The 992,581-nt window shown below is 37.6% G+C and overlaps 44 protein-coding genes across 70 annotated transcripts; 23 read left to right on the top strand and 21 right to left on the bottom strand.

Annotated features, from left to right (window-relative positions):
- The first annotated feature begins 43,950 nt into the window (after nt 1-43,950).
- On the top strand, nt 43,951-52,110 carry LOC143424860 (uncharacterized). Its single transcript, XM_076897218.1, has 5 exons — nt 43,951-44,038; nt 44,389-44,707; nt 44,870-48,096; nt 48,166-51,743; nt 51,817-52,110. The coding sequence occupies exons 1-5, from the start codon at nt 43,972-43,974 to the stop codon at nt 52,108-52,110; spliced, it is 7,485 nt and encodes a 2,494-aa protein (XP_076753333.1). The 5' UTR covers nt 43,951-43,971.
- Nucleotides 52,111-53,391: 1,281 nt separating this feature from the next.
- Hrs (Hepatocyte growth factor regulated tyrosine kinase substrate) lies at nt 53,392-58,029 on the top strand. 2 transcript variants are annotated; one of them, XM_076896647.1, is made up of 11 exons: nt 53,392-53,575; nt 53,646-53,730; nt 54,247-54,322; nt 54,409-54,597; nt 54,674-54,948; nt 55,023-55,098; nt 55,240-55,419; nt 55,478-55,818; nt 55,901-56,214; nt 56,415-56,710; nt 56,897-58,029. In XM_076896647.1, exons 1-11 carry the CDS (start codon nt 53,539-53,541, stop codon nt 57,431-57,433), a joined length of 2,406 nt encoding a protein of 801 aa, XP_076752762.1. In that variant the 5' UTR covers nt 53,392-53,538; the 3' UTR covers nt 57,434-58,029. The 2 variants fall into 2 exon arrangements, with proteins under 2 accessions (XP_076752762.1, XP_076752761.1); XM_076896646.1 differs by having other exon boundaries at nt 53,393-53,575; nt 56,861-58,029.
- Ema (C-type lectin domain containing ema) lies at nt 57,861-63,309 on the bottom strand. Of its 7 annotated transcripts, XM_076896615.1 has the most exons (16): nt 62,972-63,309; nt 62,754-62,882; nt 62,528-62,661; nt 62,289-62,446; nt 61,796-62,025; nt 61,531-61,723; nt 60,249-60,884; nt 60,057-60,174; nt 59,829-59,983; nt 59,593-59,754; nt 59,351-59,513; nt 58,960-59,263; nt 58,763-58,893; nt 58,233-58,668; nt 58,056-58,158; nt 57,861-57,996 (listed from the first exon to the last, which is right to left on the bottom strand). In XM_076896615.1, exons 1-15 carry the CDS (start codon nt 63,043-63,045, stop codon nt 58,098-58,100), a joined length of 3,084 nt encoding a protein of 1,027 aa, XP_076752730.1. In that variant the 5' UTR covers nt 63,046-63,309; the 3' UTR covers nt 57,861-57,996; nt 58,056-58,097. The 7 variants fall into 7 exon arrangements, with proteins under 7 accessions (XP_076752730.1, XP_076752729.1, XP_076752732.1 ...); XM_076896614.1 differs by lacking the exon at nt 57,861-57,996 and having other exon boundaries at nt 58,025-58,158; XM_076896617.1 differs by lacking the exon at nt 57,861-57,996 and having other exon boundaries at nt 58,025-58,158; nt 59,351-59,489.
- Nucleotides 63,310-63,422: 113 nt separating this feature from the next.
- Nucleotides 63,423-65,001, top strand: Mt2 (tRNA (cytosine(38)-C(5))-methyltransferase). The gene is made up of 2 exons (XM_076896700.1): nt 63,423-63,793; nt 63,941-65,001. Exons 1-2 carry the CDS (start codon nt 63,739-63,741, stop codon nt 64,963-64,965), a joined length of 1,080 nt encoding a protein of 359 aa, XP_076752815.1. The 5' UTR covers nt 63,423-63,738; the 3' UTR covers nt 64,966-65,001.
- A 32-nt stretch (nt 65,002-65,033) lies between these two features.
- Nucleotides 65,034-540,216, bottom strand: Maf-s (MAF bZIP transcription factor K). Of its 2 annotated transcripts, XM_076896733.1 has the most exons (3): nt 540,213-540,216; nt 65,759-65,778; nt 65,034-65,682 (listed from the first exon to the last, which is right to left on the bottom strand). In XM_076896733.1, coding segments are annotated over exons 1-3 (387 nt in total). In that variant the 5' UTR covers nt 540,214-540,216; the 3' UTR covers nt 65,034-65,316. The 2 variants fall into 2 exon arrangements, with proteins under 2 accessions (XP_076752848.1, XP_076752847.1); XM_076896732.1 differs by lacking the exons at nt 65,759-65,778; nt 540,213-540,216 and adding an exon at nt 65,974-66,224 and having other exon boundaries at nt 65,037-65,682.
- On the top strand, nt 68,214-274,229 carry Wake (ankyrin repeat and fibronectin type III domain containing protein wide awake). Of its 4 annotated transcripts, XM_076896587.1 has the most exons (16): nt 68,214-68,242; nt 117,369-117,505; nt 189,429-189,577; nt 189,647-189,769; nt 191,338-191,518; nt 201,782-202,038; nt 247,974-248,111; nt 248,638-248,716; nt 256,927-257,030; nt 266,928-267,188; nt 267,592-267,894; nt 268,095-268,534; nt 268,620-268,999; nt 269,090-269,696; nt 270,365-271,153; nt 273,855-274,229. In XM_076896587.1, exons 2-16 carry the CDS (start codon nt 117,393-117,395, stop codon nt 274,188-274,190), a joined length of 4,260 nt encoding a protein of 1,419 aa, XP_076752702.1. In that variant the 5' UTR covers nt 68,214-68,242; nt 117,369-117,392; the 3' UTR covers nt 274,191-274,229. The 4 variants fall into 4 exon arrangements, with proteins under 4 accessions (XP_076752702.1, XP_076752703.1, XP_076752704.1 ...); XM_076896588.1 differs by lacking the exons at nt 68,214-68,242; nt 247,974-248,111 and adding an exon at nt 73,730-73,817; XM_076896589.1 differs by lacking the exons at nt 68,214-68,242; nt 117,369-117,505; nt 189,429-189,577; ... (1 more) ...; nt 191,338-191,518; nt 201,782-202,038 and adding an exon at nt 207,709-208,145.
- Nucleotides 285,296-304,743, top strand: LOC143424444 (uncharacterized). The gene is made up of 14 exons (XM_076896500.1): nt 285,296-285,304; nt 285,442-285,564; nt 285,666-286,147; nt 289,615-289,980; nt 296,020-296,609; nt 297,835-297,961; nt 298,055-298,240; nt 298,868-299,046; nt 299,301-299,386; nt 299,450-299,669; nt 299,883-300,185; nt 300,567-300,749; nt 300,834-303,288; nt 304,122-304,743. Exons 1-14 carry the CDS (start codon nt 285,296-285,298, stop codon nt 304,255-304,257), a joined length of 5,445 nt encoding a protein of 1,814 aa, XP_076752615.1. The 3' UTR covers nt 304,258-304,743.
- Nucleotides 307,611-383,249, top strand: LOC143424594 (prominin-1-A). The gene is given in 18 exon segments (XM_076896742.1): nt 307,611-307,637; nt 307,640-308,018; nt 363,096-363,363; nt 364,750-365,102; nt 366,814-366,935; nt 367,012-367,035; nt 368,543-368,551; nt 369,111-369,406; nt 369,897-370,046; nt 370,144-370,359; nt 370,769-371,324; nt 371,774-371,932; nt 372,271-372,392; nt 374,081-374,131; nt 376,303-376,467; nt 377,738-377,827; nt 381,905-382,021; nt 383,025-383,249. Coding segments are annotated over 18 exon segments (3,117 nt in total). The 3' UTR covers nt 383,038-383,249.
- On the bottom strand, nt 389,347-394,656 carry Ttc26 (tetratricopeptide repeat domain 26; the record flags this gene model as incomplete). The annotated part of the gene is made up of 6 exons (XM_076896499.1): nt 389,347-389,458; nt 390,808-391,048; nt 391,890-392,196; nt 392,947-393,156; nt 393,246-393,495; nt 394,121-394,656. Coding segments are annotated over 6 exons (1,656 nt in total), but the record flags the coding sequence as incomplete, so codon positions are not given.
- On the top strand, nt 395,330-397,124 carry Nubp2 (NUBP iron-sulfur cluster assembly factor 2). Its single transcript, XM_076896232.1, has 5 exons — nt 395,330-395,536; nt 395,603-395,691; nt 395,834-396,055; nt 396,690-396,843; nt 396,918-397,124. The coding sequence occupies exons 1-5, from the start codon at nt 395,426-395,428 to the stop codon at nt 397,122-397,124; spliced, it is 783 nt and encodes a 260-aa protein (XP_076752347.1). The 5' UTR covers nt 395,330-395,425.
- On the bottom strand, nt 397,285-399,723 carry R-l (rudimentary-like). Of its 2 annotated transcripts, none has more exons than XM_076896230.1 (4): nt 399,569-399,723; nt 399,262-399,452; nt 398,675-399,158; nt 397,285-398,598 (listed from the first exon to the last, which is right to left on the bottom strand). In XM_076896230.1, exons 2-4 carry the CDS (start codon nt 399,445-399,447, stop codon nt 397,808-397,810), a joined length of 1,461 nt encoding a protein of 486 aa, XP_076752345.1. In that variant the 5' UTR covers nt 399,448-399,452; nt 399,569-399,723; the 3' UTR covers nt 397,285-397,807. The 2 variants fall into 2 exon arrangements, with proteins under 2 accessions (XP_076752345.1, XP_076752346.1); XM_076896231.1 differs by having other exon boundaries at nt 397,285-398,592; nt 399,569-399,720.
- On the bottom strand, nt 400,100-402,716 carry Srp68 (signal recognition particle 68). The gene is made up of 3 exons (XM_076896350.1): nt 402,545-402,716; nt 401,621-401,958; nt 400,100-401,561 (listed from the first exon to the last, which is right to left on the bottom strand). The coding sequence occupies exons 1-3, from the start codon at nt 402,636-402,638 to the stop codon at nt 400,266-400,268; spliced, it is 1,728 nt and encodes a 575-aa protein (XP_076752465.1). The 5' UTR covers nt 402,639-402,716; the 3' UTR covers nt 400,100-400,265.
- On the top strand, nt 414,105-417,887 carry LOC143424442 (DNA mismatch repair protein MutL-like). Its single transcript, XM_076896498.1, has 11 exons — nt 414,105-414,167; nt 414,266-414,524; nt 414,602-414,765; nt 414,852-415,502; nt 415,544-415,573; nt 415,661-415,784; nt 415,845-416,186; nt 416,286-416,290; nt 416,359-416,532; nt 416,575-416,628; nt 417,774-417,887. The coding sequence occupies exons 1-11, from the start codon at nt 414,105-414,107 to the stop codon at nt 417,885-417,887; spliced, it is 1,980 nt and encodes a 659-aa protein (XP_076752613.1).
- On the bottom strand, nt 430,222-548,528 carry LOC143424557 (extracellular serine/threonine protein CG31145). Its single transcript, XM_076896697.1, has 7 exons — nt 547,896-548,528; nt 462,385-462,509; nt 456,636-456,711; nt 440,968-441,060; nt 440,499-440,803; nt 438,597-438,870; nt 430,222-430,829 (listed from the first exon to the last, which is right to left on the bottom strand). Exons 1-7 carry the CDS (start codon nt 548,360-548,362, stop codon nt 430,628-430,630), a joined length of 1,542 nt encoding a protein of 513 aa, XP_076752812.1. The 5' UTR covers nt 548,363-548,528; the 3' UTR covers nt 430,222-430,627.
- Nucleotides 548,529-631,661: 83,133 nt separating this feature from the next.
- LOC143424566 (coiled-coil domain-containing protein 137) lies at nt 631,662-660,209 on the bottom strand. The gene is made up of 4 exons (XM_076896711.1): nt 660,067-660,209; nt 659,356-659,998; nt 659,066-659,276; nt 631,662-631,714 (listed from the first exon to the last, which is right to left on the bottom strand). The coding sequence occupies exons 1-4, from the start codon at nt 660,141-660,143 to the stop codon at nt 631,677-631,679; spliced, it is 969 nt and encodes a 322-aa protein (XP_076752826.1). The 5' UTR covers nt 660,144-660,209; the 3' UTR covers nt 631,662-631,676.
- Nucleotides 656,910-660,061, top strand: Borcs5 (BLOC-1 related complex subunit 5). The gene is made up of 3 exons (XM_076896718.1): nt 656,910-657,710; nt 658,086-658,609; nt 659,145-660,061. Exons 1-2 carry the CDS (start codon nt 657,397-657,399, stop codon nt 658,579-658,581), a joined length of 810 nt encoding a protein of 269 aa, XP_076752833.1. The 5' UTR covers nt 656,910-657,396; the 3' UTR covers nt 658,582-658,609; nt 659,145-660,061.
- Nucleotides 660,210-660,452: 243 nt separating the features above from the next.
- LOC143424360 (oxidoreductase-like domain-containing protein 1) lies at nt 660,453-661,247 on the top strand. 4 transcript variants are annotated; one of them, XM_076896375.1, is made up of 2 exons: nt 660,453-660,693; nt 660,793-661,247. In XM_076896375.1, exons 1-2 carry the CDS (start codon nt 660,631-660,633, stop codon nt 661,168-661,170), a joined length of 441 nt encoding a protein of 146 aa, XP_076752490.1. In that variant the 5' UTR covers nt 660,453-660,630; the 3' UTR covers nt 661,171-661,247. The 4 variants fall into 4 exon arrangements, with proteins under 4 accessions (XP_076752490.1, XP_076752491.1, XP_076752493.1 ...); XM_076896376.1 differs by having other exon boundaries at nt 660,457-660,693; nt 660,779-661,247; XM_076896378.1 differs by having other exon boundaries at nt 660,463-660,599.
- Nucleotides 661,248-665,783: 4,536 nt separating this feature from the next.
- On the top strand, nt 665,784-696,877 carry LOC143424526 (inward rectifier potassium channel 4). 2 transcript variants are annotated; one of them, XM_076896650.1, is made up of 10 exons: nt 665,784-666,213; nt 677,178-677,292; nt 677,836-678,074; nt 678,799-679,072; nt 679,662-679,854; nt 679,923-680,144; nt 680,852-681,087; nt 682,388-682,665; nt 683,224-683,491; nt 696,709-696,877. In XM_076896650.1, the coding sequence occupies exons 1-9, from the start codon at nt 665,933-665,935 to the stop codon at nt 683,489-683,491; spliced, it is 2,106 nt and encodes a 701-aa protein (XP_076752765.1). In that variant the 5' UTR covers nt 665,784-665,932; the 3' UTR covers nt 696,709-696,877. The 2 variants fall into 2 exon arrangements, with proteins under 2 accessions (XP_076752765.1, XP_076752766.1); XM_076896651.1 differs by lacking the exon at nt 665,784-666,213 and adding an exon at nt 672,280-672,508.
- Nucleotides 696,878-696,896: 19 nt separating this feature from the next.
- LOC143424520 (uncharacterized) lies at nt 696,897-711,103 on the top strand. 2 transcript variants are annotated; one of them, XM_076896641.1, is made up of 3 exons: nt 696,897-697,391; nt 707,071-708,128; nt 709,787-711,099. In XM_076896641.1, exons 1-3 carry the CDS (start codon nt 697,153-697,155, stop codon nt 710,980-710,982), a joined length of 2,493 nt encoding a protein of 830 aa, XP_076752756.1. In that variant the 5' UTR covers nt 696,897-697,152; the 3' UTR covers nt 710,983-711,099. The 2 variants fall into 2 exon arrangements, with proteins under 2 accessions (XP_076752756.1, XP_076752757.1); XM_076896642.1 differs by lacking the exon at nt 696,897-697,391 and adding an exon at nt 704,191-704,386 and having other exon boundaries at nt 709,787-711,103.
- Nucleotides 711,104-713,929: 2,826 nt separating this feature from the next.
- Nucleotides 713,930-716,122, top strand: LOC143424306 (uncharacterized). The gene is made up of 7 exons (XM_076896294.1): nt 713,930-714,123; nt 714,610-714,850; nt 714,962-715,094; nt 715,179-715,396; nt 715,471-715,617; nt 715,714-715,887; nt 715,948-716,122. Exons 1-7 carry the CDS (start codon nt 714,108-714,110, stop codon nt 716,054-716,056), a joined length of 1,038 nt encoding a protein of 345 aa, XP_076752409.1. The 5' UTR covers nt 713,930-714,107; the 3' UTR covers nt 716,057-716,122.
- Nucleotides 716,123-717,906: 1,784 nt separating this feature from the next.
- Nucleotides 717,907-718,567, top strand: LOC143424859 (uncharacterized). The gene is made up of 4 exons (XM_076897217.1): nt 717,907-717,924; nt 718,024-718,108; nt 718,218-718,306; nt 718,370-718,567. Exons 1-4 carry the CDS (start codon nt 717,907-717,909, stop codon nt 718,565-718,567), a joined length of 390 nt encoding a protein of 129 aa, XP_076753332.1.
- A 3,680-nt stretch (nt 718,568-722,247) lies between these two features.
- On the top strand, nt 722,248-741,850 carry Nasp (Nuclear autoantigenic sperm protein). The gene is made up of 3 exons (XM_076896282.1): nt 722,248-722,503; nt 740,256-740,978; nt 741,130-741,850. Exons 2-3 carry the CDS (start codon nt 740,256-740,258, stop codon nt 741,781-741,783), a joined length of 1,377 nt encoding a protein of 458 aa, XP_076752397.1. The 5' UTR covers nt 722,248-722,503; the 3' UTR covers nt 741,784-741,850.
- LOC143424299 (uncharacterized) lies at nt 724,751-734,591 on the bottom strand. 3 transcript variants are annotated; one of them, XM_076896286.1, is made up of 6 exons: nt 734,399-734,590; nt 732,278-732,505; nt 727,610-727,717; nt 726,360-726,392; nt 726,146-726,283; nt 724,751-725,272 (listed from the first exon to the last, which is right to left on the bottom strand). In XM_076896286.1, exons 1-6 carry the CDS (start codon nt 734,475-734,477, stop codon nt 725,013-725,015), a joined length of 846 nt encoding a protein of 281 aa, XP_076752401.1. In that variant the 5' UTR covers nt 734,478-734,590; the 3' UTR covers nt 724,751-725,012. The 3 variants fall into 3 exon arrangements, with proteins under 3 accessions (XP_076752401.1, XP_076752402.1, XP_076752403.1); XM_076896287.1 differs by lacking the exon at nt 726,360-726,392 and having other exon boundaries at nt 734,399-734,591; XM_076896288.1 differs by lacking the exons at nt 726,360-726,392; nt 727,610-727,717 and having other exon boundaries at nt 734,399-734,591.
- Nucleotides 741,851-742,200: 350 nt separating the features above from the next.
- Rempa (intraflagellar transport protein rempA) lies at nt 742,201-748,362 on the bottom strand. Of its 2 annotated transcripts, XR_013101915.1 has the most exons (7): nt 747,802-748,362; nt 747,487-747,734; nt 747,099-747,417; nt 746,805-747,021; nt 743,312-746,282; nt 742,395-742,807; nt 742,201-742,361 (listed from the first exon to the last, which is right to left on the bottom strand). XR_013101915.1 is itself a non-coding variant. In XM_076896279.1 (6 exons), the coding sequence occupies exons 1-6, from the start codon at nt 748,063-748,065 to the stop codon at nt 742,495-742,497; spliced, it is 4,332 nt and encodes a 1,443-aa protein (XP_076752394.1). In that variant the 5' UTR covers nt 748,066-748,362; the 3' UTR covers nt 742,304-742,494. The 2 variants fall into 2 exon arrangements, 1 of the variants encoding a protein (XP_076752394.1); XM_076896279.1 differs by having other exon boundaries at nt 742,304-742,807.
- A 137-nt stretch (nt 748,363-748,499) lies between these two features.
- Nucleotides 748,500-750,403, bottom strand: LOC143424296 (uncharacterized). Its single transcript, XM_076896281.1, has 8 exons — nt 750,283-750,403; nt 750,023-750,210; nt 749,822-749,954; nt 749,538-749,733; nt 749,250-749,483; nt 748,958-749,170; nt 748,709-748,897; nt 748,500-748,625 (listed from the first exon to the last, which is right to left on the bottom strand). Exons 1-8 carry the CDS (start codon nt 750,318-750,320, stop codon nt 748,578-748,580), a joined length of 1,239 nt encoding a protein of 412 aa, XP_076752396.1. The 5' UTR covers nt 750,321-750,403; the 3' UTR covers nt 748,500-748,577.
- On the bottom strand, nt 750,099-750,699 carry LOC143424302 (uncharacterized). Its single transcript, XM_076896291.1, has one exon. It carries the CDS (start codon nt 750,571-750,573, stop codon nt 750,238-750,240), a length of 336 nt encoding a protein of 111 aa, XP_076752406.1. The 5' UTR covers nt 750,574-750,699; the 3' UTR covers nt 750,099-750,237.
- Nucleotides 750,700-750,793: 94 nt separating this feature from the next.
- On the bottom strand, nt 750,794-754,010 carry LOC143424295 (hexosaminidase D). Its single transcript, XM_076896280.1, has 9 exons — nt 753,868-754,010; nt 753,725-753,779; nt 753,162-753,377; nt 752,750-753,098; nt 752,603-752,677; nt 752,334-752,529; nt 751,999-752,274; nt 751,834-751,920; nt 750,794-751,759 (listed from the first exon to the last, which is right to left on the bottom strand). Exons 1-9 carry the CDS (start codon nt 753,894-753,896, stop codon nt 751,585-751,587), a joined length of 1,458 nt encoding a protein of 485 aa, XP_076752395.1. The 5' UTR covers nt 753,897-754,010; the 3' UTR covers nt 750,794-751,584.
- Nucleotides 754,011-754,420: 410 nt separating this feature from the next.
- Not (ubiquitin carboxyl-terminal hydrolase nonstop) lies at nt 754,421-759,372 on the bottom strand. The gene is made up of 6 exons (XM_076896128.1): nt 759,115-759,372; nt 757,689-757,821; nt 757,381-757,596; nt 756,880-757,294; nt 756,231-756,797; nt 754,421-756,155 (listed from the first exon to the last, which is right to left on the bottom strand). Exons 1-6 carry the CDS (start codon nt 759,232-759,234, stop codon nt 756,098-756,100), a joined length of 1,509 nt encoding a protein of 502 aa, XP_076752243.1. The 5' UTR covers nt 759,235-759,372; the 3' UTR covers nt 754,421-756,097.
- A 7,618-nt stretch (nt 759,373-766,990) lies between these two features.
- LOC143424364 (protein yellow) lies at nt 766,991-768,841 on the bottom strand. The gene has a single exon (XM_076896380.1). The coding sequence runs from the start codon at nt 768,543-768,545 to the stop codon at nt 767,250-767,252; it is 1,296 nt and encodes a 431-aa protein (XP_076752495.1). The 5' UTR covers nt 768,546-768,841; the 3' UTR covers nt 766,991-767,249.
- Nucleotides 768,842-785,846: 17,005 nt separating this feature from the next.
- LOC143424959 (thioredoxin, mitochondrial) lies at nt 785,847-786,653 on the top strand. The gene is made up of 3 exons (XM_076897371.1): nt 785,847-786,170; nt 786,233-786,356; nt 786,435-786,653. Exons 1-3 carry the CDS (start codon nt 785,998-786,000, stop codon nt 786,546-786,548), a joined length of 411 nt encoding a protein of 136 aa, XP_076753486.1. The 5' UTR covers nt 785,847-785,997; the 3' UTR covers nt 786,549-786,653.
- Nucleotides 786,654-786,779: 126 nt separating this feature from the next.
- Nucleotides 786,780-791,137, bottom strand: LOC143424960 (uncharacterized). Its single transcript, XM_076897372.1, has 8 exons — nt 790,261-791,137; nt 789,880-790,156; nt 789,616-789,808; nt 789,434-789,548; nt 789,126-789,293; nt 787,584-787,833; nt 787,325-787,502; nt 786,780-787,241 (listed from the first exon to the last, which is right to left on the bottom strand). Exons 1-8 carry the CDS (start codon nt 791,054-791,056, stop codon nt 786,966-786,968), a joined length of 2,253 nt encoding a protein of 750 aa, XP_076753487.1. The 5' UTR covers nt 791,057-791,137; the 3' UTR covers nt 786,780-786,965.
- On the top strand, nt 787,881-789,835 carry LOC143424958 (uncharacterized). 2 transcript variants are annotated; one of them, XM_076897370.1, is made up of 3 exons: nt 787,881-788,515; nt 788,695-789,066; nt 789,612-789,835. In XM_076897370.1, exons 1-2 carry the CDS (start codon nt 788,409-788,411, stop codon nt 789,023-789,025), a joined length of 438 nt encoding a protein of 145 aa, XP_076753485.1. In that variant the 5' UTR covers nt 787,881-788,408; the 3' UTR covers nt 789,026-789,066; nt 789,612-789,835. The 2 variants fall into 2 exon arrangements, with proteins under 2 accessions (XP_076753485.1, XP_076753484.1); XM_076897369.1 differs by lacking the exon at nt 789,612-789,835 and having other exon boundaries at nt 787,897-788,229; nt 788,325-788,515; nt 788,695-789,120.
- A 245-nt stretch (nt 791,138-791,382) lies between the features above and the next one.
- Nucleotides 791,383-796,219, top strand: LOC143424350 (thioredoxin domain-containing protein 11). Of its 2 annotated transcripts, XM_076896361.1 has the most exons (10): nt 791,383-791,914; nt 792,122-792,332; nt 792,583-792,813; nt 792,894-793,100; nt 793,218-793,415; nt 793,485-793,918; nt 793,979-794,288; nt 794,355-794,585; nt 794,678-794,871; nt 794,936-796,219. In XM_076896361.1, exons 1-10 carry the CDS (start codon nt 791,703-791,705, stop codon nt 795,432-795,434), a joined length of 2,727 nt encoding a protein of 908 aa, XP_076752476.1. In that variant the 5' UTR covers nt 791,383-791,702; the 3' UTR covers nt 795,435-796,219. The 2 variants fall into 2 exon arrangements, with proteins under 2 accessions (XP_076752476.1, XP_076752475.1); XM_076896360.1 differs by having other exon boundaries at nt 793,485-794,288.
- Nucleotides 796,220-797,235: 1,016 nt separating this feature from the next.
- On the top strand, nt 797,236-805,971 carry LOC143424187 (uncharacterized). 4 transcript variants are annotated; one of them, XM_076896096.1, is made up of 9 exons: nt 797,239-797,706; nt 798,653-798,808; nt 799,463-799,917; nt 800,368-800,614; nt 801,489-801,674; nt 801,742-801,991; nt 802,114-802,313; nt 802,430-802,602; nt 805,102-805,971. In XM_076896096.1, the coding sequence occupies exons 1-8, from the start codon at nt 797,569-797,571 to the stop codon at nt 802,562-802,564; spliced, it is 1,767 nt and encodes a 588-aa protein (XP_076752211.1). In that variant the 5' UTR covers nt 797,239-797,568; the 3' UTR covers nt 802,565-802,602; nt 805,102-805,971. The 4 variants fall into 4 exon arrangements, with proteins under 4 accessions (XP_076752213.1, XP_076752212.1, XP_076752211.1 ...); XM_076896098.1 differs by lacking the exon at nt 805,102-805,971 and having other exon boundaries at nt 797,236-797,706; nt 802,152-802,313; nt 802,430-802,565; XM_076896097.1 differs by lacking the exon at nt 805,102-805,971 and having other exon boundaries at nt 797,237-797,706; nt 799,466-799,917; nt 802,430-803,190.
- Nucleotides 800,626-801,461, top strand: LOC143424188 (uncharacterized). Its single transcript, XM_076896099.1, has 2 exons — nt 800,626-801,072; nt 801,130-801,461. Exons 1-2 carry the CDS (start codon nt 800,776-800,778, stop codon nt 801,166-801,168), a joined length of 336 nt encoding a protein of 111 aa, XP_076752214.1. The 5' UTR covers nt 800,626-800,775; the 3' UTR covers nt 801,169-801,461.
- A 4,399-nt stretch (nt 805,972-810,370) lies between the features above and the next one.
- Nucleotides 810,371-813,712, top strand: Sc35 (SR family splicing factor SC35). 2 transcript variants are annotated; one of them, XR_013101916.1, is made up of 5 exons: nt 810,371-810,679; nt 810,874-811,017; nt 811,099-811,296; nt 811,932-812,021; nt 813,663-813,712. XR_013101916.1 is itself a non-coding variant. In XM_076896290.1 (4 exons), exons 1-4 carry the CDS (start codon nt 810,498-810,500, stop codon nt 811,936-811,938), a joined length of 531 nt encoding a protein of 176 aa, XP_076752405.1. In that variant the 5' UTR covers nt 810,371-810,497; the 3' UTR covers nt 811,939-813,497. The 2 variants fall into 2 exon arrangements, 1 of the variants encoding a protein (XP_076752405.1); XM_076896290.1 differs by lacking the exon at nt 813,663-813,712 and having other exon boundaries at nt 811,932-813,497.
- A 966-nt stretch (nt 813,713-814,678) lies between these two features.
- On the bottom strand, nt 814,679-817,324 carry Frj (membrane bound O-acyltransferase domain containing farjavit). The gene is made up of 6 exons (XM_076896477.1): nt 817,068-817,324; nt 816,294-816,565; nt 816,065-816,216; nt 815,782-815,990; nt 815,387-815,708; nt 814,679-815,311 (listed from the first exon to the last, which is right to left on the bottom strand). Exons 1-6 carry the CDS (start codon nt 817,274-817,276, stop codon nt 815,090-815,092), a joined length of 1,386 nt encoding a protein of 461 aa, XP_076752592.1. The 5' UTR covers nt 817,277-817,324; the 3' UTR covers nt 814,679-815,089.
- Nucleotides 817,325-817,784: 460 nt separating this feature from the next.
- Nucleotides 817,785-819,375, bottom strand: LOC143424493 (uncharacterized). The gene is made up of 5 exons (XM_076896563.1): nt 819,218-819,375; nt 818,975-819,072; nt 818,474-818,602; nt 818,276-818,406; nt 817,785-818,193 (listed from the first exon to the last, which is right to left on the bottom strand). The coding sequence occupies exons 1-5, from the start codon at nt 819,225-819,227 to the stop codon at nt 817,977-817,979; spliced, it is 585 nt and encodes a 194-aa protein (XP_076752678.1). The 5' UTR covers nt 819,228-819,375; the 3' UTR covers nt 817,785-817,976.
- A 64,529-nt stretch (nt 819,376-883,904) lies between these two features.
- On the top strand, nt 883,905-888,841 carry Arl4 (ADP ribosylation factor-like 4). The gene is made up of 3 exons (XM_076896363.1): nt 883,905-884,211; nt 885,416-885,631; nt 888,467-888,841. The coding sequence occupies exons 1-3, from the start codon at nt 884,001-884,003 to the stop codon at nt 888,661-888,663; spliced, it is 624 nt and encodes a 207-aa protein (XP_076752478.1). The 5' UTR covers nt 883,905-884,000; the 3' UTR covers nt 888,664-888,841.
- Nucleotides 888,842-921,791: 32,950 nt separating this feature from the next.
- On the bottom strand, nt 921,792-927,980 carry LOC143424858 (cilia- and flagella-associated protein 100). Its single transcript, XM_076897216.1, has 7 exons — nt 927,880-927,980; nt 927,560-927,767; nt 926,446-926,703; nt 923,755-924,121; nt 922,860-923,089; nt 922,401-922,724; nt 921,792-922,118 (listed from the first exon to the last, which is right to left on the bottom strand). The coding sequence occupies exons 1-7, from the start codon at nt 927,978-927,980 to the stop codon at nt 921,792-921,794; spliced, it is 1,815 nt and encodes a 604-aa protein (XP_076753331.1).
- Nucleotides 927,981-935,905: 7,925 nt separating this feature from the next.
- On the bottom strand, nt 935,906-938,740 carry Sta (stubarista 40S ribosomal protein SA). Its single transcript, XM_076896399.1, has 6 exons — nt 938,635-938,740; nt 937,983-938,144; nt 937,702-937,907; nt 937,225-937,512; nt 936,416-936,640; nt 935,906-936,065 (listed from the first exon to the last, which is right to left on the bottom strand). The coding sequence occupies exons 2-6, from the start codon at nt 938,113-938,115 to the stop codon at nt 935,985-935,987; spliced, it is 933 nt and encodes a 310-aa protein (XP_076752514.1). The 5' UTR covers nt 938,116-938,144; nt 938,635-938,740; the 3' UTR covers nt 935,906-935,984.
- A 500-nt stretch (nt 938,741-939,240) lies between these two features.
- Nucleotides 939,241-942,088, top strand: Asun (integrator complex subunit 13 asun). Its single transcript, XM_076896531.1, has 9 exons — nt 939,241-939,575; nt 939,662-939,736; nt 939,816-940,102; nt 940,169-940,259; nt 940,340-940,547; nt 940,635-941,014; nt 941,106-941,267; nt 941,352-941,683; nt 941,762-942,088. Exons 1-9 carry the CDS (start codon nt 939,360-939,362, stop codon nt 942,045-942,047), a joined length of 2,037 nt encoding a protein of 678 aa, XP_076752646.1. The 5' UTR covers nt 939,241-939,359; the 3' UTR covers nt 942,048-942,088.
- A 24,555-nt stretch (nt 942,089-966,643) lies between these two features.
- On the bottom strand, nt 966,644-982,551 carry Amun (protein amun). The gene is made up of 4 exons (XM_076896285.1): nt 981,947-982,551; nt 968,839-968,935; nt 967,992-968,307; nt 966,644-967,168 (listed from the first exon to the last, which is right to left on the bottom strand). The coding sequence occupies exons 1-4, from the start codon at nt 982,093-982,095 to the stop codon at nt 966,729-966,731; spliced, it is 1,002 nt and encodes a 333-aa protein (XP_076752400.1). The 5' UTR covers nt 982,096-982,551; the 3' UTR covers nt 966,644-966,728.
- A 786-nt stretch (nt 982,552-983,337) lies between these two features.
- LOC143424857 (uncharacterized) lies at nt 983,338-984,378 on the bottom strand. The gene is made up of 5 exons (XM_076897215.1): nt 984,374-984,378; nt 984,246-984,299; nt 984,098-984,183; nt 983,924-984,046; nt 983,338-983,847 (listed from the first exon to the last, which is right to left on the bottom strand). Exons 1-5 carry the CDS (start codon nt 984,376-984,378, stop codon nt 983,525-983,527), a joined length of 591 nt encoding a protein of 196 aa, XP_076753330.1. The 3' UTR covers nt 983,338-983,524.
- Nucleotides 984,379-992,581: the final 8,203 nt, after the last annotated feature.

The raw sequence follows: 992,581 nt of genomic DNA, 5'->3' as shown, positions 1-992,581 counted from the left end.
TCCGCATGAAGCTCCAAGAAATTAATAATCCGATCCCAGGTCGAATTTCGTGAGGCGGGATAGGTCACTCCCTATAAGCGAAGGGTGAACCGCGATGCCTTCCTAGCACCCCTGCCCCCATCCATGACCTATCCGAAGCAAAGGTAATTATCTACCGGCGAAAAGCTCGAATAGCGGCTTTAATCTCCTCCCAACACGGCGCAACTTTAAATTCCGCAACAGAAACAAACTTTAACTCGAAGCCTTTGCCGTGAAATCTTCAGTAGCTCCTCTCCTTCCTCGACCGAGGAATTTAATTTACAAGCAACGTACGCGATCCACCTTCGTCAAACTCGAGCGTTGATTAAAAGGCAACCGAGCCAGCGAAACCAGCAACTTTTCCGCGATTTCGCGTCTCCGCAACTTCCCAATCTTCCACTCGAACTTCTGCTTATCGGGAACAAACAACTGCACGGGGAAACCACGCACAGCACCCGGCAACGGTCTGAGAGCCCAACGAAGAAAGCCACCCCGTTTTACCCAGAAGAACCACTCACTCGCGATCCACGATCCACTTGCCAGAACCACCACTCTCGATCCACGATCCACACCCTCTACACCTTAATCGATCACTTTCGAGCCCCGTAATTCACTCCCAACGATCCCTCACTTTCGATCCGCGATCCATACCCAACGATCCTTCAATTGTACCTACGATCCACGCTCCCAGATCTCCCGCCTTTCATTCGCACCCACTTTTCTCCCTATTCGAGCCTGATCCCAACTCACCCCCTCGAATCACTCACTGACCATCCGCGATCCACCAGCCACGATCTCACCCACCTTCGATGGCTAGGAATGTGGCGCGCGAACGGATACACGTGTCCCAGCGGTGTCTAAGCTGGTAGCCAGGCTCCCAGCGTCCGTTTCGAGCCGCGAGGGGTTGGCGCGCGCGGATTTCCGCGACAGGGTGCGAGAGAGGAGCCGCGCGACGGCCGACGGTCTACTGAGGCGACGTTATCGCGGACACTACTAGCCCACTGGCCCTCATTCCTCGCAGCACCCCTTCTTTCCGACGGCGTGCATCACCCCTCCGTCCAACCCTGTTCCGTGGCCCACCTCTCAGGCACAAACCGGATCCGTCACGTTGCGCAAGCGTCGTCCCACGACGGACGGCCCACCGTCCCGACGACGACACAGACCGCGGACACCTGTTCGTGCCGGCGTTCAACCGTCACAGTGCGTTCCCTGCTGATCCGAATAGTGCAAGGGTGAAGGAGAGCCGCATTTTTGGGTGACTGGGTCGAGGTCTGCGCGTGGTTTCCGGCTTATGGGGGTTGCAGCGGTTCGTACTTTTCATACGGGCAACCCTTGTGCACTTAACAACTGAAGAGCGGCGATTCTTGTTGCGGTGGACGAAAGTCCAATTTTATTGTAATACCGCTAAATATAATTTATGTTTCGTACGAACAATTGAAACTTGCGAGCTGTAATTGACCAGCGATCGATGCGAAGTAAAATTCTCCTCCGAGAAAAAGCTTATTCATCGCGATCCTGTTACACGATGCGCTCCCGAAATTAATACCGAATCAGCTGTCGAGCTTCGAAATATAGGCGAGAATCCCTATTAATTTCGCTGTATCATCATTTCTGAGTGGATGACCGCGGTTCAGATTTGCGTTGGTTAGTTCGATTCGGGCTGAATTACTGCTCGCATTAGTACGTATCTGATTTCTACGCTGTCGTGGTTGTACGGTTTGAAAAAATCGAGAGGCGATGAGGGATTGGTAGCGTTTGAAACAGAGATTTCCCTTTGAACCTGATCCTTTTTTTCTCGAACGCAACAAGTTTTTGCGGTATTATAAAACGATTTGCAATCTAATTATTATTATTATTAATCGCAGTCGCAATTTTACTATTTTAAGTCAGATATCAGAGCAACGAAGCAGCGTCCAAGATGATCAACTAACAATTTTATTTTTACCGTGTTGATCGTCGATGCGTTGAAATCTTATAAATATTATAACTCTATTACGTGGTTAGTGTGTTTAATTATAGTATGCTACGATGTGGCACGCGTTCGCGCGTGGATTCGCGTTTCTCACGTGAAAACGGCCGTCTGGATGCCACGAAAGCACGCGAAACGGCCGAAGGACTGATAATTAAGATTAAAAACCTGGACTCCGGGCCATTTCGCTAATTTTTAACACGCAAATCGATCGACCAGCTGCCTGACGTCATCTGACAAACAAGTGACGTCTGATTGCTATAGGCGAGGTATACGTACGTCGCTGGTTTTTTTATTTTTCCATCGACCTCGGGGACTATTCGAACGTCGTATCGAGGAGACTGTTTTTGGAACGGAAACCTGATTCTTGAAGGTGAAACTTCATTTTTGATAAAGTGCAAGGTGCAATAATTGTATAGCGAGGGAAAGAGCGAAATGTCAATTTTTATCGTCCAGCTAGTTTCATTTATAGATCACTGATACATAAACTTGTCATTAATATTCCACTTTTGAACCACGATAATTACGTTCTACATAAAAAAGCCTCGCATCTCGTTACGCAACCCCCTTTATTCCTCCGCGTAGCTATACAGGTTGCGCCAGTTCGGTAATTTAAGCGAAACGATGCGAAACTTTCAGATAAATCACGATATTTCTATCAAGAACCATTTGTTGCGATCATTTGAAAAATGACTATGGAAAATCAGAACGATCCTAACTTCAAGCCTGCCTCGCCTCGAGGTACCTCGTCGTGTAGTTGTTGGCAATTTTACAAATGAAACCGTTTCGCTAACAACCCCGCGCGAATTGAATATGCATGAACCGTCCCCCTCTCAGTAAGTTATATCGAAAAACAAAATCAACCGTAGGTGTAGCTACGCTCGAAGTGTGCCCGTCGAAAGTTTCGGGTAAACGTCGAATTTATAGAGAGCCGGTATCGCGAAATTCCACGGCGAACAATGTAAAGTAGGAAACTTCCGGCGGAACGAATTGTTACGCGCGAGGGTGGCACCAGTCTACTCGAGCGCCGCGGGGGATGCATCTCCCTTCGTTCGAGAAGCATCCGTCTACTTGACACGCTTGTTAAAAGTTCCCCCTTCGCGGAATTTCATCGTGCTTTTTTTTCAACCCCTCGCCAAACCGCCCCTCTGTCTCGACGCTACACACGCGAGCACGACGGTTTGTTAAACGAGATCAAAGTTTCGTTGCGAAAAAACGACGAACGGTCCCGGACGCCATTCTCATCGTTCGTTGGAAACTCTCCAATGTATTTCTTTTACGCGTGGTAAGCGGAAGCTCGCGCGAGCCAATTGAACTTTCTAATCGTTTCGAAAGAGTTCGGGGTAGGTTTGATCGCGTTCTGGATTTTTCTACTACCAAGCATGCTTTATTTTGGACTTTCTTTACCGCATCGCGTGTTATTTACATGCTTGTTGTTTCGTTCGAGCGACAGTGAAAGTATATAATCGAGAGAACCAAACGCAATCGCGGAAGATAGCTGAGATAAATATGTAAATTATACGCGCTTATTATTTTTTTCAAAACAATTGAAAAAAAAGAAATTAGCGAATTCGTTGAAAATTGTCTGGAGTAGAAATCTGCGGGATGGCGATTGCTCGGGCCACTCGATGAGTCGCTTAAGGTGCGTTTCCTGGCGCACCTTTACCGCGTAGAAACTCAGAAATAAAAATCCCAAAATTTTTCCGAAAATCGGTCAATACCCCCCATTTGCATGTTTTCGAAAAGTAAGACCTAATGAAAAAGTAGCTTCCCTTAGAGCTAAATCAAAAATTCCAACGGCATTTTAAAGAGTGTTTCCTGACGCATCTTTTAGCACAGAAATTAGAGAGAATAATTTCCTAAAATGTTTCCGGAAATCGATAAATACCCTCCCTTTGCGTGTTTTCGAAAAATAAAACCTAATGAAAAAGTACCTTCCCGTGCAGCTAGATGAAAAATGCAAACAGCATTTTAATCCGCCGAAGAAGCTCCCGTAAGCCTCGCGGGGTGCTGGTTAAGCCGGCTGAGGAACTAATTAAGCTGTCTCGAAATGCAGACGCCCCTGCCAAAGCGTCGTTTCTCTCCTCGAGCAAGCTGAGACGCCGTTAAGCTCGCCCAGGGGCCTAGATTGTGTTCCGCTACCACTTTCGCCGTCACGTTAGTTGGCTAAACCGGCGATGGCTTAAACGCGGTTCACCGAGCATCGACGCTACGGGGCCGGCTCGTTCTTTATTCGGCTCGTGTCGGAACACAGGAACAGCGGAGGTAAGTCGCGACCTCGGGGTGTTAACTGAACTTAAACTCGACTTGGCGGAAGTTAAGTCTTCCGCAACGATGGACGTTCGCCTCTCGAAGACCTGAAGGATTTTTGGTTTGAACTTGACGCTCACTCGGATCGTCGAAAGCTGCTATTCCGGATACTTGCTACAAGTATTATTACTTTTCTGGTAGCTCGAGGCATCTGGTCTTTTGTTACAAAGGTGAGAAAAAGTTGCAATCGCCTGATACAGTTTCAATTTCAAATTGTTACCAATTAATTAGAAAATAAAGAATAAGTATTTTTCATAGAACCGAAGATAGCGAACAGCCTCCACATGCTCGAGAACAGAATGGAGAGAAACAAAAGAGTCTGATCAGCGCGTAGCGAATAGTCTTGATTCGCGAAACACGATATTTCACTTCCCTTTGAAACGGAATCGAATGGGCTCTCCGAAATGAAGCTTGTCGGGGTGAATCGAATGAAAAGTGAGCCTCGAACGCGATTCGCGCGCGGTACGTGAGCGTCGTTATTCACGTTGGGGATGGCCTGTTTGTTTAGCGGGGGATGATAAAATATGATACGCCCAGCCGGGGAGACATTCGGTTAATGCAGCCGGTAGGGTAAGTAAAGAAGGTAGGAAATGAAAAGCCCGACGCGGGAAGTCACGGACGGTCGCCGGAGGAACTCGGCCAACTTCAGAGTTACGATTCGCCCCGGGTTTTGTGTTCTTTCAAACTATTCCCATTCGCCTGGTCTACTCGCCTCTCTCGTTGTCGGAACGATTTTTTACCTTTTCAAAACTTGCTACAAGAGTCAAACAGTATACCAATTATTCTGGATACTTTGAGCTCGTCGAGGAAAACGGTATCGAAATGTTTTTTTTCCACCCGAGTATTTTTTGGCTTTCCTTGTCGGTGAACATTGACACAAAAACTTGTTTGTAGTTCGTTGTAAGTTTCTTTTTCAAATGGCTTTTACTTTTTTTTTCGATTCGTGACTGCGTTGATTTTTTCATGTTGTTTGCCATTTTTTTTTTTTTTTTTTCTTTGTTAAACACACAGCGGCTTTCAGTGGAAGTTCGCACAATCGACTGGAAGTTGTTCCGCGTGAAAAAATGAATGGACGTTTGCTCGTACGGAGGAGTTTCATTTTTCTAAATCGAGTGAATAGATTACGGTCGCGATCAACTTGTTTCGACGAATCGCGTGTAGGTTTTCGAAATTTTTCCATTCGATTCCCTCTAAAGCTAGATTTTAAATGAGAAACTATTTTACGCTTTCGTTTCGTTCCGCGCGTAAACTCGTTATCCCGTTCCGTGTACCCTCTAAAATTATTCTAATTAATTATCGCGGAACAATTAGCGAACGAAAATTTGTTACATCAACGTCGTACATTTTTGTTGCGTCCTCTATATAAAAAGTTCGTTGGATATTCCAAGCATCGCACCTTTACGTTTCCTCTTGCGACTACTTCGTCAAAGGACCACTTTGCGTTGACTATTGTTACAATTTCCAATTAAAATGGCTCGAACGCGAAAGGAACAATGACGAGAGCAACAAGTTCTCCGTTGACTTTTCAACGCGCGACTGCAGCCAAGCGTTTGAGCCCTTCCGCCCTCCTGTCGATCGTTTTATTTCTTCGTTAAGCCCATCTAATTAGGATAAAAGCACTCGCGCCCCGAGTCTGCAGGGCAAACAGAGCGACAGAATAACCAGGCAACCATCCGGGCCCGGGTTCTACGATATAATCACGTTAATGCAAATCCCACGAATCTCGATCGAAGTGAAATCGCGCGAATTTAAATGACAACTCGAATAAAGAAGAAGATCGTGGGCGGCCTCTGACGTCCGCTACGGAACAGCTACTACCCTCGCTTCTATTTCAAGCGCGCAATCAGGGGCCTGTATATTAGCTAATTGAATTCAGATTCGATCGTGTTCGCGATTCTGTAATGGTATGTCACGTAATTCTTAAAAATATAGCCAGCCAATGTTATTTTATTTGGACTGATTATGTATTATGTTTATTTGGACTGAAATCTTGGAAATTGGCAAATTGTAGAAGCGTCTACAAATCTTTCTAAAAATTAAATAACGAATACATATATCGTGCGATTATTTTTTAAAGAATATCTATATTGTTCTCTGCTAAATGACAAACGATCAAAGGAGTGAAAAGTGCATATACGAACACCAAAATACTCGAAAACGTCTCGTAGAATATTAACGTACAGGGCCATATGAACTAATCGGGTAAATGCAGGTTTAATGAACAGAGCTCGAAGAATTGGAACGCAGGAAGCGCAGAATTTGCGAGAGTACTCGCAAGAGAACCGTTCAAGCGTCGTCTCCCTAGCGGCGAGCCGTCACACGAGCGCATCGCATCGCAACTTCCCGAGGGAGTCTATGACAGTTAACGTTTTAAGTACACACCGTCTGTCCCGGTGATATTTGATAAGGGCAACGAGCGAGATCCGACAGCGAGAATTTCGCGGTTAACGCGTCGCGCGTGAACTGGCAGACTCTCTAAACTCGCTCGAGACCCGATCGAGTTACGCGTACGCGACAGTCACCGTGGATGACACAACTGCGCTAACCAGAGACGTGTAACTGTCAGTATTTGTCGCACAACCAGGACTACGTTCGTCGATCAGAAGTTCGATCGAAGTTCGAAGCGTCGCGATTAATTATCTTCGCGGATTAGCCGAGGCTCCGCCATTTTGGTAGCCTCGACGACGAGTCCACTTCCCGCTCTTTTCCTTCTCTTCGTACACAGCTCTACGATGTCTCGTTACATTATCGAGACACCTTGCGTTCGCAATTTAACGATATCATTTCTCTTCGAGTATCGCAGCATTCGTCGAGAAAATTTGACCGGAAAATCCCAACCGCATGTTGTGTTTAGTTGCGAGTAACAAATGCTACGTCGTTCCTCGTCGTTCTCGAACGAAATCCGAGGGAAAAACCGCGCGAGGAAACGACGGCCATCATTTCAGAGGAGCTGTTCCCAAATAAGAATGGGAAGGGCAGGCAAAAAACGTGTACCGTTTAATTAAAACGAAATCGTCGTGGATTATCCAAGGGGTGGGGAGAAAGGGAAGCGTGTCAGTACGTACGCGGGTGGATGGCGAGGTAATGAGATCGTGTGTATGCAAGCTAAGGGACAACGATCGTTTCGGAATAATAAAGTTCGAAAATTCCGCGGGATCGTTTACAAAATGTATAAGTACCCGCATAAATTACGTCGAACCCGCAAAATGGTTTCGAACGGGAAATTCACGTCGTTCGAATAACTTCGAAACGGCCGTCAATGAAATATTGTCTTACACGATACGCGAAGTTCCGCGTTGGTTTGTAAGTTCGCGGCTTTCGACATTTACATAATCCTATCTCCGTTCGATTTTAACCGTTTGCACTTGGCACCTTCGTAGATGTTAGCGGTAGAGGCTATTAAGAAATTAGCGATAGTTGCTGGCAATAGATGCTATTGTGAACGTCTACTAGAAATAGAAAATTTCAGAGTAACACACATTTCTGAGAAAGTTGCGGTGGAATAAGTTTAAGCTCTAATCAAGTTTAAGATCATTAATCAATTCTACTCCCTCAGAAGGTATTCTGAGCCTAAAGAGTTAACATATTATTACGATGAAATAGATTTCTAAATGAAAAATAGTTAAACATAAATTCTGATGCTTCTCTGGCCATACTTGGTCCGATTCTTTCCGCAGATTTCCCGACGGGGGTGTTTACAGACGATCGACGAAGTCCACCGTTCGTCGGAGGAACGTTCGAAAGGGGTTATTTTTCTGACAGATAATCGATACACCCTGTCCTCGCCTGATTCGAGCCCGCTCGAAAAATCGTGGCTCGCCCTACGAAATCGAATATATTTACGAGAATTTCTTGTTCGTCGCAAAGGCGATTAATCAAGACGATGAATAGTTGGCGAATGTAGATAAGACGAGTTAGGGGCCGCAGACGGAACGTCTGTCCCGCGATCGTTATGCGATCCGTGGCACGAAAATGACGCAGGACTAACGGAATCGTTTGCCAGTCTGATTGCTGTCAATATTAACCTACTTATGTTTGCACGAGCGTCATCTGTTTCGCGAAATCTCGGCCCCGACAATCGATCAGAATCCAACCCCGTCCCCTGGAACGTGGGAATGCCCGAAATCTCCGGCCCCTGCTGACGGCAACCGTACTCCCCCGCGAGCAACGAAACTTTGCGCGCCTTCGATGCGATCCAAAGGTATTTAAGCCAACCCTCGAAGAACCGAGGGGGTAAGTTCGACGGTTTTCGTCGGTTGAAAAGTTTTTAACAGCGATGGCTCGCGTGTAGACACTGCGAAACGACAGCAACCTCTATTTCCACTTGGTATCATCGATAATATTTAATAGAACGAGTCTTTCCTTCTTCGACTCTTTCTTTATATTTGCACGATGTGCAATCCTTAAATTTATGGCAGTAGCTATCCTTCGGTTTATGAAGGTTTATGAAAAAGATAGAGAAATCTTTTTGTGAGTTTCATTGCAACACCTCCACTAATTTTAACCACGATCCGCCACTGGTATCGGGGGTGTTTATACTCGAGTGCAAGTTTTGGAAGAGTTACATGTAGTTATATGTACGTGATACGGATTGACACACGGTTGAACGGAAAGTGTACGTATTATTTTCAATCAATTTCCCAAGCATGTGTTATTCCCAACGGTTACGTAGCTATTACACAGTTCTCGCGATTCTAATTAATATCGACGCGGTAACGGAGCATGCGTTGCGTCCACGGGGGTTGGATTTGCACGAAGAGAATAATTATTTTCCGAGCGATATTTAATTCTAACGGAGGCTGCACTCGTTTCGTACTCGTGTACGATAAATATTGCAGAATAGATCGCGCGTTGGACAGGAGGACATGGTGTTTGTTACTCAACGCATCGTCTCAATTACTTATTACACATCAGCGGGACGCGAATGACGAATGGAAACGAACAATTATCGTGTACAACCGAGCGATCATGATCTCGACAGTCTGCGCACAATTTTTCGCTTCGCGACTAATCGAAGCCATCGGTCCAGCTGGGTATACTTAAACCCATTCGCTGCTGATACAAAGTTCTGCGATCGCATTGGTATTGCCAGTTCTGTTTCTATGTTTCTCTGTGATCAAAGAACACCTTCAGATGCGAAGGAATTAAAAAATGTAACGAGTGAAAGGCGACGACTGGAATGTAAGGCCATGGCCATCTGTAAGTACACTCGTGGCTGCGAATGGGTTGAAAGGGGGTTGAAAAGGGGTTGAAAAGGGAGGTTTTCGCGAAACGTGTGCGTATCGTGAAATGAAGCAAAAAAGCGTCCTTATATAAAGTATAATTAGGTTCTAAAGCTACATAGTCTAAGATTATTCTCCAACATGGACTATTCTGCAGCGTTTTCGAAACGTTCCAACAATTCTCACGCTCGCTGGTACCTTGCAAACGCTGTTAATCAGGAAAAATGAACCGATCGTGCGAAATAACCGACTCTTAAGCACGAGCACCCTCGATCATTTTTGGTTCGATTGAACAGAGCGATTCGGGGCTCGCGTGACGGCCACGTAAATCGTTCAAATGTTTACCGAAAAACTGGACGGGTGAGCTCGGTACACTCGATCGTTTACGCAGCGATTAACGCGTACGAAGCGGTACACGAGCTGTAATCGCGTTATTATTCGATTCGCGACGAATTAAATCGAAATTAGCGTGTCCCCGTAGCTGGAGGTGGGATCGAGTTCGACATGCTCTCTCGCAAATCCGTGTCAATCGCGACACGGACCAGCGTTTCCCACTATCAAGTTGAAACGAGATCAATTGTCTCGATTGTCATTCGATGAAATAATAATACCTTTCGATAACATTTTCCATTCCCCACATTCCCCATCGAATCACTCTATTGCTTCATTTTTTCGTTTTTTTGTTTCTTGCTACATTTATAATGATTAATTTCTAACGCGTTCGATTGCGTGTGCAGATCTCCTAGCGCCCCTTATCCAATCGCGTGGGACGAGGACTGGATTTCTTTCGGAAATTAGTGATAAATTAGCTCGAGGTTCTTGATCGAGAAAATTGGCAATGTATCAGGAGAACATGACGTCACAGGAGGTATCGAAAATTCCAGGAATTCTTCCAAGAAGTGGCACTTTCGGATACCTCCTATGACGTCATGTTCTCCTGATACAATAAAGTAAGTATCGTTTTTAAGTTGGATTAAACGTGTTCGAGTGGTTAAATTGAACATCTTTTATACGTGAATTTGTGCGTTACCGTATGTTACTATTTTGCTTGTTGTACATTTCTGTTTCAGATATTGCAGCGTTTCCTGCTCCGTTTATTATTTTATTATATATTTTATGTATCACATTTTGGATATATTTCTTGTGTACATCTCTGTTCTAGACACTGCTGTGTTTCCAGTTTTACTTTAGGTGCTCCAGTGATTCGAATCCTGTCGTCTTTTGTTGCCACTCATATGCTGTCTCGCATCTTGTACATTCGATCGCCTCTATTCATCTGTGCAAAATATTCCATTATACTCTTCCTTCGTTGCTTCAGAGCATCTCTTTTGTTGTTTGCTGTTGCGAACACTTCGAGTTTACGAACACAAAGTACTTCATATACTGTGTTCCCTTCGATCTTTGCATACGTAGGATGAAACATTTTCAGATCTCTTGACAAATCAATTGAGGATTCACTTCTTTTAAGTTGATATACATTCCTAGTTAGGTTAATTGGTTTGAAATTAAAATCAATTATTGGCTAGGCAGGGTATTTGTGCTTTCTTTCATTTGTAACAATCGTTTCTCGCGAAAATTCTTTATGAAACTCCTTCCATTGTGCGTTTGCATAGGGATTAAACATCGAACTTGTTGCAAATGTGCATTGAAAGAAGATTTTATTCAATAATCTCTAGTATAAAAAGTAGGAGGATGGGACGCAGTTAGGGTGGGTCTCCATTCGCAGCAACCTCCACGTGGTGAGACCCGGGTTCTATTTATTTCATATATAATTATTAATTGTATCATATAGTGATACGATACAACTGAAAATTATTGAGTAAATAATTAAAAGCCAATGGCTGCCATAGGTTAGTTTTATTTAAATTGAGTTTGAATAGTTTTGATTAACTTGACTTAATCGCATCGATAGATAGAAGAAATATTATGTTAGAACTATTTGTATTATATTAAACTTAAGTTATATTGTAATTTATTGTTATTTATTGTATATTTCTGTAGTTTTATTATAATTCATTGCATATATTAGTAATTATATTGTATTGTCTTATACATTTTAGTAATTTCATTGCAATTTCTAGTATATTTCCCGCTTTAGAGGTAAGAGAGAGAAAGACGTATAAAAAAGCTATAAGAAAGAGTGAGACAGATTTTACCGACTCTACTCTGGAACCGCTGGCGCCATCTCTGCGAAAAGGGCTCAAACTGGTCGCATAGCGTTATCGACAGCGAAGTAAACTCTGTGGCGTTATCGACTTCCGCATCTTAGCAAACACATTCACTGCCATCTACTTCCGCTCCTCAGAAGGTACATTTTCGATAGGAAATTATTTCAAAATTGATTCATGCCATCTATAAAAAAGAGACTCTCGTTCGCTACGTTTTTCAAATTTATTATTCACTTATTCTTGCCCCATCAAAGACAACACATCATAATTTTCTTTTACAAAATCTAGATTTACATTTCTAAGGTTCTACTTCAATTTATCTAATTTGTTAAAGACTTGTTATTTGTTAAATAAAATTGTTGTATAAAAGCAAGCATCGTGAAAGTTCATTAGAAGAAATTATAGTAGTCAAGAACCTCCACAGCTGTGTAGCAACCAGCAGACGGAAGTCACATAGGGTGACATCTAGACTAAGTTAGAATAAGTAAACTAGAGTAGAATAGCTTAAGGATAGTTTTTAAGATAGTATAGAATTAGAATAAGGAAAACTCTAGTCCTTAGCTAATAACTCTAGAATAAGATAGTTGGTAGCACTTAGTCTAAGTACGATGTAAAAAAAAATATGAAAAGCAGCGGCCTATTCCTTTTGGGACCTTAGGGGTGTGCAGACGTAACGTAAAACAAATGAAAGTAGTTCTCGTGAGATACACGTGTTTTCCTCGTTGTACAAGCTCTCCCCATATTCAACGAACCGACACAGCTGGAAAACTACTAGTGTCATCTCTACAGAAAGTACTGAAACTAATTCCCGACTAGTTTCAGCACTTTTCGAAGAGAAGTAGTAATCCTTGCGCTAGTAGTCCTTGAGCAGTTCACTTCGCCGTCGATAATTGTATGCGAACAGTTTGAGCACTTTTTACAGAGATGGCGCCAAGGGTTCTTAAGTTGTGGACGTCCTTGACTGCTATAATTACCGAACGAGACTCTTTTTTATAGATGGCGCGAATTAATTTTGAAACAATTTCCCATCGAAAATGTACCTTCCGAGGAGCAGAAGTAGATGGCAGTGAATGTGTTTGCTAAGATGCGGAAGTCGATAATACCACAACTCAAGAACCCTTGGCGCTATCTTTGTAAAAAGTACTCAAACTGGTCGCACACTATTATCGACCGTGAAGTGAACTACTCAAGGACTACTAGCGTCATCTCTTGAAGAAGTACTGAAACTAGTCGAGCATTAGTTTCAGTACTTTCTATAGAGATGACACTAGTAGTTTTTCAGTAATTTAATTCTCTGTCGATAATTGTGTGCGATCAGTTTGTGCACTTTTTACAGAGATTGCGCTAGGGGTTCTGGAGTATGGTTAGTATTATCTATCTCACTCTTTCTTATATATGTTTCTTTCTGTTACTTCTAAAGCGGGAAATATAAAAAAAAATTGCAATAAAACTAGTGAGATATATAATTAATTACAATAAAACTACTGAATTATACAATAAATGACAATAAAACTACTAAAATATACAATAAGTTGCAATAAAACTATTGAAATATACATCCCTCCAATACAACTTTGTCACAATAAGAGCACTGTAATACCACTTGCACCAAGTGACATATATTTACTACATATTGTGCAATTTTAATAAGAAAAGAGCTTTTAAACCTGTATTATATATCATCATATCATATATCATTTTTATGGAGATTAAAAAAAAAATATATATATATATATGTATATTTTAAAAAAAGTAATTATATATGTATATATATATTTTTTTTTTAATCGCCATAAAAATGGTATATGATATGATGATATACAATACAGGTTTAAAAGCTATATATGCCTTTCAGTAATTATAATTGTTGGCTAACAACAACCAAAATGTCTGTTAATATTCAGTATGTTAAGCATCTGCTGAGATGACCCGCTGATGGCCCAGAACGTGGTGTTACGGTGTTCCATCACAAGCAACGACGAGTGCGGACGTACTATGTAACATTACAGTGCTCTTACTGTGACGAAGTTGTTTTGATGGGGTACGTATGCATATATTATGTATGTAAAGATTTTTAAGCTATCTATGCGTACCTATAGATACAGCTTTAGAGTACCAGTTTTAAATGTATGAAAATTAATTATAAAATGTATGCAATATACATTATAAATAATTTCCTGTGTCGGTTTGATGCATCCAGAGATACCAGGATCACATAATAACTACACATTTATTAATTTTTATCCCTCTAGTTCTTGCTCATTCTACATCCCTGTTAGCTTGCGATAGGTCTCAATAAAAAATCATGTTCTAGAGTATTTTGCCAGACGAATTTATTGTTTCCACTCGTAATTATTCAAAAATAAAGAACATAATTGCACAGTGTTTTTTAATTACGAGTAAAATTAATTTGTTTCTTGCTATTGAATAGTAAGAATGTAGCGAAAAACAGTTTTATTCGATTTCTTGTTTAATTTTTTCTTATCTGCAATAAAATATGCGAAAAGCAAGTATTGTTTTGTTATAGCAATATGCGTAGAATGCATTGGGTTTTTTAACCTATTATATTTTAAAAGTATTAGAAAGTATGTAATATTATTTAGATAAATTTTCCGTTCTTATACTTCTCATCTAATTATCATTTGCAAATGTACATGCAGCTTTAGTGTAATTTATGTCGTAAGGAGAGCTTTCTAGAACGAATCGCTTTTAAACAATAATTATGTGGGAAATAATTATGAAAAAAAGCATATTTATAGATCTATACGTTAATTATAATTAATATCTTAACTATTCTTCATTTCCTGCTCCATAAGTTAATTTCTGGAAGCTTTCGTTGCCAATCACGTAACTAGGCGAACTGAAACGTGACGAGTCGAGCTTTATTGTTAATAATTATTACGTTTTCGTTAAATAAAGCTACAAAGATACCAAAAACAGGAGAACGGTAGAGGTTTTTTGACAAGGGTAGCATGTACGCACGATAAAGATAAAAGGTAAAGATAAATACAAGCTAGCTTTAATTATGCGATCCTATTACATATTAATTTTTGGATAATGAAAGCATGAAATTGCATTTGACTGTATACACGTATTTTCATTATTTCTGCCGCAATTAAATTGCCTTTCGCTGTAGTGATGTTTATAAATAATTTAAATTAATATTTCTCTTGTGTTTTCTCTGTTACAGGTCATTGATAATTTTTTGCTTGATACACGAACTGATAATAAAATTTATAAATGACTTCCTCGATGAGGTAGTTCTCCGATGACATCCAGTGGACATCACCACTGCCGATCCGGTTTCTGGGATCGGTGAGTCGCATGTTTCAGGCTCCTTTGGTCGTTCAATCATGTCGTATGACGAAAGTTTCGAACAGACGCGGATGACTGGTCGTATTACGTAGAATTTCTTTCACGAGTATAACGACCTCTGTTTTATTTCTGTATCTGCGAATTGCAAATCAAATTCACCCTTTTGCAAATCAAGTATTTTTACTTGAATATTTTATTTAAAAACCAATAAAAGTAAACTAGGTAGTGAGAGATGAAAATTTTGTTTCAAAAGATGTTGATACTTTATCTAAAAGTAATTACCAATTCGTTAAAGTCAGTACATCTTAAGTAACTTATAATTGTATAAAAAATAATTAAGTAGTACTTGATTTGAAAAAGGATGAATTCAATTTACGAAGAGATAAATTTGATTTGCAAGAAGGTGAGTTAAAAGTGCCAACACTGTAACTTACAACTAACCAACTACCCTTCGTAATTTAACAGTTTTTTCTCACTTTATACATTTCATATTCAATTAATTGTTTTATGTTTTGCAGATTCATTTATACAGTAATCGATTACAAATAACGCCAATTTTTCGGATTTGAACAACAAAAATTCAGGTAACTATAATTATATTTCACAAAGTATGATGTACAAGGGTGGGTCACCGTATGCAGAATCTTCTTGAGATCGAAATTATAATGTAGCCTAGGTCGCAATAAGTGATGTCTCTGATTTCAGTCGTGCACTGCTTCCTTTTCATTCACTGTTTTTCAATGGAAGGGAAATATTATTTGATTCACTGTTTTTCAATGGAAGGGAAATATTAATGTCCCGAAGACGACAAATGCACCTACGAAACCCCTCGCTATAAAATTTAAAGTGAGCTGTAACGTCTTTCGTAGATGCGATCTACGTTATCGTAATCTCAGACGAGAATTACCGAGTATTGCGCGATTAGGTGATTTTTTTCACCGTGGCTTATTTATAGTTCCTTCATTCTAATAGACAGCCCGACAGGGAGAACGGTTCTAGCTGTCTATCTTAAACGCGACGGTACCGGAAGCAACCTTTTATTCTGTACATCCGAACGATCGAGGCTCGGTCGAAAAATTACGTAAAATCGGCAGAGTCGCGTGACGTAACCGGGACGTAGAAACGAAGCGAATGCCACGAAGTTACCCTTTCGAGGATGATTCACCTTCCGTCATTATCGCTGGGGCATTTTTTTTCTCTCTTTCGCTCGTTAAGTCACGGTACTTCCGGTGGTCACGGGGCATTCTTGAATTTCTGCCTTGTGCTTGCAAATAAGGTTCCTCCGATTCGAATCTGTGGACGTGTGCGAGTGCTCGTTAGCCGGGTAAAAGAGGAAGGAAGGTCAAAGGAAAAGAAGACTGGTTCCTTGGGAAACAGTTGACCATTCCGAAACGCTGCTATACACACACCAACGAACAACGATCATTCCTTTCCATTAATTTTTATCGATTTTCTTGTTGTATCGATGCGCGAAACAAACCTTTATAATTATCGCAAAGTGTTGAGATGTTCCCTTTTGGAAAGGAAAAAATGATATAGCGATAAACGTGTGATTTAAATTTATTTAACAAATAAATTTGTGAACCGAATTGACCTTCTTTTATCAGCAAGTAGCCTACAACTAACTGAAATTAAGCACGGAAAAAGCCAAGAAGCGTTCCTCACGCCGTTCTACGCACCCCCATGGATTTCATCGTCGTTCGAATGAGCGCCATCGTGGAAAATAAGATCTCTTGACATTAAAAAACACTGACCATTTGGCAAATTCAATTGCTTCGACACAAAGAAGTCGATAATTTCGCTAACCGTGGAAGATTAATTTTGGCTTTCCCCTGGGATTATCAGCACGTTTCCCGGGATTCCCCATGTGCAAGGTCATTGGAATTCGTGGAATTGCATCTCCCTTTCGCGCCTTGGAATCTGCCCACGGCGATATTCGTAACGGAACATGTGGCTGTTAAAAAGCGACTCGTGAAGCGTGTCGGAGCCGGTGAACGGCCAAAAACGGCGTACAAAAGAGGCAGAAAGAAACGGGTCGGACCTTTTATCAGCTCCAGATCGGTGTCCATGAACTCTGGCGTCCTGTTTTTTCTGAAAAAGAAACCTGCTGTTCGTGCCTGGATTCTCCCCGTCGCTTTATTCCTCCCCGTCTCTTCTTTTTTTCTTCTTTACCCGCGAGTGCGCTCGCGGTCCCACGTTCGCGGTCCTCCTTTTTGCAATCTCTGTTTGCTTTTCGGACTTCCTCGTCTTACGGTACTCGTTTAGTTTTCGCATGCCGCGATCAAAATCGAAATAAACGTACCCGCTCGTGTGATTGTTAAACCGGAAACGTTGGTATTTTCGAGATGGCGTACTTTCCGTGACCTCTGTGCTGTGCGTCGGACGAGGGACTTCCAAATGCGAAAGACGCGACGCTTGTAATGTAATATGCAACTATGTGTTGCGTGGAAAGTCGAGAAAGAAAGGTGGACAAGTATCGCGTGTGCCATTAGAGTGTGTTCTACCACGGCGACGTTACACCGTATCGTGTTGCGATGTTGAAAAACGAATCTCGACGATGGGATGGTAATTAATTGTCTAGTATGTGGCTCGACTAGTACGCGAGAATTCGCTTCTTTTAGAGGATCCGACCTCCAAATGTGGAAATACGAAACACGCAGAGAATTTTTGAGCAAGATTAAGGATTTGGTTATATAAATATGATTTTTCGTTTGAACGGAAGAACGTCCAGGGAAAGTTTATATCTATATAAAGTGTTAACATAAATAATGTTTCAATCAATGTTTGGTATGTAGAATGCAAACAAACGAAGATAGTAGTGTTATGTGCAATGCTTTGGCTTTCTATGAAAAATATTAAATTACAATTATTATTGTTATTGACAGACGTGACTAATTTTTCTTTCATATAATCAGCTCCATGTTACAATTAATTTTCTATTTCCTCTCGAGTCTTTTTTTTCTAAGGCAAATATGTGGTTCAATAGCCTATGATTTTAACATACAGTCAGACATGTTCGAGACATTCCATCTGTTCTTTCTCAACGTCAATTTCGATCGTCCTCATGGAAAATCATTTGCATACGCCAAACATTACAGACAATACCACGCGTTACTCTGTCTTTTTATATTACACGCGTAGAAATTGACTGATATATTATTTACGTTCCGAATTCCACGCGGGTGCGTTCAGTTTCGCGTGTTACCAGCGATTAAGAGGAAGTAATCGATGATAAATTTTACACTGTAAACCATTCGCTTCGGACGTTGCGGCTACCCTTGAAAACGGGCGCGCACGAGCGCCGCGCGGAGAAATCGTTCTCGGGAAGTCTCGGATATTATGGGCATCTAACAGCATTTAGTAGGGACATTACAGCGTGTTTGATTATTTTTCAAGGAACCGAAGTCGTCGATCGTCGTCGTCTCTTCTTACTCTTCCCTCGTTCGTGTTTCTCCGTGAACGACGCCCGAAGCCAGTTTTCACTTGGCTAACGACCCTTCCAATAAATTCCAGCCTCCTACGTGGGCTCTGCTATATTTATTGAGCTTATAAGTCGAGGCGAGGAGCGTGAAGCGATCGGAGATCAAGTTCAAGAGCGACAGATCGATCTCGAACGGCGCGAAGCCTCTCGGAGGCAGCTCCTGTGGGCCAAGGCCTTCCGAAAAAATTTGCATTCGCCTCGTTCAACCGTTTTTTATCTTCGATCTACATGCTACGAGCGTGGCCGGCGCCTGTAGATCGTAGACGACCCGACGAACGGCTCGACACGTCGTTCTTTCTCGTCGGACGGGTAATTAGTTGACGTTTATTGAATTGTTTCAACGAGATCAAGATGGCATAAACCATGTCGACTTGTGCCACCGTCGGGTGGATTAAGAAGTTTCGAAGCCAGTTGGATAAACTTTCAGAAGGTGCCCAATTTGTTAACACTAGGACATTTTCGTATAGCGAAGGAATGGAAATTAGATCTAAAACGAAGGAATTGGTCGTACTCGAGGATTGGATATAAAATACATTGAACCGAGATTCTCTTTCCTGATTTTAAACAAATTGTAAGAAAGGGTACATTTTATAGGGTACATTTGTCTCGTTAAACTGATTCTAAAATTAAATCTGCTTGCAGCTGTAGAGAAGAAAACTTACTTTTGGCAATAAGGTCCTTCTTTCATCCTTTTGTTATGTTTCAGGTGATCGAAACGAGGAAATGAACTTTACGGAATGTCTTCTTCAGTAACCTCTGGTTTCGAGTACCATAGATAAGTATTTCTACCAAGTTCCATTATCATACGCAAGAAGACACTCATAATACGTCAGTTGATAAAATTGCTAAAACGTTACATTACATAATGTTGCAGATAACGGAATTGCAGAATACCTAGAAGCGATGAAGGGATTTCAGGAATAATCGAGTCGAAAGAAAAAAAGAAAAGGAAGAAAGGACGTTGCTACCTACAGGATTGAATGTCGGCGGTTAGATTCCACAGCTACCAAGGTGTAAAGTGTCCATTCATAGCCTGGAAAAAATCTTATCGACCGTTGGCAGGACTCGTCGGAGTTATCTTTTAACCCATTCGAAACGAGTAACATACCGTGTGCATTTTGAAACTAAACTTGAATTATCAGTCATTAGTAAAAGAGTGTAGTGAGGATGAGATGCATAACGGTGTGTTATCAACGTATTAGTAATAAAGATAATAACAGGGTTATTGCAAACAATTTTTCCACTGAAAATAATTAATATAAACGAGAATGAAATTTTCATTGCTGAGAATGGTCTTCAAAAAAAATTCTTGATCTCGAATGGGTTAAACGAAGAATCCCGTAGTAACGTTACGCGAATGAGGAAATTAGCACGAAGGAACGTGTCGTCCGGCTAATTTGCACACTGTCATGCATTTCTTTATTGGCTTGTAGCATTACCCTCCTCGTACCGTTAACGCCACGTTTTTCCCACAACGAATCTCGCGGATCGTTCGCGATTCAGCGCGCGATGCATTTCATAAACCGAATACCATATTCCACGGTATCGAACATAACTCCATCTCCTTGTTCGTCCTAGCTAGACCCGCTCGTAAACTTGAAACGTGATATACGTAGTGATAAAACGTGGCCAGCCTTTTTTCACACGTTTATTGCCGTGAATTAATCAAGATTTGCATAATTTCGTGCGATTATCATAATGAGAGTAATTCGAAATGTTAGGCGGAGGAAATGTTCCGTTGGAATTGCCAACAGCGAAGGTACCTCATCGATAGCAGTATCAGCCCGTACGCGGCGTTGACGAATTTATACGCTTGTACTCTTTTTAATGCCGTCATACGGACGGGATACGTCAGCTCTGTACCGTTAACAGTTTTCGGGGGCCAACCTTTCGAAAGATTTATCGTTGGTATCGCACATAAGCGTGTATACAAGAATCGTTCATTGGATTACTGAATTTCTAATAGACCCACGGTCTATAATGAGCAATGGGACCTCGATCAACATGCAGATATAGAAGATACTACCTACACGTGTAAAAGATGGTAATTTCGTGTACGAACAAGATCGAAGAAGTAGTGTACCAGTGTTTCCTGATATTTAAGTTAACACTTGACACCATTATCGTTTATCAAAATTAAGAAAAGTCTCGGATATTGGAACTACGAAACTAATGATGTATTAGATGCCAATTTGCATGTTCAACGAAAGTGTTGTCATTAGAAAAATAAGATGTTATCGGTATAATTGATTAAGAGAAGAACTCGTGAATATTTTCGCCGTGAATTCCTTATTAGTCAAAGTGTCAGATTATATCGTTGCGGATTAATTACGATGTCGGAATATTCCTTCTTTACGGGTGTAGTGGCAACGACCAAAGACTTGGATGTATCGATGTACTCGAATAACCGGGTCCCAAGCATCCTGTAGACGTCATACCTTGGGCCGTTCGAGTATGCAAAAATGTCAAGCTCCTTAAATCGTTGCATTACGTTTATCCGTCCAGTCGTGGACTCGTCAATTGCAAATTAGCTAGCCAAAAGATTACGTACCCGGATTCCACCAGTCCACGTTCGATGAGGTCTCATTGCTAGCTCTCCTCTGTTTTTGTACTGTAAATCCGAATGGGTTTAATAAATTTGACTGGAAATTCTGTTTATTCCTTGTTACAACGATCTTAGGTCATTTTTTTAACGATGATGTATGGATGTGTAGGCATGCGCCTACGAATGCGAGGCTGGACTAGAATATAACTGATCGGGGAGTTAAATTTAATGGGTCTGTTTTTGAATACACCTTCTCACGTTCGATATCGCAGACGTCCTGTCGCGCTGTTTTCGAGAAAGGTGCCGTTATACTTTGTTCACGAGATAAAAACATGACAAGCTCGGACGAAATGCTGCATCATCTCTTCGTGCAAGCTTCTCTGGCTTTATCGTGCATACTTTCTTTCTGTAATATAACATTATGATTGCAGGTTTATCGTGGAGCCACGGATATTTAGAATGACGGCTTAGAATGTTGAAAAAATGATAAAAATAATGCCACGGATACGAAGGATCTTTTTGGATCAAGTATATTTGCAGAATTCAATCGTACGTAAGTGCGTGTAAAGGATAGAAGAGATATGTATGAAATGAACAGATATAAAATGGACCAAGCTTGCTTAGAAAAAGTCTTTATAAAATATGAAAGTAATTCATTAAAATGAGCTACTAAAGAGAAAAGAAACTTTTCCACACAACGTGAACTAAAAAAGAAGACGAAAAACCGATCGATTCTTTCCGATGATGACTCAACATCATTCAAAACGTGGCTTCGTGCCCGTTATATTAATCAGATGTATCGGAACGGTTCGTATTTATGTGGTTATTATTTTTCAGCAGACGAGCTTTTCGACAGCGGTACGTTATTGACATATATTCCGCCGTACGATGACACACGGAAGAATATAATGGTGGAAAGTGTGGGGCGGTTCCCGCGTGGAATTCGAGATACGTATGCAAAACGCCACCTCGATATACGTCATATCGATTAATCTCGATACCATCCCTGAAATACCAACAGACTGTTCCGCGAGCGATCAACAATTTCGGTCACGGAATCCAGTTTTCTTCTGGGTCAAGGATAACCTTCCACATGGCAGAATATGTACTTCACGCCTACACTTGTGTTGCTGACCCTTGTTCTTAACGCTCGTCGTCTCTTTCTTTTTTTTCCTTCAATTAATTTGATAATTTCGTTTCGTTATCGTTCGTATCTTTTCATTTCGCAGCGGATTCGTGGAAAATACGCGTCATCGAAACAACAGAGCTAAAGATAATGTTCGCAAGCCGTAAGTACGACCGGTGGAATTTTATAGACCCGTTAATGATACCCGCGCCAGCCAGCGATTCGATCGACCTCCGTCCTCAAAGAATCGAAACGGACACTGCTAACCGATAAAGGACACAAGGAAGAAAGAGAGACGACGGTGTGAAAAATTACGAGGCACATCTAACGGTTTTGTGGCGGGGATAGAATAACTATTCGGTCAACACTTCTTCTCTCTTCCATTTGATTTTGTTGTTTCCAAAGACCACGCGTATAAACCGACGGCGGGTCTTAAAAGATTTCAAGATTTTTAGCGAATTGCAAAAACTTTTGCAACGTTCCACGTCTGTCGACTCGGCGTTAAAGAACTTAAGTCGTGTAAACAAGGAAAGGAAAAACTGGAAGTAGCAGAAAGATAGCAGGAAGACGAAAATAAAAAATAATGGGAGGTGCTAATGATAAGGTCAGGCCGTGGAAATAAACCGGCACCATTTCCAAATTTATTACTCCAATATTTCCTTTCGTTCGTTTCGCAGCGAGGCAAAGAGTTTTCTGATAAAAACGTCGCCCGTTATTACCATCAATTTATTGTCCTTATCACTTTCTATGATTCCTCTACGTTACCTCCAGCCAGATTTTCGAGCGACGTAATATTTACGGTTACTAATATCGACCAGGTTCGTCGAATCGAAATTGAGTCTATGTCTACGTCTATTTCGGAACGAAATGTCGCTGCGACGAAAAGGAGGACGATCAACCGTCGAGCTACAGGTCTGTTGATCGGGGAGGAATCGCGATCGCGCCTTCAATTCTGCCGGGTAAAAATGTCGGGAATGTTGAATGAATCTTTCAAGAAGGATGCCTCGGCGTTTGCGTGGAATAAATGAATAAAAGAACTCGACGACCCGAGGAATCGACTGGTGACACTTTTACCTATGGTGACTCGCGCCCGCGTGTCCTTGCGTGCGATCATTTTTCCGTCCGTTCCTTCTGGCTCCGTTAGATCGTAAACGCGGATGAGTTTCATTTAGATTTTCTTTCCTGATACCGACCGAGTTCCTATACGTAGGAGGATATGAATTATTAGTAGAATAATGTTAGTAATTCATGGAATAATTAATTGAATAATTAATAGATGGGAAAATACGTAATCACCGTACACGTGAAGTTATACGAGAAGTTACTATTCCCTACGGTAAAATGTAGCGGCTAAGAAATACTTGGACTCTGAATTACTTCGCAATTTTGTTGCCAACAACTCCCTGTTTTATATGAAATTTACTTTAAAAGGCAGTTCCTTGGCTAATGTTTGCAAACAATTTTGTTTATTAATAATACTGAATATAGCTCGTAAACCTTGTTGTGCATTTATGTCGAGTCATACTTGATAAAGAAGTGCAAAAGATTAATTAAAATTGATTTAAATTAACGATTTTATTTTTATTTTTCAATAATACTAAAGAAACTTATTCTCTGCGACTTATACGAAGTTGCTCCTCCTGAATAAACTGAATCTTTTATTTTTATTTCATTTGAGAATCTAAGATTAACATTTAACTAAATATTGGCTATATCTATTTTATTTAAATTGTTTTCGGTAAATATTTAATTAAAGGAAATTAAAAGAATATATTTATGTTTCATTGAATCAGGTAACGTTTCTTCTCGATGTACGTGTGCGTACTCTGTATTTATACATCAAAGTGACTCACGTGAATCACGCGTGTGTATTTAACGTTTATTATCGTTCGGACAGCACTGTTTTGTTAACCCTTCAAGTGGTCTTGCAAGCATTTTCGGAGGAACCGTTAGTCAGCAACGTAGAAATGGACATCCGTCCGGTGTGCAACGTAACAAAAAGTTGGTAAAACAATTTACATGAGCCCTTGCCTTCTTCGACGTGTGAAATGCGAATGACTGCGTCCATTCGAGACGGTCACACTCGAGGTTCAATCTCCTCTTAAACGCTGCTCGACCCAAATTCTTTTCCGCGTAAAGATCGATGAAATGAAATCAACGAGATGAAATGAATCTGCCGACGATATCGAATTTTTATCAGAACAGCCTTTTAACGAGCTCTCGTTACCCCCTAAAATTCTTTTCACCGCTACGCGCACTCGAAGGTGTGGACTCTTATCGAGCCCGCGTACGCTGCTCGCTTAATTAAAAGTTACGGCAATCGTTTCTATCAAGGAAAGTTCACGCGTTAACGGAATTTTGATTAACGCGGTACAGTATCCCGTGGAATTTTGAGAGGAAGCTGATTAGGAAAAAAAATTATTTATTCCTCCTAGAAATGCTCCAACGATTAATCATAACGTCCGCTTTTTGATCGCGTTTCAAATCTCATTTCTGTACACTAGAAACCTCTAATCTCTTCCGTCGATTGTTTATGCAATGAGAGCGCATTAATTCAATATCTTCCCACTTTTTATGTTTTATATTATACTACAATTTTCAATAACAAACACATCATTTATTCGAATTACAGTTTTTATTTGCAAGCATATCCTCCCTATTTCTAAATTATGATGGATATCTTGGCGTTTCTTCTTTTGCGTCCTCGACTGTTTGATGTATATTACTATAAATCACGATATTAATGAATTGTACCAGTCTTCCAAACGTGAATAATCATACTTCTGCGATATTAGCTCAAATTTTCGTGCTTCTTCTTTCACAAGCTTAACAATTCCAAATTACGTTTGTATGTTAACAATTAGTGAGTCTGTAATTCGTAGAAAAGATTCGTAGCCGTATAAAAGAGATTTATGCACTGAAAGTTTCTTCTTCAAATATTAAACAGAATTCCATGACTGATCTAAAGCGCGTTACTTCGTATAGAGCTATGTGTAAGAAGGGAGAGAAGGAAGAATATTTCATCCTGAGCCTGCTAGCAGACTCAGTGGTAAGGGTAACAAAATGGCGGGGTCACGCATTAGACGTGGGGACGTTAAAGACTTGTTTCCTTTTTTTTAAGTTTGTTTGGCTTTCCTAAGGGTATCAATTAGCCCTTTTACTAACAAGTCTCGATACTTAGACAATGGTATTATCTAAAAAAAATGGAGATTAGTGTCATAAAAATAGTTGGGAAAAATTTGCGAAAAATCCAGAGCTTGAACCATGCGTAAAGCAGTTTTGATAAGAGGTTGAATTGGAATTTAAAGTACAGACGAGTAATGATGCGAAGAGCAAAGTTTGCTATATGAAATTTACGATTTAGGAGACAGGTATACGTCGTTTGCGTGAATCATGAAGCATATCAACATCAGCAATGGCCTGCCATTTCCATTTCCATTTCACTTATTTATCGTCATAAATAGTTTACATTTCATACATCTTATATAGTATAATGGAGCTTATTCTCTAATAGAATGAGATTTTTGGGCTTTTCAGGTTTTGGAATTTTTCGTGTATTGTTTGTGTTGCATGATTGGGAGAAACTGTACTGTATAAAAACCTAGTTACATAAAGCTTAGTCGTTTCTAATCGCTTTTTGCGAGAGAGGTTGTTAATTATGTTACACGTAGAGCTTATAGTTTGTTAGTATGGTTAGTGGTCTTTTAATGTATGGCGTGCGAGGATGTCAGGGACAGGGCAGAAATTCTATTATATGGAAACGAATGCGGAAATGCGTACTTTGAAGAAACTCTATTGTGCGTGTTGAGGTTGCTGTTCCTCTAATGGCGGTTATTGGAGGATCGCCACAGACCCTTTCTGCTTTTCTTCTTTTTTAGGTAACGTTTATCTCCCTTTGCCGGCTTCGTGTAAGTGTCCCATCAAGGAGCAATAAGCCATTAGTGATATGTATTTCTACCAACGTACCTAAGGTTGTACCCGATGGACCCAGCCCAAAATGTACCCCTGATCGACTGACCGTGTCGTTCAGCCACTATAACGCTCGAATGGTCCCGCCTTGCCATTTGCATATCGTGTTCAGTCATTAAGGTAGCAAATTAGGGAGTCTGGAAAATTGTTAGCGATTTCTCACTGATTCGTGCTCGCATTCCTTATGCTCGCATGCGCATGCCGATCTCTTTGGGTCCCTTAACCCATTGCCGCGAACGACGGCCATAGCCACTCATTTTTTTGTCGATACGTAGGCAAATTACGGCTATAACCGTCCTGCATACTTTCATTTAATATAAAGAGGGAACATTATTAGTACTAACGCATTTATTTGATTATTGCTCGGTAATATAATTCCGTAACGGTCTAGATAACAGGTAAGTTGATTTCGTGTACGATTTCTCATGGCCTGAACAAGTCGGAACATGTTTGCTTTAATAATAAGTACTGTGGTAAGAATTGATAATTTCCACTTCGAAACATATAACTGATGAATTAACAAACAATTTAAAAAAGGAACTGCGTTTTGGGGCACGATTTTAAATGTTGCTCAATTATTCGAGACATTGGAATTCGATATCATTTCGAGATACGTATTTGGATAGAGATTATCGAAAGAAAAAAAATTCTTAACTCATTTGAGATCAGATTGAGCTTATCAATCCATTTAATTGTTTCAGTCATCGAGATTATCGCAATATACATCCCTATCCAAAAATGCTTTTTAGAACACTGGCCAATTTTAATGAATTTCTGTTACGTAATTACTATTATTGTTAAACAGTGTTTATTATTAAATTGTATTACGTAATCATATAATCGTGTGTTACCTAGGCAATATTAGATTGCAAATAAGAATTATTTAAATGCTTTAAGCAATTAAACATATGAGATACGTTCGATACGCGGCATTTTGTTCTGGCGACTATTCCTTTCATTTTCTAAAGGTTGCTACTGTACTGTGCTGATCGTTTATCTTTTTCCAGATTCGTCTGACATGCGGAAATTATGAACACGAGCGCGAGACTTTATTATTTTAAAATGCGTATAATTATCTTTTGATATTGAAAAGTTAGTGATAATAATTAAAACAGAATGTACAATACTTAGGGAAATTCATAATTGATACCTATACCTTCTTTCAGTTATTATTCCAATACTTTTAGATGAGGCTATTTGTATATCAGAATCAATATCGATTAATCGTCTTCACACTCTGTAATCTTCTGAAATTTACTACCACAAATTTACAAAGATAAAAGTTAAATGTAGCAATTTTTGTATAATCGATTGGTGTAGCTCTTGAGTGGCTCGTATTCGGTATTCACATAGCTTCGAAAGACTTCTGATAGTGTCAGGATTTGATATCAATCCCATTTTGCTTTGATTACAAGCAAGTTTCTGCTTGTAGTTGTTAATTTATTTCTTGCATGTAAAAAATGAATTTTATTTCACATTTATAATGCCGAAAACATCTTGCCAACCCAATACACAGTAGCGATTCTACGCTATACTTTTCGCAGGTGCTTCCATTTTCACCGAGCTCGTAACACATCGAAACGAGCGGAATTAAATCAAAGTATCATCTCCGATGGTTATTATCCGCTGCACACGACCCTCGTCAGGAAAGAGATTAAAAAACGCGTTCAGGTCGTTATCCGTCTTCGACTCTTTCCCCTGCGCGCGTTTATTAACTCCCGTGAAGTACGCTCCGCTGCGGTTCCCCCTAATTCGAGGAAATTGATAAAACTCGCTGGCCCGCCGTTTGCATAAACCGGCGTGTTTTCACCCTGCGATCTCGGCTAATAAATAATCGGCTCTCGTAATGAATTCGAACGGGCAACCACCACTTAGAGATCCTCTTTGACGCAGCGACCGCGTTTTTTCGCTTTACCGAGAAAGGGCCTCGGTTGAGCCTCGTTCGGGTACATCGTGATTAAGTAATGTTCCACATTCAGGTTGATGTACGACACTGAATGATCGTTAGTTAGAAATGTATCGCATTTATTACACGAAAATGAAAATTGTACGCTACGATCCTCGAGTTTGTTAAATTCGTTCAGGTTAGATATACATGTTTTCTGTAGTTGTGAGACGATGTTGAATACCTTTATTCAAACGCGAATGGAATAGAATTAAATGGAACGAACGGATAGCGCTCTGATTCAATGTTACATTCGCTATCGTTTTTCGAACGCACTTTCATAGCTGATAAAGACGCGGTCTGGAAGTTTCTTTGGCGCAGACATTAATTGCGTCGATTGTACCCCGCGTACGTGCGAAGGAACCTGAATTACGGGGTCTCTGAACGCGAAAACGTGTGCGTCGGAGGTGCGCTGAGGAATGAGAAGAGAGGAGAAAGAAGAGAAGCGCAAAGAGATGCAAAGAGGCGGTGGTTATTTATAGGTTGCGCCCGGTTTCGAAGCCTTCCAAGCAAGGGTTCTCTCTCTCGTCTGTGCTCCCCATCGACGGTGCCGGAGTAAAGACAAAAAGAAAGCGAAAGGGGTATTCACGGGCGATCTTTATTATTCCTCGTCATTATTCGTTCGATGCACCACGACCAGGTGGTAACAGGTGCACGCTTGCCACTTTCACGCTTCGCGCCCATATCGTCTCCTCTATTTCTAGAGTTCTACCATTTTCGTCGCTTTTCAGGAAAAAGAAGTCTTAACAGATACAAGAAGAGTAAAATAGACAACCGCAATCAACTCAGTTCGTCGAGCTGTATAATGCGATAAATATTAAAAGTGTAACAGCTTTTGGAGCGAATGAAATCATCAATGAATTTTCAAATTTCTTCAACATTTTGAAATTTCATGCCAACAATTGTGGCTACAATAGTTAATAGTAAAACTAATGATAAAATTAATGATGATGGTACTAATCACAATATAATATTATTTATTCAAGGAAATGCTATATCAGATATAACTGTAAATAAAATTATTAGTTCAATTTTCAGGAATATTTAATATTCGAATAAATCTTATTGATGTACCAATTATTCCGTATCACGAAGCTAATACAACATATAATATATCAATATATTTGTGATTTGCTGATATTAATCACTCATTAATTAAATTTTAAGATACGTCGATAACGTCAAGTTTGGTCGCGATAAAAATTTCTATCAACGTTTTCCAAGTGGTCAGCGTTGAATGGGACTCGGGTAGTACCTTGGTAATAAAATCACATTTTGCTAACAGCAACGCAAAAAAGGCAAGAATCATCGAGGTATAGAAACTGCGAGAAGTTGAGCGAGGATAGACAAAAATTCGATGTCATCGAGACCGCGTAGGACGCGGATTCCAAGAAAGTATAAGCAGTCGCCTCTAAACAGAGATCGCAACCCCATCGGTGGGTTCTCCCTCTTTCGCAATGGAAAAAATCGTAAAGACAGGAGAATCGAGTTACTCGTTCGCAGTGGAATAATTCATGGATCAGGTCCTCGATAGAACAGAAGCCCGGCGCTTCCGCGCTTTATTCCGCTGCTCGTTAATTCACAGACTTTTCCGCGGGATGAATCGCCTCCTCCCTTAACGGAGTCCGAGGTAAAACGACAGCCATAATCGCATGGACAGCTGGCCAGAATTTTTCCCACGAGACATTTATGGCTGGTCAGTTCTGAGATACGGTTCATTGTACCCTTGTTCCTGGCGATCGTATATTTTCCGTATGCATCCGTGACGCACCACCACCGTGCGCTCTGTCTGCCCATTGCAACCGTATTCTACTACCTACTTTTCTACTCCCGCCTTTACGCATTGACAGTCGTCCTAATGCTCGTTCGCTCCTTATTGGTACCATTAGCAGCTGACTCACGCTGATCCTTTGCATTCGAATGGCCAAAAAGTTTTGTATCGTTGAAGAAACACTTGTTTTATCAGGTTGAAAGATTCGCGGAATTTCTTTCGATTTCTTTTTAGTGATCTTCTGGAGCAGTACACCGCAACCGTTGTACCGCGATTTTCTCGAGAATCAAACTTTTTAACCGTCATAATTAGAAATTGTTCACATCGAAGTTCTTCTCTCAAGAATGTTTCTCGACACTGGTTCTAATTAAAAATGACAAACGATCGCGTTTAAAGGGTCTTGACCACGATCTTTGGCCAGTACTTTCTAATACGGAGCAAAATATAAAATGTATATGTTCATCGGAACGAGCATAAATATCTCGTTAATAAATTAGTTATTGTGTTTAAATTAAAATTGACTAAATAAGTCAATTATACTTAAAGAGGACATTTTTTTACATGTACTAAATGTTTTTGTTCTTCCGTTGGTATACAATTCAAATAGCTTTACATAAACTTTAGATAAAAGTAAATATTTACATATATAGAGCTATTTTATTGTGTTCTTTATCTAGTAAAAAGATACACGTATTATTGTAATTTATGTATTTGTAAGATTTTACTTGCGCCGTGTCGCGGAATTGTCTAGAAAATGTTAGTGCTCCGTGAAAGATAACAGATTACGCCACACTGTTCTAAAGGATCAGTCCCAACGTAGAGTGGCTTCGTTTCTCGAGGAGTTTTTGTAGTTGCAACGTTATTGTAAATAACGATTGCACATTACTACGTGGACGACTACATTTGCGGCTTTTTATCTTCTTGTATTAATTACAGGCATATTTTTATTAACTTATGTTATCATTGAAAAGATAGGAATGGTACTTACTTTGATTTAAAACTGCTATTTAATTAACTTTAATTTCAACTAAACAAACGAGACAAACAAAAAGCATAACTGATTGCATTCGTCGGTAATATTCTCAGAAATTGTCGTATCTCGTATTACGCACGCGTTACATGTCAAAGCGACTGCCTCTAAACGCAGTTCGGTACTTAAGAAGTCCTAAAGTTGTATCGAAATGCTCGATACCATCTTCCCTGGTATCCACCGGATACTATCCCCCCGCTGTCCTTAAATAATAGCCCCATAACGAAAAGCGAACGCAAATTAAAATTACGCGTCGCTCCTCGATGCGCATCCCATAATCGCACGTTACTAAGGGACGTTTACAGCAGCCCCATTGCTTCGTTATAATAATGCTCGCAAGCCAAGGAACCGGGAACTCGAGTTAAGGGTTTCGTTTACCACAATCCCGTACATTTATTACGTTACAGTGTTACCAGCGATCGTACGTTATGCTATACGCTCGTTGTTCGAGGTCCTCTAACCAGCAAGTTCAACGCTTCTATCGGTCCTCGCACCGACAAGGCGTTGTCCACGAACATCCTTGGCCAGCGGAAGAGAAAAAGGAACGGCATGCACGCTGAAATTCCCATAAGTCGGTTCGTTATTCCGGGATCCGCGTGGAACGAGCACGCGAGAACAATCGCTAACAATTGCCGATAGCCGACCTCCCCTGACCCTGAGGAACGCTATGTCCATGCGCCACTTTTACCGAAATTTACAATCGACGCTACTGTCCGTCTATTTTCTTCGTCTAATCGAATTTCGTCAGCGCAGGTTCGACGAACTTCCGTTCGAGGACCGTTAACCTCGACCCGAGCCTGTAATTTCGGTAACAATTAGGCGAGCAAGGGACTCTGTCCATCCGACCGGAAGATCGGAGCAGAGATGAGAACGTGTTTTGTTCAGAAGCGAAAAATGGATAATAGTTCATTGAATTTCACGCGACTCGATTCCATGTAATCTACCTTTTACTACGAATATGCGACGATTGTTATTGAGTTCTGTATCCGAGAATAAGACTGATCCAGGCTTAATTTCGATACTTTTCAGAAGGGTTTTCAGAAGATCTTTGCATAAAAGAAAAAACAGCTTAGAAGTTATCTCGTAACAATGCAGAGAGAAACGAGCGATCCCATCACGCGTCCAAAGTTTGACTCGTTATCAGCGCTTGATGCGATTCGAGCGAATCAAATACAGTTTTATTGCATTATCAGCTGCAAAACTAACAGGTGATTCGGGGAACAAAACGAAGAGTCTGCCGCCTGCAGGTTCGGCAAGACCGACTTTTTTTCCAGATCGTATGTCGATTGGGATATTAATAGCGGAACCTGTTGCGAGGCATCCGCGTGGAAAAGCAACGTGCGTGTGCTGTGAAATAGGAAGGAGCTGATGCAGATGTAGCAAGGACGGGTGGTTAAGAGTTTGCAAACGATTCGCAACGATGACAAAGGCTCTGATTCTTGTCAGTTGAGATTTATGAAGGGATTCTCTCCCGTGTCGCGTATCATGGTAAACATCGCGCAGATCCAAGAATCACTGATACTTCTAGCATTGTTAATAGGGATTTCATGCCTAATTCCTCGAACCGTGAACATGTGTAAGTTTGTTTCTTTTAAAACAGACACGGGTAAACTTTAAAAGACAAACATGGTAATTACAATCGAGAGTTGTATAGCGTTAAATTTTAATTCCGCGTCCAACGTGTATTATGTAGCTCCGTGTGTATGTTCAATGCACACAATTAAGATGTTACGCTAGTAATGACAGTAATTATGTGTGTATGCTTGTAATCTACATGTGGCGAGGAAGAAATCGAAACAGGTTCTGTTATGAATGAACACGATCTTATTTAGAGAAATGATAAGCTTCGATAAATATATCCTACAATATTATTAGACATTCTAAAATGGAATAGGATAGGATATGAATATGAGTATAATGTGAATATAATATGAATATAATATGAAACAGGATAGAAATAATAAATAGAATTAACTGAGTTTGTGTAGGAAAAAATATATTATAAATATCACTACCAAAAGAAAACAAAAATTTGACAACGATAATTTAGAAATATTTTACTCGATAATCGAAAAAAAAGCTAAAAAATGATGACATTCGTTCGGTGCGGTCGTGCACATCGATTCTGTTACTCGTAGATAAAACGATGCTGGAAGGTATCGGTTGAAATCGCATGGCTGTGTCTTCCAGAAAAGCGCGTCCATTCGGTTATTCCTGTTAATACCAATGGAGGCTGTAAATTTTATGCGTGGCTGTTCGCATTCGCCGAAAGGAACTAAATTCTGGCCGCGTTTTCACTTATCATTCCGTCGATTAAATCCCGCTGTTTATTCGAAAAGCATGAAAATGCATGGCACCAGCCCCGCGGTCCTCTGCGCCCGCCCCGCGTAATGTGTAACAGCCATCGAGCGTGTAACGATCGGGACACGGTTTATGCCCCCTTCCACCTGGGACGAAGCCACGATTCCCTCTTGCGTACACGCATACGCACGCACGTGCAGGGGGTACCGACTTACGTAGAACGTTGAACACACACACGCGGAAGCCAATTGGAGAGCCAAGACTTGGCCAAGTCTTTATAAGTAGGAGCCATCCGCGTCCTCAGGACTTACTCCCTCTCGAGAACGTGCCACGATCGGCAACCGATTTCCAGAATAGTTGCTGAAAACACGCCGGCTCGCCGCACTCCCGAGCACATCGCGGCTCACCGTGGATCGTGGAACGCCAAAGTAGCTGGAAATATTGGAATCGGTCCCGAGATGAGGATGAACCCGTCGAATTAAGGAGGACATTGAGATCATCGTTGATCTTGTATACAGGTGAGCAACTACTCTTTTCATTCGGTGTCGCAGGTTTCCTCTTTCTCGTCGAAGCCTGAGACTTCATTGTTTCTGGACGATTTTCGAGGAACGACGTGCCGCGAGTGGGGTGCATCTCAGACGAAACGAGGGCTGTCGCAGTGTTTCCGCAAGTGAATCTCCCAGTGTTTCCATCTCCCACAGATCGAACAGAACTCCTTCGTTTCGCGAACAGAACCGTTTAAAGGCTCCGTAAAACCTGTCGCTCTAGCGTGTCTTCTCAGTGTACACGGATTTACGAGTGTAAACGTTGCGACGTTGTGTTCGAAACATATTCCCGATACGCTCTACCACTCGTCATTGGAAACAAGATTAACTGTGAACGAACGGTTACAGAAATGAAATTAGCATACGTTTGATAGGCAGGCCCGTGAACGTGCTCTCGACTGGCTCTCTAATTACGATACATTTGACAAGTGGTCTTAGTCGGTGGCCTCTCTGGATTCCCGTTGACTCACCTCGCTGTTAGCCAGTTCCTTCACGTGTCATAACAATCGTGTAACGGTGACGTAAAAATTTAGTTCGATTAATGTAATACACCGCACGTCCTGGCATTCGAGTCCTTGCCGATACGCCGCTGTTAAGCATCTTCGGCACGGTACGCGCGTAATTAATACGTATATGCGATATTAATATGGATATATGACACGGCTTCGAATTCGATGAAAGGAAGTGGCTATAAACAGATTTAAAGGCAGGCTTCTGGACTGATTAATAGTTAATGGATGGGTTGTTTTTTTTCTGTTTTTCTCAATTTTCGGGTATTTTTTAAGAGAATTGAATACACACGTGGATGGTTTTAAAGCGTTGCAATTTTATTAAATCAATAGTAGTTTTGATTAAATTTTACAAAGTTATTTATTTGCACGTCTGGCATTTCTTACGAGTGGGTGATATTTTGTAAAACATTCAACATATATATCTTGTTTCGCTTCCTTCTTTCATCGAGGTGCAGATTTTCCAAGGCTTTTTTCCAAGGCAAATTTCCTTACAAATTTTCGTATCCGTTACGGAAATCTCTTTCGTGTTTGTCATTTTAACGATTATCAAATTACGAAAAAATAGTACCTAAAAAGCAAGATAGTAGTGCAACTGATATTAACAAGAAATAAGGCCAGTACGGATAAAAATGGAGGTTACTAAGAAGTTAGATGAATACCTCGATTATCAAATGTTTGTTACGCTTTACAATTAAGTATGCAGTTCGAAAATCGCGTTTTTTGTGCAATTTCCATTGACATTAAAAGTAGCAATCCAACTGCTAGTTGCACGTAACGTACGACACGAGGATTTGGTGTCGCGAGTTTGTTTGGAGGTTCGAGAAATAGCACAATGTTTCGTCATCCTTTGTGTTTTTTTTTCTTTTTTACGAGCACTGATGGCTAGAGTCACGTAACTGTTTTACCGGGTTACAGAGGCGATTTACAAAAGTTACAACGTGTCGGTGGCGGACGTGCGCCGTCCGAAAATCCCCGGCTCGATTGCCGATTCTCGTCGCGCGCCGGTTGGCCGAAAAATCGCGGGCTGTATTTGGATCGATCGTGCATTCCGCTCGGCCGGTCGAGCCGATTCGTCGATCCTTGGCATTGTGAATCGTACGCGCAGGAGCCATACCCGATGCAACTTCTTTGCCCTCGACAAGTCGCGTCCTCGCGACTCTTACGCGCCGTAAATGGCTGCACTTTCGAAGGCCGTACGAAAAATATATTTAGAGTTAGACCAATCAACGATCGGCACCGTTGAATATGAATAGCAAGGAAGCAATTAATACGGGTCGCACTCCTTGAAATATTTATACAATTGCACGCGGCTGACTGCGGCGGTGCGTTTTCATTGACTGTCCCATTTGCATTCACTTCTTCAAGGACCAGTTCCTTGCAATATTTTCAAATTTCTAAACGGAACATTCCAATGATCGATCTATATTTTATATTGTTTTAGGATTTTCGTTGGTACTTCTTATTATTGCAGGATATTTATTAACTAAAGATAATTACGAGATATTTAAAAAATCGACAGATAGTTCTTTTAAACTGAGATGTTATTGTAAACATAGATGATGTCGTTTTAAAACATTCACTTGAAAAACTCATTCATTCTGCACATTCGTTTTCGCTCGTATTCTAGAATAGAAAAAAGATAATTTCATTGGTCTTCATCATTGTATTCGTTGTTTAGGGGTCTCTTTCAATGCGATACAGCAATATTGAAATTTCAGAAGCATTGATCGATAGTCTGAATGCTCCATTTTGTTCTTGTTAAGAAATTCTGTACTGAACAAAACCTACTCTCCATAAGAGTTTTATCCTTCTTCCACCGAACGTAATTTGAATTCACAAACGCGTATGTATATATCTGTATATTTATATTTATATTTAATGTACACATTAACGTATACATATGCGTCAGTGTCCCTGAAGAGAGTAAAGGACAAAAATTTTGCACTCGCCTAAATAATTGTCATCGTTGACGTTTCTTCAAATGATCAGACGATGAAACGTAACGAAACAGGTATGACCCCCCCTCACTCTCTCTCTCTCTCTCTCTGAAATATAGATTGCGAGGTGCAACAAGTGAAATGCATTATGCACAAGTCACGGATGCCCGCGTTGCTTTTTCATTTCCTTCGACGAGTCATTCTTCCCGGGTTTGCGACAAAAACTGGGAATCCACGAAGGACATTCCACTCGCGCGGTTCACGAGCCGAAGAGTACAGTTTTTCTTCCGTCGACGGATTCATTTTATTGTTAGATGCCATAAGAAGCCGATTAGAAATAAATTCTGCTGCCAGGAACGCTTAAATCCCTTTTACGTTACTTCATCAACGAATCGTTTACGGCTCTTACAATTCCTTCATCTTTCATATTTCGTCTTATATTCGCGTCCATCTTGCACGAAACAGATGCGATTAAATAATATGAAGAGAACGAAAAGATAAATGATTATTTCTCGACAAAGAAAAATTTCCCATTACCAAAGAAAACTCGACGATTCAGCTTAACTGAAGTATAACCTGGAATAATTCGAGAATTGGCTTCTGGAAACCCAATTTTCTATAGAAAAAGGGAAAACTCTGCGTTGACTCACGCGGATCGCCTAATGATATTCGCCTTGTACAATGTAGCGCCTTCGATATTATTCTTACCAGCTGCCATTACAATCGTACTAGGAACAAGCTTCTCAAGAACGCAGTTGATTTCCACGTATCTTAATTAACTTGAATAATAATTGACACCTGTTACGTCGCGTAATTCTTTGTTGGAAAATGGAGGATGTCCATTAATAAGTTCCCATGAAACTCATCGACGTTCGTAAACGATGCTGAAAAAGATGACGCGAGTTTAACCACTTGAAAGGGAACCCAATTCTCCCTGTTTCTATTTCACGGTTTCGCCGCGTAAATCAATATTGTAAAATAGAGTATCTGGACGATTTTATGTCACGGACTATCCAGACAAGGGTCGTTCACGTGGATCACTATGAAACACCGGACACCTGTTTAATTTGAGATAAACGGTTGTTAAAACACGCATACAATTTTCCGGTTTGTGGAATTAAAAATATAGGTGCACGTGCAATTTACTTGCATGAACCTTTAGCAAGATTAAAGAATTATTAAAAGGAAATATGAAAAACTGTTAATTAAATGTAATACTCCCATTGTCTTATAATAATAATAGCAATTGATGGATTTAATTTGTTCCATAATAATAGTGGCAGAAGACAAATATAGAACGCAACGTTTATTATCAAAAAGCTTGTTTTATGGATTTTTTTTTAAATTCAGAACAATGTAGATTTAGGGAATTAAATGGGCTGCTGATCTTATGATGCTTCTTCTGTTTAAAGGAACACATTTAAATTTTTCAAATTTTTCTTAGAAACCCGTTTCCAAACTCTTGACATGGTCATTCTGTTGCACTTAGATTGTTTTGCAGTTAACATAATTGCACCTTTCTGCAACTTTCCGTTTTTCGTTTAATGCATCAAAAGCTGGACAGTCGCAACTCGATCTTTGCTTGAAAACTCCATCTTTTTCATTTTACTTTTACTATGCGTTGATATTCAACTGAACTAAAACAATTGATTTCACTCAACGAATGAAAATAAAAAAATAATTATAATTCGTAAGAATTTATTCAATAGAAAAGTAGCTATAATTCAAATAATAATTTAGTTAAATTCATAATAAAAATTGAAAGATGTACCAAAACAAATAATAGATGTCATGGGACATTGATTTCGATTGATGGCTTCATAACTATAAGTAACTATCCACTTGGTACTATTATTATGAGACAGAGGGAGTATTTTTTTAAGTTATAAATTGTCCAGTTTTATTAAACGCCCGAGGATTTGTGGACAGGGAGCGGGCGCATCTTCTTCATGGATTTACTTGGCTGTACAATTATGCTCTATTTATGTCGTCGTTAATACCAACGACCGGATTTCTCATTTTCTCGTAAGCGGGGTGTACGTGGAGACTCAAAGCCTTGAACCTCCGCTGGTACCAAGCCCGCATGCGATGCATGATAAATCCACGGTCAACGTTGAACGCGGTACTGCGAGTAAGGTAGATAATGAAAAAATGAAGACGGAGCGAAGCTGGCTCGAGCGGGGTGGGTTGCGCGTGCAATTTACAAGTATCCCTTTAATTGCGAGCCGCCGAGGACACGATTTTACCTGCAGCAAAGGGGACGCGTTCGCCACTGGGAGAGCTTCGAAGATGTTTTGTTTCGACGTGACTACTCAGTGACGCCGAGAGCAGAAGTTTCCATTCGATCGATTTCGGCGAGCAATAAATCGAGGAAAGAGGGGAGTTCTTTTAATTCTTAGTCGCTTCTTGGGTTATCCTCGTAACGTAGAGCCATCTGAAAAGCTAGAAGGTCGTATTTCTTTCAGAGTCAGGATACAAAAAACACTTTAGCGCAATTCAAATGATATCGCAAGCTTTTTATAAAAAGATCGATTCTAGATAATTCATAAGATTATTACTCTCACATTCGCCATACATTTCCTCGGAAAGTTAGACTGATTTGAAACGTTCAAACTTGTATTTCGACTAGTTATGTAATTGTTGTAACAAATAACGAGGACTTGAACAAGCAACGCGCTGAAAGGGAGTCGCAACGTTTTGTACGTACGATCTAGTAGAATCGACCCGTTCTAGGTCAGACACCGTATTAGGTAAGACGCTGCGTATTAGAGGATTTCCAAAGGATGTTGGATTTCCTCGACGATCCATTCCGCGACGATTAAATTATCTTACCGATTCCCACGCCATTGGGTATCAATGGGGATACAAAAAGGGAGGGGAAAAAGCGATGCATCGGTGGGAGAAGAAACGGCCTTGTGACTTTCAGCGGCAAGGCTGCGCTTATTGCAGCGTGGCATGCCATCATAACAATCTAGGTTCACTGCACTGAATTGCATCGATGCGATCTCGTCTACGCGACCGCATCCTATGCGATTCTCGATTAGCTTCCCCTCTTATTTGTTCGCGTTTCCTTATGGTCGTTCGTAAACTGGTTCAATCAACCAGACACGACCGCTTTTCTTTTCGCTTTCGTGCGCGTCAGAATTCCGGACGATCCATTAATCTCGAGCCACATTACTCTTTTTCATCCGCGTTTCATTGACTTTTCCTCTCGAACCAGCGGCGAACTGGATCCTCACAAGTAGAGCAATCTGACGCCAAGAATTTCTCTTTCGAACTACGCCGTTTATAGTTTCGACGAACGGTCGTCAGTCTTCGTTCAGATCGAGAACTGGTTCGATCGGATCGGCTATTCCAAGATCTTCAAGGTCGCCTTTCGTTCCTACGGGTTCTTGCTAGCTTCAGGGATTCGCGTATCCGTCGATCTCAATCGAGATTTCCGTCGATACGCGTATCTCAACGACATGTAGTAGTTTTATTCTAGCTGTAATCTGCGACACACATTTGGTCGATTAGGACGAACGAAGAAGGAAAATGACTTTCTACGATGCCTCGTTTCTTTGAGGGTGAATCAACCGCGAGGATAGCGACACTGTTAAACCGTACTCTTCGATTTCCTGAATTGCAAGACGCGACTAATCAGACAATCGATTTTAATTCGAGGTCGCACGTTTCTGGCGTACAGTTACATAATTTGTATTTTCTTTTTCTTACTCGAGTGGATGATAATCTTCGTGATTTTTATCAGGAGAACCGTCGTGCCGCGTTTCCTTTCTGTTAAAGGCAAATATCACACGTGGCACGATCGATGAAATTAAAGATTAGAGTATGAGCATCGTTTACGATCCCTTTCCATGAATTAAATAAGTATGTAAATTGTAGAATTTCGTGTGCTCCCTATGACAGAAGTCGTTGTACGAGTTCTCGTTGAAACAGTGAAAAAGGTATAGCGCGATCGATAAAATAAAAAATTACTTAAAGAATATGTATGTCATTTACGATCCCATTTATGAATCGTACGGTTATATTGCTCCTCGCCAAGCAGATATGCAAATCGCAGGAAGCTGATGGCGTTCCGCGGGAAGGTTGTTAACTTCGTCTGAAAGACGACGATGAACTGGTTCCATCGTTTTTAATAGCTGGTTCCCTGGGTCGTTGATCGAAGTTTACGATTCTCGAGCATCACCTAGAGAAAGCGCCAATTAAATCGTTAGTTTGACGACCGAGCTGGAATCCAAAATTTCGTGGCTTCCGGGTGCCTGCGATTTGTAAAACCGTTAAATACAGGCCTTTACTCGATGATGTGCTATTAACGATACCTTCCGAGTCGTTTGCCACTCTTCGAAAAATACCATCTCGCGCCAAGGTCGAAAAAGAACGTACCAAATCGCTTGGTACATTTCGAAAAGCATTCTCGCGAAGGGGGAACGTTTTTTCCCTTTGAAAATGAACACTCGCGCAGAGACCATAATTCAGTGGAACCATGCAATTTTTCTAACGAAGCTATTCACGTACTTTTGAGAGTAATCGCGGAATGTTAGGAGATACTGAACCTGGCCTGTCCTTGAATCCTTTTCGAGGCTTCTTCAAGCTCCCTCGTTCTCCGAAGAGGCAGTAGCAACAGGTGGTAGAGCGGCTTAATGGTTTTACAAATAAGTCGTACAACTTCTTAATGGTCTCTCGCTGTTTCCATCGGACCTCTCAGCACGTTTGCATCGCGTGCGTTATACATTGCAGACACACTTGCGCTCATTTATTACACATTTACGACCGTCGATCGCAATCGATCGCGAGCTGAACCTTCATAAATACAAAACCAATTCTTTGCCAGCGGTTAAGCATCGCATCGAACGACGCGACACACTCGAATGGTTGAATAAAAACTATCGGAGCAAACAAATGCGGGCTATTCATTCCCCATACGTTCAATTAACAGGATCTCTTAAGTTCGATCAAGGTTAGCGTCAACTATTCGCTTTACAATGTTTCATAACACGTTACGACACTTGGGATGAAATTCTAAACTCAAATCCCAATTGCGACATCGAAGGAATTCATTGCGAGATACTTTTTTCTGGAACGGAATTATAGACCTAAGGAACGTCTGATTGCGAATCGCGTCGATGCCAGAAATTCCAGATAAGCCTTTTTTCGTAGATTCTGGAGCACTTGTTCCTCCGACGAAGCTGGCCTGAATGCAGCTCGTGAAATCTGTTCTTCTGTTTCTCGCGCGGTTCTCGATGAATCAGGAACATCGTCTACACGGCTGATTTGTATTCGAAGAGCGAATATTGTGTGAACGGGGCCTGAACCCTCACCGCGCGAAATGTTTCATTCAACGAGGAAAGGTGCTTCGCCCAAATCGTACGGGCATTCGTACTACAGATCGAACGTCGCGTGGATCCGCAATGAAAAGATCTGCGCCTTTTGCGTCCCACTTTTATTACGTAAAAATACACATCCGATCGTGTATAACTTGTATGAAATTCTATCTCGCACTCGCAGTTAGTTTCCTCCTTCGTGTATTTAATAGAATTAAAATACGTGCGAACGTTTAATTACAACACAAATCAATGTGTAATTTAATTGTAAATAAATTCCATTCAGACATTTCGATTCGATTAAATACAGGTAAAACATCGACACTCTGAGTGCTGGTCATTTCAATACAGCTGAGTAAGATGTCCTGAAGTGTTTTAACATATTTTTACATGGACTTAGAAGAATCTAATTATTGATTTCTATAATCCATTCGATAATATTGTTTAATTTTTATTCTTGCGATAATATTAAATGCAAAGAACGTCATCTGACGTTCACAGGGTACTGTGAAAAATTACGCAAGGCGTTGTACGACACCCGAAGGTTCCAAAGTATTAAAAATTCTGAATGGTCCAAGTTCAGTCGCCAGGCGTTGCACGGTTGGTCAATTCCACTTTAGCATAATTCAGCAACTTCTCCAATGTCACGTTCACGGTTACATACTGCCATTGACTCCACTCGTGTTATGTCACAACGGACCACCTCTCTCTTTTCCGTTTGTGGGCACGCAGCGAGTTCAGAGGAGCCGGATTCCCGCGTTATGTCACTGTTCGTGCAATCCTCTTTCACTCGAGCAAGCGAGGGAAAGGACCGTAGAAGCGGATTCAGTTTTTCGAACGGACAGCTTTCTCCCCTTCTTCGACCCTTGGCTCGGACGCCTTCCGGTCGTTCGCTGTTTCTGGCTCGTCGAGATTTATCGTCCCTCCTTTCGACGGTTCTGCCCGTGCATCTTGACCAGTCATAGGTCGTGCACACGGCAATTCGTTACGCAGGATACCGCAGCATCAGCGAACAGTATTTACGACAGTGGATCCGGTGCATCTGGTCGCATCCGGTGCACGGTTACGGAGGTCCAGCGAAAGTAACAGAACCGGATGATCGACGACGTACAACTTTGGAGACCTAATCGGTGACGTCGTGCCCTTCCACTGATTCATTCTGATTCGAATCGATGCGTCGCAATAAGAAAAACCCACGCGTAAAGATATGATCGTGCGATAACAGAGAAATATCGCAGCGATATTTCGCGTTTATCTTGTAAATGATTAACGCGGCACTTGCACACGAACAACTGAATCTATCCGAACGACGACAATGCCTGATGGTTGACAGTAGTTGGGTTTGTAACTGGATTCAACGATTGGTTTCGCTGCGTGGACTTTTTGAACGGATCGATCGGCTGTCGAACGATTGATCGTATCGTTCGACGATTCATCTCTGACTGTACAACCGGACAAGCAAAAATGTCTGGCGTCCACGTTTCTCGCGTGTGCAGTACAGATTGCGAATCAAGGTGTAGGGCGGGAGTAGAGGGTTCTTTCACTCTTTTTTCTCCGTTCCATCACGATAAACCGTAGTCACCGCAGCGAGCGCGTACAGACTCTCGCGTGATGTCGTCTTAAACGTGCAACAAGAGAAATGCACCGGATGATACCTTCTGAAAGGGGTCAATGTCCTCGTTGGGAATTCCTCCACGGGGAGAGTAATCGATACTTGCGATTACGTTTGCCTAGGTGCATACCCGGTACTGTTATATTATAGTCTAAGTATTCGAAATGCTGTTACTGTTAACCGACAATCGTTGCATTAGCTACACGCGCAGAAAGAATTAAGGGAAATGTAATGCAAATTGAAATGCAAACGAGTCAGGACGGCTAGCTTAGCCATTCACGTCGGAGTCGATCTTCCTTATTCCGTTCACGGGGACGCTGATTTACGGTCTCGACAAAAGAACCTATCGCGTTAAATCATTAAAGGCGTGTCGGAAATTGATGCTAACGTAACTGTACAACGAAACAGCCATGGTTCGAGCTCAAATCGTTACTCCAACACGTACGCATCTGTCAAATAGTCTGACGATCCTCTGGAAAATCGAGGTCACCAATGCCTCGTCCGCGGAGACGCGATCGAAATAAGAATCGTTCGGTCCTGGATTATCGATGATACCCGAATTATTCGAAGTAAGGTCAAGGGGCCCGACGGTTAGAATCCTTTGGCCATCGGTTGACGGGGAAGATTGGACGTTGGCCAAACAGGACGTAAACGTAACTGTGCTCGGTTACTTAACTTTGCCCGTTTATGCGAAATTCCTAACCGAGGAAACCCACGCCTCTCGCCCCAGAAAGCAAATCAGATTACGTCAGCTTGTACCATCCCGTTAAAATGACGAACATCCGATCGCTTTCGAATGTCGATTAATTCGAATTCGAGATTTAAATAATCATGAGTGAAACATTTATCATTTCAGATATCTTAAACTGAAATCATGTGGACAAGCCTGACAGCAGTATGCGTTCTGGCGATATCGACTTTAGCGGCGTCTACAGAAGTTGGTAAGATTTCGCTTTGACTGACTGAAACTTAGAAGTAGAATCGCTTTAGAGTAAAAAGTTTGCAGTGTAGGGCCATTTAGGGAACGCGCGAACTATTTGTTTTCGAGACAAGCCCATTTACAGCGCAACTCGCGGGGCGCGTGATACGCTTACCGATTCCACTGGAGCATTGCCACTGTTTTTGCTTTCTTTCATCTCGATCAGCAACGCTGCTGTTTTCCCAAGTGTCTTGAAACTGGTCTCGTACGAGTCGAATAACCTTGAACACCTCTAAAAGAATCTTTGCTCTCACATATTATATATAATATTCATATATACTATAATACTTAAAAATATTTTCTTTATTCTAGCGCCCCGTGGTATTTTAGATCATCTTTTACCTGGCTTACGTCCACCCAGGCCGCCTTGGCATTTTCCGCATAGACCCGAAGACGGAAGAAACATATTTATATGTATAGAAGAAGGATATCATCCCGATCCACACGACTGCAGCGTGTACTACAGATGTGTCGATTGGGGCAACGGAAGTCCTCTGACGACATTCAGATTCGAGTGCGGATCTGGAACAGTATTTTCGCAACATAGGGGTAACATCTGTACCCATCCCTATGACAGTGGTCGACCGGAATGTGAAAGCAAAGATAATGAAATTGATTCCGGTTCCCCTTCGTCGCAGTCACCATCCGGAGGACGACCAACGGAAGCGACTACGACAACCACGAGCACGACTACACCACCTACGACTACGACAACCACGAGCACGACTACACCACCTACGACTACGACAACCACGAGCACGACTACACCATCTACGACTACGACAACCACGAGCACGACTACACCATCTACGACTATGATTCAGGTTACAACCACAACTGAACAACCGCAAACATCTACTCAGACGATTACCACAGATTCGTCGACGAGCAGTCAATCATCTGTAACAGATGGAGAATCGGCGAATACTAGCGATCAGAATCAAACGAAATGTAGTCGAGAAGGGTTTTTGTCAAACCCAAATAATTGTAAAAAATTCTACAGATGCGTTGACGACGGTACCGGACAGTTCATTAGGTACGAATTCGAATGTGGAACTGGCACTGTCTGGGATCCGAAAATCGAAGCGTGTAATCATGCTTGGGCTGTATCGCGAGACGATTGCAAGGAAGATGGAGGAACAGGCGGTGGAAGTACCGCCGATCCTGGAGAATGGAATGGAGATACGGGCAATACTGGAGGAGAATGGAACGGCGACACAAGCAGTACTGGACAGCCTGACAATTCTAATAGTCAAACAGAACCACCAGGTCAGTCTGGTGAAATCAGTGGTGAACCTGATACATCTGCAAAGCCCGGAACCCCAGGCACACCCGGAGATCCTTGCGCTTCCCAACAAGCTGGCACTCCCAGTGGCCCATGCGTTCCTATACCTCCTGATAGTTCCGGATCGCCAGGCAGTCCAGGATCGTCTGGTAGTCCCGGATCGCCCGGCAGTCCAGGGTCACCTGGTAGTCCCGGATCGTCCGGCAGTCCTGGATCTCCCGGTAGTCCTGGATCTTCCGGAACTCCTGGTACTCCCGGAACTTCCGGCACTCCTGGAACCCCTGGAACTTCTGGTACTCCTGGAACCCCTGGAACTTCTGGTACTCCCGGAACTTCCGGAACTCCTGGTACTCCCGGAACTTCCGGCACTCCTGGAACCCCTGGAACCTCTGGTACTCCTGGAACCCCTGGAACTTCTGGTACTCCCGGAACTTCCGGAACTCCTGGTACTCCCGGAACTTCCGGCACTCCTGGAACCCCTGGAACTTCTGGTACTCCCGGAACTTCCGGAACTCCTGGAACTCCTGGAACCTCTGGTACTCCTGGAACCCCTGGAACTTCTGGTACTCCCGGAACTTCCGGAACTCCTGAAACCCCTGGAACTTCTGGTACTCCCGGAACTTCCGGAACTCCTGGAACCCCTGGAACCTCTGGTACTCCTGGAACCCCTGGAACTTCTGGTACTCCCGGAACATCCGGAACTCCTGGAACCCCTGGAACCTCTGGTACTCCTGGAACCCCTGGAACTTCTGGTACTCCCGGAACTTCCGGTACTCCTGGAACCCCTGGAACTTCTGGTACTCCCGGAACTTCCGGAACTCCTGGTACTCCCGGAACTTCCGGCACTCCTGGAACCCCTGGAACTTCTGGTACTCCCGGAACTTCCGGAACTCCTGGTACTCCCGGAACTTCCGGCACTCCTGGAACCCCTGGAACTTCTGGTACTCCTGGAACCCCTGGAACTTCTGGTACTCCCGGAACTTCCGGAACTCCTGGAACCCCTGGAACCTCTGGTACTCCTGGAACCCCTGGAACTTCTGGTACTCCCGGAACTTCCGGAACTCCTGGAACCCCTGGAACCTCTGGTACTCCTGGAACCCCTGGAACTTCTGGTACTCCCGGAACCCCTGGAGCTTCTGGTACTCCCGGAACTTCCGGTACTCCTGGAAACCCTGGAACTTCTGGTACTCCCGGAACTTCCGGAACTCCTGGTACTCCCGGAACTTCCGGAACTCCTGGTACTCCCGGAACTTCCGGCACTCCTGGAACCCCTGGAACTTCTGGTACTCCCGGAACTTCCGGAACTCCTGGAACCCCTGGAACCTCTGGTACTCCTGGAACCCCTGGAACTTCTGGTACTCCCGGAACATCCGGAACTCCTGGAACACCTGGAACTTCCGGTACTCCCGGAACTCCTGGAACCCCTGGAACTTCTGGTACTCCCGGAACTTCCGGAACTCCTGGAACCCCTGGAACCTCTGGTACTCCTGGAACCCCTGGAACTTCTGGTACTCCCGGAACATCCGGAACTCCTGGAACCCCTGGAACCTCTGGTACTCCTGGAACCCCTGGAACTTCTGGTACTCCCGGAACCCCTGGAGCTTCTGGTACTCCCGGAACTTCCGGTACTCCTGGAACCCCTGGAACTTCTGGTACTCCCGGAACTTCCGGAACTCCTGGTACTCCCGGAACTTCCGGCACTCCTGGAACCCCTGGAACCTCTGGTACTCCTGGAACCCCTGGAACTCCTGGAACCCCTGGAACCTCTGGTACTCCTGGAACCCCTGGAACTTCTGGTACTCCCGGAACATCCGGAACTTCTGGAACCCCTGGAACCTCTGGGACTCCTGGAACCCCTGGAACTTCCGGTACTCCCGGAACTTCTGGAACCCCTGGAACTTCTGGTACTCCCGGAACTTCCGGAACTCCTGGTACTCCCGGAACTTCCGGCACCCCTGGAACCCCTGGAACTTCTGGTACTCCCGGAACTTCCGGAACTCCTGGAACCCCTGGAACCTCTGGAACCCCTGGAACCCCTGGAACCCCTGGAACTCCTGGTACTCCCGGAACTTCCGGCACTCCTGGAACCCCTGGAACTTCTGGTACTCCCGGAACTTCCGGAACTCCTGGAACCCCTGGAACCTCTGGTACTCCTGGAACCCCTGGAACTTCTGGTACTCCCGGAACATCCGGAACTCCTGGAACCCCTGGAACCTCTGGTACTCCTGGAACCCCTGGAACTTCCGGTACTCCCGGAACTTCTGGAACCCCTGGAACTTCTGGTACTCCCGGAACTTCCGGAACTCCTGGTACTCCCGGAACTTCCGGCACCCCTGGAACCCCTGGAACTTCTGGTACTCCCGGAACTTCCGGAACTCCTGGAACCCCTGGAACCTCTGGAACCCCTGGAACCCCTGGAACCCCTGGAACTCCTGGTACTCCCGGAACTTCCGGCACTCCTGGAACCCCTGGAACTTCTGGTACTCCCGGAACTTCCGGAACTCCTGGAACCCCTGGAACCTCTGGTACTCCTGGAACCCCTGGAACTTCTGGTACTCCCGGAACTTCCGGAACTCCTGGAACCCCTGGAACCTCTGGTACTCCTGGAAGCCCTGGAACTTCTGGTACTCCCGGAACCCCTGGTGCTTCAGGTACTCCTGGCAATCCTAGCATTCCTACTGTTAGCACGCCTGATACATCAGACGCAACTAGTACACCTGCCACACCTACATCAGGTATTGTGTTCGTAACTAATATTCATTTGTATGAATTTATAAGGAGGTAGTTCTTTTCTTACGTTTCAGGAACTGCTCCATCCACGGGCACTTCAGATGTTTGTTCAAAAGAAGGATTCTTCGCTGACCCTCAAGATTGTCGGAAATTTTACCGTTGCGTTGGCAGCGGTAAAGAATTTGTTAAATACGAATATCAATGTGGTACTGGAACAGCCTGGGATTCGTCCATTCAGAGTTGTAATCACGACTATCTTGTTCCTAATTGTAAAAATGGTCCTACACCTCCCGGCACTTCGGCCAGTACAGAACCGAATTTATCAAGCAGCGAAATTAGTAGTAGCACGGCTTCGTCAGAAACAATGGAAACTGAAACAAGCACCTCACCGCCAATATCATCTTCTAGCAGTCCACCGTCACCCACGTATCTTCCTCCATCAACTACGGATTCAAGTGATGATACGGCAACAGATGCTTCATCGAATACTCCAACCGCGTCCACATCAGATAGTAGTCCATCGACAGCTGCATCATCCGATGGATCAACAGCAACTGATTCAACAACGCAGTCAACTACAATTAGCTCCGAATCCACACCCTCAACTGTCACAGAATCTACCTCCTACTTACCACCCGAAACCAGCACTGCGACTGGCATTTCGACTTCATCTCCTGGACCGTCGGAGTGCACAGAAGAAGGGTTCTTCCCCGATCCTCGGGACTGCCGGAAATTTTATCGTTGCGTTGGCAGTGGTTCTTCTTTTACCAAATACGAGTTCCAATGCGGCACTGGAACTGCCTGGGATACATCTCTCCAGAGTTGCAATCACGATTATCTCGTTCCTAATTGTGGATCTAGTCCATCCGATTCTTCAAGCAGTACGGAACCAGACACCACTCAAACTGATGTCGGTAGCAGCACTCGTCAGCCAGATACGTCTCAGTCAGCAAGTACCGTTACTTCTACAACTGATCAATCATCAACAATGTCGTCAAGTAGTCCAAGCATAACACCTACATCGACTAGCGAACATACTGATAAGTCAACGACATCCACGTCGACAATGCCATCTTCTACTGCACCATCTACTACCACTCCCGAATCGTCTTCTACTACCACTTCTCAGTCCACCGAATCGTCTTCTACTACACCATCTACTACCGCTTCCCAGTCCACCGAGTCGTCTACTACTACATCGTCTACTACCGCTTCTCAGTCCACCGAGTCGTCTTCTACTGCATCTTCTACTACCACTTCTCAGTCTACCGAACCATCTCTTACTGGGCCACCCTCACTTTCAACGAGTACAAGCAATACTGAATCTACGACTTCGGGTGTTACAGAAAGTGTTTCTTACTTACCTTCAGAAAGCAGCACCTCTAGTACACAAACAACAACTGCGAGCTCATCTTCCGGAACACAAGAATGTTCGAGTGAAGGTTTCTTCCCGAATCCAGACGAATGTATTAAATTCTACCGCTGTGTACTTGTTGGGGAGGAATTAGAAAGGTATGACTTCGTCTGCGGACCTGGTACAGCATGGGACCAAAGCATTCAGACTTGCAATTATATCAGCCAAGTAGCCTCGTGCTCAATGGATAGCAATGAAATCGATCACGATCAAGGCGATCAAGGATCTGCTGACAGTACATCGGAGCCTAATTTAACACCACCTGGCAGTAGCTCTACTTCGACCACAACTACCACAGCTGAACCAGAGACTTCGTCAACAAAAGAGCCCGCAACATCGACAAGCACAGTTTCGTCGAATACAGATTCCACGAGTGCAGCTTCATCGAATACAGATTCAAGCCCTTCGGGAACGCCAGCGGAAATACAAGAATCTACTACTACTGAAAGTTCTTCGTCAAGCTCGTCAGCATCAACCACCGAACCCACCGTTCCAGATTGTAACACAAAGAAACCAAACAATACAATAGTTTGCGTAGAAGAGGGTTTCTATCCGCATCCGATACATTGCGCTAAATTCTATCGTTGCGTTTACAATGGAAATGGTTTCAACGTATACGTTTTCGATTGTGGACCTGGCACGATATTCGATCCTAGCATTAATACTTGCAATCATCCCGAGTCAGTTTATCCTACGAGAGATTGCACTATGCCTGATACGGGGGGATCTAGTACGGAACAAACGCCAACTGCCACAGGAAGTGAAGAAACTACCGGATCTACATCAGTGTCACCGTCTATGGATACTGGTGCAACTGCGGGACCTACAACTGAATCAAGTACAGAGCCTTCATCTGAAGCAACCACTGAATCTACTTCTCAAGCAACCGCGGAGTCTACTTCTCAAGCAACCACCGAATCTACTTCCGAAGCAACCACGGAGCCTACTTCTGAAGCAACTACCGGATCTACTTCCGAAGCAACCACGGAGTCTACTTCTCAAGCAACCACCGAATCTACTTCCGAAGCAACCACGGAATCTACTTCTCAAGCAACCACCGAATCTACTTCCGAAGTAACCACGGAGTCTACTTCTCAAGCAACTACGGAGTCTACTTCCCAAGAGACCACGGAATCCACTTCCCAGGCAACCACGGAGTCTACTTCCCAAGAGACCACGGAATCTACTTCTGAAGCAACCACGGAATCTACTTCTGAAGCGACTACAGCATCTGCTTCCCAAGTAACCACGGAGTCTACTTCCGAAGCAACCACCGAATCTACATCAGAGGCAACTACAGAGTCTACTTCCCAAGCGACCACGGAATCTACTTCCCAGGCGACCACGGAGTCTACTTCCCAAGAGACCACGGAATCTACTTCTGAAGCGACTACAGCATCTGCTTCCCAAGTAACCACGGAGTCTACTTCTGAAGCAACCACCGAATCTACATCAGAGGCAACTACAGAGTCTACTTCCCAAGCGACCACGGAGTCCACTTCCGAAGCAACCACAGAGTCTACTTCTGAAGCAACCACCGAATCTACATCAGAGGCAACTACAGAGTCTACTTCTACAACGACGGCACAACCAACTACTGAATCTACCTCCGAATCCACGTCTGCAACACCTACAGAATCTACACCTGAAGTAACCACGGACTCCACGTCCGAGGCAACCACCGAATCTACGTCAGAAGCAACCACAGAGTCCACGTCTGAATCTAGACCAGAACCAAGTACGGAATCTAGTTCTACGATGACAACAGAGCCAACCTCTGAAGGTTCCAGTGAAAGTAGTACCGCGTCTAGTTCAGAACAGACTTCCACTCAAGTTGCAACGACAGAATCTACTACGGAATCGCAAGGAACGTCTGCTTCCAACACAGAACCTGCCGCTTCTAGCACAGAACCCTCTACTCCGACCACACAACCCTCTGCTCCTAGCACAGAACCACCTACTCCTCCGTCATGTCCAGGTAACTTAACCGACGAACAAGCACTGCTAGTTTGTCCGACAGGTTTCCGAAGGTATCCAAAAGACTGTAATTTATTCTACCAATGCACCACTGAGGGCGACATAGAAATCAAGATATTAGTATTGAACTGTCCAAAAGGTACAGTATTTGACGAGCAAAAGATACAGTGTTTGCCTGAAAATGAAAGCAGTCAACCCTGCACGGCTTCAAATGACGTAAATCGCTTGCGCAAAAGACTAGTGGACACTTCTGAATCTCTCGTAAGTATTCTATTTTGCAAGGATGCTTGGATATTTAAGAAAACATTTATTAAAATGGTCTATTTGATTACAGGTGGGCGTGTCGAGCGGTAAGTTGTGTCCGGCAGAGGGACATTATCCTTACAAACCAGGCTGCACCAATGTATTCTACAACTGCAAACGAGACTCCAGAAACAATCTTCAAGGCTATCTGTACAAGTGCCCGCAAGGTTTCTTGTACTGGTCGGTCTCGCGAAGATGCGAACGCGCATCGAGAGTACCGATGTGCGCGCTGATGTCGCAGAGAACCACCAACGACTGGTCGAAAAGATGGCAGATACCAGTAGAAGGGTCAAACTTGTCTGCCAGAAGTCTGCAGCTTCTTTAAATCGTGAAATGCTGATTCCTTTGTTACGATTTAAGTAGTTCGAATGGGCAGTGCAAACTCTCAGGACAATTTCTGAGATTTTTATTTTAATAGTTACATTTGAAAAAGATATTCTTCGAGTATTAGAGTGTACATGCAAAAGTATCTTCGCAACATGGCTGCCGAAGATCACGTGAAAAGATATTCCGATCTTCAGCAGCCATCTTGTCGTAATTAGTCTGTATCAAGAGAGAATTATCCTCTGAAAGATATCGACTAATGTAGTTAGTATTTTCCTACGATTTTTCAAGGAAACTGTAAAATCGTCGGAAAATATATCGTGAATGTCGGGGATTTTGGTTGAGGGATTCGTATATATAGTATTCGACTGTATTCAGTGATGTATGTTACATATTTATTGAGTCAAGCGTTTCTCGTGATTGTGTGTTCCTAGTTTTACAGAATTTCTCATTAACCCCTTTATATTATACTGTTAAATTTGGTATGTATGCGTAGTATTTTGTAATTATACATTGAACGCTCAGATGAGTAGAAAGTGACCGATACTGTGATTAAAAATTGCTGTTCTGAGAACGTTTAAATAGTTATAACTATATTACTAGACACACACACAACACGTTGGCACTTCGATGCCAGTTACATTGCATTTATTCAACGAACTTAACAGGTGTTTCGAATTCTCATGGAACAAGAATTCATAATCTTAGCGCCGTATTCTGAATGCAGTACAAAGCAGTAGCCTCGAGAAGATGAACTTGTATATAATTACGTTTTAATAAGCCCAATCACTGCTTCCTTTATCTAAAATGCAACACATCCGATGTTCTTTCATTTCTTTTCACGTATTTACGATTGTGAAAGATATCGGCATTGGAATACCTGTTTAAAGGAAGTGGTGCGGTCGAAACATATGTTACGATTTAGAATACATGTAAAATATCAGTAGTGTAATCACTGAATGTGTATAAATATGTGTTTATATTAGGTTTCTCGCAAATTAATATTAATAAAAGAAGAATGAAATTTCCGGTAAAATATATGAAAACCTTTAAAGAGCTCACGAACATCCTGCTATATTTTCTCTTCCGTTGTACAAGAAAACCAAAGATTGATTACGGAGGAATTAATTATTTGCACAGTGTATTTTGATCTTGTACGTAGAATCTGGTATTCGAAATAAAAATTTGAATTGAAATCGATTGTATCGTTCTCGCGCCAGTCGATCGTACTGCTCGACTGTAACGTTCGCGTTGTATACGCATATGACGTGCCCGTACTTTGCTATATTGCAGTCAATAAAACAACAGTACGTTGAGGTGGTCGGTGGTAGTCAAATTAAGTTAATTGTCGGATGTGCAAAAGTGCTTGAACAGTTTGCAAACATTTGAAAAAAAATTACAAACAAAAAATCATTCGTGGCAGAACAAAATGTTTCGCAGCGCTCTTACTTTCGATCGATTATTAGGTAAGCGTTTCTTGCCGTATTAAGCGAACAAAATGTCCGACTATCGAATTGCATTTGAATTTTCTTGTAGAAAAAGCTACGAGCCAGTTCCAACTAGAACCTGATTGGGTCGCAATACTGCAAATTTGCGATTTAATACGTCAGGGAGACGTGCAGTAAGTGCATGCCTATTGTCTAACCTGAAACTAACCTTGCTGACATTTAATCATCCAAGAAATAAAATAACGCGTTCAGTTCTAATATATTTCTGTCGAAGAAATATCTCCATTTGTATTATCTCCGCTTGAAAATCGTGCCTCCATTACACAATATGGTTTAAAGTTTTACCCAAGGGAATGGTATATTTCTTTTAGATAGAACATAAATCGTTATTCGATTTTTATCCACTTTGTAATTAGACGGTTTAATTGTAAGTAAATAAGTTTTACGTCGTAAGTATCAATAATACACTGTAGTTAAAATTAAGTTTGAGGTTGCGCCTGCTGTGTCATACAATGATGGAAATTTCCATCATCTTTTTCTTTTTTTGATCAAAAAGCGCTTCAAGCTACAGATTTAATTCAAAAAGAAAATATAATTGAAAAGTAAATACTGCTAGCGTCAATAGCATTTGATAATTAAATTACGATTTAATAAGAAAATTAAATTACCAATTTTCTGTACATATATAGACCTAAAGCAGCTCTTGCAGCTATCAAGAAGAAATTGACAAATGCAAATCCACATGTAGCTTTATATGCTCTATTGGTAAGGAAACATAAGGCAAAATATTTGGAGAAATGCAGTGCTGGTAGAATTATTAAATAAGTTTTAATAAATCTTTCGTTGCACAGGTGCTAGAATCTTGTGTCAAAAATTGTGGCACGTTGATACACGATGAAATTGGTACAAAACAGTATATGGAACAACTCAAAGAGTTGGTAAAAACAACTACACATGAAAATGTTAAACTAAAAACATTAGAATTGATTCAAGCTTGGGCGCACGCATTTCGAAATAGCCCTAAATATAGAGCAGTGCAAGTATGTTTAATAATAATGCTTGTAATTATTTTTTACTTAGCAGAATGTAAGATATTTACGCATATATACATATTAGGATACACTTAACATTATGAAAGCGGAAGGTCACAAGTTCCCGACTTTAAAAGAGAGCGATGCTATGTTCATCGCTGACACTGCTCCAGCATGGGCAGATGGAGATGTCTGTCATCGCTGTCGAGTAACATTTGGAATGGTACAAAGGAAACACCATTGCAGAGCATGTGGTCAAGTATTTTGTAACCAATGTTCAAGCAAAGCATCTACTCTGCCTAAATTTGGAATCGAAAAGGAAGTTAGAGTTTGTGAGGCATGTTATGAACAAGTTAATAAGTAAGTACTAATTATTTGGATAATTTCTCAATCTGTATATCTTTATTTTTAACATTTTTTGTTTACTTTTGTAGACCATCCACGACCCAAATTAAAGAAGCTGATCTACCTGCTGAATATCTTAACAGTTCTTTAGCTCAACAGCAACAAGTATGTAATTGTATAAGAAAGTTACGAATAGAAAGTCAAAGAGGAAAAAAGATGAGAGGCTTATTTTTATTAGTCTCGTCGTTTTTCTCTCCGAACCTTCAAACAAGAGATTAAATCGCAAAATACGTTGTTCCTTACTAGGTACCTCCTCGAAAAACGGCAGCCGAATTACAAGAAGAAGAGGAACTAAATCTTGCTATAGCTTTAAGTCAAAGCGAAGCAGAACATCAAGAGAAAGAAAAGAAGCGGGGCAGTCGCGTTACGAAAACAAACCCCCCTACTACACGACCCGTGCGAGCATCTTCTCCACCACCATCACCTGTTAGTTTTCAGGAACAAAAACTTTGACTAAGAGTATACAGTAATTTTTATTTTTTAGCAAGAAGAAACAGAGATCGATCCAGAGCTTGCAAAATATTTGAATCGCAAACGTTGGGAGCTAAGACAAAGCGCATTAGAGGAGCAGCAGCATGGTTCAAGAGCAGATGTTACAAGCCCTTCCGCTCCTAATATAAGCAGTCCAATGCCACAGAAAGTTATAATTGCAAAGCAACAAAATGGAGAAGTTGACAATCAGATGGAAGAGTTTGTCAGTGCTTTGCGATCTCAAGTTGAAATTTTTGTTAATCGAATGAAAAGCAACTCATCGAGAGGCAGATCTATTGCTAATGACAGTTCCGTGCAAACTTTGTTTTTGAATATTACTGCCATGCATTCGAGGTTTGTTTTAAATATAAAAGATACTTTGAAATAATGTTAAACTGAAAAGATATAGATTATATAGTTGATGGAACTTTTGCAGATTATTGAGATACATTCAAGAACAAGATGATAGTAGGGTATATTATGAGGGTCTTCAAGATAAATTAACGCAAATGAAGGATGCTAGAGCTGCGTTGGACGCTTTACGAGATGAACATAGAGAAAAATTGCGCAGACAGGCTGAAGAAGCTGAGAGACAAAGACAAATGTTAATGGCTCAAAAGTTAGCAATTATGAGAAAGAAAAAGCAAGAATACTTACAGTATCAGCGTCAGCTTGCCTTGCAAAAAATTCAGGAACAAGAAAGGGAAATGCAAATGAGGCAAGAACAACAAAAGCAACAATATATAATGGGTAAGTTCAAAGAAACAATTCATAATCTTGAATATTTTTTAGCATGAAAATCTGTTTAACCTTTTGAGTTGTGCGCTGAGTTGTGCGACGTTAAGCGTGTGGGCATACGTGCGTTCATAGCCCAAATTGAATGGTTATGTGAGAACCTATATATGCGTTCATAGGACTTAAAGGGTTAATATTCTTATGATACATTTTAGCTGGTTATCAAGCTGTTCCTGGGTTTATTGGACCATCTCAAGGTTCACCTGTTCGTCACGTGCAATATCAAACGCCAGGTTCCAACTACAATCCTATGTCACCAACAAATCAAGGATATATGTACAGTCAACCACCGATGAAGCAGTATCCAATGCAAGGTTATAACATGCCACCAATGAATTCTATGCCGCCTCATGTAATGGGGCCAATGGCTAATCAAGAACAACAACCATCTGATCCATCCGTTCAAGGACATGAAGCAATGGGCCGAGTTTCCGTTTCTGGGCCTGGAATGGTTAGTGCAATCGAAAATTGATTTATATATACATTTTACATTTTGTCTTCCTTCGATATTTGGAATGAAAGTATGCCTTAAATGTTTTAAAATATTTCTATTTGTATGATTTATTTGATTCTTTTCTACATTTTTTTTTTTTTTCTGAAGATATCACAAATTACAAATCCCATACCGCAACTTCAGCAGACAGGTGGACATCAAATGGGACCACCACCACCGCAACCAGGTCCACCGCCAACTCATATGGGACAAACGCAGCCTGCGTCAGCGCATATGCCACCACAACAAGGTCCTCCGCAAATTACGCAGCCAGGACCGCCAAATCAAATAGATATGTCCCAAGGTCACATGGGGCCACCTGCACAAATGGGACCTGGAGCACATGGCTCACCGGCGCAGGTTGTTGGGATGCCACCGCAAATGGGACCACAACAACCATCTACAATGCCAGGTCCTCAAGGACCTTCGATGCAGCCTCATGTTTCAAATGCGCCAATTTCGACTCAAGGATCAGGCAGTATTCAAGTACCCCCGGGAACTACAACTACAATGCAGGGTCCTCAGGGGTCTGTTATTTCACAAATGCAGGGTATGTCGCAGGTTCCTGTGTCTCAAGGACAACTACAATATCAAGCACCAGCCCCTCTGCCAACTGTATCACACGAACCTAAACAAGTAAAAGAAAAACCAGAAACAGCTGAACTGATTTCCTTTGACTGAGAGAAGTATTCGTGCATAAAGGCTAAGTCAAACGTAAGAAGTGCATTTAAGATAATCATTTTACATACGAATTTTAATCTTAATTTAGCGCTGTTTGTTTTAACTCGTTGATAAACCGTTCAAGCTCCATATATAGAACTGACGGGAGTATACTTTCTAAAGTACCATTTCAATCCTAAAACTTTTTAGTTGAACTGTATAAGTTTTTAAGAAATAGTAAAGTTTTACGATGATATATATTAGAGACACGATTATTTTATTGTTGGTATTTATTTTTTGTCATAGAAATTTCGAACAACAATATATACAGAAATTATAAATACAAGATTTTGTTGCGTAATTGTGATGTATACCTGGTGAAAAGTAATTTATAATTTTTAAATAGCAGAAGCATTCATGCATACGTATTTAGTTGTGTGGGTAATGTATATACAAAATATTCATATGTTACATAGCATAAAGGAACTGAAGAAAACTACTTTCATCTATATTTGATGGGTATATCACCTTGTTCTTTTTTTTTTTTTTCTTTACATAACATTAATTTTTGAATGTTGTCTTCCCTATTAAAAGAACGTATTATATAAAACATGGGATTTTTAAGTCGTTATTTAGAATGTACCTGTAGTAAAACCTCTTCATTTTATCGATCAACTATCTTTCCTTAATTCAGTATTGCATTTACATTCTTCTCATTCTTTCTTCCTTTTTTCTCCCTACGATGTCTAAAAAATGTTCGATATAATCTACGTCTTTCGTTTTAGAAATTCTGTTTCATAATCAAACGGTTTTCACTTGCCCTTTTCTACGCGGTTTTACTTCTTGGGGGCAGGTAAACGATGTTTCTTCAGAATGTTTTCTAATCACAGTCGATGATTCACCATTAGTAGAACAAGCCGAAATTTGACCATCTTTCTTGTCTTGACATTTAAGTGATGTGCTTATTCCGCTAGAAGTTAAAGATGCTTTACGAATAGACATATCTTCTAGTGGAATTTCTTCGCTTCGCGGTCTTGGCATTTTTGGCGAACTGTCCCGAGACCGTAAACCATTTTCGTGACTCTTCTCAGTTGTAACGACACTGTCATTACGCTTTGGAGTCGATGCCGAAAAAGCAGGGGTAGGTTTGACAACATTCTCCCTGCGCATTTGTGCTGCGAAACCAGGAACTTTATTAACCGTAAACATAGGTCGTGACTGATGATCTTTTTGTCGTTGACCGCGTCCTAATAATCCTGAAATTGCATCAGATTAACATTAAATTTTCTTAACTTTCATTTCAAGACTAATTTAATAGCATAGTACATCTTACATATGCATATATCTTACGTTCGTGTCGGAAACCGCGTAAAGCATAATTCGGTGGCGTTGAAGAGTGAGGCATACTAGTGGGAATGTCCAACAGTCTTGCAATTTGATTCATTTTCTTTTGTCGTGCTTTTATTCGACCTTTTGTTAGCCTATAATTAAAGACATAAATTTAGTCATTATGAAATCAAAAAATACAATGAATGATATTCCATTACCTTTGTTTAGCGGCCATACATCGTATATGATCATCGAAAATGAATTTTGTTGATAATAACGGGACGCGATTGCCAGTACTACTACTTAAAGGTTTATAGATTGTTAAATGTAGACATCTGGAGTCATCTTTATCACCTGTTACTTCAATATCCTGTAGAAAACCCACCAGTTTTGCCACTCCCCAACCCAGTTTACGGGTATCAGGTTCAACAAGAATTAATTGCACAACATCAATGACTAGAAAACGACGGATTTTCTGACCATCTTTCCACACAACTGTACATGCGATTAAATCGCTATTATCTGCACGAGAATACAATAAAATAAATTAGTTGTTCATAATTTTTTATATATACACTCTAGAATTTAGTATAGAAAAATAATTTTTACTCAGATCAAGAACATTGTCGACTTGAATACAGTTGGCCGGATTTGTTAGGGGTAACTGCGTTTCCGCTTCCATACTAAGGGTTAAAGATAAATCTCTTATTAAGAAGAATACTCTTATAGCACGTCGTGCGCGTTCAACCTGTGTAAACATTAATTTTGTTTTCTATTAGTAAGTTTAACGAATTACTTTACATTAGCAGTATTTATTATAAGATGAAAAATTAAATCTTCAGCGTATTTACTTCTCCACACGGTAGTCTTTTAGTAAATTCGATGCCTGTCATTGGGGTTCCAGTTGGTGGTAACAGAATATTACTGTCCATCATTAACCATTCTACATTCAATGGTCGTTTCTGAATTTCGCTATATTCATCTTCAAACATATCCAGGAATATATCTTCGCTCTAAGAATTAAACAAAAATATTCTCTTTTAAACAGTTTTTAAGTTTAAAACTAGAGGGTATATTTAAGATATACCTTATAAAAATTTTTTAATAACGATGTACTCTGCTCTTTGGCTGCTTCAATTGCTGCCAAATGCGGATCTTTCAACATACTTTGTCCTTCAGACATTACTAATTGTATTAGCAATTTAATTGCCAATTCCAATGTAACGAGTCTCACTCTAGCATCTATGGAAAATATTATAATTCGTGACACTGTAACTAAATATTTTGAAAATTAAATAAGGTACTCTGGACTCACTTGTTTGACAGCTTAACGTTATAATATGAATTAGTCTATCTATTAAAATTTCATTATATATAGTTGTTGAATTTCGTGAATTGCATAAAATTGGGTCCAAAGTTTTACGATCTATGCCCTTAAAAAGTTTCTTTGTTAAAACAAATGTACGAAATTGTTATAGATGAAATGTCTTTAAATGACTTTACGTACCTGATTATTCGCTAAAGCATACAATAAACATAATGCGAATAGCGCAGCATAATCATTTTCTGTGCAGGACAGAGAATTTAAGATTGTATCTAAAAATGGTTTATTTGACAATGATTCGGCGATACTTTTTTGTGTCTGAGGTGTTAAAGGACTTTCTAGCGCTAATCTTTGCTCTTTTTCTTCGTCCGTGATATTCAAATGTTTAATCTCTTCTAAGTCCTCTGTTGAAGTATCTATATTGTCTTGTAAGTCCAGCTGTTCTGGACTAACAAGTGCAGATATATCTGCTATTAAAGTAGAATTAAACGATGTGCTAGGATGATTAGTTTCCAAGTCTTCCTCACACTTTGACGTACTCTCTTCTTCACAAAGCTCATCCGATGCTGTTAACGTTTCACTTAAATTTTCCAGAGATTTTTCTAAGCTTTCTTTTGGTGGTGAAAAAGCAATTGGCTTGTCTGATGAAATATCACCATACATTTCAAGTACTTTACTTGCACCTGTTTGTATAGTTTCCAAGTCTGACAACAGCATTACTGCTGCTAACGTATGTACAAGAGGACCATGAGAGACAATTAGAAATACTTGAGAAAGTAGAAATAAGGCTACAACAATGCTCACATGTTTTCTTTCTTCCTATAATAAACCAAAAATGTAAATTGTAGTAGATAGAAACGAAGCAGCAATAATCACAAGAAAGAAAATAAATAAGGCACTCAGTGAGGACACCTATTGAGGAAATCACATCTGGAGGAAGTAAGGAATAAGCTTGTATTTTTAATTCGAAATAAACCTATCACTATTTCCATTACTTCTCTTCAAATTTTTACAGTGAGTAAGAAGGCTAAGAATAAGCAAATGAAGCAACATCTAACATACTAATTTGGTTCTAATTTTATTAAATTCTCTTATACGTTGCGATAAAGAATAACGATAAACCGAATACGATACTGTGCAAAGCTGGAAAGATAGCATGAAGAGTGAATGGTGCGAAAAAGTGTAGGGTAACCGCGCTTATAATACCCTCAACATAGCTACAATATATTTTGAAATTCACTGTGTTTCGATTCGTGAATCTCGAGCCGAAGCGAGTGCACACTACAAGGCAATATTATAGTTGTTACATTGCTGCACATTTAACAAATTTTTTATAGCAATACAGACATTTTCATAAAGAGGTATCCATGCCGAGTGCTTGACTTTATAACTACACTAATTGGTTTGCACCTAATATACTATTCATCCTATTAAGTAATTACACATTTATTAATTGGAAACATACCTGATTTTGGCACAGAAGATTTTTGCGTCTCATAAGTGAGTAAACATACAATGGAACTAGTAATTTGTGAAGCAAGTGTTCTGATAAAACTTTGTTTAGGTCAGATATATTTAAACACAGAATGTCATTTAAATAATGTAAATGATCTAAATGTTCTGCTACTAAATCTGATAATCTGTTTTGACTCTGATGACTGAAACATATGCATATCATAAAGTTTCCTCTCTAATGCAATCACATTTAATTATGCTTTAATATGACTTACTCAGCATCATTTCTAACACAAGTGTCAAGCTCTATAATGTGATTACCAATAAACCATACAAGATTGCTGAAATAGGGTGCAGCAGTGCGATCTCTTATAAATGCTAGCATGGAGGCATCTTCTACTCGATATACATTTAAAGTTAGTGTTCGCACTGCTATACGAACCATTCCTTCTGAATGATTAAAAAATTTAATTGCCTCTGTATATAATGGAAAATCATTGGTGTGCTGATAAAGAGAAAGAAAAATTGAATTAAAACATATCCTCTTTTCATGTGCCAGGTGCAGACTTTAAATACTGATGACAATGAAGATGAAACAATGACCACAATAAGAAGCACAAACAAATATAGTAAACATATATGTAAATACCATAATGTTAAATTGAAAAGAGAAAAAACAAACATGTATGTTAGCCAGCTACTACCAAAATTAATGAGCATGAGAGTTTTAAATGTGAACAAATAAACACAGAAGATTATCACGTGTACCTCGTTTACCTCATTATAAAAGAAATGAATGGTATGGGCATTTAACTTCAAGCTTAAAGTCTTTAAAAAACTGATATAGTACGCCATCACCTCTTCGTCGCTGAAGTCAAATTTGTGCACTATTATACTGTTTACATGATTATTACTAAGTAGGTAATCTAAAAGAAATATAGCCGTTAAAATTATATGTTAAAAGAATCCTGATAAAACTGCAATTCTATGTTTGCTAGTAAACTTACACAAAGATGTTTCATTGCGTATATTCTCAAACAAAATATTTAAGGTCTGTAATAACTGAACACATACGTAACTTCCACATTTTTGCTTCATTATACGTAGAAAAAACGAAAGCATGTTCTTCTCCAAGAAGAAACTAGGATAAAAACAATATGCGTATAGTTACTTTTTATAGTACAAAGAAAGTTACATTCTAAGTTTAATAGTAACTGTTTCTCTGCTACTTACTCAAATACACTGCTATCGTTCTGGTCACCCCATATTAAAATTTCAGCTATAGAACGTAAGGTCTCTACTAGTAAACCTCTATTGTTTTCTGATACAGTTTGATTTTTTGAGAGGACATGGTACAAATACCTATGTATGAAAATTATACAAAATTCGAACAATTTAAAAACTTTTATGTTAATATAAATATGTACTCGTTTTTATATATGTATGCATACTTAAGATGTTCCAATGAGTGAGGGTTTTTAGGCTTCCAAAGCCCTCCACCAAACCAGCTCCGACTACGAAACATTTTTTAGCAATGCGATCGTATTTGGGTGGTGCCTTGCATTGAATTCGTGCACCTTTTGTTTTCCTTTTCTTCTTTTTCTACTTTTTTTTTCTTTATTTTTTTTTAATAAATATCACTAACGTTTATTCATGTTATTAAAATAATAGAAAATATATTTGTATTATTCAACACTTATTGAAATTTTTGTAATCGTCAATTATGTTTCTCTAACAATACCACGAATAGATATTTGAAATACTGTCAATCATGTCTTTTCCTCTTTTCTTTGTTAAATAAATATCGCTAACCTTTGTTTATGTCATTAAAATGATAAAAAATATATTTATATTACTCATCAGTTATTGAAATTTTTATAATTGCCGTCTATATTGTTTTAGCAACACTCGCGGATAGTTTTTCGAAATACCGTTAATCGTGTACGTAGAATTTTACGCGACGCAAAATGAAGCCTACCCTCCATTACTAAACGGACTATGGAACTGAACAGTTAGGTTAGTTTTATATCGTTTGTTGCCATTATTTATAATCTTTAGATGTATATTATAAACGTGTTATTCACCTATTGTTAAATTTGATATAAATGACGTTAACGTTAATCAAGAGAGATTGCAAACAAGCAAATAAATATTTCGACACCACCTCGCAAACAGTTTAGCTGTTTATGTCGACAAAATCTTGCATGCACCATTAACGATGAGAGTGTTGGAATTATATAGCGGCATTGGTGGGATACATTATGCTCTTCAAGGTGAAATATTTGCTTTTACATTGCTCACTTAATAATATTTGAAAACTCTAAACCTCCATGTTTGAGCAAATTTATTATTATTGTGAAATATATTGTTACGTGTTTAGTAAAACAAAGTTCTCACACAAATGATTTTCTCATTTTCAGAAAGCGGCATTGAAGGCAAAGTCATTGCAGCGGTTGACATAAATACCATTGCGAACAGTGTATACAAACACAATTTTCCAAATGTGTTACTCATGAATCGTAATATTCAATCGCTTTCTGTGCAGACGATAAATGAAATAAATATAGATACTATATTAATGAGTCCTCCGTGCCAACCGTACACAAGAGTGGGACTTCAAAAGGATATATTAGATAATAGGTCTTGTTCGTTATTTTATGTCCTTTCACTGATTCCTCAAATAAAAACATTAAAATATATATTGCTGGAAAATGTGAAAGGTTTTGAAAAGTCAGAGATGAGAAATGCAGTGCTGCAATGTATTAGTTCATGCGGTTTTAATTATAGAGAATTAATTCTAAGCCCTTGCCAGTTTGGTATTCCAAATACCAGATACAGATATTATCTACTGGCAAAAAGAAAAGATCTTGAATTTTGCTTTGAACATTGTGCATTGGATTTTAATCTACCAAAAGTTGCCTTAAGTGTTTTACCAAAAAGTAAACACAATTTGTTAGCAGAAAAAAGTTGTATACAGAAATCTAACACAAAGAGAAATTGCTATACACTAGAAAATATTTTAGAAAATGTTGAGGAAACAAAATATCTAATTCCTAGGAAATTGTTGCAAAAGAGAGCTTGGTTGTTGGATATAAGAACGTCTCAAAGCGATGGCTCGTGCTGTTTCACAAAAGCCTATGGTCATTATGTAGAAGGAACGGGTTCTGTATATTGTCCATATTCAGAAGATACGATTAAAAAGGCATTCTTAGAAGCAAATAAATATGAAAAACAATCGTTAGAAATGTTGGAAGTTTTGGAGAAATTAAAGTTACGATATTTTACACCGAAAGAAGTGAGCAGATTAATGTGTTTTCCTGAAGAATTTACATTTCCAGAAAATGTAACATGTAAACAGAAGTACAGGCTATTAGGTAATTCAGTTAATGTACATGTAGTTAGCCGACTGATATTTTTATTATATATTGAAAAAAATATTACATGACCTTATTTAATGAAATATATTTTACACATATTTTTATTAAGTCTATTTTTTTTTTATCTTAAGATAAATTCCTGATAGCAAAAATATTTATCAGGAAATGGGTCAGATGGTGGATAATAAATATCACACGATAAAATATACAGTACCTCAATACAAACACAAATCATTCATACACATTTAAATGATAGGAAATGTTTTCTTTGCATTCATTTCTCTTGATTAATATACATCATATATCCCTTTCCATTCCTAATACTTTTGAAGTTCTAATAATTCAATTTCCTTATCTTGTATAATTTTGATGCAAAATTACTTAAAATTTAATAATTGTATTGCTGCACTATGAGTATCTTATATCGTTTCTAGTTCTGGTGGAATATGAATCTTCTTTTCTGCTGCAAATTTTTTAAGTGCCTGATATTTTGAATGCCACGTCTCTATTTCTTCTCTCATACGATTGTTGTCCTCTTGCATGGCTTCCATGTCACGATATTCCTGAGTTTTCTCTGATTCCAATTCATCTTTCTGTTCAATTCTTTTGATGCGACAACTGGCTGCGTAGCCTCTGTTTTTCAACGTACGTCTACGTTGTTTCATACGTACAATCTCCTCTCGTGACAATCCACGTAGTTTTAATTGTCTGTTCAAATCCCTGACTGATATAGTTACTAACTCATCATCGCTAATATCTAGACAAGGGCCAGGCGATAAAGGATCCTGAATAGATAAAATTATAATTTATTTCGCATCAGGTTTAAAAACAAGTGTATACATGTAGAGTTACATAGTATACAAATGCAAAATGGTGTTTCACGTCATATACAAAACATTAAAAAAATTATTAATTCTCGATTGATCATAAAAATAATTTATATATATATTCTAAAAATTTCCTATTATTTTCCTTAAACGAATTACAACGAAATCAATTTACTATCGTTACGATATTTTAGTCGAGTTCGAAAACATGTCATACAATGACGGAGACTACAGAGAGAAGCAACTTACCATTTTTATAGATCGTTTTCCTTCCATGGACATTTTCCGAATAGAATTTTTCAAGTACCAACGTCAAGAAACCACCAAAGTTTCGATTTTCCTCTAGCTTTCTTGCTTTGAAGAAATATTTGCTTAGTCATTGTAGAACTTCAAGTAACCCAGTTCGTCATTCGTATAGTGGTGGTTATCTTTCTAAAAACATAAGCTTCTCCCTTTAATAACTTGTCCCTACAAATTTCTAATAATTACATTGGCATTTCTTCGAAATTATTTAAACAATTATATATGAACTTTTATTTTAGATTCTACAGTAATTGCATGGGAAATTTTATATGAATTCCCGAGGCTCTTTTTTCTTTCTAGATGGCGGTTCCGCTTCAGTTCAATTATGTCTCGATAGAGGGCCATTAACTGATATTATTTCTCGTTAGTTACGCAAATTCTACATTTATACTATAAAAATGAAATAAGCAGCAAGTAAAGTAGTGGGTTTACGGGTTGGAAGGAGAATCTTGAGGGATTCCGACTTCTGTGGCCTAACCTAACCTAACCAACCCTTTGGCTGGTTTATTCGCTCTACTTCCAGTTGAAACAAAACGAAGAGTATTCTCGTAAATCCCTTTTTTTAACATTTAGGAGATAAAAATTGAACTGCAAATCGCTAGAATATTATAAATTATTTTATTAAAATTTTTAATAGATCTCGTTTCGAATTATTTTTGAATGTATTATTTCTGTGCTTTTAATGGTTAAATATATATGAGTTGTACATTTTTTATCCCTGTGCGGTGGGGATCAGAATACACCCACAGTATCCCCTGCTTGTCGTAAGAGGCGACTAAAAGGGGGAAGATAGGGTTAATGAAGATGTAGAGAAGAGTAACGAGATTTAGTACAAAAAAAAAAAAAAATGATGCATGCGAAGATATTAAGTGCAAAAAGTGTGCAAAGAGAATGCAGTTTTCTATTAGGCAGAATAAGAGCATTGTGTTCCAAACGCTATCTACTGATATTCAAAAATTTAGTAGCAAAATATTAAACTGTAAATTATACATCTTTTTGCATCTGATAAAGAATATTAAATTCACGTATTGAAATAAAATTTATATCATATATTAGAATCAGTTTCATTTTCTATTTTACTTAATTTTATTTCATACATAATTAAAAATACTAATCTTTGGTACGCGTAGTCTTTTATCAGTACTTCCGGTTTCTTAATGGCGCTCTAATACCGTTGGAATATTTTCTGCGAAGAAACAACGTTATTTTATATTGTATCATTAATTTTTAGTTGCAAGTTATCAAATGGTTACACCATAAAGTTAAAGTGACATTCGTGTGATTGTTTCTAAGTACGTACGACGCTTGAAATAAGAAGGCAAGCAAAATGATTCAGCCGACTGCGAAGGGGATACTGCGGATCGTATTATTGGCGCGTTCCATGGTTTCTTATATGTTCGTTAGGATAATAAACAAAGTGGATTTGATTTTCATCAAATAAACGCGATTGAATGCAGAGCACTCGTTACTGTGGAATGAAAAATAAATTGAAGATCAGGGATGCCGCGAATGTCAACGTAATAATGTATATTTGCAAAGCTGGATGAGAAAACGGCAGACCTTGAAGGTATCAAAACCTGCTTGTTGGATATAAGTAATGACTCGAGTTATCAGATGATTTACTTTCATGAAAATCTGTTATATAATGAATGAAATCAGAGTTTCATAATAGCTTCCTGTGTATATTACGCATCTCGAGATGTATTTCTATAATATAACTATGCAAAAATTTTGTTTGTAAAAGACTCCATAGCAGTGGCCGACAAGCTTATTAATAACCAGAGCCAAACATCGATAGTACAACGATTGATTTTGATAGTCAGATTTTTCAAACTATAACTATATAGGTAGGTACACTTTTCTTTTAACTTAATTGTAGGGGATAACGCCTCCCAGAGAGCGCTTAGGTTATCGACGGCTGCGCATCACCAATTCGTGGTGTCTGTTATTATAGTAACGCAAAATACTTATCCACGAGTTTTCTTTATCGCGAGGGTTCTCCAATTATTCAGAGAAAATAGGTGTCGGTGTCACGGTGAACTGGTACTAACCGATTTGTTTTTCTGTTCCAGATCCCGGGAATGGCTATTATCCCCTAGCGGTAATTCAATAGCTAAGAAAATGGCAGAACTGGAGGAAGATAGCGAGCGGCGGAGGGGCGACATTATCAAGAATAGGCAGGGAGGAAAGAAATACTTATCGGATAAAAATACAGGTGAGTAGTTTTTCAAGAACGTATATATTTTAGGGTGATCAAGCGAAACTTTAAATTAAGTCCATGAGAGAAAGAATAATAGTTTTGAAATTGACATTTTTTAAATTTTATTTCGGAAGATGTTTGTAACCGATCCAGATGAAACTTGGTAAGAGTTATTGAGAGCAATGGTGAATTTTAAATATGAAATCTCGGTTTTAGTAATTTATTAAATTAACCCTTTGCACTCGAGGGCTCCGGAGGGAAACCATACAAGCTTTCAAACTCGATGGATAAAAAACAAATCGTAATAACTTCATTTATTCTGTTAGAAAATTCCAAATGAAATCTGTTGAGGAAAGTTTCGTTTATGTAACTACAAAAAAATTGTTATTTTTTTCTTTCGGGTACAAAGGGTTAAAATATAATCTTACACTTGTAGATTTTTCTCGTGTATACGAACATTCTTAACTTGTTTATTTTCTAACACGCTCGAATAAATATGCATGTTACCGTGACATTGATATTTTTCTTCTTCGTATTACATTTGCATTACTTCGACGCAGACAATTTTTAAATCCATTGTTCTCTAAACTCGTCAGCTAAAAGTACCAAGCTATAAATAAATCTTTCCATTAAAATCCTGCCTGGGATTGTTGGCGACTTGAAAGCGTGCGAATACGAGAGATTCGCGTTATAATTTAACATTCTCCACGTCAGTCAAGCTCAGGTTTCCCTGCAATTGGTTCGATTGATTTCACCAGAAAAATATCACTCGCCATGAGCATCCCTCGTTTCGTCTCCGCGAATATTCATTTACTACAATAATAATTCAATCTTCGTTCAAGACTTCTTGTCTTTGTTTATTATTAGAAATACCTCTGAAACATTTCGGAATGAACAATCTGCTTTCACACGAAAATACAGTTATTTAGTTATTCCAATAGCATATACTACGTTTAGTTCGGATAATCGTGGCTCCACAGTACATCGATGATTTATCTATCTGTTTAGTCATGCATAATTATTTCACAGCAGCTTTTTCAATTTCATCGGTATAGTTTATTGCCTGGATTCATCCGCACGAGTCCGTTGTTCACAGCGAGATGATTTCCAGCACGATTGTGTAATTAGACCGTTTATAGTTTCAAACCACGAACCGAGGATGATTAAACTGCACGTACCGTTAGATAACGCCTAACGATCGTGTTAATTTGCGTTATTTTGCAAGCTGCCCGAATAGAATTTCACCATAACACGTTTCGATTAATAAAAATTCGAAGTCGTTCGACTTGTTTCATTTTTCCAGCTATCTCAGCGATGAAACTTGTGTTTTATTAACACATTCGAGACAAGTAACACACCGTGTATATTTTAAAATTAAATTTGAATAATTGTCATTACACATGGTGTGTTATCAATGTATTAGTATTAACCGTTGAGTGGCAGACGGCGCGATCGCGTTCCTCCTGTTCAGTGTTTAAAAGTCAACTACGTAATGAGAAGAGCCAAATTGACTGCATGGTGGACGCTTTTAAGAATGGCACAGCAACAATAACGCAAGATTCTCTACCGATAAGTAGAAAAACAGCACCATTGGGACTTCAAAACGTAAAAATTGAAAAGTGCCATCGCGCTGCTTGGAATTTCGAGACGTAGAAATTGGGGAGCGCAATCGCACTGCTTGGGACTTTGAGACGTAGAAATTGAAAAGCGCCATCGCGCTCTCTAGCACTTTTAAACATAAAAATTCAGAAGAGCTATCAGGCTCCATGGCCCTTCTCGATTGGAATTCTCCAAAAATCGGTGGCACCTAAAAAATGAAACATAATAACAAGATGGGAAATTGTTATTGCAAACAAGTTTTTTACTAAAAATAATTAATATAAACGAAAAACAAAATTTTCACTCCCGAGGATGTCTCTAAGTAGACATTTGCGATTCCACGAGCTCTCGTTCGATGATTGCTTTTGGTGTTCGCCAATTTTTGATTTACGTCACTTCTTGGACTGTTAGATGGTCAAGTGGCTTGTCGCATTGCGGCCGATCGAGTGTCCAGGTATTTCCGTTTCGTTCTCCAAATCGTTCGGAAATACGGCCTCGCGAACGCTTTCGTTATCGTTACTTTGGATAGAGGCACGATTCGTTTTGTTTCTTTCCCCAAGGAATTTGGGAAAAGTGCCAGGGGCAGTGGACAAGGGGATTTATCTCCTCCGCGGTCGGATACCAATAAGTTGGAGATGGTACCGCGTGAAAAGGAAAGTTATATTCCTAGATGGAATTTCATTTTTATGGAAATCAATCTTTGTTTGGTGCTCGTCCAATGTTTCCACGATCCTTATCGCTTCGAACAAAGCATTCGAAAACGTTAGTCTGGAATAATACTCGGAGATATTATGAATCATTAAGAAATTTCATTTTTCAATTACAGTAAACGACAAACATTTGGTTACGATATCGTAATCTCCCTCCTTCTTTCCCTTTTTTGGATTCAAAGATACCTCTTAATCTTTTAGGTCACTATGTTAGGATGATCGGAAACTATTGATGGTATATGTATAAATTCCATTGGTATAGGCTGCTGTACGTAATTATGACTTGAAATCAAACGTGTTTCGATGCAGCGTAATCCTCTTATAACCATTATTAACAAAGCTAAATCTTGTGACCTGATTTATGTAACGCTGTTACTGGCTCATTACTACTATTACAAAATCATATCTACGATTCGAAGCTAAATTATTGCAAGTCTTCTTCCAGTATCAAGGAAAACTGGCTTGATCAATCTTTAATGATAGAGATAATGCTTTTATTGGGGAGAACTGTATAGTATATCAATACACTCAATGCTGTTTTTACACAGTTTATTCTAACAGGATTCAAAAAATTCCCCTAATTATTTCTTTCTGCTTTTGCAGTGAAGATTCTCAAAATGAAAAACATATCGTAGATATGTAAATTAAAAATGTTAACGAATTAATTTTTTTATATCTTTCATATCTTTTTTTACACAATTTCATCCGGAACATATTTACTCTGTAAAAGCAGTATCGAGTGTACAACAAAGTGTAATGAATAATTTTGAACCCAGGTGGCAATGAACAGATACTTAGTCGAAGCTATCGCTGGATTGCTATCTAAATTAGTGTCTCTGTTGTTGGAGTTTATAGTGTGGCTAATTTGTTGCTGATTAAAGTCCATTAGTAACAGCCAAGATACCCAAGACAGTATCTAGATCTCTGGAACATATTGTCACGACATGTCTCTGTATACTCGTCCATCTTCCTACCGTAATCTATTTCTTCCTTCTCTGCGAATATTTATTTACTACAATAACAATTAACCCTTTGCACCTGGTTCTTTCTCAGACGTTAGTAATAGAAATTATAGTTATAATTAAATTAACTATATTTTAGCAAAATCTTAGCAATATTTTTGCAATAGTTTCTATTGATAACGTCTTTTAGCAATAGAAAGTTTCCATTTCAAGAGAAAACTTGAAGAAAATATACATTTCTCAAAAGTTACGGTGGAATAAATTTAATCACAGAAATCACTAATCAATTCTGATATCCCCTTAGAGGGGACATCTGAGTGCAAAGGGTTAAATCTTCGTTCAAGACTTCTTGTCTCTGTCTATCGTCATATCGGAATGAACAAACTTTTTTCGCATGAAGACACAGTTATTTAATTATTCGAACAGCATATACCACGTTCAGTTCGGATAATCGTGGCTCTTAAGTACATCGATGATTCATATATCCATTCACTCATGCATAATTATTTCACAGCAGCTTTTTCAAATTGGTTTGTCATCTTGACAATTTCTTTATTTAAGTCGTTCCTGGGATCGCGAATATCTTCGAAACGAATGTCCTTGCATCTCCATAAAATTTCGACGTATTTCGAACTCCATTTCATCTTGTTATTTTGTCGATCGTGCGAAGAACTTCGAAAACCAGACGTTCATCGACTCCCAAGACGTCTCCCTTGCATTTAACCCTCGCGATTTCGAGTCAAGAGTCGACGCGCGGAATACCAATTCTTATCGTAGGTATTTCGAAAAGAATTGCTCTTCCGTGAAATAATTTTATAATCATTCCGTAATATTGGGCCGATTCTTTTACAATCGGCTCGCTGTTAAAGCTTTACATCAACTTTATTAGTTTCAAATGATTTGTAAGAATTCATTCTATGCGCGTATTAAATATGCTCTTTCTAATCAATTATAAAATTAATTCTATGCGGACAGTGGATTATTAATTTTGAAGGAATTAGCTAGTTTTAATAAAATGTAACTTACGAGGCGTCATACGGGTTGCACTTGAATCCATCGTCGAAGGCCTTGCAATTGAGAATGCTTGCTGCATCGTTTCTTTTATAGTACTTCGTTCGATTCTTCATTCTCTGATCGTTTGTTGTTCTTCGGAGGTATAAAAAGTTTAAGTGATTGCTTCACGCGATCGTCAAGGTCGTTACGCATGTTTTATTTTCACTTCCTTACGCACAATTCGCGTATAGAATATCGTTTGTACAAAGGAATTAGTTCGAATAAAATATATATTAATTCATAAAGTCTAATTCTTTACAACTGTATTAACGGTAGAATTATAAATATTTTGAATGACTACAGATCGAGAACGTGCAGAAGAATTCAATTAAATTAATCGTTCATTGCAATAAAAGTACAACAGAATTTCAAACAATAGGACGTACAATCTGTTCAGAGATAATTTTTTCATAGTGAGAAAAAGAGTTACTTAACTTTTTGTTTTATTACGATTTATTCATTTTATATCGATAGGAATGGGTAGAAAACAATAAAAATGCACAGAAGACCACAACTTCCACAATTGTGCCTTTGAGCGTTAATAGTAATGAAAAATTAAACGTCCACATATATGGTCAAGGGCGTCAAGGTGTTAAAAAACGATGATAAAGCTGCGCAGAGTCATTAGAACAGTATCCACGATCAGAATTTCCAATTAACACGATTGTCTCGCGAAAGAAACGGGCATTTCTCTCTAATCTAAAGTAACCCCTCGAAACGCGTCCTTAAAACAATCGCTACTTAAGCCGCATTGTGCCCCGTCAGCCTCGAAAGGGTTAACGTGTAACCCGCGATTCCCTTGAAATCGAGAAAAGTTGTCGCCCGACGAGTTCGTATAGGTACTTGGTCGTCGTCGTCGTCGTGGTCGTCGGCGGCGGTGGCACACCGGGCGTCGTTTCGGCGTCCTCGGTCGACCTCGGACGTGTTCGGGCGTCGCGCCGCCGTTCCGTCGCGACGCAGCTGACAGTCGGTGGCCGAGCATCGCGACGCGTGCATCGTACACGCGCGCCACGCGAGTAGACGACGACGCTCTCATCCCCTCCCGATACGAGCGGGTACCAACGGGAACCGGAAACGGAGAACGCGAAGGGTCACCAAGAACGTAGAGTGAAATTGGTCCCGCGTGCTCGCCGTGCACACGCGATTGAACCCCATCGTTCCTCGAGGACCGCGAACTACGTGGGACGAGGGGGACACGCTTAGCTGCGAGTTCCAGCCGGGAAAAATGCACAACAGTTCCTGTTTGTCACGCGGACGACACTGATGGTCTGTATCGCGTGTGATTAAAAAAAGGTTCGAGGGATGAGAGAGTATCTCGAGAGAGCTTTATCGCCACGCGGCTTCCGGGAACTCCTGCCAGGGGTGACTTTCATTCGAGCCGTTTATGCTAAAGTAAAATGGGAGAATACGCTGTTGGGATATTGTGCGTGCTTCTGTGTGTTTTGTTTCGGTTTTAGGGTGTAACTAGTTTTCTACTGCTATGTTTGGAAAGTTTCGGTTAATGTATGCAGCGTAAGGGTGTGTGCGCATCTGATAGTAAAAGTATTGAAAGTTCCTCGTCAGAGAGTCGATTTTAGCAATACGTACTACGTGAATTCGGTTCTCGAGAGTAAATCGCGATAATTATATTCTTTGTTGGACATGCATATGTAAAATAATTAAGGAAATTGTGTGTTTTTATTGTTCATAGGGCGATTTGTATGTTACTCGTATTGGGCAAGGTAATTTTCACGACTTCTATATGTTAGCCAAATGTATATGAAATTATTCGGATAATTATCGATTCAATCTTCGGTTCAAAGTAACAGGAGTGATACATTTCACGCAAGGATATTAGTAGGAAGGGTACTTATCTTGGGTCAGTAATTTCGTGAATTCTATATGTTCGCCAAATGTATATGAAATTGTTCGGATAATTATAGATTGAATCATTGGCACAAAGTAACGGGAGTGATACATTTCGCACAGGAATATTAGCAGGAATGGTAATTCGAAAAGCTCGTTGATGGCTCATTGATGTCGCCGTGTTAGACGTGAAACAGTTCTACCTTTAAAGCCTCCAATCGATTCATTTCGATGGCCAACGTACGTTGCGCTGCACTTTGATCTACCAATTGAATTCCGCGTTAATTCTAAATAAAATTATTAATCGTTTCTACGAGATAGAAAACGAAATCACGTCATAATTTCTAGTCCGTTAAATTAGTTTCTCTTAATATTTCGTCGACTTTCTTCCGATCCGATATGCCTCAAGTAAAATGAATCGTTTCTGCGAGATAGAAGATGCGAGAAATCACACGATAATTTGTAATTCGTTAAATTAATTTCTTTGAATAATTTTGTCGACTGTCTTCCAATTCGATACGCCTTTCTGTGTGTACACGATTCTTCGCGAGCAGTCATTTTCGTACGTGTTCGAAAGAAGTGAGTACGTGCTTGTTTACTCTGGGCGAAGGCATTTCTGCACGAGTGCCCTTGGAAATATAAATCTCTGTCAATCTGATGTTCATCGACGAGAAAATCCTTCAGCCCACCCGTCGGAAGTTTTCCGCGCGTGTTATCACGCCCGCGGATTTCCTCGAAGACTTCTTCGTCGTTTCGACCCTCGCGTCTCGAACGTACGAGCTACGTCGAAAGAAAGTTACGAGCTCGCCGCGACGCGGTAATTCAGTTGGCATCTCATAATAATTATGGTATTTGTTCAGCGAATTGGATAGGGAACTTTCCGGCACCGATCGCGATCGAACAATAACCGAAGTTATCAGTGTTTCGCCTTCCCCTGTTTGAACAGGGCGTGTATATGCTCCCGCTTATTTGGATACCTGTTCAATCAGTTATGTAGTTTGCATGGCCAACAATGTAGTACGCGCGTTATTCGAATCTATTCCCATCGTTTATCTTCGGAGATCAATATAATTACGCAGTGGAAATTAGGCTGTTGGAGTTCGTCGATTTTCTTTCGTTACATATTCATCGATTTCTCGAACAGCGGGCTCACTGTTTTTCTCCTCTGGTTCCACGCAATCGCCTCTGTTGCTAGCGTTGCGTTTTAGAATTCTTCTTTCTATGCCGCCATATAGTCACCATCCTGCACTTTATTATATATATATTTATATTAGTATTACGTTTTAGGGATTTATTACTTTCTGCTCAAATTAATGTATTTTTCTCATTTTTCTTACTGAACCGACGAGTTGAGATGAAAAATATTTTCGTCTTGATCGAATGTGAGAAATAATTCCAAGTTACTCGGTAGGCTTCTCAGATACAAATATGAGTGCAAAGGGTTAATTTTTGTTTTACGGGCTTCTACTTTGTTATCAAGACAATCGAAATTTTGTGACAGAAAACAGAGAAATTAAATATAGGTTTATGAGTGATTAAGTGTCAAGTTAAACTTTAGAATATTTAAAGAGAACAAAATAGACAAATTTCTGTTTTATGGACTTTCACTTTGTCATCGAGACAATTGAAATTTTGTATAGAAAGGGGGGAGATCAAACATAGGTTTATGAGTGATTAAATAGCGAGTTGAACAATTAGTTGCAACATTTATTTAGATTAAGTAGAAAATTACGAAACAAACAAATGAAGAATCTTGACAAAAACGACTAATAATAAATGTTGATAAAAATGTTGTTAAAAGATTGCGCATCGTGATTATTTTGAACGGTTCCAGAGTCGACGCACGATGTCTTTAAACCATATTTATACAACGAATAAAACGTCAATTAGCCTTTCAATCGGGTCTGTTTAATATGCATCTTCGGTCGCGAGTTCGCCGATGTTTTATTTACGAGTGTTCTTGAGATTCCTCTAATGTATTCGTCTGAAGAGAATCATTATCATGATAGCCCTCGTCGATTTCAGCGGAGTTTCACGCTGACTCACGATATTATCGTCCCTTCATTCCGCCCTGTTTTCCTCCCGACTCGTTTCAATCTATTCCTCATCCCCAATAATTATGCACGTTTCATTCGTTCCAAAAATGTCCCCTTCGCATTCTTTCAATGGCCAGCTTTCCAAGGCCCCGCAATTATGTATCGGTAATTTCACAGCCTTGACGATTTGCCTCGACGTTACCCCAAACAAGCGAACGAATTAAAGTAATGAAAATAGTAGCGGAAATCGTGACTTCAATTAATGCTTCAACGTTCGTCCGTGCACTTTTCAAACCTCAAACGCGAAAAGCATGCACTTGGCTCTTTTTCGGACGTTAACAACAGAAAATATTGCGAAAATAGCAATATTTTAGTAGTATTTTAATAGTTTCTATTGCTAACGTCTCCCAGCAATAGAAAATTTCCATTTCGATAGAAAACTTGAGGGAAACACGCATCTCTCAAGAAGCTGCGATGTTTCCTCAGAGGAAACATCCGAGGAAATCCCAAAATGACGACATTTAAATATTTTCATTTTAATTTCAGAAACAACAATTTTTCTGCTCTGTGCATTTTTCTACGTGATTCTCATTTGCGTCCCTTTGGTACAATGAAACATACTTGAATCATCGATGATTCTAATATTTCTTTTTCTTCTTGTTCGACTTTTCTACGAAAAACTCGAATGTTTTTATAAAGCGACAATTATTCGAAATATTTCCAATAAAAGATTATGATTTTCGTATTAGATACAACAATGTGTAACCAACGAGTACCACGCAGGTATCCGAGCAGTGTTTAAACTGTGGAATTCAATGGTTCAGATGGGTGCACCCTTTTTATTCCAAGTTCTTTCCGGCCGCGCCCTCGCGATAATCTGCTGAACGTCGATTTTATTGCCTTCGATATCGCCGGGAATCGTATTCCAGACCAGCTAATGGAGTCCTTGAAATTGGACGCCCTCGTTTCTTCGCCGCTCGGCACTCAGGTTCACGAGAATTCTTCGACGGCGTTGCGGCGCGCGACTCGAACCGATTGGAAATTTCAACGCGATCGTGGAAGCGGTGATAGCGTTTCGATAAGTAATTCGTGACCGCGGCGCGTTCCTCCGTGACGGGACGGCAGGAAATTCATTTTTCGACAGGAGAATAGATTATTCTGGTAGTTTTGCGAACGAGAAGAGGTTCAGCAATTAGCGAATGCGCGCCGTGTGGGTTTGCCGCCGCACGGTTAATGAATTTCGTGACGCTCACGCCGACGCAAAGAGTGGACGGTCATTAAATAATTAAAACCGAGACCACAGCTCTTTCCTCTGACATAATCCATCGAGGAATCGATAAGAGTTCAGCGCCAGTTACACACCCGTTTAAATGTATCATTCACGATTTTAATGAATTACAATTTATCATTTATTATTAAACCGCGTTTATATTAATAAATTTTGTACATATTTAATCTGCTTCGATAATATCATTATTTAAGTGATTTACACAAGTGCGATCTTAATTGCTTCCATCTTTAAGCATTTATAGTTGTAGTGCTATTCGTTGAAATCAGTGGAAGACACTTAATGTATAGAATGTACTGTTTAACTTCTTTACACCCTTGACCACACACGCGAACATTTAGTTTTTTGTCACTATTAACGCTCAGCGGCACAAATGTGAATATTATGGTTTTTTGTACATTTTTATTGTTTCCATTTTTTTGCTTCTTGAATTTCTATCGATATAAAATGTGTAAATCGTAATGAAACAAAACGTTTTCTCTCTATAAAAAAAATCGCCCGCAAAGAGATTAATGAGATACGAAATATAGTACGTAACAATTAGTGAAATTGATGATCGATGCAATAAATCGTAACAGTTTCGAACGAGTTTGTACGTCAGGGTGAAAGTGAATAAATTCCTGCCGATTGCCGAGGCTAAACTCCGATTAGAGTCATAAATTTGCAGTAATTACGGATTCGGGCGAGAGTAACGATTGTTATCGCTGGCGAACGACAGTGCTAGAGGCCGACGCGAAGTATAAAATAGCGAATCGTGTGGAACTAAGAGGGAATGACTATTCGAGGGATGGTATCTTCGTGAATAATACCCCCGATGGGAGAACGAATTTGCATCTTTCCATGAAATTTCCGGCTTAAGTGGTGGTAATGTGGGCGTGCTTCACGCGTCATCCCAATTACATAGTTAAATGATTTTCTACTTATCGCTAGATTAATATATTTACCTGCGTATCCCGTAATATTTTCATCGATATTCGTTTCATTATTTCGATCGTTTCTTTCCTTTTTTTTATCGAAACAACTTAACATTCCTCAGTAATCCGTGTTAACGAGTGTTTCATTAGGAAGCACGTATATTTTGCTCTTTACTTTTTTATGCGATAAGATACACCTGTGCAATCTTTCTGGTAATTAAAAAATGTCACGTCTTTCAATTGTGTTAAATTGTATGACATCATCGGTGAACAGTGGCCCTGTGCAGTATGTAAGACCATAACTTCTGGTTATATATTTGCCAAGTTATTTAGAGAAATACTTGATTCTTCTCAATGAAATATTGTTCGCAAATATGATTCACCAACAGTTTTCCATTGGCTTTAAGATTCGAATACTATGGCATTCATGTCGTTATGCAATGAAAACGAATATGTACGACAGCACTCACGTCCGCGAACGTGTTAAACTCACAAACACCAGAAGTTTCTAGATACGAACCAAACAGTATTATTACTCCCTTTCCTCTGTACAATTTTTCTCAGCTCGAATAGAGGTTCCGCTGGTTCCACGTGCCTTGCCAGGCAATATTTCCCCGTCGAAGCGGTAATCCTCGTCCAAGGCTGCGGCTGTGACAACGGTGCCCTGTAATTTATTAGTTCGTCGCGTCTTTGCCTATAAAATTAATTTCCCGGAGTACACGTCTCGAGCCCTGAATCGTTTCGATCGTCTCGAGTGCCTTTTTAATGCCCCTCGATTCGTCCAGAATTCGAGCGATCCTGACTGGCTCGTCGCTGGTGGTATATCGGAATAATCGCGATGTCGGCGCGCGATCGATAACCCTTCTGAACGCTTGAAAATCCGAGCCTCCCCATGTCCATGGAAATTCTCGTCCGAGTCCGTTCGATTGCCGACGATTTCATCGCGAACGATCCTCGCCAGGGAAATAATACGAAACAACTGGCGGGGCTACGTTTAAAGGTTCCGCTGTCGCGGATTAATTGGAGTCTGGCACGACCCGTCTGCAAAGCTTCTTTGCCGCCGACGATTTCTATGGCGTGGAAAGTAATAACACGCGAATAGCTACGGGAAGTTTTATTGTGTCTGGGGATTCCGAGACTTTAGGCGAATTTATTTCCCCCTGCATGATAAGCAAACCGTTTAATGAACTGTCGTTCAAAAGTCGTTCCATTGTGGAACCGAGTGAGCGTTTTATCGTTTCCCAGCTTCCCGTCGTCGGCTGCGTTTTTTTACCTCCAACTTTTTCTGCAATTTATTCGATGATACGTGCACTTTCATTTGCCTTGTTGCTTTGATACAATGGAACATACTTGAATCGTCGATGATTCGTATGAATGACGTAGATTTTATCTATTTGCAATTTTAGTTAGTTCGACACATGTTACGTTGCGATCATTTGTGCTGTTCGATTTGTTATCATTTTATTTTATTGAGACTAACAAATTTAATTTTCTTCGTCAAAAGTGGAATCCTCAAATTGCAGACTATTTTTTTCTCTTGTTCGACTCGTTTCTCTCTTTTGCACCGAGCTTCACGGTTATTATTCTGCACTTTTGCATTCTTCCTTTTTCTATACTGAGTCAGCCACTCGTAAAATGCTACGATGCTGTTTTCTTGGACGCTCCTGTAAATATCATTTTGCATTTTTTCCTGCAATTAAATGGAACCACTAGAGTTAACTATTTGATATACAATAAATTTTCTGGGGATCAATTATTAGAAAACACATTCACTGCATCCAAAACGTCTTCCAAGATTTTGCGCAGCATAGCTGGTATGGAATAGAGAAAAGATTTTAGGGGAGCAAAAAGAGGGAAGTAAAAACTAAGCCGCAAAATGATGTCAAATTGTTATCGTAAATTTTTGTATCGTCTTTCTGGGACATTAGAAATTAAAAGTTAAAAAATCAATTAGTCCAGCATCGTGTATTCGTAATTTTCAATTAGTTTCACGTGCACCGCGATATAGCGTTTTCTGAAAGGTAGCAGCTGTGGCGTTCCGTCTTCATATCGCACCGGTGCATCGTTGTAAATTTTTCAGTGGCCACCTGTCAACGGAGGACGGATCAAGCTGTCAAACAAAAAGCATCGTCCCTTAGGTTTGGCGACGCGCCAACATCTTGCTGCGAAACTGCCTCCTCGTATTCCTTCTTTGCAATCCAACAAAACGAGGCGAAGACACCAAATAGAAAGGCGTGCATTCGCTTTTATAGCCACCATCGGTGGAAAACCGGCGATGGATCGACGGTGCTTTTTTTTTGCTTTGGGCATTTCTCTTTTGGATGCTCTCAGACAAATGGAGATGCGTCGTTTGCCGCGGATTCCGCGGTTGAAACCACGCGTCGGTGTCCATCATCTTTCTCGTAATCTATGGCGCATTGCATCGTACCGATAAATCTAGCAGCGAGAACGATTTTATTCCACACGTTCGTTGTACTCTGACGTTGAACCGAGTCCATCTAATGGCAAACTTAACGCGATGTGCACTGTAAACGGTGAAACTTTTCGTTTGGCATGCATTTCTGAGAAAGTATATTCAAATAATTAAAGCACTGAAGCAGTATTATTCATTTTTTTGTACTCTGCATTGTGGCATTGCAATTTTTCTAAGCGCCTTTGGGTGTCTACAGTATGAAAAACACAAGCTTTTTAAGTGCCTACAATATCACAAGCGCAAGTTTTCCAAACGCCCATACCATCACAAGCGCAAGTTTTCCAAGTGCCTACAGCACTACAAGTGCAAGTTTTCCAAGAGCCTACAGTGTCACAAATGCGAGTTTTCTAAGTGCCTTTAGGAGCGCCTTGTTCAATAATTGAACAATTTTAATATGTTCTACCCATTTGTTGTGTTCTACCCATGGAGCATTTAATTACCAACAATAGTTATGGTGTTATTCGTACTTTGTTACACAATGTCTTCGCATTTCTCTTTAGTTAGTTTCGAGTTAAATAAACGAAAAAGAATTGTTCACACGTCTCTCGTATACGATTGGTTAAAGATTTTCAACTGGCGTTGGAAATATTTATCCTTCGTTGCTGACATGGCGCCAGAATTATAATACGTTTCTCCATAAATGTTTTATTAGCGAGAAATATTGGTACTTCTGTCACGAGTTATCACGAGTGGTTGTATCGGAGTGTTGCATATAACCTAAATACGTGTCGGTTCTTGCGTAATGTTTTAAACAAACGCAGCGCAATTTTGCTGATATGCATCTTCGTGTTTGTTAAGATGTTAAATTTATTGCGAGGTGAAGGATTCACAAGGATTTAGTCATTAATTCAGTTATATCAGAGATGAGCAAATAGCAGCCCGTTAAAAGTTTTTCGTGGCCCGCCAGACAGTCAGAAAAATCTGCCTTGAACTAAGATCTGTCATACTACTGATTTAAATAAAAAATTGTAGAAAAGTATGATAGAGTACATTTGTCTCATTAAAGTAATTCGAAAATTAAATATGCTTGCAGCTTTGGATGATATAAAATTAACACAATAAATAAATTGAATAAAACTGTCATTATTTTATGTAATTTACATTTATTGATTTTTATGGTACAATTTATATTTTTTTTTTTTTTAATGCAACGTTAGCTAATGAGTGCAATAATTTTAAAAGCTGCGGCTCTCTGTTAGTCTCCGTTTTCATAAAATGGTCCCCGAACAAAAACAATTGCCCACCCCGGAACTATATTTGTGGAAGCTTTCTTTATGTTGCGACACCCTATTCATCAGGATTTAGGGACACTCGTAACGGCTCGTTCTTCCTTGAAAGGCCTTCGTTTCGATCCAGTTTAGATCCCCGTATATTGCGTATTTAGGAAATAGAGCGATCTTCCTGAATTCTATTGGGGGGCCAGTAAATCGGATTGTCTTTCGTTCCCAAAGCTTTTCAAATAGGTTCGAGGCGCCTTTGATCGGTGTTAAAATTTAAAAAGGATTTGCTTTTCCGCGGTTTAGTACTCGAAAGGATTATCCCGCTATTGCTACGACTCCTACAATTGTTTCTACTTCCCAACTTATTCGGAAACAGAGTGTTTTCCGCTCGTTTCCCTCCCGTTGAAAAGAAACGGCCGTTTCCATCGATCCTACGTACAAAGCTGAAGAATCTCTTCTTTTACGAGTTAATTTAAGGATTGTTTTCACGTTTGAAACGCGGGGTAAAGTGGGGCATGCTAAGTTCGACGACGGTCGTTTGTCTCAATAACGAGGAATTCTTGGTAAACTGGGTTAGTTTCGAAAGTCCGCGGTTCCACTTCGGAATAAAGTGGATGCCGGTCGAACGTGAAAATCTGGAATGGCGGCTCGTTTTACATGCGAACTGCTTCGAACCCGACGTTCGCACCGTTCCCGGTGCGAATAGCCCAGGATACACATATTTAATCGCCAGGATCAGAAGAAATTAGCGCCAGAGTTGTGCAATGTAGAGCCACGAAGTGATCTTCGCTTGGGCTAATTTCGTTCGTGGAAGTACTATTCATCGATTCATCGTTTCCGCGGAATCTACAATTGCAATTTCATATTGTTCCGCGGTTCGCGTAACCGTTATGGAAATGCATCGTATGGAATCGAGGGGCAGAGCGTGTTACACGACCTGAATGTAAGCGTATTCTAAACAGCAGGTACGGTATACGTAATCAGTCACGAAAGTCTATGTGCATCTATCACTGAAATTTTAAATGTCCGAAAAAAACAAGAGTTTTTGACATTTTATGAACATTAGTCTATGCAGAAGGAAAGTATGAAGTATATGTTACATTTTGTCCTTTGGTTGACACATATAAAATAACACCTTTTGCAGTTATACGTGCGATACCTTTTAGAAGAAAATCTTGCTTCATTTAACACAATATAAACTCCATTTCAACGAAAGCAATTTCTTTTTTTGGTTGAAAGTAATTTTCTCAGAATTTCTTCGAGCAACACGACCATCAGTTTAATCCTTTGCACTCGAGGACTGTTTCGATTGAGCAATGTAGCAACTCGAGGCGATTTTCCGCGTATATGATATAAAATGATTTCATATAAAAATTAACTTAGAAAACTTGGGAAAACGTTTTAATATATTTTGTTTTTATTTCGCTGGGTATGAATTTTATTCTTGGTATCTCGGCTACATTCATCAGAAGGCGTCTATTTTGAATTATTAGAGTTTTGTAGGTCATCATACTGTATCTAATTTTCCGATTTTTTACACTTAATACCATGTCGCTATCACCATCACTGCTTTCATTTTCTTTATCGCCATTTTTTTCACGAATACAATCGATCTTGTTTCTCAACAGTTCGAAACCAAATTCGTCTTCGTTCGAGCTAATTTCCCCTCTGAAATCCATTTTTGTAGGGCTTCAAAACTTAAAATCAGTCGATGAAAAACTCGAGTTGCCACGTCTCAAACACAAAGGGTTAATAGGTGTACAATACAGAGGCGAGTAAACAAGAATGTAACATTTCCAAGGTACACAGGATCACAAAGGGTTAATTATCCATCTCCAATATTTGCTCCGCAACGAGAGTCTTCAGCCCATACGTCGTACGTTCCCATTATGGTCTCGTTCGTCCAAACGTTCCTTTTTTCTCACCGACGGAGACCGATCTTTTGAGCCCCTTTTCAAGGGGCGAAATGTTGACGCGCGGCTCTGTCAAAATGTTGTACTCGACGATTTTAATGAAACTCGCGGAATAGTTCGAGTTCGACAGGGTTTTGATGTATCTGCAATACGCGATACCAAAGCGAAAGCGACAAAGAGGCGCGGATAAACCGGTCGGGAAGTCGACGAGGGCAATTTTTCAGTAACGACGCATCCTGGCTGTGGGAATTTCGTTCGGTCGCTCGATATTCCGTGGAATTAGTCCGCGGCAGCGTATCCGGATTTCGCGACATTGGCCACGATCCAACACGATAAAAATGGACGATTGCGCAAACCGAGCCCGCGTATGTCTCGACCACCCTTTACGCTCGCTCGACCCTCTGATAAGAGATAACCGCGCCCTCGTAAATAAAAGATGAAGCCCTCGGGCCACGAACTCGCCCCGTCCCATTTTTCCGCCGGGGAACGTCAAGTTCTTGGTCGCGTGACTTTCTTTTCCCTTCCTCCTTCTTCTACCTTTTTACGTGGACAGACGTGGTTATTCATTCGCCGACCTCTACTACTGACAGTAGTACAAAGCCCGTGATTCATGCCGGTGATGGAATCGGTAGTGCAAACACTGTTAACTGCCTGGTGTTAATGTTGGTAACGATTTCAGCTCTCCTTGGCGTGGCACACGCGTGAAATGTGCGAAATTGCGTAATTGCTTTGATAAAGCAATTTTTGCGTGATAATTTTATTTACATTTGACGTTAGCAGTTCGATGTGTCCGTGGAAGATCGTAATGTGATATCGTCGCGTATAAGTTTTCTGTGGTTTAGGTGGGAAATTTAGGGGCCAAAGATAGAAGGAAACTATAAGTACCACCGGTGGCTATGTAGTTTTATTAAGGTTGTTCATCATTTTATGGAGGAACAGCAGTATTAGTTTAACTGTACGATTGTTTTATTTTAATTGTGGCTACGCAAGCTTTTCTTTTTAATACCTTACTGTCCGTTATCATATTAGTAATACATATGTTATTTTTTATATTAAAGGAAAAAAGTAAACAAAATGTACTATTACGTCAATGGCTATTAAAAAACAAAAATCAAACGATGGATTATTGGGTGAATGGCTTCTCAGAATAATATGAAAAAGTTATCAAAATCAATAAAGATTGATTGACGTATTGCTACGTCAATATTAAATTTTGAATTTAAAAGACGTACTAATATGTCCTCGTACAGTAAGTGTATATTTACCATATTATTTGTATTTGCATTTTATTTATTGTACAGTTTAACTGTATGGTTGTTCTATTTTAGTTGTAGTTACGTAAGGTTTTCTTTCCAACATGTTTATTGTATTATTTGTATCTGCATTTTATTTACTGTAGTCATGGGTTTAAAGTTAGAACTCTTTTATTTTCGATACTATGCTCGGCCATCAATAACGTACCCATAATATGCCGCTATTCGTACCGATATTGACGTCAAATGGCGATACGATATGCGTATTTGAAAATGTCGGTGTGGAACGCCCGGTACCGTTATAGAAAATGTTTACTAAATTGCGGTTGTTTAATAGTATTATCAAATACCGGCACAGTATTAAAGCCCCGAAATAACGTATTGATATTCAATCTCTGGCTCACATTAAGAGGATTTTTGACTATACTGATATCAAAAGTTAAATTGCTTTTAATCGAACGAAACATTTTTGTTTAACTTTAAACGTTTCGTCCAATTAACAAACATTTATTAAAATCCAATTAATATTGTCTTAAATCAAGTAAAATTTTCGTTTATTTGGATAAATTAAGAAATTGTATTTTCTTAACGATAATAAAATTCGAGTGCATTTTTATTCGGTGTGTGGCCAGTGATGGTCTTCTGATGCGTGAAATTTCGAGGCGCAAGAAGCAGAAGGCACAGACGATTGCATTATTCAATCGAGAAGGCGGATATTATTTTAAGATGTCTGCAAGAAGGTTTCTTCGACAAAGTACCCATCGCGTAATTATTGATAAGAGGGCACAAGCTGGACGGCCAAGGAATGGATCGATTTCGCGAGTGTTTCACAATTCTATCTTCACTCGCGTACGCGTTTCGTGTGCACCTTCGATCCATAAAACTTTATGGGCCACCTAAGAATAGATAAATCGAGTTAACCGCGGGAAATGAAATCGTCTACGACTGGTTTCCTATTGGAGAATACGAGCAATCGTATAAATTTAACGAGTTGCCGCCAAATTAGACTCACTTTAGAGAGACATACCAAGAACCTCACGTTTTCACGCGCAAAATTATTGTATAAATATTGCAAGGATTATCTTTAACGTACGAGCCTCCCTCTTTTAGTTTCGTTTGCGAAGAGATCAATATTGTAAGTTTGACTCGTCAGATTTTCTTTCAAAAACGAAGCTTCGTTCGACAAATCGTCGCTCCACGTTTTCATCGATTATACCATTCGCATTATATTCATTTATCAGTTAGTTCAAATTCAATTTTCTCGAGAGAAGAGAACTTAAAACAAAAAAAAAAAGAATTTTCTCTTTTCGACGTGTATTTAACATATGAAATTTATATCCCCTGGCTATTTGCATTATACATAATTGCCAAAGAGAAAAAATCATGGCGGTCGTTTATAATTGTCAGCGCGTGTGCAGAGCAGTTGCTTCCAGTCTGTGCGCCGTTACTCCTCGCAAATGGTCCGGATGTTTTTCTAGCGAGAATTTTGCGGCCACCTCTGATCCACGACACGCTAATGAAAGGGGGCGAACGGTGACGCTGGGAAAATTTCAATTTCCGAAATTGTTCGCTGCGCTTAGACGTGCTCGAACGCAGATGTGTATGATGAATTTGTTGAGCGAAGCTTTGCTTTGCCAGCCGAACAGCTGCACCGGAAGCGAAAACCAACTGTTGGAAAACAGAGTCGCTCGAAGAAGAGGGAAAGTTCGTTTCTCTCGCGTAGCTGGCGTAAGTTCGCGCGACAAAATTTCGCAGGTGTAATAGTATGTGAACCATCAAAAATTTTAATCCTTTCTGATGGGCAGAACCTTTCAATTTTTATTTATGCATTTTGGAATTTTTTATTTAAAATAGTTTAAATTAATCTTCCGAATAATGTGTGTTAAAGAAATAATCAGAATTTTCGTTTTTTTGGTAGGAATTTGATTATTCGTCTACATCAATGTTATTCTCTTCGAAATAGTCTGCATTAGATATTATACACTTATGACAGCGCTTCTATCAATCCGCGAAACACATCTGGAACTTGATCTTTGAGGTAGCGTTTAACCCTCTTAGCGATGCGCTTTTAATCTCATCTATTCATGCAAAGCAACGGCCCTTTAAGGTTTTCTTTATTTTCGAACAGACAAAAATTATACGGAGTTAAAAATATAAAAATATTCGGCGAACTTGGAGACTGGGATATCAGGACAATGTTGTTTTTGGTAAAAAATTCACGAACAACTGCATTATATTTATGTAATGTAAAAGCCATGATTTGTTTCGTCACAAATTCGGACGTTTTTTGGATTGCTTCATGCAAACGGCGTTGAACTTGTAGGTAGTACTCCTTATCAACCATTATTAATTACTTCTTTCACTTTTTCCACGTTTTCATTGGTTGTCGATGTGATAGGGTGCTCATCATGTTCAACATTCTCACAGTCTCTTTGGAAACGGTTATACTACTAGTAAACCCTTGTTTTATTCATAGCAAAATCACCAAAAGAGATATTTAACATTTATTCCATTTTTTTAGCAAAATTTAATGCTAATTCTTTAATCTATTTTTTAAGGAAGTAAATAATCGTCGATCGTACCAATACACACGTAATCTTCTCGCCAACTGATAACAGTTAACTAAACAATCGATATGGCTAACAATGTACGGATACTTTTCAGACATATTTACTAATAAACAACGAAAAAATTACGCGAATCTGATTAATACGATCCGCGAAATGAAAATATTCCCGTTGCTCTTTGTACCTATCTCGTATTAGCTGTGTCGTACGTGTAAGTTGCTGCAAATTGCAAACATCGACGATTGAAACGACTGTCGTTTATAGTACGAGGCTATCGGCTATAAAGCAGAGAAAAAGTACGCGCATGTCGCGCTGCCGCACCCCTTTAAGTGATTAATAATTAATTAGCGCGTGCCTGGTTCTCGGGGTTGCCTCGATTAAAATTCTTATTAGGGAACTCGTTGAAAGTGCTTAACAGGAAATATTGCGATCTATTTCCGTCCTGTTGGTGGGTGAACTTGTGCCTGCGAATTATGCATCACCGTGAAGTGTTGGCGATTTTCGAATTAAAAGTCTATTGAAATTTATGAAGTTGAGATTAACAAAGTCGTGCAATTATATAGCACCGTGACGACCGAAGCCTCTAGTTAAAAAGTTCACAGATAAGTAAGACACAGTTTCGACGTCAGTTTCGATTTACGCGTATTCACAGACACATCGCGTACATTTTTCTACCTCTTCCAGTGCAGTGAATATTTATTAAACGATTGGCTCTTAAAACATTGCGCATGGAATGTTGATTGTTTCGATAGCTTGAAACTATCCCTTGTTCCTTCTGTAACAGATTAAAATGTTTTTAGATATTTTATTAGAAACTCAGCGTTTAATTATCGAGCTGGCGGAAATGCAGAAATATTTCGCAAATACAAAGAAGCCACTGTCAGGCAGCATTTGCAATATTAAATAATCAATGCGCAATACACGTTGTATCCCTGTGCAGTGGGGATCAGAATACACCCACAGTATCCCCTGCTTGTCATAAGAGGCGACTAATAGGGGCAGGGAATGGTTAACGAAGATATAGATAAGTAGAATTCGATAAACGTGGGTGCTGGCAAAAATGATTTGAAGAAGCAAGGATGACACGAATGGCAGACGTGTTGTTAGTATAGAAAAGGAAGAAGCGATATTTTGTAGCTAGTTTCGTTCAGCTAGAAAGAAGCAGATAGCTTCTGGAAACGCTGCCTTCTATCGTTAATCTGCATCTCTTAATTTTAGGTATAGACAGTTGGCGTTTATATCCAGGATTCTATATCTCGATACAAGATTCATTTTTGTTTTTACTCATACTTATGCATAAAGTTCGGAATATTCTCGAATCATTTTCATAATTGTAAACATCTATACTTCATTAAATCCAAACACTTATCTCTTTATTCCTTCCACCCTACACTATTACACCATTTGGATGTTAACCCATTCGGAACCAAATTGTTGTCAAAGATCAGTTTCAGTTATGGAAAGCAATATGGAAACGATAATAATTGGAATCTATAATAATTGTATCGACATCTGCAAAACACATATTAAATTAAAATACAAGGTTATAAATCTATCATTAGCGCACGTTTGTGACACGCAATTAAACATATTCTATAAGATATGCAATCATTTACAATTGTTCCTATTTGGGAACGTCAACTACAAATGCGTTAGTATCTACAAACCGAGCGAAATGTGTTGAATCATACTAAAACCTGGACGATCACGAAAAATTGCATCCCCTACAATTTATTCTTCTTAAGGGCTGCCCTTGACTTTTATTCAGCGAAATTTTCAAGATCCTCGAAAACGTTCACCAAAGACGATAACATTTCTCAGGAATAACTCGATGTCCGTTGCCCTGCGTGGAATGTTATAACGTATGTTACGCCCCGCGGCAAGGTGCTCCGTCCTGGCAACGATTCCATTAATTTCCACCAAGACTCTGCATGGTCGCCGGTGAAGCTCGTCCTGAATAGTTGCCGCGGTCGAGAACGCTCGAGGACGGGACGCGATCCCTTCGCCGGGGCTTCGATCGCCACGCGAGATTCCACGAATGATTTACCACCGATTAATCCCGCGTGCGGTGCAACAGTTTGATTATTTAAGTAATTCGCGTTGCTTCACCACCGCGTAGACGTTGCGTTATTCCGATCGTCCACTATATAACCGGACGCGCGCGTATCCTATGCACTCGAATGAATTATATGCTAGTAGATCATAGCGGATATCATTAACCCTTTGCATTCGATGCTTTTCCGGATGTTAGCGATAGGAACTATTCTGGTAGTTTTCTGGTCTGTGAGGATTAGACAAAAATAAATGAAATTTAATGGATAGCCAAGCGATTCGTAGGCGTACTCGAATGCTTTATTTAACTTGTGTTCAACCCGAAGGTTAGTACAATAATGCCCTCTTAAGCCGTTCGTATCAGCTTCGAGGATATTTCCAACGCCATGGCCGAATTAAAGGATAATGAAATTTATCTTTATTAATAGTTAATCGATAAGTAGAGTTTCAAATGTCATGCGTGTGGAATATTGTAGTTATTCGCGTATTTTCGCGTGAGTATTTTAAAATGACGGGTTAGTTGTACATCATCCGTCTTTAGAGTAGCATCTCAGTTGAAAAGAATTATCTAACGATTTATAAAATCTTGAAATTGTCTTTAATTAATAAATATCCTACAGAATGTTTAGGCAAGGCCTCAAGGAAGTCCAATACCGGAAGGAAATGCGCATAGCCCCCTTCGGCCGCTCATGCACTCCATATCCGATATTCCTTACATTTCTGAAGTTGAAATGCAAATTTTCTGTTGCTGGTAGTTTCTACCATTCTGGTAGTTTCTCTGAAATTTTCTATTGAAATAGGAATTTTCTATTGCTAATAGTTTCTACTACTTTGGTAGTTCCCCTGAAGTTTTCTATTGCAATGGGAACTTTAGTTTCAATAGCTTGAAATTACTTGAAAATACTTTGAAAGCAATAGTTTCCAATAGTTAAAAAATTCCCATTTCGATAGAAAAATTTCAGGGAGACGTGCATTTCTGAAAAAGTGGCGGTGGAATAAATTTAACTGCTGAAATCCCTAATTAACTCTGATGTCCCCTCAGAGGCGACATCCGAGTGCAAAAGGTTAATTCGAGGCCGTGGAACATTTTCCAAACTGACTATTTCAGAGGGTGTACGGTGGTTTAGACGAGGCGTATCGGTCGGACTCTCTCCGTGTTTCCATTTGTCTCTTTGGGACAGGACGAAGTCTTTGATTGGGCTTAACGCAAACGTGCGACTTTGGTTGTCGCTGCTTAGATATCACTTTGTTTAAGTTAATTTTCTTCATTTTTTTTGGGGGGGGGGGTCATATGTGTAATTATTTTTTGTAATTTTTTGGGTACATTTTCTAAGTGTTGAATTAAGTCATAGTGATTATTGAAATTAATGGTAAAAGATGAACACATTTATTAGAATTAAGCAAATAGCGAATTTGGACATTGGAATGGGGGTATGAGTACGAAGATGAATTTTAAGGTTTGTGATCTAGGTATAATAGATTATTGCTGTTTGCTCGTAATGTTTTACAGAACAGTATGTTAGTGTGCACTCATTTATGTAATGCTGTACAAAGTTTTATGACTTCATGATAATTGCATAAATATATAAAGTTAGTAGGAGGAGGCCAAGTAGAAATGTTTCTTATTTAATTTCATTGTTTTATTAGATTAGTGCATTCCACTGTTTTAATAGTCATTCCTATTATATTTCCTAATATATTTCTCGAAATTTTTCGAAATTGCTTCGATTTCTATGTACGTAGATATTAGATTATTACATCGAAGTTACTTCTATATCGAATTATTATTCGTCGTACGTTGAATTCAGTTGTAATTAGCTTTCGTTAGAGGCAATAGGGTTCAAACTTCATTAATCTTCACGCAAATTCAATTCCATGTAGGAAGAAAGATCAGGGGTAGCTAATTTCAGTGATCCGACACGGCCAATTCGTATGTCTCAAGTTTCACGGTCTGGTTTTGCTTACATTTGCTACGAATCCTCCCGTAAATCCTTTAGGAACTATTTCCGGCGATGTAACTTTTCGAGCGAGTAATTGAAGATTGTATTTTAATCAGAGAATAAATTTACTTGTTCATCGAATGGCCGTGTTGTATGAATTTTATCGCTGGTAAGTTATTCAGGGTTTTATTTATATTTTATGTTAATTTTATGCTATTTAATACTCTTTATTAACCCCTTTAACTCTGACGCGCATTATAATGTACACTAACTTAGAATTTCAATATCTAATTTGGAATATTAAAATCGTGACTAAAACTATATGTACGACTTAACTTTAAGCTTATTTTTTTTTATAAAAAGTAGTACAATACTTTCGTCTGTTTCATTTAATCGAAACACATGACATTATTGGTTTTTCAACTCTTTGATCCGCATGATTTATGGTTGAAGGAAAATATAAGCTCAAGTTGCACAGAATTTTTTTTACTACAAAGAAATCGGAAAAAAGACAAGTTTTAATTGTTAACATAAAATATTACTAAAAATGAGAAAAAAAGTTATAACATTTCAATATATCCTTTATTAAAGAGCGGGACATATATAATCTCATCGTGCAATTATCGTTTTAAATGAAAGCAATCGAAACACATCTTTTTTCCAAAACAAAGTAGCACTTTGCAGATAGTACAGCATCAGAAAGCACGAACGGTTTTCATTTTTGTGTTGCAGAACACATATCGTTTTTGAGCCTTTGCCTTTGAAAAAAAAATCAAGTTTGAAGGAGTTAAACCGTATATTTTATACGCGTTAATTTTCGTATATTTCATTTCATGGTGGTGTTCTTTAAAATAATGTCACGTGGTTACAACACCAAACTAAGGGTGGTTAAGCACTCTATTTCAGCACCACAACGGTGCTTGGGTGATAATTCAACTGAATGTCACTGCAACGCTGTTGAAACTTTGAATTTCCCGAAAATTATTGACTACTTGGCGCCAGAATAGTGCACACTTATAAATAGAACGGTGAAATCGGTCAGTGTTCAAAGTTTCCACGAAATCAGGTACCTGAATAAATTTCTCTACACTATTTTACATTATTTCATCACAGCCTGGTACTCTATCAATAAATTCGAGCAATCGGAGCAAGAAGCTATAAAATCTAGTTTAATTGTCTACTTTTCTTTCTCTCACATTTTTCCCTAATCCAACCGATGGAATCTCGCAAAACGTTCAGCGAATGAATCCTCGAACCGACACTTGTCAGTCGCACCGTCCCAAATTATGACTAATATCTCGAGCCTCGAGATTGTTCTGAAAATTAGGACATCACGAACGACGGAAGAGTGGATGGTAATCACTTGGGTAGGCCAAAGCATCGACTCAGATCCGTAATCTCGCTGATTTCCCGTAATAACATCGTATCTCTGGCACGATCTAACGCGTGCCATTCCATCCTATCTTCTTCGCCTCTGAAATGGCACTTACGGAAGCCGTAAGCTCGCGCGAAAGGTCCGCCACAACGCGGCAAGCAAATCCTCGTAAATCAGCCTCTGTTTACATCAGTCGCTCACCCTTAATCCTCGTTTGCCAAGTCGGGAGTAACGTCGCTATGATGAATGTTGAGCAAACTTCTCCGAATCCGCGCCTTCTCGCTCCTTCGCTCGTGAATTCCATCTGGAAAAGGCAATTAAATCAGAGGAGGGCATTCCAATTACGTTGAGAAAAAGGCTTCTTTCGTGCTCTTTTCTTCCCGCTAAGTAGCCTGGCTCTGCTAAATCTTGTATTACGGATTTCTTTCGTGTTCACCCTTCAACCTTCGTCGAGCCATCACCCTTTAACATCTTCAGGGGCGATTATTTTATAGCGAGAGAAAAGATGACTTAATTATTTTCGCTTTATTACGATTTATTCATTTTATATTGATAGGAATTCAAAATACGAAAAAAATTTGTGCCGTTTAACATTAATAATAATAAAGAAAATAAATGTTCACATACGTGGCCAAGGGCCTGAAAAGGTAAAATGGGGACGGTGCATGACGCTCTGACGTATCACGGGTATTGTGTTCTTCCTTATTATAAATTTAAATCACCAATTATTTGTATGAATTACGCGAAACATTTCTGTAGAAATTATAGAGTGCAAAGCATACAATATCTGCTGATGAAAGGCAGACTTAACGACATTATTTTGTGAAACTCTCGACACGAAATGAACAGTTTGCATTGAGTGCTTGTAACCACTATACGTCATCAAAGGGTTAATTACTGCAATTGATATTTCGCGTCGAAACTGTGGAGTAAATGAGTAATAATACTTAAAAGAGAAAACATTTTTCGAGAATGTAGAACTATTTTCACTCAATGAGTAACTCGTTGATGAACTCTTCGTCAGAACTTAATTATCGCAGTCAGCTTGGTTCGAAATTCTTTCACTGGTACTATTTAACGACGTGGTCTCGAGCTTTTTGCGGGAAGCTCGACGATCGCGCATAAAATTAATGGCGCCGCTATATAAAAAGCCCAATCTTCGTCGGATATTCCCGATGACGATGATAATCTCGTGTCTCCAACAGCCGCGTTTTCTTTCGAGTTATTATTCTCTATTACGTGGCTCCTTTTTAATAACTTCTTCGAAACGGGGATTGGACAGATTCGTGGGACGACGGCCATCACGTTGGCCACCCACGATCGTAATACACACACGTATGCTATATATCGCACACGTCTGATTTTTAGAGTCTATTAAGCCCGACAACTAAGCACTTGATTGTCTGAGCTCTGCGTTCAAATATTAACGTTCCTGGGCCCTAAAAACGTAGCCGGAAACGTCCGACTGGCACGCGATGAGGTATTAAATATGGAAGCGCTTGGGCTGTATCGTTGGATCGATGGGAAATAACACGGCCGTGTCGCCACGAGGAGAGAAACGATTCAGGAAATGCGCTTTATTCGCGCCGGCCGTCTCGACTTTGTCCTCGTGTCGCTGCCCTCATCACTGATACCACGGTGTGTAAAACCATCAAAGAAAATCGTTCAGGTGTATTTTTAACGCGAGCAATTCGCTGAGGAAACAGTTTTCGAGCTGACCCGCCGATTAAATGCTTAACTCGATTCGAGAACGATTTGAGAGCGTGATATGTAGCACCTTTCATCTGTTCGATTTAGGTGGATTCTATGCGAATCTTCTTCTTTGATTTGATAGGACACGTTCTTTTGTACTATGATCGCGTTTATTAAGATCTGTTTCAATTTACAGTAGAGCCAAGATTGTTCTATTCTACTTTTTTTGGGAGATTATCGTGTTCGTAGACTGAAAATCTTGCATCGATGTGCGCAACATGGAAAATATAAATCTGCTTGACGAGAAGGTCGCGGGAAATGTTTCGTTGGATTATCCGGCTCCGGATTTACAATCGTTTCGTTTCTCCGCGCTTTTCCATCAAGCCAGGCGAACATTCTGCTCAGCCGCGTTCTCCCAAAGGCTCGTTTCAACGCCGCGCGCCACGAAATCGTAGCGTCGGGGCAGAGCGATTTACTAGATTAGAAAAGTCGCAGAGTTTCAAGCCTGAGCTTCTAACGGGTACAGCTACGAGTCCCTCAAGTGCGTTAAAAAACGAACGCGGGCGAGACGCGAGAGAAAAAAGAAAAACTAGCCGAGAGGGAAGGCTCAGTGAGAAACTCGTATCCATCTTTTCATGAATTTAATCACCGTGGAGTGTTCAGCAGTTTCTCAGTCTAATGACATTAACACTCTGTCCTTTTTAATCGATTTATCAATTGAAAATAATCATGATATATGGTATATCGTCAGTGTTCATTATTTAACCATTTGCAGTCTGACACACGTTGTACGCTTCACTTCACCTGATTGATACTCATTAAAACATTTTCAAAAGTTGTCAAACAGTCCTCAATTTTTATATTGAAAGATTAACTAACATTTGCAGCTATCTTTATCCCGTTGTACGTTTTAATATAGTTACTGATATATCTATCTCTAAATGGATATACTTTTATACAAAAGAGTATATTTTATATACGGTTAAACATTTAAAGAATAATTTTTTTATAGCAAATCAGAGATTATCTTGAGCTCTGTTTATCATATTTTTTCGCAGCAGTTAAAGTTCACTGAAGAATAATTACAAGTATTGTAATAGATACAAATCAAGTATTTATTAACATCCTATTTTAAAAAATTACATTGATATGGCGATTGAAAAAGTATTCAAATATCCTCTTATAAGTTTCAATATTTTTTTAATCGCAATATCAATGTACAATAATGTTCAAGAACAGGATGTTAATAAATACTTGATTTATACCTATTAAAGTGAAACATGCTCTTATAAGTTTCACTTCATACTTTGTTACATTTTCAATAGTTGTACGAACCAAGTATTTATTAACATTCTATTCTAAAAAGTTACATTGATATTGCGATTGAAAAAATATTGAAACATCTTCTTGTAAATTTGAATATATCATATATACTCCACGCAGCATGGAACGTATTAAGGGACTTAGTGAAATGGGACTTGGTCAGTTCCTGGTAAAAGAAACATTTTTTCGCTCGTCCAAATCTCACCCTCGCATATCATTTCTATTTAAATTTATGGAAAGTTTCTCGTAAAACTTTTCCGACAAATCTTGCAAAATACGGGAACGAAATGTTTCCATTCGAGATGGAACTGCGAAAGATTAACATTCACAGCCGTGAGAGCGTCGAGAACCTTTCTTCGAGTGTCGCGGACGATCTCTATCCCGTCGTACGTCGTAATGCTCGCGTTATTGCGTTTGAAGAGCAGCCGATGGGTTATATGGACCGTGTTTTCTCGGGAACTAAGTAGTATCGGGAAGTTAGCGTCTCTCTACCACGACTTCTCGACGCTGTGCCAGAAATTGCGTTTCCGTGGAAAGGCTGCGAGAACCAGCCGCGTTTCCATGACTTCGTAACGAATGCAGCCGCCTCTAAAAGCACTTTCGAAACGGCTCATGAAAATGTCCGTGTCAACAAATCCACGGTGTTCATGCTTGAAAAGCGATTCGAATGTCAACTACTTTCTCGCGATAAAGGTGTAAGCCCTTTCTCTCTCTCTCTCTCTCTGCGCTTCGATTGAATTTATTGTCATTTGCGAAAAAAGGTTACTTTTTAACGATCGGTTTAGAAGGCGTAGGAAAATTCTACTCTCTCTTTGAATCGAATAATATCTTCCTTATCGAAAATTTAGGCGTTTGATTGTGCATTTAACTCTTTACACTCGAAATTGATTAGCAAGAGATTAAACTTATACCAGCGCAACTTTTTCAAAAATGCATGTTTCCCTCGAGCTTTTTACTGAAAGGGATTTTTCTATTACCGGTAGGCGAAATGCTTGAATAGAAACTATCCAAGCCAATTGAATTGAAAATTCAAGCGAATTGTTAACGTTTCGTTTCAATAGAAAATTTCAGCGTAATTGCCAGCAGTATAGTAGAAACTACCAAGCAATTGCAAATTTCCATTTCAATAGAAAACTACAACCAAACTTCCAGAATAGTTTCTATTGATAATATCCAGGAAGATGACGAGTGCAGAAAGGGTTAATAATCAGGAACGCGGTTTGTACATAGAATGTAACAAAAATATCTGTCGCAGACATGCAATCGTGTCGACTTCGTACACGTTATCGACTACGCGTCGTACAACCGTTCCGTCCTACAATTTTTAACCCATATACATCGACGCAGAAAAGATCAATACCGTATACGCATATAAACGAACAGACGCAGCCTGGTTTTGTGTACTTTTAATTAATTTCATTAATGAAAAGAATAACTCGAGTACAAGCGAAACTCTCGAAACGGGGATCACGTTCAGAGTGTGTTTGAGCGTGTGGGAGGTGCGAGCCTTCCTTTTGCGGAATTAATCGGGAGGAATCGGGGTATCGGAGTTGCTCTCGAGCAATTTCCCACGGAAATATTTCGCAAATCGTGAAATCGCTCCACTGATTTATTCGGGGCTCTCGTGACGAGAGTCCGTGGAATCGTGGCGGTCGTTTCGGTTGCACGTGCCTGGGAAATTTGTACTATCGTTTTATGGGATCACCGGCGAGCAGAGGGTGTAAAACTTCTGTTGGTTAATTAGCATGGCCGAGATAAGCTGTGACCTTTTCCTATTGTGTGCCCGGAGGATAGGTGCGGTGCCTATCGATCCTTCGATCGGGGGGTAAACTTTACGATGTTCTTGTAACCATTGTATTCAGCCGGGATCACTTTTCAATAATGGATGCACTTTGCTGCACCAGTTCTCGCTCGGAAGGGGTTCGCATCATCTGGGTGCAATTTAATTGCCGCTCGTCGCGGCAACGGGGATGACAGGGACAGGATGCCAGGAATCCCCGAAAGACCGCTTTCAGTTTGTAGTTTTGAATGAAACGTCAGTTCATCACTGAACGGCCGGTTTAAAAACTGTTTGCCGATATCGGGCAGCATTTTTTATTCGTCGATCGAAATCGAACGATGTAGAATAAATTTAAGTGGGTCTGTGGTACTTTCAGCACAGCCCTTGTGTGATTACTGTTATCTATCTCAGCGGTTCACAAACTCTTTTCCTCGTGCGACACCCCTCTCGGGGTGAAAAAAGTCTCGCGGCACAATTATCCTTGAAGCGGTTTGGAAAAAATAGTGCTGTAATATGAATTTTGACGCCGTTGTGAAAAACTAAAGTGCGTCCGAGTATTTGTGGTTACAACTGATTGGTCGCACGTCGCTGCGAAATCAGATAACAAGGACTCTAGCTTTTCAAGAAAAATCAGTTACTTTCTCGACTTCAACCGAATTAGTAGAGTGGGCAGTCTCCTAACACGATTCGTGTCCACCTCTAGGTAGGAAGAAATTAGGAGTTACGCTCTTAACCTTGAAACCAAGGAAAAGAGATGGTATCAAGGATTTTGGTTTGTCAGCACTTCAAGGTTATTCCTTTGTGTTAAAGACGGTTCTTTCACGAATTCTTTCTCCTGTTTTCCATCACCACTGTACATATTTATAAATAAAGTAACATTTATCCGTTATAGGGCAAATTCAAGACTCAGTTGTCTTTAATGCAATGAATGAAACTGTGTGGATGAATTTCTCATTATTTTTAGTTGATCTTAGTTGCGGCAACCTTGGCTTACGCTCGTGACACCCCAGGGTGTTGTGACACCCACTTTAACCCATTCACTGCCAGGAAAATTTAGAGCGTTTTGCTCTGAGCGTCTTCGTCACAGAATTTAACCAATCTAAGCTTATAACGCAAAGTACGAGATCTCTTGTAGTTGACAATTTTGGTACAGAAGCATGCTACCGAATTATCTGTTCTGAAAACGAGTTAAGAGTGTAATTATAAGACAAATATACCTGCATACGTATAATACATATAATAGAGAGAGAGAGAGAGAGAGAGTACTGGAATTTTATTAATTAGCTTTTTAATTAAAACGACACTGAATTGGATTTTTAGGAAATATAATTTACTCAGTTCGTGTTATAAATTCACCAATTATTTGTTTATTTTATATTACTATTTAACGAAGTTTGGAATTATTATCGCGGAAATTGTATCGTGTACGATCTACTTAATCCGGCTGGATAATAAGCTCATTGTTTTAGACTGTATATCGCTTATAGTATATGCATATATCTCCTCAGATTTTCTCGAATAATGCAATCAGAAATATTGCATTGCATTTGCCCGGACACAAAGGAATGCATGTAGTGACTTTCACATAATGCAAGTATTGCTATAATGGAAATTTATGAATACGTTTCGCGATCGCGTAACTAGAAGGGAATAAACATGTTGCGGCTCATTACACAAATATGGTATTCTAATCGAAGACCATTCTGGGAACGGTATCACGTCTGATTCATATCCACCCGTATTCGGCTATCCATTGTTATTATTCATATCTCTCGATATCATTTTCATATTTATTTCCATCACCTTCACTCTCGGCGTCAGAATTAATCCGGAACGTTTTATTATGGATGATGTATGCAAATTTTCTGATGAATCACTCGAGGAGCCATCATTGTACAAGTATTCCGTATTTGCCGTCATAGATTTTCGGATATCATACAAATTCATGAATAAAACATACATAGAATAATATATGAGAGTAACGATAGAAATATCGTTGCTATAAGAGACTAATTGATTTCTTTCGCGTAATCTCTTAGAGATTCTCACGGCACAGATTAACCGATGAAGAATTTCTTTCGTTTTAAAATCATCGAAGCGTATTAGAGAGTGGCGATATTGGTGAGGAAATCGTTCGATTTAACTGCAGTATTGTAATCGTTACATTATTTAATGGCGCAGAGCTTATTCTCAAAGCAGAGTGTACTGTCCTCTCGCGACAATCAACGCGTTGAAGAGGATCCGAGAAAGGATCTGACGCGAACCAGCGTATTTCTTTCCTCGCCCCGAGTTGAAACTTAAGTGGACAATTATTCCTCGAGAAAGGAACTTTTCTCGCGTCTTCGGAACTTCTTACTCCGCCCGCTTCGTCCAAGAAATTCACGTCCGCGGCTGATCGAATTAGAAGGAAAATAGGAGCGGAAAGTTGCTCGCGAAACGGTAGAATTACGCCGGGAACGTCGCGGTAGCTTTGCTTCGAAGACAGGGCTTCGGGGTTGGGAGATTAATAAGAACTTACGACGGAGCCGCTCTTTTGATTCCAAACACCAGCGATGTAACGAGTTGCGCTTCCTTCTTCTTTCACCCGCGAGGAAGTGTTTTGACGAGATTGAAAATTGATTCATCAAAAGAAAACTTTCTTGCGCGTTCCGCTTCGTTTACTGAATTAACGGCCATCGAATAATTAACCGTGTAGGATATTTATTAATTAAATATAATTACAAGATATTTATAAATCGATAGATAGAAACTTTTCAAGACTTTTTCGGGTGTTATTTATTATAGCGTTTAGCTCGCAATAAGTTTTTGTGTTTATATTTCTTGAGATTCGATTGTTTCGATGTAACGAAACAGGGAATTTGAGACCGTCAGCAGACTGGAGACGAACAGGTGAGCAGCGAGACGTTGCTCAGAGGTTGCACGGTAAAATGTGAAACGACGTAAGACTACGGGATCGCGAATAATAATCCCACTTGTGGTAATCAAGCCGGTCGCAGCGGTACTTTCCGTTTCTACAGGACGTTTCAATTAATCCAGCATCTCGTTTTCGTTTAATCGCTTAATTTGTATCGGTGATTGCGACATCGCGCGTACAGAGAGTTCGGTAAATATAAATGGAGCCGGTGAACAAGGTTCGTTAGAACGTAAAATTGGACCACACCGGCAGGCAATTACAGTTACACGACACAAGACATCGTTACGGCCGGTATTTTGTTGCGAAACGAATTAATGCAAGGCCTCCGATTGGCCAGTGGGCCCCGAACGTTTCTTCGCGAATCAGCCCCGATCTGCCCGTTTTAAAAGGGCAATTATCCCAGCGATGATCGTGCCTTCTAAACTAATTCCCAAGCTCGGCTTAACGCGATTACCCTCACGGAACGAAATTCCGTGGAAATATTGAAAAATGCTGCAGCGCTCGTTTTAATCACCGCCTGGAACATTAGCCGTGAAACGAGTCGGTGAAAATACACGAGAACCAGTCGATCGCTTTTAACATCGAACATCGAATGTTTCACGATGAATTTTTTGTTTCCTAATTTTTCATGCGGTGCGCAGTGGTTGCTCAGTTAAAATACGCTGGAAACATATTATATTTTACCCTTGCGGTTTAATCAGATTTTCATTCTGATTTTAATATGCACAATCTGGTTTAATCTGGCCAAGATTGAGATCAATTAACAGATAATGGGAGATAATCATTATTACTGGAATTATGATTACAGGGTACTTCAATGTAGCGGAATATTTAAGATGCGCTGATATTTCAAAAGTAATACTAACAAAATTATTGCATTTCAAAGGGAAAAATTTCCGTACCTTCTTCTTCGTCTCAACAATTCGGTTATTAAATTCTACGTTCGTATTCACCGTTAATGTCTCTGCGAATCGTCAATACTTTTACGAAACACGCTTTCAAGTATTTCAGGTACGATTTTTTAGACAGTTCCTGTGACACGAGTACGATCGTCAGCCAGATCTCTAATTCCTTTGCGCGGTACACGGCGAATGTAATAGAAGTCTTGGCGAAAATGTCGAAAGGGACTGCTAAATGAGATGAACTTGCTCGCCATGAGCTTTAAGTATCTCAAATGTGACAAATCGTGTGTTTATTGTACGTGTCAGTATGCGTATTTACCCTTCCTACATTTTTCTTTAAATTCTCTTATTATTTTCTAAACCAGATGGTTACTTTTGAAGTACCTTGTGTTAAGACCCATCAATTCTTTAAGGCTGGTGTTTGAAAATGTCCTACCTTTTTGATACGTAAATGTGCATGGTGGAATATTTTTTACATTATTTTGAAATATTGCACGAAGGTTTAATTTTATTTTATATTCTATTAAGAGGAAACGACTTTATTCAATTTAGAAAAAATAAAACTTCTCTGCAATATGTTTTTTTATTTTTTTAAATTCCGTGTCTCACCGAGTTAAGAAATATTTGGATCCATTTCATAGAACAAATGGAGATCTATCAGGATCTGCTAATTTTATAGCGAGCAACTATCGACCTTTTGCTGATTATCAAATTCAGTTTAAAGTAAAACTTCGAAAGGCATGGATATCCAAAAAATCTTATCGAAAAACATTAACCCTTTGCACTTGGAATTATTGAAAGTGTTTTATTTGAAATTTACTTCAGAGGACAGTTCCTCGAATGCTACTTGTAAACAGTTTTCTTTACTAATTATATTAAATATTGCTTTCAAAGTCTATTGTAATTTATATTTCTGCAGCTTATATTTGCTTCTGTTTTTCTTTTATTTACTGATATTGAGTGCAAAGTAGTGCAAAAAATTACTGTTCAGACGTTTTAATATCTTAATATGTTTACCTCTCAATTCGTTACCGAACAAACAATAGAATAATTACAAGTCGTTGAGAAGTACTTTTGTCGCAAGTCAATTCCACAATCACACTGATGTTAAACCAACATCGGGACAAACATCGGGAAACAACGTTTCATCTGATTTCAGGAATCAATCATTTCTCGTCGAATTCCAATCGTTTCTCAAAGCAGATGGTTATTTTTGCACTACCCTGTGTATTTCGCGGAATCGATCGATGCGGAATTGTGACAAACGATGGCGTTAAGATACACATAAAGGATTAGAGCTTGTATATTGGTTCAAGCCAGATACCCGAAGACGAAATTTGAGAGTTTCGCATAACTGTTGCTTCGAGGCAAGCTCAAACTGAATTACTGCGACGAAGCTAAACGAATTGATTCACGATTCGTTTGTAGCCGCAGCCACAAATTCGCGAATCCTTGCTGTGCGAGATTCATTCGGATCGAACAAATATGCGGAAATGTGACTCGATCGTTTGCGATCGAGGAGGTTTATAATTTGTTAAAAAAACAAACAGCGTCGCTAAAAGTGAAAGTAGCTGTTTTTTCAACTCGAGTTTCGTATTATATATCGTAAATGCAGTATGTTCGGTTCGAGATTTTGAATCGGATGGTCTCCACTCAATCGCCGCTTTATCACGCGCAATCGCGACCCCGTTGGTTTTCATTTCGTTTCGCAACCTGTTCGAGTTGGACGATTTTTGACGTTTTGTCGGGCGAAGAAATGAATTTTGTTTGTTAACTTTTGCGTGGTATTGTGCAACACGCGTATTAAACAATCGCTGACTGGGGAACAGGCGACGAAATTTGTTGGGTTGCGATTTTGAACTGTGCTCGCGAGAAACAAGAGAATCGTGTTTGGCAAAGGGGCTACTTCCGTCAATCTGAACGCGTTCGCGTGTTTGGAAAATCGTTTCGTAAACTACATCGCGCTTTGCGCGCAGTGAAGTCGCTTCGAAATTGTCATCGCGAAAGTGCAATAAATATGCTTGAAAATTTCTTGTCAAAAGAATCGCGAGAACGTCGAAATTGGCGATCCATGATGAAAGTACTGCATTTTATGAAGTGCATTATTTGTAAAAATTGCTGGTTGTAGAAATATAGTATTATAGTTATATATAAAATAATTTTTTCTGAATTCGAGTGTTTAAATCGAGTGTTTGATCTACGATAGGATATAAATTTATATTTACACAATAATAAAAAACTAATATACACTGATGAAATCGTCAAAACGCAATTACTCTCTTTCTGAATTGAGAATGTACACATTACAACGCATAATTTACGCAATTTGAATATTTTTGCATACCACGTACACCGTACTTTTATGCATATTTGAATTTCCCATAAATGCATAAAGGTTAGCGCGTTAGTTATGATTAAAAGAACGATCATCAATATGCATAAAGATATCCGAGAAATTAAATTATTGTTCAAACGCGTACGTCTCGAGGAGCATAATAAACTGGTGGTAATAAAAATATACAGAACCCACCTAGATGTTTGCAATATTATGCAATAAGGTAAAATTATTATCCAGAATTTATCTACGTTGAGGGCGTGATATGCATTGATAACAAACATTTGAAGAATATTTTTTTTATAGCAAATCAAAGGTTAGCTTGAGTTCTGTTTATCATATTTCTTTGCAGCAGTTAAAGTTCATTGAAGAATAATTACAAGTACTGTAATAGATACAAATTAAATATTTATTAATATCCTATTTTCAAAAATTACATTGATATAGCGATTGAAAAAGTATTCAAACATCCTTTTATAATTCTCACTTCACATTTTGTCAAATTTTCAATAATTAAGGAACAGTAGGGTGTACATCCTTGTGCGGTGGGGATCAGAATACATCCACAGTATCCTCTACTTGTCGTAAGAGGCGACTAATAGGGGAAAGAAAGGGTTAACAAAGATGTAGAAAAGAGTAACGAATTTTAGTTAAGAAAAATAATAATATACGCAAAGATATCAAATGCAAAAGTGAATTCACGGGGCGAGAATGTAACGAGAAAAGTTTGAGAGGGAAAAGAAAAAATATGCGTAGGAAAAAGATTGTTTAAAATAGTACAAGAGAGAAAATTATGGTTTTTCAACACTATACACTAGCGTTAAAAAATCCCCTAGAAAATATTTAATCGTAAACCATAGTAGGGTCTATATAGGAATTAAAGTTCATGGAAGCATTGTAATAGGTATAAACCAAGTATTGTATTTATTAATATTCTCTTCTTAAAAATTACGTTGATATTGCGATTGAAAAAATATTCAACTATTCTCTTATGAATTCCACTTTACATTTTGTTATATTTTCAATGGTTGAAAAATAGTAGTGGATATATATATATTTACTTAACCCTTTAAGGATTCGTGTAACTTTCAGGTAACAATTAATGTATCGACATTGTACCAAATAATTTTAATTTTTTCTCAGGATGGCGTATACGTTTTGTTGTATAATGTCTCGAAGATAACCAATAACATTATTAATGACGGTTGGCAGTACTATTAACCGGAAATATCAAAGTTAATGACTTACAAGCTATCTGCGGATAAAAGAAAACTCGTTCTCAGAGTAGATTGATCAGGGGGTTTTAAACTGGTTGCCATGGCACTATGACGATGATATTTAATCTTATAATATTAACTAAACTTCCCATAAACAAGAGTTTTATTCATATAATATATTTCATTCGTAGCATTCAAGACGGCTAAGTATTAAATTGTTAGCGTTTAATCATGTACTGTTGTTTCTTCTTTTCCTAAGTATTCAAACCGCTTTAAGGATAACTGTGCCGCGAAATCTTGTTAGCCTGATAAAGGGGTGCCATGGTGAAAAAAGTTAGAGAATCATTGCCATAGGGAGTTAAACCGAAGGACACACTAAACAGTGTACATATTCGCTTGCACGCTGAAACCTTTCTTCTTTACGAGAAAAGATCCGACAACTATTCCCCCCTCGATGAAATGAAAGTCGGAGCAGGCGAAAAGGGGTTAATCGGTAATTTTAGAAGCCTCGCGAAGCGCCCCAGAGTTATGTGGACGCGATGCACGGTATTGGGTCACACATTAAATCACTGTCCCCCGTCGATCGAGGGCTCAATGAAAATCCATCCTCGACGGCTTGATTAACTTTCGTCTCGAGGTGTAATCAAAGAATTACACGCGAAAAATAAGAGGCGAACAGCGTGGCAGGAATTATCGGGCGTGTTCGCCTGGTTCGACCTTCGACGCGGAGGAGCCGAAGTCGGTACTCGCAAATTGCTGTAAAGCGCATTTCCTTCGATTTCGCGTTCGCCTTGGAAACTTGCTGGCAATTTACCGGCAGCCTCGTCAAGAGTTCCGATCACGTCAGGCTCGTTTCAACGGGAGCCCTCCTCGATGTTGGCTAATCACCATCGACTTCGCGCTTCTTTCGCCGCACCAGCGACACGTTTCCGGGATTAACGCGAATCAGTTGCATTTTATGCGCGGACGGTTCGTATCGCGGGAAGAGGAACTTCGTTAAGCTCGAGCCAGCCCCCGTTTGTCGACGGCTAATTAACAAAAGGAGTTTCCGCGACCTCCTCTATTGTTACGAAAATCCATAATTCATTTACTGTTCACTACCATTGACTATTATTCTAATGAATGGCTCCTGCTGTTGAACATTGTACCCTGTATCCGTTTCTCTCGTACCGTTGCCATTCCGTTTCGAAATACTCTTCTGACCCTGTTAATAGTTTGGTAATACCTTTCATTCGTAGCATTCGCTGCGAATGTGATATTCTACTTCAACCCTTTGGGGTTCGAGAACCCTTTGATTCTCAGCGGTACTTCTAGTACTTTTTGTACAAAGTCTGAAGAGTTAAAATGTCTAGTGTTTTGAATAATGAAATTATTTTTAAGTAATTTTATTGAATTCGTAATGTTATTAGTAATGTTATTATTTTATTGGATTCGTAACGTATTGTAAAATGAAACGGAGAGGAAGGAATCGCAGACTTCTCTTATCGTGGGGAATATGGTTTGGATAATATTTATAATTCTGAGAATTTTCGACGTTCTCCAAAATCTCGTCTTACAAAACAGTGACATAAATGGCAGGAACTAAAATTGTGCCCGGCAATCGTCTCTGTAACATTGATTACGATGGAAACTTTCCGTGTAATAACTGCAGTCGTAAAAAATTTCGCCGAACTTTTTTAATACCCACGCGTTTCAAACAGCTCTTCGGATATTGCGATTGGCACAGAAACGGCATACACGTGAATAAAAACCTTCGCTTCGTCGTGACAGTGGTTTAATTTATCGTTGGTTTATTTCAATTGCCACGACCGACGTTGTGCAATTTGGTAATACTATGTAAATGGTCACTGTGAACACTCCGCATTAGGTTTTCCTTTAAAAATACATAAATCGTAGACTCTTTTCTTTTCTTTTGTCTGCTCAAAATTTCGTTTCAGTAGGACCAATATTTTTGTATCACACGATGCTGTAAAATACTAAAAATTGAAAAATTACTAAATTTCTATAACTAACCTTGTTTACAAAAACATGACAGTGTTGGCAAGATTCTTAATTGTCGAAAGTCGAATATTTTACTCCACTTAAACCATACTTTGCTTAATTTTACTGTTTTATCGATGAACTTCGATAATGTTGCATTTCTGTAGCTTCAGATTTAAGATTCATGCATCTTAAATCAGTATTAGCGATTTTTCATAAATAGGAATTAATCAAAATATGTCAAAAAGTATCGATTTACATGTAATATTTAGAACGAAAAAAAATTCTTGACTGATAGGGTAAATGTTTAAATAAATACGATATTGTAGCAATAATTTTTGTAACTAGTGTGTGTGTAGATAGTGCAAGGCAAAATTGTTTTTTTCCCAGGACGATAACAGCAACTGAACGATAGCAAAATTTCCTTCGTAAATCTGTGGTGCAAGTGATCTATCAAAATATCACTTCCGTCATGCATCTTCGTTCTTTAAACGGCGCAGATCGATGGCCCACAGGGATGAATCGAAAATTCATCGCGGTAGAAGCAACACATTTTTTTACTGGCAAATTTTGGTCAATTTATCTTACTACAAAGAAGATTCATCCATTTTGGTGAATAAACAAGGGATAATATTCTAAATTTCGAGAGAAACGTCCCTCGAGAGAAGAAAAAATCGGTCTACGAAAATTGGAAACTTGATATACGATCGTAACCGTGCGGATTTTGTTCACTCCAGAATAATATAACTAAAATAACTAACAATGCAATCGATGAAGATTTTAATTCGCTTTATTAACCCATCTAATGAATTGCTTTTACCCCCTTTTGTGTATAAAACTGCCCCCTTCTTGTATTGCTTCAGATCGATGAACGCTAGAGTTAACTTGAGTTTTTAGTTGTAATAAATGATAAAACAGATGTATTAGATAAACAAAGTAAAAGTACATTTCAATTTCTCTGTTATGAAAGAAAGGTTTTTCAATTTTTAATGATAAACCAGACAGTGTTTCGTTGTTCTCTATATCGCTTTCAGAATTTTTCGTGCGAACACTTAGTGATTGGTTGCGGAATACCAATATTCCGCAGGAAACTATGCTTCGGATGATCAAAGGGTGAATATCGCGCTGGAAACAATACGTTAAACTGAATTTAGCAACAATAATTTGAAAGTATTAACGCTATAACATTTCTATTAAATTTATAGCACGATGATTCAAAATCAATTGGAATCGTCGAAGCTTGAGATTATTTTTCTCGTCATCAGTACCGCTTTTGAGCGAATCGGCTCACTTCCGTTTCAATGGGCTCGATGAAATGCGACTCGTTCTGCTCGTTTGGAAAATTTCAAAGTGTTTGCTTTTTCTTAAAATTAGATGCGATGTATGGATAAGATGTTGATATTATGCGCCGGTACAGCAGAGAAAGCTTAAAAGATGAAAGGGGCGTTTGTCCACTCGAATCCCATTTCTTTTAACGGACGCGATCCATTTTTCAAGCTTCTGCGAGGGACGCCTGAGCAGGTTGCACTTAGCGATACATAGTTCTGTTATGTGTGCCGCAAAGTTTACCCGACTAGCTTGCCGAATACATCCTTGTTACGTATAGAACGCTGTTAAACTAACAAGAAACTTTATGCCTCTGATACGAAGCGAGCTTCAAATAATGGAAAGCAAATCTAGAAAGTGTTTTTAGTATCAATATGTTAAGTGGAGTAGATACGAGCACTGAATTCTATTTTATAAAGTTCCGTTGCTTTTTATTTATCATCCTTTTTGAAGAAAATCTGGAAATTCTGAAAAGGTACAGGTAATACAATTTATAATAGATGCGAGACAATTGATTTATTAAATGATTAATAAATAATCGCGTTAAGACGTAGTCTTTAATACTTTAATAACAACTAGCAAAATTTGTGATTCATATTATAATTATTTTCAAAGATTGATTACAATTTTTGCGTCCTTAGTTTCGCCTTGCGTAGTGGCTCGGTTGGAATACTTAAGACGGCTTTTGATGATAGTTTTTAGGATGGTTGAGTAGAGAAGGAAGAAGAGTTTTTAAGAAATATGTTTAGTTGATACTATTTGGTTAGTATAATTCGACACTGGTCACTATTTGCAAAATGTACATTTATATATTATTTCTTAAAGCAGCAGCTATTCAATCCGTTGACTGATCTCGATCTCGATTTCGAGGTGGTGGTGACCGTTGCTAGAGGTACTTGGTCTAACGGGATCTTTAATTAGGTATTTTGTGTTTATGGTACGACAATAATTACTGAAGTAAGGTATTGAAGACGAGAATCTTTAGAGATTCTATAGCAACCTTTAACACGTTGACTGCCACCTACGAGATAACTAGTTTGCGTTCTTATTCAGGACGCCAACTACGACTTGTTTCATAGTTTATTTACTTGCTACATTGCTATTGGCTTCTTAAATTGGAATGCTAAAAATTATCGTGGTAGTCACCGTGTTAAGGTCTTAATCCAGGTGAATTGAATTAAGGAAATTAATTAGAGAAAGCGATAATAGAAATTAGGATTGTTCAAAAGTAGTTAATCATAAGCGACCTAAGCATAAACTTAGATTAAAAATATTTTTGTTCCGAATGGGGCGGAACAATTAATTGTATACGTTTCCCTACACTCTTCTGAATTAGGTCAACATATTACCATCCAATGTTCGCAATTTCCTTTACGAAAGACTAGTTCTATTTGCCCTCCTTAGGACTCGACAAGCGATCCCCATCTTCCATATAAATTCCGCGACTTTTCGAATATCCCTTTCGACTTCTCGCTGTATTTAAAATGGAACAGCGAGACGCAGAAGTCCGACAGTATTCAAAAAAAGAGAATCCTTTTCTCGATGCAACCTGTTCGCCAGCTGACCGACGTATCGAGTGTATTGTCTTTTTAAACAAAACGAAACGCCACGACCTGACTTGTGTTCACCAATTGAATTTGACCGGGATAAAACTGGTCGCCATGATGGGACCCGGCCAGTTGTCGCGTGTCGCATAAGCCGATGCATAATGCGCCGAGGGTAAGGCGGAAATAGCCGGACTGCTATTTCCACTCAAAGAAAATGAATTTTTCATTAATGCACCAGCCCCTGGACGATCGTCGACTGGCCGGTGTTTACATCGATGACTGCTGTTTTTTTGCTTATTAATTAATCGAAAGGTTGAGCAGGGCGCATAAGAGACTGAAGGTCGACGCTCGTGGGTCAAGGGCGGGGAACGAATGGCAACGAGGCAGCGATAGGGGTAAAACGAAGAAGAAGGGAAACTTATGGATGAGTAATTCTTTCGGAAAGTTTCGAGTCATTCGCTGTTTCGATTCTCGACGAAGAACGAAGCAGGGATATTGGACGGGTAAAGGCATTGTCTGCGATCTGTAGGAAGTTCTATAGAAACATTGGATCCATACGGAGGGTGGATTCTCGATAGAGCGCGGTGGATGGCGTCGTTCGAAGGAACAACCCGCTTCAAATCCCGTGGTAGATCGCCCAACGCCTTTATCTCTTTTCCGCAGCTACTAAACTAACGCGTACGGCTCTGTTGCTGAGTGAAAAGTCGCCACCTTGATCCGGTAGCGTGCTGCTTTTATTGGACGTAAAACGAGACTGGCGGGTTCGAGGAGTTTGGGGCTCGAGTAAACGGTACAAGAGGCGCGTACGTTTCTACAGATGGATGTACAAGGTTCTATTGCGCGAGTCGTAAATATCTATATCGGATGGAAGGATCTGCGCGCATGCTTGTGTCTCAAATATTAAAAAACAGAGACACGAATGTCATTGAATACAGAAGTAACCGAGAAAGTTGCGGAACGTTTTACAAATGAGGTACTATTTATCGCGGATTAAAATTACCCTTGAAAGTATGAGAGATCTCTATCGATTAAATAACGGAACGCAGAAATCTCTCACATGATTTTGGAATATTCTAGATTTGAGAAACGTACATGACTGGCGCTTGGAGAAAAAAGGGGCACCGCATCGGAAGTTCGAGTTTCACTCCGTATCGATCGAAAAAGAAGCAGGTCGGATTAATTGAAAGTTGAACGGTCGATCTATCAACGAGTACCACTTATCGTTGACTAAGGAAGGTATTCCCTTGATCGCATTAGCGGAAGCGCGACAATCTGCCGATGTATCCACCCCGTACCTCGGTGGATCTCCGTGTTCTATGTTAATGGAATTAAACCGACATGCTCGGCCGCGTTAATTCGAGAAAATAGACGGATCACCAAGACTGCACGCTAAGAGGATTTGTTCGCATTCGGATCGATGGAAGACCAGATCACGGATCCCCGTTGGATCGCTAAACCCTCGCAGTCGACCGACCGACCGAAGTACCCGCTGGAAAACCGGAACAGTGCGGTAACCCCGACTAATAGCTCGATACGCGGCGAAATATTCGAGAACCAACGAATATTCGACGTACTATTACGGTGAAAATTCTGGTTGATTAATGGAGTTAGAGGCCCCTGTGCTCGGGTGTCGCTGAGTGAAATCATCTGGGCACCTGTGACGGGGTTGGAAGCGGTTTTAACCTCGTTCGTGAAGGAGGAAATAGTCGAAAGTGGAGGACGCGATAGAGACACCTTGTTTATTATATTGCGGTTGGAAATGTCAGTTCATTTTTACCCTCTACAGGTGATACGATCTATAAGCGTATCACTTTTTTGAATGGTTTCAAATTAAAAAGAGAAAGTAGTTTTATGTGTATGGAACATTTAGTAATCAACAACAAGTGGTATTAATCTTTTGTCAAAACAGTGTAGTATGGCAGAACTGAGTATCTTAACGTAACCGCATTAAAATGGTTTCGTAGAAATTGCTCGTGAACGTTTAATTTTAATTCGGGATAATGTATAGCTTTACTTTTAAGCTCGTGATAAAAAATTGTTCACGCGCGGTCTTAATAATAATTGAGCATTTTAATACAGTGTGATCGATACCACGAGATATCGCGTCGAATATTTGATATCCATGGCGCATTGTATAAAATGCGAAATATTCCTCGCGGATCGTTCGATTGCGGTGTTTTTAAAGGTCCAACGGCGAAAATAGATCACGGCTGGAAAATATGCGGAGAACATTTTGGTAAAACGTTTCATGGAAATCGTTGATACTCTCGACACGTTTTTGACCCCTGACTGAAACATGTAGATTTTATTATTTATGACTGTACGGTGTAACGTTTCTTGAAAAATGACGACATTTATATAGGTCGTTTTGGATGTTATTATAGTTCCGCAGCTTCGTTTTAAATAATTTCGAAAAGAGTGAAGCACTCTTGATTTTTTCCGTAGATATTATTTGCTGAATATTCATCGAAAAAACCAAGTCGTTTTTTAAATCCTGAAATTGAAAATAAAAATTTCAATAGTTACCGTTACCATAGTCGGTGTAGTTTTAAAAATGGCGTACAATTTTACTCGATTTCTCGCACAATAGAGCGCAATTATAACTTATACGTATATCGACGTTACTATCGCTGCTGTCATTATCGCTAATAATTCGATTTTTCATTCGTCGTGACATAGCTGGTGCGTGCATCGAATGCCCCCTGAATACCTCGTCCGAAGCGTTCGATGAGCGACATTTAATTACGAACACTAAAAGATGGCGCGTTTTATTCACGATCGCGCGTAAACAGTATTACGACGCGAGATATTTATCTCGCCTAGAGAGTCGCATCAGCGACCATTGCGATGTAAAATACCTCGTTGGTAACGTTACGTAAATGACATCGCGGTGGCGAGACGTGTATGTCGGCCATAGCGTTGCGTAAACGACGTTACTGTGGATATCTCGTCTGAAGTCCGGTAACGTTAACAGAATTGCATTCGGGGCTTCGTTTTCAAGTTAAATTACTTTCAAAATACATCGTGCAGCGAATATTCCGATATGGTTGTTCAGGCGTCGGCATATTAAATGTTCAACGTGAAAGAACAAATCTTTTGGACATGTTCACATCGCGCGTTGACTCATTCGCTGCCAGCGCAAAATTTTGTGATTCCAGTGGTATTGTCCTTTTTGTTTGAAGATTTTGCGATTCCATAAGCCCCGTTATTTCTATATTTTGTTGCTTTAAAAATATTGGCATTAAAACACATTAAAAATGTAACGGGTAAACTCGTGCTGGCAATTGGTTAGACCCTGCCATCCGCGAGTATACTCGTGGCTGCCAGTGAATGGGTTAACTTTAATGACGAGCGAATAGTTAAGTTGTGGATGACAGAAAGTATAATATAATGGTTTCATAAGTGTGTCGCTTTAGAAATGATGAGAATTTGAATGCAGACGATTATAATTATTAACTCTTTGGGTAGGACAACCTTATTCCACCATAGCTTTTTAAGAAATACATGTTTTCCTGAAGTTCTCTGCTGGAACGGAAATTTTCTATTGTTGCGTGAAACCATATCTAAAATATTACTATTTTGGTAATAGATTCTATCACTAACGCCTGATAAGTGGTCGAGAGTGCAAAGTGTTAATTTTACTCAGTAACAATATCTGTTACTACGAATTATTACACTCATACACGAAGAAAAATCTACGAAGGAAGCTACAGTTTGATTATTTCTGACTTGCTCGTTCAAAATTCTCGGCGACGTAACCGAACACCCTGTAGACAGCTAACGACGACAAATCCCTCGAGTCTTGCCGTTCGACGATACCATCGAAGCGATCGACGATTTCTATTTCAGTGAAAAGGAAAAGATGGCCCGATTCCTCGAGGCGAGACGAGGCGAGGCGCATTGTTCCTACGGCTATTGTCTCCAAGTCACTCTCGACGCTCGGTTTACAAACGTTATCGGTGTTCACGGTTGATGGCGGGTTTAATTGACGTCCGCGAGGGGTGGGTTTTAAAGTGCCGGCGGGATCGGCGGCGGCGGAGGAACGGGGTTACTTTGCCCCGTCACTGACGATAATCCCAACGTTGACGTGCTGACAATGTATTTCGTTACGCGGTAAATCCTCGCTAATTAACGGGCCGGCCGATGAAACGACGCAGAACGGCGACAGCTACGCGGGAAACCCGACGTTCCTATTTCAATGTTTCATTAAAGTGCGGCAAGCTACGGATCGGGAAGGAATTGTAACCACGGCTGACATACCTGCGAACGAGAATGGAAACGAGGTTGTGTGAAATAATGGCCCGGCCAGCCGTGGAATAATTAATAAATTTTAAACCTCCACAATCGTATTCGTTCGAGACCGCCGTAATTATCTTCCGCTGGAAAACGTTTCCACGGCTGTGGAAACGCACCCCTTCGTTCCACTCGTTGGGTTACGCTTCATTCTTCCGTTTCAGGCATCGATTCGCAAACTTTTTCCGACCATAAATTGAATCTTAAATAAATATCAATAACTTTTTCTGCAGAACCATCGCCCTCTAGGTCTCTTGAACGCCTCCAAGATTCATTCACATCCGCTATCGCTGTTCTAAAATTTTAGTACTATGTAAGAATAGGTATATTTGTGGTAGAATTCGTTGCGATTGTTCAATTTATTTCTATCAGCTGATCGTTGTTAGTATTTTTACGAATATGCAGTTTTTCAAGGTTTGTACAAATTCTAATGCGATAGATTTTTTAAAACAAGGTTTGCGATGTCATACAGATATCTTTGTTCATTTTTATTCCGAATAACAAACCGAAATATCTTTTTAAAATTAATTTAAAGAATTCCTATTGTTCGTTACATGTATGGTAATCATTTGAATTAAAATCGCTACTTTTCGTAAAATTTAATTAAATCGATTTATTAATGTCGGGGATATTCTTAGTCTTGACTGTGAAAACTATTTTGAAGAAATTAAGTCAACATAGAATAATACTTGCGATAAATTTGGATTAACATTTGTGGTGTTAATTAAAAGCTGCTCTTCTGGAAATGAAATAAAATTCTCGGCAGTTATTTGATCGAATTAATGGGTTTTAATAAAGAACCGCTTGTGCGCGCTGTTGGCAGAAAGATCGCGAAACGTGGCGTGTTCCGGGGTGATTTTAATAAAGCAAGACCGGATGTGATAAGGGGCTGAGCCGTGAACCGCGGCGCAGCCGTGATTAGAAGACGAACGAATCGAGCCTCTGCTTCGCGATCAATGTTTCTAGATAACGGTTAAATGAACCTTTTATAGTTTTTCATTCTATTACCCAGAAGAAAACTTCATCTGTTTCCTCGCATTTATTTTATCATCAAATGAGAGTGAGAGAGAAAGGAAAAGAAGGGTGTAGATTCAATCGTGGGTGGTGTCTGTTTTTGAAAAATGATTTTAGCCCTTTACACTCTAAGTTATTCTTCAATTTTGTTTTCGACAACACATTGTTATTTTAAGTGTTTTATTCGAAATTTACTTTGAGGAACAAATCCTCGATTGCTACTTGTAAATAATTTTCTTTACTAATTATATGAATGCGTTCGCGGACGTAAATGCTATTGCATTCATTTTTATTAGGATACAAAGTTACACGAACGCTTTAGCATTCAAATTTTGAAGCCAATTATCATTTATTTCATTTTACATAATTTTTCGTAATTATTATGTACTTTAAAGTAATGGGCAACCGATGAAGTCGTCTGACTATTTTTCCATTCACTGGAATTTTTAGTGTCCGTGAACGCGTTAAATATAGCTCTCAAACTTTGTTGTAATTTGTATTTGTCTCCTTTTCTATTTACTCGCGTCGAGTAACAATCGACGAAAGAGTGGAAAGGGTTAATCCTTTCGTGACCAGTACGACGTGTTCGTCTCATTTATCTAAGTACTTAAATCGCGTGTGAACTACCAGATCGTAGCTGTCCACGAATTACATTAATGAAACAGTAGAGTTAAAAAAACAGGAATAATTCGTAGATAGTTTAATTAAGACAGCAATGGTATGAAAGAAACGAATGATTTAGGCATTCTTTCTTCCATGTTCGTTCTGCGTGGTCGATTAATGCATTTGTATGATTAATTGTCGCTAAAAGCGAATGCAGAAATTAACTATTTTTTACGTATTTATTATAGTAGAAGCAAAAAAATCATCGCTATAAAATGTAAAGATACACATACTAATTTACAGTTTGTATTAAAAATGGTAATAGTCCGTAGCTCCTTATCTCGTACATAGATTAAGCTCGATTTTAACTTAAAGTGTGTGGCTCAAAAAGTTCTGAAATTCAAGCTTTTTGCGTGAAATTGAAATTCTGAAGCTTCAACACTTTAACACAATCGCATCGGGCTATTTTTCACAAACTTCTATATAAAGTATTATATTTTTTTCGGGGTATTTTAATGATCTAAAGGCATTTTAACATATGTATATTAAAATTACAATAAATGTTTTTGTAAGTAATATATTTTATTGAAATTTTCGTGTGCACGCGAAACGAGAATTCTTATTTTTCGGCGACAACGTTTATTTCTGACACATTGTCGCACAGAACGGCTACAGCCGTCCATTTTTTGAGACAAATTACGGCTATAGCCGTGCAGCGTACTTACATTATTCAAAAAAATAACACTATTAGTACGAAAAAATTATGGTTATAGAGCTAAAAGTTTCCATTCCCAGACATGGAACTGACTCTCAATTTTCTATGACAAATAATTTAAAAAAACTGCGGTTCTGGGCATGACTTCAAAACTACGAGTGTGCGGCACTGGGTTAAAAAAAAAAAACGAGAAATCTCGTTTAACAATAGGAATGTGTTAAGAGTTACAACGTTGATAAATGGACGGCAGGGAACACCGTGCGCTGGTTATTAAAAAATTGTTTCGGCCATTGTTCGCAGGTGTTGGGAGGACTAGGACGCAGGATGTCGAGCGGCGACAAGGCTTCACCGAGCCTGACTATCGATCGCGCCGCTTTTCTCCTTCTGCGAGTGAAGAAGGCCTTCAGGAAGAAGAAGCAACAGCGAAAAGAGAAAAAGTAAGTACCGTTCTATTCCGAAAAATATAATAATAGAACGCGGAGGCTTTTAGCCGAAAAATATCGTATAAGCAACGGAGACCCTCTGGTGAAATGTCTCGCTTTTACGAAAAAGTTTTACCACAGGACAAGCAGCGAGAAAGGAAAGCGAAGAGAGAAAGTGTTCGAGTCGTGGATTCCAGAAAATCCTTTCCTTTCTTTTGATTCCATTTTATTATCGTACACTGCGCTGGCCACGTGTACGATATTAGGGTCCCTGCAGAACATTTCAACCCTTTTGCGGGGATAAGACACCTGTGGCTGTCGAATTACCGCGTTCGTTTCACGGAATTAGGTAATCGTGGTTACAAGTTGATTTAGAAATTAAAGTTGATTTAAAAATTAAAAGAATTTCTATCGCGTACGAATGTGAATACATATAGCGTGGAAATATAATAATTCGAGTGCGTTTGTAAGCGCATCCATTTTCACGGGCTTTTATTATATGATATTCATTATCATAATTAATTAAAATTTACTGTTCAATTTTGTTAAGTATATTACAGCCATTATGAAATCGTACAAGACAATTACCTAAATACTTCAAACGATTAAATATACCACAGTAATCTCGCGACATTTCTGCTTTATTTTATGAAGATTGCATTATACTTTAGTGCCATTTTTTCTGCTTTAAACGTTTAAATATTTAGTAACGCAACGTGTTACGGAACTCATTATTCTCTCTAACACCACAAATCGAAACGGAAGAACACGAAGCATTTTTTATCAGAAGGCTTTCGTAAAAGCCCCTAACAAACAAGACTTGCAACAAATAATTACGAAATATTGAATGTGCAAGTTTGCAATAGTTTTCAAATTAGTAAATCGACAAGTTTAAACATGAAAAGTCTTGCATCAGATTATTTAAAAAAAATTTCAGTCGGCAAGAAATAAGTTACGTGTGTGTAAAACGACGTGTGTAAACTTTAACACTCCAAATATGGACTCCATTGGCTTCACGCTGAATGCAGACTTGGGTCCCAGAGGACACAGGCTTTTAAAATCAATTTCTAGTAACAATATTTACTACCCAAGAAAGACACGGATAAATATTGAATAAGTATAATGATTTATATAAAAGTAGTGCAAAAATGATTTATATATCAAAAGTAAAATACTTTATCTTACATTGAAATGCAAATGAAATACTATTTTTTTTTCAAGTTTAATATTTGAATAAAACAAGAAATATGAAAAGAATAAAATTCAGTCAGTTAGTTCAGTTAATTCTAATTTAGTTTAATTCACACGAATTGGAAATGCAATTAATGCACATTACTATATAGTACTGTACAGTTCGTTTTTTCCTATAATATAAATTGAGGTATTCTTTTGTCGTAGATTTTTAATTCTAAATATGATTCTTTAGAAATACACGAAGTTTCAATGGCTGCAAAAAAATTTGAAGAATTATCTTTGAAAATGTTTTTCTCTGGAAATTCTTAAAACTATTTAATGAGCCAATTTGATTCACATCTATCAAAATAGGTATATCACATATGGCTTTTCGGAGCTAACGAGTTGGGTGGGGAGGAAATTAGTATTCGTATACATTCCATAATTCCATTAAAAGCTAACATATGTTTTGAAAAAAATTATTTAAGTTATTCTATATACATATAGCAATAAAATCGTAAATGAATCAAATCCAGAAATCTAGTCTTAAGCAATCGTCGCGATCAACCAAGCGCTCGAATGTTTATAATCAACAGCGTACAACGTTTCGCTTCCGTGGAAATTCGCCTTTGAACGAAAGTCAATTCGACTGCGGCCAGTTTCCGGAAAAGCTCACTCACCCTTGGGCATTATTTATGAGACAATTTGCTTTGTATCGGTGTGCCAGTTCACGGTGACCGAGCGCGAGAGACGGTCGACTGTTCTCCGCGCTCTGCCAAAGTTTCACGAAAATGCACGGCCAGATCCTCGCAGTGGTTTGCGGGACTTTGTTTTCCCTGACCCACGACGCCTCCGCGATTCAGTGTCGTTCTCGCGAACGTTCATTGTCGCCACGAAGGAAAGCAACCGACTGTGGCTGATGAAAGTTTAGTGATCGGTTTTTTCGCGAGGTGATTCTGCCAGGTGGAAGATTCGACGAGATTTAGGGGTTGCTGTTCTCCATCTGCGGACGCTACGCTCCCAAAGAGGAGCTTCCATTATTGGGTGTTTCTTTGTGATGAAATTTTGTAAAGGTAATCTTGGCTGCTTCTGACCTTTGTTACAAAGAGAACTTTGTTCCTGGTTATGGGAGATTTAAATATGTAAAGACGTGTAGACTTATAGGTGGTACATAAAGTCGTTCATACCCTGTGTTCGATAATAGAGAGTTTCTGGTGGTATGGTTTACAAGGAGTTTGTTGTTTAGGGAAATAATGGGAGCAAAGTATCGAACAACGTAGTATTTATTATCGTTCTTGTTTGGTTTGCGAGAAAAATGACTGCGAAATTTAACAAAAAATTTAACTTTGGAATCTGCGGATGTCAGATGACACCTTGCATAATTTTGTACTTGGACGTTCTTCAGATTTAAAATTAAAGTAATTAATATTTCACATCTCATTCACTTGCATAAAAAAATTTTGAAAATCCATTACAAGAAGAGAAATATATGAAAATCCTTCAGGATACCGTATTCAGTTGTATTAACCCTTTGCACTCGAATACCCCCTCCGAGGTATTCACCTTGATTAGTGATTGCAGAGGATAAACTTATTCCATCACAGTTTTTTTTCAAAGAGCCATGCTTCCCTGAACTTTTCTATTGAAATGGAAATTTTCTACCACTGAGAGACATCAGCAACAGAAACTATTGCTAAAATATTTGTATACTCTTTATTATTAAAATATTGCTAACTTGCTGCTACTTTAAAATAGCAATATTTTCACGCACAGATTCCATAGAAAAAATCCATCTTAGATTACTTCTTCCATAATACTTCTCACATAGTATTACACAGTCAATTCTCCTATAACGCGACACTAAAATTGCGACGACTCTAAACTATACAAAATTACATCTTACCTTTTACATTTATCAAATTTTATTTCACAACCGTACGCATCATAACTTGTTGCTCTGAGAATGCAATTTTCATATAACGCGGGACTAATTAATCGCGTTATAGAAGGGTTGACTGTAGTTGGTTAATAAACGTCATATATAAATAAATTAACTCATTTACAGCTGATCGCATCAATTAAGGCTACTAAGTACGGTGTGCAGCACTAACAAGCAGCTTTTCATTGTCGTTGTTCAATTTTGATTGACGAAATTCAGAGCAGGTCAGTTGATCGAGGCGCGCGCGTAGGAAGGCAGACGTTCGCGAACAATGCTCGCCTCCGCGGGAATATCGAGGCAAATCCGCAGCAAACGTCTCTCGAATTGGCAAATAATCTAGGAATATTGGGAACGAGGTAATGTTTGTCCACAGTACCGACAAAGCGAGCTAGTTTTAATCGTCTTCCTCTTCGACCCCCGGAAGCAAGCACAGGCACGGTAAACTAACTCCGAACTGCGCTCGATTGAGCATCGGTAACGAGGCTATAACTTCTGATTCGGTCCTGCTGAATTGCTTCCAATGCATGTGCCACCCGTATGCTTCGCGTCACGCTATATATTTGATAACGATGCACAGAAGTTCGTAATAGTTGCTCAGGAATAATTTTAGAAATTCCATTTCTCTTATCTTTGGACTTTGGGATGCTGGACTCCGCCGGATGTGAGCAGCTCGTAAAGTATCGATCGATTTTAGTGAAGATTGATGGCAAACGACGAAGCCGAGATAAGTTTATTAAATTGAGAAGATTGGCTAGGAAAAAATATAAGGAAAAAGTAAATAAATTAAATCGGAAGATAGATCGTCGTGGATCACAAAGACTTTGGCCGCCGCGTTAATTGGACTTGGCTAACTACGTCGGATTTTTTCATTTAGGGATCGATCAGATCCAAGGTGTACTAAACTAAGATGAATGATCTGCAACGCCTGTAAAATTAGATTAGAACGACGGTAGAAATTGTTACGTTTGACGTGTTCTGGGTGGTTAGTCGATTTATCTTAAAATGTTAATAAGAATGTTTTAAGATGTACAGTTACATTGAACTATATTAATAATTTACTTTTTCTACCTGCTCGAATCAATTTGGTTTAAAATAAAAATTCTACTAACTAACCAATCATTTCGTATAGTTAAAGGTATTTAGTAAGTACGAAAATTCATTAACTTTCATTGATATTATATGGAAAACATATTTGGTTTTAAGCTTTTGCAATCGCGATCTTGCTGGATCGACCATATCTTTGTATAAATCGAAATTGTTCAGTGAAACGTTAAATAATTATATAATGTTAAGTTATAGTTCTTGATAACGAAATTAGTTTTTGTCACATGTGTGATAATATTCAACCGTAAAGGGTTAACTTAGACGTTCAATGCTTGGGGTTGTAGACGCAAATGACGGCTGTAAACGTCTGGCAATTTTAAGAAAAATTTGTTGGAAAAAATAATGAAAACACAAACACGTGACAAAATGTAGACTGGCGAAATGCTGGAATGTAGGGTTATTTAAAGGTTTAAGTGGAATGATCTTTGAGCTATGACGGTGTAGAAGGGTTGAGAAGAGAGTTGAAAGCTGGGGAGTCTAGCATGAATGAAAGAAGTGAAAGTAAGATTGCTTAAATTAACATTTCTAGGTATGACAAGTTGAGTAACTACAGAAAAGATATGAAATCAGTCCAAAAACCACTGCTTAAAAATTATTTGTACAAATTTTAGACACTCCCTATAAGATAAACGCGTATAAAGTAAATCATCACGACTTCCAACACTGAAAATGTTAATTCATGTGAAGTGATATTCACCTCAATAACTCTAATAATTTCGTCCATTTGAAAAGCACCAGGGGGCGTAAATAAAAGTTGCTCCAAAATTATCAGCGATATTCACTCCGAACAAATCGTTATTACGTACCCCGTGTCGCAGCTTGCGCTCGCACACGCGTCGCATTCCATTATATTTCACGATACTCTCGCGCAAACATAATCGAATTGAACGCAGAATAATATTGCATAAATTATAATGACGTCAAAGGCTGGCCAAGCTTTTGCAGTATGAATTTTAGCACACCGTGTGCAGGTGACAATTGAGAACGTTCCTAGCGCGTTGCGTCGAATGGCGAGGCGCAGAGCCGCGTTTGCTGTCTTGCACCCTAATTCCACGGAGATACACCTTGGTATTACGAGTTTAATTGTTTACTTGGAAGCGTAGCGTATTTAGAACTTAGAAATTCAGGTGTCGAGGATAGCTGCTCAGAATTGCTCGTGTCGCACTATTCTTCTTAACTTTAATTTAACTGGATTTATTAGATTATGTTCACACGTGATACTGTTGCGAACCTGGCGTTCCTTGGCCATTTAAAAGAAATCACTATCGATTATTTTTACGAAACTTTAATCAAATACGAGTACACGAATATTGTAGCAATCAGGCCCACGATCGGACAGTTTCTCGTTATCGATCGTCTGGTAAATCACGATCGATCATTATTTCTTCACCAATAATTGGCTATGCTTCTACGTACTCGGTACTCACAACAGTACTGTGAACCTCTTCTTTCTCTGATTTTGCATTGTACGGTGAATAAAATTGTACATAATTAAATGGACACTCGTTTCAAGTTCTCTCGTCAAATTTTTAATCCATTCACTGCCAACTACAGGATATTTCATGCTTTGTCACGGAATAAGTATAAATTTCAAATAAAATCTTAGCGCCTAGGGCAGAACGCTCTACATTTGCTTGGCGCGTGAATGGATTAAACTCGATTTTCGTAAAAGTAATTAGTTTCTCACAGTTGTACCATCAAACAGTGTACATACTCATTTTGATTAGAAACAAGACAGGTACTAGAAATTGAATAGCTATAAAAATGTAGAGATTTCGATATCTTCTAGAATATTTTCGGTCGCGCCTATTGTGAACGAGCCTCGTGCTTTATTATTCCCACACGTAATCCATCGACCTCATAAAATTAACGAACGGTTCAGGTGGTTCGAGGATCCCGACATTTTCTGGTCGCTCGCGATATTAATAATTCTTGTCCGTATCATTCTGAATATTCATGAGGCCTCGTGTACTTACAGTCGTGCGTGTAAAGACTTAACAAACACCTCGTATCTCGTCCCGACCAGGAGCTGTACTCTAATTAAATGAATTCACGCGATCGAGCTTCAGCTTCCGGCTGAATACGAATAAGGAAAAAAAAACGTGTAAGTCGCCGCGGTCCCTTGTGATCCACCGAATCGAGCCATAGAGTGATTTCTTTGATTTATTGGACAGGATTCGGGGCGAGAATTCATATTTTAAACTTCAGTTATCGCACAACCAATGGTCTCATTATTATTATTATTATTATCGTCATTCGATTTTTATTGAATCTTTCTGTTAATTTTTTATGGATAAGATTTGTATACATTGAAATCAATTTTAACGGATAGATAGATACAGTTTAGGTTTTGTATCATACGTAATATTTATCTTAAGAAAATATAGAGGTTAACATGAAATAGAACATTAAATATGTTGGATCGAACAGACAGGTTGATCAGAGCCGAAAGAGTCAAGTACAACACTTTCTAAATTCCAAAGAAAGCTTTTATTCACAAGGCGTGAAGTAGCTAACGATTAAGGATTAGATATAGGTCAGAATAGATAAGATATAGTTCGAGACGAATTGGTATTTAAAAAGGATAGTGATTATAACTACGACTCATGAAATAGTGATTTGACATTTATTAAATTAAATAGACGTCGTTCAACAGCAATATAGCTCGCAGTGTACATCTCTTTTCCTCTCTCTAGGTAACGCAAACTTGTCCTTTTTGAAAATACTCTCTCCCATCACCATACACTCGTTATCTTCGCTAACAAATAACTCGGGAAGGCACTCACTGGGTCTTGTGTCTGGCTTTCGTCATACCTTCCCTGTTATGGCCTTCTAACAAAAATACATTCTGCATCGCATTCCAAACTGTTGGATGAACTGTTTCAACAGAGTCTTAAAGAGATTTTAGAGGTTTTTTATTTTGGCACAGATTTCGCAGGCTAATAGTGACTGCAGTAATCTGAATTTATAACGAAAACTAAGTATTTATGCTTGAGTTGAGAATGAGTAAGCTGAGATGCAATGGTTAGTAGACAAGCGAAGGGCAGAAGAGGCTAGAAGAGTTGGAATTTAGGAACTTATGGATGAGTCTTAAGCAGTTTATATTGCGTTGACAATGTTATCGGAGAGTTAATCATGCAACAAAAATCCGATATTATATATATAGGGATTTTATACTGGTTATAAGCTAGATCTCATCATTTTACGATTCCACGTATAAGATTTTCGATAAACTCATTTTCTCTTGTTCTCATCGATCTGACTTTGATCTCATAATTTTGTTAGCAGATATCTCGCATCGCAATTGGCTGATCGACAATGGGAAAGTTATCTTACGAATTCCTCTAACTCCCACTTCAGTCGGCCGTAATTCCTTCTGGAAACTTCACTTTTGCTATGTTGAATAATTCTTAGAACAACGCGAAAGTTTGCCATCAAGATACGTGCCCCGCGTTACGTGCTCCATTTCTCGACGATACTGCTACTTCCATAAGATCGCTCGATAACGACTTGTTTCTCCGAAATGTAGCCACTCTGGTTCACACAATTTTCTTAGGAGAATCAAAATTTTCGTTATCATATTTCGTACATTTTTAAAACAATATTCTTCTACATTTACATCTCGTTGGATGAAAGTATACGAATTTTAATGCTAATTAACGGGAATATTCTGGAAAACCGAAATATTCTATAAACAAACAAAGAAAATCACAATGACGAGATATCTCAATTAAAGGGGAAACACAATCGTCCAATTAATAATATTAATTTCGCAGCGCGCGTTAATTGCAGCCCGAAATTTTCCCGAGTTTCCCTCGATAATTGGAGGAACGCGATGTGCCACGGATTGGCGTCTGTTTACTACCGAAACATGGAAATTTATGTTAGTCGAATCGAGAGAATACACTACCGGCTACGCGCGCTCGTGCTAATCTAAACTTCGCAACCTAATCAGCGTCGGGTACCGGACGTACGATTTCAGCGTGGTTTCCGGAGGCCTTCTGCCTTCCGGCTCGCTCGAAAATTCACTGTCCCTTCGTTCACTACCGTTCCGCGTAAGTGTCTGTCATCGGTTTTCAACTACGAGTGTGTGTTCTGCATCGAGGAGTATCGGTGCGATCGTACACCGTGTACACTCTCGCCCGCAACTATCCGGAATATTTACGTATTTGCGGAATTGGTATACCGTATTTCCCAGCTTGCGAGGCGCGCTGTGATTTAACGGGTTGGAATGTACGAAAAATGTTTGGATTAAAAAGAAAAAAAGGACCAGCGTACAGTGGAGCCTTTCATAACGAGTATTTCGCGTAACGAGTGACGTGGAAAGCAGAAATCCGTGAAACTGCATAATTAAATCGAAATTACATTCCACCTTTGTTTGGTTCGGTGTAGAAGAAAATGGTTTCGTTACTTAACAATTTATTAACGTTACATATAAAAAAATTTTGAATACTTTTTGGCATAGCACGTTTTATTGTCTTCTACATTAAGGGAAATATTGGCTACATTAAGGCAAATATTATATGAGAAAAATTGTTTCGCTTAACGAATGTATCGCATTGCGAATAAGATTCTGGAACGAACTATATTCGTCATGCGAGGTTTCACTATACCTGTTTTAATAATAAAAAAACATCGTTTATTGATCATAGGTCCTCAGAATATCGTCATCACTGCTGCTAAAACCATAAACGCAGATTTTTTTACTTTGATTGTTATTGACACTGGATTTGTCACCTTGCGTACATTGTATACATATACAATTTATTTGAGAATTTTTGTAGGAAAGATTATCAAGAAAATGTTAACACTCTATTCCTTTCTACTGGCTCAAAAGAGTGTTGTTATCGACAATTGTAATAAAGGCAATCATTTTCTATGCCTGATGCGGGAAAAGGTATTTAATAGTGTTTTTTCTGACTAATTAGCTTGCATCTTAGAAGAGAGAAGTTGTACCCTTGACCTATTAGACACAGGTTGATTTTAAGATACATTTTGAATTTTTACATTTTGGATTTAGATTTACAGTGGATTTTTTATGTTGTCCTTTAATCCTGCTGCTACTCTCGGGCAATATAAGCAACATTTATTAACAAATAGCGACGATAAAGTTATGATATAGCAGAAACATACATATAGAAGCTATACGAGGGCATCAATTAGACGATTTTGCCTCTCATTCGTTTGTTTCTAGTGCGATCTATTTAGTATGCTCATCTGTATTCAATCGTATGCATTTTAATACCATACTTCGTGTATCGGTCACTTAAGATTTATGAACAAGAGAGCAGCGCAATGCATACTTTTGAAAAACTTTAGTTTACTCCACTAGCCGCGGGCGATTTTTCCTGGTTCAAAATAAAGTAAAACAGATATGATGTATTACAGTGTTACCCAAACTTTTCTCATTGCGGTACACTTTTTAAGCTTGATAATTTTTAAAGAATACTAGAGTAGATTTGGGTTCTTAGTTATAACTTTTTTAAAAACTTGTTTTAAGTTGTGTTGAACATATAAAAGCGACAATGTTTCATTGTTCTCTGACCTCAATTTCATAAGCTTTCGCACTGAACACTTGGTGACATTTTGTGAAACATCAATGTTCCGTGAAACACGGTTCGTGAATCGCAGATTTATAATATTATATTATATATTATACTTATTCCAATGTTACAAAAAAAAATTAAATAAATTCAACGTAGAAATAGCGGCTCTCGATGCTTAAATATCCTAAAAATACTAAGCAACACGATAATAGCGTAATAATCCGTGCGCAATTGCATAGAATAAGTAAAACGCGATATGAGCGTTGCCCGCGACTGGACGGTTCAGTTTGAGAGCGCTAGTGATCGCAACGATGCCTTCTGGAAGAAAATTATCAAGAGAAAAACCTGCTGCTGTTATAATTCCAGCTGCTGAAGACTATTCTGTTAGACAAATAGATTTCGAAGTTCACTGTTCACGATACTGTAGCGAAGCGATAGATGTCCGGGTATTTATGAACGAGAGTGTACATGCTTCAAATTTCAGTGAATATGGTTTTCGAATCGAATGAAAAGCGGATGGTGGTATTTTTAGTGGACGTTTTCTGTGAATTAATCCCCTTGACTTACAACTACGAGTAGCGTGGAGTACGTTGCGGTCTGTATATGCGTTGCGTCCCTTGTCACGCTTCGCAAGTAGCTCGATTCGAGTGCAGAGAATGGCTTGGTGTTTTTAGGTTCATTTCCAAGTATACCTATAATTGACGCCTTAATCAATACCAAGCTTATTTCGAAATTTATTTCCACGCGAAATTTGTGTCCACATAAAAATCAGAGAAATAGCACCTTGTTGGTTTTTCTTTAATGAGATTTACTACTTGGGCATTTGTTAATTAATCATTTTCTGATTTTTGGTAATTAATTATGTTAATAGTACCGTAGTTAATGTTTTTTATTACATATTAAATGTTGTCTCTAATGTAGTTGTTTTAGCGTAGGCTAAAATCTTTTAAACTATGGTATTATTAACATAATTGTTACTAAAAATCAGAGAATGATTAATTAACAAATGGCTAATTAGTAGAATAAAAAAATAATAGATTTCTTGCTTTTGGTTAAACGTGCACTCGACTTGATTTACTTGCATTTAATGCACAGATTACACTTGAATTTGTTGAATCTGCTCGCAACAATTGATTCAGATACATTCTTCAAATTTCATTTTAATTGCTCATACTTTGGGAATCATGCAAGACCAAGGAGGATTCTGATGAATTACTGACAACAAGGGTGGCTTGCGTTGTACAGGGTGAACGCATCATGCGGAATTCTTGACAGTTGCAAGAGAAACGTGCCCGGAATGCGGCGGGAGGATGTCGCAATATCTTCCGCAGAATTTGCCCTTCTTCGAGCCGTTAAGCGTTCTTTCCTATTACCTTTGCATGATTTCAGTTTAATGACGCTCGATGACGTAAGTTGGTCGAGAACTGAAACGAGGAATTCGTAATTTTTTCGTAGTTCAATCTGAAAGAGCGTTTTGCTCTGTTTCTGCAATTCCATCAAGGCTTTACAAACGTAAACAGAAATCTTTTTTTCTAAAAAAAATTACATAGTTTTGTTGTTTTTTATAATTGTTCCGTGCGATATTTGAGTTGATTTTTTATTCTCTTATCGGCGGATTTAGCAAATCCAAATTCTTTTTCCAAATTATTAATCTAATTTAATTGGTTACGTTGGATTTGTAATTAAGGCTGCTGTCGTTGCACAATAATATTTATTTATTTATCTGCTTAAATTTCAAGCTATTCGAATATAAAATCGAATGAAAATTTTACATTTCGAACGCACAACTGTTCTGTGAAAATTGCAGAATATTAAAATTTAAAGGGATGCTTCCAAAAAGCAAAGTGGGAAACATTAAACTTGCGCTTATAACTTCGTTGTCGAAAGTCATCAGTGTACACGTATCACCGGTAGCTTCTCATTACTAATGCAACACGTGACAAAAGTCTCATGTGGGCTGCACGTGAGCATCCAGATCTACCCTTGTAAGCTTCTGTCATTAACAGTGGCGACTCACTTGAAGATCTTCAACTTGTCTGTAAACGTGTTAATTGTAAAATATGCACGCAGAATATTAAAATTTAAAGGGTGATTCTGAAACGCACATTTTTGTCAATATCGAGTCGTTAAAATCCCCTTTGCGACGCGAGCGCCAGCAGGGAACATCGATTGCAGAGATCGAGCGTCGTAAAAAGCAACGTTAGCTGAAAAGTCCCAGTGCTCTCAAAATCCAGTTTCTCTCTCTCTCTCTTTTCTTCTCTCCGCGTTGCACAAAATTGTAATATCTCGCATATGTTCGTTTCTAAGCCAAATGCTAAACAGGGATGATTTGATGCACCCTTTAAACACCGATCACGTCCGTTCGGTTCGCAACGGAGGGCTCCGCGACTCGGGTTAGCCAGCGACAAAGGAAACATGGAGATTCCGTGACGCGCATACGCTATTTTATTCCCATCCCCTGTAAACGACGTTACGACCCCGATTACTAATTAACCCGGATAGCGATCGCCTCCTGGTACTTCCACGAGCACTTTGCCCGGGAAAAAGCGAGGGGGGAAGGGGGGGGGGGGTGTTAAGCGAATTATCGCACGGTCTTCGCAGGGGACTTCGACACGATTCTACGACTGTTGCTAATATACTTAATCGACACGGGAAAGGAAAGTTCGAATTGAATTTCAGAGTGTCGCGGAAAGATTAAAAGGGTGGCACGCGAAACTTTTTTCAGCGAAACGTGACATTCTAAAGGGTTCCACTGATTGTAAGGATATTATTCGACGAGAAAGATTTTTCGCGTTCTGAATATTTCTTGGCACTTCTTTGGATTGTTCGTATGGAAAGCAGGCTTTATTTAACCATTACGGTGCGTACGTGCGAATAGTGGGTTCACGTGACTGCAATCTCTGACGCGATGGTATTCATTTTCGATAAGAACAGTTTTGAGGTAATTCAGGATCTGATCTCTCGATCAGAGGAAAGACTGTGGTTTCAACGAATCAGTTTTATGCAAACACACTCTAAGGTAGTTTCGTATTCTGTTCCGTTATTCTAATATAAATAGTTCATTTTAACCTTACGGCCATAAAGAGGAACTTGGTTTACAATTATCTCTTAGTTCTATCTTATATCTACATTGCTCTTTCTCGCTTATTTGCTCACGCGTTTATTCTTCTGTTTCCATTATTTCTTAATGTCTCCGTGTTTATTCTACTTATTAACACTATGCCATCCGCACGTGTAATCACGATTCTTTAGTTTGGTGCTAGTAGGAGCCGTTCAGTTCCTTTCGTTTGTCGCTGAGGGTTTCTCGAGGTTTTTGGGAGATCACAAATCGTCAATTTTTACTCATTTTAATAGTCCTCAATTCTGTCCCTAAATTCTCACGAAATTTCAAGGATATATGTAAATAAATTATTAAAGGATATAATTTCTTGTCAAAACACAAGACATGTTAACATAATCGTAACAGGCTGTGCTGTAATAACATACTATGCCATTCTTATATGGATATTTTTATGTCCTTCTACTATTCCCACATTTGTTTTTCATTTCTCCACGTCATCTTTTGTCTTTGTCTACCCCTCTAACCCCTTTGCTCTTTATCTTTTTCCTTCTTCATTATTCTTCTCACTCCTCTTTATCGCCCTATCATTTCCCTCCTCTACATTTTTTTGGATAAAAATGAGTAAATCGTTCGCTATTCCTCTTATGCTTATACGTCTTTCCAATTGTCTACACTCTCTTGTGAGATGCTCTAGCTTCTCAAGTTTGTCCTCGCAGAGCTCACACTTTCGCATTTCCTCTTCCTCTCAATATTCATTCTATCTTTGTTATCCTAATATATTTCAGGCTCTAAATAATTTATCTAAATATCCAATCGATGATACAGATTGTTTATATATGTATAATACAATCTTGTTCCAAGTTAAAGGTGAGGAAATGGAACTCTAGATATTCCAAAATATATGTCTGAAGAATATAAAATTTGCAGCTAGGATATTTTATTATACATACATATGCAGGAAACATAACTTGGTGCGATTTTATATCACCACTGCTTCAGTTTTACACTGCTCTCTACAGTACGTCTCATAAATTTCCCATCAGATCAGAGGGGAAGATAGTCGAAGAAAGAAATAAAGTGCAAACTATCGTGCAGAGAAATTTATCACAGTGGTGAAAAAGGTCGACTCACAGAGTCTTCTTGCGATTGTAGACGAAAATTGCTGACTTCCGAGCGGAGTCACACTGTTCTTAGAATATTTAAAGCCACACGTTCTTGGAGGGCGCGACGCCATTGTCGGTCTCTGCAGCGATAGCTGGGTGTGCGATTTAATGGCGTGAAATTTTTCCGTCGATATGATGTACGAGCATCTCGTGACTCACGGATCGTTCCTCCTAAAATTAGAGCGGGCATGCGAGGAAATGGCATTGGCGGGTTTTCGATCCGAGCGAATCGCAAGCTGCAGCCCCTCAAATCGAAAATAAATCCCGTCTGCCAGGGTCGATTAGTCTTTGTTTCCTAAAAACAGGATTTTCACATCGATTCAGTTTCAGATTAACGGTCGTTGCAGCGTTCCCGTTTTTTCTCGAGAAATAATGCTAGACAATTTAACAATTATCGTCACAGATTACCAACTACTTGCCAATTTGTACAGTATTCATAACGGATAATGTATCGCGCGACATTTGCGTTTCGAGATGAAACGTGTGCACGTGTACATCATTTTTTGACGGGAAACCGCGTAGAATGCAACGAGCGCGGACTATCCTTCCCGTGAAAATGAGAAATCGGTCTCTGAGACACGTGTCAGTCCACGTGCGAATAAAAAATTTCTCCTGTACCGGTCCCTCGTCGAATTTTTCCCGTCGAGCTCGTATCCGTTCAATCTTGAGTCAGTTTTTCAAAGAGCAACTACGTTTCAGCTTGATCCCTTTGACAGGCTTATACGCGTCGGTTTGAATTCGCTTCGCCACTGAATCGCTTGATCTTGCTTAAATTTCCGTACATATTGGATCGGGACGCTTCTCTGATTACTTTTCCACTCTGCGCTCTCCCACTCGAATTTATCGTTCGTTTCAGAAGGAAAATACTCGAATACTTGATGAAACTATATCCTTCGTGTAAATAACGTATATCTTATCGATATTAACGGGGTTACTGTATTGTCCGACTTCCTCTTTAATTTATCGATACATCTGTACACGTTTCTCTAAAACTATTGCATCGATTTGAACCAAATTTTGCAGGTTTCTTCTCCACGATATAACAAACTTATTGAATAGATCAAATATTTAAATAAATAATAATTGTTCTTTTTATAGCCCTTCAAACTTAGTGACTTTGTCACACCTTAAAATTATTAAACATTTTTTTTCTTTCTTTACGTAATAAGAATATGAAGAATTCACCTGTTCAGTTAGTTCTTCTATAAGTGCTTAACAATATAAAAAAGAATCATTGCGTTATCGCTTATAGTTTGGCCAGAACATGTACGGTTGTCCCAATAAACCTTACTTTTCAGGAGAAGCAAAAAACCAGAAAAACTTTTTAGTTATTTGATTTTTTTCATTATTTGCCACAAAACTTGTCTAGACTGGTTAAACTATTAGTTTGAAAGTGTTTGACTTCATATTAAAAATGTTGTCACTTTCTATTCAAATAAATAAACGGTTTCCACCATTCGTGTAGAATTCAATCCAAAATCTTTTAAGCTCATCAAATAAGAATCCATATTTTTTCATTTTTTATGCAGTGACCGTCTTAAGATATTTTGTAACTATTCGAATGTAGATAAATCGAACGGGTAGTTATTGAAAATTCATTGGAATCGTTGTATCTATAAATGATGAATAATGTGTCTAGTCGTTATCGAGGTAACGACTATTCGAATATAGATAAAGTATCAGGAAACTAATGTGATTGAAAGCAAATTTATGACGCAGACGCTTGTAATTAGTTACTTTTGAGGATTGTCAATTATTATTTACCTTCTGAATGATTAGTTTTATAATTATATTGCCAACAACTTTCTATTGTTTGAAGTGTTGTATTTGAAACTTCGTAGGATAGCTTCTTGACTGCTACTTGTAAACAATTTTGTTCACTAGCTATATTAAATATAGTTCTCAGACTTTGTTGCAATTTGTATTTATGGAACTTGTATTTGTTTATTTTTATTTATTGATGTTGAGGGCTGTGTACTCAACGCCTTCCCAGATGTTAACCATAGAAACTATTTTGGTACTTCCCTGAAATGTTCTATTAAAATGGAAATTCTCCAGTGCTGGTAGTTTCTATTATTCTGGTAGTATCCGTGAAATTTTTTATTGAAATGGAAATTTTAAATGCAACAGTTTGAAATTACTTGGAAAATACTTTGAAAGTGGTAGTTTCTGTTTGCTAACGTCTATCAGCAATAGAAAATCTCCATTTCAATAGGAAATTTCAGGCAAACATGCATTTCTGGAAGAGTTGAGGTGGAATAAGTTTATCCTCTGCAATCACTAATCAATAGATGCAAAGGGTTAAAAGCAAGTTTATGACGTGGCCACTTGTAATTAACTACTTTTAAGGATTTTCAATTACTGTTTACCTTCTGAAAAATTGTTTTAGAATTTGAAAGATTTTCTCTTCTAAAAGCTGTCCCTTGTACTCTGATCGAGCTACCTGTGAGGCGATACAAAGGACGCAATAAAGTGTACACAGAATTATTAGTAAACTGAAGGTCAAAATTAGTTAGCCTTCCTCAGCGCGGTTATTTCATTCCGACGATTTGCGTAGATTAAATTGACAGTGGCTCGAATTGAAATCAACGAAATTCCCCACGTAAATATCCTCGTTAAATAAATCGACTTTCGTTCAGAAACAGGTCAACATTTTTGATCGCGCTGGTCACTGCATTTCGAGCCACGAGTCGAATGGGAATTGCGGATGGATCGATGGAAAAACGCGAGTGGAACACCGACTACGGTGAATTGGCTCGTGCCCTTTACCTTCTGGCAGTTTGTTCTGGCATTTTTCACGAAAAGACGGAACAGCCACCGATCACAGAGATAATTCACGAACGGCTGCGCTCTTCAATCGTAACTAAGACAACCCGCGGTACCGTTTCGTCGAACGTTGAGCACCTCTTCCGGCGTACTTCAAGAAATAAAACTCGCGAAGCGTGCCTGAATATAGTTTATAACCGTGATGGATTCCACTTGGTATAAAATTTCCATGCAATTTTCCTTAGACCACGTTGCATTAAGAGTATTGTAGATTTCCGACTTCTCATCGTGTGTATCAAGTATTGTGCATAACTTGTGCATAACTGTGCTTTTCAAATATTATTTTTATACTACTTTTTTCAAAATTATATGTTATTATTAATATTCATTTTGCTGATTATTCGTGCATATTCGTTCTGCTACTTCTTTTTCTATTTAAATATTAAATCTTACATTGTTGAACTGAAGAATGAATTCGTGTAGTATAAGACGAGAGTTAAATAAATTATATTAAAGTCGAATACATATATTATTTAACAGATATTTATTAAGAAATTAAGTTTTATAAACACTAAAGAAGTAGCATGAATATTAATAATAATATATAATTTTGACACAATGCACAATACTTGATGCTTGATACTTGAAATTTATTTTCTTAACAAAATATCTGGTGAATAATATATTTATTCGACTTCTCAATGTAATTATTAACTCTCATTTTTGTATAAACTTAATTTCTTGATTTCTTTTATGTTATGTCCATTACGCGTTTCACTTTTTCGTAGCGAAACGGTCAATTTGAAACGAATATTCGTTTCATCAGAGTAAATTACTTTTAAAAATTAATGACACAGACTCTCTAAATGCTTCTTTCTCGCAAGAGGACATTCTTTCCTACATCGGGCAAAAAGATCTCCTTAATACCGCTAAACTTTTTCTTTGGTGCATTTGCAGAATGACTTGGTACTCTCGAACTCGGTCCCCTTTCAAGCCCCTCACTTAATCGTACTTTTTTCACAGGAATTATATACATATACAAGGATCGAGTCCCCTTTGTTTGGTGGAAGCAAGTATACAATCCAACCGAGCCCTCGACCTCTCTTTATCCCCATCCTATTCCTGAATGTCTTTCTTACCATCGTATTTTTCGTGTCGCTGTCACGGCTCTCCGTGTACACATTTAATGCCTCGCAATCATCCTTAACACTTTCACATCGGGTTATTTTTCCTTAAAACTTTCGTACCAATCGGAAGTATAAATGTCGAATTCCTTCAAATAATTCTAATATCGTATCATATTGCTAATATCTATTTTTGATCCACTGCCAATATCTTCATTCTCTTTTGCATCGTTTTTTATTGAAACGATATCGCTATTTGTCTCCAATGCTTCCACGATCACTCGATAAGTCTGCCAGTTCGTTACAAATTTCAATATTTTCAAATTTTATATCAAATTTATTCATTACGCTAAGCAACAGAACGCACATTAAATTTAAAAATTAACCACTGCCATGTAATTAATTGACCGAGAAACATTCGTATATAATGGAAATATATGCACTAACTAAAATATAAATATATAATCCCGTTATCTAAAAATGTATAGATTTAGTAAGCGAGCGTGCCTCGTGAAACGAGAATTCTCGTTTCTCAACGTAGCGTCACGTATCGTGCTCCTTGTTGGCGATGGCCATGAAACGTTGCTTCTCACGTTAATTTAATAGAGTCAGCTGGGTTCGTATCAAGTGAGCTGGATATCTTCCATGTTTTTCCAAATGTGATACGTTCACTTTCTCAATAATTACGAATTCTATCTTGCGAGTGTTATATACGTAATGTCCGTTAATCGAATCGACGTGTGAACTTGCGTTGCTTGTCGAATTTTGATCTACTGTGCGGTTCCCATCGAACACGAAATGTTTGACGGGTGTGTTCTATTCTGCTAGGACAAGCGGAATCGTCTACTGCGATATTACGAATTTTGGTGAGAGAAACGGATATCAAAATAGATTGGATGTGAAAACTGGCCGCCTCCGAATCGTCGGTTATCCGTGGGTACCGAATGCAACTTCGGATGACGCACACGGCAGTTCTGCGTGTCCTGATCTTCGACTTGAACGATGAAGCAGTAACACAAAGGATTCGAAAATTATTTAAATAGAAATTATTTAAATAAAAAAAAATTTTTTATTAACCATGTTTCTATGACGGACTAAAAAGTATAAAATAAGTTTTCCTAGCTTCATACAGACAGTCCTGAAAATTTATCATTGCCCAAAAACATGGGCAACAAAATTGTTAGTGACTTAAGTGAACTATTTACGCATCAATTATTTATTGCGTGCGCCCAAGATTTTTCATTTTAAATTTTGCGAGTATTTTCATAGCTATTAAGAATTTACAGTGACAAATTGTTAGGGCTGTCTGCATGGAGCTAAGAAAACTTATTTTATACTTTTTAGTCCGTCTTGGAATTGTTATCCGTTTCTGAGTTACGTCCATAGTTTCAAGTCTCTGGCTCATCGGGAAATTAGTTTAAAATCAATTGCAAAATTTGCACCGAACAGACAGACAGACAATAAGACAAGTTAATAAAAAATGTTCTAAAAATGTGAACGTTTAATAGATGCATGTAGCAAAGGAATAACACTAAACCTTGACCCGAAAGTAACGACTTCTTGGATATCATTGCTGCTCCATGCCACGATTACCGTATACTTAATTAAAATGAGAACTGACAATAGAGTCAGTTTTACTCGAATCATGTTGTAAAGCACCCTATTTTATGCTTCTGCGCTCGAAGATCAGCACATTCTTTTATTAAGACCGAACAATGACAACGATTTTTTTTTTAACGACAATTTTCCTTTTCCGATGCGAATATGTTAACGAAGCGTATTTCTGAAAGGCGCACCCTGACTGCTGCGATCGCGAGAAACGAATCGCTGCCCCTCGACTCGTTCCACTTCCTCTCAAGATCACGGCTGAAACACGGTAACCCAAATTGCCGTAGTCGCAGGATTGTCACGGTCACGGAACAGTAACGTGCCATCGGGAGTCTCCCTCGACTCCGTCGTCACGTTTATCAGCGTCGCGTCCTTTGCGCTTCTTCGTCGAGTGTGAGAAATAAATACAAGTTCCACAAGTATAAATTGTAACAAGTTTCAGAGCTATATTCAATATAATTGGTAAAAAAAATTGTTTACGAGTAATCATCGGGAGTCTCCCTCGATTCTGTCGTCACGCTTATCAGCGTCGCGTCCTTTGCACTTCTTCGTCGAGTGTGAGAAACAAATGCAAGTTCCACAAGTATAAATTGTAACAAGTTTCAGAGCTATATTTAATACAATTAGTAAAGAAAATTGTTTACGAGTAGCAGTAGAGGAGCTGCTGTCCTTTGAAGTAAATTTTTGAATAAAACAGAGAGTTGTTGATGGCAAAATTGGAAAATAATTTTAAATGCAAAGGGTTAACATTGTCAGCGCCATTTTGCATGCGAAGCGAAGAGGGTAATCGAAGAAAGTGAAGAAGACTTTCGATGCAAGTCGCGATGGACGAATCGATGTTTTATTGTTGATGGAAGAGAACGTTTCGACCTACCTTGTACAGGGGATGATTTGGACTGGAGGTTTTTGCTCTAGTTTGCATATGGTAAATCGGTTGGAAAAATACGGAATAATATTCAGCGCACCGTGAATACTCGGCCATTACCAGGAGCTGTACTAGGAAATTTATTTAAATTTTTTTGTTGCAAATTTTACATGGGAAAATTAAAGTTTCGAAAAATCCTGTATGAAACATACGGTTCTAAAGCGACCACGTTTACATTTCTTAACGCGATTGTCAGGCTCGAGTTTGTTTTAGACTTTTCAGTAGAGTATGCCGTAGTTAAAAAATCAAAAACTGTTTTTTTTTGTTACATATTTCTCGCGTTTTGAAGTGACTCTGAATGAATTCGATATAACTCATGCTTTGAACTTTTCTTTTTTACGATGCTCGATGAGCAGATACATTTTACGGTCTTAAAAGTGTGTACAGAACGAAAGCGCAGTGTATAAATTCTAAAAAAGTTCAATTAGTTACCCCGGCGATAAATTCACGACAGTTCCTTTGTTATCGAACGTCACAACACCCGATAAAGATAAAGAATCTGATTGATGATTTCAGCTGTGCACCGTCGTGCAGCGAGCTCTCTCTAGAAATACCAGCTCGTATTATTTTATTTCTTTCCAATTATTTCCAGCCTCTAGATCGACAGACGTGCCTCTCTTCCAATAGTAGGGTATTTTTATTCGCAAACTCGTGGAGGTGAAAATAAAGCATAACGGTCGAAGGAAAATAATCGGTTTCCACCGATTATTTTTCTCTTTCGCTCGAAAAGATCTCGCGCCACGATTTTTTATCTTTTTCTTTCTCGCGGAAATGTTCATTCTTGCAATTCGATTCGATGAAGTCTTGGCGAGGCTGTAAATTACGGGAGGCCACGATGTGTCTCTTACATCCGCGCACTCTCTCAAGATGCTCGCGCGAATAAGGGTGCGAGGGGGTGAATGGAGTCACGAATCTATTAGAAGTGGTTCCAACAGGGCTCTTTTTTACTGCCACCCGTAATCCCTGGTGTATCGTACAGTACATTTTCTAGCTACGAACTGCGCTGCGAAATTTCCTGTTCTTCTTATTTTCCCGTCGGTTCGTTACTCTAAAAAATGCGACGAAAGGACAGAGAAATGGAATCGTACGTCGAATATTGAACACGTGTCAGAGGTCAACGCGTCGATTCGAATCGTTATCGTGGAATACTCTTTATTTCCCACGTATTTCAGCTAATTGAGAAGTTATCGATTTATGCGAAGATCTTTTCCCGGATTCTACTAAGTAATTAAATTCTCTATGAGATGAACGATAATTATATTATTCGTGGATTTTAGGATTCTAGGATTCTATATTAGGTAAGCTGCAATATGAACCTACAAATTAGATAAATGGTTATTATTTCAGTTCTCCGTGATATTACATTAAAAAGACTGAAATAGTTATATAAATAATTATGTATGTTTATTATATCAATAATTATGCACATAAATACATAAATTCATAATTATAATAAATGATACGAAAGCACGATAAAATAAATAATAAGGTTGATATATTTAACTTTCGTTGAACAATTAGAATATTTTGATTTAATTTTTCTTTCGATAATTCGAATAGAAAATAGTTCCTCTATCCGAATAGAAGAGTCCCATTTCATACAAAAATTTGCCGCATTTTAATTCAACAGCGTTATTCGAGATTGAGGATCAATGTTAGAGTTTGAAGAACATTAAAAACAAAATAAAAGTTTTACTAACCAATGAAAAAAGCCCAAAACTTTATTACTTATATAATTACTTAAATTAATCATTTTTTTTAGTCAATGAGATGTGTTTCAAACTCTTTCTCTCTTTCAAACGATCACGTAAAATTAGTTTACGTGAATCCATATAATAATCCTTTTTTGCCTCCAAATTTACTTTTCTCTTTCAATAGAATTTTAATTACTGGTTTCTCTATATTAAATTATTCCTTTGCAGCTTTACAAATTCTTGGAACTGATTATCTATTTACTTTAAGTACTTTGGTAATTGAACCGATTTCACCATTCAATTTAATTTCTTTTAATTGTTAAAGTAAAGCTTGGTTCTATCTTTTTCGATGCAGCTCAATTTTTTCCACGTACAGTATAGTTATTAGCTTCTGTACCTCGATTTATACTTTCCATTTGAAAGGAGAATAGAAATATTACTTTTTATGTAAAATTGGTGCGAAGTGATTTTTCACTTAAATTGATTTCTTTGAAATTTCACATGTCTTTATCAAAGAAAACTTGATCTACTTTTCTCTATTTCTCTACTCCTAATGAATTTCTCAAATGGAAATTTCAGTTTAATTCTTGTTGAAGTGTTATGAAGTTTCGTTATATTTTCGTATTATTCATACGGACGATACACATGTTCGTTGAATAATATTAATAACATTCCATACGAGGCAGCTGTTTTATATCGTATTAGAGCAATTGACCCTGTTTCGAAAGAATTCTCGCGAGGATAAAAAGATTGGCAATGGCCCAAATTGATTATACAATTAATTGACGGAGCGAATCATTGACGTGGATCCAGGTTACACCAGCAGTTCGAATAAATTTAACGGATTCTATCACATGCGAATTGATGCACGGCTATCAGACTGTACATATATCTCGAGTTGTGGAAGTTACGAAGGTAAATTTCCATCGACTAACTTGCCGCGTGTTATGCAAATTGGCCAACTATTTACCGAAGAAATAAGCAATCAAGAAGATGTCTGTTCTGGGAAATCGCGCGTATTTTCCGGAAAATTCGCTCGTCTCGATTCTTCTGTGTATTTTAATCATCAACTCGCTCGTCGCGGTTGTTACATTCCGTTTCGTTCGCCTGCATTTTTCTGTCGTCTAACGTGAGTGCTCCGAGGTTCGATCGTCGATCACGTTAAAAGCGAATCGTTTAACAATTCAACTCGGACAACACGATAAGATAATATCGGGGAATAAACATTGATTAATTTCCGCTGATTGCCTGCACGAACTTCGTTCCTCGTCCGTCTGGCTCCGTCGAGTGGTCGATCGCGATTTCCATTTCGATGCAGAACGAACGTAGGCGGGCGAAAACAGATGAGAGATTTTTAGTAGACTAGTGAATCGACGTTGCGACAATTATGACAATTAGGAATTGTTTTTCTGTTTAATAATGTGGAGTATTTTGCGCAAAACGTTGACTGAACTTTTTTTAACGCAGCGAACTGCGGTTGGAAATAATGTTGATGGAAATTCGGTATAATTTTCCATACAAACGCAGAGAACGCGCACGCTTAATCTCTTGCGCACATTTAACGACTAATACTCGTCGTGCATGTGTTTTGTTTAAGTTACGAATGACGAGTTTAGTTCGTCATTCAAATTTGGACAATGTTTAACGTGTACATTCGTGTGTTCATATAAGATTAATTGGTATCAGTTGCAACAAAGTGTTTCTTTCAGTGCCTCGAAACCTTCTTTGTAATACACTGCCCCATAATATCAAAAATAAGTAATATATTTTATGGAAGTGATAACGAAAATTAGGAGAAATATTTTATTTCCTTTAATTAAGTTTGTATTTGTTTTGCAATTTTAGTTGCTATGGATATTCTGGAATTTTTCCACAAAATCTACTGCCTTTATAATATATACTATTCCGTGCATCAGCAAATGAAATCAGTTTCGGAAGTAAAAATCTCTTCAAATAAATCGATACTCAAAAGGTTAATTCTTGGATATTAAAAGCCGATGTTTACGTAATAATTTGGAGGAAAGTAATTTTTAATTCCATACATTCGTAACACGTACTTTTTAAGATACTGTAGGAACATAATTTGTTTTATTATGGAACTTTCGTATCGAAATTCATACTCTTGGACAGTATCGTGCTTTCATCTGGAAAATATGCTTTTTACCAACTTTCACATAATTTGTTACTCGTATATTAAACATGCAGAGTTTCGATACCCCTCTGATTCTTCTTCTTCTTCTCTCGAGTCGACTGCGTTCGATTCCTCAAGGAATAGAAAAAATCATAAATACCACAGTTATCTATTGCTACTACAGTTTAAAAGTCTGATTTTGTAACGAACGCGTCTTCTTCTGAAAAATGTTCATCTGGCATCGTTCGACGCGTTGCAAATCTAGCATTTCACTCTGAAGCTCTGATTTTGTTTACTTGGAGACAAATGCTCGATTTGCAACGGGTCGACCGATGGGGGATATGAATTTTTCCGCGCGAGGTCTGCGTAGAAGACACGCTCGTTCAAATCGAAATTTCGCGTAAACGATTTTCCGCCAGCCGAGCAACGACAGCGCGGATAATGAAGAAAGGCTTGCCCGATCGGTAATTTCGATGAATATTCATCATCGTAGCATATTCGTTCCGGGGGATAATAAATTACACCATCAGCTTGAATTACGCGAGGATGGATAAAGGACGTTCAACGCGTTCAAATGAACAGACTGAATAAATCGTTCGAGCCGAGGAGGAAATTCGTACGTTCCTCGGGAAATGTCACTGTCTCGCACTGCGGACTGACAACTTCGAGGCTATCGATTATAATTAGATGTCGTAATTAATGTAATTACCAATTAGCGGGATTACCAAATCTGACAAGTCGACGTAATTAATCAGGTTAATTAGAGCGCCTATAACCAGAGAACGATGACATCCGTACACTTGCACGAGTTGCTCGTTTAAAAGCGTAGATGAATTAGAGATGAAAATTTGTTGCACGTTTCGACGATCCATTGTTAACTCAATAGTTTACTTCGGTTCAATTGATTTGATTTGACAGACTAATCATTGCTAAAGATATATAGGTAGTCTTATTAGAACCTTATCACTGCAGTTACTCAACGTATTTGTTATTCAAACATATATCTTAAACGAAATTAATTCTATTTCATATTGAAAATGTGTGACTGTTTTATGAAAAACAACACGTTGTATTTACCCTATAAAAACAGTTGATTTTTAAATTTTCCACATAAATAGGCATGTTTTATATCTAAAACCACATACAACTAAGCTATCACACGTCTGGCACTTAATTTCCATTTAAAAAGGAGCCGGGATGTGAGAGTAAGAACCGTATGGAACGGTTGGAAAGGAGCACACGCTGTACGCTCGAGGAGACAGTGCGTACGACCTCTGCCCTGTTAATTTACCGGGACAGGTCGAATCACGCGCACAGTATCGGAGGAAGGCGCCTCGTTTAATGAACACCCATCTGTTCCGTGGAACTTAGCGCGCGAGCCATTTTCCACGGCGCGGAACCGTCGGGCGCATTTACACGCGCGTGTACGCGTCGCCGGCGTAAATGGGTGAAGGGAATGGGCACGCGTACACGTGTCAAGGGGTTACGCGCGTACCCGCGTCTACGCCGCCCCGTTTTGTCACCCTCTCGACGCGCGTAAATGTGGAAACTGTCACGCTCGGTTGAATCTACGGGGATGGACGACGGTGTTCGACGTGTCGTTAAATGCGTTCCACAGCTTTCTCTGACCGGGCGAGGTACTCGCGTTATTTAAACGCTGCGCCCAGACATCTTTCCACGATCTTGGCTACCACGCGACCTGTGTTTTATTACGGTTTTCTGATATTTGTTGACGAGTGTCATTTTTTCCCTTTCACTCTTTCGATCAGGACATGTTAAATAAATGCTTGGTGCATCTAAATTCGGTAAATTGTACTATCACAAAACGAAACCAAGTTGCTCAGTGAGACCTTGATTCTTTTCCAGAAATAAATAATTCGTGACTGAAAGGGTCGAACTCTTATTCGATGACAATTTTTATTAACGTTTGCAACATGATTCTTTTCCTTTATTTTCACCCTAAGTTATTTTTATTGCATTTTAGAATTTCAAACATTCGAAACCTTTATCTATTTAATTTATCCATTATGTTTTTATTCTCAAGTTGATGCTGTTTAGTACATATGAAATAAGTATATGTTTGGTATATATATAGAGTGCAGTGTCGCATACTGCGGTGAGGTGCAGGTAGATGTTGCAACTTAACAAGGGATTAAAATTATTGTTGTAAAAATAATTAACCCTGCTTCTACCTTTATTTAAAGTAAAGTAGACTGGTAGATTATGCTTTAATCGATCAAGTGAAAGAGTATTACCGACAAACGTCGCGAAATAAACTCATCTAAACGAAAGATGGTCGTATCTAGGTTAATACCACAAGTAGACATTTAAAAAATGATACTCTCTAATTAAACGTAGCGTTATAGTAACCATATTTTTCTTACCACTTTTTCTGCTATGATAGAAGTAGACAACTTTAATTCGTTTGGAAACATCAATGGAGAAAATGTTTTACAAGTTAAACGTTAAATTTCAAACAAATTTTCAAATTTATTCCAGCGTTTCTCTGAATAGTAATCTAGTCGTACGTCGAGTGTCCTTCTTCGTTCCAAATCGGATGTTTCCTTTCCCCCCGCGATTAAGCGATCCGTGAAACGTCTAAACGAAACTTGGAAGTCGTCGAATTTTCAAAGGGATAAACGAGAACCGTGCGCGATCCCAGAACGCAGTCGATTCAAACGTATTCGTACATTTTTATATCGAACGACCGTTCCGCGCCACTTGCCTTTCCCTGACATTTCTCTGGGGGGTGGGATCGCCGTTTTCGTTGCGGTACCATATCGGCCCTCGAGTCCCGCTGTCAGTTAACCAAATGTGCCTCCAATGCTGCGATCGGATGGCCCCGCTTCAGAACGCAAAAGTCCCTCTGTGCTTCGATGGCAATTTTAGGCAAACGGCACTGAAACTGGATTGGCGATTACATTTTTCTAAAGGACTGACTTAGATCAGGGATGACCATTGAACCATTGCATTTGATGATTACAAATGACGCGTTATATTCTTTTGAAGTAGGTGCTGTTGGATTCCGGGTTGAACAGAGTCGAAGGAATCGAGTAAAACACTTTTCAAATCCCAAACACTTTTTATTTGCAAGGTACGAGGTATGTAGTACAGCGTGAGGTATTGAATTCTGAATTATGAATACGAAAGCTGCTCTAGCTTTTTGGGCCTGGTATTTAAGGAATTTTGTAAGTAGCTTGAGAAGAAATAGTTTCATAGATTAAAAGGCGTAACCAAAGGTTAAGGATGAGGCATAAGGGATGAGTAATATTTAGAGTATATGACAGTTTGAGATGAATCGGTACTTGCAAAGGATAGTAATGCCAGCTGTGGCTCATGAAATAGTGAGTTGGCATCCAACAACGTCATAGCTGAATCCATCTTCATATTCTCAACAGCTGAGCATTCTCAGTTCGATTACAGTCTTAGACGCGACTCCGCCATTTTGGTATCCTCTCAGATGAGTCCACTAGCGGGTCCAAGGCGAAACGTTTTTCCCTCTCTTTTCCTTTTCTCCCTTCTCACACATTCAGAGCGCTTTGACACGAAGCAACGTGCTTCACTAGTAATCCTACTGCAATCTTTATTGCAACTTCTTACATTTGAAAGAAACGTATCGTTATTCGAGTCTTAATGTACAACTCAGCCAGCTCTACCGGAAGCGGAAGATTCCATCGCGTGTTAAACATTGCGAGGCACGATACGTATCGACGTGTCCATACAGCCGTCAGAGCAAATGGAACTGTCATTTTCCCCATTTCCTGGTGTCGCTCGATGTTCTTCAATCCAGCCGCAGAGGCAGGCTGCGCATTTAAGCGGCTTCGAGGCTCCGCGTGTTAAATAATAATTCTTTTCCATGCGCGTATCAGCCGAGCTTCCGATAAATTCCCTTGATGTAAGTTCACTTCGAGTGTCTCCAAAGTGCTCGCAACTTCGATCATACGATATTCTATCTCGCGATATTATTTCTTGATTAGAGCGTGGATCTCTCGAGTCGCGTGACAGCAATCGATGGGCTTAAATAATTAATGATCTCATGTTTCATCGACGAAGAAATATTTTTGGCTATCTTGAGATATTGACGAAGTTGATCCAATCTTCGAGTATGTTTACATTTATTAATATTTTTTTCGTATTTATTCGTTCGGTATATATTAGGTAATTCGTAATTATATCATTAGTATATAATAATTGTAATTATAATCTATATATCCTAGCCTATACATGGTTCTGCTGTACCAGTTGTTGGTGATTTTAAATGGTTGATAATTAGTTTTAAACGGATATCTGTACCTTCTTAAGTGAAATTCTTGTTTTTTTACCAATTAGTTTATATGGTGTTTTTTTTTTTTTTAATAAAATATTTAAATAGAAATACTTGATTTGTAAAAGGCTGGATTCCATATTTCAAAACCATGAATTTGATTTGCATAAGGGTATTTAATTTGAAAAGGAATGGATTTAATTTGCAAAAAGGGGATTTGATTTGCGAAAGGATGATTTTACAAAAGGATAAATTTGAAATGCCAATACTGTATAATTAATTCCATTGGTTGCTCGATATAGATGAAGAGTAAAAATAAAGTGTACAATGTTCGGTATGATGGTTAATTTTATACTTGATTTATCTCGAGACATCCAAAAGTGGATCCATCATTTCAGGCTATTTATATGTGGATGCAACATGTAGGATTGGCTCTCTTTGTGTTTTGCGTTTGTTTGTGTACGCGTACGTCGGGAATTTAATTATATCTATAAAGATTCCATTACGCCTACGTAGCTTGTTATCGCACGGTTATTACTATTGTGGTTTTCGAATGTATACAGTATGCTTTTGATAGAATTGTTAGAATATTTCGCGAGCAATTTAGCTATGTAGCTGAAATTCATTTTGCTCTGAAATTGTCATTAGATTTTCGAAAAATCTGGGAACACGTGCGTACATTTTGCACGCGAACGTCGTTCCAGACGGCTCAATTCGTTATTCTCGAACTGCTAATTAACGTTATTTCGTCGAGTGAAATTTTACGAAACTTCGTTAAAATGCATTTTGACGAATTTCATAGAATTCTGCTGAATTAACCGATGTTTTCGCTCGAAGCGAAAATTTCACACCGACTAACGAGAGAAGATCTGTTTACTCCGAACGGAAAGGAAAGAGATCTGTTTGCTCGGGTCTCGAACGAGAAAATCTTGATTCGCACAGTCACGCTTGCGACTGGTCGAGGAATAGCGAGGTAATCTCTGATCGAACTCCCAATAGTTTCTAAGCGTATCCGAGCTTTTGTGATCGCCTTAAAAATCTGAACGAGCCGAATGTAGGCCAGGTCTTTGAACAGAAATCTACGGGGGCCGAGATTTCTTGGAAGCTCTTTTATTCGTGAGTAGAATCTGGTCGAACGGGCGAACCTATTCTCCGGCACGAGGAAGCTGAAAATGATAACGATCAGGGTTGAAAGTCTTCGGCATAACGCACCATCGATTCAAACAATTGTGAAGTACCATGTGTACCATGGATTTGGATGGTCCGCTCATTTAACAACTTAATCACATCTACCTAATTTGTCAGAAATTAAAGCATACATTTCTTTTAAAAATCTACTTTATTTTTCGAGAAAACATTTCCACTAAAATAATAATAAAATGGTGATCTTTAGTACATGATCTAGCAAATTAAAGAGAAGTAAGGTGGTCGAGTAGATGACTGATTATAATCTAAAAGATTGTACATATTTACATATAAATTAAATGTGAGAATATTTGTACAGTTAGGAAGGTTAGCGATGAGAAAAGCTGTAACAGAAATGAAAGAAACTTTTTACAAAGTCTTCACTTAAATGTTGAGGCGATAAATATTTTGTGACTGGTCTGAAATTGTAATCGTAAAAGTGAGAGATTTTATTGCAATATTAGCAGATACATTTACGAGTATATTAAACAAAGAACAAATGATCCTGTAATTCAAAGTAACAGTGTTTTATATTTCAATTTGAGGTACAATTTGGTCTGTTCTTTGATTTTATTGAAACAGTAGGGGATATAATTATAAATATATTCCAGAAAATAGGAAAATGAAACCTGCAGTTTTAAGTAACCGGATCGTTTATATTTCAATTTGAAGCACAACTTGTACAAATCTCTTATGTTATTAAAATAGTACGAGATACGATTATAAATATAAAATCTACACATGCACAATTAAATTACACGTATCGTAACACTGCTTGGACACAGTCGCTACTAAAAGATTTAAAGGTCCGTCAAATATCTCAGTCGATCAATTTTTTACAAAAAAAATCGCAAAAAAGCTGTCGAAATAATAATTGTTAAATTCCAGCGTAATCTTTCCTCCGAAACGATCACGCCACGGCGAAATCGTATAGTTTTAAAGACCATTTGAATAAAGCTCGTCTGTTCCAAGCATATCGTGTTTTAAATATTGGCTTTCCGTGTTTCCATCGTTTCGTAGCCGTCAGGGAATTCGTGGACTTTCAATTCGTTAACTCTTTGTATCCGATGCACCGAATGTCACGCTCTTCAAGCGCGCGATTCCTCGGGACTGTTAGAACGTTTCAAATTTGTGCACAGTGACGTACGACGTGAATGTTCGTTAGTTGCGTCGCGCAATTAGCCCGTTTGTTTGTTTCTCGCTGACGGCCATCGATTCACGACCAAAACGTCGATAATACAATTAACTTAATCCATATAATACAGCGTTACAAGACTGGTAATTATCGGCTAGCCTGTAATTACATCGATTAAAATTTCATTCTGTTTTCGGTTTCGCGCGCGTTTCAGTTGACTCAATAGAGAGGGACAGATTAATTTCACATTTCCGCGCGGTTTATCATGAATAGTTAAGTGGGCAAAGGCGATACTTTCTTTTTGATTATTAACGATTACCCTATATTCAGTTCTGCGTGATTCAACGACTGTCACGTTAACCGATATCAGCATCGAATTCGTATTATTAATGCAAAAATTACTTGTTACACGTTGGGAACGTTTTCGATTATTCTTGGCCAGAAAATACTTTCCAAGACTCTTAACAATCGTTCCATTTCCATTAAAATCCGTTTTGCTTCATTGCTTGAAATTATTGGAATGTGATTCCTTTAAAAGGTACAAACAGAAAAGTTTGGAGACGTCGAGGAACTTTTTCTACTGAAAATTACAACTTCGGATTTTATAACGATCTGAAATTGTAAAAATGCGAATTGTAAATTTGCGACGCTGTTATTTCCGCGCGATTCGTTACGAACAGAACAGCTTCAATCTTTTCGTTCTCGTTCTTGCACCGGGGCGAGGGATCATTTTTATAAATTACTTTTACGCAACTGATTATTTTCGGTGAGATTTACGTCGCGTTACGTGTTATTTTCATACTTGCTCGATTGCGAGGTAATATTTTATTACGAAGTTTTAAACGGAGAGAAAATGTAAATCTGGAAGAGGCGGCTCGTTAAACGATGCGATCATACTTCACGTTTACTAATAAGCGTTCTGAAACAAATGTTTGATTAAAGCCATAAATTACAATTTTAAAGTAATTTTCCATAGTTTGTTACACTTCCTCTGCACGTATATATTACGATCTTGTTACAAGGCTTTTTGATGGGTTCCGGGAAACACTCGCCCTCAAAATTCATCGTAAGCCCTTGTCAATTTTGTTCCTGTAATATAACAAAAATAAAAACATTTATTCGTACGAAAGTATTACACAAATCAAATTGCTTCAGCTTTTAAATCATATATTAAATGTGTAAAGCTTCCATACTCCTTTGGTTCTTCTTCTTCTCTTAATTCGACTGCGTTTTGTTCTTCATAAAAATAGAAAAAATTATAATCATCATAAGTATTTACTAATATTACACTTAAAATAAACGAAATCAGAGTTTTAGAGTCAAATGTTCGATTTACAATGCGCCGACCGATGAAATTGATTAATTACCTGAATATAGATACCCATCTTCCAATACTAAACACTAAATAAAATTCTAAGCTACTTACAGCAATCTACATACATTAAAACATTTAGATGTAACATAAGATGCAACGTTCACCAAAGTATTGCAGTATCGTGATTATAGAAAACCTTAATTGTGAGAGAAGTAGGTATAAGATTAAATTGCACATAATTTAAAGAAAGAAGTAAAAAGAAAAGCGACGGCGGATGAAATCAACACGCAACGGACATATGATCGTCCGATGCGTAGTCAATGTTTTAAAGATTGTGATGGGAAAGAAAAAACTTTCTTAGTTACGAGCGATTTTTCTCATTAAAGAACAGTGTCGAAAATATAGTCGAATGTGAAAGTGAAATGTGTACCATTGCATCGTCAGAAGAATTGCGATAGTGAATTATGTAGAAAAACACAATTCTTCTGACGACGTAACGATACGCATTCAACTTTTACCTTCGATTCTCTTTTCGGAACTTTCCTTTGGTAAAGAGAACCCTTATAGCTGAGAAAAGTTTTTCCTTCCCACCACAAGTTTTAAAACGTTAGTTGCGCCCCGGATGACCAATTTTAAGCAATTTTATGCTTTTAATTCAATAAATTAAACTGCAATTTATCATCTAATACTGTATTAAACTCTATAAAGGTGTCAAAATTACTTTCGAATTAAATTAGATTCATCTTGAACCTATTCCCAACGAAGTCGAGAATTGCCTCAATTAATCCACATTTCCGCCTTCTTCGACCACTGTGCACCTCAACGTACATTTTCGATCGAGAACGTCCGTTTTGTTTTCCCTATCCATGCCTGTTCACGTCTGTCGTTCCATTTCAACTACAAATAGAATTCCACGGACGCGAACAAAAATGTCCTCTCGTCACCGGTTCGGATAGGTCGACAGGTCTCAGGGGGTTGATAAACGCAGCTGTCCGACGAACTCTGATCCTGATCACCCTCCAACTAACCGTAGAACAGCGAGGGACACGGAAATCCAAGCTGAAACCTGTTTCGTTTCGTTTCGTTTCGTTTGCGCTGTTCCTCCTCGCGACTGTTTCCGTCGACGAGCATCCGTCTGTTCTTTGGCGACCTTGCTCTATAGTCGACTCGCCAGCGACCCAGTTCCAGTCCCGACTTTTGTACAGCTTTAGCCGCCCGCCTCGTCAGCGTTAATAAAGTCGAACTTGCGGGGACTCGCCCGCTTTTGTCTGGACGCTCTTCGGAATCTGAGACGTGGATCGAAGGATCAATTAGGGGACGAGATGGACGCGAACTTAAAGGAGGGTGAAGGCTCTAGCGGGCGATGGCGAGTCTGCGTTAATTGTTTGGCTGCAAAGATTTTTTTTGTTTTTTTTTTTGTTCTGGTTTCTTAAGAAATACTTGGGGTTTTAGTGAGGGATAATCATCTCCCTTTGTGTCGACGGAGATGTCGTAATGTCGAATCCTTTGTAGTTCTGTGTCTACGGATGGTTAGTTTTTTTTCTCTTTGCTTTTAGTTTTACATTACTGGCACTTTGAATTCGTTCTCTTGCAAATGAAATTCATCCTTTTTCAAATCAGATCTACCACTTTGCAAAAGTTCTACTTCAATATTTTATTTAAAGAAGTGGTAAATGAAAAAAACCGGGTAGTGAAAGGTAAAAAATTTCATTCGTTTCGCGTAGGTTTCTCTTTGACGAATTTTCCTCTTTGACACGTTTCATGGAAATCTACGACTCCCACGATTCTACTGCTTACAAGTACATCGTACTTTTTCGGCACTTTGCCACGCCTAATCTCTCTGCCATCGATCTCTACTTGATTCGACGTTTTACATAGATCCTTTAGTTGCTTTTTGTTTTTTATGGTAAGCGATTTTTTAGAAATTTTTTTAAGAGTGTTAGCAGATCTTTATCGTTTATAATAAAGGAAGTATTCCAATTGACAAGTATCAGTGTTAAAATCAGGTTAAAAACTTCCAATTTATACACTGTTACTTGTCGCAATACGAACTCTAAATGAACTCAATGAAAAGTAGGTTTTGCTTGATGCATTCTGCTTGCTCTTGCTTCTTGACTGACTGCAATTATGTGTCCCCTTTTCAAGCCATTTGTGGTAAAATCCGTAGAAGGTCCTTGAGTGGGATTCATTTTACCCGCCATCGTTGTATTTCAACACGATTTTCTTTTACTCGCTCTGATTTATATTTGAATTAACATTTAACGATCATAAATTGAATAAAATCTCGTAGTTGGAAGAAATTTCTCGGAATTTTACATTTGAACAATCTGAATATACAGAAAGTGAGGATACCATTATTATATATCGTCAGAGCTATTCTAACGCTCATAGATTATTATAATATATGTGACGGCCTTCCAACACTCGCCACTAGAGGGACATCGACACCTACAGTTTCCCGCAGGCGCACGGTTCCCTATCCGTTTCAATATATACAACTTCTTGACCTGTCCCTAATATCCGGCGTCTAAGGCAGGGTACACTATCAGGCCCAGGCCGCAACGTTCTTCCCTCTCCTTTCCTTCCCGCCCCTTCCACTCGCAGCAAAACAGAAGCAAAGCGCTTCAAACTGGTGACACCGACGTGATTGGATACGCAACCCAAGAGGACAAGGAAGCAAACTAATCGAGCACTCGACCTACGACGACAACCTCGCCCAGAACATCTGGAAGGATGAAACGTTCATCGATGGACGTTAACAGTGCGCTCTCACCTCTCGGTTTGAGACACTCACTTTCGCCTTGGCACAAACACCGCGCCTCGCCGTGTTCGAAGAGCAGCTCTCATATGGCATCGCGGTTACCAAACGATTCAAAGTCCATCGACGAACGTTTCATCCTTCCAGATGTTCTGGGCGAGGTTGTCGTCGTAGGTCGAATGCTCGATTAGTTTGCTTCCTTGTCCTCTTGAGTTGCGGTCTGCGTATCCGATCACGTCGGGGTCACCAGTTTGAAGCGTGTTGCTTTTGTTTTGCTGCGAATGAAAGGGAGGAAAGGAAGGAAAAGAGAGGGAAGAAGAACGTTTCGTTCTGGGCCTGCTAGTGGACTCATCGGTACGGCTACCTAGCAGGCCCTACTTTAGACGCGGGGATGTTTGGGACAGGTTAAGAAGTTATATTTATTGAAACGCATAGGGAACCGTGTGCCTTTGGGAAAATGTAGGTGTCGATGTCTATCTAATGGCGAGTGTCGGAGGGCCGCCACATATATAACTATGTGTAACGCAAAGAGAAAGGAATACAATAGTACAAAAATAGGTAAAAATTACAGTAAGAAGGCTAGAACACGTTGTGGAAATTTCTAAAGAATTCGAAAGGAAAAGGGAGTAGGTTGAGGGACGAAGAATATCGGATAACAAATATTGTTTCGTACGTATGAATCATAGCACGATGAAGGGTTAAGTCTTTGGTGATTGATGATAGTGATGGATGATTTAACCTATTGTGCGTTGACTTTCGCGTTTACGAAACTTTTCAATAACCCTAATCGTGCAGAGAAGGAATTATAAATAGGGAAAAAATAGATTTGTAGATAAAAATAATTTTTATTCTTTATTTATCTATTACTTATATATAAACCATACATAAATAATTAAATAATCCATAAAGAATTTAAAGGATTCCTGACGGTTCGCACGTAACTCATCCTCAAATGAAATTGAAAGTGTCGTTGTCGTAGAATTTCGTCCACGTGTCATTGACAACTTCGAATTTCATTTTTTCCTCGTTTCAACCCGCGTTCGTCCCTTTACAGTCTCAGGAAGTTTCCTCCCTCGCAGCCGGCAGGACAAATCCAATTTCGCCGCTGAAAAGTGCAGCGTAAAATGTGAGAATAACTCGGAGGGATTTTCCTCGTAAAAAAAAAAGAAAAAGGCGGTTGTAAACCCTCGAGAAATCTGGAATTTTTCCACCTTCAGAGGAGGGGAATTAGAGCCATTGGGAGAAAAGAAACGAAACGAATCGTCCCCCGGTGTTTGCGTGAAATATTAACAACGACGAAATTTACAATCCTTGCACATCTGTCCTCCGAGAGGCTGCTTCTCCAGCAGTTTTAATTTTGTCAGCCGGAAAACGTATCGCGCGTTACTTTGACTTCCGGGAACTCATAAATTTGCGCTACTGCAATATCGTCTGGGTGTATTTTAAATCAGCCGATGAATCTAAATATTCGTACGTTATAACGTTCTAAGGAATTATAACGTTCTAAGGAAATCTCAATGTTAAACTTTTAATTACTCCGTTTTCTTTTTTATTTCATGATTGCATCGTTGGGTGCATAAAGTATCTCGTTTTAAATAAAACACATAGGCGAGGTACGACAAGATTTCCTATTATATTTTGTGTGTTAGATCAATTTTATTGTCATATCTATAAGGTTAATAACGATGCCGGAAGTGTCTTGAATCATTGCAATTCGTAACTCTATTTATTCCATTTGCGTAGTAATTTGAAAGACGTCATTAAAGATATTTCGAAGGATCTAAATATTATTTTTAATTAATTATCTTATGGGTATTCTATTTAACTGAACTTAGAAATGTACGGATAAGTATTAAAAAGTAATATTTAGAAGCAATATATAATTTACAGTGGACCACCGAATGAAGCGCTCCCTTATATCAATGAAAAATTTGTACAAATATTTAAAGGTCTAACCAGATTTTAATTTATCCAAAATTCTTATTTAGTCGTCCAGAGCTATACGTTTCTTTTTCTCTCCTTCTCAGGTATTTATATTATTTCAATACGCATAGCTAAGGCAGATATTTCTCTTACAATAATACTGTTATAAAATCGTATATCATACGTTTTTTTTACCTTCTATTGTAATTCAATTACCTGTATTCTGTTCTAACTTTCCTTTTGTAAAAGGAACCCCATCCGAAAACAAGTTAACTAACACTAATAGTCTATTAAAAACTTGCGTATAAATGTTTGAACTTGTACAAATTGGTCCAATAATGTATGAACTCGATTTCCTATTACGCGGAACGTATCTCTTTTTATTATTTTATTAATATTTTAATAAAAGTATGAAACATCTCTCTATAAAAAAAAACTATCTATTATATTAAACGTTTAAATATCATCTTGTTTCAACAATATTTACTACAACTTTCAATCGGAATTATTCCTAATACCGGTGAAAAAGAAACTGATTTCTGTTAGCAGTCGCCACAGCGTTCTCCGATCGTCCAATAAATTCCATCTATCCAGAAAAGAACGAGCAACGTCCCCTCGATCCGCGTTAATTGTACGTAACATCGTCATCCATAGAATCCCGCTGCAAATTCGATAAGCTCGGTCGTCCGTGGACGAAATCAAAAACGTCACAAATTCCGTTCTCCCTCGGGCGATCGGCAGAGCCGAGCGATTACGGTCTTGGCTGACTCGAGAGGAGTTCCCTCCGCGGCCGGAGGCGTTTCAGGGGTTGCGTCAGTTCGAACCTCCTGACGAACCTTTCGTCGATCGCCCTTTCTATTTCTTTCGCCCGGAGGCTCGTTTGTTCGCGCGTAATTCCGAAATTGAGAGACAGAAGTTGGATCATCCGCTTTCTGTCGGCTTCTCCGCTCTGTCGGCAGCAGAGTTCGCGGCGAAAGATGAGCCACGGTTTAGCGTTGGGTGAACTACAATACTTCGAAAGAATCACCCTGCTCTTTCGTAGTGGTCGTTGCTCTCGAAGAACCTTCTACTTGAAGCGTAATCGTTTTTTAGTTATTAGGTTGATGCGTAATTCTCAACAAATTTTCAAAAACCATTTTCGTTAAACAATCTTTGAGATCCATGCAGTTCATTTTCAATAGTGTCATTTCAGTGTCAAAAGTGCTTAGTAGTAGATGGTTTGATAGTCGACCTCTTCCTCTTTCATCTGCAAGGTTCGTATTGTCCGATTTGAACTTCTTGAATCATCCTTCAGTTCGGCTTTCGCTGATTGTTTCTTCGTTAAGAAATTCGCTGAGATCGCAGAGTGACTATGTTGAATTTTAACTTTTCTCGAAGTGTTGGAGCATTATATAGTGAATACGGATATGATTTTCCGGTACGCATTTCTATTAACTAGAGAAAGAGGATTACTAGAAATATGCTAATTTTTAAAGAAAAAAAAGCCCCAATAATTATGCACGAAGCAAATATATGTATATATAAGCAAATAATGATTCGCCTTTGATTTATATAATATTATGTCATCTATCGTTAGGGTGCATTATTGGTCAGTTGTAGATAGCAAATGAAATGAATTAAAGGCGCTGCTTGCAAAGTCAAAGGGTTAAAACAATTCCCTTCGAAATTACAGAGAGTCAACTTTACGATTTATTTACCCTTACATGATGTTATGTAGACGAAAAGTAAATATTTAAGGGACTAGGATGAGAGCTCCCCTACAGTGACCAAGAAACATAAATCAAGTTCAAATGATCACCGCAAGCAGTGACTCTGTAACGAAGTCAAAGAAATCTTCATCTTGGAAAAGGAAAAGTGGAATGGCAATGTACCTTTGCTAGAATTGTGTAATTGGTGGAAACGAATCTATCGTTGAAAAGTTATTTTATTTATCTTGGAAAAAATAATAAAATAGTATACCAGTCCCTTATATGCGAGATGGTGGGTAGAATAAAGAATATATAGCCATCGCTGTTTGATTTAATCGACCATGCTTATTAGCTTATAACGCTGTACAATATAAGAACGAGATAAAAAGTGACGTGACGGTGTGAAGTAAAGTAGCTTGAGACTTTGAGCAAATTGCCACGAGGCTTTTTTTCCTTTGGGTTATTGACGTACCTAAGGGCGAGAAATTGCCCCTTTTATCAACCAGTCTTGATACTTAGAGTGGTATTACCAGTAGAACATAGCGATTAGTATCAGGAGAATAGTTAGAAAAATTTTTGAACATACTCAGAGCTATAATGAAAGCATGAAGCAGTTTTGGATTTGAATTTCAAAAGGTTTGTGTTTATATTTAGAGAGTTTGAGTTAGAGCGTGAATTGCAGACAAGTGGTCGTGCGAAGCGAAAGGTTTTCGAGCTTTATATTCTGAAAAATTCAATTGCTTTAACAGCAAACAATTTTATCGCAAACGTTGAACTCTTCTGCGTGTATGTACGTTCTCGAAGAACGAATACTCAAATATAAAAAGTGTGTGTACGCTGTTACTAATTACTGTGTGATAAACTAATTCTATATCTGAACAAATATTTCTTCGATGTTACTATTTACTTGAGTCAAGTAAAATTTTTTGGAAGCTAGTAAATTATTTTCCGGTACAAAGATCAAAAAACGTGCCAACATTACAATTTGCAACTTCTTTCTGTTACAAGAAAATGAGTCAGATCCTGTGGACGCATCATGCAAGGCGGAAATAATTCTTTCGTATTTTCTTTCTGTTCTGTAATATTAAATGTCGAGCATTTCATTATCGTGCTGCAGAAAATAATCCGGTTTCGCACAAACGAAATCGAGGTGGCGTTACGGTCTCGTATAATCCTTCTGAATCAATCCAAGGAGAAGTCGTTAAAATTAGAGTAAGGAGCCGCGAGCCAACCGGAAGTCTGACGAAAAATAAGGGGCAAGAAAACTCTGCGAGGCTTTGAGAACTTTCGCGTCACGTCGCCAAGCGGAGATCTCGGTGTAGATGCGGACGCGGAGCGGTGTTTTCAGTAATAAAAACGAGGACACGTTCTCTCTTTACCTTTCAAGCGTAGGAACACGTATCGGCCTATTTTTTTTTTACAACGCCTACGCGATTCCATAACGATTGTCCGCGATTGCGAGCAAGATGCTCCGCGTAGGTTTCTTTTTGACGAATGGGAACACGTTTCATGCAAATTGACGACTTCGTGATTCTACTGCGAACAGAAGGTATTCAGGATTACGTGATTTTTTTTTCTTTTCGACGTAGAAGCACTTTCATTCTTCCGTGCCTCTGCTCTTCGTTTCACAACTACTTCTTTTCGTTTTGTATCGAATTGACGCATCGTAAAGAATGACACTTGCAAGAGTTTGTAGAATAGGCGGTAGCATTCGATACGTATTTTTGTGTTATTGACAGCCATCCACGTGGAAAGAGCGAACAGCAGTCCTAACGATGGACATAGAAAGCATATTTTCTGATCTTTCGTACCTTGCCAAGTAGCAGACTTGGGAAGAAAACACTGCCTGTAGTTTTCCATTCGTACGAGCATAATGTTTCTTTCATTTTGTATTCTTGGAAAGATGGTACATTCTTGTCCTCTGTTTTTTAAATTTCTTTCTTGGAAAGCTAAGCCTGTAGCGGTCGAGATAACACGAGAATCAGGAATGATAAAATTGTGCTTGAAGCTTCGTGATCCACAAAGGCAACTTCGAAGCTTCATTAAGTACACAGAACGGAAATCCTACGTAGGTGGTGGCGAGCACGCGCGTTGCATTGGCTTATGGACTCCTGCCATTCATGCGCGCATATGCAAGGATGTACGCTGTCATTTTTTTCGAAAACCAAGCGTCGAACGCAATTTTGTTGCTGTTGATTTTCATGTAATCTCGGCTCACTGCATGTCTTTCAAATCGATTAACATTTTTCAACAAGGACGAACAAATCGAATATTAAACCTTTGACTGCTCTTGCTCTCGAAGATAATATAAATGGCGTGATATTCGCATGCTCACTGACCAAAAAATATAATACATTTCTACAACTTTAATTGAGAATTAAATATAAGGAAGTCAGGAACAAATTAACTTAGAAAAATATTTGAATATTATTTTTATTCCGCCCCGTATGAATTTTATTCTCGACGATATTTTGCTAGATTCGTCGCAAGGAGTCCATTTTGAATGATTAGAGCCTTGTTTACTCTAATTACTCTAATTTTCTATTCTAATGTCATTATTTCCATTTCTCAGTTTCTCTATCACTAGTTGCTTCGCGAACCCAATCGATCTCGTTTTCCAGCAGTTCAAAATCAAGTTTATCTTCACTCGAGCTAACTTCAATTCCGAAGTCCATTTTTGTGGGACTTCAAAATTTAAAGTTAGTCGATGAAAAGCTTGAATTGTTACACGAGACGTCGTGACGATAGAGAGTTGTCTCTTAAGTGCAAAAGGTTAAAATAAGTATTTGGAAAATGTCTTTCAATGAGACATAATGGATGATCGTTACAGATATCCCTTGAACGACACGGTTAATTGGTTCCGTGCCGTTCGAAACACGAAGTTAATATACCATTTGGATAAACGGATTTTCAGAAAATCGTGCTTCGAAAACTACGAAAAGAAAAAGAAATTTCCATTTTAATAAACTAGTCTTCTAGTTCTACGAATTTTTCAGAAAACGTGTCTTCATCGCGAAACTTTGAAAGCAATCCTGGCCCTTTTTCCGCAGACGACTGTCGAACGAGAAGCACGCGTATCGAATATCTTCTCTTCCTCTGCGAAATTGTAAATTCACATCGAACTCGATGCGTTCCATCGAGTTGTTAAAAGTTTCAATTTTCTTCGGGGAGAAAACGAAGAAACTTAGCGAACTTCTAGAAGAATCTGCAAGGGGCTTGGCGTGAGCTACTTCGCGTGACTTGGTAGCGCGCGAGAGCGTCTCTAATTGTTGTTGAGCTGGCTAAGAAGAGTAATTGATCGTCGGCAGAGGCATTTGTCACGGTTGTTTACCGCAATCTGGAGGAATCGATGGCCTCGCGGAGGATTCATCCCTCTGAATCGAACGCGCGCAAGGTCGCGTCGCGAGAATTTACGACTGGCTGCCTCTGGAAAAAGTTTTTGAGAAACGGTGACATTCGTAGAGTCACGCGAGTCGGATGCGGCGGGATAAACACGTGGTTGGAAAAATACGAGTCTCTGTACATCTTGCACACGATGGAGGAACTAAGACGTTGTTTTTAAAGGAACTCTTCCTCTTCTAGAGTCATGAATAATCGTGTCGTTTATATTCTGTTTCTCCTGGGTCTGACTAAAGCTCCGCTTATTCCACTGTGGCTGTTAATCCAATTTTTATATCTGTACCTGCGTTGGTTTGCATCGCTTTGCGATTAATCTGTGCCGCTTTATTTTATTTTCTCATTCAATCTTTTAGATGTTCCACGTTTTATCTGGCAAATATTGCACGTTTGAACGGTAGAAATAAGAAGAAGGAGAGAGAGAGAGAGAGAGTCACGTATATCTCGCAGAACAGTTATCTATAATAAAAGCATAGAGTAACGGATAACAGACAGACAAGTTTTTGTCACGTTAAAATTAAAGCAATTAGAAATCCATAATATTACAGATTCAATTCTCCATCGATATCGATCTAACGAATATACTATCGAAATAACTGTGCCACTCTCCGTAATTAAATAAAAAATCACTTCGCGTGCGAACGACTCTCCTCGAGAAAATGTCTAGGGAACGTCAAGATTTGCAGAACGTTCCATTTCGAACCCAATTTGTAAAGTTTCATTTCGAGGTTCTCGAACGACGTAAAACGATTTATCCCTCGGCCATTCGCCCACGTCGCCAGTTTATTCTATTCGACGATCCCTTTTTACAATGCCGTAACAAGCGCGTCGTGGGACGCAACGCGATCAGCGTTAGACGGTTCGATAAACGGATAGAAAGCGTTCGAAGCGTGGATGCGCGCGCGATAAGCCGAGGGGATGAACGGAACTCTCAGCGCGCGTACGTTTTCACAGGATTTCATCCCCGCGCGGTTAACGAGCCCCGTTTCACTTCTGTTTCTCTGTTTGCTTTGTCGCGCGGCGCGTCGCAGCTTGGGAATCACGCGCTCGGAAAAACAGACGGGGAATAAAACTGGCGACGAAGTTCGATTAGCAAACAAAGCCGCGTTTAAACGCGCTGCCACGGTTTTGAAATCCGCGGGTACGCGTTGTCCCAGCTGCGCCACTGCGACCGCTATTCCATTCACGCTTTCTCTTTTCCTTCGCTTATCTTCCGGTTTCCCTTTTCTACCCAACTTTCCCCGGGGTCCTTGCGCGAGTTAATATCCGCTCAGACGCGAGCGAATTAAACGTTACCAGTTTCAGCTGGAGGTATTACTATATTATTATTTGATCGAAATTTTAATACTCCATTTTTTGACCTAATTGGTTAGTGTTTTTCAATTATTTTTGATCGATGGCACGCTAAAAGTATCTGGAATTATTTGCGAGATACTTGAATATAAGAAATGTAAAAGTTATATTGTATAAAGAAAAAGAACGAAACAAGTTATTTGCAAAATTTGCCCATGCAATTTTTTATTGTTTGTCAAAAGTTCTTGCTGCATATTTGACGATTTCTCGTGGCACACTGGTGTGCTTCGGTTGAGAACCATTACACTAGATGGAGGTGATCCAATTTTACTTCACATCTATGTTGATTTTTGTTACATATTATTATGAACGAAAGAGGTAAAAAGGAAGTATTTGGTAATTTAGGGATAATTTATGCTATATTAGAAATTGATTTTTTAGCTGTTACCACAGCAATCGCTTTACTTCATCACATCCTTCTCTTTCCTTCGATCTTTCTTTTTTTCTAACTTATTTCAGGATTCTTGACCAGACCGCGTAAGTCTCTCGAGTCACAAGCCTTCTTTGTTTCCGTCCTCGCTGTTCTTAAACTTGCTCTTACGCAATAGGCTTTTGTCCTTTTTTATGTGGTTTTCCCTTTCCTTTTTTTCTATTGTGTGTCTCTCTCTATCTATCCTACCTTTATCCTCGTTTCTTCGACTCTTTTTAAAGCAGCATATCGTTGTGCTACCCTCTGTTGTTTCGCTATTATACAGTCTCATAGATTAACCAACTTACTGTCAACTTCGAAATATCTCGTAGCAAAATTCTGTGGCAAAATTGCCAATTACCAGAGAGAAGAATAAGTATCGAATGTCAAATAAAATGTCGACGCCTAGGTAAAACGCTCTAAATTTTCCTGGCAGTGAATAAATTAACAAACTTAATTAAACTGAGCGGTTGCCACCTTATCTTACCTCAGCGCGTCCATTTTTTCGAGCGACTCGTTATTCCACGGTTCTTCTTTCTTTTGATGGAACTTTTATCAGTGGAAGAAGCTTTCGCGTTGAAGTGTTGCTCGAAGTGAATCATAAGGACCTTCCGACCTGTTTCGCGAGGGAACCGCAAGTGGAGATGGCCGAAACGTCGCTTTGATTTCGAGGAACGTACTATAGGGATCGTTTTAACGCGATACGCGTCACGAATGATGACTTTGGGTTTGGATGGGAGAATTGTATTTGTTTATTTCTCAAATGGATTTCGAGCATTCACTTATGTTGATTCATGTCGTTTCTTTTATGTAGGTTACGAACGTGTTTTAGTTTCTTGGTGAGAGGTCGCGGTAAATTTCTTTTTCCGTTCTGAAACGACGTTTTTCTAAAGTAAATATAATTCATATTGTATCTCGAACATCTGGTAACACTTCAGTCGTTTATTACGTATCGCTCTTTTATACGTATTTATATAATTTATCGAATTACACGTTCACGAGTTTGGTATAAGAATAAAAATGTAATACTCTCACGAAGAAGTCCTAACCTTCAGCTAGTGTCTTATTCTTTGGCTGGACGTTGACTAGTAATAGTTGATTATACACTTTAGTTGCTGAGAGATACGACTATGAAAGTTCTTCGAGTATGCATGCATTAACGATCAAGAAATCGCTATGCATCGTTCTCTTTTATGCACATTCATTACTATTCATTTTTATTTTTATCTTATTTTATCTAGTCTATTTAGTTTTATCTGAGTTTATCTGCTTAATCCTCGATTAATTTACAATTTCTACTTCGTTTCCATCTTATTCCAACAGATACACTTTTCATCTTGCTCCAACTCTAAATACTTTGTAAATACGCTTATCCGTGGATGTATTTCTTCATGTTGCGCATATGTAAATTTGCCTCTCGAGAGCAACTCGTGAGGCAAAATTCGAAACTCGGGTGGACACGTTCCGGTGTTCTCTGGTACCCATCTTTCCATTCTTCTCACACATTCCGGATACATTTCCGAGGCGTTCTTAGATGATATTCAGTCACGTTCATCCAAATCCCTGGATGATCACGTTACCCCCATTCCTATGATAATCTCTGGTACTCCGTTCCAAGCATTCTATTTCCACAACGACCGCGTTGCTCCAAGTGTTTTTCAGTTAGTTACACTTCAGACTCCTTCATACGCTCGCTATCTCGCGAAATATAATTATCATCGCTATCTTTTGTAAATATCGGTTATTGGGTTCACCATTAACGGTTAACGAGTTCACCATTCATATTGTTAGACCCCAAACCTCGAATAATAGTGTAGATTTAGAACAGGAACACTCGATCGTATCACTTTTGAGAATTTTCGTCGTTTCTATAGCACATTGGCTTTTTTACTTTCTTTCTTCCAAGCTAGAAGTTAAGGTGTATGAATTGGTCTGAGCGTCTTCAGACCACATGGGCACTCTGCCCTTCGCTTCAGTGGTAATTGACGTGTCATAACTTCAAAACATCGGTGACATGGCATTGAGCGAATACAGAATCATCCCTTGAACTTGATCATAAACCCTCACCTTTCGAGGACTTTGGGTGAGCGTTCCATTCTTGGGCTAGTTAAGCCTACATGGAGATAATAAATCGTCAGTTTGGTCACCGTCTAGCTCCAGAATAATCTACTTAAAAGATGTAGATGTATCCAGTAGTTATCTTATTCACTATTTTTATTCACTTTAGCTAGATAAACTCTTAATTACATAGGTACATGGCCACTTAGCTATATAGATATATATTGAAATAAAGACGCATACATAGACTGCACTCGACACTGTATATAAAATAAAAAATCTTTATCGTACAGAAATAAGCTTTTGCGACAACGTCAAGTAACTAGCCCAATTTTCGTACGCATTAGTATCTCTTTGGTGGTGATTCGAACATCGCAATTAGTATATCGATTCGTTTAAGCGGTCATTTATTCTAACTATTACTCACGCCTTGTCACACTCTTAATTTATGTTTCATTCTTAACTCTTGGCTACCCTTTCGAACCTTTGAAACTGTCTCTTCTCCAGCCCCATGTAAATTCCTGAAATACCAGGCGTGAAGAATCCGAACAGAATTTATCGCCTCACGCTAGAAACTGCGTACCTTTTGACTAAAACCTTTCTTTGAAGTTTAAAAGTTCACCTCGGAATCCAACAATACTGCTGGCTACTTTTAGTACCACAGACTTCCTCGCGATGCAAGTATATTTATTTATTTACGTGCTTACTTGCTGCACGTATTTGTGGGGTACTTCGCCACGTAGATGAAGCAATAGAAAGTCTAAAAGATTAATTCCACGAAACGATACGACTAGCCAAGGTATTTCCAGTCGATCGGACGCTGAGAGAAACGAAGGGCTGACTTTAAACAAAGCACGGATCCCTGACACTTCGAAGCAGAGCCTTCCATTTTTAGCAAGCCTTTTATCCCTGAAGTATGAGGCGGAAACGTCATTCGTGACAGGTGGGGAAAATACGTGAAAGATCGTGTTCTTTCTCGAGCCAGAGAGAGCTGCTGCTTATTTTTCGCGTGCTCCACGGAAAAGAAATAGCTAAGCGAGAATCAACGCCAGGCGAAGAACGAGAGAAACTCGCACCAATGCGCTCCGTTTCCGTTGTGTAAGACGAACTTCGCCTTCCGTAAGGGTACTTCGGGTTCAGCAGAGTCGAAGAAATCAAGCACAACGCGTTTTGATCTCCAAAGGAAGGTTTTATTTAAAAGGTACGCGATTTCTAGTCTACCGTGTAGCGATGAATCTCTCTGTTCTGATGTTTCGCGCCAGGTATTTAAGGAATTTGCAAGGAGTTGGGAAAGGAATAGTTTCAAAGATTCGAGGGAGTAGTCAAGGGTCAAGGATGAGACATTGAAATGAGACAAAGGATGAATAATAGCTAGGGTAAATTAATATTTGAAATGAACTGATATTTACAAAAGATAATTATGATAACTATGTCTCATGAGATAGTGAATTGGCATTTAACAGAATATCGAGACTCTATTTTTAAATTCTATATGATCGCCGGGTTTTTTGACAAAATATAAAGACTCTAACAGTTCCGTGAAAACCTCTATTTAAAAAAAAAAAAACAAAAGATCAACTTTCCACGTAAGTCATCCAACACTGGGAAGTCTGAGAGTGCGAGTGTGTGGAGAAAAGTGTGTACAGCGTAGCTCGTTCGAATTGCAAAGGTACTCTTTTTCTCGCTGAATATCGCGCAGCTGATCTTCATGGAAATACCCTCCGGGTAATTCGAATGTTGCGTTTGTTAGGTGATAGGGGTTGTTTCCGCGTCAAAGAGACTTCTTGGAGAAACGATCGAACTCCATTGATGCGTGACTGCGGAGTTTTCAGTGTACAGCCCTGCTGAATGCTCTTCTCATCCTCGTTGTACCTTCTGTGATGCCCTGTTTGAATAATTAAAGATCTACATTTCACACAAAACTTTATTCTTCTAAATGGGAGTTACAAGTTTGCAAGATACGCGTGGCAAGATGAAGACTCGTGTAATGTGGTACAGTAGAACTATTTAACTTATTCACTGCCAGGAAAATTTAGAGCGTTTTGCCCTGGGTGTCAAGATTGTATCTTAATTTATACTTATTCCGTGGCAAACTATGAGATATTCTCGTAGTTGGCAGTGAGTGGGTCAAGGGTTCAGGAGAAATTAAATAGGAGAGTTAAGAGGAGAGTAGGAAGATGAAGAAGTTGAGAATGAATAGAAGTAGCGAATGAGTGATAGTGTAAGAAACAGTGTAGTTACTTTAATAAGAAACTAAAATTAGTTAAAACAATATTAGTAGGTATGGTAGTTAGTTTCATTTGAACTGGAAGTTGAAGGCTTGGCAATGGCAGCTTTTAGTTTCTTTTTCTGAATGCTTGGAACTCGCCGTTTGTAAGTTATTACATAAATTAACGATCGAATGACGAATTGCGAGGGATAACGAATGGCCGCAACTGGTGGAATTGGTGTATAAATTTCGCTTTGCCGCGGAGGAATCGCAAGCAAAGTTGACTGTGTACGTAGAACCAAATTACATGCGCATATGTAATGAAATATGAGCAGTTTATGCTTCTGTTTGCGTCAACATCTATTTTGCAAATGATACCGTGAATGCCAGTATTTGTCCTCCGTGGGTGTATTCGAAGATAGAAACGAAGATGGATTGCACGAACTAAGCTGCAGAAACTACATCAAGTCTATACATCATGCTGTTAAGTTTGTATTTCCTCACTGAAATCACAAATTTAACGAAAATTATGAGATCGCTTTTGTTTTTATTTTAACGACTGACTAGCAAACACGACTGTTGGAAAGTGGAGAAAAATCTGGGGTCTTTTCATTTAAAAAAATGATAACGCAAAGTCTGTACGTTTTCTTTTTTCCTTTCAAGCCCTTAAGTATAAACAGTTTAAGGCTCGTTCGTTCGCTGTTTATTTCCAGAATTCTATTTCTTAACACGAAATTTATTTTTGATTCTAGATGCTGACATGTTGAAATAATCCAACAATTACAATATTTAATTATAATATATAAATGCTTAATTATTAATCGCATCTTATAGTATACGTAAATCAAAATACATATAAAAAAGAGCGAGACAGAAGTAACATTTCCTCCTAATTTAAAATTAGTGCATCCATTGAACTACAATGGTGACGTAATCAATTTTCATTAATCCTTTGTAGGAGAAAAAAAACAGCCGATCAAATTCGAATCTTTCGTTTACCAGGCGATTACTTTAACACTTAGAGATTTTGATATATTTTGAAAATATTGTAACTCGTTCATGTTTTGTAATGGACTTTCAAGATTTTTTTACGTCGCAGATGAGATGTGAAACTTTAATTACTTTAATTCTAAGTTTAATGGACGTTATCCCTTAACTCTTCGAGAACGGGAACTCGTGCAGTGTTTTATGATGTTCATTGGACACTGTAAAAATTATACAGATTCCAAAGTGTTCATCATTAATCTATCCAGAAGCAATCCAGAAGCAAATCTAATTCTCCTGTGACATATAAAGAAACACGTGACAACACAGAATGTCTACATCTTAAACATCTACGCAAAATAGAAAATGGAAAGAAAATATTACATCTGTGTCCAAACACCGATACGAGTAACGTTATCTCTCGAGAATTCAGATCGTTTCATAATGCATCGTCTTATCGAAGGATTCGATTCCAGCATCGGAGAATATTTGCAAATGTAGGTGAAACGAAAATAATGCGAACGGATATGCACGCGACCGGATAGCTCCGAGTGGATGATGAATCCGCGATGATCACGAACGTCGCGGATGTAACATCCTAAACGGATAATCCGCGTTATCGATTTCCCGGGTCCACCGCGGGTCCCTCGAAGGACGTGGAACACGAAGAGGCAAACAGGCGGTGGATCGGTTTACAGAGAAGTACGATCGAGATCAGTTTTCAGTGCGGTAAAACGACCAGAGGATGCGGCGATCGTTCTAGAATTCTATTAAGTATTCCTCTGCTCTTCATTAATGAGCGCACACCAGCATCTCCCTTCGTAACCTCAAAAAACACCCTATCGAACGTTCAAGCGTGTAGCACTGGCTTATTTAACCACTTGAAAGCCTTCCAAACTCGTCGAATAAAATTTCTTCAACCAGTAAAGTCAAAGATCGGATTTTTGGTATTACACCTTAAATCCGAGCTGAAATCAAAATGATGTTCAGTTTTTGCGCTTGATTTTTATAGACAGATCACGACAACAATGAATAACAGTAATGATTGGATAATAACAATAACAATAACGATGACAATGTCTGTGATAATTATATACAGAGAAACAATGTTGAGATGTGTGGGTGAAGTAAACTCGTGCTACACGCAGTTCTCAACGCTCAGTTCTTAGTAACAAATCACGATGACAACGAATAGCAGTCGTGATTAAGTGATAATAATAATAACAACACTAATAATATCTGTGATAATTACTCTCGTGGAAATTGTGCTGCGGCTACGACTCTCACTGCGCTAGTCAGCTGACGCTCTGACTAGCTATTCGTAACTCGTAACTAACCATTGGCAACTGACTCGAACTCAACTCAACTGACTGCTCTGGACAGAACTGAATTGAACTGACGCGAGGGCGAAAATGTCGCTCCTTAAAAACGCATGTAAAGAGGGAAGGAAGAGCTAAGATGGAAAGGGTGGAAACGCGTGGGGAAAGCGATTGGTTCCAGGAAAAATACAGGGATTCGAAAATGGGCCATGAACGAGTGAAAGTTGAGATACGTCGAACACGGCTCAGTTGTGATGGAAACTTGGAGTACATTTGAAAGATTTCTAAGGATTCTTGAGAACGAATGCTAATTGGACGGATGTTGGGGTTAGGATATCGCGTGAACCTGGTCGTCAAGTGTGAATACGCAGCAACCAGATTCTCGCTGGACTGTGGAAATTTATTGTAAGATTCAGCAAGAATTTTAAGTAATCTAAAAACCGTAAATAATTATGTGGCTATGTTGGATTCAGGGTTGAACAGAATCGCAAGAATCAAATACAACGCTTTTTAAATTCTAAAATCTAGCGTGGTAGTGTTGAATTCTGAATGATGAGTACGAAAAGCTGTTTTGATTTTTTGGGTCTGGTATTTAAGAAATTTGCAAGAAGCATGGGAAGGGATAGTTTTATAGGTTGGAGGAAGTAAACAAGTGTCTAAGATGAATATACATTCGAAGTGACGTAAGGGATAAGTAATATTTAGGTTTTGTTTGAAATAAATCGGCATTTACAAACGATAGTGGTGATAGTTACTGCACATGAAATAATGAGTTAGCATCTAACAGCAATGTAGTCGTAACTGCCATAGTGATAGTGATACTAACACTTCGAGAATGGGAACTTGTGCAGTGGTTTAGTAGAAGCTACCCCAACATCTGTCGTTTGTGGGTGAAAGCCTCGATACGACAGAAATCGACACTGTGTGCCTCTCAAGTTGCTCAGCAAAATGTAGACAATAATAATCCTATCGAACGATCGAATCTTCCGGGAGACTTTCCAAATCTTTCGACGCTTGTGAAATCAACGAAGCATTTAATAATAAAATGGAGAAAATGTGAAACGAACTCGATGGCGGTCGTGTTAGAAAAATGCAGGGTGAAGGTAGAAAAGAAGGTTCGTAAAGAATGCATAATACGACTTTAGTGAACTGTTGAACGGCTCAGATGTCTAGCAGAGTTTCAGAATCTTTTCATGGCTTAAGAGGACGTTGAATATTTGAAGCAATAAGTGACATAAAAATGAACTTGCACTCGGATATTCCCTCTGAGGGGACATCAGAATTGATTGATAGTTGCAAAGATTGGATTAAACATATTCCATTGCAAATTTTTTAGGGAACGCAAATTTCTCTCAAGTTTTCTATCAAAATAGAATTTTTCTATTCCTAGCAATAGAAAATATTGCTAACCTCCAAGAAGATATCGAGTGCAAAGGGTTAACACTTCGTCAAATGTGATTCGACAGTTAATAAAAAAAAAAATATAAGTTCCATAAATATAAATCACAACAAAGTTTGAGAGCTATAGTTAACCCCTTCGTCTACAATATCGAGAAACGTGGCACGTCGATCAGGGCAAACGTAAACAGTCCACGCGAGAAACGTGGTACGTCGTTCAGGCCAAATATAAATAACACGTGTAAGTAGTAAGGCTTGGTACGTCGTTCGAGCTACACGCGTCGTCGTGCAGTAGATCGTGCAAATATATTTTCTTGGAAAATATTGGAAAGCTACCCGTAAAAATGTCTTGGAAAAGAATATTAAGCGATGTCGAGGACAGTGAAAGTTCTGCTAGCATTGCAAACAATGAGTCGATAGATATTTTACGCAGTGACAGTGGCAGTAGTGATATTTTACTTGCTGTAAAAAAGGGTGGAAGCTACTCGTTATCGAAGACAATATCGACGATGAAGACTGCGGCAATTATCAATTGTCAGGTCATTTGGAAAGCAAAAACTAACGAACCAAAAAATGAAATTAAAAATACAATTAGTTGTATCTTAAATATGCATTCACATATCAAACGACATGCGCGATTCGTGCAACTTCGAACGCTCAGATAGACCGTGAAATGACTCAACGTGTGAACTGCTTCGGTTGTTTTTGGCACGTGCCATTGGAACTTAAATCATAAAGCAAGGGGTTAATATATATATTAGGTCTGTCAGAAAATTTTGCTGTATTTCAAGTTTCAACACGCACTTTATGCACAAACTCCTTTGAGACATACATGGCTGTCTCTCTTTATCATTGCGTTTATGCACATGTGAGATTATACGTACGCGCGCTTCTAAATTAACTGAAACAAAAACGTCTCGTGTGATTAGCAAGTTTTGCACGAATTCCAACAAGAAAAAACGGCTCTGAAGCTTGTCGAGAAATTCTGTCGCATTCACCATATTCCTCATTTTTCTGTTTCTGATTCTTGTTTCTCTGCTTGCAAAATTTGTCGAAGAAAAAAATTTTAAAACTAAAGCAGATGTCACTATTTGAACTCTTCGCCTCTAAATATATAAGTAAAGGAATTTTTCAGGCTGGCAAAAATAAACATAAGTAACGATAGAAACTATTGCACAATAAATATAATTAAATGTATGAATAATGTGTTATTTTCTTTCACTCCACGAGCAGACAGAATTTTGCGACAGATTTAGCAAGGAAAACTGTTTATACGTAGGCTAGTCGAGTAACTGTGCTATGGAGTAAACAAATAAAACAGGGGGTTGTTGACAACAAAATTGAAAAATATGCTTTAGAGTGCAAAGGGTTATTAATGTAAACGTCGAAAGTGTCTGCGTTTCGCCTCCTCGGCTTCTCTGTTTGTCCAATTCTGACTGTGGGCGTTAATGTTCCGCTTTGAAGGGCAGAGTTTGGTAGAAATTGGTGGAAAGTAGGACGGAATAAAACGGAGTCGCAACCACGACGAAAATGGGCGTAAAAACTAACGGAACGCCAGATTGCAGTGTTTCATTGTAGTTGATACAGCGTCAGCGTCAATTGTCCTCTGCTTCTACGTCGGAAGCGAGAATTATAATTCACTTTCGACTTAAATTGCTAAACTAATAAGCTAATAGCGTCCTGGATTGGTTCTTTGGCGACGCGACGGAAAGCTTCTTACGTATGAAAAGAAACGAACGTGGCGTTCGTGCTGAACGAAAGAAACGCAGGATAAACATGGAAAGCGGAATATTCGCGAAGGAATCTGACTGAATGGGGCTAAAACACGTCTCAGGCAAAAGGGAGAAGTAGTTCGCGTTCTGTCTCGTTTGGCTAATGGATTTTTTTTTCACTCGCTTCTTTTCGTCGATCACACCGACTGAGAACGCGCGATAATTTCGCAGCATCGTTGGAAATTTCGACACTCGCTGGTAATTGATACGATTTATCGGCGTTTCGATTGATTCGTTAACGCGGTTAATGGTGTACTCTGTAATGGAGTAGGTTAAGGTGCTTAAAAAACGAGGTCATAATGCACTCTCTACGTTTTGGCGCGGCTGTAATTAATGGAACACATTCGTGTACGCGAAGTGGCACGCCTGCAATCGTACGTGCGCTGGCCGAGCTTTTTATTTACATTTTTTAATTGCACGAAACAACGACTGCATAATACGACGTCGACTCTTCATATTCAGCGTTGCGCTTTTAATGCTCGTTAATTTTATCGCAGTGGCAATTATGTGCCATTGTTTCATAGTTCATTCTTCAAATTGTCATCTTCTACAGTTGTGTTCATTATGACTGTTTAGTACGATAAAAAAAAACAATTGCATAATAATAATAAAAAAAAACAAAAATAAATGTGGGACATATATTAATAAAAGACAATTACAAGAAATAAAAATACGATATATAAATGAATCGCATAAGAATAGAAAACAGAAATATGTGCCGGATATTTATTAATAAAAGAAATACAAATATAATATAATAAAAAAACAAGAAACAGGTATAGAGTATTTATTAATAAAAGACAATTACAAGAAATACAAATGCGATACATAAACGAATCGTATAATAATAAAAAACAAAAAAAATGTAGTCCAAAAGCTCATTCGTTCTGCACACTCGCTCCAGGATAATTTCCTAATTCTTCGTAAAGTTTCTCTTTCTTATTATATTTGCAACAAAATATACCGCAGAACGTGGGTAACCGATAAGTATTATAATAGGAGAGTGTAATCCTAGCATTTGGAGGGCAACAGGAGCGCAAAAGTCGAGGATTCGTTACGAGAAAGTTACGCGTGGAAAGTTTTGAGACAAGAGCGAAGAGCACGATTAATTATAAACGAAAAGTACCGAGAAAGCGATAACGAAGCGTGGCGATATCGCGCCGATAGAAAGATTTCCGTTCCGTTTGGCAGCGATGCGAGTCAGTATTAAGGGAGACGCTTATTTTTACGAGATTTCACCAGAAATATTGACAGCGTGACAGGCGACTATGAAAGAAGACCTGGCAGCCGGCTAGAAAATCAATAGTCGCTATTTATACGGGCAGAAAGATTATTGATCGCGTCTGAAAAGACAACCGATCCCGCTCTTATCTAGGATCATTCCGGCTGATCGCGAACACGCCACGACTACTTATTCAGCGGCTGCCAGTCTACGCGTACGCCTCGTTTATGCTTGATCTCTTCCACTGATAAGTCCGTTCGCCGTTTCCTCTTCTTCAGGCAGCCCCTGATTTCGGTTGAGTCACTGTATCTCGGTTTGGTGCATCGTTCCGTTAACAATGTGCGAGGGTCCTTCGACACTCGCTACTAAACGAACACCAAACTAAACTCTTTGCACTCGTTTCTCGAATATCACTTGACATCGGTAAATAAAAAGAAGAAACAAATATAAGTTCTTTAAATGTAAATTACAACGAAGTTTAAGAGCTATATGTAATATAATTTAATAAATAAGTAGCTGTGGTGGAATTGTCCTTTACTGTACAGCTTTTTTCTGGATAATTATTGGTCTTTATTATATTTAATCGTAAAGGTTTGAATGGAATGTGTTCAATTTGTCTGGCAACGAAAGAGTTAAAATGGTAGGGAGTTTTTAGTGACAAAATTGAAGAGTAATTTGGAGTGCAAAAGGCTGACACGGAGAATACAGTTTCCCAAAAGTACTCGTCCATCTTACCACTCTTTTCCATTCGCTTAGCCGTCGCCCGACTCTAATTAAGAGCTTTCCATCGTTTAAACGCGGAAGGACACGCGAAACGTTAACGAATGTACGGCGCAGACGACAAAGCGTAGACGGTGGGGCGAAAAATCGTGACCTAATTCAGCCCTCGTCGAGAGATCGATGCATGTGATAGGCGCATTCCACCACGTGTCGAGAGTGAAACTGCCGGAAATTCGTCGAGGACGCGTCGTAACATTCGGCGATCCGATTGTTTCGCAAGGTTAAGCGACCGTGAAAAGATTCGAGCGAGCGTTATGATCGCGAGGTACGTTCGATGTAACACGACTTGTCTCCAATTAACCCATTAGCGCGCCAAGTGGTGTACGTAAAATTCCAAAATCTCCGAACGGGAATCGTCGCAGTTAATGTTCAACCTGTGTTACAGAGAAATGTTATAAAATAATATAGAATTAAATTAAAGCTTTACATAAGTAGCACTTATAATTTTTCATGATGGTAGAAAAAACATTTCAACATGCACATTTATTTATCTGTAAAAAACATGGGACATTTCGAACATCATTAATAGCTGAAAGATTTAATGGGTTAATCTGGGCTATAATGCGAAGTTGGAATGATAAACGAAAAACACGAATTCGGTGTAGTCGAGGTATGACAAGAAACGCTGACTCAAAACGCATTGCCGGATGTGGAGCCTCGCTTCGATCATAAATTCTCTCCAGTTCCAGGGCTGCCTCATTTATTTTCGCTTGAACGTCCCATTTTTGACTCCACCTATTACTTCTTTTTTTTCTACGTTCACAAAGCGCGTTTTGGCTTTGAATTTCAGTTTTATTTGATATAGCCGTGCGAAATTTTGCGACGGCGTAGCATGAAGTAGTTGGTGAACGATCGCGTCGAGAGGAACTTTGTGGTACCCGCTGAATGCGAATGATTTGTTCGAAATGAAGTTCCACAAACGTGCAGGATTGTTCGCGGCTCTCAGGTTTATTCAATACGCAGTTTGATTGCAGCGATTATTAAACCTCGATTAGCCAATTTACTTGAATTCGAATTGCCGGAATTAAAGTTGTTTGGTACTTAACTTTGCTCCAAATGAAATCTGAGACTACTGTATAAATAAAAAGTTGATTGAAGTATTCATTTCACAAATCAATTGAGTCCACGTCAAATTTATCTTAACTGGAAATATTTGTTTAAATTTCAAGTTACTGTTAAAGAAAAAAAAAAGGATAAAACTCGTAATAATATTTTTCTTTCTCTAAAATTAAAAAATATTTCTAAAGTAACTCGAATCACATTTGTAGTAACGATCGAACAAAAATCACATAGCAAATCTACTTTTCCATTCGTCATTTCCAAGTCGTTGCAAAGAAATCAAGTTTTATTTATTTCTTCTTTTTTTCTGTCATTAAGAAAATCGAAGGAAACCTCTCGTCCTCTTTTCCGAGTAGCTGAAGAAATAAAAGGAAACGGAGTGGACGGTGTTCTTACGTTTATTAGAACTCCGTGAGTGGTGCGTTTAGCCGCATTAAAATTTATCGTCCGAATGCAAAGTGCTCGCAGCGTGTGCTCGCGGGCTGGTTTATTTCGCGCGGACATCACCTCGAAATTTACGGCCAAGTCTGGTATAATGGATGCCGGGAAGTCCAGTACGTCTGTGCCATGCATCATGCGAAACGGTTAATTCTAATTTCAGTAATTTCTGCTTTTACTACGTCTGTGATACCTCGTTGAAGATTTCCGATATAACTGTCCACCCATCGACCGACAGTTGCGCGTTTTTCATGCACTCTCATACATTATTTCAAGTGATCTAATAGTTTATCACTATCCCTCATTAGTCATCGTGCTTTCACTTTTTTTACTCGTGCCGGACTCCTCATTTTTTAACTCTCCTCGCAGCCCTTCTACACCGTCATAGCTCAAAGTTCGTTTCACCTGAACCCTTGAATATCCTCACTTTTATACATTTCGCGAGCCTTTATCTTGTCAGAAGCTCCTTAAAAGCTTGTTATTGACGCGAAATGTCGATCTTTAACCCTTTGTTTAAAGGACTAAGATGCAGATTAAATTTGTGAGATAGCGAGATGAAAAATGTCATGTCAATCGAATATGAAAAATAATACCAATTTACTTGGTAGTCTTTTTAAATATAAATACAAATGCAAAGGATTAATTTATCTCGATCTAAGCGTTACTCCAAAACCTGGTTCAATCTCGAGGCGTCGAAACGGAACCGAGCATCACAGCACGAATAAAACGAAATGATTCTTGGCTCGTAAAGTGGCCCATCTATCGAGTGTTAGTTTTGGCTGATTCTACCACCGAATACTTCCGCGATGTTTATTGCGACACTCACTTAGGTTCGTTTTTGTAAATATTTTCAAGCGTTCTCCACAATTTGGAGTCTTCTTCGTGACGCAGCCACTCTGCACTTCGAATACTTCGTTTTCCGCATCAACTTGTTTTATTCGCTCGAACGAACTTTAAGAATCGTTGAAAGTTTCTCGTCTGAGAGTCTGGCCAGTGTATAGCAGTGCACCGCAACCACTGGGCCGACATTTTCTCGAGAATAATAACATTTTTTAACTGTCACATTAACTAGAAATTTTTTGCATCATAGTTCTTTTCTCATCGAAGTTTTTCGACACTGATTCTAATTAAAAATGATAAACTATCATGTTTAAAGGATCCTCTTCATGAACTTCGGCTAGCACTTTCTAATATAGAGTTATAAATATAGAGTTTTATATTAAATTTTAATAAAAGTAAATATCTACATACATAGAGCTATTTTACTATGTTTTTTATCTAATGAAAACATGTACGTATGTATTCTTGTAATTTATGTGTTTGCAAGCTTTTACTTGTAACGTGTCGTGGAATTTTCCAAAAAAAGGTTGTTTTGCTGTGGAAGGTAAAAGGTCGCGGAACACTGGTGTATAGGGTGTCCCGGAGGTTTTGAACTTTCCCTGGCAAACCTTGTTCCACGTAGAAAGGTTTATGAATTCATTATTAAATAGTTGTTAACCTTGTTAATTAATACGTCTCCTGTTAACGTTCCTAACGAGTTGTAATAAATTATCGAGGGAGCGTACGATCGTGTTACGAACGTAGTAGGTCACGAGGCTTCGTATATCGTAGCTACCTTTCATTCGTAGATCGATAAATCTTGGATGAAAGGATATCGTCAGGAATAGTGTGGAATTTAAAAATTGCGCGGAAACGCTGCGTCAGGATTTCACATGAACCCTCATAGCGCGGAAGACACGATAGAATTTATGGCGGAACTTGCGACGTTACTACACGTGACGCGAACGTTCGCACGACCCGCAGTAAAAGGCAACGCTTTATTCCGCGCATTAAAATTTTCGTAAGCACTCGTAAATGATTTCTATAAAAGTCGAAACGATCGTCGACTGTGTTCGAGACAAGAATTATACTTTGATGACCCGATGTTTCCAAGCGCTTGGTTGACGGTGGCTCGTTAAAAATTTGAAACTGTTCCAGATCGTTACTATGAAAGAATTCTGAAATTTGCTACGGAAATAATAAAAGTATTTATTTCCATACTGGTATGTAGCATTTAGGAGATGAAATCACACTGGGCCGTAAAATTGGGGATGAGAAACGTATTTCGAAAAAATACTTTTATCAAAGCTTGCAGCAATTATTTTCGTTTACCGATTCTATGGGTAAAAGCTTTTTCGAAAGCTTCGAAAACCATTGAAGCACCTTCTGCAATTAAGGCTCTGCAGCTCGTGCACTAATGACAAGAGTCTACAAAACTGTGCAAGACAATTAGACAGGATTTCATCACGCGTTGTACCGTCTTATCAACTTTTACCATAGACAGCTTTTATCAAAATCGTTTCCCTTTGAAAATGAAATCCAAGATTATTGGCTATCTTGTCGTCACTAAAAGATTTGGGAGACTGGAAATTTCCAACGTCCGGTGAACAACTGCGATTTATCTCGCGGGTTATATAATGCGTCCTTTCCAGATTATCCTTGTGATCAAGGTTCGATGACGCGACATCCAGTGGTAAGATATGTAACAGAGTTTCCGATCTGAGTGCGTTGAGGGAAGTTCTGTCGGGAAAATATCGCGATAAATGGATGACACACCACGATGACGAAAGCATAGGGAACATCGTAAGGGTTCGTATCTTGCGTTCGATGGATTGTGCGGACCATTGCATTTATAGGTGAATGTCTACTCTGCCCAAATATACTTGGATACTAACCAAAACGGACATTGAAACTTGGAGCAGAAATTGGTCCTTTTATGACTATCAATGGAAACTTGGTATCGATTGCCAATGAAAACAATATGACAATGCTACTATATTGGAAATTGTTATTGCATCTCTCTGCAATTTATGGAACGCGTATAATTTTCGTAAATGTCGACTACGATTGTTTTAGTTTATCGAAGTAGTCAATTTTTTACGATTCAAATAAAATATAACGAATATACGTATTTTCGTAGTAGTAATAAGAGTGTTTTCAGTGCTACGTGTTATGGAAACTTATCGTATGTTTTAGATTTTAGATCATAACAAAATAGTGCGACTGCTGCCCTAGCATTTCTGCTAGAATAATTATTCTGACCTGTTGTGAAAATATTACACGGAAAACACAAAAATATCTCGCTGTATATATAAAAGAGCAATAAATATCGTCGACATACAGAATTCAGAAGTGCGTCGGAAAAAAATAAAAATGCATAAACGTGAGAGCAGAATTTTATTCCATGGATATAAATTATTCGACTTTCCAAATAATAAATGTAAAAATGGGCAGGTATAATCAGGGTTATCCCTTCGCACTCCTCCGTCGAATGTGGTTAGACATTAGTAAATAAAAAAGAAAACGAAACAAATATAAGTTCCATAAATATAAGCTACAACAAAGTTTAAGAGCTGTATTTAATACATCGTTGACCACGAGTTAACTCATTCACCGTCAGGCAAATATTTAAAGTGTTTTGCTCTTTATTTTAAGTTTATACTTATTCCATAGTGAATCGCAACCCATCGCAACTAAATGCTTACTACAAGATATCTCGTAGTTGGCAGTGAATAGGTTAACTCGTGTTTGCTATATGCTATACCATTCATATCATTTTGTATCACAATAGAAATGAATGCTACAGCATTCACATCCCCGAACATGTTTTAAAATAGTAGAGAGTGCTACAATAAAATTGAAAAATAAATGCAAAGGGTTAATATGTAATAAATATTAATAAAGAAACATTAAATTCAACGAAATCACCGCTGCGCGAAGTATTCAGCGTTAGAAAAGTTAACGGATGATCAAATGATGATTTAACGAAGAGAAATTCATTCGGTTTTAAGCACCGTGACGCGAAAATTTTCTGAACCGTTGGACCAACGAGCGATATTTTCCACGGGATGCAATCCCCCGAGGCGCGAAGTGTGAAAAGGAGTTTTAAGATTATTACACGCAAAGAGAACGAACCGCCCAAACATCATTAAACGGGAAATTTCACGGTGCAGTCTTTAAACGGTTCGCAGAGCCCTCTGTATAGAAGGTAGACAGGAGCCATGCGCCCCCAACCGCTCGTTTAGACGTTCCACGAGTGGCTGGCAATGAACCTGACCTCAAGCACAGCGTTAGCCGAGGGAAATTCGTTCCTCCTCCGCGAAAGCTTATTTCCAACATCTTCTTTTCTTTCGATATTATCGTGTTACGTAATATTGCTGCAGTGCCAGACAATGGCGCTACGCAACCCCTGTACGATGTCCTCTCGATGCCAAGCCCCTGACGTTAACACTGAGTTTACGTGGACGCGTGAAATTGACGCATATTTTTATTTATAAGTTTATAGTGTATAATCATCCTGTCATCGTAAGGTATCCACGTATACTCAGTCGCACACGATAAAATCATTTACACTCTACACGTACAATCAATAAAATACAGTTTACCAGCAATCGTAGCAGTATCGTGTCATTTATTCGTCGTTAACTGAACGGTCTACTCTGTACCACGACACGAACAAAAGTCAGTTTACCACGATTAACCTCCCGGTTGCGAACTCTGACCGTTGCCACCCCTTTAGCGGTTAGCGTAAGAGGACCGCCGTGATCCTACGAATTTCCCGTCGAAACTATTGCTCGAACACCTCGTGTAAACGCCGTGTAATCGGTCCTCGACGTGTTTACTCGCCGCCGTCAACCTTCTGCAACCCGTATACGCGTAAACCGAACGGGGTCGACGAAACCGGGACAGGGTGGAGCGAGAGAGACGCAGCTTCGTCGTGGAACACCAGCCGGAACCGTACTCGAGAAATTCCGGGAATTAGATCAAGCGTCCCTAACGAGGAAGTAACGAACGAAGTGAAACTTCAGAGCACTATGGCCGCACCTCGACGACGGAGAGCCTCTCTCTCGAGGTGGATCCACGGTGCTGGCGAAGGTGGAATTCAATTGGCACGGCGCTCGGCCGGAGGAAGAAAAGGGACGTCTGTCTTCTTGTAATATCGTGCTGCCAGTACCGTTTAATACCTCTCGATACTTGTCACTGGCGGTTTTTAATATTTCCGTTGCAGCGTAACGATCAGCGTAAAGAAATATAGAAGCGTAAAATTTGAGAAACATTTTCAACCGTCCGGACTTTCGTTTATTGCTTATTACAGTCAAATGTTAGGACACGAAGAATTCATGTGTAACTCGAGGGTATACTCGGTGCATACGAATAACCAAGGGTTTGGAGGAGACTTTTCCTATTTCCGTACAATTTCTGCCGACCAATTGGTTTTGATGTCTTTCCACGCCAACTTTCGCAAAATTGCAACAGACGAATCCGCTTGTTCTAACGAAAATAAGGCACACCCAATATACCTTTTGTTATGGCATCCAAGTTCATTCCAAAACAGTTCTTAACCATCTCTCACACAAGACACACAGTTCTCTAGTAATCCCTATCATTAAACATACATAGTTTCACGAATAGTCGTCAAGAAGTGTATACGGTTCGACAGGAACTTAGACGTATATACACATAACAATCAATAAAAATACGATCCACTAACAATCGTACCAGCATCGTGTCATTTATTTGTCGCCAATGAAACGGTTGACGGTGTGACACAAGAATGCAATCATTTAACATCCATTTTTAATGCAATTAGATATCCACTGGTTCTTAATTCGTCGAGTGAAGCGGAGCATACTAGAAAATCTCCATTCAAAAGATAAACTGTCGCCCGTGCCAAAGCAATTTTTCTTCCCCTTCGTTTCGTATAATCAGACAGTCTGGGACGTCGTGGCTGTGTCCCGAAACGATAAGATTAGAATACCGAGCTATAATTGCAGGCGCTTTCATTCTTTTCGCTGAACTGGAGAAACTGAAGGAACATGGTAATTGAAAATACCCTGATGAATATTTAATTTAATCTGGAGGACGATGTCTCCTGTCGGTTTAGTGCCTTGCGTTCGATCGGAACGAAGTAACTCAGCGATGTTTGATTAACGTTTCTGATTGATAAACTGCTTCAATCTTTTGACACTGAGTTGTGACAATAACAAATTTCTATTAATTATAATTCAACGGCATTATTCAACGTCATCTTGTTTGATTTAGAGAACAGAGTTCTAGATGTCTTCAAAATTATAAAGTCGCAAAGAACACGATAAAACAGAGGAAGGAAGCGGAAGTAATTAATACTTACTTGTCGTGGTACTTTGATAGTAAATTACGTCGAGGTCTACCAATTTTAAAAACCGTAAAATCGTGAATGGTTTTAATTTAACGGCCAGAGACTGTACAGCTCCTTCTGGTTTATAGTTCGTAAACTTGCCGTGCTCTTTGTTCGCGAAAAATGGAGGTCTGCAGCTAAAGAAATGGAGGGAGCACGAGTTTCTCCGCGAAGCTCACGCCTCCGTCATCTCTGGGGGACGTTTGCCCATATAAATTTCCGCGTTATGAGGCGGACGACAGGGACCGCCTCCTTCGTTTCGCCGATTTTATTCCATGGAACGTGATTCCATCCGAATCTGATTTATTCCGAAAATCTCTCTCAGACCGTCTTGCTTAAAATCAACTCCGATTCTGGTTCGGTTTCACGCAAACAACCGCAGCCTTTCGCTCAAAGTGTCGCGCTCGAGATATCGAGCTTAACGTTTTTCCATGGAAATGGCGGATGGATTCATTTGTCTGTGGATCGAAGCCACCCGAGCCGAATTCTCGATTCGTTAGAGGCAAGATTGGAGGACGAGAACGTTTCATTCTTACGAAATCGTCTTACGTCGACAGCCATTTTTCGATGCTTTGACGTTCGTGACGCGTACATCTACGGTATAAGTGAATGCTCGATGAGTCATCGTTGGTAATCTCGTCGGAAGGTACTTGGACGAGGGTGTTCGTACGAAAAAAGGCAAGAGCAGGACTTTTATCGAGCTCTCGATGCGAAAGGAGAACGGTAAAAAATGGAACATTTAATTTTGTTGCTTCTTCTGGGGAGCGAACAATGTTAGAATCATTTATTTGGTCTGTGTAGGTCGAAAATTGTAAGAAGTTGGTATACGTAATCTTTTAAATGTGCAGTGGTTATCGTAATTGATCTACACTGTCTTCCTCAGCTTGATTATCTTAATTAACGTTGCGAAAGATAAAAAAATTAGATATCAATGTCGATTGCAACTGTCTACACAGCAATTAGGAAGAATAAAGCTGTTTCTAGGATTCTACAAACTATGTAGAACATTCTTTACCGGCTTTACTGGTAGGATTTAAGGGGAACTTTAAGGGACCTTAAAGGGGAGGATATTTTGAAATAATTAAATCTAAAACTTTGATGCAATTAGCCTTTTTATATTACGGAAACTATCGTAAAAATAGAAAGTAGTTTATTCCCATATTCGAGTAACAAAACGGGTTTGACTGGATAAAATTTGAATATTAAGAATTTTGTTTATCTCTCCTTTATATTCTGGATGTTTATCCTGATTTTTCGTACGTAATTTGCTATTACGTGCATCAGTACTTAAACGCACATTTGCATCTACGAGGTACGAAAAATTCTGGAAAAAGCTCTCAGCTGCTTTTCAAGAGCATTCCGATAAATTCCTGCACTCCACACTATATTACGTTTTTGGTATGATTTTTTAAATGAAATGCAATGCAGTCTGCTTCCAACAATTCATAATAATTAACCTATTAACTGTCACGGTCTCCATTTAGGAATTTCAGTATTTTATGTATATCATTTGGCGCGAAAAATATATCAGATGCGTTTGACAGTTTAATGTCATTTTATACACATATTCAAATGGTGTATATTTCATGTTTCGCTTCATTTGAACAAGTAAATTTTGAAATTCATCCGCGAGCTGAACATAATAAAATTATATTTGAAGAATGATATTTTTGGTTTGTTTTTTTATATTATAATTAAATAATTAGAGGTTATAGTAACTATGTGGTACTTACTCAGTCTCTTCTGAATAATTTTTTTCCATGCAACATGCCAGAATCCCCATTTGGGACTTAACAAGTATTATATAACTTTTTGTGCACATACATAACTTTTGCCGTGAAGAATTTCAAGAAATTCAACAGTTAATGGGTTAAACAAGTATCCGAAAGGTTGAGAAAATGAAGTTGGCATCTGTATTTCTTACTAGACACATCTTAGGGTGTTAAACTAAGATCTAAATTTATTTCATACCGAGATACCATATTTCTTCCTCTGTCATTTTGACTAATTAACTCGAGAGGCTCCTCTGCGCACCGTGTGCGAGAAAATTCACGGCCTTTTCCGTTATCCGATGTAATTAACGTGAATTTTGTGGTCTAATTGCGTCATTAGTAGTCGTTACTCGTGCAAGCCGCGCGACATTTTAACGAGAAAGGGCTGAAAACAAACGCTCCGCTGACTTTTATATGTCCGCCTCGGTGTGTTCCGCCGCGCTGCAGCCTCGATTAAATATTCATCGCTCCAATTTTTCAACACCTTTGTTTCAACGTCGTACGCGGCATCGTTTCAATTCGCCGACCGTATGAACGTTTAATCGCACCATTAGATCCGTTCTCGTCTCTCAAAATTAAACAGAACGGCTAGCCGTGTTTTCGTTGCTCGTTAATGTTCGCGTTGTCCATAAATTCTGCCAATGCGTACGATTAGTTCCTATCGCTGCTCTCAGTGTACCTGATCTTTCCTTTTGAAAATTTATCATTCGATTTGATCATGGAGAATAACAGAAGAAATTAATCCTAGCTTTAATTCTTAATATATTTAAATTGTCGTAAATCATTTTAAAATAAAAGTGTACGACATGAGATTTAAATGTATAGAGCGTTTGGTTAGACGTTGTTTCAATTGAAAACTGGGATAATTCTACAAATTATTCAACCATTGTATTATGCATTTTATTAATCGAGCATACATTTTAAAAATAGCTTTAAAAATAGTTGAACCCTAGAAATAATAATAGCGAAGGAACCTTATAGGTTGCTTCGGTTAAAGCTTCCAACTTTCTGTTATCGCTCTATTTATACTTGTGACGATAGTTTACAATTTCATTAGTCGAGTATTTAATTTTCATTTCCCACTGTCAAAAGTCGTGGCGCTTATTACTCGCTACGGTCGCTTGGGACACGCGAGATTTTCAGTCGTCTCACACGGGGGTGAAACTAGTACCGGCAAGTGGAACACTACCTCCGGCTTTCCACCTCCATCGTTTTAGAGGATGAATTAAAATTTACTCGTGGGCAGCTACACTTCCCACACTTTTTGCTGTCAACAAATGGACGTGTTCCATCTCCTAGATAGACGTTTTGCAGATGCTATTGTAGGATTCGAAGGCGAAGAGAAAAAATAGCGGCGAGAGATAGACGGTTTATCAAAATTTATACGGAAAAAAAATAGATAATTTATTAAGACTTGTACGTAAAAACACGTAAGATCTTTCAACGACAGAGCTTTCAGGTCTTCATAGAATGTTCTGTACACACCTACTAAAGAAAGCGCGTGATGCAACGAGTCTTGAAAGACTGAAACGAAAGAATGGCATCGACGCTTCTAGAAACTATTCCCACGTACCATCGACACTTTTGGCATTTAATAATAAGTTTAATATTTAATATTTAATATTTAATTTTTTATTCTACAAGTTTAATATTTAATAATAAGTTTATACAGGCTATTCTTGCAAATTAATTTCCGTTTCCAAAGAATCTTTTCAAAAAGTGATTGTGGGGTCTAAAGCCCGTGCCTTTGACCGCTAAGAGGGCGGTTTATGACGGTCTCACGGTATCGTTGAGTGACACAATGCAGACTTATATATATTGCATGTTTCTTTTTTTCCAAAAAAAAAAGACCAGAGTAGCCTTGTCGCTAGTTTTTAAGACCTGAATGAGGAAGAAGGGGCGTAGCGTACAGTGTAGGTTTAACCGTAATAGAAAACAGTGCAGATTCGAATCATACATAGCTTAACTTAATCACAGTTTATATAATAAATAATTATAAACCTACTTGCAGTTCGACACCGTTCTACAAAATTTCCAATTCAAATCCATCACAAATACCTCTGATTCGCAATTCTCCGACTCGTAGTTTCGAAGAATCATTCCCTCGCAAGTCGCAGCGACGATTCGCCCTCACGGACGAGAGCAAATAACGAAAAGCTAGTAGACGGTTGGTTCTTTCCTTTCGAGCGGGAGTATCAATTTTCCGTCGTTTTCCAGAGGGAGGTCGGGCATTGTAACGAGATTAAATATGGCGGGGAACCTTGTTAAACGTAGTATCGGTTTGCTCGACGACCGCAACAATTAGGAAGCGAGACAATTCGGCCGCAATCGCAGCGTCCTTTGCCGGTTGGTGCGCTTCGAGGGATGCTACCTCGTCCAAGAGGAATCCTTTTACCACGGAACAATGCCACTTTGCATCGGTCTTCGGCGTCCGTCGCTCGCTTCCCAATGGAAGCGTGAAGGCTACGGATAAAACAGTGTCGGTCGAATCGGGACGCGTCGACGCGAAGACCGCTCGACGAAACGAATATCCTGTGAGACGCAGCTTCGTGTATCTCTCTGTTTCTTTTTTTCTTTCTTTCTTTCTTTCCTTCTTTCTGTTTTACCGCTCGCCGCCTAGTTTTGTCCCTTGGCGTACATTGTGTACGTATTCAGACGAATTTCGGCGCTGAAACGTCTACGAGGGACGAGTTTACTGGCGATCTATACTGTTGGGAAGAGATGAGCCAAAGTTACACGACTTTTCTTTTCTTCTCACATTTTTCGTTGCTTGGCTATTGCAAATATTTCGCTTCGAACAAAATGATGGGTAAGATACAATGATATCTAAAACCTGCATTAATAGAATTTCGTTTGTTATAAATAAATTTCTTTCTTAAAGAGATCATAATTGAAAATTTAGAAAATATTGTTGCATATAAATAGCTTGATTGTGGGGAATGTTTAATGGCATATCAGTCACGTGGTATAACGAATTAAATGAACAAAATAAAGTTTGGAAATAATAGACAGGATATATTAATAATCAATATTCGATAGAATATTATCCCTTTAAACTTTGAAAAAACAAAGCTTATTTCAGTAACTTTTCGCACTTAAAATTTAAATTGCCCATTTCTTTTTTTTCTCGTATCCTGTTTGCTCCTAGTAATCCAAAATGTCTTCTTAAAAATCATATTTTGATTAACTTTGACTCACAGCGAAAAAGAATCGCCTTTCATCTAGTCTAAAATTTAACTCCCAACTGCAAAGGTCAACGATCGCAATCGCCACCAGGAGAATATTAAGAAAAATGATCGAAGTCTGCAGAAGAGAAATAAGAAGAAGAAAAGGTTCGCGCAGAGGTTGCGTTTGACAGGGTTTAAAAAACGCGTTTCTTTAAGTTCGAAAGTCCACGCCCGAATGAATCGTGTCCGCGACACGAACTTCGTTTCTCCAAGAACCTATCCCAGTTTTTCGTGGAACAAAGAAATGAACGTCCCTCGTCCCAGAGCGTCCGAGAGTTGCTCGGAAGACTGCGGGGGGATGCCACGACGTCTCCAGTTTCGCTGCGGGTAAATAATTCTCCGCTAACTACGAACGTCTCGAAAACGTGACGGGTTAAGTAGAAACGTGCTTGATGCAACGAATTATGTAATCTCCGCTAGCTTCCACCAACGATTCGATTACTTTGACCATAACCGGCGATAATCCGGTTTAATCGTGCTCGTTGGTCGAGCTTAATTGGTCGCGCGATTATTCAAAGATTCGCATTACGTATGAAACTTCGTTCATTAGTCAACTAGTTAAAATTCTGATAGGTATTCTGATAGGTTTCTTTCGAGCAACGCTTCCATCGCGAGGCGGATAACCATCGTGTCTGGGTCGAATTTTAGTTGTTGCATTAGATTCACGGATCGATGCAACGCCCCAGGGCACTCGTAAATTTCCACTGTGGGAAATACCCTCGCCTTTGCTCGTTTGTTCGACTCGCAGTTCGAGGAATAACGAAACAAGGTCGTCTATCCGTCTTGACCCTTGCAAGCGCGATCATTTCTAGTCGCATGCCAGTTTCTGCACCGCGACGGAACGCGTTTCTTATATTTCCATGTCAATTTCCCGGGTACCAGGGAAACGACGCTTCAATCGATACAGACTTTCCGATACCGCCGCAGGAACTTCTTCCCGTCTTTGTACGGTTTCCATTTGTCTTGATAAATTTCAACTTCTCCGTTCCTATCTCGCTTCCAGCTTTCTCGTACGTTCATTTTTCTGTCTGTTTTCCGTTCGTTTCTCGAGCTGTTCAGCTCTCAGAACTCTCGCGATAGTGGATCGAGCTTAAGGATTTATGTTTCTCGGTGAAATTACACGTTTGTCGAAGTCATTAAACGTAATTCTAGCGATAAGTTGAAATCTGTAGAAGTTGCTACTCAATTTTGTTTTTTAGAAAATCGTGGAATAGCTTGATTAATCTTTTAACTACCCAGAGACAGGTGTGACATATAAACGATATATTAATTTTTACTAGTATCAAATAACGGCTGTGGTTTATATAGCACTAAAATAAAAATAAAAAAGATAATTTAAAATAGAATATCACTTCAGTAATAGAAAATTAGAACGCATATACTTACTTTATTTTAAACCATTTCTGTCCAAATATAAGATAAAAGTTTTGTTTTGAGGTGAAACAAGGAACGGAGTAATGTATTCCTATTTCTGTAACTTAGTTGCCGTATAAGTTTGGAGACTTCAGGTTTCTGTAATAACGCTTTACAATACGATGCTTTCTTACCTTGTATACTTTTTGTAATATATAAAATATTTAGGATTATATTATTAAGTATTATGATTTGATTTTGGTGAAATATTTTTCTTTCACTTTTTTTTTGCGTTTAGAGCGATCGACTGTACTGAAAGTATCCGTGGTTAAACAACTTTCCGCTCAAGCCATCGAAATTTTCATTATAAAACTAAGAACGCAAGCAAACTTGTAACGTAAATTCCGAAAAAATTACATTTATTGCTTTATATATTATTATTGTATTTTGCATCTTAAACTCTATACTTTTTCCTTGATAATTATGGTATTTACGCTATTGTAAAAATGGTAAAGCGTATATTATTACTATAAAACAAAATTATTCGACACGGAACGTGTTAAAATGTTCAAACTTGCGTGCATGAGATTCATTTTTATACCTAATAGTTTCTAATTCGAAGTTTCTTAAATTATTTTCGATGCTTTCGATATTAATAATGAATTCTCTAGCTCAAAACAAGCTTTGCAATTCGACGTAGTTCCCGAAACGTTAGCAATTATAAATTAAATTGAATAACGCAGCCAGAGTTTCTGCTTTTGCGTAGATAAGTCGAGCGTTCCTCCGACTGACCTCGCGCCAGATATAGACTCGTACTACTGAAACGCGTGTATTCAACGTTCCTCGCGTTTCGTTTAGAAATAATCTAACACGAACACTCCGTATACTTATCAAATAGACAAATGAAGATTTCAATGCGTCTCAGTTATCTAAAATTAGTCGCAGAACGTTTAATAAACTCAGAAAACTGCTCTCAAGGAAAAATAAGTGCGAAACATCGTTAAAGTCGTTTCGAACGATTCCGAGAGGCGCGTTGAATGTTCGAAAGTGATTCATCCGAAGATAGAGTCTACGAGTTTTACGCGTTCAATGATTGAAAGTTTTAATTCGATGCAGAGCGCGACACAGTTCCGCATTCAACGCGAACAAAGCGCAGGAAGCAATTGTATCAATAAGAGACGCCTCTCGCGATTTGATCAACTTGTTAGAGCCAGGCTTTCGAACTTGTGAAAACTTTTCCACGATATTGATATGGTGTCCTCCTTGTCATCGACCAAGGAAAGAATTTTTTCTGCACAGAAACATACAGTTTTCTCGCTTCGGTTTCTTTAGATAAGTGTCTTTAAAAACATGGAGATTCTTCCCCTTTTTTTCGTCTTTTAACTCTTGTCTGAAACTTTTTCTATAAAGTAAAAGGATAAAATGAAGCACTTTTAGTACATCAGCGTATTAAATTAATTTATTTAATACAAAGATAAAAAAATGCTGAAAATCATTCAGACGATATTAGTTATTTTTATCGGTATATTTGTCGACGAAAGTTTAATACGTCAGCAGTTGTTCTCGACTTCTCTCGTCTCTTCGTGTTTCTAAGGCGTGTAATAAACTCCTGCTCGATTGAGAAGGCGCAAAAGGACCTTGCACAACCCTTGTGTTGTTCTTTGCTTTTACACACGCCCGTGTAATTATTGAAGGAAGATAAAAGAAAGTCGTTGCTTTGTCGCAGGGACAAAGCACTCGTCGAGCAGATGAACTTCCTGCGATTCATGATCTGTAATCCCGATCTCGTGACATGACTCTTTCTTGTTCGAGGGGTTACATAAGGTCGTTGCCACTGTGAGCTTTTCTGCGGAGACTCCTCGAGGATAACTGCTCCAGAAGATTGTCATGTTCTTCAAATCCATTATAATAGAACAAAAATAGCACGTTAATAAATGTTCTAATGAAATTGAAAAGATAAATTAAGATAAATTACTACCGAAAATTACTTTTATTAAGTTATTTGTGTAGGATCTACTTCCATGGTTTTCAAAAATATTTTCGCCTTCAGTTCGATCGTGCCTAAACCTAACCCTTTCAATTTCTCCTTGGATAAGGCTACCGTTTGCTGATTTTGGCATAGACATCATTTTCTCAATATAGCCAAAAGTCTTCTCACGTCGGAAGAGTCTAGATTGCATAGCAAATCGCTCTCGCGTATTTTTTACGCCATTTGTTGGTTACACACCTAGGTCACACAAACTCATTACTACACACACGTAACAAATACTATTATCCGTCTCAATGGAACTTATTAGCTTGTTTAATTCGCTCAACTTATAGAAAATTATAGGAATTAATTCTTTCTCTCGCAAAATATATTTCTGAAGATGACACTCGACTTTCAACGCTGGTTGATAACAACTCTCTCGTGTTCCTTTTCTTCTAAAATTTACTCGTATAATCGCTCGCATCTTACACGTTCGCTAATTCATTTCCATATTTGTTTCAGCACCCCCACAGTAGAATGCAAGGCAGAGCCCAGAACAGGGAGGGGCCCCGGAGGACGTCCTGCACCCCTCCTACGTTCAAGGACCCTACCGGCCATAGTTGCTCCCGGTTTAAGCATTCTGCAGGCACAAATCGACGCACGCTACAATGGTATGTTAATTGAAACGATAATCTATCTCGCGCGATAACATTACGACGGTCTAATAATGATTGCTACAGCTGCGACGACTTTATCCGTTCCATCCCCCGCGGAGAGTGGAACTTCCGCGAAACGTGGGAGTACCGCTTCCCATTGCACCAAGCTGCTCACACCGAGGATATCCTTCACGGACGACACGATAGGTAGGATTTCAAAGGTCTATCCTTTAAGTCTCTCAATTGTATTCAGTGTTTTATACCCGAACGCGTGCGTCATAAAACTAATCTCTTTCTGGCTCTCGATTATGATTACAAAATCGATTCTCAGAAATGTAGCTACGATGGTAGATTGTTTGGTATTTCGTAAACGAGTGTAGAAATGAATTTTATGTATTTTTGGCAATAATATTCCGGTATCTATCAGATAAATATAGGTAGATTCATTATTTGATTGTTAAGGAGATATTCATCTTGGTGAACCAGGAATTGGTATGGAATTTTTCTTAACCCTCTGCACTCTGAATTATCTTTCAATTTTATTGCCAACAACTTTCCGTTATTTAGTGTTTTATTTGAAATTTACTTCAAAGAACAGTTCCTCGATCGCTGCTTATTTTAAACAATCTTCTTTACTAATTATTTTAAATATAGCTCCTAAACTTTATTGTAATTTATATTCGTTTTATTTTTTTTATTGATGTTTCATCGCACTCAACAAAGAAGCGCAAATGATTAACAAAATCATTCATAGAAAATTTGATGAAGTAAATATTAATACATTTATTTATTCATGCATCGTGATGTAAATTAAAAAAACGAAAGATTCCTTGTTAAAGCAGTATTTAGGACTTTCATACGTTAAAGATTTTCTAAAAGAATATTCATGTGTAATGTATCTTCATCCGTAATTTATGCAAAAGTGCAAGGTTTCATGCGTTACTTTATACCGGGAAAACATGTTTCTCCAGGTTTGCAAAGTTGTTTCATTTTGCGAGGAAGCGTTATTATACTCGTATGGCTAATGGTATTGGAATGTGAATTATGTTACACGTTTCGTAGGAAAACCGATTAGAATCTAAAGATATTACATTTACTCAATTACTTTAGATGTCTGTGGAAAGCTAAGAAAAAATACAGAGAAGAAAACGTTTTCTTCTAGAACATATTTCGTATGATTACATAAACCAAATCAAAACGAACAAATTCAACAAGAAAACACATAACCATAAATATTTATTCGCATTCAATCTCACAGTCCATACAAAACATCACGATTGTTTTATGTCACTAAATAAGATTTCTGTACAAAATATAAATTTTCACAAGTATGTTGCGATTATTTCCTTGAAATGACAACAAGCTTCAAATTTCTAGGCGGCCATACTGGCTCCAGGTAGAATTTCAACGCGCTGTTGCTGGTACCACCAGTTTGCTCAACATTTCAATCGTATCGAACTCTTTTAACACGTTCTATGTCTAATGGATTTTTAGATATTTTTTGCTTTTCAATCAAATCAAATTGAAGATCATAATTATCAAGCAAAGAGTGTAAAGTCCAAGATGCATAATGTAATAAAGCAATAAATTTAATTTTTGAGTAGTTTACATTACAAGTTTGCTTGCATTCTTCGTTTTACAGTGAGAATCTGAAATGTCTTGGGCGGAAAATTGAACGCAGGGTCGTATACGGTCCACGCGGCACGGAACGTGTTAATCTCGGTTCTATTCTGTCTTTTTTTTGCGATATAATAAATTTTTCGTTTCATTCGAAGAACGCCGCGTCTCGGACACCGGACCCAGAGAATCCTCAAAGGAACACTCGACGAGAAGCGGCAGACTGAGTACCTCCAGCATCGGTGGTTCTCAACCTTTGACCAGACTTGCGAGGCTCTTGAACCAAAGGCCGAGCTTCACTCCCAGCGATGAAATTCCACGGAGGCTCTCTTGGGAGAGGTATGTCACGAAATCGGCCACCATCGAATTCTTAAAGCGGCGTTTGAACGTATCGCTACCCTTATTTTCCATTTTTACGGCCGTTTTTCTGTATCCAGAGCTTTACATTTGCCTTTGAACCCTTTAACTGTGGATACTTTTAGCGTAACGATAAGAAAAATCGAATGAAAACAAGTATACACACTCGTCTTCATAAGTATTCGGACACCTATCAAATAATGTGTAAATATTCTATTTGTACTACAATAATTTATCTATTTCTACGTAAAAATAGCAGTTTATTAAACATTTAGCTATAATAGTGAATACAGAGAGTATAGTATATACAAGAATTTTATAACCAAATGATATAAAAATGTTTAGATCTTCTTTTCATCGATATGTTCTTCTCGTTACGAAATAACCGCTTGTATATCAATCGTGGTAGTCCTGCGACAAGTTTTTGTAGTTTCGTTTTCAATTTCTTCTAAAATTATTTTTTACACCGTCCATAACGTTGTTCCTTACTTTTTGAACACTTGGATCTTGTGTATACAACTGTAATAAATTATCGGCACCATTTATTGATAAATATTACTTGTATTGCTCAAGAGCATCATCAAGATTGAAGGAGAACATAATAAATCCATGGAAGAAACTAAATTTAAGAAATATTTCTACAAATACGTAAGTGTCCGGATACTTATAGACAGAAGATATTCTATTTCAAAAGATTCTTTTATTGTATATATTTTATTTTTATTTTTATTTTAGTGGTACATAAGCCACGGCCACTATTTAATATTAGCAAGACTTAACACGTTGCTTATATACCACACCTACCTCTGGATATTTCAGTATACGATTTATAAAACACACAGTTAAAGGGTTAAACAAAGTTACGATGTCCTATCTTTTTATTGGCCTCGACAAATAATCCAATTTACTCAGTTTTATTTTCACGAGAAACGATTTTGAAAGCTAGCAATGGTCGAAAAGAATTTTTAAAATCGTTTCCCATAAAAACGGAACCTTAAATGTAATTTCCTTTATTTTTCTTGAATTTTGGTGTGTCTTGAATTACTTCTTAAAATTTCTCTCGGGAGCGGTTGCAATCCTATAGTGTACAATGTATACGCTTTCTCCGTTCCTTCTCCATCCCTTCGTTCCTACTCAGAGTTGAAGCAACCGTACACATGAGAATATTGGAAGAAATATTATTGAAAATAAGTATTGCTCCGTGCTGTATAAATTGTTTACATGTTATTGGAAGTCTGTCTGTATTTTGAGACTAAACAAGAGTAGCACACCACCTATTTGTGATTGCATCTCGTAGGTCAATGGTTTCTTTCAACTCTGACCTCATACGCATTTTCTTCTTTTATTCTATCGCGAGATACTCTCATTCTTTTTCTCATGTACATGCACATACATGCACTCTTTTCTATTTCACTCAAACGTACACGCACCTCCATTTCTTGAACTTTCTTAGAACTAAACAATTGAAACTACACTTAGAGATATCCGAAATAACCTAATTCCTTATATACACATATATTTTAGTCATTCGCAGATCAAAATAACAAACTTTGCTTCTGGAATTTTAAACAATTGCAATTTGCAATTTAAATGCTCGATGAATACTTAATCTCATCGATTAATTTCGCGCATTTAATACATACTCGCTCATTCATCGCGGTAGGTTGCGGACTTAAATCGACAGCACCGAAAGCTCTTAGCAAACACAAGAGAATTTCAATCGCAGAGAACTAAGAAACCAGTCAATAATTCCGGATAAATCCACGCGCTTTTCTTTTACTTCGAGGACGTCCAAAATCCCGACATCTGAAAGTCCAGATGTTATTTTAACATCTTTTTTACCTGTTTAATACTTAGAAAAATGAGTTCAAATTGAAAACTAAACAAATACTTTATGTCTAAAGGCTATGGTATATATATTGTGGGATGGGAAGGTTTTAGAGAAAATAAGTAGACAAACTATTTCTATTCTGTCACTTGTTATTTATATATTTATTTTTATTACACAAGTTTAAAAAGAGTTTGTCAAAAAACAATTTCGATTATTATACAATGGCGCATATACGTATGGAAAAATAATGGTAGAAAGAACTTATCAATGTTTTTAACAAAATATTACATTTTATTTATTAGTAGTAATTTTTGTTTAGTTTTTATATTTTAAATGACGAGTACATTCGTTAAACGCGTTTAACAAGTTGAGATTAGGTATCTGTTCAGTTTTCAAATTCACCTAATTTCTGTAGATATTAAAAAACTGATTAAAATATGAAAATAACGTCTGGACTTTGACGCGTCGGAATTTTTGCTGACGGGAACCAGAAGTGGATTCCTCTCGTTCCACCCTTAAAATGGCATCAGCCACCGACCGTGGCGAGCCTGTCGCGTCTCTGTCGAGACGATCGATGGACGTTGCTTTAAAATCCATACGTCCATCCTCGAAACGGGAACAAAGATCCATCGCGTGACAGCCGACGAGGAAACACCGAGGCGGGTGCATCGGATACGAATAAGGGGTGCACGGTGTTCGCCAGACGAGGAGAGCGTAGAAGTTCAATTTGTAAATGGATGCGACCCGGTTTCGACGAATAGAGAGGCCTCTGCGCGGGATCGAACGGACAACAGGTCGAGGATAGTGCCGCGTGACGAAAAAACATTACGATTCCGTGGAACGAGATCTATACACGATCGTGTGCAGCAGCTCGAAAATTCGTGACTAGCCGCGATTCGGGGAAGTTCACCGAGTTCCATCGTTCGTCCCGACGATACGGCACAATTTCCCTAGGAAATGCAAAGTAGAGTGGGATGAAGGGTTTTCGATCGAATCGATAACCGGGCGCCAATTGTCGTTAACTGTCTGCGCTTCTCAGGGATATCGTTTCTCCTTACCTCGATCCGAAGGTTTTAGTGCAGATTATTGTAAGAAATACGTGAGTAGCTGGATGAATTCGATTTGCAAAAGGATGAACGTGTTATGCAAACGGATGAATTCGATTTGCAAAATAGTGAATTTCAGGTGGCAATATCGTAGCTAGCCGCGATAAATCTGCGCTCGTGTAATCTTTGATTCGAATGGGTCATGACGTTAGAGGTGGCCTCGAGGCTAATACGAACGAACTGAGAAGGTATAGTCAGTAATCCTGTTACAATCTCCTTTGCAGCTTTTTAGATTACACCAAGTAACTTGCATTTTATTGGGTCAGTAATGGTTGAAATTCATCTGTTGAACTTGGAATATTGCTGTTTCGTGGCTGTTCTCATTGCCAGACTCGGTCCTGTTTAACTTCGCTTCGTTTTTGAATCTGAGAAGACTCTGGTGATATTTTAATGGGACTATCATGGCAAACATCTATTTCGAGGATGTTCAGGCTTCGATGGTCGAACGAAAAACACGATTCTCTCACTTTTATGTCGTCGTGTAGTTAAAAGAGTGTATTTAATATGGGATAGGCGAAAAGAGGGGACATCTGTCAGGTTTAAATAAAAATAAACCTTTTAAAAATAGGTGGTTATGGAAATTACGCTCGAGAAGTCGAAGGGTAACTAGGGAACAATCTCATAAGGGCACGAGCAATTGCAAATTATTCCATTTCCTTATTTTCTAAATGGAATATATTTACACTCCATTCAGATACAGAAAGTTGCTGTTATTACTCGTCTAACTTCGATAACCAGAAGAAAGTTACGTGTATACTTAATAAAGGCGAGCAGGGGGTTGGTTATCAGATTGTTCTGAGTACCTTTAGAAAAGAAGTTGGAAAAACTTCAGAACAGTTCCAACGTAACAGTAATGGAGTGATTCCATATCGAAGGATAAAATTCGTTCCTACAGCGTAATAATACGTAACGGAACATCTAATCGAGGCAGACATGCCCGTGTCTGACCACGAACAACCTTTGCTACTTCCATTCTCCCTCACCGACCATATTTATCTTTTACATTACGTTTTCTTTCTCTTCGTGTCTATCGATACGAACTGAAGGAACACACCTCTAAATACACGTATGTACGTTCAACCCTCTGTGCTTTTATTAACCCTTTGACTATAATAGACTTTGAGACGTACCAGTCATACCAGTAGAAACTTTTTGTTAGCCGTGCATTTCTGAGAACGTATATTCAAATAATCAAAATACTTGAGTAATATTATTCATTTGTTTGTATTCTGCATTGTTGCATTGCAATTTTTCTCAGCGCATTTAGGCATCCATAGTATTATAAACGCAATTTTTCGAAGCGTTCACAGTATTACAAGCGCCAGTTTTCTAATCTCCTATCGTAAGCGCAAATTTTTTAAGCGCCTTTAGCATCACAAGCGCAAGTTTTTGAAACGCCTACAATATCACAAGCGCAAGTTTTCTAAGCGCCTACAATATTACAAGTGCAAGTTTTCTAAGCGCCTGCAGTATCTCACAAGTGCAAGTATTTCAAACGCCTACAGTACTACAAGCGTAAGATTTCCATGCATCTTTAGGCGCTTACAGTATCACAAAGGCATGTTTTCCAGGTGCCTACAGTATCACGAGCGCAAGTTTTCCAAGCGTTTGCAGTATCAGAACTGCAAGTTTTCTAAATATCTAGGGTATCACAAGCCCAAGTTTTCCAAATGCCTTTAAGCGTCAACAGTAAGCAGAGGGTTAAATCTTTAATAACAGTTGTAAATGTTCCACAGATTTTTCGATAGAAATTGACGAACAATTCGGGGACGATTGAATATTTTTCACCCTGAAACGAAGGAAACGTTCGGAGGTTTCTTTGTTGTTGATAAAAAAATCACCTCCGTTAGATTCCCTTCCGCGAGGGGTGGGTTTAATGTTACGCTAGCATCGATGTGCATGGAGGTAATGTATAGACGAATTTAAGCGGTTGAGTAGATGGTTTTTTATCGCAGTTACCGTTATCTTCTCGTGTGTCTGACCTTTCCTTGGCCATCAAGCTTGAAACCTTATCCCCCGGCCAAGAGGAAAAGCAATTATCTACCCTCTGCCGGTGGTGAAAATTATTTATAGTTCACACGTTCCCTTGCACCGCCGCCGGTGCAGCGAGATATTTATATAGATTAGGTTGTGTAATAAGCTCCGTCGCGTCGACGATGATGCTCGTTTCGAGGACTTTAATCCATGAGGATTGTTTCGTTTTATGTCGTAAGTGAAAGATCGTACTTCACGTTTCGAGGGAAAAATTTGGTAATTCGTCTTAGTACGGCGAATAAATATTGTTGCGAATCTGGTGCTCCTCGATCGTTTCAAAGAAATCTCTACTAACCACTTTGCAAAGCTTTAATCAGATATCAACCCTCTGCGCTCGAAACTTTGCAGAAATGGATTTCAGAAGTGAGATTAGCTCGAGTGATTGATTTGATTTTGAATTTGATTTTGAACTGTCAAAGAACAGATTCATTGCTCTGGCGATGAAACTAGCGATAGGTGATCATCGGTGACTGAAGTACATTGACTATTCATAATTGTAAATGTTGTATGAAAATTGACAGTGAATGCATTTTCGACATTATCGTTAATTAGAGAATGCTTTGAAATAAAATGTACGCTATCGAATAATGAATAATTCTTATTAGATAAAAAATGAATTCATTTTTATTCACGGCGTCTTTCAGCCTGGCAATCAACGCGTTAAATTCATTAATACGGATTCAGCGAACAATAAAACATCGAGCTAATTTCAAGCGTTTCAATTGTACGGATTCATTCGATTCATTTTGCAACGAGAAATTTGATATTCAGTATTCCGTTTCTTCGTTAATCGATCTATCAGCCCCCACCGCGCTAACAAGAAAACAAAATTAACCCGTCGTATCGCGACGTGCTTGTTCTCTTTCCGATTGGCAAACGAGCCGCTTAACGCTTTCATTAGACGTGTGCGTGCCACGAAGGACGTTAAATTACTGTGACTCGCAACCAGAACGAACTCTGTGCTCTTCCGCGACGTTTTCGAACGCCGTCAGTCGCTGAGCAATTTCAAGTCGCACCGGGTGCGTAATTTCAGTTAACGTAAATTGCAGGGCGAAGAAGCGTCGCGCGACGAGAGAAAGGGAGGATACGTGGTGGTATCTTTAAGCCGGAACAAATGAGAGATTGAAAGACATTAATTCCGGAGATTTAATGGTCTGAGTGTCTGCAATTTTCCTTCGTTTCTACCGATTCGTGCCCGTTTCCCACGCGCGGTCGTTACTCTTAAAACCAACCAGCTATGATTTAGAGCGTAGGAAAATTGAATGCGTAATGAACGTTTTTGTTGCACGCACAGGTGCGATACTGTGGGAAAGTTGTTGGGCCACCTACGGAGCTGACGTCCTGTTATATCCATTATTGCCTTCGCGTGCATCGTTCAATTTTTCCCTTTCCTTCTTTGCGTCATTTTGTAATTATTGATATAAATGTACCTGAAACGCACAGCATTTCAAAACCTTGCAGAGTCTTCCAAAAATACGAACATGAATAATGATATTATTTTTGAACCTTTCACGCTCGAACGGCGACTCTCACTCACCATTCGACGTTTCGCGTGGTAACTCGAGCGATTGAATTTATGCTGATTTTCGTTATCTCCAGTTGATAGAAGCGAAGTATTGGTTCGGGAATAGGTCCTTAGGCTGTTTATATTTTCGGTTGCAAAGTGACATTGTGACGTAAAATGGAGTTTAAGATAATATTCCTCTACGACTGTAGCCCTGACGCTAGATACAATGTGTCTAGCGTTAGTACAGTTTCGATGATCGTAGCAAGCACATGTATCGCGAGATTTTGCACCACTCGTTTGAAAGCTTTAAGGCTAGTTTGATTTTGAATTGATCATGATTAAATTGGGGTGGTAGAGAAAGTGTAAACAGTGATGATTATAGTGATGTAATATCGGGTGTGAGAAATATAAAAATTAAAATAATAAACGATAGTATCCGGAAGTAGTAGCGAGGACCCACAAGATTCTGGCAATTCAGGATGCTTTGGTAAGTGTTTTGTAAAATATCACGCTGAACGCAACTACAGAACTCAAACTCTGATAATTACGTTTTTCAAAATGTAAACACAGATAATATATTAAAATATAACACTTTCGTATGTTAATTTGTACATAAATTAATTTACACGCGAAAGAAAATACTACAATTTTTTAAATTGATTATTACAATTATCAAATAATCCGTGGAAACAAATACACTTAGTTATATTTAATTTTTTCGTTCGCAGTTTAATTTGTTCAATTTACTTTGACACGTTGAAAATTAAAACGAACCGTCCGCGGTGCAAATCAAGGACGTATAATTCGACAGCTGAATTTGATCAAACGACGCGCGTATGTAACCTTCTCTCCATATCAGTCGTAGATTAAAAACAGACCGTGATACTCTGGCCTCTTCCTTTCAGAGGACTCGAAAAGCATCGGACGTTAATTAGGCCGTTAGTTGTCACGAGCTAGTCAAAGCGGTTCCCTCGTTTGATCTTTCTCCTTTCCAAGATAAAAGGGCAGAATATTAAAAGTTTTTGTGGCCTTTATATATCGTTCGCATCTCCCAATTCTCTCTTCCTCTCAATTTTGCGTTCAGATTCGCGCGAAGAAAATTGCCTGGGACCAGGTAGATCTCTTAAAGTGGCGTAGAACGGGTGCCATTTTATGGGACGTTTAAAAAGCTTTCTGGGAGTGCGGCTTTATGGCTGGTGCATCCCCGTGTGTTTTCTATTTTCCTTTCTCTTAAAGCCGCCCCAGCCCCCTGTTCTCGTCCGGAATATTTCAACATCGGCTAAGTGCTGTGTTCGTGGAAACGCGACGCGGATTCCGTGAAGTTCGAGCGACGGAGCAGAGATCCAACGGGGGTGGAAAGAAACGGTAACGGGCGCAGCGGCTAATTTTCCACGGGCGGGGATTCAAATCAGTTTCTAGGAATTATTGACCTAAATTATTGCCCACCTTTCCTCGCGCGGCCGTGTTTACTCCGGACGAATGAAACACCGCCGGGAATATCTTCGAACGGTGGCGTAGCCGGGGTAAAAGAGGGCACTCGTAGTTGCATAAAACAAGCGGTTGTAAGGTGGGCGGATGAAGAAATGAAAAGCTAGGGAAATTGAGGCCATCGAAGCGTACGCCTCTCCTCTCTCGCTGTTGTTCTTTTATATCGTAGGAGGCAAAGATGCGGCGAATTCTAATCGCAAAGATATTTTGCTGAACAATGAAATAAATATCGATCGATTTTTTATTTCCTCTAAAATGGATACAATGTCGACAACTGCTGAATAATGAAATAAATATTGATCAATTCTTTATTCGCTTGAGAATGGATACAATAGATACAATTGTAAAGATATCTTGATGAATAATGAAATAAATATCGATCAATTCTTTATTCGCTTAAGAATAGATACAATGGATATAATCGTAAAGATATCTTGCTGAATAATAAAATAAAGAGTGATGAATATTTTATACGCTTAAAAATGGACGCAACGTCCCGAAAAGCAAAGACGCGACTAATTGCAATTGTAAAGACATCTTGATGAATTATGAAATAAATATTAATGAATCTTTTTATTCGCTTGAAAATAGATGGAAAGCTTCCGTAGATACGTTGATAGAAGATGTGATTGTTGTAAAAAAGAATGAGGCATTAGCGGAAAGGGGCATAATGTCGTAAAGATGGTTTTATGCGTGCAGCGTTAAAGTGGAAGTGGTTAAGGGTCGATAAAGATGGTTCCGGAGGCAATAAGAAAAAATGTGGAAAGTAACGAAGATCGTTCGTCGATTACCGAGGGCTAATACCATTGTGCCAGTGCAATTTTGAATAAACATTGTTAAAGCTCTCGTGCGCAGGGATAACGCGTAGTAATATGCAGCTAACAGTGTGTGCCAAAGGTTAGAATAGGTATCGGCACAGGGTGAAGATTAAGTGTCCAACACGTATGCAGGAAACTTCCTACCTTCGATGTATCGGTTTCCCAAATAGCGTGTAAACTGGTTTATCGATAGCATCACACGAGACAGAATTATTAATTTAACCACGGATACTGAATAATTTATGTGCTTTTCGATGCATCGAAGTAAGGAAGCTTTTCTCCTCTTTTTGTGAATTTTCACATTAACTTTATTACTACTTTGAAACTTTTTTCTTTAAAATTATTTTAATTTCACACCTTTCATAAAATATGTATCGACGTACAAATTAATTGGTATAATTGTTGATAACCATATTTACTTCGAAACACAAATTTCGTTACGGAAATATGCGCTTTCTAGATCATTCAATACTTACACTGCACTACAAAAGAGCGGTCCAAGAATAACTTTTATTCTGTTTCATTTTTTAATTTTTGATTTATATTAAAACGAGATGTGCTACAAAGTATCTCAATGCATAGAACACAATTAACCTTTTCGCTACCACCGTCACATATAAGTAACGACCCGATTTTCTATCCTAAGCCACATGTGTTCATTATCAGTTTATGATCATTATTTGTGTTAAATCGTGCCACACGCAGATGGATTATGTTATAAAACAATGAAATAGATACAAGATGCTATTGGTCTGGCGAGAATGGTTCTCCTTTTGAGACTCTGATAGCAAAAGAGTTAATTAACCCATTCGAGATGAGCTACAAACTGTGTGTGTTCAGATTTTCCGAGTCAAAACTAACCTTGAATTAGCAGTCATTAGTAAAATTATTGTCTTGAGGATAAGATATATAACAATTTTTCTGCTAGAAATAATTAATATAAACGAAAATAAAATTGTCGCACCTGAAGATGGTTTCCGAAAAAATGCCACGTCATGAATAGGTTAAGCCTTTTCAAAATTTATCTAATTTTAATCCGAATTGCATTTCTTCGATCTAATGGCACCGTCATTTAAAGAGCGTCGCTCAAAATTCACCCTCCACCCTCCTCCTCCCCAAATTTCAGCTCTGCTCCCTTTCCTCGAACGATTTTATCTTTCGTGAAACCGTCAGCCGCACACTTTCCCTTCGAAATAAAGGGTGTCCCAAAATTCACAGCAGAAGTTCATTGCGAACCGTAACTGCCAAACCTTAATTATCTTTCAAACATTGTTCGGCAATGGAAACACGTTGCTCTCCATTTTTAATGACTCTGAACTGCCAGCTGTTACGCTGCCTTTTTTCCCCCGTTGGTAACGCAATACCGCGTAAATGGCGGAAAATGAAAATCTTGCGAGAAATTTGGGACATGCTGTATGAGCAGTTGGCGAAAGCCAGGTGAAAACTCGAACTGATCGACAGACGGGAGTGCAGCACGACCAGCTCCTGTCTTCCAAGGAGCAGCTCGATCGACAGCGTGGCGGAATGGAGCGTCGCAGGAGGGGTTGGTACTGTCAACGGCAGCAACGCCGTGAACGTTGGCAGCGGTTACGGGCTTTTCATTGATCAACCGCCGCCCAAAAGGAGTCCGAGCCCCTTGTTGGGCACCAGAAGCGACAGGCTCAGCCTCGTCTCGCCCAACATCGGCAGGAGGGTAAAGGGCCACAGAGCAGTCTTGGGTAAGTGTTACGATTACTTTTTGCTACCGGTTCGACGCTTTTCGGACGGAAATAAATCCATCTCGAGGTTGCTCGATCGTAACCCCCTGATATCGGGAAAGGTTGGCGATGGTCGTCGATTGCCAGCAGTCGTAGATTCGTACCACGAGGTGAACATGCAGAGTATTTTTCATCGTCGCTCGAACGTCGTTGGGCCACAGGAAATGGAAAGGAACGTTCCATTATGGAAACTTTGGAAATGTGTCATGGTGTATTCAAATGGGAGACCATAGACTAACGACTTCGTTGAAAACAACGAAGAATAATTTACTGTATATTTCTCTAGACAAAACGACAGTTGAATCATAAAGTACGAAGTCCATCCTAAAATCTCGACAATCACAACCCTGACAGCCAAAATCCTAACATGTGAAAATCCAGACGTTATTTTATAATGTTTTATCAACCTTTTTTACTATTTACAAAAATTAGTTGAACTTGAAAACTAAAAAAATACCTTATTTCAGGCGGATGTGTAATTGTAATTGTACAATTTTATTATGCACAGTACTTTTCTTTTCTTAAACTAAATTCGCGTTTCTCACACATATCCTTTTGTAGATTCATTTATCGAAAATTCTCGATTCTTTTACCTGGATTTCCATGCATCCTCTTATGCATAAAACAATTCAGTTAAGATTGCTGTCTCCCTCGCGATGAATATTAGAGGACCGTCGCAATTGGAATTATTAGGGAAACAATTTTACTTCCGTTGGAGAGTTAAATCTCTAACTCGTCTATGAACACGTTAATTGCCGTCAGCATCGTTTCGTTAAAGTTGGCAACGCGAGCAAACGGAGGACGTTGCGGAGATCGAACGTCGTAAAAAGCAACGTCAGTTAGGAAGTTCTGATGCTCTTCGCGTCGTGGCTCCAGCGGAGCTTACCTGCGAAGTTGTACTCTTTATCGATTGCTCGGAGAGTTTTGATTAACTTCTGCAATTATTCCACTTAGCCGAAGTTCGCGTCTTCCGATTAATAGGCGATGTTTTGGCTCGCGATGACAAGAGTTAATCTAATCCCACGATTAACCTAATTCCTCCATTATATTGTGTAACGAAATTTGAATTGATTGGCTGAGATGATACCGATTCCGCTCGGAGAATCTAAATGGCGCAGATGAGGCCACAGCTGTGGCGTTGTCGAGTTTAATCAAACTTTTTCTGGTGAATCTAGAACAGGCGCAAGCAGATTTGTATCAAAGTATCTTTGCTCCAATTGTGCAAGATATATTAATTTGAAAAATATATTTCATGTTTAATGTTCTATGAATTATGGATATGGTAGATTCTAACTGTTCGATTGTTCTTAAGTTGGAAAAATGTTTAATTAAGTTCCACTTTCAATGATTCTATTTACAGATACGAAATATATGATATATTATCTAAATCAATGAAATATAGTAACTCGTTTATTTTAATTAAAAAATTATATTCCTTTAATAGCGATACGATCTTAATAGAAAAATGTACATTTCTGATAGTATTTGAACTTCACAATCGTGCTCGATTCGAGAATGTCTGCTGTGCTGATTTCAACTATATATTTATTTCTTTCAACGGTATTCCGATGCTTTTAATCTGATTACACGGATAGCTATCTATCGCTTTAACATAATTGAAGGAAATCTGGCATACGGTTTACATGTGGTAGAAACGTATACTGATAAACGATAATTTTGCACTACTTGCCCCGCCATCCGAAAGGCATGGCGAAACGCGATACCAGTAGATCGAGCCACTTCTAATCAGACGGCCGCGCCATGTGTTCGAGTTAACGAGACCAATAGGGTCAGAATCACAGCTTGTATTTGTACAAATGCTACGTTTCACATATTCTTTTTGTTCGTTCCTTTTCTTTTAATACGTAACGGTTGTTGTTACATCTTTTATCGTTATTATAACGTTTTGTACGTGTTTCTATTTGTTTATCATCCAAAGAGAAATGTATACAGTCAATTTGGAACTAAAATTGCGGCGACCCTCCTACTTTTATATACGTACTAAATTATATCTAGACTTTTCTTTTATAAAATTTCATTTCACAACTATGTGAATCATAATAATTTTCAGTTCACAACATAAGGACAAAAACAAATCGAAATAACTTCATTTATTCTGTTAGAAAATTACAAATGTCACGTAAATGATAGATTCTATGAACGTAATTAATCTTGTTGTTTATGGCGCGCGTCATCGGAATATAAATCGTAAGGCAAGGGGTTAACAAAACCATAGCGTTGGCAAATAATTAAAAAATACTATTTGCCAAACATCCTGACATCTCGTCATTTACACGGAGTCAACAGTCCGCGTTCAACACAAAATCGAACACGATAACTGTTATCGTTCTTCGTGATTACTCAGAAAAGACAGAAAATCGGATAACGCGTTAAGCTCGTTTCTTTTTCCGCGAGGCGTAGTGAGGAGGTTATTAATCGTTCGGCTTTATAATACCCCTTCTTGACGTTGATTAAGCGTGCGGCCCACGAGACGCTCGCATTTGTAGGCGTTCGGTCCGATTCTCCCAGCGGACGTGTCCTCCAGGAACAATTCAGCGATGAGAAGTTTTTAGCCACTGGGAAATGTCGCCAGTTCAAAGTTGAATTGCAGAAACGCCGCGCCATTATCGCCTTCCGTGGCAGACGTGTTCGACACGGTATCCACACGCGCGTACCTCCGCCGAGTAAATCGTTTCGTGTCCATTTACGAATCCATTTGTTATGCGGTAAGGATGAAAGTTAAAGTTTCGCTGGCCAAGTCGCGTCGTAGCGAGGCTAATCGTTTGCGCAGGAAAGGAAAAGTTTCTTTTACAATTACACGAATAAAACTTTCCTGGACGAAATTCAACACTCATCGAACGTATCCAATGTATTTATTACGTTTATTTCTTTACTCGAATCACATTCGCACGCAATTTCACGAGGGGCGTTTTCGTTTTCGATAGCTGGAAGACTTCGCGGTTTCCAAATACATCGAAAAGTATGCCCAAAGTATTTCAAAATGAAGTTTTCGAAGCCGTTTTCGACTCCGTTTTCAATCGTCACTGCTCATTCTTCCGCTCATCCCTGTGCGGTGGGGATCAGAATACACCCACAGTATCCCCTGCTTGTCGTAAGAGGCGACTAATAGGGGGAAGAAAGAATTAACGAAAATGTAGAAAAGAGTAACGAATTTTAATTAAGAGAAAGAATAATTCATGCAAAAATATTGAATGCAAACAGCGTGGATGTGCATTTAATAAGAAAGGTATGAGAAGGGAAAGAAAAAATGTACATAGAAAAAAGATTGTTTAAAACAATAGTGAAAAGGAAATTTTCCGTTAAGCAAAATAAAAGCATCGCGCTCTTCGAAACGCCATCTGGTGACATTAAAAAATCGAGTAGAAGATATTAAATCTGTGGTTCCACTCGTTCTATGTCGGAGACCAATGTTTGGTACGGTCCTGAGCCCCGTCTCGTCTCCGCCAATCGGCAGTCCCGTCTAGTAGCAACTCGAGGATGTGTGAAGAAGAGAACCGGTTGTCCCCACTCCGATTGGCAAGAAGGGAGCAACGCTCCCGCTCAGAAAGGTGCACGAGCCTCCTGAATTTCGTGACATTCGTGGAGGGGGAGCCCTTTCACGTGCGTCCAGGCTATTGTGGCACGTAACACGAGAATTCCGACGTTAGTGTGCGCCTCCGACGACTACCTGGCAGTGTTTAACCTGCGCCGAGTGAACGACACCGAGACGAGCCCGTGTCCGTCGTTTCCTTCTCGCGAATTTTCTCTTCAAGGCACGTGGCGCACGGTGTTACCATTGTGGCCAACAGCCCGGCCGCGAGTGTCGAGCATGTAAACAATGAAGTGAAAGTAAAAGAAGCCACCGTGCTCGTCGGATCGGCGTTCCACGTTCGTCCATCAACGTTATTTACGAAACGAGCCGCTCCAAACATAGACTCCGCTCCGAATAGCCGAGCAACGAAGAGCTCGCCATCGATTTAATCGCGGCTAATTACCATTACGCGTACACCATTTTGGACTCACGAGTATCATCGCCTACCGGTTACAGAGTCGAGCGTTGCTGGAAAGATCGGTATCCAAAATGGCACTAGCGCGTTCGTCAAGCGCCTCGACGTTAGACCGATAAAAAGCCTTCGGTTGAGTATATAATAAACGCCACAGGAGTATCCGCGAAGCATACCTGAATGGCCAGGTAGCGTCTCGGCCAATCGTCTCTCACGCTTTGTTTATGTCCTCGTGACCAGTCACGCGGTTGGCTGCTCCGACTCGGTTGCCCAAGAAGCCTCTCAGTTCACGATCGTCCGCGTGCTCGCCGGTTTCTATCCGCGCGAGCTGCTCCTCTTCTTCGACGAGTGCCACGGTGATTAATCATCGAACAGCGACAGTGTATCACGGGACGTCGCCAGGTGGAAACGGTCGATTGCACTCTTTAATTGAACCCGTCCGTTAGCCACCGTGCAGTGCGCGGCATGTGAGTCGAGCGTCAGCTCGAGGTATCGCGTACCTTGGACGATGTTGTCGCGATTCATACAAAAGTGCTCGGTGAGAACGACGAAATCGATGGGCCATCGATGGAATCAGCGAGGAGCTCGCGATTGAACGTTCACCCTCCGCCGGTTTCCAGTTTCCGGTGACGCGATCGCGTTTGGAGGTGGCGATCGTCCCTGGCGACGACGCGAGCCGAGCGTCGGCTTCTCGATCACGCGAGTCGTCGTTTTGTAAGACGACACTTTGCCAAGTTACTTCGGTTACGTCTGTCTCGCGTCTACCATCTTGCGAGTCGAGACGCCGCGAGGATGCTTGTCCCAGTTGTTCTAGAAACTCCGTAGGAAAACAGAGGGGGAGAGGTCTGTGTTTTGATGTACTTGTCTTTCGTGAATTAGTAGATATTACACTAAAGACATAGTTTAATGTAATTTCGGTGCGTTTCGTTAAGGTTTCGTATGCTCGCTTGGGACCAGAATTGAAATGGAATTTTTTATCCGGTTGCTTTTTATCATAGTAAGAAGTCGACGGTAAAGAGTATGATAAACATTAAGATCGTTGCCGTATAAAGAAAGCAGATTCATGAATGATATCTTTTAATTTAGTGATTCTAGAGCTTTCTAAGCAGTTCTTAATCATTCTCTTCGGTTATCAAGCGTAAATAAGTCAGAGTATTCCATAATTAAAGAAATTTCCAGAATTCTCGCTACGATCTCTCTCATAGAATAAAAATCTCCCGACGTGGAATGAAATCAGCAACAATTGCAGTGTTGGTAGATCCGATAGATAGAGAGATTAAAATCGTTAACGTACAAAAAAGCATATTCGTAAACGCTACTTTCTAACTTAACGATTCCAAGGCTTCTTAAGCTCCCGTGAGTCACCAAATCAGTGTTTCATAATTGTAGAAATCGCGAAACGCCTCGCTGGAATCTCTCCGAGGGAATTAAAATCTCCCGAGGTGGAACGAAATCGGTGACGGTCGCAAAGTGTCCGCTCGATGAGCCATCACGGTAATTGCGTGAGGCCAGTGGATGGGCTCGCGCGGGACGGTAACGTCGTCGCGATTTTAAGTCAGAGGCGGATAGAGACGGTTGCGCTCGCGGTAGGCAGGTGTCGCTCGAAAAGGAGCGGCTTAAAGCCCCCTCGGAGCGTCGAGTGACCGACAACCCGTCGTGAAGGTCATCCGCGGCGGGCGAAGGGTCTTGACCGCGGAGGGTGACGTTTCCTTAGCCGTGAAAAAGCGGCGCAGCCGCAGGATGCGGTCGAAGAAGAAACAGTTTCGTTCCGCGGGACACCGAGGACCGTCCCCTGGACGCGTTACCAAAATGGACGCGGCGGCGGTTTAAGGGACACACAGTGGTAAAGGTGGAGGACCTTTCCCCGCGTCCGGGGCAGCGAATGCTAAACCGGTTCCCGCATTTCGCGCAACGACGCGGCCCTCGCGTTTCATCGGCGAGTTTTTCGGCAAGAAATTTCCACGTAACCGCGCTCCCGTTAATTTTCTAATCGGCGTCCGGCTTCGAGAAGGCCTTCATGGGAACGTCTTCGCCGTGTTAGCGCTGGCTGGACGGAATTCTTGGGTACGTTTCGATTTTATTTTTATTCTGAATCTTGTTAGTTTAAGGCGCGTCTATCGCGCGTTTCAATCTAAGCAACGAAACATTTAATTGCACTTTATTACGTGTACCTATCTAATCTTATGCTAGGGGGGAGAGGGAGTTTGGGCTGACAAATATATCTGTCGATGTTGCGTCTTAGGCAGAGGTTTTGTCTTAATTAAAGTAATTGATCAACAGGTGTGACAATAAATATTTACAGCTGTCAAAATCATATTCTAATATTATTATAGGATCAAGAAATGTATGTTTAATGTTTATATAAGTGTATTTGTATATTTTTTTATCTTGAAATGGGATCGTGCTAGTTCAATGACTTTATACCATTTTCGAGGACGAGAATTTGATCTGGCAAGACCTCCATTTTTGAAAAATTTATTTAATAATTGTAACAATCAAAAATGGTAATATTTTGTTTCTATCGAGTGTTTAATTAGAAATACAAATTGTACAGCCTCCACCTAAAGAGTAACATAAAAAAGTCTAAAGAAGAATGTAATAAATAAGTAATAAATGATATTTGAGAAATCATTTTTTATGGTGGATGTGAGGCGAAGCATGCCTGCTTTTCAAATAAAAATTGCATGGGTTATCGTGTGATTAAAATTCTAGGTCAATGATGTTGGTAGAGTTTCAATTTCGACGCTTCGATTCGGCCGAGTAAGTCAGGTTTGATTTAATCGAATCGCGTTTAAATAGTTGGCCGTCCGTAATATTTAATAACACCCTTGCGTATTTATTCGAAAGATTGAAATGCAGAATTAAGTGGACGAAAATAATATATTATTATATGCAAACATACTACACTCACATTTTTAGAAAATCGTGATATCGATATTTTATTATTAATTGAAGAAAAAGAAGATAGGTTGGACAAACTTGCGTTCTAAATCGATAATTGTCACTATAATGTACTTATTCATAACTCATAATTATAATAACTGTATTGAAAGAGAATACTGTTAGAAATTTAAAAAATGTTAACATTTAATTTCCACTAATGACTTTATACAATTCAAAAATTTTACATTCTCATTTAACAGATTCCAAGTTTCTAATATATTCCCCTAAACATTTGTTGCTCTTATCTTTAAATACACATGTAAAATTACAAATATAATCACGTTCGTGAGAATAAATTCTACAAACGTCGAGAAATTCCTATAAAATTTGAATTATTATCGTTTACCAGTTGAAAAACGTTACATCTAGATATCTCTAAAGTATTTATACAATTCGTCGAGTTATGGCAACGAATATTTCCGAAAGCAAACACAGCGATCTATATTTTATCGTCGAGTGAAAGTGCGCAAAGGATCGAATACAAATCGTTATTACTACACCGTCGAATGTGAACTATGAATTTTAATCGAGCATTACAAAAATGTGAGCGTGGAGGAGGTACAAATGGTTGTCCTTGATCTCCACGATGGATAAGACAGGGTTTAATCGACTTATGCACAGTAGAAAAGTTCGCTCGCCAGCAAAGGGGATAAAATTTTTCCAGATTCTTTCGTAAATTAGATTCCTCTTTCTGTGCCTCGGGCAGAAATGTATACTCGAGATTAAAGGGCTGGCATCGCTCCGCGCAACGATTGGGCTGTTCAAATTGAGATTAAAGGAAGACGTTCAGAGGTGATCTTCTTCATTTTTCTTTCTTTTCTTCACTCGTTCAGCTTTCTCTTCTACTCGAACCGTCCCGTTCTAAATTACGCGTGTGATTTACCTTCGGTTAAACCTCTCTCCGTCAGTTTCTACGCAATTATCTTCATTTACACTCTCGTTTCGTCCTCTGTCAACGACTCGTTGAAAGCGCGGCTAATTGGAAATCATTGTGATTAACGACGATGCGGCCTTCGAGGCGCTTATTATGCGCGTAACTCGATTATTAGAAACATTTCGTTGCGCGCGCGACTGGTATTGTTGAATAATTTAATCATCAGTCGCTGTTGCGAAACTATTAATTGCATAACAGTGCGAACTTGTATTGGCGATTGGCATCGAATTTATAGGTATTTTATTGGTTAAATAAATATCGCAAAAAAAAACAGTTGAAGAACAGTCGCTTCGATATTCAATTTGTCTTTGAAAAAGACACCGTGAAATCGATTCGTCTCGCGTTAAAGTACTAAACTAAACTACGCGGATAACAACTCTCTTGTATATTTCTTTCTCATGGATTGAGCCTTTTTTTAAGAGACACAAGAACTACGTACAGCTACGTTTCCGACGATGCAGCAGAAGGTAAAACGCGAATTACAATTAAAAAAGAAATACATAAAGGGATGAACCTGGGTAAGCTGAATTTATGCCGTAGAATTTCCGCTTGCCAACCAAAGCTGCAATTATCACGACCAGTGAACCATTGGAAACATAGTTCCACATTACAAGCTCTGTTATACTTGGAAATTTTCCTTAATTTTTCTTTAAAATTGGAATTTATGTACGAGAAACGCAATTGAATTATTCTAGACGTAGTCCTCCTTTATTTTATCATCCTAGTAGCTAACAAGTAACCCAGCGACAAGATTTTTTCTTCAGAATTAACGCATTTTAATGGATCTGAATAAAAATGGACGTTGGTATCAAATTATCAATCATTAACCTCTTCAGAAACAATTTCTTTATAATAAGAAAAAAAAATATAATCTTTGTTTTATTACTATTTACAGAAAACAAAAAAGAAACGGGGAAAACAATAAAAATTAGACAAATAGCTTCGAGAACATTTAGCCAAGGAAGTGCACATCGTGTTATAAAATAAAAAAGAGAAAAGTAAGAAACTGTACACAATTCAATTTGAAAAAATACACTCTGCTAAGTCTGGTTCTCAGGCAGAGAAATAGCACTCGGGTGCTTCCTAACAGTAACTCGGTTGAGATCGAAAAGAACTTGGAATCAAACGCAATCAGTGTCCAGATTCCGGTTGGAAACCGCGGAGAACCGCGACGATATCGCTTCTATCCAGCAAAGCCGTGCGCGTGTGTCTCCACCGCGATTATCTGCACCGGAAACGGGCGCAGCGCAATCTTATTTTCCGTGCGCGGAGTCGCGTTGTGGGAACGAGTTCTCGCTGCGGTAAATCGCTGGCGAAATAGATCAGGGTCGATCCTCTGATGGAGGAAACGGAGCGAGTGCCGTGGAATTTGCTCCTTTGACGTCCCTTTAATTCGAGAACTGAGGCAATTTTCCTCGAGATTTAAGTAAATAGTGAAAATTGAAACACTTCCAATTACATTTTTAGTTAATAACTGCGTTGTAGGAGATTTCGTGTTCGAATGTTTAATCCTTTGCACTCGAGGACCACGGGAGGAATAATAACTGACAGGAATTCCGTCGAGCTGCGAATCTACGGGATAAAACGATTTTAATATCGTTCGCCGCGAACATTTTTCAATTGAATTTTATACAATTGAATTTCTTCATGGAATAAGTAAATAGTGTGTTGTAATGTTCAATATTGGTTTTGGAATTTTTTAATTATAACACTGGAATGCTTAATCCAGCAATATGCAATCTCCATGGCTTGCGAGATTTTTAATGAAACGATTTAAGTGCTTTGCTTCGAATAAAGAAATGTGCTATTTATACCTGATAACTTTATTCTTTAGCCCTTTGCACTCTAAGGCTCTATTAGGAGCCTTATTAAGGAGCTATTCAAAGTTCGTCTTCAAACTGTTATTTATTCTAGATAAAATGTTCATTTCTTGTAATAAATGAATGTCGTTGATTCTTTCTTTATTTTCAGTATTTTGTGTTATACGTGATCTATTTGTAATTAAAAAGTTTCATCTCATCAATTTTTTCTTCAATTTTCCTAAGATTATTTTATTATCTCACTATTGAATGAAATCATTTTTATTTCCATTTTGTAGTTGAATTTATAGTTCCTGAAATAATTTCGCAAACACATTCCAATACTATTATGCAAACAACTGCGCCAGAAATACAGATTATCTCATAAGTAGCTCGCACAATGGTATTTAAACATATATTGCGTTATATTAATACTATTTCAAGTGAATTATTGCTTTGAAATAGTATTTATTTCAATTTCAATAAAATACCTATATTTTAATGCCTTACTCGAGGGCTCTTCGATGGAGCAGATTACAAGTTACTAACCTGTTTAGGAAAGTTTTGTTTATGTACATATAGAAAGAGCTGTTGCTTTTTCTTTTGAGTGGAAAGGGTTAAAATTTTAGGTGCTTACATTTTTTATTTTGTAAGGATTGCACATAAATTAAATTGTTATTATTCGATCGTGTAACCGTACAGACGTAAAGGAAATCGGGGAAAATAAGAATTCTTTTTATAGATGTATATTATGAATTGTTTAATTTGTAGTTTGATACAGCTATAATTCGATTTATTAGAGCTGGAGAAATTTTGAAATAAAAATTTAGTTGAAAGAGATAGTAACAATTAAACATTTTCTAAGATACGTTCCTTAATTTTTTATTATAATTTTTGTTTATTATCGTTTACTTTCCGTTAAACGTAAGTACAGATACATTTGCACACTATGCTTTTTACATAAATTAGCAAGTGAAATTAAAATAATCTTTTGACGATTCGCAATCAGCTTTCTAAGCATCAATGATGTATTAGCTAGAAATTCGAAATTCTCTATTTATTGTGAAAGTTTTGTAGAAACCAGTAATTCATTTTATTATTAATATAAATTCAAGTTCAAATGAGAACAAAAATAAATCAGTTATAGCACAAAAAATATATAAATTAACTGAAAGCAAAATCATTGTATGTATAATTATTTTTCTTTTACTTATTTTTCGAATAATTGTTCTCGAAGGAATTCTTTCAATAATTGTTATATTTTGTTTTCGTAAAATAATGCTTTTACAGATTCTTACGTAGTTACTTTCTGAGTACCAACTCAACAATAGTTAGTTCTCTGTGTAATCTATATTCCATTTCCAGTACTCTGTATCAATTTATATTTTATGGAAAACTTTTTAATTATAATTATTCCTACCTATACAATTCTTACATAGCAGTTACTATCGCTTTTTTACCGTTTCACTCATTATTAACCCTTTAAATTCATCACCTTCTCGGCAACAGAAGCTATTCTGGTAGTTTGCTAAAATTTTCTATTATATATGAATTTTCTGTTGATGGTAGTTTCCCTGAAGTTTTCTATTGAAATGGAAATATAATATTGGTAGTAGCTTCTACTATACTAGTAGTTATCCCGAAATTTTCTATTTAAAATTTTAGTTACAATAGTTTAAAATTGCTTTGATAATACTTTGAAAGCAACAGTTTCTATTGCTAACGTCTGCCAGCAATAGTGAACTTCAAACAAAACATGGATTTCTGAAAAAGTTGAGATGGAATAAGTTTAACCTGCGCAATCCTTAATCAATTCCGACGTCCTCTCAGGAAGGACATCCGAGTGCAAAGGGTTAAATCAACGCTGCTACGAAAAGAAGAGATTAGAGAAACCGCGTTTAGATGTCGCCAAGAAGAACAGCGATCCATTTAAGAAGACGTTAAATCAGAACGTCATATTTCTACAAGTTCGTACGTTCCGTAGAATTCCCTTCCATATGGTGGGTGAAACTTTTCTCCTCGATTAACGGAGATACGTCAAGAAAAATAAATATACGCGAGGAAGTTACGAAAGTCTCGGATGATCCGATCTTCATCATTATATTCTTCGCAAGAATTCCCTTTCTCGTTGGCCACCATTTGTTCTTCAACTGTTCATTTCGCGTCGAACATCTATCTCGTCGCTGAAAAATGGCGGACCAGGGGCGCGAAACGATTACGTCTTTTGAACGGCCGCGTAACATCGCGATAAAAACACAGCGCGACGCGTTATCCTAGCAAATATCGTCCTGTTAGCGAGTGGTTCGTCGACCTATTTCTAGACAGCGATTTTACGATTCGAGCCGAGGGTGTATCCCAGCGAGCACGAGGGAATTGCAATTTGCGACTGGCTTTTATCGCTTCTCTCCTCTCTGCGTCGCGAGAGGAAGCACATTCAGTAAAGAAACGTTCCTCTCTTTGAGAGGCGATTGTATTTTAAAACGAAGCGAATAAACGAACCGTATGCAAATTTTATTACCAGAAACGGATGCGTTCTGCGATTGATTGGTACTATCGGCTTGCTTTCGTTGCATACGTTGTTGTTTAAAGATGTTAGAAGGAGAATGAGGGTTGACAGAAGAAGAGATTGTGATGTCAGTCGTTACGTTATGCCGTTTTGTACATTGATTAACACATAATTTTGTATGGTGTCCTGTGAGCTTTCTCTGAGCGTCACATGACGTTATTTGGATTTAAAATTGCCGCAAAAATAAAAATTGAACGATATTATTAAAGGGATGACAGAAATCGATAATTGGACAAGAAATAAACGAGTTACCATTTTTTCTCACACCGTACTCAGCTGTTTTAAAATGACCAAGGTTTACAGAGTTAACTCTTTGCATCCCTTCGTCGAGTGTGACTCGACTCAGATAAATAAAAAAAGAAACAAATATAAATTACAACAAAGTTAGAGAATTATGTTTAGTATAATTAACGTAAGATATCTTCACAATCGGGGAGCAAAGATAAATGTAGGTATGATCGCAGAAATGATTGACTTTCTGTGACAGTTTAATTCAGCTAATATCATCTGATATCGCACTGTTAGGTGCAAGGAAGATGCCAGAACATTCAGACGAGTTTGACAAATTTCTGACAGACGTTTCCTTAAATTTATTAACAGAACACCGTGAGGCCGTCACTGGTCTGCTTGCAGTATCCTTTCGTTCGATTAATTTCGTATAAAATCCTATTTCTTAACTCTGACTACAATTGGCGCTCAGAAAATGGGCAATGTAACGATGTAGAATGCAGAGAAATAAATAATGTTGCTTTTACGTTGTGGAATTCAGTGTTTTGATTATGCGAATATACATTCTCAGAAATGCACGCCTAACGATAAGTTTCACCGTAAACGGTGTACTTGACGGATGGATCAGGTGCGTCTGAAAGTTAGCCATAGTCAAAGGGTTAATGTAGCTTGTTCAAAGGGTTGTGTAGCTAAAATATTTCATTATAGCAAGCTATAAATTATAAATATTAAAATGCAACTATGTATTTATTATTAATTAATATATTAATATACAATTGTAGGATATTTATTAGTTAAGGATAATTAGAAGATTTTATAAATCGTTAGATAATTCTTTAGAACTGACATATTATTCTAAAAACAGACGATGAACAACTGACTCGTCGTTTTAACACATTCACGCGAAAAGCATATTCATTCCGCACATTCGCTCTCATTCGCATTCTATTCGAATATTCCCCACACATAATTAACATTTGAATATATAAATTAATTAATTATTAAATAATTTATATAATTATAAATTATAATTAAATATTAATATATTAATTAAACATATAAATATACAATATATTGATAATTAAATATATACATGCACCGTGAAGTAGCGTCTTCGTCGAACGCAAAGTGTCATCGAATGGTTGTTCGAACGCCGCGTCGTATCATTCTAATCTTCCGATCGTTAATGGACCTTTAGCAGGCTGTATCATCGGTGACCTAATTCTTCTTATCGCCGATGAAATATTACGGGAATAAATGCCGGGGTATTATTTATGGAGGACGGTGGTCCGATTGTGTATTCCTCTAACCTTTCATCCGGCGTCCTTTTCATGTTCACCATTGAATTACATCCGCGTGTACGTTGCGTTGCCAGCCTGAAACTGTCCGTTACGAGGTCGCTGTTCACCCTTCTTCCTGTGACAGACCCGGAGAAAAACAGTCCGGAAAAGGGCGGCACCTGTACTACAAGTATCGGTACAACGGGTGCTCTCGAAAAAACCTGTTCGATATTTTTTTTTTCCTTCCTTAGAACGATCATTATGGTATTTTAAGGCCGCTCTTTCACGATATATTATATTATCTCACAATTATTTTATTGTTACACGTTTTTCATTATGATACAGGCTGTTTCAATGTTGGGAGCTTTCTATTGTAGTTTCGTCTCAAATATCAGTGCAATCGGTGCTCCTGAAAATACCTAATTCTTTCTTTCTTAGAACCGTCGCTATTTTACGATATTTGCATTTTCATAATATTTTGTATTATTTCATAATCATTTTATTCTAATGATGGAAAGCTCTATAGTTTCATATCAAACGGAATTATTTACTTTGAAATATGCTTGTACAGTAAATCCTCATGTAACATGGCGAAAGAGTAAAACAGATGTTATGATTTACGTGCTTTTTAGCGTCGATAATTAATATAACTTGTCAGTAATACTAAACGTCATTTGTATTCTCGAATTTCGGGGAGATCCCGATTTTAGAGAAGAACGTAGTCGTGCGTGAGTAATACATTATGGCTGATAAAAATACGAAACCAATTAGAGAATATTCGTGACTCTATTCTTCGTTTGTTAAAAGACGAATAAGGAAGTAAAGAACATATTAAATATATTTCATTGAAATTTTCAAGAATCGTGGGTAAATAGCGTTAGTATTGCGTTAGAATTCACGTTTACCGACAAACAACGTTATATATTTATGAACCGAGAATTTTAGATACGAGTGCGTCAATATGAAATTAATTCAAAAATTGAAAGTCAACAATTTGTGTTAAAATTACAAGGTACGCGTACGCGATTCGAATCTCCATCGTGCGCTTCTATTTACATTCCCGCTAAATAATTTGTTTCATCGGAATCGATTGCCGGGACGATCATTTCCCCTCGAACATTTATTTCCTCCACCGTTCCGCTATCGCGGCTCGTTTATTTTCTCGTTTTCTCGTTCGCCAAGATTTTGATTGGATCCGCGAGCCTCCCGTGAACTCCGCGTTATTGGCAAACTTACCGATTCCCGATCGTTTCGAAAACTGAGGGTTTCTGAAAAAAAAGATAAAAAAAATGGAAAAGAGTACACGAAGAGAAAGAGAGAGAGAGAGAGAGAGAGATCGAAATTTTGTTTCCTTATCTCGAATGATCGTTCGCAGATATTTCCAGCGACGATTGTACGATTCCCAAGGGGTGCGAAAAGTTTTTAACAACCCTCAACTGTTGCTGTACGGTTAAGATAGTAACTAAGATAAACTGGAGACGCAGGAAGCTAACTGGTCGAAACTTCCTACGGGTCACCCTGTGTACCCGGTGGACTAAAAAGCAGGTGGCCTTCACGGCCATTCTTTTATCCTCCTCGATGATCATCCACTTTGTCAGTCGTAACAACCTGCGACACTGGCGAGTTCCTATTAATCCGTTTCTGGACTGTATCGGGAAAAGTTGGACAATTTTTTAACCTCTTTATTTCACTCGTTAACTTTTAAAGCGTCGTTCGGAAACAATGGTACGGTTATTTTTTACGTATATATTTTTCTTATTTTTTCTGATGAGCAATTATTTTTTTTCGTTATTTTAAGGTAATAGGTGTATTGTCATAAATAGAAGCAAATGGTAATTCTTTCTGAAGAAAATGTTACAGAAATATATTTGTCGTGTACATCCATCGTTTCCAAAGGGTGAAGTTAAATAGAATCATCGTTAGCTTTTGTAATTGGATTTATTGTTTAATTCTTGTTTATTCGGTGGTCATTTTTCTTCGTGTATGAAGTTACTTATTTTTGTCGACACAAGTGAACTTACTATTGAAGAAAATTGTCTTTTTTCTACGTGAATATTATTTAGTTGGGGTTAGGGACTCTAACTAGTTAGGACACACCATTATTAATTGTACTAAATATAGCCCTCAAACTTTATCATATTTATTTTTTTAATTTTTTTATTTATTTATGACGAGTTACACTCGACGAAAGAGTGCAAAGGATTGATACTTTGAACCCTGGTTATTTTAACACAGGTTAGTGTGGTGTCCTGAAATATTTTGACATATTTTAAAGAAATCGCATCTCGTTTGTTTCTTGCAATGAACATTCGAAATTTTTTTACACTGTGAATGAGATATGAAATTTCAATTACTTATAAAGGTTTAATAAATTTTTTACTTGTACCTGAAAACAATTCATCCCCTGCTTATTACAAGAAAAAGGAAAAGAAACTTTTTCAATTTAAAAACGATATAGTCACGATTCAATAAAATATAATATTATGCAATTGACTTAGTTGTAAAATAATAATAAATTTTATATTCTCGTGGTTCGATAGAACTAACAAATAACTCTTTAAGGATATCTAATATATATAACATATTTACTGCAATAGATATTTATAGGGATCTGTTTCTTTTATAAAAACAAAAAGTAACATTTTGGTATATTCAAGTGTGCTTGGATTTAAATTGTTTTCAAATTAAACAATTACAAGATTCTTATTTTTGCGTAATTCTAAATCTAAAAAGCGTCGTACAACATTCATGGGGCACTGTAAAAAATGATACCTGGCGTCATACGATGCGCAGAGGTTCGAAAGTGTTAAGAAAACTCGATCAGTTTCTCGTTCGCGATCCTCCCTTTCGTCCGACACGCTACACGTACGGAGCCGTGTACGGCCCTGAACTTAACGAAATTCGAACTCACCTGCCCCGATGTCATGCCCAGATGCCTCAACAGTGCTATGCATCTGTTGCAAGCCTTCCTTTCAGTCCGTGTCCTTCCGTGGTGTCGTAAGGACCTTCCCGCTCGTCGTTAACGCTCCCGTTGCTCTTTTCACGACCGAGAGAAAGCCCCAGGTTTCCTCCCTGCCCCCCTGCGACGACCGCTAGCCTGGAAAATTCGTGATTCTACGGTGAAATTACGGTAAATAGAAAGTGAACGTTCGATGAACACACGAGCATCCAAACGGACGCGATGAGAAAGGGAATTCAAAATTGAATAGCGACAAAAGGGATCGAGACAATCGGTGAGTTTTCGAAAAGTTGTCCTCAATTATATAAGAAAGATTCGAACCGATGAACTTGACGAGAACGCGATGACAGAAGTTTGAGGTTCTATGCGAGGAAATGGAAAGTTGTGCCTTATTTTAGCAGTCGTGTCGGTCTCTTAGTCGAATACAGTCTGAGATGAGAGATATTTGAAGTTGGAAAAGATTGTTCGAATTGAAATATTTCTAAGAAATAATGCTGATAGGAAATATATTCTTCTCGTACAGGCAAATTACTGCTATTTATTAGATAAAATATTCATTTTGTAGAATAATAATATTATTATTTTTTTCAGTACTTTGTGTTATACGTGGCCTGTTTGTAATTAAGATGTTCCATCTTATCAATATTTTCTTCAATTTTTCTAAGATTATTTTAATATCTCGTTATTGAATGAAATCATTCTTTATTTCCATTCTGTATTTAAATGAACAGTTCCTGAAACAATTTCTCAAACACATTCCAATACTATTATGCAAACAACTGCGCCAGAAATACAGATTTTCTCATAAGTAGCTCACACAATGTTACTTAAACATATAGTGTGTTATATGAATACTATTTCGAGCGAATTATTGTTTTGAAATAATATTTATTTCAATTTCAATAAAGTACTTAACGCGGTACGATAAGAAATCGTAATAACTTTATTTATTCTATTAGGAAATTGCAAATGTTATGTAAATAATAATGCTGTTATTTTTTCTTTCGAGTGCAAAGAGTTAACGTTTTCTAATAAATTTTCAAAATACCATTTCTTCTAATAACTTTTGTTTAGAATATTATAGTCCTTCGTTAAATGTGAGTCATCGCCAATAAATAAAAAAAGAAAAACAGATATGAATGGCAACAAAGTTCGAGCGCTATATTTATATTTGTTTGCAAGTAGCAGCGGAGGAACTGTGCTTTGAAGTAAATTTCAAATAAAACAGGGAGTTGTTGGCAAGAAAATTGAAAAGTAACTCAAAGCGCAATCAATTAAATAACAATCTGAATTCCGAGAAATAGAGAAAAATAGTTATCCCGTTATGCGATTTATTAAATATTATTCTCAACGCGTAAAATAATTATCCGAAATTATTCGTTTAAAATATTAATTTTTTCCTTGTAAAATTCGAACGATGGGAAGAGCTGGGGAGCTGAAGTCGCTTCTCGCTACATAAGCAGACAGAAAAATGCTGGACTAAGGTGAGACAAAGATGATTCACGAACTATACGTACATGCAAATTCTGGCCAAGTCGTGAGTTGCATCTCAATGGCGGGAATTAAACGTCGATGCACTCTTGACACGGCTAATTGACTTGGATGGATTCCCCAAAGCAATCGTAATCAGCGGCGTCTTTGACCAGAGCGCGTTCAGTTTTCATTCGAGACCAAAGTGAACCCTTATCGAACAACTTGTCACCATTCGATTTTTCTACAGACGTGTAAACGGTTTCAATAATTTCGCTAATAAGTTCACTGGTTACAACCTTGCAGTGATTTATTAAACAAATTTATTAGAAATCAGCGATTAAGTAACGCGAGCTCGATTCTGATAATAATTGTCACTAGTTTGTCTGTATATCTGCTGTTAGCGTGGTAACTTTTAACCCATTCACTGCCAGGCAAATTCAGAGATTCATTCTGTGACGAATCGCAACCAATCTAAACTTGTAACGCAAAGTACGAGGCACCTCGTGGTTAACAGTTTTGGTACAAACGCTTGTTACGAGATATCTCGTAGTTGACAGTGAATAGCTTAGCCATTCAAATTGGAGGAATTTTAAACACTGGAATTCATATATTAATAGAAGAAACGTGAAACGTGAATGCTTGTGAGTAGCTATTTTTTAGAATTGTCAATTACGGGACACAGTGTTTAACTCGCTTGGAAGTTTTAAACGCACCAAGCACGAGAGGACGATGAAGATATCTTTGTTATACAGAGGTAGAGAGCTATAAAGGTCGAACGATACCATAGAACACTGTCCATAAACGGACTTTATTATGCCGGGTACAGCGTGGCATGATAATAACTATATACATAATGTGCGTGAATCAAGACTGCACTCGCATAAGGATGAATTACGTGACCCTGCACTGCGTCATCGCGAACGTGATACGTTCTTGGAAATGTTGCTCACGAATCGACAACTAACATTTTAATAAGGGGTGAATTGAATCTAATAAAAAAGGGATTTCGTTGAACACGCTCAAACGACGCTTCCTTCCTTTCGAATGTATCTGTACTCTGGAACAGGTCGAATTAATATTTAATAAATTACCAAGTTAATCAACTTGGTTACGCAGGGTTTCGTATTATTTCAGTTTAGACGATTAAAGAATAATTAAGTTTGTACGTTCCTCCGTAAAATTTACAGGTTCGTTAAATTTTAATTGAAAAATTTCAACTTTGCTCAAAAATGTCGGGCGACTGCGTAGCTGGGTTCATTTTAAGGGATGAAAGGTACTCCAGGTTTTTTTACGTGGCTGAATTAATTTTGTTGGGTCAGGTCCTTTTATATTAGAATTGAAGTTGGTTTTCGCTTGGAGAAATTGTACACACTCGAAAGACGCTACGGTGTTGAAAATATTTTTGTAGCGTCGTAGAAGGCGCCACTTTATTCAGTTCGATGCTATTTGAAATCAACGACACGTAAGATTCGATTCCTCTCTGAATCACCTTGTTATTTCTCTGACATACGAAATAATAGGGCAATTTAGCTGGTACTTGAACAAACATTAATAATGTCTCAAGTAATTTCAGATTCTATTATGTCAACTGCGTCAGGTTTGTTCCGGTTCACGTACGCAGGTTCTCACGCATATTATGCAAGATGAGTACACGTAATAACACATCTCTCACTTGATATTTAGAAGCGCTAATTGAGATGCTAAAACGATTCGCAAATTTATTTAACTCTCATATGAAATAAATTTATTTTTACATAACAATATATATTTTGTTTGATACTTCAAAGCATTAATTGAGATAAAAGAAACGATTTGCACATTCATTTAACCGTGACAGGAAATAAATTAATTCCTGGAAATTTATTTTTCTGTCAAATATAATAAAACGATTTAAATAGTCCCTTACTTCGAAACCGTATTTTCGTTTGCATTTTAAAATTGAAATTTAATCAGATTATTTAAACACGTATGAATAATTAAACACTTATTAGCCGAGTACTGAATATCTGGTCTTAACAAAAAACCGTTTCAAGTGATTTGTTCCATTTTTAAAGCTTAGCGTTTTAAGCGAACATTGATCGTTCTCGCGCATTTACAGTGTACAGAATACATTTTTGGAAAACGAATAAAACGACTGCTGTGCGTGCTCGTTTTAATGAGTTTCTATAATGAATTTCCCAAAAAAGGAGGGAAATGGCGCGTAACGGCGTGCACACGGCTGAAATCGCGCTAAATTCACCCGATGGACAATGCATTTTGTAATCGACAACGCGGAAACGAATAGCCCTGGAAGCTTTATCGACCATGCCGCACGTCGTGGACACACCTACCTTTAATGACAAGTACATATTACCCCACTAGCGTTGCTTCTCAAATCGTGTTACTAGATCATAGGCAATATCGAATTGTACTATTTTGTTTTCTTCCATTTCCAACAGTCAACCCTCCTATAACACGATTTATTTTTACTTATTATAGCACCATTAATTTGATTCGTTATATGAAAATTGCATTCTCAGAGCAGCAAGTTACGATGCATACGGTTATGAAATAGAATTTTATAAATTTTAATCTTAGATTAAAAGTCTCGATTGTTAAAGCAAATTATTTGAAATATGTGTAAGAAATATTTTAATCGTTTTGGTTTTTGAACGACTCGTGTATTTCTATAATTTGAGTGGCTCGTATAACACTGATTCGTAGCACAAGAAACGTGTCCATGTGTTATAGGGGGCTCTGCTGTATAACTATAATTATTTAATCCATACAGCACCGATATTACAAGGTTTAAGAGAATTTTGCAGTTTGCTTTCAAATGAATTGTTATCAACAGCAAGAAAGGATTAAAGGGACAACATTGAACACGTGATTCTCTCGATTATCCTCTACGATGAAATTCTAAATTCCAAATTTGTTTAATGATCGTGAAATCTAGACAACGTGGACTTACAAAGAAGTGGTATGAAATATAATTGTGGAACAGAACTATCTCGTCCTTGTGTTATCCTCGAATCGATACTCTCCGACTACGACAGGTCAAGTAGGTGCCCTGGGTCCATTTACATATTTTCGTAGTTCCACATCGCGTTACTCGTTGGCTCGTGACAGGCGACCCGACAGATCACCGCAAACACCGAATCTAATATACATGCCTCGATATGCAAGCATGATGTATAGCGTGGTGCACGATAACCATCCTGCAGAGATCGCGCGGAGGGCCTCTCGGGTGTCTACGCGTACGATTCGATGCCGATTTTACGCAAACTTGCGTCGAGAATATTAACCCAGTCATGGTTACGTGGAATAGTCGATTGCGCACAGTATTGATCGTAGAAAGTCAAATGTTGTTCTCGCTACAAGAAAATTTAGTCGTGTTACACGATTTTGTTGTTAATATTTAATTGTATAAAATATCGTCTACGTTGCCTAATACTTGAATAAGTACGTTATATCGACGACGTTAAAAAAAAATTATACACTTGTTGCAAGAATTGGAAATCTAATTTTGAGAAAGTGACAAGACTATATCATCGATTTTATCCATCATTTCTATATGTTGCATAGTAATTATAAATGTTTGATCAGAGGGGAGGTGGCAATAAAGCAGTACAGTGTTCGTGAAGTTAAGGAATGTAGTTATTAAGTATAAATGCTACAATTATTTATTTATTTGAAGCATTTAAATCGTTTTATTAACCCTTTGCACTCGAATGTATCCTCTGAGAGGATATCAGAATTGATCAGCGATTGCAGAATGAAAACTCATTCCACTGCAATTTTTTCAGAATTGCATGTTTCCCTGAAGTTGTCGCTTTTACTGTTTTGAAAGAACATGGCGAACGATTTTAATCCTTTGCATTCGACGCCTTTCTGGACGTTAGCAATAGTTTCTAACTAGTATTCTATTGCTAACGTCTACCAGCAATAGGAAATGTCCATTTCCATAGAAAAGTTCAAGAGAACATGCATTTTTGAGAAAGTTACGGTGGAAGTAGTTTCCCGACGTTTTCTATTGAAATGGAAATTTTCTATTTTCTATTTTCTATTTAGTTTCTATTGCTAACTTGTTCGAAAAGGTGTCAAGTGCAAGGGGTTGAAAACTCTGCTGCTTTAAACACTCCAATGCTATAATTAAAAAGTTCCAAAACCAATATCGAAAATTGCTACGTACTATTTGCCTGCTCCATGAAAAAAAAACATGGTATAAAATTAAATTGAAAAATGTTCGCAGCAAACGATATCAGAGTCGTTTTATCCCATAGATTCGTAGCTCGACGGAATTTCTGCCAGTTTATCCGCGGTCTCCTTTCGACAAGCACGAATAAAATGAAAAGCGACGGCTATTAAACCTCGCCGTGTCTTCTCTAAGAGGAAAAGTTTACGCGATTTCGCTCGCTATTACCAGGTTTTTTCCCTGATGAATTTTCATCGCAAATAAGACGCCGTTTGCATTGGTTGAAAACTGCAATGAAAGCGGAAACAAGGTTACGGAATAGCGCGAGAACCGACGCTATCCGTAACGATTCGAAACTTTTCGTTTCGCTGGGCGAATATATGCAGATTATATCGTAGTTTGCTGCTGTTACAGAGAAAAATTAATAATTATATTCTAAACATATTTGAATTCAACTACATCGTCCAACGATTTATTTATATTTGTATGACGACGATTCTTTAGGATAAATGCTAACTACTTTCAAAGACCTTTTCTTTATTATACCTAATTTAACACATTCCGTGCCGAACCGACTGTTGCATACTTTCGTTTTTCTTCTCTTATTCTCTTACGCTCGCTGTGCATTTACAAATCAATTTATTTCTCACTCATCCATTCTCACATTAATATTTCTTTCGTTTGTAAGCTCACCACTGTCCCAGTCAATTGGTTTAACACGTGTATACTCTCCACGCTTTGCAATTCAATTGTTTTGCCTGTGGCGTATACTTTACTATCTTCGCAATAGTGTAAGAACCGTAATTATCAAGAAAAGAATGTAAAGTGTAGCCTATTCGCTGCCAACTACGGATATACTTCGGATATGTTTTAATTTTTTTGCATTGCAAAGCAAAAAGAAAAATAGAAATGACGGAGCTTATATGAATATAAAAACTTTAAACAGAAGTGGCAATACTAATGCAATCACGAAAGTTTTTGCTATCAGCGAATTGGTTAAGGTGTATAATACAACAAAGTAATAAATTCTTGGTTTTACAATGAAAATTTCAAATGGCTTGAACGGAAAGTTCAGCAAGAAGTGGATACGCCTCACATGGGCATGGAACGTGTTAAAACAATTTTAAAATACAAATTTATCCGTAACAATAATAACAGCTAAGGCGCCGTTACTTTTGATACAATTTCCGTTTCTTATTGTCATCTTCATATTTGTAACAGTAGTTAATAATCACGCTTAGCAAATCTTTGATTTTTTAAATTTCTTAGACAGTTGATTAGAGGCCTTAGTTGGTTAGGGATCTGACATAAGCCTGGGTTACGTACGTCCTCGACCCAGAGGATCCACGTTTAGGGAAAGCATTGGCAAAAAAGGCAGTTCATTGCTATCCCTTGTTCGAGACAATCCTCGCTCAAAATAAAGCACCTTTGAAAATATTTCTTAGTCCTTTCGTTTGCTTTACATAGTCGGGGTACTCCTTGGGTTTATTACCTGCTACGGACATACGGGAGAGAATTTGATATCTGCAAGCTACCCTAGCCAAAAAGGACATTTCACCTTTAAATTTTGCTCCGCGAATAAAAGTAAAAAAACCTTTCTCCACTAAACTGTAAACCGACCAATCCGCGCGTATCTTATAGTACATTGAAAAGGCAACTACAAAATTCTTCGGAAGTAACCCAACTAAAGTTAAAAAATCTCTGAAATTAGTGTGACACGATTGTATGTAATTTATGATTAAATATTTTTGTTCTTGTGTTGGTGAAGTAAATATCTACATACGTATAGCTACTTTGCTGTGTTTCTTATCTAATGTAAACATGTACGTATTATTGTAATTTATGTATATGCAAGCTTTTACTTGTGATGTGTCGCGGAATTGTCGAGGAAACGTTGCTGTGTCGTGGAAGATAAAAGGTTACGAAGCACTGTCATAGTATAGCGTTTAAATAATAAAAATCGAAAAGTTGGATTCCCACCATTTCTAAAGACACTCTCTCACATTTATCAAACTAGTTCAAACATCGTTTCATATTTAATAATGTCTCGTTTCCGTTTCCAACTCTTGTTGTCATACTTTCCGTCATCCACAATTTAACAAAGTTAACGCGCGAAGTGAGCCTGTCCGAAAGACTATTCTTTCACGTAGAACACTTAATTTTCTCATGTCTGAACAGGTGCCATTGCGAGAACTATTATTGGTCGTCTGCGAGCACCATGCAATTTGCGATCCGCGATAATATCGGACCTGACAAGTTGCGTTCGAATTTAAGAGCGAAAGGAGTTGGAAAAAAGAGAAGAGAAACGCTCTAGCTTCGGTTGTTTATTCCGCAAACCGGTGCAGATCCGTCGCTGTCCTCTGATAAACGCGAAATGAAAACTTCCCAACGAATCCATTCGATTTCTCGTCCGCCATCGTGTTGACTCATCGATTACCCCCTGTCAATTTCTATCACTCCGTGTGTGAAATATCGTACGGGAATATTTAATCGTTGCACTCTCGGATCTCGAACGGAAATATTGTTGTTGCTTCTGCGAGCCGAACGAATCAACGACTGCCGTATTTTTCGGTGGACGCTATCGAATCGTTTATTGGCGATATCAGTCAAGCTCGAGCTACGTTCAACGATGATAACTCACGTTTTTACTAATTTAAGGTATATATTTTCGAAGTTGGCAAAAATTATAGATTCACCGTTTTAATTAATCTTTAATCTTTAATTAGTGAAATGTAATGTTTCATTGACTTTTAAAAAATCCATTTCCTTGGGGGAATGAATTGTGTCTGGCATTTATTTTGTATTTTATTAACAATGAGGTAGAGATAGTAATAATAGTAATAAATGCTTTTATGCACCTTGAATGTTAAAAATTCAACGATCATTTTGTATATATACAAAATACATATATATTTGTATACATATATTTGTAACATGTAAGTTTTTACAATTAGCAATTTAAAAATATTTTGCTTTGGATCTTTCCATGTTCCTCGTGTTCTTTTAAGTAAAATTAAAGTGTTCCATACATTTCATAGAAATGTAGGAAAAATTCCAACTGTTTTATAAATAATTGTATTCTATAATTTACAGTGTCAGTTTTTCTTAGACGTGCAAAATGTTTATTACAGAACGCAATTTAATTTGCAATGAATGGTCTGTACCCTATTCCCTTTTCAATTTCCGTAGTCTTTGGAAAATCTCTCTCGACAATTGAAGTTCCGACGCTGTATTTCCATTCAGACTTAAATGAGATCCAACGCGGATAGGTTGGGCGAAAAAAATATTAATCAAGTTCCTCGAACGGGGGATCGTGATTGCCAGCCGCGTGAAAATTTCCTCCAATCTCTTTCTCGCGCCTTGCGACACGTATTTGTTGCAAAAGTGTCCATTAATTTTTCGCTGATCGAAAGTTGATGACGATCAACGACGCGGTTGCACGATGTAAACCGTGTTTCTGTTGCGGTCATTTCCAATTACGCGAATTAATTAAACCAGCCCATTAGTTTACCAAATTGTCACGAATGGGTGCACAGGCAATTAAGTGGACCGACGTTCGCGTTTCCACAGGGCATTTTGACTTATCGCGTTTTATTCGTATCGTAAAGAGAATTGGAAACGTATATTATATGTACAGAAGTACCTTCTGAATTTCTTAACATTTTCAAATTTCGTACCCTTTGTAAGCATGAGAAACACAAGTTTTCTTAGATGAATAAAATGTTTCGACAGATTTCCTCTCTCAGACGTAACCTATTTTATCGACGAATCTTGCGTTCACGTAAAACCACGTGGTTTGGTACTCTTCTGGAATACGTATTCTATGAATTGAACGTGGTCATATTTCGTTGTATTTTATCCGTAGATACGGTTATAACGAATATTTTAATCCAATTTCGTTTGCGTTACATCACATTAGAAAATGCAAAAATAATGGCCAATTACACGCTGCCGTATCACGAGCAAGTTTAAAAAGCCGCAAAACTTTTTATTACAATATCAAAGAAAATACTGATGAAGCGTCAGTTCGCGGTTTCATTGGTCATTGCGCGCTTTTCCTTTCTCAATTTTCCAGCGTCGAAAAGTGTTCATCCCGTGGCGCAGGCCTGCTTTCATCGATACGAGTTCATTAAATCTTTCGATTCACCGGTGTCGTTCAGTTTTCGTCGTTTTTCGATCCACCCCTTCGTCGTCATCCCCTCGCCGTTTGAATCGCGATGGGCGAACCGCGAAGATAATTTAGCCGGGAAATCGGGAATGCCTGGGCTGGCTTACGCGCGCATTTAGGTCGACTAATTACAAGTCGACGTAGCTGCGCCACGGTTCGTCTTCCTAATGAGGAACTTGAAAGAGCAGACATTTTGCCCGACCTATTGTGTCGTTCCGTTTAGTCTTAATCGAGGCTTATTTCCGAGACGCTTCACAGTCTACCAAACTACTTATTTTATCTTGAACAGCGGCTGAAAATTTTTTAAAATCATAATCAAATAAATTACTGTTGTTTAATTACAGTGGCTGTAATTTTAAATTAGAGTCGAACGTGGATGTGATGTTCAATTGAATTCAAGTCACGTTCAATACTTTTTTGGAAATTGAATAGTCCTGATTGAGAAAATAATTTAATTTGTAAAATGAGATTGCTTGCAACTCAAAAGTGTCCCTTAATGTATTCTAAATGCGATTGGAATGAAATGAAACAAATAAAAAATTAGATGCGTAGAGTATAATAAATTGAATCTATACTCGAAATTTTCTTGATGCGATTCACATTTTTCGCTTAAAGGGGCGGCACAAATAGTAACAAAATTTTCTAAATTAAAAAATAAACGTAGAAATTAATAGCTGCAAGGTCTATTTATTAATAGTAAAAGGATACTGTACGAGTTTTTCCATCAAAGATGATGGGGTGTGAAAGTGAACAAAAAATAATATTTTTTTTATAAATTTAGGAACTAGAGCTTGCAGCGAATGCATCGCGAACAGGAGTTTCATTTTCGATCGCAATCAGCATGAAGATTCATTCACAGCGACGCATTCTCTTTCGTGCGAACAAAACCGTGCATTGTTCATACTGTATCCGAAGGAGTGGAAATTATATTCTCATTTAACAATAGACGCTTTTTCTCGTTGAGTTTCACCTAACGTTTAAATACTTTCCCCAACCCTTTGCTTTTCGCTCGTAATTTCATTTTGAAATGTATTCACCCTTATAGAATTCTGCTAAGTTAAATTAATCATTGAGCGAGCTAATACTCTTTGCAATTTTAATCACAAATTAATTACAGTATACTACGATTATCTTCATTTAAAATTAAAAGTAGTCTCGATTATAAACGAGTGTATTTCTCATCGATCATAAATATAAAATAAATAAATTTGCATTTCATAATATTTTAAAGCACGATTAAACGTGCGAAATATTAAATATTTCGAGATAAAGAGAACTGTATTTGCATTGCTTTAAACAAACGTTTAATCAGTAATTTTTTTCCACGCATAGTTCTTATAAAGTATAATTAATTGGTGGATTTGTATACGTGCAAAGGTAGTATATGTGCATGGTGAATTTATTTGCATTTGCATTTTTCTTTGAAAACCACTATTGGAATTTCGTCTGATCTTTACGCGAATATAAAGGGTAACTATTAACATGCAAGAGTGGCTTCCTGAAGAATCTCAGAAACGTACGCATATCAATGGTTAGTTGTGTCACGTGTCCACCGGAAACGTGCCCTTTTCGTACCTGACTTTGTACTTTCATATACCTGCTCACATACTAAGAGTCTATATAAAATGCAGCAGTGACGATAACATACCTTTCTGACTCTTATTTTCCACTGGCTCACCGGAAGTGGTATCTGCATTCTTGTACTGGTTCCCGCTAAAGAGACTCATCCGCTTTTGCGAGTAATTTAACAATATTGATGTACATACCAAATTTTTATCCATATATACTTTTATTATATTCCCTCATTAAAAATTGAATTCCTTTTATTAAAATGCAAATATATTTTTTAACAAACAGTATAATGTGGACAATGAATTTGCGGATGTAATAAATATCATAACGCAAAAGTGTCGGAGTTATTCAAGCTCATAGGACAAGAACAAGACAAAATCTGTGAATAACAAACGGTGGGAAACGCTTTGTTCAAATATTAACATAGAGGATATTACAGGCTCTACTTGTTACATGGTTTTCCCAAACGTTTACCATTGTGTTAGGCACTTATTAAGTAAAAGAGCAGCTAATCGCAGTTCCAATCTTAATTCTGAATATTATTAATTCAAGAAATTATGTATACTGTTCATTTGTAAATAGTTTGAAAATAACAAAAATAACAAAAATTGTGCCTTTAAATTACCATAATATCTTAATGCGTAAATAAGGTAAGAATTTATATTTTAGTTTCAACAATTCTTATCAGTTATATATATTCATGAAATATTCTAAAAGACATAAACAGAAATTCTATTCTAAACCTTTTGATAATCCCGTAACATGGAAAATAAATGAACTATTTATATTTCGATAAAGTATTAATGTAAATTCCAACAAGAATTTTGTTATACTAGAGTTCACAATTTTTAAATCTTATTCAAAATTCTTTTTCGTTCCTATTAATTATTTTTAGTAGAAGAGTAGCTTGCAATAACAATTTCCTACCCTGATATTACATTGATAGTACTTCTTATATAAACATCTATAAATTTAATATATATATATATATATATATATATATATATATATATATATATATATATATATATATTATGTATAAGCATTTATAAATATAAATATAATATAAAATGTTTAGATATTATATATATGTAGGATAATGAAATTATCTTAATTTAAAAATTAATCAATAATTCAAGTTTCAAATGTTAAGTGCGTGGAATAGTCTAGAATGCGAGCGAGAGCGAATGTGTGGAGCAAATGAGTTTTTCGTGTGAATGTTTCAAAACGATCAGTTAGTTGTTCATTAGCAGTCTTTCAAGTAATATCTCAATTTAAAAGAACCATCTAATAATCTTGTAATTGTCATTAATTAATAAATTTCCTATATATATATTTACACTATATACACTATATGTATTCAACTCATATTATACGTAAGCATTAAAAAATTGAAATACAATGACGAATAAAATCCCAAATAAATAATTGATCTGGCGAGCGAAAGTTGAAAACGTTTCATTGATAAAGAGTCAGCCTGGAAGGGTACGGTCAAAATGTTCGCGCGGAACGATGGGGGCGTCCGCATGGTGGGGGTAGACGGCAGCTGTTCGCTGGGCGCACGGCGAGGGGTCGCGTTCCATGTGTACCCGCCGGCAATGCCGCATCGTTGTCGCTGCTCTCCGGCCAGCAGCGTACTGCTCGCGCAGGAAACTCGTGCCGCAAAACGTTCGCGAAAAATGTGACGCCTTATCCCGGTGCGAAAATACGTTCGTTCGAAGCGGAACGCGACGTCCGTTGGTGTCTTGGTGCGCGAGTGAAACCGAGGGTGCCTACGTAGAACGTGGAAAGAGGAGACAGTCACCCGGTTGGGAAAAAGACGAACGACATGTGGAGAGGTCGGAGAAAGAAAATCTCGGCTGGCGTTGCGAGAACTGGTTACGTGGCCGACAGCACGTTCGTGGGCGACTTGTAAGGCGATTCTGAGCCGGTGGTGAAACGTGGTGAATTGAGAAATCAAGTGTAAACTGCGAGAAAGGCGACAGGTTAAGTTTCGAACAGGGGACGCTTGCCTCCAAACGACACACGCCTCGGTCGGTAACAAGCCAGAGATCGATTGTTTGCTCGGCGGATGTAAACATCTTTGCTTTCGCGGGAACTCCCTTTTGTTTTGTTATTAGTCAAACACTTTTCGATGCTTCGTTTCTCGAAGAATTTCTTGATCGAAAGACCTTGGAAAATAATACACGTCTCTGTTTCGTATTACGAATGTCAATTGCCGAGCAAATCTAATCGCCATTAAGTTAATCGTTTTATGAATCTCTCGCCAAAGTTGTAGAATGAATATTTAACCAGGTAAAATCTGTGGTATTGATTTGTAAACGGAATCGTTGTTTTATCAAGATATTTACAAATGATTCCGTGTCACCAGTGATACATTGGAAATGCAGGTAATCTATAAGGCTATTACGGTAAACGCATCTGATATCGAAACAGCCAATTGTGCCGTGATGACTGTTTTCAACGCTTTTTATCGCGAGAACGATTATTAATGTCGTCGTTGGAATAGTTCAGAGATCGAGATCGACAAAAGTAAATTTTTATCTTCGCTAATCGTTAACCTTTCCTTGGTAGAACTTTCAAATGGTGGAAAGTAGAGTCGTAAGTGTATGCATATGTAACATATGGCAAAAATGGTTGTTTTCACGTCAGACAAAAGCGAATTCTCCATTCTCTTTCTCGGAAAACACGATGAACATTATCTTAACTCAAACGGTTGACTTGTTCTCGATGGTATTCGAGCGGCAGTGAACGGACGCACGTGCGTCCTTGCGAGGTAAACCTCCGTGCATGGAAGGTTGCATAACCATAAGTAGATCGTTCATGGACATTTTCTTACCAGCTTCTGACATTTTTTGTCGTTAGGAGTTACCACTGATTAAATTTAAGAGGTTAGCGTGTACCAAAAGTAACAATTAATCACGAATGGATTAAACGGCCGCGTAGGACTTTGGATACCAAAGGGTCCTGAAATCTTAAAATATCTTAGCTTAAAGCTTGTGGAAATTGTCGAAAAGGTTCAAGAAACCCTCCATAAAATAATAAAACAAGATCTAAAAACAAGATATTAAATTTATAGCCTCTAAGTTGCATTTTTTTTTTTTTTTTGAGAGAGAGAAAGTGGAGGTGCAAATTTGTACCACTTAGAGTTTCCACTTGTTTTAATTTACCCCTGAAATTAATTAATAAACGAGAATTTTATATTTTTAAAGAAGAAGGAAGTTCACGTGATATTTGTAGCCTTCTTTGCATCCGCTCTTCACGAGTCAATTTTCTTTTCCTCCTTTGATAATTTTGCGATGAATTTCTGTATTCTTTTTTTCGAAAGAAATGAATATTTCGAGAACTTGAAATCATCGTAAATTCTCGGATAGATTGATATTATTTTTGTCGCAAAAGGCTTGCTCGTTTGCGCGCATATTCTATCGCGCAACCTTGGTTTCACTTTATGATTGATGGCTCGCTGTTATAACCCACGAAACGAGTTTCACTTAAAAAGAAAAAGATGGGAGGTACGTTACTCTACGATCTAATTAGTTGCTGAATAAATCGATGCTAGACGTGTTCGTCGTGCGCGACTACGTTCTCTCAATACCTTGTTCGAATTTATTGGGCGCTCTTGTCGAGCAAGTTGGAAGTATTCGACGACAGGAAGAAGGCGTTCGCCAGTGTCAAAGAACCGTAGTTCCACGGCGGGAAAGGAAGTAGATTGCGGCTTATCATCACGGTACGAAACTCTGATAAGGGCTACGTTTCAAAGGATGTATTGTGACCGTTTCCGTGATTGGAGCATCATCCATCGAAGTGTTCAATTTGTATAACAATTTCAATTTTCGCATCCAATTTCCTATTAGCGCGATCATATTCGTTCACCTCTTCCGGCGAAGATGATACTATTAATATAGCGACCGATGTATCACTTAAACTGATAATGAAAGTAACATTATTTCGCGTTTCAAATGTAACTTATATTTTTTACATTATTTATATCTTTATTGATAACTTCTCTATGCAAATTGGTGAGTAGCGATACTGCACGCACTGCAAACGATTGTTGGTAAATTATCGGTAATTTATTCACAGTTATCGATGTGTTGGCAATATCGCTACCATGTATATATATGTGATAAATAGAAGTAATTGAAGTAGAATGAAAAATTGAATTTATTTATTTGAAATTACAGGCACTTCGTAGAATTATTACTAACTATTATACTATTTATATTACATTGGCTTCATTGTACGACATTACGCTCTGCTGATACACTATTATTGAAATAAATCGTGCACTCAATTATTTGATTCTGCGAACGAATTAATAGTAGGGTATTAAAAGCGGCTTGTCTCTGAAGAGTGTATCTTTTTTAGAAATTGTGAAAGACTGTTTATTATATCTTTATTATTTAACCCTTTGCACTTAAAAGATAAAGTAATAGCATTATTGTTTACATAACATTTGTAATTTGTTAGCAGAACAAATGAAGTTATTACGATTTGTTTTTGTCCTCGTATTTGCATTATCTCCAATGAGAAGCCCTCGAGTTTGAAGGCAAATTTTAAATGGAGTGCAAAGGGTTAATTGACTGCCAATATAATACAATATCTTAATATCGCCAGTAACATTTCGATATCGATATGCGTAGCATTTTAATACAATCGATATTTAACATATTCGCAGATGTGAATGCTACAGCATTCATTTCCATTGTGATACAAAATTACGTGAGTGCGGTAGTATTCAAATTTTAAAGTCAATTATTATTCATTTCATTTTATATAATTTTAATTTTTTATAATTATTATGCATTTTAAAGTAATGACCAATTATGAAATCGTCGACTATTTTTGCAGTCCATTGAAAATTTTACTGTTCGCGAACGTGTTAACCCTTTGACTACGGCAAACTTTGAAACGTATCTGTCGTACCATATGGTAGAAATTCATCAAAACACTGAAACAATATTAGTCATTTCTTTGTATCCTATATTGTTGCATTGCAATTTTTCTAAGCGCCTTTAAGCGCCTACAGTGTCAAACATAAGTTCTCCAAGTGCCTACATTATCACAAGCACAGGTTTTCTAAGTGCGTCAACAGCAGTCAAAGAATTAAACAACATTGTTAACTGCATTTGTAAATACAACAGCAACCTAAACCGCCAATAACAATCGCAGCACATACTAAAATAAAGTTAATGTATCTCACACAGGAAATTTCCAACCTTACGAAGGATATTATCGCGGGATATTAAATTTGCAAGGATTACCATGAAAAATGAATAGTCCCTCTCTCTTTTGCGCAGTTTGCGTTTCTTCGCCGTTGTTTTTCTCCCACCGATTCATTAATTCCACGGTCCATAGTTCGCAGTAGGGTTCATCGCCGACCGAGCGAAATATTAACAAATACCAAAGTACGGTGAATTCTCAGAGGAAGTACAGTCTACCCTTCTATAACGCGATTAATTCGTACCGCGTTATATGGAAACCACGTTATAAGAGACTCAAAACTAAGTAAAATACAAATCAGAGCAACAAATTATGATGCATACGATTGTAAAATAAATGTTGACAAATACAAAAAGCAAGATATAGTGTAGTACATATAAATACATATAAAAGTTAGCACTGTCGTAATTTTAGTTCCACGTTATATGGAAAACGTGTTATAAGAGGATCGCTGTACATAAACAGGTAGATCGTTTTTTATTGAACGAATGTAAATATACCGCCATGGAAACGGAAAATAATGGAGCATCGATAGAGAAGCCAGAGGAACACTTTAATTGGTATTCGGTCAGTTTAGCCCTCGAACTCTTTGCCTCGTTGCTCTTCGCTAAACCGGAATCCATGTTCCCCCTACGGAGGATCAACAAAGAGCAGACGTGGTCGTTCGATTGTTAACCCGATGCATCAGGACGTACGCGACTTATAGGAGGGACCGTTAGCTGGGGATCGACTTCTTTTTTTTTCAGGATTTCTGCATCGCTGACAACGCGTCCACGATTGTTGAAAAAGGAAACGCTGCCCTCCAGTACTGGTTCGAATTATTGGGCTGGCCGAAAAGTCTTCTCGTGTATTCCTTTTTAATGGAAATCTAAATGGCAGCTTCTACATAAATCCTACTTTTTGACTTTTCCATCATATTCTGCCATTCGTCAGGCAGTTTCGTTACTCTGTTATTCGGTTTCCAAATACTCGTCCTTTTTTTTACGAAAATATTGCGCGTACCTGTAAAACCTGTGAAATTTTTACTCATTTTTCCCGGTTCGTATTGCAATTCTTCTTGGTATAGTTTCAAAAATATTCGGGACGTGGGAAATACATTTCGATCAAAGATTTTAGTTACATACGAAAAAGAGAAATAAAGGTTCGATGTTTAAGCTCCTTTACACTTTGAACTTTCCTTGATCTTTACCGACAGTGGACGTACACAACCTGTGTTATATAACAACAAAGGTATCAATCGATATAATATTATATAACATTTCTATTTTTCTCTCCTTTAATAAATTCTGTACCGTGTCCCATTGTGTAGGACACATCAATCTGCAATGAATGCTGACAAATACAGCCCTCTCGCCTCTCTATCGTTATCCAAACACAGCGACGGAGAAAGCATTCGTAGTTCACGAACTTCGATCTACAATTGAAAATACCAATTCGTATCAATAAAATATCAACGAGATAAAATTATCCTCGCGACAGAGTCGTGTCAAAGTATACTTTGTCATAACGATCTCTAAGACTGTACTAGATTTTAACTTGGACATCGTACAGTTTGGACTGTACGATTATTATTTTCAGTCACAATTTGCATAAATACGTCTCGTCTTTTAGGTTAATTCCGAGTTGTTCGCTAGAAACGGACGGTTATGAATAAATGATCAGGGTAGTTCTAGCGTCGCTTGACATTTTTCAGCTGTCCTTTCGTATCCACGTGGCAAATTACTTCGTCCTCCCGTTGTTGGCGCGAAAACAAGCAGCAATTCTGCTTAAATGTAATTCACGTTCATCGTCGCGTTCTTAATAGCCATGAACGAGTTACTTGGACGTAGCTTAAGAGCAGGAAGTAGTAAAATTTCTAATTTCATTCGCCCCTCGAGGGAACCACTATTCCCGAATTGAAGACCACGAGGACGCCTTTCCAACGCCTTTTTCTTTCTATCGTTTGGAACAATCGTACGCTGGGACCGAACTGCTCGCTGCATCTGCGATTAAATGGAATTCAATCACTTTGCACTCGGAATTATTTTTTTATTTTATCGTTGACAACTTTCTGTCTAAAGCGTTTTAAATTTTTCAATTGAAATTTAGTTCAAAGGACAGTTTCTCGATTGCTACTTGTAAACAATTTTGTTTGGATCACAAAATTAAATGTAGCTTTCAAACCTTTGTTGTAACTTATATTTATGGAACTTATTTTTGTTTCGTTTTTTTATTTACTGATCAGTCAGATCACACTCGATAAAAAAGTGCAAAGGATTAATAGAAGCTAATTTCTTTCACATTTCCGTAATTTCGATGAAAACAATTTCCGAAAGGTGCGTTTTAAGTTTGTTCTTCGCTTCATTCGCATTTGAAATAATATCTGCGTGAGACATTAATTCCTAAGTGATTTTATATACGTTTAGGTGTTTAAATGACTGGTAAATGATTTCTAATGGTTTTCTATCATCTTTTTAAACATTTACTTACAGTAAAGGCAAGAATTTACCCACAAGAAAGCATCTGATTAGATAGCTTAATTATTTTTCAAGAGAACCACACGAAACACATGCGAGGAATTACAAAAACCGATTGGCATTCTTGATTCGCAAGAAACCATACTCAAAGTACGGCATCACGTTTTTACAATCAGATACCATCTGCTCACCGTGATATCCGTGTTCCTTTCATTTCCTGCATGCTATCCCCGTGTCATTTTCATAAAATCAGTTCCTAATCTGGCTACCGTGTAATTAGCAAAACAGTTTGCAAATTAAGAGTAGCACATTTAATGAAATCATTTCTATCTTTGGTCGTAACAAGCCAACTTTCAACAATTATCTATAAATTTCCATATCAAAGAATATATAATCGTGTGTACGTCAATTCAATAGAATTTGATATCATAGTTTATCGTATCTAATTAGACGGAATTCAAATAACTAAGGACAGTGGGGAAAAAAGGTTATTATTATTATTATTATTATGATTATTTTTAAATTTGCTTGATACTCGCTGCCCTTGACGCTGTTAGAAATCTCGTGTGAGAATGCTATCGATACGATCTTTTCTGGTAACAATCGTGAGATAGCCGGTAATCGTGAAGTAGAAAGGGGAAACGGAAGTGTTGTTAGTGGCTATTAGTACAATGGGTGTTGTAGCGAGAGGAATGTACTTACACGTATCCTCTTCTCTTCCATTGTTTTCTGTCCCCTCTTCTTTAGATCGTGAGGAATTTTTCGGTGATGAAATTAATATACCGTTACTGACGTTCACGATAAAGGGTTCTAACAGTAGCGAAGACCCGTGTAAGATATTTCCTGACAAAAGATCGTAGTAGATTCATTTTAGCGTAGTTGTTACGCTCAATATGTTTACAAGCTCTGCGTTTAACGATGCAGAATAAAAATTTAAAAACTAATCGAATTATACTAGAAATTGTATCCTAGATAACAAAAGATAGACATCTGTGTAGGATACTTATTTTGATAAGTATGTCTGTAAACTGTGAGGTTGCATACGAATGAACATTGATGGTGTTTTGTTTTTGATGCGATTTAGTATCGCTTACTAATTAAGTATCGCTAAAGTTCTTTCAAAACGACACGATCGTCCATAAATGAGAAAAAATGCAATTTGTGTTTCAGTCTATCGTTTGAATGTATTCGCTAGTTGTGTAATTATACGTAATTCCAGCGGTTCGATTTAAAGCGGATAATTGCCGGTTGATTTCTTGAACTTTGCCAGTCGACGTTTGACGTCCAAGGATCCCCGAGTCAAATCAATCCTCCCGACGATTTACTTACCTCGGACTTTAATTAGCCCATTATCATTTCGACGAGCCGTAATTACCTCGTTAACTCCTAATGAACTCCAATCTGTATCGCAAGAGAGGCGATTTTATTTCTCCCGACCGCGCCGCAAAGCGCTCGTGCCTTCCCCTTCGCCGGTTATCCGCATTTTAAAATTAACAATTGGACCATATGCGTCCCCCTAATCACCCATCCATAAAATTTATCTAACGATCGACGTATTCACGGGGCCATCCCCGACGCATTGTTTGATTTCCACTTACGCTCCGACCGTTTGTACAACAATTTCTATATCGGTCCAGTCCTTTCTTCCCACCTTTCCTCCGCTTTTACGACTACGACGTGTTATTCTAATTGCCTAATTGGATCTCCGCAGTCCGACTCTCCTAGTCACACTGTTTGAACTCTGATAGAGCCTCCCCCGCAATTTTATTGCGCTCATGTTCGCAACAGATTTCTCTTTAGTATTCAAACTGAACATTCCGCCGACGATAACCACCGTTCCATCGATCCTCCGCTCTTTTTAATCGATTCGAGAGAAATTGCCAGAGAAAATAGTGCGCTCCCGGGTGTACGGGAATATTTCTTCTTTTTGGAAACCGTTCAAATCGATTTATCCAATCTACTCTTGCCTTCTCTATCATGGCGTGCGCGAGAAAGTCGAGGAAAGGTAAACGTGAATTCATTCGCGGGAACATGTAATTGTGTAAGTAATCTGTTGATATACGTGCATTCTGTAGATTATTACAGATATTTAATAACGATAAATGAAACTCGAGACAGTACCATTTTCCTCAGATTTTCCTCCAAGTTTCTGACTTCAGAATCTGTCATTTAAAGAACATGTGGTAGGTATACAGTCGACCCTCCTATGACGTGATCAATTCGTACCGCGTTAAACCACGTTAATTCATCAAATGGGAGGGAATTCTTCGTTAATTTCAACTGTAAAAATTTAACACGTAGATAAATACATGCAACAGAGAATCTTCTTAAGCCACTTAAGTTAATGGAATGTTGTTGAACGAAGACCACGTTATAGGATGGCTGTTGCACTTTTAGCTCCGCGTTATATGAAAACGTGTTAGAAGAGTATCGCGCTATAGGAGGGTTCACTGTAACCATTCTGTGGAATGAAAGACCACAATTTTGTATTAACCCTTTGTACTCCTTTGTCGAGTGTGACTCGACATCCGTAAATAAAAAAAAAGAAACAAATATAAGTTACAGCAAAGCTTCACAGCTATATTTAATATAATTAGTAAACGGAATTGTTTACAAGTAGCAGTCGAGAAACTGTCCACTGAGCTAAGTTTTAAATAAAACAGGAAGTTGATTGATAGCAACAAAATTGAAAAATAATTCGAAGTGCAAAGGGTTAACGTGATCCGTGCCAGACCAATTTTTGGACATTTTCAGTCCAGACTGACTTTTACGATTAAATAGTTTTACTTTTGGTTTATACTTTATAACTTTTATAATGGTATAAAGACCAGAATTATCAAAAGAAAGAAGTAGAGCTTAAAATATATTCATAACATATTCATAATGTAACAAAGCAATAAATTTCATTCCCAAGGAGTTTACATTACTAGTTTGCTTACATTCTATTACAATGAGAATTTCAGGTAGCTCGAGCGGAAAGCTCAGCGTGGGGCGCACACGCAGTATAAATATTGTTGCGAATCAGACTTTCCTCGATTATTTAAAATAAATTACTAATAACACTTTTAGAACACTTTAATTTACTTTCTGACAGTTCTCACTATCATCTGACATTTTAATATCGATCCCTGGTAAACCACAACCAATAACTGTTTCTTCACCCAATACCAATTGGCCATGTTTCTACATGGATGCTCACAACAATATTTACTGTACATATCTCTAGTAAGACTAATGCTGATTGATCCTTGTTAAAAAATTTACACGCACGTAGATGTATCCTATATAGTTGTTCCAAATTACGCGAGCACTTGACACCTGTGATTCTCATGTTCTTCGAAGGAACATAGCCTTCATAGAAATCACCACACGTGTATTTCTTTCTGAACACACGTGACCGTTTAATTCACTCGCTTCTCTCTCCATTGTGCTTACTCTCAAACTACCCCAGCCGATTTCTAGGTCCCGCGGAGTTCCTCGAGCGTAATGGTCGAACTTCGCGAGCCAGTTGCTCCGCTGAGTACACACGCCGCTTCCTTTCCTTTCAAGTCGCGTATCAGCGGAAAATGTTCCACTGTACGTATTCCTAGTTGCCTGATAGCGGAAATACGTTCACCGAGAGGTCTGCGGAGCGGCAACTGTTCGAAACGGCAAAGGAAAATAGGATTATCGTCGATTTCGAACACTGGAAATGACCCGTGTTTCCTCGAAAATTTGTCGCCGGGTTTTCCCTTGAAAATGTCCAGGATTAGAACAATTCTGGAGAAGGTCTTGTAAATAATTGTTTGGTTCGTCTCGTTCGCAGAAAATTGTGAAGAACAGTGAGATAAATTTCTGCAATTGAAGTAGCGATTTATAGAAATTTTTGGAACAGAGTTTTCCCTTATTTTTAACGTTTGTCAGAGATTATTAAAGCGATTCAAGGTGAATTTGATTCAAGGTTTTGAAGAATTCTTACGTGTTTTCATAGAAAATGTGGAAAATTTTAATAATATTATATTCTCTTTATACATCGATACGAATTTCTACAGTAAAAAAGATCTGAATTACAGATTCCCAGAATTAATTTTCGCGTTCATACCCTTCGCAAGAATTACAAAAAACCATTCGCAGAAGCTAGCAGGAACTCTTCAAACATTAAAAGAATCCAATAAAAAAAAGAACAAATAATATAATTTCTACATTTCTGTACCGAGAAATCCATTCGAGTTCTCGTTACAAATCCTAAAATCGTAGAAACCGTGAAGCTTCAAAGGTTTCTCGTCCCTTATCGCAGTGCTTCGCAACCGCTGTGCCACGATTCTCTCGAAAATAATTTCATTTTTTAACCACCACATTAAAGAAAATAATTAAAATTACTCCTTCTAACATAAATTAATCAAAGAAACTTGTTGACGATCGTATGCATAATTTATTCTTCCCAATAAAGATAATCTAAAAATTGATTCACATACCGCAGAAACTAAATAGACAAAAAGAAAATCAAATATTTACTTCACGTACAGCCAAATAAAGTAAAATACTTAAAATCATATACATATTCTATAAAAATAAAAAATCTTAAATAATCATTATTTAAATGAAATAACGCTGTAAACAAAAAAATTATTTATAACAAATACTAATCTAATTAATATAATTATTAATTATAAACTTATAAATTATATAATAAGCTATATAGTATTTGCAAGCTTTTACTGGTGGTGTGTCGCGGGGAATCATCGAAAAAGAACGCTGCCCTGCCGTGGAGGAAAGAAGGTCGCGGAGCATCGCCTTATCGAGCGTAGCAAGAAAGAAAGCGAATCGATCCGACGTTGTCCAGCCGCGAATCGAACGGTCGTTCGTCCATTCCTGGTCGCGCATCTCACCCCTTTCTGTCTCTCCCCGGTCGTCCCGGGCACAAAGCCCTCGATCTTGGCCATCCGACGAGCAGCCACGGACGCCGGCAATAAGTTTGATTGGGCTAACAAATTGTCACGCTCGTCTCGAAGAGGAAGAGGCGACGTTCCAGGCCACTTCTTCGTAATAGGCAATTGCGCGGCTGGCGCGGTGGAATAGGCCGGGTGCGTGTCCTAAGTAAATAATAAAATCGCTCCACTCGGCTAGCCAGTCGCTCGCGTTGCACGCGTCGATCCCGTGTCCCTCTGCGCTTTCGCTCGCGATCCGTCCGCCCGCGCGCATTTCGGCTCGCTTCCTCCTTCCTCCCGCCGAATATTCCGCGATCTTCCGCTTCCGCCTTTTCACCTTTTCGCCTTTTTTCGAATAGGAAATTTTACGGTCGACCTACGTTCGGTGAATAATTCAGAGATTTCGGAATCGAGAGGCGTCACCTCGCCAACTTGACACGGAATTAGAGACAACGGAGTCCTGCGGGATACCTTTGGCATTGAATCGCTGTCCGCGGAGTTGCTCATAGAAAACTTGCCTCCTACGGTTTTCCAAGGAAATTCAAAGAATTCTTACGGATTGCTTCGCTGTGAATTTGTGGTGACTAATACGGACTCCACAGTTTGATTAGATTATTTGAAAAGAATACTGTACAGTGTGAATTGTAAATTGATCGAACAGTTTGTTTGATTAATATTTTGCGTGTTTGCTTTGCTTTAAATATTGTCGGTGACTATATTATTCGTTTCGTTTTCAATTTTCCTGGGTCATCGTGTTCTTTAATTTAAATCGAACCTTTTATTTTTGTCTTCAGTGAAGATTGGGTGGTTTCGTGGAAAATATTTCTTTACGTACGACACTTGCACAGTATACAGTACGCGTATATGTTTTTCCTTTATTTGCATTTCAATTTTATTGTTTCTATAGTTATACGATATAATATATCGAAGTTATTGAGATATTTGAACAAGTGTCGAGCTATGTTACAAAAGAAAAAGGAAGTAAAATCGTAGAAACGAGATTACTCTTCGGGGAACTCAATTAATTATCGGTTTAACCAGCGCACTGATTTATTCCCCTTCTTTTCTTCCCTCAAGAGTAATGCCAGTTTTTTATCCGGATGTACGAACGTGCACGATTGCACGTGTAGCCGTTCTTAACGGCCTCGTAAAGCGAGCTATTAACCTTGGTGAGAAATGAGACACATCTACCTGTAATCTGTGCGAGTATTTGTAACTCTTTTTACCGAGGAGAAGCATTTATTTCAACCTCTAACTTTTTACGGATATCGTTATTAACAATCTTTCGCTACCGTTTATCGTCTGGACAATGTTCATCGTGTTTTACCGAACGAAAGACCGCTGGTGATTCATTCGCTGAAGCGCCATCACCGTTACCATTACTCTGCGACAATGGCCCGTCGTTTTCAGCTTTATAAAACCAAAGAAGTGCCTGAGGAATGCCAGGAGAAACGACGAAAGTCTTCCGTTGCCAAAGAAATCGAAGAATAATATACAACCGCGTTACATATTAAACGTAAAAAGTTGTAACGACACTCTAAAAAGTAAAAGCTTCAAGCTAGCCGTCGCGTGGAATCGCGAATCAAGTTGAACGTGACAGTCGAAATCAAATTTTGCGAAGAATATTTCAAGGAGGCACGAGGAAAGAAAGACCGAAGGATTCCCCAGATGAAATTTCGTAAATCGTCGCAGTCCAGTCCGAAAATGGAATTGCTCTCGAGACGGTCGTCCAACGACAGGATGTCGACCCTGAAACGGTCGAGGTCCTTTCGTGCGTCGATGAAACTGATGTCGAAGCTACGCACGCACGCAAATCTGCGTTTAAACGCGGGCTTCGACCCGCCTCTGTCGAGCCTGCGGGACCAGCGGACGACGAAGAAAGGGCGAGGCAAACCCTCCCACGCGGAGGAATCTGCGAGCCCGGTAAAAACCATCGAGAACACCGAGCAGAGTCCTTCGAGAAACAACGAGGAACCATCCAACGGTCCTCGAGACAAGCGTTTAGGTTGCTCGACCGAGTCGGAGTCCAACAGCCGGCAGATCACCAAAGAGCTGAAGAGCAAATTGTGCCTGACCGACAGGATAATGGGGAAGGCTCGAAAAGATGAGAAGGAGAAACCGTCGAAGAAAAATAGCGATACCACGTCGCCAAGGGTGACGCGAATATTTCGTTGGAAGAGCAACGAGGACAGCTCGACGATATCTCGGGACGTAGAAAAAAGAGAGGTCCTTTGCGCTGGCAATGGCCCCGCGTCCTACGAGAATCCCACCTTCTGTTTGGACAGCTCTCTGGACTCGTCCGTGTCAAGTTTCTTGTTCGAATCGGAGCGTTCCATTCGCGCGACGCACGAAATCGACTACGACGAGGATTCGTCAGAGAAATACCAGCAGGACGCTGGATTAACCGTGGTGGTCGATTGCGAGTGGCCGGAAGAGTTGCAACGAGGAGGCAGTGTTGACCAAAGGAAGAGTAGCGCGACGTTGAACGAGGAAACGAACTTCGCGTGCGATGGGAACGATTCCCGTCCCATGTTCAACAGCGGCAAGGCAAGAAGTTTGTCGGTGAACGACGTGGTCCTGCAGGACGAGGAGGCCGCGTCCAGCTTCGAATCGAACGCGAAGGACGGGGTGGTGCTCGATTGGCGGCCTCCCGCTGCAGACGATCCGGTCACCAACAGCCGCAAGTCGACCGAGAAGATTCGAAAAACCTCCGTTTGCTCGTCGAAGTCCTGCAGGATCAGGACGGTGGATAATATCGCGAACTTCTGGACGAACGCCCGCGGTGGCAGCTTCCGTAGCAAAGTCACGATGGGGAGGAAGAAGACGATGAAAGATACGAGGGAGCAGGAGTCCCTGGGACAAGACAGGAGTCTCGTTACGTCCGCTTCTGGATCAAGTACGGGCTATTAGGTTTTTAATTATGTCGGACGGCTTTCCCCGTCGGGTCGATGAGAATCTTTAAACGAGTCGGGTTCCTCGACTTTCCGAGATTATGGCGGAGAAAGGGTAGGAGAAAGGGTAGGGATGGTGGATATACGATTTTGTCAGAGATGCATTGAGACCTGATTTTCAATTCCTCGAACGAGATTACGTAGCTCTGCCTGGCCTCGAGACTCTCGAAATTCTCAATCTTTTCAGATAATACATTATTCAATTTCATTGGCAAATTTGAAGGAGGCTAATTAGCATTTAACCCAATTGAACATTCAGGATAAGTTTGATAAGTTTTCCGCTATCTTTCAACGTGATTAATTAATCTTAAACTCCATCAGACCTGACGTACATTATAATGCGCACTGGCTTAGAACTTTAATATCTAACCCTTTGCACTCTGATGTCCCCTCCGAGGGGATATCAGCATTGATTAGTGATTGCGGAAGATAAACTTATTCCACCGCAGCTTTTAGCGAACTGCGCGTTTCTCTGAAGTTTTCGATTGAAATGGATCGTTTGTGTTGTTGGGAGACATTAGCAATAAGACTATTGCTAAAATATTGTTATTTTAGCAATCGTTTCTATTGCTAACGTCCGGGAAGAAGTCGAGTGCCAAGGGCTAATTCAGAATCTTAAAGTTATGGCTACAATTGTATTATACGTCCTAGCTTTAAGTGATATGATACTTTCATCTGTTTGATCTTATTCGAAATACATTATTGATAGTACATCACATGGTAGGAAATTAAAAAGTAATCAGGTCTGAAGGGGTTAATATTAAAATCGCACGTTTAAAATACTGAGAAGTAAAATTGATCCACTTCACTTTTTACCAAATTCGTCAAGTTTAATACCACAGTATACGATTCGTATTTAATTATACGGAAACACGAATAATGAACTTTTGATCGATCCGTTAACTGAGTGGCTCGTTTGTAACGCGTTCCGAGAGTTTCGAATTACAAAATTAGCACAGAATTTCGAATCCTCGAAACCGTTTCGAGCTTCGAGAGGCTTGAAGCATTCCATCACTTCTCGCGTTGTTAATGCGTTCTAATTTGACACGTTCGCTCACCGTGGCTCTATCGTAGCCACGCTTGACGCACAACTTTAACGAACGTGCATCTCGCACGATACGCGAAATATTCCACGATTGTGCGTTACGCGCGATGCACGAGACAGCGGACATTTTAACACGCGCTTCGCGCTCACTTTGAATCCGATGATGGACGAAAGAAGCAAAGTTTTTCAATTTGTTGATTTTTTGGGAGTTCGATGAACCCTTCGAGCTTGGAGAATAAAATTATTACTTTTTCTAACAAATTTCTTAAAAACTGTTGGACGTCTATAGATGGTATTTACGTCAACGTGTTCATAATGAATCCCTTAACTCTTTGCACTCTAAATTATTTTTCAAATTTTTACCAATTACTCCTTACTATCTAAAATATTTTATTTCAAATTTACTTCAGAGAATCAGTTCCACGACTGGTTGTAAACAATTTTATTTACTGATTTTCTTTACATTTTTTGTTTTATCGTTATAGATTAGCTTTTTAAATACTAATATGATAGATTTCAAGTAACAAAATATTTCAAAATATTAGTTTCAGTTATATAAAAGAATTGGAACCTTTTTTGGAGTCCTTTAGATATCATCTTATAACACATGTCAAAAATTGTATAGGAAAAGTATTAAATCTCCAGGAAAAAGTATGACATCAGTGAATAAACTGTATAGTAATTTATACTTATGTTGTATTGAACTTGTATTTATTTCTTTCTTTTATTCACTGATATCGAGCTACAAAATGCAAAGGGTTAATCGCCTCGAACCTTGGGAGAAGTTCTTCCCCTCGCGTTCATCCCTTCATTTAATACCTTGACTGGCATCGCGGAAAAATGGGCAGTCTTAACAGTTTGATTAAATGTGAATCGCGCGGTGATTAAGGAAAATGGCGAGAACGTTCAGGCTTTAATGACTTGCATCGTTCTATGCATTCCGGTTCTGTTTAAGGGGGTAACTTAACTCGCATAAATGATGGAACGCGATAAGAAATTCCGTTGCATTGTACACACGCGGCATACGAATTGCCGGAGCGAAGGCATTAATATCGCGGAGGCTTGCCAGCCAGTAGGAACGTTCGAATCCTTTTATCTCCACGATTGTCCACTTGCACTCGTTAATTTATTCACCCCCCTCTGGAAAACCCACAGTCTACCCGCCACTTTCGTTCTCCGTTACTATTCAGTTTCTTACGTTTGTGTTCACACAGAGCTGTACTCTTTGCAAGGGATGGAGTTCCTGGAGGGTTTCGGGAAGAAAAAACAGCAAGCAAATCAGCAGTCGAACAATATATCGTCGGTACACATCAATCCTCTAACAGCACAGTCTCTCAACATACACCTGCATGGTATCTTTTATTTTGTTTTTTTACTTTCTATCTTCTTTTTTCTTACTATTTTATCTTCCGTTTGTCCTTGAAAAATATTAGATTATTTTGTCAAATTTGGTCTTTTGTAGCTTTTGTAGCTATTTATATATGTACGTACTTAACGGAATATTTTATTGTATTTACTGGATTTTACAGCAGACACTATTTCATTTTCAAAATTACATGTATTTATTTATTTTTTCTTTTTATTATTTTATTCATGATTTCGACACGGCGATCTTATTATTTTTATCGTTAACATTTGTCCTGTTATTTCGCGCTTTTCAATATTCCATTTCAATGATTTAGACCCGTGTTTCGACTTAATTCGCTCCGAGGCAGTTTAGAAACGAACAGGAGTAATAACTGTTACCGTCCATTCGGCGACAAGCGAATTTCAGTCTTTGAATAATCGCCGACACTTTCAAAGAGAAAAGTGATTCGCGTCGCGTGTACATACACCCTCGCAGCTACACCATTTATTCGTGGTTTTCATTATTTCCAGCTCTCTTCGCAGCCGTGGAACATGGCCACCTGGACAAAGCCAGAACAATTTTGGAATCGACAGACGTGGACGTGAACAGGTGAGCTTTCCGATTATTCTACTTTTAATGAAATCTCGTGGCACCCCTTCGTAACACCCGCGAACCCTTAACCCTTTGACTACGGCAAACTTTAAAACGCACCAGTCGTTTGCACAATTTTGCTAAACATCTTTAAGCGCCCACAGTATCACAAGCGTAAATTTTCTAAGCTTTTAGAATACCACAAGCGTGTTTTCCAAGCTTCTACAATATCACAAGCATAAGTTTTCTAAGCGCCTACAGTATCACAAGCGCAAGTTTTCAAAGCATCTACGGTATTACAAGTACAAATTTTCTGAACGCTTTTAAGCGGCCACAATATCATAAGCGCAAGTTTTCGAAGCATCTATAGCAATACAAGTACAAATTTTCTGAGCGCTTTTAAGCTCCCACAGTATTACAAGCGCAAGTTTTCCAAGCGCCTACAGTATCGCAAGCGCAAATTTTCGAAGCGTTCACAGTATTAGTAGCCCAAGTTTTCTAAGCTTCTATGACAAGCACAAATTTTCTAAGCGCCCATAGTATCGCAAGCACAAGTTTTCCAAATACCTACAGTATCACAAGAGCAAGTTTTCCTAGCACCTTCTTGCGCGAACAGTATTACAAGCCCATGTTTTCTAAGCGTCTGCAAACATTCACAGTATTACAAACGCATGTTTCTAAACGTCTTTAGGCGCTTTAGGCGCTAACAGTATTACAAGTGCAAGTCTTCTAAGCGCCTTTAAATGCCAACAGTAGTCAAAGGGTTAAAATGATTTAGTCCGTGACACGGGTTACGTCGGCGAAAAACGGAAGAGGATATCCTATTTTAATTAGACATCGTTGATGATGACTCGAGAAAAAAAAATGCAACGTTTCGTGAATCGCAAAAAGAGGGACCCGCCTCGGGGACCGTTGATTTCGAGCGTAAAGAGTTGGCGTACACTAGCGCTGTGCATGATTGTAATGTAGGTTAATTGCAGCTGTTAATTAATTTTCCCGGCCGTACTAGAAAACAAGCCAATTAACGTAGCATCGAACGCCGGTTGTTGGCACGTAAGACTCTCTCGAACTGTTTCGAGAGTTCGTTGATTCGCTGTTTTTATTTCCTTTTTTTAAGAATGTTACGCAATCGAAAGCACCAGCAAGAGCATCGCTTTCTTGTTTTCACCCTTTAAATAATTTTTGTTTCAAAGGTTACGCGGTGCCGATGATTCGAATATGGAATTTTATAATTACTCGTTCCATTTTATGATGTTTCGCTTTAGTTCTGTAAATATTCAGAGTTATTTATACGAATTGTTTCAACAGAACATTGTTTTAAATTAATAATTTTGCAACGCGTAAATACGACATTATATTGTATTATACACGGATAATATCTAAATAACTTTAGTTTAACAAAAAATTAAACACTCATGACGCTGATAAAAATGATTATAATCAATTTCTAGTAGATTTCATGCTAATAAAATAACACTGATTTATTACTATTATAAACGGCGAAATAGTGTAATGATTAATCGAATAATCGATTGACGGATTTCCTCGTTAACCAGTTACGTAACACCGAGCAACTGCTCGCCGACTGCGCTAAATAAATAAACGCTCGGGGAATTAATTTCGAACACTCTCTCGAGAGATTTAGGAATGTCGTATCGTAGAATTACTCGCGAAGCGACCGCATTCTACGGATAGCCGAGGAGGTGAAGTTCGACGGAAAAATATTCAAGCCCGTTTTACGAGATCCGATCTCACCCCTAATAACGATTTACGGCGGATTCAAGGCTGGAAGCCTCGATCTCGAACGGAAGAATGTATCGCGGTAGCGGAACCGAGGGCCATCGTTCCTCTCAAACTGTGCTAAAGAATTTACGAGACGAATTCAACTCGAATTCCACCCGTTTTCTAGAAACATTTCTTCTCCGTCAAATGAAAATTCTCTTGTTTCGTTCGAATAATGAATGTGTCAATCTCTTCTGCTAATACGAACTTTAGAGTCGACTTGTGCAACTGGTTGTGCACGAGGATTGAAGAGGAAAAGTTCTGTTTTTATCGAAATCGAGTGTTAACCTTTTGCATTCCAAATTATTTCTCAATTTAGTAACTAACAACATCGTACTACTTCGAGTGTTTTATTTGAAATTTAAATATAGCTTTGAAAGTTTGTTGTAATTTATATTTGTTCCTTTTTTTTATTTACTGATGTCGAGTCACATTCGACGAATGAGTGCAAAAGGTTAAAACTGTGTTACGATAGTTGATGATCCAGTGTACACGAGTTGCAAATACTGGAAAGTCAATTTAAAATAGAAAAATGAAAGCGCTTACTGTTTGAAGTTATAAAAAAAGAGACTATATCGTATCGTTGACGCAGGTCGTGTTTCAATGGAATAAAAGTCTATATTACCAAGGTCTGTCTAGATGATTTATCAAATACAATATAACTTGAGATTACGTTATTTCAGGAAATCGTATTTGTAAAAGAGATCCTTATTCGCGGTCCGTCTTCAACCGTTGCACAAAGTTATGCAAACGATATTTACAGGGTTGAATGTCAGTGTCAATTGTCGTTTGAGTATGTAGAATCGATATTTCCTACGCAAAAATAAAGTCAATAACATTTCAACTAACTAAAATAAACTATAAATTCAAATTAAGAAGAATCTGACGAATTCTGTTTAATTTTTATCAATAATTCCTTAGAAATACATTCTTAGATGCTTTCATTTTTAACCATTTTAACGTAATATTTATCACGTGATTCGTATATATAGAGAATATAATAATAAATTCATTTGATATACAACGTGTTGATTAGTAACATAACAAAATAATCATTCTCTATGATATTATAATGTGTCTGAATTGGTAATGGTGTGTTAGATATTTAATTATACTTATTTCTAGGATACTTAGATTTTTAGGTACTAGGATATTAGTTGATATTTGGTCTTAGGATATTTAGATACTTGGGTGCTTAGATACTTGGAAGCTTAGATACTTGGATGCTTAGATACTTCGATGCTTAGGTAATTCAATATTTAGATACTTGGATGCTTAGGTAATTCAATATTTAGATACTTGGATGCTTAGAGACTTGGATAATTAGAAACTTGAATGCTTAGATACTTGGATGCTTAGATACTTCGATACTTAGATAATTGAATACTTAGAGACTTGGATGCTTAGATACTTAGATGCTTAGATACTTGGATTCTTGCATACTTGAATACTGGAATGCTTAGATACTTGGATATTTAGACCCTCGAATATTTAGATATTAACTTAATTCTACATTTTTACAACTTACATACTAAAATCTGATGCTTGCTGCTTCTATTTCGGTATAGAAGTGATCGGTAGCCTGTACTAGGTATAGAACAGAGCGGTAATTAGCTGTACTATGTTTATGGTACGTCACTAGCTATTTAGTTAAGGTTTAAAAAAATCCAAGGAAAGCTTTAATCCCTGTATTTAGAAAAATTGAACTAATAAGCAAAAATAATTAATAGTCCACGGAAATAGCTAGTTAGAAGCATCCATACTATAATAAACTTGGTTTTTACAGATTAGGAAAGCGACCCGCTTCACGACGCGACAAATTGTTTTATTGAAAAACAGCAAGCATAACAAGTATACATAGTATAGCATATAAAATTGCATTGTTCTTTAACTTTATTGCGATCTAGCTAATTAACATTGTAAAATCTAATATAACACGATCCGTACAAAAGAAATTGTGTGGTGCGAGAATTTTTCTCATATGCGTACACTCAAAAAACCAACCACGAAAGAAAAAAGTCGGTGATGACGAAGAAAATAATGTGTGTCGCAATATTTTCAGAGCGTTACATGGATACGGGAGTCTACTGTACTACATTTTTAATACAACAATTTCACATTTTCCACAGCCCAGTTTCTTTAACAAGAATAAAAAATACAATAGAACATAGCATGAGAACAAAAACTATCAAAAGGAAACGTCGACGCAGAAAACGAAACACTCATCGAAGATTAATAATTGTGCCGTATAAAGATGAATTTCTACCAAAAATCGTAAATCGTAATCTCGATACGACAATGACGAAATTCTAATGTTGAATTCCGCGTAGCAGAGTTCCAGTTTCATTGATCCCAGTCGAATATTAATATACGCGTGATTAGCTGCAGGTCTGTAATAAGGGCAGAATGAAACTGGTGGAGGCATCGTGGTGCATTCCTGATTTCCCATTCGCGTGTATTCCGTTAGCACCCGTTAATTGCCGTTCGATGCGACGAGCAGGGACAAAGCCTCGTACGCGTTTCGACACGTTACACGGGCCCCGGGAGTGTAATCGGATCGATCCGTAACAGAAGGCTCGTTAGATACGTAGCAATTCCCAACGATAATTAGATTTCACAGAGTAGATGGACACCGTGGACACAGATATTTCACGGCACCCCGCTCACGGCTTTCATCGAATATGTAATTCGCTTAAACTATTAATAACCCTCGCGTGTTAAAGAAAAGCTCGTCTCGCTTGTCAACGCTTGCCATTGTGTTCTCTCGTTTACGTATTCGAGATAAATTTTTCATCGCCCGTAAACAATGCGAGACGTCTAAATTTCATTGAAATGTTGTAATCAAATTTCTGATCTATGTTGTTTTGAAGACTTCTTTGAATCGCAGCGAAAATAGTTTTTAGCCATTAGAGGGACAGCTTAACTCTTTGCATTACGAATTATTAATAGCCAACAACTCCTTATTTTATTTGAAATTTGTTTCAAAGGACAGCTCTCAAACTTTGTTATGATTTATATTTGTTCCTTTTTCTCTATTTACCGATGTCGAGTTTCATCGTTTCTGTGTATACGTATATTTGCTAAAATCATAGCTGTTCATTAGACATGGTACGAATTTGTAACGTGTCCGTACAGGGTGTTAATTTGAGATCAAACATCTAGACTGAAGCACGTTGCTTCGTGTAGTTCTGTGAATGAGCAGGAAAGAAGAGAAGGGAAAGAGAGAGAATAATATTTCGTTGAGCCCACTAATGGATTCATGGACAAGGTAGTAAAATGGTGGAAATCGTACTTTAGACGCAGAGATGTTAAAAACAGGTCAGAAATTCTGTTACAGTGATTCACAAATTTTTTTCCTTGCGACATCCTTGTCGAGCTAAAATTCACTGCAATCTTTTTTTCTTTTTTTTTGCGACAACAATCTAGTACCACTCGAAACGAATGACGCACGACCGCAAAAATGGCTGACAAGTGGTAGACGTAACGCAGACAATGGTGTATTACTTTATGGGCATTTTGGGCAATTTGGGTAAATGCACGAGATCCCAAGCAAAAGAAGGCTCTCAGCGCAAACCAAGATCCAAGATCCAAATTCTACGTTTTTCTCACAAAAAAATTTCAAACTCGAACTCTAATTGGGGATTCGATCAGTTCAATCGGTTGTTGGCTATAAAATTAAAAAATAATTCGGAGTGCAAAGGGTTATTCCAGGCTGTTCGTTAACTGTTCGAATTAATTTCTGCAAGTGAACGTATACATACGTATACAGCTTTATCCTTGAAATTTTTGCGATACATGGTAGACAATAGTTGATAAAACGCACGTAAGGGTAGTAAGCGACGTTTATTACTTTTCTATCAAACGAAAAAACCAAGAGCTAGTAATAAAAAAATAAAATATGTTATTTAGTTTGGAAGTTAGATACTTTTCTTAAGAAATTGTAATACACCATCACTGTTATCAGTGTGAATCCCTGCCAGCAGGGATAGTTAAGTTTTTCAAGGAGGTAGAAGCAATATACAGCTTTTCTTTCACCAAAGGGGTCGTAGGCGTTATTCAAGGATCAACTGGGTCAACTAGAGAGGCAAGCCTTCATTTATTTCTACTTCTTTAGCCGTGTTTATAAAAAAAGGCTACTTGTCGCTGGGATTTTAATTTGTACTAATTGAAGCAACACAATTCTTCATAGTTGAACTCTTCAATTTACTTAGGAGGAATTCTGGGTGAAATTCGACGTGATAATAATATCAAGAACGTCTTCTTCAAAAGTTAAACAGTATCCCAAAGTAAAAATGGGAAAATCGAAGTTTGAAAGCTGACTGAAACTTCTTAAGAAAAATATTCTGAGACGTGGGTAGGAATAGAATATCGTAGATGATTCTTTCGACCAAGCATGTCGATCGAACGTTTCTTTTTTTATTTCGTATCGATGTCCTTAGTCTGTCCTTCTATCTTTGTTTGGCTAATTCAAGAAAGACGGTAAAATAATTTTAAACAAATCGAAGAAATAAATCAGCGTTTTAGTAGAATTGAAGTACATGAAGAAGTGCAAGGAAATATAGAGAATTCTGCTTAATTTAAATTAAATTTTTAAGATCCATATATCACATATTAAAATAAAATATTAGTTTAAAAAATTTACTATGGTTCTTTTCTCCAAAAATATTTATTTTCAAAATGAGTAAATATAAAAAACTGGCCATTATCGTGCAGTATAATTTTGCATTTTATTTCAAGCAGTGATTCGTCATTCTTCTCAAGATTAAAAAACTTTTTCAAAGTATATTGAGATAGAGAGAACGTCGAGGACCGCGTAACATAGTTAATAGCAAGAGAAAAAAGAATCAAGACCTGGATGGGGAGAATTTTCGTTATCCACCGTATTCCCCCTTTTCATTTTTTGCTTGTTAAGATCTCTATTCAAAACTTGTCGAATGAAAAATTTGTCAGAACCGTCAAAAAGAGATTGGCGTAGTAAACGAATAAAATATTGCATTTAAATGTCAGCAATTTTATAAAGAATAGTGTAGAACTATCGCAAAAATATATTGGACACCGAAGTGCAGTGATAAACATTTTTTGTATAAATTTTACCTCCACTCAAAATCTTCTCGGTGGCCCTGTTAATTCTGTTTAAAAAAATACTTGAAAACATTTCATATTTTTACTTGAAATCAAACAGAATTCTCCACTAAATTAATATAACTCTATCGGACGATGAAATGCAGTAAAAAATATTTATTATCTTCTTACTTTTATGTGAAATTAAACAGAATTTTCAACTAAACTAATATAACTCTGTTTGCAATAAAGGCACGTCAAATAGAGAGAAAAAATATTTCAAAATCCCCTAAAAGATCGCAAAAAGGAGGGAATTGTGAAATACAATAACAAACGTTTCTGCGATGAATAGTATTTCCTTCTACTTAAAATCGAACATCCACTTTTCGCCAAGTGGATAAAACGTTCTGTTTCTAAGGCTGTAAGGTAGATTAGAAATACCTTGAGAGACGTAGATTGTTGTCAGAGAAAATATTTTAGCCAAGAAAGGGCAGGTAGCAAAATTTCAATCACCCGAGCTAGCTGTCACTCGAAGTAACTTCAACGATAAATCGACTCTTGATCTCGTCGAAAGGTAGAAAGCGTGGACATCCACGGATGAGAATTCGTGGAGAATAAGAAACGTTTATTACTTATTTCCATGTAGATACGGAATCGAATGATCTATGAACCAGCGTTTACTTTGCAACTGCGAACACGCGCTACTCGCATCCTAATCGTCGCTGAATGCCCGCATGCTGCCGTTGATAATCGGTTTATCTATTTCTCTCGGCTTTGTTCCTGCGTATCAATGCTCGTTCATGAAAGCGAGTTTATTCAGGAATGAAATTGACGCCGATTACCTCACGGTGATAGCCGTGAATCAATTTTCTAGCCTTCGCGGACACGTGACGTTCTAGGATTTTCTGTTTCGTTATATCGAATTTTTATTTGAACAATTTTCACGATTGAAAATTAAATTTAACGAAACATATTTTACGTACTGAAGTATATTTATTTTGCACGTGTGTCATTCTACAATATTTCTGCAATATTTTCGTTTCGATTTATATCTTAATGTATTAAAAAAGAAAGTAGGTGGTACGACAACTTCGCCTTCAATTTTTTTAATAAATGAATCAATGTTGCAAACTTTGTAATATGATAAAAATGGACGTAAATTGGCGACGTTTCGAATTAAAAAATTGCTCTCGTGTAAAAAAGTGAAATTGTGAATTAACGCGTTCATCCCTCTCGATGGTCGCGCGAGGTCGAACGATCCGCTCGAAGCTCGCGATAAAAATCGCTTCGCTCTGCATTCCCAACGTGAATTTTCAGAATGATTCACCATTAAATCCCGCAATCAGTCTTTATCGGCGAATGACACGTGCGAATTGAATTTTCAGCGTGAACAGCGACGGCCTGTCACCCCTGGATGTCGCAGTGCTCAGCAACAACAGGCCGCTTGCAAAAATGCTGGTCGCGTTCGGCGCGCAGGAGGGCAACCAGTGTAAGTATCCACCTGAATCGATTACAAATGAAATTTGTCACGCTCATATTTAACACGTGACGTATGCGTCCCACGTTGAACTTTCCGTTCAATTCGTTTGAAATTCTCATCGCGAAACGAACAGTGCAAGCAAACTTGTAACGCAAACTCTTCAGAAATTCATTTTATTGCTTTTGTTCTATTACGCAGCTTGACGCGTGTTTAATGCCACGCTAATTTTATATGGATTGCCTCTAGCGCCAACGTGAAATTTTTATTATGCCATATGGGTATGCAATAGCTGTATATTTTATGTATAATGTACCTGGGATTTGAAAAATATTGACGTAAATAATAATATTGTTTTTTAGAGCTTCTCGTCTTATTCTTTAGGCGAAGTTCTACAATTTGTTTTTCTAATCTAAAGTATTACTGTAAGTAGAAACAAAGTATTCGAAAATATAGGACGTGTACGCCAGATGCGATCTAACCGAAGGGTATAAAAAAATGGGTCCAACACGAAACGTGTTTAGTCGATCCTCGATCGCGCGATCACGATGGTACAATTTCGATATAGCTTCTATTCTGTAATTAAAAGGCTTACAGAGAGGATATTCTGAAAATTGAGTTGTCATGTTGATTTTGTTGACATATTTTAAAAATTGAGTTAATGCCAGAAGCTGTTTTTTTTTTGTTTCATTTCATTTTGTTTCATTAGTGAAAGTAAAAAACGGAGGAATTGAAGGGGATGCGAACTGTTACACGTTGTCGAAGCAATTAAATTAATTTTTAAGGTATTTATTATTCAAACGTACGACCTAGCTTCCATTTATACACATTTTCTAAATGGTAAATAGTATTGCTTTATAGTAACTCTACAACTTTCTAAGTATTACCCTTGAACTATAGAGACAGCTATTGTGTTTGAGTATTGAATGTAATCTTTATATGGACATAGGAAAAATTGACTGGAGATCCAATATGACGCGGATAATGAATGTGTTAAACTCACTTTAGTATATCATTTAAAGTATATCAGATTATACAGTAGATTGTAAATCCATCGAATTTTTCATCTTTCTTCGTATCTATTACTAAAAGATCAGTAATTGAGAACTAGATTAGTCTAAGTTCATTTCTTTCTTTAATTTAATTATATACAACACCCCGCTCCCCTTTCTCTATTTTAAAAGATGGCGTGTAATTTGGCTTTAAAGAAAAAGAAATTGGATTGGATCGTTTTCTTATATTCTTACAGATAAGTTCGTTGAAAGGTTTCGAAAAGTAATTAATTGAAATGCTTTTTCTTACAGCATTGAAAAGGGAAACTTTCAATTTTTTTATGAACAATTAACCTCGGTATTATTGATTAATAAATTTTTTTTCGGTGAACTTCATTTTTTAAAACATAAATAACAAATACATTTGATCTTCAAAAGCATTTTTCTGTTCTACTGAAAAAAGGAGCGAACGATTCGTGAAACTGTGAAAATAATAAAATAATAAAAGGATCAAAATTTCAGCGGTCACTTTTACAATTGTTTTTCTGGAGAACGTCAAACGTAGCTGAGAAAAAAAAGATTATCACGCGTTCTTTCATCGTCTTTATCTTTCAACGAAACGAAAATAAACGGAATACGAATATACCAGGGCAGACATTTAACAAGCAAGATTTTAAAATAACGATTAAAAAACAAACACGTGGGGTTTCTCGAAGCAAATAAATATTTTTCAGCTCGTGGCGAAATTCGCTGCAGGACTGTCGCGAAACGTGGAACCCGAAAACCGTTCGATCCACTTTGCACACTGGCAATCTTGCCACTTGTGTTCGTTTCAAGGCTGCGACGGAAAAAATAGCGGAACAGCTCGATGAATAGCCACGTAGCCCTGCAGTTTTTCACTTCCGGCCGTGGAAATAATTACCGGGAGTGCTGGCTCGTTCACGCGACAATACGTGACCCGGCAACGACGTGTAATTCACACCGAGAATTGCGCAAATAAATATTAATCTTGACGAATCGCGTCACGAGTACGAAGAATTGTTACACAGCGATTCGCTTCGTTGCAAACATTTCTTGCAATAAGTGTGCAACGAATCCGTCCTCGTCTGATCTAGGGACACAAACATGCCGATATGATATTCAATTTTGCTTGCGATACTTACTAACAGAGTTGACATTTGCTTGCAAGTAATTTCATACGTTGAAGACAAATAAACAAGTCAATATCGATCGTCTCTGTATAGGGTATTACGTCATTTTTAGAAGAAATTGGGAATATTTTTGCATTTTTCAGAAGAATTGCAATTTTTTATATGTTTGAGATTGTTTATTGGTTGGATTTATTTAATTTCTACACGAAGAGATTAAATTTTTACAAATAAGACGAATAATCATAATGGACAAAATTGTAATTGAAACTTCTTTACCGAGAAAAAAGAAAAATACGTGTGTAGTACAATAGTTGTAGAATTTTTATCACACTTTCAACAATTTCGAAAACCGTTTTCATTGAAAATCAATACTTCAAGCTTCATTTTCTTAACTCTTTGTACTCCGAATTATTTTTCAATTTTACTGCCAACAATTTTGCACTACTTAAAAGTGTTTTATTTGAAATTCACTTCAAAGAACAAATGCAAACAATTTGCTTTACTAATTACATTACATACAGCTCTGAAACTTTGTTGTAATTTATATTTGCACCTTCTTTTATTTTCTGATGTCAAGTCACACTCGACAAAGAAGAAGTGCAAAGGATTAATTTTGCTTTCAACTGGTCCTCAAAATTCTTTCCGTTAAACATTTGTCGCTGTTAGAAGTTTGAAGGAGGTGCAATCGAAAAAAACTAAATTCTAGAAAAATCTACGATGGAAGAAGCCTCTTGATATCGAAAAAGAAGAAAAGAGCGTTTTCGAGAGGCCGGAAAGGGGTGAAAAATCGTCGAACGGTATGGGATTCCAATTAGGATTCCGCAGTGTGTAATAAAAATGCCGTTCAGCTTTATTGCGTTTCAACCGCGACGGGACAAAAATAAAACGAGCGTGTAGGTACGTATGTGAAAAGGAGCAGCGAGGAACTTTCGACCGGGACCATTTTCTTGTTTCTACCGCGTTTACCAGCGTAATTGCCAGCTTCGAACCTTGACAAGTAATTCAACTCTACGACATTTCTGTTTCCTTGATTAAAAAAAAAAGGAGGTATCTTTGCTACGAGATTTTGTTAACTCCTTAAAGTTTATCTTCACGAGTGTTTTTCGTATAAAGTAACTCGATGTTAATTTGCGCGAACTATTTAATTGCTGCTTGGAATAAAAACGTTCCATATATCTTATTTTGTAATTATAGAAAAGAAACAGCAGAAATTGAAAATTATTTATTGCGAAACTTTCTGTAGATCGCATTGGAAGGTTAGTACGCGACAGTTATTCTGTACTCGTTAATTAAAGCGTCCTATGCAGTCTTTGCTTCTTTTTCAAAATGTTTCGAAGCACGTCTCTCACTTTGTTAAGCAAAGTTAAAACATAAATCGTTAAATTTCACGTAATAATTAATTGTATTGTAATTATTCAGTTGTTAATGATTAGAGACAATAGTACCAGAAGTATTTCTTATATTTCTTATTTTTAAGCATTATCGCTTCTTCATGCAGTCCATCGTTTAATCGAGTAACACGATTCGAATTGTATTTAAGCACTCATATTTTAACCAGTTAGCTGTGGAATTTATTTGGAAGATTCGCTCACCCGGTGCGTAATTAAAATCAAACGATGAATGTGTGTACACGTCGAACAAATGGTTCTATAGTAAATTCCAAGATTAAATCAGGGTAAAACGATGAGATTTACGTTTTTGTTGGACAAAAAATTAACGATTCATTATTAAAAAAGATATTGTCGCTGAAGAAAATTGGAGCAAACAAATTGTTAAATCTTTTACGTTGCTGCAATAAAAGCCTTCTTAGTTCGTGCAACTCATTTATGTTATTGCGATTGTTAACGAAGGTAATACGAGGTTTACGAGGTATACCCAATGATTTGGGAAAAATGATTAACCAGTTTTGTAAAAGGAAATATATTGTGTAGCGAATAACCTCCATGCCAAAGAATTGAACCTATTTTTTTTTTAATTTATTATTTTAATTTATATTAATTACAAAAAGAATTATTGCAGTTTCAATACATATATGTTAAAGTATCTTTAGATCACTAAAAAACCTCGATTTGTATGAAAAATATGCCAAATGCGAATGTGTTAACACGTTTCTGGACGTGAATGCTGCAGTATTCATTTCCATTGTGATGCAAAATAATACGAACATTGTAACATTCAAATTGTAAAGCCAATTTTTATTCAATATATATATATAATTTAGTTTTATAGAACCTTAAATAACCAACTGATGAAACCGTCTGATCATGTTGCAGCTCACTGAAATTTTTACTGTCCGCGAACGTGTTAATTAGAGCTTGCAAATATTCGCCAAAACATGAAAACCCGGTTTTCGGTTTCTCATAAAGCGAAAAACCAGTTTCTAATCGGGCTATTTAATAATGTATACACATCACTTTAAAAATAAAATGAAACCTACCTTAAATGTAACAAAACTATTAACCAAAATATATGCATCACAAGATTTAGCGATTAGAATTATTTTTTAACTTAAGTATTATATCAAATAAAAAGGAAAATAACATAACTTTATCATTAATATTTCGTTATGTGAAAGGAATAGAAAAGCAACATATAAATCTTGTTTTTTAATCAAATAATATTTGAGGCAAATTAATGCGTCCAACGGGTCATATTTCACAGACGAAATCGGGTAAATTCGAGTCGTATGGTTTTGGTTGAACAGGTTTTGCAGGCCCTAGTGTTAATACAGAGGAAACACGATACCAAATAATATCTGTGTCGCGTGTTACTGGAACTTTGAGTTTTTTTTGTATCGAATGGTGATTCTTTATTTCCCGCGACGTGTGTACACGTCGAACGCATTTGAATTGATTAATGAATACGGCGTGTGGAGGATGATTTGCGCAACGGATATCGAATCTAAACGAATCGAGAGTTTTACGTCACGGTCCACGGTGAGATCGATCGCCAGTATTCGTGTTAATGCCATTACGAAATGTAACCGTGGAGATTTCGCGTTCGACCCTCGATGTAATTAGAATTACGTTCCTTGGAACAGGACAAAGGCTTGAAGCTCGCAAACGTTGAACGATTCAAATGTAATCTGTCAATTGAATTCCTCTCGTTAATGTTTCCTCCAACAATTGCACGTTACGTGGAAACTCTGTCCAGCTGCGGTTGATTCGCACGATTTCACTTAAATTGATTGCGATTTAATCGCTGGAAAGTTTGAAATGAATCATTTTCGGATGACATTTTGTTTCCGTCGTTGTTGGTATCTTTGGCAAATGGTCGGACGTTCTTCCAGTTCAGAGACTTCAATACGTTGACGCTCACTCTGAATTCGATGATGGACGATGAAAGGAAATTTGTTTAATTAGTCGATTCTTGCAGAGTTCGATGAATATTTCAATCGTACGGAATAAAAATTGGCGGATGTTTCCAGCTGTCATTTGCATCGACAATCGTAACCGTTGGACGTTTATTGACGACATTTACGTCAATGTGTTAACGATGCAACGCTGTTTCAACCATCACGATTCATGCTAGCTTTCGTATCACTGAAAATTAAAATTACATTTTAAATTCATCGAAAAATTTTTCGATAATTCTAATATTCTACACTTTTCATGATTAATTAAATTTCTGCCACGCAATTCTTCATGTAAACCGAGATTAAAATGCTTAATAATTACAAAGACTTAAGGTTATATAAAATTAAATGTATAACAATTGGCTTTTGAAAATTGAAATGCTGTAACATTCGTGTCATCCTCCATCAGAATGGAAATTAAAGTCCAAAGTAAAAATTAGCTGTCTTGTCGCTAGTTCCATAAAAATTATTACTATCGTTATGGTGTAAAATATATTTTTTCATAATTTTTGTTTATACGTGTAAAATTCAACACATTTTTAACTGTCACGGTACAAAACGCTATTAATAATTTTGATATATCGATATCGAGCGAAAAGAAGCGAGCAAATATATTTTATTAAAACCTCAAACGCGATCTGTCATCTAGTTTCGATTGAAAAAAATTGCCAATGATTCGATATCCCTTGGCGCGAGTACCTAGAATAGAGAAATCGAAACGGTGCGAGCCTATTTCTATGCAAACGAACACGACCGCACCGACTGCAGTCTATATCAGATCTTTTTACCTCGTAAATGGAATAGTTCGCGTTTCCCATCGCCCATTAAAACAGTTTTTCATCAGGACTCTAACGACCAAACTACTCTGTAAAACATACAACAATGTCCGAAATAGAGAATGTTCTTGCAAATTAATTATGGTAAACTATTGTTACAAACACATTTATATGTATATGACTACTACTTCTACATAACAACTACTTCTTATATAAATTTGTAACGCGAATGTTGTTAAATGATTCTTTTTATCGCGTTGCGCTTACTGCTATACAAATTGCGAACCACATATCCATCTTCGAAAAGCTACCTAAGAATTCCACCAGAATTTGACGTAAATGATTCTAATTGTAATGTAGCAAACTGATCGCGCTGATCAAGCGGTGAACGATATGGCTTACTAAACAAGAAAGAGGAGAAAAAACGATTTTGCTATCGATATCTTGTCGGTTTGTTATTACGCGAGCAGAAACCCATATGGAAAGTTGTAAAATAATCCATTCGCGGGTAAAGCGTCCCTATAGAAAGTGGAAATCGATATCTGCTGCGGATGCAAATCGTGGCGAAACGGTAGCCGCGTAACCGCTCGTCCCGGATCCGATTCACCGCGGATTTTGCATTCATAAACATCGGGAACAACTGAATCGCTCCAATTAGCCTAGATGGCTGATTTTTCCGTGATCCGGAGGGATCATCCTGATTCTCGCGCAATTGACTGAACCGCGCGTGGCTCCTCGACGGTGTCAGCCACTCCGCCATAGTTTCGTTACTTTTTCAGCGCACCCGCGCGAACAATTAAGCTGTTCTCCCTGGCAAGCTCCATTTGCGATGTCGCGCAGAAAAACAGTCGAATGCACTCGTGCCAGAAAATTTTGAATTGGGTCGAACAATCGTGGAATGCTTTTCTTTTCCTTTATCACAGTTTTCGTTTCACCTCGTTATATACGTACGAAATCTGATGATAAATGAAAATTATAGCCTGCAATTTTTGTAGAACTCGAGAGTAAACTAGAATATGATTTATGTAGAAAATTATTTTATCTGTTATCGTTTTAACTCTTTGCACTGGAGGGCTGCGAAATGGGATCATTTAAAATTCATCTTGGAACTCGATGGCTCCTTGATGGAGACAATGCAAATAATTTTCAGTTTTTAATAAATCGAAATAATTTCACTTATTCTGTTAGAAAGCAAATAAAACTGTTAAGCATTCCTAATTTGTTGCATTTAAAAAAGAAGCGTACGAAAGTTTAACATTGGATATTCAGTTCTAAGATCCTGACATAATTGTTTATCCTTCGCATAACTAATTAACATAACATCGTAATCCTATCATTTTCAAATATTAGAAAAAAGAAAAATAAGATGTCTTCAAGATGATTTTCTTCATCCAGCTCTTGTTGAAATAAATAAATTAAATTATTTCTATCAGCCACGTAGAATATTTTGACACATATTTAAAGCATGAGAAACGTTCAAGGCTTTCGCTATTTTAAATCACTTATTCAGGAAACGTTAATTTTTAAATTCGAATCTACTTATCGTATTGATCGACGCATGGCCATAGATTGCTCTTTTTCCGCGAGGGGAGGGTTAGCAATAATGTATGCGAGAGTCCCTTGTAACCACCTGACTAATTTAGAGCACTTAGCGAACCCAAGTATTCATCGTCGAGATACTCTGTCATGTGCCCACAGTGCTGACTGATCTCTATAATAGGATGTAGCGTGGATCCATTGCCCGTGTGCCAATTAGAAGTTACATCATGTTGGATAAGTGTGAGAAAATGAAACTTCACTGATATTCTTTTCCCCAATGTTCGAAAGAATTTAACCTCGAAAGAGATCGAACATTTTCGACAAGAAACTACTTGAAACCCCGATTAGCTTGTATTGGGATTAGAAAAAGTTTGGAACGCTGTACCTTCGAAAATAAACATTATTATTTAATGACATTAGGTTCGTTAAAAGCTGGCAACCTTCCCCTTGAAAATGGCTTTTTAATCGTCTCGATCCAGCTTCCGGTTTCCGAGATATCGTTGCGTAAAGAGAAGGGTGATTTTTAATCAGAAAAACTCCGACCTCTCGCTCACACTAGTCAACTGACCTATCTCACTCCGTCTCGAAACTTCGATTAACCCGTATTAAAATTATAAAAAATTGGAAACGTTATATCTTCTAAGATAAAAATTATTATATAACGACACCCACCTTGCTAGAAGCTGGAGACCTTCCACTTGAAAACTGTTTTCGAATCATCTCGATCGAACTTCCAGTTTCTGAGATATCGTCGTGTAAAGAGAAGGGTAATTTTTAATCGGTTACTATGTCTGTCCTTGTCGAAAGGAGTCGGACCTCTCGTTCGCACCTGGTCACTGACCTATCTCATTCATGTGTCACGTGGTCTGTCTAGACAGCAGCCAGACGGATTTTTACTATTACTATTAGTGCGTACGCATTTCCTGCAAAAAATCTGGGTCAAGTTCATTCATAACTACCGCCGCCATCTTGCGCGCCATAATAAGAATAAAAAACTTTGAACCCTTATATCTCAGCAACGGATTGAGATATCGAGGTGAAACAAAAACTGATTTCAATGGTGTCATTTTCTCTATCTATTCGAGGGGTTTCGTTGATGAAGCTTTTCGTTTTCTTTTTGGAGCTGCTTTATAACGTAGTTGGATATAAATACACTTTACGGAAGATGAAGAGAAATATTCGCCAGTTTTCTGTATTTTCTTGTTACGCGAAGAGTAGTAACACGTTCGTAATAGGAAGCGAGTTATTTACATCCACAGCGCTCTGTTTGTAGGTGTAGGAAATTTCGTTTTCTTTTTGGAGCTGTATAGTTGAGTGTAAATAGACTTTATGTGCGTGTTGGTGGAAGTTCCAGCGATTTTAAAGTTATCGCGCCGCAACCCTCATATTTATACCTAGCACCCTCTATCCCTTATATTATCAGCTTAGAAGAGAGCAACGCTGTTCCATGTCGATGATTAGTTAAATCGTAGAATATGTCGCTTTCTAAAAGTGTACATGTACGTGCTACATAGCAACATTATAAATTTTAAGAAAAACTTGTCAGGAAACTTAGAAAAAATTAAATCTCTCATTTTTCGAATACACAAAAAATTATTCACAACGTTCAATTTAACTGTGAGATACTCTCGTAAAGAATACAATATAAAACTGTATTAATAAAAACGTAAATACTTACAGAACAATATTTTGAATTAAATTAGTCACGCAAGGTATTTCAGTACCATAGTTGTAACATCTTCGTTGCATTTTCAACAATTTCCATAACCGTTTACTTAACCCTTCGCACTAATTATTTTTCAATTTTGCTGCCAACTACTACTACCTGTTATATTTGAAAATTTATTTCAAGGGACAGCTCCTTAACTGCTATTTATAAATAATTTTGTCTACTAATTATACTAAATACAGCTCTGAAGCATTTCTCTTTATTTACTGATGTTGAGTCTCACTTGACAAAGAGGGTTAAGCACAGAGGATTAAGGGTGTAATGGACGCAAGTGGAATTAAGTAAAATAAGAAAATATGGGGAAAATCGTGCGGGGTAATTTAATGCGAGGCATTTTCCTGCTAATCCGCTTGAACTGATTGCGCAGTCAAGTCACCGGAGTCCCTGGGCAGTCATTTGGCATCCTTACTGTCGGAGGCCGAGCACAGAGTTCAAGAACTCGGCGGCAACACTTCCGGTAGCGGTGGGACCACCCTTCTTGAGCCACCGAGCAGCCATAGATCAAGTTTTTCGTCGCAGCACAACAATCTCACGGGATGCGGCGGTAGCGCCGAGGACAAGCAATTGGCTTTATGGGAGAGGAGAGCCAGAGCGCTTAGAAAAATGTTGCTTGGATTTGATCAAGCGAGTGAGTCTTCCTAGAGCACTTAACAACACTTGTGTAGAATCCACCAGTATAAGAAGAGCTCAGCGATTTAATCAGTTATCTTTTTAAGAGCCTTCTACTGCCTGTGACACAATTCTTGAAGAAGTTTCACACTGAATATTTCACACAGAAAGACAAACACACGGTTTAGAAATTAGATTTATCGTTGAATATAAATTGAATAGTATTCGTAATTTGATTCCTTCTGAAATTTTCTGCAGTAAATGTATAAGTCGAAAAAACAATTTAGTTTGGAAAAACAATGTCAGTTGCAAGAAATAATTAATACACAGTAGGAGATCAATTGATTATTGTAGCATGATAACAAGAATGTATACGTATTGTTGATATGACGTACAAGATTGATAAATATTAATTTCCCCAGGACCGCCAGATATGCCATTCTTGGTCGCAGTCGACGTCACAGGAACCAACTCGGTGACGGTGAGGTTCCAGGAGCCAGATTCCCATGATTCCCCAATTTGCACGAAATTCAAGGTGCAATGGAGCATAAAGGAGGACTTCTCGGTAATCTGTGGTGACAGAGAGGTTCTGGATATGAAACAGAGGGAATGTAGAATCGACGATCTCACCCAGGGCCAGAAGTACTATTTCCGTGCGGCTGCTGGCAATCTGAAGGGTTACAGCAGGTTCAGGAACGCGACTCCTGCTCACGTGACACCCAGCAGTAAGATCATTACCTCGCTACGATAGCCGATCTACGATTTAGTCGCGTCTAGATCTCGATTGGTCGCGTTCGAATCGTGTTAAGTTTCGAGTTCACGTCGCGCACGTTCCCGTCGTTACGTCGGATCCGATTTATCGGCCGTTCCGTGAAACTCAGGGCGCCACCGCGTTTCTAGCGAGACCACACGTTTGTCGTTACAGGCTGGAGGGACATCGATGGCAGAGTGCCAAGGTTTGCCGGCCGATTAGAGCAATTGAACACTCTGTTCACGGACATAAGGCGGCCCGAGTACACCCAGGAGACGCCAGCCGTGCAGCGGCGTAATCACAAGAAGAAGACGACCATAAAGCAGCTGTTCACCGCGACCAGCAAGTTCCAGAAGAACCTCAGACGCGGCGTGTTCCTCGCCTGTTTGCTCTACCACGAGGACAAGGTGTTGGTGACCAACGAGGACTTTTTGCCTGTGATCGAAGTCGACGAGACTTATCCCAGTTGCATTTACAACGACTTCCATTGGCTGATGAAAGTCGCCTGTACTTGGGACGACGTGAAGGTTCTTCGCCAGGACATGGAGAAGAGCCACAGCAGCTCGACGAATCACTTCAGGATAAAACTGCTGCAGGCCGCTGCGCAAATGCAGGTGGGTTTCTTGCGACGTACTTGGACTGTAGAATTGTCTATTTCTGTAATAAAAATGTCTGATACACGACTGGTTCTTGTTGCAGGCAGCACTGTGTATACAAGACCTTGGACAATTATACCACAAGCCCATCAGAGATATTCAAGGCACCCTGGTCTTCTCCACGGTGAATTACATCAAGTCTCCGAAGTTGATCTCAGTGTTGAACAGCAGATGGCTGCCGTTGAGTAAAGTTACGAAAAAGGTGATTACCCACGAAGACAGCAATGTAGCAGATATTTTGATAGCCAGTATACAGGAGCAGATGACCTATCACCAAGTTAGCAGCATCAAGTTGTCGAAAGGGCTTTACCTTGGTTATCTGAAGATGCAGAGTAGCGTGGATCTTATTCAAGTCGTAGTACCGGCAAAATCGCCCAACGTTTTGCCACATTGCAAGATTCGAGACAACCCGCACGTCTCTGCGTACGTATTTGTTTCTTTCGAAGTAACGTGAACATGTGCTGGATGTTATCACAGATTTTATAAACTGTTCCTCTTTGTGTTTTATCACAGCGAAGAATGGGATTACCTCAAAAGGATAACTCGTATTCATGCATCGGACAGTTCAGTGAAAGATTGCGAGGAGAAAGAAAACGTAACGAACGAGTCCCAAGGCACAGAACAGCAGAAGCTGTTCGTCGACCTGGTCGCGGCTACAGCCAGGCGATTGTTCAATCATATGGAGATCAGTCCTGATGATTCCTTGCTCCATCGTCTTTACGACGCTGAAGTTATCGACTTGACTCACGATGTGTCCTTTTTGATCGCCGTGCCTCCTGCAGAAACCGCCTGCTGTGTACCTGGAACCAGAGAAATCCTCCTTCAACGCGGAGATCTCTTGTCATTGCCCATTCAAGTGTTCGAGATGGTCCACCTGAACACCTATCAGAAAGAAGTGATCAACCGATACTCTAGATTGAGCTGCATCTTGGAACTGGACACAGCGCAGGCTCAGTACAATCACAGAGAAGCCTTCAGTTCACTAGAGTTGAGCGTAGCGAAGGATAAGTTAGCCAGGTTGCAAGATCTTCAGTCTCAAGTGAACACCGTGTGGAAAGGAGCCAGGTGGCTTATAGACGTGATCACGTTTGCGAGAGACCGCGGATCTTCACAGCAAAGCGTAAGTTCGATCCTCTGAACTGCCCAAAATTCATTATCGATATACGAAGTGGACAAAATGTAACCGAATGTTTAAAAATGATGCGACGCTTTGTTACGATCGATAAAATGGTTAATCTAGGTTGAAATATCAACTCAAAATGGCGTGTGTAAAAGAATAATTTCTTCTGTTTTAAATAAGTTGTCAGAGTAGTAATTTTGCGAAATTTTTAACTTTTTGACTAGCATTGACGTCTAAAGGCGCTTAGAAAACTTGCACTTGGGAGACTGTGGACGCTTAAAGGCATTTTGAAAACTTGCGCTTATGATACTGTAAACACATGGAAAACGTGTGTTTGTGATACTATAGACACCAAAAGCCGCTTAGAAAAATTGCAACGCGACAATGTCGAATACAAAGAAATGAATACTATTATCTCAGTGTTTCAATTATTTGAATATAATTATGTCTCAGAAATGTACGCCCAACGAATAGTTTCACCGTTCGCAGTGTACATAGCGACTGAATTTCTGATGCATGGTACTACAGGTACGTCTCATCAGTTTGCCATAGTCAAAGGGTTAAGTCAAACAAAATACTTTTATTTTAAACAAATCGACCAACTTTTGTCCACTCCGTAAAACAGTGTCCAATGTATCATCTTAGACCACTGTAATTCATAACTGTAGGGTTCGTCGCAGGCAGTCGGAATTTCAATGAAGCATCTGCTCAGCCTCGACAGAAACAGGAGCAACAGCAACAGCCTGAAGAGGAGCTTGCTCCAGTTACCACCGCGCGATCCGAAGCTGGTGAAATCTAGTCCAGGTCGTGGCAGCTGGCCAGGACCTAACGTGACCAATTCCTCCTCGAATTTGCTCACCACCGAGTTCAGTAAAAGCGAGCAACAATTACCCAGCGGCCAATACATCCGCAAAGGCAGCAACACGTCAAACGTCTCGACCGGCTCGGAACCGCCAAAGTCCTCTGTGCCCATGAGCAGCACCAGCAATCTTAGCAACACGACAAGCGCTGGCAGCAACAACCACCTGGTACCATTGCAGAACACGAGGTTACCGCCCTCCAAATCGGAGGATACACTGATTCTAACGAAATACAAACACAGTCCCAGAAATAGGTCAGCCACGATCACTTCCGCGTCGGCCAGCACCAGTCCTTTGCTCAGCATAAAGCCAATGATCTACGGTGGCTCGCTGCTAAGCGTCTCGACGGCAATGACAAACACGACGAGCCTGTTGAGCGTCAGCAATACCAATTCCGACAGTCTACACTCGCTGAGCAGCGACGAGTATTCGACGCCTAACTCGAGCGTTTGCATAAAGAGCGGCCACGCGAAGAGCAAGCCGACGAAACCGACGGCCACCGTCGCGGCCATGGCGACTGGCTCGTTGGAGAGTCAACTGGAGGAGGAGAAGGACGAGGCAACGATGATGCCAGCTCCTTTGCCTGGCATTCTTCAGGTAATACAATCATCGCGCAATGGTAAACCATTAATTTATCGCATACAAATTAGATTATTCTGTTGGAGAAAAGTATATTAACACATTGCTGGCCGTTTACGTACTAGTACGTCTTCTGTACTTTTTCTGTCTGTTTTGTCCATTTCCCTATCGCTGATCATAAAAATGATCAATAACAGAATTCATGGTTCGACTTACGAAATATTTCCGGCTGCCTTTGTATTCGGATGTTCCCTCTGAGGGAATTCCTTCGAGCTCTCTATTGAAATAAAAATTTTCTATTTAATTTCTTGATTATAAACTATTGGTCACGTCTACCAGCAATAGAAAATTTCCATTCCAATAGAAAACTTGAGGGAAACTATCGGAATAATTTTTATTGCTAACGTCCGGGGAGACGCTGAGTGCAAAGAGTTAAGCAGCGGTCGGTTAACTGTTAACTTGAACGCCAGGATTGAGTTTCCGCATACTTAAACGTTGCGACAGGGATTCATCGAGAAAGAATTTATATCTTTCGTTAAAAAGAGCTGTATCCTTCTTAATCGCGTCACGATTGCTCCTTGTATTTTCCGTATCCGCAGTCCAACAGTCGTTAGTGATGATCGCAGTAAATTTACGCGTTACATATCAGAAGAAATTATCCGTCACGCAAGTTTTTGTAGAATAACTCGTCCCAATTCTGAACCGCAATGTCAAAAGACCACCCATTGAGTTTAAATAATATTTTTCCTTGTAGGGAACACAAGTCTAACCCGATTGTAGTTAAAAACAGCTCAGTTGGTCTTCTAGTGCAGACCGACGTAGCGGACACACGAGTAAGCCCCCAAAACACCGCTAAATTTCAATGCTTGTCTCGCTCGGATGCGCTTTTCAAATTACGCTTTCCGTGTATCATTGGTCTAATCGAGCATGACATTTCGTCTGAGCTTTCCAAGTATATAATACCATGTCTTAATCGATTTAAATATAAATTTAAATATATATTACATAACAAATGTCTTTTTGATCTGATTGAGTGTCGCATATAACACACTCTGTCTATTTTTTATTTTAACCCCTTGCGCTGGTAACTGCAAGCATCGGTCGAATAACGCGGTTAATTGGTTCCGTGATATTCGAAACTGGGCAACTCGAAACTCGGTCGGTTTTCCTTGTAAGCCGACGAGTTCATTTTCAACAGTAATATTCGCGACTTTGTGCAATGCAAACACCGTGCTACTCGAAGGATGCCTGTAATTCACAGATACACGTGCTAGAATGCTCGATTGTAACTTGCCTTGAGGCAACATTTGAAGCAAAAAAATTTGATAGTTTTTTAATCACAAAGGATTTTACACAGATATAAATATACTAATTTTGTTTACTAGTAATCTTGTACAGTATGATATCTTTCAAAACGCGAATATTTTTATTTCTGTGACAACCGCCTATCGACATGTCGAATACGTTGACGACTTTTTAACGAAAGCATCTAGACGTGCGTTGTACGTCTTATCAGCGCAGGTGGTTAACGCAGTGGTTCCTAAGTTTTTCTAGAGTGCGGAACACTTTTGTGAGCAATTTTCTTTAGCGGAACATTTGCTTAACCGTTTGAGTGCCACGGACTTTTGGAGAAATCGAATCGAAAAATATCATGGAGCGCGATGGGGCTTCTTAATTTCTACGTCTCCAAGTTCCAAGCAGCGCGATGCCACTTTTCAATTTGTACTTCTCAAAATCTCAAGCAGTGCGATGGCGCTTCTCCATTTCTACGTCTCAAAATCCCAAACAGGACGATGGCGCTTTTCAGTTTCTATATGTCAATGTTCCAAGCAGCGCGATGCTGCTTTTCAATTTCTACGTTTTAAGCTTTTAAGCAGCGCGATGGCGTTGTTTTTCTACTTCTCAGTAGAGGATCTTGCGTAATTGTTGCTGTATCATTCATGTACGCATCCAGCGTGTAATCAATATAGCGTGAATTATATAGGTGATACTTTTAAGCACAGAACAGGAGGAGTGCGATCACGCCGTCTGGCATTCAAACGGTTAAGTTAATATAAAACGCATAATCTTATCATCAGTTATTTTATTATAATTGGGCAAGATTCATGTTTGCTTCTACGTTGACGTGTTGAAATAATCCAACATCATGTTTATTAAAAATTTTGTGATTCTTTCAATTTACGACTAAATTCACGGGACACTTGTGAAACGCTTACGAAACACCAATTGGGGACCACTGTAACAACACATTGCTAATCATTTAGGTGAATTTTGCTTTCCACGTTATATCTTCTTACAATAAATGTTTAATTTTTACATATTCCTTTTTCAGATCTATATGTACCACTTGAGAAAACATTTTTGAAGCAGGAATTTCTTGCAAATTCTTTCTAAAAGATCTAAAAAATCTCACCTGTTTCTACGTGATCCATGTAACTTTATCAGATTATCAGCGCATCAGATAATCGTTCGATTTCTTGTCTCGTTCCACCACTAACGTCCACTTGATTTATCGTTGGTCGTTTAACAAGAACAACCAGACGCATCGAGCAACGTGCTGTCGCTGCGCTGCCACCTGAATGTCACTGCATACGCCGATTTTCACACCATTTTCAGACAGTTTCTCTCTCTCTTTCTCTCTCTCTCTCTCTCTCTCTCTGCGTGCAATCCCTCGTTTCGCTGGGCGTTCTCCAAACGAAAATCTCGCTGTCGTTTCCAGGTTTACGCGGCCTACGAGACCGGGCTGGCCTCCGGTACCAGCTTGAAATTGCACGTGACACCGCGGACCACGGCCAGAGAAGTGGTGAACCTGGTTGTAAAGCAGCTGAACATGGCGGTCGTCTTGAAGGGGCAAGAGGGTCCCATCTACACGGCCGACGAGCTGCCGAATTTTTGCTTGGTGGCGGTGATCGGCGCCAGGGAACGTTGCCTCAGGGACGACTTCAAGCTGCTGCAACTGCAGAACCCCTGGAAGAAGGGACGATTGTACGTCAGACAGAAGCAAGACGTCCTCGCCGCCCTTGAGCACAGTAGCAAGCACACCGCGTATTTATAGCATAAGTAATGAACAGAAGAAACAGAATATGCGATTAGATAGAAGCGAGAGCGTTGAGGAATTTCAAGAAAAAGAAAATAAATAAATAAAAAATATCGTTGCGGTTCGACTGACACAAGTCTCAGTCTGCCAATGTAAGAAGCGCTACGCTCCCATTAATGATTGGCGATAGAAGCCAAAGATCACTTAGTTTAATGCGTTCTGTGCTCTGTGAGGTATTAAATCGGATGGACAGAGTGGATGTACTTTTTTGTTCTTTGTTCGATTGTACTCTTTCTGTTGCTCGTTTCGATGGAAGAGCGCGAGGGACGATGATTGTTCGCTCGCGGGGCACGAAACGCATCCAGATGTACATAAAACAAACGCTTGGCTACACGAGGAACTTTCAGTTGTATCTCCCGAGGCTCTAAAAATAAACTACACGTAATTAGGTAGAGGAGTGAAAGGGAATAGAGATGATCATCGTCTGGAATGGCGAGTATCGAAATTGTATTTCAGGTAAACTCGGACGCATTCCAGCCGAGTGTTCGATTCGAGCAGCTGCAGCGTTGCGCTGAAGGATTAGATAGCGTTCCAAACGAATGTATAATACTCAAAGGTATATTGTACTGTTATATATTTTAGGTACCGATCTCAGTGTTTTACTCGATATAAGCGTCACCGGATGTAGATGCGTCAGATGCTTAACGAGATCTCATTGTCCCAATTTTAATCGACGCGTCCAACCGATTCTCCAAATTACGCGGTGTTTCTTATTTTTTCTTTTAGTTTCGTTGAACAACGAAAAGTTATTTTCTAACGGTTTCTTTTTTCTTTTTTTTTTTTCTTCGACGAGAGAACGTTTGGACGCGACGAATAAACCTAGAGCACAAACTTACGAAAAGGTAGGGAAGATTTTATAATAATATTTTTTAATTCCTAATCATCTAAGAATTGATTTCAACAGGCTTTGCTGTTTGACTGAACGTTCGTTAACAGACTCGAGAAATAAGATACTACAACTACTTCAATTCAAGTTACTACGTCACGCAGTAAATAGTGCTTAGTGTTTTGCAAGCTTTGTTTCACAGTTTTAATTATTGTTCGTGGTTCTTTCTCCAAAAAGTTTATTGTCTCTTGAAACAAAGTAAATTGTTACAAATAATTTTGCAGTTGAGTTGACTTGATCCGACAGACCTTGCTTCAAAAGTTGCGCATCAAATTTTCTGGAAACTACTTTCAAAATTTTATTAATATATCATTTCTTCAAACCGAAACGATCAGTTCTTTTTCAGTCTGTTAGCAACGCGTTCTACTTCCACCGCGATACGTACGTAAGGGAGAATTCTTGTCCGTTCGTATCTTTTCGCGAACGATGGGAACACCGATGGCGTCCTGACATTTAAAAAGTGATTCACCCGAGGTGCTTGCGTAGATGATGGTTGTGGCTAAAACGGAATACGATCGTGCGTTAACGCGTAGGCGAGGGACAGGATCCAGACAAAAGAGGCTTATAGACTGTTGCGTAGAAATAAACGAAGAAAAGAGTATTACTACGGTTATTAAGGTTTTTATTCCCGTCGTGATCGCTATCGTAAAAGCAGCAATGTGAAGCGAGCGTTGTTCTCGAGCCGGATTGCCGCCAGCAAATTTTATCAGCGTCAGATTTCTGTCAACTTAACGATGTCAATGTCAACGACGCTAGCTTGCATTTAGACCGTTTTCGATTAGTTCTTAGTTACGTATGCTGCCGATGTTGCGGTACAAATTTTTGTATTTAGCAGTGGCGTGCGGTGACTTTTGCTGATAGGGAAGCTGCGTTTTCATAAAATTGATAAACACTAAAAATGATCAAAATAAACGGTTCATTTATTCCGATTCTAAAGCAGTTCAACAGCATAAATATTCCGATAAAAATAATCGCTCAATTTGTATTTTAGAAAATACGAGGAAAACGACGCTTCCATGGAAGCGTCTGTTTAATTATTCGAATTTGAATGTCTACTCGTGTTCGAAATGACCGACTTAAGTCTCGCAACAACTTCAAAATAATTGACTGTACGCCATTGGTATTTAGAGATGAGAAGATATCGAAAATGTTGAGAAAAACGATATCTTTCTCTGTTATTTGTATCAAAGCTTCTAGAAACTGATGTCAAATATGCATACGCTGTTTGCTTTACTGGCACAATGATTAGTAATATCGGTTATGTAGCGCTTTATCGTTGGATTCACAAGTCTTCGTGTGCAACATATCTGACGCTAATAATATTTGCATCGAGGAGCTCGTCTTTACGTTCATTCTCGATACACGAAAAGCTAGTACACTCCATACTGTTTCCACACGGTTTCACTATGACATGGTTCAAAAAATTCGACTAATTCCTTTTTTTACACAATTCTTTTATTTACCGCGTTTCCAGTGAAAATTCTCAGACTAAAAAACGTACACGATCATTATCAGACAAAGAATTGAATTTAGAGAAAACTTGAAACAAGAAAATTGTACGTATGTAAATTAAAAATGTCAATCAATTTATTTCTGTATACATTTGAATTACAATAAGAACACAAATTAGAATTTTTTGAACAAGTTAAGAACGTGTCCCGCAGATTCCTGCAAGAATTTCGTGTATCTTTTTACATGATCTTCTCTGAAACGTATCTACCGTGTGAAAACAGTATCGAATGTATTATATATAATATATGTTATCACGCGCGATTGTCGCTCTCTTTCGTGTTCTCCAGGTTCAGTTTCCGTTTACGAGGATACGATACTCCCTGTTGCGTTTCTATAATACTGTTTTTCCATCGAATGAGCATTGTATATTTACTTGTTCGCTGTTACGTTACGGAGGAGTAGTCGAACGTATCCGAGAAACTGAGTTTCGTGTCACTGACGATCTTGTTAGAGTTCCAGACAACCCACAGGACTTCCTGATAAGCGAGCTAGACGACGCATCGGTGATAAGTATGGTGCAGAGCTGATTGTAAAATACACCCTGATCGCGTGATACCAATGTTCGATATCTTTGCTACAGCGTATATTTTCCAGACTCCACGACTGAATTGACACGTAGCTATTTTTTCCCTTGTCTCGTCATTCTTATTTGCAAAATTTGTACGTTCATTGGTTTAAGAAATATCGGAACACGTATCGAGATCCGTCCTTCGCCTTCTGATGAGTAAAATTCCGTGATTCGATTTCGCGCCGCGACAAATTTGAACGATGGTATCTCGCGACTCGAGGGACCACCTAAGTTTAAACGAGAATATACAATGCGCATATTTTTTTATCGAGAGAACAAAAGAGAGGTGCGCGGAGGGAGCAAAAAAAAAAAGAAACAAACTAAACGAAAGATTTTTACTATATTTTGCCAGAGCGCGTGCTAGTCGCGATCGACACGCATTTCCACGAAGATCAGGGAAGAATTTCCCGTAGAACCGTGGGGCTAACCGCGAGAGATTCGAAGGAATGGTTGAATGGCGAGTAGAAGCTGAACGCAGGAAGGGATTCTTCGACGACGGCGGAAAGAAAAAAATGCTAGAAAATTAATTTAGCTCTACCTGAGTGTTTATCGATGTTGAGTGTAAAATAATCATTAGTAGTTAAGTGTTATCGTGGGAGGTGGACGAATTTTCCAGACTCGAGAAACCCTGGTTTCCCTCTCAGGCGGGAGTTCCAAAACGAAACGAGGAGAAGAGAGAACGAACTACTTGTAAATATTCAAAGAAATCTATGTATGTATAAAATATAAATGAAAATTATGGAAGAAGCCGCGGTTCATCATTTTTAACCAGAACGAAATAAAGGCAACGTATATCCATTCCTAATCTCGATCGAAACGACGTCGATGTTTGTAAATTATTAATTAATATTTTATTTGCGAACTAGGAGCCTTTTACATCGTTTGTATCATTTACATTGAAAGGACATCCCTCTTAAGTGGTACTGAGGCAAGTTCCAGATTCGAGGTCCACGATCGAAGACTTAGAGTCTAAGTGAAGTAGAACTTCAATCGACTATAGCCTTTTGAACACGAGCAAACATTTAAATTTGAATAATTGATACATCAACTTGAAAATGATTATTGAACAATACTGTACAAATTTTTGCAACGAAAACGCAAAATTTTTCAAGTATTCGACGTATTTATTTACCGAAGAAATGAAGATCAGCCTCGTCAAGAAAATTTCCCCTAGTAAGAAAGGTAATAAAAATTCCGGCAACCGCAATTCGCATAACACGAAATCGCGAATATTATCATTAAATTTCCATTGACTGAAATCAATCTTTGAAGAGTGACAGTGATTGGACGTAATTACGTAATTAAAAACTGATTACGTTTATCAAATTTTACCTACATGTTACATTTTTAAGTTTTACTTTTATAAATTGAACGAATTCCATGTTATTTTTGTGGCAACTAAAAATTGTGATCTTGTATTCGACGTTTTCTTAATTAATTAGTTGGAACGAAAGGTAGAAATTTTGATGGATCTCGAGGTGCAATTAACCGTGTTATATAATAATTACTAGAGGGATAACCCGTATTTAGACGCGAAGTTCTTGTACGAAACAGTCTGCTTTTCCCTTGTTTCCTCGCGTTCTTAATTCGATCATATAACGCTTCGTAGATTTTATTTCATTAACCACAGCGAGCCGTAACTCTCGAGAAGAAGAGAAATGAACCCGGACCCTCAACGACCGAGAGTCCCGCTGACCCACTTCCGTCTTGTTTCTCGTCTCATCTCGTCGAGCTACCTACTCCTTATTTATCCCCCACCTGGCGTAATTGTGCATTCTGGTCTTCCGGCTAGTTCCCAAGAGGAGATCTGTGGTAATGAAAAACTGTCGGGGCATCGCCACCGAGCAATGGCCCCCCTCGTAGGTCAGCCTACTACTTCTTCAACGTCGATACGAATCTCTTCGCTCTCTGAATAATTACCAACGCAATTTGTCGCGGCTGAATTTTAGAAAATCCTAATCAGTTACATTAATATCGAAGAAATGAAAAAAAACTGTGCAAAAAAGAAACAAAGCTAAAGATTGCGCTCTGAGTGGAATAGCGAATTTTGTCAATTTTTGCAAAGCACAGCATCTTTCAATCAAGCTACAAATGTGTTAAATTTTAATTGCGATTATTTAAACGCAACAGAATAGGATTGAGGAAACTTGAAGGAACGTTAAAAATGTTTTATCAAATAACGCGAAGATAAATTTAAGACATTAGGCATTGAGAAGAGGAACTTGTTAACAGGATTACTGCAGAAAATTTGATATTAACACTTGGCATGCGGGTATAATTCGGCGCCGAATTACGCGTGCAGCGGGCGTGTTTTCGTGAAAAATCGCATTAAATCAAAAACTACTTCGTTTTTATGAACGAAACCTTTTTTATTTTACACTTAAATATATGCTGTATGATTATTTAACAAAAGAAACTATATTCTTAGGGAATCATATAAATAAACGATTTTTAATTGGTGGATACCCGCAAATCAAAATACGTATTTTTACGTGACCCGCACTCCAGCGACAGACTACAAAAAACGTAAAAATACGTTGCCCGCATGCCAAGTGTTAATTAAGTAATTGGAATTGATCACAGTTTGATTTTCTTATTTTTTCAAGTTTCATTTCTCCTGTGCGAAGGTGCTTGGCATTTTGTACAGCTTAATTTCTCGCTTATTATGAGATAGAGCAAGAGCAACAAGAGCCAGAGAGATTAACGTCGGAATCATTAATCACAATCACAATCGCTCGACGATAAAGAGCAACCGCTACGCGAGTCGAGCCGGAAGCTCAGTACCGTATGCAAGCCGTAGCTGAGCTCACCGCTGAATCGAATCGCGTTTAATCGCAATAATGAAATGGCTTATACCTCCGCTTCGTCGTTCCTACCATATATTACTAACTTAACTACACGTGAAATCGTAACGCGTTATCGCGCAACGATATAAAACTCTGAACCATTTTCAGCAGAAGAATAATAAACCAGCTGCAATCGCGCGTTCTGACTGACTAGTTGGGGACTTGGACAAAGTGGAACCTCGAGACTCTTAATTAGAACTGGATAAGTTTCATGTTGGAACAAATCAAATGTTACGGACATCTTATAGCCTTGAACGATGCTAAAAAACTTGAATTTTATAAACAAAGGAATTACAGTCCCCTGTTTGCAACACAGTATTACGAATTTTCTCAGATTACAGTTTGAGTTTGTAATTTTTTAGGAGAAAAACGTAAAATTTAGATCTTAAATCTTGGTTTGCAAGTGGAATCTGACATATACATCTCGTTTCGTTACTTTTTTTCGTTGAGCTGCGGAGGTTACAAGACTTTTGAGAATATTTTTTTATTTCTTTACGTACAGATTTCCACATCTTCCACAGAAACTCTTTCGCGTTTCCCATTTTAACGGTTACAAAAACAATACAAATTACTGGCTTAAAAGCAAAAATAAACTTAATACGCATAAAAATGGAAAACTAATACAACGTAATAAAAATTCAAAAGTTGGTTAAATGTAAAAAATTAAAAAAAAAGAAATTCGCCAGTTAACTCTTTGAAATATTACGAATATTATTTACGCAAAGGTTTATTTTTATTTTGTAAAATACCGTGTCTCGAAGAGAGTTAACGGGTCGATCCTTTCGAACCAGAAGAAGCAGTCGATGATAAACAACGAAAGAAAAGTTGAAAATAAATTGGTTAAAACGCGATGCATCGGCAGTGTCGTGGTTACTCAACGGAATAATGGAAGAGAAGAGAAGAGAAGAACGGTGGTGGGCGGTGGAACTGGTAGTTACGTCACTGCAGTCATCTGCAAATTTGGTTTTGTGGGTGCATATACAGTTAATAGTCATTGTCAGGAAGACAGAGTCGCGCGAAGCCGATTGGCCGATCCGCAGTCCGGATTCGCCCTCGGCTGACCCCGTTGTTAACTGACCCACTGACGATACTGATAGCGGGATACGACGAAGCTTGGCTCGCGCACGGTCTTCCACTCGCCTCGCTCTTGCCACGAGATTCCGACGAATCCTCCCAATTTTTATTCACCGTCCGTCCGCCATTTCCGAGCCTCGCGTCAGAAACGCGTCGAACGCGAATTTCTATTTCTTCGACTTTGCAACTACAACAAATTATTAGTATTAATTTTAGCACATTACAATCGACATCCTGACAATTCATTCTAAATAATCACGGTTTTGGGGGTGGTCGGGAGGACTCGACGCATTTGGCAAGTCCGCAGCGGCAGCGTTAGTTTCCCAACAGCTCGTGCAGCTGGCTGTTTAATAACGGCGGGAAGCCGTAAACGCGAGCCACGATCTCGTTCTGACGAAAATGCATCGGCTCGACGCGTCCGTGATCGGTGTTCACGCGTCCCTCGATCGGCCCGAACGATTACGACACGCCGCATTGTGCCTGGGCACTGCTCCCGAGGCTGTCACGAGAACCAGATTGCCGTAATAATTTGATTGATATTCGCTCTCCTTCCCGCAGAAAAGCTGCACGCTGGATTAAAGACCGAGGCGGTCGAAAGACCTCTGCGTTACTGTCTCGCTCGTTACGACTGAGAATCGAGCGAATCGGTGCGCGAGCACGAGTATGGATTAATGAAAGAGCGGGAGATGATTAGAAATTCGTGCGATATTTAAAAATAATGAATTATATTATGAATATTGGGATTAATTTGCGTTGGGAAACGAGAGTTCTTGTTTCGCAGCATCTATGCCTTCTTCTAAATAAAATATGTTAATTACAAAAGTAATTATTGTAATTTTAATACGCATATGTTAGAATAGCTTTAGATGCGTTGAAGTTGTTGTAAGATACTTGGGAATTAGAAGAAGTTTGGGTGAGGAATGCTTTGGGAATTGAAGAAAAGAATAGCGATTGATGCTTTATGAAGCATCGTGTTGGAAATTAGATTTGGAAGATTAATGAACAGTAATGTTGGAAAAGAAGAAAACCGTGAATGTTAGCGCATCGTGAAGTGTTGTGAAGGAAATTAGGAATTGTGAAAAGAGAGAACAAGAAATTTAGATATTTGTTTGGGAAGAAACAGTGTCTAAGAAGAAAAGAGACTAAAAATGTCAACTGAAAAAAATGAATTTAAAAAATTGCACAAGAAACAAAATTAAATAAGAAGAAGCTTTGTGGAAATGGAATTATGGATACGTAAAAGTTGATACGCGAAGAAGTATAATTAACGAACAGCAATGTCGGAAAGGAAGGTAGGATATTTGGATAAGAAGGATAGCGTAGAAATTGTAAAAATTTGAACAAGCTGCACTGAGAAATTGTGAATGTTAGCACACGGTGAAGAGTCGAGGAAGCTAGGATATTTGAACAAGAAGCATAGCGTAGAAATTGAAAAAATTTAAATAAGCTGCACTGAGAAATTGTGAATGTTAGCACACGGTAAAGAGTCGAAGAAACTAAGAAATTTGAGTAAGAAGCATAGTAATACCCAAGAGCATATAGCGAGGTTAATGCGAACCAGTAGGTCACCGTTTAGAACGAGGCTAGAGGCTCTTGGCAAATCCGGTGTCAATGAGATCGATTCACCCGACTTTGTCGCTCTAGTTATTGACAGGGAACTGGATCGTCTAGTTCTTTCTCGACAACACCTCTCGCATCCGTTGCAGCCCGATGATACGCGGACAGAGGATATTTCCGGAAATTGTATTCAATTTATCAAGCTGGTTGCGCACCGGATAATTTCGAGGGGCACTCGCCGCTCCTTTTTCACTTGTTCGACGTGTTTTATGTGCCTTGCTAATTGGCTAATAACCGAGTCCTTGCGATCAAAATGAATTACGTCCTCCATCTCTGCTATCTTTACCATTATAATCAACCGCACGAGGCAGAATCCAACGACTGAATAATTTAATAATCGCACACGGATATCCATCGAAACGTAATTCTTCATAAACGTGCACAAATGATAACCTTGTATTTTAGTTTAATATGTATTTCTACTTACTATCAACATGTTCATAGTTTCTCTCGGAGATTTAATACCTTTTTCATAAAATTTTTAACACGTGCCACGCGATAAAATCGAAAGGACTCTAAAAAGAATTTCAGATAGGTTCTCTAACTATTTTTTTATATAAGTTTATCTTTGATATGATTTTTTTTTCCTTCTGAAAGTATTATCATATTTTATTAAAATCTCTTATTATTTGCTCTAATAATATTAAATATTAATACTTAAAAAGCTATTCTACAAACAGTAGAACGCAAAATGTGAGGAAAAGAAATTTGACAGTAAATGTTGACACCAAGATGCTGACGAAAGGGATTGAAATATTGGCCAGTAAAGTAGAAGCCTCTGTAAAAGGCGATCGAGTGAAAAAAGGTGGAGATCGCGCGTGCACGGGAGTGGGAAAAAAGAAGATCGCGGCGGATCCGGCAGCAAGAGCGGCCAAGATCGGCAAGGGGCACGATTTTCCACGGATCTTTGAGGCGCTCGTGCACGTGTACCGACCGTATTGCGAAAGAATTATACGGAGCACAAGGTCCGGCCATTCGCCGGTCGAATTTTTATCGATCGAAGGTTAGGTTTCGCAGTTGGGTCCGCGTACCGATCTGTAGCCCCAGCGTGCCCTCTCTCTCCCTCGCCGATATCCTCGTATCGCGGTACAGTCAGCTCTGCGATCGCGTCGTTTCCCCTTAACCCAGTGATCGGCAGACTTATTAGTCGACTGAGCCAAATATCAACACTGCAACCATTCAGATTTATTTTTACTGCCAAATAACTACGCTACAACCATTCAGATTTATCCTTAGAGTCAAATAACCATAGTACAAAGATTCTGATTTATTTTGAGAGCCAAATATATCAATAGTACAATGAGATTTATTTTGAAAGTCAAATATCAACTTGGCAATGATTGAGATTTATTTTGAGAACGAAATTTTTTAAATTTAAGCTATATAGGTAGGTATACTTTTATAAACTTAAAAACTTTAATTCAATATTGAAGTCTTAATTAAACTGTAAGTAAATCTTTATATCATACTTAATAGTGATCTTATTTAGTGATATAAATTGAATAGTAAACAAGATGTCCATAAAATGATTCATGACGATCATCACTCGTGGCAGAGCCGCACTCAAGTGGCCAAAGAGCCGCGGGGTTTGCCAACCCCTACTTTAACCAGTCAACTGCGGAATTTAATTTGAAAAATCCCTTACAAGGCACCTAATTAAATCATTCACTGACGAGTGTATGCGCCGAACGTAGGGCAGATGCTTCGGGTTATAGATTTGACGAAAGAAGTAAAATAAAACAAAGGAAGATTACATTCCTGTTTGATAAAAGTTAACAATTATACCCGTTAATCGCATCGAAATAAGGTTTTTGATTGCAGTTCACTAGTTAAACGATTCTATCCGCACTATGCGTCCTCTCTTTTTAAAAGACCTGATTTTTCTTCAGTATCCATTTTTTGCGCAAGATCAGCCCTGGTTTTGAAAGATCCTCGCTCCAATACATCTACCGTCCCTAATTAGAGGTTTCCGAATAACTTTTTGTCCAAAAAGTTGTTTTACATTATAAAAAAGAGAAAATCGTTACGTGTAATACAGAGTATTCGCGTTATTTTTTTCTTTCTTTTGATAAAAGAATAAAGTGTAGTAGAAAATGGGAAGTGTGTGACTTCTCAGACTTTGACGTGAAAATCGATGGTATCGCTGGTGTTCTAATTTAGCCGTCTATTGCAAAACCAAAACGCAGTCTGCGATGACTGGACAAGTACAAGCCACGAAGAACCTAGACAATTTAGCACGATCATGGCGTTGGTATATCTATAACTTCTCATTGCAATATTAATTTTTTGTCGTACCTCAAGATTCCACGGTAAACCTTGCCACTGTACACTTCAATAATGATAGTGCAATCTGTATTCGTAACTGATAATAATAATCGTTCAATGATCACGAACGACGCAACCACTAAATTATAACAAAAGAAGATATTACTGAAATCTCAACAGAAACTTGCGGAACAAAGAAGAAAACCTGCATCCGTAAAAAAAAAACTATCGACACTATATCGTTTACAAATTATAATTATAGCTGTAGGGACTACACGAGCCATTTATTTTGAAAATGGCTCAAGTTCATTTTTGAAAAAAAATCAAACCAGCTATTACAATATTTACATTTCTATGTTATCTTTTCATTTTGAACGAAATTATGAATAATACATTTAAAATCAGCAAGACTTTGGAAAACGGAAATTAGCTGGTTAATAGACGAATTCAAATTTTTATTTCGAAAGTGATCCAAGTTTATCTTCTAGAATAATGTTGACACGTACGTTTGGAATGAAAGTATTCGATGAAGAGATTCGACAACGACTGCCGACGGGACACCCAGTAGATATAAAAATTCGGCCCACGTCCATTGAATGCTAAAAATAAGTCCTGGTTGCAGCTGACCCAGTAATCGACGCGACGCGCGATCGTCGTCCCCGAAGTGGAAGGGAAAAAAAAGAAGGAACGGAGCGAGCGGGGTCCTCGTGGTCCAGAATGGCGGACGGAAACGCCGTAACTCTACGTTATCGAGGCCCGTTCGCGGGTTCTTTCTGTTATCAGGGACGACTGTACCGGAGGATCGTGAGTCAGAGAGCGGGCAACTGCGAAGAAGTGGAGGGCACTTCGCCGGGTGTCCCCTCCTGGCACGGCTGGGACACGTCGCGTTGTCCTCCGACGGCGACGAAGGAGAGGCCCGCCGAGCCAAGACCCCGGCGAAGAAGAAAAGAGAGACGAGGCGGCCGTGGCGAGCGCTTGCCACGAGGCCGTCGCGAGCGATCAGTTTGTTCGGCGTACAGAACCGGCACGGACCTCGTCGCCGATTGCGAACGAGCTGCCAGCTCGCCATAGAGCACGGCGAACAGAGACCACCACCGGACGGAGGATGCCTCATCCCTTCACCGGATAACCCTCGCCTGCTCGTCGTGTACGTTTTCAAGTCGTTTCGCGGTGGCGTGCTAAAGTTATTCTCTCTAGCTTTTTCTTTTTTTACGCGAGCCTGCGAACCGGCCAGTTGGCCGCGAAATCTCTTGGAAAGATCGAAGGGAGGTATTGTATCGTTAGATTTCTTCGATTCCGTGCACAGCCAATTTATATAGTGTTCAAATCTTGGAATTGGAATTTACCAAGTTTAGTTTTTTAATTTTTTGCGCTATCCGAAGTGTTTTATTTGAAATTTAGCTTGAAGGACTTTGTTTTGTTTATTAATTATCTTAAATGTAGCTATCAAACTTTATTGTAATTTATATTTACGATGGAGTGCAAAGGGTTAAACTAGTGGCAAAATTCATATGTATTCGTTTGTGTACAATTTTTCCCAGTGTTTGATTTGAACATGTCTCCATTTTTTAAAGAACCCTTTTAATCTCAAGATAGATAAATATTGCTGTTGTTATATACAATTATGCAAACCAATGCATGCATTGACAAAATTTTCTTTCAATTATATTCGATGTTCACTTTCATGCGAATATTCTTTAAAAAAATGATATTCTATTATATGAAAACTGTCTGTCGGAGAAACTTTTCCACGCCACTGCATACTTCTCCAAGAACCGCTCGTTTTTTCGAAATAGTTCGTCACCTTGCTGATTCTGTTTAGTCCTTTTGGTGGATACGTGTTCGAGACAGGCGTCGAGGTTTTTTGCAACTGTCGGACTTTAGAAAGTATTAAGTTTGGGTGTAGATCTGGGGTACTAGCGTGAGTCGAGATTGTAAGGCAATAGGTTAAAAGACCGGATGCTCTGGAGAGAGCGGTTTTCTGGAAGTTAAACGGAGGAAGCTGGTGTCCCCGTCTTGTAACCTGTCAATTTTCATTTCTTATTTTTCTCATCGTCCCAATATTCATTTCTTAAACTCGAAATTTTCGATCGCAAAGGAATAAACTCTTATTTTTCAACGCACTCATAACTTCTAGAATTACCCTTATTTTTTCGTTTCCGTTTTGTACGTTGTCCTATCAATTTCAATTTGGACTTTTCTCATCTTCACAACGTTCACTCAAATTCTTGTATATTTTTTACTGAAAGAAATTCATCGCGAATAGTTGAGTTCGATTCCCTCGAGTCGGTTTCTCTTGTGGAACGTTCATGGAAGAAATTCGCCGAGTTTTCGAATATTCGCTGCGACATTATCTTCTCGTTAAACACGTTCCTTCATCCGTTGATATTTCCCTTTTTCCACGGAGCGCGGCGGCTACGAAATTGAGGAATATCGTTCCATTAGTAGACATTGTTCCTGCTTCGTGGCGTAAAATTCGCTTTAACGATCATGGAAGCCGAGGAAGTTACCGGGTCTTGCCTTTTTCCGGTAAGGTCGCCGGTAGGAAAGCTCGCCTTATACTGCCATTAGTATAATTAACCCAGATTTTCCCGGATTTATGGTGAACGGCGCATGGGTCAGAGCTATGCTCGCTGCCATTGTAATGCCTCGTCCACACCGTTCCTTCATCGTCTCGCGCATGCTACAGCCTCGTTCAAATCACTCCAACTCTAATTATCCCAGTCGAGTCAAATTAACGCGTTGAATTCTTCGCTTCGTACAGTGCAGCGCATATCACTAAAATTTGTAAATTATATTTTATTGAAATGCAATATAAATGATCGATTTAATTTTTAGGCAAATTTTGGTCTTTGAGCCTTTAAAAGCTTTCTGCTTTTTTTTAAAAAAGCTTTGGAAATCAAATTTTACTAGAATACAATACAAATGATCGTCCTAATTTTTAAACAATTTTTGGTTTTTGAAGAAAGCTTTTACAGGCTTGCTGGAAATTGATGCTAGCAAGGGTAGATAAAGCAATTTAATGTTTTCACAGAGAACACTGGTGACGCATTATTTTTGAACGTGGTAGCGTGTGTTCGCAGATACTCACGCTGTGTTTGTAGAAGGGGAAAGTGTCGAATACCTGTACGTGTGAATAATCTTTACCTTCACTGTTTGCTTGTTTAAGGAATTTTCAGTGCGTAAGAACAATGTTTTCTTACGGATTCTCTAAATTGTTTGCCACTGGATGCATTCAACGAGTAATTAGCGATCATTCCTCGAAATCGACTATTTCTTCTGTTTGATTAAAATTTTTGAAAATATAGAAAATCCATCTTTAAAGTATTAAAAGGTATGGGGTATAATGGTGATTAATTTTTGCACGTATGAACGTGACCGCACGCGGCAATGTTACTCCTTCGATTACCGCGAAATGCGATCAAACGATTGTGGAAACATTGCGCAGCGTCGCGAGTTAATAATTGCTGGTAGTTGCGCAAAATTAATTCGCGTGCTTCGTGGCCAATTAGCTTCCAACGCGACGAAGCATTGATGAATTGCATTCGACGGTTTGAATGAAAACGAAGGTCAGTCACGACTGTTCGACTGTCCTTTCGAGTTAGCCATTTTAATTATCGCCAACAATGAATCATTTAGCGTAATGATGCATATGTGGTTCACAATTTTTTTCAGCGTCCTGTGCTATCACAGTATAAGGTTTCGTAACACCTTTAATTTGAATTATTAATATCTTGCTGGTCGTTACATATGTTGTTTCCTATGTCATATTTCAGGTATTGCGATGTATCCGTTCAGTTCTTAATTAGAATTACTGCTGAAGACATGTATATTTTACAGAAGTTAGGGTTTCTTTATATATTTAGACAAGTTTATTTTGTCATTTTTACTTTTTAAGACGTTGGATGTTAAATTTGGAAAAAAAATATAAGTAAAATTAAAAAGTATTATGTCAACGCTAGTCAATTTTGAATTTAAAATATGTACTAATATGTAATCTGCCAGCAAGGTATTAAGATAACATTTAAACCTCTTATTATTAACACTAAACCTTCCGAAATTTTGTATCCATATATTTCTATCTGTGGCGGTTAAATGATTTTCGAATAAACATTATACTCTTTTTCATTTTATTCTTTTATTATTATTTTTTCATTTACAATTTGCTTTGTAATAATAAGTTATAGTAGAAATATAAATATTAAAGTAGCTAGCTTTCAAAATAAACGGCTCGTATATGTAATTTTAAATGATGGACGACAAAATGAAATTTTTGATTTAGTCAATTTTTGGGGATTTCGTTGAACGTTTCAAACTCGTAAAATAGAATTAGTATTTTTTCCAGCAAATTTTCCTAAAAATTCGCGGACTGTAGCCGTGATCTGCATTTTCAATCCCAAGCATTAAACGTCTATAAACGGCATTTACGACGCGTTAAAATGTAAAAAGCGATCATTTAACCGTTCCATCAATCAATTAATATTTATTACATTAACACTACATTAATTCACCGTATTTTCTGTGTATAATTTTGCAGTCAAGTTGCAAATCTAACTGTCGTCAAAAATAGTAATTTTCACAATTATGATCTCATCTTTGAAATTGACCGGTTAGACAAGCATGGGAAGCAGTAAGAGAAGCGAGAAAAATTAGCAATGAGATAATTCATCTCCTGTTGGTCGTCGCAGCGATTCTGAGGTGTGATTGCGTTCAGGAGAAGCGATTCGCGTTTAACACGAGAGGACATCCAGGGAGCGAGAATGTCCGAGGGCTGCACGAGTTGCAGGGGCGCGAATTACGCGGGCACCGCGCTGCAGTTGACCTCGACTTCCGGCGGCGGGACCGGAAGCGGGTCCTCCGCGGCTGGCACCACCTGCACCGCCACCAGGAGGGTCCAGGTGCGCGCGAAAGTGTTGTACGGGTCTGGCAAGGCGATCGCGAGCTTGCAAGCGCAAGAGAAAGCTGCCAGACACTGAAAAGGTACGTATCGCTTTGATATTCCAATAATACAACTTTTTTTCGTAAATGTACGATGTCTAGAGATAAGAATTCGTATAACGCGACGAAGAACTTGCAATTAGTACTCATACAGCGCGATGAACAGTGCTAGTTATTACGGATAAGATAAATTTATTGTTTTCATATGGTTTCTGATTTTCTGTTTAGAAGAACGAAACTTATCTGTTGTTTATCTATGAACGATTGAACCAGTTTAGAAGAAATAACAGTTTAGTAATAAAATTATAATGCATATACAAATTTAAAGATATAAGAGAAAAATAATATTATTCAACTTTTAATTGAAATAAAAGCATTTTATTAGTTCATATTTACTCACTATTGTAGGTATCATCAAATTGTAAGTATACAACAACCCCGTTTTGTTAATATTAGTTGTGCAGATTCATTGGTTGAATGGTCAATAGCTTCGTTTTTATTGTTATCGTTATTTATGAGCAATTATTTTGGCAAAGTATTTTCAGATTGAAAAAATAATTGTTTTCTAACATAAATTTTATTTGTATTTGTATTTTACTCAAACGCATGCTTAATTATAAATTTCTAGAATCATGCAGTTACAAAAGTTATAATCTTTTGATAATAAATTGTACTTATTTAGATATTTATATTGGCTCATTAATTAAGCTCAAGTATATATTATTTACCTAATGGCTATAAAAGTTTAAATATGGAAAAATTATAGTTATACTTATAAAATTAGAAGCGTGTCAATCCTGATTATGGGAATGAAATGCTCCTTCCAATGATCAAATACTATACACGAATACTAAACGATATAATCTTCATGAAAACGTTCAATTAAATGCATGGAAATAGCAATCAATACTAGTAACAATACATATAAACAGAATACAGATACACATTTTTATCATATCGATAATAACGATATGACATCGTAGATATAATATTAACCTTCACACTCGGATGTCTCCTCTGAGGGGACACTAACGTTGATCAGTGATTACGAAGGTTAAACTTACTCCATCGCAGCTTTTTAAGAAATATGTGTTTTCCTCAAGTTTTCTATTGAAATGAAAATTTTTCATTGTTGAGAGACATTAGCAATAGTTTCTATTGCTAACGTTTATTTTGCTAAAATATTGCTGTTATAACAATAGTTTCTATTTCTAGCATTTGTTTTGCTAAAATTACTCTTGAAACTCGAAGGCTTCTCGATGGAAACAATGCAAACAATTTTCAGTTTATGACACAATAACAAAAACAAATCGTAATAGCTTCATTTATTCTGTTAGCAAATTACAAATGAAATCTGTTCTGAAAAGTTTGGTTTATGTAACTGTAAAAGATACTGTTACTTTTTCTTTCGAGTGCAAAGGGTTAAAGTAAATATTCCGTTAATCTCATCCATAATAACGAAACGGTCTTCCATTATACATAGAAACCAATCTAACAATCCAACATCGCGCATACATTATCAGTGGCAAAAAATTAAATGGTTAATATAAAAACACTAAACGGTCAGTTTAAGTTATAATAGATTAGTTAGTTAAATTGACAAATGGACAATACGAAGCACAGTATTACATCCATTCCATTATAGATTCATCATAAATCAAAAAATAATTACTCTTTCGACCAATTGGTATCTGTTTAGCTGTCAGTCGGGGGCTTCGAAGTGTACAGATCCTCCATATTTAACTACCAACCAGTAAAATACAAACCATTATCGATTCCACTCGGACCAAAGTCTCAATCTCCCCAATAATTCCTCGACCTCTAATGAAAACACGTGTAAAGAAGCGATCATCTAACCCAGAGAGATTAAAGACCGTCCACACGGCTCCAGCCGCGAATTACCATAGTATCGGACCGAACCGCTCTCGAAACGACCGTTCTAACCGGAATCGGGCACGATATCTCCTCGGGGCGATCGCTCTCGGCAGTTCGTTCTCTCCGTCACCGTCCTTAGTTACTAAGCCTTCTCTGGTCGTGCTGGAACATAGATGGAGGCGAGAGAAATAGGTGACGGAGAGAGGATATCCACGGGGTCTGAATCCACGCACGAAATCGAAGAGGTGACGCCCCGGGGGGCAGCTCGAGTAACAGTAAAAATCCGAGAAAAAGGCGCGCGGCCGGCCAGTCGGGCAAAAAGCGCAAAAAAATCGCGTCCTGCATCCTTCCGCGCGGATAAGACCGGTCGATCGGCCTTCACACGGCTTAGTACTTGGTGAACCGTCCTCGAGAAGGCCACGCGGCTGGAAAGACACGTTCCTGCACGCGGCTCCCGGTTCCTCAGGGAGGGTTGATTCGTGGCCCAGGTCAGAACACGCCCTCAGGGAGACTGTCGACATGCGTCCTTCTGCTTTGTGAGTTTCTGCTTTTCTTGTCTCTCACGCTTCGTCCCGGAGATCGTCGATCGTAGGTTCGATCGAACAGATGTCATTTCTATTACAATTTTGGGTTACGTTTTATTTGCTTCTTCATTTTCTTTTATCAGTATTATTGTTTTGTTTAACCGTTTAACTGCGGGTGTGGTTTATAAACGATATACTGAAATTATAGCCAGAGGCGGCTGTGGTATATAAACGACATGTTAAGTTTTGCTAATGTCGAATAGCGACTGCGACTTATACAGCAATAACATAAAATAAATACAATAAACATTCATTTTATTTTTCTTCGATTGTGCTAAAAGTATCCACAGTTAAATGATTAATTAGTTGTTATGTTATACGTTAGGTCTACCAGAGGAAGTTCTGTCTATCTGTGAAGTGAAAGGAAATAGTACATTTTCCATATATTTAATAATATTTATTGTACAATATAATTTTGATCGTTACTTATGACCTTTTGCCAGCGTGATGGCAATTTGTAAATACCATTTTTGAAAAATACCTTGCCTTTAAAAGCATTTAGATTTATCTACTTCAGTTAAAAGCTTTTTTCCTCAAAAAATTTTCCAAGATGAAAAACAAGATCATAATCGGAGGGTGCTAAGTCTGGGGAGTATGATGGATGCGAGAGAATTTTCCAGCTCAGCTCGGAATTCGCACAAAATACAATGTCTTAAATGGATTTTATCGATAACCATGTTTACACGATCGCGTCTCGCTTGTTAATCATACGAGACGTTTTTGTTTCAGCTAATTTAGAAGAGCACATGTGTGTAAATGCAATAATAAAGAGAGATAGCAGTATATGTCTTAAATCAGCATGTGTATACGTATTGAAACCTGAAATAATATTATCGGACAGAATTTTCCGGTAGATCTAACTACTTGTACCAGGCGCGTTAATTGCATGTATTTCTATGCTTTTTCGTTTTGTGAAAGTAGATGTAATTGGTCATCTTAGCTCGATAAAAGTATAATATAAGACAGAAAAAACAAAATTTGATTAGGAAAATGTTTGCTGCATGATTTTTTTATGTGAAATCCGTTCTGTTCATTTTTACAGTGGAATTTTGTTATCATTTACGTAGTTTGATCGAAACCCTCAAAATCGGGTGACCCAATATTAATTATCGACTCTGTTCCTGTTACATTCGAGAAATAAGGAAAACATAATTCCGTTTGCTTTGTATCTTGCCAACATCTCACAATCGATGGTCCCGTTACATCTCCCCACATTCCAAATAAAGGATTTGTGTTAGTTGGCCGTGATACTTAAGATATTACTTCCCTTCGATGTCATCTGCGTTTCAATTAATATTCACATCTCATTAACCCTTTAACCGCGCATACTTTTAGCACAGCGATAAGATAAACAAAATGAAAATAAGAACGTACATTCGAATCTTCTATTACTGAAGTGATATTCTATTTTAAAAGATTTGTTTTTACTCTATTTATTTTATTTTTATTTTAGTGCTATATAAGTCACTACCGCTATTTGATATTAGTGAAAATTAACATGTTGTTTATATACCAGATCCGCCTCTGGCTATGATTTTAGTATGTGGTCTATAAACCACACCCGCAGTTGAAGAGTTAACGGAGTCTACGGCCATGAAAGAAGTTATAACTCGGTAGTATTTCTTGCTCGCAGAGTGTCATTAATTAATTTTCAATCAACGAGACGAGGCGCTCGTGAAATGATGACCTACCATAAATAATTCGGTGTAAAATGCTAAAAAAAATTATGAAGTACAATGAAATGAAAAAAAAAGTTATATTATACACTTCTTGTATTTAAGCGTGGAATGCAAGTGTAGTATCCGCACAACGCGATTCAAACATTTTAATATTCAAACGAGAAGATAAATTAATATTTCTAGCGTTGTAACCGTTCGATACGCCAACCCTGAATGTGCACCAAGAAATGCTCTTTGACGTGTGATCGAAATTACAATGGAATGATACACGAACAATAAACTCGCATCATAATATATCCACGTAAATATTCTATTTACAAACTTGTAATTAATACCCATATTTCTCTGTTTTCATAAGAATCAACGTGCAACATCTACGTCCCCAAGAATTGTAAAAGAAAAGAGAGAGAACGGCATCTGAAATCGGATGTTTTCGTTAACGAACACACCATTCGCGAACCACTTTGCATAAATCTTCGAATGTGCCATTTCCGAAGCATTTAGCATAAATCGTCGAACGTACACAGAAAAGTGTCATTTCTCGCTTGCTCATCCCTGCGGAATCGGTATTCCCGCCGCGTAATCGCGTGGAAAAACTCGGTAACGGGTGTTTGCATGTTACGAATGCGTGGCGCACGGTGATCGATGATCCAGTTCAATTTCATCGTGACAAGAATCACGCGGCGTAACGTGAGAGTAAGAGAGAGAGAGAGAGAGAGAGAGAAAGAGAGAGAGAGAGAGAGAGAGAGAGAGAGAGAGCCGTTTGGTACACAGGGTACAGCCGATCGGCCGCCCGCGATTCGGTGCAATTAAATGCGGGTAACGCGGCGGAATGCAAATAAGGCGGTCGCACGTGCTGTGACGAACGGTATCCGACGCGGGTCCTAAACGAGCGTTCGCGTTTCGCTGTTTCGCGCGACCCGTTCCCCGTGAGAAAGTCGACGCCACGCACGGGGAAACGCGAAACCGACATCGCCGCCACGAGCGTCCTGTGCAACGCTGGTAATTAAAACCGTGTGGGAAATGGGGATAATTGGGGTGATCGTATGGAGCGCTCGACCTGATGTTTCAGATCGATTACCTAATGCGTCCTTCGAACACCGTTAATCCCATCAGACTCGATTTTCTTCATGTCATGCGTTTCGAATTAAATCAACATGGAGGTATTATACTACTTAACCCTTCAACCCCTTGCTGTTAGTGCCTAAAGGCGCTTGGAAAATTTGCGCTTGTGATATGAAACTTGTGATATGAAACGTGAGCGCTTGAAATACTTGCACTTGTGATACTATAGGCTCTTAAAGAAATCTTGCAAAGAAATGAACAGTATTAATTGAGAGTTTTGGTTATTTGAATTTCACGGTGTTCATCGCGAATGAATTTCTACGATATGGTACAACTGGTGCGACTCAAAGTCTGCTGTAGTCAAAGGGTTAATAAAGCTAGGATGTTCAATATAGTTGTAGTCATAACTGTAATATCTCAAGTCAGATACTGAAGTTCTAAGCCACTGTGCATTATAGTGTGCATTAGGTCTGAAAGGGTTGATTCAAATATTTAAACTTCAATTTTACGCCTTTCTATCAAGAAGGGGGGTTGAAAAATGTTTCTCATTACCATCTAAAACTGAATAATTTAAAAAAATAGTAAAATTTTGCAATCACATTAGTATCGCCATTGCCGTTTACAGTTTTCGCGTTTATACAAGCCTCGTTATTTCTATATTTATTACTTTCCAATGTAGACAAGTTAACATTAAGATACATTTCAAATATAATGAAAAAGATCGTGCTGTCAATCGGTAAGATCCTGCCATCCACGAGTATACTCATCGGTGTCAACGAATGAATTAAAATCCTAAAGCGCATTACAAAATAAATGAAGTATCTAACATTTACAGAATTAAGCCCTACAGAAATTTAAACAGGGATTTTACTTTTCAGCGTCGTCGTCGTCCTCCTCTCCACTACCCCGTCAAACTCAGCCGCGAATCATGAACCACTTGAACTACCGTTCTCCAAGACTTCTTCAAAACCACCCCTTGCAATCTACGAAGAATCAGACACGAATTCCACCAACACCACACCGATAGAAACTCTGTTCATACCTGAGAATCCAAACGAATACAAGGAAACGCTACTGTATGTACGTGAATTGTTCGAACAAGTAGGGCACTCGATCGACTACCCTTCGGATCAGGGAGTTCCAGTGAATTCTGAAGAAAACGCGGCTGACGGTACGACGGGGGAGGACCAGCCTTCGAAACTGGAAGATTTCGGTGAGAGGAATTCGCTGGGAGGGGATGTGGGCGAGAAAAGGTACGCACAGAAAAATCCTGGAGGGATTTTTCCGAGGACGACTGTGGGCGATGATAGGGAAGATCAGGTGGTTCCCATGGAAAGGAATAAGCATGACTCTGGTTACGATGAGAGCAACGAACCTAGCGAGGAAGACATTTTGGAGGCGGCTAATTTTGGTCTGAATGCTATGGAAGATCTGTACGATATTAAGGAACCGATGCTTTATTCGAAGGGTGGGTTTTTATACGTTTTAAATAATTTTAGTGTAAGCTGTAATGGATAGTAGTTTCAGAGCAGATGTTACTGCATGTGTGTTAAAACTTATTATATTCGTATATTTGATTCTTTCAGTTTACTACAGTTCATAGTGGAGTATTTTATAACGAAGTAATTAGTTCTAGAGCTTTGTTGATTTTGGGAATTTAAGAATAATACGTATATTCTTAACACAATACGAACATATATATTTTAATAATGACATATTATTTATATTAATTTAATTTACTATATTTGAATTTCTTCATGTTTGATTTTTGTTCATGAGGAATACTGTTTGCTGCAAGCTCGTTCATTGTAAAATCAGTTTTCAATATTAGAGATTCTTCGATGATCAGTGCCGATATTAAAATAATCGGAATCTAAAAGATCTAAAGCGCGAGCCCCTGGCTATCATCTTAACGCATTACGCGAGTTAAATGCCCGCGAAACAGAGACATCTGTGAATAATAATAGAAACTACTGTGTGCGTTATCGACTTTAATCGTGAATTCCTACTAAAATTCGTCTCGAGTTAACAAGAATATAGAACAGTGGTAGAGATATCAAGCAGAGTGCGAAAATTCCGCGAGAAGGATAAAGAATACTTGTCAACTCGTGAATCATAATATTTTGATATAGAAGACGGTCCTGTTGACAGGATTACATAGAGCAGGGAGGAAGATTGCGCGAGAAAAATGAAAAAAAGGAGTTTATCACTTGGTATTAGAAACGTGGTTTCGACTATATGCTCCTGATAGTTGGACCATCGTTATTAAGAACGTAGGAATTTGAAATTGGTGGAAATTGTAGGCAAGGAGAAAATAGAAGTAGGATAAAGAGATTAAACTACACATTTTAGTATATAACTTAAATCTGATCTTACTACATATTTTTTATTGCAGTAGAGAGTTTTATAAATAAAGGAAAAGAAAGATTGGTGAATTAAAGTTTGAAAAATTATTATTAAATTAGGTTTAAATTGAAATATAAAGATTTATTTGAATTAGATTCGAATTTATATTGAGTTACTCCCTCTACTATAAAAAATATATATAATTAAGTTAACTCTTTATCAATACGATACTTTTACTCCTTACAAACATCCATCGTTCTCGAATTAACTTAAAAACAGATACTCGCTCATTATCAACCCTTTCAAAATACCACCGATTAAATCCAATCTTATGTACGTTCGAACAGGTTTGTATCTGACCTCCGACAATCCAGCGAGACACGTGGCCGTCTTCAACGATCAAACAGACGAAGCTAGAACGCTCGCTAAGTATGGATTCGCCGTTCTTCAAAGCAGCGCGATGTTCAAAAGAAAGTAAGAATTCCCAACCGCTTTACGTCTGCTTGAACACGGAGTTCTCCACCTTTATTTAACCTCCCAATTCTCCTTGACTCGCGTTTGCTCAAGATTCCCGAACGCCTCGATGGACCTGCTTCCGTCTCGTCGTAGTCAACGCAATCCACTCCAGCGTGGCTGTCCAAACAGAGGAATTCCCGACTGTCCATTGGCTAGTTTGAGATACAGAACCTCGGATGGGAGCTGCAACAACCTGCAACATCTTTGGTGGGGCTCCGCCATGTCTACCATGCAGAGGTAACATCCGAGGAGTAACCAAATTTTGTTTAAAAAGTGCCATCGCGATAGTGTTTCTGCGTTTGTTAAGGAACGTGATGGCGTCTCTCAATTTCTACGCCTGTCGTTCTGGGCCTGCTTAGTGGAGTAGTAGCGGTAAGGGTACCAAAATGGCGGAGTCGCGCCTTTCTTTTTGGAACAGAACTTTTATTGCTAACAAATAAGATTTACAAAGTGCAATAAACCTAAAGATACAACTTAAACTAGACTTAATTTTTATATACATTAGATCTATGATATATATAGAAAATGAAAACTATACAATCGATCTTAGATTAGGTTAAAGTCATAGAGAAGAAGAAAGGAGGGAGGCTAAAGAAACGGTAAGAAAGGGCGAAGAAAAGAAAAATGATAGAACTATAGAATATTTCACATTGACTTTATACACATAGTTGAATTTATATAATACTCTATTATATAGAAACAGCGATGGAAACAGGTACTTTCGGGAAACTGTATCGTGTGTCTGAAGGTTGTTGTCTTTTTAATGGCAGGTGTTGGAGGACCGCCATAGCATAATTGCAATAGTGAGAGAGGATACAATTTTTACTAGTAAAAGTAAAACGGTCGTGGAATTCTGCTGTTTAGATTCCTGCCTCCGGTTTACGACGACGGGATTCAGAGTGTCAGGAGATCGGTATCAGGAAAACCACTTCCCAGTGCGAGACGGGTAACAACAATGATTCACGAGGATAAGAACATTCCTCTGGCATCTGTTACTCATATGTTGATGCAATGGGGGCAATTCGTCGACCACGATTTGACAGGTAACCGTTGAATCGATCTTCCGTAAAAGTTCGTGTATCTCAAGTTAAGAAAGGATTAATTAATAATATAAGCATTATGTGCAATATCATAAAATCCCTGATAACAAATATCCAATATATAAATACGACAATCGCGAGATAAGTAAGCTTCTTGTTCGTATTTGAGATAAAAGTAATTGTCACAGTCCGAAAATTCATTTGCTTTATCTGAATATGAACGAATGATAAAAAGATACGGAAATATTCGGCTGCAGCCACCGGTCAAAGCAGAGGATTCAACGGTAGCGTACCACAATGCTGTCTCGAGTTCGGCGCCGCCTTTCAACCAGCAGAATTCATGGTAACTGTTCCTGTAACTCAGCTCCGTCTTATTTATCGACTACGAGAGATCTAATCTCCGCAGCATCCGGAGTGTCTACCGATATCGGTGAACGAGGACGATGATTTCTTCGGTCCCCTGGGCGTCAGGTGTTTGGAGTTCACCCGAAGTGGTTCAGCACCGGCAGAGGACTGCGTGTTTGGTCCCAGGGAGCAATTATCGCAAGTGACGAGTTACTTGGACGCTTCCACGGTCTACAGTAGCAACCCATTTCAATCCGATACACTGCGGTTATTTCGAAATGGTAGCGTACCGAATTTACCTCCGATTTTGTACAATTCCTGCCTGTTTACAATTATTAGTAAAATTAAAGTTTAACTTAGCGATATAATTTTTTTTAATCTCTTAGTCTCATAGAAAACATGAAACTAAAGAGTAACAAAGACCAAATGTTTATCGTTTATTCTCGAAATTGCTAAAATTAAATACATCCAAATTGCTAAAATTGTATTTTCAGGTCTGCTGCGATACGGAAGGATTCAATCGCAGAGGCCAGTGCTACCGAAACTCGATTCCGACCTCTGCAAGCGCGGATCGTTGTCGACGAGCTGCTTCAGAGCTGGCGACGGTCGCCTTGGGGAACAACCTGCTCTCACGTCCCTCCACGTGGCTTTCTTGAGACTTCACAATAGAATAGCCACAAAACTTGCCGCGTTGAACGCTCACTGGAGCGACGAGAAACTATTCCAAGAGTCTCGGAGGATCGTTGGCGCCATTGTCCAGCACATCACCTACAGGGAGTACCTGCCTATTGTTCTTGGTAAACGACCGGTTAAATTGTGATTAAACTGTTTGAACGACATTGCTCCTTGCGATTGTTACGTTTTATTGGGTAGGAGAATAAGTTTTAATCGTTTTCCCATAAATGCCATTAACCTATTCACTGCGATAATCGTATATACATTACCCAGCTATTATCAATTATGACATTTTTCATCAATTATTATTCAAGGATTATGCAAATTAAGTAAATGAAAAATAGCTTAGAACACCACTTAAAATGGATCAGAAATTGAAATAGTGTTATATAAGTGCTGTGTTGTATAGAAAATATCTGTATCAATTAATTTATAAGGTTTAATGTTCGACGAAACAAGGAAACAGTTGAAAAATAGACGTAGCTGAAATTGTAATGTTCTAGGTCAAGACGTGATGAAAATATTTGGCCTCGAGCTTCTGAGAAAGGGCTACTTCGAAGACTACGATCCCACCGTGAATCCAACCATCGTGAACTCCTTTTCCACGGCTGCCTATCGTTTCGGCCACTCTTTGGTTCAGAAGAGTTTCGTCCGCTTCGACAGCAACCACGAACCTATTTTTAACAGTCAGTATCCACGCGATGCGAGATCTCGGAAACATCTTAAACCGCGAGACGATAAAATTAAGAAATTGTCGTTCCATTCCACAGACGTATCCATTCACGACGAGCTGACCAATCCGGCCAATCTGGAAACAGCAGGGTCGGTAGACCGTCTTCTTCTTGGTTTAATCAATCAACCAGCCCAGAGAAGGGACGAGTACGTAAGCGACGAGTTAACCAATCACTTGTTCCAAACTCCCAGCTTTCCCTTTGGAATGGATCTGGCATCCATCAACATCCAACGGGGCAGAGATCACGGGATTCCTCCTTACGTCCAATGGAGGGAGCCTTGCGGTTTATCCTCGATAAGAGACTTCGACGACCTGGACAGTGTGATGCCACCATCTGCAGCCCGAAAATTCAGATTGGTCTATTCATCCGTGGAGGATATCGATCTGTTCTCCGCTGGACTCGCTGAGAAGTCGGTGAAGGGCGGTTTGGTCGGTCCCACCTTCGCCTGTATAATCGGCCAGCAATTTAGCAATCTGCGTCGCGGCGATAGGTTTTGGTACGAAAATTCGCGACGCGAGAACAACTTCACGCCTGGACAACTCCAACAGATCAGACGCGTCACTCTGGCCCAAGTACTCTGCGCGACCATGGATAACATCGAAACGATTCAGCCCTTCGTTCTGTTGACCGCGGACACGCTGAAGAACCAACGAGTGTCTTGCAACGATCCGATTATAGGCCAGCTGAATTTGGAATTCTGGGCGGAGAGACCTGTGCTAAGAAGCAGAGCTGGGATATTCGACACGATCAAGAAGAAAGGTACACCACTTCCTGGAACCACACCGAAAACAACCAGCCTTGAGGAGCAACAGAAGAGTATCATTTCGAATTCGAATCCTCCAAAAGCTAGCATTCATCAGCAGAACAAAATCTTCGTCAAGAGACCTCTTGGCCCACCGGACAACGTCACCATAGTTGTACAAAACAACGCCATCAATTCCCCCGTCTTCGTGAACGACGCCATCCACGGATCGAGCATACGAATAAATCCCTCGTTAAATCAACAAGTGCGTGAAAGACCGATCTCGAAAGAATCCGTACCAGCCTATCTGCCTCCCGTGAAACCGATAGCCGTGACGCATTCTCCGACGCACGTCTACATCGAACGCCCTTACGTTCCGTACGCCTTTAACGATCCGAGCAATCCAAACCCTCTGAGTCAAGGTTACAAGCCCAGCTACGCAGCGAACGACGTAATCTTCGAGAATTTCTCTGGTTCCAGTCCAAGGCCCACTCTGTACACGTACTATACCAGTTTCCAGAAGCTAACTACGCGGAGACCACCCCAGGAAATGGATTTTTACAACTACAAACCGCAAGACCATGGATCGAAAACGGGTCCGAGTCCCTGGCCCGCGCAATCATCGCAATACCAAAGTCAGTCCCAGAGTCAAGTTTCAAGGCCCATTTATAGTTCCTCGGACAATCACCAGTTGACTAATTATGGGACCAACACTTGGCAGAAGGTGCAATACCAGCAGCGTCCTGGTTACGAGAGTTCGCAGAGCTTTGGGGCGAAACCTAACAGCCCAACGAAGGAGCAACAAAGCATTTTAAACGATCCTGAGAGACAATATACGTCTGGAACCAGGTATACGACTTGGTCTAGTGTCTCTTCTGAGAAGAACATCGGGAATCAAGTGAACGATCAACAGATTCACTTAATTAAACCTTATCAGACGAACTCGAATAAGAAACCGGTACAGACTGATTTCAATGTCTGGTCGAGTATTCCAGGTTATCAGCAAGCATCTACCAAACCGAACGTTGATTACGGTCAAAGCTATCGGACCGAGTTCCCTAATAGACCCACTGTGAGCGTAAACGAGAAAGGAAGCACTGTCAATCCCAGCACCGTCTACTACGGTTCCACGAGTCCCATCCTGAACCACGAATTCATCAAGAATCCAAGCAAAGATCACGGTCCGAACGATTATGGTGGCGCGTTTCATACGACTCCCGTTTACAGGCCGGCGCAGATTAATTATCAAGTCGATAAATCACCAGGGGTTTCGTATTTAAACCTCTCGCGACCGAAACCGTCCAAGGTGCACAGCGTGACGATCGTCACGGAGCCAGCGGAAGCGACGAGTCAAGCCGGATACGACATCGACAGAGTGGAGAACCGAGTTACCAGCGAAATTCCGAGGCCGTTGATCTCCCAGACGGATAACAACAGAGTAATGAGACCCGGTCAGTATTATTACGAAAAGAACGTGTTACATCGGTATCCAGATAAGATTGAGGATCGGATAGCGGCGTACGACGGTGAACAGAGATACAAAGGGAACGGTGGCGCGGAATCGATCGATCGGGCTGATATCACCGTGAGGAGTAAGCATGTTATCGATGAAAATGGAAACAATACAGACGTCGATGGAGTGAATCAGAGCAAGAACGATTCGTCTGATAGCGGGAGTGCCGATGACGCGGGCAACGATGTCGATCAAGTCGTCTCGGGAGTGACTGACGGCATTCCATTGGGCTATAGGTAATTTTAGTTGCACTTGCTGAGCGGAGACGTAAAACAGACGGTAAAAGTATTCGTTAGAGTCACACGCATATGATAAGCTTCTTATCTTTATTCGTATTTATACGGGATGGTTGGCGTTTATTGCTAACACTTGTTAGTGGTTCAACAAGATTTTCCCATTTTTTATATTTTCTTTTTTTGATCAGATTCTTGTTGATTTGAAATGGTACTTAAGGTTTAACTAATTTCATTAGCGAGTTTTTTGATAATCGTTGAAATGCTTCATGAGTAATGCTATTTTTTGTTTTAAATCGAAGCACGACGAATTTCCACTGCATACGATTATTATAGAATTTTTTTAACGGAATTTCAGTTATTGTTTAAATACCTTTATCTGGTAACCCTTTTTCTTCGTTTCATGAAAAGTGTATTACTTTAACGCCATCTTATTTTGTCTTTAGACTTATCCAGAGATTTATACTTTTACAAAACCATTACAATTTTATAATTTCTGTAAGACATGGACAATTACATTTTTAATGTTTTTTATTAGATATTTGTTGAATTATTGATCAAACATATTCTTCGATACGAATTATTTCAAATTAAAAGTTAATAAATTGTTTGAAAATGGAATAAACGGCTGACAAATGGTCCTGTTCGAGCAATTCCCAAAAACTGACAGTGAATTTTTTTAAAATATCATTACTTGTGCGATTGCCTAGCAATTTAGAGTCAGTGGAAAGATTCTTCAGATTCTTTAAGACGTCAATAAATAAGTTCAATTACATTTCGATGCATCAAGAGTCTGATTATACCGCTCAATATTCACTTTTCCCTCCTGTTTTCAGAACGAGCCACTGGCTGAATCCACAAGAGGACTCGAGTTTGCCGTCAGCTCTGGAAGTGCCAAAAATTCCATCGGACAAAGCCATCGCTGGCACGGAATTACCCAAGCCAATTAAGCGGAGATCTTACGCTTTCTGAGTTCTCTTCGTCCTCTCCCCGCTCCTCGATTTTTCTGACCAAATCTCTCGATCGCCTCCCTCATAAATTATTACACGACCCTCGATTTAAACGGCAGTAATTAACTCGGCGTTAAGCGTGCGTGCACGCAAGATTAGTATTTATTTTATCTTAGAATTATTCTGATCGCGCATAGAATCGATAAGCATTTTACGATAAGTCTCATGATTCAATGGCGATAAGAGACTGTTGATTAGTGTCTAAGACGCATTTATTTATGTACGTTGCACCCGACGTGTTCGTGTTGCACAATGATTGCATGTCGCAGAGTGTTTCCGATGGGTCGGACGGAATGTAGCCTAGTTTTATGCCAATTTTAAACCGTCTCTCGCTATGCCGGCTGGAACCACTTGAAACTATTTTCAGATGCAGTCCCCGTGTCCACTGCATTTCATATGCTTAGATACGTCCACTCTCGACAACCAGTAATTTTAATTCGCACACTTTTATTAAAAAAAATATCTGTGCATAGTGTAAGAAAACCTCATCGTTGGTCATATAGTAATTTACACTAGAACTACCAAGGTAAAGAAAGATCAGCTTATACGATTTCTCGTAGAAATTTCTCAAATTTACCGCGCGATTGTTGTGCAATTGCGAAAACATTCCGTAATTTTTCAGTTCGTTCCTCATGAACAACGTGTTTTTCCATGTACGTGTCGTTTTTACTGTTTCGGAAGAAGTTAATTTATTTTAATCGATGGTAGTTCTAATGTTTAAACCATCATCCATCATTGTACGCTCCGCTCAGCACCGAAATAGTATTACGTGAATAGAATAATGAATTATATAGTATCGAATTCGTAAGCCAACTGAATGTTCCCATGACAGGTTGTATTTCATTTGTAGAACTCGTTTGTAGACGAAGATTATTAAATACACTGGTAGCGTTACTTTCGCGGACCTTCAGAATTCCTGACTCGTTAAAGACTTCCGGTGACAAAGAAGCTCGTATAGAAACGTCTCGTACTTTGTTGTGGGGAAAAAAAGTTCTTCGGGAGTTGTTGGCGAACGGAACCGGCTGAATAACTCGAGGAACAGACGTTGCTTCGTGTTTTTGGGAAAATTCGGTCCTTAACATCCCACTGGACGAAAGCCACGGCTATTCAATTCGCAAGCACTGCATTGAGAAGTTCTTACCTTCAACAGCCGATTACTCGAAGTCGTAATTTCTCTGAAAGATACGTCATATTCTTTCTCGGTATTTACTAGAGTGCGAAGTTGGAATTTCCTTCGTCAGTAAACGAAACAATAAGTCGACAATTTCCTGTACTATGCGACACGCATCGAGGCGAAACACCTATTACGACATTTATTAAAATTAAAGTTTATCCGCCAAGATTACTGATATTGCAGTGTCGACGAAGCAGTACTCGATTACATGGAAACGAGATGGTATTAAAAGTCTTGTTTGCGCAAATTCGTAGATCTCGCCGTCGAAAGCGGATGGTCACGAACGGTCGCTAGGCAGTGGTTTTCGGGTCACCAGAAAACAGAGGCAACAGCCGATCGAAATGCAGTTTTCGATGTCATGACCTGGATCCGGTATTTCTGTGGTACGCTACGTGTTAACCAAGCCCGGTGGAACGATGGAAACTCGGTTATGTACGAACCAGTTTGTCCGTACGACGCGTTTCAATTTTCGCTCGCACAATATTTGATTACAACAACCGGTAACGCCGCGATGATAACGCGCGGGCCGTTTATTGCAACAATAAAACCGATTTCATCAAAATTGCCACGATATCTCCCTGGTAAATCCTTCCGCGTGGTAATTGTTTGCTGCAAAGCATCGGTTATTAGACTCCATTTGTCAATCCCAGGGAACTTTCATCTTAATTATAGGGATTAACTTTTTTGCCGGCAATCTCTCCCTTTTTCTTTCTTTTCCATCGATTAAACTGGTCTTTAAAAGTGGATCTTTCCGTGAAAGCTTGGACAGGCTTGTATGGGACGGCACGAATAACGAGAATCGCTCGCAGCTGCATCGATTTCGAAGTTATTTTTCGTCGACGCTTTTATATTGGAAACCCTTCCTTGAATAACTTCAATATCAACGGGGAAACATACTGAACAAAAATATTTAGGAATCGCTGACCACGTTTAAGGTTAAGATTTATATGTATAGCTATCCGTTGCTGATTTGGGACTCAATGAATTGAGTTAAACCGATTTACAGATATTGTAACTCGTGAAAAGTATATGACGATTATGAGTAATGACGTTTATCAGGAACGTGAATTCGAATTATGATTAATCGATCAGATCACGTTATATATTTATCAAGCAATAACTGCAGTACAAGGTTTTTATGATAAAAAATAAATATTAATAGTTCTTTATAATAACTATAGAATAATGCACACTATAGTACAAAAGATAATCACAAAGAGAAATATAATGACGAGAGGCTATAAAAATTTTATGTAATCCTATGAACAATGCACACTATGGTACAAAAGATAATCACAAAGAGAAATATAATGACGAGAGGCTACATAAATTTCGTGTAATCGTACGACATTAAGTTGTTAATTATAGTAGAGAATGATGTAGAAACAAACGATTTTCAAGAGCTCTTTCAACAAAAAGTCGTCTAAGCATAGATCATGCCGATGATCAAGCGTAGCATCGAGTCAATTAAATGACGCAAGATAAGGAACGCATCTTTCGTCACGTTTCTCACGCTAATATACTACAACCCCTCTTTTACTAATGGAATTACAGGATAAAATCAATCCCGATATCATGCTCGCGATACCACGATTAATTAAAACCCAACCTTTCTCAATCTTTCGTGCTGAAGACGCAAGAACACGCACTTTAAAATCACAAAGAAAATCACGCCTTCCGATTGGTTCGCGCTCCAGAGTCAACCCAATCGCATACGACCGCGAAAATCAATTCTCGTAACAACTAAAAACATATATGCTCTATTATACCGCCACTAAAATACATACGAATAATTATTACACAATTATATTTAACGCATTATTTGCAAGAAGATACGACGAATTAAGTAAATAATTCCCAAAACACCGTTCCCTTTCGTTTCAATTGTAACATATGGGAACAAGTGGATGAAAGAAACAACGGAATCGTGTTTCTATTTTAAAGAAACCGAATAGAAAAGATCCGTTTAACGATTGTTAGGAACAACGATCGTTGGCAAAAATAATTGTCAAGCGGGTCTAAAAAATGTGTTAAACGCAGATAAAGAATATCCGCCGAGGGAGGTCGTTGAACGATAGGAACAAGCGGACCGGGACCGCGGTGCGAGCCTTGGCAGCACGGCAACGAGCGTAGGAGTGGGGATGGTTCGGTTCCGCGTGCCGTCGTCGGACGGGTCGAGGCATCAGTCCGTAGCGACGCGTCCCCGGCGCTGGTCGCTATAATGATTTTCGTTTTCGTTCGCGGTTTTCGGCCGAGCGCCGTGGTGCATTATGGATTCGCGATTCTCGGGCTTCTCTCTATTCTTCTGGTGTCGTGTCCAGTTAACTGCCAGGAGACGTTGACCAATCGGATGCGCGTGATCAGCGAGAACCTGGACCGGCAGCTGAACGCGATCATGGCCTCGCAGGCTTTCAACTACACGACGTTGAACGCGTCCGACGTGCCCTACAACGCCACCACGACGTTCAACCCCAAGGGCATGGGCCAGCTGTACAACGTGACCAACATGTTCATCGACTTCGTGCAGAGCAAGCAAGCGTTTCCCGAGGGTGAGTATCGAGACTCTCCGTAGATTTATCTCGTCGAGACCGATCGTGCACGCACCGAGTTTAGGGTTAGGGTCAGCTTTTTCGCGGCCTTGGTTACGCCCTGTACCGCGCGCTCGAAAATGGCCGGCTCCTTGTTGGTAAACAGATCGCTGTCAAAAAAATTCCAGACAGTAATATTAAGTTAACACTCGGATATACCTGGTTGCTATCGAATCAGCGCGGTGTGATTAAGCGTGCAGTTAATCGTAGATGCTTTCGTAGAACACGCGGAGTCGAAGAATTGCTCGTTTATTATCAGTAGGAGACATGTATGGTTACAACGTAAAAAACGACGGATTTTGATGCTAAATAATATCGCTTGTTGCGTATTAAAGTCATGCAAAGTAATATTTAAGGAATTTTTGATCTGGTATCTGCGAAATATGTTACTACACTAACCCCTAAAACGAGCGTTGTCGATAAACGCACGGTATTACGTGCGTATGCGAAACGTTCAGGACTCTGTTTCCCTGGAAATTTTGTGTCCTGTTATTAGGACGCACTTACGTATGCCTGTGGTCACTGGAATCTGATTCCTTTTGGAAACGCGACTGCCATTTGAAGGAGGTTTCTCCTTCGTCGATGTTTCGCGATATTCGCACACGAAGCAACGAAATTGTTTTTACAAAAGGAGCATCGTACGGTGTTCTGTTATAAATAAGCTCGTTCAGCCCTGCCATGTTTATCGTTAGGAACTTTATAGCTTGTTTAATATGTATCTGGACGATGAAAAGCTAGTTTCCCGAAAAGTGAAAGGAAAACGTTATCGTGTTGTTCACGGCCAAACAGTGAGTCGTATTGTTCGGTCTATTGGATCGAAGACAGCCATTCCAATTAACGCGATACTTCAGACGTTACAGAAATCGTGAATACTTGTTTCAACGGCATTTAGTTTGTTATACAAAATTTATTTTCACGATGAAATATTAGAGTTTCAAAATACAATGTAAGGCATTGCGTTATCCTCGTTTCAATCGCTCTAAGAGAAATTAGAAACACTTTTTGATTTTTTTCACTCCGAATTATTTTTCAATTTTGTTACCAACAATTCTCCACTATTTAAAGTATTTTATTTAAAATTTACGCTCAAAGGACAATTCTTCGATTACTACTTGTAAACAATTTTGTTTATTAAGTATATTAAATATAGCTCTCAAATCTTGCTACAATTTATATTTATTTCTTTTTTTATTTACTAAATGTCAAATTACCCTCGACAAAGGTGCGCAAAGAGTTAAAAAAATGAATTCTCATTACAAAATGGTGCAATATAAACGTATATATATACATGTAACGTTGCATATTCCATCAGTTCTCTCATACTTTATTTGCATACGATGCGGTCTATTCGGTCGATCTGGATCGATCGAATGCATAAAATGGTGAAAAGCGAGTTTTCAACCACTGGGTTCAGCCTCGGAATAACGGAGTTGAAGGAAGCGGCGCGTGAAACGGTGGTGATTGTCGAAAAAGGCGGCGAACTCGCTCAACTATCCAGATCAACGACCCTTTCGTAGCGTTTAACGTAGGTGCAGGGCCGAGCGCGTCTATATCAATTCTAGCAGGAAGTTGATAGCGAGCGTTCGTCATCGTCTAACAGACCTAAACGTCTGGTGTTCGCGTTTTCAGCTCGTTCGCGACAACTTTTTTTCCTCTCTTTCCCCCGACCGGACGCCGCGCTTCTTCCGATTCGGAAAGAGCATTGACAATGAAAGAGCTGTCGATCATCTGTTTATTAACGGCTGACAGCCAGTGGCTCTCAAGCCCCGTTTCACTCGATCGAGGGAACGCGAGCGTGTTAATCGATTAACGCTTTCCAAAGCCCCGGTATAAAACCAGCTCTGAATATAGAATCAGCTGGAATGAAAGCGTTTTCTATCATTTCTTCGAGCGGTTCGATCGAATCTATTATCGCGAAGGGAGGTCAGGTTAGCTTTTTCAAATAAAATATATACATCAGTGGTTCTCAAAGTGTGCGCCAGGGTATACTAATGCGCCCTAGAATAGTGTTTCTGCAACCACTGGTTCAGGAAAATAAAACAAATTTCATTTATTAAAAAAAAAGCAGCGGCAAATGTCGCATGAAATAAAAATTATATGTGTAACACTGCTATATCTATTTATATACTGTTTTTTTATTTTTGGATGATACCAGTCCGTGAAATATTTTTCTATTTTCTCCAAACAAGTGTAAAAGGTTGGGAAACACTGCTCTAGAAAATTCCCGGGTGCGCCTTATGGTATTCCAAAGAAATCTCGTTGACTTACTGGCAAAACCAGATAAGTAGCATTTTGTTAGTTTTGTGTTAAAGAACTTTAAAAGCTTTTAACTGACAGTAAAACAGCTACACGCGAGACAACATTTAAACATGAACTATGGTATTGTAAGTAAATATATTTACTACTAAAAATCAGAAATCGATTAATTAACGAGTGTACTTAATGCAAAAATGACAAAAATGTACTTGCCTTCTTTTGACAGTAAGTCGATTGTATGTTTCCAGATATAAAAATAAATATACTTTACTAAACCATTACTTTAAAAAAAAAGAAACCAAATTACTTTATTAGACCATTTCATTGCGGAAATACCGCTCCCCTTGTTAACACAGCGTTATTATATTAATTAACAGCGTTACTGAGTATGAAAAAGTCTTGAGTTGGTCATTAGTATATTTGACATACTTTTTTCTGTAATATTTGGCATAATTGTTATAACATATTTCTCAGAAATTTAAATATAGTGTGCCTATTATTTGAGGAATTTTAAAATGCACTCCGACCTCAAAAAGTTTAAGAACAACTGGCATACATCATAGAACTACAATCGAACTAATTTTTTAAATGTGCAAGGTGTTTTTTTTATTTTAAATCGAATGTATAAATTGTTTCCATCAGTATGGAAAGTAAGGAAAATATAAGTGAACAAGATTTAAATGGTTTCAGGCGTTTGCTATCACCGGATGCATGCTTTGCGATCATTTCGATTACGTTTTACGATCACTGTTTTCTTTTCTGGGGTTAACAGTTGAGGAAATAATTTGTGTACTTGATTTAAAGCGAACAACCTTGTATATTGCAGTAAAAGGTTGATTTTCAAGTTTTCAGGCTCCAAATTCTGCAATAAAATAATTTTTTACAGCGAAAAGTATAGTTATACTATTATATTATAAAAATCGATGCTCTTGAAAGTGTGAATATATGAATATAAATATATTTTCATTCGAAATGATTCCTTCTTTCGACAAATATTTTCTTAAGAAGAAAACAAGGAAATATATATATTACACTCTTAATGAAACATTGTATTAAATGATAAACGAGTAGATTCATTGATGAAATGGAATGGAATAAGTAAATAAAGAAGGCAAAGGTTAAAAGTAGAATAGAAAATAATCTTTTATCAGATAGAATTGAAGTACGAAGTAAAAATCTTAAAAAAATGTAGTGGCTGTCAGAAATGATACATTTTCGCAGTAAAGTGATAGTGTAATTACATTGTATTAAATGATAAACGAGTAGATCCATTGATGAAATGGAATGGAATAAGTAAATAAAGAAGGCAAAGGTTAAAAGTAGAATAGAAAATAATCTTTTATCAGATAGAATTGAAGTACGAAGTAAAAATCTTAAAAAAAATGTAGTGGCTGTCAGAAATGATACATTTTCGCAGTAAAGTGATAGTGTAATTATACGCTTGTTCAGATTCTATAACCACTTGAGATTCTATTGTTATATGTACCGTTCTTATCCAGACAATAAGAAAAGTTGTTCGATAAAACCATTTCCGTGAATAATACTTTAATTTCAATGATGGTGGATGAATGGTCCTTCAATTTCACTGATTGCAAATAAAATAGACTGTAAATTATATTTGAATTACATTTGTAAACAGTGCTTTTAACAATATTTTACACTACGTACGTAGAAATTGCAATTATAATATTTCTGCGGCTGTTTAAACCCTTCGATTCAGTTGTATATTATGAATATTGAATCATTTATCTTTCATAATTAATGAATATAATTGTTTATGTCAAATATACCAGATTGCGGACACGTATTATGCATTAGTAACATATGAAATACCTTGCTCGATAAACGTTTTGTATTTGCGTTACAATTACAAGAAGCAGCTGAATGTTTTCATTATGCGACTGAATGAAGATCGGAAACATTGACAGATATGTTAGAATAATTTATATAGCCATGAACTACGATTTTACGTGATCGACGCAAAATATGTTTACACATAGCGAGTATAATATTGATAACCTGATAAAGAAACGTGATTTCCCATGATCGACGTATAACTTGTCAACTCACTCCCGATCTAATCAATTGGGAGGAGGGAACAATTATATTCATATAAAATGAATTATTAGTTAAAATCCAACGCGTGCGTGTGAAGCTTTTAACTTTTCATTAGCTACAATTTTCGAGTAAGAAAAAATACAGGTGTTTCTTTTTTTTCGGAATTCCATGAAAATTTCACATTGTTTAATTAAATCACCTTCCAGTAGATCAAAATTAATGACACACTTGAGCCGAAGAAACATAGTTCTAGGAGGAAATATGCCAGACTCGATCAACTGTAAGTTTCAAATTGAAAGCTCGTATTTTTATACAATTCCACTCTATACTATTCATTTAATTGTAAAGATCAATAGTGTCTTATCCTCGTTTATAAAATAATTTAAATCGAGTGTCGAATAGAATAAAACGATCGGTGAATACAGATCAATAGTAAGTAGGTAGTAAAATAGTAGCACCAACAGGAAGCAGACAATAAAATTGCGTCCCCGTTAATAAATCCTAACGCAGGCAGAAATAGAGACTCTATACATTCTAAACTTCCAGCCGTCACTACTGGACAAATTTCTAAAATCGTTTCTCTAAGAAACGCATCTTTTCTACGTTAAACTTGCTTGTTCTTACATAGACCATTTATTTGTATATTTTATTATGCGTGCAGCTCCTGTATAGAATCATTAATTGGTCAAAATATACAGTTCTAGTAGCAAAGATTAATTGATAGTTTTCAAAGAGGCCAGTCACCAATAATAAAAAATCAGCATTTTACATTTATTAGTAAAAATTGATGAAAAATTTGCAGCAGGGTTGTACCGTGGATTTTAAAGTTACTACAGAAATTGCTGACGTGTTGTCTACGTGATGTTTACATGGGCTCTTTCCAGAGCAATATAAACTACATTAATTATTATAAATTAGATATTAGAATACAAAAACATCATATTAACTCAATTTCACAGTATGTGCAATATACGTGATATTTATTTTCCTCCTTAATCCTTTAACTGTTGTACTTAATCAACGATTTAAAAAATCAAATGAACATAAGTATATACATTCCAATTTGATATTACTGAAGTGACATTTAATTTTAAAAGATTTTTTCATTTTTATTTTAGTGTTATATAAACCACACCCGCAGTTAAAGGGTTAACTGGAATAAAATTTAACTGATTTAATCCTTTGTTTGTTTTTCGTGATATTTTAGGAATAATGTTGAAAAAATAAAGTAAAATAAAAAGGAAACAACTCTGGTCTCCAGAGAGGCCAATCACTAATAAAAAGCATCAGCATTCGCGGTCAGATTTATGCAAAACGCCACAACGAACAATTTCGACTGGCAAAAGTTACGAGAGCGGATCCACGCTCGAATCGGTTTCTGATGAACGCGAAAGAAACCGATTTTCCGCTTAGCAGTCCGTGACGAGTATCTCTGTCGAGCTATCCACGATTTGGAATTCTTTCTCCCTCCTCTCGTCCCGTCGACCAACGAAAAGAAATCATGCGAAGGGGTTGGAATTATTCGCAGAGCAGATGCGACACGTACGCCACGTACCTTTGATCGTTTCGGTAGGGACAAATGGATCAGAAGTTTTATTGGCCGGCCCGAGATGCTTCTATTACTTCCGCGCCATGTACAATTGCGTTTTATTAGCAGTTATTGTTTTATGACCCGGGCAAGTGTCGTTTCGCCTCGCCTCTTTTTCCACCGCGAATCCCTCTGACGTCTTCACGACTTCTTTCAAGGCTCTCGAGCATCGTACCTACCTATATTTTTTATTTGCGGGAACGAGTGTCTAGCAGATGCTTGGTGAACCGAATTCTTCTTCGCTCGATCGTTGGAGTTTTCCAGGGAAAATCGTGGCGCAAAGAGGGTGATTAGTGGACTCGTATTTCGTACGTGAGTTATGTACCCTGCTTATCTGCTGGTGAGTAGAGATGAAACAGGGTCCTAGTGCACCGAGTTACATTCTGATAGATGGGACACTGTACGTTTGAGAGACAGCTTGGAATAGCTGTTTGAAATATTTCCTTTTTGTACTGTCCGAACTAATTACTATCGAACTGAGGATCACCGTGTGTTTTGTGTGTTAAGACTTAGATGTCATGAAACATCCGATATAATGATAGTTAATAAAGACAAAGATGAGATTTAGCAATTAGAAAACAATAGATTTATTCTTTATTTTATGTTGTATGGTAAACAGTTTTTCAATTAAAATTAATTATTTTGTTGCAATTTACAAATCTTGTATCATGGAAAAGGGCGTTAAATAAAATTGAGCTACTACTATATGTTATATTTTACATATTTTCTTTTTTTTTTAGAAATATTTGAAAATGACTAGAGTTTCTTTAATTATTATTTAACAAAGGAAATGGTGTGCATTTGGTGTTAATGAGAGAAAAGGAACTGTGTACAGATAAATGCAACTGTAAAATGCGTGCATATGTGGGCGATGATCGCTTTTATGCTTGTTTCTGTTAGAGTGCAACGCGATAGTAGATTTCTTCTATTGAAACATTTGAATTTTATAAAAGATTTATTTGCCTTGCACATTTTAGGAACGATAAAGTGTTAGGTTTGATGAAAAATTTTACTTTGTGCTCATAAAGTGTATCATATCGTACGAGAATTACATTTCAACAAAAATATTAAATTACTATTAGCAAAATTGATTAAGATTTGAACTCTTTACGAGTAATTTTTTTCATTCATCGAACAAAAAATTTGAAAATACTATACTTTCATTTTTTATGAAGCAACTCCCGTTGCGATTGTAACAATTTTGTACTCTCCAAATGAATTTTTCATATATTCGTAGGCTGCTGCCTTAAAGGGTTAAATAGCGTCTGACTTGCGTCGCAGTGGGCGATACGAACCGAGCGATTCCTCAGTCATACTATAAAAAAATCGATTACGTATCCTCTTGGCTTCGAATCGAGATGTCATGGAACGAATACGGATATCGAACGATAATTGTCAGTTGAATTTCTCTTGATTGCAATTAGTATCAGTCTGTGGACTAAATTGGGTTGCTATAGGATTGTTCTAGATAGAATCTGTGAGACTTACGAAGAAACCGATCCATTTTTATATTAAAAATTGTGGAGTCGACTTTACTTTATATTTTCACCTTAGAATCCAGAATGTAGAATTCAAAATTGTGGATTCTGGAAATTGTTATTGTTGAAATATTGAAATTACAATATCATCTAAATTCATAACTTTTTTAAAGAAACAGGTTATTTTTTTTTAAGGGAAATATCTAGCAATTAATGAACTAACAAATTAATAATTTAATTTAAAAATTAAAGCTGCTCGTCCTCGTTTTTCTAAATGCATGTAACAAATTTACATATATATTTCATTGTATATGTGATGAACCTGTTTTTACAATTTACAAACGATACCATTTTATATATTTGTAAATTATTTTTTCCTTCTTTTAATTGTTACAATATATGTAAAGGAGCAAAAAATGTTTATTTTGTACGAAAGAAATTAATCGATAAACACTACTTTTCCTCGCGTCACTAGATACTTTGCAGATGACTCATGCGCAGACTCGGACAATTCACAGACTCTCTCTTTCATCAATCGTATTCATTAAGCAATAACTGACATTCATTCTATCCCCAAAAATAACAATCTACATCTTTATTTAATATACGCATCAATTTCATTACAATTTTCTTTTGTATGTTACCTATCAAATGAAATTTCTATTCTCTGTGTTAAAACTGAAACTTCACAGCCAACTTAATCTCAAGGTGGTTGTAAATCTCCAACATTCAACCCTTTGTACCTACCCTGACCAATACCGCAATACTAACAAGAAATTCGTTACCAAACATGCTAAAATATTCCCCTTTTATTTCATTTATTCGCGTCGTTTCGAAACGTTAAGCAATTCAAACAGGCTGTATAATAATGGGAAACGCGAAAATAATGGTCCCTGTTATGTTAAACGTCGCGAGAACGGATCGAAAAGGATTAAAGCCTCCCCTCCGCTCTCGTCTCGTTGACGCTCGAACCGTGCCGCGGTCGATTTTATTAACATTTCCCGCGAGGAGTCGTTAGATATTGGCCATTGACTCCGCGCGATCGTTCTGAATGGCGGCTGGTACACGCTTTATCGATCTCGTTGCCCGTCTCCCGCACAAAACCCGCTGTCAATCCGGCGTTTCCTCTTTGAGCGGAAGAGCACGTGCCACGAAAAAGAGGGATCACCGCACGAAGACGCGTTCTTTTCTCGTTTCGAGCTTGCTTCCGCTTTGCTTCTCCCCTTTACGGTGGTCGGTTAATTAAAAAAATGGGATAGCAAGAAGAATTCCTTTGGAAATCCCTTTAGACGATCGATTCGAATGTAATTAAATACCCTCTATGTCCTTCGATTAACGATCTTTGCTAGCAATTTATTTTTTTAACGCACGATTATCGATCTTTAAGGACTTTATTGCTTTCTCTGCGTGTTCGTCGGTTTTTTCTTACCGTTTTTGCATTTCTGCTGTAGAAAATGTAAAATTGTATTACATATAGTAATATGATATAGTAGATTCTTATATTCCTGTAACGCTCTGAAAATATTGAGAGAGCGCCTAGAATAATAAATATTAAATCTGCTATAATTAAATATTACGTTATCTCGCTCGAATCGATAGATATTCTTTGCTCTTTTTCTTAACACGCTGACACGTTGAAATAATCCAGCACACAGTGGTCACTACATCATTCTTTCGTCAAGAATAAGGAAGAATTTTGCAGAATAATTTACCTCTTACAATTTTCATAAATTTTCCTCTTCTATAACATCTATTGAGTTAATCTTTAGTCTATATCTTTATAAATCTATGTGCGATACATCTTATACGACTAAAACTTATAAGCTGAGGCTTATTGGTAAGAGGTGAACTATTCTTTGAAATTTTTCTTTATTCTTAATAAAAAAAGGATGCAGTGACCACTATGCATTGGTTTACTTCAATATGTCAGTGTATTAAGAAATCAAATCCTGGAAATAAACGAAGGAAATCTATTATCAAGCAATAAGTACAACAGGATATCAATTATACGTTTTAATAACAAGAAAGAGTCGTATTAATTAAACTTCCTTTCTTCGCAACTCATAACCAACAATAAAGTGCACCACTTATGCTCTAACTGAGCTACTATTTTATTACTACTATACTACTATTTTGTTAAATATTTGATTCCAATTTTTCATAAATAATCACTCGTATTCAACTGGAGTTTACTATACCCGTCTGTACCGTGTTCTATCATATATTAATCATCTTTTTCATAGCCATCCCCTGCCCTTATTTACATATGCGGCCCACCTGCAGGCGTTTCACGTCGCTTCTGTTTTAATTCCGAGCCTGGACCCTTTGTAATTTATCTCCGATAACGGTCTATCGAAATTCCACCGGTTCCAATTCGCCGTTCCGCGCGGACCGTTTCGGTTTGGTAAAAATTAGAGGAGTTCGGGATGAAAAGTTGCCGGTGTGATTTATTCGCCGTCGGAGGCCCCCGATGCGCTCTTGGTTAACGTCGAGTGCAGCCGAGAATTGCGCGTTTCCTGCACTCCTCGTTTTTCCCAGCCGTTCGTCAAACACCCTTGAAACAGTCGTGCAACGAACTACCATTCGCGCAGAAACGTTTCAACGTCCCCTTTGTTAATTAAACGCGGAATTTCCCACGAAAAATTCACCGTTTTCGTTAGAGAGGGCAGAGTTGGACGTTGAAGATTTTCCATCCTTTGAGGCTAAGCTCTTCAGAATGTTTTCAATGCGACGTGCACGAATACAGAGATTGCAATGAAATTAACGCTTACGTTAAATCAAAATTACACAATCATTTCGTTTCTGTCGCGCCAAAGTGTGCAATTTTCTTCTACAGAAATCTGTCGAGGAACTTGAAGATGCCATGCATCTTTATTATTCCAAACACAATTCACTATTTTATTGTACACATGCACTCCGACTTTCGTAAAAAGTACTCTGTCCTCGTAAACATCCGAAACAGCGGACTTCGAAGCATCTCTCAAGTGGCGTTTTGTCTTTTATTGTCCCTCGAACGATGAATTCTGTCGAACAATGTTGGCCAGCACGTAGATACAATAAGATAGCCGAGACTGTTGCGACAAGAGTTCGCTTGGTAAACAATTTCCATGGCTGAACGGATACTCATTCGCTTCTCCAGCTTTTCCTTTGCGTTGACTATCGCCTGTGGCTCGTTAGAACGATAAGATTGCTTGGAGAAAACTCCAACTGGAAATGCGATTACGCGCTCTCTTATTCAGAGATATCTGATAAATGAATGGAATAGAGAGTTTTCCTTTTCTTTGGTGGAAGATTTTGGGTGTAGATTTGTAAAGGATCCAAGAAAGTGATTAAAGGGTATCAGACATTATCTACATATAGATAATACCATACGCTAATTCTACATTAACTATAGTGATGATTGTACAAGTATTATTGTAATTATAAAAATATAATTTATAGGCAGTTCAGATTTTTAGAATTTTATAGAGTAAATACTTAATTTGAACATTCTAAAATGCGTGTAGTCAATTATGTATATCTACAAGGTATTTAATAATTATAAACGAGTCGAAATCATTTTGAAAGCAATTGCTTAATAGCTTCGTTTTTTTTTTTTTTTTTTTTTTTTGAAGTTCATCAAGAGCATGTACGCTAATGGTGGAAGTCCATAACAGTTGGGTAGAACCCCAAATGCAGTGGTTTATAAGCTCTTATTCGACATGTACGCTAATTTTCAGTCATATTCCTACAAAGAGAAACTTTAGACTCAATTTTCTAGTTCTTAAAATTGATGTTACTTTATTTTAAAATGAAGCAACAGAATAAGAACAGAATGCACAGTGATTCACGAGGAAACTCCACCTAATGATGGAAAATTTACGCTCGCAATTGTAGTTGATACAGAGCACAGATCATGCTCTGGAAATATCGATATTAGAACACTGCATCAACATTCTGCGCGTTGTTCCCGACAGAAGCCTGGAAAGTCTCCGTGTCACTGCAGAAATTAAATTTAAGTTAGATCCACGTCGAGGAACTTTGATTTATTACTCTTCGTACGAGGGCAGCGGCTGCTGGCCGACGATTTTTCTCATTTCCTCCAAGCCACCGCGAGCCACGCTCGCAGTTTCCACATCTTTTTCGCCGATGGACTTTTTTTTTTGTATTTCTCTTTTCCTCTCACAAATATCCTCCTCTGTTTACGAGGCTTTACCATCCCTCTGTGAATTCGGGCCTTCGTGTTTCTTCTGCTCTGCCGCAAACATTCGGGGAGCCACTTTCTCGTTTTCATTTCTGGAACGCTGTATTTTTTTTCTTGCCTCTGTGTCGTGTTATTTATAAGGGTGGATATCTGCGCACAGGAAAGTTTGTAAACGGCATTTGTATGCTGAACGTACTTTGTCATTTCATTTTGTTCGCTAGCCATGTGCGTTTTAACGTTTGATGCATTTTGTGGCACAGCTGAAGAATATTTTCCGTTGCCTGTGTACGATAAACGTATGTTGCGCAACTGTGACTAATTTTTTTGCTCGTAACGTTAAAAACAAAAAAGATGAGGAATTTTTTAAATCCAGGTATATTTACGAATAATGGAAGTTGTATATTGAGTTTATTGCTCGAAATTATCACGAAAATTTGATACTATTTAAAATGTTCGCATGGCTCTACAGATTCTGTTCCGCAAAAATATTTAAATACTTGCAGTACGGTGGTATAAGAACGTAAAAAATAAGGCAGAACGAAATTCTCTCGTTTCATTTGAATAATGCAAGAAAATAATTAATGGATATGATCAGAAGTGGATTTTTCTAAAATCTCAATGTTCAATTAACACTGGAGTCTGGCGAGACTACGTTCTTAATCGAACACAGGATGTTTCACTGGGTGCACGGGTCGTTAAGCGAAATTAAATCTCGCCCTCCCTGGCGATTCAGTAATTAGCGAATCCAAGGAAGACGATAAGAGCTGAAGGAGCGAATTCAGAGAGTTTCGTTTCGAAAGCTGGAAGGACAGCGAGAGTGGTAATTCTTCAGCGTTAAATGGCACCTTAGAGAGGAGAGACATTGAAAAAGCTCGATTTCCGTCAGTGTGACGTTGGATTTTATGCGTTGTAATATTTCCGCCAGCGGAAGCCGTGCTCGCTTATCAAAAGGGTTTCTGATACTATTCAGGGTGTTGCGCAGTTCAGAAACCGCATCGATTATTTAAAAGACTGATATTTGGCTGGCATTGAACGTACGTACAGTTCATACTAGGCAATTGTTAAACTATATGCTTCGTAATGATAGCAAAATTAGCTTTAACATTTACTTTCACTTCACTAAATGATAAAAGAACATTGTATCGTTAATATTAGAAAGAACGCTTCTGTTCTTATTTTGTTTCTGGCAACCTTTATAGAGATATATAATATTGAATTTTTCTGTAATATAAATTATACTTTTTTTTAGTAAGAATCAGCAAACTTTTCACTTTCGCGTTCGACTGTAAAAGCAAGGATACGAGAACTGGTTGATATTTAACAAGCGAACGTGTGGATATCCGTGTTCTGAGCGGAAGCACGATCGTTATCGTTATTTAATTAATATGCAAATTTATGCAATTTCACTGAGATCTGCGTCTCAGCTTCTAACCAGTCTCCGTGCTAAAAATCACCCAGGCATAATTTCTACGAGTATTTAGACTCGTACTGAACGAAACAAAGTGCGTTTGTCACTGAAAAAAGAGACGCGGACTGATAAAAAAAAAGAATCGAAAATTTAGCGAGGGAAATACCGAACCAGCGTTGAGTGACAAAGATATTTATACTTGGTTCGAGCTTCAGATAGTTTTTAAACGGAAACACAGCTTTCTGGTAGGTTTAAATGTTTTTTAAAACTGCCTCGAGACATTTGTTATGACTCCATTGAAATAGTTATGAAATAGAACGAATACTTCACGGTCGTAGCAATTTTAATTTTAACTTTGATGACTGCAAACTTTTCAAATTAGAATTTTTCATAATTGCAGCAATTTTAATGCCTCGCGTGTACAAGAATTCCCAATTTCTCGCAGTCGTTGCAATTTCACTATCTTTCAGTTATAACTACTTTAATTCTACGTAATCGAGGTAATCTGAAGTTTTCATAAGGCAATCAATCAAATGGCCAGTATTTAAATGTACTTTTAGTCAGTATTTTGTTACCAAAAGTATAAAAATACTAAACGGGCAGTATAAAATTAATAAACGGATAATATAAAGCAGAAGAAACACAATATTAAACCCATTCCATTATAGACTCATTGTAAATTGAAAAATAGTTATATTTAAAAATGTCAAATAAGACATTTACAAGTTTTTATCTAATAAATAAAAAACCATACTTATTTTTTGTTCTAAAAAAACAAATTTTAACATTTTGACATGAAAAGATTATTATACTAACCATTTATATTTAAACATTGACAATTAATATTTAAATACTGGCAAAAGGGATTAAAGTGGTGACCAATAAAATACAAGTCTTTCCATAATCGCAGCGATTCCCAATTTTCCCGATCATTACAATTTCACGTGTTACAATCGCCGCAATTGAAATGATTCGCAATAGCTGGCGTTCGAATTCCACGCGAGGCAAATTCGAATTTTGTATCGCACGAGCAATTCTAATGCCTGACGAACGCAGTGACCTCGAAGCGCGAGCACAAAGACGAAACAACGACCGGTAGAATTCCATGGCAATTGGTCGTGTAAGAAGGTCCGTTTGTGCTCCGGTCCGCACGGCATCGAGTTCAATTCCGTCGTCGTCTGGCTCATTAACGTCCCTCTTTGTCGCCGCGATTTCGCTTCGTTACGTTCGCCGCTGCTTCTTTTCCCCTTCGCTGCGCTGCGCTCCACGATCGACCCCGTAAATCCACTGAAAACCATCCCCCAACCCCCATCGACCTCCACGTTTAATCGTCGACCGTGTCTCGCACCTTATCTCCGAACAATCGAATTACTTCGTACCGTACCCCTTCCGATCAGGAAGTATCGATCTTCTATCGCGATCGCGAAGAATAGACCATTTTATATATGGTTCGCAGGATGTGCGAGGAAGTAATGGTGGAAGAAATTGGGGCTGAATAATGGGACACTCCACCATTGTGGTTTGATTAACCTTTTGCGCTCGAAAGAATAGGTAACAGAATTTTTTACGGTTACGTAAAGAAAAACTTTCTTGAACAGATTTCATTTATAATTTGCTAATAGAATAACTGAAGTTAGTACGATTATGTTATGAACTGAAAATTATTTGCATTGTCTTCATCGAGGGATCCCTCGAGTTTGCAGACTTCTAATTGGCTCCGTTCAGGAGCCCTCCAGTGAAAAGGGTTAATTATTTTGTAAATTATATATATTAAACCTTCTCTTTTCACATCGCAAGTGATAATATAAAAAATATAATATGTGATACACGAGAAAAGTAATTAATTTTAAAATGCGAAAACGTGTCGATTGACACAACGGGTAAGTTGATACTGTTGAAATTTCGAATTGTTGTTTAAGTTTGATCAATCTTTCTTAAGAGTGAGATAAATAGGGATAAAAGCTTGATCCAATTTGTCGACGGATCATAGCAATAAGTCTTTACTTTCTCTGAAATGTTTCACATTGTTTCGCAAAATAATATTCTCTTACAATAGTCCGTTTTCATTTTTTCTAAAAATTGGTACTATTTTTTTTTCATTTCCAGTGGTCGTGAATAGAGATGTGGATTCCAGAGGAAACAACTTTTTACAATGATTGTCTTTCATCTTCTCCCGCATTGTTCTGTTTTTAAAAAATCCTTTGTGTATTCGGTGAATAGAGAATTGAATTTTGGAAAGAACAAATTTTTGCTACATCAAATTAGACCATACAGAATAAGGCAGAATAACAACAATTTTGTTATTCGCTTTTCTTTCAGGCTAAAAATGAATTTTCGTGCAGTTTCTAAATATCAAACGCGCGTACACAATGGTCCATTCACTCAAAACGGATTTTAATAATAAAAGTACGAAATAATAGCAACAAGATACTACGACCATGGTCAAACAACTCCATTACTTTAAAACGCACAGTTTCATCATTCGGAAATTCAAATAGACGGTGGAATTTCCAATAGATGGTGGAAATTCACGTCTCAATGTCTGTGCTTAAAATTGAAGGGTTGCAATTTGTACACGTCAACCGCGAAATAGAAAATCGATTCGATTCAACTTGTTCTCGGTTTGAAATGAAAATGGCAACAAATTAAGTGGTCGTTATTTAAATATGAAGAGTTAGTATCCTTTGAATATTATTATGCGAAGCTTCTGCTGATAGATAAACAAATACCAATCGGTCAAGAACTTAATTATTTTACGACTTACAATGAATCAATAATGTTTAATACCAAATTAACGGGTTTAATACCAAAAAGGTCAATATAAAAAATAAACGATCGGTTTAGGTTAGGTTAGTTAGTTAAATTAATATATAGACAATATAAAGCAGAAGAAATACAATATTAAACCCATTGCATTGCGGACTCATTGTAAGTCGTAAAATAATTACGGTTTTGACTGTCTGGTATTTGTTTAGCTGTCTGTAGGGACTTCAAAGGATACTGAGCCTTCATATTGAAATACTAATTAAAAGGGATTGAAATACTGATCAGTAAAATATTGACCAGTAAAATACAAGCCAATAGAAATTGGCCCAGACGCAGTCGAAAACAGGTATCCATTTTTAGAGCAGGTATTGAACGAACCAAGATCTCTCCACATTCTATCGACGTTACGACGGAGTTTTTTTAAGCTCTCTCTCCCTTTGCGATTACCTTCGCATTCCGCTTTGATAGCAGAGGGTGAAAGCGAGGCGAAACAGATCGCGTTAGACGAAAGGTGGTGGCAGGGCCCTGCATTACTCTTGGCTTACTGAAATTATCATCGATCCGTTCTATTTTCGCATGCTGCACCCCCTATCGGTCGCGCGTATCAAACGCTCGCTCGTGTGCACGCGATGCACGATAAACGAACGCGTTCGCGACGCTTGCCGCGGAAATGCACGCGAGCGAGGACCGCGGAAACCAGGCGAGATGAGGTATCGAGAAAAACTATCGGGGACCAGCGAAATTGCCGGATAATTCGGTTGAAACGAGAAACGCTGTCTTATTATGTACCTTTCGCAACGAGAGATTGAATTCGTGGAAGAAATTAGAGGTAGAATCGAACCGTTTTTATGTCTATGGAACCAATCGCTATTTCTTTAATATTTCAATGGTTTTCTAGTGAAAATATATTCTTCCTGGAAAATATTACATCTGCTTAATATATAATTAAATAGTCACTTGCATTCCTTTTAACCCTGGGACTACAAAAGATTTATATGTCACAAATCATCAATATATCATCTCACAAATTTATCAATATATACGAAATACGTGAATATACGTCTCCTAAATTTTCTTTATTGTAACACCTTTACTGCCTTATCGATCGATTCAACGTGGAATTTATCTATTGGAACGTCTCTATATTATTCAGTTGTTCTACTGTTGTTCTCGTACGTATACTCTCGTTAGATCGCATTGTGCATTGACTCGTATAAACCTATTCCTCTGCTGCATATGTAGGTTTATTTATTTCAATTTTTGATCAGTTTTATTTTTTTATTCATTCGATAAATAATACTGTACACCCTAAAAATGTTTGTTCAGAAGAAAAGAAGACGTATTTAGATGATAAGGTAGCAGCGACGAGGAAAAAATAGAATTTTCTAGTCACACATTTTGCAAACAAAACACGTTTTGCGCTCATTTAGTTCCGACTCTGAACATTTCATTTACAACTAATAAAACAAATGCGTGAAAAAAATCGACGAACGTTACATGTATATCAAGGAAAAAGAAATAATGGCGATCTGTTACATTTGATTGAAAGGCATTTTCAAAATACTTATTCTAATCCGTCTTCGAAAAAAAATCAAACTCGAAAGTGTCTAATGTGTACTAAACATAAAATTTGACGAGAAACTAGCTGTCCGTGTAAAGAACGCAATGCAGATTTATGCGTCGATCCATGCTTTAAAATATATCATATACCAGTTGATTATTAAATTATCACTAACTTTATTATTCAAATGTTGCAATTGTTCAATGAAATTTGTTCCTTATGAATTTTTTCTTTATATATAATTACCAATTAAAGTTACCATCACGTCGTCTATACTGATGGTTCTCTTTGAGAGTACGCCACAGTCAAATGGAGGGTTAATCGATACAACAAACAACTAAACATCAACGTTCTATAATCTCAAATGATTTCTGAACTTCTATAAGAACGATAAATCTCGCACGATTCTCCATTCAAGTCGAAAAAGAAACGAGTAGATTAAAAATAAAGCAACATGTTAACAGATTGTAGAAACGACGCGGAAAGTCCCGTACGATTTCTGCGTACGCTCCAATCGCGACGCGAAGGCACGCAGTGGCTGGTGGGAATAAAAGCAGCAGGAAATCCGTTTACGGATGCTGCCGGAAATTTAGTCACGCCGCGGAGACACGGTCGTCCCCATCTTCGCCCCGTCTGGCGACATGTGTCTCGCAGGTGCACACAACACCACCGAGCGGGCGACGAGACGCACTCGGTCGCGCACACGTGCACACCAGCGATGCACTTGTGGCCTGCAATCGACTGCAGCCCCGTTCGACGGCAATCTCCGCCGGCGGAATCCGGAGTTCAACGCGCCTCTCGATCGCCGATTAAGCGACGAGGAGACGCTTGTCTTGTCCCTGTTCCTTCTCTTTTCATCTTTTCCAACGTGGATCCAACGATCGAGAGTCGAGTGGGTTATTCGGTAGAAATGAAAACGGGTAATTGGCGGGCGATTTTATTTAGATGCGACGGAAGTTAGCAGATGAAACGGCGTAAGACACGCAACCGATTAGATGCGAGCTAAATAAGCAAGCGGGCGTATAAATGGATAAGTGTTCTAAAGAAAACCAGCGGCAATAAAGACAATGGTCTTAATAAAGGCCCATGGAGCATCACGCGCAGCTGTCGAGAACGGAGGCTTTACGCGCTACTTATTTAATGAATGTGAGAATACGTGAGTCAGACGGCGACTGTGTCCGAGGGGTGAAAAGGGTAGACACAATGGGAGCGGGTGCGTGGCCGCGCGTAGAACAACCGTGCCCGAGGGCGGAATGTAACGATTCGGTAGCGAGTACGCATGGCCTGGCTGCGGAGCGTCTCCTTTGCCTCGGCGTGACTCACGTTTCGTGTACACGCGTGCGCCTTTGCGTAAAATTCGATGACAAAGCGGGTAAACTTTCGACGAAATGTTTGCCGTGCCTGCATCCTCGCTGAGCAATTGTGCACGCGTCGGTAGTACTTTTGTAAAAAAAATGCCTCCATTTGGGGATCTATTTATAATTAAAAAAAATCTTTGAAAAATATATCTGCTGCGTTTGACAGTTTGATGTCATTACATTAACCCTTTGTAGTCGGAGGATTTAAAGTGGGGCCATTTAAAAGTTGCCTTCAAACTTGAGAGCGAATAATTTTCAATTTCTAACCAAATTGTAATGCTACTTCGTTTATTCTATTAACAAATTACAAATGTTATGCTGTTACTTGTTCTTTCGAGTGGAAAGGGTTAAAGCTAAGTGTCATACTTATGTATAGCTGTTATGAGAAATTTCAGAGTTGAGATTTTTAGAAAATATACTAGTATAATTTACGAAAGGAGTAATTTAGTAGAGAAGATATCATTCTTCTGCGAATAGCTGGTATTTTATAAATTAATATAAAATGATATTAACTATATTTTACAAACCCTCGTATAAAAATACTGATTTTACAAGAAAACTACGGCATACATCTATATAATGTATGATGTGGCGCAGCTCGAAAGAAATTATTTTAGTAATCATATTACGTATATACGTGTCACATACAGTGAAAAATAAAAGAATAAACAAAAGTATCTTCGACAATAAGCATAGTATACCCAAATCATTCTAATCCACGATTTCTAAACACGACTTCTTTAGTAAATCCACCGTCTCCTCATGTTTTACACAGCGCGTTATAATTAATGCTTTCTAGTGAAAGGATTACGTGTATCCAACTTTCCCATTAAATCATTTATTATTTCACTTTCCACGCTCGCTCACCTACTCCAATTACCTATATTGACTCATCCAAAGTACTCTCGTCCACGAATTTACACTCTAATTCCTTGGTAAACACAGTTACTCGCTAAATCTATTCCAGTCACGATCTCTATCGTTCCACGTATATTCTTTCCATCCCGCATTTCCACAGAGTTTCGTCGACTTCATCCCTGCTGCGTTCCTCCGCATCCGGCCGCCACTCTTTTTACCGTACCGTTTCCGTCGCGCCACCGTGTCTCGCGTCTTCCCCCGCAATTTTTCTCACTTTCGTCCGCGACGTACAGCGGCTCGTTCGAAAGTAGTCGAGGTTTTCACGCATTTGCAATTTTTAATTGCTTATCTTAATTACTCGCGCTACTTAGACACGCGTATGCCCACGCTCGCGTTGTATAACACGATCCGAGCTATTTTAATTAATTGATGGAGCAATTTCGAAAGAGGTTAGAGTGGGGATTGAACGAGTACCAAGATAACAATAACAATATTTTTATAAATAGTATATCGATAACGAGCGAGTGGTTAACAGTTTATTAGTGGATAAAATATATATTATGGGTAGCAATTATGTTTTGTTTAGAAGCATATCGTAATGACTTAATTTATTCTGTTAGCAAATTACAAATGTTGTATTAATAATAATGATGTTACTTTTTGTTTCGAGTGCAAAGCGTTGAAGTCGCGTTCCACTTCTCCATGAAATATTTTTACGTAGCAGAATTAGCAGCCTCGAAGGTGTTTCCGGTTTCGGTCTTAGCTGACTCATCTTGTATTTATACAGTGTACTCTATAGCAGTATTAGATCGTATGATACAATTACTGGAATAGTTTGAACAAATAAACGCAGCGTTCTGATCCGCTTCGTTGCGTTCACGGTTCTTCTTCGGGTGTATTTAAACGTTTCTAAATTACTATGGAAGGCTGGAACTATTCTGTAATTTTATTGGAACCAATTTTTCAACAGTTTTATATGCCTTGTTATTAATGAGAAATTGAATTTAAACTGAACAGTTCAATGTTTAATTCGAATTGAATCCGCGTTCAATTTAAATGGTATTGTTCTCAGACGGAAGCGATTAACCGCACTTGTAGTACTTCTATAAATTGCAGTACCAAAGCACTCTACCTGTATTTCATAATTTTATCAATGTCCTGTATCTTTTTTTGTTTGCTTTGAAATTAACCACTTTATCAAAATGATTAATCGAGTGGCCCAATCATTAGTTAAACGCGTTTTTCTAACAGGATACAAAAAAAAACCAAGTATCTGCTCGGACGATCGATATTTCAGGGCTCTCGACATTATTACACGCGAAAGATTCTCGGACAATCAATGATAATGCTGAGAGTCTTGAAATATTAACGATACACGTACATTGATTATCTGATCGCTTCGTGATACAATAATTTCTTTGAACAGTTATTACAATTAACCCTGTGACTACTGTATATCGAGAACAAGTGAGAAAACATATTCAAATAATCAAACCACTGAATTCCACTATATTGAAGAGATATTATTTATTTCATTGTATTCTGCATTTAATTGTTTCTGCATCGCAAGTTTTATTGTTGCATTGCATGTTTTCTAAGCGTCTGCAGTATCACAAACGCAAGTTTTCTAAGCGCCTCTCGGGCGCCAACAGTAGTCAAAGAGTTAACACATTGCGTACAGACGCGGCAATTTCCCACATTTCTGAACGTGTAGCAGACAAATCCACTTTTTTCACCTGCTAATTAACCTGATAATTTACGAATATTATCGATGTGAAGGAATTTAAGTTTGTAAATAAAAGATGCACTGCTGTCTATCACGTAACTGAAATTACAGTCCCTCGCTTTCAACGTTTGTTCTTTTCCGGACTGCGATCATCACAGTTTCCCACCTGCAATGTCACGTAACTGAAATTGCAGTCTCTCGCTTTCAACGATTGTTTCTTTTCGGACTGTGATCACAGTCTCCTGCTTGCAATGTATTTGCTCGAGACTTCCTCTTTAATTTAACGATACAACGGTACATGTTTCTCCAAAACTGTGGAAGCAATTTCAACCAAATTTTGTAGGTGTATTCTCCGTGATATAACAAAGCTATTGAATAGATAAGATATTAAAAAAATACTAATTGTCTTTTTTTATTGCCTTCCAAACTTAGTGACTTTTTCATACTTCAAAATTATTAAAAACTTCTTTTTTTTCAGTAATAAGAATATGAAAAATCCACCTATTCGATTAGGTCTTCTATAAGGGCTTGACAGTATAAAAAAAATTTTATAATACTTTTCAGGAGAAGCAAAGAATGGAAAATCTGTTCAGTCATTTGATTTTGTCATTCTACTATGTATTTTTACTCTTTGTCAGAAAACTTGTCTAGATTGGTTAATCTGTTGCTTTGAAACCTAAAGTTTTATTCTCTAGGTGTTTTGCTCCGAAAGTGTTTCACTTTCTATACCTTCCTATTAAAAATTTTATTACTTCCCGTTGTCAGAAAAATATACGATTTCCACCATTTTGTATAGAATTGAATAGAAAATTTTGTAACCTCATAAAATAAAAATCCATTTTCTTTTTTTTCGTTTTTGATATAGCGACCCCCTAACTTCTTAACTGCGGATGTGGTTCATAAAGCACATACTAAAATCATAGCCAGAGGTGGATGTGGTATATAAACAATATATATATCACTTCAGTAATGGAAAATTAGAATGCATATACTTGTTCTACCATACAAAGTTGTACCATACAAAGATTTTTGAATCTTTTTCATAAATTGGAGGTTGGCTATTGTCATCAAACTTAAATATTACATATTGCATAATTATAAATAAAGAATTAAGGGAAAAAATAGCTGATTATATTAAACGTTAAAGCTTGACAGTGCTTATAAGCGAGCCACCACCGAAGAAGAGTCTACGTTTAGCTGGTAAAAAACTACAGGCGCGTATGGTCGTTCGCATACTTTCGTGGAACACTGTACGAATGCATGGGAAATAGAAATTTCGGTGAATACGCTTGATACCACGGGATTCGTCGAAAGAAGGGGACGCTGTCGCCGTTGGCCCGCGTTTTTATACCTCGCCATAAATCCATCGCGCGGAACGACGTCCGCGTTAAGACGACGTCGAAGAAATTGCGAGCTCTGCGACGAACAGACCCCGGGATTGCTCGTTGCCCGTTGAAATTTTTCTGCTCGACATGGATCATTGTGTCCGAGAGAGCTCCTTGTGCACCGTCTACGTTTCCATTACCCTTTTTTCGTCACGTCTCGCGTCCAGAGGAGATTAAACGCTTGACGAACCTTGAGCTTTCAGCGAGAGAGGGTTCCGCTGGAATATTTAATTAGAACAAGGTAATGCTCAAGCTCTGCGTTCTTTTGTTGCGTTCGTCTTGCGTTTCGGACGGTGTAACAATGAACAGCTTTGTCTTTCGAAACGAAGGTTTTACTCGCGCTATCAATCATGGTATTCAACGGTTTGGTCAGTCAAAGTATTAGCGTTCTTCTAAATATTTTAAGAATATTAATTTTAAGAAATCGTATTTGAAATCAGTTTCTTATCAAGTCGAGTAAATTGGTTTTAACGTTAAATTTATATTACGATCGTTTTAACTTTTACATCGTTTGGTGAAATGTTTTTTCCAACAAAACATGAAACTTTTGTACAAAATAATTGGTAAACGTCTCGATGCGAAGTTTAATTGGTCGGAAAATGGTTTCTGGCAGGACTGTACACACCGTTTAAATTACCATGGCGATTCGACCCTAAAGAGGACGCCTCCACTCCTTCCTTTCTCTCTTTTGCGTCATCCTCTTTCTCTTCCCGCCCTTCCTGGTTCCGCGCGGAACAAGTCCGACGATCTCTTTGAAAGCCGGGGTTGGATGGTGGCTCTGGCGATTATTTAAGCGCGTGCGGATGCTGCACGGACCCGGCAAATAGAGGAAAGGGGTGACAAGCGTGAAAGCGCGCGCGCCGTGCTTCCCTTTCACCGCGGAGTTCAAGTTTGTTTGAGGAACCTTGGATTCTTGGGTGCCACGGGACCCCGCTTTTCATGCCGCTCCTCTTTTTACTTTTCTTTCTTACTTTTCGTTCTCGCTGAGAGGTCGAAAGAGAAGAGTTACGCGACGCTGCGTCCCGTTTGTCCGTCGAGTAATTCACTGCCGTTTCTCGATGCGCGATTTAAGTAATTGAAATGGAATCTAGGAAATCTCAGAGAAACGCGTAGCGATGCAACGATAATCGATCATCGTTTTGAGGAAAGAATATTCCACCTTTTGATAGACTTTACCTTCCCGAGAGATTTTAGAATAAAATCACAGAAATAGCAGGACAAACGTATAAGTATGATGTAGGAAATCAGAGACGTACAGAACTTTATTATCCAACTAATTTAGTCTAATTTCGGACGGTTGCGATCGCAATAAACCTGCGTGTGAAGTATTCACTCGGTTAACCAGTTAAGTGCGTTCGACGTGTATACTCGTCGTGTAAAATAAAAAATTACCATTCACTATAAAAACTCGAAATCTCAATAAAATGTAATAAGAATATTATTTGATGGTATGTTCCCTTTATATACATAGCTTGAAATTTTGTAAAGTATTTTCTTATTCTTCTTGTTTATTCTTGCTATCTTCAGTTTTTCTTGTTTATGTATTTTATTATTTTCTGACATTTTTCAAGCTTTTAGTAAGAATAACGTATTCAGAAACGAATTTTTAGTCTTTGTGACGAATAAAAATGTAATCCTTCCTCGTTTTTCGTAAAATGTATAATAGTACCATTTGCCCTGCGTTCGACGTGTATACACGTCGTTGCTTGTTTTTAATTCCGCACCCTGTGGTGATCTTCTGAAACTAAATTCCACAGTTAACTGGTTAAAGGATTTTGGTTCTTCTTTTCCTTCGAGTCTTAATGCCAAACAGTTGGACGACCCGTTGACGCCGATCGATCGTTCAACAAGAAATCGTACTCGTATTTATATTCGAGAAGACTGTCAAGCAACTCGTTTCGGGTAAGAAAAGTATTTCGCGAACGCAACGGATCGTTTTAGCAAGAACTGTGCGCTTTAATCCGCAGGGTGTTCCGACGCGCGAGACACCCTCCGGCTCCATCCCCATTGCCCTTTCTCCTCCGCGCGCAAAGCGGGACTCTATGGAGCGGAAGGCTCGAGGACGTTCCCTTTTCAAAGCGGAAAAGCTACGGATTACTTGAGCATGCACGGACCCGGCTGGTAAATCGGGGAAAGAAAGATTTATGCGGCTACACGCCGACGCATCCTTCTTCACTTGTTGACTGCGCGCGCCTCGTTGTAAACTTAATGAAGATTTAATACGCGACGAGAAATAGCGTCTTCGCTCGGGGATGAGCTGGTTAAATCGTAATGCGAAGGTACTTTGCGATACACTTCGCGATTGGTATTCATTTTCACCGAGCAATTAAGGGAATTGAAGAAAATTTACAAAATTCTTGCACGAATCTTTATCGATGAATGTCGGATGGTGCAGAAGAACTAGTACTAGTTACTAAACTTATTATTTGTTGTTAATTTTTTTATTTTAGTTGTTGATGAACTAAAAATATTTTGAGTTTATCATTCTGTGAAGGTCAACAAATCGAAAAAATTACCTAAATCTTGTAAACAAATTTGGAATCTGATTTATCTATCAATTTGACACATTTTTTGTATTGAACACTTTTTTCAATCACCTCATTCAGAAGAAATAATCGCAAAAAATGGGGTGCGTCTATCATTTTGTGGAGCAGTGATTAAAAGCTTAAAAATGTGACAATCATTATTCGTAGTGGCGAATGAACTTTACTTTTTAAATGATCAAAATCCTGGCGTTGTTACTGCAACTGCATCTCTAACAAATGCCCCTGTAAAAAGAAATCGGGATAAGCACAAAGAATGCGTGTATTTAACTGTGTCAAGATCGAGCAGGATCGTTACGTCTAACTACATAGAGCTACAGGATTATACGTATTATTCTGTGCCAGCATCGTGGCTCTCTGTTCAACTGCTACTGTTATTTGTCGATTTCCGGATTTTTAGGAATTTTTAAGCAACAAGTATTAAGAGACTTTGGAAGTTTATATTCTGGCACAGGTTCCGTACGCTAACACCAACTGCGATAATCCGAGCTTATGGCGAAAACGTTGGTTATTTATATGGTTCAAGGTGAGTGAGCTGTAGCGAGCTGTTAGACAATGGTTAGTGGACGGGCAAAGGACAAAGGTCAGGGTGAGTAAGCGGGTACAGGAGGCTAGAAGAATCGGAATTTATGGATTATGATTAAGTTGTTTGAGGCGTAACGAGTCAAGGAATTTCTATCATATTATCAATATTAGCAGAAAGTTGGTCATACACACTACAAAACTATACATCACTTGCTGAGAATGCAAAAAGATAGATCAAATGAATGCTTAGAAACTATTGTATATTAAACAGAGATGAAGAGAAATCGAAAAAGGTGCAACATTAGAATGCAAAGAATGTTGTATTATTCGAGGCCATTAGTTTAATTAATCACAACGACAGCGAACTGTCTTTATCAGTTAGAGCGAGCGATCAACTCATTAGGATAGGTAACTAATTAGGATAGCTGGTGATTACGTTTCAGAAGAAAAATGGTACAGAGTTGTGTAGATTGTTATTAATAGAGATGACGTGCAAGGACACGAGGTAAAGACGATTTTCGAGGCTTTACAAACAATATGATTAAAGTTGATATTTGCATTCTTGGAGAATTTATTATACTCTAGAATAGAATATTCTTCAAGCAATCCTAATAAATTAGGTTAACGACGATGCAGGAAACCCCAGGAAACCATAACTCTCGATTGTCTTAAAGCGATCGCAAAAACTGCGCAAAGTTGGCTGGGACTGTCAAGGCAAGATTGCCCGTTCTCTTCCTACTATTATCTGCAGGATGGATGGATTCCGCAGGATTTTACTGCTGAAATAACTATCTTCTACGCTTATCTTTATGCAAGGACGCGTCATTCTTCCTCCAGACGCGGGGGTGCGTATTAATTTCCTGCCATTGTGCGCGCGAAGAGCGTGCAGAAGAAGATGGACGGCACGTGAATGCAAAACGTCGCGAATAAGTGAAAGGACGAGACCAACGGCTGACGAGCCGACCAACCGAAGTAAACATCATTAGTCCTTTGAAAAGAAGTCTCAGTTCCGCGATTCATTTCTCCGGAACTCGACCATATTTCGTAGCGCAGGATCCGTTCGTAGTTAAAAAAAGGTCTCCTTTCTGGCAACCCCTTTCCACACTCCGCCATCTTGAACCAGTCGAAGCGAAACTTCCGCGTCCTGTAAATTCCGCGAACAAAGGCTAGCAAATGGAATCCGTTACGCCTCGTTCCTGCGATTGCGAGAGGAATTTCTTAGCACCACGCTCGTAATGTTCACGACCACCTATTCTACTTTCGTCGATTGTCCCAGTTCCAGGTAATCAGCGAGAAATTTCTGGCTGAAAGAACTTTGCGTCACGCTTTTGCAACTGTCTGCACTGATTCTGACATATTTCTAACTATATTACGTAAGGTATAAACAAAAGAGAGCATTTTAAGTGAAAAGAAATTATGAATTTCTATGGTAAAAGAAGAAATTATTTATCCCTTATAATATATATATGTATACTGAACAAAGGATACGCTTTGATAACTCGGTGCAAAAATTGCGATAAACCTTCTGCGACACGATATTCTTTCAACGTGGTTTAAATCAGACCTTGTACAAAATCACGGATACAAAAGAAGCTCTCGCAAAAGGCTATTAAGGGACCTAGCCAACCGAAACTTGGTCAATTCCTATCAGAGAGAATAACGTTTCGTCCTTTCAAACCGCAGATTCATTTATCGTTTCCGCGATAGAACGACTCGATTAAACCTTGTACGTATAAATGTAAATACACGTTCCTTCTCGAATAATTAATTTCAAAAAATAAGCAACTACGATCGTTGCGTCGTTACTTTCGTCTTGCGTAGTTGCTCGGTTGGAAAACTGAAAACGACTCTTCTGTTGATGGTTTAAAAGTTGAGTACGTGTCGAAGGAAGAAGAGTCTTCGAGATATCCAACTTTCGCGTATAAATAATGTATTTGGTCTTAGTTGATATTTTGACTATGATTATTAATTACTAAATGTAATTCTTCAAGCAGCAGTATTTTGTGTTTATGATGCGTTAATAGCTATCGAAGCAAGGCTTTAATGCAGGCGAATTGAATAAAGAATGTTAATTAGAGAAAACGATAATAGAAATTGGGATTCTTCAAAAATAGCCAATAAGAAGCAACCGTAGCGTAAACTTGGTTTGAGCAGGTTTTTGCTCCGTATAGGACAAAACACTGACGTCCATAATTGCAATTGCGAGCACACACAAGTCACTCTTAAACTACACGCACTTCTTCATAAATCCTCAGCAATCGAGCTCTCCTATAAATCCCCCGTTGCAACCCCCGCGCCGTTCCCAGATTAATCTAACTTTCGCGAAACTGGATCAACGAGCAGTGCGTTAAACAGCCATCCGGTTGAATGGTCCGTGTAATCGGACGTTCGATCGGTGGGGCGGCTCGATCGAGCTGGTCGCGGGCAGCCACGACGACGCCAAGGGGCGAAAGAGTCAAGCCACGGATTCTAATTGCACCGTGTGAACCATATACGGGTTCACCGGCGATGGGAATCCGGTTCTCGAACAGAGGGCAGGTTCTAGTTGGTTTCTCTCCTCTTTTTACGAGGCCTCGCGAGTCCGCCGCATTCTTATTCGGCGATCGAGTTCGCCCTTCACGGATGGTACCGCCCATGAATCGAACCGTTCATTTTGAAACTGTCCTAAGTCCGTTTTTCGAACAAATCGAGCTAGCTATTTTAATATTTACATCTGTACGTTATCTTTTCGTTTTGAAAAAAATTGTAAATAATATATTTAAAATCAGTAAGATTTTGTGAAACGATAATTAACTGATTAATAGAATGATGAACATGTTTATTTCAAAAGTGATTTAAGTCCATCAATCAGTTGTTAACTGTAGTAATATGTACCATTTGTTGTCACCTGTCACAAACCACATTTTGCGGTTAAGCAATTTCAGCTATCCATGATTTTCATAACAGTAATGTTCACATGTAATGTTTGGGATGACACTATTGCATTAAAAGATTCTCAAGGAATAGCTTCATATGTCTTGAAACATCTTAAAAACAGTGACACGTATACGAGACAGAATAGAAATATTAAAGTAGCTTTAACGTGGCTAAAAGTTGTCGGAACTGTTGAACACAATTTGAAAATCATAGACTATTAACTGTTACTATCAGGACACTCGTTTTTACTAAATGACAGGGAAAATGATTTACTGTTTGTTCCCCAAGATTTGTACAGTGTTATCAAGAAATATAACTTTATTTTAAATGAAATGAAACAAGATTTTTGGAGTATGCAATTTTTAAAAGGATAAAGAAAAAAAAATTATACGTTTTTCGAGGAATGAACCATAGGAAATTTTCTATAAGGTAACAGTGGACGAGAATGGTATCTGAATTTAAACTGAAATGGACTTAGGTCACCTCTAAAATAAACCCAATTCGTCCGGCGTTGTTCCCGCCGCTCCGAGAAAACTCGAGACGAACCACGCTGCGATTTACGACCCCCTTCGACGACGAGGAGCTTTTCCGGTTAAGGAACGAGCGATTTGCTGTTTTTGTTCTTCCGTTTGCTCGGTGCTATTGCTCTGCTCTGTGTTTCGCAAGTGCATGCCACATGTGGACTTTATTATTATATCTCGCAGATGCGCAGTTCTGTCGGCTCCTCTTTTTTTTTTTAATCTTGTTGTTGGTTGTATTGTGTCTCAGACGAATGAAATGTTTGACGATCATTCTTGTTTGTCTCGTTTCGATTTGAAGGTAGAACTGTGGAGAGTTGCTCTTCAGAATCGTAGTTGTTGGCTTTTATCTTATTGGAAATTGTTATAATACTGATTTTTTCGTCAGAAATCGTAGTCGAAATGTGCGCCGTGCTGTTCGATCACAAGAGGTTAATCAACCACTTTCATACGCGGATGCTGTTCTGCGGCCTTGCTCGAGATTAAGTAACTGTGTCAGTTATTTATAACAAGAGAGGACTTAACAATCGCTCCTCTTTAATTTTCGGACTCCTTCAATCGATACATCGTTCCTATCATTCCTATTAAGCTGTTGTATAACTAAGGACACTTTTACACTTCGTTAATTCTTCACGATCGAAATCTTTTGGTACAAAGCAAGAATCATAATTCCATGTAACGAAATTACTTCTTGCGACGTGCGAGGTGACAATTGCCAGATCGATCTGTTTTATTGTAATCGTGATTTAACACGAGGCTCACGACAAAAGGACATTTTTTTTAATTAGTCGATTCTTAGAGAATAGAATTATTATCTTTTTATCTAACGAATGTACATAAAAATGCGTGTGAACGCATTGAAACGAATTTAAACGTATTCGTCATGCGAACATGAATAGAAAACGGAGACAGGTATATCAATGTATATCTTGCGCTCGTCGATCCTAATTAAGCCAAAGCTAATTCTGTCCACCGATCAAGCGTGCATCGGACGACGCGTTAACGTAATGCAGAATTTATCGGTACTTGATAACGTGTTGTAAGCCTGAATGATAACGACAATCTCGCCTGACGTAGCAAGGAATTGTATTCGACAGTGTAAACAATGATCGCGCGATCAATGGAATGCACCCAAGTACTGCGCAACGCTATACAACTGCATTTCAACGCTACTCCTCATTAATATAACAATTTTAATTGAACATTTAAATTACTTGAACTAAGTGTAAATTTGATTGAAGAAAAATTTGTTTTAAAATAGAATACCATTTCAGTAACAAATTACAGTTATTGAAACTCAAATGCCAAAAAGTGAGTTCAGTTACGAATAGTTGAAAACGAAGGTCACGAAAGACAGAATTACTTGTACAACGTCGAAGCTTTTCGAAGTTCGTAGCACGGAAGGCGAAGAAACCAGCGAGGGTCCGCGAAATCAGTGGCTTTGTTCGCAGTCTGAGTCACGCGCGAAGCATTGTGCCGGCTCGCGATCCCGTGCAATTAAATTCACCGCGTGATAAATATTGATGTCACCCGTGCAAACACGTCCCGCTCGCCTGCGGTGCACGCACACGCCCGGCACCTGCAACGCGCGCCTGCACGTGGCGGGAATTCTACCGCGTGCCTCCTGCTGAATCTCACGGAGTCGCGCAGCCACAAGTTTGGTAGAAATTTCGCGCTAGCTCGAGAACAGTTGGCAGAGAACCGTCAGATTCTAACAATCGAAGTAGTTTCGAGTTTATGGTCGTTTAGCAATCGTACACTCGGAGCTGAATGGAGGAATTATTAGTTTTTATGGTAGACTGATGTAGAACGCGGTTAACCCTTCACGTTCGAAAAGTGATTCTATGCTCCATGCCGTTAGAATTTGCTAGGTTTTAATACGCGGTGGCTGTTTTAACAAAAATCTAGCTGGAGTCATTTTTCGTGTAAGTCGAAGAAAGCACAGAATTTAGCATTTTTTAATTGTCCTTTCTTCATAAATTAAAGTGTAGCATGCATATCATTATTCATTGCTTTTCTAACTTTCTCGAATCGTTCAGGATCAAGGTGTTGAGCTTCGAGATCAGCTAATCCACCCCAATAATTATATTTAATTATTCATGCATCTTCACAGTTTCAAATTATTTAGGTTATTCAATGAATTTCTCTTCTTCTAAAAAAAATCTTCTTTTCGTCCGTCCTTAAATTCCATCGATACATCATTGTTCATTTCTGCTGAATGACTGTTAATCGAACTAATGAAATCCTCTTCCTCTAGATTTCAATGTAGTTCTTTGGTCGTTTCAACAAGATCTTGAATAACTACGTCAACTTCTTTGGTTGTAGATATTGCAACGTCACTCCAGGCATCACCAATATATTCAACAGCTTTAGAAATGCGTTAAAAAACTTTAGAAAACTTTCCAAAATTGGGTTCACGATTTTTAAACTAAACGACTAAAATTTAATTTTTTCTTTTAAATCGTGTAAATCAAGGACTGACTGTATAAAGGGAAATCTTCTTTTGTCAGATTCGGCCTTCGCTTGTCTTGTTTGCTCGTCTAATCTCGCAGATTTACGATTCGTTTTCCGATATATGAATCAGTATGATTTTCGCGTAGTTTTTGTTTGTACAAGTGCAAAAGTGATAACGCAGCAGCTGCTGCTTTAGACATTTACACTGCATTTGGTAATGATGCAGTCAATGAGCATATTTTTTCGTTTCGAAGGGACCACTCGTGTAGTATTGTATCGTTCGGTTATCGTTATCATAATTAAATACGCAACAATAATAACAATAATGTTAATCCTTTGCACTCTAATGTCCCCTCTGAAGAAGAGACATTGCAAGTCTAGCATATCACTTGGATGTTTCCTTTGAAAGGACATCAAAATTGTAGGATATTTATTATATAATCGTTGGATAGTTGCTTAAAATTAAAATACTACTCTAAAGACGGATGATGAACAACTGACTCGTAACATTTGAAACCCTAATTATTGATTAACTATTAATAAAAATTAAACTTACTCCACCGCAACTTTTTGAGAAATCCATAGTTAGCAATAGTTTTGCGTTGCATGAAAATAGTAATTGCAACGTCTTCGATACATCGTAGAAACTCACGTAATACAGTGCTCACTGTATAAATCTAACGAGTAGTTGTTGCTCTTTTTTCTGAAATAAACAGAATAAAATGCTTATCCTAGGAGAATAGAAAAATTGCTTAATTGCTCTGAGAGAGTTCGAAACACGATCGCCGTCTCAGTTTCGCAGACTATGTAAATAGGTATCGCGAACACGACTGCATTATTCGCAACAAAAACCGCGATCGTATCGTCGTAGTTTCTCGTGTCTATCTAGGCAATTATGCCACGACGCTACAGTGGTGATAACGCCATTTGAACGGCTGCTGGTGCAACGGTTGGCATGCTGCCCTTGACGAACAACTGCAATTGCCAACGCAAGATCGTAATTGCCCTCTAAAGAGGTTGCTTCCTCGCTGACACGTTCCCTCGTAAGTTCTCTCGGAACTTGGAACTTCGGCAACGCGTACAAAAATTTTTATTAAACCAATTGCGAGAGTTCGCGCGATTACCAACTTTTCCACGACGAGCTTCTCCCGCGTAGTTTCGATCGATCCGAATTTATCAGATCCGAAGAAGGAAAATTCTGTCGCTTCTTTCCTAATGGTAGATCTCACATCCAATAATTTTCATTAAAAATAAATAAATAATTCCATATAGAGTAGAAGAAATTACTTCTTTTATGAATTGTATATGCATATTCTAATTGATTGGTTTATGCAATTTATATTTATAAAAATTATATTTAATTGTATTGTGAAAGGAAGGAAATAATCTCTTTTTTGATATATAATAGTATTTATCTGTGACTCTGTTGGGCTCGTTGATAGAAACAGTGCAAATAATTTTCAATTTGTAAAATAAGGAAAAATACAAATCATAATAACTTAATTTATTTTGTTAGCAAATTTGCTATGTAACTGTAAACAATACTGTTACCTTTTCCTTCGAGTGCAAATGCACGTGCGTTATGTACGCGGAAGTAAAGAATTGCTTCATACTTATCATCAGACACATAAAATGCTCGGTAACTCTTGGAATTTCTAAACTCCGATGAAATCAAAAGTAAAGGAACTGCGTTTAAGTTTTTAACCCAATTTAGTTTATTGTACCCTGTGCGATCGAGTCGAGTTGTATTTTATATTCCCAACAAAAGGCCCGAAAACTTTTCACGCGACCAGAATAGACACAAATATTGTTTCGACGTTTATTCGTGTTTTTTCCTGTGTATTCCAATAATTTTTTGTGCCCGAAGAAATGGAGTTTTCTTCATTCAACAGACCCGAAGCGGGAATTTTTCCATTTCCTCTCCTCGCATCGTTCAACGCATCGAAAATCCTGTTCGTGGGAAGCTCGAATAAATCCGCAACGGTGTCATAACCAGCCTAAATTTTCTGTGATTTTATTCCTTCATTTCATACGCGTTTCCTCGAGTGCGTAGTATTATTGTACTTGGAAAACGCGATGCAACACGTTTTCAAATGTATTTTAATTAAATTAATCATTTTCTGCCGCTCATTCATTTTATATGTAAAATAAAGTAATATTTGATGAATTTTAGAATTCTTTGTAATATAATATATAACATCTGGAGTGGAGCCATTTAAGAGTCTTCAAACTCAAGGGCTCCGATGTTATAGGATAATATTAATAATTTTCAGTTCATAACAAACTGTAATAACTTCATTTATTTTGTTAATAAATTATAAATATTATGTAATTAATGATGCTGTTTTTTCGTGTATAAAAATTATCGAGTAATATTGGCGCGTGTAATTACGTGATTTACAAATAATAATTTGTATGTGCTTTACTTAATCCCTTCCGGTACGATTTAATCATGAACAATTGGGCATGAACCATTTAATTTTGATTTTAAAAAATGTTTTATTTTATAATTCGTACATACTGTTAATTGTATTATTATTTGAATTGAAATTGTATTATTTATTTGGATATAATCGTAATTCATTGTGGAGTATCAAAAACGGCCAAAATTAACAAAATTTCCTAATTTCATTCTTGTAGCACACACGGCACCTTTCGTTACGCTAAGAATTTTAAACTGAACTAATTGTTATCACAATCAACGGTAACTTTAGTAATATATTAATTTTAAAAATTTAGTAATATTGTAAAGACTAATATACATTTAAAAGGTGATATAATTTCTTAGAAAAAAATTCGAAAAATCTACATACCGTCCATTCTGATACTATACACTACATTTTGGATACCTTACATGTCTTTCAAATATCCAACAAAGCATTAACATTGCGTCTCATGTTATACACCCTTCCCGCTCTTTCACTTTTCCATGTATCTCCATTGCTCGAACGTCCCCAAAATCCAAGGAGGCGCACTTCAAAATATCGCCACCGTCGAAACGAATCTTTCCGGTTCGCCCATCAACGAGTCCCAAGCAATGGAAGATAAATAGGTCGCGGTAGAAACTCGTACAACTTCCCTCGAAATGTTAGCACTGGGTAACGACGGTTTCTCTGGCAGCGCGAACGATCGAGGGGAAAAAGCAAAAGAGCTCGAGCTGCCAGCGGGTCCTACCGCAACCGCATCTCGGTCAAACCTGAAAGTCCATCAACCTCCATCCGAGCTGTCTCTCGAACGCGCGACGATATCTTCCCGGTTTTATTCTTTCTTGAGCGCGGGCCAAATCTCGAAGAGGCCGCGGCAGGGCTCAATTAACACTCCGCGAGCAATTCAAGCGAGCAGTTCTTCGGAAGGAACTGAAGCCGCGGATTAATGAGGCCCCGCTGCACGCTCAATTCGCGGACCAACGGACGTTTCTCTCGTTAACAGGTAGCAGTGAAGCTGTGAAAGGAAGATGACCAGGTCCAACATCTTTGAACCAGGTACACCGGTTCAAAGATTATTTCTATACCAAAAATAACATGTTCCAGTATTGCCGCTCTAAATTCACCCTTTTCCAAAGCGAGTTCGTTCTTTGGAAATTCAAGATGCTGATTATTAAGGACTTTTTCGTGTTAAATGCACCGTATATCAAGCATTAAATTATATGTATGTATTCCAACTTTTACTTACACAGTATTGGCACTTTGAATCCAGCCTTTCGCAAATCGAGTACTTCTACTTCAAAATTGTATTTAGAGAACAAATGAAATGTAACTAGGTAGTAAAAAATCAAAGGTTTCATTGAAAAAAGTATCAATATTTATTTGAATGTAATTACGAATTCATTAAAATCAGTATATATTACATAATTCGTACTTATTTAATTAATAGTATGTATGTATGAAAATGATGTGTAAATTGTATATAAGTAATATCCTAGCTTATGGGTAACTTAAACAGTTGGAGGGGTAGTTAGATTGTGTTGTGATTTGAGAAATCGATTCTTGTTGATATTTGTATACAGTTTTCATACATACACGCTACAAACATCATTTATGCAATTATGAATTATATGTCTATATTGACTGTAATAAATTGGTAAATACTTTCAAATAAATATCTATATAATTGCAACACGCATATAATATAATATTTGGTAGACGTTGCGTTTTGCAAGTAAAAACGCTTGATAAAAGACGAATAGAGCTCAACGAGAAGCGAAAAGGAGCATCGTCAGCCGCGAATTTCGTAGAAAACTTGAATATTTCAAGAGCACCGGTACAGAGTTCCTTGGCTGGGGTATCTCTTCGAGACAGAATAATTCGCGGACAGCGCATCTCTGTGCGTAGACATCCCCTGTCGTAACGACGCCCTTCTGCGGCGAGACGCGCCACGGTCGTTGCAGTTACCGCTACGATTACAGCACGGAATTAACTTTCCACTCGGGACATTGGTAGTTAAAGTAATTAAGGACACTGACGAGAGACACGCCAGCCGTTTCAATGCGCGATACATAAATACGGTAATCCTTGGTACGTATGCAAAATCCGCTCTTTCTTTCCTTCTTCTTTTCCACGGATAATGTTTCGACACTTGGAACGACAATATGGAAAACCATAGGAATGTACATCCATTCTGTGTCTTATCTTGTAATATTAGACCACTGGTTCTTAACCCCTTTCACTGCCAACTACGAGATATCTCGTATTGTAGGTGCATGTACCAAGTTTGCAGGCTACGAGATATCTGGTAGTTTGTGCCATAAATGATTGATTGTGTAGCCTAATGTTATTAGATTTTGCGAGATTCCACGATTTCTTTCAATTAAAATCTTGACACCCAGGGCAAGACGCCTTAAATTTGCCTGACAGTGAATGGGTAAACTATGTGTGTGAATTTGTTTTATTATCACCATGACTCCTGGAAATTAAACCCATATAGCACAAGTAGAAAAAGGTCGTTTGGATGTTCAAGGTGATTTAACGTGATTAAGATAAATTGGTAGTATACATGACCGCAGTCCCTTGGATTGCGTTTCCACAACCTGTTTGCTTTTGGGATCATTAACTTTGGTGTTTCGCAAATTTTTCATATACAGGTAACCCTCTTATAACACGGTACTTAGGTTCCCAGAAAATGTGTTATGTGAAACCGTGTTGTATGAAACCCAGAGCATACAAAAAGAGGGGTTACGTTCCAAAAACTTATTAAAAACAAATAGTTCTTTTTAATTCTACACAAACAACTTAATTTTTATTAAAAATATAAATGTATGTATATCACAAAGCAAAAAAAAAAAAAAAAAAAAAAATATTATTTTAATCTAACGCAACTCTAATTTAATGAATTTCTTCGTCGTCACTGCTCAGTATAATCAACCGAGAACGTTTTTTCCGTGGAATGATATCGGCCTCACTTTCAGAACTTTTTTCTTTATTTAAAGTCTTTAAAAAAAGTCTCAAAATCTGCAATTGTACTTTGCTTGCTGATTACCAGGTCACTGTAAACTCGGTGTGGAGCTAGACAGTTTTGCAGCTCATTTTTGAATTTTTGACTGCTTTCAGTGGAAGGGTACCTGTATTCAAGAAAAATAACTCGAGATTTTCAGCTAAGCTTAGGCCTTCTTGTAATTTTTTTAATGTTAAATTATTAACCGCACAATCTTTAGGACAGTAAGCCTCGCCGCGGCTGTAGAAGTACAGTGTTGTACAAAGGTTTTTGCAGTTTTCTTATCGTGTTATAGCGAAACCGTGTTGTATGAGGGCTACCTGTAACTAAAAGCGTTGCCTGACTTGGAAAAGGTTGAGAACCACTGTATTAGACAGTTTAGTCAGCCAGCTGTGACATTTATTTGGAAAATTCTCTCAGCTGGTGCGTAATCAAAATCAAACAATGGCCGTATACATAGAATTAACTGCTTAAACATCGCAGCTGTTACGTGTACGTAAAAAGACATTATTATTAAAAATTGCAAGAGGCAATAGCAAAAATGGCAAAAGACATTATTATTCAAAGATTTGAGAATGTTAGAATAAACGTCTCAGTGTTTCGCAAGTTGGCCGTAGTTTGTTTCGTCAGACATGCATTTGGGTCAGTGCTTCAGGAATAAATGTGGAGCACGCGCTTAATTTCTAAGAATTCTGATATGGTTGCTTATTGTCAATAAATAAAATGGAGCCAACTCTATTTTCTATTTATTTCCGTTTGCGAAGAAATTAGAAGTTAAAATATATATTTGTAAAGAAAGTGCTAAACGAACCTCTGAGCTTTTCAGTGGAAACTTTAAAGCAATATATTGCGTAGAACATGACTGAACCTTGCCATTGTTTTATTATTAGATATTTCTTAAGTGTAGTTCCATTCAACGGACAATTATTAACATCTGCTTGTTAATGTAGCTTCTCTGAGAACAGAAATAATAGCCAGTTTTTTGGTAACCATTCCATATTACGAGTACCAGGAATAGTAGCGTCAAAAGTAAAAGTAATGTCCTTAACGAAAGAAAATATTGAATTATAATTTTCAATTTATATCGTAATTTGGCAATCGAAGTGTCCATATTCCATTCAATTGAAAAGTAAAAAGCTTATAAAGGAACGAAGCGACGTGTTGTCGGTGAGATGATACTGTTGCATAGATTAGATTTCACTTTATCTTCCACAAACAAGTTCTACGAGTGGAATCGATGCATTAGACTTATCTTGGTGTGTGCAGCTTTAAAAATGCAAGATTGCAGATGTTTAGCTACGTGTACCATAGAAGGAGCTTCTGCAATCCTGTTGCGCTTAAAAAATAACTTATTTTCTCGTTATTCGTAGCGACTTGCATTGGAAAAGGGCAAAAGCTGAAATGGTGAAAATGTGACCGCAATAGTGAAAATTGCAAATAACTAATTACCTCCAAAAATTATCCTTTCAATGAAGTACTTAAATTATGATTTGTATTTGTGATTTAGTCTATTGTAAAATTATCGGAAGATCAAAAGTTTATTCGATGAAAATAATGAGGCTCGTGAACAATTCGCTAGTTCTAAAAGTGTTAACGTCACCAGTATCGATAATTATAATTAGAGCACGTTCCGTAAGAAGGAGCCTGTTCGCTCAGAAACCAGACCGAGAGAAATAACCTTTCAGTAGATAGAATGATTCTGAATCACCTTTTTTATAAATAGAAATTCTGTATTTCTAAGCATAGTCTAGTACAATATCTATTAACCCTTTGCAATACGATGTAATCATGAAAAATTCTGCATGGGATGATCATCTAATTTTTCTTTAAAAAACATGCTTCGTTTTACAATTCATCTATATTGTAATTAAAATTGTACCGTTGATTTCCATAAAATTGTAATTCATCGTGGAATATAAAAAATGGCAGAAATTATAAAAAATTCAAAATAAAACTGAACACGCTCGCTGAGAGTAAAATTTTCAGTGGGTTGCAAAAATAAGCGATTTTAAATATACAGAGAAGAGATAAAATACAATTTTTAAACACGCAGAGGGGAGATAAAATAAGATTTTTAAGTACACGGAGAAGAGATAAAATATTCAATGAATCAGTTTAGTTGTTGCTGTAAATGCATAATAATTACAGAAAATTAAGATTATATCTAATTAAGTGAATAATAATTATACATATCAATCAAAATGAATGCCATATATAATATATAGGGTATATGGTTTTCAAGCATGTGGTATCTTTCAAAACATTCTGATAGATGCAAAGGAATTCTGCATTATTTAATCTGTTCAGAAATCACACTCTAATTTTAGTAAAACATCCACACGACACCTTTCAATGCACTAGAAATATTAACTCTTCCCACTTTCGAAAGAAAAAGTAAGAACTTTTTTCGTACCTTCTTGAGCAGATTTCATTTGCAATTTTAAAGTTACTACGATTTGTTTTTATCTGAAAATTATTTGCATTGTCTCCATGATGGAGACCTTGAGTCTAAAGACAGATTTTAAATGGCTCCGCTCCACAGTCCTCGAATGCAAATAGTAAATGTTTAACTAAATTAATTATCATCACATTCAACAGCAACTTTAATCACACGACGAATGTAGCTCGTCATTGTACGGTACGACATGAGAAACCAACGAGCTAGATTCGTGTCATATTGTCGCAACAGGTTGATATTTTTCCTTCTGTTAAATAAATGTATTATGTATGCATCGAAACCGTGAATATTTGTCTTCAATTGTTTCGCGTATATGAATATCGTTCTGAAAACAATTTTTCACCGATTACCGATAAAACTAGGTCGTTCAAACAATACCAGTGGGTCACCTGCAGGCTACGCGTCGTAGATTACTCATCACTGGCCTAGCATATTGTTCCTAACATAACCTTCATCGATTGATCCTCTTTTGTGAGGGAATTAACTGGAAAATGTAATTACGGTCGTATTTAATGCGGAAAGTGACAAGGTTTTTTATTGTAATTTATTACGACGCGTAGAAACCAATGGTGGATTAACACTTTTATGGGTGCAAAGATGGACATTTACTTTACTGGTGAAGTTTCGCATTTTTATTTCTCTTTCCATGCTTATAGTTTCGTTCAAAGATTCATTCGAACTTGCTGGCATGGTCGTTTTCGATAAAAAAATAGCAACTCATATCCAGGCTTATCCGAAGCAATTACGATAGAATCCCAGCATTCCGGCGACTCCTCGCTTAATACCAGCATTTAACCGAATTTATCATCGCAGGCGGCTCCTTCGCGCCCTTATCTCCGGCAAGTGGGCCTATCGCGGAGCAAACAGCGAGCCCGACGCAAATTGCGCTCGAAACAGCGTGCCAATTAACTCTCCTCTATTGTCCGATGCGAAATCCGAGGGAAGAGCGGCGGGAGGCCCGTTTTCTCGTTGAATCTTCGCCCGGGTCGAATGAAAAGAGGCTTCCCGAGCTCGCTGGGACTGCGGACAATGCGTGCCGCACTGAGGGGTTACGTTTCTGGGGCATCCACGACGCTGCAACGCGTTCCAGGTGCCGCGCGCATCTTCTCGGTTCCTCTTTCCCCCTTCCGGTTTCCTCTACCCTTTGCTCTCGCCTATACGAAACAATATTTCCGCCTCCCTTTTCGCTTTTCGCTTTTCGCTTCTGCCTCTGCTCTTTAATCCGTCTCATTACGGACTCGGTTCGTGACAGACAGCGCCACGACAAAGCCACGATCTACTCGGAGCGTTATAAATATTGAAATCGAAAGGATAGAGGAAAGAGGTTTGTTGTTCGAGCCTGGCCATTAATCGGACTTGACCGGTATTGGCTCTGTTTGAAGAATGGCGGGAGGGTTGATATTCGTTGCGACTTTACGCTGATGAGCTGCTTCCTTTATTCTCTCGAGCTTCGGCTGGCTCTCGTATTTCTATGCGGGACTAGAGTCTGTGTTGGTTCGAATAAATGAATACGTTTGTCGTTCGGTATAATGTTACTTTAGTTGTACTTTATTTGAATGTGTTTCTCGAAGAAGATTCCTATTCGCGAAGGAATCCTCCGACTGGAGTTCCTGAATAAAACATTATTTTAATAAATTACTCGAATAAAATATGGTAAAATCTAAAACTATAAAACTTGAATAAGAAATGATAACAAATTACAATTCGCAAAACAGACTGTTTTAACAGTTCTGTTGCGTTCTGTAAAAAAAAAAATACCTAAATCGTTCGCTAATAGAACAAGGAATACGTTCGTGTTAGCGTTACACAGGGTGACAGAATCATGGAGACAGTGAGTGCAGTGTGTAGGACAGAGATTCTCAACCCTTTTCGGATTACAACAAGAGCACGAAATGACAACTAATACCATACTATTAGCACAGAGGTCGGTAAACTACGGATCTGTCACGAACGACGATTGTCTTCGTGCAATTTTATGGAGTCCTTGTTTACTATTTCATTTATATCACTAAATAAGATCATTATTAAGTATGATATCAGGTTTTACTCGGTTTTACTTATACTTTAATTAAGACTTAAAACGTAATTTGTAGTTTATTAAGTTTAAAAAGTGTGCCTACCTATATAGTTTAAGTAATCTTGAGAACCCCTGATATAGGGAGTCAGTCTGACAGTGAGTACCATAATGATAGATATGTGGAGATAGGGAAGGTTTCAGGCTCGATTACCGTTAGAGACATTATTCTTTGTAGAACTGTTTCGAACAACGAGAAATTCTTTATTCACGAGTCACCGTGTCACTATGTCCTTCTGTAACCTGTCGATCCTTTCAATAGTTAGACTATGAACGTTCTAATGAATTCATTATTCCAATTGAAATAGCGTAACTAAATTTTGTAAGAAATTGTTTCTCTATTGGCAGCAAAAATGCCATTTTTAGTATGACGGAAATATATTTATAATTTCTTTGCCCTATGAAATACTATGAAACATTAACAGACTTTCAAAGAGTTCTTCTTTCCATGGAATCCCGCATCGTTTATATTAGCGATTTGGAGTAAGCTCGCATATCCCTGGACCAATTCTACGTTTTAATCTGTCTTGTAATAATAGTAAATAAATAGATTAGTTTTGCTCATTCTTATACTATTTATCAGATAACTGAATTAAGCGGTATGCACACTTGGTTATTTATTATCTGAGTGGAAATGTATGGTTCGTAATTTATGCAGAACATTTTTAGGACGCATAAAACTGTTCGTTTCAGATAAAAGAACGACCCATATGGACACAACTTTGTCGCTAAAAGTGTATCGATCGTTAGCAGGCTTAAAGCAGTCTACAGACATTCAGTTCAGCCTATAGAATTCTGACAGTGCAAGACTAAACGTCTATACGCTGATTTCTAACATCACTTACAGTCAACCCTCCTATAACGTGATTAATTCGTATAAGAAACCCAAAAGTAAGTAAAATATCAATCGGTTTGATTCATTCTGCGTTATATGAAAATTGCATTCTTCAGAGCAGCAAATTATGGCTCATACGGTTACAAAATAAAACTTTATAAGTGCAAAAGACAAGATATAGTATAGTACACAGTGTTAGAAAAATACCACGTTATAGGAGAGTTGACTGTAGTCGATATACCAGCCTGTTGCCTCTCTACCAACCAAAAAGACCGCCATCTTGAAGAATAAAGAGAGCAAGAAAGTACCTATTGCTTTCCAGATTCAAACGCGCGTGAATGTCTCGCACAATTGACTTCTAACACCCTTATTTTAGAATGCTTCTAAAAGCTGAGCAGATTTTTCCAGACGGCGCTAATGACGCATTCCCGAAGGTGGTGGTAAGCCTAATTGGCACAGGTACTTTCTACGCCTGTAAATCTCGTATCGTGCCTAGTTGTATAGAGGTCAGTAGGCTTAACAATCCCTGTCGGCTTCCTACGGCTTAGCCGTAAATTCGTTGACGACTTTCGACCTTCCACCAGCTCCCTGCGGTTTTCTGCAGTAGGTTCGCCAAACGAAGGCTAGCTCGCAATTCGACTGCGGATTCATCGACGATAACCATTTCCCTTCGAACACGAGGATTATTCAAGGAACGCAGGGTCATTCCCGTATTAACCGACTGCTCGCAACGGACACAGCCCCAAATCAGGCGAATTTTCAACTGCTTAAAAAGTGAAAAACGTGTTTATTAAGTCAAGAGAAACGAGGTTCAAATGGCTCGTTAAAAATTTAAGTATCCACTTTATAATACTGCTGGGTAAATTAGCCTTTTTATAGAACGCCGCTGAGTAAATTAGCCTTTTTACAAGACTGCTGAAGTTTAACTGCTCTTTTTATTGTTTCATATTATACACATTAAGAGTGGAGCTCCTCTCCTTCTCTCGGTAAAGGGGCAAAGTTTCTCACGATTATCGGCAAACTTGGACTACCTTCGAACCCGTTTCAATCAAATCGTAAAATAAAACGAAAATCTCGAACGATAAAATTGCGTTTAGGGGTTCGCTTTCAAGAGAAACAGCTCGATCATCTCCTATATTTTTCGCATACGGTAAAGTTTCAAAGCCACGATGAATTGGGATCTTCAAAATCCTCGAGAACAAACCGTCAATCGACTTGACGATTTTCAATTGCCATCTTAATTTTGCTTCCAAAAATCATCCCTAGCATTTGTTTCACCCCATCGCAACGAAACACTCCATACTCCCCCGACTGCGCGTTGCTGCTACCGCAGAAACCAAACACCCTCGACGAGCCAGGACTCTCGAGCACCCTCCTGCGCCCGCCGCGACTTTATCCACAACCGTGCGCACAATACCACGGATTTCCACATCCACTCACGGTTTTTTAAATACGCTGGTCGCGTGCACCAGCGACGGGGTCGTTAATTCCTCGAGAGTGCCGTTAGGATCCTGCAGAAGCCCGCTACTCGGACCGCTCTCTCTGATTCATCCGCGCTCGTCGCAGGTGATCTCATCGACCGCTCTCTCGCCTCGCCTCGCCGTCCATGCTCGTACGACCCTTTTCCCTCTTCTCCCGCGTGCCGTCTAGGTGTTAGGGAGCCCTGCTTCCGGTGGAGCAACGTCCGCTACGCGCGGCTACGGTTTTCGTTCGACGAGAGTCGCTACTCTCGCGGCCGCCTCCGGCGACTTTCGTCCGCCGCGTGTCTTCTCTGGTCTCGGTCTCCGGTGACGTAACGCGGTCACCATTCGAGTTGCTTGCAGATTATTTCACTAACGAATCGAATCGCCAGATTATTTCACTAACGATAACAGAATAATTGATTTCAACAGCGAAGATGTTGCGCCCTTAGCTTCGCCTTGTGCAGTTGATCGGTTGGAACGCTAAAAAGTTTTCGAGAAATCCAACTCTTCTTAATTTCTTCGTATAAATAATTGATTTATGTGTAGTTGATACTGATGTTAGGATGTTTTGATACTGACTTGTTTTTTGGATAATTTAACACTTGGTTTTACAGCCACGAGCCAATCTGCTTGCTGGTGGTTGCAAACCGGTAGTAAGGATAGGACCTCGTAAAAATCCGTTGGGGTAACCTTTGGCGTTACGCGGCCGAGCGGAATGTTAATTACGTGTATTGAGTACGTCATTAAAGGAATCTTTACAAGTTCCAAGACAACCTTTAAGGCCCTGTCTTACCATAAACTTGGTTTCTGTAATTAAAAGGGCGACCATTTCCGCGATGTGACAGGCGCGACTACGACTTGTTCCCCTGCTTTTTTGATAGCTTGTCGATTTTGAGAATAATCCTTTTTTCAATGTCCTATTTGGATAGAATTTTAATTACTGATTTTTCGTATTAAATCATTCTTTCGCGGGTTTCTAAATTCTTGAAACTGATTTTCTGTTTACTTTAAATACTTCGAATCGATTGCACCATTACCCAGTTCAGTTCCTTTAGATCCTTGAAGTAGAACTTGGACGATTCCATCTTTTTCGTCGTAGATCAAATTTTTTCTACGTATAGTACAGTTTGTAGCGTCTGTACCTTGATTTATGCTTTCCATTTCAAGGATGAAATGAAATTTTTCTACTCAAGTAGCACTCTCTCTATGCTACGAAATAATTTTGTGCTTAGATTGATGTGTTTGAAATTCCACGTTTCTGACTTTTTTCTGACGTTTCAAATAGCAATAAACATATGTTTATCATCGATCCATTCCTTCTATTTTTTCTGCGCCTAATAAATAAAGAAACGAAATTTCTCTAACTGGACTCTTATTTTCGGACAGAGGGAGTAATTTATTTATTTTAAACTGACTAAGACGTAACCTTAACATCATCCCCAGAAGAATTCTCTTGACCCTCCAAAACGAAGAGAAAGTTGAAAATATGAAACGTCTGTTTACTATTTCCTGTCTTTTCGCTTGAAGGGTTAAGTATTTCCGCTTTGCGCCACTGAGTCCGTTCATTATTTTCAATGAATTGCACCCGGAAAAGAATGAGTGATCAGAAAGTTATGACCCGTTAAATAGTGCACACATTTCTTTGGGACACCTAGTATACTAATACAAACAATACAACTTAAACTTGCAAAACATGTACTTATAATGCAAGGCGATAGCGAGTTTATTTTTTATTTTATTTATTTACTATTATACGAATAGAAATAGAACAATAGACAGTGACTATGCGTGTTTCCACAAAGATTCTTTAAAGACATGTATTTTATTATCTTCTAAGTAATTGTTCTGCATTTAATACTTGCACTAAGTACCATTTGTTAGATTAAAGTGATGCAACGTGACATACTTATTGCGCCAGGATAGCGGCTTGCCTTTTTTTCGTATCGTCCTTTTGCTTGACACGTCAGCGGAATATCTCCAATAAAACCTGTCCGAGCGGAGCTAAAAATTAGTCCCGTTACCTCTCGACGTAGCGACCTTCTCTCCGTCTCTCTATTATTAATCATTATTTAAATTTCCATCAGACGAAACGGAGATACCGAACGTTATTATAATCCAACACGTTTATCTGCCATTAATTGACACGTCCTGCATTTCATGGAGATCATTTTCGCACCGTTGCACGTCACCTTTTTCTCATGATTAACTATCATTTATCACGCGATAATCATCGGTTTTAAAAATAAAAAAATTATTCGAATAATTCCAGTGATAACATTTATCGAAATTGTTCTATTAAGCTGATGACGAAGCAATTACCAATTATTTAAGGCACGAAATGGATCTTTGACGAGTGGTTTAATTATGAAGCTTGTTGATATTCAGTACACGCGTGTTACTGTAAATTCCTCCTTTAATGCGACTAGTATTACTGTACCAACTCGAGTTCATCCGACTGCTCTATTTTCGAATAATGCAAAGTATTACGTATAAATTAAAGAAAAATTACACTTACGTACATCAATATGCACAAATCCCTCAATGGGGAACCAATTGATAAGTTTACATTGTTGCGAAGAAATTTCTGCCAACTGTTTTACAACACTTTAATCAAATATTATACGCAAACATGGTTTAAAGATTATTTATAGCGTCAAATTCGTCGCATAAAATTCCCAAATTCGAGTCTTAACATAATAATTAGTTAACCAATTAACTGAGTTCTGATCTTAATCATAAATTTAATGGCGTAAGAGATTTTCAACAAACTTTTAGATTTTTAAATTTTGTATGCATGTGGTGTACAGTTTCGCCTGGTTCTCCGTAAAATTTTAATGAAAAACGCGAGTCAACCTGGCTGACTGATAAAAATAATAAATGACGGAAGAAAATTTGATAAACGACACCGATCCGTTGCAGTGAAACTTTATAGATGCAATGTGTCGCGCTAATCGAACGCAACGATCGGTAGTTAGACATTATACACTTATGGCGTGCATATCTGAACGTATTTATCAATAGACAGAGTCCCTGGAGCATTGCGCAAGCGAGAGAGCCGCGTGGGAAGCGTTAATGACTTTCTAAGCGCTTGCGTGTCGTTACACGTCGACCGTATCCGTCTGTCGCTGTTGCACTCGACGTCTACACCATTTTTCCCCCTTAAACCGAGATATATCGCGATCCATGGGAAAACAAATGGGGTTTAAGTCATCGTTTTCCTAGTTTCGAACTTGGTTGGAAAATACAGGCTTTCGAAGTCGATAGTGCGCTGAAAATTAGATGCAAGTAATTATCGAATTATACCAAAGTTCTCTGTCTTCATTGAAGCTACGTTCTTTGAGCAACTGATTTAAATAAATGATACAAATTTTGATTCTATTTTTAGACTTTAATTTAATCGTTTGGACTCCACGCAGCGTGATTACACGGTTCAGATTCATGTCAAAAAGAGCCACTACATTTTAGCGTGATGGATAATTGTCGACGTTACTTAAATTTTGGCCGATATCGACGCGTTCGATTTCATTGTACCCTATGGTATTCCAGAGAAATATTATGAGAATAAACAAAATTAATATATTTATTTATTATTATTATACGACGGATAAAAACGTAGAATGTGAGCTCACTCCATATCACTAATATAAAGGATGTAAAATATGTCTTGGAGTTTGGGATAAATACTAGTCCTTTTGTCAGAAATCCCAGTAAATATAAAAATAAATGTAACTACTCTATTATACCATTTCATTACGGATATATCACTCTCTTTATTAACACATTACTATCGTGTATTAATTAATAGCGTTTTTTTTTCTTTGCAAAGAGAAGCTATCAGGCCAATACCATAGCACTGCAGTTATTTTTTATCGATTGTAAAAAAAAGCCTAACGTTCATCATCAGCACATTTAATATACTTTTTTCTATAATATTTCACTTAATTATTATAATAAAAATATGTTTAAAAAATTTGTATGTACTGTGCCTACAATTATTTGTAAGATTTTAAATGCGGCAGAACTTTTAAAAGTTTAAGAACCACCGTTTTAAGCGATATCAAAATTGCTACGCCGATGACGTAAACCCTCTCTACTTTCATATTAACAAGATATTAGAATTTGATGAAGGAAACCTGATGCGAAACGGCCCTTGCATTCTCTCGATCGAAGGTCAGAGAGCTGGATGACCGTGATTGCTGGCATGATCTCGCAGAGAAAGCCATATTCCATTGGACCACGTTACGTGTCGAGTATCGTAATACAGCTAAGGCTCGTCGTTGCTTGCTTTAACCGTTAATAATAATAAAAAATAATCGTTATTCATACGAAGATTAATGCAATTTTTCTAATGTGCTCCTATTCTATCTAATAAATTGGGTAATTTCGAGAGGCAACGTAAAATGGAAGTCTAGAATAATGGAGCCGCATTTGGTGAGTTTCGTTTTCGAGAGAAGCTACTGAAAAGGTTCATCGCGTACGCGTGCATTAATGGTGGAAATCCATAAAATCTGCGCGGCTGCGCGTTGCGACGACTTGCCAGTTTTTACCATTACTGCTCTTGTGTTGTGTGCGATGCATTCCCAAAGTGATTGTTCCTTTATTATTTTATCGTTAATCTGTGTGCATTGAACGATAATAAGATAATGATTCAGTTTTCACGAAATGGTTGCGCAACCCTTTCATTCTGAGAAGGATGTTAGAGATTAGAGAGCATTACGAATCCGTGATTAGGGAATTTCTAATAGAAGATTATTTTTTAATTGGACACGAAAGAAGCGTAATGGTGTACAGACGTTCGTATCCATGCACCGCAGATCGCAGATAACATTAGACAATACCGAAGTCGGATTTATCGTCTTACAATGTTACGCAATACTTGTAGCACTTCCCTTCGAGCTTTACAGGCTTCCTCGATGCAACCCTTTTTTTTACGTGTCGCGCTTCTCCGACCGTGTAACAGAAAACCGTCGCCTTTGTTTCCCCTTTTCTTCTGTTTCCAACAATAACCAGATACACGCATTTCCCTTTTCAGGTTCTGGTAACACTGTACTCGTTCCACTTCTCTGCGCTTTAATCCGCTGCTCTCTGACGGAGCACGGACAGTAAATTTCTTTGAATATTTCACGCTTCAACTTTTAACGCGTACTAGGAAATTTGTAATTAACTTTAACGTACAGTTGAATATTTTGGACCTTTCGAGTAGATTGACTGTGATGCCTCGGATCACGTTCTAGGATCACGTTCCCTTTCCGAACAATGCACCGGAAGTTCCGCCAGGCCACTGTCCTCTAGGAATTACGTTGCTCTCACCTCAGACCTCGTATTCAACGACTGAGAGACGGTTTCGTTTCGTCGACTAAATTGTCCTTTGAATTCATTCGACTGGTGTCGATCGAGTTAACCGTACAATTGAATCCCTCGTTTAAGTCAAACAAAAGATTATTAAGAGTATCGTATACTCGTGTTCCGTTTGAGCAGACGGAGAAATGTGAATGTTTGCTCCCGAGAAATTGGCGATAGTTGCCACGACTACACTTCTTTTCACGCTACCTTTTCTAAAGCTACCTACTCCTATTTAGAAAGGTGTTAATTAGGATAATCGGTTCGACTGGAAGAGAATAACACGCTATCGTTGTTAATTGAACGCAACCGAAAGCGGGAAATTCTACGCACGCGATGATCAATTCCTGCATACCGAAACGCGAGTTAATTACTTGACGTCGCAAATGGCGGTGGGGCAGACGCGACAAAAACACGGAACAAAAGGGGGTGGAAAGCCAGAAGGGGCGCCTTCAAGTTTTTAGCCCGAGCGAAAGGCACGAGGCACTTTGTCCGCGAAAATAATGAGATGTGTGTCTGACGGACCTTGAGAAACGAACCTCAGAGACGGAGACCAGACGAATCCGTTATTTAGAGTAGCTAAAGGATTTTCTCAAAGGAAATAAATCTGTACAAATACAGAATAAACATAAAACTTTCGACTTGGAAAATTCGAAATTAAACTAAAATATTCCCAACTATTATTCGACGATGATTTTATGTTACAAGCTGATGGAGGAGCCGACAAAATCGATAGTATCGCGTATCAGCAAGCAAGGAAGTCGGAATATTCAATCAGAGTGTTCGATATACCAATATTTACCGTGTAGAGAGATAATGGATTTCTTCATTACGATAATAACGGGTCTCTCCCGTCGGGATTGCGAGGAGGAACGTGAAAAGTGACTCGGTGGACGGATTTGAAATCGCTTTTCCATCGCTTTTCCATCGTTTTTCGACGCTCCCTTTTATGGGCCGTGAGCGAGCCGGTTACTTTCCCTAAATCAGCCACTGAAGCCGGCTTTGCCGTCGATCCTATAATTTACAATCCAATACTTGACTGCATTTTAAATCTGAAAATATAAATAACGGGCGAGAACTAAATAAAGAACGAGAGAATCACTGAGAAAGGTGGCAATAAAACTTTCCATGTATAATGTTTGAGCGAGAAGAAAAAGAGGAAAGTTTACAATCACCTTTGAACGTTTTAATCACGTTGTGTCGCAAATCGGCGAGGCGTCCGCGCGTTTACGCCAGGAAGATCATCTTCCGCAAACGTGGCCGTTAATCCTCGTGCGTCGTTACGAACCGGAAATCGACTGAGCACGGAGGTCGAGGTTCCCTCGTGTTACAAAGCCACGGTTACGTTGCACCGTGCACCGTGGGCATCGCGTAATGCTCGTACCAGCCAGCTGCATGGAAACGAGCAAGTAACAAGTAACAAATGAAAAAAAGTTTATCATCGCGTTATCATCGCACATAAATGAATTTATTATGGGAACTGATAACCTGTTTTCAATTATTCCTGTCTTTTATTTAATATTCTAAACAACGTTCGTTAAAATTTTATTGAAATAGGATACATTTCGCGCAAAGAAAGTTGAGAAAAAAGTTGACCATTTTGTTTCCGTTCCAATCGCGGTTTCGTTCGATGCGAATTTGTTGTTCGTTAGGTGTTTGTAATTACAGGAAGAGAAGGAAGCTTTATTTAGCATTGTCGGTCAGCTAACTTGTTAGCAACTAACTCGTTAACGTGGAAAACACGGGTCATGGAACTGGCGGTGATGGTAGAAAACCCTTTGAATAATTAAAGAAGGGCATCGCAGTCAGGTGAGCGGCCGGTGCACCGATACAACAGACTCGCTGTCGTCCACGGTTTCGATCGATTTCTCAGAGTCATTGACCTCCGGGTATGATTATGCTAATACCTTGTCTCGACCGTTTACCAACGACACCTCGGTCTGTCCGAGACGAAATTTCCATCGCGGACCGCTTCTTCTCGAACATATAAAAGACGAAATTTTATCAATTTTTAGTGAAACGTTGAATGATCTTTTCCTTGAAACGCAGACATTGATTTGAAAAGCTTCTTTGTAAATTAGTGGTAGTGAAAAATTAGTCAAGCTTGCGCAAGTTTGACATCCAACGTTTTAAAAAGAAAAAAATAATTCTAATCAAAAACTGAACGGATACATCGCAAACACCTAAGTTATGATAATTATGGTACACGGAAAATAACGAATGTATTATTAATACGGTAAAAGCCAGCAAGGTGTTAATTAAGTAAAACTGCGTTGGAGTACTCTTTAGTAGGGTAAAAAGAATCCGTTGAGTAAAACGAGGTTTATTTTCAAGGTACACGCTCGAATAATTTCTACGGTTAATTTACGAAGCGAAATCTTATTAAAAAATTTCCTGAAAAATAGGGGAGGAAATATCTATTCGAAAATGAGGGTCCCATTTTAATTCAATAGTATTATTTGAGACTTGGAAAAGTTTTACTAACCGTTACAAGAAAAGCAAAACTTGATTACTTAATTTAATCATTTCTTTCAGTCGTGTGAAATTGATTGGGGAAACTTTAGTTGTACAGGAGAGAATTCGAATGGTTCCTTTACGATAATATGAAATTTTTTTGAAGGCTTGTCAATTTTGAAAACTTTTCTTTTTCTCCGTATTAAGTTATTCTTTCGCGACTTTCAAAATTCTTGAAACTGATTTTCTGTTCACTTTAAAGACTTTGGCAATTTTCAATCGTCAACTTTCAATTGTCGAAGTAACCAATTTTTTTCGTCGCAGCTAAAATTTTTTCTACGTATACTATAATACTTTCCATTTTAAAGGGGAAATGAAATATGCTAACTACTTAAGTAACGCTCACTCTGTGCTACGAAGTAGTTTTACATTTTTAATTGATTTGTTTAAAAATTTCACATTCGTTTGGCGTTTCAAACAGCAGTAAATGAGAAAAGCAAATTTTTCAAATGATGCTTTTATTTTCTAACAGAACGTAACGTATTCGTTGCAAAGATCGCTGCTTCGAACGCGCTCATAAAAGGATTAACGACGATCTTTCTGTTCGCCATTATCACTGACTATCGCTAACCAGCTCTGTCCCTCGGTTCGTAGAACTTGATTAACGCTGGCCTCCGTTTTGATTGGCCCGTCTGCAGCTGGATCTCCTTTTCGTCGAACTCTAAAACGGCTGAATTCACTTTCTAAATTTCCATTCGTCTCTAAAACAATGAAAAAATCTAAGTTTGCTTTTATCATCAGATCAGTCTATAAGCAATGTAATCCTTTCAAAAATGAGACGATAAATCGTTGAAATCTGTCGTGAGAAACGATTTTAGTCATTTATTTTTTAGTACTACATATTTATTCCATTGTTTTTTGAATTTCTAACGATTTAAGATTTCTCATCAAAGTTCTATGATAGAAACTGTCAGAGATTTACAGAAGTACTTTTAGAAGTACTTTTTTAAATATCCATTCTTTTTTCCGTTCTATCGAAAAGTAACGAGATCAGACGGGGGTTGGTCGAGTTCTCGGGTTCAGAATTCTGTCTGTTAGCACGAATCTTCCTTAACCAAATGATTCATTGAAACGAATTTTTCCGATTGAATCCATTAAGCGTTGGAAAAGTGTAAACGTCGAGAGCGTTCCGTTGCAAGCGATTTAATTTCCAACTGAACTCGCGGACGCAAATTGAAATTATCTAGTCGCGGGACGAAAAGGGGGATGAACCGTGTTACGAGTTACCCTGTTCCGCCTTTCGCTGATAAAATGTCTCTTATGCGGGAAAACCTCTCGCTTTTATCAATTTACGTGTAACTTGATGCATTCAAAAAATAATTACGAGATGATGTTCTTTCATTCGAGCTACGAAAATTTGCGAAATAGTCATTTCTTCGTGGTATGTAAAAAAATCTTCTACTTTCTTGAAAAACAATAAAATTATTCTCCATCGATATGTAAAGATACCCACCATTATGTCTCGTTACTCTTAAATAGTTTGAAGTATTACACACAGGCATTAATTAATTTATGCATCATTTTAAAGAAAATAGAAACAAAACCCAAGTTGGACAGAATTGTTTTTAATATAAAGAAATTGAAAAGAAGAGATACATTTCAATGATTTAACATAAAATGTTACTCAAAATGAGTAGTATAAAAACAAGCATTCATATTTAAATACAAACCATCTGTAATTAATAAAAAAAAAATTCTTTACGAGGGAAAATCTGAGTATGAAGTGTAGAAGTGAACAGATACAGTTAGAATTGGATGCAGGCCGTGTTAACCCGTTCGGTGCCGCTTTTGCGGTGGCCTGTACGTCCGCAATAAATCCATCTGCGCTCGTGGATTCGCGTGATCCTCCGATGCGCCAGAAGGACCGGCGCAGGTTGCACCAGAACCGATACCTTCGCGATGCGCTACGGTTTTAGAATGTAGAAACTAGTTCCTACGTATAAGGACACGGTTTGCATGCGAATAGCTCGTGTCGCAATTTCACAAGTCGGTTCGTTCGAATCTTGTTGCTCGATGGAGTCGAAATTCTTCAACTGTGTGCAAAATAAATAAATCTTATCATTAATTTGTGTTACGTACAGATTGAAACAAGCGTTCGAATTGACGAGGAATTACTAGTTATGTTAATAAACGTTGATTCATTTAGAATTATTGATAGTTTCGAGCTGTTATTGTAAGATTATTTCTTGGCTTCCTTTTTTTCTGTAGCTTTCTCTGAACGCACATTCTATAACATTTAAATGGTAGCTTTGCTCGTCTGAAATTTTGGAACAAATCTGTGACCTAGATAGAAGCATAAAGAGAGTCCAACACGGTCAAGGTAACATCGAAACGCTGGTTTCCACGCGATTAAATCTACAAATCCTACTCCAAAATTACCTTTAATTGCCATTATCCAAACATTACATACAGTCATTTGTCGAAATCTTATAATATAAAATACCACAATCATTTTACAATGAAATTTCAAGCATTTCAAAAAGAACCGAAGGTTTCGACCAATCAAGGATCATATCAATTACGCTAAAATCATAGATGCCAAGTAATCGATAAGATAAATCGCTCGTAATTAAAAACAAGAGAACACGAAAATCATTATGGGTACTAATAAATAATGAAATAATAGAAAACCGTATTTTGGTTAGCTCCTCTTTGTCCGTCGACCAGAACGCTGCGTTACCAGAACGTAGATGGGAAAAATCAATGCAGCTGGTCCAGGTGTCTTAACACAACCGGTGACCGGTCATCGACGTTTGATCCATTTTTCCCAGGAGCGACCAGAAAATAAATTTCCACCGACCGTCCTCATTACGTTCACCCTTCGACCTGGCACAACCCTTCCTCCTGACCTACGCTCCACATTCGGCCGTGTCCCCGTTTCGCTGTTGTTCTCGCCCCAAAAACGCGGTGTCGTCGCTGCAGATGGAAAACACGCTCTTTAACCCTTTTGCAGTCTGCTTGCATGCATCTTGCAGTCATTTATTTGAAATTCGCGTCTAAGGACGCCTCCTCGATAGCTACGTGTAAACAATGCAGTTTACCGAATGATATCGAGTCGCACTCGACGAAGGAGTGCAAATTATCAAGTCATTCCTCAATGTGTATCAATTTGTCATCGTTTTATTAGTTAGCAATATTTTTAAATTTATTCAAACACAAACCCTTTGCACTCTTCTGTCCCTTTGCACTGGACGTGAGTAAAGAAAAAGAAAAAAACAAATATAAACGAACAAAGTTTTAGAAAACAAAATTGTCTACAAGTAACAATGGAGAAGTTGAAAGATGTTGACACGAAAATTGAAAAATAATTCAGGAGATTTAACAATCGCTCTTTCTGTTCCAGGAATGCTCACTGTTGTAAATGGCGCGCCACATTTTGATATCGCGTTGTCGGAATGGAGGATCATCGTGACCCATTACGGTGGATTAGCTGGTCTAGCCTTCGTTGGACTCCTTCTGGCTGCGATTTTACCCTGCGTAGGCCTGTTCTTTTGTTGCTGTAGATGCGCCGGCCATTGCGGTGCCAGAAGTCAACCCTTCGACAAAAAACACGATCATTGCAGGAAAGTGATGCTCAGCATGGTGCTGATAGCCGTCGCCACTATTATTCTGTAAGCATTCCGTTTTATTCCAAAACTTTTTTACACGACAATTTTTCTTCTATCGTCGCGTCAAATTTCGTTTTATACTTTATTTACTTTTTTATAGAAGATCTTTACTTGTGTCTCGCTTAGAATTATTGTATTGGTATTAGTAATTTGTACTTGAAGAGTACTTTTGGACACAGTCTTTATCACCCTTTGCACTATCAATAGGGAAACTATTGCCAACCACCACCAGCCATAGAAATATTTACATCTCGAAAAAAAAATGTAGCATTTCTGATAAAGTTGCGGTGAAATAAGTTTATAATTTTAATTACTAATCAATTTTGATATCCTCCTCATAGGAAACATCTCTCAAAGAGAACATTCAAGTGCAAAGGGGTAAAACCTTATTTTTAAATTACACATACTAACGTTTTGCGCTTTATTTCTATTTTACAATTAAAAAATAATTATAAAATGTTGCATGCTTTACAAGATTAAAAAAGAAGCAATACAACTGTGGCTATTATAAAAAATACTGTTCATATCTATAGAGAAAGCAGCAAATGTGAAAAAATATCGAAGATAGTTTTCCAAATTTCAAGAGAACCTTCGAAAACTTATACAGGATAATAAAGTCTCTAAAATGGGAATATTGGGGATAATAAAGTTTGATGAGAAATAGCCCTCCCTTGTATCACAACTTGTGAACCACTTTCTAAAAAACATTACTTACCAAAGATGACCTAATATCTCGGGAGAAAAATGACCAATGACTTCCCAGTTTATCCTCGACCCGAATACTTCTTTCCCCAATTAATTTCCCCCGGTTCGACGAGGTTTGCCAATATCCACACCAAAATGATTGCTCGAAACGCGGATAAATATGATTGATCAACGATATTCCATACCGCGACCATTGTACACTCGTCCATTCTTTCATCCGCGATACCTTTTCACCTTTTTTTTCTATTTCTATAATCACCTTTCAAGAATAGTCGTTTTTAATGTCCTTCACTCCGAATACACAAAATTTTATATCAAATTGTGATCTGAATCAAACTGATGTAACACGGTACGAATAAATCGCATTATGGAAAGGTTGACTGTACTCTTTTACTAAATGACTGATGATTGTGTTGCTCGTCTCGAATGAATTAAAATATAGTGGTATTTAACTCGGGAACCGAGCCTCTTGTTCAGATAATCATCCCCATTGCTAAAACAGAAGTATTGGCTAATTCGTGGAGTTGATAATGCTCGGTCATATTGGGGCTTTATTCACTCTTTTCCAAATGAGAAAAATTCTTGTGGATTATTTACAATATATTAATCAAATACCGTTGTCGTATCAATAAGAAACGACATACATTCATTTTAAAAAGGGATAAATTTCGATATGGCTTGCAGGTTTGGCGTGGTCTGCGCCTTTGTCACCAATGAGTACATGCAGGACGGAACCAAAGAGTTGCCAAGCAACGTCAAGACCAGCCTGAAAGACGTGAAGCTCTATCTGAATAGGACGAAGCAAGAGATCAACAAGATCCTTGTCGAGAATAACGAGGAACTGCGAATTAATCTGAACAACGTGCTCCAAGCCAGCGGCAGCATCGTCACCAAACAGCTAGCCAATTCCTCTAACGCGGTCTCGCTGACCAATCTGAGCAACATTATGCATGGTTTGGAGTCCATCAAGGAGGACCTCAGCACCGTGGACGAAATCACCAACTATCTGAGATCGAACGCTACCTACTTGGATTATAGTAGGAGATTCACTCTTTTTTTTTTCTTAACGATCGAAGAAGATACTCGAACACCAATTTCGATCCCTAACGTCGCGTTACCACACCGAGAGCCCATTGCGATCGACGAATTTTTCGATCAGGTGATCTAGCAACTCGAGATGATTTTGCGCAGACGAGTGTATTACAAAACATAGGATGATTTTATATAAATTAATTTACAAAAATTTATTTTATTTTATTTTTAGTTTGTCGAGTATGAAATTTATTTTCGATATTCTTTCGCTAAATTGATCGCAGGCTGTCCATTTATTAGAGTCTGCCATTTTCGTATTCATTACCTATTACTCTAATTTCCTGATTTTTTCCACTTAATCCTATGTCATCGTCTCTATCGCTGCTTTCATTTTCTCTCTCGCTAATTTTTTCCTCGATATAATCGATCACGGTTTTCGATAGCTCAAAATCAAATTCATCTTAACTCGAACTAATTCTACTTCTGAAATCCATTTTTGGCCAACTTTTATCCAAATTAATTTTCCTAAAACTCTTTAAATATTTATTATTCTTAATAATGTTAGAACTTTTTATTCAAAGCAATTTAAATCGAAATTCAAAGTAATTTTTATTATTCAAAATGTTCATTGTCCATTAACTTATTACCACTACTATAAAGTGAATATAGACATTTACAACATTCATAGCTCGACTATTAATTATACTTTATTTACAATATGGGAATCTACTGTTTATCGATTTGCATATTCGTGAGTTTGGCACAAGACAAGCGGCACAACTGCATAAGTCTATAGAATAGGATTTTTCCTGTTGAAATATCAGTCGTTTAAACATGTGCTGAAATTTCATTTCTCTGTAATAAATTAAATGAATTAACATTAAAAAAAAAGAAATACTCTTAATATATTAAATATTGTAGAAAAGAGATAGTTTTACATTCTAGGCCGGTGGTTCTCAAACCTTTTGAAGTTGAAACGCATTTAAAGTCCTATAAATAATTGTTGACACACTATATACAAGTATCTAAGAAATATATTAGAATAATTAAGTCAAATATTAGAAGAAAAAAATTTGCGATAAAAAAAATTTATCTTAACTGTTAGAGCATACGCTAGTAAAAAAAAACGCTGTTAATTAATGTAATAATGTTGTTTTAACACTTTCGTATCGAGCTGTTTTTTACAAACTTTTTATATATATATTTATACATATATATTTTAGTAATCTAAAGATATTTTAACATACATGTATCTAAACTCCAATAATTACTTTTGTAATTAATATATTCTAGTAAAATTTTCGCGTGCACACGTGTCGCAAAACGAGAATTCTCGAAAAAAATAAGAATTCCTGATTGGGGAATTGGGGGTTTCATTTCCCGATGCGAATGTCGTAAGAAAAAGAGCGATATTTCCAAAGTGAAATGGTACAATAGAGTAACTATATTTGTTGTTACATCTGAACGCATGTTTCTCTGAAACATTTTGTTAGAGCGCATCCGGAAATCTTCTGCATACTTTAAGAACCACTGTTTTAGACGAATAGCATTACAACTTGGGCTCGAACGGCTCGAATATTCTTTCAACATCGAAAATTCGATCTTCTTCGATACGTCTTCCAATATTTATTCCAAACGACGACGTGTAATAAATTAGTATTTTAATATATTTGTCGATTCTAAATATAGCTGACATATTATTTCCGTTTGTTTCAGCTGTGCGACGCCTTAAGAGCAGTCTTCTACACACGCTCGGAGATTGCAAAAGCCACCAGTGCAAGGACGTTTTGCAGAAATATAATGTGAACGACATGAAGATTGAGATACACTTCGACAAGGTACATTGCGTTTTGCCTCTCCGTGTCGTACGTCGTCACCTTTGTCGCTAATCTGTGTTTGTTTTCACCCTTCTAGTACATGGATCGATACTTCCCGAAGGTAAAGATTTCATTCTCATTTCAGTAGTACTTTTACTTCCTCTCACTTTTATTTCTCTGCATCGATTCAATAGAAGACGCCATCGATTTCTATTTGTTCGCCACCTTCTTTCGTTTCGCTTTATTCTGTAACTTGATGGGGAAAGGTAACTAATTTAGAAGCTGAGAGGCGGATTAAGCCAACGCGGAGGCTGTAGCAAATGTTGGAAATTTGACTAAAACAAAAACATTTTCTGCTCTAGGCGCGAGACCCCTCGAAACGTGGGGCCTGTAGCATTTGCTACTTTTGCTACATGGCTAATTCGACCCTGTGTTAGAAACCAACTGATTTGCTTGCGTTTGAATCGTAATCGAGTAAGATAGGTATGCCGATTGTGGCCCGCTCGAGCTTTGCCTGTTTCCCTTTTCTACACAGAGATCAAATTGAGTGTTTTAGTGTTAAAATTGTAAAAAATTCAAAGGGCGAGGTTAACCCTTTGAAATTGTATAATATAAAGAAATTTGTCAATTATTAGTAAAATTTGTCGAACATTTATTATTCTTAATAATTTCAGAATTTATTGTTGAAAACAATTTTAATTGAAATTCAAAGGAATTTTTATTATCAAAATTTTCACTATGCAGATGCCAATTTTCGTTTGAGTTCACTTGAAACAAACGCCAAGTGCTTCTGATTTTTTTCTTCCCGTCCACGCGGATTACTAAAATAATCGTATACCACATAATCACTGCAATTACATAACACATTGCCAGTAATCATATTATCAGAGAACAATCGTGAAATTTAATTTTATCCTTCTCGCAAAAACCTCACCGCACCGATCCGACATCGCTTGTGCAGCTCTGAGCAAACAAATCACTCGATACGAGCGTTCATTCGATCGCGCTGACAATTGGAACACATTGGGAACCGGGCCACGATCGTAGAAACACCTACCTTAGTAGACCAATGGAAAGTTGGAAAATCCTTTTCGTTTAACCCTTTGCGCTCGAGAGACGACTCTCAGTCGCCACAGTTAAGAGTTTTTCATCTCATTCAGTTTTTTAACTCTTTGTCGTACGATTAAATTACAAGAAATTAATTTTAAATACAAAAAATTTTCAGTTATTTCATTACCTTAAAGACTAAAGTTATTTTATTACTTTTTAGTATTTCCATGTAAATTGACGATAATACCCAGTAATGATTACCTGTTATCTTCTTTGGAGCATCCCAATTGGCATTTAATCAAATTCTAAGAAAATCTACCTGACTCGACATTCTCCTTTTTCACTTTTTTCACTCACTTTTTGACGCAGTATTAGGTATAGAAGTATTTCACGTTACCTGTAAGCAAAATCATTTCGAGATTCCGAGATTCACCAAACCGAGCAAGTCGTCGAAGGTAAAGGGTTGAGCCACGAGAACAATTAACTATCATTTATTTTCTTAATGGACGCCCAGCCATTGATTTGCCGAATAGAGTTACTGTATAAAATTGTTTGATTCCATGCCTACCACTAAATAGCTTCAGTCTGTAAGTCATAAGCTAAGGCATGCAAACTTTCGATTCTCTGTACCTAATCCAATATATGTGTGCATCATTAATCGATGGAATCTCTCGTCTAAGTGATGAATCGAAACCTGTTGAAACACGTCTTGAGCATAGTGTACACTTCGCGTCTCTAACCGTGCACACTCTGCATTCTATCAGTCTGCGATGAAGAGCTTCCGAGTGAATTCACAGAGTCCAATGCACTTTCCGCGACACCGTTCACACAACTGGGGCGAAAGACACAAGCATGACACTTTCCCACCTGTGCATCTCTATCTCAGACCCTTTTTACGTATTTTCAATTACGTTCGATGGTGAATTTTTGTCAACTTCGAAGCGCTTCGTGTTGATGTGTTTACTTTGACTTACTTTCAAAACTATCAAGACCTATTATTTATAATTTAACAAGTTCTAAACGTCGAATCGCCTGCTCAAGGTAGCTCGAACTCGTCGCGCGAACACAGTCGAAACGATTCGAAGTGTTTCAAAGGGCATCGCTAGATACAAATTGTTAACGAGCGATTCCCTATTATTCTTTCAGCTGCCAGACGTCACATCAGTCCGGAACAACATCACCGCGTTGATGAGTACCGAATTCGTATCTGAAGTTAACAAGGGCAAAAATTCATTTCTGAACATCGAGAAGGACATCCAAAAGGCCGTGCATGATACCATCCCCAGCGTCGGCGCAGCAATCGAGAATTTGGGCAATTATTTGTCCTCGATCGCGAGGAACATGACAGCGTTCCTTGACAACCTGAACTCTGACATAGATAGAGTTTATATGAAGCAATTGGACGTCGCGCAGGTTCAAATCGATCAGTATTCACCGTACAGGTAAACAATGAAGAATCAATCGTATCCAATTCTATATTTTGCCAGCTCGATCCTTGCTACGATCTCCGAGGCATTTTTAAGTCGACTGCGTTTCCTCTGTTGTACTCCCTGGTGAGGGAATGTCTTCTGTTCCGGTCGACGCTGAGGAACAATAAACGCGGGATCTGCAAAAACTGATTTATGACGCGTCCGTGAAAAACAAGCTACTTTTGATGGACTTGTAGAAAGATTACAGATTTGCGGAGCCTAACTATGTTAATAATTAAGTTTCGAATTTTCGGTGCCCTCGAAACGTATCATAAACGTAATCATAAACAAAGTTATTTCTTTATGGTCAGTTGTAGACAATTTTTGGAGAAGCTAGAACGTATTGAAATGAAAGATACTTCGAGGACCGTGTAAGGATTAAGCAGGTCATATGTGTTAACGATTTGTATATTCCAAGATTTTCCTTTGAAATACTTAAAAGGCACGTTCACGTTCTTTCTAGATACTACTTGGGTCTTGGGATGTCAGGAATCGTTTTGACAGTATTAATGTGTCTAACGTTCGGTCTTTTCTGCGGCATTTGTGGGAAACGTCCCGATGGCTATGGAGACGATTGTTGCAACAAGGGATCTGGGGCACGCTTCCTTATGATGTAAGTTTCGAACAATGGCAATATTTAGCAGACACGGTTTTGCATAGCAAATATTTATTATTGCAAATACTTGATACGTTCCATGCGATTTGTTTAGGGCTGTCTGGATCATCTTTCTTTTAACGAGCGTCCTGATGGTGATCATTGTCGCGCACATGGTCACCGGCGTTCTGGTTCAAAGGGCAATCTGCGAGCCACTGAAGAACCCAAACGACAATAGGATGTTCGCTCTAATCGATGAAATGGTACAGATCAAGAAAATGTTGTATCCCTCAAATCCTAATGTCGACTTGAACGTGAGCTATATAATCACGTAAGTATATCAATCTATATAGCTACTATACTAGCAACCTTGACGAATGGTGTATATATTATGTAGGAGTGAAAATATCTTTATCAAGGACTACGAACGAGTTACGATAGTTACAATTGTAGAATTGTAATTCATTGCAGAGTATCCGGTTAACTAACAAAATTTGACTACGACTGGTACCTAGTATCGTTAAAAAATTAAAAATATAAATGATTTGTTGTCGCATTACTGTTATATTATAATATTTCACCCATACGTTTCTATGTTTTTTCTTCTCAGAAAACGACAGCCTTTCCACAGAATATTGTAATCTCTACTTTGCTCTCTATTCTTTCCGCGAGTACTCAACTCCACTGTTTCGTTCACATCTGAGATCCCTCGGAATATCTAAATCGTTTCTTTATTTCAGACACTGCCACCGTAAGGAATCACTGTACCAGGTTCTGAACTTAAAGTACGCCTTCGACCTGACACAATTGCGCGACCATACCGGCCGCTCCGACATCAACAGCACTATCCAAAAGTTATGTAGTCAGATCAGATTGTCATCGAAAGTGATCATCCTCTCGGGCGATGCGAAGTCGAATCTGCAGAAACTCGCGCAGAGTGGCCTCAGCGACATCAGTTTCTATAAATACGAGCAGTATCTCGCGGACAACATCACGAACATCAATCTACAAGATCTGGCGCAACAGTTACAGAAAGTGGTACTACAGCTACCAGCGGAAGAGGAGGCCATTAAAGGCAATCTGAGTGCGACCGCGCTGGAACTGCAGGAAAAACACGAGCAGGTCGTGAAGCCTCTGCAGATGTATAAGGAAATATTAGCAAAGAAGGCTATCGCGCTGGAGAAGAACATAAAGTTCAATCACAGCTCGATGGAGGAAGCCATTAACAGTGTAATCGGGGAGGTGACGAGGGTGCAGGATTTCTTGAACAACGATGGACCACGATACGTGCAAGATGTGAGTCTTCTTTGTTCATTCCCGTTATAATTATAGACAGCTAAAGTACTTTAACTCTTTGCACTCGGACGTTAACTACCAGCAACAGAAAACTTTTATTTCAATACAGAAAACTTGAAATAAGAATTTGAAAACTTGAATAAGTTTAACCACCGCAATCACTGATCAATTCCAATGTCCCCTCAAAGAGGTCGATCGAGTGTGAAGTGTTAAAATATTAGTGAAGCACGTTGCTTCGTATCGAGCGCTGTGAATATGTGAGAAAGGAGCGACTCATTTCATCTTGGGCCTGTTACTCGTAGGTAAGAGTAAAATATAGAGAGAATAAAATGGCGGAGTCGCGCCTTAGACGCATATATGTTAGGGACAATATCGTTTGAATTGCAATCTGGATAAGAATTCGTTCGCTGCAACGTTCCGAGGATAAATTAAACGATTTTTGCTTCCAGCTAGCAGCTAACTTTGGGAACGCTTTGCTTCGTCAAGTTGACGATTATCTCGAGCAAGCTATTGATCAGGCGCAGTACAATGTGGGGAAATGTGGTCCTATCTCAAACGCGTACAACGCCACGCTAGTCGCAGGGTGCAACAGGATTCTAGATCCATTCGTAAGTTATTAACAAAATATGTTTACTTTAATCCTGCTACGGTGTTTGACATTTTTTTTTTATTTTAACGAATACTCGTTTCTTCAAAAAAGTTTCATGCAAAATATTTATTAAAATGAATATAATTTCTTTATGATCGTCTCGAAAGCTTTTTTAACCCTTTACACTCGAAAGAAAAAGTAACAGCATTATTATTTTCATAATATTGCATTGTCTCAATCGAAGAGCCCTTGAGTGCAAAGGGTTAAAGAAAGATATCACGAAAAATATTTCAAAGATCGAGCAGATGTCCAAATAGCAATAAATGCTATTTTATATCTCTTCTTCGTGGTCGACAGAACGGTTTTTGGGCGAGTGTCGGCTGGTGCTTGGTCCTCTTCATTCCAACCATAATCCTCTGCGTGAAACTAAGCGCGTTATATCAAAAATCGGATCCGTATCCAGGGCCTCTGGTCGAAGCGTAAGTTTTTCATATTTTTATCCGACTTAAACCCGATCGATAAACCAAACGCTATTAAATGTTTCCAAGATCTGATTGGATATCATTGACGCATGTTAACTTGAAGATACAGATGCCTTCTTCATTATCGGATCATGAAATTATTTAGCGTAATTTGTGAAATTTAAGGAGATGGATCTAACTCTAGAAACGCGCGTTAATTCCGTTCTTCTTCCTTGCTCCAAATGGTGCATATATTAAGAACAATTTATTTTTATTTTTACGTGGCATGAAATAAATTTTTATGGTGATTTCGAAAAGAAGAAATAATATGCTATAATTTGAAATAAATTAATAAAAAAATAAATTAAAAAATAAATAAAACGCTTTTCAAATAAACGTTATATTCTTTTCCAGGTGATTATAAATAATACAAAATTTACGGTGATTAAATTAAAAAATAATTTTTATGTAATTAATAGAGAAGAAATTTGATTAAATTTTAAAATTGCCTCACGTTTGGATAGTAAAAATCGTTAACCAAAACGTTTCTCAAATATCTCAATTGCACAATGAAAGAAATAATTTAACGTTGTTTCTAATAAATTCATTAGGTATTAAGAAAAAAATGAATTAATCATTAAGTAAAAACGTACGAATAGATCCATCCCCTTGGCAGGAAGAAAAGAAAGATTATAAGTACATAGAAGTTCCTTGATACAAGGTTTCGAAACAATTAGCTCAGGAATGAAAAAGAAATTGGCGCGATAATTACCGAAAGAAATTATAGGGTAACTACCGAACAAAAATTCTACGAAGTCCGATTACTCATTACATTCACTCGGATACAATCAGCTTCAGTGATTTCTTCGCTAATTTCTGGCCGGCAAATTCTAAATAGCACCTTTTACGTAGAAAGTGTTGGAAGTTTTCTGTTTCAGTAGTTATAATCGAGCTTCTCTCCAATTATTACCCACAGCATGCACCCACCTCGCGCTTGCAATATCTTTTATTTTCTAGTCGGCATGAATCGTCCCACTATTTCATTTAGCGACTATCGAAATCGCATCGCCAATTCACCGAGCAAATCTCGGCCCGGATCGATTAACGTGTTATTACTTCGTAAGTGCGACTCGTTGCCTATTTTCTTCTCTACTTTTTTCTTCTTTTTTTTTTCATTTCGTTCTCTCGGTATACTTGTCCGCCATTAACCGATCGATCGTATGCGTCTTTTCCTCGCAAGAATGTACTACCACGAAAGACAAGATTAATTATCGACAAGTATTCTTTTCACGACTGGAGAATTCGATTGTTCGATCTTTTTAATTAATTTTTTTGCAAATTCTTTTCATTAGAATTTGAAGCGAAACAAAACTATGAGAGACAAATTTTCGTTACTCTGCAAAATATGGGAAACAAAGTTGTATACTTTACTTTTTAAGTGATTGAAACTCAGTTTGAAGCAGTGATATTATTCGCTGCTGTTCGCCTTGAAATTAATGGTATCAGATTTTGAGAGGCATAAGAAGACGCAATTAGAGAAATCCATCGTATCTCCTGCTAACTTTTCGGTTCCAAATAGAAGTCGTCAGACGATCGAATCCCTAGCCACGGTCCAATGCTGTAGTTTATATCGATTAAGTTAAAAAGTAGCTGTCTAATGTGTGGAATGGTTGTTGGAATCTAACCGCTAACACGCTCCGTTCCAGTGAATATTTGTATGACGCGTACGCAGACAGGGATAACATACCCCTTACTCAGTAAGTATATTACAACAACAGCCAAGATTGCTCGCATGATGATTCTATGTTGGTAGCCTGGCGGCATGCACGCGTAGATAACCCTGTTACGCTATGAACATATATATACCTTACAATACATCCGATTCGGTACAGTATTGACATTTTAAATTCACCCTTTTGAAAATCAACTTCATCTTTTGGTAAATCACATTCACCCCTTTGTAAATCAAATTTACGGAATTTTGTGCTGTTGCTCTTGAAACGTTCAAGATTCCTACAAAATTTGCAGATAGGATGTTCCTCTTAGTTTATCGACCCTGTTTATCCCTTATTAGATATTCCTTTTTGTACAATATAACCTGTATCAAATATTAAAATATATTGCAATTTTTAAAAATTCTATATTATCGCAACTTTTACTTATATAGTTTTGGCGCTTCAAATTCAGCTTTTTGCAAATCAAATTCGTGCATTCGCAAATCAAGTACTTCTACTTAAATATTTTATTTAAAGAAACAACAAATGTGAACGAGATAGGAGAAAGTAAAAAATTACATTTAAGAGGTTACAGATATTTATTTAAAAGTAATTACCAATTCATTAAAGTTAATACATATTACGTAATTCATAATTATATAATTAACAGTATGGATGTATGAAGATTGTGTATAAATATAATTTATATATCGTAGCTTAATACATGCGTACATAATGGCGCTGGTATAGTAGTTGATGATGACTTAAAGAGTTGGGGATAGTTATATTGTTCAAAATATCAATGTATTTGCGTTTTCTTGTTTATATTTGCACACAGTTTTATACATAAATAATACATACATTAATTATGTAATTATGAATTACGTAATATGCATTGACTTCAATGAAGTGGTTATTTATTCCGCAATAAACATTTGTATCTTTTTAAATAAAATATTTTAGTAGAAGTACTTGATTTGTAAAAGGTTGAATTTTGCTTTGCAAAAAGATGAACTTGATTTGAAAATAAGTTGAATTTAATTTGCAAAAGGATGAATTGATAAGCAATATTGTACTCTTCGCGCCACGATTTTAAATATACAGGGCGTTCCAAAACGAAAGGGATTATTTTGGATCAAGTGAAATAAGATGGAAACCACGAACAACAAATTGCAGTTGAAGCTTCGCTCGCGGCAGAAAAATAATTTCGAAGATCCAACTGCGCGTCTATGAATCTAGAGGCCCTCCGATCACACTTGCACTGACTTTTGGATGCATTGTATTTTGCTATCAATGCAATTTCGTTCTTGATTTTCCTGTTATTCGAATAAGAACTTATGGAACGACTTCTTTCCGTAGCTGAATATCTCGTATTTCTTCAGAATCATAGAGAATCGTAATACATAGAACGAAAAAAATGGTATTAGATGGTTCGATTCGTTAGAATGATTATTTCCTTTGTCTGCATGAAGTAACTGGTAGATTCAATGTAGCGAACCTTTCAGACGAGGTATTGTAGAATAAAAAGTATGAAATTTTATGAAGAATTATTTGTTTGAAAAGAGAAATTGTAAGACAATGAAATTTTGCAACTTATGATCCTGCACTGTTGCTTCGATTATTTAAGTAAAATAGTTTCAACTTTACAATTAATTTCTAGCTATCTGACTTGGTTTTTAACACCTTCTCGGCTCTATTATTCCAAAGTCATCAAACGAGCTTGTTAAATATCTCTTCTTTAACAAGTGACAGTGATTGATTTCGATAAAACTCAACTAAGTTCTGATTAAACTTATCTAATGAAACATTAACAAGAATTATTCTATAAATTTCATTAAAAACAACCAGGCAATCGCTAGAATTCGTTCCTTTATAAAACGATACAGAAGGCTAAGAAGGTATTAACTTCTCGATATACTAATAACTAACGCTCGTAAACTGTCCTCCCGATGCTTTCAATTAGCGATTTCCGTTAAAAAGAAATCTTTCTTTCTAACACGCACACACACACACACACACACAGAAGACATATCGCGATTTCAGTCAGCCTTTATCCGCGAAGCTACTTAGAACACTGTTAATTACACGTGAACACCCAGAAACAGCTTAGCGAACAAGCGTATACACACACCGATTTCTAACTCTAACTCGCATGACGAGTGGCGTTTCACACCGGACCGAGACCGACTGAAACCAATCGAATTTTCTTGCAGCGTTCACGATAAGAAATACGTGTCGCACAGCAGAGACTCTTTCGCAAACTTCGAATACTACGACGGGCCAGCGGGTGGATATAGCGAACGTGAAAGGGTCCCGGAGGCGCATCAGAGCACGTCCCACTATCACCACTATTCCAGATATTCCGACGTGGCGCCGAAGTAAGTGCTCGCCGATTCGCTCGAACGATCCGCGAAACTGTGATACCACTTAGAGCGATAGGATCGTTCGCCACCGCAAAATATACGCGATGTTTCGAGAACGAACCGTGTTCACTCAACTGTTATTCTGTTAATTGGGTAATTTCGTTGTCAGAAATGAAATAAAAATCGCGCGTGAAATAAAAAATTAGTTTTTAACACGTTGAATGCCACGATAATTATATATTTATTTTCATCAGTGACGATGGTAGTTTTGAAATGTTAAATTTCAATACTTGAAATTGACTGTTATTCTGATTATCGATTTATATCAACACTTTGAAATCTAAGTGTGTCATATGACGCATCGCGCAATTTTCTTTAGGTTTAAAGTTATCGTAAAAATAAAAATTTTATAACTATTTCATTTGAAAACAATTCAAATCCAAACGTATCAAATAATTATACCAATATACCAAAGTGTTACTTTTTATTTGTATACAAGAAACATATCTCTGCAAATATCGATTGCAGCAAATGTGTTATATACATAATAGTTTCGTCGAATTACGCAAATATAAAATTTATTATTATTTTGCAACCTAAGTCAATTATATGAAACCATGAATACTGTTTTTGTATTGATAAAAGTTTGTTTCCCTCTTTCTTGTAATAAGTAGGGAGTGAATTGTTTTGCAGTAAAATTATTTAGTAATCCTGTATAAGTAATTAAAATTTCACGTCTCACCCACAACATAAGGAAAAAATCTTAAAAGTCCATTATAAGAAACTAACAAGTTGCGATTTTTCCAAAATATATCAAAATCCTTCAGCACCCCGTACTCAGCTGTATTAAAATGACCAGGACCGTGGCGTTAATGGCATTCAACGTGTTAATGAAGGAAATAAATGATTGCGCTTAAGATATGCATCGAGTCGACTCGTTTATTACCCATTTAACAGGATCTGCATTGAGATCAGCGAAGAAGAATCATGCTGTCGCACTAAGAACTTCTTTTCTCTCCACTCATTTCACTTGGATCGTCACTTTGCATTCGTTAAACGAGTAAAGAAAAAAAAAAAACAAACAGCAAAGAAAAAGAAATCTGTTATTGGATCTGGCGAAGCGTAGAATGCGGTCTTTGGGGGTTGCAGACACGCGAGAACTGATTCTCGCGGATGTCGCCGCTGTCAATCGTGCTCTTGAACTTGATTCTCGGCTCTAAAAGATCGTTGACTCTCCTCTCATTTTCCTCCGGTTCACCACGTTCATCTCTGGTTTATTTTACAGTTCCACCCCCACGTGGCGAAGCCACGAACTTACCGCTCCCTCCAAAACAGAACCTCACAATAAAGTCTTTAGCATATCGATAGAAACGCAGTAAGTCCTGTAATTAACTTTCGGTGCGAGAAAACTTAAACTCAGCTTTCTGTGACACATTTTCTGTTACGCAACTTTTCTGTTCACCGACCTATCCGAGCGGTATACCCGTAACTTTGGAGCCTAAATTTTTGCCACCACCGAGCTTTCATTCTTTCTTTCTTCCATCATCTGTCTGTCTGTCTGTCTCTCTCTCTCTCTCTCTCTCTCTCTCTCTCTCTCTCTCTCTATTTCGTTTTTTTTCATTTCTTCTCTCCCTTCACCGGTGAGCAGGGTTCCCACTCATCGAGCGACATTCCTACTTCTGCATTTTGCTCCTCCGAGTTCTTTCGGACGGTCGACTTAATCGACGATGGGATCAAGTTCTGAATAGAGAATTGCACGATACTTGATGCATTTATGGTGGTATCTTGAAACTTTTCGAGCCGCGGTAGATGCTTGTGGAAAATCCAGTGAATGGCAAACCTACCCCTAATTCGATTCGCGCCGATTTATATCATTTCGAAAGAAATCTTACGTTCGTTTCACGTTCAATTTTGTGCAGTAAGTTGATCGTGGATAATAGAGCATCACGTTTTTCCTCTTGCTCATCATATTTGAGCCATTCATTTTTAGAGTGGCTTAAGTCCATTTTTGAACAAAATCAAGCTAGCTATTTTAATATTTACATTTCTATTTATCTTTTCATTTTGAAGCTAATTGTAAATAATATATTTAAAATCAGTAAGATTTTAAAACAACTACGATGGATGAGAATCTAAGGAATAAGAAGAATATTATAGCTTACATTGACATGTGTGTAGAACAGAATAAAAATATTTTAAAGTAGCTTTAACGTGGCTAAAATTTATCGGAATTGCTTGAATATAATTCAGAAATCATATATATTCTTAGTATCAGAACATTCATTCTTATCGAATGACCGAGATTTTGGCGTCGTAGTAATGAAATATAGAATAAGTTGAGTGTTGTTTTTTTAATTAGAAGCATTTTCAATTATATCTGGAATGGTCTTGGACTGTTTTTTCGACTTTGATGACAAATCTAGCTAATAATTGCTATTATTTTAATAGAAATTGTAAATTTAACTTTCTAGCTATTTTCTAACTTTATTGAAACGTAAACTGTTAAATATGTCAATTTAAGCAGAAATAGACTTAGTCAATTCCAAAATAAATGGCTCATTTTCCTATCGATAACCACAAAAAGGACTGTACATTACGTTTCGTAACTATATTAATTGTAAGTATGAAAAAGGCTTTACACGTAATTGTGATATAGTATTTTACTTTTAATTCGGTTTTTAATAATCATAAGTATGAAATAGATTTTACACGTAATCGTGATAAGGAATTTTAGTTATAATTCTGTTTTCAAACGAATGTTTTCATTTATCTTTATATACGTAAGATACACACGTAGCCATTGATAATCTGTGAAGATGCATGTCAGATTTGTACACATATCGTTCTTATTTATTGTTAAACAGAAACTTTTGCCTGTCTTTTTCTGTATTACAGAATATTTTCATTCCAATGCAAATCATAGTGTACAACATTTGGAAACTTGTACGTGGTGTTATAGTTACGAAACGCTGTTGTAGATTGCATGATTCACCCTGGTATCTGTAAAACATACAACCGCGAATTTTGTTCACGTTTTAAAGAAATTAAACGACTCTATGAATATTTATGGAACTGCTAATTCCATGAACGTTTGTTGCGATATTTAAAATCAAAATTATTCAGTCCACTTTCTAAACGGTCGAAACGTGGATTTTCTTTCTTTTATTTTTCAATATCTCGCGACTTACTGCCGTTTTCTCGTTTCGTTTACAAATATCACGTGTAAAGGAACATTTATTTTCACATTTATTCTACGCAGTAGAAGTTCGTTTGTGTAAAATCAATTTTTAATTAACTTTTAACGTATTGATACGTTAATGGAAATAGCAAGTGAATCTTTACCATTGGAACAATTCTCAAGTAAACGAAATTCTACTATATCGTACACGAGGCATCATTAACCCTTTCGTATCCACAGATAAAATTTTTAACCCCAAGGCAAGATGTTTGTTCCGTCCTGATTAAAGTATTGGAACTATTTATTGTGTTACTCGATTATCGCCATTATAATTAAATCGCAATAAAAATATAAATAGTAATAATTAAAATAACAATGATATTAACCCTTTGTACTCAGATGTCTCCTCTGAGGAGACACTAGAATTTATTAGTGATTACAGAAGTAAAACTTATTCCAATGCAACTTTTTGAGAAATTCATGCTTGTCTGAAGTTTTATATTGAAATGGTATTTCTTTACTGTTGGAAGACGTTAGCAATAATTTCTATTGTTTTTAGCAATAGTTTCGGTTGTTTTGAGCGATAGTCTCTGTTGTTTTGACCAATAGTTTCTATCACTTCTAAGCAATAGTTTTTATTGATAATATCCGAGAAAGCGGCGAGTGCAAAGGGTTTAAGCAGGTTTTCTAATATATTGTATATAACTCTTTCATTAACAGTTACAGAGAAATATTACCGTTTACTTTGATTTCAATCGTAAAATACCGACCATATCGACCAAATAAGTTCATTACTCACTTTTTAATCAATCATATCGTGATAAAAATCATGCGTAAAGGGGTTAGGTGATGCAAGAGTACGCACCGAGAGGTTTCGAACAACAATTTCCAGCGCAGGGTAAAAAACCGCAGTTCCAATGAATTTCAACCAAAACTGTGTCACAATTAAAAGCTTCAGCCGGGATAACGAGCTTTGCGTTTATTTGTTCAAATATTTTTCCGATTGCCAGATAATATATACGCGAAATTCTGTCAGAATCCATTACGCCGTCGCGACATCAGTCGCAATTGTTATTATTGGCAATTACGAAGTAACGGAATTGAATTTTGTCGCATCTCGTACACGCGAAAGGATTAGCAGCAGAATTAAAAATCTACACGGTTCACCGTGTGCAATCGTTTTCGGTTTCATCCGTGTCACTTATAGAATGCCTCTAAGCCAGTGGTCCTTAATCTTTTTCAAGCCGTGCGGTTTAAAGCAAGGCTTTTGAACCTTTTCGAATTCAAGAACACAACGAGAAGGAGATTGTTCCTTTTGAAACCCTTTGTTCCCTTTGAAACAGTTTTTTTTTTATGTAATTATGTTACTTAAACCACAGATTGAGCACCACTGCTCCAAAAGGGTTCGAGTTTATTTCATTAGATTCCAATCCAATACCCGCGCAAGTGCTACCACTTGTTCTCCAAAATGTTCTGTAACGTAAAAAACCAGAGAAAGGGAGGGAAAAAAGGAAACCAACAAAAGCTACGAAAGTATCGTTGCAAGATGCGAAATGTCATCGACACCATGCAAGCTATTCTTGATCCCATCCGTACGTATCTCATGCAACCCCGTTGGTCACGCTTTTTTTCCCGGTTATTTCCAGGTGAGTGGGAACCTTGCGGGGGGGCAACTTCTCGCGTCTCTCAATACGCCTCTGCACGTAAGTCGCAAGACAGATTGTTATCAATTGTGTCTCCGTACTTTTCCTTGGTTCGTTCTTTTGTTCGACTCGTTTGCATCGCAAGCAATAGCTTCGCTAGAGCTTTTGCGAGAGAAAAAAATTCAGAAAAGACCAGATCTTACAATTGTGTGCTAAGAAAAAAAAAGAAAGAGACTTGCGTGGTATACCAGCATCTATCGTTCTACGCGCCATCGTAACAGTAAGCGAGTTCGATCGTACTTTGAAGACACACAGGATACCGATAAGAGCATGTCCGAGTTCAAAATTCGAGTCACCTTTTCCGCAGGACGTTTGACGATACAAAAGTTTAATTTGATTTCGCTTCAGCAGCTTCGTCATTCGTTTGTTCGCTAAGGCATACGTACGCTGTGGCAAAGATATAACTTCGTTCGATGTTCGAGAATATTATACCAATCTTTTTTTATTTTTTTTACTTTTTTTATTTCTGTTTTTTTTTTTGTTCGATACGTCTGATGAAAAATAGACAGTAAATTCTGCGAATGAGATTGGTATTCTCGTGATTGAACTGATACTAGGGATGCTATTGCAGAAATTGTGACTTCCCTAATGGCGGTCCTCCTGGTTACCAACCGGCTGTCGCAGCTCCTCCTCCGCTTAGCACGGAATACGAGCGACCACCTCCCTATTACTATTATCCTGGGCCAGGGTGAGTTTTCGTAAATCGTTCAATTTCACTTATTCACAGAAAATGTATTTCAACTATCATTCATCGATTGATCGTCGAAGCGTACTTCGTCCATTCATTTGAGGAAAGCGTTAACCCTTTACGATCTAATGGTATCACCGACTGTGGAATTAGAATTTAGTGATTTCAATGCAGCTTATTAACCGTTTGCACTCGGATGTCTCCTCTGAGGGAACATCAGAAGTGATTAGCGATTACGGAAGTTGAACTTATTGCATTAGCAATATGGAATTTAGCAATAGTTTCTATTTACTTTGAGCGATAGTTTCTGGGGATCTTCTGGTCTTCCAGGAAGGCGTCGAGTGCAAATGGTTCAAAAATTTTTGTTTCGAGATACCAAATTCCCAAATAACTGTGAAGGTATTAGATCAAATATGTCCGCTATTCCTAATGTTACGTCTAATTGTTTCTCCTTCGCTGTGAACGTCACCATTAATTAAAACGCAAGCTTATTTAACACCTATCGCTCCATGAATCTACGAAACCTGACTCACAATTAGCAATTAACATTTATGAAGTGACATTTTGAAAGAAATATAAATTGTTATCATGAAAAATCACAGTTCTAACGCGTGACAAACATTAATCCGTTTAAAAGACACGTGGTTGCCTTTTAAATTGATCGTCAAAGGATTACGCTAATAATTACTCCCTAATTCTTTCGTCAAATGGGAGTCTCACAGTGACCTCTCGTGGCTAAAATTAGTGGGAGTGTTGCAAAGATTTTTGCATATTTTTCATAACACTGAGGGGTGGCTACTGACATCGAGCTTGAGGGTTATATATTGTACAAGTACAAAGAAAGAATTAAAGAGAAAAATACTCGTTACATTAAATGTTATCGTTAATATTAAGCGGAATTAGAGGGTGCTGCGGTTCCACAGTGTGTAGACGCGAGCCGCCACTGGACCCTTATATCCGTACAAACGATCCATACGAAGGGCAATCTCGAAATCTGTTTCAGGGACACGAATTAGGAAACAAGTGCCGTGGCATGCACAAAGGTAGCACTGTGCAGCGTGGCTACCCACAGTCTCACCCGCAGTTACAAAAGGACGCTCAAAAAGAAAGGGAAACCCGGATGCAAGCGAGACTACGTTTAATTGCAGCGTTCCTGTTTGAGCGTGCCACGGACCGTGCGAACGGCGAAATCAATTTAAAGACCAAGTTTGATACAGACTGAGGTAGGCTAAATGGATCATTCGCGGCTGAGCGCGTGCACCGCGGTCAACGCGTGCGATTCGTTTCGTTTAGTATTAATTTTCGCGCGTACCACTGCAGGAAAAGTTGCGTGGTATCTCAAACGCGTTAGCCCTTAGTTTTTCTTCTTTCTCTCTCTTTTTTTTTTTTTTTTTTTTTTATTTTTTTTTCTTTTGCCGACCAACGAATCTTATTGCATAACGTCTGTCTGAACGTGTATCACTTTTGTTCTTCCCTTCTGCTCCTTGTCGCCTGTTTCTTTATTACTTATTTTTTAATTACAAGACGAACCGCAACGAAGCGATCGTTCGCGGCTAGCCAATCGTCGAACGATCCGTCTTCGACACGACTGATGTCTCGTTTCACGTTTAATGTTTTCTTCCATCGAATGCCATCGCGACCGAAATCTCTCGTTTTCTATGTCGTCGCTATTCGACCTGTCCTCGAGATTCGCGTGCGTTATTTAGCTGTAAGGTTCGGACTGACCGAGTTCTCGAGGACGCGTCGATCGTTCCAGTCGCTTCAGAAGCAACTTTCGCGAGGATGTCCTTTCCGTGAAACTCTTGGTTGAAAATCCTCCCCCCTCCCCTCCCCTCCCCTTCCCTCCCCCCTGTTCACGTTTAAGTTCCTAATACAGACCACGCAGGATTGTAATCATCGTCTGCATTAGTTAGAGCGTTGAAACGCGAAAGTCGATCGTCGTGCCTCCCTTATTGACCCGCTGGCGTACGCTTCTCTTTCGTCGAGCGCCAATTACAAAGGGGAACCAATCTTTGTTGCTTGCGAAGGTTAACGAACGTGTACATATAACATTCAGCCGCTTGTGTCTTATGAATTTTCACTGTCTTTTACGTGAACTGCCTACCGAGGAAACGAGGAAACCCGAGTGCACAGAATTCAACTGGAATCGACAATGACGAATCACGCGAGGACGCCGACGAGCCGTCGCGTCGCCAGGGAAGCCGAAGCGCGATCGATACGCGCGCACATTGACCAGTATTTTCTCTTTGTTCGTTTGATAAGCACAAAAAGTCTCTCTTTACATAATTATAAATGTATGTGTCAGAGTTTGGAGCCATTGTTCGGATAAACGATGATAGAAATGACGTGGGAATTTGAGATTCGAGGGGATGCTACGTTAGTCCTGTTGCTAGAGATCGACCGAGTCTCGTTTGGCTATGTCTCTTAATGACTAAGCTGTCGGTCGTTTTGCACGCGCGACGTCTCCTTATGAAATTTTTCAAGGAACTGAGATTCGTTGCACAGAAAAGATTTCGAAGGTATATAAGAACAAGAAGAGACTCCTACGTATTTACTGTTAACATTAATAAACAATAATTCACCCGTGACTCAGCCATAAAGAAACCTAGCCAAACGAAATTTAGTTAGTTTCTAGTAAAATAAGTGACCTTTCGCCCATCCAAATCTCAGGATTGTACATCATATCCATTGCGACGTACGAACGCCTCCAAAACTTTCCGAGCAGACCCCGTATTATTATGGTTAAAAACTTCGAAACGTTCAAAGATCGTCTATGCGACAAAGGGTTACTGAGTCGTCGAACGAGCACACCAGCGATGTTTTGTCATGCAGCTTGAACGGTTTGCTGTTTAAAGATTCGTTCTTCAAGCTCTTCGTTACCTTTAAACAACACTGCCATTTTGAACGAGTCGCGTTCACCGATTTATTCATGATGAAGCAGCAGCCAGGGTGCCGCGAGTGCGCATCGATCGCGCGATGCATCCGAAACGGAAGACACGCGCTCGACGAGGATCGTCGAAACGCGGACGAAGGCCACGATCCGATGGGCCACCTCGCCGTGTCGAGCGGCGAACAACGCCATATTCAAATGCCAAACGATGCCCTTCAACGTGGACCGCGAAGCTCGAACGTACGCGCGACGCTGACTCGAACTTTACGATCCACGATCGATCCTGCTGGAAATGGACTGTCGTTTCGTCGCAGGATCGTCGTGACAGAGATGAAGAAGAAAAAGAAAAAAAAAAAGAAAATGAAAATACTCTATGTACATGGTTCTTTAAGTAGACATTTTTTCTTACTACTAATTAACTTTACCGTGTAATTTACCAGATCGTAAACTGTTAGAGGGACGCGCGTCGCGTGGACGCAACAGAGGATCACAGCTGCGTCCGCGCGACGCGCAAAATTCGCGATATCCAGATGCAACATCCGCACGGTACTTCGAGGTGTAACCGATGAAAGGAAACACGGGTAAACCCTTTCAAGCTGAACACAGCGCGCGCGTGACGCTGCATTTTAATTCATCGAGGGTAATCGAACGTGCGCGCGCGTTCGGTAAAAATACTTTGAAATTGAATTTTACTTGACCCGAACAAATTGTTTCTTTCGGATGGTACCGAGGAAATGTTTTATCGAAATGAGAATGTCAAGATTTTTGTTCGAATAAAAGAATGTTTAACTTTAGGAGGGTAAAGATTATATTAAAATAATTCGTTCGTTTAAAGTTGGGGTATTTTTGAGGTTGCGCGATTTTAAATAAATGATTCGCTTGAGAGTAAATCCTTCAAACATATTTCAGGCTGAAAGGGTTAATCGTCGTTGAATCGACGAGGAAGTACTTTCGTTTTAGATAGAATCGTTCTACGTAAGTTAGAGGCTACTTAGAGGGGCGATGGCGTCCCCCCCCCCCCCCCCCCCCAAAATGAAAGTCTTGAAATCTGTAGCACGTTTAGAAATAAAATGGCTCTTCGCAGCCCGCTAAGTGTGTTTCGTCGAGAGACATAAGTGCATCTAGTTTTTAAAATACAATATTCGCACTTTAAATCAGCCATTCGCGGATCAGCTTCACCCTTTTTCAAATCAAATTTGCTCTTTTGCAAATCAAATTCACTCTTTCTGCTTAAATATTTTATTTCAGAAAAACTCTAAGTGTAAACTAGGTAGTAACGTATCCAAAATCTCATTCAAGAAGCTACAAATATGTATTTAAAAGTAAATACGAATTCATTAAGGTCAGTGCATATTACACGAAATTCATAATTACATAATTAATGTATGTAGTATTTATGTATGAAAACTATGTACAAATATCAACAAGAAAACGTAAATACTGATAATTGATCTTTTGAAGAATCCAATTACCCCCAACTTTTCGAGTCACCACCAACTGCTACAGTAGAATCATTACGTATGTACGCACTAAGCTAAGATATATAAATTATATTTGTACATAATTTTCATACATACATACTGTTAGTAATGTAATTATGAATTGCGTAATATATACTGACTTTAATGAATTGGTAATTACTTTTAAATAGATATCTGTACCTTTTTAAACGAAATTTTTAATTTCTTACTTCCTGGTTTGCATTTGTTGTTTTTTTAAATAAAATATTCAAGTAGAAGTACTCGATCCGAAAAAGGGTGAAGTTGATCCGCAACAAGATGAATCTGAATCGCAAAAGGATGAATTTGCTTTACAAAAGGGTGAATTTAAAGTGTCGATATTGTACCAACTTGCTCTGTACACTGGCAGAGGATTGACAGAGCATTGACCGTTTCAAGGTTGTTTCGATTTAGACAATTTTAAGAATTAAAACGCCGATCGGTACGAGAGACACGTACAATCACTCTCGTACCATTCGACGTTCGAACCTTTCCGATTCATAGGTCTAACTCGACGACGTTTCTAAGTGTTCTCTTATCGAGCGGTCTCTCAGCAGAGATCCAGTGAATCGCTGTACCTCAACACAAGGATGTTGCATTCTTCGTAGAGATCATGTTTCGCGTAGTCATCGCCGTTTCAAGCAGCGAGTTTTAACGTTAACACTGTACGGTAGATCGTGCGCCGCCCGTCTTACGATCCTTCGATCGAATATCAGCGGACTACCAAAAGAACGAACAAAAAAATTAAAAAAAAAAGCGTAAAAAAAAAATAACACGATAAGAAGGACATTGTGTGGAAACGTAAGAATGTGGGAGCATCGAATCACATCTCAGACGCATTTTAAAAGGATAACGATGAAGAAAAAGAGAGAAAGAGAGAGAGAGAGAGAGGGAGGGAGAGTAAGTGAGGATCGCGCGAAAGGGAAACCGTATCTTTGAGTGACTGTTTTAAACGAAGATAAAGATTCAAGGATGGAAGATGGAGAACTGAGGCGGGCGAAGGAAGCTGGCGATTGGAGAACCACGATTTCCCGCTCTATCATTACTGTATTCACGTACACATATAGAATAGTGGAAAGTAAGCTACTTTAAGCTATTTTAGCGTAATATCGGGGGAAATGCAGATATCGTTGTGTGTATGAGAACCGAGGAGAACCGCGACGTTCTCTTTGTCCGAGCGAAAGAGGAAAGGAGGAGAGAAATGGGGATTTGTAGCGATCGAATCGCTGCACGGACTCGCGATGCTATTTTATCCGGTCGACTGTATCAGCCGTGTCTCGTGGACGAGTAAATCGCACGAGGACCAGCCAGAGAACGAGTGCCAGCGCGTGGACGTTCGCGGACGAGAAAAATTGCCGTCGCCGTTCGAAAGGCGCCGCGAAAAAAAGAAAAAAGAAAAGGAAAGGCAAAAATAGAGGAAAGAATACCATTTTTCTGGTGCTATTTTTATATAGGGATACGTAGCGACGATTTGATACCGGGCACTCCTTCTCTACGTTCAGAAACGCGTCGATTCAAATTGTAAGACACGAGGGTCGCACGTTCGATCGTTGGGGAGAAACGACACCATTTTTATCGTGCTCCCAACGAAACAGCGGACACTTTTCTGAGGCTCTCGCTGTTCGTTTGCCCGCCGCTAGTCCAGGCTCTCGACAAATTAAGCGATTATCACGATTATTCGGTCGTCTTCGAGCGAGAAACAGACAAGCATGAATTCAACTTGGACATACGCATCGTCCTTAAAAAAATAGAATATTGTTTGTTATGTAATTTAACTGAAAATGAGAATAGTGTCCCGTCGTCAATAATCGCTGAACAATGTCTGTAATTCGTTATAGTATTCCAGTGTAAAAATTGTCGACTAATTCTGAAAGATTAAGTCAAACTTTTCTAATTAGTAAGCAAAAAATTCATAAACTCTCAAGATAACAGATTTATATTGAATGTTGCTCCGAATCAGACATCATTTTTGTCTACGTTAGTATAGACGCGTGGAAGTTCCATAAGATAAATCTAGTGTCAAATGCGGTCCTTTCCTGTTGACAAGTGTTTAACCCTTTGCAAATTAGCCCAATGCACATAATTTTCAGTTCATAACAAATTACAAATGAAATCTGTTAAGGAAAGTATGTAACTGTTAAGGAAAAAACTGTTACTTTTTTTTCAAGTGCAAAGGATTAAGGAAATCTCGTAGAACAAACTTGTTTGACAAAGATCATTTTTTCACTGAGAAACTTATCATAGTTAACCTTGAAAACGACCTCACCGACGCTCGAAAGCATTGACCAGCGATGGGTAACGCTAGAGTTTGTAATGATTTCGAGATGTAATGGTAATTATACTTTTCTTTCTCTCTTGTCTGCTCAATCTTCGGAACACTCGTCACGTTCGAGTCGTGGGTGTTCTCCCTCGTCTTTCTTTTTTTTTCCTTTGTTTTTTTTTTCTTTTCTCTCTCGCTGAACTTCAGCAGCCATTCCATCGAGATTGCTTTTGAGAAATCGCGCGGGGAACGAAAAGCGGAACACACGAATACTCGATTGGCCCCGTGACTTTCCAAAAGTTATGTCTCGCATCGAAGAATGCCGAATCTTTGATCGGAGATGTGCAAGTATGCGAATGTGGTGTGAGCCACCGACTATGGTGTTTTTACGATTCACCGATTGTGTTTGTTAAAATTAATTATTATTGCTATTACGATGATTATTAATATTATTATTATATTATTATTATAAAATGAGTGTATCGCAGTTTAAATATATCTATTTTATATTAAATGATCAACGGTCCGGGATCCATCTTTCGCTTTAATCTCTTCCACGATGTATAAGCATTTGAATTCGTTCATATTTTTATTATCGTTCTTATACATAATTTACACATACACAAACCGCGTTCATTAACAGTTTGCTGTTAGACGACATTCGATTCCTTATCAATCAGCAATTGATCCTGTTATCCTTACCCCACTTTCGCATCACACGAATAATTTGTTCCACTTGCGAGTTCGAGGTGTTCTTCAGAAGCTGTATGATCTCAGGTAATAGTTCCCTAAAAGCAGAAATTAAATAATCACTTAAAACAAAAGATATATTATAAGAGGTATATCGAGTAGCAGAGTATATGAGCAACCAAAGAGGGCAATGTGAATTTTTTCACTGCATCGCCCCTCTCTGGGGACTTGCCTAAACATACGGATGGGCTATGGCTTTGGGGGTGTCCTCGAGGCTAATACGAACGACCTAAGAAGGCATTACCCTCCGAACTCTCGTGGTAAGAACAACCAATAAATAGTAAAGCGTTTTAGAAGCGCATTCATTCAATTTTGGTACGCGTTGCAAATTGTAAGATACGATTCTTTAAAGACTCTTGCTGTTAATTTACTGTTAATGTGCTAATCTAAGCACTCGACAATTTCTGCGAAATAGGATTATGCACACGATCAATTATATATGTATATATGCGAATTTCTCAACCAGTAATCCTCTTGTAATCTTCTTTACAACTTCTTACAATGGATTAACACGTTGAATGCCATGGAGGCCACCGGTGACTGGCACTCTATTTAGCGGTAGCACAATGGATGCCACTACTACGTAATATTAGTAGAAATACATAATTAGAATAAATGTGAATACTTAAAAATTTGTCATAACTAATGAAGCGCCTGCTAATGAGCTCATCAATAGCGGTACCAAAATGGCGAAGTCGCGGTTTTAATCGAGGCAGATGTTAGAAACAGGTCGGAAGGTCTATTATATAAAAAGCAGAGAAGAAGACGAGTGCTTTCGGAAAACTGTATCGTGTATCTAGAGGTTGCAGGCCTTTTAGTGACGGATGTTGGAGCACCGTTCCACTATCATCGTTACTATAACGGTGCGAAGAAATTAGTGCAGTATAAAATATATAAAAATAATTATTTACGCATAAAATATATGCCTATCGCGCACGCATATTGCAGAATAGAAAATTGCGCCACAGACAATTCATATAAAATTAGCGTGGCATTCAACGTATTAACTTTTCTACAGTACATTAATTTTATTTTTATTTCAATATACGTCTTCTATAGCACAGAATATAGCACGTGTGTTTTAAGTATATACTACTTAATTCAACTCTTATACAAAGTGCACTTAGATTTTTATCGTTAATTTAAGGAACATTAGAGTAAATTTGTTAAACGCATAATAGCAGATAACTCGTTTTGTTGTTTTCTAACCACAGTTTCATAATTTATCGCGAAGTACGTAGTGACTGTTCAGCGGAACATAGTTTGAGAAAAACTGCTGCACGCAGTCGTGTGTACAGAAAATGTATCTCGCAAAGATATATCGCAGATGAAGGTATTAAACGAAGTATTAGAAAATAGCAATTAAGTGAGAAAGAAGGGAACTTACTTCGGTTGCCTCTCAGCCACGATGTATTGAAACGTACCGCAACAGGCGCCACGTTTCCCTTCCCAATTTTCTGGACTCGGATCCATTCGTTCCAACATGTCGAACGCCTTCGCCGCGTACCAAAATTCCCCAACTTTGTAGCAATCGTTCGCGATCAGTTGGAGCAAGTTGAACGATTCCGTGGACGTGTCCATTTTTAAGTACAAGTCCCAGGCCAACTGAGGCTTTTTGTTCATTATGTCTAGATCAGAGTAGAAAATTCTAATGAACCGATTTAACCCCTTGTCTTACGATTAAACTTCGCGAGATCGTACGTATGGAGACAATTAAATTTAGCGCAACCCTATGCATCGAGTTATCGCGAAATGAAACTAAAATATTCTAATTTCTATTTTTATAAGTTAGAAGAAATTGATGGATGGTGGTGGTTTTCAAACATTAAAATATACCAGTCATTTCCACCAAAAGAGTTAAAGATATTTATCAAGCAACATTTCATCTTTAGATGTTCGAAGTATAGCGAAGCGAGAGGGAGACTAGGCATCGGAAACAGCCTCACTGAAAACAGTTCTTTTGATAAAATATCGTGCATAGCCTTTCGTATTTTGAATATAGTGATCGAGTCGACGCAATTGCTTCCAGCGCGATAACATGAAAATGTTCTTATATCGCCGCTAGTAACCATCCAATGTTCGTGCGATAATAAAAATTTCGCACTTAAATATCTTGAAAAATGTTAAACGTTGAAGTATCACGATTTCACGGAGGAAGTATCATTGTGTCATTTATTTTTCATATTTACAGGAAATTGGATAAAATAAAAAATTGTTTTTATCGATGATGGTCCTGACGAATGAAATGAAAAATACGAAAGTCTCTTCTTTTCTGCTAAAGAGTCAAAATCTATGATATGAAAGAATTATAGGTTTCTATTTGAAAAAAATATCGATGCTTCCGAGTAACTTTGAAAACGCGAACTGAAAAAAGTGAACAAATAGCACGGTTACATTTCCCCTTACGTCATCATTTTTTGTTCAAGCGTATGATGTTTGAGAATTAATTGTTGCAGCGTGATCACTTACAGCAATGCGCCAAAAGGCTGGCGTAAACGTAATCGTTCTTGTATTTTTCATTTCGTATGTTCAAGAACGCCTCCTCCGCCTCCTTGAAATAGCCGGCTGCAGCCTGCGCCTGGGCGTAGTCGAAGTTAAAGTTGTCCTCGTTGGAGAAATAGGTTTTGATCGAGTTCAGGTAAACTAGGACTTCCTCGAATTGCCGGTAAAGGAAGAAACAGGAGGCCATGCATTGTCTGCCAGGTATTGTATCGCATTCGGACGCAGACGAACCCACTAATTGGAAGTATTGCTGCGCAGTCTTCATATTGTCGCGCTGAAATTAATTCCATTGATTCAATTTTTGAAGTCGGAACAGCTAAAGATCAACCGAAACGAAACGGACGACTTAGACGCTAAAATAAGACAAAAATTAATGACAAGAACACGGTTACGTGGATAATTCTTTATTATTACCACACTGGTATTTGCTTCGAGGATTTTCAGAAATGCGTTCCTGGTGCTCTTTACCTTCGTCTTATTTCGCCTCGTAAAATGAACACTTCCGTTTCACCCGACGTATGTCGATGTGAAATGCAAAGTAAGGTACGAAATTAATTCTCTTTTTGTTCTATGTACGTTGGCACTGAAAATTCTTCAATAATTTAGTGGTCGAATGTGTTAAAATATTGGGGCTTTAAATTCACTCTTTTTTTAAATCAAATTCGTGCTTTTGCGAATCTTTATTCTTTTGCAAATCAAGTGCTGCTACTTAAATATCTTCTTAAAAAAAAAAAAAGAAAAAAACCAAATGTAAACTACATAAATAAGTAAAAGTTGTAATACTATATAATTTTTAAAAATTGCAATATATTTTAATATTTAATACACATTGCATTTTACAATAAAGATTGAACAGGATCGATAAACGAAAAGAAGCATTCTATTTGCAAATTTTGTAGAAATCTTGAACGTTTCAAGAGCAACAACACAAAATTCCGTAAATTTGATTTGCAAAAAAATGGATTTGAAAATGCCAATACTGTACGTTGCATACTGAACTGCAATCAGTTCTCTTCGAGCTTACCGAATTTGTCTCCTGGCCCATCACTGCGTTCACTATTCCTTTTAAAATATACTCCTGCGGGACGGCTGGTTCAAGATCTTTGATCAACTCAAACGCCTCTCGCACGTCGTCTTGCTTCAAATAATAAATCACCAAATTGAGCCTGGCCTCTGGTATCACATCGACTAGATTGGGCAAAATTTGTAACGCTCCCTCGCCACCCTTAAACACCTGAGGAAAACGAAACAAATTTTCGAACATTTTCTCGCCATCATCCGTTCGTTTAAACACAAGCACAGTTTACAAAAAAGTCCACGTACGACCGTATTGTGGCGTATCAGATCGTGGCTGAAGCTGAAAGAACTCGACGTCTTTTCTACCAATTGTTTCATCTCATTTTGCGCGGCGGTGCCGTTGTACAAACGGAAATGATTGCACGCCCTCAGATTTGTGGCGATGGCGCTGTCGGGATACTTTTGCAAGTAAACCTGGAGAACTTCTTGAGCCACGTCGTAATAATCCAGCTTGTAGTAGCACAACGCAACGTACACGTTCAATGCGAAATAATCTCTGCGAGAAATACACAATAAAATATTTCTGCAAAACGTGAACGGTGAACTTCGAGAATTATTTACATTTTAAGAGAATTTTAGGATAACGAAGGGAAGAACAAGGAAGGAAGCGGATACCTGGAACTTTTTAATTCCCTTATCAAATAGATATCCAAGGATTTATCGTCTACGCTATCAACGCTACTCGAATCACTGTCAAAGTCCCTGAAGAGAAGATATCTTCCTTTAAAATACCAAAGTTCGACCTGTTATTCTAAGGAAATATTCGCTCGAATTAGATTTACTATTTCCTCCCAAGTGTAAACATTATGCAATTTTGTAGCTAACAACTCCCTACTATTTTAAATGCTTTATTTGAAATTTAAGGAACAGTTCCTCGACTGCTACTTGTACGCAATTTCCTTTACTAATTATATCAAATATACCACTGAAACTCTGTTATAATTTATATTTGTTCTTCTTTTTTTATTTACTGACGTCGAGTCACGCTCGATAAAGGAATACGAAGGATTAATGTAAAAACAGAAATCTCTAAAACACCTGCTCTACACTTTTCGATACACTCTCGAGCGAACATTTACTTCGATGAAAAGAAACGGGCAGAAAATCATTTCGATAACAACCTGTTCTCCAGCAGAATCTTTTTGTAAACATCGATAGCCTCTTGGTAATGAGCTCTGAGATAATGAATGGAGGCTAGGCTCAGTTGATCTTCGATTACATCCTCCAGCATGCGATGGTACTCCATCAACCTTGCTTCGTTCCCCATTTTATGGGCCAAGTGAAACAGGAGTCTGTTCTTCAATTTACTATGGGGCGCATCTTCCAGGATCTTCTGCGACTCAGGGTACATCCCAAGATAGAAATAACAGCAAGCCAAGTTCGTTGACAGATCGACCGACGTCTGCTCCTTCTTTCTTAAATTTTCGTAAATAGTTGCTGCGCGTCTGTAATCGCCAAGGTGGAAGGCACAATATCCCATCCATAACTCAGAGTTTAAAGTACTCTCGGTAGCATTATTAAACTCCAAAAGCGTCAAAGCGCCTGTATAATCGCGCTTCTCCAAGAACTCTTCTAACTTTGGAATCTTTTTATCCACGGACGCGGACTTCTTCACGCCTTCGGATGAGGCTGGCTTCGCTCTTGATAGTATCTGTTGCAAATTTTACGTTTAAACACGCGAGAGTATCGTAAATCGGAAAGAGAAGCGAAATGAAAGAAATATGAATCGCGTGGGAGATCGAATGTAGATGTAAATGATTTTTGAAACACCTTACGAGTTATTTAGATTAAAGAAAACGGAAAGAGTACGATGCACAATGTTATGTTTACCATTTTCAGTCACCGTTGCTAATAGTTACGTGAACGTATCGATTATCAAATGGTCATAAAGGCGAATTATTATCGTATTATATTATATTATATTCGAGTAACATAGACATTAATTTGTTGAGAAAACGACAGGTTAATTAAACGATAAAATTTTTAGACTGATAAATTAATAGCATATTTAGAAAGTTTAAATTCAGTTTCCTCGTATTGCTATCTGCAGATGTCGCTTTAATAGCGATTGAATTTAAACAGCTTTACTCAAAATTGAATAACATATTTTTTTTATCCCCAAGACAAACATTTTTCAAAGCATTTTAATTTTGCACTGCGAGGTATTTGCATTGCCATTAAAATATAAAAATAAGAAAATTTCCGGGACGAATGTTTTAGACGTAAAAAATTGGAGCAAATAGAAAAGCTTGCATGTATCCGCATACGTAAATTAGACAGAAATTTGGATCGAAAACAGTTGACGATCGAGAAATTTTACGCAATAAAAATACTTCAGCTGAGAGTCGATTGAAAACAACAATCAGAACGCGACCGACCGTCGTAGAGGTTACATCGCCGGTGGTGTTTACGCATTTCTCTCCGTAATGTTGGAAGGTGTCAAACACGTTCTATTAGTGCTCTCCGGCAAAGGTGGTGTTGGAAAATCGACAGTCAGCACCCAGTTAGCGCTCGCACTCAAGGAATCCGGTTTTCGAGTAAGTTTCGACGGTTTCGATTATTTTTAGGTTAGATTGCTTACACGTCAAAAAACTGCTGCACAGGTTGGCTTGCTGGACGTCGACCTTTGCGGGCCTAGCGTGCCTCATCTGTTAAATTTAGAGGGCAAAGATGTTCATCAATCTTCTGACGGGTTTGTGGAATAATTCCTCTATATCGCTACGAACAGTGTGCATTAGAATTTTTACAAGAGACGTTTCTATATTTTTGTCACCATGTTAAACTTTGTAGGATACAATTATTTGCTTGTGTTATTATTGTTTTATCGTCCCCAGGTGGGTGCCAGTGTTCGCGGATAAGGAACAGAAATTGGCAGTCATGTCGATAGGGTTTTTGTTGAAAAATCCAGACGACAGTGTCGTCTGGAGAGGTCCGAAGAAAACCGGAATGGTTAAACAATTCTTAACCGATGTCGTCTGGCAAGATATCGATTACTTAATCATTGACACACCACCAGGAACTTCGGACGAACATATCACGGTGATGGAAAACTTGAGGTGAAATTAACATTTATTCTATTCTTTTCATAATTACTGACACGTTTGTTGTATTCAATATAATATATTATAAAACAAAATCGATAGATCTATTATACTACTAATGTCTTATGCTTTTGGTCCTCCACATGTGACTATGATTAACAATCATGTGACGTTCGAACCAGTCACATTTCTAGTTAGATAAGCAATCGACCATGAGATTGATAAGCTCACAGCCTGCTTGAATGTATAGTAAATGAGACTGTATTATGATATATAATACTGTGCCAAAATAAACACATCATAGCCCACTACCATTTTAAATCTACTTGTTATATAAAATGTAAAAATTACTTTGCTTCAGCTATTCCTGTTCTCGTTTTTCAAAAGTTTTATTTTGAAATTTTGAGGCAAGTGCTGTGATAAAGCTTTTTTGCTTACTACTTATTTAAAAAAATATCCATATTCCTCAATGATAGAATTATAAGGATCTCAAAACAAATATACACTGATAAAGACTATGTACTCTTAAAATATCATGACTTGTATCATTTTGTCTGCCCTTTTTCAAAGATATTGTGACGTACACTTATTGAACGAATGGATGGACCATGATGTGTTAATATATTTCCTGTTTTCTTTTTTTTTTCAGAAATGTAAAATGTGACGGTGCACTTATAGTAACTACTCCGCAAGCAGTTGCAATAGATGATGTGTTACGAGAGGTAACATTTTGCAGAAAAACTGGAATTCATATATTTGGTATTATCGAAAATATGAGCGGCTTTGTCTGTCCTTCGTGTTCGGTTGGTGTAATATATTCACTTTATTCGCAAAATAAAATTTCTACCATTTTGATAGAAGAAAATATTAATTGTAGGAATGCACGAATATATTTTCGGCGGGCGGAGGAATAGCTCTTTCGAAAATGGTGAACGTGCCATTCCTGGCGAAAGTGCCTATAGATCCACAAGTTGGAAAATTGGCAGAAACTGGTCAGAGTGTTCTGGTAACTTTACCTGACAGTCAAGTAGCACAAGTGTTTCGAAAACTAGTCGAAGAGCTCACCCAAAGCAAGGAAGCATGAGAATAACAAGTTTGATCTCGTATCTACATTTACAGTGATATACAGTACTTGCACGTGATCTTAATATTCACTTTAGTTAATTTTAAACAAAACGCATTTCTTTATTATTTTACAACGAAATTGAATAAGATAAATTAATTTCAAAGGAGCAAAAACAAGCAAAGGTTTATTAAAAATATATTTGTTCTTCATGACATCGTAATAGGCATATAATGTTGTAAAATATTTGTGTTGTATACAAATGATACGTAGAATAGTAAGGGGTTCATCTAATTGCATTTTATACAAAAGAAGTAGAGTGTACTTCTATAAATACATACAACGATTTTTATATGCTGCGATTCGCAGGAGGTGCAAAGTGTCGACATTTTTTACACATTATGACCAATACACAAGTACATGTGTATTGTCCGTATCAGCATTAATAAGAACACGTAGGTACACTTTAAAATTTTTGTACAATAATGTGAATAGAATTGTATAATATATATACATCGAAATCATTGTAAATTTATGCATCGATCTATTTACAAATCTTTTCAAAATGTGATGTTACTTAATTATTTACAATTTTTAATTGTTGTATACATATTCAAAAATAAAAAAAAATATATATATTTTCCTCCTAATTTGATCTCTTTATTATCCGTTATTAATCAATTGGTACAAAATAATAAATGAAATCACTGGGTCGATACTCGTTTCAGGTAAGCTGTCCAAAGTTCCTTCTTGTACTCCAACGTGGCAGCCAATTTATCTTGCGCTTCGGTAATACCTCTACCAACCACGGCTGAATCAGCACCGGAATTTACAACAGACTCTGGGGTATTGTACTGTTGACCCAAATCATCAGAACTTTTCGATAATTTTACTCCGGGTGTCAACTGAATAAGTCCCAAATTCGAGAAGATATTTGACTGGCAAACAACACCGCACACCATATCCGAGCTTTGCGCGATAGATACAGCGCTCTGCGTGTATTCACCTGTCGTCAAAGCTCCTTTAGAAGACATCTCTGCTAATATGAAAAGGCCACGGGGCTCGCTTATATTTTTTAAACCATTTTTCAAACCGTCCACGATACTTTGACCAGCAATCGCATGTACCGTGATGAGATCCGCCCACTCTGCTATTTTATAAATGCCTTTCTGATATTGCAACGATACTGTATTTCCAATATCTGCGAATTTCCTGTCTTCCATCAATAAGAAGTCGTGTTTTTTGGCCAATTCCTTCAGTCGTTTTATAAAATCGTCGTTGAAATCTTCTACTATATCTATGTGCGTCTTGAGGATCACAATGTGCGGTCCTGTTAAATCGGCTAATTCTAAAATAGCGTCAGCTTTAGTCAAGTCTGCTGCTAAGCATATTATCGATTGTTTCGCCTCCATCAAATTAAACAATTTAGAAGCAATCGCATTTTTTGTCTTACTGGCACGAACGTGAAATGGTGTCCTCAACCGTTTGTCTGAAACTTTTCAGAAGTAGAAAATAGCAATTCTAGCATAACGCAGTGAAAAAATCAATTTGTTTGCAAAAATATTATTTACCTTGAACAGAGATAATAGGTGCTTGGTATTTTAGTAAATAATCCGTCACTTCTTTTACAATTTTTGGAGTGATTTTATTGGATTCCAAGAGATACGCCATAAGTGTGTTGATCGTGTATAAACTTCTCATCTGAATTCCATGATTCTCGATATTCTTTTTACCGCCCTGCTCTCTGTCAACCACCACAAAAGTCTCTGTCACTTTTAAACCTTCCTTTCTAAGAGTATGGACTGTTTCCAGAATGCTACTACCACTTGTGACCACATCTTCAATAATCACGCAGCGGTCTCCTCGCTTGAAATTGCCTTCTATCAATTTCTTGGTGCCATACGCCTTTGCTTCCTTCCTTTTGATCAACATTGGTATGTTAGAGTTGACAGATATTAACGTTGCTAATGGTAAAGCTGTATAAGGAACGCCACAAATTTGTGCTATATCCGAGTATTCTTCTGCAAACTTCCACAATGTTTTAGCCAAGCGAGCCTATTCAAAGTACAAAAAATGAGTATTACGCAGAGTGTCCAATCTAAAATTGGTATGAATATTCATCGATAAGTAATTAGAAACATCTCTTAACAGAACACACCATTAGTTTCGGATGCGAGATTATTACTCTTAGATCGAAATACACTGGAGTTTTGAGACCAACTTTGGTTACAAATTCCCCAAATTTCAACGCATCTATTTCATACAACGCGATAGCCAATTCCTTCAATTCAGTATTCATGGCGCTTGAAATTTGAAACATTATTTTAGTCTTTTGTAGGACCATACAATCTGAAAAAAAAAGAAATAAAACGATGAAATAGGTCATCAACTTTTAGTGATTAAGGTTAAGTATTAACCTAATATTCAGATTTTTATATTGTATTTAAAGAAATCTTCATCTTTACCAAATATATTGGAAGATTAAATATAGAAGACGTATGCAATAATTATGATTAATATAAAATGATTGATATCAGTTTCGTTTCCTGTACGTCTCCAATTTTCTTTTTGATATATCTGCGGATAACAGATAAACTGCGCTATCTTTCTATTTGAGATCGGATCTTCTCGCGCGCTAAGCATAACTTTCCACATGAGCAAAAAATTGTAATCTTTACAAATCATAATAAACAAAATGCTTTGATTATGCAAAAAAAAGAAAAAACAAATTTGGTTAAAGTACTGATAAAGAATATAAATGTATCTTTTATTCGTTTCTCAGGGGCCGTAGCTGACGGAGAATCTATCAGGCACGGTATGGGCTTTACGACCCCAGGATCCCGAGTATGCAGGTCTGATATTATTCATACCAATTCGAATTGTTATGAATAATATTTCGATAAAACACACGTACATGACAACATTTGAAATAATGGAAATGTGATTAAAAAATCAAACTCTGCAAAATACGGGGCTAATGTAAATAAGAAATCGAATGCATATCAACAATATCCTCCTTATTACTTTTATTCAATATTGCTGTTTTTTATTATAAGTGAAGACAATGACACTCGTTGAGAGGATTGGATATCGTAGAAATACATTGCCGTACCATATACGACAATGTCGAAGGTCGACTGTCGTGTTTGATTTCATTTCATTCTATTTATTTCCCCAACCCCAGAGGCCTTTAACAAATCCTGTGAGACCAGCTTGGCCAGCTTTTTTAGCTTGATCGCCAAGTTTTTCGCTCAAATCTGGAAATTCGATCATATTAAAAGCCAAATCGAAAAAGAGCGGTTTACAAGGAATAGGCTGCATAGATGGTGGCAATTTATAAACATTAGGTTGTTTCGTAAGAAGTGCAGTGTCCTCCCTGTACTCATGTAAACGCTCGTACAAAGGCTTCTTTGTTTTCGTGTATTTGTTTATACCCGGTTCTTCCTCTTGTTCGTCTTCTAAAACGCTATGCGCATGTGCCGCGTATTTGGCACCTTCTATGGAAACCTCTAACTTACGAAGAGCTTCTATCAACGACTCCGGAAGCACTTTACCATACTCTAACGCGTCCTTTACGTGCTGTGCAGATCTTTGATACAAAGCCATGGCCTCTCGCCATCGGTGTAAGTTTGCTAACGATTGCGCCATGTAGTAACATCTGAATGCTCTGTAGCCCTTCGTTTTTGCTTCTTGCTCGCGTGTGAATTCCTCGTCATCCTGTAACTGCGATATTTCAACGAGATTGTGAAGAGCCGCCTCGTATAGTCGTACAATATCCTGCGGTTTTGCTTTCGCAGACTCTTCAGCCAATTTGATCAACGCTAGGTTCCTTTCCAAAGTACGGGACAACCTGATATATTGCAAATACGTAATTAAATGTTGCGAAGGAGATAGCTTGTCGTTGTCTTTGTTCTTTAATTCGGTCTTAAAGAAATCTCGTACAGCCGAGATCGCATCTTTACAATCTATAAGGTGCGCTTCTAATAAATCAATCTTGGCTTGATTCGTCGCCGCTTTCTCCAAGGTCTGATTCAATCTAGAGTCGGCAATTAGAAGACCTGCCGCTCTCGGTGGTACTACGCCACACGATTTTCCACGCCATGTTACTTCCTCAGTGTTTGCCTGTTTTCCTCGCGTCTGAGCTATCAGAGAATCTAAACTAGCTAATAATTCTCCGCTTAGTTGTCCTCTCATTTGCATTAAGTCGTCTATGGCAGTGGTATCTCCGATGTTATAGGCACAATATCTAAGGCTCGGGGCAAGCTCCTCGACGCGGGCATTATACATAACTTGTTCCAATTCTGGTAGCGCTGAAGCTAGTTTTCCATACACCACCTGAGCTTTTTTCAAATTCTCCATTGCGTTCTTCCATAATTGCAATTCAAAGTGCAAAGATCCATGTATCCATGCCACGTATGCTTGAGCTTCCAGCTTTGTTCTTGCATCGCAATTAACAGTCTGAAAAAGATACTTATATTAACAACCGATTATATTTACACAGAAATCTCTTAGTTTACCTCTATTAATTCTTGTAATTGTAAAGAATACGTAGCAGCTTTTCTTAGTCTGGAAATCAAGTGGAATTTCTTCCTTGGCTCTGTATTGGACTCTTGACGCAGCTGCATAGCATAGCTCCAAGCACGCTCCGCCATTATTAATGGAATTTGTAAAAATTTATCATCCGTCACCATCGTAGCTGTTATGTCTCTTCGCTTGAAATGACGTTTGTCTCCCTGCGGAACTTTTAAAACTTTCCTGAGACGTCTCAGCCTCCTTGAGCAATAACCACGGTATCGTTGGTAATCACCGTGTCTCAGCCCATGTTGTTGCTGCGCTTCTTTTATTGTTTTTAAAACTGTTTAACCGTCAAGTAATCATATAGTCGTAGTTCTTAAAAATAAAAAGGAAAGATATTCATTTATTATTAACCATTTGAGTATCGTGGACTTTTGAAGAAATCAAATCGAAAAGTCCAATGAAATGCGATAGCGTCTTTCAATTTTTATGTCTAAAAAGGCTAGGGAATATGATGGCACTTTTCAATTTCTACGTCTCAATATCCCAAACAACGCGATGGCACTGTTTTTCTATTTATCAATCTAGCGCGCAGTCAATTTGGCTCTTCTCATCGAGTAGCTGGCACTTTTAAGCATTGAACAGGAGCGTGACCGCGCCGTCTGGCATTCAAACGGTTAACATGACAAGCAATATCAATAACGGCATAAACGTAAATAACCATATAGCAGTAGATATTTGGAAATAATTTACAAGATGATTTTCTTGTTCCGAAGGTTACGTAGAACTATTCTTTTGAGACGAATTCAGTCGATGGTGATTGTAAACGATTGCCAAAACCACAAAATGACAAGCACAGGTTAGGAAATGGCATATGGCATTAACAAAACTGTCTTCGCGTATGAGAAACTTTTTGAAAAGGATACTTTCCAGCGAATACGTCTTCTGTTCCGTCGATAGCACGTCATCATTTACTTGATTCTCTTTCAAAGATTCGCTATTCTTTTCCTCGACAACCATCGTACCTTAACCACGTATTCGACTTTCACCAAGTGTTTCAACCACGAATCCAACAATCACAAAACAATTCTATATAGTTACATTTGGTAGTAGTTTACATTTCAGCGGACGCCTTTCACAGTAATTACTTCGAACTTAAACCAATAATGTAATAAATAACAAAGATATTTTAACGAGAACCTAAAAATATATTTTCAGTATTAATTTCATTGAGACTGTTTATGGTAAAATCATATATATCAATGATAGATAATATCCCGCTATATTCTCTTAGACGTGTTACATTTTTTGGGGGGGAAATTTTATGACGAAACGAGTACGAGTTGGTATCCATGGAACGCAAAAGCGCTCCGCTTTATGAGCTGCGCTGGAACTGAATAATTAACACAAATCTCCTATGGAAAATAATCTAAGTTGTATTCTTATCTATTTGAATTGAACAGTTACGAGTACAGGAAAATGAACGTACCACTCAGAATACCAAAATCGAATGAATAACCATAATTTTCCATAAACATATAGCCGTAGATATTTGAAAATAATTTTTCAAAGCCGCAGCGAAGCATACCTGCAAATCACTGGTTTAATAGTTATAAATGCATAAGTAAAATACGGACCAATCAGATTAGAAATCATCTAATGCCTGTGTGAATTCTACGCTACGAATTCTGTTAGGAAAATAAAAATAGCTAACACCCAGACAACACAGCAAATCACATAACACTTTAAAAAGCAGGTTCCGTAACGTCACAGGAGTATCACCAGGACTACGCGTGTGCGTAGTGTGCGTGAAATGCAGCAGCTAATGCCGTTCATTCATAAATTTTTTCAGCAGTGGCGTACAGCTACATTTTTCCATCCACGTTATAAACGAATATTCAAAATGATGAAACTAAACAATTTACTTATTTTGATTCTAAAATAGATTAGCATGAAACAAAGATATAAGACTACATACACTTATTGTTTTTATTATTTTTTTATACATTAACTCGATTGATACAGCGATTTTTGGTTGCAAGTATTGCAGGTATTGTAATTTCTTATATATTTCAGTAGTATTATTGTAAATTATTGTATATTCCAGTAATGCGATTAGTTTAAGCACTTTTCACAGAGATGGCGCCAGAGGTTCTAAAGTGGGGTTACCATCATCTGTCTCACTCTTTCTTATAGTACCTTTCTCTCTTTTACCTCTAAAGCGGCAAATATAAAAATGATGTATAATATGATGAGATTTAAAAGCTCTTTTCCTATTAAAATTGCACAAAATGTAGTATTTATTATTTATATTTACATACGTTGCTTTACATTCTCACTTGCAACCAACAATTGCTGTATCAATCGAATTAGTTTACAAAAAATAATAAAAACAAGTACAGTCTTGTATCTTTGTTTCATGCTAATCTATTTTAGAATCAAAATAAATAAACTGTTTAGTTTCGTCATTTTAAATATTCGTTTATAACGTGGATAGAAAAATGTCACCGTACATCTCTACTGAAAAAATTCATGAATGAACAGCATTGGCAGGCGATATCAGCAGTGGAACAACTGTTCTGGTGCATTTCAATACGTGTAGTCCTGGTGATACCCCTGTGGCGTTACGAAACCTGGAGGCACCTACGTGTTGTCTGGGATATGTATGTCAAGCTTTTTTTCACCATGAACTTGAATTGCGATTGCGCAGGCTTTGGGGAAAACCCTGCAGAATTGATAATGATTCAGTAGCATGATTTTACTTTCCCTTCGGTTGGAGATAAGGTAACAGTTCTCAATATCTATGAAATACTTCGAATTGTATGACATAAATTACTACTGCGAGTACAGGGAAAATTTATTCCGATTATTAAATAAAAACCAAAGGTAAGATTATATATAATATATTTGTTTGAGATAAAAAGATAAAATTGACCAAAGAATTTAAAAAACTGTAAACCAAAGTTTCTTTTAATAATCATCGACTCAAATTGGGTATTTACTTAATTAAATTAAAATTGTTTATTTAATTAAATTAAGATCAAAATAAGGTTTAGGATAAGATTAGATAAGCATGATTTGATAAGCAACATAAATAACGAACTTCTGTTAATGCTATACATCTTTTACAAACATCAGCAAATTTGCAATACCCTCATTCTGTTGTTTATTCTATTATCAATTTTATTTTATTATTTCAGAATAAAAGATGGATAATATAAAGAAGAATATTAATACAGTACAATTACTACACAATATAAGTGAAAAGAATTTCGAAGAGGTAAAAAAGATTATACAAACACTATCAATAGACATTAATTGTAGAAAGTTTGATGGTAATATACCTCTGCATTATGCTATCTATGTAGAGGATGTACGAATAGTTGAATATCTTCTAGAAAAGAAAGCAGATATATCTATTGAAAACAATGATAATGAAACTCCTTTTGATCTTGCCCTTGAACGGAAAAATGAAGATATTATTTTATTGCTTGGGACAGAAATAATAAATAAATCTCTTGAAATAGTAGGAAAATCTGAATCCAAAACTTCGCGGAATACAGAACAAAGCGCTTCTAATGAAGAACCTATTGAAGAGATAGTAATAACAAAAAGAAAAATTTTGAATCTTCAGAAACGCTTACAAGCTTTGTTAAATAACAACAACAATTCACCTTACGAAGAAGTTAATTTTTTTATTTTATTTTTGGAAACATTTTCAATTGTTCATGATTCTGAGGATAAGGAAAAGGTTATGAACTTCTTTTATGGTAATAATAAGAGTATGAAAAATAATATTGGGAAAATGCGAAGCATAATATTAAAAAGATCAGCGAACACTATTATCAAACTTGATGGTGTGATCCGTGCTATTAAATACTGTTATAATGGGGAAAATAAAGAATGCAAAGATCAGTTTTTTATTGAATTGAATCGATATTTGGAATGTCTAATGCAAAAGGACGATGAGTCTCGTAGTGAAAACTTGCTTAAATTTAACTTTTTTAAATTATTTCCTGACAATGAAAAAAAGAATGTAGTAGAAAATAATGCAGTAACTGACATGCAACTTAAAGATTTCATATTAAATGCTTATAAAGATGGCGTAGATTGGCAAGAGCAATGGTTTGAGTTCATTGTAAATATTTATCCTGGCCTAGACTTAAATGAAGGTTTAATCAAAGAAGCAAACACTAATTGTGTAGAAAAGCAACTAAAGCATTTAAGAAATAATTTTGTTCATGAATTTCACCGATTTGGTATACAAGAGTTTAAGGAGGCAATTATCAACCTGAGAGGTAAACTTTTAGAATATTATTTTGCTGAGAGTGTACATAAAACATTTCAATCATTCGGTGTAGGCCCTGAGAAGATTGAACAATCTCTTAGTACAGACCTTGAGCAATTACAAGGTGAATTTAATGTGTCAGGCGAGGTTTTACCCGAACAAGAAGCAAAAAATTTAATTGTTTATAAGTTTGTGAAATCAGTGTTTCCAAATAAATCGCTAAACAATAATAACAGTGATGTGAAGGAATACATAGAAGAGTATTTTAAATTTATGTCTATTATCGAGGATTTGAATAGAACAAGTCAAAAAGAGGATTCAATGAGGACAATGGATAACGAGGCAAGAACAGAAGAGGACTTCAATAGAACAAGGCAAGAAGAGGATTCAATGAAGAAATTAGACGATAAGGCAAGAAGAGAATTATTTGAACAGTTTATAAGGTTAAGAAAGTTTAAAGAACTTTGCCCTGACACTTATAAAGAAGAACAACAAGAGTTAATGAAGAAGCTAAAGAATTACAAGATAGATGAAGGTAAATTTGATTTGGTCTGCAGATATTACATAGAAGAGGGTAAAGGTTTTGATAACAAAATGTCAGAAGTTGTAGCAGATGTTTTTAAGTTTATAGATGGCATTAACGAGGTAATAAACGATGATTTTAACGATTTTAAGCAGATAAACATTATTCATTTAAGTGAGTTTATTTTAAACAAAAATAGTGACAGTAAAGTACTTGTTTTTAGTGAACGTAATAATCTCAAATCTAAATTTCAAGAACTAATAGAAGAAGAACCAAAAATGAAGCGACTAGTTGATCAAGTCGACTCTTTCAATAATGTCTGTATACAAGTTGATAACATAACTTTGGAAATCGACCTCAAACAAACTATTGGAAATATAATCAGAACGTTTTATGATGCATACAATGAGTATAAAATAGAATTTAATATAAAAGAGATATTCAGTAGTGAAAGATTTTTAAATGAATTAATATGGCAAGATATAAAAGCAGGAGCATTAATGAAACAAAACAGTAAATCAGCAGACCATACTGACAAATGTCTGCAATACAAGACATTTGGAACTATATGTAATTTAATAGATGTAGAATTCTTGTCGCCTTATATTGTGAAGCTGATTGAAACTAGTGTAAAAGAGAAAAAAACTAATAATATCATTAACAGAAATAATCTAATAAAACTGATCGATAACTTGTTAAATAGAACAGAGTATGATAAGTATCTCAATATTCTATTGAATGTAGATTTTGAAGATTTCGAGCTTTATGAAATATTTTATGATAAAGTTTTTGAAAAGAAGATTAATGTTAAAGATATAAATTTAATATTTGAAGATCTTACACATCTTGATAAATTCATTGATGTGCTACTAAGAAAGAGTACAAGAATAGTGCAAGAGTACAAGGGCAGTACACGGTACAATAATGATGTTATAGAGTTAATAAAGAGTGTTGTGGAAATAATGAATCAGAAAGTACGTAGTAAACTTGAGTCTAATAGCTATAAAAGCTATGAACACGAAAGTAGTATAGTGCTTCAAATATTAATGAAAGGGAAACAGATAGAAGAAAAATTTGTAGAGATAATAGAAAAGAACTATCCAGGCTTTATAGACAGGGAACTATTAATTGTCAAGATAAAAAATAGAAGTGGGCACTCTGATGAAGCATTAGAAATTTTAGAGAAATTGGAAGATACATTAAAGTCTGATACTATTATAAGTCATAAAACAAGATATCTATTAATTCTCAGAGAGTTAGCTCATACAATATCCATGTTGAGTATATCCACAAGTGGACATTCCACAATATACACTCAAAATAAAAGTAAAACTGCTTACGAAAGATTATTCATTGAAGTTACAAATTACATACTCGACTTAGATAATACAAATGGAAAATTTGACATAATACAGACTTTGAAAGAAAAATATGATCAAATTAAAGATTTAGATATATACAATAGAATGTTGGACTCTTCCAAGCTGCTTCACTCTGATAAGTATCTTGATCTTTTGAATATTGCAAAGGAGGTTGCTTATTGGTCCAACAATGATAAAGATGAGTGGATTGATGCTTTAAGCATTAATAAGGAAATTTATTCATGTACAAAAAAACATTATGATAAGGACCATAGGAAAACTATTCAGATTGTTCGAATTGTTGCAAATACATATTCAGAACTTAGTAAATTTTGTTGGGAAGAAAAGGATTATCTAAATTCATTATATTATAACCAAAGTGCACTTAACATATGTATTATTGCTTATAATATTGGAGTAGAGATATTCGGCTTTAATCATTCTGATGTATCTGGCATTAAACGGCAAATTGCAATAATTATGTATTTTATAATAAAGAATTATATTAGCATTGGCGATTCAAAAGATAACGTGGAAGAGAAATTAAAATATTATGATGAAGCACTTGAAATAGGCAGAACAACCTATAAGTTTTTAAACCATTCACTGGGTGAAAAATTTAAATGGACTCAGAAAATTAAAAAAGTAATTGACGAATTAACAAGCTGGAAAAGTTCGCATCAAACTTTGTAAAGATTCGTACCTTTAACGCCTTAATGCCTTAACTCAATAGCAATTGACGTACGATAAACATAAAACACTTAAGTACCGTTTTGTTCGATCGCGTAACTCTGAGACGATTTTCCTGACGAATTTTTCCATGGTTCTACCTCCACGACAGTATAGCATTCAAAAGGTGAACCAGTATTGGTTTGCGGTTGGTTCAACTTTCCATATATAAACAGAATGAAAGTAGAATTAAAACAGGATTGTGCAATGTCGCCCCAGGGGCCACGACTTGGCATTTGTTGGGTCGTGGTATCGGGTTTGACGCACCCTGGGCTCCCAGTCTGTCCGGATCACGGCTGGTTGGAGGCGACGACGACAGCCGTACGGGGTGGACCACTGTTGGTGGTCGTGCCTCGCGTATTTGCATTGGTGTCGTCCGGGGAGCGCGGTCGGTACGTTTGGGGTAACGTATCGAGCATTGCACGCGTAGGTCCCAGGAGTGGTGGCTGTGTGACCCAGCCATCACTCATTCTTTGGACGGGGGAGTGTGTCTCGTCGACCACATTCCCCTCCGGGAAGGGTCCCCTTTCAGTCACCTTAAGGGACCTTGGCGCGGGGGGGTGGGGAGGACGTCCCCTCCCAGCAGCGCCGAGGACGGTCACCGTGGGGTTTTAGCCGGTAAGAGTCCGGCATACCCCCGGAGTTCCCCAGCTCCGGGGGATCCATGAGGATTTCCCCACGATAAAAGAAAAAAAAAAAAAAGGATTGTACAATGTAACCAAACGGATTGCGTTTAATTCAGTCAAAAATATCAATTGTTTCAATCGTAGAATTATATTTCCGCACTCTACTTAGATTAAGGTAGATTAGTAAATTTATTATAAAAAGTTAATTATGCCATATTGTTATATCGTCCTAAATATTCGGGTGCTATTAAATTACCGCTTAAAGCGCACGATACAAGTAATCTAAAGCTACCACAAATTACCAATTTGTGTTCGCTGAACGGAAAATTTAATTCGTAGAAAAAGTCTTAGAGAGGTTATTTAAATGTATAAGAGAAGAAATCTGTGCCTTAGATTTTAGAATGGTTCAATTTATATGTAAGTTAATGGATAGAGAGAATCTGCTGAACCGTTTCATATTGTGATATTAATCAAAGTCAATAGTGCAAAAGAGAAACTTCAGCGTTAGGTAATCGACCGATGGTTGTTATCGAACATAATTATATTAGCGCATCAGTGTAATTGTGATTTTTAGTATCCTATATTGAATAAGTAATCATATGAAGAATATTTCTATATTGAATGAATATCTTATTTTGAATAAATATACAACGATATATAGATACAATACAATATGTATATATCTGTAGATGTAAAAAATAAAGAAACTTATTATCTATTGATTTCATTATATGAAATTTTCTGTTTAAAATTTTTAAACTGGAGGATTCTCGTATGTCGTTCAACTTTGCCATTAAGCTTCCATTGAAAGTATGGAAGCAACCCAGATAACCAGCGATTGGCACACCAATGACACTGGGTGGAACGAATTCCGCGGTAGCACCACAGTATACAGTAGCGAAACTCTCTGTCGGCACCTTTGATGTCGGTATACCGTAAAATTGAGTGCGCATGCGCGACAGAAGAATCCAAATCGCAGTGCCACCTGGATTTCAATCTCACTTGCATTTTTTTACTCTCTATCTGCCCAACTTATTTTTACGTTTAGTTAATCAAAATTTAATAAAAATAATGAATGAATTATTTCTAATACACTGAAAAACAAGGAAAGAAAGCAAAAATCGAAAAAATATAAAATACACATGTTAGTATGACTATAAAAATGTAAGAACATAAATATTATACAAGATAAACAAGAGGAAATATAATGAAAAATTCTTCAATTCTTATAGCCCCTTCTGCACATGTAATACTATAACAAAAAATATGTATTATAGAAAATTACAAAACAATATAAAATATTTATATAAATTAACAATTCCCTTAAATTATTTATCAAAATACTTTTAGAAATTAACAATTATTTTAAATTGATTCTTTTTCGCTTTCTTTCCTTTTTCTTCTAAAATATTCGAAATAGCTTGAACGTGCTTCACCGCTTTCAAGCAACTTTCAACAGATATTGAATTCCCTCCAAATTCAGCTTCAGGTTTGGTTAGATATTCAATCGTCTTTTTATTTGCTAAGAAAGAGAGAGAAAGAAAAACTAAAGAGCAAGTGAGGCAGAAGTTCAGATGGCACTGCGATTCGGAGCCTAGTTTCGCGCATGCGCATTCAATTTTTTAACACAAATTCGTGCCAGTTGCGCTACTGTATACTGTGGTAGCACTGTGCTAAGACAGTGCTGCTACTCAGCTCTCGTAACGAAATAGTCTTAGCACTGGGGCGACACTCATGTCACGGCACTATCAGAGCACCGCGAATAGCATAGGGGCGACACGGCAGTGCCAATGACACTATCAGCTCACCATAGTGACACGCGTGGCAGTGGCCTAGGCTGACATTTACTAATGGGGAAGCTGTTTCCATTAAAATTATAAACGAATACTAAAAATGACTAAACTAAGCAGTTTATTTATTTTGATTCTAAGATAGATATACTGACACGAAACAGAGATATAATAACTTGTTTATATTAATAAACTGCGGTGTTAAAAAACAGATTCAAACTTTGTGAATTAATTCCACATTTTGATTGGCATCAATTTCTGCAATTAGTAGCACGGTTTGTGGAAATTTATGCTGATGTGATATGTCATAAATTTGCAAAGCAAAGCGTCCAGTCAAGGCTGTTTTTTTAGATTAACACGTTCACGCCGGGGTGACCCACCGGTGGGTCACACTTGACTGTTCCGTGAGGCGGCGTGTCCCAACGGTGGGTCACACTTGACTGTTCCGTGGGGCGGCGTGACCCACTCGTGGGTCACGCGTTTTCAGAAAATTAGTCGTTAAAAAAAATAAGTGCTTGATGCAAGAAATGTGCGCTCAAAAAAATGTAGATTTTCGCCTCGGCGTGAACGTGTTAAACTGTTTCGTGCATCGCCGGCAAACTATTAACGTTTTAGGACAATGACCTTAAAAAGTTTTTCTTCCTGTGTTCTCAGTAACTGATAAATCTGAAACGTATGCATAACGCTGTCATTAGTCTGTGGTAGATGCGAGGAGGTAGTCGAAAGCTAAACCACATTTCTCATTTAATAAAATAAGTACAAGTTTCAAAGATAAAACGAAACTTTTCAATTGTAGAATTCATGATTATATGAAGGATCTTAAGTTAGCATTGTACATTTTGTTATCGCAATGACATCGTTTATTTAGGAACGAACGTGAACTTCTTTTTTCTTTGAAATTTAGTCTATACACGTGAAGCGCGAAACAAGATCGCCTTGAAGACTGTAGGGAGCCGGTAATCTCGTACGCATACAAATTCTGTTTTCAAAAGACTCACTTCTGTCGTTAGTAAATTTACTTTGTAAAACAAAAATTCTTTAACGTTAAGAACATAGTTAAAGCATACTGTCAAGGAGGCGTTATATTTTATTATTCCAAACCGGTTGTACAATCTATAAGGAAACTCTTGGTAGCGATATATAACGATAAATAGCACTAGATTTCCTATAAGCTATCGCTTACCAAACACAAGCAAAACAATAATCGTGCAAATTCAGATTGACTTGACGTTCATGTCCTTTCTCTAGTATATTCCACTTGTTTTGTTGTTTTGTAAATAGCTCGAAAACGTTGAACGACAGAGGATTTCTCCACTCAACGATCGATGCGCAGTTGAACCGTTACTGAAGGACTTCCTGTGAACTGACGCGCAGTGTTCACATTGAACCAGTTTCAATGTCAGTTATACGTTGCAAACTTTTCTAAATGCTTTAATAAATGAGTCATAAGTTCCGTGATACATTTATTTGGTATAGCAGACTCTAACCTCCAACTAGGAATCTCTATGATTATCTGTTTTTGACGAATTTTTGTGTCGGCTTATAAACATCTTGTTTGACTCATCTGTTTCGGTGATTGGCCATCGTACATTTTTTGGTAAGCCAATCACTTCATTTGTTTGTGTTGGTGCCGCCCTTCTCGTCACTTTTGAAAGGTGGCACGGATGTTGGCGGAGATGGTTATCTTTGATTCCTAGTATTTAGGTACTGTAGCTGGATTTCCTGAAGTTTGCTTACCTGGAGCCTAAAGGTCGCAGGATTCAAGATCGGGGACGCGTAGTACAGTATTTGTAATAGGAGTTAACAGTATTCAAATTGGTCAGAAACGTGTGAAACATTATCGTTTTGCAGAAGCATAGCAATAATTTCAGTTATATAGACATTCTTGAGGGATATTTTACGATCTTCATTGTATATAATATGTACACATCTGAAGCATTAGGTTCACGTACGTAGATCAAATTTAATGGTAATGTTACGACTAGTTTTGTGTAATTCTTTCACCGTGTCTGGTCAAGCATTTTTTTTACTATTTTAAAAAAGAACATACTGTTCTGTTGGCCGTGATGATTGTAATAATGTCGATTATATTGATATACATATATTATGTTAACGGCAAATAAAGAAACGACGAAATTTCTTAGACGCGTCACGTATCTAAATATGTACGGATGTAACTACATATTTTATATAAATTAAGTTTCTTTTGATTGTGTTTGTTAATTATTCGTGTGATAGGGAGAAACAGAGACGATCATTATGAGGAAAGATTATGATAGATAACAATATTTGATAACGAATTAATTATGAAAGAGACTCGTGGATCGATGGTGAATTATGTTTCGAGAAAGAGTTAGCTATAACTTGAAATTCTTTTGATCACAAAATTAGAACACTTGACATATCTGCCGCGATTGTTAAGTTTTCTATATGTGATGGTACGATTTAGACACGTTTACAGATTAACAACGTGCAGTGAACAGTGTACCAATTCCAAGTGAAGATTAACGAGAAGCCGAGTAAAATTGTAACGGAATCGTCTTAAGTGTATACCTTTCGAATACATGCAAGCATCAACAGAAAAATACGCATAATACTCGTTTCGTAAATCCTTTCTTCTCTGCACACGATTGGACGTTCGTAAATCATATTTGAATGCTCTTGTAGTCGAACATAGAAGAGAACAAAAATTGTGTAAAGCTCTAGCACATAATCTGCGTGCGTAAAGTATTCGATCATCGTTCCTGACAATTATGTGAAATTACAACGGCGACAAGGGAACATTTTTTAGTAGTTGTAATAAAATAAAGAAATTTTTATAAACATATTAAAAAAAGAAAAACAAAGGGGATAGTTATCATACTTTCCTTCGATATTAATGAAACTTGATTTCCTTCGCAAGTTTCTTCTTTTGGTACCTTGGTATGTAATTTGCTCTAATAATCAAGCACAAAATAATATTACTCTTCAAAAGTAATTAACTATTGTTTAGTATTAAACAATTATTTATGTGATCCCGAAAAAATGTGTTGTTCAAGAGGGGGTGCTCGGATTACGTAAGTTTAAGAATCCCCGGCATAGATCATATTCTTTTAATGAGAGTTAGTAGATGGAGATAATAGCGCGCACCGTAAATTTCGTTGTTACATGTTCTATCTTAAATGCTAAAATGGAGGCGTCAATTATCGGTAAAACTAATGTAACGAACATTGCTGACTGCATATCAGAATTGGTATACCTTTTCCCATTAAAATGAGTACAATGTTTTATTCGTATTTTTTTTTATGTTGCACAATCTTTTCGAAACTTTTATGATATCCTGTGCAATAGGTATCCAACTCTCTGAACGCCAATGCTACTTCAATTGCGATACGAATTCACAGCAAAGAGCGTAAGATTCAAGTAATAGATAATGGTATAGGGATACCGAAAGTACAATTAAAAACGATTGGTGAGTACAATAATGAAAATTTGCATTGTTCGAACGTATATAATATTTGTAACAGAAGAAAGCAAACGCTAATTCGTAGATTATTCAATGCTGTGATGGTTGCTTTCAAATATTACAACTCATTTAGAACATATATGAAAGTGGGTAATTTTTGTATAGAAAAGTATTCGATTTGAATGCTACTACACGTAAATTTACTAGTTCTTGGTTTTCATAAATTTTCAAAGCCTACCACGAGCCAAAGATTATTAGAATTAATAGAAGACCTAGCCAGGGCACTACGATATGCATTTATGGATTCCATGAATTATGTTTAAGTAAATGGGATACATCTTTCATGTATTATTTGATTGGAAACCTTGCCATAGCCAACCCATATGTGAATACATGTTTAAATAATTTGTACTTGGTTCTTCATATTTGTGAATTTATATTCTATATATTTAATTATTTAAATATCTTCAGACTTCATTTACCATTAGAGGTGATCAAGAAGGAAAGGTTACTATGGCAATCACTAAGCCACACAATCCAGTAGATATCTTCAAATTACTATATAACAGAGAGGTGTTACTTAACAAGATGTGGTATATAAAATCTATGGAGAAATCTGATGTTAAATTTTGTGCTTTCATTGGACTGACTAATGTTAAATCTATCGCCACTCAGTATATTTTCTTAAATAATAAATTAGTACATTGCCCTTTGATTTTGCAAATAATTGCAACTATTTTTATCAATTTGTTGAAGTTCACTGAAACAGAACAGGGTGGAAAGATACCAAGGAAGGAGGAGGTCTTTATGATAGAAAATGGAAAAAAAACATTAATTTTTTCCAATGTTCATGATTTACTGCGAAGCATTAGAGATATGCTATTAAAAATTTGTACCAAAGACATTACACCATTATCCGTTAAAGATTTAAGATATAATGGGAGACCTGCTGAACAATTTAAAAGCAACAAAATGCTTGTAAATACAGATTTATCTAAGTTGATTACACCTATTTCACAAAAAGACAATATTATGAATAGAAACATTCAATTAACTTTTTCTGATTGGTCTACCTGGTCCAGATTCTTAGTTCCAGATATATTACCTCATCAAGATATCAATGTATGTCGATATAAATTATTCAACGATATTGGGAGTTCAAGTTAAACAGAGAACTCTTGAAAACAATAAAAGTAAGTATAGTTAAAACTATAATATAATAGTATACTTCAAAGGCAATTCAACTATACAGTAAATTACAGTAATTTTTATTTTCTAAGGTATTAGGACAGATGAACAACAAACTGATAGTAGGAATAACAAGTCAAAACAATATGAAGATTCTTTTATTGATGGATCAACATGTCATTCATGAAAGGATAAGATATGAAGAGTTGCTTAGCAGTAAGTTAACAATAAGTTACAGTAATAAATTGACATTATAATTGTAAAATTAATTTGTAGAGTACAAGATACAGCTGAAGAGTCGGTTGTTTCCTGCTAAATTGAAAAATCCTATCATTATAAAACTATCTGCAGATAGCTGTAATCTACTTTTATCAAATCAAAAGATGGTGAAAAAATTTGGCATAAGTTTCAGTATGATGAGTAACGACACCATAATGGTATATGCTGTACCAGAATGTTTACAAAAGAACAAATACTACTTTAATGAATTAAAGTTAAAGTTAAATACAGAAAGTCTTTTGAATGAACTGTTTCAACGTTTCACAACTTATGGTTGTTATCAACTCAATAGTTTACCTCTTACCATTCACAATGCCATCACTATGGAAGCCTGTCACGGTACGTTTTTCCTTTTTTCTTAAATTACTATTTCATAAATAAATTAACAAATAAAAAGTATACGCAAAATATAAATGATTATATTATATATTTTAAAAGTAAATGTGAGTAAAATAACAATCTCATTTATTTGTTCATAGTAATGTAACATTCGTTCTACTAACTAACATAGAGTATTTCAGGGTGCATCAGATTTGGAGTTCCACTAACATTAAAAGAATGCAAGTGGCTTTTAAAATTATTATACAAAACAAAGTGCCCTAATCGATGCACTCACGGGCGACCGTTCATAGTACCTTTGATGGAATTAACAGATTTGGAAACACGACACAAGAATACCGTCCCGGTATGTAATACTTGTTTTCATATGTTATGTTAAATTTAAGAGCTTATTAACTTACACATTAATACGTTTAAACCTACGCAAGTAGTGTTCTCGCAAGTAAGTTAACTTAACTCTAAAAAACTGTTAGATTAATTCGATATAATTCGCTTAAAGTTATCCCAGGCAACCAGGAATTGGCACACCAGTGACACCTGGTGGAACGAAGCAATGTGCTAGGACAGTGCTGCTACTCAGCTCTCGTAACAAAATAGTCTTAGCAGTGGGGCGACGCGGCAGTGCCAATGACACTATCAGCTCACCATAGTAACACGCCTGGCAGTGGTGTAGGTTGATATATATTAATGGAGAAGCTGTTTCCATTAAAATTATAAACGAATCTTAAAAATGACTAAACTAAGCAATTTATTTATTTCGATTCGAAAATAGATACACTGATACGAAAGAAAGATATAAAAACTTCTTTTTATTATTTTCTATAAACTATAACTTAATACAGCGATTTTTTCAGAAAAGTCATTAATTACTTTATCGTAAAAATATATACACTTATTTTATAAATATTTTTTCAACTCATCGTTAAAAATTCATGTAACAAAGATATATTTTATATTTAATAATCCTTACAAACGATAAAACCATGTACCACAAGAATATATGTACCAAAGGAAAACAAATAATTACGTTCAATATTTTCACCTGAAAATTGTGATACGCTAGTAAAGTAAACGTAACTTAATTGGTTCAACATTTTATAAGTAAATGTATCATTTATTACATTTCCTTAAACAATATGCTGCCATCGTATTTAATACTCTCTATTGGCATGAATTTTCCTGACGAATTGAAAAAATATATATGGCTCTCTCAGTAACTATAAATGTTGGCAAAGAACTACCAAAACGTCTGTCAGTACTTGTATGTGGATATCTAAACTCTGACGTATTTAATTTGTACGAAATAACAGGTGGTTCCCCATTAACAAATGTGACGCCTACGCCAATGCAGAAAAAATTTTTGAATGGAACGATGACACGCGTGTCACGCTGGTGATTAGAACGTGTTGCCACTGCGTGCCGGCATTTTAGCTAACAAATACGGACGCAGATGCCTACGGATCTGCTGACACTCCTCGGAAGTGTCGCCACAGTGCCGGTATGGTGTCGCCACCATCTTATCTTGTGTTGTCTGGGTAAGTAAAGATGGTACGCTTGTACGGACCAATCAGATTATGACTCATCTAGTACATTTATGAATTCGAGGTGTCGAGTGCTATTAGGAAAATAAAAATAATTAAATTAAAAAATCAACAAATTTTGAAATTGTTTTACTTTAAAATTAAGTGCAGTCTTGTATAGGGTGGATAGAGTAGTGTGATATATATGTACGTAAAGCTTATTTTACATCATGGACTTAAATTGCGAGTGCAGGCTTCAGGGGAAACCCTTCAGAATGAAAGGTGATTCAGTAGCGCCAGTTTGCAGATAAGATAATAGTTTTTAGTATATATCAAATACTTCGAGTTGTATTACTTAAATTGTTACTGCAAGTACAGAGAGAATTTACTCCGATCAATAGTTTTCAAATTCAAATGAAGACCAAAGCAATATCCAGGTAATTATAACATTTGTTTGAGATAAAGGTAAAATTGACCAAAGAAATTAAAAAACTGTAAACCAAAGTTTCTTTTAATAATCAACGACTTAAATTTGGTATTTAATTAAATCAAAATTATTTATATAATTTAAATAGGATCTAAATAAGGTTTAGACTTTGATGAGAAACATAAATAACAAACTTCTATTAATACTGTAAAACTTTTACAAGCGTCAGTAAATTTACAATACCCATATTTTATTGTTTTAGAATAAAAGATGGATAGTATAAAGAAAAATATTAATACAGTACAATTACTACACAATATAAGTGAAAAGAATTTCGAAGAGGTAAAAAAGATTATACAAACACTATCAGTAGACATTAATTGTAGGAACTTTGATGGTAATATACCTCTGCATTATGCTATCTATGTAGAGGATGTACGAATAGTTGAATATCTTCTAGAAAAGAAAGCAGATATATCTATTGAAAACAATAATAATGAAACTCCTTTTGATGTTGCCCTTGAACGGAAAAATGAAGATATTATTTTATTACTTGGGACAGAAATAATAAATAAATCTCTTGAAATAGTAGGAAAATCTGAATCCAAAACTTCGTGGAATACAGAACAAAGCGCTTCTAATGAAGAACCTATTGAAGAGATAGTAATAACAAAAAGAAAAATTTTGAATCTTCAGAAACGCTTACAAGCTTTGTTAAATAACAACAACAATTCACCTTACGAAGAAGTTAATTTTTTTATTTTATTTTTGGAAACATTTTCAATTGTTCATGATTCTGAGGATAAGGAAAAGGTTATGAACTTCTTTTATGGTAATAATAAGAGTATGAAAAATAATATTGGGAAAATGCGAAGCATAATATTAAAAAGATCAGCGAACACTATTATCAAACTTGATGGTGTGATCCGTGCTATTAAATACTGTTATAATGGGGAAAATAAAGAATGCAAAGATCAGTTTTTTATTGAATTGAATCGATATTTGGAATGTCTAATGCAAAAGGACGATGAGTCTCGTAGTGAAAACTTGCTTAAATTTAACTTTTTTAAATTATTTCCTGACAATGAAAAAAAGAATGTAGTAGAAAATAATGCAGTAACTGACATGCAACTTAAAGATTTCATATTAAATGCTTATAAAGATGGCGTAGATTGGCAAGAGCAATGGTTTGAGTTCATTGTAAATATTTATCCTGGCCTAGACTTAAATGAAGGTTTAATCAAAGAAGCAAACACTAATTGTGTAGAAAAGCAACTAAAGCATTTAAGAAATAATTTTGTTCATGAATTTCACCGATTTGGTATACAAGAGTTTAAGGAGGCAATTATCAACCTGAGAGGTAAACTTTTAGAATATTATTTTGCTGAGAGTGTACATAAAACATTTCAATCATTCGGTGTAGGCCCTGAGAAGATTGAACAATCTCTTAGTACAGACCTTGAGCAATTACAAGGTGAATTTAATGTGTCAGGCGAGGTTTTACCCGAACAAGAAGCAAAAAATTTATTTGGTTATAAGTTTGTGAAATCAGTGTTTCCAAATAAATCGCTAAACAATAATAACAGTGATGTGAAGGAATACATAGAAGAGTATTTTAAATTTATGTCTATTATCGAGGACTTGAATAGAACAAGTCAAGAAGAGGATTCAATGAGGACATTGGATAACGAGGCAGGAACAGAAGAGGACTTGAATAGAACAAGTGAAGAAGAGGATTCATTGAAGAAATTAGATAGCGAGGCAAGTACAGATGAAGACTTGAATACAACAAGTCAGGAAGAGGATTCAATGAAGAAATTAGACGATAAGGCAAGAAGAGAATTATTTGAACAGTTTATAAGGTTGAGAAAGATTAAAGAACATTGCCCTGACATTTATAGAGAAGAACAACAAGAGTTAATGAAGAAGCTAAAGAATTACAAGATAGATGAAGGTAAATTTGACTTGGTCTGTAGATACTATATAGAAGAGGGTAAAGGTTTTGATAACAAAATGTCAAAAGTTGTAGCAGATGTTGTTAAGTTTATAGATGGCATTAACGAGGTAATAAATGATGATTTTAACGATTTTAAGCAGATAAACATTATTCATTTAAGTGAGTTTATTTTAAACAAAAATAGTGACAGTAAAGTACTTGTTTTTAGTGAACGTAATAATCTCAAATCTAAATTTCAAGAACTAATAGAAGAAGAACCAAAAATGAAGCGACTAGTTGATCAAGTCGACTCTTTCAATAATGTCTGTATACAAGTTGATAACATAACTTTGGAAATCGACCTCAAACAAACTATTGGAAATATAATCAGAACGTTTTATGATGCATACAATGAGTATAAAATAGAATTTAATATAAAAGAGATATTCAGTAGTGAAAGATTTTTAAATGAATTAATATGGCAAGATATAAAAGCAGGAGCATTAATGAAACAAAACAGTAAATCAGCAGACCATACTGACAAATGTCTGCAATACAAGACATTTGGAACTATATGTAATTTAATAGATGTAGAATTCTTGTCGCCTTATATTGTGAAGCTGATTGAAACTAGTGTAAAAGAGAAAAAAACTAATAATATCATTAACAGAAATAATCTAATAAAACTGATCGATAACTTGTTAAATAGAACAGAGTATGATAAGTATCTCAATATTCTATTGAATGTAGATTTTGAAGATTTCGAGCTTTACAAAATATTTTACGATAGAGTTTTTAAAAAGAAGATTAATGTTAAAGATATAAATTTAATATTTGAAGATCTTACACATCTTGATAAATTCATTAATGTACTACTAAGAAAGAGTATAGGAATAGTGCAAGAGTACAAGAGCAGTACACGGTATAATAATGATGTTATAGAGTTAATAAAGAGTGTTGTGGAGATAATGAATCAGAAGGTATGTAGCAAACTTGAGTCTAACAGCTATAAAAGCTCTAAAAAAGAAAGTAAGATAATGCATCAAATATTAATAAAAGGGAGACAGATAGAAGAAAAATTTGTAGAGATAATAGAAAAGAACTATCCAGGCTTTATAGACAGGGAACTATTAATTGTCAAGATAAAAAGTAGAAATAGGCGCTCTGATGAAGCATTAGAAATTTTAGTGAAATTGGAAGATACATTAAAGTCTGATACTATTATAAGTCACAAAACAAAATATCTATTAATTCTCAGAGAGTTAGCTTTCACAATATCTATGTCAGATAATAAAAGTAAAATAAAAAAAAATAAATATCCAAATAAAAGTAAAACTGCTTACGAAAGATTATTCATTGAAGTTACAAAGTACATACTCCACTTAGATGACACAAATGGAAAATTTGACATAATACAGACTTTGAAAGAAAAATATGATCAAATTAAAGATTTAGATATATACAATAGAATGTTGGACTCTTCCAAGCTGTTTCACTCTGACAAGTATCTTGATCTTCTGAAAATTGCGAAGGACGTTACTTATTGGTCCAACAATAATAAAGATGAGTGGATTAATGCTTTAAGCATTAATAAGGAAATTTATTCATGTACAAAAAAACATTATGGTAAAGACCATAGGAAAACTATTCAGATTGTTCGAATTGTTGCAAATACATATTCAAAACTTAGTAAATTTTGTTGGCAAGAAAGGGATTATCTAAATTCATTATATTATAACCAAAGTGCACTTAACATGTGTACTATTGCTTATAATATTGGAGTAAAGATATTTGGCTTTAATCATTCTAATGTAACTGGCATTACACGGCAAATTGCAATAATTATGTATTTTACAGTACAAAATTATATTAGCATTGGCGGTTCAAAAGATAAGGTGGAAGAGAAATTAAAATATTATGATGAAGCATTTAAAATAAACGGAAAACTCTATATGTTTTTTAGTCATTTACTGGATGATAAAACTAATTGGACACAGACAATTGAAATGCAACTTAAAATGTTGAAGAGACAATGTATTAGTTTGTGGTCTTGACTCAGAGTGCTGGTTGTCTCGTAATTGGTAATCAACGTGTTAATTTAAGGGAAGAGAATAAGGGAAGAACGTTTTGGTCTCTGTCAATGGACTCATCATCATTAAGGGTACCAAAATGGCGAAGTTGCGCCGTAAATGCGAGGATCTTAGGGCCAGATCGAAAATTGTATATATAGAAATAGTGTAGGAAACAAGTTCTTTCGGGAAACTGTATCATGTATCACAATGTTGCTATCCCTCTAATGGTGGATGTTGCGGACTGCCACAAAAGGTTGCATTAGAATTTGTAAAGATTCGTATCTTTAATGCCTTAACCCAATAGTAATTGACGTACCATAAATATAAAAAGCTTAAGTACCGTTCCGTTCGGTCGTGTAATTCTAAGACAGTTATCCCGATGAATTTTTCCATGGTTCTACCTCCACGACAATATAGCGTCCGAAAGTGAACCAATATTGGTTTTCGACTGGTTTAACTTTCCGTATATAAGCAGAATTAAAGTAGAATTAAAACAGGATTGTGCAATGTAACCAAACAGATCGCGCTTAATTCAGTTAAGAATATCAATCGTTTCAATCGTAGAATTATATTTCCCCACTCTACTTAGATTAAGGTAGATTAGTAAATTTATTATAAAAAGTTAATTATGCCATATTGTTATATCGTCCTAAATATTCGGGTGCTATTTAAGTTACCGCTTAAAGCTCACGATACAAGTAATCTGAAGCTACCACAAATTACCAATTTGTGTTCGCTGAACGGAAAATTTAATTCATAGAAAGAGTCTTTTAGAGAGGTTATTTAAATGTATAAGAGAAAAAATCTGTGCCTTAGATTTTAAAAAGGTTCAATTTATATGCAAGTTAATGGATAGAGAGAATCTGCTGAACCGTTTCATATCGTGATATTAATCAAAGTCAATAGTGCAAAAGAGAAACTTCAGCGTTAGGTAATCGACCGATGGTTGTTATCGAACATAATTATATTAGCGCATCAGTGTAATTATGATTTTTAGTATCCTATATTGAATAAGTAATCATATGAAGAATATTTCTATATTGAATGAATATCTTATTTTGAATAAATATACAACGATATATAGATACAATACAATATGTATATATCTATAGATGTAAAAAATAAAGTACCTGATTATTATCTATTGATTTCATTATTTTATGATTTCTGTTTAAAACTTTTAAATTGGAGAATCCTCGTATGTTGTCTAACTTTGCCACTAAGCTCGTATTGAATGTGGGAGCAACTTGTGTGTCACCTGTTCATTTAAATGATAAGAAACGAAATACTCTTCCTTCTGCAGCTTTGAATCTTTCGCGATTATGTAAATGTCGCGTTAAAGTCGAAATTTTTATTCATTTCCATGGAATATGTATCTCTAAGCGTTGCGTGGGATTGAATAGACCTGTTTATAATCTCGAGAATCTTTTTGATTTACCGTTTTTGTTGATTTTCTTTTATATTTTCACACGGGAAAGGATACATTTTCAACAAATTCTTTGTTACAGCGAAACTGATCTTTTGTGACGAGTAAAGATCGATTATTAGTCGCTTATAATGAAGAATGCAGGGATAAGTAATAATCGTGCGAATGCAGAGATAAGTAATCGTATTAATGATAGAGTGTGTACAAATCAAAGGTGAATTAAAAGTTGAATTAAATATTCACAGAATACAAAATTGAATTGTCAATTGGTGTATTGGACCACAAATTTCTCACCTATCCTCATAAATCAATCATTGATGCTCTCTTTATGATCTTCGACAACATCCTCAACTTTCTTCCCGCTCGAAGAACTTTTATTTGAGTAACTTTCGATTTATTTTCTCTATCAAGTTACTCTATTAAAATAGCAAGCAGATAAGATTGTTTTGTAGAAGATGTAGAAATCTGAAAGAAAATTGTATACAGATAAGTTATCCGATGTAGGAAGTGATAATGAATCGGAAAACTGTGACAATGAAAGTGATAAGGAATTAAAGAACTACGATGAAGATATCAAGATATGTAAGTAACTAAATAACTTTGTAAAATTTTATCAAAAATTAATTAATTAAGGGTAATAAAATTAATTAAAAATAAAATAAAATTTTATCAAAAATAGTGACATAGATGTTTATTTAATTCTCTTAAAAAATTAAATCTGTCTGTGAAGTGTTAAAACACAGAATAGCAGAAAACGAAGCGACCGCTCGCGGTACTACATTCGTCTACACGGGAAATACGAGCTGTCATGGTACAGACGTCCTGGCCAGGACGTCTAACGTCATAGCCAAAGCCGGGATTGCGTAATTAACAGGATATATCCTTCCCAATCCTCCCCTGTGTCGGTGGCAACGGGTTCCACGTCTTGCAAAGGGGGATTGAGATCGTGTTACGCTCCTGTCGGTTACAGGAACCACTTGCTAAAGCCGCTTAAGACGACTACCAAGATTGATTGGAATCTCGAGTTCCACGCGAGCTCCTTTGGCCACAGAGTCGATTGTTTTTCAATTGTAATCCCTTTGATACACTGCTGATGCTCTCGCTTCGATTCGCCACACTAATTCCCAAGTTAAATGGACGCAGCTTCGACGGCTGTTTTTTAAACTCGGTGTACATCGTTTTCTAGTATAGAGAAAGATGGTAGGAAATTGACACTGTTTTCGACGTAATTGTTGTAAAGTCGAAAGTCAACTATGCAAACTCAGGTACGTGTAAAATTTTTAGTTGCGTGGTATCGGTTAAAATGCTCGTCAGTTATGGCAGTACAAGATCAGCGAACGGGTTATTGATTGTTGTGCTCGCGTAGCACAGTACTTATAATCTCATGGCCTTACAGGTTCGGTATGTGATAACATTTCACGGTCTTATCTGGTAGAAATCTATGAACTCATGGTTCGAAAAAGGATATTAAGGTAAGCAACAGTAATCAAAGTTGATCATCCTCTACCGTTTTTCAAATTAATTGATAGAAGATATATAGAATGGCCATGTAGTTTCGAAACGCAGACAATTAGTGTTGAAAGATTCCTCGTTTGAATACAAGAGTCTCATTTCAAACAACAATTTGTCCGAAAATAAGAGTCTGTGGTTGCGTTAAAAATGTCCATTATTTTATTTCCATAGTACAGAATCGTTCTCGCCTTCATTGACCGGTGTTTTATCCACGATTTATTCTGCAGTCAAAGTTTTCATACGAAATTACATGCTGCGTTTAAGAAAATTAACATGTTTAGAAGTGAGTACCATAGCGAAGGAGTTAACGACGAAGGTTCGGGGACCTTCGAGGAGATGTCTGACCAGTGACGTTTGATTCTACTGGACTTTGTGAACTGAATCATTCGTCGAACTCGCAAAAATTCTAATAAACCTACTTGTGGTGTGTGCATGACTTTGAATTGCAATTTATTAAATTTATAATAAATTTCTGCATCCTTTCCATGAAAAATCGCTTTTCAAATAAACGTTATACTCTTTTCCAATTGATTATAAGTAATATAGAATTTACCACGGACAATAAAACGCAAAATACCTTCATATAATAAATATAAAACAAATTTGATTAAAGTCTAAAAAGCGGTTTGTGATCATTCGATCACTTTGGTAGGTTTAGTGTTAAGATGTGTACAAATGCAACCGATCGACACTAAAAGAATCGTTCCTACTACTTAAATAGACTACGATCTGTGCGCCAGCAGTAGCGTGGAAAATGTGTTTTGCATTTACAAGAAAATCTGAGCAAAGTATAAAGTGTCTATCGTACTTGATTAATCATTAGTGGTACTGCGAACAATTGCAACATTTGGTACACGGACTTCCATCGACTATGATTTTCGAAGTATCTTCAAAGGTAAGGAAACATTCTGTTCAATTCCTGACGGTGAAGCGAAAAACAGTTTCATCAGAGAATATTGATTCTCAATCGAATAACCGCGGACGAATGCTCCGTTTTCTATTTAATGAATAGTAACGAGGATTGAACAGAAATGTTTTTCGCGTGCCCACCTTTTAAAAACTGAACGTCCGTGGAAGATCGACATTATAATCTCAGTTACGCGATGGACAGCAGTGAATTTTTTATTTACAAAGTTAACACTTTGCACTCTGAATGTTGCCAACAACTTCCTACTACTTAAAGTGTTTCATTTGAAATTTACTTCAAAGGCTACTTGCAAACAATTTTGTTTATTAATTATATTAAATGTAACTCTCGAACTTTGTTGTAATCTAAAACTTAAATATGTTTTATTTTGTTATTTATTGATGTTGAGTCACATTGGACAAAGGAGTGCAAACGGTTAAATTTCTTCACGTCAATAACACTCATAAATTATCAAATAATCTAGCACGCGAAAAACCCTAATTTGCTGGGCCTATTTTCTACTAAAATAGGTATATAAACAACATGTTAATTTTTGCCAATATCAAATAGCGGCTGTGGCTTCTATATATAATAAAAAAAATGTTTTAAAATAGAATATTACTTCAGTAATATAATATTAGAATGTGTATACTTATTTTCATTTTATTCTTCGATCGGTTGTGCTAAAAGTACTTGCAGTTAAAAAGTTAATAAATCGCGTTTCTATCGTACCTCGTGCGTTAATTGTCCTGAAAAACATGGCCTCGTTCATTTTAGAAATTGTTCCCAGAGTTCCTGAATCATTGTCACCCGTTCGTAGCGATTCCTTTCGACGTTTCCTCATAAAAATTCTGTTCCCCGTTCGCAGACGGAAATCAGAACGCCACGGACTTCGTTTAGCGAGAGTTCGGCGGATAATTTCCCGAATTTGACGAGGAGGATCGAACGATGGCCGCGGGGACCAAAATGGTCCGCGTCTCAGCAGAATACGCGGTTAATAATGAAAGTAGCCCCGTGGCTGGCCCGCGACCTCTTCAATTCTGCCGTGGGACGTAATTAAAAAGACCTCGTGAATCTTTCAGGCTCGCTTAATAAAACGCTCGCGAAAAAGAATTGATTTCTGCCCGGCTGCCTTGTTTTCTTTTCATCCATCGCGTCCCTTTTCCGGCAGGGAACATCGGAATATCGGCGACGCACTTTAATCTAGATCTTAATAATTGAAATACCGCTAACATCGATTCTATCGTCGAGTTATGAAAAATGGAGTTGGCTGTTCTAAAAATGTGAAATATAATTGTAACATCTGTGTAACATTCAATGTATAACAATTTTAAAGACTCTTGGACATTATCACTAGTCGTCGATTAATATTTTCTATTTTAATTTGTATAGATTCCAGAAATGTCATTTTTGAAACATTGTAGAAATGATCGTGGAAGGAAAACATTGGCGAATGTCTCAGGTATTACTTGAAACTAAAACCATGTGGAAGAAGTAGAGCGTTTTTAAACGTGAAACTCTAAAATGTTGATTAACCAGATAGCTGTGAAATTTATTTTGAAAATTCTCTCACCAGGTGCGTAATTAAAATCAAGCGGCGACGTGTATACACGTTAAACGCGATATAAATGATTCCAAAATAAATTTGTAGAAACATCAAAGTAAAACGGTAAAACATGACAAAATTAATACTATTGTAAAAGATTTGTCATTGAAAGAAAATTGAAAAAAATTCAATGAAAAGATTTATTAAAATTTATTAGTATCGCGTTGCAACAAAGGCTTTCTTAGTTCGCGCGACTTATTATTACGATTGTTATAGGGAAGTCGGGGAATAAAAAGGTAAAAAGGTGTACCCGAATGCACCGAGCAAAATAATTAACTAGTTTTGTAAGTAGATATACATTGTTCTATTGCAAAGAGTTGAACCTATTTTCTTTTTAAATTTATAGCAGGTTTACTGTTAATATAAAGGAAACATAATACTAAATGATATCTATGTTGCGTATTATCGAAACGTTAAGTTTTTATATCGAATGATAATTTTTTCTTTTTCGCGACTTATACACACGTCAATCCATTCCCTCGCAGCACAAAATTTTGTGATTGCATTAACATTGCCATTTCTGCTCTAATCCACGAGTATACTCATACTCGTGGTTGGCAGCGAATGGGTTAACCGCACCACAATAGAACTTTGGATTGACGTGTAAGGACGTTGAACGCAGTTAACTGGTTAAAACCTATATTTATATAATTTCATTCTAACAATTGAATAAAATTCGTCCACGCGGAATTCCGTGATTCTTGTACTTACCTTGACTTCCGGCGGGCAAGAGGGAGGGAAAGTTTTTGATCGGTGATGTTATTAAATCAGCAAGTTCAACACGATATTTAAGGCTCCGGGCAGAAGTTCGGGAACTCCCGAGGAAATTACAATATTAAATTGCGCAAGATTAATTCCGGAGAATTCTCTTTATATTTGCCAGTAGTTCGTCCGGAAGAAAAATAAAGTTCCATAAGTAGCCTTACTTAGGGCTGGGCAGAAATTGCAAAGTTACTTAGGCATTCCGTCAGTAGCCGAAGAAAACCTAAAACTCGATGAAACTACCTTAACCCATTAACTGCCAAATTTTTTTCTTTCATTTTTGCTGGGAAAAGTTATATATGCACAAAAAGTTATGTGACAATTTAATTATATTCAAATTATGCTTTGTTATTAAAATGTTTTATACTTATTATATTTGTTAAAAAGTCCCAAATAGAGATTGTAGCATGTTCTATGAAAAAAGGGGCTAATAAGAAGAGGTTGAGTATGTAACGCATACTCTAGAAGCACAAAATATTGAATACATATGTATCTGACATTAAAGAGACATTAAATCGCTTTTTAATATTTAAATATATATTAAATATTTATTTTATATTTAGAAAGAAATATATTTTGCGGTTTACAATATGATAATAAAAAATAGACACATTCCATTGTAAAATATTTGGTCACTTCACATTAAACTATCAAACGCACCTGATATATTTTTCACGGCAAGTGGTGTACGTAAAATTCCAAAATCCCTAATTGGTTTGGTGGCAGTTAATGGATTAACGATCGAGCTACAACGTTCCAACAGAATTCCTGTTATGAAAATATGAGATCCGGGGATAGTAGCATTCGCAAAAAGTAAAACATTTGCAGAACTACGGCGAAGGGTGTGGACCTCGATATGTCACGATGTAAACGAACTATGCGGTGATAGAAGAATGAAAATGCAAGTTCTTCAACAGAGCTCTCTTCTTTTTCTTATTTCCTAAAAAGAGGGGAGGGGGCAAACACTTACGAGTACAGGTGCGCTTTGGAAACATTCACAGAGAAGTACTTGGCTGCGTATGAAAAGCACACTTTACAAAAAAAAGGAAATGGCTCCAACGCATACATCGCAGTGTTTCGTCGAATCGGCGAGCATACTCGACCTCGCGCGGCCAACTTCTTTTCCTCGTCGGTGGAAAACTGGATGGCCGTGGAAAAAAAATTCTGCCGCAAGACCGTCGAGCAGCGAGTGGATCGTGTTATCGCGAGGCACCGTGGTTCCAAACAACATCCGTCACGAGGTATCGACAAATTCACCGATAAATCGTAAACTTTCGATGGATTTCACGGTCTAGGTACGATCTATGGATTTTGTCCGTAGAAAATCGAGCTGCTAGAAAAAGAAAAAAAAAACAACGTTCGCGTTGAAAGTACGAACGCACGGAACGCGTTCGTGCTTTTACAATGACGCGAACGCTCGTTTTCACGAATATTTCGGCCCTGAGAAGCGATACCGATTCTTCTTTCAATCGTCTGTACACAAGCAGGCCATTTCCCGGTTGTTTTTTGATTTAAAAATCTCTCCCGCGCGTGTTGCTTATGATACATACACTATGTACAGCGTCTTTGTACAAGTTTTCTTAGGCTACGAACAGCGACGAGTTACTCTGTGACCAATTTGGGCAAATGCCCGGGGCCCCAAGAAAAACCAAGATCCAAAATCCAAATTCTACATAAGAATTTTTCTCATAAGGAACTGAATGGAGGAATTAAAAACTGAATGGAGAATACATTTTATGTAATAATAAATATGTAGACGCGTTAACAATCGTTTTACTTGTTCCGTTAATAATGTGAAAGTCATTTTGTTAGGGGCACCCGAAATTCTACTTTGCCCAAGGTCCCAATTAGTTAAGCGCCACTGATTACGAATAATAATTAAAGAGAAGAGAAGAAGAAACAAGTGAGTAACGTCATCCCAGCCGCGAAAGGGCGACGAGTAACAATTTCGTAAAAATCTAATAAACCAGATCGAAGCTCGGCGTTCGACAACCAATCTTGATCGATAAACAACGATTAACAATAATTGAAAGGAAACCTTATTACGTAACAACAAACATCGCGTGGAATCGTAAAATAGATCGCATCACGCTCCTCGTTCATACTAGTCGCCATTCAGTCACCATTCACCACTGATTCCCTTGGTTTTCTCGTTTCTTTTTTACACGTGTCTCTTTACAACAAACTACACGTATATGCAATGGAAACGTTCAGTTCGTCCTTCTTTTAATCACTGATTCGAGCGTTTCTTTCGCCGGGCGGCGGCGAAAGGGCTAGGACGCGGTGTCGTCTCTTCTCTCGTGGACAACTTGACTCGAATCTTCCCGATTCACACAGTCCCTAATCGCTTGGAGGACCACGCGCACCCTCCTGTCGAGGGCGACGAAGTGAGGCTCCCATAGAACCGGCGCCACGGGGTCCTTGGCCATGCTCTTCCGCAGCGCTTCGCTCAAGGACACTGGTCCGTTGTGAAATCTGCAAAAGGAACGGGGTCTTTTAGTTTCTCTGTGATAAGTGCCCTTCAGATCGTAATTTTTGGTGATCCGACTGATTCTTCGGGAGTGAACAGTGATCGATATTTAAAATTTACAGCAAACAAGTTATTAGGCACCATATACTCCTCACTTCAAAGCTATGTCTCATTTTGAAGCTATCCCTTCGCAGCTCCTTACAAATTTCTTAAATACCAGGATCAAAAAACCAGAGCGTTATTCAATATTCAGAATTCAGTACTTAGCGCTAATGTAAGACATATCGGATAAGAGTGAAATTTTGTTCGAATAATAGAAATATATGAATAGAGTTGTTTGGGTATTAAATTTGGTTTATTTTTTAGAATTTTGTAAGCGTTTGCAACAGAAGATCTCTAGAAATTCCTTTTTTCGTTTATCGGAATAAAATGTGAGAAATATCGGATAGCAGGGTATATGAGCGATCTGGCGTCTTGCCTAAACATTCTGATGTGCTATTGCATTAGGGGTGTCGTCGAGGTTAATAATTAAAGAACTCTTGGGCTGACAACAAATCGAATAAAGTATTCCAGCACGCTTACGTGTTGCTTAGTCATCAACTTTAGTATAACCATTTCTGCTATTTCTTACACTAGATCATAAACTGCAAACCGTGTTGTACTTGGTTCCTTCGACTCTGTTGAGCCTGAAATCCAACAACCCTTTATGGACTATTCCCTACGAGTTCGACTGTATTTTTCTGCTCGAATGAAAATAATAGATGTGGATACATGGTACGAATAGATTTAGTGATAGTGCGAGAACGATAGTGTCAGATTTCATCTGTAAGATAATTGATATTCTGCACTTTAAGATCTAAAGTGAAAGTGGATGAAATCGAGAACAGTCAAAGAAGCATAAAAATAAGAGAAGCACGTGTCCAAATACATGCACGCTACGAATATAAATAAGTGAGAGCAACAGTAGACACAATGATCGAGCCAGAAATTACAAATCGTCGCTATTATAATACGTTGACGTAAATTCCGTCTATAGATATCTAATGCTTGGAATTATAGGTGCAAATGACGGTTATAGACGTGCGGCAATTTTTAGGAAAATTTTTTACAAAAACGAACAATTTTATCCTATAAGTTTGAAATATTCATCGATCTCGCCAAGAATCAACTACTTAAAAAAATGTCCTCTCGTCGTCCATTATCGAACTTAGAGTGAACGCTAACGTGTTAAACAACAGTTGGAGTGGACAAGTTACAGAATTGCCAACAGAAGATGAAGTCTCTAGTCTCGATGTCTAAAATAACACGTTTAAAAGGAGAGATAAAAAATAAATCTCTTCATTTAAAAAGCTACCATGAAACGATTCCCATTTTTATCACATCGTTCCAGTGGTCGCTGCGCTCGTTAATTTGCTCATGGTCCGTCATTGAATTCCTCTGAGGTAGCGCAGGTGGTGCTCCCGAAAATCTGACTGATCCTCGGTTTTCAATATTCACGGAATCAAAGTAGCTCGATCGTTTTTAATAAACATGCAAATCCACGGACGCAGAAGTCGTTGGGACTCGAAAGATTAAAAAACGTGACCCCTCCTCGCTCACTCTCTCTCTCTCTCTCTCTCTCTCGTTCGCTTCCTCCGGCAGATTGATCAGCGAGCTCGAGCACGAAGCGACAGGAATTTTTCAATAAAAATGCAAATGCTTGTAATTAGAAGTTGGTTCGACGGTAAGACACGTATCTTGATATCCGCGACGAAGAAGTTCGCGGCTTCGTTTACCATGGAATGTTTTCATCCCTTTCTCACCTTCCACCCCTCCCTCAAACCCTCTTACATTTTACGTAGGTGAAAATTATTTTTTCAGCTTGAAATTTCCCACGTAGCTCCGAGCGTCCTTCGAGATTTCGAAACGCGGTCCGATAATGGAGGATCTGGGTCTTCCTCGTGGAACAGGCAATGAATAAAGTATCGACTTAAGCAGACAGGTCGCGGACGCTATTTATAGCACGTACACTGTGGTCCATCTGACATTCGTGCTTTCAAATAGAGATCTTGTGGCTGTGAAGTTAAATATAGCTCTTTTCATCTACAAGATCTCCATTAATAGTAACTAAATAAGTTAAAGCTAAATAAATTACTATTAATAGCTAATATATTTAATTAAATAAGTTAAATATAGCTCTTATCGTATATTAGAAAACATAATTCGTTGGATCGTGAGATTCTTGGAGCGCCAAATTTTGTTTAAATAATAGAAATATATAAATAGAGGTGTTTGGGGATTAAATTTGCGGTTTCTTAGAATTTTGCAAGCGTCTGCAGTAGAGAATCTTTAGAAATTCATATTTCTTTCGTTTGTTAAAATAAAAAAATGTAAGATATGTCAGATAGTAGACTTTATGAGCGGTCGAAGAAGGCCATATGCATTTCCTCGTCGCATCGCCCCTCTCCGATTCCTTGTTTAAACATTCGAATGGACATTCGAAGCGTATTAGTCTCGAGGACACCTCAACGTCATGGGGGTGTCCTCGAGGCTAATGCAAGGCCTAAGAAGGCATTACTTTGCGAATGGATTGAGAATAAGTCGAATAAAGTATTTTAGCACGCCTACGTATCGCTTAGCCCAATGTTTCCCAAACTTTCTTTATCGCGTTTTTGAAGTACGAACATTTTTTTAGGAAGACTAAAGTAAATTTGAGTCTTTAATTGCAGTAAATGTAACACGGATGTATCAGATACAGAGAATAGAAATTTATTTCAATTTTTCTGTCGCACCTATAAAAGAAACATTTTTCCATTTTAATAAGTGTTTCATTGTTCTCTATGCAGTAGTTTTCATGATTTTTCGTGGAATACTTAGTGATTATTTCATCAATATTCTGCGGAACACAGTTTGGGAAACTGTGACTTAGCGATTACTCCTGCTGCAATCAGTTTGATCATTTCTTATATAAAGCACTCCTTAAAGATACATTTGGTTTTCCTATATTCCCCTTTACTTACAAAACTACTATGGACAGAAAAGAGTAAAACTTAATACGAGTTTAATGGCTTCTACGTTTTACAAAACGATGCAATAACTAATTCTTCAAAAACCAATGACGAATGAAAAGAAATGACCTTCATTAAAATGGAAAATTGTTATTAATTTGATTGAAAGATTCCATGAATTGCAATAATAGAATAATAAAGTTTAGAAAGGCATTGATGGATCATTCATTTTCTGTAATCATTGTTTATAATATATTAACAATTTTTAAATTAATTGAAAGATAAAAATATACTTAACGCGAGACACAATAAAAGATGGAGTGAATAATGTACGAGCATTAGAGAAAATGTTTTATTTTCTCGACGAAGAATACGTTTTCCGTTATCGTTTCTATCGACACAGCGGGATTTTCTAACGGGACACCTTGTATATGGGAACTTATATGTATACTTAAGGACACATTCCCGAAGAAGCACGCGGATAAAAGTATTTTTCTGGCTGGCTACTTCTCGATGTCACAGGGGAACGTGGAAAAGCGCGCCGCGCCCCGTCGAGAGAAGGATAAAGACTCGATCGAACAGCTTTTATACCATTTGAACGATTATGGTCTTCGAGGATATTGATGATCCTGAACGACAGACCCTTTTAATATTTACCTAGTCGAGAATTTACTCGGATTCCATTTCCCTCGTGTTCATTATACTTATAGATGCAACTAACACAGTATACCACAAACTTTCCTTATCGTGAAACACTTTTTAAGTTGGCAAATTATTTAGGAACACTCACGTAAATTTGAGCTTTTAGTTATAGTAAGCGATAACATAGATATATTAGATGAACAAAATAAAGATCTATTTCAATTCTTATGCCGTGGTTATAAAAAAAACGTTCTCAACTTTTAATAATAAAGTGGACAGTGTTTCGTTGTTCTCTACCTCGCTTTCAGAATTTTTTGTGGTACACTTAGTGATTGTTTGCGGATGCACCAATGTTCCGCAGAGCAATGAACTAACAGATTCCATTGTGCTCATTTTTAAAAAATCAAAAATGCTTCGTGCAATTCAAATTCCGTTATTCCGTTATTCGAGGGATGCCTGTACACATTTCAAAATGTGCATTTAAAATTTAGATTTTCTTGAGGAGAACTAGTTCAAAATCATTAATTTGCATGTTAGTCTAATAGCCATCTGTTGTTTTCTCTTTAAACTATATTTTTCAATTAATTATTATTCACAATATGCATTTGATGAACCCTTTTTTTATATATCGTACAAAAAAAGGCTGTGTAAAAACAGGTTTGAGTGTATACAGTCAACCCTCCTATAACGCAATTAATTTGTACCACGTTATGTGGAAACCGCTCTACAATAGACTCAGTAGTAAGTAAAGTATAAATCAGTTTGTATCGTTCTACGTTATATGAAAATTGTATTCTCAGAGCACCAATTTGTGACGCGTACGGTTATGAAATAGAATTTTAAGAGGCAAATATAATTCTAAATGCAATTGACTGATGTTCTTCTAAAAATTGCATTTCGTAGTTGAAATAAATAATAAATTGCTCGCAAGTGAATTTCATTTATTCCATGCTACGCATACAGCCGATAATTAAACAATAATAATATGTAAACAAATATTTCGTTCAGGTGAAAGTAATTTTAATCAAACTCTGCACAGCACGTCACCGAAAACTAGTAAAAATAATTACCATTTTTCTTAACATTCCTTTTAGTTTCATTATCGTAGCCGACTCTGCACGAAATAGAATTCTCGTTCGTCCGTCTTAATATTACACCAGAGAGATATTAAATGCTACAGAAGAGGAAATCTAAACCGCGAGCACGTTTATCGACGCACTGCTGTTTCGGCTAATTAGCGGCAGAGTTAATTATGCAACAGTTGAGACGGGAAAAATAAGAAGGGCACGCGTACCGTGCCGATGCGTGTCTCGTATTAACGCGAACAGAAACGGCTAAATGGTAATTGGATGAGAACGAAGTCGTAATGAAAGCGAAGCGACCGTAACTGACGCGATGAAGTAGCCACAGGATGTAATTATCCTATAATATCGGGTTTAATGGGCAGCGTGTGGGCTTCTTTAATGCGCCTACACAATACTCGGCACGATTCCATTCGGGAAGATCGTCGGAAGATGGCTACTTTCTGCGGCGGTAATCAAGCGCGTACTGATGCTCAAACCGACGATGAGTCACACTGTCTTTCATTTTGTTTCGATTAATTAAATATTATCCCCGCGATGATTTCAATCGATCAGAAACAGAAGTTCAATTTTCTCAATGTCGTGTTGTACAATGGTACAGATGGGCAGAAGAGAATTTATATAAAATGGTAGGAAATATCTGTGTTCTTACTGATTACTAGCACGAGTTTACTCGTTACGTTTGAAATGTGTTTTAACGTTAAGTCGTTTGCATTAGAAAACAAAAAATGGTACTACTAATGCAATCGCGAAATTGACTACCATCAGCGAATGGATTAATTCAATTTCTGTCGTTATTTAGATTTTGTCAAGAATTTGTACTTATACATGTACACTGTATATATACATATGCTCGTATTTATATTTGAGAAGATCAACGAGCTAGTTGCTTGATATAAAAAGTGTTTTAACAACACGGAATTATTTTTCATATTCGATCAAGATGAAAACATTTCTCTGGGCACAGATTACATCTCAAACTGCTGGTTTAGCAGGAAAAATTAAATGAATACACTTTTATCTGCGTTTCACCTCCTTGAAGAATGAAAATCTGTATAATACGTGTATATAAGTTGAAAAAAAAATAAAAATAAAAGTAACTTCTAAATTGGAAGAAAGAAAACATACTTGATACTTACAAATGGACTTTAGCAATCTATATAATCATCTTTAATTACCACTAACGAAGTACGTTACTTGACGTAAGTACTGAACGATTTTGCATGAATCATTTTAATCGCGTCAAGTTAGAAAAATTGCTGTCTAGTCTGATTTAATCAATATTTCAGAAAGCAATTTTAGGAAAGGGAGTAAAGTACTTTTTTCTATGCAGAAATATTAACCAATTCGATTTATCATTCTTCTTAGAATATCGAACTGCAAATGTTATCAATAAGGTTTATCAATAACTTCCAAAATAAAACTTTTCAATAATTAAAAAAAATAAAAATTAAGGACTTCGTGTAAGGTATGCTTGTATCACTTGTCAATATATAGTAGGAGAACTTTGCAGCTTTATACAACATTTTCAATAAGTGGTAAAGCTGAAATGAATTTCTGAAGGCAAGTTAGTAAGTAAAGAACTTAAACGACGCGTTTATAAGTTAATAATACAATAATTCGATCTAAACTAAACCCAAGCTGCGTCGCAACCCTCTATTCAAATCAAGGGGATTAAGAACAGAAAGACGATGGAAGAAAACGTTTCACCGATCCAGAAGTTAACCGTTGAAATAGAATCATCGCGTTGCAATAGTAGGAAAAATAAATGGAAGTCAGCTCGAGGCCGAGAGCGATTCGATCTGCGGAATCGTTTCAATTTTATCGATACAATGGCAGGTGTCGTGGGTCCTGGGGTGAAATACGCGTGGGCAGCAAATCTGGCGAGGAAGATACCAGCAGCCAGCTCGACTTGGCAGCTCGTAACGACAGCTTAAGCAGCGTGTCGAACGAATCGACGAGATCGTAGTAGCCGGAATCGTGGATCGGTCACCGCGTGTCGATGGACGCGCGCATACGCGAACGCAGAGGGTGCACGCGTGTGCAGCTACGCGTGTCGACGAGAACCGGTGCTGGTCGAATTTATCGCGGCAGTAAAAAGCCCGTCCGCGTGAATCCGCGTCAAAGCCGAGATTCACGAGCGACGCTGGCGACGGCCAATTCTGGTAAAACGTTTCACTCCGAAATCCGCCTTATCCAGCCACCCCTGGGAGAGCTGGTGTGGGCCACGGCTCGTAAAGTTTCCCGAGCGCGCGTTTTCCCTTTTTCGAAATCCGCCCTCGAGAGGCCGTCCAGCGGCCGCTCTGAATTGTAAATTCGAGGATCGATCCCCGCGAGCGCGACAAGCCCCTCGATACGATCCACCTGGAATTAGAGACGCAAGAGATGGGGATCGACGATCTTTACTTTCTTACACTCCTTCTTTCTTTGCGTACCTTCGGTTGATTGCTAGCGATTTTTTAGCTGACAAGTAAACCTATCTTTCTGAAACTTAGTAGTTGAAAATATTTCACTTTTGCAGCCATGGAACTTTGATAACAAATTTATATAGATTTTAGTTGTACAAGACGTATCGTACATGGATTGATAAAGGTATAAACTAGAAATTAGGAAGAGGAATATTAAAGTTTGAAGGTGGAAGGTAAAAAACCACAGTTGGAATCAGTTCGAATAGTAGACAGAAGAAACGTGTATAGACAGTTGAAAATAAATAGTTTTAGTTAACAGAAAACCCACCGACTTTATACAGTCCCACATGTTGTGGGTGGTCCTTCTACAGAGGTGGATTTAGGTTAGGTTATATTTTTCTCAAAAATTTCTCATCTCTTTTCTAACGCGAACTGTTGAAGGATATATTGAACTGTACAGTAAGAATTAATTCAGGAGACAATTTTAGAGATCTACAATGATTCCGAAGCCAATTCTGAAAGTACGGAATTAACCCCGAACAGGAATGGCGAATAAATCTTGGATAAAAAGATATATGTATATATAGGAATGGAGGGCAGAACCTAAATTCGAAAAATCAATGAGGAAGATTTAAGAAGATAGTGGAATTTACCTTAAAAGGGTGCTTAGGGTGCTCTGCCTGATCATGCAGCACTGTAGGATGGGTGCCAGAATGGAGATCTCGTCGTGGAAGGGCTTGCCAAAGCCCCTGCCGTGATCCAAGTGCAAGGGGAACGTGTTGTTCCCGAAGATCTTGAACGTCTCGTAATGGTGTCTGTCCATGTTCCCCATGAGGAAATCTAAGACAGCCATGTCCATCAAATCCAGCAGCCTTCGACCCTTGTGATACGGCGGGATTTCTTTTACGAGGGAGCAGTAATCGGAGTCTGCGAACATAACGAAATAGATATTTGCCTTATTTCGCAAAATTTTCATAAAAGACTATAGAAAATAATATTCTGCGAATATTGAATTACGCGTTACCTCTTGATTTTTATGTATTCATTGTTTAAATGAACCGACAATCATCAGTACAGAGCAATAGTTGCTTGAAACAGAAATCATCGACAATATTAACCCTTTGCACTCGAGGCCTTCGGAGTGGAGCAATTTAATATTTGTCTCTAAACTCGAGAAGACAGTACAATTAATTTTCAGTTTACAACACAAGGATAAAAACATATCGTGATATCTTAATTTATTCTATCAGCAAATTGCAAATGTTGTGTAAATAATAACGTTGTTACTTTTCCTTTCGAGTGCAAAGGGTTAATCAATTTTCTATGGCTTTCGTACCAATTATAGTAACTCGTGTATCATTTAACTTGGTGAAATTGTTTTCTCCCTATCAAATTCATTTGTCATTCGTTTATTTAACGTCGCAGCTAAAAGATCTAGTTGGAAATATTTGTAAAGGTTCATTTTGTTCAAACCTTGATATTCAATGGGTTGTGGAATGAAGTTGCGCGTGGATTACGAGAGCTATCCAGGCTTTTAAATATTTGAACACACGGATCTATCAAATATTCATCGACGCATTCGAGAACACACTTTCATCCATGGCTCCTCTGTACTTTTAGATTTCAATTTCCCTCTTGGTAACTTTTATTTCCTAACAATCTACGGACGTACAACTCTACTTAAAAAAAAGACTCTACTCTGGTTATACTAAAATATTTTTAATTTACGATTAGAACATTTATCATATTGCACGATGGTATATTATTCACAATAATAAATGAAAATTTCGAAGGCTAATCAAATATATTAAATATATTACAATATATAGCTTCATTTTTATCATTACAAAATTCCAATAATACAGCAACCAATAGCAAACGATAATTTGAAAGACTAATAAATTCAACTCATCTATCTACCAGTGTTTCTCAAACTTTTTTAAGCTAGAGTGCATTTAATATTAGATTTATAACGTGTGAGATTGACGCAGTTCGAGTTTCATAAGAAAAATTACAAAAATGATCGCAGTATTAAAACATTATTGAATAATATAAACTTTCTATAAATGTATGTCTCATATTTTCATTTTCAGTTTAAGTTTATACTATATCAATACTTTTAGTGTAATAACGAATTTCTGAGAAATATGTTATAATAATTAAGTTAAATATTGCAGAAAAATAATAATGCGATAAAAAAAAAATAAAATAAAATATATCTTACTCGTAACTCTTAAAAATTCAGAATCACAAATTCTCAGGACTTTCTGTTCATTAAAAAATTTCTTTTATTCAAATTTATATCTGGACACATCTTATCTCTGGAAAACTAATAGGTCGTATCTCGAAATCCAATTAGAATGACGCACACTTTCAGAACCATTGATCCACACTAGCACGTTTCGACCAATTTTTCTCCATCCCCTATCCTTACATTTCACCCTCTTTGCTCTTCACAAAACTGCAGTAACGTTCGTAACCACCACGAGGACGTATTTTGAAACTCCAACGACAGGCAATAAATCGCAATCGGTACGAAAAACAAGTGTTCTCACCGTGTTCCCACTGCGCTTTCTTCCTCTTGTGATAGCTCCTGCGCCAGGGGTGCCGCCAGGCCTTCCTCGCGACGAAAGATTTATCCGGCAAGAACGCGGCGAAGCTCCCTTCGAGGGTGTCCGGGCTCCCGCAAATAGCGTGCGCCGTATCGCAGTAATAACTGCACTTGCCGTGGAAGCAGATATTACCGGCAGGGCTGACGAAGAACGTCTTCAGCAACTCGCCGTCGGCGATCTGATAAATCTCCGTCGTTAAGTTCAACGTTCTACCGGTGACTGGCATCGCCCTCCGGAATCCCAGCAGCCTGGAAAAGCAAATTGTCCGACGCGGGACCGAGACGTTACCCAGCGCGACGTTCGACTCGAGGGGTTGACGTTGAGTTACGACGAACGGTAGCTGGTTTTTCTTTTATTTTTTATTTTTTTTTTTTAATAAAGAGAGGGTTGGGTAAATAGAATGCTTGGTTACCTGTCCAAATGGAACGCCGCGATCTCAGCTGTGTGCCTCTCGAAATCGGTGAAGTAGAAATGGTTCGGCAGGGTTTGCTGTTCTCGTGGAAACCTGCGAGAGAGACAAGTGTAATTGGTAGATATATCTTTTGCGAGTGTAATCCGGGGGTTTTAAAGTAAAGCATCTGGGATAGAGAGTGTTCGCTTGGTCCTTTAAAAATATTAAATGATAATTTATATTTAGAAATGATAATATTTTAATGTTAAAATTATAACGGAATATTAAAAAACGACTTGAATCATTTGCTTTGATGTTATGGTTTTGACACCTAGGATTATTTGTTGATACACCAGTTGACCAATTGCTTTAATTAGGAAGAAACCTAGCAAAATTAGTTTTCTCGAAGATGAAACCTCGACAGATAGATTTACCAGCTTGAAAACCTTTAATATGTGAATTTAAAGAAGTAATTTTCGAGCCATTTTCGAGTTCAAAAACATTTATTCGTACAATAAGATTAGATATGTAGATAAGTAAATTTAGAATAAATATATGTAAAGGCAAGCACGACGCATTAATATTTAATTTTTTTATATAATTTATTACCGAGTAACTACATTTATACATATTCGAAAGTCGAAGACTAGTCGAATCACGATCTAAAAGTTGTTTCTTGCCTTCGTATCGGTTTTTGTAGAAATGTTCAATAAAATCTATTTTCAGAACGTATTACAGAACTTATCCAATTGAATTTTTCTACTCTTCTGATTATTTTATTCAATACAACAGTGATCCCTCGAATTAGAATTAACAAGACGAAGCTACAACGGATACGCGCATCTTGAACAAAAAGAAGTTATCTTAAATAAACATTAAGATCTCTTTTTTTGTATTATAACTCGCATATAGCAACCTGGAACGTCTACGCTCTCGTGAAAATGTTTCTCGCGATTTTCTCATTCGATCGTGAAACCCATGGGAAATTGCTTGTTTTCTCAGAAATATTTTCCCGTTCAAGGGCATCGCGCGGAGTAACCAATGAAAGTACACCCGGCTGGGAACTACGCGTGGAAACGGCGAAGAGAAAGTGGTCTCCACTTTCGCGACAATGTCTAATCATTTCGCAAGGGAATTTTCTATTCCATAATCACACGCAGTACTTTAACCCGTTCGCTGGTACGTCTAAACTGCAACGATTTCAATGGGCGATTTCATGGATCGTCAGTCTCGCTATTTTCACGGTAACCAACGACGTGATGGCTTCCATCAGCGAAGATCGTGGTTTTTTAAAGCCAAGAACAGTAAAAAAAGTTAGTTATGGTCGTGAACGATCCAAATTACCCACAAAAAGGTGTGCAGAATATGCTTGTTCACGAAGAGTTAACCGTTTGATTGCCAGACAGCGTGACCGCGCTCCTCCTCTTCGGTGCTTAAAAGTACCAACTACTCGATCCAATAAAATATGACTATACGCTGGACACTCAGAAGAATGGCATAGCAACAATAACGTAAGATTCTCTACTGATAAGTAGAAAAACAGAATCACCGCGCTGCTTGGAACTTTGAGACGTAGAAATTGAGAAGTGCCATTTCTTCAAAAATCTCTTTATGTCTGACTAAACGCGTCACAATCTACTGTCGCGGTCGCGGCGCTCCTTGCACAACTCGATCAATGATCATAATCGTCGACTACGATTCGAACGTTCGAATGTTCAAATGGTACGATCCTGTGATCGAATTAGGTCGAGACAGAAGAAATGTTCATTCTCTCGCCTTGTTCGGCGAGAAATATTTTTTACTCGTTCAAGGCCGCGGCACGTACGGCAGAGCCTCGAAATTCAAAAGGAGACGATTCGTTGGGCAAACACAACGATACGGATCGCGATGGTGTGCGTGTGTAGTAGGTGGAGAGACAGAAGAAACGGGGTCCCTTCTTCTCGTTTCCATCTACACGTTCCATCGTGGAACTCGAGGGCGATAAATAAAAAAGACGTCCCCGGGGAATCCCTCTTGTACGTGTGCACCTTTTCTTGCGGAATATGGCGGCGGTACGAGGCCGCCAGAATTCCGTCGATGTACCGACGTTGAACATGTGCAGGCCACTCGACGGGAATGTAAATAATGGGAAAAAAGCACCTCTTCGTTCGCGAAGAATAGAATTGTTCTCCGTTGAAATTACTTCCCCGTATAGGGGGACTGCAAACCGTTTCAATCTCGATAAAATTGATCGAGCGTATTTGCATTTATATCATAATAAATCTGCTTTCGCGGGTAATTTTATTTGTATTTAACAAATCTGCTTTCGCATGTAATAATCTATTTCCCTTCCATTTTTCTGGCAAATCGTCATTTATAATTGTATCTAACCGGCATAGAACACGTTACAAACGGATGATGGATTCTCCTTTTGGTAGAAAATACATTAACTGTACGCTTCAAGTCGAATTATACAAAATTTGCTTAACATAGACGTGGTATCGGTATATTTTTAGAACGTGTTATTCAAAGTAGATTTTTTATTCAAGGATTATGATTCAACGGTATCGGGAGCAATTTTAAATAAAATTATCTTTCATCTCGATACACTTGGGCAACTTTTCGCATATTTCTGTCCCGTACCCACAACCTTAGCGAACTTTGAATGAAAATTCTAGCGAAACACCTTAGTTAGCCATTAACTAGCCACGAACTTCGTTCATACTACACTTTAACAGTGGCTCGCGCGAAATAACGTCCATTAACCATTCATTCGAGCTCTTAACTAAACCGATTTTTCGTCACGCTCCCACGATTACGCGTGTCGACTATTATATTATCAACTCATTTAGGATAATCAAGCCTGTCTGCTGCGAAATTAATTACCGAAGGCCAAGATTAATCACCGCGATAATACAGCTTCGAACGAAAATCTCAATTAAAAAAAGTGTCCGAACTTTTATGTAAAATACCAGTTTATACCGAGAAGTGTACAATTTTTAACTTAATTTATACAGCAGAACCTTTATTCCTGCAATCTTGTCGACGTGCGATGCGAAGTTCCGATTATAAAGTAGCTTTGTGATACGAAGTATTTATTGCAAAATGAAATTCACGTTCAATTTACAAACGAATTAAAAACAAAAAGAACACGAAACTTTTCCGCGCACCCTCGCTCACAGTGCAATAACAGAAGCAATATTAATCTCAATGTTTTCGTTTGTATTCGTTTTAATTTCGGTTTGAATTCAATTAAAATATTCCCACGCGTGTACAAATGTACATTCGTTACTTTCATCGCTTTCGACGAATCCGGTTTTCCTAATCGAACAAGACACACCAAATGGATTTCGCGTTTGATACGAAGCATCCGTACAGCGGACAGAATTTAACGAACATCACAAGTATACACATCGCGCGGACTAGCGGACATTACAAGTCGCTAACGATTGCACGATGCTCGTAAAACAGAGTTCGCGATTATTGAAATAAGCGAACACCTACACAATTGGAAAATCACGTAAAACGTACAGTCCATTCGAATACAAACTTAGCTCTCTCATTATTAAGTTAACGAGAGAAGCAGCGTTAAAATGCAAACTAAAATACTATTATCACACCAGTCGTTTTATTTCCTACTGGAAATCCTGCAGCGTTTGTAATCATAAATGAGACTCGGTAGTCCTACTGAAATTCGTAAAACAGATCGTTGCATCGAGACAACAGGGGGATGCAGAGAGCGGAAGCGTTTCAGAGTCTCGAAAGGCGGAAGACCCTTTCCTCCATCAAATATTTACTCGTGATCTGCACGTGGATTTTACGAGGTGACTGCTGCGATCCATAACCGACCGTTGCGTGGAATCGAAACCATTCGTTCGAACGTTGACGTACAAAGTGTCGAAGGATACGTTTCGTCTGTAAAACTGCGCAAATTTAATAGCACTCGAAGCAAGAAAGAACCACTTTAATTCGTCAGCGTTAACATAGTTGATCGTTGAAGGTAGCGGAGTCGAGTTTATGGTTCCTTGCGAAATGTCAGTGAAGAAGTTCAGCGTTTTATTGGGATGTTTTATCGTCGAATACGAGGACGTCGAAAAGGTTGGGGGAGCGACGACTGTCGAAGGAAACACATCCTCGTATAACGCGGTGATGTACTGTTCGATGCTTTCGGGGTGTATAAAGGAAGATTTAGATTCAGAGCCGATATCTCAAGCATTCGTCTGATTTGTTTGTTTACGCAGAAATCGTTCTGATATTATTCAATTAAAAAAGATTGTGTAATTGATCAAACTTTTAATCTTGCGTTTGTAAAAAATAAATTTCCAAGTTTAACAACTTCCAATTCGTCAACTGTTACTCGTCGCAAAAGTCACACAAAAGTCGAACTCCATCGAACTGAATCACACTCCAACTCCAATTTTCAAGATGGCCGAAAGAATAAAGCTCTCAAGATAAATTGTTGTTAATCCCCTCTATAAATATCTAGGCTCCCAGTCGTGGCGACGCGATTAATATTTGTCCCGGAATATACGGCGTTCTAACCGGTCCATTTGAATATAAAGTAGCGGGTATTATTCCGCGCAATTATTCCGGGCAACTGCCGGTTATCTTTTTCGCGCACCAGGTCGGCAGACGACGGGGAAATTCGCGAATCGGGGAAAGGAGCCTTCGGTAAACAGAATTATGCCGGCGAAGTCGGAAGGTCAGGCCGTAAGGGCTTGGCTGGCAGCCTCGCGGTGCCAGTTAACTTTTAATCAGATGCAAATTACGCGCTAATTACCGCGCGGCCGTCGTATTAATTAGCCTGGCCTGGCTGGAAAAGTTGGACCTAACGCGAGGTTCTCCAGACCTTCTTGCCTCGTTCTTTCTAAAATTGTTTTCCCTTTAACGAGAAAATGATAATATCTCATCTCATCTTTTTTTTTTTATTTAAATTTTTTTCAATCCCACCGCCTTTGTGGCTTTTTATGTTGAAAGTTGCGGATAATTATCTGGTGAGAATTAAAAAATTATCCGAAGCTCGCGAGAAGCTTCGGAGCTTCAGATTTTGCGACGAGCAACAGTGGACAAATTGGAAGTTTCTAAACGAGAAAATTTCAAGATTCTGTTCTTTTAAAAAAAGTGAATAACTGTTTGAAATTATCCGTCGCACCAAACAGACGAGATGTAACAAAGAATAATAGAGATTTGTTCAAACATACAAAGAAACTTCTAACATTAATGTCTTCTAGAATTGAGGTCAAAATGAGTTATGGTTTTTAAGAGAACAAGTTATTCGAGAAAGGAACGTGTTTTTATACGTGAGCAACGAAAGGTCAACAACAGGTCTCTAGAAAACTAGTACAATAATCTATGGTATTAATATCGAAGATAAGTGATAAATTTGTAGATCCTTGTCTGCACGATGATCGTGATAGCTTTGCATTCGAAAGGAAAAAGTAATAGTAAAAGTAACAGCATTTGTATTATTATTATTATATTTTTAATTTGCTAACAGAGTAAATGAATTTATTACGATTTGCTTTTGTCTTTATATCATGAACTGTAAATCGTTTGTATTGCTTTCATCGAGGAATTCTCGAGTTTGACGACAAATTTTAATTAGCCTCGTCTTCGAAGCCCTCGAGTGCAAAGGGTACAAATCTTTGAAGTATAAAATTCAAGAAATTCTTAGAAAGAAATTAAGAATTCAAAGAAATTCTTAGAAAGAAATTAAGAATTCAAAGAAATTTATAAGAGTAAATTTATGAAATCTTAGAAGTCCATCTATAATTACGACTATAAGTTTTATGAAGCGTACAAGAGTTTATACGTGCACATTTATCGGTATATCAAAACCACAATCTTTTTTGCGACTCCACATTTAATTAACCACAATTAAGTAATTTCCAATTTTTTGGAATATTTGAGTTCACCGTTCCAATTTCCTGATTACGAAATCTTAGAACGGTCGATGTAACGACTTCCAACCCTCTGTTGACAATTTTCACGCGCGATCAATTTTGCAAGGGTCGCGTGCGCACGCTTTAGTGCTCCAAGTTCTCGTAGACTCTGTAAAATCAGTTCCATTGGAATTCGCGGGGCGACCTAATGCTAATCGTGGCCAGAGTTAAACGATATAGGTCGATGGTAATTATTGCTGCTCGATTAGTCGACGAGTGGCGAGGTGAATGAAAAATATGTCCACCAACCACTTAGTCAATCTCCTTTCAATTGATTAAATTTAACCTTCGAAGCATCGCGATACCCTCTAATAGGTCAATGGAAATTCATTTGCATCTCTCTTCTTTTTATCATCCACAGCAGTGCAATCTCGCAATGCGATATATATATATTATATGAGCGGTTTTCTTTTTTTTTTTAATGATACAAGTCCACTTTTGAATTAATAGCAGTTTCAGTGAAAAATAGAACTCCTTTTTTTTATATTTATAATTAGACATTGAATAGAGCAGGATTACTACATAAATTATTCAAAAGAATTTCAGCTGTAAAATGTTAACGCAAAAATGTTAATTTTGAAAATGGAATAAGCCCATTAAAGTATGGGAAAAATGGCGAAAATGGAATAGCCCAAATCTCTAGTGGAGAAAATATGCTGGATGTGCCGTACAAAATTTTCTACAAAACCTGTATGGAAGGAAATGCGCTATTTAAAGTTATTCTTTTTTTTGGAAAACGAGGGAGGCCTAAAAATGTCAGCAAAATTACTATGTCACCCCTGTACAAAATTTCAAGATTAATCAATTTTATAGTAAAAAAGAAATATAATGAGTTTACTGCCTTGTATACCTCCAATTTACCATTACCTCCATTAGGCTAAATGTAAAGGAGAATTAATTATTTTTAGTTATCTTAACAAAGTAATTTACTTTAAACAATTATTTTCTTTTATAATATAGCTGAAATTAATTCTTAATAAACTCGATTATTCGTCTACTTACATGTCTTCATTTTAATTATTATTTTTTACAGTAAGAAAAGTCAACTTCCACAAACATATGAATTTAAATTTGCTCTTGTTGCGATTGTTTATAATTTATTATTATGGAAATTAGTATAAGTCCATTTATAGCCGAAAATATCGTTTTCTTCTTTAACAAAGATTTATTAATTGTTATTGCATAATAAAATTGAACAGGTTTATAGTGTTGAAAGCAACCACCGAATTGATGAACGTTTGCAAGTATTTTTAAATTGACTTAAACGCAAACTCTTAATTATCTCAATATAAAAAAAAAGCGGACTTATGCCACTTTCAAATATAACGGTTCATACGTACATTGTTTTTATATCGTTGACTCGCGGTGGAAAGTTTAAGCGATTCCGTTGGAACGAAACAAAGGAGATTATTGAAATTTGTTAGCGAGAAAAAGGAAGGTGTTTTTAATAATGGAGTATACGGGTTCCAGACGCCCAAGTTCCGCAGGAAATTTAATAACGCGAACTTCTGAACCCGCAGGAAAGTAGATAAGTAGGGAACTTTTATTTCCAATAAACCGCAACTGGCGATTTTATCTTTAATAATCCCCTCGGAAATAATTACGAAATAAGGGGTCCGTATGTATTTCCTTTTTATTTTCTTCCACTCCATTTAACGGATCTACTCATAGGCGTGATTGTAACAAATGTTCGGATTGACTTCTATTTTCCGAGGAAAGTATATTCAATTGTTTTTAGCGTGTGTGTATTAACAAAAACTTTCTGAAGGCCATACAACGACGAATTATGCGAACAAACAATTATGAGATTTGTTTAATTGGAAATAATAGGGATAGTAATACAATTAATTGCTTAATTTTCTATCGCAAGTAAACGAATAGATAGAAAATACTCGCTTAAGTTCAAACAAACTATTTTTGCATAGCAGGTTATTAACTGAAATAAAGTCTATATTATCGCAAAATTAAATAAACCATAAAACGACCAGAAGATATTGTGAGAAATGAAACACATATACTTCTTTTATCATTTTCGAAAGCAAAAGGAAGTGCTTTATTATCAAACATTGGAAAACGATGCTTTTATCTATGTTACCATTTATTATAAGTAAAAAGTGTTGCGTGATAAGAAAAGTTTGGGAACCACTGTTCTAGTAAAAGTATCAATGACGAGTACAAAACCCGAGGAAACTCGGCGACAGCCAACAAAAACGAAGAGCCAACAGAATTTCCATCGGAATAGATACGTGCGAACCATTCTCATTAAAAAACCATAATTCTTCCCTTTTTCCCGACCGTGCCTTCCTCGCCCCCATAAATCTCCGTCGTTTCCTCTCCGAAAGATCCGAGCCACGAGAGAAAGAAGAAAAAAAGAAAAAAAGAAAAAAAGAAAAAAAAGGGGATGCAGTTCCGAACGACCAAAAATCACCGGTCGAATAAAAAGAGCGACTTGTTCGACCCTCGGGAAGTTCAAAGCTCGCGCAATCAAAGAGCCTTCACGCTGTGGCGCGATAAAAAGGTCCGCGCGAGGAAATAATTTCCAGGGGAGCGAAGCGTCGTAAGAAATTGTTCATTCAATGAGTCTCTCGTTCTGGAGAAAGTGAGAGAGAACGGGGAGGGAATAAGGGAAGGAAAGGAGTGGAAGATGAGGGTGTCGGCTGTTGAAGGGCGAAAGAGAAAGCCGAGGGGGTTGGTTCGTTTCGAGTCGACGGAAAGAGATGTCCTCCTTAACGTGTAACGAGAGCTTATTGCGGGATTGGTGGCGTTGGGACGCTCGCAATTTCGCCCGGGATTCCCCCTTTTCGTTCTCCACCCGCACCCTCGTCACCGCGCCTCACCTCGGTGGCGTGTCAGAGGGTGGTCCAGGTCCGGAAACTTTCCATGAAACTTATTGCCGAACTTATTACCGGAGTTTAAGCCGGCCTCGGCCACTTATCGCGGAATCTTCGGCCGACCGGAAGTTTAAAGGGCCAAGTGTGTGCACGGAAGTGGTTCGAAGGGGGTCGAGCGTGGCGCAGAGGGATAAAAAGGAGTCGCAATAAGCGTCCCGACGAGCCTCACTTGTCTCGAATTTTCTCTCCACTTCGGGATATTACGTTTTCTCTGCTTTATTCTTCCGCTTCCTCCGTGCTGCTCTCTCTCTCTCTCTCTCTCTCTCTCTCTCTCTCTCTCTTCCGCCGCGGAGCGGTGCGAGAGGGTGCATTGGGCGCCAAGAGAATCGGACCGGATTGTGGGAGTATCGTGTAAAATTGAAGTACGAGGCTGACGCGATTATCGTGAATCAAGGAAGAAACTTTCGACTAATCGACTGAGTGTAATAACGTGTTACTTCTTTTGGATTGCGACGTTAAATGTACCACCGACTGGTTTTACCTTCTCAATTAATATTATTTACTATACCTATACTTTTATTTAGATTGAAAAATGTTCATAATAATATTCTTTTCTAGAATTTTTCGTATTACTTTCTAGGCGAACTTCTATAATTTCTTCTTTTAATCGAACATTTAATAGAAACAAAATCTTTAAATTTTTTAAATATTAATTTTTACAATTTTTAAATAACTTTTCCAAAAATTAAGACCTTGACAGAACAAATTCTCGTGCCTAAAAATGGTATAAAATCGTCAGAATATACTTGCAATGTTATGATTTTGACACCTGCGAATATTTATTAACCCAGCTGTTGATCAATTACTTCAATTAAAATAAAATCTACGAAAATGAGTTTTCCCGAATATGAAACCTTGACAGATTTTTAATAATTGCTATTATCCCAATAGGAATTGTAAATTGTTTCATTGAAACGCAAACTCTTAAATATCTCAATTTAAACATAAATGGACTTATGCCATTTACAAAATACGTTGATACGAAATACTTTGAAATCGTCAATTCAAGTTCCAAAATATCATACATTCGCACTCTTTTATTCGAAATAAAGTGTTCGTCGTGCGAAACAGCGAAAACGCGCGTACAGTTCGCATAAGCAAACGATAAACGAATATTAAAATTCAAACAAGAAATCCGCGCATAATTGTCCACTTCGTTAACACCATACATCGTCGAGACTCAGCCCTCGTCCCGCGAATTTTCAGCCGTTTCCACGAATCTCCATAAATAAAATAACAACGAAGCACAGGCGAAATCATAAGAAGATCACGTGAACGAATAATAATTTGCAAATCGAGCGAACACGTTCGATTTGTACCGAATGTTGAATAAGAATTTCGCGAGATCACCGTTCTCGCTTGTTCCTACATCTTTTCCGGCCGTGGAGAGAAGAGGAAGAAAAAGGTTGTTGGATCGCACGCGAGGAAAGAAACGGCGACGCCTGCGGTTTTTCCCGCCACGGGGTTGACAAAGTTACGCGGATGGGATTACGAGCACAATTACATAAGTGGAGAGGCAAGTGCCTCGTGCCGTGAGAGAGCCCACTTCAACCGTCCTCGCCTCTCTTCCACTCAATTATCATTGCCCACTCGCCCTTTCTCCCTGAAGAAAACGCGATACGTCACATCCTACCATTGTCTTTCAGTCTAAGAACGCTTCCGTTAATGGTCGAACGAAAAAACGAGCATCGAGGATGCGGTCGTCGCTCTTGCCCTTACGTCTTTTTATTTCGATGACTTCTGTCCCCATCCAGAGACGAATTTTCGTCGATTTAGTCGAGGAGAAGTACAGAAATTGCTTTCCACTCGGAATTTGTTCGAGATTTATAAAATGGTTTATAAAATTGAAACGTGACGGAATAGAAAACTTTTATCTGTTAATTTTTTTATCATGGACTTACGATCGGTTTAATTAATTTTGTATGGTTATACGAGGCTTTGAACGAAGTTGGATAAATTTGTTTGACTTTATTTCAAAATATTTAATACCTTGCATTCTGCTATATTTAAAAATCTATTTATACGCTAATAAACTTGTCCTATAAGATTCTGGTGACCATTTTTAGAAGCATTTTCTAAGTAAAACAGTGTTTTTGTTAACGACGAATGGACTTCCGAAAATAATAAATTGTCGAATTTAAATTGATGTTATGACAATAGCTACAATCGAAACAATGAATATGTGTTATCGAATATAGAAATGTATTTGTTTAATACGTATTTTTAAGAATTTTACTTTTATTTATCGTCCCGGAGTAGCGATAGATAATATTAATACACATTTATTCATACCATTCTGTTCTTCGTTTCGCTTTATACGAAATTTTTTGAAATATTCATTGCATTCGATACAAGGCAATAAATTCATCATAATTTCATATTTAATGCAAAACTTCGTCCAACATGTATGGTTTCCCAGAAGCTGCATTTAATCCCTTTTATCAGGTGCATTATATCATATATATTCTCTGTTTTTATCATTTTTTTTTTTTATAATACATTCTATTGCAAATATGACGCAACGTTTAATAATTCATTATCGCACCTTTAATAACGTCGAATGACCAACTCTCCGCTAATATTGATAATACGATAGAAACTTCTTAAGACTCATCATGTCTCAAACAAGTTAATTAATCGTAGTGCCTAAATTCCAACTGTTCCAACCTTCTGTACACTTACTCACTTTGTCCCCTGCCCTTTACTTACTGACAATTATACTACAACTCACTTATCTTTAACTATATAAATACCCAACGTTTTTGCCATAAGTTCAAATTACTATGGTTAGTATGATACTAGCGTGTGTAGTCTGTCAGAATAAAAAAGTTCCAAACTCTCTTAACACATTCGCATCAGGAAACGAGGATTCTCATTTTTGGCACGTGAGCACGTGAAAATTTTAATAAAACATATCAATTAGAAAAAGAATTATTGCAGTTTTAAAACACATATGTTAAAATACCTTTGGATCAGTAAAATATATATTTATTTATATGGAATTTAATGAAAGATTTATACGAAAGGTTTATGAAAAATGGCCCGATGCGAATGTGTTAATACTTATTGCTTAAAAATTCCTAAAAAAAAACAAATTCAACAATAATCAGACCGTACTTCTTGTTCATTAACCTAATTAGACAGTGACTGTGAGTAGGAAACTGTTTATTTGAATTAACTGTATTGCCTCTGTACTGTTCGACTGTATCTTGATATGGATTTTCATCTTTTCATCTCGAAGATACTTCGTCATCCTCTCCAGTACCGATGATGCATTTCTAGAGATGGAATGACGAAGCTCTTGATGCTAAGGGTGGTGGCAACAGTCTGGTTAATCGTTGCGTAGCGACCGCTTGCTGGTCCCAAACATTTGGTAACCAGAATCTTGCTGAATACTTCTTAAATTTGCGACAGAGTATGTATTATTTGCTAATTGATACAAAATTGTAGATAGAGTTGCTTTGATGCTTGGCACTATAATAATTGCATTTGGAGTCAGAATGTACTCCTATTCGGTTCCTAGCGCGGATCTTAAACAGTCTTTTTTATTACCAACGCTAGAAATTGAGCAGCAAACCCGTATCAATCAGGCATAAGAGAATGCCCGTAATTGGCGTCGTTTTGCTATTAGTTATGTCTGCTGCACAAGAACCGACTAAACCTATTAGGGTGTCCCACAAATTATTATTTTCTTTCATATGAAATAAATATACGATATCTGTTGCTTAAGGTTGATCTCATTATTCTCTTTTTCTGAAATTGTTGAGACTTACCAGAAAAATATTCGTGGAGCTACGTTTTTATTTCGCTCACGGATTGGAACCGTTTATCACGGTGAGAATTTTTTAACGACAGGAACAAGTAATAGTCGGATAGAGTAAGATGTGGAGAGTATTGAGGATGCGATAGAGCGTCCCAATCAAACTGTAACAGCTTTTAGTAGAAGAAAGTTTTAAAAGAGATCGTGTCACCAACGAGACGTACATTAAAAGAAGTCTAGAGCGACTGAAACCGATGCTATAGTGTGAAAGAAACTTTCGGGACACCCTAATAAATTAGAAAACAGGAATGAAAAATGTATAAATTCTACTTTCCCAAACATAGTATTTATCTGCGATCCTATCAGAAATTTGGCTATCGCCATCTTTAATATCCAACTGGTTTTCTCAATTAGCAAGTTTCGAATGCTGACAGACTGGACACGAGTCACTTTTTGCGCGGCGTTGAATTGGTTCGACGGGAACTTGCGGGAAACCGATGTTTCAGCGTTAATTTCCCGTTCTTATCGATACGGTTTTCGAGTCCAGAGCCGCGTCTCTGCGGGATTCTTCGCAGTGGAGGATGACGTTACGGACAAACTCGGCAAGTAATTTCCCGCTAGCTGCGACCTCGAGATATCGAAACTTTCCTCAGCCTATCTTCGAGTTTAATGCACCATCGTCCATAGCGTTAACGAACCTAATTTTCACCGGCCGCGTCTCCTTCGTCGCGATCATTATTTATATTAATGAAAACTAACGTGCCGTCGTCTGTACGATATAAGATAGCGCGGGAAAATTAAAGTATTTCGCGGAGAAATGCATTTTTCAACTATTATATTCTAAAATAATAAGAAGGTTTTAAAGAAATTATCGTATTTATACGAAGAAGCCAACACAAATATTTACACCGGGGCTTGTAACCGATTACAACCGAAACCGGTTTTTTCATTAAATTTATCTAACCATAAAACCCGAGTTTTTCTGATTTTCTGGTAATTTTGCAGTAATTTTTGTACCAAATTATGTTCGTCCATGAAATATGATTTGTTGGACGCCTTAGTTTCCTTTAAATATTATTTTATTAAAAAACAATTTTAAAAAATACTTTATCAGAGAATTCGACTAAAAACCGTCAAACCGTTTTTCATTTGATGAAAAATCGAAAGCCGGGATATTGGATACTTTTGAAACTCACAGTCACGTATTTTCAATCTGAATAAGAAGAGAGGAAACACTTGCCAACGACGACTAGCAAGTTCCAGAAATTCGAATCCAGAGGATCGAACAGGATATATAATTCGTATCGCGGCGGAGCGTTTCCGCAAGTTTGTCGATCAAATAAATTGTTAATCGGCCCGAACTAACATCGCCGCGTCTCTATTCGACGGAATTAAACGCTCCCCTCGGTTTTATCTCCTCGGAGACTCGTCTTGCGGATTCGATTACCGCTGAAATAATCCCTGGTAAATCGTCTCCCAGGTTGCAAAACTTCCGCCCGCGACCACCCTCTCGTTTTACGTCCCTTAAGTTTCGCGCGTGCATTCGTTACAACTAGACGTTGTAACTCGCACTCTCGTCGGAGATAAGCGGGACAGAGGGCCTCGAGTAACTCTCAAGTTCGCGTCGATTAACCAACCGGATAGAGGGTTCAAGAAAACCGACGAAAAACTGTTCGAGGTGGTCGACAGTTCACCACTTATCTCGCCCCATCGAGTGGGTTTTATTCAGAGTAAACGTTTTATATTAGAGCGCTTTATTGAATCTCGTTCTGGGAAGGTGTAGCTGGGAGGGGAAAGATGCATCGCTTCTTAAAAGCGAGCGGGATTTTTAATTCGATTGTTTGAACGGGGACATCGACCTCCGTTCAAATGTTGGATGGAGTTTAAGGAATTTTGTTCACTCTGAATGCTTTCACCTCTTTCGAGTAATAAAAATTGCAGTACTGCAAGAAATGCATAAGCTTGCGATACTTCACGTGTACGTGAACGCATCGCTTTTTAATTGTAAATATTAAAGAGATTAGAATGATTTATCATCCCCTTCTGGTACGATATAATCATGAAAAATTGTGTACGCGGTAATTATTTAAGTTTTATTTGACTCTTTGGGGTTAGATGGGTTTTAAACCGTACCACCTTTTGCATAACTTCTTACGCATGCTGGAATATATTTTAATACACCTCGAAAAGTTAAAGTTACTCATAGTCGTGTGGTTTAATATTTTATTTGAAGTGTTTCGTTCATTCGGTAATATTATGAATCGATAACAATTTTAAACGTTAGTAAGTTGTTGAACTTGTTGTGATTAAGGTTGGCTATCAAAACGAATTACTCGAAGGTGATGTGCGTTTTGCAGCACGAAAAGAAAAGAAGTCCACGTTTCCTGTAATATTTGCAAAGTGCCACTTTGTTTTGGCAAAACAATATGTTTCATTCATTAAAACATTAGTTGCACGGAGGGATTATCTATGTCCCGCTCTGCAATAAATGTGGTAACTTTTTTTCTCATTTTGAGTAATATTTTATGTTAAACGATTGAAATCTACATTTTTCTGGACTTTTATGTTTAAAAAAAAATCCTGTGCAACTCGGGTTTCTATTTTCTTTAAAATCCTGGGCCTCGAACAGTTGAAAAGACACGTTTTACTTCATAATTCAGAACTGTAATTGTAGAATGTCCGGCTGACTAACAAAATTTGTTTTTGAACTTGCAAATAATATTACAAGATTCAACTGAATTAATTATTACCATATTCGACAATATCTTTAGTCACGTGTTGTGCCATGAAAAACTAATCACGAGCTCGACCAAAAAAATAAATAAATACTATTACCTGTAATGAAGTATTTAATGCTGGAAACGAGAAAATCTAATCTACTAATACCGTATGCTTTAACAACTGTTTCAATTCAAGCACCCGGATATTGTTCAACGACTACATATTATCGAATAGCGGAAGTTGAATGAGAAATCCAAAGGGTATCACGGAAAACATCTCAATTTATAGAAATACTTGCAAAGTAGTGAATCAGCGAGGCAACTAATGATCCCCATTCACGGTTGTTGCCCAATTTAAAGCTAAACTTCGTTACATCAAACGTTTAATTGCACTCACCTCATAGGCTTGAAGAGCGCCTGCATGTTCGAGTAGTTTAATTGAAGCTTCAGCTGCGTGCCGCCTTCCTTTTGAACTGCGAACAGAAAACGAGCAAAATCAGTTTGTTTATTCCCGAGTCGCGCGGGTAGAATGCCCGCTTAGCGAGCTGGAGCGTGGAAAATTATTCGGGAACAATTTTCCGACTCGATTTCCTCGGGCTGAACCGAAGCAATCGAGATTTTCTATTCAATTGGCTTTGAGCGCGATTAAGTAGCGGTTAATTGTGCTCTCCCCGTGTGCAGACATCGAGCAATGAAATCGATAAACGAGTCTATCGGATACTCGTTTAAAGATTCTCGAAACCAAATCCTTCGATCACTCCAATTTTCTTACAAATTATTTTTGTTAACACATTCACGAAGTATTTCGAGTGCACTATAATAAATAAATAATTTATGATAAATTATAGAAGATTAACGCTTGGAGATTAATATATTTGAGAATTGCAATTATTTCAATTTTTGTTTATTATTATAGCTACGCGTGAAATAGAATATTGGGAGATAATAATGATCGAGCCAGTGGAAATGCAACGCGGTTTCGAAATGGGAAGGAAACGATGAAACGGTCTAGCAAGTTGACAGGAAAAATTCTTGGCAGGGACGCACGGAGTGGTATCGATCGTGCGTCGTCCACTGTGTCAATTTCATAAATGATATATGCCTAATTTAGGTGCCAGCCGCCCGGGTTACCCGCGGTCAATTTATCATACAGGACAATTAATCGTCCGGCTGATGTCGTGCCGCTGAAATTATTGACTCGAACTACTTAGACCTTGCGCTGCGAGCTAGAACCGCCATCCGGCGGACAAAAACCACTTCAATTCTAATAAATTACAGTGTAACTATCTTAAACGAGTCGCTACATTAGAAAACGGTCAATGGCTAGATTAAAAATGAAGTCGATCGGAGGGAAAGGTCAGATAAAAATAACACTTATTGGCAACCAATTATCAATCATCCTTTGCACTACTTGTATATCATAATTATTTCAATTTTGTCGCCGATAACTGTCCACTGCTTAAAGTGTTTTCTGTGAAATTTACTTAATGTGTAAAATGTGTAAATAATTTACTTAATAACGATTTTGTTTACTAATTATATTAAATATAGCTTTGAAACTTTGTTGTAATTTATATTTGTTTTTCTTTTTTACTGATATCATGTCATACTCGACAAAGGAGCGTAAAGGGTTAACTCCTTCTGATCTGAATCACTTTGAATATTCTAAATCAAATGATACGTATTTAAGTCATTTTCACAAATTTTAGATTCTTCATATCTTTCTACAACTAGTAACACATTTATGTTAATATATTTCCATAAAATTATTTTACAACATTCTGAGGAATATGTCTTTTTATATCGAAAGTGAAAGAAAACAGTCGATGAACTTTGAAAAGAATCGTGTAATTATCGATAATTAAATTACTTCAGTTTGTTAAAAAAATAGCTGAATTTTCGAATTTCACGGATTAGACCGTAAAGGGCTAAAATTGCTATTGAAACGTAAAATAAAACGCCGTTTCGCCGCCATTAGTATTGCATGCTTAAAAGAGGCACCATTTCACGGAGCATCGATCACTGATTCCACGGTGGTGATTCGACTAGTGTCAGACATTGCTTTGCACACCACGTGCACATCGATTATCGTAAACTCGACTGCGCGGCAATTCTACCTTGAACCCTAGCAAAGTTCAAAGGTCGGTCGAGATGAAGAGAGAGAAAAAAAAAGGTGGAGTTCGAGGAAGCTGGCGGAGAGGAAACTTTGCGAACGCTCTGCGTGTTTAACGTTCATCGATCGCTATTTAATCGATCGCATAAGAGATGCAGTTAATATCGAAACTACCTAAAACTTGCGTAATACCTATTTCCGTATGTAATTTGGAAAGGTTCTTGTGCAAGATATAATGAGTTTCCCAATTTACAATACGGACACCACAGCTGCTATTTTTGAGACTGTAGAGGGCTGAAAGCTTCCGCAGCTGATTTTTTTAACCTTGACGTATGTTATCAGGAACAGCCTCCTGAGTAACATTCAATAGATTTAAGAAAGTTATTAACAAAGTAAGATTGAAAACTGTACTGTAATTATCAGAGAAATTTGAATCTTTCGGTATGAGAAATGGAAATATTTGACCAATAATTGTCACATTACGGCACGTAAACATATTCAAATAATATAATTATATTATATACATAATTTGTTTTTATTGTTATAATGTAGTTTGAATTTGTTTTTATTCAGTGCAGAATTAACCGTTTGAGTGTCAGACGCGACCACGCTCCTCCTGTTCAGTACTTACAAGTGTCCAACGTACTCCATGAGAATCGCCAAATTAACAGCATGCTAGAAGCTCTTTCTTTTGGAAGTTAAAAAGTGTTGTACACGATTCCTTCGACTCTGTTCAACCCAGAATTCAACAATTGTATTAATCATTTATATCGAATAACACGAAGTAGGAACGTATTAACAGTGTTATTTGAGGGACGCCTGTAATTTATTTAGCGAGCATAACTTTGCACTCGCAACCACGTTTCATAAGAGTCCGGATTCGTGAATGAATGACTTAATCGCAAACTCAAATCTCAATATCTGCCGTCCGGGTTCGTGCAAGAATCTTGCATACTAATCTGTAAGAGAAAGCTGGCGTCAAGGCACTCGAGGGTACCGCCTGGCTTTCGTCGCCTCGAAGCCGAGCGGAAAAGGGAAAACGATAGACACTAGGGGAAGGAGAGCTTGACCGTACGATCAAGATGAAGGGACAGCGGTTCTTCTTGAGAACGTCCAAGTGAAGACACTTCGACAACGTAGGAGTCTTATACGAATTTAATACTCGTATTCATCATTAATAAATTAGCCCTTTTGCTTACACATTTCTCGATCTAACGATCTAAAGGTCTGTCTTAATCGTAGGTCCTGAGTTTAGTAGAAAATTCATCGGTTCATCGTTCACGTCCCCATAATCTGACTATACGTTCACGTCTCGTATCGTTATGAGCAGCAGTGTACGTAGATTTCTAAAACCTGTGAACGTTTGTCTCGTAAAGTAAACGGAAGAGCAATTAAACGTGACTACGTATCGAAATCAGCTTTCGTAACGTCGAGTCGCTAGGCAGCCCTCGCTCCGGGCGATTTAATTATTGTTTCGCAACTTGCAACGAGCTGCTTTGTCACCGAGATACCGACGGATCGTCTTTGTCCCGTACTCCCTTCTGATCGACGATCTAATTTCCTCCACGGCGGCCCGATACTGCTTAATAATTGCGTCCCCGTCGAACGCCGCGCTCCCGCCGCTGATTTAACTTCCTCTCGTCGCCTCCGCCTCGTGATTTGTTTAACAAACTGTCGCCTTCTGCCGAGCGCCGTCAACGTTACATCGACCCAGCCGAAGTAGCGCTCTACTCGCGTCTCGCGTGCTACTTCCACCTTCCACCTTCCACCACCCGAGGAAACTTGCCTCGATCTTCGATTCGATTCCCCTTCGAATCGTTTCCGACGAATTTTACGGCTTCCAAAGAACCTGGGGAAAGGGGCTGAGCGGAGAGAAAACAGTCGATAAACTTTCGAAAGAATCGTGCCATTGCAGATGAATAAACGGGGAGATTTATCGGGTGTTCTTTGCGTAGAAACGATGGCAAATTTGTTCCTTCGGTTTGTTAACAAATTGTTCAATTTCAAGATATCGTACTAGTATTAGGATTTGGGGAGAATTTGTAGATTGAGCGTTACAATTCTATGGTTTCGTACAAGTTTCATGTGCATTGTATTATATTAGTATTTAATGTTATAAATATTTAATAGTAAAAAGAAATTCAAGAATTGTAAAAGACAATTGTGAACCAATTAATAATAAGTAATTACCAGTTAAATGTTACTTTAGTTATAAAATAAAATAACAGCATACACGTTCAAGAGAACAACTCCTAGCAGGACTTCGCGTGTCACTTTTAGCTTGACAAAACAAACGAGAAAAGTAGCAAACTTACTAATTGAAAAGAAAGAGGCAATTTTAAAGGGAACTCTGGGAAACCAAGGAAATATGTAACGAGCCGACGAAATGTCATAATCCAAGCCCCGAAAGCCCATCGTACGATTCTCCAGCTGACGCTCGCCATTTGAAGGGAAAAAGTAATTCGAGAAAGAGAGGGCGAACAAGCGCTGCAGTGCGCTGAAGGGAAAGGAAGCGGGAAGGGTATATAGGTGTCGCGAATGCAAGTAATCGAGCAAGAGTCGACGCGATGATCGAGCCGGAAATTGCGCGTGCAACGTCGTGCCAGGTCTAATTTTAAAACGTTACGCTTCGAGAGACCGCGGGTCCTGTTATCTCTCTCTCCGTTCACCTCTTTTCATGGTATACGTGGATCGGACGATCGCACGGCATTGTTAGTCAATGAACCGCGTCGTGGCAATTACTAAGCACAAAGCCACGGTCACAATAACACCGGTTAATTGTCTGGCTTCATGGGCCGGGGCGAAATTAATTCCAACAGAGAAGATTATTGTGCCGTCGTATCCAGATTAATTTTGTACCATTGCCGTCTAGTTCCCCTCGTTATGTCCTCCTATCCTCCGTTTTATTTGTTACGTCGACTTCCTCGGTTTTTCGGCCGTGCTCGCGACGATTCGGTCTGTGGGTCACGGTTTCCTTTTTTCGTCGAACGCTCCGTCATCGCGGTACCAGAAATGTTTATTGAGAGGATAATTAGTCGATCGTATCGACATGCTTTATTTCTTTTTTTTTTAAATTTGTAAAATAAAGCGGAAATTAAAATAATTCTATTTAATTTAAATAATTCTATCATGATGTTCATTTAATTTCTGTTATTCTGTTTCATAACTAAGATAAATATTTAACTGGTCAATATTTATTATTAGTTGGTCATTAAATTGTAAATAATTCAAAGCTACAGGTTCGTTTTAATCCAATTTGCGAAATGAAAGCTTCAAAATTTCTAAAAAGAATCAATAAACATATTCATATCTTAACAGCTGAAACGCTGTTTAATAAATTTCGTATGCGTTTAACAACGATGCATATATTAATTAATTAGGTGAAATCTGTGACCAGCATTTTCTCGGCAGACTTTTTACGAAATATAATAAAGCGGGGGAGGGGACATCGATTTATTTTGAGGCACGTCGAATTTAATAAAGGCCCGCGTACGAGCTGCAGCCTTCCCATCCATTATTTCGCCGTAGGAAAAATTCCAGGCACGATTTGCGTGCACTGTCGCTCGAAAATTTATATTACACCGTGTTCCATCGTGTATTACTCGAATGGAAGGAGTTCGACTCGACGATTAGAAATGTCTGACCAGTGGCGTTCGATTCTACTGGACTTCGTGAACCGTGAATTCGTTCGTCAAACTCGTAAGAATTTTATAATAAATTTCTGCATTCCTTTCGTAAAAAATCGCTTTTCAAATAAACGTCATACTCCTCCCTAGTCGATTGTAAATAATACTAAGATGTAATAATTAGAATATAAATTTGATTGAAATCTAAAAGGCGGTCATTTAACTGTCACCGGTAGAAATAGATATGTACAAAATGTCTGTAACTTTAATGTTAAAGGAGATAGGAAATTGAAGAGTTTTTCACGGTGAGAAAGCAGAAATTGATTATAAATTTAATAAATTGTAATTCGCTTTGGTAGGTTTAGTGTACCTGCGTTTTAAAAAAATGATGTCAGAAAGACACTCACCGACATGCACGATAGGCTTCGTCGCCATTTCGTACAACAATTGGTCCACATACTTCGAGTTCTCCGGATACAATTCCGTCCTGGATATTTGTAGGTGGAATTTCTCAAGCGTCGAACTGTTCCTCCTGAAACCAACCAGTGAAAATTCTACATTAATCCATTAGTTTAAATGCTTAAGCAGGAATATTAAGAATTCAGATGTATAATGTAAATATTCATAAAATATAATAAAATTATCTCTTATGAATATATATAGTGCGTAAAATTTAATAAATTTACTACAAATTGGTATGTTGATATATTTGTTCGCAAAATAAAATAAACATTGCTTAACTAAAATAATACGACTTCAACGTTCAACGTATAAATACACTATAACTCATAATTACAAAATTACCTAAAATTTTCAATTTATGCATAGTACCTGTGAGAAATAATGATAAGTACGCAACTGTATCAGCAATATTTATTTTACAATTCATATACAAGTTAATTAAACCCAAGAATATTGAATTACCTATCGCTTTAATTATTGCGTCGTGACATAATTACATCATTAAATTATCTTCGCGCGACTATTAATTCCAGATACGCCCACTATCCTCCGTGAAGGATGACTGTATAATAATTTTGTTTTACAGCGTAAAGGAATTTTGACAGCACTGCGTTCACATCTTATTAATTATCCTATCCTCAATAATTTAATCGATTCGAAACTACATTCTTTCTATCGGTACAGAAACTCGTCAATTACTCGAAACACTAGCCATAACTGTTACAAAAGTAATCGAAAAGGAAGACCAATATTTCTACAGTCTAATTTCTCTGTAGACAAAGATTGAATTTTTCGCTGAAACGCTACCAATTGCAATGCAAACATACAACTACGTGTTAATATTTTTTTGTAACCAATGGAAGCCCACAGATGACACGCGTGACCGTTCCGGAAACGCAATTCGCGGTCATTTAAAATGCATGGAGCGGCGTGGACGACTGCGACCCTTCATTTTACGTCGACTCTAAGGGCACCCTGTCTGTCTGATAGACAATCCTACCTAGCAGGACGGTGTTTTGTACGACGGTACGCGGAAAGCGTTAAAGGGTGCTTTTCGTCTTATCTCTGGGTGGATGGAAGCCTTTAGTCAAGTATGCGTGACACGTGTCCATGTTAATGTACAGGCAGTTCTTCATCGCTCTCCGTGTCCACTGAAATCTCATCTCTTACTCCTTTCCTTACTGTCTGCTTTTAAAGTTTCAACAATGCGTGTATGCACGTGTTACATAAAGCATTACCTTAGCTTTTTCATCGGAAGTAACTGCTTACATTCAAATTCTCTTTAAATTAAAATCATCGGAACTTTCACCAATACGTACGTAAATTGTATTTATACCCAGCAGCTTCGAAAAAGGACGAAATTTCCTATACCTACGAACAACGCGATTATGAATGTAAATAACTTGTGTCCTATTACAAAGACTATACTACTCACCGTATAACAAAGTATCATCTTTGATGAAGTATATTTATATCCAACTATGTTGTAAAACAGCTCTCAAAAGAAAAGGAAAAGTTTCGTTACCGAAACTCCTCGAGTAGATAGAGAAAATGACATCATTAGAATCGGTGTTTGTTTCATCTCGATATTTCAATCCGTTGCTGAGATATAAGGACACAAAGTTTTTCATTATTACTACGCCGCGCAAGATGGCGGCGGCAGTTATGAATGAACTTGAGCCAGATTTTTTGCAGGAAATGCGTACGCACTAATAGTAATAGTAAAAATCCGTCTGGCTGCTGTCTAGACAGACCACGTGACACATGAATGAGATAGGTCAGTGACCAGGTGCGAGCGAGAGCTCCGAGCCCTTCCGACGAGGACAAACATAGTAACCGATTAAAAATTACCCTTCTCTTTACACGACGATATCTCGGGAACCGGAAGTTCCATCGAGATGATTCGAAAACAGTTTTCAAGTGGAAGGTTTGCAGCTTCTAACGAGCTAAATGAGATTGAATAAAAATTTTTATTTTCGGATATATAGCGCTTCCAAATTTTTATCATTTTAATACGGGTTGATTGGGGTTTTAAGTAGTTTTTTGTTGAAAATGTTTAACTTTCTTCGTGGTTAAATTCTGTCAAACATTGGAAACCAATGTTCATTTACTACATAAATAGGTAAAATTGTCTTCGCGAAGAAAATTATAAAACATTTCTGAGACAAATTACTTGAAATGTTTAAAATGTTCAAGATACTCTTCATGCGGTAATCGAGTTTTTCATCGACTGATTTTAAGTTTTCAAGCCCTATGAAAATGGATTTCTGAAGTGAAATTAACTCGAACGAAGATAAATTAAATTTCGAACCATTGAAATTCAATATCGATCGTATTCGTGAAGAAATTAGCGATAAAAAAAATGAAAGCGGTGATGGAGTTTCATTCCAATTGATGGAAATAATATTAGGTATAAGAAATCGGTAAATTAGAGCAATAGACAGCGAATTCAAAAGTGACAGCTGTGCCCTGCAAGACTAATAATTCAAAATGGACACCTTGCGATGAATCCACGTGATACCACAAAATAGAAATAAAATAAAATACATAAAACATTCAAATATCTTTGTAAGTTTACGTTTTCATTTTTTCTTTCGTTTTTGTAAATGAATTTGTGTGTAAAATCATTTTATGTTACCTATAAGCAAAATCGTCTCAAGTTTCAAAATTTTCCTGTGCGACAGTCTAAAATTCCTCGTTCCATTAGAATTTTATAAAGAGTATTTTTCTGCTTCTCAATAGAGTAAAAGCATATTGAAATGGAACGAATTTCACGAACCGTATTAGAGTTAATGTATAAGCAAATGTACCTTTACATTTTTAAATCTATTTATTTAGCTCCTTTTATATATTCCGCGATCCCCCTCTAAAAAGGGACAGAAAAGGAGGATTTGTTTCGCGACGACTGATCTTACAGTTTGAGCAGAAAATCTTCAGTTTTAAAAGGAAGTCACGGGACAGCCACCCCTTACGTCTTGCATATTAATCACTCGAGGACGTCTCTGAGACGGATTTTCTTGAATTACCTCGAAATTCGAGCAGCCGAATATAACTCATCGTAGATGCTGCTTATCGCGTATAATTCTTTGATTTTAATCATTTATTTATTACTTGGTCGATGTAGATGTAGAGTATCGAGATAAACGTGTCTATTAAACGTACAATTTACGGAAATAGAACAATTATAGTACAATAGGGATTCTGTCGCGATCTTCCATTAGATGGAGATCAATTAATTTGCAATTGATCGATGACATCGGGAATCCTGAACGATGTTAACGAACAAGCTAGAGAAACCTTAACGATGTGTCGTGTTTGCTGAGTTCTGAGTCGAATTTTCTTTATTTTATTACTGTTTCGAATTACAAATTCATTTCTTATATCCCAATTGTCGGTCTGAGGGCGCTTGTTAATCAAAGGTCTTTATCTAGATGACAAATTAGTTCCTCTAGTCGTAAGACTGTCGACGGATCGGAGGCGTCTCGTACGTCGAACGTTTTGGAGGTGTCTGGTTGAACATACAGTTTGCGGTCCCGTCTTATGGTTTATCGTCGAGCTATCCGGAATTTATGATACGTCGTTTGCCATTGAGCGGACTCGTTCGAGCACTTAAAAGTGTTAACACGTTGTTCGCGGAAGACGCCTGAACGCGTCTTTCGTATACTGTTCTGCAGTAAAAATTAGACGCCAGTCGTTTCGTGGAATTAAGGTTGGGTGACAGACTGTCATCATAAAATGTGCTCTTGAAATACAATAGCCGTAAGATAAACATTTAGTTTTTTATTGACAAAAGAATCGCCCGCAAACAATGTGCTAATTAAGCGTTCGATATGGTCAGAGTTGTAAACTTTGTAACAAGTAGTAAGAACAAATTCTAACTTCTCAAAGGCGGTAGATGTGTTGTCTGTTTCGTAAACTTGGGACAATCTTCTATTCCGAACAGATTCATAATTGCAATTGTATTTTATGCTTTTTTCGGGAGGAGGTAGTTTTAAAATGAGAACTGTCAGCTGGTGTTTTTCATTATTAGTCGAGTCAAGACGAAGAATCAGGTCGCGAAAGTTCCGCTCCGTCACAAGTCTGATGAAGTTAGCTGCGATATTGAAATCGGTTCCTTTAAACGAACATGATTTACGTTGGAAATATCTGACAGCCTCAAGTTTCGAACTGGAAAGTGGAAATCTCAATCAGCCTTCTTTCTCGAGAAGGGAATTTAATAAAAAATAGTCCAAACGATCGTGATTATTACATGTCTGAAAGAAGACAAGAAACTCTGAACCATGTTATTGCAATAAGTAAAATTAATCTGTTTATTAACTATTGTTATAAGACAGATTAAAACAGTGATTTTCAAACCGTGTTCCACAAACAGTCACTAAGTGTTTCGCGAAAAATTATGCAATTGAGATTAGAGAATAATGAAACATTCTCGCTTTTATATTTTTAACACAATATAAAACAAGTTTTATTAAAAATTATAACTAAAAATGCAAAACTCTAGTGTTCCTTACAAAATGTTTAAACTTCAAAAGTGTTCCGCAATGAGAAATATTTTAGGTAACACATCTTTTGTAAATACGGATTCATCTCAAACAGTGATGTACATTAAATATTAGCTTCCTAACTTACTTACAAATCCCTTACATACCAGACGCGAAAAACAAAAAAGGGCTTCTAAAGCTTAACCACCTTGCGAATAAACATTTCTTTGAAGTTATAAATTGTTGTACTTGATTCCTTCAAACGATATAGAAAAAAGCGTCTTAGAGTTTGAGACAACGGATCTCATGAAGAAAAGATCAAGCGAACTCTTCGAAAGTCTATTAGCATTTCGTGGTATTTCATAGAGTGAAAACTTAACAAATTTATTTCAAATGTCCACTTAAATACGAGTCTTTCTTTTACCCCAAATCCCAATACACGTCAGCCATTAATATTCGAAGGAATTAATGTTTAACATTGTAGAAATTGTTTGTATAAGTCTTAATAAATTATATATCTTTACGTATAAGTTAGAACGTATAAGTTTTAATAAACCATCCATTTTTGCGTACAAGATTTAATAAACGATCTATATTTTGCCATTATTTTTTCCTTTCACCTTCGAATCCTGCAATATTATGGAGCAAATAGTTGAACAGGTGTTCATCTGCAAAAGTTATTCTTTCAGTTTTGAAATTTTTTTTCAAATTACAAACAAACAGATCTTCGAAGTAAAGATATTTTCTTTAAGAACGAAACCTCGAATGTAATTTTATTATTCTTTACTCTCGTCTTATTTGGACTTTTAAAATTACTCGTTAAACTTTTCAGAAGTACACAGTTATTGCAATTTTAACTTGTAAAGAAATTCGTTGCATCAAACAATTTCTGGATTTCACTTGGAATGTCTGTTAAAAAGAACTTTTTTAATTACTTTCTCCATTATTCTTATCAGAGTTACACAAAAATCGCGTTGTCATAGATTAATAAAATGATTTTTCGTTTCAGAAATATGCGTAATGGTGGAAAATAAAAGTAGAAAAAAAGTCGTAAGATTAAAAAAAGGACGACTTACACAACTTGATTTTTTCCCCTGTCCTGTACCGCTTTAGACTAATATAATTAAAGATAAGTTTACGACCCGAACGTTTGTAATTAGCTATTTTTAGGGATCATCAATTATTATTTTCCTTCTGAACTATTAGTTTCATAATTGTGAAGTGTTAAACTTCTGTTAGTGTCTGAATATATCGAATGCATCGTTTTAATATTAACAAATTCGCATCGGGCTAGCTTTCACAAACGTTTCATATAAAACGAGGTGTTTTTGCGATCTAAAGGTCTTTTAATAAATGCGTATTAAAACTGCAATAATTACTTTCGTAATTAAAATATTTGATTGTAATTTTCGTGTGCATTTTGTTTCCCGACGACAACGTTTACATTTAAAAAATGAGAATTCCCGTTTCCCGATGCGAATATATAAAGAATCACGAGAAAAGAGAGAACGAAGTCCTTTTTGGTCGAAAGAGAGAACAGTTGAGAATTGGCGTGCATAAAGAGCAGTCAGAGTGAGGGAGCGTACCGTGACTGTACTACATAATCTCTTTTTATATTTAACACACGTTTTTATTCCCATTATCCCACAGTAATTATTGACGTCGATATTATTTTTTATCAACAACGCGCACCGTTAAATCGCAATCTACCGTCACAGAAATAATAATAAATAATTTGCAAATTACCAGCGAGTGACAAACGCAGTAACGCAGATTTCAGAAAATGGCGCACAAATATTAACGACGTTCCATTAAAATTGAAATTTAATAGTACAGTTTTGAAACGAAACAATTTCTTGCTCGTCGCGGTACTTGCCTCCTCCAAACGGATAGTATTCCCCGACACTTTTTCGTCAGCATCGAAAAACGAATGAGATATTCCAACGCGACGCCGTGCAAAAAGTATGAAATTCCGCCTAAGATCCAGCACAATTTCCGCTGATCGTTTTTCACCCGGCGAACACACGTTCTCGTTCGATTTTAGATTCAATGCCGCCCCTCTCTCTCCTTCAATTACAATAAAACACTGGAGGGTAGTTCGCGAGCAATGAACGCGAAAATTATTCCCGGAATTCCATCCCGTAACAGGGGGACGGGATTCAGACGTTCGACTCGTAAATTTCCCAGGAATTCGCCGCGCAATAACGAGCTTCACGGGCGCTCGTAAAAGTTGTTTTTTCGTGGAAACTTTATCAGCGATCGTGGTTGACCGCGAGGCTCGCGTGGCGATCCGTTAACTTCGATCGATCGGCTAATTATCATTTCGATTCTCGTCCTCGCGTATCATTTTCACTTTCTCGGCAATTTTTTACTCTCCGCGGGACGAGTTTACGCGACGAAAAATGATTTCGCTAAAAATTTGAACGAAAAAATATTGTGCGGTGCGAGAAATGAAAGAGCGAATAAGTTAAACTCGTTACTTTTAAGTTTGACTCATGAATTGGAGATCATATAACGCGTATAAATAAAATTCATGGACTAAGGATTGAAAGGGTTAAACGTATATACCATAGAGTGATATGATACATTTTCGTTGCTCGTTAATTCATTCTGAAATTGGCGTAGCTCACCGTAAAATGGCACATTCAAGTTTCCGTTTAAAAAAGTGAGCACACTGTACGCTGAAAGTCATACGGTTTGACCCAGATTTTCTAATCAATATTGCAAGTACAACCATTTGGAAAATTACCCATTGTTAGTTGCCGTTGATTTATAAGAGGAGCGGGCATAATAATTCATTATGCTAAGTGGGTCAATTATAATAAGCATGTTGCTGGTTAAAATTAATGAAGAAAATAAAAAAAGGGGAACGCGAGTCGCGTCCCAGATAGGTAGGTCTCTCGAAAGGAAGAGAATGCAGTTCGAGAATCTTCTCGGAGGTGAATCAGCTACGGAGACGGAGTCCTGACAAGGGCGTGGATCTCACGACACCTTAATTAAGCAACTTCAGAAGTGTTTGAAGGTGTCTGAATTAATTGCCCCAAACCTTCGTGTACGGCATACATTACCGGTCTTATCTGATGTTCGAGCCCTCGGAAACCAGTATTCCGAATTGCGACCTCCACTCTTTTCGCCCTCGACAAATTCAAGAAAGATAAACGTTTAAACGATTTCTATTTCTTCGATTTGTTCGCGTTACAATAAAAATAATTATACATTGGGTCATTCGGTAATTCGAAATGAAACAGAGAAGAAGGCAGAAGAAGGCAAGACCTTCGAGGAAAGAAATTCGAGGAAATAGAGTTCGGGTAGGTAGACGGTAACAGCGATCACGAAATAACCTCTGTCATGCTAATCTCCTTTGTTCGCTCCGCCATTAATTCCAAGGACCGTCGTGTGCTGTTTTATAAATAACCGGCGTATGCACCGGGGAGCATGTTTAATGCAGTTATGATTCACTTTGATAATGTCATCTCCGATGGGCGGCGGTTCCAGTGCGCGGAGTATCAACCGTTCGATGATTAATTTCCTTTTGGTCCACGGAGACTCGTCATCGCCGCGAGATTTACTTTCCGCGTAATATCGCGTAATAATCCTTCCTCGTAAATGACTGTGGCGGGAAGCGAGGCAATTCGGTTCTGCATACGCGCTAATTAACGTAATCTCGCGAGCTGGGACTGCCGTGTGAAAACGTTATACGAGATTTCTATGAGCACGTAATTAAATCGCGCGTTCACCGTTGCAACGGGTGTTCTTTCGGGGCTCCCTTTCACGCCGGGGACGAGACTGTCGTTTTCGATGGAAACGCTATGCGTCGCGAAAAACGGAAGGACCAACGGGGATTCCTCTCATTTCTTTTAAAAAGTCGTTTTTAACGTTTGCGCCCCTTTGTCGAGTATGTCTCGAAAAGAGACACCTTACGATCAGAAAGTACTAGGAGTTTCTCACTTGAACGAGCCACGCTTGAGATATTGTCTAAATCATTATTTTTCTAGCCCGGTACATCTGTCAGTTGTTCGCATGTCGCTTCTGAGTACGTAATCAACTTATTGTTTGGTGTTTGTTGAATTTAGTTGAGCAAAAAGTATGCCTGCAATTTTGTGTTTCTAACAAAATATTGTGTACGAAAGCGTTGAAAGTGTCAACGGTAGCCTTATGGGGATTCGATAATGTCGAAAACACGTCCACCCATTTCTGCGATTGACGAAAAATTTTAGAAAATTACGTTATGCACGATGTTTTGGGCATGGGGCGGGTTGAAGCGCATCTGTACGCGACTATTTGACCAAAAACAACATTAATACCGTTTCGTAACCTCCGTATTCTCCTGACATGGTCTCGTGTGACATTTCTCTTCTCATCGCTCAAATTACCACTGCGTGGAAAGCGTTTTGAGACAATTCAGACAGTAAAGGAGAATTCGCAGAAGGAGCTGAAGGCGATTCCAAAATCGACCTATGAAAAGTATTTTGGTGGTTTAAAGAAGCGTTGGAATATGTGTGTTGCTTGCGATTGAGATCACTTTAAAGGGAGTAAAATAAATATCGATGAATAATTGAACTGTTTTCGTTTTACTGACAAATTCCGGGTACTTTGTGATTATAATGTAAATTTCACGAATATTGTTCTGTCCCATTTAGAATAACAACAGACTTGAACCAAGTTTATGCTACGCTTATAATTAACGCTATATAATTGCTTATAATTAGCTACTATTCAAGAGTCCTAGTTCCTGTTTATCACTTTTGTAATGATACATATGTTGAATATATTTATTAAGTGAAAGAGAACAATTGGTTTCCTCTCAACGATCGCTATGCATCAACTGCCACTATCCTTTATTTCAATTTTTCTTTGAGAAAAGTTATTGTAAAGTCGTCCGCTATATTTAAAATATATTTAGTAAACAAAATTGTTTACAAGTAGCAATCAAGAAAGTGGCTTTTGAAGTAAATTTCAAATAAAACAGGGAGCTGTCCGCAGCAAAATTGCAAAATAAATTGAACTGCAAAGAGTCAACACCGCTTCGCGAACATTTCGAGAAGCTGGGTAGAGTCGAAGCGATATATTATGGTGAGGATCAATTAAGATCTTCTTAAATCGTTGTGATATAAATTCACGAGGAGGAAACAGATCTTTTTTTAACGGAAATCTTTCCTTACGACAGCAAAATTGATATAAAATGAAAACGGATGTAATTTTCAAATCAAAATGAACCGGCGCAGCAGTAAATAATTTGAATTGCTGAAATAAATTTTGAGAGAAGCTCAAGCAGGAGTGCAATATTTCTCAAGTCGTTTGGAAGACGAGAATTTCTTAGCTCGCATAAAAAGTACGCAAATGACGTGCACGTTCTTTTGTTATCACTCGCATGAAATTCTCGTAAAAAATAATAAGCTAACGGTGCAATTTGCTGGATAAATTAGAACGCGATTACCTTATTCTAATTTAATCGTGTTCACATCCTTAACGCACGTGCATCTATTGAATTAAATTTAACTATGTACAGTACAGCGTACGAAAGATCGACTTTTTGGAATAGAAATTTTTTATTTTCCAGTTACGTGCTATTTAATGAAAATTTCATGTACGATTGATACAAGCCGTTATACCCTTTACCGCGAACTCCACGAGTTACCAAGCTAACCACACCGCCATGCCAGCTTCGAATAATTGAATATTTCCCACAGTTTCTTAAAGTTCCAACCTCCGCGGACGAGCTTCCCCATTATGGCACAATTCCAAACCGCGTGACCGATTTTCCACCGAATTTTAATCAAATTTTTACCAACTACTCCAATTAAATTGCTACATAAATTGACCAAGTAGATCCACGATGAAAAAAGTAATTTTTTAAGTTTTGCAAGCTATGCTTCGAATGAAGTAATTTCTGTAAAGACGTTACCCTTTTCGAAAGATCGTTGGTAAGTACCCGAGCACAATGACGGAAACCGTATCGCAATTATCATCGTTTTTCCTCGCTACGTTTGCCCGACCGCGTTGTTTCTCCTAACCCATGCGTGCGTCTCCATTTCGCGTAGATGCATTTAATATGCACGCAGCTCCGTGTGTATTGTCCAGGATTAAACAGTGCGCCAGCTCGAAGCATTGGATTACTCGCAAGCCTGTATTATTCTGGACATATTGTAACGTGGCAATTCGACAGTATTTCCGTTGTTCGTTCTGTCATGCTTGTAAATATCATTTTAAAACCCTCTGCGCTCGTCTGATCCTTCCGAGGAAACATCGGCAACGATTACTGATTGCGGAGGATAAACTTTCTCAAGTTTTCTATTGAAATGGAAATTTTCTATTTTATGGATTTCTAGAAGGTTAACCCTTTGCACTAGAGAGACGACTCTTAGTCGCAATTCGAGTTTTTCATCGACTGATTTTAAATTTCGAACTTTTATAGATTTCGGAAGTGAAAGTGAATTTGATTTCGAACTGTTGAAATTCGAGAGAGATTGTATTCGCGAAGAAATTAGCGATGGAGATATAGTATTTTGGCATAGTATTTGGTATAAGAAATCGATAAATGAAAATTAAAAAATTTTGATAATCAAATTTATAAATTTGAATACTCGTCGAAAAGTGGAAAATGAAAACTGTTGATACTTTAACAGTAGTTTTGCTATAAAACGTGCAAATTCCTATATATCCGCGAGTAATTCGATTTTTCCAGAGCAGCTAGTAAAAATTTTTCCACCGTATAACACTGGTGATGTATGCGTTGTCGCACTGTTTAGTTCGTATGCAGCGGAACCACGTTTCAGTGGAAAGGATGTTGGGATCGCATTGCCTTGAATCATCAGAAACGAAGATAAACGCGACACGCAATAAAATCGAATAGATTCGTTGTCTTTTTCCACTTCGTTCCTATTCCCACGCTTAAAACTGCATCTAGTATTCAAATTTCTAAATCTGATTACCTAAAACTTCTAATTTCTTTATTTTCAACTATTTTCGAATTATCAACAAATACTAAAAAATTCCTAGTTTTTAGATTTTTAAACTTAGAAAATTTTTAATTTTCAATCATCCACTATTCAAATTTCTGACTCTAATTATCTAAAAATTGTATAATTTCTATTAATATTGTATTATCATCGAATATAAAAGAAATTCTCAATTTCCATTGACATCGTGTCGTTCCGTGGATTCGAATCGAACAGCCGCGATGCCCAATCGGCTGTATTTCAGTTGCGGGTAATTTCGCAGGAAGCGAAGAACGAAGGACGGCCTTAAGGGATGATTCTCCATAGGTAACCAGTGCCGCTTCCGTGGATTCTCTTCCCAATTATCCCCCAGGCGATCCTCGCGTCTAGACGAGCCCTTAATTCATAATACGATTGAACGGGGACTTCCGTGACGGATTAGAGCCGTCTTGAAAGACGTCGAAACGTCTTTGATAACGAGATGATCGAGGACAGCGCGTGAATTCGTTTCAAGTATTCATTTTAATTCACCGTTGATACCATTAACTTCGTTTCTGTGGAAAATTCCTCGAGTAACTTCAAAATAGCGTCAGAGTTTTGGTAGACAAACGTATTTCGTGACTGCATCATCACGGGTCAGGTGGCGTTTGTTTTACGATATAGGTAGAGTTGCCAACTGGCCAGGTTTGGCCTGGATTCTCCAAGAATTGAAGTTACTGTCCAGAATCGAGATTGACAGTAAAGATGTCACGGAATTTCAGAGAAAGCTATCGACCAATATTACGCTTCAAAATAGTTCTTTGTATTATACATGACGTCGAGTCTATAATTTCTTAGTGCAAATCCACTTCGGAAAGACTTGGTGGACATGGCAAAGGGTGACAAGAGATACTATTCGAAGAACTCGTAATAAACTAATTTTCGATTTATTCTTATTAGATTTTAGGTATATTATTATTTTTTTATTTTTTGTGCACTAAAAGTTTTTCTTCAGAATACTTGACATGTTATGTTAAGTGGTTCCTCAGTGATGAATATTGTGAAATTACATACATACATTTATATACAGGGTAGGGTAGTAACTATTAGCACCTCAGATATCTCTGAAACTATAAGTTCCACAGAAATTTTTACTGATATAAAATTTCAGAGTACGAAGGGACCCATCCGTTGGTGAAAATAGTTTTTTTCTAATTGGAGGTATGTCGGACATTTGAAGGTCACCTTCATTTTTTTAAATGGATCTGTATGTTTTTTCTTCCGTAATACGATAACATGAAGCCATTGAAGGTCACTGAAAATAGAAAAAGGCGATAATACTTACGGTTTTGGTAGTAAATGAAACATATGTTTATAGTAGCTACTCGAAATGATGACCACCGTTGACAATGCACCTTTGCATTCTTTTTACGGTTGATTGACGGATGTAAGTACATGTTGTATAGTGCCACGACTTATTGACGCACAAGCTGCAATAATTCGCTGTTGCATATCGTAAGGTATAGTTGGTACTTCTTTGTACACTTTCTTTTTCAGCGTTCCTCACAGAAAGAAATCTAGTGGTTATATCTGGTGAATGGAGAGCTCGTCCGTTACTCCCTCCACCGTGCAAGGGGGTAGATACTGTTGGTATTTGCGAAAATGATGCAAATTACCAATCACCTTCTTTTGTGCCCGAAGCGCGCGTTCGTTTCAAGAGGTTCGAAATCCTTCAGAATTTTTCAAAGGTCCGTACACGTGTACGACCAACCCTAAAGAAAATACTTCATCTGTCACACGGTTCGGCTATTGAATTTAATTAAAATGGTCAATGTTAATCTCAAAATTGCCGGTTTGTCATGAACGCGTCATAAATTCAATCTTTGAAGACTCCACGTTTATTGTTACTCGGCGTCGGTTGGAATAGATTGACCGATTTATCGATACTAATCTTATCATGTTTAACTTATCCTGCAAACTATTCAAATGTCTTTCATGTAGTATTTACTCACAGTGAAGTAAACGGTAAACGTATTATACGCATTCCTCTACTGTTTAAAATATGTATGTTTCATTTACTACCAAAACCGTAAGTATTATCGCCTTTTTCTACTTTCTATCACCATCAAAGAAACTATTTTCGCCAACGGATGGGTCCCTTTGTACTGTGCAATTTTATGTCAACAAACTTTCTGTGAAACTTATAGTTTCGAAGATATCTGAGGTGCTAGTAGTTACTGCCCCATCTTCTATATATGTCCTGGAATTGTCTCGAAAAAAGTTAGGAATTCTAGATATAGGAAATAGCGATCGCACGAAAAAAGCATTTATAATTGGTACCTAGCGATCGCAGTGCATGTGATTTGTTGTGAGATGTTCTTTTTCTTTTGCATTTTTAGTTAACAAGTCTATTCGATATATACATTATTACAATAGGAGAGTAATATTTATTTTTCAAAATTATATCAATTGTCATGTATTCGATGAATTTTTATTTATCAAAGCAAGTTTAATTTCATCAACCTTTTTTTCTAAATCCAAGTCACCAATCTTCTTTATCCTATTTTATTCGCAAATATTATTTAGAAATATGAAATATACATCGTAAATAGCCAAACAATTATTCTCCCTTATAGAATTTAATAAAATTATTCCGATCGATAACAAAACGGTTCCAACAGCTCCGCTTAATACACGTCTACGTGTATATTCGAGAACTCGAAGAAGAGGAAAGGGCGGTATAAAAAAAAGAAAATGGAAAAACACGCGACGGTGCAGATATGGATGACGGTTATGATTTTTGAGTTCCGTAGGGTGTGAAAATCGATTGGTAGAACCGGCGGCCTCGGTACACATTGGCCGGCGATTGATGAGATCGTTAAAGTAGGCACACCGTGTATATCTGGTTTGGGGTTTCGTACAATTCGCGGTAGTGTACCCGAGCTCGCGCCCCGTCCCTGTGTGCACAGGTCAGAATGCACACAGTCTGCCTCAATATGCAGCGATCGCTAATGCAATTTCATGGCGCATGCACGTGCAGTAACGAAGGCTTAGGTCACGCTTTCATGTACACTGACTGATTACGTCTTGCCAGTAGACAGGCAACGGTGTAACCAGCCTGTCCGGGTGTCGTTTTATGGGAACGATTCCACGCGGAATCGAACCGCCGTCCGGCTGCATTTAATTAATCTTCTCGTTTCGTCTTGCTCGTCCCGGGATTTTTCTGCCGAATCGCGAATCTGACGTATCCTTTTCTGGTTTACCCGTTTCTTCTTCCCTTTTCATGAGCAATTCTTGCGCATCCTTGTTTGTGAAAGGGTTTATATTTTACGGGTCAGTATTTCAATCCCTTTTGCCAATATTAATGATCCATCATTTTCTGATACGTTGTTACAGAATTTAATATAGCCTTCAATGTTTCTAAGCCGTCTAATATCAACCTTTATGTCGATTTTGTAAAAATGTAAATAATTAATAAATGTAAAATTTGTTCACCCAAAAGACGGGAATTGTCCAATTTGGGACGCTTTGTGGGACACAGAAGTCATTTATTATTGCGTTAGCCCTTAAAATCGGTTCCTGACATTCGTTCGATTCTAATATTCTTCTGTTTCTCCAAAAATTTCTTCACTTTTAATAATTGCGTACAAAAATAGAGACATCTATTTGTTTGCCTCGAAGCTAGAAAATTCGAGTGATTCGAAAATGATCGAAAATGTCTACTAAATTTTGGTATCTCATTCCTATTAGAAAATGCCCCGTGTCATAGGAAAAACAGTCCTCATTTCGAACAACGACAATCTGTATTATTGAAAAAACACGTGAAGCGTAGTATCGTAAATGCAATGTCTCGCAGACATGTTTTCTGTTCTGTCGTTGCCAACAGATTAATTACTAAATTCGTCAAACTGTCATTTTAATAGCTTGCAATATAACGCTGTTTCTTTTTCTCCTTCAATCGCTTTGTGCTTAGAAATTTCACGTGTCAGAAAGCGAGTTGGAACAGCACTTTATTGAAGAGTATAAATATATGCTGATACTCTCTGCAACTCCTTCATAATTACTCTCGAATATTGTATAAATTATTTCTAGTTACATGTCGATTAATCTCTCCCTCTCAGAATTTTTTTTAAGCTACTGCTCGTACAGAGACATCAACTCGTGTATATAAATAACAAATTATTCTCATCTCGTAACGACTTTCACAGAAACGTTGACTTTTTTCACGGTTCTTTGTCAGCCTTCCAACTACTATTATACCTAACCCACGTAACTTCTTCATGGACAATTTACTGTAATTTAGTACTTGCCGTTCTTTGTTCGTATCAATTGTTATACATCAAAAGGCTGCTATGCGTTCCTGAAATAGAGCGTTATTTAAATGCATTACAACCAACTCGTTACCAACCAACGCATTGCAACCAACAGCGAACAAATAAACATAAGAATAATTATACCACATCAACAAAATGTCAATATAATAATGATGCTTCAAAGTGAAAATGATGAATATTAGAAAAATGATTTAGTTTAAATCGTACAAATATCGTCGAAATTATTAAAATTTCAATAATTACGTGTAGTTCATAAAGTCTAGTTATTATAAAAAAGATTGTTCCATAAATTCTATCATTGAAACAATATTAAGATTCACAATATTTAATATTATAATAATAAAAAATAGAACATTTTCTTCACGCCTGTCTTACATTTAATCTTGTTAAGTACATCGAGGTGCACGGTTCAGTGTGACATGCGTGATGTCGCAGTGGTCAGAACTTGTCTTGATATAAAGAATGTTATTCTTCCAGATCAATTCTCTGTTCGTCCTCGCCATATTTTTCGTTCTGAAAACCTAACGAATCTTAACGCGTTCACTGCGATCTCAAAGTGCATCGTGCAAGAACAATTTATCGAACCTGTACAACGACTGAAAACGCGTCAACCTAACAAGTACAGCACAATCTTATGCATTTACAACTGTCACACGTTGAAAGTTGACTACGTTACAATTGAATGGTTTAGACCCCAGACGATCGATGCGGTGGATTAGCGGCGGAGCTAATTTTCGAGCACTTTTTTTCCCATCCGGGCGTGGATCGAACGGAAATACACCGCGGGATAGGAGAGCCGCGAAATCCGTGCGAGAGGACAGGAGACGAAAATTGGGAAACTTCCCGGAAGCTTCGGTTTCTCTCCACTGGTCTGGAAAAAGTTCCTAACGACAGCCACCGTTTTTATCGGAGTAAATAATTATCGGCCGCCTGTCCGACTCGCTTGTTTCTCCGTTCGTTTTTCACGGCAGAGCGAAGAATGAATAAACAGTCCGCCAGCTCCGAGAGCGCGAAACAATTGGTGATTAAACGAAGTTGTCAGTCACTGGCTGATGGCTGCCGTTGGAAAAACCACGATGAAACACGGAAGCCTTTCTTTATTTCGATAGAACCAATCAAGTTTTTCTCGTTCTTCGTTTCGACCAAGTTTTGTTTCAAAAAATTTTTGTACCCAGTCAATGCTCTTTCTATTTATTCTTTCGTGTCGAGAGGGGGGTGTAATTTACGTTGATGGAAGGAGCTTTAACGCGTCAATTTCTAGCCAAAAGTAGTACAGTGCTTTCAGCACAACTATCATGTCTATCTGACATCGAACGTAAAATAATAAAGCTGTGATTGCAAGCGTATAGATGTATAACATTTATTCTAAGCATCTCGAACAATCTGTTGGAAATAGGTTTATAAAATATTTACTTCAGATCTATAGATCATGACCTGTTCGCCTTTTATATAAAAGATCCTTTAGAAATATCGGTTGAAAGAAATAACATCTTTTTTCACTCGAGAGTAACACGAAAAATTCTCAAAGCGACGTAGAGAACAAGGAAGAAACACTGTTGAAAACTTGAAATAAATTTTTATTTCAATTATCTAATATATCTGTTTAATCATTTATTACAACTAAAAATTCGAATTTACTTTAGCGATCCTAACAAATTTTCCAACTCGGAAAGTGTTCCGCGATAAGAGAAGTTCGGGAAACATTGATTACGCTTAATTACCTCACAAAAACTTACTATTTCCAGAAAGAAAAAGTACTCGAGAGGCTGAATCGCCATCTAAACGCACAGCCCATTAATCATTCGTTCGTTTGAAGCTAACAAAGGGGGAGAACGGTAGTAGTAACGGTGGATAAACACGATCCATCTGATCGGTCATTAGTAAATTATTAAATCAGCCGAAGGTAGTCGATTAATTCGACCGCCTTTGAGACATCATCCCGGTAAACGAGCCCCTCCTGATTAGGGGATTGTCTGATTAGTCCGTCTCCGAACCAGTGGGGGACGGGGTTAGCCGGAAGTCAAGGAACAATCGCGAGTCTTCCGGTGTGGCTGGCAGCCAGCGTGCTTCGCGAACAACCCGAACTGCAAACCGAATCTTCCGGCGTAGATTGAGTTCGGAAACACGCGCCCCAGTCGAACTAATCTCGCTCCATCTTCAGAACTGCTTGCTTTCCGTCTCCCTCGTTCTCTCTTTCTCTTTCCCTCCGACGCACGTACACATGCCCCGCGCGAGTAGCAACTCCTTCTCCAGACAGTGTCTGTAACTCCATCAGGGACTGGGGGAGGTTTAAGCTTCGTTCGCATGTACCAGAAGGGCCAGCCAGCAGATTCGAAATCGAGAGCCTCGGACGTCCGGCGAATCTCTCTGATCGCACCTTGCGATGAATCCCGCGCGAAGATGGATTCCGTTTCCGGTCCTGCGGAGCGAGCACCGTTATCGAGGGGATGCTTTAGGCTCCGTCGAGCTCGCGATCGAATGCTGCCCATTTTCTTCCCGGTTCGAACGTACCTCGGAGGTTCCACTGATTCTAGGGAGTCTCTACACTGTTAGAATATAATATTGAAGAGCATAGTGCTCTTATTTCTAAAATTCGTTACTCCTTTCTATATCTTCGTTAACTATTTCTTTTAGTAATTAGCTATTTCTGAAGACTGCCAATTAATATTTACCATTTGCATGATTAGTTTCATAATTAGAGACGCCGGGATTAAGGTCTTAAAGGTAGCTTTAGTGTTTGTAAAGATTTTCCACTCCAAATTCTAGTTCAATTTTGTATTTCTATAGCTCTCAAATTAGTTACATTCGAGTTATATTCGACCAAGAAATGCAAAAGGTTAATGCCTTAACTTAATAGCTATTAGATTGTACACTCACAACAGGGTAACGATCACCATCACTCTAAACACCAGCCAGTAAACTAATTGGTGCACTGCTGTTTCATTGCTTTGTATATGTATAAGGGTAGAAATTTTAAATACCAACGTTGATCAGGGCGTTAATTATTCGTATACTTCGATATTCGAAGGAAGCCAGAAACATGAAGCCTCTGTGCTCGAACCGAGCTACTACAAGGCGACACAAGGAACGTAACGGAATGTTTGTTTAAAATTTTAACTGTTTAAGAAGAAGAACGCAAACCTAGTTTGTCTCTGATTGTATAAGAGAGTCTGGTTTATACGAGATTCGAAGTGTGAGTCTAGTTCGTCTAAGATTTATTCGAGACGCTTGCAGACGGGGATAAGAGTTTGGTTTGTTCCAAGTACTTGTTAATTTATTTGCAGTCTCGAATATTTATGAACGATATAACGAGAGCTGGGTACAGTTGGGAATTGAAATGTTTGTAAGGGATGATGAGAATTTAATTTATTTAAGATCTTTGTGGAGGACGATGAGGATCTTTTGGAAGTTGCGCGTCTTCCGGGCGTGCTGTTGATTAATTAAGGGGCTTGTCCAATTAAAGAGCGATAGAGCGGGCTTAAATAATGAAAAGGAGTCCGGAAGATTGTCAGACGGGGGCTCTTCGAAAGTTAAGCACCGGGCGAATGTGAATGATAACCGTGTGAATTGATTGCTACCACCCCTCTGACAAGTTTAATTCCTGTTTCGTGATTCCAGACATTGCGAGACTTCTAATCAGACAACCGATACTATGAGCTTGCTAATTCCGTAATTGCTCACGTAATGAACCTCGTAACCCTACGACGAGCTGCACGGCCAATTATTATAATTGCCAAGCACGCAAACCTCTCCACTTGCTATTAAATCAATCCTTCGTCGTATGTAACATAACGTTAAAGAACAACAGTTTAAAGAGAACAGTGATTGTTGACCTTCTTAAGTATCGTCTGCGTATTCATCGTATGATCGATGTCGAAAATGAAAGTGCGAGTTTTCATCTTTCCAAGTAAAAATAGGTAATTGTTGTACGAAATTTCGAATTATTAAAATAATTAATAAAAGGAAAAAGTAAAGGAATGTTGGTAATAAAAAAATATATGTGTTGCAGAATATTTATATTTATTTTCGCAGAGAAAATTTCCTAAAATCATCGTTCCAAAATTTGCTTTACATTGAAAATACTTTTTGTAAACGATATTTTGAAGGTTGAAAAATCGTGCAAATAAAAGTTCCAATACTTGCTGCTTTCACCGAAACGTTTACCAGTATCACGTATCCGTAAAACAATTGCCAGCACTTGTTAATAACCCTTTAAAGATAAGTTCGCGCAGCGTTGACACAGGGAGTCGAAACACGCGACGCTTCCACCCCAGACAGAAAAGGAAACCCGCGAACCGTTCGCTGAATGCCAAGCGAATGTTACCGTGGAACAAAAAGGGAGAAAATTGAAGAAACTATAAAGTACAAAGGGTGGTTAATGGGCGGCACTTACCACTGAATTTTTTAGCGCGGTTCGCCCGCGTGCCGTCGAACACAAGGTGAGAGAGGGTTTTGTACGTACGTAGGTATAAAAGCTAGCATAGAAAGGAGAGGAGAGAACGCGAGGAGGGAAGAAAGCGGAAAGGGTAGGGGCGGCTGAGAGCGCGGAGGGCCACGAAGATGGCGTTCATTTGTTATTCATAGGGTCGCCATAGCCCTGGCACGTCGTCGAACAGGTTTCGAACACGTACACACCGGGCCACGAAGAGCCCGCAAAACTTATCCGGCAACTTCAATTACACGCATTTCTTTTACCTGGCGAACCCGCGGCCAGCTGCTCTCAGGTGTTTCTGGGCTTTCGCGACTTTCTTCTCCTCGTTTCAACAAGATACGAGTCGCCTCTTCGCGACTGAAATGCTAATAGAATTCGTGCGATAAAATACGCCCTTATTTCACTGATCAGTATTTAACTTAAAACGTAACAGAATAATAAGAAAGATTAGATGCTGTATTGTACTAAATTTCTGTCTCGTTACGTTTCTGCTTCTACAGTAACAAGTTCCTAAACACAAACGCAATAATTAATCTTTAAACCGAAGAATTCATTTTGTTTTACATTCTTTAAGGAAACCACGTTCCTGTTAGACAAAATAGTATCGTTTTCTTTAAAAATTTTCTAACTTTCACACCTAAACTGACCGTTTAGTATTTTTATACCGATCGTTTTGGTTAAAATATTGACCGAAGGTTGATTTAACTACCAAATATTTAATTTGTTGCCATGAAATACGATGTTTGCGAGCTTCTACGAAAAAAGAACATTCAACTGCTGGGAGTTTTAATTATAATCGAATATGGTGTATAATTCAGTTTTCCGAAATTGAAAGCAAATTTTGATGTTGCGTGGAAAACAAAATTTGATTGCAGTTAAGGGAAATTACAGAATGCGATGTGCACGTGACAAAGCGAAGATTAGTTGATAAGTGGGAAGATGGGGCTATTTCAAGGATTTCGAGAAGTGAATTTTGGAGTGAATGTTAACGCTTTGCATTCTGCTTCTTCTTAAACGTTAACAATAGAAAATAGCAATATTTTAGTAATATTTTAGCAATAGTTTCTATTGCTGACATATTTCAGCAATAAAAAATGACCGTCTCAATAGAAAACTTCAGGGAAGCATGAATTTCTTAAAAAGCTGCAATGAAATAAGTTTATCTTTTGCAATCACTAATCAATGCTAATGTCTCTTCAGAGGGGACATCCGAGAGCAAAAATGAACTGTTTTTACATTAAAGTTTAGGTTATTAGATTATTTTTAAGTGTAATTTAGATATAAGGTTTCTTGTTGACGACGATGCTATTTTGCTTTAGCGTTATGAATCGTAAAAAAAGAGAACCGAAGAGCCGAAAGAGTGAACAGTTGAAGATCATTGTGCATGGAGAGCATTATTAATGATTCCTTCATTAGATAATCTTTTTATATAGTAAACTACGTTTTTATTCTAATTATCCCGCAGTTATGACCATATAGAATTAAACAGATATATTAGATAAACGAAATAAAAATTTATTTCAATAGTTAAAGGAAAAGTTGTAAAGAAAAGGTAAAAGAGAGCTGAAGATTAGTAAGTGATGCAGATAAAACTAAGGCTGCGTCACGTAAAGAGATCAATTTCATCGATCGTTAAAAAAAAAATTACGCTCTATCGATTGGATTGGATGAACCAAAGCGTTCTTAAAAGCGAACAGATCAATTTTGTTGGGAACTGCATAACGTGTTTGCAACAGATTAACTTCATCGACCATTCAAAGAGATCAGTGCAAAGTATATTACAGATGGATAGACCGAGGTATTTTTCAAAGTAAACAGATCCACTTGGTTGCAAAACGCATCGCGTATTTGCCAGAGAGATCACTGGAAAGTATATGTATATTACACGCTATTAATTGGATTGGATGTATCAAGGGGTTTCGCGCCGAGGTCAGTTTCAAAATTGATCAGAGCCGCGAACGATAGTGGCGACTGCGTGAATGTTCAAGTAGTAATAACATTGATAATAATAGGTGTTGCGAAATTGTAGCTGCAGCCATTATTGGTTTGATTAAAACGGCGATAGAAAGCAAATGTTACTGCGCCACAATATTATAAATATAGATAACATCGTGCACATGTAATTATTTACAACAGATGGAAGAATATGTGTACTGTATAAATAGTCATTTTCCCTCTTAATAGCGTATTAAAATCAATTATTAAACGTAACAAATTGCTCGTGTTTATATTTAATTAGTTGCAATGGGTACTCGAAGTAAATCCTGATTACAACAATGCAAATTTGGGGACGATTTTTTTACAGTGAGAAACAAAATGACTTAATTTTTAGTTTCGATGCCTACATTTATCTACTTACATATCGCGATGACTATTTGAGCAAGATCAATCACGGATGGAAATTACACGCACCATCGAGGCACTGGTAATTAACTCGTTTAAATAATCATGACAGGTGGGCTTCGTAATTCATGCATTAAAATCAACATTTATCAAATTGAACGCGAAGTTACGATCCACAAGGACGGTCTTATCCATAATCATGCAAATGCATACCGTGGTGTATCAACATGATCGCAGTAACGCGCAGCATCGACACCACCAGCTAACTATAACTCGATCTAACAAAATCTCGGTAATGCGATTTTCGGTTAATGAATACGCGCGAGGCACATCACACGGAATGTTCAAGATGTGATCAGTGTGCGCGATTTGATCATTTGTTTTTAATTCAAATCATTGGTACCCTGTGCGTACCTAACCTTGTACTTAGCCTACTTTTGCTTGAATATTTAGGCCGATGCGATGATATGTTAAGTCTGTCAGCGCTAGAAACTTGCTAATAGGAAAAAAGAGTTCAATGTTAGAGATGGCGACAGCCAAATTTCAAACAAAATCGCAGATAAATATTATTTTTTAGAAAATAGCATCTCCTTCCTGTTTTCTAATTTAGTAGGATTAGTCGTTTCTTGATTCTCAATAGAAATTACCCTGTCGTAAATTTAAGAAGTGCACTCTCTACAAATGCACCATTAGTAGTGGAAGGGACGACGAAGTGTCTTCAAGATCAGTATTACCGTTTAGAGCAGCGATTCCTAACCTTCTCTGAATACTTGCTTAAGTTAATATGAAATATATAAAAATGACGACGCAAAGTCCGCATGTATTTTTCTTATAGGCTGTTAGGTATAAACAGTTGGAACCCACTCGAACCGATAGGTTTCTTTCACTGTTTATATACAAGATTCTGTTTTTTAGCGCAAGAATCACTTTTACTTTTACGTTGATATGTTGAAATAGTCAAGTTCCTTAAATACCAGACCCGAAAAATCGGAACAAAATACTAGAAACCGCGTATCTTTTGAATAAAACCTTTCCCTAGAATTTAAAACACGTTGCACTCGATTTTTTCAATTTTGTTCAACTCGAAATCCAGCACCACAATTAATACCGTTACGTGCAGTAACAGGATGAAAATCGAAAATTTGAACGGAGCGGATGATATCGCGATCCGGGCCCGGCAGCTGCTATCATGAATTAAATAGTGTTAAATTAGCAAGGTTGGACGAATCAATATTTAGCAAATTAGCGCCGCTGGTAGCGCATTCATTAATTACCAAGCAATTACCGTCCCCGTACTTTTCCTAGATAACACACGCGAGCCGTTCCTGGACCGAAAACTATTCCTCGATCCACCGCGCTCGATTTACGCGATGATAAATTATATATCAGCCGGCCGTGCGTCGAGAAGGAGACCTCGAGAACGGTTCCGTCGAGCTCGCGAAATCGTTCTCCTCGTCTAGCCGGCTCCTCAAAGACGCCCTGGCATCGTGCATACGGAATAAGCTCGCCGCGACCTTTTGAAGCGCGTCTGCACGCGGCCGGAAGTCAACCCTTCGAGAAGTAAGCCGTCGAGGACCTTCTTTCATGGGGTTTGCGGTACTTTCGAGGCATATAATACTGGGCTCCATTACGTGGTCTAGGTCTTTTCCATTATTCATTTTTCAGTTATTGTTCTGTTTCTTTTTTTTCGAAAATTTCAAATCATTATTTGTAAAGAAAGAAATAATTGTTATGTACGATTATCGTAATTGCAAAGTAATAGTTCCTTCTTTTTCCTTCATTTTTTGTGCGGACCACATCCCACCTTTAAACTCAATAATTAGTTAAGTAGCAACATCCAAATATGAATTTCAATCTAAATATAAATTTCGGACCCCAAGACATCAACGACGAATAAAGATATTACTTTATCTAGAACGCTGCCAACATTTCGCGCATCATACATATTTCAGCAGCTCTTAAATATTTAAATTTCCCATAAATGGGCACAAACATTCAGGGTGTACCAACCAACGACACAATTCCGTAGCTGCGAAGTTCCAAGTCAACAAGTGTTTTCGCGGTCGGAAAAGAGGGCGCAGGCGTTTAACACACACCTCGTACGCATTCCACGCTTCGACAAAGACTCGTCTCAAGAGAAACGTAAATGTTGCGGATTTTATTAGCGACCAACTTCTGTTCCATTGCATCCAGTTAATATTACAATACGAAAAATGGCACGCGAAGGTTCCTCGGTTTGTCGTACTTACAAATATTATATATTTTAACTAGCCTTAGTTTGTCAGTATCCCTCATTTCTCTACACCTTTCTACTCTCCTCTGAACTCTCAATGAATACAATAAATATCTTTTTGCAAATTTGATATTCATGAAACGTAATATATCTCGCCAGCCAGAACGCGATTCGCGCGGTTTAAATTGAACGATATTTACCATCCTGGCGGCGCGGCAACATTTTCAACGTAACGTCTATTCCGACAGTGTACACACGAGTTAATTGCATTCGCCTCGGAAAGAAGGGACGTGACACCTATTTAAACAACATTTAAGCACACCATCGTCGCTTCGAACAGCCTGGGACGTTATGCTTTCCGCAAGCTCAGCCAAAGAGAGAGGGGAGACGGCTTCAACAGTCAGCCGTCGCGAGGCGAGGTCGAGTTCGAACGGGAACCCTCGAACGCACGGTGCACTCAGAGCGCATAAATTTACACACGGATAGGGTTTGTTGGAATTCGCGGATCACGCGGGACCAGACGTTCGATCGTGGCGAACCACCCGTAAAACAAACAACGAGCACATTTACTCAAGAGAATTGCTAATGACTCGTAAAACACGCACCCCTCTTTCGCGTCTTCGTCTCCATTTTAGTTTGACCTGTGACGCCCGGTTCCATCATACTACGTCTTGAGGTAGCACGTAGATCAATGACGGCGAACCATTTTAAAAGGTGGGTCAAATTTTGTTCTCTACTTTTTTCCTTCACTATCGGGGTTATAAAAATAACGTGTAACGAGTGATTGATTTTATTGAGTGAGACTTAGTATGCGTGAAAGTTCGAAATGTAATTGTAAAATTAGAATAAATGCATCACAAGTTCCTTCCATATGTTCATTCGGTATAGTTGACTTCTAACCTCCAATTAAGAATCTCTGCGATACAATCTGTTTAACGAATTTTTGTGTCGGCTTATAAATATTTTGCTTGACCCATTTGTTTCGATAATTGGTCACCGTACATTTTTTGATAAGCCAATTATTTCATTTGTTCGTGTTGGTGGCACTCTTCTCGTCGCTTAGGAAGGGCGACACTGGAGCCTAACGGTCGTGGCCATTTGGGCCGTTAGGTCCAGGTTTCCAGTAATCTTCGATTTATGCTGTTTGGACGTGCTATCGAGGACGTTGATTAAAGTTTATTCCTCATATTGCTTTTTAAAATATTAAAAGCTCAAATGTCTCCTCAAAGGTAGTTTCATTATCCTGCACATCATAAACCTGTCTAGGTATTTTTGCAACGAATATTACTTTAGTGTTATTGCTGTTAGCCGCTACAAATTGTAAGAGTATGTATGTGTAATGTGAATGTTGAGAGAGAGAGGGAGAGAGAGAGTTAGTCTCCTTTTTATTTTTAAAATCCACTAAAAAGGTTTACATTTCATTTTTTTACAACTTTTCCTTCTTCAGGTGAAAGAGCAAAAAATAAAGGTCAAAGATGAAAAAATTGATACCAATGGTGTGATACCATGAATTATCGCAGTAGGTGGCACCATGACGCAATAGTGTCTCTGCACCGAGTACTTGATTAAACAAGGAATAAAGAAAAGCAGGATAGAAAATCAGCTAGCCAACGTCCACTTGGAAATACTTGTCTTTATAAATTCAACATTAGATATTTATATTTGATATTTTTTCATCGCATACAAATCGACGTGTGAATCATTTGAAAAGCCTTCGTGGGTCCATGTCTGCGGGTCATAGTTTCGCCACCACTGTCGTAGATCAAAGTAATTAAGCATCAACGTTTTGCAAAAGACAACAGTTTATTTTTCCACATTCTGTATTTATAGAATAATCAATATTGAAATTATAACAGTATAAAATTAATTTAGGTAGATGATACATTTGATTCGTATATTATTTTATATGGTCCGTTATATTTATTTAGATATCATGTCAGAGGAAAAGAATTAATTGGTTGGTAACTTAATTAGCATGAATGAAGGAACGCGTGATACATTCTCCTAGTTGTGCAATGCTAAGAGGAAATTCTTTGAGTAAACAGGAAAGAGCAGAATCGTATCTTATCGCGAGGGTAATAGAAAAAATACGTTAACTCGCACGCAAGTCAAAGAGATCACGCGATGCTGTGGTGAATTTTCAAGGAAAACTCAGATGAACGTAATGGAAGTAAAAAAGTCTCCTGGTTGCTTTGACCGTCCAGTTCTTAATGAACGCCAAATTGAATATTCAAATTTAATTAAAATAAAAGTAGCTCTGCACGTAATTAAATTATGCTGATCTCGTTTTACGTTACGTCATTTTAATTCTTCTATGACAACATGTGAAAATTGTGAATTTGAACATCAAGTAAAAAGATATCTTTTCTCTATCTACAAATTATACTACAATTCTAATTTTATTCAAATTCCCGGTGTATCGAATATTTTTAAATAAACGATTAATCCCCGATTTTAGTTCTGGATTTCAAACGGATTCGAGCAAAGGATTAAAGGGAGAGCGAACTTTGGAGTGCTTGAGGTGGACAAAGTGGAATGAAAGTGAAAGAAGATCTGAATCGAAGCATCGTACGGCGATGCGAAAGATTTCGAGCGATCCTCGAGGATCGTCAAGCAGTTTAGGGAGTCTCGAAGGATTCGTGAGCCAGTGCTTGCGAAAACTCGAAAGATTGCTCGACCAATCTGAGGACTCCCTCAGGATTTGTGAATCCTTGCGCGAGAGGGACCAATTTAGGAAGTTCGAGAATGTAACTCCGTACATCCTCGTTCAAAAGTATTAGAACAATTTCTTAATTCTGATAAAAATCTGCGAAAAATGGACTATTTCAACGTGTCAACCTGCAAGACAAAAATGAATCTCGCGTTAACACGTTTTCACCCCTTGTCCCTTTCAATTTTATAATACTGTGGTACGCGTGAGAACTGCTTAGAATAGCTTCCTCAAAATGCAAAAAGAATAAAGAATTTTTTTACGGGCTACTTTTAGCCCGTCCATCTTAATAGGTAGAGTCTTAAGCGAAACGTGTAGAAGTTGCTGACGAGGAACGCGAAGAATGTTAGAATCATTTACGCGAAACGCGAGGAGAACCTTGTACGAGAGATACGTGGACTTCGTTACTCGGTAGTCCGTATTTTACATTAATTAACTAGTGATTAAATTCTTCGTTTTTATCCCTGAACGAGGAAGTGAGGGGAGAAATTCAACGTTGTTTATTGCACAGGATTAATTAAATCTACGCCATCGAAGATGACGAGATCAAAAGATACGAACGGATCCTTCTTTGTTATTTTTCGAAATTATTTTAATAAATAATTAAAATTTATTTCGAATTCAAAATAAGATGCGACAAATCTGTGATTTAGAATTTCAATAATTTCCAATGGGTCACGTTGTAAGGGTCGAATAGAAAAATTGAGAAACGAAGATAGCCAGTTTCATCGCGAGATTTAAATTATTCGTATTCTTCGATGGCCTCCGCGACGTGTATCGTAAAGTTGAATTTGGACAAAAGCTAGCGAACGCTCCTGCCTCTTCGCATTGATATTCCCGTGTCGATAATATTTCACCCTGATGCAGTCCAGATCTGGTAAGTGCACAATATGCATTATGCATGCCTCGCTGACATCGCGGTATAACGTGCCGCGATGGTCCACGATTTTAGACTGTTCTGCGTCGGTACAATGTATCCAATCCCCGGCTATTTTCAAACGCTTTCTCACCTACTACCGCCGTGGGAGGAATAAGAAGCGGGACGACAGGGTTTTTAAGCTACGATGCGAAGACAAAGGTTGAAATCACGGGCATAGATCGAATATGAAGCGAAACAGTGAAGTGAACACAGCACGACTGCTCTCTTATTGTCTACGACGTTTGATATTTCACAGATATTGGGAATCGGTAATGGCGGATTGAGTTTGGAAAAGTATGAGAAAATATCGAATAATTTCTGATACAGTTTGTATAATAATTGTGTTAAATGAGAGTGTCCAGCTGAGACCTTTGACTACAAGGACAATTTGGAGAGCGCATTTTGTATGCGAGGCAAGTCGCAATCGTTCGCTGAATATGAGAGGTTTTTGGTTTTCAACATTTTCAGTGAACGACGAGGCGCTTTTAAATAAAGAAATCATAAGACGAATGTCTGAAATTGAGCGTTTTGAGGCGTTAACACACTGCAAAGGGTTACGCACGTTGTTGTTATGTGCTTGGGAAATCTCATCAATTACAGATCATCAAGAGAGGAAGAATCTGAGTTGAACTTAAATTCTGATAAGGTGTTGACAAGTAGGGCTCACATGGAAGTCGTCAGTGCTTCGCACTCGGTCTCATGCGAGATTAGAATATATGAAAAGACATTTAAGAAGAAAATTATGAAAATTCCTTCGTTGTCCCTTTCTCTGACATTTAAAAAACAAATGAATACTGAACGCTGATAGTGGATGGCAGTAAATATGAAAATACAAAGCCTCATATATTATCCTATTCAGTTCATTATCAGATAAGCGAGCGATACGCAAACCGTATTCCATGGAACATAAGTGTTTCGCGAAAAATGATTAAATTCAGATTAGAGAACAATGAAACGCAAAAAAAAGTAATAACGAAGAATGAACATTTTCTGTAGCGTTTGTTAAAAATTTGTTAAATTTAAAAAGTGTTTCCACATTGGGAAAACGTTTACGACGCGCGCATGAAAACTTTCGTCGTTTTTAAACACGTCGTAACGTTTCAATAGCCCACGTGTCGATCGATTGAACAAATAGAAGAAGACCGGCAAAGCTGAATTGGTAGTTTGCAACGTCAATTGAGGTGTGCACTCTAAACTGAGCCTGCAGACAGGGACTAGACGAGCACGACTAATGGATTTCGAATACTTGACCAAACGCGAGCAATGATTCTGACCTCGATGGACTCCTTAATACCTATACGCGTGGGCAACCGAATGATATGGGTCGGTTCGTTGAAATGAGCTACGGTGGGAACGTTGTGGAAGTGCACGCGACAGGTTTGCATACCACGGTTGGCTAATTTTCGGTGCTCGTGCGCCCAACTATTCGCTGCCGCGATATATTACTCCGCGTTCCAACACGTTCCAGTGGAAACACTACTCAACCCTATGTCTGCTGTCGAATGTCACCACATATGGGACGAGAAATCATTTCTTTATGTGGACAGGGCCGCCGCCGTGCGGTTGTGCCTCGCACATGGTTGCTTCATAGAATAAATTTGATAAAAGTGAAACTTAAAAATGTAAAAACTACCATTTGTGAATGTTGCTCGAAAAGGACGCCAGTTCAATGTAATCGGCGTAAACGATTATATTTTTTATGCTGAACGTTTATTTAGTAAAAAAAGATTCTATCGATCGAAGACGAAAGCGTTTTTCCAAAAAGAGACGAGCGACGAAGAGACACATCCGCGCGAAAGATACTTGTTGCGAACGACGGTGAAAAAAGACCGGCAAACTTATTTCCTCGATGCTATCAAATTCGTCGGGGGGTGGTCTAACCTAACAGAGAAAGCGGTACGAAATTCCGAAAGGCGCATCGAGCCTCTCGTTTCCCTCTTCCCTCATCAGAACGCGGCGGACGAAATAGAAGAGTGGCATTTTCACTTTGCCGGTGAACAGAGAAATTCCTTTGGCAAGGCGCCGTCCTCATGCATATGGATCAGCCATTCATCATATTTTGACGGAGAACGCTCCCTTTCTTCCTTCGATCTAGGCCGCTCTTAACACGGGATAATTGTGTCTGGTTCGTCCGTTGAAATCGTCGATTTTATACGACGAGTCGCGTAACAATCCTTCATCTCGAGCTTCATTGGAGATCCGCTGATCGACCTCGACTAATTCGCTCGTGTAAAGATTGGAAATTGATTGGGAGCAAAGTGTCTCGATTTCATTTCATTTCAAGCGTAAAGAGTCGTTCGAGTTGTTTCAATTTATAAAACCTTAATTAATCGAATTAAAAGTAATATTTATGCACGTTCATTCGTTTGTTGATTTAAAATTGTACCAAGTTAGGAATAATCTGATTTTTAGTGATGGATAGTTGAATCATCAATTTTTATTCATTGCGTTTAGATCTCTTTTATTAGAAAACTTTGACGAGGTTTCATTGCAACCCCATTCTTTATAATACAGCATTTCCATCAATTGTCTACAAGTTTACACTGTAATACAATTTATTTTGCGTTCAAAATGTATTTCAAGTTAAGAAATAGTGATCTTAACTGCATTTGATATTTTAATAACAAGTGATACGAAAGTTAATTAAAAGTCAAGCAATTAGAATTGTGCATCGATAAAGACACGAATAGAAATTGAAAAGTTTCGTAGTGGCATGTAAGGATGATTGAAACGAAATTTCCTCGAATCCAAGCAACTTTGTTTATCAGAACAGCGCTAAACAGTCGCATGACAATAATTAAGCGGGTCTTCAAGACCGCGTTCATAATCTCGTTTCGTCGTTTCATCAACATCCAGGAAATTATGCAGCGATTCGTTATCAGTTCATTATTTGATAACGAACGACATTATTCTTATCTCTCTTATCTCCGTTCACATTTTCACTCGCTTCTTCCCCGATCTCCGGTTGTATTTTATAGAATATTCTTTAAAGGAACGTAACCAAATTGGACGTTGATTCTCATTTTATTATCTCCAAGTAAAACGTCGGACAAGAACTTCCAGCAAGAAGCTCGAGAAAACGTTATTACATAGTTCTCGGTTCGTAACTTCGTAGAAGGTCCGTCGAAATCACCGGCTACACGGTTCTCGAATAATTACACGCAACATTAATAGTCGTTCGAGCGATAAGTCTTCCAGGATTAGGCGTTACGTATCTCTTGACAATTACACGAAAATTATTACTATCTTCGTTAAGTGCTGCCTCGAACCAAGTCCAAGCAAGGTCGCGTTTTTCGCTTCGATTTCTTCAGCTGATTGCTGAAGAAACGGCTACGCGAAAGACTAGTCGGACGAACGCGTTTCTGGGTTCTTACGATTTGCAAGAAAAGTGAGCGTGATTTTGAATTTTTTCTTAATTGCTTTCAACTCTTTGTGTATGCGAATTTGAAATTCTCATTGTGAAACGAAGAATTTAAGCAACTTGTAATGTAAAATCTTCGGAAATCAAATTTATCGCTTTGTTGTATTTTGCACCTTAAACTTGACACACCCTTTCTTGACAATTATGATCGTTATGCTGTTGTAAAAATTGCGTGTGACTCGATATCAGTGAATAAAATAAGAAACAAACAAATTCTATTAATATAAGTGATAAAAAACTTTGAGAACTATGTCTAATATAATTAATAAAGGAAATTGTTTACAAGTAGCAGTCCTTTGAAATAAATTTCAGATAGAACTCGGGGTGCAAAACGTTAAATTATCGAATTGTAACGCAATTGTTAGCCTTCCTTTTAATTTTTCATTCTTCGATAATGCATAACAAATAAAACTTGTAGATTTTTGTTTATAAAATGTAGAGAAGTATTAACATTTTTACAAATTTCTTTCCTTTACTGTTTATCGCGTGATAATAAAAATCCTGTAACGATGCCAATTCAATATTTTCCGTTCGTATCAGGAAAGACTTGAAATATTTTTAAGCAATGTGAAAATTCGAAAACTCCGCTTCGATTCACCACGCGATAATGAAACTCTTGACAGAGCATTACTCTTCTCTGAAATTTCGTATTGATATGAAATGTAGCCTAAAACTCATAATTCATTGAATCGAGGGTGAATATATGGCGTTGTAAATTGAAGACGCGCGACGTTGTAATCGTTGAATTCAGACAACGGTTATTTAATAACGGGAAGGTCGCGAATCGCAAAATATCGAGCATCGGCTCGCTAATCAATTACAAGTGAAATTATCAGCGCGGCGTGATGCATAAATTTATTATGAATATGCATGCGAGCCAATGTAACTTCCCTCCGTGCATCGTCACCGATTAATGCAAATTGGACACCACGAATTAACCTGAAGATGACAAGATGGCGAAATTGCAATAACCAGAGGGCAAACGGATAACGCGTCCCCATGATGGTTAATCTTCCATTCCAAGTTCTTTCTTATAGATTGCCAATAGATTTCCATGATAAGATAAACTCGGGAACTCGAAAATATAACTAAAATAAACGTCGTTTCAAAATATACCGTAAATTTACTTTGAAGATCCTCTCTCGTTCTTATAATCGAGAGAGCCGCCCGCTTAATGAGTTATTAATGCAGGAAGAACGACTCGAGGCAATTCCTGTCGGATTGCAGCGAAAAGCTGTTCCAAAATTAAATCGTAGCAGATTCATACTTGAGAAGTCTGTAAACGACACTTTTCAGACGACGCCACGTTGCTCTAAGATAACCACCGGAATGAGACACTTCCGCTTGGTAAAACGATAGCGGTGTTTTAGAAATAGGAAAGCATTCGGGTCCGCTGGAACAGCGACGAAATTTATTTCATTTATTTATCTGATTTCTCGCAAAATTTATTAACATCTATTTTTATTTTTTAGACACATTTCCAATTAATTCTCCTAATACTTCTCATACTTTTCCAATTTGTTTGCTATGAAAATCAAAGAATTATTAAATAAAATGAAAATATATTAAATTTCTTAAATATAATTGACAATATTAAAGCAACATCACGGTGCGCAAAAAATATTGAATCCGATGTTATTAAAAACTCTTGCATCCGGCGGTTGATTCGAGGCACTCATAAATAATAATTAAGCTCGTTAGCGGGTGAAGTAAATTTTAAGAACGTTTCACGTCCGACTGTTTAACGAGTCCCTGATTTCCATCGAAATCACGATTAATCCCGTCGCTGGCCGGTTTGGATACGTTAAGTGCTTCCAAGCACGGAGCTAGAAATTGATTTCCGTGTCGACAAGCGAGAGGACACGGAATTTAGCGACCGCGCTGCTCCATTGGACAGAAAAAGGGCGCAATTTCGACTGTTCCTCTGTGACGTTGCGAATCGATTACACCGTGAACGCAGGGGGTTGTTCTTAGAGCGGAAAGGTGAATTTCGAGCACAGGGATCGCGCGGAATTTCAATTCGGGAACTTATCGGAGGATATACACGTTCTTCTGTTGATGCGACCAAGTTAAGTGACCGAAGAAACGAACAAATTATTTCCTTTGTGGAAAAAAGTACGTTTTTATTTCTTATATTTTTTCCCCTTTTTAATTTACAAAGAAATTATTTTAAAATTTTTCTTAAGCCGAGCGTGCAATTAGAATCAATGAGGAATACGCGTCGAACGCAGAGCGAATGATTCTATTATAAATTTAATGAAAAGAATAGAAGAAATTGCCAATAAGAGAAATAAAGTTTTGCATTTACGTGTACTTAACGTGGATTTAACTGGTTAAATCAAACTATCGAATCCTGTAACAAGCGGGAAAAGAAATTTTCGTAGTTAAACATTTCGACGAGTGGCCCTTTCGGTTCTGGAATATTCCCCAGATAGAGGAAAGAACGAATTCGGTTTAATCGAACGAACTTGCAACGACGAAAGAAACACTCGAGCTGCGTTTGCGAGGGAGAAATCGCGACTCTTGCGTGATGCATAGGGGGATGAGGGGGGACTCCACTCGTCGCTGGAAAAGGGGTGAAATAAGCGTGGCGAATCTCTTGCCTAGTATCGATGCAACCACAGCGCGGATTTATCGAAGAAAGGGCCGATTTCCCAGCGAAAACTGATTACCAGCGATGCTCTCCGCGAGGCGGTTCCGGGGGTAGGAAGCGCAACCCTGTCTCGTTGAAACTTCCGGCGACAACAATATTCGCCGGTCTCTGTAAACACCTGTCGGCTGTTCGTAACTCGGTTTAATCGGAAACTCGTTTAACTGACGGCGCCATGTTTTTTTCTTCCAATGGAACGCGATTATTTCATTTCGACGACCACCCCTTGGAATACATTAACGCAGCGATTCTCAACCTGTCCACGCGATGATACAAAAGAGGTGTTGTTCCATCCCAGTTGGTACAAAAGTCCACTTAAACCAAGTTTGTAATTAGCTATTTTTGAAGAGTCCCAATTTCTGTTCATCATTTATAGAGTTAGAGCCGAGATTGGAGCCTTAACCCTTTTAGTGTCGAGCGAAAGTAGCGTATCTATGCAACGAATACCGTACCAATTTGATGAATTTGCTAAGGCTTTTGAGAAAGCTAATAAAAACAAAAATAAGAATAATTTTTATAAAATTAAAAAATATTGAATATTACGCAATAAAGGGCGAATAAAGTAATGCCAATTGTATTCACACAATATTCGTTGAAAAGCATACAGATAGAAATATAAAGCAGTATGAAAAAGAGAAAAATCAATTCTCTTTTAGAAACAGTATTTGCACATAAGAAAAAACATCGTTTGATCACAGTTTTACATGGATCACGTGGTATGAAGTATAGATATTGCATTTTTGATCGTTTGTAACAAAATCACCGATATCGGGCCACGAAACTAAAGGATAATTCCGTAATGCATGGCAAACGTCAAAAGGATCTGCTACAAAAGAAGTGATTGGTGCTGCTAGTATAACGTTAGTGAAAAAAATTTTCTATTGTTTTTCATTGCATACGCAATGATACATTCTCGTTGGTACTAAAAGGTTAAAGATCGCTGTAAAATTTGTAAAGATTCTAATCTTTCATGCTTTACTTCAACATCTATTGACGTATCATAAACACAAAATACCTAATTAACCTTTTAACTGATGGTACTTTTAACACAGCTGATCGAAAAATAAAACGAAAGTAAGTACATATATACTAATTTTCTATTACGATCACAGCTGCTATTTGATATTAGTAAATATTAACACGATGTTTATATAAAGCACTCGTACTTAAAAGATTAATAGTTCTGTCAGATCGAGTCATCAGAGCCATCACCACCTTGACATCATCAGCCAGCAAATTGGCTAGCCGCTGCTTTAAGAAATAATATATAAGTGTACATTTTCTAAATAGTAACAGTGTCGAATCAGTATCAACTAAATATAGATTAAAAATACTATTTATACAAGAAAGAGTTGGCTCTTCTTCTTTCGGTACTTAATTGTTATTTATTAGAGGAAGGGAGCGCGATGAAAAATATGTTTGAAAATTGAGTCGCACATACTGAATGGTTGAGAAACACTGCATTAACGTTTGCTAACCAACAAGGTTATTTGTTGGTTTACTTGTACTCACGCTATTTGAATATTGCATATATTTGACTTCTTACAACTACTGCTGCAAAGCTTTTTTTTTTATTTTTACAACATATTTTTCTTATCTTTTATTAGAACACATACATCTTGTTCTCCCTTTTTGTTTTGTGTAAACTTTGTGCACTGATAGAACTTATCTCATTTGTACGCGTATGGAAATAAATAACATAAACATTGTTAAAATGTTTATTCTTAGTACATCATATGGATGATAAGTTGAACGTGCAGTGAGAGTCAAATGTCACGAAATTTATTTGAAAACTCGCCGACGTGTGCTGCATAAATGGAAAATTGGCTGGAAAAATTTGAAGCATACCCGAAACGCCACAAATATTATACACATGCTTCATTTTGTAATATAAACATCAGATTGATATTTAAATTTCATTTTCGCCGGGTGTACACTCATATTTGACAGTCCACTAATCCCTTGCATATTTCATTCGCTTCGACTGTTCGTGCAAAGTTAGTTTGGTGTGCGAAGTACGCATCGCGTCGGTTTTAAAAATGAACAAACACCGTGAGCGCGACAGCGTTAAAATGTTAAATTATGCACGATAATAGTAACGTTCTACGTTTTTCTTGAAACTGCGGTTAGTGTTTTCAAATAAGTAAAATGGAGAATTACTCGAGAAACCGTAACAGGGTGAACGCTTGAACGGTGTCCTCGGGTCGCAAGTTCATCGAATTGACCTATGACTCGTTGAAATTAATTGATGTTGCGCACGCTACACGAATTCCCGGAAGATAACATTTATTAGCAAGGTCAAGGTTGATGTTCAAAATAAAATCGTGATGTAAATTGGCTGCGTGCAAGGTTGAATTTATTAAGCAATTATAGAACCTCGCCTAGTTCACGGAATGTTGCTTTATAGATAGTGTGGCGCAAGAGTGAAATTGATTTGGAATTTGTCGAATGTCCTTGTCTCAAAGAAATTTACCAAACAATTCTAATTGATAGGATAGGAAACTTTATAGAGTGTATAGCAATGTGTAGCGCCTGAGGCACTGAATCTCCGCTCGGTACTTTAAAAAATATTTACGTAGATAATAATATTCCTTTTGGAACTTTTTCATTTAATAAAAACAACGTATCAACTAACTTCTTCCCTGCTCTAAACAATCGAAAACTCTTACAAGCGAATGAAAAATTATTTTCCTGAAATGATAAAAACGACGAGATCTTAATCCTTAGAATTTTTCTTGCGGATACATGTTAATTAAAATTTTTATAAACTATATATATTTTTATAATGTAGAGTTCCCGGAATTAAGAAATGAGTTTGGAACAGAGAAGACGTGATTGAAGAAGGCGGTTTTCCGAATATTCTAGAATATTCCAAACTTTATACATAAGAATATACGTGCGCGTGTATGCGAGTGCCTGAGAGAACAAGGGAAACATGGAAATCTGGGTAAAAGAATCGAGAATGTTGAATGAATGAATGTATAAAAGAATATGTGTGCGAAGCGCGAGTTTAGTTTAAGAAGAGCAATCGTGTGCTTTCTTCAATAAAAATCAATATTCATTTCTCAACTCCCATAATATCGTCCTATTGTTTTTATACTATAAATATTTTTATCGTCAAATGCAGTTTAAAATATTTCAAATCACCCTTAAGAATTGTTCTCAAGAGAACTTTCGTGAGAATTATCACCAAATGAGATATTTCAACCGAAACTGGTAGAAGTGGTTAACAAAAAATGTTGACCAAATCCTTGAATAATTCGCCATATTCTCTAACGTTTTAATTAAAAAACAATTCGTCTAGCCAAGGAATTCGAACGTTTTAGAATTATTCCAGGTGAATTAACGCGAGTGCTCGCCAGTTCTCGATTTCCGCGACGCGACACATTGCACCGAAGCATTCAAGTCCGCGACATTCGATCGTGTTCCTCGTTAATTGCCCAATTAATTAGCCGTCATTGACGTGTGTGAGTGCGCGTGCAAACACGACTCCGCACATAATCTTCGCTCTACTTAACGGGCAAACAGCTACACGGTTACGTGACACGCGAGAACTTCAACGACGTTCTTTGATAAACGCGACAACTCACTTGATTAATTCGACGATTCGTTAGCTTTCGAAAATTCATGACGACGCAGTCTGAGGATATTTTGTGTCGCTTAGTTTCCGAAATTCTTGAAAATTTTATGTTTCCAATAATATTAGTACCATGGCGGTTCTTTTTTCAATTATTTTTCAATTTTATTGCCAACAACTCCTTACTACTTTAAAATAATTTATTTTGAATCTACTTTGCTATATATAGATTTCAAACTTTGTTGTAGTTTATATTTGTCTTTTTTTTTATCTACCGATGTCGAGTCAACTCGTTTGCTTTGATGGTTTTGCATTAAATTATTTATTATTGAAAAAATATATGAACCAACGGTTGCACCAGGCACGTGTTGCAACTATACTTTTTTTTTGTATTTTTGTGTATAACGTTTTGAATGTAATCTTGAGTTCAATTTTGATCAAAGGAACACTGTCTTTATAAGTAGTTTGTTCGTTGAAGTCATCTTGGTTGTCACAAGCTTATCGCATATAATTATATGCAACTAATAAAGATCAATGAATATGTAATATGTAATTGATGCTAACAAATAATTGACTCTGTACGAAAATTAAGTTTGCACAACACTTTTTAGATATTCTAATTTCTACTTCACGTGTCTAAAAACTAAGCAGGATTTTTAACATTATCATATTTGTCAATTTATGTAATTTCTTTGTTTTAAATAGTTTGCATATAAATGTAAGAGAATTTTCCAAGATTTAGACATAAAATGTTTCTCTTTCTTTTTTTATTCACGTAACAAATCTTAAATAATTAAAAATCTATTTTACACGAACATCTAAAATTGGATTACAATTAATTAAATGGCACGAGTATGATACCAATGGCCAATAACAATTCTTGCAAGTAGAATCAATAAAAGCATCCTTTATTTAGTTTCAACGAAGGGTGAAATTCGCTGGTTTTAATTAACCCTTTGCATTCGAGGGCTTCAGAGCGGAGCCATTTAAAATTTGTCTTGAAACTCGAGAGCTCCTCCATGGAGACAATGCAAATAATGTTCAGTTCATAACATAGGGCATAAGAAAAACAAGGCATAATAACTTCAATTATTCTATTAGCAAGTTACAAAAAATGTTCTATAAATAATAATGCTATTACTTTTTCTTACAAATGCAAAGAATTAATACGTGATATTTTACACTTGACAGTTTCGTGACGACAATCGTAGTTGCCTCGCACCCCGTGGTACAGAGTGGAAACACTTAACCCTTGCGCCACAAAAATGGAGGTAAAAGTTAAAATTGCTATCGGTTCGCTTACCTCTGTTCGCAAACAATTGCAAGCTCTAATGCGATGTTCCATTTTTTTCAACATTGTCCCTTCATTTTGCTTCTAAAACCAGTGTTACGAAGGTATTTTTGAAACGAAAGACTTGCCCCTAAAATGTTGAAGATTGCGTGCACTTAACGTTCTCACTTTTGGCACGACACATTATTGTACACGTGGAAGACCCGTTGAAGCGAAGAGATAAGACATAAGAAACATGTGTTTCGACTTTAAACTTCTTTTTGTGTTCGAGAGTCAAGATGGACGTTTTTGGAAATTTCCTCCTTTTTCTCGCCACTGAATTTAGAGGGTGCGATGAGAGGAAGGGAAAAGAAGAATTTTTCCATTAGTTCCAAACCAGCGCTTTTCTGTGACACAGCCGCGATTACATTTCAATCAGATTTTTCTTGTTATACCTTTGTTGTTAAAATAAATTATTTCGTTGCTGTTAATCACGGTTTTTCATTTGATGCTACAGAACACATTTCCAAAGTTTCTACAAAGAAATGCGTTCTAAAGAAAAAGTAAAAGGATTAAAAATCGATAATCTTCGATCTTGAACCGTTGAACAATTCGAACAGTTGACGAACAATTTCGATCTATCGTCGATCTATAAAGCGAATCACCCGGTATCCCAGTCGCGTTTCAATTATCCGTATCAAGGTTCCATTCTTTCTCTATTAAACTGGGAGAGTGTGTGTCTGTTGTGTGTAAATTCCGGGGGCCAGATTTAATTCATTTACCGCAAGCTGGTGAAACACGCGTTCGACTGGAATCGCAACCATTTACGGTGGAAATCTCGTGGACGGAGAAATTGGTGTTTGAATTCGATTAATTAGCGACGCACGGCAACGTATCGGTTCCAGTACTTATTGATTCCACGCGAAATTTGTAATTAACTGGCCCCGAAGGGAAGTTAATTTAACGGTGGGATAAAATTACGCTTTGATTATCAAGGCTGTAAGCCAGCGACGACCGCCTAATTCGATGCAACAAAACCCACCGATGTCGAATCTTTTGATTGATTAATACAGCGACACAACACTCTGTCAATTAATGTAAACTAGGTCCGATAAAAAGTTGGGAGACTGTAAATTTCCACGTTCGCTCGGTTCATTGCGTCGATGCTTTCATTTGAATATCGATTTCCTGTTTAATTATTAAAATATATTCGTTGCTGTAAATTAATCTTTATCGCATATGTTGTGTATTCTCTTCTTATTTTTGTGTAAGTGTTTATTAATTTTGCAAACTACTGTACTTTATGTACCTCAGTTATTCTCTTATTTTCAAAGTCAGCCATTCAATCTTAGTATGTGGTTTATAATGAACCAAATCTGCAGTTAAATGATTAATTAAATTGCCAACAAAATTATTTTCGATATATTACTCGGTAAAAATACTAAAATTCTCATCGACAAGTTCAACAGAAATTAATTCTACTTCTTCGCTAAAGTAATCACAGAAGATTCATACTTTAAAAATCGACAAATTAACACGATTAAAAGTATTCGCTTTACTTGGCGATTACTTCGATCGACATATGAATATCGTTGAAACGTGTGAATGGCTCGTTAAGATCTCCTCCAGCCAAGGTCCTCCTCTCGTTTCTATTCAATTTCCATGATCGAGGATCGGGGATTAGTGTATCGCGAGTGACGCGAAGCGTGATTAGTGAAAGCGAAGAAGAAGCTCGCCTCGTTCCAGTTCTCGCAGCGTATAAAGTGTCGTTTGCGAGGTTTCGTGGATCTTTTGAAAAAGTTTCTACGCTTCTTTCAAGAGCTCGTCTCGAGTCAATAGGCCATCCGGCCTGAAGATTCGACCACGTCAGCCCGGAAGAGCGTGCAAGGGTGAGAGTGGAGGAGTCAAATATTTGACCGAAGGGTGACCACGACGAGTGGGAGTAGATGGGCTATCTTTGAAATTCAGCGCTCGCTGACTGTAACGAGAGGGCCGCAAAAATCCATACTATTTCGAGCCCCCTTGCTTCTTACGAAAATAATCAATTTTCTGTAGGCGAAAAAATAGAACATATTCACAAGTTTTAAGGCATACATGTTCACAGTGACTAGGTTTTTTATGTAAAAGAACTTTTGTTTTCTCTGCTTAAGAGCTGTACTATTCCAACCCTCTTCCGATAGTCACACGACGTCTCACTTTTTACTACTTAAAGTTCTAACTCTAACTCTTCACGCATTCCTTCTTTATTTTTTCGTAAGTTCTTCTTCTTTGCTAATTAAGCGCTTTTCGAAAAATACTCGCCTTTTACTTTTCCTTCCTAATCACGCTGTTTTCATGCCACGACGAGAGTTTTTTCTGCTTTCACCACGATGATAAAGTTTATGGTGATCGCTTCAATTGGACTCAGCTTTTTCAGTTGCTTTATGAAAGGTCACGTCCGTATCATAAACCTAGTCACAGTCTCAATTAACGCGACTGTCGAACGTGTGGGCTCTAAAAATTCCAAATCCATTTTCTTCGCTTATATTTATAAAAATTATTAGGTTTTAATAAGACATACATCATCAGATGATACATGTCGTCTTATTGTGAAAGCGAACACAGGACTGATCTGGAGGAACAAAATTTAACGAAAGATCACACGCTTCACCGAACTGTATACATCGATATGCCTTACAAATACACTGTACATAACACATTCATATCGAAAATCCACGTTTTACGGCACGTATGCGCTTTCCTGATAAATTCTTAGACAACGATAGGTAAATTTTCAGATAACGGTATTAAAGGGGCTATTCTCGAACAATTTGTAAGCTTAATTTGCATTTTACTTTTTACCGTAATGGACGAATTTGAAAACGAAATTTCTGATGAATTATCAGATATTTTAAGTGACTGTGAAAGTATAAAAGACGGATGCGAGGGAAGTGACGATGATGATACTGATATTGTTCCTATCAAAAAAAGGTGTAAACGTATTTTATATGAAACAGACAGTGATAATAATTCTGTATCAGAAGTTGATATCGAATCAGAAAACGATATATGTGCAAAGGACCCTATTCAAAAACCATATGTTTTCGCCCCCAATCGATTTTGTTTAAACTTTGCATATTTGTAGATCTATATGTGTCTCATCAAATGCCAGAGTCTCTATCTGTCGGGCCTTTTAATAAGGGAGGGGGAGGGGGTCAAAGTACGCATTTGGCGAAAGCTTTCGGAGGCTATAACTTTTGATTAAAAAAAGATATCGACTTGAATTTTGCGTCAAAAAGTCACAAAAAAATTAAGCTTTCGAATGCTATATAATTTTTTCTTTTTTCGGAATTTTTAAGTCACTTTTTATGCTTTTTTCTAGTTTTCGGGTTAGTGAAAAATTGCGAAAAATTGCTATTCCCAAAATAGGTATCCCTAGATTTCAACAAAAAACTCAGTATAGGAAGCTCATTTTATGCTCTTTAAGTGGTATAAATCTTACCCTGGGGAAACTTTTTGTTTAAAAGTTATAACATAATATTCGTGTCGATGCGTAAGCTGTGGACGCGAAATTCGAGCAAAACAAATGCTTTTCTTAACATATTGTGAATTATTATTAAAATTATTATCATCGGAGATTGAGATTATTATTGTACTAGGAAGAATTCGTTTTTAAAAATACTTTTTAATTTAATGTTACTTACATTATTCCTCCTTTTCTAGATGTCCTTTTTCTTTTGTATGTTATTCATCTTCATCTTCTGTATCTTCCGATGTTGGTCTTATATGAGGAAAATGTATGTTTAAAAAATTAGCTGGTGCTGATAGATCACTGTATCGTCCAAATCCCAGGTACCATATTATTGCTAACACATGAGCACAGCAACCAACAGTCCTCGCTCCGTTTCTACACTGGCAGTAATAACTTCTGACAGACGTAATTGTGGGCTGTGCGATATCAATTAAAGTGAATATCGAATAAAGCTTCTGATCACAGTGTCGTGATTGCAATTTAGCTTTTATGAACAATGGTGTCTGAATATCCAATCCATATTTGCTGAAGTCTGGAAGATAGCTTTCCTTGCTGATAGAAAATTGATCCCGTGAACGATTTTAAGCACTTTAATGTCCAGGCTGAGAAGTTTTCATAATGTTCTAATGTCATGTTTTCAAAGTTTTTTCTTTTTTTTACCAGACCTTCGCATTCTACAATTTGCTGCATTATATTTGGTTTATTTAGGTCTTTTAATAAAATTGAAGCCACTTCTGGATCATCATTATCACTATATATACGTTTAAAGTATGCGTTGTGAAGAGCACTTGCAATTTTAAAACCTTCAAACAATTTTGTGACACATTCTGAAGCTATAGCTGTTTTGAAATATTTAAATCTTTTAAGTGAGCTATTTACACTTTCTACTACCCATCTTTGTTTGGTGCATACTCGACTTTCGTTTGCTTCAGAGGTTGATAGTTGTTTAACTCCTTTTTTTAGCAGGGCAGGAATGACGACTTTGTAATTGTTTTGTAGTATTTCATATTTTACGTAGGAAAAGCCTCTGTCAAGAATGAAGATATCACCAGGTTTGAAAAAGTTCTTAAACCAATCGGTATTCATAATAAATCTAAAGAGATCTGCATCAGATACTGTTGCTGCCCACAATTTATTTGGACCAAAAACATCCAATATATAACCATTCGTAGTTACTGCCAGCATCGGTTTTAAAAAGTTCTTTTTTTTTTTACCACTATACATCACTCTTTGGAAGCGATAATTCGTACTTTTATGCAAATAAACATAAGTACCATCCCATATGGTGATTATTGCATCATCATCTTCATTAATATTATTTATGCGACGAGAAATTGCCGAAGTTTGTCTTTTAATTTTGTCCCGTGTAATATTATTTAAAAAATGTAAGTAACATTAAATTAAAAAGTATTTTTAAAAACGAATTCTTCCTAGTACAATAATAATCTCAATCTCCGATGATAATAATTTTAATAATAATTCACAATATGTTAAGAAAAGCATTTGTTTTGCTCGAATTTCGCGTCCACAGCTTACGCATCGACACGAATATTATGTTATAACTTTTAAACAAAAAGTTTCCCCAGGGTAAGATTTATACCACTTAAAGAGCATAAAATGAGCTTCCTATACTGAGTTTTTTGTTGAAATCTAGGGATACCTATTTTGGGAATAGCAATTTTTCGCAATTTTTCACTAACCCGAAAACTAGAAAAAAGCATAAAAAGTGACTTACAAATTCCGAAAAAAGAAAAAATTATATAGCATTCGAAAGCTTAATTTTTTTGTGACTTTTTGACGCAAAATTCAAGTCGATATCTTTTTTTAATCAAAAGTTATAGCCTCCGAAAGCTTTCGCCAAATGCGTACTTTGACCCCCTCCCCCTCCCTTATTAAAAGGCCCGACAGATAGAGACTCTGGCAATTGATGAGACACATATAGATCTACAAATATGCAAAGTTTAAACAAAATCGATTGGGGGCGAAAACATATGGTTTTTGAATAGGGTCCTTTCATGAGGTACCGTTATTCACCAATTTTCATGCGAAGAAAAACCATACCGATACTACATACTGAGAAATGCATATCTTCCTGAACTTTTCTATAGAAATGGAAATTTTTTATCGCTGGTATAGTTTCTATTGCTAACGTTCGTTTCTGTCGCAATTCAGTGGTTCTCAAGAGTCGATGGATGGATATTGCCCATAATATGAGAAAATAGTTACGATCAAGGTACCAGATTCTAATAGCCATCATCAGTATAAATAATAAATCTAAGAAGCTTGTATTATATTATAACTTTCTAAGAGGGTTACGTATTTACGTTCAATTTTCCCACTCTTCCAGCAAAATTGTGAGAGGAACAAGAAATAATTATATGCAATTATTCATCATCGACTGAAGAAATAATACTGACTAGTTGCAAAAGATGAATGTGAGAACGAAATAAATATTCCACTGTTACCCAGCGATAACAATATCTGCTCTATTCTGATTATCGAAAGTATTAATATGTTTTGAAACTTAAAATGGTAATCAGAATTCATGTGGAGTCCATTTTCCAGGAAATCATTGTTACGTCAAATTGTTAACAAATTAAATGAGCAAAAATATCACACGGTCCCGTAACAACGTAATGATATGCAGTTCAAGTGCAGGCAATGTAATTATATATTAATTAATGGTAATTAACGAGTTCTCATAGATGCCAGATAGATTTCAGGTAGACGAGAGAAATGAAGCTGCAAACGTACTTTTCAAAGACCTTCTAGCCTTGAAATCAAATCAATTCAATTTCTTCAATCTAATTTCTAATAAATCATACTTCGGAATAGATTTTTCGTAACAGAGGCTAATAATAAAAATTTGCAATACGCGTTTAAAGGAAAAAAAAGAATCTTGTCAGAGACTGTCATAAATTTTAGGAGCAGTGCCTGGGATTTCGTCGAAATTGACATACGTGCATAGTCCATGTAAAAATAGAGATTTAAGTCACGATTCTGCTGGAAGGTGGATACTTTTAAAACCAATTACTGAAAACTATTTTCACGTGAACTGTAAAATTCCAAATATCAATTACAGAAATTAACCCGATAACGTGTAACAATTTCATAAATATAGAATGTGTGGGAAGAATAGCTTGTCACGAGTAAATTTTGATTGCAAGTACTAGCGTTATTCCCGTGTGAGGTGACTGAAAACCCCCTGTGTCCTAACTGATAACGAGTAATCGAGTAAGTCCTAACGAGTAATAAACCGGAAATGCGCCTCGACGTTTGACAATTGAAAGTGAAGATTAAATATTCGACTAATAGAACTATAAATTATTGTCACGAGTATGAATAGAGCCTTCTTAATAAGGGAAATTTCGATGTTCCGATTGAAGTAAAGGTTCCTTCGCTATTATTATTGACTACGGTCGAATGCGAGTTTCGAATGTACAGAATGTACAGAATGAAAAAAGGGACTAGAAATAAAAATAAATGATCAGATCGTAGGCGGTGGATAGAAACTGGTGGATCGAAGATTTCTCGAAAGCCGTTTAAACGATAGGCGAGGGTCGGTAGGCTTCTGCGAAAGAGACTCTGCTCGTTAACAGTGGAAAGGGGCGCGAAGCGTAACCAGAAGCGTTATAGCATCGCGGCGGAGCGTAAAAGCAGCGTCGTTACGCGTTTAACAAGAGCCGAGAGGTGAAATCCATTCATGATTCTGATTTCACGACAACTGATCCCCGTAACTCCGGTACCGCTTTCATCCCTTTCCTGTTTCCTATATTTCAACCCCTTCGTTGAAGGGGTACCACAACCATTGTGCATACAACCTGTCCTATTCATTTTTACGGGGCCCGACGAACAACAACTTCGAGGTGTAATTACATTCCCCAGAGGGGAAATCATGCTTGGTATCTTCCAATCGCTCGCTCCTCTACAACGTGTTCAGTTATTAGGAATACGTGAATAATAATGGAAGATTTTATACTATATAAATTAATTGTACGAGCCAATCAATTGCTGTCCATGTAGTTTTTTTATTTATTTTTTTTATTTATTAGGAGTAAAAAAATAGAAAGAGCCCACCAAAGTCTTCTTCGATAAACATATGTTTATCGTTGCTTGAAACGACAAATAAATGTCAGAAATATGAAATTTCAAATAAATCAATTTAAGCGTAAAATTACTTCGTAACATAACATACAAATGAGGGTTACTTAAGTAGTTAGATTTTATTTCTCTTTCGAAATGGACAGTAAATGAAAGAGGACAAAGTCGTCCAAAAGGAATTAAACTGAGTCATGATGCAATCAATTCACTCGCCAAAGCATATGAAATAAACAGAAGAAGTTGCAAAGTTGTATGGATTGTATTGTACGGGAAAATGGGAGCGAATAATAATAAATAACCTAATTTCGAATAAGGGAAAACTAAGAAGAGAATCTAAATTGCCGATATCTTTAAAATCTTCACAAGAAACAATGAAAATATTTCGTCAAAATGATTAATTTAAGCAATAATGTAAGTAACAAAGTTTTAGTTTTTTTGCAATGGTTAATAAAACTTTTATTTTGTTTGTTTTTTATTTTAGTATCCTTCAATCATGGTATTGAGGGCAATGTGACGGGAGTAAGTAATCACACTCAACCTTTTTTTGCTCTCAATTTAATATATAACAATCAACAATAACGAAACAACAAGTCTTTAAATGTTGAGGGCGGTGCTATGGCTACTATTCCTTTCGCGTCGCTACGCGACTCTAACGAAACTCTAATTGACCTCACAATTCTTAACGAATATGGAGGTTGTTCTAACGAACAGGGTGTTCTCGCCGAACTGTTCTAACCGAACTGTATGCTAGCGTCGTTTTAACCGAACTGTCCGAATCGAACTGTCGCGAGGACGAAAATGTCGTCCCTTAAAAATGCGTATAGAAGAGGATGGGAAATCCCAGAATGAAAAGGATAGATGCACAGACGAGGAGAGTGAACGTTTCCACGAAACCAGGTTTAAGGATCTGCCGTACGCGACTGGCAATGCTCAGTCGCGACGAAATCTTAAAGGAAACAATTGCTTGGCCCCGATGATGGACACAAACCAGACGGGTATCGGGTTTAGGAAACGCGCGGGCCTGGTCGTCAAGTGCTAACCCGCGGTGACCAGACCTGCGCTGTGTCGTAGGAACGCATTGTTATTTCTTTAGAAAATTTACGATTAGAAAATACCCGGAATCGTAGCCGCCACAGTATCTATGAGGATATTTAGAAAATAGGAAACTAATTGAACGCGTTCACCATTGTTCTACGCTATTACGTACCTATCTTAAACTAATATTTAATTTGGCTATATCTACTGCAACGATATCTCAAACTCGATGTTTCACAATACTAATTTTTGCTCGATATTTGCGTCCGTTACTAATATACAGCCACGCTATAAATACCTTCCACGTCCTCGAATTATTTTCTAATTTTATGCGAAAGAACTTGTGACTTCCTCTTGGTTAGAAATCCTAGGCGTCTGTACGTGTATCCGTCGAAAGTCCGAAATGTAATCGGTGGAATACTTCCGGTGGACTAGCACGCGTGTTTGTTTGTTTGTCCAACCGTAGAACGTGATCGAGAGGAAATCAATAGGCGAGCCAATGCGTGCGCGATCAGAGCGTTCGACGACCGTCCGATTTTGCTCAATTTTCCATTCCGTGATCCATTCACTACTGCTGGCTGAACCGAGTAACTTCCGTGTCGCGTTCACCGCGCAAACAATTTTCACGCGACACTTGGATCCCTATACAAAATTATGGACGAGATAAAGTATGCGACTCTTCCTTCTCGTAAAGAAATTCAGATACAGTGTCCCAAAGAAATATGTACACTGTTTAACGGGTCATAACATTTTCATTGTTCTTTATTTTCAAGATGTAATTAATTAGAAATAATTAGTGGGTCAGGATAAGCTTTTGAAAGCAGAAAATTTATTTTAAAATGCTACTGGAAGGATGAAAATGTAGCAGGAGTGCAATGACAATAGTGTAGGGAGATTTAGGAAGATCCACCTTGAGTGTTCCTTAGATCTGACGCCAGTGGACTTTCTTTTGTAGGAATATCATAACGCATTCGCATCGAGTTATTTTCCATAAACTTTTCATATAAATCAGGATATTTTAGTGTCTAAAGATATTTTGACATATGTGTATTAAAACTACTATAATTATTTTTGTAATTAATATATTTTAGTGAAATTTTCGTGTAAAGCCCTGTCGTAAAACAGACAAAAGAATTCTTATTTCACGTTGGAAATGTGTTAAAGATAAAGTCTGCGGCTGAAAATCAATGACACTGGAGGTATTAAAAGCCGCGATTGAGCAAGAACGCGCCGCGACACCAAATGAAATGTTTGCTCAAGTTTGTGATCAATAGCCCACCGTTATCAGCAGTGTATTAACCAGAACGTGAACAATGTTAAATATCTGCGATGGAGGGAAAAGTTACACATTTTATGCAGATTATTTTACAATTTAAATATTGACACATTGCGTGCAGATCACGAGATATCTGGTATGTAGCAAACTGAACTTTCTTTTTTCATACGCGCGTATCGACAATTCAAGAAATGAAAAATAAATTGTTTTTCTTGTTATGTGTGTCAATTCATGATTATTACAGCCAATTACCAGGGCAATAAAGCATTGCATATTTTCACGATAAATAATTAACGAAATAACTGTAAGTCAGCGTAACGTAACGTAAAGTACTCCTTGTTGACGATGGTTGGGCACGCTGCTTCTCTCGTTAATTTAATGAAGAGAGAGCTAAGTTTGTATAAAAGTGGTCTGTATATTTTGTGTGTTTGTCCACGTGTAATATTCTGAGTGTTATGTGAACACTTATGTGAATAGCATTGTGAAATGTACATTTGTGTTACTTATTGAATTCTATTTTCTTATGTGTTTCGGATTCGTCTATGGCAATGTTACGACTTTTGGTGAGGGAAACGGACGAAACTGATTGGAGGTAAAGAAAACTCTGAAGACATGGAAAATTGACTGTCTCCGAATCGACGTCAAAAGATTCGAAAGTGGAAATGTGACCGTGTACTAAGTCTATGTAGTAAAAGGATAACACTACTTGACCTGAAGTAACGTAAAGTAAGATACCTGGATATTACTGCTGTACAGTATGAGCGTATAGTCACCATCTGCTTAATTAAATGAAAAAACTGACAATAGAGTTGATTCAGTTTTGCCTGAACCGTGCTATATGAAGATCTCTATTTTATGCTTCTATTTCCTATTCTCAAGAATTAGCACATTACATCGGTAGGTCTGCGTCGATCGTGTATCGTGTCTTAGAAAGTGTGTTATCGTCGCGGATTTTGTTATTTGAAAGTTCGTGTTTCAATTTGGAAGTAAACAACTTTTTAAGTATCTTGCAAAATAGATTCTAATTCTAAAAAAGTAGTAAAATGTCTTGTGTATCATGGATTGGATGACGTTCTTTAAGTGGAAGGTTGAAAAGCGTTGAGCTAACATAGTGTTATACGCAATGTGTTAATTATAATATTATATGTAAATAAAAGCTGAAGTTATAATCATTCAGACAGTGTATACATATTTTTAGGACAGCATGTATCTATTCCTCGAGGAAGAAAATAAAAATATATAAATGCGCAATATCAGACAAAAAAAATAGTTCAAATTAGAAAAGTTTCCCGCGGTTGATGTTTTCTAAACGGAAAAAATTGCTCGCACAGAGATAAAAGGACGGAAAACTCGCTGCGAGAACCGGGCTCGCGATTTTCGTATCCGGCGTCAACTTTGAATGGGTAATAAATTGCTCGCGCGCTTTTTTTCCCCCTTTTTTCCTTTTTTTATTTACACGGATCTATTTAACGCGGCGAGGAACGCGGCGATCGCGAACTAATTTTCAACCCGGGAAATTGAAAATCCATCCGTAATCGAAAGTTATAATATGCCCGGGGTGGTCGCGTTTTAATTACTCCTTTCGCGAGTTTCGCGTAACCATGGACTCGGTGTTAATCAGCGCGGAATAAAAATAATGGAAATCCCGGTGGCAAACAGAGTGAAAAACGCCGTCGTTTCGACCCGTCACCTTCACTTTTGTCACCTCGTTGCTTCTCGTTAATTGCGTTAGTTACGAGCATTTGCACGCCGCGTTATTCTCTCCCGTTCTCGACCGTTCCCGCGCTGATTAATTAGGCCGAAGCGTTATTAATATTCCTATCGCTTTTCATTTCCGTTGGATAGAAAAGTTTCGTCGACGCAGGAAATTTTGTTACCAGAGAAATGAAGTAACAGGACACCGCGTCAAAAAATATTACAATCGTGTACACTGCTTTTCCATTTGTCTTTGCATCACTTTGTTAACTTGATCTTTTAATTAATTATTATTACAGTCAAATGCGACGCGAATTCTTGTGAAATGCGTCAAAATAATTACAATAAGAAGAATTAAATGTGTTATCATTGTTTACTTCGTCATTACAGATTTATTTTGCTTTTTCATGCGATCGTTATTATTACAGCGACACGAGTATGCGTTATACGAGAAAGATTTCTCTGTAACGCATTGTCATACCTGCAAATATTAGTTTGTCACCATCACTCATTCGTTTCTTTTACTCATGCCTGATTCCTCATCATTCAATTCTCCTCTCAACTCTCGTATTTCATTTAAATAGCCCTATTCTCCCACATTTCGTAAGTTTTCATCTTATCACGCGCACTTCACGAACTTGTGATTCCCGTTTCAGAGGATAAAGTATTGTTTTCTGCGAAACGTCGATCCTTAACCCATTCACTGGCATCCGCGAAATGTGTCGCAGCAGGCGATTATAACAAAACTGCCAACTACGAGACATCTCATACTTTGCCACGGAATAAGTATAAATTTCAAATAAAATCTTGGCGCTCAGAGCATAACGCTCTACTTTAGCCTGGCTGTGAATGGGTTAATTACCTTGATCTACGTGCTAGCCCAAAAACTCGCTTCAATTCGACGCATTGAAGCAGAATCCCTGTTTCGCCTCGCAGGTAGCTCGGTTTGAGACGTCTCGATGATTATAAACTTCAGTTGGAGTACCAAAGTATAAAGAGTCTTCGAATAAGTAGATAATGTATAATTGACGCTCTAATCGACGCTATTGGTTGTGATTAACTGATCTTATTTTTAAATTTGTACATTTGTGTGCAAAGTAGTCGTGGAGTCTCGAAGTCTTACATAAAAGTGTAAATCTTTACAAGTTCTAAAGCAACCTTTTTAAGATCTTAATCCCCGCGTCTCTAATTACTAACTTAATCATGCAAAAGGTAAATAATAATTCTTAGTCCTCAAAAATAGTTAATTGTAAGCGCGCGCATCATGAACTTGATTTTAATTATATAATATTCTAACGGTACGGGATCAAGCATAATATATTAGCCGCGTACTACGGAAGTCTACTACAGTGAGATTCATAAGTGGATTAATACATTTTTTTTTTATTTCATACAACTCTAAATGACCTGCAAAATGTAGTAACGATGGAAATGAAAGAGGAATCTCGAATGAATAAAGCGTCCAATAAAAAAAGTGAATGTCTACTTATACCACAAATAGGAGGTACGGTTAATCAGACGCGAGTGCATTTAGTTTCCTATCGTTTAATAAGCGGCAGTAAATATTTCGCATCGCGGATGCGAGGCTCGAGAATCCGATGGAGGCATGTCCCGTTAGAAAATATGGGGGCAAGCAAATATTTTCTGTATGCGCACCGCACATATTCAGAGACGCCGCGCTATTTCATTATCTTTGGCTACGAACGAACGATAAGGAAATAAATCTGCGGACTGGCGCGGACTGGGAGCGACTTAATCCTTTCGCTTGCTTTATATATAAAATCTCGTCCATTCGCAAACACTACCCGCGTCCCCTCGGTTATTCGCTGCGACGCGGTGTGAAACTTTCTGAATACACCCTGTCACTCGTCAGCCGTCGCTTATCTAAACCCTCTTATCCGAGCATCGTTACCACACGTTTAAAGCTGCCGGACAAATTTCCACGGAAATGAATTCGCTGGAAGGAAAGAAACGAGGAGCGTTCGTTGAATCGACGCGCGGACACGTTTCCTAATTAGCTGCAGGACACCAGCTTATCAGAATCATCCCCTGCTTCGTCTCGCGAAATTCTCATCCGCGGCCAGCGATAGCACTGCTTTCGTCGGTCTATTTCTTAGAACAGCATATACACGAGGACGAGCATTTCTCGCAATAGCGCGTTAATAGAATAACAATAAAATAATAAATTACCCATGCAGAGGCGAAAGCCACTCGCCACGTACATTTATCGAGACAAGGTAAATAAAGTCAAAGTGTATATAAAAGAATGGGTAATTTTGTAAATAATAAAATAGAATACCGCGGCCCCTGAAGGGTCGTTTGTACATAGAGTGTATATAAATAGGTAAAACAATAAAAGGTTTAAGTTCACAGCTAAAATAAGAACGCATACGAGACGAATTAATTGACCGTAATCCAAAGGGATTATATTCGAAATAAAATGTAATAAAGTATGGCGAAAAGTAAAATGTAGTAAATTAATGAAGATAAAAATAAATAAGCAGCAATAATTAAATGGTAGTAAGTAAATAGAGAAACCTGACAGGGGCAGTGAGTACAATATAAAACGCACTAGATAGGAAAGCAAAATAAATAAAATACCAATAAAAGAATCATACGAATAAATGTGTGTATGCCTGGAAAGAATCATCGCTATGGACAGCGATGTTTGCCAAATGTGGATAAACTAAAATCGATAAAACGGAAGGCAAAGGAAGGGTCGATGGTTGGTTGCTACAAAAATGAACAGACCCCGATGAACTTCCTTTTGCTTTACGACATAAGTTGAAGCACTTCTTAATGGACCTTAAACACAGCGTTCGATTCGATACTCGGAGAATGAATGCGACCAAGTAGTTCGAATATAAAAGCCGACCGTTACACGGGCGAAGCACGGTGGAAAACGCGCTTCATTATGTTTATTCGCGGCGGGATCGGTTTCCTCTATTTTTCCGCGGCGAAGTTTTCATGAAAGGACAAGGCGGGGAAACGTTCGCGAGGCGCCGCCCCCGTTTTTAGAGGAGCCACCGCGGGATCGATCGGCAGAAGGAAAATCTTGATGGAGTTCGTAATTCCAGAAGGGGGGACTTGCGAACCGATTGAAGTCGGCGACGTGAAAAGAGTACGGTGGAAATGGAAGTAAAATCGAGCTGTCATTCGAATTTAGTTTTTAATACACCACTTTTTTCACCCAACCAAAAGAGAAATTTATGCCGTTTGGATGACAAAGATATTCGTATCGAATTAATGGCCTTCCTGTTTTTTTTTTTTCATTTTACGTTTTCGATTTTTTTTTCCAGGGGGAAAGATGGATATCTCTTCTGCGCGAAAGTTTCCACGTTTTTCAGGCATCGACGTTTTTCAAATTGCCCCGGCAAATTTCGGTCGAGCTTGCAAAATTGATCGCCGACCGCTGTAACCTAGCCATCAATCATCTCTATCAGGGAATAAATAGTCACTGGCGGATAGGAGGATTCTGTTAAACATGTGTCTCCCGTCGGAAACCTCATTTTTTTTCGAGCCTTAATCAAGAAATTGATTTCTCTGACGAACAAAATTGAAGCGAATGCGTGAAAGTAAATCCAGCTTCTAAACAAATTCTGGACTTTGTTGTGACAGCCTCGCAATGAATCATCAAACTCCCTAGCCGTATCAGCCACGAATCTTAATGCTTGTTTTAAACGACCCATAATAGTTAATCGCACATCGTAATCTGCGACCCAAAGTTCAGAGTGCTGTTTGCGAACGGCGCGATGTAAAACAATATAATACAAGATAGAAACATTTTGCTAAATACGTGTCAATGTTTGTTACATACTCCTGAGAAACTGGACACGGAATTAAATTCTGCCGCGTATGTTGCAACGTTTCTAAATAGAAATGGAAACAAAAATAGCGTGGGATTAACTCACGTGTACCTGGCAGACTTTCAAAACTGGTTGCCTCGAAAACAGAGGCTCGCGCGCGGAAACTTTATTCCGTAGTTTCGACAAAAGTAGTCTCGCACGAGGAATCATCCCCTGACTGGTGGAGTACCACGATTTCTAAGACGCTTTGTATAAAAGTAACTTCGTTATACCCAGCCAAAGTTGGACTTTACAGGCAGACCTCGTCCACTTCTTTCGTTTACGGATGAACGTGTGGCAGTTGCATTCGCTGCCCTTCGTCACTTTCTCTCTTTTATCGCCCAACCTTCGATACCCCTTTATCCTCAACATTCTGCAGGACCCTTGCGCGAGTTTCGTTCACCCATTTGACAGTTTAACGTCATTCTATACCCAATGGTATCGGTCGATATTGTTTATAGTAGACGTGTAGTTTGTGTTTCGTTTCTTTTCAACGAGTGAACAACTTTAAGATTCGTCTGTAAAAGTTGAACACCGTAGGATTATCATCAATAATATTATCATAAAGATTGAACAAATCAGTGATTAGCAGAGCATCAGAAACACTAGCGTACCGATTTGCCAATCGCACTGTACAAGAAAATATGTAGACATCAAAATAAAGAACAATATTTAGAACTTTATTTAACTTTTATTTAGACCGAAAGTTAAAAATTTACGTTGCTGCGAGAATGAAAACAATATGAAATTAAAAAGCAAGAGGGCAAAGCGGTGACAGTTTGAAAACGTTGGCACTTCTTGTTATAAACAAAATGTAAAAAAATTTGATACTCAAGTAGCAAGTTAGAAGAGTAGTGATACTTTACAGCGATTGCTTCAACAAGTTGTTTTTACATATTCCTTGTTTTAACAAAGTTAACCATTTAATGTAATTACCTATAATATTTATATATTAATATACTGCATTTTCTATAATGCTTCATTCTTTTGTGAATATGTATTTAACAGACTTAAATTTGACATAAAAAGAAAAAAAAAATATGTCAGCGTATACCATTGGTGGTATATGTGCCCTGAAGATCATCGATAGGACGCGACACACGAAACGTGTTAACCAATTAGCTTCAACAGCCGCATCTTCCTTCTTTCGTAAAACGGCAATCGATGAGTCCGCTTGTCCCGATTGAAGAATAAAACACACCTACTACCCTTCTCGTTGAAAGTCTCCACCAACATTCGAATCAGTTTTGAGAAAAACAATCCTATCAGCTTCACTTTCTGGTCAATTGCCAAAAACATAACTGAAGGATAATGAAATTATCTTTATTAAAAAATGAATCAATAATTAGGGTTTCAGTAATATTTCAGTTTTAAAGAACTATCCAACGATTTATAAAGTCCTTGTCAGAAGCTAATTCCTGAACGAAAGGTCGGAAATGAACATCGAGTAGATTTGATTTTTCAGGAAAAGTGAAGCACGAAACGCGCAGATTAAGTGACAACCCCTTCGAACACGCAGATCAAGTGACGCGTCGGTTATGGGGCGGCGGTGGAAAACCCAGGGAATTTCTGGAGCCGGACTAATTGCGGATGTGCCGGTAGACGCGTACGAATAACTAATCAGCGCAAATGTCACCGGTTGTATGCACTGGTCGCGTGCATACACGTCCACGGTTCCACGAAGCGCGCCTTGTACGCCGGTGCAACGAGGAATATGCCCAGCACGTGCAGCTTAACGCTGCGCCGCGATGTGGACACCCCCGAATCGGATCGAGGCCGCACGGATTACGGCCACCCCCTTGTCCGTGGCCATGCTCTTTCTGCTTAAATACGCTCGTCGTGTTGTCCGTACGCTCGTCTGTATGATAATTGTAATCGATCGAGTTGGACCCTCGAATCACTGTTGCACTGCGACAGTTGTTGCGTTTCTACGAGCGATGCTGCTTTTGCTATTAGCTATTGCTTAGTTATCATTATTGCTTAATAAATGATCGGTTAAGTGGTTTTATTTAAAACAAATGCGAAGCACTGTGAAGCATTGTTACTTAATATATACGGTAAGTTAACGGTATGTTAACCTTTCTGAGCGTTTCAAGTTGCACGAATCGCACATGTCGTTTAACTAAGTATATTTTTAATTTTATTTTTTGGTTCGTCACTCTTTTTCTATCCAAATCTATACCTGGTTGTTGATGATTGCCGCAGTCTTTATCGTCGATATCGTCTTCGATAACGAGTGGCTTTCGCCATTTTCGTACAGCAAGTAGAATATCACTACTGCCACTGTCACTGCGTAAAATATCTATCGAATCACTGTTTGCGATGTTGGCAGAACTTTCACTGTCCTCATAATCGCTTAATATTCGTTTCGCAGACATTTTTAAGGGTAACCTTCTAATGTTTTTTAAGAAAATAATATCCGCACGTTCGACTGCACGACGATGCGTGTAACTTGGACGACGTACCACGCCTAACTACTTATGCGTATTATTTATATTTGGCCTGAACGACATGCCGCGTCTCTTACGGGTATTATTTACGTTTCTCGCGCGATATTGTCAGCGAAGAGGTTAACACTGTGCCACTCGGTGGCAACACGTTGGTGCCCCGCGGAAATTTCCAGATAGATGCCTGATATCGCTTATTCTGTTTAAGGCAACACTGAGTTACAGGCTACGCTACAATCGTATTAGCAAGTTTTGTGCTTTTAATTTCTTTAAAGTTGAAATTTCCGTGAAAATATAGGGACAGAATTGAGAACTATATATTATATAAATATTGAACGATATATTTTAACACCCTGTATAGTGATAAAATTCATTTGAAAAAAGAGATAAGTTTGTTAAGAAAAGTGCAAATATTTTTTATATAAAATCTAATAATTTTTTTACTGTTAGAAGATTAAGATAATTCTTTTGACTCAAGAAATTGTTTTTTAAAGTTTAATTAGCGTACTTTAAATAAATTTGATATACTTGTAGTAATGGTCGTTTATGTTTATCTGCAGATTTTGTAATAACATTGTCAGATCTTAGATTTTACGATGTGTGTAAGAGAAACATGTTTACAATATAGTTAGAATATTTAAAAAATAGTTGTTGGTTCTGATTGTACAAAAGTTGTTGAGTACGGAACTTTAGAAACCTCGGAGCAAGTTCTCGTGTTTCGAGAACTCGAAACTCTTGCGACCCGAAATTCTAAAAATTTATTAAATGTCGTAGGAAAATATGCAGTCGTTTCAGTAGTAATAGTTTGATCATGTTTGTATTTTTGCATTCACTTGTATCTATCTTGCAAATTAGTATTTGAAAATTGTAACCTTCGAAAAAAATATCTCGTATTTCGAAACCTTTTGTTTTTAATAAAAATAATTGTGTTCGAATAGAAAAACAGAAACATTCACAGATTTTGAAGCTTTCAAAGTTCCAATTGATCTGAATTTCAGAATATTTTAAATATCACGAATTCTAAACTTTCAAACTTGAATATTTCAGTTTCTGATAGCTTGTTACAAAGTTCTCGTGCAGACTAGATATAGATCTTCACAAACTTTTTGAAAACACTTTGAATATCATACTTTCTATCGATCGGCGAATAGAAAATGTTAATTTAAACAAACACAGGAATTACTTTGTAGAAAAGCGTAATTACACTTTCCACGCGGTTTGATTTTTCCAAAAGAACAGAATATATGCGGTGGATTTTCTGGATCGTGCCAATGGGACTCGAACGCATCGAGCGCAAGTATTTTAATTACACTGGCATATCTCGCATGATTACGTTTCTCGCCGCGAACATATCATTTCACGGTAGGCGCGGATTTATTTCCCGCGGTCAAATTAAGTCCCGTCTTCCGGCCGGCGGTCGTAAATATCTCACTCTTCTAATTACACTCTGTTGCCGAGATACTTTTAACGAGAAAAGTGCCCGGACGGTGATACGCGCGCGATGCATTCTTTTGATAAACGTTTCGAGTACCGTTTTTTAATTCCCCATGCGCGACTCCATCATCGTGATTCTTTACCGCGTTCAATTACGACTGGCAAATTTGTCCGTGAAATCCGTGCAAGAACGCGTATAAATGCATCGATGTTAAACGCTTTGCGCTCGAGGGTTTCGGAGCCATTTAAAATTGCCAACAAATTAAGATGATCGATAATTAAATCTATTTTCGATCCGTATTTAAATCAACTTTTGTTCAGTGTTTTGTTACCAAAAAGGTAATATACCAAACGATTAGTGCATAAATAGCAAATGGTTCATGTAAATAAAAAATGGTCAGTATGGAATTAATTACTGTTTATAGTATCATTACGGTTAGTATAGAATTTATAAACACAGAATATTATATTTAAAGATCTCTTTATACGTAAAACAAATATATATAGTTTTATTTTGCATATATTAAATTAAATTATAGTTAATAACAATAAGGTTAAGTTATTTTTTATTTCCGATACTTAATACGTAATAGTAAAAATATATGTATATATAATGTTTAATTTCAAAGTGTAATACTGACGGAAAGGAATTAAAATAGTGATCAATACATATAAGCCTAATATTTAGGATAATAGAGACTTGTAAAAAATTCTGCTAAAAATTGTGAAGTAACACATTTACCTTTTCTCTTGTGTATTCGAAAAGTAACTCGATATAGGAATTGTGAATTATTGCGAGGAAACGCCAATAACAAATTTTGTGTGTGTATTCAAGAATATCTGTGAATATGTGAGAACATCACAAAATATTTGAAAATTTCGAATAATTCAGAACATAGTTGGGGAACGTGCAGTTCGTCTCCGTGAGTTTGTTGTGCGGTCTTCATAAAGGCTAGTTCTTATATTAATTAATATTTAACTATATATACATATGTATATGTTTAAACAAATGAAAATACCAATAGTGAAATATAAAAAATGATACCTGCCTCCTTTATTACTATCTAATTTAAATGTGGCCTCTAATAGTAAAAAGGTTTCCCACCTCTGCGTCAGAATGTCTATTAAAGGATCTTGAAAATATTTAAAATGATTTTATATTTAAGAAACACGACCGTCTAATTAAATTCATTTTCAGGAAGCAAACGCGAACTCGAATCTAATTATTCTGATAGTATACATACCAAGATACATCGGAACCGTACTTTGTACCATCCATGAGTTCTCAGCTCATTATCCGGTAATAAAAATATGCACGAGCACAGCGAAGCGATACAGCCTCGTATCTAACCGCTACTCAATTCATCCAACGGGATCGAATCGGTTGAATACAGAATTGGCCGGCCTTTTAAACAAATAACCTTGAGGTGAGCGCGTTTTTCGAATATCACAGAACCGGTCCCATCTAGTTCGAATCAAAGAGAACGATGACGAGTCAGGAACTGATGTAACGAAGGCGACATCCGCCACGCGACCATCCTGTCTGTCCGCGAAACCTGTTCTACGGAGACTTATGTAATTAATTGTTTGATAGACGGCACACGATTATACCTGTGCAATTCTCGTTAACCCCTCATCATCTCGAAAAACGTGCAATCGTTAACGTTACAATGCAAATAAATTGCAATTCGCTCGAAAAATAATTGAAATCAGTCGAGTAACTTATCTAAATTACCGAATACTTGTGCGAGTTGTTTATTTGAAAAGTGATCTAAATCCAATCTCGGGAAAATTACGCTAGCTATTTCGATAGTCACATTCCTTCCTTATCTTTTCATTTCAAAGCAAATTGTAAATAATATCTTTGAAACGAGGACTAGTCGATTAATTAAACGAGACAAATTTTTATTCTCAAAGTGAGAGTTTCAAATGGATACAAGATATGTTATACGGTAAAATTTGATGAAATAAGAAATAACTTTATCTTTTATTATTAATATACCATTGTTTTATGAGCTTGGATAATGATTTCTTAAATAATAATCGTTTTACTAAATATATAATTTTAATATAAATTAAAATGTATTAACCTACTACAATAATGCTACGATGGTCACGTATTATTAGTTGATTAAAGTATTTTAAATAGTTATTAGTAATTTATTTTAACAACATTGATAGAAAGTCTGATGTACGGAAAATTACTTCGTGTATATAAAAAAACAGATTAATTTGTACGCGATTGTCTTTTTAAATTTCGACTGATTACCGTATACAATTATTACGTTCAATACTTCCAAATTTTAATATTATAAACGCTACAGTACCTTTGATTATTGAGTAATATTAATAACCAGTACCTTTAATAATAAATATTTTCATCCTGATTCATTTGCTGCTTGTTCTGACTATATTTTTACCGCCAGTTTTAATACCACTCCGTAAATTACGAAGATAATACGAATTCCTATTTTCGTAACGGTTAATTGGAAGAATTCTCAACAGCATCCCTCGAAAACACCCTTAAAAGTTACGAATTGTTAAATAAAACGCCGAGCGAGGAACATCGCGGAAAGCGTAAGAATTAATCCTCAACTGGCATTAAGACGCGGTAACTTCCGTTTCGGAAACTTGCCCGCGGAAAAGGCGGTGATCCGGAACCCCCTTCACGTTTATTTAAATTTATTCATTCGACTGAATTATCCCCGCAACTCCTCACATCCGCGAAACTTTATTTTACAATAATATGCATGCAAATTCTGGATAGGGCAACCTTTGGCCACCTCTCACGTTTCGTGGAATACACGGAACGAACGGAACGCCACGGGAAAATCGCGAATCGCGAAAATATACGCGATCGTCGAATACGAAAAAGGCGAAAGGAAATGTTGAAGCGATAGAAATGAGAAAAATAATTAACCGATACACTGGACGCTTTCAACTCGAAACAGACTCGCGGTAGCTGGCTTCTGCGTGGTCGCTGAAACGCGATAACGCCATTTAGCTGACGATACGTCTTTTCATAGAACCGGAAGGATTTATCTCTGCCACGCAAATTTATTTGTTTGAACATGTTCGTAGCATCAACGGACGATTTTTCGAAACATCAGTCTATTCTTTTTAAATATTTTAAATATTTTCTTTCACGTTGCAGAACGACTATTAATAATCGTACAACTGAAAAGTTGCAGATAATTATTTATATTAATGAAGACAATAACTTTACAATTTTAATTTACGATGAATTACATCGAATCCGTTAATTTTTTGTAAAAGTAATTACAAAAAATATTATTATATTTAATAAATATTAATATAATAAATATTATAAATTTCATCGAGTAGAAGAAGAATGTGCACAGAGTGCACATACGTTACAGGGAACGATAAAGAATCTGCAGCGAACGGTAAGAAATTATTCACCAAACTGTATTCCCAAACATCCCCGCTGAACTATAAACGATTCTCAATCCAGCCATAATATTCCCATTTCCCGTGCAAATACGCTCCATTCCTTCTCGTATAAACATCGAGAACCATCCGGCTCATACTTCTTTCTTTCTATTTTCTAGTCACACGACACAGACACGTATGTACGCGCAAACACAATTTTTGCCATTAAAATTTTTTAATTCCAACAACACGGACGAAACGGAAAAACGAGGGAAAAAGAAGAAAATAAAATTAGAAATAAAAGGAAGGACAGAATTGTATGGTAGTCTCCTGGTAGATTTCTCTTGTGGACATCGATAGATGCCACGTACATACGAGGGAAACAATCGAAATGTCTCGTGGGGCGGTGGAGAACGGAAAGGAACAGTGTCACGGTTATTGGGTCGTTTTATAAGGCGAAGGACGTGGGCAAACTTATTCTCCGCGAGTAAAACCACGGTTCTTAACACCGGCGACAGGACAAAGAGGCAAATGCTTGGAGTCCTGTCGCGAGCCGACGTACGCCCCATTCATCGTTAAGGGGTGAACGAAGTGGACGTCGCGGCGGTTCGTTCCGCTCGAATTATTGTCAATAATTCCCTGGGAGAACGGGCATCGGTTGTAATTGGAAAGTGGCGTAGGCGATTCATAATCGTACTCCGCAGAGTTGCTCCACGATACGAAAATTGCTCTCCTTAGTCGAGGATTTCATAATAATAATGATAGCAACAATTTAAGTAATAACAACGATATTTACATGTAAGGTTTCCACCTAAAATCGAATTCTCCTTCAACCAGATATTTGCAGGAAATTGCTAGTTCTTGCAAAATTGTGAGAATTGCAGGTACGTTAAATGTTGGCATAACTGAGGCCAGACTACGTAGAAGAACCCTTGCGAATATTACATTATTTTTATATATTAAATAAGTATTACGTTGGATTTTATTTCTATAACAGTTCGGGTGGACGAATTTATTGACAAGTAAGTTAATTTACAAAAGATTGAAGAATTTGATCTGAAAAAGGATGAATTTCGTCTACCAATATTACACATTATCTGTACTACTATTATAATATTTATAGGTAACAGTATTTAAAAGTATAGCAAAGGAGTGAAGCACAGATTGTAATTTATAACATTCAAAATAGCTAAGCAACAAATATCCTCTGAAAAACGATAAAGATTCGTGAGATAAATTAATATTACGGACAAATTTGTTTGCGAACGAGTGTAATCTGATTGTACAATTTTTGTTTAAGTATGAAAGGAATAAAAGACAGTCATTTCAAGAGTTACGACATTTAAGAAATACTACATATCCTGTGCAATCAGGAATATGATTAAAGTTTGTAATAATTCTACGTTATTCGCAAGTAAAAATGTATATTAATACTATATACAAAGTTGCACATGTTGAAAGTTATGCAAAGTACACCTTAAGAACTGCTATCCCATATTCTTAACTAGGCAACTTCCTTAATTAAATTCAGCTGCGAAAAATGTTGCGTTCGAACAGCGCAATTCGTATATAAAATGAGACAGAATTAAAAACAGGTACAACGTTACGAAAATTATAAGAGAACGTTCAATGATAAAGAGCAGAGTCTTTGTAACAAGTAATACTTATCATCACTGAATAAAATCTAATAAAGAATACGAAAATAAGAGCTCCCCTTCAACTTCTATAATCCTCGAGTCGTACCTTCAAAACTTTCCTACCACCAAAGAACACGAAGTAGAGAAAACATAAGAGTAGAAAAGTCAGGGGGAAAGAAAAATAACTCAATATTTTTCCTTTTTCACAATTTAAAAATTCCTCTACGTACAAAAAAAGAGACAAACATGTACGAACATTATACGATTTTTTCAATTTATAGTTTCGAAATTCCACTTGCGCAAATCTTCTCTCGCGAGGAGAACAGAGCTCTAACGACACGTGACACGGGACACCCTAATTCGGGCAGAACTCGCGCCGCTGCGAGATTGGAAATTTTAATCGCGAAACAGATTCGATTTCGGGTGTTGTCGAAGCGAACCGCGGCAGGGAGGAGGGCGAGAGGGTGCTGGAGCAGCCGTCCGAGGGGGTTGAAACGCGTCGAGATTGGACCAGCCGGACAAGAGTCTCCTATCGGTCGTAAATGACCGGCGGGTGAAAACGTTCGCGCGTGGAAAAAAAAAGTGCGCCGAAGATCGATCGTTGACGCCAGGATTAATTACAATGCAAATTGATCCCGGCTACTTTCCCGACACGGGGCAAATTGATTTTCCGTTAATTAAATGTCGCCATTCGATCTGATCCTAATTAGGATTCCCTGTTCGCTAGCCAGCGTCGGATACGGGACCGTCCCGTCTCCTCTCTTCGTCGCCAGTCTTCCCGGTTCGAACGGAAGGACCTCGAGGAGATCTCGAAAGCTTTCGAACAGCTTTTCCTCTCCGACTGAAGCGACGAATAAGAGAAAAAACCGGCGGATGGTAGGGGAGGGAAAGGAAAGCGGGCGAAAATAAGAAGGGGAGACGTAACGTCGGGGATGGGCTGGCTGAGAAATCCAGCTTTACGCGCGAAGTACCAGCCTCGTCGAATAATCGATGGACCCGTGGATCGATTCAACCGCCGTGGTGGCTTTTTCGACGCTGGAACAGTCGGAACGGATGTAACGGAGAAACCGAGAGTGGAAGAAACGGGACAGAGTGACTCTCCGCGTTCGTTGGTCGGGGAAGAGGGGCACCGGAAACGGCGGTGTTCCGCTCTGGAAAACAGAGACGCGTTCCTCTCGAGGAAAAGCCATTTTCTCGCCTCGCGCCGCTTGTTTACTCCGGCTCATTTATAATTTCCATTGCACACTGGCTGCCTCTTGTTTACGACGTCGCGTCGATTGGCCCCGGACGGATCGACGATTCCTGTTCGCCAGGGGTGGTTAGCGTCAGGTATTCCCACTGTAAAACTTTTCCGCGAATCGTTAACCCTTTACGCTCGAGAGGGTGTTTTATGCGACAATTCTAACGACGATTAAGCAGCGATACTTTGTGTAGGTCTTCAAGGCATAAGAACAGTACCAGTTCGAAAGTTACTTCTTCAATCCTATATGCTTCTTATCAGCTAGTGTACCATTGTATTTCTTACGTTAATGCTAAGATATTCTTACTTTAAAAGTATATGTAAGACACTTGCCTAATGTAAATAAAATTTACCAGTTCGCCCGAGCGAAAGAGTCCTCGAGTGCAAAGGTTATCTTCGAACTCGAGACACTCGATTAGCTTGTTCCGAAGCAAGTACGAGCACCCATTGGTACCGCGGAACCGGAAACTGGCTCGAGCCACGGTTGCTCGTGTGATGTATATATTTTTTTGATTTTTTTTTTTTTTTACACTTTGGATGTACGTGCCCGGTCAATTGTGATGAATGGTGCGTGACACGTTTTTGGGATTTATGTTTCCAGGGACTTGGCGAAGTTGAAGAGCTTTTAATGGAAGCACTCGGTTTTTTTTTATTATGAGTGATTTTTCGGAAAAATTGCACATATATACAATCAGAAAGTTTACACTTAACGCGTTGGCATAAATGCTGTCAATAGACATCCAATGGTTGGCATTGTAGATGCAAATTGTGGCCACAGGTGTGGTCAATTCATAAGAAAATTTGTTAGAAAAAATGATGAGATGTTACTATTTTAAAAAATTTGCTTTTGTCTTCCGTCATCGATGTTATTGTAGCAATCGAAACTTGTGCATTACGTGATATTATTGCGACAGCGTATATTTATTATTGTAGTTAGCACGCGTAATGGAATATTATAATATTGATTATAGTGTATCGATTGTTTAAATGATGTATGCAGTGCAGTGGAACACGCCGTGTATACGAACCTGTCGGAGGGCAGCCAGTTTAAATAACTAGGTCGTTCATACAATAGGAGTCCGCTGATTTCCCCCCCTGCTTGCGACTTTTCATTCAATCAACCGGAGTTCACGTTCAGATCAGTGGATTCATTCGTACATCCAGCTCATTTTCGGATTATGAGAGTATTTTGATAATCATAATTTTGGGAATTATTTGCCGCGAGGATAATGTAATCCGATAAAACCTAGTAAATTAATTATACGCTTATCGGTTTAATACATAGAAACAGCAGAGTTTTGCCAATTTGTAAAATGCACGAAGTATATTTTTTATTATTTGTTTTTACTAAGGTTTCTTTGCGAAATTTAATAATCGTTCGCATAATTAAAATAATGATCGATGCAATGGAGTTAAAATAGTATGAACCCATCTGGAGTTCACTAATACAAATATCGACGAAAATTTCATCTCACTAAATGGAGTTAGGGTAAATACAATTTTGCTATAACATAATTGATATTCGTGATTGACAACTTCAACAAAACTGCTTAATTATTTAAAAAATTTTTGCTGCATCCTGAAGCAATGAATTTTATATAAAAAAATTTACAAAAATATCTGAATCGTATTTAGGATACGTCCATCAACAAATGCTATAATTGTAAAATTCCTGAATTAGATGTTTTAAATTTATAATTCGCGACAAGTATTGTCATTCACCGATTTATATATTTCTCGAAACGGCGAATAAAGCTGATCCCAGCAAGAGGGGCACCAACTGACTTCGTGCTCTTGTCGCTCGAATCGCCTCAATTCCAAGAGAATTTCCTGCCGTTCTTCTACTATTCTCAAAGAATTCCCAATTCCGTTCTTCCAAAGGAATTTCTTTATTCGTCGAATTTCTTGGCCACAAGCGCAACCGAATGATCAAAGGAGCAGGAATTAATAGGAGTCTGAGGTGAGCAAAGAAGAACAATATTCGGAGAACGATATAAATGAGACAAGGTATGCTAACGCGGAGGTTCTCGCGGCGAATCGAATGTATTCCAAAAGGTCACCCTATTGAATAACTAACCGATGGAAATGTGGCGTTAAATGTTAAAATGTTTTACTGCATTAGCATAACAAACGTGAACCACGATCCTCGTCACAGTTGATAATAATAATAATTACTTTCAAAAAGCACACGTATAATAAAATTAAGTACATATGGCATTGCGAAAACAGCAAATAAACTGATTTTAAAAGAAAATTGAAAACAGTTCGTACGAAATATAAAAATATAACTTATACATGTTAAATGCATTAACCTTAAAATAAAAGTGACTTGTAAAATTAATTATTATCCATTTAACTCTGAAAATTTGATAAACCACGATAAATAATAAAATTCAACTACTTATAATTTCAATTGGTGTCACATTAAAGCTTAAAAGACAAACCTAAAATAAGAACAAAATGGCGATACACTCGATCTCCTTCTTCAAATATGTGAAGAGACTCGTCTGCGAGACTCGTCAACAGATTCCTCGACAGAGAATTCTAATACGCGTTACCCTGGCACGTACCATCGCGCGAAAACCAATCGATCGTGTCGGCGAATCACGAATCTATCGAAGTTTCCGGGGCAAACACGGTGAATGGTAACCGGCGTGCGAAAATCAGGGAACAAGCAACATCCGTCCGGAAGTGGAAGACGCGTACCATTGAAACGGATCCGTTCCAGTTTCGAGCGTCGCGATTTTGCCGGGCACAAAGCGGCGTTGTCTTCGTTAGCAAGGGCAATTACTCGGCTCGAGGAAGGAAACGACCTAACGACAACCTCCATCGCGAGGGAGGAAGCGTCTTCGACCAACAAAGCGCGGTTGGAATCGTTCTAGCTTCGAACCGAGCACGATGACTCTGTCTCCTTCCGTGAAATGGCCTCGCCTCCAATCCCTCACGCTGCTCCACTTCCAAAATTTACGCGTTTATTTATTTATTTCGACGGGGAATGAACCTTCCAACACCAACCAGTATTAGAGAAATTGAAAAATACGGATATGTGAGAAGCAATTTCGCAGCCTCTGTGTTTCACTTAGGATTTCACTTTTATAGTTTTCGTAGCAGAAATAAGTTCACAATGCCATTAGGCTAGCAGTCGTTGTTGTTTCAAGGATTTTCACTTTCTTTCCCATTGTTCGAGTACAAAGAATTAAATATATTTTTAGTTAGTACAAATACGTTTGGCATTCGATACACAACTGGCAAGTGGTAATAGAAATTCATTATGTATATAAAAGTATATAAAAAAATTGCTTTTTTTTAATCGATTACTTAAAAAATTAAATATTTTATTCTAAAAAAACTACGATGAATTCTAAACGAGAAAGGATAACTTGTAATAGATATTAGTATTAAACGTCCGGCTCTTTCAGAGCAATATTTAAGTGTACGGTCGCATTTTAGAAGCTATACTTTTTCTAGGAAAATTAATGTGTTTCTCGTAAAAGACATTATTTTTTAAGAAAATTTACGAGGTTTACACAGGACGGGTCGGGTAAAATCAAATCGAGTCTATTCAATTAACTAAGCGCAGAGTAGACCAGGACAGAATTTAACAAACATCATAAATATACACATCAAGCAGATTAACAAACATTACATAATACTCAGACGATAAAGTTCGCGATTATTGAAAGAAACGAACATCTACACAACTTGAAAAATCATACAAAATGTATAATCCATTCGATACAAACTCAGCTCTCTTATTGTTAACATTAAGCCAACCGAATGAGATCTCTTCGTTTTAATGACAGTCGCTGGATGACCGATCGGGAACATCTCCTACTTTTGTTTTAGTAATACATGGTTGCCATTATGTCTGTTTCCTTTTGTTATTATCAATCGATCGTTTCGTTATCATTCAATATGTATTATAATTCAAGATTATTGTCATCAAATATAATTGTTCATTCAAGTAACTTTTAGATGTTCTTCGACTTTCAGGTAGTGAATACTAGTCCACGTTAATTGAGAAAAGTGCGCGATAGACAACGTACACTTTGACGTACACTGTGTTTGCTAAGCGTTAAGTTAACAAGAGAAGCAGCGTCCACGATCATCGTCAACAAGAGCACGACACGTGATGTTACAAAATCAAACGAACAGCTGATCCGCCACCTTGAACCAAAAATCCAATAACCAGAGCAACGCGACGGATGATCGAACCTTCGAAAAGAAAATCAATTCCCCGGGAAGAACGAGTTAACCCAACCGCTGGCTGATTTAATATCAAAGCCAGTTATACTTGGTACACTGACGAGAGCAGCTGTTTGCCAAGTTGGGTTTCCCGCGGGGTACCCGAACGACAAGTGTTTCAATCTCTCGAACGTTTGTTTCGATCCTCACCGAAGGAAACCGCTGGAAATCGATGTTTCGCGGGAAAGGGAGGGGTATTGTTCGATTAATTTTCGTCAACTCGCGTTCGGTCTTTCGTCGCCAGGATTGCCTTTTAAAACCTGACCCGACCAAGTCGGATGAAAAATGCCCTCGCGATGGTGGCGCGGCCTGGTGAACGTACAGGTTGCACGCGCGATGGCTGCGCACCCTTGCTCCGTGGATCGAACGGCGGAAATAAAGGAAAAGGGTAGCCATGCTTGAATCGGATGCTGCAACTTTTACGATATATTTTAACTCCGACCAACGCGATTTTTTACTCTGTCCGCCGGGTCGTTCGGAGAGAAAAATGCGTCGGACGAAGGAAGGGGACGTTTCCGGTTCGCTGGGGAGCAGTTCGAAGGATGTCGTGAAGCATCGCCCGTTGCCCCACGATCGGTAGTTGGGTGATTAATAACCGGTTGCGCTCGACGAGCGAGCATTAACGAGATTGATAATGAACCTACCGCGACGATCTTTTTTTCAGAGTCGGTGACTCGTGAGAAAGTTATTGGGTTGCTGTAGGGGTGGGTTAGTCTCGCTCGAGGTGCACGCTTTCTGTCGTTGGCTGGGAGCTAGAAATTTTGTGGTAATTATCGTGGGATTCTGGTATAAATAGACGTGTAAAAATGCAAGTTTATATCTGGTCCGTTTCCTGAGAAATACGAATATATTTGGAAGTATCTTGTATTATGCACGTAAAGTTTATAAAATCTATACGAAGAATGAGATAAATGTGGAAGAGATTGATTTTTATCTTTCATAATGGTCCGTTTCCTGAGAAATACGAATATATTTGGAAGTATCTTGTATTATGCACGTAAAGTTTATAAAATCTATACGAAGAATGAGATAAATGTGGAAGAGATTGATTTTTATCTTTCATAAGATATGAGCCGTTTGTTGTAGCTATCTAAATTGTTACATTTTGCAGCAAATTGTAAATAATATATTTAAAATCGCTAAGATTTTGTACAACGAAAACAAATTGAATAATAATTAATTATTTGCCAAATATTATTAATTTTAATGTAACATTTCTTTAATAGTAAATAAAAGTTGAATATTTTTCATTTTATAACGTAAAATTGTATAAATTTCTTTTTTCCATAGACTTATGCCTTTCTAATAATTATGACAACTATTTCATTAATTTTGAAAGTAGCTTAAGTCTGAAGCGCGATGCTTCGTGTAGCTATAGAATAAAGGAGGAAGAAAGAAAGGAAGGAAAAGAGAGGGGAAGAACGTTTCGTCCTGGGCCTGCTAGTGGACTCATCAGTAAGGCTTCCTAGCAGACCCTGCCTTAGACGCTGGGATATTAGGGACAGTTAAGAACTTCTATATATTGGAAAGGAGAGGCTAGCGAGTACTTTCAGGAAATTGTAGGCTGTGCTGTCCCTCTAGTGGCGATAGTCGAAAGGCCGCCACAAGTCCATTTATATCGAAAACATATTACTTTTTAAACAGTGTGTTAATAATGTTAATTGGATTGTAAATTATACACCCTTAGAAGCACAAAAACATTATACTACCAATTTCATTAGTTACCAATATTTATAAATTTATTCAAACGCGAACCCTTAAATATCTCGATTTTAACATAAATAGACTCAGATCACTTTTAAAATAAACGGTTCATATAATGCGTTCTTGTCCGTTAAAAAATTTGTATAGATGTTATTTTATATTTCTTAAAAACTAACCACTAGCTGAACGTTTCCGATATAAATAATACGTTTAGAATACGTAAAAAAAAATACTGCAAGATTTTATAGAGAAATAGTGACGCGAAGCATGTATTCTTCTCAATAAATAAGATTTTAGTAACTGAACGAAATTTGTATGTTCGTCGCGTGCGGACAATTTCCCGTTCAATTGTCAATTTCCAAAGATTTCAATTTCTTTGCGTCTCGAATCACTTAGGTCGTTTAAAAGGGAATAACCAGTCACCCCGGGGCGATTTCTCTGTCTAATATTTTCATCGACGTCACGTCTATGATACTTGAAATTCCGTCCCTCGATCCCCGTCCGCCTACCACCCTCTCGACTCGATTTATCCGCGTCTTTTCTATCGCGTCCGCGATTCTCCTGGCCGTGGAACGATATACGACAGAAAGTAGCCAACTTTCGAAGGCAGTAAATTTCCGGGTACGTCTGTCACCGCGTGTAAATAACGCGCGGATCGAATTTTTCGACGCCGGACACCGATTCGAGCGAGATCCTTTCCGATGCAGCTTGGACGTTCGACTGGTATTCTCAGTGAACGCGGATATCCTACGATTCTGATCGAACTTCTCCAGCTCATACCGATTATATAATCGTCTGCTGCGACGGGATAACGCTTTCGATTTAATTAATACTTCTTCTTATTTTTAAAGAACGGAATTAATAACGGAATTGTATGTGAATATAATCGAATATCCCAAATTTCATACATAAGAGTGTATGCGTGCGTGTATGTGAATGCATAGAAATCTGGATAAAAGAATCGAGAATGTTCAATGAATGAATCTATCTTTCAAAAAGTGGACGTACCGAAATAGCAGTCTTTAACAAGAAACGTGTGGAACACTTTCTTGTACAGTATAAAAACACGTACTTGCAAAAGTAAACGAACGAAGCAGTCAGTGACTAGTGTACGACTTAGAACTAATCTATAAATACAAAATTGGTGTGGCGAACAGCGTCGCGAGCAACCGCGTTAGATCCGAGCCTCGCACCTTCAGAGAGCGAACACGAGACGCTAATTCCGCGCGACGAAACGCGACAGTGCATCTATTCTTAAATCCTAAATTACCATTGCGAATGTAAGTACACGTTATTACCGGCGCGTTTGCACGCGCATAATAGCGCGGACCAAGCAGGCTTGTGCACACATCGTGTGTTACGTACACGCGCTGGCAAACATGCATGACAGGGCATCGCAGGGGGTGGCAGAGGGTTCACGTATGCGTAGTATCGATTCATCGATGGAATTTTCGAGGATGGGTAAACATCGATGACTTGAGGACCGCGCAAGGCTTGCCAATCGTCGCAATGACGATGATGAAGGTGAACTGAGGGCGATCGAGGGTGCGGGTGGATGTTTGCGCGGAAATAATTCATCGGTTGTAACTGAGCCGAGTCGTCGGGCTCTGTGATTTCGGATGATTGAAAGTAACCTTCACGGTTGCCGAGCTTCCACTCGGTTTTTAATAATTCATTGGTAATTCTATCGGTGGCGGTTGGTGAAGTCGATGGGTCGTCGGGGATGTTTGAGAAAGATTTTTAGAAAAGGTTTGAGAATATTCGATCGAGGTGTAACCTGTTGGGTCTGCTAGGTTTTCAGACGATCGTTTCTTTTCTAACGTTTTCATGAAAATGTTGATTTTCTGAATGAAAAGTCTGAATGAAAAGAGAGAGAGAGAGAGAGAGAGAGAGAGAGAGAGAGAGAGAGAGAGAGAGAGAGAGAGAGAGAGAGAGAGAGAGAGAGAGAGAGAGAGAGAGAGAGAGAGAGAGAGAGAGAGAGAGAGAGAGAGAGAGAGAGAGAGAGAGAGAGAGAGAGAGAGAGAGAGAGAGAGAGAGAGAGAGAGAGAGAGAGAGAGAGAGAGAGAGAGAGAGAGAGAGAGAGAGAGAGAGAGAGAGAGAGAGAGAAGAGAGAGAGAGAGAGAGAGAGAGAGAGAGAGAGAGAGAGAGAGAGAGAGAGAGAGAGAGAGAGAGGAGAGAGAGAGAGAGAGAGAGAGAGAGAGAGAGAGAGAGAGGTCTCTGAAGTTGCACAACTATTCATAAATTTTCTTGCTTTACCATTGAAATGATTAAATCGATATACTCTACTATAATACTAAAAAAGATATTTAGGACAAAAGTGTATTCGATTTTTGGGATATGATATCCTTGAAAAATCCCTTGAAATACCAAAATTACATTTTCTCAACTCAAAAAAAAAAACATGTAGTCGTCATCCAATATTTTATTTAGTATTACGTTCTAGGGACCCTTGTTACAATCTACTCCTGTAGTTTCAGCTTAGATTGTAAATACATATAGTTGTAAATCAGGATTGCATGTTGGGGATTATTTTTAACGATATCATACAATACAAAACTATAAAATGTAATTTTTTCAACGTTACCTGCATCATTTTTATTTTTTGCTCTTTCACAGTTCATTTTTTTCCTTCCAATTTAGAAGTTAGTTTTATTTATTTTTTTATGACGAGATGTAATATATTCTCAGAGAGAAATGTGTTCATCTTGGTAAATTATGAAAAATAAAGGTTAAATTTCTAATTCTAAATTCCCTCTCTAATGGCGAATCGTGTTGGAGAATCGCCACAGACTATTTGATTAATCGCAAAAAGTATGCGATAGAGGATGCACGTTTTGCCGATATAGGATTGCATAAATTTTTTACGCACTTTTAACCTTTAGCATCCGATAGGAAATATGAGCACTCACGTGCCAGCAATTTCCCTCCTCCTTTTTCCTTTTCCGACTTTCTGCCACAGTGTTCTTTTCTATCGAAGCTTAATTCGTCTCGGTCAGATACGCGAGCAATTATCGTAAATAATGCAGGTGTAGGCAATCGATGTGTTGTTCTGCTCGTTAAATTAACGAGAAAATTGATCGCCTCTTTTCTACACGTTCAATATCTCAAAGGATTCATTATACGTATCGAAAATCCTAAATTTATCGAATTCGTTAACGATTGCAACAATTCTTAGATCTATTCAAAATTGAAAAAAGCAAAAAAGGACAAACGAATCTCTACAAATTTTAAAAAATTCAGATACGGTTAATGTATAATAATCAAAATAGAAATTTATAGGTATACTATATTTGATAACTATAAAACCACGTCACAGTTTTCACATTTTTTGTGCATTCGATTGAAATAAAATGACAGCGTGTAACAAACCGTGACGTGAAAAAAAAGAACAGAAAATTCCGTTTCGCAGTAACAATGAATAACACGCGTGCACACCTCTTTTTTTCTCTCTTTTTGTTTCACTGATATTTAAGGTCATACCTCTTCGTAGCTTGCAAGTGGTCACTGTGCACTGTCCACGAGTGACCTATATAAAGATGGATAAAAGCGTTTGGTTTTATGCCGTTTCATAGCTGTAGAATCAATATCAGAACAGAAGATTTATCAAACATGAACCGAAGTCAAAGCGCAATAAAATATAACGAGCAGGATATGTTTAACAATGCACGCGGTCTATTTTATTTTCAATGAGTTTCAATATTTAACTACGCGTGTGGGAAATTCCTTTTTTTTATACTGTTTATCTGCCGTCTTCTGAACGCTCGCAACGTAACAGCGCGTGATTTATCCATCTTATTTAATTTCAATTTATACACATTACCTATATTGCCTTGAAAGTAATAAACTGCCGATAGAAAATTGCATTCATTTTAATTCTGTACATTCAATACACATATTTAGATCAAAATAAAACGCTTCGAACAGCTTCCAAAAAGTACAGATTAGAAAGAAAAAAACAAATCTTTTATAAGGTGTAAATAATATCCGAAAGGAGTCCGAAGCGCTTCAAAGAACCTCGAAAAAGCGAATGTACGCGAGCGTAAAAGTTCAGAGGAAACGTGAACTCGGGGATGCTTTGATAGTCGGAAAACTGAAGACGTGTGTACGCGGCATTTCGAAGAAGTCGCATGAGCCTCGCAGAGAGTTTAGCTGCATTTTTCATTGCATCGCACCGGTCTGGAATCGATCCCGCGCAAGAATACGAACGGGTTGCACGTCCCCCGGCTACGTATTGTCGTGCTTCTTGCAAGGAAAACAAGGAACAACATTTCCCCGAAGGATACACGCTGTAAGCTCCTCCGGTTCTCGCTAGATAGACAACCCCGGTGACCCCACTCCCTTCCTCTCCCTCTCTCTCTCTCTCTCTCTCTCTCTCTCTCTCTCTCTCTCTGTCTAGGGAATAAGGCATTGTTTCGCGGCACAGAAGCGTCGACAATGCTCTAATGTCTCCGTTCGGGGATTACATCGCTTTGAATAGGGTACGTGTGTGCATGCCCAGGCAAAACGGATCGTTTACACGCGCGCCAACGCTGATATACTTAGGCGACAGGTATACCTGAGGCGCCACTCGACGATACTTATTCGCGTTCGACGTTGGATCGAGTGCTCCACAAGTTTCGCCACCCCTTGATAGTTACTTTGGGCCGGGAGATCGGAGACCAAGGTGCTTCCGCAGTTTCGCACATCCGTGACAGGTGTTTCGCGTACAGGTGCGCGCAAAAGGTGAATGAATTGGAGGATTGAATTTCCAAAGAGAGTTGTTTCAATTTTTTGATACAAGCTGGCGTCGAAACGCTCGAGGGTACCGTCTGGCTTTTGTCGCCTCGAAGGAAAAGGGAAAACGATAGGCACTATGAGGGTGGTTATAAATTAGACCCTTCGCGGTGCTCCGTCGTGGAAGGAGAGCTTCATTGCGCGATCGCGATGCAGGGACGGCGATTCATTCTGAGAACGTCCTAGTGGAAACACCGAGACAATTTAGAAGCTTTATTACAACATCTCACAAAATTACGCCCTTAGAATAAGGAAAATGAAAAAGAACAAACAGAAAGGAAAAGCCTTCAAAGTTATATCATTTATTATCGAATATTGTACATAAACGTATCAGACATAAAAATAGAAAAGTTCAAATTCCTTGCAAATATGTTCTTGAACGTTATTTCGTTATAAAATAGCCTATTAATGTTAATAATAAATATTATATGACAATAATTTACCGGTAGCGTTTTATTATTAAAAATTGAAATAAATTATTATTTCATTTATCTAACATACCTGTGTCATTATTTACTATAAGTAAAAATTTAAATTTACTTTAGTGTCCCTAAAAAGTTTTCGAACTTAAAAAGTGTTCCGCGATAAGAAAAGTTTGGGAAACACCATGTATCTTGCGAATAAAGCAAAGCAACGTGCTTTTGAAATTTAAAACATGTTGCACTTGAATCCTTCACCGTTCAACCATGTATCCGATAATACGAGTAATTTGGGAATGCACTCCGAAAAAGAAAGAGTTAACTCGCGTAAATCACGATTCCTGTACATATAATGCAGAATCTAGAATTTAGTAGAAAAGCTGTTCATCTAATTTCAAAGTCAAACGTCATTATGGAAGAATATAATTGATCATCTCTCCTCTTCTCCGAAGTAATTAGAAACTGCGATTCCCTTGAACTCGATAAGTAATACAATATAAATTCCTACCACCATTTGATAACGACCTACGTAATCATCTAATTTCAAAGTCAAACGTCATTATGAAAGAATGTAATTGATCATCTCTCGTCTCGTCCAACGTGATTAAAAACCGCGAACTCTACCACAGAATGAATTAGAACGACGGGAAAGGAGCGCATCGACGATCTTAGAATCGACGGGTCAGCTCGCGCGGACGTTTCGAAACGGAAAGAACGCGTGTGTAGGATCGATCCGGAAATCACGCGTGCACGAATGATCCAGCTGCGCCTCGTCGAATGGGAATGGCTCGCGCGATGAAAACGCTCGATGGGAACAGATCCATGCGTGCATACGATCATGAATCACGCGCATTCCTTCTATCATCGGTATAATTACGTTTGCCGTTGGACAACCTGGTTGCGCGAGGGAGCACACGTCGCCTCCGTGACGGCATACACACGCGTACAGAGCCGATCCTAACGCAATATACCAACGTCACTTGATATTTGCTTGCGGGGCAATAAAATCGCTTAAGCAAAATGAATCAGCGATCGACGAGCTCGAGAGAAGCAGCCGGAACTTCACTCGAACGATTATTCTTACAATATTAATTATAGTATCCCGAACCTTTTGGGGATCGATACACAAATCATTTGAATCAAGTTATTTGCTAAAATATTAAGATTAGGTTGTGGCGGTTCTCCAACACCCTCCATTCGAGGGACACTCTCGTCGAGACCTCCGTTCGAGCATACACTTAGAATAGTTTTCACAGAGCGTATACTAAGCCTTATCGGACGCTAGCTTTTGGTTTAGGTTGTAGTTGTTTTCAGTAAATATATGGACAATTTTCAGTATTATAAGAACAGCATTTTTATCGGAAATTATTTATTTTTTGAAGCAGTAATGCGAATATGCAAGATTCAAATAATTATTTCTAAGTCTTTAACGTATGACATTTCTTGTAGCAACCTCCAACCCGATGAATCATTCTCGGATTTCCAATTCTTCGATTTTCAACAATCGTTTGAGTTAACAACATTTTTTCTGTCTCATCACTAGAATAAAGAATTACTTTCACAATTGCTTTCGAAACATTCACGGTTACTATCGGTAACGAGATTTATCAAAGGACCCTAAACCCAAAAGCCATATGTTTTCGTCCCCAACCGATTTTCTTTAATCCTTGCATGTTTATAGATCTGTATGTGTGACTCCAACTTTATTAAAAGACCTAAACAAGGCAAACATAATGTTGCGAATAATAGAATGCGTAGGTCTTGTAAATATGACAGATGTAATTGTGAGCTGTGCGATGATGTCAATTAAAATGAATATAGAATAAAGCTTCTGAGGACAATGTCGTAATTGCAATTTAGCTTTTCTAAACAATGGTGTCTGAATATCCAAGCCATACTTGTTGAAATCTGGAACATAGCTTTTCTTGCTGATAAAAAATTGATACTTTCCAGAAAGCAAGTGATCTGCTTTTTTGATCACATTTTGCAAGTGATAGTTGGTATGATCCCGTGAAAGATATTAAACACTTTAATGTCCAGGCTGGGAAGTCTTAACAATGTTCCAGTGTCATGTTTTCAAAGTTTTTATTTTTTTTACAAGACCTTCGCATTCTACAATTTGCAGTATTATGTTTGGTTTGTTTAGGTCTTTTAATAAAGTTGCAGCCACTTCTGGATCATCGTTATCACTGTATATTCGTTTAAAGTATGCGTTGCGAAGTGCACTTGCAATTTTAAGCGTCGCATGAAAGTAATGATGAGAATGAAGAATAACATACAGAAAAAGAAGGATAGTCTAAGTAACATTAAAGTAAAATATAGTGAATTCGGAATATACAGATCATTAAAAAGTATTTTCAAAAACAAATTCTTCTTAGTACAATAATAATTCCAGTCTCTAATGATAATAATTTTAATGATAAATCGCAATATGTTAAGAAAAGCATTCGTTTTGCTCGAATTTTGCGTCCACAGCTTGCGCATCGACACGAATTTTATATTATAACTTTTAAACAAACAGTTTCCCGAGGGTAAGATTTATACCATTTAAAGAGCATAAAATGAATTTTTCCCTATACTGAGTTTTTTTGGGTATAGCAGTTTTTCCCCATTTTTCACTAATCCCGAAACAAGAAATATGCATAAAATATGACTTAAACATTCTGAAAAAAGAAAAAATTATATAGCATTCGAAAGCTTAATTTTTTGTGATTTTTTGACACAAAATTCAAGTCGATATCTTTTTTCAGTCAAAAGTTACAGCTTCCGAAAGATTTCGCTAAATGCGTACTTTGACCCTCTTCCCCTCCCTTATTAAAAGGCCCGACAGATAGATACGCTGGCAATTGATGGCACACATACAGATCTACAAATATGCAAAGTTTAAATAAAATCGGTTGGAGGCAAAAACATATGGTTTTTGAATAGGGTCCTTTTCTTTATTCACTTTTTGGGTTGAATACATTAAAAATTGATTGATATATTACTGGATATGTTAGTTACTGACAGGGCAATCGTGCGCACATTTCACAGACGGTGAGTTTTGACACGATCCGTCTTGTCACCTCCCATGTGACATACCACCGCAACGACCAAGTACTGTTGTCACGTCAGAGGACTTAGGACTGTAAAGGGCTAAAAAAATAATACGTATAAATTCGTTAAATTATGCTTTAGTACGAAATATGGAAGGGTTTTCTTCAATTTTATTTATCGAGCAACATTTGGCAAGTGATAGCACGCAGTTACAAATTAAATAAACAAATTAATTATTGATAAACTTAAGAAGCACCTTGATTATGACCATAGAATGTAAAATTTGAAGGTTTGACGAGCGAGGTTTATTTAACTATTGCAGCATTTTTGAAGTTTGAACATTTTTTAAAAACACTAAAGCAAATTTTAGTTTTTAGTTATAATAAACAATAACACAGCTATATTAGATAGACAGAATAAAAATTTAACTCAATTCTTATTTCACACCTATAAACAAAACGTTTCTCAATTTTTAATAATGAAACAGACAATATTTTATTGTTCTCTATGTTGCTTTTATAACTTTCCGTGGAGCACTTAGTGACTGTTTGCGGAACATTCAAATTTTCCACGAAACACAGTTTGGAAAACTGTGAATTATTGTTACAAACATGAATATAATAATAAGAAAACTGGGAATTCTAGAAAAGTAACAAATCTTTAATTATTATTATTGCTACGGCCAAATTTGTATTTCGAATTACTTTATGCTAAATATAACAAGAAGAAGGCCACAGAAAGTAAATATTGACGTAGATTGGGCTACAACAATTAATTTTACTTTGTAATATTGACGATTGAGTGGAAGTTGGCTAGTGGTATTCTTTCGCGAACTATTCGATCTCGCCTTGTTTTGTTAGTAGATATATCATTATTTGTTAAACAATGCAGCGCGTGATTAGTTCGTTTCAAGAGATAACGTTCAACTGTCGACACATCAATGCTATTTGTCGAATAGCTATATATGATGCTTCTATATTGATATGTCGTGTGCTACAATTCCAAGTGAATCACCTCCATTGTCTGAAATTTCAGTGAAACTACGAGGGTTGCTATTTATGTATTCGGAATAACAAACACGAACAAATATTTATCATTGAAAATGGGTTTATTTGTTTTTTCGAAATATTCGCTGCGTTGATCGATACACTTTTACATACGCTCGAACCAATTTTCGTAGCACTTTTTCCATTCCGATTGAGGTATCTGGAAAACGTGCATCTCGAATGCATCAACCGTTATCTCTGACTTCCTCCTGAAAATAGTTGGCCACGTAGTTTGTTCTTCGCGTACGGAAAGAAAAATAAGTCATTGGATGCACGATCAAATCAATTTATGATTATGATCAATCGAATCAAGGCTACATGACAGATGAGCAATCAATGCGATATTTCAATATTGAACTTTCATATGTCAAATATTGAACTTTTTTGAGTGATTGTGTAACGTCCAGGGATTCCTCGATCTCACGGTATGTCATACCACGGATGTTTTGTGGCATAAGACCTTCCCTAAGTTCATCCACGAGAGAGCGACGGTCACGATTGAATTCACTAGAGCAAGGGACATATAGCGGTTTAGATGGTGCTCCATCGTCCAAAGTCAAAGTGAGTTGATCGATGCACTGTTGTTGGGATGATCCACGACGAAAATCGTAGTAAATCAACTCGTAGAAAATTTCCACGAGTTGATTCTATTCCTGAATTGCGATGAAAATTGGAAGTCACGGTAGCAATCTAAAATAGCGTAGGTATAACAAAATTTTACGAGTACGTATACCATCGAAAATGTTTACCGATTTCGGATACATAAATAGCAACCCTTGTAATATTTGGTACGATTCGTGGAAGAATAACGGGTCGATGATAGGTTAAATCGTTTCTTAACACGTCAACGTTCACCATAAATTTGATAATGGACGACAAAAGGAAATTTTTTTAATTAACGATTATTGAAAATAGCCGTCATTTGCGTCTAGAATCTCAAGCATTGGAAGTCTATACATAGTATTTACGTTAATTTGTTAATTAACTTATTGCTTACGAAGATTTACAGAGCATATCGATGCTGTGCTTTCATAGATACTGTCGCCAAATGTATTGGTTGTCCCTTGCTTAATTTTACTAAATATTGAAAAATCTAACATTAGTAGTCGCATGCAATAATTAATATCCAACAACATATCATAACGCTATCATACACTTTTATACGTTCAACATAATTTGAAACAAACTTTATACAAATTTATAACTAAGAATCCAAATTTAATTTAGTGTTTGGGTAACACTGATTTAGAGTTTATTCGTTGGCATAAGCAGATAATATTTCGTATGTTTTAATTATATAGCGAGCTTATTAACTCATTTGCATCATAAACGCGTGCATGCGCGGAATTTTCCTTCTGGATTCAAGTATTTCTTTGGATAAAAGCAACAAAGGACCCCATTCAAAAACCATATGTTCTCGCCCCCAACCGATTTTATTTAAACTTTGCATATTTGTAGATCTGTATGTGTGCCATCAATTGCCAGCGTATCTATCTGTCGGGCCTTTTAATAAGGGAGGGGGAGAGGGTCAAAGTACGCATTTAGCGAAATCTATCGGAAGCTGTAACTTTTAACTGAAAAAAGGAATCGACTTGAATTTTCTGTCAAAAAATCACAAAAAATTAAGCTTTCGAATGCTATATAATTTTTTCTTTTTTCAGAATGTTTAAGTCATATTTTATGCATATTTCTTGTTTCGGGATTAGTGAAAAATGGGGGAAAATTGCTATACCCAAAAAACTCAGTATAGGAAGCTCATTTTATGCTCTTTAAATGGTATAAATCTTACCCTGGGGAAACTGTTTGTTTAAACATAAAATTCGTGTCGACGCGCAAGCTGTGGACGCAAAATTCGAGCAAAATAAATGCTTTTCTTAACATATTGCGACTTATCACTAAAATCATTATCATCGGAGACTGAGATTATTATTGTACTAGGAAGAATTCGTTTTTGAAAATACTTTTTAATAATATGTATATTCCGAATTCACTGTATTTTACATTAATGTTACTTAAACTATTCTACTTTTTCTGTATGTTATTCTTCATTCTCATTCACTTCTTTCATGGGACGCTTAAAATTGCAAGTGCACTTCAACACGCATACTTTAAACGAATATACAGTGATAACGATGATCCAGAAGTGGCTGCAACTTTATTAAAAGACCTAAACAAACCAAACATAATACTGCAAATTGTAGAATGCGAAGGTCTTGTAAAAAAAATAAAAACTTTGAAAACATGACACTGGAACATTGTTAAGACTTCCCAGCCTGGACATTAAAGTGTTTAATATCTTTCACGGGATCATACCAACTATCACTTACAAGATGTGATCAAAAAAGCAGATCACTTGCTTTCTGGAAAGTATCAATTTTTTATCAGCAAGAAAAGCTATGTTCCAGATTTCAGCAAGTATGGCTTGGATATTCAGACACCATTGTTTAGAAAAGCTAAATTGCAATTACGACATTGTCCTCAGAAGCTTTATTCTATATTCATTTTAATTGATATCATCGCACAGCTCACAATTACATCTGTCATATTTACAAGACCTACGCATTCTATTATTCGCAGCATTATGTTTGCCTTGTTTAGGTCTTTTAATAAAGTTGGAGTCACACATACAGATCTATAAACATGCAAGGTTTAAAGAAAATCGGTTGGGGACGAAAACATATGGCTTTGGGGTTTAGGGTCCTTTGATAAATCTCGTTACCGATAGTAACCGTGAATGTTTCGAAAGCAATTGTGAAAGTAATTCTTTATTCTAGCGATGAGACAGAAAAAATGTTGTTAACTCAAACGATTGTTGAAAATCGAAGAATTGGAAATCCGAGAATGATTCATCGGGTTGGAGGTTGCTACAAGAAATGTCATACGTTAAAGACTTAGAAATAATTATTTGAATCTTGTATATTCGCATTACTGCTTCAAAAAATAAATAATTTCCGATAAAAATGCTGTTCTTATAATACTGAAAATTGTCCATATATTTACTGAAAACAACTACAACCTAAACCAAAAGCTAGCGTCCGATAAGGCTTAGTATATGCTCTGTGAAAACTATTCTAAGTGTATGCTCGAAGCAAACAGAGAGATTCTCATCATATTTCTAAAGCGACACATCCAATTAACCATCTCAATATCGTTTATTTTCCGTTTTCAACTGTTGTGTTATACTTTCCGTTCATTAAGATTATGGTTAACGTACAACCATACCCGAAAAAACTATTGTTTTCTATTAAACACTTTACTTGCTCATGTCTGAACAGTCGAAAAGAAACTAGCCCTTGAACCTTTCAAGTATAAAGTTATCGGTGGATCGAAAACAATTAAAATGGCAACTATTGAACGCCAGTGTCTTACTCGCGTCGCAACGATTAGATTACGCTTTATCCTCGCCGAAACGCGAAAATTTCAGAACTATCGTTCGTCCACGTCCACGTCCACGTCCATCAACCTCGTTCCGCGCGTTACATCTCCGCGCGACGAAAATGAGAACTGGAGGTCGTCGAGGGAGCAACATTGACGATCCAGATATCACCAGTCGCGCCGCTTATCACTCTATTACGACGATAATAACGCTGTTTGTTTCGCCGACTCGCGGATCGAAGGCTGGTACATCGTTCAATGTGCACGCGCGAACCAACGATCGAAACGAGCGTACCGATTCGAGATCAACCGTTTGCATATCGATGCCTCATTCCCAATCGGATTTGCCACATCGAAAAGTCCGCGTCGGTGATTTTCGTTGTTTCAACCGATTCGACTAATTGCTTTTCTCTCCGCTCGATGGAAAAGTAACTTTCCGGAGCGGAAAAAAAAGGAGAACGGTGCGAGCTTCTGTTTGCAGTTCTCGGGAAATCGGTTTAGGAGATTTCGACGGGCGCGCGATTTAAAACTTGCCACTTTCGATCGGTTTTAATTAGGTGTCGCGTTCGGTTCGCTCGAGACTTTGCTTATCTTGCGGGCGAGGAACTATATTTTCGCGGGAAAACCGATGGAAAGTTTCCCGCGATCGTTGTTATCGCGATGGAAATTTCTGGTTACCGATGCGGTCATAACGCGAGACGGTTCTCCTTAAATGAAAATTCGCGCGATGCCATTTTTATCCAAGATGCGTTTCATTCGGATCGTTTTAATTCGTTTCTAATTCGAGTCGACGATTTGTGCGCTCGATAATATCGCGATTGGCGTGTGTTAATAATCGCTGGACTCGACTCGTTCCCCCTTTTAATATTCCAGATCGATCGCGTTCCCGTGTGACCCAGTTGGTCATGATAATTAGGAAATCGTGTTTCTCGATGATAATTATTCGATTAACGATGGATTCTAATTTCGTTCCAGCTGCGCGATAAATAATATCGGAGCCGACTCCCGGATTATTCGGAACCGAGTCCGTTTGTACGTGCACGATTGAGACCTTGAAATTGTTAATGGCGCGTGCGAATTTTTAATGAATATTAATTTACGTCACGAGAACAGATAACCTTAACATCAATCTACTTCAGCATTAAATATCGTACGTCAAAATATTATGAAGCCAAACAAAAGCTTTCAAGGCATTTATCGACGCGCTTACGTTTAACTCGCTGACAGTCCAACACTTTTAACGAACTGCAAAGCTGCTCATTCAGTTTCTTCGAAATTAACAAACAAAAGTGCACGTAAAATAATATTTACGGTATATTATTCGAGATTTTCAATTGTGTTTAGTAAAAACATACAAGTGTCTCGGAAATATAGTTATTGAGCTATACCACTAACACTTCGAAGGACTTCTAAAAACTATGATTAATCTCATTACCTGGAAACTTCGTTAATCTTTATGTATACAAGTGCAATCTAAATGAAGCACGTTTTCTGAGGAAATTGAATAAAAAGAAACGTCGAAACCGTACACTCACCTAGGGCTGACCTTCAATTCACCCAATGTAGGATTAACCCTTTGCATCCGGATGTCCCCTCTTAGGGGACATCGGTACTGATTAACGGTTACGAAGTTTTCTATTGAAATGGAACTTTTCTACTGTTGGGAGACATTATCAATAGTATCTCCTGCTAATGTCCAGGAAGAAGCCGAGTACAAAGGGTTGAATAGAAGATCGTGTAAAATAATATTTATGGTATATTATTCGAGATGAATTGGAGTTGTTTAGTGAAAACTTCCAAGTTGTATCACTAAATGCTTTCAAAGATTAAAAAAAAAAAGTATGAGCATCCTTATTACTTGGTAATTTCGTTATTTTTTATATCTACAAGTGCAATTTAAAGCATCTATTTCTTTTAAGAATTTTCATAAAAAGAAATTTGATAACCGAACACTCACCTAGGGCTGACCTTCTTCAACTCCCCCAGCGTAGGATTGTACAAGTGATCCTCTCCGCTAATCCTAGCCACACCCTCATACACACTAACATCGTAACCCTTCACCACGATGTCCACTAAATCGGCGAAGGCGTCGTGCACCACGGTTTTCTCGGTCCTCGATTCTTTAGCTACGCTACCACCGTCCTTGCCGCCATTCTGCGTCGTCCCGGACGTATCGCCGCTGGTCTGCTCCTTGCTGGCGTTCACCCTCTGCAAGAACTTCCGCCGGAAGTTGTTGTAGATCGTGTCGGTGTTCGGGTCGTCCCCGATCCGAACGCGGCCGTGGCTGGGCACCAGATGGTGCCCGCTGTACCCCAGATCCATCTGCAGGTCCATCACCAACAGAATGGTGAACAGTATGGTGAACGCGCTCAAGAAGAGCATCAGCCTGTCCCGGATCTTGATCATTCTGTGCGGGAACTTCATTTTCCAATCGTTCGCGGCCTGCGTAGCACCCTTGCACCCTTTGGTCTTCGCCTTCTTCCTCCTGCTGGCGGATCTCCCTAGACTTTTGGACGGAGTCCTCCTACTGGACTGATCGTCCGGTACCGGTGGAGCAGCGCTCAAAGCGTTACCATCGAGGTTCGCGTGGATCGTCGGGTCCTGGTCGCCAGTCTCATCGTTCGTCGAGTCGAGATCTGTCCGATGGACGCAACTGAAGTGGCCAGCGGTCGCGTTCTCGTCGTCCGTCGTCCGGTTCGCGACTAGCCGCGGTTTACTTGGCCGTTCGCGGCCTAGCGTCGCCACCACGTCGTCCCCACTGGCGGCGGATAAATTCGCAAGTCCGCATTTTACATCGGACGTGGCCGAGGTCCGCGCGTGCACTACGTCGCCTTGCGTAGCCCACTGCTTATCGTTCGACCCGCGCCGCTTATCAGCCGCCCCGTGGCTACGCTCGAGCTGTGACGATCTCCCGACCTGGCAATCGTCCGGCGGCGGCGATCGTTTCGCCTTCCACGACTTCCACTCTACCTTGCCCCTCCACTCGGCTGGCCTTGACTGCACCGCGTTGGGCCTGACCCGCTCGCCGATCGATCCGACGTATCTTCTGTGCGTGATGGGCGAGCAGTCGGCGGCCACGTACTCCGCTGAGACTCTGGATACCGGGAAGCCCCCTTGGAACTTGTGGTGAACTTGCTCGATCACGTGCACCAGACTCTCCTCGCTCCAGGATCTTCGTTGGCCCGGTTTCAGGGCTCGCAGGAGCTTCGTCGACTTTTCCAGACGCCTTCGGACGAGCACCCGTTGCTCCAACAGCCTTAGGTTGTTCTCTGTTCTGATCAGGTCTTCCACGTCCTCCACCGACACGCTCTTCGAGGAATCCTCGTGTTCGATACACCGAGACGGGGAGAATCTGATGGCGGGTTCGTTCTTTTCCGGTTCTTGGGGCTGTTCGTTCACTAGTATAAAATCGTCCTCGACGAGCTCCTCGCTGGGACAAACGACGGAGACGCGGACATTGCAGGGTTCCTCTGGATCGGAACCCCTGGAAGACTCTTTCTCGATCCTCTTCTCGGATCTTCTCCTGCGAACGGGTGGCACAGGTCGCTCTTCGTCGTTGGACAGCAACTTCTTCCGCAGCACCAAAGGACTCTTTTGAATGTTCCTGACTAATCTCTCGCAGCCCTCGGTTATATTGTCCTTCGAGCTCCTGACGAACCTCTTCAGGAAGGAGTCGCTCTTGTGCAACTTGCTGCCACGAGCGAGTTCCTCCTTGGCGTTGCTGGCATCGGGCGAATCGGAGGTTCGTGTCTCGTCGGTAGACCTTCTGGCCTTGTCCTTGAACGTGAACTTGAACCTGGGCCTGTCGGCGTTCTTCCACGGCTGCACGCGATCGCTCAAGCTCTGTTTGATCTTCCCCTCGTTCTTTCGCGCTCTGAACCGCGAATCTTCATCCCTCGTCGAGAGATCGACCTCGAGCAGCCTCGAGGCGCCGGCTCCTCGCGGCGCTGACCCGCTATCTTCGAATGTCTGGCGGCTTGAACGTGTCGTCTCCTCTGTGGAACCACTTCCGTGACATCTCCCCTCGTCCAGAGTTTCTTTCGCGCGCGAGACCCCGAGGAAGTTCGGAATTTCGGACGGGAATCGCGGGATTTCTCCAACGTGCCGCGGGCGTCGACGTTTTGGCGGGGGTCTCCTCACTCAAGTCGCTAGTATACTCGAGGCGGACGGACTCGATTGCGTTCTCCGCGAGTCCTCGAACGTATCGAGAGGACGCTGTCAGCCTTTCGATTCCACTGCGTCGCCACCTGGAAAATTAATGAAATGGAACAATGTTGAATGGATGATCGGAAGCAATTTGATATCATTCGCGTACATTTTGATTAGAGAAAACGGGGTAAATTGTGGAAGAAAGTACTAAGTGGGTATACCTTTACATAAATTCTTCAATCGAATATAAAATATTTCACAAACATATATGTCGAATAAAACAAAATTTCCTACTACAGAAGAAATAATTTATTAGACAACAAATTAAATGGTTAGTATTTAAATCAACTTTTGGTCAGTATTTTGTTACCAAAGAGATCAGTATAAAAATACTAAACGGTCAGTTTAGATGAAATTAGTTAATTTAATTAATAAACGGAAAATATAAAACATTTGTTAGGTCCCAATGGAGGTTTTACATATTTTCAAAGCATACTGACTCTTCATATTTAAATACTGACGAGTAAAATAGAAGCTTAATTATTGTTACTTAAAATAAAATATCCTCCAAGTAATACTAGAAGTGCACGCACCGCGAACGCGAGAGGTAAAAGGGGAAAAGTAAAAATCCAGCAAAACCCAAGACTCGCCTGGCGAATGACCGAGGAGAGAAAAATCGCGACGGAACCATCGAGAGGAAACCGAGTGGGCATCAACCCCCGCGAGTATTCCGATCGTTTAAAAATAAATGCACGCTCGATGGCGCGATAATAGGGGCGGTTTTCATCGAGCAAACCCCGCAAGGTGCATGCATACGATAGAAGACCGGGCGTTAGATGGACTGGGTCAAGGTGGAGGCGCCTTTAAGGTGACGCTCCGAGGTGTGGGTGACCATACCGGCCTGAAAGGGGAGAGATATCAACTGTGAAATAGAGTGACGGTAATGGCGTGCTTCGCGTCGCGAGAGTGGCCATTACAGTTATCGCGAAAGTCGCGTCATAAAGGCGATGGCGGCGTACCGTAGGACGGGACAGGGAGAGAGATCGTAAAGGCTCGTTCCTTTCCTGTCTTTTATGCTCGCGGAACATCGCTGCTGCATCCAACGGAACAGCGTAATTTAATATCTCGCGTCCACTTGCGCCCGGTTTAATAACCGCGAGATCTTTTTTTGATTTCTAACCTGCTTTCGCGCGCGAGCCGTGTTGCACAGGGTTACGCTCGAAGGGCGAAGAAGGGGTCAACGCGTTTCGTGCCGCGCGAGTCGTACGCGCTTTGACATTCTCGTTGCAAAAGGAAGAATGCAAGTGTAGACGTTGTTTTTCAGAATCTACTAAAAGCAGAAGCCCACTTCTAGTCAGCGACAAACTTGACAAGACAGACGAAGACCAAGCTTACAATGCGAACGTGACTTTTGCTAACTCTTCAATATATAACTTAAAATATTTAAGTTGCAACTTTAATAAGTACAAAGATTACAACTATATTATGTATGCCCTGACTTTAAGCATATCTTTTATAAAAAGTAAATATAGGTATGTAGAATAGAATATTTGAGAGTATTCGCAATTACATCTCAAGTTTACACACATATCCAGTCGCGCATAATAAAATCATTCACATTCTACATTATAATCAATAAATTTATAACGCTTATATTTAAAACACGAGAATTCTTGTTTCCTCATGCGAATGTATTAAACACTACACCCTTTTCCTGATTATTATGGTCTTTGTATTATTATACAAAGTTGAAACGTTAACGCCAGAAACAAAACTATTTAATCCTAATGCCCAAAGACCTGAAAGAAAAGTGTCCAAAAACCGGTCCGGCACGGAACGTGTTAATTGTTGTTGAATCACCAGCGGAAATGCTGCGTTGTGCACTCGTGGAGAATTTCCAAGTTTTTCGAGACAGTGATTAGAGTTTCGAGAGTTCTAAGTTGTAATCAGTGGATTTAATATTTTGACGTTGGATTCTAACTTGGAATTAAAGGCTTTTTGCAATGGAAAGAGAGAAGAATCGTACATACGAATATGAATCTTATTATTAGGAATGCTGTAAAGAATTTGAATATTACAAATTAAACTGATCAAGACTACACTTTGAAATCTAACACTGAAAATTGTGTGAAGTCACTAAATCGAACAGTTTTCTGCTTCAAAAATTCAATAATCTCTCGATACAGAATTTGTCACGGAAATTGGAAAACAAACTTCGATAAACTGGCAGAGTAAATTTAATACGATTATCGATGTTTTCTTGGCATCGCAGTGCGATAATAAATGTTTAATGAGTTTATCTAACTCAAACTGCGCTCGCGCCGTCTAATGCCCGCTCTTGTATAATATAAACTAAGGGCTTTGTCGCGGACAACAAAACTCCGATCGCTACAAATTGCCGGCAGTGTTCGACCAGCCCAAGCGTACGCCGCGTCGAGCAGGCTGTCGGACAAGCATCGACAAACGGGAATGAACTTTGGACAAAAGGCAACGATTAAGTTCGACCAGTTCCGGGAAACAAAGCTCCCAAGACGTTCGATGTCTATCGAAACTTTGGAGACGCAATATTCAACACTCGCGTGTTAGAATCTGTATACTCGTTCTATCGAAACATTAACGACACGACATCTTTCAAGCTTATCAAAGCTTCCCAATAATTTTGAATTTTTACAGTCGAACATCCATTTTCCAAATATCTGTTATTCAAATGAACTTGCTGATAATTATGTACACTATTTTGTAGATAGATGCCTAGCAAAATCTGTTTAGAATGTTGAACTTTGCAACATGTTTCAGAGTCGACTATTATCAATATGATACTAAAACAGAACATTTATAGAAATTATTCGATACTTTATCGATTTGAAAGAGAATATTTCTGCAGATAAATTTGAACGTCATTGTATCCCAGTGGCTTTCGCAGTGCGAAAACAAAGGAACGTAGATAATTGGATAGACCGTACGCGAAAAAAGCTCAGAAATTTAATAAAAAGTTGAAAGGAAATCCGAGTTTTTTTTAATTCTGATTGTAGAGAATTGGACAGTGTGTAGAAAAGAATGAAACTAATAATCTTCGTTCCATTCCGCGTTCAATACCAAAATAAACGTTTCTTTTTCTTTTATTACAACGTAGACTACCGTTCAAAAATTCCAAACGACGTTAGTATTTTAAATAAATAAGTGTTTATTCTTGTAATAGAAAGTGTCACAAACTTCTGAATACTGAATACTTTCTGTACTGAATAAAAACTCGAACTCTGCCAAATAGTTCAACAATTCCACTCCATTAACCCTTTAGCTGCTGATATATATATTCACAAATGTGTCTGTCTAAACGCAAAACGAAAAAAAAAGGAAAGAAAAGTTGTACAAATAATGATGCATTTATTTCTTATCTGAATGTGAAATTTATGTACATAAGAATGACAAAATTAGAAGGGGTAAACGAGGTAATTACCTCCCAGCGTTAATATAATCATACTTGTGTATTGTATAAAAAAATACGTTTGCTAAGAAAATTAGTCTATTACAATACAAACACCCTTTTTTATGGACAGGGGTTCTTTTTAGATAAGGGTGAATGTAAAAAATTATAATTTCAAGTACAACAATTCAAACTAAACACATACAACGAATTATAACATATGTACAATATATTAATTATACATATAGGAAACGTGTTTTCCGGGAACGAACGAAACATAAACATTCTACGCACTTGTTTCATCGACGTGATCTCGATAAAATAACCAAAAGGTGAATAATTCATCAAATCGCTTAAAGTTTTGTACTGCTGTCTATCGACGAGAGCCGTGCTTAAACGATTAAGAAACGCTCGTAAGAATCGTTTGAAAATCTCCTCCGTCGTCTGTTCAATGAGCAGCGTAAATAATAAAACCGTGTTCCCGATGAAAAACAATAACGCCACCGTTGAATCTCCGTTTTAAGAGTTCGATCACGCGTAAGCGTTAGACGGCCTCGAACGTTTTATGGAAACGGCATTTCACTCGGTAAGGAAACGCGGAACGGCACCAGCTATCTTTATTATCGTCCAAGGGCCCGCGGAATTTCAATGGTTCGACTCGTCCTCTGTATCGGCCGCCGTAGGGGAAAGAGTTAGAACGGCACGGGGGATGGTCCCGTATGCAAAAGGCCGTTCAGATCAAAGATTCGACGGTGAACGACGCCGATTCCGGATCGTTCCGCCGATCTATAAAAGGAGCCCGTACAAACAGCCGGTAAATCGCCGACTAACAATCTCCTTTTAGAGACATTAACAGGGCCAATTCCAACGGGGGTTGCGCTCGAGCACCGTTTTTCGTTTCTATCTGCACGCGACGCTGCCTACCTTCGGTTACTCTTATATTCGGAGCTCGAATATTATCGAACACCGATACTCTCTACAGTCTTGCTCGTGGTTATCAGCTTGTAAGTATTATAGCTTGTAAGAAAAGTATCAATGAAACCGATAAAGTCCGTTAGCAAGATAAAATTCTAAAAATGTTATTACTGCTACGAACCGAACTAAATACTAAGCAGAATTATTTGAATTGCATTTAACTTGGAAGAACAAATATGACGGATTGTTGTGTGACCAACTCTTTGATAACATTTACGATGCAATGTAAATTCCTTGAGGCTCTTACCGCAAACATTTTAACCCTTTGCGTTCGAAGGCGGCTCTTAGACGTACGAGAACTTTAATTTTTCACCGACTGATTTTGAGTTTCAAAGCCTTAGAGAAATGGAGTTGAAAAGTGAAATTAGCTCGCGCGAAGATGAATTTGATTTTAAAATATTGAGAAACAAGATCGATTATATTCATTAACAAATTAGTGATTAAAAAACTAAAAGCATAAATTTATTATTTTTAGTTAGTACTTCTTTTATGTGACGTTGGAATTTTTACAAGAATTTGATTTTTCGACGATAAATGAGCCATTTTTGATGTGAAAAACAGAGTCGGCAACTGAGAATCAAAATAGATCAAAATGATACGTTTTACTCGAGTTTTGATTGACATTTGGAACGAAGACTGTGGAAATTATTCCGGCTAATGAAGTAAAAGTTTCCTTAGCACAGGAAGCTGTCTTGCGACGGATAGAAATTATATAGAATATTCTCTACTCGGAGGGTAGTAGCTATGGACGATAAGTAATTAGATCCCGTGGAAATAGACGAAATTGTTAGCCAGATGGAACTCGTTTCGAGATGTGCGCAGGTTTCTGCGGAATCACTGACCAACCGCTTTCGGTCACTACCCTTTTTCTTCCTTCTTTTATCGTAAAACGGAAAATAATACGAAGAGTGAGGAAAATTTAAACTGTAAAGGAGCAACTTCACAATGTAATGTCTCAAGTTTTTCTATCGCATCCAATTCTGCAGAAAATTTGTTGCACAAGTTTTGTTTCTGTGCTTTTGGTACGCATAATAATTTTTTTTTTTAAAGTGTGCATGTTCGTTCGAAAATACTTTTAATCGCCGATACGCTCATTGACGATAGCCTTATTTCGCAAAATTTTCGTTCAGTAGCCAACTAATAACAGTTAATTAAGATGTCATTTAAAATATTATGGAAAAGAATACTTTGCGAATATTGAATTATGCGCGGTATATCTTGATTTTTACGTGTTAATTACTAAATGGAACGGACAAATAGTCCCTTGAAACAGAAATCATCAACAATATTAACTCTTTGTACTCAAGGACTGCCAAGCGAAGCCACTTAAAATTTGTCTTCAAACGCGAGGTGTTCTCGATGAAGACAAGGCAAATAATTTTCAGTTTATAACGAGTCGTAACAACTCCATTTCTTTTATTAGCTAATTACAAATGAAATCTGTTCTATATCTTGTAAGTATAATAAGACCAACTCCTAATTATATTACCGGTAGTACTCTGACATCTGACGCCTCGAAATCATTCTTTAGTTTAATTACAGTAGAACTTCATTTAACTAAATCCATCGGGGGACATTCGATTTATGTATAGAACCGTATTAATTCATATAATTGCAATTAAACTGATTCTCCTATAGCTATATACCTTCAGCGCCAATTACGTGTCGAATTGGAGTGACGATCGGTAGTAGATCAGGCAATACGAGTCCAGCACGAGCTAAAATTTCTTGGCTAAAATTTCTACGCAATAAATGGTCAAAATGTAATGATATAATATATTAAACTATAATTATTTATATTTATTTATTAACTCAAATTATCATAAGAACAACAGCGGTCCTTGGTCACTTAACAGAAATAACTGCTAATAATCTGAATTCAAATGAATACAACACCACTTTTCTCAGGCATTAGCAAATATTTTATTATTATTTCTTTATTATTTCTATCCAGACTTATAATTCTGATTACTAACATAGTTTTCTAATGGAGATTCTAGATTTCTAATGGAGAATCTGGATTAATCTTTATGATTCAAAAAATACAGTTTTTAATCTTTTACACTTCTTTGACGAGTATCACTGGATATCAGTAAAACAAAACAAAACAAAAAAGAATATAAATTGCAACAAAGTTTAAGAACTGTATTTAATATAATTAATAAGTAAAATTATTTACAAGTAGCAGCCAAGAAACTATCAGTTTGAAGGAAATTTCAAGTAAAACGGGGAGTTTGAATTTGTAACAAAATTGAAAAATACTTCAGAGTGCAAAGAGTTGATATTAGTAACTCGAAACAGCGGCCCTCAAATATTTTCTGTAGAAACGTTACGTACGCAACGTGTTTCCATGGTAAGTCATCGTCTAACCAGACTTAGCGAATCTGTATACACCCCTGTTTACCAGTGCCAGGCTGGGAAGAAGCGGAAAATTTAGGGTCGCGCGGAACCGTGTTCGAATTTCAGAGAAACCATTCCCGGCTGGAACGGTTAGTTTCAGCTTCTAATCCAATGGCTTCTAATTACGCCGTGGATTCGCGTTTACCTGGGGACCGCGTATTCAGCTTAATAATCGAAATTTCTAATTAGAAGGAAGCACGCGAGTCGGGCTTTTAACGTTATCGCGGGAAATCGGCGCCGGCTCGCAATTACCCGGCGTATTTATATTCGCGAGGTGCACCGCGCGCGAGCCACCCCCTCGAACGGATGAAACCCGTTTCCCCGATACGGCTCCATTGGAATTGCGTTCCTCCCATTCTTACGTATCGGGCAGAAACCGAAGCTAATTGTTACATTTTTCTATTTCACTCTTTCTTTTTATTAGAATGTCTTTTTTTTTGTTTTGTTTTGTTCATTCGTTTCCTTGTCTGTCTATTGGTTAGAGTTCCACACGAAACCCCATTAGCTCGCGTTATCTGTGACTGTCCGTCTGTCTGTCCTACCTTCAACCCTTAACACTCCGAATTATTTTTCCATTTTGTTGCCAACAACTTCCTACTAGTTAAAGGTTTTTATTTGAAATTTACTTCTGCTGTTCCTCGTTGTGTTGGCACGCCACCCTTTCTCCAAGGACGCAGCTCTGGGACCGAAGGCCCCTGACGGAGAGATGACGAGGCGCCTTCGAAGGCCGCAAGGATGTTGAAGATCAGTTCAGAATGTGATCTTGTGACGATTAGAAAATTAAAGCAACTCTCTTTGGAAACACAGTCTTCTAATTCATTTACTCTTACACTTCTAAGTAAACAAGAAACAATTTAAACTATAATGGGTTTCACGGATATTACCTGTTCGAATCATGTGCTCTATTATAGTGTTTCTGGTGGATATCACTTTTTTCAGTGATATGCCACTGAAACGGCTCTCTCTGTCTGTAGATATGTTTAATATATCACTTGACTAACCATAAAACACGTTGCGAAACTGTGTAGTGTGCTCGAAAAATGATATAAGGAATGTGAAGACGTACGAATGTGAAGATTGTAATGTGGCACTCTGCGCCGTTCCTTACTTTAAAACGTATTATATACAACTATACTATTAATTAATAAAGTATACGTCTTCAAATACACTTATTGCGTACTTTTTAAAATCTCTAGGTGAAAATGCATAAATAAGTTATAATTACAATATTACGAAAAGTCTAGTTATCAAAACTTTGTTATACTTTATATTTGTGGAACTTACATTTCCTTTTCTTTCTTTTTTTATCTACTGATGTCCAGTCACACTCGACAAAGAAGTGTAAAGGATTAACCTTACATCGCACAACTTTTCGTTTTTAGACGGTTAATAGTTTTTGTATTTGTTATTACTTAACTAGTTATTAAAAATGTCGTTCGAGTGGGGGGTCCTCGGGACTACATAAGTTTAAGAAGCCGTGATATATTGCTTGTTGTTTTTTAATTATTATTAGGAGAAATGCAATTTTTATAACCATGATTTATCAAATTAGATTACATTTCTTTTACAAAAATGTGATAACTCATACATAAATATTTTAATATGCCAAATGATTGAAAGTATTGAAAATCAAGCCAATCTCGTGCAAAGCTTTTGCGAAAGAATTGTTTCCAGTTTTATGATTTCTATTTATTACAAAATGTTCGAATATTTATTTAACATCAAAATTCACATTACTTCGAATCCTCGTGTAAAAATTAAACAATCGTATACCTCTTACATACTTTCCAATAATAGAATATATTACAACGTGTACAATAACAGATTTTGTTTGCTGTATACTCAAAAATACGAGACATAAAATTGAAAACTCATCGTGCGATGTACAAGCCACTAAACAACATCTATCAAACGACGAACGCATACTCGTTCCAAGTTAAACAGACAACAGTCGTAAATTAAAATAAACAGGCAGCAGACACCGGCGATAGATCCGCAGGAGAATCGCATCGAAAGCAGCGTGAAATGAAAACAAATCGGAAACCGAAAACAAAAACTAGCATCGTTTCGTACAATGTACGATCACAGAGGCAGCTAAGCACGAAAACGGATACTCGAGTTGTTGTTCGCTAGAAATAGAATTTCCGCGCGATCATCGCGACGCGTGTCTCCCTAGGAAACCACGCTTATTATTCGTCCCGCGTCAAATGGGGAATAAGAAGTAAGTGTATCCCGAGATTCCGTAGCATTATCCGCGTTGGTCCTGCGAGAGAAAACTCCGACCCGCCCCGAAGGTGAAACCAACAACTTCCATCGAGGCGGAGGAGCTGGTGAAAGTTTCGCGGAAAGAAGGAAGAACACCGTCTCCCCGGAAGGGTGTGCGCGGCGCTACTTCCGGACAAGTTGCTAAAACAACTCCTCGATCGACTTTCATAGCCAAGAAACAGTCGATTATGCGTACTCGAAGCTCTTCGTTCGAAGACTTGTTGATTTCGGTCTTCGAACTTTGTATGATTTTCGTCAAGAATTTATGCATTGATTTGGGGTGATTTAACGTACCATTTTGTAAATTGTACATGCGACATTTTGTTGCATGCGACTGGGTACGCGTTAAAACGTAGGTTGACAGGATGTTTGGAGGGAAATAAATAGGATTATAAGGGTAGCGTGAATATGAATGTGAGCGTTTGTGAGATGGATGCATGAGAAATGCATGGATAGCAAGGTGAATGTTCAGGGCCAATGAGTTCAGTTGAAAGTGAGCAACGATAGAAGTAAGAGGCGACTAACGATAGAGTTAAGCGACTGAATAAATTTTCCAACAGTTTTTGATTAAGAAGCGGCCCTCTATATCAAGTTTTTTTTTTTTATCACACTTAAGTGTGCCTATACTCGAAGGAACATTCACAATAGTGGGATTCAATTAATTGAACGTTTCGACTGTGACTAGAAAACTGTTTATTTGAACCGACTAATTATATTGCTAACTGTACTACTCGACTGAACCTTGCTATAAATTTTTACCTTCTAAAGTCTAAACGTAAATGCTCATTTTGAAGCCATTTGGTCATCTTGTTGGATGCCAGCTCACTATTTCATCAGTTATAGTTATCATTACTATCTTCTATAAATACCGATTCGCTTCAAACAGTCGTATATTCTAAATATTACTCATCACTTACATGACTTCTAATCTATGTCTTACTGCTTCCACCTATGAAACTATCCCTTCGCAAGCTTCTTACAAACTCCTTAAATACCAGGCCCAGCTTTCCATATTCAGAATTCAGAATTCAGTACTTCATGTTAGGTTACGTATCACGTACCTCGTAAATAAAACCTTTCTTTAGAATTTAAAAAATGTTGAAATCCAAGAATCCTTTCCAGTATTGATGGCGCATTGGTAGAAAACAGATGAGGAAGTTGTTGATACTAAGAGAGTGGTGGCTCGCTGGTTCCAAACGTTCGATGACCAAAAACTCGCTGGATACTTTTTAAATTTACGACAGGATAATTGCTATTGAGAATCGGCAAATGGCTAAACTTACTAAATTCGAAAACAAGGAAAAAATCACATACCATCTATGAATTACGCAGATGGTACAGCTAAAATTTCACTTTTTCAAAAATAGCATTTATTTGCGAGTCTGTCATTTATTTGTTTATCGCCATTTATAATCTTTTTTGTCGACATTTTCTTTGAGGTGAATGGGGTAAGTTTTGCATTGATAATAAATTTCAAGTTTATTTCTATGAAGGATTTGTATGTCGACTTGTGAGACTATAAAATGTTTCGTTACTTACCTTTACGGAGTCTATTAAACCCTTCAGATTTAACGCTCGTTATACTATAGTACAGAAGTTTTATTACGTCACTGTTTAGCTTCAAGTACTAAAACTGTGATTGCAACTATAATGCGTAATATTTAAATAATTCTGTTGCAAATCACTCGGCAATATTAAAAAAGTCAGATTTAACTTCGTTTAATTTTTATAAGAGGATTTTAAACATTACTCCGTATATTAATTAATATGTTTTAAAATATTTAAGACATGAGAAAATATTTCTTCATTTTTAGTTCCTAAAATGGGAACCTGTCCAATGCTTGTTAATTTTTAATACTAGAAAAAAACTTTTCAAAGCAATTGGATGGCCTGATGAAAAAAGTATTAAAATTAAAATAGAATAGAATGGGTGTTGAAAATTGCAGTGCGAACTCCTCTTCTCAAGGAAGTTATTTTCAGGTTTCGTGAACGCGTTCTTCCTCCAAACATAACAGAATAATAGTAAAGATTAGACGGTGTACTAAATTTCCAACTTGTTACGCTCGTGCTTCTACAATAAGAATAACAAGCGATCTTTTAAACTAAAGAATTCATTTTGTATTACATTCTTCAACGAAACCACTTTGCCTACTTCTTAGACAAAGAAGTATCGCTTCCTTTAAAAAATGTCTGACTTTCGCAACCTGACATACGGATTATACTTGAAATTATAGTACGCCTCATTTGCCGCATACGAATGTGCAAGATTTCTCCCAACGTAACATCAGAGGAGATCAACTGAGATTTATAGCAACGTTACGCGTACAGTTTTACGCAAAACTCTCTTCCAATAATAAGTAACATTCTCAACTCACGAAAAACAAAGCTATCTTCCTGCAAATTTGATTTGCAACAAAAGCCAACAAATTTAATTTACAAGGAACGAATCTTCTCCAGAAAAGGGTGAATTTAGAGTGCACACCTCACATTTACAATCATCGATAACACGAATCGATCCACTTACGTATAGTCTGTCAAACATGACCAAAAATCCAGATAAGACAAGAAAAATGAATTACACATCGAGTGGACGCGTTAGTCCCCGCCTGGAAAAAGCTGTCGCACGTGTATCCACACGGATGAAATCAAAGATTGTCGCACGCCCTAGATCTCATGAAATATTGAACGGTCGAAAAAAATGACGGCAACGGCTCGACTTCCTGCGAGCGTTCCCTTCTAAGGCGTTAGTTCGATGCAAGGGCGAGTAATATGCAGAATAGTGGAACAGGCTCGGAGAACGAAGCGTTGCCTAGCGATAGCCGAAGAGCGGAGTAGCGGCTCGCGTACAGGCATTGTGAAACTGAAATACCCCCTATTTCCAATTGATGTTATCGATAACATTCAGTACAATACATAATCCTTAAGCTTGATCCGTAACTGCTACAATGCTGATTTCAGTACGTTCGAGCTACAATCAGATCAAATTTACTGGCTACGTAAACAATATATTCTTATTAATAATTATATCGAAAAGTTTATCTTACAATATTTATGGCTTTTACAAAAGTTTAGCTCAGACTTATATCATTTATTGACGAATCTACGTAAACGTATCAGATAAAAAATTAGAGAAACTCATAGCCGAGTACATTCCTTGTGGCTATGAGAAAATAATGGTAATGGAAGAGAGCGTAACTATAAAGTTCACCGCTTAATTTCAATCTTAAAAAGTGAAAACCGTATATTGACCAGATAGTAGCAGTTACGGGTTAACCCATTCATTGTCAGGCAAATTTAGAGTGCCTCAGAATTTCACAAAATCTAAGAATATTAAGTGACAGTTGTAGTAATGAAATGGCATTTGTAGGCCATTATTTCCAATAATTCCAAACTGAAACGGCCAGAAACTTATTCCGTGACCAATTGCAATCAATTGCAATAAACTTGTAGCGCAAACTACGAGGTATCTCATAGTTGACAGTGAACGAATTAATGTCAGTGTAGCACCCCCACTAATCTAAAGAGGAGTCGAGCCACTGTTGGTGCCTTTCGACCGTGGATCATTTAAATATTGCAGACGGAATGACTAAATAAAGCGGAAGGTCGAGCGTGCGCCCGGAATCTCGAATCAGTTTCGTTCTTCCTCGTTTCCTCGTAGGAATAGTACCGCGAAAAGTTCATGCCGGCTTTATCGAAATGCCTCACGTACATCGTGGTCATAAACGTGCTTCGACGCTCGCCTTATGGCCGCTGGTTTATCGAAGGGGTTAGGAGGATCGGAATACGCTGTCCTTCCGCCGTTTAGCAAGCGTCGGTGTTCCGAGATTTCGGGAACGAGTTGCGGGATCGTGTTCTACGCTTTCGAAGACCTCGCTGAATATTTTAACTCTTTGCACGTGGAATGACTAAACCTATCCACGCTATGTATTGTTTTTTACTAATCGACTTTGTTATATTTTATTAGTTTTTCCTTATTTTATTTTATTTTCACGAATAGCAGCGGGAGAAACTTCAAACAGAAATGGCAATACTAATGCAATCAGAATATTGTGTGCTGCCAGCGAACGGGTTAAAGAATGTGGTTGGAGGGAAAAACCTTTCTCAGCTAGAAGGATTTTTCCCTGCCGAGGAACAGTTTGAAAAAAAAGAGTCGAAGGTGAAAGTTTGATATGTATCATTATGTTGTCAGAAGAATTCCGCCGTTGTACGTAATTAATTATCAGTATATACATACATCTATTAATCTCAATAAATGATTGACTTCTTTTTACCATTAATTACTATAATAGTGTATAATCTTTCAAGTAACTTGGTACGTTAGTCGTATATTGGCATTTTTTCTGTTAGTAAATTGGTGTGTAATTGATATTAATAATAAGTAATTCTGAAAGTGGAAAATTTCCATTTCAATAGAAAACTTCTGGAAAAAAGTGTTCTCCAGCACAAGGGGTTGTATCTTCGACTACCCTACTAATTTTCTAAGCTACTCAAAATGGCCGCGTGTACGTGACCATAATTTTCTATTACATAATCAGTGTTGAAAGCTTTTATCACCCGCCAACCCTTAATCGTGAATTTCGATTGACAGCATTCTTTCATCACCTTTTGTCCGAGCTTCCGGTCTCCTTGTACCACTTTGATTGCGACATCTAAACGAATGGGGCGACGTTAAAATGGAAATCACGTATCGGGGCCGTTTATAAAGCGTGTTTCGTGCCACTGTTAATACATGCACGATGGTGGAGCCCTTTGTGTCGCGTCTCAATAAAAAGTAAATCGAATTTAATCGTTTCTACATCGTTCATCTCGCCTCTATAAATAGTGATGAAACGGAGCAGAAACCGTGAAAAATGCGGGAATAAATCAAAGAATAGTCGGCTCTATCTTTCGTTATCTTCCTCTAATTCCGCTCAAACTGGATAAAAAACAAGCCTCGCGACTTACGGGAGAAATCCAATCCAGCGTGTTCGAGTTACGAGATTTCACTCGCGAGCCACGCTATTATTTCGCAAAAGAGACCAATGGGGAAAAAAAGAAGGAGAACCACTAAGGAAGATTAAGCGCTCTCCGCGTTCTACGTCCTGATTATCAGATTCTACTCAGGAACGGTTTGAGATTCATTTCGTGGTATTACACTCTAGGATTCCTTCAAAAGAAAACACCGAGAGAGAGAGAGAGAGAGAGAGAGAGAGAGAGAGAGAGAGAGAGAGAGAGAGAGAGAGAGAGAGGAGAGGAAGGGAGACCAAAACAAGGCAAAAAATGGAAGACAAAGGAAAAGATTAAAACGACATCGCAACTTTTTCGTGATACGCCTCTAAAAAGGCAAGAATGAAATCGCGGAGCAGGCAGCAAGGATCCCCGCTTTTCTTTTCCTCTTTCTCGTACCGCAGCTTTCTCTTTATACACACAAGCCGCTTAAGCGCCTTAATTAATTGCAATCCGTTCTCTCGGAACGAGAACTTACACCGCCGGAAGAATGGCAGCGTTAAAAGGCTCTATGATGTTAAAACACAGCCCCAACCACCCTCTTCGGCCAGCCTCCTCTCTTCTTTTTTCTATCGTTGTACACCGCCTCTGGAGCACGGAATTATTAAAGGCGATTACGAGAAGAAAATGGAATCAAAGGCAGTGGCCCGCGAGAAATAATTAGAAAATTTCCAGGTTATTCGAGGTCACCGTGAAAAAGTCACTCGATCCGCGGTTATTCACGAATCGAAACGATATTCCCGAGTTCTACGGCGTTAACGACCATGGATTCGATATCGCCGCCTATTCCAGGACCGTGGATTCTCTATTAATTGCTAATTTATCGCTGAATGGCGAAAGAGAGAGAGAGAGAGAGAGAGAAAATATCATATAAAACCTCTGCGATTATCGATACGTAATTAATTAATTTATTTTTTTTATATCTGTTATATTGATTTATTTGGTTCGAGTGATTCTTATTTTAATTCGATAAATTATTACGTCGGACGTGGTTTTCTTAAATTATTTGTTGCGATTATGAAGTTTTATTTTCTTAAAAGTACGAGTTGCAGTTTTAAATGAATGTTTGATTACATTGAAATCTCTAGGTTGTTGAATTAAAGAAATTTATTTATTCGATTCGACGAAAATAACTTTATTTAATATCCTTTCGTTTCAAAGAATTATGACGTTCTTTAATTTATGTAAGTTCAAAGAAATTAGCATACTTAAATCGATTTACCACGTACGCGCGTGGAAAAATAATGAATTGGAGAATCGAGTCATCATAAAAGACATAGACTCTTCAAATTAGTAGCTTTTATTAACATTCACAAAAACTACTAGCGTGAAATAAATGAACTCATTTTATATGCACAAAGAATAAACTGAAAATAATCATTACAGTAACGGAATTCTCTCAAAACAATCGCAAAGCTATTACTTATATGGCTTATATAACCCATTATTTATTTTAGCAAGTATTAATTTTGTTTAACATTAAAAATATGTTAAAGTAAGAAATTTTAAGCAATTCTTTTTACTTGAATCGTGAAAAATGTCTATTTGACAAACGCAAAAATTCTTATTTAACTCCACAGCGATTTATACCGAATAAATGAGACTATTACTAAAATTTGTTGGTGTTTCGAGGCAACAACTCGCTCTGTTCCATAAACCCTTAAAACAAGCGGCTCGGTTAAAACCACCGATTAATTGCAATCTGTTCTCGCACGCGTGCCAGCCAATTCTACTCCGCCTCGAGGCTCTTCTGTGATTATTCACTTAATTAATAACACGATCTTTACGCTTACGATTCACAATTTCCTCAGACGCGAGACGGCTTCATTCAACACCACGGTGAATCTACATTATCTGCTCTATATTAGTTGCACGCTTTAATTCCTGCCGAGCATCCACGGTGCACTTAATTAACGACATAATTAACGATCCACCCCCGTTTCTTTCTCGCCCAGTCTACGCTCTACTAATGCTTCTCAAAGAAACGTAATTAAGGGTGCAAACGGACGCGATTCGCATGACCGATTCCTCAAGGATGCATTTCAGTTCAACATTTTTTTCGTTTCTGCGGAAAAGGCTTTTGAAAATTCAACGAATAATTAAACGGAATGGCGCTTGTTACGACGATATTTGTACGCTGATTCAATTGACAAATATAGCATTTTCTATTCTGAAGCATACATTGTGAAATTGTATATATATATATAAATCAGAAGAGGGTGAAAATGAATTTTTCATTTAATATCCCTCCAGTTTATGAAAAATTCGAACGGTGCTCTCTAAACTTAGGTTCATTCGTTCAATAATCGTGCCGCCCTTAGAATTCATCGTGGAAAGATATTGTAATAAACGCGTCGCTGTGCACGGGAGTAAAACAGAAACTGTTATTTGAAATTGCTTTTTCAAGGAAAACGACTTCAGAAATCCACCGCATATGAATTCACTAATGCAACCAACCTATAAACCGGTGCGTACACGAACACAAATTCAAGGAATATTTCCGTTTGTTTAACAGAACGTGTCACACGCCGAACTGACATTCCGAATCATTGATCGTCTATGGGGAAAAAAAAAAAAAAAAAAAAAAAAAAAAGAAGAACAAAAGGCACTCGCAAAACTATTAAAAAATCGAAAACATTGAATCATAGAAAAACACACTAGACGTTTCTATTATTTGATCGCATATTTTACTCAAGATTTAAATAACAAAATTCAATGCAATAAATATGTGCGATAAGAATATCATTTTCATGAATTACAATAAATGTGTCATTTTGATTAATTATATTGATGTATTAGTGGAACACACGTGGGATATAGAACACGTTGAATGAAAGAAACGTAGTTCATATTACAGTTATCGTAACCAACAGCTGACAATGGCAGTTACCCACCACGATATTCTTTTCTATTTTTAACTAATTACCAGCGACAACTTTAACCATGTATCATTGTCGTTCTAATCAGTGGTTTCGTGTAATTAAGACCTCTTGTCGATCAGCATCGCAAATAACACGCGTGCAAACTTCCGCTCTGTTTCAATAATAACCGAAGATTTATCATGTAACCAGCGGAGGCTCGACGTGGAATTGGATACTTTTATTCGATTAATTAGCCGCGAACCGTAAATTAGAGGATCACTGTCCACGGTGAACGAAACCCGGATTGGACGTAGCGTCGAACGAATGAATCGCGGACGAACCTTGAATGGAGATTAACGAGAGGGTGTTCCGCCTTTCATCGGATCCAACTAGTTTTGTATTTTCCTGCTCCAATATCATTTGATTTGAAAAACCTGCTGAAAGTTTATTACTTTTTCACCCCTACGCTGCCTCTGCGGGTACGTTTTTAAGCAAGAGTCGTGAGCTTAGAGTGAATAAAATTGAATATTCAAAGGTTAAACTTTGTCGTCTTAATTATCGAACTTTTTCATCGAAACTAATTTTATAAAATAAATATCGAATATTGAACAATGTAAAAATTGAATATAAAACCAAACGAGTTGCGAAGGCGAGAGCGACGCGAAGCAAACTCGGAGGGCCGGTTACTATCATTTCCGTTCATATACAAGTTTTTCGCAAAGCTCATTCAATTTCGCGAAAAATTTACTCAAGCTGGAGTATAAACCTGGCATGATTTTCACCCTGTCTAAGGAGAGCACCGCGTAGGCGTAATTTTACTAGCTGATAAAACGAATGACAATAATACGAGACTTATCTCGGGATGAATTCACGTTTTGAAACCCATTAATACCTCGCACTCCAAATTATTTTTCAATTTTTTGCCAACAACTCTCTGTTTTGTGAAATTTATTTCGAAGGTCAGTTTCTTGACTGTTATTTGCAAATAATTTTACTTGCTAATTATATTAGATACGGTTTTTAAACTTTGTTACAATTTATATTTATTTTTTTTTTATTTACCAATATCGAGTCATACTCGATAAAGGAGTGTAAAAAGTTAACACCGTCCTTATTTCAGGATGGTTGAAATTATAAACATAGGACGGTTTTTATAAATTGTTTACAAATTCGTCTATATATAATTTGTCTTAGTTGAAATATTCTAGTGCTTTATATATATGTATTTTATGTTTAATTATACAATTTTTATTCGTCACCGTTAATGGTTTAATCGGAAAAACTAGTGCTGCATAAAACAGATGTGTACGCGAGTGTTTGATAATTGTACATAAATATTTCCGTTTCATCAACCCCCTCTGATGAAGCATCGTGAGTGAAACGCTTTTTTGAAACGGTAGCTATAGAAATAAAAATTATTATTTCAATAGAAATTTGTATGGAAAAAGAATATAGGGAAAAAAGTAGTGGACACTCGAAAAGTACAACAGTGACAGCAAATGTTGCGCTGGGCCAAAGTCCCGAGTCTCTGATTATGGAAATAATATTTTAACATAAGATTGTTTCATTGAAATTCAAAGAAATGATTAATTGAAAACAATGTTTGCGTACGTACAGGGTTGTCCATCGATTCTCGTAGCAGTCGAAGCAATTTCGAAGCGTCCCGAAATTCAATTGAACCCGATGATGCGTGCATTGACGCAATTATCCGTAGCTCCCAACTTTACGTGCAATAGTAAATTCGAAACTTTTCTAAGTTAATTGTCGCTCTGTTGGAAGTAGCTTAGTTCACTTAGAAATGAAACTGAGGAAAATGGATTGGAAGTCCCGTAGTTCTAATTGATTTTGAATTATTATATTATGAACAGAACTACCGCGGTATGCACCACCCCTCTTTGCACACTATGGCCTCCAGGCGTAGTTAGTTTAGTGTGCTGTCTCTAGCAGAATTTTTGCATTCATTTCTCGGCTAGCAAAACTTTTGTGAATTGATTCTCTGTATAAATATTATATCGTTCGTATATTTTACTAGTATCTTTGTTTTGCCATTTCTATATGATTGCATCAAATTTCATTTAATTTGTGCGTCAAAGAAACAAAAGATACGGGCGATTCGTCCAACAAATCGCATCGTACTATAAAATTTTTATACGATGCATTAAATCCGAATATCCTCCGTAATCACCGTAACATTTCCCATTCCATACAGAAGAATACGTTATCAAAAACCAATTACGATCGTATCAGAAATTTCAAGCTTTCAACCCTCGCGATAAAACGTGCTTCGACGTTACAATTTTCCGAACATAATAATCCATAAAATATGAATTTTGCGAATCAAAAATGGTACAAATCAACGCATGCGAAAGAAACAAAAAAAAAGAGCAATATCGGAGGTACGGTTTCGAGAAATATAAATAGGCGATAAAACGGATTAAAATCGAAGCGTAAGGGCGCGACGAGAGAATCAGAGCCGGTGAAACCGAGCGGTTGGCAAAATTGTTCCAAAGTTACGTTGTTACGCGCGATTGCAAATATAATTTCGTGTCCCGACAAACCCACGCGCTGCTTATGCCCGTTCACCCTCGGCATAGCTGGCAAATTTTTGATTAAACGTCATTCACACCGCGCGCGTCGCATTTTACAACGGGGTAAGCGCACCGGTGGAAGACGCGGTTTCAGTCGAATCACTAGAACCCATGGACCGCGTTTGATTAACCCTTTGTACCAGCCGTCCTCCCTAACGTCCCCACCAATAGAAACTGTATTCAACATTTCACTACTTCGATACCGTTTTTTTTCGAACATAGGAGATCTACGCTTCTTTTCTTCTATTTATCACAAAATGTACTTGTTTAATTACAGCTTTCTTCAAGCTTGCAAATCTAACATACCTCCATTAGAAACTATTGTTAACATCCAGAATACCAGTAATTGAACATTTCTATTTCAGTAGGAAACCAATCAATTCTGATATCCCCTCAAATGGGACATCCGAGTGCAAAGGATTAATATTCCATCATCCAAGGGCCCATCATCAATAGCAAATCTTCGTTTCAATAAAAAAAAACTTTGAATACGTTTAACCTTCGTAATCGCTAATCAATTCCGATATTCCTTCAGAGGGTTAAGGTATCGTCGTTAATTCCTATTTATCTAATCGCGTGCTAGATTTTATTATCTGGACCCGCTCGATTGTCGACTTCGTTTCGATTCATTTGCTGTAATTAATGTTCGAAAAGGAAGATCATTTTCTAGATCAATCATGAACATTTAACTTTGATACGGTGCTAGGTATAGAAGATTTTCGATTTATCGCAGACGTGCAAGCATGGAAAATGTAAGCGAAGAGATATTAGCTAAGTTTGAATTCCGGAGATCTGATGTGAGCTAATAAAATTTGAAAGTGAGCCAGTTTCTGATATTAAACGAATGGAGAGGATTCAAATTTGACGAGTTGAATACCGATTTATCTTTAGAAGCATACGCTTCTTTGGTTTTATTTCATGGGATGCACTTATGTGATTCTAAATAGTAACAAATCGTTATTTCACGCCTCTTTTTAAGCTTGCATCTAAGATATCTTTGCGAGGACCATCGCAGTCGCGTCGCATCCCGCGGCGCAGGGCGGAAGTACTTAACCCTCGAAGCGAAGAGACAGGAGATGGTAAAGAAACGTTTCATACTTCCAACGTTCTCTTCGTCTTCGAGAATCTTTGTTTTTAGGAGTTTCCACCGCCCTTTCGCCATCGAATTTAGGAGTTCATTCGTATATATGGTTACGAAAATGACGAAAATGACGAAGATGAGAGAATGAAGTAAATGATTTAATTATGGTTGTTGTTAAATCACGCTCTTATTTACGATACTGAAAATAATTCTTGTAGTTATCAAACATGTATACGAATGAAACTTACACCTGTATACATACATTTACATCAATGTTTTCTAACCTCTTAATAGAACACTGAATTAAGTTAATATGAAATACATAAGCTTGTCATTAATTATTTTATGAGATTTGCGCAGTTATCCTTCTGCGTTCAACGATTCTTCGGTCGAGCGAAGTAGCAATTCGAGTTAATTTTGCGAAAGGATAAATTTAAAATATCAATACCGTGTACAAATTAATTTACAGAAACGTAAATTTATAAAAATATTTAAATAGATTACCTATTCTATTTTATTTTTATTTCGTCGCGTATTAATTTTACTATCGGTGGTATTTTGCAGATTCATCGCAAGGTATTCACTTTGAATTATTAGACTCTAATGGAGCATTACCGTCCCTTTCGGATACTGTCTTACTTTCTGCACCAGTTTTCATTTTCTCTACTACTAATGTCCTCACGAATACGATCGATCTTATTTTTTAATAGTTCAAAGTCAAATTCGTTTTCACTCGAGTTAATTTCACTTTTGAAATCCAGCTTTGTAAAGCTACGAAACTTCAAGGCAATCGATGAAAAAGTTAAATTGCCGCATGAAACGCCGTGACGATTGAGAGCAAAGGGTTAACGTCATTTTTGAGAGATAAAAAAATACCTAAATAACATATAAAAGATAATGCTATCGTTATTTCTTCCTCTAAATTTCTCAGCCTTCATCACTGATTTCCATATTACAAAAGATCTGCTAAAATCCCTGATGGCCTCGCTTAATCGCAACAAAAATTCTATTTTAAACCCAACATACGAGAGCATGAATATTTCCGGAAATGTCAACGTACGTAACAAAATTTGGCAATAAACGTTGTTCAACAATACCCGTTTGAGTCATAGACAGGAAATAGTTGGTGAAAAATATCCAACAAGTGTCGGAACGGTATAATTTCAGCTCTCGATCGCGTAATTGCAATTCGAGCGGGAAACGACATGTCCCGTGACGTTGGATCCAGTTGGATGCTCGAGAGGCGGGAAACTCGGGAAGAGACACTCGATCGTGGGCCACGTTCGAATGCCAAGCACGGCGAGGATGATCGGTGTTTGATGCGCGACTCTCCTTTCCGCGTCGACTTCGGAATTATTTTCGGACAAGAACCAAGCGAGCCGGTGCCAGGAATACTCGCGGCGCTAATAGTGGTTTGACAAGAGTACACCGCCGGAAAATGGGAACGTTTCGTGACGCGGACCGGACCCGATCGCGACGGGAACAAGTCTAATAAATATAAATAACATCATCGGGGGCGGTGAAAAGCAGGCAGAGCTGGGAAAATACCTAACACATGTTTCTAATCTTTCTTTCTTTATTAGTTGTTGATAAGTAATCGAGCAAGTTTACATTTCTCTTACGGACGCCTTTGCTATTTTTTACGAGTTAATAAAAATAAGTTAATATCGGTTATAATATAATATAATTTGAATAATCTAATCTTCCTTTGTTTACCAGCTGATGAATAGCCACCGTGCGAATTTCAATTTTTTTAAATCACAGTTAATAATTCTTCTATTTTTTATAGATCAGTAAAAAATAATTAACACGCATGTGTGTTTACTATTGTTCAGTACAATCGAATTGATTATTCGTTTTTACTTCGAATTGTTGATATCCTGCGCTAGATTATTGTTAGGTGTGAATGTAGCTTTAACTCCTTCAGACCTGATTCTTTTTCACAAGCAAAAAAATGTTTGCTTAAAAACCAATAATGTCGTGTGTTTCAAATAAAATCAAACGGATGGAGATATTATACTACTTTTGATAAGAAACATGCTTAAAGTCAGGGTGTTTTTATTTAATTTTGAAATAAACATCTCGGCTTCCATTCGAGTTTCTTCTAAATTCTTTAGAGACATCTCCGTCTTAAATGTTTCATAAAATTTTCACGAAAACAGATTTCCCGATTACTTTTAAAAATAAGAACCCCTTAAGCGTCGCTTCCCGAGTATAAGAAGGTCTGCTACACCTGGGTGAACAAAATTTTATTTAATGAAACTGGACTGACATCTCGTTGGACATTTATATCGTGTATTTTCATTTCTTGCAGTGCAATGAACAGAATTGTTAAAAATTGTATTAATTTGTAACACGGTTAATTGGAATTTGACGAACACGTTATAATTCAATTGATCAACCTTATTCACCAACTTTGAAAACAAGCAAACGTGTATAATTACATACTGAATGAATTTGCCGTGCAATTATTAACGCACACCAAGAATATCGATTCTGTGTGTCAAGTTTCTAGCGTGTATTAAATATTTGTATCGAACGGCAATTTAATATTTAATGAACGGTAGTCGCGTGTTGTTGACTTTTGAACATTCGAAATTGCAATATCATTTAATAAACAAAATATTCACAAATAGTTTGTAAATTTATTCCTCCACCTTCGTTGTACCTTTCTATCATTTATCAAATTAGATATTCCAATGGTGAAAGATAAAAGTAGATAGAGACCTACATAACTTTATTTTTCTATCTTTTATTTAATAGTATAATTTCTTCTTTTTTTATTTTGTCACATTTTCATTTCTTTATTACTATTAGAACGTTATAAATTTGAAGACAGACACGATACGGCAATAAAAATTCAAGAAGAAAAGATACTTCGCGAAAAGCATCAAGAAGAAGAAAAATAAAACTAATAAAAAGCAATGACAATTATATATCGTCGATAGTAGCAGTGATATAGGAGAGCACAATCTGATCGAGAAGGGAAACATTCCTATACTGCATGAAATTGAATCGTATCGGCAACATCGTTATACCACGCTTCATTAATCGATCGCCCATTAACGTACGATGTTTATGATCGTTAATGCGTCACGCGTCATGCATCAAATTATGTCAAACGAACGGATGTTCTAACACGATTCGACGAGAAACGAGATGAAACGGTGGAGGTCGAATCGAGAGTAGTAATATAGTCCACCTATAAAAGCATCAAGGGATGCGCGCCAAGTGCAAAAAGTTCCACGTTGACGAAAACTAAACGACCGGCCCGAATGTTGAGCGCTACGACGCGTTCACTGCTAACTTTCCGTTTCAAGGAGGGAACTATGGAAATTCGCAGCGATTTAAATGAAAATCCGACAGAAGTTCCCCGTGTAAGCAATCCTTATAAATATTTATCCGAGCAGCTGGGGAAAGGGGATGCGTTTCTTCGCACAGGTCGTGCCAGCCACGTCGATGAAGGTTTTATCACGCGCGAGGCGAGAGGTGTCAGCGCGCGAACCCCTCTGATAACCGTAATTAACCCTCTCGGAAACTTTCCTGTCGCGCGTTTAGCGCTCGTTAACTCCTCGGTGGACCCGTGTTCGTCTTTGAGCCGGGAGCGTTAACAAGAAAACGCTCCACCATTTTCTGACAACGCCGATTAAGCACCGTCTGATCAAAGACTCCTCTGATCCTCGCGTCTGCGATCGATCGCGATCTGTCTTTAGCCTGTTCTACAAGACGAGCAACAAGTATCACACTCTTCGCGGCGCTGGCTCTGAATTGTTGAAATTGTTGTTTGTAACAAGCGATTTTATACTTCTATCGAAACTTTTGTTTCTCCTCGTACATATGCAAAAAATATTAAATCAATGAAAATCTCTTTACACTCCATTATTTTTTGACTTTCTTACCAACAACTCCTTCCTATTTTAAATGTTTCATTTGACATTTACTTCAAAGGCCACTTTTTTAACTGCTACTTGTAAACTATTTTGTACACTAAATTGTACTCCCTCTCAAAAATAAAAGTTTTGGTTGAAAAACTTGGTTGATATTTTCCAATCGCTCACCTTTATAACATGTTTCAGTTATTAAGAATGGGTGGAAATTAATATTAATATAATAAATTTTAGATGTTGAAAGTAAGTATTAGTACATAAATTAGTTAGACGAGTTTGTCTAAAAATAAGAGTCCCATTTGACAAACTTTTTTCGTTCAGTTATTAGGAGTAGGAAAAGAGAGAAAACGAATCAAATCTTATTTAACAAACGTGTGTCTATTGTTGTTTGAAACATCAAACAAATGTCAGAAATATGAAACGTCGAACAATTCAATTTAAGCGCAGAACCACTTCGTGAATGTTATTTAGGTAATAAAATTTCATTCCCCTTTCAAACGGAAAGTTATAGAAGTTAATAATATATACGTAGAAAAAATTTCAGCTGCGACGAAAAAGATAGAATCATCAAATTTCGACAATTGGAAGGAACTAAACTGAGTCATAGTGCGATCAATTTAGTTGCTAAAACATTTAAATCAAATAGAAAATCAGTTTCCAGAGTTTAGAAAGCCGCAAATGAGCAACTTAATACGGAGAAATCTGTAATTAAAGTTCTATCAAAAAAGAGAAGTAAACTGCAAGTACCCCTTTTATTTGGTAAATTAAAATGTCGTTTCCATCTCGACATAGAACTGGAAAGAGCTAACAGGAGTCTATATTTACAACGCATGACACAATTTATATAATTATTGACTTTTCTAACTCATTTAATAGTCTTTTATGAATAAAGTGTCAAATGAAAATACGTAATTTTGAATTTTTGCCTCATTTTCGTTTATAAAGTAGACTGATAAATAGAAAAATAATAATTATATAATAATAAGAAAAAAGAAACGTACAACAGCAATGAAAACCTTTTAACTGTTTACTGAAAAACCTGCTCGCTATTACAAACAGGAATTAGAGCACGAAAAACCATGGAACATAATTACCAAGGGAGCACATAGAACATACGCGATGCACCCTTACCATAAAATACCCCATTCGAATAAAAAAAACCGAGAGATCCTCCTGCAGGTATAAAGTTTCAGTCCTTCAAAGGCTTCAATGTTATTTTTTCTTAATTAGAAACCTCTTTTCAACTAGTTCCGCGCATGTTCCATGATGGGTTTTCCGTTCCGTTTCGCGGTAACTCGAACCGCGTTCAAACAGAGCAACTGTCAGCGAATTTGTACGTGTGCGAAATTTCGCGTAAGCAAAAGTCTGCGGTCTTAGCATCGAGTGCGAGACGGAGCAAAAGAGTTTTGGAAGAGAGGCTAGGAGAGATCGGGAAATCCGTGCTGGAATCGCAGCGCAACTTCGTCAGTTTCACCCCTTTTATGGAAGTGCGGGACAAAGGGCGGGCGGCTGGGGTCCGCGGTGTTTTGCCAGTTTTCGGAGTATCGCTGCCGCAGCGGGTCCCACCGAGGCGCGACTTATTTATCGAACCTCGTGTTCTTTGCTTTGACGGTCTGCTAGCAGCTCTCTAGCTTCAACCAGGGTAACCTTAAAATTAATCTATTCTCGACGCGTGGACCGCGACACAGAAAAGGCGGCGCGTCTGATAAATGCTGATTCAGCTTTACAGTTGTTTCGAACTATTGGCGTTGGAAAGTTGAAGAAAGATGAAGGTCCAACGAGAGATTCAAAATTAGCCAGTTAACTGCGCACAAAGTGTATGCACGTCGATCGTACAGTATCAAAAATTAAATTTCTATATAAAAACTCAATCTTTCGGTAACATGCGATTGATATCATGCTTTTCTTTATAATAACACGTTAACAGACAGTAAAAATTTCAGTGAACTGAAGAAAATGGACAGAGGATTCCATCAGTTGGCCATTATTTTAAAATGTATAACAATTACAAAAAATTAAGGTTATATAAAATTAAATAAATAGTAATTAGCTTTTAAGTTTGAATGCTATAGTATACGTGTCGTTCTCCGTCATAATGGAAATAAATGCTATAGCATTCAGGTCTGTGAACGTGTTAACAGTAAACCAACTACAGTATTGGCACTTTAAATTCACCCTTTTGCAAATCGAAATCAAACTTTTCCAAATGAAATCCACCCTCTTGCATACCAAGTACTTCTACTTAAACATTTTATTTAAAAAACATCAAATGTATATTTTCTTGTCGATATAACAAAATTATTGAATTGCTATAAAAATTTTCCTTTCTTTTTTTACACATTCTAGTTTTTCTACCACCAAATTCACCGATGTTGAACCCCATTGAACAAGTATCTTCCAAAATAAAATTTGCTAGTTGAAACTTCAAGTCGCGAAAAAATCTTTTTCAACAATGAATTGTTAATTTCTTATCTAATAAAAATAAAGGTCTTATCGTGTTACTTTGATTTTTCCTCGAATTTCTCATAGGACCATTTGTATTGCATTCGACGTGTATGCACATCATCGCATGATTTTACAACTAATCGATTGAGTTGATCTTTAATAGATTTTCATTAATTAAATCGAGCGAAACGGTGAATATTAGGGAGATGATATCGACAGAGGTTGCTGTTATACTTTTTTTCAAGGCATTCTAAAATTCGTTTTAAAGTTTTTGGCACGTACAAATTGAATATATAGTACAACTTTTGCTTTTAACTCAGTTAATGTGTTTAAAACTAACTTAAATTTATCCTAAATTAAATCTACTTGTTTATTTTCATTTATTTACTTACTTTTTAACCTTTTGCACTCGAAAAAAGTAACAGTTTCTTTTTTACAGCTACATAAACAAAATTTTCTTGAACAGATTTCATTTGGAATATTCTAACAGAGTAAATGAAGCTATTGTAATTTGTTCCTGTCCATATGTTATGAACTGAAAATTATTTGCATTATCTCCGTCGAGGAGCCCTTGAGATTAGAGACAAATTCTAAATGACTCCGCTCTGGAGCCCTCCAGTGCAAAGGGTTAATTTAACTTAATACTTTGAACATTTTTTAATACAATCCAAAATCTTGCTAAATAATTACTTTTAACGTATCTTTCAGCCGTCCCTCTCAGTCCACATGTTCCAAAATCTTATCAGCCATTCGTTGCAATTGTACAATTATATATACGTCGTTAAAAAATGAAAAAATCCTCGTGCGTGTTATCTTTTTAGATGGGAGTATAATATAATACTACAGAGCACGCTGCAAAAGAGCGTGGGCAGCGTAGAGACGTATAAATTACGAAACGTAATTATAATTAGTATTATGAAACGTTGCATATATTATGGGGAATGCAGTATTACGTACTGCAGTAGAAGTACTACCATGCGTAATACTGTATGCAGAATTGTAAACTGTATGATGTTATAGGACATAGTATTGCAGTACTCTAGTGCAATCGGTTAGTATTGACGTAGTGTTGAATGTCGAACTGTTCAGTGGTGACTGCTGAACGTAAGTACTATAAAATATAGTGCATATAGTATTGTAGAACATATTTTCACGCAGTAGTTGCATTACGAAGTACATGTTCTACAAACGCAATTCTATGCAACATCTCCATATTATGAAATACAGTATTATAAAATATAGTATTATAGAACCAATGCTATAAAAGTATAGTACTATTCTAGAGCATTTACACATAGTACTACAAAGTTGTAAGTGCTATGAACGCAATTCTGTCTAACATAATATTATTGAACATAGTATTGTATAATATAATGCTACAGAGTTACAAACTACAGGCAGTAGTATTATGTCCTAGATATTATAGAGTACACTATTACAAGATATATGCAGTTGTAAAAAACACTATACAATGTACCCTCTTAACACACTGTTTGAATACAACACAATACAAAAATTGGTATAATCCTCGTGCTATGACAGTCGTGTCGTAGAACACGAGTTCCATATAGCAAGACTGAATAGACTCGCAACAACCCTTTGCAGAGCACAATTTCTATATAGCACGAAACTCTATATTAACGAAAATATAATACTAATATTGGTACGCACAGTGTTATAGAGCGTATCTATATAGCGATGCGTGTATCTATGTAAAATATAACATCGTGTGGTATATTACGAAACACACAGAGTACCGCAAAATATAGTAGCTTTGAACACGGAATTACATAAGCTAATAGCAGAGTGCACTTGCATTATGAAACGCACCACCACTGCATATAATACCAACGAACGCAACATACCGCAACACGCTCCAGCATAATATAAACTTTAATACGACATTTCAGTTTGGAAAAAAGCAATACCACATTCTTCCAAGATAGACGGAACACCGCGCAAACCAGACAGACACGCGCGATGGAAAAATTGCGACCAGTAAATCAACTGTGCACACACGAACGAGAGAAAGTGAAAGTCCAGAAATTGAAAAAGCAACTGAAAAATAAATACATAATTAATCGGCCGTGGTAAGGAAAAGCGCGCAACGAACACGCGTGAAATGTTATTACGAATTCGTAGATAAAGACAGGAACCTGTGCAAATTTCTTTTCCCTTGCGCATCCTCTCGGTTCTCCATTTAATTTTAGCCCCCCAGCGTCGCTATAATAAACGCAGCATCCACTGTCTCTAAATATACTGGACTTCGTTCCGTTTCGCGGCCACCTTACACGTAATTGTAACGAGGAACGCGCGTAACACCCGCGTTAATTGATCGGGGACCGATCCGGCCCCTTGATCTCGTTGCAAAGCCTCGCGGAGTTCCCATTCCGCGCGATTAAACCTCGCTAAATCGTCCTGTATGTAGGTCTACGCCAAGACTTGACGTCTTGGGCGTAAACGCTAGAACCACCGCGTTTCCACGATGTGTTCACACGAAAGAAGGAACCACGCATCCACGCAGAGAACGATCAAGGTGAAAGAAAAGAATTTTAGAGCCGTACCACGGAAAGCGCGGGGATTTAAAATCGCTAATATCTCAAGTTTTCCCAGGTTGGAGAAACAGATTTAATTAAGCAAATTTGCGAACAGAGTTGGAGAATATTTGGAGCAGACTGAAAGATGGCGCGGCGAAGGTTGAAATATTTACATAAATAGATGCCATTTGGATACATTATTTCGTTTAGTGGCGGTTCTCCAAGCAAATGTGCTATTTAATATACTTGCGCTACAAGTGTACACATTTGCGACAAATTTAATTGAAATTTTAAATGTCCTGCACGTTTTTTACTTGAATATATCGTTTACCTCGAAACTCGAATAAATTATTTCGTTGAAACTACATATCCCTCAGAATATCAATGAACTACTCGCTCCATAAAATTCTGCTTGCATAAATATCTGTAAAAATATGTATTTACGGTTCTATTTACTTTCTTCAAATGTTAAAGACGTTAGCTCAGGTAATGCACAATTGATCTTCAAACGAATGATTTGTTAAAAATAATACATTTATTCAACTATATATTTCAAACTATATTAAACGAAAGACATTTTACGATTGTAAACTAGAACCAATCAGGGAGTTACTTCTAGTGCTTTTGAGCTAGATATGAATTCGCAAAACTAATAGCATTACTTTAAAAAAAAACTGCACTATTAACGTTCCAAAATGAATTATTTCCATAAAAATGTTCACTATTATTGGCATCATCTAAGCATTTAAAAACCATAATAGTATACGGAAGTATTGATGTCTCGCTTGCATAAAAATAAAAAAGAAAAAGTGTTCTTAGAACCAGCTTGCATGCATTTTATGTGCATTCACGAACGATTAAAAAAAGGAGAAACGGAAAAGAATACTAGTTCCAGAAGATCGGATAGCTCCCCAAATCAGGTCGACCTCCGCGTTCTTCCACGAATCCCAGAAATACTAGGCAAAAGTTGATCGAGCGACGGTATAGAAAAGAGCGCGTGCAATGCGCGGTGACGTCAGCGGTGTCGCGCGGTCAGTCGCATTTAAAAGCGGGTGAATTTCGCGGTCTAAAATTGTCCGGTCGCCCTCGCGTATGATCGTTCTGGCGTGTGCCATGCAAACAAGTGCCAAATCGCATTTCAATTCCGCGCCCAACAAACAACCGACCAGCCTTTCACCGTCGTCCGACGGAGGATAAGCCTGACGCGCGAAAGAATTCTACCTAAACGACGAATACCGACCCAATTTCATATATTTTGCTGAGATTTGAGAAAAGAATCATTAGATATTTACAACATCGGTTGGTTATAGTCTGATATGGAACACGTGGTACCAAGCATAAATGCTGCACTCTGAATTATTTCGAACGAAATTTTTAATATCAAAACACAAAATTAAATGATAATTAGCTGGCCACCCTACATTTTATTATTAATGTATATTTACACTGGCATTGCATTCTAGAGATCCTTGTTACAATGTAGTCTTTTACTTTCTGCTAATATTTGTGTATTTTTTACATTTTTCCTACCAAGTCGGCAAGTTGAGATGCAATATGTTCTGTAATATGTCTTTTTAAATATAAATACAAGTGTAAAGGATTAGTGCTCTTTGAGACACACGATTTGTATATTATGATGCGTGTATCTTCTTCGTTTAGTTCTAACTCATCAATCGATTGTACCATTTCTGTATCATTCATTCAAAAAAGTTCTTTGCTGCTAATTGGAAGCCTGTGAAAAACAAGAGTTACGTTTTTCTAGCACTAACTGCTGAGAAACAGACACGATAATTGCAGAAGCCAAAGAGAGACTAAAAAATTTTACTCTCACTCGCTGGCGATGCAAGATTATTTTATAAAACATAAGAAAACATTCTACTCTAAACAGTATTATATGTTATTACGGTGTCAAGCAAGTCTCCCGCTTGGAAATTTTATCTTATTAAGTTAAAAGAAAGAAAAGTTATATCTATAAAGAATGATTTCAATTTCTGAAACTCTCAGATCGTGTGAGAAATATCAAACAGCAGAATGACACTGCTCCTCTGAGGGTCGTTGCCTAAATATTCGGATGAGCCATGGCGTTGGGGGTGTCCTCGAAGCTAAATACTGAACTACTTAAGAAGGCGTTATTGTACGAATCTTCGCTATATTTTGAATATAACCTGAAAATAAATTTACAAAACGTTCGAATTGGTAAAAGTTTTCTTGCAATAAGAATAATAAGAAGATATCGCAGGATATATCATCGTTGCCACTTTTCGCAAGTGTTCCTAGCAACGATATATCGTTGTTACCACCAAAAGAGCTAACGCGTCCCTTGCGCCCTCCAATATTTAACAATTTGTTAACGAAGCCCTGTGAAAAGTTAGCGGTGGTAAAGCGCGCGCGATACAGAGAGAGAAGAGAAAGGCGCGAATGGAAGCGTTTAAAGACCCGCGTGGATGCGGCGAAGCTAATTTCAACGACGCGTCAACTGTTGCTTCGGTTTTGCGAGGCAACTTTTCACCGGTTCAAAGTGCACAACGACCGATGGGACTCTTTCTGGTCTGATTCCCCGCGTTTCCGCGCTCTGCGTGTTACCGTAACGTAATCGAGTGTCCGGATACGCCGGTGATAACGCCGCGGTTATTTGTGAACGCATCCCGTGGCTGTTCTACACAGATAATTGAAGATAACGAGCGAACATTGTCATGTTTCAGGGTACGACGGGGCGAAGAGTGCCCTTAACGAGACAACGAAAAATTGAAGTCCTCGATGCGATATAGCTTTTTAATGGTATCAATTTCGGGAGATTCAAGATTCACCCGATGGTAACAAAACGGCCATTTTTCTGATATTTCAGGATCGAGTAATTTGTTTGTTTGTCACAGAATATGTTAGAATTGATTACAGTTACACGTGTAGGAAATAATTTTAACTATGAGATTTATGAATACCTTATGAATGTTATTTTTTTCTTTTTTTATTTGATAGCGATTTTTGGGGGATTTTCTTAGCTTGTCACATAGAAAGAGTTAAAAGTTGTGATCGAGTACAATAAAGTAATATTATTTTATATAAGAAAATTAATAATTATGATAAATAGCATGATGAAATAAAAAATTGTTCTAATCTGAAGTGTATTACGATTGATGAATGTTATAAATACCTTGATAAAAGTTAGTAACAGCTGTAATAATAAAATACAAGGTACAACGATTAGTAAGTAAGATAACAAGTAAAATAAAACAGATTTTTAATTAACATACCTACCATCTTTTAGTGCTTTAATAGAACTCTGATTTTCGTTGCTGAGTCGTAAATTAATTGAAAATATAAAGCTTCTTCATATTTTTTGAACAACAAAAATATTCTCTAAAAAATTCTAGTATCACGCCTTACTTGCTGACTATTGATTCTGGACTAATTTGACTCGACAGCTTTTTCCCTGATAAAATATTCTCGTACGAGATTAGACAACGGAGCTAAAAGTTTTCCTTTCTCCTGTTCGAAAGTCTGGAGTATATAAAAAACTACTTGTATTTATTACCGTAACTGGACACGATTGTCTTGAAAAATAATTCGAGAATTTTATAGAAAATGCACAGAGACAGACCGCAAAATATCTTATTTCTATCCAGTCTACTTCTAGTCTACACCCAGATATTGATTTCAATTCCTTCGAAAGTCGCCAGAATTCTATTTGTCCACGATAATTCTATTAATTCATAACGAATTGTTCACGCATGAAGAAAGTGACGAGGAAAGAAAGAGAAAAAGCTTAGAATTTGAAGAGGGGCCACGCGTTGAAGAAACCAACTCGAACGACACTTGATTCGGAGTGGTCGAGAACTCGCTGCGAAGTCTGCCCTTGTACAATCGAATTAATGACAGGAAGCAACGATACAATTACTCTGCAGCCACTTATTAAACAGAGACACGACTGCGTTCAGTCGTGATTGCCCGGCAGCGGAACAAAACCCGGTGAAATCTGAACATCTTCTCGCGTTGCTGGGAATTGGCTCAGCAAAATCACCGCGCTTTGATTAGAGCCAAGTTTTCTGCCGAAGCACGCGCAGTACGCAACGCTGGATTAAAACAACGCATCCAGGAACCAGAACAGTGTGGAAATCGAGAGAGCCATCGAGTAATCGATCATTTTTAGGAAAACTGACATTTCGAGTCACGAACTACGAAACTTCCACAAATATTACTGATCATCCCACAAATGAGGTAATTTTTAGAAAAATATTTAACACTTCCTTCTATTTTTATGCGATCATTTATACTTGGGGGTGAAAAGAAAACCCTCAAAGTTGGTCATATTTTTCTATCTGTCTTTAAAGGTATCTAATATTTATAGAAAATTCTGTAGCTGTAACTTTACAAAACAAATCTGGGGTACGGAATTTAGTGAGGATGCTACGAAATATCAAGAAACGTAGGAGAATATTCGAGCGACATCACTCGAATATAAGAAAACGAGGACACGTTGCAATGTTATTCTGTTGTAAAACCGTGTCGATGCAACTTAAAGAAGCGAAAGACAAAAATGTCCAAAAGAGGTTCGCAGGAAACATAAAGAAACATTAAGAAATACATAGAGGTAGAAGAGAGGTGGCCGGGGCGTAAAACGCGAGACAGCTGGACGATTTCGGGGCGGTCCGGTCGACGTTAAAAGGGGTAGGTCGCGAGTCCTAAATTCTCGAGCTAGTTCGCAACGGCCGCGCTGTACAGGCGAGATAAGGGGTTCTTTCGCGCTCGCAGCAGCGGATACAAATTTTCTCGACTTAATTCCGCCGGCCGTGTAGGTGTAATTGCGCCGGCGACAAGCTGGAAACGAGCGCCATTTAAACGTGCCCGCGCCGCCTCTCTATGAAAAACCGGCGTCCGTTTCCAACGCGTCCCAATGCCAGAGGATTCCTATGAATCTTCGTTCGCGAACCGGAAAAACCTCCAAGACACCAGCCGGAAGATAAATCGAGCGTCGAATAAATCTCGTTGTCCGGGATTTACGGCGTCGAGAATCGACGCTGCCCGCGATAATTAATCCATTAAGTCCAGGGGGTTCTCATGGCTGCCTCAGCCGGAATATTCACTGCTTGAAATAATTAGAAGGATCCGGTGTTTAGATGGGCAACTGCTTGTTCGGAGTACCAAGTTTTCCAGCTACTGGATTCGTCGATTCTACCGTTTCATCAGCCATAGCCATCATTACTACCCTTTGTAAATCAGTCATATTGTAAGTAGACATATACCCTAAATTAGCGATCATCAAAGTGGTCGATGTAATATAATTAGGGGTAGATGAATACCAATGCCATTCAATCGCAATTTATTCAACAACGCAGTATATACGCTTGGAATGCCATTTGTAATTGCAATATATTATAGCAAGTCAAGTTTCAATTCAGCGTGCGCTACAGAAAAATGACTGTTTGCGACTTCGAGGTTATTCAAGACTGAAACTAACAAATCCAAAACCGAACACCGTCGATCTTGCCAAGCGGCATCAACACATCCTTCTTATTGATTTTGTCAAAATAAAATAAATTGTTTAAGAAATACATCAGTTTTTTTTCTGCTTTAACATTTTTTTATAGAGGGGGTCGATAAGATAATTAACAACTTACGTCTCATCCCTAATCTTTGGCTACTCTCTCCAGCCTATGAAACTATCCCTTCCTAAGCTCCTTACAGAATTCCTTAAATACCAGGCCCAAAATACCAGAGCAGCTTTCGTATTCATAATTCAGAATTGAACATTTCACGCTAGTCTACGTACCACGTACCTTGGGAATAAAATCTTTCTTTGGAATTTAAAAAGTGTTGCGCTCGATTCCTTCGACTTTGTTCAATCCGGAATCCAACAGTAATTATCTGAACGATTAATTAGGTGGTGAGACATGTAATATCACATGCTGTGGTTTGATTGGTCTCTAACTGATTATTTAGATGGCACGAGTGAACATCCATATGTGCAATTATTAATTGAACGTCGATTTCATCCTTTTTTTTCATTACCGCAGAATATTTATTAATTAAAGACAATTACAAGAAATTGAAAAATCGATGAATAGTTCTTTACAATTGACGAATACATGATATAATGCTGGTACGGTTGTTAATGAATTGTATTTTATTGGTTCTATGTGTATATATTTAAGTTCTTAGCGAACTATGTACATCTCTCGACGACTATTTGTAAAACTAAGTGTTTAAAGCTAGAACTTAGACTCCGAGTTGGGTCGCGAGACCTGCAGCAGGCTTCGCCAAAAATTACTTTTATTATTGTATTATATTTTTTAAGTTTGTTGTTTATTTAAAATTGTTCATATTGTCTTACGTCTTAAAATTGAAAATTAAAGTTAATGTCCTAATAAAACTGCAACAAAATATTATGGTCTCCCCACAGCAAAAAGTTTAAGAAATCCTGGTCTATTGGAATTTGACGAAATTTATGAAGCAAGCGGACATCGAAGCTAATTGGTCGACTAGAATTATGTAGAAATGATCCAAGCCTGGCTCATCCGCAGGTACCAAATGCACCCTCGGGGGACGCATACGATCGTAGTAACCAATAAGTAGAAGGAACGCCTCGACTTGAACAATGCAACAACAATAAAAAAGAAATGAAAGTAAAATATTACCAAGAATAAATTAAACTTTGACTTAAAGTAATGGCTTCTTGGATGTTATTATTGCTATGGACAGCTGGTTTGCCAAATGCGTATCAATTGGAACAAAAACTGAAATGCAAAGGAAGAATCTCCTTGATATTTTACGACTCAACAGCGGATGATGAACAACCGACTCAATGTTTTGAGAACATTTCATATATAACACATGAAATGTAAATTATTGATTCACTACACTCTCATAGAGTTTATATTGTTTGATTTATAAAAATTATTGTAAGATAGTGTTGTGTAATTTACAGTTTACAATTTTTGGTATTTTCAATGGCGTTTAGATCGTCGAAACACGTGAGTTTTTCTGAGGGTTTGAGGAAACGCAAGGCGTTCGTTAAAGGGCGGTCGACCGTTTAGAAGACAATAAAGTTTTTCGCTGACGAAGTTTTCCATCGACGTTACAACGGGTTTTTCGTGTTTGCAGGATCTTCTAGATTTATGATAACCTGATAACGACGCGGTTGGTGGATGAAATTCATGCAAATTGCCTAACCGTGGCGTCGAAACGCGCTCATGTAACAGCGACTTTTACAGACGCGATTCCCAGAACCTGACCATTTCCCAACAATTTATCTGGACGATCATTAAACACGTTTCAAACAAATTTTCTACAGACGGCATTTACGTCAACGTGTTAAACATGCACGATGCAAACTATTCGTATCATTCTGATTTCGAATTTTGTTCTCATCGAATCCTCCACTGTGTATATAGTTGGATTTGACATTTCAATTTCTGTCGATTATCCCTCATCGTTAATACTTCATTTGACATACGAATTCATCGATACTATTGACACTGGTGTTCGTTTGCTAAATTAATTCCAATTAGGGAACATATTTTTATTCGATTTAAATTTACCAAATGAATTTCTAAATAGAGCATTCATCTGTCGAGAACAGTGAAAAATGAGGATGTAAAAGTCGAATCGAGACAGATCAACGAGTTTTGTAAATGCGAAACAAAACGAAAGACGTCGAGCAGGATTCATTTCCTGAGCTGCCCACGCGAGAACGCACGTAATAGTTCATAAACCCGTAATGGATCGCAAAGGTTGCCGCGCTTTACGTAACGCGACCGATTGCATCGTAACCGAGCCGCCCTTCGATTCGCCTAAGAACTGGTCTACGATTTTTTGGGGAACGAGACGATTTCACTTCTATCCGACACCGATCTAGCCCAGCCGGCAGCCCCGACGAAAAAAGACGTCGAACCTGCTTCGGAGTCGCCAGTGGCCACGGTGCCGCTTAGCTTTCCACCTGAAACCTGTCCAAGGTGCACGGCCGATCTTTTAAACGGTCTGCACGCTCAACATTACGATTCCTATCTGCTACTCCTCTATCTACGGTAGCCGAGTATTCGAAACGCATGTTACACCGCTGGGTCTGCTTCCAGAAACAGCTTTCAAGATAGAAGACTGGTCGAGTATTTGACCTTGCGCATCATTCGAATTTCGAATATACAATTTCATGACGAATCGAACTGATTCACATTTTACTTACTTCTGAGTTTCTTCTAGCGCAGTTTTCATATAGCGCGATGCGAATTGATCGTGTTCATGTGGATCCAAACGGACGAATCAGATATATAACGAATAACTAACCAGGATTATCACAAAAATTAACCGAGACCATACAGCCATTCGTGTAACATATAGAATAAAAGTAATAATTACTTTTTCCTGATCAATGGGCAACTGTACTCGCATCAGTGAGTGGGCGTGCGAATATTCGATTTTCCTTAATAAGGTACACCGTTGCCGCAGGAAACGTGAGAACCTCGAACCACCGAGATGACTCAAGGAGAGAATTTATTATTCGACGCGTTGCACGCCGGTGCCAGAGGATCCTCTGGTGACTTTAAGAGATTTACAAACGCGTCTGCGTCGGTTAAACCTGCCCTGCCAGAATGGAATAGGAAACTCGACTACAGATGTTGCTTTCTTCTCTTTTTTTTTCAGAAGAGGAAGGCATACATTTTTGTATGCCGTCCCAAACATGAACTTCTTCTTTATCAGATATCTCCTTTTTCCACGAATAAAGGAATACAAAAAATGTTTAGAGAGAGAGAGAGAGAGAGAGAGAAAGAAACAAACATGCATTTATTTTGTTAGAAATTCTACCCGGAAAACAGGTTCGTGTAATTACAAACAGGATTGTATCTGTGCAAAACAGGTTTCTATGTGTAGAAAATTTGAAACAATTTAATTCGCTTGTCAGAGAAGAAATTTTAATTGACTGTAATTGTATACCGCAATCTGAAATGTAGAAAGTAATAATAATGACAAACAGCCCTGCGGAAATTTGAATATTCCGTAAGTGCATTGGTATCCGCCAATATTTTACTTTATCGAATATATATAATACAGCGTAAAAACGTACAAAACATTTAAATTAAATATAAAATCCGCTACAACATTTAAACTACACTCAGTACTGTTTTTGCACGGTAGATATGTTCCGGAAAAAACCATGTAAAAAGGGACATGAAATCCATACAAAAATCTGGGATATGTTCCCAACTTTTTAAAATAGTTGAGGAAATACCTAAAAACGTACAAATTTGCGTTTTAGTTGTAATTGAAATGTGTAAAAAAATAAATTCGTTAACACATTTAATTTATTTACATACAATTTCTTGTTTATGAAACGCGGTAAACGAAGGTACTACTAGAATTTCCAAATTTTTTAATTAAAAACCCGCGCAGAAACACACAAAAAAAGTAATTGGCGAAATTTTTTGTACCACCTTAGAGTAAAATCATATAAAAACAAATAAAAAAAAATCTATTTTCAGCTCCTAATAGACACCCACGCGTCGGCCATCCAAAACAGCGCTTTTACATTAAACTTGTAGCGGTAAAAAAAATTCAGTACCGATACGTCCGTCGAACGAAAACGCCTCTGCGAAACGTCAGAGTGCTCGCCGCTGAAACAAGCACGCCCAAGAGTGTCTCGCGGAGGGAGACACCTCGGCGGGCCCCATACTTTTTCCATCAGCGGAAGAAGCAGACGCGAGGAAGATGACTCTGATTTATCTTTGATTCTACGGACAGACAGGCAGAGGCGAGTGAATGGCGAGGAAACGACGACAAGGCTGCGCGCATTAATCCCTTAAGAGTGCCGCGGACGATAGAGCGGCGAGTTCCTAGCAGCGATGGGGGAGGAAAAGAAGGCGCGTCGCAACCCTTACGGGAGCCGCTGGTCTCATTGAAATGCCGAGGAGCGGGCCGGAAAAACAGCATCTGGGTTAAATTCCCGAGGATCTTTCGGCGCGCAGTCGCTGATAGAATTCCCCTTGTGTACCGCGAAACAACGATGGAGGATGGGCTTCTTCGCGCGAGTTGGATGGGACGCGACGAACCCTGCGCGACTTCGGGCGCCCGCGGGAAATAAACCCGCGGACCGAGCTGCAAATTTCCGGATCACGGCTGGGACATTGGGAGCTCTCTCCCTCTCTCTCCCTCTCTCTCCTTTTTTCTTCATTCGAAGGAGAGAAGAATTAGAGGCGGCTGAATCGTGGGACACGCGGAACCGGTCGGAATTTTTAAGCGGAGCGTGGCCGGGACTAAAGTATGCGCAGGATGAATCGAAACGTTGCGTCTTCACTATCCTGAAAGAACATTCTCATCGAATTGACCTTCGACACGATCTTCGAGGTTGAATTTCTGCTCGTTGCGAGAGTGAATTGTTCGAGAAGAGAACAGTTGCTCGTGGCTTGGATAATCTCTTGGAAAATTCCTTTGAAAACTGAAGGAATGAATATTATATCTAAATAATTTTTTTATTTACGTTAAAATGTAATAAAATTACTTATAACTTGATGAACAATTTTATAAATATCCATATTGTACAGAAACACGATAAGAAAAATTTCACTGCATTTCGTCAAATCTTATCTCAATTGAAACGAAACGTATTTCATTCCTCCTGCTCCCACTCCTCTTCTATAAAAGAAGAAACTGCGATGGAATTAATCCGAATGTCATTTGACACGGGTACAAAGGACCGCGTTGTCCTTAAAAGTGAGAAAAAATGTCCACAGTTCGCACGGCCCGTCGGTGGAAAAAAGCATCGCTCGAGACGAGGCTCGCGATAGGAGAAGTCGTTACACGGGTGCGTGGCCGCACAGCAAATAGACCGAAGAATACGCAGATTTGTCTGCTCTGCATCCTTGAATCCCGAGAAAAGTCAAACCACGGATGGCTGACGGCCACAAGGCGTGACACGGTGAAAAAACGGAGATGGGAAACGCGTATAATGGACAACGGCCACGGAAGTCTGGTGAATACAGGCACCGACTAATTAACCGGCTCGGAAGCCGTAACGCGTCCATTTGTCGAGGGAAAAATGAAATTTTCGAACGATCCGACTTTCATAAAGTCGACTTTCGATCGTTTCTCGTGGAAAATCAGCGAAAGATACGACTCAATTTTATCCATCATTCAATCCATTCATCGAAATCATATTAAGATGGATCCCATTACACGTTAAAATCCCTCTAAACTTAACTGCAAAACAAGAAGACATTAGGGGCATACCACAGGCATTAAAAGCGTACCACAAAGAAGCACTGAAACTTTTCGATAAAAGTATAAACGGCCACTGGACAATTTAGAAGCAAATTTATCCCTTTGTAAATAAGATAAAAATATTCTGATTAATTAAACAAGCTATCTTTGCACTTTTGTACTTTAATTAATTTTTTAATTACTTTTAAATAAATATCTGTACCTTTTTCAATAAAACTTATTACTTCTTGCTGTTTACTTTACATTCCTAATTTTTTCAAATCAAATATTTAAATAGAAATACCTCATTTGGATACATGAGTATACTACAAGTAAGATTAACTAGAGTAAGGACTGGTCATACTCTTACTTCATCAAAAAAGAAACCAAACCAAAGTGCAATAGATACGACACAGTAAACTCAATCGACCGCATCATCATACGACATGTACGAAGTACCAAAGAGAAAGAAGAAAAGCAGCAAGTAAATAATGACACCAAAGAAATAACCAAGACAGCGTCTTAAAATTCGTAAAAGAAATAAATACTACACCCAATCTAATCAACAGTCCACAATGAAAAAACAACCGACACAAATATACATTTAATACTTAAAGAGTCACGTATAACTACGTTTTTGCTTGTATTTTTTATTTCGCTTCGTTAGCTTTTCATTTTTATGCGTATTGGATTTATTTCGTGTCACCATTAGTTGTAGTACTATCTGTCGGTTGAACCTACTGCACAGTTCAACCTTTTATTTTTAGTAGTATTTTTTAATCATTTCCTAACCATTAAAATGTCAAGCACGAAAGAGTTTTCCACGGAAGATGCGAAAATCTGTAAAGAAATTTATGGAGACTGATTTTTGGATTTATGCAGGAAGTAATATAATGAATCGGAGAATAAAAAAAGAAGCGTTCAAAGTGGTTGCCAATAACGCAATGATCGAGTTGACGTACCTTTAAAACTACAAAAACTAATATTGATCGAAAGGGAGAATCGTTGGGAAGGTTGCGTTCGAGCATGGAATTTAACGTTATTCAATTTCTCCCTTCGTGCGTAACTCTTAAATACGCCAATCTCTGTTAGCAATCTTGGAATGCTGTTATAATAGTCTCGTGTAATATCTTGTGTTACGAATGAGTACAAACGTACGTATCCACGTTCCAGTTATTACAAAACAGCTGCAGTTACGTTTTCCATGGAATCGATCTTAATGCTACTATGTATTGCAATCGTTGTGCTATTATCTCTTTTTATTCAACGTTTAATGAGAGAATGAGTCTGATGAAGGATTCTGTATTTTTAAACAGATAATTGGAGGAACAGGAAAAGTGTTTTCCATTTAAAACGCAATTACGATCGCGTTTCACGATTAAGAAGAAACCAGTCCGGTTTTTATACGTTATATAATTCGTTCTTTCCGCACGCTTTAATTCAATATATCGAAGTATGAAATTGTTGTTAAAAATTTCTATTTCTTTCTTTTTAAAATCAAGAGAATCAATCCATGAACTATATTACAAAGGATATAGTTAGTCTATGCTTGGAAATAAGCAAAATGCAACAGCAGCCAGTCTGCTCATAGCGTATAATGGCGTAGGATTAAGTAGAACGATTAATTCTGAAAGTTATCTTCCCCGATTTCGTTTTAAGTAATCGTGAAAGTGTTGTTGAACTTTTTTGAGGTGCAATGACGTACGAAATAATTGAAAACGAACAACTTATGCAAAAGATTAGATTGTCTAAAAATTTCTAACATCTACGAGCACCTAACGATACAATTTCCATTCTGAAATAACCGAATAAATTGTTAATTTATAAAACCATAGTTATCTTATTTATAAGAAGTCTTCTCTCTGAATGACAATAATAGCGAAACCTTCTAAATTTCCACACAATGATCACCTAAAAATACCCCCATCGCATCAAAAGATAAACAAACAAAAATTCATAATCCGTCGTTTATTACTAGCGCTAATATCTTTTAAAAACTTGTAAACATGTGATATCGACGCTCCAATTAATTTCCACCATTCATACGTTCGAACATCGATATTGCGAAAAATGACGAAAAAGAAGAAGCAAGGTTCTCTGTGGTCGGAGCGTTAAGAGCAATAAAGTAGTCGGGCAGCGGCGACTGAAAGGAGACACAAATGTGTGTCATGAAAATCGCGGCTACGAGCCGTGACAAAGGTCCATTGGTCGGAACAGCGGACGCCATTCAGCCAGCCTCGATTGACAAGCCTCGAAGGCTGAATGCATTCTGCGTGCACGCCGGGAAATTATGCGTTCTTATGCAGAGGCACGTGCGCCGTGGATTATGCAAGACGGGTTATATAGGGACCCGTGCCGATCGTCGCTTAAAATGGTGCCCGTGATCGAGCCGCTCTTCATCAGGTTCGAAATAATTTTATCGAATAATTTTGAGGTCCACTTTTTCCGTTTTTCCTTCCGTTTTCCTCGGTCAGTGACGGATTTCTGCAACAAGCTGGCTAGGCTACAAGCCTGCAACGGCAAATTTTCCAAGATGGACATTTTTCCCGCTAATTCTAATAAACGCTTACACATAACTTTCGTATTCCTTATTTCAGCGGTGGCGAACCTGTAGCAAGCGTGCCACAGGTGGCACGTACGACAATTTTTCTGGCACGTTATCGATTTTCAAATTGTATTCTAAGCAACTTTGTCAGTAGTATATAATATTTGGCACGCGAATATAAAAGGGTTCGCCGCTTTATTTGATTACCTATTTTTAGAAATTGTTGTTCTTATTTGTAAAAAATATAGGCTGCGTTTAGGCTGCTTCCTTCCAAGGAAGATGCACTAGTAATTTTGTACCGTCTCTGAATGACAATTAATTTGGATCTGACGTCGTGTTACGGTGCCTGTTGAATGAGTTTCTTGGAAATTTTCGACCGATGCAGTTCTTAGGTTTAAAAGGCTTTTAGGTGTGTGTTGGATATTTTCTATGTTTGTTAATATATGTGAAGCATATGTTCAAAGTGCAACGGTTAAAAATGAATCAACGTTATGAGTTATATTTATTCAATGCATTCGTCATGTATATATGCTACACGTGTATATGAATGATGTAATGCGTAATATGTTAAATAAAAAACATAATAATTTTATATATCTTAACTATGAAATACCCATTTTTAGAGCGAGTACCATTTAAAGACCACTTGGCGGTCCGAAACGAAAACCCTTTCTTTCTCTTCTTTATGTTTCCATCATTTTTCGCCTTATTTCCTCTTAAAAAGCGACTCAGCCGCTACGACGTTTCACGTAGGAACTGAGTGTTTCATCGACTGATTTCAAGTTCCGCAACCCTACAAAAATGGATTTCAGAAGTGAAATTAGCTCGAGTGAAGATGAATTTGATTTTGAAAACGAGATCGACTGTACTCACGAAGAAATTAGAAATAGAGAAAATGAATAATGGTATAGTAATACTATTAAGTATAACAAATTGGAAAATTTGAGTAATAAAATCGATGGATCTGGCGAAATAGATACATTTCGAGTCCTACCCCTAATAAAGGCTCGCGGCTACTTCAGTTTTTAGGATATATGTTGTAAAAATGTAGAATGAATATCCAAGGTTCTAAATAACTCAGTATCTAACATCCAAGTATACAAATAATCCAGTATCTAAGTATATAAGTGTCCTAGAAACAAGTATCAATCAAATATCCAACATAACTAAAAAAGCAAGAGGCATACTTTCTACCAAACTCTCATAACGAAAGGCGACACATTGGAGCAATAAAGCAATAAAGAGAAAATAGCAATATTCAATCAGCATAAAGCAATACGAGGATTGTTCCTTATTTCTAAGTTGAATACTCTTTTGAAAAATGTATACAATAGAGAAACGGTGTAGGTTAATTGCTCCGATATACGTTGGCTTGACGTGACTCTCCGTTGGCTCCAAAAGGCCAGGTTATCGTCCTCCTCTCCGCAGAAACGAATAAACCAATAGATAACTCTTCACGTCACGGTATTCAATTTCGACGGAGCAACTGTGCTCGTTAGTTGAACAGCGACTCGATAGGGAAAAAAGAAACGGGAGGAAGAGAAAACGAGGAACGTTTCGTCGAGGTGAAAACCAAGGAGACGTGCGAACACGCGGTTAGAACGTGAGGGAACGGGCCGAGGAAAAGTCGACAGACAGACGGGAATGCTCCTGAAAAAATATCGGGACCGCGGGAAAGCCATAAGGGTTGCGTGAAACGGCGAAACAAATGAACGAACGCGACCCCTGTTCGCGCAGATGGAGCAATGGTCGCTGCCAATCACGTGCTTATGGATATTTTACCGGATCTGGAGGACGTGCGCGAGTAATGTGTTTATCGTTCAAATGGGCTGTTAGTATTTCGTTTTCTAGACTTTCCTGGATATTCGTTTTCACTGTCTAACCTTAGATCACTGAATACCCCTCTAATAGATTACTAACCCCTGTCAGTAGTTTTGCGAAAGCTACTTGTCGAGAGTACACATTCAATATCTGCCAAGAGTGCAAACAGTGGCTCGTTACCCTATGGGCAAGTTGGGCAAATGCTCAACAACTACAAGAGCTCCAAACAAGATTCAAGATCCAAATTCTACGTTTTTACTTTATTTACAAATTCTAATGATGAAAAGGAAAAAATCGCAACACTGACAGAAGTCTTTTAAATCAATCGCAACGTGTGAACATCGAAGAAGAATCTTGTTTGGCAGACAGTGTGGATATAAATATGCAACCGAATGCATGCACGTTACGAAAGGTTGCAAAGAATAAGGCACTTTTTATTCGAAAAATGCTCATCGATTTTCAATACATGCAACTGAATATTTAATGAAAAGATAACATTCGTATGCTACCAGCTGACCTATATTTTCCACTGATTTATAAATTGTTTACGTGCTTTTCAAACAGTTTTTTTTTTCTTTTTTTTTTAGAATGAGGTTATTTTCATCGTTATCGATTCATATCGTTAACCACATAAAACTGTTATTGATATTTCCATTTACGCGATTTCTTTGCACGATTGTCACTCAATTTTCTTCAAACAGAATACTCTAACATTTTCAAAAAAAAAAGAAATATGAAACATCGATCGTAAAGAATGCAATATGATTATAGAAAACGGGTCGATGGAACGAACGTGTAACGGACAACTTTCGTACGGTCCGTTTAATAACAGAATTTCGAAACTTGTTGATTTTCCGCTCGAGGCGGGTTCATCGAGAATATTCCGGGAGAAATTGATGGAAAATGGCCGGTTGATTAATGAATTAGTTCAATTTCATACGTATGCGGAGTTGTTTGGGTGACACCGAACGAGGGGCTTGTTAAATGGTACATCGTGGCAAACTAATGAACTGTACCCGCTTGATTAATGAATTCACGTGTCCATTTGCATGGGCAGAGTTCTATCTAAGTGACACGGTCAGTCCATAAAATATTCATCGATCAGCGTTCTTTCCTAGCGAGTTTCGTTTTCCGATTCGGTGTACTCGCGCGGATCCAGAGGCTAATCGATTGTCGAAACGTCGAAACTCCTTAAAACCAGCTGGCCGTCCGATCACTCGCGGTTCGTTGTTACGTGAAATCACGATATTTCCTCTTCCGCAGAGCCGATCGCGCGGATCCTAATCACAACTCGTTCGACGGAAACGACTGAAGGGTCGGAAACCATCCGGCGGATTTAATCAAATCGGTTTACCGCCGTGGAAAAGTCAATTCCCCGGGCAGAACCAGTTAGGTTGTTCTAACTTTCGACAGAAGACAGAACCGAGAAAGTCCATGGTTTCTCGCCGCTGCGGTTTCCAGATGAAATCATACCGGGACCGGGGACCGTTCTCGATGCGACCAGCGGAATCAGCGGAAGAAAGTGGCAACCGGTTGCTTCGCGATCCCTTTCCCGATCGAGCCAAGGTACTATGAAACCGAAAGTATCCAACGGGACAGTACGTACGCACTGTTGCGTCTAGTCTGTCACACGAATTTCTATCATACTCAGATATTTTTATATTAATTAGTACTTGTTTCCAAGATCTGACTCTTATGGTACGTTAGTTATTAGCTATTCAGTTAAGGCATTAAACCTGCGAATCTTTACAAATTCCAAGACAACCTTTAAGTATAGTATTATAAGCGCCCATGGCAGAAATTTGGTTCTACAAATTAGGAAAACGGACTTCTGTTGCGACGCGACAAGCATTGTACGACTGCGTTCGACTAATTTGCTTCCTGGAACAAATTGGCAGAACCTGTTTCCGAACCTGTCGATCGAAGATGTACCGCGAAACCGAAAGCAAAGGTTCAATTGCTCGCTGCTGTGAAATTCGATTAATTTCGCGGATAAATTAAGGGTAACTGCCATCTGACTCGAGTTAACCTATTATAACCACAGTAATGGCAGCGATAAGTGGAGAGCTTCTGATGGAAATAGTTTTTCTTTTATTTTGCACTCGCGACACGTATCCGAGAATCTCGACGATCTCCTCTTTCTCAAGTATAAGGACCCTATTCAAAAACCATATGTTTTCGCCCCCAATCGATTTTGTTTAAACTTTGCATATTTGTAGATCTATATGTGTCTCATCAATTGCCAGAGTCTCTATCTGTCGGGTCTTTTAATAAGGGAGGGGGAGGGGGTCAAAGTACGCATTTGGCGAAAGCTTTCGGAGGCTATAACTTTTGATTAAAAAAAGATATCGACTTGAGTTTGGCGTCAAAAAATCACAAAAAAATTAAGCTTTCGAATGCTATATAATTTTTTCTTTTTTCGGAATTTTTAAGTCACATTTTATGCTTTTTTCTAGTTTTCGGGTTAGTGAAAAATTGCGAAAAATTGCTATTCCCAAAATAGGTATCCCTAGATTTTAACAAAAAACTCAGTATAGGAAGCTCATTTTATGCTCTTTAAGTGGTATAAATCTTACCCTGGGGAAACTTTTTGTTTAAAAGTTATAACATAATATTCGTGTCGATGCGCAAGCTGTGGACGCGAAATTCGAGCAAAACAGATGCTTTTCTTAACATATTGTGACTTATTATTAAAATTATTATCATCGGAGATTGAGATTATTATTGTACTAGAAAGAATTCGTTTTTAAAAATACTTTTTAATTTAATGTTACTTACATTTTTTAAATAATATTACACGGGACAAAATTAAAAGACAAACTTCGGCAATTTCTCGTCGCATAAATAATATTAATGAAGATGATGATGCAATAATCACCATATGGGATGGTACTTATGTTTATTTGCATAAAAGTACGAATTATCGCTTCCAAAGAGTGACGTATAGTGGTAAAAAAAAAAAAGAACTTTTTAAAACCGATGCTGGCAGTAACTACGAATGGTTATATATTGGATGTTTTTGGTCCAAATAAATTGTGGGCAGCAACAGTATCTGATGCAGATATCTTTAGATTTATTATGAATACCGATTGGTTTAAGAACTTTTTCAAACCTGGTGATATCTTCATTCTTGACAGAGGCTTTTCCTACGTAAAAAATGAAATACTACAAAATAATTACAAAGTCGTCATCCTGCCCTGCTAAAAAAAGGAGTTAAACAACTATCAACCTCTGAAGCAAACGAAAGTCGAGTATGCACCAAACAAAGATGGGTAGTAGAAAGTGTAAATAGCTCACTTAAAAGATTTAAATATTTCAAAACAGCTATAGCTTCAGAATGTGTCCCAAAATTGTTTGACGATTTTAAAATTGCAAGTGCTCTTCACAACGCATACTTTAAACGAATATATAGTGATAATGATGATCCAGAAGTGGCTTCAACTTTATTAAAAGACCTAAATAAACCAAATATAATGCAGCAAATTGTAGAATGCGAAGGTCTTGTAAAAAAAATAAAAAACTTTGAAAACATGACATTAGAACATTATGAAAACTTCCCAGCCTGGACATTAAAGTGCTTAAAATCGTTCACGGAATCATATCAATTATCACTTGCAAAGTCGTATATAGCGGATCACTTGCTTTCTGGAAAGTACCAATTTTTTATCAGCAAGGTAAGCTATCTTCCAGACTTCAGCAAATATGGATTGGATATTCAGACACCATTGTTCATAAAAGCTAAATTGCAATTACGACACTGTGATCAGAAGCTTTATTCGATATTCACTTTAATTGATATCGCACAGCCCACAATTACGTCTGTCAGAAGTTATTACTGCCAGTGTAGAAACGGAGCGAGGACTGTTGGTTGCTGTGCTCATGTGTTAGCAATAATATGGTACCTGGGATTTGGACGATACAGTGATCTATCAGCACCAGCTAATTTTTTAAACATACATTTTCTTCATATAAGACCAACATCGGAAGATACAGAAGATGAAGATGAATAACATACAAAAGAAAAAGGACATCTAGAAAAAGAGGAATAATGTAAGTAACATTAAATTAAAAAGTATTTTTAAAAACAAATTCTTCCTAGTACAATAATAATCTCAATCTCCGATGATAATAATTTTAATAATAAGTCACAATATGTTAAGAAAAGCATCTGTTTTGCTCGAATTTCGCGTCCACAGCTTGCGCATCGACACGAATATTATGTTATAACTTTTAAACAAAAAGTTTCCCCAGGGTAAGATTTATACCACTTAAAGAGCATAAAATGAGCTTCCTATACTGAGTTTTTTGTTAAAATCTAGGGATACCTATTTTGGGAATAGCAATTTTTCGCAATTTTTCACTAACCCGAAAACTAGAAAAAAGCATAAAATGTGACTTAAAAATTCCGAAAAAAGAAAAAATTATATAGCATTCGAAAGCTTAATTTTTTTGTGATTTTTTGACGCCAAACTCAAGTCGATATCTTTTTTTAATCAAAAGTTATAGCCTCCGAAAGCTTTCGCCAAATGCGTACTTTGACCCCCTCCCCCTCCCTTATTAAAAGACCCGACAGATAGAGACTCTGGCAATTGATGAGACACATATAGATCTACAAATATGCAAAGTTTAAACAAAATCGATTGGGGGCGAAAACATATGGTTTTTGAATAGGGTCCTTTGTTTCATTTTCAATCTAAATATCGTAACAACTTTAATCTTCTCCATTTATTTCTCACGTTTCTTTTTTCAATTTAATTCAGATAATACGTGTGTCTGCGATTAAAAATTTTGAAACACTTGCCAAGTACTTTTGATGAACAATCATGTAGTTCATGATATAAATTGTTATTGTTAAATTTCGTTCGCTATTTAGTTCTATTAGTATTCTATAATGTATGAAACAAATAGTGTCTTTTTTATTTATTTTATGAGGAATACGTAGAATATTTTTTAAATTTCCGACAAAATCAGTTTCCTAATTTTCATGAAGAGTTTAGTAATACAGTTGTGGCGGCACTCGCCACTAGAGGGACAGCACCATTTACACTTTCCTGAAAGTACCCGATGACCCATCGTTTCCAATATATAGAAGTTCTGAACTGTCCCTAATATCCCAGCGTCTAAGGCAGGGCCTGCTAGGTAGCCTTACTGATGAGTCCACTAGCAGGCCCAGGACGAAACGTTCTTCCCCTCTCTTTTCCTTCCTTCTTTCTTCCTCCATCTTTACAGCACAGCAATAAAACCGAAGCAGCGCAGCCGCTTCACAGTAAATATACAGTAAGTATTATATACAATATTAGGCTAACTGTGATTCATTAAAATGAAATAACTGTCAAGTATTACGCAAACATTGCGATCGACCATCGCTGTATCGCACCTGCGTAATTAATGTCTCTCATAACTACTGACTCATAATAAGTGCATACGATACCTATGCACTAAATATCAATTTTTTTCTAAATATGATAGTATATACCATTCGTATACCATAGTATATGACCATTCGTTCGTACTCGTGTATGCACTTACTTACTATAATTTTCTTGAGAAATTATTAGGAAAAATTTGATTAACAAAACTTTATAATATAATTCGATAATTGAGAGCTAACGATCATATCGAAATTGACTGATTATTCAATTTAACATACGAAATTCACTTTGCATTTAATATTCTTTCCATCCTACTTTATATCGATTTCGAACTCGATTTTAACTTATTTCCAATTTTATTCGACTTTTGAAATTTATCTTAACTCCAATTTCGAGCTAATTTTACGTCTAACTCTGTCTAGAAAACCGCTCCGTAATTGGCTATTTTTGAACCTCGATCAGCTTCGAACCAAGAAAATAAGCATCGATCGTATCTCCAAAAAAAAAAGTCATCCGACGAGATCCGCTTCGATCGAGCGTCTGATTCTTTACGATTCCTTCTCAACGAGACTGTCCTCAGAGAAAAAATGGTAATGAGTTAAGCGCATGCGGTTAATCGTGAAAGAAGATAGCCGAGCGGCTTATAAAAATCAAAGTCTACTTACCCTTGGTGGCACTCGGATTACTCCAAACCGACTGGCAGACCTTCTCCATGATTACTTTCGCGGCGATCGTTACATGACGTTAATAACGCGTTAATGCGGCTCTCACTTCAACACTCGGTTAATTTCCACACTTGTGTTAGTAGAGAAACATCTTCATTCCGCTAGCTTTTTTTCTCGCATTTTGCTCTCATTCCGCCTGACCTGGAAAATTTCAAAAGATCCTGTGAGGATGCGTGTAATATCCTGAGAAATTTTCGATCAACGCTCGTCATACAACATCGACACACGTTGTTAATAAATATGCGTTAACATACGCATAATTTTAAGTATGCGTATTCAACCCGTGGATACAGCTTTTAGCTAATTTGAGGAGAAATAAGGGCGGTTCGAGGACCGTAATCCTTTGAGATCACCGTATAATACAGTTTTTGGAATTTTTAAGTCCACCACGAAATTTTATTGCGATAACTTTACTAATTTTGAAAAGAGTTGCATATACAGTAGTCACACCTTAAATTCTCCATTTTGCCAATCCAGTGCTACTTCTTAAATTTTCGATTTAAAAAACAGCAAACGTGAATTAGGTAGTAAGAAATGAAACATTTCATTGAAAAGGGTACAAATATCTATTCAATTACCAATTCATTAAAGTTAGTAGATATTATGTAATTCATGATTACATAATTAATGTGTGTAGTAAAAAATATCAACAAGAAAACTAAAATACGTAAAACTACATCGATCTTTTAAAGAATTTAACAATCTTCAACTCAGAAGTAGATAATATTAATTATATAATTATGAATTATGTAATATGTACTAACTTTAATGAATTAATTTTTTTAACATTTTAATGAATGAATGAATTAAATAAGTATCTGTACCTTTTTGAATGAAATTTTTCATTACTTGCTACTTAATTTACATTGAATACTTTTTAAAATAAAATATTTAAGTAGAAGTGCTTGATTTGCAAAACGGTGTAGTTCGTTTTAAAAAGGCTGAATTTCATTTAGAAAAGAATTTGATTTGCAAAGAGGTGAATTTAAAATGCCAGTACTCTATTAATAGCAGCGTTTTATTATGCAAGTTGAAAGTGATTGAAAAACCACGAAGGAGGTAAATTATAATTTTTTAAGAGTTTTCTATCTACAATTTGTTGCATTTATGTAAATGACATACAGTGACATAATTTACAGCTGCACAATTTTATTGAATAAATGTTGTATATTAACTCTTTAACTGCGAATGTGCTCCATAAACACTATGTTAACTTTTATTAATATTAAATAGTGGCTGAGCCACTAAAAATACCATAAAAAAAAAGTAAAATAAATACAATACGATATAAATACAAATAAATAGAACAAAAAAATCTTTTAAAATAGAATATTACATCAGTAATACAAAATTAGAATGCATATAAAATAATTACAATTATGTTGTCTAGTATTAGGATTTGAATTTAATTTGATATATATTTTTTTTTTTTTTTTTTTTTTTACAATCAGAGCGATCGACTGTGCTAAAAGTAATTATAGTTAAAAGGTTCTCCAAACTTAAATTATCATTCGCGTTGTATCTATAATGTAAATTTTCGAACGTGGTTACACTTAGTTAAAGGTACAATACAAATGTAATACACGCGCGCATAATTTTTGTAGGCCAGGATTTCTTCTCTTCTAACAAATGTTAAATTCTGTCAGGCGAACGCCTCTATGAAATTATGCCAGTGGCATAATTACTCCGTCTGTCTCTCGTTAATTGCCGGATTTTCGTTCGAAACGGATGCGAAAATTGACCGGAACGTGCTCGAAAGTGTCCGGCCGGATTTCTGATCGACGAAATATGCGAAAACGAACGCTGGCCACGGGATTAATCGAGCGATTCGTGGCTGCGAAACGATCGAATGAAAAATAGGCCGCGCGACCAGCCGCCGGTGAATTAAAACGAAAACGCCGGTGAAATTTGTACGATAAACGTGGAACCGAGCGATTTTCGCCGGCCGGGAAAAAAAATGAACGAAGATGAAAAATCGAGATCGCCCCTATTGTTCCGTGTGCTTTTAACGGCTACCAAACGATCACCATCGATCACAATTGTTACAGTAAGCTTCTCGAATGCGAGTCGCGATAAAAAAGCTGTACACTGTTACTTGTGATAATTTATTAACGCGTTTTAATACCACGCTAGTTTTATATGGATTGCCCGTGACGCCAGCATTTTTTATTATGCGATATACGCGCAAAACAACTGTATTTTATCAATAAACAAAATTATACTTCTACTTTTTATATTGCATTCATTTGTTCACGCTATTATAGTAGCGATAACAATTTTTTATGTAAAAGTGTTTAGGCACAATATACAGTTTGCTGAAAGCACTCGTTTATCTTTCGCTTCTGGGTAATAAACCTTCCGATCTGTCCCTAACATCCCCGCGATTAAAGCACGACTTCGCCATTTTGGTACCCTTACTGATGTGTCTACTTGCACAACAAACACATGTGTCTTTAGAATTTCTCCAAATTTTTATTTAGCTATTACTTATTTCAAACAAATTACTTTGACAAATCAAATTTCCTTGTCGCTACGACAACGTTATTGGATTATCAGAAATAATCCAGAAGAATTTTTCTTTTTCGATTTTATTCAGACAAGGAATACTTTACTTCATTCTCGCACAAAATAAAATTTTATTTCGTCAGAGGAATATGCTAGCTGAAACCATAATTATAATTAATAACTCGATTACTACTCTTACATCCACAAATTGTTCTGATTATTATATGAATATGTATGTCAAGTTACCAGCAGCTGCTGCGGGAGAACCATTATAGACTAAGTAATCTAATTAATTAAACGAGCTATTAATACTTTGAAATAAATATCTGTACCTCTTTGACGAAATTTTTTACTTCTTACAACCTAGTTTACATTTGGTGTTCCGTGTTAGTGAAAGATAATGAAATTATTCTTCCGTCGTTAATGTGTGGAATTAATGAGCTTTTCGAGCGAATGTTTTAAAACGCTGCGTCAGTTGTTCATCATCCGTTTTAAGTACATGTCAGTTATGAAAACTCTCTCTTCGTTCTTTCCCTTGTTACACATGTTCACAGTACTCGACACGAAGCAACGCCCTACAATTGTTTTGACAAATCTTTTTAATATTCATATTGTTTCCAATTATGCCTTTCTATTAATACTGAGTACCATGGCACCCACGGCGCTACCGCCATATTGAAATATATGTAATTAAAAATTCGAAGAGTAATTTGTAAAATCACATTTATAAGATCACAAAAATGAATCAAAAAGTGTAAGCCCTATTATCATCAAGATTAGATTTATGGAACGCATCGGATTGACGTATTGCGAATTTTATTAAAAAAATTAGAAGAATTTTGTTTCTGCCAAACTAATGCTTTTTAAGTGGTAATTTTTTTTTAAGAAAATATATATTTTCATGCGTTAAATTAAGTGTTCGTAGAGATAGATATATAATAAATATCCGTAAACCTAATGTTAAATCATTAATAAAAACTAACTAATAAAAATTTATTGCAAATACAGTATATCTTTGTTTCATCAGTACCACGATCTGCTCGACGAATTACAATTGATACTTCCTGCTCGATGTTATTACAAATTAAGGGATCGAACAGGTTTACCAACGATTATTAATTTCCTTACTATTTCCAAACACTGACTAAAGTAAAAATAAAAATAAAAAAGATATTTACGAGTTAACGCAGCATAGTGGTAATCACTCGTTATCATCGTGGCTAGAGCCATTTGCGTTTAGCGATATTTCTTGGTACTTAGCAACAAAGGACACGGATAATCTTCTCTGGTGCAACATTCCACGAAAAAATACGTCGCTTTGAATGCGTTTCTGGATACGTATCGCGGCAATAAACGTTCAGAGCGGCTCGCGTACCACTGTTGGCTACTTATTCTTTACATCTGTTTATCTAACGTCGTAACTCACGCCCGTTTTTCCTAACTCCGTTATCGACGAGCTCGTTCGATCTACTCGTTCGATCAGAATTGGAACCTGTCGTCCTCGTTATATTTCTATACGTGTACATTTATGTTCAAAACGAGATATTTAAGTGTTCGCGATTGAATAAATTGAAAAATAATGGTAACTGATCAAACGGTAGTATAATGTCCCTTTATTTTTCTAAGGCTATATAATTTATCAATTCAATTAGCATTATTAATATTGTTTAAAAGGTAATATGTTTTTGATGGCTTGATAAATGGACTTGAGCTAGTTTGAAAATTTTATGAAATAAGCTTGAAATAAAAAATAAAATGGTAAAATATTCAACTTTTATTCGCTATTAGAGAAATGTTACATTAAAATTAATAATATTTTCCAACTAAATATTCATCCTTCTCCAATTTGTGCATATAGGAGAGATTAAAAATAATTGTTAAATTGTTGTATTTTATCGTTGCGATTGGCCTTGTTTTTTCGTTGATAATAAGAGTTTTTAATAGTAATCAACTCATCAGGAAACCGAAGAAAAGTAAATTGCGAATGCACAGTAGGGTTGCTATTTCATTCAATTTGCATCACGTTGGAATTATTATTAAAAAATCATTATATTAGCTAATCAAACAATACTACATCATGAACAAAACGTAAAACTCTTATTTCATAAAATTTTTCTGCATAGTACACTCCATATCTGCTCGAAACTCTAAAAATAAGACTTGAGGTTAAACCTTGAGTTTAAAAGAAAAATGTTTATCATTCTATTAACCAGCTAATTTGCGATTTATAAGATCTGAATGATTTTAAATATTAAGATAGCTACCTTGATTTTTTTCAAAAATGAACTTAGACCACTTTCAAACTAAGAAGCTGAATTTATTCTCTGAAATCCATTCACACGAGGTGAATCTCTTAAAATCTTTGATAGAAAAAATTACAAATTTCATTTTCCACAGATGCGAAAGGACTTTTTCAGATTCATTCGTGAATCAAATGTGCAACGTTTAATTTCTTCGATTTGCCAAGTTCAAAGTAAACATGCTCGTATGTAGATTCGGTACATTTAAATATGAAAAGTTTGGTCGAGCGTGGGGTGAAAATTATTTCGAATAACTTAGGAAGAACGGAACAGAAACTGTTGCTCCAGCGCGAGATAAACTTTTTATTAATCGTAAAACTTCGTTTCGATCGTAAAACGATGCACGCGATGCGTTTGAAGAATTATGTCTGGCAGTGAAACTGTCGTGATATTGTTGCGCTGAAAATATCCTGATCTTGGGAAACCGTCGTTAAAAAGAGGCACAGAGAGTGGTTCAAGCGCCATACACGCTGTGCTTCGTTCACGGTTCGATCGAATATCGTTCTACCGCTTTAGAATGCCAGTATTTACGTTAAGGGTAACACTTTAGCCTCGCTTCACAGCGTGAATGCAACAGACTCGCGATTCTATAATACGATTAATACGTTACACGTTGCATGAAATCGCGTTCTGCCGAATTTTCCAATGCTATGTAATTCAACACTAAGCATTCGAAAAATATAAACAAAAATTTAGCTCATGAAAAGATTTTTATCGCTTTTCTCAAATACGATTTTAGTTGTAAATTAATATTACTGTCTTTTTTCGAAGAACGCGAAATCGTGCGTCCTTTTATCCGTGAGATAACCGCTGGCGAGAAGAAAATAGAAGAAGATGGGTAAGGGACGATGCTTTAATCGATAGAACGTGATGGAGAGGTGGCGTAATTAATTTTAATTTTCCTGTTGAAATCAAAATTTTCTATTACTTTATAGACGTTAGCAATAGTTTCCATTGAAGATATACCAAATTAGCAAAGTTTGAAGAAAGACGTGTAGTAACAATTGTTTATTATTTATAATTACATAAGCACATCCTGTGACAAATAAAACGAAATAAGTCAAATATTCTATAGTTTTGGGCGTCGCGACGCGTCATGGATGAATTATATCGGCTACGGATCGGATCTCTCGCGTGAACGAATGTTAATCCCCAGCGAAAATATTTGCCTGGAAATTCCCCGCGTTACTTGTGCTCTATTAATTCACGATTAATCGGACGCGGACCGGTTTGGGCATCGTGGACGCTATTTCGCACCCCCTCGCTGGTCGTCCTCGGTTTCGCCCCGACTACCGGAAACTACGGCGATGCCAGTTCGAAATGCAGCCAATCGTGTGTGAGAGAGAGAGAGAGAGAGAGAGAGACGAGATTTATTAGTTTGTTTAGGAATTTTAACACATCGTTTTCAGATGGTATTTTCATCAATATAAAACGAAATGTTTGTCTTATAGTTGTTGTATTTCAAGTACGGGTTTTATGATCACAGTTTGTCACCTGATTCTAGTTTTATGAGTCGTTACGAGACGGTTGGTCTAATTTTTACAGTAAAACGCGTTTCAAGTATTTTCTGCCAAAAAAAGTATGCAAAAATATCAAGACCGCCGATTACGAGATATTTCATAGTTTACGTTACAAATTTCGATTGATTGCAATTGGTCATAGAATACGGCTTATAGCCGTTTCAGTTAGGAATTATTAAATTATTTATGAAAGGACGGCGTGTAAATGCCATTTCAGTATTGTCCGCAACTTAATATTATTGGATTTCATGAAATTCCATATTCTCTTTCAAAATAAATTTTGGAACCCAAGACAAGACGCTCTAAATTTGTCTGGCAGTGAATAACGTGTTAAGAGCGATAATAATAGAGATCTATATGATTATTCAGTTCGAGACAATAAAATACTGCTAATTTCTTGCGCAAGATATAAAAACTAAAAAAAATAGGAAGAATTTAAAATCGCTGAGGAAGAAGCTACTTCGTCCTGTGATGCCTGGTTCTGCTTCAATGCCTTGGAATTGAAGCAGGTTTTATGGTAACATGTAGATCAAGGTAATTAAGTCATTTGAAACGAGGCATTTTCTTGAAGACGATCGTCAGGAGCGACAATTTTTCTTTCATTAATATTTATTATCTTAGTCGAAAAATTGTTTGTAATAACAATTTCTTACTCTGTTATTATTTTAGATACTAACGCAATGATAACACATAGTCGTGTATCTTATCTTCAGGACTACTCTTTTATTAATGACTGATAATTCAAGTTTAGTTTCAAAATAATTTTGATCTTTCATTTTACTAATTCCAAATTTACTACTTCCAAAACATCGAAATGTGGGAAAGTAGGGATATTTAAGAGCTTAAATGAAATGAAATAGAAGGGTTGATGAGTAAGAGGATGAGATGAGTAAGGAAATGAGTGATACTGACAAACTAAGATTACTTAACAAGCGGCTGTAGCTTGTATACCACTAAAATAAAAATAAAATAAATAGAATGAAGAAAAATCTTTTCAAATATGTAGAATATCATTTCAGTAGTAGAAAATTAGGATCTATGTACTTATTTTCATTTTATACTTTATTATCGTTGATTATAAAATGCATACCTTGTCGTTTGGCATACTTTTATTTTCTATCTTATTCTCGTTCTAGTACAAGATAAAAGTTTAGTTTTGGAATGAAAATTTGGGGACATATAAATTTGAAGATATTAAGTTTCTGTAATAACAACTTGTATGTTTACGCTTCATTATATGATACTTTGTTACTTTGTATACTTTTAATAATTTACAAAACAATTAGAATTATATTGTCTAGCATTATGATTTGATTTTAGTAAAATATTCTTTTCTCGTTCTTTTTTCTCTGTTTAGAGCTTCTTTTCTGCTTGTGCTAAACATACTCGCAGTTGGAGAAGTAAAATAATATTTGTAAGTATGATGGTTCAAATGCCAACAGATCTACGATAACATAAAATTAGTAAAACGAAAGATCAAAATTATTCGTAAAGACAATTAGAAAGAGGAAGAAAAGCGATATCTTGTAATAAAGCTGCCTAACACGCCCACAAAAATATCAGAAATAGTCTTATTTATATACTGTAAGATCAGCGTTCTGTTCACATTGTGTTTATATTTAAAAACTGCTTGCTTTTTTAAAAGCAATCGCCCAGCAAGCGAAGGATCCAAGTTCGAATCTCGTTCTAAACAATCCAACAATCTGCCGACATCTTTTCTCCTATTCTTCCAACAATAACTAAAATTACAACGAAGGCTTGTTGTAAAAAATTATGACGAGTGTATCAATATATTACTCGAAATAATTAATTATTCAATAGCCACGCTGAGTCACGGCTAGTTCGTATAATCGACACTCTGCCGCGTGTAAATAAGAAACACCTGTCGCGCGATCAATTTCCCAGCGACGTAACGGCATCGCATACTTCGTTTCACCCCCCGCCCCCCTGCCTTCTACTACTTTAACGACAGCAATCTACACGTAATTAAAAATTGCAAAACGAAGAAGGCGAAGTAAATTACGAATTTACGCGAGCAACAAAATCGATGCGTTTCCGATCTCGATAAACTCGAGACGAGCAACATGTCGAGGGATTAATGGCTGATCTCCGATACGCAATGTTGCGCGAACCGCGACGATTACCCCGTCCCCGCGGTTTATAAACGCGGAGGGTCCGCGTTCCCCGTTACCACTTTCCTCGTCGAAACTTTCCAGCGACAGTCCCGGACAGCGTCCAAGCGAAACGCGATCGCGGCGAACGAAAGGAGAAAAAAAAACCCGCACCAGGGATTCGAAACGCGAATTATTGTCTCGTTAAACGCGCGACCAGGGACGAGAAAAGCATAACGAACGAGCCGATCCGAGAGCCGACGCGGGAAAGCGATGGCTACGAGCTGGAATCGTACGCGAGTCAACATCACTCTGAACAGTGTGTATGATGTTGGACGATGTAATGACAATGAATGAACGATGGAAATATGATGTTATGAACAAATGTAAATCGAAAGCAGATGCATTTTCGTTGTTTAATCTCGGTTAAACGTTCGTTTAGCTTTTATTCTCTCTATTCGACGGTAAAGAGTCTTGTTTGAACAACTTTGGTTTTTTATCTATTAAGAGTAGAAAAATAGAATAAACAGGTCAAGTTTCCTTTGGTAAGCATATGTTTATTGTTATTTGAAACGTGAAACAATGTCAGAAACGAATTAATTTCATTTCTCCTTTTTAATGGAAAGTACAAATCAAGGTACAGAAGTTAATATATAGAAAAAATTTGAGAAAAAAAGATGGAATCGTCCAAGCTTTACTTCAACAATCGAAAGAAACTAAACTGAGTCATGGTGCAATTAATTCAGTTGCCAAAGTATTTAAAGTAAACGGGAAATCAGTTTCAAGAGAGTTGAGAGAAAATAGTAATTAAAATTGTCTCGAAAAAGAAAAGTAAATGTGGGCGCAAGGAAAAGGACTATTTCCAAAATTGACAAGCTATCAAAGAAGTTTTATATAATCGTAGAGGAACAATTCGGAAGAATTCGAAACGCATCTCATTGACTGAAAAATATGATTAACTTAAATAATTATGTAAGTAATCAAGTTTTGGTTCTTTTGCAATGGTTAGTAAAACTAATTTCTTTTGTTTTTAATATCCTTCAACCCCTAACATTGATCCTTAGCCTTTAAGTTTCGATTAATAGTTCATTATGTACAAGTTGCATTTACGCTGTTGGTTACAAGTATTAATTAGGACACTTGTTGAAGATTTTTAGTCAAATTTTAACGTATCGTGCTCCTTTATTGCCGAAGACCGTCAACACTGTTTCTCGCGTTAAATTAATAGGGGGAGAGCAAAGTTTGTAATAAAATTTGTAATAAAATAAAATTCTGTATGTGATTCCAAAGTGCGCTATGTTCGCTTCTCTAATAGTTGCGAACTCCAACCTTTGAATATTATGTATGTACTAGAAGCTTGTTCTGGAAGTGTATTAACCTAATGGATGTGTATGCTTGTGTTACTCGTCGAATTCTAATCTTCTGTATATTTTCCATCAAGCATGAAATGTCGAAAAATGGAAAATTGACCGTCCCTGAATGATCGGTCATCCGCAGGTACTCAGTGCATCCTCGGGTGACGCACATGGGAATTCCATTTAACGGGTCCTAATCTTCGACGGTAACAAGTATTAAACCCAAGAAACGGCACGACTTAAACAATGAAATGAAACGAAACCGTGATACAAAGGAGTCGATAGTGAAAATGTAACCGTCTAAATAGGTCTATGTAGTAAAAGAAATAGCGTTATAATCTTGACCCAAAGTAACGGTTACCACTTGCATAATTGACTGAAAAACTGACAATAGCGATAAAGGTGAAATGTCTTTAATTTATAATTCTAGTTTTCCTGTGTTTTAGGATCAGCACATTCGGTTATTAAGACAAAACAATGGAAATTATTTATTTTCTATAAAGAGTGAGACATTTAATTATGCCATTTAAATTGACCCGTTATGTATTTGTTGCATCGAGAAGTTATAAAAAAAACAGAAAACTATTGCTATATTGTATGGTTCGTTTAATATTAGAAAATAAGGAAATAAGAAAATATTTAATAAGCTGCTGGTCAAACATGTTCACTGACGTGTGCATGAAATACAGAGTGCACAATATTAACATAAATTTACAAAATGCTTCAAGTTTCAATCCATACAAGTCAAATTGGAAATGGAATACTTGAAGTAAATTGACTTCTTTGAAGATTTGTTGTACAATTAATACAGTGTCTTAATACTAATGGCTGATATTGTATATTAGAATGAAGCATATAGATTAATATAGCTGTTGCATCGATGCAACGATTCGACGATTTTATGAAAAAAATTACGTAATCATTAGAACGAAATCGACGCGATGTCTTTATTTAAAATTCTACTTGTAAAGCTTAAAATTCCAGTTACTTCGAGTTTTAATCGTGGATGGTAAACAAGCGAACTCTACTAAGTAATTATTGTGGCGTGAAGTATACATAATATACGATACCTCCTGTAGTTTATATGTACGATAATATGGACATTTCCGGGAATTCCAGCTTATCGTGATCAATAACGTTGTAATCGCCAGCGACTAAAAAGAGATACGTCTATGTCGAAATTGCATAGCGTTGGAACAATGGAAACTCACGCTTTATCAGAAAAGAAAAAAACAAAACACGATAAAATATTTCATCGCAACGAAATTTCATGAAACAAATAGCACGCTGTTTCCTAAACTTTATGAGTCGCGAAATCTACGATCCAAAATGTATCCAAAGTATTCTAACATTTTCCATTTCAGAATTAAAGAATTATGTAAAATAAATAACATTCCTTTGAATAGGAATGAAAAGGGAGGAGAATCGTTTATCGAGTGTCTATTGTGTTATTTGAAATATTTAACAGCAAAGCTTTTTTAATTACGATTGAGTGAACTATGGTTTGCGCAATTTATTTGAATACTATTTTCTATTCTCACTCTCCTTTCACCCCAAAACTTTCGATCCTAGTCTACAGTTCGGAGACGCTTCTGAGAAACTAGCGAAACTAAGCGCAATCATGCTTAAAGCATCGTTCAGATCAGTCAAGTTGCTTCAAGTCACTTAAACCTAGTTAACTCAAAAGCACCTTATCAATTTGAACCACTTATTCTATTCAATATCGAATATTTCGTCAAGTTCCTATGCTCTCTATCATTAACCAAGTTACTTCACTGCAATTTCATACACCACACATACACTTGTTATACTATGTCTATACTATGTCAACTTGTTATACTATCCTATTTAAAAGAGTCTTTCAAATTTTAAATCAAATCGAAGTTAAATTATGTTAAATTACAATGGAATTTTTGGTATCCATAACGTGGAAATGGAATAGTTGAAATAAATTGACTTGATTCGTATACGTGTGTAGGCAAAAACTTGAAGTGAAGTCAGTTGCATGAACAGAAGCTTGTAGCAACTTGACAACTTGACTTGAAGTTAAATTAATTGCATGAACAGTAACCTGTAGCGACTTGACTCGTATGGATACAAACTTGAAGCAACTTGACTTGTGTGAATAATAATTTATAGCGAGTTCACTTTCACGAATAAAAATCTGTAGCAATTTAACTCGTGCGAGCGAAAACTCGAAGTCAACACTCAGACGCTACACGAAAAGAAACTTGGAGGAATTCAACTGTTCTACGAAGAGAGGCCCAAGGTCGAGCAACTTGATCTAAAGCAACATGAATCGAAGTGGTCCAACTACTCTGAACGAGGCTTAACGCACGATCATACTTTACTACTCTCCATTCCGAAGCTCTCCACGTTCGAATTAAATTAAACCGACACCGGTTTTCCGGGCGCGGAACGCGAAAATGCTGGAATCCTGCGGCCAGCATTCTTACGTCGCGCGGAATCCGTAATCGCTGGAGATTGTCAACGCGGCTACCGAGATTCCTTTCCTTGTCGGTGCTTTACTGCGTCCAAATTGAATATACCAACTTTAACCCCAATGAAGCAACCAAAACCAACGTTCCAACGCTTAAGCGAACAATACCGAATCTCGTAGCAATAAATTACTCCGTATAACCATCTGTTGGCAGATGAAATGTAAACTCAAATTAAATTTTAGATTGGAAAATCTAAATGTGTAAAAAATAGTAAACGAACCCAACTGCAAAGCAAATACTCGTTAATTTGAGAAATGTTAGTTCCTAATGTGTGTATATAACAAATCGAAGTAAAAGTTAAACGATAGCATCGGAACCGGTCCCATGCAGCTACAACTACGGAACCTCCGCGGCAAACCTCATCGAATCTCTATAATAATTTACGTGTTCCATCCGTACTGCCTTTTTCGAATTGGCAATAAACGAGTTAAAGCAACAGCTACTAGGCTACCCTGTATAATAACCAGTCGTTTCGCTCTTCCGGTGGTGAGATCGGGACCGAGACCGGTCAACCTCAACCGCGATGCCCGATTTACGATCGGTACCAAGCGGCGATCCGAATGGAGAACGCTCGAATCGCATTTAATCGCGTGTTTTACGGCGCGCCGTCAACCTCGTTGCTCTGTCTCGCCCGATGCACCGGTTAAAACTGCCAATCCAATTAGTCATCTTCCGCGAAACGGACCATCGATGACGCGATCGTTCTTTCTACGCTTCGTCGCAGCTCCCGAGTCCTTTCATCCTCCAATATCTTCCCTACTCTAGGCTATTTATTAGCTCGATGATATCGCATTTAATTGAAATTTCTTAGCAATAAAATAACGAATAAATATTTTCTTTACAAGATTTTACATCTGTACATCGCTGAAGAATACAATTAAATTACGAGCATTTGCATACATTTTTTACAATTTAATCTCTGTATTTAGAAAAATTACAATAATAATGAAAAAGGTAAGTAATAATTGGGAGCCCAAAGAAATAGCTAATTTTTTGCATCCGTACAACAAATTTGGTTCTATAATACAACAAATGTTAATAAAACATTCACTCGAAAAACTCATTTGTTCTACGCATTCGCTCTTATTCGCGTCCCAGAATATTCCACATATAACATGCGAAATGTAAATTACTGATTAACGACAAAAAGATAATTTCATTGTTCTTTAAACGAGTTCTAATACGATTGGACTACTTTGCGTCTTATCACGTAGATATCTATGATTCTTTTAAGTGTTTTCGTATTATCTAGAATTGTTACGAAATCTAAAGATGTCTTTATTAATATATTATCAAGTTGACTTTCTCGATCGCTTCGATTGGGACAAAAACGGACAATGATAGCGCTATTCGAAGTGTGCCGTGTACGCGTATTATTTTTTTGTCAGAGATTTAACGCTCTCCACTCGAAGACTCTGACTTCAAAGACCAATGCAAATAATTTTCAGTCCATAACACGAGGACAAAAACAAATCGTAGTAACTTCATTCATCCTGTTAGCAAATTACAAATAAATTAAATCAAATTTTGGTAATTTCTGTAAAAAAAAACTATTACTTTTGCTGTCATTTTTTCTTTCGACTGCAAAGTGTTGAAGCGAAGTGCTTCAGTTTGCTGTGGAATGGAAGAGAGGAAAGAAGAAAGGAAAAGGAGAGGGGAAGAACGTTTCGTCCTGGGCCTGCTAGTGGACTCATCAGTGCGGCTACCTAGCAAGCCCTGCCTTAGACGCTGAGATATTAGGGACAGATCAGAACTTCTATATATTGGAAAGAATAGGTCATCGGGTACTTTCAAAAAACTGTAAGCGGTGCTGTCCCTCTAGTGGCGAGTGTCGTAAGGCCGCCACATTGTCAGCAAGTTTCAGCGCAACGAGCGATACTAAAAGCTTCCGATTAATATCTCTGATACTAAAATCCTAGATCCAAGATTCACCCCCCCCCCCCCCAGCAGCTAAAACCAGAGCTTTTCACAACTACAATTCCTTCCGCTGGCGTAAAAGAGAAAAAATCCTGGACGCACAATTTCAAGTATAAAATTCGGTGGTGCCTCGTCACGGGAATCGAAATTCATCGCTCGAGGAAAGCCAGCCGGGCGTCTTGGCAAGAAAGTGGCGGCTACCACGGATAATTTGACTTTCATTAGCCCCGAGGAAAAGGGTTCCGACCGGGGGAGGCCAGTGGCGGTTGAATATCGACGACTTTCAAATTCGCCGGCGCTAATAACGCTCCGCGGGGAGAAGACGGAGGGAGAAGACGCGTGGCGCGTTTATTTACTCGGTGCATCGAGCGCCGGCCGATCGCTTTCAGGAGCCGGTGCAACCAGCCAAGAAAGTTTACTCCGTGTCAACAGGGTGAGAGGGAGGGGTGCACTTCCCCGTGAAAGAGAAAAAGGATCGTGGCAGACAGAGGCGGAGCCAGAGAGCGGAGTAAATTCGGAAAAATTGATGAACCGCTTCTAAGATTTGAGATCGAGATTCTTATCCTTTGTACGCGCCGTGGAACACGTTTCATGGGACACCGAATATTAATTGGTGACTTTTCAGAGAGGCCTGTGCTTTGCGAATTAAGTATACGGTCGATGGATTTCCATTTGCTGGTAGAGGAATCGGGAAACCGAGGGTTCTTGTTTTTTAAATATAGAATTCTTTTTTTACCGCACGTGCGCACTTTTTTTTATCAACTCTTCGATTAAGAAGGTACTACGTTGCAGAATTTGAATAAGGGCTCGTATTTCAACTATTTTTAATCCTTGATGACTTGTAGCAACTTGGCTCGTACCAACTAAAACTGGTAGCAACTCGACCTGTATGAACAAAAACTTGGAACAACTTGACTTGTATAAAAAGATACCAGAAGTAACTTGTATGACCAGAAATAAGAGATGGTGCAGCTTCGTTCCTACCAATTTCGAGTCAATAAAAAACCAAATTATTACTCTAACGTAACAATAAAAGGAAGCACCCCTTTCAGTAAAAGTTCCCCAATTAAGGAAACGACGTATCAATAGACAAATTAGAGACGCATTGATTTCTTTCAAATATTATTATTTGAAATATTCATAGTAAGAAGCGCGCGATCATCGGCTTGGTGACTCGAGCCGACTATTTTCACGAGTGGCATGATTCGTCACGAAGGGAAATACACCGGGGGCTGCTGTTGGCGGAGCAACGGTGTTTTATTGCCGTATGAATTTCAACGCAAATATTATTACACGTCGCGCTGCGTTACGGCGAGCATTACGGAGACGTTTGAGCGGACGGTGCCCGGACGATGCCAGGACGGCGAAGGATTAGTCGCGGACAGTAAAATTTGTCCAACGAATCGCTGGGATATGGAATAGAAAGCGAAAATAGGGGGGAATTTTTACGGTGTCGTAAAAACGAGGAAAGGAGTGGATGGAATGGGGAACGGAATACCATTTCTGGTTACTGTTGCTTAATTTTACGAGAAGATTTATCATTTCTCAGTTCCTCGCTAGGACTCGCTAAGACGACTGGGAAATCAGAATTCTCTGTTTTCTGATTTGCATTTGATCATTTTAACTCTTTGCGCTCCGAATTAGTTTTCTATTATTGCCGCCAACAACTCTCTATTATTTTAAGTGTCTTATTTGAAATTTACCTCGAAGGACAGCTTCTCGACTGCTACCTGTTTTACCCTTTTCGAGAAAAGAAAGAAATCACATTCAACACACGTTAGTATTTAGTAGATAATTTAGAAATTATATAAGTATATTTTACAGCGTACAATTATAATATGAAAAAATAATACTTTCGAAAACAAAATATATGAATTTAAAAAAGAAAAAGTAAAAATTTCCTTTCCTCCTTCTTTCCAAGAAAAAAATGATAGAAAATGGCAATCGTTTCAATTGCTTGGTATAAAAAATAATCGTGCTCGCGACATAAAGTCTACAGAGAGAAGAATGTAAGAACTGATAAGTATTTAGTTAGCCCGCTATCAGTGGCGAGCAACGGTGTATAATTCCCTTCGTTTACGCGTAATAGCGCACACGAGCCGCCCTGAAAAGGGAATCAGAGGGCCGCGAAGCATCGTGGACACTTTACGACTTCCTCCTAATTACTTTTCATTAAAATTCGCATAAAAAATATCAGGGCGTAGGGAACGACAAAGAGATTTACGATCGCCTGGCGGCACGCAACTCCCATTCACTGGGGGAATGAAATTTTAAGGCCGGCCGCGGAATTAATTAAACGACATGCGTGTATATGCGTGTATATGCGTGTATATGCGCGTATATGCGCGCGACATCGATCAAAAATTTCTGATCCGCGATCGAATTATTTATACACTTCCAGTTACTTGGCTTCCAGAAAGAAACCATTTCCAATTATTTCATTCGCGATGCCGTGCTTCTCAATCGTCCCTATTTCCCTTCGTACCTTACGTCAAAGTGGTTCAAAGAAATCGCTGTTATCTCGATCGAACGATGCGAGAATATTATTTATTACGTTTTATATTTCTAACATAACACATACTTCGAGAAGAGAGAAGAGATGAACAATTCATGACTGGTAGCCTAAACGATACTCATACTCTTTAACTCGCGTGTAACAAGTAACGAGGTTGCAGAATGTTTAGCGACAGTTTCGAGAGGCGAACGAGATTTTCCGATTCGAAGTGAAAGGTGATCGAGGAAAAGAGGTAACGAGTCTGTTGCAGCCAACTGATAAAACCACCACGAAGTAACGCGGTCGATCGTCCCATTCGCGTACTATTTCATTCCAGCCACATCATCACGCCCCGATTCGGTTAAACCACTCCGATTAATATCTTCAGCTAACTAATTAAATCGCCAGCATTTTAATCCCTTTTGCTCGGCATTTAAATATTAAGGATCCAGTAATATTTGAAAATATGTGAAGCCTTCACATATTTTATCCGAAAACATAGTAATATTCAGCAGTCTCATAAATAAATCACTTCTTTACCTTATAATAAAATATAAATTTAAAATGCGTACTCCAATACCTAGAAAAATTTGCATTCCTAAAAAAATGTAATCGAGTATTTTAATTCCTTTTAGTCGCTGCTTAAATATGAATGGTCAGTAGTCTTGAAAATTAGTGAAGGCTCAATTGCAGTCTAAAAGTACTAAACGATTAGCTTAGATTGGATTAATTAATTAAATTACGCAGTATTAAGAAAAAAATTGGTATTTGTTTAAATAAAATACAAGCTATATCTTAATCGCCTTTGCTTAACGCGAAAAAAATGGTCTATTGGAATTTATCCCCACCAATACTGCGTTAGTTGTATACTTGAATACATTGATTTACCAAAACTCTGACAGTTGTGCGAATCAGTATTTCTACGCATGTTCGATATATCCGTGTAACATCCGTTTACACATTTAATTCCATCCAGTGCAAACGTAGAATTTTGCGTGACTTCTCCGGTTCTTAAACAAACTGTTCCCTATCGTGGAAAATATCGTTCCAGGAGCAGCTGTTCCCGCGTTACTCTCGACGCGAGAAACACGTTACACCGAAGCTCCTGTTCACCGAATCCGCGTAGATTAAATTAAACGTCACCCGTGTGTTTCGAATATTTCTCTCCTTATCTACTGACCCCGCTCGAAGACGAATCGTGAGATTTACGAGTTTGCCCGCGATTCAACGCGACGTATGCTCGAATTATGCCGCTACCGCTGCCCTTCCGAGGCGAATTTCTCGCAAAATGTACGCCGTAGCCAATTTTTTTCTTTTACACAGTGTCCAAAAGAGAAATGAAATAATGCAAATGAAATAGAAACGTAAGTTGTTCAGCAAGAATTTCTATATGCAAAATACAAAAATGTATCAAGCTTCCTAAATCTAAGACTTCAGAAATGTTGTGGTTAAAATCATGTTTGTTGTTAATCGATTAACTTAAGTCTTTTCTGTAGCAAATTTTTAACGAAAGGAATATAATTCAATAATGAAAAAACGTAGCACAACAAATGAAATTTAAATCTTTCGTTTTGAATAAAAAATTTCATCGACAGCCCTTGGTGCTGTTTCAGAAAAAGGTAGTTTCAGTAAAAATAACAAATTCGTGGTGTATGAATAATACGTTGGTACTTTGGAAACACGAGTTTGATGCATACAACTTCGTCTGGAAATTGTAGGAGCCTCGCGTAACATAATACCACGGAGTACACGGTTCTAATTAATAATTAACTTTCCTTATTATCCAGAATATAAAATATTCTTCGCCAGAATTTTCGTTCGCGTCATTTAACTCAACGCAACGTCGTGAATTATTCAAATGATTAAAAAACCTTTTTTCCAGCGAATCTAAACTTTTTTACTATCTTTTCGGACGCTTGTTACGCAGGACACCCCAAAGGTTTCCAGAGACAGAAACTTTATGGATACGTTCTACAGCTAACAATTACAACGTCGTGTAAAAGGAAAATGTAGAAATATACGTTTCGAGCGAAAAAATTGCGATAAAAAATATGGGGGAAATGTGAAAAACGGTATTTACTCATAGTAGACCCTCTGTAACACGGTAAAGAAATTTCAACCGTGTTACGTGTAACGCTAAGAGAGACTCGTATAACATGGTAAAAAAAGGATGTATAAGGAATGAATAATGTAACTTTTGCCTGAATCTTCAAGCTATAAGGTAGCGCAACCAACATTCAAAAGAAGATATCGTTGGAATCTAATTATGGATACCTCCGACAGTGAGTGAATATTTGTTCGTTTTGTAAAGAAATAAGATTACTTCAATTCTTACATATTTAATATTAATTTTACATCTCTGTTAACTATGCATATAAATATATATTTATGTATAAGTAAAATGTATGTGAGCCGTATTAACTTTATAAAATGAAAAGTAAAAAACAATGATAAACTTTTATGCATTTCTTCTGAATAAAGAACTTTCATTTAAATATGACAAGTATTTTAATTGCTTTGGTCTTTGAATTTTCAAGCTATACAAGATTTGTCTATATTTTTCTGTAATTAAGAAGAAGTGTTAAGCTATAGGGATTGAAAAATGTTAAGTATGAAATGTTTGAATTTATGAAGAATGTGACATTTTCTTAATAACTTTTTTTAAATATTTGCTTAATAAACATGATCTTCAAATTGCAGTCCTATTCAAACCGTGCACTTTTATCTTCGAACCCTACTCCCTAATAAATTACAATCATAAAAACGTCGTACACTATCTTTCAACTGCATGAACCATCAATATTGCAAAACCAATAATAAAACTAATTTAAAAAACATACTCCAATATCTTACAGTTTTCCGAAAGTGTACATTTCCTTCTCCGTTTCAATATATACAACTTCTTGACCTGTCTTACTACCTACCTAAACCTTCCTACTGATGTGTCCACTAGCAGGCTCAGGACGAAATATTACGTTCTTCCCTCTCTTTTCCTTCCTTCTCTCCTCTTTAATTCAATCTACAAAAATTCCCAAAAAATCGCACGAACCGCGATCATTCCCCAAAAACGGCTCGTATTTTACTGGTCAGTATTTTAATCCCCTTTGATTAATATTTAAATGCGAAAGACCAGTACCCTTTGAAAATATGAGGAATCCCCATTAGCAGCCAAACAAACACCAATTGATCAAAAACGGAATTATTTCTTGATTTATAGTTACGAGCTTTTTCTGCTTTATATCGTCCGTATATTAATTTAACTGACTAGCCTAAGTTAAACTGATCGTTTAATATTCTTATATTTTATACTTTTTAAGTTCATTTATATTACACCTAAATGTGCCTATGCTCGAAGGACCACTCGCAACAACGGAACTGAATGAAACTAAAACCTTTGATGTTAGCTAAAAGCTCTTTATTTTAAACTGACTACTCCTTTTTGAAGTTCAAATTTTAATGCTTCTCTAGAAGCCATTTCGTCATACCTTCCAATACTGCTGGCATTGGAATTTTTGGAGAACGGATGACGAAGCGACTGCTTATTGGTCCCAAACATTTGGTTTAACCAGAAGTTCGCTGTACAATCCTTAACTTTAAAAAAACTTACTAATGTGGAAACAAAAAATATCCTTCACCTACAACCTTGTGATAAATTTGGCTGTCGCAATCTCTGACACATTTTAAGCTCACTAAAAGTCGAGAAATAATTATGTTTTTGATCAATTGATATTTGTTTAACTGCCAATGGGGGCTTCACATATTATCGAAAGATCTTATACTTTCAAGGACCCCTTCTTATTCTGATTTTTATATAATTTCCATCAAACATTAAGCGTCTGATGGGAGTATCTTATTTGATTAGGGCTGATTAAAAGTGATTTAAATACTGGTAAAAATCGATGAGAATACCGACCATTTATAATTTGTTGTCTTAAAAAACGTCAATCGCCATTCGAAACAGCCAAATGGATTCCGGAAGCGCAGTTTCTCCGACACCCTTAATCCCGCTCGGTCGAAAGAGTAAACCCTCCTCTTCTCGCGCAGCGGGAAACAATCCCGCTGTCCAAACAGAAACGAGGCGACGTCGCATCGGCGCTAAACATCATTTAACGGTGGGGGTCAAGGGTTGAAGTTGCCGCTCCCGGAGGAGAAGTAGACGGTGGGTATCCGGGCCGCATCGACGGCTAACCGTCGGTGAAATAAATTTATCGTCATCCGGTGCCCTCAGAAATCGTGCCCGTGGCGTACTTTTCCTGCGAACACGCTGCGATTACGCCCCCGTCTTTCGATTAGATCTCGAACCGTCCACACGCGGGGATGATCGTATTAAAGATGAACAAGCGTCGAGCGGGAGCGGGAGCGGGAGCGGGAGCGGCCCGGGTGATATCCCGGGGAACGACGCGTGAAACAAACGGTTTCAACGCGCGGAAAATTGAGATTGCACGGCCGTATCTACTGCGGGAACGGAATGAAACGGAAATTCGAGGTAACGGGCGAGTTTTCCTTTTTTCTCTCTGATCTTCTTTCTTTCTTTCTTCCTCGTTGGACCGTCGGATACAACTTACAGTTTGTTTGGACACGTCCAGGGTAATGGCTTGTAGGTATTTTCCTATTGGTCCGCGCTTTTAACTGGCCCGGTTCTCCGGGTAACATCTGTTGGTGGCCAACTTCTTTTAAGGGCTACTAGTTCGAACATCTTTAGTTTTTATATATGCTTTTCTCGTATACTAGCGAAAAAGTTTGTGAACGGTATTGCTTATATTGCAACACTTTTCAAATGCCAAACAAAGATTTTATTTTTTAAGGAGGAATTTTGTAAGGAGCGTGAGATAAATCGGTATTTACAAAGGCTTTTTTATAGTGACGATAGCTGTAGCTCATGAAATGATAAATTGACATCTAACTAGCTAACACTGTTTTCTTGGAAAATGAAAGGCATGTACAAGTTTGCATCAAACACGTGAAACACGCGCATGACGTTAGTTACGGAGCAACTTGTCTCTACGTATAAATACATTTGAAATATAGTCACGTACGAATCGACGTATGATTTTTTCTGTGATAACATGAAAAATGCTTCAATTAACAGATTAATCGATACATTACTAACATTTACATACGATTTTATTCGTCGTAACACGATATGTTGCCACTTCTCTATAAAGAAAAGGGCGCTTATACATGACAAGTAAAACACAGCTGACTGGTTAAGTGACAACAAATACGAAAAGTCTTATTAAATGCGTTATTCGAATAAAAGTCGCTATGGTCAAGGCTCGCGACGCGACATCGTTTAAACGAACAGTCGCGTCTCTCTTTTCGACTTGAACAAATCTAAGTCTCGACGATTAACTCTTATCAAGACAGACTTCCGTGTGTAATCCACATAGGAGATGCCGCGAGATGTCGAGCGGAAGCAGAAAAGAGGGCGATAGAAGAAGCAAACGCGAGGCAGTCGAGCAGGTTCTCGCGTTTGAATCATGTTAAACTGTTTATCAGCCGATAAATCGGCAAGTTTCGCGGGGGGAATTAAAACGAGGCGGGCAACAAATCAGCGAATCAAGGGAAACGAATAAAGAAACAAATTCGTAGATCAACGTTTATCCAACCGCCCTTTTTTTTAACCAACCACCGCGGAAAAGAAGAAATCGTAGGGATATAAGTTTCATTAAACGGAAACTGCTTGCTTATCTCCTTACGGTTTCTTTTTTTTGCGGCTCTTCTTCGGAAAAAAAATAAGAAAAAAGAAAAACGAACGAGGAACGAGAATAAGAGATTTCATTGTTCCGCTGTGCGAAAATTCGAATGAATTCCTCGACGCGCTATGGATATTAAACCGTGTCCGCTGCGACGTTAAATGCAAAACTCTGCTCGTTCTTGCGGAATCGTTTTTAATCGTCGAATTTTCGTGAAACCGTGAAATATCGCGAATCTTCCTGGGAAGGATTCAACGTGCAGTCTGTACATTTTTATCTCCTCATTTCTACGTATCGCAAGAACAAAAATCACCACCGAAAATGGGGACAGTGTCATAAATAGCTTCAAATATCGAAAATTAAACGTATCTCTGAATGCATCTGTGCGAATGAACCTGAAAAAAGTTCTTTCGCGTGTATGAAAAATTAATCTTTTGGTCTAAATCATCATTTGAATTTTGTATTTTTCCATCATTGAAATTTTGTAATTTTTCCCATCTATAATAACAAAATTGAAGACGAAGATGATGTTCAATTGAAATTTGTTCAGAGAATAAATTAAATCACTTATTTGAAAAGTAACCTAAATCCATGTTTCGAAAAAATCAAGCTGGCTATTTTATTATTTATATTTGTACGTTATCTTTTCATTTGGAAGCAAATTGCAGATAATATATTTCAAATCACTAAAATTTTGAAAAATGAAAATTAGCTAGTTAATAGTCTTATCTACCGAACATAATGTCGTTGATCATAAGTTCACATTATCAGGACACTCATTTCTACCTAATGATAAAAAAAGATACTAACGAAGAAAAAGTAAATGGGTTAAAAATATGTTGGATGCGATTTTTGAAAACTGAACCGAATAAAACGATCTATAATACATCAATGAATGATTCAAAACTTTCGATTTATTTAAATCCCTCTCGTATGCGCAAATTGGAGAAGAATGAATAATTATAATAAAAATTGCATACTTTTTAATTTTATAACGTAAAATTGTATATATATTTTTTTTATTTCAAGAGAAATTAATTAATTTAAACAATATTAATAACGCTAACTGGAATGATAAATTATACACTTTCAGAAGCACGAAAACATTATACCAATATTTTTAAATTTATTCAAAGGCAAAATCTAAAATATCTCGATTTTAGCGTAAATAGATTTAGGACAGTTTCAAAATAAAAATAAACGACTCGATTAGATGATACTAAAGAAAAAGCAATATGGTGGGTAAGCATACCGCACGATCTCTTCCACGGATAGGTGTTAAAACAATTGCTAATAACGTCGACGCGCGCAACAAACGTGTTAATCTCGCTTATCTTTGTTTCCCCCTTCCACCTCCTCGCTTTCGTGTCACATTTTCCCCGACACTCGTAACGCGAGAATTTTCAAAAGTCCACGTCCCAGGCACCACATCCCCGCTGTAAATTTCTTTCCAAGTCTGCCGGTAACTTTCCAAATTGATTTAAACCATCGTGGTTCCCGCGGAAGTTACGAAACTTCCCTCTCCGCCACTTTGTCCCATCGTCGCCGGTGAAAGAAAAAAAAAAAAAGGAAAAAATACCGCGTCTGGTGGAAACGGGACGCGTTTCGCGATTAATTCGCGAATGTGGAACGCGTTTCCTCGATCGCATCTGGCGTCCTCTTCGTCTTCTCGCGACGAGGAGGAACGGGACAAAGGTAAAAGAGCGCTGAGGTATTGTTAACCGGTGAATTCTTCGAAAAATCCAAGGCAACGTGAAGGAGAGGAAGAAGTAGAAAAAAAAAAGCTGGGAGAGAACGAAGAAGAGGAAAGTGGACGCGAAGAACGATGGCGAAGTTGGTCAAAAGAAACTCGCTCCTCCACCACTTGCATTGCAATTTGACGAGAGAATTCCTGTTTCGCGGGGGGGGGGGGGGGGGAACTTCATTTATTCAGCCAAGTTTTCCAATATTGAGATGAACAGCCTTTAATACAGCTGCGCCGGCCGAAATATGCGGCAGCCGGTTGGTAAACTCCGGGGCGAAGACGGAAGGGGATAAAGGAAGAGGAAACCGAGGTGGCCCAGCTCGTTGTGATAAGAAGAATAGAGCAACTTTGCTTACAGCCGAAACTGTACCCTCGATCGTGCGAGGTGTTCCGCGACAACAGTCCTACTCGTCCATTGAAACTAACGTAGTAATTAAAACGACTGTTTCGAATGGTTTTATCTTGGACCTTTCAGTGACGATAGCTTCTTACTATTCGCATCGAGAAAGCAACTTTATCTCAGAACAACGAAATTGTTTGAATTATTTCCAAACTTATAAAACGTTTTAATTAATTAGATTCCTCTTAGCAGAATCAGATTTAAATTTTATATTATTAATAGATTAAAATTTTTTTTGTAATATCTTCTTATGTTTTATAAAATAATCTCGTACCAACAGCGAGAGTAAAATTTATCAGAAAAACGCCACCTTCGTTTCGTTTTTCATACCCTTGCAATTAGCAGCAAAGAACTTTTTTCGATCGATGATACAGAAATAGTTCAATCGATCGACGAGTTAGAACTGAATGAAAAAGATACTCGAATCACTTGGTCTGGAGCAAGTAAACCTTCCGATGTTCTCTGGGGATTGTCATTTAATTTTATGTTTTGATATTAAACATTTTTTTACAAATCATTCTGAATGCAGTATTTATGCTTATTTAAACTATGACCAACCAATGATTCTTCTTATCTCCTAATATCATCCAATCTAATTATAAAAGAAACACTGATGTTTCCATTTTTCTTAATTATTTCAATTATATCAACATTATTAACACTCGAAGTATGGCTCTACGGAGACGCGAGAAATACATTCTCGAAAATAATTTTTTCCTTAATATACCTTTTAATAGTTTAATTTAAGTTATAAGAATTTCCAACTCAACTGAACTGACTGACCGAATTTTAGTTTCTTTATATTTTGTTTTATTCAATGTAAAATTAAGTATTTTATTTTTGGAATATAAACCACTGTTAAGCTAGTTTTTGCATAAATTATTATCCTCATTCAATATTCATTCGTTTCTTTCTTGGCTAGTAAACATTGTTGACTGGAACTGAGTCTACTGCTTTCCTATTCCTTTTTCAATTTTCTTTTAACGATTTCTTTCTCACACCTTACACGAAATTACATAAAACTGTCCTGGTGTCCTTGAACGGCGATGTACACGATGAAGCGACGCTTCCATCGGAGTTTAAACGGAGGGGATAAAACTGCGATGACAGTATCCGGTAATTCGATTGAAAAAAAGTCGTCCACCGAGTTTACGAGTATGTTTGCATGATTGCATCACCGGCGCGCGTATTTACGACTTGATTACGTCCGTGTAAGAAGAGCAATATGTCTCACTTACGACCGCGCGAGATACGTATCCTCTTGATTACAGTTTATCTCGTCCACCCACGCCGTCGATATTAAGACGAAGCACGCGACACTTGCCGGGAATTCAATGACTCGTCACAAATTTCCGACCGATTTATCGAGACACTGCCCGAGATGGTAAACAATTTTTTCTCGACACCGGTGGAACCTTCGAAACTGTTGGAGGCATTAAATCGCCTTGAATTTATCGCTCTAGGCTTCTTGGAAATTTGAATTTCATCTAACCTCGATTCGTCCAACGTTACTGATGTCGAATAAATCTACAGTCGTAATCGAATGTAAAGCTTAGAGACTCTTATTATCGAAGTTTAGGATCAACCTAAACTAGTAAAACCTTTTTCGCCAATATTTTTCAAATTATGGAGATCCGTCGATTAAAAATCAAAGGGATTGCAGTTCCTTTTCTAAAAAGGAGAAGAGTTCCATTATAGACTCATTGTATTTGTTTAGCTGCTAGCGGGGGCTTCGCACATTTTCAAAGGATACCGACCTTTTATATTTAAATACCAATCAAAGGGGATTAAAATAATGATAAGTATTTTAATAAATATTAATAAATACTTATATCAATTTTGGTACATTTTTAATTCCGGTTAAAGAAAAAACAAAGTGTGCAGCAATGTTGTTGAACATAATTTGCTGGCATTCGTTATATTTTATTCGTATAGATTCCATAAGCGTGCAGCAAACCTTAGACACAGGCGTGCAGGAACGTGCGACAAAAAAAGGTCGTAAGTGTAACGAGAAATGGCTCGGCTTGAAACGAAAACGCCGAGCGGCGAGGAAGAATTTTCGCGCGATCTGCAGAACGCGTTAACAGATTCTGGACGAGCCGAGCGAGGACGAGCAGGAACGATAAAAATTTTACTTGGAGCGTGCCGCTTCGATTATCGCCGGGCCAAAGAAATTTTCCCGATATTGCGATAATAAAGACGATACGCGTGGCGCACCGGGCGCGAAGATGCGAGATTAAAGGAAACACGGGAAAGGAAGGGTGAAGAAAAAGTATAAGAAAAGTTCGAGGTAGCAAACCGTGCAACGACAATCAAATTCCTGCGGTATCGACCAGTCCGATCTTCCCATGACACTTCTGAATATTAATACATTCGCAGCCGGCATCTTTTCAATTTCCACCGACCGATCTTATCGACGAAATACAAACAGAGGTTACGAAACTCGCTAATCAACTATTGTGTTGATAATGGAACATCTCCCTCGAACTGCGGACAGGAAATAATTGCAGGCTATCAAATATTAGATGTCTCAACAGCTCGAAATTATCTATTTAAGATAGTTACTTTAAATTAAGTTTCAACTTTCCTTCTAACCTTTCAAGCTAATCTTTTGTTAATACCGAATTATGTGATTATTGTTATAGCATTTGAATTTTAAAGCCAAATATTATTCATTTCTTTGTACTCTGCATTATTGTATTGCAATTTTTTACAATATCACAAGCGTAAACTTTCTAAGCGCAAGATTTCTAAGCGCCTTTAAAATCGCCTGTCTATTTTCGCAGCTCACTGAGATTTTTACTGTCCGTGAACACGTGTTAACACGTTCGCGTAAATATCTTCTATAAACATCCAATACTTAGGATTGTAAACGCAAACGACAGCTATAAAGGTGCAGCAATTCTTTTGGAAAATTTGTTAGAAAGACTATAACTATTTCATTCTGTACATTTGAAATGTTCATCGAACTCTCCAAGAATCGACTAATTAAACAAAATTTCATTTCGTCGTCCATTATTAGATTCAAAGTGAGCGTCGACGTGTTAACGCTTGCGACGATTGGCTAATTACCAACCAATGTACAAACAAAATGTACAAAATAAATTTGTATTGAATAAAATAAAATGAGAAGAGTTTGGCAGTGTTTCTTTATGCAAAATTTTACAAAATTCAATAAAAACGATCGAATACGAGTCTCTGCGAGTTTAGGAGAGAATCAGTCGCTTAAATTACTTTAGTAATTTCAGTGTTATAACCGGAACTTGTAAATGTGGCAGATATTTAATTAAAATGCATTGGAAAATGTGTTAAATTGTATATTGAAAAGTTTCATAAATATGAACCACCCGCGACGGCTATCAAAAGCATGCATATACCCCTTTTAATCAGATTCCACGTTCAATTTCGACGGTAGGAAATTTTTGCGACTGCGCGAAAGTCTATTGCAGATATTAAATGGCACAAAATTTAATATACTTTGACCCGTTTAACGACCGTTCAAAGGCTAAAATAAATATAATATCGTACGGTAACATATTTAAATTTCGATCAAAAATTCGCGTAAACTTCAACCTCTGTCTCCCTCGAGGCTTCTCGAAACAATGTGAAACTGAAATACGAAAAACGCGGCCAATCAAAATCAAAATCTTGGTTGGCATTGAATTTAGAATTGAAAAGAAATATCTGACGATCGCGACAATTAAGCCGGATAACGCGCGGATAATCGATAGAGAGTCATTTCGTGGCGAAGAACGCACAAAGTGGCGTTCGTTTCGAGGTGAGAAACTCGACAGGTGCGATTCATCGAACGTCGATGACACGTGAGCCGAAATAAGGCCAGAAAAAGGCCGGAAAGGAGGGAAAAGGCGACGATGGAAATTGAGCTGAATAAAACGAGGGACCTTGACTCGCTCGCTGCGCGTGATACTTGTTAATGGGTTGTAATTAACGCGGCGAATAATCGGCGGGTGTTCGCGATGCGCCGTTCGAACGACAGTCGAGACTAATTGAACGTCGATTACGATCGATCGTTTTCAGCCAGGTTATCAAAGGGAACAGACGCAAAAACTGACCTTGTTTCCCGAGTCTTTTCCGCTGTTCGTACACGCACAGCAGGCTCAACAAGTGAAACGCGTTAAATCGTGTCTAATTAGAGGAAGATCGGGACGCAACCGATCGAACATGCGCGAGTGTTTCTCTTCAGACGTTCGTTTCTTGGAAAACAATGCTAATGATAATAATCGCTTTTATATTTAGAGCGGTTATGTTGATTGTAATGTAATTAGTCCTCAAGTATGTAGGACGCAAGTTTCTATCTGGTGAATTCAGGCTTTGCGAATTCAATTTTGTTAAGATCTTCTTTCGCTCGCGATCACCATGGGAAAAGTATTTTTATTAAATCTATACCTATCTAATCTACTACTTTATTAAAGTATTTTGTTACCAAAAATGTCATAAATAGCGAATGGTCGGTATGGAATTAATTACTGGTTAGAGCATCATTACGGTCAATGTAAAATAGAAAAAGCACAGTATTAAATCCATTCCATTGTAGACTTATTGTAAGTGCAAATCGTTTTATTTTCTATATATTAAATGAAATCATGGCTAATAATGATTAGGTTTGGTTATTTTTCATTTTCGATACTTACTACATAATAAGAAAAATATATATACAATGTTTAATTTTAAAGTGTAATACTGGCCATTCATATTTAAATACTGACAAAAAGGGATTTAAATGCTGACCATTCATATTTAAATACTTACAAAAGGGATTACGATACTGACCAATGAAATACAAGCCATTCCAAAATTAAGAATGGTGGACAAGTTTAACCTAATATGTCGAAGGTTATTTGGCGGCATTTGGCATTTTTTAATGAACATTTTAATCCTTTGCATTGGAAAACTTGTATTTTACTTCACCAGTAATACAAAACTCATTTGAACACAAGTACATTTAGAGAATTATGCATTTCTCATAAAGTTACGGTGGAATAAATTTCACTCCATAATTAGTAATCAATTCTAATGTTCCCTCAGATAAGAAATCCGAGTGCAAATAAGAAATCCGATCCTTTCAACTCCGCTTAATTTTTCAAATGTATTGATCAACAACTGCGTACTATTTGAAATTTACTTTAAAGAACAACTCCTCGACTGTTATTTGTAAACAATTTTATTCGCAAATTGTATTATATATAGCTCTCTACAACTTTGTTATATTTACTGACGACGAATCACACTCAACAAAGGGGCGTAAAGAGTTAATTTGAAAGACACAGTATTGTGCTAAATTCTTGTACTATCTGATAAGTCAATTTTTCTTCCCTTTATTACAGCTATTCTCAGATTTCTCGTTAAACTTTAACAAGTGTTTATAGGGATGACGAGTTGTTCAACTATAATACTCAAGTTCATAGCTGGTGAGTTATTTGTTGAACAAAAAGAATGTTCGAAACAAATTTTTCCAAGTAAAGTTTGAAAAACTTCGATAACAAAGTAAGTTCAAATGATAGGATTTAATCGTATCGACCAAAGATGCGTTCAAACGCAACTTTATAAAACAAACGAAACAGGTGGTCCAAGATTTTCGCAAAGCACTTTGTATCGCCCATAAATCGTGGCGTTGAAAAACTGACTCGAGGCGTATGAAAAATTAATCGAACAGATCCGAACAGTGGCGCAAAAAAGGAACGAAAAAATAACACCGTTCGAACGAGAAGAAAGGAGGACGAAAAAGCAATCGATCGGTAAAATTCGCGGTTGTCTGCCGCGTCGCTTTCACTTTTACCACGTGGAAAACGATCGTTTCCTATTCGCGGAAAGAGCGCACCGCGAACAACGCGGCAAGTGAAACGCAAAAATGAAAATTTACCATTCCACGTACCTGTGTTTGCGCAGCAGTCGCGTGGCCGATCGCGTGTATCGCGAACGCAGCCGCTCTTCAAGGATCGACGCTTCGACTCTCGCTGGTTCCGCGATCTGTAAACAACCAAAAGCGAAGAACATTGAATATCTTCTCGTTTACTCTCTCCTGATCGTTTATAACCATAAGTATGATTCGAGAATGTCAACGTTTCATAGCTGATTGTTGAAAAAAGAATTGAATGTACATTGGATCGTCCTCGATCCAACTGTTGGAACTCGGTACGACGCATACTGTTTGAATAATAGAATTACTTCTTTTTTAATCATTGTACAATCATTATGTAAAGGGGAAAAATTTTATGTTTTGTTTCATAAAACAGTTTCAACTTCGGTTTGCATGTAAAAGTGGCTACTAAAAAATGGCGTGTTAACCAATTAACTGCGTTCGACGTGTCCAACGACATGTCGATTCAAAGCTTTATTGCGGTGGGATTGACGTGTAAACACGTCGTGGAAAATTACCGTTCGATAGAAAAACTTAAAGTTTCAATAACACGTAACATAGTTATCATTTAGTCGCGGACAGTAAAAAATTTCAGTCATTATTTTAAAACGCGTAATAATGACAAAAAATTAAGGTTAACATTTGAATGCTATAGCATTCGTGCCATTCTGCGTCACGATGAAAATGAATGCTTATAGCATTCACGTCCGTGAACATGTCGACAATAAACCTGCTATAAATTTATAGAAAAAAATAGGTTCAATTCTTTGACATGGAGGTTATTTCTCGTACAGTGTATTGCTTTTTACAAAACTAGTTAATTATTTTTCCCACTGTATCGAGTATACCACGTATCGTTTAGTTTACTTTACTACGTACCCGATTCCTCGATAACAATTGCTACGATACAAAAAAGCCTTTGTTGCAGCAGTTGTGTGATATTAATAAGATTTACCAAATTTTTTGCTCGAATTTTTCTTCAACTATAATATCCTTTTCAACGACGAATTGTTACTTTTTTATCCAATAAAAATGAAAACCTTTTACCGTAACTTTTCCTCACATTTATTATGCGACCATTTGCATTGTATATGTGTATACACGTCATTATTTGATTTTAATTACGCACCAGGTGAGAGAACATACAAAATAAATTTCATAGTTAACTGGTTAATATATATAATGGTAAAAATAAATACTATTAATAAAAGCTATTATATCAACAGAAATAAAAAGAATAGGAATACAAATGTTTCAAAAACTGTTTACAGTACCGTATAGGTACTTATCAAGAGTCAGAATTATTACATAAGCCCATTTACAAAACATTCCTTTCTTTTTAGTCATACGCCAACCTATTACTAAAAAGGAGCCCCAATTAAGACGACTAGTTAATGTGCAAGTAAGTATACAATTTATCATCAAAGAATCTCATACTCGAATTACATTTTTGCTTTCCACGCTAATTATCAAGGTGAATAATTTCTCTGAAAAATGATTATCAAATAATTTATATTACTAACACTTAACCAGCCGCTGCTTAAATGTATTTTCATTGACGATCGGAAATATTTCGTAAGTTTCTAATAAGGGGAAGTGGACTATGCATTCTATTATTGATCATTTCTATAATTAATAACATTAATTTATTTTTAATAGAAATAAGCTAAAATGACTATTTTTTCTTCGACAATTCGACGGGAGAATTTGATAGCTGCGAGCTTCTGTGAACGTCGTACGTCGTATAAGTGTAGAGCACTTGAAACGCAACATTTCCAAGCTCGTTTCAAGGCTGACGGAAGCTTCCGATCGTGGCCAGAAAAACGTTTTTCCGATACCTAAGCGGAAGATAATGCTCGACGGGCTACCGTTTAAACAACGCTCGGCTGCTCGCAATAACCAGGCGACCTTTAAAGAAGCTTCCCGCTTTTCATCCCGGCTACACATTACAGTCGCGTGCCTGGCTGAGATGCGCGGTGACTTTCACGAGCTCTCTCAATGATGCGGCTTCGTCTGATGTTAATCGAGTCATTATGCAACCAGCAATGCCTTCGCTACGCGAATTACCAATCGTGCCGTTCGACGCTACACGATAAGTGTGCACTGCTAGCCTAATCCATCTGCCGATATACAGAAACACCCTTTTTACAAATAACTATTCATCCCTTTGCACCAAACGTAAACTAGCTAATACGAAGTGAGAAATTTTATTCAAAAAGCTATAGACATTTATTTAAAAGTAATTACCAATTCATTAAAGTCGGTACATGTTACGTAATTTATAATTTTATGTAATTAATAGTATGCATATATCTATGAAAATTGTGTGTAAATATAATAAAATAATAAAAAATACCAGTTGCTGGTGACTTGAAAGGTTGACTATAGTTAGATTCTTCAAAAGGTTCTTACTGATATTTGCGAAAAGTTAATTTTTTTGCTGTATTTTATGCTCGATGAATTTTAAATTAAAAATGTTCTAGATCTTTTATACGTAAATATTTGCAATTATTTCTGTACTGTGTATAAGTTTAATAGTATTTCTTTTTAAATATGTTAGAAATAATTATTGGAAGCGATACGTTTGTTTAATATCCCACGCTCTGAAACTTGGGACAGACACATACCACAGATATCATTATTTTTAACACTAAGTTTACGGTCAAATCGACGCATTTCAAATTTCATAAGGAAAATTACAAAAATAACTTTAGTACTAAAATACCATTTAATAACATAAATTTTCTATAAATATATATCTTATATTTTTATTTTTAAGTTTATACTGTATAATTATATTAATTGTATTGTGCATATCCGCAGAAATAAGTATAATTATTTACAACTACAATATAAAAAATAACATAAATATTTCAATATAACATTTCCATTAAATGTTATATAAATAATTATATAAATAAAATTAAATAAATAAATACTAGTAATTAAACCACAAATAGATAGAAAGCAACTAACGCAACACAATTTTTTTGCCCAGAGCATAGGCTGTGCTCTGCAAATACGTCTTGTTACTAGCTACATCTTCACTGTTATTGCGAACAACTGTGTCTTCGCACGGGTTGATAACTTTTAGTTTATTAATTTAGAAACGCGCGAGTTACGTGAGAAAGGATGACGCTCGCAACGTTGTTCTGGCTTTCATCGAAATCGCGTCATTTTCTCAACAAGTGCGCAATGCGTGGCGAACTTTCGTCTAATACTCGAATTAAGAAAAATAGCATTCGAAGACGAGAGGAAGTTAAAAAATTCTTTTTAAGCGTAGAAACTCGATGCAGTGCTGCGAGTCGAACTGAGATGGCATTCAGAGCACGAAGTTAAAAAAGTGGCGTAAATCAGCTCGTTTACACGCGGCCACTCAAAAACTTCTCGTCAGAGGTTCGACGAGATTTACGAGGCGCGATTTATCGATCGAATATTTTCGCGGTATTGCGTTCAGAGTGGTCACAGTTTTAAGACGATACAATGCAAGACAACCTCGTCAACTGTCCTCGAAGCAACAAAGAAGAACGTCTGTACGCGAGCCTCGCCATTTGCAAACATTGCACAACCATCGTCTTTGCGACAAAAAATCACTCAACGCTTTCAAGAATCCACAATTTCTCGCGAAAATTCAAGTCGACATCGTTCTTGCCAAAACTACCCGAGAAACAATTATTTGTGTATATGTGACGTGAAGGATCACGGATGTGACTTTGAAGAAAACACTAAGGCGGTCACATTTGTAAAAAAAAATGACTCGTTCAACTTAAACAACCATTTAAGTTGCGTAAGAGATCCGTTTTCTAGGAACACCCTGTGCATGCAGATTACTATAAAACATCGGTCGGCAACTTATGATTCACGGATCACTAATTTGTAAATTTCAACTGATTAATGTGAAAAAACATAAATATAATTATTTACTTAAACTTTGAGATATTATAAATAATAAAATTAACATTAACAGCTTAATAACAAAAAATTCAGGTGCTTGCATACGTCTTAAAATAACTAAGTATGAACTAGACTTGACTGAATTGACGTCAGAAGTTCAATGTCAGAGGAATAATTAATAATTACTGACATTATTATAATTTTTTGTTTACGTTTAACATAAAAAAATGTTAACTACTTTTGTATTTCTTTTCACAATAAAGTTCAATGTTTGGAAAAGAATTGTGATTTTCTCCTAAATTATATAATACTGGTAGCTGATTTTTTATTGTCCAACTTATATCGTGTACCACTCTGTACATACAACATATTTAATGGTCTTGTACTAGTTAATTGTGACTCGAAACGTCTTCTCAAAAGTCATATTTTGATTGATTTTGATTCACTGCGAGAAAAGGTTGCCGCCCTCTGCTCTAAAATTTTGTTCGGCTCTCTACGAAAAACGCGAACAAATAATTTCTTCCGACGTCGTCTGCTTTTTACACGTTACAGAAATTTGTTATTACCAATTATTCTAATGGAGATAGATGCACGCTATAATCGCTATAGGTGGTCTAGCATTAAAAATCTACAGAACCTGTTTACCGCGTTAGTTATGTACGTGAAAACATCATCGGATTCCGCGAATGCCCGGCGCGTCTGACAACGACAAATGGAAATTGCCCTGATTGATGGCAGAAATTTTGACGAGGCATTACATCCCCCCCCCCCCCCCCCCACGAATTTCCTACTATTCTTCCGCAAAATTATTGCTCCTTGCGCGGTCGTTACGAGGCAGTTACACGGGATTTCGCATATTCATGCGAACGTCGCGTTATCGGCATAATAACAACCTGGGAACTGTTATATCACGAATAAGCAGTTTTCTAAAGTCGTAAGAGAAAAGAAGAATAAATAAAAAACGATGGAAAATTAACGTTGCACGATAAGAAGCTAGTCGATCACGATCGACCAGAGGCGGTCATGGAAGATCGCAACGACGTATAATTGTCGCCCGTCTGCTGCGAGATAAGCGTTATCGCGACAAGATCTATCAGACGAAAAGAGAGAAAACAACAACGATCGACGTTCTATATAGAGATACTCACCGTGCGAGACGAAATAGAAGTGGATGGCCGCAGCGCAGCTAGTAGAATGTACCAAAACACAGACGGACAGGCAGGCGGGACTGATCAGCCGTGGCGTTCTATCTTCTACTTGTGTTTAATTACGACACAACTCGGGAACACGGTTTTACGCGAGCCCACAGTCGAGCACGTCACTCGTCGAACCACGCGACGAACCGATATATGCACCTGACCACGCGATTTTCGACAGCCACGCACGCTCGTGCGACTTGTTCTCCGCGAGCAAGGGCAGATCGGACGAAAGTAACGCGATACGAGGGAAGCACGTGGCGCGACCGTTCCGGAGAGACCCGTAACGAAACGATGTTCACGCGACAAGAGCTCGCTGCTCACTGACGCGGCTACGCCGCGTAGGGTTGCCTTACCCCACCTATTAGAATCGTCAACCCCCACCACCCGTACGAGCGGAGTAACATAACTTGTCGGCGATGGCTTCGAATTGCTCCGATAAATCAGAATCTACTCCGATTTGCTTTTGATTTTTTTCTTTTTTTGTTTAAGGTATCATTTATAAACGACAAATTAAATGGTTGGTATTTAAAATAAATTTCGGTCGGTATTTCATTACCAAAATGATCGGTATAAAAATAGTAAACGGTCATTTTAGGTTAGATTAATTAGTTCAATTAATAGACAGACAATATAAAGCAAAAGAACACAGTATTCAATCCCACTATAGACTCGCTGTAACTCAAAAAATAATTAACGTTTTTGGCCAACTGGTATTTGTTTAGCTGCTACTGGGGGCTTCAAAGGATACTGAACCCTTATATTTAAATACTGGCCAAAAGGAACTGTAATTAAATAATGGTTAAAAGAGATTAAAATACCGACTAGTAAAATACAAGCCTTAATTATACTGCATTGCTTATTGACGGATTGGTTTCTGAAAGTGGTATAAAACACTTCAATGGTAATTTTCCAATTACTATGCGAAATCAATTATACTAAGAAAAATATAAGCACCCTGATCCTGTTAGCAGGATGCAAACAAATACAATGTATATCTACGTGTATGTGTATGTAATAATTTTGTTGCAATAAAAATAATTTCTAAGGGATACGTGCAATAACAGAAGTAGCATTTGTACTTGCGACAAACCTCAAGGAATTGTATCGTTATTGGAACAGTTCTTCATTTTTAAATTCATGAATTTTTAAGCTACATATTGAACATAGAAAACGAAGGTTAAAGCTGGTAGAAACACTATCTTGATTAAATGAACAGACGATATCTGAATTCTAAAAATCAACTTCGATAGATAAACTTTGACTCAGTAATCTAATCTTTAATCTAAGCTTTAGTGTGTATTATTATTAATTTGTAAACAATTTACATTATCAATTTTAATAACATTCACGTGCACTACAAAATAACCAATGTATTCGATTATACAGGAATAGCAATGTATCGATTTTATTGCACAAGAAAAAAATAGTAACTAAACATTTAAAACGTCATATTTCACGATATTTTACGACAGGAAATTATAAAATCTATTTTTAAATTCTTTTTGATAAATTCCGTGTTTCTACCGCATAAACTTCGGAAATATTCTTTAAAATTTGCACAGCTGTCGATACAGCTTTTAAAATAAAAGAATCACGAGTATTAATTTCATATCTATTTTTAAAAAAGTCTAATATATCGACAGCTACCATTTTTCATTATATTGTAATAACAATGAAATGATATACTTTCTGTACCTTGATTTATACTTTCCACTTCAAAGAGGAAATTACTGCTGAAGTAAGTTGATTTGTATAAAATTTCACATTTCTGACATTTGTCTGAGGTTTATCAAAGAAGAATTGATCCGTTTTTCTATTTTTCTACTCCTGATAAATAAAAAAAACAAATTTTTCAAATTGGGACTCTTATTAAAGGAACCTCCAAACTCCAAAGAAAGACATAGTTAATCGATATCCGTTCACCAAACGATCATCGTCTACACTTTGTTAAACAATTTCAGAAACACACAGTGTCAACTCTAGTACTATACCGAAGACTTTCGTCTGTAACCGACAAATGTTGCAGTGGCTTTTAACCCAAGGGACAAATTCCCGTTCTCGAATAGCTAGCAACACTATCATCTTTTTTATTTCAGATCGAATTTGGTGCATAATAGCAAAAACTCGATCATTGACTCTACTAGCTGAAAGAATATTATTCTATACTAGACGAGGATGCTACACACTCGACGTTCACCAAATGATATCCGACAACCGAACGTCCCCAACAACGGTCCTCGACTTCCAAGCGAGTCAAGACAATCTCCGCGTCTGAGGACCGAGCCGCGAGTCGTTAATCAATTTAAGCTGGGAATCTCGATCGACGAGGAGGCGAACGAGCGCGGATCTGATTCGCGGCCGTAATTAATACCGGTCGGTCGGTTTCAGAGAAATCGAGCGGAGCGGCAGGACGAAGCAAGGGCTCGAGGACGATCCTGACCGATGGAAAGGCGTCGCTGAACAACCCGCTGGCAGTAAATGCAAAACGACTTGACCCGGCCGACGGAAGATCGAGCTGCGACAAGACACGTACCCGACGTCTCGCCTCCTCTCGTCCACGAATGACAGAGAGAGGGAGAGAGAGAGAGTTCGCTGAAGGAATAACGGGGAGAGTATTCGGCCCTCGAGCACTCGAGGCCGCGAGAGTGCAGAAGCTGCACAAAGGAACGGGCAAGATCGAGGTCCCCGTACGGTTGCGAATTCAATTACCGACTGGCCATTAAGTGCCGCGTGATCGAGATACCCTGTTCGCTACCCTCGTCTTATTCTACTTGAGGTCGTTCGACGAACGATCCTCGACGCGTTACGTGCGAATTACGTGGGTTCGTGTCGTTCCACCGGGGGTGGGACCGTAAGTACACCTGGAGAACATGTTTCGCGGCTCTTCGATATATATTCCTGTGTTCGAATTTTATTTTTAACCTTTGGCTTTCATGGAGGCAATTAAAATGTTCCAAGTGAGATGGGGAAATGGTTAGCTTCCTTGGAGAACACTTTGCGAACGAGCTGCGGTGGATAAATTCGTTTTCTCGATATTAAAGTTGATCAGAATTTATTTTTAACTCTTGGCAATCGAAAAAATAAGTAACATTTACATATAATACGAAAACGTAATTGTATTGTACCATTGCATCGCTCTAAATATTCAAGCGATATTATGTTAACAAGTAATTTAAAGTAAAAATAAATTATCAAATCGTGCTAAACATAAGAAAATAAAAAAATATATTGTATTTAATAGTTTTAACTGTTATTATTTACTAATGTCGAATCACATCCAACAGAGAAGTGCAAATGGTTAATATTCGAATCCTGAGAAATTGTGTTACGAATTTAATTGAAAGCTGGCGACGAAAATTGGTGGGATAACAGCATCGGATGATGGAAAAGGGGAGTTCGAGTGTTGGAAGAGAAATACAGGGTGTCCAATAGAAGAGAAATGGCCCGTATTTCTTACGAATGACTTCTTACTTTCCACCGGAGTTCACTGCGTCGGGGCTCGGTCGAAATCATTTTTCAGCAAATAGTGCTGACCGAAAGAATTCCCAGGGATCTACCATCGGATGGTCAACGTAAAAATGAACATCGATTGCCAGACACGCCGCGTATCTACGTCTGATTCTTGAAAAGAAAAAATTACATAGAGTATAAACGTTCTCGAAATTAGGATTAAATAATCGAAGAGGCTATCGTAGAATCGACGAAGAAGAGTTTCGTATGTCGAGACGAGCTCTACCAACACGTTGAATTATGAGGGAGCGTTTAGGCACGGTTTCAACGCGTATAATAAGGAACGAAGGGAGAAAAACGTGGCGCGCGGTTCACGTACCGCAGATTCTTATGCTGATCTGTCAGGCAAACAGCCCTAAGCGGGCAAATTTTCCAACGGTTCGGCCAAATTTCGATGTTTACTCAAACTAGTCCGCATACCAAGTAGCGATCAACATTCCCTGCATACGCTTCGGACGTCGCACCGTGCATAAACCCGCGGGATTTTATTGCGGTTTAATCTTTCGAACACCACGCTCGGACCCGTCGTTCGACGAACGTCTTCTGTCCGCAGCTTAAAATTCCAATTAGAATTCGTGGACGCCTTTACGGGCCTCTTGAACTTGCACGGGGACATTATTCAGGATTTTTTCTGACTAAAACTCGGGTATAAGTCGCATGTACATGTCTCAAAAATAAAATATAAAAGTAAATGCGTTATTTCCAATGCTATCAAATAACTACAATCTACAATCTACAAATAAAAAACGTGTGTATCACTATGTATAATTATTATAATTTTCTCATAAAATTTATTTCATCAATATTAATAAAATATCGAAATTTATTAACTAATATATTAAAAGACAATAAAGGTTTTATTTACCCATAAGAAAATTGAAAGCTTCCTTTTTTCTTTTGTTATAAAAGGCTGCAGTGCCATTTTGTGCACAATACTTTAAAGTATACACCATCTTTTAAAATAAAGAAAGAATAGTAACACTTTCTTTTAAAATCTTTCAGACTTTTCTTACTCCCTCGATTCTCCAGTATAGAATTTATAATTTCCGATACTCTAATTTTTAAGAAATTGATTACTACATGAATTATAACTCTCCTGAAAATTAACATTAACCATTTGTCTTGAGACTCCTCGATGAGATTCCTCGATTGAGACAATGCACATAATTTTCAATTCTCATATCACAAGAACAAAAACTTCATTTATTCTGTCAGGAAACTACGAATGTTACGTAAATAATAATGCTGTTTATACATTTTCTTACAAGTGCAAAGGGTTAAGCACTTACAATTACAGTACGTCTACCAATAATTACGGGCATGCATCTCACAGATTGCTTCGAAAATTCAGCTCGCAGTTTAAATAATTTCTACGAACTTCCCCGAGTTCTTGGGTTCGCTAGCTTTTGGAGCAATTCGCTGAACAATAAGTTTGGTAACGTAACAGCAGAAATGTTTCGTTGCTTATTTCTCATTTCTATAAGAAATCCTTCAATGAAATTCGAATTTTCAAAGGTGTCTACGAAACTCATACGAGCCATTTATCTTAAAAGTGACCTAAGTCCATTTGTGAAAAAATCAAGCTAGCTATTTTAATATTTACATTCCTGCGTTATATTTTCATTTTGAAGCAAATGATAAATAATACATTTAGAATCATTATGATTTTGCAAAAGGAAAATTAGCAGTTAATAGAATGATCAAAATATTTATTTTGAAAGTGGCTTAAACCCCATTTCGAGAGTTTCAAACGGATATGAAGTATATTATGCAATTTTTTAAATAATAATAATTCCATTAAATATATAATTTTAATATAACACATTAACACCAGTAACTAAGTAAGTAAGAAGGGTTAGTAATGGTAATGGTAACCCTGCTGTACACCGACAATCCACTTTTCTTCAGTTTCCTACCGCGATTTTTGAAAACTGAACCATATAAAATGTTCATTAAGACATCAATGAATGATGATACACTAGACAGAGGTTTGAATTCATTTCCGCGTTGGAAAAACCAAGGAACTTTAATAATGTACGAAAAAACAAGACAAATCGCAACGTTAAAATACAATTTGATCATTAGATTCATTATACTATATACCACTTGCACGACATAATTATTTTAAATCCCTACTGTATAAACAAATTGGAGAAGAATGATTAATCAATTGCAAAGTATTATTAATTTTAATGCAAGATTTCTTTAATAGTAAATAAAAGTTGAATATTATTTAATTTTGTAACATAAAATTGTATATTTTTCTTTTCATTTCAAGGGAAATTTATATTTTCCACGAACTTACGCCACGGCTTTTCGAGAATTATAACAATACACTATCGTTTTATTAGTTACCCATATTTTTCAATTTATTTAAGCGCAAACTCTGGAACATCTCGATTTTAACATAAATGACCTTAACTACTGTATCCTAAAACGGCAAATTAACATTAATTAAAGTTGTTATTATTTTAAAAACGTCACGCTTTTTCAACTCAATCGTCCAATTCCATGCGCTAGCTACAAATTTTCCGTGCAGTATCATTTCACCTGAGCAAACACCGTGTTTACGGTGCGTGTCAGACTATTTCGCGGTCGATTCGTTAAAATGATCGCGGTGCTGATAACGCTGACTAATAATAACCCATTATCGCCTACTTTTATTTTATTAACGAAGCAACAAACGCAACGGAAACGAGAAAAGAAGATCGAACGAAGAGTAATAATCTCTCGTGTCCATTTGTGACTCTTATCTCTTATGGGAAACACAATCGATCGTGCGAACACGTATAACGCGTGTGTATACCTGCTATTAAACGGAAATGTATACGATGATACGATATCGTTAAAAAATTTTAAATATCGTTAAAGAATTTTTTTGAAGATTATGACGTGCAAATGGATCATGTTATGCAAAAACACTGTGACTAGTCATGGCAGTATTTATTCTGCCATCGTTAGTATTTATTTTCGAAAGAAAGAGTGAGAAATGTAATCTGATCGCAAAATTGCGAAAGTAAAGTACAAAATAAAAGGTCTACGGTGATTGAAATCTTTGTTATTATTAGAGCTACGTAAAATTGAAATTATTTAAATCGATGATCTTTCTTGTTTCTTATGTACGTCCATAGGTCGTTTCGTTTACTATAATACTTCTGCTTGTACTAATACTTTTATTTCTCCAGAGTATCACAAGAACAAGTTTTCTAAACGACGGCTTTAAGCATCAACAGTAGTCAATCGGACTTGTCTCTATGCCTGGAAAACTACGATTAACTGAACATGGAAAAGCCAAAAGCCTCAAACATTTCGGCCTTCCCTATCTTTGGACACTTGTAGAGTTCTCCTTAAGAAGACCAATTACTTCAACAATAATTAACCCTTTGCACTCAGAATTGATTAGTGATTGCGAAAATAAAACTCATTTCATTACAACTTTTTTCAGAAATTTATGTCTCCCTATTGCAATAGTTCAGGGAACTATATATAACTTCATAGAAGCGTGGAGGAGCACAACTTCCAAGATAATTGCATTCATTAGTTAACTTTGCATTTCAGAAACGGTACAAATTGTACCATAAAAATCAATAAACAATATACAATATATATTTATTTATTAGGCTAATTTCATATCATCTACAGCTGCCAGCACATTTAATTTTAGAATCAGTTTAATAACACAAATGTACACTATCACACTTTTCTACTTAATTTTCTTGATTTCCTGCAAGTTAATGTCTGTCAAATCTTCAAGCAAGAAAAACTTTGCTCATAACTATATGTAGACCTAAATATAGAGAAAAATATAGACATACTGGAGAGATACTGTCCTGTAACTGTCTTAGCGGGCCACAAAAAATGCAATAGCTTCTATTGCTAACATCGAGAAAGGTTCATTTCAGTAACATTAATATATTATTAGTAACCTAATTTTATAGTAATAGTTTTGTCAAAACAGTACACCATTGAGAAATCCTACCAAACACCATCCCGCGAAAGTAAATTGTTACGTATGATCTTCTGTCGCATTAACCATTCATGGTATTATATAGTTAATTTTAGTTCATAGAAAATTCTAGAACAAAGAGAGCTCTGATCTAAATAATGTAAAACGAATGGAGAATACGAGCCAAGAAGGAAAAGTCAAGAAAGGAGATAAGCTTATCGAGTTACGGAAGAAAACATAGTAGGAAATGTTAAGTAGGTTTATTAAAAGAATTATTCAAAACAAACCAAAATTTTCTCATTGCAATGGAAAAATTGCAGAGTATTTATACAATTCTCTAGCTATATAGTGTTTATAAAATGTGTAGTGCCGTAAACATCTTCACATTTCATTCATTCACAAGGTTCTCACGTTACTACTACTTAATCGTTGGTTCGGCACCAATGTGATAAAAATATTTGACATTCTCAGAAATATCAGATGTGTTTCGACGAATAAAATGATATTTTCTATCGGCAACCTTCGAGAAACCGTACCATCCCCGCCAGGAAGAGGGGAGAACGAGAAACATCGACAGCGTTAAAATTTAAAGAATCCTTGATTTCCCACTCCCGGAGCACCCTCCTCTAGCCACCAGCCAAGAGTCCTTTTGGGACTTACAGAGGGAATTCCGAACGAATTGCCGGGAAGAATAGGAGCCACCGGGTGTTTACACGAGGACGAGACGGAAACCGGGTCGGGGAGGCGGTCCTCCTCGAGCGGCGGAATAAAATCGTAACTCCGCGATCCGGCTCGTCGATAGTAGCTGGGAATCGCATTTCGCGGTGTAATCTCTCAAGTATGGAGGGCAGGTGGATACGCATCGTGCTCGCCTTTTTACGACGGGGGCCGACGTCGTCGTCGTCGTCGTCGTCGTTCCATTTTTTTGACGACGCCGCCTCTTAAAGTTCCGCGCTAGGCGCGCGGAGATACGAGCAATTTAAATTTAACGCTGCTCTCGCAACACCCCCATCCGTCCCCTTCGTCGACCGTGGCGCAACCCCTCGCGAAACCCTCCTCTTCCGCGCGACGCGTTCTCATGGCGATTTTTATCTCGAGATTGCGACTTCCAAGGGAGCAACGGTCGCGACCGCTCTTCTGGCCTAGTTTGACGATCCATCTAGATACCGCCTCTGTCAACTCGCCCCGACGGCCACTCGCCTTGACCCGAAATCTTTATTTTTGTTCACCCGTACCTTTTCACCGCGCCTAGAATCATCGTATCATGGGAGACGCGTGGAAGACGTGGTACGATGGTTGAGCTTTCGGTATCGAGGAGATGATACGAGAGGCCCTCGAGTCTCGTGCCGCAATAATAGAGTCAGTCATCCTAATATTGAATACGGGGGGCTGGTGAGGAGCGTTACGGTCTAGGGTGAGTATGGTGCACGATTTTATCTTATTTTAGTTTACTCAACGAGGATTTGGAATTTTTTACAAGTAGATAGAAAGGAATTATAGAGAATTGTAAGCAAAATAGATTTCCTACAAGTATAGAAAAAATATTCACTAGTTTATTTAACATAATTAATTTGAAAGACAGATTCTAAGTTAACAAACCAATTAGAATAAACTTTATTGTTGATCATAAAGGTCAACTTTGGAATTCACAAAGCGTTATGTCGATAATAAGGGAATTATAGTAAATTATAAACAAGGTAATTTAATCGATATGGCGAGTTCATCACAATTAAAATAAAAAGGTACGCAATAATTCTAATGCAGAGGAAAACACGAGTCGCAGAGAAACGTTTCAATTATTTTAAATCGAACGATGTAAGCGAATGTAATCGGTTCTCCCTGGAAATCTGTTTTGTCGAGACATTTAGAACGCGATCTATATTCCTCCGTTTCAAAGGTGTACTCGTTTACATTACGAATGGAGGAAGGCACTTTGAACATCTTGTATAGATACGTGAACGAGATGCTTTCATAGCGTGTAAGAGTAGTTGTTTGTGATAAAGAAATGGAAAAGGAAACGGAAACATTTGAGGTTTACACGTGTATCTTCCTCAAACGATTTCTGATTCAGCCTGCATTAGATAATATAATGTTATAATTGTGCGTACACCACGATATACGTTTCCCAAAGAAAATATCAAGGGGAAACGAAAATCCTCCATTTTCCAAAATTATCCTCCAATTTCCAAATATTATTTAATTTTTTATAGACGTATACTTTCAAAAGGTGTAAAAAATGATAAAAATAATGTTAGTACTAAAATATTATTGAATAATATATTTTTGTAATTTTCCGAATGACATCCGAAACGCGTCAATTTGTCGCGTTTCGTAAACCTGGTGTAAATTATTATTGAAATATGGCCACGCTTTCGTAACATTTGTAGAATTCCTGAAAAACGGAAATGACAATCATCTTTCAAATATATACATATTCATATTACGGGTGTCATAAATATCGTTCGACTATTTATAATTTAAAATCAAGTGTTCCCAGATAAAAGAATATTAATTAACGCAGCAATAAACGTGCGATATCGAAACTTTTCTAATGAGATTCTACGAGTGGCTAAAAATAAAAATCAGCCGATATCGGAGATAATAATTTACGAGGATTGCCACATTTCCCTCTTTTTTTTATCGCAACGAGTAAGTAGCCGTTACACTATTATCTCGAAAAAGAGACTCTGAAGTTATAACCGCGTAAAAAGTCTATTTTAAACCTCGGCCTGGTTCCTGTCCGCTCGACGATACTTTGCTCTTGTCAGCGAATAACTCATCGTTAAACGGTCCAGCTCTCGATATTTCGCAAATGTTGAAAAAGACGATCGAATAAAAGAAAAGGAAGGCAAATCCGAAAAGAAATTGCAACGACGACGTACGATTCGACCAGACGCGGGACATGTTTCGGGCGATGACAGATTCGCCTCGAGACGGGATTGTTTATTCGAGAAACGTGAAACGAAACGGTTCTTTCGCGAAATTCGCGTAGCTCCGTGCGCGCGATTAATAAATAACTCGAGAAGAGGTGACGCGTATCGTTGGCCATAGAGAAGAGAAACGACCGCGCGAGAAATAGCCGCGAAAACTGCCTCTGTTTCACCCGGATTACGAATAATTCTGTGAAACTACCCGTTGACACGTGAAACCCGTCCAACGTGTCGCGATTATCCCGCGTTTTATTCAAATAACTGGTAGATGACCACGCGGTAATTAATCGAACGATAGGATGAATTATTCTGGTGTAGAATACGCATTGATTAACCGTTTTCGCTCGAAAGAAAAAGTACCAGTAAGTGAGACGGTTGGCATCCTTGGAAGACACTTTATAAAGGACCTTTGGTGGATAAATTGCTTTTCTTGATATTAGTATATCATCAAGAATTTATAATAAAGTTGATGGTAATTTATCTTCAACTCCTTGCATTCGAAAGAGAAAGGTAACAGTATTATTATTTACGTAACATTTGTAATTTGCTAACGGAATAAACGAAGTTATTACGAATTGCTTTTGAATTGAAAATTGTTTGCATTGTCTTCATTAAGGAGCCCTCGAGTTCGAAGACAAATTCTCTTCTGACATATACCTTACACCTTTTACGATAATATAAGAATCATAATTATTACGAAAAGAAAGTAAAGTACAAGATGCATAATATTATATAATGAAGCAATAAATTACATTCTTTAGGATTTTACATTACAAATAGAGGAGTGCAAAGGTTAGTCAAGGTTGCTATCCCTCTAGTGACGAATGCTGGAGGACTGCCACAGAATTAAAAAAAAAAAAACTTGTATTACTCTAGTTTTTGATATATCTTTTCATTTCTTCTGATTATCGCCTCTATATGATTAAATTTGTGTAGCTGTCATGAGAACTATTAATTTTTATCTAGTTAATGCATTAGTACTTCAAATCAAACGCACGTATAATAATTAGTAGAAATGTTAATAAGTTTCAACGGATACCTACTAAATTTTGTTTCTGTTTCGTACAAATATACAAAACAAATTTTAAACGAAAGTTATTATCAGTTACTCGACATTTTTACATTTTTACATTACAATTTTTAATTCGATCGATAACAATTGAAAGAATACGAAATTTCTTATAAAATTACAATGTTTAAAGGTTTATAAAATTTCTGTAAATGGGTAAGATATATGCATTGAAAAAATATTCCATATTAAGACGATTCACCCCAATATATCTTTACTTGCATCCCTTTATAGACAGTTAAAAGCGAACAGGGAATATAAACGAAATTTTATGCAACCTTCGAATGCAACGTTTCCCAGAAACGCAACGGTGGAGATTGCGAGTGTTCTATTAAAATTCACATCGTTCCGTGAATAATTGAATTTCATGTGCCCGGACGGCTGGCAAATAGTTACGGCTACGTTCGTAAAGAAATATTAGTCGCGGGACGCGAGAGCTCGACGATCGTTTCAGAAGGTGAAACAGGGAAAAAGCCCGTGGTAAATGAAACAACGAAAATCGTACAACGTATAATTTCAGTAATCACCACGAGCGCGCACCCTTCTCTTTTATTTTTCGACGAAAGTGATCGCTATACTCTTGATCGTGCACGAGCGTACAATTTACCTATCTATCAGAGAAACACTGCTGTTACACGAATAATGTTTAACCACTTAACGGGTCGTTTGTTTCTATCACGAGTTTCTTTATCAGATGCTTTATGTTATTAATCCTTTTCGATGTATTTCAAATGCGAACATTTTCCGATCGTACGCGAGTAGACGAACGTTTAACGATATTTCAATTTTAAACTAGCACTGGCAAGCTTCGACGTGAACAACAAGAAGTTATGACATTAGATCTGGACTGATAAATAGAAAAAACAGCGCCGTGGGGGCTTTGAGACATAGAAAAATCGAGAAGGGCCATCGCACTCCTGTTCAATGGTTTAAAAGTGCCATTACGCGACGAGAAGAGTCAAGCTGATTGCACGCTGAACACTCAAAACAATAACGCAACATTCTCTCCTGATAAGTAGAAAAACGCCATGGCGCTGCTTCGGACTTGAAACTGTCACACAAAGTGTCCCATATTGAACAATCTTTTCTCTTTTGAATTACAAAATTTGATGTTTATTAATTATTTACATTTTCGCAAAGTCGATGTTGGGGTTAATTTAGCATTATAATTATAGATGATTTAATTTTATGGCTGTTCTTGTTCCATTGCAGTCTGCGACATATGCATATGGTGTCTGGTCACTTTACGCATAGATAAGTTTTATGGTTGCCATTTTTCATTTTTGTATTTCTTCGTTTCAACGTCCCCTGCTATGTTTTGAGTAAATGGGAACAACACTTTTTGTTACTCTAAAGTTACGACAAGACTCCATCCTTCGCAACGAGATAAAAAAAAAATGACCACTTTTCCCAATGTCGATGTACGTTACGAAAAATAACACGTTTCATTTGTCTCCGTCCTGTTATGAAACATGTACGTTTCAATCTGCCACGCAAAAGTAACACGTTTCATCGATTTTTACAGATCGATGCGCGTCTCTGTGTGTATTAAAAATAGCACGTTTCAATTATTTTAAGAACACCGTATAGTTTTTTTAAACCTTGCGATCACAAAAAGCAACGCGTTCCAATTTTAAAAAATATAGTACGACTCTATTATATATCTGATTTGTTATTACGTTCTCTTGCAATGTTACCTTGTTCCCGTGTTGACCACACGGAAACATGGTTTATTTTTCTGTAAGTACCTGCAGTCAGAGAGTTAAGAAACCAGTTAATTCGTGATACCGGTTAATCGGTGCAGCGGTTACTTTTTTACTCGACTGTAATGCGGAATTCACAGGACCAATTTAATTAAAAAGAAAAAAAGCGGCCAGAGAGAGAGAGAGAGAGAGAGAGAGCGAGAGAGAGAGAGGGGGGGAGAGAGTATTAGTGTCCCATTTTATATCTTAAACGAATCAATTAGCTGCAGTTTAATGGAACGGAGTGGGAAAACGTTTTTGTGCCAAGAGAGTATTGTTACTATAATTCTTCGCGGTAATTGCGAACGATCGTTTGTTTAGGTATTTTACGCGGAACAGAAAATATTGGATTAGCAAGAAAGTGTTCTCGGTTTTATAGCGTGAAATAAAACTCATTTTTTGTATACGAAAAATAAACTTTAATCGATTAAGAGAATTACGCACAGCTTACTTATGACCAAATCTCAATGCGATCGATATCAAAAGAAAAAATTTGTAACGTTGACAGAAATTTTTCAAAACAATGCAACGCTATCTGTATGTCAACACTGAAAATACTTTTTCGTCAACCCAATACATAAAACATGAAAAGTACAAACGAGTGAGGTGATCGTTTATTAAACAACTATGACTACTAAAATATATCAGTGCTATCTGTACATTGGAAAAAAATAACTAAATTCCAATCTTTTGTATTTTTTTTTCAGTACACTGTGCGTGTACTTTTTGATACAGAAAATTTACAGGAGGATTCAAGCAAAGGTTCGAAATTGTGAAAAATAAAAATTTTTTCATTTTTATTTTAATCCTAGTCCACTTAGACAGCCACGAGTATACACGAGATCCACGGATCACTAAATAAACTTTCAATCGTTCTTATCTCTCCTGTCTGATAAAGGACACTGTCCCATTATCCGACAACCTCTTATCGCTCCTTATTAATCCATACGCAGATCTGTCCGCTGCAACGTTGGACGCGATCGATCCAGTTCGCATCGAGAATGAAACACTTATCAGTCTCCGTTAAACAGACGTTTAATCAGAGTAAATGCGCGGGAGTCTTCGAGGGTTAATCGTACCATTCCTCCCCGCTGCTCCCCGATCGTCGCGCGGCAGTAGCTCGAACAGCCAGACAGAGTGGTTAATCGGAGAGAAAAATGACGACGACACTGAGAAAGAAAAGAAAGGGGCAACTGGCGACGGCCGCGCGAAAAAAAGTGACTATTTCTCATACTTCCAACCGAGTTGGTATCGCGAGATTGCTGCGGAGCGGAACGAAATCCCGCGATGAATTATTCAAGAGGATATCCCGGCCACGAAAACACCGGTCAAGTATTTCCTCTCGCCCGTCTACTCATCCCTGGAACGTGAAATTAAAAAACCGTACCGGGGGCTTGGGACGCGTGCGAAGATGTTCGAAATTTTCGAGAATCCCGGCTTCCGCGTGTGTACCACCGTCTGCTCGTAACTGCGCGAGCACTCTCCGCCGAGGGGAATATTAGAATCTGGACCGGGTTGCGCGAGACATTGCTGCCTTCTTATTGACGTGAATTTCAGACGCTGATAATAACCGCGTTTGATGTTCCACGGATTTAATTTGCTTCCCCGACGTTCGCCGTTCGCATTCTTTATTTTTCGGGGACCGTTTCTCGAGGAAGAGCAAGAGGATTCCTTACGAAAATGTCATTATAACTGTTTAGTAAGTATTTAGATATAACAGCAGTTTCCAAGGTGGAAGGCGCGGACTATTACAAGGGGAAGTGTAAACTTACGAAAATATTTAAATATTTTATCTACTTTCTTCGATTTCTCCATGGTATGGATTCGCTGTCTATTACCCTAATTCTCCAGTTTTTTTCACCTAATACTATATCACTATCTCCATCGCTTTTTTCATCTTCTCTATCACTAATTTCTTCCTGAATACAATCGATCTCGTTTTTCAACAGCTAATTACTTCACTTCTAAAATTCATTTTTTTAGAGCTTCGAAACTTAAAGTCAGTCGATGAGAAACATAAGTTGTCGCATAAAGCGCCATGGCGACTGAGGGTCACCTCTCGAGTGAAAATACCGTGTAAAAAGACTTCAAAGTCTACTAGAAGAATAATCCAGAAATCCTTGCAAGTTGAAACATTTAAAGAATAAAAAGTATCCCATAATAGAAAAATTGACACAGTAGCAATGTTCCGTCCTCGAAACATATGGTCGAACCAGGTTTATGCTACGGTCGCATATTATTAGTTATTTTTGAAGAGTCCCAATTTCTATTTATTACTTTTTCTCATTAATTTGCTAGAAAACTTTGCTAGTAAACTACCTCTTCATGTTTTTCTTCAATAGCTATTGACGTATCATAAACCCAAAAATCCCAATCACGGGTCCCGTTAGGTCAAATAGCCTCGAATAGGTTACCCTAACGGTTGTGCTCCGTGGCCCTACCCCCACCGGAAGGTAACGACCACCCCCTCGCGGAATCAAGCAGCTCGCCGATTGGCTGACTGTTGAACTCCGAACCTCTATATATATGTACATTTTGTAAAATAAACTGAGTCTGAAATTTACCAGCAAAAAAGTCGTCCGAGATATTCTATCCGAGCAAGTAAACGAGGAGAAATTAAGGACGCAACAAGCAAAGTCGACGAAGCGAAAGCGTTGCATAGAAGTTCGACTGCGGGGCCCGTATTTAGAGAGCGACGAGGTGCAGCAGTTCGAATTCGACATCGATAAGAAAAGCGCTAAATGGAACGCTCGTCTCCATCGGCGTCTCGCGGACCATGAAGATAATGCTCGGACACGTCAATGCGTTAGAAAGTGGTCGGCGTAACGAACGCTCGTTAAAAATCATGGGAAGCGACAAGGAGGAAGTGCGCCGATGAAACGTGAAGCGTATCGCGCCGCAAATAGGAATTCCAGTTTGTATACCGTAATTGCCGTTTCCGATCGGTTTTCTACTACCCGCGGATCATTATTCCACCTGAACAGTTAGTTAATACACTCGCCGCATGCAAAACGACCCACCGTTTTTATTTATCTTTTCATTTCCTGCCAAAGTCTGACGCTTTCCAACATTACTTTCGATTGTACGACCTTCCTTTGCAAAATGGTCACTCGGATCGCAACAGTAGCGGTAAAAGCAGAATAGGAACCGAAAATATGTATCAATCGAAATGTGTATTCATCGATTCACAGATGTAGAGGATGTAGAGGATAATGAAATTATTCTTTTATTAGTAATTAATTATTTATATTCCTTCTGTACGAATATAAAAGTACCATTTTAATTTAACAATGTTATTCGAGACTCAAAATCAATATTAGGGATTAAAGGACATTAGAAACAAAAGAAAAATTTGACTAACCATTGCAAAAAACGAAAACTATATTATTTACATAATTACTTAAATTAATCATTTTAACGGAATATATTAAAGATATTTAAAGATATTGGCAATTTGGATTCTCTTCTTAGTTTTCTTCTTTCAAATGAGATATTTTATAATTATTCACTACATTATTTACTTTATGCTATAAAATGATTTTGCACTTAAATTGATTTATTTGAAATTTTACATTCGTTTGACGTTTCAAACAACAGTATTCTATTTCTTTACTCCTAATAAATAGAGAAACCAAATTTTTCAGATAGGGCTCTTATTTTCGGACAGAGCATTGCGTCAGTTGTTTATCATCCGCCTTGAGTATATCTCCTCTACTGCCACTTGTAAACAATTTTCTCTGCTAATTATATTAAAATAGAATGTAGCTTTCAAACATTGGAACTGTTTATCATTGAAAAAACTGTACCTCTTCGAATTGATTAATATTTAGAAATTGTGAATTGGATAAGAAATGTGAGTTCTAATCTAACGCAAACACTATCGTGACTAATTTAAGTACACAGTGATATATACATCCAGCGGTACTTTCGCGAATCATAATCAATTTTAACTGACATACATATGTATACACAGTGTTGATAATTTTTCAATAAATAATTTAAATTTATGTTACATATTTCCACATTATGATAATGTGGAATGCAGATAATATATAATGTAAAGTAGACTGGACATTTGCAAGCGATAGTCTAATATTTTTTACGATAATTATGAACAGAATTTTATATATTGTAACGTCTAAATATACAGAGTGTTCGAGAAGATATCCCTAAAAGCTTGACCAGTGTACGTTCTAATGCACGATAATCTTTTCTTTAGCCGTACATTATCTCTACCATTAAATTCCAAAGGGTCCAGTCTTTTAACTTCGTAATAAACTTCTCAAATTCTACTTGTACGAGACTGAGAGGAAAAACATGTAGAAAATACTTGCCATACGTGTTGATTGAAAGCTAAATGTATCTACACTCGAAAGACCACCTACGACAGTAGACTGAATAAACTTAACGTTCCGATAGTAGATACAAACTGTTTATTTTAAAATGATTAATTACTTTGCCTGTGTACTGTGTTCGAACTGAATCTTGCTACAGTTTTTCACTTTCTGAAGTCCAATCGCTGATACTGATTTTGTCAGTATTTAATTACGAATAGTCAATATTTTCACCCTTTCCTGTCAATATTTAAATATAAGTGGTCAGTGTTACACTTTAAAATTAAACATTATTTTCTTTCTTGTTATTATGTATTAAATGTCGGAAATGAAAAATAGCCTAACCATTATTAACCATAATCTACTTTAATATATAAAAAATAAAACTATATATATATACATATATATATAGTTTTATTTTTATTATATATATTTGTTTTACGTATAAAGAAATTTTTAAATCTAATCTTTTTTCAACTTCGAATGAGTCCACAATGGAATTGATCGTTTTTTTTATTTATACTAATCACTCGCTATTTATGTACTGACCGCTTACTATTTTTATTTTGACCTTCTTGATAACAAAATACTGATGAAAAGTTGATTTAAATATTGGCCAAAAATAGATTTAAGTACTGGACCATTTAATTCGTTGCCATTTTAAAGCAACTTCATCATCCCTTCGAGTGCGACTAAAATTCTACTTTTTCAAAAGTAGCATTTATCTACGATCTTCGTAAATTTAACTATCGCAATCTCTAACGCATGTGTCGCAAACGAAGTGAAATTGGAGAAAATCGCAGAACAGTAAATTTGATGCTACTATTATTTTAATATCAGACTTATGTGTCTGCATGCGCGTATATGGATAAAATTAAATAACACTTTGATATGCAAACACGATCGCAGCGTTCCGCCTCGCGTTTCAAAATCGCGTTGCGAACTGTTCTCGACAAAGCGTTTCTAGATTAATCATATTTCTAGCTATGGAACGGGGTAATAAAATTTCTACGGCGGCCTGTGTTCGGCTCGAAAAAATAATCGGGAGTGAAAATAGACGAGAGGTTCGCGTGATAATTCTAGACGGTTGATAAGTCTACGATTCAACGACGAAGCCTCCGGAAAATGTCGCTCGTTGACATATAAATGCGATTGCACAAGAATCCTCCGCGACCGCGCGGACTTTAGGTGTCAGCCCAGAGGAAAGATGAAAACTAACGGTATGCAGCACGTCACCGCATCAACTGATGTAAATTTAATGTTGATATCGGGAATTGGATGGGGAAAGGAAAGCTTGGATGAAACTCAAAAGTACACGGCGAGCTCGTTGAATTCGTAACCGTTTTACGTGATTCTATCAGTTAAAACTAATAGCTGAATACCTTTAAATACTTGCCACAGAAAATTACAAAGGAATTTCTAGCCAATAATTCAGCGGATATCTTATGAATGATATAAACATATAATTAAATAGCGCTTACAAAAATTGGAAAACTAATTTTGGCAGATTGATCAAATAATCAAAGTCTGGTTTCGGAAATCGACTCTCTCGTTAAAGTTATTAATGTGTAAATTTAATATTTTAATTAGCAAGCGGGATGAATGACCTTTCCTATCTTTAACTTCACGCTGCAGCGATGAAACAATGTTCTGAAATAAATTTGACGTCGAACAGATACGAAGAATTATCCGAGTACATTCTTGATTTAACGCGTGAAGCTCTATAATTTATTGTTCGAATAGACGCGCAAGATCCTTAATTTCGAGAATTACATTTATTCGTTATACGTGTATAAACTTCTATGATTTATTGAATTGCACGGTCGCGGATTTACGGACTAAGAAATGATCTGCTCCGAGTTAATGGAGTTAGTTCTTATGTTTTTCTAACGAGAAAAACCCAATGAATATCCTTACCTTATCTCTGTGCTAGTATAAAAAAAGCAAAAACAAAAAGCATCGATTATCTGTCACGCAACGCAGCTGCAACTGGTTAGTTGTTATCAAAGATTTAGGCAGCACGTGTTGAAAATACGAAAATCAGACCGATAAGATCGATGGTCGCCCGTGTCATTGGGTCATCAATTTACGTATCGCTGATCCGACGATAGTAAAACGCTCGTCGTATATTTTTCTTAACAATCTCGACCAACATCGAGGGAATAAATTAATAACTAAATGTAGTTTTGAAGTCTAAAATGTAATCGAAATCTTTATCACTGCTTTAGCTGGATTTTTTACTACAAAATCTTTAAGCATTTTTTCTTGGTTCTTTTTAACTCAAATTGTTTTTGTAATATCGATGGTATAGATTAGTTTTCGTATAATAAAAATATTTCTATTGTGCGTATTAACTTCTTTAATATTAAAATTTCAAAAAGTGATCTACAATTTATTAATGTTACGGTTTAATAAGTCCAAATTTATTAAATTCATACAATATTTCTAAAAAAAAAAGTATATAGGCGGAAAATTAAGAAAAAAAATGTTTTAAAATACTTTACAGATTGTATTAGTATTTGCAGAATGTTAAAAAACCATCCTCGCGATACACAATTATTTCAGGAAAACGCATTATCAAGCGAAACTAAGCTTTTCTATTTTCAACTTCAAAATCGATTTCAACAGATGGTGCGCTCGTCGTACGAGCAATCGAAACGACTGGATCTAGTCTGACAATCTGAATAGTCAATGACGGAAAGGGAAATGTCTTTTTGACAACAGAAACTGGGCAAACCGAGTTCGCAGTGTTTCTGCTATCGCGTACTGTTATACGATTCTAGTTGTAACAATATCATTGTGACAACGTGATTGAAGGACAGAGAAATTTTCGCGATGCATCGATGGAAGCAACTTTAACGTTATCGATTATTGAGTCTCTTTAATTACGGAATGAACGAAAATGTACGCTTGCAACGAGTCGGTAATTAAAACGTTACACGAAACGGAGCAATGTCAAATGGCCTTAAATCTAACATGACAATTATTATTACGATTACATATGTCACCGAACATTTATACCATTAAGTATAAAATAATTGTACAACCTTTCTATCGTGTAACAAAAGAGATTAATGTAGAGTATTAAAATAAGTGTACATATTACTTGACGTATGTAACTCTCTATTTCGAAGAACTTGAAGGAATTTTTTAGTACAACCAGACAGGATGGGATCGGAACAAAGTTCTCAGGGTGGCGCGCACGCTACCAATGCTAACAGGGCAAGAAACATGCCACTGAGACGTGGCAAAAGTGTACCAAATCGTGAGAGAGTGCCGGAAGAGACTCCGCCAAGATGCATCAGTCCTGGTGCGAGCATTTGTTCGGATTCTGATCTACCATATATATCTTACACAGTGAACAGACCGATTGGTGATTCGCCAAAGATGACGAACAAACAGTCACAGCTTTATAGAGGAAAAAGTTTGGGTGCACAAGATATATCTAGACGTAAAAATAGCTTAAGTTCCAGTAATTACAGGTAACTCAAATACAGTCATTGTTTGATTCGTGCAACACTTTTTTTCTACGCTATTCTTTTCTTACATGATTTTACGCGATCAATTTTACATGACTAGAAAATATCAATGAGAATAATAATTCAAATGTGTTCCTCTTATCTTATGTTATTATTATTTTCTTTTAAGTAACTCCAATAACTGCAAATGAAATAAATATTTTTACAATATATATAGAATTTATACAATTCTCAACTGTATCAGGGACACTATACGTAACAAGCGTATTGTATGAACCAAGAAATGAGCGTACATTATTATTTCAGTTTTTACTTTTTGAAGAGATATAATTTCTTTTTCTTTTTTTTTTTAGTAATAAATATGTAATTTAATTACAGGAAAACTACCTCTGATAAAATTCACAATATAGTAGTAGTTAAATCAGCTGCGGCAGATCTTACTCCTGACAAAGATCCAGATCTAGTTAAATTACAAACCATTCCCATGTTCCTACCTATTATGAGAGGAACACTTAATTTACCACCAGGCATTAGAGATCCAGAGGTCCTGGAAAGGCTAAATCCTATTGGTTTATTCAACCTATGCGCTCGCTATCAACATCACCTCAATACTAATGCTCAAATGATTGCTGGTGAACAAGCTACTCTATACATCAACATTGAACCAGAAGTTACCAAGATTCTGAACCTAGCGACAGATAGACAAAAGAAGTTTGCCAAGTTTGCTGAACAATTAAACAAAGTACACGAACTTAGTAAACAGCTGACTAAATGTCATTCCCTTCTAAATCAAACTTTGGAAAGCCTTGAAAATTTAAACAATTTGCTACCAATTGAAGAAAGATTAGAACCATTTGTGTGGACTACTGGATAAAATCAGTATTGAAATATATATCAAAAAGGTAGCTTGAAACATAACAAGTACACTGTATTGGTGCTAAGAAAAATTTTGATTGACTCATTATCAAAACCTATTAAAGATATTCTATTTTTTTTTTTTTTTTTTTTATTATGTGTAGCAAATCCTTACTACTAATCCCTATGAAAAATTTCTAGTACGTATATGTATGTACTGCACAGAAAACTTGTCTATCAGAATTTATATATGTATATATATATACATATATCTATTTTCGTGTTAACCCTAAAAATTGTATAATTGTATAAAAAAATGTGATGTTTAATTTAAAAAAATACATAGAGTTTCCTATAATAAAATATTGTACATTTTATTCAAATAAAAATAGTCAATTTGATGGTTATAACGAGATAACTCATAATCAATCCTTGTCAATATAGAATTATGTAAAAATTCTACATAAAAGTATATATTTTCAAAGCTTCGAACATTTACATACCATAGTTGTTAACAGCAGCAGACTGTTGTGTTCGCAGCCTTCTGTATAGCTCTATAATTTCGCTTTGTTGTTTCTCTAGTTGCCTCCTTTCTCCAAGTGGTAAATTCTTACGTTTACCTGTTTTATTTATGGATATAGTATTCTGAGAAGTCATTTTTGGACTGTCACTCTTCTTGAGCACAGAATGAAGAAGGAGTTTCTTTTTTCCAGGCTGCAACAAAAAAATTGAAAAACTATATTACTATTTAAATATATGAAACGATAGAAGAGCTTAGTACGAAAAGGTAAACCTTGGAGGTGCTTATAACATCCGCATTTTTTGGTCTAACTTTCAATTGAGGTGGTTCGTGAACAACTTCACCAAATTTAACTTGATCTTTAAACCTATCGAACTCGTCTACTTTTTCTTCTACTTGTTTCTGTTTTTTTAACTTTAATTTTTCTTTCCGTTTTTCAGCTTTAGTCATTCTAGGTTCGTCGTTATTCTTTTTCTTCTTTTTCCTAATATTCTTATGTTTCGCTCTTAACATTTCAATTTTGTCAATTTCACTTTCTTCACATTTTGCAAGTCCTTCAATGTTTCCCGTCTCCGGATCTCTCTTCACTTGAACGTTGTACTTTTTCTCAAAAGCAGTTTCATTAACGAAAGCATGCGTATCCCTGTTAACTCTGTACAAGAAATGTTGTTCACTTTCACCAGGCTTCTGCTCAAATATAGGAACAACTTTCTCCGGTCTAGCCTTCGGATGCAGAGACTTAGGATTTTGTCTACCGACAGATATAAGAGCATTCTTCTTCCTTTTTTTCTTCTTGTTTACCTTCGATATCTTCCCAGATTTTACAGCTTCTTTCAGCTTTATTACCCTCTCTAAACTTTTCGGTATCGTTTGATCGGTCGCATCTTTTGGCGGCGCGTTTATCTTCGTCTCTAACCTATAACATGCAGGTTGCTAATCTATGTAAATAATTCGAGAATAAAGCTTAGTTAATGCAGAACTCACTCTGCCTGTCGTTTCGCCTGCTGCTTAAGAGGATCTTTCACGCCCCTGTGCTTTTTCCCGGGAATTTTCCGACCCATCTTTTTCCGATAAACAACAAGAAACAACTTTCACGTGGTCGACACTGTCGTCTGCTCGAGAGTGTGGAAAACGCGCGTTAATTACGTACATTCAAAATATCGAGGGATACAACTATATTATAAAGAGAACATAACTCTGATAAAAGCAAGAACTTTGAAAAGTACCAAAGGTAATACTAAATATGTATCCAATTTATAAATATTATTAATATTATAACAATATGCATGATTCATCAATTAATAATTATAAACTGACAATGATTGGCAATTTTTATCTGTACATTCATACACATATATAACTTCATTTTTTCAAATGTAAACATGTTGCAAGATGAAAAATAAGCATTCGAAATTTGTAATCATAAACACATAACGTTAATTTCATATAACTACTGTATCGCAACCAGAGACATCTAGAAAATACTTTGTGATCAAACGAAACACATTCACAGTGAGGTTAGAAAACGTTTGACGTTTTACTAAACATATGAATCAATCATTTGTAAAAATATTTAATCATTTACTTCATCGGAATGCATCACTGTGCAATGTAAACACTAACCATAACAATTATATATATATTTCTCGTCAGATTGTTTATTATCATGTGTATTCTTCATTGTTTTTACAACTAGGTATATCCATACAGCGTAAGAAAACGGTGATGAATTTAGCTCGATCAAGTCGGCTAATTACTACAAATCAAAGATACAACTGTCAACAAATATGTTCCGCGTGTAAAAAGTGTATCCACAGGGCAAGTGCAATGTTATCGTCCGAGGAAAGCACGACGGATAAAAAGGAATCAATTGATTCCTCCTCGATAGATGATATATTAGAACCTACGAATTGTTGCATGTCCGGATGCACGAATTGCGTTTGGATCCAGTACGCCGAAAAATTAAGCGCCATTCTCAAAAAGAACGACGCGGACGTGCAAAAGTTAATTCTAGACAAAATACAAGATCCTAACATGAAAGCGTATCTTTCGATGGAACTTAGATTTAGGAACATCATTAAGGATTAGCGACTGGTATAGAAAAAATTGTATATATGTACATATAAAACAGCAAAGGTTTAGACAATAAAGTTTAATGTATAACTGTGCGCCATCTCATCAATCTTGCTTCCCAGTTGCGACTTTTGCACTCCTTCCAATTACGCGCTACGTAATCGCAGAAGACTGCACGGAAGTAAACCTATATCGCACACGAGATCTATAACAAATGTAACATCCTAGAATACTGTGTGTCACGCGAACCGAAATACAGATCTCAGAAGAAATAAGAATACATTCGTGAATACAAAAGTGATACCATCTACTTAGAACCGATAAAAATTAGAAATTACAATAACTGATACGTTTTTAAGGTTAAAAAATATGCAATTTAACGACATAATATATTAAACATTCAAATAATGTATTTGAAGTGTGTTAATGTTAATTTTTCGTGAAGCAGATTTGTTTTACACCACATAGTTGCTGATCAACTCGATCTTCGATTGCTACGTATTTATTTATTTAAAGGCAATAAGAATATTTTAGAACCATAGCAATATAAATGTAGTTTTAAAAGTTGGCAATAAGGTTTTGTACCAATATACCCTGGATTATAATCTGCGATCAATTCCAGACTTTTTCGACTTTCGAAATGCAAAGTAACCATAAAATGCCATTTGTAATTCACTTTAAACTTTTTAAAAATCTAACTGGGATTTTGGTAAGTATAAATTACGTAAACACATTAATTTATTACAACGCATTTGCAAATAATCCATTAACACTTCGTATAGACATACGTGCATTTCGTAAGAAAGCTGTTTAACTGTTTGTGCCAATTATTTCAAAGTTAAAACCACCGCCGCACCAAGCTGCGCAACGTTTTTCTAGATGGCGGTAAATGTACGAAAGCGGTTCGAAATCAAGTATTTAAAAGTGAACACTTACGTATAAAGATACTCAACTGCGATAATAAACAAAGCGTCACAAATTTCTAAGAGATTGTTAACGATTAATGAAAGAAAAGGGGAAGGGGATGAAATGTTTACCATTGCAATCGCAATGAAAGTAGTAAATACATCAAACGCTGAGTTTTTTCGAGATTCGCTGTCTTTTATTACTCTTTATTCAACTCGTTCTATTTACGAAACTCCAGGAGACGCGATAACCAATTAAATCCATTAATAAATAAAAAGTGCTCGGCGCCGTTTCGCTTACGGAACCGCTGGGAACTACACACCGGAATGCAAAGCATCCCGCTAATATCGTAATAAATTCAAAAGGTAGGACACCTGTATACAGCCACGGTCGTCTAACGATGAAAATAAATTCCAGTCACAATGATGAAAAGGATAGGCACAGGACTCGGTCACCCGAAGGAATATGTTTGTCTTTTTACCTGAGCTGAATTTCAATCGCCACCTAAAACGCTTCGATCGCTACCGCGGTGTTCGCAACACGGCAAGACTTTCACGTCCTTTAACGGAACTAATTAAAAGTGAGTTCGGACTTATCAGCGACGCATTTCGATACCGCGCGTTCCCTCTTGCGGCCGATAATCCGGTATTACACGTATTTTTGCGCACCGCTTACATTACGCGCTTGTTTATTTACATTGCATACATATGTATTAAACCACTTGTGCCGCTTACGCCAGTCAGGAGAATGTGTGACACGCACAGACGTGTTGGCGATCGGGGAGGTGTACGCCATTGCCCGTTCGTCTATTTGCGCCGTGGTTGACGTGAAAATTTCCGATAAATATGCTACGCGATTTCTCTGGCGATTATCGATAGTAGTCGATAGAAATCAATTGCAAGCAATGCAGGTCGGAAATCTACATAGGTAGACGATAATTCGGAATTTCTAGAACTCTCCCTTTAAGTGGAACCGATATGGAATGACGCAGTTTAAAAAATGCGCGACTAATTACGTAAGCTGAGAAAAAGAATTGTATTACGACAACGAGAGTTTTAAATTGAAAACAAATTTCGAGCTAAACAACTTCTGAGCAGTGTCTGACCTCTTCGTTGCATATTCAAGAGTACTCGCTTAAATGCTCCGAGGTGCTGCGCTTTCTTTTTAGAACCGGCGGTGCCAAGAAAACGGCACGAATCAACAAACCTCGTCGCGATGAGAACGCGCGTATAAACCGCGCCGTGTACGAAGTGTACAGTCGTTTGTTGTAACACAATGGGACCGTTCGATTTCTATGGCGATCAAACAAAAAGCCAATCTCGAATCGACAAACAATTTAACTTAGAAACGATTTTCCAGCTCCTCGCATCCCTAGCAACGCTCACCCCCCAGCTATCCTCGTCGAAATATAGAGGCTGTAAAAATAATTTGTTACCCACGCGCTCGTATCAACTCGCCCTCCCACTTAACCGTACCAACATTCTCGAAGCAACCAAGCATCATCACGAAACAAGCGAAAAGTCACTGAAAAGACAGTCGCAATAAAAAAAGGTATTTTACTGGTCAGTATTTTAATCCTTTTTGATTAGTATTTTAAGTATGAGGGATCAGTATCCGCATAAAACCCTCACTGTCAGCTGAACAAATATAAAAACAATTGGTTTAAAACGTAATTATTTTTCATCTTACATAGAGTCTATAATGACTATAATGACGCTTCACTATAGACCTCCGATATATCACAGTTATTTAAAAAATTTCTAACTACCGAGGATTTAATCACTCCTATTAACGACGACGACAACAACGATTAAATTGAACTGATCTATTTTGATACGAAATGTGTTACAATTATGAATCACTTACTATTTTGGTATTTCCCAAATATTAAATTAAAAAATTCCTAAACAAAGCTCTACATGAAATACATGTTATTTTATATTTAAATGCTGACCAAATTTAATTTGTCACGATCAAAGAAAGAAAAGAAAAGCGAGAACATAAAACCGCCGACTGGCCTTTGACTCAGCAGGTGGACTCTTTTACACATATTCTTTTTATATCCGCTTACAATCAACACACGTCAGTCCAGACGGGAAGAAAGTCATTGAACGGTTAGTAGCAATAAAATTCGCGTCGAAAACATAGAACAGCAGGGCACCGTGCAATCTTATCTCTAGTTCTGCCCACATGTCAATTCTTCCTACCGGCGGCGTGCTCGCGCGCGGCTCTATTTCCATACGCGCGTCGGTGCTCCTATTTTCCCTTGGTTGCACACATTCAAGACGACGCAGCGAACACATCGGCCGAGCGCGTTCACGCGTCCATGTAACGCGTACGCGCGGAATGGCTGGTCTCGTAAAGTAGCGCGCACACCGCTCGCGGTCTCACGGACGCGCGTAAGCCGCGGCCGTGTCGAGAACGCGCGATCGCTCGTGTGCGTGGATTATTTTCGCTTATGCCGCGGCGCACGCAATCTCAGAAGTGGTTCTCGCGTTGACAGGTTCCGAGCGAGTTTCCGTCGGCCCCGAGGCCCACTGCCTCGATCGACACGGGTTCCTGCGAACCAACGAAGGATCACCGCGAACAGGAGCCAACGGGGAGGGGAACGCGATCGCCTCGTTGGACACGGCGAGGGATTCTTATGCAACGTGGACGTGGTGCACGCGCCGCCGGCTGCGCCGGGAAACGTCAAACCCGTGGTGAAAACAGAAGGGGACGCGGCGTCACGAGGAATTATGAATGATCCGCGGATCGAGGATGACCGCGAGACGGGCACGCGGGACACGCCGCTGGAAATAGCGTGCAATCTACGCACGGAAGCGCCGACAACTGGATAAATATGCTCGTTGCCAGCCTCGCTCGAGGCGGACCGACGCAAAGAAGAAAATCGTCGCTGGAGTCGCAGAGGTAGGACGGTACAAGGAGCGCGTTCCGATATATCGGCGATTGCGTGCGTCTCGACGTTTCGACGATCGACTTTCCCGCGGGTAGCCGTTGCGCGGGACGCGGACAAAGTGGAAGGGGGGACACGGTATCGTGGCCACGATGGTCGACGGTTGCGGAAAAGTGATAAGAATGACGGAATAGGACGAGAATAAACGATAGATCGTACGTATGGTCGCGATGTACGAGAAATCGCGCGGCGCCGTGGTCTTGGCCGTGGAACAACGGCCGCTCTGCTAAATTCTAACGTGCTCGCTTCGCGTCGCGGACGGAGAGATACGTTCTCGACGCGTTTCGTACCCCGCAACGTGGTGCACGCGACGCTTTCTACGAATCCGACTACGATAATTGACAGTGGTAGGAAATTCGCGACAGAGGGCTACAATAGAGCGTGACTATGTCTCCGTACGATTCATCGCGCTATGAATTTCGCGACAGAGTACGCTCGAGAGGTGTGCATTGTGAAACAGAGAGACGACGGTACCGCGCGAGCATCTAAATCCGTAGGGAAGTGAACAGTGAATAATAATACTGTACGTAACTAGTCATAAATCTGATTGGCGTATATACAACGCTGCTGTACTACGTCAAGAAACGTGTTTCAAATTATCGACTGGTTTACAGTCGACGAATTAATCGTCCGCGGAGTCGAAGAAGTCGTCGTTGGGACTTCGCGACAGCGCTGTCCACAGGTGAAGGAGCATTCGTTCTGTCTAGCCATTGAGAAACAGAGAAATTCTGCGGGACGTGAAAAAAATGTCCACGATTTTTGCACGATCTACGAATAAGGGGAGACCGACCGCCAGCCGCGGAACGAGGTGAATATTTTCACAGGGCGTTTCGTTGGTGAACCTAGCGATCGGAGTCTATAAATACGAGAGGAAGAGACACGGCCGGCGATATCGAAATCGTTTGCAGCAACGAAATGCTCATGACCGAAAAGAGTTCACTCACGAACGAGGGAACAAACGAGGAATCGGACGAGCATACGACCGCCACCGCGAGCAACACGGTGCCATTGAACGAGCTGTACGTGAACTCGACGGTACCAGCGGCGACGGTCCCCGTAAAGGTCTGCGATGATTCCGCGGACGAGGCCGGAAGGGGAAACAACGAGAAGCAGAAACGCGGAATCCTCAGCAACTTTCAGAGAAGAACGTTCAGCAGGATCAGTTTTAAGGGAGAGACTGGTCCTTTATTGAGCAGGTGGATTTATTATTTATTTCTTTTTGTTTCTTTTTTAAGTATGTATATATGTATACATGCAGAGTGTTCGTTTAAATGGACTGCACGATTTTTCAACCGGTTGCGGCAATGTAACTAAAATCAATTATTAATTGATCAAAGTTAAAGTTACTTGATGAGATGTATATGAATTTTAAGAAACATTATCTATTCGCATATTACGTTTACAGTAATTGGAATAATAGTGCTTAGTTGCTTCAAGCTCAGTTTGCATTTGAGCAATCTAGACATGCCATCACTGATCTTATTAGAGCAAACGTAAATTGTCTAAAAGTAGTTTAGTAACTCACTGAAAGGATGAAGATACAAATGCTACTACTACACTGATACTATTTTTGTTCTACTATAAACTTACTATTATGCGAATAAAAGTGATACGTTATGTATTAGTTTTAATACCTTTTACAATAGATCTTAAAGTCACTGTGTAAAGTAAATTTTAAATATTAATTTTTTACGCTTTTATTTTTGTTACGATCAGTTGAAAAATCATGCAGATCAACCCATTCGTTGTGTATTATATGTACATTGTATCTTATAAAGTTATGGAATTTAACCCTTTGTCTCTGTGCTTTGTAATTTACGCGAATTGTACATTTATCTACGCAACTTCAGAAGCTTCAAATTAACATAAACGATGAACGAATAGTAGCTGTTCTAATCTAGACATGAACTTTAGAAATATTTATGATGACAATTTGTACTATTTTACTTAATGACTTATCGAGATAAATTAAAAATAATAATGGACGTCGAGCAGAATATTCCGCTAGTACTAACAGAGAATCAAATCGAATCAAATCATCCCCTTGTGATATCAATTTTTCTATGAAAACTAATTTAATATGCATATGAAAAAATTGTATAAAACTGTTACGAATTTGCACTAGAATACACGACAAACTTTTCTCCTTGAATTATGCATGCGCAATACAGTAAGGTAAAACCATTCGATAAGTCGGTAATGCTTTAATAAACGAGCAGTCCACGTTATGTTTGCAAGTAAATCGATTGTTTAGCGTCGATAGTAGGTATATGTAAATGGAAACTTTCAAAAGAAAATGAAATAATGTGTGTTTCGTGGCCGAAGTAAAAGCACGAGTGTGCATAGTTTTCTTCTTTTTGAGAAAATGATTTCACTCGCATTCGCTCCTCTTCGTTGCCTGTAAGTGATATTTTGAACATTTCCGCTCATTTACGGTATATTTCGAAGTAAAAGAAGAAAAAGCGAAGTAGAATGGAAATGGAAGGATTCATACGATCGGTACGATTGATGGTTACCTACTCAGAGGGATCCAGCTGGTAGCGATTCACTGTGGATGGATGCCACGGGGGGTGCCTCGACGATGGCGTCAAAGGCGCCGCGGCGCGCCACGCGATTTTCGTCGGCGTCGTCAAAAATACACGCAACATCGTCGGGAAAACTGGATCACAATACGTGGCTCGCGACCCCGCGAAAATAGCGTCGTTCCCGTTTCTCTGCCACGATCGGCAGAAATCCTGCTCCTCGCTACCAGAATAGAAGCGCCTAATTGCGGAAGACGCCTCGCTCCATGTCTGCGCGTGTACGATAAAAACGTTTACGTTTCAACTCCACTTTTTGCGCCCCCTCATCTTTCGTTGCATTCATTTATCGACTCTCATCGATCGATATTCAAATTTCTTTTTTTTATTCAAATTGATTTCACTTATAGCTCACTTACTTATGGTTGTCTAATATGAATCTAATCACTTGAAAACTGCATATGACGTTTCTATAAAACGGTTAGAAGATTTCGGCATTCTTCTTATATGTACACGATTTTTTTATTATATACAGAGGGTGATGTGTAACGAACGAATGCTGTAGCGAACAATTTATCTTATAATATTTTACACGTTTCATATTTTTGACAAATTAACAAATTACTATTCAGTGGCGTGCAGTCCGTTCTGAAGCGCATATCAGCAGCAAGCGAATTTTACTATAAACTAGTTAACGACGTTGCAGAAAAAAACTTTCTTATATCTTTGTTTCATGTCAATGTATCTATTGTGGAATCAAAATGGATAAACTGTTTATTCTTGTCATTTTTAGCAGTTGTTTATAATTTACATGGGAATAACTTCGTTGTCACCAAATGCCACCGCACGCCACTGTTACTATCATTACTAATTTTATTGCTTATTAATTTATTAGAAGATTCGTTATGAGATATATTGCTATAATTTTAATTCAATAGATAACATAGATAACGTTTAATAGATTACAGTCAATGAATATGAAATTTAAAAATAAGGTGTGCAATATTTAATGAATATGGAATAAGATAATTTACTCCGTACTATTAATACTCTCAACATATTTAACATATTTCTGATGGTTCTAAAAGTAAAACAATACAATTTCTTATGTATTCTTTATATATCAACTCAGCTTTTCGTTCCTAAAATAAATTCTTAGTTTCATATAACACATTAAATTTTTGATGATCTAACCGTCGTGTTATACAATAGTCACATGCAGTCTCCATTATTTGTTACGTAACTTTGGTCCATTTTTTGACCAACTGCCGGATTGCGACGCATTTCACGAACAGGATTAACAGTTTCGATTCGATATCTTCATTTATGCATTGTTTTTATATATTCGATCGTTTCAAAGTGTATTTTATGTTGATCGTATCGTAGAAATCAGTTGGATACAAATGCATTGTTATGAAGTGAAACCATTGTATTTTGTTTTCCTCAGAAACCGTATCTGTTTTAAATGCCGATTGATAATGTCATGCGTCATTGGGAAGTTCTTTTATCGAATCGACGCTATCTGCAAGCTGACGGTTTTACAAGACTTATGGAAATCGGTCCGTCTGCAAATCTCTTTCACTTCCATTCAACAATTCTTACAATGAAGTCCAATCAAGTCTTCTAAACTTACTTTCTTTTTTTACTGACCCCATTGATAACCTGAAGTCGAACCTGCCTTCCCTAAATCGCTGTATATAATAATATCACGTCTCTTCAATATTTTGCGAGTTATCTATCGCTCGTCTTCGAGAGTTTTCTTTTTCTTTTTTTGCTTCATTTGCTCTTCATCTGTCGTTTCCTTAACTTTTTACATTTGAAGGAAAACGTAACAGGTTTTTGTAACAGTTACATAAATAAAATTTTCCTGAACAAATTCATTGGTAACTTGGTAACGGAATAAATGAAATTATTACGATTATGTAGCGAACTGAAAATTGTTTGCTTTCTCTTCATTGAGGGGTCCTCGAGTTTGAAGAGAAATTTTTAATGGCACCGCTGCAGCCCTCGAGTGCAAAGGGTTGAACATTTGATGCAAAACCTATATTATGGATCTTCCAGGCGTTCATACTAACGAATCTGTTATTTTGCGAATTCATCAATTTTGTTTATTTCATTGTAATTGAAACGCAACGCAGATATACATAAAATATAAATCGTTAAATATAAGTCGTGTGAATATTATTGTATTTCCTTAATCCTTTGCACTCGGCACTTTCCAGGACTGTCAAAATGTTACGATGTAATAAGTTTATGTTCCCCTCGGACGGGACATTCGAGTGCAAAAGGTAAAAATTGTTCAAATAATTTATTTATTTAATTTCACGTAGAAATTAGAAACGAAGAAATCTAAAAACACAACAATTTTACGCATCTAATATTAGTTCGACGGGAAACAACCGAGTGAAATATATCGGGATTCTCCCTGTAATCACAGCAATAACCAATGATTAGCTTTATTGGTTTCTGTTGCGTCGTTAATTTCTCCTCGCTTACTTGCTCGGGTGGAATATCCCGGACGACTTTTTGCTGGTAGATTTTTGACTAATTTATTTTACAGAATGTACACTTATATGCAGGTTTGGAGTTCGGCAGTGAGCCAATCCGCCAGCTGTTTGATTCCGAAATGGTGGTGGTCGCTACCTTCCGGTAGGGGTAGGGCCACGGAACACAACCGTTAGGGTAACCTATTCGAGGCTATTTGACCTAACGGGAACCGTGATTGGGTATTTTGTGGGTTTATGATACGTCAATAGCTATTGAAGTAAAATATTAAGAGGTAGACTAAGTTTTCCAGCAACTTCTCAGTGCCTTAATCCCGGTTAAGAAGTTAATCAGAAAAAGTAATAAACAGATATTGAGACTCTTCAAATATAACTAATTATAAGCGACCGTAGCATAAACTTGGTTTGAATACATGTTTCAAGGACGGAACAGTTTCTACGTCACGATAAAGATTGTGCTTCCAATTGTAAATGTGTCACAAATTCGTCAACAACCGTAGAACTTGAAAATAATATTTATCGATAGAGACATTGCAAATGGAAATTAATTTAAAAAAAGGTGGATAACGTTCCTCGGCCTACATACTATATGAATTAACCGCGATTATTTTATTATCGGTCTGAAAACCACTTTAACTGACCTACAGTTTACGAATACAAATTAACTCGAAGATAGGGAATTTTTACGATTACGAAAGAATTCCAGAAGTTTCAAGTTTCGTTTACAAACGTCAATTTCTCATTGCGCATTGATATAACAATTTTACTATAACCCAAAAGAATGTTAACCCTTTCCACTCGTATGTTCCCGTGGAGTCAACGAAACTTTAGATTTGTGGTCTTCTTTTATTAAATTATATATACACATATAATAGACCTATATTATTTCCTCTATAAATAATTTTCAAAATACAAAGGAAAATCATGTATTTAGGCAATTGAATATATTATATGCTCTAATAAAAAATTAGATAATAGATTTTTTTTTAGTTTCCCGTCGAAATTTTATTTAAGATAGATACCAAATAATGGGCGCGTGCAATAGATCCTTCGTTATTTCTATTCAGACTTATAACGCTGATTACTAACGCAGATTCCTAATCGAGATTCCAATTTCGGATCGAACGTTACAGTTCTAGCTAATCGGAAAGTTAGTTAAAAATCAATTGCAAAATTTATACCGAACAGACACAAGCGAACGGACAAGAAAGCAAGACAATAAAAAGGTTCTAATAAGAACTGCTAGTGAAGAGGGTTTAAAAGCTTCTACCATCGGAACATTGGGAGCTTCGTGAAAGTGGCGTTTGAACCGAACTCGAGAACGGACGATCGAAACAGCTCGAACCGTTCGATACGAAAAATCACGCGCCACCGGATGACGACGGATCAGCTGCGTAAAGTGCAGCCGATTTGTTCGGTACCTTGTCGCCTGTCATCGAGGCTCCATCTCTAGCGAATGAAACGAATCTGGCGAATTCACGAGCGGTGCCAACCTGGCGTGCGAAGACAAAAAGGAAATCGTATCGCTAGGGTCAAAATTGGACCGCCTCAGTGTCGAGCGAGACTCGGCTCGTAAACGGACCCGTTAATCGAACGGGGCGCAACCCTTAACTCGGCCCTTCTTCACCACCGCCTTCTATCGTTCTCAATGATTTCGCCCCGGTGACGCGACATTCTTATAAATAGTACGGCGCAGTGCGTAAATTCGTAATGGTCGGCTCGTGAAAGTTGCCTCGCGAAATCCAATTTTTCTCCTCCCTTTCGAGGGATGCAAGAGTTCCGTTCGAAAAAACGTGGTTAAAGGTTCCTCGCTCGAGGTAGTGACAAGTGATTAAAGTGCGGTGAACGAGGGTGTGAAACGCGGACTCGAGGGCGACAGGAATTCGAACTCGCGAAACGGATGTGGTGCAAACGGCTGATCTGGTTATTCCAGTGGCTATGGACAGGCTGCGATGTTTGGCTCTGACGATGCGTTCCTCGCCCGTAGCACGTTAACAGCACCTTAACAACGGCGGTGCTTTAAACTTAGAGCTGTAAGCGCGCTTAAGGCCGCGACGAAGACCGCGAGAAACCGGTGCTTCTTCCTCCCGTTTTTTTCTCTTCCCCTTTATTTATAACGCCTATTGTGAGTAGCCCGACCTCCCGAGTAGAATAGCCAGAGTCCACGTGTGGCTAGATTTACAAGCATTTATTTTTACGATCGGAGAGGAGAGAAGATGGAGAGATGGGACCTCGGTCGGTTGGTCAATTGATCGACAGCCATGTGCGATTTTAAATCGAAGTGAACCGAGTAGAATGGATGGAGCGACGTCGAAAACACTTTCACCTAGTTCCTCCGGTTCCGGAAAGGTCCACCTGGGCGACGGAATGGCGTTTTCCGGCCTGCGAAGGGCGCTCTCTCAAGTCTCGATGCTGGTCGTCAAAGCGACCACGTCGGGGGAAGCTGCTTGGAGGGAGGAACTGCAAAAGTACGTTCGCCTAACACGAATAACATCCTATTTTTCCGTGATCGTATCGATGTTACGGTTCTAAAAATTGAAACGAATCACAATAGGCCCGTTGTCTGGTGCAACGTCTCGAAATCAAGATGGTAGAATCTAAATCAAGGACTTACCGTCTTTAACATTCTTTAAACAACAATCTTACCGGACGGTTTATCTCATTAGCTTTATTACGGTTAGTTATCATAATCGCAACCACTTTCTCGTCTGCTCTGAATCGCTCCATTTTACTAGCCGCGTAGGCTGGCCTTTCGAAACATCGCCTCGCGCGTAATCGTGTCCCCCCGATCGATCGTTCAGCCGATCAATTAACCGCGAAACGTTAATATCCCCTCGCTTTACATAATAGATCCTTCAGTCCGTTCGATGGGACGATACGTAACTAAACGAACGGCTGTGCGTTCGTTCTTCGCTTGAGAGTTACGAGTAGTACACTATCACCCCTGAAACCCGAACAATTAACAGTCTAGCGGTGAATACCGAGAGATCGGGTACTTGAAAGTTCTCAAATTAAAGCCGTACGTTTTTAGACGCCGCGTTAAAGACGGACACACGTTCCTCGCTGAGTGTTCTCCAGCTTCCGCTGGCGGCGACGGCGGCGGCGGCCCGAACAGGTGTGCGAGCGTTAATCTATTTTCATCCCGGGTCAATATGTCAGGGTTGAACGATGCGAAACCACACGAATTTAGAGCGTCGTTCGCCAGGCGAACGAACGAACGAACGAACGAACGAACGAAGCCAAATCGAACCGCGGTCTAGGTCTCAGCGAGATCAGCGTCGCGAGGATGACCTGACCGATCGATCCCTCTCGAAGGAGTACCACCTCCCATCGAGTTATTTTTGTAATCTTCGAGGAACCGCGAACGCGCGAGGGCAACGCGAAAAGAAATGCCTTTTCCCGGAACCAATTTTCCGGCGATTCGCGAGGAGGCAAGGCCGATGAGTTCTAGTCAGAGGCTCGTTTAAGGGCAGCCCCGTCGTCTGGCCGCGATAAGAAAGTAAACGAACCTCTCGAAGGAAGACAAACAACCCCGGTTAACACTGGACAGGCTGCGCCGTAGACGCGTCTGACGTCAATTCGGCGAAGAAGATCGCCGGAGTTGGGACAAAGCACCGATCAGGGGCAAGGCGAGGCGAAGTTCAAAGAGGTATCGTGTGGGCATCATCGATGGGCTTTGCCAACAAATTTAGCGGCTTTCGCCTTTCGCACGGGAACGGGAGTAATAATCCGCGGCTACGCAATACGGACGTCTGTCTAAACACGAGCAGGCGGTCTCTAAATCTCGATTCCGTCTAGCCCCGCGAATTTCCCGAGTTCCGCATGGCCGTGCTTATTTCTGGCGAGACCCGAACCACCGGAGGATACGTCCGCCGTCTGGCGCGCGCTTTTGGGAAATCGTATCCCCATCCGGAAACTCGGAACCTCGATTCGCGGAGGGGAGGCCGGGTTCCTTTGCTCGTTCGATGCACGCTCGCGTACACGCGTTGGTTAATTAAACCTTTTACACTCGTATGTCGCCATATAATTGCCCACCTACATTTTATTATTATTTTATTGTTATATTTTATTATTGCCACTTTGAATTCACTCTTTCGCAAATGAAGAAATACTGCTACCTAAATATTTTCTATAAGAAAAAAAGCAACAAATGTAAATTAGAAAGTAAGAATTTAAATATCTCATCCAAAAAGGTACGGATATTTATATAAGAATACAAAGATAACTCGTTTAATTAGTTAGATAACTTAGCCTATAATGATGGAGAATCATGAAGGAGTGCAGCAGTTGCTAGTAACTTGATAATACGTATTTATATACTAATTTTAACCATTTTTGCATAATGTTTGATTAACATTAGTAACCGAGTTGTTAAATTATATCCAACAAAATATTCGCGATTTGGAGTTTCAGCTAGCATACTTCTCGTACAAAATTTTGTTTTGGAGAACACTTCTTCCATGGAGCTCAACATCGGCGAATATAAGCAATAATGGACGATTACTTATAATAGTTGAATAACGTTCTCATATCAAGAAGAAAACGTACGTTTGGTGTTCTTTTAAGTAGAACGTTTAAATAGAAACACTTGATTTGCAAGAGAATGAAGTTGAGTGAACTTGACTTGCAAAAGGTTGAATTTAAAATGTCAATGCTATACATATATTTACGGATCCTTGTTACAATGTATTCCTTTAGTGAGTCTATAAATCAAGATTACATATCGGGGACTGTTTTGAACGATATCATACAATGCAAGACTATAAAATGTAATCTTTTCAACATTACTTGGAGCATTTTTACTTTTTTCGTCTTTCACAATTATTTTTGTTCTTTCCAATTTAAAAGCTAATTTTATTTATTTATTTATTTTTTAATTTATATACACATATTATATAGATTTTCGCTTCAAGCAAGAGCTCCGAAGCAAAGACATTAAAAATTTGTCTCCAAACTCGAGGACTCTGATATGGAGCGGAGAATTTAATGCAAACAATTTCCAATTTATAACATATGGACAAAAACAAATGGTAACGACCATTTTCATTTATTCCATCAGAAAATTACAAACGTTATGTAAATAACAATACTGTTACCTTTTCTTTCTAAAAGTCTGAACAACGTTTGAACAAAGTTTGGAACGTTTCGTGCTCTAGAATTTAATTGAAACGAACATTGGATTTATCTTCAGTTGGTCGCTATCTGTATACAGTTCCGCTAGTATTAATAACATCGAAACATCGCTCTAATTATAAAATCTGGTATCATCAAGTTCCCAGAGCCACTCCTTTTGTACAACGGTACCGGAAATTATGGCAAATCGGACTCCTCGTTCGTCACAAGCGATACCAATCTATACCGAGTCACAAACATTTGCCAGATTGCTCTACACCACTTTACGCCTCGCGTAACCAATGCGTTTCAATTTCAATGTTACTACTTCACCTTTTATCTCTAACCGTCGAGATCGCGCTGTCGACGTTCGCCGTAAATTTGATTAAAATGACCATTGATCCCCGATTCATCAACGTCAATTACCAACGTAAGTTATTATTAAAACTTAATCCCATTTCGGTTCTTTCTCGACTTCGATCGCTCGAAATGCGAATCTGCTAATGTTCTCTGCGGGCTCTAGTAACGATGGCATTTGGCAACTCGCGGATATCGTGGCTCGCGTTACGGCAAAGAAAACATTTCACAGGGACGAAATTGAAATCGGCGTATTTTTAGCAAGATACTTGCTAACTTGTTATTTTTAGAGGGGTCAACTGGTAAACGATTCCTCTACTCAACTCTATTCGAAGTGGCTCCTCAAGCTCGTTCCGTTGACCAACAATTCGCGATCGCAATGGTTAACCGTTCGTTCGCTCTTTTTCGGAATGGATGGACTGGCCGGGACGACGGATGAGTTTACACGAGGGTGGATTAAGAGCTCCCCCGCGGATTATTCAGGCCACTGTCTGCTCCAACGTTTCGCTACATCGCCGACATCGGCAACACAGACCAGAGCGACATAGCGGATAATCGAATTCTTTCTTATTCTTAAAGATAATATATTTATAATCTCGACATTTAACTGGCCGCTGCTTAAGTGAAAGAATTTTCTTTGACTTAAGCTTTCAATAAGAGAAAGTGAATTATGAATTCTGTTATTGATCAGTTTTTATGATTAAATGTTAAGCTCGTAACAACTTGCACACGGTTAGTGAATTTTCTCTTTAAAATGCCACATTTAGAAAGTGTTAGAGGAAACTTTCAAGGAAGTCGAGTCTAAAGCGAGTGCCTCCATTTTGGTTGGTTTACAGTGTGATATTTATACTTTTACGATAAAACCAAGTACCGATGAAAAATAAGCTAATTTTATTTTGTATCTAGAACAAATGCGATGTCAGTTAACAATCTTAATACTTTGGAACCTACGAGCGTCGTATGACACCTTGCATAATTTCGCACGATGACCTGTGAGCGTCCTTTGCATTTAAAATGACTGTAAAAATAAAAATTGAACAAATTGTTTCGAAAAAAAATATCCTCAGAGGTGAAATGTGTTATACCGCACTTGCGGTATAAGTATGACTCATATCGTTACTCGTGATCCTCTTGGAAAGAAGAATTCGAACTAGCATAAAAGTGGGAAGATCATCAGGACCCACCGTCTGTTCGTCTGTCGATTATTCTGGCAAGTTGCCTCCGATCGGCCTATCCTGGCGCGGATGAAACCCGTTCGACGCTAAATTATGTCCTCTGGCGTTAACCTCCGTATATTTCGGAACAGGCGATATTAAGGCGATTTTAAGACGGCCTCTAGAAGAGCCGTGGGAGGCGTGCTGGCGTCTCGTTCGACACGAAACACGACGCGGTCCAACGATTTCAGAACTGTTCCTCGGAATTAACGACACCGCTCGCTGACCAGTGTCAGTGACCACTTAGAATCGAAATTTTCAGATGACAAACTTCGAAAATGGAACATTTTCAAACGGAAGTTCAACTTTTTTTTTTAAGAGAAATTAAATATCCACGACAATTATAACTCGTGCGACAGTTTTATTTAAAATCTTTGATCATTTTTTTCTGAAGAGCTGATCGAGGTAATATCGAAGGCAACTTCGAGACGCTAAACCGCTTCTCCGCTTTCAGATATCGGCAAACCAGATTCAGCTCGCGAAGGATACGCAAGAGGGTGGTTTTTAAGCACGGCGATTGCAATGTCGTACAAGGAAATGTCGCCAAGCGACGCCGGCGTTACCTTCAGGTAATTTTTAAGTATTTCATTTCTTTTCTATTTTATACACGGCGCCTAAGGCGATTGAGGAACCATCCGAACCGTAAAACCGCGCGTTCTTTTCGGTAACGAACCGTAGAAAGCGAACTTGATTTGTTTCGATCTATTTTCCGAACGCGATTACTTGCCAAATCCTGGTGCGCTCTATAGCGGACACTTTGACGCAATTTTCGGATACGTTTGTTTCCCCGAAACTACTCAGACGCGACTGTTATACTCTCGAAAAGTCTCCTCGTTCTATTACCGTTGAGTCCATTATCAAACATTTACATTCGCTTCCGTTTGCTCTGGGAAAGCTTGCTGGACCTCGAAACTCTCGAAACGTAAACTTTCCACGCTTGAGACGCATATTTCGTTATTTTTTAACACTTCGCCAGACACTGTGATCAGATTGTAAACAGTAGAAATGCATGAATTTAACGTTTACTTAAGGAAATAATTATCGCATATAGGATTCAAAGAATTGTTTAATTTTTTACGAAATCAGAGACTTTTATGCGATTTCTTCTTCAGGACATTTTCACGACATTAGTGGACGCGCAATGGCGATGGACCCTTTTGGTGTTCTCCATGAACTTCCTCCTTTCCTGGCTAGGTTTCGCCCTGATTTGGTGGCTGATAGCGTACAGCCACGGGGATCTCGACCCAGACAATTACACGAACCCGAACTTGACGTTCACCCCGTGCATCGTGGACATTCGTGGATTCACCAGCTCGTTTCTATTCTCCATCGAGACGCAGCACACGATTGGGTGACTAATCACTTGTATTCTTTAGTCTAGTCTATGGCGAATCAGTGATTCGAACGAATTTCATATTATAATCCTATTAATCACACAGAGCCGCTTCGGACGAAGCGATTAATCGTGACCCTGATTAATTAACTGACATAATTACTCGCGCGATAGAGAGAAACTAAATCGTGGAATATTTATAAAGTATAACAAACACCTTATGTTCGACAATAAAATTCTAGACCTAATAGAAGACATTGATGGAGACATTCGTACATTCACTCGGAACGGAAGGCTACTGTAAGGTTGGAAGTATTTTAAATATTGACTTCAAGTTTTTTAAGTTGAACACCCGACTCGTGTCGGATTGTAGAGTCGCTCTCGAGCCGCGGAAAAGTGAACAATTTCACCATCGAATAGCCGTGGAGAAAAGGTTCAGGACTTGCGAACAAGTCGAAGATAATTGCAACGACAATTTGGCAAACCTAGAGCGATTCCACAACGTTCGACTATAATTGGCTATAATTTGCCAAAAACTGCGCACAACCGCACTATCGCATCCCCGAAATGGCTGCAAGCTAGTCTCACGACAATGTTGGCACTTGGCTCACACAATTTGATCCTAATTGAAGCGTTAGACTTGGCCACTTTCACGGCACGAACTTTCCTATTATTTATTTCTTAAGCGTGCGCCTAAAGTCCAGCTTTCTCTATCATCGTTTAACGAGTATCAATGCCGTAGGTACGGGTCGAAACATCCGACAGACGAATGTCCGGAGGCAGTGTTCGTGATATGCATCCAGTCGATGACTGGCGTGATCCTGCAGGCCTTCATGGTCGGCATAGTGTTCGCGAAGCTCTCGCGACCAAAGAAGAGGACTCAGACGCTGCTGTTCTCGAGGAACGCGGTGATATGTCAGCGGGACGGCCAGCCTTGCCTTATGTTCCGCGTCGGTGACATGAGGAAGAGTCACATAATCGAGGCTCACGTCAGAGCCCAGATGATCAAAAGAAAGGTAAATCCATACTCCTGTTTCCACGAAATTACATCTTTCGATCCACGTCGTACAAACTTTCTTTTTTTTTAACTCTGTTCGCAATTGTTCCCTTGACCATTGGACTATTGGACGCAACGGAATTTTCTTTTTATGAAAATTTAATAGAAGAATCCTATTTTTTTCTGTATTGGTAATCGATATGGATGTTAGAGCATTTCATTTCTATTAGATTATATAGGTACATCTCTATTTAATTTACATTAGAGTAGGTTCTGATGATACCACTTACAGAAATATCCGCTTACTGGCTCAGACCTGATTTCGACGTACGTACCTATTTCCGTTCACAACCAATTATAACTATATTAATGGAAATCGATCTTCTCTTTCTATTTAGCTGTAAATTACGCCTTCCTCGTTGCATTGTTCTTGTCTAAATTACCACGTAAACTTGTACGTCTTTTTTTATCAAATGAACTGTACCTGCATTCGTCTTATTATATCCAAGCGTGAAAATTGTTAAGAAAATAAAAGTATCGGCTTCATTACGGCTTCATGACGCGCGTCATTTATTGCCGTTATCTTAAGTGAATACCAAAACTTGCAGGTTACCAGAGAGGGAGAGCTGTTGCCGTTCTTCCAAACGGAGCTGAAGGTGGGCGGCGATGGCGAGGAGGATAAGATATTCTTTATTTGGCCAACGACGATCGTGCACAAAATCGACGAGAAATCGCCGCTCTACCACATATCGGCCAGCGATATGCTTCGTGAACGATTCGAAATCGTAGTGATATTGGAAGGTAAATAAAAGGTGACGTCGTGAACAGAAAGAGCGAATAAGCAGCTGTAACATCCACGATCGTTGCAGGTGTGATCGAGTCGACCGGTATGACGACTCAGGCAAGAAGTTCCTATTTGCCGTCGGAAATCTTATGGGGCCACAGGTTCGAGCATATAATCACGTTCAAGAAGGAAACCGGCGAGTACGAGGTGAACTACACTCTCTTCAACAACACGTACGAAGTCGACACGCCATTGTGCTCCGCGGCGGATCTGGATAAAATTAGATCGATGCAGCGAGCAAAAGGAGGTACGGGGGATACGGGTTCGAATGGTTAAGAAGCTTCGCGTTCGAATAAAAATTGTGAAATCTAATTGGCCTCGATTAACATGAATCAAGTTTATTGAATCTGTGGCGCTACGCGACGCGAGCTATCTCTTTTGACCTATTCAATTATTCTGATATCTCAACTAATGTCTATTATACGATAACCGTGGAAGATAGACAATAACAATTACGAAGGGCTAGAAAATTTCAGATCCTTTTAACATTCCATTTCGTTCGAATATAAAACATGAAGCATATTTAATGAAACACCATAATTTAATCAATTATTCTAATACTTCGATAATAACTATTGGACAACAAACAACGGAAATTAAGGAACAACAACTGCAAAGCACTAGCAAATTTTAAACTCCATTTTCGAAAAAGGAGATATTTAATGAAACACTGTAATACATTCAATTATTTTGACATTTCTGCTCATTAATCATCATTATAACTAATATAATAACTATTAAATAAAAGCTAAAGAGTAACAATTACGAAGGCATCTCGTTTAAATGTAAAGGAAGACTTAATGGAAACTTAATTAAGGAAGATTTAATGAAACAGGTCCAAGGGAACCTGGCTTAGTATCACCATCGTAATCAGTAGAACAGAACGCTGGGCCCATTATGGAACAACGATTTCTCACGTTATGCGCATAATTTAAGTCCCGGCGATCATTGCAGAACGTATGAGCAGCAGCGGGTTCGCACACTATCGGGACGTGTCCAGCAGTTCTTTGACCACTGGATCCGGTTCGAGCCTGGCGTCGTCCACCGGCGGGTTGCACATGAACGTGCCGATGACGACACTAACGCCGATCCCAGTTATGATCACAAGCCCCGACGGTTCGCTGAGGCGCGAGAGCATGCAAAGTGTGCAAACGGATCCGAAACAGCCGATATTTTACACCCAGAACGAGGTATCTCTCTACGACGTCTGCGTCTTTTTTTTTCTCTTTTTCTCTGCTCGATGCTGCGCGGTTAAATTTCCACGCACGATTCACGTGAATCGCGTTTTTTACTGCGATCGAGTACGAGAATTTTTCCTTTTCTAATTCACCATTTTCTCAACGCGACTTTCTACTCGTTTGTCTCGTATGGTTTTTAAGGAAGCCATTTCTAAACAGAAATATGAATGCGTGTAACTAGCGACGGGGGAATAGAAATTTTTATTTAACGATGATTTTAGCTATTATTGTGATTAATAATTTATAAAAGAATGTTATTTTAAAGGGTACTCGAGTTTGACTATTTTTATTTTTGTTTGTAGTTTATAAAATATGATAATTTCCATGGGATTTTGATAAAATTGAAGTATATTTTAGTTATATGTAAAAGTAGAGGGATTTAAGTCATTACTTGTTTAGAGATTCTTAAAAAGCTACAAGATCTTCAAAGATGACTATTTTATTAAATTTTTATTTAAACTATACTCGCAACAAAATTTTTATCTTCAGAGTTATACACCAGTTATTTAACCATATAATTATTTTGATTAACTTTTTATTTTATTAGACCACTTTCAATAAACCGAGTATATAAAAAATTTGTTTTGGTATGTCTACGTTCCATGATCTTGCTGCTTTAAAATCCATTTACTTCAATTGCAAGAACTCTAAAATTGTGGTCATATTATAGTAGGCTGACAACGCCTGTGGCGTATACTGATTCACTTAATTGTAAGTAGATTCAGCTGGAGCGTCGTCCGGTCTACCAATAGACTAGCTGAATCTACTTAACATTAGCGACCTTTAACGACTTGCTCTGATTGCAATTATAAAGCTCCCGCAAATAGACAAAATGTGATTGTAAAGACGAGAAATACTATACCATAAGGGGGAACTAAATTTGCTAAACAAAATTGTAAAGAATATTTTGCTTAGTTACTATAGTTAAAAATAGATTAGTAGTATTGAATACATACTGTATACATATGAAAAAATTAGTGGAAGTACCTGTTAAATGATATCGTAACAGGTAAAATTACAATTTGATACAACAGTAATTTATTTACTAGAACAAAATTCTACTGGAAATAGAATAAAGAAGTTAAAAATCTAGAAAGGTTGCTGCAAACTGAATTTCAGAACAATTTTTGTTGCGAAATTAAAAATTCCTCTAAGAATGAAACTGTTAACATATTTTGTTTCTTATTCTCACCTAAACGCAGGGAACCGGTTATAACATATAAAATTACGAATATTTCTATTATTTCCACAGTATTTAGATAGCGAGTCTCGCTCTGTGAGCCACACGCAAGAGGACCAAGAAGACTACAATCGCGTACTGGAGGATATCAACGCGACGCTAAGGAGAAACCGAAGCCATATTAAAGATGAGAGAAGAATGCACAGAGAGGCATCCAAGTGCACATTAGATTCAAGAAAAAGTGAGTCGAGAGACATAATAAGAAGGTCCAGCTCGAGAACGACAATTGATCAGGTTCCAACGATTAACCACCCCCCAAGATCACCCTCTCGGCAGCATTTAGATCCCAGGTAAGCGAGGCAACCTTATACATTTTTAAACGAAACCTTCCAATTTTCTCTTCAAGTTTGCATGGTGGGACAAAGGCGACCGCTATCGAAGAGCTAACTTTTACCCTGTTAGCCTTCGGGAGTGGAAGCAAACATCGTCATCTTCCAAGAAGAAATTTATATTTATTTATTCATGACCAAAGTTTGACTGTTGGTTCATCGTCCATTGAAATATTTTTAGAAAGTAAACTCTTGTAATCGCGTAACATACTTCCTACTCTTAACCCTTTTAGAACCCAACGAAAAATCGAAGTTGCGTGCAAAACGCTGAGGCAAATTTATATAATTTATAGATAGATTTTAGGGAAGGAGTTGTTGAAAACATGTTTTAAAAGATAATTACGAAATTTGGAAAAGAACGCGTCAAGAACTAAGGGGATAAGGAATTTATGATCAAAATACAAGTGTACTAAACGATAATATATAGTTGTTTACTAAAAGAGTTAATACAATTCTGCAGTACTTTCTACGTATTGCAAGACATCCCATTATTATATAAAATTACTGCTAATTTTCCAGACATACCAAGTTCGTCGAGCCCACGGAACAATATCGCGAACCACCGCCACATTCTCTTTCCTTATCGAGAAGGCCCAGCCTAGGCGAGAACCACAAGCCTAGAGACCTGCACAAAAAGACCAGCTTCGTCCTAGGCGGCGACGACCACGTGATAAACATAGACCCTACGATTTCGAAAGTGTCCCCGGCACGACAGGAACTGTTTGACACTGATTCACCCAAGGCGAATCATCACCCTCGGAACAGAAGCCCTCAGGAACAAGTTTAGGTGAGTTCGCTCTCTACTTTCCTACAGAATAGAAGTCAAATTTAATAGGTATCAGTTGAAACTAATTAACATTTCTATTAATTATCATACGTCCGTTTGATTTGATAATAACTGCATCTGAATAGAACGAAAAACATGGTTTATGTATTTCTACATGATTTCTAGTATATTATAGACAATTGTATTGTCCTTGTCGAAGTATTTTATCTCAGGAATACCACAATAATTAGATAGAAATTAACGGTTTCCGTGATAGCTACACAGATTTGATCGTATTCAGGCGATAATCAGAAGAAGTAAAACGAAATATCATTTCTTATTATTATCTTGTTACATATAATATTATTTGAAAAATTTCCATGCAAAAACTCGAGTGATACAAATTTTTTTAATACTGTGACGGTTCTGTAAAGCGTTTAACTCGACAGAAAAACAAATATAAGTTCTATAAATAAAGTTTCAGAGCTATTAATATAATTAGTAAACAAAATTGTTTAGAGGTAGCAGTCGAGGAATTGTCCTTTGCGATAAATTTTAAATAAAACACTTTAAATAACAAGGAGTTGGCAACAAAATTGAAAAGCAATTCGGAATGCAAAGAGTTAAGGGAAACTTTGATATTACAATGTCTTGCAAGTGTTGTAGCTAGCTTTACAAACAGATCGGATCGTATTACATTAAAAAATTTCGAAACTAGTGACGTTCTCAACCCCAAATCTTCTCTGCCTCCCTTTTTTAAAACTAGATAGATTTAATGCTGGTTTTAGAAGATTCTACATCCATTTGTATCTTCAAATATTTCCAATATTTGCTTAAACTCTTTTTCTACGAAAAAATTAGATAGTTGAGAAAAAATTGATGAAACAGGTTTACTTAATTGTAGAAAAAAAGAGAATAGCATACATGTAGAAACTGCAAATTAACGTAATTAACGTGTGCTTTCACAATTTTAAACTCCCCCTTAGTATTTTTACATTTACATTATCTCCTCGTTCTGAAGTGTAATCACGTGTAATTTTGCAGAGAATATTTTTCAGATATCACAATATCTACCTTAAAACTAAATCTAATCGAAAAGAAATTCATCCCTGACATCTTTAAAAGAATGAATTTACTGAATTGCTGAATTGAACCTGAAATTACTTTTACCACTTGATAAAACACTCGATCCACATTGGGCGCAACAGAAACGAGAAGGGTTAAATTAACCACCGACTGGTCCCGCAACTCGTTCGTTAACCACTTCGGCGACAGATATCCGTTGGTTTGCGTCAGACCGTGTTGCGACCGTGGCGGTGATAAGCGATGGGCTTCCGTTCCGCTATCGATGAGCCAGAGCGAAACGAGCGAGAAGCTTCAGGTTTCGCTCGGGCAAATTGCCTTAGAAGAGGATCAATTACTCCCCAGGCGATTTGTAACGATCGTGCCCTCTTAAAAACAACTCGACTTCGCCGTGGACTGGGCTTCTAAATTGTTCTAACTGGGACACAAAGACGTCATGCCGCGTAGTTTTCATACATATGCACGGTCGGGTTAAGTTCGACTAACTGGTCAGCATCCGGTCCGGTTCTGCCGATCAAAGTGTCTCCGCCTTTCGTTTTCCCCCTTTTTTCATCTGTCCACCTTTGTTTTCCACGTCCAGGCGATTCGTTCTGCTTAACGATTTACTCCGAACAAATTGAACAACTGATTAATGGATCTATTTAGAAGTGTTGACACGTAGCATCTCGCAATCTCTTTATCGCTTTAATGAACCAACAAATCCTTTATATCGTGCTACTTTTCTTTTCTTTACCATTTTCACCTCATCCGTCTTCGAATTCTAGTCTTTGATTCGTTTATTCGTGGCATTTATATCCACATATATTTTTTTGTATACGTGGATTAAGTGGTAACGGTCACATATACGAATGAGAACGTACAAATAAAACAAAGTGGAATTTAATATAGTGGATGCTCGATTATCTTGATTAACGTTCACTCCGATTAATGTCGGCTTGTGTAATCGATTAGTTTTGATTTCGCGCAAAACAAGATATACAATTTCATAAAAATTTACCAACGCAGGTTACCAGTTGTCTACATGTATCGTCATGGAATCGTTCCATGTCCTCACCGTCCCAATAGTCGTTAAACGCGTATTGCACACAAAGTTTAAATAGATAGAGGAATGCATTGAATTTGCAACGACACTGTCGTCGTCAAAAATTGGTTCGAAAGCGGCAACAGCAAGGAGATCCTCCGCGAAAAGGTCAGACATCGCGTCTGATCAACCTCTCGCGATTGAATTCCATCGATTCTGATCGCGGCGACATGGCACATAAACATTGTCGCGAATTATGATCAGCGCGTTGACACGTGTAACCGCAAGATGAAGTTAAACGAGTCCGGAAATCGTCGGTTAAATAACGCTCCAGCTAAAAGCAATAACGATCCAGCTAAAAGAAATTATCCCTTTCATTCAATTTAAGCCCGCGATCCTCGTCGCGTGGACAACACCGAACGAGTCGGATGCTTCACGTTCCAAAACAGACCACGACCTCGGTTAAAGAGCTCCGAACTCGATTACGTTACTCGCGACATTCTCTTCAGTGATATCTTGAATCACGAGCAAACCGGTCTGCGAACTGCACCAGCACATTTGCAAACAATGCCTTTTAATATTGCTACTTTATTATTACTGTTACATTTAATTCCTTTCTTCCTGCATTATTAACACATAGAACGTTTTCGCATTCATATTAATTGCAATGAGAAAGATTGATTCTGTATTTAAATGTTCGGTTCGGAACCAAGATGGTAGTCGTAACGTTATGATGCAACACGCGCTGGTTGAAGGGCAGATGGATGAGTAGAGGATTAAGTGGATCCAGAGAGCCGTAGGTTAGACGACACGACAGGATGAGTTTAGTGGCGGGAAGTGCCCTCGTTATCACGCCAGTCAATTGTTTAATCTCGGCCTGGCCTCTCTCCCCTCTTCGTCCCCACTTCTTTCACCAGGTTTTCACGCACACATGTATCCGCGCGCAACAGCCGTGACACCACGCGAAACACGCTAAACCAACTATCAAGTTCCTCGGGCACGTAGCTCCGTGCAAGTGCACGGACCCGTGTCCTTCTTTTCCAGACACATTTCACCTGACTCGCAATCACCCGATACTGAAAAACCCTTTCCCCTCTCTCTCACGAGATTAGAAGTGAACTGATTCTTCGCTCTTCTTACCCCTTTTCCTTTCGTTCTGAATACCTCCAACGCCGCTTGCTTCTTGTTTGTTATATCTTTTTTTAATGTTCGTGTGTATCGCGTTGATTAAGAACAATTGAAAGCGATCGAGTATTAAGTAGACTAGGAAGTTAGTAGTATGGCAACTTCTGAATTTACTTTTTGGTAGAATGAGAAATTAGAGATAAATGATTCTTATACAGTTTTATTTAATTAATGAATTAAAAATGATTACTTTTTATATGAAAATTCATTTATATTGTACTTGGTATAACTATTAAACTTTTTTTGGATCGAGTTTAGTAATTATTTTCATTTAAATGATTATTTTTTTAGCTCACTCGAAGTTAAAAACATTGTGTTTGTTCTTAAATACAAGAAATCATTTTCATCACTAATTTTACATAAATATTCGGCTAAATTAAGCCTGAAACTTGTTCAACTAAATAAAAACAAAACAATTTTACATAAGAAAGCACGTTTTTACTTAACAAAATTTGAATATTTCAATACAAGTAGAAATCTCTCCTTATTAGTATGGAAATGAAGCAGTCAAGTAAAAAGTTAACGACCTTTATCATTACGTCAGATTAATCCGGTGCAATTACACGTAACGATTTTTCTCCCGCATTCTGCGATTCGTATTATCGCGAATCTCTCCATTTCTTATTCAAAACAGCTATTGTCTCTGGACGACAATGAGCGGTGTCTAGAATGACAGCCAAGGCGCGAGGATAGAAAACGACGAAACGTATCACCTTGCAACGCGAATTGCGACATCCTTCTCCGGGGCTGTCCTCGGTCTGATATGCTGATTATGCGTCTACCATCTCGTGAACAACGATTCGCGTGTTTCTGTTCACACCTCTGACCGTCCGTATACTCTTCTCGCGATTTAAATATTTTCTATCCCATCCCAAAGTAGACAAAAACCGAACTTTCCATTTTCATCCATTACCACTTTCGAATTCGCTGTCTCTTACTCGAATTTTCTAATTTCTTACACCTAATACTACGTCGCTATTTCTATCGCTACTTTCACTTTCTCTATTGCTAATTTCTTCGTGAATACAATTAAAGTTCAAAATCAAGTTCATCTTAAGTCTAATTAATTTCGCTTCTCAAGTCCATTTTTGTAGAGCTTCAAAACTTGAGATCAGTCGATGAAGAATAGTTATGAGAGAACCTGAGAGTTTAAAGAATGGTACATTTAAATGCAAAAACTTGTGAAATAATCTGAGAGCTTGAATTTTCACGAAATTTTCACGAAAAATAACAAGTTTCAGGATATTTCTATGTAATTTATAAATTCAGGTTGCAGAAATTAAATAAAGGGGCTTAAAAAATGCAAAAATAAGATAAATAAGTTGAATGCAATATTGAAAAGACGCAATGCAGTGCTGAAGAAAGCAGGCTAAGACGAACGAAACGGGGGAATAACCCGTCCAGTTCGCATAAAATTGAACCGGTATGCGCTGCGATCCGATTCACCTTCTATTTCGCTTTATTCGGTGTACCTGAGATCGTTGACGTCATTTTAAGCTATCAGACATCGCAATTTTTATCTTTGCGCATTAATTCGTGTACGTATTCCAATTTGTTCGAAGATAATACTCGAAATTGAAATGGCGTCATGGCAGAAATTTGCAAAATGGAACGAAGTTGATCAAAACAATTTGAAACGGCGTAAATTCAAATTTTCAGAAAAAATGTTCACAAGAAACGTTGCACAGAGTAGCATAGATTGCAACGTGTTTGGTCGTGACACGTAACTGAAAAAGTTACAAAAGAGGAAAGAACGGTATCCTCGCCGTGCCTTCTTTTAACGTGAAAAATGTTATTTATTACACGCCTGCTCACACCTCATTTTCACGGCGATCACAACTGTGATAGTGGACGCTCGAAGGAAGGTCGTCACACTTTTATCGCCACACTTTTATCAACAGGCGGTCGACTCGATCGTTCCACGGGAACCGCGTAAGATTAGAGGGAAACTGTGAAATGTTTCGAGCGAACTTCGCGAACGAGTGACGCAGCACTCGCAATTAACGAGACGGACACGTGTAATTACCCCTGACTCAACGTCGCGTCGTACCAAACTATGAAACGACAAAACCTTACTTTCCTATCGCCGACTGTCGCGTCGACTCGGTTTGATAATGAATCAGCTGTCCGGGGAATCTGAATACATCCACGTTCTGATTAAACTGGTGTGAGTCACCTGGCAATGTAATGACCAAGCGTACTTTTCGAATCCAAACGTTAGAGAAGCTAATTAATATTTCAGCCCCGATATGATATTTTTACTCGTTCTATCTTCGCTTTCAGGTACACAAATGTTATTCTTATTTTCACTGGTTATTCCCAGTGCGGCATCTTGAATCTTATCCTTGAAACGTGACACTTCCTTTTTAGTGTACCTTTTTGTTAAATCTTTCCTCGTACAGATCTTCTTTTTGGCGTCCTTGTATTTATACCTCTGCTTTTTCTCTCTTCTTTCGAAGCTTAAGTTCTGTTACTATTATAATCTTCTCTTTCTCGCAGCATGAAACGAAATCAAATGACCGATTCGTGAAAGAAATTTATTCTCGTAACTAATTGAGACAGGAAAGATGCTTTTGAGAAGGATATTTTTTTGGGTATTGCAATTTTTCATAATTTTTCACAATTTTTCACAACCGCAGAAACTGGACATAGACTTTGATGAGTTTCGTGGTTTTCGAATAGGGTCCTTTGCATAATGAACGGAAATAATTTTAGAGAAAGTGGCCACTCGTGACCACTGCCTAACCACAAAATTAACAACGCCTACAATAGAAAGTTGTCGGTCGAGAAATAAATTGGCGCCCTAGACCAAATTTGGAAATCCCACCTTTTGTACACTTCCGTACACTTCCAAATTCGATTGTCGAGAGTAACACGCGATAATCGAACGCTCTGTTGATCGCGTACCCTAATAATATGCAACGACGATCGCAGATTACCGATTCTTCGTGTAATTTCACAGTGATCGATCGCAACGTTATCGAACGATAATGAAAGATTTCGACGGTTCTTAACCAGACGACGACCGCTGGCCATCGAAACGTCACGGCCATGCCCGCCAGCCTCGTTGACGTAATTGGTTATTATCACGGCAAAGTGTGTCCCCTATTAGTGAATACCAGTGTACACACTGGCCCCTGTTAGTGCGCATTAGCGTGTACAATGAGCGCACAAGCCAATGCACCGTCGACACACGTGCTTTGCTCGCGGAACGATCACGCGATCGACAAAAAATTCACCAAACAACGAACCAATGGTAGGGGATCGTCGTTGGGAACTAGTCCTCCGCCATTAGAGTTCATCGTGTCGACTATTATTGCAATTTGTTTATTCAAATTTTGAACGTTTAAGGACCCTGTTGTTTAGCACCGATTGTATTAATTTAATGTGCTCCTGTGAACGCGAACAATGTACTCGACAGCCAAACCAATTCAAGTACATTTCGTTTTTATACGAGTTATTTATGTTTTCATGGACAAACTGAATCGAGTTCTTTGTAACAATAAAAAGTATCGTTTATCGAAGTGTTTTTAATAAGCTGCAGCTTTTTAATATCGTAGAATATATTGATTTTTCTGAGATACTGGCGAAAATTGATTCGGGTTAATCTCAAAGATATCAAACCTGTTCACGCTTATGTTAAACGCGGCAATGAAAAATGACGTTCGCGCAATCGCCGATAAATCGATACACCTTGAGGAGCAACACGAGCTACCTAGAGGTTACCTAGAAATCTGTTCGCGCGCTAAAAAAAAACCCAGTGGCTGAATCAATATTCACTGTCAGCGTGTTTTGTATCTCATCGCATATGCGCAACATATTCGAATACTCAGCATACGAATACTCGGGTATTGATTTTATGAATTCTCATTCAGCCGTCAAGGCTCGCGAATAAATCGATAACTTTCCTCATCCGCCGTTGATTTCTTCTTAATTAGAAGCAAGAAATTCGTCCAATCGAATCGAGATCACACAGTGCAGGATCGTGTTGGCGTAATGGAAGTTACGACTCGTGCGAGAGCGCGACAAGGAGCAAGACTCGTCGTCAACGGGAGAAGATGAGCGACGGCACAGGCCGTCGGCCAAGACGTTCGTGAATGTGTACGTGACTCGATGGTGATCAACGATCCTCGATCTCGTTGAGAAGTAGGAGGAAAAGGCTAAGTAAGAGAGGAGAAGGGAAGGGATAAAGGCAGGCGAGGAAGGCGCGTTGACGTCACTGGACAAGCTCGCCGCCTCGGTACGCTCGTTGGCAACGCGATCGCAGTTTCACGGGGTTTCGACGTCGGCACCGCGGCGCTCCGGCATTTCTCGGGTGGTCCTCCGCGTAAATCGGCCCGCGAACCGGAAACCAGGCGTCGTGGTACGCTCGTGCGCGAGCAGACAGTGCAGCGTCCACCGTGGCGGGAGATTCGTAATTCGAAAAGACGACATCTGTGGGGCGTCCGTGGACGCACGTGGCCAACCGTGTCAATGACTCGAGACTGAAATTCGTCGCGGCCACGTTCGTGGAGCACGCGCGTGCCATCGACGGGATCCACCAGAGGGACGTCGCGCGAGCTGGCGGGAACGCAGCGACGCCGCGGATTTCCGCGCTCGCCGTTGGCAGCCCTGGCCCGTTCGAAAGGTAAACGTCGATGACGTGAGGGAATGCGTTAATTGATCGGCGTTGATGATCGTTCCGTGATACGCACGGTTCACGTGATACATGGACCGCTCGGATGATCAGAGTGATTAATGGCTGGCAGAACGCGCGAATTTCCCGACATCCGATCGCGTGTCGACCTCGTTCCTTCTCGATTCTCGTGCACGGCAATTCCGACGATCATGGAAACCCGCTGCGTCTGCTCTCGTTTCGCGTGCGGATTCTCTCTCGCCAAATCTATTCGGTGCTTTGTAATTGTTTAAGGGATCGATACGGGTATCCGTTCTAAATCAGGCAAGTGTTTAACATTCTGAACACGCGTGGTATTAGGCTCGACAGATGTTAAATGATACTGAATCTGAATTCACGTAAATTTCGTTGCGATGTACAATACGATGACGAGAATCTTCCAACGGAATCTCTCCGTTTCAAGCAACATCTCCCTTTCGATTTTCTTTACTCGGAGACATCGTCGCGATAAACGTATCATTTGCTTTCTTTATGTCCTCGTAGAACGAATAACAATGAACGTAACTGTATAGCACGGGTGAATGAGTAATTGCTCAGTCGCGATACATGCCACTCCGTTACATTCGAACGCAACGAGAGTAAACGCGCGACAAGCGTGAAATCATCCGTCGATATACGAACCTTTATTACCCGTATTTTTACGGATTCATCGGAAGGATTCACAGAAAATTCACACGGTTATTCCGTTGATTACGAAGAGGTTGTTAATTGTTTACGTGCTCTTTCGAAACCCGGAAACCACCACTCGAATTATATTGCAATTAAATTGCTGAAATCGCGTAACAGTTCCCCCAAGTGGTTCACCATTCATGGTTTCCGCTCAGAATTCGCAAACATTAGTCGAGCGTTTATAGAGCGCTCGACTAATGTTGAAATCACAGCCGCGGTGTATCGAAAGAAATTCACATCCAAGCGAAATCGGAGACTCGAACAATTGTGAGAAAAGAACGAAGGAGATGGTTTGAATTTAATCGGAGAAGAGGAAGTTGAAATTCCTGGAAACTCTTCACAATCGCCATTGATTGGTTTTGCAATAGACATCGCGAATCCTGTGCAGTTAAATACGTAATACATGTACCGTAGTAATAAAAGAGTTTCGCGAGGTATCACAGTTTTTAATCAAATTCTTACGCGGATAATTGCAGAAGCAGAGTCTTCTCGCCAACTTATTCGCCAACTATTTTCACGGAACGAGCCTACTCTCGTCTACTTCATCGAATCGTCCAACGATGCACGCATCGCAATTGCAAACACGTTTTGCGATCAAAGGATCTGCTTATTTTGATCGAAATGAAATTTTTTAAAACTCATCAGAACGCGATAAATGTTCGAGAACACTGTATCTTCTAGACTTTCTAATTCCTAATCTCACGTCCACGAAAACACATTTTTCACGAACGTCGGCCAATTGAATATGGCAACAAATTAAATGGTCAGTATTTGAATCAATTTTCATTTAGTATTTTATTATCAAGAAAGTCAGTGTAAATGAAAAACTGTCAGTATGACAAAATTAAAAATTAATAAATGGACAACATAAAGTAGGGAAGGCACAGTATTATAGACTCATTACAGACTCATTATAGATTCGATGTAAGTCGAAAAAGATCACATTTAAAAATATTCTTCGACACTTAGTACGTAATAACAAATTTTAAAGTGTAATACTGACCATTTTATTTAAATAATGAGACTTAATATGAAAAATAAAATACAAGTCATTAAGTATCAGCGGAAACGTCCTCGTTTGGCAGGTGACAAATTTCGAAACTGACAAACTGCCGCGCAATACGATTAGAATATTATTCGGTGTACAAACAGTTTCGGTACGGACGATCCCAAGCCGATATTCGTCGCTCTCGGACTCACGTGCGCAAATTTCTGCGTTCTCCCTACCGGAAACGTCCCTCTTCTGTTCCGTGGATCCTCGTTGCAATCATCACGCACACGATTTAATGCCATGCAATTATAGATTCTGTGGAATCGTATCCCCGATGTTTATCGATAAACGTTTTGTTCGATCGATGTCTAACGAGCCGATGTCCGGAGAAAAAATGGAGGAAACACGAGACCCTTTGAATGCATCGATGTGTTTGAAACGACGGACTTGAATGAATTCCTTCTAATTTGCGTGTTGCATAAAACGGCTACCATATTCGTGCAAGAGAATATTTCTGATCGATGTCTTATATCGTAATTTCAACGATAATTCTATTTTCATATCTTCTTTCCATGCTAATTTTTTGCAATGCATTTGTATACTATTGGATTTATTTATGTGTACGGATATATTTTTTATTTAATTTAAAGGTATATAATTTCTCTGTTATTATTTCATATATTTTAGTAATTTTTGCCTAAATTAATGCAAAATATAAGAAGGGTAGCAAAACGTCATTATTATTTTAATCTTTCGACTATCGAATCGCATATTCGCATAATATTGACATACATTAGGCATAAATTTTATTGAACTATCTTCTACTAAAGTAAAATTAATCTTAAAATCGCCATAAAAGTTTCTTTTCAAAATTACTCGAAATTTAAATTTTTGCATAAAATTTGTAACACAACAATCACACAGTTGCTCGATATAGCAGACACGATGTTTAGTAATTTTCTTGCTACATCCAGACATTAGATTTGTTACACACGTACAGTCTGTATCTCTAGAGTTCTAAGAAGATGCCGTGGACAGATGGAAGGGCATTATAAAAAAAACGAAAAAAGAAAAAAGGAAAAAGCACCAGGAATAAGCACAAACTCAAAAGACGTGCAAGCGCTCGCCACGCTTGGCATTTCTAATTAATAGAGTAAATTTGTTAATCAAATTATTCCAAAAGTTGGAAACATTTGCACACCCTCAACTTTGTATTGATCGTTTTGCATCGTCGACGGAAGAAGAGAACCGTTCGTAGCAAGTTCGAGGTGGACGAGAAATTTGCAAGAATGGAAACGTAGTCGGTACGAATCCGAATCGGGCGCGAAATTTGATTTGAACGCTTTAGTCGCGTCGCGACTCTCGCGTTTCGCATCCGGCGAAATTCGCGACTAATCGCCGCGTTTCGCACACGTGCCAGAAGGCAACGCGTGTTTGCGCGTATGTGGCACCGTGTCTGCATTATCCCCGCCATAAGAGGTAAACGCCATGACATCCGTTTGGCACAATCTCGTGCAACGGCCGGGAATCTGAAACAGTTGCGAGTGCGACGCGCTTACGTGCGCTGCTCCAGCTGGAAAACGCGAGAAAAAAGATTCGACCATCCGAACTGGACCAGCCAATGTCAACTCCAGTGAGAATCTTTATCATTTATATTTTCGCCTAACCTTGGTTTACCTCGGTGCACCGTCCCGAGACGGTCTTCTCATCGATTTCGCGAAACTTTTGTCGATATTTTTCTTTTAATCGGCCTCTGCTTCGTTCGAGTTGCAATCTAAACATCTGTAGATTCTGCGAAAATTATACCGCTTTGTTTTCTCGAAATTCTGATTGTTCGATTAGGATCGGAATCTTTTAGTAGTTTGATTGATTTAGTAATTGAATTGCTCCTTCTCTACGAGTTTAACGGAATTTCAGTTACATCGCTACACTCAAATTTTAATTAGTTAAGACTTTCGTTTCAAATATCAAATAAACGTTGCGAAACTAATTCTCTATTAGAATCTCTCGAACGAGTGGAAGAAGGTGGCGCGCAAACAAGAAAATTACGCGAATGATTAATCGCGCCTCGTTCACGCGAACTCGTTTGAGATTGAAGAAAGAAACAAGCTAGCCAAGACGTTCATCCTTTATCACCTTGAATAACGGGCTGTTCTTTCTTTCATTCTTTTTTTATGGCATGTAACGGTTCATCTTTTAATGAGATTCATCGGCGTATCGTCGAACAAACTGAAAAAAATTACTTCACCAGCTGACGAACAGACGATAAGGACGTGTTTACTGGGGAAACTCGGTGAATCGCGAGCTCAGAGAGCGTAATTTATGTTACTCCGATAAGAAATATTTATGCGTCGTTTATACTTTTTCCCCGTCTGTCAAGATATGTATGCAATAATTTTATCACTGCACGATTATGATATTATTCCACCGCGATAAAGCTGCCATTCGAGATCGCGCGGTTCGATAAAAAAAAAAAAAAAGAAAGAGAAAAGGAACGAGGAATCGGTAGTCTGAAAAATCGAGCGAAGAAGAGAATTTCCAGTTCCGCGTCCAACGAGTTATCCTCGCAATTTTCTCTTAACGACCGGCGAAAATCGTGTCGCGCGCGATGATTCAGGCACAACGACGCGTCGTAATCGATAAAATCTGCGGAATAATTATGTAATATAATGACTGATCGATGGCCCAGTCTAGCCGACGTCATTTTTCCAAGTACGATTCTCTCGTTTCCCCTTGCTCGTCATTGTTCGCGAGTTTTGTTTTTTTACTTCCAAGTTTTTCAACCGGTTGCAGAAATCGCGAGAATCTTAGCTCCGTGGCCTGTGCATTCTTTGCGCCGATTGTAAGAAAAGAGAAAAAAGTTGAAGGTATTTTTAAATAGCGGATTCATCGAGAGTTTACGCCTTAATGATTCATTTGACTCAAATGTTTCACATCGGTGGAAACGCTGTCGCGAATCGAAAGATAACAGTGACACTTGTAACGACTAGTTGGAAGGTTCACATTTTTCTAATGCAAATTATATTGTTTTACTAAAAGCATCCTTACTTATTTCACGTGGTTTTCATAAATATCGATTTCTTAAAATCGAATATACTAGCTCAACTATTTGTTTCGTCCACTTTACTTTCCCTCTATAAGTTATCATTATCTTAGAGACTTCTCTTAGAGAGAATTTTTCTCTAAATACTCTCAGTTTTCTAAAAAAAAAAAAACAACTCTATGTTTTATTTAAATATTCTAAATAGAATTGATTAAAAAATTAATTACAAATAGAAATGCGAACATTTCATATTTTAACACCCAACATTAAGAGACGTACCAGTAACGTTGTGATTCCCAGAAACGAACGTAGGAATAACATTATAACACATTAGGAGGAATAAAACGATCCCCCGAAAATTCCATCCCAACCGTTTCCGTTAACGTGACGCAAATCCCTCGACATCCTCTTCACCCCTTTCCCTCTCGACCGTCCATCCGACCAATCCTGCGACCCGTGCGGTAAAAGAAGGATCAAGAAAACAAAATAAATTAAAAGAAAAAAAAAAACAATAAACGAAAATGGCGCAAGCTACGCATTGACTAATAGCGACATCGATTGCCGGCCGTAGGGACGAGGAATGGTTGGATTCCGCGAACGGAAGGGCGGTGTGAATGCCGGAGGAAGGTGAGAGGAAACGAAGAAACGATGGCAGAAAACGGAACTTTGCTCTTCAACGGCCGTGAGTCATCCACGCGCGGTCATATCCATCGACTTCATTCATCCTCGATACGGGACGAAAAAACTCGTCGCCGTTCGTGATTCGGGGATTAGGGACAGACGAAGAGGAGCGACGCAGAAGAGAGAAGACGAGTGATTAAAAGTGAATCGCGGTGGAATTGAAGAGAAAGTAGAGAAAGAGATAAGAACGAAAGAGATCGAGACGGGACGGACGGATCGGTGAGCAAAAGTTAACAGAGAGGCAGGAGAGAATTGGAAGGGAAGGGTAGGAGGATGTGTTTGATATTCCCGATAGAGATTCGTGTGCACGCGTGAAGAGAGGAAATCGAGCGGCATGGAGGAGCCGCAGAAACTATTTCGCCTCCCGGGTACCATCGAAGAGGAGGAAGAGAAGGATATCGAGGTTCAAGGCCACCACCTGCCGCTCCCGGAGAACCCGATCGCAGTCGACTCACCCCTGCTGGGTCAGAGAAACACGGGGACCCTGTCGAGCTTGCCGAGGAACGTCACCCTAGTTAGGGTCAGCACCCAGAGCAGCAGCATAGGTGGCGTCGGTCGGCAAGATTCCACCAGGTGAGCCGAATTTCTTTCTTTTCCGTACGACGTTACGCGTGCTTACTTATGTTACTACGACATAGAACATTTTTATCTCGCGTCCAATTACGCCAAGTATTCTAAAAAGTAGGAACTCGACGGACAGGACATTTGAAGCAAAAAAGGTACGAAAGTCGTTTGTCGAAGACAATTCCAATTTTCATTTTTATCTACTTTGCATACGAAAGAACGAACATATCAGTGGCGATATGGTAGCGATGCAAGCATAATCGTGCGGCGATTACCAAACAAAACAGTGGTCCGCGAATCACGTGGCCGATTCTCAAGGCAGCCTATCTACTACGTTCTGTTTGAGGAAGTCGTTCTCGTCGATGACTTCTGGCGCCAGATGCTATATGCGTTAGAGCTTTAAATAACCGGTGAAAAATGCTAGGAAAATATCGAACACCTTATGTTAAAAACAGCTGACAGGACATTTTCAATGATACCGATCTTTCGTTCGTTTACTCCATATATCATTTGCTGGTAGATGAATAAATGTCTAAATAATAATCTACCGATAGTTTCGATTTAAAAAATAAAGTATTACCAAATAAACAAAATTGCGATAAAATAACGATCGAATTGATTAACAGAAACCGAAATTAAGTATAATTAGCGTGAACAGGATTGTAGTAATTTTGTCATGATAAAAGTCAGTAATTTTCCATAATCGGCCAGTTCCTCTTTTAATCCTCCTTAATTGACGATCGCAATTGCTCCGACACGAAGAATGCACCGTCCTCCTTATTATTTTTACAATTATTGCGCTACCGATATTTACCAGCCGCCTATCATTGGTCAGGTGTAATTTATCGAGCCAGAGGTCTATTTAATGCAGACTAGAATGCGATATATTTCTCGTGGCATCGCGGGGCTGGCTAACGAGCCCCCGATCCGACGCGTCCGCACCAGCGCTGTTTACCCTTCTGCCCGTAATTCATCTACTGCGATGCGACTGTCGCCATTTATCAGGAAGCTGGAAACGCGTTACGCACGCGGGAATTGCAAAATTCGCCAATGACTGCCGTTCCGACCTTCGCTGCCAATTTACCTGTTTTCGCCTCGGTCTGCTACGTTAATGGAAAATGTTTTGCAAATTATGAGTTACGAGATACAAAGGTACGTAGCGAAAAAGTAATGGCCATAGAAGAAGATATACAATAGAATCAGCGCAGAGATCGCGTACCGTACTACTTCAGCTTCTGCAACCCCAAAGGTCACCAGTGGCGAATTAATCTGTGATCGCGACCAAAGTTAATCACGGAAATTCGTAACGATTTCTCGCGGTGTATCAGATTTCCCGCTTCCTGAACGAAAGACGATCCAGGCCGTGAATCTTCGTGATTTTCCCGCGGTACCTTCCGTTTTAACTCGAGTAATTAAGGTAATTTCTGGTAACTTGAACACGTAGTCTCGAACCAAATTTAAATACAATTACAGAGAATATTCAAATAATTTTTACCTTCAAAAATATCCCGCGTACGTACGCGCTGTACAGCACATGATACTGTGATATTAACACACTGGGAACGTTTCTAATTATTATTTTAATCTGCCTAGACGATAACAAAAGAATACAAGAAGACAAGTAGTATTATCTTAAGCAGGGGAAATACGTTTTAAACTGATGAAAATTAATAATCCAATAATTAACTGCCCATCTAATCTGTTGTATTTATCTGGACGAATTAAAGGGGCGATTGATACACTTACCGAGAATGTTAAGTTCAAGATTACAGGAAGCGATCATTTCATTTCTAAACTACTATTTTACACGACAAGTTTTTATGTACCGTGTATTTTCATTTTCTCCTTTTACTTTACAATTTTCTCAATACTTTTACTTTGAAATTTTCTTATTACTATTTTGCTTGACAGCTTGCTGTCCGTTACTACATTAACCCTTTGCGCCCGACGACTTTCTCGGGCGAGCAAAGTAGGAATTTAAGACGATTTCACGTAAATGTGATTTTATATACAAATTAACTTACAAAAACTTACAAAAATATTTGAATATTTTATTTTTATTTTCACACATTTTAAATCGAAGTCTTGTGGAGCGTCGCTGTTACTTTCAGTTTCGCTGTCTATCACTTTGATTTTTCGATTTCTAACACCTAACGTTATATCAGAATTTCATCACGAATACAATCGATCTCGTTTCTTCAACGGTTCAAAATCAAATTCATCTTCAATCGAGCTAATTTCACTTCCAAGATTCGTTTTTGTAGAACTTCGAAACTTAAAATCAGTGGATAAAAAACTCGAGTTGCCGTATTGAACGCTGCCGCGATCGAGAATCGCCTCTCGAGTGTAAAGGGTTAATAATATTACAGAAAATAAGGTACTAAAATAATACGTTATTTTCCGTATATCATAGCCCAGGTATTTGCTATGTATCTGGTCAGTTGTTAATTAGAATTACTGTCGAAGGCCGGTATATTTTACCTAAGTCAGGATTTCTTTACGTATTATAATTAAATTTAGGTAAGCTTATTTTGCCATTTTTGGTTTTTAAAACGTTAATACCTCAACGACTGCTAAGTTTTGAATTTAATAGACGTACGTCATCGACTAGCAAGGTGTTAATATCCAAGTTAAGTCATAACAATTTTCGACTGCACCACACCTTTGCATGCAAATAATATGTTCTACACCTTTCTCTTTAAGTGTGTACACTTTTTTCCTGAACCTAAGGTAAAATACATATAAAGGCAACAAATTTTAAAAACTTGTTCTAAACCCAATACGATATCTGAAATAAATGAAATTATCCTTCAAAATGATAACAAATTTAAAAAACATTTATGCGCACGCATATCCATTTCTAATTTAAAAAACTTGTTAAAAGTAATTTAACCGCAGCAACACACGAATGAAACGTGAGAAATGAAAAAAATCTTGCAGTTTCGTCTATAGACACGCGGCAGTTTGTCCGTCCTCGTTAGTGTAATTAAGAGAGGTGTACGAATAAAAAAAAATTGCTGCTCGTCGAAGAGAATCGGGGCGCGCGAGATGGTTCCGAAGCCGACGACAAGTCGCGTGGGAGTTTTCGGAAAATATTCGCCGGCATCGAAATGGAAAATCTTGGCGCGGTCGGACCGCGCGGCTCGTCCGATCTTGTTAGTTTAATTAAAAGCTCGTTATCGAAGTCGACGACGTCGCGGTCAGACATGAGCGCTCGCAATGAGCGCTCGCAATGAGCGCTCGGCCCACAGTGTGCCCGCGCCCGATGATATTAACGCGCCGCGCTTCGGAAGTAGCCCACCGAACGATGCCAAATCGGGAGAGATCGAGCATCTCGGCCGGAAGAGGAGCGAGGACCGCCGCGGCACGATCGAGCAAACGTCGCCAGAAACGAGACAGCTGGTTGGTTTTGCTCGGAGAGGTAGAATACGAGTCATTTTTTTATACACTCTGCGAGATGTTCTATCTGTTGATCGATGATTGCATTACGTTTTGCATTGCGTTTCGATCAATTAGTCAACTACAAAGGTACGATCATCGAGTATGATGACTGTTATGACCGGTAGAACCTGTTCGGAGATTCGATTTGCATTCGATTAATCATCGCTACGATATTCTTCGAACGAAGAGTATTTTTTTTTTATTTCTGTTTTTTTTTGCTGGTATCCGTTAAAATTTATGAAACGACATCGTGTATTTAGATTATTCCGGACATCTCAAAGGTAATTTTAACAAATATGTGACAAGGAATGAATATTTTTTTATCTCGTCGAAGGATGAAAGAGAAACGAAACGAATAATCAAAGAGAAACTTGCTATAATCGGTACACTGTCGCGACAGCGATGTCGTTAAGAATGTTTCGCCAGTACGGTTATAAAAACACACTGGGTGATACCCAGTTTTCGAGCTGCAGTTCTCTAGAATTAGTATCGTGCTCAATTGACGCCTACAAACGATACGACCTCTTCCACTATGGGATAGCGCCATTGTAATGCGCACCGAATAAATTACTAGCAACTAATCCGATTCAACGTGAGCGGTGTTGATCGAACCCTTCCGGCTCGAATTTCTTTCACCAGTCATTGCCAAATGTTTTCGAGGAAGCTCCAATTCACCTACAAACGATTACGTTAAACTGTTTACGGCAGAAAACGGATAGATTAATCGCAAAAAAGTCATTCGTACGTCGCAGGTATTACTTCAGCCTGATAATAAATTATTCTAATTATTTGCTGGAAAATGTGAAACGCCTACGCACTCCATTTGCAAGACGAACACCTTTATTGTAATACAAACAATAATTATAATACAAATAAACGCACCAATTCTGGTTTCTCTATTTATACATTTAACGTGTCGGATTTATCAAATCATTTATAATTTTAATCGAAAAATTATCAATTTGTAATCAAAATAAGTTAAGTTAGATAATCTGAAATTTGTAAAAATCTAACTTTGACAACGTTTATCTCATCTTCCAAGTGATCGAAAGTAAGAAAAGAATAACTAATGACAAATTAATCTATCGAGTAGGATTGTTTTTAATCTGCTTCAAGAAATACATTTTTCCATTGTTTTACGATATCTTTCGAGAATATTTTGACAAAACCGAACTATGACCAAGCTGATAAGTCATGGAGGAAAGACGAAAATTTTCAAACAGATAATTCAATCAGATTTCAAGACAAATCTGATCCGCGTGTAATACCTTGGCCAGCATACAAAGAGGCGAATAGCCTTGTCGAATTATAGATAATAGAATGTATAAATCAGTGTTAGATTTTTATACGATATCGAACTCATAATTTTTCGATTTTCACATTATATCTTTGCGCAACTGTAAACAAAGTTTTCATTACTCTTCTGTTTGAAATCTATCAGCAAACATCAAGAAAGCATCAAAGCCGTAAAAAGGAATCTGTAATAACTTTTGACCATTGGATCCAGAATAACAAACTTTGAATGTGGGCATAGGAAGATTACGTATCTGGATAAACAGTTTCTACGTTCTAGTACCTTCCCTTGATCCTTGGTTAACTCAGATTATCGAAGTCGTAAAAAGAAATCTGCAGAACAACAATTTTATAGCCTCCATAAAAATATATTTGAATAAACAAATACTAATCTGTTATTTTTTTACTGATATTATACCATTGTTGAACACATTTTATTACTTTTGAATTTTTTCTCGTGCTACTGCTACATAGCTACTAAAACCACATCGTCAACCCTTTCTTTGAATTTCAGTTGATTCAAATAATGAAGCTCGAAAAGAAAAGGATTACCAATAACTTGCAATCACTAGACAGTACATGTTCGATCGTACTCGGAAAAACTAATTTTCAGAAACGTGGGTCCCGTTCTCGGAAATTCGCGAAATGTATACGTTTACGTGGGATCAGCGATTTCGCGTGGAACGACGCCGATAAGGCGCTAAGTTGCTCATTGATAAGACATGCTCCCGGACCTTCAGTCAGTCAGACGAAGTCAGTGGGACATCGCAAATCTCTATTACGTAGGTACGCGACGCTCGAAAACTGTCACACGATGTCACGGCCCTCGGAAACATTATCAGCGAGCCGAATGCACCGCTCCGTAAACGCGGGCCAGAATAACGTTCTTTCCTTATGCGATCATAATTATGTGCTTTCGCGCGGCAATAAAACGCTGAAGATAACCTTACGCTTTAATGTCGCGTGGTTCTAGCGTTAAAAAGGTGGCCTACCATGGAGCAACTTTCAGTCCTCGTAACGACCTTCCAACGAGACCACTTCTAACGGTAGTATCGCCGAATTCGGGAAGTTTCTTGTTCGAATGATGATTGACTTCTTCTGAAGAAGCAATAGAGTAAAATCGACGAATGAGAGTAGAATCAATGGAAACTGTTGTTGACTGAAGAAAAAAAGAACAGAAGGAAATATAAGCGATGCTAACGGGGAGGGCGTTACGTGTGATGCAACCAGTCCATTTTCACGCAAATGAAAAGAGTAAACGTTACTGTTAGTGGCTAATAAGTGGAGACCGCTGGCCAGGTATTGGCTCGTATAAGACATTCTACATCATTGCCTGTACATCAGTTGATCCTCCGACATCAAAGTCGACCGCGACACCTATCCAATTCAACCATCGCCTTCGACCATAAAGTGGCCAACGAACAATTCGGTCGCGTTTTCCTGAACGGATCTCGCAGTAAGTTAAGCTACTAACAACGAACTACTGATGATTAAAGATAAATTGATCGAGGAGCCAGTCGACTTTTTAAGGAAAGACACGAGCTGTACGATGACTCTGATTGCTAATGATTCGTCTCAGCTGTGTCCACAGTTGCCAAGCGCGAAATAGTCTGTGAAAATTAATAGTTAACGTATTATCTTTACCCGTGACCTAATTACTTAATTCTTAAATATTTCTCGCTGTCGAATACTTTCAAAATCACGGGAAAAACAATCTACTATTTGCAATGAATTAATAACGGAATTACACGTTTCGCGAAAACTATTACCGTCGTGTTAACTTTCGGATTTGCGAAAGGCACGACAGCGTACACAAAGATTTCTTTCGCGTACCGATAAGTTGCACGGCTGTTATCTACGATCGCGCGGGAAATCTCAAGATTGTGCAGCGCGGAGGAATATTTGTTCGATAAAAGAGAAAACAAATCACTCGGCCAGTGATCCTTCTCCGATGCGCGAGACATTGCAATACCACGCACGGCTGGTCGCGGCGCAACCGTATGCAATAAGCGGCTATTAATAACGAAATCCTTATCAGAGGCTAATTAAAATTCGAACGAAGCATGAAGAACGATCGAACGCCTCTTTGGAACTGAAGAGCGGACGAAGGAAAAAGAGAAGAGGATGAACGGAAACGTAGCGGGAAGTGAAGTTAGAAACGCGAACTCGTCCTCGCCTGACAGAGGAGAGAAACAAAATCTGTTGGCATCGTTCGCTCAAACCACAGCTGTTATAGTGCCAAAGAGCCAGAATTCGTCGTTCAGAAGCAGGTAAACAATATCTCATCGTGAATTACCATACGCACATACCAATTTTTTTATTTTACACACTTGTACTCGCGTTAATAAATGGGATAGTTGGATCAGTTGTTCATTAGTGGCTGTTGAGCACGTGTGTATTAATAATATGCGCACTGTGCGCTGTGCGTTATTTACGATCGACGCGTTAATTCGATGAGCGATTTCAACATTTGCTCGATAGTCGGCAGAAACGATAACAAGAAATTAATTACAGAAACATTTCCATTTTTTCTATCCGATGCTAATTTGAAGAGCAATTATTCGTCGCTCAGACGGTTCTTATTTATTTATTTATTTATTATCGATTTTATTACTCATTCAAGTAGAAAAGGAGTTTATCACTTGGCAGTGGTAGTTGCTGTAATTTAACTCTTTTTTTTTTCAATCCATCCTGACAATATGGATTAAATGATCGGTATTCTTTGATGACACAATTGTTATCGCTCTTCTGACATAAAATCGTAGAAGCCATTCTTTGTGACGGAACTATCGTTATCATCGGCACCCGATAACAACAGAACTTAGATTAACCGATATCGCGAGGAATTACTCGAGGTCGCGTAATATCGCGTTCGCGATCGTCTAACGCTCCACGGCCAGTCGTTCCACACGAAGGAAAATTGTGGTATTAAAGAAAAGAAAAAATTCTAGACGAATGTTCACGCGATGAAATAGAGGAAACGATCGATCGTCCGACTCGATCGACGATGGACGAACGAGATCGCGGAGTTCGCCGCGTGTCGGCGACTCGTCGATTGATTTACGCGTGGCAATAAATAAATTGGTAGATAACAGTTGCTCAGTTATCGTACGGAGTCAAAATGGCGACTTCCTTTCGCCCGTACGAAAGGGTGGCGAGCGCGAAGGTCTCAGACGGATCATCGAACCGGTCGCGACGATGTTCCATCGCCGATGGTGCACGCGCTAGTTCCCGTCCACGTTTCGCGAATGATTTTCGCGCGTTTCCAGATCCGTATTTTCGACCATTGCGATCCAATCGCGAGTCGATCGAATCTGCTCTTTCGACGTGTTATCGTGAACGCGAGGAAGAGTAATGGAAACAAGTGACAACAGTGTTCAGCGATAATAATATAACTGCTCGTATCCTCTTGTTACCAACGAAATTATTTTCGTCAGTGACAGCTACGTTCAAAGTTATAAGAAACGATCCGAGAGGACTAACAAATTAGACGGGAACCGTCAAGAATCTTTCACATTCGTCAACATTATCGAATACGAGTTGAAATCGGTATTCTCTTTGGGAATCGTTTAATCGAACCTGACTTGGAAAATATTAGAAACGATCGATCGTTTGTCATGGAAACGTGCAAGAACGATGACGTACAATGCGAAGAAATCCAACGTGAGTATTCTGTTCGTTAAAAGGCGCTGCAACAAGATCGAGATGCTTGAAGTTTTTCATTCATCGTCGTTTGACAATCGCAAATACTTGATCGCGTTAAGCGATGAAAATACTTAGCCTACCCTCGATAAACGCGTGCGACATGCAAAATGCGTCGCAAATAATGCTGTTTGCAAATTGTCGGCTAGCCTGTTGCGCGAGCGTGAATCTCAGCTGGAATTTTCGTAACGAGTCTAATTCGTTCGCGAATAAGGAAGGCAGCGGAGCGCGTGGCTGGCAATTGACAGGCTGAAGAACAATGCGGTGTTCGGAATTTGTTATTCAAATCGAACCTGCTCTTCCGAGGTGTATGTGGCGACGCGTGAACAAAAGTCGAGGAGGCCTTGGTTGACAATTTTTCCGGCGCGCCTCCGCCTCTCTGCGCGTCGTTCGAACGAAATAATTTATTCCCATCGGTTGTTGTGCAAGGGAAAACATATCGCGTCCGCGTTAACACCTCTTTTATCGTGATCTTATACGATTTTCACGTAGCCGGTGATCGAATCGCGCGAAGAATGCTCGCGGAAGTTCACGTGATTGTTAAATAACCGATATGGGAGAATGTAACGAGTGCTGCTTCGCGAGGCCTTCCAATTGATAGTCATTGGACAAGTGATCATCGTTTTAAAGGGAAATGATAATTAATTCTCTCTAAATCAATTGGCATTAGTTGAAACTGTGTGTAATTCTAAAGAGCCTCTTGAATTCAATAAAACGTAATGGAAAATTAGTCGTACTATGTAGGATCAAATTTGTTAATCAAGAGCTTGTTCATCTTCGTAGCGGGCACCGTTTAAACAGATGGTCGCTATGGTGGAAACTTCGCCGTAGTCAAATATCTATTAGAAAAATAATCCAGTCAGACCCAGTGATCTACCAGTGAGATAAAAGGTTGAGGCAAGCTATGAAATTTGCAAAATCCATTTTTTTTCAAAATGTATCGTAACAGAAAATTGACTTAAATGTTTTCTGATCTAACTGTTTATGGATCTCAGCAGGAACTTAACCTGAACTCGGATATTTTAAGAACAATATTAACGATTAAGGAATAAATATTATACAAGACGTTTCAGGCAAATTCCACGATTCCTAAACACTTTTAAAAATCAAATTAAGGAAAATTTCAGGATCCTTTGTAATGTTAAACAAATTTTTGTCTTCAACACAAACAACGCTTAGTCTGATAACAAGAATTCATGCGTAACGAGATCTTTTAGAATATAAGAATCTAAAGAGAAATATTGATTTGCAGGAGTCGGTTCAGAGCAGGACCAACGCGAAAGCTGCGTCGCCGAGCCGTATTGAAAAACGGCGAATGCAACGTCCTCCAGTCCCGAATTTCCAGGCGGTCCCTGCGTTTCCTCCAGGACATCTTCACGACCCTGGTGGACACGCAATGGCGGTGGACATTGCTCTGCTTCAGCCTGAGCTTCGTGCTCTCCTGGCTCGGTTTCGCGGTGATTTGGTGGCTGATCGCGTTCACCCACGGTGACTTCGACGAACGGCACCTGCCGCAGTTCCAGATCGAGAACAACTGGACGCCTTGCGTCTACAACATCTTCTCCTTTACGAGCTGCTTCCTTTTCAGCATCGAAACGCAGCACACGATCGGTTACGGTAGCCGTTCGACCACCGAAGAGTGCCCCGAGGCGATCTTCGTCATGTGCATTCAGAGCATCGCCGGTGTGATGATCCAGGCGTTCATGGTGGGCATAGTGTTCGCGAAGATGAGCAGGCCCAAGCAAAGGACTCAAACGTTATTGTTCTCGAGGAACGCGGTGATTTGCCAAAGGGACGGCGAGCTTTGCTTGATGTTCCGGGTCGGTGATATGAGAAAGAGTCACATAATCGGAGCCGCGGTACGAGCCCAAGTGATTAGGTCCAGAACGACCAAGGAGGGCGAGGTGTTGTCGCAGAATCAGCAGGAACTGGCCGTGGGTACCGACGGGCAGAACGGCGACCTCTTCTTCATCTGGCCGACCACCATCGTTCACAAAATCAACGCGGAATCCCCGTTTTACAACATGTCCGCCGAGGACATGCTCACGGAGAGATTCGAGGTCGTGGCCATCCTCGAGGGTACCATAGAGTCTACCGGACAAACGACGCAAGCTAGATCCAGCTACCTACCACAGGAGATACTTTGGGGCCATAGATTCGAGCCGATGGTCACATACTCGAAGGAGAGGCAGGGTTACGAAGTCGATTATTCGTTGTTCAATAGCACCACGCAGGTGGACACACCTTTGTGCTCGGGCAGAGAGCTAGCCGAGTTTTACAAGGTGCAGGAAGAACTTCGTCACGGAAATGGTAAGTGTTTTCGGTTCATCAGAGCGGCGAATGGATACTTGGCATTGAATAGAAACTAGTTTTCACATTATAGTTTATTGCGAGACGCGTTTGATAGACATATTCATTCAGGGATAAATTAATCGATCATTAGTGATTTTTACTGTCAATCTTCTACAGAATTCTTGGAATTCTTTAGAACGTAATCACATTGAATAGCATGTAATCAGTAGGTATATATAAATATAAATATAAATATAAATATAAATATAAATATAAATATATATATATATATATATATATATATATATATATATATATTTATATCAGCGACATATGATCGATGATAGAGGAGAAAAAGTTGAACGGCCATAGATTTAGAAACAGATTACAATAGTTCGCTGTTAAAGAAAAACGTTTATGCAAAATTCCACAAAAACTAAAGAGAAACAAGCGTCTCAAAATCAACTGTCATCACCGTTGCCTTCGAAATGCCATACGATCGACGATCAACGATCCCACGCTCGTACCACGGAAATCCATCCGAACGGCTCGCCGTTCAATTCTTTATCGGACTGAAATGTCCGGCGCAATTAAAAATTTCCGTCATGCGTCCGGTGGCACGGTAATCAGGCAATAACACGTTGCAAAACGAGCACTAACGATAATACAAGGCCGGCCACGTGCGCTAATTGGGATGCACACAACACGCGAATCAAACTAATCGATATCACAAACCACCCGCTTGCCTCGTACACACCCGTGCACGTCTAGCCTCTCGCTGCCTTCTAAACGCCCGCCCCGTCACGCTTCTGCATGTGCCTCGCGACACCCGCGAACGGGTTTCGTCGTTCATGTCTCTCTGACTCTGTTGGTGCTGGTGTATACCGTAGATGGAGGGCTGCGGAAAATTCCTAGCGAGCCGAAATCCGCGCCGATGATATTGAACGCCAGCCAAACGGACGCCGCGGAGTTCCTTGACTCGCAAGCTCACTCTTCCCACGGATCGTCGAAACTCCACATTGACATTCCATCGATCGACGACTGCCCGGGTGTCTGAACCTAACCGAACCCACGGACACCGAACGGCGGCCAGGGTTCCAAAACGATCGAACAGGGTAAACAGGGACGAGGAGGAGTCAGGGAGAACGGAAAGAGAGAGAGAGAGAGAGAGAGTGTGTGAGAGATAGAGTGAGAAAGAGAGAGAGAAAGTGAATCTTAGGGATAGGCGCTCGAAGGTAGTCTAGTTGATAAGGGGAACCAAAGATTCAGAGGAAACCGTCAACTGTTATATCTTGAAAGATCTGTGTTGTCGCGCGCTTATGTCTGTCCTTCGTGTTGTTCTGGCGTACCGTGACCGTACCCGCTGAACGTCGTTTTGCGACACGATCCTGTGCATTCGAAACGTTTCTGGTAAAGGGATTAATCATAAGTACGAGTAATCGCTGCGCCACCACGCATTTCCTAAATCATCATTAAACAAACTGGTGGTCCGTTCGATTGTTACGAGCGTAAAAACCAATCGAAACCCACGTCGTAGCATGCATCTCTCGCATTTATGCACTTCCCGATTCGATTAACCACTCAAAACTGTCCCGTTCGCAACATGAAATCTCTTATCCGCTTGTTGGACGAGAACGTAGTCCGGAAACGCTTCTAAGTAGAAGGCTGCCTTGCAGGTATGATTGTTGACGAAGATTTCCTAACGGAGTCCTGTCAGGACAACCAGTGCCACTGCGGTCATCGTCCGCTGATTGTAACGGGTCAGCATCACCAAAACCATCCCCTGATCTACGCGGATAGCGGCAGAAGCGAAACCAGCGCTGACGAGGCGACCACCTGTAGGAACGCCTGCAGAGATTCAACTTGCCATGGCCCTCCTACACCGAATCGCGATCACGGCCATTACAAAATCCTAGATTTCGATCCTGACGGTATTCAAGTGATGGGCGAGGTCGACTTGCAACATTTACCCGAGGCGGTGAACAAGGAGATCCTGAAGAACAGTCGTGAGATCATTTTCGAGGAGCCACAAACCTCCAGAGAGGGAAGTCCGCTGTTACTAAAATCGTCTAATCGAAAGACTGTAAAACACAATCCAACGGATGAGGAAAAAAAATATACTTTGTACGGTTCGAAGAAAAGCCTCTACTACAAGAACATTCTAAGGTGTATGGATGAGGACAAGAGATCTCTGGATGGGTCCAGACAGAATCTGAACGGGTCCAGAAAGTATCTATTGATATCTCTGGATAGTAAGAACGTAGAACCTGGTCATAAAGAAAGTTTCACTGCCGCTAGACGTCACACAGGCAGCAGGGAGCGATTGAACAATATCAGAAGGAATATTTGTACGAAAGTACTGAGAGAGACACCTGAATTCGACACCAAAGGAAAACTGAACCTGAACGACGATAGACTGATGATCGAAATGGAGAAATCTGCGAAACCACCTCATCTACAGGAGGTATCCGAAGGCAACAGAACCTCGCTGTCAAACCCTAATTTGTCACCCAACGAATACGTTCCTCCCTCGAAGTGTGTCAAATCGCAGGTACCAACGTTACCGATCTCTACAGTGTCCGATACCTCGCCAGAGTCTGGCTTCTACGAGGGGACCCAGTGGAGCTCCAGCCCAGAGTACGTCAGGAAGGATCTTCGAATTCCCAACGAGTCCGTGATCACTCGAAACAGAAGGAGCTACGAGAACGCCCAGCTTCAGGACGTGAACGAGGCCCTGTCCAGGCCTAACAGCGACAACAGTTCGTTGGACAGCGAAGAATCGACGAGGAATTTGCCGAACGACGGTGGTCCGCGTAAATGCAACGCGAAGAGCACCGCCACCAACCAGCCGGTCTCTTACACGAGCGTTTGAGGAAAGTGCCTTCCTCCAAATGTAACGTATCGTTTCCAAGTGCCAGTGTAATCGTGTTGTACAATGTTGTACAATCCAAACCAGCGTTGTACATCAAAAGCAAGACACTCTACTCGCGGTTGGTTGTTGTTCGAATCCCGTCCCGTGACCTTCGAATCAATTAGGAATAAAGGAATGGCACATTTTGCTATGCGATTGCTAATATTTTTTTCCATTTTTTTTTTTTTTTTATTTTATGTAAAAATAATTTCGAGACGTGAATTCCTGATTGATTCGAGCTGACCCTATTCGATCGTACGAATAGGATAATTTTCAATTTTTCCAACTATAGGTACTGTTACCAGTATCTGCGAGTCTATATCAGATAGGACGTAACTTTAAGTAGAAAATACGCACAATTACTTTCTTCTATATAATGCGCTACTCTACAATGACTGTGAACGCTCTAAACCGCAGGTCGGTCCTCGCGCTAACAATTCAAAGAGCCAAACAAATTGTTCGCTCGTGCAATTTAGTAAAATTTAATCTCTTAGAAGCGATAAGATCTACAGACGTTCCGTTCGAGATATTCTCGAGCCGATCTCGAAAATGAATACTCGATCGAAACCCATCCGTTTCTAGTAAATAAAATTCAGCGATTAATTGAAATTTACTCCCGTAATCATATCGCTGACGTTACGCATCTGAGCGTAGAACGTTCGTTGGGTTCAGGTGTAAAAGTCAATTGGGTGTAACAAGGATATCTATATCAGTGATCGAGAGATATATTTTTACAATGCAGAACGTACAAAAACGCTAGGCTGTTACGTTAACGATAATTGACCGAAGTCGTCGATAAGTTAATTACTTCCATGTTTAAACGAAGCACAAATGTTCAAACGAGAGTCTCCAGATCTATCATGCCGTTCAATTAACATTTCGTAGATTAAAATCTGGGGACTCGAAGTCGTTCCGATGACAAAAATCGATGCAAACGATAAAGGGATACCGGAAGGGAAGACAAGTGCCTTGATTTACTTTCTATTCCCCCGCGAGATGAGAGACGATTACGCGTTCCCACTGTCGAAACGAATTAGCGTCGTTAATATTTATTGCTTCCACAGTATTCCAAGCACCGTTCCGACGTTTGTATTTAGAAACGTTCCCAGTAAAAGACACTACACACGCTACGCACGAAATCGACGTACGCCCTGGCACGACAGATTCCGAATGTCTGTGCCGATTCGATCCGCGGGGCGAGCCTGAAATTAATGAAACTCTTCCGATATTATTTGTTGTGTGGATCGCGTGGAGAAGCCTCGATTGAAAATTGTAGTAGCCCCCGGTATTATTTGGGGACATGGATACCTGCCATCGTGACTTCTAGCGTAATTTGTGAATATGTTATTTGTAATAAAGACCATTCGAGAAATCTACGCTGACCGTACCTCTCTTTTCTCTCTTCGACAACTTCCATGATCGAAAAGATGGTAAGATTTTGCAAGAGGCAGATTTCAAATGTTACGATACACTCCTTAGCTGATTACGGTAAACTTTTGTAATAGTTAATTATGTAGGAAGTGGACTGTTCTAAAAATCTAAAAGCGGTTTTGCCGATCAGCGAGCACATAGAAATAGAAATGGTGACCGTACGCTCGCGCGGAGCAACAATAATAAGCCAATTTATCCAGTCGATTTATTACTTGTTACGGTCGAAGATTAAAACCCGCGGAATTCCCATGTGCGTCATCCGAGGGTGCACTTGGTACCTGCGGATGATCGATCATTCGCGGACGGTCAATTTTCCATTTCTTCAATCAGTTTTGATGTCCGTTCCTCCCATCACAATTCGTGATATTGCAATAGATGTATCCGTGTTCGATGGAAGACATACAGAGGATCAGAATTCAACAAGTAACACAAGCATACACATCTATCATTAGATTAATATAATTGTCCAGAACAAGCTACCAGTACCTACATAATATTCAAAGATTGGAGTTTGTGGCTATTGGACAAGCGAACATAGAAAAAGCATATACAGTCAGTCCACTTCATTATAAACTTAGCTCTCTCTTTATTAATTTACCGAGGGAAGCAAGCCGTTCACGGCCATCGCCAACAAGGATCACGATACGTGACGCTACATTGTTAGTGTATATAGACTGTTACTTTTGATCGTCTGAAACTGCTTTCGGTCGTTAGATTATTTTAAAAAGCTTTATAAAATTATTTTTTCACTAAATCCGTGATGCCATCCGAATAGAATCAATTGATACGATAGAATTAGGATACGCAATGAGTGAGTATAAAAACTCACTTCAGTAAAGATACCTTTAATTTGTAAGCAAACGCGTTAAATTCACTTCCATGTTTTGTATTATTAAATTTGTTTATATTTGAACAGTTTACCGTAGTAAAGGCATATTTATATAATGCTAACTTTTCCTTCATTGACAATCGTGAATACCAATGACCTGTGTGTCACGGACGGAGTTAAATGTATCAAGGGATGCAAATCGTAGGCGATAAATAGTTAACTGCAATATTACGCACGAGTAACATCTTTCTATTAATATCAGTGTTTAATTAATAACACAGTATTAAAATTCTTCGTTTACCATTCAGAAATGTTCTAACCAGAAAGTAGAAAGGATTAAAAATATTAAGAAAGTATTACTAATTAAAAACGCTGAAATACTTTCGATATTCTTAAAACTCGTCAATCTTTTTGCTCTGTCGTGTAATACCCCGAGTAAATATCGTGTGCATTATGCTCGACAAGCGGGAAAAAAAAGTGAAAAAAGAAAGAAACAAACAAAGGAAGGTGAGTATTGCAATTCCATGTAATCATGGAATGCGATGTATCGAAGAACAAGCGAATCTCACGCGATAACCTATATCCGGTCGGCTGCTTGCACCAAGATTTCCATTTCGCTTGCATTCGCTCGCCGAAACGTATTTCGGTGCTCCACTTCACGCGTAATGCCAACTAAGCGACACAGCCCGCCTCCGTAGTTTGGCAAATCATTGTGATTCAATTTAAATACGACCAGTTATTACGAAATGCTGACTTGGCGATCAGAGCCAGCAGCATAAACAGCCAGAAACGAGAACGACATTAGCAGTGTGAAAGTGTCGTCATTATGCCGAACACGAAGGGTAAGTGATCGAAGAGAAGTCGAGAAGCCATCGCTACAACCTCCTAATCGTTCACCGAATCGTTTCGTTAGAAATTTCAAATTTTCTATAACACATGCCCGTCGCGCGCGATAGTACGTCTCTGGTTACACAAACTGAAATGCAATAAATGAAAAATGGAAGGACGACCGTAAACAGTAAACAAATTTCGTGGTACTCGAGTATTTCTGGTCGCATAAATAACGCGTAGCGAGTAGGATAATCAATGAAGCAACGTAGAGTTTATAGAATAGCACAGAATTTCTGCGTAGAGAGCATTTGGCTTGAGACCAGAATCCTGCGGAGGCTTTGCAATCAAAACTTTACATTTGAAATACCGAAAAGAGAAACTACGAATTCACGATACTTTATTAAACATTGATATTTAAGCATTCTCTTCGAAACAATTCAATATTGAACGGTACTTCGGCAAGTGTTGTACGTTTTGTATTATTCGAACAAATACAGATCCATTCGGAGAAGACGCGTCGCTTCTTTATCCGGAGAATCATGGCAACAGATTTGCCAGATTTTCAGAGTCGCACTGTGAAACGCCGATAATCAAAGGTGTGGTGAACCAATTACGAAAATGGCCGGCAGATTTACTATTCGCATTCCTGACCGCCTGCCTCATCATAGGAAGCTTGGCGTTCCTGATCTTCGTCACAGTGGCCATTTGCGCACCCACTGTTGTTGGTAACAGGTGCCGGTATGAACAATCATCGCGCGAAACATTCCCCATTCGAACATCCGAACGAAAGCTTCTTAGCTGACTGTTAACCCGCTAAAATAATTATTAATAAGCATCGAATGTTTTTAGAGTGGAGGAAATCTCGACGCTGAAAGCAGGGGCATCGCCCAATGTGTATTTTTTCAAGCTGGACAATCAGAATTGGTCCATTATGGAATTTTGTTACATCGAGACTGCGGCTAGAAGACATCCTGATTTCACTGTACCATTTTTAGATTTCGAATTTCGAGTTTCTTATTTGTTAATTTTTAAATGAAGTAGTATCATGGGGAAATTTATGTTGCAGGTCTATTTGATAAATTTAATGAAGGAAGAACCTGGCCCTAACGTGAATTGGAGTCAATCCAGTATTAATAGGACAAAACAGCTGGAATCTAACTTGAACGACTCGAATAACTATTATTCCTCGATCATGAGATCGGAAGATGATCTTAAGCGACGATTGGTTCTTGGGAACGAAAATATAAAGACCATCAACGTGTCGATTAATAAATTCTTCAAGGGGTGAGAGGAATCGCAAGAAACGATTTCATAGTTTCAATCAAAAAAAATTAGTATACGATCTTTTTGCATTACAGTTCGAAGTTGTCGAGAGTTGCTAGAAAGCTGGGTGACCAAGTTTTGGAAATCGCAGCTAAAGCACAGTTGCTTTGGAGCGTGCCTGGAATTGCGCTAAAACCGGACATGTTTTGTAGCTTAGATACTATGAGAAATTATCTTTGTAGGTAAGCAATGGTAGTATAAATGAATAGTATAATATTTATAAGCACACGTATATTAATAAAAAAATTAACGTAAACGAACAATTACCTTTCCTCCAGCAATAAAAATGAATGTTTGCCAGACAAACTAGCGACTATTGAACCAGAAAATGATATTCAACTAACCGAAGTACCATGTCAAGCATTCATGGGATTCGTTGTCCAAGAAATATCACGAAACCACCATAACGGAAAATACACTTTAAGAGAAGCGGTAGAAAAGTATTGTCCAAGGTAAAATTGGACGAAAAAATAGCGAGATCTTCTTTTATAAACGATCATGTTCCATTGCAGATTATACTACTGCCCAGAAATTCGGATTTTAGACTCGAAGTCAAAGTGTTCAACGGATGCTTTAGACTGCCCATTTATTTACTCGAGTATACCAATGCCCATTACATGACGACCGATATATTTTATTATTACAAACTGTACGCATGTAGCTAATAAAATGAAATTTTAAAGAAAACGTCTAGTCGTTCGTGCTTTTCTCCATCTCCATTTATGGATTTCTATCGCGTACTTCACTTGAAGGTTCTGCATTCGTATAGTCGAAGAACACCCAGCCATATCCAAATCTCCGCGACTAAATAGCAACGGTTATCGTTGAAGCAATATTCAGCAATTGTTAAGAATTATAGAGACGAATAGGGGAATTAAAACGTACATATTAGTAGAATCGTTCCTATTGCGTAAGAGAAGGCTGTCGGTAATGGAAAATGGGTGAAAAATAGCCAGGTCGCGACAATTGCACCACTGACATCATAAACCAAATCAGCCAAATAGAGAACCATCGATGGGAGGCTCCATCGTGGATTTTTCTACAATTTTTAGTCACGAGATGAATAATAATTAAATTCTTATCAATTTTAAAATTAACTCCGATAAACGACAAAAGAAGGATTGAAGTTCCTCACCCAAATGAGAGAATAAGCAAGCATGCCAGTAGCCAAGAAAGAAACGATGGAATAAGGCAAAGAATAGCCTAGACTCAAAGCGATCACAGCTTTGTTAACGTAACCCTGGACTATCTGACCATTTTCCAAGATACTATACACTGTTTGACCGTAGCGGATGCTGTGATAACTCAAAAGTAGCATGTAGGTGGATAACAGTAGAGCTTGACAAATCCTCAATTGTTCGTTCTCGGAGCTACTCCTACGACCGTACTCCTTGCGTTTTGTCTCGTCTATAGAACTGGAATTCGTTTCAATTTTCCGTGACGAAAGTCCACAATCGATCGTCTGGAAAATGATTCGAATGACGAATGGACGTCTGGAAAGTGTCGGATATCGAAAGGAACGTGGAATGATTTCGAGATACTCACTTGCTCGCGTATCGACGAAATTTTATTCGGATACCTGTTCATCGTGAGAATTTTTCTGTTTATTCGAATCAGAATCGAGAAAAATTGGGCAGGGTCGGGCTCCTTGAAGTGAAACGCAATCGCGAGTGTCGCAACGTTATTCAAATTGTTCGCAAGTCGCTGAACGGAAATCGTAAAGTGTAAATTGCGTAACCTTCGATGGAAAATTTCAGTGGATCTTCTCGCCGGTGAACAAAATGATAGAACATTTCACGACGCGAGGGCTTAGAAAATGCCACGCCGTCGCAAACGCTCGGTCCTTCACAATCTAAGAGCAATCGTTGGGAAAAAAAATTCGGTGAGTACCGAGAACGCACTTGCGCGTCTACGCACACGTTGCTCGAACGTCGTTAACGTTGCGGTCCTCGTTACGCGAAATCGGTAGAAATTAATTGGAACGGCTCGTAGAGTTTTAATAAACCTTCGTTAGACTAATTGCGACTTGTCCAGAATAAAGAACACGAACGACTTTCTAAATAAATAATTTGATCGTTTGAGGAAAGAAATCTTTTGTGTAAATTGTGACCATTTTTTTCTTTTTTAGGGGGGTTAAGTTTCGCGTAAAATTTGACGAGAGAAACTATGAAATTTCGATGCAGGCGAAATATTAGTGAACGCGGTGGACATTTAGTTAGCACCATTTTATATTGTATTTTCGATGGAACGAGTGTGGAAAGTGGATGAATAATTTGTAACATTAATTTTTACAGCGAATTGGACAACTGGCGTGCACCCTGTGCGATCATTACATAATGGGGAACTCGATCTACGTGATTATACTAGGCCTGATTGGGACCGTTAGTCGATCGTAATACTCATTAATTGTCCCTGCATTACAGAACGCTACGAATCCGGTTTACGAATCCGTTTCATCGGCATAAAACACGATGAGGATTCGTGAACTTGTAAATTTAATCGATTGAATATTCAATTTAACTTTATTCATAGTATGTTGCTGTGTTTATAGAAGTAAATTAATTGAACGATCCTTGTGTAACCGATAGGTGATTACAACGTTCGATATTATTCGAATAATCAATTGCAAAGCATCCGTCAGATCGTCCTCGCAATCCAGAAGCAACGAAACTGGTAAACTACCAAACTGTAGAAATATAAAAGAAAAATTGTTGAAATAAAAATCGTTTCGATTATTATTTCGTGATATAATGTAATAACGAATTCCCTCTATTTCTATCAGTTCCTTTAGATGTCGAAAGAGATTTAAAACTGATGATTTCGATTCTGGGAATCGAGCATTACACCCTGATCATGCTAGGTGCAATTACAGTGAGTGCTCCGAGATAATCTGGTGCCAAACAAACGATCCAAATCGAAATGATATTTTTCTAGGAATATCCGATGCTGCACACACCATGGCTTTTAATGCAACTATGCGTAATCATCGTCGGTATCGTTCTATTCTGCGTGAAAGTGTTTTTGGACGGACTCCATATGAAACGTGATGAAATTTTACTCTCTATTCTAACCGTACATAATTGGCTCCAAGTGTTTTGTTTGTTTCATAGACAGGCTCGACAAATTCGTTAAATTTTCCATAAAAATAAAACAAGAAATTAATATGCGAGAATAGAGCCGCGTATACCTAATTAGGGCAGTAAAAATTTTTGTAAAATAATGTACACGATACTGTAACATAATATGGTGCACAATAAAATGAAAGCATGGCACATGCTTGAAATTGCACGCTGATTGACTACGCTAACTTCATTTGTTTATTTTATATACAATTTTAAAGACGCGTGGATAACGTTTACCTACTTAGAATCGAAAAAATTTCCAAATAAAATTCAATGAAAATGGCATTATTTAAATTAAAGAAAAATATTAGTCGTACTGGTGCAGACAGTCAGAAAGAAAATGAAACCAACGAACGGAACAAAAATTTATCCAAGGTATAGGAAAATATTAATAATCTCTACGTAGAAAAATATTGTTGCAGGATGTTAAATTATGTTTCCTATCAATAGTAACGTCATATTATGAGAATAATATCGTAGGTAGAAACATTCTGTATGCCTCTGATATGTTTCACGACACATTGTTTGAGTTGTATCGCATTGGAAACCGGAATTCGTTCTCCGTATGGGAATCCAGTGACCAAGTCGGCAGTTTTTAATACTCTTTTCCAGCGCACTTATAGTAATTAAATAACATTTTGCTTTAAAAAACAATCCAAGAACTAATCATTCCACACGAAAATAATATCTATCTCAAATATAATTTCATATAACGTATTTGTCAATAATGAACAGTCCCTCTTAAAAGGAATATTATGTTTGAATTCTTAGATTCATAATTTAGAATCGAGAAATCCCGAGTAAACCAGCGTTTAACGTGTTCACAGATTTAAAGATTATAATATTCGTAACGAACGTAATCACAGGGCTGATAACTACGTTAATGATGACACTTGGAGATCGATATTGTGTTCCTTATTTATATCTACCGTGGCTCATAAATACTATGAAAGGAATAGCTCTGTGTGAAGGACCGACGCTTTTAAATTTGGCTAGAGTGCTTCTACCCAATGTTACCTTCCCTACAGCTAGTTTTGTACTGATAACTCTTTTGGTATACGGTACGAAAGCTACATCCGTTTATTTACTATTATATCAAAACTGAACCCTTTGAGCTCCGAATTATTTCTCAATTTTGTTGCCAATTTATTAACATTAACTTCCTTCCTACTTAAGGTGTTTTTTTTTAAATTTACTTCAAAGAACAATTCATCGACTACTGACTGTACATAATTTTGCTTAGTAATTATAATAAATATAAATCTTAAATTTTGTTGCAGTTGATATTTATGGAACTTATATTTCTTTATTATTTTATTTATTGATGTTTAGTCACACTCGACAAAGGAATGCAAACGGTTAAGTTTGCATTGTGTCATTGGAACAGTGATTAAATCGAAAAGCAATTTTAAACAATTTCTACTGACTTTTATGTGGCAGTATATGAAATTTTGAATTAATAAATTATTATCTTAAAATAAATACTAATATCAAATACGTTTTAACTTCGTCTTATCTAGTGATTTAAGATAATGCGCCTTTAATAAGGTGCCATAAATATACATTTAGAATTGCTTTCCTTTATGCATTAGATGATATCTTTCTTTATGAATTTAACGGAGCTACAATATAAAAAACAAGCAAATTTTTACAAATTGACTTATGTGCGATCCCAATTCTACAAGAAATGGCTATTTCAATTTTCTAGCAAAATTGAAACAAGTTTTATATAATAAAATGCTAAAAACTAAATTTTACCAAAATTTTAATTTCAGTCGAAGAACTTTATATTTGGAATGATATTTTTATGAGATTCCAACACTGTTGGAAGGATTATCACAAACAAAAACAATTTAGCATGGAAAACACAAAAGAGAAATTGTTCGCTACGCGTAACAAAAAGTTACTTTTCCACGATGGCATTGGAAACAAATTTAATATTGGCATCGAGAAATTAAAGTTTAAACAAAAACCTGACGAATTGTTCAACAATATTAACAGTCGAATCATTATCCAAAAAGGGTCTCAGACGGATACCCATTTAAGATCTATCAAGAGTTCTATCAGAAACAACAGCATTTTTACTCAAAATTATTTTCCAGACATAACTGGATAAATAGTTTCTAAATAATTTTATAAACATTTTTAATATTTTCTCCTGGATTTTATAATAAAGAGAAAGAAAAAGAATTACTGTAGATAATAAAAAAACGAAAAAGATACATGATTTCTATATTTTAATACAGTAAAATAACTTGAATTCATTTTATAATAATTGTTCAACTTTAGTTTTCAGCTTTCTTCATTATTTCGACTTGAACAAATTGTTTTGTTTAATAATTAATCTAACCTTTTGATGACTCGTTGATGTTTGTATAAAATTCCTAAAAATCCTATCTAGAATCTGCCTAGAGTAATCAAAATAATAATAAATCAATCGTACTTACCGCTGTTTGAGAAATCCGCAACTACTTCCTGTTGTTTTTATTCCTACTACAATGGAAAGGCTATGACGACTCACAGCAACCGCAAATTCGATATCGAAATTCCGGAATGAATACTTCCATCGTTGAAACTGCCGACAAGTGATTAGTTAGTAACACATTTTTCAAAATAAAATACATAGAAAACGTATTTCATACAATTATATATATTCGAGATCTTACCATAACAATCATTTTTATGCCACTTTTGGCACTCTTTTTCCACTCTATAAACGCGAAACTAAAAATATACACAACAAAAAAATTTTTTCCATCGAATATGTACCCAATATGGAGGCAACTTTCGATATTTCGATAATTGTTAATATTACTTATCGATCGATTTGGACGATTCCATTTCGTGGCAACCATGACTCTATTGAACATTAATACGACATTTTACAATAAATCATCATGAATAATGTTTCTCGATAATTCATTGGTTTCTATATGTTTGATGTATTGTGTTCATTTTTTAGTTAAAATACGTTAAGGTTACAATGGTAATTGACAACAGTAAGCAGTATAGACAATAGTATACTTCTGTATAGGCTACTATTAAATATTATCGATATGTTTATCCGAACTAATCTCATTTCAGTTTAACTAAGTTTACCAAATACTTTACCGAAAATCTAATTATGCAAACTTTGATTACAGGAACATTACGAACACGAAGTATCAGGACGACGCACCGAACAAAACTGCGCGAAATAGTGGAAGCTGTGCAGCAATTTAAAAAGATTCATTTGCGCAAATCATAAGTATCGAAATATTACGTATCTATTGCAATTCTCCGCGCTGTATCAATAAAACATTTATTTTTCATTCTTCAATAAGCGATATGTTTTCTTAATTTGTAGAGCTAAACATTCTCTTTTCATAATGATTGTAGAATGAAAAATAGAAACAAATTTCAATTCTAAAGCTTAACTGTATTATATCTTATTCGATATATCGAATTAGATTCATCTCGATACTATTTAGTTTAGAATTTATTAAAAATAATTATACTAACATGTTATTATTTAATTATTGAAGGCGTAAAAACAAAAAAAAAATTATGAACGGTTTATTATAATAAATACAAATATTTCATATTTTAAAGTCAGAGTTATTACATTCGCGAAATCAATAATTCCCGCCCGAAAGAAGAAATGGCGGTAAAATAAATAGGCATGCGCACGAGAAAGTTCCGTTCACATTGCTGCTGGTTAAGTCGTTGTTCTCATGTTGTGCTTGACGCTCGTACAAGTTGCACGCGTGCCGGTAATAAACCGTTGTTTAGTATAACGGTCGTTCCGTTAAATCTCTTCGAGTCTCTGTACATAAATTTACTTGTAACTGTTCAAGTAAAATCCGTTGTATCCAGAATATTGCGCACAACTCGCAAGGAACACAGTGAAAGCGTGTGTCTATTGTTAAAAAACCATCAAACGTCCAATAATTCGAACAAAATCAAGGTACGTACATTTTCTTTGTACTCTATACGCATTGAGTCCACTCCGGACCATATCGTTACACCCTTAACAAATGTTTCCACGGATATCAACGAATTAAACATTCGGCAGATTCGTAAATAGTGATTGCTCTCGTTAAAAGAAGTTTATTGAACGAAATCGTACGTAACATATATTTAATTCGTCTATATTATCGAACACATTCAGCTGACATTGTACATTACCTTTGTTGTTTACGACCACAAAAATAATGTTTGAACTGTAAGCAAATCTGACGTGCAAGGAAATGTATGTATATAAGATGTAATATATATATATATATATGTATATATATATATATATAAGTATATGTAGTTTATCCCGCGTTACATATACTCCTAATGGCCGGTCACGTGTTCGTATTCAAGTGTTCGTATAACGCTATACTGATACTGTGTGTGTTTGTTTAACGAGATCCATGTTTATGCAAAACACTGTTTGTACAATATAACTTTTCATTTGTTGAAAATACAATTTATTCAATTGTTGCTCAATTTTTTTAACCTTGATACACATTTCGGAGGTTACAAAATATCTAGAGCATTCGAACACACGATATAGTTTATTGTATAAACGATGAAAATAAGATTTCAAAAATATAATATGAGTAATAATCGAAGTAGGAAGGGGAGGGTATTCACTATTTATATATAGCTTATTCTTTTTATTGCGTTTATGACACATTGATTCCAATATAACAAGTAACATGGGTCAGGTAAAAAATATAACAATAAAAAAAATATTATCAGAAAAATGCATTTCATTTAAATTTAAACACCCGGAGAAAAGTTTTGTAAGCATCTCTTTAGCAAAACTTAGCTTTCGGGTATAACGGACGCTTTTAAATAAAGCATCTTCTTTTATTTTCCCTTAAATCTTAGTAGACAAATTGCATTTTACAATCCTTTGTATATCATATATTTTGTTGGCATAAGTCCTTTTTTTCGCTGTAACAATTCGTAGCAAAAGCTAAATTCTTCTTGCAGATACACAATATCGTTGCTTGTATTGGCTCGAACAAGATTACTGCTATGCTATGCATATTACAAACATGCTTATTTTTCTAAATATAAGGCGATCGAATTATACTATAGGCATCTATATTAGATTACACTCTGTGTATTGAAAATTTTCAAGCAAAATTTAAAATATTGTCCCAACTTCTAAAACATAAAATTATTCTGATATATATTCCATATTAAAAATTATTTATGTAAATTCAAATGTATCTATTGCAACTGTATAGAAAGAAACTGTTAAAAGGTTATTAAAAATATGTAATACGTCTAAAAAGGCAGACTAGAACCAGTAACACTTCCATTTACTCGTACATTAATTGACTAATCTGACTGCAAATCAAAATAGATAAATCTGTACTCTTCTACTTATCAGGAGAATAATGCTTCTTCAGTCCAGATAACTTACTTCACTCCTACACATTATCTCATATTCATGCATTTGTGAATATTTTACCATATTGTGGAGATCTATATGAAAAGAAAGGTGTTTTAAATATTCCCATAGAGTATAAATGTGATAAAAACTTTGTAACTTTTGAAATTTAAAAGTACAACATATATTATTTTAATTCTTGTGCACCATTCAAATTGTTATTACGTTAAAACAATAAAATCAGGGCAACAAGTACCGTTTGTAATTATTTAATTAATTTGGAAGTACGTTTTAACATCACAAAGTACATTCTTCGCAGTTTACACATAAATCAGATACTTTTACAAATATAAAATGTTTCATTTTCGATGTTGGTCAAATTGGCTAAAACAGTGCACAATGGCTAGAATATCACAATTGAAAGAAAAAATCCTGCACAATCCTCTTTTACATATAGTTCTCCATATCCAATTATATATTTTCTTCGCAAAGACTAGAGATTATTTGATAAATCGTACAAAACGTTGCATTCAGAAGGATGGATTAGGCTAAATGTTAGTCTTCTCGCGTAGCTTGCCATGCCTTAGACCAATTCAAGATACAATTTATACGGTTGATGAATGCTACTCAACGCGTGTTACCTGATAACAATACAAAGTGCCTTCGAGGTGGTCAGTTTCAATTATAATATCGCTTCAGAAAAAATATTCTCAAAATTTATCTCAATGTCGTATCCTATTTCCATGTAATTACTCTCAAGCATTACAACTTCCCTTTGCGCATCTGAACTTTTTCACTTTTCATGTCGACAATAACAATTTCACACAAATTCAGATTGTGTTGCGCATTGAACACTTCATAGCTCACAAAACAGTCATATTATTTATCTGCCTATTAAGCTGACTCAGGTTCTAATTAGAACAAAACAGACTTCATAATCGATCCCATCCACCCATTACTCCCATTATGGACGAACATAATCTACCTTCCTCGGCTTAGCGTACGTTGAAATAGGCGACGACATCGGAAAGCTCTATCATAACTCATCGAAATGACCTTAAACCTCGAAAGCCTCCCACTGCTACGCTATCATAGCAGCGATAGGGCTGAAACGCATTATTTTGCTGAGCAAAATCCACGCAACCGAAGCAAGGGCGCATAGCGTAACTCCACCCCATCCAAAGTCCATGCTCCAGGAGCTGGTGAATCGTCTGGCCTTGAGAACGTTACGAGGAACCGGTCCACCAATTACACCATCCTCAGGGCCGTCGAGTATTCGAGCTCCGCGATCTTGGGCTCTCTTGAAGTGGATGATCGTCAGGGTAAACAACGCGAAAGTGGCTGAAATTATTATTCCATCTTAAACGTTTCTAATCAAAAGATTGCAGAAAATGAAGAGTGAAGATAGAAATACTTATTAATTTAAATATACACTTGTATTGTTCTGTAATATTAACCCTTTATTATCCATTATAAAAGGATTAAATAATACCGCCTCTTATTTCTGAGCTACAACTGACTGCCAGCTGATATAAGATTATTTCTATTGTTAACTTGTAAATTATGAATACTAATATAAAATTTTGTCAAATTTTTTTTTTATGATATATTAATGCAAGCCTGTAACAAACTTTGAATCAACAAAAAGATATCAGCTGTAGAAGTTATGATAGGAAGAGAAAATATATTTAAAAAGTTACTAGATTATGCTGTGTATTTGCAAACGCCTTATCAGAGATAAAATGTTTGCCTTTGGTATTATTCAACAGGAAGCGAAGAGAAACTTTTTCGTAAAATAAAAAAACGTTTATTATTCGTAAGGTGTTCACTAGAGGCTCGATGAAAATGAACTTATTCTAAAATAAAATCAAGAACGAATTCAATCAAGATTAACGATGAAATTTAAATTGGACATTTGCGATCATTGACTTCTCCTTTGATTCACCACGTCGACTGTCCTTCAAAGGAACTTCACGTTCATAATCAACACGTAAAGACATGAGTTCTAGATAAATAAAACTTGAAATGTTTTTTATTCTATCGTTGCAACGGAACGGTTTGCTTTGCGGTCGACATTGCAAGTGCTTAGAAATCCTTGCGGTCACCAAATTTCCTGCAAACCGCAGTGCATCGCACGAAGGAACTTCGTTTGACTGATCCGATTAATACAGTGATGTTGCATTTTGATAACCGTTTCTCTACGGTCAGACTGACCTGCTAAAAGGTACATCACACCGGTAACGAGGACGGCTGATATTTGATGCCTGCACAGTCCAAAAAATCCAATAAGTACGGCAGTACCCAAAATGATGAGGCAAACTAAAGAACAGGAGATACTCAAATTCTGCATCCCTGTAAAGAAACATGAATTTATATCTTACGTAACGATTGTTCACGTAGAATACTTGATTAGAATATCAGTTTTTACTTTTTTCAACTATGGCACATCTTTCTGAAAAATCTGAAATAATTACAGATTAACAATCGTGACATGTTCGATCAACGGTGGAAATACAATGATGGTTACTCGATAATCTCATTTCAAGGAATTGGCACCTTTTAATTTCTCAAGTTCATGATTACAACGAATATATTAGGAAAATTCCTGGATGGATAATGAATTCACTGCAACGCATCTGAATTTTGTTCCAATTATTATACTATATTACAGAGCAGAGTAATAAAATTCGAGCTTAAACTGTAAATTATGATAAATTTTGATTGTGTAATAACAACAAGTTTAATTTTATTTTTAAGAGTTTTGCTTTGCTTTATTATATTTTATTTATTTTTTTCTTTACCTTCATGTTTATAAACAAATGATAATTTGTATATTTAGATATTATTTCTCTTTTGCCATTATATTTTGTATTAGATACATAATATCGTCGATAACTTTCAAAGTACTAACAATATTGCGTTAAACAAATAACAAAAGATGCATGTGATACATCGCTTTGAATGAGTTTAACAACATATTTTTCAATATAATACATTTTTTAATTTAAAACCTAATACACGAACTTTCATCTTTTCTTCACATTTAAAACTCTCTTTCATTCTATTTCGACTTTAAAATATTGAAGTGCAAGTATTGTAGAATTACGTGAAAAGTAATGCGGTGCATATAAAAAAACAAGTTCTTAAATATATTGATAAATATATAATATCATTTTGATATCTCTTTTTTTATTATCTTTTACATAAGCAACTCGTTACTCTATTTGCAGTTATCAGCTCAATTACATTTGAATCAAGAAAATTCTGTATTAAATTTACTACGAAATTACAATGCGTAACGAATCGACTGCGGATTCTTATGCATTCGTGGAAAACGCGCAAAAAAGTATTCATGGAACGCACGTAATGTGCACGTGTACGCAAAATGTTCGAAGTAAAAATTTCACGTTACAGCATTTAAAAGACGAAAAAAATCTCTGTTCAGGGTCGAGTGAATTAATCGTGTGTTTCTAAAAATATGAAACCGCATAAATCATCACGGTTTAAGCTCCAATTAGATATCGACTGTCTATATTTAAAGTGCAAGATGACAAAAATTACGCCGTATCGATGCGATTTTCAGTCATAACAAATAAGAGAATGAATTTAACTATAACGATCGCTAGAGCGGTGGTGGTGGAAGTGAAACGTGAAAGAGAAGCAAACGACTGTACTCACGGTTCTGCCAGGCGGCACGGATCTCCTCGTGTGCTTCGTCGGGCGTCAAGTAGTTAATGCACCTCTCTTGCGGAAAACCTACCTGACCCAGTAGTTGTATTTCCTCCTCTGAAATACGAGAAACGAAGGAAAGAAAAAAAAAAGAAATGTAGGAACGACGTCGTTTTCACGCTGCACCGCGGGGAACAAGATTGCGAACGCGTACATTTCTCTCCGCGACTCGATTTTTAATTAAACGATCTTTGAAAGCTCCCATCCACGCCGCGAACCTTCGAAACACGTACCAATTTTCTATTCGATATCGAACAAAGAGTAACAAATTGGGGCGAGTTTCGTTGAATATTCCATCAAGCAATTTGTTCTCGATATAATTATAGATTTATTATAAGTTTATGAAAAAAACTCGATCCAGTTACCGATTAATTAGAGATTGTTACGTTTAATTGCAGAAACCTTGCGAAACTTGCGATCGGTAACAAGAAATGAGAATAGCATTGTATATAAAAGTAGAAAATTACCGTACGAGAAAAAAAGGGAACGTTTTAACTCTTATATCTCTCGTGACCAAAGCAGGAAACATAAAACGTGAACATCGCATAACATTAATGTTTAAAAGCGTAGGATATAATCGTAAATCGCAATCTAATCTCTTGCTCGATTATGATCGTAAATGCCTTTTACTGCCCCGGCACACTTGTTTCAAAAAGAGCAGGACGCTCGTTACATGTAAGAAATAATAAAAGTGGTATCGAGGAGTATCAGAATAAAACAGCAAGTACTACAGACGTTGCCCTTAATTCCGGCGCGAAGTTACGGATGGAATTTTCGTTTCGCTGGCACAGAAATACCCTGGTTCGCACGGATCTATAGGATAACCATTTAACTCGATACTAACGATGAGGCAGTTATATCAAGTCTCAGGGTATGAACAGACGAAATAGTTGGAGCGTGAGATTCGATATCAGATTCTAAATACTATTGGCTCGTTGATGAGGATGAACTTGAACGTGGATTTCCGTGAAATGTCAGCAAGACGAGGTATAGAAGGCTCGGGTTAGGTCGTGGAAACTTGGTGAATTGAGTAATAATAAATCCTAAGGCAGAAATAGATCGACCCAAGTTCATTCGGTCTAGGTTGCCCGCCCTCGAGCCGTCGCACGCATTAGAAAACGTCTGCGAAGCATATTTCTCGACCAAACACGATGGTTATTTTCTGATATTGTGAATTTTACTGTTGTTAAAATAAGAAGGTAATTTTCTCGGAAGGAAAGGGGAAAGCTAAGTCTTGGAGCAAACAAGAGAATTTCTTCTATCTAAAGTCGTCAGAGAACAAGTACTTTATATAATTCGATCGTTCACATAACAATAATTCAGTGATTTTTCGAGCTGAAATATCTGACAGAGCATTGGATAAAATTTGATTGCAATAATACGTAAATGGAACTCTGCTGCAGTCGAAGAATAGCGGCGAGATTTACGAGTCGACAGTTTTAAGCTGTATTTCATTAAGAGCCAGTATGCAGAGGAGAGAGAGGCATGTACAGGCTGATTTAAGCGGCGACCATTCGTGCTTGGCGTGACCAAGAACCATCAAATGAAGTTCCCCAAGAAGAATTGCACGAACGAATTCCCCGAGCGCATATTTTCGAAGGTCAAGTTCATTTCAGGATTACAAAAAGGGAACTCGTTCCATTATTCCCAGCGGGCGTTAATAATTTTTTACGAAACCTCTTGAAACGTTCATTACATCTGCTTTCGTTTACATACGCGATACGTGCGTGCGAAAACACCGGACACGGAAGAAATGGCAGTGTGCGTAGTTAAGTATTCATACAAGGAATCAGCAAGGTGCTGTTTCACTTGAAATATGGAAGATCAAAATGGTAGCTACGATCGCAATGGAATGGGAATATTAAACGTTCAGAACGTATAGTCAACAGTGACTGACCACCCACGCAGTCAAACAGGAGACGATCGTCGGACACAGAGAAGTTCCACCAGCTGGAACGTTGAAATTTCGATTCTGACGGTGGAATTTTTCCTATTACTTCTCTGACAATGGATCGTAGACGAAGCCAGTCTCGTTGATGAAACGTCTGATAAATATGAGAAAATAAAATATCTAAATATGAGAAAATAATTACGCTATGCCATGTTGCAATCTCCGAACGGTGCCGTTCCCAATGTCATTGTACGCATAAATTTGATGAAACTGAAAGGAATTCTTGGAGTCGCATAACACAACTCCTTCGGAACCTTATAACTGCTCCATAAATCATCTCTTACTATTTAGTGTTTATCGCTGATAACCAATCAAAAGTGCACTTAATGTATTATAGATAAGGTCTAGTAATAACGCGACAATGATTAATAGTATTTTATTTTATTTTATTTTACCAAGTACGAGTTACGTTTATAGTTTGAAGCCGATTAACTTTTAGTTGAAACATTCGACTTGAATTTCGAGTGTACTTCATACATTATGATGCATTTATTCCTAAGTTCCTTGTTATTGCTGTGATTTACTTGTGTTACACTTCTTCACGATTAACAACAATATTAATGTCAGAAAGAGAAAATTGACCAAGGCGATGTTCTGTTTAAGAAGAATCAGTCGAACCAAGTATTTCACGATGCAAACTAATTGCACTGCTCGTTACGGAGCGCAGCGGGAGAAATTAATAATAAATTTATTGATTTCAAAGCGGCCGTGCCGGCAGTCCGAGCAAATCAATTGTCTCTTGCTATCGAAGACAGCGAGGTCATGAGAAAATCGTCGAGGACGATCTCTCGTCAGATGAACCGAATGCACACGGGTATCTTATATTTTTAATATACCCTTTTAACAGGATTATTACATATAAGCTGCTGTGTTCACGAGATTATGTCGTCGTGCTGAATAGTCGTATCGTGCTTTATGGTCATAATTATTTAGCAATGGTGCACAGCCACATTTCCTGAATTAAACGAAAGCGAAACAGGTCGATAATGGTGCTAGACGATTTAAATCTTGATTACGATCAACGATTCTTGTAGTACTATGCTTTTATTTCGTACGACTACTTTTTATTTTTCATAATCTCGCGGTATACTTTGCGCCTTTATTTTTATTTTGATCAAAAATTTTCCTGCCTCGTCTCTTTCTTTCTTTTTAGTTGAATTGCGAAATAGAGTTTTGTTCGACAATTCGTCGAACCGATTCGCTTTTATTTGAGTAAGAAAACAAGTTTCAGCTTGGATGGGCGATATTCTTGTTTGTCCGATTGTCTCCATGTCACACCCCTTTGTACTTTTCCACGATTGACTTTTTCTGGGACACTTTGTTCTTTCTCCTCGAAAAAAACGACCCAATTTCTGCCAGCGATTCCGACGGCTACTGCTTTTGATTCTATCAAACTATCACGGTGTATTTGCTACTTCTCAGAGAATCTGGGTAAATGATTATATAACGCAGGTGGCTACGACGGATATTAAGAATTAGAATGTTCTGCGCCCTTATAATAAATATAATATTACGTATCATTCGACTCAACTCACTTCGTTTAAGAAATAACTGCAAGATAAATATTTTAATTGGCAATATGAAGTTTCATGTGAAAATAATGCTACGAAATAAAATGACTGGAACATTTTACACAAGATAGATACTATGCAATATATTATTTTAGAGTGAATGGTGATTTCTCATTTACATACAGGAAATATTCCTGTTGGTTCTACAAACAATTTCTAAGCCTGTTCGTTTTAAGTTGTGCTTGGTACGATTAAAGTGATCGGCGCGAACTTTCGATGAAGAAAAAACATTCAAGATGTTCACGGTCATGGCATGCCTACTCGGACAGCACGATGTTTGAGATCCTAATCGACTGATCGATAGGTTGGCTGGAGTCAAGGTGGTATCCACGTATAGAACACGTTCACATGGAACCACGACATCGTAGATACACGGAACCGATTACGTGAAAATGTATCTGCACATCTGTTTCGTTGCAAATTCACATTCGCAGAATCGATTTTCCATATCGTTATCGAACGAACGCCTTGAGTTGCAGTTCTCGAATTGCTTTGTCCATTCACAGCACTCGCGGAGTGCTATTGAAATCTTTAGCTTGCGTATTATAATACGTATCGTGCAGAGCGTGAAGCAATAAAAATGATTATTTTTAACATCGTGGAAACCGTAGGAATGAAAGATAAATTCTTCGCAATGACTGCAATTGTGTGAGACGAAATTGCTAACGAACACTATATAATAGCAATTCCCATTTCACATTGAATTAAACTTTCCCATTTTGGGATTTCAAAGGTTATATTTAAAATGATAATTCTTGTTACGATTGCCATATTTGCCTTAATTCTGATTTACAGAAGATATTAGAGAATTGTAGTAAAGTGAAGGAGATGGTAAAAGGACATAGAGAGAGGGAGAGAGTGGTGTGCTCATAAAATAGTATTGGTTGAGTTGAAAAGCGTAGGCATCAAGACGCGGAATTTATGAGAATGAAGCATTATTGAAAACCTCAATTTTCACCACCACCAATAGTATTCATAATCAAGACAAAAACAATGCAATTTCTGGATGATCTCAGATTATTCTCTTCGTCATCGAGGAGTGTACGGCACGCCAGAAACAAGTTTGATCAAATGCTCGCTAGATCCAACACATACCTGTGAGTGAGACGCACATGATCCAAATACCACCATACATTGGCACGAGAAAGGTGGGTCGTCTGCCAGAATAATGATTTCTATGCCCGGAAGTCGGATTTTCTAGCTTCGCGACTTGTCCATCCAAGTACCACGTGAGAGTAACATTCGCGTGGGTCAGAGCCTCTTTATCCCAGCCGACTTCCTCCCAGTGATCTGACATTATGGCAGCGCACAGCAAACCAGTCGCTGGAACAGAAGGGGAAAACACGATTCTCTCCGTCTTAAATCATCACAAATCGGCGATCGACCATTTATCAATAATGAACCAGCCGTGAGAAAGAACAACACAGTTTGCTTTTGAAGCATTCTAAAAGCACTCTGTTTCGTTCAGAGGAAAGCTTTCAGAGCTTCTTACTCCGAAAGATATTATTTAAACGCTTGCAAAGACTTTTACGATCTCAAAGATATTCGAAAGCAACGCTATATATTACCCATGCTTTTTGAGCGACTGTACCTTTCTACTTCTACCGAGTTCATAAAGAAAAATTTTACGCATTACGAGCCAAAAGAAATCCTTTACGTGGTTATCAAAATGCTATACATTAATAGAATATAATTTATTTATTATTAAACTATAATTTATTTTTACAAAAACCATGCTATTTTATATAATCTTGCAATATTTTTATTTTATATAAAATAGTTCTATATATACAAAAAGATTATTTCATTGTATATATAAATAACATATGACACGTATAAAATTTTTATTTGACAAGAAAAAATAAATGAAAAGTCATACGACGCCAATAGCTATACCTTATAAGCTTAGTCTTCAATTCCGTAATGCCTAAAGCGTCTGACCACGCGCCGAATTATACTACTTCAGCCGCTTTGTCTCGTCGCTATAATTTCTATCGTCGGAAAGAATCCTCTGAGAAAAGATTTTAAAAACCGATCGTGTAACGTTACGAGGAATCGTCAGCTTTAAATATAAAGCTTTGCACTGCTAATGCACGCCTCTAAGAAACTGGAGGAGAGTCCTCGCTTTTGCGTCGCAACTAGAACTTGCGCGTTACAAACAATTTTATTGCATAAAATGCATCCTGCGGACGCCGTTGGCGGGAGTTCTTGACCATAGCAAAGTGTAAGAACACTTCTCTTCGCAGAGTCCGCCATCTCCGGTAAAAAAAAAGTGCACGGTACAGTGTATTCAACCGGTGGTTGTTGACCTTTGCACCAAAGAAGCTACCGGACCATCAGCTAGAGATCACTAACTGAATACAAAAATTGTTAATAACCAAATGAGCAAAGAATCAAATCGACTGTTTTAACGGTAGCATTATTGTATTGCAATAAAATGTTCTTACAATAATATGAATACAAAATTAAAAAAAAAAAAAAAAAAAAAAAAATAGATAAAACACGTGGCTTATATTTTAAATGAAAAAGTGGCCGGTAGCAAAAATTAACTCGGCATGTTTATAAAATGAAGTCACGTGGCACGGTTGATATGCTGGTAAAATAATTAATACAAATGAAGCACGATCTACGTCTATATAATTCGTTTCGCTTGATTACATTGTTTGGCACACCCAGTAACCGCTTCGCAATACTGCGACATTCCACTTGAAACCGATAACCAGGGCATCGTTATCCACGTGCTTCAGTACAGAGCCCACGGAGCACAGAAAATTATTCGCGGTCCACCATTGAAAGTATCTACGTTGATACCAATCAGATGTCTGCGACGAAGATTCAAATAAATACTCGTTCACGAAATCATCCGACACAACTGGATTTACCACCACAAGTCGGATATCCGAGAAGAACATATCCACGATCGTCTCAAGATACCACTCGTCCCGAAAACGGTTCGGGGACACGATCTTCCGGATCAGCTGATCACCAAGCGAGTAGCTCTATAGCCAGAATTCAAGGATACACCGTGTACGTCGCACGGAACGCGGTGTTCAAGAAGCCAAGAACGAGGAACGTACCAGTTCATCCGATCATTTAATTACGTAAGACCGTCTCCGAGGGTCGGGAAGCCGGTCTATAAGGCGGCGAAGCTGAACAAAAACACGGTCGAGCGAACGGAAACGCGATCGTCGTGGACGCGCGGTATGTGTCGTTTACCTGCGAAAGTGAGAGCCAGCGTGGCGACGAGGAAAATCAAACGTGGACCAGGGGCCCTGGGTACACGGGTAGGCTCCATCCATGCAGGTGGTGCCCAGGGCGACCGCTGGCAGCCCACTAAAAGCCGCACAACCGCACCGACAGTTGCCAGTTACGCACTGGCGAATCGACACCCCCGTCTAGTGTTTTCGGTGTGTCTCCGCCACTATAAGGGGGCGAACGACCATCACGCCCTCTCCGTTCTGCGTCGAAGCGTACGAAAATCGACCGACGTACCACCTAACCCGACCACCCCACCCGGATGCTGCGGACAACCCACTCTTGGTACCTCTCCTCTCCCTTGTTTCGCTGCTTTCTTCTCCTCTGTTCATCTTCTTCTTTTTCTACTGTCTCGTTCGCATCGTCCAGTTCTGTCCACGCTTTTCGAGATACGAGGCATCGATTAACAGAGGAACGTCTGTTTTTAACGGGTCTCCTGTACGATTTGCAGTAAAAGTAAAATTCAACGTGAAATATATTTATTGCATTCCACTTCTCTGCAATATAATTTTGTCATCCATGATTTCTTGTCATTTTGGTGGTAGGCTTTTTATATCGTTCTTTTTCTTTGATGTAATAAATTCATCTGTTGCTCTAATTATTTCTTCGTCAAGAGAGCTGGAGAGGGAGGAATGTGTCGTTTAACCCTTTGCACTCGGCGATAGTTTCTATTGCTAGCGTCTACCAGCAATGGAAAATTTCCATTTCAATAGAAAAGTAATTACTAACCAATTCTGATGTAGTACAAGCGTGTGCCAAGTCATTTTCGGTTCCTCTGCTTTTCCGACACGTGCCTATCGCAAGTACTTTTTGTTCTGTTATGTGGACTGTTTCGAAGATGACATCAGTAAATGAAATAATAACTAGGATTATCTTAACTGTATTTCTTAACACATTCCTTACTAACTGCCCTTGTTCTTAACACGTTCTATATATTATTATATTATTTTCTATTCTTAGACTAACTATTCTTGGACCTTCTTTGGTTCTATCTTTGATTATGTCTCAGTTACCATATAAATTTATTCATAGTTTCTTTAGAATTTTGTTAAGTTTGTGCTTTTTATGTGCTAATCGTGTGTCTATTTATTTTGCAGTGGCGTGCGATGACATTTATTGATAGGGAAGCTGTGTTTTCAAAGAAATTATGAACAATTACTAAAAATGACAAAAATAATCGCGCGATATGCGTTTATTATTTATATTTTAAAAAATACACTGTTATTTTGCTATGTCATATTTTAGTATGTCATTCTGTATGGTATTGGCTGGCTAAGACTTGGCATCCTCCTATGTTGTGGACTATTGTTTCCTGACCTTCGTTATATAGTATTCAACTATATCTAATCCCTTTATTTGGTCCTTTATTACAGATATTTTTGTAATATAAAAATTTCATAAAATTCTCTTTGTTATTATTATTGCTTTCGCTTTCTCGGAGTTGTTATGGTATTTAGATTTAATGCAAACGCGTTGCTATGCATTTGTTTCGCATCAGAACCGTTCGGGTACTCGCAAAAAATTAAGCGAGTTACATATTTCTTTGATTCCAGTAACCAATTCAATACGAGCATTCGAAAGAAGTATAAATACAACTCGAGCACCTTTCTTACCTTTTTACGTTTACAGTCGGGGATGAAAATTAGGGATTGATATAGGATCTGTTTCGCTTAGGGAAGGAAAAAGAATAACGCAATTATATTAATTAATTTACGCCAGTCTCGCTCATAATCTTTCTCTCTCCCTCTCTCTTCACATCTTCAGTCTGTTCACATCCTACAATTGTAAAGTGTCAAAAAATGGGACTAATGAGTGAGAAGACTGTACGAATTAAACTGAGAGTACTCGAATATTAAAAATATAAAGATGAATTCAGTTATGGCACCTACTTCAAAAGAAGTAGTGTGCAAGAGTGCAATGCGTCATTTGTAATCATCCAGTGCACCATGCCTGGCCACCCCTAATCTATAATAATTACAATAATTATAACGTGGTAGAAATAGAAGGACTTTGTCATTCATCTCTCTAATAATAAACGATACGATCGTCTATTTTTTTTAAGTATGTGGTGGCAATAATACCTCTAATGATTGGTATTCCCCTTAACAAGATTTAATGGCTCGTAGCAACGCGGAAACCTCGAGTTGCGGTTAGTTTCACTCAACATTTAATGATACGCTGATACTGGATTACTTCTCGAGAATTTTTCAGTTTCAACGAATCGATAAACCAGTAACGAAGTTCCCGGGAAGACCGAAATATCTAACTAAATTAAAAGAAAGAAGGACGATACAATGGAAAAACTGTTCTCCTGCTCAAGCGATCTATGTATTATAAGAGCTTTCGTACCCTTTAACAACACGGTTTCCATATAACGCGGAGCTAAAATTGTGACAGCTCTTCTAATTCTGTATAAGTACTAAACTATATCTTGCTTTTTGTACTTGTAAAATTCTATTTCATAACCGTATGCATCATAATTTGCTATAAGAATGCAATTTTCATATAACGCAGAACGAATCAAACTAATTATGCAGGTATTCCCTTGAATAATACGGTTAATTGGTTTCGTGCAATTTGAAACTCTAGATCCGTATAATCTTATACATTTGGTTTCGAAGATTAATTAAGAAAACATTAAAAATAAGAGTAGAATTTTGTTATGTATTTTTAGTTGTAAAATTTCGGTTGTACAAGAATAACACATAAAATTCATTCAGTTTAGAAAAGTGAAAGTTAAAAATGTAAAAGGTAAAATTTGATAAACGTAATAATTTTATGGCGAAGACATGCGTTCACCGTTCAGCTTCTTACACGTGCGATCGAGTTAATCTTTAACAGCGGGGGAAACCTCTATTTTATTTAATTCTGAGTTTCTTCTAGCGCAGTTTCCATGTAACACGACACGAATTAACTTGGTTTGTACCAAGTGAAATCTGAGTTTCTTCTAGCACGGTTTCCGTATAATGCGATACGAATTAATCGCGTCACAGGAGGGTTGACTGTACTTCGAATTAGAAAGCCGGCAAGCGATCGAAAGTCATTAGCGTATCATTAACTGAAACGCTGCAGACGGTACCATTTCGCGGGAGTCCATTAAAAATAAGTTGGAGTGGAACTGGAGATCTTTGCTTGTTAGCAAGACTGTTTGCAACGTAGTCAGGAAACAACGATTGTCTCTTAACGAGCTGCCCCCGCAATTGTCTAATGTCGGCGCGATGCTCGAGGGTATAAATTTCAGTGAACCACAAAACTAGTTAAGCGATTTCATCACTTGCCCTTTACTTTAACACTTTCGCTGCTGGACTAATTTTTACAATAGTATAAAGACCATCATTATTACAAAAAGGGAAAGAGAGAGAGAGAGAGAGAGAGAGAGAGAGAGAGAGAGAGAGAGAGAGAGAGAGAGAGAGAGAGAGAGAGAGAGAGAGTACTCAGACATCCCTCCACACCACGCGCAGGCACTTGGTGTTATATAAAAAATAATAAATAACAATTGACTTCAACACTTAATTACTGTAACATTCGTCTAATTTTGTATTACAATGAAAATAAATGCTGTAACATTCACGTCCGTGAACGCGTTGAACTCGTACCATACGAGTACGACCCAGGGGAACGGAAAAGGTTTCTGCGTTTATTAACTGGCAACAAATTAAATGCTCAGTATTTAAATTAACCGTCGACCAGTATTTTATTACAAAAAAGGTCAGTGTAAAACTACTAAACGGTTAGTTTATGTTAGATCAGTTAGTTAAATTAATAAACTGACGATATAAAGCAGAGAAAACACAATATTGAATGCATTCAATTACAGACTCGTTGTAAGTTAAGGAATAATTACATTTTCGATAAATTAGTATTTATTTAGCTGTCGGTGGAGGCTACGCGTATATTTTCAAAGGAAACTGGTCCTTCGTATTTAAATACTGACCAAAGGGGATCAAAGTGCTGACTAAAAGAGGTTAAAATACTGACTAGTGAAATGCAAGCCTTATTAAATAAACGTTGACATTGAATCGGTACAAAAGTACTTTGTTGCGGCGTGAAATATAGCGTGGAGAACGATTCATCTTCGATGAAAACTCGACAATCGATCGAATGTTGAAAATGTCCGGGACACTAAAGGAACCATTAAATGGCAGAGAAGAGCATTTCTTTGTATCTCATTCTTATGAGAGCGCCTCGATAAAAGCTCAGTTAAAAGATCTATTCTGGGGGGTGAAGCGCGTAATTGGAGAACCACCTTCGATTACTACGTAAGTAATGTCTTTAGCAGAAAATGTTTCTGATAAAAGTCGACCGATTTCGAGAGTGGCGCAATTGGTGGTAATTAGTTTTTGCGTAAGCTGACACATGGATCATCTCGTAAATTAATGGTTTTTTTATATGGACAGGTCAGTACCTTTTTTAACCCATTCGAGGCAAGCAACACACCGTGTGCGTTGTGATTTTATAATAAATGAAGATAAGAGCATGTTTACAAAAATTAAAGGTTAAAGGTGCGTGAAGCTTAAAATTTGTATTAACTTTAAATTAGACCTTAAGTCCAAAAAAATTTCTCATCTCGAATGGGTTAATAAAAAATATGATTCCATTTAAACAATTAAATGTCTATATTAAACATTTTTTCCTAAAATCATTACTCTCTTTGGAAATAATCGAAACCCAAGTTGCACCCTCTATTGGAGTTGAAACAGATCATAGAATTAGTAAAAAAAAAGAAAAAATGTAAACGCTAACTGACAATTTTAAATTAATCGAACAAATTCAGACTGGTCTCTGTGCATCGAAAATAAATTCAAGGGTAAGTTTCTTGCGCGTGGTATAAACGAACAGAAGTTGCAACCACCATAACTCGCATCTTGCACTTGTCTTTTCGACTCTCAGTATACATACATCATCAAGGGCGCCTCTTGCAAAAGAATCTTTTACGCGATACCAGATTTATAAATTACAACAAAATAATTAATTTCAACTCGAAAAAATGTTGTCACTTTGTTTTATCCAAACATGATAGACGATAAAAAGAAATATTAGAAATTTTGTCTAAGATACTGTAAGGATATTGTACTACAAAAGCGGCTAGCCTATTCCAACAGTTTTTTCGCACAACGTTGTATGGCGCAATTGAACCAAACTGCCTGAGGCACAAAAATCGCTAGCAAACGATGATATTTTAACGAAACAAACATATGAAAGTGATTATTTTTATTTTTTCTACGAAGCGTAACTATGTTTCCAGAAATATTTTTTAGAATAATATGCTTTTATATCTATTAATTTTTACATACGAACAAGAAATATAAGATAAAGCATATCTATCTAGTGTTCTGATCTAGTATTTTTTAATTGCTAAAACTTATCTTTGTCTTTATTTATTCATTTTCATTGTATCGGACGTTTCATGACATCTTAGCATTAACAGATAAAAAGCATCGAAATTTTTTGGCTGACAAATTAATTAATTAAAAACATTTAAACAACCATGAAGTATATTTATATGAGAATTGTGTATTTATGCATTTATGTATATTGTATATGTATATTGTATATGTGTATTTATGTATATTGCAAATTGTATTTCAATCGACTAAACTTGATTCTTATTATTTTAATAAATTCTAATAAGTTCAGGATAAATATAGTGACGGCTCGTAGCTAAAATAAGTGGTGGTGCTGCATGGTTCCATATCCATTGCATCCATTCTTTTTGTGTTTTTTTCTTAAACTGGGAGATGGCTACTAACATTGAACTTAAGTATTATAATAATATACAAGTGTACAAGTAACAAAAACCGTGCGTTTCACGTTACAGATGGCTGACGTTGCCGAGAGCACAGCCTTCACCGACCCAGCGATTGCGATCTCCCACGGGAAACGACACCTGTTAGTCCGGGATTACACCATGGCAGTAACCGCTTTAGCGCAAGCATGTCAGATGCTCGCTGAGAAACACGGGGACACCGCGGACGAGCTTGGCGAGCCTTACCTGCTTTACGGCCGTGCCCTCCTCGGTCTGGCCAGGGAGGAAGCTGGAGTGTTGGGTGGCGGAGTACCAGGGACAGAGGAAGCTGAGGAGGACGACGAAGAGGACGAAGAAGAAGGGGAGGACGAGAAACTGAGCAACGTCGACGAAAAGGAGGAGGAGGAGGAAGACGAGGAGCGAGCAGATAACGGGACAACCAGCGAAGCAAAAGAGAAGTCGGCCACCGAGGACAAAGCTGGGCAACACGAAGCTAAGCAAGAGCCCGCGAAACCATCCGCGGAGAAAAAAGAAGAGAAGGCGGAATCGAGTTGCGAGAAGCTAGAAGCGGAGAAGGTGAAGCTCGATAAAGCTGAGGATAGCAAACCGACGGAACAGACAACGGAAAAGCAGGAAGAAGATGAGAAACCTGCGAGCAGTTCTAGCAAAGACGTGGATCACATTAATGGTCCGTCTTGTTCAACGGAGCAGAATGGAGTCGCGAAGGAGAACGGCGAGGACGAAGGGGAGGACATCGCGAAGGAAGACGACGAGGATGAAGTGAATAATTTACAGGTGCGAAATTCTTCTGATGCTTTTTGTCGTTTCCATGTAATTGAATATTATGTATCTTTTTGCAACTTGTGAACAAACTTGCTGTTTTCCCAATTGAAGTATACTAGGTTACTAAGAACGTTCAATTAAAATATTTGCATTTAAATTGAAGGTAGCCTGGGAAGTGCTGGAGCTGGCCAAGTTAGTCCTGCTGAAACGTGGTCAGACAGGTTCGAAATTGCTGGCGGACGCTTATCGACTGCTAGGCGAGGTGGCTATGGAAGGTGGGAATTTTCAGGGTGCTTTGAACGACCTGCACCGGTGTTTGGAGCTGCTGCAACAAATTGAACCGCGGGAGCCAAGGGCGATCGCCGAGATCCATTATCAATTGGCGCTGGCGCATTCTCTAGGCAACGAATTCGACGCCAGCATCGAGGAGTTCAACAAAGCCACGGAATTGCTCGAGGCGCGGATTAAAGAGCTGGAGGAGATGAAAGAACCGCCGAAAACGGACGACTCGTTCTACACCGTGGAGGGTGAGATTCAGGAGTTGAAAGAGCTGCTGCCGGAGATCCGCGAGAAGATCTCGGATATGAAGGATTTCAAACAAGAGGCTTGCAAGCTCGTCATAGAGGGTATAAAGAGCAAAGTAGCTGGCGGCTGTTCGAACGGCGCCGGACCAAGCAGTAGCGCCGAATCAACGCCAAAAATACAAAAACCCGCCAGTGACATATCTCATTTGGTGCGTAAAAAACGGAAAGCCGACGAATCAGAGACAGAGGTTGCGTCGCCGTGCAAAAAGCCGACGCCGGAGAAAGCTGTTTGAATGAGATCGGTGCGCTTAGGACATGTTCTTAACGCGTTGTTGCTTCGTTCAGCACAGTGGAAATTCGTGGAAATTCGGAAAACAAAACAAACTGTATCAAAGACGGAACATTTAGTGTTAGACCAAGATAGGGTAAAAATCAGTGAACCCGGCCAGCGGAAGGGCTCTGGTAAGAGTCCAAGAAAAAGATATCAGTTTTAGTAGCAGTATAACACAGACAGGACGTGCTTCTTTAACTCTTTATCCGTTGTGTTCAATGTTTGCAACTCATGTATTACAATATGTGTATGTATTTGGTTCTTTTATTTCACTGTATTTGTAATCCGTTTATTTATTTATACCACATTTATTCGCATCTAATTATTGGACAAGTGCAGCCAACCGCTGTCTAATTGCTGTCGTTTTAAAATCCACTTTTATTTTTTTAAATATATTAGAGCATATTATATTAATAAGTAAGGCTGTTTATGTATAAGTCCAATTAATAAACGTTAAATGATCGTTTTTTTTTTCTAAATGTGTCACAGATATAAGGTAACTAAATATCAGACTTACGATTCAGATCCATGCTACATTTTCTACATTACAATATTATATATATATATACATACAAACATTTTATAACAATGAAACTATTTTATATACTTAACATCTATGATCACATTTCTGGACGGATTGTGTTATAATTCAGTGCGTGCATTAATTACGTGTCTATTCACCTAAGAGTTCTTCGATATCGTCTTCCTTATCAGAACTTTCTTGCCGTTGAATTTTCATTTTGTAACCAAGACCTTCCAATACACCCACATTATAGTAATAACTAAGATTAATTCCAGGTATCAAACGCTTTAATTCCTCCACGGTAGCGCGTGCTTTATCGGCATCGCCAATATCGAGGTAATGCTGAGTAATCGTTGCAAACAAATCGCCACGTCGAACAGATTGCTCCAAATCTGGACCCTGAGAATCAAGCAGTTGGCGCACTTGTTGCGTCGCTGCACCAGTTTCACCTCTGTCGAATAACCTGTAACAATAATTGACGATGTTAGTAAATAAGCGCTTTAATCGTTCGAGTGCCAGACAGTGCGATCGCGCTCCTCCTGCTCAATGCCTTTAAATGCAAACTAGAAAAATAACGGCATCGTGCTGCTTGGAACTTTGAGATATACAAATTGGGAAACGCTATCGCGTTCCGTGGCACCTCAAACGATTAATTTCTTTTTATTGTACATTTCTATGGGACCCCGGTGCTCAAATATATATCCTTTACTTGTGATCATATGAGAAAACACTATAGGACAGAATATTATCTCATCCTATAGATATAAATGTCTTTTTAAAAACTCAATTTTAATGGAACAGTAATAAAGTATTTCGATCGTTTTTTATTTATGTATATTTCGTAAACGATATTGTAGCATTTCATCGGAAAAAGACAAAAAACATTACTTATAGGATGATCTAATACTTTGTCCTAAAAAGTTTCCTCATACGATCCACTTTGTCTAAATAAAGTAAATTCACTTACTTTTTAATATCTAAGTAACGCTTAATAGTTACTATTCTGTTGTTCACTAAATCAACTGCTCTTTTATGAATTTCAGGATCCCTCGATGTGACAACTTTAGTTAAACATCTGCTTGCTTGGCTCAATGCATCCAAAGCCTTCTCGTAATTTTGAAACTCGTCAATTTCCACTTGCGCGCAAGCAACGTAGAAATTGGCTAGCAGATCCATCGCTTTCCCTTTCGAGTAAAAGTTAATGATGTTTTTCAATATTTCCGGTTGATTCTGCCAATCTAACGATTGCAAATAATTCCCAGCCATTATGTAAATTTCTCTTTGCCTGGAAACTTGAGCAAAGAAGCAAATCTTCTCCGTGTCGCCAGATTTCAGAAGGGCCTTCATGGCTCTCAGTTTGTTCCCAGCTTGGGTGAACTTCTTAGTAGCCAAATGATAATTTCCTTGTTCGAAGGCAATTTCACCTATTCTTTCCAAAATGGAGATTCGAACTTTCTCGCGTTCCGGATTGTTATCGATTTTCTCCAGTGTCATTTTTTCAGCCAGATCCTCGCTTAACAAAATATTGTGCGGCTGTATCAACTGCAATGCTTCCAAATATTTCCTACCCGTAGCAAGTAGATCCACCGCTTTCTCAATTTGATCATTCTGAACGAAATAATCGGCGCATTTCTCTATCAATGCAGGATCAGAATCCGCGTTTACGTCCATGATAATCAGCTGCAAAGCGCTATACTGTTTTGTCTTGAACGCGATATCCAAAGCCTTGTGCAATAATCCTGCTTTGTGATACAGCAAGACCGCCTTATCCGGTTGATCGTTCTCCTCGTAATACTTTGCAACGTCTATCTGCGATTGCCTTGGAGCCAGTACTGCCAGAGGCCACAGTTCCTCAAACATGTCGCGTTCTTTGCACAACCGAATCGCATTCGTATAAGCTTTGGCGATAGTATAGAAATGAATCGCTTGCGCTATGTTGTTCTTCGATTCGTAGTGTGCGGCTAAATGGTACGCGGACGCAGCATGATTTGTTCGCGATACCAATTCGCTAACTTCGTCCTCTCTGCCAAAATAACAAAGCAATCTTGTCATAGCTAGAGTATTCTTGGCTTGTTCGTACAACTTCAACGCTCCTTCCATATCTCCAGTTGATTCTACGTATTGTGCATGCCAGTTCTTAATTTCTGGATCCTCGGAATTATTTAGATACGTCAATAGCTCTCTAGGTCTCACCAGTAGCATCCTGGGTACCTCAAACCTGTGACAATCCGCTTTAGTGTACATCTCTATAGCTTCCGCTATTTTATCCTCTTGCTCGAGAGCTCTCGCGTAATTGTAATAACTTGTTTTCTCGCAAATTTTATTCTCGCTACTTGCCAACTCTATCGCCTCTTTGAACTTATTACGAGCTTCGAGAAGCTTGCCCAACAAGTCTAATCTCTTCGCCTCACGGAAAAGGTGTTCAGCGTCATTATATAATCCTAACTCGACGGCTAATATTCCCACTTTGGCTTCTGTGTTTAGACTGTCGTCTTGAATAGCTTCTCTTAGTGCTCTCGCTGCTCTGGCTTGTTTCATATGACCCAGACACAACACAGCCATGTTCAACTGCTTAGTTTTCACGCACATCCGTGCCAAACTTTTCCAAATCCCTTCGTTCTTAATCGATTTTATCGCTTTAAAAGCTTCGTCCATGTTAGCGACGCTAATGTGGAAGCTGAAATCTAACACGGCTTTCTTTGTAACAAGATCGCATGCACCCAGTTCCTCAAAGTCCCTCATAAGTAACTTCGTTACTTTACTGATTCTTTCCGCGACCTTTTCAGAGTTCAGAATGATTATGTACGGAGAGTGAACACCTAACACTCTGCAATTGTCGTCTTTAATCGGTTTAATATCCTGCACAACGATCCCATGATCCGATGTAGCGAACATTGACACCAAAACCACAGTAGCCTTCGAAACATCGTAATCGTTACTGTTGCTTTGTTTAGATAAACACTTGGAGTCCCGTGTTTCCAATCTTTGAGCACGACACACTAACAGCCTAGGATCTTCTACGTCCCAACAGTGAGCAGTAACGAGTCTCCCTCTACACTTTACCGAGAAGGAAGTATCGTCTTCGTCTAAATCCATGGACTCGGCAAAATCAAATTCATGTATCTGATCGCTTTCTATATCCCACACGTACAGAATCGGACTGGGCATCAAATTAGCCATGGCGACTGTAATCGACACGCAACGACAATCAGCATTGCACCTCGCTTCTATAATCTCAGCGAAATCGTTGATGGCTTCGTAAGTTGCCATCGCTCGGGTGTGCAGCTTCGCTTCCCGTTTACTCAGATCCCAGATTTTTAAGATACCGTTTAAAGAGGCAACTGTGAGATATTGCCCAGTGAGCTCCATAGTAATCGGTTCACCTTCTTCTGGTAAAGTGGGTAACGCCTGAATAACCGTGCCCTCCATTGACCGTAATTGTATGAGTACAGGAGTAAGAACAATTAATGTATGGTCGTAAATCAATAATTTGTCCGTATCGCAATTGAAATTTGCGACCACGGTAGTATACAAAGAAGCGTCCTTCTGCATCCTATACGTCATAATTTGCCTACCAGAGGAAACAGAGACGTAGTCTTTATTAACAGCAACGACTTGAACTTGAATATCAGTTTTTAAAGCATGACTCAGGTCATCGGTTTCGATCAAGATCTGAGTGGGACTGAGTTGGCTGGCGCAAACACCATCGTTATACGTGGCACACATTGGTTGTTGACATAATATAAAAACGTTTGTTATACAGTTCACGGCAAGAAGTGGACTTCTCAATAAGGTAGCGCCCCATGTGATCTGTTTTACTGTCCCGTGGATACTGCATGATTCAGGTACACTTGGCCAACCGTTTTCATCGCTGTCCGTTTCAACTTTGCGTTTCCATAAATAAATTGTCCCTAAGTTTGTTCCAGCAGCTAAAGTACCTATTAACAATATTTAAAGTAAAAATCAATTAATTTGATAGTTCTGCCTACAATCAGGTAACTTCTCGTTAACAATCGCTTGGTAAACCACGACCGATAACTGTTTCTTCACCAATACCAATTGGCCAGGCTTATCTCCTCTCGCAACAATATATTTTCCTTCTACATACAATAAAACTTTCCTTCAATGTTAAAAATTCGGAATTATTGACTTTCAATTTTATTATACTTTACCGACAATTGCAGAAAAGTGCGAGTGAGGACGAAAAAATGACTTAGAATTGGAATATTATAAAGGCACAAAACCTGCATATTCATGAAATTAAAATAATGCAGCGATGAACCAAGTTATATGGTGTTACGTTTTATTTTACTAAGATTCTTATAGAAAAAAAGGAACCAAAAATAAATAATGTTAAACACTACATTATCGAAACTCATTACTAACTTGATTAGTTTCAAAGAACATTAAAAGAAAGTTTAGCATATTTATATTGTACACTAGTAGAATAGCACTAGTACCATTGCTTTTACAAAAAGATACGCTTGTACAGATTTCTTGTGGTGTAGCAATGTTTCCAGTGCTCGAATCAGGTGGGGACAGCACATAACTATCGCTGGTATGAAGATCCCAGCAACGAACACCCAATTCTCCAGTAAGAACAGCTAAAGTATTCCCACCGGCCCAACACATAGCTGGTCCAGTACGCGACATATCAGATCTACTACTAAGTTTCACCTAAACAAGGATATCTATAAAGTTTGTCTGTTATGAAAATTACAGTGAAATATAAGGAAAGTAAAAGATTTAATTACTTTCGTTAATTCAGTCAGTCGTCCAGTAATAGGATCTGCCTGAAAATGTCCTATATTTAAGCCATCTGTCATAACAATTAGGGAATCTCTAGTTTGATGATGCAAGAGGAACTGTAAAGTGGCACTGTTTGTGTTGAGAATTTCTGTACACTGTCCCTGATTATCTACAAAGTATATAACGCCGCTGGTTGTTCCAATGTAAAAGGCATGATTATCCCTCTGAGTCATGATTGTTGTAGGAGCAGCCGTTCTGGGACGCCACGAGCTGAAAATATCTAATGCTCTTTCATCCCCTGCGACAGCAGCCTTAGCTAAACCACTGAAAACAACAAGAATTCTATAATTCATTTTCTGAACAAAAATACAAAACAATGTAGTTTTATATCACCTTATGTCCATCATTGACTTTGAAGGAATAGTTTTGAATACTATTTGTGCAAAAGAATCTTTCAACTCATGATGAAACATCATTAACAATTGACCCCTTGAGTCAATTTTCCAGCCAACTATAGAACCAGCTGAGTCCGCGGATACCAATCTTCCTCCATGTTGGCTCCATTGTAAAATCGTAATGGGATCGCGATGCGGTGTAACTACTACATTGAATTCTGTGCTACCCGTATCACCTGGCCATACCTAAATAGTAGTTTGTATAAATGTACGTCTCTAAAGTATTGTTATAATATTTACAACAAATCGTAACCCGTAATTCTCCGCTCTCCCATCCTGCTACAAGCCATCGTCTCTCTGGATGCCATCCAAGAGCAGTCACCTGAGCTACCGAATGTCTAGGTGACTCTACATCCTGCGTAGGCTCACCCTGATCATCATGAATTGTCACAAAACCACCTTTGTCCTGAGAGTACGCAGCTACAGCTAATAAAGGATAGCTGATATGCCAAATTGCATGAGTACTTATCGATGCTGTTTCTGGATTTTGAACTCGTGTATCAAAGTACAGCGACATTATTTCTCTGCAGCTTAATAATCACTACCCGATATAAATCTTATAGAAGATATCTAAATTTAAGATGTCGATAGAAATCTGATATTTTACAATTACATTCTGGTTAATTTTCTTAAGTTATTTTCATGGAACATCTTATTTATATGAAGTTTAGGAATCTTAAGATAAATTTAATATACATAAATATTAGATAACACATCAATAGTTAAGTCAATACTTAAATTAAACAGATATTTTCTATCATGTTTAACAGCTCGGAGCTCAGTTGACAAACATGTTGCCATAGCAATGTGAACGCTTAACGCCATCTCTTGTCGTAAGAATGTAAATACTGTCTGACCTTAATTAGTACAAACACTTGCAATATTGGAAAAATTTGAAATAGTCTACCATTAATTTTATACTATTTATTCAAAAACATAATGTACTTTTTATTCGGAAACACAATATACATGTATACAGTTCTAATCCTCTATAAACTAGTGTTTAATTCTTTAATCTATATATTCGGATCACAACTTCTTCATATTAAGTACTTGATCCTCTAGATTAGCTATTCTCTAAAATTGTTAATTATTTTTTATTAATATTATAACTGTATATTGTCATCTTATTTTCGAATACAAACTATGACACCCAGTACCCTGAGATATTCTTGCGTCTGAGTTTCAGACATTGCTTCTGTTTCTGCTAAAAGCATTCTGTACCGTTTTTCTAATATAGAAAGCATATTGTCCACTTCATTTTGCTTTTTCGTACTCAAAGATGCACACAGTTCATTCTTTTGTTCTTTTAGCCGCAACTGCAAGGCTCTTATTTCCATATCCTTGTTCTATGATACAATCCACAAAATTTAACAATTCCCAAATGTAATATATACCAATTGAATTACCTTGATTATATGCGACAATCTCTTTTCATAATCGCTTTCGAGTTTTTCTTTGGTTTTTTCAAGCTTCGTTATAGCCTTCTTCAAAGCAGATATTTGAGACATTAAATTTTGATTTTGTTTCTGAGTCTCGTGATCTACTTCAATCCTCATTTTGTTAAATTCTTCCTTCATCATCGCGTATTGCTCAGCTATCACAGACTGTAATTTATCCTCCTGAGAGGAAGATAATATTATTTGATAACTTATTTATATACAAATATATTACACATTACTAAAATTCTCGAAACCATACATCTCTAATCTTAATTTCCAACTTCATTTCTAAATCGTGTATCTTATTAATTAATAATTCAATTTCTTTTTTTCTTCCTGCATCCTTCTCCAATAATTCTACATCTCTCTTCTCCAGCAAGCTTTGTTTTATATCCAATTCTTTGCTCTGCTTTTTTGTGAACAAATCAAATTGTTCGTACATAGATTTTATTTTATCTATCCATTGTCGTTCCACTGCCTTAGTTTCGTTATCCTTCAAAATATGTTTTATACTTCTTGTTTAACACGGAAACTTTCTACTTCTTACCTTACCATGGACGATTTTTTCCAATTTCTTAGCTATTTCAGCTACACTGTTATCCAATGAATCATTTTTTAACTGAGCCTTATCCAATTGGTGCTTCAGTTCGGTGAACTGTTCCAATACGGTGAAATGATATTCCTGAACAGCCTCTTTGTAGCTTTCTTCCATGGAATTTTTCAATTTCTGCATCTCTGTTAATCTTCAACAATTTATGTTCGTTTAAAATTTCCTGCGTTTCATTGGAATTCAATATTTCATATTCATTCAATATTCAGTGATATACTAACTTAGCTTTTAAAGTAGAGACATCAGTAGTTAATCGACTGATACTTGAAGATAAATAATTATCCATGTTCCTCTTATGATTTTCTTGGTATTGCGATAACTGATTTCTTAAATATTCATTTGGAACCTGCAGTTCTGCAACAACGATATTCAATGTATAGATTACGTTGCTCATAAATGTTTAACCGACTATATTACTATACTTTGATCGTGGAAACGAACAGTCGGCCGAAGATCAATAGTGTGCATGCATTGTCTCATACGTGCGATGTCCATCGTACGGTGTTTGTGCGATGATCTACTTCGTTGATGCTGAATACACTTTGCGTTTGGCTTTAAACAAGTATGATGAGTTCTTATGGCATAGTCTGATAACTCACTTACGGACGAACTAATACAGACCTGTGTTACACGTTAATTACTTTGTAATTGCGATTAATTTCATAAATCCTAATATAGCTACCATATGATACGACTTAGGTAATGGTAGAAGAAATCCATTAGGCGGAGGTCTACTGAAAATTCCTCCAATATGGCCTGTCTTTAGTTGTCTACATAACTCCACGAGATATTCATTTCTTAAACGTCGTTGTGCAGAAGCAGCGTCTAATTTGTCCAGCCAAACTTTGCACAATTGTGCGCTCTCGGAGCATGTCAACGCTAAGACGTAAGGTTTGACACGTGCTAAAGTTTCCTTGAAACATTCATCCAATTTTGTGGCCTCTGGTTCGTTGTATTCTCGAACTTTTTGCATGTTCCTTTACACGCACCACTATTTCGCTTGCTTAGCCGAAGATATCATTATTTAAAATAAATTATGAAACGGCATTTTTTTAATAAATATTTGCCTTTTAACACCACGCTGCTTTTGTTTCTGTTATTTTTTTTTTTTTTTTTTTTTTTTCCATACTCGATTACGAATACGCACACGCAACGACCGTGAATCGTGGAAAAGGTGAAAAATGAACGCGAGATCATTTTTTGCTGATTCGTAATAGAGATTATTTTTAAAAGTAATTCGAGTCGTACAAAACAGAATCATAAATTACATACTTATTATGTAGATACACAGAAATGTTTATTTGAATTAATTATTAATTACTATTTTCTTATGCTTCACCTACGTTCATTCTGTCGCTATATTTCATAAATAATGCAATTACATCGATGAGCGTGCTGTCAAAACGGCTATTAGACTAATATAAGAAGATTAATGATAAAGTAGACTCGATGAAATATATTAGGTATTGCATAAAATCTTTTTACAACTGATCAAATATAGTTCATCGAAAATTTGTCAAAGTGACATGACTTGTTTAAAAGGAGTACAAAAAATATCTACACGTACTATGGATATAAGAAACGTAGTTAGAAGCATATGTGTTAAGCACAATAGCCAAAAAGTATGGTTATTGCGCTTGTTAACATTACAATAATCCTTTCATAGCCAAGTATCACAGAACAGCTCACAAAATGACAAAGCTCAGTGACAAAATCGTTGTCACAAGTTCATTCGTCCCTTAAGCCAAGTATTAAAATAATCGTTCCTTCTCTTATAAAATTATATCTCGTACGGATTGCACGAGGTATCACCTTTTAAAATCTATTTTTACTTCGCTACATCTACTTATTAGATAAAATTGTACAATTTACTAAATATCTTCGTACTTTGTTCATCAGCCTATCGTTTCGTACTCATCACCTGTATTGGAGTTGGTCATTGAGATCTAGGGCAGAAATTCTGCGAAATACTTAATTTAAAGCACTAAACCCGACTATTTAGTTTGAGTTGATTCTCTGTGGTTTGTTTTAACTCCATGAGCTTTCCTTTCATGGGCTGAATATTTGTACCTATCCATTCGTCGATCATCGATGAAAAGAAAATACTCTCCATTTGAAATCTTAAATAGCCTTCTAAAGAAGACAATTCTAATAGCAGTCTGCGAACAATATTTACGATGTTAAACAACTTTTATTGTTATATTTAAATTGCCATAGAAGTAACTGAACTCACTCGGTAAAAGCAGGTACTAAATTTTCTAACTGCATAGGATTTGTGTAATTATTCGCGACTTGCCATGGATTCATCCACGTAGATATTCTGAAAAATTAAAAAACATCAGAAAATATCGTATACAGAATTCCAAAAGTTCTCTTTCACAAAGTAATTTATACTTACTGTTCGCTAGAAACAATATTATGAAATTTAGCTCTAAAATTTAAAAACCATTCTACGCCTACTGCAACCTGCCACCCAGGAAAGAGTAAATTGCTAGGTATTGGGGCAGGTCTGGGTTGTGGTGTTATATGCAAAGGATGATCTATATACCCTAAACTTTTAGCCACCTGATTATGAATTTGTTCTGAATAACCATGAAGCCAGACTTTCAAGCATAATGCTAATGATGGTATTGCTGTAGGCAATAATTCACACATTGTTGCATAATGATCGTACCTAAAATTAAAACTCGATGAAATCATATTTGTTCAAATTCAAGTTTGAAAAAGAAGTACCTGGACCATCCGGTAAAGGCTGTCCCCCGGAATTCATGTACTTTATTCACGTGTATGCTTAACTCTTCCAACCATTTCTCATGATTACTTATATGGTGCCTTACAATAGGTACATGTTGCGAAGATCCAGTAGCACCTTTAAATGCAGTAGCTGCCCAAATATGGGGAAAAACTGTCGTGTATTTGTCCCACAGTTCTAATAATATAATTCTATGTAGTTTAATGCATTTAAGTATTTATATTCATCAAATAGAATAATAAAATCTCACCGTGAGGTAGAACAAAGTTATCTCTAGGATTGTAGTGCCAGATCATAGGTTCTACATACTTTCCGATGTAATGATCTGAAAATTATAGTAAATACTTTCATGGAACAATATGTGGCATTGGATACCATGAATAGTTTAACAAGATACCGTTCAAAACCTGTAAATCTATTGATCTCAACATATCGTCCCATATGATAATTTTTAAATAAGGATATGTCTCTTGTATGTATTGTGCAATGGCCAAAACGTGCTCCAGGTACAGGGATGGCTTCCCATATTTGCTAGAGGCAGCACGTTTTATACAAACTGAGCAAAGGCCTAAATGCCAGACTTCGTCTGCACCTATATGCAAATACTGTACGTCCGGATGAAAACTAACTATTTGTCGAATCAAGGATTTTACCAAAGGCAATGTCCTTGGGTTAGATGGACAAATCGAGCTAGGAAAATGCTCCACTTCTCTCAACGATCTCCACTCGTCATGTTTTAATACAAACTGAAATCGTTTCGATATTACTATCAACATTTCCATAAATCAATTTGTTCTATTGTTGCGCACCTCCATGTGACCAAACGTTTGTACTAATGGAACAACTGCTAAGCCGCAATCACCCGCAATTTGTAGGATATGCCTAGCCTCCTGAACCGTGTATCCACTGCTTAAACTGCTCAGTCCATTGCTTCCTATCTGAGAGAGCTCCCGATTGTACGGGAATGTATCTTCCCACTCTAGGAGAAGTCCGGTAGCACCCCATGTCCGCAAAAGTGGAAACAGCTGTAATATTAATTGCAAGCTCTTTGTTATTCAAATTGAACGATTTATACAGAAAAGATTGTATGAGAATGTGTAAATTACAACTACAGTTATTATCTCAGCAAATACTATATGTAAATGTATGGTAATTTACATGTACTAGTGCGTATGTACGTTTAAAAACATAAAAGCGCTAATACATATTCCTCATAAATGGGAAAATATTGTCAGAAAGAAAGCATGCGTTAATGACATTTAACAGGTGATGATAAAATTTTAGCGCCATGATAATTATCACTCGATGATACTGATCTCAGATAAGATATACAGTGTGTAAACAATACGTTTTGTTTATTCGGTTAACAGACCTTTTCGAAATAACAGACTCGCGGCGGAGCACCCTTGAGATCTAAGTGAACTAGCCTACAAAAGAAAGAATAAAATTCCGTCACACGACACTTACTCGATCGAAGACTTTTCGAAAATTTATCTGAACCTTGGGGCCGTTTACCTGTGCGAGCCAAACGTCAAGGCGTCCATCTTTCCTCCATTACTACAACGTTAATTAAAGGGAATACACTATCGGATTACATATTATAAATATAATCATCGTTTTAACCGAAGAAGATTCGCAGCGAACGCTTTTCCATTATCGATTATTTTATCTCGGATGTTTTCAATCTTTTCTCCCCTTAAATATATTCCACATTCTTTTTTGTTATCTAAAATAGGCGCTAGTGGGGATTTAAATTTGAACACCAACTATCTCTCGACAGTATATGTCATAAAAAGAAAATTTATCTGGAAGTGTATTAGCGCGTCGACGCTCACTCTGAATTCGATGAAACTGAACATTTCTTCTTCCAAGAACAATGAAGAGTTTCGAAGGAAATAGATTTAACGTTAATATAAATTTTAATCGTTTATTTATAATGCTAAGTATATGAGGCGGCAATAGACGTAATTTGCGTCTACGATCCCAAGCAATGTCTGTAGACAGCATTTACTTGACCGTGTTAAGTAATGAAATCAGGGAAAGTATGGGGAATGTTTAAGAAACAGTGTTTCGACGAAATATAACTTTATTCTTCAGCCTTATACAAAAATGTTACAACTGCACGCGTAATACGAACTTCTAAACGTATAGTATTATTGGTCGTGTCACATCGTGAGAAAGGGCGCACAAGTGCAGTTGTTGCAATGCGTACGATCGATGAAATCTCTGTGACACTTACATATATATATATATATTTTTTTTATTCTTTTCTTGTACATCTTTATCAAGTTTATAGTTTTCTTCACTTTCGTACATAATTACACATCGAAGTCTCTTAACGGTCTTAAAAGTTCGACGCAGAGTCGTATATTCTTGTTACATTGTCGATTAGAACGTCGATCGATTGATACGATGCAAACCATGCGTTTGCGATCGTTCCGTCTCACTCAAATGTTTTGTTATCAGAGATTATTTCGAGGCTACCGTTTCATGGAAACATTATGCAACATTTCGTTAATGAACACAATAATAGAAATTCATTGTAAAATAGGAAACTCTGATAATGATAAGCACACGATCACGAACTACAAGTGCAGTGAACACTTGGCACTTTTTTTTACAGGGATTTCCATACATAAAATTAACATAAAATTATCAAAAGCTCTACGTATGATTATTTTCTTCACATTTTCTTTCCTTTGCTCGAAATTCGTTCAGCTTTGAGTCGTTCTATTTGTTTCTCTTCTGAGGTGAAATATGGTCAATCAGAAAGAAAATTTATCAAACTTCTGTTTTTTTTTATTATACACAGTCACGCGAAATAGTTCGCCTTGTATAGATAATACTATTATCCCATTTTTTTTCTATACGTCATTTCGTTTGTACAAAATTGATTCACCAAAGGATGGCTGACACAATTGATCGCAACGAAGCAAAAAGCTCTTTTAATTTAATCGTTTGCTGCAATCGAAACTAAAAAGAAACAAAGGATAATTGCTAAGACATAGAAATCGTGTAACCCATCCTTGATGTCTCATGTATACAAGTATCAGGGCAGGAATATAACAGTCAGCGACATACAAAAATGCGAACGGTCGTTTAAAAAAATTGAGCTAATCTTAAATCTACACTTACGTTACTTTAGGACACGAAGAAGGGAAATCGATCGCCGTGTGCGCTAGCTTAGATTTTGTTGAACCCAACACAACGGTGGTGAAACAGAAACGAAATATAATAGTAAAATGTGCAGGATTCTCTTCATTTTACTCCGAACGTTAATTATTAAAAGTTTCATTTATATAACACAAAGACAAATATGTATGCTAATAAAGCGACGTCCGGTCGATCTCGACTATTTTTTAAACAGTGATTATTTTCTACTTTATCTTTTCTCTTTCGATCACACGATCAAAGCGTAATAGCATTTCTAGTTTCATTGAAAGTAGTTTTGTCCGTAACTACTTCCCAATGATATTATTTCAAACCGAGAGTTCGAAATTTGTTAGTTTTTCAGGCCTTTATTTCTTTGCTCTTATTATTTCCTCTTGCATAAATCATGCACTGTCAACCGAGAAACGATTTTGTGGGAATCGGACAAAACATATGACACAGTTTCCAAAAGGGAAACGTAGCTATTTATAGAGTTTCTTCTTTTTTTACTTTTTTTTTTTAAATGCTAAAGGAAACTTAAGTTTACCGCCCATTATTCGTCATGATAAATAAATTAAATACACAATTTAATGTTTTACACCTTGGTGTTTCGACCGTACTCCAAAATTTGTTTATGATAAAAAAGAAGATACCTGAAAAGGAAAGGTTTTTTCACTGGATCCTTGGTAATGATACTGATGACACTGTGATCAGTGCCATGAACTCACCCTTCACTAGTCAAGACGTCTTTTAACCTTGCTCTCGTGATCAAATGATCGTCACATTTAAACCATTGATCTCTCTGCTGCCGTATGAAGGCAGTGTAGTGTCCAGTTTCCAAAGAACCTTCGTGATTAATCACCGCGAATAGAGAATATCTGTTGTCGCTGAATGCCATATCTTCCCCATTCTTTGGCAGTCCGTCTATCATTGAGCTGTTGTTGTTGCCGTTCCGTCTATGCGACATGAAAGGTGTCATGTCTAACTGTTCTGGAAACGAGATGAATGTGGAGATCTTCTTGTCCTGTATGCTAGAGTGCTCGAATCGTTTTAAATGAAAACTGGCAACGATAGGGAGTTGTTTCATCGTCAATTGCTTGGTGCTCTCTTGATAGGTCTCGCAATTGCTGCATTTTATTTTTGCACTAGATCCTAAGTGCTCCGCGCGCGTGAATCTTTCCAAACAATCTAATAATGAGGTAGGAGGACCAGAAGTATCAGAGCCCGACGCGCTAGCCGCTGGACCCAAATCCAAAGATATATCCCAAAACGGATCTATCGTGGTAGATACACCGCTGAAAAATAATTACGTTAATATGGACTCTTTCCGCAATACGATACATTATAGTTATATCGTACTGTGGATTAGGCTCATACTTGCACGCTTGACAAACCACATCACTTTGAAGACCACCGGTAAAGATCTGGTCAATGATACAGTTACAGTGATGTGGATTATCTTTCACTAAAATTGGCGCTGCTTCACAATGTCTATGCAAAACGTCGAGTGTAGCTATAAAGAATTCATGGGCATCCTGCTGTTCGTAACCTGCTAAATGTCTGGCATGTGTCCAGATCAGATGGAGAAGCTTGTGCAGCGTCAATGGGGCTTTGCTGCCGGAGTAAAATTCCTGAAAAAGATGGGACACTTCACAGACCAGGCAGCGTGACGGCTGCGGGCAGTGGTGACGGTCAGCAAGAAAATAATCTCTTAACAGCGGCGTGTGTATAAGTGCTTGCACAATGCAGTTCATGAAACATGTACTTCCAAGGTTGATAAGTCCTCTTAAACCTGAAACCATTAAATACGAATTAATGCACATTCGATTTTCGTTTGGCCTCGACTTGTATTTAGGATACAAATTCAAAAAGTTTCACCTATGGTAGAGTTTTCGACCACGCGTCTTCTGCGTGGATGTTTCCTCAATAGTTCCGCTTCTATCTGCGTAGGTTCCCATGTTCGATAAAATTCTCCAAAGCTTAGCGATTTTGCAGATTCACTCCACTGTTCCTTAGCGACTGCCAATAACTCTCTATCATATACATAATCCCCACATTGGAAGCATAAAATATTTCCATAACAAAGATCAACGGCTGCAACACCAAAGGTATTATAAAAAAAATGTTTTCTCAGTATATTTAGTTATTCTATAGATATTTGTACATTATATAATCTATGCTGATACCTAAGAAGTGCTTTTTTGTCTTTGCATGTTCCTGTATATGACCTTTCCCATAACAGCCAAAGAATATGCAATGAAGACAAGAATGAAGACGGTCTTTGTATGTTTTACACGTGTGACACAGGCAGCTAACAGCCTAAAAATATAGAAATCGTTGAGTCACTGTATCGTAGAAAAAAGGTAGGAAAAATGTTATAGAAATAAATCGTTTTTATATAGATTAGATGACAGCAATGCATTGAGAAAGATATGGAATGTTATCATATATATATATATATATGATATACATGCATTTGTCTTATAAGTACATAAAAAAAATATGATACAAAGGTTTATTCAGTGTAACATATCATAATTATATATCGGATTAAAGTTCGATGCAAATATTCATTGGATGAACGGTACCAGCAGAAACATAAATCAACAATATACCGTTACTTCATACGTGCGAGATACAAATCTGTTAGAGTTGTATACCGACAGAGTAACCGCATATAGCGGCCATTTTTAAATCCAATGTTACAGACGAACCATCCATGAAAGTAAATAACAGGTCAAACTCAAATGAATTACGCTGTTTTATTTTTGAAGCGAATTTCTCAATAACAACTACATCGTTATCGATTTATGCATTTTACTGGCACGTATCGCAATTATTTTGATTATCTGTACCATTAATTTTCCGTTTAATTCCACAAGTAGGTAATTATTCGAAAAACGATTTCGAAGCGATGATTACCTTCAAATCGAATGATTTTCTATTATAACAGTAAAACAAATAATATGTAAAGAGTAACATAAATGCTGTTTAAAAAGAAAGGAAGAAAGATTGAAAGAGAGGAAGAGGAAAGGTATACGGAATAGACTGTTGACAGTTCGATAAGTCAATTTATAAGGTATGCATCAATCTCTTTAATGCTTTCAAATAACACAGATGAAAATCAATTGGTTATATTTGAAGTGGAAGATAAAGAATGTTTCGAATGAAGACTGCATTTGAGATAGGAGATTCGTCGGTAGATATTTCACACCTGAAAAATGAACAAACACACGCGGAGGATGTAATACGCCGCTATTGATATATCGTAAACAATGCGCGTGTTTGAAGAGCAGCTTGTCGTACCGACTACGATTTGCATAGCCCGTGACTAAAGATCGCGAGTACTACTAGAAACGACAAAGAAAGATGATCTTGCGACTTTTCAGATCGCGAAGGTCCAAGAGGTCGCGGCGACCACTCATTTTTCTGGAGCGCAGTTTTTATCGTGCGTTAAAACGCAGACGATGCACGAGGTAAAAGTACGGGAGGGAAAATGAGAGGCCGACGGGCGTGCGAGATGGTATAATATAGAGGGCAAACGCGAAAGCGAGAGAAAGAGACAAAGACAGAACCTTGACCACGGATCACGCAGGATAAAGATAGTCGCACCTTTCTTACGCGTGCCTCGGTCGACGTGCTGGTCACAAAATAGGAGTGTATCACTTTATACGGCTGGATACCCTTGGCTGCTTTAAAATTATTCAAGTGTATGCAGCCATGGTCGCTCATCTCAGGCTGGTGTGAGCGACGCCGCCGTGTCTCCTCCTCACCCTGGCGATAGCCGTGCACGAACTTTGACGCTCGCCGGCCCTCCTCAAGGCTAACCACCAAGACAACGACCACGACGAACAGACGTCTGACCACCGACGCGACGCAGACAACAACAGGCCGTCGATGACGGGCACGACTACGTGGAGCGGTCGTTTGACGGCGGTGGCAGCAGCGACGACGACGACGACGACGACGGAGGCTGCTCTGTGCGGGGCGTAGCACGCTGGCCTTGGTAGGAGCGCGCGTGTCGTTGACATGGAAAACCGCGTGAGCCTTGGAAAAAAAGAGCGCAAGGGTTGCCCGTGCAGTGTCGTAGCCAGTCGATCGCTGTCACACCGCACCGATCTGTCTACCGTTAATTAAACAGAGACGGACGAGAGAGAGGGGGGGGGGGGGCGGGGTGGTGGAGGCAGACGGGTCTGGATGGAGGCACGCGTGACCGACCGACCAAGATAGACACCGATTCTTTTACAGGAACGAGAAATCCGTTCGATCACTGATACGCAGATGCCTCGAGCTTTCTCAAGCAATGCACTGCTTCGATTCTTACGATCTCCCTGTCCACGTTTTCGACACCCGGGTGCTCACGGACACCAGCCGGTCACTGCAAGCGCCGCCGGTACGAACCAGCCCCTCTTTACCCCCACTCATTTACCGTTGAATGTTTTCAGGGACGACTTTTTTTAAGGAAGCCACGAGGGTTCCTCGTCTGTTCTTACATTTTTCCCAGGCAATTGCGAAACCGTGAAAAGTAGTACATCTCGATATACTTTATTGTTGACTGGTTCTATACTCGAACCATGTTAACCAAATCCGAATTCATTTCGTAATATTAGTTTATCCGTAACGTGCTCTCTGATTGGTAGCTCGCACGTGATTTCAACTATCGACGCCGGATACGATCGCGTAGACCGAGAGTGATAGATTTTAACCAATAAAAAGTTTTCTGCTTTTGGATATTAAAACGCAATTGGCTGTCGATGCGTATACGTGTCTTTTCAAATCTTACGGTTGAAGTACGATTCGTCATTCTAATTCGGTTCTTACGTTGTGTACTTCGTTAAATAGAAGATTGATGCGAGAAATGTTGCTTGAAAATTTAAGTAAAAATTAATTAAATGTACATTATTGCGTGTAATTTACTTTCTTATTACTATATTACAATATACTTTAGAATAACGTCACTGACAATTACATAGAATTTTAACCTCCATACTTTTTTATATTAAAGATGTCTAACAATTTCTTAATTTTTCAATATTATTAAAAAATTCCTACTTTACAAAATGGAATAATAAAATACGATACTACTGCCACGTAAAATAAGTTGGAGTAATCTTCTCCTACTGTGCCTCTTGCTTGTTTTATGCTACTTTGCATTTAATCTGAAATTCGTACGTGGATGTTAACAAGATAGTTTTTGCTTCGTAAAATAAATATTAACAAGGTTATTGTAGTATACGCTCCTGGGATCCTTGCTTTCCTAACCCCTCTTACCCTAAAGTAACAGCTGCGCATGGTATACATCCCTTCAGAATTGTATTCTCAGTAGCTTGCAAAAGCAAGACCGCTAACCGATAATTCCTTTGTTGCATGACCCATCCAGATTAAACGTTATTCTATAGCTTCATTGTCTATCAATAAATACTGTATCTATCAGATTAAATCTCGATCGGTTCGATCTTTTAACCTGAAAGTACCAGTGATTTTATGTACTCACGAATGATTATGTTTACATGTTTTTTTTATTTAAAAAGTTACTATGTCCTAAAATAAATAATTTCATATGTTATTTTTAAAAAGTTGAAAGTATTACATTTTTTCTAACAAATATCAATAATATGTTGTAATCGCAAAAAGAAAAACAGTTTATTATCTGATATTTGCTATACTCTTAGCATATTTCAGAATTTTCCAAAATGTCCCATTTTCGCGTTCGATTTTATGAATCAAATCTGTACATTATTACCGACCATGAGAAATTGAAAAAGTGTTCTAAGCGCCATCTGTTATAATATGAAGAAAATACTTATGTTACTCAGTCAAGGAGATAGAATTTAAGTTTGCATCGATTTTACTTTTTAACAATACTAATTGAATTGCACGTCTGATTTACAAATGCTTATTCTAAAATCAAATCACGATAAACATTCTTCGTTGAGTATTATATTAAATTAGCGCATCAAGTTATATAGGTAGTATAAAACATCAATTATTTATGCTTATAGCGCACATTATTTCGTTTGTAGTCTTTTATCTGATATAATAAGATCCTTTTTCCAATGCATGCATGGATGCTTTGTTTCCATCGAATTGTAAAAGGGGGAGCTTACAAGTGTTATTTAAATACTCATAAACGGATACACCTACCGCGAAACATCCATTGAAGTTAATTAAGATGCAGTTACGTAATGTGTAACTGTACAAGAGTCGCTCAGAATGACGATTGAAGAAAGAATCCAAGGACTATTAACATCTATCCCTTTATTAATAAGACATAATTTACATGAACACTATATAATAGTGACATTATTCTCTAATACACAAAGTAATAAATCATTAACGATACGAGCATCGATACATCCATTTATTTGAATCCACTCCGTTTCTACGCTACGTAATGTTATAGGGTGTTCCATAAAAAACGTAATCATTGATGCAAATCTATTTTTTTCACTAAAAGATCAAACTGTTTTGTGCGTATCTCTCTGAAAGCTTCCAGAAAATTGCTTTCAGAACCGACCGATATATTACTTCATAAAAATAGCGTAACCTGTTATGAATTACCGTACTCTCGCATATTTGCAACTCGCGTTGAAACATTCATATTTTCGAGAGTGAAGACGAAGAAATTTTATTTCCTCCCTCGAAACCATTATTTTTATGTGACAATAAAAGTTGCGATGAGAATAACAATGATCGAGTAATTATCATTTGTTAAAGAACACTCTCTCTCCGTCTAAAACTACAGGAAATATATTAATCTTCTCCGTATACGATAGTACTATAAACCGACGCGAAAACAACATGATTAACGTACTTCTCGTTTTCAGTTTCGTTTCGTTTCGTTTCTCAAGGATCAACCAGCCGACCGTAACGATTACAACCGCCGTCATGCGAACCATTATCTCGTGCGAAATGTTTCCACGTAAATTTAATAAAGAAGCGATTCCGCAGTCGCACGTGAGCCGTTCCAGCCTGAAAATCAGCCGCGATGGGGTACGGCTAAGTGAAACCCCTCGACAAAACCAAACGAAACCTCTCTCGCGCGATAGAAAGCACACTTACAAATCTACTGTATGCGTACATGATAGAACACTGTCGTATACTGTTTACACTTATTTCCGCTGTCAAAAATTGCCGTGAAGGCTACTTTTAACTAGAATTCCGGAAAACTGGTCGACCTATTAATAGAGTTACGTTTTATAATACTTGTCTAACACGAATTATAAATTTTTTACTGCCGATCGATTTCTTTCGAAACAATTTCTTCATAATAACTTCTTTTGTATCGATTACGTTTTGTAAGCTTGTTTGTATTATACGGAATAATTGTTTCGTTCAATTCAATCGATTAATCTTTATAATTCGCAGAAGCACATTACAATCGGCACATAAATGCAAATAGTTACGCGTTTAATTTTAGCCGAATTATTATCGACCGGTCTCCCTGAACTTTGCGGCTAGCGCTTAATCATTCGACAACCGAACAGAAATCATTACGAGTAATGTTGAACACATCGAAACCCGTTTATGAGCCGAACGACGCTTAATATTCTTTTCATAGTGTAATGACATCATTTGCTGTAAACGCAACTGAGCGCCTTGCCTTGTTCCGAAGGCTAACCATTCGCATCTTTACATTCAACTTGAATCATCCTGCGCGTATTTTCGAACACTTCTTCTCTCCTCCTTGGAAACGTTACTTGGAGTCGATTTTTATTATCGATAATAATTGCAGATTAAAAACTTTTCAAGTAATCGTAAATCTCGAATATTTACAATTCAACGATTATACTGTTACAGAATGATTCAAGAGCACCGTCAACAAGCCGGAAGTGTTCGTGACCACGTTCATCGTGTCCATCGTGTTGTCCATTCAGCTTCGAACGAGGAAAACGCGGAATAGGCGCGATCCGAGCAAGAAATCTGAAAGCACCCGGTGCTCCATCGATGACTTGTAGATTCGAACGATTAATCTAGGGCGCAACGAGTTTTCGCAGCACAGTTTTGTAATCTTCCGAGCCTCTCCCTGGGAGTTTGTTGACTCGCGGTTCAGGGCTAGGCAGCCGACTACGTTCGCGGCGCGTAATAATGTGCGCGTGGCTCAGTTCGCTGAAAAACTGGGACGCTGCGTGCTGAAAGAGGAGACAATTGTGGGAAGAGATGCTGAAAGCGAGGTTGCTAGCTGTTCTCCTTCGTCAAGCGTCTTCGAGTTTCCCTTTTACGAATAATCGCTGATGGGACTGCCCAATAAGATGGACGTTCTTTCTCTTCAATTAACAAATACGCGTAGAAACGCGGATTCTAGGCACGCACTGTCCCCTATGAAAGATTCATATCGCACAGACATTGTACCTATTCGATAGCCTCCCTTCGAACGTGATAGGTCTGCGATACTAAACAGAAGTTCGAGACCACCCTCTTAAACAGTAGTGCCGTTTCTTGAGAACGTAGCGAGTGCGATATAGAATGCTAGTGGGGTGGCTGTAACCTGGAAATATTAACATTAGAGTGGTAAGCTTAATATACGAATCCGAGAATCTCTCGAGTTTGAAAGTACATTAGTATTAATTTCTATTTTGTATTCTTTAATGCTGCTGTTGCATAAACAGACGATCCGCGACTCCGCTTGCGATCAGCAAACAAGACATATTTTCACTTCGACAAATCAGCGAATCCGAAAAACTTAGTTCTTCGGAAGAATGAGAAACTTTAAATATGAAGGTCCACTTCTGTTTACATCATATTTTTATGTACGTAATTATACATATCACCTATATATATATATTCACTTTGAGCCCTGATCATTTTAATACAGCTGAAAGATTTTTATATATTTTGAAACAATCGTAACTCGTTTGTTTCTCGTCTAATTATCGATTTCTATGATCGGTTCGATAATATTGTTCAATTTTTATCTTTTTGGTAATTTAAAATATTACGCTAAAGAACATTACACGACGCTCACAGGGCACTGTACGAAATTATACAAGGCGTCATGCGACATCCGTAGGTTCGAAAGTGTTATACAAAGTCTGAAATGAAAAAAAAGTTGCAGTTTCATAACTGTACCAGCATGATCGTGATATGTACAAATAGTCTCCTAGATTCCGACGCCACATGCAACGCTAACACGAACGCAAACAACGAATGAGAAATGATGCCACTACATAAAGCCACCTTCTATTAGATGGTCTCCGTTCTGTGCTTATGCTAGCGTCACACGTTGGAACCGGGGTAAAACAAACTGTCTCTATTCTAAGAGAACCGTCAATTTGTTTCGTACATTATATTCCCGTGCAAGCCATTCGCGTTCCAAAGGAAGTTACTGTACAAGCCAGAAATTTGTGTGAATTTCTAATGATTTATTAATTGGCTGGGTATTTCAGGCCGATACACCGCGAAATGGAGCAACGATCGCAAGCGATAAATGTCGCGAAACGGCAGGAAAGGGCGTTCATTAGTGATTACAGACAAATGACTCATAACGAACGCCACGTTTTCCAACGGAATGTCATATACGGTTTCAATTCATCGTCGCAAATAAGGCCATGTACATTAAAGCAATTCGTACATGTTATACATAACGTGTAACATACACACTAATTATACACACTAATTATACATACATACATACATACATACATACATACATACATACATACATACATACATACATACGTACGTACGTACGTACACGTATACTCACAGTATGAGCTGTAAGGCGGCGAAATTAAGGTACTATAAATTCATCCATCTCCGTTCTCCCTCTTTTCCTTAGAAATTGGTAAAAGAAATCGATCGAGAACTAGGTATCTTATTTACGTTTCCAATTGATATTATACCCATTGCACGGAGTTTTGTTGTTGTTAAGACAATCAAGTCATTGATATAAATAACGAATGTAGTTTATGACAATTATCGCCGCAATTGCATTGCAAATTAATATGCTTATTAATAGACTGGTAGTGAATGTTTGTTTTTCTTTTTTTTATGGATCTTTTATGACTCACATACATATATACATCTGCGTCGTATCTACAGTCAGGTGATACATGACACTGTAATGCAATGATTTGAAGGATTCTATAATTATGCGATGATCAGAGTGATTGGCTGAATAGAAAGATTTTGTGCCATTTTAATTGCTCTCTTCAATCATAAGCTTATTTATGTTGACGATGTTTCGGTTACTTCAAGCATCACTAATTAATAATGAGACGTTTATTTCGTGAAACAGATTTTTTCTTCTTTAACATCTTCATATAAATTTATTTAAAAAAAAAAAAAAATCTAAGTAGTATGTGTCGCGTTAGAATGATAGCTATGTTTAGAGTTAAAGCGAAAAAGCCAAAGAATGGAATGCTGTCGGTAACGAGTAACAGCGGATCAAATTCTTTCTGCACCTAAAAATATCAGCGTCATTCATTATCGCTGGTCTATTGTTCGTCCCCGAATCGTCGTTTCTGTGTCACCGAACTATGACCCCATTACACTCACGTTGCTGGATAATATTTCGTTTCTTTTTAAAAGACAAGTCATCGATGCTCGATGCTTTCATCGTTAATCTGTTTCGTCGCGATCTCGACCAATGCTCCACCTTCCTTTCAACCCTGCACATTTCACCCCGAAAGTGCGGCGTGGCTGACTTCTTCCAATTTCCTTTTGAAACAATTCAACCCGGACAGTGCCTCAATTTAACTGGCAAATTTAATAGTCCTCGACGATGACGTTAATTCGAAGTCAATTAAACGCGATTGCGATGCTGACATGGCTTAGGTTCGATTTCCCTCCCACCGTGAACTGTTTAATTATTTAATCGATTGAACGTTTCGTGTTATAAATTGTCTGTGGCTTTTCCTTTTATCGCTGACGATACTGTAATAGAATATTGTATAAAAATAAGAAAATTGTAGGATCCTCGCGTTCGTCGAGATTGGAAAGGAAAGTAGACAAACTATTGTCCCTTGCGATAAAGGCCACTGTGCAGAAGCACTTGGCCGTAATCGTAACCGATGAATTGCTGGAAATCAATTTCGCTCTCGTTTCTCTTCGGTGGAATTCTCGAGAATGACGATTTTAATCAGAATGACATTGGGTAGACGCGTTCCTTGGCAGTCTTGAAACTCGAGAGTTCTACTGTTTCACTTTAAACTGTTATTTGTCAGATTTAATACGATCTTATAATCCAATTAGTCGTTACTTGACAGGATTCCTCGAGTGGCTGTACACCGTCGTACGTATAACAGCGCTTGGTCGTGAACTTCAAATTCGATTCACTCGAGACCGCTTCTCTTGCCACGAAAATTTTTCTACCAACGGAGAATCAGAAATCTCGTGGAATAATGATCGTATTAGGTCTACTTGCATCGAAAATATGATTACAGAAGAACATCCGTGAGATTAAATAAAAATTTAAAAATGCTAGCCAAACGAGAAAAAAATAAAGGAATTTATTACGTAATGACTTTGAATAATATTAATAATAATAATAATAATAATAATAGTAATAGCAGTAGTACTAACGATAATAGTAATATAGTAGTAATAACTTTATATCTGTTTCTACCAGTACCTCTACCATGGCTCTAAATCACCGTACTATCAGTACTTTAAAGGTTCAAGGCCACCAGCAATACTGGACGGGTCATCTGTGTCTCATCTAACTGGAAGGTTAAGACGAATGTCTTTGGTATACCCGGGTGTCCTCGACGGAAAGAGAACGAGGGAAGAAAAAGTGAAGGAAAATGTTACTGCACAGCGAAAGCTATCAGAATGGTCAATCCAGTAGCCAAGGTGAGGCTGACGCTGTTCGCGGACGAAGTTGGTATCTCCGGCTGTTCCGGCGCGGATCCGTCTTCCAAATACTGATAACTCTTTACACCGGTTTTCGCTCTAACCACCCGATAATTCGGTACGCTGACGTTAACGTGGCCGGCGTACACATTTTGCAACGAATTGGTAACACAATAAAAGTTACCATCCTCGTCGAACGTGAACGTGTCCGGCCATTGCAACCGCACGTGATCTCTGGAGATCACTCTCTGCCCGGTGACGAAAGAGATGGACTGTTTGGTGTCCCACATGGCCACCGCGTCGTCTGCCAACAGTCCAAAGTACAACACTCCCTTGGCTGACATCATCATCCCGTCGGTTTGAGAACTCTTCCTTCCCAATTCTTTCACGTACAGATTCACGTTGCTCGTGTTGCTCTTCAGCACCGATGTCGGTAGAGAATACAAGTGGAAAGAAGACAACGGCGAGTAATATACTTGTCTATCCGTGCTGCTTGCGGGCGATAAAGCGATCCCGTCCACGTTTACAGGCATGTTCATCTGAGTTTTCGAGACCAGAAACCTGACTGCCTCGGGTTTAGCCTTCATGGAATCATGTCTGATCTTCCACGACGTGTTGTTTTGCAACGAATAAACAATTATACCTGGATCGTCGCGGCTGCTGTCTGTGATGTACGCCATACCACCATCTTCGTGATCCAGGACGATGTCGTTCAAGTACGCCGTCCCACGGGGCGTCACGTGCGATGGGAACTCGTAGCTCCGTAGAACCTCACCGTTTTTCTCGAGGTCCAGGATCACCAATCTCGGTGGACAGGTGCTCTTCGTGTCCGCAGAAAGCGGTGACATTTTGCCGGAGTCAATAACCCACATGCGTCCAATGGGATCTACCTCCATGCTCTGGACCGTTTGAAAGGCACTGCAGTCGCCAATTTTCTGCATCTCCCAGTTGGGGAACGCTTCCAGCTTTGGCGCCGTGTTTTGATTCACAGGGGTCGCAGAGGTCACGCCCAGCGTCACGGGTACACCCTCTCGCCATCTCGGCACCGTCAGATACATTTTGCCCTTCCAGAACCTGATGCCCGCCACAAAGTTGTTTTCTGGGATATAATCGTGGTGATCGATCGCGTATTGTTGCTCGTCCTCGCTTGGCCACATCACGTCGATCGTGTTCCATTGGAAGATCACTTGGAACGGCTCGTGACACTTGGCCAAAGCGACTAGGACCAGCAGGGTAATAAGAGTCTTCATTTTCTGTCACACTTCTACTCGACCACTTTACGTCTCTCTAAGTCTCTCACTCGAGGGAAGTATCCTTCACTTTTTTCCCCTTTAAATTTCAGCCACGTGATAGGAAGAAGACTTGTCGCGGATCCAGTTGAAAGCTGATATCCGGAACAAGAGACTCGCAGCCCGGCAAGTGTCGCCAGGGATCCGGAAGAATTAGTCTATTCTCGTCGACGGAGCAGCGTGTAACGAATATTCTCTGTGTGCCAACAGTTTGTTGACTGGTGTTGCTTCTCTCAGCTGACTGTTCGAAGACGGTTTGCGAGCCACTGCTACTCTTGAGCGATCTCAACGTCGGGCCATCACGCGGAGACGATCGCGATTTGACTGACGAAGACGCGGAGCGTCGCTTAGAGAGGTGTTGTACCCCCACCAGACGCCGCGATTTACACACCGCGACTCCCCTATGAACGTACGCGGCCTCTATACACGTGCGATCGTGTGCGAACGGGCGTGCATGCGAGTATTATTCGTGTAACATCCAGGGAGGCGCCCCTACCGTGATTTCCACGCGAAACGTAACTCGGCTGCTTAAGCCGAGTCGATGATGCATCACAGAAATGCAAATTAATATTCTCGCTGGAATCAATGCTCGTCGTTAACTTTCTACTCGCCTTTAGTTAGAACTCATCAGATCACGCAGTTTCTTTTTTCTTAAACTATGCTAATTGTTATCGACGATTCTAAGGTCTTGTACGCGCAATATATTTTTAATGGCTTATAACAGATTGCCAATTTATTTCAATACTTACTTATATGTCCATTACTTTTATTTAAGTTTGATTCTCTTTTTATTTAAGTCGTCATTTAGGGCCGTGCAAAAAATTTTCTCTAACGTATACATTATCAATTACCTGGTACTCGAAATGTAGTAAAACACAGATTGCACAACCAATGCGAAAATGTCGTCGCTTCTTCTTAGAATCGCCTTATAAAATAGCATATACGCATTAATACATTTCCTCGTTCCACAATTCTTTCTTCTCTGTAGCATGATTTATAGTAACGAGTTTATCGGAGAATTGGATAAGAATTGACCGGCGAGTCACAACCAATTTACAACCTGTGATTAGGTTAACATACTTGTTGAAATTGTACAGTTTTTTCCACGTATGCTTATTGTTAAGCTGAACGGAAGACGGTTGAGGCTGAAATGGCACTCAGGCCAGAGTTGTAAGGCCGGATTCGCTTTGAAAAGGAAACGCTGAGAAGGATGAGCTTAGTAAAGGCAGTTACGCCTCGCTTTATCTTGCCCCAGACCCGGAATGATCCCAAAAAATCGATTCAACGGTCGTTTCTTCGCAACGCTTCCTCGGACGAACGCGTTGCGTTTAGAATTCCGTTGTACCTGATTTCTTTTTCGATAAACGAGGACGATTCTATCAAAGGGTCGGAGAGTGAATTGAATAGAATATATAATTCGTTGCAAGTATATAGAGGTCAGTAGTGGACGGAACTTCAGAGCGTCTTAATTATCGTTTCAGTAGTGGACTACCTGAGATCCTCGATTCGCATCAGGATATTTGCCTGATTTAGTAAGACGACCGAACACTGGATTATTAGGTACGGGAATATAAGTTTTAATCGTTTTCCCATAAATGGCATTAATTGTTAAAATGGCTTGTATTTTTTCTAACATTTTGATACATGGATTTGAAAAGTGTATGCGAGCTGTTCAACCCAGCATAAGACTTTTGTCTGGAGTGTAAACAACAAGTGAGCCATCGTTTTTTAAAGTAATATGAGTTCATTTTTTCTTACACTGAGATAATTAAGGATTTGCGTTCGGATCGATTTAAAAATATTGGCGCAAACGCTCATCAATCCAGTGAATGTTTTTAACGCTACAAACCTGTCCAATTTTATTATGTAATAATAATTAATAAAAGTGTTAGGGATGAAAACGATTTTTTTAATCTAGGTATGGACTTACACTGCTTTCAATAATGATAAATTATAAACAATCAAAACAGGAGCAAATTTAAATCCATATTTTTAGAGAAGTTGTCTTTTCTGAGATGGATTTTTTAATGCAAAACATGATTACAATGAAGACATGTAAGTACACAAATAATCGAGTCTATTAAGAGTTTTATTCAGTTATACTATAAAAAAAGTTATCTATTAAGATAACTAAAAATAAGGAATTCATTTTTTATTCACTTCCTAGTGAAGTTATTCATGGTAAATTGCAGGTGTGCAAGGCAGTAAACTCATCATATTTCTTTCTTGCTATAGGTCTTTAGGTTTTATAGAATGACAACGTAGTAAATTTGTTGAAATTTTTAAGCCTTCCTCGTTTTCTGCATAAAAGAATTACTTCAAGTGGCGCAATTTCTTCCATATAGATTTTGCATAAATACAATACTTGTTATCATTCGTAAAGATGACAAATATGCATGTTAGACTGTGCTAGATACATACGTTCGTGCAACAAGTAGAACTAATCGTAAGTGTTACACAAGGAATAACCGATAACACAATCGAGAAAGTATATTTTTGACTTATTTTTTTTATATTAACTCATTTCTTTCCGAAGTGTCTGATCGATTATGAGGTGTCCTGCATCTACAAATAGCATGTTCATATATTACATATTATTAGGTATATTTACGTATTTGCAAAATGCGAAAGGAGACCCTAAAACACTATGTATATTTACCAACAAGTGTCGTACTGAAGATATCGGTAACATTGTTAATATATCATCGATACTGTCATTCCACGCGACTACATGCTGATCAGTGTCCTTGCCTCGAGGTCCATTGATCTCGACCAAGTGAAATGGATCAATGAATGCATTGGACGACGGTCTGCAACTCCGTTATCGCTTGATATGCTCAAGTTCATAAAATTCTTCCATGCTCCATTAAAAGTCGCATCGCGATGCATCGAGACGAATACTTCGAACTTATTTATATATAAATGTAGCAAAGTTTTCTGAAACTCCATTTCTCCATAAAGTAAATTCTTATTGTTATTTGCATTTTCCAAGAAATGGAGGAAATGCGATTTAAATGAAGCCCAAAAGTACAAGATAATAACGCGTACCTACATGTATACACATATTTGGCTAGATAACGCGACGGATGTTCACGATAATACTGTTTGAGCTGGAGAAACATTACATCATCGGTATTTTGATGCAATTCTCAAAAATAGTCCCATTGGCCATGGCGATTTATGTTTTCGGTAGTTGCACGATGAATGGATGATGTACGCGGTATTTTTGATGTGAGAAACGATGCTGAGAATGAAAAGTGTAGAATAATGTTTTGGCAGCCATCCAAGTATCTAGAAAGATTCACCAGGAAGGTAGAATTCTTGATCACGCGTACAAGTCGCGACGAGAATCATTAATCACTTTAATACCAGCGTCTTCTAGACTTAACGTTTTATTCGCAATTAAACATGATGATGTAGAAAACAATTCAGCAAACAATATACAGTTTGAGAGAAGTTTCTAGAAATGAATAATTAACTGGAAATCATACTCTCTCTATCTGAAAATAGGAGTCCCATTTGAAAAATTTGTTTTCTTTATTTATTAGGGATAGAAAAATAGAAAAAACGGGACGACTCTCCTTTGTTAAACAAATCATATTTCAAACAAATCAATTTAGGCGCAAAACCACTTTGTAGCATAGAGTGAGTGCTACTTAAATAATAAAATTTTATTTTTTCTTGGAAATGGAAAGTACAAATCAAGGTATTGAAGCTAATAACTGTACTATACATGCAAAAAATTTGAGCTGTGGCGGAAGAAATGGAATCGTTCATTTACTTAAACAACTGAATGGAACTAAACTGAAAATCAGTTTCAAAAATTTGAAAAGCCGCGAATGGACAACTTGATACGGAGAAATCAGTAATTAAAATTCTATCGAAGAAGAAAAATAAGAAGGACTATTCTCAAAATTGACAAGCTGCCAAAAAAATTCCCAAATCAACTTTACACGATCGTTTAAAAGAGGGAAAAAGTTTGAAACTGAATGATTAGTAAAACTTTTATTTTGTTTTCAATGTCCTTCAATCTCCCGTTGAATCCCTAACACTGTCAAATTAAAGTGGAATTCGTTATTTTCAAGTCACGTAAATTTTCTATTCCTAGACCTGGCCCCGTAGAACTACGTTTTTGCTTGAATTTTTAATTCACTGCGTTAATTTCCCAATTTTTTTTTTTTCTTGGAGAATGTCCGGAAACTGAGAAACATAGAGAAAAATACAACCAGTCACTAAAGTATCAACTTGGAATAGATAGATATAATATATCGTCAAGATTAATTAGATCGTTGACTTTGAAGAAGGAAAAGTCGGTCGGTTAGGAAGCAACAATTAGACGGACTTCGAAGGCCACCGGTAACAATGATCCATGGTGAAACGTTTTATTGGCCCTTGAAACAATGACGACCGGAGCGTAACTCTTGGCTTGCAATCACGTAAGATTGTAACAGTAATAAAGTACGTGTGCACTTGGTATATGTATATATAATAGGTGTCGGCCATTCCGACATTATGGGCGTCCGTACGATCATTGTTATTCATTGTTTTCAACCATTGAAGTTACTCGATAAATCTATTATATATATTATAGACTGCCGTTCAAGTAGTCCATCAATTTTATTATAGACCGTTTAAATGTTCGTCACGTTTTCCACAATTATATAATATAAATACGTGTTGTATGCTATTTGCAATTCATTAAAACGATCCGCACAGCACTGCCTATTATCGATCAGGAATCGAGTGTCCATCAAGGACTGTTGCATAATTGTGGAATCGAATTACTCCAGCGTGATCGAATCGAACATTTTTTGAATTTTCTTCTTGGATAAATGAAATCGTCGGTACAAGCTGCGAGACGAAAATATTTCTGATATTTGAGATCCATCGGATATTTTCAAGCAACGGTTTTTGTTTCGCATAAACATCACCCGTGTATCGCGACGTTTCCTTTTTATTCTGGAATGTGACGTGATCCTCTTTGAGCAGCAATTTTAGATTGCGAGGCTAGCGTGGCTCATTTGCGAGGCGATCATGCAACATAAACCAAATAATCCTCCACGAGCCAGTAGTCCAGTGGATGTTATTGGCGTGCTCGTTATTTTAACTGCGTTCAGTGATCGGTGGCTCCTCCGTTTTGTCGTCTATTCGTCGTAGTTTTATATAAAACTATCGATGACAGTTTCTAAAAATTCTTAAAAGTGTTACTCCAGACAAGAAAAACATTTAAAATCGAATATTTAATACTTGTTTTTTCTTAAAACATTTCGACCATTGTTTTTTAGATCGATTGTTCTAGTTTTAAAGTACAGAGTTTTCTTTACGGCTTCTTTTTAAGAATATATCTCTCGAGGTACGTATTATTTTCCTGCTACATGAATTTCTATTTAAAGACACAAATTTGCATAGTCTGACATGTTTATTAGTGGCTCGGTAACCAAATTGTTCTAACTATGCTAATCGTAAGTGTTGTAACGTGCAAATATTTTTACTGCCGATGAGTAGATGGCCGAGATACTGACTAAATTTTTTAATTGCAATCTCGGTACAATGGTCGAAACCAATGTGGAGGAAGCGCGAACTTAAGAGAAGCTGAACGTGCTCGAAAGTTTCCATCGTCCTCTAACAAACACGTCACAGACACGGTTTTCCATGCGAAGAAATAGATTGACGGAAGGACCGGAATTGCTGATTAATGCTAATTGCAAGCTTATTAATATTGCCGATGCGAGTTGTATAGTCGCAGTTACTCGGTAGATGCTGCGCCATTTTCAGCGCTTAGAAACGCTTAATGGACGTGCAAGAATGCTCGCTTCATCGACACTCTTGCATATCTGAATCGAGTTCTCATTTGTTAATTGCTTCCTACGCGTATGTGTTTCATTGATCATCGTTCAGCAGCTCCTCTGATCCGTGCAACCTAGGCATTTCCACAGTAAATATGAGAAGTCGATTAAAATCAGCTCCCACTCCTCTCATTGTCAAGTGAACATTTTTCCATTCCATGCGTTGATTCAACAATTAACAGATTGCGAAATAGTAATTGGTCTCCGGGATCACCACGAGGAATGCAGAAAAGAAGCAGAAATTCGATAAAGATCGTGGTTATTTACCTCAGGAACGTTTCCCAACGTCCGTTCTCGTCGCGAAGCAAATATTGCATCGCTGCAACCTTCGAGCGATGGAAACCACACGCCGTTTCCCGATCCATCTGTGGAGATCTCACCGTGACAGCTAAGATTATATCTTATAATGGGCGTGTCCGTGAATTTAACGCGCGGATCCTCCGCCAAATCGTCACGATCTCGCGGTTTCCCTTTGCATCCATGTCACAAACTGTTGCATCAGTAAAGTCTTCTTTTATACATCGACACATGCGAGTACTACAAATTGTCGTCATTATGTAAACGACAACACGATCGATGCTATCAAGAATCGAGGTGAGTAACTATATTTTAGTAATGTAAGCGGTTGCTTTTTTTCTCATCTTGCAACATTCGGACACACTCTTAATTGACGTTGCAGAATTTAGAGAACGAAGGGATTATGTTAGAAGTACAGTTAATCCTCCTATAACGTAGTAACTGTTATAACGCGATCCCCACATAACGCAGTACGAATTAATAACAATAATTTTATATATACTTACCAAACTATATCTTGCCTTTTGTATTTGTCAAATTTTATTTGATAATTATATTTTACTTACTTCTGAGTTTCTTATAGCGCGGTACAAATTAATTACATTTAAAGTTAATTGATTATAAAGTCAATCAACCAGTACATAATAATGTATATAATATATTGTCTACACCCGCTTCGTACTTTATTATACAGTAAATAGGACAAACTAAAATAAAATATTCGTATCAACTATTATTGTTGCAATATTATATATACGTATATATGTATTCATCTAAAGGAATTATATTGTAACACAAAAATGTACTTGGAAACTGTTCATTGATCTTGCTAAGCACAAGTCTTTTTTCACTAAACTACTTAAACTACCTAAAATCTCTGCACTCGTTTGTAGTATGCTATCTTATCAACTGTTTATAATCTGTATAATTTGGAATTGATATTTTTTAATGAATACAGGGCGGCAGGTAGTTCCTGGAAAATCTGACTGACTAATTATCTACGGATATGAATCAATGTACGCCGTAGCGAGCGCATATATAGGTTTTAATAATAATTAACGGCCTTGTCGTGCTTTTACGTTGACGCGGTTCTCACATCCTTTGCGAAACGTCGGTCGCATTCGCGGTTGAAAATTCTGTGTCATGACACACTTTTTTCCTTCAATTTTCATTAACGTTAACTCATGAGACCCGTTTTGTTTTTTCATTGGATTGCAATCACAGCGCAGCGCAGTTCGTTAATTTCTCTTACTCATTGCTTGTTTCCTTTTTACTCATCTCCTTGTTTATTCCAAGCACGAATTATTCACGGTCACAATCGACTGCAGCCTTCATAGAGGAGACTTTCACTTAGGGTCGCGTCGATGAAACGATACGTCTCTCTAATGTGAAAGAATTTACGAAGGAACAATAGAAATATGAACAATTTTGATTTATTTGATCGACTTCTTCGATAGACACAATACTTGAGCAACATACGGCGAAGTAAAGGACCTGATTCAAAAATCGTACGTCTTCGCCTCCAATGGATTTTGTTCAAACTTTGGGCTCATCAATTTCCAGTGTAACTTTTTTGCAGGCCTTGAAATCTTGGAGGAGCAAGGGTTCAAAGTACACATTTAACGAAATGCGCATTAATTATTATGTTTTCCTGGTGCAATTAATAATCTTAGTCTCCGATGATAACACTTTTAGTAATGTCATAATATATAAAAGTAAGCATTTATTTTGATCGAACTTTTGCGTCCAAGGTAAGAATTATGCCATTTAAAGAGCTTCCTGAACTGAGTTTTTTGGTTGGGCGAAAAAAATATAGTTTTTGAATAGGATCCCTCCATCAAAGAGCCAACGCTATGAATCGTGAACAACGCAGATGACTAATCCAGCCGCGTGCATGCGAATAGAGACGGATTGCTCGAACACAATAGAGATAAATTTTGCCACGTGTGACATCGACGAGAAATTACTCGAATCCGCCCTCTGGTAGCCTGCTGTTAGGATCGACAGGCCTATCATTTATTTGGACGTCTCTTTCCCACTCTCGCCGCTATTCGCCCTTCGTCACTTGGTCGATTCTTTCCCGTCCGACTGCCTCTGACTTCTCCGCTGCATCGAACTGAAAGTTCGACGGACTCGAAACAGGACGATCCACCCTCGATATCGTCGGATCGCACTCTCGTAAATCGTAGGAAAGTTTTCCTGTTAAGACCTCGCCAAGAAAATACCTGGAGGATTGCTCGTCTTCTTTTCTGGTTTGTTGAACTTCCATTTTGCAATTTTCTTGCGTCCTGTCCGCAACCGACATTCCTGGCTTTCAGACGCGGAACACGAGTCATTAATTCAACACGCATGCAACGATAGTTTCGATTTCTTGGAAGACCTTCTCGAGCAAAATTCAAATGTTTCCAACGCGAAGATTGGAAAGTTCTTTATCGCTCCGATTACAATAGATAATATTTAATCTCAAAGGATCACAGTATCTGAAGGGGATAAACGATTGCACTGGATTTGTTGATTTAGTCTTCGCGAATGCAGACTGTTTGAGTACACGGATACATATTTTTTTCAAGTAATTAAAAGTGTATATTTTTGTTTACCCTTGTCTGTATATTGGTTCGCACATTTATGCTCGTTAAATTAGACTGAATTATTAACCGTGAGTCGTTTAATTATATAAACACTCTAAATAATTAAGAGTGTCGAAATAATTGAATGATTCACGGATAATAATTCAGTCTAATTTAACGAGCATAAATGTGCGAACCAACATACAGACAAGGGTAAATAAAAATGATAGGAGTAATAATCGATGTTTGTATGCTTTATATTAATTTTTCAAATGATCAGAACGCCGCAAGAATATAAAAATCAAAGTCTAAAGGCCGTGAATAATATTCCACGGAGTTGTCCAACAATTGAACCTAATTCTGCCATGATCTAACATGCAAGCCCATAAACGGGCGAAATGGAACGTAGCGGGATTAATAAGTCAGTCCAATTCAAGGAGCATAAATGTGTGAACCATCATATAGGCAAAGGCCGCGCCCCGCGCATCCGTTTTCCAGTGGCCTACTAAAATCCACGTTCTCTCTCTCTCTCTCTCTCTCTCTCTCTCTCTCTCCCTCTCTCTCTCTCTCTCTCTCTCTCTCTCGGTCTCTGCGCATCGTCGATGAAAATAACACCGTAGAAGCAGGAAGAGAGGCTATAGACGCTGGTTCGCGGATTAGAAACACGCGGAGGAAGGAAGTCTAAAAGGAACGATAGCGTTCCTATCGACGAATCAGATCAAGGAAAGTGAATCGACTCGAATCGAAATTGGCAGAACGTTGAATGATTTGCCTCTCTTATCGTTTCACTCCCCCTCTCGCTCTAATGGATATTGTGCAAATGTAGGTATCGCGTGGCTACCGAGGGAACTGGCAATCAAAGGATAATCGGGAGCGTTGCGAGGAGAACTTTAATTTATCGCTAAACATCTACTGTCATATCGTTCCACGCTAAGGCAACTATACGAATGATTAATGAAAAAAAAGTCACGAGTTTAATGATAGCATGTGTACACGATTGCCGTTTAAAGAGCATTCGCTCATTAATTATCATACACCTTAAAAGTGTATCTAAGAGAGTTAAGCAACTATTAAATGAATAATATGTGCTTTCTTACCAAGAATGAACTCAAGTCACTCTCAAAATTTGTCTACTAGTGTAACTAGATTTGTCATGAAATTTGAAACAGCCCAAGTTCATTCAGTATAATTTAAAATACTTCAAATTAAAAAAACAATATCCAATTTATTTTGCATTTCACTACAACACTTGAAAAACACCGCTCATATAATTCAGAAACTCTTCTAACCATATAAATTACATAGCAATTTACTGGTCATTTACATAAAATAAAACTTATATTTAATAGATATTAAGCTATAATAAAGAGAGCATAAATAGTGTGTTACTTAGTTACATGGGAAGTTCTTGGGCTCTAAATTATTTTTTTAAACTGATAGAAACGCTATCAATGAATTCAGTGAGTTCTAAGTTTAAGAGGCACATCGCTATATTACACATGTATTTAATTTGAATACAATGTTGATAAGTTTTTAAGTACATAATTCAAACTCATAGTGTGCATACATTTTTATAAAAAGGTGCGAGATGAGATAAAAAATGTACCGATTAAAGTACGCGAATATAACGAGCAAACATGATTATGTACACCTGTTAATTTTGCTTGTCATCTAATTGAATTAAAGAGCCCTTCTTTGACGCTAGTTTTGCTTTCAGGCACAGCGGATTACCTTTGATTTTAAGCAGCAGAGGACCGTGAAATTGTTGGTCGCTGAGTTTCAATAAGCCATCGATTTTTACTGGGCCGAAAGTAACGTGCTCGAATATTGTGCTTCCGGCATTTTCGAACCGCTGAGCTTCTCGCGGGCGTCGGGAAGCGGTGGAAAAAACCAACTTGTTCAAGTTCACGTCAACTTTACTCTTTATCGTGGGTACGTAATTTCATTAGCGTGAGAGAGCCACGAGAACAGCGTGCTGCTTTTCATCGAGCGCGTCGTCAGTCAGCAGCGTTCGCAGATGTTAAAGTAATGAAAGTGTGCCGATGCTGAGCGATCTCTGAATCACGCGAGACACGCGATCAGTAAAAATTCTATACCTTCTTACAAGGGTGAAGGTTCCCGTAAATGGAATTTTCAAATATTTACTCCGTCGAGGTCGCTCGTTAGTAGTGCACACATCCACGTTGTCGTTTTATTTCCTTCCACTTACTCATACACTTTCAACATATTTTCTAACGTCGATCATATTTCTCTTTAGAATGTCCATCTATCTATCTAATCTTATTATACGAACAAAAATTGTATATATATATAACGAAATGGTTCCAAAGATTTTTTCAAAATTCACATATCAGGAAGGTTTTGGACTGGCATATCGATCTGTCGAAGTTTCATCTTCGGGGAAACTCATTTTGATAGGTGCTTTCATAATTAAAGTACACGACAGGTGTGTCAATAAATATTCGCAAATGTCAAAACCATAATCTATTTAATATTGTCATAAGATCAAAAAATATATGTTTGATGTCTATATAAGCACATTTGTATATTTTTTTTTTTATCTTGAAACGAAGTCGAGTTATTTTGATGACTTTATACCATTTACCATTTACCATATACCATGAAAATTTGATCTGGCAGGGCCTCTATTTTCCGAGAAAACTTATTTAATAGTTGTAATAATCAATTTAAAAGATTGGAATGTTTTATTTCTATTAAATGTCTGAATAGAAAAACAAATTAATAAAAAGTCTAAAAAAGAATATTATTTATGTCAATATTTTTTAAAGGCGTATTAACTATTAAAGTAATAATTCCATCGTTTAAAACATGGTGAAAGAAGTGGTATTGATTCAAATATTTCCTAAGGCAAATGCTATTTGAAATACAGTTCTTCCCTTTAATAATTGTTTCAAACGACAATTTCATCTGCATTATTTTTCTATCGGTTGAAGAAAAAGACGATATTGATTATGTTACGTTATATTTTATTCGGTTCAAGTAGTTACTTTCCGTGGTTCTGAAATTGATTTTCTGCGACCGACAGAAGATCGCCAAATATTTCCTGAACATTTACTGTGGTGGCTAATTTGGGTCTTGATATTACGCATCGTGAAAACAGAAATGTTGGCTTCGTAGTGGCGCGGCCGCGACCAAAAGTTAATGCGATAATAACATATGAAACAGCACACGGTAAAGGGTTTTCGCAGAACTCGACTGGCAATCAATGTTTTCGTGCCATAAAGGGTACACCTAGGTAAGACCAGAAAAGCTGTCGCAAACAAAACTTATCTCGAATCACTTGATTAACGATAACGATGATTAACTCCTTGAATAGAAATCTCCTGTAGACTGTGTTCTAAATATTTTTCAAATATATCCTAGGTAACCGAAACGAGTCGCATTTTGTTCCTGCTCATCTGAAAATTTCTTGCTATTTTAAAAAAGCAAAGTTAACAGATAATAATACTTCTTTTAATTATTCCGCTTCTGCGTTATTTCTTCTCCTTTTTTTCAAATGAAAAATAATGCTTTCAGAATTTATAATTGCTACAGACTTCTCTTATTTCCTCACGCATTTTTCAGATCTTCCTTGGCTTCAAATCAATTCAGAAAATATTTCTGTTCTTTAAAAGGAAAGCTAAGACTCGCACGGTTATCAAAACCTTGAATTATATCAGAAAAGTGACTGAAGGTATGTAAAACAAGCAGAAGCTACTATTTTCCAAAATAAATGCTCCAAGTAAAACGATAAGTTTCAAGCATTTTTCTTGTATATCATACGTAAGAATAATAGATGAAGTCAGATGTATTACTCATCGTTCAACCGGTGTCCTGCGGTAATCTTATTGATTTCAGAACGTAAGAAACTTTGCAAAAGGAGATTGACTGCTGATAAATTCTTTTCTTCAAAGTCACGTAACAGAAAAGCCGGTCGAGAATCGCTGACCAACTAGCTGGTCATAATAGGGCAAACGAGCACGTTTGCAAACGTTGGGCGTGTTAACTTTCCGATTGGATCATTACCGGTTCGGAGCCCAAAGCGAGAGAGAGGATTCGACCGTTTCTAGAGATTTTCACGCTTCACCGGTGCACGCAGACTGTTTAATCAAATTGAACGACGTTTCGTGAGAGGCTACGTAACGCGCGGGAAATATTCAGTGAGTTCCAATTTCGAGGTAGCTCCGTTGCTTCTGATTACCAGTAAGCAATTTAATAACTCACCCTTAATTTCTAATTTCGCTTCTTCCGAATTAAATTATATATTTCGATCCGGGGGAATTCATTGCTGGAAATAGAGAATATTTAATCAAATTTCAGAAATCATAAACTACAAATATTTGTAAGAAAAATTGAAATATTGACAAGAATGTTACTTTTAGTAAAAGTACTTTCCTCCTGCAAACTCTATACTGATTTCTAAAAGTAACCAGAAGATCAAGTCAACTAGAAATAAGCGTCTGAGGACATACTAATCAATATTAACTTGGTCAGAGACAAAAAATTGGAATGCTTGGTTCTCAACCAGTTTAGTGCTAGACAGTGCGATCACGCTCCTCCTGGTCTATTCAAAAGTGCCAACTATTCGACGAGAAGAGCCAAATTGACTGCACGCTGGACATTCGGAAAGATGGCGCAGCAACAGTGACGCAAGATTCTTTATTCATAAGTAGAATAATAATGTCATCGTCCTGCTTGGAACTTGAGACATAGAAATTGAGAAGCCCCATCGCGCAGCTTGGGACTTTGAGGCGTAGAAACTGCAAAGTGCTCCCGGCATCTTTGAATATAGAAATTCAGGAGCGTTGCCGCGCTCCATAGCACTGTTCGATTTGATCCCTCCAAAAGTCCGTGGCACTCAAACGGAAATTAAAGGATTTCTGCAGAACCTAGAACGCATTTTCTCGGGAGCAGTGGGTCATCTATTCTAGTCAGCATGATGTAGACCAGATGAAATCCTAGATCGACGGTTACCATAACAACCAACGGCTCTCCTTTTATTATCTTCGTACCCCAATACCGCAGTATCCCTGCTGGACCCCCTATCTGTTAGGTTCCCTATGATTACAGGCCCAAGTTCCTCTATTCAGAACCCCCGATGTTCTATTTTTTCAAGAGGCTTTTCTATTCTGCCACCTCGCCCCAACGATTTATCGACAGATTTCGTTTCGCCAATCTAATGAAAGAAACGTAATATCGATTCGTAGACCGGTAATAACATTTCAACTCATATTTGCGACAGGCTCTATCCTCACGAATTTCCTGCCGATTCCCTCGATTAATGGGGTTAAAATGAAAGTGCAAGTAGTTTTGCGTAAAACAATGAAGCGTCGAAGGAAATCCGTGATAATTTTGTTCGTTCCATTTCAGCTTTTTACAGTTTTATTTTTGTAAAAAAGAAATATAATATTTTCACGAAATTCAATACCGAAGAACTTGAATTTAGTTTTTCATCTAATTAAATATCGTAAGTTGGAAAAACAAGTAGAAATATAATGTGCTTATCTGATTTTCTAGCACGATCGCCGTTCACAAAATTGTAACACTTTGAAGAATATTCCCCGCTAGTTCTCGACCTGAAACTGCAAATGAATACCGAGCACCTCAGGCATCAAACATTGCGAAGAGAAACAAGAACGAAGAAAAATTGTCTCATAGCCTTGCACTACGTGAGTCCACTTTTAAAGAAGGTATTCGCGATGTATTTTCGTTGTAGCTAGCATCGTTACACGTGCATAGAAGGAAATAACTTGCTGTTCTTGCGCAACACGCAAACGGACAAGAACGTGTTGTTCCTTGGCGAGAAAATACGGCACGCGGTTGCTCGCCTAAAACATATTCCTCGGATTAGGAACGTGATCGTTGAACGCATGAAAAAGGTATAAAGACAAAGATAGTCAAGACCTTGAAAACAAAAAACCGTTCCAGTTATTTAAAAAAAATCAACTTGTGACTTTTAATTCTGCCTTCAGCAAAATGACAGGCATCGTGATTCTATTCATAAGTCTATGAAATGCCAAAGTGCCAAAAATAAAATGTCTCGATGTCGCTGAAAAAATTATTAGAAACAAATACAATCAATGAGTAACAGATCGCCTGGATTCTATTAAGTAATTCGCAGAAGTTTATAAATATGAAAATCGTGACTAAGATCGTTCGCGATGCAGAAGGATATGACTAATAATGCATATTACGTTTCATTGATCTTACCGCAATTGTGCTTACGCCTTCGACGAATAATTGAAATCGATTCTTGTGCTCCCCTTTACGCATAGTACGCCTATCATGTGACCGTGGTAGAACAAATTAGTCCGCAATTTTGTGTGTTCTTTTTTGGTCTATTATTAGATGTAATGTAATGACGAATAGAAAAATATCGTGCAGTTTTGCATCGCGAACTGAATGCTGCATAATTTTATTACTACACTTCGCGCTTGCATTGCATAATAAGCATGAGACATAAATATTTCAAATTCACATTGAAAGAAATTCTGTTTTGGTATAATAAAAGTGGCATATAAATATATTTGGTGTATATATATATATATATATATATATATATATATATATATATATATATATATATATATATATATATTTTCTTTATAGTGCTTGTTTAAAATAAATTGGACCATGTAGTAATGACTCAGTATGTCAATGATTAAATCGGTACATGAACTTGTGACAAATTATTGCAACATAGTTAACAGGTGAAACTGAATCAATTCAGACTCTAGACTTTGACTAAAGGATAATTGTCATCGTCAGTAGTTTCCTTACGATTATCACGTGGCATGAAAATTCTTTATGTAATCTACTTCTTCGTGCTTTGCGACACAGGATATAGTTACGAAAACAGTAGATTTTCTCCGTGGGAAATTATACGTCTTAGAGTCAGAACAGCACGACATAACACGAGAGACAAACGCCTTTCCTGTTGACTGGAACAAAATTGCGACATACTTTCAATGTTATTTAACTTAAGTTCCTTGCTCAAGTCTTTTGGATTCTCTTTGTGATTGTCACAAAATCATCAATTTTTAATTCTATACAATGAAAATAATATTTATAAACAAAAAAATTCGACTGATCGTAGAAAAGGGAGTAATTACTTTAAATCTTCCAACTTCCCGCTTTTATTCAAATAACGCTTACCATAACATTATCCTGATTTATTTACAGCAATTATTCTTCTTTACTTTTTAAATGAAAATCAGATTAGCCGATTATATCAATAAAATAAAAGAATAGAAAATTCAGTGTGAATGTTAATATTCACATGTTAAATGGCATTGGTTTTATATACACAAAACCATTAACGAAGTAATTAAACGCGCGCGTAATTACCAGATTGTAAACAGTCATTGAAAGATACAATTAAGGATACGGCCTATAATAGATTTTAATGCATTATATGCATATGCGTGTATGTAGCTCTTCCGTATTTCTAGACATAGATACTGTGTTCATCTTGTGTGTTCTAATGCCTTAACGCGTGTTCGAAGGTTTTCAACGAGATCGAAATTCGAGAATTGGAAATGAGTCGTTAACTTTGTCGATTTAAATTCATCAAGATCGGTACATTAAAAGGTCGTTTAAATGGAAAATGCAATAGCATTCCCTTAGACAATTCCCGCTGGGTCGAATATGATTGACTATAACAAGGTTTGCGATACTATTTACAAGTTTATGGTTCGGACAGTGGCGGCTCGCATATAAGCACTGTGGAACTACCTATTTCCATTTGATATTATCAATAACGTTTACTATAATTAGTCTTCGTTTCTTTAATTCTTTCTTTATACTTCTATAATATATAATCCTTAAGCCTAATGTCAGTAGCCATCCCCCAGTTTATGAAAGAGATAGAAAAATCTTTGTATAGAACAGAGCGTTTCACAGTTCTAGTGGCGTAATGTTTGGCTGCTGCGCGCGACGCTGCGAGGTAGAGAGAGAGCACTGGCGCTCTCACAGTGCCGACCTTGACGTGCTAGTGGAAAATTTTCTAAAACAGTATACTCTCATTAATTTTAGCTACGAACCGTTACCAGGCTTGAAACTTAATTTACGATTAAAGTTACGACTTCTACATAAATTTTGTTTCCGTTAAAGAACGTTTGTTTATTTATGTGTAGAAATAATAAATTATAATTCTTTAATAAAGCACTTCCGGAATTATATGTTTATATAAAAATATATAGATAGTATATCATTATGAGCAGAATATGTTGACATTTTGAAAGAAATAAAGAAAGAACAATCTGGATACATACATACATTTAACTAAAGTTTATAACAATTTATGTTTTGCAATAGTATTTAGGGTGAACACATGTGTATATATGTATGATGTATGCACAATCAGTCACAGTTCTTTAATTATTCATGGATATTTATATTTTATTAAATAACATTTTGTATGGAAAATATATTATTAATTTTGCTATGTTTTGAGAAATAAAATTGCTACAAAGAGAATATTAGGAAAATGAAATAGGGGAATGATAAAAATACAAACAATCTCTATTTAAATTATAATGTTGGCTAGCTGTATCACACTGACGCAATCCATAGTACGATAGTCTTTAATACAAGATTTTAGGTTAGAATTGGGAAAATTGTTGCAGCGTTTCAAAATCTATTTGTGATACATCTCTACTTCCGATATCATAGAAATTACTCGTTTAGTAACGAAAGTTGAAAATGTTGCGGGCTGGTATAAGAACCGTACGTACTGCTTTAGGAAGCAGATATTTTGCGAATGCACCGGCGCAGGAGCAAGCAATTTCAACTGCTTTTAAAGTCCAAGATCCAAAAGATTTTAACGATCGCGTGAAAAACTCTAAAGTTCCTGTGATCATTGATTTTTTCGCAACGTACGTAAATGCTCGCTGTCGAACGATAATACAAATGATACAGTATGTAATTCCTGTCATAGGTGGTGCAATCCATGTCGTATGCTTACACCACGCATAGAGTCAGTGATTGCAGAGAAACAGGGAAAAGTTCTACTGGCAAAAGTTGATATAGATGAAAACAGTGATCTTGCATTAGATTATGAGGTGATCTATTAATTCATTTCTTTACGTCACATGATTTTTTACTCCAACAAAAGTAACAAAAATTAATTATCTACATAGGTTGGATCTGTACCTGTACTGATTGCGATGAAGGATGGAAAAGTGTTAGACAGAATTGTTGGTCTCCAAGATGTAGATAAACTTAAACAATTTGTAGATAAGTATACAGAATAATGTAGGATATTTTAATTGTAATTTGTTATGGGATAATTTTGTAGTCTCTGTCGATAGAGTATTTGTATATTATATATGAAAGTAAGAGAGAGAGAGAGAGAGAGAGAGAAATAGAGAGATTATCATCAGTATGCAATGCAATGTATAATCTGCAGATTATACAAATTTTCAATTCTTTAAAAGTTTAATATACATATACAGGTATATATATAAAAATGGGGATCTGTTAAATAAATTATTTTCATGTAATAAACATTAATTTAATCATTCAATTATATATAAAGATTTAATATAAATACATAAATTTATCAATGTATATCTGATGAATGAAAAACATTGACAAATAATATATAAAAAAAATATTTGCTTGCAATAAAAACATCAAACAATTATTCATTTAGAACAATTGTAAGCTAATTAGGTCTCAGTAGGCAAAGCTTGTAAAAGTTTCCTTGCTCTTTGATAAGCAATAGATTCCATTTCATCTTTGTTTTCTTCATCTTCTTCTACTTTCCTTATAACATCCATACCTTTCTTTAATAATTGTTCTCTTGCCATACCTTTACATCCTTCAAAATATTCCAAAACTGTTGGGAAAATATCATCTGGTATAGAAGTTTCATCTAGTAAATTATCAATCAACCAAATTTGCCGCAATTTCTCAAACTTCCATTCACTTCGTGCATACTTCCACTGCAAGTAAAAATTTCATGGCATGAGTACGAACAGCGTTTCAGTGCATTTTCAAACAAAATATAAAAAAATTTCTTAACCACCTTTGATACATAATTAAGTCCTTTCTTCATCGCTTCCATTTTACTGGCCATTCTTTTCTCATTTTCTTTTTTTTCAGCCTTTTCTTTTTTTAATTGCCTCTTAGAAGGCTGTTTTGGAGTCTTTGCATCAGTTTTATTACTCTCTTCTGTATCATCTAAATTACTTTCTATGTACCTACTAGTAACAAAAATTTCATTAACTTTGGACCATTCATTAAATATAAAAAAATGTTTAATTGTATTTAATAAAGTCATTTACTTTGTTTTCTTTTTTGGTGGTGTTTCTTCATCGCTTGATCCTTCTTCATCCTGATTTTTTCGCAGCTCCGCAAAATTATTCTCTTCCTCTATGCTTTCCGTTATTTCTTGTGAAGCGTCGCTTATAGTACTTGATTTTTGCTTCTTTTCTTTACGCTTTCTATGCTTCATGTTCTGCCTATTTAATTCCTCTATATTATTAGTGTCATTTCCCCAGCTATCAACATTGCTGCTTGTTGTATTTGTAACATCTAAAGAACATCAATTAAATATCTGTAGATTTCATTTTCTAAAAAATTCGTAATGCAGTTCATGTCATCATTATGCTGACAAAATGATTAAATCACCGAATTTAAATGAAGCCTGTTCAATAATCACCTTTCGATTTATATTTTATTTTCGTTCGTTTTCGCGATTTTGGATTCTTAACCTCAAACTTTGACGTGCTATCCGATCCCATAGTGTCATACAAATCAATTTAGTATTTTATGTACAAATATGTTTCTAAATTTATAATATTGCAACATTTAGTGTCTTAATAGGTTTTTCGTGGTTGATATTAGGTAGAAATTAAACGATAAGTATAAGTAAATATCTACTTTCAAAGTTATAGATAGTTGAGCATATGCGTGGACACTTCTACTTTTGTAAGAACATTAAATATCATCGAATAATATAAGATCATCAAAAGGACGCTAATTATAAATATTTTAATAATACAAGTTTATTTCTTTTTTACAAGGCAAAATTTAAAAAGGGAAATGATATAAGATATAATATGTATATATATTACTTATTATCGGTGAAAATAACACGTGAGAACTGAATGTTGTGTGTCGTTTACGCTTCCTTCTTACTTAGAGAAATGAAACACATAAAGTTAATTGAAACAGTGCTTAAACGTAGAAGCGATAGAATTCTATTACAAAAAAGGTATATACATGACTAGATAATATTTTTACCTTACATTACATTTTTTTTTAGTTACGTTAAACAAGGTTATGTCTACTTTTGTACTTTATTTGTTTAAATAAATAATAATTTCTGCTCATTTACATTTATTCTAAACATTTTCATATTTATATAAATAAATCATTTATCATGTCTTTTAGATGTCCCCTTTCGCAAATACCTCTTACCGCAAAATATTCCATTAAATCAAAGGGAAATGACGAATTTGATGAGTACGACAAGCCAATAAAATTTTCAACATCTAAGGCAGCAACATTTCCTGCTGCTTATACAACTGCGGATGCTCAAAATAAACCGTGGTATCAAGATATGGTCGTATCAGCGAGCTTAATAATTTTTATGATATACTTTTTTATAATGAGAGAAGAGAACGATATCGATGAAAATATGATAAAAAATATACCGGTCGAGGTTCTGGAGCAAATTTATGGAAAAGCTGAGGTTGAAAAATACAAAAAGAAATTTGGTTAAAATGATGTAGTTTTATTTTTATAATTAGTATGTATACGAAAGTATTTCTCTAGTTTTGAAATGTAAATAAATATTTATTATAGTGGATATAACAATTCACCCCATACAATGTTATTTATAATCTTACTCCATTCTATGGACGGATGATGATTAATTGTATCTGGTATACATTTATCCCATGTGTGATACCAGGATGCTACAACCATTGTCATTAATAATATTATTGGTTCATCCTTTCTGTGTGAATGTATTGTAATATTAACAATACCTAAACATAGAAATGATATAATTTCTAAATACTGATGTTCTGATGACTGATGTTCAATATATTACTAATATTAATAGTAATATTCAATTGATATTATTTGCATTAATATTATTATTAATATAAAAAGATACTATACTTACTTCTGGTACTATAAGAGTGAAGTAACCATTTATAAAATGTAAATAAGGGCACAACTTGAAGGTAAAATTTCATTCTTATTAAAAAACCCCCAAAACTAATCAATGCTAATCTGAGCTGTAAGATAAAATTATATTAAATTTTGAATCGTAACTGAAATCTAAACGCATTATTTTTTAGATACCATAGTAAATACTGCATAATAAACCCAAGTTGTCGGCATAAGAAATAGTAAAATGGTAAATAATAGAGTTCCTACAAATAGTTGATCTGGTTGATATTGACAAGAATCTACCCTTTCTCTTAATGGATTCTTCTTTTTACCCAAAAATAGTCTAAATAAACCAGTAATTCCTTTCAGTTGCATATTGAAAAGTCTAATAAAAAAATTGCATTAATAGTGATCGTATGTTAGTAGTTTCTAAAATAATTTCTGTCCTTTTAATACCTTGTTGCATATACATAAATGCAATAGGCATGAAAGCTGACAAGTGCTAAAAGGTCAGCAGCTATTGCTATTTGAAATGTAATGCCAAGCTTTCCTAACAATACCAATACTTCAAATGCAAAATCCATCACTGGTCTTATAAATATTAAGAAAGTCCACCACATGTGTATATGGTATAGAAAGAATTTTCCAAGTATATTGTTTAACGCAAGATTCAATTTTAATCCAGCTGGTGCGCCCATTAACCAGTGTATTAGATCTTTCAAAAATGTTACCACTTTCTGTAAATTATTTAAAATTATTTGAAATTATTTAAATTGAATGTATTCCAATATTTGGTATCTCATTAATTTAATAATAACTTCAACGTGAATTTTTAACTTGCCTCTGCGTTATTCAAGAGTATTTGAGACGGAGATGTATACTCAAAGTAATATAACAACAATCGCAATATAAATATTCCCAATAACATATCTATTATTAATGCGAAAGCATAGTTGCCAGTTTTCAATGTAAACTTTTTGTTTTTTATTATGGTAATTAACATCCATTTAACATTCTCTAACCATCCGTTAATGTGTAAACCAAGAAAAGAGTACTTTAAAATTGGTAGTAACTTGTTGGTCACTTTACTAAGAAAAAGGATTGGATAAAAGTATAAAAACATGTGATACACTAGGAAAGTCTCTTTTATATAAGTGCATTTCCCCTTTCTCAGTATTTCTTTTTTTACTTCTTTATTCTGTAGTATTCTCATTAACTCATAAAAATGATCGCCGGACATTGCTTTTTGAGCAAACAACTCTGTTTCTTTTAAAGCTAATTGATCGTATACTATAATGACTGTATGACAGTGTAAAGTAAGAATCTTCTTATTGTTGACAATAATCTCTTTTACGCTATAATCATAAATATTATCTTTGTTGGAGACCATAGGATGCAAACGTATATCGATCCAATCAAAATACTTTTTATCTAAGTATCCTCTATCTTCCGTGCCAGAATAATAACCAATTATATTGGCACATTTCATCATTTCTATATTATCCACCTTGCATACACCAATGACGTAGAATTTTTTAACCTCTGCATTATCATCGTATACTGTTTTACCAAACATATATCCAGGCTTCTCTTTGCAAAGCCTGCTTGGTAAAAAGATCAATAAACTTTTCATTACGAATGCCTTTACAGTTTTTTATTGATTATTAAATAACACTGAAATACAATCATTACATTTGTAACAAAAACATTGCACACGTATCACAAGACGTACGTGCGCGCGTGCACTTATTCTTTATTTGCGTACAGATTTTCAGTGGTGCTCAATATTAGTTCCGTATTGCTTGACATGACAATCGATAGTGCCATAAAAATAGCGAGAAATTTGTTTATGGGAAGGTAAACCTGACGGTAAAAAATATTTCTAATTTGTTAATTTCTGATCATCGTTAGCGATGAGATTTCAATTTACAGTCGATATCCTGCGATAGTAGCTAACCTGGCACGCAATAATTCAAACAGATACCGAAAGATATCGCAAAAACCCACTCCTGTTCTCCGCTGCTCGAATAAGCTGAGCCAATGGTTAATCTTTCACGTCGTGTATTAACGATATGTTGACAAGCGGTCAGCTGTTTCCGGTTTATAAAAATACAGGTGGTTCAATAGAAATCCTCGAAAAGCCCGGCTAATTATATTTAATTAAATAAACATCAGCCAGCCCGTATGACAGTGACGGGATAAACAAGGCGTGTGTGTGTGATGAGGCTTTAAAGCGCGGCACTTTTTCACCCCTTAATATCCCTTTGATTTAACGGATAATGTTGAAGGAAGAGGTTGAAACGAACACGCCGAGAAATGGTGATAACCAGCACGTTATACCGGACTCAGGAAGTAACGACGTGGCTAAGGAGTCGCATCAGAAGCTCGCGGTAGAAGAAAGACTGGCCAACAAGATGTTTTCGTACGCCAGAAAAATTACTCGCTTTTTCCTTGCAATCATCTTTACCGCCTTAGCAGCCCTCCATAGTTCGTAAGTTTTAGGTTATACAAATTATTTAACCAAAAATGAATTACAGTGTGGATGGTTTACACATAGACAGCATGTAACAGATGTTTCCATCATCTGTGAGCATAATGGAATACTAATTTTCTGGTAATAAAGACAAATCGTGTTTGTCTTTGTTAAGCGATATTTACTACTCCCAACACTTGTATTTACCCATTATCGTGTTTATAGGTCGCCCAAGGTATCGAAACCTCCGATGGCTAAACCGTTTTTTAATCAAAGCTCAATCGTCTTAGATTTTTACAAAGGGCATCTAGGGGCTATGATAGAAAGAGTTACGGAAGCAGATTTCAGTTTTGTTATGTATTATGCTCCATGGGACGCAGAGAGTCAAACTGTGCGTCAAGAATTTGAGAAAGTTGCTCAGTATTATCATTCAGAGGTACAAAAGATATTACTGAATTTAATATGATTTATATGTTACATTAATTTCTATTCAGAATTACATGGCACACGTAAGTTGCCCGTCTTATCTTGGCAGGCATTTAACCGTTTATTGATTAAAACTCTGTCAATGGTTCGCGCGTATGTATATATATATATATATAGATGTACAATATTCTGTAGTAGCGATACTTTGATTGCGTTAAATATAATGTTATTTTAACTAAAATATTTTTTATAATTTCTAGATCTTTTTTGCTGCTATTAATTGTTGGCATCCGAGCTCGGAATGTAGAATTCAATATAATAAAATACAAAGTTATCCGGTACTAATGCTTTACCCTTCAAGGGATTCTGGTGTGGAGTATAGGGGTATACGTACTTGGCCATACATGATAAGATTTCTAAATACAGTCATGAATCCAATTGTTAGGATAACGCATAAAGAACAATTAACATACCTACTTATGAACTATGATGTAAGTATAGAAAAATGGTTTACAACTTGGAATAGAATGTTACGAATAATGAATGAATGGATTATTTGTCATTGTTGTAGGCTGTGGTGGTAGGATATTTTAATTTCACTAGGTTAGATAAAACTCCTGGTTATAAAGAATTTTATAAAGCTGCTATAAGAGCGTTAGAAGAGGATCCTAATAGAGAACTAGTTTTTGCTATTGTTACTAGTGTATTGTCCAGTGAAACAGATTATAATATTTATAAATTTCCATCTGCAAATTTACTCATGTGGAGCGAGTCTGTAGTAAGTACACGATGTAGATCTTTTATATTTGTGTAGCAGTAAATACATTGGATACATAAAGCAGAAACATTTGCATATATAGCACGATTAAATGAGTTTGAGAATTGAAATGTGTAGAGGTATCCAGAAGACTCTGAATGGACTTCCGAAAACATATTAAATTGGGTTAGCAGTTCTATACATCAACAAGTTCTATGGCTGCAACCTCCAGGAGTAAAAGCAGTAACATTAGCACCATATTTGAAGGATGGGCCCGTGCTGTTCCTCTTCACACCTCGCAATCCTTTGCATCATGAGAATTACAATTATAACTTGGTGCGTAATATTGTAAACATAATAACGGTATCGAAAGGATATGTAATAAAAATTACATTGATCCTTTAGATCCGAGAAATTGGATTGGAGTATTATAATTGTGCAGATAATATCTTAGCTAAGGAGATGATTGAACGTCTTAGTTTGAAGCGTACTACCGCTATTACGAGACATTTCGAGAAAAATAAATTATGTGAAAAAGTTCTGAAGGAAAATGAAAGTCCGACAACTGAATCGACAATTAGTATTTCAATTCAAAGATGGATTAACAACAGTTGCTGTGCCAATGTTGTAATGAACAAATGTCTTCGATGTAAAAAGAACATACTGAGTGAAACAGAAACGTCCATTTGTAAGCTTGATCCTAGTAAACCTGATAACGTATGCAAAAGTGCAGACATTTTTAAAGTTTCTGCTATGGAGAATCAGCAAAAGAAGTATGAATTTTGCTGTAATCAAGATGATATGGCAGTAAAGAACCAAGAAGGACTTAAGCCTAAGAGGTACAACAAATTTTTGCTCTTGGTATTATTTTTTGTAGCTAATACGGTTCGTTATTCTAGCCAAAAGTACAAAACATTGGTGCTTACTACAAATGAAGAAGATGATCGATCTGCACGTGCAATAAAACAAGCACACTTAAAATCAGACTGTAAAAAATGGATAACGGGAAACAAATATCATCAGCCTATATTTCCGCGAGATAATCCGAAACATTCGAATATAAATTTAACGAAAACAGTGTGCAAAGTCAATAAAACGTTGACACTAATAGCAATCGATAGTTTGCATTATTTTTATTTCGCGGAGGGTCTTGGTATAGATATTCTAAAAAGAAAAGATAAGACTGCTGTTGTTATATTAGATGTTGCTGTAAGTTTTACGACTACGGTAAATTTTTATTATTACCAATTATATTAATTCATAATCTCTTTTTAGCACGAGAGTCAATACACCATGCTGGAAGATTTTAATCGATATACACTTATACAATTTATAAATAATTATACACAAGGTTTTTTACAACGCACGTTACGCTCTAATAATTCAAAGCGTTTTGTGCAAAAGTTTAAAACTCAAGTTAATTGTAAAACAAAAAATGTACAAAGTATATGCATACCAGAATTAACTACTGAAACCTTCTTAAAAACTATTTTAGATCCAACAAAGGTAAATTAGAAGGAGAAACGAGGATGTATTATTGCAGAGATATGAAATATTTACTATAATTAACGGATATATTAAATTTAATGATTTTTCAGGATGTGGTTGTAATGTACCACTCTCCTTATTGTGCATTTTGTAGCGCAATATTTTATGTATACTTGACAGTAGCTCATTATTTGCGCGAAATGGATCATCTTTTATTCGTACGAGTAGACGGTGATAACAATGATTTACCGTGGGAATACAATATGAATCGATTTCCATCTATTCTCTTTTTTCCTGCCAAAAGGTAATTAAAATTGAATCGCTTGTGATCGTATTCCATAACAGTTTTTTCATCTTTATTGTTACAGAAAAGAGGATAGTACAGTGTATCCATTTTCTCTACCAGTAACTATACCGAATCTTGTTAACTTCATCTTGGCGAATTTGGATGGAGATTCGCATGTTGAAGCGCTTGTAAATATTTGTCAATCTGGGGCTGGAGAAGCTCCAAATGCGTGTATCGCTAGAACTCGTTGGCTGTGTCTAGATATCATTCAGCAATTGCTTCAAGATTATCGAAAGTTGATAAGACATATTAGTCTATTAGGGAGAATAAGTGCCAGGAACAGGCGAAAAATCATTTTATTGAAGTTGGCACACATTAAAGATATACATTTAATATTAGGTTCTACCATTGATCTTAAGGAAGATCAACGCAAAGTAAAACTTATCAGAAAAAATTATAGAAAATATTATAAAAATATTGAATCACTCGCATTAGATAGTAAAATAACTAGTACTCAATTGGAAGATTCTCTTCGCCAACAAAATGTTTCTGAGAGAAAAACAATTAAAAGCGAATTGTGATATCAATTTAACGATAGACTTTTTATTATGAATATTATTTCGCTTAAGTTCTTGTACGAGTTTATTCTAAATGTACGATATATACCTCGCAGATTTTATTTTACAAACGTAAAGCGTGTTCAGTTCAATTCTATGGATCATCGACAGATGAGTATCATGATTTATATAAGTGTTTTTGTGTTATTGCGAGATTGTATTAACACAGAAATGTTTCTTCGCAATTTCAATACGAAACATTCCCCTTTAAACAGTGCAAAAAGTTGTATATGGTACCATGCATAAATTGCTATGTACTTGTAAAAAGTGTACATTTATATCTTTTTATTTAAATTTTTATAACAATTTTGCACGAAAGAGATATTTATAGTTACTGTTCTAACATACATAGTAACACACTGATAAGACTATTTTTTTCAGTGCATCATGGTTCTATACAGGGAGTGTACGTACATTAGAATTACTCATCTCTGTTTAATATTTATGATGTTTTATGCTAAAACAGAGAAATGAAACTATTACTGTACCGCAATCGCGGAATAACAGGAAGCGTGTGACACATACGGTAAATTTTAATTTTCGAAAAATTTGACTACATTTTTCAGAATGTATAGCGCTTAGGAGGATCTAATTAAGCCCTCGGTTCTTTAATGTAAGGTAATAAGCTAATTTTTAATCTAATATGTTGTGTGATTTAAGCATACATTTACTAAAATGTATGTCACTTGTACAATTGTGTAAATACTGTTATACACGATAATAATAAAAACTATATGTTGGTATATAAAGATATTACAATGAGCTTGACAAAAAAATACTTTATTTATAAACGAGTTGGACAAAACGGGAGATTTATTTATTCTAATTATATACAATGTGTGTTTTGAATAAACAACCGTATGTTGGAGAGGAATCAATTGTTCGGGAATAACCGATAAGAGATATATTCAGAAGATATAGATTAGAATCTATGGGCTGCCGTATATCACAACCTTATACGTACGAAGATCAGATTAAACGTGTGATAAAATAGCGTGGGCCGAAAGTGGCCGATGGGTCGCGTAATCTTGCGTTAGTCATTCCCCCCGTTTGCCTGATTTATTTATGGGTTGGGCTACTTATCCGATGTAATGAAATTCCTAGTAAAGTGACGCGTGATAAGAAACCTGTTTCTTCCATCGATTTATTTGTTGATCTCTGATCAACACGTGACATTGAACCAAAGAGCCGCCAATTAAATTGTTTTTCATATTTTTCGACGTAACGCTACTAAAATACAATTATCTAACGCAAGCTCTACGAATACTCGATCTCGGTTTTCCACACGGGTGTTGTTATTATTGTTTCGCGAATCTCTCGCGCGCGATTAAATAAATCGATTTCCGTCTTGATGGCCACGTTCGGCCGCGGTTCGCCGTTTTGATCGAGGACTGCGGCCGGTTATCGTGCGATTCGTGATATAAAAGTACAGTTAGATTTTAGCAGGTGCATAGAAACGAGGAAAAGTATCTGTTACACGAGCGAGTTAACTACGCGACGCAATCTGAAAATTGGAACGTCTGTCACGGTTACCAAGACGAAGGGACGTAGAAGATCGTCCGAGGAACTCGAGAGGATAATCGAATCGCAGATCGAATTTGAAAACGCCGTGTAACGCCGTGTAACGCCGTGTAACGCCGTGCTCTCTTAACACTCGTATAGATTTCATCGGGGCATTCTTCGGTACGATTTAATTACATAATAAATAGAGAAGCTGGAGATGGTCGAGAAAAATGACAGAAGAGAGGAGATGGCGTGGTGTTTAGTCGGGAGCCGGAGGGTTCCAGTGCAACCCAATGATCTCGTGATAGAGCCGGCCGTCAGCGCCTCCCAGTGAGCAGGATTATAAAAAGGAAGCCGGAGTGAACGTTCGTTTCTTCGTGGTCTCCCCTCTATGTGCAGGCATAGCTGTATGACCGTGTGTACTGTGCCGCTGACAATGAGCCGCGGCGGTGACTGTGATAAGTGATCGCGTACCCTTCCTCGTCGCTAAACGCGTAGTGGCAGTGGAGAAAGATAGTACGTCGGCCAAGGAAAGAGTCTACCTCTTGATGACTCGCGCTTTACGCAAGGCGCAACGTAGCCGGAGCTCACAATTATGTTCGATGTACCGCCCAAGTTCTACGAGCTGTGTCGCCTTTGTTTATCGTCGGACGGTGTCAAATTGTCCATATTCGAGGAGGAGGGCGCCCAGCGGAACTTTGCCGATAAGATACTGACATGCCTCTCGATTACGGTGAGTCTCGTTCAGAGTTTTCACCGGGTCCTCGTGCCGAGGTGATGATAAATCAGACGCGACCATCTGTGGTGTCTCGCACTCTGAGTGTCTCTCCCTCTCTCTCTCTCTCTCTCTCTCTCTCTCTCTCTCTCTCTCTCTCTCTCTCTCTCCCTCCCGCTTGCTCCCATCTCTTTCGCTTCGTCTCGCTTTACCTCTCGTCTCTCGTCTCTCTCTCTCTCTCTCTCTCTCTCTCTCTCTCTCTCTCTCTCTCTCTCTCTCTCTCTCTCTCTCCGTCCACCACGTCGTCTTCTGTCTCCGTTCCCCTTAACTGTCTCAAGGGTGCGTGTGTGCCTGCACCTAACGTATGTACGCGCGGCGTCTACGTGTGAACGTCTCTCTCTGTGTATATGCGCGTGCCACGGGAGAAAGTTTGGCAAGAGATGTGTCCGCGAGATAAGCCGACTCACGGGGGCATTTAAAATGGCAGTGATAAGCTCTGCTCCTCGCTTCTGCGGCTCTCGCGGAGAGGGGGAGCACCTCCTTATTTAGACGGCCTGTTATCAGGTTTCACACGCGGATTCCACGAGCCGCTGTCACATTCGACTCTGCTGCTCTGCATCTCTTTACTCCTCCCGTGATTCGTCGTTCAATTCTTCTCTGTACACGCTTCTCGAACGAAGCGAAGCTTCCTTCCGTTCAGCCTACTTGAAAACAAAAAAAAAACAAAGAAAAAAGAAAGAAAAAAAAATTTATCTCCTCTACTTTTTCCATTCGAACTCTAATTTAAACGATCGATAATTGAATATAGTTTAACGTGTAACGATACTGGCATATTACTACTACGACTATTCCATATTGTGTATTAACTTTATCCCGGAAAGGTTGTTGTCATAAGCGCGAAGAAAAATCTAGCGATACGACTAGTCGATATAAAAAAGCAATGATGCGATTGGATTTTATTCAGGTGAAAGATGGAGATTCTTTGCCACCAATCATTTGTCACCGATGCGTGTACAAGTTGGATGTGCTGCACAACTTCCGTGAAGTGTCACACAAATCTGATGTCATACTCAAACAGTACCTGGATTATGCCAAGCAGTTATCATCGCACGATGATCAGGTAGCCATTAAATTTTTCTCTTCTAAACGGACTAAATAAAAGTGTATTAGCACTTGTTGACATAGGTCATTAAGGAATATGAATCATAACATCGTTCGATTGTATAGAAAAGTTTCATTTAACATAGCCAGTAGTAGCAGTGAGCAGTCATTCCATTTTAAGTAGTGATGTAACTAAGTGCATCTGATTGTAGATAAGAATGCACTTTAGCATGTGTATATTCTGTATATCCTAAACACATGTTTAATACATGTAGGATACTGTTTATTTGCTTCTCTGCCCTGATATATCAGTAATTATATAAGAGATTTCAAGGTTTCCTTTAATGCAGTCAACTTTAACCTTAACAGTTTGATTGTGATTGCACTGTAACAAAAACTGTGCATAACTAATTATTTTCTTGTAAGTCTATTCTAGATAGGTACAAAGTGCAAAAGTCAAAACATTATGTCCAATTATCTCTAACAAATAAAATCTATATAGAAAGCAACAAAGGTGTTTATACGTTAGAATTATAAAAAGGGAAAAAAAAATTAAAAGTACGTGTAAATCTATTGTACACAGCAGTGTTTTTGTCTTACTGCCTACGTTTTCAGAGATTCGCAATTTTTATTCGAATAAACTTGTAACGAGCAGCAATTTCTTTTGTTTCAGAAGAAATCTTTCTCCACTGCCAAAGTAGCAGGCTTAAGCCCTCTACAATCATTTCTCCAATTGAACAAGACATTGTTCAATGAGGAGCCTAATTCTCCGGCCAGCATTAATCAAAACGTTATACCTCAGACGCAAACACATCACTTGGAATTACGTACCAATGACATGCCCGAGCATGATAACATTAAGTGTGAACCAGAGGATGATACGTGTTCAAACAGTTCTGATCCAGATAGATTAGAAATAGAAGATCGAGATGAGCAAGATACTGAGGGAGAAGAGAATGGTTACGATATGACCATTAACAAGAGAATGAAAGTGGAAACAAATTACGAGGAATCAAAAACAAGTACCCCTAATCGCAGTCCAGTGAATAGAATGGATACGCCAGAAAGCAATTGTTCGGATACAAATATTGATCAAGAAACAACAAAATTGTGGCAAGCATTGGCAAAGTAAGTTCGGCATTACATTCTGCATTCTTCTTATATTTGATTGTGAAAGAATTTGTTTGACGCAGCATTGAAAATGTAGAGTTACATAGTAATATATCATCAGCATTTGTTTGCGTGTTTTTATTTACTTAGTAAAAATATATTTGGTCAATCTTAAAGACTAAATATAGACTTTTACTGCCAGCTTATATTATCATTCATCGGGGCTATTCAAACAATTCTGTATACTTCACACATATTTACTTTTTGGATTACCAGAGTAACTACCACTCGAAACAGGTTGTTCTTTTGAAGATAAGATAACATTTGTTATCACTTTGCATTAGAAACTAAGCATTTGATTAACTACAGAAAAACCGATTTACTATCGATCACGTTTTTTAATTTCCATGTCATTAGATTTTTGTAAAAGTGCAAGAACATATCTTTTCTTTTTTACTTTTCATATAGCAACAGGAGTTTAGAGATTACCAGGACAAACGGTGATAAACTGAATAACGGATTTACTGGCGAGGCAACTAATTTACTGCGTTCTTTAATCAACAACAGACAAATCGGTATTACCGCTGTCGATTCTGACAGAGTATCTCCGCAAATTAGGTTTTACAGGGACACTCAAGGGACAACAATTGAACGAACAGTACCTGACTGTTCTGTACTTGGCAATCGTACTAATGTCTCGTGTGTAGAAAATAAGGTTTGTATAAACTGAGATTATAATTATACTTAAATATTGGCCGGTGTATTTTATCGAGATTTTTTTATAACAAGTATTATAAAAAGTTCTCTGAATTCCTCTCCAGGGCTTCCCAAATATATTTGCAAGTTATAAATCGTAACCGGATATTAGTGATATATATGTGTAATGTTAGTATAGAAACAGCAGTAAAAGTTGACTTGTTTTTTCAAAGTTATACCGTTCGGGTAAAATTCCGAGATTTATGGGAAAATGGAAAATCTTTACTCTCTTTTATGTTCGGTACTCTTTTGACCCTGATCTCCGTGCAAATAAAAGTTTTACCATGGGAAGTCCTTGCAGTTTGTTCAATGCAAATACCAGAGGAGAACTGCAGGTATAGAAAAGAAGACAGGTCAGGTGACCCTTGGGCGTCAAGGGATCCCTTTTGGGACTATTCAGGTCCCATCTGCCTGCAGGTAAGGAACGTGGTAGGCCTTGTAGATAATAGATAACTGAGAGGTTCTTTGTGATAGGCCATAAGCGCTAAGCCCACCATGTCAACCCGCTGTTAACAGATGTTCAGATAAGTTGGGTTTCTATAGATTTTAAAACGCGTTTTGTTCCGCGTGAGGAATTCTTCAATTTCTTCTATAATAAGAAACAGGATTCTACTATCCTTTGTACCACTTTCCATTCTATCGGGTTTTTGTCCTGATAACAGGTACCTATAGGAAATTACTTTTACCCTCAACAAAGTACCTGTATTCAAAGAATTTTTCCATCCGCAAATGTCTTCATGTTTCGCTCGATTGAAAACTGACGTCAAAATTATCACGTTTTATTATTCAACTGTCATAATGGTAAATATGCAATAACTTTCTAATGTATTTAGGGAACTTCCGTGGACAGTAATCCATCTAGCCCTGCCAGTGTTGGTCGAAAAGAATCTAAAGGTCGTAGAAAACAAAGTTATCCCAGTAAAGCACCCATGAGTCCAGATGTTATTAATTATCAACATGAGACTAACGAGGAGCAAGCACAAGATTTTACGGCATGGTCAAATAAAATGAAGGCAAAGGTATGTTGCACGATGCGAACGTTTGTGATTTGGAAGCGATATATTTAATTTTCGTTCGTCAACGCAGGTAGAGGACCAAAAACCACAATTCGATCAGCACGGCTGTAACATGGCGAAAAAGGTAGACATGTCCTGCACAAATTGCGGCACCATGACCACAACAATTTGGAGAAGAAACATGAAGGGGGAAATGGTTTGTAACGCTTGTGGACTCTATTACAAACTTCATGGAGTGAATCGTCCAGTTACTATGCGAAGGGATACGATACACACTCGTAGACGCAGACCTAAAGGCGAAAAACCGACAAGGCATAGAAGTACGTATTCATTATAGTTACTTCCTAATATTACAGGATATTTTTTGGATGTTACGGTTTTTATTACTCTTTTTTTTTTTTTTTTTTTTTTTTTTACCGCTTTCCATTTTCCATTTTTTAAGAAAAAGGTGACTCAATTACGGCACCGCAATCGGAACAGATGGATGCAGAAAGTGCAGACATGTTAGCGGCCCTTCGACGACAAATCCAGCCCCATTTAATGATGGCAGCGTTAACGCCACCACGTATACCTGGTGCCCATCCACCAGTTCGTACCGCTCAACTTAATTATTCTCTTCCCTTACCTAGTTATATGATGCATGTAAGTATTATAACACATTCTATTCGCGAGATAGATGATATATACATAGATTAATAAATTTACGGATAATAGAAAATGTTTACGGTTTATTTTAATATTAACATATTCTGAAACAGCATGTGAAAACAGAAGGACGAGAGCAATGTCATTTATCTACAGAGGTGGAAGAAACAGAAGAGGGAGATGCAGAGAATGTCTCGGACGTACCGTTGAACCTAGTTGCGACGTCGTTATCCGAAGAAGCACATTGAATGTCCATCGACCAGCTTCTCAGAATGACTTGCTATAGGTATATATATATATATACATATATATATATGTATAAGACAAACAATCTCTAGACAGAACAGTCTGTCCGGTGATACACAGGGTGTAGAAGACGAGATTATTCTCCTTCTCCTTTCTGCCACTGATTCTCGTCCATGATCCTCTTTTTTGAGCTCTCTTTTTTCTCTCTTTTCTTCTTTTCCACGGTCTCGGGAATTTTGAGGCGGTAGAATATTGGGATGTGTATACATCCCTTGAGCTACCAAGCCCGTGGTGCAGAGCGCACGAAGGAACGATGATATTAAATACGCAGTATTAATTACATGGTTAATTCAGAATATGTACATATATATACACGAATACGAAGAATATTTTTATACAAAATTTTCTACGCTTGCAGCTACAGAGAGCGACGGGCGATCGTTTGTACATACACGCGCAAATTGTTCTTTCGGTGTCGTACGTATTTTACGCGTTAAAAAGAGATGGTGGTCGTTGTCTGTTTTCTTAACGACATAAGAAAATCAGTCGCCAGTGAAAGTTTTTAGAACGGTGCTACATTGCTGTTCGGAAAGGCTTTAGAAATAAAAGAAGAAATTAAATAAACAAAGAGATTTGTCACTAAAAGATTAGTGAACAAAATTGAACCGTTTTGTTCCACGGGCTTTTAGCTGTCAGTGACGTTACAATCATAATAGTCTCGTTGTTTCGCGTAATATTTAAGCTGAAAAAGAAAACTACCCAGCTGAACTTAACTAGTGAACGAAATCTATTTTTTGAATTGGCTTCGATGCCGAGTGAAGGCTCATTGCTCGGTTTGAATGAGAAAAAAGAAGAAAATTAATGGAACAGAAAACGGTTGCACGATGTGACAAATATTCGATAAAGAAAGAAAAATATCCGACACGTATTCGGTAATTAGAGCTTTGTCAAATTGCGTTTATGCCAGTATCATTTATAAACATCATACTCTAGTGGCCTTTCAGCGATTCAATTTTTCTCTCTTCCCTTTTTTTGTTTTTTTTTTGTTTTTTTTTTGTTTTTAGTAACTTTATCTCACGCAGTAAGTGCAGATAATTTACTTACAAATACGATCTTAATTTAGATGACGTAGGTACTTTTTTACATGAGCACGAGACTGCCGGTGTAAACACATTTAAATACTCTTTCTATCATTTATGTATCTACCATCCTCCCTCTTCCCCTTCCCTCTTTCTCTCTATGTCTCGAAAGGCTTTTTGACTGTTCACGCAGTCGCCAATAATTTGTACTTAATAGGCAAAGCAGCACACCACCATATAAGCTAAGACTCCGAAAGCAATAAAAAAACGCGATGGTACGTAGGATAGATTGTCGTTATACAATACTCGTTTGCGTGCTCTCTCGACAACAATTTAAACAAACAAGAATTTCAGGAAGTAATACTTATAGATTACATTCATTTATATGCCGGACGTTAAAAGTAACAAATTTTATGGCTCCACAGTTGCTGTAAGTAGCACATTCACACGTATTCCATAAGCTCCCTTTAAATTTCTTCCTTAACACCGTTCGCTTCATTTTACTTTCACGTTATAAAGGAAAAAAAAGAAAACAATAGATATCTTGATGTAGATAAACAAAATTGCTCGTTATCAAACAGTATAGTGGGAACTGTGATTTTTATTATCCATTAATATCGTTATTCTTCTCTAAGGGTTATCACTGATCCATTTTTTTCCAGAATGTACAGATCACACGTTAATAAACAGGTATTAAGCAACCCTAAATACCACATAATACGATGGCCAGTGCATCTACTCATGTATCGTTATATCTAACATTGTATACCTAAACAACTTTGCCAAAAATAGATTTAGTCTATGTAACATAGAGTATAGTTAAGGGCATACGATAAAAATTAACGTTTTATCTTTCTCTTTCACAACATCATACACGACATTTACATATTTCTCCTTCGTTTTTCCTTTCCCGTCTTACAATTCTTCTTGTCAGTGATACCTCTTGGCATACACTGCTTAGCAGAGCTTTTAAATTCACTTACAGTAACTAGTGGAGCAACTTAGTTTTAGTCGTTTTCAAAGGAGCCTTATGAATATACTCGTATAAACGTATGTTTGTCTGTGTATGTGTGTGCATATATACATGTATATATATGTGTGTGAACACACTACATATTCATACATACATATTACACAAATACATTGTTCTACGCTATAAAGGTAAGCGCAGACCAACATGGGAGCCATATCGCTTGCCCTTGCTGGCTTGGGTGTATCTTTATAAGAGTATGAACGATACCACGAATCAGTGCTATTCTATTGCTTGTTAAAGAATTCTAACAGAAATGTGTAACTTATAATTATAAAGTGGGGAATAATACACTGACATTATTAATATTTTGTACAATTTTTATTTATGACTATATTTATATAATGAATAATAGTGTGCATAATTAAGAAATAACAATGCATTTTGAAACTATTTTAACTTTCTCTTTTCTCTTTTCATATGTGAATAGCATTGAGGAAGTGATATCTCTATATCGATAACACGAGTATTGGAAGAAGAGACATAAGCTATGATGAGGTGTCACACTAGTTGCGATCCGAATAACAGATTGTTAAGCTTTTCTCTCGTACGTCAAAACGATCCTTCCATTTAGTGTGTATTCGATATATATCCTGTTTTACTAAGCAGGCTGAATGGTGACATATCTTTTAAATAAGTCTTGTCAAAATTCGTAAATATTTGATATCTTTTAGTACATTATAGAACAAATTTGTAAATAATTTTTCGAAATTTCTTTATCCCTTCTAGTTTCAAAACATCACATACGATATTAAATGATAAAATCTTATGAGTAAAAATCTTTCTATTTCGAATGAAATACTTATTTAAAAGATACGAGATACACGTTTAGGCTTAACATCCTTTTAATAAGGATTATTAAAACGAAAGTAATCACTGATTGAAGTACGTAGGGGTTTGACTTTTTTTTTAGTCAAGTCATAAATCGCCAGTTTTTAAATTCTGTTGACAGAACACAGTAGCATACCATTTTTAAGTGTACCATACGCGAAGAGAATGAACTTATTTATGAGATATCATCATTGATAGAATGAAATGAAAGCAATGGACAGTTACTTTGTTAGGCATTTTTTTTTTTCTCTCTCAGTTAAATATTTGGCTCGCGGTAGCTTGTTATACCACAAAAAATAGCATAACTATTATTACCCTTACATTTTTTTTTCTAATTATTATTACCAACGTAGACGCATAAGTAAAATTAGGTTGGAGCTCTCTACTAATTCTGAAATTAGAGGATATTTTTTATAATTATTAGAGGAATCGACTATTGCTATTATATATATATATATAATTTATATATATATATATATATATATATATATATATATATATATATATATATATATATAAATACTATTGACATCGGTTTCATTAAACGTTAACGATAATGACCCTTTTTAAATAAGATTTAGTTGCAAGACCGCCACTCGACATGGTTCGTTTTTGACAATGGTGAACGAAAGAAAAAAAAAAGCTGAGGCTTCTTATAGTTTTTTTTTTTTTTATGTATCAGTATTCTACGCGTTTGTCTTTAGTTGTTAAGAGTTTTAACCAACACTACTTAAAAGAATCCCAGACGGCGAGATTTGTCTTACTTAATTATTAAATTATTTAGTTATCTTCCCTTTTGTATCCCTCCCGTGTTCCCCGTTATCCCTTTCCCCCGATCTCCCGTCCCGCACCTTCTTGTCCTTGTTTTGTACGTCTATTTTTACATATGCGACCATCCCCTAAATAATTATTTAAACTATAATTTATTGTATTCACCGTTTTTTTGCACCGACGTTTACGTAAGACACATTTTTTGGCAACGACTGGCTTAATTTATTGTTTCTATTTTGTACGAATTTCGCTCTTTTTTTTCTTCTCTTTTTTTTTCTTTCTCTCTATTTTTTGTAAAAAAAAAAAAAAGGAAACGAGAACGGAGCACACGTTAGTTCGTAACGATCAGGCACTGCGCGTGTGGGTCATTCCCTCCTTTTTCTGCGAGGCGCACTCGGTTTTATACGGTACGAAACACGGACGGTCAATGCTTTAGGTGCCTTCACCTGGAGATTTCGTTGAATACAAATGTTCAAGTGATAAACGATAATAAGGACCGTGTCTGTACATATACACACCCATATAGACAGACACGCGTTCACACACACGTAAATTGATTATTGTCCCGAAATCGAAGGCGGCTTCTGTTTTCGATCCATGAGCTCTCTGATCTCGTCAACTTGTCGAATGTGCCTCTGAAATTATATTTTTTTCTTCCGATTCCCGATCGGAATTAAGGGGGGCAAAAGATCAGTATTGAGATCCTGTTAATCGAACATCGTGTGTGTAAATTCTCTCAGGTGTAAAGGTCGAGCAATAGAGTGGTGATTGGATCAGAGCGGTGGATCGAGAGCAGTCGTAAGTCAGCTCGAGATGCTTCGTTCGCCGCGCGAAAATCTTTTGTTCGATAAAGAGACCAGTTTTAGAATCGTGGCTGGCTGCGAAGCATCTCGGGAGTTGATGCGAATGAACAAATGTATACGAAAATCTCGAGGACACGAAATAAATAAAAAAAAGTAATAAGGAGCAAAGAAATAAGGGATGCATAATTGTATATGACAGAGAGAAGGGGTTTTCGCGAAACGATGTAAAAGAAAGTAACGAAGCGAATCCGTCGACATCTCCGTGGCTTGTCTTGAGGGATAATTATTAACTCTCGCAGCACTGTTCCGTCCGTCTGCGCGACCATGAACCTTCTGATTTCACCGAGCTACTCGGGGAAGATCCTAAGTCACACATAGACACGTTACATATGTTATATAACACACACAAAAAAAGAAAACATTGTATGTAATTAATGCGTAAGCGAAACGTGTATGCGTGCACGTGATGAACGTGTACGTTAAATATAGACAGAGAAAAAAAGAAGTGGTAACAGAGGCGTAAACACTGTGAAAGAGACACACGGTAAAAACTGGAAGCGCTAAGACCCCTTCCCCAGTTCTTACACTGAGTATTAAATCTGTACTAATCGACTGAGTATTATTTTTATATCGAGCGTAATAATATTAATAAACGGATATAAATTAAAAAATCGTGAGGCAGAATGATGGGTAATCGTACGAGAGAAGCCGAGAGAGTATTATTGTAAAGGTAGCGGATGAGAGATGCGTTGGTCTTTTTCCTTTTCTTGTTTCCTTTAAAAACGTAACGAATGGGCGGATCGACAGTACGCCGAGTCCTGTTTCAAGCGAAGAAGAAAGAGGAAAAGAGAAACGCATGCGAGTGATGACTGTGAGTGCCCTGATTACAATATTTTGTATACAACCATAAAGCGAACCCAGCGAAAGATAAAAAGAAAAAAAAAACAATTACGAGCGAGAGAAGCAACAAAGAAATAGAGAGAGATAACAATTATCGGCGGAAGATTGTAAAGCACGATTTAAAGGAGGAAGCGTTTTTTGTAAGAGCGTTGCGAAGCTTTGATCAGCCGGAAACTAACTTAAAACAATAAGAAAAACTCGATGGCATGTATACGCAATTGTATATTACTACATACGCGTCGTAGCAATAGAGCGAAGAAAAATGAGATGGTAGAAGAAGGAAAAAAAAGGAAAATATGAAAAAGATAATGAATTACTTTTGTATTCACGGATATCTAAGATAATAAGTTAGTTCGGGCTAAGGCCAGCAGCTGTTGAGATTATTCAAGGTTGTGTGTATCATTATAAGTATTTTGAATTGTTGAATAGTAATAGTGTAAGCGGTGGCTTGAACGGGGCGACGTCCTGCGCCCACGGATGCACCCTGAAGAGACGTCGCGTCGTCCAAGTTCGGTCTCAAGTATTGCAGAATTATGTTTTACTTTGTCTCTGTCACCCCATACGATTGATCTGCCGACTCCACTTCGCTTCTTTTGTATATACATATAGGTACATATGTAATATATATATTTTTTAATATCTTGTAACGAGTCGTGTGTCCCTACGCGGAATTGTTGGGACTTTTTCTTTCTAATTTGTAAACATCGTGGAAACACATTTGCAAAGAACTTCCCATGACAGGTATATATACCTAATCATTTACGAGTTTAACCTTTCAAATAGATTTCAATTTGTTCATTTGTTTTCTATCCTTTTACACGTAAACACATGCACACACGCATACACACACGCGCGTGCGCGCACATTTTGTGCACTGTATCTAGCTACAGGAATTTCGACTATTTTCATTTTCATCCATCGAGAATCTCCTTTCGAATCTCTTTTCTTTTTATGGCTTGTAACGATAAGAGAACTGTTAAACATTTTTAAGCTATTTATTGGGCTGCTATGTGTGTTTGTTAAAAATTCTTTTGGGACAGTCATTTTTTTCCCTTTTCACTTTTTACTTTTGTCTTTAATTTGAAAACCACGCTTTGTTGACAAATTTTTAACGGAAAAAAAAGAGATAGAGAAATGAACAAAATAGAGCGAGAATTGCGATCACCCGACGTCTCTTATTTTTACGCCTACCGCCTAGCTAAGTCAAAGGGTACTGTGCGAACTGTGTTTGTTGTAAGGACGTTTGCCTTACAGTTTTTGTTTCCAATTTTATTTTTAATATTTTTACACAATCCTTACGTTCTTCTTTCCGATGATTTCCAATATTTTAATTTTTATTCGGTAAGAAAAATCGACGTTTTAAGTTATTTCGAATAAAAGGCTATTCATCTTACGCAAACGTGTCGGTACAACAGACACAGACGATCGGCGGGCAAAGGACCAAAATGTACAATTGCGTTTGCCCTTTCTTACGGTTGGTACGATTCGTTTTCATAAAACGTGTAAAACGAAATCGAAACTATAATTGTATCGGAGGATTTTTAAATGATGTTGACAAATTATTTTGGGGGGGCATCTTATTGCAAGGGCATTGTTGTGATACCACAGATGCAGCTTCATGAAACTTAAATAAAAAATAATGCGTTGACCTTTTGTTACAATCAATATTCACTACCTCTGAAATGTATGTGTGCTAATTTGTATGAGAACTTTTTTAATTATTCGTACAAACATCTATTGCGTGTGCTAATTTGTACGAGAACTTTTTAATTATTCGTACAAAAATCTATTCCGGAACATAAAAAAAGACAAGTCGATGCCTTTCTTCTGGATAAACCAATATTGTATCATTGAATATATACATATATATAAATATCTTTGTTTTTGTTCTAGATAAACTAATTGCCATGTGTTTTTACGAATGAAAATCGCCACAAATTTAAATTCGAAATTAACCGGAAATGGCAAAGTGAATCGTTTTACTATTACATCGTGCAAAACCGAATACAAAAAAATATTTTAGATTTGTATTAAGTATCTCGTATGAAATATAACAGAATGTCAATGCAGTTTATTTGTATGAGATATTGTTACAAACGTAAGAAAACAATAAATTGTGTTTGCGAAATGTTAACCCTTGAAAACGATCGTTTGCATTTCTCAATCAATTAGATCGTAATGTTCTTGTACGATCGGTTCGTAAATTTTCATTTAACAGATGATTACTTCAAAAATCATTCAACCAGATTAACTTCATTGGCGAAAGAAACGAAAGTAAGTTTGTTTAACTGGTTTCGCAAATCGCGTTTATAAAATGCCGTTATGCGGAAAGCAATTTGATTCATGTAGTAGGAAAGGTTATTTACGTCATTTCCCATTGTACTGCGCGTAGAATTCGTTCTTCCGGCACTCGCCATCTTGTCTTCGATGTGCGTGGACGTGTGCTGTTCGATTTGAAAGTAATTTTTCGGTTCGGCGTGTTGTTTTCACCCTTGCCGAGGACCTCGAGGAATCTGCGAAAATGAGTTACGGTAGACCACCGCCTCGAATCGATGGGATGGTCTCTCTAAAAGTGGACAATCTTACGTACAGAACGACGCCGGAGGATCTGAGACGCGTGTTCGAAAGATGTGGCGAAGTCGGCGACATTTACATACCCAGAGATCGTTTTACCCGAGAAAGTCGTGGATTTGCGTTCGTCAGGTATGTTCAGAGATTGTTTTTTCTCGCGTTTCTCCTGTTTATGGTTAAGTTCGAGGGAGATCTGTGTTAGTTGCAATATGTAAGTGTGACGTCATTGTAGCACAGCCATACCGAAACTTAGATAGTCACCAACAAACATTGCAACGCGTATATGCAATGAGAATTGTCTACGTTATCGCCAATTTTCGTTTCAGATTTTATGATAAACGAGATGCTGAAGATGCACTGGATGCTATGGATGGGAGACTGTTGGATGGTAGGGAACTTAGGGTTCAAATGGCACGATATGGGCGGCCAACTTCTCCACATCGTAGTCGTGGCAGTCGTCGACGGGGAAGGTAATTATTATTGTGTATTTCTGTTAGCTTGTGCGTACAATTTTTTAAACGAAATAATTCATTAACGATTTATCGGTGAAGGTCACGTAGTAGGAGCAGAGACCGAAGACGCTCACGCTCTAGATCTCGCAGTAGATCGAGGAGTCGCGATAGAGATCGTAGGCGGTCGTACAGTCGCAGTCGTAGTCACTCACGGTCCGACAGTAAGAGCTCACGTGGAAAGTCCCGTTCTCGCAGCAAGTCTCCAGATAGACAAAAAGATAGTCGTTCCAAGTCGAGGTAAGTTTCGTGAACATATATCGAAATACCAATGTAGTTTTGAGTTCTATGTTTCGAATAAATATAACAGCGATAAAAGTTGTATAATGTTGTACTATAGTATAATATATTATAGATATGTTAAATAAAAAAGACTCTTTAATTCAATGAATTAAGGAGTGTTTAAGCATTATATTAAAGATTTGAAGAACAATGTTTGACTACTTAGTTGATTATTTTTTTATATAATGATATGTTTCAAATAATTTGATGTTTTAAATACTACTTTTTGTGAATAATAAGGCTGATTATCGCATTGTTTCTTAATTTTTTACTGCTTATTATATTTACTATCGTTTCTTTATAAATTCTAAGTTTTATTTCATTGTACAATCATTCTCCAGAGGCGTTATCTTTGTAGTAAAATTGTTAGTTTAATCTTATAATATAAATTTCTAAAATATGTCAATATTTATGTAGCATCAAAATTTATTCTCGTGAGTTTTTGTTATACTTAATTTGATGAAATTAATTTTGTTCGTTTATTGTAAGTTCGTTTAAATGAAAAGTCAATATTATATTAGTATACGAGTGTACTAAGGATCAGCATGTAGTTTGGTAAAAAATTGATTTGTAATATTTCTTTTTCTTTACAGGGACTGAAGTAATTGAACCATATTCGAGTACAACTGTGAACAGATGCACGTGCCGCGAGTGCAGAATAATCGTTTCTTGAGAGCAAAAAGGTATTCTATTACCCTCTATACCTAGAGCAACACTGTCGCACGTTCACATTTCTTCTGTCACTTACATATTAATTATGACGACGCACTTGTTTGGGTTAAAAGCAAAGAAAAGAACCCAAAACTAATTTCAGTGTAATGTATCTAGACTGTGAGTTTAACAGACTCATGAAAGTTATGATTTGCAAGTTTTCATAATTGTTCTTACTCTGTTAAGTGATATATATTATCTCAAACAGTGTTTATTTCTAATCAGAAGAAAGTAAATATCTTTTTTTCTTTTCACGTGTATGAACACTGTTGTAGCAACCGAAATAGCTTCTTTTGATCGATGAATTGAAGTTTGTTACAATCTGATTAAGAACATTAACAAGTATTGTGCATTAGCACTGTTCGGAATATGTTTCTACTCCTGATAATTAATTTGAATTCTGAACTTTTGAAAATAGAGCAGGTGATATTCAAGTTTTCACTCTATGAATAAATAAATAAATGAACAATTAAATGAATAAAAATAGTTATTAGTTTGACCGTACAACGTTTTTATTTTACGTTGAAATATAGTCTGCACAATTTTTAGTATACGTCGATATAAAGGAGTCATAAATGATAGGAGTCCATTCTTTTCCTTCCATTTCTGAAATAAAAATACTTTAAACTATGTGGCATATATAAGTAATAAGCAGGAAACCAACTGTTTCGATTAAAATGCCATTTGTCAAATGGTTTTCCGCGATTGCACGAAATTGTTCAAACCGAGCAAGGTGGACTAAATATTCCTGGAAATACACGAGAGTGTTGATGTGTTAATGGTAATTAGCAGGTAATGTAAACCATATGTAGTCGACTTGGGAAATCCAATTTCTTTACAAATTTTAAACCAAATTTCTAAATTGTAACTGATTATCTCTCTGCATATGATTTTCCATTATTTATGATTAAAACATGACTAAACTGAAAAGAGAAAGGAAAGAAAAACGGAAAAAAAGGAAAAATTAAAATTCGTGATACATATGAATTGTAGACATAAGTCCTGCGTTTCTGTAATAGTACATAGATTTATTTATGTAAGTTTGCCATTTATAATAAAGTGTAATAAAATATAGAGGACGGAACTATTCACATAGTTTTAGACAGTGTTTAAATACTAAATATATAGGGCTAGATAATACTGTCAAAAAGTTATACATTGTTCGGAAAATTTGTTAACGTTTATATCTATCTACAAGAGAAAGTGAATAACGTTATTCAGGATCTTTGAGTATGCTATATAACGAGATTAAAAACATTGTACCGTTTTCAGTAATGTTCAAATACGAATTGGTAAAATTAGCAATGTGGTTGCTATTATATCATGATGTCTCTTTTGATGCTCGTACTACCGTTAATCATTGATTTCTAGATGTTATTAACTTCCTCGAATCTTGCAGAAAATTAACTGTCACTAATCTTAAGTAAACTAAATTTTTACCATTTGAATTAGTTATAAACTACCGTTGACCTTTTCATCTCTAATATTCTATATAATTGATCGATCGTCAAAAATTTCTTCCAACAAACGAAAAAAAATGATATCAAAATCCTCACACACGGATATAACACGTTTATTCCTTATAACTAAGTTGTAATTTTATGGTGCCACAGGCGGTGGAAAGGAGTGGCGTGGCGAGTGTAGCCGATGATGGGGTAGCTGAGAGTAAGCAGTAAGCCGAGTAGCAGGGCTGTAAGCAGTTTGCAGTAGCGAGCGGTTGGTGGTCTGGTGAAAGCAGGTTCGCGAGAGTCGATCAGGGCGAGAAAAAGAGAGAAAGTGTGTGAGCGAAAGCTGAGTCTCTCTCTGTGGGGGGTCGGCGTGCAGAAATCGCAGAGGGTACGGTCTCGAATGGTGCAGAGAAATATGCAGAGAGCACGACGAAAAGCCACACGCGGTTGCTGGTCTCGACCACCGTCCGGTTTGCAGGTAGCACGTGAGCATCACCAGACCTCGCGAGCAACGACTCGACATTTCAACTGTTATATCCACTAATTGCTTCGCGTCTTTCTTAAAAGAGATATATTCCCTCAGGATTGGTTCATTACGTTATTTTCAGCTGTATAGGTCTGATTCGTAAGTTCAACGAGTTTTCAAAATCGGTTCTTCAAATATCTTTAACTTTTAACATTGCGTAAAGCTATCAATATATTTGCTTAACTTTGTTTTTTAATTGATCGCTTTATAATTATTTACAATCATTCGGTTTCACCTATGCGTATATCACGATAACTTTTCAAAAAGCAAAATATTTCTATTTTTTATTTTCGTTATTTTCGAAATTAATAACTTTTTACGTACGTTCGTTTAACGAACGTTTAATTGGTGAAAAAGGTTTATATAGCCTCTATAGTTTCGACTTCCATCTACAATGACCTTAATTTATATTCGATCATCGTTTGAAACACTTGCCGCCACGATTGCAAGTAGTTGGGGAATTTAAGGGTGGGAAAATGGTGGGATCCTTCGCTTTTCCTGTGTTCTTTTCTTTCAGGTGTCTGTAAACGGTAATAGAGTAAGTATTTTAGAGGTAAGATAATGTCTCAATATATAAAAGTTTATTTTTCTTTTTTAAGGGAAGGAATAAGAATCTTTGTAAAGCCGTAGAGGGTGAGATCAATAAAGATTATCTTATCGAAGAAACAGAACTTTTTATTCCTTACTTGTATAAATGGAAAGTTGTATATCCTCTTAATATCCAAGAATAATCTCTTGCTTATTTTGCTCTAGACGATATTTAAAGTCTTGTATACTGTTTGTGTCAACCTATGAATTGACTAATTCAACAATAGTAAGAAAAGTATTACATTTTCTTAACGAGCATTTTAAATCTAATTATTGACATATCGATACATTTTTCTGTTATTTTGTACTAAAATAAAATGTAATACTCTAGAAAATAGTATATCTATGCTATTCTAGAATTCTTTAGATGGCTTAATGCGCAAAGTTACGCGAAACGTGTTGCAACACACGTTTTATTTAAATATACTTATATATTAGAAAGACATGCAACTTTATGTGTTTTGGAAATAATCACAGATTATTTATCTTTATCCTCGTTCTCCTTAGTTTCCTTTGGTGCATATGGCTTATAACAACAGCAGGCAATATAAAGAAGGAGTGCTATGATGTGGTCAGAAAAATAGACCTGTTTATAAAAATGTAGACTAGCGTCGAAATCTAGTAATAGAAACGCCATTCCCAAATACGCCATGCAAGTTGTTCTTTCGTAAAATCCTAGTACTAACCAAATCATTTTGGCCTGAAATAAAAGGTTGGATGGTTTTAAATTTCAATCAACAATTTAGAACAAAAATATTCCAAAGTTAGAACTTACAATACTATTTCCTTTGCTTCGGCGATAAAACTTTACAATTAAATCGTTAACTAGCATAAAAATAGGTATCTGACAGATGCAGATAAAGTATCCAGGTGACCAACCATGCCACACAGCAGAAAGTGTAAGGGTCAGGACAGTTCGTAGACTCTTTAATGGGAATCGTTTGTATACATAGACACCAAACCAGTATTGAACGCAGCCGTTCCATGCTTTCATAGCCACTCTTACATCGTAACACTTTTCCAATCTCACAATATCCATGTTAAATACTGTATCGAAGTTGTACTCTTCGGTTTTCAATTTTTCAGGCGTTTGCGATCTGTAACATTTGGTTACGCTTCCAATACCCGCCGGACTTAGTACGGAAAATACTCTAGGAAGAAAGTTCTTACAGCATCACTGCAGTTTTGTAATCTCGCGGTCCTAATCCTTGTACAGGATTGGTACTTGAAGGATATGCACCTAGTCCAGCCATCTGACAGGCACATTCAGCTAGACCCATGCCGATGTACATTCTTAATCGAAAAACTGCGAACGTGAGATATATATAAATGTGTCTGTAAAAAAGAGACCTTTGTGCATATTCCTCTGTCAGCACGTACTGAAATTTGAAATTTAAAGTAGAACCTAATCATAATTTTATGCATATGGTGCTTAAAGAGTGGCCAATATTACTTTGACAGGATACAAGTAGTTCATTATAAGAAACAATACAATAAAACATGCAGTTTGTTTAAGTTTGTATAACGTCAGAGGCCATGGATCTGCATATTTATGAAATGGTCTGTATAAATGATCCCAGTATGTTCTGTATCGATAATACGGTCCTGTAAGAGAAGATATTGTATTTAGTGTAATGTCAAGGTAAGATTGATTGTGTTTAATCAAAGTGGCAGATAATTACCAGTTAAGAGTCCCATGTAGCTAAAGCCATAATGAAAAACATCTAGAATTCCAATATTCTTTAGTGCTTCTGAGTTTTCTCCTCTCACATCATCAGGTGGTGCATTACTGGCAGAATTTATTTCGAAAGCAAGACCGGATAACTTCAATGTTAATATCATCAGTATGAGGTTTGTGTGAGTCGACGGTAGCGATAAACCAACATAATTTCCCAATCGGGATACGATAAGTAGATCAAAGAAGGAAAAGGCAAAACTGACCAGATGAGATTTCCTGTAAATAACAAATACTTTGCAAAAAAAAGATTAGCTAATATTTGAATGAGGCAACAAAGCATGAAATAAAAATAAAACCGGAAAAATATGTTAGATCGATTTCTATGTAAAATTAAACGATAAGAAATAGAATGAATAAAAATTGAACACTATATTACCAACCAGCGATTAAATTTCATTGGTAATTTGATGCGTGACGCGCAATAATTATATGTTTCTTAAAGTGTAGTGGAAAACCAGATATCTGAATGACTTTTCGCGTTACGGGAGTAGACGAATATGAAACTTATTTTTCTGATTCATCTCTCCCTTCGTGATAAACTTAAATAATGTAAAGCCGAAAATGGCGTTTAAAGTGCCCGTCGGCTGAATTTGACAAAATTTCATTTGGCAAGATGAAATACTACGTCACTTAATTCATAATGTAAAAAGAGATGAAAAAATAATAAAAAAAACTTGCAACACTTCTCAGCGGAAATTAATAAATTGATACATCATACTTTGGTGAGATCTTGGTTATGATAATCGCGTTGATCAGGGTGAAGATCAAAGGATGAAGCGTATCGTTCCCCGAGACGATTGCAGTTAATGCAAGGCCAAAAAATGTGCCTATCCATTTCTTCACGTCCGGATCTTCGATTTTGTTATAATAAAACCCAAAAAATACACACAATATCAGCAGTACGACATACGCGATGTCCGTCCACATCGTATCGACTCAACTGCAGAATCTGCACTGTCTTTCTTCCTTGGTATTCCCTCCTTCTTTTCGACTATGTAGTACGTATATAGCGGCAAGTTATAGGTAATCAAGTATGTGAACTTTGTACACGACTTAATGTACCCTTATTGTATTACATCTGATGTATTAAATTTGTATGCCATTTATATTTAATTTACATTTATAATCCTTAGTGTGTGCCATTATGTAGTTGTTTTAGGAACCAGAATTAGAAGCCACTCTGTTTTTTTTTATAAAATTTGGACAGTGTGACAATTCCGTGGTATTTCGTTAAACACCTTGGAACATAATAAAGTAAAACTGCCCAGACAACACACGGCAAGATGGTGTCGACACCATACCGGCACTGCATTGCCACTTCCGAGGAGTGTCGACAGATCCGTAGTCATCTGTGACCGGATTAGTTAACGCGTCAACCTCTGCATAGCCTGGGTGTAAGCTGAAGCAAGGGAATTGAATAAATAGACAAGTTCGATTCAGTTATTATAATAATTGTATTTATACACAATTAAACAAGATCATTCTATCAAACGCATATTGCAAATGCGTGAAATGATTTAGTGAATTAGTATCAATATGAAAGTAGAGATTAAACTGCTCATCATTGTTAATGTAATAGTAGCTTTGATGTAAAGTATTTTTTGTAATTGTTTCAATTTGAAACGTTCTAGGATTTCTTGCCGAGTGCTTTTTGCATAAATTCCGTTTTCTTTTGCAGAGCAAGTTCTTTCTGCTTCTTTTCAGCTTCCCGTTTTTTCGCTGCCTCCTCTCGTTGTTGTTTAACTATAGCTAATCGTGCTAGATCCGCGCGAGCTTCATCCGTTTTACCTGCCGCGTGTAGCTTTTGATAATTCGCATAAGCTCTCTGCCTTTCTAATTGTTCTCTGAAAAAAAAACGAAACAAACAGTTTATTAATTTTTGGACTACGTCGACTCTACCATAGGTATATTTCATTGGTTTTGTACCTTTCTCTTCGAGATAAATCTGGTTTAGCAGATTCTAAAGATTGATTTAATTGAGATAATTTTTTTGTTTTTCTTTGTACTCTATTTGGATTTTCAACTTGAATTAAGTTTTCTACACCCTTCGTTTTCCCCTGTAACCATCAGAAAATACAAGACTATTACCTCGCAATTACAAGCAGTATGTATTAAGTAACTTACCTCTGTTTCAGATTCTGATTCCGATTCGCTTTCGCTATCTGTTCCGGAAGAAAAATATATCGATTCATCCTGTGCTTTGGGTTGGTCCTTCTCATCACTGGAACTAGAGCTATCCTTTCCTTTATTTTTCTAAAAACAACAATATTAGTGCAACCTTTAGATATGAAGCTTTATAAGTACGTATTAAAGAATGTTTATTTACCAGTCCCCTAAGTAAAATTTATATAACATTTTCAAAAGAACAAACGCAAGTGGAAGGAATAGACGAACTTAATCATCTTAGGCTCTACCCACTTTATGTTTTTGTTTCTTAAGAATATCCGAATGATTGGGCTCCGCCTCTCAAAATATAATCTGTATCAACGTGAAGTAATTGTGCTCCGGAAAAATTTCAGATATGGTACACGCAATCACGCTCGACCATCAAAGGGCAATTCGACCTTACGTACTTAACAATAATATCTAAGCCGTCGTGCTGTTGGTTAACTTAAAAATACTGACTCTCCACTGGAGCTTTTTTTCCTCCTGGCGTCGTTGCTCCTCCAGTTCCTCGGGATTAGTGAAGTGACGAGTCCGGCCTTTGTAACTGACATATTTACCTGTAACGAGATCGTCCTTTCATACAAATGAAATTTCTCGAGGTCAAAATGCGGGAAATTGCGTTTTCTTACGCGGACAAACGCGGTGGGAAGAAACTGACGAGAACTGTTCCGAACGGAAACTAATAACAATCGATTTACTTACCGCGCGGCATTTTTCTAAATCTAAGGCTCGCAACAGCCTAAACAATATTGTACGGAAATTTATCCTACGAAAAAAACCTCTTCTCTACAACCACGAGCTCTAGCGGGCTGAACCATAGAATATTCCTCGGTGTTGTTGGTAATGTTTGTACGATTGTTACGTTATCGCTTGAACGTAGCGTCGAATGCAATGCGATGTGGTTATAGTTATGGTCTTTTATTTCCTTCAGCTTGTACATCGTGTTTTAGAACTAGAAAGCGGCGGTTTTAAAGGCTAGCTACTTTGTTTTCAGTTTAGAGTCTTGTAGATTTCTACTTTACATTTTTTCCTCTTGCATTCCTTAATGTCTATACCGACTTGTAAATTATTTATATCTATGCATCGTGTACGTAAATTTTTATATTAGAATATATCTTTTTAATTAGGATCTTTGTATTAAGTTGCACCGCAAATTTCTTGTTTACATTTAATGCTTGTATCTAGTTATTACTTGCTTCTTTGGTTCCTCTTCTTTTCTCTTTTCTATATATTACATTGTATTGCTTTTAAGAATTTGGATTTCCTGTGTATATTATCTTCGTTATGTCTTCTTTTGAATGTATTTTCTTTTCTCCTAGTTCGTTTATTAATATGGCTCATTCTCTTTGGTGTGCAATGGCAATTTATTTTTTCATTACGCGTTATGTTAAGTCATATCATCTGGATAAAATAGCGGGAAGAATTTTAGACAGAAGGCATTATGCTCGATGTTTTTGAATCGTTGAAGGCGGTGGATCTAATTTGAATCTATGATCTAATTTAATTTGTTTGTTTAATTTGTTTGTCGACTTCCCAGACAATACACAGTAAAATGATGACGACATCATACCGGCGCTGCATTGCCACTTCCGAGGAGTGTCGGCAGATCCGTAGCTGTCTGTGACCGGATTCGTTATCGCGCCAATCGGCTGTGTTGCCTGGGAATTTCTTTGATTAAGATTACATAAGTACCTAAATGAATTGTGTCACTATCCCAAATTAGTTGAAATCAAATATCTATCTATCTACTATATATATGTATGACTTATGGGGATGAGATAAATCTAAGATCAATTTCTTTATTAGCGATACACCGAGTAAAACCGTCGAGTGTAATTCTTGAACCTTCAAGCATAATTATCTGTCCTTCAGTGCGAATTAGATGAACCAAGAGCTGAATATGAAAAGCTTATTGAGGATTCTTCAAAAACAAATGGACTGCCTGAATAGTTGTAACTGTTTTTAAATAGTATAATAAGCAATTAATTAAATTTATATTCCTTTTTTATAATGTGCGCACTGTACACAAAATCCCAACTATGATTTGTACAAAATAAAACGTGTGCGTTTTGAAACTAAATTTGAATTATCAGCCATTATTAAAAATATAGTCACGAGGATAAGATACATAACGATGTGTTATCAATGCATTAGTATTAAGAATGACTACACTTTTTATAATCACTGATAATTCAAGTTTAGTTTCAAAAGGCACACGTTGTTATGCATTGGAAAATTACAACGTACACACGGTGTGTTGCTCGTCTTGAATGTGTTAATATAAATGATTGTAATTTTGAGTACAAGTTATGTAACTTTGATTATATAATTTATGTGAGAAAAAATGATAAATTTTATATATTATTTATATTGTATTATATATCATAAATTGATATTATTATTAAATTTCCTTCTCGTAAGTAGCATAGTTCATGTTTTAATGACTGTTATATTATGTTATGCGTTAATATTAATTATCGACAAAGGAAGGGCATTAAGCCCTTATATGTTATAATTAAGTTGTAGAATATTATTGTATTTCTCGAAATAAGTCGTCTTCGCAGAGGATTTTTTTTTTGGTTTCACGTTATCTACAAACAGAGCAATTAGAAATAATTCCACGTGTCTGACATGACCCAACGTTTATTCGATATTAATTGCAAGTCACGCGATGTATAAAACTTCCTATAAATATAATGAAAGCAGTGGCGTCGTGCATTTATTTGATATTAATAAATTTGTAGATGTATTTTTGCTGCATATATATTTGGAAGTAAGAATTTTTACAATTATTTTTATGTTTATATGCAACGTAACTTTTCATGAACTTGAATAATTATTAATCGTTTGGAAGAAATTAATAGTGGTATATCGCGAGATTGGCCATTTATCCGTAGACTATGATAGATATGAAAAGAAATGAGAACTTGGAAGACTGTCTCTTCTTTATTCTTTCTTCATAGTTTGCGGTTTGTGAATAAAGAAAGGATTTTCTTTTAAATATTCTTGATGCAAAATATATATTTGGTCCTAATGAATCTCAAACAGAGAATGGAATTTTTAATACTTCGTTCGAGAAGTACATTGCAGATCCAGTACTTTTCTAGACTACGCTGAAAGTTTATCGTCCAAATGTATTTTCTTTGGCATTGGAATTAGAAATAATATCTGCATTGTCAGCTCAATTTAATCGAATATACGTTCAAATTATAATAAGTTCTTCTACACATCTTCTACCATCTGTAACAGGAAGAAGAGAATATGTTATTATTTTCATTTATTCATTCGACGAGGCAACAAGTTTTAATAAATACCCAGACAACACAAGATAAGATGGTGGCGACACCATACCGGCACTGTAGCGACACTTCCGAAGAGTGTCAGCAGATCCGTAGTCATCTACGTCCGCGCTTGTTAGCTAAAATGCCGGCACGCAGTGGCAGCACGTTCTAGTCACCAGCGTAGCACGCGTGCGAATGACACTGCGCCAGCACCAGCGTGACACGCGTGTCATCGTTCCATTCAAAAATTTTTTCTGCATTGGCGTAGGCGTCACATTTGTTAATGGGGAACCACCTGTTATTCCGTACAAATTAAATACGTCAGAGTTTAGATATCCGCATACGAGTACTGACAGACGTTTTGGTAGTTCTTTGCCAACATTTATACCCAGACAACCAGCGATTGTAGCGCCAATGGCACCGGGTGGAAGTCTAAGCACTGTGCTAGCACGGTGCTGCCTCTCAGTTCTCGTAACAGCACAGGGCTAGCACTGGAGCGACACTGCGTGTCACGGCACTATCAAAGCACGGCGATATAGCAGAAGGCCGACACGGCGTGTCAATGACACTATCAGCTCACCATAGTGACACGCGTGCCAGTGGCGTGGGCTAATATATACCAATGAAGAAGCTGTTTGCATAAAAATTATAAACGAATATTAAAAATGACTAAACTAAGCAATTTATTTATATCGATTCGAAAATAGATACACTGACACGAAAGAAAGATAGAAAAACTTCTTTTTATTATTTTCTATAAACTATAACTTAATACAGCGATTTTTTCAGAAAACTCGTTAATTACTTTATCGTAAAAATACATACACTTATTTTATAAATATTTTTTTCAACTCATCGTTAAAAATTCATCTAACAAAGGTATATTTTATATTTAATAATCCTTACAAACGATAAAACCATTTACCACAAGAATATATGTACCAAAGGAAAACAAATAATTACGTTCAATATTTTCATCTGAAAATAGTGATACGCTAGTAAAGTAAACGTAACTTAATTAGTTCAACATTTTATAAGTAAATGTATCATTTATTACATTTCCTTAAACAATATGCTGTCATCGTATTTAATACTCTCTATTGGCATGAATTTTCCTGACGAATTGAAAAAATATATATGGCTCTCTCAGTAACTATAAATGTTGGTAAAGAACTACCAAAACGTCTGTCAGTACTCGTATGCGGATATCTAAACTCTGACGTATTTAATTTGTACGGAATAACAGGTGATTCCCCATTAACAAATGTGACGCCTACGCCAATGCAGAAAAAATTTTTGAATGGAACGATGACACGCGTGTCACGCTGGTGGTGGCGCAGTGTCATTCGCACGCGTGCTACGCTGGTGACTAGAACGTGCTGCCACTGCGTGCCGGCATTTTAGCTAACAAGTGCGGACGTAGATGACTACGGATCTGCTGACACTCCTCGGAAGTGTCGCTACAGTGCCGGTATGGTGCCGCCACCATCTTATGTTGTGTTGTCTGGGTAGTTACTGAGAGAGCCATATATATTTTTTCAATTCGTCAAATTCGAAAATTCATGCCAATAGAGAGTATTAAATACGATGGCAGCATATTGTTTAAGGAAATGTAATAAATGATACATTTACTTATAAAATGTTGAACTAATTAAGTTACGTTCACTTTACTAGCGTATCACAATTTTCAGGTGAAAATATTGAACGTAATTATTTGTTTTCCTTTGGTACATATATTCTTGTGCTAAATGGTTTTATCGTTTGTAAGGATTATTAAATATAAAATATGCCTTTGTTACATGAGTTTTTAACGATGAGTTGAAAAAAATATTAATAAATAAGTGTATATATTTTTACGATAAAGTAATTAACGACTTTTCTGAAAAAATCGCTGTATTAAGTTATAGTTTATAGAAAATAATAAAAAGAAGTTTTTCTATCTTTCTTTCGTGTCAGTGTATCTATTTTCGAATCGAAATAAATAAATTGCTTAGTTTAGTCATTTTTAATATTCGTTTATAATTTTTATGCAAACAGTTTCTTCATTGGTATATATTAGCCCACGCCACTGGCACGCGTGTCACTATGGTGAGCTGATAGTGTCATTGGCATGCCGTGTCGGCCTTCTGCTATATCGCCGTGCTTTGATAGTGCCGTGACACGCAGTGTCGCTCCAGTGCTAGCCCTGTGCTGTTACGAGAACTGAGAGGCAGCACCGTGCTAGCACAGTGCTTAGAGTTCCACCCGGTGCCATTGGCGCTACAATCGCTGGTTGTTTGGGGTAATTATTTGTTTTCCTTTGGTACATATATTCTTGTGGTAAATGGTTTTATCGTTTGTAAGGATTATTAAATATAAAATATACCTTTGTTACATGAATTTTTAACGATGAGTTGAAAAAAATATTTATAAAATAAGTGTATGTATTTTTACGATAAAGTAATTAACGAGTTTTCTGAAAAAATCTCTGTATTAAGTTGTAGTTTATAGAAAATAATGAAAAGAAGTTTTTCTATCTTTCTTTCGTGTCAGTGTATCTATTTTCGAATCGAAATAAATAAATTGCTTAGTTTAGTCATTTTTAATATTCGTTTATATTATATATATATTAGCCCACGCCACTGGCACGCGTGTCACTATGGTGAGCTGATAGTGTCATTGGCATGCCGTGTCGGCCTTCTGCTATATCGCCGTGCTTTGATAGTGCCGTGACACGCAGTGTCGCTCCAGTGCTAGCCCTGTGCTGTTACGAGAACTGAGAGGCAGCACCGTGCTAGCACAGTGCTTAGAGTTCCACCCGGTGCCATTGGCGCTACAATCGCTGGTTGTTTGGGGTAATTATTTGTTTTCCTTTGGTACATATATTCTTGTGGTAAATGGTTTTATCGTTTGTAAGGATTATTAAATATAAAATATACCTTTGTTACATGAATTTTTAACGATGAGTTGAAAAAAATATTTATAAAATAAGTGTATGTATTTTTACGATAAAGTAATTAACGAGTTTTCTGAAAAAATCTCTGTATTAAGTTGTAGTTTATAGAAAATAATGAAAAGAAGTTTTTCTATCTTTCTTTCGTGTCAGTGTATCTATTTTCGAATCGAAATAAATAAATTGCTTAGTTTAGTCATTTTTAATATTCGTTTATATTATATATATATTAGCCCACGCCACTGGCACGCGTGTCACTATGGTGAGCTGATAGTGTCATTGGCATGCCGTGTCGGCCTTCTGCTATATCGCCGTGCTTTGATAGTGCCGTGACACGCAGTGTCGCTCCAGTGCTAGCCGTGTGCTGTTACGAGAACTGAGAGGCGACACCGTGCTAGCACAGTGCTTAGAGTTCCACCCGGTGCCATTGGCGCTACAATCGCTGGTTGTCTGGGTATAATATTCTACAAAGTGGTAGAGCACTATTTCAACCATTTCGTGTCGAATCGGTAACACTGCAAGTAACACTGCAAGTAACACTAATAATTTATCCTATAAATCAATCTATCCTAAATCTAGTCGGTGTTGGAACCATACAGGGTAAATTGCTATTAAATACCCAGACAACACAAGATAAGATGGTAGCGACACCATACCGGCACTGTAGCGACACTTCCGAGGAGTGTCAGCAGATCCGTAGTCATCTACGTCCGCACTTGTTAGCTAAAATGCCGGCACGCAGTGACAGCACGTTCTAGTCACCAGCGTAGCACGCGTGCGAATGACACTGCGCCACCACCAGCGTGACACGCGTGTCATCGTTCCATTCAAAAATTTTTTCTGCATTGGCGTAGGCGTCACATTTGTTAATGGGGAACCACCTGTTATTCCGTACAAATTAAATACGTCAGAGTTTAGATATCCGCATACGAGTACTGACAGACGTTTTGGTAGTTCTTTGCCAACATTTATAGTTACTGAGAGAGCCATATATATTTTTTCAATTCGTCAGGAAAATTCATGCCAATAGAGAGTATTAAATACGATGGCAGCATATTGTTTAAAGAAATATAATAAATGATACATTTACTTATAAAATGTTGAACCAATTAAGTTACGTTTACTTTGCTAGCGTATCACAATTTTCAGGTGAAAATATTGAACGTAATTATTTGTTTTCCTTTGGTACATATATTCTTGTGGTAAATGGTTTTATCGTTTGTAAGGATTATTAAATATAAAGTATACCTTTGTTACATGAATTTTTAACGATGAGTTGAAAAAAATATTTATAAAATAAGTGTATGTATTTTTACGATAAAGTAATTAACGAGTTTTCTGAAAAAATCGCTGTATTAAGTTATAGTTTATAGAAAATAATACAAAGAAGTTTTTCTATCTTTCTTTCGTGTCAGTGTATCTATTTTCGAATAGAAATAAATAAATTGCTTAGTTTAGTCATTTTTAATATTCGTTTATAATTTTTATGCAAACAGCTTCTTCATTGGTATATATACGCCACTGGCACGCGTGTCACTATGGTGAGCTGATAGTGTCATTGGCACGCTGTGTCGCCCCTGTGCTATATCGCCGTGCCTTGATAGTGCCATGACACGCAGTGTCGCTCCAGTGCTAGCCCTGTGCTGTTACGAGAACTGAGAGGCAGCACCGTGCTAGCACAGTGCTTAGAGTTCCACCCGGTGCCATTGGCGCTACAATCGCTGGTTGTCTGGGTAGGTTCTTGTACATGCTGGAGCGGAGTCGAGCGGTGTAGATCCCTACTTTTGTTAAAAATGACCGCTTGGTGCAGCACGAGTATTCTCATTTCCTGTTTGATATTATTTTAATGAATCCCTGTGCGGCGAGGATCAGAATACACCCACAGCACAATATACAGTAGCGCAACTTGCCCGATTTTATGTGTTACAAAATTTAATGCGCATGCGCGAAAAGCATTGCTCTTTAGTTTTTCTTTCTCTCTCTTTCTTAGCAAACAAAAAGACGATTGAATATCTAACCAAACCTGAAGCTGAATTTGGAGGGAATTCAATATCTGTTGAAAGCTGCTTGAAAGCGTTGAAGCACGTTCAAGCTATTTCGAAGATTTTAAAAATATGATATCTTCGTTTTTTTCATTAATGAAACCTTTACTTTTAAGATATTATATGTTTGTTACCGATATATTTGTATACATAGGTATTAAGTATATATAAAATAACTTTAAAATAAATTTTAAAATAAAATATACAATGTATAATATATTTTTTGTATTTTTCATTATATTTTTTCTTGTTTATCTTGTATAATATTTATGTTCTTACATTTTTATAGTTATAGTAACATGTGTATTTTATATTTTTTCGATTTTTGCTTTCTTTCCCTGTTTTTCAGTGTATTAGAAATAATACATTTATTATTTTTATTAAATTTTGATTAACTAAACGTAAAAATAAGTTGGGCAGATAGAGTAAAAAAATGCAAGTGAGATTGAAATCCAGGTGGCACTGCGATTAGGTTGCTTCTGTCGCGCATGCGCACTCAATTTTATGGTACACCGACATCAAAGGTGCCGACAGAGAGTTTCGCTACTGTATACTGTGCCCACAGTATCCCCCGCTTGTCGTAAGATGCGACTAATAGGGGGAAGAGAGGGTTAACAAAGGTATAGAAAAGAGTAACGAATTCTAGTTGAGAAAAAGTATAACGCGTGCAAAGATGTTGAATACAATACAAGTATCAGAGAGGAGAGAAAAAATGTACATGGGAAAGAGATTGTTTAAAATGGTACAAGAGTGAAAGTTTTCCGTTGAGGAAAATAAGAGCACGATCCTTTCTCAAACGCCATCTACTGGCATTAAAAAAGTCAGTAGAAAATATTAAACCGTATCAAACAGTATTATTTAATGAATTGCATCGAGCATTCATTATGCTCGTTTTTTTTTTTACTGCATTGCATTACGCTCAGCTGTATAAGTAAAAGCAGATTATTTGTTCGAGCTCAGCTACTGTTGGTCCACGTTCTTGGTCTCCAATTTATATTATTTAAGAACAATTGACTTGGTCACTCGATTGCTTCTGGGAGGGACCAATCAAGGAATTCTGACCCTCCACGAGATTAAAGAAATTATACAGAATGCTTTCTCAAATTTCGTTTCTTTTCGCTTTCCACGTGTGTGTGTGTGTGTGTAATATTTCATATTTCATAGAATTCATAATAAAATTTAATTCTTGATATAGACCATAAATCGTCTAACAAATTGTGTATAATATGGTACAAACTATTCATAGAATGTTAATTCAGAGAATGTTGGTACAACAATTCAGTTCTTGTGAAACATTGAATTGTATCGTTTATTAAAGAATGTATTCGTTTATTAGTATCGTATGTATTAGTTTATTAGTATTGTTAAAACAAGGGCCGATTTCGTGATATATACAACTGTTAGACGTCCCGTAGATATTCTAAAGAGAATTTCAGCACGTAGGACGTACCATTCTGATTGGAGCACTGTTTAAACGGATGCGTTCTTATTGGCGCTTAAACATGGCGCGCCTTCATTCCGTGGTGCCCCCTGGCGGTGTTCCTCGAAAGTATACCGCGATTCGAAAACAGAGCAGCCAGTCTGTTTCGGATGTTTGAACTGGTTGGATGGAGAGCTGAAACGTGCTCTTAAATGTCAGCCGGCGACCGACTGTTTTGTTGTGCGTTACTGTCACTCGTTTGAACAAGTTGGGGAACCGAGTTCAGTTCGTTCGCGAGTGTTGCCGGCGTAGGACCGTGGAACGCCACAATCGTGTCCTTATCGTGGTGGAAACCGATTATTCGACCGGTATTTCGAGGTACCCGAGAAGTGTGTCAAAGTCGATGTAACGTGTTTCTGTGCGTCCATAGTTAATCGTAGTTGTGAGTGTGTCTCTGGACTTCGGATACGGTTCCAGTCGAAAAAAAATGGTGAGTGATCAGAACGTTTAATATTATCTTATTTGTACAATTGTGGGGAAGGTATCTTTTAAGGGAGAGACAATCTGTCGCTTGTTATGATATCAGTAAATCACGGTCCATTGTTAATTCGGCTGGACTGTCACACACGTTTCAAATCGTGTGTGAATGAATCTCCGACGTCGAGCTGTGCAACGATATGACAGCTTCGGGGAGTAATCAAGGTTATTACGTTCCGCTCGGCAAGCGTTATGAATGGACACCTATTCTCTTTGCCCTTTAATCCTCGTAAAAGTGATAGAAATACCATCAGGTGCTGTGTATCGGATAGAAAATCGCAGGTTTATGCACCTGTATACCACGCAAACACTGCACTCTCTACCATAGTTTCCACTGTTTCAATAAACGTACGTAAAATCGAGATATTCGTTGTCAAAATATATTCTCGAACATACATCATTCACGGTGTTTTCCCTGCGTTTCGTTCGCGTAATATTATCGCTTGGATTATGAGTACTTTGAGAAAAATAACTTTCCCGACGACAATACCGTTCTATTCCCTCAAGTACGAGCATCCTCCGGCGCATTTACGAGGGGGATGCACTCGCAGGGATGCATTTAGTATTCGGCTGGAGTCATTGCCACGCTTTATAAATATTCAACCGTCCTACAAACGCGTTGGCCGAACGCCTCTTCACGTGCATCGTTTCTCGTCGCGATTCTTACTCGTTCCGTCGACTATGGCGCGTTCTCTCGTCGTCGATACCCTTCCTACCAGCTCGATGTTGCATGCTCGTAGGCAGTTAGCGTGTTTTGATTACCGCGCTGCACTCGCGTTAATCGCGCCATGTTCCAATCCACCCTTTTAACCTCCTTCGCAACTCGGAATTATTTTTACATTTTGCTGCCAACAGTGTTTTATTTCAAATTTACTTCAAACTATATTAAATATAGCCCTTCAATTTTGTTGCAATTTACGTTTGCGGAATTTATATTTTTATCCTCTCTTTATTTACCAATGTTGAGTCACACTCGACAAATGAGTCTAAAGCAGCTTTCCCAACTTTTCTTATCGCGAAACACTTTTTAAGTTGGAATATTTTTTTGGAACACTAAAGTAAATTTGAGATTTTAGTTGTAATAAATGATAGCACAGATATATTCGATAAACAAGGTAAACATTCATTTGTCTGTCAATCCTATAAATGAAACGTTTTTCAATTTTTAATAGCAATAATGCAGACAGTGTTTCGTAGTTTTTAGAATTTATCATGGAACACTTATGAACGATCGTTTACGGAACATAGTTTAAGAAACTGTGGTGTAAAGGGTTAACGATAGAACTGTCGAAGCGATCGAGGAATTAGTAATTTATCATTTTTTTTCTTTCGTATAAATTAAAGAAAACAGTTTGCTTTAGTTTACTTCTATTATATATTACCTTTCACGTTGATTTTTAATGTTAGTTGCTATACTTAACCAAGCATTTTAGCAGTAATCTGCATTATCTGCACGATTTTATTGTTGTAGCGTCGACGAAGACGTTTTCGATGCAAACGGTAGTAATTGATTCGATTGATATTTACAGAATTAAGTAATGGGGCAGGGGGTTATGATGCTTCACAAATTGCTAAATATCAGGAAATTAATATAATTATCGTAGATAAATTGTGATGATAAATCTCCTATTACAAGGAGGTTAATAATTTATCAATTTATAATTTTTGAAACATCCTATTTTACTAATTTCCTTCTATTTCTGCATTTTGAACCTCTAGAAATATTTCCAATTGCCTTCGTAAATTACGATTTGTATCTTTAGAGATCGTTTAATTTACGAATCTTTCGTTTTTAATATTTCCTCATCTTTTTATTTCCATTCACACAGAATGTGAATTTGAAAATTGTAGTCGAGCAGCTGTACGCAGCATGAATTTTTTCCATTGCACGTTCTAGAACTTTTTAAAATATCAAAAATTTTTAAATATTAAATTCACTTTCACTTTTAATATCTCACACTAATTTCATTTCCATTTACATGGAAATTCGCAAAAGTTTTAATTTTATTCAACATTTTTGAGTTTTTAAATATTTCTAGGGTATACGGTGAAGAAAAATTTACGCTACATGGCGATGCTTTAAAACTGTGTTGAAGGGAGTGTATTGCAATTTTTCGACCGCGTTCTCGGAGCATCGTGTTACAAGAGGGTTGATTGCACGCAGATGCACATATTTTGTTGCCAGGTTGGCGTTATCGAGCCGGTAGGCTCTCCTCCCTACTCTTGCTCGCGCGAGACTTTTCATTCAGAACTAATGGATTTCCAATAATTACGCGCGCAACTAAAACTGCCGGTCAAAGAGGGTTACATACACGCGCTGGGCATCGGGTTAAGAGTCAAGGTCTGGCGTCTATGTTCTCCTTTTTCTACGGCGATTTAAGGGTCTGCGGATCGACGAATGACGCGTTAAACGTTAACTTTGATTCCGTTATGGTCGAGAGGCTTCTGCTCTTGTTTTTGTTTCTTACTATATTATTATATTGGAAATGGGTGCGTGAAATGAAATTTACATATTATATCGCAAAAAAAAAGGAAAATAACAAACCTAATATATCCTCTATGAGCAATTCTACAAAAATTGGAATTTTTTTATTGTACTGTATTTGTGTCGTAGAAATAGATGAGGATTGTAAGTGAATCGTTTCTTTTGAAAGCTATCTTAATATCCACATTAATATCTACTGTCTGTCTCCCAAGATTTTCGTAAGGTTATTATCAAGAAGTACTGGAGAGATAATAAATTTATTTTAAACGAAGTGAAACAAGAGAACTTAATGAATGCTAACGGAGGAACAATAAATTACTTTAATTTCGAGTGAGTTATCAGTGAATGAGAATGCAGAGTTTAAAATGCTGAATTTATTACCACGTCAGGGTAAACCAAGAAAATTCGGAAATATTGTATTAACACAACTTTATGAAAATATAAGAGAAATTACAACAGCGATCTACGACATGATGGACTTACTTTTATATATATTAGGTATATCCGGAAATTCTATTTGGTAATATCATTTCAAGTTTCAATATGTATAGACAAGCTCACTTCAGACATACTATATGGCTGACTTTTTTTATCATTGCATTTATATACATCTTCCAAATTAGCTGAAAGAAAAACATCATGTGGAGAGAGACGAAAAATGCCTCCGAATGTAATTGCACAAATAAATATTGTGCACAGTTATTTATTTAACTAGTCGCCTCTCTAAGAATACCGTCATACTCTTTATTACATATATATATACACATGTCCCTAAAAAAAATGTACAGATAAAATCTTCGTCACAATCTATTATAAACATGTATATTTATGTTTATAACATATATTTTTTCTTCGTTAAATGGAGTCGTGTTTCAACGAAGTTCAGATTATTTGCTTGTCGTACGTGTAGTACGAACAGGCTGTGCAATTCACGAGGTTTGTATTTTAATTTACAAGAACACGGTGTTCGACGCGTTAAAACCAGGGGTCCAAAAAACCCGCCGTTACATTCACGTTACGCTAGCTCCGAAACGGCTGATATATCCGTTTACACACGCGCAACATTCTCATTGGCGTTATACGTGCCTCCAAACAATTGGTTCCTTAAATACGAATGCGATTCACGGGCCGCTCGTCACGTTCCTGCGTCCCCGTGTCGAGAGATCGTTTAAGCGCGGCGAACACCACACGCCATGGTATCTCGTCTATTTTCCGACGCGGAATCGAGAGACCCGTGTTTGACTCTCTCGTAACGAACGAAAGAAGCCGCTTTCGCGATTAAACGGCACCTAAGAATGCCGTTACTAGCCGCCGCGTGGCGATTATACGCATCGCGATGCCCTGCGCTGCTTCGATGCCTCGGGATTCAAGCGGGTTAATTAACGCTTTATCGAGCGGGCAATTTTCATAAAATACAAAATGGCGCGAAGACCAATTGGCGGCTATTATTAAATAAAAAAGATGCATTTTTCCACTTTTTAGTGAAAGTCAATCCGCTTTCAATGATTACACATCGATATTGTATAAAGTTTGTATAGTTAGGACGCCAATTGGCGGGCTCGGTCGTTAAAGTGTTGACACGTGTTTCGCTCAGGACGCTACGAATAAAAATAGAATTTATCACTTTTCATCTAATAAAAATTGTTAATCGCTCGATGGTGCATATTTTTGAATTGTTTTAAGAACAAGGAAAAATGGAACAGAACCGAGGCTTCGTTAACAGAAATTTATTTTAATGACGTTCGAAGCTCGATCTGTTGCTCGGTAGGTTTCTCGTGCGTTCTCGAGACAGTTAGTCGCCTCCGTAAAAGTGAACCGGGCCTCGAAAATTTATGGGGGTTGCGTCGTCAGCGAGTCAGGGTCCGTCGCGATGCCCGCCACGGGGTTTCCCGGGCCCTTCGCAAGAATCTGCTTTATTCTTCCAAAGCGGGTTACAAGTTACAGTTTTTAGTATGTATTAGGTGCGCGCGATAAGATAAAGGCTGACAAAATGTGTGAAAATTCAGATGCTTGCGTACGTTTTAAGATGATTAAGCACGAACCAGACTTGACTCAATTTACGTCAGAAGTTCACCATCGGGGGAGTCATTAATAAATATTGATCATTATTTTGGTTTTTGTTTTAATTAGAATTACAATTTACTCCTAAATTATATAATACAAGTAGTTGATTTTTTTTACTATCGAGCTTGTATCATGTACAACCCTGTACATATATTGTTACTGGTAAATGGTCAAACATAGATATTTCAGGAAGTTTACGCAAGCATTTAAAACTTAAATAGTTTTGTTTAATTTGGCGAAAAATAGTTGCCAGCCTCTGATTTATAACGGTTGAGGACGAATAAGGTGAGATACTGAAAGAGTTGAAATTTGTAAGATAGGATGAGTCCTAAGGACTTTATATTACGGTGTCAATGTTATCAGAGAAATGAAATCGTCACATGCTGTAAATGTGAGAGAGGAAGGATAGGAAGAAACGAGAGGGAAGGACCGTTTCACCCTGGGTTTGTTAGTGGACTCTGCTTTAGACACGGGGATGTTAGGGATAGGTCAGGAAATTGTATATATAGAGACAGGGATGGAAAGGGTGGCAGTTGTGGGAGGACCGCCACATGCTATTCCTTTTATTTTTTAAGGCTTTAACCGTTGGACCCCACGTAGCGCGATTGCTCTCTTCAGATTTCACATCGGAAAGATCTATTATATTTCAGCGCGATACATCGTTGGCAAGTGATCGTGATTACTGCAGAGTCTTCTCGAGATATCGGCGTTTGCTAGCTCGTTGTTACTAATTAACTGTATAAAAATGTCTAACGATCAATTACAGTTATTGTACAGCCTACTGGGTTTATGTTAACCATATTATGGAGAATTTTCAATGTTTATCAAGGTTGAAAATGCAACGAAACGATCCAATAGATTAACCTTTAGGTTATTGGAAGAACCAAGTGCAGACTGGTGATGCGATTATCGGCTGCGTGGCAAAACCTGGACGATTCGCGTGGAATTTCATATCGATCCACATAGATTAGATAAAACTCAGATAAGGTTCTCGTTATTCGTTCCCTCGCGAGTTTTCTTGAAATCTAACCGGCGAAGTGATATTCAGACACGTGTTCCGCGATTCCGACACGTCTCCTTGTCGCGTTTAATTTAATTAGAACATGTGGTGTCGTGTGATACCGATCGCGCGGAACGCGATAACGCTCGCTATTCGATGCAAAATTCGTGACTTAAATTGAGAGCCAAGTGAAGAGACATGTTTCGTTTTTATTCAATTCTTTGCACTTAAAAGGAAAAAAGTCAAAGCCAACTGAAAATTTTCTGTCCTCGAATTTTTTAAGACAATTTTTAACGCTCAAGTCTTCAGTAATTTATAATTATGAATTCTGTTATTGATCATTTTTATGATCAGCGATATAGAAATTGACAAAATAAACATATTAATACGTCAACAGCTTCTCGATAATGACAATTGGATAACGTATTGCTACGTCAGTGGCTATTATTTAAATTTTGTGTGTTAAAATGCTTAATTAAAATGTTTAATCCCCGTTATTGGAACACTGCTCGAGTGAAGAGGCACGTTTCACTTTTATTTAACTATTTAACGACATAAAAATTTATTTTATTTTCATTCGTCAGAGGTTCCATTATGTTAATGGAGGTTCTACTACAAATACAGAAGACCTTCCACTTAGAAGGAAATGTTTAAAATATGAACGCGTAAAGTGGAGGCATAATGGTACCGTGAATTCTTAATTGAAAGCTTTAACGGAAATTTGAGATTAATGTTATTTACTAAATTCATACAGAAGGTGAAGATAAAATTCGAGAAGCTGGAGGCTGCTAGAAATATAGTTCCGTTTGGTAGAAAAATGTTCAAGCAAGGGAAGTAATTCGAAATGTTTAGAACGTTAGCTATAGTCGGTTAAATGAACCTCAGACCACCCCATTCGTTCTCGCTTCCACGTTAAGTGCTCCTTTTCGTCCAAAAAGGGATCTCGTGTAATTAAACACTTTCTCTCTTTACAAAAAAATTAACAGACACCGCTAACAAATGCTGTATATACAGCATGTGTTCTTCGTTATCTCCTTTCTGTTAGCCAGAAAGAAGATTCTTGAACGATCATTTCGTAGAATTTATTCTGAACTGGGCTAGAAATCGATGTGATCATTATCAATTTTAATTATTTTCAACATTTTACATATCGACTTGTTTATATATTTTTTGCATTGTACTGTTCTATCTTATTAACTTATTTCTGTATACACCCGTCTAATCTATTTATTTTTCTATTTTATTTTATTTATATATGCAAATACAATGTTAAATTCACCCTTTTGCAAATAAAATTCTAAATTCTAAACTAAGTAATAAGAAATGAAAAAATTCATTAACATTAAGGTACAGATATTTATTTAAAAGTAATTACCAATTTATTGAAGTCAATACATGTTACGCAATTCACGACTACGCACATAATTAATGTACATAGTATGTGATATGTGAAAACAGTGTGTAAATATTAACAAGAAAATGCGAACATATCGATCTTTTGACGAATCTAACTGTCCTCAACTCTTTAACAACAGCTTTTAAACAACATTATTTTGACAATTCCGCGGCACACTACAAGCTTTATTTAATTATTCAATTAGAAACCCAATAAAATACCTCTATCTATGTGGATATTTACTTTTATTTAAGTTTTATCTAGAGCTATTTGTACGCTTATTCAGTCGATGTTAATTTAAACGTAATGATTAATTTATTAGTGAGATAATTGAGCTTGTTTTTATGAACGTATACGTGTTGTATTTGGAAATCCATCAGTGTCAAAAAAAGTGTGTTAAGAGAAGAATTTTGTGAAATGTGAGAGTGATTTCCAACTAATGTAGCGGCTAAAAAATTCTAATCATTTTCGATAAAACTGCTTTAAGTAACCATCAACAGCTACGTAATTACTTTTAAATAAATATCTGTACCTTTTTGAATGGAACTATTCCGTTCTTACTAATTAATTTACATTTCGTGTTGTTTCAAGTAAAATACTTAAGTAGAAGTACTTGATTTGCAAACTGAATGAATTTGACTTAGGAAAGGATGAATTTAAAATGCTAGCACTGTGAAATTTACTGTACACATCCACTTACTGTGGCGCTTCGGCCCCTATAGATCATTAAATAAACCGCTTTTATTTGTTATTAAATGTTTCAGAATAGTATTTTATACTCGAGTAATGTATCTGTGCAGCTATTTTGTTTCGAGTTTTATTTAAAAACGTTTCATTTACCGCGATTTACCGTGTCCTGGTTTCGCCATCGGAGGGATTAGACCGCAACAATTTTTCGCCAGTGTTCGGTTAACCCGTTCAGTTTCCATGTAACAACTTTCTGACCCAACTCTACTATCATTGTGTTCACTTGTTTCCACCTTTAGATTAGACATGTTTGAATTCCCGAGCAACTTGACTTTCAAGTTTACGTTCGCGCAAGTTAAATTGCCCGTCCTGATATCGTTTTCACTAACGTGAACTTAACCTCATACACGCGCGAATACTTTCGTTATAGACAGGTGTTTGAAAAGGCCTCGGCTTAACGTATTTTATTTTGTTCGGCTAATGTTAAAGCAATGATTTTCATTCGATCCATACGATCGTGTACGATGGATTTCCGTATAACGCGATGAAAAATTTGCGTAAGATAAACTTGACGTTCTTCACTTAATACGTGTGTCCTGTGTAATGCGATTTCCTTCTATCTCCGCGATGATATAATGGAACCTCTAATGTTATAGAAATAATAAAAATATAATATGTCTTCATATTGTAATTAAACAAAAATTGAACGAGTCTTTCCACTCGAGCAACGTTCCTTTGATGGAGATTTAAAACACGCGCGTAAAGGGATAAAAATCGATCCTTTTTCGTCTCGAGCGAAGTATCATCTCGCGAGGGAGGGCAATTGAGCATAATGGGGCAAGCAATTAGAGTAGTTTGGCGCGGCACGGGCCGGTCGTCTCGTTAAACAAATAGAACAATCAAAGGGATCCTTCTGGATTGCGGGAAAACGATGCGGATGAGTCTAATAACTCAATAAAAAGAGGGTCCCGGCCGGTGGAGGTCGTGGACCGTGCGAAGGCCATCCAGAAAATGGCCTGAAGTAACCAGGTCAGAACTTTTACTTTCGAAAGCGAAAATCTCACTTCCATTCACAAACTAGGAGCATCTATGTTGTCTACAGTAACAACTACTAGTAACAATTTATATAATTGTAATATTATAAAAGTTTGGTTTGGTCCAGTTTCCCGTACATCTTCCAGTATGGGTAAAATTGTAGCTAGCTGTAAAAATATTCGTTTTTAATTACGCAACTCGTAAAAGATTTTTACAATTAAAATTCCACAGTCAACTGGTTAAGTTAACAATTGTGCTTTTCAGTCGCACCGAAATGAATTTTCAAATTTAGTAGAAAAGGCGATGGCATCAACTCCAAATCCGGGTATCGATTCTTTAGAAATTCTATGCTCCGTGCGTTCCATGGTCAGCATGGTTTTGTTAAATGCTCGAACACAAATTAGGGAGATTTCAGAAGAAACGTGCCGCAACACTCTACGAGTAACGGGTCAGAAAAGTAATTATCGTTGGTTGGTTGATCGATCTACTGTTTCATCGAACAGGAAATTACGGGAACTTGGATAGGAGGATCGATCAGAGGGTTAATTAGTCTGGCAATGGAAACGTCGAGGGATTTCATCTGCGAAGAATGGAACTGTTCTTTGACTATATTTTAAAACAATGCTACGACATATGTTATCGACCTTTTTTACGATTAAATCAAATTCTGTACGGAAAATTAACAAAATTTTATTGACTTAATATTTGATTGAGAATTATAGAGAATTATTTCTCTATTCTTTTAAATTGTTCAGAAAGTGAATTTTAAAACTATGCGAACTATAAGAGAGAAAACTTATACTTTTAAGTGTAATTGGAACGCATGTTTTCCAACTTTGCGTCACACCCAGGACTGAAACGAGCGCAGATTCGGTGCACCGCGATCCTCGTTGATTTACACTTTCATCCAGATTAGACAAGCCTGTTTGACGACCTCGAGTCGCGTCACGGAACCGCAAGTAAAGTTGTTTGACTTTTTTTTATCAGCTTCGAGGAATACCTTTCTGTGAAACGTGAATTATCGCTGTGCACGGTATTTGTCGCAAAATAACTGTCCATTCTATGCGAGCAAAATTTGTCATCTTCGTCGGACAAAGCAGAGCAAAAAGTAATTGAAGGAGAAGCGCAAACGAGATTAGTCGAAAGTTCTCACTGTTCCGTTTCAATCCTCACGACATGAACGCATAGAAAATCAATATTTTCGGGCGGCAGGCAGTAGTAGACATCGCAACAGCATCCAAGCCACGCTTCACGGCTGATCCGATCGGATAATTATTCAAGCTTGTTCATCGCGTGCACGCATCGATGCGATTCAACGCGCGTCCACTCTCCCAGAGGGTGGTTCTTGTTTCTTGCTGTTTCTTTCTCCGAAATCACCGAGACATTTTCACTTTCAACTTCGATTCGAGGACAATCCAGGCCAATCCTGGAGCGGTTAGCAAACCTATTTCTATCGCTTCTTCGATGCTCGTGTATTTTATCCAACGTTCCTGTATTTTTTACATCGAATCAATCGTTTCAGGGGGTGGGACGTTGAATGAATCGTGAAAGGGGTTGGAAGAGGACGGCGTTATGGGTACCAATTGTTTAGGCGGTTTGAACGGTCTCCTGGAAACGACCACGTCGTCGTTGACGACGTCCCGTTTGAAGGATGGGGGTTGGTTAGCAACGCATGCGCCCCAACGCCAGTCGATAACACACCAGCCGCGTTGCCAGCTGCAACATTGACACACCGATCTACATTGTTAATCTCGGTGTCATCCCGTTAACTCTTACTTCGGACCGGCTCGAATATGCTCAAAGCCAGCCTGCTAGCGCAGATGAGGATTTACGGGTGTTATTTCGGGATTAACAACGGCGATACGAGTTTTCTCTTAATAGGATTCTTTTTATACCGCGGTTTGCTTTTCGCGAGAGGCTTTGAGTAGGGGCAGGAAGGATTCAAGTTGCTTCGAGTTATATGAAAGGGTGGATGATAATTTAGGGTATGGGATATGGGTACAAGGAAATGAAAGTTCACTGATATCCTTTCTACGAAGTACTTTATTGCTCTCTCTCTCTCTGCCTCTCCCTCTCTCCCTTTCTCGCGCTCTCTCTCTCTCTCTCTCTGTTCGTATATAAAAGATCTATATCACAAAAACATTTGTCAGGAAATAAGAGTCCCATTTTAATTGAACAGTGTTATACGAGACTGAGGATCGATGATAGGCATTGAAGGACTTTAAACACAAAAGAAAAGTTAATTACTTAAATTAGTCAATTTTTTTCAGTCGATGAGTTTCAAATCAGTCGTTCCAAACTCTTTCTCTCTTTCAAACGATCATGTAAAGTTAATTTGATTATATGGAACTTTTTTGACAGCTTGTCAATTTTGGGAATAATACTTTTTCTTGCGCTCACATTTACTCTTCTTTTTTAATACAATTTTGACTACTGGTTTCTCTTTCTTTCCTCAAATTCTTGAAGCTGATTTTCAGTTTACTTTAAATGTTTTGGCAACTAAATCGATTGCACCATGACTCGGTTCATTTTTATTCAATTGTTGAACTAATCCTTGGACGATTCCATCTTTTCCGTACAGTTATTAGCGCAAATTTCTTTGCCTTGATTTATACTTTCCATTTCAAAGGAAAAATGAAACTACTTAAGTAACACTCATTCTATGCCACGAAGTGATTTTGCGCTTAAATTGATTTGTTTGGAATTTCACATTGATATTTGTTTGACGTTTCAAATAACAATAAACATATTATGTCCATCAAAAAAGACTTGATCGGTTTTTTCTATTTTCTTTTACTGCTAATAAATAAAAAAATCAAATCTTTCATATGGGACTTCACATTCGGATAAAGGGGGGGGTTACAAAGCTTAAAATAAAACTGGGCACGTGTTTTCCTACCAGGGTCCTAAGTATAAACTGTTGGAGACCCGTTCAGAATTGATAGGTCTCTTGCACTGTTTATTCCCATGATCTTATTCCTTAACGGCAACAAATTAAATGGTCACTGTTTTAATCCCTAAAATATGCGAAGCCCCCATTGGCAGCTAAATAAATATCAGTTGGTCAAAAACGTAATTATTTTTCAATTTGGAATGGAATGGACTGGGCTTAATACAGTATTTTTTCTGCTTTATATTGTCCGTGTATTAACTCAATTTCAGTATCTTTATATTGACCTTTTTGGAATTAAACCCATTCCATTATAGACTCAATGTAAGTCGAAAAATAATTACGGTGTTGACCAATTGCTATTTGTTTAATTGACAGTGGGAGTTTCACATACTTTTAAAGATTCTGACCTTTCATACTGAAATACCGATCAAAAGGAATTAAAATACTGTCCAGTCAAATACAAACCTTTCTTAAAACACAAGATTTATATTTATTTCTGCGTTGACACGTTGAGATAATCTAACACAGGGATTGGTGCAATAACGTAAATTACTCGATTTACACTTGACTCGTAGAAGTTATGGTGGAATTATTGTTAAGATACTTTTTGGTTACCGACTTCTTCATCGGTGAATTTTCAGGTTTGCCGGAAGTCGATGCTCGCGCAGGATTGCCTTTTCATGAATGAGAAGTCCTCTAGCTCTGAAACGCGTGAAATACTTTTGATGGTTCTAAAGTTTTTTTAAATTAGTTTTAAATAGGTCTTAATTTTTTCTATGGAGGAAATGTATTCACATCAGCGAAATAAAATGCTTTTTCAATCAAGACGTACTCTAACGCACTAGAAAAACAGTATAAAATCATAACTCTTGTCGCTCTAAGCTTATATATATATCTGACTTTGTAAAAATTCTTGGATATATATATATATAACAATTGAAAATTTTTCAACAGATTTGAATATTCAGTATGTAATCGTCTCGGATTAGTCCAAGAATTTTTACAAAGTCAGATAAAAATTAGAAAAGATTATTGAGGCAATTGCTTCTCGACTCGTGATCAGTTTCAATCGAACACTGCAGTGTACTCTTGAGACGCGATTAATAATGTCCGCGGGAAAATTGACCGTTCGGAGGATTCTAATTTGAGATCGATTTATTCGGCTCGAGAGCTGCGCAGATGTTCGTTTCAGGGACATTGTCAGGCGCCTCTGGTGCAATTTCCCCGTGAGTCGATTGGAATTGCTCGAATTAGACCGGCGGTGTCGTCGAACTTTCCGCGCACTGATTCACGGGGTTCGCTGTTTTTAACTTTAACAAACCGAACCAAGCATTTTTGGGAACCTCCTCGCCGCCACCGGCACTCTCTAACTCGCCTTCTTCTCTTCGAACGAGATACTCTTGCGCCACATCTAACCCCTATCTCTAACAATAACTCGAGAGTAAACAGAAAATATTATATAGGTGCTGTTTCTTCATATTAACACTAGATTAATAGACCGAGACGATTTGACTCGTTTCAAATTTTTTTCTTATATGCGTGAGTCAATGTTCTTCAAAATGGTATAAGACCAGCTTTTTCTTCTATTCAGATAACTAAGGGTTTGCGTTTGAATGAATTTAAAATTATAGGCAAACGTTCATCAATTCGGTGGATGCCTTCAACATTATAAACTCGTTACTTTATACTTTATTATGCAACAATGATTAATGAAAGCGTTTAAAAAGACCTGATGCATATAAATCTTAAATATTATTTTCTAACTACATATGCTGGTTTTTAGTTACGTAATGAAATTATGTAAATATTAATTCCTTCTCACTGTAGACCTCTCTATTTCGCATTGTCGAACGTGGTATACTTATTTTTACGTTTATGAGCCAATTTGATTCGTAAATGATGAAGCAATCAATCGCTTTAAACGCTTGAAGTTTATATGGCTTAGATAAAGAAAGTTCTTGTCAGAATTCTAAAAGCAACTGTTGGAAATGGACCCATGAAAGAACTACTTTTTATTCGTAGTTTATGATATTGTTCCTTTATTTACTACACAGTGGAAGTCACTTCTTTATTCTTCCACTCTCCTGGGGGAACTGAACTAAAGGGTTTCATAAACATACATAAAATATTCATAAAAATAATGAAAATAATAACTTTTATTATAATATGAAATATATGTTATTGTTTTCCTCATTTTTTTCTCTTTTTTTTGCTTTTTTATTTCTATTAATATAAAATGAATAAATCGTAATAGAACAAAAAATTAAGTAATTTTTTCGCCCACTATAAAAGAATCAACCTTGAAGAGGTTAATTAAAAGATTAGGTTTATAAAATTAGGTAGTAAATATAGCGTGCCGCATTGTTTCCTTTGAAGCTGCCCTCGCGATCATCATACGGAATTACTAGCCATCAAATCATTTCAATAATCAACACGATACAAAACCTGTTAAGGAGAATGAACACAATTTTGCCATTCGCAATCATTCATTCAATGGACAATTTTAGCCAATAATTGCATAATTGTTGGTATGTAAGTCAATCGAGGAAGGAGGTCGTGGGATTCAAGATGGCCTCCAGATTGAATCCGTCGAGGATGGAACTACACATAGTATAAAAAAAAAGAAGAAATAAGTAGAAATATTTTTTTACGACTCTAAAGAAAACAAAATTCTGCCTCTTTCAGTTGCCTTTTCAGTTGCATCCGATTAATTATCCGATTGATCTTCCAAAGAAGATACTTCTCACTTTCTTCGATAATAGTAACTCTACGTAATTAGATGTAAATAATGCGTTTAATAAAAATCCTATATAGTCGGTACCTTTTGTATTTATTGTTAGCTAACTAGTTATTAGGCTTATATTCACGTTAGTACTACTAGCTAATATTCTAAGGACCCTTGTTACAGTGTATTCTTTTAATTTCTGTTTAAATGTAAATGCATATACTCTGTTTCGAACGATATCATACAATTACGGTTATAATCTATATATTATAGCATTATTTGTATCGTTTTTAGTTTCTTGCTCTCCTATATTATAGTTGTTTTCGTTCCTTCCAATTTAGAAATGAATTTCATTTATTCTTATTTTATTAAAGTTTAAGATACAAACATTTCTTACCAAAAAGCAATAAGTCGAGATGTAAAAATAATTTCGAGTTGCTTGGTAGTCTTCTGAAATATAAACACGAATGAAAAGTGTTAATGTAATTAGTAAAGAAAATTGAAACTGTCCTCTGAACTTTTCAAATGAAACACTTGAAGGAGTGAGTGACCAATGAATAATTGTGGATTGTTGGTTCTTGAAAGGAAGTTCGACGGCGGTAAATTTGCCGCGAAGGCGCTGCTCGCGACCCATTGCGTATCGACTTTTACCTTGCCGTGGTTTAATCTAGGTAACGAACGAGAGAAACAAGTTGTCCTTTCTCCGTAAGGACCGTTAGCCTGATTTCCAGCCCGTTTCGGGTGTGTCGGAAGCGAGACAGGTGGCCATGCAAAACTCGTCCCCCTCATCGCTTTATCCCATATCGCTTTATCGATGTGCCCGATCGAGCTGTCCCGTCCTACTTTACACGCCGAGACACATCGAAAAACGTGGTCGGCGGCCGTTCATTTATAATATTTTCGTGGGAATTTTACACCTCTCGAAGCCATAAACCAACTTTCTAACTAGTGAATTGTGAAAGCTTCTATAAGTATATGTATCGTCCAATCATTTTATACTTTTGTTCGTTATTAAAAAGTACTGCTAGCAAAAATCACTAAATCACTCGGCTCTTCAGCAGTTTTATTTGATTCCAGTAAATCGTAGGCTTCGTATTCCTGATTTACTCGATAAGATTTCATATCTCCGCGATAGTTTTTGTCTGAAAAGATATGTTATTATAAATAAATGCGGAACATTAGCGAACAAAAAATTACGATAAAATATAAGTACTTTCTACACAACAAATATGATCTATAATTCATCACAGAAAATTAGTAGTATCTACTAACTATTAGTAGTATAGTATCACAGAAAATCAATGCGAACGCAACAAAAATGAGGAAAAATCAAAGTGAAACGATAAGGTTTTCGTTCTCATTGGATAGAAAATTAACAATTCATTGTTAAAAAAGGTATTTTTTTAAGGAAAATACATGGAATAAAATTCAAGCAAATGATCTGTTAAATCTTATTGATTCACGTAACTAATTTATGTGTTATTGTACACAGTGACGGGTCGCGTACAGGCACTGTGGAACTGCAGCACCCCTTATTTTCTTTACGCTTGTAGAACGTATAACATGAACAATGCATTCTCGTAGTTCTAGCAAATAATTATTAGTAATTATATCGGAAACTTTATCTTACAACATGTATGGCTTACAACAACTGTTGGCACTTAAAAGTACATTGCGAACGAATTCCTACCGTCAAATTTGAAGTTGTTCAATTATTTCTCTCTGACAACCACTTAGAACAGCATATCCAGATACTTGGCTGTCACAAGGACGACTTATATGGAGCAACAGATTTTGTCTCCTGCATTCGTTTAATCATCGTTGCATCGGTTTCATTTCTGTGCTGGCTGTTCAACTTCCAGCAGGCTTAATTTCGTTATTAGCATTTCTTCCCGGTGAATCGAGCTCGTTAACAGCTTTTCCCAAGTTCTTCTACGCGAGGCGAAACGTACCTTCTCTGACTATGGAACAATGGTGGCCCCCTTTTACTTCTTTCTTACAGCGTTTTTCCTATTACGCCGTATTAACGTCCATTGGTATATACGCTATGTAAATAACGCGTTAGACTTTCTTCGATGAAACGAGACGTATTCTAACTGAAGAAAAATTGTTCCACCGCTTCGAATATATTGTACATTGCAATTATTATAGATATCGAGCAGTTAATTTCAAATACTTAAATCATTAAATCATATCGTTAAATTATGATGAAATACCTATCAGTCATCCTTGGAGCTTTCGATAATCTCTTCTTACTCAATTAAGTAACAAAGGAATATTTTAACGTCAGGAAGATCGAACCGTGGTTTTAACGTGTTAAAAATCGTTGCTGGTAATTCGTGTTGAAAGACGTGTTGTGTCTGTAGTAGACTTTATCCAATTAAGTGCGTTCGACGTGTATACTCGTCGTGTAAAATAAAAAATTACCATTAACTATAAAAACTCAAAATCTCAATAAAATGTAATAAGAATATTATTTGGTGGTATATTTCCTTTATATTATTATACAATACGACCGCTATGTATTTTATATGAAGGGGGGCTTGCGAATTGTTAGTTTTTTTGACGAATAAAAATGTAATCCTTCCTTGTTTTTCGTAAAATGTATAATAGTACCATTTGGTGATCTTTTGAAACTAAATTCCACAGTTAACTGTGTATGTAAGGAAAATTGGTTCCTTACTTATAAATATTATTTTAAGTAATCTTAGTTTGTCACTCATACATCATCCATTCATTCTTCTAATAAAACTTGTGATTCGAAACCTTCGTCGATCTTTAATTATATATAATGTTTCTAGAGTATCACCATTGAAGTGAGAACAACGCGAACAAAGTATTTATTCAGAAGCACGGCTACGTATACGGATTGCTCACAGTCAGTAATCCTATTCAAATCTAGTTCGCAACTTCTTATAAATACCTGGGGAATAGGGTGAATTTTCCGGGACGAATGAGACATTTGAGAGCGAGCAACGATAGATATATATGTATCTATGTTGAATGAACGTAGATGTAGTGATAATTTCTTTTACTTTACTAGAGCTCTTCCAGCCTTTTGCACCTCAGCTTACCACCCTCAACCGTATAAATACTAAGTAATTTTCGCCATAAGTTCAATATATGCTCGACTCTGTTGAATCGGGAATCCGACAAAATAATTGACGATTCTTCGTTTGACGTTACATCTTTCAACGCTTTCAACTGAGATTCATTAAATGAATTCACTTCAGAAGAACCGGAAATCTAGAGTATAAAGTATAAATACGATTCCTTAGACATTATGAATACGATTTTTTAACAACTCACAGATTTGCTCTCTCAAGAAACAATTTTGAACGCATTTACTTTCACGCACAAAGAACCGTACAGGGAAGAGATTAAGAGGCTAAGAACCATTCAGAAAAAGTTGGCTAAAATTTGCAGCATCATTCTCCACTCTAAAAATGATCTGTTGTTCTAACAGTAATTGCTAAGTATTTGAAAATATCCGACCGACTGCACATGGTTCTTCAGTTTATAATTGCAATTTAAAGAAACTGAAATTCCCTTGAATAATTTCAAGATAGAACATTGATCATGAAAATAAGTGCAAGAATTATTTTCTATTGTACCTAAAGGTGGCTGTGTTCGAACCACAAAATTTTATTTAAAACTAGCTAACATCTCTCTGTAGAACCCCCATCGTCATTCCTCCCAGTACATGGCTGGTACATTTGCAGGGAAGAGAATGGGTAAAACCATTAAAACGTGAAGAAACGCCTATTTTGAAAGCGAAGGAAAATCATTTCAGGCTACATAGCTAAGCTAATAGGCATAGAAAAGTTCGGAAAGCGTTGGCATTGCCTTTAAGATTTCCGTTTCCGATCACTCGAGAAAGTCGGAGGCCGTGACGGTGAATCTCCGCTATCGTGACTTATTGTCCGACGCCGGGTTTTCAAAGACCTCAGAGTCACCTCTCGCTTTCACTTCTTCCTACTATCTTGGTGCCGGTTAATCGATACGCGGTTTAACGGTTGCTAAAAAATTACACGCGTGGTCATTCGTCTGTCCGCCAATCAGCTGTTAGCCTCCCAACCGAGCAGGAAGAGATCGGTGAAAACTTTTTACGCGTGTATACGTCCACGTACAATTCTGTACACCTCTTAATGAAAACCGGATCGAACTGTATCTTACACACTGCGATTTCTTCTGAAAAAATTATCACCACGTATGCTGTCTAAAATGTCAAATTTGATAACATAAGTAGCAACCCTCGTAGGTGAAATAAAATTGTATGAGTAATAAGATTGTTCAAATAATATTTGTAAGTACGTCGATTTCTTTTTCGTGCACGACGGGCTCGACGCAGAAGCTTTCCACATCGACGATGGCTGCAACGTTCATTGTTTATTTACAGCAGAAACGCGAGTGTCGAGTAGACTTTAACGAGCTCAATTCACCGTCAGATATGCTAATTACCGAATTACCGGCTCGTCGCGAATCAACGAGTCAAGCACGCTGAAAGTGGGCTGAAAGTTTCCCAATGAACGCGGGAACGGTCTTTAACGAAGCTGAGAATCGCGCTCCCAAGATTACACTCGTTTATGATTAGGAATATATTACTCCGTTCCATGTTTCTCCTTAAAATTAAACTTTTATATTCTACTAGGACAAATATTATTTGATATTAGCAAAAGTGAACATGTTGTTTATATACCACAACTGCGGGTGAAGGGTTAAACTGTTTTATTTGGCAATTCGTCGAACTGAAGAAAAATTGTTCCCCCGTTTATGTGTAAATAGATATCGAGCAATTAATTTGGAGGATCATTAAAATTGCTAAGTTTTTTTCTGTTCTGTCAAAACGTGCGGGACCCATATATCGAGTTTCGAAGTGTATCCAAGTTGCGTTAACCGTTTGTTTAAAGTGCCGGACTTGGAAGAATAGAACAGCAAAAATAACGCAACATTTTCTACTAATAAAGTAGGAAAAATAAAAAGCGCCATGTCGACTTTAAGATGTAAAAATTGAGAAGCGCCTTTCGATTGAATTTCTCCAAAAGCCCGTGGCTCGTTGACTCGAATTGTCAACATTTAGTCTCTCAGCAATCTCTTCATTGGTAATCATATAAAGTGTAATTACAGTTTGTTTTCGCAGCGATAACTAAAATGAAAGTTGTAGAAAAATTAGAATAGTGGCTATTTTTGTAAATTTAACAAAGAGAAGCTCTCCAACTTGCATTTAGTTTAATTATTCTACATTTTCTCGCTTTCACATTACTTGACCATACACTATGGGCATTGATGTCACCAAGACACAAGTAAATCGCTTCGCATTTTGCAAAACCGTTGAGTTATCGTTCTTCTTATGGAATATTTGATACTTATGAATGATTCTCGATCAAGTTTGTCCCCAATTACGATGAATTTTCATAACGATTTGTGACTTTTTACGAATTAATATGTGTGTAGATTATTCTTTGAAACACTGACGCAAGGTAGAGAAGAAATAAAGAGTAAAAAATAACAATTCCGATTAGATAGTGAATAGACTCTTATGGAGGACTTTGGATAAAAGATTCACGATATTAATTGTGCGATTATCGCGATAAATAACTGTTAACGATTCAACATTGATAAATCCACGACTGGATTGATAAGAGAGCAAAAAAATAACGATCAGCTTTCATTGGTCGCTCGTGGCGTCGCGATTTCACCTAATTTGCTCTGTGGCGGACACCGTCGAAATTTTATTGCTATATATATAAAATACGTAATTCATCTTCAAATATTGTTTTTTAAATACTTATGTTGGTTTTTAGTTATATAATGAAATATATATATATATATATATAAATATTAATTCCTCTCCTCTGCAGACTCCACCATTTCGCATTGTCGAACGTGGTATATCTATTTTCACGGTTATGAGTCAATTTGACTCTTAAAATTATTAAACAGCTAATCACTTTAAACGCATGAAGAAAGTTTCTGCAACTTGTTTTGTGGGAAAAAATAAGAACAGAGTCGAAGGAATCAAGTACAACTCGTATCAAGAGACTTTAGAGATTTTTTATTCTCGCATAGATTCTGCACGCTAGTTGGTCACTACAGTAACATTACTGTAATCTTAAAAGAGTTGTTTGTCGTAGCATGAGTCTTGAGAAGTCACACAACACTTTTCTTTCGCTAAAAAAATTACTGAAAGTGAAAGAAGACCAATCAGATAACGAATCAAAATTGAAATAGAGAAAGAAATAGATTTAGGAGCCTGTTTGCTAAATGTATTAAAAATGTTTACGTCAAATGTGTTTAAAAAACAGAGTTTATATGCAACAAATGTTTTCAATGATTCAAGATTTTAATAATAAATCTTTTGTTTAAATTGATTTGCAACTATCTTTTCCGCACGCTAGCATTAACTGCAGTAATCCGAGCTTATGGCGAAAACGTATTGAGTCGTTTATTTTGAAAATGGCCCAAGTCCATTTAAGTGTTTGCGTTTGACTAAATTGAAAAATATTGGTAACCAATAAAATGATAGTATAATTTATCAACCCAATTATCATTGTTAAGATTGTTTAAAAAATGATATGTTTTCAATGGTTATAAATGGATTTAAACCACTTTCAAAATGAATGAAATAAAGTTAGTTTTCTAACTCTTAAGAAAACATAATAATAAATAAGTTTATGAAAAAAAATAAATTTCCTTCTTTTTTAGGAAATTTATGTTAAAGAGATTTATGTTATAAAATTCGAATAATCCACTTTTATTCGCTATTGAAGAGATGTTAGATGTCTTATATGTTACCTCTCCCTCCGTTAGTACTTTTTATCCTCCTACAAATCGTATTCTCTAGAGGCTTATTTTATTTGAAATGAACTCATTCTTTCGACACGTTTTATCTCTCATGACTATAATATTTCTTAGAGAGAAACAAATGGTATTTTCTCAACGTAATTGATGATAGGAATTTATGGTCAATGACATATTTATCTGCATTGTGTTTGGCTGATTAATGTTCGTTTCACAAAATATACAAAATATTCACTTTAAATATACTTTCTCTGTCCTATAATAATAGTGACAAGTGAATATTTAAATTGGAATTATTGGCGAATGTAATAAAAATGTATAAATGATATCTGTCGTTTGTTCTGACACATCTTTCAATTTTTCGCTTGTTTCAGTCGAATATCAACAGCTCAGTTCAGTTAAAACGGGCATATAATCGATATCCGTAAATGTTAGTTTCAATAATAATGAGCGCCGTTACGAGCTCGTTGGATCTTGAAACGAGAGCCAGCTGCAATTTAAACCATCGTTTCGTTCCTCGAGTTCGATAAATCGTACGAGGTTAAACAGTTAGCCAAATAGCTTTCCACCGTTCCGTTTCCTCATTTTTCAATGTTCGCGTTATATATGTGTCGTGATTCGCGCGTTCAACTTCCGTGGAATTCTAGGAATTTAGAACACCGGCTTTTTTCGGGAACTTCCACTGATTTCCCGTGAAAGATACGAGCACAGTTCCTTCCTTTGATTCCTTTGATTTCACCTTTAACGAACACAAATACGATTGGAAATGGTAAAACCCGTGTAATCTTTTAGTTATCGATTTGTCTAGAATTGCCGTTACATTTTACGAGGTCATTAGCGACTGATATATCATGCTATTATATTTACATTATAGTTAATTTAGCGTGCAGCGTTATACTGCAATACAGCATATACATACAATATATTATGCATTAGCCACATTAATAGCATTAGATATAATGGTATAGATTCGTTCATAATTGATCGCCGTTAGATCCTAACTAGGTTAATTGCAGACGACTTGCACATTTCAAAAACTTCGAGGGTTAACCCATTAACACAAGTTGTTCCTATTTGAAGATGGTTGGAATTATAAAAGTATTTCTGTATAACAATAATTTTGAATTCGCAGTTACTTAAATTATTATATGATTATTTGCCTAAATCGTTATCTGAAAATATGTTAATAAAATGATTAATATCTAAAATTCACCCCCAGCGACCAATTGACTTAGACCACTGTCGAAATTAAATTGAACTAAATTCTGTTCACCGACACATCAATCAAATCCGTGTAACGGTTTCATTTTTTCTAAATTCGGAAAAACTGCTTCAAATAACAGCAATGTGTAGGAGAATGAGAAATAACAGATCAACTCTTTTTTTGTTTTTATGAGTTAATGTAATATAAGAGTCCAATTTTAATTTAACAGTATTATTCGAGACTAAGGATCTACGATTGTATGAAACTTTTTTAACAGTTTTTAAATTTTGAGAATAGTCCTTTTTTTCTCCTCCTCTTCTGGACAGAATTTTAATTGCTGATTCCTTTTTCTCTCTTCAAATTCTTGAAACTGATTTTCTGTTTACTTTAAATGCTTCGAATCGATTGCACCATTACTCAATTTAGTTCCTTTCTTGATGTAAATCTTCAACATTTTTCTACGTATAGTACAATTACTAGCCTCTTTACCTTGATTTATTATTATACTTTCCATTTCAAAAAGAACATGAAATTTTACTACTTAAGTAACACTCGCTCTATGCTACGAAGTGGTTTTGCGCTCTAATTCATTTGTTTGAAATATCACATTTCTGATAATTATTTGACGTTTCATCAAAGAACACTTGATTCGCCTTTTTTTTCCTACTCGTAATAAATAAAAGAACCAAATTTGTCAAATGGGACTTTTATGTTTGGATTCGTTGTTAATTGAATTAAAAAATGAAAAACCTATTGATAATATAGTATCAGTAGACGCGTTAGTAGCGTTAATCGTTCCTTCGCAGGAACTTAATTGAGATACTACGTAATCCAGATAAAGCGTTCACGTAATAAACACTTCATCTATCTCCCGATAGTATATCAGTCGCACCAGTCGCATAAAAAATACATTTCCGTTAACCACTGGCCGCGAGATTAATATAAAAAGAATCAGTGGATGAATGATAATTGCGTAGAGTAACGAGGAACGAACGTCGTTGGTGTCCTTTGACGCGCGACGATGAGGCGATAAAAAATCGTTTCGATGTCTAACCGCGCACCGAATCGTTCATCCTTGAAGCCGCGACAGCTTCGTCTTCGCGATCGTCAAGGTTGTACCTTCTTTTTCTCGACATGCGTCTGTACGCAAGAGTGAGTTTACAGGCCGACAGGTCTGTTACATCAGTGTAACGGTATGTGTTATCGAGCATCATCCCGGTTCACCGCGTCACGAGTTCTCTGGGTGAACAACTCTCGTGCCCGATCCTTTCTTTCGTTATTAACCCCTCGACGGAAGATCTTGGCTATCCACGAGTGTACTCGTGGTTGCCAGCGAATGGGGTTTAAAAGACGCTTCAGCTCTTGAAGGAAACCTATATGGCGATGAAAATCATAAATCGACCGAAAAGGCTGCTAGTGTGAAATATAGAGAACTGACAGAACAAATATGCTCTGCATAGCAATACGCCCACGTTCTTTTCGAAAAATTTATTATTCACTAACTACGATAACTTCCTCCATATTTGTTCTGTCGTACGTTATTATTCATAAATATTCGACAGAGTCTCTGATTTGTAACGATATATAACAGGGAAATACTTTCTCTTGAAATCTGAAAATCACTGACAAATCGCTGATTGATAGTCTCATTACAGACTTCTACTACAGTCTTCTTACTCTAAACAGATTATTAGAAATCAAGGATTTGCAATCGAACTATTTCATGAGCCACAGCGTGCTCATTTATGACACGTGCACCCGAACGTATCACTTTCCTTCGTCATTTCTGTAGTGTGTATTGTTCCTTAGTCCCTTTTTTGCATGCCAGAAATCAAGAGGTGCACGTCTGCAGGCCACATGGACACTCTGACCTTCGCTTCTGCACTCAGTGATGACTCTGCAACGAGCGACTGCAGAATCACTCCTTGGACTTGACCGCCAATCCCGCTCCCTCATCTTACCAGAATTTTTGGTGGTCGTTTCATTCTTGGGCTGATCAGTCCTACAAGGGGGTAAAACATTCCTCATTCGCCAACTTAGTCACCACTTAGTTTTGAAATAGTCTACTTAAGCCATGTACTCCCTAGATTTAAACCTATTTACTTAGAACTCTCTCAGGCACCTAGACTTAAGACCACGTAGAACAAAAAATCGTCATTGTCTAGAATAAATTCTTGTTTGAGTAAACTCCAAAGAAATAGTTTAATTTTGATACACGCTAGCTCCTCAATTCTGAGGTGGTCCTTCGTGCAACTTGATTAGTCGCCACAGACGTGCAAACACCTATCAATTCCCAACGATTATTGAATCAACTACGGGCAAAACAATGGGTATCGTTATCCCTTGTAAATACCGATTTATCTCAAACAGTCCTGTACCCTTGTGCCATTCGAATATATGTTTCATTCTTGACCATTGGCTACTACCTCCAACCTATTTACAAAATTCCTTAAATATCAACACTTTACGCTAGACTGCATACCACGTACTTTGTGAATAAAGCCATTTGTTGTAATTGAAAAAGTGTTACGCTCTATTCCTTCGACTCTGCGCAACCCGGAGTCCAATAAAATAACGCCAAGATGGGCGATACACTCGTTGAGGCCTGAATAACACATCGATTAACTGTTGCTTGATCGGAGCCGGTCTTTTCGCAATTTCGGAGGTTGTCAAAACCGCGCGTACACGGTTTGATCGGAGAAAACTCGAGACGGTTCTGTCTGTCTGTTTATCGGGCGTTGAAGTAAAAGCCTAGCCTTTTCCGGTATTTGTTCCTTCCTGGTTTTTTTTTGCGTCACGTGCGTCGCATTTGCAACCGAAGCGCATTGCACGAGGCGTTCGCGAATTTTCTATCATCGAGGACACCTCTCGCGATCCACTTGGCCGTTTCTACTTTGTCCCATTTCAATGCCTTCCGTTTCGATCGGACGCTCGATGAGATAACCGAGCGAGTCATGCCACAGTTGCGTCGCTTGGTTACCGATTGCGAGCAATCTTTGACCACTTCCGCTGGCACTTGATTCACAGATGCGCGTGCCAAGACGTTCGTTCCATTGTAACTTGCCTCGATGAAGTCTTACGGAGTGGTGGTAACTAATGTTTTTTTCTTCAAACTACTTTTCTTTCTTTGTAATCCTAATTGGTTCGATAAATTATACACCTTTAGAAACACAAAAACATTATGCAGACAAATTTTGTTGGGTATACGCCATCGATTTTGCGTGATTTTTAAATAATTATCTCAGAGGAGAAATGAAATTAATAATCAATTATATTTGGAGTTGATATGTTATAAATTAACTGATTACACAAATAAGGATATCATATAGTAAAATACAACCGCAAGACAGGAGGCGATTATGTTTATTCCATATGGTTTGTTAATTTATTAATTACTTTTTATCATTAGGTTATATTTTACAAATTAATTACGTTAACCGTTTGCACTACATCGCCGTTTTCTTCCCAGACGTTAGCAATAGTCTTTCAGCAGTAAAAAATTCCCATTCCGATAGAAAATTCCAGGGAAACATGCGTTTCTGAAAAAGCTGTGATAGAATAAGTTTATCCTCCGCAATCACTAATCAAGTTACTTTTAAATACTTTTAAATGTATCTAAACTTGTGCTGGCAATCGGTAAGATCCTTCCATCTATGAGTATATTCATATTATTATACTGGCAATGAACGGACTATGTGACAATGAAAAGGCTAGAATGGTAGAGAGGGAAATTAATGGTCGCAATATTTTTCTTCGAGATTATTCGAGGTTCGCGTTGTACGAAGGTCCACTCCTTTGGAGGTCTCTCCTCCTTCCTTCATCGCGATTCGATCATTGATATTCACGTTAGTTCGTATAACAATAATAGTTAATGGGAACCCGAGTCTCAGCTCGCGAGAGAACTAATAATCACGAATGCGTAAGATGCACGCGGCAAGTGCAATTATTCCGGTGCGTGCGCGCAGAATGCAGCCAGCGACACAGTGCAATAGCCTCCGTTTGCTGCTCTGTGTTATTATTTGAAAAGTGGCAACGATGATACTAACGATCGAATCCTTCTATAATATAACGCGGTACTCTTACAATACAGATTCCATACAACACGTAGCTAATATTGTATAATATTGTAGTTAAATTGTAGTTAATATTTTGCCTTTTGTATTTGTATAACTTTATTTCACAATTGTATGCGTTATAACTTGCTGCACTGAGAATGCAATTTTCATATATGGTTGAACGAATTAAATTGATTTATATTTTATACGAATTGTCTCTATATCGTTGCATATGCGAACCCTACGTAAGATGCTACACAGATTGCAATCATTGTTTATAGATTTACTGGAGATTTTAGATATCACTGTTTGGAATAGAATATTTTCTAGTGTTTTATACAATAAAATAATCTTGCGTGGACAGCGGGCCTTGAGTAAAATTTGTCATTCTTTCTTTGGCCTTCTAAAGCATAGGATTGTCATTTAATTTTGTCCTTTGGTGTTAAAAATTTCGTGACAAATAATTCAGAATGCAATATTTATGCTTTATACCACGTGTTCTATTTCAAACTATGACCAATCGATGATTTTTTTTATTTGCAAATATACTCGAACCTGTTTTTGTGTGAACCGCGTAAAAAAAATTGTACGAAAAAACTATTCCGAAACTTTATAAATAGCTGTCAAATATATTTTCTGTTGGTTTTCCAAACAAGGAAAAAATTACATTTACACGCCGGAATATTTTCAAATGTTTTATTCGCTTATATACATTAGAAAATGCGCGTTTAATTTTTTTTATTCATCGTAGTCAAGTACGCGGATTTTCATGTGGAGAACTTAATTTTTGTCCATAACAGGCATTTAATGAACCTTTTTTTCCATATACCGTACAAAAAAAAATCGCACAGGAAGGACCGTATAAAAACAGGCGTTAAGCGTACTATTTATAAAAGAGAAACCGATGTTTCCATTACTCTTAATCATTCCAAATAACTATTATTAATATGACTTTTAACGAATATTGAAATATTTTATACTAGCACTATTTTATTCTAGCTTTATTTCGTGAATATCATTCTTACTTCTTTCTTTTTTTTAATGATTTCTTCTCCCTTCGGCGGTAAAATCGGCGGTTAAGATCGAATCGGTCATCTCGGTCTCGTGAGTCGCAGGAATTTTTCCTTTTCTTTTCCTCGCGGTTGCGTGCAAAACTCGCGCCGTCCGAGTTGCATCAACCGGAATGGTTCCTCGGTGTGATTTTCGTTCGTTTTGTGTTTATTTTCTCTTTGAAGTGATGTGTCGGCGCATTAACATTCCCAGCTTGTAGAATCAATCGTTTAATCATCGTTGCGTGTCCGGTTCTTGAGTCATAAATAAGGTGGTCGGCCAGATGTCCTGAAAGTTCTTAACATACTTTGAAAAAATCGTAACCCGTTTGGTTCTTGCCTAATTATCGATAATATTGTTCAATTCTTATTTCTGCGATAATTTTAAATCCAAAGAACCTCATACAACACCTGCGGGCAAATGTAGGTTCCTATTTGTGTTAACAATTTGTTCCACGGCGATTTAAACAAGTTGCCAATTTTGGAAAATTTACATTTTTATGTAATTATGTGTTGATAATTTGATGACTACAATAATCTTTCTTGCACTCCTCTGTTTACAACGCAGTATTATGAATTTTCCTAAATTAAAGTTTGAGTTTGAAATGTTTCTATGAAAGAAACGTAGAATTTGATCTTGGATCTTGGTTTGTGTTCGTGGCGCTCTTTTGTTTAGGGTCCAAGTTGCCCATAGGGTAAAAGAATAAATTCAATTAGATGGGATTCTTGTGTACGCTTGTTATTTACTGGGCTTACAGTGGTATTTAAATGTATTTATGAAATAAGAAAAGATGTGCTTGCGTACTTGGTGGGTTTAAACATTTCCCTTACTTCCATCTTGTTTGGTCTCTCTTTCGACTCGTGTCACCTATTTATAATTAGAAATGTCGATTAATTAGTATTTCCCTACGATGCTCTGTTTCTAGGGAAAAAAAATTGAAAATCTGCTGGCATTGAACGTATATTAACCATAATTTACAAGACAGGTTGTCAGACCTGTCTCTGCTCATATTTGCATTTATAAACGCGAGCAATATCATTATCCATCTCCTGTTACCAGTGCTGCGTTATTTATTCAATCTTAAAAACGAACGATCTTGTCCTTGCTCGTATACCAAATCATTTGAATCGAGGACAAAATAAAAGGGACCAACGATACAAGTAGACCGTAAGTCAATGACACTGTTTATACTTGTACATATCAGCACGAGTAGAAACGAGGTTGGTTAACTTGAAACCTACAATTAACCCTTTGTACTCGATTGTTGGATTCCGGGTTGGACAGAGTGGAAGGAATCATGTACAACACGTTTTAAATTCGAAAGAAAGGTTTTCTTCACAAGGTACGTGGAATTTCTAAGACTATTAATAAAAATATAACTTATCATAATCGTCCCAATGATTGTTCGAAGTTATAGCGAATTATGGTTATAACCGTTCTGTATGCTTTCATTAACCTCTAGCCATCTTCTTCTCATCCGAGTAATTTCTTCCGAGTACAGAAAAAAATCTTTCATTCGTACCTGTAATCGAGAGAAGCAGAGTTTTACTCGAATGGAAAACGTAAAACGGTCATCGTTTGAAGATTTTATGAAAGACCTCGGTTACTCCAACGTTTTGTAAGCGATCAATTAGCGTATAATTCAATCACTGTCGAAATTAATCGCAGCGCTCGCGAAACGTTGGGACAACCACCCGAAAAAAGGCTCGATGGTGATTATCGTCTTGATGCCAAGAGTTAGCCAGCGGCTGGACGGTAAAGTAGGTCGCGAGCGTGCGATGGTAATCGTCGATCGTTTCGCGCGAGAACATTATTACGAACGCTGTTACGGTTTTACGCCACGTTGCGGTAACGATGGCTGGCCATTTCTTCCTTTATTTTTTTTTTCTGCGCACGTGCGCGTATCGGCTCGCTCTCTTTTTTTCAACGACGGATAGAAACGAAACACCCTGGGAATTCCGTTCCTCCTAGCAGAAGACCGTTCGATCGCGTTGGAAATGCGCGATTGTTCCGCTTTTGTATCGTATCTGTATAACGATCGGATCGTTCTCGCCCCTTTGTCTTCTCCGGGAGGCAAGACCGAAATCGTGTGCTCGTAGAAATCTTCCGTGAAAGAATAGGATTTCGATGGTTCCGCGGTTTATTGTTCCAAGCACTTGTATGTATGCGGTAATTCAGATTAACCCTTCGTAATCCCAAAATGGATCGTGCTGAATTCGATATTTCGTTTCCTTTTTTTTGTGTGTTTCAAACTTGTTAAAAATGTTAACAACGAGAGAGAGACACAGAGAGATTTACGTCTTAGTTAGGATGTAAAAGATAAAGAACGGATTACTATCCGTGGTTAGGGTATTTCTATTGAGGGGCTATCTGCGCCGTTTCTAGACTGTCGTAGTTATTTGCTGTTTTTATTGTTGATCAATCGTACGTATATGTGCTCTAATATATTGATAAATATATATTAAGTTTATTATTTTTCGACTAATATATCACGTGCCCTACCAACATATTATAAAAACAATTATAACTAATTATACTTTATAAAAAATCTAAATTATATAAATTAAAACAAATAAATAAGAGGTTACTTTAGCTTTTGAAATCTATATACAGGGTGGGACAGTAACTATTAGCACCTTAAATATCTTTGAAACTATAAGTTTCACAGAAATTTTTGCTGGTACAAAATTGCATAGAACAAAGGGGCCTATCCGTTGACGAAGGTTACCTTCATTTTTTTAAATGGATTCGTATGTTTTTTCTTCCGTAATACGATAGAGCATCTTATAACGAATTCAACGACCCGCAACACGATGCCATTTACCACGAAGGTGATAGAAAGTAGAAAAAGGCGATAATATTTACGAGTTTAGTAGCAAATGAAGTATACGTTTATAGTAGGTGCTCGACATGATGACCACCGCTGGCAATGCACCATTGCATTCTTTTTACGAAATTTGTGACGGCGCAAAATGTGAGGTACGCTTCTTCTACTAATGCCAGATTCGCGTTCAATTTGTCACGAAGTAATACGAGGATTTCTAAATACACTTGCGAGCACATTGATTTCCGTTTCTTAGTTAACTACTCACTTTCGGCGTTCACTTTACGAATACTTAAACTACCGATTTGCCTAAGTTTGTCACACACGTTTTTAAACGTTTGACGCGAAGGCCGAGGCCAATTTGGATATCATTCAGCATACAATTTTTTCACCCTTACAGAATTTCGTTGACATTCACCATAAATAAGAAGCATATCGACTTGCACTTGAAACGAATACATCGTGCCGGATTGTGTCAGTTTTTAGACTTACTTCTCGATGGAAGTTTTTTCGGGAGCTCGTCCGTTACACCCTCCACCGCGCAAGGAGGTGGATATAGTTGGGATTTGCGAAAATGATGTAAATTACCAATCAGTGTGCCAAAAAGGTCAATCGTCGATGCACGGACCTAACGGTAACTCGCGACAGAAAACAGCCCGTACACGTGTACGACAGACCCTAAAGAAAATATTTCATTTATGACACGGTTCAGTTATAGAGGGCGTCAAAAGTTCAGAATTTAATTAAAATGGACAAGATAAAAATGTCAATTTTCGAAGACCCCACGTTTATTGTCACTCGGCATCGGTTAGAACAGATTGACAGATTTATTGATACCAATCTTATCATGTTTAACTTATCCTGCAAACTATTCAAATTCCCTTCAAACAGAGTTTATTCACACTGAAGTAAACGGTAAACATTATGCATTCCTCTACTGTTTAAAATATGTGTGCTTCATTTACTACCAAACTCGTAAGTATTATCACCTTTTTCTACTTCCTGTCATCTTCAATGGCATCATGTTGCAGGTCGTTGAATTTGTTTTAAGAAGCTGTATCGTATTACGGAAAAAAAACATACGAAAAAATGAAGGTGACCCTCAAATGTTCGACATATCTCCACTTAAAAAAAAACTATTTTCGCCAACGGATGGGCCCCTTTGTACTATGCAATTTTGTATCAGCAAAAATTTCTGTGAAACTTATAGTTTCAAAGATATTTGGGATGCTAATAATTACTACCCCACCGTGTATATAAATGTGTATATGTAATTTCACAATATTCATCACTGGGGAACCACTTAACATAATGTATCAAGTATTCCGAAGAAAAATTTTTTATATACGAAGAAATATGTAAAAAAATAATGGCACAGTTTTTTATTATTATTATTCGAGCCTGATGGTTCACTTTTATACATAGTAATAATAATAGTATATCTAAAACTAATAGGAATAAGTAGAAAATTATTTTATTACTGGTTCTTCCAATGGTATTTCTTCTCACTCTTTGTTGCGTTCACCAATTATTCCCCAAGTAACTTCTGTTGCGTTCTTAACTTCGACTTGTGTAGCTGCACGATTGGATCTTACCCTAAATTTCCTCATGTAAATATTATAACTATATTTGGTTGATACTGGTCTTAGGAAACTAACTTGATTTCGGATAATTTGATACTTGCTTTTGGGATAACACTTTGTTTTTACTGACTATTACAGATATTTTTATTTAGATTTTAGCCAATTCACTTGCTACTTGTCCTTCGGTATGGAGGTGGTCGTTACACGATGGTAAAAGTAGGGACTCGGAAAAATTGGTTAGGTAATTAGGCGTGTTATGTTTATAGTATGTCATTAGCTACTGAGTTAAATAATAAAGTAAAAAGGTGATTAATATATGTCAGTATTTGTGCGCGTACGGCCTGTTGGATGCCGTTGGCCCGTAGAATTGAAATTGAATCGCGACAAAACGTACAAAAGTGAACGCACAATCCGAAGGCTTCCCAGAAGGGATAAACGATGCTAATTCAGTCGTACGTCTAATTAACACTCGGTTTCTCACCGCTCGCTAACGAAGCGGTTACGATTTCACCGCATAGTTGCATGCCGCGTGCACGATTGCGTTAACCGGCCCGATTCCTTCTCACTCTGGCATATTCTCTATTATTAAACGGCTCTAGCCTTGGCACCATACGAAATCGTCCGCTATGCTCGATCCCCCCTTCCCACGAGCCCTGCCAAATGGCCGCCAGTTTCATATCGCTCTCGTTTCGACGATTTCCACGCGGGCCACTGTTCGTGTCTCGTTTCTGGTCAGCTTCGCGCTGGGATTCATTGCTGGCGAGCGTAAACATTGTTTTATCTGATGTAGTTAGGGCGGAGATGATAGTTTCGCAAGTAACATTTAAATCAGTGGATCTGAAAGTGAGATATCCGAATTCATCCTATGGCGATGGTTCTTCTTAAACTTTCAGTTCGCGGCACAGTTATCCGTAAAGCAGTTTGAATACTTAGGAAAAGAAGAAAAAAATAGTGCAAATTTAATGCTCATTTGTCTTTGGTACAGTTTGGATATATTTTTCATTATTTCCTCCATGTTTATGGGGATTTTAATTGTGTTTTGTTAGATACAGGTAAAAGAAACAAAATTTGTTTTTTAATTCTTAGACATAAATTATTTTTTATTATAAGACTGGGAAGGAGGATATCCGTACGCTTCGAGAGTTAGATGAACAGTGAGGACACTCGACAGAAAATCTGAGGTTCTCTCGTCTAAGAAAAATGACGACACAAAGTCTGAACGTGTTGGTTGAGGATTGGCGTGCATGGAGAGCGGTTAGATCTGAGAGATCGTAACGTGATATTATAATATATTCTTTTTTTTTTATATGTAATAAACACTTCTAGTCCAATTATCCTGCTCAATGGAGACATTAATTCAATATCCACGTAATAACAGATGTATGTTACTTTGCACGTATCAAAACTATGTGTATAAATGATAAAAGCAAAGTCGAAAATAAGTTTACACGTTAATAGAAAGATGATGCCATTGGCCGTGAAGACTCTGGAATACTAATATCTAAGTGGAAAGATAAACGTGAAAATCTACTGCTAAGTACAAAGCACAATTTAAACCTTGTTTCCACTGGAAAGTAAGACCGTTACAGTGAGGGAATAAGAAGTAATCTAAAGACATAGTTTAAACAGCTTAATTTTTTAGATTCGACGTAATTAATACAGCAAAATCTGTGACGCAAAAAAACGCATTTACCGCATTACGGACCCCTTTATGGGTACGTACGAAACGTATTAATTCACAACTTCCTCTGACCTACATTGTCGGACGAGGCGAGACACCCAACGGATGCCAATCTCTGCGATGAATTAGATAGAACGACTGTTTAAAGTACAAATTCTTCAACATTCTGTAGCAATATTTAAACGACAGACACGAATTGAGCGTGACGCACGAACATGTGTACGCGAAGGAAACTAATAATGGAACCATAGCTAGAACAGTAGGGAGCCTTTTAGACCAGCGGTTTCCAACCTAATTGAAAAAGAGATACGAGTAGTACTCTGCACATTACCCCCAAGATTTGATAAACTCTGTGCCAATAAGCAATAGAAACGTTCGCATTAAAAAATATTCATGCGATAGATGTAGTTGGTTTAACTCTAGGTTTACCAAGGAGCATTTTGACCTCTGTGAGAAAACTTTTCGTTAATTTTCTTCAAGAAAATCATTGCCGTATTTTATGAGAATATTTTCATTTATTTTTACTTACATTTATAAGACATATAACCGCAAATCTAATCTCTAACCTAATTGACTGCTTGATAAACCTAGTATTAAATTCACACATCAAACTGTTCTACAGAACCTAGGGGTTCCATAAGCATATGAAAATTATATGAAGATAATAAAAATAAAAATGAAAAAGTCGTTTTCAACATATAAACAAAAACAGAATACAGAAATAAATTGGATGTTGTACACAAAATTATTGAAGTTTCATGCGAAACAAGGCAAGCTTATCCTAGCTTTTCATTTCTACTATAATATAATACAAGAACTTTGGAACGCTTTTCTTTATATGCACTATCTAGATCGTGAATGAGGGTCCCTTAAATTGACAAAATTTGAAGACCATTGATTTAAATGAAAATTGAAAAGAATTTAATATAAAAATAAATATGCACGTACGTATATAAGTATTAATAATAAAACCTTGTTATTATTCTGTTAATTGTAGTTTCTAGATTTTTTTTTTTTTTTTTGTAATCAAGTTTCTGCTATTTAAAACGTGCCGATCTAATTCCATCTATAAAGAAAGTAAAAGGTAAGGCGTAACATCATAAAGATTGGAAACCGCTGCATTAGACTGTTTGGCTAAAAATTGCTCCTCCACTTTAGGCGTCGACATAGCGTGTATCTGGAACGCGGGAATTCGGGAGGGGAATTCAAGTGGGCCTCATGATCAAACTCACGATCTACGTGATAACTCACTCGCCTCTCTTGTCGAGACGCTAATAATGGCGCTACGCGTTCGGTCACTCCTGCCGATTTCCAGATAAGTCACGGGGTGGAACCGCTCGAGAAACGAAGACCTGCATTGCGGATCATTGATATGAAAGATAAGAAAAATCGGCATAGACAATAAGAGTTTAGAGGAACTCGTTCTAACATTTCAAAACCATTATTCCATTTTCCACGTTTATTTAACTCTTTGCACTCGTATCTCGTCGTATAGTCGCCATCCTGCATTTTCCTTTATATATTTTGCATTACTACCACATTCTGGATACCCTTGTTATATTATATCCTTGTTGTATTCCTTTAGTTTCTGCTTCAATGTAAATACACGTGTACTCGTAAACCAGGATTATATGTCAGGAACATTTTTTTCGAATTTTCTTTGATATCGTGCAAAGCGAAATTATAAAATGCATTTTTTTTAATACTACTTATATATTTTATTGGTATAGTAATACAGGATTATGTTTTTCAAGGGAATATTGGAGCGTGTTTCCGGAGCCGGAATTATATTTCATACCCTAACTGTTGGTCATACAAAATATACTAAAGCCTCATAATTTATGTTCCTGTGTGTCTTATATGTACCTTTCAATTTAGAAGGTAGAGAGAGAGAGAGTGAAATGCGGATCAAATTTATGCATTTCTTCTTAATTTTTCCTACTAAACCATCATATTAAGAGACCAAATGTTTTCATTTTGATCGAATATGAAAAATAATTCAGAGTTGCCTGGCAGTCTTCTCAGGAGTTCTCAAACTGGATGCCGCGTCAATAATATTCAATTCTCTAAAATCAACTAAATTTCCCATAAAGATAAAGGAAATAACGAAAAATCCATCGAAACAGTTTCATTCATCGCGTTAATCGTTTCGAGAGCCACAAGCTTTTCGAGAAATGTAATCGAAAAAATTGCAAGTACGTATCAAAGTTACTTATCCAGTAGGAAAACTGGCATTATTGTTGCTGTGTTATTCTTCTGAATGTACAAAATCCATAGCGTGCAGTCAATATGCCTCTTCTTATCTACAATAGCCATCACGTAGCTGGTACTTTTAAATGCGTTGTTTAGCACTTAAATAAACAAAAATGAAAGATTAGTTTTTCTTCTTTTTCTAACTATTCAAACTGGTTTAAGGATAACTGTGCCGCGAAAAGTAAAAAATAAGATCGGTGTTAGTGACTAGAAGCATTGCTTTCCACAACCGTTTCGTGCGAGTCACTGAAACGATCGAGCGGCAACGTTTAATTGCTTCGCGTTTTGCTGCAAATTACAGACCGATCCAGGAGCTCTCGCGTAACGTCAGAGCACGCGAAGAATTCGAACGGCGTTTCGTGCCGCCGAAATGGGAATGCTTAGCCGCGTTTCCGTCCGTTTCTAGCGTTTCTAAAATCCTGCTTGGGACCACCCCTTTCAGAAGGGTTAAGCTTGTCGTGATTCCACGCCTGGCATTTCTATCGATTCCTCCGCTTCTTTTTCTTTTTCTCTGACTCTTTAAACGAGTATAACCGATTTTTTCTTAGATTTTATCTCTGTACGCTTCGTGCACTCTTTCTTTTATTATTATTTAGGAATAATTCGTGAAACGTTTGTTCGAATACTTTCTATTTCCCTCTTTTAACTTTGAACACTTTAATTTATAAACTGAGTCAATTTAACTCATCAAGTTTTAATCAACTAACATTTTATGAAAATAAAATCAGGAGGAATATAGTTTCTCGATGAATGGTTAAGTTTTATTAGTAATTATATGTATTTAAATTAAAAAATGCTTCGATACTATCAATAATCAGAAGTTTGTAAGACTCAGGATCGAAAATGGTACTTATCAAATGTGTTGTACATTCGGTTGTAGTTTAAATTCGATTTACCTAGTTTCCCGCTGGCCAGAGACCATCTTGGTCCGCTACGAAGCCCGAAATACACCTGTTTCGCGACTTCGGCGCATAAACAGTGGAAATCGAGGCTTTAATGTTAAATCGGCTTCCCTGCCTCGTAAACGTTTTACGTCACCCGGTGAACAGCGACAATTTCGAAATTCTCGCTGTATCTTGGATCAACGGGGTTCCTTATACGAGTAATTGGAAATTTTTAATAGCCATCACGTTCTAGAAGCACATTTCTCGCGTAACGCAGGTCAGTTAATTAACCCCTTCTATTTCCAATAATATGACAAAAACGTTGAAATTATTTTACGACAGCATTTTAATCCTTATTGGTCAGTTTTTAAATACGAAGGGTCAGTATTCTTTAAAAATATGTGAAGCCCCCACTAACAGCTAAACAAATATCAATTGGTCAAGAACGTAATTATTTTTCAACTTACGATGAGAGTTTCACATGTTTTACTATATTTTTATATGAATTAGAAATGTCTAATTATCGATTTCTATGACCCATTGGATAATATTGTTCAGTTTTTATTTTTCAACGTACTAATACTGTTTTTTTTCTTTTTTATATTGTCCGTGTAATCTGTAATTAATGTACACCCGATTCAATTAATTCAATTCAAACTGACCGCTTGATTCTAATACTAATCATTTAATTTGTTGCCTTTTAAATCATATAAGAAATATTTCTTGCATTATTGAAGTTGTAAAAAATATACTTAAATGCCTCGCATTACATGAAATACTCTCGGTATATAAAAACTCATAACATAATTCGTAATATTTTACAAGAAAGCAAGCGAAAACCGTGGAATGATGATTTCCGATGCTTATATATATATATCTATATATATATATATATATGGTGTTGTGATTGTTATGAAAGATTTCTATCAGTATATTATTATGATCTTTCTCCTTTTGACATTTGATATCAGTCACGTTTAAGTTCGGTTTAGTTTGTTCTTTGCATATAAAAAATCAGTCTTATTTTACACTGCAGAGCTTAAAAAATACTTTCTTTCCAAGCTAATATAATTTAGATAAAGACCGCGTACATTGAATGTCAACTTTCAAGTTCGAACGGTTAATATGTTATAAAGAAAAATAACTATTACTTTCCTTGAGGAATTTACATCGTTAAGGACTCTCGATCGGGCCAAAAAGTTTCTGCGTCGCGGAGGAGCGATCGTAAACCGGGAAACTTCTTACGACCCGCGATAAATCAGGCAAATAAAAAGCCGGACGATTGACCAAGAGTACCGCGAAGGGAAAGAAAAATCGATTTTACGCTTCTCGGAACGTTCGATCAAAGTTGACTAAACGGAAAGCCCGCGAGCAGAGCAAATAACAATTAAGCGTCATTCGCGCTCCTCTTATTCAGTACTTAAAAAAGTGCCATCTACTCGATGAAAAAGAGCCAAATTGACACATAGAAATTGATGCCAATTACTTTGAGACGTAGAAACGGAGAAGCGCCATCGCGCTCTCTAGCACTTTTAAACGTAGAATGGCACTTTTCGATTGGATCTTTCCAAAAGTCGGTTAAATATGAAGTTATAAGAATATTAGTTAAGAAGTTATAAGAATATTAGTTAAGAAGTTATAAGAAGTTATAAGAATATTAAATACCAATGGTCAGCATTTTAATTCCCGTTTGTCAGTATTTGAATATAAATCGATTAGTATCTTTCTGTTGAGCTTCTTGGTAACAAAATACTGACCAACAGTTGATTTAGATACTTGTTATTTAATTTGTTACGCTCGTAACACGCACGGATACGATATCCGTGTGATAAGAAATCGTTTCTCTAATATTTCTGTAAATACAGTAGACATTGCAAGTGGGAGACTGTAATCTCAGTTACGTGACATTGCAGGCGGAAGACTGTAATCTCAGTTACGTGATAGACAACAGTGAATTTTTCATTTATAAAGTTAACCCTCTATTCCATGAGTGTTTCTATATTTGTTCCTCTATGGGAACTTTATACATATGCACGAACCAACATGCTCGGGGTCTTCAGTATTGTCTACTTACTTTTACTATAGAATATTTGAAATTTCACTCCTCAAAATTCATAAATTATCAAGAACGTGGAAAACCGTGTCCGCGTGCGGTGTACTCGAGAAAATTTGTTTCCATTTAATTTAATTATTATTATTGTTATTATTTTTAATACCAGTACAATGATAACACACCGTTTGTGATCTTATTCTCCCAACTACTCTTTTACTAATGATTGATAATTAAAGTTCCATTTCAAAACACTCACGGTGTGTGTATGTGTGTTGCTCGTCTCGAATGTGTTAATTATTACACGTCCAATCTCCATTAGCGATCGCTGCTTCAAAATGGAAGCGCGTGAAACGGACGGATTCCTTTCAACGGACCATTCCCTCTAACTAGCTTCTTTAACTTCTGTAAGTTCTGTTGTTAAAATACATTTCCCGCGTAGTCTGTGATTTAGGATAGCTAATCTAACGCATCGGTACCATTTGGAACCGGCGCATGGAACGTTCATCTTGGTAATATTCAGGTATGTTCATCGACAGAAATAATGGTAAGATGTCTGTGAAACCAACCAATGCATTTCGAGGAGGACTTGAAACTTTATTTCGCGAAAAATTTCGCGGCCACAGTTATCCTTAAGGCGGGTTGCATACTTGAAAAAAGAAGATAAAACAGTGCAAATTTAATGCGACGAGTGAGATCATTTCCTTTATTATATTGTTCTGGCACCCAGTTTGAGAACCTCTAGTCTACGCGATGTTTACATGGACTCTCTTCCAGAGTAATGTAAACTATATAAAGTAGACATTAGAATAGAAAAAAATAATTTTATTTATTTTTAGTATATATCATTACTCAGGTTTATATAAAAGTAATTTTTCAATTAAATTTATATTCTTTATTTACAACGTGCTCACAAAACAAAACTTGAACGCATATACACGAAAGACATATTATTATGTGGCGGCCTTTCGACTATCGCCACTAGAGGGACAGCACAGCCTACAATTTCCTGAAAGTACTCGCTAACCTATCCTTTCCAATATATAGAAGTTCTGAACTGTCCCCAATATCCCAGCGTCTAAGGCAGGGTCTGCTAGGAAGCCTTACTGACGAGTCCACTAGCAGGCCCAGGACGAAACGTTCTTCCCCTCTCTTTTCCTTCCTTTCTTTCCTTCCTCCTCTTTCTATTCTATAGCTACACGAAGCATGCCGCTTCAACTACAATGACATAATGGGTTTAAATAAAATATATTAGCTTGGTGGTAATACTTTTTAAAACTTTTACTATAATTGTAATATAAAAGAATATTAAAATGTTATGAAAAAGTTTACGATTCCGGATTCCGCGAATTATACTTTACAGGTTCTTTAAATCGATATAGTTTGAAAATGACTGGTTTAAATAATTTAAAAAGAATTTAATATAAAAATAATTATACATGTACGTATAGTAACGTATAGTACGTATAGTACGTGTAGTAACAAAACCTTGTTATTAATCTGTTACATTAGCTTTCAGTTCCTTTTTCGCAATAAAGTTTTTATTATTTAAAACAAAACACATTTAACATTTACATTTAATCAAAAAGTAATAATAAAAAATAGGGAAGCGTGGAAAAAATTTGTTTCCCAAAGAGACGTGGTAGCATAAAGGTTGTAAGCTGCTACAGATAAATGCACAATCCTGGTACAAATGTGTTGTATTCATTGCATCTCTCGTACCACTCAGAAATAGAATTCTGGCAACTTTCGCATTTACCGTTGTCAGCGACCGTAGACGAGCCGAAAGATTTGGAATGCGATCCTGTTATCGATCCTGCACGCTCGGTTATCGAGATTTAATAACGCTGTTCGTTCTCCTTAATGGCTCCACCCCATTTTCGATGGAATTATTAGCGGCTCTCCGGTTCGGTCTAATGACACCGTTCCGCGTTGCATTGGAATTCCGTGGACGCTGTTTTGTGTTAGGCATCGTACATCAACAATAGGCGATGAATTCTCGATATTCGTTCTGTCATACCTACAAATATTATTTTTATCTCATTTCACCAGTTTTCATCTTTCTTCACGCGCACCTCGTAAACTTGTGATTCCCGTTTGGAAGAATGATCTCCGCTAGATCCAACTAGGTTAATTGCAGTCGACTAGCACATTGCAAAAACTACGAGCTACTATAATACTTATTCATCTGGACCTACATTCAGATTTAAGTACAGCAGTTGAATTGATCGATGGAGTTTGCAAAACCAACAACGGACAACCAATTGGACTATGCGTTAACTTTGGGAAATTGTATTTATTTAGTTTTTTATTCGAATCCTATTCAGTTCGTTCTAATTTGGTGTGGTAATAGGCTACAACGTATAATTTTTTATCTATAGCCCAGCGACGCACATGTGTGTCAGTTTAAAAGAATATTTATTTCACTTTTTTAGAATGTTATCATTGGCTGCGATGGGGACGTTTCTCCAATGAGACCGTAGTAGTAAACGAGTTAATCCACCTGCTAGCCCAAAACTCGCTTCAATTCCAAGACATTGTGAAGCAGGACCAGGCATCGCACTTCTAGTCTTAGTCCTCGCCCACGTCGTCCTTTGGGTCAGGTTCTGATTGTTCCATTGACGACTGGCAGGGTATTACGTACCACCTGTTTCACCGCGTGCTAAACTTCACTTTCTCGAAAGTGTTTTATTTAAATTCAGAACTCTATATAGATGGGAACCAAGCTATTAAGTTTCCTTACCGTAAATTGTGCAACCGTAGATAAGGTTGACCTCTTTTAGACACGCTTAGACAGTGAAACACGCGTCTTCGTTTGATCCCCCACGGGATCACAGGGGTCCACGAGAAAAATGATAGTTATTCAGTTCGTTATGTGGTGTTCTCTACAAATATTCAAAAATCCGACGTGCCGCGGGCTTTAATTTATGCGACCTCGAATGCACGGGGGGCAAAGAAGGCGCAGGTACGCTTAGCATGCACGTGCAAAAGTAGGTAAATCAAATTTAAACCAGAAGAGAAATCTGGCGTTCTGGGTCATCGCGCAGCCTCCCTCCGTGCCGTCGCCTCTGTTTGTCATCGTTTATTTGGATTCGATTAACCCTTTAATTGTTGCGTTCATCGGACACGGTCCTTCGAAAGATATTGACGTGGGTAATAAAATAATTTTTTTTAGATTTTTTGTTTTTTCTATTTCCAGAAAAATGCTAATATGTGTTTATTAACAAATAAAAAGAAATAAAAGAGAGAAAAACACCTCTCCGAGCCTCTTTCGTTTCCCAAAACACTGCGCACAATCGACATAGCACGAAATCCGGATTGCTCGAGGGTTACGAACAGAAAAAGGGACATTGGAGTCGAAACGAAAGGAGATGGAAGAAGTATAAGTATGCGTAACACAGCGTCGACTGAAAATTAGTGGCGGTTCGCCAACGGTGGTGCGCGCCTCTGCTCTTTCAACCTTGTTTCGCGCCCCCCTCTCTCTTTTTCTCTTATTTTAATCGCCGCTGTTTACCCATGTAAACGTTCCGCGCTGCGAAAGGAAAGGAGACCGACACGAGTCTCGTTAATGTTACATTGAACCCGGTGGCAAGCTTTTCCCCGTGCCTCTGCCTTGTAATTACATTGAACGTTCGTTAACGACGGTGCTCGTAATTGGGGATCAACTGCGTTTCTGCGTGAAACGCGCTGTCTGTGCGAGGGCTCGATGAATACAAATTGGGAGGCGGAAGGGAGGGTAGGGCAGTACGGAATTTCGAAGGAGCCAGTGGCCATTTTTTGGATTCGATCGCCGAGAATTTATGTCCCTGGAATATGTCCGCGTGAATTATTCATGGACATTCATTTAACGTGCTCGTTCGGCATATTACTATAATACTTATTCAGATTTAATTAATTGTTAAAAAAAAGATCGAATTCCTAAAAAATTATTAGTTTTAGAAATGATTTTTAACTCTTTGCACCTGGATGTTCCTGCGAGGGGACGTCGCAAGTCTAGCATAACACTGGACAAGACATCAGAATTGATTAATTGCATGTTTCTCTCATGTTTTCCATTGAAATGGAACCTTCCTAGTGAAATCAAATTTTCTAGAAAGTCTATATGGAAGAAAATGCACCATTTAAAGTTCAACCTAAAACATTCAAAATTACTATATCGCTCTTGTAAAGCTCTTGTAATAAATGTGAATTCATTATTTTTAATTATCTTAATGAAGTAATTTACTTTTCACACTTGTTTATTTCTGTATTCTTTTAGAGTATAACTAGAATTAATTCTTAATAAACTCAATTACTCGTGTATTCACTCGTGCCTTCGTTTTAATTATTACTTTATACATTAAAAATTAATTTCAACAAATTAATTCTATAAAAATATGGACCTCGATTTGCTCCCATTTTGATTATTTTTAATTTATTAATATTGAAAGTGTTATAAAAAGACCGTCTTCTTCTTGAACACATTATGCATAATTATTATTGCATAATAAAATTTAATAGGTTTACAGTGTTAAAAACATCCACCGAATTGATAAACGTTAATTAATTAACTTGATATAAGAAAAAATAGACTTATACAACTTTGAAAAACACGGTTCATATCATGATGTAGTCGATTGAATTGACTGTGTTGCATCTGTTGCAATTGGTTTGTTTCTTTTTTTCGATGAGGTGGAACTGAGGTGAGTGAGGTTGATGTGGCCAATTCTTATTCTGGCTAATCTTACTTATGATCTTTTTACTTGTGATATGAATTATTCCTGTAAGTTACATTTCTCCTTGCAGGTTTAATGTTAATTATGATAATAAAGTACAATTAAATAGCCGGATGTACATCAAACGCGAACTAGACAATAATTGAATAGGGAATAACTGAAATTCAAGATTACCCAATTTTCCGCAATAATTTTAGCCGACCGGATTTACGATAAAACAGATTTTTTAATAGACTTCCGATGCTAATTCGACGAGAAGAATGTTAGCGTAGGAATAAAAGTTTTCAGCTGTACACAACGTATTATCACAATATGTGAAATGTTAATCAATTAATTATCCTCTGATAGGGAATAATAGTGACCGCGAAGAGACAAAATGTTAATTAAACAAATATCTTGCAGCAAACATATCGATCAAACGATTTGTAATTATTTACGTTAAAATTTTATATAATTATAAAGCATTCATTCAGATTTTTTGGGTATTTACTAGAGTTATTTTTATACAAAGTGCATATGTAAAGAAAATATTTATTCCATATTTTAAATTGTTTTAGTTCTAATGTTAGATTGAAGACTGGTCATTTGATTCACTGACAAACTGTGTTCTACGGAATGTTGATGTTCCTCAAACGATCGCTAAGTGCTTCCACGAAAAATGTTGAAAGTACAAAACTCAAGTTTATTTCAGTGTTCCTAGAAAATCGAATTCGAACTCAGAAAGGGGGAATTTCCTGACGGAGAAATGGAGAGAAGGATAGTTAAAATGGAATGGTAACGGATATATTGACAATACCGATAGATCGTGTGCATCTGCATTGGTTTGCATCCCGCTCTGCTTTTATCTCACTTTTTTCTGGTTCAGTCGGCCGCACCTGCCCGCGGGAACATTTTTTAACACGGGTTCCCCGCGTCCTTTCATTCTTTTTCTCTTCGTGAGGAACAAAGTGTTCTTCCTCCCCGTCGCGACGCGAAACTCGTTGCTCACCCCTCGCCTTGTTCTACCTTCCCTCTTTTTCTTTTTAGTTCCCTTTTTGTTTTCTTGGAATTTCTTGGAAATCTTATTCGTTAACCGATTTCAGACTGACCCGAGTTGACGCGTTAAACTCAATTTTTTGTAATCATTATGCATTTTAAAGTAAATCGTCATATTTAAGCTCCAACTGTTGATATCTAGGGACCTGAAAAAAAAACACCAAGATGAGTGTAATTTTATTTGATTTGAAGATACATCCCTGCAATCCAATGTATGTATACTTTATCGCATAAAATTATACATTTTATGAAAATTTGTTAAAAACGATAGAAGAATTAGACCTGTGTTGGCATGTATAGTAATTGAAAAAAGTATTTGTGCAATACGATATCTGTAGAACGGGCCCTTAAGGCATGCTAAGTGGGTGCTTCGATTCAATTGAAACGAGTTTGAAGCTGCTTATTATAGTATAAACAGGTTTCAGCTTGATGCAACTCTAGTAATGCTAGTAGTAATAACAGTATTAATAGATTAGGTTAATTACTAGGATACGAGGAAATTTTAACTCGACATTGCTTCGGAAAATCAATTTTTAACAAATATTTCTATATTTCACATTCTCACTAAATGCAACCTTATTTAAAAACCCAAAATGTAAGTGATTTAAAAACAGTCACGAGGTCAGTCATAAATTTCACTAATCGTTACGTACTCGTGTTTTGCGTCCAATCGGAGAACACAGGTGACCACCAGTAATTCAGCTATTGTTTCAGCAATAATACTAAAAATAAATTGATATTTTTCAAATTATTGCTAGGATTGCAGAATTCGGTAGAAACTTAAAGTCGTGTCGAAGACATCTCCGAAGAGATACTGTGACAAGTACGGAAAAGCAGACAAAACGTGTATCAGGTGTTGGTCTCGTGGTTTATTGGCTTAGCTATCCGCGACTCGTATTCCTTACCACTCGTCGAGAAGCCTTAAATTCTCCTTGCGATACGCTCGCGTTACGACAGATTTTCAGACTTTTCATTTGGCGTGCATTTCTGAGGAAGCATATTCAAATGATTCATTTCTTTCTATTCTGCATTGTTGCATTGCAATTTTTCATAGTGCCTTTAGGCACCTACAGTATCGCAAGCGCGTTTTCTAAATGCGTTTAGGCGCTTACAATTATGTTAAATATAGCTCTTCAACTTTGTCATTTGTACTTGTGTCCATTTTTTCAACAAGTTAAAGGAAGGCAGAAAATTTAATCCTTAATAATTAATTAAGCTATTAGCAATAGAAAAGTTTAAGGAAAACACGCCGAAACATGAAAAAGTTGCGGCGAACTAAGTTTAACCTTCGCGATCACTAATCTAATTCTGATGTCCCCTCAGGGAGAATGTCTTGGAAAAGGTCTCAAATATCGCTTCTCTCGATAATATCACATACGCATACGCTACCTGATGTTTCAACGAATATTTGTTCCATTTTAGTGCCACAAGGGAATTGATCACTTGTGTTACAAATATATTTACTTCTTTGTGATAGTCGGAACTTTTCTTTTTTAGATCGTTTTCTAGTAACATGAACATTCCTTTTAAACTTGTATTTATAGTTTATAGAGTTAACATTAAAATAATAAAAAATTGAAACTAATTTAATTTATATATGCATCATGTTAATAAAAACAATGGTGAACGCCACTTTTTATACAGTTATTAGTAAATTTTAAAATTACGTCTGCATGAATTGTTGACGTGCTGTCCACGTGATGTTTGCATCAGCATTGTTTTCAAAACAATGTAAGCTTTATAAATTATTATAAAGTAGGTATTAGAATACAAAAAATTCACAACTTTCATTTTTTATAACAAAAAGGTAAATTTGTTTATACGTAATTGGCAGTGTTTACAGATAGATGTAGACTATGATAATAAGTAATTACTTCTAATTTATAGTTTATGACAGCCTTTATTCACTACGCATTGGAAGTCACTTTTTTATTTTTTCCTCCTCCACTTTTTTATCTTTTGATGAATAATCTTGAGGTATCTTGCGTGTGCACGAGGCCCTACCCTTTCGCACTAGAATAAACGATCAACTTTTGTACTTAATTTTCGTTGAAAATCTAGCAACGGCCACCAACCCTGGTTCTATCGAAACAGAATAGAGAAAAACAGAAACATCCACCGACGCACGAATCCCAGCTGCCTTTCATTCGCTTCTTCCGGCCCATTGTTCCGGTCTTCCGGTGTCTAGCGTGGCTTTTTTGCCAAGTTAGGTGAATCCTTTATTCTTATTTCCGTCACGATCGGACCCGGGCTCCTCGACTTCCGCGTTCAACCCACCCCCATTTCCCGATCGTTCGATTTCCGTGCACATACCCGCAAACAATGGCGTCCAGTCGATCCGAACAAAAATATTTCGCTGATAGCTAATCGTAGCTGATATGATACTGACTCATTCTAACGTTCACTATTTTCTCTAATGATGCAACCGCAGTCACGTTTGTTCTTACTTCCTGACAAATCCATCATTTAATTGTATGTGATTCTGAGACGTGTAATTTCCTGGGACAACAATTCTCAACATCAAGTTTCTCCCCGATCGTGGAGATAGAGTATGAAAGTCGCGCGGAGAGCTATTGTGGAGGTATTGTGGAAGACGAGTCATTTGTTTTCATTCAAGTAAATTTTGGTGGGAATAGAGTCGGAATTTGGTCGGAATAGAGTCAAGGTAGTTCGTTGGTTCGTTAAAATGTATAAGAGAAGAATTCGTAGAAGGGTGAATAAGTAAAATTTCTCTTTGATTTCATTATTAGTGCCTCAAATTTGTGTAACATTATTCGAGTCTATCTCCAAATTAATTTAAATAGTGAGGAATAATTCAACACGTTTCGCGTGGACCATCGATGGTACGCGCACTAAAAACATATATTTAAGTTTGTAAAATATATTTTCACCAAAGGAATGAGAGATTACAAAAAATGCAGTATAAAGCAAGGCACATAAGTTTGTTTTATTGTTATATGTATAATAATTAATAGTTACATGTAACGGTTGACTTTGTTAAAACTAGGAATTCATAAAAGGGCACTAAAAACCGTGAACAACGCTCGAATCAACTCTGTACCCAGCCACCCTTATTCTTTTGCCCTCGAATGTCCTCGCGATGTCCCCTCAGTTCTACTGCGCAACTGGACCAATTATTGAAACATCTTATTCACTCTGACCTCAAGTTTTACTATACGAAACGTCGTTATTTGATTAAGCTAGGAGCAAAAATATTGTAGATATTCAGCTCGGGGCCTCGTAGTAACAAGAAGTAAACATGCACGTATATGCGCATACATTCGTAACTTCGACGGATTCGTATAATTATTACCGAAACCAACAACGTAATAATGCGTTTAATTCCGGATTTTCAGGAATTTTGAAGGAATTTTTAAGGAAGTACTAAAAGACTCTTCCGTATGTTAGTACAGTAATGTAAAAACTGTGACGAAAACTACTTACTATTTATACGATTAAGAGTGAGGTGGCTTAACGCCATTCCTACAACTCTGAAATCTCTATCATTAGGTAGAAATGAATATCCTGATAATAGGAATTTTGTGACCAATTACATTGTTTACATTATGTTCGGCAAATTGGACTTGAGACTTGACATTTTTATCATTCTATCAACCAGTCAATTTTCGTTTTACAAAGACATAAAAATATATTATTTACAACTTACTTCCAAATGAAGAGATAACATAAGATATCTAGATATTAAAATAGCTTGATCTTTTTTTTAAAAATGAACTTGGGCCTTTTTTTATATAATCGGCTCATTTATGGTTGAAGATGAGTGTGCTAGAGTACAATAGTTAGTGGATGGTTTCAACGTGTCAGTACATGCTCATTGACTGTTGTAACTGTAAAATTTCTATCGTATTACCAATATTAGCTGAGAGAGTTGGTCATACCAGTTGGTCACCAGATAGTGGCCTAATCCATAGTTTTCAATGAATAAGCATTTCAGTCTAATTCACCCGTAATATTCATAATTTATTCATATTTCTAATTAAATCGGTAATAAACGCTAATTATAAATGTAGTAATTATACCTGAACAATCGCATTAACCGTAATCTAAAACCAAACTATACATAATTAAGCCACTGTAGCGTTGATAGCTCGATCTATGCATTAAATTGAATAGGAAATTTAATATGGTCTTTCAATTATCAATCCGAGAAATAGGACAAAACCGTAATATACGTTAAATGTTCGTATGAACAATTAATGTAATGTATGTACTTAAATGTTTAAACTACCATGTAATTGATAAAAATAATTTCTTCTCGCTAGAAACTGAAAAAGTATACAGAGGCGTTCGCCTATGTATCCACCTCAAAGCAAATAAGATCGACTAAACTCGGTAAAAAGGCAGCAGAGGAGCACCAGTTAAATTCCAGTTTTGATATCCTCGCCAAGTATGGTCCTCCGCGACAAACGGTCCCGCGGCGGGAACTCGTCTGGTGTCGAACCGAGTTAAACCGCGTAACCTCGTTGAACACTTTTTCTCGCAGCGCGGAAAACGGGTGGAGGGGAGACACGCGAGGCGACGTCGAAAGCGATTCAGCGGTTTAATTCTCGTCGGACGGCACCGGTTGTTGCGCGTTTTATTTTGCTTAAAAATAGCCAGCCGGCTTGGGGCTGTTTTAAACCGGGCCGGACGAAACGACATAGTCGTCGAATGGAGAGTCGAGCGGCTCGAGAACAGGCTCGTGCCGCGATCCATCCTTCCTTTTCATTATTTCTGTCCGCGTAATTTACGATTACCATTATTCCCGAGCCGGTTGACCGACATTTAGCGTTCTCCTGCTTGGAGCGCCGTTTAGTATCGTTCGCAATTTAGAGGAGCACTGGGTACACTCGATTTTCCACAGTTACTGCGGATTTACTGTTACCAGTTGCGATATCGAGTCTGTGCCACTCCCGTGTAGCGTATTTAACCATTTCGAAGTGTTCAAGACTCATAGAATAAAAAACTCTTGTACTATATTACTCTGACTACAGCAGAGTTCGAGACGCACCATACCACCGTTTCCGTACGGTAGGAATTCAGTCGAAACTTTTCGTTAGGCGCGCCATTTTTAGAATGTACATTCAAATAATCAAAACACTGAAACAATATTGTTCGTTTCTTTCTATTTTCTGCACTGTTGCATTGCAATTTTTCCAAGCGCCTGTAAAGTACCTACAGTATCACAAGCGCAAGTTCTCCAAGCGCCTCCGGTATTGTAAAAATAGGTTATTCTGGGGAAATAATTCCCACGTCCTAGTAGATATATTAATATATATAATTAATCGCTTTTAATCGAAATTTACCCTGTTCCTTTATGCATCCATTCCTGAAACGTTCGTGGTCACGTCTACGCTACCTTTACTATTTTCAGTCACACAGGTTCCAAAACACTTTTCTTTCGCACCTCTACCTCTTGAACCCGATCTCACACACTTACTCTATTTATTGCCTTCCGAACATCTTGTCATCTTAAGTTTCCACGCATTTACATTTGCACGTATTAAAACCATTCACACTCTACAGTATCACAAGTACAAGTTTTCTAAGCGCCTTCAGGCGCTAACAGTAGTCAGAGGGTTAAAAGTGCTCACCAAGCATAGACAATAAATCAGTTACGATACAACAAATATCCACTGTACTTTTACGCTAGGCTGATGTTCATGAATCCATTTTAACTCTTTGCACTTCGAATTATTTTTCAATTTTGTTGCGAACGACAATTTTGTTTATTAATTATGCTAAATACAGTGTAAGAAATATCGGGTAACAGGATGCAGGAACGGTCGACGAGGGCTGTGTGCATTTCCCTGCGGCTAAGTCCCCCTCCGGGGCCTTGCTTAAATATTCGGATAGGCCCACGGCGTTGGGGGTGTTCCCGAGGCTAATACGAACGGCCTAAGAAGGCATTCTTGTACGAACCTGCGGGTTGCGAAGTAATAAACAAGCTTAAAAAGATAGTAGTAAGAACGAATATTAATGCATAATAAATTTATGAATTCTCTTCTAAACTTTAGATATATGTAAAGCAATAATATGTTTGAATTTTCTGTAAAAATTATATTATATATAGTTCTTCATCTTCCAAAATATTATCTCAAATATGGAGCACTGGTTTTTGGGAACATGTGTCACAAAAATTATTACTTTTGCGTCTCTCGCCCTTCATTTTTCTATTTGAACATACAGAACAATTTTTACTCTCTACATTGTTGCTCTGTGCATCTTGTGTACTCTAATCTGTCTTGATACGTAGAGTGGTGTTACCTGCAGAGAATACTGATTAGTATCAGGCAAGTAATCAGGAAATATTTTCGAAAGCCCAGAACTTGAATTAGAAGCGATGAATCCTTTTCTGGTTTTTCGCGCCTGGTGTTTAATTTGTAGGGAGGAAGAGATAGTTTTAAAGGCTCGAGGGAATAGCTAAGGGTCAAGGATGAGATGTAGGTTAAAAATGAGACAAGAGATGAATAATATTTAGGGTAAATGATTGTTTGAAATGAATCGGTACTTACAAAAGAGAATGATGATAATTATACTTCATGAGCTAGCGAATTAGCATCCAACATCTTCGCTTATATCGGATGAGGAAATCCAAACAAACAGAACAAAAACGACTGTTTTATTTTATTTTAAAGCTACTTTGTTTTAATTATTCAAAGTTTTACAAAAAAGTATTCGAAGAAAATTTTATGGAGCCATTCTACAATACATTAATTATAATATCAATAACTACTATTAACATTTAAAGCATAGACGCGTTGCTATCTTCAAAGGATATGGAAGTAAGGAATAAAATTTTTAGTAAAACACCTATATATAGCATAGTTTGGCACACGAGAGACGCAACTATTTAATCATAAATTACTGTTTTAAATATCTTCAGTTGTATCGAAGTGATGCAGAAATTGCTCGGAGTGGCGCCAACCGTTCTTCGTGTGCGAGTTAAGTGAAATAAAGTTCGTGACAATTATACAAAGTGTTCCACATAAAATGTTGTGAAGCGTTTTCTCCGAAAGCAGACTGCAGAAACCTTGAACTTTTGTTTCATTTAAATGGTGCAAGAAGATTCGCTTGTGGTAGAAATGAATTTAAATAGAATTAAACTATCACTTTTTTCATTTAGATTGTTATCAAGTATCATAAACTTTCCTTTTAAATTGTACATATGATACATGTATACTGTAAAGTTAACATTAAAATGTACTTTTTTCTAGGGTAAAATCTCGAGCAGGCATTGAAAAGTAATAAAAATTTGAAAATATCTATAATCTATGTTGATAAAAATAATTAAATTTTCTAATGAGTGTGAAAGAAGTTTTTTCCAAAAATTACTTTAGTATTGAGTTGACACGGAAGTATTGTGATTGTTTCGATACCATTATGATTTTTTTGTTTTGGCATTTGATGTCTGTCATGAGACATCGAACAATGTGAAAAATCTATAATCGATTAAAGTTTACTCTTTGAAAATACTTCGTTACCAACAATCCAGTACATTCGACATAGTTAAAAAAGCGGGTACGCAGCCCTTCCCTCTCAAAATTATTTGCATCCCAAGTGATAGGAGTATAAAAGAAAAAAACTCGTTCTTAGAGGTACCACGATATACAATACACTTGATATTACAATAAATACGTATTCGACGCAGCTAAGAAAAGGGATAGATATCTAGAGACTAGTAAAATAGACTAGACTCGACTTTTTCACGGAAATACATAATTTCGAAGAAACTCATTTCGATACCCCTTGTAGCTGCAGAGAGCACAGCTTGTAACGCTTTATGGCGGGGTAGGTACCATGCGGATGTAGCCCAAGTGTAGATTATAGCAGGCGTTGTGTCCGTCTTTCGGTTTTAGAGGGCTGCCGCACGGAAATTTCTGGCTCGTGTCACCGTCGTGCAATATGCGCATTATGCGTTTAATGGTCGATGCTCGGAATTCTCTGCTACCTGTAACCATCTCTGTTATCCGCAAAGTTCGCCAGCTAGGGTAAATGGGGGAGGGGGAAAGAGATTAATCGCGTCTCGCGAAACTGCGATATTCAGTCGACGAATTTACACGCGCACTCTGGTTAGACGGTCTTGTATACCCTACTGTCAAGGTTAGTGGTTCTCGGGATTTTTCTCATCGCGGTCATCGAGAAAACGTTCCACCTTTGATTGCGCTATTAATCGACTCTTATCCGAAGCATTTACTCGCTGTTAAATTCTGCAATTAGCGGATACCGTTTCGGTCGTTCAATGGTATGTCCTTAATTTCTTTCTTGTTACAGTACTGGCACGTACTTTAAATTCACCTCTTTGCAAATCAAGTACTTCTACCACGATATTTTACTTAAAAATATATCACATATAAAGTAAGTAGTAAGAAATGAAAGATTTCATTAAAAAAGGGTACAGATATTTATTCAAAAGTATTTACCAATTCGTTAAAGTCAGTACATTTTACGATTCATGATTGCATAATTAATGTATGTAGTCTATATGTATGAAAACTATGTAAAAAAATATGGCAATTATTGAGTAGAAGAAATCGGTATTTTTTAAATCGTATCGTTACCTAATTTCATATATATAAGCCAAGTATAAATATAAATGCTGCGCAAAAATGACTAAAATTCCTTAATAAATTATTTTAGCAGTATATTAATTGCATATATCATTATTTGCTATTATTTCCTATTTAGCAGTTATTACATAACTATAGGAGCCTATTTTAAGCGCTTCTATTTACAAGATCGTATGTATATATATATATATATATATATATATATATATATATATATATATATATATATATATATATATAATTGGAAAGAAACGAAATGAAAAATATGAAATGAAACAAAATTTCTTATAATTATGTAATTAGATGATTTTGATAATTCTTTTCTAAATTCATCATTTAAAAAAATAGCAGTTCTTTCATCCTTCATTCTCGACTTTTATCTTATTAAGATACTTGTGTCTTTGATAATATCGATTATGGTTCGAGACCATTATCTACAGGTTACATAATTTGCGTTTGCTTTAAATAATTGTTACCGGTTCGAGCTCTTTCAATTTCATTCCCTCCTGAAAAGGGTATCAATTACGGTTTCGCGTCGGCTGGAAAATCCCCTGGAAATCCTGTTCTAGCCATTATGAATCGAATAATTTAGGATCGCTTTGATGACTGGTTGAGTGAGCTCACGTGTCCATTTCGTCCCTCCTCAAGGAGCTCGCGGAAGAATTCTCCTTGCGAACCGTTTAGAAACATTCCAGCTAGCTACTGAATTTTTTTAGCATGCACCCATAATTATTCAGACTTTAATTAAATAATAATTCAGATTTACAACAGATACAACGTACAGATTAACAAAATTATAATTCAGGTATAAAAAATAAAATACAATTGTAATCAATCAATTAAAAGAAAAAAAATTCTGTCTCCATCTTCATTTTAAACAACCATAATCGACATGGAAAATTCAACGTAATATTTGTCATAAAATATTTGTCGAAGTAAATTAATGTCTGTACTTAATACAAACTTTACTCGTTAAAGTAAGTACTAAGTAAATTGAATAAAGTTTGTAAGTATTGATTTCCTTTAAAAGAGAAGCTTTTAGACGATTATTTCAGATCTAGCGAATTAAGCTTAATCCGAGTACAATCTCAGTCTGATGGTTTTTTTCAACAAAATAAAGGAGTTTTTAAAAATCTTTAGACATTAACCACGACAATACGAAACGTTGATCTTTTATTGTACACCAGAGCCATCTATATATTACGTAGAATATATACCGTGTGCGAATTTAGTTTACTACCATCTTTCCTTGTTTTTCATTAACAACTTGTGCTGTCCGTTACCGTATTAATGCAAGGCGCTAATATTTCAATTTCGCTTTTTAGTCTTTCTTACATATTTTATATAACAATACCATGTTCCACTTTTACTTTCTCGCTCCCTTCTTTTCAATCTCAAAAAGAATTGAAACGAAGAAAAGTGCAATCACGCATGCATAATATTTTCTTACTTTATGCAGGGTAATATTGTTTATTTCAATAATTCTGACATTAACGCGTTCGTTGTGCGTTCTTCGTCTCAATTCAGAGTTGAACGCGGTACCGCGTAACGAGCACCAGTTGCTCGCGCGGTAGCATCGAAGAGAGCAAACCGCCGAATCTCGAGCTCGCTGAAACCGAGCAAAGGAAAACGGTCGAAAGAGGCGGCTGAAAAACCTGGCGATGTATCCGCCAGGCATCGCTAACACGTTTCTCCTTTCGTTTTCAGCCGGCGCGGTAGTGATCGTGGCCTCGAGGCGAGTCCTTTTACGGCCGGGGACGAGCATCGAACGAAAGAGCGTCAGGTTCTCTCTCTCTCTCTCTCTCTCTCTCTCTCTCTCTCTCTCTCTCTCACTCTCTTTGCTCGAGTTTGGCCCAGAGACACGAAACTCGACAGGCCAGTGGACGGAGGAGGAAAAACGAGCAGAGCGAGGCCTGGACGAAGGGGAGAGGAAATCTCGAGATCAGCAGGTATACTACGTACGAAAGCGGAATGGAATAAAGCGCGCGAGGCTCGTCTTGGCTCGTGTTGGAGAGAGAGAGGGGAGAACGCCGGTGATCCTGGATGTTGGTTAAATCGAGGATGAAGCGGTAGGGATAGAGCCAGAAAGCGGTAGAGGATTTCCACAGGAGAAAGTAGCGGGCGGTGGATGCCAGAGATTGATTGAAATTCACGGTCGATCTTTTGGATGGGCGCGGATAGAGAAGGAAGCTAAATGCCAGATAAAAGAGAGGAGATCGACGGGAAGAAGGCGAAGAGGGTGGTGGGTTAACTCGAGTCGAAGGAGGCTGCTGAGGGAGAGGAATGGGTGCCGGGATGGGCAGGAGCGGCACGAGCGGCGGCTTCCTCGAGGCACTCCCCACGGGGACACCGCTCCACGTGGCCATGCTCGGGCTGGACAGCGCCGGAAAAACCACCGCGTTATATCGGCTCAAGTTCGACCAGTACCTAAACACCGTGCCCACCATCGGCTTCAATTGCGAGAGAATCCGCGGTGGCATCGGGAAAGCGAAAGGTAATTTCTTCAAATTCACCTTTCCCTAAATTGAATTCACCCTTTTACAAAACAAATTCCAAACGAAATTCACACTTTTACGAATTCGTTTCATTGAAATATTTTAAAAGTGAAGCACCTATTCTTTTGTACTTTACTGCGCTCTATTAAACTCCATATTCGCACAATCAAAATGTTGAACTTGCAAAAAAACGACGTCTTTCACTTCATAGACTATATTATATCTGAAAAACTAAAATAGAAACGTAATATTGAACGGTCATGCCGCGAATACGACGATCGCGATAATTTCACGCCTCGAAAGGAACTATTCCTCTCGATGACTCGTCGACTCTGGCTAAAACATGCAAATACCGTAATAACTGGACACGTAACCATTACACGGCCAGGATAACACTTGACTCGTGCAGTTATTGCGTTTATCGCGTGTATACGTGGCTACGAATCGCCACTCTGCATCGGTTTCCTTCTGGTACGAGCGTATCTGCTCGTCCCAGAAACCTGGTAGCATCAATTGCCGCGAGAAATGAAAATTCACGTCTCTCGTGAAACTTACTCCTTCGCTCCGTTACATTGTGCGTTACATTGTCCTGCGCGTATCAATCGAAGCACATAAAATGTGACGAACAAGTTCCTTCGCGTGTCCTCTTGATCATTCGGAATTCCATAAGAGGCAATTTAGATTAATACTATTTTTTTATATTGCTGCCTTTTATTGTATAGGGTGACCAAAAACGTACGGTATCGGCATTATGATTTGTGTATAAACAAGCCTAACATTTCTGTGATCATTTATTTATGAGAAAGGAATATACAGACAGTGGATTTCCTTCAAACTTCGCATATTTATAGATCTATAAAACTTTGTTAGAAGTCTTGAAATAACGGAAGGGGACGGGTTTAAAGTAGCGAAATTGTTTGGAGGCTATAACTTTCGTCCGAAGAGAGAGATTTTTAAATGGTGTAAGTCGCATCTTGAGAAAACTTTTCGTTTCAGAGTTATAACATTAATACTTGAACATATGGATCATAGGAGACCAAGATCGTGAAGAGTACATAAAGAGTGCCGATACTTTTTCTGGTCACCCTGTACAAGGAGTATGCTTCAAGGATTTCTAAATTTTTCATTTTCTTTCGCATCATACGAACTGGATCACATACTCGATAAGAACGTAAATATTAGAATAAAGAAATACTGTCGCAGGTGTGAATTTTCTCGTGTGGGACGTGGGCGGGCAGGAGAAATTACGACCCTTGTGGAAATCCTACACCCGGTGCACGGACGGCATTATATTCGTGGTCGACTCCTGCGACGCCGAACGACTCGAGGAGGCGAAGATGGAGCTGACCAGGACGGCTAGGAGCCCGGATAACGCCGGTGTACCCATCCTGATCCTGGCCAACAAACAGGATCTGCCAGGTAACACCACGTCCCATACATCTATAGGTGTGTTAGTAGCGTGTCATATCGACTCGATAACGATGGGAGGAAAGCAACTCGAGTTTTCCACTGACTGATTTCAAGTTTTGAAAATCGAGATCGATTGTATTCGCGAAACAATTAGTGATGGAGATAGTGACGTAGTATTTGGTAAGAAGTAAAAAAATTCAAACGATAGTGTGTTCGCGCCAAGATGAGCATGTCACCCACATTGGCGTTATTTAAGATTAGTAAAGATTAGATCTAGTAAATAGCCTAGTAAATAACCATTAGTTTTAATTAGGTTCGGAGCAGCAATAATTATTTCGGTACTAGAATTTTACTTCTCTGCTTGTTATGCGAAAAAACCCGTCTCAACCCCTACTACTTGTTCCTTGTTTCTTGGAGTATAGTTTTTTCGATCCCGATAACCCGTGGGTAATACCAAACAACAACTTGCGATGTTGCTATTTCATCTGGCCGAAAAATCGTCGAGTACAAACGATTAATAAATTCTTTCGATGATCGATGACTTGAATGTTCAAAAAAGTGAAAATCCGTTGGTGATAGTTTCGACGAATACGGAAGATGAGATAAAGTTTCATAATTTAACGCGTTCAAGTCTTGTTCCGTTCCTTCAATTTCGATGCAGTAACCTCTCGGCTGTTATGGTTTCTTCCGGTTCTAAAAGATTGTAGACTTGTAAACATCCTCTTTTCGGATGTAAGACTGGCTTCTATTGTCGTATGATGTCAAATCAGTAACGAATTACGTATTTCCCGACGGTGAAACTTTTCTTCTTTTACTAATCGAAAATTTCCTTGCCATTTTTCGTAGATTTTCTTCATGTCGCAATATGAGTCCGCCCTTACAATTATGTATAAAATGTCTTAAGAAATTTTTATGATTTTTGTTAAACCGAATTCAAAGTATTTAATTATTTACAAAGCATTTAAACACTTTAAACAGTAGGGTGTTGTTGGCAATGAAATTGAAAAATAATTTGGAGTGCATAGGGTTTAAACGTCTTTCATGTATCGTTTTTTTTTAAGGTTTCCTTCCATCATCGTTGTATACCATCTAGCAATGATACAATGATTAAATGGACAACACCATATTAACACACAACGAGTGAATACGCATTACTTTCTTTTCTAACGTCGAAACACAGTAACATGTGAATATCAAAAATTCTTTCAGCAGTAAAAATTTCGCTCATATAGTTAATTTTAATTGTTAAAACGCTCTTTGACGGGGTGTATTTCGAAACCGCAGTTTTCAACTTAATTACTTTCATTACACAATTTCCGTGTACATTAATATATTTCATGCAGCAGATAAGTTAGAATTCCTTGAAGCTAAATGGACCAGTTTCTACAATTAGAGATAATAATTAGGAGAGCGAGATAGGAACTGAGAGAAATAGTTCGAGCTTCGAACAGATTTGATTGTTTCTTGAAAGAGAAAATAGGGTTAGTTTTGAAGACTTAAGAGTGTTGGGACAAGTGCGGTAGAAAACCAGCAGCCTGTTGGTACGAGCGCATGGCTTCGCTGCGAGGACTATGCATGCACTTGACCGCAATTTATAGTAGAGCACGTTTAGATCATAGATTGCGCTTGGATTTCCTCCACGCGTTCCTTTTAATAGACTTACAAAAAAATCTGATAAAACACAATTGCACCGTTCGTGAGATTATCATTACATCGCCTTCTGTTATATATAATATTATAATAGCACGACAATTGAATTGCACCAAGTCATTCAAGCAAAAACAGATCAATCTTTGGAAACTGACAGTGATTACATATACGTAATTAACGATTTATTACGTTAATCAAGTTTTAACTTTTTCATTTTTAAGTTTAACTTTTCTACATTCAATGAACTCTATGTTATTTTTTTACGTCTAAAATTTTACAACTAAAAGTGTTTAATGTTTTCTTAATTAATCTTTGGATCCAAATGTAGACAGCCTCTGACAGGCTGATATCGAAGGTTTACGACCTATTCCACATCGTTACTTTTTGAGAAATGCATGTTTGCACGAATTTTTTTATTGAAATTGTCAGACATTTACAGAGCTGCATCGAGTCTGAGAACCAAACTAACTTAAATCTATTTTCATCTTCCTCATCTTTTTTTATTTCATTACAGGGATAGATCTCTTTATATTACATCTTAAACCTTTCCTATAAGAAGTAATGTAAAAATTATTAATCTGTGCTCATGTAAAAAAAAAACTCTTATTGATATTATACCCGGATTAGTGGGGTTGTAAAATTATTTAAACATTCGTTTAAATCTATAAATAATAATTAGTATAGATATTTATTATAGATATTTAAGTTTAAACTCTGCTTAATACTAAAATACAAGAGGGAACAACTGATATTGTATTTTGTGGAAGGAGAGTCTCCTTGCGACAAAACCTGTCATTTTTCAGTAGGCTCAGGTGGTTTGACTTTTATTAAAGATCTTCGACTATTATTAAGCAAAGTATGCAATAAATGATCAGTCACGAATAACATCTGTCACGTCCAAACAAGACGTATTCCGAATTGGATATATTCCAAAGCAAACGTATACCGAGATACCACCTGTATATGTGGGGTGCTAATGAAGATGTAATTTTGAAAATAGGTTACGATTGCGGAGAGCGGTATCTCGAATATTCAATATTCTATAGCTTCAAACTATTCATAACCTTGCATTTGTAGATAAATTGAGATCTTCCTGCATAGTGGTCTTGATGTTCGACATTTGCTAGCTGTAAAAATGAAAAACCAAATCCGTAACAATCAGGTGATAACGAAGAGAATTGGTGACGTCCGCAGGTGCCAAAGAGGTGGGCGAGCTGGAGAAGCAGCTGGGCGTGTTGGAGCTGGCCGGGGTGCCTGGGAGCGCGTGCATCAGGGTGCAACCGGCGTGCGCCATCACCGGCGAGGGCCTCCACGAGGGTCTGGACACGCTCTACCAGCTGATACTGAAGCGGCGCAAGCTGGCGAAGCTGAACAGGAAGCGGGCTAGGTAGGCCAGGGCCTCGGAGGACTGCACGTGCGTCTTCTGATATTGTAAGTCGCGGACAGTCTCTCCTTTGGATACAGCCACGCCTTCCACGGTGTCCTCTTCTTCCTCGTCCTTTTCGTCGTTCTGCGATGGCGACGTCCGCGCGGCGTACGAGTGAAGAACGCGCACGGGACGGTGACGCTCGGTGGTGGCCTCGGTGTTCCGAGATCTTTCAAAGGTGCAACCTATCGTCGAACGCTTCAGCTCCGTGGATTTAATCCTAAAAGGTGCATTAAACGATGGTAACAACGAAACAAGTGCTTCTTCGTCGCAGTTAGAAAGAAGCTCTATTTTGACAAATTTTCCATCGCCACTGGACGTTGGGATGCCATGGGAAACTTTTCTAACAACCTCCCAGCCGACTTCCTCGGCTTGTTATCGGTAACGAGCCAGGTGTCGTTAAGCTCTCGTACACTTCGAAGCCCCGACGAGAACGAAACGGGAAATAGTGGAAACTGCCGGAGTCCCCTTCAACGATAACGAGGGGATCATCTGCGACTCCGTAGCTGATAACGATGACGACCAATTGTATTAATAATGATGACGCGATCCAGATCAAGAAGGGAACGAAGATACAACATGGATATTAAGAAGCGTGACCGCGCCTAGTCAGATTAGTTAACTCTTGAATGCCACGCACTTTCGAACCTAGCCTGCACTCTTTCATTTCGAGTTCTTTCTTTTATGCTTTTCTGTTTCCTTTTTCAGTCACAAAGGTCTACTTCCTGAGAAATCTACATATGGAGTTTAAATACATTTTATAAATATTAATTCACTTGTTATTAATTGTAATTGTGCGAATTTTAAAGGAGTAACGGTAGTTTGTACGTCTGTACGAGAGACAATTTTATAGACGCTTTTACAATATTGCCACTTTAAATTCACCCTTTTCCAAATGAAATTCACCTTTTTGCAAATTCAAACGCTTCTATTTAAATATTTTCTGAATTTAATTTGCAAAAAAGACAAATTCAAAGTGCCGATACTGTATACGTTTGACGAAAGGTGTTTCATTTATTAAACACTTTACAACAAGTTCTGTTTATACTTTTACATTCATTGACGTTTAAAAGATATTTCTCATTTAAGATTCCGAATTTGCGAAAAGTATACGTAGACCTTTGTGCGCTGGACAATACAAAGAAAGAGGAAAAGATTTGCAGGTACCATATTCTTTCGAAAACGAATATAGATGTTTTATATTTCGAAATAATTGATCAGCCTTAATTCAACGTGGTGTCTGAGAGTTAAATATGAAAATGAACACACGATACACAGATGCGGCAGTAGAAGTTCCTGAAAGTTGAACGAATAGGATCGAAACCGTTTCACCCGGACGATGGATAGACGCGAACGTTCTCTCGCAGAACGGAGTTCCAGCAGTAGATGGCTTTTTGCTGCGTAGAAGGCAAATACGGAACCCGCGCGTTATCGTTTCGCGTTATTATCGATTTCTCGTGTTAGTAAAACTCATAGTACGCGTTCGTAGAGCTCGAGGTGAATATTCGTGGACCTAGGCGTCCCGACGATTACCGTGCCTCTTCAGTTTTTTGCACCTTTATACCGTGTAACCGAGAGGAGGAGGAAAAATGAAAAAAAAAACAAAAAGAAAAAAAAAGAAGACAGATGATCGCGCGTCGTAATAGGATGTCGTGGCTTTTTCCTGGCGGACGGACCCGTTTTGTAAAAAACGATGTGATAACAGCCCACCCTCAACCCCTTCTTCTTCCTGTGAAGCTAGCCTGTGTCGTACGTGTGCGCACGCGGATCCGTATTCTACTTGGTTTGTCGTACTCCAACGGAGAGCCTTTGTCCTTCTTTAAGCGAGCCGATCGTTTTGAGTTGCCTCGAGAAACCGATACATATCCGGTGGAAGCTAGTGTGTAACCCATTCACTGCTAACTACGACATATTTCGTAGCATGCGCATACAAGTTTGGAATAAGTACAAGATACAAAAAGAATCTTGGCGCCCTGGGCAAAACGCTCTAAATTCACAGAATTGGCAGATTGGGTGAATGGGTTAACACGTTCCGTGCCGAACCGATTTTTTGATAATTTCCTTCAGGCAGCGTGGGGCATACAATTGAATAGTTTTGCTCCTGGAATATACTTTACAATTTCATGCATTCTCTTTACACACAATGATATTCTGATCCCCCACCTTTATGATTGGAAACATAGAAATAGACAAAATAGGCAGAAAAAAATATCTGGAATTACTTAGGACACACCTGGATATAGGATTAAATTTTGTTAGTAACTATTGAGGTAATTACAAATACTATTTTAAACTTACGAAACCCATGCAATAATAATTAAATGTAGAATAAAATATTTGTATAAAAGACTGGTATAGAATTTAAGATGCATAATATAGTGAAGCAATGAATTTCATTATTGGGAATTTCAAATTACAAGTCTGATTGCATTCTTCGTTTTACAACGAGAATTTAAACGGCTTAAACGGAAAGTTCAACGTGCGTCCCACAAGGCACGGAACGTGAAATGAAATAATAAATAAATATCTTTGAATAGGATTCATTAATTTCTTCGCGATGCGAAAGTGTGTGCTTTTAAGTGGTTAGTTAATTTTCCCGCGTTCGAATGAAGGATGAAAAGCTCGAAACGATAGGTGCTCGTGTTTCTTGTCAGCTTATTTTAGCCTTAACGATCGCTTGAATATATGGGACTTCCGGCGCGAGCAGTCCTTATCGACGTTAGATATTCCTAAGTGGTCGAAGAGAATGTCCGTCTCTGTTAACCGTGATTCTTATTCGTTGAAAATATCGTGTCTCGTTAATGCGACCGGTTCGTCGGATGAGAAAAGTGTATTTGTCGCGAAAGTTTTTCCGGTACAGACAGTGGTCTTAGACAGCGAGGAGCTCGAGGTTCTGATTTCGTTTGGTGTTCTCGTGGCCAATCCTTCTTCGTTCCTCCGTGATTCGCGAAAGCGAACTTTTTTTCTCGCACACATTCTTCCTTGAAACGGTGAACCCTTGCCACTCCTTTGCCGAGTGTGATTCGAAATCGGAAAATAGAAAAGAGGACGAATATAAGTTACAACAAAGTTTCAGAGGTATATTTAATATAATTAGTACAGTACCGACATTTTAAATTCACTGGTTTGCAAAAGCATCAGATATAAACTAGGCGGTAAGAAATGAAAAATTTATTTTAGATAATAATCATTAAGGAGTGTCAATTTTAAACCGAAGATCTAAATTATTTGCCACTACTAAAAAAGGTAAGCAGAAACCACTGTAATAAATAGCAATGAAATGGTTTCAAGACGTCCATTTAACGGCGACAAAAAACTTCAAACCCATTTAAATCCTATTTAGTCATTTCTTCTTACCTCTCTTTAATAATTCATACGGTCGATTTAAAATTACACCCTGTAACATTTTACAAACATATTCCTACCGTTTCATCGAACGAGAACAAAAAGGAACATTACTCGTAGCTGGTGTACGTTCGTTTGAGCAAGAAATACGAGAAGATGAAGTGGAAGTGGAACGCAACGATGATTCAATTTATTAGGCGATTGCAAAAGTTCGTGCCTGATTTGTAACCAAATCAAGTACTACGCATTTACGTGAAATATAGTATTTATTAATCGAGGGCTTTGAGAAATGCGTGTTTCACTGAAGTTTTTTATTGAAATGGAAATTTTCTATTCCCGAAAGACGTTAGTAGTAGAAACTATTGCTAAAATATTGCTATTTTATAGTATTTATTAATCGATAATAAGGCTTTTTTATTCTCTCTTTGTAGTAACTACGTGGTTTCTCTCCAAAGAAAGTCATAAAGCAGTTTTTAGATGAAATCTGGAGAAAATGACGGGTGCTAGAAGGATTTCCCATTTCAACTCTCCAAGTTCTTCCGGTTTGTTTCGCTCTATCAAAACATGCGGAACCCATGTACCGAGTTTCTAAGTATATCTACATTGCTTTCAACGGCGAAATACCGTCGAACTGTCGACATTTGAACATTTAGCAATCTCATCAGTGCTAATTCGTGGATTATTGTTCACTAAATCACAGATAAAGTCGTAATCAATGCCGAGAGGCCTCCGGGAGCGAAGTTTATCGTTTAGATTAAAGCGACCATTTTGCAATCGACTAAATCATTTTTTAAATGTTTTAAGAGTAGAATCATTATCCGAGTAAACGTCTTGTTCGTTTATTTTTTTCTCTTTTCTATGCAGTTCCAATGCTCGCTCCTGTTTTACATTTCTATTTCTGTTTGGAATAGTAATCTTGCACAAAGCAATTGATCGAAATAAACTTTTTGTTTAAGACTATTTATTTCATTTAAGATACATTTACATAACTGCCAGCTAATAATACGATTACAAAAGAAATATCATCACGCTTTTGCCAACTACGAAAATCGAGCACGGACTTTTGCGAACTTCCGACTAATATAACAAAGAGAAGTTACGTCGATGGATGAAAGAAATTGTTGTCGCGTGATCGAAAACAGAATATGAGAATGGGGTGGAAGCAGCGTAGCTTTATATTCTCCACTCGGATGAGAATCGAGCGCACGAAAGTCGACCGAGGCAATTCGACTGGTTATTTATTGCGCCGCACGGGTCTTTTGGATATTAAAGTTGAAAACCGGAAATCGTGGTTTCGCGGCGAATGATGTACGCGGGTGTACGTTATCCGGAAACAACGATCCACCCTGACGGAAGTCGCAGTGGAGTCGGAAACATTTCCTGTGTTAGAAAAAAAGACCGAGTACGTAACGAGAAAGTAAAGACCGCGACACCTTACCTTTCCCGTGGATATTGCGCATCAGATTCACGTGAAATATGTAGAAATAAATAAATTCGTAGACAAAACGCGGCTCTTTCTTTTGCATGGCATATTCGTTATGTATGCGCGCGCTATCGATATGTTCTTTCTACGGGGTGTTCTAAATTTCTTATGAGTCTTCAGTAATATTGTTCTTCCAGTAATACTAGCAAAATCATGTTGTCTTAATAATTAAATAGCTACTAACCAGTTGACTGTGAAAATTTTATTTTCTTATTTCTTTTATTATTATTTTGCACCAGAGAACTTTGTTTTCATGTAATAATTGACAAGTATAATAACTTTTTATCGAATAAAACGGTGTAGTTCTTCTTCGTTTTCTTTTACTTTTTTTGGTAAAATTTATAACAGAGGGAATAGTTACTTAAAGAGTTCTGATAGAGAAATAATTTTCAAGACCTTGGAGTACAAATTTTCCATCGATTATTCTTTTATATTTTTTATTATATATAACAAACAATGCTGATATAAAACTCTGGAACACCCTGTACAGTAAAAAATTACTAAAAATTTCCGTAAACATAAAAATATTGAACATTGAGTTGTTTCCTAAAAAATAAGTGCACCCCAATGAACAGTAAACTTCTTCGTATTTGCCTATCTTTTCTTCCTTCTTAGTTTCATTCTTAGCTTACGTACGAAATAGAAAAGACTCGCAAACCCTAAGAATACCGCGAGCGATCACGTCGAGCGAGCACGGAATCGATAAAGGTGCAATGAGTCACTGGCACCGCGCGATGTATTATTCGTGGAAACGCGAGGCGGAGTAGTCACGCGATTTTTGAATATTCGCGAAAATTACTGCAATGAAAGTCGACGACGAAGGGATAGGAAATAATCGCGGGTGCCATGTACGCGGAACAGGCATGCGGGAAATATAAAGATGCATCGTCGTTGCGTGAAACGGAACGACCACGTCTCGGAGGATCAGGAAACGACGTCGATCAATGATGCGTGTTATCAGATGGTGACAGCGCGTAATATATTGTGGGATTCCTGTTTGGATTTCCTTATGTTCGACACGAAGGATGTTACAGTATTGGCGCATTAAATTTGCCTTTTTGCAGAGTAAGTTCATCCTTTTGCAAGTCACATTCACTTTTTCCAACTCAAATTCATCATTTTGTAAATCAAACACGGATACTTAAATATTTTATTTAAAAACACACCACGCATAATCTAGGTAGTGAGAAATGAAAATTTAATTCAAAAAGATACAGATATTCATATAAATTACCAATTCATTAAAGTCAATACATAAATGTGTATGTAGTATGTTTGTATGAAAGCTGAGTGTGAATATCAGCAAGAAAACTCAACTCTTTAAGTTATCAACAATTGCTACAGCAGAACCATTATGTATATATGCATAGACTACAATATATAAACTAATTAGTAATTATTTTTAAATAGATATTTGTACCTTCTTGAATGAAATTTTTTATTTCTTACTATCTAGTTTACATTTGGTGTTTCTCTAAATAAAATATTTAAGTGGAAATATTTGATTTCCAAAAGAATGAATTTCATTCGCAAAATGGTGAATGTGACTGGGTGGCAAGGGTCTATTTGGTTTGCGAAAGGATGAACTTTAATTTAGAAACAAAAGTTTATTTAGGACATGTAAGAACGTTTCCCGAGGCAGAAGAAAATTTTGTGATGCAATAGAACCTCGGTCGTTAGAGTAACAAATAACTGAAAGAAATTGATCATTATTTGTTCAAGGCCAAAAAGAAGCAATCTTTTTCTATAAAAAACGGTTATTACCGTGAAAAGCATACATTACATAAAAATAATAATAGCTTTTTTCAAAAAATCAGAATAATGGAACATGTCTGATATGTAGTAATTAATAAATTGTATTTCGATAACTACAATTATATAAATTATGAGCATTCTTACTTATAAACCTATGTGCTATTGTAAAACTTATAATATATAATTATTGTTTAATTAAAGAAATAGTTGTTCCATTATTTGAAAAACACGTTTAGTTCAGATACTCGAGGTTCTACTGTATTAAAAAAATATGGTACGTACTCTACGTATCATATTTCCCGTAATAAAATGAAAGGTTGTAAAAGGTAATTGCAAACGTAAAAGGCTGGAAGTGGTCAAACTCCTACTTAATTAGCTAATTACTAAGAAAATGACTACTTTAATGACTTACCTTAATGCATGATTAGAATTGAGAGAATCTGAAATAACTGTAGGATGATTATCAACACGGGAACAGCAATTAGCAACACGGCCGCCGAGTTTGCATTCGTATGCGCGAGCTGCAATGTAATGGTTTCCATTCCGCTTTTACAATCATCGATTAGATTTAAAATGATTTGAGTGCTGAGGATGCGAATTTCCCTTAATCAAAATTCATATCTGATGCTCATTTTGATAATCAATATTATCTGCCGCTATTGCAACTTCAAATTCAAATTTATGTTTCACGTACGCAGTACTCGCACTTTAAATTGACCCAATGTTGAATTTATAAATCAATTATTTCTACTCAAATATTTAACTTAAAAAAAAAAAAAAACAAATATTAATTAAGTAGTAAGATATAAAAATCTCATTCAAAAATTTACTAATATTTATTTAAAAGTAATTACCAATTCATTAGAGACAAACATACTAGGTAATTTATAATTATATAATTAACAGTACGTATGTATGAGAATTGCGTGTAAATATAATTGATACATAATTGATACATGTAATGGTGGTGACTTAAAATCGATGTATTCGCATTTTCTTGTTGATATCTACTGACTTGGTAATTACGAATTGGTAATTGCTTTTAAATAAACATTTGTATCTTTTTGAATGAAATTTTTCATTTTCCTATCATTACCTTTACATTTGGTGTCTCTTCTTTTAAATAAAATATTTAAGAAGAAGAGGTGAACATGATTTGCCAAAGGATAAATTTGATTTGCAAGATGAATTTCATTTTCAAAAGGGTGAATTTAAGGCGTCAATACTGTATAACAGCAGAAGTCTGTGTTATTTGGCACGAAAATAAAATGTGTTGCTCTTTTATATTTGCACTAACTTTTACAATTTTCCCACCGTGCTTTGCACATTTATCTATTTAGATAAATAAAAGGCATTCTCAGCTATCCTGCATAAATTTTGGCACGTGGAACCAAAATGGCCGCCGCTTAACATCCTCGTCCAACGAGTTCGCTGGTACACGGTATCACTGCTAAATTATAAATATTCATGGCAGTTCTTTCGCCGGACCATCGCAACAGGGGAAATTCATCAGGATTACCGTTATTTATCGTTGGAAGCCTCCCCGACAGTTATTTTCGAGTTTTCCCGTAAATAAATTGATCCACAAGTTCGAATAAAATAATGGTTAAGCGTAGCGGGAAGGAAGATGAAACATGCGAAACGGAACCAGTTTCTTCACACTTTGTTGCTCGGAATGCTCAACGAGTTCCTAGATGCACTTTTTGCGGTCTAAGCGTTTTTGCAATGCCGCGGCGAGCAACTGGTATTGATAAATGTCGAGCATGTCGCTTCTTCCACGACTCGTCCGCGTCGAATCATCTGACATTACAAGAATGCTCCAGCATTTTTCTCATTTTATTGACGCTTCGAATCTCGAAATTTCCTTCCGCGACCGGGACACCTAAAGATTCCGTAACCCAGTTGCAAGCGAACTTCCGGTGACATTGATCGCTTCTGTGGTCGAGACGTCAGGCGAGACGTTTCCGTATATCTAAGGAGAACGAATTACCGACAATTGTATAAAGACGGGCATAACGAGTGACGATGCTAGTCGAGCCGAGAATTATTTCGAGGAACTGAGAGAGTATGGACGACGATGAGTACGTGTAGCGTGGGCATCCACCAAAAAAAAATGGGGGGGGGGGGGGGGGGGAAGAAATGGAATGTTTATACGTGTAAGGACACTTTGTAAATAGGCAAACGCTGGCTGTAAGTTTTCGTGAGATTTCCGCCCGGTGTGGAATATCGCTGGCCAGAATCAGAGAATGTTAAATGAAATTTTTAATCGAGCCAAAGGGTGTTCATTTTTCAAAAAATTGAACATTCCTGGTTAGGATTCGATCGTTTCGAATTGTTTTTGATTTTGATTTTCATGTGTAATTAGCGGTTTGAGCAATGTGCGATCAGGCGTGGAGTTTCAAATTTGAATATCATAGAGTCTAGGTAAATGATTACTTGTAATGTGAAGTTGTATCGCGTGAATAACAATATACTGCTGAAGGTTATCGGTAATAAATTAATAGTGATATATCTTCGACTATCTTGAGCAGTGCGTCTGCAAGAATATGCTGAAAAAGTTTTACTTGATGCGAGTGTATAAATGATTATGATTTTTGAAATTATTAACAGTAAGTAAATATTTACCTAAATCATTAAGATTTGTTGAGACGAGCAATTATTTATTCAAGTAAATTTAGTTGCATCGAATCAAATAAATATTATATAAATTTAATTCGAGAAAGCTGATGATGTAAATCTAAACAAACGTTTATCTAAAATTGGCTACTATTTTTTAAGAACATGTTACTGTTTTTGATCTAGATAAAAATGATTTATTACGCTTTTAAGTGAATTGATATGAGAAAGTATGTTAACTTGAATCGAGTAAATTTTTTTATTCACTAAACTCGTATACGTTTTTTGTTAAATGTTTGGTCGATGAACGTGTCAAAATTGATTGAGCATACTTTTTAACCGTCATCGATCGAACCCGATGGTTAAACGACTGATCGACATATCAGTAATAATCTATTTAATTGTAATCTACGAATATTAACCATCTGACCAACGCCAGTGTTTTTCCAGACTCGAACAATGGAAATCGACCAATGTCTGTCGAACGTGGTTGTTGTTTTTTATATCGACTGTCGTTCGAAAAATTCTATTGTACACTATACTTGCCCTTGTTGTGTTTTATTAACTTTCGATATTTTATCTCGTGCTTCTCGATCGGACGATAGATTACGTATTTATGTATAATTAACACGCAATGAAGAAGAATAAGAAGGAATGTAATGACGAGCATGAAATAGAACCGGAGAGAGAGAGAGAGGATAATTATAATATTATATTGTCGTTTGTCCTCGCGCCGCTTGAATATTCGTATATTTATGTAGTAGACTCGCCACTCTTCTCTTGTATGCGTGCAGTAGGCGCACCAGGTGAATGTTGATTGTACCCTGGGACGTGCAGCTCGCCCCGTCAGACTGAATAGATCCTTTCCGACTGTGAGCGAGGATTTTTCCAAATACATCAGCTAATTCCGTTATGTTTTAATCGCTGCTATTTTATTTCGGCCCCCCCCCCCCCCTCCCCGCTCCCACCGTAATCCACGAATATTCCAATTGGACATTTCTGCGCAATTAGATTACAATTTTCATTGTAAAATGAAAATTATGCGTCTTAAATTCACTTTTTTTTAAATCAAATTCATCCTTTTGCGAATCAAATTTATTCTTCTACAAATGCTTCAAAAATTTCATTCAACAAGCTAGTGATATTTACTTAAAGGAAATTACTGATTATTGACTTTAATGAATTGGTAATTATTTTTAAATAAATATCTACTACATCTTTTTGAATGAAAATTTCCATTTCTTACTACTTCCTTAGTTCATATGTGGTACATTTTAAAATAAAATATTTAAGTAGAAGTAGAATGTAATTTGCAAATTGGTGAACAGAAAGTGCCAATACCGCATTGCAAAAATTGCAAGGTATACGGCAAAAGCTAAACTATTTAATCGCAAAACGTGAAACGTGGAACATGTACGTCCCATTCGACCTGAACAGAAAGTGTCCAAAGATTGGTCCAATGCAAAACGTGTTAATGACTTATGACTCCATTCTACCGTCTACAGTAATTGATGGCTTTGTATCGATATCGGTTATATGTGTCCGTACTTGATTTTATCTTCTTACTCTTCAGGTATGTACATCACAGTTATTGTATTCGTTTTCACGTATAGCGTGTATCTTCTAATATTGACTAATAATATATTTTTTTAAGCAAAAGTTGATCAGCTTCTGATTTTTCAGCTTTAGTCACTTTGGCTTTCTCAAGTAACACGCGTCCTTTGATTTCAACCAACTTAAAACGATTTTACACGTATACATGTGTTACTGATTCATTTTTTAACTTGTCTACTTTTGCCTTCAGCAAGCAATAAACCACGCAAAAGATTCATAAGTGAGATGATGAAAACTTTCAGTAAACTTCTATGATAAAAAATAATAGCTAACTAAACGTTGACTTCGAAAGTAACGGCTTCCCTGATATTACTGCCGCTATAGATGGATCTCCCTTTGTTTTAATGGGTCTTAACCCAGTGACGCACACATTTATTTTTAATATTGTGCCCAGAAACATGTTTTTCTCTTTTTCATTGTTTGTAACTGTAATAGGAAATGACCGTCAGTTACGTGTTTGACATTTTTCTTCTATGAATTACTCAAGAAGAAACATATACAATAAATGTATTAGTACAGTCCGTACTGATAATGTTTCTCTTCTTATTAACCCTTTGCACTCGAGGACCTTTTCGCTCGAGCGAACTGCAACTCGAGACAATTTTGTTTATATTAAGCAAAGGTTTTACAGACACTTTAAAATGATTTCATACTCAAACAAATATTATATATACAAATAGGAAAATTTCAAAAATTTACTTATTTCTACGTTGTACAAAACAAAATCTGTTCGAGATTCCACATACTCTTTACCCTTTTCAAGATTCATCGATGTTCGACAACGAAAAATCGAATTCGCCACCACTTAAACTGATTCGATCGCTATTCGTATTTACCACTGTAAAATTCAGACTGATAGACAACTAAGAACGCAGACCGAGCTGGCTCCAGGAAGAAATATGAAATAAGAAAGCGTCTGTCGAGCGCAAGGGAGCCGTAATTTGTCTACGTATCGCCAAGAAATGGACGGCTATGGTCGTTCCAAGCGTGAATGGGTTAACAGGAATGGAAATTCGAAAGAGGAAGCGACGGCATTAGTCTCGACGAAAAACCTTGAAATTACTTTCATCCGGTCAATAACAATCGGCTTGCACGTTGTACGGATTGTTTCCTCCGCACGGGCTGTCTTCGTGGTGGTACTTGTTCATGCGGATCAGCCCCCTGCACGGAGTAGGGGAAAAGGAGCGTGTTGCACATGTTACGGTGCACGGTGAACATGTGAGAGACACGGGGGCTTTCAAAGGGTTGCTTTGAGGATCCTTTGCGAAGGATCTCCACAAAAGTTTGAGTCGGTCGACTCGAGTAATTGGAGGAGGAAGACAAAAGTTTCAGCATTTTAATCACTTTTCGTCGATATTTAAAAATACGAAGAGCGGGTATTTAATATGAAGGGTCAAATCACTGTACACTTGACAAAAGTTTCTTTTGCTAAGCCACGATTAAACTACCTAATTTACATTTGTTCTTGTTTCTTTAAATAAAACACTTAAGTAGAAGTAGATTTAAGTTTAGTAGATTCGCAAATGGATGAATTTCATTTGCGAAATGGTGAATTTAAAATGCCAATGTCGCCTCTGCAGTCTGAAGGTATTGCTAAAGTGTAAAAATCTAGGCAGGCGGTTGGCTTGGTCCAGATGTAACTGAATCGCGAAGCGTGTGCTCATAGAAGAAGGCTCGTTAGACGACAACGTGGAACGCGGGAAGCTGCACGCGGCCGTGCATCGACGACATGTACACCGGGTTGCGTGCATGCATCGCCAGCACTGACGAAGAATAACGCAAACAACATTGCCACGCGGCGGAAACGTCGCCATTGTACTACGCGACCAGGGATTTCCATCGCTGAGAAATTCTTTACATTCTCGGATCAACCATATTTTAATCCCTTTTAATCAGTATCTAAATATGTAGGGTGAGTATCACGTATTTGAAAATATGTGGAGTCATGGACAATATTTGATGGGTCGCATTTCCCATTTGCGACTCGCTCTATAAACGCAACGAGGAGATACCATTTCTTGAGCAAGTAACACGTGGGGAATAAAAAATGGATCTTGAGAAAAGCGGAATGGACCACCTTTAGCCACCCTAATTCTAATAGCCGGTATTCATCCGAATAAGGCCGTACGATAAATTCAGAAAAGTATTAGTTCCAATTAGATGAATTAAAGACAGCAATTGAACAAAATCGTAGGGGCGTCCACCATATTCACCAGACCTCGCGACCTATCCTCAGACTTCTGTCTATTTCGATCATTACAAAATTTCCTTAATGGAAAAAAATATCAACTCTTTGACCGAGATAAAAGATCATATAGAAAAGCTTTTCGCTGAAAATCCTGAAATCTTCAAATTTTCAGAGAGATGAGGAAAAGTTATATTATAGAACAGAATGACACTTATATAATTTTTCTTCGAAATCAGCACAAACATTTCGGACAACCTAATAACTTTCCAATCATCGGATGGAAGGTCCCGTCGCCTCATAAATCGCGTGACCTTACCACTCGAAGTAGCTGTCGATATGTAGACCTCAAACCCAAAATGTTTATTTTTCGCCTACTGTAGCGCCACTAACGCCGTACAATCACAAGTTATCTTAAATTACTAATACTTAATGGGAAAATTGTAAAGAGAGAGAGAGAGAGAGAGAGAGAGAGAGAGAGAGAGCGGAGTTTCTATTAAAGTTGATTGTATATTTAGTGTTCTTCAAAATGTGATATGTTTACTCTTCTAATAATCACGAACTCTATCTTCTGAGTATTATTTGAACACTAGTAGCTTGTAATGTATGCTCCCATCAAACACGAAACGTCTGCTGGGACAAGCGATATTACGAATTTTTGTGAGGATAACGGACTAACTAAAACTGATTAGATGTCAAAGAAAAAACCGTTCGTCATTCGTAGATACCAGATGCATCCTCGGATGACACGCACAGGAATTTCGCGTGTCCTAACCTTCGACCGTGGCAAGTAATAAATCCAAGAACTGCCTCGACTTGAACAATGAAGCAGCGATACAAAAGATTCGAAAGTGGAAACGCAAACGTCTAATAGATCCGTATAACAAAAGAATAACGCTAAACCTAGACTGAAAGTAACAGTGCGAGCGTACAGTTACCACGTGCTTTTAATTGCATTACGTTCAATCATAGGTCCTGAATTTAGTGGAAAGTTCATCGATCACGCCTCCGCAGAGGGTCCCCAAAACGCTTGAATTGCTCGCTAAGATTTATTTAGCTGTGATGAAAATATTTGACATTCATGAAGAGCAATTTTTGAGGTATCGGTAGTTCGTAGACTAACTTTATTGCCGGGATGGGAAGAGTTCGCGTCTACAAGTTGTGAAACGTAGCCTCGTTAGAGGAAGTCGGCGAACGCACGCAGAAACAATGCTAGAAAGTTCGTGTAGTTACAATGGACACAATGTGCGGCGGTCGAACGACGAGCAGCGTTATTGTACCGAGCGAATATCAGATCGCATCTCAGGAAACTCTTTGCCCAGAATTCATCGGCTATTGGAAGCCTATTACGCATTGTTCGGGACAAATATCTGATTAAATCTCTCTTTCCCTCAAACATTTCATTCCCATTAATTACCATTGCAATTTGTACAGTTTTCACTGTTCTTAAACGGACGTTGGTTTCTCGGATCGTTGGAAGATTTCACGTTTGACGTATTCGTTCCACTATTTGCATCCGGAGAACAAGTGGTAGGCATAATTGCCGGAAGAGAGCGATCAAAGTAGTCGCTTTTTATTAGGTGTGCTCGAGGAGTTTGCGAATTGTAGAACCGTATTTTCGATACGAAGATCATTGTCATCTCGATGCTTTCTATTGCGAATCAACGACCTAGTGTCGAATAAATTTAAGAAGTCGGTTACACTTTCAGTAGAATAATGGACGCTTGATACCTGATATTTCGCAGTACATTGTTTCATCTTCATTTAACCGATCAGCTGTGAAACTCATTTGTCGAACGCAACGCAAATGGCCCTTACCTATATATACTAGCTATTGTAGTTTGTACGTGGTGTTTTTCCAAGAGGATGGAGTTAAAGTGTGAATACTGCATAAAGGAAACATACTAAATGATATCCATGTTGCATAGTAATTTTTTATTTAACACGACGTACGTACACGTGAATCGCAGCACAATGGAGTTAACTGGTTAAGTAAGGAAAAAAGAGCAATCGCTCATAATCGCATCGCGCGTCGAACCGCGGTTTTAAAAAAAGCTTTTTGAGGGGAAACGCATTTTTTCAAGAAAAGTTTCCGCGGAGTGCTCTCGAGACGCGAGTGGTTTCCTCGCATCGTAGGCGATGCCAGCACCTGCACTCTATACGAACATATTTAGACACATATGTGCGTGCAGTTGCCGCGGAAAGTGTATACGGCCGACCGGCAAAAAGGAACCTCGGTTTCGCGTCCCATTTGAAAACTGTGTTTCCGGTGGATCTGTATCCATACCAGAGGCACTCAAATTGCGGTGCTATGACAATATTTTATTTTGACTAAGATTTACCAAATTCAGCAATAGAATCCGTTTTTCTAACACGACAACTCCGTTATCTCCTTGTCTGTTGTTACGTCTGCCACTAGTCGGCCATTTTTGTGCTTGCGCAGCAGTTTCTTCCCAGTGGTACAAGGTATTGTTACTGCGTAACAAAACGCTAAAAGTTTATTTTATTAGAAACCGTTTTTTATTAAAGCCTATTTTATTTAAGTTTTTAACATTGACTCTACATAGTGGCGATAATAATAGCGAAAGAGCCGTTACTTTAATTACAATGTCCAAGTCCCCTTATTGCCTTATTCAGATTTAGTTTAGCTACAGCTTTTCATCCGAAATATTTAATTTTTACGTTTCATTGTCTGAAGTCGCGGCGCTTCTTCGATTTATTACACCACGGTCAATTTAGGGCACACGGTGTTCCCATGTCAACGAATCAACAAACAAGTCAAAATTCAGCAGTAGACAGACACATTCCCCCCACCTTTGTCCAATTAACCTATTAGAGTGCATCATACCCAATTCACGGCTTCCCGAACTTACTTAATGTTCGAAATGCCTGCACAAGACAAATTGTACAGAACATTCCAAGAGTAAAGGACACGACTTCATTTAGAAACGCATTAAATTCCATCCGTCCTCTTAAAAACACAGAAAGTTGTCAACTGTAATTCGCTTTACAACTCAACCGTGTCATCGGTATCCAAACTTTTAGCTATTCACGCGTCAACAAGTATCCCTCGAATAACACGGTTAATTGATTCCGTGCTGTTCAAAACCGTGCAACTCGAAGCTGAAGATCCATACAAATTTCTACTAGAAAAGTCAAATTGATCATACGCTGGACACTCGTATGAATCTTTACTTATAACTAGAAAAACAACGCCATCGCGCTGCTTGCGCGTTTCTCTACTAATAAGTAGAAAACGAACATGATCGCGCTGTTTGGGACTTTGGGACGTAGAAATTAATTGCGTGGATTCTAGCCCGACAAGGGTGCTACGATGAAAAAACTTTTAGAACCACTAGTCTATTCTGTGTTCTCTCTCCCATTTTTGCCAATTCGTTATTTTCGATTTGTTATTTTCTATTAATAATACTATCATATTACGTGCTACTCACTAATTTTTCTTTACAGAAGTGATATTTTTTATTTTTCCAATTACTTCAACCGATCATATCTCTGAATCTACTGAATTTGGATTTAGATCAATCTGTGACCACTATTTACTTGTATTGCGAACAAATAACGTATTGTTTCACGCGACCCATTTTAAACTCGTACTATAAAATTGGTCCAATTTGCTATTTCTCCGAGTTTAAAATACCACGAGCACGTAAATCAATAATGTATCAATTTTCCGGTTTATTAACACGATGCATGTTACGCGTGCACACGTGCGAACGTTACATATTAAAGTAATGCGAACAGTGATTATTTCTCCAACCATCCAAGAGATGAATTGAACAATTAATAAAGATACCAACGCCAAAAATCTCATATATCACGTTGAATGCCACACTAATTTTATGTGGATTGCACTGCTACGAATTTTTTATTATGCAATATGCTCGATAATAGGTCTATAGTTTATGTATAATATAAATAAAATTATTTTTATATGTTTTATTTCTTGCTACCATTATGGTGGGCAATGAATATTTGAAAAATTTGTGAGCATTGACATTTATTCTAACTATGTCAGTGGCGGGCAGTGCAGTCCATGGAAGCAGTGGAAGCGTGTTTCCCTTGTACACGTAAGCGTTAATTCCCTTTGATTTGCGAAAGGCTGAATTGTTTTGCAGAGGGATGAATTTGATTTGCAAAAGGGTAAATGTAAACCGTCAATGCTATATACTTTAGTACAAATATAAAATTAAGGGCTGTCGCAATTTTAGCTCCGCGTTATAAAACTGCTGCGTTATAGGAGAGTTGACTGTACATCGAAACGGAGACGGAAACGAGTATATTCGTGAAACAGTATTGTACGAATGGATATAGTGGATATAGATTTAGAAATGAAAAATTGTTTTTTTCTTTACGAGTGTAAGAAAAGAAAAGAAAAAAAAAGAAAAGCGAGAAAGTTGTTATGAGCGCGCATTGAAAGTTGAATGTGACTCAAAAATGTATATTTCGAAGAAGAGAAAAGATTAATTCGCTGAAACTATGATTGCTGTAATATTATGCGTGTTAACAGCACAAGTTCCACGAGTCTACTTACCTCGATCGTCGAGAAATCTTACTCAAAACCTAACTAAAACTGAACTTTGGACGAGATCACGAGTAATAGATATAACGCACGAACCAGTGGATACAAGAAGAGTACTGTTTTGTTTTGGTGCACGCATCCGGTATCAAAAGCATCGAGGATCGAATCGACGTGGGCACCGAATCGTGGGCGCCTCGCGTTATAGTTCGCTCCTTGTATAGGAACGTGGATAGAAAAGGGTGTCGCGTCGCGCAGAACAAGATTGCGCGTCGTGTACGGATGCCGTACTATTTTCTGAAATTAATCATCCGTTCAATATCCTCGCCCATTCGCGTGGCGCCTGATGAAAGCTGTTCCCTTTCACGGACGGAGTCTGAATAAAGGCACTCGCATCTGACGAGAGCTTGTAAACCGTATAATATCGTACTAGTGGAAATCACGCTGTTTGCGCGAATTCGTGCAAGCGCAGTAGTGGTAATTGAGTACCATATTAGTTACAGAGATTGAACTCTGGATTCGTATTTGTTCATCTAGCAATTATATTTACTATCCCTCCTACGTAATCTTGTTGATGCTGTTTTTGGACATTGTGTATACTATTCGTGAAAGTAAATGAAGGTAGTTTAAACCTTTGCACTTGGTTCATTCCCGAACGTTACTTTAGCAATAGAAACTATTGCTAAAGAAATAATATTTTAGCAATACTTTAGCAAGTATTGTTATTATAGATGAAGAAGTCAAAAACTGCCTTATCACTTTCTTTGAAAAGAAACCACGCAGTTACTACAAAGAAAGAATTAAAATAACTTATAAAACGTTGGCAGCCAGTTATAGAAAATTATGGAAAGTACATTGCTGATTAATAAATACTTTAGTACTAGTTTCTATTACTAACGTCTCCCAACAATAGAAAATTTCCATTCCAATAGAAAACTTCAGGGAAATATGAATTTGTCAAAAGACTGCGACGGAATAAGTTTAATCTCCGCAATCACTAATCAATATTGATATCCTCTCAGAGGGGATATTCGAGTAGAAAGAGTTAGAAGATTTATTAGTTCCATCGATACATTAAATTCTGTTTTAACAAAAATCATTTTAATTTTTGGGCACATTTTGTACATAACTGTAAGGACAAACTTTCTTTTGTCAGTGTTCAGCCTTCGCCTGTTTTGTTCGCTCATTTAATATCACTAATTTAAGATTCATTTTGCAATATGACTCAGTGTGATTTTCGCATACTTTCCTTGTATGAGTGGAAAATTGGTAAAAATACAACTGTTGCTAGAAATGTTAAGGATGCATTTAATTAGGATATAGATATAATTGGAAATAGATGACCAGAATAAAACATCATTGACGAGCAGTTGAAGCTCTCAGTTGAAGAAAATTTACGAAAAGCGATAAGGAAATTTGCACGGAAGTTCGATGCAAGTGTCATGACAATCTCGTGTCACTTGAATTCGATCGGTAAGAAAGAAAGTTAGATAAGTGAGTATCACACGAATTGAACGATCGACAAAAGTTTCATCGTCAGGAAATATGTAATTTTTCAACTAATTCGAAATCATAGTAAAATATATTTCGATCGCATTACTACATGCGGTGAAAAATGGATTCTATACGACAATAGAAGCCAGTCTTACATCCGAAAAGAGTCATCTTCCGTATACGTCGAAACTATCACCGACAGATTTTCACTTTTTTTGCTTACAGGTAACATAAAATGATTTTATACACGAATTATCACTTACAAAAACGTAGCAGAAAATTAAAACGTAAATTTACAAAAATATTTGAACATTTTATTTGTTTTATTTAATTTTTATTTCAACGGATATAAATTTTATTCTCGATCATATTTCACTAGATTCATTGCAAGGTGTCCATTTCGAATTATTAGAATCTTGTAGGGCATCATTGTGACTTTCAAATTCACCAAGTATCACTTTAATTTTTTTATTTCTTACCTAATACTACGTCGCTATTTCCATCACTGTTTTCATTGTTTGCCTCGAGTTGTCGCATGGTACGCGTTTGCCTCCCGAGTGCAAGGGGTTATACTAGAACGGCGGATTTTCATAAAAATGGAATTGAAAAACTAGGAACTTGTTGGAAAAAATGTGCAAAATCCAATGGTTGTTACTTTGATTAAAAATATTGATCATTAAGGAAGTTAATCCCTCAAATCGGACACAACCTAGTAGAAAGTTAAGTATATTATTCGTAAATGTAATTTAATTATTTTTCGTGATTTGTGAAATCTCTCTCATTTCTAAATATTTATATATTATGCGATAGAATCATTTTCAAATAAACAACTTATAGTTCAAAATACAGTGTTCGTGGAAAAACATTTTTACTAAAGTACAGGCTCTGTGTGTGCCAGCCACAATTACAAGTATTATAGTATTATTACAGCAAGTATTATTCATAGATCTGACTCCAATGGATTACACACAGTAAGAGAGAATGAACCATACAGTTTATTCAGTGAAAACACGAAATCTAGGGCACCAAAGAAAATATATCAAGTCCAAAGTCGTAAACCAGTTCTCCTGTGCCATTTACATCAAAATTTCTACTTCCGCGTTGTAAAGGTGCAGCAGCCACGTTTCGAACGAGGAGAAGAATCTTGAGCGTATAAAGAAACAAAAAGTGCTTCGTACGCTTCATATAATTCCACCACAGAGATACCACTTATCGATCTCGTCCATAGACTGTGAAATTATATAGAAGAGGAAACAAGCGCGTCCAAACTAATTAAAATATCCGTTGGACCCCGTCGAAGACGTCGTTTAAGTAGAGACGAAGATGCCGAAGAAGTCGCGTTCGTCGTCGAGTTTAATGAAGCTAATTAACCCAAATGCGTAACCATGGAGGGACAAGTTGGCACGAGTTTCGCTGCATGGGACGGTGCCCTGAAATTGGACAGATTAACAGCCTTCAATTTAACTTTATTCCGGTTGAAAACAGTCGGCCTGACCTTAAGAAAGAAATTAAATGTCGCACGTCCCACGAGAGCCGGAGACACTTTCTGACAGGAGAAAAAGTTGATTGCTATAGTGAAAAACGTGATTCGATAATAGATCGGAGGTACAGATTATCGTGTATCGAGTTATGGCTGAATTCTCTCGGTTGGTATAAGTCGAAGATGTGATAAGAAAGAAAATAGGAGAAGATAGGCGTGAAAGAGCTAGGAAAGAGCAGCTGCTGTAGACGGTCGTTAATTATTCTTGCTACTAGCAACGATATTAATCCGTTTCGCCGTGAGTTCCGTGTGAGAATGTTTGCGATCCATTACACGATTTTCCGTCGATTACCAAGATCGTAAATTCAATTTCACGTATAAATATGGAAAACGACCCTTTGTTGTGCAAACTAGAATCACCGTAGAGAAATTCATCGATCTTTACGGTTTCAATGTCCGAACCAATATCTGGACGAATGCACGATTCTCAATTGTTGAGAAGTAAATTGTACATTCAAACTACGAATCGAATGTTTTATCATCAAAATATCACCAAAATGTTGTTAAAAACTTGCAACGTACACACATATTCGAGCAACTGCGCGCCTTTAAGGGTAGTACGACTTTATCGACTACCATTGTAATTTTCCTGAGACTTGGCAACCCTCCTTGCAAGATCAGAGCACAGAGTACGAGGTATCAAGAATTATGCAACTTTTTTGTTTTACTTAACATTAAACCTATCGACATTTTGTATCATATATACCTATTTTTACTAGTTACATAAGCCGTTTGTTTTGAAAGTGGCCTAAGTCCATTTTTTAAAAAATCAAGCTAGCTATTCCAATATCTACATTTCTACCTTATCTTTTCAGTCTGATGCAAATTGTAAATAATATATTTAAAATCACTAAGATTTTGTAAAATAAAGATTAGCTGATTAGTAGAAGGATATTATTATATTTTTATTTTCAAAAGTCCATTTGTCACTTGTTTATCTACTATAGTAGCATGTACCAATTGTTACCATCTGCCATAAAGAACATTTTAGACGTATAAATTTTAACAGTTGTGATAGTGGAAAAATGTACTTTCAAAGTGAAACAAGAAGATTTCATATCAACAAGATTTTTAGAATATGCAATTTTTAAAAGAGTAAAGCATTCTAACGGAGAAACAATAAGTTGGTTAAAAATATGCTGGAAACGTTTTTCGAGAAATGAATCATATAAAATTTTCTACAAGATATCAATGGATAAGAATGCAGAGTTTTTTTTAAAAATACACGTTTCCTCAAGGTTCAAAAATACAATTTTTCTGTAATAATTAATCAGCGCTCCACGCCAACAACTCCGGTAAATGTTTGCAGCAGAGCGTCTGAAAAAAAATCTTATTTTGTATAGAAAAGAATTATACGCGCTTGTAACGATGATTAATTACCGATACTTTTAGCACAGCCGATCAGTTTAAACGCAAAAAAATAAAAAGGAAATAAAATGTTTTATTAAAATCAAATCATAATACTGGACAATATAAATCTAATTATTTTATAACTTGCAAAAAGTATACAAAGTAAGAAAGTATCATATAAAATTAACATGTCTATATATTATCACACCCGCCTCTGGCTATAATTTTAGTATGTCATTTATAAATCACATCTGCAGTTAAAGAGTTAAAAACATTGGACTCCGTAGCGTAGCCACTGGAACTACTAACAAATGAGCGATATCTCCGTATTAGAGACAACGGAGCGCTAAGGGTTAGAAAAATTTCATTAACGTCTAAAACAGCGGTCATCTGACCGCTCTTGTAGGATTAGTGCTAACAGTAACGAGCGATAAACTTATCTACCGGGTATTCGAATGATTATTTCGTAAAATTATTTATCGTTCAAGGAAGAAACAAGTGGAATATCAGAAATTAATCACCAGGAAAATTGTCACCAAAGCAATGGCGTGCAGTTCGTGGAAGCTGCAAAACCGTCGCTTTCCTTGTATTTTCTAAAATATAAATAATAAATATATATTGTTCAATCTTCTAATTCTCAAACTGGATGTTATTAACGTATACCAGGGGTGCCATGGCAATAATATTCAATTTTCACTAAAATTTAACAATTTAACAGTAAGATCGGTTTTTATAATATGACACCATTATCTCCTCGTCTTGTGCTACGTCTGCCACTTATCAGTCATCTTTGTCGTTGTGCGTCATTTGCCGATTGCGCTTCTTCTTTAAATGGAAACCTACATTTTTCAGTGGACCAATCGATGCAGTTTCTCGTGCTCTACATAAAAGTACCGACATACTTATACCTTGAACATATTCGTTAAGAAATTGTCGAAACTAAAAGTTCTCTTAATTGTTGAAGAGTACATACAATTATTTGCCTATGCTGATACCATTTGACTTTTACTTATAACATCTATTCTCAACCGTTCAGGAGGTACAACCTGCTCCAATTGCGTGGGACACCCTGTATACTAATTTGTCTATCTGTATCCTAATGTCTTGTCCAGAAAAGCGGGAAAACTGTTATGTCCAATCGTAGGTCCTGAATTTAGTTCAGTACGTCTAGATCAGCTTGAAGTCAGACATCTATTAATAAGATCGTCGATTGCCGTCCACGTGTTCATCAGTCTTAGTCCAAGAAACTAAGTTCACGACACGTCAATTGATATCAAGCAGAAGCGGCCAAGACGCCTAAATTGCCCACTAATAAGTCAAGCAACCACGCTGTGACGAAAATATTTTACATTCTCAATAATAGCAGATGTTTTTCATCCGTATCATAAACTTGGGATACTTCAGTATCCCAACAAAAGGAGCACATATGCGGGTAAAAAGGGGTAATCATCCACCCGGAAAGACGGAAACTTTCACTGGGCACCGCGAAATTACGGGTTTCACGTTTTGAACCGAACTCGAAGAGAATGGCCGGTGTTTCCGCGGAAAAAGCCGCCGTTGGAAACGCCGGATTTTGCGTACTACTTGGAGGAGAGACCTTTCGAGATTATCCCCATGGCAACGAGGATTGCTCGATAGCAGACTGACTAGGGTGCTCTTCAACCAACTCGAATCCCTCTCTCTCTCTCTCTCTCTCTCTCTCTCTCTCTCTCTCTCTCTTTCTCTCTCTCTGTCTCACACAGACACGCACACACTTCCTCCCTTTATCCTCACTCCTGTTTATCGTCTGTCCGTTTTCAACCCCCTAGCGCCCTTTCCGCGACTTCCCCGGTTTTTAGCGCGATACGTGGACAGGGACAGAGAACGCGGCATGTTTTTGCCCTTTGCCACAGTTCTCCTCTTGGCCCTCCTGCGCTATATTATTCACCATTCAGATGTCCGCAAACTTTCCGCGAATAGAGAGAACCTTTTGTCTCGCGTCGTCGCTCATCCCCGTTCTTCGAACGCGCGGCTCGCTTTGGATCATGTCCGCGAATGTTTATGAATCGCCCCTTTCTTTTTATTTTCTCTTGCATCCTTCGTGCGTCTTGTCGGAAAGAAAATTCACATTTTACGCCACTGTGCACCAGCATTAATAACATATACGGTTGGATGGGTTTTTGTAATAAGGTTTTTGCACACCGAACGGATCTAAGGATTAAATTTCTGATAACAGAACGAAGAGATTACATTGTCATTTGAATTGAACAAATTTTTATTTATTAACCTTTTCGCGACCAGGGCTCCAAGAGGAAATCCATTCTTGCCAGACGAATAACATCCTTTATCTAATTTTATTACTTTATAACATTATCATAATTTCGTGCAAACAATTAGCATAAACTGATAATGATATTTCTGCTATATATATCTATGACGTTAGGTGTAGGAAAGAAAATTCTGTAAAAATTCTGTATAAGATCACATATATGTGCCGTTGATGTTAGGGTTGATATCAGACGGCTTAGAAACGTTGAAGATGAACATTGCGAGTGAAGTGCAGTTTCTCCAATACTTGTGAACAATTTTGTAACAACATATCAGAGACTGATGAATTTTTGACAAAAGATCATAGTTTGGAAAAGCACGAGTGATTATATCTTTAATCGTTATGTTGATATTTGAATTTTATGTATGACTATCCTTGTTTCATATATAATATAATATGTAAGAAACAAGAGTAATAATACATAACACGTGCAATAACTGTATTGTGGTTTACTACATATACATATGATAATAAAAAATGGAATATTTTTTGCGCGTGTTCCACATTCCGTTGTGATACATCTGGTCACTTTGCATTTGTCTGAATTTCCTACACTTGTTGATCAAGCCACAATGGTTCCTGGAAAACCTTCATTTAACCTTCTAATTTGAACGTAATATACAATAATATAATCTAACAATCGAAAACTCTTTCTTTAACCTATCCCTTGTTCTAAACTTTTTTTACAATCCTTTTTTTACAATATCCTTCAATAGTGAAGGATAATGAAATTATCCTCTTGGCATTAATTTATATTTTATATGCTATATGCAGAGTATTCTGGAGCGAACGTGTGGAATGAATAAGTTTTTCGAGTGAATGCGAGTACGGTGTCAACGAGTACGGTGTGTAATGACAACTGAGTACGGTGTCTTGTAGGATTTTGACATATTTAAAAAAAATCATAACTCGTTTGTTTTTTGTAATGGACTTCCAAGATTTTTTTCTATCGTCGATGAGACGTGAAATTTCAATTACTTTAATTTTAAGCCTAAAAGACGCCATATGAGGCTTGCAGACGTTATACAAAATGATGCAAAGTGTCATAGGACATTCATTGGTTCCAAAATGTTAAAAACATTGACTCAGTTGTTGTTCAATTATAAAGAACTACCTATCGATTTCCCAATTTCTTGTAATTGTCTTTCATTAATAAATATCCTAGAATAGATTGTGAGATACCCTTAAATAGATTAGGACATCGGTCGACAAACAAATAGCGAACCAGACAAAATATCGAATGAGGTTACTTTAATTTCACACGTCAGACGATAATCTCGATTAATTTTATCCCAATTAGACCCACGGTTACTTTAACGATATCCTCCATCAACTGTGGTCACCGAGCGAAGTTTCAACTGAGACTATTCAAAAATTCGTAGAACGTACGAAGCTAAAGTAACTTTATTCGTTACCGAAGTAGTTAAAATTCTGCTCATCTCTGCTAGTGATATGCTATGAAGAAAGTGATTCTACTTTATCTCGCATACATTTAGGAAGACTTAACGCTATGCCTTCTTTAACGGCGGTACCACGGTTTCGTCTTTACGAAAGATCCATTACTTTATTTAAAGTGGAGTCTATGTATCGAAACGCAATTTTTTTTAGTCTTAGCTAAGAGCATATCTATTTTTCTACTGTTGTTATTCTGACCAAATTATTTAACACTGAAAATATTTAAAGCATACTTTTTCTTTTTTTTTCTTTAATTCTAAGAACACGCATAATGGTGAAGATAAGGAACATAAACAATTTTCCTTGCTTCCATTGTTTTGCTAATAATTTCACAATGTTTTGCTAATAATTAAAAATGGTTGAATTAAGAAATATGCATAATTATATCTCAAGTAATTTACGCGGAATTATTAAACCACATGAAGAAGAGAACGGTAAATCAACGTTAGGAGCTCTCTGGACAGAGGAGACTTTTGTCTGAAGCGGCACTTGTCCACGTACATACGTACTTGCGGGCACGACGTAGCTCGTCTTGCATGAATCATGAAACATATTTAACGTTTCATTCTTAGTGAACTACAAGTTATAAAATCCGCTTTTCTTTTTTCTTTCTTTTCTAACAGTTATAGCATGTGTTAACTTTATCCGAATTTTAGAGGATCAAACTGTTGTTGTATGATCAATTCTCTGTTAACATTGACAACGCAATGTAAATTTTTTAGGACTCATTCTATCACAAACATCTTAGCCCTTTAACTACGGCAGTATACCGTGAACGGTGAAACTTTTCGTTAGGCGTGCATTTCTGAGAAAGTATGTTCGAAGAACCAAAACACTGAAACAATATTATTCGGTTCATTGTATTTTGCATTTTTGCATTGGAATTTTTGCGAGCATTTTTAACTGTCTATAATATCACAAGAGTAAGCTTTCTAAGCGCCTACAATATCACAAGCGTAAATTAACAAAGGGTTAACCATAGCTCCCAAATTTTAACTATTCTAGTCTCCTAAACCTACTTATTCATTCTAGTCCTCTGTCATTCGCCTATCCGCTAACCTTTGTACCTCAAGTTAGTCACCCTCAACCGCATAAATACTATTGCATCGAGATTGGAGGTTTTATAAAATAGTGCCGAACTACTGTTCGGATTGCAGTTATTTACTATATAGATTATAAATAAGTTAACCTGTGTATATTTTAATCTACGCTGCTGTTTTCTACTACAACTAAACCTTCTACTACTCGTTACGACTTCTTATTCCACACTTTATGCTACGTCTTTTCTCTACTTTTCTCGTATTGTACACTACTCGTTGAACAATTTCCGATCACCCCCCCCCCCTCTCTCTCTCTCTCTCTCTCTCTTTCTCTCTCTCTCTCTCTCTCTCTATTTCTATCTCTCATTCGTGTGTTAAAAGCTAGAGACAAGGCTACCTTGACCGTTATAAACCGCTCTCTTAGCGACTTCAGGACAAGGGTTTCAAATACCATAATACTAAGTAGTTTCCGCCATAATTTTTAGATTACTGTTAAAATAAAAATCTCTAAAGTCACTTCATACATGGTGTATTTGATTTCTTCGACTCTTGAACCCTGAATCGAACACAGTCTTCCACTCGAGTCACTATTTTTAGAAGGCACCGTCGCGTTTACATTCATGTTTCCACTATACTCTTCCGCTTCCCCAGATGGGAATCGAAAAAAGCAGAAAAAGGAGAGATATCCGCTAATCTAGTAGCAGCCGGACAATTTCAAAAATGGATCTCCATAGTCATACTCAACTACTTTATTCGCTATTCAGCCGTCCGTGAACTCTGAATAAAAGAGCCCTTTGTCTCAAGTGGCACTCGTCCACGCGTTTGAATACAGCTTGCCTCTGCCACGAGCTGTGACTGTTTACAGTATTTGGGAGAATGTTATTAAGACGTGAATACGCGTGACGAAATTATGAGAAAAGCGTGCGGAAATCTTTCGACGGAAAAATTATAGAAACGAATGGAATGAAAAAATTGCTCAACGATGAGACAAGTGCAAAATTCGATCTGAAACTTTGAAAGTATATAAAATTTTCTGTGTTTAATCAGAACTAGCTATTCTATTTTTAACTCTTAATTCTTCGACTACGGCATTTCTTTGTATTCTGCATTTTTGTCTATTTTTCAAGCGCCTACACTATCACAAGCGCCTTTAGGCGCCAACAGTAGTCAAAGCTTCCCATGCAAATTTCACCCTTTACAATTTCGAGCGCAATTGAGTGTTGTTACTTGGAGTTTTCGAGTGTCGCCACTTGGTAAGAATTGGTGGAGACATCCCGAGGATCATTTCTAGCGACACCTAACTATCCAACCCTCGCCACCTCTGCTCTACAAGTGGAATCGATGGCAGACACGTGGTGCTTGACTTGCCCTAGCCACCCTCACCTTTCCAGTTCCCTTTGTGGTTCTTTCACGTCAAGACGAGTCTCGAGACAGCTCGTCAAGGCCGACATGAAAGTTCTCATTTACCCAGATCGTTTCAACCCTGACTTCGAACCGTTCGATCGACTCTGTCGTACCTTTTTTTTCATCGACCCGTATAACACTGAACTACAAAGTAATAGATGGACGCAACCGCAGCTACTTACAAAGAATTTTTATAAAATGTAGTGCTGGAAGAAAAATTTTGATTTGTTATCGAGAAATGTTCGACGTGCCAATGGTGATAACGCGAACAATTTATCGGAAGAAAATCCGCGAACGTCGATCGACGGGGTCGCTGAAAGGTTAAAGATTGATGGATCGGCATGTATCGACAAAATCCATCAAAATTTCTGCACGCGGCCAATATCAAAATCTGAATTTATTCTGTCTGCGGGCGTCCATCGATATCGCGTCTTTCTTAATTCTAGCCGTCACATCTTTATGCGTGCTACCTTTTTCTGCCCGAGATATACAATCAACCCTCCTATAATGCGATTAATTCGTATCGCGTTATATGGAAACCATTCTATAAAAAGTTCAGAAGTAAATAAAATATAAATCAGTTTGATTCTGCGTTGTGTCAGAATCATATTCATCCTTTTGCAAGATAAATTCACCTTTTTCCAATTCAAATTCATCCTTTTGCAAATCAAGTATTTAAACTATTTAAGTATTTTATTTAAAAGAACAGCAAATGCACGGTTTCTTGTTGATATGAAAACGTTATTGAACTGTTATAAGTAATTCTCGATTATGACTAATATTACTAATATTACGTTCACCGATGTTGATCTCCATTGAAGAATCATATTCACCCTTTTCCAAAATAAAATTTTATGCGAGAAATATGTTTGATATGTTAGTTTAACGAGCAATTTGGTAACAGAAACATCAGATCGCGACAACTTGTTAGATATAATTAACAACTTAGTTACTATTACTTAGTTACTAGTACATCTACAAATTGTTATAATTATTATATGAATATGTATGCCAAGTTACCAACAGCTGCTGCAGGTGAACCATTATAAGCTAAATTATCTAACTAATTAAATAAGTTATCTTCGTATATTTGTATCTCAATTAATTTGTTAATTACTTTGAAATAAGTATTTGTACCATTTTGAATGAAATCTTTTATTCCTTCCTACCTAATTTAGATTTGTTGTATTTTCAAATAAAATACGTAAATCGAAATACTTGATTTGCAAAAGGTGAATTTGATTTGTAAAAGAGTGAATTTAAAGTGTCGATACCATCTAGTTTAGTACATGTATAAAACAGTACCGTGTTATAGGAGGGTTGACTGTAATTTTTTCCTTTCTGGTTCTATTACGATTGTCTAAACCAATCTATGCTTCTGTGCAATAAAAGTATTCAATAAGCGTCAAGCTAATAACAAAGAAATTACAAAATTTAGTCTTTATATTGTCAACCATAAAACAGTAGTTTAGCAAATTAATTTCCGAAGAACTTTGCAACTTTGTAAAGTTCGTTGGTATCTTCGTGGAACGGAACTGGAACGCAGTGGATTGATAAACAAGATTGGTGAATATCAATCCACTTTAAAACCTGGAGAAAACAAGAACCAATCCATTTACGTCGTGTAAACATCCGTATTGATTTTCATAACGGAGTTTTACAGTTTTTTCAACGCTCATATCCCCGCCTTCCGTTCCCGTTCTGCTTTCAACGACGCCACTCGAGGAATTACTTCCTTTCTTCCAAAACTCTCCCTCTTTCCGGCCCGTCGCGTTTCTCTCGGTTTCTATTTACACACACGTGCTTTTTCTCTCTCCCCTCATCGGTCGGCAAGATCCTCTTGTTCTCGCTGGAGCCCATTTGGGAACGGGAATGTAAAGGAGAAACCCACGAGCGAGCTCTTCGTGAGAGCAATCCGGGGTTGTGGAAGCTGCCGCTTTTTCGTTGCGAACGAACTTCAGGAACGAACGTCACGTGTCTTAAATCCAGTCTCACGTTCAATTACACGAGCGAAACTGGGCCCTTCTTGACTCTATTTCACTTCGATTTTCGTCGATTCGTCGTTCGATGGGAACTCAATGAAGCGTACGACTGTTGGGGACTTTCAGTTCGTGTCAAAGTAAATGGAAATGAGGAATTGTGAAATTTTGGAAAGGTTTCAGGACCACAAAGGATCAGAAACTGTTGTGGTTGATTAATAAAAAGTTTTAGAGCTTTAAAGCGCTTTAAATTTATGATGAGAGTTCGGAAGTTTAAAAATTACGTATGCTAATTGTAGTATAGAGTAGAACAGTGGCGTGCAGTCCATGGAATATGCCCATGGATACTTACATTGTATCTATTTTAAAATCAAAATAAATAAACTATTTAGTTTTACCATTTTTGGTACTTATTTGTAATTTTTATGAAAACGCAACTTCCCTATCAACAAATGTCATCGCACGCCATTGGAGTAGAGTAATAAAAAAAGCCGATTATAAAGTTAAGCTAAGTTAAATAATTATATATAATAACATTAAATATAATTAAATGTAGTACATTAGGTTTTAACAACTGGCATTAAAAAATTGTCTTTCTAATTCTGTCATTCCTCTAATAAACAAAGTGCAAACACATTCAAGAATTATTTGTAGGCCACGTGAAACTTACAAGTTATATTTCTTGTAATTTTTCCTTTAAAATACTTATCAAATTTCGCGTATACAGTGGTACCTCAGTATAGCTCTACTTTGAAATTAGAATATGTGCTGTTTTTAGACATGACAAATCTTGTTGGTGTATGATATAAGTTTTTTGTGTATTTAAGTAATTATCTCAGAGGAAAAATTCAATTAATAATCAATTATATTCGGAGTTGATGTCTTATTAACTAAATAATTATACAATCATGTAACAAAATATAACCGCAAAACAGGAGGCAATAAAATTTATTCCATTTGGTTTGTTAATTTAGAATTTATCATTAGGTTAAATTTATATTTTACAAATTAATTATGTTAACTCTTTGCACTTAGTAATATAATTTACCCCTTTCACATTAGTAATACAGATTAATACCAAAATAGCAATATTTTATTAATATTTTTTAATTTGTTGTATACTTTGCTTAGTAATAGCTGAAGATTTTTCATAAATTCACCCATTTTCAAACCAAATTCACCCTTTTTCAAATCAAATTCATCCTTTTGCAAATGAAATACTTCTACTTAAATATTTTACTTAAAAAAAACAACAATGTATACTGGGTAAGTATAGGTAAATTTATATTAGGTAGTAAGGAGTAAGAAATTTAATTCATAAAGGTACAGATATTTATTTGAAAGTAATTGGAAAATTAATTAAAATACGAAACTACAAAGACAATTCATTTAATTAGTTAGATAACTTAAACTTACAACTTAAATGGTTCTCTTCTAGTAGCCGCTGGTAACTCGACAATTTGAAGTTTCGCCGGCATATTTCTCAACAAAATTTTACTTTGGGAAATACTTGTTTAATGGGGTTCAATATCGGTGAATATGGTGATAGAAAAAGTAGAGGGTGCCTTGTATAACTCACAACATCACGCACTTCCTAAGCCTTGTGGAATTAAAAAGAAAACAAAAATTCTTCTGAATTATTCATAATAATCCAATAACGTTGGATACAACAACAGACAATAACTTCACACCGTTACGCGTTCTCGATGTTTCCTTACTGCGTAAGTGCTCCAATTAACCGGAAATAGAAAAAGGAAAAGAAAAAAACCGCGGAACAAGTATGTAAGCTTTTCCCGTTCAACCGGTGCGTTCCCTGATTAATTTAATTACTTAATTGGACAGCGTAGATTTTCAATTCTGAAAGAGTCGTGAATTATTCACGAGCTCGTTCACGACGGTAATATCGGAATCGTAGAACACGATGAACCATGAGTAATTGGAGAGAAGAGTAAAAGTCTTGAGCTGGAGCCATCATTTGTTTCAGTTATTCCAAACGTTGTTTTGCTTCATCGACTGTACTAGTTCTTTTTTAACTCGCGTTTCAAATTGGAAGACAACTAATTTAATATGTTTAATGCCTCGAAAAGAACTGAAAATACTGTACTGATACAACACTAAAAGAATTCTTGATAGTTTTACAGGATCATTCATTTTGGAGATTGATTCGGGAGAATCGAAGAATCATTTTTGGTCCTATATACAGAAACGAACAATTTATTAAAAACATTTAATCCTTCAATTGCGGGTACGGTTTCTAAAATTGTATTCAGAGGCGGGTTCTAGTATATAAACAACATGTTAATTAAAAATAGCGGCTGTGGCTTATATATTACTAAAATAAAAATAAAATTCTTAAAATAGAATGTCACTTCAGTAATAGAAAATTTGAATGTATGTATTTATTTTCATTTTATTTTTCTTGCTGTGTTAAAAGTACTCGCAGTTAAAGGGTTAAGAATACTTTCTCTAAAATAACAAAGATGGAAACTGTGATTCTTCCAATTGATTTGTGTGACCGTCTATATAGCAATAATAATAACACTAAATAAAAGAAATACACTAAAACAAATCACTGCTAAAATTATTGATATACTATAAAATTACTTTTTGCAATATTCCTGTCACATTTCTGATATACGTATGTGATTATAAGTTACTATTATATTAAATTATTATAACATATAAGATTTTTAAGAGTTCTCATACTGGGTGTCAACGAGCATATGTCAAAGATGCATATTTGTTTCGAGCGGTACCAGGTTGTTGCCGCCGTAAAAAAAGATTCCAGTAAATTTTAGCCCGATAGGGGTACTGCAGTGAAAGAAGTTTGAGTACCCTTAATTGTTCATGAATTTTTCACTTCAACGTAGGACAAAAAATGGCTACTGTCCACTATTATTACCCTTGCTACCCTTTAACCACTGAAACGAGAGAAATTTCCATTTTCCAATTATTCATAGTGTCCTGTTATACTGTCGAAAATTTTGATCACTCGTCGTTCTTCTCATCACAATTGTCCCCTTCTCCGTCCTCATTGGATTCCTCGCTTTTAGCCGGTTCGATACGTTTCTCCTGGAACGTTAGGTCAAAGTCGTCGGGAAATTGAGAACGATAGATGGTGAAGTCTTCCTGTTTGCAATAGTTGGTGAAGAATATCAAATATTGCATCTCCTCCTCGGTTGGCTCTGGCGGAGGTGGCTTCGGCTTCGCCTTTTGATGTCTTGGGATCGAACGCCACATGAGAGGTCGCCTCTTTATCATCGGTGGCTCCATGACACGCTTCAGAGCAGCCAGCAATCGATGCATAAGCTCGAACTGTGATGCAAAGTAACAGTGACACGGTTTCAAATATGTAAAACGTTCAGACCGCATTTCGATTATCATAAAATATCCAGAAACTTGAGAAACCTTTTCTAAAATTACAAAACCATCCAATGATATGAAAAATTTAACAACTCCAATAGTTTTAATAATTTTGGCATACTTTTTAATAATTTGAAAGAAGATTCTAATTTTTATCACCTTAATGATTATAATAGTGTATTTAGTAATTATTTCAATTATTTTAATTATTTTATTAATTTCTGAGTGTTCGACCTTTTTAGCAGCTTCCTCTGTTTCTTTCATTGCTTTCAGCTCCTGCCTGAATCCTTCTTTCTCGCAAGTTTGAACCACTTCCGGCGGCAGCGTGTCCAATTCCAAATTCAGTTCCTCGTGCGTTTTCTCGATCCATTTCATCATCGAGAAACTGTCTAAATTCGCTTCGTTCGGACCCACACAGCTCTCGTACGCGTCTTCGACGAATACTTGAAGGCGAAGCACTTTCTCGGAACAAACAGAATCCCGGAACACGGTCTCCAAAAGCTCGTTCGCGTAACTTTCCAGATCCGCTGCTCTAGTTTCCAATTTGCGGATGTGAACCTGAATATATTGTTGCGAGTAAGTATTATCAACTCCTGACATCGGGAATTGCTGTTACTTTACTTCGATTGCAACAAATTAATCCAACATTTTTTTCCTCTTTACGCTAATTAATTTATAATAAGCATAATTTACACGCAGTTCGTTGATCGCGTTCGTTAGCTCTCTGACGTCCGTTTTGATTTGGTCTTCGGCAGTTTGGATGGTCATCATCATTTCCGACATCGGCTGGGCAAGTGTCTCCAAATGAATCAATGCGCTCAAGTTCTGCGTCTCTATCACTCTGAACACGCGAATTAGATCGAACGGATCATTGAAGTATAATTCTGTTGGGCCAGCCTCGCTAATGTCCTGCTCAAACAACTCTGGAAACGCAGCAAAATAACTCTTCACTTATTCTGCGCGGGTGCATGGATTATATTTGCGAAGGTTCTAAATATTCTAAATAAAGTAACAAAATTATTATAACGGAAACGTACTGAATTATTCTAATTTTATGATCCCTTAAATCCGTTAAGCATTTTCTAATAAATAAATTTCTAGCTCCCGGATACAAAAAGAACTCACGCTTACATCGACCACGACGAATGGATATCAGAGACTTATGGACTTAATTTCAAACGAATCCTTCATAAGCAGTTAATTATTCAGAGTATTTAGCCCTTCTAATTTTCCGTTAGGCGTGCAGTGCTATCTGAGAAAATATATTCAAATAATCAAAACACTGAAATAATATTCATTTCTTTGTTGCATTGCCGCATTGTAATTTTTCTAAATGCTTTTTCTAAAACGCCATTTTTCTAAGCACTTTTAAGTTTCTAAAATGTCACAAGCACAAGTTCTCTAAACGGCTTTAAGCGCACATAGTATCACAAGCGCAATTTTTCTAAGCGCCTTTAGGCGGCAACAGTAGTGAAAAAGTTAACGAAGAAGACACAAATAGACTACTAACACAGATCCTTCTCAACGGATTGACTTCCCTACCACCCAGCGGAAGAAATAAAACGGGGACACAAAGTGACAGAATCACCTATCAGAGTGTCGAGGGAAGCAACTTCGTCGAGCATTCTGTATCGACCGAACAAGTCATCCGCGTTCCCATGAATAATGCTCTCCTCGGAATCAGTGCGATGAATCCAGTCGTGTTCCTCGCGCCAAGCGATCGGTGACACCTGGTAGAGGAACCTCTGGCACATCTTCACCATCCTCCAGTTCTCTTCCCAGTGGTACACGTCCAGCCTGACCCGACCAAAATCCCTGGAGAGTTGGTTCCTCTTCTCTGTGATGTCTCTCGTTAGTTTCACTTCGTTATCGGCGTGCAGCAAAATCTTCATGCTCTCCTCGTGGTCCTTCGAGAGGAACTCCTCGAAACCGGCTACGTATCGACGGTAAAGCCGCTAATGGCAGGATAAACGGACAGAGAAGGTGAATATTCAGAAAAATGTTGACACAGGAAAATGCGGTATTTGGTACTCGAATTTATACGTACTGGCAAAGAGTATATCTCTCTAACTAAACTTATTATACGAGCAAGAATTGTATACCCTCTCTCCCATAATAATAGTAGCAAGTGAATATTTAAACGGGAACTATCGGCAAATGCAACTATAAGTTATGTTGTAGCGTAAAACTGCGAAACCTTTAATCAAAATAAATGTTCCGACATGTGTCATTTATTTTGACGCATCTTTCAATTTTTAGATTAAGCTAATCATACGAATTGTAACTATTTTTCTAATTTCATCCGCTGATCAAAACCAATTGTTCTGTTTCAATTAAATATCAACCCATTGTAAAAGTAAGACGGAAAAGAAGAGAGTTTTCTAGCAAAAATCGAGTTGCGATTGTTTAGTTCTTTATGCATCAAAAGAAAAAGGAAAACTTGTAGAAGAGTGTAATTACGTTAGCTGCAAAACGGCTTAAGCAAAACAGAATGACTATATCTAGAATTTAGAAATGAGCTTCTGAAAATAATTGTCAAGGTGAATCTTATGCTAATGTTGATTCTTCGAAAAAACAAGATTGTGGACATAAATGCAAAGGTGATAAAGAAAAACTTGAGCATATTCCACTTATCAGAAAAAAGAAAAATCCATAAAACGAGTTTCAAGCACCATAAAATCATTTTCTGCAGCAAAGAATAAGAAAGATGTCATAGAATCTTGTCTGTTAAAAGTACTTTTTAACTAAGGGATCTTAGCTACAAGTGTATAGTACAGTAACTAAATTATTGAAAAATCCAGAAACTGTCTGAACACTCAAAATAAAAATTAGGAGTAATATTTACAATTTATTATTTAATTTAATCTAATTTTTATATAGTAAACGATGTGTTCTACAATTTCTTTTGTGCTACTAGTATCATTATGCTGCTACTATTATTATGGAACGAATTATAATAAATTCTATACATATATTTGTATGCTTTTCGATCTGAAAAACGACACTAACGATTTTTTTTAAATTCACATATTTGGGGAGGGAGGGGGGGGGCTGGCAAATCGATCTGTCGAGGTTTAAATGTCGAAGCTAAAATATTATACTTTTAAATATAAAATAGAAGCCACTATAGTATAACAACATCTAACATTATTATAGGATCAAAAAATGTAAGTTTAATGTATATATAAGTATATTTATATATTTTTTTTATCTTGAAATGGAGTCGAGCTATTTTGGTGACTTTGTGCCATTTTCGAGGACGAGAATTTGATCTGACAAAGCCTCTATTTTCCGAAAACTTATTTAATCGATTTAAAAAATTGTAATATTTTATTTTTATTAAATGTTCGATTAGAAAAACAAATTGTAGGACTGCACGTAAAGAGGAATCTGAAATAGTCTAGAAAAGAATATTATTATTTATGTAAATATTTTTTAAAGTAAAATGCGAGCGACCACTAGGTATTCAAAGTACTGGTAGAGTTTATAACACGAACGAAAGTTACAAGGTTACTTAAGATTTTGATTTCACCGATTGAATGTCCCCTATACTCAGGTTACTGGAAGACAGTGCATGGATTTAGAGATATCTTCCACCATTTTTCTTTTATCGACTTAATGCCCCTTGTGGTTTCATCGTACAACTATATACTCGAGATTTCTGGTGTCGTAACATCTAAAGGGATATTTCCATCAATTCCTTACCCTTACAGCTCATGAACATTTTTCAGTGCAATCTTCCAATATACAGTAAAACAATTTCAATAAGATAAATGAGGAACGAATATGTGGTCTTAGAATATTTGAATTTTAAGATATCTGCTAAGTTTGCTCGAATTGAAGTAGAAGATAAACAAATGGAGGGGCAAAGTATGTATGAATACAAAGGTAAATGATTGCGACAAGATATTCGTTCAAAGTTATTGCAACTTCTTATTCTGTGCATGTTTTGATTCGTGAAAATAGATTTTTGCAAATCATTTCCCTGGTAAATTACATATCTCGCATCAAAAGTGCTCGCCTCAAACTGAAGAACTTGCAAACAATTTATAACATACTCGGAGTTACTATTTTTATTAGAACTCATAAAATTGAAACTATCCAACGCATAAATGAAGAAAAGAAGAGAACACGTATGACTTGATATTATTCAGTATTGATTTCAAATTCTTGCTGGTGCAAAATATTAAGAAAAGAATCTTATGTTCAGATCCCGATTTCCTGTTATAGCAATAGTTCTACACTCTTTTAACGCGTATTATGATTCACCGATAGGAACCTTGATTGTATCAAGCCTCTTCTGCTCCTCGACAAATTGTTGATCTATACGAATACAATTATCCATTTCTTGTCCAGCTAACAGTCGAGCTTTGAAGATCTCACGAATATCCTCGACATAGTTGCTCACAGAAAACTTTTCCTTGACCACCCTGCCATCCAGTACCGAGAAGAATTGCGGATCTACATCGGTGATGGCCATAGCTTCATCCAAGTCCTTGTGCTTCTTTGCTTCTAATGCCTCGATGTCCACATCCACCTTGGCAAATTCAAGACAATCGTTCTAACTCTCAACTAAGCAAACTCTTCTGAAATCGAACGACTGAGATGTTTCAGACTCATTTCTAACAATAAATAGAAAATTATGATTTCCAGTACTACACTTTTGTAGTATAGGTGATCAATTTTTGCTTCGGATGGAAATGATTAATTTACGAAGGACATTTAGAAATATCTCCTTAGGAATGCAAAATGTATTAATTATGCATTCGAAATCTAATAGAATGCACAACCACAGTGGTCAATATATGTTTCACTATTTCCTTCCTGAGATGTTGCTTCATTTGCGAAAACTAAATTATATAATGAACTCATTCGCGTTAAGCAAAATCATAATATTAAATTAAAATTACAATAATATCAATAAAAATTATGAAGTTGTAATCGATTTTTTTTTCATAATATTAACTGGAAAATGGAATTTAATATTTACAAAATGGAATTTCGGTAATGACCCACATTTATAAAATTATATCGTAAATCAGGGAATAGAAATGTTGTTGTAAAGCAGCGACAAAATAGGAACTAAAGTTGGAGGCATAATAAAAGTATAGTAATTTTTTTGCTTAGCGACAACGAATGATATGAATAAATTTGCTAATTTACTAAATGACTATTTCACTTACGAATTATTATCCAAGAAACAGGACGATCAAACATATTAATTACATTTTGGAGTGTATTTTTTACAACTTTTCTATCACATCTTGAATAAACAATTACGGCAATTTTCATTCTTCGAGAAGCACTCTTAAATGTTTCATTTTCGACTTTTATCCAACATTTTAATTACAGATTATAGTTCAGATGCTTTTGGATGAAACCATAGTGCTTACACGGAGTGATCGCAGAAGATTATGCGAGTCTGTGGATTTCAAGACGCCCATCCTTCGTTCTTTATCTGTGGTACGTTTCTTCGCTTTCCAATATTGCGAATAAGAGAACATAAGCGAACATGGTGGATAAATGAACGGAGATTGTTCTTCGAGGACGTTTCTGGCCTCGCCCAGGTGTTCGTGACCTTTGGTGAAGTAATACTGTGTTCTAAGTAACCCAGAAAGATGGTGTGAAACTTTTAATATTTTCGCAAAATTTATTGCAACTCTTTTTTTTGTTACACGTACGAAATATGTTCTATATACTTCTAGAAGAATACCTGAAGAACCCTTTTCGAGGGTTTCCGGTAGACGCGGTCTTCCTTCGGCTCTTCTGACCGATCTGACGCCGCTCGGAGATTCTCGACATTTCATCGGTCATTCTCCCGTAATTTCAGCTTGTACTTTATTCAAACCCTCAGCTTTTCACCAGCCGGCCATTCACCTGTGACGTTGTAGAAAAGCTCGCTTCCTCATCACGGCAGTAGTCGACTAAGGGCAGATGGTTACGGAGACGGTTCGCATTTGATTAAAACTTTTCTTTTCGAGTGGCTCGACAAGAATGCGAGTTTTTAAGAATATCTTTCAGTCACAGACGCAAACTCGTGCATTTATTTAATTGAGCCGTCTACTTTGAAAGTGGCCTAAGTCCATTTTTTGAGAAAAATCAAGCTGACTATTTTAATATTTACATTTTTACGTTATCCTTTCATTTTTGAAGTAAAGCGGTAAATAATATATTTAAAATCAGTAAAATTTTGTAAAACAAAAATTAGCTGGTTAATAGAATGATAAGAATTTTTATATCACAAGTGAGCTATGGCCATTCGTCAATTTAATGTGGAAATCATTGACCATAAATTCTTTTACCAGGACATTTGATTTTACAGAATGACAAAAATTTTCGCATCGTAGAAATGTCATTAAAGAAAAATAATTTACCGTTTGTCCTTCAAGATTTTTATAATGTTATCGAAAAGTACCGAAAAGGTGATAACTTTATTTTAAATGAAAGGAAACAAGAGGATTTCATATCAATAAAGTTTTTGGAGTATGCAATTTTTAAAAAGGGTAAAGAATCCTAACAAAGAAACAATAAAGTGATTAAGAATATGCTGAATACGTTTATCGAAATATGAACCATACAAAATTTTCTACATCAATGGATGAGAATGCAGAGTTTAAAATACTGAATTTATTATCAAGTCACTTTATAAAAATATAAGACAAATTACAACAACAAAATACGAGGATATGATGGACTTACTACGATATACAGGGTAGGATAGTAACTATTAGCACCTCAGATATCTTCGAAACTATAAGTTTCACAGAAATTTTTGCTGATATAAAATTGCACAGTACAAAGGGGCCCATCCGTTGGCGAAAATAGTTTTTTTATAAGTGTAGGTATGTGGGACATTTGAAGGTCACCTTCATTTTTATAAATGGATCGGTATGTTGTTTCTTACATAATACGAAAGAGCATCTTAAAACGAGTTGAACGACCTGTAACATGAAGCCATTAAAGGTCAAGTTTGGTAGTAAATGACGCATACGTTTATAATAGGTGTTTGAATGATGAAATGATGACCATCGCTGTCAGAACTTATTGACACACAGGCTGTAATAATTCATTGTTACATGTCGTAAGGTGTAGTTAGTACTTTTTTGTACAGTTTCTTGTAGGATGTAGATGAGAATAAAGTACAAAACTTGATTGCTCAACGTTTACTGGGCGTATTTATTTCTGATTCACCCGAAGGTTCATACAAGATTGCCTTCTTAGGCCATTCGTACTAGCCTCGAGGACACCCTCAACGTCATGGCCCATTCGTATGTTTAGACAAGGCCCCGGAGTGGGGCGATGCCACAGGGAAATGCACAGGGGCCCTCGTTGACCGTCCGTGCACCCTGTTACCCGATATTTCTTACATTCTCTTTTAATGTTCCCCACAGAAAGAAATCTAGAGGTGTTACATCTAGTGAACGAGCTGGCCACGATATTGGACCGCCGCGTCCAATGTAATGATTTTGAAATTTGTATCCACTTCCCTTCGTGCAATCAATCAATAATGTGCATTGTCGTATAAGTAAAGGTAATTCTTCTAGCAAAAGACCCAATGTAAAATTGGCATTGATGTCATGAACGTGTCATAAATTCAACTTTCGAACACCCCACGTTTATTGCTGCTCGGCGTCGGTCGGAACAGACTGACCAATTTATCGATACCGATCGTATCATGTTTCACTTATCTTGCAAACTATTAAAATGCCCTTAGAGCGATGTTTATTCACAGTGAAGTAAACGGTAAACATTACGATGGCTTCATGTTACAGGTGTCGTTGAACTCGTTTTAAAATTCTATATCGTATTACGGAAAAAAAACATACCGATCCATTTAAAAAAATGAAGGTGACTTCCAAATGTCCAGCATACCTCCACTTACAAAAAAACTATTTTCGCCAACGAATTGGTCCCTTTGTACTGTGCAATTTTATATCAGCAAACATTTCTGTGAAACTTATAGTTTCGAAGATATCTGAGGTGCTAATAGTTACTGTTTCAACCTGTATACCAACGGAGCACCATAACTTCTTCAAATCCCTACCACATACACAAAATATAAATGAGCAGTAAATTGTTGTGTAATTTATACAGTTAGAAAATTTCCTGAATTGCATAAATGATGTTCAAGTATAGTAATGATGTATAAAATAAATTGAATATTTGAAGCATTTTACATTACATCGAATGAACTTGGGCTGTTTCAAATTTGATAAAAAATCTGGTTGTTAATTGAAAATAGCTCAAGTCCATTCTTGGTAAGAAGACATATATTATTCACCTAATAATTGCTACTATTTTAATAGGAACTGTAAATTCAACTTTCTTAGATACACTTAAGGAGTGTAATACATTCGGATTCTATGCGTATATTTTTAAATTTCATTGAAACGCAAACTCTTAAATATCTCGACTTAAACATAAATGGATTTACATCACTTTCAAAATAAATTATTGAAATCGAATCGTGTATACGTATATAGATGGAAATTTCAATAAATCTTCTGACACTGAAGCACGATAATTTGCACCAGTGATATTTTTTGTATTTATGATTAAAAATTTGCATTTTACATTTCAGATCTTGCAATTGAATAGTTTACGTATGAGGGAATTTTGAGTCCTCGAATAACTTCAACTTTATTTTGGATTTAGTTGATAAAAGAAAACACAAAACGTACGAATTCTTTTAAAATTCTTCTTTCTTTTAAATTGTATCAACATTCAATGATTTTTCTGAACAGGTTAATGTATGTAGAACATTAAATGATTCGAAATAAAGCAAATGAACTTAGCGTCATTTAGTAGCCATATAAAACATAAAATATGAATGTGACGGTAGACAAATTATCTCTGACAAGCTAACGTTTAACGTTTAATTCTAGATTTTGGGCTGTGCGGTAAACCAATCAAATCCAAAATAATTAACACGTAATTAATAATCGGAAATTTGCCGTAGAGTTGAAACATTAAATAATTTATTGATCCTTGCCAAAAACCAAAGACGATATATACGTTTATACATATATACAGCAAAATACAGTAAAATGATCAGGTAAATTAATAAATAACACAAATTAATGTAAAGAGGATTTAGTAAATCACATGAAAAATAACTCAATACGCATAACTTTCAGTAGTTGAATTAATTTGTTTTGTTCGATACCAGATTGTTCGTTCATTCAATTTTCAGATTTCCGTCGTCCTCGCTGCATTTCCGAATTAATACATTAATAATGATTTAAACTCCATATATTTTCATAAATTTCGCTCCAAAAAAAGTTCTCAGACATGAATTGTAAAAGTGATCGATTTGACCTCGAACGACCGGTACGGAAATCGCACCCTCGAATGATCCAGTAAAAAGTTGATGCATCAAGATACATCGTGCCTAAAGCGACGAGCGATTTGAGACTTGAGAAGGTACTTACTTCTTAAAAACAAACGATCGATCCTCCCTTTATCTGTGTCTAAAATGGTTAAAAAATGAGAAAAATGGAGGGTATGGAGAGAGTTCAATAACCTGGCAGTCTCTTTTATACCAGCTATCGCCACGCTGTCAGCGATATGACGTTTCGTGAATCAGCGGTTGTCAAGTGGAATTGTTTGGCATGCGCGTTGTATTTCAAGGTGTACTTTGGCACGAACGTATAGCTGGAACATTCAGAGTCAATTTTTGGTACAAGAAACAACTTTGTATCTTCGTTTACAGTAATTAAATTTTTTAATTGATCGCTCTTACAGAAAATGTTTGACTATAGCTGAATAGGAATGAAAGCTAAAATTGCAATTACATTATTGGAAGGATTGCTGCAATAAAAAAGCTTGTAAATTGTCGCGTTGCGGAAATGGTCGCCCTTCTAATTGTAGAACCAAGTTTAAGGTATGACTACAAATAACTAGCTATTCTACAGGACTCCCAATTATTACTTACCCTTTTCCTTATTACTTTAATTTTTCTAAATACAGGGATTAGAGTCTTAAAGGTTGTTTTGGATTCGCACCTTTAATGCTTTAACTTGCTTTTCCAGGGTCCCACCCCTACTACAGGGTAGCGACTATATCCATGCCTAATAAGAACCAGTAAGCTGATTGGCTCACCTCTGTTTCAGCCTTTAGTTTATAAATTTGTCAAAATGTACAATTAAGTCAGTATCTAAATATCCTAGAACTAAGTATTAAACTATTTAACCAGTATCAGGGGTGCATTTAGCGGTAAGCGGCAGAGTAGATTACTTTAAACATTATAGAAATGACTGAAAAGGTTCAAAAGCACCCTCCATAAAATAATCGATTTTGCACTTGGATATGGCCTCTGAGGAAATAATGGAATTGATTAGTGAGTGTGGATGTTAAACTTATGCTACCATAACTTTTTGACAAGTGTATGTTTGCATGGAGTTTTCTGTTAAAATGGAAATTTTCTATTGCTGGTAGATGAAATGCTTGAATAGAAACTTTTACAAATGTCTACTAGCAATTGAAAATTTCTATTTCAATAGAAAACGTCAGGAATACTACTAGAATAGTTTTTATCGTTAATGCCCAGAGAGGTGCAGAATGGAAAAAGTTAAATGAAATGAACCTATGGCAGCCATTTGCTTGAATTATCTACCATATAATTTGTAATTGTATTATATTACCATATAATGCAATTAATAATTATATATTAAATAAACAGTACCCAGGTCTCACCACGTGGAGGTTGCTGCAAACAGAGACCCATCTTAATCGCATCCCAACCACCCTCCTTTCATACATGTTGTTATTATTAAATAAAACCCCCTCACAAAAATACATTTGCAGTGTATTTAAGCTTCAGACATTGTGCGAAAGTATGATAAAAGAAATCTCTAAAGAATTTTTAGAGAAAAGAATCAGAATAATGTTAGAAACAAAATACAGTGTAACAGAAAACAGAAAATATACAGAAATAACATTTCCAAAAACAATCATAAACCAAGCCCAAAAATGACAAGAAATAAAATAAACAAAAGAGTTTCCAGAAACCAACAACAACAAAATTAAAAATATTCTATAATACTTGCAAGAGTCAGCAAGTTAATCACTTATTACTCATTACATACATAATGAATTACACATTTCTCTCCTTTAGAAGTATAATTACTTAATAATCTGTAACACAATAAAACAAAACAGTATAAGCAAAAATATAAACAACTTAAAAGGCAATATAATTGCACACTATAAACTTAAAAATGAAAATTAAAAAATGTTTGAGATAGAAAGTTTATGTTAGTCAATTATATTTTAGTATTAGGATTATAATACCGGCTAAAACTTTCAAAACGTCTTTGCATTACAACTGAAATTCACTTTCTGCATTTCATTCTTTTTTTTGTTACTTATCAGGCTTATTTTACTCATGCTGGTTGGATCAAGGTATCACCACTGCATTCATATTTATTACTACCATAATTGTTGCATTAAAAAAACCAATTTACTGACATTTATGACTACATCACAACACGTATCAAACTGATGCATATCCATAGAGATACCACATAGAGAATTTCAATATTTCACAACTTTTGAAGCAAATAAAGCTTAACATATATTTCTCTTGTTAAATGGATAAAAGTCACTACAAGAAGTAAAAGAAAAATGTAAACGATTTTTATAATTTTCTTAATGAAAATCGAAATGCGTCAATTTGACACATTCCGTAAACCTAGTGTTAAAGACAGAGGGCAATTGGACATAGTACACAGCTGATAAGCGGGCTCGGAAACGTACCTCAGACAACAGGTCACATCATACCGCACTGCGTACTCCGTTCAACTTGTACGTGTCAACGAACGTCGTCCCCCACTTCGCTTTCGATATGTCTTCAACTATACTATCCCTCACACCACCACTGTAGAAATAATAAACATTTGCCAATTAACATATAAGACACGATCAATTGTAAGAACAACTGCTTTACTGTGATAAACAAATTTATATTATCTTCTCTTAAAATAGTTTTAATATATATACATACTGTAAAGTATAAAATAAACTCTATTTATATAATTTTATTATATATACGATTACTCTTTCATATTAACTATTCAAATATTCAAATCAATGTCGTACAATGATATAGAATGCAACAAATGGATGATTGAAATATTTCAACTTATATTTTTCCTGAACTTAGTTGGAAATTTACATCGTGCACTAACGCAACACAATCTGACAACTATACTTTCATCTGTTTCTAACATGTTCACTGCACAAATACTGTTTATTTAACTAAAAAATGGAAATTTGAGGTAAGAACAAAAAGAGACGCTAGCGCCACGACATCTCGAACTATTCTACGACATCATTCATATGTTTGTACGTGATTGGTCATGTGGTTCCCCTCTCTCCCTCTCTGACAACAGCTATTGCACATAAATATTCTTTACAACTAATATAAACGAATATTACAAAATATATATAAATTATTTTTCTTCTCCGCATAAAATAATTAATTATACTAAAAAAGCACTACATGTAGATCAAAATGTAATAATGAAGTTACATTTCTATAATTTTCATAATTGAAACTAAAATATTACAATTTTTAGTCATGTATTTCTTTTTTCCTTAATGTTGAATAATTGGCCTGTAAAATTATAAATGTACATTTCTTTCAAACTTTTATTTCTTCTCTTAACTTTAGTAATTATAATAAGTAAAATTGAATGCTGTATAGAAAAGATTGAAATTTACTGGAAAAAGATATAGTCACGAGTACATAAAGAGTAAATAGACGATTATAAGAAATCGAATTCAAATATAGTTTCTTGAAGGTAAAGTGATACCAACCTGTTCTGAAGAAAATCTGTTCATTGTTACAGTTTTTTCGCAATTGATAATAAATCAAATACATCGATATAATAAAATATTATAACTCAAATTACCATAGATTGGGATTGCTTCCCTAATTCGGCTGATTTAAATTAATATAATTACTAAACTACACTTACTTGGAGAGGACGTAACAAAACCATACATTTTACACGATCGGTATTTCAGAGCATAGGACACAATTACCTAATCTACTAAAAACGATTGGTCTATTTACTTCATGCTTCAATTAAATATATTATCAAAATTCGGATGTATTCATTTGTGCAATGAACTCTTTTTTAACGATTTATACTTAATTCTATTTTTTCACTCTAATCACCTGTATAATTAGTTATTAATACATTTAATTGTATGCATATTCATTATGCTTTTTTCTTGTAAAAAACTTACAGAGATCTCGCATGGAAATTGAATTTCTTCATAAAACAAATAATAAACTACTTACCCTAAATTATCATTTTGTATATTGTATATTTTGATGAGGAACTGGGCCAAGGAATTAATAAATAGTATATATTTTCGGCTCTTGAATGATAGTAAAGACTAAAAACTCCTGATATGGTTGTAAGCTTCTTGACCGGAACAAAGAAAACTTTAAGAAATGGTTTAATCAACATTATACATTTATATGTTTTAGTTAAAAATGGATTTATGAGAATTATCTAGCAAGAATATTTTCGTAATTTAAAGATTGTTAAAGAGTTTCAATAACGTCCACTTAATAATTATTTTTTATTTCAGGACCTATCTAGCAATCCTAAATTGACCAATGCTATTTTTTTACGAGAAATGTTATAAGCAGATTTTAATAATAAAATTCTGAAGCAACAAATTCATAAAAAATACAAGGACCTTTCATGCGCCCTTAAAGACAATTCTTTAAAACTTTTATTCGTTTTATTATGTTCACTGTACAAAGTGTGTCAGTGTATGAAATTATCAAAGGGAATGAAGTTACCACTTCTCTGTTGTGGCACCTCCCCAGCTTTGTTGTCCAGGTGCAGATGGCGTTGTAGTGGACCATTCCTCAGAAGCCTGTAAATAAAAAAATATAAATAATTTGTTATTTAAATCTGATATTGTAAGTTACAACGATGAAACATACTAATATAATGTGAAAAATGAAGAACCGTTCCTAGTATAAAAAAAAAAGAACAGTTTTTGTTTTTCCACTGTAAAGTAACAACGCATAGACATTTTTTTCACTAACACTTTAAAGGTGATGTTTTAAAATCATTAGTTTTAGAATCGATTACTGTTATCTATTAAGGAGAAGAATATTAGTAATATGATGTTGATATAGAAATACAAATAGGATCCAAATGTGGCATAAAATTTTGTTCTACTATTTTGAATTTTCTTTGAATTAAAAGTTTCATTCTTACCTGAGCAGCCCAATCGCCACCAGCTGGGAATGATTGTGCAGCACCTGCGGCCGGAAGAGCAGCTGCAGTTGGTGTCGCCACGTCGTCAGCCCAATTGTCAGTAGCAACTGCACTTGTATCGACTTCATTAACCCAGCCAGGCTCAGCAGGAGCTGCAACTTCGACTGTACCTGTAAAATCTTTAGCTGGTGCAATTTCCTTGGCAGCTTGTTCTTCCTTTTCAGCCTGGAAGACATTTGAATATGTTATCGTTTTGAAAATTTGTATTGAAATGATTGAAATTTTTATTGAACTATACTCAGAAAAGATTAAGCCAAGTGAAGTCAACACATATATCTGAGATATAATTTTTCATCATAAAAATATAAATAGAATATTAAATAAGAAGTAAGATTTGCACTAATGTTAGAATCCTAACATATATATAATTTTATCTATATTATTTAAAAATGATATTTTAGATTTATAAAATTGATATTTTTTGAATTAAATATACAGTGTGTAACTGAAACTGATGACAGCAACATCAGGTGTAACTCGATATCATTTTCTATACTTCTTAAGAATGAAAAAAATTAATATAAGCATATTCCTATAAGTATAATATCAAAATAACTTGATAAAATCATAATAAAAGAATATCAATATAAAAGATGTTCAAATAAATTTGTTTAGCATTGAGAAAAGCATATAATGTATCAAAAATTTGATTTTCTATTTCTATTGCATATTATAGTATCATTAAAAGTTAAAAACTAACAGAATTTCACATATTAGTAGACGGGGTTGAAAGTTAACGAAAAACTAACCTCCTCTGGATCTCTGTAGAAGAACAAATCAACAACGACATCCCACTTGCTTTCACGAGCAATAGAACCCCTTAATCTTAGTACTTCTCTCGCCAGCAACCACCACATCAGACCAACACAATGAAGACTCTTTGTATTGCAAGGAATTGCAATATCAACAAACCGAAGAGGTGAGTCAGTATTACAGAAAGCAATTACTGGAATGTTCACATAGCTGGCTTCAGTAATTGGTTGATGGTCCGTAGAAGGATCGGTAACAATCAGCAAACGTGGTTCACGGAAAGCAGACTGTAAGAAATTATCTGCATTATTATACAACATAATAACAATTGAACATCCATTTACATTTCATGTAGTCAGCAAAGATTAAGCCAAAATATGTCAACAAATAGAAATTATGATGATAAATGATGCTCATCATTTATATGAAATTAAATCATTCATAATACTTTTTCATTTTCTTTTTAAGTAACAAACCTGAATCTGATTGGTAAAGGCACCAGGAGTGAAACGTCCAGCAGTTGGTGTAGCTCCAGTGTATTGAGCGAACTTCAAAACAGCTCTTTGGCCAGTTTGACGGCAACTAATGACAAATACCTCGCTAGGATGTTCGATAGCGACAATGGCACGTGCAGCCAAAAGCAATTTCTCCCATGTGTGACGTAAGTTAATAATGCTGACACCTGGATTTTAAAATAATATATTTATATCAATTTAAATAAAAATCAAGATATATCACATGCAAAACAAAAAGTCACCATCATTCTTTTTCTTGTATACATATTGTTCCATTTGAAAGTTGACATTTTCAGCGCCTAAATGCGTATACGCTGCCAACATCTTGGTAACATCATCCTCTTTGAGGGATAATACATCTAAACCTCCTGACATCTTAACGTTTTGGTTGAATTACGAGCAACCTAAACACATATATAAATAAATATTAATTGTTATTAATTATACATTCTTAACTATACGTCTTTGTTTATTTGTAACATATATTTTAATGCTGCCCTTTAAATTAGCATTCGTAAACAAATTTTTCTTATAACAGATAGGAATGAAGAGGCTAGCCGCATAACCTCACTCCATAAAATACGAAATTAGGTACTGGATTTAGTTTAATGTATTCACTGAAGTATTCAATGATAGAATATAAAGATCTTAATAAAACAAAAATATGTGTAACTACAAACAAATACTACTGAAATTAAATATTTGCTGAAACAATACCACGTGTATCAGGCGATATAGCTTATTGTACAAATTTATTGTAACTACTTGCTTCTAATATGTATTTTTATGTACAATAAAATTGTTATATAATTTTTGCTCTTCAGTTAACAGTTTCTTTTACTATGTGTTATAAAATAAATGTTAGAAACAAAGAAAATACTTTACTAAACTTACGTTATCAATGCCACTAGGAGACTTCCAATCGGAAAGGAAGTTGCATACTTTGCTTCCACTCCCGCTACGAGAAACGAGTCAAAGAAATTACTTGAATTTTTCATTGAATTACTTGAATATCATAACAGAAGAAATAGAATTATGTATTCTAAAATAGATGTTTCGAAGTAAAATATTGCGTATAAATATTTCAGAAAATATATAATTTTTCAATTTAGAATGAATATTGAAACGGTAATACGGTAGATTTTACCGGGAATTTGAAATGATTACTTTAGCGATTATTGCACGCTGTGTGAACAGTTCTATAAATCAGATGCATTAAAGTATCATCCAAATTTTCAGAAATGTACTATTTATTCTTTCAAGCATATAATAAAATTAAGTTAATTTCATAAATATTGTGTAACTAATTTACATTCTTGTTAAAGCTATTGCATCAAATTTGCATCTTTTTATGGCAAGAATGCTAAATATATAAAATATGTTATTATTTCAATATCTGTATGTAAAATTACTTTTAATTATTGCAAAATACATCTAATAAAATATATAATATTTTCGTAACAATGATATGTAATATCTTCGTTTTCAGAATATTTTTACCCTAACCTACAATATGTGATATTCTCGGCGCATTATCCTCTTTTATATTAGTATACAATTAACAGACTACAATAATTTATATATGATAAAAATCGGTATTTTAAAATGGTGTAAGGAGAATGTATCCAGCAAATCATAAAACGATTTTTGTTCTGGATCATACGCCATATTTTGGTATATCCACTGAAGCTCCTCTAGAATTTGATTTTTTGAAGAGTCGTAGTCAAAATTTGATCCCTTTGGCACCTGTTTGTAAATCATTGTGGACAACCTGCGTAGAAGCCTCGTTAGAATATTGCCGGATAGTGTGGGATCTTTTTCCAACTGGAAAATTGGTACACAATTTTTTATTCAATTAATATTATGTATTAACTATAATTAAAATTGAGAGAAGTATGTTTAACTACTTTATTACTTGCAGATAAGGTTTGTTGTAACCGACCGTGCAGCGTACGTATTGAACTCATGGAGTCCGTCACAGCAAAATTTAAATCACGTAAATACTATTAAACGATTTAGTATCTTTTTAACTGAAAAGTGTAATATCCTTCTAAATAAGATCAACGTGTTTCCAGATAATGAATGGTACAGCCATTTTAGGAGTACCTACAAAGAATCCAAAACCTGGAGAAGATTATTCTGTCATACATGGTTTAAGAGTGGCCATTGAAACACTTAACGAATGTTCAGAAATTCAACATGAAAAGAGGACTTCATTAAACGAGAATGCTAGTAAGCTCGTTAACAGAGGAAGGGTGATATGCATTACCAGTGCACGCGATAATAGTAACATGAAGAATTTGGAAAATATATTTTTAAACGAATTGGTTCAAGAAAACAAAACTGCTTTTGCATCAGATCAGTTGGTATCTAATTAGTTATTGTACGATATAACGTGTATAAATTCTATAAGTCTTCTTTATTTCAGTTTAATGCCTGTAGATTATTGTCATTTGGTTATATTGAACATTTTTCCTAATAACATTGAATCGCAAGTTACCAGTCAGGGACCAAGAGAGGTATTTTATTTACTCCTTCATACATGAGTAGTTTAAAATTGTATAAATAAGATAATATCATGTGAAATCATTTATTTTAGGTTTCACCATTGTTAACAGTAGAAGTACATTCTATTAAGGCACCTGCTTTACATTCAAAATTGTCCCATTTAATTTTATCTCATTACGATTTAGCTAGCACAACGGTAACTGGTATACCAATGAAAGAAGAACAGAATGCTAGCTCTTCTGCAAACTACGATGTCGAGATATTTCACTCTTCTGCTGCGCATTCCGCAATTTTAAAGGGTACTTTTTTCATTAACTTTAAAATATGAATTGTTCGAAACGCACATAATGAAAATGTATAAAGTTATCATACAAATATTTTTGTAGGTAACCCACAGGATTCAGCCTTAATTAAAACATTCAGAAGATTCGAAGAAGGCTCGGAATATGAAACAGTAACTTTAAAGTGGTGCACACCACGTGGATGTAGTGCAGCTGAAATGCAAAACTGTACGGCCATGCACAGAATCACACCAGTGGATGTAAATAGTAGGCCATCGTCCTGTTTAATCAACTTTTTACTGAATGGTAGATCAGTAATGCTTGAAATGGTTAGGAAAAGTGGAGGAAAGACTATTTCTCATTTACTCGCGGCACATGGTGGAGAAATTTTCATACACACATTGTCTACTGCCAGAAGTGTATTAGAAGATCCTCCTTCTATTAGCGAAGGCTGTGGTGGCCGCGTTACTGATTATAGAATAACCGTAAATATATAAAATATGAATATTTTTTCTTATACATAACACGTGTTTTTAAAATATTACTTCATAATTGATGTTACACTAATTATTGTAGGATTTTGGAAGACTAATGCGAAATAACGTACTGATGCCTTTAAAAAGAAGTACAAACTGCAATAGCGAAGGCCCTGCAGAAAAGATGAGGTCCAGGTTGGAACGTCATACGAAATATTGGCCAATTACCATTTCTAGTACCCTTATGTTCAATTTAAAGCAGGTGCATAGTTTAAATTAATTATAATTAACGAACCCTTATATATGCATGTAATTCTAATATATAATGAACTTTTTTTTATTACAGTTAATAGATCCATTGCCAGATTTAATGGTAAAGGAAGAGCTTACGGTAGAGGAGGTTGTACAATGCAAACAGGTAATCTTTAGTTTACTACAATTAGAAGCAAAACACGAGGTATTACCTCTGCCAAGTATAGGCGGCGGTCGTGGTGGAAAAGGTGGCGTACGCAGGGAAGAACATTACAGACTTCTGTGGGGTGAATTAGAAACATTCTTGAAACATCACGCTAATAATTCTGCCGCTCATTCTGAAGTTCTAACTTGCCTTCTCGAGGTACGAAGCAAAGACGATAAAGACAAGGTCGAATTGGATCAAGCGTTGCGTGAATTGGATGGGTAAAGGAAATTTCTGAGGAAACATCTTGAAAGTTACAGTATCGTGAGTTAACTAATTTCTTGTTTTATTTTCTATAGATTTGGAAAGGAAGATGGAACTGCTCGGGCCAGTGTAATAAGAGCAACGACCGATTCACCAATGTCGCCACCGCCAAGTACATCCATGTCTCTCGGTAAACAACTCCATAAGAGCGGTCTTTACGCTCCAAAAAGTTTGTTGGACATTTGGTTGCAACGTAGTGCACCCAAAGAAAAGAAGCCGGATTTTCATGGTAGAGCAAACGGTGATGGTCTCAAAGCGAAATTATATCCGAACTTGAAAGAAAATAGTCGAGAACCTCGGGAGCCAATCCTAGAAGGCTAATAGTTCAACTTCGAAAGTTACTTATCAATACTGTTAACGTATGAACTTAAGGTCAGTCAGACAACAAATTGTCAGCAATTTTTTAACCGTGACTGCTGCTCGTTATCCTTCATTATTTACTGATAATGTACCAAAATTTTTTCGAACAACAGAAAATAATAATTTCTCAAACTATAGTTAGTTAAATAACTTTATTTGCGTCTAGAACTTCAGTTCCTAAATATTATTGTTCCCAAAAAAGCATACTATTTTTCATATACTTATACTCGCACAGATTCATCGATTGAAACGAAGTGCAAGCGAAACCAGCGTTTAGAACAATTGTACTTATTGGATTTAAGATAAGCGATGGACAGAGATCAAGGCGGAATGGTTACAATGCGAGATCGTTGGTATCCAACCGAGAAGGACACGCGAGTGGAGCGTGCACCTGCGCCCAAAGATACGAATAACAGCAGGAAAGTGTATCAGTGGTACAACGAAAGCGATTCACTCTGGCTCTCATCCCCGCGTCCTTCGTCCCTCCGCGTTTTACAACGGCAGACACGTCTGCCGGGCGTCTGAGCCACTGCGATACGTTGACCTCCATCGAAACTATAGCTCTCTATCGTCTCTCCCTCTTCCCCCTCCTTCCCAGCTTGAATTCCGCCGCTAATCGATGGAAGGAAGGAGGAAGGTATGCTTGCCGCTTGCACATAATATAATGCGAGCACGGGAGGATGGCTGAAAAGAGAGACGGAGACAGAATCGATGGACGAGGAGAAGCACACAGAGGGAAAGGGGAGGGGAAGGGGAGGCGGAAGGGGATCAGAGAGTACAAGTGCGTGACGTAATGGTTCATTCATCCCGAGACAGACGATATCCCGGTCAATGGTGTACATATATATGTATGTATATGTATGTATATGTATGTATATATATGTATATATGTATATGTACACACACAGATGCACGCGCGCATTTCTATGTATACTTTTCGATATATACGCGTGGTTTGTACGTGCGTCTGCACCTACGTACAGAGATCCGCGTGTAGACGCATCTGTCACGTGAAATTCACATGTGTACGCGGTGCTTCGCTCGTTTCCTCGCTCCGGCCAGTTACACCGTATTCCGGCTTTCCTTTGCTCCACCGTGTTTTGGGATAAATCAGTCGCGGATACGTCATCCGCATTGACTGATCCTGGCACGACGCTGCACCCGGCGAAACGGACGTCTCTTATCGGCTGCCCCTGCGATTATCTTACGCAATTATTATACGATTACGTTCGCATGAAATTGACTATGGAAACCGTTGAGTAACCGGAGTGCGATGCTCGAAACGATTAGCTGCCCTTTTATTTAATAGAGGGAATACCAATATCACCGGCGAATGAATGGATTGCATAAAGTACTACTGATTGCGTAATAATTGGTAACACAAAGTTGCGGGTGGAAACGAGGCATTATGAATACGTACCAACTCGATTATAGTAGATTTCGAGAAAATACCGAAGCTTTGCCATTTTGCGATCTGTAGGTTAGGAAAATAATTCACGACTTGAATGTACAAACTGAAATACTGCTAGAAGATTGCAATGACGTACATAACATATTTGTGACTTTTTAGTTGTTAGCAATTTAACAGTTTTTGGAGGAACTCGTGCACTTGTAAATCTTAAGCATGTACCTGAACCTGGCCAGCTATGAAACGGAGTTTCAATTACTCGAAACTACCATAGCAATCGGTGTCCCGTGGAAGTATCGTGATATGTTTGATATTTTCACTGGGGTAATTCGCGCCGCGACGCAGCCAGAAAAGTAAATTAGATAGAATTATTGATCGGAGCCTATACACAGCTATGTACAGGTGGTGGCACGAAGAAGAGTCCACCGTTTATAATTTACCTCGCCTATCTACCCCAAATATCGATCCTGACAAAGGGTCACTGAACGAACCGTTGAAAAGAGAAACAACAACCACCCATAGCCGCCCCATCGTAGTCTGGCTAATAATCATCATCAGTGTCGTTTGCTAATTACGCCCGCTAACGCGATGAAACAACATCAAAGAAAGTATCGTGCGAAATTCGTGAAAAAAAAACCAAAAACCCTGACGCGACTCTGATTAACTTCAGCTTTTAATCGGATAACGCGTGCTCGAGTCGAGTTTAATTAAAGGCGGTATGCCCGCACGAATTTTCCAATTACTCGGTCGCTCGTTTACAATTAGACGCTGTTCGTTTAAGTGAATGGTATGTGTATGTACACCTCGTTATGATTGCCTGAGGATCTTTTACGCGGCGCTGTTGTCTTTTCGACGGAATGAATCAACGGAACGGTGTTACCCCGTTGCTTTCAGCGGATGGAGCTGACAAGCATGTCGGAAGACGCATCGATAATGTATGCCGTTATCGATTCCTGGTACACATCGGCAAGTTCATGAAGTGGATATCGATCCACGCCGGAGAAGCGACGTACTCCGTTTGCCGGCCCCCCTTTATAATTCATCGTCGCTTCGCTTCCTGGTCTTTGTGCCTCCCGGACAGGGTCGGAGCTTCCTTGTGTATTGAGCTCCGCGTCTTTGAGACGTAGTCTTAGCGCGGGAATGCTCGTGCTCGAATGTATCGATGATCGTTGCAGTTCTGAGTCAATTAATGGGATATAATCTATACTGGAGGATCCAGCTAAACTAAAACTAGTCAATTCTATATATCATTTTATCGCTCTTTCCTCAATTTATGAGATTGGATATTTGGTTCTTTACTAGAACCGCTGTTATTTTTCTAAGGTAACGGAAATGGACTTAAATTACTATTACAACATTGTTACAAGTCTTCTTGCTTGATCGTTTGTACCACCTGTAATTAATTAGACTTTTTATTAATACTTTCTACAAAAAATAACAATTAGTCGGGTGCAATAACCAACACTAGAAGCGCTGCTATTTTTATAAAATAACGAAAATGGACTTCTTATAATATTGTTACAAGTTTTCTTGCTCGATCGTTTGTATCACCTGTAATTAATTAGACTTTTTGTTAATACTTAATGCAAGAAATAACAATTAATTGAGTGAAATATCTTCTAATCTTTAAACTCTTTCAATGACACTTGAGAAAAACATTGTCTACTAAATTGATAGTTAAATCGATAATTTAAAGATTAAGAGTCTCCTTAAATTGGCTCATTACGAGTCAGCACCATTTCGTGCTCGTAAGAATCGTGCACATAAAATTGTTTGAAGAAGGCTATCTGCGAAATAGAATGAATAGTTAAATGTTAAAGGGATTACGTCAATTTGCGTGGAGGAAGTTTCGTTAATGCATGTCTACTGTGTGTGTGGTAGTGAAAGCCAGCTGATCGATTTTGAAGGGAACGCTATAGTTCGACCAGACTTGAACCAGTTTCCGTGGACTGACCCTAACAACATGTAGCTTCCGTTTCTGAAGAAGATAACGTTATTTAATATATCACGCGTTTCCGATGGAATTACATGAAAATCATTACCGCCATAATACAACAATTCTGAAACCTGTATGATCGTTACGATTGTATTCGAAAAATTTCATTTTACGTCATTCCAAGATGGCAGGTATAAAGGTAATTAGTGAAGAATAAAGGTGCATCAAATCAGAGATAACGAGAATCTCTGACGACTACAACTTATAACTTGATACTTCAATCATTAACAAAGTACGACAGAATTCTAAAACAGATATGTGCAAACGGTGTCAAGAATTACAAAGAATTGTTCAAATTATCAGACAAATCGGAAGGCATACAAAGTTCCTACAGAATGTTACTTGCAGCTTAATACACGGACCATTAACAATAATAGAACAAAAAACAATCGTGACTTTAATAATAGCGAAAAACCTGCAGGAAATAGAGGATCGTAATCACGAAAAAAACTCTGGCATGGATCGTTCGAAGACAAAGGCGAGGATCGTTGTCGGAGAAAGGCGATAAAATCACCGGGACAAAGTCGAAAAGAGGGAAGGCAGAAGTTTCTGTCCGCGTGGAGGAAACGTATTCCGGGACCGTAATATTCCGTCGAGTCTTCATCGGTGGGTAAAGGCCAGGTCAGAGAGACAAGGTACGGGGAGAGACGGTAGGAGGGTGAAACGAGGGAAAAATAATCTCCCAGCGGGATTTTCGACCCTCGCCGCGTTTCGTATCAGGGATAGGAAGAGACTGGTGATCGTTAGCGCGCGGAGGGGACTTTGAAAAACGTCTCTTCGGGAGAGAGGCAGCTGCCTTCGGTGAGCTCGAGCCCAGGCAGCCAGGCAACCAGGCGGCATTGAAAAGGGACGACAAAGGGACAGCCCTGACCCTCGGGGAGCGCAGCGGGAAAACGAGTCCTGCGTGCTTTCCTCTGCCTCCATGGAATACGTTCGTTGGGGCATGGCTTGAAAAATTCAGACAGCCGAATCTCTTCTCTTCGTACGAGTATAGTCCGTTGCATGAAGAACGCTTTCTTCCCTTTCTTCTCTTTCCGATCGGTTCGCACCGTTTCTTTTTAACCATTTGAGTACGGTTCTCAATTTCTGCGTCCAAAAATCTGAAACAGGCCGATGGCGGTTCTCAATTACTACGTCTCGAAGTCCCAAGCAGTACGACGCCGTTGTTTTTTATTTATCAATAGAGTATCTTGCATTATTGTTGCTATACCATTCTTACGAGTGTTTAGCGTGCAGCCAATTTGATAATTCTCATCGAGTAGTTGCCACTCTTAAGCATTGAACAGGATGAGCACGATCGCGCAGTTTACCACTCAAACTCAATTAATTAATTAGATCTCTTCAGTTTCACACGTTTCTTGATAATAACGCAAACTTTTGATTGTTTGTGGCGGTAACTGGAATTACTTTAACGTTAATTTTGGATGATTATGTTCGAACAATAAGCAGTGTACATTTTGAATTTCGTAGAAATATATTCAATTGTCCCCAAGTACACACAAGACAATCGGTGAGAGAATGTAGCGCGTTTCATGGACTCAAGAAACAGCCAGGAGATTAATAACCATGTAAAATGTTCAAATGATAGGAATACTTTCTGAAATCAGAGATTTTTTTCACCCGTGAAATAGGCTTAAAGTAAAACTTATTTACAAAATGGTGACTCAGCGTGGGTAAGTACAGCGGTTTTGAATTATTTCTGTAGAAATTAATATCTGGATCGTAATCAAAATTCTAACGTTTGTTCTACATAGAATATTACGAGGATTTAGAATCAATAGCTGAAAATTAAATTTTATCATTGCAACTGTTTTGAGTTCAACCATCACTACATATATAGTCAGTATATATTATGCACTATTCTAAAGACAATTTCACTATAATATATAGTAGAACATTTGATGAACCACAGATCTCTACAATAGTAGATGAAAAATTTACTCTTTAACTTTGAATCAGTGACGTGAAATCCATTGGAAACTCTGAAAGCGCCGCTTCTCTTGTATGTTTTAAACTATAAATAATAGATACATATTGCACGATTATTTTTGTTAGAATATTTATGTTATACCTATTTTAAAATCAAAATAAATAAACTGTTTATTAATATTCTCATTTTTAGTATTTCTTTATACTTTTTATGGAGACCAGCTTCCCCCCCCCCCCCCCCCCCCCAAAAAAAATAAAAAAAATTGAAACAATTTGCGCAAAAATACGACGCGACTTAACACATTCTCTAAATGCTTTTCTATTGAGTCTTCGAAATCTCGCGCGAAATGCATGACATTCTCTAAACGATGCAATGTATAATAATTAACAAGCCTTTGTACTATCGGCACGTACTATCGGTCAAAAATCTTAAGCGTATTGCACGTTCACGAGATAAATACGAAAGGCTAATACAAATGGAATACCCAAAGCGTAATTGCGTTTGTAAAGTCTGTCACACTGTATCGTCAGCACTTTGTCATCGGACCGGTATTGTATTATTCAACGAGTTATTACGCGACTCTTGAACGGCTCGCAGGTACCATCTGGAAAACAAAGGATCAAAGATCCGCATGTTAGATGCCAACTCATTATTTTACGAGCCATAGTTACTATCACTACCTTCTGTAAATACCGATTCATCTCAAACGGTCATACACTCTAAATGTTCTTGATCCTTGGCTACTCCGTTGAACCTTTGAAACTATCCCTTTTCAAGCTCGTTATAAATTCCTTAAAAGTGCCAACTACTCGATGAGAATTGCCAAATTGACTGCACGCTGGACACTCATAAGAATGATATAGCAACAATAACGCAAGATTTTCTACGATAAGTAGAAAAATAAGACAACGCCATCGCGCTGCATTTCCGAAAATTAGAGTGAGACATTAAGAATTGTTAAATGTCAAAATGTAAAATGTTTAAAGGGCCGCGCGAGAATACGTGGCGGACTGGCGGGTTGCTCGTCCCTGCTCTACAGAATCGAGAGTGAAACGATTAGAGCTCGATTCTATGGAAACGATACCAGCGAACGAGCGTGGAACAATATAAGCAGGGCACAGTCCAACCGGTTGCAATCGAAAGTCGAGCGAGGCACGTGTACGCGCGTCTCACCAATAGTGAAAGGGTTAGACAACGGAGAATTGTGTCCAAGGAAAGAGGAAGAAACCCTCTGATGGTATATACCGGTGAATCGAAAGTAGAAGGAAGAACAGCGGTAGGAGAGCGGTGTAGAGAGTAGCGGGTGCGCAGGAAGGTCGGAGGGTGTCCCACGAATCGTCCCCGCCATGGTAACGTCGTAGCACGTGCTTGCTACGTCACCAGCGTGTTTACAGAGAGATACCTATAGCCGTACTCGTGACCTTGTGTTTTGTATATATCATCCTCCCTCCTGACGGTCGCGGGGTTCCCCGCGAGCCCCGCGGACTCGGGAATACCCCCATCCGGTCTATCGTCTCTCCTCTCCCTTTCAACCTCCGCCGTGTGGCTGGTGCAGCACGAGAGAGCTCCTCAAACTCCCCATGAGGTAACCAGTTGTTCCGTCTGTGACGTAACGGGGTATCACACGACCTGTCGGTGCTTTGTCGCCTCCCGTCCCGCTCCTACGCGTTTTACCCGCTTTCGCTCCTGCTCTCGCGCGCCCACCCGCCCAGACACAGCTTTCTTTCTCCTTCTGTCTCTCGCTTTCCCGTTCTCCGTTCTCCTCTCTATCCGCCCGACCGTTCCGTGTCCTTCATCTCCGTCGATCCACTCGAGTTTCCCGCTCGTCCCTTTTCAGACCGCGCGTCAGTCGCCGTCTACACACACTTCGTCTCTCTTTCTCTTCGCCACGGCTCTGTCCACTGTTTGGAATTCCCTTTCCCGCGTTACCCTCGCCTCTTCCTCCGCCGCGGCGAATGCCAGCCTCGCAACTGTCTCTCTGCGCTCTCTTCGTCCATATGTACACGTACATGCATGCCGCCGCCTATCTTTCGCGTGTAAGTACGAACGCTTAACGTGCTTGTGTCCGTCGCTCGTGATGCAAGAGAGTGAAAGTGAGAGAGAATGCCGCTGGAGAGAGGGCAGGAGAGGATGGTTTAAATGGGTGAACGCATCGCCTCGAAGGTCGTGTCAGACCTTACTGGGTCATTGGAACAACCGCGATGACCCGACGTTCCTTTCCTACGGTTTCCTCTTAGTCTGATTTCACGCGCAACACCGATTAGACCGTGTTTCCGGCGCTGCGATTGGGGATCTCCGTTGATTTTATATCGTCCTCCGTGGGACATTGCTACCTTCGCAAACGATCACTGTCCGCTTTATTATTAAGAATTTATTATTTATTATAACTAAAAACTCAATTCACTATAGTGTTCCTAAAAAATTTTCGAACTTAGAGAGTGTTCCGCGATGAAAAAAGTTTCGGAAATACCGACCCACAGGATATTAATTTTAAAGATTAATTTTCGGCATTGCTACTTCAAAAATTCCATTAGCATCGCCAACACGCTACTAATGCTACTCATAGAAAAGCGCTTTTGTTTATCAATTGATGTTCCTCTGGGGTCGAAGCCCAAAATTTTTTACAATTTTAATTGTGGGAAATTCGCACAATTGAATAATAAAGAATCATATAGAAAATAACCAACTACGCTGGAGACATGATCTTCTCGCAATGTCTGATTATGAACTTAAGATATAAAACTATAAGTATGGTCATAACGTATCCTCATATACAAAGTAAAAATCAATCGAATAAAAATAATACTAGTAATCAACACATAAAATAAGAAAAAAATAGGTCAAATATAAAGTACAGGATATAAAGTATGAAGTATAGAGTATAAAACATAAAACTATACCTAGAAATATATGAAATTATGTTACATGAATGTGTTGAGCAAAGATTGTCAGCAATTTTTAAGCCATTGCTTAGGTATAAAAATATTTGTTGAAATTCTTTTGCTAGAAATATACACATGAAAGTAAAACAACGAAAGTATATGAATTTGCACAATACTACTTAAATAAGGTTTGTATTTTATTGATTAGTATTTTAATCACTTTTGGTCAGTATTTAAGTATGAAGGATCAGTATCATTTGAAACCCTCACCAGCAGCTAAACAGATGCCAATTGATCAGATACGCAATTACTATTCAATCTATAACAAGTTTATAATAAAATAGGTTTAATACTGTGTCTTTTTCGCTCATATTGTCTATTTATTGATTTAACTAACTAACTTAACTCAAACTGACCGTTTACTATTTTTATACCGACTATTTTGGTAATAAAATGCTGATCAAAAGTTGACTCAAATATTAACCATTGAATTTATTGCCTTTAAGTAAGGTTCCAATGTGTGAACACATTATTGGACTCGCAGAATTATAAGTCACTCCAAATGCGACACAACGATGCAAACAAAACAAACTCGACTGTACTAAACGTGTTAGGAATACTTTTATGTTTCTACAGAATATAATTTCGAATATAATACATTCTTATCGTTCATTTTACCGTATTTCTACTAAAATCAGCCTGCATTTTATGGACCGAGGGTATAACTTCGTCCTCTGAGACGCAAGCTGATTTTTACCTTTATTACAAATATCGATAATAACGTTGTTTTGAACAAGTAGAAAGAGAGCAAATAGAGCATTTGGCCCTCGATCGTAGACCCCTAAAAATTTGCTAATTTTCTTATCGTCCCTCTCTATAAAAGAATTTAAAAAAAGAAAAAAATGTATTATTTTATTTTGATAAGATCAAATACTAACACAAATCAATGAGAAGTATATGCTTGATGACGCCTTGCAAGATTAACAATGTTCGGTATAAAATTTGTTAACATTCAATACACTTCCCTGCTTTGTTAAAATAAAATTAACACAAATAAAGCCAGATTGAACCGTATATGAGTTTGGGAATGCAATTAAAAAAGGATAAACTTTGTTTGCTACATTGCAATTGCAAATGGCATTCCAAGCGAGAATCGTGAATATATTGCGTTGCTGTCAACAAATTTACAATTGAATAGCATTGGTATTCGTCAATCAAAGTATCATTATTCAGATAAGTAGTTTGATCCTTCTCTTTCTGATCCAAGTATTTTAGGTAAATCCCAACTTGACAAATCACAGTGCGTCTTATAGGCCAGTAAATAGTAAATTTTGTTAGAATTTATTAGAAAACACTTCGACGAATTTCGTTTAAAACGCAACAATATTTTTGACATTATGCAGCAGTACGTTCTAACGGAAACGAAAGAGTAAACGCAATTACACAACTTTCGAATCGCTTCGCGCTATTTTTCGTCCGGATCCGCCATGTTTCGCTTCGAGTGCGCTGTTTCTGGCAACGAACCACGTGACAAGGTTACTTCATAAAAAGCAAACTTTAATTTTAGAAGCGTCGAAGAAGCAACGCTCGGAGGTGGCTGCCACGACGAAAATAATAACGCGCGCCAGGCGAAAATAAGAACTTCCTCGCCGCGTACTTAGCTTTCTGTTCTATTCCTATTTCCCGCTCTTCGTGGTCACGATTCTATTTATTGAAACCGCGATACGGTAGAATAGTTAAGCGGCGATCGTTTGCGTAAATATAAATAAAGATCCGTCCGCGGTAGCTACGGATCTCAAGTCTGGTCAGAAGCAGCGGAAGCAGTTGAGGAATGAACGAACGCTGGGAGAAAGTCGAACGGATTCGAGAGTATTTCACTTTCACTTTGCCCGTCCGCCTTAGATTCGCGCTCCTTGTGCATCGGGTGTTTACGTGTAATCGTTTTGCGCTTGAACGTAGCAACGCGTTCATCATAATCGTAGTTTTCTGATCAGCGTGAGATTCGTGTATTGATTTATTTAAATCGGATGGCATCCGTTCGCGTACAAATGGAATATAATTTACGTATAAAAACTGTACAGGAATAGAATCGATCGATAGAATATGATGCCATCAATTTTCCAATATCCACAAAGTAGAATCTTGATAGATTACTGACATTTACTGTTATAAATTGCTTCGAAATAAATGATTCTCTTTCATGTGGAAGCAATCCAGTCGCTTAACCGAAATAGTCAATAACTCGGACTATGTGTGTCATGATTTGTTCAGATAATTCAAGTGTTACTGTACGTATAAGGAGTTATTGGTGCAATCGGTGATGTGACAGAAAAAGTATTTAACATTTTATTATGGCTTGTATTTTATTGGTCAGTATTACACTTAGAAATTGAACATTATATATGTTTTTTTTATTATTTATTAAGTATCGGAAATGAGAAACTAGCGAACCTAATCTAACCTAATCATTATTAGCCATTTGATTTAATCGATTATATAAAAAATTAAGTTATACATATATATTATATATAATATTAATAATATAAAATAATTTATACATATATAAAGCTCTGTGTGTGTGTGTGTGTGTGTGTGTGTGTGTGTGTGTGTGTGTGTGTGTGTGTGTGTGTGTGTGTGTGTGTGTGTGTGTAACTTTATTTTATTATATATATGTATAACTTTATTAAGAAATGGGCTATATAAAGCAGAAGAAACATAGTATTAAACCTATTCCATGAAAAAATTACATTTAAAAATATATACATATATATTTGTTTTATAAGTATAAAAAGATTTTTAAATGTAATTTTTTCATGAAATAGGTTTTTTACTATGTTTTTTCTGCTTTATATGGCCCATTTATTAATTTTATACTAATCATAATGATACTATAAGCAGTAATTAATTCCATACTGACCGTTTTTTATTTATGCTGACCATTCTGTATTCATAACTCGACCAGGATATCATTTAGTATTTTTATGCTGATTTTTGTTAACAAAATACTGACCGAAAATAGAGTTAAATATTGACAAAACTTCTATTTAATCAGGTTGAAACTTATCTAGAGGTTTTGTTATTGAGATTCTCATATTATGTCTTTTATGATCCAATAATATATGAAGCCAATAATTACCGTAATGAATTTGAAGCTTGGATCAACGATTATTTAGTACCTCGTGTCTACGTCAATATTCAGAAGCTCGAGTATCATTACCACCCTCGTCAAATCACGATCGTGATCGACATCGGGAATAACATTATAGAGGTTAATTACGTTCTTTGAAATTTGCTTAATTAAAATACTTAGCTGACTAAAGAAAGTTATAGTTACATCGATCATATATTCACTAATTGCTACTCTAGACGTACAACTACGCTCTCATAAACGAGTGTACAACAAAATACTCACATAAGAATCTAATTTTAATTTAACAGTGTTATTCGAGATTAAGGATCAATGTTAGAGATTTAAGTACATGAAAAACAAAATAAAAGTTTAAAAGTTAACCATTGCAGAAAGAACCAAAAATTATTACTTAAATCGATCAATTTTTCACTCGATCAGACGTGGTTCAAACTCTTTCCCTCTTTTAAACGATCATGTAAAGTTGATTTGGGAACTTTAATTGCACAGGCGAAACTTCGAATTGTTCCTCTATGATTATATGAAACTTTTTGATAACTTGTCAACTTTGAAAATAATCCATTTTCTTGCATCCAAATTTACTTTTCTTTTCCGATAGAATTTTAATTACTAATTTCTCCGCGTTAAGTTGTTCTTTTGCGGTTTTCCAAATTCTTGAAACTGATTTTCTGAGCATGATTTTCTCCAGAACCCAGCTTATTTTAGCTGACAAAACTATTATGCTCGAATAAAGTATTTACAATTCTCTTTTCTTTCCAATAGTTGCAAAATTTAAGGGTGTTTCTACATTAAAGAATGTTGTACACAAAAATTGTGTAGGACGAAAAAATGCATTATTGTTTATCGTGACAAGCCACTCCTAAGGCATTATATTAGTTTGGAAAATGGTACAAGTCATTTGAATCTTTATCCCTTTGTCGCCATCCGACATTTTGTCATTATGTATTTACATTAGTATTACATTCTGTATTACATCATACTCGTAACCACAATGATATATTCGGGGTTGTTTTAAACGATACTAAAGAATGTATGTGTTTCTGGAGCCGGAAGTATAATTCCGGCACCTAAGCGTTGGTAATAGAAAATATATTAAAGCCTTATATTTCACGTAGTACAGCATTAATTTATCCTTCATTATTATTCTTATTCTTGAGTGTCTTATATATCTCTTTCTTTTAAGAAGTAAGTTTTATTCACTTTAAACGAATTTTGAAAAGTAAAAATTCATATACACGTATTATATAGATTTTCACTGTTTCAAGGCGAGTAAAAAAACCGGCAAGTTCAGGTGGAATATGGTCCCAGAAAAATGTTTTCATCTTGATCGAATATGAAAAATAATTCCGTGTTGATTGGTAGTCTCCTCAAATGTAAATACGAGTGCAAAGGGTTTAAAAATCACATTTACTTACAAGTTACGCATAAAATTTCGCAATCCTAAAAAGTTCTTACTTTTCAAGCGTAAATATTCTCTCAGCTATTTTATTTTTTTATGGCACGAAAGTATTTTTTATCTTTTCACTGACAGTAAACATTTCAGTATTAAATAGCATAATAATTAAAAAGAGTTAAGGTAAATATAATAATAAATAATCGGCTTAAAAATTTGAATACATCATAATGAAAATGACTGTTGTAGCATTGATATTCGTGAACGTGTTAAATATCTCGAATCGAAAAAAGATACGAGAGTGGTTTACACTCTCATAATCAGGTGCACATATTCATTTGATTCTACAATAACCTTGGAGAGTCCTATGAAGGGTAATCGCGTTTAAATACATTGATAGAACCAGCTACGTATATATATTTTGCGTAAGTCGTTATTGAGTTGTTAAATTTCAAAGTTGATGTATCGCTAGGATTAGTGTTACTCGATATACGACGCTGACAGATTACTTTATCTTTAATAATTCAACGACGAATTATACAAATAACATTTTGAGAACGGTTCGATGACAATTACAAAAATATGTAATTAAATATTGTTGCGAGCACCGATTACGAAGAAACACTTACGAGAAGCTATCAAACTGTTACGGATGGTAGTTAGAACTGTCAGGAAGCAAATCTTTAGCAATGGCGCGAAGAAATGAAGTTAGTATAAAACATATAAAAAAAGTGTTATTTATACAAAAATATGGACCTGTTGTTTGCACATATCGCATAATAACAACATTGGCATTGGCGTCACGGGCAATCCGTTAAGAATAACGATATCGTAATTCTAATGAAGATTCATCGAACCCTTCCAACTATCTTAATAGCTACTTTGGAACGGAAGTGCAAGTTAGGTATTTACAACTGTTCGGACGCTGAAGTAATAGCCATGTTTCTTTTCTAATCAGCCAGACAATTATCTCGTAAATTCGACTCGTTCCAATTGAGCTATTGACTTCCAATCTGCCTGTGATCATCGACCGTTACCATCGAAGCAAGAAACTTAATTGCTTCCTTTTAGGTTCGATTCATTTCGAAACGATTACTCACTTGTTTGTATACCACTCGTTGCACGAACAGCGGTTAACGAACGTGCGATTACATCGGTTTATCTTTGCGCTGTGTTGTCATTAATTTCAGATCTGTACTATAAATACTTTCGAATTCTGCGCTGTTTAACGAGAAAACACAGCTGAAGCAAATGCATTTAGAATATATCCTCTTTACAAACAATTTCTCATCCTTAATGAACCTTTGGTTCTTTCTGTAACCAGTAATGAATCACGGATGAATGTTTTACTACTTAATAAAACTTGATGATTCCTTTCAATAGTAGAAAGGAAATATTCATTTTTGTTCGACACTTTTCATAGATAATATAAGTTTCTGATGTTTATTTTGAAATTCATCCCTTTCCAAATCAAATTCACTCTTTTGCGAATCAATTGCTTCTACTTAAACATTTTATTTCGTTTTTTATTCCACAAAGCTCAGGAAGTGTGTGAGCTTGTGAATGAGACAAGGCACGTTCTACTTCCTTTACTATCATATTCACCGATGCCGAACCCCATTGACATTGAACAAGTACAATATGTTCCGAAATAAACTTTTCTGTGAGAGACATGCTAGCTGATACTTGAAATCGTAGGCTAAGTTATCTAACTAAATTAAACGAGCTAACTTTGCATTTTTGTATTTTAATCAATTTGTTAATTAGTTTTAAACAAATATCTGTACTTCTTCGGGTGAAATGTTTTGTTTCTTACTTAAGATATTTAAGTTGCAGTGAATTTGATTTGCAAAAAGATAAATTTAAAGTGGCAATATTGTATACAATCTTAATTCATTCCTGGTGTTTGGACTTTTGTCGAATAGGACGTATACTCATGTAAAAAAATCTACTATTGATATTACACCTAAATGAGCTTGTAAAATAATTTAAACTATGTGAATGTATTTTTTTTTATTCTACTAAACAACAAGATTTATAAGTTATGTTTTGTGTTACCCTTCTACTATTCTTTTCTTATAATGAAATATTAATAATAAAATTATGTTATTTTTCCCTCCGTTTTATATAATTCTTAAATAAAGAATAATATTAATCGCTAAATATTATGTTGCATATTTTTATTAATTTTCATGGTTTATAGCTTTGCTATATTTAAGGTAGATTTTATTACATATTAGAGTAATAATCTGTTTATTCCTATACTTTATCAAAACATGACTAGAAACCGGTTCTTCACTTTGTGAAGTACCGAAAAGTGGGTTTTTGTAATCCCTAGTTCAAACAGAACGTATTCCAAAGTAGACGTATACCCAGGTACAACTATACCAGACTTATCTGAATTTGTTAAGATTGCAGTTAAGAGTACGAGTGTACAAAAGTACACGTTTGCGTGAAATTTCTCAGGAAAAAAGCAACCGATCAGCTTGATAAACTGTCATGCACGTGAAAATAAACGAAAGCTGAGCGCAAAGGGGGAATCGATCACATCCATTTTCCAGCTGGATTGCGGAGACGGAAAAAAACATCCACTTTTCCCCTTTTTCTCTCACTATAAAAAAAAGAAAAATAACCCCTGCTCGTGTTTTCTCCTGCGTTACTATGTTTACACCGCTATAAAGGTATGATAAAATGTAAAAAATAACCACTTTTCACACATTGTCGCTTGCAGCGTGAATGTATTATAAATGTCGCGCGGGCGTTGTTGAATCTTTCCATTCGTTTTTCCTTTCATTAATTTTTCAAACGATCCTCGAGGAAAAAATTCCATCCTCGGACAAAGAACTTAAGAGGTACCCTCTTTTTTTAGAATTTGACACTTATCCTGATTGGAGTTCAATCAAGAATTTTGAAGAATTATTTGATATTTATTCGCACGACTAAAGAGAACAATTCGAGCTCAGGTATTAGATACCAGATCGCCTTTTATTCGAAACAAGTTTTCAAATAACGTTTCTATAAAACTGAAATTCATTTTTTCGGTCGACTTATGCCTGCTTAAGAATTAGAAAAGTTATTTCATTATGAAAATGGCTCAAGTCCATTTAGGACCATCAGAAACATACTATTTTCAAACAATGTTAATGCTATTAATTGGATTGATGAATTAGAAACACTCTTAGAGATACAAAAACATTATACTATTATTTTATTAGTTATGGACTTAGGCTAACTGCATTTTTCAAAATAAACGGCTCACATATATATTTAAGTGCAAATAGTGTAGCAATAGTAATGTATTTATTGCAGCAGAATTAAATATCCCTTCAAATGAAGGTATTCCTGCGTATACACAGTATATTGTAAATCATAAAAATAATATAAACTTTAATTGCCTCTTCAGAATGTCCACGGTGTAACTGAACAAATATATCTTCTCTATCTAAGATCGTCATAAAAATAATCAAAATTAAATAAAAAAACAAAAACTGATCTACGTTTAGTAACTTTTACAAACGCAATTGCTGCTAGTTAAATAAAAAATTCTTTTAAATAAGCTTTGTGGTCGTGAAACGGTTAAATTGATAGGTTTCGAAGGTAATTATAATTAATTGCGACACATTTTCGTTTAGGATTAACTGCGACGCGGAATATCAGTTCGGTGCGCAACTGGTAACGCGTAAGTGGTCTCACCGTGTATTAACGAAACACCATCTTGAGATCGTGGTACGAGAGGTTGCTCTCGTTTCCCTAGGTATTCTCCAGGGCTGATTGAAATCGTAACTTGCTGGAAAAATGTGATTTAATCTGTCACGGCCCTTTTGGAGAAATCCAATCCAAAAGTGCCATGAAGACACGGATTGAGTGCTTCTCAATTTTTATATCTCAAAGTACCAAGCAGGACGATGCCGCTATTTTTCTACTTATTAATAGTCTTCTTATGAGTGTCCTAAGGAGTTACTGAAAGAGCGTTGTTAAAAAATACCGAGTAGCTCAATGATACTTATTTTAACTGAATACGAAGAGAGCCATGCACGATAACGATTGTCATATTTTCGTTTGTTCGGTTAGATTTCATTTGGAGAATTATTTTTCAAGCCGACTGAGTGGATGAAGGAAAAGAAATCACAACCTTTACAACGTGTCAATGCATGGGAAATAACATTTGGTTTCAGTAGTGTCTCGTGGCTAAAATTAGTAGCGGTACTGCACAGTTCCATTAAAAGATTTTTGTATTTTTTTTATAAATTGAGTGGATGGCTATTGACTATACAGTAAAACCTGTTTTTGTGCGGTCCTTTTTTATGCGATTTTGTTTTTGTGCGACTTTTTTCGTGCGATTTATTTTTATGCGGTATATGAATCTCAGCGGCGTTGGCATCAGTTTAATTATTGCGTGGTCTCCTTGACGACGATATATCTGGACTTCGCGATGCTTTGTTCATTATGGTACCAAAAAACAAATCAATTGAAATCCTATCTTCAAGCGGCGAAAGCGATTTTGGACCAATTCGTCAGAAGAAGATGCGCGTTTTGGATTACGACGAGTAGCAGAACTATTTAATGTAATTTGGAAACTTCTCCATGTATATGTATAATAAAGAATTAAATGTTTTTACAATTTTTCCAGGTATAATTTAATTGTTTCATTTAATTGAAAGCATTCTCTCATCTATTTCGTAAATAATTGATGTGTTTTCTATGTGCGACTTTTTTTATGCGGTCCCTGTCTGCCGCATAAAAAAATTTTAGGTTGTATATCGTACAAAGTTTTTTATTATATGCAAGTATTAGTAAAATTTGCAAATATTTTTTTGTACGATTTCTTTTATGCGGTCCCTATCCACCGCACAAAAACAGGTTTTACTGTATTAAACTTAACGATTATATATTGTACGAGTATAAAGAATTAATTATTAAAGAAAACAAGGCTCGTTGTATTAAATGTTATCAAGAATTATTTTTAAGAATTTATGCAATATATTTTGCTACATACCAATGTTATACATTTTAACTGTCATTTTTATAAATACTGTTCGTTCTTAAAAAGAAAAATACTTCCAATTTGTAACTTGTTATTTAATGAAGTACATCTGCGTTGCTATGTATATGCATCATTGGCTTAGAAATATTTTTAGTTCTTAGTAAATGAAAATGATTGAAGATAATGGCAACTAAAAACAAATGTATTACTTATATGATTTACATAAAAAAGACGAAACAATGTGGCGGACAAGCGAACGACATCGGCATCGACGAAATCCAACTAACACCGCCGTCAATTGTCTATCACACTAAAATGTAAATGCGGTCCCTTCGAATTGAACTCTGAACAGCGCGATCGTGCTGCGTAGGATCCAAACTGTTAATAGATCTCTTCAGTTTCACACGTTTCTTGATATAACAACGCGAATTTGACTGCTAGTGATGGTAACTGGAGTTACTTTAACGTTAATTGGGGATGATCATGTTAGAGCAATAAGCAGCGTACATTTAGAGTATCGTAGAAATATATTCAATTGTCACCAAGTACATGAAACAATCGGTGAGTAGGTGTAGCACGGTTCCATGGACTCGAAAAACGTCTAGGACATTAATATCTACGTAAAATATTAAAATGATAAGAATACCTTCAGAGACCAGAGATTTTCTTCATCCGTGAAATGCGCTTAAAGTAAAACTTATTTGCAAAACGGTGAATTAGACTGAGCAAGTCCTTAAAAATGAGAAGAATGGTTTCAATTATTTTCATCAGAGAACACACAGATACTATACATATGTATATGGATATATATATATATATATTTTTTTTTTTTTTTTTTTTTTTTTTTCAATATTCCCATTCTTTCATTCTCGTTCTTGTAGTTTCAAACAATCGTATCGTTCATCCCTCGTGTCGATGTCATCCTTGAAAATTTTTCGAGGACCGTGATATTTTAATTATTCTCGGTGTAAGCATAGCGAAAGTAAACCTGAAGAAAGAAACCGTGATAAAAAAAAAGGAACTCTGTCCGTCGTCGTGAGAGAAACAATGGAAAATGAACACACCATAGCGGACGCGGGCCATGATTCGTTCGTGCAGAGCGTGGTTTGGTTTCTCAGAGGCAGGAACCCAATAAGAGCGTAACGTTTTTAAAGAATTTATTTAATCTCGTACTTTGCAATGACATCACGTTGCTTTACAATTAATCCATGTGTTACAGGTCGCTAATTTTATACGGAAACAAAATCGACCGATCGCAGGAGCGCTCTGTGAAAAATGGTCGAAATATTTGGGCACATAATGGCGAAAGGTTTGAAAATTGTCGCGCGGCCCTTTGAAAAAAAAGGAACTGAAACAAAGGGAGTTGCGCTTCGGAAAATAGATGCGAAAAGTCGGTAGTAGCGATCGCTAGAGATTGGTGCATTTCGACTGGTGCTCGTCGAAGACAAGGCAAAAGGTGATTTTTGCTTCTTCCCTTTTCGTAGGTTGAGGATTGCTTGATCCACGAATTTAAACACGTACAGAGAACAATAACCCGTAACGCGTCCGTCGGTTCGTTATGGTCGCTTAATTAATAACATTAAATGGCAGTTTATTCAGGTGATCCATCGAACGATCACCAGGTGTCGAACGTCTCGCGAAACCTGAGAGATACACGAGTCTCGATGCTGATCGTTCAGTAGAGATCATCGTGGTTTGTGCCATCGTTATCCATCGTCTTTTCATCGAGCCAGTATCGAAGTATAATGTCGCCGATTTATCCGCATAAGAATCGTTTCTGCGCTTTAAAAAAGAGAATAACGAGTTGTTGTATCATTAAATTTATACAAAAGCTCCAGTACTGTTTTGTTCAGTTCTAGTAAAACGTTTCCATGATAATACTTTATATTGATAAATATTTTATTAGTATAAAAAGAGCTTATTATTAAATCGAAGCGTTACAATTATTTTTAAATAAGAAGGTATTTACTTACAACTAAAGAAACTAGTACTTTTTACAAAAATTTAAACAAATATTCATCTTTTAAATCTACTGTTAAGAAAATGCAAAACTTTTCTTCACAAAATAAACATAATTAAATATTTCGCTTACTTACTTCAATGAAAAGAATATTATTCTAGAATCACACGTTAAATTAATTTAAAGAGATATATTTACTTAAATTAAGATCATCTTTTTTAATGTATCGTGTTCGATGTACGTGAAAGAACTTTTCATTTCAAGTTCAATGTAGAAACTTAATAACCTTCCCCTATGCATTTAAAATCGTGTTCAAAGTAGATGTCTTCGAGCTTTCAAAATTTCCTTCAACTCGTGCAAACGCTATGGTACCATTTTCTTATCTTCTTCAAACTGTTTTAGGTACTCAGCAGTCGATCGCGTTTAATATTTGGTCCGATAATGCTCGACCGTCTCATTTTTATTTACAAACGTCCGGAACCTTTGCGTAAACCTAACAATACTAACAACCAGCTCTCTTTATTAATCTAAATGTCCATTGATCATAATCACGCAACTCCTCAATAGTCGCTTTGGCTGACCAATTCGTGAGGAATGGGAGATCGCGAAACTCACGCCTCACACGGTGATTCGAACTACTCCAAGACGATTATCAACGTTTGTGCGGCAACGCCTAACAAACGTAACCCGAGAAATCTTGATTTATTCCATCCGGCGGGTGTTAAGCGCGACAATCGATCGGGTTGCTTCGAGATACAGGGCTCTGTCTCGCGAAAGTAGTTCTGTCCACACTCTGGACTTAATTAACCTTTCCGAACCCTCAAACAATGAAACCGCAAGAACATTGATGGAGATGGGCGAGATGGATTTTCCTCGTGAATACGCTTCTTCAAGGTCGTGGGATCGTTCTCTTTAAGATGACCCTTCGAGGTTAAGGTGATCAGATTTCTGACCCCCAAATTTGGGACGAAAGGCAGTCGAACCAAAGATCTTCGTTGTAAAAACTTAACGACGCGATAGTCAAGCAATTTTTTCTTTACTTTGTTCTTTACTAGCGAGGTATTAAACTTGAATTATGGACAAATAGGCGTCCCCAATTGCCTTTGAAAAAATGCAAGGCAAAAGGTGAAAATATCCAGGACATTCCCAAAAGGTTCAGGACATCTAATCACCCCGTTAAGGTGGGTCAGGAAAACGCACTTCCGCCGATTTCTTTGTTCTCCAGGATCGAAATTGTATCGTGTGTGTCTGACAAAACAGCGTTCAGTCAGAACAGTCGGTCTTGGTAAAAAATCTACGCTCTTTCGAGTGCTAAAGGGTTGACAGAAAAAATATCTCTCGTCGAAGGAGGGCAGAAATGATTACGTGGCTCGTTTAGAGAAATTGATAGATCCTTCAAAGAAAGAGGAAGAGAAGAAAAGGAGAGAGAGATAGAAAGAAGTTGCCATGTAGACAAGTATTCCAGTGGAAGGCAGAAAACACGTCGTAGTAATAATGCAGCTGTTTGCGCGTGGGATGCAAAATTTCATTAAGAGACCATCGTCTTTTCTGCGTATCGATGGACACGTTATTTTCGGCTTATACTTGGCGTTATATGCTTCTCTCTCGATGTTTTGCGCCATCCCGTCGACGGAGGGAAAATTAATGAACGAGAAAAGAAAAAAAAAAAGATAATAAAAACAAATGTATATATAGATAGATAGACAGATAAACAGATAGAGAGATAGAGAGAGATAGAGATAGAGAGAGAGAGAGAGAAAGACAGAGAGAGAGAGAGAGAGAGAGAGAGAGAGAGAGAGAGAGAGAGAGAGAGAGAGAGAGAGAGAGAGAGAGAGTAATAACACAGAACAAGAAGAAATCAGTGTGGAATGTCTCGTATAATTATGTGCGAGAATAATAATTTACCAGGCGTTTAGAAGAGAAAGAAAAAACAAACAACTGCGCTACATTAATTCGTTTACGTTTATAAGACAATAAAAACTATGCTCGCCGTTTGTTCGTAATAGTAGTATCAGCAGCAATAATATAATCATAATTGTAATTATAATAATAATAATCATAATCGACCATGCCGTAATCATCGTCCTAGTATCATAATCAATCGCTGTAGCTCACAAATATGTATACCAATTCTTATAGTCATCACTGTCAGATTAATTACTAATGTTATCCTCTAACGATCGCAGAGCATCGTCGATTCGATTCAGCGATCCCATCCAACATAGTCCATACCACTTCCCTTACTCTCCCTGTTATCCTTTCACTCTGAAACGCGGCTCCTTGATTCTCGCCCCGTACACCTATGTCTGTGCATTATTTAGATCCTCTTTCCTTGCCAACAAAACGACTGATACGGAATAAATTAGGCGCTAAATAAATAGAACAGTTCACTACGGCATTTTTAATTAGGTAGGTTCGTCTATGCTCGCTGCGTATTCTATTCCTCTTCTTCTTCCTCTTCTCCTTTTCCTCCTTCTTCATCGTCCCCCGTCTCGTCCACCAACCGTTCATTCTCAGAACGTGCGTCGCGTTGACCAAACGAACGTGTCACACCACCGATGATCGTTAGCTTCGTGCCGATTACTCTGTAATCACCGGTTCGTTGCACAACTGGTCGGGCAGAGAGGGTTTGAGACACGAGGAAAACGATGATTGACGATACGACGGAAAATCGCCAACGGTCCGCGCGAGTCAATGTCTCACATTCCCCGTTAACGTTCCCGCGTCCAGTTTCGAATCGTTTACCCGTGCGCAGCCGAACGAACGTACATGGCTGGCGTCTCGGGCGTTTCCTGCCGTTTAATAATAGGGTCAGTGCCTAGGGCAGCCTGGCCGCACTGTTCTAAATTACAAATATATATATTTATATAATATGTATATTTATAAAATTTGAATGAACGTTCTTGATCAAGCTATAATGGTTTATTTCATTTTTTTTCTCTTTCTCACGCGATCTTGCACACTCGTTCTTTAAACACTTTCACGCATTCTTCCTCGCTCTCTCTCTCTCTCTCTCTCTCTCTCTCTCTCTCTCTCTCTCTCAGTTTTAAGTTCATTATACCTCTATTTTATTTTTTTAAATTGTTACTTTTTTTTCCTGTTTTACTATATATTTTTTTCTCGTTTGTCAACCGTTCATCGTGTCATTCATGATAATCCTTAATAATGCAAAAATACTAGTTAAATCCCTGTACATGAAAACTTTGCTGCGGTACGTGTAATGTCTGGCTCGTGTACGTTCCGGTTGTACGTATTTACCATTTTCTGTAGCGAATCTCTCTCTCTGTTTTGTGTCTATGCGCGTGTGTTCCTGTGGGTATTACGTAGAGACGCGTGTGTGCAGGTCCGCCGCCGCTGCTACTCGTTTTCTCGTTTACTTGGTGGACTCAAAAAAAGCGTTACTTTTATTTCATTCTAAAGTTTCTTTTTACTTACAAGGTATTTGGTTTGCTCCATGCATCACTCTGACATGCAGTTTCGTTTAGGTATATAAATTATGGTAATGATTCGGTATTATAATTATAATAATAATTATTATTATTAATATTAATATTATCATTGTATTCGGTTTGTGTACCGCCATTTTTCCTCTTTTTTTTTTACTTTTTTCTTTCTTTCTTGCTAGTCACGGAATCAATTACTCGATATATCTCTCTTACACCCGATTTTGTATACGTCATCTCTCCCTCTCTCGTTCTTCCAATCTCTCTTCCTACTTGCAAGCTTTCTCACTCTATGCGCACAACACTCACGGTTTTTTCTTCTCTCCTTTCAACGATGAAAATAAAAAAAGAAAAAAAAATAATGGACGCGTCAACGTCGTTTCGTATCGCCCTTCGTACTTCAGTGGCCTTGAACGCTGGTATAAATCACGGAAAAAAGGAATGATTTCTTTCTATTCGATTAAAGGCTACGTCGTTCTGCTATCGCGTAACAAGCAGGAAAGAGAAACGCATTTGTTCAAATGGCCGTACATACCAAGAGATCGTTTTGTTGAAATTGATTGAGAAAGAATAGAAATATACACACTAAAATACGTCACGCGGCAGAAAAAGCGAGAAAGCTCTGCCCAACTCGAGGTTTCCTCTGCCAAATCTTCGAAAAAAAAGAAAGAAAAAAACAATTCACTCGAATAAAAAGGACTATGCTATTATCACATCATACGAAAGTTACGCACGCGCCTGTAACTAGAAGAACACACGGTCATCGTTTAAGAACTTAATTGAAACTGGCGAATGTGAAACGAATACAAAAAAGGGAAATAAAATATATAAGGAAAAGAAGAAATGATCGAAACATTGGTCGAGCTTTACCTCTTCTTTCTGCCTCCAATCGAGCCCGATGAATCTAAAAACCAGCAGTGCTTGTATACAACAACTTCCAACCTTTTTTTTTTTCGTTTCTCTCCGTCGTATGTAATAACACTATGTTACACGTAGTCTCGAGGAAAATTTCTACATGCGGTGGCAGTATGGACAGGATATGTCTGAGAGGCGTATACGGAGAGCTGAAACAGAATGACGTAAGAGAGTAGAGGTAAGGTGAAGAAAAAGGAGAACTCTTTAGATTCGATAAATCTAGGATAAATAATTCATGTGAAGGAGAGAAAAAGAAGAAAGGTTGAGGAGAAGTAGAGAAAACAAGACGGGCGTGGATGAAAGATGGGAGACCGAAAGAGAGAGAGAGGGGGGGGGGGAGAAAGAGAGAGAGAGAGAGAGAGAGAGGGAGGGAGAAAGGGAGAGAGAGAGAGCAGGAGCTAAGGAGAATCATCAAAACGATCGTGATGGTGCGATGGTAGGCTACAGGTCTACTATCCGCGACCCTGATCGGTGACCCTGGCGGTTTTTAGAAGCGCCTCGCTGTGATCAGCGCTAGATTGGCGGCCGACACGAGGGTGCTGACGTTGTTGCTCGTATTCGTGGCTCCCTGGCTGGCGGTGGGTCACTTCTTACTCTTCTTGGTGGGCGGCTCTTGCACGTCCTGCGAGTCTTCGGTGTCCTCGCTATCGGTTGGTCGTGGCGTGTTGTTGCTGTCGTCGTTCTCGTTCGTGGCGAGTGAGTCGTTCGTGTCTTCGCTGGCGACGGCCGCTGTAATCGGCGTTGCCGGTTTATCCATCGAGTCTTCGGTGAAGGACGTGGTCATGCTGTTCTCGTCGATGGCCGCCGGATCAATACTGGCTGGTTCCTTACCGTTCACTGCCACTTCCTGATTGCTGTCGTCCGACGGCTCTGTCGCCTCGCCGTTACTGGGCGGATGAGAGTTCCCGTTCTCCGTGGACCCCGGAATGCCGTCGAGCAGCTCTGGCTTCAACTCGGACGCCACATAGTGGGTCCACAGGGCGAGCTCCACCCTATGGGGGCTCCATGTTTTGCCGTTCGACACTGGAACAGAGGAAACGCAACGGAATGCTTTTAAACATTCGTCTCGATTATTCAAATAGCCCCAATCTCTTTTTTACATACTAGCCTTTGCATTTTTCTATTCGGACACATTCCGGTCAGTTGCAGACGGAAATAACATTTATTTTTATTTTAAACCAGGTATTATCAACCCCTGAGGGTCGATATAATATAATTAAATTAGGCTTTGGAGATATTGAAAATATGGATATCCCAGGATGGATTGTCACTCTATTTTCTACTCAAGCTGAAAACATCGACAGTCATTTGCAAGATGAAGTTATTGGATTATTAGTTGACTTTGAAGCAAAGATGCTTTTTAATAATTTATCTATGAGTAAATTTTGGACGAATATAAATATTACAAAAAAATATCCAAGGATTTGTAATGCAGCATTTCTCTTTTTTAATTGCAATCGCAAGCTCGTACATGGTTGAATCTATCTTCAGTCATGTTAATTATACTTTAATAGGGTTATTTAGGACTGAAACTAACAAATATCAAACCAAACATTGCTAATCTTGCCAGACGCCATCAAGCACATACTTCTCATTGATTTATATAAAAATTTGATTTTGTCGAAATAAAATAAATCATTTAAGAAACACATACGTTTCTTTTTCTTTTTTAACATTTTTTTATAGAGGGACGACTTTAGACGAAAAATGACGTGCTTCTAAGAAATTTATAACTTTCATCCAATATTTTCCAATGTTAGAGGGATTAGAATTGGAAAAATTTATATCGAAAACGATGAATAATTTTCCTAGACTTTTATCCGATACCAACAACGAAGACACTTACTTTGTTTGTTCAGCCTCTCGACGGTATTTTGAATGTGCTGAACAAAGTTAAGGTACTCCTTGGTTGTGTAATCGATGCCCTCGATTTCCGGTATTGCCATCAGGCATTCGTCCGCCATAAAGGGTGCGTTCTCCGGCGACGCGGCCGCCAATAGGGCCGACGCCATCGTGGTACCCACTCCTTTCAAATTCGAGAGGGCTGTAATCGCCTGTTCAAGGTTCGGGAGCTTTTTGAACGCCTTCCTCGTTTCCGCCATCACGGCGCGTGGTGTGTTCACTTTTACTAAATAGGACAACTGTGGATAGTACTTTCCGCGCTGTGGACAATCAACAAAAGCGCGCGTTTCAACAATCATGCCACCATCAATCTTAATACGTGTGTATCTCTATTAAAAAGAACAGATATTAACTCTCAATCGATCAAACTTTGTCACAATTTGTCAATCAAAGTCTGTTACAATTTTCAAAAAACATGTTGGTCACAATAGTTTTCTGTCGCACAATAGAACTGTAAATAGTTAGTATCAGTGACTAGACGTGAAATCACAATTTAATCAAAAGCTACAATTTAAAAATTAATTGCACTGGTGTCCGAGTGCAAGTTATTTATTACAATGCAAGTAAACCGTATATTACGGTTGGTATGAATGGTAAGAAATCAAAATCGTTCCAACGTCCAAATTTTCTTTCCTTATTCTACATCAAGTTATCTAACAACATTGTGCAAATTTTTGTTGTTCATTACGTATTTTTATTAAAACAAACCAAATTTTCTTTCGTCAGTCCATATTAAAACGCTAAAATACGCGTGAGCTATATAGAAAACGCAATAACGTAAGTTCACTCACTATTTGCTTCCATTTCATTGTTTGCACCAACTCCTCGTGATTAAGATGCGCATCCTTACCGCGTGATTTAATCTTCTTTGGAAGCTCGTTTTGATACCTGCGAACAGAAAACGTCGCCGGATGATCAACGGCGTACGATCGTGCATGATCCAACGAAGTGTGCAAGATCACGGTTAGGCGGATCCGATGACGTAACCAGCATCAGCGCGAGATACAGGAATCGTGCATAGGATGTACTGATTAAAAATGCAGCCGCAAAAAGTGCTTCTCTACCCACTGACGCTCACGTGGGCACGGCTGACACGCCGATGGAACGCGAGCCAAATCGAGGACACGTTCTCCGCGTTGGCTTTTTCGATATCCCGTGTCAAAATTTTTCCTACCCTATCAACTTCTTCTCTTTCCTCCTATCCTAACAACTTTTTCTACGCTTTAAAACGTTTGGTTATTTCTAGTTTGAGATTTAATCATGTAACTCTATTGAGACATAGTGACGTTAAAAATGTACTACCTTTTTTATACGTAAATACGTATCCTGGGGACATTTTTTCTGCCACCTGGAAATGTTATAAGTACTACTTGTATGAATGCTTAATTGTATTTTATATTATTTTATTCCTTTATTAATAAAAAGAAACTACTTTGTTCAATTTAAAAGAAATAAAATTTCTCTGCAACATGGATCTTCCTATTTTCTAAAGTTTTCTAAAGTATCTCAAACAGTTATTAGCCAGGGGTGAGCCACTAAAATGACTGTATTTATTAGTTAACTTTGCATTTCAGAAGAGATATAAATTGTACCATAAAAATCAATAAATATAAATTAAATAAAATAGTGGCAGTTTTATTCAATTTGTTTATGGTACTAATTTCACATCATGTATAGTTGCAAACAATCAGTTTAAGGAGACAAATGTACCCTATCGCACGTTTCTACAGTTCCTTTTTAAATTAGAAGTGAGATTCTCGGTTTAAGGTAGATTTTTCTGACTGAAAGCAAAAGAAAATAATACATTTTTTACACATTTAGTAATATTTATTGCGCGATATAATTTCCATTGTTACTCATAACCTTTTGCCAGCGTAATGGTAATTTGTGAATACCATTGTTGGAAAATGCTTTTTCTTTAAAGGCGAAAAACTCGAGTAGTGCTTGGCTGACATCTGTTTCAGTTTTGAATTTTTTTCCTCAAAAAATTTTGCAAGACGCGACAGAATTTTTATACGCTTCTGTAGCATTTTTTCTTCGTTAAAATTCGTACAAAATACAGTGTTGTAAATGATACTTTATCGGTAGTCATGTTTACAAGCTCGTGTCTCACTTGCTAATCATACAAGACATTTTTGTTTTAGCTAATTTAAAAGAGCACGTGTATAGATGCAAAGATAAAGAACATAGACAGCCATATATGTCTCAAGTGAGCTTGTGCATACGTATTGAAACTTTTAATGATATTATTGAACAGAATTTTCCGATAGACCTAATATGTGTGTATATAAGTTTGGTAATTATAGGTGAACAAATTTCAGAGAGAAACAGGAAACATAGCCATAGAGGGACGCGGACGTTGACTAGTATTTATCGCTAAATTCCATTCATGTATATGCAGTTTAGTATATACATAATTTACAATTTCATCACTTAAACACATGAAAATGATATATACGTTTAGTTATTGTAGGGAGTAAATTTTGGAGAGCATGAATATTGAGGTACGTTAACTAGTTTTTATTATCTAGTCTACTAAATTCTATTACATGTGTGTTGGCATGTTTTACCAGTATCAAATTGTATAACAGAATTACTAGAATGCCTTTAAATAAGTACACGCGTCATTTTGGCTTCTTAAACTGTTTGTTTCATTTTATGAAGATTGCATTATATTGTAATAGGATCTTTTTTCTTCTCTGAATTTATTTAAACATTTAAGATCACAGCGCAACACAAAAAAGCCACGAATATGAGCATAAATAGCTAATTTTTGTTGAAGTTAGACATCGCAGAACGATTACTGTTTAAACAAAGAATACCCACACGTTTGAATGTATAATGATTTTAAACATATTTTATATTAATATTAGTAAAAAATAGTGATACATTTCTAGTCTTGTCTTAATCAAGGGTAAACATTATCTACTTTTAATTAGTATACGAAGTCTTTAACATTATTTTAAAGTGAATACATTGCAATCTTTTCTGATCCAACAATTCTGTTGTCATTCTGCCAGCAACAAAATATACCACACACGTGCATCGTATAAAACGAACAGTTTACATCCGCGCTTTTTCTTTACCCTACGCTCTTTTTATTTTAACTTCAATCCTTAGATTCATCATGTTAGTTCAGTTCCATAAATTTGAATAAATTTAAACGTTAAACTTCAAAGCACGAAGTGATAAACCACTTTGAAAATTCATACGCGCAAGTTTGAGGATTCGAGAGCGAGAAGAAATACTGTTTCTATTTTTCTTCCCTCTTTAAGAATCTGTTCTTTATCTCTTTTTTTCTTTCTCGTTTAGTGGCAAACGTCTCGGTTCAGGTAGCGTCCCCCTTTCCTCCTCTCTTTCTTTGTCCCCATTATTCGGGTCATCGACACGAGACCAAGTTCTCTATCCTTCGGAGGCAAAAGGCTGCATCCGTGAACACGGCCACGCGACCCGTGAGTAGGACGGAGAGGGATGCACTCTCTCGCGTGGTTTTATTGTAGGCACTTTCGGAGGTCGCTGAGATCAGCTGTTTGGCTGAACAGCTAAACTTAGTTACGGATAGTTTGTATTTCATTCATATAACGCGACAGTTGGACGTTTGTTTCCTTCAAGTATAGACTACCGGCCGCATTCTGATTTCAAAGAAAGCGCGCGGAACTCGGAGGCACTGGTAATTACAGAGATTTGATGATTGACGGAAATATACGGTGGCTACTGTAACCATTGACAGTTTCACGCGTATACGATAAAACGCTCTTTGATTTAATTTCTATATATCAGTGTTCCTCAAACTTTTCTCATTGCGAAACACTTTTTAAGCCTGAAAATTTGTTAGAAATACTGGAGTAAATGAGCTTCTAGTTATAATTACTGATAATACAGATATATTAAACAAACGAAATAAAAGTTTATTTCCGCCTTTATGTTATGCCTATAAAAAGGACGGTTTGTCAGTTTTTAATAATAAATCAGACAATGTTTCGATGTTTTCTATGTCACTTTCAGAATTTTTCATGAGACATCTAGTGACCATTTGCGGAGCATCAATGTTCCTCAGAAACTCAATGTTCGGAATATTGTGCTATATGTATATCTTTAACACGTTCTGTGCTGTGTGGGCCGTATGCGCACCACGCTGAATTTTCTGTTCAAGCCATTTGACATTCTCATGGTAAAACGACGAATGCAAGAATAAATTTATTGCTTCGCTGTATTATGCATCTTAAACTCTACATCCTTTTCCTAAATATTATAGTCTTTATGCCATTGCAAAAATTGTGAAGTATACGCCAGAAACAAAACTATTTAATCGTAAAGCGTGGGGCGTGAAAATGTCCAAAAATCGGTTCTGCATGGAACGTATTTAATTTCTATGTTCCTTGGAGTTCCGCGTGCTTTCTTTTAAATCAGAACGCGGCCATTCGTCTGTACTTGGAGGAACCAAGCGTCCAACTATCGCGTTATATGAATGAAATACAACCTATCTAATAAGTATATTATACCAGGGGTTCTCAAACTGTGTGCAACGATACTTAATTTTCATTAAGATTTAGCAATTTAGCAGTAGAATCTGTTTTTATAATATAATAACAAATCTGGATATTCGAACCACTTTAAGAATAAATGAGTCGCAAAATTTTTTTAAACAAAGGTGTTGCAGCGAAAGAAGTTTGAGGATTGCTGTATTAGATAAAAAATGTAAACAAAAATCTGTTAATCGAGATTCTACTATACGTAGATTTAAGATAAGTAAGTAATGATGTGCCATTACAAATCTTCAAAAATGCACAATAATTATTATTTCCTCAATTTGTGTTTAATTGAAACTTTCTAATAATTATCAAGTGCTGAGTATTTATTATTCTTAATAAAAGATTGTTACTATTATTTTCATTTAATAAATGATTATTACTTTTCTTGCTCACTTCTTATTGTAAAATAAATTCTCAAATAAGCACATTAGATGAAAAATATAAAGAAATTTAATTACTTAATCTAGATTCCACTGTACACAGATCTATTTCATATATATGTGAATGTCAAAATATATGAGTATGCGTAATTAATGTGTCATTACTTTTTGCAGTCATTGTAATATTTCCAAATTACTTCCTTTCTTCTCCCTTTGGAATTTATGAATATTCACAGAATTAGAAATGACACAAATATTGTAAATACAGTAAAGCAAAATTTTATTCGCTAAAATCAAAAGCCAAATTATATGAATTACTTTCGTTAACCGCTGTGAGATGACTTCTAATATATTTGCACTGTAAGTGTAGACTAAGAGTAAGGAAATCATGATAAAAATAAAGGCGATTAGGATTTTTGGTTTGCGGTGAGACTCGTGACGACAATGAACAGTATTATCGTGGGGGGGGGGGGGGGGGGGGGTATATCACCAACGAAATCGTAGCAGTTAGTTCGTCTGGCAGCCAAAAGTAATTTTTCAAACGGGAGTTCAACTGCGGTTTCTGCGCACCTCCCTCCCTTCGTAATAACGCCAAGATAAGAATACAATGGATTCTTTTTCTGGCAAAATAAACCCTGCTCGATATCGCAATAATAATTCATCGAAACGCGCGGGAATAGGAACTCGCAGCAGGGATAGCAATAGGAATAGCAACAGTTCTATTTTGGGTTAAAACAAGTAACCATGAACGAGGACGAAAACAATTTTAAACAGAGCAAAAAAAAAAAAAAAATAAAAGCGGCATAATTGAGAACAAAAACAGAAGAAGCTACTCGAATAGCTGAAATGATGGAGGAAAAAGTGTACCTATCCTTGGAGAAAAAATTAAGGTGGTTTATTCTTACTAGATAAAAAAAGGTTTCCCATCGTTTTCTAAGAAAAAAATTACATATTGGATTGATCTTCTTCTGCTGGCTTCGACTGAAAGGATATAGACAGAGAAGCCCCAAAAACGAGCCCTGGTCACTTGATTCGCGTCGATCGTTGCATTATGCAGCATTAAATGCACGTGGCTCCTTCAGGCTTTAAGGATTCTTCGATCTCCCTTCACTTTGGATGAGAAAAGACTTAATTGACGAAATTCCAAAATAGGTATCTGTTTTGGCCGTTAATAATTAGCTTTAGTCGATCTCTAATCTAAATGAAACTTCAAGATCTTACATGCCCGTGATGTAATAACGAGTGAATTACTACGCATAAAAAAAAATGGGCTTTTTTCCGATACAAAATAGTGAAAAATTGTATTACATGGTAACTTTCTGGTTTCTCACTGTGATATACTCACTTAATTAATACACTGCTATCAACGTATACATCACGCATCATCTTTTTAAATCAAATTATACCTTCAAACGAGCAATGGATGATTATTATACAACTATTTAATCGCAGATATTATGTAAAAGTAGTTTTCAAGCTGATCGTTTATAAAAAAAATAAATCATTCGTTTCATTTGTACGTACTTATGTATTACATTAATGAATGTATAATAAGTGACTCAAAATTGAATTTCATTCACCTAAGCATTACCTACAATTATTTACAGTTAATAATCTCATCTTTCCAATCAAACTCCGTCTAAAAAAAATAAATGAAAAACGAACGCTGTTTAATAAGACAGAGAACGGTTCTTGAATTAAAATTCTTATTTTGTTTTACATCTTAACAAGTTGAGTTTTTTATGCATTTATGGTACACCGAAATACGCGAAGAGAAACAAAATATACATAACACAAAATACCGAAAATAAAGAAAAATAAAGTTAACTGTTGAAGTACTGCAATCTAAACGGCACAAGTCCCGTGGCACTGTTCAATGCCGATTGTCCCCCATAGAATATCCAAAAACAATTGGCCAGAGTGGCATAACGGTCCGTTTCTTTGGAACACTTCTTTTTGAGCCAACTCGGAACCTTTTCAAGACAGAGTTGTTCGCGCAACCATTTTGAGAGGCTCTCGCGCCACGCAACGCACTCCCAGCAAAAACAACCTTGACACAATCGCCGCACTTTAATGCTGCGCAGAGGATTGTGCCCCGCGAGAATTCTACAAGCCTTATTTTTCCACCTGGCTTTTACGATTCCCACCTCCTTCGCTATTTTCTCCTCTCCTGTAGCCGTAATCAGCGAATACGTCATCGGTTCGAAGAGAACCAGCCTGGAGCTTCATCGCCAGGATCGTCGACGGAATAAACGTTGTTCCGTTCAATTTTCGCGGTGTTTTGAAACGGTTCGTTGTCCAATCCATGGGCGTGCAGTTCGTTCCGTGTCTGACCATCGCTGGGAACACTTTCACGGGTTAACCCAACCTAATCCTTTGCCTTGTAACCACGAGGCATACTTGTGGCACGGATTACAGTTCAAATCGACTGCACCGACAGGAAGATATGTTTCAACGCGCGCATTGCATATTCTCCATATTTTAATATTTAACGGTTAATCAGCTGTAGAAGTAACCAACAGTAACCGCTTATCTTTGTTAATAATTAACATTGAATAATTTTTATGATGTTCAACTGACATTACCTAAGTGTTAAGCGAAATTGTAATATATTGCATGTTTTTTAAAATTGTGGAAGCAATTTATAGTTAATTTCATCCGTGGTTATAAGTTTACCAACAGTTCTGTTAATTTTTAACATACTTTTTTTTATATCACTATTAACAGTTTGGAATCTACAGGCGTCATATCACGCCTAGCATAATTTTTTATAGTGCCCAGTGAGCGTCATATGACGTTCTTTAGATTTAAAAATTAACGGAAAAAATAAGAATTAAACGATATTATTAGATGGATTATAGAAATCAATGATTAATTTTTTTTTTTAATTTTAAAACATGTGTCAAAATCCTTCAGGACACCCTACTCGGCTCTATTAAAATGATACGACAGAGTTCAAAGTGTTAATATCATCTAGGGCTGTGTTTCACAAACAATGATGAAATGGAGGTTGGAGTACAACGAAACATTGTCTGCTTTTATGCATTTTACGCAATTTAAAACAACTCTCGAAAGAAATTACAACTAAAAACCGAAATTTATTCTAGTATTCTTTAAACTATAACACAAACTACAAACTTAAAAAGTATTCCGTAATGAGAAAAGTTTAGGGAACACTGACCTAGGATAATTAAATTAAGAAGACGAACACTTATTGACCGATCGCATTATCAATTTATATATAAAACTAACATTAAGTGATTAAACAATGTACCTTTTGTTAAATAAAAAAATACCATACGAACGGAAGGCCGAGTACTGCTGTAATGTTAAACTCGCGTTGAAACAAGCTGTTCGAGCTGTCGAAACTTGTCCGTTCTCATGGTTCACGGTTGACGAAATTGACAGGCCCGCTGAAACCAGCTGAGATGACGAACGAAACACGAAGAGGACCGTGGAACGACAACGGCGCTGGCGACGATAGCCGATATTCGATTGCGCGCCGTTTGACCCAAATGTTTTCATCGCTTTAACGAACTTGTGAATCAGCGAAAATGTTTCCACGAACCGAAGCTTATGATGCCACTTAGCGGGAAGTCGGGTGGGCGAACGGGAAAATACAACCGGTGACCGTCGACTCGATCGTTTTGCATGCGTTTTCCTGCTTGATTCCCGAGAAGCGCACGTTTCTTTTCTTTCTACTTCCCTGCCTCGGCATCCCGTTCCCCCGATCTCTTCAAACGGCGAACCGGAAAAGCGTAATTTGACCATGGCAAAAACTTGCGGTCTTCGGACCCGCGGGAGCTGATTTTCGTCCCCGTATCTAGGTGCGAGATGTGCATTTTTGTATCACGATTTACTAAATAATATCTCCAAACGAAATATTGCAATAGGAAAATGTATTAGCGCAACAAAAACTTACTCCATTCAAGCATGTATGCAAGTAGATAGTAGAACAGATGTACATTAAGTACTTGTAAGTTAGCAAATATATATATATATATATATATATATATATATATATATTTCATTTACTTAATTAAATTAAAACAACAGAAATAAAAATGATTTTATTTAGAATTTTTTTTAAATCGACTACATTACGGTAAAAAAACTATGTCCCATATATGTGTATACAAATGATTAATTTTGCTTAAGAAAAGACATATTGTATATGTGTGTGGAAATGATTTATTTTCTTTAAGGAAAGACTTCACCGTGCTGCTGTTAGCATAACATAAACTTGATTTCAGTAAATATCAACTAGATAAATGGAGTGTTTCAACTAAAACAAATTATATTCGTTGTTCAGTTAAAAACAATTTACTGGTATTAAGAAAATAATTGCTCGAATCGAGTAAATTAATTTTTAAAACATTTTCAACATGTTCATTTGAATGAAAATAAATTTGTTTCCAACCTAAATATGAAAAAATAATCGACAGCCGCGATAAGAGAACGAGCACGAAAATTAATTATTCGAAAATAACGTTCAAAGAGGAAAATGTAACGCTGCATAAATATTTAACAATTATAGTTTATATAATTTTTATGAAAGAAAAAAATACAGAATATTTGACTGCAGAAAACATGAAGTTGATGCCAGCGAAGAATGAAACACTGAAGAGTTACTTTCACATAATTATTCCACAGAACGCCCTAATTTATGGGAATAATAGTTGTAAAACTGTTTCATTGTAAACGCTTTTTAAACCAAATATGTATATTAATAGAAAAACGACAATAATAATGTTTTCTCGATTGGGACATACGTAGAAGAAATAATATAATGTTGAATACTCAATAATAGTGAGTCATTGAAAAGTCTAAGTAGCATACTTTAAACGGAAAGCATTACAGGTGTGAAAATTAATGCAGCGTAATGATTTTTAATGGATTTTTAAATGTATTAAAATTGTAAAATATTGTAGCCTAACGCGTACATTGAATATTTTATATCTAATTAGAACTAATTTTAGAATTCATATCAACTATATACAAAACAGTTGACACAAAGATTAAAACGTCGTTTAACAATGTCTGTAGTATAAATCTGCTTAATCGCAAAGTACACAATTGAATGGAGAAATGTTCAACATCTGCATCGAGTAATGAACATGATAAAACAAATGAAATTTCAGTTTCATATTTTCCGAGGAATTTTTCCTAATTAAAAAATAATAAACGAACCACTTATTTATGCATGCAATAAGGTACATAAGGAGGAGATATTTGCATAAAGATTCGTAATTACTGAAATTATAATTTACCCGGTTGCAACAACACGAAACGATATGAATTATTTATTCGCTGTGTATCTCTGTCAAGAAGAAAAAAAAGGGATTTCAACGATCAATGGTTCACAGAAAAAATTACCATTGATCACACTTTGAGAACTTCAATATTTCCCCTCGAAACTTTCTTCTTATATGTTCCAAGTATTCGATTGTCTCTTATCATTTGTATCAATTTTATTCTAATGTAAAACACTTGGAAAAAGAAAAAAGAATTGAAGAACCTACGGACACGCGTTTGGTATTCAGTTTACAAGTCGTTGACAAAGAGTAGGTAGCAGCAATCCGTGTACAAATTTATCCTCTTAAGAAACTGTTTGCGGTATACTTTCATGCGATACTCGCGCGGTACAAAAGCGTATCAATGAAGGAAAGAGCCACTTTCAAGGTACAAGTGCCTTCGACTCGTATTGTCGAAGCTGTGTATCTACCACGAAGAACACGTGATATTATACAACTACTCCTTCTCGCGGTGTTAGGAAAACAAATAGTGGAAAGAGAAATAATCGTAGGACATACGAGGAACTGGTTGAAAAAGACCGTGAACTAAATAATGCAGACCACTTGTGTTTGTAATTTTAACACATAAAACAAAAAACTGGAACGCCTTGAAATTTGATAAATAAGTTGAGTGTAAAGGCCAAATGTGGATTCAAAAGCGACAATTTGAGATTGAACTTCAAAAGTAAGTTAATGAACTAGATTATACTGTATCATCCATTATTATGCAATTTTGTAGAAGTTTGTAAATTATAATATTAGAAGCACTTCACTATCATTTAAAAGCGTTCAGCATGTATCAAAAATACTGTAAATGTATAGTGATAGAAAATATAACGAAGCGATTAAGGTGATCGTTAAACTTGACAACGATTCGAAATATTACTAAATATAATTAAATATCGAAACAGTCCAAACACTAAAATTTCAGAACATATTGAGCCTTTGGCACTTATGAGATACTACGTCGCGTTAATTTCAAAATATCTCAGTTTGCACTTCTGCGATATAATAAAACAGTGGATAAATGGAAAATGAGTTAAGTCTTCCAAGAAATACGAGAGAGATAAACCACTTGTTTAAAAAGCTAAATGAATAATAATCAAATGGTGTGCACATAACGCAATTACAGTTTTTCATACCATAATTAAAAAATACGATTTTTATACCGTCATAAATTTTCATTTTACATAAAGCAGCAAAGAAAGTAAACACGAAAGAGACACAAAGGGAAAGAAACAAAAAATCTAATTCAGTAAAACATCTTTCAACGTTTCCTATTTTCCTTAATAAATTCTTTTTTTTTTGTTTATCAACTTAACCCACTTCCCCATTTCGCTGGAAATTCTCAGGTAACGTTCTACACGATATCCATCTTTTCGGTATTCAAATTGGTTTGCAGACTCGAATACACCTTGTAATGATGACAAGGCGTCGGTTGACGCCGCAGAAAACTAGCCTTGGCGTAAACAAGCTTTGCCGCGAATGAAAACAACGGTACTCCCCTCTTGCCAACCAGCCGGAAGAAGAAGCTGGCCAGCAACGTGTTTCCACTTCAAATTCGTTCACAAAGTGGCAATTTTTTAAGAAATGACACCTCTACAAAACGATACTCCTACGTGGCTACAACAAATACGATGACTCGCTAAAAATCTCTACGTTTCTTCAGCTAAATGCAACTCTTTGGATCCACTTCGATACATCAAGCATAGAAGATACGAAAAACTCTGATATACCTTTGAATCATACCATGGATAAGTCCCTAAAATTCCTTAATTCTAATCGTTTATTGTTTTTGGTCTAGAATATACATACGTCGATGAAATGCGACACGTCCTTTGCCCACAGAAAATTTAACAATTAAACGGTAGAAACCGCTACGATGGGAAGATAGACGAAAATTCTATTATTACTGTCCGATTCCGTTCATCATCCTCATCATTATCGTCGATAAGACTAAAAAAAGTCTGAACGTGGAATTTAACGAGCCTCGAACCTGCCTTTAATTAATTAAGCCAGACGTGACGCCAGTGGAATTGAAGCTCGAGTTGTGGAAACGTTGTCACGCGGACGTTCGTCAACGGAAACTATCCTGATTCAGGCATTCGCTTGAATTTCGACGAGTTTACCGACTTCTATACTTTAGTCAACAGAGAACCGGGTAAATTGAACTTTCATTAATAAATTCTAATTCTTACCATTATCGCGCTCCCAAATCTGCACTACTCTTTTTATAAACAAATTTTGTCACCTATAGCGCAATAAGGGAAAATTCATTTTATCTGTCTTGCTTCTCAGACTAAATGTTCAATATTTTTTAAAAATCTTTTGTAGGTACAATATATTCAGTAATAAACGTTTATTATGTCGCATAAAATGACTACAAAGGATATTGACGTCATTCGATATTTATGTATCAACTAATTCATTATGTCCTATCATCTATAATAGAATTTTTATTTGATTAGATTAATTAAACTTATTGTGGAAATGAAAAACAAATCTTGCTTTATATAAAAACGACGTTTGAAAAATATAAGGTGAAAAGTGAAAGTATTATTTTTTCAACATCATGATTGTATAAAGTATATAATTAAAAGTTTGTTCGATTCCACGTTAAGTTTGTTTAATTAACCATTGAATTACAATTTATTACATAAACTTGTGTTATTTATGATTTACCACAAACTCAACTTTTTGGAATAATCAAGCACCTAAAATAATTAATTACTACCACGAATTATCTTCTCTTGTTAATGTCGTACACAAAAAAGAAAACAATTACACGAAAGCATCATGTATAAATTTTTAACCCAAAATGAGTCACAATTTAATTCAATTTCGCAATGAAATCGCCTGTTTTCAAAAAAAGGACAACATAGATTATTTAACTGTTGAAAAAAAGAGGGTTTGCGAAAATAAGAGTGGAGAAAGGTTCGTTAAATAGTGTCCAAACGAGTCAAGGTAGTTGTGTGACGTCGTGAAAGCGACGCCGACGAGTCGGTTCTTTCACTGGCATCGTTGCCAGCGCGACGGTCACTCGAAAATCGGATATTACCGTAGGTGGAAGTCTAGAAAAACACTGAAAAGACACAGTGCAGCGGTCACTCGTGCGTCCAAATATATTTTCAGCAATTACCAAAAACACCGCGTTAGAAAGAACGGTGCGATTTGAAATGCCAGCACACAGTCACTACGGCAACGTCGGGGCTTCCTCGATGAGGTGGCACAATGTTCTCACGAAAATTCCTCGGTCAATATCATCGTGACGATAGGCAGTATTAAATGCGAAATTATCAATAACACTAATTGAAGAAAGTATAGTTAGCGAAGCGAGTAACCAACGAGAAGAGAAAAAGTGAGTTAATTGAATCACCACGTGACAACGCGAGTCCTCTCTACGGGGTACTTTAAAGACGAGCTCTACCGGGCAGATCTATTCGAAGCCGCCGCTCTCTACGATCGTCGTCGATCATGAGAATAGGAGAGAGTAAATATACTATCTGGAATTATACCTAGTCTCATAAGGGGGCTATACGGGTATGCACACAACATGCGATATGTGGTGGCAACTGACGCGCCACGGGTTCATTGTCCCATGTGTGTCCGTGGTAGAAGCCCCTCGTTGAAAAGGAGGGCCCGTGTATCGGGCGTAATATGTCGGCAAAATAACGGGCGATATAGCGAACTTACCAGTTATCCAATTTGATCAGCTCCTCGGGCTTTTTCGTCTTGTGATCAGCCTTCAGTCTGAGGGCCTGCGGATAAAGCTTCAGGACATGTTCGAACTGACTCGCTGTGCCCTCCGCGAAGAAAGTCGCTGTGTCTTTCACGGAAGCCATTGTGATAACTGAGCTTCGACGAACGGCCGTTGGGGCGCAGCACTAGCGCCTCCGTGCACTATACACGTCTTCGTCGCTCACCTTAAACAGCCTCACTCCTCTTTCTCCCTCTCCTTCCTCTTTTATCCTCGTCCGGTGGTGTCTCGCTTTCTTTCCTTCTCCCTCTCTCACTCCTCCGTGCACCCCTCTCCGCGCGTGCCTCGGGAGAGGACCGACCACGCGAGAAATCCTATTTTACCCTCTGACTCGTTCGAATTCTCTCGGTTTCACCGGCGGCGGTGATACGCGACACACGCGTGGGACGCGTTTCACGATCGGTGCACACACAGTTGATCCGCGAGAGGGGGGAATATCGTCGATAGCACGCGTGTAAACCAGGACTTCACTACCCAGTCTCGCTCTGTCTCGTTCTACCTCCTCTCGACTGTTCCTCGATTTCCACGAAAGATATTTCTTCACGCTTCGCGGGATTACGTTCTAGCTTGATATTAACCACGATATATCGTACGTAGAGCCGAAATGTTTACACGGAACGTGATGTTCTGCAGAGCTACGAGGTCTCGTGCGTACACTTTCGTAAGGGAAAATCACCGTAGTTACACGCCGAGAACTCGCCTTCGGACCTCGTTCGACTGTCCCGGGTGGGGAGCGCGACTCGACGTCGCCAATAGGGAGCAGCACTGCACGGCGTGTTTCTAACTTCTCTCCTCTCCCCTCGTTCCCGCTTCCAATGTATATATCCCACTCTCTTTCTCTCTCTCTCTCTCTCTTTCCCTCTCCCGTTACGTCCGTCCACCTCTTTCTGCCACCCTTATTATTTGTACCGAAAATTTCAACGGTTGCGTGCGGGTACGTACGCGCGAGGATCAACGATGCGGGATGACGAAGGGAATGATAGAATTAATGTCTAGAAAAGTAATATCGCGTCCCAACTTTTCTAAACTGAAGAAAAAGGGGAACGTGCAAAATACGCGGCAGTCGGAACGCAAAGAACCTCCTTTCTCCTCTCAAGCCTCTGTTGAGCACTCAAGAACACCCGTGTTTCTCTCCGCGCCAAATCCTTCCACCTTTTTCCCTCGCTCACTCAGAGAGCTCCGTACGAATGCATGCGGATTCCCCGCCGGATGTCCGCGAAGTATAGACTGCCTCCCCCACTTCTTCGTGTTCTCGTACACGCACGTATGCTCCGATCCAAGAAGGATCTCTCTTTCTCTCTCTATCTCTTTCTACTCCCCTCTTCCTATCCCCCTCTCACTCTCTTTCTCTCGCTCTCTTTCTCTCTTTCTCTCTCTCTACTTCGCTCTCGAAATACACACCGTTCTCGCGTACTTCGATCGTCCGCCGCGAGGCTATACACGCGCGTTCCGCAAGGGTACGTACCCCCTTTTTCGCTCTATTTACTCACGATCGTCTTTGATCCTCCCGTACGTCAGGACTCGCCGTACCGACTGTTCCCATGTATACGTTCATATATCTTCGTGCCGAGCAGGAAAACTTTACGCTGAAGCGTCGATAAAGTCTCGTTGACGGTCTCATCGACGACGATGGTGACGGTGATGACCAGAAGACGACAAGGACAGTGACGAACGATCGTCGTCTTTTTCCCCCGCGAGAAACGACCTCGGTTTAGTTCTATCACACGTCCGCCTTCGTACGAATCACCACGTTCGATGGCTGTGTACGCGCGCCTGTCTCTGCACGACTTCTCACCACTGTGTCTTTCTCTCTCTCTCTCTCTCTCTCTCTCTCTCTCTCTCTCTCTCTCTCTCTCTCTCTCTCTCCCTCTCTCTCTTTCTTCTTTTCTTTCTTTCTCTCGCTTTCTGTCTACTCGGATGAGCGCGTGTGAGTGCGCGCGCGCACTCACGACCGACCGACCGAGCGAGCGAAAGAGCGGGCAGAACGAAGCTCGAAGCCTTCACTCGAAAAACGGGAACACGAAGTGTAGTGCGCGCTTAGGCAAAGACCACGTATAGCCAATTGCTTGCTCTCTCTGTATGCTGACTGTAGTAAAACGGCCGGCCGACTGAGGGCAGCGCCTTCGCCAGCTTCTGCTCGCCCCGTTTTCCTCTTACCCCTCGGGACTCTACACTACCACCAAAACGTCCGACCCTATATCCCCTCTACTGGTAAACCCTACTGCTCTCACTCACTGTCTCCCCCTCCTTTTCTCCCTCGCCTCTATCTGTTCATTTGTCTCTGTCCCTCTTTTAGCCCTGATCTATCTTTCTTAATACGTAATACGAAAGAACGGAACAGCGGATTGCATTTTATATTTTACCGCATGGTGAAATTCGTTGGTTATTTCAACGATAAACTGTATTATTTCTCACGTGACCCCTCTTCGTTGACTCCCACGAGCGGCGGACGCGCTCGATACTTCCTCGTGAAGGCGCGTACCGTTCGCTCGATCGCGCTGGGTCGTCCGACTGGAAATCGATGCTAAAGCCGGGGTAGAGGCGCGCCAGTGGTGCCGTACCACGGCTGACACACACCGCGTGCTCCAACACAGCGTCGGAATTGTTGTGTGCGCGCCTTTAGATGTCTGAGTACGTCCGCATAATATACTCAGCACGGTCAAACAGTGTGAGTAGGCGGACTTCGTGTACACAGGGTGGAGTTTGTGTGCAACGCGTCACGGCTACAAATATATGTGTGTGCCAGAAGTGGCTTGAATACGCACAAAAGGGCATATGCAGCGAGAAGACTCGCAACCCTTACGTGACAACATTTTGAAAAAGTCTGCGTACTTTTAACACTCCGAAGAGGACGGTGATTGGGTGGTTTTAAAGCGTAGAGGGGAATAGATGCGTTTTTTTATCCTCGTAGAGGAAGATCACCAGACGGATGCCGGAGTCGTTGCGAAACGAGCGATTTCAAAATTTTGTAAAAGCGACGACATGCGCAGCACTTCCGTGCTTATAAGCTTAATGACGTTTTGCGAATCAGCAAATCACAATTTAATTCAAGGCATACGCCATAAGATTACTATCGTTCGTAAGAAAATTTATTATTCAAATATCTCTTGACAACTTGGTTTTTTTGTAAAACTTAAACCGCGTATAACAAGCACGCATATAATGAAAACGTGAAAATCATTAAATAGCTTTCACTCCTTTATATTCGCATTTCTTTACTCCTTTGTTGCTAATTTCCATGGACAAAACTGACATTTAGGACTATTTTCTTCGAAACTTTTACGACATGTATGTATGTGGTGCAAGGGTTCGTTTCTCCTATGTTATATGTATATATATACGTACGTGCCTAAGAGAATGGATGTTCTTTGTAACCTAGCATACACCTATAACGTCGTATATCACACGCTACATTCTGCGATAGTATGCTGCTATATAATCATTCATGAGCTAGTGTTAGTCGACGATACGGTGTGTTCGTTTATATTGTATATCGTCGTGAGATCTCGCTTCGCCGCCAGCCCATGAGTATATACCATAGCGAACGCCTCACTACCAATGTCAGAACATCACTACACCGAACCATTCTATAGCTGCTATAGACAGTCGGGAGTACTGGTGGAAAGTGCCGAGTGAGCGCTTGCGCTTCGGTAACTTTCCATTGTCGTTGCTTTTGCACGACAAAAACGAAGAAACTTATTGAGAATCTTTCGAAACTTTAGAATCACAAGCAACTATATACCCTAACCTTAGCATGTGCAAGAAACATACAAGAAATATTAGATTATATTCGTTCTTTTCTCCGTTTTAGAGATTTAAAAGAAAACATACGTTTATTAAAAGCAATTGCCACATTGCATTTGAAATTAGGTGCACTTATCTTGCTATATATTCAAAAGCATGTGTTCCAGTGTTTTCTTTGTTCATGAAGCAAAATGAAAGTTGTGAATAACTTCAAAATTTTCCACAAGTCTTTACAATTTACAATGAATAGTATAAGGATTACAAGAATTTATGTTTGCGCATAGAATTTTGAAAGGTTAGCGGCAGGCCAACAATTTAAAGCTTCAGATATACGCGCACAGGACAATAATAGTACAGGTAGTCGGTTATTGAAAGCGAGGGTTGAATAAAGGTTTCTGTCCTCTTCGACTATAATTGAAATATTTTGGAAAACTATTGCTTATTGAAATTTTTAAGAATATTTGCATAAACGTAAAATAATTATTACAAAATACCAACAGATTAAGCAATAATACATAGCAATCAAATTTTTGAAAAAGAAAAGTAAAACCCTAGTATGACCATAAATATACCACTCTATAGACAAATTTAAAAATTACAATCTGAAACGAGTTCATTAAAAAAAATTACATTTTCCGTTCAATCTCAAATAAGCAAATTGTAAATATTAAAACACATCTTTTTTTCCACCGGTTTGTATTAAAAATGTTTTAAATATTAAGACTGGAAGATGGAATTCGGAAAGGATTGCTCCGCGTGTTTCAATCGTACCATGCGCGCGCAAATTTGCTGTTTACATGATTTTAAATATCCCTGGGGAGAGGAGAATCTCGTAATTAATACGCGGGGGAATATTCGGTGGTGAGAAACGAGCGATTACTGAGACTCAACCCCGTAGGCCTAAAGTGAGCTGCGGGTAATGTTACAAGAAGGGGGGACAGACCGAAGAGGAAGACCAAGAGAAAGGCTGGTTTTCTTCTTGAAGCGCGTTTTAGCAGGCAGCAGACCAGGCAGCCGGCCATAAGCTCCGCATGATGGCCGCCGACTCACCGTTATGTGCCGAGTATCGGTGAAGCCCTCGTGCCCCCTATACAAAAGAGAGAGGCCCGACCCCCTTTGTCCCTCGGGCGCTTGAAATTCAACCCCGGCACTGCCGTCCGTTCCAGAGTTGCCAGATCGTGTTGCCACGAACGCGAGGTTGCGACGCGCCGTTATCGATGCTTACCGCATAGCCGGACAATCACCTAACCTCAAATTCAGCTGCGAAACGAGTGTGGCTTGGTTCTGTTATCAGTACTGGCGAACCGTATAATAGCCCACTCTAAATTAAATCAGTTGAATTCGAACGCGTTCAAATTATTTTTAAACGTTCGCTTTTCTTCCTTTGTTCTCCTTATTCTAATGAATATTTATCGTTTATCCTTGACGGTTATTCGTATTAAAGGATCCACTCGAGGGCTATTGTTTCCTATTCTGTAAAAATGTAAGAAGTAAATGATGATAGAAGAATTGACACAGCTTTGATGGATTCAAAGCTACGTTTGGTTTGCAAGATTCTAGATTTTTCTGTACTAAAATTGTTTCTAAAGCGCGAGCTGTATAATCTGCTAATTATTTGTCGCCAGCAACAGGTCTCAGTCTATTTCGTATCTACATTTTACCCGGAAGTTAATGCATACCTTGTAGAACGATAATAGCATCACGTATATCGTGTTCCGTTTATTACTTTTTTTAGCTTAACAGAATAAAATGGAATCTTTTATCTATCCATGCATTATTATCTTTCGAGTAAAAAGAGATATATTAAAAAAAAAAGAAAAGACAGTTCATATAAAATTCGAAGTCCAACGAGATAATCTAGCGTTAAGTTTTGTAAGCTAAAAGTGAAAAATGAAACGAAGATTACAGCCGAGTGCAAGCAATACGTGCGAAAAATTTTCGGCGGGATTTAAAGAGCTCATCGTTCTTAAAGCGCTCCAAGTTCGCGCGAAACGAGAACACGGATGAATATTTATCCAACGATCAGATGACTGACATGAAGATGTAACTGACAATGAAACACTGTGAAAGAAAGAAAAGAAAAAAAAATAAAAGAAAAAAGAAGGGAAAAGACCGAAAGGTGCAATCGCGACTAAAGTCGCATATTGCGACTTGAAATACACCTCGCACGCGGCGGAGTGACTATTGCTGCGTTCGATACGAACACGTGTTCCCGATGCGGCTAGTATACGATATTGTTGCGAAGTGACATGTGGGCCACCGCGCAGCAGAATGTATGCGGATCGAGCATAAGGCCAGTCAAGCCGAGGGACGGGCACGGAGCTCCATTTTATCGTGAGCGAATCCGAACACTGTGACCTTGAGTAACTCTAGCGAGAGAGATATATTTAGCTGTGAGCGGTTCGAGCTGCTGGTACTGCTGCTACCTAGCTCTCCCTTGCGCTCTAAAGTCTCTCTTTGGTGTAGAGGCTCGCAACAGCGGATAATAACGAGGGAGCCTCGCCAAGGGAAACTTTGCACACAGAATTGGCTCTTCGCTGAAATCTTGCAACTTTGTTAAAACCTAAAATAGTTACAAGGTATTCCATTTTTTTCAACAATTTTCATATATAATATAAATGGTGAAGTTCTTTACGTTTTTCTAATTTTTATTCTAAATTTCCATAATAAATATACATTCTATTATATTAACAGAAAGTTTACCGCGTTTGTTATAAAATTACCTCCTACATAAGAAGAATGTTGCGAGCGAATAATTTGAAGAAGGATAATGAAGGTAGAGATCCCTTGCGACTACCTTCAGAAGATTGCAATAACGTTAGTCATTGCTATAAGAAATATTCTTTTTATCTGATGCATTATAAAGCATTCATTGTACATACATCTATTTACGTATTCTTCATAAATATCAATGTGTCACTTTACTTTTCAAATATTCTCAGTACTTTTCTTTGTACTTTATATGTGTTAATATTACGTATTGATATTACGGCGACGACTTTTCAAAATACAGGATATTTAAATAGTTACAAATAATATACCAAAATGCGCGGTGTTTTGCCGTTTTCAGGGACATTCTATTTTGCATTTTATTTTGAAATAAAAAGTTCAGTATCACGAACAGCCAAGTGACGATGATGAGTTTGGAACCAGTTCTCCTTGGACGCCTCGTGGAGCCGAGAGCTTCGCAAGGTATTCAGGATTACTCGCCCCAATTTCCGCGAAGTTTCCAAGCGTTACGAGACAATTGGGCATTCCCAAATTATAGCCGGCACTTCCGACAACTATCTTCGTTGTTCATCTATGAACCGTTTCATAATTTCTAAACCATTGTTTGTAGAAAAATCGTAATACAGTACAGGGAATTTTTTTAACGTATATCATTCATCATAACGGGAGTTAATTTCTGAAACGAACTAAATATTTAGTACATTCAAGGAAACCAAATTATACAATTAAAAACTTCAAATGAACGAATGTACGAATTTGTCGGAAACTGTTGGTGGCCAGTAACGACGATATCGATGTGACAGGGAGTGCACCTGTTTTTCTCGCGAAATATGTTTATCAGTTAGCGACACGTACTTGTCTTAGATAAATAGCACGATAAGTATCGCAACAGTCTTTTGAATTCTATGAAACATTTAATCGCTCGAAATACTCGATTTTATTATCCATTAAAGAGTATTAACGTTTCCTTCCGAAAATGTATGGGTAACCGCGCGACCGGAAAATATTTCGCTTAATTCCTAGAATCACGCAGCACGCGCGTAGAGCGGTAAAACTCGTGATCTTTTTCGGAAGCACGTACCTTTCGATTCCAATTCAAACAGCCGTCCGTGACATTCGTAAAATCCGGCATGTGGAGCAACAAGTTCTACCGTGCGAGATCGATTCTTTCCTTTGCCGGTCGATCAGACGGCCGGCAGTACAACTACTTTGGATTTTTACCGGATCTATTTACACGGGGGCACCAATAGTTCCGATGCAACAGGCGAACCGAGATTTCGCTCTCTTACAAGAGAGCGCGACACAGAGAAAGAGATAGATGGCGATCGGGTAGAGGGGGAGGGGGGAAGGGAGTCAGGAAGCAAGAGAGAATAGGTTGGAAAAAGAAGCGAGACAGGCAAAACGAGAGTGATAGAAGTGAAAAGAGAGCGAGTACATCTGATACGATAGAATGAGATACGACGTATGATAAAGATAGACAGAGAGAAGGAGAGAGAGAAAGAGTTGCGACAAGTGATCGAAGGAGGGACAAAGAAGGCACGAAACCAGGGGAGAGATGGAGGAGATGGAGCAAGCAAGAAAGACTACAAGTCTGTGCGATATTCCTTTCAGTGTGATTGTCATTCATGCATTGTGAATCAGGGACTTTATTTTTAGAAGCGACTGAATGAAAGTGGAGTACCCTCTAGTAGTAGTATAATGTCGGTGGTAGGAGGAAGAGGTGGTGGAGGAGGAAGGAGGTGGAGGTGGTGGTACGACGAAGAGGAGGAGAATGAGGAAGAGAAGTATGCGCGATATACGGGGAGGGGGACGGAAGGGGTGAAAGAGAAAGAAAGACGGCCCCATCGGCCGCGAAAGAGGACGAGGGAGGGAACGAGGAAGACGTTCCACTGATCTGCGAGTGAATCGTATACTACGTCCTCACACGTGCTGGCTCCCTCCTCTGTCACCCTTTTCGCCGCCACCGCCGCCGCCACCACGACCGCCACCCTCAGTGAACGACACAAACTGCGGGACACGCGAACGCAGAGGAACACGCACGTGTTCGCTCGGACGCGGGCGTCGTTTACCTATATTCCTACGAATCGTGACAGTGAGTCGTGTGACGAAGGGTAAGCGGAAGAGAAAGAAGCGGGTATGGCTGCTGAAAGGAATACGCGAACGGTTGTGCAGTGATCAGCTGTGTTAACCCTCGATTACTTGGGCTGCCGTTATGTCCAAGGGCGGTACTAACCAACGAAGAAAATTACTTGAACAGGACGATAACAAGAAGAGTAATTTATTAAGTATAATTGGGTTAATTTATCTGTGTTCTGTTCTTAAGTCATGCATACAGGTAAGATGTAGCACATTCGCGAGAAAACACGTGTTTCAAGTTTTGCTTAAATTTAGAATACAAACATATTCGAGGTGGATGAATCTCTCTTTCTCCCTTTTGTTATTTTAACAAATTCCAATTTTATTCTTGTCACTATAATACAAAATTAAGTGTATCACAATGGTATCTTCAAGATTTGCTAATTGTACAAATTATAAGCTTTCATTTACGCTAAGATCCATCACCGTACACAACTTGCGAAAAAATTTAAGAAATGGGATGTTTTTACGGTTCCATCTATGTCTCTTTAATAACAGTGTTTCATCAGCAACACACAGAGGTAGTTCAACAAGTTCTAATAAAACTCGATCGATATTTAAACATCTATAAGTGCATTAGACAAAATCTTGTACAGATACTATACAATATACAGTCAACCTTCTTATAACACGATTAATTCGTATCGCGTTATATGGAAACGGTGTTATAAAACTAAAGAAAAAGGAAAGATACCTATGGAAGGATTCCGAAAATCGGGTCTCGAAAAAGATCCGCGGGACAGACGGATGAAACGAAACGAACGAGGAGGTCACGGTTGACAAAGGCAAAGGCGCGGAAGGAGAGATTCGCGTGCGGACTCGTGACGTACGCGTAAATGCGCGAGTGTGTTGCCGCGCGCGTAAGCAACGATCCAATAAATAGTAGGATCATTGACACTGTCCACGTGGTCGGGCTTTAACCGGCGGTTGTACTACGATGTTTACAGTTTAATTCGAGATACTCGAAATGTCACGTGCGCACGTTACCCGTACTATTCACGATAAACGTGTGTCTTTTCCGTCTCAGAGAGAGGGAATGGGGGCGGGTCTTGGTGAAGAGAAGGGGCGGATGATTTGACAAATTGTAGGCGAAATGAGTCACCGTGTGGCTGGTACGCGCACCTCTCCTATTCTCTTCGAATGTTCTCTTTCTCTCGCCGTGTGTCAGACGTACACTCAAGGTCCAGTTATATATGTACACGTACATACGTTACCGCTATCTGAATTGGATTATCAAACTGCACGCAGCCTTGACCTAGGATAAACTCTTATCTCCCGCTTGTAAACACACTGACGTGCGTTCGATCTGCGTCATATTTCCTATATCGTGCTCCGAGTGTCGCCTCTGTTGCGATGCTTACATAGTGAATACACGTACGCACGTGAGATATTCTGGCCCAAGACGTTTGTTCTTGCTCCTTTCATTCTCGTTTCGGAAGGTACCTTCGATGGTATTAGATTTCACCTCCAACCCTCTTTTTAACGGTGTCTCCGATCTGCGTCTTTTATCTTTAGTCTAAGTTTTCGTATTCGCCAATGTTTTAGACTTTGGAGAAATCTGAAAACCTTCGGAAACATTTAGCAAAGTCTGTACCATCACCGCATAATTGTTTGTCAAGCCAAATCTGTTTAAAACTTTCTATATAAAAACAGAAATTCCTGGAGCATTGCTGGAGTATTCTTGTAAGTGCTTTATATATCAATTGTATAGCTTCGCTTCGAGCTTGCGTAGCCATTTCTGTGCTAATATTTGGTAGAAAATTTCGAATATTCATTTCATTTTTGGACTATAATGCATTGTTGCCATTTGGAATGTCCCACTGCGATAGTAATTAATTCTAAGTTGTTTAACGTTATCTAGTAAACAACGACGACTTAACACTGTTGAAATGTATTAGCTAAATCAATAATCCATAAAATATATAAGTACCTGTAATGAAAATATAGCAACATTTTTATTA

The sequence above is a fragment of the Xylocopa sonorina genome, chromosome 6 (assembly GCF_050948175.1).
Source record: "Xylocopa sonorina isolate GNS202 chromosome 6, iyXylSono1_principal, whole genome shotgun sequence".
NCBI lineage: Eukaryota > Metazoa > Arthropoda > Insecta > Hymenoptera > Apidae > Xylocopa > Xylocopa sonorina.
This window is presented reverse-complemented; position numbering and strand designations above follow the sequence as displayed.

Excerpts from the sequence above, each read along its gene's own strand:
- Mt2 (XM_076896700.1), top strand. The coding sequence starts at position 63,739 with ATGAGAGTGTTGGAATTATATAGCGGCATTGGTGGGATACATTATGCT. Across the intron at positions 63,794-63,940 it reads GATACATTATGCTCTTCAAG|AAAGCGGCATTGAAGGCAAA; the intron begins GTGAAATATTTG and ends TCTCATTTTCAG.
- LOC143424526 (XM_076896650.1), top strand. The coding sequence starts at position 665,933 with ATGCTCATGACCGAAAAGAGTTCACTCACGAACGAGGGAACAAACGAG. Across the intron at positions 679,073-679,661 it reads CCCAGATGATCAAAAGAAAG|GTTACCAGAGAGGGAGAGCT; the intron begins GTAAATCCATAC and ends CAAAACTTGCAG. Across the intron at positions 682,666-683,223 it reads CGGCAGCATTTAGATCCCAG|ACATACCAAGTTCGTCGAGC; the intron begins GTAAGCGAGGCA and ends CTAATTTTCCAG.
- LOC143424858 (XM_076897216.1), bottom strand. The coding sequence starts at position 927,980 with ATGACCGATGAAATGTCGAGAATCTCCGAGCGGCGTCAGATCGGTCAG. Across the intron at positions 927,768-927,879 it reads CCTCGAAAAGGGTTCTTCAG|AACACAGTATTACTTCACCA; the intron begins GTATTCTTCTAG and ends TGGGTTACTTAG. Across the intron at positions 922,119-922,400 it reads CAGAGGAAGCTGCTAAAAAG|TTCGAGCTTATGCATCGATT; the intron begins GTCGAACACTCA and ends TTTGCATCACAG.
- Wake (XM_076896586.1), top strand. The coding sequence starts at position 244,432 with ATGAAATTTCGTAAATCGTCGCAGTCCAGTCCGAAAATGGAATTGCTC. Across the intron at positions 248,112-248,637 it reads TCTCAACATACACCTGCATG|CTCTCTTCGCAGCCGTGGAA; the intron begins GTATCTTTTATT and ends CATTATTTCCAG. Across the intron at positions 248,717-256,926 it reads ACAGACGTGGACGTGAACAG|CGTGAACAGCGACGGCCTGT; the intron begins GTGAGCTTTCCG and ends TTGAATTTTCAG.
- Sta (XM_076896399.1), bottom strand. The coding sequence starts at position 938,115 with ATGTCAGGAGGTTTAGATGTATTATCCCTCAAAGAGGATGATGTTACC. Across the intron at positions 936,641-937,224 it reads TCTACAGAGATCCAGAGGAG|GCTGAAAAGGAAGAACAAGC; the intron begins GTTAGTTTTTCG and ends AATGTCTTCCAG. Across the intron at positions 936,066-936,415 it reads GTGGCGATTGGGCTGCTCAG|GCTTCTGAGGAATGGTCCAC; the intron begins GTAAGAATGAAA and ends TTTTATTTACAG.
- LOC143424958 (XM_076897370.1), top strand. The coding sequence starts at position 788,409 with ATGTTGTGTGTCGTTTACGCTTCCTTCTTACTTAGAGAAATGAAACAC. Across the intron at positions 788,516-788,694 it reads AGAATTCTATTACAAAAAAG|ATGTCCCCTTTCGCAAATAC; the intron begins GTATATACATGA and ends CATGTCTTTTAG.
- LOC143424857 (XM_076897215.1), bottom strand. Across the intron at positions 984,184-984,245 it reads GAGAAAAGGAGGGGGAGACA|TGTAGAGTCCCGAGGGGTAA; the intron begins GTGAGTGAGAGC and ends TTTTGGTGGTAG. Across the intron at positions 984,047-984,097 it reads CGGCCGGCCGTTTTACTACA|CGCGCACTACACTTCGTGTT; the intron begins GTCAGCATACAG and ends TCTTTGCCTAAG.
- LOC143424566 (XM_076896711.1), bottom strand. The coding sequence starts at position 660,143 with ATGGGTCGGAAAATTCCCGGGAAAAAGCACAGGGGCGTGAAAGATCCT. Across the intron at positions 659,277-659,355 it reads ATGTTATAAGCACCTCCAAG|CCTGGAAAAAAGAAACTCCT; the intron begins GTTTACCTTTTC and ends TTTTTGTTGCAG. Across the intron at positions 631,715-659,065 it reads TGCTGCTGTTAACAACTATG|ATCGCGGAACCAGCGAGAGT; the intron begins GTATGTAAATGT and ends GGTTGTTTACAG.
- Not (XM_076896128.1), bottom strand. The coding sequence starts at position 759,234 with ATGAGCGACCATGGCTGCATACACTTGAATAATTTTAAAGCAGCCAAG. Across the intron at positions 757,822-759,114 it reads CCGAGGCACGCGTAAGAAAG|GCTGTTAGCTGCCTGTGTCA; the intron begins GTGCGACTATCT and ends CTATATTTTTAG. Across the intron at positions 756,798-756,879 it reads GTGGTTTGTCAAGCGTGCAA|CGGTGTATCTACCACGATAG; the intron begins GTATGAGCCTAA and ends ATTATTTTTCAG.
- Borcs5 (XM_076896718.1), top strand. The coding sequence starts at position 657,397 with ATGGGATCGGAACAAAGTTCTCAGGGTGGCGCGCACGCTACCAATGCT. Across the intron at positions 657,711-658,085 it reads TTAAGTTCCAGTAATTACAG|GAAAACTACCTCTGATAAAA; the intron begins GTAACTCAAATA and ends ATTTAATTACAG.
- LOC143424350 (XM_076896360.1), top strand. The coding sequence starts at position 791,703 with ATGTTGAAGGAAGAGGTTGAAACGAACACGCCGAGAAATGGTGATAAC. Across the intron at positions 793,416-793,484 it reads AGAATTACAATTATAACTTG|ATCCGAGAAATTGGATTGGA; the intron begins GTGCGTAATATT and ends TTGATCCTTTAG. Across the intron at positions 794,872-794,935 it reads CTCTTTTTTCCTGCCAAAAG|AAAAGAGGATAGTACAGTGT; the intron begins GTAATTAAAATT and ends TTATTGTTACAG.
- LOC143424299 (XM_076896286.1), bottom strand. The coding sequence starts at position 734,477 with ATGGAGCCTACCCGTGTACCCAGGGCCCCTGGTCCACGTTTGATTTTC. Across the intron at positions 727,718-732,277 it reads CATGTGCGTCTCACTCACAG|AGGAGGAAATACAACTACTG; the intron begins GTATGTGTTGGA and ends CTCGTATTTCAG. Across the intron at positions 726,284-726,359 it reads ATGTGCCATAGTTGAAAAAA|GGATGCAGAATTTGAGTATC; the intron begins GTAAAAACTGAT and ends GTTTCTTTACAG.
- LOC143424860 (XM_076897218.1), top strand. The coding sequence starts at position 43,972 with ATGTGGACAAGCCTGACAGCAGTATGCGTTCTGGCGATATCGACTTTA. Across the intron at positions 44,039-44,388 it reads AGCGGCGTCTACAGAAGTTG|CGCCCCGTGGTATTTTAGAT; the intron begins GTAAGATTTCGC and ends TCTTTATTCTAG. Across the intron at positions 44,708-44,869 it reads ATTGATTCCGGTTCCCCTTC|CACGACTACACCATCTACGA; the intron begins GTCGCAGTCACC and ends GACAACCACGAG.
- Nubp2 (XM_076896232.1), top strand. The coding sequence starts at position 395,426 with ATGTTGGAAGGTGTCAAACACGTTCTATTAGTGCTCTCCGGCAAAGGT. Across the intron at positions 395,537-395,602 it reads TCAAGGAATCCGGTTTTCGA|GTTGGCTTGCTGGACGTCGA; the intron begins GTAAGTTTCGAC and ends ACTGCTGCACAG. Across the intron at positions 396,844-396,917 it reads TTGTCTGTCCTTCGTGTTCG|GAATGCACGAATATATTTTC; the intron begins GTTGGTGTAATA and ends TATTAATTGTAG.
- LOC143424859 (XM_076897217.1), top strand. Across the intron at positions 718,109-718,217 it reads ATCCAGAAGCAACGAAACTG|TTCCTTTAGATGTCGAAAGA; the intron begins GTAAACTACCAA and ends TATTTCTATCAG. Across the intron at positions 718,307-718,369 it reads TCATGCTAGGTGCAATTACA|GAATATCCGATGCTGCACAC; the intron begins GTGAGTGCTCCG and ends ATATTTTTCTAG.
- LOC143424364 (XM_076896380.1), bottom strand. The coding sequence starts at position 768,545 with ATGAAGACTCTTATTACCCTGCTGGTCCTAGTCGCTTTGGCCAAGTGT.
- Sc35 (XM_076896290.1), top strand. The coding sequence starts at position 810,498 with ATGAGTTACGGTAGACCACCGCCTCGAATCGATGGGATGGTCTCTCTA. Across the intron at positions 810,680-810,873 it reads CGTGGATTTGCGTTCGTCAG|ATTTTATGATAAACGAGATG; the intron begins GTATGTTCAGAG and ends TTTTCGTTTCAG. Across the intron at positions 811,018-811,098 it reads GGCAGTCGTCGACGGGGAAG|GTCACGTAGTAGGAGCAGAG; the intron begins GTAATTATTATT and ends TTATCGGTGAAG.
- LOC143424557 (XM_076896697.1), bottom strand. The coding sequence starts at position 548,362 with ATGAAGTTCCCGCACAGAATGATCAAGATCCGGGACAGGCTGATGCTC. Across the intron at positions 462,510-547,895 it reads TTGAAGAAGGTCAGCCCTAG|GAGGAACAGTTCGACGCTTG; the intron begins GTGAGTGTTCGG and ends GGTTGGTTTCAG. Across the intron at positions 438,871-440,498 it reads GAAAGCGCAGTGGGAACACG|ACTCCGATTACTGCTCCCTC; the intron begins GTGAGAACACTT and ends TTATGTTCGCAG.
- LOC143424360 (XM_076896375.1), top strand. The coding sequence starts at position 660,631 with ATGAATCAATCATTTGTAAAAATATTTAATCATTTACTTCATCGGAAT. Across the intron at positions 660,694-660,792 it reads GGAATGCATCACTGTGCAAT|CGTAAGAAAACGGTGATGAA; the intron begins GTAAACACTAAC and ends ATATCCATACAG.
- Ema (XM_076896615.1), bottom strand. The coding sequence starts at position 63,045 with ATGTTTCGTAGTCGGAGCTGGTTTGGTGGAGGGCTTTGGAAGCCTAAA. Across the intron at positions 61,724-61,795 it reads TGTGTTAGAAATGATGCTGA|TCATCAGAGTCAAAACAGAT; the intron begins GTAAGTCATATT and ends CATATGTTTCAG. Across the intron at positions 60,175-60,248 it reads ATGCTTTAGCGAATAATCAG|GGCATAGATCGTAAAACTTT; the intron begins GTACGTAAAGTC and ends AAACTTTTTAAG.
- Frj (XM_076896477.1), bottom strand. The coding sequence starts at position 817,276 with ATGTGGACGGACATCGCGTATGTCGTACTGCTGATATTGTGTGTATTT. Across the intron at positions 815,991-816,064 it reads ACTACTTGTATCCTGTCAAA|TACGTGCTGACAGAGGAATA; the intron begins GTAATATTGGCC and ends TTCAAATTTCAG. Across the intron at positions 815,312-815,386 it reads GAAGCAAAGGAAATAGTATT|GCCAAAATGATTTGGTTAGT; the intron begins GTAAGTTCTAAC and ends CTTTTATTTCAG.
- LOC143424493 (XM_076896563.1), bottom strand. Across the intron at positions 818,407-818,473 it reads AATCAGAATCTGAAACAGAG|GGGAAAACGAAGGGTGTAGA; the intron begins GTAAGTTACTTA and ends TGATGGTTACAG. Across the intron at positions 818,194-818,275 it reads GATTTATCTCGAAGAGAAAG|AGAACAATTAGAAAGGCAGA; the intron begins GTACAAAACCAA and ends TTTTTTTTTCAG.
- LOC143424520 (XM_076896641.1), top strand. The coding sequence starts at position 697,153 with ATGGAGGAGCCGCAGAAACTATTTCGCCTCCCGGGTACCATCGAAGAG. Across the intron at positions 697,392-707,070 it reads GGTCGGCAAGATTCCACCAG|GAGTCGGTTCAGAGCAGGAC; the intron begins GTGAGCCGAATT and ends ATTGATTTGCAG. Across the intron at positions 708,129-709,786 it reads AGAACTTCGTCACGGAAATG|GTATGATTGTTGACGAAGAT; the intron begins GTAAGTGTTTTC and ends GCTGCCTTGCAG.
- LOC143424187 (XM_076896096.1), top strand. The coding sequence starts at position 797,569 with ATGTTCGATGTACCGCCCAAGTTCTACGAGCTGTGTCGCCTTTGTTTA. Across the intron at positions 797,707-798,652 it reads TGACATGCCTCTCGATTACG|GTGAAAGATGGAGATTCTTT; the intron begins GTGAGTCTCGTT and ends GATTTTATTCAG. Across the intron at positions 801,675-801,741 it reads CAAATAAAATGAAGGCAAAG|GTAGAGGACCAAAAACCACA; the intron begins GTATGTTGCACG and ends TCGTCAACGCAG.
- LOC143424444 (XM_076896500.1), top strand. Across the intron at positions 286,148-289,614 it reads AACCCTCGCCTGCTCGTCGT|ACAAGCATGGGAAGCAGTAA; the intron begins GTACGTTTTCAA and ends TTGACCGGTTAG. Across the intron at positions 298,241-298,867 it reads GCCATGTCTACCATGCAGAG|ATTCCTGCCTCCGGTTTACG; the intron begins GTAACATCCGAG and ends TCTGCTGTTTAG.
- Amun (XM_076896285.1), bottom strand. The coding sequence starts at position 982,095 with ATGGCTTCCGTGAAAGACACAGCGACTTTCTTCGCGGAGGGCACAGCG. Across the intron at positions 968,936-981,946 it reads CTGATCAAATTGGATAACTG|GTATCAAAACGAGCTTCCAA; the intron begins GTAAGTTCGCTA and ends TTCTGTTCGCAG. Across the intron at positions 967,169-967,991 it reads CGAGAGGCTGAACAAACAAA|TGTCGAACGGCAAAACATGG; the intron begins GTAAGTGTCTTC and ends CCTCTGTTCCAG.
- Maf-s (XM_076896732.1), bottom strand. The coding sequence starts at position 66,006 with ATGTCCATGGAAGGAAAACGATCTATAAAAATG. Across the intron at positions 65,683-65,973 it reads GAAAACGATCTATAAAAATG|GATCCTTTATCGCCTGGCCC; the intron begins GTAAGTTGCTTC and ends TTATCTATTCAG.
- Rempa (XM_076896279.1), bottom strand. The coding sequence starts at position 748,065 with ATGTCGCTGTACTTTGATACACGAGTTCAAAATCCAGAAACAGCATCG. Across the intron at positions 747,418-747,486 it reads AAGTCAATGATGGACATAAG|TGGTTTAGCTAAGGCTGCTG; the intron begins GTGATATAAAAC and ends TGTTGTTTTCAG. Across the intron at positions 746,283-746,804 it reads ATCTTTTTGTAAAAGCAATG|GTACTTTAGCTGCTGGAACA; the intron begins GTACTAGTGCTA and ends TATTGTTAATAG.
- LOC143424959 (XM_076897371.1), top strand. The coding sequence starts at position 785,998 with ATGTTGCGGGCTGGTATAAGAACCGTACGTACTGCTTTAGGAAGCAGA. Across the intron at positions 786,171-786,232 it reads ATCATTGATTTTTTCGCAAC|GTGGTGCAATCCATGTCGTA; the intron begins GTACGTAAATGC and ends TTCCTGTCATAG. Across the intron at positions 786,357-786,434 it reads ATCTTGCATTAGATTATGAG|GTTGGATCTGTACCTGTACT; the intron begins GTGATCTATTAA and ends TTATCTACATAG.
- LOC143424442 (XM_076896498.1), top strand. The coding sequence starts at position 414,105 with ATGGAGGCGTCAATTATCGGTAAAACTAATGTAACGAACATTGCTGAC. Across the intron at positions 415,503-415,543 it reads TACCTCATCAAGATATCAAT|TTAAACAGAGAACTCTTGAA; the intron begins GTATGTCGATAT and ends TGGGAGTTCAAG. Across the intron at positions 415,574-415,660 it reads AACTCTTGAAAACAATAAAA|GTATTAGGACAGATGAACAA; the intron begins GTAAGTATAGTT and ends TTATTTTCTAAG.
- Srp68 (XM_076896350.1), bottom strand. The coding sequence starts at position 402,638 with ATGGTTGTCGAGGAAAAGAATAGCGAATCTTTGAAAGAGAATCAAGTA. Across the intron at positions 401,959-402,544 it reads GAAGACGTATTCGCTGGAAA|TTTTAAAAACAATAAAAGAA; the intron begins GTATCCTTTTCA and ends ACGGTTAAACAG. Across the intron at positions 401,562-401,620 it reads AATTACAAGAATTAATAGAG|ACTGTTAATTGCGATGCAAG; the intron begins GTAAACTAAGAG and ends TATCTTTTTCAG.
- LOC143424188 (XM_076896099.1), top strand. The coding sequence starts at position 800,776 with ATGTGTAATGTTAGTATAGAAACAGCAGTAAAAGTTGACTTGTTTTTT. Across the intron at positions 801,073-801,129 it reads CAGGTCCCATCTGCCTGCAG|GCCATAAGCGCTAAGCCCAC; the intron begins GTAAGGAACGTG and ends TCTTTGTGATAG.
- Arl4 (XM_076896363.1), top strand. The coding sequence starts at position 884,001 with ATGGGTGCCGGGATGGGCAGGAGCGGCACGAGCGGCGGCTTCCTCGAG. Across the intron at positions 884,212-885,415 it reads TGGCATCGGGAAAGCGAAAG|GTGTGAATTTTCTCGTGTGG; the intron begins GTAATTTCTTCA and ends ATACTGTCGCAG. Across the intron at positions 885,632-888,466 it reads CAACAAACAGGATCTGCCAG|GTGCCAAAGAGGTGGGCGAG; the intron begins GTAACACCACGT and ends TGACGTCCGCAG.
- R-l (XM_076896230.1), bottom strand. The coding sequence starts at position 399,447 with ATGGTCCTACAAAAGACTAAAATAATGTTTCAAATTTCAAGCGCCATG. Across the intron at positions 399,159-399,261 it reads TCTCGCATCCGAAACTAATG|GCTCGCTTGGCTAAAACATT; the intron begins GTGTGTTCTGTT and ends TACTTTGAATAG. Across the intron at positions 398,599-398,674 it reads ACCTATTATCTCTGTTCAAG|TTTCAGACAAACGGTTGAGG; the intron begins GTAAATAATATT and ends ACTTCTGAAAAG.
- LOC143424306 (XM_076896294.1), top strand. Across the intron at positions 715,618-715,713 it reads ATGAGAAATTATCTTTGTAG|CAATAAAAATGAATGTTTGC; the intron begins GTAAGCAATGGT and ends CCTTTCCTCCAG. Across the intron at positions 715,888-715,947 it reads GTAGAAAAGTATTGTCCAAG|ATTATACTACTGCCCAGAAA; the intron begins GTAAAATTGGAC and ends GTTCCATTGCAG.
- LOC143424296 (XM_076896281.1), bottom strand. The coding sequence starts at position 750,320 with ATGGATTTCTTCTACCATTACCTAAGTCGTATCATATG. Across the intron at positions 749,734-749,821 it reads GTCTCTACTTTAAAAGCTAA|ATTAACAGAGATGCAGAAAT; the intron begins GTTAGTATATCA and ends AAATTGTTGAAG. Across the intron at positions 748,626-748,708 it reads AGACGCAAGAATATCTCAGG|AGAATAGCTAATCTAGAGGA; the intron begins GTACTGGGTGTC and ends TAACAATTTTAG.
- Nasp (XM_076896282.1), top strand. The coding sequence starts at position 740,256 with ATGGCTGACGTTGCCGAGAGCACAGCCTTCACCGACCCAGCGATTGCG. Across the intron at positions 740,979-741,129 it reads ATGAAGTGAATAATTTACAG|GTAGCCTGGGAAGTGCTGGA; the intron begins GTGCGAAATTCT and ends TTTAAATTGAAG.
- LOC143424960 (XM_076897372.1), bottom strand. The coding sequence starts at position 791,056 with ATGAAAAGTTTATTGATCTTTTTACCAAGCAGGCTTTGCAAAGAGAAG. Across the intron at positions 787,834-789,125 it reads TATAAATAACATTGTATGGG|ATGTTACAAATACAACAAGC; the intron begins GTGAATTGTTAT and ends GATGTTCTTTAG. Across the intron at positions 787,242-787,324 it reads GACTTAATTATGTATCAAAG|TGGAAGTATGCACGAAGTGA; the intron begins GTGGTTAAGAAA and ends TTTTACTTGCAG.
- LOC143424302 (XM_076896291.1), bottom strand. The coding sequence starts at position 750,573 with ATGCAAAAAGTTCGAGAATACAACGAACCAGAGGCCACAAAATTGGAT.
- LOC143424295 (XM_076896280.1), bottom strand. The coding sequence starts at position 753,896 with ATGGACGCCTTGACGTTTGGCTCGCACAG. Across the intron at positions 751,921-751,998 it reads AATATTGTTTCTAGCGAACA|AATATCTACGTGGATGAATC; the intron begins GTAAGTATAAAT and ends TTAATTTTTCAG. Across the intron at positions 751,760-751,833 it reads TTAGTACCTGCTTTTACCGA|ACTGCTATTAGAATTGTCTT; the intron begins GTGAGTTCAGTT and ends TATTGTTCGCAG.
- Asun (XM_076896531.1), top strand. The coding sequence starts at position 939,360 with ATGTATCCAGCAAATCATAAAACGATTTTTGTTCTGGATCATACGCCA. Across the intron at positions 940,548-940,634 it reads GCATTCCGCAATTTTAAAGG|GTAACCCACAGGATTCAGCC; the intron begins GTACTTTTTTCA and ends ATATTTTTGTAG. Across the intron at positions 941,015-941,105 it reads TTACTGATTATAGAATAACC|GATTTTGGAAGACTAATGCG; the intron begins GTAAATATATAA and ends TAATTATTGTAG.
- Hrs (XM_076896646.1), top strand. The coding sequence starts at position 53,539 with ATGTTTCGCAGCGCTCTTACTTTCGATCGATTATTAG. Across the intron at positions 54,598-54,673 it reads CTAAATATAGAGCAGTGCAA|GATACACTTAACATTATGAA; the intron begins GTATGTTTAATA and ends TATACATATTAG. Across the intron at positions 56,215-56,414 it reads AAAGCAACAATATATAATGG|CTGGTTATCAAGCTGTTCCT; the intron begins GTAAGTTCAAAG and ends GATACATTTTAG.